At 39.3% G+C, this 1,047,178-nt stretch overlaps 5 protein-coding genes, 1 long non-coding RNA gene, 1 other non-coding gene and 2 pseudogenes across 28 annotated transcripts; 5 read left to right on the top strand and 4 right to left on the bottom strand.

Moving 5' to 3' along the window:
• The first annotated feature begins 48,494 nt into the window (after positions 1-48,494).
• LOC457845 (large ribosomal subunit protein uL29-like) lies at positions 48,495-48,951 on the top strand. Its single transcript, XM_054660684.1, has one exon. It carries the CDS (start codon positions 48,542-48,544, stop codon positions 48,911-48,913), a length of 372 nt encoding a protein of 123 aa, XP_054516659.1. The 5' UTR covers positions 48,495-48,541; the 3' UTR covers positions 48,914-48,951.
• Positions 48,952-50,684: 1,733 nt separating this feature from the next.
• LOC134807964 (uncharacterized) lies at positions 50,685-69,357 on the top strand. Its single transcript, XR_010149704.1, has 3 exons — positions 50,685-50,908; positions 51,632-51,683; positions 68,630-69,357. It is a non-coding gene; the product is annotated as an uncharacterized LOC134807964 (long non-coding RNA).
• Positions 69,358-71,377: 2,020 nt separating this feature from the next.
• On the bottom strand, positions 71,378-71,715 carry MT1HL1 (metallothionein 1H like 1). The gene has a single exon (XM_003308833.6). The coding sequence runs from the start codon at positions 71,702-71,704 to the stop codon at positions 71,462-71,464; it is 243 nt and encodes an 80-aa protein (XP_003308881.3). The 5' UTR covers positions 71,705-71,715; the 3' UTR covers positions 71,378-71,461.
• Positions 71,716-103,179: 31,464 nt separating this feature from the next.
• RYR2 (ryanodine receptor 2) lies at positions 103,180-892,091 on the top strand. 22 transcript variants are annotated; one of them, XM_063790270.1, is made up of 108 exons: positions 103,180-103,328; positions 324,034-324,153; positions 384,581-384,685; positions 409,598-409,618; positions 417,975-417,989; positions 423,161-423,235; positions 428,323-428,401; positions 430,932-431,044; positions 440,856-440,955; positions 441,662-441,758; positions 470,628-470,702; positions 476,698-476,854; positions 495,002-495,166; positions 501,108-501,229; positions 510,129-510,312; positions 512,314-512,449; positions 524,952-525,047; positions 547,553-547,671; positions 548,687-548,820; positions 552,244-552,485; positions 556,436-556,628; positions 559,030-559,246; positions 562,506-562,610; positions 567,176-567,279; positions 586,035-586,118; positions 605,128-605,287; positions 607,226-607,373; positions 623,278-623,483; positions 625,858-626,032; positions 646,422-646,630; positions 647,263-647,615; positions 648,346-648,460; positions 650,086-650,246; positions 650,710-650,739; positions 652,095-652,254; positions 658,647-658,733; positions 667,373-667,599; positions 670,637-671,441; positions 673,884-674,084; positions 680,345-680,450; positions 682,199-682,342; positions 684,324-684,597; positions 687,945-688,059; positions 690,055-690,187; positions 691,370-691,473; positions 694,843-694,978; positions 695,503-695,689; positions 697,385-697,490; positions 699,839-699,959; positions 704,975-705,144; positions 706,405-706,625; positions 707,940-708,030; positions 710,811-710,951; positions 712,358-712,521; positions 714,471-714,549; positions 716,522-716,611; positions 717,352-717,489; positions 723,058-723,135; positions 724,436-724,511; positions 730,929-731,052; positions 731,560-731,675; positions 734,877-734,941; positions 737,285-737,406; positions 744,389-744,438; positions 755,955-756,015; positions 757,219-757,457; positions 758,966-759,047; positions 762,203-762,333; positions 763,940-764,260; positions 765,854-766,094; positions 766,474-766,561; positions 768,787-768,879; positions 774,194-774,364; positions 775,459-775,518; positions 779,963-780,097; positions 783,109-783,145; positions 783,924-784,035; positions 787,106-787,202; positions 788,897-789,000; positions 790,556-790,607; positions 799,135-799,188; positions 800,446-800,469; positions 813,147-813,246; positions 814,556-814,635; positions 816,640-816,716; positions 817,816-817,889; positions 826,438-826,470; positions 827,659-827,739; positions 828,865-828,953; positions 830,371-830,499; positions 835,519-835,623; positions 838,410-838,491; positions 840,539-841,836; positions 842,823-842,890; positions 844,858-845,005; positions 848,211-848,297; positions 848,881-849,099; positions 850,624-850,754; positions 852,050-852,092; positions 855,039-855,172; positions 858,862-858,922; positions 864,222-864,368; positions 866,972-867,106; positions 877,131-877,287; positions 886,474-886,538; positions 888,623-888,723; positions 889,607-889,658; positions 890,657-892,091. In XM_063790270.1, the coding sequence occupies exons 1-108, from the start codon at positions 103,281-103,283 to the stop codon at positions 890,750-890,752; spliced, it is 14,988 nt and encodes a 4,995-aa protein (XP_063646340.1). In that variant the 5' UTR covers positions 103,180-103,280; the 3' UTR covers positions 890,753-892,091. The 22 variants fall into 22 exon arrangements, with proteins under 22 accessions (XP_063646340.1, XP_063646337.1, XP_063646362.1 ...); XM_063790267.1 differs by having other exon boundaries at positions 623,275-623,483; XM_063790292.1 differs by lacking the exon at positions 650,710-650,739.
• MIR4428 (microRNA mir-4428) lies at positions 526,976-527,088 on the top strand. The gene has a single exon (NR_106654.1). It is a non-coding gene; the product is annotated as a microRNA mir-4428 (primary transcript).
• A 48,682-nt stretch (positions 892,092-940,773) lies between the features above and the next one.
• ZP4 (zona pellucida glycoprotein 4) lies at positions 940,774-949,279 on the bottom strand. The gene is made up of 12 exons (XM_024352844.3): positions 949,071-949,279; positions 948,666-948,787; positions 948,478-948,580; positions 946,970-947,122; positions 945,985-946,172; positions 945,382-945,479; positions 944,366-944,496; positions 944,001-944,190; positions 943,775-943,925; positions 943,379-943,457; positions 941,094-941,198; positions 940,774-940,901 (listed from the first exon to the last, which is right to left on the bottom strand). Exons 1-12 carry the CDS (start codon positions 949,243-949,245, stop codon positions 940,774-940,776), a joined length of 1,623 nt encoding a protein of 540 aa, XP_024208612.2. The 5' UTR covers positions 949,246-949,279.
• Positions 949,280-985,565: 36,286 nt separating this feature from the next.
• On the top strand, positions 985,566-986,299 carry LOC469722 (actin-like). Its single transcript, XM_016941580.3, is given in 2 exon segments — positions 985,566-985,761; positions 985,764-986,299. Coding segments are annotated over 2 exon segments (717 nt in total). The 5' UTR covers positions 985,566-985,580.
• On the bottom strand, positions 1,002,483-1,003,996 carry MTRNR2L11 (MTRNR2-like 11; annotated as a pseudogene).
• Positions 1,008,516-1,010,296, bottom strand: LOC112208341 (NADH-ubiquinone oxidoreductase chain 5-like; annotated as a pseudogene).
• Positions 1,010,297-1,047,178: the final 36,882 nt, after the last annotated feature.

The raw sequence follows: 1,047,178 nt of genomic DNA, 5'->3' as shown, positions 1-1,047,178 counted from the left end.
CCATCTGGATGTATACATGCAAGTCATAGGGGATGCGATGGCTTGGCTTGGGCTCAGAGGCCTGACATTCCTGCCTTCTTATATTAATAAGAAAAATAAAACAAAATAGTGTTGAAGTGTTGGGGCGGCGAAAATTTTTGGGGGGTGGTATGGAGAGAGAATGGGCGATGTTTCTCAGGGCTGCTTCAAGCAGGATTAGGGGCAGCATGGGAACCTAGAGTGGGAGAGATTAAGCTGAAGGGAGATCTTGTGGTAAGGGGTGATATTGTGGGGATGTTAGAAGAAACATTTGTCATATAGAATTATTGGTGATGGCCTGGATACGGTTTTGCATGAATTGAGAAACTAAATGGAATAAGAGAAGGAGAAAAACAGGTACAAAAGGTCTAAGAATTGGGAGGACCTAGGACATCTGATTAGAGAGTGCCTAAGGAGGTTCAGCATAGTCCTGCCAGCAAAGATTATTCACTTCAAGAGTTTAGAGTGGCAGTTTGGGGATAGCACCAGGAGATATCAGCTGTGATGGCTTGGAGAAACAGTGTAAACTGGCAGTGTAAACAAGAGCAGGGCATGTATGAGTAGTTGAGAACAGTGAATAGGAGTATGACTAGGCAGAAGATAATAGGGATGACAAGTTTTTTGGGGCACAGTCTAAGTTGGTCTGGTGTCTGGAATGAGACTGGGGCCTAATAAAAAGGAACGTCTATACAGGAGCTTAAATGGGCCGTACCCTGTAGCATTCTGAGGACAGGTCTGACTTCTGAGAAGGGAAAGTGGTAAAAGTATTGTCCAGTCCTTTTTAAGTTGGTGGCTGAGCTCTGTGAGGTGTGTTTTTAATAGACCATTAGTCTGTCACTGAATACTAAGAGCCTGGAAAAATGCTTGGCTGATTTGACTAATAAAGGCTGGTCTGTTATCAGACTATATAGAGGTGGGAAGGCTAAACTGAGGAATTATGTCTGACAGAAGGGAAGAAATGACTGCGGTGACCTTCTCAGACCCTGTAGGAAAGGCCTCTACCTATCTAGTGAAAGTGTCTACTTAGACTAAGAGGTATTTTAGTTTTTGTGACTCGGGGCATGTTGAGTAAAGCTAATTTGCCAGTCCTGGGCGGGGGTAAATCCTTGAGCTCGATGTGTAGGGAAGGGAGGGGGCCTGAATAATCCTTGAGGAGTAGTAGAATAGCAGATGGAACACTGAGAAGTTATTTCCTTGAGGATAGATTTCTACGATGGAAAGGAAATGAAAGGTTCTAAGAGGCGGGCTAGTGGCTTGTACTATAGCATAGCCTGCCTTTGCTGGTGTGTGGTGATTAGGCCTGGTGGAACTGCCATCAATAAATCAAGCGTGATCAGGGTGAGAAACAGGGAAGAAGGAAATGCGGGGAAATATGATGAATGTCAGGTGGATCAGAGAGATGCAGTCATGAGGGTCAGGTGTGGTATCTGGAATAATGTGGGAGGCTGGATTGAAGTCTGGGCCAGGAACAATGGTAATTGTGGGACTTAGCAAAGAGTGAGTACAGCTGAAGGAGCCGGGGAGCAGAAAGTATATGCGTCAGGTATGACGAAGAAAATAGATTTTGGAAGTTATGAGAAATGTAGAGAGTGAGTTGAGCATAGTTTGTGATTTTTAGGGCCTCTAAAAGTATTAAAGCAGTGGCAGCCACTTCACGCAGACATGAGGGCTAGGCTAAAACAGTAAGTTCAAATTGTTTGGACAGAAAGGCTACAGGGTGCGGTCCTGGCTCTTGTGTAAGAATTCTGACCGCACTAACCATGCCTAGGAAGGAAAAGGGTTGTTGTTTTGTAAAGGATTGAGGTTTGGGAGATTAATCGGACATGATCAGCAGGGAGAGCACGTGTGTTTTTATGAGAATATGCCAAGATAGGTAACAGATGAGGATAAAATTTGGGCTTGACTGAAGTAATGGGGGCTGTCTGTGAAGCCTTGCGGCAGTACAGCCCAGGTAATTTGCTGAGCCTGATGGGTGTCAGGGTCCGTCTAAGTGAAAGCAAAGAGAGGCTGGGATGAAGGGTGCAAAGGAATATTAAAGAAAGCATGTTTGAGATCCAGAACAGAATAATGGGTAGTAGAGGGAAGTATTGAGGATAGGAGAGTATATGGGCTTGGCACCACGGGGTCGATAGGCAAAAGAATTTGGTTGATAAGGCGCAGATTCTGAACTAACTTGTAAGCCTTGTCTGGTTTTAGGACAGGTAAAATGGGGGAATGGTAAGGAGAGTTTATAGGCTTTAAAAGGCCATGCTATAGCAGGCGCGTGATAACAGGCTTTAATCCTTCCAAAGCATGCTGTGGGATGGGATATTGGCGTTGAGTGGGGTAAGGGTGATTAGGTTTTAATGGGATGGTAAGGGGTGCATGATCAGTTGCCAAGGAGGGAGTAGAGGTATCTTATACTTGTGGGTTAAGGTGGGGGGATACAAGAGGAGGACACAAAGGAGGCTTTGGATTGGAAAGAAGGGCTGCAATGAGATGTAGCTGTAATCCAGGAATAGTCAGGGAAGCAGATAATTTAGTTAAAGTGTCTCAGCCTAATAAGGGAACTGGGCAGGTGGGGATAACTAAAAGGAGTGCTTAAAAGAGTATTGTCTAAGTTGGCACCAGAGTTGGGGAGTTTCAAGAGGTTTAGAAGCCTGGCCGTCAATACCCACAACAGTTATGGAGGCAAGGGAAACAGGCCCTTGAAAAGAAGGTAATGTGGAGTGGGTAGCCTCTGTATTGACTAAGAAGGGGAAGGACTTACCCTCCACTGTGAGAGTTACCTAAAGCTCGGCGTCCATGGTGGTCTACGGGGCTTCCAAGGTGATTGGGCAGCATCAGTCTTCAGCCGCTAAGCCAAGAAGGAGTCAGTCAGAGAGCCTTGGGCCAGAGTTCCAGGAGCTCTGGGAGTGGCTGCCAGGTGAGATGAACAGTCCGATTTCCAGTGGGGTCCGGCACAGATGGGACATGGCTTAGAAGGAATCCTGGGCTGCAGGCATTCCTTGGCCTGGTGGTCAGATTTCCGGCACTTGTAGCAAGCTCCTGGGGGAGGAGGTTCTGGAGGAATGCCTGGCTGCTGCGGTTCAGGTGTTTGGAAGTTCTTGTGTGCTGGAGATGTGGCTGGGGTTTGTCTCACAGTGTAGGCAAGGAATTGCAACTTTTTTCTATTATTGTACACCTTGAAGGCGAGGTTAATTAAATCCTATTGTGGGGTTTGAGGGCCGGAATTTAATTTTTGGAGTTTTATTTAATGTCAGGAGCAGATCGGGTAATAAAATGTATTTTGAGAATAAGATGGCCTTTTGACCTTTTAGGGTCTAGGGCTGTAAAGTGTCTCAGGGTTGCTGCCAAACGAGTCATAAACTGGGCTGGATTTTTATATTTGATGAAAAAGAGCCTAAACGCTATCTGATTTGGGATAAAGAAAAAGGAGCATTAACCTTGACTATGCCTTTAGCTCCAGCCACCTTTTTAAGAGTAAATTGCTGGGCAGGTGGGGGAGGGCTAGTCACAGAATGAAACCGTAAGCTGGACCAGGTGTGAGGAGGGGAGGCGATAAAAAGATTATAGGGTGGAGGAGTAGAGGCTGAGGAAGAATTGGGACCTAGCTCAGCCTGGTGAGGAGGGGAGAGGTCAGATGGGTCTGTAGAAAAGGAAGATTAGAAAGACTCAGCGACGCTTGGGGTTGGGACTGAGGGGACAGGCGGGAGGGAAAGAAGGGAGATTTGGGACGAGTTGCATTGGGCTCAGAGACTAGGGAGGAACTGATGTGTAAAAGAATACCTGGAGGCACCTCAGATCATTTGCCCATTTTACAACAAGAATTATTTAGATCTTATAGGATGGAAAAATTGAAAGTGCCATTTTCCGGCTATTTGGAACTACTGTTGAGTTTGTATTGGGGTCAAGCGGCATTGCAGAAGAAAATAAGATGCTTCGATTTTAGGTCAGGTGAGAGTTGAAGAGGTTTTAAGTTCTTAAGAACACAAAGTAAGGGAGAAGAAAGAGGAATGGAAGGTGGAAGCTTGCCCATAGTGAAGGAGGCAAGCCCAGAGAAAAGAGTAGAGACACGGAGAAGGGGTGGGGGATTCTTGCCCTCCAGAAAAGCAGAGAAGGGGTTGGGGTATGGAAATAAGGGATTGGGGGTTCTTGCCCCCTAGAAAAGCAGGACTTGCCGCTAAGGGTGAAGGAGAAGGGGTTGAGGGGTTGTTGCCCCTGCCCCAGAAAATCAGAGAAGGGGTAGAGACATGGAGAGAAGGGGTTTGGGTACTTGCCTCTCCCCCAGAAAAGCAGAGAAGGGGTAGAGACACGGAGAGAAGGGGTTGGGGTACCTGCCCCTCCTCCAGAAAAGCGGGACTTGCCGCTAAGGGTGAAGGACCAAGGCAGGCATCCCTGCGTGGTCTGACACCTTTGAAACGTGGGTGAATAATCAGAGAGGCATCCCTGCAATGATTAAACACCAAGGGAAGGCTGCCTTCCCAGTCCGTGACCGGCGCCGGAGTTTTGGGTCCACGGATAAAATGTGTCTCCTTTGTCTCTACCAGAAAATGAAAGGAATTGAAATTAAGAGAAGGGAGATTGAAGTGTGGTGCCAAGATTGAAAGGAGAAAGAGGTTGAGGGATAGTGAGGGAAGTTGGAGAAGAGAGTAAAAAGAGGCCGCTTACCGGATTTGAAATTGGTGAGATGTTTCTTGGGCTGGTCGGTCTGAGGACCTGAGGTCGTAGATGGATCTTTCTCATGGAGCAAAGAGCAGGAGGACGGGGGATTGATCTCTCAAGGGAGGTCCCCTGATCTGAGTCACGGCACCAAATTTCATGCACGTCCGTGTGAAGAGACCACCAAACAGGCTTTGTGTGAGCAACATGACTGTTTATTTCACCTGGATGCAGGTGGGCTGAGTCCGAAAAGAGAGTCAGCAAAGGGTGGTGGATTATCATTAGTTCTTATAGGTTTTGGGATAGGCAGTGAAGTTAAGAGCAATGTTTTGCAGGCAGGGGTGGATCTCGCAAAGTACATTCTCAAGGGTGGGGAGAATTACAAAGAACCTTCTTAAGGGTGGGGGAGATTACAAAGTACATTGATCAGTTCGGGTGGAGCAGAAACAAATCACAATGGTGGAATGTCATCAGTTAAGGCTATTTTTACTTCTTTTGTGGATCTTCAGTTACTTCAGGCCATCTGGATGTATACATGCAAGTCATAGGGGATGTGATGGCTTGGCTTGGGCTCAGAGGCCTGACACAAGCTAATTCTTTTTTTCTTTTTTTTTTTTTTTGTAGAGAGAAGGTTGCCCAGCTGGTCTCAAACTCGGGATCAAGCAATCCTCCTGCCTCAGCCTCCCAAAGTGCTAGGATTATAGGGATGAGCTACTGTGTGCTCAGCCTTCTTAATTTCTTAAACCTTTTTTTGAGTGTGTGTGTGTGTGTGTGTGTGTGGCACAATTAGTATCTAGTTTTTAAGGTTAACAACAATTGAATATCTTTGCTCTTTTTTCCTGTTGAATTTGTGTCTTAGGGCACATTCCTTGAAGTGGCATTCCAGGGTCAATGATTATAAACACTTCCATGGTTTTTGACATGTATACATAACATTTCATGGAAAAGTATTTCAAATGAAAATTTCTGAGTTTTTCAAATAAACGGCTATATACATAAAATTGTATCACATTGCTGGTTTTAAAATTTGAGATTGCTGGGCACAGTGGCTCGTGTCTGTAATCCCAGCACTTTAGGAGGCAGAGGTGGGCGGATCAGGCAGCTCAAGACCAGCCCAACCAACATGGTGAAACCCCGTCTCTACTAAAAATGCAAAATTAGCCAGGCATGGTGGTGCATGCCTGTAATCCTAGCTACTTGGGAGGCTGAGGCAGGAGAATTGTTTGAACCTGGGAGACAGAGGTTGCAGTGAGCCGAGATCGTGCCACTGAACTCCAGCCTGGGCAACAAGAGTGAAACTGTCTCAAAAAAAAAAAAAAAAAAAAAAAAAGAAGAAAAAGAAAAAGAAAAAACTATTTGAGATGGACTATTCTGTATTATATTTGTACAATATAAATTTATACTTCTGAGTACAGACACACTAGATGGATCAGTCTTCTCCTGAGTAATGAATGTATTCTTGGCTTTGGAGAGCTACACTGAGGGCAGCGTATGCCTGAGGGCAGGATTTCTGTTCCCTTTCTGTCCCCAGGACACTCTCAGCCTGCTGAGAACACGAACAAATGTATCTAGCTGGATTCTGCCGCATGAGGTGCAGCAGTGGAGAGGTAGTGTCTCTAGTGTACTGATGTCTTTTTCCAGAATATTTCTGTAGGCGGAAGGAGTAGGAAGTGTTGTCAAGGCCCGAGAAACAGGACCCAGCTGCTTCTCAAAGCTCTCTAAGGAGACGGGAGTTTCCATGTGGGTTGCTGTCTATCCTCTTTCAGGTGAAGCCACAGTTTAACTATCTTGCTAATGGAGTTCTCAGGAGGAGCAGAGATTTGATTTTCTCACTGGAACCTGCTGCCAACTCTCAAATACTTTCAACATCTGGCAGGGCTGACAATGAATGTATCCAGAGACAAAGGGATTTGACAGAGGAGGAAGAGGAACATGGCTCGCCCCTTCCCTCCCTTTCTTCTTCCCCTTCTTTCCTCCCTCTTTTCCTTTTTCACCTTTCCTTTTCCTTTTCAAAGCATTTTAAACCCCCAGAACATTTTCCTTCAAGCGAAGAGCCAAATGTATGCAGCACATTTCAGAACAAAATGTGCTTCCCTACAAGGAGCCATGGAAAGTTTGAGATTCTAGATGGCTCTTCCCCACAGCTGTATGCTGTAAGCTCCCCTCTCTCTCCTAAGCCTTTTACCAGCTAAGATTAAATTAACATGGCAGCCAGTACAGAGGCCAATGAGTGATGAAATGCAGGAGCTCAGACTCAGTACAGCACCTGTTTTCTAATGAACCATGGAAGGAGAATAATAACGTTCTTCCTGAAGTGATAGGTGATGAAGCTGGGCTTGGATCTGTTAAAGAAATGACTCTTTTACCCGAGAAGTAGCTCTAGGGATGGAGATAACTATATCCCCAGTGTAGACCAGAAGCCATGTTGAAATAGGATTAGCATAGTGAACACCAAAAGCTCTCAATAATGGCTGTCATGATGTATGTCAGGCCTTGTATCATGTGCTCATTAATTCTCACCTTCACAGTTTGTTGAAGCATCTCACAATAATCCCTAGGCATAAGCTGCACTATCTTCCTGTCCACACTGAATCCATAGAAATGATAGAAAATATATTTTGAAAAATATGTATTTGCACCTCGAAACAAGAAGGAGAACTTAGGTGACTTGGAAACTTGAGACATCTCCAGGAGAAAAGAAAAGGAAGCCTCAGGTGCCAGGCCTGTACTTTAGAAAGCTTGCATCTCTTATGCACACATGTACACACACACACATTGATCAGAGGACATCTGGGAGCCTGGGGCCTGTGGTCCAGTGCTCAGCTCTGGCACAATGAGACCCGTAGTCTGAACATCTGCCCTTGAGATGAACACAGCTCAGGCCCCAGGGAATTACTCCACAGCTTTGCCCACTGTCTTCTCTTCCATTCTCTTCCCCAGGCCAAGCAGTGACAATCAGGGGCCTTGTCTCTAAATACGAACGGTGAGTGTGGGAGCCTGGGATGGAGAGAACAGAGCCCCAGGTGAATAGCAACACCACGGTGAACATGGAGGCACCTGTGTACCTTATCCAGCGGTCCAGACTGTCCTTCCGCTACTACTGCTGACATTGGAGCAGGTGGGGGCAGTGGTGAACAAGCTCTCCCTCTCCTGAAGAACTGAGGGGCCTTGACCACAGGGATTAGAATGCAACTTTGAATCACCAGATGCTTGAAAAAAATGAGCCCCACAAAAGGAGATAACAAACTGAACTTACACCTGAGGGCACAAAGTTAATGGAATGATCAGAACAGGATTGTTGCAAAGCAAACTTAAAATTCACAAAGAAATAAAGGAGGGTGTTATATCCATAAAGTAAGAATAGGTGGTTATGAAACAAGAACATGTGGCTTTGAAAATAGACCATTTGGTTATCTTGGAAACAGAAAATACAACTTTGCAATAGCAACAGATCCTTCATTGGCAAAGCTGGAAGTCAGAACAGGCAGGAGGAATGCTTTTCAAGTTCTGAGAAAAAAAATGTGAATGCAATTCTATATCTAGCTGAATGAACATTTAAGAGTGGGGATGAAGTAAAGACATTTTCAGTCATATAAGATCTTTAGAAGATATTCTCATATATAGACTCTACCTGAAAAATAACCAAAGAATGTGTTCCAGTTAGAGGATACAAGAATCCCAGAGCAAGAAGTGTTATACAAGGTATAATAGTAAGAAAAAGTAAGCAAAATATATTCTTTGTTTAAAAAAGGCTTTTATTACAAATGTGAACCCAAATTTGCAGAAAATGTAACGTAATATGTATAACAGATATACAGGTAAAGCTGGAGGAAGTGGGTATTGGAAAGTCTGTGTATCTGAGGGAGATAAAAAGTGTGTTAGAGTTCCCGGCTTGCATTAGGAGAAACTATATCAAGCTGAACCATATCAACTTACCATTTTTGTAAATTAAAAAATGGTCTGATATCAGCAATTTCACATGTGCATATAGATAAAAAATGATTCTACAAAGATATCCATGAAAAGAAGAGAAATCGAATACTGAACTTTCAAATCAATTGAAGGGAACAAAATGGGTGGTATTTCACAGATAAAGAAATGAAGATATTTAATCAGTTGCTTTGGATTGGAACCTTGGTCTAGTCCTGACTCCCAGGACTCCAAGGTTACTTCAGAACAAAAGGAAAGGACAAAAACACCAAGCAACCACAAAACAAAGAGCTAATGAACAGAACAGAGATCCTGCCATAGCCCCTCCCTTCTTTTTCCTCAGTCCCTCACTCTTGCTGGGGGTTACTTCTTTGGCACCAGGCACCTCACCCTAGGGACCCACGCTGGATGCTGGAAGTTCCTCCCTGGCAAACAGAAATGTATGAAGAGCGCAGATTGCATTAAGTTATATCCCCTGGGGTGAGCTGATCATTCACTCTAACCTCTAGGGACCTCTGCATTCTCTCCCCTCTGCTCTCCAGTGGGCACACACTACTCCATTTGGGCTGCTAAAACAAAAATACCTTAGGCTGGTTGAATTATAAACAAGAGAAATTTGTTGCTCACGGTTCTGGAGTCTGGGAAGTCCAAGATCAGAGCGCCAACAGATTCTCTGCTTCATAGGTGGTGACTTGTTCCTCACATGGTGGGCAGGGCCAGGGAGCTCCCTCCAGCCTTTTTTATAAGGGCAACTAGTTCCATTCACATGAGCTCCACCCTTGTGACCAAGTTACCTTCCAAAGGTCCCACCTCTTTGTATTAGGGATAAAGTGGAATCTTTGGGTAAGATCCCCAACCCCCAATCAAAAGGGGAGAGCTTCTGGTGGGGAGAGTCAAGGGGCTGTCAACCCTCAGTCCTTGTACTTTTGGATGGCTCCATATTACAGCCAGTGCTCTAAACAGGTAGGGACAGGCTCTGGCTTGTGGGGAAGAGGCCCTTGAGCCTCCATACCCCACCCCAACCAAGGAGGCCAAAAGAAGGTCAGCATGGGGTCTGTGGATACCACCGAGGGGGCTTCTACCTAAAGCTGCTCATGGAGCTTACCCCATGTGAGTTAGTTGGGGTTCAACAGAATCAATAGTGTGTGTGTGTGTGTGTGTGTGTATTTTCATAAGTTGGGGAATCAGTTCAAGAATTGTGGAGGCCTGAAAGTCTGAAATTTGCAGGACAGGCTGGCAGGCTACAGACCCAGGGGAGTTGATGTTGTGGCTCAAATCTGAAGGCCGCCTGGAGGCAGAATTCCTTCTTCCTCAGGGAACCTTACTCTTTTTTTCTTAAGATCTTCAACTGATTGGATGAGGCCCACACACATTATGGAGAATAATCTGATTTACTCAAAGTCTACTGATTTGAATATCAATCTCCTATAAAAAATACCTTCACAACAACATCTAGACTGGTGTTTGACTAAATACCTGGGTACTGTGGCCTAGCCAAGTTGACACATAAAATTCCACCACTCCATGATTCTTTTCAGGGGATTTTTTTTCAGTTTTTCAGGGGAGAGGGCAGCCATGGACTTTCCACATGCCTCATGACTGCAGAGTTGCAGCAAACAGGAGTATGAGAGTCAAGGGTTCTGAGTCTTGCTATCCATCTCTTATGAGAATACCAACTGTGCATGGCTTTGTCTCCCACCCACCCTTCCCTCCTTGTCCGAAATAATATAGTAAATGTTCTTCAACTCCAGGAGTTCAAGACCAGCCTGGGCAACAAAGTGAGATCCTGCCTCTACAAAAAATACAAAAATTAGCCAGGCACAGTGGTGCACATCTGTAGTCCCAGCTACGGGAGAAGCTGCGGTGGGAGGATCTCTTGAGCCCTGGAGTCTGAGGATGCAATGAGCTATGATTGCACCACTGCACTCCTGCCTGGGTGACAGAGCAAGACCCTGTCTCAAAAAACAAAACAAAACAAAACAAAAAAACCAGCCAGGCACGGTGGCTCATGCCTATAATCCCAGCACTTTGGGAGGCTGAGGCAGGTGGATCACAAGGTCAAGAGATCAAGACTATCTTGGCCAACATGGTGAAACCCCGTCTCTACTAACAATACAAAAATTAGCTGGGTGTGGTGGCACGCACCTGTAGTCCCAGCTACTCGGAAGGCTGAGGCGGGAGAATCGCTTGAACCTGGGAGGCCGAGGTTGCAGTGAGCCGAGATTGTGCCACTGCACTCCACCCTGGCAACAGACTGAGACACTGTCTCAAAAAAAAAAAAAAAAAAAACACACCTCAGTCCATGGTGTTTTTTTTACGGCCACTTGAGCTGTCCAAGAAATTTGGAGATGGGTGGACCTGGCTTTGCATGCCAGCCCTACCATTTGTTAACCACTTGACCTTGAATCTCTTGAAGAAAGAGTTCTTGAAAATAATTTGTGAGCTTCTAGGAGACAGTGTGGGCAGTCCCTGGCACATAAAATGCAACTCACAAGCATTGGTTTCCTCCACTTGTCTGTAAGGCAGCTAGGAGGGTTTTCAGGGCCCAATAATGGGTACATGAAAATTACCTGGCTGTATCAAAGGAAAGGATAAAAACAGATGGAACTATTAACTCGGGTGATGTAAATACTGATATTTTGGAATGAGTAAAATTGCTTTGGATACCTTAATTCTGATGGGCTATCCTAAATTTCAGAGAAAACATGTAATGCTAGGATGTCTACATCAGACAGTAGAAAGCTGCTGAAGGAAGACTCCAGGGATTATGGATGAGCTCTGCCTGTAACTTGCAGTGTGGCCTTGGGTAAGTCATTTTACCATTTGTGGACACCTATTAAGGGGATTGGGCTGCTATCTTTAATTTCCTCCTAGGTGTAATAGTTTATGATTCTAGATACCAGTGTTTGTGTACTAAGCGTGCTATTTTATAATTGAGATCAAGTGGTGTTAAGTGCTGTAACATGATGTTACTCAGCAACAGGCCTGTATAGTTTACAGCTAGAACAGTAATCATTCCCGAGAGCAGATGCCTGGTGTTTAATGAATTTTGCCTCTTACTACTCTTTGTGTGTGTGTGTGTGTGTGATTTGGTGCCTCCCTTCTCCCCCTACCTACTTACATAATCAGAGTCTAAATTCTGTTGACACAAGTTATGTAGTCTGGATTCTTCAGAAATTTCAGCTTATTTTGGAAACTCTGAATTCTATAATTTTTTTTTTTTGGATCTTGCAGAATAATCTTTTCCACTCCGCCAGAGAAACACTTTCAGTGCTTTTGTTTTGAATTAAAATAATAAATTCAACATTATAAAGAAGAGGATGTTTTTCCCCGTGGAGTCCACCCTGGATCTAATCCTATTTTGTAAAAGCTTAACATTCATCAGAACTTGTTTGTGACATCCCCTCTTCTGAAGCAGCCCAGGACTCAGTCCTGCCACCCCTGTGACTTGGGCAAGCACCATCTGTCAAGTCCAGGTCGGGCCAGGCTGTCTGAGAGAAGGAGAAGGTATGAGGGTCCACTGAGTTTGCAGGGGCAACTCCTCCACTAGGCTTCTGTCACTCATGTGCTGTGCTTCAAAGACACAATCCCCAGCCTACAGAAGGATGAGAATGGGCAGTTACATCTACAGGCAAATGAGGCATAGACTCACAGTTGGATCCCCTTTTTTCTCTCCCAAATTCCAATCTCTCTAAAAAATACTGAAATTGTATTCAGAACACCTAACTTCCCATTTGGACCCTGCTACCACTAACTGTGTGGCCTTCAGTATGTCACTCAACTTCTGTATACTTAGTTTCCTCATACTCAAAAGAGAGCAATGGACTAAATTGGGAATGGCCAATACAAGACTTGCACATTATCAGCTGCCCTGCCCATGCAAGAGCCAGACATCACTGATCACTTGTAGCACTCCCAGCACTTGAGAAAGCCATTATTAATCGATTGAGGTCAACACATAAAATGGCAACTGACATATCTGCATGAAATGACCTCTAAAGTCTCCTTCAGATTGAAATATCAGAAAGTGGAATAGGTTGCCAGGGACCAGAATCTCCTCTACCTAGAATTAGGAAAGTCCTATTCGAAGGCAGAGCAATCGGTAAAATGAACTTAAAATTTCTATGATCATTTAGCAACTGAACTCAACTAAGCCAACATTTATTAAACATCTTCTATGATCAAAACTCTCTGCTAGTGATGCTGGGATGCAAAGATAATGACCACCCTTTATCTCAAAGAACTAAAAATTGCATAGAGGAAGCAGGCAGAATGGCCTACATGTAAATAGCAATACATAAGCAACACATGGGAGCCAAGGTGCTAGAAATAATTTCTGGCTGGGAGCGGTGGCTCATGCCTATAATCCCAGCACTTTGGGAGGCTGAGGCGGGCGGATCACCTGAGGTCAGGAGTTCAAGACCAGCCTGACCAATATGGTGAAACCCTGTCTCTACTAAAAATACAAAAAATGAGCCAGGCATGGTGGCAGGAACCTGTAATCCCAGCTACTTGAGGCTGAGTCAGGAGAATCGCTTGAACCCGGGAGGCGGAGGTTACAGTGAGCCGAGATCGCGCCATTGCACTCCAGCCTGGGCAACAAGAGCAAAACTCCATCTAAATAAAAAAAAAAGAGAAACAATTTTTTACCCTGTCCTAAATGCTTTATATAAAATAATAATAATAATTTTGTCCTCTCAACAACTACATGAGGAGGTATTTGTATTATCCCCATTTTTCAGGCTGAGCAAACTGAGACCCCATGAGGTTAAAAAATTTCCCCAAACTCACACAACTAGTTTAATAGCAAAATCAGGACAAAAACTCAAGGACTTAGGCTCCACGAAAGGATTCTAAGGGGATTAAGGTCAATGTCACAGTAGGTAAACATCTGACTTGGAAAATGAGAATGAGTTTAATAGGGAAGAAAAGGAGCAGGACCTTCCAGGCCAAGGAGTCCTGAGAGGGTCTGGTGTGCTGCGGGCCTTGTTTATAAATATTCCCTAGCAGGTAGCAGCGTCCCCGGCTGTAGCAGAGGCTCAATCAATGTGGATTCTATACACGGTGTTTGGATGAACTCTAAGGTGCATGTAATGGGTGATGAGGTTGGCGAGTAAATTTGGAGAAAGATTTTGCAGGACTCGGAATGCAATGGTCATGAGCAGCAACTTGGGAGTTCCATTCTTGTGGAATTCTGAGAGGACCTGTGATGCAAGTGGTCTTATGCAAGGATGATGATTCTGGCATTAATGTGATTGATGGATCAGAAAGGCGACAGCCTGGATGAGGGCAGATGGGGCAGGAGGCTGGCAGAGTTGTCTGGGGCAGAGGAGACCAAGAGACCCTGAACAAGGACAGTGTCTGTGAAACTGAGGGAGAAATGCGGGCAGGTGAGTGAGTGAGTGTGGGTGAGCAGGCTCAAGATGTTGCCACGGTTTGTAGTCTGGGTGACAGGGAAGATGTGACATGCACACACATGCAATGATGAATTCATGATCACACACGCACACGGCGTGCATGCTTCTGTGTCCTGGTCTGACACTATTCTGAAGCTCATTTAGTGGCCAAGTGCAATATGCTTAAAGGCAATGAGATCCAATTCCACAGTCTAGTGGCTCATCAGATTTACAAAATAGAAAGCAGAGCTGGCCAAAGAGAATACTCCAGAGTTTGAGTCATTGCAGCAGATGCCATGCAAGGCCAGGTTGATACACACAGAAGCAAAAGTGCGGGTTAACCTGAACCAGGTGCCTCTTTCTAGAGTGAGGGCCAACCTGAACCAGGTGCTTCTTTCTAGAGTGAGGGCCATTGCCTCTGACTTCAGAGGTGTTGATCTTAAGCAGCACACTTCCAAAGGATCTAGGGAAATATTCTATCTGAGCACACAGTCAAGGCCAGGAAGCAACTACTCTATGCAGACATAAAAATAATGGGATGAACTGTCAGAACCGTCAACGTCAGGGGCAGAGAAAAACCCGTTAGCTCAGCTAGTTCAGGCCCAGTACCACAACTGAGTCTAAGAGCTTGTCACCGTGCAAAGCCACCTGGGAATGAGGTCTTTCCTGGGTCTGACTTCCTTCTGAAATACATCCTGTTGAGACTGTCAGATGGGTATGGAGTGGGGATCCAGTCCCGCTCTTTTGTTTACTGGCTGTGTCACTTGGCAAGTCGCTGACTGAAACTCTACAGATTTCTTCACCTGTAACACAGAAATATTTAGAAACATTCCTCCTGGGCTGTCATGAGGATTCAATGAGATTGTGCAATTAGCGCTGTGCCTGGCACATAGTTAGTGCTCAATAAACGTTAGCTGTGGTCCTCTTACTAGACTCATTCACAATTTGCATATGTCTATATGGATTACGTGCTGTCGATCTCAGACAGTTTTCAGGTAGAATTTTTAATCAGGTTTTGAGTTATTTATAACAGATTCTAGCAGGAATCTTAAGAGGTCATTTAGTCTAACCTCCAGAAAGAATCCTGGATGTAATGCCCCTATTTCCATTTGCATTTCTTCTTACCCAAAGCAAAGCCTCTACGTTGGGAGTGGATATACGACACGCATGGAAACCAAACAATTAAGAGCAATTCCCCATGAGGCGGCAGGCGGGCAGTTTTCAAATCAGCTGCTCTTGGCAAGGTGGGTGGCTGTGGTAAGCACAGGAGGCCCTGTGGGGGGCAGGCCTCTGAATCACGGGGAGACTTTCCAGTAGCACTCAGGCTGAGAGGTGCTCATCACCAACAAGAGCTAGGGGAGGGGAGGGAGAGGGAGAACAAGAGGAAGAGGGGGAGCCAGAGAGGGGGAGGCTCAGAGGGAGACAGGGAGAATGCAGGGAAGAGAAAGAGAAAGAAAGAAGGGAAGAGAAGAGAAAGGAAGAAAGGGGAGGAGAGAGGAGACAGCGTGCAGAGAGAGAGAGACTTTTCACTTCCCCAGTAGAGGAAGAAATTGCAGTACAAGCACTGAAGATGAGCCATACCTTCTGAAATTCTAGAATTGTGACTAAACTACACAGCGGCAAGTAAGAACAGATATAGCCAGAGCTACAGAGATGCTGCGGATGACAATTCCAGATTGAGCATAAAGCCTTTCGCCTCTTCTATTAGGCTCTATTTGCTGGGCTTCCCCTGTTCCCAGCTGTTACATAGCATCGGTTGTTAAAAATTCAGGTCTTCCCTGCGTGTCGTTAGAGTGAGCTCAACCTGGAGATGTTAGACCTTCACTCAGCAGATCCCCAGGAGCCTGGAGGAGCACAGAGCACCAGCTTCCCTGTCTTCTCCATCTGCTAGAATTGGCCAGGGGCCTGAGTTCTTGGCTGCAATCAGTTTCCCTTCCATTTCCCAGCAGGGATGGAGTTCCAGCCCCTAACCCCAGCCTCGCTTGCTGGGTCCCTGAAATCCTTGGCCAATTTCTGCCAGCACCTGCTCCACAGGGACTGAGCCCTGCTGCCTGTTGTCCTTGTAGCAGTTTTGGACAGAACTTTTTGGCTTTTGGCCTTAGCCTTCTGAGGACCCCTTGTTGCTGTTGCCACGCCTCTGGTCAGATCTTGGTGTCCATGTGACTCCAAGCATGACTTCAGATTATCTACAGCCCTGGGATTCAGCAACTGCCAGCCCTGCTTGACGACGAGGTCCCTCTCAGGTTGGCATCCTCCATCCAACTGTGTCCACTCCATCTTTTATTCACACCGAGAAATCTCTTCTAATCATACAATGGGAGCCCGAGGATTCCCTGCAATGTATACAGTAGCCCTGATGCAGAAAAGGAACGAGGCCACTCTCAGAACCAATGACCTAATTTGTGGAGTCCAGTGCAAAATGTAAACGTGGGGCCCCTGGTTCCAAAAGTACTGAGAATTTCAAGACAGACGGAGCAGAGCATTAAGCCCAGCATGGGGCCTGTTTAAGGCTGCATACCCACAAAGCCAGCCCTGGCTTCGTGGAACAAGAGAGGACACAGCATAGCCCAGAAAGCAATTCAGAACTGGGTGTGTGTACATAAATGAGGACCTGGGCCAGTCCTGGACAGTGAGAAGAGATTGCGTTTATTCCAAAACCATATTGTGGTCATCTGTCATTTATACTTGTATGTTGTATATTTGAATAAACTCAATAATTTTGGTAAGCTGAATACTGCTCTTTTTGTAGAATGGTACCTGTCCTTAGTAAATAGCTTCTGTGGTTGTCACTGTCAGGCCCCATATTGAAGAAGTCTCTTAGGTATTGTTACAGTGTGAAGAGCTTACATGGCATCACCGTCAAGTTTCTGTTGCAAGCTGGGTGCGATGGTGCACGCCTGTAATCCCAGCACTTTGAGAGGCTGAGGCAGGCGGATCACTTGAGGCCAGGAATTTGAGACAAGCCTGGGCAACATAGTAAAAACCCATCTCTACAAAAATATACAAAAATTAGCTGGGGTGGTGGCACATGCCTGTAGTCCCAGCTACTTGGGAGGCTGAGTTGGGAGGACTGCTTGGGTCCAAGAACTTGAGGCTGCTGGGAGCTGTGTTTGCACCACTGTACTCCAGGCTGGGTGACAGAGCAAGAACCTGTCTCAAAAACAAAACAAACAAACAAACAAAAAACCAGGGCTGGGCATGGTGGCTCATGCCTGTAATCCCAGTACTTTGGGAGACCAAGGTGAGCATATCACTTGAGGCCAGGAGTTTGAGACCAGCTTGGCCAACATGGCGAAACCACATCTCAAAAAAAAAAAAAAAAAAATTAGCCAGATGTGGTGGTACATGCCTTTAATTCCAGCTACTCGGGAGGCTGAGGCAGAAGAATCACTGGGACCCGAGAGGCAGAGGTTGCAGTGAGCCGAGATTGCGCCACTGCACTCCAGCCTGGGTGACAGAGTGAGACTCTGTCTCAAAAAAAAAAAAGAAAAAATATATCAAACCAACCAAACAAAAAAGCCTGCGTGTTTAGTGGTAACTTATGAAATGAAAAAAAAAAAAAAAAAAAAAAAGAGAGAGAGAGAGAGAAAGAGAAGTTTCTGTTACAGACGAGCTTGGGCGGCAGCCACTTTTTTTGTTTTATTGTTTTATATTGGTTTTTGTTTTATTGTTTATTTTTGTTTATATATATATTTTGTTTTGTTTTGTTTTATTCTTGTGTGGTTTTTTTGTTTGTTTTTTGGTTTTTGGTTTTTTTGAGACAAGGTCTTGCCATGTTGCCCAGGCTGGCCACCTTCATTCTTGAATAACAGAAGAGGATTTTAGCCAGGTAGGCAGCAGTGAACACCTCGGGAATTCGGCCAGGTCACCGGTAATCTTCAGGCCGCAGTTGGAAGGGTATTTGGAATAAATCATAGTGTGTTCTTTGCATCAATCCAACTTGCTTTTGCAGGAAAGAAAAGAGGGGGTTTTATTGGTTCAATCAACAAATATTCTACTCATCTGGGCAAGGCTCTATAGCAGCTGTTGCAAGGGCCCTGAGAGAGACTAAGACACAGTCCTGGCCCCAAAGCGGGTCCTCATTGAGGCAGTAGGTTGTGGTGTAAAACCAGTGGATTAGGGGTTGGTTTGGCCTTTTGTTCCTAACAATGTCCAGGTCCCACAGGCTAGGGAGGGCTACATTGGGTTTGTGGCTAGGTTCTGGGGGAACCCTGAGCAATTTACACCTTTTCTGAGACTCTGGTTCCTCATCTATAAATGGATTGGGTAGCTCCTTCAAACACTTTTGTCAGGATAAAATGTTATGCTGAATCTGACGGCACATTGGAATGCATGTAAGCCTATACCGTATCAGATCACAGTGATAATAAGGAGCTTCCTCCTTCCCTTTCTCTGTGTCTTCCTTCCAACCCAATCCATCACCCTTCCATCAGATCACAGTGATAATAAGGACCTTCTTCCTTTGCTTTCTCTGTGTCTTCCATCCAACCCAATTCATCGCCCTTCCATCAGATCACAGTGATGTAAGCACCTTCCTCCTTCCCTTTCTCTGTATCTTCCTTCCAATCCAATCCATCACCCTTTCCATGTCTCAGACTCCCTTATAATTCTTTGGGAAACTTCTCCTGACCTTTTCCTGTTTGGGACTCACCTATTTCCCATTTCTACTCCAAACCTCAATTAGCTGGCAAAGAACAGAGGATGTGTAAACTAATTTACATAATTTACATTTAGAAGTGTATCCAGGCTGGGTAAGGTGGCTCACGCCTGTAATCCCAGCACTTTGGGAGGCTGAGGCATGTGGATCACTTGAGGTCAGGAGTTTGATACCAGCCTGGCCAACATGGTGAAAACCCATCTCTACTGAAAATATGAAAATTAGCTGGGCATGGTGGCAGGTGCCTGTAATGCCAGCTAGTGGGGAGGCTGAGGCAGGAGAATCGCTTGAACCTGGGAGGCGGAGGTTGCAGTGAGCCAAGATCACACCATTGCCCTCCAGCCTGGGTGATAAGAGTGAAACTCCATCTCAAAAAAAAAAAAAAAAAAAGAAGTGTATCCATTTGCGCTGGCCACTGTAAGAACATAGCAGAGTTGGGGACTTAACAACAGAGATGTATGTTCTGACGGATCTGGAGGCTTGAAGTCCAAGATCAAGTTGTCGGCAGGGTTGGTCTTCCTGCGGCCCCTCTCCTGGGCTTGCGGAGGCCCTCTCCTCCCCGTGTCCTCACGTGGTCTTCCCTCTGTGTGAGGCAGTGTCCTAATCTCCCCTTCTCATAAAAGCGCCAGTCAGATCGAATTGCAACCTGCCCTAGAGCCTTGTTTTAACTTAATTACCTCTTCAAAGACCCTATCTGCAAATACAGTTGCATTTGGAGGTCCTGGGGATTAGGATTCCAACATATGAATTTGGGGGCACATAATTCAGGCCATAACAATGAGATAATGATAAATAATTCCCCTCTTCTAAAATTCTTTGCATTTGCAAAGAGGATGCTGAAAGAAAAAACTGTAAAGCAAAGGATGCCTGAGGAAGGATTTAGCATTTCAAGACCAGTTGGATGTGGGGGGTATTTTTGGCTGGAGACCCTCTTGGCACCCCTCACATACCAACATACAGACAGCCACCTGCTCTGCCCATGAACACGGCTGGCACTGGGTAGACAGACCACATTTTCATCTTCTTTCTGGATTCCAAAGAAATAAGCCAGTCTCACCTTCCTGCCTCTAAGGAACACCAGGGTTTTTTAACTAGTTCCTTATATGGCAGCTGTTTCAGCTCTGCCTGGAGAATTCAAGCCGTCAGCCTGGCCAACTGTTGAATACTACAGGGAGAGGCATTATTTGGCTCCCAGGAAATAAGAACTCCAAAATACCTACCATAGCAGGGCATAGCCCTGAAACGGCTGCCACTTCTCCGAGCCATGAAGTCAGTCTCTGCTCCAGCTGTGGCGAGTTGTAGAGAGATAAACGACCGGCTGTGTTTTTGTGGGGAAGAAAAAGAGAAATGAGCTTTTTAGCTTTCTGCAAAAAGAACAGGCCTCCTGCCTTGGGTAATTCAGACTCGTTGCTAGAATATGGAATATGTTGTTGGCAGAAAACAGACAGGTGAGCCCAGCAGGTATGAGCTGCTTGCAAGGGAGGGTGTCAGGAACTCCACCTGTCCCCTGTAGAGACTGGACTTCTTCAAATGATATCCATGACTCATTCTTTGCCTGGAAAAGACAGAAACCTTTCATTACCCCCTTACTTGTAGAAAATAGGTTTGTGTGTGTGTGTGTGTGTGCAGATATTTTGACAACATAGGCATTTGCATTCAGAGACTGCTGGAGCTTTTAGAACTAAAAAAGTTACAAATACGCAATAATCTTATCTTGCTAATTCGAGAGGAATGCCCTTTCATATCGATATACACATACATGCAGTTGATTTTGTGCATTATAAAATAGGTGAAATGTTTTGCTCCATCCTCTGTCCTTGTTCACAGAAAACGAGGCTCACCACACATCCAGGCCATTGTAATAAGGATTGCTTTCTTAGTCTTCATAAAGATCTCAAGCTATAAGCCAAAGACTGTTGTTTGTTTGTTTCCATTTACAGCTTGCCAGCAGCCTGCTAGGTGATGGCCCAGAATCCATAACTAGCTGCAGTCTTGCCAGACAAGACCTGGGGAAGCTTCTCCATCTGCCTGCAGTGGCAATTAGACCAGTACTGATGAAATCAGGGAAGGCTGGGATTCAGATAGAGAGATGAGGGAGGTAGATGTTTCCCTAGGACATGCTTTTTAGTCATTTGCTGAAAAGACTTTCATGGCTGTGTAAAGCTGCCAGCTGTCTGGAACAAAGGAAACAGATAAAAGGGACATTCTTGGGAATAAAGGGCATCACCACCTTCAGCAAAGAGGAATAGGACACAAGAACAGATATAGAAAAGATTCTAAAGGGAAAGGAAGATTCTGCTGCCCAAAAGAAAGCAAGATAGCAAAGGTCTCCTGGAGTTTGGATTGAAATAGGAGGTGAATGGTGACAAGGAGACTGAAAAAGCAAGTCAAAGGGACATGTGTCTGGATAGGTTGTGTCATAGTGTGACAACAAGTATGACACAAGCTAAAACAACCCAAGTTCGTTTCTTATGCATGTTAACGGGCCTCACAGATTAGCTGGAAGCTCCATCTCTTGGCGTCTTATGATCATCCAGTAACTAGGCTGATGGAGGCTCTGTTGTGACACTGAGGCAGAAGGACAAGAACATACCTTAATTTATATTGAACACTGAGTGTTAAAGCTTCCACCCAAAATGGGCACATATAGCTGTTGCATTTTATTGCCAAAGCAAGGCACTTGACCATCCTGACTTCCAGGGGATAAGGAAGTGAAATCCCCACCGTACTTGGAAAGAGGACCAAAATTTTTGGTGAATAGCACTAGTAGTCATTGGTGCTACAGCAAACATCACAGACCAAGAAAAGGATGGGAGGGAGGCCCTGGGTGGGCGTGGTAACCATGGTCACACACACTGAAGGAGCTGGGGCAGGCTTCGAATAGGAATATAAATCTGGTAGGGAAATTATGTCATCAAGCTCCTATTTCTAAAGTCTTTAGCTGTTGCATTCATGCACATACACATGCAAGCCATTGATTCTCATCAGGTAGTAATATATCTTTAAGTATTACTTTTGCCCCATTCTCTTTCTCCTGTCATTTGGGACACCAGTTACAACTATGTTAGAACATTTCACAATGTCCTATTTATCTCTTGGTTTTTGATATTTATCATCTTTTTGCTTGTTTGTTTCGTCTTAGATATATTTTTTCTGACCTAGCTTCTAAGTTTACTAATTCTCTTTTCAGCTGTGTCTAATCTGATGTTAAACCTATCCAATATGTTAATTTCATTCATAATATTTATCCATATTAGAATTTCCATTTGGTTTACTTTTTATACTTTATAAGCATAATTTCCAGTTATTCATCAAAAATTTTATATTCTTAAACATATTAATCATGGTTGTTTTAAAGTTTGTGTCTGTTTATTATCTGGAATCCTTATGGGTCTGCTTTTTCTATTGTCTCTTTGGTCATATCTTATCTTCCTTTATGACTGATTATGTCTTGATAGGTATCAGATATTATATATTAAAATAGATAATTTGAGGCTCCGAATGCTGTTATATTCTTCTAGAGAGGGTGCACTTTTGCATCTGGCCAGCATCTAGGCTAGAAACACTAGCAATTTCAGGTCACATTAATTCAGCCAAGGATAGATAGATTATTTGAAGCTGGGCTTCAGGCCCTGTGAGGGCTAATCTATTGGTTCACACTTACTTCCAGGTACTTGATAGATTAGGGTATTTACTAGGATCCTTCCTACTCAGCAGTCTCTGAAACCCGCAGTTCCTTGATTTGTGGAGAACTCTATTCAGCTTTTCAGTCTCTCAGCTTCCACTTTCAGAATTTGCATCTGCCTCTGGGGAAAAGTGGTCCCTAACTCCAGGATAATCTCTGGGCCTCCGTTCTCTCTCACACCTGTTTTCCTCACTGATTGGGTATCTCTCTGATGCCTCTAAATGGATATAGTTATATTTCACTAGGCTTTCTAGTTGTTCTGAGTGTGAGAACCATTTCCAGAAGCAAAACTCTAAGAAGTGACATTTGGATGAGATCTGAATGAGGAAGAAATAGAATTATCAAAATCTGGGGAAGAAGGTTCAAGGCAGGGGAAAATGACAAGAAAAATGTTTTGGAGTGAGTGAAAATTTGGTTTTGTTCAAGGAATAGAAAAACCATGGTGTGTGGAAATTAGGGAGCAAGGCGAATGATTGACATGCAGTCAGCAAGGGAGCAGGGGCCAGATCACATGGGCACTGGAGGCTATGAGAAGGGCTGAGGGTATTTTTTAAAGAATATTTTCTATTCACAAGAGCAAAAACATGGAATCAACCTAAATGTCCATCCATGGCAGGCTGGATAAAGAAAATGTGGTACATATACACCATGAAATACTATGCAGCCATAACAAAAAATGAGATCGTGTCTTTTGCGGGAATACAGAAGGAGCTGGAGGCCATTATCCTTAGCGAACTAACGCAGGAATAGTAAACCAAATACTGCATGTTCTCACTTGTAAGCAGGAGCTAAATGATGAGAACACATGGACACATGGGGCCTATCGGAGGGTGGAGAGTGGGAGGCGGGAGAGGATCAGGAAAAACAACTAATGAGTACTAGGCTTAATACCTGGGTGATGAAATACTCTGTACAACAAACCCCCATGACACAAGTTTAGCTATGTAACAAACATGTGCATGTACCCCTGAACTTAAAAGTTCAAAAAAAGAATATTTGAAGAGAAATGGACCCCGTTCTCAATATGTGTTGTTGAATTGGTCTCTGCCTTCAGGGAACTTTCATAGAAGGGTGGTTCATGTCTTGTGTTCAGTTCCTAGGAACTTGAAATACATAAATGATCCAAAGACTCTACCTGTAGACCTGAAAACCTCATCCAAGATTCCTAAGTTTTCGATTTATCTATAAACCGGGCAGCTTGCCTACATCAGAGTAGCTTCAGCAAATAGGAATAAACTCAGAAATTTATTCACTGGCAGAGTAGCTGCCGGGACTTTCGGAGAAGGGCCAATTACCTCTTCTTTTTACCTCTGCTCCTGTTTCTTCCTTTCTCTCCATTGCCTGTTTTTTGAGATGGAGTCTCGCTCTGTCGCCCAGGCTGGAGTGTGGTGGCACGCTCTCAGCTCACTGCAACCTCTGCCTCCCAGATTCAAGCGATTCTCATGCCTCAGCCTCCTAAGGAGCTGGGATTACAGGCATGCAACACAACGCTTGGCTAATTTTTGTATTTTTAGTAGAGACGGGGTTTCACCATGTTGGTCAGGCTGGTCTTGAACTCCTGACCTCAGGTGATCCACTCGCCTCAGCCTCCCAAAGTGTTGGGATTACAGGCGTGAGCCACGGCGCCCAGCCTTTCCATTGCCTGTTGCTTTCATGCCATCCAGTGTTTGGTCCAAAATCCCTACTGTGTCCAGGCCTTTTGGGAAGCCCAAACCAAGCCTCCCCATTCCCTGAGGACGTGGCACGATCTACTTATGGATCTCTACCCGATAGAGTAGTAAATACGTATTGAATGAAGGCATGGCTGAGTGAGCAGCGTAACTCACACAAAGACGTAACTCACTGTCCCTGGAGAGAGTTTGCTTAACTAAATGAATTGATAATCCCAAGATAACATAGCGGAGCTAATTTTGAGCAGGATTTCAAATTATGTTTATTTTCTCAAGAAATCTTCCAGGGAAGAGAGTCCCTGTTCTCAGCATCCAAATCTCACGTTAGCTCCATCTCTCCCCCACCATTTGGAAGTGGCTCACCAATTCACAAGTCTCAGGAAACAGGTTACTGCTTCGAGACAGAGGCTTTGGTATGGGAAGATGGGTAGGAAAATGTCCAAAACTGGAAATCATGTCTCCATGAGTGCAGGGAGCTCATGCATCGGGTTCAGTTCATAGAAACTTGAAATCCACGATCCAAGAGCCCTACTTTTTAGATTGAAAAGCTCATCTATCCTGGGTTTTAAGAATTCCTAGTTTATCCATAAACCAGGCAGTGAAACCTACATAAGAGCCAATTGATATTCAAAACAGCAGAGGGCACACTGGCAGGCCAAACGTCAGAGCAGAACCTGCGTCCTGGCCTGCGGTCCTGCTGCTGGCCCTCAGCTGGGCTGATCCTCTTCCACATGCTTGAAGGTCTTTGTTCCATACAGATCTCAACTCTGGTGATTGTTCTGAACCCAGGCATAAATACCTGCAGGATTATGCCACTAATAGGCATTGCTGAAAGAAAGAGGGAACAAAAGAGAAAAAGAAAAATACCTTTCTTTGTATTAAAATTTTGTCAAATGGCATTTTCTAATACTGTGTCCTTCAAGCATATCTCACCCATGGTGAAGATCTCCTGGGCTTGTAAATGCATTTTCTGTAGAAAAGGCAATCCGGCTGGGTGCAATGGCTCACACCTGTAATCCCAGCACTTTGGGAGGCCGAGGCGGACAGATCACGAGGTCAAGAGGTCAAGACCATCCTGGCCAACATAATGAAACCTCGTCTCTACTAACAATACAAAAATTAGCTGGGCATGGTGGTGCGCACCTGTAGTCCCAGCTACTGGGGAGGCTGAAGCAGGAGAATCGCTTGAACCTGGGAGATGGAGGTTGCAGTGAGATCACGCCACTGCACTTCAGCCTCGCAACAGAGCAAGACTACTTCTCAAAAAAAATAAAAAATAAAAAAAATAAGGCAATCCATTCCATCTAAAGGGGGTACGATGTGCTTTGTCACACTCAGATGTGGGTTTCTTGCCTTTCTTCTGTGCTCAGTGACGAGCCACTCATATGGCCTTGTATGCAACCCACTGTCCTTTCTCTAAGTACGTACCATTTTCACCCAAGAGCTCTCGGCAGAAGATGCATCAACTTGTTTGGTCGTTTCCTGTGACATGTGTAAGAAGTCAACAGCATCAGACCATTTCATTCCAAATGAACCAGGAAGGATCTCAATACTGAGCTCTTTGACAAGGGAATTCAGGGGTGGAAATATTGGAGAACAAACAGCTCTGGGCTCCGGTAATAGCGCTGGTTTCCTTCTCCATAGCTCCAGCTTGGGCAGTTAGGATCACAGATGGCAGGAGAATGGGACCCTTCTGGGAGCTTTCTTAAATTGGATTCTAGAAAGAATATAGTCATTGCACAGGAAGTGCCTGCAAACAAACATCTTGGGTTCAAGAGCATGAGATTCTATTTACAGCTTGGCCTGCTTCACAGGTAGGCAACACACCCATTTTTGGGTCTTTGAGTTAGGTAAAGAGCATCCTATGGGGAAAAAAATAGAAAATGAGAGAGGTAAAGTGACTTACTCAGGATCACTTTACAACGCAGTGCCAGGTTTTTCTGAAAGGACCTAATATTCCCCAAGCTCAAGATTTGGCAGCCCTCTGTCAGCTGGCAGTGAGGGGTCCGAGGGGCCAAGTATTGATCCATTCAATCATTTTCATGTGGAGAAAGGGGCTTCTTCTGCACCAGGGACTGAGAATAAGCTGTGGAGAAGGTGAATTTGCTTCTCTGCTCTTATAGAACTTTCATTGCAGATAAAGAATCAGACAATAAGAAAAAATCAGGATTGTGATCAATTCTAGGAAGGAGGTGCACAGGATGTGGAGAGACAGAGTTCCTGAGAGTGGTTGGGGAGGCGTCTCTGAGGAGGGGACATTCAGGACGCCATGAGGGAAGGAAGCACCGGAGCCAGCCATGCACAGTCTGGGCAAGAGGGCGTCAGGAACAACAGGTGGAGGAACAACCTGGAACATTCTAGAAACAATCCTAGTCTCAGAGAACCTGGAGCAAGGGCAGGGGTAGCAAAAGATGAGCCAGAGCTGATGGAGAGGCCAGACTGCACAGGACTCTGGAGAACAGGGTGGGAAATTTCATTTCACTCTGAGCACAAAGGGAAGCCAAGAAGGGTTTTAAAGCAGTGAGGCCATAATTTGATTTGAATTTTTATTATTTATTTATTGATTTATTGATTTATTGATTGAGATAGGGTTTCTAAGTGCAGTGGCACAGTCATAGCTCACTGCAGCCTCTACCTCCTGGGCTCAAGTAATCCTCCCACTTCAGCCTCTGGAGTAGCTGGGACTACAGACATTCACCATTGCATCCGGCTAATTTTTTTTTCCTTTTTTTTTTTTTTGAGATGGAATCTTGCTCTGTCGCCCAGGCTGGAGTGCAGTGGTGTGATCTCGGCTCACTGCAACCTCCATCTCCTGGGTTCAAGTGATTCTTCTACCTCAGCCTCCTGAGTATCTGGGACTTCAGGTGTGCACCACCACGCCCGGCTAATTTTTTGTATTTTTAGTAGAGGTGGGGTTTCACCATGTTGGCCAGGCTGGTCTTGAACTCCTGACCTCGGCCCACCTCTGCCCACCTTGGCCTCCCAAAGTGCTGGGATTACAGGCATGAGCCACTGTACCTGGCTGCATCCAGCTAATTTTTAATTTTTTTTAGAGATGGGATTTCACCACGTTGTCCAGGCTGGTCACAAACTCCTGGCCTCAAGTGATCTGCCTTTCTTGACCTCCCAAAATGCTAGGATTACAGGTGTGAGCCACCATGCCCAGCCTTGATTTGTACTTTTAAAAGATCACTTTGGATAGTGTGTGAAAAACTGAGAGTTTGAGGGCAAGAATAGCAACAGGATGCTGAGTACAGTGGCTCATGCCTATAGTCCCAGCTACTCAGGGCCTAAGGTGGAGGGATTGCTCGAGCCCAGGAGTTTCAGGCTGCAGGAAGCTTTGAGAGTGCCACTGCACACCAGGCTGGGAGACAGAGCAAGACCCTGTCTCAAAAATAAGAAAAAGGGTAGCAACAGGAGCTTATTGCATCAGTGAGGGATAATGGATAATGGAGGCATGGGCCTGGTGGTGGCCATGGGGTGGAAGGAGTGGGTGAGGTCCGAATACATTTTGGGCATGGAATTGGCAGGACATACAAATGGTGTGTGTTGGGGTGGGCAGGATGCTGGGAGGGAGGAATCAAAGATGTTACCTAGATTTTGACTTTAGTAACTCACTGGATGGAGAGAGGTACCATTTTTTGAGGGGGGAAGACAAGGGAGGAACAGGTTTGCAAGATGGGAATGCAAAGAGTTCTTTTTTGCATATTCTACCTAAATGGAGAGGTAAAGAAAGCTGTTGGGTATATCCGTCTGGCCCTTAGAGGAATGATCTGGACTGAGGAGAAGAATTTGGGAACCATCAAAATGTAAATGGTATTTAAGGAAATAGGAGTAAACGAGACCACCAGGGAGGAGAGTGTAGCTAGAATTGTGGCAAGAAAGGAGATGCTGGCTCAGGGCTGAGCCCTGAAGCATTTCAGAATTGAAAGGTCTTGGCTGGGCACAGTGGCTCATGCCTGTAATCCCAGCACTTTGGGAGGCTGAGGTGGGAGGATGGTTTGAGTTCAGGAGTTTGAGACCAGCCTGGGCAACAAAGGGAGACCCCATCTCTACTTTAAAAAAAAAAGAGCCATATTTAGTGACATGTGCCTGTTGTCCTAGCTACGAGAGGCTAAGGCAGGAGGATTGCTTCAGCCCAGGTGTTTGAGGCTGCAGTGAGCCAAGCCATGATAATGCCACTGCATTCCAGCCTGGGGGACAGAGTGAGATCCTGTCTCAAAACAAAAACAAAAACAAACAAACAAAATAAAAACAACAAAAAAATACAGGTCTTACAGGGGAAGAGAAGCCCAAGGGGTGATTAAGCAAGTATATTAATTTCCTATTGCACTATAACACATCACCACTAACATGGTGCTTAAAATAACACACAGTTATTCTCTTACAGTTCTGGAGGTCAGCAGTTCAAAATCAGCCTCACTGGTTGAAACCTAGGTGTGGGCAGAGCTCCAGGAGAGAGTTGCTGCCTTGCTTTTCTCACTTCTGGAGCTGCCTTCCCTGGCTCATGGTCCTATTCTCCATCTCCACAGCCAGCAGCACAGCATCTTGCTTCAGTTGTCACATCACCTTTTCCTTCGGAAGTCAAATCCCCCTCAGCCTCCCTCTTATAAGGACTCATGGGTACATTAAGGGCTCATCCACATAAACCAGGATAGTCTCCCCCCCTACCAAGATCCTCAACTTAATCACATCTGCGAAGTCTCTTTTGCCATATAAGGTAACATATTCACAGGGTCGTGGGATTAATATATGGCCATTGCTAAAGTTTAGGTATTTGCCCTCTCTAAATCTCATGTTGAAATTCGATCCCCAATGTTGGAGGTGGAGCCTGGTAGGAGGTGTTTGAATCATCGGGGTGGATCCCTCATGAACTGCATGGTGCTCTCCTCTTGGTAATGAATGACTTCTTGCTCTAGTGCATACTGCGAGACCATATTATGAAAAAGAGCCTGGTACCTCCGCCCTCTTCCTTCCTCTCTCACCATGTGATGCCTGCTCCCTTTCATCTTCCACCGTGATTGGAAGCTTCCTGAAGCCCTCACCAGAAGCACATGCTGGAGCCATGCTTCCTGTACAGCCTGCAGAACTAAGAGCAAAATAAACCTCTTTTCTCTATAAATTATCCAGCCTCAGGTATTCCTTTATAGCAACACAAAATGAACGAAGACAGATATCTTTGACAGGATCACCTACTGCAGCAAGGGCTGCCAACAAAGTAGGAGGAAGAAACCCAGACTAGAACTTCACAGAAGCTGAAAGAACAGTGTTTCAAGGATAAAAGGGGCAGGGTGCAGTGGCTCATGCCTGCAATCCCAGCACTTTTGGAGGCTGAGGTGGGAGGATCACTTGAGGCCAGAAGTTTAAGAACAGCCTGGGCAACATAGTGAGACCCGGTAGCTACAAAAAAAATTTTTTTAAATTAGTTGGGCATAGTGGTGCACTCCTGTAGTCCCAGCTACTCAGGAGACTGAGGTGGAGGATCTCTTAAGCCCAGGAGTTTGAGGTTACAGTGAGCTATGATTGCACCACTGCTCTCCAGCCTGGGTGACAGAGCAGACCCTCTCTCTCTCTCTGTCTCTCTCTCTCTCTTTTTTTTTTTTTTTTTAAAGGAGTAAAGGATCCTCTGCATTTAGAGCTACTGTGAAGCTAAGCAAGACGGGGCAGAAAAACGTCCCTTGGCTCTGGCATGATAGAGACTTTTGGTGATCTGGGTAACTAGTCATTTCAATGGAGCAGTAGTGGAAACCAGGTGGCAAAGGGTGAATGCAGATCTTTCTGGTCAAGATGCTGTGATTTTGTGTGTTAAACTCTCTCATCTGCTCCAGCTCACATCAGGATAGATAGAAGTGGCAGACAGGGCTCACCACGTCTTCCACAGCATAAACTTTTTGCTCTCAGTGGAGTTGTGTGGTTAATTATTTCCAATGGACTTGAGTAGAAGAAGTCAGCTACCAGGGAGGTTGGAAATGGCAGAGCAACAAGATGGAAAGAGCTAGGTCTTCCTTGAATGGCTGCTTGCAGGCAATTATCATTCTAGTGAGACTTGTACTTCCATTATGCTTCAGACAAATATTTTTTCATGTTTCTTTGTTAATAAAGTTAACTAGGACACAGAGCATTAAAGCAATTGTCTTCATCTGTTTTGTGTTGCTGTAACAGAATACCTGAGACTGGGTAATTTTGTAAAGAGAAGAGGTTTATTTGGCTCATGTTTCTGCAGACTGGGAAATTCAAGGGCGTGGCCTGGCTTCTGGTGAAACTTTCAGTCTACATCAGAACATGGTGGAGAAAGTCAAAGGGGAAGCATGCAAACAACACATGCAAAGAAACACAACCTGAGGGGCATCCTGGCTTTACAACAACCCACTCTTGCAGGAACTAATCAATTTCTGCTGGAACCAATCCAGTCTCGCCAGAGCAAAAACTTGCTAGCATGAGAATGGCACCAAGTCATTCATGAGGGATCTGCCCCCATGACCCAAATACCCCTCACTAGGCTCCACCCTCCAATACCACCACATCAGGGGAGCGAATTTCAACATGAGTTTTGGTGGGGACAAATAAATCATATCCAAACCACAGCAGCAATATTACAAATATATAAGTGATGACCCAAATATGATACATAAAAAATGCCTTTGTGATCTCAAACACGCAGAGGTAGGTGGGACTAAGCCTGTGGGCTCTAGGATCCAGGCTCTGAATCTGTCATTTAGCAGAAGTAGCCTGGAGTTCAATTCTTCAAATAACTGGAAGATGTGATGTCTCTGGAGTGACCTGTCCTGCATCAAGCTGTGTCTTGGAGGTAGCACAGGAACCTGAGACAACATAGAGTGAACTGCTGGCTCAAGCCCCCTGTTACACTGGGTCTGCAATACTGCCAAAAACAAGAGAGCCTACATATAAGCCTTGTTTTGAACCAGAGAGCCTGCTGCTTTGGGTGAATGCAGTTAAGAATAAGCAGACGTGAGCACAGGTGGAGAAACACTCTCTCTCTCTCTCTTGCCCTCTCTCTCTCTCTCCTACTGAAGATGAGTCTGTATATTAAAATTCTAAAGCACAACAAACAAATATAATGAAAAGTAGCCAACAAACTGAACAAGTAGGAAAATTAATTCCTGAAGCATTTCAAATAATAGAGCAAAGCCTGAATTGAACTTAAATGAAGTATATTTGATTCCTCAGAGATAAAGGTGGTAATAACACCTATAAAGCAAGCATAAGAAATCATGAGCCAAAAAACAAGAGTCAAAAAGGCATGGGAAGTTGGGTGTGGTGGCAGACACCTGCGGTCCCAGCTACTCAGGAGGCTGAGGTGGGAGGGTCACTTGAGCACAGGAGTTGGAGTCCACCCTGGGCAACATAGTAAGACCCCATCTATAAAGAAAAAAAGGGAAAAAAAGGCATGGGAGCTCTGATTCCTCTGCCTGAGAGCACAGTGACCCCTGGCCCACTTGACCCTGATTTCTTGCTTCCATTGGTCTCTGCCTCTCCATCAGCAGAAGTGAAGAGGGAAGCCCAGAGTCCTGTACGCCCCTGGTAAGACCCCCACTCCCCTCTCCTCCTGCCCTCTCCACAGTTCTCATCTTCCCATTGCCAGCTCTGAAGCTCGCTATGCCTTTTATCCCCGGTGATCTTGATCCCCATGAAAAAGCCAGAGTCACACAGACTTCCTTTCTCCTCATCAGCAAGACAAATCCTCACTCTCTGTTCTCCTCCTCTGGGGTATTCTTTTCCACAGCGCTTACCATTAACTGATGCACTCTATGTTTTAGTTAAATATTTTACTGAATTACTCATTTTATGTCAGGAGAACATATGCGTGTGTATTTTATTACTGCTGAGACCCCAGAACACAGAATAGTGTTTGGCATTTTGTAGATACCTAATAAATATTGTTGAATGAATGAATCACAGAGATTTAAAAAATAATAATAATGAAGAACTCCTGCCCTAACTCCCAAATCCCAAATCCTGAATCCCGTGTCCCAAATCCCAATGATACACTACAGATAGGACAAATAGGGTTATTGAAATAATAATAAAAACATAGACTGGGTAAATCCATGGTGAAACTGCCTACAATTGAAGACAGAATTTATGAATTAGATTATACTACCAAGAAAATGACCCAGAACACAGCTCATAGACAATAACATTGAGAAGACAGGTTGATAGGCTCCACTATATGCTTAATAGGGGTTACAGAAGTAGAGAATAGCAGAGAATCAATAGTTAGAAGAATTTCACTGAACTGTGAAAGATGTGAACCTTTAAACCCTCAACCTGAAAATGCACACCAGGCGTCTAGCAAGATAAATACAAATGAACCCATCTCTATACATGGAGAAACATTATAGCAGAACTGCAGAGTGTCAGGGATAGAGAGAAAAATCTAAGAAGCTACCAGGGAGAAAAGACAGGTTATTGTAAAAAGAATGTCAGGCTGCCCGTCGACTTCCATGAGCAACAAAGAGTACCAGAAATCAGTGCTGGGATAAAATAACTCATCAAAATATTAGGTCAAATAGCTGTGATTGGGAAATCTATATACAATTAAACCCTCTTTCAAGAATGGGGAATCTAACGAAGACATTTTCAGACATACACAGGCTTAGAGTTTATCACTCACAGCACTTTTCTGGAAGAATTGCTAATGAATCTGTTTTCACAAGAGCAAAGTAAGCCTGGAGTTAGGAGTGGAGCATATCAACGACTGGTAAACAACCATATCAGTGAAATGCGTTGGTAAAACTAATGAACTATTGATCATTCCTATTAAGAATAATTATTATTTTGTCTTAAGGCAAGAGTGGAGTGAGGAAGTGGTGGTCACTTGCCAACGTAACTTTTTGAACAATTATCACGGCTGTTCCTAATGCTTCAGTGTTTCATGATCTTCCATCCTTTCATTCACCAGCCAGCAGGTATTCAGGGAGCATTGGTTCTGCACATTCCATCCTAGACCCTGGGTACAGCCCAGAAGACCACTGACACATCCTCCCTCCCTCCCTCCCTCCCTCTCTTCCTCCTTTTTTCTCCTTCTTTTCCTCCCTCCCTCCCTTCCTTCCTTCCTTTCTTCCTTCCTTCCTCCCTCCCTCCCACTCCCCCTTCCTTTCTTCCTTCCCAGGATTCTCATGCTCAATGGGATTCTCTCTGCCCTCTGCCCCTCTGCCAGGTGGATGAGAGGGTGGGAGGGCCCCGCAGGTCAGGTGTCAGTTTAGCTGTCTCCTCTTCCTTACAAAACAGGGCTCATCTGGGAAACATTAGTGAGGAGAGTTCACAGTGAAAACACAAGAAAATCCATTTTCTACCATCACTTTACATCTCACAGCTTAGATCAACCGGGAGAAGGAGATTCTGTATTCTACAAATATAAAAGCATGAGAAAGGATGGTGCTGGGTGTGGTGGCCCCACACCTGTAATCCCAACACTTTGGGAGGCCACAGTGGGCAAATCACTTGAGCCCAGGAGTTCAAAACCAGCCCTGACATCATAGCGAGTCCCCGTCTCTACAGAAAATTTAAAAATTAGCCAGGCATGGTGGCACACCTTGTAGTCCTAGCTACGTGGGAGGCCGAGATGGGAGACTAGCTTGAGCTTGGGAGGTCGAGGCTGCAGTGAGCCATGGTTGCACCATTCAAGATCTGGGGGCAGAATTCCTTTTAGGGGAGGAAATATTATTCAGCAAACATGTAAGAAACCATTTGGCCTTTTGGAATGTTAGCCCTCAGAGTATGGCTGGATAGGTCAAGAGGGAGTTGCAGAGACATGTCTCTGAGAGCTCATGGGGGTATTTAGGAAGGAGAGAGAAGGAAGTCTAGCGAGAAAGAAGAGGCTCAGAAAAATGGCAGAATGCTGGAGGCCAAATCAAAAAGATCATCAATGGTGGGAGGAGCCAAGAGCTCTGCAGAGCAGGTGAGTCTAATATTCTAACCCAGATGATCTGCCAAACTGCGTTACAGGGTGAACTTCTGTCCTAACTCTTGAATTCCTAGCAAACTGTACTGTGCACAGTTATCTTATGTAAATGGTGTTTGTTACACATCAAGAAAAAGGGCTGTCTTTGTTCTCTGCCTTCTTTATAGAGCCCTCCGTATTTGACCTTCCTGGTTAGGAGAGAGGAAAGTCGAGGTACTTTGATCTGTATCAGGCACGCCCTTCTCTCATCCCATATTAATTTTTCCCACATCAGTTTTAAGAGCTTTGTGCTTATAGGAGGAAAGGCATATTCATTCAAATTGTCATTTTTTCAATATCACTTGCTCAGGAAGAGTTAAAGCTCCGTCAGTGAGTAGAAAATTATTAAGTTTTCTGATCTCCTAGTAGGATTGGCTAAAGAACTCCAGAGAGTGAGAAGGGCTTGGACTTTAGTCATGATTTTTTTCCATCAGGAAAAAGCCAGTTAGATATGAGGAGGGAGAGGGAAGCCGCTTGGTTCAAAGGAATTAAAATGAGAAATGAAGTTTTAGCTGAGTGTAATGAGGCTGCTGCTGAGGCTGGCCCCAGGGTGAGGCTGACTTGGCATTACATGGAGAATACCAGGCAAGAGGGTCCGCAGCAGACTAGGGATGGAGGGTGCTGAACTCAATGGGGTCCCCAACACTAGGGACATCAAAAGCAGACTACAAAAGATGAGGGGGCTTGGTGTTCATTGGACAATAAATAACAAGAGAGGAGGAAACTACAAAAACTAATCTAGTTGTTAATTCTGTGTGGAATGCATCAATGCTGAAAAGATCCCTGCGGAGGGAGCAGGCGGGATGGTGATCAATGAGTAAATTAGAAAGGTTTTACTCAGGGGTTGCATCATGCTTCAAGCACTGAAACTCCCAGTGCTCTCTCTAGACCGTATTGGATTGGAGTGGAAAGTGGGGAAAGTGCTAGTGAGATTACATGCTTTGAGAATGTGAGAATGTGGAACCAAGGTGGGATAGAGCTGCTTTTTTTTTTTTTTTTTTTTTTTTTTTGACAGAGTCTCCCTCTGTTGCCTAGGCTGGAGTGCAAATCTCAGCTCACTGCAACCTCCACCTCCCAGGTTCAAGCGATTCTCCTGCCTCAACCTCTCAAGTAGCTGGGATTACAGGCATGCACCAAGACACTTGGCTAATTATTGTATTTTTAGTAGAGATGGGGTTTCACCAGTTGGCCAGGCTGGTCTCGAACTCTTGACCTCAAGTGATCCACCTGCTTCGGCCTCCCAAAGTGCTGGGATTACAGGTGTGAGCCACTGTGCCTATGTTGAAAGCCTTACTGTGTGGGGGGTCCTCTGAGGATGGGGTACACTGCCTTAAGTTCCTGGGAAGGGCAAAGGAAGCATGCCCCAGTGCTTCTAAAGTCCTTCCCTCTGGGATTCCTGGCAGCCATGGAGTCAGGTACAATGACAAGAGGGGAGGAGAAGCCTGGCCGGGACTACCAATTTGTAGTACAGGGCAGGATAGATTCCACAATCATTAGGTGCAAGAAAATGTACCTAGTTTATTATTAAAAATTAGATTGAGATTTAGCTCTAAATCTCACTTAGCATAATTTTGAGTAATTTAATCTCAATCATGTTCTGGGGGATGGAGGTGTCGGAGTCGAGGTGAGGGGAGGAAGGGCTACCATCTCATAAAATCATTTAAGAGTTCTTGGGGGTTAAGACATACACATTTCAGAAAATTTGAAGGGGGACTGTATTAGTGTCCTGTGGCTGCTATAGCAAATTAATACCAGCTTGGTGGCTTAAGAGAGCAAATATGTATACTCTCACTGTCCTTGTGGCCAGAAGTCATACATCAAGGTGTCAGCAGGACTCCACTCTCTCCGAAGCCTCTAGGGCAGACTTCTTCCTTGCATCTTCTAGCTTCTGATGGTTGTTGGCATTCCTTGACATTCCTTGGCTTGTATTCTTCCGGTCTCTTTCTTCATATTCACCTTCTCTGTGTCTTATTTTTTTCTGTCTGTCTTCTCTTCTTTTCTCTTATGAGGATACTTGCGATGGAATTTAGGGCTCACCAAGAGAATCTACATTTATCCCTCATCTCAAGGTCCTCAACCACATCGGCAAAGACCCTTTTTTCCAGTAAGGTAACATGCAAAAGTTCCAGGGGGCTGACGTGGATGTCTCTCGGGAACCCATATTTTGGGTTCCCACAAGGACCTTCTGGTTTTAGTCTGCTTTTGCACTGCTGAGATGCAGCCTTTTCCCAAAGCATATGGTCCTTTTCAAAGCTAGGCCACAGAGGTCTTTTAAGGAGGATTCCAATCTTGGCATTTAGTATCCTATTGCTCTAGATCTCTGTTATTTAAGAAAACTCCATTCCCTCTCGCCTCTTGATTCCCAAAGAAGATCTTTCTGTGGGGCCTGGATGTCTTCATGCAAGCCGATGCTCCATTCTCCATCCACTTTAATCCTCCCAAAGGACTAGATTCCCAAACAGAGAGACTCTTGTCTGGCCATGGAGGCACAACCTAGAGGGCTTGTGTGGGTTACTGGGGTCAGCCAAGAAGGATGTAAGCTAAGAGGATAATAGAAAAAGGCTGGGCTGCAGAAAGACTAACAGATACAGCAGTAACATGTTGGCTTATTGATCCTTGAAGGTGCTGGAACACAAGCCAGCATTGCCAGTAATTACTCAGTGCTATGGTTTAAATGTTGTGGCCTTCAAAACTCATGTTTGAAATTTAATCCCCAATGTGGCAGTATTGAGAGTTGGCGCCATTAGCACGTGACTGGGTTCTGAGGGACCTGCCCTCATGAGTGGATTAATCCATTCATGGATTGATGGGTTAACGGATTAGTGGGTTATCACAGGAGGGAATCTGTGGTTTTATAAGAACAGGAAGAGAGGCCTGAGCTAGGTCTGAGCTAGTACACTCAGCCCCCTAACTATATGACACCCTGTGCCACTTTGGGACCCTGTAGAGAGTCCCCATCAGCAAGAAGGCCCCTACTATTTGTGGCCTCTTGACCTTGGACTTCCCATCCTCCAAGAAATTTATTCCTTACAGTTATGGAGGCTGAGAAGTCCAAAGTCGAGTGGCCACATCTGTGAGAGCCTTCTTGCTGGTGGGGACTCTCTGCAGCATCCCTAGGTGGTGCAGGGTGTCACATGGTGAGGGGACTGAGTGTGCTAGTGTGCTAACTCAGGTCTCTCTTCCTCTTCTTACTAAAGCCACTAGTCTCACTCCCATGATAACCATTAAACCATTAACCCATTAATTCATGCATAGATCAATCCATCTAATGAGGGCAGAGCCCTCATGACTCAATCACCTTTTACAGGCCCTCCCTCTCAATATTGCTGCATTGGGGATGAAACCATAGCAAACTTATGTGAGTTTTATATTTTATTTTGTTTGGTTTTGGTTTTGATCTTGCTCCGTTGCCCAGGCTGGAGTGCAGTAGTGTGATCATAGCCCACTGCAGCCTCAAACTCCTGGGCTCAGGTGATCCTCCTGCCTCTGCCACCACGCCCAGCTAATTTTTAAAAAATATTTTATAGAGGCCAGGCGCAGTGGCTCACGCCTGTAATCCCAGAACTTTGGGAGGCCGAGGTGAGTGGATCACCTGAGGTCAGGAGATCAAGAGCAGCCTGGCCAGCATGGTGAAACCCTGTCTCTACTAAAAATATAAAAATTAGCCAGATTTGGTGGCACATGCCTGTAATCCCAGCTACTTGGGAGGCTGAGGCAAGACAATTAATTGAACCCGGGAGGCAGGGTTGCAGTGAGCCAAGATTACACCACTGCACTCCAAACTGGGCAACAGAGTGAGACTCCATCTCAAAAAAAAAAAAAAAAAAAAAAGAACTTACATTGACTATCAGTAGTGGTTTACCCTTGCTCAGAGGTGGAAAGGTGGTTATTTTTATTTTTCTTCTTTCTCTATTTTCCACATTTTCTAAAATAGACATATATATTTCGAAACATTTCTAAAATAATTTTTTTTTTTTTGATACGGAGTCTCACTGTTGCCCAGGCCAAAGTGCAGTGGCGTGATCTTGTCTCACTGCAACCTCCGCCTCCCGGGCTCAAGTGACTCTCCTGCCTTAGCCTCCTGAGTAGCTGGTATTACAGGCACCTGTCACTACGCCCGGTTAACTTTTGTATTTTTAGTGGAGACAGGGTTTCACCATGTTGGCCAGGCTGCTCTCAAACTCATGACCTCAGGTGAATCACTTGCCTTGACCTCCTAAAGTGCTGGGATTACAGGCATGAGCCACCATGCCTAGCCTATAATAACAAAGAAGACAATTAAGCTGCTGTCTTCTCTGGGGTGGTTTCCATTCCCTCTCAGGTGCTATAAAGGTGGAGTGACTTGGGTAAACCCACTTCCTGGGTTTAGGTGTTGACTGCTCAAGTTGCACAGAGTCATGCGTGACTCTGTGAGTTCCGACTGAATCTTCTCTCACCCCTCACTTCCAATCCATTTGCAAATCCTGTTGTCTCTACATTCAAAAATATTATTAATCCAATCTCTTCTTACCTTTCTACTGCTAGTAATTTAGGCATGGCTTAAAATTTTTTCTTTTTACAGAGATGGGGCCTTGCTATGTTGCTCAGACTGGTCTTGAACTCCTGGCCTCAAGCAATCTTCGTATCTCAGATATCATTTTTTTAAAATGAGGCCCTTCATATGAATGTATATTTGCCAAAGTCAGAAAGAACTTACCCCGCACAACAGTCTCCTAACTGGTCTGTCTGCTTCTCCCCTCGCCTTCTGATTTCATTACCCTTGGAAATCAGATTATTTCACTCTCATGCTCAAAGCTCTCCAATGGTCTTCACCAAGATCGACCAGGCCCTGCATACTCTGGCCAGCTCCAGTGTCCACTTGAACTTGATCTCCTCCTCAGTGTCTCCTGCCCCCAGCACTCTGGCCTCCTTGTTCTTCCTCAGAAGCCCCAAGGATGCTCCTGTCTTTGCACTGCCTTTTTCTGCCTAGAAACATTTTCCTCCAGCTACCCACATGGCTCTGCCTCTTTTATCCTTTAGAGTTATATGTGCTCCTATGTCATCTTATAGAGGAAGTTGTCCCTTACCACCCCATACCAAACAGGACCTCCAATCTCTGTCTTTTTACTTCGCTCTTATTTTCTTCAGAACACTTCTCTCTTCTGTGCCTAGAACAGTGCTTGGCACATGGCACCCAATACAATCTTGTTGATTGACTAAATGAATAGTGTAATTAACATATACTCATTACTAACGCTAAAATTGATCCAAGTTATGTTTTGGTTTTCTTCAGAGAAATACCAGAATGTTACTATCTTCTACCAGAGAAAACAGGGAAATGAGGTAGTTACTGAGTCATTCCGTCCCAGGCATAACTTCTACCTGAATGACCTAGAAAATTGAGATCAAACTATATTTTGACCCAAATATAACAAGAACTGCTTCAATTTCCTCATTTTGTCAGTGGCAGCCACGCCCTAGTTTGCTGAGATAAATTAGATTTTAGCTGAATGCAGTCATGGATCGCTAGCCTACCTAATGATAAGTAAATGAAATTTCTATTTAATCTCTTTTTAAAATGAGACCTTAGATTTACACTCCTAGTTCTTTATGCACTTCACATACCTCTATGTGCACTCAATTTTTAATCTCTTTGTGCACTTTGATTTTAAGGCTTAAGTAATCTTGTTTATAGAATAAATGTTTCGTCTAAATATCAGAAGAGCTACTGGTTCTTGGTTTATTTCTTGAATTTGTGCTCTAAGGCCTAACTCTTTCCAATTGTGAGCATATTTTCCTCAACTGTATTTGAAAAGGGGGATTTTCCTTTCCTTCTGTCACTTTCTCAGTGAGTCACCTCCTGAGAAGTGGCTACTTCTTTCCACCTCATTCTTTGTTCCTTTAGTCCAAGACAAAAATATAAAGTAACACATAAAAAACTAACTGGGCTGGGCGCGGTGGCTCACACCTGTAATCCCAGCACTTTGGGAAGCCGAGGTGGGCGGATCATAAGGTCAGGAGTTCGAGACCAGCCTGGCCAACATGGTGAAACCCTGTCTCTACTAAAAATACAAAAATTAGCTGGGCATGGTGGTGTGTGCCTATAATCCCAGCTACTCAAGAGGCTGAGGCAGGAGAATCACTCGAACCCGGGAGGCAGAGGTTGTAGTGAGCCGAGATCATGCTGCTGCACTCCAGCCTGAGCCACAGAACGAGACTCCGTCTCAAACAAACAAACAAAAAAACTAACTGGAGAGATATTCTGTGTTCATAGATTGGAAGACTCAATATTGTGAAGATGTCAGTCCTTCCCAGCTTCATCTATAGATTCCTTGCAATCCTAATCAAAATTCTACAAGTTGTTTTGTGGATAACACCAAACTGATCATAAAATGTATACGGAAGGCAGAACACCAATAATAACAACACAATCCTAAAAAAGAAGACAAAGTTAGAGGGCTGACACTATCTGACTTCAAGGCTTATTACAAAACTACAGTAATTGGGGCAGTGTGCTATGGTGAAAGAATAGATAAGTAGATCAATGGAACAGAAAAGAGAGCTCAGAAATAGACCCACACAAATAGTCCACTCATCTTTAACAAACGAGCAGAGGCAGTTCAATGCAGAAGGGACAGCCTTTTCAACAAATGGTGCTGGAACAACTGCACATCCACAGGCAAAACAAAAGCAAAAACAAAACTAAACGCAGACCTTACAACTTTTGCACAAATCAGCTGAGAATATCATATGTAGACCTATATGCAAAATGTAAAACAAAAAAAGTTTGAGAAGAAGAAAACATAAGAGAAAATCTAGTGACTCTGGGTTTGGCAGTGACTTTTGAGATACACCAAAAATGTGATCCGTGAAAGAAAAAAATTGGTAAGTTGGACTTAGTTAAAATTAAAAACTTCCTCTCTGAAAAAGATGCTATTAAGAGGATGGAAAGGCAAGCTACAGACTGAGAGATTGTATTTGCTAAACACATATCTGATAAATGACTGGTATCCAAAATGTACCAAACAACGCTTAAAACTGAATTTTAAGAAAACAACTTAACTAAAAAAATCAGCAAAACATCTGAACAGACACGTCATAAAAGAAGAGATAAAGATGGGTGGGTGCAGTGGCTCATGCCTGTAATACCAGCACTTTGGGAGGCCAAGGTGGGGGGATCACCTGAGGTCAGGAGTTTGAGACCAGCCTGGCCAACATGATGAAACCCTGTCTCTACTGAAAATACAAATATTAGCCAGGTGTGATGGCATCCGCCAGTAATCCCAGAAACTCGGGAGGCTGAGGCAGGAGAATTGCTTGGACCTGGGAGGCGGAGGTTGCAGTGAGCTGAGATTGTGCCACTGCACTCCAGCCTGGGCAACAGAGCAAGACTCTGTCTCAGAAAAAAAAAAAAGAAGAAAGTCATGCACAGAGAGGGAAGAAGGCCGGCCACCTGAGGGTGGCGGCAGAGTGTGGAGTTATGGGACTAGACACCAAGGCACGCCTGGGGCTACCAGAAGCTGTAAAGGGCAAGGAAGGATCCTCCCCTAGAGGGGTCAGAGAGCATAGCCCTACTGACACCTTGATTTTGGACTTCTGGCCTCCAGAACTGTGAGAGAATAAATTTCTTGTTTCAAGCCATTCCAGTTTGTGGTACTTTTTTCCTGCAGGCCTAGGAAAAAGATACACCTGGATACCATGTGATGACAATGGCGCTTTGTCTCTGTGCTCTTCCCTTCAAAAACCCATCACTCCAGTCTAATCATGATAAAAACAGCAGGCAAATTACAATACAAGGCATCCTACAAAACACCTGACCAGTACTCCTCAAAGCTGTCAAGGTTGGCCGGGCACAGTGACTCTCGCCTGTAATCCCAGCACTTTGGGAGGCCAAGGTGGGAGGAACACTTGAGCCCAGAAGTTCAAGACCAGCTTGGGCAACATAGTGAGACACTGTCTCTACAAATAATTAGAAAATTAGCTGAGTGTGGTGGTGCACGCCTGTGGTCCCAGCTGCTTAGGAGGCTGAGGTGGGAGGTTCGATTGAGCCTGGGAGGTTGAGGCTGCAGTGAGCTATGATTGCACATTGCACTCCAGCCTGGGTGACAGAGCAGGACCCCATCTCAATTTAAAAAAAAAAAAAGGCCAAGCACCGTGGCTCACGCCTGTATTCCCAGCACTTTGGGAGGCCGAGTCAGGTGTATCACGAGGTCAGGAGTTCAAGACCAGCCTGGCCAATATGGTGAAACTTCATCTCTACTAAAAATACAGAAATTAGCTGGGCATGGTGGTGCACGCCTGTAGTCCCAGCTACTGGGAAGGCTGAGGCAGGAGAATCGTTTGAACCCAGGAGGCGGAGGTTGCAGTGAGCAGAGATCATGCCACTGCACTCCAGCCTGGGCGACAGAGCGAGGCTCTGTCTCAAAAAAAGAAAAAAATAATAAAACACACACACACACAGACACACACACAAATCTTGCAAGGCCATCAAAAACAAGGAAAGTCTGAGAAACTGTCACAACTAAGATGAGCCTAAGGAGACATGACAGCTAAATGTAATGTGGACTCCTGGATGGGATATTGGAACAGAAAAGGGTATACAGTAAGGATATCTGACTAAACTGTGGACTTTAGCTAATACTAATGCATCAATATTGGTTCATTAATTCTAACAAATGTACCCTACTAGTGTAAGATGTTAATAATAGGGGAAACTGGGGGTGGGGTATACAGGAATGCTCTGTACCATCTTCTCAATTTTGCTGTAAACCCGAAAGTGTTCAGATTAAAAGTCTTTAAAAATGAACATAAAAATAAAAAGAAAATGAACGAACACAAGGTAGCCTGCCGCTTTAACTCACAGTCAACTCTCTTTGCTTTCATGAGAGCAGTCTGGTTTTTACCCTCCCGTTGTCAACACCCTCTCCTGTCCTGTTTCCATGAAGATTGGTTTCTCTTTAGTATTCCCCACTTCTCTTCCCATCAGCAATCTTGGTACAAAATCACCTGCCATGGTCCGTTTCCCAAAGTCCCAGGTTTTGTCAGGAATGTTGAGGGTGGGCTTTGGAGCTCTTCATCCCTTCTCATCTTCATCTCAAGTTTTCTTCAATATGTATTCAGAATAAATTGTTTCTGAGAATAATTGTATGTCCTTGCGAGAGATGAGAGAGAGGATATTTGCAACACAAATAACCAACAAAGATCACTCAAGAATAGTAAAGAGTTTCTACAGATCACTAGAAAAGAGACAACTCAATATAGAAAAATGAGCAAAAACCAGATAAATGCATTTCACAGAAGAGGAACCACATATGGCCAATAAATATACAAAAAGACATTAAACCACAGGAGACTGTACAGCATCTGCACAAATGAAGACCATTTTATACCCATGCGATTATTAAATGAAGTCTGCCAATACCAAGTATTAGAGATCAAATGATCAGTGGGATCTCCTACATATTACCAATGAGAAACTAAAGTAGCACAATCGCTTTGGAAAATAATTTGGTAGTATTCTGTCTAATTGAATATTTGCCTATTTGATATTCTACTTCTAGGTAAATATCCAAGAGACTCTTTAGCACATGTGCACCAAGATAATATACAAGAATGTTCACAGAATTCTTGTTCTATACAGGGAAGAATGGAAAAAAAATGTCCTTTGACAAGAGAATAGACAAATAAATTATGGTATATCTACACAATGGGATATCATACGACAGTGAACATAAAGTAACTCCAGCCATGTTCAACAACTTGGATGAATTTTAGCCATGCAATGTTAAGTAACAAGCAAAATTAAGCAATATGTTGGTTAGACATACGTATGTACAGGATAAACCAAAACCAAAACCAAAAAAGGATCAGAATGATAAACACAAAATTCAAAGTATTAACTCCCTTTAAGAGGCAAGCAGGGATAGGCCAGGTGTGATGGCTCATGCCTGTAATCCCAACACTTCGGGAGGCTGAGGCCGGCAGATCATCAGGTCGGGAGTTCGAGACCAGCCCAGCCAACATGGTGAAACCCCATCTCTACTAAAAATACAAAAATTAGCTGGCGTGGTGGTGGGTGCCTGTAATCCCAGCTACTCGGGGGGCTGAGGCAGAAGAATCATTTGAACCCGGGAGGCGGAGGTTGCGGTGAGCCGAGGTCACACCATTGCACTCCAGCCTGGGCGACAGAGCAAGACTCCATCTCAAAAAAAAAAAAAAAAAAAAAAAAAAAAGGCAAGCAGGGACATGGGATAGTGGTGAGCATGTAGGGAGACGTATATCCATGGTAAATTTTTAATTCTTGAGTGAGGCTGGCTTAGCAGCGTTTGTTATGCAATAAAAATAAATAATGAAAGTAAAAGACGGGCTACGTAAGGACTGATCGTGATTATGTGTCATGAACCGAGGACTATGCCTGGTACAGTGCCTCACATTTAAGGCCCAAAATTAAACAAAACAAAAAGCTCAGTTGATAACTATCTTAGTATATTCCTGCTGCTATGACAAAAGACCACAGACTGGGTCATTTATACAAATGTCACAATATAAATTTATTTTTTCACAATTCTGGAGGCTGTGAAGTCCAAGATCAAGGTGCCAGCAGGTTTGGTGTCCGGTGAGGGCTTCTTCTCCACTTCCAAGATGGTGTCTCTTGCTGCATCTTCAGATGGCAAAAGGGGTGACGGGGACTGTGGTGCTTCCTTCAACCTCTTTGACAAGGGCACTAATCCCCCTAGTCACGGGGACGACTTAATCACCTCCTAAAGGCCCTACCTCTTAATACTACTATCACACTGGTGATTATGTTTCAACAGAGGAATTTTGGGGGACACATTCAGGCCATAGCAATAACTTTTATGGAAAGAAAGACAAAATGTTTGGCTGATCATGGGACTAAGGAGTTGCATTTGTCCAGACGGAGAGCTGGGTGACACATTCCAGGTGGAGGCTTTTCCTTGGAGTTTTTCCCTTGGAAGTCGTGGACTCCCCTTTACCCACCTCTGCAGTCCTGTGCCCGCTCCCTTCTCTGTCTCAGCTTCCTGATGCTGGTGGGGGTAACTCTCCTGGCCCATTGCCTGTCCTCGGTGCCCGCTGTTCACGTAATCACACACTCCTCATATTTTAATTCATTTCCTTGTAGCCACTTACTTTTAAATTCATTTACCATTTTTGTTTTGCCTCAGAAGTTTACTAACTGCTGCAATTAATTAATTAATTAGTTAATTTTTGAGACAGAGTTACCCAGGCTTGAGTGCAGTGACACAGTCACAGCTCACTGCAGCCTCAACCTCCTGGGATCAAGTGATCCTCCCACCTCAGCCTCCCTAGTAGCTGGGACTACAGGTATGTGCCACCATACTCAGCTAATTTTTAAATTTTTTGTCGAGATACAGTCTCACTATGTTGCCAGGTTGGTCTCAAACTCCTGGGCTCAAGTGATCCTCCCACCTCAGCTTCCCAAAGTGCTGGGATTATAGGCATGAGCCACCACGCCCAGCCGCTTGCTGCAATCTAAGAAGTGAACCACAGGCTGGGAGCTTTGGCTCACGCCTGTAATCCCAGCACTTTGGGAGGCTGAGGCAGGCGGATCACGAGGTCAGGAGATCGAGACCATCCTGGCTAACACGGTGAAACCCCGTCTCTACTAAAAATACAAAAAATTAGCCGGGCGAGGTGGCGGGCGCCTGTAGACCCAGCTGCTGGGGAGGCTGAGGCAGGAGAATGGCATGAAACCAGGAGGCGGAGCCTGCAGTGAGCAGAGATCGTGCCACTGCACTCCAGCCTGGGCGAGAGCGAGACTCCGTCTCAAAAAAAAAAAAAAAAAAAAAAAAAAAAAGGAATGAACCACAATAAAGCAAAGTCGACGGAGACAAGAGGGCAAAGAATTGAGCCTGCTGGAAAAACGTGTTCAATTTCATCCACTGGTAAGACTTGATCGTTTCCATCACCCATTGTTTCTCCCCTTTGTGCCTTTAGGTAGGAGAATGTCTGATGTAAGTCACAAAATTTTACTCACAAATCGCACATCAGAAGTCTGGAGATTGGCAGTCCCAGAGGTGGTTCATGTACTGTTTCCACAGCATCGGGGCCCGCGATCGGCTGCTCTTGGCTTTCCTTTTTCTGGTGCCAGCTCTGTGCAGCTGCAGCACATAGCACCAAGTCCTCACAAGACAACGTCCAAGCTAGGAGGCGGGGAGAGCTCTCTCCTTCTATCACGGAGGAGTATCTTTCCCCAAGTGTTCTGGATCTCTGTTGAATCACATGCCTGCCTCAAAGGAGCAAAGAAGGAATGAGATTTCCGTGATTCATTTAGCTCAACCGTGATTCATTCCTGGGTGCCGGACATAAAGCCAGATGCGACTTGAACACAACTGGCCTTGAAAGAGGTGTAGAATGGCTGTGGGGAAAACAAACCATGGCCTCTGTCACCCATTTGCTCTCTGGGTACTTCAGAATTGGCATTCAAATGACAATACCAGTGCTCTATATCTCACAGCACTTCACAGTTTGCAAAGCGTTCATGCACAGTGTTTCATTCGATTCTCCCCACCACCATGTGAGATGCAAGAACAGCTGTTCTTCTCCTTCTTTGGTAGAGAGGGAGACTGAGGACTGCAGGCAGTGAGTGATTCATCCAAGGTTTTACAGCTTCTCAGAGCCGGAAATAGAACAAGGGCTTCCGACAAGGACGTCCAATATCTTTTCTACAATTCCTTCCAATGAGCACATGTGGGATAACACTGGCAGCTCATAGATGTAGTTGCCCTGTAAGTTCTGTGTGAATTTCCTCCATGGGATGATGCCCTGTGTGCTCCCAATAGATGTAGAGCGATGGGCGCTGTGTGGCTCAGCAGAGGCAGCTGCGGAGGAGTGAGCGGTGAAGCATTTTTACACAGACACGTCTTGTGCAAACTAAGCAATGCCTGGACAGAGGATGATGTCCTGTGACGAAGCAGCAGATGGAGGCTGCAGACGTGTGAAGGTTGCGTTCGGCCCACATGGAATCCAAGAGCTCCACAAGGCATCGCGGCTGTCCAACTTCCTGTCAGAATTGGCACCGAGACGAGCTCCAGCTCCTCGCTTACTCTTAATTTAAACCAAATAAGAGAGAGGAGATGACTTGAAGGAAGCATCTGGGTGCACGGACACCAGAGGAAAGCAGGAGATGGAAGGCAGCGAGAGTTCCCAGGATTTACAAACGGATCCTCTTGTCATTGCTTGCCATCTGGTCCCGTGCCTGGTCCCCACCCCTCACAGTCAGCTGGAAAGCTGTCTGATAATGCGCTCGGGTGGGCTTCGCTAGCAGCAGTCTATGTTGGAAAGTAGTTTCCTTTCTGGAAAGTAGTTTGGAAACATATATTATGATGCATGAAAATGTAAGACCACTTCAACCATGGACCCCATCCTTGAGATTTCAATTACGGAAATAACTAAAATAAAGGAAATAGCTAAAATGAAGGAAGCCAGGCACGGTGGCTCACATCTGTAATCCCAGCATTTTGGGAGGCCAAGGCTGGTGGATCACTTGAGGTCAGGAGTTTGAGACCAGCCTGGCAAAACATGGAGAAACCAGCTCTACTAAAAATACAAAAACTAGCCTGATGTGGTGGTGGGCGCTTGTAATCCCAGCTACTCGGGAGGCTGAAGCACGAGAATCACTTGAACCCAGGAGGCAGAGGCTGCAGTGAGCCGAGATTGCACCACTGTGCTCCAGCCTGGGCAGCAGGGAGAGACTCCATCTCAAAAAATAAAATAAAATAATAAAATAAAGTAAAATGAAGGAAAAAATCTGTATGTACGGTGATGGCTATTATTTTGTTGTACATATGCAAGTGAAGAGTTGGAAGCAAATTAAACCTTCAACAGCAGTAACCCTGTGGTCTACTTAATGGAATCTAAGCCATTGTTAACAAGTAGAATTATGAAGATGATGCATTCAACAAATATTTATTGAATGCTTCTAATATGCCAAGCGCTGTATTGAAGAATGAAACAGTAAACAAAGCAGCCCAAATTCCTACTTTCTCCCAGTTTATGCTCTAGTGTGAATGGCAAAGGAGAGCTGCTGCGACAAGAAAAGAGGTGAAGATCAGAATTAAGTGAAAAACGCAGAGGAGAAAAACTACACCTATCACGTGACTCTTTCCATGCAAGGCGTTCAATTCCACAGACAAGGGTTGAAAGGAAAAAAGGACGAATAAAGACAGGCAGCTGATGGAGTGATGTGGCTCTGAACCAGTTTCTTTCCTTTACTGTTTTTCCAATGTCTTCAGTGCAATATTTAAAAAAAATCAAAATGAGAAAAATCATCTGATATTTTTAGCATGCACTTTCCTGTTCCAAAAAGAGATATATTTCTCTAACTTCGTGGAAGCCCAAGAAAAAATATAATAAAAACATGTTTGTGGAAAGAAGGGAAGCCTGGGTGCAGTGGCTCATGTCTGTAATCCCAGCACTTTTGGAGGCTGAGGTGAGAGGAGTTCGCTTGAGTCCAGGAGTTCGAGACCAGCCTGGGCAACACAGTGAGATCCCACCTGTACAAAACATTAAAAAATTAGCCAGGTGTGGGAACAGGCGTCGGCGTCGGCGGCCTGTGCAGCAATGGCCAAGATCAAGGCTCGAGATCTTCACGGGAAGAAGAAGGAGGAGCTGCGGAAACAGCTGGATGACCTGAAGGTGGAGCTGTCCCAGCTGCGCGTCACCAAAGTGACAGGCGGTGCGGCCTCCAAGCTCTCTAAGATCCGAGTCGTCCACAAATCCATTGCCCATTTTCTCACAGTTATTAACCAGACTCAGAAAGAAAACCTCAGGAAATTCTACAAGGGCAAGAAGTACAAGCCCCTGGACCTGCGGCCTAAGAAGACATGCGCCATGCGCCGCCGGCTCAACAAGCACGAGGAGCAACTGAAGACCAAGAAGCAGCAGTGGAAGGAGGGGCTGTGCCTGCTGCGGAAGTACGCGGTCAAGGCCTGAGGAGCACGTTGTCAATAAAGCACAGCTGGCTGAGAAAAAAAAAATTAGCCGGGTGTGGTGGTGCATGCCTGTGGTCCTAGCTTCTCGGGAGGCTGAGGTGGGAGGACAGCTTGAGCCCAGTAGGTGGAGGCTATAGTGAGCTGTGGTCATCTCACTGCACTCCAACCTGGATGACAGAACGATACCCTGTCCCCCATCCCCAGAAAAAAGGAAGAAGGGAGGAAGGAAGGGAAAGAGAAGGGAAGGGAGGGAAATGGATAGATGTAGCTTTTGTGTTTATTTTGGGCTGTAATCTGAGCCCTTTTGTCTGCATACTTATCTCTGTAGGTTCCAAGCCCATGAGAATGAAATGAAAGGTTTAAATGTCATCCTGGTTTGTTTTTGTAAATGATTCCCTGTTTATTGTCACCACCATAGTTCACTTGAGATCCAGTAAAGGTAAATTCTCTAAACAACTACAAAAACACCAAGTATCTGGGGACTACCTGCAGCCAAATTCTATTATAACCTCTAAATTCTAACTCTAACAATGTAAACTGTTTTTTTCATAAGTGCCTGCTGTCTAAGTCCCAACCACCCATCCACCTAGACGCAGCTGGCTCTATGTAGACTACTGTTGTTACAGGATGACTGTGATGTGTATTTCTTTTAAAATATTTTCTTTTCTTGTTTTCTAGATCCAGTGGGCAGAGTCCGGGGCACTTTTGGTAAAGAGGTGAGATTATGAAGCTCTTTTTTGCTGCTCCCTGTATTTTCCACCATCTGCTCCCATATTCCTGCTACTTAGAGTCCACCTGCTGCTTCAGCCATGTCATTTGTCTTCAGGTCCTGCCCTGGGCTCCTCTGTGGCATTGCCCTGCACTGAACAGCTGTTGTTTTAGGACAGGCTGCATTTCTGTGAGTACAAGATGGTCTTTGCAGGTGGCTGGTATATGAATTTTAAGCTTGTTGAGTGCTTTGAGATATGAAGCTAAAAATACATGTGGGAGGTGTGTGTGTGTGTGTGTGTGTGTGTGTGTGTGTTTGAGGGAGAGATTATTCTTTGTACAAAGAAAAAGTGACAAGGGGTTATATGCCGCTGATGTTCCTGCATCATCATCATCAAATACTGTTTATTAAGCTTCCTCCACATCGCTGATGTTAAGGGCTTGCAGATTCTCCTGGGTTTCTCTTTTCTTCCTCTCCCTGTACTCAGCCTCCAACATCATTCTACCCTCCCAGCTCTTACCTTAGCAGTTTTGTACTAGTTTCTGTACTAAGACTTGACTACTCAATGTTATGAAGAAGAACAGGAATGCTGTGGCCAAAGAGGGATGGCCCAATATGCAAAAGCACACACCCTCACACCTTCTCAAAGAACAGGACAGAGCATTCCTTAGCCTCTCTAAGGAAGCCCTGAAATGATGTATCATCCTTTCCCATGGGGAGGATATTAAATACAAGTAGAGGGTTTCTGCTTCCAAAAATGTGTTGAAGACTCCTTCCAATAAAGCCTTGTGTTGGAGGTAGAGATGCAGCACCAGATCCCCTGTTGCAGGAGGATTTGTGGCCTCACCTGCTGGAAGTGTGTATGCAGACAGGAAGGCCACATCCAGTGACTAATCATGGCAGGGATATAAAGGCTGGGCCAGTTTGGACCAACATGGGACAGACAACATGGACCGTGTTAGTTCCAGAACTCCTTATGGGTCATCTGAGTTTGTCACTAACCCTACATCAATCTCAACTTCTCCCTCTGCCCAATCCTGCTTCTGTTTCCTTCCTGACACAGCTGTCGACCCAAGGGCCCTCCATAATAAATACTTATCCTGCCTACTATCCACCTCACTGTCTGCTTACTGGAGAACCCAATCTGCAATGGTTGGTGCTGGAAGTGATTTGAGAAAGAGAAGATGACTCGGTATGGTGGCTCACACCTGTAATCACAGCACTTTGGGAGGCGAAGTTGGGAAGATCACTTGAAGCCAGGAGTTTAAGAACAGCCTGGCCAACACAGTGAGACCCTGTAACGATTACATTTTTTTTCAATGAGTTGGGCATGGTGGTGCACTCCTTAAGTCCCAACTACTCGGGAGGCTAAGGCAGAAGGATCTCTGGAACCCAGGTGTTTGAGGCTGCAGTGAGCTATGATTGCACCACTGCATTCTAGCCTGGCTGACAGAGTGAGACCTTGCTGAGAAAGAGAGAAGGAGGTGGGGGAAGAGGGAGGGAAGAAAGAAGGGAAGGAAAGAAAGAAAGAGAAAGAAAGAAAAAAAGAAAGAAAGGAAGGAAGGAGAGATAAGAGAGAGAGAAAGGAAGGAAGGGAGGGAGGGGAAGAAGGAATAAAGAAAGAAAAAGAGAAAGGAAGGAAAAAGGGAAAGGAAGGAAGAAGGGAGGGAGGAAGAAAAGGAAAGCAAGTGGCTAGATGAGGTTTGAGAGCTGAATCCCTCTCTGGCTGGCAATGAGGACCCCATAGCTGGTGGTCAGTGGAGCAAAGACAGACATGGCACAAAGTGGTAACCCGTAACCCAGTTTTTATGACTTGCTGCTCTACTGAATGGTAGGCCAGAGGGAAGGAATGTTCTAGCTGGTGGAGGTATCTGGTATTTTAGGAATATGTGGGGAATAGTTACTACAAGGACAACAGAACTGAGGAGCTATTGATGATCTAAGCATGATTGATGATTAGAAGAAAGTAATGAAAGGCTAAGTGCATTAAGAAGCTCTTATCTTTTCCAGGAGGAGGACAGAGAAAGCTCAGGACAAGGCACAGGACTTAATCATCAGCATGGTAGGACTCCAAAGAGCTCCACACAAAATCTTGTGCATGAATGTTCATTGCAGCATTCTTCACAATAGCCAAAAGGTGGAAACAACCCAAATGTCCATCAATGAACTGATGGATATCAAAACATATCCACACCACCTGTGAACTATTATTTGGCCATAAAAGGAGTGAAGTACTGACACATGCTACAACATGGATGAACCTTGAAAACATGATGCTAAGTGAAAGAAACCAGTCTCAAGAGTCCAGATATTATATAAATCAATTTATATGAAAGTCAAGAATAGGGGAATCTATAGAGAAAGTAGATTTGTGGTTGCTTAGGGCTAGGGGTGGGCTGAGTCATAGGGATAGGTAAATGATAGCTACAAGTTATGGGTTTTCTTTTAAAGGTGATGAAAATATTCTAATTTTGACCACAGTGATGGTTATACGACTCCGTGAATATACTAGAAACCACTGAATTGAACACATTAAATGAGTGACTTGTACGGTATATATAAAGCATAAGGCTATTTAAAAAGTAAAGGCGGGAAAACCTAGGTGCAGACACATTACTATACTAAATGGGGGGGAAGAGGCCTTCTGCTGGTAATTGAGGCAAAATTCTCACCTCCATTGAGCAGCAGGACTCACTCCCTCAGCCATGTGGAGCTCTCTTAAGATGATTTGACTGTGTTGTTGGATAAATGCTGTCATTCATTGACATCCCAGTTGACACATTGCAACAAAAATCATTGTGACAAGGGCAGAAAAAGAACGTTCTACTAGATTCACCAAATCAATGACAAATGAGCGAGTCTTCTGCTTTTATAGCTGGAAGACCTTCATAAAGTAAGCTGAGCACATTTCCATCAGGCCAGGCTAAGAGTCAGACTTTTCCAGGCATTGTATGTCCCCACCGCTTCTTTCTGTCACCTCTTAAAGGGCATCAGAGGTTATTTCACAGAGGCAAGTGATGTATTCCCAGGAGACACAATGATAATGAAGGAGCCAGAGATTTCTGGTTATAGAATTGCCTCTGCTGCCAAAAGGCTGAAGATCTTTTGGAAATTAATTTAGCCAAATGTAGATAATTTCAATTTTTCCCATCTAAAAATGCAGAGGGTAGGCTATGTGGTATCCTAGCACCTTTCAACGATGATATTCTAGATGCTATTTTTTGGGATACCTGAGAACCTTTTGGTCTGATTCTGGCTTTCAGGATGGAATACTACAGAGTGCAATGACTGTGTAGTTGAATGTCATATTCTAAGACTGAGTTGAGCATTATCTGCCAAAAAGGGTCCTTCTGGCTTTGTTCTTATGGGAAGTCAAGAGCAGTGAGTGGTCCTATTATGTGGTTCTGGCACTCAGCTTTCCTAAACTTTCATCTTGGAGAGGACTCTGGATCCCATCCCTGCCCTCCATTAAAAACTCTTCCATCAGAATTGTCAAAGACCTCATCATTTCCAAAAGCTTTTAGTAGTTATTACCTTCTGTATGGTAACATTTAATACCATTTTACCCGCTTTTGTGTATGAAGCTCGCCTATTCTACGGCTTTATGCTGCTTTTTTCTTTCTATTACCCTGCTTCTTCTGGAACACACTTTGTTTGTCTCCATGGGTCCTTCTATGTTGTCCTCTCTTTGGAGTGGACATCCTTCAGTGTCTTTCCTTGGCCTTCTTCTCTCCCTTCTCCACTGGCTTCTTCAGGGAGATGACTCACTCTCACAATTTCAGCTGTTATTTTTGTATCTTTCTCTCCTGGAACACATCTCCACCTCTGACCACTTCGTGGAATTCTAAGTTTCTAACGGCTTGCTGAACATCATCACTTGAATGTCCTGCCAATGCATCGAATTCAGCATACTCAAAATAGACCTTGTCTTTGTCCCCAAAGTGGTTCTGTTTCCTAACTGGTGTTTCCCAGGCACCTGGCGTCAAAACTCCCAAGGCATCCATTGATCACCATGGACGCCTCCCTTCCCCTCAGACCCCATATCAGATCTGGCCTCCACAGTGTCTTGGCAACCTCTTAACTTTTGTATCTTCTATGTACCCACTCAGCTGCAGGCTTGCAGCTTGCATCCTCCCTTTCTCATGCCATTGGGTATGAGAAAGTTTCCCCAGTGGTACTCTAGCTTCCATCCCCTCAGCCTCTTCAGCGACCTTCTCCGTTATTTCTGGCATTGGGTGCTTCTCTCCTCTCCCTTCAAACTTTGCCTTTCCATCAGTATTGTAACATCCTTCATGTCTGTGGAGAACAAGTTATCTAAACACTTATTTATTTATTTTTTAGAGAAAAGATCTTACTCTGTCATCCAGGCTGGAATGCAATGGCATGATCATGGCTTACTGTAACCTTGACCTCCTGGGCTCAAGCAATCCTCTAGACTCAGCCTCTTGAGGAGCTAGGACTATGGGTGTGTGCCACCATGCCTGGCTAAGTTTTAAATACTTTTGTAGAGATGGGGTCTTGCTATATTGCCCAGGGTGATCTTGAACTCCTGGCCTCCAGCAATCCTCCTACTTCAGCCTCCCAAAATGCTGAGATTACAGGCATGAACCACTATGCCTGGCCTATACTATTTATCAACATCTTCCTCCCATTAGCTTAATTTTAATTAATTATATTTAATTAAAATATTATTCATAAACTCTACCTTTCAAAAATGTACAATCGAGTGGTTTTCAGTATATTCACAGGTCATGCAGCCACCACAGCCATGTAGTCCCAGGATATTTTCATCACCCCAAAAAGAAATCCCATACCCATTAGGAGTCTTTTCCCATTCTCCCCTATTCCCAGCTCCTGGCAAACACTAATTGATTCTCTGTCTCCATATATTTGCCTGTTCTGGATGCTTCATAAGAATTCGATCATTCAACACGTGGTCCTTTGTTGTTGGCTTCTTTCACTTAGCATACTGTCGACAAGGTTCATCCATGTGGCAGTGTATATCAGAACTTCATTCTTTCATGGTTGAATACTCTGATTTCTATTCAGATCTCTTTTGCCTTTTATGGCTGAATAATGTCTCATGGTACAAATATACCACATTTTGTTTATCTGTTCAGCTACTGATAGATGTCTGGGTTGTTTACACCTTTTGGCAATGATGAATAATGCTGCTATAAACACTTATGTCCAAGTCTTTGTTTACACAGCTGTTTTCATTTCTCTTGGGTATATATCTAGGAGTACAATGGCTGGATTTATGGTTGACTTTTTGGGGAACTTCCAACTGTTTTTCAAAATGGCTGCACTATTTTACATTCTTAATCATCAATGTATGGGCCCTTCAATTTGTCCATGTCCTTGTCAACACTTGCTGTTTTCTGTCTATTCTACTCTAGCCATCCTAGTGAATGTGAAGTGATATCTTATTGGGGTTTGGATTTGCATTTTTCTACTGACTACTAATACTGAGCATGTTTTCATGTGCTTTTTGATTATTTGTGTATCTTCTTTGGAGAGATTCAAAATTATTTGTCTATTTTTTCATTAAATATTTATAGACAGAAAATTTATTTTTTGCTAGTTTTATTTTCAAAATTTATTATGCTATATTTCAAATATCAAAGGGAAATTAAAATAATAAAACCAACACCCATATTCTTAAGAAATAAAATGTTACTGATCGGGCATGGTGGCTCACACCTGTAATCTCAGCACTTTGGGAGGCTGAGGCGGGCAAATAACTTGAGGTCAGGAGCTTGAGACCAGCCTGGCCAATATGGTGAAACCCTGTCTCTACTAATAATACAAAAATTAGCCAGGCATGGTGGTGCCCACCTGTATTCCCAGCTACACAGGAGCTGGAGGCAGGAGAATCACTTGAACCCAAGAATCAGAGGTTGCAGTGAGCAAAGATTGCATTACTGCACTCCAGCCTGGGAGACAGAGCAAGACTCTGTCTCAAACAAACAAACAAACCGTAATAATAATAGAATAAAATAAAATATTACCAATGTCTTTAAAACCTTTGTGTACTTTCTGCTGATTGCATCCCTTGTCTATCCCTCCCCAGGGTGTTTTACTTTTCTGTTTAACATTCCTATGATTTTTATTTTTAAATGTCTCATTCCTTAACAACATTGCTTTTAAGTTTATATAAATTGTGTTCTAGTGTACATTTTCTTCTGCAAGTTGATTTTTTATTTAACTTTATGCTTATGAAATTCATCCATGGTAATATGTTTAGCTCTGGTTCATTTGTTTTCTCTGTTTTGTTTCCCTATAGGAATATATCACAACAGACTTATCCATTTTTATGATTTACCGCCTCCAAATCATTCTCCACACTGCTGCTAGAGAGATCTTTGTAAAATGCAGATTTGATCAGAACACTTCCCTGTTTAAAATGTGCTAGTGTCTTCTCTTTGCCATCAGGAAGGAAAAAAACCCGAAGTTGTTTGCATGGTATAAAAACTCCTTGTGATCTGCATATAAATTCCTTGTGATCTGGTCTTTTGTTACCTCTTCAGACTCATTTTTTCCATCTAGCTGCTCATAATATTTTCACTTTATCTTTCAGCAGTTTAACTGATGTGTTTAGTGTGTGTTTTTGTATATTTGTGTATGTGTGCATTTTATTTATCCTGCCTGGGTTCTCTCTGAGCTTCTTAAATCCATGGTTTGTTGTTTTTCATTAATTTTGGAACATTTTCATCCATTTTTTCTTCAAATATTTCTTCTCCTCCTTTCTCTCTGCTCCTCCTTCTTCTCTTCTTCTCTGATGCAAGTTCCACGAATGGGTTGGGTGCGGTGGCTCATGCCTGTTGTCCCAGTGAGTACTTTGGAAAGCAAAGGTGGGAGGATACCTTGAAGCCCAGAGTTCAAGACCAGCCTGGGCAACATAGGGAGACCCTATCTTTACAAAAAATTTAAAAATTAGCTGGCATGGTGTCATGCACCTGTAGTCCTAGCTACTTAGTCGGCTAAGGTGGGAGGATCACTTCAATCCAGGAATTCAAGGTTACAGTGAACAATGATTGCATCACTGCACTCCAGCTAGGACAATGAAGAGAGACTTTGTCTTGAAAAAAAAATCCACAAATGTCAGACCATTTGATATCGTCCAACTGTCAATAGATTCCCTGCTGGTTTTTCCTACTCTTTTTTCTCTTTGTTTCATTTTGAATAATCTACTTTATCTATATTCAAGTTTACTAACTTTTTCCCTTAGCTGTGTCCAGCTTTCTAATAAGCTTATCAAAGAAATTCTTGCTATCTGATATTGTATTTTCTATTGCTAGCATTTCCATTTGACTTCTTAAGAGACTTTCCATTTCCCTGCTTAAATTTCTTATCTGTTCATGCTTTGGCCCATCTTTTCTACTGGGTACTAACATATTCATCACAGTTAAAGTCTCTGTTCAATAGTTACATCATCTGAGTCATCTCTGGGTCTGATTCTATTGATTCCTTTGTCTCCTGACAGTAAGTTGTGTTTTCCTTGATTTTTTGTGTATCTTGTAACCTGTTATCGAATGATGGTTATCATTTACAGAACAGTAGTGAATTAGGTAAATAACATTTACACTTAGAAATAGAAACATCTCTTCTTTCATGGCATTAATATGTGTGTGGAGTGGTTAGTCAATCTAGTTAGTAGTTCAGAAGTATTTGAATGTTGTTGTTTGTTATCTTCAGTGCACCACAGGCTTCATATTCCCCCATGGTGGCCTGCCAGAGGGACTTCTCATGTTTGTGATCCACTTTCAGCTTCAGTCATCTCTGCACACCAATCTGATAGGGGTTCCCTACCCACATCTTCCCCTTCTGTAGTGGAAGACTACTATTATTACTCAGTGCTGGGCTCATTGTGAGTGGTAGGCAGGTTCTCACTTCTCTTGGTCCAGCTCAGTTTTAGGCAGGACCTGGGTGCCTCAGGTGTGAGGACTTCTTGGGATTCCTCCCTTTTCCCCCCATCACAGCTGAACTTTGCCTTGTGTCTTTGGTAGGTCTTGGGCAGGAGAGTATTTCCTACCACTTCCCTGCAAGAGCAGACCCCTGTTATGTATTGGCACAGGATCCTGGGTCAATGACATTTTCCTGCCCCTCCTTGTGGAGCAGACAACTGATGCTTCTACCCTTCCTCCAGACACAGTAGATCTTTGGATAATTCGGGGGTAGGGGCAGGGTAGAGGGTTTTTTACTCCTCCCTTAGAAGCAGACAGGATTTCTTCTTCCTCTTCTTCACCATCCCTGGGGGAGAAAGGGTTGTTGCTGCTCCCTCATGGCATGAGGTGATTGCTTCATAGCGGACAAAGGTCTGAGGAAGCAAGTGGTGTTTCATGCCTGTCCTGAGAGGCAGCATTTGCTTCCTGCACACCCGTGTCAATGACAGGAGCTCTCTCTGGTCCCTTCCCCTAGCTGCCTCCAATCTTTCTTGCAGCTGCCGTGTGGAGATTCATGGAGAAGATCTTGGGATGAGTGCAAACTTTCTATGTATCTGACTCTCAGTTCTAAATGGATAGGTTAGCCACCTATGGCTTTCAGGAATTTGTTCAATTTTTAGCTGATTCCTTTCTACAGGCTCCTACCACCACTTCTTTCTCCTGTGCTCTTCCAATGTTAAAAAAGTTAATACGTTTCATTTGTCTTTGTAGGCACTTGTCACTCCTTAAAATTTAGTTCCTTTGGTTGCCTTGAAACCTCGGCTCTCTATTGGGTTCAAGACAAGCTCTGATTTTGTAGATGATCCAGCTTTCTCTCAGCATTAGGATATGAGGAATATTCTTTTGGGGGCTTTGTACAACCTAAGAAGTCACAGAAGTCCCTGACTCACCTCTTTGTGCCTTTTCCTATGTGAACAAAGCATTCTGTGTTGCTGAGGCTGTGCTACGCTGTTCCCTCTGTTAGAAATGTCCTGACCTATTACTTTGTTTTTCTTTTATTTATTATGTTGTTGTTTACCAAATTTATTCACAGACATAGTTTAAAGCAAGTGTGTTAAAAGGCTTTAAAGTACTAAAGGCAGAGGCCCCTGCTTCTTCTCTCCCCTTTTTAAATCCCTTTTCCAATGGGCTCCATGCTCAACTCCTTTAGGTGATTATTTTGGCATCTACCTTCATGTATCTAAATAACATGCTTAGATGGCTACTTCTTGATTTTTCAGTTTTCTACAATATCAATTTACACTCCGTTATGAAATATGAGGATTTGTCTTTTATCTTTTTCCACCACCACAAACATCCACCTATTTGATTCTCCCATCCCAACTCCAAAAATACTTTTATCATAATATTGATAAGATCAATATTTAGGGTTTACCGTAATATGACTTTAATATGACTTTTTTTTTTTTTTTTTTTTGAGACAGGGTCTCACTCTGTTACCCAGGCTGGAGTGCAGTGGCATGATCTCAGCTCACTGAAACCTCTGCCTCCTGGGCTCACGTGGTTCTCCTGCCTCAGCCTCACAAGTAGCTGGGATTACGCGTGTCTGCCACCACGCCTGGCTAATTTTAAAAATATTTTGAGTACAGACAGGCTTTCGCTATGTTGGCCAGGCTGGTCTTGAACTCCTGGCCTCAGGTGGTCCACCTGCCTTGGCCTCCAAAAGTGCTGGCATTACAGGCGTGAGCCACCGCACCTGGCCTAATATGACTTTTAAATGATTTTTTAATTAAAATGTTAATCAAAGCTTAGCCATGGAATAAATTGTAATTACTTTAGCTTTCATAAAAAATATTTTGCTTTCTCTGCAGTAATCATTGTCTTGTTTGCTTGGTTTCTATCACCAACCCAATCCTAATAATTAGTTGAACCCTAAACCCTGTGTTCATGTCTCAATTTTTTCTCGATACATTCAAACACAACAGATAACCTATCAATTTCATCTTCTTTCTAACATGCCGTAGTCTGGACTGGCTGCCTTTTATGCCAGGAACTTAGCTGTTATCCCGGATCTTGCTTCCTATCAACCTGTTGTAATCTCTGTATTAGTCTGTTTTTACACTGCTTTAAAGAACTACCTGAGACTGGCTAGTTTACGAAGAAAAGAGGTTTAATTAACTCCCAGTTCCACAGGCTTAACAGGAAGCAAGGCTGGGAAGCCTCAGGAAACTTACGATCATAGCAAAAGGCAAAGGGGAGGCAAGCACCTTGTTCACATGGTGGCAGGAGAGAGAGAGAGAGCAAAACGGGAAGTGCCACACCCTCTTAAACAACCAGATCTCGTGAGAATTCACTCACTATCATGGGAACAACATGGAGGAAATCCACCGCCATGATCCAGTCACCAGACTGGGGTCCCCATCAAGTTTCTCCCTCAACACTGGGAATTACAATTCAACGTGAGATTTGGGTGGGGACGCAGAGACAAACCATATCACCCTGTTTGCTGTGGCCATCTCTTTTTCTTTTCTTTTGTTTCTTTAAGTATTTTATAGCTTCCTTGGATAATTGATGTTCCCATGGTTTATGACAGGTAAATTTATAAGACTTTACCATCATAACATTGAAACATTTATTTTATCCTATGTGATTGATGGTTAATTTTAAGTGTCAACTTGACTGGATTAAGGGCAACTAGATAACTGATAAAGCATTATTTTTTAATGTGTCTGTAAGGATTTTCCCAGAGGACGTTGGCATGTTAGTCAGTGGACTAAGGGGAGAAGATCCAACCTCAGTGTGGGTAGCACCATCCAATCAGCTGGGGGCCTAGGTAGAACAAAGAGGCAGAGGAAAGGCAAATTCAACCTCCATCTTCTGGAGCTGGAATGCCCTTCTTCTCATGACCCTGCAAGTCAGAGCATTAGGCCCTTGGATTCCAGGACTTGCACCAGGGGCCTCCCCAGTTCTCAGGGCTTTCAGACTTGGACTGAGCCATGCCGCTGGCTTCCCTGCTTCTCCAGCTTGTTGATGCCCTTTCATGGGACTTCTCAGCCTCCATAATTGCGTGAGCAAATTCCTCTAATAGATCCTCTTTTATTGCTCTCTCTCTACATATATATTCTATTGGTTCTGTCTCTCTGGAGAACTCTAATATGTCCTGAAATCTGATTCATCATTTGACTGGATCAAGTGTTCTATGTTGGAAATAATATACCTTTTACATTTTAGAGACATTCTCGCATTGCCTTCTTTTTCTGGTGCCATTTTGATTTCTGCTCCATTGTTTGTCTCTGGTATTCTGAAATTTTATGACAATATCCTGGGTACTTCCTGTACCCTTACAAAAATAAATCCTTTTGATTCTGGGAAATTATGTTTTTTTTTTTTTTTTTTATAATTTCTTCCCATTTCTTTTCTCTTTCCTGGAACTACTTTTGGGTGTTAGAGCTCCTAAATTGGACTCTAGTTTTCTTATCATTTCTTCTATGATCTATCTCTTTTTCTTTCTGCTTCACTTTCTGAGTGAATGCTTCAACTTTATCTGTCCTTGCTTCTGCTAAATTTCTCATATTTTTAATTTTTAAGAGTAGTTTTCTTTTCTCTGAATGTTCCTGTTTGAAGACATTCTGTTTTTGTTTTATGAAAACAATATGTTTTCTCTCTGATGATACTAAAGAGAAGTTTGTGCATTTTCTTCTTCTTGTGTAACCCCTGTTTCTTTCAAGTTTTCTTTTGCTGTTTGTTATTTTGGTTGCTAACACCTATTTTAGGGGCTTTTCTCAAATGCCTGGTTTTCTTGGTTGCTCATTTTTAAGAGTGGCTTACTAAGAAAACTGTTGAAAACTCTAAGTTTGTTGGTGGGGCTGGTGGAATTGTAGGAATCGCTGTAAGGAAAGTAGCTGGGCTGTTACATTGGAAAAATCTGTCAGTAGCATTAAGTCTTTCTTATAGGGATAGAGAGATGCCCCTGTGAAGGCTCTTCCAATATCTACCTAGAGAGGTAGCATGCGCCACCAGCATTCTGGGACCTGAGTTTGGGAAAAGGGATGGGGATTTCAGCATCGATAAATAAGTGTTTACTCAGCCCTTTTGCTTCAGTATGGTGCCCTCACTCCCAGCTGGGCCTCCATCTCTAGTCCAGGGACCTTCTTCAGAGTACAAGCCTCCCATCTCCTGCCGGGATAGACAGGGTGCATCCACCCATCTCTATGGAGGGAGCTGGGGAGAGGATCTCAGGATCTAACTCATAAGCAACTTAGCACTATTTATTTAGACCTACCTTTACACACACACACACATACATGCATACACACACATGCACACACACACACGTGCACACACATGCACACGTGCACACACACGCATGCACACACACGCATGCGTGCACACACACACGCGCACACACACACACACGCACACACACATGTGCACACACACACACCTGTATTCTAGGGGTAACCACTGCCACCAATTCTTGTGACTTTGGAATTCTCTGGCGTTAATTGGATTGATTCTTGGCCTCCTTCAATACTGGTTTAGCATTCAGCTTTCTCGGGTCTTTTAATTCATTATCACTCTCCAAAACTCACCCAAACCCTCCCATCAGGCCTTGAGAGATTAATATGTCATCAGTATGTCAAATAAAAAATTGGCTGGGTGTGGTGGCTCATGGCTGTATTCCCAGCTACTCAGGAGGCTGAGGTGAGAGGATCACTTGAGCCCAGAAGGTCGAGACTGCAATGAGCCGTGATGGCACCCCTGCGCACCAGCCTGGCAACAGAGGGAGACCCTGGCTCAAAAAAACAAAACAGAATATAACAAAAATAATCCCAACCAAACAGAACAACAACAACAAGGAATCAGAGAAGGCTCAGGGGAGGGACTACTGGAAGTGGCCCAAGTAAAGACAGGTGACTGGAGGCTTCTGCATAAGGGACGGCAATTTAAGCCTACACATTTACCATTGCTCCCACCTGAAATGATAGCGAAGGAATTGTTTTGAGGGCAAAAAACAAACAAACAAACAAACAAACAAAAACTCCCAGGAAAAAAAGATGGGAGGAGAGAGGTAGCTCATATTAGGCAGTTATGAAGAATATAGTAATAAAGGTCAGGCCAGGCATGGTGGCCCATGCCTGTAATCCCAGCACTTTGGGAGGCTGAGGCAGGAGGATCACATGAGCCCAGGAGCTCAAGACCAGCCTGGGCAACAAAGTGAAACCCAGTCTCTACTAAAAATAATTTTTTAAAAGTTAGCTGGGTGTGGTGGCAGCTGTGGTCCCAGCTACTCAGGAGGCTGAGGTGAGAGGATTGCTTGAGCCCAGGAGTTTGAGGCTGCAGTGAGACATGATTGTGCCACTGCACTCCAGCCTAACAGCAAGATCCTGTCTAAAAAAAAAAAAGAAGAAAAGACAAGAAATCAGGGTGCTGTTGCATGGGAAGTTTCAGCTTCTCATGGTGGCTAAAGTGAACAGGGCTGAGAGACTTGAAGGGATTAGTCTTCATGGCCTATTTCAATGGAAGGTGAGTCAAATGTCCAGCCTAAGTGTCTGGCTAGAGCCCAGCATAGCTGACATTACGGAGTCTCTGGGCCATGGTTCTCTCTTGTAGTAGGAGCAAGCTTACTCCAGCAGACACTTAGGTTTCTGGCATTACCAACCTCTGCTGAAGCCCTCAGTTGATGGGGCCTTTTGGGGAGGGGAGATGTCCCTGGAACAAGCACATGGAGCTTCCTCAAGGAGCTCAGACAAGGGCAATTGTTGGGGCCCAGGAGAAAGTCGTATTAAGCAGATGGGCTCTCTACCCAATGCACACAGAAACCAATACTATGGCATGGGCTTTTGAGATAAAAAAGGCTTTATTGCAAGACAGACCAGCAAGGAAGCAGGAGGGAGGCTGAAATCTGTCTCCTCCACTGGGGGTCTGGGGCAAATTTTAAGGGCTCATGGGCCATGGAAAAGGACTTAGGAATAGTTGGCTTGGCAGGGTCTGACTGGAGGGTTTCACATTTGACCATTTATAGTAAGGTATGTTGAGGCAGATTTTACCCCGATCTTTGGGGCCAATGGACTCCTTGCATCTGAAATAGTTCCAGCATTCAGGTTCTGGTCATGTCCTAGTCTTCTGGTTCTGTTGGAAGGACTTACTGGTTGTGGGTGTTATTAGGGGTCAACGCCTTTCCTATTGCTCAGGCTACATGACTTGCAGTTTCTGGCTGTGTTATACCTACATGGTAACTCGACAGAGTAGGCCCAGTTTGGCCTGGTCCTATGGTTAGAAGAGAGGAAGTACTTACGTGCACTTGAAGCAGCTGTTGGGTACATGGTCACTGCACAACTGCACAAAAGTACAGGTACCAGGCCGGGCGCAGTGGCTCATGCCTGTAATCCCAGCACTTTGGGAGGCCAAGGCGGGTGGATCACCTCACGTCTGGAGTTTGAGACCAGCCTGGCCAACGTGGTGAAACCCCGTCACTACTAAAATTACAAAAGTTAGCCAGGCGTGGTGACACTCGCCTGTAATCCCAGCTACTCAGGAGGCTAAGGCAGGAGAATCGCTTGAACCCGGGAGGCGGAGGTTACAGTGAGCTGAGATCATGCCATTGCACTCCAGCTGAGGTGACAGAGAGAGACTCCATCTCAAAAAAAAAAAAGATAAAAAAGAAAAAAAAAGTACAGATAACAGCTCACAGCATTACACAAACGTCATTCATGTTTAATGCAATTGTTGCTATCTTTACACCTAGTCCTATGTTTGGAAATTATATTAACATACAGCCTGGGCAATATAGCGAGACCTCGTTTCAACAAAAAATTAAAAAATCAGCTAGGCATGGTGACATGTGCCTGTAGTCCCAGCTACTTGGGCGGCTGAGGTGGGAGGATCGCTTGAGACCTGGAGGTCAAGGCTGCAGTGAGCCATGATTGTGCCACTGCACTCCAGCCTGGGCAACAGAGCAAGACTTTGTCTCAAAAAAAAATCATATTAACATAAAATTCAATTTAATGAACTCAAAGTTCATTATGATTGATGATAAGACTTTTGCCAGTAAGAGGTTTGGGGAAAGTAGAATGTTACGAAAATTCCAGATGGTGAGAAGCATCTGCGATCTCTTGCTGTTCTTCTTTTCCCCAGGACTGTGTTTCTGGCATGGCCAAATCAGTCACACACGCTCCATGACCCTATGCCCATGCCCTTGAATGGAGATGCGGGTTGCTGCTGGCGTCGGGCCCCTGCCCATCCCGTGGATGACACGCCTGACCCACGTCCCCTCGCGTCTGTCTGCTGACAGGACTGTGCTCACCAGCTTTGATAAAACCAAAGAGGGGAGAACAGCTTCTCGTCACCTGCTGTAGAGGCAGCATCTACGCAGGGTGGCCTCTGTCCTCTCCTTGGCTGTTGGCTTTTTACACATCAGTGTCCTCATTTCCCCCACAAGCCCAAGGGCACCTGACACACCGTGTCACTCAGTGACTTCACCTGCGAAGAGAAGGGGAGCAGGGCCAGGTGCTGTGTTTTCTCTAACATTGAGGTTGACCTTTCAACACCAGAACACGTGGTGGAAGGAAAGAGTTTTCCCCATCCTCACAGCTCTGGAAAAGAGGAAGAAAACACTACCAGTTAAATCAAAAGCTTCAAAAGGCATCGTAAATTCCCGTAGCAGGATATTTAAAGAATGGTTTTAACAATCAGACTAAATAAGGCGACCTGACTCCATGCCTGGAAAACTCACCAGGCTCAGGAGAGCTTTGTCATTATTACCTCATCTGAGAGCCACTTAACCCAGGCAGGCCGTGGACGTGCCTTGCTGGCTGATCTCACGCAGGAGAGATCGGTGCAGTGCAGGCAGGTGGCAGACTGGCCGTGCCTCCACGCAGGCCCTCCCTGGCCACCACTGTTCGGGATTCAGTTCTTGTTTCTGTTGTTACTCAGAGGGCATAGAGGAGACCGGTATACCCAGCGGCCAAAGGCAGGGCCCAGGCGGGGGTGAGCACAGGTGTGTTATTTCTTTCTTTCCACTTCTAGTTGGAGGCATTTCTCTAGGGAAAGGGAGTTAGGGTTTCTCTGCAGCAAGCAACCCCCTTGCCTTTCCTCTCCATGATTTTGTGAGTGCAGGAGGATTCCTGATTCTGGCTCATGTGGTCCAAGTCCATTCAGAGATACAGGTGTGAACCAAGCCCCTGCCACCAACTTACTGTGTTAGTGAATAAATCACAAAGACTCTTTGGACAATTTGGGGACATTTAGGGGCCTTCGAGTTTCAATATTCTGTAATTCTGACAGCTCTCTGGCTGTCCATGGGTAATGCACACTTTTGCCTTTTATTGGCAGGAGCTGAGGATTTTATTGATTCCGTTGGGTCTGAGAAGAAAGGAGGCCCAGGCACTCATCTTCTCCTAATTAATTTTTCATGTTCCACAGCAGCGATTCCTCCTACAGCCAGGAGAGGCTGAGCAGCGGCTTCGCTGATGCTTTCTGTTAGCATCAGATGTCAGCAGAACCGGCCCACCTCCTGGTCCTGCAGCCCCAGTGGGTGTCTAGGGAGGGAACACAGCTGTCCCTTCTCTCTTCTCAAAGACAGGTGGTGGGGCAGAATTGGGGGAGGGGGACAGAGAGAGAGAGAGGGAGAGAGAAAGGAAGACAGAAAGAGGCAGAGAAGGAGGGAGAGAGAAAGGAAGACAGAAAGAGGCAGAGAAGGAGAGAGAGAGAAAGGAAGACAGAGAAAGGGAGAGGGCGGGAGAGAGGAAGAGAGGAAGAGAGGAGAGAGAGAGAGAATGGCTTGCATAATTGAATGAGAATTGTCTTCCCCAATGCCGGGCATGGTGGCTCACGCCTGCAATCCCAGCAGTTTGGGAGGCTGAGGGAGGTGGATGACTTGAGGTCAGGAGTTCGAGAGCAGCCTGGCCAACATGGTGAAAGCCCGTCTCTACAAAAATTAGTCGGGCATAGTGGTGGTGCACACCCGTAATCCCAGCTACTCAGAAGGCTGAGGCAGGAGAATCGCTTGAACCTGGGAGGCAGAGGTTGCAGTGAGCTGAGATCCCACCACTGCACTCCAGCCTGGGCGACAGAGTGAGACTCTGTCTCAAAAAATAAATAAATAAATAAATAAATAAATAATAATAATAACTGTCTTCCCTGAGATGAAAAGGATCGTTTCCCAGCAGGGAAACCCTAGAGCCCAGGTGGCCCAATGGCTTCCTCGGGGTCATAAACAGCACAGTTGCAACGTGAACTTCTGTTGGTTTTCTTCACTGAAGTAGAGCTGCTGCTGCCGTGAGTTAAGGCATCATCCGGTTTTGATCCTTCCAAATAGTCACTGAAGATAGTGGTGTGCATCCCCAGGTGCTATCAGAGGACTGTTTTTCTCTTATCAGGGAAGTCCTGTGCATCTTGTCCCACAGGGCTATGGAGATGTGGTTGGCATGGGACACACCCCCTTCATGCTTAGTTAAAGCACAATTGCACTGCTGTGGACTGGCTTTGTCTCATCCCCCGTCATGCTGTGAACACTCTGGAGAGAGGAAGTCTGTTTTGTTTTTCTGGCTCCCAGGACCCCATCCAGAGAGACAGGAACATAGGAGGTGCCCATTGAACAGTTGTTCAATGGATGTGAAATAAAGGAACACAAATATGACCCTTGCTTTTATCTTCCTTGGGCATCCCAGGCTCTGGCATTTAGATCAAATGGTTACAGTCTATAGAAGTTGATTCTGTAGACTGTGGTCTGGGAGCACAGGGCAGAGGCTCAGCCCAATGATCGCCCTTCACTGTGTCGAATGCCCTGTGCTTCACTACCAGGCTTTTTGATGTGGCTGAGAAAGTTTACGTTCAATCTCAAAATGCTCTCCTTAGGGAACATCTGATACGGTTTCCTTGAGAAAATAAATTAATTTCTCAGGTTTGGCATTGGCAAGTGTCCCACTCACTGCCCGTTAGGAACCCTGCTTTCCAAACCTATACTCCTCTTACTATGTCATCCTGATGCCCTGTTTAGTTGCTTCTCATAAGAATGGAAATGGTAGCCAGCCCTGGTGGCTCACACCCATAATCCCATTGCTTTAGGAGGCCAAGGCAAGAGGATTTCTTGAGACCAGGAGTTCAAAACCATCCTGGGCAACTTATCAAGACTCCACCCCTTCACAACAACAATTTATTTATTTATTTATTTATTTAGAGATACAGTCTTGCTACATTGACCAGACTGGTCTTGAACTTCTGACCTCAAGCGATCCTCCCATCTTGGCCTCCCAAAGTGGTAGGATTATAGGTGTGAGCCACTGCACCCAGACTAACAAAATATTTTTAAATCAGCTGGGCATGGTGGCTCACACCTGTAGTCCCAGCTACTTGGAGGCTGAGATGGGATGACTACTTGAGCCCAGGATTCCAGGATGCAGTAAGCTATGATCATGCCACTGTAATCCAGCATGGGTGACAGAGCCAGACCCTGTCTTAAAAAAAAAGGAAAATAATAGTAAGGGTGGTGGGGGAAGAGGGATGAAGAGCGGTTGGTTATGGGTACAAACATATAGTTAGATAGAAGAAATAAGTTCAGATGTTTGATAGCACACTAGGATGATGATACTTAGCATCAATGTTATGCATATTTCAAAGTAACTAAAAGAGAGGACTTGAAGCCAACACAAAAATGATAAACACTCAAGGTGAGGCATTTCCCAATTACCCTGACTTGATCATTACACATCCTTTGCATGGAGCAAACACTCACATGTGCCTCATGAATATGTAAATCATTATACATCAATAAAACGGGGAAAACTAGATAATAAAAAATAGAAATGGAGGAGATTAAAGAATAGAAATGGAAAAGCATGTGTAGTAAGTGAGTGGGAGGATGATATGTTGAAGTGAGTTGCTTCAGAATGCGGGTGCTTACCTTTGTCATGTCCATTGGGTACCACGAATGACTTGAAGATGTCATTTTTTTTTCTGGATAGGACAAAGGGAATGTAGGTGTATATTCTGGTATCTCCCCATTTCTTTCTCTTATGCCTGAGGTTTCTTGGTGAGTTTTGTTAAGTTCATTTGTGACATCCTTTTGGAAACAGAGTGTAAACTTGTTCTATCTCTCTCTCTTCTCTCCGTTCTTGCCCAGGCTGGGACTCTATTCCCCGGGGTGATGGAAGACTGGCTCTTGAGCTGCATCCTTGGTAGCTTTTCCTTCTTCATCTCATTGCCAGTGAGGACACTGAGGAGGAGAAGGAGGTGAGGAGGAGGAAAAGGAGGAGGAAAAGGAGAAAACCAACCACGATCCACTGTCACCAAATGAGCATGCCAGGTTGCCATGCTGCACAGCTCCAAGAAGCACCACTGTCCATGTGGTCAACATGGATGGATCCCTGAGGAGGTGTCCAGCAGCAGCCTGCATGCCATGCGCAGCTCTGAAGTCAATAATCCTGGAAAAAGGGTCATTCCTTCCCAATAAACTATAGTGGGCTATCTCCCGCAGACACCCACGAAATTTCCCTCCTTTTCCTTCCATGGAGGACTGGTGAAAACGTCATCGTGGACCTGACCTGCATCTGGAGACCATCCCTCAGAGGCGCTGCAGAGCTCCTTTCTGCCCAGGCATTTACGGCGGGTGAGAACTTGGAGAGGCGAGCTCACGAGGGAGTTGGGGTTTTGACTTGGCCATGACTACTCAGCCCAGGATGAAAGCTGATACTTTCTGAGTGCATTCTTTGATTAACCCTTCAATCCTCACAATCACCCCATGTCACCAGGAGGAAACTGAGGCAAAGTCCACACAACTGGCAAATCTGGTATGACTCTCTTTCTGTCACAGCGGGTTTGCTGGGCACAGACCTGCAGCCAGATGCTCAGGTGAGTTAGTTCCAGTGGCTGCTTTTTTGTGGCACCCAGACCTCCGTTCTCTCCCTTCATCACTGACCTGTTGCCGGTGCCTTCTTGGGACTCTCCCAAGGCCTTGCTGCTTTTCTCTCCTTCTGGGCTTTGACCAAGGCTTACCCATGTGGCCACACAGTTTCAGCAACTTGGGGGAAAATGATAGGAGGTTGAATCCCTTTCCCTTAGGAAGGGACTGAGGCTTCTCATGCTCCATCTAGCAATTGTGTCTTTCTCAAAATGTACAACATTATGTTCCACGAGAGACTCAACACACAGGTGCACAGGTGACATATAGGTGGCTTTTTGCCTATGGAGAAAGTGGAGCGTCGGAGGAGCCACAGAGAGGGAAGTGAGGGCTAGCAGGTGAGGGCGGTGTGATGTTTCTTCTCCTCTCAGCCAAGCTCTGTCGCTCTTTGCTCCAAGGGACAGACTGTGCTCCTGTGGGAAGCCTCTGACCTCACTCCAGTGAGAACAGCAAGGTGAGTGGAGGTGACCCAGCCGGCCTTCTGCCCACCACAGCTGCTTAGCTGGAGGATGAAATACACTTATTAGCCAAACCCGATGACAGGCCTTCGTTTCTGCTTTTTAATCCCTCAGTAGTTTATAAATGTTCCTTTCTCTTTTGCAGCTTTGAACTACACCCCTTTCTTTAAGGAATGTCAAATTAAACTTGAATACAGAAGAATATTTCTCACCATCATACCATATAAGTTTTTATGTGTAATTTTATGGCCACGCTTTCCGACTAGATATTAGTATTATAATATTTCAAAGCGAAAAGCAAAAAAGAGTTATTGCCATTGAGATGTAAATACGAATAAACACCCTTTTTAGAATCCAGTGATTTTTGTCAGGCTTTTGGGAGTGCTTGCTTGTCATTTTATAATTGCAATGAAACTGAAAAATAGACCTGAAATTATATAAAAATACATCAAGGAGTGCCCTGCATCTATGTTCTCCTAGTCTTTGAAGGCAAATTCTCTATGAATAGAACTTATAGAGATTCTAATTGGTCTTACAATTGAGTTTCTGGTAATTGAACATACCTTTTAGTCTTCTTTACTTCATATCATCATTTCACATCTTCATTTCAATTACTGGTGCTAGAAAATAAAATGCAATACACTGTGATTCGTGTGTAGAATGCTGGTTAGTTCAGCTCCAAAGAGCAAGTAAGATGTTCTATGCTCAGCTCTCTCCTGGGTCTGCTCATAATAGGTATTCAGTAAATATTTGTTGAATGATTAAATAAATGAATGAGCAAATGGATACAAGGATGCTGCTATGTAGCATTATGTAACTTGCTTAGATTGTATGTATTTTTTACTGTCTGTCTCCCCTGAATGGGATGACGGCCTCTCGAGGGCAGACGTTTTCGTATGATTTGTTCACAGGTGTATCCCAGGCACGTAGTAGGATGACTGACACATAAGGTACTTGGCAAATATTTCTTGAACAATTAACGAGTCTGGGGCTGTAGCCACAGATGGCACTTTCTCATCTCAGCCAGATGGTTCTTAAATGTATATCTTCAGTCATAAAGGGAATTGGGAGATATATTTTAGATGTGTTAAAGAATGAAAGCAGATTGCTCGCTGTTCCTGGTCTCTTTACACAAATGAGTCTGCCCACAAGAGCCCTCACTGGGAATGTGTAAAAGGCGACTGTCGACCCCAGCATTTCTTTCTTAGGAATTCCTTCAGACCACCTTTAATTTGTCTGCTGTGCAGTTTCTCACCTTTCGTTTCTCACTTTTTGGCTCCTCACTATACTCACTTCTCATGAAAACAGGGACTCAAGTGGATGTGTACACCCATGTTCTTTGTGTGCTATTCACAGTAGCCAAAAGGTAGAAGCAACCCACAGTGGGTGAATAGATAAACAAAATGTGATACGTGCATGCAATGGAGTATTATTCAGACTTTATTTTATTTTACATTTCAAGTCTAAGTGTTTAATTATTATTCACCTATTTCACAGAAAAAAGAGGAATGTAGCAAATGGGTCGGGGTTGTAGAAAAAAAAATCCCGGACTTTACGTGTCATTCTGTTTTCATCCGAGAGCAGGGCAGTCCCGACATCAGGCACAGCAGCTGCACTTCTCCGAAGCCCCTTTGCAGATGCAGCCCTGGGCACACTTGGCACAGCCCAGGGGGCAACAGGAGCAGCAGCTCTTCTTGCAGGAGGTGCATTTGCACTTTTTGCACTTGCAGGAGCCGGCGCAGGCGTAGGAGCCTCCAGCGGCGCAGGAGCAGTTGGGGTCCATTGCAAGCCGAGGTGAGACCGGCGTTCCCAAGCGAGAAGAGAAGAGGCAGTGGAACATGTGGAGGGCGTGGTGGATTGATTCAAACTTTAAACAGGAAGGAGATTCTGACACCTGCTACAACATGGATGGACTTTGAAGACATTATGCTGAGTGAAATAGGCCAGTCACAAAAAGGCAAATACAGGCCAGGCATGGTGGCTCACACCTGTAATCCCAGCACTTTGGGAGGCCAAGGCAGGTGGGTCAGTTGAGGTCAGGAGTTCGAGACCAGCCTGGCCAACATGGCGAATACAAAAATTAGCTGGGCGTGGTGGCACATACCTGTAGTCCCAGCTACTCGGGAGGCTGAGGCAGGAGAATCACTTCAACCAGGGAGGCAGAGGATGCAGTTAGCTGAGATTGCAACACTGCACTCCAGCCTGGGCAACAGAGCAAGATTCCATCTCAAAAAAAAAAAAAAAAAAGGACAAATACAATTCCGCTTATGTGAGTTTCCTCGAGGAGTCAGATTCATGGAGACAAAAAATTGGATGGTGGGGGAAGAGGAGATTGGGGTGTTATTGTTGAATAGGTACAGCGTTTCAGTTTGTGAAGATGAAAAAGTCCTGAAGACATTGTTAATGATAAAACAACACTGTCAGTATACTTAATGCCATGAAACTGTACTCTGGTTAAAATGATAAAATTTATGTCATGTATAATTTTACTATGATAATTAATAATCTTTTAAAAAGACCCATCCATAACCACCCATTTGGGCTCTATGGTTCCACTCATGCCTTTGGCTTTGCCTTGAGGTCCTATTTCTGGAGAAATCTTCAGGTATGAATCTTGGCCTGCCTCGAGGACTTAGCTGTGTGTTCCTTGACTCAGGTTTGAGTGGCACCTTCTCGTGTTCCATTTGTTCATCATCTTGAACCTAAAGCAAAGAATCCACTCTTAATTGCTGTCTTGGTTTAAGTCAGGGGCCATCACGAGAGGGTTCTGTATTACGGTTTTCAGTTAACCATTCAGCCTTATGCAGGTCCGTTGGAGGAGAAGTTGAAGAGATTAATGGAAGCCGAAATGGCTGGGAACTATAGATTGTGATTATTGTACTACAAAGATGGTGTTGCAGCTAGGAAGGAAGTAAATAATTCAATACAATACATATGTATATACACACATCAAATTCTGAGTCCATATATAAATGAGTAGGTGACTTGGGCACTTGCTTATTTATGTATTATCCTAGAGCATATATGTTATGATAGCAGGGATTTCTTGTTTTTCTCATTATTCCATTCCCACTGTGCCTGTTATGAATTAGGTGGCCAATCAACATTAGTTAAGTGGATGAATGAGTACATTTTACACACACACACACACACACAGACACACACACAGAGATTGAGAGAGAGGGAGAGTCATTGCTGCTTCTGGCTTAGGGCCAAAAAGAGTTACATGTAGAGAAACTCAAATCTATTATAGCAGTTAGCTTGTGATAGGCTTTCTTTCCTGCCAAACCATAATTGTGTGCTGTTGTAAATGACATCTCCTCCCATGCTTTGGAAACTTGTCTTCATTTCGGAACTGGTTTATTGTCCAAGTTAATTCTCCTCCCGCCTTTTCTTTTTCTTTTTTTGAGATGGAGTTTCACTCTTATTGCCCAGGCTGGAGTGCAATAGCACGATCTTGGCTCACTGCAACCTCCGCCTCCCGGGTTCAAGTGATTCTCCTGCCTCAGCCTCCAGAGTAGCTGGGATTACAGGCACCCACCACCATGCCTGGCTAGTTTTTGTATTTTTAGTAGAGACAGGGTTTCACTATGTTGGTCAGGCTGGTCTTGAACTAGTGACCTTAGGCGATCCACCCGCCTCAGCCTCCCAAAGTGCTGGGATTACAGGTGTGAGCCAGTTTGCCTGGCCAACTCTCCCTTTCTATACTGTTTTGCATATTTTCATTTTATGAGCAGGTTGGAAGATGAATTTTAAGGGTGTTTGGAATACAGAAAGGATGAAACCTCTGAAATTTTCTTTGTACAATTTTTAATGCTCTAAAGTCTCATGGCAATTAAACAATTATTATTTAAGCAGGATATAAAAAGTTATGCAGAGCGTGGATCTATTTAAGACACATGTAATATAATAATTATTGGTGTTATTAATACCAGTTAGTACATAGCACCCAATATTTGTTAATCATTGTGTAATTAATTTTGTTAGTTTACTTTGGGTGATTCCTCTAAGGAATATATGTGACTACATATTATTATTCCTCTTAACATTCTTGGGAGCTAAATATTGTAGTTCAGAGGTAACAACATCTCAGATGTTAACTGATTTGCCATACAAGAAAGGGACTAAACATTCAGGAACAATGGAAGATTATATGGTACATATATTTTCTATTTCAAATTGCTCTGAAAAATTTATGCCTAGTCCTTTTTATCAAGCAAATGTGCAGCATTTTTTTTTCTATAAGTCTAGCTTTTCTTTCAACACAAGACTGAGCTGGAGTATTTTGCCTCGCAGACAGTGAGTCTCAGGGCACCTTTTTGGTGGGGACAGCCATACTGAGTTTTCCACTCCACGGAGACCTGAGACTTCTGAATACCAAGAGAAAAGAGAGAGATTGAAAGGAAGGGTTCAGTCCTTGAATTCCTGTTTAAACTCCATGATGCCAAAGGGGTTAGATACATTGCCAAAAGCTTAAACAACTGAGCAAAAAATAAAGCTGAATTGGAAATGATACAGGGAGAGAAAAAGAGTTGGGTCAGCAGGTAGGAGTTAGTGGGTTCACCCCATCTCTTTAGCTTCCCTAAGGCCTCTTGGAGGATATCTTTTCCTCTCCTTACTCCACGTCTGCATCACCTGCCTCTGTCCAGGCTCCGTGGCGGCATCAGCAAAGGCAAGGCAGCCAGGGAGGGCCGCTGAGAACTGAGGTTCCAAAATAGGGAAAGTAGAAGGGGAGGGCTTGGCTCTCAAACTACTTCAGTTCTTCCTCCTCCTCTCTCCCTCTCTCTCCTCCCTTTACTGGCTCATTTCATTTTCCCATGCTGCCATTCTTTATAAGTGCAACCACAAAGACTCTTTAATATAGCATTAAAAATCCAGTTACCGAAAATCAATTTGTCTATACAAAATAAGGATGCAAGATAAACAGGATGCTCGTTCTGTAACTGTCTGAGGACTCTCCACAGGAAAGGGAGAAATGCCGTGGGGAGACACTGATGTCCTGCATTCATCATGTGATTATCCTTGTCCCGCTCGTCAGCGGCGGAATGAGACAGAACAACTTGACCTCGCCCATCAGGACTGGAGAGGTCGTTGTTGGGATTAGAAACCCAGAAGGTAGAGAGATAATACTGCAAATAGAAAGTGCTTCACACACAGTAACTGCATCCATGGCCCAGAGAACAATTGTAGCACACAAGGAGCAGGGCTGTGGCTAAAGTGTTGGCATCTGGAGCTAATAGTTCTAAAAATGATATAAGGTAGAGGTAGAAAAACAACTATCTATGTCCGAAATGAAGGATGAAGAGCTGAAGTCACTATCGAAAGAGCAGAGGCCTACTAACCAGCATACAAAGTAAAACATTTTCTAATCCTATGTTGGATATACATTTAAAATGATTTAAAAACAAATTCTCACAGAATCTCACAACAATCCTCTAATGTAGGCAGGAAACTACTACCACCCTCAGGTGACAAGGAGATGGGCTAAGTGTCTTGCCTAGGTCACCTGGCGATCACGTCTATCTCTGGCGCCACAGTCTCTCACTCACCCTGCTTGGAAACCTGCCCGTTTCTGAATTATGTGAATTTTGTGTCCCCCATGCCTGGGCAGTACCTCCCACTTCTTTCAAGGCAACAGTTTTCTCCTCTCCATTCCCACCATGTCCTCAGCAGCCCAGGTCCCTGTGGCATCACTTTTGGTTACCTGTCCAGAGTCGCCCAGCTAAGGTTTATCTCTTCTCATTAGGCTCCTCCAATCCCAAAACTATAGAGCACAATTTTCATTCTTCCTGGTGACATTGTCATCCCCAGATGTCCTTGCAGTGCCCAGCACACGGTAGGTGTTGAATAAACGTTTGGTAATGGAAATCCTTCCACGTTAAGGCTCTGCTCCCCTGTCTGCCCCTCCAAGTTCTTCTTCTACCCCCGTTTTCTCTGGTCTCACTGAGCAAAGACAGACAGCCTTCCACCTTCACACCTAAACTTGCTCTTCATCTGGAAGGTAGTGTGCTCTTGAAACTACCTTTGCAAATTTATGACAATAAGAGAAATATGACATAGTTGACTCCGTCTTTCTTCTAACCTCCAAGCTGTCCTTGGTCATCCCTGGGTATAGGCCAAGTTAACTTTGGTAGAAATTCAGTTTATAGTTTAACCTTAAAGCAAGGATGATCATAGCCCTTCCCCCAGACTAAACTGACTTTGTAACACTAATGAAAGGCTGCAGGGTTAGGAAGATGAGAGGGCCTGAATTCTCAGATGTAGGCATAAATGATAAGCAGCCATTGTTTTGAAGGTCACAAGATTTAAAACTTTCCCAATTACTCCTGGAGATAACGTCACTATTGTAGAACCTAAAATGAGTCTTTTGAGGTGATTTTTGACTCCTGTATTCCTGATAACTGGCTGACTCCACCTAGACCTGCCCATTTTCCTGCATCCCTATGATTTCATCCCCAACCAATCAACATTCCCCACTCCACAGCCCCCTGCCCCCCATACTATCCTGGAAAAGTTATAACCTCCAAGCCTTTGGGGAGACTGATTTGAGTGATAACTCCAGCTGATCCAGTGTGAGCTGGCCTGGCGTCAATTAAACTCTTTCTCTTTTTGCAGTGCTGTGGTCTCAGAGGATCGATTTTGTCCATGAAGTGGCAGGAAGGATCTGTTGGGTGATTATGCTCTCCTCCTTCCTGTAAATGAAAAGTAAAATTCTAAGGCCCTCAACTGACTGAATGGACCCTTCTCTAGGCCAAGGGGACCCAAAGAAACCTGAAAAACTAGGTCAGGCCTTATGGGAAGTGGGGGTTGGACATGCCTCCTTATACTTTCCTCCCTTTAGTGTTCAGGCACAACTGACCAAACTTAACATTAAAACAGAGATCTTAACACTGACAACACAGACTCTTTGTAGCAATAAGATACCAAATTCCAACCTGACTCTAGTATAGCATCACATGACAAATAAAGAAGGAAATCAAAACATTTCACCCCAAAATATGTTTCTTTGTCATATTCTGAAATGACCCAGCAAAGCCATCTTTTGTGGGGGAAAATATCCAGCTGTAAAGAATGTCTATTAACATAACCAAGTCTTTCCCTTTCCAGGCCCTCCCAATCCTGAGGAAATTAACAGAGAGTCTAGCACCTTTTAAAAGTCTGAATAGGAAACATTTGCCATCTATTGTCTCTAAGGGTGGCCACCTACATGATTTCATCTACATAATACGAACCTTGGTCTCCACAAACCCTTTTCTTGACCCAGATGCTCCTTTCTATTCATCCCAGGTCTTCAGATAATAACTTAGCTGTTTCGACAAATTGTCGATTAGTAAATCTTGAAATCCACATATGACCTAGAAGCCTCCACTTCAAGATGTCCTGCCTTTCTGGGATGAACCAATGTATACCTCACATGTACTGATTTATATCTCTGTGTGTAACTTCTGTCCCCTTATAAGGTGTAAAACCAAGCTTAACCCAATCACCTGGGGCATATGTTCCCAGGACCTCCTGAAACTGTGTCATGGGTCATAGTCCTTACAGTTGGCTCAGAATAAACCTCTTCAAATATTTCACAGAGTTTGGCTGTTTTGGTCAACATTTCCTATCCATAGCTTACCTAACAGTGCAGGGCCAGCCTAATGTCTGCCTTCCCCAACAGCTCCAGGCCCATGGATTTTTTCCCCTTTTTCTTATACCTAGAAACTGTGTATCCACATAGAACTTCATTATAAACAGTCTTACCGGGCTCCTCTGTGCCACTGGTTTAATTTTGTAACACCAAATGATTGCTAAACCACTTGAGGATGAGGGAGTTTGGGGAACGTTACTCAAAAATATAGCTCCCTGGTATGAGTATTTTGAAGTAAAGGCCCTTAAAGACCCATAGACACTGGAAATGACTTTTCCCCTATGTACATAAAGAGGGACCTACCAAGAGGGAAAATGGTTTTTCCTTCTCCTCTGTGTTAGTTCATTACCTGTTCAGAAAAGAAGAGCAAGAATCTAAACACACCTGAACATACCCACTTACAAGATAGTATCTGTCTCTTAGGCTCAGTCAGTTTCCAAAGACAACCATTGACAAGTTAATCTCTGCTCCCCATCCACTCATATCCACTCATTCTCCTTAGTAATCATTGATTGCCCCTCAACGGAATGATCTACATTCCCTATCCCTCCCTCCCCTCTGGAATAAGAGCATATAACATCTGGGCCTCCCTAGGATAGGGGGTCATCTCTCATTGAGATGGGGGTTCTCCCTCCCGTGCATGTGAATCAATTTTCATGGCTTTTCTCCAATTAATCTGCCGTTTGTCAGTTAACTTTTCAGTGAAACTTCAGAGGGCAAAGGGGAAGTTTTCCCTTGGCCCCTGCAAGGGAAAGAAATGAGCCTTCTCTTCTCCCATACTACTTACTTACTCAGAACTGTGCTCTAGCAAATGCTCAGCACTACTTTTGTTAAAAGGTTTGTCCAGAGCTGGGGCCTAGGACCTAAGTCTCCAATTCTCATTCTCCATCATTCTAGAAGTTAGAATACTTATGTCCTAATTCTCTAATAGCTTCTATGTTTAGCCAGACAACACGACAGTTCTATTAGTCAAGGCAAGTCAGAATTACACCTTCTCACTGGGAACTAAATAAAACTAGTGTGGGATTAGTTGTTCTTGTAACCAATTTGACCACATTTGTGAAAAATGATTGTATTAAAAAATCGCATATTGGTGAAGATTTAGGTTTGTTTGCCTTTAAAAGATTGACAAACGGAAACGTTTTTCTCTGGTTCTGACTATGATTAAAACCATTTAAATGTTAGTATTGTCTGCTTTCTAGATATGATCTTCTGAAAGTTGAGGTAATCTGGGGTGGATTTATTTTATAGTCAGGTTTTCATTTTAGTGTATCTGGAATATTTCTGAATGCTGGTAGAGTCACACAGTACTATATTTAGCTCTTTGGCATATAAATAGAATATGATCTTAAAAATAATTGTTATTGAGTGACTAACCTAACAGAGGGGTGAGACAACCTCTCATTCAGCCAAGTTGATTTTGCTAAGTTATAGAGACAATGGCCAAGGAGAAGAGGACGAACTCTTACTTCCCACATTGTTGTGGGTCCCCCTACTTTTCTTTTGGCCAAATTCCCACAACCAGGCCCTGCATCATTCTCCTGAAGCCCCAACCGAGTTCCTGTTTCCCACTTAACCCACACCTTGAGGTAGAGGAGGAATGCTTGTTCCTCCTCTACGAAGATTCAGAGCGAAGACTGAGAGGAGGGCTCCAGAGTCACCCCCAGGTCCCAGGGGAAACCAGCAGGTTTCCACTCACCACTTTTTCTCCCAAAATCAGAAAATCTTAGTAGTAGGAACTGAGTAAGTGGTTGAGCCAGATACCTCATCGAATAGGTCTCAGAGGATGGCTGAGCGTTTAGGTAGTTCCTGTCCTTGATGGCCATTGTACTTCCTCTGGTTCGGAGACTCTGGTGTCCCTCGGATGCTGCACTTTGCCGGGGGGACTGGGCCTCAGAAGTGAGCTTCCGTAGCCTCTCGGTGCTCTCAATCACTATGGCCTCATGTCCCTGTCCCAAGTTATGCCCAGGGTGAGACTGAATGTATGAACGACAGCAACAGTGACATTTACCATTTACTGAGTTTCTGTGAGAGGCCGGATATGACATTAGTGCTCGTCACACATGTTCTCATTTAATTCTCACTGCAAACCCCCAAGGTAGGAATCTCCCTTTCCATTTTACAAATGAGAGGGATGAAAGGGTCAATAAATATAAGTAACCTGCAAGGATAAGGATATTTAGCTGGCGAGTGAAAGTTGGAGTTCGATCCAGGGCCATGTGCAGCTAAGCTCATACTCTTCACTAATATTAGGACATGTTGACTTTCAACAAGATTTTGCATACTTTTCCCTTCCCAAACTACCTCCCTCTTTTCTCTCTCTCTCTCTCTCTCTTTTTAAGACTCAGAAGGTGAAATACCTAGGTTGCATAAGCACAATTTTATTTTATTTGTCTCATTTGCATTATGTCATTGGCTGGAGCAAAGTCTGTTTAACACTTTTTTAAAAAAGTGTTTCCAAAGCCCCTGGATCAGTGCTGTGTACATAGTTGGTCCATAACAGACAGGGACTGACTAATTAGGGGTAGGACCATGTTTCATAAGCATAAGGAGAGGAGAGAGCATATGACCTAGCTCAGACTTTGTCCCGGAATCCGGTGCACTGGCAAAACCAAGTCCTTGACAGCACATTAGTCGCTATGGACTTGGCAGCGCATGTGCCTGTCGTCTACAAATAGTAGTTCAATCAACAACTGCCCTTTCTATGCTGACGGGATATCTAGCCCTTTGTAAACATTTCTTTTTTAGCACTAGTTCTTAATTCCTGCAGCCCTTGGTTTATCACCAGTTTCTTGAGAAAATAATCTGTCCGTGTTCTCCAGTCATGGGACGATGACTCAGGCTGGGGATTCAGGCCGTTTTCTGTGCAGTAGCTGGTCTTGCGGCCCCGTCCTGTTTGGACCCGAGCCAGCACACCGCAGCGAGGTGCTCCTTCCACCTCCCAGTGACCCGTGCCAGCCCTTCTGCTCCTTCCCCCCTGCTGCTCTTGCCTTTGTGGTTGCCAGAGTAACCATAAAAATATTACTCCACATGCTGTAGGAACAAAATGTCAGTGCACTTTACTATTGTTTTAATTTAAAAACTAACGTGTGAAAATAACTCCAGCCTGGGAGAAATGCTCTTTCTGCCAGATGATTCCTTTTGGAAGGAGAGGTACAAAATCAGTGTGAGGAACTCAGGGGTAGGAATGATACCTAGGTTTAGGATAAGAGCCTAAACTCCTATGTCCTATGGTAAATGTCCCCTAAATGTTTGGTGAATGAATGAATGAATGAATGTGACACAAACTTTGCTGAAAAATGTAGGAATATATAAATGGTATATATAAATTTTCAAGTAAAACTCTTAATTCCTATTATAAATTATAATAGAAATGCTATTATAAACTTCAGGATGGTGAGCGAAGCAGGTTGAGTAGTGTGCCCCCCCAATTTCATGTTCTTCCAGAACCTCAGAATGTGACCTTATTTGGATATCAGAGTCTTTGCAGACGTAATAAGTTAAGGATCTCACAGTGAAATCATTCTGGACTTCGGATGGGCCCTAATCCGATGAATGATGTCCTTATAAGAAGAGGAGACTGCCAGGCATGGAGGCTTATGGCTGTACCAGCGCTTTGAGAGGCCGAGGTGGGAGGATTGCTTGAGGCCATGAGTTCAAGAACATCCTGGGCAACACCCCCAGGACACCCCCACCTCCCTATCTACAAAAAACTTTTAAAAATTAGCTGGGCATGGTGGCACACAACTGTAATCCCAGCTATTTGGGAGGTTAAGGCAGGAGGATTGTTCGAACTCAGGAGTTCAAGGCTGCAGTGAGCTATGATTGCACCACTGCACTCCAGCCTGGGTGACAGAGTAAGACCCTGTCTCAACCATAACAAAAATAAGTTTCCAAAAATATAGTGAGTTTATTTGTTCAAATCTTTTGCCTTAAAAAAAAGTTGTCTTATTATTATTATCCTAGAAGAATTCCTTATATTCTGAATACAAATCTTTTATCAGGTATGGGTGTTGTAAATATCTTTTCCTAATCTTTGGCTTGCCTTTTTAATTTCTTAACAAGAAAAGTTTTAAATTTCGATCAAGTCCGATTTATCAACTTTTTTTCTTTTACAGTTTGTACTTTTTGTCCTCTCTGAGATATCTTAGACACAAACCAAGGTCACAAACATTTCTTCTGAAGTTTTCTTCTAGAAGTTTTATTGCTTTAGCTTTTACATTTAGGTTTATGATCATTTTGAGTGAATTTTTGCAGATGAATATGAAATGAGGTATGACAAAGTTCTTTTTCACATATGTGTCCATTTGTTACAGCACTGATTGTTGAAGAGATGATTCTCTCCCTCATTGAATTACCTGTCACCTTCATCAGAAGTCAATTGAGCTGGGTGCAGTAGTGCACATCTGTAGTCCCAGCTCCTTGGAAGTTGCAGTGGGAGGACTGCTTGAGTCCAAGAGTTCGAGGCCAGCCTAGGCAACATTGTGAGACTTTGTCTCTTAATTTTTTTTTTTTGAGATGGAGTTTTGTTCTTGTTGCCCAGGCTGGAGTGCAATGGTGTGGTCTCGGCTCACTGCAACCTCTGCCTCCCGGGTTCAAGTGATTCTTCTGCTTGGCCTCCCAAGTAGCTGGGATTACAGGTGCCTGCCACCACGCCCAGCTATTTTTTTTTTTTTTGTATTATTAGTAGAAATGGGGTTTTACTATGTTGGCCAGGCTGGTCTCGAACTCCTGACCTCAGGTGATCCAACCACCTTGGCCTCCCAAAGTGCTGGGATTACAGGCATGAGGCATCATGCTCAGCCAATTACAAATCAATTGATCACATATATGTGGGTCTATGTCTGTAGTTTCTATTCTGTTCTACTGGTTTATCTTTGCTACATTAATAGCACACCATCTTGATTACTGTAGTGGTAAAGTGAGTTTGGAAATAGGTAATGTAAGTCCTCTAAATATTTTCCTTTTCCTATTTTTTTCTTTCTTTTTTTGGACAGGATCTCACTCTGTTGCCCAAGCTGGAGTGCAGTGGCATGATCACGGCTCACTAGAGCGTCAACTTCCCGGGCTCCAGCAATCTTCCCACCTCCTGAGTAGGTGGGACTGCAGGCATGTGCCCAACTAATTTTTTGATTTTTTTATAAGGATGATGTCTCACTATGTTGCCCAGGCTTATTTTATTTTTTAAAAAAAGTTGTTTTGGGCTGGGTGTGGTTGCTTATGCCTGTAATCTCAGCACTTCGGGAGACCAAGGTGGGAGGATCACCCAAGGTGCGGAGTTCGAGACCAGTCTGGCCAACATGGCAAAACCCCGTCTCTAAAAATACAAAAATTAGCTGGGCATGGTGGCACGCACCTGTAATCCCAGCTACTTGGGAGGCTGAGACAAGAAAATTGCTTTAACCCAGGAGGCGGAGGTTGCAGTGAACCAAGATCATGCCACTGCACTCCAGCCTGGGCAACAGAGCAAGACTCAGTTAAAAAAAAAAAAAAAGTGTTTTGGCTGTTTTAGGTGCCTTGTGTTTCTATATAAATTTTAGAATTGGTTTGTAAAATTCTAAAATGTTTGCTAAAATCAGGATTGCCTTGAATCTATACATCATACTAGGGAGAACTGACAACAATATTGACTCTTCTGATCTAGGAATACAGTATATCTTTCCATTTTGGGGGATCTTCTTTAACTTTTCTCCAGAATGGTATGTAGCTTTCAATGTACAGGTCTTGCATTTTAAAATTAAATCTATTTTCAAATATTTTAATTTTTGGTAATATTAGGTATTTCATTTTTAAAATTTCATTTTCCAATTCTTTCCTGTGCCTGTATCCCTGATTTTTGTACATTAACCTGAAATATTGTGTCCTTGCCAAACCCACTTTTTACTTCCAGTAGCTTTTTTGTGGATGTCTGGATTTTTTACATAGACAATCAATGCTATCTGTGAAGAAAAACACTATCACTTCTTTCTTTCCAACACGATGCCTTTTATTTCTTTTTCTTGTCTTTTTGTACTAGCCAGGACTTAGAGTACAATGTTGTAGATGAAGGAAACCAAAATATTTCACCCCAAAATATACTGTTTAAACATATTTCAGGATGGCTATTCAGCATGGCTGAAAAGCTGTCTTTTGTGGGGGAGATTTGCATCTGCAGAGAAAGTCTGCATTGATGCTGCTAGGCTTTCTCTGAAGCCCTCCTTTGTCTGATCTAGCAAAGACTGAGAGACTGACTCCGTTGAAGGTCTAAAAGAAACATTTACCATCTATTCTCTCTGAGGGCTGCTACCTGTGTGATTTCATCTACATAACAAGATGACCTTTGCTAGCCAGACCTCCTCTTCTCTCCCTCCCAAATCTGTCTTGCCACCATAATCTGATTTACCACTACAAACTGTTTTTGGCCATGCTCTGAGCCAAAACATACTTTGGCCATTCTTTCTGTAAACTCAAGATGGTATATAAGCTTTTGCACCCCACTGGGGGGGTTGCAGTAATCACCCTGTGTTTCTCCCCCATGCACTTTAATAAATTTGTATGCCATTTCTCCTGGTAATCTTCCTTTTGTCGATTGATTTTTCAGCAAATCTTCCAAGGGGGGAAAGGTAAGTTTTCCCTTCACCTCTAAACATACAAGTGTTGAAAACAGATATCCTTGCCCTGTTTCCTAATCTTAGGGGGAAGGCAATCTTCCCCAAAAAGGATGATGTTAACTCAAGGTTTCTCACAGGTGGCCTTTATCAGGTTGAGGAAACTTCCTTCAATTTTTAGCTTGTGTGAGTTTTTACTAAGAATGGACTTTGGATTTTGTTGCATTTTTTTTCTGAGACTATTGAGATGATCACATGGTTTTTATTTTTCAGTGTGCTAATATGGCAAAATACATGGACGGATTTTAAAATATGAAGTCAACCTTACATTCCTGGAATAAATCCTACTTGGTCATGATGTATTTTTCTATTATTGGTTGCTGGTTGGATTTCTAATATTTTGTTAGAAATGTCATGACGAATGTGTGGCTATGAGGGTTGTTAGTCTCTAGTTTTCTGGTCTCATAATGTCTTTATCAGGTTTGGTATGAGAAAACAAGGAGGGAAGTGTTTCTTTTTTTTGCTATTTTCTGAAAGAGCTTTCCTACAATTGGAATTAAATTTTCCTTAAGTGTTTGATATAATTTGCTAGTGAAATCATTTAATCCTGGAGGTATTTTTTGGGGAAAAGACTGATGACAATGAACTGAATTACTTCAATAGATATAGAGCTATTTGCATTTTGCTATTTCATTTCTGTTTCTTTTGATAAATTGTGTTTTTTGAGAAGTTTAACAATTTAATCTAGTTTGCAAAATTTATTGACAAAAATATTCATAGTATTACCTTATCTTTTCTTCCTTCCTTCTTCCTTTTCTCTCTTTCTCTCTTTCTTTCTCTTTCTTTCTTTCTTTCTTTCTTTCTTTTTCTTTCTTTCTTTCCTTCCTTCCTTCCTTCTTTCTTTCTTCTTTCAACAGAATCTCTCTCTGTCACCCAGGCTAGAGTGCAATGGCACAATCTTGGCTTACTGCAACCTCTGCCTCCTGGGTTCAGGTGATTCTCCTGCCTCAGCTTCCTGAGCAGCTGGGATTACAGGCACCTGCCACCACGCCCAGCTAATTTTTGTATTTTTAATAGAGACAGGGTTTCACCATGTTGGCCAGGCTGGTCTGAAACTCCTGACCTCAGGTAATCTGCCCCCCTCAGCCTCCCAAAGTGCTGGGGTTACAGGCATGAGCCACTATGCCTGGCCTACCTTATCTTTTGAACGACTGTAGAATCAGTAGTGATTTCCCCTTTTTAAATCCTTATATTGGTAATTTGTGTTGTCTCTCTCTCTCTCTCATTTGTCAGTTTGGCTAGAGTTTTATCAGTTTTATTAATCGTTTTGTTTTGTTTCATAGATTTTCTTTCTTTCTCTTTCTATTTCTATTAATTTTTGTTCTTAACTTTATTACTTTCTTCCCTCTGCTTGTGGTGGGTTTAATTTCCACTTCTTTCTTTGGTTTCTTGAAGTGGAAGCTTAGATCATTGATTTGAAATCCTTCTTTTCTAGTATGTTTAGTGCTACACATTTCCTTCCCCACACTATTTGTCCTCTACCTGCACATTTTGATATGTGGCACTCTCATTTTAATTCAGTTTAAAATATATTCTAATTTTCCTGTTGTTTTCTTGTTTAATCTATGGGTTATCTAGAAATATGTTGTATAATTTTGAAGATTTTAGGGATTTTCTGGATATCTTTCTGTTATTTATTTCATTATAGTCACAGAACATACTTTGTTTGATTTTAGTACTCTTAAATTTATTGATACATGTTTTATAGCCCAAGATATGGCTCATATTGGTGAATGTTCTGTATAGATTTGGAAAAAAATTGTGTTCTGCTGTTGCTGAGTAGTGTTCTACAAATGCCAATTAGATCAAGTTGGTTGACAGCAGTGTTTTATCAGTTATAGCAGTCTAACTGATTTTCTGTCTACTTGTCCTGTCAACTCAATCAGAGAGAAGTACTGAAATCAACTAAAACTGTGAATTTGTCTATTTTTCTTGTCAGTTCCAGTTTTGCTCTGAAGCTTTGTTACATACAAATTTAGGATTATGTTCTCTTGATATTGATGCTTTTACCATTATGAAATAATCATCTTTATTGAAACATATTTTATCTAATATTAGAATGGCCACTCCAGCTTTCTTTTTATTAGAGTTTCCTGGCATATCTTTTTTCATCATTTTACTTTTAAACTATTTGTATCTTTTTAGTTAAAATGAATTTTTTATAGATAGCATATGTCTTGCTTTTTTTTATATCTAGTCAACAATCTTGTCCTTTAATTGAAATGTTTAGTCCATTTACATTTAATGTAATTAGTGATATGTTTGGGTTTAAATCTACTGTTTTGTTATTTGTTTTATGTTTGTCTGATCTGTTCTTTGTTTCCATCTGCTTTTCTGCCTTCTTTTTGATATATTGAGTATTTCTATGATTGTATTTTGGGGGGCTTATTGGCTATGCCTCTGTTTGATTATTACTTTTTGTGGTTGTTCTAGGATTTACAATTTTCATTTATAACTTATAGTTCAAACTTTGAAATAATATTATGCCACTTCACATACAGTGTAAGAACCTTACAACAGTATACTTTAATTTCCTCTTTCCATCAATTGTCAAACATTTTACATAACTTTATAACATGTTATAAACTCCACAACACATTATCGCTTTAGTCAACTATCATTTAAATTTAAACATGAATGAAATAAGAAAAAAAGTTCCTTATTACAGTAAAAATCAGATAATGTTACTTACTTCTTTGCTTAAAACCTTCCAACAGTTTCCTGCTGCAGTTTGAATTAAATCTAAACTCAAAATGTTTCACAGGTTTAAGCTAGTTGGGGGGAAGGAAGATGTCATGATGTTTTCAGCATTTAGTGCCATGCTTCTTTCATGAAAAGTTCTCAAGAAATTGTTCCATTATTAACTAATTTTCACTTTTGTGTAATTTACATATCAGAGGAACTAATTAACCTAAATGAGTGCATAGTGGTAAAAACTGTAAGATGGCAATTTTACCACTGCTCACTCCAGCTCCTAGGTAGAAGGTATATTACATAAGAGAGGGACATGTTCATTATTGTCTAGCATAGCATCAGGTGTATAATAAACAGTAAGTATAGCTGAATGAAGGGATGAACGGATATGTGGTCTTTCCTAGGGTACTTACTTACTGTTTTAGTTTCTGCTACTTCCCTATTTCCCAACAAATTAGTGTAGCAGCTAGTGATATACCCAGGATCAATATCATAGAATTGTGCAAATTGAATCTTACACACCAGCTTGTCTTCACCTTTGCTAAAGATTCTGTATCCTGTGGTGCTTGGCAGACAAGAAATGAGAGTGTTATAACATTTATTGATCTTAAAAGACCTCTTATTTCAAAGGAGTCCTTGAGAGGCATTCATAGTCTGTTTATACCTTTCAAGATTTTTTTCAGCTTCAATGCCAACCTAACTTATCTTCCCAGATTAAAATGTTTTTAAAAGTACTTTTAGTCTGTTATCACAGTTGATTATTTTAATTTCCTCATTCTGTGCTCTCTTCAGTTTCACTGTGTATTTTTTGACAGTGATTGAGCAAAGTTGCATACAGTATTCCAAGCATAGACACCCACAGTTTGTGTGTGGAGTTGGAGTCTATTTTTTTATTTATGTTTGTTCATTACTAAGGATGCCCAGCCTAATGTTATACCCTTTGGCGTTGGGGACACATAAGGTGTTCTACTTCTGGCAGTGAACTGTGTCTCAGAGCCTAACATCTTCCTTGTGGATTTGAATACCTTCACTCACTTTGAAATTCATGGACCTTCTTTTCTAGCACATTTTGGCTTGGGAAATCTTTACTGAGTTTTCAGGACCTGGAATTTCACTACTTAGAAAATCTTAATGTCATGGGTCAAATTTGTGATACTGTTTATTCTGGATTCCAAATCATGGATATGTTTAAATAAAGTAGGTCTGGTACCAAGTCCTTGGGGACCCATGGTTTTTATTTTTTTTCTCCCTCTATTTCCTATATCTAAATAGATTTGCTGTCCTAGAACTAGATAAAAGGCCCCTTGATAAAGACCCTTTAAATAAATCACATGCACAGATTCAATCCTGTCCATGTGTCTTTTTTCCCCTCAAAAAAACTTAAAAAGATGAGTTAGTCATGATTTCCTAGGACAGAAATGATGGTGCCTCGCGCTCCCCCTCTGGACCCCTGATCTGTGTATTTCCAGGCAGCTGTTGCTATGGTATGAATATTTGTGTCCCCTCAAGATTTATACATTGAAATCCTAACCCCCAGGCTGATGGGATTAGGAGGCGGGAACTTTGGGAAGTGATTAGGAAGCAAGATTAGAAATGGATTTGGCCTGTGAATCAGAAGGCAAGCTCTTACCGGACACAGAATCTGCCAGTGCCATGATCTTGGACTTTCTAGCTCCTAGAATTGCAAGAAATAAATATGTGTTGTTCATAAGCTACCTAGTCTATGACATTTTGTTGTAGCAGCCTAAACACACGAAGACATCTGTGATTCCACCTTTTATTGTTGTGGACTGCCAGTTTATCTGGGATGGAAGTAGTATTTACTGCCTGCTTGCTTGTGCGCACTTGCTCACTCTCTCGCTTTCACTCCCTCTTTTCTTCCTTCCTTCTTTTTTCTTTCATTTCTTTTTACAAACAAACAAACAAACAAACTACCCAGCCAGCTTGCAGTTCAGGAGCAGAATTCCTGGGCCTGGGATGGAGTCTGACAAGAAACAGAAGGCACTATCTCAGTCTAGAAAGAGATAAGGGGGTCAGAACAGTGCTCAGGTGACCTGGAACTTTAGCAACTGGGTGTTTCCTCCAGATTCTGTGACCAGAGCTGCAGAATGCTTCTTGCTGTGGGCTCAGATTGGTTCTGGGACCAGGAAGGGACCTAGCATGTGTATGGTTTCCTAAATAATAGGCTTTTTGTTATTATTACTATTAGTTGCCTTTCAATGAATGGAAATAAGGAATAATTTTTTTTTAATTGGAAGATATGCTGAACAGATTAAGGTTGATGAGCAAATAATTAAAATGTATTTTAAGGGTATGCAAATTGAATTCACAGAAATTGAAAAAGAAATGAAAAACGAAGCTAGAGCAGGAGGACTGAACATTTCCACACACACTTTCTTAAGAACAAAACAGTGATGTCCATATACGGAAAAATAGAAAAATGTTCAATGGAAACTAATTGACTAAGTAAAAACACTTTCTAGGACATGGAATATAAATGGGAATGTTACAGGAATGAAAGTGGGGGCCCAGCATGGTGGTTCACATGTGTAATCTCAGCATTTTGAGAGGCACAGGTGAGAGGACTGCTTGAGTCCAGAAGTTCGAGACCAGCCTGGGCAACATAGTGAAACTGCCGTCTCTGCAAAAAAAGTTAAAAAAAAAATTAGCTGAGAATGTTGGCGGGCACCTGTAGTTCGAGCTACTTGGGAGGCTGAGGTGGGAGGATCGTTTGTGTCTGGGAGTTTGAGATTATAGTGAGCTGTGATTGTGCCACTGCACTCTAGCCTAGGTGAAAGAGTGAGACCCAATCTCTCAAAAAAAAAAAATAAATAAAAATAAAGTTGAATGTGGGGTAGTTTACTAGGAGAAACATGAATAATGAAAATTAGTAGATAAAATGAGAGAATTAAAGCAAACTCTATAAAGAAAAATTGAAAAAGACTAAATGGTTCAGTAATGAGATATATTAATAAAAGTAAGTATTTTTTCTTATTAGATGGACATAGAAATCTGATTCGAAATGACACTACAGGATAGAGACTTGAAACAAACTCAACTGTCTATTTATCCATCAATCTGTCTATCTATATGGAGTATCACTGTGTGGTTTTATTTTGAAGGTACAAATTGAATTTAAAGAAACAATGGAGAGGAAAAATCCGAGTCATATGTATTGACAAATTTCAGTTATTTACCTTTTTAAGTACTGAGCAGGCATTGGTCTCATTTTGGAGATTTCGTGCAGGAGAATTTTGGATATTAATCAAAATAATAAGTTACATATTTAGAGAAAGAATAATCTAGAAGTCTCTGGACCGATAAGCCTAACCTGTCTATCAGGAAAGAGACTGGAAGAAAATAATTGTGTAACTATTTGATTAATATTTTCATAAGAACGGTAGCAAACAGGATGGCCTTGTAAAGAACAAATCCTGTCAGACTATAACTTCCTCTTCTGACAAAATGAGCAGTCAGCTGGATTGAAGGAGAGGTAATAGACTATCTTCACTTTGCCAAGGATTTTGATTTCTGCTCAGCAAGCAAATACATGAGACAGTTTTGGGTAGTGATGACCAATTTAGAAGGAAATAAGGCAAGGTAATGAGGGGGAAAGTGATGAGTGAAGGCTGATACCTTAGAAATGGTGGTCAGGAGTCTGGATGCGGTGGCTCATGCTTGTAATCCTAGCACTTTGGGAGGCTGAGGTGGGTGGATCACCTAAGGATAGGAGTTTGAGACCAGCACGACCAACATGGTGAAACCCCATCTCTACTAAATATACAAAAAATTAGCTGGGCACGGTGGAGTGCACCTGTAATCCCAGCTACTTAGAAGGCTGAGTCAGGAGAATCGCTTGAACCCCGGAGCTGGAGGTTGCAGTGAGCCAAGATTGCGCCATTGCACTCCAGCCTGGGTGACAAGAGTGAAACTCTGTCTCAGAAAAAAACAAACAAACAAACAAAAGAGATGGTGGTCAGGGAGGCCTCTTGGACAGGATGTTTCAGCCAGCATCCAAATAGTGACAAGGCACCAGTCATGTGACCTTCCCAGGGAGAGTGCTCCACAGAGGAGGGCTTAGTGGGTGGCCTTGGCCAGTGCGGTTAAAGTGCATTGAATAAAGGGGGCGGGTATGGGATAATGAGAGGGGTGGGAAAGAACAGAGAAGCAGGTCCCTGTAGGTGTGTGATTGAGGGCATGGATTCTACTCAAGGACAAAGAGAAGAGGTATAGGGGGACTAGACCGGGCAGAGGCAGGAGAGAGAGGCTTTGGAAGCAGAGCAGAGGGTAGGGGGCCTTGGACTAGGGCACTGGCAATGACATAATTAGAAGCATCCAGATTTGAGATATATTTAGAAGTAGGACTTGCTGATGGATTAGACGTGGGGAGTGAGGGAAGACAGTTAATCCAAAGATGATTCCTGTGTCTTTGGCTTGATAATGAGGCACCATCCACTGAGACGGGGAAGACTGAAGAACAAGAGGTTTGGGGAAGAGATTTGGGAGATGGGGGCTCTGTCTGGGAAACGTCCTATTTGAGCTGTCTGCTGTGCATTCCCATGGAGGGGCTGCGTAGATAGTTGGATATAATTGTAGAGCTTAGGGGGAGAGGTGGACGCTGGAGATAAACCAGAAGTCACAGCCTAGTGGTGATATTTGGATGATCTTATTTGGATTCTCACAATTTCTCTGGAGGCAGTTATAAAAAACAGTAGATGGGTGGGGGGCAGTGGCTCACCCCTGTAATCCCAGCACTTTGGGAGGCCGAGGTGGGTGGATCACTTGAGGTCAGGAATTCAAGACCAGCCTGGTCAACATGGCGAAACCCAGTCTCTAGGGAAAATACAAAAATTAGCCAGGCATAGTGGCGGGCACCTGTAATCCCAGCTACTCAGGAGGCTGAGGCATGAGAATTGCTTGAACCCGGGTTTAAGTTGCAGTGAGCTGAGATGGCGTCACTGTACTCCAGGGTGGGGACAACGGAACAAGGCTCAGTCTCAAAAAAGAAAAAATTAAATTAAAAATAAAACCCAGTAGATGATGGAGGGTACGCCAGTCACCCATGGGTGGCCAGGCGTATCGGTAGAACTCAAGGTCCAGGAAGAAAAAGAGCAACAAGGAGGAGAGGTCAGATCAACAAAGGGGTTTCCAGGGCCCTCTGTGCCTTGAGCAAAGCCTTACCAGAGGAACAAACAAAAGTATTGCAAGGGACATACTTACACTAAGAAATTATTGGAGGCTTATCTGAAATTTAAATGTATCTGGGTGTCCTGTCTTTTACCTGGCAACCCTACCTCAACATCAACAAAGGGTTGAAGCCTTCTTCTTTCCCCAGAGTTCCTGCAACTGCAGCCCTACTTTTTAGCATGCTGTGCTGTCATCGCTTTGAACCTTTTTTCAGCCAGACTTTGTGTGGTTCCTGAAGGCAAACCTTGTGTGTGTTACGCACCTTTGTGCAATCGTTACACTGAAAGACCAGAGTTCAACAGGGATGCTGAAAGCAACTGTATTCTGTTCTCTCGCTGTCCCTTTACAACCACTTAGAGGCTTGTTTTTTTGCCAGGAGGACATTCCTGTCACTTTTAGTCACGAGCAAAGTCTTGGCTCCATGCTGGAATGTTCAGTCCAGTTTCACAACCATGACTTTAAGCTTCAAATAGAAAGTGTGTCTCCTTCCAGAGACTGGGAGCATCTGGCTGAGGAGCCTAAGACTGAAGGATGGACTATGAGGTCAGCTTCCCTTTAATTTCCCTCGTTTGAGCCGCTCCTCCTCGCACCCCAACCAGGCTGCTTTCACCTTCCAGAGCTGGAGGCGGCCACTGAGAGTGAGGCTGACAGCATAGCAGGAATGGTCTTAAGTTACCAGCATTGGGAAGATCTTTGAAGGTGATTCTTTCTCTGAGTGGTGTTTTCAGGGGTTGCTCAGAGGACCCACCCTCTCCTCTTCAGCTCCCTACAAGTGCTGATGCCTCCCGCACCTCACCTCTCCCCAGCCCCGGCTTCTGCATCTTCAGCACGCCTCCATTCAGTCTCTTTGTGCTGAGGTTATCCAGCCCCTGGCAGGAAGCTTTCTTGGGTAGGCGCCTTTAAGACGGTCCTAGGTTGCATGCCATAACCGGTCTAAGGGAAATACTTCCATCTGCAGTCTGTGGCTGGCAGCTAGCTCCTGCTGTGGTTGTGTATGGTCCCCCAAAAGGGCCACTTACTATTTGCATTTCTCAGGCATGAGTCAGATAGAAATCTCCAGGGGACCCATATCAAGCTTTCTGTGTAGTCTCCTTGCAGCCTGTCTTCCTGGCTTGAGGCGAGTGGGGGATGCACCTCTTGTGCCCCCTGCGTCTCCTCCCTGAGATGGGGTGGGTGGGATTAGGGATAAAGACAGCGCTCCAACTTTCTCCAAAGAAATCATCTCTCTCAGCCACTTCTACCTCTACTGTAAGCCTCAAAATCAGTTTCCAGCACCCTCTCTGCAAACCCCACATAGGTGTCCTAATATTCTCTTTAGAACGTGGGAGCCTTTGCTACCTGTTTTATTGTTTTTGACCTTTTGGTGCCTTAGCTGAGGCTGAGAAGAGAAAGTGCCATCCTGTTACATTTGTATTTTTAGCACCTAGCTCAGTGCCTGGTACATAATAGGTGCTCAAAAATGTGTGCTTATTTATTTATTTAAGCAAATGAATCATTAATCAACTACAGTAAGAAAAGGTTGACAACTGCCAATCCAGATAACCCACTAGTGTAGCCCAGGAAAAATATTTCCATAGACCCTGAGATTTCACAACTGAGGCAAGATGAGACTTCAGGGAATTCAGAATGTCTGCTAAATTCCTGATTCCCCTAAGTACGATATAAAACTTAAAAATAAATCAGTGATGAGATTTTATGTAATGCCTTGGCCCATCTCAGATCAAGTGCAGATTCCTGGGATGGTGCCACCATTTCTTTGCTTCTTGGGTTCATCTCTGAGCTCTCTCCCTCGGCCTTGGTCCTTCTTACTCCCTTTAATCATGAGGGCCGCTGGTCTTCCTGGCCTATCCCGCCTCAGATCTGAATGGTGCCTTCTTACCATTCAGCTTACAAGTCACTTGCTCCAAGGAGCATTTCCCTTACGGCCTTCACCAGCCTGTCCCCTCACCACCCCATCTTATGTACCTGTCACAGCACTCACCTGTCTGCACTGTGCACACTATAAGCTCCAGGAAGCAGGCACTGCCTTGTTCACTCTGCACTCCAGGAAGCGAGCACAGAACCAGGCAGAAATAATGCTGAATGAATGAGTGGATTGGCTCAAGAGCATCAGTTGAAAACCCTCTGAGTGGGGCTTTAGGGTAGGTCCGCCCTGCACATCTGCCTTCAGCTCTCATTAGTGCACAGCATATATTAAGGAGAGGATGTTGGTTTGGGCAACCTCAACCTTCATGGCTGAACCAAGCACCCACTGGTGGCTCAGTACACCTGCCACCTGAAGTGTAAGCACAGAATTCTGCCAAATATCACAGCATAGAGGCTGAAAGATCATGTCAATCTTGAGGTTTAGAGCTCCTTTTCTCTAATTCACATTCCTTAGTCCTTCATCTTTAGAAATTTCACTGTGATCATGACATCCAATGACAAATTCAAAAAGATAATTCTGTTCGTATCATACACTGTTACTTGGTTTAAATCCAACTAAGAACTGTAGAAGTTGGTGTCAACATTCTCCTGGGTTTTATAACCTTCCAAAAGCATCACAGTCTTAGCTCTGTATGTAACCTCCTCTTTTCTCCTGTGCCACCTCTACCCCAGACGAATATAGTTAAATCAAGTCGAAGCTAGGATATGGTAGGATCTGTTAGTAAAAAACCCCAAAACACAAAAAACCCCCTAAATCCCACTCCAATATATTATATACAAAAGATATCAAACGTGTGTGTTAGGAAGTTTTTTTAGAGATAGGTTCTTGCTCTGTTGCCCAGGCCAGAGCACAGTGGCATGATCATAGCTCACTGCAGCCTCACACTCCGACAGGAACATTTGATTAAACTGGAACATGAAAACAGAAGAGGCTATTTTAGTAAATTATGTAATTAAATTTTTTAGATGTTTGAGGAATACCTAAAGTATTTCCATTTGGAGATTATGAACATGAAACCTCATTTGATGACACAAAACGTATCTCTTTCTTAAGGGATTCTCCACAGTTTGTGAGATTATCCTCTTAACCATAAAATCATAACATATTATGTACATGTGTCATATGAAAAGATAATTATAAGAAAGTTGAGGCCAAATCTGCTGGTTGCCTATTCAATGTTCACCTTCCTTTTTTTTTTTTCTTGCCAAGAGAGCCCTAATTTTGTTGAGGGTGGCAATGCAGCCAGCTAAAACCTATATTTCCATTGCCTCTCTTATAAAGATAGGTGACTAAATTCTGGCCAATGAGATAGAAGTGAAAATTACTGGTGGAATTTCCAGGAAAGCTGTTCAACTGGTGGATTCGCCATATGACACGCTCCCTTTGCCCCACCATACACGCCTTGCTCCCATCTGAAATTTGAATCCAATGGCTGCAGCAGCAGCAGCCATTTTGCAACAGTGAGACTTGACTCCATGAACTAAGGATGATGGACTGAAAGACAGGAGGTTGGCACACTGATGACATCATGGAGCCATGGTAACAGTTTTGGACTGCCTAGTTTTAGACTTAAAGTTACATGAGAGAAATGATCTCCTCTGTTTTAAGCCCCTGTTTATATTTTGGGGGGGGGTTCTATTACTTGTAACTAAAAAAATTCTAAAAGGTAGTGGAATATTTATGAGAAAGTGAGTGTGTTTGTGTACTAGATGAGAACTTATCAAAGAACTCTTTTAATATTGATAATAATAATAATGATGGAAAAATTAGAAAAATCTATATTTTTAAAGTTGTTGCACTGAACATACCATCTGATTGATTTTATTTCTGATAATATAAATAATTTCAGTTCTTAATTTAACAGAAGCCACAAACAACTACATAAATACATGCATGTACATTTTAGTGAGTGTGTCCATATTCTAGGCATTATATTCTGCAAGTTATATTCATTATCTCATTTAATATCAACAGCAATCTTATGAGGTACTCTTATTATCCTCATCATATACACAGAAAAACAGAGGTTTAGACAGTTAAGTAACTTGCTAGTGAGTGGCAAAGAAGGGATGAGGACTGAGTCTGGCTTGAAAGCCCATCCTTATGGCCACTACCTTGTCCTGATTCCTGGGAGCAGGTGAACATAAGTCCATTTGTTTAAGCCATCTCTCAAGTCAATAACAAGGCTGGTAAAATGTAGGGTGTCTTAATATTGCAATAAATAAATATAATCCACCAAGTTGGACCTCTTAGCAAACTTCAACAGGTAAGGAGAATTTCTACTCAGATGGTAGATTTCTAGTATCCAGGAATTAGAAATGTATAGAGAGCATGGAGATTCAGGTTAGGTGTTAAAATGGGTAGCCAGGTGGCCTAGTTTAAACCAGACTGAGCACACTAAACTCTTTTTCCTGAAAAAAAGCAATGAATGTTCCCATTCGGAATGGGCAGGGTATGTATTGTGTTTGCTGTCTCCCTGACCTCATCATCCAGCACCCTCCTGCTCCCTCCTTCGCTCTGCCCATAGTGCACCACTGCACTGCCCTGCCCTCCTCGTAATCGTTCACACATGCCATGTACACTCTCAACTCCAAGCCTTCGCACATACCAATCCCTCTGCGTGGAGTGCTCTTCCCTTAGATAGCCACAAGGCTCATTCCCTGGCTTGATTCAAGCTACTGTTGCCATGTGACTTCATCAGGGATGTCTTCCCTGACCATTTTCTCTACAGAACTGGCCCCTCTGTTACCTTTATCCTGCTTGCTCCTTCCTTCTTTCCTTCCTTCCTTCTTTCCTTCCTTCCTTCCCTCTTTCCTTCCTTCCTTCTCTCTCTCTTTCTCTCTCTTTTCTTTTCTTTTCTTTCTTGACAGGGTCTTACTATGTTGCCCAGGCTGGACTTGAACTCAAGCAATCCTACCACCTCCACCTCTGCCTCCCAAGTAGCTGGGGCTACACGCCCGAGCTACTCCTCCTGGCTTCTGCTTTGTATTTTTTGATAGCACTCAATGCACCTGACATATACATTTACTTGTTGGTATCTAGCTCCTCCCCTAGAATAAAAGCCCCATGAAGATAGGGCCAGTGCTTTATTTGCTAGGACAAAGCCTGGGACACACGCAATAAACGTTTGTCGAATGAATGAACGAATAAAGGGTTCAAAGAACCTGCTCATGTCCTGTTGTTCTGTGAATACTTGGAAGACATTAGAGATGGGTCTCATGCTGGGACAAACTCTACAGACACAAACGTTTGGAGGTTACTTTTGTGTTACTGAACACAGCAAAATGGTTAGCACCTTGCAGTTAAAGAATGAACTCCACATAGAGGAAGGGATGAAAAGAAGAAAGGTGTTTCAAAATGGAATTTTCTTAAAAGGAAAGTGAAAGTAGAAAGCTATCTACAAAATGGTAAACAAGCAGTTCATGACCATTGACAGAAAGGATTCTTAATTATTACCCATAAAGAAAAGAAGAAGTATAATAAAAAAGTAGACACATTTTCTCTGCCTCTATGCAGTAGTTATTGCATTTGAGGGACATTACCCTTAAACATACACCTACAGGCCTGGGCAATACAGGATCAAGGGCTGTGGTTCACAGGAGGGAGATACAATCTCTGGCCAGAGTAATCAAAGCCCAGAAGGGGGCTTTGAACTAGTCCTTGAAGCATGGAGTGGATTTCAGCAGGATTTTGTGGCCCTGGATGGCTAAAGAAATGGCAAAAGAAGAGGCACGGCTGAGTAGCTTTTTAATCTGCAGAACAGTAGTCTGGTTGGGAGGCAAAACGGGAATACTAGGAAAGGAATATTGAAAAGGTATGTTTAAGGCTATATCGTGGGGAGTCTCCAAAGCCAAGATGAGGGGTTTGAACATAACCTGGAGGCATCTGGGGGCCACCTTGCAATGGTTCTAGTTCTTATTGGGCAAGGAAGTGACCAGATGAAAACATTATTATAGGGGGTGGTGCTGGTGGGAGTCAGGAAGATGATTTGCACTGGAAAAGCATAAGAAACAGGAAGATTAGTGATGATGTTAGTGAAATACTCTGGGATATAAAGACAAGAATCAGGAAAATGCCTTTTACTTATAAAAAGACACTGACGTTCAGTGGGGAAGGTGAGAGAGGAATCAAAAACGGTGATCAGAGTTTGGATTCGAGCTGTAGTACAACAGAAATAGGCAAATCAGGAGGAAGATCTGCCTTCAGAGACACGTGACAGTCAGAATGACCTACTTGGGAAGCCACTAGGCAATTTGAGTTGGAAATGCGGCTGGGGAACCCACATTTCCTTAGGAACCCATACCTCCTGATGTGTAGGGGATACATTCCAAGACCCCAGGGGACGCTCAAAACCATGGATAGGACTGAACCCTATGTATGCTGTGTTTTTCCCCTATACATACAAACCTAGGTTTAAGTTTAGTTTATAAGAGGCACAGTAAGAGATGAACGATGATAACTAGTAATAAAATAGAACAATAATAACAATATGCCAGCATCACTACTCATGCACTTTGGAGTCATTATGAAGTAAAATAAGGGATACGTGAACACAGGCACCATGATACCAGGATAGTCGATTTGATTATTGAAACAGCTACTGGCTAACGGTGGGGAGTACAGAAGAGTGGATGCGCTGGACAAAGGGATGATTCATGTCCCGAATGGGACAGAGTGAGATGGTACAAGGTTTCATCACGCTACTCAAACTGGCACACAATTAAAAATGTAGGAATTGTTTATTTCTAGAATTTTCCATTTTATATTTTGGAACTTTGAGTAACTGGAACTGCAGAAAGCAAAGCTGTGGATAAGAGGGGACTACAGCAATAAGCAGACTTTTCGTCAGGTGGGGTCACCCTTCTCTGTGATGTCCAGGGCTCCTCTGATGCCAAGAGGTAGATCATGTGTACTTTTTCTATCTGCATGTAGTTCAGTCCTGACCCTGGAAATCAGAATACTAATTGTAGTTTGGGGCTTCATAATTTGGAAAGGAACTAATACGATAGTGGTGAATAACCTTCAAGTCTTGAAAAACTGATTTCCCCTAAGAATCCAAACTGCGGAGAAAGGCACAAATTGGATATTATTTCTGAACACATAGTAATCCCTGTCTCTTTCCAGAACTTACTTGGCATTCCAAGAGCTAGCAGGACCTGCTCTGGCCTGAAACCAGGGACAGATCTCCCGGGGCTGCCAGAGCCTTTTATAGTTCACGCTAGTCTAGACTCTTTTTTGTGCTTTCCGCTTTGGGATGGAGGTAGGGGAGGAGTATAAGTCCTCGGACCCCTGTGTCAAAACTCAGCAGCTGCATACTCTTGGCCAAGCTACTTAACTTCTTTAAGCCTTCTTTCCTGTTTTTCAAAAATGATATTGCTGCGAAGACGAAAAGAAAAAATAAAATGCAAGTGCTCGGAGCATAGTAAATGCTCAATAAATGAAGTTTCATCACCATCGTCATCATTCGTAATGTAATTTCTGGCCATCTTGCATTAATGCAGAGATTCAGGCCATGTGACCTGAGGACGGCTTGTGGTGAATTCCCCAGGGATTTATTTCTAGGACAGGTGCTCATAAGAATTATAGTATTTTAGAACACATGCAATAAGGATGTAAATAAAACGGAAATTTTATAAAATGTTGGTCTGTTGAGTTCTGAAGTGGGATAAGAAGATAGGTATGAAATGTTCCTTAGAGATTTTGAAACAGGAAATCTGAGTTAACAAGAAATGGGCTAAATCTCAGGACGTTAGAGGCTCTCTAATCCTAATTTTATAATGATTCGATGACAATTCCAGAGGCTTTCAAGTCAGTAATAAAGCCTTTAATGTATGTAATCTTAATTGAAAGGAGCTGAATTAAAATGATAACATTGAGTATTTTGCTGAGTTTCCGTAGAAACCTTGAGGAAGAAGTTAATTTTTTAAGCTCATGTACATCATTGGGGAGCTTAGTAAATTGTAAGTCAAAATGAAAAAGCTTACATTTGTCCTAATTTTTTTCTTCTTTAAGGCTGTCTAGCATCCTGCCAAGTGAATAAGTGGGCTACGATGGCCCATTCTTAATTAGATGACTGCAGAAAAACTCTTAATTAAAAAAGCAAAAATATAATTTTTCCCTCTCTTGCAGAATATAAAATTAGTCATAAAGAAGAATACTCCCCAAATTTGGACTAAGAAACATAGAAATGTTTCTTAGTCATCCTCTAAACTTTTTATTAATAATTTTATGATTAATAAAGATTTAAAATGTAGTGTTATTTATTGAATATAAAGATTATATTATAATAAAGCAATATTAAGATAATAAAAAGCAAAATAAACTATTATACATAACATGAATTTAGAAAAAGAGATTTTATTTTTTTTTTTGAGATCAGGTCTTGCTCTGTTACTAGGGTAGTGGCTTGATCATAGCTCACTGCAGCCTCAAACTCCTGGGCTCAAGCAATCCTCCTACCTCAGCCTCCCAGTAGCTAGAACTACAGGTTTGTGCCACCATGCCTAGCTAATTAAATTTTTTTTTTTTTTTTGTAGAGATGAGGTCTCCATTGCCCATGCTCATTTTGAACTCCTGGCATCAAGCAATCCTCCTGTTTTGGCCTCTCAAAGCACTAGGATAACAAGTGCGAGCCATTATGCCCAGCCAATAAATATTTTAATAAAAATTACAAAATATATAGATATCAAATACTATTTTCTAATGAAAATGGTAAATAATTTTTTTCTATTTAATGAACTGTAGTTTTGTGCCTAGAAAAAGGTCTACTTGTTAATTTCTTTTAGTCTGAGTCTACAATAAGAATTAAATACAGTAAACATAAACTTTAAGCTGTATCCAAATTTTATGTATTTTTTCTCAAGTACACTTAAAATCGAGGTTAGTTAGTATCCTATGATCTCTGCACTGGAATTCTTACTACAATTGTCCACCAGAAGAAGAAACTAGGGAATTATAACTAAATCATCCAAAAGGGTTAAATTTTTTTTTAAAAAGCTATAAGTAAAAAGTTTCCATAGCTTTCACTGAAGTTGCTTTCTTGTAAAAATTATTTCGTTATATAATTATGAAATATAACAGAATATCAGAGTACCAAAAATAATATTCCACCAATATGCCCATCACCAGTATTAAAACACTTGTTATATTTGCTTTGGTTTTCTTTTTAAAAATAAATGTTGTATATCATTCTCAAACATATTTTTATACTTTGAGAACAGACTAGAGATCTATAAACCTCATAGTTTTGTATTTTTGTGTTTTAAAGTCCACATACACGGTGTGTTTTATAAATAGTCTCTGCCCTATGTCTACTTGCTGTTGAAGACTGTATGGGGTGAATAAGAAACATCGAGTGTCTAGGCCATTTAGCATTATTCCACTTACATTGAGAGAACTAAAGAAATAATAACCATAACTCTTGCTAGAACAGTTTACAGCCTAGTTAAAATGCCAAAATGAAGACGTGGTAAGCGTTTTTATATTATTTTACCTACCATCTGGGTAGAATGGAGTAATTAAGAAACCTGTCTCTGCATAGTTCTGAATAAAATAGTTTAAAACGTCAATTTGATACGTTCTAAATTTGGAAGATCAAATCATTTAACATTAAATCAGGAGCCAATTTCAGAATATAGTCATTGCTCATGGAGGACTCTTACCCGACTTTTTGGGAGCTCACTGGTTGTTCCTTTAGAGACTCGTAAGAGTAAACATTCACATAAATAATAATGGTTTAAGAGTTGGTTAGTCGTCATGGCTACAGGGATAGGTCAAGTTTTTAGGTAAGGTGACTGGTATACTTCCATGAGATAGGGCAGAACATTACTAGTTCTACCACGGACAGCGAGTATTTATACACATATTGTCATTCTCCTGGAAATTTACAAAACCTACCCCAGTAAGTACAAAGTTAATGAATGCTAAAAATAAAATATAAACTGCATAGAACTCAGTGGTCGATTTTAATAATGAGTTAGATGCCGCAGAATGTAAGATGTAGGTAAACGGACGCAAAAATCCTTGTTTTACAATGTCTGCATCTCTGTAGTACTGACATTTGAAAACTTTACTTTGCACATACTTATTTTAAGTATGATAAATGAAAGCGCTGTGGACTAGGAACAAGAGACAAATTGCTTTCTTGTCCAAATTGTCTCAGACCCTGTATTTTCTTAGTCATAGCCGTTTGTTAAGCAGGCATTTGGTAGACTATTGCATGGAGGATTGCGAGAGCAAGATATTACTATCTGCGGTGGAATGCTTGAATTTCTTCTCTCAGCAAGGATAATGGGTAGCACAGTCTGACTTTAGACCCATCCAGTGGTTCAGACTTATAGATAGTATCCCATACTTTACCGCAATTCCTTGTTGAATTAAGGCTTGCACTTCGAATACAGACTACACACTTCTGGGTCTGTCTTGTACCACATTGTCTGGCATAGGCGCTCACTATATATTTGTTGAATGTTAAAGTTCTGTGCACCAAAACCGTGCACGTTGCATCGATTATCTGCGAAAAGCATGGTACACTAAAACTAGATCTTGAAGAATTCCCATTTGATCATGAATAGAGGTAATCCACGTTTAAAATACCAGGTGTTGGGTAATCTCTACTTGGAGATTAGCCACCCCGTGCGCCCAGGTGAAAGATATCATTCTTCCGTGCGATCCGAAGTGCCTTGGAAGTTAGCGCCCTAGCCCAGTCCAGGAGGAAGGGGCGTCGTGCCGGCGGTTTTAAGCTCGGAAGGGGCAGGGGAATGAGCCCAGGGACCCCAGCGGGGCGCAGGTAGGAGGCTGTGCGCTCGCCGGGTGCGCTCCGGCCCCGATTCCCAGCGCAGCCAGTAAGTGGCGCTGGGCCTCGGGTTTGGCGGCCCGGAGGAGCGGGCTGCGGATTACCTGCAGCAGCGGGGAGCCGCCGAGCTCCTCCCCGCCCGCCCCCACACCCCACCCCCACCGCTGCACTAACCCCGGCTCAGCTGGCTCCGCGCACTTGCTCGGAGGAGCCGGGGCCGAGCGGACCGCTGGCTGCAGGCAGCGAGCGCGGCTGGGCTGCGGGGCTGCTTCCCCGCGTCCTCCGGGCCCGGGCCGCCCTCCTCCCGCACAGTGCGGAGCAGGGAGGCCCCGCGCCTCGACCACCCGCGCCCGAGCGTCCGCGCCTCCTCCTCCGCTCTGCAGGCGGGGACCGCCCGGCGCTCGGCACCCGGCAGCGCGGCCCCCTCCAGCCCCCGGCTCCCGGCAGCAGAAGCAGAAGGCAGCGCCAGGGGCCGCCGCCGCCGCCGAGCTCCGCGGGGCTCGGGAGCCGGCCCCGGCGAGGAGGCGCGGAACCATGGCCGATGGGGGCGAGGGCGAAGACGAGATCCAGTTCCTGCGAACTGTAAGCGCCGTGCGTCGCGTGTGCTGTCAGGGGAAGGGGGCGTCAGGGCATCCACTAGCGGGGTCCGGGCAGAGTGACAGCGGGCAGCGGGGACTCGCGGGCGGGGCGAGGGGTGCCTCCTGAGGATGCGGGAGGAGCGGGCATCACCAAGTGTGTGCAGGTGTGCGTGTTGGGGCGAGGGAAGGCAAGGGCGCGTGTCTGTGCGCGAGTGTGGAAAGCTAGAGGATGGAGCGCGGCTAGCCGGCGGCAGGCGCCCGGGCTCGGACCCGGGGCACCGGGGACAGGAGCGTCGGAGCTGCGGGAACCGGGGGAGGAGGGGACGGCCGGTCCGGCCTGCCTGGTGGCACGGCTGGGACCTCCCGGGCGGCCGGGGGCAGGGTGCACAGCAGGGTGGCCCGTGGGGGCGCGGGGAGCGGCGGGAACTCGGGCTGTTTCTGGGAATACCGCCGCCGGGAGGTTTCTTGGGCTTTCGGGCTGGACCCGCGCGTTGTCACGGAGCGAAGACGTTGGTTCGCTTACTCCGTGTAGCGTGCGGCGCAGCTGACCGGGGGCGGGGGTGATGGTGCAGGACGCTGCGCGGAGGTTTCCCCCAAGTCAAGGTGCTGCGAAAGCGGAGGAGGAGTCGCCTCCGTGGTCCCCGCGGTTCCCGGGGCTGGTGCCATCCGTGGTGGTGCTGTGACCGCTTGCAAAGCGTGGAAGGCATGGGAAGCGAGCGTGTGTTTGCGTGTGTGCGCGCGCGCGGGTGGTGTTGGGGAGAACATCGTGAACGTGTCGTTCTCTAAATGCTGGCTTACTGCATGCCAAGTGAAGCAAAGTGTGTGTGTGTAAGTGTCAGTGTAAGGGCAGGGTGGCTGCCCCACACTGGGTGGCAGGCAGGGAAAGGTTGGCTCCACACTAATACAATTCTTTCTCCTTAAGTACCTCTTGGCACTGCTCCTTCCTTTCTCTCATTTGTTCGAACACTGCAGATACTTCCCAGGCTGAGGCATTGCACACCTCCAAGCTGGGACTGGAGAGCCTCTCCAGAAAAGAAAATGCCCTAACTTCCCGCTAAGAATAACCTAGTTAGCATCCTTTCAGTCGTTCCTTCTCCACTTCTGTCCTCCTTCCCGAAGGATGTTCCCTTGCAGGATTCCCCAGACTTCCCCAACCTAGAACTGCAGCTTCTGCTGGTACTTCTTTCCTCAGCAGTACAAAAACAAAACAAAACAAACAAACAAACAAACAAAACCACTTCCCGGTTACGGTTACCTATAATCACAGAAAATCGTAGAGACGGTGGAATTTTGGAATATTAACTTTTAGGTGTGAAAATAGTCTTGATGTATTTGGGTACTAAACATATGAAAACAGCGAATTTGCAAAGGAACGTTGTAAACGACTGTCTCTTTCTCTTTTGTGCATTCAACGGACTGGGAGAAAGCTTTGGGAAGGATAAAAATCCAGGGTCCACATCAGATGGCAACCTAATAGTAATCCAGTCTAATAGCTGCAGGTTATGCACCATTGCATATGCTTTTTGAAGTACTGTTGGCCCAAGACCGGGCTTGGAAGAGCCTCTTCACTAATACCTTGGTCACGGTGTATAAAGCTGCTAGTAATACAGTTGTCTTTTTCATAGAAAATAGACTATAAGGGTTTTTTTTTTTTAAGTAATTAACACCACATTAGATTTTTCTCAAAACTAAGGACTGTTTTATTCAGGTGGACAAATACGGTTGCTGTATAATTTTTCAATCAATTCGTATCAAACTCTGCGGGGTTAAAATTAGCTGGGACATTTTGGCAGGCTTCATGCACTCAAGGGCTTCCTGCGGGCTTAACTGTTAAGCCGAGCTCATGGAGGTGGTGTTATCAGAATGCTTAATGGGGACCGAGGGAACGTGCTGGCTGATGAGGTTCTGCACATATAAAGTAATGTTAACTCTGTGCCACTCAGCAGCTGCCTGTCAGCTAGAGCAGCACCTTTGATAAGTGGGTCCTGGGTAGAGATCTGGCAGTCCCAGGCTGGGATTTTTCTTTTAATAAAACATCCGTAGGTTGTTGTGCTGAAGATAAATGACCTTGAAGGAGGTGACACAGTGGAGCAGGGGGATTTTTTTTTTTTTTTTTTTTTTTTGGTATAGCATTAACATCTAAAAGGAAAACATGCCTTTCCTCACAATTTTCCAATTTTCATATGGAAATTCTCAAATCCTTTACCGGCTTCTCCACCCATTACCGTCCATCCTTCCCTCCCCCACCCCCTTTTTTTTCCCTCTTAACCTGAGAATGTTGGTGGTTCAGAAATGCTGATGGGGTGAATAATGGGGAGACTGTAGTATAGTTCCCACATTGAAGTCGCTTCTTTTTTTTCTGAGGGCATTTATTTCTCTGTCATGTGCAAGCTTGTCAATATGAGTTATTTCTTCTTCTTCTTCTTTTTTTTTTTTTAAGCAAATAGCCCAAGGAGTATTAGGAATCTGTACATCTTGATAAAACAGTTGTAGATGGAAGAATTCTTGATAGTGATGGATGAAGCTGTTTTGCATAGAAAAAGAAAAACAGTCATTAAGACACCATAATTGTGAATTTGATGGGACATTTCATATGTTCTGATTAGAACATCTGGATTATTATCTTGAGCAGGTCATTGTCTATTGGATTTGTATTCAGCACCCCAGCACATTGAGGCATCTTTTTGACCACTGTCCACAGAAAGCTTTTTTGCTTTTCTTTTTTTAGAAGAGGCGTGAGATCACTGTTAAGGGAAGTAGAGGTGAAATCTTTAATGGGCTGTATCTGTGAGTTATGTATGCTGCTGTAAATTAATTCCTCATTTGCAAAGGGGTTTGTCACTGTTTAGCTTGTACCCGTCTCTCTGGCATCTCTGTTCCATTTGCTGCTGCTTGTCGAGTTGGCTCACATTCCTTCCAAATAGTTATGTAGATGAATGATCATTGATTCAGTGGCTCCCCCATCTGCTGGAAACCTGCCCACTTGGGTCTGTTTATCTTTGAGAGAGATTGAAAATATGTTTGTGTAAACTCTGGATATGCTGGGACACTTATTTTATGAGAGAAAAATCCTATCATAAAATAAGCTGTCAGCTTGTAATGGATTCATTCACTGTCATATCCAAACATATCCATGATTTGGAATGTGTGTTTTATTTTAAAGGTTTTATTAACTTACCAATGTAGCAACAAACTGTCATTTGGCATTTAAAAACACGCATCTTTTTCGTTATGGTCCTCTTTTCTTTTTTTTCCAACAATCATACAGAATGTTACAGAAGATATTCCTCTGACTTTAGGAAAACCATGGTATAAAATGACCTTGGTCAAGTTTTTTTTTTTTTTTTTTTGAGTACTTTTTCTTTCTTTCATTTGTCTAAGCACAGTTGAGTTACCCTTGTGGTGTACTGTGTCATGTAGTTTTGTATTTACCCATAGATTGAGACTTAAAGCTTAGTCCTGGCTGTAAGAATGATCCTGATAGGAATGCTTACGGTCTTCCTCCTGTCTTCCTTTGCAGAATGAAGTATTTCATTATAGATTTCTTCTCAGTGTTCATACATCTTGTTCCACAGTGACAAGAAGCATCTTTAAATATACTCATCGACAAATAGTGACAATTATGCAGTATAGATGCCGGTGTACAACACTGCATAGTAGGTTGGATGGGAATACTTAGCCCTAGTTTGTAGAGGTCCAGGAAGTTTAATGGTATGAAGTCAGTACTCAGCAGTGCAGAACGAGGACTAAAATTCAAATCTTAGGCTAATAGTGTTCTTTCCAGGAGAGAAAGGCTTCTTTATCTGCTGTTCAAGTATGTTTTAGGTTTATAGCAAAAGAATACCAAGTCAGTTTTCTCAGCTGTAGGAATGTCACAGAGTACAAATGAAAAGATGGAATGAGCAGTGGAAATTCGCACTTTTTGCTCCCTTCATAATGAAGCTATGAGGAGTTTTAGATAGATATGCACTATGGTATTTTCCCAAGGAACTGATGGAAAGCCCACCCAGGCTTACATCATCAGACTTATTTTATTTTAACTTAGAAATTAGCATGTACACATTGGCAGGAAGGGCAAGATCTAAAACGCTTAGGGCACTAATTTATTTGACATTCAATTGTATTTGTACTTTGGCTTCAGATAAGTGTTTTTATCATGGCTGAATTACCCAAGAAAGGACTCCAGCAGCACTGGGTGACTGTGCTTCTTTAGATAGCTTTCGGGAGAGAGGGAGAGGTGATGAAGCACACATTTTTCCTGAAACTCTGACATTGTGGGAATTAGATTAATTCAGAAAACATTTGTTGAACACCGTCTGTATGCATAGCATGTTAAGGAAGTATTCCAAATAAGTAGGGAAGTGGTTTGCAGCTGTAATTGCAAAGAATAGATATAGAGGATGGCATGGAGCAATCAGAAGGAAAAATGCATAAACAAACTCCAAAACATTAGGGTAGGAAGAGGCCTTTAGAAAACATTACCCTGTCCAACCCATGCCTCTCTGATATTGCAGATAAGGAAACAAAAGCTCAGAGAGCCAAATGACTTGGCCCAGTGTCACACTCCAAGTTAGTGGCATTTAGTAATGCAGAGTATATGAAAATCTGTGAAGAATTTCCAGAAAGGAGGTTTACCAGCACATCATTCTTTATAGAGTAGATTTAAACCCACTTTTCCATTTTATCCTTAACTTGACCTTCATAGAGTTCTGTCTCCAAATCTGTCCTCTTGTCCTTCCAGCCAGTGAAAAGGAGGTTTCTTTTGTCTTTTCTAATATTACAGTCCCTCACATGGCCTGAATCTTGGTCCTGGAAGCCAAGATTGGAATCCATCCTTTCTATCCTTTTTTTTTTTTTTTTTTTTTTTGCCTCCCTATCCACTTACTCCTTCTGGTTTATCTTGAAGCCTGTTAATTTCTCCCATCTTAAAATGTCTGTCTTTGACCCGGATACCTTATTTGGTTGCTCCCCTCCTGCAGAAGTGGTCTTCTCCCACTGCTTGTACCCCTCTCCATGTAATTATCTAGCTTCTCTTCCTTCTTCAATCTACTTTCCAGGATGTTGCCAGTAACTCCCTCCTTGCCACGTCTAAATGTCCCTCTCTGTCCCTATTCCCTTAGATTCCTTCTCAAGCTCTACGACCCTGACTTTCCTTTTTGAAGCTACTCTTTTGACTTTGGGGACATGGTACCTTCTGGGTAATTTTTTACATTTCTGATCATGCTTTTTCCAGGTGCTTTTCATTCCTTTTACTCCAAGTGTGTGGTTATCCCAAAAGATTCTATCCTATTTCCTGTTCTGGCTCTTCTGCCTTCATGAGCTTATCTGTGTCACAAAATCTGGGATCTCTTGAATAACAGAGTTTGAAAACACCTAACAATGACTTCATCCAGCTCTGAGAGCCGGAGAGATGAGAGGAATGTTCCCAAAGCGACTCTTTCTTGTAGGAGAAACCCACCATAGGTTCGACAGCCCTGGGCCTTCACTTCAAGCCTCTGTTTAGACTTCCCTCTTGCCTCTCGGACCGCAGAAACACCAGCTTGACATCATTGCCTGTTCGGTTCCCTAAGCGACTTTCCTTCCTAGTGTCTCTGCTGATCAGTGGCGCTGCCGTTTGTGGCTGTGGCTCCGGTGTGATCCTAACCTTCAGAAGACCTGAGTCTGAGGCCGGAATCCACCAGCACCTAGCTTTACGGACTTAGAACAACAGTGCCTGGCTCATGGGAATGGCTCAATGCACTTGTCTCGTTCTCTTTCTTCTCTTCTGCATCTAATTTGTCATCGTAGCCCATCGCGTTTCTCTTTGCAATCCAACTCAGATTTCGATGTGTTTCATACTCCGTTAGCTTCTTGTTCTGATCCCAGTACTCATTTCAACCTTCGTCATCCTTCCTCCTGCAACAAATCGGCAACCCACCTAGAATCCTCCTGTCATTTTAGTCCTCCTGAAACCCTCGTGTCCATCTCCCAGCCTCAGCTCACATCCTTGCATATCCTGTCTAATTTCTCCACTTGGCCTTTTATGATCTGCCCCTTGATACCTTGCTTATGCTTTTCATCCTACGCAGAGTTTTCTTGGTTCACTCTAACCAATTCCAATTTTACCTTTCTCTGACCATTTATCACCAATAATTAATAAAATGTATGGAACTGATTGGGAAACTCAAGCAATGGTCAGAGAATGCTCTGACCCTGATGCTCTGTGGGTGAGTTGGGACCGTGTTGGGCATTGGTTTCCCATGATGCTTGGTGCACTGTTAACTACAAGGACAGACTTGAGAGAAATCTTGTGGCAAGGAGAAGATCGGGACAAGAGAAAGGATCCTCCTGCCCACCAGTTTAATGTGAACATCACTTGAATGCGTCCAAATGCAGAAAGAAGGAACCTGCTATGAAGGAAGTAGGCAAAGATAGTGGGGGTGGAAGAATAGAGGTAAGATCTCTTCTAGAAGCAGAAGAGTAGGAGGGTTGGTGGGTGAAATTCTGAGATGAGGACACAGGAGGTGTGTAGGGTGAGAGAGGCCAGGTGATGATTGCTGCTTTGGGAGGCCGCAGTGGCTCCCAGGTCCAGTGGGAGGGGACACCCGGAGAAGGCAATTAGACAGAGGGAAGTTACAGTCAGTAGAGCAAATGAACAAAGGAGAGTAAGAGAATAAATTAAGGATTAATTGAGTCTGAGTGATTAGGACTGCTCAAAAGAAATACTGGTTTAGAGTCAGAAGCTGTATTTCAAATGAGCAGCTGTCAGGGGGTGAGGTGACTTCCAGGGGCACTGTTAGAGTGTCCAGTGGATCAGTTTCATCCCCTTACTTTCCTCTTTATTAATCACGGGAAGAACATTGGGATGAGGACCCTGCCAACAAATGGTTGTGTGACCTTGGGGCTGGTGGGGTCAGATAGAGATTTGTTTGAGAGAGGTAAAATGGGGAGGTTGTTTTCTCAGAGGGACTTGCGGTAATTTCCATTGTCATGTTCGTAGTCTTAGGGTCAACCAGACTCAAACCATTCTGCAGGATGAGCATAACAAAATCTCACCCTGGGACTGGAAAGAAAAGCTTTGAATGATCCTGGGGTCCCTGGAAATCCTCATCCTGGTGGATTACAGGCCCTGAAAGCTGACAACAAGCTTTGAGCCAGGATTCTTGATGATGGGTGGTTTTCTTTCAGGGAAGAGGAGATGTTAACAATAAGAGAAGCTTGCAGACAGGCATTTAGAAGGAGCTAGGAGAAGAATTCTCTCATGTCAGTAGCCCTCTTAGGGACTACTTAGGTTCGGATCCATTTAGTAACTGAACTCCTAGTGAGCTTGTTTGCAAATCCTCTCTATTGTCCCAGCCGTGAAGTACTTCTCTGGCTTCCATAGTTACCTTCTCCCTGGCTGGTGAAGAAGTGGCCCATGTTTCTGGGGTTTCCCAGAATCTTACAGTCAGCCTCAAAGCCCATGTGGAAGGTATATTTCCTGGTTTCTATTGCAAAAGTTCTGTAGCGGTGTTGCTGCAATGAAATGGAAGTCCAAGGCATTCCCTGTTAGTGACGGAGTGTTCAGAGGACCTGCACGTAATTGCTTTCATGTTCGTTACCCAAGTAGGGGGCAGAGAGAGAGGAGCCACTGACATGTGAACCCAGGGAGACCTCCCCTGGATGGCTGGGTGCAGGTACTTACCACCCACCAACCGATGATGAGTATCTGCCAATTTACTGGAAGAAAACCTGAAATCTAGCTGTGGAGCCAAGATAGATGCAGAAGAAAGCGAGTGGAACAGGAGAAAGTGTATAGGAACTCAGAGGCTGGCAGGGCCTTCCTGAGTCTGGGAAGGGCTGAGGCGGGAACGAGGACACATTTGCTCCCTGGGACACGTGGTTCTTAGCGTGCAGGGGAAACCCGCATGTGGTCACTGAGGGAGAGGCACAGGCCCACACATCTCATCACCATGAAGGAAGGAACAATTCAATGTGGCCAATTTGTTTTTCTACTATGGCAAGCACTTTTTTTCCTTTAACATTTTTGGTATTTTAAGAGTTTTTGCACATTTATTCTGCTTCTAATGAAGTTTTAATTGTTTCTCTTTCCTCCTGAGTTTAGAATCTGATTCATAATGTACATGGGAACCCATGAATTTCACTCATATTTAATGCATAACCAAAGATATAAACTGAAATGATACATTTTGAGAAGATCAAGAAAAGAAAAAGAAAGCTTACAGGAAAAATGATATCCTTAGTCTTGAGTCAATTGGGATATTGTTAAAATGAAGCCGAACAGCACACTGAGGTGATAGCCACTAGAAGTTGTATTCTCTTCTTTTCCACAGCAGGTTTCTGGTTTTCAAAATAAAAGCAATTATGATTTAAATTCTTTTAGCTTTTGCTAGAGTTTATATTTATTTCATAATCAAAGAAACTTTACATGAGGAAAGTTCGGTCTCACACACACGTACACACGTGTGCACAAATGAATGAAAGATATTCCACCATTTTTTTTTCACCAATTTTGACTGTGGTGTAGAATTCAGTTAAATTAGTTCATGTGTAGCAGTGAATTGTCTGTTGGTCTCTGTTATTTCTTCCAGTGCTTTGGGGTTTTTATTTTTATGGTTCCTTTCCCTTTGTCTTTCCCTTTCCCTCCCCTCCCTTCCCCCTTCCCTTCTTTTCCCTTCCCTCCCTTTCCCTTTCTCTCCCCCCTCCCCCCCTTTCCTCCCCTTTCCCTCCCCTTTCCCTCCCCTTCCCCTCCCCTTCCCTACCCTCTCCTCCCCTTCTCTCTCTCTCTCTCTCTCTTTCTCTCTATCTCTCCCCCTCCCCTCCCCTCCCCTCTCCTCTTCTCTCCTCTTCTCTCCTCTTCTCTCCTCGGGGCTCATGAGTGAGTTACTTGTGAGAGATGCTATTTTGATAGTGGCAGGACCAGCAACAAACCTGTACCATCTCAGCATTCAGGAACAATGGTGTCCACATGTCTTTTTGAGGTTGTACAGGGCATTCTTAAGGCACATTTGAATAGTCCCACAGGCTGAGAGGAGTTCCTCTGATCTTAAATACAGCATCAGCCTGAGGAGTAACCATTTCTAGTCAGGAGATCAGAGCTTTTTTACGCCGTGGCCTACCTACTGCTGTTGGCAACTTTATTTCTTGTAGGTGCATTGATATGTAATTGTCTGGCAGGTCTGTTCTAAGCATTGCATGTGTATTTTCTCATGAAATCCCTAGAAAATCCCTCAGAGGTAGCTACCTGCAAAGAAGTGAAGTGAGCCCAGCGTTTGCAGACACAAGCAGTGGAGCGACAGTTTCAGACCTGGGCAGGCTGGCTCTAGAACTCTCACTTAATCTTGCCATACAGGGGCCCTTTCTGCTGGAGATGGACATATTTTAAAATGAGAGGGAAACTTGGTGCCCTGCTTCTACCTTCAGGAAGTTACTTTATAATATCAAATGTGAATTTCTTACACTACCAGAGCCTTGCAGGCTGTCTGCCACATCATAGGCCCTGTGTTTAATGTTTGTGGAATTGCATCGAACTGATTCCATGAGATAGTATTTTACATAATAAATACAGAGTAGGGTAATTGTATGCAGTTTACTAGGGTACCTTAATGCAGTATGTGTGAACGGGATACCTCTTTTATCTGTAGCATTATACCAGGTGCCTAAGAGATACCATGAAGGTGGAAGCCATAGTTCCCGTAGAGTTCAGATGCTCAAACAGTGAAACCTTATATGCATCAACCTGGGAACAGTAAGCTTATGGTTCTATGGGGATTGTGTCCTCTGTAAAATTCAGAGGGTCCAAAAGGTGAAGAGATGATGGATGTGGTCATGATATTGGGCTCCAAAACTCATGGAGTAAATGGCCAATGGTGAAGTAAATGGTGGTAAAAGCAGAGATTCTATTTCATTATAAAATATGAAAAAAACATGAAAGGCAGAATCCAGACTATAGAACAACATGTAAGGCAGGAATTAAAGTTTCAATGAAATGCCGCCTTGATCTCTAAAAGTGCTCCAAAATCTCTTTTGTAGCGTTTCAGGAAATTTTGATTCATTTTATTTTTGAAACAGTTGACATTTGGGGGAGTGGGCTAAGGGATGAAAATATGTTTCAAAGTGCTTGTTTTTTTAAGGACAATATTTTCAAGAACTGTACTTCAGGAGCATGTCACAGTTATGAGCCTGTAGGCAAGAACAGGGTTTTTTTTTTCTCTCCTTTTAGGGAAGAACAACATATTGAAGGATGATTAAGGCACTTGAAAAATGTGACAGAAACACACGCAGGCACGCATTGCATACACAGGATCCAATCCCTGATGCCCTTTGCCTCTCTTCTTGTTTTATTTCATTTATTTATTTATTTTTAGACAGAGTCTCACTCTGTTGCCAGGCTGGAGTGCAGTGGTGTGATCTTGGCTTACTGCAACCTCTGCCTCCCAGCTTCAAGTGATTCTCCTGCCTCAGCCTCCTGAGTAGCTGGGATTACAGGTGCCCACCACCATGCCAAGCTAATTTTTGTATTTTTAGTAGAGATGGGGTTTCACCATGTTGGCCAGGATGGTCTCGATCTCTTGACCTCATGATCCGCCCACCTCAGCCTCCCAAGGTGCTGGGATTACAGGTGTGAGCCACCGCGCCCAACCCATCTCTTCTTATTTTTTGGACTATCCCGTTAGTCCCCTTTGGTCTTGGACATGTCTGTCATGACATGTTTCCAAGGCCAATGCCCACAGCTGGGAGTCATGATCAGCTTACATGTCCTGGCTTGTAGGTTCGATGAAACGTCAGGAGAACATTTCTTCTTCAGACAAATGAAAAGCCGAGATGAAACGTTTTTGATTGATGGCTGTCAGAGAAGCGTAAAAACTTCAGCTTCACTGCCATTCCCTTTGTGACAGGGAAGGGGCCATCACCTCCTGAAGATGGGGGTGTCATTATTAAGTCTAAATGTCCTGCTCCCGTCATGAAGAATTGCATCACACAGAAGCCTGCAAAGTCAGCCCGACTTGAGTCAGTCCTACTCACACCAAAGAGGATACGGAAACTGGTGAAGGACAAGAGACAATTGTGATTTCACCTCTTCCTGCGCCAGCGCCTGGTCTCTTCTCCATCATTCTGAAATGTTCGTGGACTGCCTGCTACGTGCCATGCTTCTTGCTGGACTTATATCCAAGCTTGTCCTGCCTTTAAAGAGCTTATTCTGTCTCTATGGGTGGGATAGGGAATAAGGAAAATGCAAATATTCTACTACACAGTGGACATAACAATCAGAAAACCGTCAGAGGAAAGGATGTTGAGGAGGGAGGGATCCGTGTCCCAGGAGTACCATTATCTAAGGCTTGGTGGAGGAGGCAGCATTTCCAGTCACAGAATTCTCAGACTGAAATGGATCTTCAGGGATCAGGGTCTAACCCCTTTATAGTGAAGGAACATGAAAGGACAAGTATATTGGCCCCCATTATTCCGCTCAGACAGGATAGCTGCAATTCATTTGATTCCTGGAACAATCCATTTAGTCTATAAAGCGGTTAATTGCATTAATACAGATCAGGAAACTGAGTTGCAGAGAGGTGAAATGACTTGTTCAAGGGCAATTAATGAGTAAGTGATGTTGCTGGCCAGCCCAGGGTTTTCAGATGCCAAAGCCCTTCTTTCTCCTTCCTCCCTCCCTCCTTCCCTCCCTCCCTTCTTCCCTCCCTTCCTTCCTTTTTCTTCCCTCCTTCTCTCCCTCCCTTTATCCATCACTTCCTCCCTTCCTTCCCTTTTCCTCCCTCCCTCCCTTCTTCCTTCCTTCCTTCCTCCCTTCCTCCCTTCTTCCCCGCCTCCCCGCTCCTCCCCTCCCCGCCTCCCCCCCTCCCTCCATCTGTCAGGAAAAATGGTAAAAGACTGTAAATTGGATTATAAGGAATGACTTATGGCTGTCCTATCACATTTGTCCATTTAGGTTATCTGCGCTTTTCACTTGTCTGGGAGCTATCTTACTACTCTTAAATTGTGGAAAACTGATAGTAACGATTCCTGAACTGTTGATTCTTGATTATACAAAATGCAAATTGTGTCTACTAGAATGCAGTTGTAGATACCAAGTGGGTTTATTCTTCTCAAGCAAATTCATCTCAGCCTTCCTGATGGGCTGATATCTTTGTATGTCCTTTGGAGTCTCCTTTGAACCTGCTGTGATACCACACTGGTTCTTTAATGAAGAAATTAAATAAAATCTTTGATGTGTTCATTTTGTCTTTGTTTGAGTCGTATTTTTACTTTAAAAAAAAGTTACCTTCAACATCACTACTATGCCTCCTAAAGTAAAAATGAGTGGGATCTTGCTGAATTTGGGTGGGAAGGGCAGGAAGACAGGACAGATGAAAGAGGAAGGTGAGTGGGGGCCATGTGTTGTTTCTTCTGTCTCCCCATCCCCAGGGCCACTTTCCAGTCTTCTCTGCCCTGTTCTATGTTCAGGAGGCTTCTACTCTAGATGGTGCCGGGAGCACTGTTTCCTTTCCTTGTTGGCTCAGATCCGGGGCTGGGGACAGTTTCCCACTGTTGCTGGTCCCTAGAAGTCCCACCTCTGTCGGATCCTGTCACGCTCCCAGCCCGCACCTTGGTAAATGATCCCTCATTCACCTCTCTTCAGTTAAACCCTTGAGAGTGCCGTTCCCTTCCTTGATGAGACCCTGATGCGAAGGCGGGAAGCACGGTGACACGTTTGGGAGACAGATGACGTGCGAGTACTGCTGTGTCATCCTGGGGGGACTGGGGAGCCCTGAGACCAGGGTCAGGGATTTGTTCTTAATTCATAAGGTAAAAGGGGCCCTGGAAGTTATTCTTTTTTCTCCTTCTCAAGGGAGAAAAATGGGTCAGAGCTGTCCATTAGAAAGATTAATGGGGCAGCAATTTATAAGATAAATTGGGATATAGAGAGATCAGAGCGGGACCGGAGCTGAGAAGCCTATTAGGAGACAGTCACCACGGAGCTGGTGCAAGATAATTCGGGCCTAAATTTGGGTGGTAGTTGTGGGAATAGAAAGGAGCGGGAGCTTTAGGACACAGTGGAGAAAGGGTTTATGGGGTTGGTAACTGATTAGATACAAGAAGAGGAAAAAGACAAAGCTGAGCTTCAGATGCTGTTGGTCATATGGAAATCAGGAGGAAGGGGAGGTTTCAGGGGAAGGCAGTGGGATTTATTTTGGATGTATTTATTTTGAGATATGTTATGGACTGAATTATGGCTCCCTAAAAAGTATGTTGACATCCTAATCCCCAGGACCTTAGAATGTGACCTTAATGGGAAATAGGGTCTTTACAGAAGGAATCAAGTGAAAGTGAGGCCATTAAGGTGGCCCCTGGTCCTATATGACTAGTGCCCTCCTAACAAGAAGGGATTAGGACGCAGGTCCACACAGAGGGAAGATGGTGTGAAGATACACAGGGAGCACACCTGTGAGGACTGGAGCACTGCACCTGTGAGGACTAGAGACTGTACCTGTGAGGACTGGAGCATTGCATCTGTGAGGACTGCAGCACTGCACCTGTGAGGACTGGAGCACTGCACCTGTGAGGATTGGAGCACTGCACCTGTGAGGACTGGAGCACTGCATCTGTGAGGACTGAAGCACACCTGCAAGGACTGGAGCACCGCACCTGTGAGGACTAGAGACTGTACCTGTGAGGATTGGAACACTGCACCTGTGAGGACTGGAGCACTGCACCTGTGAGGACTGGAGCACTGCACCTGTGAGGACTGGAACACTGCACGTGTGAGGACTAGAGACTGTACCTGTGAGGACTGGAACACTGCACCTGTGAGGACTGGAGCAGTGCACCTGTGAGGACTGGAGCCCTGCACCTGTGAGGACTGGAGCACTGCACCTGTGAGGACTAGAGACTGCACCTGTGAGGACTGGAGCACTGCACCTGTGAGGACTGCAGCACTGCACCTGTGAGGACTGGAGCACTGTACCTGTGAGGACTGCAGCACTGCACCTGTGAGGACTGGAGCACTGCACCTGTGAGGACTGGAGCACTGCACCTGTGAGGACTACAGCACTGCACCTGTGAGGACTGGAGCACTGCACCTGTGAGGACTGGAGCACTGCACCTGTGAGGACTAGAGACTGCACCTGTGAGGACTGGAGCACTGCACCTGTGAGGACTGCAGCACTGCACCTGTGAGGACTGGAGCACTGCACCTGTGAGGACTGGAGCACTGTACCTGTGAGGACTGCAGCACTGCACCTGTGAGGACTGGAGCACTGCACCTGTGAGGACTGGAGCACTGCACCTGTGAGGACTGGAGCACTGCACCTGTGAGGACTAGAGACTGCACCTGTGAGGACTGGAGCACTGCACCTGTGAGGACTGGAGCACTGCACCTGTGAGGACTGCAGCACTGCACCTGTGAGGACTGGAACACTGCACCTGTGAGGACTAGAGACTGCATTGTGAGGACTGGAGCACTGCACCTGTGAGGACTGGAGCACTGCACCTGTGAGGACTAGAGACTGCATTGTGAGGATTGGAGCACTGCACCTATGAGGACTGGCGCACTGCACCTGTGAGGACTGCAGCACTGCACCTGTGAGGATTGGAGCATTGCATCTGTGAAGACTGGAGCACTGCACCTGTGAGGACTAGAGACTGCACCTGTGAGGATTGGAGCACTGCACCTGTAAGGACTGGAACACTGCACCTGTGAGGACTGGAGCACTGCACCTGTGAGGATTGGAACACTGCACCTGTGAGGACTGGAACACTGCACCTGTGAGGACTAGAGACTGCATTGTGAGGACTGGAGCACTGCACCTGTGAGGACTGGAGCACTGCACCTGTGAGGACTAGAGACTGCACCTGTGAGGACTGCAGCACTGCACCTGTGAGGACTGCAGCACTGCACCTGTGAGGACTGGAGCATTGCATCTGTGAAGACTGGAGCACTGCACCTGTGAGGACTAGAGACTGCATCTGTGAGGACTGGAGCACTGCGCCTGTGAGGACTGGAGCACTGCGCCTGTGAGGACTGGAGCACTGCGCCTGTGAGGACTGGAGCATTGCGCCTGTGAGGATTGGAACACTGCACCTGTGAAGACTGGAGCACTGCACCTGTGAAGACTGGAGCACTGCACCTGTGAGGACTGGAGCATTGCATCTGTGAGCCAAGGAGCACTAGGGCTGAGAGAGGCATGGAACAGATTCCCCCTCCCACCCTCGGAAGGAACCAGCCCTGCTGACCCCATCTCGGACTCTGGGCCTCCAGAGCTGAGAGATAATACATTTCTGTTGCTTAAGCCACCCAGTCTGTGATACGTTATTATGGCAGCAGTAGGAGTCAAATTCAAGGCACAAAGCTAGAAGTGTGGATGTAGTGTTTTGGAGAGAGGAGTGACCCAGTGAGGCAGATTGGAGGCCACTGGTGTGATTGAGAAACCACAAAAATGGACCAGATGATCTGGGAGGAGCATGTAGAGGAGTCAGCAACAGAGGCTCAGAGGAAGGTGACTGAGGAAACTTCTTTTTTTTTTTGGACGGAATCTTGCTATGTCGCCCAGGCTGGAGTGCAGTGGTGTGATCTCGGCTCACTGCAAGCTCCACCTCCCGGGTTCAAGCGATTCTCCTGCCTCAGCCTCCCGAGTAGCTGGGACTACAGGTGTGTGTCATCACGCCCGGCTAATTTTCTGTATTTTTAGTAGAGATGGGGTTTCACCACGTTAGCCAGGATGGTCTCGATCTCCTGACCTCGTGATCCACCCACCTCAGCCTCCCAAAGTGCTGGGATTATAGGCGTGAGCCACCGCGCCTGGCCCTGAGGAGACTTTTGATGTGATCATTATGGGAGTCTCTGCGAGGAGGTTGAAAGTAGACTCCTGATTGCCGGAGACCCAGAAGCGACAGAGCAGCAGTAAATAGAGGCAGATGATATAGACAATCTTCTCACCCCATGTGCTGAAGAGGAAGAGAGGAGGTGGGAGCTTGAAAGGGGAGGAAGGGTAAAAGTTAGGGATGCTTTTCTTTTCTCATGAAGGAGACCATAATCTAAGGTTGTAGAGGAGAAGGGGTGATTGATGTTGCAAGTTCCTAAGTACAAGATGGGATAGAGATGCCCCCCAGCCCCACCAACACACATCACCATTGTCGGGCACACGCCTAAGCTGATGCATCGCCTCTCTTTGCAGATACCTAATTACTGCTTTTCTTAATTCGAGAGCACATACGATTTTCATTTGCCTTTGGTTTAGCTTTGCATCATTTCATTTTCTGCTAGGGACCTTTTGATAATTAAAATTAGAGCTCTATGAAGCTTTGTTGGTTCAAAGCTGGGCGTGTTTTGTTTGCAATTTGCAGTGGTTTGGTGATGAAATAATCCAGCTAGGCTTGAAGCAAGCATGTCTCATTAAGACAAATGGGAGAAGCTGATATTGCTGCCGGGTTTTTTCTCATAGCTGTTAACTCAAAAAGAAGGTAGGGCTTATATAGGTAATTATGTATACTATTAAGCAAATAGTCAGCCTAGGGATATATTGGAGGGATTTTCTGAAAGCTCAGGTCAGGGGAAAATGTTGAAATATCTTAGGAAACAGAATGATTCTGCTGGTAGTGACTGCCCTCAGCTCTCCTACTATGATAGGATCTGGCTAAGAAAATTCCAGTAATTTTTCAGAAAATTAGCAATTTATATTTTGAGAGTTTTTTTCTCCACATTTTTGTGTAATTGGCACTATGCTGTACATATAATTTGTTGCTTGCAAAGCACTGTCTTTCAAAAAAATCTAACCAGAAAAATCTATACAGTATTTACATGTGTAAATTCCACATTTGTTCCATACTTCACACTGTTGATTTAAAAGTAAAAGCTTTCAACAAATGTCTGCACTTAACAACAGAGCATATATCTTCATCTCTTTTGTGTTCTGAATGAGCACCTATAACACTTTCTCAAAAGGAATCTTCCTTGGAGGCGGGGCGTGGTGGCTCACACCTGTAATCCCAGCACTTTTGGAGCCAGGGCGGGGCGGATTACTTGAGCCCAGAAGCTTGAGACCAGCCTTCCTTCCTCCCCGGAGACTTCACCATCTTCTCACCTGGTTAAGGTGCTTAGAGATGCTGGTCTGGAGAAGGGGCGGGGGGCCGGAGGGGGGTGTTCAGTAACAATCAGGTAGCAATTAGAAGGTGGGAGATAGCACCTCACATTTTTTATTGTAGAGTGATTAAAAAAACCTGCCATATCTACTGCTCATTGAACATTCTCTAGTTTTGGTCCTGACTAGGACATTTTCTGCAGAAATTTTTTTTTGAATTTCACATGTCTAGCAGAACAAGAAATCTGGCATACATTACAACCAACAAAAACATTGCTCTGGACAGGCCTAAAACAAGGACCTGAATGTCAGTAGAGAATGGAATCAGCGATTCCATAAATGACACCAGTTTCATGCAGTCACACAGTAGGGAGGGAACAGAGATCATTTCCGCATTTCCCTCTAAATGGGCAAACTAAAGCCCACAGTTTTGTTAAGAGGGGGCTGTGTATAACTCAGATGCCTTACTAGGATACAGAAATGGACTTTAAAATCTCAGGGTTAATAATTATGATGCCATTGCCATCTACCATGAATAATGGGGCAGACTAAAATCTGACCCAAACAGAAACTGATAAATAAATCAAGGAGAAGGACTTGCAAATCTTTGCATAAGAGAGGAAATGAGTAATGGCACTCTCTTTTGCTTGTTGTTCATACCACCAGGAGTTGAGAACTCTGCATAACTTAGCAGTACAGCTTCCAAGAAGGGCCCTGATATTGTGGATAAATGGAGTCTATTTTTAAGATTAGATAAATCCAGCCTATTTTTGTGGGCAGGGAAAAATTATTGCTGAAGTGTTTTTGATAAGATTCTTCTGTGCCATAAACTGAAATACTGAGAGTATAACAGTTTTTCATAAGAGGAAAGGAAGAAAAACTACTGTAAGTTATGGGAGACTAAGGCCATGTATTTATTTGGGGATTGCATTAATAAGTTTTCAAGCATTCACTTTTATTTAGCTACATGATTGGCTTTGTGGTTGTCCCAGTTCATGAAGAATGCCATAAATATTGGATTGACCATGGTTGATAATTTTTACTGCATGATAATACTATGAATGTATTGGATGGAACCATGATTCCAATATATGTGTATTCTTTCATTCAGCAAAGATATATATACTCACTGACTCCTGTGTGTCAGGTGTCTGTGGGGTGCTGTAGACTTATACTTAAATCCTTCTTCTTCATTTGTGTTTTAAAATGGTTTCCACATAGTTATTAATAAGACTCCTAAATCGGAAGGTGCTGAGGCTAGAATCTGATGGCCAACCAGGTAAGATTTCCTTCAAAGTCTGTGTCAAATCAGTTCTACATTTCTCTACATCCAGTCTACATTTTTCTATTTTATTCATAGGGATATTAACAAGGAAGATTAAATGCTGGCTGAAAGCTCTCATATTTGTATCCACAGAAATACAAATTATATATAAAATTGTATGATTACTACCATTATCATGATTATGTTCTTAGCCTTTCCAAATTCCTGTTATATGCAAAGCATTCTACTTAACTCCATGGGTATAATGGGATATATAATCCTTGCCCACAAGAAACTATTACCAACACTAATTTATTAGCCTTTCATAGACTCTTTTTTTCCCCTGCTAAATCTTTCTTAAGTAAAGGAAACTTAAAAATTGAAGTGTAATATATTAACATACAGATAGTAAAGTACATAAATCTTAAGCGTACAGCTTGATGAATATTTGCAGTGTGAACGCAGTTGTGTAACTACCACTCACATCAACGCATTGAATGTTACCATTACCTGCAAGCCTCTCTAGCACCCCCTCCCAGGAGTTACCTGCCTTTCCAAAGGTTACCACTCTATGGACTTCTGGAAAAATAAATTAATTCTGCTTGTTTTTCCACTTTGTGCAAATGGAATGACAATGCAATATGCACTCTTTTGTTTCTAGTTTCTTTTGCTTCATTTATATCAGAGATGCATCCATGTTGTAGCTCCTGGTGGCTTAGTGCCGTATGCTACAATTCATCTATCCATTCTGTTGATAGACAATGGGTTGTTTCTGGTTTCACTAATAAAAACAAAGCTGGTACTAATATTCTCAAATATGAAAGATTTAAATATTTAAGTGAACACCTGAAATAAGGGTATGTATACATTTCTGCTGGATATATACCTATGAGTAGAATTGCTGATTGGGTTATATATATGCTCAGCCTTCTAAACACTTTTCCAAAGTAGTTGACTCAGTTAACATTTCCACTAGCAGTACTTAGTAAATGTTAGTTTCAAAAAAGTAGGAATCATTATGGTGGATGTATAGAGGGTTTCATTGTGATTTTAATTTTGCATTTCACTGACAACTCATGATGGGGAACACCTGTTTTGTATCTTTAATGTCCATTTGGATATACTGTATTCTTTTGTGAAATACCTATTCAGGCTTTAGCCTGTTTTAAAAATACAGTTGTTCTATCTATCTATCTATCTATCTATCTATCTATCTATCATCTATCAATCTATCATCTATCTATCTATCTATCTATCTATCTATCTAATCATCTCTCTAGACAGAGTCTCATTCTGTTGCCCAGGCTGGAGTGCAGTGGCACAGTCATAGCTTGCTGCAGCCTTAAACTACTGGGCTCAAGGGCTCTTTCTGCCTCAGCCTCCCAAGTAGCTAAGACTACAAGTGTACAACCATGCCAGCTAATTTAATTTTTTGTAGAGATGAGGTCTTACCATGTTGCCCAGGCTAGTCTCAATCTCCTGGCTTCAAGTGCTCCTTCCAAAGTGGTAGGATTACAAATGTGAGCCATGGTGCCTGACCAGAATTGTCTTTTTTAAACATTAACTTTTGGGGAGTATTTTATATGATGTGAATAGGAATCTTTTGTTAGATACGTCTATTGCAAATATCTTTTCCAACACTCTTGCTTTTTTCCCCCCTCTGTTACTGATGTTGTTAGTGTTGAAGAGCAGTTTTTCACTTTAATGAAGTCCAGATTATCAGTTTTTTTAAATCGTGGTTTGTGTTTTTTTTTTTGTATCTTCTTTGCCTACCCAAAGGCTGTTCTCCCATGTTATCTTCTACAGCCTTTACTATTTTAAGGCTGATATTTAGGTCTGTGCTCTTAGAATTGATATTTTGTTTATAGTTTGAGGTAGAGATCAGTCCCTCCACCTATGGATGTCCAATTGATCCAGGACTAGTTATTTAAAAGGCCACCTTTTCATCACTGCATTGCAGTGGTACCTGGGTAGTAAGTCAGGTGGCTGTAAGCAGGGATATTACTTGACTCTCTATTTTATTTCATTGGTCTATTTGTCTTTTCTTGTTCCAAATTTATAACTTTTAAATTAACTCCAGATTTTTGCTGTTTTGTTATATGTTGGTGTTCATCTTCTAACTTTGCTCTAAGTCTTCAAAATTATCTTTGCTATTCTTGGCTCCTTTCATTACAGTTTAAATTTTAGAATTAGCTTATAAATTTCCACAAGATGAGCTGCTGGAATTTTTAATGAAATAGCATCAAATCTGTAGACCCATTTGAGAAGAATTAACATCTTTTCAATATTAAGACTCCCAATCTATGAACATGGTATATCTTTCTTTTATATATTTAGATATTTTAAAATTTCTCTCAGTATTTGCACTTAGTTTTCCATGAAAGACTTTGCACATTTTGGGGGTCAGATTTATTTCTAGGTATTTGATGTTTATTGATGTCAATGCAAATGTATCTTTAAAAAATTGTTTCTTAGACTGTAAAAATATAATTGACTTTACATTCGACCTTGTATCTAGTAACCTTGCCAAGTTCACTTATTAATTCTAATAGTTTATAGATTCTTTTGGATTTTCTATATGCCCAGTCATGTCATCTGTACATGCTGACCATTTTATTTTTTGCTTCTCAATTTTCATTTCTTGTTATTGCCTCATTGTACTTCCCAGGATCTTTGTAAATGCTGACTAGAAGACATGATAGCAGATCTTTGATCCTTTCCCTCAGCTTCAGGGAAAACTTAAGAGAATTTCATCAAGGATTTTATGATGCTTGCTGTGGTTTACTAAGCTGTTTTGTTTTGTTTTTGTTGTGTTTGGCAGCTGAATTCTGCCTTGTATTGGGAGTCTTACCCTGTGCATATGCAGCTTAAAAATATGAGTTTAGAATTATGATTTTACTGTTTTTTTTTCTGTTAGTGCAATGGACTGTTTGTGCCTACCCCCAAAATTCTTATGTTGAAATCTTAACCCCCAATGTGATAGTATTGGGAGATGGTAGATGATTAGGTCATGAGGGTAAAGCCTTCATGAGTGCAATTAATGCCCTTATAAGAGAGATGAGAGAGCTCTCTTGCTCTACCATGTGAGGACACAATGAGAAAACAGCAGGCAGTCTGCAACCCAGAAGAGGGCCTTCACCAGAACCTGGCCATGCTGGCTCTCTAATCTCACACTTCCCAGCCTCCAGAATGGTGAGAAGTAAATTCCTGTTGTTTATAAGCCACCAGGTCTGTGGGACTTTGTTATAGCAGTTTGAACTATGATATTTATTTTATTTATTTTTTCATTTTTTGCCTTTCTTTAGATTAATATTTATTAACAAGCTTCTATTAGCTTGTGAGTTATTCATTCTTTTTTTACTCCTTCAGTGTTTACACTAGAGATTATAATATCATTAATTTATTAGTATCTACCTTAAATGAATACTTTTATATTTTTCTGGAAATGCGAGTCTGTTTATATAATACTTTAAATTTATTTATCCTCTCTTTTTGTGCTCTTCTGGCTATGTATTTTAATTCTACACACACACACACACACTCTCTCTCTCTCTCTTCAACTCCTTAAGACATTATTATTATTCTTTAACAGTCAGAATTCATGTAGATTTACTTATATGTTACACTGTCTAGTGCCTTTCCGTTGTCCTGCTTGCCATGCTGTCATCTGGGATCATTTTGCTGCTGTCTGAAGAAGTACCTTAAGATTTATTTTATGATGGGTTTACTGACAAGATATTCTCTCAGTTTTTGTTTAAAAACATCTGTGTTTCTCCTTGTTTGCGTATGGAATTGGCAGTTGTTGGTGATCCACCCCTGACCCCACCCCCAGCAATTCTGGCTTCCATTATTTCTCTTTGGAAGGTCAGCTGTAAGTCTCACTGTTTTCCTTTAAAGGTGATATTTTCATTCTATTTATCCTGCTTGAGGTTTGTGGAGTATCTTGAATCTGAGGCTTGGTATTTTTCATTCATTTTGGAAAATTCTTGGCCAGTATTTCTTCAAACATTGCTTCTGCCTCCTTCTCTCTCTCCCTTCTTTTTGGGATTCCGATGATAGATATTTTGCTCCTTTTTCTCATGTCTCTTTTACATTCTTTTCTGTATTTTCATTCCTTTTATTTTTTCTTTGTACTTCAATCGGAGTATTTCCCACTGACCTTTCTACCAGTTCATAAATCTCTTTTTGCTTTGTCCAGTCAGCTGGTAAGTCCATCTACTGAATTCTTAAATTTTGAGCTGTTTTATTTTTTAGTAATTGGATTTACATTTGGTTCTTTTTCCAGATTCAAATTCTGTTGTAACATTCTTCCTCTTCATCTATTTTCAAATATATTTATTATTGTAATAAATAAGCATAATACATGTATCACATTTACGTTTGTTTCTCTTTCCTTTTCTTCCTCTTGGTTTTCAGATATTTGGTCTTATTTTCTGGCAAAAATGGTATTTTTAAATTTATTGGACATAATGTAAGAAAAGATATAGAGGTTCTAGATGATGTTATCTTCTTCCACAAAACATTAATTTTATTCTGGTAGGTAGGTAGCATACGGGCACATCATTGTCATCTCATTGAGGCTTATTTGTCTCCATATTGCCCTTCCTAGTAGGTATAACTCTTCTGAGGTCTCATGTGATACCTGCAGTTTTTTGTTTTTGTTTTTTGTTTTTACTAGATCCTGTCTTTTTTTTTTTTTACTAGATCCTGTCTTGATTGTGAAATCTCAATTCAGTGTATTGCATGCAAGCCCATCACATCCTATGATTTGGTTGCTCTTCAGCGACTTCAAATAATCTTCTACTTAAACTAGTTTTTATAGTTATACTCAGTGAAAGTTTAGTTCAGTACCAGCTTCTCTATCATAACCTGGAACTGAAGTCCCCCATGAGAAACTAACTCTTGGTGGCACGTAACATCGTAGTGAGTGTTCTGTTTTAACTTGTTCTTAAGAAACTTTTTAGGTTGAAATAATGATAGAGTCACAGAAAGCTGATACTCTCCAGTCAGTGTTCTCATTGGTTATATTTTACATAATATAGTACAATATTAAAAGCAGAAAGTTAGCATTGGTATAAAGCGTGTATATAGTTTTATGCTATTTTATCACCCATAGATTCATGTAGTGACCACTGCAATCAAGATACAGAACTGTTCCATCCTCACAGAGCTCTTGTGTGCTATCCTTTTTTTTTTTTTTTTTTTTTTTTTTTGAGAGGGAGTCTTGCATTGTCGCCCAGGCTGGAGTGCAATGGCGTGATCTTGGCTCACCTCAACCTCCACCTCCCGGGTTCAAGCCATTCTCCTGCCTCAGCCTCCTGAGTAGCTGGGATTAGAGGCACCCACCACCACGCCTGGCTAATTTTTTTTTGGCATTTTTTTTTAGTAGAGACGGGGTTTCACTATGTTGGCCAGGCTGGTCTCGAACTCCTGACATTGTGATCCACCCACGTCAGTCTCCCAAAGTGCTGGGATTACAGGCGTGAGCCGCCGTGCCTGGCCTGCTATCCTTTTATAGTCACACACTTCCTCCTTAGTGCCACCATCCCTAGCCCATGGGAGCCACTGTTTTGTTCTCCATCTCTGTAATTTTGTCATTTTGACAATGTAATTGTATTAGTCCGTTCTTGCACTGCTGTAAAGAAATACCTGAGACTGGGTGATTTGTAGAGAAAAGAGGTTTAATTGGCTCATGGTTCCACAGGCTATACAGGAAACATGACAGTTTCTGGGGAGGTCTCAGGAAACTTTCAATCATGGTGGAAGGTGAAGGGAAGCAGGCACGTCTTACATGGCTGGAGCAGGAGGAAGTGTGGGGAAGGTGCTGCACACTTTTAAACAACCAGATTTCAAGAGCACTCGCTCACTATCACCAGAGTAGCACCGAGGGGGAAATCCCCACCCATGCTCCAGTCACCCCCAGCCAGACCCCACCTCCAACATTGGGGATTACAATTTGACATGAGATTTGGGTGGGGGCACAGATCCAACCATATCAGTAATATAAATTGAATGATACAATAAGTGACCTTTGAGATTCGCATTTTTCATTTGGCGAAATGCTCTTTTCATGCTATGGACATACCACATTTTGTTTGGCCATTTACAAAATGTCTTGCAAAATGCCTTTTCTCATGTCTCTTTTACATTCTTTTGCAAGACATCTTGGTCGTTTTCGGTTTTTGGCTATTACAACGAAAATGGCTATGAATAATCTTATACAGGCATTTATGCAGAAATCAGTTTTGTTTCTTTGGGATAAATGCCCAGGAATATGTTTTGTTGGTTGTAAGTTATGTTTGGTTGGTTGTAAGCTATGTTTAGTTTTTAAAGAATTGCAGTGTTTTCCAGGGTGGCTGCAGTTTTAGATTCCCATCAGCAATGTTTGGGAGATCCAGTTTCTCCACACCCTCGTCAGCATTTGGTATTGTAACTGTTTTTAAATTTTAGCTGTTCTGCTAGGTGTGTAGTGATATCTAATCATGGTATTAATTTGCTTTTCCCTAATGGTTAGTAATGTTAAACATCTTTCATGTGCTTATTTGCCACCCGTGTCTTTCTTTCTTTTTTTTTCTTCGAGACGGAATCTCGCTCTGTCGCCCAGGCTGGGGTGCAGTGGTGCAATCTCGGCTCACTGCAAGCTCCACCTCCCGGGTTCATGCCATTCTCCTGCCTCAGCCTCCCGAGTAGCTGGGACTATAGGCACCCACCACCACGCCCGGCTAATTTTTTGTATTTTTAGTAGAGACGGGGTTTCACCGTGTTAGCCAGGATGGTCTCGATCTCCTGACCTCGCGATCCACCCGCCTCGGCCTCCCAAAGTGCTGGGATTACAGGCGTGAGCCACCACGCCCGGCATCTGTGTCTTTCTTTTAAAAGTCAGATGTCTTTTCATGTCGTTTGCCTATCTTCTAAATAGACTTTATAAAAAATGCTGAATTTCGAAAATTCTTTATCAGTTTTAGATATGGGTCTTTTGTCAGATACATGGTTTGCAAATGTTTTCTCCTGGTTTGTAGCTCATCATTTTCTCCTTCTCAACAGTCTTTCAAAAAAACAGAAGTTTTTAATTTTGATGAAGTAAAATTTATTGGTATTTTTCTTTTATGGATTGTGCTTTTTTTTGCCCCATGCCTAAGAACTCTGCCAAGCTCTTGGTCTTGAATATTTTCTCTTATGTTTTCTTCTAAATGTTTTATAGTTTTATGTTTCTCATCGATGATCTGATTTTGCGTTAATTTTTGAATAAGGTATGAGACTCAGGTAGAGATTCTATTTTTTTCCTGTCTCCAATTATTCCAGCAGCATTTGTTGAAATGATTACCATTCCTCCATTGAATTGCTTTTGTACAAAATTATTTGTTCATACTTGTGCAGGGCTATTTCTGTGTTCTGTATTCTGCTTCATTCGTCTATGTGTCTAGCTGTCCACCAATACCATGCAGTGTTGATTACTGTAGCTATATATGTCAGGTAGCGTGTTTTTTCTCATTTAATTCCTCTTTTTCAAAATTGTTTTACCATTTCCTTTGTCTTTCTATATAAATGTTAAAATATTCTTGTCTATATCTACAAAAAATTTCACTACAATAAGAATTGTAGCAAACTTGTGTATCAATTTGGGTTGAATTGGCATCTTTATTATTTTGTCTTCCAATGCATGAACACTGTAACAGGTGTTTTTGATTTGGCTTACTGTAACATTGTGGAGGAGTTCTTCCTGACTAAACTCTTTTCTGTTAACATCCTGCGCTTTAATTATTGCATCCTATTTCCTTTAGCTGAGTTTTTAAACCTGCAGACATGTCAATTTCACATCATTTCTCTTTGATGGTAGTGAACCTCCATTGCATTGTACTATACACAGTTTGTGGTATAATTAATCATGCCCTACAGTTAAATCACTAGCAGATTCAACATTGCACACCTTGATTTATCCAGAACTTTGGTTTTTTTTTTTTTTTTTTTTTTTTTTTGCTAAGAACTGTACTCTTTCACTTTCTCATCATGTCAATCTCAGACAATAGATAGCACTAGTACTTGGCTTTCTGGGGCCCATTTTCCTCAAAGAAACAAAACGTTTCATTGTTTTTTAAAAAAACACTTCTTGAAAACAAGTATATACAGTATGGTGATTACAATAAAGTCACACTGACATGCAGAGATGAGGACATTGGTGGGGTTATCAAAATACAGCCAGATTATCAGTAAACAACATATAAATGGGATACCTATAAATAGGCAAAATTTATGCCTCAGCAAAAATATTAGTTTAATAGCTAATGAAATGTTCTTATGTTCTTGGCGTGGCTCAAGAACAGTTGACATTGTTATGTTGCCCATGTGCTGTTGAAGCCTTTATTCTGATAACATTGGTAAATTGTCCCTTACCAACGTGGCCATTTGTGTAAATACATTCTTTACTTCAGTCTGTAGTTTCACATTTTCACTGGTGAATGAATATTCTCAATTCTTAGGGGCTTTTAAAAAACACTTCCTATGTGTTAATTTATCTCATCTACCCTGTATTATTCTTCTCATTACATTTGCCCTGACTTTTGCAAAAATGGGTTGGTTATGAGAATTTCCTCAAAAAAGTCTTTACTGTGTTATGATTGAAGCAAATATGTAAATTAATTCTTCTTCACCATCATTTATTTTTACTTTGAGCTTTAAGTGGTTTTGCTGACTCCATTTTCTGGCTTTTGGTGTATAAAATGAACTTCCCTTCACTGTTTTTAGATCTCCCTGTACTGTGGCCTTTAACTGACATTTTTCTTCCAACCTGCTCCTAGGTGAGCCAGTTGAGAAAAAAATACATATAATGGAAACATTGCACTGGAGCAAAAATCTTCCTGTATCTCTTAATATTTGGCATAATTGCAGCAACTCTAGTAGAATTCCCTTTTTCAGAAAAGAAGTTATCAATGTAAGAAAAGTTTAATGATGGGTGGAGGAAAATAGCTCATTAGGACATTATGATCTCTTGAACTGTGAATTGTTTAAAAATGATGTTAAATTCTGCTCTTCATTGGTTGTTCTGGAAGAGTGCTGGTGAATGAATTTTCTAGTTCAGGCCCTAGAAAAATCCATGCAGCTTATCCCATTTATATGTTGTTTACTGATAATCTGGCTGTATTTTGTGATAAGAGAAAGTGGGAAAGATTAATGGGAACCACTCAGAGGTTTAGCAATAAAACTTAAAGACAGCAATTTTCAAAAGGTTATTTTGAAATATGTACTTAATATAGGAACATAAATGGACTTCTTTAGGAATTTAATTTTAATATTATTTATATCTAGTATAAGTAAATACATTTCAAAACAGGGCACAGCAAGTTGGACATTTATAGCTTATACAGTGAGTACACAGAGGACTTTTGTACTGGACTTAATTATTAATGCCTGTCATCCAGATGACTGAAAGTAGTTCATGAAAATCAGGAATGTTTATATAACATTCAACTTAAGAGAGAAATATTTCCCAAGGAAAATGCTTGATGATTTTTTATCAGTTAATTCTATTGCCTTTCATAATTTTTTAAAACCTTAGTGAAGTACTGAATTATTAGGAGTGAGGAATTTCCTTCAATATTCTGGAAAAGTCCATTTTAAAAAAATGGTGTCAGGCAAGAGTTTAGGCTTCTTAAATTATGCTTTAGTTTCAAAGCTACTCCAGCTGATTTTTATTAGGCTATTTCTCAAGGAATAGATTTTACTTCATTGGTTTTCACGTTAATACTGTTTTCCCTAACAATTGCATTTTATTAGAAAAATTTTCCTGAAAACTTAATGTTTGAAATGAAATGCACGTAGAGTATGGCATGATGTGACTAAATATTTTCCTTTATTCTCTTAAATTTTTAATTGTTTTCCATTGCTCATTATAAACTGGTCCAGTGAAGCTACTGGAGGATGGTTTGACATACCTGTTGGTGTTTTAACTTTTTTTTTTTTTTTTTTTTTTTGAGATACAATCTTACTGTGTTGCCCAGGTTGGAGTGCAGTGGCATGATCATGGCTCACTGCAGCCTTGACCTCCCAGGCTCAAGTGATCCTCCCACCTTGGCCTCTCAAAGTGCTGGGACTACAGGTGTGAGCCACCATGCCTGGACTGTGTTTAACTTTTTACCTTTCTATTTTTTTATGATTTTTTCTTGCAGGCTGACTTGAAGCAAAATTGGCAGCAAGATCCTCCTGCCTCAGCCTCCTGAGCAGCTGGGCCTACAGGTGCATGTCCCTGGGCCCAGCTAATTTTTAAATAAGTATATCAAACCATCTTCCAACAGCTTAATTGGACCAGTTTTATGATAGGATGAACAACAGAAAACAATTAAACATTTAGGAGAATAAAGGTCTTATACTCCTGGTTTCAAGCATTTCTTCTGCCTCAACCTCCCAAAGCGCTGGTGTCACAGGATCCTTAGGGTGTTGCTTTACCAGCTGGAACCTCTGTGGCCAGTGGTGCCTCTGCTCGGGTTTTGCTTGCTCCCACTGGGCTTATTTCGCCCACATGGCCCGGCAGGCTGTGCTTGGTTTGCACTACCATCCCAGATCCCACACCTGCCAAGGGCGAGCCAGGTGCAGAGGCCAGGGTTGTGTGAGCAAGTGAGTGTGGGGTCCAGCCACTGTGTGTAGCCAGGCATGCTGGCTGGGGTGGGGTGGGCTGCTCCAGGTGCTGGCACAGGTGCCAGCTCCATGTGAGGCTGTGGCTGGATCAGACCTACTGCAAGTGGCTTCTGCTATGGGCACCAGTATCTGGACAAGGAGAATGCAATGGTGCCAAAACCTCAGAGATGCCAGGAACTGCAGAGCCCCAAGGAGGGTGTTACAGCATGTCACAGCCCTGGCTCAGGGAGCCCCAAGGGCCACTGCTCTTCTCTCCTTGTTGCCTGCAATGTGGTGAGTGGGGGGCATGTTTCCAGCCTGTTTGTGTTACAACTCTTTCAGTCCTGCCGGGTCCCAAGTTCTAGTCCAGCGTCTGGGAAGAATGAGGTATGCAGATAACTGGAGGGTTAGTCGGAGAGGAGCTTCATTGAGTAACAGAACAACTCTCATGAGACCTGAAGTGGGCAGCTCCCTTCCGCAGGCAGGTCTTCCTGATGAGTGTGCGAGTCCAGCTGAGTCCAGGGTTTTGATTTTTGTCTTTTTTTTTGAGACGAAGTCTTGCTCTTGTCCCCTAGGCTGGAGTGCAATGGTGCTATCTCGGCTCACTGCAACCTCTGCCTCCTGGATTCAAGCGATTCTCCTGCCTCAGCCTCCTGAGTAGCTGGGATTACAGGCACCTGTCACCATGTTTGGCTAATTTTTCTATTTTTAGTAGAGACGAGGTTTCACTATGTTGGCCAGGCTGGTCTCGAACTCCTGACCTCAGGTGATCCACCCGCCTCAGCCTCTCAAAGTGCTGGGATTACAGGCATGAGCCACCCTGCCCGGCCGAGTCCAGGGTTTTTATGGGCTCAGAGGGGAGGAAGTGCGTGCTGATGGGTCCATGGTCGGCCATGGCAGGCCTGGAAAAAACACTATAAACTCTTACTCTGTGTTGGGGATTCCACTGGGAACTGGCCCCCTGGCCCCCAGGCTTCAGGTCGTGCCTGGCTTGAAGGTGGGGCTTCACCGGGGACCTACCCCTTCCTGCCTAGGAACCTGTTTGCCCCCTGTGGCAATCAACATTCTGTCCAAGATGCCCAGGCTGTGCACACCGAGGGGTGCCTGCCGAGCTGCTCTCAGCCCCACCCCGCTGCAGCCTTTCTCCCTGAGCTTGAAACTCCTCCAAAGTTTCAGAGGGGGATGAGGCGGCGGGGGTGCTGGTGTGTTATCGCCACCTTGAGCGTGGGTACAGCTGGCCAGGTCGCGACAGTGCCCGGGCTCGGCTTCTACTTTACTCTGAAATTGGAGCAGGCACTGGAGGTGGGGAATGGCCAGGGAGCAGGCACTTCTGACCCTGCTGGGGGAAGAGGGCTTCCTGGGTCCCCAAGAGCACATGGATGCCCAGGTCTGGAGCCATATCCAGGTGGCTGCAGCTGTGCCTGCAGCATGGGGCTCCCGTTCTGACAACTCAGCAGGGTACGGGGGTCCTGCTTGTTCCTCGTGCCCTCCGGCTCCATGGGGCATGCCGCCCCTGTTGTGCCTCCCCCGCTGCAGCTGGCATCCCCACAGTGGCTGCTCCAGAGGGGCCACCGCCGCCATCACTGGGATTATAGGCATGAACCACTGAAACCGGCCTGTGCAGCTTTTGAGATCAGTTGCAGTTTAGCAAACTCCACTTTCCACTGATCAGGGTCGGCTTCCAGGCATTGAGCGGATGGGCAGAGAAGATGAGAGACAGATGAAGAGAATACTCCCAGCAAAGGGGCAGAGACAAGGAGAAATGAGCTGGTCTGGAGAGCAAGGGTTCATTAGAGATTTTTTCTTTAGTGCACCAACCAGCAAGGGGGAAGTGAATGCCAAAAGGAGCCGTGGGAGGTTTTCTACAATGTCAGTTATAAAGCTACTTGTTGCACACATAAAATGGATTTGGAAACTCGTATTTAATCTTAAAAAAAATCTTTTAGTGTTTGCCAGAGCATTTTTATCTGAAAATATTTAAAAATACTCGCCTGTAATCCCAGCACTTCAGGAGGCCGAGGCAGGTGGATCACATGAAGTCAGGAGTTCGAGACCAGCCTGGGCAATATTGCGAAACCCCGACTCTACTAAAAGTACAAAAAATTACCCAGGCGTGGTGGCAGTCACCTGTAATCCCAGCTACTTGGGAGGCTGAGGCAGGAGAATCGCTTGAACCTGGGAGGCAAAAGTTGCAGCGAGCAGAGATCATGCCACTGCACTCCCGCACGGGCGACAGAGCGAGACTCCATCTCAAAAAAACAAAAAACAAAAAAAACCTCACCTGTTAGTATAACTAATGCTCCAGGAAGCTGCCACATATTTACCTCAGGACCTATTTCTATCTTCGCCCCACCGCACGCGGAACTAGACACTTAAGGACCTAGTGTAGAGGACTATGAAGAGGATTGTTATAAGGAGTTAAAGGCTAAACCTGATTGTCATTTTAAGGAATTTGGATTTTATCCTGGAGTCTTTAGTTGATTGACTATTTGACAAACATCTACGGAATGCCTGGTTTGTGGTGGGTGTTGAGAATACAGATAGGGGCCCTGCTTTGGATGGGCCTCTCTCTCGAGCAGACAAGGAAGATCGTGCCAGGTAGTTGAATCCATATGCAACGTGGACCACACAGGTAGTGAGAGTCAGCAAGGCCAGAGGCGAACCTCATAAGACAAAGGGGACCACGTAGGAAGTCACTGTCCGGCTCTGCATTTGAAATAAGCACTGTTCAGAGCCCCGCTGTCCAGTATGGCAGCCACTGGCCATGTGTGGCTGTTGAATACTTGAAATTTGGCCCCTCTGAGTTGAGATGTGCTGCAGGGGTAAGATGCATACCAGATTTCAAAGACCTAACATGGCAAAAAGAATATAAAATATCTCATTAATAATGCTTCAGGGTGGGCACTGTGGCTTATGCCTGTAATCCCATACTTTGGGAGGCTGAAGTGGGCGGACACCTGAGGTCAGGAGTTCGAGACCAGCTTGGCCAACATGGCGAAACCCCGTCTTCACTAAAAATAAAAAAATTAGCTGTGTGTTGTGGCATGCACCTGCAGTCCCAGCTACTCAGGAGGCTGAGGCATGAGAATCGCTTAAACTTGGGAGGCAGAGGCTGCAGTGAGCCAAGCTCATACCACTGTACTCCAGCCTGGGCGACAGAGACTCCATCTAAAAAAAAAAAAAAAAAAAAAAAAGCTTCAGTAGTGATTGATTACATGTTGAGATAATATTTTGGACATATTAGATTATACAAAATATATGGTTAAAATTAATTTCACCTTTTCCTTTTCGTCGTATTTTTTTTAACCATGGCTATGAGAAGATTTAAAATTTTTTTGTGTGGGAGCCCTAAATGATGGCTCATGTCTGTAATCCCAGCTACTCAGGGGGCTGAGGCAGAAGTATTGCTTGAGCCTAGGAGTTTGAAACCAGCCTGAGCAACATAGTGAGACCCCATCTCTAAAAAAATGAAAATAAACTAGCTGGATGTGGTGTAACGTGCCTGTATCCCAGCTACTTGGGAGGCTGAGGCAGGAGGACCATTTGAGCCCAGGAGTTCAAGGCTGCAGTGAGCTACGATTATGCCACTGCACTCTAGCCTGGGTGACAGAGCAAGATCAAGGCTAGATTTCAAAAAATAGATTAAATAAAATTGTATATGTGGATAGGCTATTGGGCAGCACTGCCATAACCTACGTACTAACTGTGAGACGGGGAAGAAAAGGATGACTCCTTGGGAGGAAGATGCGGCAAAGGGAGGACACTGATGGATAGAGGCTGCTTTACACCTCTGAGGCCTCAAGCAGGATTCACCATGATGTCATCTGCATCCCTCCAAAGTCACCTGCTTTTGTCTTATTGCATAACTTGTTTCAAATGTTCTGCCACAACCTCCCCCAGCCCAGACATATTCATGATGTTCTTTTATGATTAGTCAGTCACCACGGGTAGAATGTGTGTTCCAGTGCCACATCAGTGATGACTTATGCAAACCCAAGATGGCCCTTTGGCTTAGTCCTTCTTCGCCCAGTGTAAGAGTCTGTCCTGTGCCTGGACACTGAAGACTGGGGGAGGGCAGTCCATCAGAGATGATTCAGGTGGTGTTACGTTGGTGTGACTGGAACTATTGTTATATTATTAAAAGGTAGAGGGGCCATCCTGGGCAAGAGTTGATTTGCAGGTTAGGTTGATGAGTCACCGATTTTGAAGCTGGTGTATGTCTAGGTAGAAATACTGAACATGCAGCTGGATTGTGCGGCCAGATCTCGGAGAGGGATCTGGGCTGATTCCACATGTTTGGGAGCTATATTGATAGAGAAAAGGATGTGGGAGTCACCCCATGTTTAGGAGGGCAGAGACCCAAGCGCTGAACCCACTCTCATTCTCATTTAGGTTTCATGCTTGGATATCACTGCGTGAATTTAAAATCTGAGCCTCTAAGCAACATTTTGGAAAGCCTGTTTCATAGTTCTGCTTATGCAGGATTTTCTGCCTTTTTTTTGGCCCATGCATTTTTCTCTATGCTTAGAGGGGGAAAAATGTGAGAAGAAAGTGTGTTGGAAAGAAAGTCAACAAAGGTCTGAGCTACGGACTCGATGTACCTACATTTGCTTTGGTTCAGGATCCACAGGTTTGTGCCCCTCAGTCCCCTTGTATGGGTACCCATGGCCCACACTTCAGGGAGGGCCAGGTTCTAAAGGGACAACCAAGATCCACAGGAGGACCCTGTCTTTCTTTATATATGTATATACATATATAAATACACCCCCCCATATATATATATATGTATATATACATGCATGTGTACATATATATCATAATTTAGAAATTTCTCATGCATTTATGTTCCAGATATGTGTTACATATATGGCACACACACATGTACTCACATACTCTCTCTCTCCCTCTCTCTGTCTCTCTCAGTATTCCATCCCAATGACCCATCCAGCTGGAAAGATGGTTTTATTGGCTTTTATCAGGAACCTCGCCCTTCCCAGGAGACTTCCCTCATTTATATGGATAGGAGGCAGCCATTCCAGCCTAAAGACACAAAACCTTTACTCATGAAAAGTCTTCAGTTTCTCCTGCGGCATGGCCTTCCTGTCCTAGCTGCATCCTCAAACTCTTCTTTCTTTTAAGGGTGAGCTCCACCAGGCACTACTTGGCGATGATCCCTGGGAGGCAGGAGACATCAGCACCTGTGCAAAGGGAAAGGCTAATTACTCCAAGATAACTGTGATTTCTTAATGGGGAGAAGAACTTGGTGGGCAAAGACCTCTTTAGAGATGAAGGTTTCTGTCCTAGTGACACCCTGTGTCAGCGAGGTCCCCAGGGAGAATCTCGGTTTGCTATGATCTGGTGCTGATAAGCATTAACTGATTAAACTAGTGGCTGACATTATTGATCATGTACTGTGGGACAGGTCCTATTGTAAGCAGCGTTCGTGTTATATTAACTTATTGACTCTTCACAGGATCATGTGAGGTATATGCTGTTATTAGCCCCATTTTAACTCAGGCACTGGGAGGTTAAGCCACACAGCTCATCGTTTTGTGCCAGAACTTAAAACCTGTGTCAGAGCCTAAGCACTAAGCACTAAGCACGACTCTATTCTGCTATTAAGACAAAGGCCTTTTGTAGGAAGCCAATGATGATGAGCAAAGATGGCGGACATTTTTAATGGTCTGGAAATGAAGTATTAAAATTGCTATTGTCGATGCACTTTTGTATTAATTTGTTGGTGCTGCTTTCATGCACCTGATAACTGCCTGTTATCTTGATGGAATTAAAACCCCTGTGTTATATTCTTTCAAATAGGAAAACATATATATATATAAAATCGGATATAAAATCAGAGAGTAAACTGCCTCTTATAGCCGCCCCTCCTGCAGTCTTCTGTTTCCAAGTTCTCAGTACCATAAGGTTAATCCACCAAGCCTTGGCTAAGCAGATGTGTGTGGGCTGAGTGCTTGTTAGTTTCTGTGAGTTTCTTCTATATGTAACAAGTGTTAAATTGGACCCTGCTATTGTTAAGATTCTTTATTTGAGCAATTTAATAGGGAAAGTTAGGTGTGAATACACATTTTCAGTCTCACCTGCAGTGTCAGGTGATGTTAATTCTTTGATCTCCTTGCTATTATATCTCCTTGCTATTCTTATAAAATACTAGAGAAATCACTAAAGCCTGATTAATGTTTAGTTTTTGTGGAGCAAAGACTTGGAAATTTTTAACAATTTCCCCGACGATTTACTTTCTGTAAGCCCTTGCACACTTTCTTCTTTATAAATGTTTATAGTGACTTGTTGCCCGTTCAGAATTATAGCCTGGCCCTGCTTCTGGGATGCAGTATGGGCCCACTGTTGCCACAAGTCCCCTTTCAGAAGTTACAGAGAGCCATCAGCAGTTCCCCTTTTCAACATTCATTTATTTGAAGACTAGGGAGTAGGAGGAGAAAACCCTGTAAGTGTTCTCTGGCAGTTTGGTGCATGCTTTGAAGTGAGAGAGAAAATTCCTCACGACCATGTAGAAGTTTCCCGATAAATTTATGTTCAAGTGGTGGCATTTGGGCAGCCAACAGCCAGATGAAAAGCCTGTGGAATCCCAGGATCTGGTATGTGCTTAGTGGTTCTCATGCCATGCCACTCTCAGGCAAGCCAGGTAACCCTCCCTCAGCACTTCTAGCCTTTCACTCCGGGATCTCATGCAGAATTTAAAACAAAAAACATGGGAGGGCTGAGCTCCTTTTTTGATAAATTGCAGAATGCCTCTTTATTCCACAGTCATCTCTCCTCTCTGCTTGTGTTGGTGTATGAGCTTGTTTCCAGATGGTTCAGTGGGACTGAGAATGTGAACTGATGAGGCAAGTATGTCTGTGTCTTTCTGGGGAGAGAAGGAGATAGTGGGCTATTTACAAACATCTGCAGGTCTTCCTTTCAGAGACAACAAAGCAAAGTGCCCTTTAACTGTGCTCCTCTATTTCCCTGCCCCAAAATGCTAGACACAGCAGTGGTTTATTTACCCACTGCTTCTTATATTACTGGCCTTACCACTCACTGAAATGGCGCTGAAAGATGACCAGGGAGCTCTCAAATGCTTTCCCTCAGTATTCATCCCCTTAAGCTTCCCTGGAGGATGTGGGACTTTTGTCCACTTAGGCATGAAAATCCAGTGTGTATGTTATGCCCACGGCACACCTCAGTGCAGACCAGCCACATTTCAGGTGTTCTGTGGACACACGTGGCATGTGGCTACCATATTGGACAGTGTGGCTCTGAAGAGTGATTATTTTATGACCCACCTCTGTTCTCCCTGGGCCTCTCTTGGTTCTCTCACTGTCCAAATGTGAATGCCTCCAGAGTTTGGTCCTCGGTCCTCCATCATCTGCCCCCACATTCCATTCTCCTCTTTGAAGATCTAATTCACAACCACAACAGGAGCTCACCGTGGAAAGGACATTACCCCAGTGCCTCATACCCATTTTCACCTGGATGCTCATGGTATTTCAAACTCGGCTTATCCCAAAGCAAATCCATCTGTGTCAAGCTGGCTTCTCTGCTTTCATCCATGCATCTTTCATTTTCCTGACTTCTAATGCTCCGGCTAATGTTATAAAGCAGTTAACAAGGCAATCAGGCTACGTAAGCAGAAATCTGTGAATACTAAGACCCGTGAGCTGAGGGTATTATGGAAATTGAATGGCACTTGTAAGAAAGCCCAACATGTATAATGATGTACATAATTCTTATAGGCAGCAAGGTGATTAGGCATGTCTAGTTATTCATGAACATTAAGGTTGTTATTGCTTTAATTCACAAGCAGAGCAAGCGTTTTGGGTAACAGATGGAAAGGCGGGGGAGGGGTAGTTTGTGGCCCTCAGTCCCCTCCCTGATGCCAGGAGGAATTGAAGCTTTGCTTTCATCATCCCTCCTCCCAGCTGCATTTCCTTGGTGCCTTCACTGTTCCCAGTGTCACTGGTTAGGGAATAGTCCTTTGCTTTTGGCCAGGCATTTCTTGAATGTGCTAGTCCCTTTTTAATTCTCTAAAAGGAGAATTAAATTAAAAGCTGACTTGGGTCCCAACATAACGTGGAGTTAACTGCTAATTTCACCCTCTGTGCCCATGCAGGAAGCATGAAAGTGCCTGATTGAAGAGCCGGGGCCGGCCCTCTTGTATACATACCCTGGTCTCAGAGAGCCTGGAATAACCTTGCCGACAGAGCTGTATTCCCCCAAATGCTGAATGATGATAGGAAAGCACCAAATTCACATCGGCTTTTTATTTTCATTATTTCTTATTTTAAAAGTAGGTTATTTCATTGAGTTATCTTTCCACAAAAACTACTCAAGGGTGTGATTGCCGTTTATGTTCATTTTGTAGCATGAGTCATGAAATTTGAAGTGCAACAGATATTTTAGTTTCTCTATAGGCTTACATAGTAGAGTGCATCCAATTAATATCAATTTAAAATTGATCTCCAGGGATATTAGGGTAGTGTTTACAGTGACTTATTTCTTTTCCTAATAGAACTATTTTATAAAACTTTAGTCATTTCAGCTACTGGAATGGAACTGTGACTTGGCAAAAGGAGTCAAGTCTTTGGAGTCAAAAATACCTGAGTTTCAGTTATTGGTTCTACTATTGGAAAAGTTACTCTTATCTTTTGGAGTCCCTTCCCTGTTGCATAAAATAAAATCTACCCCATCAGATAAAATTCTTAACTTGCTCCGCATGTGTTAATTTCCTCTCCACTGTTCCTGGAAGCTGGAGGAGGAGAAGGGAAGCAATGAGAAAGATCAGGAGGCTGAAGCCACAAGAGTATACAACAGCTGTGATTTTAGAAGAGTGTAATTGGGTGCACGTGTGTGTTTAATCTATTTGATTAGATTGCTTTCCTAATATCAAGAACCAAGAGCATTTGAGGTGAACTGCCCCATTACTTGATCTCAGTTGGAGGGGCCTGGAATCCTGGGAACTTGAGGGGGAGAAGAGAGCTATTCAGACAGGGATAGGAAGATCAGTGAGGCACCTGCTTCTGACTTTTTTTTTGAGAGGAGGTCTCCCTCCATCACCCAGGCTGGATAGAGTACAGTGTTATGATCACAGCTCACTGCAACCTCCGCCTCCCAGGCTCAAGTGATCCTCCCACTTCAGCCTCCCAAGAAGCTGGGACCACAGGCGTGTGCCGCTATGCCTGGCTAATTTTTTGTATTTTTGGTGGAGATGGGGTTTCACCATGTTGCCCAGGCTGATCTTGAACTCCTGAGCTCAAGCGACCTGCCTGCCTTGGCCTCTTAAAGTGCTGGGATTATAGGCGTGAGCCACTGCACCCAGCCTGCTTCTGACATTTTAGCCTAAGGCATGCTCTGTTAATGCCTGCATTAGTTTGCCTGAGCTGTCATAACAAAGTACCACAGACTCATTGGCTTAAACAACAGACATTTATTTCCTCATAATTCTGGAAGCTGGAAATTCAAGATCAAGGTGTTGGCAGGGCTGGTTTCTTCTAAAGCCTCTCCCCTTGACTCGTAGATGGCTGTCTTGTCCCTGTGTCCTCACGTGGTCTTTCCTCCATGTGTCTGTGTCCTAATCTCTTCTTCTTCTAAGCTCACTAGTCATATTGGATGAGGGCTCACCCTCATTTCCTCATTTTAACTCAGTCACCTCTTTAAAGGACCTATCTCCAAATACAGTCACATTAGAGCTTTAACATACGAATTTTGTAGGAGGAGGGACACAATTCAGTCCTTAACCCTTCTTGTCTCAGTGGACAAGATTTTTGAACTTTTCTGTGTTTCGGGTTCATCTTTCCCTTCTTCCCAGTCTGTTACCTTTATCTTACTATGGGGTTACGATGAGGAGGAAAGGAAGGGTGCTGACCTCAACAGGGAGCCAGCATGTTGCTTAACTAATCCAAGCCAGGGCTTGCATGGAGGATTTTTATTTCCCACAATATCATGGGTACCCTGTGCAGGGTGGTGAGGGGTGCTGGGTGGGACCATATCACTTTATTTCGCGATGCTGGAAGTGTTTGGGCTTTGGGAGGAAAGGTCACAGGCAGTGTTATGGTTTGAGTATGTAGAGATATTGGGCCTTCACTCTCCAGCTGCAGTAGAACAAGGTTGGCAAACAGCAGTCAAACGTATGCTTTTAAATGAGATAGAGCTGATACTAATGGACAAGTTGGTGCTATCCCCGGAGGAACATGAACTGCCTGTATTTGAGTATGTATATGTCTGCAGCTCTCAGATTATAGTGTTATGGCTTGTTGTGCCAGAGAGTTCTTCTCTTTTCAGGCTGCATAGAATATTTTCATGGCCACTGACCTTGAGAAAGCAATTCTCAGCACGCGCAAGTGAAAGGCAGGAGGAACCCTTTCACAGTAAAGCCAGGATTCCCTGAAGGAGGGACTGCATTCGGGAAAACTTCCAAATTGCTGAATTTCTCTTCTTCCCTCATTAGTTGCTGCTGCTTCCAGATGGCACCTGAACCGGCATCTGGGCCAGGAGAATAGCATCCTAGCCAGTCTTCACTCACTGGGCTTGGTTTTCGTGTGTGTTTGTAGCAACTCTGTTACATTTTTTTCTGTTTCCAGGTTCAATTCCAGGCTTAGGACATACTGCTCATTTCACTTTCCTCTCCTCCTCCTCCTGCTTCTTTGTTGCTCACCTGGTTACCTACCATGATGAATCATCTGATTTTATAGCCTACCAAAATCAGGATAAAAAATGTAAATGTTTTTGTTTAAAGGGAGATGCAAAATGTGAGAAGTATAATGAGTAATGATTCACTCTTCAAGTACTATTTGAGGAGGTAGATTTATTTCTAATGCCAGATGCACCAAGACATGTTTCTTTTCTTTGCAGCCCACAGAGATGTCAATAAGCAGAAAATGGCATTCGTATATCTTGTTAGAAACCAAGTGCATGGAAGTTGAATTTATCAGTAGATCTCACCACATTCTCGAATTTGAGATGTTGGCAGAATTGGTGCCCCTCTTGGTGTCTGGGTGGCCAGCCTGGGTTTCTCCTCCTACATTCCCCCCTCCACAGTGGGGCTTGGATGTGTTTGTCAAATGAGCCTTAATAAAAATTTGAGAAAGTCTCCATTTAATTTTGTGTGATTTTCATCTCAGAAGTTCTCGCATTATTTGGAATAGAGAAAACATTTTAGATCACTTTAGATAGATGGTATTCAACACAATTAGTTCTCTGTGTCATTGGTAATTGTGCCACCCATTTGGCATTTGCTGGCACCAGCTGAGAACTATGTCCTGTACCTTTGAATTTAGAAATGAAATGCTGACTGCACTTGCCATTTCTGCCTTTGGAAATTAATGTAATGTTGGATATATGTAATATTGGATACTATTGGAAATTAATGTACATGGAAGACATGATACTCCTTGACTGTACTTTTTTTTTTCCAATCCCAAGTGGCTTGGGGCTAGCCAGCTGTAAAGGTGTGTAAAGCATGCATGTCTGGCATGTTTGCATTTGTGGATTGGCAACCCTTGGTACATGTGCCAAACACAGATGGTTAGTGAGGTCCTGGCCATCTCCACACTCCTGTGACCACCACTCATGAATCTCAGGAGAGATAAAGAGAGATAGGATGCAAGGGCTTGGCTACCTGTGCTTTTCTTTCCTTTTTCTACTTTCCTTGCAAGACTAAACCATATTTACAAGTTCCTTCAACAAATGTGTAAATGTGTATTGGATGCCTCCTGGAAGTTGTGTACTGGAATCAATGCTTTTCGTAATTTATTATCTCAAACTCCTGTGCCCTATGAGACAAAACAAAATAAAAAACAAAAGCCAGGGGCATTGGTGTTGTACGTTTCTTTTTCTAAGTTTGCTAATCTATGATTTATCATTCTTCCATGTTTTTGAGTTCATTACTTGGCTTAGGATTAAACCAGGGATTCAGAAATTGTCCTGCATTGGTTTTATGTTGTAGAAAATATTCGAGGGGTAAGGTTAAGTTTTCTACCTACAAAATACACTTTCCAGCCTTGTTTTTGTGGTAGGTAATCCTTTCTCATAGTACTTAGACAGTTTAGGTTAAGTTGTCATGTGAAGGATACAAGATATGGCTCATAATATCTTACCTTCAAAAGAGGCAAGGACAGTATTCAGAGACAACATTTTATTTAATTTCAGTTGTTTCCAGTACTTACAAAGCCAAAATAACCCTTTCTTGCCTGAGTTTCCACTGTAACAGGAGAAGCCTTTTCTATTCCCGAATAACAAACCAAACCCACATGGGTCCCATAGATCTGGACCTCTCATTCTTAGATTAAAAACAGCTCCAAATTCATGGAAAGGCACCCTCTGGTTTTTTGCCCTTTGCGCCTGCTGAGTCTCACCTTTTAAAAACCTCAGACCTCTCAGGAAATTCCCTGCCAATTACATCCATTTCATCTGCCTCCAACTTAACCCATTCTCAGTGTTGGGGTAACTGTATTACATAACGGAGTTCAGATTAATTTTTCTTACATGTAAATGAAGAAAGCTAATATCTAGGTAGGCCTATTTGAGAATAAGCAGAGCCTTTTCTTCCCATTCCTTTAATTGTTAGATTTTAAAATGCATTTCCAGCTAAGATAGTAGTGTAGAAAAGAATAACCATTTCTTTCCATATACTGTTTTATTCCTTTTGACTACATTTATTATAGGAAATTATTTTTTGTTCAGTCTAGTACTAGTTCAGATATGTCCCTAAGAAATAGTGAGTCAGTAAGAGGTAACCATCTAGCCACATGATTTTAAAGAAATCAGACACTGAGAGTGAAATTAAACTAAAATGTATCTTGTCAAGTTTATATGTGACCTCACATTTATTGCCAGCCTCCCTCGAGGGATACAGTGAAATCCACACTACTTTTAGCCAATAGAATTGTATGTTATCTTGTTAAGAAATATGAAAAGGTAAATAGTCTAAAATGGTTTAGAAAAATAATTCATGTTCCTTTTAGCTAATCCCAGTGTATCCCACCTGATGCTGAAATGCAGAATGCAAGTGGAAAACTTCAGTTGGTGGGAGTATATAGTGAATTTTTAAGTAATCTCTGGTATTTCAGAAGATTATTCTTAGATAGTCTGCAGAGATGAGTTTATAAGGCTGGTGTGGTCGGCTGAATAAGGGCCTGTATTAGTCCGTTCTCATGCTGCTATGAAGAAATACCCGAGACTGAGTAATTTATAAGAAAAGAGATTTAATTGACTCACAGTTCCACATGGCTGGGGAAGCCTCAGGAAACTTACAATCATGGCAGAAGGCACCTCTTCACAGGGCGGCAGGAGAGAGAATGAGTGCTGAGTGAAGGCAGGAAGAGTCTCTTTCAAAACTATCAGATCTCTTGAGAATTCACTCACTGTCACCAGAACAGCATGGGGGAAACCGCTCCCATGATTCAATTACCTCCCACTGGATCCCTCCCATGATATGTGGGGATTATGGGAACTACAATTCAAGGTGAGATTTGGGTGGGGACACAGCCAAACCATATCAGGGCCCTCCATGGATGTCCATATTCTAATCCCCAGAACCTGTAAATATGTTACTTTACATGGCAAAAGGGACTTTGCAGATGTCATTAAGTTAAGGATCTTGAGATTATCTGGTGCGGGGGGCAGTGTAATCATGAGAGTCCAATCATGAGAGTCCTTATATGAGGGAGGCAGGGGGATCAGAGTCAGAGGAGATGTGATGATGGAAGCAGAGATCAGAGACAGTTGAAGGTGCCACACTGCGGGAAGGCCAGGAGCCAACAGATTTTCCCCTAGAGTCACTAGAAGGAGTGCAGCCCTGCAGAACCATTTTACTTTAGATGTCTGACCTCCAGAACTATAAAATAAATTTGCATTGTTTTAAGACATTATGTTTGCAGTAATTTGTTACAGCAGCAACAGGAAACTAATAAAGGAAACTAATATAGGAATATAGGAAACTGGCATATACTTTGGGTATCCTTGGTTATAAATGACTGAATGACTGACTGTCCTCCCTGACCTTCAGGTGAAGTGTAGTCTGGCATTTGATTTTTGAATGCAAAACAACTTCAGTTGCAGAAAACTCACGAGACTCTTTTACTGGGCCAAGGGTTTCAAGAGGAAGGCTCTGTTTTGAGAAAGAAGGTTGGCATGAAAGTTAAGGGTTCAGTAGCTATTATGTCACATGTACAGTTGACTTGAGAATATTATCCCATGTGCATTACAAAATATAGTAATTTTGTAATAAGTTAAACCAGTTAAATGAAAATTATGTACTTGTGTTTAATGTCATACATTTATTTTTGGAACGACTTTCACATGACATTTGTGTAGAGTAAGAGCTTGGTTTGGTGAAGGAGTGTTACTATTCTGGAGGAAGATAACAATATAGATTGAATTAGATGGTTAACTTTGAAAATGTGGCTTGGGACATGGACTGAATAGAAAAAAGCCTGGGATCAAACACCCCAGGCTAACTGTTGGGGGGTTCTGTGAACACCCAGAAACACAATTGGCAGCTCTTACAGCGTGAACTTCACCATCATGCAGGTTGTTTCAGGATTCTGACTGAGGGATGGAAACTTTCTCTTGTAACCTGTCCAGTGAGCTTAGCATCCCTTAGGAAATGACTTACCCTAAGGAGGGTGCCATTCCCAAATCTCTGTTGGTCTGGAATTCAAACTGTAGAAACACCAGGGACTTTTCTTTCTTTTTTTTTTTTTTTTGGGTGGGGGGATAGGGTCTTGCTCCATTGCCCAGGCTGGAGTGCAGTGGCACGATCTTGGCTCACTGCAACCTCCGCCTCCTGGGTTCAAGCAATTCTCCTGCCTCAGCCTCCCGAGTAGCTGGGATTACAGGTGTGTGGTGCCACACCGGGCTAATTTTTGAATTTTTAGTAGAGACGGGGTTTCGCCATGTTGCCCAGGCTGGTCTCGAACTCCTGGGCTCAAGTGATCCCCCCGCCTTGGCCTCCCTAAGTGCTGGGATTACAGGCGTGAGCCACTGCACCTGACCCAGGGACGGTTCTAAGACCTGTTCTTTAAATCCTAAACCTGAACTCTGATTTCTCCTTCCTCTGAGTCCTATCCTTGCCCTTTAAATTCCAGGCCTGTGCTGCCTAATGTGGCAGCCACCAGCCAGAGCATTCCTAGACTGAAGGTGCCCTGGAAGCAGAAAGCACAGCTTTTGATACCAGGGTTCTTGGCTGAGAAGATGGGAATATGCAGAGAAGAGCAGAGAGTCAACAGGGGATGGGTTAAAAATAGAGAGATGTTTTGATAGCCATATGTTCATTATTTCTTTTATTTTGTCCTGTTTCTTCCTAGCTCTCTCTGGTCTTGATTTGACATATGGATACAGCTGGAATGACAATCACCTAAATATACTAGAGCACCTTTATAATACTGATTTCAGAGGAAAAGCATGTTGAGAGAAAAGATCTACCATAAGGATGCATTCTATAATGGGCTGTAGTCTGCCCACCCTTGGGTTAACAATGGGTTGATGTTACCTGGTGTGCCGTGTAGAGTGGTGTTAAGGTCAAATAAAGGAATGTAAAAGCAGGCTGAAATATCCTTAGGTACGCTCCAGATGGCCATTTTGATGCCTTATGAGTCCCTCAAATTAAAGAGTGTTTGTTTCCTTGAAGGAGACCCTCTGCTATCTTCTCAGGCTTGGTGTTTGCTCTTATGTGACTGTCTGTGCTATTCTGCCATGTGAAATGTCCCATTTGAAACCATGTTATTTGAAAATATCTGTAAACATTGTTTATGTATGTGGTATACTATACAGATCACAGATAGTCTTTTTTTTTTTTTTTCTTTTTTTTTGAGACAGAGTCTCACTGTCTCTCTGTTGCCCAGGCTGGAGTGCCGTGGTGTGATTTCGGCTCACTGCAACCTCCATCTCCTGGGTTCGAGTGATTCTCCTGCCTCAGCCTCCCAAGTAACTGGGATTACAGGCATGTGCCACCATGCCCGGCTATTTTTTGTATTTTTAGTTGAGATGGGAGTTTCACTGTGTTGGCCAGGCTGGTCTTGAACTCTTGACCTCTAGTGATCCGCCTGCCTCATCCTCCCAAAGCACTGGGATTATAGGCGTGAGCCACCGTGTCTGGCCAAAGATAGTCTTATTATTATTTCAAAATCTAATTCAACTTGCTTCCTTCACAGCATTTCTTGGATAAATCCCACATAGCAGAATTGCCTTCTCCCTCCACATGCAGAACCTCACTTTGCTGAGGCTGGAGCAGCAGTGTGTGGGCGTATATGGGTGCTCTGTGACAGTGCTGTCCCGTAGAACTCCCTGTGAAGATGGGCATGCCTTATGGCTGTGCCATCCAGTACCACTAGCCACACATGGTTATTATATTCTTAAAATGTGACGCGTTTCACCAAGGAACTGGATTTTACATTTTATCTAATTTTAATTAACCCAAATTTAAATACCCACAGGAGGCTTGCAGCCACCTTATTGGACAGCAGTGATTCCATAAGATCATCCAAGTAGAGGGAATAACCAGCCGAGAACCTGATGGGAGGCTCCCTGAAGGACATGTTGTAGTGACTTTGGCTGGGACACGACCTCAGGAGCCCATAGTGATGGTGGGCTAGGGGAGGAGCTGAGAAGAAACTGAGACTTTCAGGAAAACTTGAGAATAGAAATAGAGGGCAGATGATTTATTCATGACATGGAGCTGCCCGGGCAGTCACCTGGGAAAGAGATGTCAAATATGGGAGATCAAGGACAGCACAGAGGAACAGTGACAGGAGCAGGAGCCCCAGGGGGCTTCTGCAAGAGAGTCCAGGCTGACCCTGGCCTGGGCTCAGGTGACTGGAAGAGAGCAGTTTCATCCCTGAGGACTTAGACCTTTGTTTCTCCAGGACCACGGGCTCTGGATGAAGTGATCAGCCCTGGATGGAGGTGGAAGGAGAAATAAGCATTGAGCAGAGGGAGTTAGGAAAAACTCAAGGACTCTTAGAAATTGGACCTTAATGAGCAGCTAGAGTATTGGCAGGCATGGGATCCCAGAGGCCAGAGAGATTAATCGATTCTTTTTCTTAGTGAAGTTAACAGTGATGCTTTTCCTGTAATTGAGATAATCTGTGTGCGGCCTGTGTTTCCTGGGGTTCTTCTCACGCTGCTGTGAATTAGGCCACCTTGAACAGCTGACTGAGCGTGGCAAACCAGAGTGGTGCAGCGCAGGCCGTGGGCAGGGAGTCGAGGGGAAGCAGGAGTCCTGGGTATTTGGAGGATGGATGCCTGAACCCTAGGCAGTGGCGACAGGAAGAGAGAAGGCAGGCAGCTGGGAGAGCAGGCCCGGAGCCTCTGTTTGGAAGGGCCAGTGGGGCAGGCGAGCTGGCCTGACTCCCTTCCTCGAGTCCTCCATTTCGACCTCTGTGCCTTTGCACAGTTACATCTGGCTTTACAGATAGCGGTGTTCCTGGAAAAGGAAGTCAAATGAAACAGGAAAATCTATGTTCAGCTTACATGCACTTAAGGGGAAGCTCGCTATATGTAGGAAGCCTGTGGTTATTGCTAATAATTGCCACCAATTTATTGTTTCTATGGGGGCTCAGTTGTGCCGTAGTTACACTTTAACTTCCTCTTTCTGTAGGATCTGTAAATGCTCTTAGGCGTTTTTAAAAGTGTGTATCACTCACCCGCTAGGTAATGAAATCCTTATAAGCAAAAACCATAGTATCGTTTCTGTTTTTTTGGGACGGGCAGGGAGGATACCGTTTCTCCATGCAATCTTTGAATGCGAACATGCTTAGTAAATATTGATGGACAGAAGTGACTTAGTTTTTATCAAACTCTTCACAGTTTTATGAATGCATCATTTGTTTTGTCTTTATAAATATTATTATTATTTTTTTTGAGACGGAGTCTCGCTCTGTCGCCCAGGCTGGAGTACAGTGGTGCGATCTCGGCCCACTGCAAACTCCGCCTCACTGCAAGCTCCACCTCCTGGGTTCATGCCATTCTCCTGCCTTAGCCTTCCAAGTAGCTGGGACTACAGGCGCCCGCCACCATGCCCAGCCAATTTTTTGTATTTTCGGTAGAGACGGGGTTTCACCGTGTTAGCCAGGATGGTCTCAATCTCCTGACCTCGTGATCCTCCTGCCTTGGCCTCCCAAAGTGCTGGGATTACAGGTGTGAGCCACCGCACCTGGCCTTGTCTTCCTAAATATTATTAACAAACAACCCAAGCCTTCATATATCAATTGCTTCCTGGATGCCTTGCCCTGTGCTAAACATAGTGTGTGATTTATGTCATGTAAACCTCCAGCAACTTTATAGATGGGACTGAACTTTATAGATGCGACTTCTGAGGCTCAGAGAGGTTAAGTAATGTCTTCAGGTTATAGTTGCAAATTAAAATGTTGAAAATAAGACCATACATACGGTGAGCCTTTTCTCCCTTCAGTATTTTTTCCTAAAAGTGTTAGAGACAACAAAGGGCAGAGGGCATGTCAAAGGTATCTAAGACAAACTTTCTTTATTGAATCAACTTTGTCTTGGCTTCAACTGTGAAACTTGGATGATGTAATCTAGGGTTGGGCACCATACATTTCTAGTCTCTGGGTCTTCCACTGAACACTGCTGTACCACACGCTTCAATGGTAGAGGGTTTCATGGCAGGGCCGTGCAGCACTGTTGTGACATAGACAATCTGGAAGTTACAGAACAACCACCCTCCCGCGTATTTACAAAAAGTGTAACATTTCACTGGGATCGTGTCTGAAAGCACTCTGTAGCTGAAAAGTGCTATACAAAGCCAAAGGGTTATTTATCATAATTTTAGCTGACAGCAGCACTGCTGACATCTCTTTCTCACTCAAGGGAAGTACCCACAAGGCAAGCTACAGAGCATCCCCCTAGCCTGGTGACTGGAGATCAAGGAGCTAACCTTCAGTGTTCTGTCTGTGAGGAACACTTGCCATCTGTGAGGTTTTGGGAGATGCTGACAACCATCCATTCCCACAGAGTGGTCCCAGCTGGGGAGATTATATGCAAAGGAGACCTCTCAGAAAGCAAGGTGGCATGTAGTGGGCATGTGATAAGCTACTCACTGCATGGCTCAACATGGCTCAGGCAACAACTCAGGCAAGAGGATTCTGCAAAAAGAGAGATGGATGTCATCAGAATAGGCGGGGAAGTGGACTTGTGGTTGACCTTGAAGTCTGGGCATTCCAGGCTGGAGGGACAGCCTGGGCCCTGAGAAAACCAGCTTCCACTGGAGCCATTCTACTAGAATAGTTTTCATTTCTCATGCAGAGGTCTGGTCTTCAAATAAATGATTCTGAAAAATTGGACTTAGAGACTATCACGGGAAAATGATGAAAGTCATAGCCTCTGGGATCCTGAAAATTGTTTGGGACTTTTATAGACTTTCACAGTCCTGGATTTCTGGGTGGGAGGAATAAAAACCGGATTGGACAGTGTCGTCCTTCAACAGAAGGGGCCTGACGTTAAGCAATGCCCTATTTCAAATACTTTCCACTGCAGAAAGAGTGCTGTCCAATTGCCAGTCTGGGAAATCTCTTCCTGGGCTTGTTTTGTTTTGGGATTAAATCACATGGAACTCTTTTCTTCAGCTCATGTTGTCATACTTGAGACACTGCTATTTCTTCCCTTTTATTTCTAAATTGTGAACCTTCTCCTTTTGTTTCAACCTAGAAATGTACACTTCTTGTTAATTGTTCTTATGAAAATGGTTTCTTTACAGCAATAGGTGGCAGATAACAAGACTGGAAACTTTGAGTACACAGGACCACACTGGTTTCAGTTCTAATTTTCCTAAGTGGCTTTGCTGAGGGAGGCAATATACATTGGTATATATTGGTATATATTTGGCAAGGGAATATACGTTGGTATCTTATTTTTCTAACCATAGTAATGGTATCTGGAATTATTGTTGGCTTCTAGGCTAAGCCATTCATTATTTTTAGCCTTCAGAAAAAAATTTGAAGATACTTAATTATAAAATAAAGGCTGCTCAGATTTTACCACTTGGACAAGAGATGAAAGTTCCAGAAGAGTACAAACTGAGCTGCTCTGGCATGTTCGGAACCTGTTTTCTATGACATAGTTGGTAGAGAGCAACATCTCATGCCCCCTATAAATCTGTGTGGGTGTGTCCAGGAGAGCTTGCCTCCTAAATTGTAGTGAATTAGAAATCCTGCGCCTTGAAGCAGTTGGAATTGGTCTGTCCTGCAGGTCTTCTGTTGGAGTAGAGTCCCAAGAGAAAGCTGTGCAGTCGCCCATGTGATTTTAGTCTATTTTAGTCTTGCCTGTTTTTTCAAAACCTTACTGAAATCGGGGTTGACTAATGGCCTCCTTAAAATTGGATTTATTTTAGCTTGAATATGTATTTTCTTTTCTTTTTCAACTTCTAGATGGCATATATTCCAATGAATATGATTCAAATATTCCAATGCAGTACAGGATCCAAACTATGTCCCTTTGGTAGAGAAATAAATAGAGAGTGGAATTCTTTAGAGCTGCCAGATTGACCTTTTCCATCAACCACTAAACTGTCTGAAAAATGGTACAAAGATTTAAGACCTTGAGTTAAAAGGGGGAAGAAACTGAGCTATATGAGTTAAAAGATCCAGGAGACTCTCTCCTGTTTGGTTGCTCATTCTTGTGTATTAATTTTTAATAAGGAAGTGAACCCCAGATGACAGAACTGATTTTCTTTTATTGGGTGACTGTTGAGATCTCCTATTGCTTAAATCAGGTTAAATAAGAGAGAATGCTGCTCTGTAAGTCTGGCCTCTGGGTCTCTGGTATATTTACAAAGATTTAAACGTAATACCTATTCCTGTTTCTCAGGCATCCTCATGACACCATCTTCCAGTATAGGAGACCAAAATGGATAAGATGAAAGCAAAACATCTTGTGTAATGCAATCAAAGCAACTTTAATTTTTTGGTTTCTGGCAAGGAGGATATGGGCTTAAGTAAAATACTCCATTGCACCGTTTCTGGGGATTTATGTTTTTAAACCAAGTATAATAATATTCCATGTACATCCACTACCAGTGATATTAGCTATTCCCAGTCAGTGTCACCCCCAGGGATGGAGTGGGCTGGAGACCTGGGGAGGGAGAAATCAAGCCTCATATGCTGTGATGTCTTGACAAGTGAGTGCCCCCAATCCTGTTGGCATTTGTGCTGCAGGAGTTTGGTTGATCAGATTTGTATTTTAGATAAATATATTAGGTCACAGTTTGAATTTCAAATTGCATGTCCTTTACCATTTTTCTTTATTAAAATGTATGCATTAAAATTGTTATGCATGAAGACAAATATCAAGATTGACTGATGTTTTCCTCCCTATTAATTTCCCATAGGAATGGTAAAAATTCAATTATTCATCTATGAAAATGGTGTTTAAGACCTTGAAAATGAAGAGAATTTGGAAAGCCACTTGTGCCATAAAATTTCTGAACACAGAAACAGGGGCCAGTGATTCAGTCGATATTGATTGATTGGTTGATTGATTTTAACTTCTTCTCCAGCTTTATTGAGGTATAATTGACAATTAAAAATTGCATATACTCAAAATGTACATATGATGTTTTGATTTCATTGTGAAATCTTTACTATAATCAAGCCAGCTAATATATGCATCACCTCACATAGTTGCCATTGTGTGTATGTGTGTGTGTGTGTGTGTGTGTGTGTGGTGAGACACTTAAGATGTACTGTCTTAGCAAATTTCAAGGGTACAATCCAGTATTATTAACATGCTGTCCATTATTCACAAAAGGCAAGACGAAGAAACAATCTAAGTGCCTAAGGCTGGATGAATGGATAAAGAAAATGTGGTATATATACACAGTGGAATAATATTCAGCCTTAAAAAGAAGGAAATCTGTCATTTGTGACAATGTGGGTAAACATGGTGGACATGATGCTAAATGGAATGAGTCACACACAGAAAGACAAGTACTGCATGATCTCACTTATATGTGGAATCTAAAAAAGTCAAACTCATAGAAGCAGAGAATGGTGTTTTCCAGGCACGTGGTGGAAAGGGAAATGAAGAGGTGTGGTCACAAGGATACAAAGTTTCAGTTGTGCAGGATGAATAAATTCTGGAGATGATTCAATCCTGACTGAAAGAGAAGTCCATGTGATTTAGAGCAGACTGTGCAAAATATTCAGCGAGGAGCTGAGACGGTCTCTTCCCCTGGCACATCTCAGCTATCCTTGCCTCTGAATCGCATATGATGTGCACAAGTACAATGAGGAGGGCTCAGACAACCACTGCGCTTCTCACCTGCGGGGACAACAAGCCACCTTCTCCCGATAAATGAATGGGCTTTTAAAGATCATCTTTCAGCAGTGAGAAGGTAGTGTGAACAGAAAAAAAACCCCAGGAAATTCAATATCAGCATACATATAACATTTAAGTTAATTCAGCCCAGCTGGTCAGCAGAGGTTGATGTTCTCGGTGTGTTCCAAGACCACAGATGGCAAGCCAATCTTGATGGCTTTTTAAAAAAAATATTTGAGACAGGGTCTTGTTCTGTGACTCAGGCTGGAGTGTGGTGGCACGATCATGGCTCACTGCAGTCTCAACCTCCCGGGCTCAAGCAATCCTCTTACCTCAGCCTCCCAAGTAGCTGGGACCATAAGTGCACACCACCATGCCTGGCTAATTTTTAAATTTTTTGTAGAGATGAGGTCTTGCTATGTTGTCTAGGTTGGTCCTGAACTCCTGGGCCCAAGCGATCCTCCCACCTTGGCCTCCCGAAGTGCTGGGTTTACAGATGTGAGCCACTGTACCCAGCCTCTCAATAGCCTCTTTGACAGCTCTTTGCCATTGGTTGCAAGATGAATCCAAGGGGAGGGCATAGTGTACAAGGAAAAATGATAAATTAAAAATCCTACACTGTACTAGGAGATTGTTCCATACCACATGCCGCATGGCGGATCAATAGAACCTTCTTTTGCTATGAAAAACTACATTTTGAAACAAAAGTTTTAGTGTTTATTTGGGGCAGTGGAAAAAGAAGGAAGAGGTGAGTATTGAGTGCTAGGCCCTAATCAAGTACTTACTCATTTAATCTTTCCCCAAATATTATGAGGTAGGCACTATTTTTTTTCACCAATTTACAAATGTGAAAACTGAGGCAGAGAGGAGTTTTGTAAATTTCCCCAGGTTAAGCTGCAGTTAGAAGCTGAACTGGGATATGAACCCAGCGGAGGGGCTCTGCAGCCGTGCCTTCCAGCTGCACAGTATCCTCGGTGCTGCCTCAGCTCCTGGGGTTAAGGTAAAGGCTCCCTCCTGCCTTCCAGGACCCTCCTGCCTGCCCTTGTTAACTTAGGTTAGAAATGGGTTAGCTTCTATTTTTCTTAGGTCTCTATTGGGACAAGCTTGGAGCTTTTAAAGGAAGGCTTACTAAAGAATAAGTGGGGGAAGTGGTAGGAAATGAGAAAAAAATAAAATGAAAAAGCAAAGAAATAGATGAGGTGAAAGAGCATGCATTTCCTTCCGTCACCTACACATTATTTACTAAGTCCCTCCTGCACATGGCTGGGCCTTCGAGGAGTTCCTGATCTGGGATGGGTGGACTCAATCTCGCTTCTCGATTCTCTCTTCTTCTTCCTCTTCCTCTTCTTTTTTTTTTCTTTCCTCTCTCTCTCTCTCTCAGAGTCTCACTCTTTCACCCAAGCTGGAGTGCAGTGGTGTCATCTCCGCTCAGTGCAACCTCCACTTCCCAGATTCAAGTGATTCTCCTGTCTCAGCTTCCTGAGCAGCTAGGATTACAGGCGCCCACCACCACACCCGGCTATTTCTGTATTTTTAGTAGAGATGGGGTTTCACCATGTTGTCCAGGCTGGTCTCTAACTCCTGACCCCAAGTCATCCACCTGCCTCAGCCTCCCAAACTTCTAGGATCACAGGCATGAGCCACCGTGCCTGGCCCTGATCTGGGATTTAAAGGGGCAGTTGCTGAGCAAATAGAAGCCAGGGCAAGAAAGGATTTATGTGTTTGGGATTCTTGAGGGGTTTTCCAGAGTCAGCCCCCAATTCTGATGTTTTTATACGCAACACTAGGGGTCCTTCTGAAGTTATCCCGGCCCCTGGGAAACTCACGTGGCATGGGGCCCCCTTCTGCCCTGGTCTCTTTCATCCCATCTGTCCCGGCCCCAGAGCCTGTCCAGTCTGGTCCTCTCTGTCCTGCTTGGTTTGTCACCATGTGATGTTGGGATGGCTTGTCTTTGCCGCCTCACTTCCTAAGCTGACAGACGTGTCTGCTAGGGACCACCAGCTCCCAAGCCGCATGACGGTGCTTTCCTTTAAGGTTCAGAGGCTTCCCTTTCAGTCTGGCCCATCTCCCACATCCTAATGGCTCTGCTGTCTCAGGGGCAGCTCTCCTTTTTAACTTATTGGCAGAGCTGGGATGACTTATAGGTCCCTGGCTCAGTGAGTAAGCAAGTTCAGAGACTTGGCTTTGGCCATTTTGTTCTCTTAGGCTCATCCTTGGATGCCAACAGGGAAATTACCTGCCAGATTTCAGTCACTACTTTTTAGAAGTTTAAAAAAAAAAAAAAAACCTCACAAACAAGATGTTTCTTTTTTGTGCAGGCACAATATGTAGTCTCTCCACTATTAAGGGGAGCAATCTCCTTAGCGCAGTGGTAGATTTTTTTTTTAACATTCTTCATCTGTATTTATTTCTATTTTTCATCCTATAAGTTAGTCAGTCAATTAAATAATATTTATTGAGCAGTTACTAGGTTCTATAGATGATCAAAAGCAAACACACACACACTCTCAATCTTACAAGAGCAAGAGCTCTTTTTCGTACATATAATTTCTCAATCTTATTTAAAGTACACATGCACTTAAGAAGCTAATTAATAGTACAAGGCAGAATCAGTTAAATGCCACATGGGTGGCAGACAGTTTTATAAACACCACCCAAACCTTTATTTGTACAAAAGCAAAAGCAAGCAACCTCATCGTTAGGAGAGGAGTTATTGCCCCATAACCCAGGAAAGTCTTAAAAAGAAATTATACCAAGTGTACTTTTCATCTCTATTTCTGTTTTTCACTTTTTCAGTCAATCAGCCACTTACTATTTATTAAGTATTTCTTCCATCTAAGCAAGGTGGGGGAGGGAGAGAAAGAGATTATTCCTACGTTTATGATTCCAATCTTGTTTAAAGTGTATTCGTAAAACGTGAGTTAATAATGTGGCATCAAATGAGTGCCTTGTGGGCCTCTTGATGGTGAATGTTATAGGAATGTAGAGGTCAAAGAAATTGCTGTGGACCGTGGTGTGTGTGAAAGCTTCATGGTAGACTTTTGACTTCAAGGTCAAAGACATTGCTGTGGACTTTGGTGGTGTGTGAAGGCTTCGTGGTAGACTGGGGCTGAGATGAGCCCCTAGGAAGGACCAGGATTTAGACGGGAGCTTGAGGAACAGGACAGACAGGTGGGGAGAGTGCTCCAAGGGAGCAAGGGATAGAGAGGGAGTAGATCAGTCTGCCTGGAGTCGAGGCTTTGTTTACAGGTGAGGTGCTGGTGAGGGTGGTGGAGAGGCATCCAGGAAGGTTGAAAATATATTTCCGTAGCCACCTGCCACCCTGCATGTGTGCACACACACATACACAGCAGCTGTCCTCTTGTTGAATGCCTCTTCTCACTAAATACAGATACATCCATGAGGCTTACACTTACTGCTCATTTAGTAAAGTAGTAAAGTCACAGTGGGAGCCCGGGAATCAGGAAATAAACACTCAGATGTTTTCCTTCTAGTTTTGATCAGCTGCCCTGAGAGAATAAGATTTTAAAATGATTTGACAGGCCGGCATGGTGGCTAACGCCTGTAATCCCAGCACTTCGGGAGGCTGAGGAGTGTGGATCACTTGAGGTCAGGAGTTCGAGACCAGCCTGGCCAACATTGTGAAACCCCTTCTCTACTAAAAATACAAAAATTAGCTGGGCATGGTGGTGTGCACTTGTAATCCCGCTACTCGGGAGGCTGAGGCAGGAGAATCGCTTGAACCTGGGAGGTGGAGGTTGCAGTGAGCCAAGATGGCACCCCTGCACTCCAGCCTGGGCAACAGAGCAAGACTCCATATAAAAAAATAATAATAATTTGATAGAGAAAATTTTTGTTTTATTATAAAATACACGTATAAAACTTATCAAAACCATTTAAAACGATACAGTTCAGTCGTGTTAAGTATATGCACACCATTGTGCAACAAATCTCCGAACAGTTTCATCTTATGAAACGGAAACTCCACGAAAAACAACCAAGAACAGTTTTATTTGAGCACAAGGGTACTTTCTGGGATGGAAAAGCTGGGAGCTCAATCTTGGATATTATAGGACTGTGGAGCTGGGATTATGGATGTCTGAGGCCAGTAGAAGCTCTGAGGCCATCCAAGATAGATGTGTCCATTGGAAATTGGGCTTAGAGTTAGAAACTGCTAAGTGGACATTATTTTAAAATTTATTTTGGATATTCAGCTTCTGAACACTGTCCTACGTTTGGGAACCTCACTGTTGCGTGAGTCATGGCATCGCCTACAACAGAAGCTGAAAAGGTCAGTACCTGCTTTCTCCACATCCTGCTGCCCAGGGCATGCAACTTGACCTTAGCACAACCAATCCTCCTGTAGCCTGGGACTTTGAACCTGAAGTAAGCAACGTGAAGAACAGGGGACAGGTTAGGGCTACCTCAAGTGTTGGTGCTGAATTATCGTAACTGCTTGTGTGTGTGTCTGGGCCGTGGGCCTTCTGACCACCACCTTCCTTTGGTTTCTGCCCATTTTCCAGGCTACATTGTCCAGTGTCCCTGTTTTTTTGAGACAGAATTTCACTCTTGTTGCCCAGGCTGGAGTGCAATGCCATGATCTCGGCTCACTGCAACATCCACCTGCCAGATTCAAGTGATTCTCCTGCCTCAGCCTCCCGAGTAGCTGGGATTACAGGCGTGTGCCACCACATCTGGCTAATTTTAGTATTTTTAGTAGAGACAGGGTTTTACCATGTTGGCCAGGCTGGTCTCGAACTCCTGACTTCAGGTGGTCCACCCGCCTCGGCCTCCCAAAGTGTTGGGATTACAGGCGTGAGCCACCGCGGCCAGCCCCTGTCAATTCTTTGAACACCTGTTAGCATTCCAACGTGGTTGGTTTCTGTCATTTGCAACCGAGAACTCTGTCTCTTTTGTCTGGTTGTCTCTCTGTGGTCACCATGCCTTTATCAGTCTGTGTCATCCCGGGCTGAAGTTCCTCACGTGATTTTTAGTTTCTTGTGGCCAAAACCCGCCTTCACTGCAAATGCATCGGTTCCTCATCATTTCTCCTCTGGACCAGCAAGGGGCTTTCCTCTCGCCCATCCATCTCCCACCTTTTCGTTTTGTAGGTAGAACCTGGAGGGAGCGGCAGTAATTCATCATCCATGGAACGTGCCTGTCTGTGGCCTGGACCTGTGGGATTTGGCCGGCGTTCCCTTTGCATTACATTTGGTACTTGGAAGCAAGCATCCCTCAGTAGGGACAAGGCTCCAGCTGTCCCTTTCATTAGGGCCCTGCCAAGGACGTTTCCTTTGTTCAGCACCTCCTCCTGCCTGCCCTTAGGACCATCTTCCAAAAAACTCTGCTCTGCCCTCACCCCCTGCTGTCCCCTCCCACCTGTAAGACCAGGCCAGCTCAGCACCTTTCCCTGTCTCCTTGTCTAGCACTGCTGCTTCTGTGTGATGCTCCGGCATGGTGAGTTGACCAACACCATCGCTTAAATGTGCTGTGCCTTTTACAATTATGTGGCTTTGCAGGTGCTGTTCCCTTGCCTTTTTTTCTTTGCCCGGCAAATTCTACTGGTTTGTCAGTCACTTCTCCTTTCTGATAGCCTTTGTGACTCTCCCAGCTGTTATTGGGTCCTGGTCACCCTCTAGGGCCTTGTGTAAACCTTTCTTTCAGGTTTTACCCAGGGCACTGTACTTACTTGTATATGTACTTCTCTCCCCGCCTAGACCCCCATCTCCCTACGGATAGGAAAGGAGTCTCCTCCTCATCTTTGTACCGAGTTTGCAAGCACAGTGCCTGTGTGTGGCAGGCCCTCTGTACCTGTTGACTATCGTGCAGTGGAGATTCAAGCTGGCTGATCTGTGCCTGGTGCTTAATGGCTGTGATGAGTTTGCCACATTCCCTTCTCCCTCGAGGTCTTCTCAACGGTCTGATGGTAATGCTGGGAATTTCAGGCTTTCTGGCAGACTGTCAGGGAGAAATTTCAGTGCAGAAAGGCCTTCTAGAACCTCACGAATAAGGGGTGCTGCTCACATCTTGTGAGTCCTCCCCCTTCCTGACATGAGTCTCAGTGCCGGCAAACACGGCTGGTTGAACCCTGAGCTAGCCCAGCTGCTTTCTTCACCTTATGTTTGGGGAAGGCTGAAATTTTATTGAGCACCGACTGTATTCCACACACTCTTCTAGGTGCCCGAAATATGCTGTGAAACAAATACTCAGCCCTCATAGGGCTGAGAGTCTGGTGGGGAAGACCTGTTAAGAAACAATCATATTAAATGAATTGCATTGCATGTTAGAAGATCGTAAGTACTCTGGGGGAAAATGAGAGTAGAACCGGATAAGGGGGTGATGGAGGGAATGAGTGGTGATTTTAAATATAGTTATCAGGCTGGGCACAATGGCTTACACCTGTAATCCCAGCACTTTGGAAGGCCGAGACGGGCAGGTCACTTGAAGTCAGGAGTTTGAGACCAGCCTGGCCAACATGGTGAAACCCTGTCTCTACTAAAAATACAAAAATTAGCTGGGCACAGTGGCTCATGCCTGTAATCCCAGCACTTTGGGAGGCTGAGACGGACAGATCACTTGAGGTCAGGAGATCGAGACCAGCCTGGTCAACATGGTGAAACACTGTCCCTACTAAAAATACAGAAATTAGCCAGCAATACAAAAATTGGCAGCTGTAGTCCCAACTACTTGGGAGGCTGAAGCACAAGAATCGCTTGAACCCAGGAGGTGGGAGGTTGCAGTGAGCTGAGATTGCGCCACTGCACTCCAGCCTGGGCGACAAAGCGAGACTCTGTCTCAAAAAAAAAAAAAAAAAAAAATCCAAACAAAAAACATAGTTATCAGAGTGGGTCTCTTTGAGATAGTAGCAGTTGAGCAGCTTGAAGATAGCAGGGGAGTTAGTTCATGGGCTTCCAGGCAGAGGGAGCAGCCAGTGCCAGCCCCGAGGTGGGAGTGTGCCTGGAGGAGACTCTAAGGAACAGAGTGTGCAGCAGGACTGGGGCACAGTGGTGGGGAGGCCAGAGGGGCTGCGGGTGTGGGCCGGGCAGGCGGAGGAGGCCTTGAGGGCTGTTGAGAGGACTGGGCTCTTGCTATTACTGTTAGCCATATGGGAGTCATTGCAATCCTTTGAGCTGAGGGGTAGCTCGTTCTGATTTTCATTCTGAAAAGACCCGTCTGGCCACTGTGTTGAGAATAGATGGTGCCTGGTAAACAGGGGTGGGCAGGGAGACCAGCTCCCCTGCACCAGCTCCCGCTGGGCTGCAGACAGGCTCTGATGTGGCTTGCAGCACGGTGGCAGCAGGGGGAGGTGGCACCGAGCAGCAGGACCCTGGATATTTTTTTGGACATAGAGCCAGGAGGATTTCCTCATGGTTCTGATGAGGGTTGAGAGAGAGAAGGGGAGTCCGGATCATCCCAAGGTTTCTGGCAGACAGATGATGTTTCACCAGCTAAGATGGAGCGGTCCTGGGAAGAGTGAAGATCAAGAGTTTCATTCTGGAAATGTGGGGGTTTTCGCTGTCTGTCAGAGAGTCATGGAGCTGCTGGGAGGTGGTTAGTGTGGACTTCTGGAGAGAGGGCTGAAACTGTCCTTGAAAAAATGGATTTCTCAGTGTGATGTGTATACAGTGTCCCTTTTTCAGACATGGCGCCTTCGTCCATTTGGGCTGCTATAACAAAATGCCATGGACTGGGAGGCTTAGAAACCACAGAAATTATTCCTCACAGTTCCGGATGCTGGGAAGCCCAAGATCAGAGTGCCAGCAATTTGGTGTCTGGTGAAGGCTCGCTTCCTGGTTCATAGGCGGCTGTCTTCTTGCTGTGTTGTCACGTGTAGAAGGGACAAAGGAGCTCTCTGAAGTCCCTTTGTAAAGGGCAGTAATCACCTCCCAGGGCCCCGCCTCCTAATGCCATTACATTTGGGGTTAAGATTTTAACATATGATTTTGGGGGGACTGAGGGACATAAACATTTAGTCGGTAACACAAAGGGAGGTTAATTTGGATTAAGAAATCTAAGGCCATATGGGGGAAATAAAAGGTTGGAGAGCTAAAGAAGGATGAACCAATAAAAGTCTTATAAGCATTATTATGTTTACTAAAATAAAATAGACCAACACATTAAACAATGACATCAAAATACCAATGGACAACATATACTTTGTATATCTTAACTTAGAAGTTATAGATGCTGTACTATGAGCCCCACTTAGGAGTTCTTGCTTAATAGAAAACATTGTAGGTTCTGGGAGGCTGAGGCGGGCGGATCATGAGGTCAGGAGATCGAGACCATCCTGGCTAACACGGTGAAACCCCGTCTCTACTAAAAATACAAAAAATTAGCTGGACGTGGTGGCGGGCGCCTGTAGTCCCAGCTACTCAGGAGGCTGAGGCAGGAGAATGGCGTGAACCCAGAGGTGGAGTTTGCAGTGAGCCGAGATCACGCCACTGCACTCCAGCCTGGGAGACAGAGTGAGACTCCATCTCAAAAAAAAAAAAAAAAAAAAAAAATAAGGAAACATTGTAGGTTCTCACTTCTCTGCAGCTTTAGTTTTACCAAGTTGCTTTTACATTTACCTTGCTCTATTATAGGTAATAGATGTGAAGCTTCCGATTCCTGGCTCAGAGTTGGTGACTTCCATCTCCCGTGGAAGATGCCTCTGAGTCCACTCAGGATCTTGTGTGGTCACAAAGGTGTAGGAAACGTCTGGACACTTGAGGTGGAAGATGCTTTGGGGCATTCCCTTCCAGATCCACGGTGTCCTGCAGCCTTAGTTCTTTCCAGAAGCACGTCACACGTGTGGCATCCACCTCCCCTGCACAGGCTGGGCTCTCCCTCCTTACCTGGGGTTCCCTGGGCTTCACGTGCCCTCCTCTTCCTTTATTTTTCTTGAGGCATTGTTGAAAAGCCTCTACTCCTTTGTGGGGCTGTTTTACCTCCTGGTAAAAAGGTTCCGGTCCTGAGCTCACGGTTTCTCTCATGTCCCCTGTGGGAGTAATTAGAGCTAACCTTCCTGGTGGTGCTGGAAACCTCTGTGGAAGCTGGTTCATGTATGCCTCAACTTTGCATAACAGGGAACATGATCCTAGAATATTCTTTAGGGTAGCATTTCCCAAATTTTCCAGGGAATAAGAATCTCCTGGGCTCCTTGCCTAAGCATCAAGCACTGATTTAGACTTCGCGACCCAGAACCTCCAGGAGAGGGGCCTGGGAATCTGGGTTGTGAGGCTACACCTGTTGGAGGGATCGGAGGGGCCCAGTATATGATACTCCCCTTTCCTGCCCAGCTTCTGAATGAATTGAGACAAAAACAATGACTAGGACAAATGAGAGGTCAAAATGTCCTCATAGAGGCTTGGCTGGAGGATGCTGCGTTAAGTCAGCTAGCCCAGTAGGCCTGCTAATTGAATTCCTGGAATGAGGCTGATGTACCGCAGAGGCCTCCCTGGGAGCGGGGCCGCTGGAGCAGCAACAGAACCTTGCAGCCTGCAGAAGCTCACAACCAAAACAGAGAACAGGGCTGAGCTGCGCTGAGCAGGGCTCCGGGATTCTCTTAAATCTATCAGTCGAAATTATTTCTCCTGAGGCACATAGGAAGTAGAGAGGGCTGAGAGAGGCCAGGAGTGTGTAGGGGCGTGGAGGCTGCAGGGTGGAGGAGAGTCCCTCCTCCTGGCAATCAGGAATGGGAAAAAGCATCTCCTTTACACACCCCAGGTGATTTGCATGATCAGGAAAGTCTGGGAAGTGGGTCTTAGGAAGCCTGCAATGTTGTCTCTTGTCTGTGCTTTCCACCAGCGTTCCAGTTTTGCACTTTCGGTATTTCTGAGCAAGCTCAGCTTCTGTGTTTTGGGGTACTGGCTCCTAAGAGCAGCTGGGTGTGTGATTAGACAAGGAACTGCTTCACTAGTTTATTTTCATTGTGAGCGCACTTCAATATCACTCTTTACATGAACATGAGCAAATGGGTTTAATTTTGAAGTCAGGGCTTGGGATTCTTGCCTTTGTGTCTATGTATATGTGTGTTCAACAGAATAACCAGTGTGAAACCTAACCTAGCCTAACATAACCGGAATAACCAGGGTAAAACCTAACCATCTGTGTATATATTCACAAATACATACATAAATGTGTATATATTTTATATATACACATGTGTATATATAAAATACATATACATATATAAAATACATATATGTATATATAAAATATATGTATTTTATTTTGAAATAATTACAGTCATAGGTTGCAAAGAAAAATGTACAGGGAAGTCCCATGAATGCTTCCAGTTTATATTTTTTGAAATTGAGAAATATAGTCTTAGAAGATGGTAAAGCTGGTTTTTTTTTAAGTTGGCAAAGAATATGCAGTTAAATTCAGGCATGGAGAGAAAATTGCTTTGAAAGGAAGATTTTTTGCATTGACTTTTGTGTGTGACATTAGCTGTCTGTTTTGGAAAATCTAAGAGCAATATCTGATTATCTGTGCTTTCCGTCCCTAAAACCACCAACACATAGAGGCTACTGAATCTCCCGAAGGGCCTCGGTGATGGGTCTGGGCAGGAGGAGGCCCCTGCAGCCTGTGGGTGGTGCATGGGCAGCATCTCCTCTCTGCGGTGTCCTGCAGCAGCAGTGCAATGTGATTGATTTCAGAAATTTAAAAAATATTTGCTGGCACTGCACTCCAGCCTGGGCGACAGAGCGAGACTCCGTCTCAAAAAAAAATAATAATAATAATTTCCTGGGATAGGTAGGGGAAACGGAAATTTACATGATTGCCAACCTGACTACTGATATTTTCCAAGGAAGATTACCTCTGTGAGGGCCTTTTTGCTTTAAATGTCACCTTCATGGTGTTCAGCAATGTTCACTGAGCGTATGACCTGGCTTTGTGCACCGAGAAAACTGCCCAAAATAACAGGTGCCACAGCTTGGTCACAAGACAGACACAGGGCCAGTAAGGTACTGTCAGTTGTACCCCCTATGCTAAGCTGTGAAATTCTAATCCCCCAGCCCCACTTTCTAACCGTGGAAATGTTGGGTTGTGCCATATCCTGGTATGAATTTTCTTTGTGGAATGATAGGCCCATAGAGTTAAGTTTTCTCTACTGCTGACTTTTACTCACTTAATTTTTACTCAAGTTCTTAAACTTGAGTGTGCATCTGAATCCCCTGGAAAGCTTGTTAAAATGCAGATTGCTGGGCTCTGGCCCCAGAGTTTCTGATTAGGTGGGTCTGAGGTGGGGCCTGAAATTGGGCATTTTTTTTTCTTTTTTAAAAAGTTTTAGGGTACATGTGCACAATGTGCAGGTTAGTTACATATGTATACATGTGTCATGCTGGTGTGCTGTACCCATTAACTCGTCATTTAGCATTAGGTATATCTCCTAATGCTATCCCTCCCCCCTCCCCCCACCCCACAACAGTCCCCGAAGTGTGATGTTCCCCTTCCTGTGTCCATGTGTTCTCATTGTTCAATTCCCACCTATGAGTGAGAACATGCGGTGTATGGTTTTTTGTCCTTGCGATAGTTTGCTGAGAATGATGGTTTCCAGTTTCATCCACGTCCCTAAGTTCCCAAGGGATGCTGATGCCTCTGGTTTGGAGTCTGCACTTTGAGAACTCTCGCTCTAGGCAAAGCTGGCAAATTTGTCTCAGGTAGGGGCACACCTGCTATCTTCCAGGTAGGCACTGTTCCTCTACTCTTCTGCGTCATCTCAGCTTCACTTCTCCCTCGGGGTACCAATGCTCTGAAACCTCCTGCTGTGGACTGAAACATTCTCTTTGGTTAATTCAAACTGAAATATTCTATTTGGCATCAACTAACATTTGCATATTTCTGGGGGACCAGCCACTTTGCTGCAAGGTGCTTGCATTTGTTATTTAATCTCTACCACAACCCTGCGAGGTCAATTGTGAAGTCCCCCTTTAATGAGACTCAAGAATTCAGTGACATTTTCAAGGTCAAGCACGATGCCAGGTCTCAGGCTTGGAGCCTCTGGTACTGGGCCACTGGTCTTCCTTCTCTCTAGCTTCAACATCCTTCTGAAGAGCAATTGGGTCCTTTGTGAGGATGCTTCCAGGTTGGACCAAGTAAATGAATATCTGTTTGGTAACATTGTTGACACTGCTGTATCGAGCTGCTCTAAGAAAGGGAAACATTTTTGGTTCGGAGGACATTCACAGCACTGTGCTTGTTGGAGCATTTGTACCATTGCCTCTTCCAACAGTTACATTTTGCTCTTCTTTCCCTCAAGAGTAGAAGAGGGTGGAGAAGAGGAAATGATTATAATTCATTCCTTTCCCCTCCCTGCCAATTTCTCACAATACCCTTATTGGGAGGCCAAGGCAGGTGGATCACTTGAGGTCAGGAGTTCAAGACCAGCCTGGCCAACATGGCGAAACCCTGTCTCTACCAAAAATACAAAAATTAGCCAGGCGCGGTGGCAGGTGCCTGTTGTCCCAGCTACTCAGGAGACTGTGGGAGGAGAATCGCTTGAACCTGGGAGGCGGAGGTTGCAGTGAGCTGAGGTCGTGCCGCTGCACTCTAGCCTGGGTGACAGAATGAGACTCCGTCTCTTAAAAAAAAAAAAAAAAAAAAAAAAAAAAGGCACATTTGAAGTTCTGAGTGTGAAGTGTGCTTCAGGATAGTAAATGGAAATGGCAAAAGAAAATATCCAGTGGAAATCTTTGCCATCCTTGGGATTCTCTTTAGTTTTTGCTCATTTTTGCCTATCCTGCAAGGGTAACAGAAAGCTCTGAGATTTGGAGGTCAGACAAACCTGTCTGGCTCCTGCCCTGATTCTGCTCCTCGAGGGTTCTAGTGCAGGGAGGACCTCTGGCAAGTTGGAGGATTGTACCTCTCTGAGCTAGAGAACTGGCAGAAGGACAAAATGTAATTTACTCCACTGTAAGCCCTTGGAAAGCAGGTACCTTGTCTGTTTGGCACCCCAGTGGCAGCCCATGCCCAGCAGCTGTCATTGGTTGGGGGTGGGTGGTGGGTGAGTGCACCCTAGTGGGTAGTTGGAGGATTAAATGAGATAGTATGCAAATAGAGGAGAGTAGATAAGTTCCCACTCCATCACTGGATGTTTTTGCTACTTCCCCTACTCTTTTGTTTGTTTGAGATGGAGTTTTGCTTTTGTGGTCCAGGCTAGGTGCAATGGTGCAATCTCAACACACTGTGACCTCCGCTTCCCGGGTTCAAGCGATTCTCCTGCCTCAGCCTCCTGAGTAGCTGGGATTACAAGCGTCCACCACCACGCCCGGCTAATTTTTTGTATTTTAGTAGAGATGGGGTTTCACCATATTGGTCAGGCTGGTCTCGAACTCCTGACCTCAGGTGATCCGCCCGCCTCGGCCTCCCAGAGTGCTGGGATTACAGGCATGAGCCACCGTGCCCGGCCCCCTCCTCTCTTTTTATCTCTCTGCTCTTTAGTTAGCTGGCCTCATGATTCCCATTTTTATTTTGTTTACCTTTTCTGTTAAAGAAATGTTTGCCCAGGCTATCCTTTAGGCAGGGAGGAGAACTTCCCCCTACCTCTTCTTTCTAAGCTACAACATCCAAAAAAAAAAAAAAAAAAAAAAATTAGCTAATGGCTCTCCCCTTCCAGGCAAATTTCTAGGATTAAACGACTTGATGCTTTTTTGCTCTGATCCAGGCCCACCTTTCCAGCCCACATATAGTAATAATTATGGTTTTATGTTTTTAGGGCTCCACTTTTGTTTGATTTATCTCCCCATGAGGATGTAAGCCTCTTAGGAATGGGGATCATGATTCTTCCTGACTTTTAAAATAACAACTGTTTCTGGCTCCTATTTGGTTTATGCTCCATCATGTAATTTGCTGTCATTCTTGTATTCAGCTGATTTATCCTTAATCCTGTATCTCGGTTGTTTGCTTTTTTATCCCTAAGTGCCCTACCTTGCAGAGCCCTGGCGTCATATAAATATTTATTAAATAAGCTTCACGGAACCTCAACGGGGACTCTGTTTACATGTACCAGCAGTGTGCTCCTTCTCCTTTCTGCATCCAAGACATGATCCTCAGTAGGAATTGAGAACAAAACCCAGCTCTTTAGCCAAAAATGGTTTCTGAGGTTCGGTTTTCATAAATTCAGAAAGGGGGCTTTTTCCCCCTCCATCTGGCCATAGGATATTGTTGGCCTCTCTTTTATTTATTTTATTTTATTTTTATTTTTATTTTTTGAGATGGAATCTCACTCTGTCGCCCAGACTGGGGTGCAGTGGCATGATCTCGGCTCACTGTAACCTCTGCCTCCTGGGTTCAAGCAATTCTCCTGCCTCAGCCCCCTGAGTAGCTGGGATTACAGGTGTTTGCCACCATGCTTGGCTAATTTTTTTGTATTTTTAGTAGAGATGAGTTTTCACCATGTTGACCAGGCTGGTCTCGAACTCCTGACCTCAGATGATCCACCTGCCTCAGCCTCCAAAGTACTGAGATTACAGGCATGAGCCATCGTGTCCAGCCGGCCTCTCTTTTAGAAGACTCTGTCCCATTGTCCTTTAAGGGCATGTCACTTCCCTGGAGGTCAAAATCATGTCATACTAGTTTTTGCAATCCACAGCTCCTTGCACAATTCCTGGCCCAGGGAGTGGGTACATCATCAGTGTGTGAGGAACAGACTGCCATGAAATAGTGTAAAAAATCCACATAGTACGCTTGTGAGAAAAGAGATAAGAACCAGAATTTTACAAGCAAAGGGATAGAGAGCTACAAGGTGGAATTCAGCAGGCTCACACCTATTGGGTGTTAGAGAGATGAACTTCAATCACATTTATTTAAACATCTCTGAGTGCAGTATTTTTAAAGATCACACAAGAATAAAACTGTAGCACTGAACTTTTCTTTAAGTGTTGAAGTGAAGGAAATGAAGAACTCAGCACGGACCCTACTTAAGACTCCGGCAGAACAGGTGGTCTTGGCATGACGTCGCTCCAACATGCACACAACTTGCCTTTTATTCTCTCAGCTCTTTGTGCCACTAGTACATGGTCACCTGGGCGTTTCTTTAGAAAGGGTGCAGAGACTTTCATTTCGTGAAAATATAGATGTCCCAGGGAAAAATAATAATCCAACTGGTATAAGTTTATATCAAACCATATGGAAGTGATTTTTTCTGGTTAGTCATTTTCATGCGGATTAGAGAGTAGAGAAAAGTCAAAGAACCAGGGATTCCCAAGGACACACTTGGCCTGGTCAATATTACTAGGATTGGCTCAGATGCCACCAAATCCTTTTTTCTTCCTACTTATTGAAAACCCTGTTAAATTTGATATGTGAAATATCTTTTCTCTAAAATTTTAGCCTTACAAATAAAATTTTGCATAACATTTTTATTGACAAGACATTCTATCACATTAAAGCTTTTGAAAGTGATGAAATGGACATGACATCTTCACCTTAGCAAGTGACACTGAATTAAAGAAGCTTGTATTTCAGAGTGGAAGAGTACAGTATAAAATATTTGAGTTCAGACACTTTAGAACTTGGACACTGCCAGAAGCTTGGAAATACTTAGATTTTAAAGCTGCTACTCTTCCATTTACCTCAATCCAGGAAATCCTTTTAGAAATCATACTCTTGAGGGAAGAAGACCTAGGGGATAGAGCATGACTCCACTGAGAAATTTAATTTAGGAAAATAATGAGGGAAGGGGCTGTAGCCTAGAGGCTAAAAACCCATGCTCTGGAGCTAGACTGCCTGGCTTCACATCCCAGCCCTACCACCTTTTAACTAGTGTACTGACCTTGGGCGAGTTACTCAACCTCTCTGATCCTGCTGCTTAATCTGTACAATGGGATGTGTGGTAGTATTGGCCTTGTAGGGTTATTTGGAGCATTACTTGAGTCAATACCAGTGAAGGCACATCTTTAGCAGAATGTGATGACTGAACATGCACTCAACTGGGGACTCGTTTGTTGTAAAGATTATCCAGGAAATTGGGAGGAGCAAGGTAGTCATCACCAAGTATAGGACTTGAGGGAGGTTTCCAGACCTTTGAGGTCCAAATTGCAAGGAGGAGGGGAAGGAAGGATGGCCAGGCAATAGTTGGGAGGGAAGTGAAGTGAAGACCCCAGGCTATCTGTAGGTACCATTGCTGGCTGCTGGGAGGGGCAGTGTCTGGACTCTGGAGACCACGCCTCCAGAGACCACACCCTCCAAGAGGCCACACCCTTCTAGAGGCCACGCCTTCCTGGAAACCACACCCCCCCTTGCTCTGGGCCAGTTGGCAGCCCCTGCTCTTGGGGCTGGACCACTCCTTCCCAGAGACCATCCATTGTACAAGAAGCACGGTCTTTGATAGGCTTGGAGGAAAATCCCTCTTCCCTCTCCGGATCCATAAGGACTGCAGAGAGCAGCCCTCACACAGCAAGGCTAATTCCTGGAAACCCTTAAGAACCCCAGATCAGCTTGATTCCAACACAAAGGAGTAATCAAGGTGGTTACAAAGGAAACAATGGCAAGTGTTTTGTGAAGCATTTTTTTAAGAAAGTGTGATGGAAAATTTTCTTTTTGAGGAAAAACATGTTCTCCTTCTTGGAAATGAAGTTGATTTTAGTTATAATTACTACCAAAGACAAAGGTTCATCTTCACACAGACAATGTGATGAAGCCCCAAACAGTGGAAGTCAGCTTTGATTTCAAAATAGACGCGTGAAGGTATCCGTGCCTCTGGGTGAGAACAAACTTGTAGGCCTTAGTTCTTTTGTAGGTGTGAAATGTTCTCTTCAAAAACTGCAACATTCACTTAATAAAGTTTGAAACTTTGCTGTAAAGTTTTAAAAATCTTTTAAATAATTTACTCTATCTAGGAAGATTGAAAATGATAGTGATGTTAACAAATTGCCCTATTTGGTCTTAGTGGATTGTTTAATTCCTTACTCTGAACAATACATTTCTTGTGTTTTCTTATCAAATGGCTGAAATATGAAAGAATGTGTGGACCCATAAGGAAAAAGGAGAAAACTATGAGAAGAATTTAATAGGGTTGAAAGATGATTTCAGGTGATTTTCAAGGCTGAAATTATGATATTAGAATCTGAATATCTTTTATTTAAGAATTGTAATTCTTTCTGAGTGGCTTTGCAAGACTTCTTTGTGGATCCTTGTGAATCCCTGCAGGGAGGGGAGAGCAGGTGTCATCTTGTCCTTGTTTTGCAGAAGGAGAAGGGGAACCAGGCTGAACGACTTGCCCAACCACTTACCTACCTTGCATGGACTGTTGCTATCCAAGGGGAGCCGAGACAGCTGGGAGATTTGTTCCTGTCCTTTCTTCATTTAAGGATTTACTCTGTGCCAGAAACTGTGGTCAGGCATTGGAAAGTCACAGCTGGCTAAGACACCTTGCCTGCCTTCCAGGATGTTCTCGTCTCATGCAGGAGGCAGACATAATAGGAGGTACTCTTATATTAGTCAGGGTTCTCCAGAGAATCAGAAGCAATTGAAACAGAAGCAATTATATCTATTTATTTGCTTACACACACAAAAATATATATATTTATACACATGTACACACATATATACATACACATACACATATATAATTTACTATTTACTATATTTATTTATTATGAGAAATGGGCTCACATGATTATGGAGGATCTGCCATCTGCAAGCTGGAGACCCAGGAAGGCTGGTGATATATATAATAATTCAGTTGGAGTCTGAAGAGAAGCTGAGAACCAGGGGAGCTGATGGTGTAAATCCCAGTCCAGGGGCTAGAGAAGATGAAGTGAGATGTTGTAGCTCAAGCAGTGAGGCAGAGAACACAAGGGGGCAGATTCCTTCCTCTGCATTTTGTTCTATTCAGGCCCTGAATGGATTGGCTGATGCCCACCCACATTAGGTAGGGCAGTCTCCTTTACTGAGTTCACCAATTCACATGCTAATCTAATCTGGAAACACCCATACAGACTCACCCAGAAATCGTGTTTAATCTGGGCATCCTGTGGTCCAGTCAAGTTGACATGTAAAATTAACCATCACACTGACAGTAGAGGTGTGAGCTAATGGTCTGAGCTCATGGACCAGGAAGCAATAACCTTGGTGTGTGTGGGTTGAGAAAGGCCTGTGTCATGGAAGGCTGTGTCTTTGAGGGCAAGTAGAAGCTTCTTAAATAAAAAAGATGATGGCGAAGGAAGACAGGATAGCAAATGCAAAAGTAGAGAAACTTACGAGAAAATTTTAGACAACAGTGAGAAGTACAGTAGAGGATGAGGTATTGTTTGGGCAGGATGGGGGACATGGTGGGAGTGGTAGATAAGGCCCAGGTCACAAAAGACCTTCTCCATTACGCTAAGAGATTCTGACCCATTTCTCTAGGTAGGGAGGTCAGTGGAGGTTTATAAACAGAGGAAAATGTCATGTTGTATACCATATAAATATGGTCGTAATTTGGAGGATGGACAAGTTAGGTAAAGGGACTAATTTTTTTTCTCTTTGATTGTCTGCCTCAATTGGGTATTTCTGGATTCCTGAAATGAGGCTTCATGCCCTAGACTGAGATACTGGCCATCATTAGGAGGAGTTAGAGTCCATGATTGATTGACTTTTCTTTTCTTTTCTCTTCTTTTTTCTCTTCTCTTCTTTCTCTTCTCTTTTCTCTCTTCTCTTCTTTCTCTTCTCTTTTCTCTCTTCTCTTCTCTTTTCTCTTCTCTTCCTTCTCTCCTCTTTTCTCTTCTCTTCTCTTCTCTTCTCTTCTCTGTTCTGAGACAGAGTCTCCCTCTGTTGCCCAGGCTGGAGCGCAATGGCACAATCTCGGCTCACTGCAAGCTCTCCCTCCTGGGTTCAAATGATTCTCCTGCCTCAGCCTCCCAAGTAGCTGGGTTACAGGCATGCACCACCACGCCTCACTAATTTTTTGTATTTTTAGTAGAGACAGGTTTTCGCCATGTTGGCCAGGCTGGCCTCGAATTCCTGAACTCAGGTGATCCATTCTCCTCAGCCTCCCAAAGTGTTGGGATTACAGGCGTGAGCCACTGAGCCCAGCTGATTGTTTCAATCAATTTTCAATTTTCAAACTTTGTGGTTTTGCAACATGTACACAAATACCTGCAAATATCCTTTCTCCCATTTCAAAAGAAATTGAAGGAATATATACATACATAGGTACATTTTAAATTGAAATTGATTGAAATTTATTACTTCTTTGAGAATTTTTTTTTGGAGAATCGGAGTTTTTCAGGTACATCTGAAACTTGAGGTACACCATAAAAAATGATAGTTCTTCCCACTCACCTTGCAGAAAGTCCTTTTCTGTATCCCATGTGACAACTGTAGTCATTATGGCACCCACAGACATTTGCTAGATAAAGTAAAGCAACTGCCGTTTTCATCATGCAGTAACCTGCCACAACTCCATACTAGATTCTGTGCTTGGTACTGGGGAAACACAAGTAAAATTTTTCATGGTTACTACCTTCAAGGGTAGGCTCATTAGCTATTCAGAAATAGTCTATAGTCAAGTGCACAGAGACAACGGTAGAATGGTGGTCACCAGGAGCTGGTGGGAGGGAAAATAGGGAGTTATTGTTTGTTTTTGTTTGTTTGTTTTTCAGATGGAGTTTTGCTCTTGTCACCCAGGCTGGAGTGCAGTGGCATGATTTGGCTCACTGCAACCTCCACCTCCCGGATTCAAGCGATTCTCCTGCCTCAGCCTCCCAAGTAGCTGGGACTACAGGCATGCACCACCACGCCTGTAGTGATACCATGTTTAATTACATCTTTTATAAAGATTTTCCTATTCTCCTTATTAACAATATTATTAACAATATTATTCTAATAGTTATGGTTAAATATTTAAAGAAACCTGAACTACTTAGTCTTTTTTTTTTTAAAGACCTAATTCACGTGAAAAAGGAAAAACCCCTTGTGCAAAAAAATGAATTTTAGAATGAAACCATTCTGACTGGGTGAAGAAGTCTATTTCTAATGTGGGGGGTATGGGCTGAATGGTGTTCTTCCAAAATTCATAAGTTGAAGCCCTAACCCCCTAGTACCTTAGAATGTGCCTGTGATTGCAGATGGGGTCTTTAAAGAGGTAACGAAGCTAAAGTGAGGTCATTAGGTTGGGTCTTAATCCAATAGACTGGTGTCCTTAGGAGATGAGGAAGAGACACCGGGAGGGTGTGTGCAGAGAGGCAAGGCTGTATGAGGACACGGGGAGTAGACAGCCATCTGCCTGCCAAGGAAGGGCTTCCAGAAGAAACCACTCCTGCCAACACTTCATCTCAGATGTCCAGCCTCCAGGACTGTGAGACAAGACGTTCCTATTAAGTCAGTCAGTCTGTGGTACTTGGTTAAGACGGTCAGAGCAAACTGCTACAGTAATTGGGAAAACTGCATGTGTGTGTGTGCGTGTGTGTGCGTATGCTCTCATCTTGGTGCACCTGCGCCAGCATCTGAATGCTTGAGTTGGTCATGGCACACTGGACCCCAGGTGTCCAGAGACAGATATCCAGGTGCAGTGTCAGATGGGCCGTTCAGGTTCCATGGGTCCATCTCTCCTACGATGGCCAGTTTGTTTGAAGGATCACATCGGATGAATGGAAGGAAGTGGTAGCTGGTCTCATGGCCATGGCACTCTTCAGCCTATCAAATATAAATGCAGAAGTCAGGCCCACAGAAACAGGCTCTACTAAAGTGGAGGACCTGCCTTTCATTGCCTTTCGGTTCCAGGGAGACCTGGGGGAAAGCCTTTCACCTGGATGGGAAGGTCTTGGTATTGATACCACATCTCTGCCTTGACCTTCAATCACTGCATCTCATCTCTGATCACTTTTCTTCAGCTTTGGTCTTTAGTTACAACATTCATGCAATTAAGTGATAAACGAATTATCCCTAACTTTTTTAGATTAAAGGACACAGCAATCACCTTTCTGTCCGAGAGCACAGGCAAATGTTTTTGGGTCATGTAGACAGGAGGTTGTTTTAAAAAGCCGAGGTAGTACCATGTGATGTTTATTTTATGATCTCTAGAGTCAGACCACTGGGTTTTAACTCCTGTCTCCTCAGTTTGCTTTATATCATTTAGCAAATTTGTCAGCTTCCTGACCCTCAGTTTCATTATCTATAAAATGGTTTAATAGTCATTTTTTTTATCAGGGGTATTGAGAAGATTAATGAGGTAATTTATTGTTTATGTCACGTGGCCTGACACATGGTAAGTGCCTGATAAATGTGAGCAACTCTTCCTACATTATTAAGCATCCCATCAAATTGTACTTTAGGAATTATAGTGGCTAGGAAATGCACTTTGAATTCCAACAATTCTGGACTATTTAGCTCCACTTGAATTTGTGTCAGAAATATGGTAAATTTAATGAAGCTGGCTCATCGTTAAAATGCAAAGCTGTTCTGAGTCTGAAAAGAGACAGTGCCTGGGAAGTATTTAATAGGGGCCCAGAATTTTCTAAGTGATCAATAAATGGTGACGATAAAATGTGCAGAGTCAAGATGCGTATGATCTTGGTTTCCGTCCAGCTCTTCCACTAAGTAGCTTTGTGGCCTAAGGAAAGTCTCTTAAGTTCCTCAAGCCTCTCTCTCCTCATTGGTAAAGTATCAACAATAGTCGAACCTACCCTCCTAGGTTTGTGGTGAGGCTGAAATGTGCTTTGTGGGGCTTTGTATCACTTTGTATTATGGTGGTGGTGGTTTTCCCCGACATAGCTCTCTAGGATATGTAATGGTAAAGGATGAATAAGGGCTTTTCAAAATGGAGCTCTGAGTGGCTGTGGGAGCAATCTGTGTGGTACATCTGTGGCCCCACTGGCTGCCAGGTGTCTGGAGACCTGTGCTCCATCTCTCCCCTCATGCCATGTGCCTCCCTCCTGAGGCTGTGGGCTGCATCCAAGAGAATGACCTTCCTCGACAGAGGAGGGCAGCTCTCCAGGAAAAGAAATGGGAGGAACTTCCTTCTTCTGCTGGAACCCCCAACTACAGGTTTAAAATGCTGTGTGTATGTGTGTGTGCACATGTGTGTGTGTGTACATCTTTAGTTAGTGAGACCACTGTAGGTGGTTTCAGGTGGTGTTTAGAAGGTATGGTGCTGACTGGAAAGGGTGGCAACAGAAATGATAACTATCCAAGGAGGTGAGGCTTATGCAGTTTGCAAAATGCAGACAAACCGGCATACACCATGTTTTTAAAGTTACGTTTAGGTCAAGGAGAAAAATGAAAAAGCCTTACTTAGGCTTCTGATGAAACGGGGAAAGGAAGAAAGCAAGTGTTTTTGACTACCAGCTTAGTGCCAAGCACGGTGGCTGGCACTTTCCAAAAAATTCTTCCATTCAGATAAAAAGAGAGAGCACTCAACTCCTTTTTCCTCCTGTTTTCTTGATCAAGGGGAAAGCTGTTTACAGTAAAAATGTATTTGCAAGAGAATTTTAAGATAATTTCCAAGAAAAGTTAGGAAACGGTAAACTCCAAATCAGTTGGTTTCCTGATCCAGATTAATCATTTCCTAGGATTTTCCCCAAATTATTAGAAGACATTGCTGGACCATTGTCATTAGCCATTGAGGAGCTGTAGAGAAAGAGGGAGATGTAATAGAGGCAGAGGTCCGAATTCTAGTAGCTGTAGATTGGTGTTTCTGATCTCAGTCCCAGGTGACATCCTAGACTGATAGTCAAGTATATGTTCTGTGAGAAAGGGAGGTAATAACCACCAGAGGCCACCATGGGTTCCTTGGGGCAGGCATGGCGGGTGACCTCGTGGGTTTGTAAATAGCATCACTATGCTAGAAGCATTAGTGGAATGTTGTAGATATGGGATATAAAAATTTAGACGTGGTGTATTTGATAAAGTCTCTCTTAGTATCCTTATGGAAATTAAGTGTGAAATGCAGGAAAACAGACAATGGATGATGGTTCATTGATGTGGAGACAAAATTAGCTCAGTGGCTGATTCCTGAAAATACTGGTTGGTGATTTGAGAGTAGAGGTCACCCTTGAGGAACACCTGCCTTACCTGTTTTGGGCTCAACATTTTTTATCAGTGTCCTGAATAAGGACCATAGATAATAGGCTTATAAAATTTGTGGAAAATGTAGAGTTACTTAAATGTTAGTTAGCAGAACATTGGGGTTGCGGTTGGAGGCCGGGGATGCCGAGGGGAATGATCCAGTTAAGAGGGAAGCAACCCACCGGGATGCGCCACATCAATGGTGAAGTCCCTCCACATCGACCGCTTGCTGATTTGAAGTGAAAAGAGGGTTCCTCAGTAAGGACAGACTTAACAGAATTACAATGTTTCCTTTGCAAAAGATGAGTGTTAAAAGGGAACATGCAGAAAAATGATGGCTTACATGGGATGAATAAAGACTTAGCAAACTCTGGCCAGCCATGGTGGCTCATGCCTGTAATCCCAGCACCTTGGGAGGTCAAGGCGGGGGGATCACTTGAGGCCAGGAGTTTGAGACCAGCCTGGCCAACATGGTGAAACCCCGTTTCTACTAAAAATACAACAATCAGCCAGGCGTGGTGGCCTACGCCTGTAATCCCAGCTACTTGGGAGGCTGAGGCACAAGAATCGCTTGAACCCAGGAGGTGGAGATTGCAGTGAGCTGAGATCGCGCCACTGCACTCCAGCCTGGGCAACAGAGCAAGACCGTCTCAAAAACAAACAAACAAACAAACAAACAAACAAACAAAACTTAAACTCTATGATCCTAAGTAAAAGATAGGAGAAGCAGTTAACTAACTTTCTTTTAGTTAGGTACTCCAGGGTACTACTTTTTGTGATGGCAGACACACTTACGCTATTTGTAAATGTGTCACCACCTTTTCAAATAATTTTCATTGAAGGTTAACATGTTTTCTCTGAGAAAAATTTATTTAATGAAAAACCTTATGTATATAAGGGCTACAATAAAATTTTCATGGACTCTGAGATGAAAAGACATGTATATCTTCTTGAAGTTATATAGTTAGCAAATGTAAAGGCTATGGGGTGGATTGTGTATTATGCAACTGCTAAACACTGTCTTGCAATTTGTGTGCGTGTGTTTTGTACTAAACCATGTGCTCCTGTCCTTGCTAGTACAGCGGCTTTTATAATTTTTGAGATGATGCCCATAGTGAGAACCACATTTTTCATAGTGTTCCAGGGTATGCACATATCATATACTCCACCCAGAACTGCAACAAAAAACTCAGGAAATAATACTTACCCTAAGATGCTTTCTCATTTATTCTGCTTTATTTGCTTCTATCCTATTTTTATTTAAAAATACTGATGAGAGCTGAGTGCTGTGGCTCATACCTGTAATCCCAGCACTTTGGGAGGCCAAGGCTGGAGGATTACTTGAGCCTAGGAGTTTGAGACCAGCTCAGGCAACATAGCAAGACCTAGTCTCTACAAAAAAATAGGAAAATTAGCTAGATGTGGTGGTGCGTGTCTGTAGTCCCAGCTACTAGGAGGCTGGGGTGCGAGGATCACTTGAGCCTAGGAGTTCAAGGTTACAGTGAGCTACGACTGTGCCACTGCGCTCAAATCTGGGTGACAGAGTGGGGCCCTCTCTCTTAACAACAAAAATAACAACAAAAAAGTGATGAAGACTTTCTCCTTTGATCCTATCAGTCACTATTTTTAAAGCAATGCTCTGGCAGAGACTGAATACACGTTTAATGCTATAGCTCTCTCTTTTCTTCCAAGGAGAAACTGCTTTATGTTATCATCTCATATTACATCATTTTAAATGATGTCAAGTGAAATACTTTTAGATAGAGTTTCTATTTTATAGCTGGAGAACAGAGTTACAGTGAGTGTCATAATCATGAAAAAAGCTGGCATCTTGCCATTGGTTTATGGACCATTTTGCAATGATTTGCCCAAAGCCTGTCAGCCATCACATGTCCAGGAATTAGGGAAAATAATTGTTGCTTATAGACTCTTAGTGTAGGAAGGACATTAGAGGTCATCTATTCTAACATCTCACCGAGTGTGGGAGTCCCTTGTGTAGTAGTTTCACAGTTGACAATTCAGTATCTGCTTGATTACCTTCAGAAACAGAGAGCCCACTGTGTTAGTTTTTTATTGTTGCTATAATACATTAACACATATTTCATGGCTGAAAGCAACACAAATACATTATCTTACAGTTTTGTAGTTGAGAGGTCTGTAAAGGGTCTCAGTGAGCTAATATCAAGGTGTTGGCAGAACTACATTTCTTTCTGAAGGTTCTAGGAGAGAATCCGTTTTCATGCCTTTTTCAGTTCCTAGAGGTTGTTAGCATTCCGGGGACAGCTATGGAGGTCATGCCATTCCATCTTCAAGACCAGCAATGGCTAGTAGAGTCTTTCTCACATCCTATCACGCTGACCCACAAGTCTTCTGCTTCATCTATCTGCAACCTTAACCCTCCCTTGACAGGGAAGGTAACATTCACAGGGTCTAGGGATTATGATGTGGGCCTTTTTTTTTGGTGGGGGGCGCGGGGGCATTGCTGTGCCTGACCACCCCCATCCCATCTCCCCACCTTTTCCCCCTGGCAAGCCAATTCTACTTTCTGATGGTTCTAATTTTGGGAATCACACATATGTTGACTTATGACAATGACTGCTATTCATGCAGCAGGTGAGTTTTTAAAAGAGAAATAAAGGAATCTGCAACCTGGAGATTTTCAATTTTGAGACCACCAGCCGTTTTGAAGGCTGAGACTGAGCGAAAACTGGTAGAAACTTAATTCATAGGCAGTAATGTCTCCCTCTACTGGCTGCAGAGTTAACACATGCATTTTGCAGATAGAAATGCTTGGTGGTTGCCAGAAAGAGGGTAACAATGAGTTTTGAATAAAGAGCCGAGAAGTATCTGTAAGATACGAAACTGGTGGATATCTTAGTTGCACTGTGCTTACTTGGTCACCGTGGAGAAGGTATTTTTAAGGTCGCCACGCCCAGGCCTCGGAGGTTCGGTGGGTTGGGAGGGTTTATAGGGAGTCCTTTGGCAGTTCTGATTTTGTTAGGGATTCAGATCTGCTGAGCCGTGTGAGTTTGGTGTGCTGCCTGTGACTCTCATCCACAGAGGGGAAAGAACTAAGCAAAGGGATGACTTAACAAAAGCTGTTTTGCTAAAAAAAAAAAAAAAAAAAAAGCAGACTTATAGATCCTTACTGCTTCATTCTTTTAACACTGAAATTGCAATAGTTGAGTAAACCCTTTAACGTACTTTACTATTATGAGGATGCCTTCATTTTGGAGAGATGAAAATTTAATTGAAGACCAAAACCAGAAAGTTTAAGGAATTACATAAAAATATTAACGTCATTGTTTTTGTGCTAAGTTCCTCAAATGCGTTTTAAATATTAAACTGAATGAAAAATCAGTGTAGACAGTTTTTCAAATTAAAGTTCTTTGTAAAAAACAAAATAAACATGTATCATAAAATAAGTATTACTTTTTCCTTTCGTGCCTATTTTGGTTTTATTTAAGCATGGGCAGGAAGAGACCTTGTTACTTATAAATGAAAATATCCATTTTCAAAATGTCACTTTCTGTAATGTACAAAACTGAGTAAGTGTTGGCAAAGACATGTGGCAAGAAGAGACCTTTGTTACTTAATAAATGAAAATATCCGTTTTTAAAGTGCCACTATCTCTAATGTACAAAACTGAGGCCGGGCACAGTGGCTCACGCCTATAATCCCAACACTTTGGGAGGCCGAGGCGGGCGGATCACCTGAGGTCAGGAGTTTGAGACCACCCTGGCCAACATGGCAAAACCCTGTCTCTACTAAAAATACAAAAATTAGCTGGGCATGGTGGCGGGTGCCTGTAATCCCACCTACTCGGGAGGCTGACGCAGGAGAATCACTTGAACCAGGGAGGCAGAGGTTACAGTGAGCCGAGATCATGCCACTGTACTCCAGCCTGGGCCACAGAGCGAGACTCTGTCTTAAAAAAAAAAAAAATTGAATAGTTGGCAGAAAACCCTGTGGTGGCCATGGAGGTGTGCCACTCAGCTGTCCTTCCAGGGAACTTGCTATGAGAGTAATTGGTGACAGTCTTCAGCTATGGAGGTCATGCCAAAACTACCATCTACTGGGGCTGCCCCCAGCTGATGACTGGGCATGGTGAGGGGAGCTGGAGCTGAGCCCTCCATGCCCCTCTTGGGACTCTTCTGATGGGCAACCTTTTATCTCCCTCCCTCCTACCCCATCAGCCTGGCCAAGGCTTGCTCAGAGCTCCACTGCAGTCTGAGGCTCCTTCTCCATAATCCTCCTTCCTTCCCTCTTTCTTCCACAGGTGTCAGACCTCCATCTAGGTCTGAAGGTTGTCTATGCCTACACCTCCTTCTTCCCTTCATCCTTCCTAGGTATTTCTCCCAGAAAACCACTGGCAGGTCTAATTCCGTCTTGGAGTCAGCTCCTTGAAGGATCTGAACAGGTACCTGTGTAAAGACTCATGGAAAGAATTTTTAAATCCCTTCAGAAAGTTGTTCAATTTCCCTCTGCCAGTGATAGCAAAGAAGGTGGTATAGCTAGAGTAGGGTGAATAAGGGAGTGAGTGGTAAGAGATCAGAGAGAGGTGGCAGTGCAGATTGTATAGGACCTCTTTGAGCAGTTTATGAATTTGGACCATGACTTTGAGTAAGTCAAGCCATCAGAAGTTTTGAGCAGAAGAGTGACATGATCTCAGTTACATTTTAGTAAGGCCACCGTGGCTGCCAGAATAGACTGAATGGCAGGGATTGGGAGGTCGGGATGGGAAGGACCAAAATACAATCACAGAGAACTGCTGCAGCTGCAGAGAGCTGTTGCAGTGATCCAGGGGAGGAATGGTAGTAGCTGGCATCAGGATGCTAGCAGGAGAGGTGGAGAAAAGAGGTTGGATTCTAGATATATTTTGAATATAGAGATAACAGGAACAGAGGTTGGATATGAGTAGAAAAGGTGTTAAAGAAGACTTCAAGGTTCTTAGCCTAAGCGATTTGAAGGATAGAGCTGCCGTTTTCTGGCGTGGAGAAGACTGAAGGAAGAGTAGCTTTGAGTGGGAAGAGGAAAAGTTTATATTTTGACTTGTTAAGTTTGAAATACATTTTAGACATTCAAGGGCAAATGGAGAACAGGTAGTTGGATATCTGACTACTTTCCCCCACCCCCACTGCAACCTTCCCAGCCCAAGGCACTGCCTTCTCTCATCTGGATTACTGCAGTGCAGTAGCATCCCAGCTGGTATTCCTGCTTCTGCCATTGTCCCTTTTCTATTTCCACGCAACAGCTAGAGTTAGGTCCTTAAAAATGTAAGTCAGAAAACTTCTGCTTCATGTATTGATGGACTAGGCATTTTGGACCCATATTCCTGTTGAAGGCAACCAAGAAGCCCAGATAAAGTCTCTGAAAAAATCTACTTGAAGACAGATGTTAGTGATGGCTAATAATATGATGAAGAATTACTGTCCAGGATTCGGGAGAACATGGAAATCAAGAGAGGAGAAACTGACATTCGGATGCATTTTTCTGGAGATGTACACTTAGTCTAGAGAATGTTGCTGAGAGTTCTAGAAGCAATTTTGACAGATTGAAGAGTCTGCAGGAATGCAGATCTCTCTTCAGCATGACACTTGCCAAGATATGGAATCCACCTAAGTGTCTATAATGGGTAAAGAAGTATGAGATATATATGTGTGTGTAGCATAATGATATATATAGTATAATATATATAGTATGATGTATGATATAGTATAACATATATAGTATAATGATACATATATATAGTATAATAGTATAATGAAATACTATTCAGCCATAAAAAAGAATGAAATTCTGTCATTCTTGGCAACATGAATGAACCATGAGGGCATTATGCTACGAGAAATAAGCCAAGCATCTGAAGAAAAATGCCACATCATCTCACTTATATGTGGAATCTAAAAAAGTGAAATTCATAGAAATGACTAGTACAATGGTGGTTTCCAGGAGCTTGGCTGGGGTTAGGGAGGACATGAAATGGGGAGATTGTGGTCAAAGAGTATGAAGTTTCAGTTAGACAGTATGAATAAGTTGTGAATAAGTTCTGGAGATCTATTGTACAGCATGGTGACTATAGTTAATGTATGCTTGAGAATTGCTAAGAGAGTAGATCTTAAATATTCTTACTACAAAAAATAAGTATGTGAGGTGATAGATATGTTAATTAGTTTGAGTTAATCATTTCACATTATATACATATGTCAAAACATCACGTTGTACACAGCAAATATACTTAATTTTTATTTGTGAATTATACCTTTATAAAACTGGGGGAAGAGTAAAAAAGAGAGTATGGAGGAAAATGTGAAATTCAAGGCTAGCTAAGGGGTTATCCTCTGTGTTTGGGATTGGTTCCCTAGAGAACTACATAACTAGGAAAAGAGTGAACTGAAAATAGACCAATAGACTGGCTATTACAGGGCCTTATGTCCCCTTAAAAATCATCTCACTAGGTTGGGCATGGTGATTCACACCTGTAATCCCAATACTTTGGGAGGCTGAGGTAGGTGGATCATGAGGTCAGGAGTTCGAGACCAGCCTGACCAACATGGCATAACCCCTTCTTTACTAAAAATACAAAAATTAGCCAGGCGTGGTGGTGTGCACCTGTAATCCCAGTTACTCAGGAGGCTGAGGCAGGAGAATTGCTTGAATCCAGTGAGCTGAGATGGTGCCATTACACTCCAGCCTGGGTGACAGAGCGAGACTCTGTCTCAAAATAAAAAAAAAAAAATCATCTTACTAACTGACAGTAGACTAAGGTGATCCTGGATTATGATCAGGCATCTAGCAGAAGTAAATGTTAATTTTCTCTAGAGAAAGATAACATCGCCATATGCCTGAAATTATTTATATGATCAATTTTTTTAGACACAGGGTCTTATAGAAATCTAAAATAGCCCAGCTGTTCACTGGCAGATGGGAAAGGAATTCTGAGAAAGTCTCATCTCTGAGACAGTCACACAGGGCTGTCTAAGACTGAGGCTAGGGTAAGAGAAATGAGAAACTCTGCTGTCTCCACTCTGAGCTTTACACCAAGTAAAAAGCAACACTATTGTACTGCTGAGGAGGGGCAAAAGCCAGAGAAAGATAGCCCCTGGCACAGATGAGCAGGGTCTGCTGAAAGGGAAGGTGAAGCAGGAATACTGAGAAAAGATACCCCAGGCTTCACACTAAGCCCAAGGTAATGACAGTTCCCCCCGGGAGGAATTTGAAGTCTGTGGAACACTGAAGGCAACTTCCTGTAGTTACAAAACTCAAACCCAGTTTAACTGTATACTAGATCAACTCAACTTCTCACACTAATGGCCTGATAGAAGAAAAGGCATGTACATTTCTGGTTGTAAATATTATTATCTTTGATTCTCTTAAATGGAATGTTTAGTATTCAATAAAACATCATGAGATAAACAAAAGAGTCAAGTGATGGGCTGGGGAGGGGGAACAAGGCCCACTGTCAAGAAATAAAATAGTCAACAGAAACAGACCAAGAGATGGACCAGATATTTGAACTATTGGACAGGGCCGTTAAAAATAGCTATGATTAATAAGTTGAAGGAGTTCATGGAAAAGTTTAATACTAGGCTTGAAGTGATGGGGAATTTCAGGAGAGGTATGAAAACTGTAAAAGTGAATCAACTAGAAATGCTAGAATTGGTAAACATAATATCAAAGATGAAGAATTGTTTTGACAGGATGGTAGCTAGCCTCTAAGATGGCCTGTAATGATCCCTGCTTTCAAATCTGCATTTTTTTTTTTTAGGTAGAGTCTTGCTCTGTCACCCAGGCTGGAGTGCAGTGGCACGATCATGGCTCATTGCAGCTTCGACCTCCAGGGTTCAAGTGATCCTCCCACCTCAGCCTCCAGAGTAGCTGGCACTACTGGCATGCACCACCATGTTTGGCTGATTTTTTAAAAAATGTATATATAGGTGGGGACTCCCTACGTTGCCCAGGCTGGTCTCAAACTCCTGGGCCCAAGCAATCCTCCCACCTCAGCCTCCCAAAATGCTAGGATTATAAGCATGAGCCACCGTGTCTGGCCCAAGTATTCATAATCTTGCATACTTTCTTCACACACTGAATAGGGTTGGTCTGTGTAACCAAAAGAACATTGCAAAAATGACTGTGTAATTTCTGAAGCAACATTGTAAAATATATTGTGGCCTTTGCCTTGCTCTCTGTTTGGTCACACGTTCTGAAGGAAACTATTCACTATGTAATGAGGACACTCAAGTAATCTATAGCGGGGCCTGTGTGGAGATGAATTGAGCCTTCTGCCAACAACTAGCACTACATGAGTGAGTCATCTTGGAGGAAGATCCTCCAGCTCTAGCAAGTCCTTTAGATGGTTGCAGTCCTGGATGACTCCATATTGGTAGTAATGTCATGACAGATCATAAGCTAGAGCCAGCAGCTTAGGTGCTCTTGAATTCCTGATCCACAGTAACTGTGAGATAGTAAATGTTGATGGCTTTAAGCCACAAACATTTCATTGTGGGCTAATTTGCTATAATAGATGACTAATGCTGATGGACATTTCAGCAGACTGGACACTTCAGAGGCAGAATTGGTGACGTTGAAGAGAGGTCAATAAAAGGCATCCAAACCAAACACAAAGAATGGGAAAAAATGACAAAACTGAACATCACATCTGAGATATGTGAGGAAAATATGAAACCCATGCAGTGGGACTCGCAGAAGGAAAAGAAAGGGGTAGAATAAGTATTTTTTATCAGGAAAAATTTTTCTAAAATTAATGAAAGGCAACAAATCACATATCCAAGAAGCTTAGAGAACCTCAGGCAGGGTAAGTACATTGAGAGTAAGGATTGGGAAAATGCCGAAGTGTTAAGGAGAGAAGAAACCTGAAATTGCATGGGATGATGTGAGAGTGAATAGGGAAATGTCACATGATTCCCACTGGTCCCACTTAATGCAGTGTTCAGGTAGAGTTGGGTTTTTACCAAGGATGGTTTTTTGTCAAGCAAGTAAAGGGAAGGAAGAGAGGGTAGGCACTGAGGAAGCATGCAAGGGAGATCTGTGATGATGGCTGATTGACATGCTCTGGGTAATGAAAGAAGTGAGGACTTCGGAGGAGACAGCATGGGTTGGGAGACAGTGGGCTGGTGGCAAGATTAGGAATTGTAGGGTTCAGGGGCCAGACAAGTCTGCACACAGGACTTCCGAGAATGTAAGTGAGATGCTTGGAATTGGGGCTGTGGGGGCTGTACTTAGTAAGGTCCAGGCAATGACCTTAGGTATGAGAGATGGAGATCAGGTGGAGAGCGAGGTCACTGGGAAAGAACAAATCAAGAAAGTGACAGACTACTTTCCTGAATGTGATAATCTGTGTGATTTAGACCATTGGTTTAGAATGCATTTCCTAGGCCCCGTTTCTTACTTGATATGAATAAGAGGGAGTAAATGATATGTTTAGTCTCTGGTGAAGACCTAGATATTTTGCTCAGCTCCAGGTTTAATAGGAGGGAGGGTTGAGTTATTTGTTGGAAGTTGAGAGGTCTAGTAGTTCCACTCATTTGGAATGTCTTTATTGTAATTTATGCACAAGAAGAAAACATATAGATACTGTATGGTCAAGATTGGATTGTCATTCCAATTAGACATTCCCCCAGTTGTTTGTCAGGAGTAGGAGAAGAGAGCAACTTGTATAAGAAGTGGGAGTCGGCCGGGCATGGTGGCTCACACCCGCTGATGCGGGCGGATCATGAGGTCAGAAGTTCGAGACCAGCCTGACCAACATGGTGAAACCCCGTCTCTACTAAAAATACAAAATTAGCTGGGCATGGTGGCACACGCCTGTAATCCCAGCTACTCAGGAGGCTGAGGCAGGAGAATCGCTTGAACCCGGGAGATGGAGGTTGCAGTGAGCCGAGATCATGCCATTGCACTCCAGCCTGGGTGACAGAGCAAGACTCCGTCTCAAAAAAAAACATAAAACAAAAAACAAAAAAACCAAGTGGGAGTCATCCCTTAGTTAGGAAAGGTATGAAAACTTGCACCTTTTTGGTTGTCCACGTTTCTGTTGGTGGTTATTGGAGGTGTTCCCTTGGGTCTGAAGTACCAAGCTCACTAGGATGACTTCTGAATGATTCACTGCTGATCTGACTGATCCAGCACTTGTGATACTTGGAGGACATTGGGCAGCTTCTGAGACACTGTGGTTCAGGAAACCTTGAAGTTCCTGGCACAGAATCCACACTGGTAAGCCTCACTGGTCCCCTGGCTTGGCACACATTACTGAGGGAGTCCCTCCCTTAGAAAGAACAACCACTGATTTCTGGGTGTTCAGTTATTTTTTTAATCAGTGTAAATGTCCATGTTCATGCTGTTAATCAAGACACACCTGAGACTGGGTAATTTACAAAGGAAAGAGGTTTAACTGACTCACAGTTCCACGTGGCTGGGGAGGCGCCACAGTCATGGCGGAAGAGCAAGGGATGTCTTATATGGCAGCAGGCAAGAGAGAGCTTGTGCAGGGAAACTCCCCCTTATAAAATCATCAGATCTCATGACACTTATTCACTATCACAAGAACAGCATGGGAAAGACCTGCCCCCATGATTCAGTTACCTCCCACTGGGTCCCTCCCACATGTGAGAATTGTGGGAGCTACAATTCAAGATGAGATTTGGGTGGGGACACAGCCAAACGATATCAATCAGTTTGTCTGATGTTCTCTTTAATGATAATCTATGTAAAGATGATCAGGGTGAAATAGAATTTAATACTTCCTTTCAAAGCAAGTGGTCAAAGGAACCATCAAAATATTTGATTCTATCATAATTAAGTGCCCGGGATTGTTGTAAGCAATCTATTAACTTCCTTAATTCCCAAAACACTCCGTGATGATTTTTATCATCCCTGTTTTATAGATGGGGAAATTGAGTCATAGATCAAGTAAGTGGCAGGGCTGTGATTTAAACCTAGATAATGTGGCCACAAACTGTTAGCCTCAATCACTGTATGATCCTGTGCCTCATGGTGGGAGGAAAAATGGACATGGAATAGAACCATGCTGATAACTCGAAAATGCAGCCAGAATCTAGAAAACATAAAACTTGGGTCAGTTTCATTTAACAAGTAAGCTGTTTGCAACATATTTAGTATGCAAGTCCCTGGTGGTAGATGACTCATGCTTTCAATGCCTTATGTAAGGTTACTCAGATACATTTCATTTATTTTCAGGTATCTTCAGGAAATCTTAGTAACAGCAACCAAGGAAGGTGCAGCATCACTTTCCAGTTATCTTGTAATAGAATATCATGAGGCAAGTAGAAAAAGTCCCTGTAATAGACTATCTTGGGGAACAGAAGTTTCTCATTGTTCTCCTGGGCTACAAATTCTAAAATCACACTGTCCAGCCTCCCCTTGTTGGTTTTTTTTTTTTCTTTTTTTCTTTTTTTTTGAGACAGAGTCTCTCTCTGTCGTCCAGGTTGGAGTGCAGTGGCATGATCTCGGCTCACTGCAAGCTCTGCCTCCCAGGTTCACGCCATTCTCCTGCCTCAGCCTTCTGAGTAGCTGGGACTACAGGCACCCGCCACCACACCTGGCTAATTTTTCTTTTTTTTTCATTTTTAGTAGAGATGGGGTTTCACCTTGTTAACCAGGATGGTCTCGATCTCCTGAACTTGTGATCCACTTGCCTCAGCCTCCCAAAGTGCTGGGATTAGAGGCGTGAGCCACCGCCCCCAGCCCCCGTCGTTGGTTTTAACTGTGTGTATTTTACAATGAGTTTTGACTTGTAGCTTATTGAAGGTCTGTCATTGTGGTAGATTTGTCTTTTGTACAGCTTTTGCTTTCACACATGGCATCTATGTGGATACCTCTAGAGAATCTTTCCTATGCTGAATGCAGCCTTTTGAGTGGACGATGTGAAGCCAAGAGAGAGGGCAGAGAAGAGGTGGTGTGTGCAGGGGCATTAGTCTGTGGCTACTCCTCTGCTTGGCCATGGGGCCCCTGGGGAGTGCTGGAGTGGCCCTGGCCTGAGCAGGGCCACAGAGGCCCCACTCATTTCCCACTGCTGTTGTGCAGGAAAGCCACTTTGCTTCCCTTCTTCTTCAGATCCTCCTCATTGGCTGTTGAGAAGGAGAGATGCATATAATTACCAACATAACTTGAGTGTCCATGACAAATGACCCTTCCAGCACTCTCCTAAACCACCAGCTTAGCCCGTTGAGTTTTACTAATGCTGTTTGATGCAGTGATAAAGCGGAAACATTGCTCTGCTACCTGCCCAGGATAGCATTGCCATGTAAAGGGCAAGTGATGTGGACTGAGACCACCATAATGCAGGTCTTCTTGGAAAAGTATCTAATGCAAGGCAGAGTTGCATAAGGGGCTGAATAACCCTGGGTTATTCTTACTGTGAAAAATTCCCCTACTTTTTTCCCATAGTTACCTGGGCTATGTAAGAGGTATGCATGCTGTGCAGGGGCTTCTGAGAGCTATAAATGACATAGGGTCAAATTGAGCCATTTTCCCACCGACTGGGGTGTCAGAATCCCAACCAGCATGTGAAGAACACACCCTGCCTCCTCCAGCAGGACTCAGACAGGCCTCCTGTCTCGCACAGTGGTGGTTTAGAATGCATGTTGAATGCTTGGATCTTTCTAGACCAGGCTGTGTATGGGAAGGGGAATATTGGCAAGAGGGAGAAGGTTTTCCTGTTCAAGCATACTACAATGGGAAAGCAAAGTTATGTTTCTTAGTACCTCAACAGTTATAGGTTGGTGGTTAAAAAAGATGCTGAGCAGGCTGGGTGTGGTGGCTCACGCCTGTAATCCCAGCACTTTGGGAGGCCGAAGCAGGCAGATCTCCTGAGGCTAGGAGTTCAAGACCAGCCTGGCCAACATGGTGAAACCCCATCTCTACTAAAAATACAAAAAATTAGCTGGGCATGGCGGCGAGTACCTGTAATCCCAGCTACTCAGGAGGCTGAGGCAGGAGAATTGCTTGAACCAAGGAGGCAGAGGTTGCAGTGAGCCGAGATCATGCCACTGCACTCCAGCCTGGGTGACGGAGCAAGACTCCATCTCAAAAAAAAAAAAAAAAAAGATGCTGAACAAAATATTCTAGATCCCCGTAGCCAGTGGCTCTACCATACTGTTCATGGGCTATACTATGGACTTTGCAAAAGTTTACTTTGCATCATGAATCATCCAGTAACATGATTTGTGTGTATGTGTGTGGTCCTCATTGTGACCGTGAATTTCAGTCCCCTTAAGGAACAATTATTTCTTTGCTGGTGGAAGGAGCCTGGGTCAGTGACAGTGGGGCATGGTACTTACCCCTCCCATGGTCTCTGTCACCTTGTCATCATGCCTTTGTGCTGGTGGGGCTGACCTCTAGTTCTCTAGCTGGAAAATAATTTACAAGAGAGCAAGCATGGGGGCATAACAGTGCAGATGTTAAGGCTTCTAATATCTACTGTGAGATATCCTTTCCTCAGCTCATAATTTCTTGGTGAGGAGGAAGAACAGGTGTGACCCTGAGGGTTGTGCTTCGTTTAGACTTGACAAGAATGTCAGAGAGTTTATGATCTTGCAATAAACGTAATTTTCCGTAAGTTGGTAGCAAATGATGTTTCTCGAAGGGGAGTCCCCTAGAAGAATGGGTTATCTTTGAAAGCAGTGCTTCTGTTTATCTGTACAGATAAGATATGCGACGTGGCATCCATTTGAATAAGTAGGAAGGATCAAAGGAAGATAATTCTACTCTTTATTTGTCATCTTTAGATTGATTTTAAGTAATTTTTTTTGTAAGGCAAAGATGTCTCACTTAATACTGATAAGTTGCGTGGGAAAATATTTGTTTTTAACCTTTCTTATTATGAAATGTAAAATCCACACAACATCTAGAAACAGTTAAATAACAAGTGAACACTTTTTAAATCATGACCTGAAATAGAACTTTATGAGTATCACAGACTCTCAACATACTCACCCCTTCCCTAATAGATAGCCACTATCCCAGCTTTTGTGATAATCATTTATTTGCGTTACTTTTTAATTTTACCACTTTTGCACTGGATATATTTTATTTTATTTTATTTTTTGGGACTGAGTCTTGCTCTGTCACCCAGGATGGAGTGCAGTGGCACAATCTCGGCTCACTGTAGCTTCTGCCTCCTGGGTTCAAGCGATTCTCCTGCCTCAGGCTCCTGAGTAGCTGGAATTGCAGGCGTGCGCCACTGTGCCTGGCTAATTTTTGTATTTGTTGGTAGAAACGGGGTTTTGCCATGTTGCCCAGGCTGGTCTTGAACTCCTGAGCTCAGGTGATCCACCTGCCTTGGCATCCCAAAGTGCTGGAATTACAGGCGTGAGCCACCGTGCCCATCCTGGATATATTTTAAAATGTACCCTGAAGGTGTTTTATTACTGATTTTGTTGTTGTTCTTGTTCACTTAGTTCTGCTAGAAAGAACCATGGCCTAGGAGACAAGAGACTGTGATTATTTTTTTTCTCCAGCTCAATCTAGTTTTGTCATTTAAAGTCTCGGGGCTTATTTTCTTATACGTGGAAAAATAAGTGGGACTTTTTTATTATATTGGTGGTTTCATAATTATTTTCTTTTAAAAGTCAGATGAAGTTTATGAAACCACAATATAAAAACAAATTATTTATTTTCTAAGTTCAGATGTATACAGTTTACTCATTATAAAGTCAACAAATGAGAACACATTGACACGCTGGCAGTATTCAGCATGTAAAAATTTGGAATCTGGAGTCCCCTAGCTTAAAAGTAATTCTACTTTAAAAGTATGTAGTAGTTGAATGTGCCAAAGCCAATAAGCACATGAGAAGATGTTCAACTTTGTTAGCTATTAGGGAAATGCAAACTGAATCTGCAATGAGATACCACTTCACATCCACTAGAATGACTGTAATAAAGGCAGACAAGTGTTGTCAAGGCTACAGAGAAATTGAAACTCTCATACACTGCTGGGGACCTGGTATAGCTGCCATGGAAAACAGACTAGATTTCCTTCAAAGGTGAAATATAGAGTTACCATATGAACCAGCAATTCCACTCCTATATATACCCTAGAGAAATGAAAATATATATCCACACAAAAACTTGCTCATGAATGTTCCTAGCAGCATTATTCAGCCAAAAAGTGAAAACAACTCAAATGTCCATCAGTTAATGAGTGGATGAGCACGATATGCTGTATCCATACAATGGAATATTATTTGGTCATAAAAGGGAATGGAATACTACCATATATACTACCACATGGATGAGTCTTGAAAACATTATCCTGAGTGACAGAAACCAGTCACAAAGGACAACATCTGTGGGATTCCACTGATATGAAATATCCAGAATAGGCAAATCTATAAAGGCAGAAAGCAGATGAGTGGCTGTCAGGGGCTAAAGGCAGTGGGAGGATTGGGTGGCTAAGGGATGCAGAGTTCCTTTTTTGGGGGGATAAAAATGTCCTTAAATTGATTGTGGCAATCAACTGTGTACTTTAAATGGGTGAATTGTGTGGTTTATGAATTATATCTCAAGCCATTATTTAAAGAGTTGAATGTGCAAAAGTGAGATCATAGTCTTGCATGATATTAAGTAGGGAGTGAGTGGTAGAGAGGAAAGATCCTGTTCCTGAGAAGAAGATACCATGACAATATCTCTGTGAGAGGTACTTGGTGTCTATCTCGTGGGTTCCTTTTCTTCTACACTGTTTATGACTAGAGTCAACTCTTCTGGCATGCCTACTGCCTAATGACTGTCTTCATTATCACTAACATTCATATCTCCAAAATATTTCTATTTAGATTCATTTTTACACAGCGCAAAACACTAACAGATTCAAATAATTTGACAGACTCTATGGTACTGAAACTATGGTGGCTTTGACGAAATGGAATCATTGTCTGGCAGGCAGTGCTGTGTGACGTGCTAGCTCACAACGTGTGTGCAGAGATGCAGGCGAGTTAACACTCAGTGATGTGTAGGCGATGTGTGCCTGAAAGTGAGGTTTGTTCAAGAGCTAAACATAGAAAAGTGGATGACTGTCTGACTCTAACACATTTGAATGTGTATGTTTCTGTAAGAAGAGTTTTGATAAGTTCGAAATCTAAAAAAAGAAATCAGAATGAAGTGTTCATGGAACCTTGAAGCACCGTTGCAGAACAGTTTGTAAACCACAAAGTTTAATTACACCTAACGTCTTTTTTGGCTTTTATATTTTATTGTTTTATTTCATTTATAGCTACATTTGAATATCTGTTTATCAGCTTTCATCCAAAAGACTTGATGGATTGATTTCTGATATGTGCCATCTTGGTAGGGTAATTATTGTGCTTGATTATTTAGACAGTAGAGCTTAAAATTAACTTTGGTGGTATTGCATAATGGAAACTTTTTATAAGGACATGCAAATTTATTATTAAGTGAATCATCACAAATTAAGTTGTGACTAGTTCACCGCTCTGTGAACTTGAATTCTCTCTTGCAGAACACACAACACTGATGCCCCAACTGGGGGTGTCTGAAATACCCCAGCACAAAATCCATTTACTCACAGAACTTATTTATGTTCTCCTTATAAAATTGGAGACAATAAAGGCTTAATTAGGGATAACATGTTCAACTTTCTCATTTCCAAATGTGTAAATAGAGTGAAATCAGGCTCTCCTAGTTGGTGGAGTTTGTTGATAAAATCTTTGAGATAATTTTAGGAATTTGGAATTAGACCATATTTGTTCCTGGGGAAGTGGATTAATTATTATAAGGTTACTCTGAACCTTTACAGGTGTCTTTGACTTACCTTGGACCATAGGATTTCTCTGGAGTATCTGCATAAAGTCCATCTATAATACAATGACCTGGCCTCACCTTACCCAGCCTCTTAGTATCCTTCAGATATGCAGAGCTAGGCCGAGCTCAGTGTCTTCTTTATTAGCAGCTGCAGATTAGGGAGTGCATCTGCTGTGTTATAGTCACTTTTGGAAGCATAATGCAATGGATTTATATATTGTCCTGTTTAAGGACATTTATATTGTTTCATTTTTAAATTTTTCTCATAGAAAATCATTCTGCAATGCACAATCTTGTACATGTCTTCTTGTGCAAAGTGTGAGAACAGCTTCTGGATGTATTTAGGAATGGAATTGCTCAGAAATAGAGCATGCACATATTTTGTTTCTTTTTCTTGTCTGGCTGTAGCTGCTAGAATTTCTAGTACCATGGTTTATAGAAACAATGTTGGTAGGTGTCCATGTCTCCTTCCTGACTTCAAGACGGATTTCTAATGTTTCATCATTAATTAATGTGTTTGCTGTAGGATTTTGGTAGAATCTCTTTGTTGGGTAAAGGAAATCTTTTTATTCCTTGTTTGGTGAGAATTTTTATCGTAAATGATGGTTGAATTTTTTCAAATTCCTTTTCAGACAACTTGTTTTGATCCAGTCCTCTGAGATCTTCCTAATGAGGCGTCCCCCAAATTGCCTATCATCTCATGTTTATGGGGTAGTCTGGGACCTTTAGTGACTTAAATTTAGACTTCATATCTTGGGGGCAGTTGTTAAGAGAAAAACTGGGGAGTATACTGCCTCCCCTGGTTCCCCAACTGGGAAGATGTCCAGAGACCAAGGAATGCCTCAAACAAGTCCAGCTTGGCAAGCGGATGAGTTTATTAAGACATACGGGGACCTTCTGGGCGGCAGCGGGACAGCTCTAGAGATCGGCCCTGCCTGCCATTTTTAAGCTGCTTTTAAGCTAATTTTCTGGCTCTTTGCCTACAGTGTGTGTGCAATGGAACTCTTTTTGCTATGTTCCCGGTTCCTCTCCAGGATGTTTGGGTTCTCAGAAACACCTTCTTCTTGGCTGGGCACTATGGCCTTGGTTCACCACTTGGACCTCAGGGTTCAAGCAGTGGACATATGCCCTTAAGTAACCTGAAGGGGGACCTGTCACACTGCAGAAGTCATGTAACTTTCAGTTAACAACTGTGCCAGGATTTTCACTTCCCCAGGACACTTGTGGGATTTGCAAACAACAGATCCCTTCTTACAGCCAGCCAATCAGATATATTCTTACCTAAGTGGCTCCTCACTGGAGATGCCTTATGACCAGGTGGGGCCCCCATTGCCCTGACTGCCTCCTTGGGTCTTTCTGAAGCCCTGGGTGGCTGTCCTCAGCTTCTTGGGCATGTAGGGTGGCTCCAGCAGCCTGAGGGAAGGCATACACACTTGAGCACACCTGGGAGGGGCCTGAGCCCCCCTCTGTCCTATTTCTCATGTTCTTATGCTGAAGAGTTTGCCAGGAGCTTGTATGAAACTGAAGTGCTAGAGTCTGTTATTCATGGACAAAAAGGGGAATGCTGTATTTTTGGTAATATCCCAATGCCCTATCTAAAGGAAAGTCAAACAAGGCTGGAAGCTGGGGCTTTGAATTAAGAAAATGGCCTCATGCTCCATTTATCTAAGGTAAATTTGAAGAACACTTCTGGGGCTTGGGTCCCTGGGAAGGAAGCAATATGGTAGGATAAAGGAGAATACCCAGTAATCTGGGGTGTACCACAGGGCATGGAGGAAAGGGGAACCCTACAACCTGACTGCTGCAGTGCTGCCAGGGTTCCTGCCACCCTGTGATGAGGAGCTCTTCATTGGTGGGGCAGTTGGGAAGAGCATGCTGCTCTCTTTGGGCAAAGAGATTTCCCATGTCATAGACTTTGATCTCGTCTGTGCTGTGAGCTCCAGGTCAGACACACAGAGGAGCCGCTAAGCCCTAGAGTGCAACACTTCACTGCCCATTAACAGTTTATTTTATTTTTGCCTGCCCTTGTTTCACTGGAAGCTAGGTATGGAGAGAGAATGCCAGAGGTATCATTACCTCTCACTTTTCTCTAATACAGATGGAAACCAGCATTGCAGGTAATTTCAGGGGCCTCTCGGTAGCACCGGCTCCCCACTGGGAAAGACATGCATTAGATGCCTGCCTGAAAAACTGGCCGGCTCTCAATAGGTTTAGACTATCATTCGAACACCTTCTTCCTTGAAAAAAGAAGGTTCAGTAGTTCCTCGGTGTTCTTAAACTTAACATTCACAGTTTGTCTTCAGTGAGTAACCCTTAAGGTCCCTAACCAGAAATTCATAAATTTGCCAGGGCACAAAAGTACCTGCATTTCCCTATTGTTTTGCTGTTCTGATTTGATGATGCAGAAATGTAAATCAATGTGAATCACTATGTAAAACATAAATTGAGTCATTCCTTGAAAATTCTCTGAGAATTCCCATTGCATTTAGGCTGAAACCCAAACTTTCTGACATGAGCTGATGGTAGCCACAGTGTCAGGGTCCCGCCTGTATCTCTGATCTCATTCCATCCTGCTTTGGCTTACAGGGACTTTCTGCAACTCTTACCCTCTCCTCAACTTTGGAGAGCTTTGTCTTTCCAATGTAGACCCTGTAACTCAACTTTGGAGGAGATTCCTCCAAATGCTGTAGCTGCTTTGCCTACAGCAGCCAGTGGCTGGAATTAATGTCCTTGGCTGTCCCCAGCCTTCCATAACTGTCCAGTATGGAAGCATGAAAGCCCAGTTCACGCTTTCATGGGGCAGAACTTACCGTGTAGAGTTCCACTGGAGTCTCCCGTGGACCCCTTGCTTGGTTTCCACCCCATGCCTGTCTTGCTTCGTCCACACCCTCACTAGCCTCCTAGGAGCACTTCCTTCCTAATCCTTTTGCACTGGACTCTTCCTTTTAGGGCCTGTGCCTTGGGAATCCAACCTAAAATACATCACCCAACTCAAATACCCCCTGTCCAACCAGTGTTGGGGAAAAAGAACAAAACCCAAAATCTCCCAACCCAGTAAACTACTCTGTAAAGGTAGTAGAGAAAGAAAACAGTTTACTTATTGAATAAATATCCTAGCACTTTGGGAGGCTGACATGGGTGGATCAAGAGGTCAGGAGTTTGAGACCAGCCTGGCCAACATAGTGAAACCCCATTTCTACTAAAAATACAAAAATTAGCTGGGCATGGTGGCATGCGCCTGTAGTCCCAGCTACTCAGGAGGCTGAGGCAGGAGAATTGCTTGAACCCGGAAAGTGGAAGTTGCAATGAGCTGAGACTGCGCCACTGCACTCCAGCCTGGGTGACAAAATGAGACTCTGTCTCAAAAAAGAAAAAAAAAAATTAGACCAGAATGTGACGCATGTTATAGGCCATCTACTAAAAGAGTGCCAAGACAGAAATCTGACCCTTTTATATAGCCAAGTAGACAGAACCCATTATATACATGTTCTCAAGACAGACTACTCCTTAAGAAAGAGGACTCGACAGCACTATTTGTTACACATAGTTTATGCTAAATTCACCTGGTAATTAGGGTGACCATTGGTGTTAACTCATTCCTATCTTTATGTCAGGAGGTAGTTTTGCAACTTGGAGCCTGGTACCTGCCGAAGTTAGACTGCCGTCTTCCAGTAGAGACTGCGAGATAGGGACACTATCTTCTTTGGATGTTTACATTCCAAAGAGATGTTTCTCAGGTCCTGGAGAAAGACATTTCTGGGTCACAGAGCTGACAGAAACATCATTTAGCTTTTAAAATAATTTACATATATTTCAAAGAGATAAGAAAGAACTTACAACTTTTCTATAGTAAATATTCTAAGAAAAAGGATGGGCAACATCTCTTATTTTTTATCTGTGAGAATTAAACCTCTTATTTTTAATTTTTATTTGTCTTCATACTATAGGTCTAGCTGCCCTGGAGACTCTATCATATTCCTTGTGCTATTTTCCTCAGAGCTTTCTGAATGTTTGATACATACACAATAATAGATGTAACATATACTTAAGTTATAAAGTCTAGTAATAAAGTAAATACGAGTGAAACATGCATCCAACTTGAGAACTGGATCTTGGGTATCCCCTATTCCACCCTCAGACATCCCCTAACCTGAATTTTGTGTTTATAATTTCCTTGCTTGTACCACTATACATGATTCCCTGGCCAATAGTTCTAAATGAACCCTGTAGTTTAGCTCTGGAGTTGAACAATGAGAACACATGGACACAGGGAGGGGAACATCATACACTGGGGCCTGTCGGGGGGTTGGGGGAGCTAGGGGAGGGATAGCATTAGAAGAAATACCTAATGTAGATGACGGGTTGATGGGTGCAGGAAACCACCATGGCACGTATATACCTATGTAACAAACCTGCACGTTTTGCACATGTACCCCAGAACTTAAAGTATAATAATAAAAAAAAAAAAAAGAAAAAAAGAAAAAGGTGCACTGTGGGTAGACTCTTGGGACTAGCCTTTTGCAATTAGCATTGTTTCTAAGACACCTATGTGGTTGCATTTAGCTGTGCACGCTCATTTTTGTTACTATCTAAATATTCCTTTATGTGAATATATAAGCATATATCCATTCTCCTGTCTGTGGACAACTGGGTTGTTCCTGGTTTGTGATATGAGGAACATGCTTCTTTGAACATTCCTATTGTATCTCCTGGCGCCATATGCAAGAGTTTTTCTGATGGGTACTCCTAGAGATGGAATTACTGGGCTGTTTTGTTTTCCTATGTATGCCTCTGAAAACATCTTGTTCATTGGCTTGTTTCCTGCTCACTGTCTGTCCACTTGCCTCTGTACCAGTGTCAGCAGGCCTTTGTCTCAGTCTTGGTACATGTTGTATATAGACCTACTATACCCATAAACATGAATGACCCAGTTCTAGATGACCAGTTTTTTGAAACAGACCCTCCAGAAATCAATAACTATCTATTCTTGTAATAGCAATGAAGAAAAAAAGCAAGGAATACTGGGAAACTGGGATGATTGTTAGCCTGAAAATAGAAGTTTTAAGGGAGGAATTAGATGCCTCAGCTATATTTTTAAACGAGGGGGTTTCTGACTGTCAAGGTCTATTATTACTTAAAGTTAAAAGGGTTTTCTCTTCCAGCTGCCGCTGTATTTGGGTAAACAAAAATCCTGTGTAAGACTTCAGAATCTCAGTAAGCAGGGTAATGTCGGTATTAATAAAAATGTTAGAGTAAAATTTGCCAAGAGTTAGTGTGTTGATAATAGATATTGACTGCAGAGGGACTATAGCATATATTTGGGTAACAAATTTGATATGTGGCGTTGTGTTTGGTATCATGAAAACATAAGTAATTGTTGAATTTCTCTTAAAAAGCCAGCTCTTTAGAAGGGGTGGGAAGGTTTTATCAGATGGTAGGGTTTGGAAATTTAGGGAAATGTTTAAATGTAACTTAAAACCTTACTTCGTTGATTCCAGTTGTTTTAACCCCTCATTTTTAATTTAGTGTTTGGCTTCTACTGGCTCTAAGTCAACTATCTAATGAACACGGCACTGCTGGGAAGGGGCACTGCCGAATTTAGCGTATGGTTTGTGTCTTGGAGAAAGTTGTTCAGTTGACTTGGAGAGGAATGCGTGGGAATGCAGTTCCAAGAATCACTGACACAGCTCTCCTGGGAACCCACTTCAAATATGTAGATAACATAACAGTCGGCATGCTTGGAGTAAACAATTCCCACTGCTTTGCAGGATGCGCTCCTTCTTATAGCACTTTGTTGTACTGCCAGCTGTTTTTCTTGACTAGTTCAATTGTGACAATGTAAACTTTTTAAAAATGCATTTTTTCACCAGTTTCTGTCCACTAGCAAAAATTTGCTCCTAGCTCCACTGAGAGTTGGGCTTTTTTGAATTGTCATGTTGCCAGTTTTCTTTCACTTGGAGGATGTGTTCATCTATTTCCAGAATACATTTTAAGTATTACCCTCATCTATTCTAGTAGTTTTGTTCCTGAATTTTAAACTACAGATTAATCATCCCATTTAATCTTTTTAAAAAAGAGATTATAGTTTGGAGACACAGCTTCTTTTGGAATTTCTTTCCGGTTAAAAGTTAGAATAATTGCCTGCTTATAATTAGTTTAGTGTTGAACATAATACTTGTTAAAATCTAAAATTGCCCTTAATTTTATACCAGCTTTAAAGTTTGGGAGCTGCAAATGCCCTTTATTCTGGGTATGGGGATGATTAATGCCTGGAAAAAACTATGAGCAAACTTCAGGGTCAATCAGACAATAAATATCTCAATATCTATTGAAAATATAGATGTGAAATCTCAGGAAACTCTTTTTACTTAAAAATATTAAGTGTCAGAAAAGATTAAGGCTACTATGCTGAATTGCATATTTACATGAGAGATTGAGAAATCTTTCTTTTTAATTGACAAATTAAATGATTTTTAGAGCATTTTTAGTTTGGGTTAATAATTAAGCAGATAAGTGAGAACTTTGTTAGCCTTGCTAATTTTGATAAAATTCCCTATTTCTATTACTGTAAGAGGAAAAGGGTGTGCACCTGCTCTGGTAATACCAACAGTATCCAACGAAAAAATATTATGAGGGTATGGGGGTAGGGGTGGAAATACACACAAATTATCTGTTGCTTTGTGTATTCTTTTTTCAATCTTTTCCTCTAAACTTGAGCCCCTCACAATTCACGTTCCTTCTGTTCAATGACCATTTTGTATCTTCAGTTTGAATTTATCTGAGAGCAATCATGCAATTAAGATTTCATTGGTGATCACATTTTAAGTTTCATTATGAGTAACTTTTCACTAAGAGATGTCTGCCAACCTCATGGTGAATACATCATGTAAAATCAGCTCCTGGATTAGAAGAGCCATTTCTTAACATTTGTACATTCTCCTCATGGTATACCTGGCACATTATCCTTGTGCCTTGCATGTTTGTTGAACTGAATCCTTTGCGATCCCGCAACACTGTGGCTATCAGAGAGTCACAAAGTTTAAACTGGATCTAGCAAAGTCCAAGCGAGTATAGTTTCTGCAAAAGCTTCTTATGTTGGGATAACAGTTAGTGATGGGATGTTGGCCAATTTCAATGGTGTTTTATTAAACAGACCTCCACTAGTTACCTTGATTTGGCCTTGGCCTTTTCATGGCACCCTATCTGGTTTTATTCAGGCCAGAGTTAATGATAGTTAGGAAGTCATGTGGTCGAATCATCTGGAAATTTTGCATAATATGACAGTTTTCTCCTGAAGCAAGTTGCACCGCATGTCGTGTCACACATATATTATGGTGGAGATGGCATGGGCCTGCAGATGGACTTCGGCTGAAGTGTTCAGGGTCTCATCAAGTCAGATGGTAAGATAAATAAGACAGTTAATAAAACAGCTTCTAACCTCTCTTTTTTTAAGGAGATTGGTTTTCACTGAAATACGTGCACGTGCAGGAACAGAAAACCAAACACCGCATGTTCTCACTCATAAGTGGGAGTTGAACAATGAGAACACATGGACACAGTGAGGGGAACATCACACACTGGGGCCTGTCGGGAGGGCTGGGGGATGTGGGGGAGAGCATTAGGACAAATACCTAATGCATGTGGGGCTTCAAACCTAGATGACGGGTTGATAGGTACAGCAAACCACCATGGCACATGTATACCTACGTAACAAACCTGTGCATTCTGCACATGTATCCCAGAACTTCAAGTAAAAAAAAAAAAAAAAAAAAAAATATATATATATATATATGTGCATGTGGTATGGTTATTGTAAACACAAGTTTATTGAAAAAGGCAGCATGGGAGAATAGAAAGATTTTGGGTTTTGAAGCCAGCTAGACTTGCATTTCAATCCTGTTTCTGGCTGTGTGGGTTTTGGACAAGCCAATCTGAGCTTCCATTTTTCTCTCATAAAAATAGTGATAATTATACCGACTTCGTAGGATCGTTACCAAGTGTCTAGTACACAGTAGGCATTAAATACTAAGACCTTTGTGATTGTATTGTCGTTGGAATTGCCCTGCCCTTTCAGATCTGGATAAGATTGCCTTTGACCTCTATTTTTCAGATTTTGGGAAATCCAGCCCCCTACCCCAAATTTTGTGAATTCTTCAGGTTCATACATTTTTGTGTTCCCTTCTGTTCCCAAGCTCTAGCTTCCTCTGAATGAATTTTCCTCTTCGAGTGAGCAAATCAAGTAGGATAAATTGTTCAAAGCATTTCTGGAGTGTTCAGAGAGTCAAATGTATTGGGAGATAATTATACTTTGAAAACTTAGGCAATAATTGATACCAACCATGACAGAGGAAATATTTTTAGAGCTGGATAATTTGTTTGAAAGGTGTCGCTTATTTTCTATGCCTATCTATATCCTTGAAATTTTGGGAAGTTAAAAGACAGTTTTAGTTTGAGGCTAGCCTGAGCAACATGCTGAGACCCCGTCTCTACAAAAAACAAACAAACAAAAACAAAAACAAAAAACCAAAAACAAACAAAAAACCCCCAAAAACAAAGCAAGAAAATTTTAAAGGAGGTAGAATACAAGCTTTGAGAAGTACATGGTATGGCTGGTCAGTTTACAAGGGTGTGTTGATGAGATTTAGCAGTTAGGCCTCAAAACATACTTGAAGCCAAGTGCCATAAACACAATAAAATAATGGCTCATTTAATAGGATTAACCATAGGTAGCATTCCAACTCTGAGGGGAAGAATACAAGACAGTAGCAGAAAAATTGTCAAATTCCCTTAAGAGTGGAATGAAGGCTTTTTTCTTCTGTGAAGTGTGATGAAGTTTCCCTCCCACACACCTGTTATACATTACCACAATGTATTTGATTAGTTTAACTTTTATTTTGACTTCTCCATTAATTTCATTGGAACATTAAGATATTTTATAGCTTATCATTGGCTATCCTATTTCCTTGTTTTCACGTGAAATGAAGTCCAAGCTACTTCAATGCTATCTTGAAATGCTGCCTTTCTGGGAATTTTTTAGGTGAAGAAGATAGATGTGAGTATTTTCAAATACATGAGCCGTTGCCATGATTAGTTACATATGCTGGACCATTTTCCACCCGAGATAGCTCATTAGGGGGGTTTTGTGTTATAAGATGAGTTTGAAGGCTCAACTTAATACAGTAACTGCTACTGCTGTTGTATTAGTATTATAAAAGCAAGCAACATTTACTGAGAACTTATATATGCCAGGCACAGTGCCAAGTATTCTCTGTGCATTGTCACTTGCAATAACCTTATGAAGTTCTCTCATTATTTTCCTCTGTTCCTTTCCTTTCCTAGGGTTTGAAAATCTTAAATAACTTTCGCAAGGACATGCAAGTATATGTAGCAGAGTTGGGCCTCAAGCAAGACCTGTCTGACTTCAGAGGTCACAGTCTTGATCACTGCTCTAGGGCTCTGCTTCTGTAGCAGCTGCTTCTTGAGATGTAGGAATTAAGAGGCATGTAAGGAAAGCTAGCATGTGGTTTCATGTTGGATTTGGCGTGGCCCTCAATCTATCAATATCATTGACGGGATGAATTCAGAGGATGGAAGACTCTTGGAAAACAAGTTTATAGATAGGGCTGGGATGGAATCTTTTCTGTTTTTGTATCCCTGGTGCTTAACCTAATACCTGGCACGTGGAAAGCCCCTGAAGACAGATATGGCAGGCACTTTTCTTGGAATGGCAGTTGAAAAGAACTAAAAACAATGACAACAACAACAACAAAAACACAAAGAACACATAGCATAGTCTGTACAAACATCTCCTTTATTCTATGAAAGAAAAAACTAGAGGTAGAAAATAGGCTAATGGGAATATTGAAACTATGGTGCATTTTCCAGGTTTTTAATCATAGATTTGGAGAATTTGACAATGCCGAGATGAAGCTCTTGAATGTTTTAGCTGGAGGATTCTGGAAATCCTTCTGGAGTTCATGTCTGGAGGAATTAATAGAGAATTCCACCAGATTTTGGTTTCAAAAGCTTTAATTTTGCTTTTGATTTTCAGGGGTCTACTTAATTCCAAGTGCTCTAGAAGAAGAGTACGCTGATTTGTTAACATGAGGGCCAAGCGTTTAACTTAGTGATTTTAGTTTTACTTGGAGAACCTTTCTTCTTTTAGATCTCAGGGTTTCGATTTTGAAAGTGAGTTTAAACAAATACATAGGAGTCACTGGAAAAAGTAGGTTGGGCTGATTAATTGTCATCTAGATTTTAAATTTATGATTCATTTTAGATCTAGGAATAATGGTGCTATTAGGAAAATAGTTTTAGAGGTTATTTAATTTTGCATTAGGAGTATACTGTGCCTGAGCTTTAATTTTAAGCTTGATATTAAGAAATTCATATTCAGATGCAGTTCTACATTTGCTAGAACTGTCCAGAGACAAAACTGTGCTTCTCCCGAAGGGCATTATTACTTACTTGAAACAAACTGAGTATGTGCCTGTTCCAGTAATGGATATGTCAGGGTGGAATAATTACCCTAACAGAGGCAGCCACCCAAAGTTTTTGTGTTTTGACTAGAGAAAATGACTCTTAGCGATGCATAAGACACCCCTCAACATGTTCTTTGAATGGTTGCTAATGTTATTTAGCAATAATTCAAATTAAGTGATGTTTCTTGCTGTAAAGAAAAACTGAGCTGTAAGCAGGATAGTGATATGATTATAGAACTCAGTCAGAAAGATCTAAGTTAGGAGTTTGCTACTTGGAATCTATCTGTATTTCCTTAAAACTTCAGTTTTCTCATCTGCTGGGTGAGGATATAAGTACTTGAAAAGGTATACGGTATTTAGCCAATGCTAACTTAGCCATTGTTTTTGTTGTTGTGTGTAATGATGCAGATGTCATGATGACTGCTGAAGGAGCAGAGGAGGACCCTTACAATCAACACCCTTTAGGAAATGGTGGTGGGCTAAGGACAGAGTCAAAGGTTTTTAAACAGTAGGGTGTGGCATGGACATTGATCTTGCAGCTATTTTCTTTTCTTTTTAAATTTTACTTTGCTTTAAGTTCCAGGATACATGTGCAGAATGTGCAGGTTTGTTACGTAGATAAACGTGTGCCATGGGTGGTTTGCTGCACCCATCAACTCGTCACCTAGGTATTAAGACCCACATGCATTAGCTATTTGCCCTGATGCTCTCTCTCCTCTAGCCCCCACCGACAGGCCCCAGTGTGTGTTGTTCCCCTCCCTATGTCCATGTGTTCTCATTGTTCAGCTCCCACTTATGAGTGAGAACATGCGGTGTTTGGTTTTCTGTTCCTGTGTTCATTTGCTGAGGATGATGGTTTCCAGCTTCATCCATGCCTCTGCAAAAGACATGATTTCATTCCTTTTTATGGCTGCATAGTATTCCATGGTGTATATGTACCACATTTTCTTTATCCAGTCTATCATTGATGGGCATTTGGGTTGGTTCCATGTCTTTGCTATTGTGAATAGTGGTGCAGTAAACATATGTGTGCATGTATCTTTATAGTAGAATGATTTATATTCCTTTGGTATATACCCAGTAATGGGATGGCTGGGTCAAATGGGATTTCTGGTTCTAGATCCTTGAGGAATTGGCACACTATCTTCCACAATGGTTGAACTAGTTTACATTCCCACCAACAGTGTAAAAGTGCTCCTATTTCTTCACAGCCTTGCCAGCATCTGTTGTTTCTTGACTTTTTAATAATCGCCATTCCGACTGGCATGAGATAGTATCTCATTGTGGTTTTGATTTGCATTTCTCTAATCATCAGTGATGTTGAGCTTTTTTTCACTTGTTTGTTGGCTGCATGAAACAAAAATTAACTCAAGATGGATTAAAGACTTAAATGTAAAACCCAAAACCATAAAAACCCCAGAAGAAAATCTAGGCAATGCCATTCAGGACATAGGCATGGGCAAAGATTTTATGATGAAATCACCAAAAGCAATTGCAACAAAAGCTGAAATTGACAAATGGGATCTCATTAAACTAAAGAGCCTGTGGACAGCAAAAGAAACTATCATCAGAGCAAACAGGCAACCTGCAGAATGGGAAAAAATTTTTGCAGTTACCCATCTGACAAAGGTGTAATATCCAGAATTTACAAGGGACTTGAATAAATTTACAAGAAAAGAAAACCCCATCAAAAAGTGGGCAAAGGACATGAACAGACACCAGCAGCCATTTTCTAAGGGCTTTGGTAACAGTCACTGTGCTGGTTGCTGAATCACATTTGTGTTTTAAAAAGATGAGTCAGGGTGTGTGTATTTAGACAGGGAAACCAATTAGGATGTTCTTGCATGGGTGAGAGATAGTGAAGGTCTGGACAAAGAGTAGATGTATGTGATGGACAATTTGGAGCAAGAACGAACAAGAGACAAAGCGGTGAAGATTTTGAGATTTGGGGGGAGGGGAAGGAATGAATTAGGAAGAATTAAAGGTTTCTAGTGTTGGCAGTTGAGTAACTTGTGGCTTTATTAATGGATGTAGGACAGATAAAAGGAACAAGTTGGTAGGGGATCAAACAGAAGACAGGGTCTTCCCTAGAAAGTCTTTAACTGAAACCTAAACTGTTCTGTGTGTGTGTGTTTTAAATAACGATGGACCTTTATTACCCATCATTATTCTGGCAGTTCAACTTGGCGATAATATTTCTATAAAATAACTGTGGTGCACTGATGCAATACATTTGGAATAATGAATTTAATGTTGAGTTGAGCTGGCATGGAACAGTTATAGATAGTCTGGGGGATGTGTATGTGTAGCATTTTTTTTTTGCAGGGATAGTTGTTGAAGGTTATAAACTATAATCAATCAATCTTTTTTTTTTAATTTTCCCAATAATTTTGCAGACAACCTGCAAAACCATTATTTTAGGCCACAGGTAGAAAATGAGCAACATAAATTTAGATGATGCTTCTCTGAATTGTTACATATTTTTCATTTAAGTTACCCCAAGGCTGTGTTTGTATTGGAAATAAAGAAGTGGTTTTCTGCTGTAAAAATACTGTTTTCTACTAGGCAAACAGGGTTTTTGTTTTGTTTTTTATTCTGAAAAGGTAGATTTTATCTACTTTTAAAATTTTCTGGGTTGGTACTCATGACTTTCAAAAATTTTCATTCTAAAGGACAATAGATTTAAAGGGTGGATGACCTTGGGAAGCAGCTTTGTCATAAATTGATAAGTGCAATATAAGAGGGAGATGAGTAGGAATAAAAACTGCAACTTGCAAGAGGGGCTCTGGGCTGCATTGCAGTCACAAGATAACATTGCTAACTTCCAGTGAAATCCCTGGTGGGAAGCAGCTCAGGAGTTATGGATGCAGATTATGAGTTATGTAGTTTTTATGCAAATAAGATTCTGGGCTTCTCTTCAGTTTAGATTTACGTTTCCAAACACTCCTAGTGGGGCTGGTTTGGTACTCCATTGTTATTTTATGATGACACAAATAAGAGGCTTTATCCAATGATAAGCGTGTGATTCATTGCTGTTCTGAACAGCTGTGAGCCGGTGCTTTGGTGCAGGCAGCCTGAGATATGTTGAAACCTGCAGTGATTCAATGATGAAGATATCCCTTGCAAGGCTTGAAGGACTATTGGCTGAGGAAAGTCGGTTGCAGCTTATTTTCAGTTTTTGGTTGGTCAGTGAAACACTCCAAACCTGCTTACCTAGCTTTCTAAAAACAATGTAGATTTTCAGGCAGGTGCAGTGGTGTGCCTATAATCCCAGCTACTCATGAGGCTGAGGAGGGAGGATTGCTTGAGCATAGGGGTTCGAGACCAGTCTGGGCAACATAGCAAGACCCTATCTCAAAAAAAAAATGTAGTTTTTAAACTAAAGAATTCAATAATGGCCTGTACAGATTTGGACCTCCTTCCTATCCTTAGAGGGACATTTTATAGACTTCATTATATATAATATATGTTGTTTAAAGTGTATTATATGTACGTATGTTTTTCCTATTTTCTTCTTGTTAGCTTTAAGGATGAAGTAGGATTTTTAAAACAGTTGTTAAAGTTCCTCAAAACAGTTGTTTAAGTTCCTCTGTAGCAGGCCACCATTCTTGTCAGCAATAAAGGTGAAGAATGCCCCATTACAGAAAAGAAAATAAACACTTTCTCATTGTTCATACTTTCTACTCTTGTACTAAGCTTCAGATGCCACTGGGCGCCAGTTGCTTTCCAAGCCTCAAGGATCCTTAGGGATGTTGGGGCTTTCTTTGGTGACTGTTGTCTCCTTGTTTGCTCAAATTAAACTCCCCAGCAAAAGAGGGAAGGGAAATAAATTAATACATGAAACCAAGAACTGTTACTGAATAATGGTATATATATATATTTTTTCTTTTCTTTTTTTTTTTTTTTTTTTGACAGAGTCTCGCTCTGTTGTCCAGGCTGGAGTGCAGTGGTGCGGTCTCAGCGCACTGCAATCTCCACCTCCCGAGTTCACGCCACTCTCCTACCTCAGCCTCCCAAGTAGCTGGGACTACAGGCGCCCATCACCACGCCCAGCTAATTTTTTGTATTTTTTAGTAGAGATGGGGTTTCACAATGTTAGCCAGGATGGTCTTGATCTCCTGACCTTGTGATCCACCCACCTCCACCTCCCAAAGTGCTGGGATTACAGGCATGAGCTGAATAGTGGCGTATTTAAGAAAGAAAGGGGAAATTAGATTCCATTTTGGAATTTTATTGAGCGGAAAGGATAGATGATTTGATTGGAAACTAAAGGGAGATGCTTCCAGTTTTGTATTGGAAGACAAGTTATTAAACTTTCACGAAATAATGTTGATGTTCATTTAAATGTTCTTACAGTTTGTTTCTAAATGATTTAGTAGTTTATGTAGGGCCAGCTATTTAATGATCCTTTGATCATTAAATATGCAGTTATATATCTCATTGGGATGAATGGGAATGGTTAGGATTGTTACTGATTCTTGCCCCTAAAAAGAGAAGTTGAATTCAGAATCTCTTAGAAGGCATAAAAATTTACCATCACCATGGCATTGAGGAAGGCAACACAGGCGTAAAGTGATCTCATTGTTCGACCTCGTCACCATTTAACCAGCCGTTTCCTTACATATGGTGGCACCCTTTCTGAGAGCCTGTAAGTAATTTTTATAGCCCTAATCATGTGCTGTCCCTCTTAATCCTGGGCATTTACCCTGCTGTTCCCTCTGCTGAACCTCACACATGTGTTCCCTCTCTAACTCTGGTTAGACATTTAGGCTTCTTTCTGTTGGAGAGACCTGCCCTGGTCCTTCAATCGTGGCTTGGGCTCTGTGTTCTCTGACAACATCCTATGCTTCCTCTGCTGTATTCCTGGCCATCATGTCAAGTGTTTCTCAAAATGTGTTCCGTGGGACCCCACCCAGGTGCTGTTCTTCACAAAATCTATTCTCAGAAAGTTCTAGAATGGATAGTAAGATAGCTGCACTACATTGTGAAGGTACTAAATGCCACCAAATTGTACATTTTAAAGGTTAATTTTTTTTGTTATGTACATTTTACCACAACACAAAAACATCTTTTGAAAGATGTTTCTCAAAAGAAAGTCTCAGACTCAAACATGTTACACTTACCTCCTGGAGGTTTTACAATGCATATTAGTAAAGAATCTGAGATGTCTTAAAGGAACTCGCTTAATTTTGCTTGATTCAATGTTCCCAAAGCTATTAATAGACTTTAAGAAAATGCACAACTACCTGTTAATGTCCAGCTAGTTAATATTCTTAGGGATACAAATTGTAATTGCCTGCTTAATCATGCTCTCCTATACTAAGTGGTAGGGATGGGACCATATTTGTAGTTCTAGACCAGAGATCAGGATAAGCCTTCAGTAAATATGTATTGAATGAAATGCTTAAGTGAATATAGTAATATGTAGAATGTGGTGGGGCATTGTGAAAGGAACACAGAGTCACAGAGATCAAGGGTTCAATCCTCCCATGATCACATTTAGCTGTGTAATCTTCAGTGAGCCACTTGAACTGTGACCTTTGATTTCATCCTGTATTAAATGGAAATACACCCCAGTTAAAATGGCACTTATCAAAAAGACAAAATAATAGATGCTGGCAAGGAGGCAGAGAAAGGGGAATGCTTGCGCACTGTTGGTGGCAGTGTAAAGTAGTACAGCCACTGTGGAGAACAGCATGGAGGTGCCTCAAAAAACCAAAAATAGAACCACCATATGGGCCGGGCACAGTGGCTCACGCCTGTAATCCCAGCACTTTGGGAGGCCGAGGTGGGTGGATCACCTGAGGTCAGGAGTTTGAGACCAGCCTGGCCAACATGGTGAAACCCCATCTCTACTGAAAATACAAAAATTAGTTGGGTGTGGTGGTGTGTACCTGTAGTCCCAGCTACTTGGGAGGCTGAGGCAGGAGAATCACTTGAACCCAGGAGGCGGAGGTTGCAGTGAGCCAAGATCACACCACTGCACTCCAGCCTGCGTGACAGAGTGAGACTCCATCTCAAAAAAAAAAAAAAAAAAAAGAAAGAAAGAAAAGAAAAAGAGAAAGAACTGCTATATGATCCAGCAATCCCGCTAAGTAAATATCCAAAACAACAGCAATCAGTATATCTAAGATATCTGCACTCTCATATTCATTGCAGCATTATCCACCATAGCCAAGATATGGAATCAGTCTAAGTGTCCATCAATGGATAAATGGATAAAGAAAATGTGATATATACACACAATGAAATATTCGTCAGCTGTAAAAAAGAATGAAATGCTTTCATTTGCAGAAACATGGGTGAAACTGGAGGTCATTATGTTAAGTGAAAGAAGCCAAGCAGAGAAAGACAAATAACACATATTCTCATGCATGTGTGGGAACTTAAAAATTGATCTCACGGAAATAGTGAATAGAATGATGGTTGCTAGAGAATGGAAGCGTAGTGGGAAGGGACGGTGGGAGGAGCTGGTTAATGGGTACAAAAATACAGTTTCATAGAAGGAATAAATTCTGGTATTCAATAGCACAATAGGGTGACTATAACTAACAATAATTTATTATATATTTCATAATAGCCAGAAGAGAAGATTTGGAATGTGCCCAATGCAAAGACATGATAAATGTTTGAGGTAATGTACATCCCACCTACCCTGATTTCATCATTATACATTGTATGCTGTTATCAAGATAGCACATGTGCCTCCACAAGTATGTACAACTATTATGTATCCATAAAATAATAAAATTGTAAAAACCCTCAAATTTAAAGTTTACAAATTGCTTAAAAAATGGAAATAAAAGTACCTTCCTGGAGTTTTTGCAAGGATTACAAGAGTTAATGTGTTTTAAGTACATGGCATAGAAAGTACCAAATAAGTGTTAGTTTCTTTCTCTTCCCATAGAAAGTTAATTACCATAAAACAGTTATAGATGGAGTGAGTTGGGTGTTTAGAGTGAGATAACTTTCAGCTGTGGGGATCAGGGAAAGTTTGTGGTCTTATGAGCTAAAGGATTGGAAGAATTAAGACTTACAGAAATAAAGGGAAAGGACATTGAAGAGAGAGAACAAGATAAGCGTCTGGAAGAAAGAGATTAGAGTTCAGATGCTCTTAAAAAATATCGTGTTCACTTTCATATTTTATCCTTTTCATATATGCCTTCTCCCGGGCTTTGAAGGAGGAAATTGGTGATGTTTTCCTCATTAGACATTTATCTATAAGGATCACAAATCAGACAATTTTCCCTTATTTTCCTTTTTCTCTCCTGTTTTCTTCTGCTATTCTTAAAAATGATTGGATCCCACCCTTCCCATCTTCAGTTGTAGCATTTTGAGACATTGTGCCTTTTTGTCTAAAATATTCTATTTGATGAACAGTTAAACTAATAGTCTGTGAGCTCCTTTAGGGCAAGAATCACATCCAGGTTTCGTCTCCTCAGTGCTGAGGGTTGTGCTCAAAACAGAGTAGGTAGGGAAGGAATGATTGCCGAATGAATGAATGAATGGAGAAAGAGTGGATCTAGTTCCATGGGCCTTAAGACTGAGGCCCATGGTCTCTAATGTGTTTATGCAAAATGCTGCATGGTAGCTGCTATTAGAAAGCAAGTTCTTTCCTCCAGTTCTGATGTGATGTGATCTGGCAGAGGACAGCATGCCCATAAATCAACACACGGTAGTGTAAGTCATCCACTGGTGTTAGAAAGTTATGAGTAAGGCCAGGCGCAGTGGCTCACGCCTATTACATAATCCCAGCACTTTGGGAGGCCGATGCGGGCGGATCACCTGAGGTCAGGAGTTGGAGACTAGCCTGACCAACATGAAGAAATCTGTCTCTACTAAAAATACAAAATTAGCTGTGCGTGGTGGTGCATGCCTGTAATCCCAGCTACTCGGGAGGCTGAGGCAGGAGAATCTCTTGAACCCAGGAGGCAGAGGTTCCAGTGAGCCGAGATCGAGCCGTTGCACTCCAGCCTGGGCAACAAGAGTGAAACTCCATCTCAAATAATAATAATAATAATAATGAGTAAAAGCAAATATAGAAATTGGAACTAATTCATAGTTATTTTGGTACAGGATGAAGTATAGTCTATGGGGCGTTTATCTAAGGAAGAAGAGGTGATCAAATAGACAGGAGAGTTGTGTTACATGTGTGTAGAAAAAGGCTCCGTATCATTACATAGATGAGAAAAACACATCTGTTTTATGGTATTTTTCATTCAATTCCTCACATACTTACTTAAATGTGAACTCAGGCCGGGCACAGATTATGGGCTCTTGCCTGTAATCCCAGCATTTTGGGAGGCCGAGGCAGGAGGATTGCTTGAGCTCAGGAATTCAAGACCAACCTGGACAACAAAGTGTGACCCTGCCTGTACCACAACTACTAGTAGTAGTACTACTACTAATAATAGAAAATAAATATGTACTTAGCAGTGGGTTGTGAATCAGAGGGCTACAAAGAGATTATGATGGAGCAATGCTTTGGGAAAGTTTCAATTTATAGGGAAATAAAACATACAAATCTGAACCATCTTTTAAGGCCTATATTAATCACCATCTCCACAAAATCAGCTTCATTTAGTGGAAACACTCCCTTGAAATTATTAATGTGCACTTGAAAACTTAATTTTGTGCCACCTTATAGTATGTATTAATTGCTTGCTCTTTGAGTATTAATCTTGTTTTTCCCTCCAATTTGAATATCTGAGATTAGGGACCATGCTTTACCAATGAAATGATCAATAGGAAATAGGAAATGCTGCTAGAATAATCCTATGTGATTCCTGAAGTCTCTAACAATTAATACTTGACAGACACAGACTGTTATCAACAGCAGAATCTTTGGATTAACTGTCTTAATATTGAAGAAGAGTATCTTATACTGGTATAAAGCAGTTCAATTTACAAAACAAGTTTATATGTATTATTTGTATTTCATTAGGATCTGCATGATACACATTAATGATCTCGTTTGGAAACAATGGATTGTCAGTGTTTAGAGGAAATGTTTTTCAATGGTGCCAATATGATTCAACAATTTTATTATGGTCTTCAATTACATTTTCTTCCTTATTTCTTTAGTATTGCTTCTAAATTCTTAAAGCCTACTGATCAATAATATCAAGTGATGCTCTTTTCTATTATCTAGATTTTGCCATCCTGAAAGACAATGACATTTCATTTTTATTTTTTTGTCAGGTTTTTAAGTCCTTGTTTTAGATTTAGAACTAATGTCTGGGTTTTTTTTGGTGGTGGTGGTTGTTTTGTTTTTTAATGGAAGGGACGATGGGCAGTGTAGCCCTGGGTGTCTGAGTGTATATTCATCCTGCTAATTGAGTTGTCCATTTTACTAATGTCTTCTGACAGCCTTTCATTGATCTTTATAGTTCTTTTCTGGGAAGGTGAGATTTTACAGACTCAAGGTGATTGGTTTAAACTTGGAATTTTTTTCCTTCTAATAGATAGTTTTTTAAAAACCCCAAAAGAACTAAGAAACTAAGAGCTGATTCTGAAAATTGATAAAAGAAAGAATTGTTCTTTGTAACTTCACTCTAAATCATTATAATTTATATTTTATTACTAATGATTTATACATGCAGAAAGATAAACAGTTTCCACAAAGGCTTATTCACATTCCTGGATTTTAAACCTATGATGAGACTGTGTTTAATTAGAGGTACGGCTCACTGCAGTTGTTTTCTTTACAGGAATTTAGGAAATCATATATTTTAAACTTGCTTAAGATAAATCTAAATAATTCTTTGGATGGCGTGTTAATTAGGAGATGCTGATATTTATAGATTAGGAATTATTTGTAGACTCTGCATGCAAATATTATGGGTAAAAAGAACCATTTAAGTATTTTGAAAATAACATTAGACCAGATGATGTTGTAATTATAATGTGTATTTGATTATGACCTTTTACTTCTTACAACAAACAGGATGGATTTGAAGCACTCTTTTCTAATGATAATTCCAAAGATTTAAATAACTTTCTAGATTTTTGTACCTTCCACACTGTATAAGACACCCCTGTCTTCCCTGTCAAGAAAATTTTGGAAGAAAAAAAAGAAAACATTGTGCACAGAGAGTTGATAATGAATTTAAATATTACTAATGGAAATACTTTATAGTTATATCAACTAGGAGGGTTTTTTTAGTTTGTTAACTTAGGAGTTTTAATTAAAAAATTGTCTCTAAGAATGCTGTTTCAACTGCATTTAAATAAGGAATATATAATTTATTAGACATCTTTTTCATGTAAATATTCACATGAGTATTTCAAATTGTGAAATTACAAGTGGGTCTCTTTCCATGCATACTAGAAGACAGCAGTTGTTTTGGCAGACAGTGCTTTTCATACATTCACCCCTTTACTCATTTATGGATACATGCAAATATTCTTATTAATTAAACTCTTTTCCTAATGTAAATAAAGATACTATGTGCTGATGATACAGTGATGAAAAAAGACCGGACAACTAACCTAAAGAAGCTCACATCTGGGTAGAAATGAACAAAACAATAAAGCAAAATATTGAAGCCAGTAAAACAGCTAACCAGGTTTCAAATAAAAGTCTATTGGTTCCAAAACCCACCTGTTTTCTATAGCAAATACGGCAAATCTTTGTTCATTTGTGTAGTGAACATTTGTTGAGCACCTGTTATGTGTTAGAAATTTTTTTTTTTTTTGGTTTGGTTTGCATTGCCTAGTGTGGCAGCCTCTAGCTCTGTGTGGATATTTACACTTAAATGAATTAAAACAAAATAATATTCTCCTGCTTCCTGTGGCAAGTGTGACAACCAGGGCATCATCAGAGTGAGTAGTGGAGTTTGGGATATTCTGTTAATCCTCTGCATCATAAAAGGTGCTGGGCTGGAATTAGTGTTCTGAAGCCATAGGTAGCTTCCTCTGGGGAGGAGAAGTTTGCAACAGATTGGCCACCTTACTGTTTATGTGGGTTATGTATGATCAGGCATTTGTACCTTTATACAGTATGTGAATGTGGAATGATCACGCCATCACATAATTACATAATTCATCAACAAATCTTTATTGGCCATCTGCTTGTCAGAAAGCCTCTTTCTCATGAATAACCTTAGTCTCTAATCTCAAGGAGCTGAAAAATGGTTAAATAGGGCTGGGTGTGGCCCTATTTAACATTTTCCACAACTTTTAATTTCATTTCCTATCGATATTACTCAACAACAACAAAAAATTGGTTTTGCAATCCAAATATTGTATTAGCAACATAAAGTTGGAAACTTTTAGCTAATGTTCATTCTATTTAAACATGCTTTGGGTTGTTGGTGCCCAGGATACAGCACCCCAAAATATGATTATAGGAGATCAGAATATACCTCAAAATACATGTTTTTGGCATATTGATGATTTTGAGCTGGTTATTTTGAGAAACTGCAGGCACAGGCAGGGAACGAGGGATATTGTAAAGTGGAAGAGTACCTAGCCTGTTAAGTAGAGAAACAATTTCCATAGGATAGGGTTTTGTGGGCTGGAAAGATAAACTGCAAGGCTTATCGTCTAAATGCCTGCTGTTCATAGAGTTAGAACATTCTGCAGGAGTCTAATGGGGCTGTTACAAAAGGGTGGCTACTAAGCAATCTGAGACTCTCCAAGGGAAAGAGGCTTCATCTCTACAACTGCTACTTCAGTAGAAAGAGGAGTCCATCAGAAACTCCATCTGCTTATCCAGTGCTATTTGATATTATAGTTATTATGTACTCTTTATGGACTAGAGACAGAGAGGTTGAACAATAGCACACACTGGCCTTAGATATGTTCCTATTTTATCTTTTAATTTTGACTTGAAATATACAACCACTCCGGTCAAACCTCTCTACTGGTTGCTGATTTTGGGAATCCACGGTGATCTCTAAGATACCTGCAACCCCATTCCTACATGCAGTGTTAACCAGCAGTTCTCGCTTTTACTGTCCACCTAAGGAACATGCCATACCACATTCCCATCAGTAGCATTTCCTCACCAGTTACAGAAAAGAGGTTGTAGCTAGCAAAAACTACCGCCCACCCCACAACCCCCCACCCTCCCACCCCCCACCCTCCCATCCCCCATCCCCCACACCTCCCACCCCCCACACCTCCCACCCCCCACCCCCCACCCTCCCATCCCCCATCCCCCACCCCCCAACCTCCCACCCCCCACCCCCCACCCCCTACCCTCCCACCCCCAACGCCCCACCCCCCACCCCTCCACAACTGCTGGTGTTTCCAGTATGCAGGAGGTATGCTTGAGTACCCTCCAGGCCTCTGGGTTTGCCCTTGGCATTACTGATGGAAACACTGATTGGTTTATCTGCAGATCTCCTGGTTTTATTTTTGTTTATTTGGATGCACACATCTGGGCGTACATCTCCTTAGGTTAAGGTGAGCAATTCCTTGAGGACCATTCCTTTGACCTCTTCTTATAAAGTGTTATTTACTTGAGCATACCCAGTTCTCTTAAGTTCATGTAGTTAATGGGTGGTGGGAAAATTGGTCTTCTGAAAAACAGAGATGGAAGAGGGAGCGGAAATACACCCCGTGTTTGTGTTAGCCCCTCAGCTTCCGGAGTGTGTTAGTTTTACCAGAAAGATTTGATCAACAATTGAGAGGTCTAGACTTCAGATGTCAAACCTTTTGAGCCTGCTCATGTGCACACAGATACACATGAAGGAGGTGAGCTAAGGGACCGCCAAGGCGGTCTCCGGGTGCCTGACTGCTCACCCAGGCTGCTGACGGAGGCTCTGCCAGACTTCAGGATCAGAAACCTAATGTCATTAGTGGCTGGGAGTTAATGAGACTACGGCTTCAAATTCAGAAAGCTCAGATGTAACTGAAGGCTGGGATGCAGTGGCTTACGCCTGTAATCCTAGCACTTTGGGAGGCCGAGGCAGGTGGATCACCTGAGGTCAGGAGTTCAAGACCAGCCTGGCCAACGTGGTGAAACCTCGTCTCTACTAAAAATACAAAAAATTAGATGGGCATGGTGGCCTGTGCCTGTAGTCCCAGTCCCTCAGGTGGCTGAGGCGAGAGAATCGCTTGAATCCAGGAGGCAGAGGTTGCAGTGAGCCAAGATTGTGCCTGGGCCACAGAGTGAGACTCTGTTTCAAAAAAGCAAAAACAAATTCAGAAAGCTCATATGAACCTGAGGGATAACATCAGAATGCTGATTTGTTAACTGATGCTCAGAAATGCTACTGTCGGCCGGGCTGGGCTTTCACAGGTGCCCAGCTGTAGACGTGGTGAGCCATGTCATTGTTGGGTGCACAGTAGGTTTGGGCTCTTGGGATACAGTGTAAACAAGACAAATATTCAAGGTTGGGCTGAGAGGGTGGTGGGGTTTAAGCAGAGACAGGTGACAAATAAATAAAAGAAGAGGTAAAGCTCCCAGTTAATGATGAGGGCCGGGCAGTAGGGGCTGGCAGTAGGCCACCGTGGCAGGGACTGGCTGATGGCTGGGTCAGGTGGGCTGGCCAGTGAGGCTTCTCACACACTTTAGCCAGAGGGCACTTGGTGAGCTTCAAATGAAATGTCACGGCAACCTCTTACCTTTTTGATAGACATAGGGTTTCTTCAGTTATGTTTATAAATACAATCCAGTTCAGGCCAGACCTCAAAGTTGATTTTGCATATCTTTATTTTCAGTTTTGTTTTTCTCCACGTTTATTGGGGCTTTGTCTAGCTCCTGTCCATACTCCGTATACCTATTCTGATATATTTAAAATCATGAAATAATCCTACCCTGTGTAGGAATATATTTCAGAGAATTATTTGCTATGTAAATGATTTCAAATTTTGTGCTGTTTATTCTTTTTAAGAGACACGGTCTCACTCTGTTACCCAGGCAGGCGTGCAGTGGTATGCTTATAACTCAGGGCAGCCTTGAACTCCTCCTGCTTCAGCCTCCTAAGTAGCTGGGACTATAGGCGCATGCACCACACCTGGCTAATTAATTTTTTTTTTTTGTAGAGATGGGGTCTCACTATGTTGCCCAGGCTTGCATTTATTCATTTTATTTATATTCCTGGAATAAGATTACAGATAGGGCAGGAACAAGAGTGAGGTAAAGTGGTGGATGTCCTGGAGATGACTGAAAATCAGTAACGCTGTAGAAATGAAACTTATTTTCAGGGGAAAAGTCTTAAGTGTTAATTAACAAGTTCATGGGCAGACTCCTGCTGAACTAATAGAGGCAAACGTTCTTAAAATGGATCAAAATCACTTATCTTTTGGCTTGCTTCATTGAAAGCACTGTAAAGACAGATTTGTGAATTACAAATTTTTGAGACTGTCAAAAATTGGGCCCTGGCTTTCCTTGGTGGGGGGGGGGGAAATTATGATCTGCTTATCCTCAAATTATATAATATTGTTTAATATAGTTTAAATAATGTCCTTTTATTTGTAATTAAGTGAGGCTGGGCATGGTGGCTCACACCTGTTATCCCAGCACTTTGGGAGGCCAAAGTAGAAGGATGGGTTGAGACCAAGAGTTCCAGACCAGCTTGGGTATCATAGTGATAACTTCATCTCTACAAAGAAACTAAAAACATTAGCCAGGCATGGTGAGAAGTGCCTGTAGTCCCAGCTACTTGGGAGACTGAGGCGGGAGGATCACTTGAGCCCAGGAGTTTGAGACCAGCTTGGCAATATAGTGAGACCTCATCTCTCAGAAAGTAAAAAAAATTAGCCAGGCCTGGTGGCTCATGCCTGTAGCCTGTTGGCAGGCAAGGGTGTGAGGACTGCTTGAGGCCAGGAGTTCAAAGCTGCAGTGAGCTCTGATGGTGCTGCTGCACTCCAGCCTGAGTGACAGAGCAAAATCCTGTCTCCAAAATTTTTTTTAAAATCCAACAGACAAAAAAACCCACAAAAACTTTAAAGTGAAAAACTGTTTGAAGATGATCTTAATGACCCACTATCAGCATGGTGAGATTCCTCTGTCAGGCCACCACTGGGTGTTTATCTACATGTGTGTTTCTGGGGGCTGGTTCCATTAGGCTGAAATGAGCTGGGAATTTAGCTTCTTAAGGGCCAATGCCAGTCATCTGACTTAGAACACCTGGGTACCTTGCCAACTTCCATCTGCTTCTCTGATATTATTTGTCAGCAATCTTTCAAAAATAATATTAGACAGCACCAGCAATAAAACAGATACTTTCTGCATGAGTGTGTTGGGAGCAGAAAATGAGCCAAATAAGCGTTCTGTTTTCTGATGCATGTGAAACATTTGTACACATGGATGGATCTTTGGAAATTTGTGATTTGCTATTCTTTACAATAAAATTTAAGCTGAAGTCTCTCAGGGCTGGAGCCTAGATTTTTAAATTATTTGCATTATTAAATTATTTGCATTATTTTTTTAGAGTGAAACTCTATAGTAAGTGAAATTGGCCATATATTTAAAAATGCACGAACATAACAAAGTTAGTTATTGAAAAGCAGGCAAAATCTAGCATGTTTGTTTTTCTTTGGATATGTTACGTCATTGAGTCATGTAATGAGTATTTAAGAAAACAAAACAATTCTCTGGAATGCCTGAATTCCATGTTGGCAATTCGGTACAATAAAGCATTTGCAATTCTAGTGACAAATTGTACTGCAGTGCAGAAGGTCTCATTGAGCTTAGATCATTCGTTGCCTTACATATTGGTTCAGAGATGAGAAAATAAAAACATCAGAGTGTATTCACTAGGTTCTAGGGTTTCAGGTTCAATCTCTGTACAGAAAGACTTAACAAGAAAATCAGTAGTCACCAGAGAGTATACTTGGCATTAGATTACACGAGATGAAGTTAAATGCTTTTGTTTGGGTTTGAATGAAAATATGCTGACAAATAATGAAGCAACAAATAAACAAAAGCAACCTCTTCACTGCAGATGGGCTATTAACACTTAGCATTCTAAGCTCACCCATAAAAGCTGTAACCAAAGCTTTTTTATTTGATTTTGAAAGCCGTGCTTTGTTGAATATTTGATGAAACCGACTGCAGAGATCTGCAGTGATGTTCTTGGTGAATCCCTGTTGGCAGCTTTAGGAGTCTGTCCTTTTGGAGATTTCCAGGGGTTGATTCTCATTCTGGGGAAGAGGGGAAAAAAAGCACAGTGATTACAATCAAAGGAGTAGGCACCAGAATGATATGAAACACTCAGAATTTTCTGCCTTTTGATAAAAATTTCACATACTGGCTAGATAGAGCGATAGTTATCACATCAAATAGAGTAACGGTCCCACTCTTCTTAGAGGGCCAAGAACTATTCAACAGCTCACCTCAGTAAGGGCTGTTTTGCTGAGTAGTATCTCTGGGAATGATGGTGAGGCTATCCTTTTGTTTGCTATAACTTTTTGACTCGGTGAATATAATAGCATGATCATTCTTGCCTATAGGACAGAGAGGTAAGCAAAGCAGCTGTCAAATAGTAGTTTTCTCTAAATTAGGGAATAAATATAGTTCTTTAAAAAATTTTTTTGGAAGTTGATATTATTTCAAAATATGTAGTATGTGAAATTGATTAATGTTATATGAAACTGAACTGATGTCTGATTGATCCACCTCCTTTATTTATTTATTTATTTTTTTAATTTAGAGATGAGGTCTTGCTATGTCACCCAGGCTGGACTGCAGTGGCTGTTTACAGATATGCTTATAGCAGCCTCGAACTCCCAGGCTCAAGTGATCCTCTTGTCCTGGCTTTCAGAGTAGCCGGGACAATAGGCACATGCCACTATGCCAGTCCATAAGTAGAGTTATGTGAAGTCAGTTTAGACAAGAAAGTTCTTTAAAAATTTGCATGTTAGGAGCCTAGTCAGGAAATAAGCTGAATTTCTGTTTCTTAAAGCAAACCCCAAACAACAACAATTCCTTCTTTTCCTGGATACTTACCAAGCCAAAGAGAAATGGATTCATTGAGATACTGATCTCAGGAGAACAGTAATCCTGGAGCTTGGGCTATCACAGTGTGTCTTGGAAAAGGCCTGCAGTGGCACACAATTCATCTGTAATTGGGATTAGTAGCCCTGGCCAGCTGTAGAGTAGAGGACAAATGTTGGCTTCATTCCATGTCAGTGTCCTTCTTAGATTCCTGGGCATTAATTGTTAAATGTTGTTAGGAATGAAGCTTAAAGAAAAGCAAGTTTGAACTTCTTCATGCAGGGGGTGCTGGGTTGGGGGAGAGATGGAGAGAGACACTGGTTTAGAAACTTCATATTAGAATTTTTGATGCCATACTTTTGCTTTGGGTCATTTGTTTGATGGCTATAAACTTTGATTGATGGTTTCTATCTTCTCATAACTCTGCTCATTGAAGGTGGAGTCTTCTATTTCTTAAGAGGACTGATTACCAGGTTGATAGATTTCCAAGCCTTCTGTTGTTCTATACTCTCTCTTTTCCTGCCTTTCGCTGAGAGGAATATCCGTGTTTCCTGAGGATGGGGGTGAAAAAATGTCTATCCAATAATGCTTGAATTATAATTTTGGTGACAAAAGTTTTTTTTTTTTGGGGGGGGAAGGAATTTAGAATGTTTAGATTTCACTTTTCTCTGTTCTTGCTAAATGTGTGTGCCAGCATAAAGAACAGAGCTGATGGCTGTCAGTTATACGCCGCTTTCAGATGTCGAATGCTCTACATTGTCTGTAGACTTAATTTGATGGTCAAATGTAGTTTTGCCTTTTGATATTTTAGGCATTGACTTAAATATACTAGGAATATTTAAGTCTATCCGAGCCTTTCCTCCCCATGGGATCCAGGCCATTTGAAACAATATGGTTATTGGTGCTCTGTTTTTGTTTTATTCTTCGTAGTCAACCAAAAAGAACAGAGTTGATTACATGTTTCATTTGGGATATTTATTAATGACAATTGCTTTCATCTTTAGATCTTCCATAATCAGAATAGGAAATTTAAATACCTGGGGTATGTCATGGTTATTTCACTTTTTAAAAATAGGGATACAATGAGATGTTTGTAATTATATAAAATACTAAATTGTTATTAAATTTTAGTTAGTGTCAACATGTATTCATCATTTTCTAAATGTCATCTAATCAGACTCTAATTTACTTTCCCCCAAATATCAAGAGATCATTCTGAATTTGTCTTGCTCATGATATGGATGGGTTACTCTGTGTGATTGCCTTTTTTTCTTCTTCTTCTTCTTTTTTTTTGAGATGGAGTCTTGCTTTGTCGCCAGGCTGGAGTGCAGTGGCACAATCTCGGCTCACTGCAACCTCCACCTCCCAGGTTTAAGCAATTCTCCTGCCTCAGCCTCCCGAGTAGCTGGGATTACAGGTACGCACCACCATGCCTGGCTAATTTTTTGTATTTTTAGTAGACACAGGGTTTCACCATATTGGCCAGGCTGGTCTCGAACTCCTGACCTCGTGATCCGTCCAGCTCGACCTCCCAAAGTGCTGGGATGTGAGCCACCGTGCCCTGCCATGATTGCCTTTTTACTGGGTAAAATACACTTTTAATTTCTTGCTGGGCTTTTAAAATAAGCAAACAAGGTATTTGCAGGCAGCATTTTGTTGTAAAGAAAAAAAAGAAAAACACATGGTAATAGGAAGAGAGCAACATGGAATTTGGGAGTAAAAAGGAGGAAAAGGTGGGTTAATCCAGTTCTCCTTTTCTATGGATGTGCCATTTGGTTTGAGTCATAGTGATGAAAAGGAGCCTGCCCTGGAAACTTCTAGGGGGAGAGCATTCAAAGCAGAGAAGCAGCAAGTGCCAAGCTCTTAGGCAGCAGGAAGCTCCACATGTTTGAAGGCATCGGGAGGGAGTCTGCAAATCCACTGTAGAAGGTGGAAGGGAGAGGAGGCGGGTTCGGAATGAGGACTTGAACGATGGTAACACTGAGAGCTGTGACCCTCCTCCGTCTCTGCCAGGTGGTCTGGGTAACGGCAGTGCTAACAGAAGACTGGCTAATTATAAAATACGACTGAGCAGAAACAGCTTTGTAGCTTAAAAAAAGTATGTATTTCATTTCACTCTCATCACAAGTCTTTGTTTTAAATCTTTGCAATAAATATTTGCTAAAGTGCCTCATGAGGATACAAGAAGGAAATTTGGAAACAAAAGAGGTTATTATCCTGCAGATATAGAAGATCTTTCATGAAGACATTGAGGAGGAAGATATGACCTATACTCAGCTATTGTGTTGTGGGGCTGGAGGAAGACATGGCTGGTGCAAAACACAGAATGTGTCTGAGCTTAGAGGTGGTTCTGGAAAACAGAATATGTGTAGGTGTAGGTTTCTGTTTAGGTGTCGGTGGAGAAGTAAGTGTAGGCATCTGCGTGACACCAGTGATTTTCAGCCTGGGTTCTGAGTAGTTCTAGTTCTTGGAGGTTCCAGGAGGGATATTGTTTATAGTAAAGGAGAGGATGAGGCCAGCTGGGTGACTTCAAATAAAAAATAAACTTCAAATAGATAAAAATAAAAATAAACTTCAAATAGATTCTCCCCATGAGGTCGGGAGATCGAGACCATCCTGGCTAACACAGTGAAACCCCGTCTCTACTAAAAATACAAAAAATTAGCTGGGTGTGGTGGTGGGCACCTGTAGTGCCAGCTACTCGGGAGGCTGAGGCAGGAGAATTGCTTGAACCCAGGAGGCGGAGCTTGCAGTGAGCCGAGATTGCACCACTACACTCCAGCCTGGGCGACACAGCAAGGCTCTAACTCAAAAAAAAAAAAATAATAGATTCTCCCATTAAAAAAAGATATTTAAAGTACTCTGCTTTAAAATGTCAGTAACAGTATACCTTTTGACATGTAGTAGTTGCTAAATGATTGATACAGATACTGATGGTTTTGGAGGTAGAGGACTTTCTCATTCTAGACCCTGTTTGCCATACATCTAGAACTCACTAAGCCTGTCCTGTTGATGGTCACCTCTAGAGGAAATACAGGCGCCAATATGAATAACGGAATCAGAATGCCTTTGATTTATTTAATCTCACTTCTGTATACTCATTTCCTTACTATGTGTTAGAAACCCTCTCAGCCCAGTGTCTTAGGTGACCGTTCTGTTGAAATTTTGGCTGATCGCCACTTGTACTATCAAAATATTAATCACATCTTATCTAGAAACAAACAAAAATCTCTGAGATTCCTCTGGAAGCCATTATTCAAAACCTAATTTCCTCAGGCTTCTCTAATTATGCAGTGCAGTGGGTTAGAAAAAGGCTTCCATAGCTTCATCTGCGTCTGCCTCATTGCTTCCTATTTTTGCCGCACACCCAGTGAGTAATGGTATGGCTTTGCTTCCCAAACAGGTTAAAGATTATGAAGCTCTGTGCTATCATAAGGAGGTTTTCAATGGGAATATCTGCTTTTACCCACCGGTCTTTCTGTTTTGCCCCCAGGAGGTTAAAAGCAGTTTTCATTCTCATCCATTTTGTGTTTCCTGGATGTTGGCCCAATTTGCCTTAACATCCGTGTCTGCTAAGCAGCAAGTCAGCTTAGCTTGGCTGTGCCCTTACAAATATGCATATGTTTGAGAAGAGAGGAGGAAATTAATCAGAGCCCCTGGCTTAAATGATCTCCATTCTTACTAGCACTATCGGGATGTAATTAAATCATGGTTTAATTCTTTCTATTAGGGAAATCTTATTCCTTTTTAACCAAGTTCTTAATGTATGGTCATACAAGGTGAATTTAATCAGTAGGCAGTTTCATTAGACTTTGAATGTTGTTTGCTGTTGGGTAGGTGAAGCTCATTATGCTTCCTAGGCTTGGATCCAGACAGACAAGTTTTTATCATTAACCTAGTTTTCATCAAGGGAACAGTGTGCAAACTGGGTATCACCTGTGAGAAGCATCATTTAAGAGGCCAGAGGTGAGATCCTAGAAAATTATGTCACCTTGCTTGTTTACAGGCCATTGTACAGAAAAAAACAAAAAAGCTGATAATTTTAAAACGGCTATTTTTCATCTTAAATACCTGTTTGATTTTTTTTTTAATGAGGAAAGGCAGTGCTCCAATGAGAACATTCTCACAGGCAGGTAACAGAATAGCACACTTTTATTAGGAGGGGTAAAAAGAGATGCAGAAAGCAAGGAAATCTTTTTAGAAATGTATTAAATACTAAATTTTCTTTTGCTGTAGGATGTTTCTGGCAAAACCGGAGTTTTATTGATGGACTTTCTTTATGTACTCACTCTGTGTTAGCATGTTGGAGACATAGGACTTGCTGGCATCATCTGGTTATGAATGTGACTGTGGGGCCCCAGGGAGGTTCCCAAGGTTCTGGTTGGTGGTTCGAGTCAGGACTCAGGTTTTCCTGTCTCTGGAACAGTCGTTTGTATTATACCAGGCCATAGGCACAGAATGGTGAGTGGATATCTATCCTAGGAGAGGTCCTTTGCTGTGTTCAAGTACTTGGGATATCGAATGACAGAACTTGTTCTTAGAGAGATGACAGCAATAAGCCTGCTAGTATGAGCTGTTGGCAATCATATAGCCCATTAATCCTTATGTTAACTGTTAAGGTTGTTATTATTATTACTAATACTACAAAAGCATGTTGACTTAAATTTGCAGATGAAGAAAAAGAGGTTCAGAAAGATGAATTTGAAACCCAGGTGCCTTGATATAGATGCTGTAGATACAACAAACTACTCTTTTTTTTTTTTTTTTATCAGCGTATTGCATCCAGACAGGGTTTGAAATGGCTCTGAAAAGAAAAAAGGAAGCAAGAACCCAGTAGTTGTGTGTTTTCCTGCTTCTACTGGGGTTTGAAATTGAAGACAATTGGTTTGAGTACTAGCACTGTTCCTTATTAGCTGTATGCCTTGGGCAAATTACTTAATCTCTCCAAACCTTTATTTCCTCCTTTGTAAACTGAGGACAATAATAGAATAGAATCCATCTCACTGGGTTGTGGAGAGAATTACAGGAGACACTTGAAAAGTGGTCCGAAGGGCACCTGCACAGGGTCAGCTGTTTGTGATTGTTAGTAATATTGAGATTCCTTTGAGAATACACACTCTGACAATAAACTGAGGATGCTTGTTGGAAAGAGTAGCTGGGTCAGGTGAGTCTTTCACCTTGGAGTGACTGATCTCTTTCTCTGCATGTTAAGTTTTCTACACACCGCGAATACCTGTCTATACACGCACACAGTTTATATGCGTGATTCTTAATTGCTTGGTAGGCATTATAAAAGGGGACAAGAGCATTAAAAAAGAGTTTGACTTTCATGATAAAAGATTAAGAGTGTTGGCCGGGCACGGTGGCTCACGCCTGTAATCCCAGCACTTTGGGAGGCCGAGGCGGGCAGATCACGAGGTCAGGAGATCGAGACCATCCTGGCTAACACGGTGAAGCCCCATCTCTACTAAAAATACGAAAAAATTAGCCGGGTGTGGTGGTGGGCGCCTGTAGTCCCAGCTACTCTGGAGGCTGAGGCAGGAGAATGGCATGAACCTGGGAGGCAGGGCTTGCAGTGAGCCGAGATCTTGCCACTGCACTCCAGCCTGGGCGACAGGGCAAGACTCCATCTCAAAAAACAAAAAAAAGAGTATTGGTGTCATTTAATTTAAAAGAGATTGTTTCAAGGATGCTTAGTTATGTTGGAGTATTCAACATTATGAGAATTTTTTAAAAGTTTCATTTTTCTTCATTCAATCTAGTTTAATATTTAAACAGAAGGTATATAGTGAGGTTAGAGGATGGTGCGTTTATAATAAATCGGTGTGGCAGAGTTTTCCTTGAGTATCTGGAGTTTGAATCTGTCTTTAGATAAGTGGCAACATTAAAGAAATAGTAAATAACCAGTCTGTTCTTACTAATGTCACCCTGGCTTATATCCTCTTACATGACCTGGTTTCCTGCTGTGCTAGAGCATCATCCTTAGTCCTTTCCTCCTAAAGTAGGCACTGTTTGAAATGAACTTTGATTTCAAATGCACCTGCTCTCTATTGATGTTGGCCATTTGCATTTATGAATCTTCCTCCCTCACTGTTCACCCGCTACCCCAACCCCTGACCTCTCTTTTCATCTGGCCCTTCCCTACCTATGATAACACTCAGTGGAGTGAGTGGCCATTGCCTATTTGGTTTTTGTTTCCCCTTAGACCTAATCTGAGATTTGCCAATCTCATGTTCTAATATCCCGACTGCTTTTTCAAATAGGAGTTAGCAGAGTATGGTGACTCCATTTTAATTTGTGCTGAATATTTAGGAGTAAACTCATAATAGGCCTATTCTGGACTCTGCTGTTAGAAATACTCCAACAATGACACAGGATCAGGAATCAATAGTATTTGTCAAGTATTTCCATTTCTAGCAAGGGAAAATTATCTATTAAATATACTCCACATTAACAAAAAAGTCCCTGATTTATGTATGTTGATCAATGAAGGTTAAAAAACACTGTTAACTAAGGTTTTCTATTTGCAGTGTTTTCTGACAAATATTTTTCCTCCAGATTTTAAGTGTGTTATTATGAGTCAACCTTTATGTTTGTAAAGCCTTAGTCTTGTTAATAATGTATAACTTCCAAATGAATCATATACTTATGCATAGCACTTGAATATGCAGATTTTATAATACAATCTGAAGGCTCATATTTTTCTGTTTATTTTTAAAGTGTTAAGTCTCATTTGCATTATATTTTATAGATATATTATGTACCATACAACCTCTATAAATCACAGTCAATCTGGATAGTGTCCCCTTAGGGCACCTTAATTATATGCTGTAGTTCTAGAATTCTTTTATGTGGTTTTTTAGAGATAATTTCTCCTCTTTATTTTCCTTATGAGGCATCTTAAAATAGCAAAAAATGGTTGCTTTGGAACCTACTGTTATAGATGCCAGTCTTCTGGAAGTGTTTCCAGATTTTTTTTTTCTTTTTTGGTCTTTAGAACATTAAGTATTACTGTAGAGTTATGCCCATTATCCATAAATGATTTTTTTCAGTGTATGTCTGTCTCTATGTACCTACCTATATACTCATACTTGAATGTGTATATGTGCACCAATAACATACCTGAAAAATGGATGAGTTGTAATTGTTTTAGTAGAGATAACTGAACCATTGATGTGAACTCTTTGGGATCTACAGCATCATCCTTAATGCCTGTGTCATACCTTGTATATAATTTTGAATGGCTTTTGGAGCTTAAAGTATCTCTGATTTCAAGCAGAGTGCCCTGCTAACCAAGACAGTCCCAGCCAGGACAATATCTACTGGGTTCCAGGTTCACTCTGGTCTTGTTCCTATATTCCTCATTTCCAGGCAGAAGGAACTATCACAGTCCTCTTTCCTGTCTCAACAGTTGCAATTTGTAAAGCCTATAGCAGGTTTACTTTTGTGCTCCATAGCGTCAGCTCTGAGAATGTTAAACACATTGTAGGCGTGATGTGTTGGAAATTTAAAGTTATGTTTTCTGGGCCAGGCGTGGTGGCTCATGCCTGTCATCCCAGCACATTGGGAGGCAGAGGTGGGAGGATTGCTTGAGCCCAGGAGTTCAAGGCCAGCCTGGGCAACATAGTGAGACCTTATCTCTACAAAAAAATCATTAGCCAGGCACGGTGGTGTGTACCTGTAGTCCCAGCTGTTTGGGAGGCCAAGGCAGGAGGATCACTTGAGTCCAGGAGTTAGAGGCTACGGGGAGCTATGATCACTTCACTGCACTTCAGCCTGGGCGATAGAGCAAGACTCTGTCTCTTAATGAAAAAAAAAATATATATATATATATAATGAAATATATAAAAATATAAATATATATAAATATATGTTTTTTTTATTGACTCTGGCACATAGCAAATGTTATTTCACTTACATTCATGTTGTAGAATTTTCTCAGATAATTTTGTCTAATTACAACTGACAGCACTTCCTAATTTACTTTAAAATATGCTATCATTTATAAACTTGTATGGTTCTTATGAAAATCACAAAAATGGCCAAAAGATGATTTTACTGGGTTCTGGCACTTTGTTGCACTGAATATCCTTTGAAATAAATAAACCCTTGGTTTTGACTTGAAAGTTTTATTTATTTATTTATTTATTTATTTTAAAAACACCTTTAATATCACAGATTTCCTTATAGCAATACATGAACTTTCTTATTTCTATTGACTTTTCTGAATTTGTTATCAAACTCTCAATACATTCTGTGCCTTGGCAACTACATGTTCTTTAAAGAAGTAAAATGTTTAACATTTCAGGTGTTAAATTTTTGCTTGGGATCACAGTGAAAATACTGATATTTTGATACAGTTGGTAACCTTCCATTTGTATTTTATTGCTGTGTGTCTGGTAAAGACGTTCTCTAAGTTTGTGTGAAAGTGTAGTAGAAGGTTCAGGAACATACAGTACTTCAAGAAAACTGTGTATCTACAACAAGTTAATATTGGGAAGAGATTAGTGTTTTGAGATGTTTATAGAGGAGGAAATTATATCTTGATATATACTGAGATTACCAGTGCTTTTGCAAATAGAATAACTAGATCTTTTTGTAAACAAAAACGTTGACTTTAGTCTATGTTGTGTTACTGTTGAAAATATTACCTCCTTATGAACCTCATAAGACATGGAGCCTGGCTGTGGTCACTGTTAGGAGTATTTTGCTGCTCTCTTGCTGGCAAAAATCTTTGCATGGGTCCTCCTTCTGGACTGGCTACTACACGATCAAGTCAACTGTCTGCCTTGGAATGGCAGTATGTCATGACATATCAAATTTTATCTTAAAACTTTTTTTAATTGTTAAACTTTACATATTTAAAATAACATTACAGATATGTAAATTATGAAAGCTAGTCATAAAATGAAAATGTAAGAGCACACTTCCCAATTTAAGAAGCATTACTAACTTACAGTGGTTCTCTGTAAGCATTTTCCTGATCACAATTCCTACTTCCCAACTGATAATTCCTATCCTGAATTCTAGGCTTATTCTCTTGCTTTCCTATTTTTTAAAAACTGCATACGAGCATGTTACTTGCTTGTTTCTGAACTTTAAAATGATTTCTCATACCATGTATGTATTCTATTGCAACCTGCTATTTTCACTTAGCATTACATTTCTAAAATTGATCCACATTGATGTTTATAGCTATAGATCATTTATATTCACAAGTATACAGCACTCTATTTTGTAAATATGCAGCAGTTTATGTGAACTACTGTTGATGGTCATTAGATTGTTTCTTTTAAAAACCATGCTGCTATGAACAATCTTGTATGTATCCTTCTAATGTACATGTACAAGAATTTCTTTAGGGTTTATACCTAGAAGAGAAATTACTGAGCTGTAGAGTATGGGCATGCTTATTTTCACAAGATAATACCAAATTATTTTCCAGAGTTTTCAAAGAAACATATATAAATTTCTTATATATGGAAAATATGTATTTTCCAGGCTAGCAAATACAGATTATAAGACAATGCCAAATGTTTTCCAGAGTTTTCCAATGCATGCTCTCAGTGATAACATGTAAGAATTCTGGTTGTTCCACATCTTTGCCATCCTTGATATTGTCAGGCATTAATATTTTTGCTTATGTAATGGATGTAAAATAAAATCTTGGGGTTTTAATGAGCATTTCTCTGATTCCTAATGAGCTCAAATATCTTTTCATGTGGTTATTGGATGTTTATCTTTCTTCTGGAAATGCTTCTCATTTGTCTATTTGGTTGTCATTTTTGTTATTTTATTTATTCTAGATGCTGTCAGTGACATGTGCCAAGGACATCTTACTTCCTCTAATTTTTGGCTTGTCTTTTCCATTCTCTTTCTGGAGTTCTTTGAAAAGGCATTCTTATAGTAGGAGAATTTGTCTGTCATTTTTCTTTGTAGTTAAGGCTTTTTTGTTTTTGTAGTTAAGGCTCTTTTTGTAGTTAAGGCTCTGTGTGTGTGTGTGTGTTTGTGTGTGTGTGTGTGTGTGTGTTTAAAAGAGATCCCTCTGTCTTCTAAGGTCATAGAGTTACAGCTTTAAAAATTTTCTCTTAGATGTCAAAGTTGGCTAGTTGCGGCGGCTCACACCTCTAATCCCAGTGCTTTGATCACTTAAGGCCAGGAGTTCAAGACCAGCCTGGGCAACATAGTGATACCCTATCTCTACAAAAAAATATAAAAAATTATCTAGGCATGGTGGCTTGCACCTCTTGTCCCAGCTCCTTGGACAGAGGTGGGAGGATTGCTTGAGCCCAGAGTTCAAAGCTGCAGTGAGCTATGATTACACCATTGTACTCTAGCCTGGGTGACACAGCGAGACCCTGTTTCAAAAAAAGAATAAAGTGTCAAAGTTTTGCTTTCAACCTTTAGGTTCTTAATTCACGAAGAATTTCTAAATTTCCATTTATGTACTATGTGGTGTGAGATAGATATATAATATTATTTTTTCAAAAAATATATAAACTACTATCCTAGCAGTGTTGATTAGGCTGTCTTTGACCATTGCCACCTTTGTTGTATGTGTGTTTCTGAGATCCCTATTTTGTTAAATTTGCTTATTTCTGTGCCAATGTCATCTTGCTGAATTATAATAGCTCTTATAATAAATGTGATAGCTTTTAGGGCAATCCTAGCTCTCTTCTTCTTTAGGAATGCCTTGAGTAGCAAATTTTATCTCTGCTGTATGGCTGGTGCCAGAGAAACAGAAATAGAATTGGAGCTTCTATGTTGTTTCAGTCATCTTCAGAAATATTTCAGATATGAAGAGACATACTCTTAGAGCTTGTTGGACAAAGATTCATTAAAACCATGATCTGCTGATAAGGCCAATTATATTGTGTTGAACTCAGTCGTTCTCATTATATTTCTTACAGGCAAACTTGAAGATTTACCAAGAAATTCAGAAGTTGGTATCAGATTTTACTTGGGATCACCCCAGGAAATGCTTTATGTTTAGGAGACTAGGAATACCTTCAGAAGTCCTTGAGATTGTCTTCTAGAAATGGGGAGGGAGAAGGAAGCAGAGGAGAAGAACTAGTATTTATTGCCGTCTATGAATACCAACTGTTCCACTGAACTCTTTATCTGCGTTATTTCATTTAATGCCCCAGCATCTCTGAGATGGAATTCTTCTTGTATTATAGCTGATGTGTGATCTGGGCTACATACCCTCTCTCTGTATCCAGAATGTACATTCTTACCACCCATATACCAGCTGCCCACCAACTGTGTTGCTGACGGTGCTCGGGGGCTCGCCAAGAGGAATGTCTGGAAGAGCTGAGGGTAGCCTTTCAGAGAGGAGATAACTTTCAGCAGATGATGCATCTGGAGAAGCGTGGGGGAATCTGCCGAGCCGCGTCTGAAGAACCTTGGCCATAGCCGGCAACATCTATTGTCTTTGCAGAGCTCTGTGCTGGGACTAAATTCTGCCTGATTGACCAAGAAAAAGCAAAAGAGGGTCAGCATGTCCTTTGTAAGCCGGAAGCGCAGAGCAGGGTTTCAGATTGGCACTGGCTTTCTGATCAAATTTCAGGTCTTGACACAGCAAGTGATAAAGCTTTGACCCCTGGGTATATTGTTGATGGGAGACCCGACTTACTGAGCCATGTCCGTGTCGTCCTGTTGGTAAGGGCTGTTCAGGATCCTCAGTGATGAGAATTGTTTGTGAGTTAGAGCCTGGGACAATGGCCTCATGGGAAATGCTGCATTTGGTCCCCAGGTCAGGAAGGCGAGGCTCCTGGGGCTGGCTAGAGGACAGACAGGGGTGAGCACAGCTCAGGTGAGGAATGACAACGGAAGATTCCACGCTGCCTATCCCTAGCCCTCAGAGCTTGCCTGTTCTCCCTCTCCTTTCAGCTGTGGACACTGGGCTGCTGGATGTGACTTGCATTTCACATTTTCCCAGTGATTTGGACCTGATTTATCTCTTGATTGCTCTCTGGTAACCGACTTTCCAGCCTCTTCATTTCCAGTACACAACTTGGCTTTATATCCCTTGGACACTTTCCCAACTTTTGATCTTTCAGTGCAACCCTTCTTTTTCTGCTTAGTCTTTCTGGTTGGCTCAGATTGAAAAATAACCCAAATATATATATATGTGTGTGTATATATATGCATATATAAGTATATATATGTATATGTGTATATATGTATATATGCATATATAAGTATATATATGTATATGTGTATATATGTATATATGTATATGTGTATATATGTGTATATATGTATATGTATATGTGTATATATGTATACATGTGTATATATGTATACATAAGTATATATACACATATATACATATACACAGATATATGCTATTATATAATAAATATTAATATGTTAATAGTAATATGCTAACATGAATTATACCAATTATATAAAAATAATTTCAATCATGTAAATATATATCAATATTAATAAAATATATATTTATACTAATTAAATATATTTGATTATATAATTATAACATTTAATAAATATATAACTAATAATATACTAATTAATAAAAATTGCTAACCCTCACTGAGCAGATTTATCCAATATGCTAAGCACTTTTATTATTTATTTGTTTATTTTTTTTAAGACAGAGCCTCACTCTGTCACCCAGGCTGGAGTGCAATGGCACAACCTTGGCTCATTGCAACCTCCACCTCCCGGGTTCAAGCAATTCTCCTGCCTCAGCCTGCCAAGTAGCTGGGATTACAGGCACCTGCCACCATGCCCTGCTAATTTTTGTATTTTTAGTACAGATGGAGTTTTACCATTTTGCCCAGGCTGGTCTTGAACTCCTGACCTCAAGTGATCCGCCCTCCTCAGCTTTCCAAAGTGCTGGGATTATAGGCATGAGCCACCACACCTGGCGGCTAAGCACTTTTATACATTACGGTATCTAATCCTCACAGTAGCCCACAAGACAGGTTCCGACGATTATTCCTATTTGAAGACACAGGAAAAGTAAGTTCTTTACTCAAGGTCAACCTATTGGTGAGTGGCAGAGTCAGGATTTGAACCCAGGCTGGGAGCTCAAGAGAGGCTCTTTAACATCCGTTCATGAGCTGTACTGTCACTCAAGAGACAGACCACAGATGTAGAAACTGCTAGGGTGTGTCAGATGAGAGATGTTTTTGATGCTGTGACAGAGATGTTTTTGATGCTGGGGACAGCTGAGACTCTCATACATACAATTGGCTCTGGTATGCCTCAACTAGAAATAAAGCAGTACATAGGACACAAAACCCATCAGCCTCCACGTCCTGTGAAAATCACTGCTGCACAATGGCTGCTGAATGTCTTAATAGGTCTAATGACTGTGCTGCGTGAATGTAAAGTAGGTTCTGTATGCAAAGGGTTAAGAAACTGGATGATATAGTTAGTTTTGATATAAAAAGAAGGATTAATGATGACCGAATTTTTTTCAAATCTGCAATTCCTGTAACAGCTGATTAGTTCCGTGATGGTTAATCCAGACAGACTAGCGTCACAATCTGGCCATCAAAAAGCAGTGACTCACCATTGCCAGAATGAGTACGTGTTAAATTGAATTGCAGTCTGGTTGGAGGCAGCTGTGGTGTGGCTCAGCAAATGTGGTCTTACATTTCTTTTTAAACTATAAGACATTTGCTACATACAAAAGAATGTATGTTATGCATATGTAGATTATGTGAGATGAAACTCCCTGGGGTTTATTTATTTATTTATTTATTTATTTTGAGATGGAGTCGCACTCTATTGCCCAGGCTGGAGTAAAGTGGCGTGATCTTGGCTCACTGCAGGCTCCGCCTCCCGGGTTCAATCAATTCTCCTTCCTTAGCCTCCTGAGTAGCTGGGATTACAGGTGTGCACCACCACGCCCAGCTTATTTTTGTATTTTTAGTAGAGAAGGGATTTTACCATGTTGTCCAGGATGGTCTCAATCTCCTGACCTTGTGATCCACCTGCCTCGGCCTCCCAAAGTGCTGGGATTACAGGCGTGAGCCACCGCACCCAGCTCCCTGGGGCTTCTTTTTAATCATATCCCCTGCCTCACCTTCCCTTCCTGGAAATTGTCACCATCTTACTCTTATTTCTTACTCTCCTGCTTTCCTTTATTTTTGCCACAGGAATCATGAATATATTGTTAAACAATCTGTTTTTAGATTTGCTTGCTTTTGAACTTTATAAAAATGGTATCATATACTATGTATTGTCTTTGGTGACTTTGATGCTTCTAAAATACACCCATGGAAATCCTTGGCTGTAGATTATTAGTTACAACGGTATACTAGTCCATTGTGTGGACATACACAATTTAAAAAATCTATTATAATAGTTTTTCTGGTTTTGGAGGTTGGATCCAGCTGGATATATTTGTGAAACCCCCAGAGAAGGCCAGCAAGATGTGAAAAGTAGCCAGAGGCCAGACATTTAGGCATTACAGGCCAGCATAAGGAGTGTGGATTTTGATTCTAAATCCACTGAGACTCTATCAAGGGGTTCTAAATAGGGACCTGATATGATTGAATTTATGATGATTTACTTCATTTTATCTTTCAGAGTATCCTATTTATCTGGTGAAACAGCCATGAAAACAGGTAACTCTGGTTTAGTATGATAAGTGCATTAGTTGGTTTGGTGATGAGTCTCTGCTCTTTGCCAACCCGATCCTGACTCAGGCCCTTCTATATTCACCACCACAAAACAAGTCGGCTGTTAGGGGCTTGCGGATTGGAATAAAGCTATAAGTCACCACCAATCCTTCTCTTTTTCAAAATATATCATCCTAACTTCTTAACCGTTTACATGCAGAACCTACTTTGCATTGATTTGCTAGATATATTAGTAGAATCCTAGGGCAAGCTATTCATGAAGCATTTGGTAGAGGAGGAAGAATCTGTAAAAAGTGACTAGGAAAGATTAGTTGGAGCAAAAGGACTAGAACCAAGAAAGAGGAATTTAGAAGGAGGCTGGCTTTCAGTGTATAAAGAAGGCAGTGGCTGGCAGGATTAAATAAAGGCTATGGGTTTGCAAATTACAGATAGTCCTTTGGATTTACCAGTTAGGAGGTCATCAGTGACCTTTTGATAGTAGCTTAGGAAAGACACGGGCATGGAACCACTGAGCACCTAATGAAGGAAAGAGTATTGAAATGTTAATATGACGTATTCAGGTTAGGAGAAAGAGAATTCTCATGTAGTAAAGATAAAGCATACACATAGAAATGAGTTTTGGGGGACTCTTTGGAGATAACCTCAGAACGAAAGTAAAATGTTGCAGTGGAGAGTTAGCCTAATGAAGAAACAGAGAGATGACTAAGTGACCTTCCCACACATGAACACAATATTTTGTCTCATCCTTTGTTCAATTTAGAGGCTGACCTTTGCTAAAATGCCGGTGACAAGGAGACAGAGGCCAGTGAGAAGGGAGGACATTTATCTGTCAATGAAGGCAGCTGATACTAGTCAGATTTTTCATAATCTGTTAGAGTTGAGCTGACAAGCAAAGAAATTGCTTCATATTGCATATTAATTTCCCGAGAAGTCAATAGTGAGAACTCTGAAACTCCAGCTGCATAAGAGAAAGAGATTCCAAACACCATAAGATCTTGCAGTTAAACTGATCAGAATTAATGACATAATCCTTTCCGCATATGTTGTTGCTATAGGAAGCCTTCTGGGAGTACCTGTCCTAGCATTGATGTGTAACCCCTGGGCGGGGTAAACCCAGAGTCAGGTTAGCTGCAATGACCTGGCCTGACACAGCAGCGGGGAGTTGGGGAAAAGCCTACATTCCAAGCAAGACTGAGTGTGGCTGCAAAGAAGGATGTTGGTTCCCAGGAGCAGAGGACTGGGGCAGAAATGAGGAGGCGGCTGAAGAGTTCTTCATCTCCCTGCTGTCTTAGGAGGAACGTGGCTCCTGCCCTTTCTCCCAATTATGAGATGAGAAGATGCTGACTCAGGTTTCTCTGCTCTACATGGTGCAAGCTTTTAAGTTTCCTCAAATTACGGAATACAATTGACAAGAGAAGAACTACTTTTCGGGAGCCATAAATAACCTTTATTAAAGCTTAATGTTATCAAGAGTGTATTTTTCAGAGACTTACGTAACTCATTTTCTGTTAAATAATAGGCACTGTTGCATGACTTGCAAGGTTTTGGCAGAATAAATAGTCTTTGACAAAAATAATACATAGTCTACTTTTATTTAAAATTAGATAATGATGGACTTTAGCTATACTGAAGTACCATTTGAGGTACAATGGTGGACTTATGAATGGTCTAGGAGGTCCACAGCTTTGTGTTCATACATTAATATTTATCAGATGATAATGCTTATATTTTTCTAGCATAAATTTATTAGTAGGTTTTAAATTTTTTTAATTAAAAGTATACAGAACTTACTATGGTCTTGCTGAAAGTGATGTCAGTTTTGTCTTTAGTTGAGTTGAAGGTTATCTTAGTCCTTTGTGAAGAGGGTTTTTTTTTTTTTTTGGACAGGGTCTTGCTCTGTTGCCAAGGCTGAGTGTAGTGGCATGATCACAGCTCACAGCAGCCTCAAACTCTCAGGCTCAAGCAATCCTCCTGCCTCAGCCTTCCGAACAGCTGGGACTGCAGGCATGTACCACCACACTGGCTAATCTTATTTTTTGTAGAGGTAGGATCTACTGTGTTTCCCAGACTGGTCTTGAACTCCTGGACTCAAGCAGTTCTCCCACCTCGGCCCCCCAAATAGTTGGTACTACAGGCGTACGTCACCATGCCTGGCTAATTTTTTATTTTTTGTAGAGATACAGTCTCACTATGTTGCCCAGGCTGGTCTTGAACTCCTGGACTCAAGCAATCCTCCTACCTTGGCCTCCCAAATTGCTGTTATGGGCATGAGCCACCACACCCGGCTACATAGAGGCCCTTTATACCAAAACTTCCTGAGCAGCACTATTTTACAGGCAGTGTTAACATAATTGTAACATATTTAGATCTTGGCATATTTTTCAATATTGGCTTTAGTTAAATTTTGTGCTCCATATATCTAAAACAGAGCTCATTATCTTTCCTGCACGTGCTACTTTGCCTCTCACATTCTCTATTTCTAGCACCTTCACTCCTGGTCATTAGATTGGCAGCCCTTGGATTCAAAAGAAGCATCTCTGACTCTCTCTCGGTGCTCCTGTGTCAGTCAAATAACAAACCTTTGGGTACTTATGTGCAGTGGGGATGCACACACACAGAGGATAAGATTCCGTTCCTCATAACCTCCTGGTCTGGTTGGGACAGGAAGTGATGGTGTGTGGTTGCGCATTCTCAGGGTAAAGCGAATGGCATTGACCAGTGCTGTGGAAATTCTCAAGGCTATTATCTCTCTGGGGCCGTTAGACTTTTAGAGGTATAGACAACAAGTGAGTCCAAAGTGAGTGAAGGCCAAGCAAGCATAAACCTTTTGGCTCTTTCTTTGCTGTTTTTGTACACCAAGGTTAAACTGCAACATAGCTCCTGGACACTTCTGCCACACAGTCTTCACTGAGTATAGCACCTGTTTCCTTAGGTGCCTGGCTGGAGGATTTTATTGTCAGGATTGCACTGACACAAATCTATCCCTGGGTCTTAGGCCCCTGCTTTCTTCAGTTTCAGGAGTCTGAGGGTTGTCCCTGCAGGCTCTCATGGGTCTACAACCTGGGAGCTGATTTTTCCCTTGAAACCTAAAGCCCTCTTGTAGGTAAATGCCACATCCTGATCCGTGAAGATGGGATATTGCCTTGCAGGGCTTTACAGCTGTGAATTAGAAAAATGTTTTTCTCTCTCTCTTTCTCTTTTTCTGTGTTCGTTTCCCAGACATAATTACTCCCTGTGGCAAAGCTCCCTGTTAGTACAGACAGTGCATTTAGCACTATTTTAACACAGCCATGATGGTTATGTTTGCCTCTTTTATAACATGCCATTCTGTATGTAAAAACAAGTATTGTACTAAGGTCCTGCAAGAGCCTTAGTACAATAATGAGAAATCCGCATTCCACTGTCAGTCTAATGCAGGGACATCTTAGCGTCTGTTTAACTTGACTCAGTTGAACACCTGGAGCTGTGTACTGAAATGGCTTGAATTTTTAACTTTTTTGGTATCAATGATCCCTAATTTTAGGCCAGATGCTTTGGTTTACATTTGTGTTTTTTCAACTTTGATTCCCAAGATTGAAAGATTTATTCTGGCTGAGGGTTCTGGGCGTTCCTTCTAATGGATCAGCAGAAGCAGAACAAGACCCACTTGCATAAGAGTCCCCATCACTGTGCCGGAAAGCACAGGCTGACCTTTCCCTCATGTCCCCAGAAATCCCATCATCTTGATTGACTGTTGAAAACAGAGAGAAAAGGCTTCAAAACATAATTATTTGCATCTCCTTGTGGCTGTGGCATAGCTGAAGCCTGCAGTAAGTTTTCAGCATCTGGATATATTTGTGTCAAATAGCTGCAGAGCTGATAGGCTGCGGAGGCTGCAGCCCACATTGAGCAGCCTCCAGAGAGTCTTGCTCTGCCGGCCTTGAGCTCCTTCCACTGCGGCTTTTTGAGGAGGAGACACATGCCTGAGAGCAGCTCTGGGACTTGCCCTGACAAGTGAAGGGAACTTGTGGAAGGGAGGTCAGCTTTTTGCCAGCTCTGAAAGTCAAAGATAGAGGTGGCTGTGTTGAGTTTAGAAAGTGAATCAATGGGACAGTTGGCACCCCTACCTTCCAAATTCAGATTAGCCTTGTAGTAAAAGTATAGTGGCAAGAATGTCACATAGACTTTTTTTTTTTTTTTGAGGTGGATTCTCACTCTGTCGCTCAGGCTGGAGTGCAGTGGCGTGATCTCAGCTCACTGCGACCTCTGCTTCCTGGGTTCAAGCGATTCTCCTGCCTCAGCCTCCTGAGTAGCTGAGACTACAGGTCTCTAGTAGAGATGGGGTTTTACCATGTTGGCCAGGATGGTTGTCTCGATCTCCTGACCTTGTGATCTGCCTGCCTCAGCCTCCCAAAGTGCTGGAATTACAGGCGTGAGCCACCACGCCCGGCCGACTTTTTTTTTTTTTTTTTTTGAGACAAGTCTCACTCTGTCACTCAGGCTGAAGTGCAGTGGCATGGTCACAGCTCACTACAGCCTCAGCCTCAGCCTCAGCCTCCCAGGCTCAAGCAATCCTCCCACCTCAGCCTCCTGAATAGCTGGGACTGCAGGCATGCACCATCACACCCAGCTAATTTTTTAATTCTTTGTAGATACGGTGTCTCACTATGTTACCCAGGCTGGTATTGACCTCCTGGGCTCAAGTAATCCTCCCACCTCAGCCTCCCCAAAGTGTTGGTATTACAGGCATGAGCCACTGAGCCTGGCCCACATAGAGTTGTAAATCATGAAACTGCTCTGGACAGAAAGCAGATGGCAGAATCACAATCTTCTGTGGCCAGAGAGACTTTGAGATTATTTTAAGAACCTAAGTACGTCTTTTAGAGCAGGAATTTCTTGGATTTGAATTTTTAGGTTACAATTTGCTTTTTAGTTGTATTGCCTGCAAAAAATCTTAAATCTCTTTGCTGTTTGTGACATTGTGCATACTTCTCAATGATCTTCCCTCTTCATACTTTAACTTACTCCTCTCCTTGCCCAGATCACTAAAGCGGCATGACTCAGCCAGCAGAATTGTCATCATCCCCAGGCCTTGAGCAGCTAGTTTGAAAAACTGAAATAGATCTGGCCTCATTGAATGCTGTTTTAGGTGAAGGAAGGTAATTTTGCTCTGGCAGGTTGGCGAATTAGTATGTTACAGCTGTAAATATATTTCTCCAAAGGTGTTTTTCTAGCATTGTGTGCCTCAATTCAGTTGTTTCTTTAAAGTTCAGCATTGCTTTTTTTCCCACCTATTCATTTTTGGTTAATTAGGAAAAGACAGCATCTGTTGTGGGTTTTGTTGTCTGGTGTAGATGACTGTTTAATCAGAGAAGGCATTATGTCTTGCAGTTAGCAGTTTGACCCTTTGCAGCACAGGCTTGGGACGTGACCTCAGGATGTGACTGCACCAAACCTCACTATTTTATAGAAAATGGGGATAATAATTCTGATCTAACAATTTGGATGATTAAATGAGATAATACATGTAAACCTCTGAGCTCAGTGCCTGGCAGTTATCATTAGGTTATTTAACATGGATTCTTTTTTTTTCTTTTTGAGATGGAGTTTCACTCTTTGTTGCCCAGGCTGGAGTGCAGTGGCACGATCTCGGCTCACTGCAACCTCTACCTCCCGGGTTCAAGCGATTCTCCTGTCTCAGCCTCCCGAGTAGCTGGGATTACAGGTGCCCACCACCACACTAGGCTAATTTTTGTATTTTTAGTAGAAATGGGGTTTCACCAACATGGGTTCTTAGATGACTTGATCTAGGGAGTCTAGGGTTGCAGCATTATTTTGTAGACTCGATGCGGACTGCCTTAATATTTTACAGCATTTTTATTTTGTCTTCTTGTTTTTTATTGTGATAAAAATATAAAACATTAAATTTCCCATCTTAGCCATCCTCAGGCATATAATTCAAAAGTGTTAACCGTATCCACATTGCTATGCGATCAATCTCCAGGACTTTTTCATCTTGCAAAACTGAAATTCTGTACCCATTTAATACTAATTTTCCCTTCCTCCCCCATCCTCCTCCCAGCCCTTGACAACCACCTTTCTACTTTGTTTCTGTGATTTTGATTACTTCAGATACTTGATGTGAGTGGAATAATACAGCATTTGCCCTCTTGTGACTGGCTTGTTTCCCTTAGCATGATATTCCTGAGCTTCATCTATGGTGTGGCATGCCATAGAATTTCCTTCTTTTAAGGCTTCATAATGTCACGTTGTGTATATATTTATCTGTATACATGACAGTTTCTTTATCTGTTCGTCTGTTAATGGACATGTGGGCTGCTTCCACCTTTTAGCTATTGTGAATCATGCTGCAGTGAACACAGGTGTGCAAATTATCTCTTTGAGATTCTGCATCTTGTATATGTCTTTTGGATATAGATACCCATGTTGTGGATGGAATATGTCCCCACAAAATTCACATGGCGAATTCCAAGCCCTGATGTAATGGTATTTGGAAGCAGGGCATTTGGGAGGAGACTAGGTCATGAGGGTGAGGCGCTCATGAATGGGATATAGTGTTCCTATAAGAAAAGGCCAGAGAGCTAGCATGCTGTCTTTCTGCCATGTGAAGACACAACGTAAAGGTGGCAGTCTGCCACCTGGAAGAGGGCCTCCAACAGAAATTGACCATTCTGGCACCCTGATCTTTGTCCATTCTGGCACAGTGAGGTCTCTAACTGTGAAAAATAAATGTGTGTTGTGTGTAAGCCGCCCAGTCTATAACACCTTTTTATAGCAGCACAAACTAAGACAACGTAAAAATGGGATTGCTAGATTGTATGGTAGTTCTATTTTAATTTTTGAGAAAATTCCATACTTTTTTTTTTAAATTAATTAATTAATTTTTTTGAGACAGAGTTTCACTTTGTCACCCAGGCTGGAGTGCAGTGGCGTGATCTTAGCTCACTGCAACCTCCGCCTCCTGGGTTCAAGTGATTTTCCTGCCTCAGCCTCCCAAGTAGCTGAGATTATAGGCACCTACCACCACGCCCAGCTAATTTATTTATTTTTTATTTTTATTTTTTTTAGTATAGACAGGGTTTCACCTTGTTGGCCAGGCTAGTTTTGAACTCCTGACCTCTGATGATCTGCCTGCTTTGGCCTCCCAAAGTGCTGGGATAACAGGCTTGAGCCACCGTGCCCAGCCATACTGTTTTCTCTAATGGCTGCACCATGTTACATTCCCACCAACAGTGCGTAGTGTTCTGATTTCTCTGCAGCCTTGCCAACACTTGCTATTTTCCTTTCTGTTGATAGTGGCCATCCTAATGGGTGTCAGGTGATATTGTGATTTTGATTTGCATTTCTCTTATTGAGGTATTGAGCGTCTTTTTGTATGCTTCTTGGCCATTTGTATATATTCTTTGGAGTATTGTCTATCAAGTCCTTTGCCCATTTCAAAATCAGGGTTTTTTGGTTGTTGTTGAGTTGCAGAAGTTTCTTATTCTGGGTATTAATTCCTTATCAGATACAGTTGTCTCTCTGTGTGTTCCTTATCTTTGGATTCAATTAACTGCAGATTGAAACTATTTGGGAAAAAAAACAATACAAATAACGACACAACAATAAAAAATACAAATAAAAAATACTGTCTAACAACTATTTATATAACAGTCACATGGTATTAGGTATTATAAGTAATCTAGAAATGATTTAAAGTATGCAGGAGAATGTGCATAGGCTGCATGTGAATATGACACCATTTGATATCAGGGACTTGGGCATCCACTGATTCTAGTATCCATTGGTTCTGGAACCAGTCCTCTGAAGATGCCGAGGGATGACTATATAAGATTTGCAAATATTTTCCCCCATTCTGTAAGCTGCGTTTTTACTCTGTTGACTGTTTCCTTTGATTTGCAGAGGGTTTTTAAGTTTGATGTAGTCCCAGTTTATTTTTGCTTTTGTGGCCTACGCTTTTGGTGTCGTATCCAAGAAATCATTGCCAAACCCATTGTCTGGAAGCTTTCCCCCTGTTTTCTTCTAGGAGTTTTATAGTTTCATGTGTTAGTTTAGGTCTTTAATCCATTTTGAATTAATTTTTGTATATGGCATAAGGTGTGGGTCCAATTTCATTGTTTTGTTTGTGGATATCCAGTTTTCCCAGCACCATTTTGTTGAAAAGACTGTCCTTTCCCCATTTTGTAGTCTTGGTACCCTTGTCAAAAGTCATTGGCCATATATGCAAGGGTTTATTTCCAGGCTCTCTATTCTGTTCCATAGGCCTATATAAGTTTCTGTGCCACTACCACACTGTCTGATTACTGTCACTTTGTAGTATGTTTTGAAATCAGGGAGTGTGAGGCCTCAGCTTTGCTCTTTTTCAATATTTTTTGGCTATTTGGGGTTCCTTGAGATTGCATTTGAATTTTGTGGGTTTTTTTTCCTTTTCCTACAAAGAATATCATTGAAATTTTGATAGGAATTGCATTGAGTCTCGACTGTCTTAGATTTTATCGGGAAGAAGCTGTTTACCAGGCTGAGCAAGAAATGTGAGCTGTTGGATAGAAAACACTTCTTTTGCTGCAGAGGGGCTTGCGTTGCCAAGTGCGTGTTCTGATTGAGGCTGGATAAAAGAACGGCACAATCAAACCGTGCAGTGCAGTCTGTGAACAAATTGTCTCCAGCTCGAAATGATGAAAAGAATATTTTAACAACTTTTGACTTCATTTAATGATCTAAACAGTGATTATTTCTTATTCTTGCTGAGAAATATCGGTTTTATGTGAAAAACCCTCAATTAACAATTTAAGATAGCAAATGACTAATGGAAATTTTTGCCAGAGGAAAAAGTCAGATAGGAGCTCTCTGTTGTTGTTGCTGTTGTTACTTGCCAAATAATATTTGCTACATTTTTGGGTCAGTAATGAGGCTTAAGTGAGAATAAGTGGGTTTTGTATATCTAAGTCCCTAATTAACAACAGTGATATCTTTTTGAATTCCTTCCATGGTCTTATCACCTGCTGTGAAGTAGGTGAAGTAGGCAGAACAGGAGTTTTTGGAAAATATTCAGTATGAAGATACTGAGCTTAGAGAAGTCAGGTGATTTGTTTGAGGCCTGATAGCCCACAGGGACAGAGCCAAGACTTCAACCCATGCATCACAATACTGCGGCCTCTGCTTTCTCCAGAAAAAAAAAAAAAACATTTTCTTATTTTTTCAAAATTTTATTTATTGTTTTGAGACAGAGTCTCGCTCTGTCACCCAGGCTGGAGTGCAATGGTGTGATCTTGGTTCACTGCAACCTCCACCTCCTGGGTTCAAGCGATTCTCCTGCCTCAGCCTCCTGAGTAGCTGGGATTACAGGCACTCGCCCACCACGCCCGGCTAATTTTTTTTTTGTATTTTTAGTATAGACGGGGTTTCACCATGTTGGCCAGGCTGGTCTCAAACTCCTGACTTCAGGTGATCCACACGCCTCGGCCTCCCAAAGTGCCGGGATTACAGGCATGAGCCACAGCGCCTGGCCAACAAAACCATTTTAGATAGCATTTAATAAATTTATTAGTAATTCCAAATTCTGTGATCTCACTTAATAGAAACCACACATTCTACTAGTAGGCCAATTAATTAGCCTTAGGGCATTGCCTTTACACAGGAGTCAAAAGATTATGGGAGACATTAATCATCTTAAAATTCAAGAAAGGAAGGCAGAAGGCATTTATTTTCCGCTAAGGGGTTTAGAACAGAGATACGTAACTTAAGTATAGCTTACTAAGAGCCAGTTGTTTTGATTTTTATTTTACTTCATTTAAATGTGCTTCTTCAATTAATAGCAATAAATACTCATCAATATGTATGATCTGTGATAGTATTCTAGATAATATATATAGTTAAATTATTTGATGTTATTTAGAATCCAAACCTAATGACACAGATAAAGCAGATGTGTTTTTCAGTATCCTTCCGAATCCCAAATCCGTGGGCAAGGTAACACCTGTTTGGAGTTTCTCTAAAAATTACCTTTCTCTGCCTTTAAAAAATATCTTGAACGTGGCCAGGCGTGGTGGCTCACGCCTGTAATCCCAGCATTTTGGGAGGCCGAGGTGGGCGGATCACGAGGTCAGGAGATGGAGACCATCCTGGCTAACACGGTGAAACCCCCATCTCTACTAAAAGTACAAAAAAAAAAAAAAAAAGGCCGGGTGCGGTGGCTCAAGCCTGTAATCACAGCACTTTGGGAGGCCAAGGTGGGCGGATCACGAGGTCAGGAGATCGAGACTATCGTGGCTAACATGGTGAAACCCCGTCTCTACTAAAAATACAAAAAATATTAGCCAGGCGTGGTGGTGGGAGCCTGTAGTCCCAGCTACTCGGGAGGCTGAGGCAGGAGAATGGCATGAACCCGGGAGGCGGAGCTTGCAGTGAGCAGAGATCGCGCCACTGCACTCCAGCCTGGGCAACAGAGTGGGACTCCATCTAAAAAACAAACAAAAATATCTTGAATGCTTTTGAGTGACTCCTTCTAACTTGTCACAATGGTGATGTTCAGTGATTAAAATGTGGAATCCCGAGGGAGTTCATTGCATGTCACAAATCAGTACTTCTACTCCCCTCAGCACTAAGCATTGAATACTGCTTTTTTTTGAAGGTGTGAGGGGGAAGAAGCTGTTTTAAATTGCAGATGTATTTGGATTTCTTTTTTATGTAACTCACATTTCTTATTTTCCAAAAACTCTGGAAACGAGTTGCATATTTCCACTGATGTCAAAACTGACGAGTCCTCACAAAGAAGCACAAATATGATATAAAACTATAAAACAAAAATGTTGATAGCAAGACTTTGACCAGATTCCAGAAGAATGTATTTGTTACATCTCTGTCACTTTTTCTTCCTCACTGCACTTCTAATAGTTTAATAAAAAATCTCTTATGAAGAAAAGATTGCCTTTCTCTTGCGTCAAACATTCTCATAACTTTCATTCTATCTTGAAGTTTTCCTTTTTTCTTCTAAACTTTGAAGAAACAGAATCCTTTTGATGTCTTTGAGTATTTGCCATTGATTAGAGCACTTAGAAAGGAATTTTGCTTGGAAATAAATGTCTTTTCCCTGCATTCTAAATATTTCCTTTGCATAAATGCATTTCATTTCTTCTTTTCTTGACCTTGGCATAGTTGCTGGCAGAGTACAGCAAGGAACTCTATGAATTTTGAGTTCCTTGGCTTCTACTGATTTCCTTTTCTTATCCTGGACATTCAGGGCTGGCTTGGAGAGACCCGGATTAGAAATCTAGAGAAGAAAAGAGATTTTTTGGCTGTCGCAGTTCTATCAGGCACAAAGTCAAGAATATTAATAAATTTATTATTTATAACCCCTTTGTTGGACCCACCGTACTATACATGAGTGAGAAACAGTGGCAAGGAGCTCATAGTCCAGCCTCTGAGATTCCCATGTGGGAGAGGTAGGCCTGGGAATATTGAGCAGTGGTGGCAAGTCCAGGAGAACAAGGGGCAGAATCCAGGGCAGGTGGCCGAGACAGGAAGGGATCAGGAGGGCCCAGAGCACTAGAAAGGCAGGTGCTGGGGTGACAGAGTTAAGGAAATCAATACTGACCACCAATATAGACACTGCCCACCAATGTAGACTCTGACCCTGACCCAGAGGCAGGCCCATACTCCTGTACTGAAGTAGGGGAGAGCGAGTGAGCAGGGCTGTCAGAAGTGTTCTTGTGGGAGAGAAAGATGACAAAGCATCTTTGCTTCTCCTTGAGGCTGCCAAGAAAAGCCAGGAGTTTGAAGAGGTTTTAGCTGTAAGTTTCCAAACATCATGCTGTCTTCAATTGAATCTTTCCTTGGCATCTAGAAAGGTGGCTGAAGAATAGTGGGAGGAACCCTGGGCTAGAATTTTGCTTTCTATAGGAATTATCTGAACCACAGTTTCTTCATAGGTAAAGTGGGGAATCTTAAGAATAAGATGATGTGTGTACAAGTGGCTCACACAGTACCTGGCACCTATTAGGGCATCACTAAATGTTTATTCACTGACCTGTGAATAGGTATGTTAAGATTTTTCCAAACTCTTTTAGGTCTTTTATTACTGAATTCATGATCATAAACATATTTCCTTATAATTTTCCTAATGTTTACTTTTACTAGAAAAGTTGAACGTGCTCATTGTATACATTTTATAAAATGTAAAATACAGAAAATACAGAAAATGCAGAAAAATAAACTTCAATTCTGAAAGTATTTAATTTAAAGTGAAAATTAAATGACCCAATATCTCGGCACTTAGCAATAACCAGTGCTAGAATTTGTTGCTTCTCCTTCAATCTCTCTTTTTTTTTTTTTTTTTGAGACGGAGTTTCGCTCATGTTGCCCAAACTGGAGTGCAATGATGTGATCTCGGTTCACCACAACATCCGCCTCCCACGTTCAAGTGATTCTCCTGCCTCAGCCTCCTGAGTAGCTGGGATTACAGGTGTGCGTCACCATGCCTGGCTAATTTTGTATGTTTAGTAGAGACGGGGTTTCTCCATGTTGGTCAGGCTGGTCTCAAACTCCTGACCTCAGGTGATCCACCCACCTCGGCCTCCCAAAGTGCTGGGATTACAGGTGTGAACCACCACGCCCAAGCCACCACACCAGGCCTCCTTCAATCTTTTCTATACATTCATTAGGAAGTGTTCTCTATTTGCCTTTTGCACATATGTATGCATATATTGAAGGAGTGTGGATTAGTGGTTAACAAGTGTCATATTTGGCATCAAATTGGCATAGGCTCTAGTCTGGTCATTGTATACCCTTGGGTTAGCTATTTGTCCCCTTTGGCCTGTTTCCTCATCAGTAAAAGGAGGTAATACTGCCCACTTCATTGTGCAGAAATGAGGAATAAATGAGAATATATGTATAGGGCTTAAGAAATTACCCGGGAAGTAATGAGCACTCAACCGACGTTAACATTGCTTATTATTGTTGAATTGTGAATATTAATGACAAAAACAATTATATGAGAAAGGTGCTTTATAATTTCAGTGTTAAAATAGCCAATGATCTTAGCATGTCTTGTCCGGCATGTTGTAAAACATTTGGGTATTGAAGAGTTCCTGAAAGAAATTCATGCGACCTTTTAAGGACATGATAGCAGTGCTTTGCTTTTTATAAGAAATCATTAATTACAAATGTCAAGTTAATGGCAGCTTAAGAAACAACTGAGTATATTGTGGTCTAGGAAGTGTCCTTTTGGTAGGCTTTTCATGTTCTAGTAACAAATTATCTTCAGAAGCATTTTTAACTACAATAAATATATTGAGACAAAATTTAAAAAAATTTTGGAGTCGGATAACTTGGGTAGAACATGGAAACATACTTATCTGGCTCTATAATAATAAAATTGCCTTCTATGTTTTATGGTATACCTTGTGCTTTTCAAAGTGTTTTCATTTGCATTATCTTATTCACTTCTCCACAAAATTCTAATAGCTAGCTAGATATTAAAATGACAATCTCTAATTTAAAATTTTTCTTCTATGTCTTTGAAAATTTTCTAGGTTTTACTTTTCATAATTGCTTATTGACTCCACTTAGAATTTATTTGGGGAGTTAACTTTATTTTTTCCATATTGATAGTGATTTATTGTTGTTCATTTTTAACCTGATTATTTTATATGTCAGCTCTGACATATATCAAATTGTCCTATACTTATGGATCTCATTTGATCTTTGCAAGTCTGGGCCAGTATCACATTATTTTAATAACTATGGCTTTACAATAAGTCTTGATGAGAAGTACTCTACCTTGCTTTCATTTTTAAGATGTTCCTAACTATTCCAGGCACTTTGCATTTTGATACAAACTTAAGAATCAGCTTGTCAAAGCCTGTAAGATACACAGTCAGTATTTTAATTGGAATGGCATTGAATTTATGTATCAATTTGGGAGCAGTTCATAACTTTATAATATTGAGCCTTTCTATCCATAAACATGGTAGAGCTCTACATTTATTTTGTTCCTGTTTAACTGATAAAGTTTTATAATTATATTAAAAAATTCTTATGCATCTTTTGCTATTTGTAGTCTTAAGTGTGTCATTTTTTTCTTGCTGTTGTGAATGGAATCTTTAAAAACATATATGTTCTGTTTGTTCCTGAAATATATTAAGTAAAGTGATTTTTAAAAATATACTGGTCTTATATTTAGCTACCTTGCTGAATTGTCATTCAAATAATTTACCGAAAGATTCCATAGCCAATCATATTGTCTGTGAATAATGTCTTTTGTAATCCTCATACCTTTTTTATTGTCTTTTCATTGCACTAGCTCATACCTTCAGCACAGGGTTCAACAGAAGTGGTAAAAAGCAGGCATTAACTATGATATTTGCTATAGGATTTCAATACACTGTATCAAGTTAAATTCCCATTCATCTCAATTTACTGAGTTTTCATAAATTGGTGTAAATTTTATTAAGTACTTTTCTACTTTCACTGAACTTAATTTTCTGTGTCTTAATATCTTAATTGTATATTTCTTAATTATGTAATCATGTAATATTCAGATATTGAGGCAAAGACTTTTCCAGATGAAAAAGACCTAACAGTTTTTATCACAATGAGGAAAAGGAACCAATATGATTAATTAAGCAAATTACTGAAAGATGCACTTACGTGGGTGTGATGATAGGAGCATATCATAGTTGATGAGATCGGAAGTGATGTCATCCTGTAGGAATGAGGGTGGAAGGGATTGCATAGGGTGCTTGAAGAAGTGGTGAATGTCTGAACTGCAGTGGAGGGAATAGGAAGCAAAATGAATAGAGGTAGTGAACAGCTACAGTGTACTTAAAATTACATTTTTAATAGCAGCTGTTGGTAGAGTCTTAGCAGTCCTGCTCCATAGCTGGAGTTTGTGGGCAGAACATAGGAATTCAGGTAGTTGGATTGATCTAAGGATGTGAGTTTGCAAGCTGGTTGTAGCACAGGGGAGGGAACTACTGAGGGAATTGGTTTGAAAAAGCAGCTGATTTGGTCAATCATAGGTTGGCAGGATGTGCTGCTTAAGGAAGGAAATGGAACAAGAACAGGTCTGATACACATGGACATATTTTTGTTAATGAGGCAGTGGGAAAGACGGAAGAAGATTAGGATCAGATGGGGGGAAATTCAAGTAGAACATTTCAGAGAGAATGGCCCAGTCCGGGTTATGGCCATGCACTTTGGAGTTTTTGATAGAATGGTTTCCAGAAAGCACTGTAGATGAGTCAGTTCTGGTCAGACTGCCTGAAAATGAAATGAACCACTTGTTCTCAGCTGTGATAAATACAGTTTTATTACTGCAGGACTATTTAGTTTATGTGTTGAGTCTATTAAAGTGTTGAGCAGTTATACAAATGTATTGCTGTCTGAACTATGCCTCATTTTCATGAATTGTGGTGTGCGGTGTTATAAAATCCTTGCATTTTATAGCGATTAGATTTTTAGTAATCTTTTTAAGTATGTTTGAATATAGTGTTTCCTTGATTTTTTTTTTTTTTTTTTTTGGTATGGAAGTATTTTCCTTTGAATTCCTTATCGTATGCTAGTTTGTACCTCTTTAGCATTTAGGAGAAATGCTAAAGGAGAAAATCTTTGTTTCCTCAAATAGTTTTTCACTCCGAGAAATGTTGAAAAATGTGAAGAAATAGATTTTCAGCCTGGGGAATTATTTATTCCTGGCAATTTGGCATGAACTTGACTGCTCTTAGAGAGACTATAGTAAGTGGTAAATAAATAATCTTCCCATTGGATTCAGCAAAGGTCAGAATCTAATGAGGATCTAGACTTTATTTTGAAATCCACAATTTTTAGGGCCTTGGAAAACTTGCAAAGGATTCAGAAAATCACTGTGGAAGAAAAAGGTTTTAGACATATATATTTTCTTATCTTTTTTTTTTATTTTCTGGAGAAGTAATAGTCCATGCGTGAATTAAGAAAGATTTTCAACAACTTGAAAAATTATAGGCTAACCACTTTGGTTAGGTTTTCTTCATTTGCACCAAGAATTTAACAAACTTAATTAAATTCAGGTCAATGCCATGAAAATTATTGTCTGGTTAATCCGGTTATGATCAATTTGATAAATGCAAACTTCAAAGGTGGTTCCTTGCCGGGGTCCTGCAGAGTGTGTGAAACAAAAGTGAGATATGGTTTTTGCCTTCAAGGAAATTTTGCTATCAGGATAGAGGTGCGACATTCTGTATTAGTCAGAGTTCTCTGTAGGGACAGAACTAACAGGATAGATGTATATATGAGGGGGAATTTAGTAACGAGTGCTGACTCATACGATCACAAGGTGAGGTCCCACAATAGGCTGTCTGCAAGCTGAGGAACAAGGAAGCCCGTCCAAGTCCCAAAGCCTCAAAAGTAGTGAAGCCAGCAGTGCAGCCTTCAGTCTGTGGCCGAAGACCCAAGAGCCCCTGGCAAAGCACTGGTGTAAATCCAAGAGTCCAAAAGCTGAAGAACTTGGAGTCTGATGTTTGAGGGCAGGAAGCATCCAGCACGGGAGAAAGATGGGGGCCAGGAGACTCAGCAAGTCTTGTCTTTCAGCCTTTTCCTGCCTGCTTTTATTCTGGCTGTGCTGGCAGCTTATTAGCTGGTGCCCACCCGGATTGAGGATGGGTCGGCCTCTCCCAGTCCACTGACTCAGTGTTAATCTTCTTTGCCAGCACCCTCACAGGCACACCCAGGAACAACAATACTTTGCATCCTTCAGTCCTATCAAGTTGACACTCAATACTAACCATCACACATTCATTGGTGAAAAATCAGCAATATAAAACAGCATATGGTTGCATAAATTCTCAGGATTCTTTCAACTGTGGATCTATGAAAACTAATTTTATATCTGAAAACATCATCTCGTATGCATGGAAAAGCCTGAATATTAATGTTTTCTACTAAAAATTAAATGATATGTCATCTACACTGATATTAAATAAATTCCAAATGTGCCAATTTGAATTTACATCAGAAATGTTCGTTAATTAGCCGAGTTTTGTTTATTATAATATTTCTGTAGTACTTGCTGTATACCTGTACTAAGTTCTTTACAAGTGATAGCTCATGTCACCTGTCTTAGGAACTGTATGAGATAGGTCTGTTACTATCATCACTCTTTTAAACATAAGGAAACCAGACAGGTTAAGTAATTTACCCAAAATCACATACCCAATATGTGGAGGAGCTAGGATTTGAATTCTGCCAGTCTACCTTCACCAGGCTATGCTGCCTCTTTATTTTTAATAGCCTCAGTTTTATTGTTTACCATCTGTTTGCAATTTTATCCTTTAACTGCCCCAACCATTCCATTTTTTTTTTTTTTTTTTTTTTTTTTTAGGTAGAGTCTCACTCTGTTGCCCGGGTTGGAGTGCAGTGAGCATGATCTTCATTCACTGCAGCCTCCGCCTCCCAGGTTCAAGTGATTCTCCTGCCTCAGCCTCCCGAGTAGCTGGGATTACAGGCGCCCACCACCATGCCTGGCTAACTTTTGTATTTTTAGTAGAGACGGTGTTGCACCATATTTGCCAGGCTGGTCTTGAACTCTTGGTCTCAAGTGATCTGCCCACCTTGGCCTTCCAACGTGCTGGGATTATAGGCGTGAGCCACTGCACCTGGCCCCATTCCATTCTTTAATGAATGAAGTAAAAGTAGATACGAATCAGAAAATAAGTAGGAAAACTGCAGATTCTGGGGGGATTACTTTTGCCATTCTCGGGCATATTTTTAATAATGGTGAGCAAATTGATACTTTGGGTTGATACCCCTCTTTCTTCTCTGGCCAAATAAGAGACAGAAACCACAGAAAACAGCATAGTACATTTTCTATAACTGTAGTATAATTTTGAGTGCATATTTCTTTGAATTTGGTTTAAAGGAACCTCAAATTTTCCATTGATTGCTAAAGTTATGTGTTCTGTGACTATCTACTTTAGTTTTGATTCTCTCAGTTGTTTGCTTAGGAGTCTCATCCAGTATAGTGATGGAGCTGGGATATCAATCATTCAGGAAACTGACTCCATCAGTTTGTCAGTCACATAAGAGTAATCAATGTAGGGTTCCCAAATCTCATTACTTCTATTCCTTCTGCTGTGCCTATGGCACAGGATGACAGTTTTGGAAAGACAGTAAGGGTAATGATAAGAAACATCAAAGTATCCTTTTCTTGAGTTCTGATTTTAAAATAAGCCTCATTTAGCCAAGAATTGACAATGACTAGACCAAGACATGTTTGACCTGTGTCTGTCATTAGCTTCCTCAGTAACTGAATGAAGAAATCAACGTCACCTGATACCTGTTAACTTCTAAAGTCTATTAGTGTCACATTGAGGTCCTGACACTGCCGTCACTATTATTCAAGGTCTTGTTTTACTGGGAGAACTTGATCTCGACGGCTGTCTGCTTTTGTTTTTCCCTAATAGTTCTGGACAGGTATGTTGATTTGTAACATCAGATGAGATGCACACGTGTGAGTCCAGACTGAAATAGCTTTGTGAGTCTTGCTGTGAAATCTCATTTGTGTTTTTCTGGCCATTCCAGGGAAATTGCAGGCAGACACGGGTAGGATGCTTTTCTTCTAAAAACTTGATGTATTAGATGTGAAATTAATTATTGGCCCCTAGTTTCAGTGCTTAGAGTAATTTAGGGAAGCCCATTACACAAACTGGCATTAGCATCCTCCCCACCTCCTTTTATCATCGCCATTATCATCATTATTGAGGTTGAAGAAAAGACACCACTTTCTGGGTGGAATTTTCACTGGATGAGGGGCTCCCAGGGCTGCTGAGGCCTCACTCCTCCTGTGGCTCTCTGATGACTCTGGCATTGGACTCTTGTCGGGAAGTCTGATGACAGTCCCATTGTGGGCTCCCATTATCTGTTGGAGATGGACTGGAAGATGATGTATATTCAGGATTTGTTTGATAGGCACCATTTGGTTCTATCTGAGTTATTTTATCATATCTACTGATACACTGAATTACTTGCCAGATGAATCAACAACGGCCTATCTCAATTTGGATGGATTTCCTCAGAGAAGAGAAAGGCAGCTCTAGATAAATATGAGTGCAAGATAAAATGTTCGTAGAGAAATGGGAGAAATAGGGCTGGGGTAGACAGAAACCTTAATGTAGGATTCAAAAGATGCTATTTCTTACTATGAATTTCATTGTACACCAAAAAGTAGTTTAATCCTAACACCATTAAAATATGATATTTACTTATACAATTTGCATTAACATTCCCCTCAAGGTAGGCATGTGTGCCTGATATGCCTATGAATATATTTTTGTGTCTGATGATAGTCTCCCATTTCTTTGTCATTCATTTCTTATTGCAGTCTCTTTTTCTACCTCTTTTTGAGTCTGAGCACTTGAACATTGGGAATAGATTTGATGGTCACTTAGCAAAATCTCAATTTCCCTCAGTGCATGTCTTTTACAAATTTTACCTGTACTTTCCTTTAAACAACATTTTTTTTTTCAGTCAGGGTCTCGCTCTGTTGCCTAGGCTGGAGTGCAGTGGCACTATCTCAGCTCACTGCAACCTCCGCCTCCTGGCTTCAATTGAGTCTCCTGCCTCAGCCTCTTGAGTAGCTGGGATTACAGGCATGCATCACTGCACCCAGCTAATTTTTATAATTTTAGTAGAGACGTGGTTTTGCTATGTTGGCTAGGCTGGTCTTGAACTCCTGGCCTCAAGTGATCAACCCACATCGGCCTTCCAAAGTGCTGGGATTACAGGTGTGAGTCACCGGGTCCGTCCTTTAACAACACCTTTTTAATGGAAATCTTGTTCTGAACAGCTTTCGTTCCAGCATTCTGAAGATGGCATCTGCATCTTCTGAGCATGCTTCTTCCTCAGCCGTTTCCTCTGGGCTCCGATCTCTTTGCTCTGTGGTGGAAGGGATGGAAAGGAGGGAAAGGACAATTGGAACCAGGAACGCAACATTGTGAATGCTCAGCCCTTCCAAACAACATAGTCACCATAGAAACAACTTTCTAAAGTAACATAATAGCATTTTCTTGAAAAGATAACCTGTTTGCCATTCTTGGAGGCAGGGGAGGCAGAGGCCCAGACATGCTGTGGCCCAGACAGCAGCTTCTAAGCGGATGGAGCCTGAACCCACCCAGTTTGGACAAAGAAGCCTCCATACTCCCTGTGAAAAAGATTTCCAGAAGCTGTTGTGAAAAAACCACCATCACCACCACCACACCCACCCCACCCACCCACCAACACTAAAGATTGTTCTTGATTCTGATTTGAAAACCAGAGTCACATGTTATCAGGTTGTTTTGTATATTAAATGGGTGTTAATACAGGTAGGTTACTTAGAATAGTTCCTAGGGTATAGTAATTATGTGAGTTTTAGAAATTATTGTTATTATTGCTGTTTAGTGTATATTATTCTTAAATGTTTATAAAATGACAATATCTGATGTTGGCTAAGTAGAGGAAATGAGTATTTTCATACATTGTAGGTAAGAGTATATATTGGATCATTATTTTGGGAAGAAAGTTTTACAATATGTCTCAAAAGTCAAACTAAATGAAATCTTTAATAAATAAAATTCTACTTTGGGAATTTAAACAATAATCTATACAATTATTTGCCCCAATGGATATTCATAGCAGTGTTACTTACAATGGTAAAAAGTTAGCAAAAACTTGACCTCCAGGTAAATAGGTGGTTTGAATTTATTCATTGAATTTCATTTACTTTCTAAGCTTCATTAAAACTGTAGTAAAAATATTTTTTTTTATTGAGGGAAAATTTACACAAAGGAAAATATACATATATTAAATGGACAATTTGATGATTTTTGAGAAATGTATACACACATGTTACCAAGCTCCTAATCAAGAATATCTCCATCCTCCTAGAACGTTTCCTCTTGCCCTATTCCATGCAGTCTCCACCTCCATGGACTCACCATAGATTAGTTTTCCTTGTTCTTCGACTTCACATAAATGAAATAATACAGTGTGGGCTCGTTTGTGTCTGGCTTCTTTCATTAAAGTTACTATTTCTGAGAACCCATTCATGTCATTGTTTTGTTTTGTTTTTGAGATGGAGTCTTGCTCTGTTGCCCAGGCTGGAGTACAGTGGCGCAATCATGACGCACTGCAACCTTCTCCTCCTGGGTTCAAGTGATTCTCCTGCCTCAGCCTCCCGAGTAGCTGGGACTACAGATGTGTGCCACCACGCCTGGCTAATTTTGTATTTTTTGTAGAGACAGGGTTTACCATGTTGGTCAGGCTGATCTCGAACACCTAATCTCAGGTGATCCACCCGCCTTGGCTTCCCAAAGTGCTGGGATTACAGGCGTGAGCCACCACGCCTGGCCCATGTCTTTGTTATATCAGTAGTTATCCCTCTACTTTTGATTCCCATATCCTCTGTCCCTTTATTGTTGAGTAGTGTTCTATTTTTGAATATACTAGAATTTATTTTCCTATTGCTGATACTGTTGTTGTTTTTTGACTGTCATGAATAAAGCTGTTATGAATGTTCTTGTTACCAAAACAAAAACAAAAACAGAAAAAAAAAAAAAAAAAGGAAAGAAAACTAGGGTTGAATCCTGCAAAGGCATTCAGGTGACGGGGTCCCACCCTAACAGCCATGTCAGTAGCTCTCATCCATCATGCCTGGGAAAATGCTCCATTCCGCATTCCTTAGCTCTGGTTCTGGTTTCAGACTTCACTCTATATTGGCGGGGTTTTAAAGCTAGAGGAGCCTTTACCTACTTACTCTTATGTACAGATCTGAATATGGAGTTCAGGAGGGGCAAATGACATGTCCTAAGTCAGAGGAGATTCAACAAGAAAACCAGACAGTCAACGACTGAGCCCCTGGCATATGCTGGGCATTGGTGAGCTGTAGGGATGTGGTGATGGAGAAAACAGAGTCCCTTCTTCAAGGAGCTCAATCCAGCAAGGGAGGCAGATTCTTTGCAGGCAGGACCAGGCTTCCCTGCAGCAGAAGGAAACTAAATCAGGGTAATGAGCCTCAGCAGGGATGGGCCTCCCCACTGCCCTGAGAGGACACAGGGCTGTGGCATGGCCCTGCTTTGACCGGCTAGCTGTGCAGTAGGGCCAGGTGGGGCCTGGAGTGGCCTGAGCTAGGGGCTGACATGAGCTCCCCCAAGGCACTGCATAAGTAACATTAGCCTCTATTTGCACAGCAAAATCAAGGACATGGTTTTCTAGAACACAGGCTGCACCCTCTCCCCCAAGCCTAGCAAATGGGCTACGCTGGTTGGTGGGCCCTTGTTTGTGACAGGGTTGGAATACACCACAGGGTTCCGAGTGCTGAGTTGTGGCCCACAGGTGACTGGCAAGGGGAGGCAGAGCTGTAGAGCCCTTGGGAGCCATGGAGGGCTTGCTGCCTGCCACGAAATGCTCTCTCAGCAACTGCTGGTCCAGCTGTGGGCAGCCGTACAAGCTGTTTACAGCATCCTGGGACAGGTGCTTGCAAACATATGGATGCCATGGGGGATCCGAGCATGCAGTGCCATGGTGGCATTTGTGGCCAAGAGACTATGTGCAATCAGAAGGAGGGAAGAGCTGGCCCAGCAGAATTTGGTCCAGGGTGAGGGCCACAGAAAGGTCAGAGGCAGGATGGGGCTGGCATCCAGGCTGGTGGTGGCCTCACATCACCTATGCCCGAGGCCAGTCCTGGATTGCCCCAGAAGAAACAATTTCTTTACTCCAAAGAAATCCAAAGGAGTTAAAAAGTGAGAGCCCAAATCCAATCTGTGCTCAGGGAGCAGGCCTCTCTGCAGGGGGCAAGGGCACGGCTGGAGACGGAGGTCCTGCAGCTGCAGCTGAGGCCCCCACTCTTCCTGCACTGGGCAGAGAGCCGTGATGGGGCCTCAGCAGGAGTGCATGGAGGAGGACGCCTACTGTCTGGACCTGGACCGGAGGCTTGGCAAGATGCAGGACAACTGGAAGCCGTGAGTCAGACCCGCGACTGGCTCAAGAAGATTGCACAAGACCTGGTCTAGAAATTGGAGAAGTTCCAGCGGGAGATCCTCTTCCACGAGGAAATGGCTCAGGAAGTGTGGATGGCCACCGGGTCCACCAAGCGAGTGCTCCAGGAGCTCCGGGAAGAATATGACTCCAAGAGGCAGAAGCCGGCTCACTGGGAGGCCAAGTTCCAGCCTTTCTGGACAGCGCTTTGGCTCCTAGGGCTCCAGCCACAGTCTGCAGGGCCTGGAAGTACCAGGGGGACCGTGAGCCGCTAGGACCCCCAGGAGGGAGGTGAGTCATCACGTGAGGGCTTGGGTCCAGAGCATCTGCCTGTTTGATTCCATTTTCCCTGCAGCCAGGTCCTGAACACCCTGAAACTCGGCCGAACATGAGCCTGAGCTGCTCCCTCGAAAACACTTTTATCTCTTGTTACTTTAGGTACCATTTATTAATTGAAACTGAAATTGTTCTTAGTGAAGTTGGATAGATAGCGTTAGGAGTGTAAGATGCTGTTTTACCAATAAAGATTGTTGGATGTAAAAAAGAAAGTTTTTCACACTTGTTTCTCCATAATAATTCAAGTACTTCTATTTGCATTTGTGTCAAATTACATCCCTATACATATAATACTAAAAGACTTGTTTATATGTTTACAGATACACTTGGCATTGTGTCATACTATTATATTTATCTCATAATTTAAATGTTAAATAATATTGTGTCATGTAGATATGCTTTAATTTATGAATTTAATTCCCTATCGTGATCTATTTAGTTTGTGTCCGTTCTGTGGCTATTGAATACTGCAAATTAGTTTGTTTATTCAGAAAATCCTCATTCGGGCATTCACCAATCTACTCTTGGACACTATCCCGGACATTGCCTTTTTATGGAAGAAGCCTAACATTGAAAAGACTACTGATAATGAGTTTCATGGGACCAGCTGTTACAGGAGAAGTAGTTTTTGTGGAATATTTTAGGTTAGTTTACCTAAATTCCTATGAGAACTGTCCTTTCAAAATATTCATAACGGGCTATAGAACAAAATCTATTTATTCACTTGCTGTGGTTTGAATGTGTTTCCTCTAAAATTCAGGTGATGCTTGGCTGGGTGCAGTGTTTCATGCCTGTAATCCCAGCACTTTGGGAGGCCAGATCTCTTGAGCCCAGGAGTTTGAGACCAGCCTGGACAACAGTGAAAACCTGTCTCTACCAAAAAAAAAAAAAAAATAAAAAATAATTCAGGGGTTGCCAATGCGATAGTATTAAGAGGTAGGGCCTTTAAGAGGTAATTAGGTGATGAGAGCTCCTGCCTTATGAATGGGATGAAGGCCTTTAAAAAAAAGTCTTCATGGCCAGGCACGGCGGCTCACGCCTATAATCCCAGCACTTTGAGAGGTGGAGGTGGATGGATCACTTGAGGGCAGGAGTTTGAGACCAGCCTGGCCAATGTGGTGAAACCCCGTCTCTGTTAAAAATACAAAAATTAGCTGGGCATGGTGGTGGGCACCTGTAATCCCAGCTACTTGGGAGGCTGAGGCAGGAGAATTGCTTGAACCCAGGAGGCGGAGGTTGCAGTGAGCTGAGATCATGCCATCACACTCCAGCCTGGGCGACAGAGCAGGAGGCTTCATGCAGCCTTCATCTTCTTTTGCCCTTCTGCCTTGAGACCATGCAGTAAGAAGCCCTCACCAGATGCCGGCTCCTTGATCTTGGACTTCCCAGCCTCCAGAGCTGTGAAAAAATAAATTTCTGTTCTATATAAATTACCCTGTCTCAGGTATTTTATTTTAGCAAAATGGACTGAGACACCACTAGTAGAATAGCTATCCTCTAAAACAATTTTCATCCTTTTCAGCCTGGCACATAACTGCAAAACAATAGTATTAGGTTGGTGCAAACGTAACTGTGGTTTTTGCAATTACTTTTAATTGTAAAAACTGCAATTACGTTTGTACCAACCTGAGAGCATATTAATCTTTTCTTGTTTTTCACCTTAGGGTGGGGTCTTTGAAACTAGCTGGAGAGTATTAGGTGCTGAAAAGAGTATAAGGATTCAGATTTGTTCCAGGTGAGGCCCACACAGCTTTCACCCACTGTACCTCCCAGGATGAACTGATGTTGGTTGACCAGCGGGAGTTGTGGTAATAGTTCATACACAAGGGCACGTTTGCTCTGTTGCAGCCAGCACCGGCACACCATATGCATGCATTTTGTAATTGTTTTCTTCTGAATGAATTAAGATATATGTTGCATAGCTGATCATTTTGAAGTTATCACGGGTAACCATTGAGCCAGAGACAAAAACAGGTGCTATCCTCATGGAGTTTGCTGATTCTAGGATTTCTTGACAATAGGGATGATTTTGAGTGTTCAAGACATCAGGCTAATGTGGGCTGCTGAGTGATTGCCTTCTGTGTGGGTGTATGTGTGTGTTTTCCTCTGCTGAAGCATTCTATAGTCTACATTACATAAAATAAGATGTGCCATGTGATTTCCTTTGAAGAATGCTTGAGTAATATAGCTGTTGAACTAGAAGTGCTGAGCAGTATATGCTTCTTGGGATGTCTTATGTAACATTTGGTTGGATGGACCTGATTTTCAAAATGTCATCATCTTAAAAGTTTTATTTCTGCTTTATGGCGGCATAATTGTCAAAAATTATATATATTCAAGGTATACAATGTGATGTTTTGATATACATATACATTGTGAAATGACGACCAAAACCAAGCTAATGAACGTATTTATGACCTCACAGAGTTACCTTTTTTCTGTGTGTGTGATGGAAACACATCAGTTCTACTCTCTTAGCAAATTTCAAGTGTCCAATACAGTGTTATTAACTACAGGGACCCACCCTACTGTACATTAGGTCTCCAGAACTTATTTGTTTTATAACTTCAAGTTTATACCCTTTGACCACCATCTTTGTATTCCCCTCACTATGACCCCTGGTAACTACCCTACTACTCTGTCTCTTCTGTACAACCAAATGTGTATATATATGTATGCTGTAATTGAACTATGATTCAGCCATGTGAAAAATTTTTAAAAAGTTTAATATTAATATAACATATGTATATAACACTTATATATAAAAATATAGGTATACATGTGTTACAGCACACATAATGATTATATATGTGTAACAGGATACATATTTATATATATAAATGTACTGTAATTGAACTATGATTCAGCCATATGAAAAATATTTTATAAAGAGTTTATGCATATAGAAGTGCTAATGATATATAAAGTTTAAAAAAGACATGCATTATATGAACAAGATGATTCCAAATTCAGTTTTGAAAATAAAAGCATAAAATATACATATATTTAGATAAATCTGTATCTAGCTACATCACATTTGCTCTATCCATTTATCCATTAACAGATAAATGATATAACAGGTCTTTACAAATTGCATATAATATATAGGTATATATGTCTTATTTACATATATTAAAGCCTTATTCTGATACTATAGTTATGGTACAGTGTAAAATCTGCATATATGTGTGTGTGTGTGTGTGTGTGTATTTTTTTTTTTTTTCTTTGGGAAGTGTGAGTCCAAGTGATTTGAAAATGCCAGAGAGGGCTGGGCACAGTGGCTTCTGCCTGTAATCCCAGCACATTGGGAGGCTGAGGCAGGCGGATCACTTGAGTTCAGGAGTTGGAGACCAGGCTGGGCAATATAGCCAGACCCTGTCTCTACAAAAAATTTTTTAAAAATTAGCCAGGTGTGGTGATGCATGCCTATAGTTTCAGCTACTTGGGAGGCTGAGTTGGGAGGATCACTTGAGCCTGGGTATTTGAGGCTGCAGTGGCCTATGATTGTGCCACTGCACTCCAGCCTGGGTGACAGAGCAAGATCTTGTCTCAGAAAAAGAAAAAGCCAGAGAGCCAAGTGTGACAGCCCTAACACATGTTCAGGATTTTAGAGAGGTTGTGCATCTCTTTCTGTGTTTTAAATCTTTGTGATATTTTTAATGAGAAATATAACATGTAGAAAATTTGGAAAACACAACAATACAGACAGAAGAAAATAAAAGCTACTTGCAATTATGCCACCCAGAGATAAATTGCTGTTGATATTTCACATATTTTATTCCATTCATTTTTCTATGTATCTGCATATATTGTTCTTTTATTTTTAAAAATAAATTTGGAATCATCCTGCTCATGTAATAAATGTATTTTTAAACTTTTTATATCATTAGCATTTTTATATCAATAAACTCTTTTTTAAAAATTTTTTTAACATGGCTGAATTCTAATTCAGTTATAGTACATTTCTCTTCTGATAATTTTGGGACTATTTCATATTAGAGAATCTTGTCTCCTTAGATGCTATTTTACCCCATGTATCCATTTTTGAATAAAAAGAGCCTGTCTTTAACAAAGGTCTGTTTTTTCTTGAGTACTCCTGAAATCTCTCCTTGGATCTGGAGGTCAAATTAATATAGCAATCCCTGGCCAATTTTGGATGTCTCATTTCTTGTATCTCTCATGCATGGCTCTGGGGTGGATGCTGGACTGAGTCAGGGTTTTCTCTTGCTTCTCTTGTGAGGGGATGCTCCTGTTTTTTCTGTCTCTGCCATTCCATTATATGCTGGTCCTATAACCCAAGGCTGATAGACTCCCTGGTCTTTGTTTTTTCTCATAGTTTGCATCACTGGGTGCCGTGTGTTGATCTTGTGACAGTCTCTGCAAAGAAGCTCTGATGCTGGCTGGGTGCTGTGTGTTGTGGGGGCGGGAACTTATCCCGCTATCTTGGAAAGCAGGCACCGGGGACCACAGGTAGGCTTAGATTCCTAGGGAAGGCAGCACTAGGACCATCCAGGCCAAAGTTCAGGGTGATTCCTCAGGGACTGATACCTACTTAATTGGTATTTTACATCTTCAGCTGGTTTACCTTTGAAGCTTTTATGTGTTGTCATGGATATTTCTGTTGGAAAATGTGGGATGGCAAATGGAGCTTAGTGAGTTAGCTGTCACTGCCGCAGAGACGTCTCACACAGATTTGTCAGGGACGATGTTTGGGCTGCTGGGATAGTGGCCTGATTCAGTACCATGTTCAATCTCAGCCTGTGCCCTGGATACCGCTTAGGTTATTGGATGGCATTACTGTATGGTGACACGCACGCGGATGCATTTTATCTGTGGTGAGACAGGGCACAGAAACTTTCAACCTTACATGTTTGACAGCATCACAGAGTACAAAGCTCACCGTGGTTCTTTTCAAGTACAGCCCCATTCCATGGCACTGACTCAGGAAGCTTGTCATAGACTGTGCCAGTATTTAGATTTGACTATATGTGTACAAGTTATCAATGTGCTCTGCAGTGATGGTACAGAGGATAAGATGTGTAGGCCTTTGTTATGCTCTTTACAAGATATCTTTGTTAGCATGATAATTTTGCATTTGTACTCTGAACAATCTTCTGATTTTTTTCAGAGTTAATATTCTTTCAGGTGAGGAAATGAAGGTTTAGATAGACAGGCTTGCTGGAGTTTTCCCAGCTAGTACATGGTACAGCTGGGATGAGAACAGAGATTTTCCTCTATTTAGTCTAGGGCTTTTCCTACCATTGCACCAATTTTTAAAACAAACCACTGAATCATCTACTTTCCAGAAGGAAATTTCATTGCAATGGATTTATTCTTTGCTTTATCATTTATCCATTTGACAGTTCTCTGAACCATGATTGCCCCACTTTAAAGAAATATCAGCAATGCCACACTTGATTTCCCTGAATGCCAAAGTGCTTTCAATGTGTATTGAATAATTGTAGTGTGTGTTTAAGGATCGTTCCTAGTGAGCCACTCCCCTTAATGTCACTCCAGACAGCATGATTTATTTACTCCTGAGGATGGTTGATAAGTAGGATACCTACTCGAGGGAGGTGTCACCTTTATGGTGGGACATACAATAAAAATAATTATTGAAACAAATGAAGTTAATTAGATGAGAGAAGTTAAAATATTTGAAGTCAGATGTGCACAGAACAGCAAAGATACTTGGAAATTTTATGATAGTGTTATAATCTCCTTGGCAGATGGCTAAGCATTAAATTGCAGACATCTCTCTTGTTTTTGACTTTTTTTTGCTGTGTATTTTGTTTGTTTTGTTGTTTACAAAGAAAGTTCTTTGGAAAAAGTTCAGAACATACTAGAAATAATACAGAAAATATTAGGTTCACCCTTAATCCTATCGTCTAGACATAATTACCCCATGCTTATTTTCTCAATACTATATTTATTAATCTTTTCTCATTTAAAACTACGTTGTGGACATGTGTTCTGGATATTAGCAAATCCAGTTGCCCACCAACATTTTTAACGGCTTCATGGTGTTGTGTAATATTCATCCCTCTATTAATGAACATTTAAGTTGTTCCCAGTATTTCACTATTGTAAATAATAATACATAGAATATCCTTATACATGTGTCTTTGAGAACTTGTTGAATTCTTTTTTTAACAAAAATTCCTACTGGGCGTGGTGGCTCCAGCTACTTTGGAGGCTGCTGCGGGAGGATCAATTGAGCCCAGGTGTTGGAGGCTGCAGGATGGTATGATTGCACCAGTGTACTCCAGCCTGACCACAGAGCAAGACCCCTTTTGTTACAAAATGAAAAGGAAACGTAGAAACAATATTGCTAAATTAAAAGGCATGCACATTTTAAAGTATTTGGAATCATTTTGCCAAAAAAGTAATAATACTAATGTACTAATATGCATTCCAACACATGGAAAATAATGCTCATTTTCCTGCGTGTTAGCCATGATTGGCTATTATTATTATTATTATTTGAGACGAAGTCTTGCTCTGTCACCCAGGCTGGAGTGCAGTAGCATGATCTCGGCTCACTGCAACCTCCGCCTCCCAGGTTCAAGCAATTCTGCCTCAGCCTCTCGAGTAGCTGGGATTACAGGCACCCACCACCACGCCTGGCTAATTTTTGTATTTTTAGTAGAGACAGGGTTTCACCATGTTGTCCAGGCTGGTCTCAAATTCCTGACCTCAGGTGATCCGTCCACCTTGGTCTCTCAAAGTGCTGGGATTACAGGCGTGAGCCACCACGACCGGCCGATTGGTTATTATTATTAACCATTTTTACTTGCCATTCCAGTAGTTTTTTTTAAAAAAGCAAAAAACCCCAAAACCTATTTTTGCAGTTTGGCTTATTTTTTAGCTTTTTAAATATTTTTTTTTGACACAGAGTCTCGCTCTGTCATCCAGGCTGGAGTGCAGTGGTGCAATCACAACTCACTGTAGCATCAACCTCCTGGGCTCAAGTGATCCTCCTGCCTCAGCCTCCCAAGTAGCTGGGATTACCAGCGTGCACCACCACACCCGGCTAATTTTTGAATTTTTTGTATAAATGCGATCTCCCTCTGTTGCTTAGATTTGTCTCAAACTCCTGAGCTCAAGTGATCCTCCTACTTTGGCCTCACAAAGTGCTGGGATTACAGGTGTGAGCCATTGCATCTGGCCTTTTTTTGTTTTGTATTTTAGTAGTGAGGCTGAACTTTCTCCATGGTTGAGTGTATTTCTTCTTTTGTGAGTTTCCTACTTAATACATTATTTGCCTGCTTTTCTAATGGGAGCACCTCTTCTCAATATCTAACAGCTGTTTATAAGATAAGATTATTTACCCTTAGTGAATTAAGTACAATTGCTTTTCTTAGTTTGTAATTTACTTTCCACGAGGTTTATAGTGTGGTGCTTTTACATTTTTATGTAGTCATATATGTTTATCTCATCTGATCTATATTTTATTAAATTATTTCATATTTTTCCTACTGTTAGGACTTAAATCTTTAACCTATCTGAAATTTATTCTGGCAAATGATAGGGAGAGCTTTAATTTTTTTTTCCCCAAGTTGTTAGCTAATTGTCCCAACCCATTTATTATCTTTTTTTTCTTTTTTCTTTTTTTTTTTTTTTAGACAGAGTCTTGAGCTGTCACCCAGGCTGGAGTGCAGTGGTGTGATCTCAGCTCACTACAACCTCTGCCTCCCAGGTTTAAGCGATCCTCGTGCCTCAGTCTCCCAGGTAGCTGGGACTACATGCATGCACCATCACTCCTAGATAATTTTTGTATTTTTAGTAGAGATGGGGTTTCACCATGTTGGCCAGGCTGGTCTTGAACTCCTGACCTCAAATGATCCACCCACCTAGGCCTTCCAAAGTGCTGGGATTACAGGCATGAGCCATTGTGTCTGGCCCTAATCAACTTATTATCTTATTGAATGTAGCTGCATTTTTCATTAGTATATTGTCTTAGTCCATTTGTGTTTCTATAAAGGACTAACTGAGGTTGGGTAATTTCTAATGAAAAGAGATATATTTGGCTCATGGTTCTGTAGGCTGTACAAGGGGCATGACACCAGCATTTGTCTCTGGTCGGGGACTCAGGAAGATTCTACTCATTGCAGAAGGGCATAGAGGACCAGAGCAGGCATCACATGGAGAGAGGAAGGAAATGAGGAGGAGGTCCCAGGCTCTTTAACAGTCAGCTCTCACAGGAATGAATCCAGTAAGAACTCACTCATTACTGCAAGGTATTCATGAGAGCTCTGCCCCTATGTTCCAAACACTTCCTACCGGGTTCCACCTCTGACATTGGGGATCACATTTCAACATGAGCTTTGGAGGTAACAAATATCCTAACTATATCATATATATTTCATATGCATTTAATTACCATAACTTTAGATTTCATTTTAATGTGTAGCAAGGGTAGTTTCACTCAATCCATTTCTCTTTATAATATTTCCTTTGCCTTTTCATGAATGTATTCTTCCTTATGAACTTTAAGAATAAAATACAACATTCATTGAATATATTTGCAAAATTGATGTGAGAAATGTACTTGGAATTAGATTGTATTCTCATAGCAAAGGCATCCTGGAGCACGTATATATCTAGGAGTTTGAAATGGACTAGTAATTTTGCAAGGGATTACGGTATTGAGCAGGAGAAAGGAAATGACCCATGGAATGTGTTCCTCATATCACATGAAGTCAACTCGGAGAAGGTGAGGATCTTTATGGTTTAAATTCATTCTGTTCTGTGGATAAGAACTGGCAACTTAATTCTGTCATGTAGTATATCTTCCTTTGGCCTAAGAATTGAGCCAGGAATCCCAGGGTAAAGCAACCTTGAAATTTGTTTTTTTTCCAGAATCATTTGAAAAACATTCCAGGAGGAAAATATGTAGCATTGGCAAGATCTGAGTGAGATACAGTAGTCCCGTCCTTTATTCTCAAGGAATACATAAAACATGAAAGGAGAGATTAACTCTGGGACTATGTGGCAACGCTCCAGGCATATAGGAAAAAAACACTATATACAGGGTTCAGTACTATCCACAGTTTCAGGAATCCAGTGGATTAAGATGCTGTAAATGAGGATTCTTACTTTTTATTTACCTGTGCTGGAACTCCTGGAATCATATGAAGTATTTTAAAAAGCATATTTGACTTCATATTTCCTTTTATTATTTCATATTTTTTCTCTATATTTTTGCTTCTAAGCAGGTATTTTGGTGCTATAGTAAGCATTTTAAACTTATCAAAATACTTGTGTTGTTTTCATATACAAATAAAGAGAGAAAGCAGACTGGGTTTTAAAGACCAGCAGAAAAAGGTTTCCTAGTCTTGTAAACTTAGGAATTATATAGGATGATATATGCAAAATTTTGCTCCGTTTTTGGGATATGGTAGGTACTTTCCATGATAATGAAAAAGCTTCTCTATAAATTCATGATAAATAGTTTGGGGGATCAATACTGCTTACAAAATTCCCTGCCAAAGTTTCACATTTTAATGGATTCATATTTTAGTAAGCCTAGGGACTGAAATTTACAGATTGTGGAAAGTCCTCCAGATATTTTTTACTACAATCTAGTAATTATGTTACTAAGGTTTTGTTAGGTTACACATTTTAACCAATTAATATGGAGCTCTCACAATGTCATTTCACGCCAGTAGTATTTACACTTCAGTTTTTTCTAGTTATTAAGTCATCATTTACAACTTTAGGTAAACATAAATTAACAATATTTAACTAAGGAAATAATGCATTATAGCATCCTCTATATAACTCCTGTAACAACATATGGAATGAAAAATATTAATCTAGTAAAATCATATATTAGGACCTTCAACTTAACTTTAATTCTAATTTTTGAAGAATTTTCAGGTTCATAGATGAAAGTTTAGGTTCAATATTACATCTGCATCTCTATGAATTCAGTCTTTTCAACCTATGTCTGTGTTTCAATAGTTATATTGAATTCAGTATTCACCCTTGAATATTGAGTTTGAAAACAAAATTATCTATGATTTTTAAAAAAATCACTAGGCTATCACGAATTTTATTAAATCTTAGAAAAGTGAGGATTCTAAGCCTTAAGTTGAATGTTCAATTGATTTTATCTTTGAAAAAGTATAATATGGGCTAGGAGCGGTGGCTCATGCCTGCAATCCCAGCACTTTGAGAGGCTGAGGCAGGCGGAGCACCTGATGTCAGGAGTTTGAGAGGAGCCTGGCCAACGTGGTGAAACCCTGTCTCTACTAAAAATACAAAAAAATTAGCCGGGCATGGTGGGCACCTGTAATCCCAGCTACTCAGAAGGCTGAGGCGGGAGAATGGCTTGAACCCAGGAGGCGGAGGTTGCAGTGAGCGAGATCGTGCTATTGCACTCCAGCTTGGGCGACACAGTAAGACTCCTTTTCTTAAAACACCCCCCACCGAAAAAAAACAAAAAACAAAACAAAACCAAAAAAAGCAAGAAAAAACCCTATAATGTGTTCAATATACTATATAGGTATTGCAATTTGAAGCATTTAAGTTAGGGTCTGGGTAGCACATGCTGAATGAATAGTGGCCCAGTGCTTTGTGCATACTGGCTGTTCAATAAATATTTACCAAAGTGAAGGACTCTTCCCCAGATCACTCCAGCTCCTCCAGGGTACCTGAAATTTCTGTGGCTGGACATTATAGTATTTAGTCCCGAATAAGAAGCAGGGTTCTTACAAATTGGAAGGGCTCCTACAAATTTGGTTAATTGGGATTACACTATTTGTATCCTTGCCCAAGGAAGGGTGGCTTTTCTGGGGAGGCTTTTCTGATGGGGACCTCGACTGGTAGGACACTGAGTATCATGGGTAGAGAAGTAGCCTCTGACATGGAGTATTTATTATATTGTAACATCATTGCATTATTATAATGTAACCTTTCCCTGCTCGATGACTCAGGCTATAGGTAGTCTACGTGCCTGACTTGTTGATCTATGCACCTTCTTGAGGTTAGGAATTAAAACACTTTTTTTTTTTTTGGTAATTTTTAAATACTGTGCATGTACCTAAAGTGACCATAGGAATATTTGGGAAATTTTACTTTTGGATATCAGCTAGTTGTTACCAAAGTGCTTTAGGTGGTGGCTAAAAATGTCAGTTTGCCTGACTTTGAATCTTGACTGCACATCGCATAACAGCTGTGTGACCCCAGACTTCTTTTCTGTGCCTTCATTTCCTTCTCTGTCAAATGGGAATAATAATAGCACCAAGTTCATAGGACGGCAGAGTATCCAAGCAGTGTCTGGTACATGGTAAGAACTCGGTACATGTCAGTGGTGGTGGTGATAATACGTGTGTGAGTTCCAAGGTACTGAGTAGGCACAGTGTGAAGTAGTTGTGTCCTGTGATTAGACAGTAGTGATGACTGCTGACTCGCTTTACTCTGTGCCCACCAGAAGAGACCTCAGGTTCTGTCGGATGCACCCTGAGTATGCCCCAAGAAAGAGCAGAGACTTGTACTTAGGATTTGTGATTTGCAGACGCAAGCTTTGCTGTATTTGTTTTGCTCGAAGGGCTTATTGCTGTGGTATTCAGAATGTGAAATAATAGTTAATGGAGACAAGGGGATTAATAGCAGCATTTAAAATCATTTAGTGACTAATAACTTTGTGGCTTATAAAATCTGTACCTTGATACGCAGGGATGGCTGTTCTATTAACATTTCTAAGCTGTTTAAAAGTCAGTTGGATGCTTTTCGGTTGCACATTCATTTTCCATCTTTGCCCTTCCATTCAGGAAACATCAATAAAGTTTAATAATTTTCTGTCATTTCTGGAAAAATAAACAAGATTATAGATTATTAAGGGTTATTTTTCATTTTGATGGTGGATAAACATTAGGAGGAATCCTTACTGAATGAAAATTGTGAATTATTGATTATGATCACAGGATTAATATGAAACCACTCATATATCTCGATGTGCATAGCTTCTTTTCTAGTGCCGTTGTAGATGGATTGAGGAATACTGTGAACTGGGATTATTGTGTATTAATCATTGAACACCTACTGTGCACCACACTGATTATAGGATGTGTATGCATTATATCTGGCCTGACTTTAGCTTCTCAAAATAGGTATTTTATGGTTGAGGAAATGCAGGCTAGGAGAGGTTGGACAACTGATCCAAGATGCTATAGGTTTTCAGCTTGCTTTCTTTCTAGCATACTTTGCCATCAAGGCTTTTAATATAATTTTTTGCTCCTCAAAAAAATTTCTTTCAACTTTAGTGAAATCTAGCCTTGTATAGGAGAAGGTTCACCATGGGGAATTTGGCATTTGAGTCTTGAAGTCAAATGCTGGGGTATGGGGGACTACATTATTTGTACTCAGGATCCAGAGGGGAGTTATCACAAAGCCAGTGCTTTCTTTTCACCTCTGGTTTAGGGTTGGGCTCCCCTCATACAGTCAAGGTCCAGTTGAATATGGTAATCAAAAGAACAAGCTGGGGAGTCTGAGAGACCTTAGCCTGGATATTGGGTGGTACATCAGTTGGGATGCTTTTGGCTGTAAGTAAGAGATGCTTATTTCCATTTCCAAATGCCTCATCCCAAAAGCAATTTATCAACATAAGTCCAGACGTGGAGCCAGTCAAGAGGTAGCGGCTGACCCACGTGATCCATCTTTCTGCTTTCCTTATACTTGATTTTTTTTTTTTTTTTTTTTTTTTTTTTTAGCTGGAGTCTCACTCTGTCACCCAGGCTGGACAGTGCAGTGGTGCAATCTCGGCTCACCGCACCTCTGCTTCCTGGGTTCAAGTGATTCTCCTGCCTCAGCCTCTCGAATAGCTGGGATTACAGGCCTGTGCCTCCCCGCCCAGCTAATTTTTTTCTTTGTATTTTTAGTAGAGATGGGGTTTCACCATGTTGGCCAGGCTGGTCTCGAACTCCTGACCTCAAGTGATCCACCTGCCTTGGCCTCCCAAAGTGCTGTGATTACAGGCATGAGCCACTGCACCCGGCCTATACTTTATGTTAATGCATCCATTCACTCATCATAGGACGGCTGCAGGACTTTCACGTATCCCATTCAGATGTGTCAATGTCTGGAGGACATTATGGCTCCATTTCTTCTTGTGGCTCTTTCTTAGAGGAGAGGAGCATTTTTCCAGAACCCTCTTGCCCCCGGAGACTTCTACTTAAGTCTTATTAACCAGAGTTTGGTCAAATGCCTGTTCCTGAAATAATTACTAACAAAGTAAAAATAACCTCTACAAATCAGGGTGTGATCGCTTCCCTTGGGGCACGTGGCTGTGTTGGGGAGGAATGAGTGCTGCACAAACCTGAGATCCTGCTAGAAAGGAAGAAGGAGGGAAAGGATATTAATCTCGAAGACTTAATTTCCTCCTGGATAAGTGGAGATGATAACACTTTCCTAACATAGTTGTCTAATGAGATAGCTACTGAAATCTAGCATCAGAACAAGAGATTACCATAAATTTGAAGAAGTGTGAAACCAGGTGCCACAGCCTGGCCCCTGCTTAGGCTTAGTTACTTAAAGCTGTGCAATTTAAAGCAATTTTGGAATCTCCCCTTTTCATTTACTTGACAACTGTCTTTTGAGAACCTATCATGTGGCAGGCGCTGTGCCAGGAATGACATTCAGCACATACCTGTGATGTGCATGCAAGTACTTTTAGCTGTGATTACTTGGTGCACAGTATGTTTGATTGGTTATGTATTGATTACTGAACAGCTACTCTGATGGCCAGTTTTAGGTGTCAACTTGACTGGATTGACGGATGCCTAGATGGCTGGTGAAGCATTGTTTCTGGGTGTGTCTGTGAGGGTGTTTCCAGAAGAGATTGATGTGAGAGTCAGAGGACTCTCAATGTGCATGGTGGGCACCATCTGCCTGGCTGGAAGCCCAGCTGGGACAAATAGGCAGATGAAAGGGAATTCACTCTCTCTGCTTTCTGTCTCCCTTCTGAGCAGGTCACTTTTTCTCCTCCGGCCTTTGGACATCCCAGTCCGGTTTCTTTGGCTTTTGGACTCAGGGACTTTTACCAGTGGCCTCCTGGGGGCTCTCAGGCCTGACCGGTGGTGTGCTGTTGGCTGCCTTGCTTCTGAGGCTGCCAGATTTACACTGAGCTATGCTACTGGCTTTGAGCCATGTTAGCAGCTTCTCTGATTCTCTAGCTTGCAGTCAGCCTGTCGTAGGACTTCTCTGCTTCTGTGGTCCTGTGAGCCAATTCCTCCCAGTCATCCCCCTCCATATATACCGTATAGTTGCTGTTTCTCAGGAGACACCTGACTGATACACCTACTATGTTTCACTCTGTATTATCCATCTTGCATGCATCATCTCTGATCCTCACAAAACCTTTTCAGAGTAGATTATTTTACAATTGAGGAAATGCATGTAACAATGTCAAATACATATAATTTTCAGGAAGTACTTGTTGGGAGAAAACCCCTCAGAATTAGAAAATATTCTTGCTGTTTCGTCCAGTATGTCAAAGTCTACCTGCCTCTTTCATTAATAAATACTGGGAGGCTGAGGTGGGCAGATCACTTGAGGTCAGGAATTTGAAACCAGCCTGGCCAACATGGTGAAACCCCATCTGTACTAAAAATAATAATAAAAAAAATTAGCTGGGCGTGGTGGTGGGTGCCTGTAACCCCAGCTACTCGGGAGGCTGAGGCAGGAGAATGGCTTGAACCCTGGAGGTGGAGTTTGCAGTGAGCCGAGATCGCGCCACTGCACTCCAGCCTGGGTGACAGAGTGAGATTCTGTCTCAAAAAACCCCCCAAAAACAAAACGATGACAACAACAACAACAACAAATTGGGGATAGGTCTGCTTGTCTCATAAGTTTGTAGCCAAAGTATCTCATATGTTTATATTTTTGAAAATCCATTTCGTTCCTGGAATATGTTAATTTATTGATATTCTAGTCAGTAAAAGACTTGCATGGAAAACGTTGATTAGATGAAACACTGAAACAGCTAAACCTCACTTCCACTTGTTTAAGACATCAAGCTGTTTAAAGGTCAGCTGGATGCTTTAACTTATGAAATGTGTAAGCAGAGGAGTGATTTTCTGAAGAAAGTCGTTTATATTAGAAATAATGATTTATTTAACTGTGTTTTGGTCACAAGCATGACATTTCAAACACAGTAAACTTTATAGATATTAAGATTATTGGGAAAGATTTATTTTAAAAAGAGAGGGATATGAAAACACAGGGAAATTTCAGGACATCTCAAACATTGTGCTAATAACACCTGTATTTGAGTTAGTCACATGTACTGCAAATTTTTCAAGAAGAAAAATTGTTTCACCATTTCCTTTATTAGCTAAATTCAGAAGTCGGGTTAGTAGCTAGGTTCATACCTAGTTCTTTGTTTAGAGTGCTTGTATTCTATTTAGTAAGAAGGGACATGGTTTTACCTCTTTATCAAGGGCTCACTGAGGTAGTATATTCTGGGTGGTGGTCAACACAGATTTCTTTTCCATGTCAGAGGGTCAAGCTGGACCTTTCAGCCTGGCCCTAGGGAAGGCTGTGTTGGCATTTTCCATTTTTGTAAATGACATCATAGTCTTTCAACTGAATGGCTAGTGACTATGTCCTATTTTTTTTTTAAGACAGAAATATGTGAAATTTAAGGAACAGCTTTCTCTACAGCTGATGATGTGGGAGGTTTGTGAATAACCGTTGGCAGGTCCTATGAAGAGGAGGAGCTAGTGTTCCATGGGGACGTGTGCACATGTTTTTATCCTGGGAATATTGCATTTGTGTGATATCTTCTCTTTCAGAATGTATCAAAATAGAAGCTTGGGCCAGGCGCGGTGGCTCACACCTGTAATCCCAGCACTTTGGGAGGCTGAGGTGGGCGGATCACGAGGTCAGGAGATCGAGACCATACTGGCTAACACGGTGAAACCCCATCTCTACTAAAATACAAAAAATTAGCTGGGCGTGGTGGCGGGCGCCTGTAGTCCCAGCTACTCAGGAGGCTGAGGCAGGAGAATGGCGTGAACCTGGGAGGCGGAGCTTGCAGTGAGCCAATATCGCACCACTGAACTCCAGCCTGGGCCACAGAGTGAGACTCCATCTCAAAGAAAAAAAAAGGAAGCTTGGGGCCAGTGGACTTGTTGGTGCATATTAAATGGGTTAGAGAGACACGTTCTTAATGTTATGGCTCTTCAAACATACTCCAAACCTCTCCTATTTGACCAGCCAGAATCTTATGTTATTAGTGTTGCTAACCCCTTTTTCCCTATATTTTTGATAGTACACTGGAAAGAAATGTCTGTCTGTCTTGAGGTTTTCAGTCTTTATTTAAGGTTTTGACGATACCTGCAACATAGACAAAAGCTAGGATTTTAGATTGGGGGAAATTTCCTACTAGTAGTCCAGTAGTACCGGCATTTTCTAACCCCAAATTTATGTTTCTTCTTCATATTACTGTTTTAAATATTCTGTATTGGCTGGGCGCGGTGGCTTATGCCTGTAATCTCAGCACTTTGGGAGGCTGATGTGGGAGGATTACCTGAGGTCAGAAGTTCAAGACCAGCCTGACCAACATAGAGAAACCCTGTCTCTACTAAAAATACAAAATTATCCCGGCATGGTGGCACATGCTTGTAATCCCAGCTACGCACGCAGGAGGCTAATGCAGGAGAATCGCTTGAACCCAGGAGGCGGAGGTTGCGGTGAGCCAAGATCATGCCATTGCACTCCAGCCTGGGCAACAAGAGTGAAACTCCGTCTCAAAACAAAACAACAACAAAACAACCGCTGTATTGTTCTGTGATAGGTGAGCAGGCACTTGTGTTACTTTGTAATACTGTCTTATTCCATTTTCTGATGTTATGACAGAATACCAAATGGAAAGAACATATATTTATTTATCATAGTTCTCAAGGCTGAGATGTCCAGGATCAAGGTACTGGCATCTGGTAAGGGTCTTCTTGCTGTGTCCTCGCATGGCTAAAGGTGGGCAAGAGACATGAAGCCTCTTTTACAAGAGCCTTAATTCCATTCATGAGGGAAGAACACTCATGGCTGATTTCCTCTTAAAGGCCTCACCTTTTAATACCATCACATTGTAAAATACATGAATTTTGGAGAGGATACATTTAAACCATAGCATTAAATTAAGGCATTAAATCAATTTTGGTTGCTTATGACAAAGATCTCTGACAACCTAACTTTATTCCTGTAGTTGGTATTTTTACTGTAGGCAGATTTGGTCAATTAAAATGTAATCTTGTGAGTCACATGACAAAATTTTCTTTCTTCTTTTTTTTTTTAAGGTTATGTAATAGAGGGAGAGAACTCACTAGTCCTGGGCCATAAAAACTCTGGGCAAAGGATGTGTGACTTCTCTTCTGTCAACTAGAAATTATATGGCCACACCACAGGTTTGTCCGACCAGTCTATCGGGCAGTTTACATATCAGAAATTTGAAGAGCAGGTCTGAGTAATTATTGACATGAAAAACAAAAATAGAAACACAAAGCACTTCTAAAATATGTGTGCCAAAGGAGTGCACTTCCAGAATTTTCTCCTTCTGGTCTGTAAGGCAAAACTTTTTCAGGTGACAGTGCCCACAATGGACAAATGTGAGTCATTTTCCTACAATTCTGAAATTATTGTTAGTTCATTATTCTTAGGGTTCTACTGTAGATGTGAATTTAGAGAATGGAATCTAACTCATCATGGATGATTTCCTTTTTGCAAAGCATCTTGTGGGACAAGATAATAGTATTAATAACAAGAGAAATGGTAATACAGTTGAACCCTTGAGTAACATATGTTTGAACTCCTTGGGTCCACTTATACATGGAATTTTTTCAATGAATATATTGGAAACCTTTTTGGGGATTTATGACAATTTGAAAAAAAAACTCACAGATGAACTGCATAGTCTAGAAGTATCAAGAAAAAATAAGGATGGTATATCATGAGTGCATAAAATATATGTAGATCCTAGTCTATTTCTGTGTTAATCAACTGTTTATGTGATACCAACTGTTTAGTTGGCAAGGTTTCCAGGCAACAGTAGGTTATTTTTAGTTAAGGTTTTGAAAAGTCAAAAGTTACATGCAGATTTTTGACTGTGCAGGGGGTCTATGCCCCAACCCCCATGTCGTTCAAAGGTCAACTCTATTAGTAATGGTAATAGCTATTAGTAATAGCTAACATTTATTTAGCTTATAATGTCCAGGTACTGTTCTAGAGTCTTTACATATGTTAATAATTATGACTTACAGGCTGGGCACAGTGGCTCATACCTATAATCTCAGTACTGTGGGAGGCCGAGGCAGGAGGATTGCTTGAGACCAATAGATCAAGACCAGCCTGTGCAACATAGTGAGATTCCATCTTTATAAAAACATTTTTAAAAAAAGTTAGGTGTGGTGATACACACCTATAGTCCTAGCTACTGGAGGGGCTAAGGTGGGAAGATCACTTGAGCCCAGGAGTTGGAGGCTGCAGTGAACCATGATTGTGCCATTGAACTCCAGTCTGGGTGACAGAGCAAGACTTTGTCACTTACAAAAAAAATTATAAGTTACTATTTTCATCCCCACTTTACAGGTGAGGAAACTGAGGCCCAGGAAGGTTATGAAATTTGCCCACAGTTTATAGTTGGCAGAGAGGGATTTGAACATTACTTTCTTATTTCAGATTTTTTTACTTTTAACCACTATGCTGTGTTTCCCAAGGTTCTGATCATTTCAGAAGGTTTGTTTTCTGTTGCATAACTATGAGAGCTCAATTTTGGTTGACTTCTTTCAAGTGGCATCAGTGTTTTGGAGTCTGAGTAGGCCAGGTGAACAACATCCATTTTCTTACCTAGGTTCTGAAGAACTTGGGAAATAAAAGAGGAAGGCAGATATAGATTAAAATATCAAATTTATTACCAACAGAGAGCCTGTTCTTGGGAACTGTCCCCAAGAGGAAGAAAGTTGAGGATGCCCACCTGTATTCGTCCGTTTTCACGCTGCTCATAAAGAGATGCCCAAGACTGGGTAATTTATAAAGAAAAGGAGGTTTAATGGACTCAAATTCCACATGGCAGAGGGCGAAAGGCACGTCTTACATGGCGGCAGACAAGAGAGAATGAGGGTGAAGTGAAAGGGGTTTCGCCTTATAAAACCTTCAGATCTTGTGAGACTTACTCACTACCATGAGAACAGTATGGGGGAAACCTCCCCCATGATTCAGTTATGTGGGTCCCTCCCACAACATGTGAGAATTATGGGAGCTACAATTCAAGATGAAAGTTGGGTGGAGACACAGCCAGACTCTATCACCACCTATTTCTAGATTTACCAATCAGCTAACTTAAGCCATCTCCTGGGGGTAAAGGGAGTGAATGGGACCGAAAGAGCCATGGAGTGGGTGGGACTAGACGGAATTCTTCTTACTGGACACCAGAAGAGTGTTAAAAGGGATCCCCTGTAGGCAGAGCACGGTGGCTCATGCCTGTAATTCCAGCACTTTGGGAGGCCAAGGCAGGCTGATCATGAGATCAGGAGTTTGAGACCAGCCTGGCCAATATGGTGAAACCCTGTCTCTACTAGAAATACAAAAACTAGCTGGGTGTGGTGGCACATGCCTATAATCCCAGCTACTCAGGAGGCTGAGGCAGAAGAATCGCTTGAACTGGGGAGGTGGAGGTTGCAGTGAGCAGAGATTGTGCCACTGCACTCCAGCCTGGGTGACAGAATGAGACTCCATCTCAAAAAAAAAAAAAAAAAAAATTAAAGGTGTCCCCTGTAACATTAGCATTATGTGTTAAGTCTGGAATCTAGTGAAAAGTTCACATTTCTGTTAGAACAAGGAACGGAAGGGTTAATGATGTTCAGGAACGGTTTTATGGCTCAGTGGGAAAATTGCATGTTATTAGAAATATAGTTGGATTCCTCTCCTGAGTTCATGCGAAATTGCTGCGTATTTCGCCTCTCACTGATTGCTGGAATTTAAAAATGCATTCCTCTGGACCAAGGTAGCTGTGTTTCCTTTCCATGTCTTTGAAGTGCTTTTCTCCCCCTTAAGTTGTCAGTGGCGTGGCGTACATGTTTTTGTTACTGACAGTGTGGCCAATTATTGTGTTCTAGAAGGCATTGTTGTCTCTGAGAATGTTACATGATATGAGTAGCAAGTCTGTTTATTCAGAAAAACACCTCAGATCTCAAGCCAATTTAGAGAGCTCAGAAAGCAGTACTTGGAGAGACATTTCCGAGAGATAGCTTAGTACATCATCAGAGTCCTTATTCCTGATTCTAAGGCCATTTAAGCATGGGTCACACTGGACTGCTAGTTGGCATAGAGAGGAAGTGATTGGTGGTGAAATCTGTGGTACTTGAAAGCGCTGACAGTGTAGGAGGCCAGATTTCAATTTCTAGAGGTGTCATTTTAGAATGGAGTAGGGAAGACATATGTGTCACATAGTGGTTTTTTTGGTTTATTTGTTTGTTTTGAGACAGTCTCACTCTGTCACCCAGGGTGGAGTGTAGTGGCGTGCTCTCAGCTCACTGCAACCTCGGCCTCCCGGGTTCAAGCGATTCTCCAGCCTTAGCCTCCCAAGCAGCTGGGGTTACAGGCGTGCACCACTACACCTGGCTAATTTTTGTATTTTTAGTAGAGATCTGGTTTCACCATGTTGGCCAGGCTGGTCTCAAACTCTTGGGCTAAAGCCATCTGCCTGCTTTGCAAAGCCTCCCAAAGTGCTGGGATTATAGACGTGAGCCCCTGTGCCCAGCCTGTCACATAGTGTATAATGACAGTTATGCATAGAGATCGAAAAATGTTGGTCAGAGGGCACAAAGTTTTAGTTAGACGGGAGGAATTAGTTCCTATTATACAGCATGGTGACTCTAGTTAATAATTATTATATACTTAAAACTTGCTAAGAGAGTAGGTTTTATATGTCCCCACCACAAAAAAAAGGTTGATTATGAGAGGTTATGACTATGCTAATTAGCTTGACTTAATTTCACAATGTGTACATAGATGGAAGTATCATGTTGCACAGTTTTTATTTGTGAATTATGTCTTTGTCGTGAAAGCAGCCGTAGTCTATGCTACAGGGATGGGTGTGGCTGTGTTTTGATAAAAATTTATTTACAAAAATAGGAGGAGGGGTAGATTCAGTTTGCTGATGTGTCAAATAAAGTAAGTTTTGTTCAAAACTGTTTCATCATAACATCTATGAGAAAAAAATGAAATGGATTCTTGGCCAGGGCTAGTGTCTGGGTGGAGTTTGCATGTTCACCCCATGTCTGCATGGGTTTTCTCTGGGTACTCCAGTTTCCTCTCAGCCCAAAGCTGTGCACATGGCATTCACTGGCATGTCCACCTGTTTGCAGTGTGAGTGTGGATGTGGGTGTGAGCGTGCCCTGTGATGGGACGGCGGCCTGCCCAGGGCAGGTTCTTGCCTGACACCCTGAGCTGCTGGGATGGAATCCAGCCACTTGCAAACCTGCACTGGAATAAGTGGATAATTATCTTACTTTTTTATTAATCTTTCTTAAATAAATGTGTAGCTCACATTTATTTTGATGTTGAGTAGCAGAAGTGTTTTGTTCTTTATTTAGAAGCTTGGTGGTGTTTTTGGATCAGAAATGTGCTGTAAGAACTTAACTCTTGTTTTTGCCTTTTTTTTTTTTATTTTTGATTTCCATAGGTTTTTGGGGAACAGGTGGTATTTGGTTACATGAATCAGATCTTTAGTGGTGACTTGTGAGACTTTGGTGCACCCATCACCCGAGCAACATACACTGAACCCAGTTTGTAGTCTTCTATCCCTCACCCTCTTCCCACCCTTTCCCCACAAGTCCCCAAAGTCCATTGTGTCATTCTTATCCCTTTGCATCCTCATAGCTTAGCTCCCACTTGTGGGTGAGAACATATGATGTTTGCTTTTTTATTCCTGAGTTACTTCACTTAGAATAATAGTCTCCAGTTCCATCCAGGTTGCTGCAAATGCCATTAATTCATTCCTTTTAATGGCTGAGAAGTATTCCATCATATATATATCTCACAGTTTCTTTATCCATTCTTTGATCGATGGGCTTTTGGGCTGGTTCCACATTTTTGCAATTTTGAATTGTGCTGCTATTAACATGCATGTGCAAGTATCTTTTTCGTATAATGCCTTCTTTTCCTCTGGGAACTTAACTCTTGTTTCTATCAATCAGCCTGTGGTAAAACTGGTTTCCTTATAGGTCCTTTCCCTTAAGGTCGCAGTTTCCAAGAACCTATGCACAACACTAAAGATTTGCTGTACATGTGATAAACAACATAGCATGCTGATTAAGAACATGAACTCTGAGGTTAGACCACCTGAGTTTGAATCTCTGCAGCTTCCTTCTGTATGACCTTGAGCAAGCGATTGAACCTTTCCGTGCCTTGCTTTCTCATCTGTAACATGGAATAATAAAAACCTTCCTCATAAGGGAAAAAAAAAAGAGTAAGAACCTGCACTGTTCAAAATTTAAATTAAGTGTTATCAGATGCCCATTGCCACATTCTCTTCCTTTTCATGGTTTTTGAATGCTTGTTTGTGTGTAGCTTGACCTAGAAGCTTTGGGTGACGTGAAAAAAAATAGGAAGAAAAACAGTGACAGCTAACATTGTGCACCTATGATGCACCAAGAACTGTGGGAAGTATCCCCTATCATTGCTTCATTTCACTCCAGGAGGTAGGGACCATTTCACAGATGTGGAAGCTGAGGCCTGTGGTGGAGCTCCTTTCCCGTGGTCTCACACTAAATGGGGATAGACTGCAGACCTAGCCCTGTGGACCAGCTGTAGCATCTTCTCCAGGAAAGGAGAGAGGGTGGGCAGTGCTTTGCTTACCTGATTTCATTCTGGTTCAGGGGATAAACCTGGAAAAATACTTAAATGCCTATATTAACTCATGAAAAAAGAAAGTATTCTACAGGAGAAATGTAGCACTTTGTGGCCTTTTATGCATGGTGGGGATGGGTGGTTTGCTGTTAGTATTATAGTTTTTCACCTTTTGGGTTTCATTATGTTTGCACCAGTGAGACTTGTCCTTTAATATTACTTGAATGAAGGACGTCGGTTAAAGGTCTGTGCCCAAAGGCTGGTTTCCTGCTGCCCCAGCACAGCTTCTGGTGACCCAGAAGTGATCCTATGATGGGGAAAGTTGGAAGGCTGTAAACATCCCAGAGTTCCTGTTGGTACATTGAATTCATTGCTTGGTGACCCGGAAGTGACCCTATAATGGGGAAAGCTGGAAGGCTGTAAACATCCCAGAGTTCCTGTTGGGACATTGAGTTCATTGCCATCCTGATGCTCCACACACCAGGCCTAAAGTGGCTGCTGGGGTGGGGAAGGTGGCATTGGTGCCAGTTAGCATACTTCTCAGGATTCACATGCTGACAGGTGTTTATTTTTTCTTGATCAAAACACAACAGAATAAAAACCAGAGGGCTTTAAACTGAAGTATATCGTGCCCTTACTGTAAGCTCAAGGACACTGCATCTCCATGGGTTCTAAACATAAGATCTCCCACCAACCCTGCATCCACTCAGACTCCAGCACCTGATGACCTTGTTGGGGTTGGAGAGATTTCCCTCTCAGCATCATCTGTGTGTGCTCATATATAACGTTAGGCTAAGTAGATAGCCCCCCCTTTTTTTATATAGAGCTTTGCCATTTGCTTCCACAATGCAATCTAGATTATTTCTTTGGTGTCCTCATATGTGTTTTCCATTTTAAAGGTGGATAAAATGTGGAAATAGTACGTTACCCTAAGAAAAATAACTAGAATTAATCATAAAAGCAACTGTCTTGTATTTATACTGGAAGAAGGACAGAATTAAAAACAACCAACTAACAAAAGAAAACCAAAATTGTTGCTCAGATAGGCAAAGAGAGGGGAAATGTAACTGTAATGACAGATTCAATTTCTTTAAAAATAAATGTTACCAATATTATCCCTAATGCTATTTTATTTGCTTAGAAGAGAATGCTGCATTAAGCTTCACCTTTATATGCCACTATTATAGGTCTAGATTTGTTATCAAATCACTTCCTGGAAAATAGACAAAGCAATACCTAACAGTCACTTGAAATGAATAATCAGATCTCTCAAAATTATACTACATTTTTTTTCAAATCAAGATAACTGTAAGGAATTGACATTGAAAGTAGAGACAGCTTTTGTAGTATTCTGTTTTTCAAGAAACTAGGTTATCTTTTTACCAAATGCAGACTTAGCCCTTCCCCTGATAGTTGTCTTAATAGAAGTCAGTTGTATACTGGGAATGTTTTTATTTTTAAAATGATACTCCTGGCTGGGTATTGCAGCTCACGCCACTTTGGGAGGCCTTGACGAATGTATCACCTGAGGTCAGGAGTTCAAGACCAGCCTGGCCAACGTGGCAAAAACCCGTCTAAAAACCCCTCTACTAAAAGTACAAAAACTAGACAGGCGTGGTGGCACATGCCTGTAATCCCAGCTACTCAGGAAGCTAAGACAGGAGAATTGTTTGAATCCAGGAGGTGGGGCTTGCAGTGAGCTGAGATCGTGCCACTGCATTCCAGCCTGGGTGATAGAGAGAGACTCGTCTCAAAAAAAAAAAAAAAAAAAAAAAGATACTCCTCAAATTATGCCTACTTGTAATTTGGAGTATGGTCGCTTTTTCCTGTGCACAAGTTAAATCTTTGATAATCTTAAGCAGAGCATGATTTTAGCATGGAGTGAGGATTATGAGATTTGTTTCTGTAGCCGATTGAATTGTTTTGTTTCTAAGTGGTTGTGTATCAAGGAATATCAAATAACTATATCTGTCATTTTCATGTGTCTGTTTTTCCCCACTTATTTTTTAAGCCAGTTAAATGCCTTGCTGAATGAGAGTGAGGGGAGGAACTGGGGGTGAAATGAATGCTTTTTAGAACTTCCTCAACACATTTAGTTCTTTTCATTCTTTTTTTAAATAGAGATAGTGTCTTTTTTTCTTTCTTTCTTTCTTTCTTTTTTCTAAATAGAGATAGAGTCTTGCCATGTTGCCCAGACTGGTCTTGAATTCCTGGGCTTAAGCGATCCTCCTGCCTCTGCCTCCCAAATAGCTGGAACTACAGGCGCACACGACTGCACCCATCTTTTAGCTCTTGTTTGCTAGATGTATATGGGGCTGTGATGGAGAGCCCAGCATTAGAAGTAGGGGGTAGACATGGCTTATTAAAATAAATGTCAAGCCTTGCTTGGATTTTGTTTTACCTACATCAGCACCCCTTGAGGCTAAAACTTTCTGTAAATCTCTCTGTAAAACAACAGGATTATGAACATAGAACATGGTTTATCGTGTTCTCTGATGAGGAGAATTGTATGTGGATTTAGAGGAATCCCTAGCCAGGCAGTCTGGGACTCAGTGGCTGGTAGGGGGCTTAAGTTTATAACACTGTGGTCATGGCCTAAGCAAGTAGCAAGCCTTTTCCACTTCCCTACTCCCACCCTATCTTGTTCCACATTGCTTCTTCAAAGGAGGCAGCATGGATATCTCTTCTTTGCCATGAATGAAGGTGGTGATAGACAAACCACCACTTAGCATCTCTGAGACTTCTGTGGACAATTGCTGTAATGTGTAGGTGGCAAATAAGATGAGGTCTTCCCACTACTGACCCAGTATTCTTTAGCGTTTTTCTAGTGAATTAATTTTAGGTAGCAACTTTCTTATTCTACTTGAGAAAATGTGAACAGAGGAGTGATACTGTAAAATACATACTTGGTGTTCAATCTCTTTTTCTGGTACATAACTCCTAAAATCCTTAGAATCTCCAAAGTGATGTCTTTTGTATGCTAATGAATTGATTGATGGCTTGCAGAACCTAGGTAGCTTCAGAATTACTTCTGTTCACCTAAAGGACCCAGGCAGGAAAAGAGGGTTGAGATTTTCAGCCCCACCCCCAACACCCCGGGGAGGGGGAGAGGGTCTGAAGGTTAAGTTGATCACTCATTTCCAGTGGTTTATTCAATCATGCCATCGTAAGGAAGCCTCCATAAAAACCCAAAAGGACAAGGTTCAGACAGTTTCTGTATGGCTGAACATGGGGGAGTGGAAGTTTCTAAAGGGTGACATACCTGAGTATCAGATGGAACCTCCTTGTACCTTCCCTCATACCTCACCCTATGCATCTCTTTATCTGTATCCTTTGCAATATCTTTTACAATAAACCAGTAAATATAAGTACGTGTTTCTCTGAGTTTCGTGAGCCACTCTAGCAAATTAATCAAACCCAAGGAGAGGGTCATGCTCCAGATCCTCACAACTTGAAGCTGGCCTGTTAGAAGTTCCCAAGGCCCTACGTCTGGACTGGTTACCGGTGAGAAGTAGGGGGCAGTCTTGGGAGACTGAGCCCTTAACCGGGGAATCTGAGGCCATCTGCAGGTAAATAGCATTAGAATTGAATAGGAGGACAACCAGCTGGTGTCTGCTGCAGAACTGATTGCTTGCCTGGTGTGTGGGGAGAAACCCTCACATATTTGGTCACAGAAGTCTTCTGTGTTAATGATTTGTGTGGTATCAGAGCAGAGGGAAAATCAAGTCTGAGTTTTTCCTCACTTAAGAGGACAGAAAGATTTTGAATGCTGGAATGATAGGAAATTATGCTTGAATGTGTTTCAACATGGAAGTCATTTTTGTTGACTGCATCACCCACGGGATGTTAGCAGTAAGCTATGCATAAATGATATTTTTATCAGCTTTGCACAGAACGATAGGATATAGAAGGAGAAAACCAGGAAGCTTACAGAAAAAGAGTGTGAAGATTGAAGAAACACCACCTTCACTTAGGCAGGGCACCTGTGTTAAGAGAAAATACCCTGAGATAATTCCTATGTTCCAACGAATGCTGTAAATTAGTGTTTGGTAAGTATCTGTGTTTCCATTCATTTTTATGCCTAAAAAGGTGTTTATACTGCAAGAAACACATTGCTAAATTGGAATTTAGGCTGTTTTTAGAAGATCATAGATTGCTTTTTCCTTCTTACAGTTTCTCCTTGCACAAGCTCAGCTACATCAGTTGAACAAAACTTTGTGTTATTTTGGGGAGAGGAGACATTTATGATGTGGATGATCATTTTAGGTGGATAGCTTTTTTTTTTCTTCTTGATCTTATCCAGCAATTTTATATTAGTTCTTGATGGACCCTTTTTAGGTGACTTTTTATACTCTGTTTTTCTTGAGTGAATTCTGATGAATGTTTACTCCATTTTTGTGCATGTTACATGGCTAGAACTTAGCATATGCATGTCAGTCAAGAGTAATGGCTATTAGTTTTGCTATTCCCAGCTTGGTAGTCTTATTGTTATTTTGAAATGGAGTCTTGCTCTGTCACCCAGGCTGGGGTGCAGTGGTGCGATCTCAGCTCACTGCAATCTCTTCCTCCTGGGTTCAAGGGATTCTCCTGCCTCGGCCTCCTGAGTAGCTGGGATTACAGGCATGCGCCACCACACCCAGCTGTGATGACATGGGCACACCACCGTGCCTGGCTAATTTTTGTATTTTTTTTTTTTTATAGAGATGGGGTTTTGCCATGTTGCCCAGGCTGGTCTTGAACTTGTTGTCTTGAGCGACCCATCCACCTTGGCCTCCCAAAGTGCTGGGATTACAGGTGTGAGCCACTGCACCCAGCTGACAATGTCTTGAAATTAGTCAAGGGTCAAATTTTTGAGGACCTTTAAGATATTGGGTCTACTGGTCAGAGCAAGAGACATATACATGAAATACTGTTTAACCAACCTCAGGGAACTCGCATGGAGTATGTGTTTTCCTTGATTATTAGATTATTATGTCCTGAAGTAACTTGACCAAAGAATAAATCCTTTATTCTTCAGCAAGAATCAAGTCTCTCCCATGCCATTGCACCTTTTCTCCTACAGACACAAATTCTTAGATAACAAGGTCATGGAATCATAAGAAGTGGCTGGAACCTTGGAAAGGAACCCTCGAATCTTCCTCTATCATCCCCCACTACTCCTTTATCAACCCTTTGGCTGTGTCTAGACTGAATTCATAATATTTCCCAGAATGTGCTTTTGGCTACTAGCAAATTATGGCATTTCATATCTTTATGAAATCTTTTACATACAAAGCCTATGAAATATGCAAGAGTTTATATCTAAAGTATCTGTTTGGTGGGAGTTGGCGTGTTATTGAATCTCAGGTGTTAAAATACGTTTTTATATACTCCATGTTGGAATGATACAAAGTTTGTTAGCTGAGGGAATGAGTTAAAATATGTAAATTGAAATGTTGCAAATATGCTCATAATTGTAAAATTTCTTTTTGTTATGATTATTAAGCAGGTAGCAGATTGAAGGATAATATTCCGGACATTAGAAAATATTTGTAGATAGTTGATAAATTTTGCATAGATATGTAGAAATTAAGGTATAATACTTTTTTAAATTGTTCTTTCATTTAGCAACATTTTGGGGTTACTATTTTCCAAGGATTTCAGTCAATGTAAGGGATTCAAAGTTGTTGTATGTGGCTTCTGTCATCAAGAAGCTTACAGTTTTGTGATTTTTTTTTAATGCCCAAGAATCTAGTTAATTTTTAAAGTAGCTAATGGATGGTGTGGAAAATGTGCCCTCTATTGTTAATGATAGAAGTCTTTAAAAGCACTGATGTAGTAACCCCCCCCTGGGGTTCAGGGTCCACTTGGTGTCCCTTTTAAGGGTCATGATTCAGAAGCCCAGGCCTCTTCTCCACACTTCTGACTGATTGTTGAAGGAGTAAGTTTTGCTGTTTGATGTCTTCTCTCCAGTTCTTCTTTATTGACTTTTCCTCTGTGTATAGTATTTGCAAAAGAGTAGAAAACATTCTAAAGCACTGTGATTTAACAAGAGGAACTTGGCTGATTTTAGCTGAAGGCTCTTGTCAGGCCCTTGAGGTCGGATCTAGCCTTTCCCAAGTTGCTCTCTCCTGTTCGCTACTGCACAGCTGTTACTGAGTTGGCATCTAGCCTCTTGAGAGCAGCCCTGAAAGTGAAATCTGGAGCTAGTGTTCAGCTGATGGAGTCACATGGGGATTTATATAACTTCTGATCTTGGCATTACCAATCAGCTTCTTTGTCTTGGTTAGTTTTATGGTTTCTGTAAACCATGGGAGTGTTTCTCAAAGTGGTTCCCAGATATTAGCCTCAGTTAATCTGAATTTGTGGCACAGTTCCTTCTGTCGTCACTGGCAAGCACAGTTGGAGTTGGTGGAGTGAACTGCTTTTTGTCTGGTTTTCCAAACAGTTGGAAAAGTTTGTGTTTGACAATTGCAATTGCAATACTGATTGATACCCCCAGCAGATGTGAGGAAAACAAAATTAAGCTGACTTATATAACCTAAGTAACAAGTGGTCAAAGGCAGTGATAGATGCCTTCTCTTCATCTTTTATGGAGATACTGTCCCCTCATCCTTTAAGGCTAGGAACTTGGTCATTAAAATAGTTTTTAGAGCAAGGTGTAGGGTGCAGATGTGGCATCATTTAAATGGACAGATATTAAGTTTTACTGTGTCATACACATGTATGTTGGAGGTTAGCATTGAAAACAAGCCTTCATGTTCAGTGCATACTCACATTGCATGACAACATTGTTCTAAATTGTGTGAGAAGGATTTTTCTCAACCCTCTAGTCATCCTGTCATATTCTGAAGGAATATGGTGCCTCTATGAGCACATACTTCTTTTCCACAGTACGCAATTGTCCATGTATTTTTCAAAACAACAATAACAATAGCAAAACACCAAAAAACCTCACTTACAAATTGGGAAGTGTTATTACTAATGACAAATCAATGGCTTTCATTACCCCAGATCTAAGTAGGAAAGGAAAGGGTGCACCTGCCCTGTTTCAGACACTTGCTGGTTCCTGCATTGGCTCACCTCTCCTTTGCTCGTAGCACTCATTGTAAGAAAGTAGATCAGTCAATAGTACTGAGCTTTTCTTGGTTTGAACTCTTTTTATTTGCAGTGTTATCATTAATTTTTTTCTTAGGAAGTACCAGGAAAAGATAAGAAATTTATGAAAAATGCAGATGGGATAAAATCTATGTTCAAAGAGTTAGAATAGAGGCCAAGAAATGATACCAATCTAGAGTTTCAGGATGAATATTGACATAGTAAAAGTCCTAGACATTTACAAATTTGTCCTGATATTTTATTTTGTAGATGAGGAAATTTAGGTTTAGGAAAATTAAATGATTGATACAAGGTTGTGCAGATAGTTATTGGTAGAGAAAGTCTAAAGCTCTTTTCAATATTAAAAATAAATAACAAAAAACACGGAAGTGAGCAGGCAGCAAACTGCTGCAGTTTGCTTTGGGCAGTCAGCAAGAGAAAAAGAACTTAGATTGAGTGTAAGCAATTTAAGATAGAATTTTCCATAGTGGAAACTCTTAATAATGGGATGGGGTGCTTTGAGATATCATGTTGAGGAATTATCTACAGTATAAGATGTTTTTGGTATGGTCCTTTCCTAAAAGGTGGGAGGGAAATTGTTGGAGGCTCTATCCAACCATTGACAGAGTATCCTTTGATTAGTAGTGATATGGTTTTGCTCTGTGTCCCCACCCAAATTTTATTTCGAACTGTAATCCCTGTAATACCCATATGTCAAGGGAGGGACTGGTAGGTGGATTCTCCCATGCTGTTATAATGATATGAGTGAGTTCCCACAAGATCTGATAGTTTTATAAGGGTCTCTTCCCTCTTTGTGCTCTCCTTCTCTCCTGCTGCCATGTAAGACACGCCTGCTTCCCCTTCCACCATGATTGTAAGTTTCCGGAGGCCTCCCCAGCCATGCTGAACTGTGAGTCAATTAAACCTCTTACCTTTATAAATTACCCAGTCTCAGATATTTCTTTATAGTGGTGTGAGAAAAGACTAATACAAGTAGTATCCTTTGTTAGTAGTATCCTTTGATTAATAGTATCTGTTATTTACTACAGTGTTCTTTGAGGATCTTATAGTTCAGAGAAGGAAATTATTGATGAATATAAATGAATAATAAAATTCTAAGCCTCCAACTGACTGAATGGACCTCCCTCTAGGCCAGAGGACCCAAAGAAACCTGAAAAACTAGTTCATGCTATGAAAAGAAGTGGAATTGGACATGTTCCATTACACTCTCCTCCCTTTGGAATTCAGGCACAATTGGCCAGCATACACATTAAAACAGAAATCTGAAGACTGACAAAACACACTGTAGCAATAAGATACCAAATTCAGACCTGACTCTAGTATAGCATCACATGACAGATAACAGGCCCTGAAAGAAATTGAAGCATCTTACCCCAAAATATATATCTTTGACATATTTTGAAATGGCTCTGCAAAGCTACCTCTTGTGGGGAAAATCTACATTTTGTGGAGAATCCCTTACCCATTCCTAGTCTTTTCCGAATTAACTAAGGTTTGGCATCTTTTTAGGACTAATAGGAGACATTTACCATCTGTTATCTCTGAAACTTGCTACCTGGAGGCTTCATCTGCATAATAAAAACCTTGGTCTTTTCCTTTCCCCTCCCCTGCTCGCCCCTCCCCTCCTCTCCCCTCCCCTCCTTTCCCCTCCCCTTTCCTTTTTCCTTTCCTTTCCCCTTTCCTTTCCTTTCCTTTCCTCCTTTCCTTTCCTTTCCTTTCCTCCTTTCCTTTCCTTTCCTTTCCTTTCCTTTCCTTTCCTTTCCTTTCCTTTCCTTTCCTTTCCTTTCCTTTCCTTTCCTTTCCTCCTCTCCTCTCCTCTCCTCTCCTTTCCTTTCACAGGGTTTTATTCTGTCACCCATGCTGGAGTGGCACATCATGGCTCATTGCAGCCTCGACCTCCAGGCTCAGATGATCCTCCCATCTCAGCCTCCTGAGTAGCAGGACCACAGGTGTGGTCCACACCAGTAGCTACCACACCTGGCTAATTTTTGTATTTTTAATAGTAGAGACGGGGATTTCACCATGTTGCCCAGGCTGGTCTTGGACTCTTGGGCTCAAGTGAGTCTTCCTTCCTCAGCCTCCCAAAGTGCTGGGATTACAGGCGTGAGCCACTGTGCCCAGCCCTTAACTCTTTCAATCAGAAAAATCTTTGAGTCCACCTATGACCTGGAAGTCCCCCTCCCCCAACAGCTTCGAGTTGTCCAGCCTTTCCAGATCAAACCAAAGTATACCTTACATGTATTGATTGAGGTCCTTCTGTAACTTCTGTTCCTCTAAAATGTATAAAATCAAGCTGTAACCTGACTACCTTGGACACATGTTCTAAGGACCTCCTGGGGCTGTGTCGTGGGCCTTGGTTACTCATATTTGGCTCAGAGTAAACCTCTTTAAATATTTTACAGAGCTTGACTCTGCTAACATAATAAAGCACTGATAATCTTAACATCTCACTTTGTCCTCTGGTCTTGGCCTCCTTCTCCACCATGAAGAGCCGTGATGAGGACTGTAGCACCGTCAGGCAGACTGGTCGTACTGGAGTTCTCTTCTTTTGATCTGTGGCTAACCAACACATTCAGGTCAATAATAGACCTGCGGGTCACCTTAGATCTGTAAGAGATTTGCCATGGACCTTTGCAGTTAGTGGCTTGACTTTGTTTTGAATTGCATAGTGAAATATTCTCTAACATATTTACTAGCATTTGTAAGTAGATCATTTGTGGAAAAATGACGATAAAAGGTACGAACCCAATTAGTATGAGTTAGGGGCATCCAGGTGAATGATTGTTCTATACCAGTCATCAGCATCATACACCAGTCAGACTCTGTTCTCACTCCTCTTTCATGAAGACATTGAGTGTGCTCAGGATTAGAAACAGGAGATTTTCCCATAAAATTACATATATTTTAAACAATTAAGGCAAAAAGTTATGATGCAAAAGCTAGGGTGAACTTTTCCCATCTCTATATATGCATATATATATATTTATATATGTGTATATATTTGCTATTATTATTCCTTTTGAAAATGCTTCTGAACTTATGCAGGTAGAGTGCCCAGGCTTTCGAAGCAGGGTTGTTTGTCTGGGGTAATATCCGAGGCTTGTTGCCTCACACCAAGGCAATCAAAGACAGGGACATGGAGTGAGGTTAAGAGCAGAGGTTTAACAGGCAAAAGAAAGTGAAAAGCGCTCTCTCCTGCAGAGAGAGGGGCTTCCAAGTGGGTGTTCTGGTTCCATGGTGAAATGCACGGGGTTTTATAGACTAGCTTGAGGAGGCGGTGTCTGATTTTCACAGAGCCTAAAAGATTGGTTGGACCAGGTGTGCCATTTGCATAGCACATGAAGAAGCTGGCCGCCTCACCCTAATCTTTTATTATGTAGATGGATTTTCTACCTGGCCTGCATCTCCTTGCCTCCTTCTTTACTGCACACGTGGCAACAAAGAAAAGGGAGGAGGGAGCCTCCATGTTGAATATACCTGGCTATCTATGTTTGCAGCTTGATTTTTCAGGCTGCTTTGTGTTAGAAAAGAAATAATTTGGGGGCTGCTTTTTATTAAAAGGGAAATCTTACCGAGGACTCTCTTACCTCACTGCCTAAATAATTTCTTTTTAGCTCCTGTATCACTTTGATTATCATACAGCAGTGTGCTTGAACAAGGCTCTTAATTTTTTCAGCAGTTTCTGGACTAGGTAGTGTATAAACCAAGAGCACATCTCACTTTTTCATCAACTGTTCACTCTATCACGTTGCAAGGACTCTGAGGGATAGTTAAGATTTAAATATTCCCAGCAGGGAGGGAAGAAGTTTGGATAAAAGAATATCTTTCCCTCTCTCTCTTTCTCTCAGGATTTTATCATTAGAAAAGATCATTTTGCTCGATCATTAAAACTGCCATTAGTGCTTAAGCACAAGAGACACATTCGTTTACCATATATAGTCTGTTGTTTTCCTGGTGTTTTAATTCCCTAGAGCAAAAAAGTATTTGAATTCCAGGTATTTTCAGAAGTTTTGGCATTCTGCAGATGTGAGGCTGCCGTCGTCTAAGGCAGCTAGCAGCCCTCTGTTGCCAGAAGAGTTATAATTATTAGGGATATTTGGAGTTCATGTCTTGTCCAGCTTTTCAACACTACATAATTCTCTAATGACACAATTCTGGAGCACTGAATATCCCATAATCCCTCAAAAAAGTGAATCCAAATATAATTCTCAGTGTGACCCTTGGTTTATATAGCCCCCAAACACCTTTTATTAATAAAGAAATTTACTGAAACTGTTTTATGCTTAAGTAGAAAAACAAAGGTGACACATTTGAAATTTATATACTGTTCATGGTCCTGTTACTCACTGGCTTAGTGGCCTTGAGTACCACACTATAAACCAAACTTATTTTCACAATGATAAAATAAGCGTGTTCTACTAGATGTCATATAAATTCCTCTTTGTCTTTGAAATTATGACTAAATATTTTTATTTTATATTTAAATATAATAAGTCAAGTGTTGTATTGCCCCCCTCTATAAAAGCCAAAAAAAAAAAAACAAAAAAAAACAGTGGGTCAGACATACCATGTAGAGGATGCTCACATTGTTTGCTAAATTGGGATAAGGATCTTTAAGTTTCCTTCCTACTCCAAGATTTCATGTGAAAGGTACTTTCTTCCCTTAAATTATCTTATCATTTTTTTCAGTTGGTTGGTTGCTTAGGATAGAAAAACATTTCATTTTATATATAAGTAAAACCACGAAAACAGTAATGCTACTTTTAACATTATCATTATCTTAAGATGATATGGCATTTTATATTTTTCAAAGAACATTCACAGGTAACATTTTAGATCAAATGGAAATAAGGTCAAATGAATAACATGGTACATGTATATGCCAAACTGTAATCGTTAGATTCAAGGATGGTAGCATTTTAGGCAGAAGACAAATCTCTTTAATTAGAAATGCATGCTGCTAAGCACAGCCAGTAATGAGGAGAGAAGAGAGAAGTCACACAGGACATAGTTTGAATGCAGTGCTCTTCTGTCCAGATCAGTTGGTCATACTGTACCAGGCTACGGGGCTATACTGATTGTACATCAGCATATCTATGGTGTCATCCATGTATGAAGCATCCTTAGGTTAAACATGTTGAAACATGATAAAACGTGTCTTAGAATTAACGAAATGTAATATATCTCTAGAGCTAATTTTGGAAGCCAATGGGCAACAGTTTGACATTTGAATTACTCTTGGTCAGGTTAAATGCTTCATATTAAATATTGTTGGTCACTATATTTAAATATCTCTAAATGGAGAATGTGATATAGTGATATGTGGAACTATATCTGTCACAGGGTAAATCTCAAAATTGGGGTTCAGCCCAGGAGGCCAAGTGGGTTCTTGGCTTCACGCAGGAAAGAATTCAAGAGAGGATAACAGAGTAAAGAGAAAGCAAGTTTATTAAGAAAGTAAAGGAATAAAATGGTGGCTACTCCATAGGCAGAGCAGCTCCAAGGGCTACTGGTTGGCTAGTTTTGTGGTTATTTCTTGATCATATGCTAAACAAGGGTTGGATTATTCATGAGTTTTCCAGGAAGGGAGTGAGGAATTTCCAGAACTGAGGGTTCCTTCCCTTTTTAGACTATATAGGATAACTTCTAGACATTGTCATGGCCTTTGTAAACTGTCATGGTGCTGGTGGGAGTGCCTTTAGCAGGCTGATGCATTGTAACTATGTATAATGAGCAGTGAGGATGAACAGAGGTCACTTTTGTCACCATCTTGATTCTGGCTGGTTTCATCTGGCTTTGGCTGGCTTCCCTACCACATCCTATTGTATTAGCAGGGTCTTGTGACCTGTGTCTTGGGAAACTAGTCCTACCTCAATAAATAGTTGAAAAGGTGGATAGTAGATAGAAAGGCATAATTGTCTTCTTGACTATTTTAAGGATTTGAAGTCTTCAGAGAAACAAAGAAAAAGAGGAAAAGTCCTATTACTGCTAGATACACTATAGTGAATGAAAAAGACTTTTTTCCAGTATGCCTAAACAGTATTTTGATCACTGTTTTTTTGTTTGTTTGTTTGTTTTTTTGTTTGTTTGTTTGCCAGGTTTTGGGCAATAAAATCACATGTGAAAAATCCTCAGAGATTTTTAAAAAGTAGGAGAGACTTTAGAAATCATCTAGTATACCTTCTTCACATTACTAAATAGTAAACAGATTCAGGGAAGTAAATGCTGTATTTAGGGGGATATACCTAAGTTATTCACAAAGCTAGCCCTAGAACCTCCTAGCTCCTAGACCAGGACAATTTTAGGATAACTAAATGCAAGGACAGTAGAAAGCAGAAAGATGATTTTTTAAAATTCTTCTGAATTTTAAGTCTTGTGAAGTAGATACTTTTGAGCCATAGGATATTATGTGACCTAGGAGAAATTAGAGAAGATTTTTACCAACTCAGAAAGGTTTAATACTCAGGACATGAATCCTTAGCATAGACATTTTCACGTTACTATGCACTAAGGGCTTGAGAAAATATATAACATGAATATTCATGAAAGTCACTTCAGCACAGGTCCCTCTGAAATTTCCTACAGAAAATGGCCTTCTTTCATTGAAAAGGTTTTAGGCTTACAGCTCTGTGAATTGGAATTTGAAAGTTGTCAATGCTGTGTTGATTTACTCGAGTTACTGATGATAGGAGCCTTTTGGTGTATTGGAGCTCTTTTGGATGTACGTGCAGAAACCCAACTGAAACTGACGTAAGCCAAAGTAAAGAAGTGATGTGTTATTGACTCACATAAGTGAAAAGTCTGGGGTAGGGCTCAATTCAAGTATGACTTTTTCCAGGGTTGCAAACTCTGCCATTATAACTGGCCCCGCTGTTTCTTGGCAGTGTTTCCTTCAGTGTTGGCTTCGTATGCAGGCAGGTTTTCCCCAGGTGTTTCCAAAATAACTCTCCAACTGCCATTTTCCCCTGCTGTCACACCACCACAACCATCAACACAGGAGACTTCTGTGACCGGGGTCGGGGGAGGGGTTCCCCATACACCAAGCATGAACCCTAGCTGAGTGTCCTCTTCCAATTCAGTTTCACACTGTCTACCTGGAGATAGTGTCAGATCCCACAGGTTGGGGGCTCAGTCCCCACAAGCCCCCAGTAACCCTGGACACCAGTCTCTAATCCAGGCTCCCAGAACTTCTAACCAACTGGCTTTGAGTTGGGGTTCCCATGACCCCCTGTTTGGATTTAATTTGCTGGATCAGCTCACGGAACTCAGGAAAACGCTTATTTACATTTACGGGCTTATTATAAAGACTCCTGCGAAGGGTACAGATGAAGAGCTGTGTAGGGAAGGGGTGCGGAGCTTCCATGCCCTCCCTGGGCACCACCACCCAGGAACTTCCACATGTTCAGCTATCCAGAAGCTCCTCAAACCAGGACTCTTGGGTTTTTATGGAAGCTTCTTGATGTTGGCATTCCTTTCCCCAGGCTATAGCGTGGGACCCTATCTGGGGAGGGTCTTAAAAACCACAATCAGAAAGGTTAGGCAAGATTAGAATCCTGCCTTGGGGCAGGTGAAAGGAGGGGAGGAGAAGATCAGAGAGATTCTGTTTCTTGAGGCCTGCTCCTGGGGCGGAACACACCCAACATTATAACAAAAGACTATAGGAGTTATGAGCCAGGAACCAATACATGTTATGGACAAAAAACTATACATATATATGTATCATAACATTATAACACAATGTGGCAAGAAGGTCACCAGCCGCTCCAGTCACACATTATGCCAGCTGTGAGATAGGCAGAGAGAGCTCCTCCTTCCTCAGTTTCATTACTGGTATTTATTCTCCTCGCACCATCCTGGGTCATGTCCCTAGGAAGATGGGAGGTATTGGTCACTGGTACAGACGTGTGAGAGGTGCGTGATCACCTTTATCCAAATCACTTGAACTGACAGTCTGGAGAGTGGATGGCTCCCTCTGAAGAGGAATATCAAGGTGTCTCACCAACAGGGCCAGTGTCCATAGGGCTGTCCAAACAACACATAGCTTCTTCCTTTTGCTTAGATGTCACCGTTTAAGGATGTTTGTGCACAAGGTAGTATTTAGAAATTTAGAAAATAAATCATCTTTCCACATTCAGTGCATCTTTGCTTCCAGTCTGATTTTGATAAGAGAGTTCAGAAGAAAGTACCTGGGCAGATAGTGAGGGTAGGGGCATCCTCGGTAAGATTTTCCTTTTAATGTAAAGCAGCCCCCAAATGGCATGTTCAGAATGGCGGCTCCATCTGCCCTTGTCTCTATCAGTCACGTGTAGAGTAAGGAGCAGAGAAGATGGTGTCCTTAGAGTGGAAAGTCTATTTGCATAATAAGATTAGGGTGGGGTGGCCAGCCTTCTCTGCAAGCTATGTAAAGGTCACTCCTGATGGAACCAATGTGTTGGCCCTACATAAATCAGACACCACCTCCTCAAGCTGAAATATAAAATCCAGCTCGTCCACCCCAGCCGGCCTTTTCCTCTCGGAATCCCTTCTCTATCACTAGAGAGGGAGCTGTTTTCCTTTCTCTTTCTTTCTCTTTCTTTTGCCTATTAAACCTCCGCTCCTAAACTCCTCCTGTATGTCTGTGTCCTGAATTTTCTTGGCGCGAGACAATGAGCCCCGGGTATTTACCCCAGACAACGTACCCGCTTGAATTTTACTAGTCCAGTGGAGGCTCCCATTGTCAAACCCCTTTATAGCAAAGCTCTTAAAGTGTGTTTATTTCATAAAGTCCAAGGATTCGTTGTCTTATTTTAAAACTAATGTTTAATCACTCACTGTTTTTATGCTTTATCAGCACTTGTTAAAGATAATTTGGCTTGAGGCCAAGAGTTCCAGACCAGCCTGAGCAATATAGTGAGACGCTGTCTCTAAAAAATAAAAAAAAATACTAAAATTAGCTGGGTGTGGTGGTGCATGCCTGTAGTCTCAGCTGCTTGGGAGACTGAGGCAGGAGGATCCCTTGAGCCCAGGAGTTTGAGACTGCAGTGAACTATGATAGTGTTACTGGACTCCAGCCTGTGTGACAGAGGGAAGCTCTGTCTTTGGAAAAAAAAAAAAGATAGCTAAGATAGCTTGTATTTGTACTCTGATCAGCCTCTTTGGAAGCCCTTGTAGTTCTGTTTGAATGCCTCTCTTTGGAGCTTGGGCATGGCATGGCTTACCACATTGAGCAATGGCATGAGACCATTTCTATGTAGGCTTCTAAAGGGAAACATGCTCCTGTTAATGTGGAAATAAATTCAGCTGTAAGTTCGTGTTTGTCAGGGCCCAGGAAGAGTAAGAATACAGGGTGAGAACGTGTAGGGAAATGCTCGTTTCCATTAAAGCATATAAATAGAGGGAGGTTAGAGCTGTCAAAAACAAGTCCTCCCCACATTTAGACTGTTAATATAAATTAAGAAGTTGTCAACCGTGTATCAAGGTGGAAGGAAAGACTCAACAAAGATAATGTTGGGAAAGGGCCATGTTGATTACAGAGGATTTATAGACTAATTTTGATTTAGGAAATGTATTATATCAACAATTGCTGAACATTTTCTTTAATTCTAGAAGCAAAAGCAACTTTAATCTGAAGTCACTTTATGCCTGCTTGTTTTGATCTGTTTTTTCTTTTTATTTTTTTGAGACAGAGTCTCGTTTTGTTGCCCAGGCTGGAGTGTGGTGGCACAATCTTGGCTCATTGTAACCTCTGCCTCCCAGGTTGCAGTGATTCTCCTGTCTCAGCCTCCCAAGTAGCTGGCATTACAGGTTCCCACCACTACACCCAACTAAGTTTTGTATTTTTAGTAGAAATGGGGTTTCCCCATGTTGACCTGGCTGGTCTCAAACTCCTGACCTTGTGATCTGCCCGCCTTGGCCTCCCAAAGTGCTGGGATTACAGGCGTGAGCCACCACACCCGGCTGATCTGTTTTCTTTCCTTTTCTTTTTATTTTTTTGAGACAGAGTCTTGCTCTTTTGCCCGAGCTGGAGTGCGGTGGCACAATCTCGGCTCACTGTAACTTCCACCTCCCGGGTTCCAGCGATTCTCCTGCCTCAGCCTCCCAAGTAGCTGGGATTACAGGTGCATGCCACCAAGCCCGGCTAATTTTTGTATTTTTAGTAGAGACAGAATTTCCCCATGTTTACCAGGCTGGTCTCGAACTCCTGACCTCAGGTGATCTGCCAGCCTTGGCTTCCCAAAGTGCTGAGATTACAGGCGTGAGCCACCGTGGCTGGACTGTTTTCTTTCTTTTCTCGGTTGTTTTGTCCTGCCTCTGCCAACAGCATTATTGAATTAGCTGGGGGTTGCCAGTGCTTCCTTTCCCTTTCCCATTTCTTTTCATGGGGTCTTGCTATGTTGCCTCAAACTCCTGGGCTCAAGCAATCCTCCTGCTTCAGCCTCCCGAGTAGCTAGGACTACAGGCATGCACAACTGCACCTGGCTTTGTGTTATTCTTTTTTAGAGAGGTATAATCTTCACTTTGTTGGATGCCAATTTTGTTTATGAAACATTTGAGTTCTCAAGTAACCTTGGTACCTTTACTTATTTTAAAAGTAATTGAATCTTCCTCTCCTTTCATACATTTTTGGCCTGATTTTTTGTAGCATTTGCTTTCTTATTATATTTGATTGGAATTTTGCTCAGAAATAAGATTTATTTCTGATGATTTATTTTTGGATGATTTGATTCCATCTATAGGATTACATGACTTAATAACTACTAGCATATAAATTCATTCATGAAATAGAGAACCTTAAACATTTCATTGTCAATTTTAGTGGAAGATGCATACAAAGTTTCATCTCAGTTACAACCTTATTTCTTGTGGTCCTACATATTATTTTGCGAGTGGCTATTGCTATTAACTGAAAGATAACTTTTTGAATTTTTATTTTGTCTAGTAGTAGCACTAGTATAAATATTACTGTCATCTGCTTCTCATTTTAATTTGAAAGAAAACATCTTTTAATGATTCCTGCCTTATAAACCCTATAATGATTTTCTTTCCTAATTTTTCTATGTGACTGCTTGAGAAGGAGGGAGAAGGAAAAGCTCTTGACACTCTGAAATAGCTTACTGGAAGAGTAAGCATTTAAGCTCGTGCAAAAATAATTGTTTCTTTAAAAACTGCCTTTTCGCTACAGCTACACTTTTCTTGTCATTTCCTTTTGCTCTCCAGTTTTAAATTACACAGACTTTCGTAGAGTGCCCACTCTCCCTTTCTCACCTATTCATTGTGGAAAGATTCCTGTCAGGGCTAATCTTTAATAAGAGAGGCAATTACGGTAACTATAGGGCGAAGAAGGGAACAGTAAAAGTTGAGCCCACTCAGATGTCGTGGAAGCTGGTGGGTTGGAAGCTTCATTATGCTCAGCTGCTACAAGAGATTTCCTCTTTTTAGATTGATTAAGAAAAGGGGCTCAGATGACAGGTTAATAGGCTGCCCCTCACCGGCCATTGTGGCTCATCCAGGAGAGGGCACACCATGGGAAGAACACACAAAAGAGAAACATTTTGCAGAACAAAGACCACTCCAGGAGTATTGGGGTACCAGGAGAAAGGTGGAATAGAACCTTGTGGCAATGAAGGAAAGAAAAAAATCATTGTTTTAAGAGGGAGATCTGCTGCTGGCTCTGCTGGAAGAAAGTAGAGTCCAGGATATCTTAGGTGAGTCTTAAAACTGAAAAGTAACACTGTAATTGACAATAGGGAGAGGGTGAGGAAAGATCCAGAGTTTCTGTCCGTGTTGGTACCTCAACTACAAAACAGGATGCTTAAGGGTTTTTGCAGAATCTGAGTAGGAGTGATACAAAAATGATACATTGGCCGGGCACGGTGGCTTACGCCTATAATCCCAGCACTTTGGGAGGCCAAGGTGGGCAGATCACGAGGTCAGAAGTTTGAGCCCAGCCTGGCTAACATGGTGAAACCCCGTCTCTACTAAAAATACAAAAATGAGCCGGGTGTGGTGGTGGGCTCCTGTAATCCCAGCTACTCAGGAGGCTGAGGCAGGAGAATTGCTTAAACCACGGAGGCAGAGGTTGCAGTGAGCCGAGATCACACCACTGCACTCCAGCCTGGACAACAGAGCAAGACTCCACCCCCCCGCAACCCCCCCCCCCAAAAAAAAATGATGATGTATCATTTGAAAAAAAAAATCCATTGGTTTCAAAGGAGAAATACTGCTTTGGGTTGTGCATTAGTTGCTATTTGACTAAGTCATGTTTTGCTAAAAGTATCTTCAACATGAACTCTGGGGTTATTTTCTTGTTTTTTATTTCCCCTCATCAGTCATCACCCAGAGATTCCCAGGCTGGAAATTCCTTCTTTCTTTATTCATATGAAATTTAGTTTTTGCTTATAATATAGACTTCACACTGTTTCCTTCTTAGAAGAGGATGTTTTAATGTAACTGGGTATAAGCTGTACTGAGGCATGTAAAACAATGAAGGAAGGAACCCATTTTTATGATGAAGAGACAAGAAAATAGAGTTGTGACACTACCTTAGTACTGAGAGGTTTTTTAAAGATCTAGTTTGGATTTTTGAAAGACATACACAGATGACTAGACATTGAATGAATGTACTTTTTTTTTTTTTTTTTGAGATGGAGTTTTGCTCTTGTTTCCCAGGCTAGAGTGCCATGGCATGATCTCAGCTCACCACAACCTCTGCCTCCCAGGTTCAAGCAATTCTCCAACCTCAGCCTCCTGAGTAGCTGGGATTACAGGCATGCGCCACCATGTCCGGCTAATGTTTTTTGTAGTTTTAGTAGAGATGGGGTTTCTCCATGTCAGTGAGGCTGGTCTTGAACTCCCAACCTCAGGTGATCCACCTGCCTCGGCCTCCCAAAGTGCTGGGATTATAGGCGTGAGCCATTGCGCCCGGCCGAACAAATGTACTCTTAGACTTTTTTTTAATCTTTAGATTGAGCATCTTTGGATATCAGATACCAGTTGAGTTTAAATAACTAGTTTCCATTACTAGATGAAATTTTGATGAGAACCTTTAGAAGGTTAGTAATTTCTTTGTGCAACCCAAATGTAGTTTTTATATTACTCATAGTAAATGCCATTTTACATTTTCCTTCAAGATTTGTCTTGCTTAACAGTGCTGTCTGTCTTCCATGAGTCATACTGACCCAGTACAAGCTCCTCGTGGGTGATCAGATCTCACCAAAATTGGTTTCTGATGCTGCTGAAACTGCATATGACCTTGTTCATGACCTCTGGTGCTACTCCAAGTAGCTTGGATATGGATATTAGTATTAGTAACTATATTATGGTACTTCATAGTTTACAAAGGGCTTTCATATATTTTACTTACTTTGATCTTTATGGTAATTATTTGATATAGTTAAGGAACAAGTGTAGATTTTTTATTTTTTAATAAATGAGATAATTGAATCTCATCGAAGTGGATTATTCCAAGGTTGACCATCTAGAAAGTGAGAGATTTGATATTTTTAACTCAAGTGTTTTGACTCCTAGTTCAGAGTTCTTTCCACTCTAGCATTGGCCTCAAAATATCAAGCCCTAAGAAATTCTGTTAGTTGCTTCCTTTATTTTTGTGCTTTGGCTAGAGTTTTATTGGTTTTATTTTTAAATTTGCATCTTTTTACTCACTCATTCAATCATCAAACACTCATTGAACATCTGTTATATTCCAGGGATGATGATACACACAGGTGCAGCAAGAATAAGACATGAGGCTCATTCTTGCAGAGTACAGTCTAAGGAAGAGAGAGTCAAAAGCAAGCAATGTGATGAGGGTTGTGAAGCGTGGTCCCAGCGAGGAAATTCATCAGTTTACTCTTCGATTTACAGAGTGGTTTACACTTTGATCCTGTAGAAATGCATTTTTTAGGCAACTTAGAACGGTCTTTCTTAACATGCCTCAGGTAGTAATGGGATGGACTAATCTGTGTGAAGGTAAACTGAATGGCAGATTGGGAATAGCTCTACAGGACTTTGTTACATTTAACAGCTGGAGAGACAGGCACAGCAGAAAGACCATCACGCTGCTCCCAGCGTGGCTCTTGCCTTCCACGCACTGCCCTGGCATCCTGATCTTTTTTGTCTTAGACCTGTGTTAACACAGACACTATCATGATCAGTTATCTGCTGGTTCCCTCTAAGTGGTCTCTAAGTGCTTTGAGTGCCCTTGTTGCCAACATTTTTAGAATACTTAACTCAGCATGTCCAACTTGTTCACATGCTAGTAGTGCATTTTATCTTCTCAGCCATTCTTCTTCTTCCATTTTCTATGGTAATACCATGCATTTCCTTGGTATTTTAGAGCTTAAAGATAGTCTCTCATTTAAAGGGATATCATCCAATGTTTAAGTCTTGTCCTCATGTCTAATCTCAAGTGTGTCCTGGCAGTCCTCCCTTTACTAAGGCAGTTCCCTGTCTCGTATTCCTCAAAGCCCCTCTTCCCTTCCCATTCTCAGCTGATTTCACTGAGAAAACAGAAGCAGTTGGAAGAGAACTTATACATCCTCTCACCTGCCAAACTCCCAGCCACTTTACCTTTGCTCCTATCTGAAGCCACCACCTCCACCTGTGCTTTGATCCCAGGTGGAGATACACCTATCCCATCTCTTGCCCAAATCACTAACTTCTTATTTGATCTTTTCAGGATTATTTCCATCAGCATGTAAACATGTGATCATATCTTCTTACCATCCCTCAAGTGTATCAAAAACACTGTTGTTGGAACTTTCTCCTAGCTAGCCTATGATTTTCTCTCTCACAAATTCAGATTATGTTAGCAGAGGGATCTTCCCTGTATAGCCCATTTAAAATATCAACTCCCATTATTGCTCTGTCCTACCCTACTTTATTTTCTTTATACCAATTCCCCAACAGATGTGTGTGTGTGTGTGTGCGTGTGTATGCATATAGATACATTGTCTCTCCCTATTTTATTTCTACAAAGACAGGAGTTTTGTCTGTTTCGATCTTTCCTTTCCATAGTGCCCAAAATAGTGCCTGAAATGTCACAGACAGCCCCAGATATTTACTTTTTTGACTCCATATCGTCTCCAGCTACTATACCATTTCTTTGCTCACCTTTGTAAAACAAGTCAAGAGTTGTCTGTACCTGCTGCTCTGCTGCTTCACTTCTCATTCATTCTTAAGTCCCCTCCATTCTGGATCTCTTCCCCCCAGCTCCACTGAAATGGCCCTTGACCAGACCACCAGTGAACACCACGTTGCCAAATGTAATGGCAATTCTAAACTGCTTTCTCACTCAACTTCCAGGTAGCATTCTACCTGGTTGACTATTTTTTCTCTTTGTAATCTGTTTAGATCGGTTGGCCCCTGATTTTCTTTCTACCTTAGAGGTCATTCTTTATAATTAGCCTTTGTTGAATTCCTCCCCTCTTTCCAACCTCATATGTTGGTGTGCACCAGGGTTCACTTTTATATCGTCCTGTCTTTAGTTATCTATTCATTCCCTTAGTGATCTCAGCTGGTATCATGTCTTTATATATGTTCTTCACAGGGATGAGTCCTAAATATTTATCTTCAGCCATGACATTTTTCTTGAATTCCAGATTTGCATATCCAACTGCCAACTTGATATCTCACTTGGAAGAACATCATCACAAACCTAACTCATCTGAAGTTGGCTTCACATTCTCCTCCCCTATCACTAACTGCCTTTCCCACAGTATTCCCCATTTCGGTACATAGTACCACCATTTATCCAGTTGTTCAGACCTAAACCCTTCTAATTATTCTTTCTCCTATCGTTATCCCACATCAGCAAATCCTGTCAATTCCATTTTTAAAAAAATTATATCTGGATTCTGACCTTTTCCCAGCACTTCCACAGGTCACACCCTAATAGAAGCCACCATCGTCTTTTGCTTGGCTACGGTAACAACCTCTCATGCCCCTAGCATGGCTTCCTGAGTGGTTCTTTTAGAGTGGGAATGAGTCATGTCCTTCCTCTGCTTGCAACTCTCTGTGACTCCCAAAGTACTTGGACCAAACTCCAAAGCCCTTCTCAGTCCTCCATGGCCCTCTGGGTCTACCCTGCCTGGTCTCTGCCCTCATTTCCTCCTACTCAACTCAGCCCACCAGCCCATTTGTTCTTCCTGGAGCCGACTGAGACATTTCCTACTGCAGAGCTTTTGTGTTGGCTGCTCTTTCCTGCCTGGAATATTCCACAGGCTCACTCCCAGCTTTATGCAGTTCTTGGATTAGTGTCCCCTCATCAGAGAGGTCATTTACGACCATCCTGTAATATATCCACCTTGATCCTTCAGCCCTGTCGTTAGAATTCCTGGCTTTTATCACGAGCTGACATTACATTTTGTAACTATTCATTTACTTGTTTATCAATCTCCTCCCAAGTGTAAGCTCCACGGGTGTAAGAAATTGTTCTGTCTCATTCACAGTCTTATGTGTTGAATGAATGAATTTAATTTTTACAAAAATAGAAATGAGGAAGTAACAAGTATTCGTAGTCTTTTATATTCTGGTAATTGTTTCCTGGGTACTTTGTTAAAATTATATTTTGATTAATCCCTTGTGACAATCCTCTAAGGTGGAGATTTCAGAGAGGAAAAACATTGCAATCCCAGTGACTAGTAAAAGGAAAGCTAGAGAGCTGGGATGCAAACCCTGGGTGTGTCTATTGCAAAAGCAAATCTCTTTCCACTTAATCCATATTCTTTATTTATTATAAATTATAAAATAATGGTTGGGCACAGTGGCTCACGCCTGTAATCCTAGCACTTTGGGAGGCCAAGGTGGGTGGATCCTTTGAGGTCAGGAGTTCGAGACCAGCCGGGCCAACATTGTGAAACTCCATCTCTACTAAAAATACAAAAATTAGCCAGGCGTGGTGGTACACGCCTGTAATCCCAGATACTCGGGAGGCTGAGGCAGCAGAATCGCTTGTACCCGGAGAGGGAGATTGCAGGGAGCTGAGATCGTGCCACTGCACTGCAGCCTGGGCAACAGAGCGAGACTCCGTCTCAAAAAAAAAAAAAAAAAAAACCAACAAAAAGTGAAATAGTAAGTATACAGTGGATATTACAAATTATTATTATATTATTATTTCTATCTAATAGATGAGATCACTGAGGATGAAGTGACAGGTGAGTTACCTGGGGTCATGCCACTAGACCCCACCACTCATGCTGGAAAAAGGACTTCAGAACCTGGTTCTGATTCGGCTTCAGTGGGCTCTTTTTGTACAACCACAAGATTTCTGCAATGCAGATACTTTGTGTATCTCACTTTATCTGAGCAACTTTTACGTTTTCCATCCATTATATTTTACCCCTTGTAAACTTGCAGAGGCTCACATTTGTAAGTTAAACACCAAGCTTTTCAAAACCTAGTCCTAAAACTTGTATCATGATTTTGCTTCATGTCCAAGCTAACCTTTGATTTCTCTTCATAGTACCTGTGTAAACTGAATGAAAACAGCAGTTGAACTGAAATTTGCTGTTTTGCTTGTACTTACTTTCTCCTCTGCCAATGTGCAACCTAACTTTTATCAGGAATAGTTTATTGCTCAGGTATAGTTTGCTGGTTCATCCGTTCATTTTTCAGGCTGGAGAAAAGCCTTCAGCTGAAATATCTACCAATTGCAAGAAAAGTGAGGTAATTTACGGAAAGTCTACAAAAATAGGGAGTCATGGTGCCTGGTACACCGGATGATGATCAACATGTTAATTAAAGAATTATGTTTATAATTAGCCTGAAAGAAGATAATTTAATAGGTTGGCCAATTACAGAGATAAATTGGAGGCTGAAATTGCAAACTTATATTTCACTGTGTTTTTCAAAAGCACATCTATGAACTGATAGATAAATGTTATGTCCATACACACAAAGCTATGAAACCCTTCTATAAACATGAAATTGGGGAGATACATGTCAAAACATATCCCAGAAACAAGATTAAAATTACTTCTGTGAATAATGCTATACCGTGCCCCATGTTTTTGCTGAAAACTCATTGGTGTTTATTCTCCTATGATGGTATACTAAATATCTGTCCAGATTACTGTTATTTTTTTTATTTAGTCTTGAGAATTTGCCCTGTGTTTGTGCAATACAAGAAAAAATACACTTGCTGAAGGTCATTGTGTTGTGCAATACAAGAAAGAACCATGTCTTCAAAATCACCTTATCTTGAAATAATAGATTTTGGATAGAGAGATTTAGGTCTTGAAAATTGCTTCTAAAATTACTTCTCCATCTTTTCTTGTGCAGTATTTGGAGCTTATGCAATAAACCAGTCTTTTCAGTATCTCTCTTTAAAATGTGATATTTTCAGTGTCCTTACTTAACATGGGATAATCGTACACAGTGGTTTTCTTTTCAGAATTTTAACATGGTTTGTACAATCTGAGTCTGGTATAGGTCTTTGAGAATGTCTACCACTTGTTTATTGTGGTCTCATTCTTTAGAGAGGAGGAGGATGGTTTTCAGCATTCTAAAATATGCAAGCAACGGACACCAATCTGTTATGTGTACTCTATACATATATTTATACTTACACATGGGTCTCATCTGCTCTAAATATTTAAGCGTGGTATGAATAAATACATTTAATGTTTCATAGACACATAATATCTCACAGTTTGTAGAACAGACAATGCTCTCTGGTGTAATTACCAGGCTGATCCTAAGGGGCCAGCCTGTCTGGCACTTGCTTTCATCTCTGAATACTTTATGCTTATGGATAAACCAGGTGACAAGGAGATGCCTTGGAGTGCTAAATTCTGCATGTCTCAATGTTTGATTTTAACTCTTTATGTGCTAATGGGAACACTCATTTTCTTTAACAGCCATTTCTTTGGGCCTGTTCTACTTTAGGTATGAGAGGCTCAGGAAAACTTTCTTATCCTCAGCACACACATTATGATGAAGTTTAACCAGAGTCTTGATAAGTGAGCAATCTTCAATGCCAACTGGGAAATTCAGATCATTCACAACTGGGAACATAGGCATAGATTTGATTCATGCTATTTTTTAAGTGGAAAAGAGAAACAGGTGCATTTTTGTTGATGTTACTGTTTGGTGAATGTATCTGTCGATGTTAATCTCATCTCACATGAAACAGACACTGAATTTGAATGTCTGAAATATGTCCAGTCTTTTTAGATCTGATATTTTTACTCATATGCCAACTTTCTTATGATAATTGTCAAATTAAATGCTAAATTCTGATAGCTGCTTCCATTGGTGGATTCCACATAGATGACATCTATATCCAAGCCATTTTAGGCTCTTCACTTCTTTTTATCTTTTTCTAAAAGTTAAAACATTTCAGGACCTTACTTAGTTTAGGGGATTTATAACATAGGAACAAAAAAATTTCCTTTGCCTCCTGGTTTCTGGGAATCTGTCTTTCTTTCTTTGCTTAGTATTTATCAAGAAGTGTAGTTTGCCATCACTACGTATTAGATGACATTCATGAGGGCAGTTTCAATTTTTTTCACACATTTTGAAATCAAATTTCACTAGACAATAGATGGGATCTATCACGATACTGAAATGGATTTTTCATGTGATCGTATGGGCACATTGATCCTGACTATATCAGTTCTTCTGTGATTGGCACTCGATTGATTGCAGGATTGTATCTGCATCCACAAATTATTTGTGTGATGTTCTAGTTGTGCTGCTTGCTATACCAGTGTGTGTGTGTGTGTGTGTGTAAGTTTAGCTTTTCTTTAGTAATTTCACAGCTCTACTATTCTATGGCCTGCCAAGGGGGACACAGGAGTGTGGCAGAGGGAGAAGTCAGCCAGGTGGTTTGGAGTTTATTCCCTGACAGTCTTTAGAATTGCCTTTTGATGTGGTTTGGCTGTGTTGCCACCCAAATCTCATCTTGAATTGTAGCTCCCATAATTCCCACATGTTGTGGGAGGGACTCAGTGGGAGATAATTGAATCATAGGGGCGGTTTCCCCCATACTGTTATGGTGGTAGTGAATAAGTCTCATGAAATCTGATGATTTTATAAGGGGAAACCCATGTCGCTTGTCTCACATTTTCTCTTGTCTGCCGTCATGTAAGATGTGCCTTTCGCCTTCTGCCATGATTGGGAGGCCTCCCTAGCCACATGGAACTGTGAGTCCATTACACCTCTTTTTCTTTATAAATTACTCAGTCTCTGGTATGTCTTTATCAGCAGCGTGAGAATAGACTAATACAGTAAGTTGGTACCAGAGTGTGAGAACAGACTAATACACCTGTGTATGGTGATTATAGAAAGGAAACCAAATTTTCATCAGTAGATTACCATTTCAAAGCTCCCTACAAAGTCACCACCTTCTTGCCTGCATCTGGGGCTGGCTGTGCCCTTGACTCCTTCACCTTCCTTGGTTCTCTGCTGCTCCTCTTAATTATTCCGTTTCCTGGATTTTAGGGTAACATGGAAACTTGTGAAAGCGGTAATTGAAGAGGAAGACACTCTGCTGGCTTCTGAGCCAACAACTTTGTTTTATCAAGTACTTTAATGAATTCCAAAGGATATGGCAGATGTTGATACATTCATTCTTCCTAAAATAGCCCAAAAAAGTAGGCTTAACTCCAGTATTTTTCCATCTCTAAAATGCAAAGTGAGAAAGGTCGCGTTCTCATCTTCTGTGCTGATCTCCCTCTTCCACTCTACTTTTTTCTCCTTTACCAAAAATTTGAGTAACTTTACTTGAGGCTGCCCTTCCTTAGTCTAAATTTTAATTACTACCTATTCATGATATAGCCAACCTTCTCTTTCTCACCTCACCATTGCATCCCACTCCTCCATTCAAACCAATTTGCTTGGCATTTTCTGTAAATTTGTTTTTCATGTGGTTTTGTTGTCATTGACACTATTCAGGGTGCATACGATAAGTCTAGAGTCTATTCACTTTAGCTGTAGCCTACTATCTAAAGATATTTGGGAAATCACAGGACTGTACTTTGTCTTTTAGTGCAGTGATTTGATATCATTGTAGGAGACAATATAGTCTTGAGGCTAGGAGCATAGATTTTGGAATTGTGTGGGCCCAGATTTAAGTCTCATTCGACCACCTGCGCATCCATGAGCAAATGGCTTACTCTTACAATGGCTCTTTCTGCTCATCTGTAGGGTAACCATAATAATAGTAATAGTACTTAACTCATAGAGCTCTTCATTTCTTAGCCATTGACCATCGCTTCTGTGCCAGATGCTGTGCTATATGATAGGTATAAGTTGATAAATAAAACTAACATGAACCTCCCTTTGCTATTTCATTGAGATAATGCATAGTACCTGGGAGTAGATGCTTAATGATACACCTAGGAAGGAGGTAGTTCTAGAATGTAATCAATGGTAGCTTCTTTCCCTTTTAAAGGTATAGAAAGTATCATTCATTCTTTATTCTCCAAATAGAGGACTGAATATCTACTATGTGCTGGGTACCAGGGATGCGGTATGAACAAGGTCGGCAGAGTCTTTCTTCACGCAGTGTGCGTGCTTCTGTTCCAGAAGACAGTGAGCAAGGAAACAGTTGAGTAAACTAAGCAGTTATAGAGTGTGATGCATGTTATGAAGGAACTGGAGAGATAATGTTGGGAAGGAAGGTAGGGTGAGAAGGAAAGGAGAGGGCTAATAAGGTAAGACCTTAAAAATGGGACAGAGCAGGTTTTGCAAAGATCTGGAGGAAGAACAAGCAAAGACCTTGAGGTAGAAAAGGGCTTTGTGGCCAGGCACAGTAGCTCACGCCTGTAATCCCAGCACTTCAGGAGGCCAAGGCGGGCAGATCACCTGAGGTCAAGAGTTCGAGACCAGCCTGGCCAACATGGTGAAACCCTGTCTCTACTAAAAATACAAAAAAAGATTAGCCAGGTGTGGTGGCAGGTGCCTGTAATCCCAGCTACTCGAGAGGCTGAGGCAGGAGAATCCCTTGAACCCAGGAGGTGGAGGTTGCAGTGAGCCGAGATCGCGCCATTGCACTCCAGCCTGGGTGACAAAAGTAAGACTCCATCTAAAAAAAAAAAAAAGAAAAAGAAAAAAAGAAAAGGGCTTTGCACATCTGAGGAGCAAAATAGCGGTATGTGTGGTTGGATGGTAGCAAGCAGAGTGGAGAATGACGTGAGAAGGTGTTATAGATGGAGGAGGAAGTAGATCATGCGATATGTCTGATGGACTGTGAGAAGCTGACTTCCTCTATGGCCAGGGTGATGTCCGGGCAGGTAACAGGACTACAGGCAGTCAGGAGGAGGGAGTCATCAGGATGCTGCCTGGGAATCTGGCATTCATTACTGTTTGCTTGACAGTGCCACTTATCAAGATAAGGAACTAAGGGGGATGGCAACATTTGGGGTAATAGACCTATTAAAATGTGATCATTATTGGTGGCTATTCATAAAATAAAGGCATATCTATATATTCTTTTATGTACCTCTTGGTTTCTGTGACATTTAAGAAAAGTGTTCAAGACTTTCTTTGAAGATGGCTCAAGTTTTTATTTTTGCTGCTTCTTAGTTGGCAGGAACTAAAAGTCTAGGTCACTAAAGATTGCTGATGGCCTGTGAGGACAGCCCTGAGTGAGACTGAATCAGTTGGTTGACAACAGACTGTGACAGAATGCTAAGGGGTTAATTTAGAGTTTATTGGTGCAGTATACCTGCTCAGCCACTGATGGATTTCCTGATTTAGTGTATTAAAGATGAAAAAGTAAAGTTCCTTTCTGATAGAAGTGTTTCTTTCTACTAAACTGGGACTAGAAAAGCATTGATGAAAGTTTATATATTCAGAGCAACATTCTGCCTTCTGCCTTCTGCTTGGCCAGCTGCCATCTCTGACTGTTGGAAATAAAGTGAGGGCTCTGACGTCATCTTGATGGTGTCTGGTATTTGGGTGTTTCTGTCCAGCTCCCTTTGGCTGACATTACCAAGGCACACTGTTAATACTGGCCTCACAGGCCATAATCTCTTATGTGTCATTTTGTATTTAAACTTTTGCGTAAGAGTCATCAGCACAGAACAACAGATGACTTCTGTAGCTATATTATTTTTGAGATAGAAAAGATACCACTGGACCAGGCATGGTGGCTCACACCTGTAATCCCAGCACTTCGGGAGGCCAAGGCGGGCGGATCACCTGAAGTCAGGAGTTCAACACCAGTCTGGCTAACATGGTGAAACTCTCTCTCTACTAAAAATACAAAAATTAGCCAGGCATGGTGCTGTGCGCCTGTAATCTCAGCTACTCAGGAGGCTGAGACAGGAGAATCACTTGAACCTAGGAGGCAGAGTTGCAGTGAGTGAGTCACACCACTGCACTCCAGCCTGGGCAACAGAGTGAGACTCCAGCCTGGGCAACAGAGCTCTAGACCATTTAAAAAAAAAAAAAGAGAGAGAGAGAGAGACTACCGTCACCTTGTATAAAACCACACACACAGCATAAATAGTTAAGCCTACTAATGAAATATCCTGTCATTTCCTCTACTTAATAGAAGGCTACAGATAGGCTTATACAGTAAACATGTGAAAGGTACAGTTGATTTCTCTGCTTGAATTTGCACATGGGGGGAATTCCGTTCTCTTCTTTTGCCCTTTTCACAGAACTGTAAAATGTGAGGACTGAAGGCACCTTGGAGGATGCCCAGTTCATCCACTGGTGGGGAACTGAAGACTAGACAGTTACACGGTAGTTCAAATGCAATCATATCACTGCAATTAAAACTATGAGAAAACTAGATTATTCTGTAATATCACCACATTAGGAATATGAATCACTGTCAAATAGCAGATGCACATCATATGGATATGATTGATGTGATCACATCACTTCTTTTAGAGTCTGTGGATGACTGGTCACTGTGTATTGGTTTTTAGTTCATGCATACAAGGCAAAGTGTGTAGTGTTGTTACCTTCTTGTTCCCCAGTGATCCAAGATTTACAAAAAATGAATAAGTGGAAATTGGCTAACAGATGAAAGTACATCAAAGAAACAAAAAGTGATAACATTGGGAACTGGAATTCCAATTGAACATAAAGGAGTTCTAAAAGGATGACCTGGCTATGGAAGGATGACAGTCCTGCCCTTTGACTGCCTGTAAATACACACCCAGAGGAACTTAGTGAAAGTGAGCTTATTGACCTGTGCAAGGAAAATGGTTCTGACCCATAGGATGTAGGTGTTCCAGAGTAAATGACACCAGGTGAAAAACTTCACATTAAAGAACCCTCAGAGATATTTCAGCACGTTGAAAGCACAAAGGAGAAAATTCCCGAAGGTGATTCAAATGTAGGAGCGTGACAATTTGTCCAGGGATAGCAAAGATGCTTATTCCACTGGGACAGTTATATTGTGGGATGAGTGAAGGCAGGTCACAGGTGTTTTACAAAGAAATAAAACACTTTGGTGGGGTGCCGTGGGTCACACCTGTAATCCCAGCACTTTGGGAGACCAAGGTGGGCAGATCGCTTAAGTCCAGGAGTTCTAGACCAGCCTGGGCAACATGGTGAGACCCTGTCTCTACAAAAATAAAATAAAATAAATAAAACACGTTAATTCTCAATGTTTCCAGTCTTCTAAATTATAGTGTACTAAATACATTTAGTTTTATTATTTAGAAAATGTTGTCTATACATTTATAAATCATAGGGAGTTTGTCATGTTTGGACAAAAATTCTTAAAGGTCATGGAACAATGATAAACAATGTGAATTTTCCCAAAGCTTGTCTGAAGACATTTTAATAGTCCTGTACTAGCATGCAAACTGAGGACTGCCTGTATTTTAAATGAATAAATATAGACTGAGTGAAAGTCCAAAAATATTGGCTTCTTTTATTTGGAATTATCTCAGCTTATTCTGTTAACTACTTATTTGCTTTAACAAAAAAAAGAAAATAGCATAGATAACATTTTATTTGTCCGTATGACATAAATGTCAAAAGTAATGATGGGATAAATGAGATCAACTTGTAAGCACTTATCACCATGCCTGCAACATAACTGGCACTTGATAAATGCAACGCATATCTAGAATTTGATCATTTCTCTCTACTTCCACTGCTACCATTCTGGTTTGAGCCACCATCTCCCTCCCTGAATGGTTGCAGTGACCCCCCTTGGGTAACTGCTTCTTCCTTGCCTTTCTACACTCTACATTTAGTACATGACCCAGTGGCTGCCCATTTCCCCCAGTAAAATCCAAAGGTCTTACACTGACATCAAGGCTTTCCATGGTCTGGGCCCATTATCTCTGACCTCATCTCCCACCCACTTCCCCTAGCTTAGTCTGCTCTAGCTGTGAATTTTCTGATGATGCTAAGTCCATGCTTTCCTGCCTAGGGGGCTTTCACCAGCTTTCCCTCTCCCTGGATTGCTCCCCCTCCACCGGTGCTCACTCCACCGGGACGGTTATATTGTGGGGCGAGTGAAGGCAGGTCACAAGTGTTTTACAAAGAAATAAAACACTTTGGTGGGGTGCCGTGGGTCACACCTGTAATCCCAGCACTTTGGGAGGCCGAGGTGGGCAGATCACTTAAGCCCAGGAGTTCTAGACCAGCCTGGGCAACATGGCGAGACCCTGTCTCCACATCGTCATTTGATCAATTTCTCATTCCTCCTTAAAGTCTTTGCTCAAAAGTCACCCCCTCAATGAGGCCCTGGCAATTCTGTTCAAAACCTCAACTTCCCCCAGGCTAGTAGCATCTCCGATCCCCTTATACTATTCTTTTTTTTCTTTCCATAGAACTTTTCACCTTCTAAGATTTTCAGATTTTTAGTTTATTTTTTTAAATTTGTCCTCTTCTCTTGCTAGAATGCAAGCCTAATGAGTTCAGGGATCTTTTGTTTATTAGGCAATTTAGCTCTTATAATATTTCCTAGCATGTATTGCATCTGAGTGAATATCTTTTAAATGATGAATGACTATTTAAAAGAAACTGTTGATGTTGTTTGAGAATTGTTCTCCATTCTGTACTGTTCCAGCAGACTTGGCAACAGTGATTGTAGAAATCATGTCTTATTTACTCATCACAAAATTGTCAGAATCCAGTACTCCAGTTCTGGCCTTTCTTCCATAAATATTAGATCTCTGTTCTAAAGAGTTTTTTTTTTTTTTTTTTATGATGGAGTTTCACTCTTGTCGCCCAGACCAGAGTGCAATGGCACTCTCTTGGCTCACTGCAACCTCCGCCTCCCAGGTTCAAGTGATTCTCCTGCCTTAGCCTCCTGAGTAGCTGGGATTACAGGCACACACCAGCATGCCCAGCTAATTTTTTCTATTTTTAGTAGAGATGGGGTTTCACCATGTTGGCCAGGCTGGTCCCAAAATCCTGACCTCAGTTGATCCACCTGCCTCGGCCTCCCAGAGTGCTGAGATTATAGGCACGAGCCACTGCACCCGGCCAAGAGTTTTATAGTCACAGGAAATACAGAAAGAAATTCAACTCAACATATATTGACTGAACATTTTCTATGTACAGTTGTCTAAAATGGATAATTAGTAACTTAGGTTTTCACTAAAGCATTTATTTTCATTAAGCCACTGGTTTCCGTGGAGTTTAAGCTGATGTGCTGGAGAGAGAACCACAGGACAAGATACATATAGTGAGCTTTTTGAGTTGATGCTAATTATGGAAAAATTCTCAGGACATAACTTAGAGGACCAGTTACACAAAGCCTAAACCTGGAAAAAAATCTCGGGAAGACAGGAGGAGTAAAAGTTTAGGGAAAATACTTGGCATGATGTGAGAGATTTTTTTTTTTAAATGACCAGAGTTATTAAGACTATTTATTGAGTTTTCAAGAGTATAATATATGATTGATTCGTTTAGATTATGTACACAAAGAGCATTGTTTTACTTAAAATAGGGGAAAAAGAAGGGACTGCATTGCTTTTTTCCAGTGATGCATTGGGTTTTATATTGAGGCTGTGGATGCTTATGATACATTAAAATTTGTCACAGCAATAATAGACAGGATCGGTAATTTTCCTCCAATATTGCCCTATTTCCTGGCTGCATGAAACCATGAAATCACTTAATGGGATCATGCAATACCAGCTTTGATTGGAAATTAAATAAGATCTTACCTTGGCAGTTCTAAAAAGAGACTCCATCTGTCAGCATGGCAGCATGTATTTATGAATAATCTTAAGGTGGATTGTGATAAGCAATCACTTATTGAGTTCATAACATTTGCAGGCACAGTGTTAGACAACAGAGATATACTGGTGAGCAAAACAGACCTTGTTCCTGCTCTCACACAGATCCTAATGCTATTGGAACCCATAGAAATGGACAGAATTGGATCTAAGTAACTGCAAAGAAGTGATTTCTGTCTGCAAGTAACATCACTGTCATGGTTTATGAATTCTGTTCCTTGTTATTAAATATCAATCAGGAAACTGATGTGAAAGTGGCATGGGGAGATACTAAATAAAATGCGTAGGCTCACCCTTGAGTGCTTCAAGATGTTTGTACGGAAGGAATGGAGTATCTTTTGTTTGATTCTTATTTGTTGTAATGGAAAGGCAGAAGCCCCTCTAAATACCACCCCCTTGCTGGGATCAAATTGGATTAGAGGTCATCTATGTATCTATTTAATAGATATTTTTTGATTGAGTGCTTCCTGTGAGCCAGCATTCTTACAGGCTTTGGTGATCACCATTAGTAAAAGTGACAAGGTCCTTTCCCTTACAGAACTTGCATTCTAGTGGGGGAGGCTCAGAAAAATTGAAAAAAAGCAAATAGCATATAATATAGTGTCAGGTAGTGATAATAAAGGGGAAAAAATAAGAGAAGGGACTCAGGGTGATAGGGGCTGCTATTTTAGATAGGGCGACCGTGGAAGTGGTTTTCTGTGTGTGTGACCTCACAGGTTTGTGAGCAGCAGTCAAGCTAACTTTGCTCAGAATTACTAAATGTACAAACACACATGCACATGCACACACACACACACACACACACAGGTGCATACACATAGGCTTTCCCATAATTCACCCCTCAAAATGCCCCCATTATATCCCCCTCTTCCACTGTCGCCACCCCTGCTATCCCTAAGCTTTGGGCTTTCTCTGTCTCCTGCTTTCTACATCTCCTGATTCTTTGAAGGTTTTCTATTTTCTTTCTCTTGTTCTGGGATTAGCCGGTGTACAGTCTGGCCAAGTGTGAGGTCCCTAGGCATCCCTGAATGCCTTATCTACTTTCTTTGCTAACTAAGGCTTGTATATATCTGCATTGTAGCTACAGTTCCTCATTTGGCCAATCCTCAGTATGATGATTTGGGGAAGGCACCATTTCTTCACTATTGAGAAAGATCTCATGTTGAACTTTGTTTTTGAACTGCAATGTCCAAAGTGGGCAATTCAATGAAAGGGTAGTGCTGATTTAGTGGTATTAACTTATTACAAATTTTGGGCATTGTTTGTTCTTATTCATTCATTCAACTACTATTGATTGAGGCCCTTTTATATACCTGACATTATGCTAGATACTGGGGCTATAATTCTAGGTAAAAACAGACTCAGTTTATTTTTTATTTTTATTTTTATTATTATTATTTTTTGAGATGGAGTCTTGCTCTTGTCACCCAGGCTGGAGTGCAGTGGCATGATCTCGGCTCACTGCAACCTCCATCTCCCGGGTTCAAGCAATTCTCCTGCCTCAGCGTCCCGAGTAGCTGGGACTACAGGTACCCACCACCATGCCTGGTTAATTTTTGTATTTTTTTTTTAGTAGAGAAGGGGTTTCACCATGTTGGCCAGGCTGGTCTCGAACTCCTGACCTCAGGTGATCCACCTGCCTTGGCCTCCCAAAGTGCTGGGATGTGAGCCATTGTGCCTGGCCCAGACTCAGTTTAATAATCAGACATTAATAATTACACAAATGAATGCATGATGACAATTGAAGAAACTAAAAGAGAAAATACAATGTTATGGGAGCACAAAACAAAAGAATTAATAGCCTGGTGGGTCCAATCTCAACACAGCCTTGAAAGGATGCCTGGGTTGAGATTTGAAAGATGGGTAAGTGTTAACTAGAGAAGAGAGAAAGGGGTTTAATAGTGCATGCAAAAGTCCTGTAGGAGAAAAGGCATGAAGGAAGGTTGGTTGGAGATATTGGGCTGGTGCCAGACCATGCAGTGCAGAGCCTTGTAGGCTGAAGGATTTTTTTGATTGTTTGTTTTTTGAGCGGGATCTTGCTCAGTTGCCCAAGCTGGAGCGCAGTAGCACAATCTCGGATCACTGCAACCTCTGCCTCCCGGGTTCAAGAGATTCTCCTGCCTCAGCCTCCCGAGTAGCTGGGACTACATGTGCACACCACCACACCCGGCTAATTTTTGTATTTTTAGTAGAGATGGGGTTTCACCATGTTGGCCAGGCTGGTCTCGATCTCCTGACCTCAAGTGATCCACCCGCCTGGGCCTCCCAAAGTGCTGGGATTACAGGTGTGAGCTACCGCGCCTGGCCTGCTCAAGGATTTTTTGGCTTTTATCTTTAGAGCAATTGGAAACCATTGAAGGGTTTTAAGCCAGCATGCCGTATAGTACAGATTGATGGTGTGGCCTCAAGCTAAAGCTCCTTGGAAGGGAGTGTGCAGTGTGGAGAACCATTCAGTGGATTTTGAAGATGTCAAAATGAGAGATAATTGTAGCTTGGACTAAGGTGGTGAGAAATTGATGGATTGGAAAAGTGTTGATGGAGTAGAATCCACAGGACTTGGTAACTCCAAGGTGGATGTCACCCTTTTGTTAAGTGCTTCCATTTATCTAATTGCTCTTGAGGTTTCTTTTAAGTGGTTGATTATTTATTATTTCATCCAGAATTTGTATAAAGAAAGATCAATAAATTTGTTTCTTCATGTTTGTTTAGTAAAGGGTGAGTATTTCAGGGTGCTTTCAGTGCTTCTGGGCCAAGGTGAAAAAAATGATGGTCATCATGTGCATTTCAGCACTCAGAAACACTATTGGCACAGGCAACCAAAATGCAAAAGCAAGACATATGAATAACAAGTCTGCACCTCAGGGGCTGAATAGCAAAGACTAATTTGGAAGAGGCCTTATGACCCAGGAAGACATACTTTAATTAATATCTTTATTGTCCTGTCAGGTAGGTTAACCCTCTGGATCCCATCAGTATTTGGCAGTGTTGATCTTTATTCTTGGAATAGAAACTAGATTGTGTGTGTGTGTGTGTGTGTGTGTATGTGTACATGTATGTGTGAGCATGTGTGCATGTACACAATATCCTCATGTGCATTTCATATATATGTTACCTACCAGATGTATTACATATGGATGATAATAAATAGAAAACATTAAGCTATTTATCAAAACCTCTCAAATGCCTACTCTGCATGCTGTCAGACCACAGTGATTCTGGAGAGGAAGTGTGCTCTGAGATGAATGATGGGGTTAATTAAAGGCAGCTGGAAGGTGGCTTGTGAATTGGTGTTTGGTTCATTAAATGTTCAGTATATTTTACTTTCTGTCCAAAAGGAACCTTTTGCTTACTGGAAAGTAAAATAGAAGCAGCTCCTGGGCAAACTGGCAAAAGCTTTGATGAGTATGTCGGATTAGGTTGTATCATTCAAAGTTGAACCATGATTGAAAGCTGTAGCTATAGCCTCTCTCCTTGGTGGTATAGCAGAGCTCTCCTGAACTGAACCACGATTGAAAGCTGTAGCTATAGCCTCTCTCCTTGGTGGTATAGCAGAGCTCTCCTGAACTGAACCATGATTGAAAGCTGTAGCTATAGCCTCTCTCCTTGGTGGTATAGCAGAGCTCTCCTGAACTGAACCATGATTGAAAGCTGTAGCTATAGCGTCTCTCCTTGGTGGTATAGCAGAGCTCTCCTGAAGCGAACCATGATTGAAAGCTGTAGCTATAGCCTCTCTCCTTGGTGGTATAGCGGAGCTCTCCTGAACTTAATGTTGCTTCATTACCATGCACTCCATCATACGATGTTAAGGGACTGGACTGAAGTGAAACTTTGCGTAAGTGAGTTGGTCTCACACATTGGATAGGATAGCTTAATATAGTATTTAAATCCATTCCTTTCCCTTAGATGATTGGTACATCTCACATACTGATGGGCATCTCCACACGAGCTCTAATTTCTGATTTGTCCAAAGTGCACAGGCTTATTTTAATATTTGACTGTTAAAGATTGTCTTCAAACTCCTATAGGTTTCCTATATCATATATCAAAAAGATACTCATATCTGGCTGGGCGCAGTGGCCCACGTCTGTAATCCTGGCACTTTGGGAGGCCAAGGTGGGTGGATTGCCTGAGCTCAGGAGTTTGAGACCAGCCTGGGCAACATAGTGAGACCCTGTCTCTACTAAGAATACAAAAAATGAGCAGCGCGTGGTAGCGCTTGCCTATAGTCCCAGCTACTTGAGAAGCTGAAGCAGGAGAATCACTTGAACCCAGGAGGTGGAGGTGGCAGTGAGCTGGGATCGTGCAACTGCACTCCAGCCTGGGTAACAGACTGAGACTCTGCCTCAAGAAAAGAAAAAAGAGAAGAGAAGAGAAGAAAAGAAACTCATATATTTCTCAGGATCCATATATTTTCTGGGTCCCTTTCTGGGCCCTAGATCCTCATCTAGCAAGCTCTCAAGCGTGGCTCATACTTGAGAGCTTGTTAGAAATGCACAATCAGCCCCACTCAAGACTTTCCCAATCAGAATCTGCATCTTAGCAGGATCCATGGGCGATAGGATGCACCTTACAGATTGAGAAGCGCTTTTATAGGTAACATACATGGTAAAATCAACTGAGTCTCTAGAAGCAGTGTGGGATGGGATTACAGACTGAATTATCTGAATCTAATTCAGATGAATTAGGTTTAGTGATCAATTTCTGGAAATACGTCTGATAAGCCCTCTGTGAGTAACAAGTTACTTTATGCCTCATTTTCCTCATCTAGATATGTGTGGGTCCTCTTTATACCACAGGGGTAGAGTGAGGATTAAATAAGTTAATGCCAGGATGGGCATTCACTGTACTTTTGGTAAAGACGGTGTGCCTTCTCTTCTTCCGGGGCTTACTGAGTAAGCTCTGTTACTCCCACTTGTCCCATATGTCTGTGGTTTTGTTTTTACCTCATCTTGCTGTCTTCTCTTATTCTCATTCCCAAACTGTCTTTAGTTAGTTATTAATAATGTATTAAATTGTATTTAGATAGCCTCTAGCATCCAAAAGAGTAAGAGTGTAGTTACTTACCCAAGAGTGTAGTTTGCATGTTAGAGTTAGTTCCATAGGGTAGGTGAGACAAAATAGTAAAAGCCTCTGGGGATTTGATAAGGCATTGAACACACCAGCACAATTTTTGGTTCTTTTTTTATTACACCACAATGTAGCTTTGATCTTGCAGATTATATAAGCTCCAAAGTACTTCATGATTGTTTTTATTATAGCCACACTGCACATGAATTTATATTCAGATGTACCCATCCTATGGGAATAATGCTATTTTTTTAGCAGATTATTTTTTAAAGAAAACAAATGAATGTTCACTGGAAATCAGTGAGCACCTGGAGGGTCAGTTAGGAGGTGGTTGTTAAAAATATTGGGCTTTGCCTGTGGCTGGTGCTATAAGCTACGCTATTAAATATTGGTGCTACCATATAGGAAATAAAGGCAAATACAGCTGGGTGCGGTGGCTCACACCTGTAATCCCAGCACTTTGGGAGGCCGAGGCGGGCGGATCACGAGGTCAGGAGATTGAGACCATCCTGACCAACATGGTGAAACCCCATCTCTATTAAAAATACAAAAATAAGCTGGGTGTGGTGGTGGGTGCCTGTAATCCCAGCTACTCGGGAGGCTGAGCCAGGAGAATGGCTTGAACCCAGGAGGCAGAGGTTACAGTGAGCCAAGATCATGCCACTGCACTCCAGCCTGGTGACAGAGGAAGACTCTTGTCTCAAAAAAAAGAAAAAAAAAAAAAAAAAAAGGAAATAAAGGCAAATAAAAGCATTACCAGGATTTTAAATACAAATTAGAGTGGCACCTTTCCAATTTATATAGCATATTCCTTTTTTTTTTTTTGTGAGACAGAGTTTCGCTCTTGTTGCCCAGGCTGGAGTGCAATGGCACGATCTCAGCTCACTGCAACCTCCGCCTCCCAGGTTAAAGCAATTCTCCTGCCTCAGCCTCCTGAGTAGCTGGGATTACAGGCATGTGCCACCACGCCCAGCTAATTTTTGTATTTTTGGTAGAGACAGGGTTTCTCCATGTTGGTCAGGCTGGTCTCGAACTCCCAACCTCTGGTGAGCTGCCTGCCTCGGCCTCCCAAAGTGCTGGGATTATAGGTGTGAGCCACCGCGCCCGGCCATATAGCATATTCTTTAGGTTAGCTAAAAAAAAAAAAACAAAAAAAACTTGCCGTCTGCTTTTGAGTCTTTATTCCCATCACCTCTGCCCTGCCATACCACCTTGGTGAAGGGCTTCTAGAATATACTTGTGTGTCCTTTTTCTCTCTAATTAGAATGGTTGATGATTATATTGCTCTTTTACTACTCTGTTATGTTTTCTTTTGTTTCTTTGAGGTCGAGATGTCAAAACACGTAAATGGTCAGACTTTTTAGGCCCTTGCCACGTAGAACCTGTGTTTTCCATTTTCTTACTGTGCATTTGGTGCCTTTTGTATGCTAGTCATTATGTAAGGTGCTTTATCGGATTTACTTCGTCATTTTAGAAATTCAGTACTTTGCCTCAGATCATATAACCTAGTACATGGTGAGCTGGGATGGGAATCCAGATCTTGCTTGTCCTAAAGTCCGTGATTCCTGCAGCACTCCCACTGCCTGTATTGAGTCATTCTAATTTTCATCTTTCCCCATGTACAGTTTCTTCAGTAACCTTGCTTAATTAATTGATTGGAAACCTGTTTTGGCTTTCAGAGGACTGAAATAAATTGTCTCTCCATACATTTTTAAGCAACCCAGGATCCTTTCCGATATGATCAAGCAACTAATGCTTGGTTGAACTAAGATGACTTTTACCATCACTTTGAAGTGAGAAAGTTCTGTTATTGACCTGTTTTCCTGTGTGAGTTTTGAAATGACATGTGTGCCTGCTATTAGAATCTGTTCTGTTCTTGATGATACTTGGTGTCCTAGAAATGTGTCAGACAATTTCTTGTTAATTTTGATGACTAAAATAGTGACGATAATATGAAAATCCTGTATTTTACTTTTATTTGTTCAGGTTGCCTCTGGGGATCAGTCAGTACAGTCAGAAAACTACTGATTGCCTTGAATGGCCGTAGCTCCCCTCTTTTCCCCTACCCAGTTGCCTTTTTGCAAATAAAAAGTACGTGAGGGATTGATTCCGTAGGGGTTTCTTTTGGTTGTTTTTTTGACAGTAGTTTTTACATTCGGCACAGATTTTTAAAATGCACTAAAATAATGTTCTTCAAGATATGATTTGGACTGTGCAGTCATGTCACGTCTCACTTATTTTTCCCTCTCTTTCTCCCCCTTTGCAGGATGATGAAGTGGTTCTGCAGTGCACCGCAACCATCCACAAAGAACAACAGAAGCTATGCTTGGCAGCAGAAGGATTTGGCAACAGACTTTGTTTCTTGGAGTCCACTTCCAATTCCAAGGTGGGATGAAGTCTTTCAAGGCTATTCAAATATGCAAGTTTTACTAGTGGCATTGAAGTTATTTATGAGCTCTCTACTATTTTCTGTGGAATACATACTATATAAATGAAAGGGATATAACAATGTTTTCCATCTCCATTTTGCTGATTTTTAATTGAGTCTCTCCTGGGTACAGAGAACTAGGGATAAGATTGTTAGCAAGAACACAGGAAGTCCTTGCCCCATGAGGTTTATATTCTGGTAGAAAAGCAAACAAGTAAATCAATGATATAATTTGAAAACTGATAAGGGCTAGGAAGATTTAATGGATTATTAAGTTTGTAAAGGAACCAATAGTCTTAGGCTCATTGTATTTTTTTATAAGATAGACTTTCAATTTTCCATATTAACGAAAAGTCAAACCTCTAAATCCCAGTTCATGTTTAAAATACGTAAACCTGGGTCTAGATGCAGTTCACATAGATATATCTGGATTTGACTTTCATTGGTAGAAAATGGGATATGGCTTTTTTTTTTTTTCCTCAAAGTGGTATCTCTTGCATTGATCATAAAGGGCAAAGGACAGAAAGATTGTTGGTAGTAAGTAGTCAGATACTGTAAATTATAGATATACTCTTTGAAATGAGCCCGGCAATATCTTAAGCTACAGAATTTTAAAATCAAAGGCAGAACTAACTTTTTGAGACAATCGCTCCGAGGATATTTATTCTTTTAGGCTGATCTTTGCCTAAAAGAGAATGGTTCATAATAGCAGCATAGATTTTCTTGCAGAAATATAAACACTTAATTCTGTTGATATGTTTTGATTAATTATTCCTGATTCCTAATTGTGGATATTTACTGTATGTTCTGTATGTGAATGAATTTTCATCTGTGTCTCTATATTTCAGAAATTAGAAGTTGAGGTTTTGCTTTTAGGAACTATTCACTTTGAGACAGACCTACCTTGTTATTATTAAAAATTCAGGGAGAAATGAAGCCTTATCAAGAAGGCATAGTTTTTCATCTCTTTGAATCTCCACATACAACCAGAAAGAGCTATGAAGAGGGTAAAACTCACAGCCACAGACAATACAGTATCTAAGACAAACTAAGTGGCAAGTTATTCCTACGTATGGGTGTCAGTAAATGTATAGGAGGAAGTGCAAGAGAGGCGACATGATTTCTATTGTCTCTGAAAGTCAGTGACAAATCCTTGCTGGAAAGCCTGGTGGGCCAATGTGAAAACAGCAACCACTCCAGGCACGGTGGCTCATGCCTGTAGTCCCAGCACTTTGGGATCCAAGGCAGGCGGATCACTTGAGGTCAGGAGTTCAAGAGCGGTCTGGCCAACATAGTGAAACCCTGTCTCTATTAAAAATACAAAAATTAGCTGGGTGTGGTAATGCACACCTGTAATCCCAGCTACTTGGGAGGCTGAGGCACAAGAATCCCTTGAACCCAGGAAGCGAAGATTGCAGTGAGCCAAGATCACACCACTGCACTCCAGCCTGGGTGACAGAGCAAGATTCTGTCGAAAAGAAAAGAAAAAGAAAGAGAACTAAGAGGAAGCAAAGGAACCATGGCATAGTGAGGTGAGACGTTTCTGGAGTAACCTTGGCCCTACGGACTTTTATAACTAACCACGTAAAACTCCCTTACAGGTCAAAGTCCTCCTCTGAGGAGAAATTGCAGGGGCAATAGAGCCAAAGGATAGAGAAGGATCGAACCAAAAAAAAAAAAAAAAGAGGGGGGAAGCAGAACCCATAGATTTCAGAAGAGGCCATGTTTCAAGTAGTGGGGAGAACCACAGAACAAGGAGCTCTAGAGCTGTAAAGCTGAAAAAAAGGCTACACTCTCTCTTCTCCCTAAGAGTATAAGAAAAAGCATTTCAATTTTTGTCTGGACATTTGATGGGCTTGTGTTGCCTGTAGACATTATAATTTTATAATATATATAATTATGTATAATTTATATATATTAGTGGAGTAATCTAATTTATATAATTATAATTTTACTTAATATATAATTTATATGTGTATATATTGTTTTATATATAAAAGAGAATAAGAAGCAGAATAATATCTAAAGGTAATAAAGGTCAACTAGTTAAATAAACATAACTATTTAAAAATGAACTAAAAGAAATTAAAAAAATAAGAGACACTATGAAAGAGCAACATACATTCTTAACTCAGAAACAAGATGAGTAGAGAACAGAGATTTGGAAAAGGGAGCTGAATAACAGGCCAGAATTCCAAATTAAAGAAAAACTAATTTTAGACCTGGAGACTGCATGAGAAGGGACACCAGAGCACGTAAACCCACAGCTTAACATCTGTAGAGATATAGAAGATGGAAAAGTGAAAACCTTCGAAAATCCAAAGGAAATGATTTTATGGAAGACGATTTTCCCATGAACCAGGGCTGGAGGGTGTTTTGGGGATGATTCAAGCACGTTACATTTATTGTGCACTTTATTTCTATTATTATTACATTGTAATATATAATAAATTCTAGAACTCACCATAATGTACAATCAGTGGGAGCCCTGAGCTTGTTTTCCTGCTACTAGATGGCTATATCTGGGGGTGACAGTGACAGATCGTCAGGCATTAGATTCTCATAAGAGGGTGTGCAACCTAGATCCCTTGCATGCGCAGTTCACAATAGGGTTTGCACTCCTGTGAGAATCTAATGCTGCTGATGATCTCACAGGAGGCAGAGCTCAGGTGGTAATGCCAGTGATGGGGAGCAGCTGTACATACAGATGAAGCTTGCCTGCTGCTCACTTCTGGCTCTGTGGCCTGGTTCCTAAGGGGCCACTGACTGGCACTGGTCCATGGCCCAGGGGTTGGGGACCCCTGCCCCAAGAAAACCAAATTGCAGTACAGACTCTGGCACGAGGAATGGTGGTGAGCATTCAAGACACATTTCCCCAAGGAACTGAGATGGAATGATGGTTTTAGGGGAGAGAGTGTCTTATGGAATGGCTCTGTCCTCTGACAAGGTTAAGTAAGTATGACTACCAAAAATGGGAGAGTGGGTATAGTTTATAAAAATTCAACTTCCTGATTGCTTTATAGATGTAGTCTAAAAGTAAATATAACTTTCACCAGAGATAAATAATATATTAGCTATTTGCAATATTGGTCATAGAACTAAGAAATAGTAATCAAAAAGAGAAGGTCTTAAGAATATTATTTAAAAATATGAGTGTTAGGGAAGCCCAAACTTCCTAAACAAAAGAGATATATAAAAATATATTTATATATTATATATTTTATGAACATATGTATATTATAAATGATATAATAAACATAACAAAACATACAAGTATTATAAAATATATATTATATATTTATATTATATAATGCATATATTAAATATATTTATATTATAAATTAATGTACATTCATGTTTATTAAGAAATACATATATATTTTATATTGTATATAATATTTATAATATATTATAAATATATATTTATATTATATTACAAATATACATTTATATTATATATATTTAATGTAGATATATGATAATGTAGATATATATGATATGTAGGTATTACATATGATAACTATATATTTCTATTTAAATATAAAAATGCATATTTAATGTACATATTATATATGATATGTATATCCTATGTATATGTGTATATATGTATCACGTATATACATATGACACAGCTGTGTGCCGCATACCACATATATGACAGTGGTCCCATAAGATCATAATGGAGCTGAAAAATTCCTATTGCCTAGTGATGTCTGGATGATTTCAATCTTGTATAGGCCTACAATAATGTGAATTTGAGTCTTAGTTTTTAACAAAAAAGTTTAAAAAGTAAAAAAAATTAAAAAATAGGAAAGAGGTGTCTAGAACAAAGATATAAAGAAAATATTTTCATACAGCTGTGTTTGTATTTTAAGCTAAGTGTTATTATAAAAATCAAAAAGTTAACAAAATTAAAGTTTGTAAAGTAAAAAGTTACAATAAGCTAAGGTTAATTTATCATTGAACAAAGAAAATTTTAAAAATAAATTTAGTGCAGCCTAAGTGTACAGCGTTTATAAAGTTTGCAGTAGGGTAGTGTCCTAGGCCTTCACATTCACCCACCACTCACTCACTGACTCACCAGAGTAACTTCCGGTCGTGCAAGCTCCATTTATTGTAAGGTGTCCTATATAGGTGTACTGTTTTTTACCTTTTATATCACATTTTTACTGTACTTTTTCTATTTCGAGATATGTTTATATAAACAGATACCACTGTGTTACAGTTGCCTCCAGTATTCAGTATAGTCATGTGTTGTACAGGTTTGTAGCCTAAGAGTAATAGGCTATACCATATATACCTAGGTGTATAGGAGGCTGTACCATTTAGGTTTGTATTACATACACTCCGTGATGTACACATAATGATAAGATCACCTGATGACACATTTCTAGCATGTGTCCCCATCATTAAGTGATGCATGTCTGTATATATATATATCATCCATGGGTGATGCACACACACACATACACGCACACACACACACATACACACCGTACACATAAAATGTTTTAAATAAAAGGAAAAATTTCATTTTAAATAAAAATGAAATTATATATTTATAGTATTTTTTAATTAAAATATGCATTTTAACAATCTAAGAGAATTGAGGCCAAAGTGTATTGATTATATAAACAATTATAAGTGAGTTTGACTTACCTATTAAAATAAGAACTTAAAATTATAAGCATGACTACAAAGCCAAATCTAACACTATGTATACAAAAACAAAGGCATTCAGAAAGGGAAAAATAAAAGGATAGACAAGGATATACCAAGAAATGCAAACAAAAAGAAAGCAGATGTCTTTATCTCATTATGTGACAAGGCATAATTTAGACTAAAAAACTTTGAGACAAAGAAGGATTTTTTTTTATCATGCTAAAGGGTACATTTCTCAATGAAGACAAAGTAGTTTCATGGCCCCAATAACAGATACAACTTTTACAAAGTAGAAACCTCAGAAGTTGCAAAGAGAAACGTAGAAACATACCAATAATAAGAGACGTAACACACTTCAACTTGAAAAAAATAAGTACAATGCTTAGCATAATCAATAAGGTTGACCTTATAGAGATATGTCAAAATCTGAACCTCAAAAATGGAATATACCTTTCTTTAAAGTTCACATACCATATTAAAGAATATTGACAATATTTTAGGCCACAAAGAAAACTTCAGTAAGTTCCAAAGAATAGGAATAATACAAATATAACTATAAAGGAACTAGAAGTTAATTTTTTAAAAAGCAAAAACAAAATCAGCCCCCTAAAAAATAAAAACCACACAAAAGACTTTTCTATCTGAAAATTAAAATGTACACTATTAATTAAATCTTGGGTCAAAGGCAAAATAAAATTGAAGAGTTTCTTGAACATCATGATAATGAACGTGTGATGTTTTAGAATGCATGGGATATAGCTAAAGAAGTTATCAGAATAAAATCTATAGCATTAAATGCATATATTCGTATTTTATTTTTTTTGAGTTGGAGTCTCACTCTGTTGCCCAGGTTGGAGCGTGGTGGCACGAACTCGGCTAACTGAAACGTCCACCTCCTGCATTCAAGCAATTCTCCTTTCTCAGACTCCCGAGTTGCTGAGATTACAGGCACCCACCACCATGCCTGGCTAATTTTTGTATTTTTAGTAGAGACGGGGTTTTGCCATGTTGGCCAGGCTGGTCCAGAACGCCTGACCTCAGGTGGTCTGCCTGCTTTGGCCTCCCAAAGTGCTGGGATTACAAGCGTGAGCCACCACGCCTGGCCTCAGTGCATATATTATTAAAAATGAAAATTTAAAATCAATGAATTAAACAACCAGATGAAAACTAGGAGAAGAACAACAAGGCAAAATAAAGCAACAAAATGGTATTAATAAAGATAAGAAAGAAATTGCTGAGTTAATTCTGAAAATTGGTCCTTTGAAAAAAATCATCAACATAGACAAACCATGAATTAGCCTAATCAAGGATAAAGGGAGTACAAATATTTGATTATTAGAAGTTACATATGAGTTGGAAGGGGATAATGATCACAAAAGGAAATTAAGACATAAGGGACCATTTGTCTAACTACATACAAGTGAACTTTAAAATCTTCATGAAATGAATAATTTCAAGAAAATAAAAATTTACCACATTAAGTTCAAACAGACCAATTATCATAAGATAAATAGTGTGGTAGAAGTATTCCCTGACAAGACACGCACCAAAGTTGGATACTCCCTACTTAACTATGTTCCTTAAATTATTCCAAAGCATAATAAAAGAAGGAAAAGTTTCAAATTTATTTTGTCAAGTAAATGTAATTTAAATTTCAAAATTAAGAAAAAACTTTTTGCAAAGGTAATTTATAGATCGATTTCAGTTTTATTGATACAGAAATTTTCTGAGATAAAATATTTTAAATAAACCAATGTTGCATTAAAATCTTTATCATGACCAGTGAAGGTTATTCCAGGAATCCGAGAATAGCTCAATACGATAAATCAATTAATATAATTCTTCATATTAGGAAAGATAAGGAGAAAAATCCTTTGAACTTACTCATAGGGAAAAGGCACTGAACAAAATTTAAATTCTATTTATGTTGAAAAAATAATAAAATACCTCCTTAACATTATTTTATAAGCGCATGTGCACACACACGCTTCAGTTCAAAATCAGCACTTTCTTTAAGGTAGTACACTAGCAGTTAAAGTCAGGTGTAAATTAAGGATGTCCAGCATGCCCTCTGCAATACATGCCTGTGTTGGAGGTATGAGCCAATGTGATTAGACACTGAAGATCAGACATGGAGAGGTAAAGCTATTTCTAGATGTAGATGATTTGATTATATACCTAAAATTCCCAAAAATTAATCAGTGGAAAAGCTACTACAGGAGTGGATTGATGAGAGAAATCCATAATGTAGCAGGTTATAAAATCAATGGCCACATAACCTGGCAACATAGCAAGACCCTGTGTCTCTACAAAACTAAAAAATTAGGCGAGGTTTGGTCTCTAAAGACCAGACCCTGTCTCTACAAAAATTTAAAAATTAGCTGGGTCTGGTGGCATGTGCCTGTGGTCCCAGCTACTCAGGAGGCTGAGGCAGGAGGATTGCTTGAGCCTAACAGTTTGAGGCTGCAGTGAGCCGAGATCGTACCACTGCATTGCAGCCTAGGTGACAGAGTGAGACCCTGTCTCAAAATAAGTAACTAAATAAACAAAAAATAATAGCCTTAGGCCAACTGTTCACAAATATAAAGTCATTAAGCCTTAACACTATGTTTATTTGCTATTTTTGATAATATTACTAATGTATTTATTATGTTTTTATCATGTATACATGTGCTAATAAATTAATTTCCTATGTGTGTTACATCAGTAAATTTTTGAGGATCATAGATTTGAAGTGCTGTTTCTGTTTTTCTTTGTGGATTTTGTTGTTGTTGTTGTTTTGTTTTTTTGAGTCAGGATCTGGCTGTTTTGCCCAGGCTAGAGTGAAGTTGCATGATCTCGGCTCACTGTAGTATCTGCCTCCTGGGCTCAAGCAGTCTTCCCACCTCAGCCTTCCAGGTATCTACGACTACAGGCACACACTACTATGCCCAGCTAATTTTTTTTTTTTTTTTTTTTGTAGAGATAGGATTTCACTGTGTTGCCCAGGCTGGTCTCAAAGTCCTGGGCTCAAGCGATCTTCCTGCCTCAGCCTCCCAAAGTGCTGAGATTACAGCTGTCAGCCACCGTACCTGCCTGGGAATTTTTTTAAAGCTCAAATTGGATAAGAGGGTTATAGGAATATATTCATCTATCATATAGAAAAGAATATGTGCTCAGTCCCAGGAAATAGAAAATATATTACCTTATTTATACTGTTTTAATTAATGCTTTTTAAAATCTGATTAACTCTGGGAGAGAGTAGGATAGAATAAAATGATTTCTGAGTAGGAGATAAGTGAATATAATTTGTATTCCTGAGAGCTGGTGTTAAATTTTTGCAACCCAGTTTTACTCATGGGCATACCTTTTTAAAAGGAAACACCCACAGTCTGTATGAATTTGATTCTCGTGTGGATAGTATAGACTTAAGCACTGAACATGGTCTGAGCAGGTTTGCTTTGCTGCTTACCAGCGATTATAGTGGAAAATCTTACTCCTGGACATAGCAGCTCTGTAATAATAGCCACTGTCAGGACTTATTAGGGAATTGCTCTTCGTTTCTCCTTTTCATTTATAATCACTTTATAATCAGTAAAATATTTGATTAAGTGGAATAACTGCCAGTTAAACTAATGTTCCTTTGATAATATTTGGGTTATTCCAGGGTTTTAAGTTGAATTAGATCAAGAAACAATTCATAATTGGTGTTCAGTGGTTACAGTCAGCATATTTAATATACGAGCAGATTTTAAATAAATGCTATATGCTTTTTCCATAGAGCAGAATAACTTTAATCCACTGAAATGGATCAGACTAGTTTGAGTTTCCTCTTCAAGGACTGAGGATGTTTAAACAATGATCATAAGAAGAGCGGGCTAAATAAAACTGCCTTTACACTTTTCTGAAGGATTGCTATAGGATTTGGCTTGACAGTTTCACTGGGGACTAATTTATTAGGCTTTTCATGTTCATGACAGGGTGCAGTTTATAATAATAAGCAATGGTTAACACAAATCATTTTATAAGACTCTCTATACTGCTGAGTCTCACCTTGTTCAGATGATCTAAAACTCATGACAATAAGTACTTAAAAAATAATTAATATCTAATTTTATACTAAATTAAATTCTGATGATTGCACCACTGTACTCCAGCCTAGGCAACAGAGTGAGACTCTGTCTCAATCAATAAATCATTAAATCTATTAATTAAATCTCAAATTCTACTGGATTATTAAGCAGTGATAGTTTTTAAGTGTTTGAGAATGATTATTATAGAAATTTTTAATTGAGCAAACAATTTTGCAAAACCGGGAAAGATTTTAGCATCGTTACAGAAGGTTGAACCTCATGCAACACCAGGATTTCATAGGAGCACAGTTTATACAGATGAGGACCATCGTTTTATGCATATGTGACAATTGAATCAATAGTCATGCAGTGCTGCCCCTACAAAAGGGACATTCATTAAAAAATAGTAAAAGCCATTCTTATTTAATTATCTCACTGCTCCAAGCATAGTTTTCTGGTATTCATCATCTTGGACTCTGGATAGAGGCAGTAAGAGGATCTTTAAGATCTGTTTCATCCAGTATTTCAATTATTCTGTATTTCTGAGACTGATACACATTCACAGTATGTATGAAACAGTATTGTTGATTTTTATCAGGTTTCCAAAAAGGAAGCTGGGCCTTGTAGATGTAACAATATCAAGAGCTCTTTCTGTTTCTTCCAATTTCTATGGCATCGCTTTAATTAAAAGTATTTCTTCTCATAATGGAACATGATAGAGCAATACTTTATATTCGGTGACTTCTCATTATTCACCAGCATAAATAATGCATTAAGATATTAATGATGCATAATAGTTGTGATATTCCAGATGAACTGATCTTCTTATTCAAGTGAGAATTTTTGAATAATAAAAATGTCAGTATAAGATAAATGCTAGATGATGTAAGAAAGATTCACTTCATATATAAAGTTTATGAAACATCTTAAACAGCAGATACTTGTTTCTTGACGATTTCTCTAAAAATTAATTGAAATAATAAAACAATTATAAGGAAATAAATATTAACATTATTGCTGTTTCTTCTCTCTACTTTATTCATTTTGACTTTCACAGAATTTTGTTTGTGCAAATGAGAGGCAAAAGAAAGACCACTGTTTGGTAAAGAATATAAATTATCAATAACTATATTTTTCAATATTCTTATGTTTCAGTTATATAATATTTATTTCCCAATATTTTTAGAGAAAAATAAAGTAGATGGTAAGTGTGGCAGAAAGGAAATATCCTAATATTTTGTGACTATCTTGTCAATGTAGAATAAGTGATTAGATACTTGAACAGAGTTCTGATAGAACAGAAGAGTTGAAAGAAAATATTTAACAGTTTTCTTGGCAGATTGTTGAATTGGACCTGAATGGAACTGCTTGTTAAATTGTGATTCATAAGTTATGTGGAAATAATTCTTCTTACTGTTTTTTGTTTTTTTTTTTTTCTGAGATGGAGTCTCACTCTGTCTCCCGGGCTGGAGTGCAGTGGTGCAATCTCGGCTCACTGCAACCTCCACCTTCTGGGTTCAAGTGATTCTCCTGCCTCAGCCTCCTGAGTAGCTGGGATTACAGGCACGCACCACCACACCTGGCTAATTTTTGTATTTTTAGTAGAAATGGGGTTTCACCATGTTGGCCAAGCTGGTCTCGAACTCCTGACCTTAGGTGATCCGCCTGCCTCAGCCTCCCAAAGTGCTGGGATTTCAGGCATGAGCCACCACGCCTGGCCTCTTTTTAGTATTTTTAACATGCATTTATGCTGGTATCCAGTTAAGGAAGAGTGGTGACACAAAGGGCAAAGATGATATAATTGAAATTCCCAAAATAGAAGGCATTTTATGGAATACTTGAATTACATACCTAATTTTAAACTAAATTAAACTCCATTGAGGAATACAACATCAGTGTCTTGCCTTATGATGCCTTATGCCTTATGATATGAACTAAAGACTCATTCTGGAAATTTTTAAAAGATTTTAAAGAATTCTCATTGTAGTCATAGGTGAGCTCCTAATTTCCCATTATGTTTCTCATAAGATGTAGAAAATGAAGCAACATGAAAACTTAGGAAAACACTGACGTCTAAGAGATCTCCATTAATTATAAGGCAGATGAAACTTGTTGGAAAAAACCTACCTGGAGTTCACCTCTTGCACACAGTTTCATCTCAAACACTGCAAAAAGATTGGCAGATATTTTAATCCACCTAACCTGTCAGCTTCAGCCAAAGGGGGCTGTGCTTACAAAGTGCGTAGCCAGTTTTTGTTCCTTCCTTCTGCTCTGCTCCATCCCGTCAGTGCAGACTCCCCCCAGATGGTGCAGGCATTGGTAGGCAGTAAGCTGGTGATGACCCATTCTGTTCTGGAAGCCTTAGTTCTCACAAATACAATGCTGAGGGCTTATTGCAAACAGGAACAGCACTGGTGGAAGTACAGAATAGGGATTGTGGTTTTGATGATGGTGTATCCATTGTAATAACAGAGAACAGAACTAAGGGTAGGGGAAGGAGAAGCTGTTAATTCAGATGGTCAGAGGTGAATTAAGTGAATGTTTGTGAAAAACTGAAAACTACACTTGGAGTATATACTGCAGAGGGCCCGCTGCCACCGTTAGAACCCTGGTTATAGAGTATATACTGCAGAGTGCCCGCTGCCACTGTTAGAAGCCTGGTTATAAAGTATATACTGCAGAAAGTATATACTTTCTGAATCTAAGAGTATGATTTAGCCATCACTGGAGTGAACACACTGCAGCAAATGAAGCTCTAACACAGAAGTTGGCGCATTTTTTTTTTTCTGTAAAGAGCCAGATGGGAAATATTTTAGTTTTGTGGGTCAGATGTTTTCTATTCAGCTTGGACATTGCAGTGTGAAAGTGGCCGTGGACCATATGTAAACAGATGAACATGGCTGTGTTCCAAAAAACCTGTACTTACGGGCACTGAAAATTCAATTTCATATTTTCATGTGCCATAAAATATTTTTTTCTTTTTCTTGCAATTTTTTTCAACTGTTGAAAAATGTGCAAGCCATTCTTAACTCTTGGGCTGTGATTTGGTCCATGGCCATGATGTGCCTAGCCCAGCTCTAACATATGGAGAGTATTATATTGCTAAAGGGAAAGCTAGACAAGTAAAATGAGAGCGACTGTCAGAGATATGATAGAGGCAAAGTTTGCTGCCAATAGGTTAGATGCACTTGCCCTCCTAAAGCTGGGAAGGAGAATACTTATGTCTGGAGCTACTGGTGAAGTTTTATGAAAGTATAGGGATGGCATCTGAGTGGGACTCCTTGACAGATGGTACTTAAGTTAATGAATGTTTTTGATGTTTGAAAGGATGAGAGAATACATGGGTAAAATACGAATATAGCTCAATAGAGTGTGATATAGAAGGAAGCATTTCATAAGGAGAATGAGAACAAAGGCATAGAGAAGAAGCATTTGTTGGTGGCTGGGAACTCCCAAGTGTTCTGCTGAGGGGTAAAGTCAGGTTTCAAATGCCATGTAACCAGCACAACTTTATTTGAAAGATGAAGGGAGCTTCTGAAAGCTTTCTAACAGTGGATTGCATTATTTCACCTGTTGCCACTTGCCAATTTGCACACGTAGACATGCATAAACAACCCTGGAGGTATAAACCTCCAGTTGGGTTTTAATAAAAGATGACATGCCTTTGGATATACTCTGTTCTCGCTCTTCCTGGAAGACCCTTGCGTGTTCTTCACCTGAAGGACGTCTTTTCATTGTTTAGGTATCTGTCAAATGTTTTTTCCTTTGTAAAGTCTTCCTGTGTTTACAATGCATCTCCCTCCTTTATGACAAATAATTCTGTTTTCTTTCTTGCTTGCCTGTCTACCTGGTTGCTTTCTATTTCCTTCTCTTCCTCTCTTTCTCATTCACTTGATCGCTTTTTCTCTTTTTCTTCCTCTCTCCCACGCTCCTCTCTTTCAAGCAAAATTAATTCCTCCTTTGACTGCGTAACTTGCTGCTAACTCATGTGTCCCTTTACATTTACTTTGGCGTTTCTCAAATTATGAAAGCACCTGCAGGCAGAGACAGCCTCTCAGTCATCTTGTATCTCAGGTACATAATACAGTTTTGAAGGAAGTAGAGCCTCAATAAATGTGCATTGATTTTTGACTGGTTTTCCTTATTTAGGCTAATAATATTGATGTATCCATTTTGGCAGTTTATCAGTTCATTTGACTTTTTATATCCTACTGTACTCTCCAAAGAATACACAGCCACTGTCTTCCTGTTTCAAGGAATTTAATGTTTTCAAGGTTGCTGGAGTAAATATTCATATTTGTTACTATAATAATGCTTAATCCTATATAGACTGATAATGGTCTTGGTATAGTACATTTGTAGTAATATTTAATTTACTACTTTGTATCAATCTCTTTTTTTCCATAAGTTACTGGGGTACAGGTGGTATCTGGTTACATGAGTAAGTTCTTTAGTGGTGATTTGTGAGATTTTGGGGCACCTATCACCTGAGCAGTATACACTGCACCATATTTGTTGTCTTTTATCCCTCACCCTCCTTCCACTCTTCCCTTGAAGTTCCCAAAGTCATATCATTCTTATGCCTTTGCATCCTCATAGCTTAGCTCCCACATATCAGTGAGGACATACGATGTTTGGTTTTCCATAACTAAGTTACTTCACTTAGAATAATAGTCTCCAATCTGGCCAGGCGTGGTGGCTCACGCCTGTAATCCCAGCACTTTGGGAGGCCGAGGCGGGTGGATCACCTAAGGTAGGGAGTTCAAGACCAGCCTGGCCAACATGGAGAAACCCCATCTCTACTAAAAATACAAATCAGCCAGGCGTGGTCGCGGGCGCCTGTAATCCCAGCTACTTGGGAGGCTGAGTAATGAGAATTGCTTGAACCTGGGAGGCGGACGTTGCAGTGAGTTGAGATTGCGCCACTGCACTCCTGCCTGGGCGACAACAGTGAGACTCCATCTCAAAAAAAAAAAAAAATAGTGTCCAATCTCATCCAGGTCACTGCAAATGCTGTTAAGTCATTCCTTTTAATGGCTGCATAGTAATCCAGTATATATAATATATATATAAAATATATATATAAAATATAAAATATATAAATATATATAAAATATATATATAAAATATATGTATAGTGTGTATATATATAGTGTGTGTGTATATATATATATATTCCACCATATATATACACACACACACACACCACAGTATGTAGTATATATGTATAGTGTGTATATATATAGTGTGTGTATATATATATATATTCCACCATATATATATATACACACACACACACACACACACCCATACACACCCCCCCACACACACACACAGCACAGTTTCTTTATCCACTTGTTGATGATGGGCATTTTTTTATTATTATTATTATTTTCTGCAGCTATTGTAAAAGGGGTTGAGTTCTTGATTTGATTCTCTGCTTGGTTGCTGTTAGTGTATAGAAGAGCTACTGATTTGTGTACATTGATTTTGTATCCAGAAACTTTGCTTAATTCTTTTTATCAGTTCTAGGAGTTTTCTGGAGGAGTCCTTAGGGTTTTCAAGGTAAACGATCATGTCATCCGCAAACAGTGAAAGTTTGACTTCCTCTTTACTGATTTGGATGCCCTTTATTTCTTCCTCTTGTCTGATTGGTCTGGCTAGGACTTCCAGTACTATGTCGAAGAGGAGTGGTGCAGGTGGGCATCCTTGTCTTGTTCCAGTTCTCAGATGGAATGCTTTCAACTTTTCCCCATTCAGTATTATGTTGGCTGAGGGTTTGTCTTAGATGGCTTTTATTACATTAAGGTATGTCCCTTGTATGCTGATTTTGCTGAGTTTTAATCATAAAGTGATGCTAGATTTTGTCGAATGCTTTTTCTGCATCTATTGAGATGATCATGTGATTTTTGTTTTTAATTCTGTTTATATGGTATATCACATTTATTGACTTGCATATATTAAACCATCCCTGCATCCGTGGTATGAAACCCACTTTATCATGGTAGATTATCTTTTTGATATGTTGTTGGATTCAGTTAGTATTTTGTTAAGGATTTTAGCATCTATGTTCATCAAGGATATCAGTCTGTAGTTTTCTTTTTTGGGTATGTCCTTTCCTGGTTTTGGTATTAGGGTGATACTGGCTTCATAGAATGAATTAGGGAGGGTTCCTTCTTTCTCTATCTTGTAGAATAGTATAAAAAATATGGGTACCAATTCTTCTTTGAATGTCTGGTAGAATTCGACAGTGAATCTGTCTGGTCCTGGACATTTTTGTTGTTGGTAATTTTAAAATTACCATTTCAATCTCACTGCTTGTTATTGGTCTGTTCAGGGTATCTAACTCCTCCTGATTTAAGCTAGGAGGGTTGTATTTTTCCAGGAATTCATCTGTCTCTTCTAGGTTTTCTAGTTTATGTGTGTAAAGATGTTCATAGTAGCCTTGAATGATCTTTTGTATTTCAGTGGTGTCAGCTGTAATATTTCCCGTTTTGTTTCTTAATGAGGTTATTTGGAGTTTCTCTCTTCTTTTCTTCATTGATCTTGCCAATGGTCTATCAATTTTAGTTATCTTTTCAAAGAACCAGCTTTTTGTTTTATCTTTTGTATTTCTTTTGTTTCAATTTCATTTAGTTCTGCTCTGATCTTGGTTATTTCTTTCTTCTGCTGGGTTTGGGTTTGGTTTGTTTTTGTTTCTCTAGTTCCTTGAGGTGTGTCCTTAGAGTGTCAGTTTGTACTCTTTCAATATTTTTGATGTAGACATTTAGGGCTATGAACTTCCCTCTTAGCACCACCTTTGCAGTATTTCAGAGGTTTTGATAGCTTGTGTCATTATTGTTGTCCGGTTCAAATAATTTTTTGATTTTCATCTTGGTTTCGTTTTTGGCCCAATGCTCATTCAGGAGCAGGTTATTTAATTTCCATGTATTTGCATGGTTTTGAAGGTTCCTTTTGGAGTTGATTTCCAGTTTTATGCCACTGTGGTCTGAGGGATTGCTTGATATAATTTCAGTTTTCTTAAATTTATTGAGCCTTGTTTTATGCCCTATCATATGGTCTATCTTGGAGAAAGTTCCATGCGCTTTTAATAGAATGCAGTTGTTGGATGAAATGTTCCGTATATATCTGTTAAGTCCATTTCTTCCAATGTGTAGTTTAAATCCATTCTTTATTGACTTTCTGTCTTGATGACCTGTCTGGTGCTGTCAGTGGAGCACTGAAGTCCCCCGCTACTATTATGTTGCTGTCTGTCTCATTTGTTAGGTCTATTAGTAATTATTTTATAAATTTGGGAGCTCCAGTGTTAGGTGCATATATGTTTAGGATTGTGATATTTTCCTGTTGCACAAGGCCTTTTACTATCATATACCATTTACTTTTTGTCTCCTTTAACTGTTGTTGCTTTAAAATTTGTTTTGTCTGATATAAGAATAGCTACCCGTACTTGTTTTTGGTGTACATTTGCATGAAATGCCTTTTTCCACCCCTTTACTTTAAGTTTATGTGAGTCCTTATGTATTGGGTGAATTTCCTGAAGGCAGCAGATGGCTGGTGAGTTCTTATCCATTCTGTGGTTCTATATCTTTTGAGTGGAGCATTTAGGCCATTTACATTCAATGTTAGTATTGAAATGTGAGGTACCCTTGCATTCATCCAGCCCTTTGTTGCCTGTGTACTTCATTTTTTAAATATGTTTTTGCTTTTTAACTTGTATTTTTGTTTTATAGGTCCTGTGTGATTTATGCTTTAAAGAGGTTCTGTTTTGATGTGTTTTCAGGATTTGTTTCAAGATTCTGAGCTCCTTTTAGCAGTTCTTGTAGTGGTGGCTTGGTGATGGTGAATTCTCTCAGCATTTGTTTGTCTGAAAAAGACTGTATCTTTCCTTCATATATGATGCTTAGTTTTGCTGGATACAAAATTCTTGGCTGTTTGAGGAGGCTGAAGATACGGCCCCAGTCGCTTCTGGCTTGTAGGGTTTCTTCTGAGAAATCTGCCGTTAATCTGATAGGTTTTCCTTTATAGGCTACCTGGTGCTTCTGTCTCACAGCTCTTAAGATTATTTCCTTCATCTTAACTTTGGATAACCTGAGGACAATGTGCTTAGGTGAAGATCTTTTTGAGATGAATTTCCCAGGTGATCTTTATGCTTCTATATTTGGATGTCTATGTCTCTAGCAAGGCCAGGGAAGTTTTCCTCAATTATTCCCCAAATATGTTTTCCAAGCTTTTAGATTTCTCTTCTTCCTCAGGAACACTGATTATTCTTAGGTTTGGTTGTTTAACATAATCCCAGACTTCTTGGAGGCTTTGTTCATATTTTCTTACTCTTTTTTCTTTGTCTTTGTTGGACTGGCTTAATTCGAAGACCTTGTCTTCAAGGTCTGAATTTCTTTCTTCTACTTGTTCAATTCTATTGCTGAGACTTTCCAGAGCATTTCACATTTCTAAAAGTGCATCCAAGGTTTTCTGAATTTTTGATTGTTTTTTCTTTAAGCTGTCTAATTCCTTGAATATTTCTCCCTTCACTTCTTGTATCATTTTTTGTATTTCCTTGCACTGGGCTTTGCCTTTCTCTGGTCCCTCCTTGATTAGCTTAATAACTAACCTCCTGAATTCGTTGTCAGGTAAATCAGGGATTTCTTCTTGGTTTGGAGCCATTGGTGGTGAACTAATGTGATTTTTGTGGAGTGGTGAAGAGCCTTGTTTTGTCATATTACCAGGTTTGGTTTTCTGGTTCCATCTCATTTGGGTAGGCTCTGTCAGAGGGAGGGTCTAGGGCTGAAGGCTGTTGTTCAGATTCTTTTGTCCCACGTGGTGTTCCCTTGATGTAGTACTTTCCCCCTTTTCTTATGGATGTGGCTTCCTGTCAGCTGAATCACAGTGATTGTTGTCTGTCTGCTGGTTCTAGCCACCTGGTGAGTCTACCCAGATCCAGGCTGGTACTGGGGGTTGTCTGCACAGAGTCCTATGATGTGAACCTTCTATGAGTCTCTCAGCTGTGGATACAAGTGTCTGTCCTGGTGCAGGTGGTGCGAGTGTGCAATGGACTCCATAAGGGTTCTTTGCTTTGGTGGCTGAATGCTCTACTTTTGTACTAGTTGGCTGCCTGCCAGGAAATGGCACTTTCCAGAGAGCATCAGCCCTGGTAGTATTGGGAGGAACTGGCGGTGGGCAGGGCCCTAGAGCTCCCAAGATTATATGTCCTTTGTCTTCTGCTACCAGGGTGGATAGGGGAGGACCATCAGGTAGGGGCAGGGCTAGGCACGTTTGAGCTCAGACTGTCCTTGGGTGGGTCCTGCTGCAGCTGCTCTCGGGAGTGGGGGTGAGATACCTAGGTTACTGGAGTTGTGTACCTAGGAGGATTATGGCTGCCTCTGCTGAGTCATGCAGGTTGTCAGGGAAGTGGGGGAAAGCCAGTAGTCACAGGCCTCACCCAGCTCCCATGCAAACAGAAGGGCCAGTCATACTCCCACTGTGCCCCCCAACAACAGCCCTGAGTCTGTTTCCAGGCGGAGGGTGTGATGGGTTTGAACACTTACCCCAGGGTACCTGCCTTCCAGCTGCAAAATAAAAGGGCTTGGTTCCTCCCCTGCCTATGGAGTCTGGACACTAGATTTGCACCCTCCCCTGAGTTCTGGCCAGGAGGCCTCTCACCCCATTCAAATTGTTACAAAGGCCAGCTAGAGATTTCCTTCTGCCTGTGGAGTTTTACCCCGTGCTCCTCTCCCATTGGATCCCTGTGGTGCCAGGCAGGTATGGCGTGCTTGGGGACCCAGCGAGCTCCCAGGGCCTTTCTGCTGCTTCCTTTACCCCCTGTATGTTGCTCAGCTCTCCAAATTGACTCAGCTCCAGGTAAAGTTGTAAACTTTTCACGCAAACAGACCTTCGGCTTCTCCAGTGGGGGTGTATATTTGGGAGAGGAGGGCCGCCCTTTCCCACTTCCATGGTTGGGGCACTCACAGTTTTAGGGGGGTCCCGGGTCCTGCAGGAGCAGTCCGCTTCCTTCAGAGGCTCTGTGGATCCTCTTGGGATTGCTGGTTTGTTCTGGCAGCCGATCTGGGTGTAAAATTAACAATGCGAGCCCCCACATACTGCTCTGTCTAGAGCTGCAATCTAGTCCTGCCTCCCATCCACCATGATGATCCTCTACTACTTTGTATTAGTCCTTTCTCATGCTGCTAATAAAGACCTGAGACTGGATAATTTATAAAGGAAAGATGTTTAATTGACTCACAGTTCCGCAGGGCTGGGGAGGCCTCAGGAAACTTAGAATCATAGCAGAAGGGGACGCAAACACGTCCTTCTTCACATGATGGCAGCAAGGAGAAGTGCTGCGCAAAGAGGGAAAAGGACCTTAAAAAATCATCAGATCTCATGAGAACTCACTCAGTATCACAAGAACAGCAGCATGGGGGTAACCATCACCATGATTCAATTACCTCCCACTGGGTCCCTCCCATGACATGTGGGAATTATGGGAACTACAATTTAAGATGAGATTTGGGTGGGGACACAGCCAAACCATATCATACTTTATATAAAGGATACATTTTTGTAAGCATGCTTATACATAATTTAAAAATTCAGATACTTTACAGAAAAATCATTAAAATATATAAATAATTATTGATAAATTTGGTACAGAAGGAAATGCTAAGATTTTTTGTCAGCATAACTTTCTGATACTTTGGCATAAAACTATTTTAGTTGCACATGTTTTTTACAGTAGGTAATACAGAACTTAAAATTCTATTTCAATGCAAATGGTGGTCACTTTGGAAAACAGTTTGGCAGTTCCTTATAAAATTCAACATGAATTTACAATACAACATAGTGGCCTACTCATGGTTATTTACCCAAGAGTTATTTGTCCCTGTTTCTACCCAGAGTCTTGTACTCGTATGTTTGGAGCAGTTTTACTCACAATAGCCTAAAACTGGAAATGAAATGACCAAAAGTTCCATCAACTGATAAAGGGATACTATGTGGTAACAAAAAGAATGAACTATTAATCTGTGCAACAACATGGATGCAACTCAAAATCTTTAAGGAAAGTGAGAGATGCAGGGCACTAAAGACTATATACCAGATAATTCCATTTATATGAAATGGTAGAAAGGCAAAGCTAGAGTAACTAAAAGCAGATGAGTGGTTGGCAAGGGCTGGAGGAAGTAGGTGGGAATTTACTGCAGAGACATGCAAATGTTTTTATTCCATAAAATAGATGGAAGTGTCCTATTTTGTGATTGTGGTGATGATTAGATGATTGTAGAAAAGTGTTAAAACTCATCAAGTTGTATACTTATAAGTGGTAAATTTCATTGCATGTAAATTATGCCTCAATAAAGCTGATTTTAAAGTCCCCAAAAGCACAAACTGCAAAGCAAAATAAAGACATATTTGGCTAAATTAAAATTAAAGACTTCTGAATATCAGCAAATACCATAGTATGTAAAGCAAACAAATAAAACAGAGCAACATAAAAACAGCACTACCACCAACAACAAAAATACAAACCTCAGATTGGGAGAAGATATTTTCAACATGTAAATATAAGTGGATAAAATTTTACTGTCAAAAATTATAAAGATTTCCTAGCAATCAATAAGAAAGAAAGAATATCCAAGTAGGAAAATGTTCAATATGTTTGAAGAAATATTTCACGGAAAAGAGAACTCGGATGGCTTCCAAATATTTTAAAAGATGTTGAAGATTATTAGTTATAAGGAATGCACAAATTAAAGCTGCATTCAAATTCTTGTGCATGAAATTGGCAAATGCTTTTGAGTTTGACAATGGAAAATGGTGACAAAGATGTGAACCAATAAAAATTCTCATACATTTCTGTTAGAAGCGTAAATTGATACTGCCTCTTTAAAAAGCAAGGTGATTATACCTACTAATGTTTAAGAAGGTCATAATTGGGACCCAGCAAATTCAATCCAAGAAATATACCTGGCCTAGGCCAACTCTTACACTTGGGCTCATGAAAACATGCACATACATATTCATGTCAATGTTATTTTTTGTAATGGCAAAAACAAGCAGAAGATCACTATACATCTATCAGAAGAGTGAAAATCCAAAACTCAGACAACAACCAATGCTGGTGGGGATGTGGAGCAACAGGAACTGTCATTCATTCTTGATGGGAATGCAAATGGAACAGCCACTTTGGAGGACAGTTTGGCAGTTATTTTCATAGCTAAACATACTTTTACTGTACAATCCAGCAATCACAGTCCTTGGTATTTACCCAAATGAGTAAAAGCTTATGTCCCCACGAACACCTGCACATAGATGTTTATAGAACCTTGTTTATAAAAATTGCCAAAATGTGAAAGCAACCAAGATGTCCATCAGTAGGTGAACAAATAAACTGGTGCATCCAGACAATGGAATATTATTCAGTGATAAAAAGAAATGAGCTATCAATCCGTGAAAAGACATGGAGGAACCTTAAATGCATGTTACTAAGTGAAAGAAGCCAATCTGAAAAAGGCTACATAATATGACATTCTGGAACAGTCAAATCTATGGAGACAGTAAAGAGATCAGAGGTTGCCAGGGATAAGGGGCAGGGAGGGATGAATAGGTGAGCACAGGGTATATTTAGTGCAGTGAAACTACTTTGTAAGATACTGCAGTGGTGGTTACGTCATTATAAACTTCTCAAAACCCATCAAATATCCAACACAAAGAGTTAACCCCGGTGTAAACTATAGACTTTGGGTGATAGTGATACCTGAATGTAGGTTTGACATCAATTGTAACAGAGGTGTCACTTTAATGAAGGATATTGATAGTGGGGGAAGCCGTGCATGTGTAGGGGGCAGAGGTATATGGGAACTCTCTGTGCCTTCCTACTCTTGCTGTGAACATAAAATTGCTGTAAAAAAATAAATTCTATTTGAAGCACAAAACAGCCTACCAACCAACAAGAGATCCCTAAATGTTCAGCAGTAGAGAAATTGATAAAGTATAGTGGATTCAAGCAATGTTATACTGTATATACAGTGAAACTGTAAACACACATATCAACAAGAATCAATTACAGGAATGTAAAATTGTGCAAAAATGAAATTGCAATTGGATATAGGCAAATTGGAGATGAAGAGTATAACACCATTTATATCATGTTACAAATTAAAATTTGCAAAATAGGTACAAAATATTAGAATATATAAATGTGTGTACAGGAAAATCCTAAGAAAGTACACATTAATGATAAACATTAAATTCATTAGTGGCTCCTACTTCAGAACAGGCAGAATGAAATCAGGCCTGGGTACCTACTTAGCTTTGACTGTGTGTGTGTTAGAATATCGGTATTTATTTTAGAATGTTTATATATTTTGTATTGATGAAGTACTCTGTCAGAAAATAGCCATGGAAAATTATGCTGGATTTGCAGCCAGAAAATTTTAAACATAAGCAGCAAACACTCAAGAAATTAATCTGGGAAGTTTTTGATGCTGTGAATAATAATTTTTTGTCTTGTGTGATTTACATTTTCAAGGTTATATGTTAAAATTCTGCAGAAGAAATTGCTTTCCTAGACGTTGTTGTAACCCAAAGTTTGTGTTGGGGGAAGGTAGTTAAGCTGGTGAATAGGAATGTTGGAGAAGAGAAGAGCTGAGAATATTTGCACGAGATAACTGTACTGCAACTGTGGATATGACCGGGCTGCAGTTTGCATTTATTGTCTGGCCACTACTTACTAAAGTCTCTTAGTTATAAGCCTCCATTTGCATAAAACTTATGCTCAAAGTCAGGGTTCCAGAGTTCTGATGAAAAAAAAAAAAAAAAAGACAGTCTTTTTTTTCTCTTCTCCTCTCAGACACCACTCAACACAGTAATTCTGATACCAGATATGTGGGGGCTTATCTCCACACACCAAGCAATTCTCCAGCAATACTAAGTGTTCTGCAATTTAACTCAATTTTGACATCATCATATACCTGGAGATAGCATCAGATTCTTCAAGTTGATGCCTTGGCTGCACAAGACTGCCCTCTACTTCAATTTAATTTTTCTTTTTTGGTTGAGGGATGGAGTCTCACTCTGTTGCCCAGGGTGGAGTGCAGTGACACAGACTCAGCTCACTTCAACCTCTGCCTCCCAAGTTCAAGCGATTCTCATGTCTCAGCCTCTCAAGTAGCTGGGACTACAGGCGCGTGCCACCACACCCGGCTAATTTTTGTATTTTTAGTAGAGATGGGGTTTTGCCATGTTGGCCAGGCTGGTCTCGAACTCCTGGCCTCAAGTGATCCGCCCACCTTGGCCTTCCAAAGTTCTGAGATTACAGGTGTGAGCCACCGCACCCGGCCTGCCCCTACTTCAGATTCCAGCTGCAAGTAGTAGATTGTCATCTTTACTTCTGTCTGACTGATTTAAATCAGGGGTTCCCATGATCCCCCTCCTCATGATAGAGCAGCTCACATAACTCAGGAAAACAGTTTACTAATGTTTACCTATTTATTATAAAGGATAGTACAAAGCATACAGATGAACACTCAGATGGAAGAGATGCCTAGGGCAGGAAATGTGGGAAGAGGCACAGAGGTCCCATGTCCTGTCCAGCTCATTACCCTCCAGATACCTAGTTTTAGTTCAGCAACCTAGTTTTAATTCTGACTCTTATCTTTTTGGGTTTTTAAGGAGGCTCCATTTTGTAGGCATGGTTGATTCCATCATTGGCCATTGGTAATCAAGTCAACCTTCAGCCCCTCTATCCTCCATGGAGGTCAAGGGTGGAGTGTGTTGGGGGAAGGCTTAAAGTTCTGACCCCCCAGTTGCATTGTTGCTTCCCCTGGCAACCAGCCAACATCCCGAGGCTATCCAAGAGCCTACCAAGAGTCACCTCTTTCGAACAAAAAAGGATATTTTTACCTAGGAAATTTTAAGGGATTTTAGGAACTCTGTGTCAGGAACTATGGTCAAAGACCAAATATCAGAACAGATATTTTCCATATTCTCCTTGAACTTCTGTCGAGAAGGATATTAGGAGCTGTCTCAGGAACTGGGGAAGTGAGCAAGTATACATTTCTTATTATATCACAATATCATAAGAGTTAATTCAGTCTCTCATGTTCATGGAGATATTGACTGTGCTTGGCATTCCTTTCTAATTTTCCTAGACACAGCCCCTCAGTATTTTAAAAATGCATTTTTCCAGGTAGCTACTACCAATCAGTAGTACCTGAAATAAAATTGATTTGCTATCCTGATCTATTCAGGATAGGCTAAGTTATGCTTTGATAAGAAAAAAAAAAACCCCAAATCTCAATGGCTTTCAATACAGTGGCTTTAATTCATGTACATCATTGTAGTTGTTTATTTGGTGTCTATTGAGAAAATGGAAAATGACTAAAAATGCTAGTATGAATTCAGAAACACTATTACATATTTAAGTAAAATATTTTATTTGATTAATCAGATACATTTTAAAATTATACTTGCAATTGCAAATATGTGTGTGTGTATGCACACACACATATACATTTTCAAAATATATAAATTATTCAGTATATAGATAATGCTTCTGGAGTGTATGGTGGTTTCATTGATTGTTTCTTATAACCCCCAACCCCCTGGCCCACAGGTATTGGGGATTGCAAGAAGGGTTGCTTAACTAGATCACAAAGTCTTTGTAAGGGGAGTTATTGAAATAATATTAATGGGTACAGTTTTTTTAGGGGAGGGGAATAAGGGAGTGATATAAATAAAATGATGTTTGAGAAATTGTACTTATAGGCCAGGCATGGTGGCTTACGCCTATAATCCCAGCAGTTTGGGAGACTGAGATGGAAGGATTGCTTGAGGCTAGGAGTTCAATACCAGCCTGGGTAACATGGCAAAACCCCATCTCTCCAAAACGTAGAGAAAAATTAGCCGGGCGTGGCAGTGTGTGCCTGTAGTCCTAGTGATTCAGGAGGCTTATATGAGAGGATCACTTAAGCCTAGGAATTTGAGAATTTGAACCTGTAATGAGTTATGATGGCTCCACTGCACTTCAGCCTGGGTGAACGAGAAAGACCCTGTCTCCAAAAAAAGTAAAATAAAAATAACAAAAGAAGAAACTGTACTTCAGTGTTTGGAAGAAAAAAATGAGTCAGGAAAGCCAGAAGGGGGAAGGATTACTTTTTGCAGTAATTTTGATCATAATGCAGTGAAAAATCTGATCTAGATTGGTACAAAAGGGAAGGGGCCCAGAAAATTTGGAGACAAAGCTATGGTAGTCATTGATGATATATTGCACATTGCTGGTAAAATACAGATTAAATTCCTTAAATCTGGAGTAACATAAAATATGTTACTCGAGACAACTTAAAAAGACATTGAAATGTTGGCTATCTGCATTTCTCTTAATCACCGAAAATACAACAATTCAGAATGTATAATTAACGCTATGTAGGATTGATAGGTAATATAAAGTTCTGGAGTATTTTAAACATTGTAATAGGATCTTTTAATATTTTTACCGCTAGAATCTCTATGAACATTGTCTAAAATGAATAGATGTAATTGGGATCTTTTAATATATGTGATAGCTTTCTATAAAGAGGAAAAAATATTGCCATAAAATTCATACAGGTTTAGTTTATATTTAAAATATATTTGTTATATTCACACAGTAAACACTCTATTTAGAGTGCTGATTATGTGCTAAGCAATGTCCAAAGTCATGGGGACAGAGCAGAGATCGAGACAGAATGCACCATCTCATGGATATTTCATTCTAGTAGATAAAGACAGGAAATAAACCATTTAGCTAATAATTAGTGATGCATGTCATGGAGATAATTAAAATAAGTAAGGTGATAGTAAATGACAGATGGGTCTGTTGGATTGGATTGGTTTATTGTAGAAGGCCTCTTTGCTGGATAGCCAGAAGGAACCGGTCATTGGATGCTTAGAGAGAGAAGCATTGAATCTATGTAGAAGAGATAGTGCAAAGACCCTAAGGTGAGAATGAGTGTGGAATGTTCAAAGACAGAAAGAGGCCAGTGTGATTGAAGTCCAGCAGGTGAAGGGGGTAAGTGGTATGAGATATGATGTGGAAGAGATAGTTGGGGGCTGATTTTCAGGGACTTTGAAAGCTAGGACAAGAAGTTTGGATTTTATTTTAAATTCAATGGAAAGCTGTTGGATGTGGTGTATTATAGGAATTGAATGATGTTTCTAAATAATTTTACTCCATGAAGAGGGGATTGGAGAAGACAAGAGAATGAAGTAACTCAATAGGGATGGTAGCAAAGAAATACTTTGATTCAGAAGTTTCGTCAGATTGGATTTGAGAGGTAAGAGAGAAAGAGGAATTAAAGAGTTTTGGATTTGAGGACATTGTTGAGATGAGGAAGGCAGAAGGCGTAGAGAAAGGCAGACTTATTAAGAGTCCTGTTTTGATTGTGTTAGGTTGGTGGTATCTGAGTGAAGATGTCAAGTAAGCAGCTTGATGTTAGCTTGGAGTCTAAGGAGAGGTCAGGGCTGGTGACTTAGATGTGAGAGTCATTGGGTTATATTATGGTATTTAAAACCACAGGTTGGTGTGAGAATCACCTGCAGGAATATGTAGTCACAGAAGACAAAGGGGCTCAGGCCAAGCACTTCTGGCATTTAGAGGCAGATCAGAGGAGAATGACCTGCAAAGCAGACACTTTTTTGAGTCTTCTAAAAAGATAAAAATCTTTCTTGGAATCCTTATTGTCTAAATAAACTGAAACAATGGACTATTCGTTTAATAGTGCATTAGTACATATTCGTTTAATATGGGCACTAAAGTGTAAGTTCTATATACAGTTGTATTTTAGTGGTAACTCTATTTTGTTGCTGCAAAAGTTGAAATGCAGATGATGAACACAAAAAATAAAATCACAATTTTGGAAATGACGTAACAAATGAATGTATCTGGAAAAAATCAGGGATGTAAAAGGAACAAAACAGTTGCCAAAAAGCAAATGATAAAAGTACATATATAATTATAGTCATATTTCTTATGGGGAAGCAGAAGGAAAAAATAAAACTAATAGAAAACTCCATCACAGAAATAGAAATAGATGCGAGGGCAAAGATTGATTTATGAAGAAAAGGAGGGAAAGAACAAGACCAAGCCTTGAGCTGATCCATGAATTTATATATTTATAAGGAAAGGTGATCTTTATGCTCCACTATAACAAACTGCAGGAACAGATAAGCGGTCCACTCTTCAGTGTGTTTAACATGAGTAATAACTTCTATGAAAGTTAAAATCATCGTCTGCCATTTTTGTAATACCCTACACAGGAAAGAAAAGTAAAGGTGGGTATTAGACTTAAAGATTTCAGTACACCTTTAGAACTCAGGAACAATAGCTATTTCAAACAGTTTAAAAACATTTTTTGTGAATCCATATCAATTGGGAGTAAAATGTGATGGTTTGATGCAGAATGAGCTTGAACAATATTTAGGCACTGAAGTCTTCTCAGTTTCTAAAAAGTACTCTGGAACTCACATTGAGAGTTTCACTGTAAAAGAGTATTCCTAATATATTGGGAGCGTTCACATATAAGTTCAGTGATTGACTTCTTTGAAAAGGCCATGGTTTGTGTTGACATAATTTTTTTTTGAGACACGGGGTCTTGCTCTTTTCCCCAGGCAAGAATGCAGTAGTGCAATTATAGCTCACTGCAGCCTCAACTTCCCAAGCACAGGTGATTCTCCCACCTGAGCCTCCCAAGTAGCTGGGACTACAAGCACGTGCTACCATATCTGGCTAATTTTTTGTATTTTTTTTTTTTTGTAGAGGTGTGGTTTTGCCATGTTGCCTAGGCTGGTCCTGAACACCTGAGTTCAAGCAATCAGGCCACCTCCCCTCCCAAAGTGCTGGGATTACAGGTGTGAGCTACAGTGCCCAGCCATAATGTTTAAAAATATTACAATGATGCTACTGAGGAATGGGAATCATTTGTTCCTTCAGAAACAAGTTACATCATTCTCTTAACCAACCACGTTGTTCTTTGTCATAGTCACTCATTCATCACTCAACCATGGGTGCACATTCTCATTCATCAGCTCTCCCATCACCTGGATGCAGGCATTGTGCTTGGTGCTGGCATAGGAAGATTAAGATGCAGTTCCTGAACTCAGGAGGGCGGAGTTTCATGCATGGACTCTAGTAATCCAAGGATGGCCTGCAAGACTCCATTCTTTGATGTTATATCCAAAATTATTTATCAGCATATAGATTTTTAAAATCAGATTATCAATGAGATGTGTGTCCAGGAAGATGAAAAGACAAAGAATCATTGGTGTAGGCTTTACAGATGGAATGTGTGGCTGAAATACACAGTTTTTATTGTTTTCAAATTATTCTAAATTCTTTAATCCTCTTTACTTAGGGTATCAAAATCCTTAACCTTGGCTTTATTAGCTTCATTTGGATTTCTGTGAGCTTCCATCAGCACCAAGAGACCAGTACCACTGTAGCAACATAACAGAGTTATGTTACTTTTTTATATAAAACAATTTTTAATTTTTTCTATATAACAGAAAAATATATATTTTTAAAGATTTATTAGCGGATGCAGTGGCTCATGCCTATAATCCCAGCACTTTGGGGGGCTGATGCTGGAGGGTCATTTGAAGCTGGGAGTTTGAGACCAACCTGGGCAAGATGGCAAGACCCCGTTTCTACAAAAAATTAGAAAATTAGCCTAGTATGGTGGTGCACACCTGTAGTTCCACATACTTGGGAGGCTGAGGTGGGAAGATCCCTTGAGCCCAGGAATTTGAAGTGAGCTATGATCATGCTACTGTGCTCCAGCCTGGGCGACAAAGTGAGACTCCCCTCTCTAAAAAATAAACATTTATTATTATTTTGCTTTTGTATCATATGCATGCCTCTGTTAAATTATTCAACACATATCTAAATGTGCTCAATGTTATTTTTCCTGATCAAATTATGAACAGTGCAATTCCTAGAGTCTTTTTTTTTTTCATTTCATTTCATAGTTCTACATAGGTTTTGGCCTAAATGAGAAACTGAGAGTTAATCTCTGCTTAAATCCTTAAAATGCTATTGCCTTTTCTTTTCCCTCTTCTTTATTCTCATGGTAGAATTAAGAGTTATCATTGACCAGAGTGTTTTCACTCTACTGTGGCTCCCAGACAGTGACTTTCTGCTAGAGAGAAAGAGCTGGAGATGAAACTGACCCTATTTGAATACAGAAGAATAAAATTATAAGGTTGAGTTATTCAGTGGGTTAATAAGAGAAGGAATTATACAAAATAAAATTATAAGGTGGGGTCTTTGAACAGGAAACAACTATCAAAGCTCTGCAATAGAGAAAATTCTCAATACTGTAAAGATAATTTTGATGTGCTGGACTTCTGGGCCAGAAGAGGTTTCCTGAGACACCCAAGATGCTTTTCCCACATCCATTAGTTCAAAGTTACAAAATAGTAGGGGCTGGATCTAAGTATATTATCCCTGAGTGGTGGGTTATACTGCCGGCTAATAAAAAGTTTTATACTTTGACATGTTCTGCTAAGTTTTATTGTGGGTTGTAAATGTTTAATATCCTCCTAGGGGCTTTTAGGAGAATATGTTTTCACAGCACATGTGGTGCTGTTATACTCCGAACCAAACTAATGGGCTTTAATTATGCCAAGGTCTGTGGATCCCGGAGATGCTGACAAATTCATAATGTGTTTTAAATTGCTAGGATGGAAAGTAACAAATCAAAAGTTTAATCTGGAGTAGTGTTTAGAAAATAATTTCCTTTGCTAAGATGCCACCTGTCATTCTCCTTTCTCAAGTTGAAGAATGTGGTTGAGTCATTCATTCATGAATCTCATGTGACATTACTATCCTTACCATGGAGCAGATGAAATGCTGAAGTTGACTTTAGGAAACCCAGATTTGAGGCCCGAGTTTTCACTCACTTTTTGTTTGAATTGGTACAAGTCACCTGATATGAAAGACTTCATTTTCCACGGGTCTAATATAGGGGAGTGCTGTAGCATGGGAAGACTGACTTAGTATTATTGAGAGAATCAAATAAGATGATACACGGACCACCAGGAAACATCTGAGAGGGCTCTTCCTTATTGTTTTGGTTGAGGGATGTTTAAATCGTAACTAGCAGGCCTGCTAGAAGTTCTCTGCTTAGTTGGGAATCTAGTTGATTCTGTTAATATTTTTCCCTTTTGATCAACATTGCAATCTTCTAAGCTACTGCATTCCCTTATTCTATTAACATGGCTATCTTGGGACTATACCATACTTCCTTTTGCAACCCAGTTGACATGCAGGTATATGTAAATTTGGTATTTGCCTGCTTTCTTAGTTCTGAAAATGGGAGAGGACCAAACACTACTCTTGTCATTCAAATACTGAGTAAAGCTCTGCTCCAGTGATAAACTTTTCAGTGATCCTGTATACTTGCTGACTTTCATGAGTTGCTGATGATCTGCAAGACAAAATTAGATCTTCAGTGCTGAGTTAGGCAAAGCGCTTTGCTCCTCATCTTCCTGATAACACCCCTACAGTTTGCCATCAGATGCAGATAGTGATGATGATAGTAGGGCATTAACTGGTGCTTCAAAGCATACCTGTGACCTTTCCACATTTTTTATAAAATAAATACGTCCGAGTTTGCTAGGGGATTCCAATCTTCACTCCCATAATGCTGAGGACAGCATAATATCAATGAAGTCTGTTCAGCTTTCTGCCAGTCAGACCAATGTGGAACCAAATATGTATTACTGTCTTACAATAATCGAAGTGAATTTCATGGAAAAGCAGAGTTCCTGGTATATTGTAAGGACTCACTAGATGTTTGTGAAATCGAATTGATAAGACCTTTCATTCTCCAAGCAGAAGGAAGTTGTTGTATTATAAGTAGTTATAGAAATTATGAACACATGGCTTTAAGTATATGCTGACTTTGCAGTGCCCAGTCAAGTGCCAGGTAATCTTTAAATACTGATAAATTGAATCCAATAATTAATTAACAGACTTTAAAAACCACAATCTCATAATGAAAATTCTACTTAGAGACTGAAAAAAAAACTCTATGCTAATCTCTTTATGCTCATCCAAGATCGTCCCTGGTTGAATACATACCATTCAAATCTGTAAAACTCAAGATTGCAAGTATTAGTATTAGAATATGTAGTTTATTGTGTTTTGTGAGAGTTATAAATATTGTTCGTCTTTTTTTAAGAAAGATAAAAAAGTTGTGATTAGCATACTGTAGGAACTTCATTTACTATGGATTCATAAAGAGTATTACCAGTCAGTGTAGGAAAGTGTTTGTCCTTACAATTGCAAACCTTCCAAGCACTGTAGTTGATAAGAGTTCAAATAGTCACGTAACCCCTTTTCTAAATACAGAGCTTCCTGCTACAAGTTTAAATTTTCTTCTTTAAGATATTTCTCCTAAATAAGCTATTATTAAGCAGAACCAGTTTCTTAGTAATGAAGTTAATAAAACAGGCCAGTCTGATGATGACTTTTGTGTCTTTCTAAGAACAAAAGACAAAAGCAATCTAATAATGACTTTAGATCTGTAGTCTATCCAGAGTTAAAGTGCTTGCCTTTTCTTTTCCCTCCTCTTTATTCGCATGGTAGAATTAAGAGTTATCATTGACCAGAGTGTTTTCACTCTACTGTGGCTCCCAGACAGTGACTTTCTGCTAGAGAGAAAAAGCTAGAGATGAAACTGACCCTATTTGTCTATCCAGAGTTAAAGTGCGTGTGATAAAACCAGTAGCCTCACCTATTAAGGCCCATTGATCTAAAGAAAAATCTCGGGTGCAGTATAATTGTGTAATTGTTGCTAATATTGTTATCAAATTATTTGACACTGTTCTCTTTGAACAACGAACTCTGGCCCATACTACTTGAATTCAGACATAATTTAAATGAAATGTGAATGTGTAAATATATTATTGCAATATGTATTTTCACTGCACTCATAAAACTTAGAGTGATGTGATCATTAATGACATATTTTTAAAAATACCAAGCCTCAAACTTCCACTCAAAAGCTTTTCTGTTATTTTACTGATTCATACATTTATTTTCTGTCAAACAAGCAAACACTGAATTAAAAATGGGAAACTTTCACATATTTTGCTTCCCTTTACCATCACCTTAATGGCTTAACATAAGTTTTTAATGTGATAGGAGATATACGAGTGTGACTCACAATTATGGTAAAAAAATTCAAATGGGGATATACCCTTTGAACTTAAGAACTCTAGGAATTTAGACGAAAGGTACAATCATTATAATAAGAGATTGTGAGAGAGTCATTACAAGCCTTGATGTATTTACAATGTCCATTCTTATAACCAGTTCCTAGAATAGGTTAGTTGTATTGGTAAACTGGTGTCCCTGAATTATACAGGATATTCCTCTCACTACAGAGTGAGCTAAGCATATCCTTCAGAAGTTACCTTCATTTTAGGTTGGCTCTTACAAGCTTAGGAAATAACAGGAACATTGTTAGGCTAAGAGAATAGAATCTAAATTTATCAAACAGACATGGAAGCCAGAATACCTTCAGCTAAAATCCCAGCTCTATCATTTATGTATTTGTTTGTTTTCCATTTTTTTCTACTTATAAACAATACTACAGTGAATATTCATATATGAAATAAATATCTCTGGACACTGTTCACCATTGCCTTAGAATAAATTCCTAAAAATGGAATTCTAGGGTAAAGTCATGTACTTTTTAGGGCTTTTGATATTTATTGCCATATTGCCCTTCAGAATAGTTTACAATCTTATGAGCTGTGTTTCTACGCATCCATTTGCCCATTCTTATATCTGCACTGGGCATCAAAATAAGAAAAATCTTGCTAATCTGAAAGGCATAAGATCTCTGTTTTGAAAGAATTGTACTTCTTTGATTAGTGGTGAGGCTGACCTTTCCCTGTTCATACCCTTTGCCCATTCTTCAATTAGAGTATTTGTCTTTTTTGGCATATAGCTGCCATTTATACACGTGGTCACAAACCACATGATATAGCATGTATATAACAATTTCCAGTTTTCCTGATAACATATTGCTTTGGTTATTAAAGTTCTAAAGGGTATATGTGTTAATAATTTATATCTATTCATATGAAGATAGCTCTGCGGTTATCTTTTTTTTTTTTTTTTTTTTGAGACAGAGTCTTGCTCTATTGCCCAGACTGGAGTGCAGTGGTGCAATGTCAGCTCACTGCAACCTCTGCCTCTCAGGTTCAAGTGATTCTCCTGCCTCAGCCTCCCAAGTAGCTGGGATTACAGGTGCACGCCACCACTCCTGGCTAATTTTTGTATTTTTAGTAGAGACGGGGTTTCACCATGTTGGCCAGGCTGGTCTTGAACTCCTTACCTTAGGTGATCTGCCTGCCTTGGCCTCCCAAAGTGCTGGGATTACAGGCATGAGCCACTGCGCCCAGCTGGTTATCCTTTAAAATTTAACATTTTAAAATAGTTATGTTTATACTACCTGAAAACCTTGTGAATTCATTATATTAAATATACATATGTACCTTTTTCTCACTTTGTCCTGGCAATCATATAAATTGTGACAGTCTTTGCAATCACATTGAGAGGTTTTCTCTAGTTGTTTAACATCTGCCTCAGTGATAACTCAAATACATTTGGAGGATGCTTTACTTTATATAATTATCTTATTGCTTGAGAATACAGATTCATGAGGCCAAATCCAAGAAATACATTTTATCCAACTGGATAGTCCTAGTTATCAGATAATTCAGTAATTCCAACCACCACAGCCTTGTTTTCCTTTTTTTGTGTAAATTTTCTGTCGGGGGTAAGAGATTTGTGTCTCAGGGAAATCTTGACTTAGTAGAGAACGAGTGGTATGGAGAGATACAGATAGATCACTCTACTGTAATTCCATCTCAGCAGTTAATGGACCCAGCTTTGCAATAGGATGATTTCTGAGTGTGATATGATTCTTTTATAAGCAGTAGGTACAAGTTGACTACATGGATGAGTCAGACTTTAAAAAAATGTCATCTCCCCTGCTTTGACAGTGTTCATTTCTTACCTTGGAAGGCAATCTAGTGCTGAGGAAAGCCTGCTGGCTAGAGATCAGGAGCCCTAGACTTGCCTGTAAGCTCATCCCATTTTTGGCAAGTCCCTTCAGCTTCTTTTGTTTTCTGAGTCCTGAAGTGACAATAATAATTCTATTTCCTCATCCATTATAACTGAACATCATATAAAATATGCAAATTACACTGAAAATACAGAAAGAGCTACACAAATGTAAATTGCTCTTGAAGAGGAAAATCTCTGTCTGATTATTCTGAATCTCTGTACGTAAACTCAGTGCCCAGAAGATGCATATATGAGCTGTCACTTGGGCCGTCTGTTTCAAAGGCTAGTTATTGATGTTGTTATGCATCCTCAAGCTATTATGCCATCTTCCATTTCTGGGTGTGGGGAGCATGGAATCAAGTTTTCAAAAGAAAGGTGGTGAAGGTTTTCTCTTGGCATTTATTAATATATGTATTAATCTTATAGATAGAAAGGAGAATCATTTCATCCATTCAAGAGCCATGAACTTTATATGAATGTCATTTCAACAATAAAACAAAAACTACAGACTGTCTAAGGAAAACTCAGTTTTATTATTTGGTTTGTTACTTACCAAAACATACAATTTAAGACCTGAAAATATCCAGAATACGTAGAGTATTATGGTCAATCAATACGAAAGTGACAACCAAATAGAAAAAATGACAGATGCATTTCACAGAAGAGGAAATGCAGATGATCATTTATAATACGAAAACATCAGCCTCATTATTAATTGTAGAAATAAAAATTAAAAGCACAACGAGGTATCATTTCACAGATTGGAATGTGGAGCAGGAGGAACTTTCACTCACTCCTGATGGTATAAGCACTTTGGCAAACTGTAATTATTTAGTAAATTTGAAGATACGCATATATTGTAATTTAGGATTGTCTCTTAGGTATATATTCTAGCAAGACTTTTGCTCACGTGCACAAGGAAACATACATAAGAGTATTTGTTGCAGTATTGATGAGAGAAAGAATTGGAAATAGCAGCAGACTGCAGTAGAAATTGAGCTATAGTCATGCAGCGGATGACTCTGAGCAATAAAAACGAATGGGCCACAGGAGTCCACATCCACATGGATTAACCTCAAAAATATAACATTGCATCACCAAAAGAATTACAGAAGAATATACACTTTATAATACATATTTTATGTTTCTAGTTATATAAAGGGCAGAACTCAGCAAATTTTTTATTTTTGAGACAGGGTCTCACTCTGTCACCCAGGCTGGAGTGCAGTGGCACAATCACTGCTTACTGCAGCCTGGACCTCCCAGGCTCAAGCGATCCTCCCATCTCAACCTCCCAAGTATCTGAAACTACAGGCATGCGCCACCACGCTGGGCTAATTTTTGTATTTTTTGTAGAGATGGGGTTTTACCATGTTGCTTGGGCTGGTCTTGAACTCCTGGGCTCAGGTGATCCACCAGCCTTGGCCTCCCAGAATGCTGGCATTACAGGCATGAGCCACTGTGCCCAGCCAACAAATTTAAATAACATACTGTGTAGGTCTACATAAATTTGTGGTAAAATTATAAAGAAAAACAGGGGCATGTTGTGGAGAGACACAGAAAGCTCCACAATTACTCATAATATTGTATTCTTCAACCTGGTTGATGGACTCATGGGTGTTAATTTTATTTAAAATATGCATTTCTTTACATACATATTTTGGAATATATGATACAAAGGTATTTCAATAAAACTATGAGGGCCTAGAAGATGTTGGTTTGGACACAGTCTGCAAACTCTGACCATAGCCTACAGAAATGTTAGCAATACATGAAAAATTATGTCTTAACTACAATTTTACTAATGCTGCATTAATAAGCAGAAGAGTTTGTATATAGATAAGGAAATGATTGACAAACTGAGAAGAGAAAGAAAATACTTACTAGGACTAGATTATTACATAATCATATAGGTAGCTGATAGGATTAATACCATTTAATAATTTTCTATCTGTTTACCATCCTAAAAATTAACCCAAGGAAGTCTTGTGTTCAGTCACAAAATGTAAATTTTACTGTGGCCTAAAGGTAATCTATGTGCCTGTTAAACATCAAATTACATGAGTTCATGTATTTTTATCCTTGGATTGGTCAATGACTTAGCAATCAATGACAGATAGTAATCTGGCACTATTTTAAAATACTCGTGTACGCAGTCTATGGACTATTCTATCATTTAATCTATTTATGATAGCAAGTTTCACTTATGCACATCCAAAAATTTTGAGGACATTTAAATTGATTTCTTTGGATATTAATGAGAATGGAAAATAACCAGTCAACATTGTTCTCTAGGCTGTACTTTATATTATTGACATTTAAATAATTATTTGACCTTTTGTGTGATAAACATCTTTCTCCTGATGCTTTGACTGTTTTCATGTGGGTTTTAGTTTTCATGATTTAAATTGTCTTTGTGGCATTAAAAAACCACAGAAGTAGATTTGTTAAGGATGTAACCAAAAAGAGCTAGAAGGAACTTTAGAAATAATTTTACGTCGTCTGCTGGTTTCATCTTGAAGAATTTGGGGCATGAAAGGTTAGGTAACCTAACAAGAATTAGTCCTTTTAATGGTAGAATCAAGCCTTATTTGGGCCTTCTGAGTTTCAGTTCATCATTTCTACTGTATCCCTTCTTCCTTAATATGATGATTCATTGTAATACAAATATACAATTTAATTAGTAGAAAGCTGATTTTAACTCTTACGGATACATACTTATACTACTTTCAGTAACTTGTTCCTAAGAAAATTGTAATACCTCGATGAGTCATATTTAGCTTATTTTCTCTATTATATGTCCTCTGTCACAAGATCCCATTTCGTGGGCTATATTTCAGCTAGTATTTTCTTTTCTACGTAAAAGCTCTAGGATAATAATGTCATTACCACTTTCTACATGCACCTGGTGTATCAGAGACTCTGCTAAGGCATTACACATACATTTTTTCACTTACTCTTTACATCATGAGGAAGAATCTAAACTTCAGAGAGTGTAGGTGATTTACTCCAGATCACATAGCTGCTGAGTAGCAGAACCAGGATTCTAATCCAGTTCTTTCTAACTACAGCATGACAAATTGTGCTTAGCATGAACTAAGCACTTTGCTCAGTTGTGAATTCACAGATGTTCTTAAACTGAAAAGGAACAAGGAATGCTAGTCTAGATTTTTATAGTATAATAATGAGATAGTCACATTATTGTACATTATTGTAAAAAGTAGAATTTTTACAATAATTCTGTAATTGCTTTCATAATATGTTCAGTATGATTTTACTTCTACATATATTCATTGGCTTATCTACTTTTTGAAATTTGTCATTTATTTATCAAGCTAACTTGAGTTTTGTTTTTGTTTTTCATATTTGTTAGCATTCTGTGAAACTTCAGGGCTCCTGAAATATTCAGTGCTTTGACCCTTAGAGTCTGTTTCATTCCTTATGATATTTATGTAGATCCTGAAAATTATTGCTCCCAGGCCTAAACCCAGTTTATTGTGACTTTACATATATGTAAGTTAATTTGGGCTATTAATAGATGCCTTTCAAGTATGAGCCTTCAGTTTGCTGTACTTAATATTTTTTTAAAGTACACAATAACAACATTGTGCAATAAAGTTTGCATAATATTATCAGAGGCATTTGAGCCAGAGCGACTCCATCTTGAGTGAGGGCTAGGAAAATGAGGCCAGGACTTGCTGAGACTCTCCACCTTGAGTGAGGGCTAGGAAAATGAGGCCGGGACTTGCTGAGACTCCACCTTGAGTGAGGGCTAGGAAGATGAGGCCGGGACTTGCTGAGACTCCATCTTGAGTGAGGGCTAGGAAGATGAGGCCGGGACTTGCTGAGACTCCATCTGAGTGAGGGCTAGGAAGATAAGGCCGCGACTTGCTGAGACTCCATCTTGAGTGAGGGCTAGGAAAATGAGGCCGGGACTTGCTGAGACTCCATCTTGAGTGAGGGCTAGGAAAATGAGGCCGGGACTTGCTGAGACTCCATCTTGAGTGAGGGCTAGGAAAATGAGGCCGGGACTTGCTGCGCTGCATTCTCAGAAAGTCAGGCATTCCTACCCTCTAGATGTTTATTATGGTTAAGGGAACAAATTAATAATGTTTAAACAGACCCAGACTTAGGAGTGTCCAGATATCCTGATATCTAGAGAACAATGGCATTCCTAATTTTGCTTTAAAGATAATAATATCGATTCTTGCAAACTATAGTAATTAAGAAAATTAATCCTTTATCACAAACCATTGGAGCAGAACACATCTCCCCATATATACAAGCATTGTACCTAGGGTGGACGTGTTCCTTCTCTTACTTTCAGGAACGTCCTACTCTGTCTATGAAGTAGCTGCCCTTTCACCACTGTACGTTCTTAATAAACTTGCTTTTGCTTTGCACTGCGGACTCACCTTGAATTATTTCTTGCATGAGATCTAAGAATCCTCCCTTGGATCTGTGTCCGGAATTGGTGGGTTCTTGGTCTCAATGACTTCCAGAATGAAGCCGCGGACCCTTGCGGTGAGTGGTACAGTTCTTAAAGGTGGTGTGTCCAGAGTTTGTTCTTTCTGATGTTCGGATGTGTTCAGCGTTTCTTCCTTCTGGTGGATTCGTGGTCTCGCTGGCCTCAGGAGTAAAGGTGAGGACCTTAGCGGTGAGTGTTACAGCTCATAAAGGCAGAGCAGACCCAAAGAGTGAGCAGCAGCAAGATTTATTGCAAAGAGCGAAAGAAAAAAGCTTCTACACTGTGGAAGGGGACCTGAGCAGGTTGCCTCTGCTGGCTTGGGCAGCCTGCTTTTATTCCTTTATCTGGCCCCACCCACATCCTGCTGATTGGTCCATTTTACAGAGAGCTGATTGGTCTGTTTTACAGAGAGCTGATTGGTCCGTTTTGACAGGGTGCTGATTGGTGCGTTTAGAATCCCTGAGTTAGACACAAAAGTTCTCCAAGTCCCCACTAGATTAGCTAGACACAGAGCACTGATTGGTGCATTTACAAACCTTGAGCTAGACACAGGGTGCTGATTGGTGTGTTTACAAACCTTGAGCTAGACACAGAGTGCTGATTGGTGTATTTACAATCCCTTAGCTAGACATAAAGGTTCTCCAAGTCCCCACTAGATTAGCTAGATACGGAGCACTGATAGGTGCATTTACAAACCTTGAGCTAGACACAGGGTGCTGATTGGTGTGTATACAATCCTCCAGCTAGACATAAAAGTTCTCCAATTCCCCACTAGACTCAGGAGCCCAGCTGGCTTCACCTACTGGATCCCACACAAGGGCCACAGGCGGAGCTGCCACCAGTCCCGCACTGTGTGCCCACACTCCTCAGCCCTTGGGTGGTCGATGGGACCAGGCGCCATGGAGCAGGGGGCGGCACTCGTCAGGGAGGCTCGGGCGCGCAGGAGCCCATGGCGGGGGGGAGGCTTGGGCATGGCAGGCTGCAGGTCCCGAGCCCTGCCCTGCGGGGAGGCAGCTGAGGCCCGGCGAGAATTTGAGCACAGCACCGGTGGGCTGGCACTGCTGGGGGACCTGGTGCACCCTCCGCAGCTGCTGCCCCAGGTGCTAAGCCCCTCACTGCCCGGGGCCAGCGGTGCCAGCCAGCCACTCCGAGTGCGGGACCCGCCGAGCCCACGCTCACCAGCACAAGTGCCACGCGCAGCTCCGGTTCCTGCCCACACCTCTCCCTCCACACCTCCCCACAAGCAGAGGGAGCTGGCTCCAGCCTCGGCCAGCCCAGAGAGGGGCTCCGACAGTGCAGCGGCAGGCTGAAACGCTCCTAAAGCATGGCCAGAGTGGGCGCCGAGGCCGAGGAGGTGCTGAGAGTGAGCAAGGGCTGCCAGCACGCTGTCACCTCTCAGATTGGGACTGCTTTTCTGTAACAATATCATTATTGTGCTATTTAGGAGAATGGATGACTACTGTAGATATTATACTAATGGTATCTACTACTTTTGTAGATTCAAAGCAATTCAGTGGGTTGTGGGAATATAATGTGAAAGGAAAATAAAAACTTGGGTCCCCAATTCACTCTGCCAAAAAGAAAAAATTAAACTACAAGCTGAGTCATGCAAGAAGCTGCCTTTCCTTTTGTACCTAAGCAGATAGCTACAGATAAAAGGTTAAATATCTCCACAGGTAGCTACTTTATGTTCACCTGTCTTAGGTAAAGAGCTGATTTACCTGTGAACATGTAATTGACTATTATCCTACTTGATCCTTTTCTTTTGCAACTTGTGGATTACCATACCCTACCTCTTTCCCCTCCAGCCCACTTTACCCCTTTAAATATTGAAGCCCTTGAATTCAACTTTGGAGAAAGGCACACACCACAGATTGTTTCTGTGATTCTGTGTCATTTTCTTCTGGGTGTGTCTTTAACCTTGGCAAAATAAACTTCTAAATTGATTGAGTCCTGTCTCAGATACTTTTTGGTTTACAATAGTGTAATATCTCTTTATATATTATTTTTATCCAAAATAGGTAAGAAAGAAACAAAATTTCATTAATATTTACTACACAGTTTGACTCTCTTTCCCTCGGTTGGTCTGAATGACATTTGGTTACACATCACCATAATTTGTTGTCTAAGTAACACAAGATATTTTGTTAGTAGAAGTTTCACAATTAGGGTTTCCTTGATTTGAGCATATCATGACAAAATATCAATTTAGTAGGTATCTATCGTATATAAACTTCCCGATGAATTGAAGTTACTAGATGGTGAGTGTTTAAAACAATAACAGGCAGAGTAGGCACTAATTGAGTGTCAGCATTATCATTATTGATTATATTATTATTAAGTATTCTGGTTCTATCTGAATTCACTCAAAAAATAGTTGGCTTTAAGAGTTTCTGCAGAGATACACAAGTTGAAAATTATACTGGTTATGTAAACACAAATGGGGAAAATCTAAACATAGAAGTTGATATTTCTCCATTTTCTAACACAAATACTTTGCCAGCTACACTATGAGATCAAAAACATTCAACTCTATCAGGAAGGTATATATGAATTTACATTATTGTTAATTACAAATCTTATCTTATGGGGTCTATTGTGCCTTCAGATATAAACTGATGACAGTGTGAAGTCATTACAGTGAGACATTTAAAACCTAAACATTTAGAACATGAAGTTTGAGTATGATATGACATGCAATGACCCTGAGAAAAAATCCTTTTTTTTTTCCAGACCGGATCTCACTCTGTGACCCAGGCTGGAGTGCAGTGGCAAGATCTTGGCTCAGGGCAACCTCTGCCTCCTGGGCTCCAGTGATCCTTCCACTTCAGCCTCCTGAGTAGCTGGGACTATAGGTGTGTGCCACCACAACCAGCTAATTTTTTTTTTTAAGTAGAGTTGGGGTTTCACCATGTTGCCCAGTCTAGTCTGGAACTCCTGGGGTGAAGTAACCCACCTGCCTCTGCTTCCCAAAGTGTTGGGATTACAGGCGCGAACCACCATTGTCGGGACTGAAAAAATCTTTAGAACTGTCTTTTGTGTCTTCCTTAATAGTGGAAGATAAAATGTCATAGTCATTTGGGAAAACACTTACTCTTATCATAGAAGTGGCTGAAATAATACTGAGAAACCATATTATCACATGCTATATTGCAGTTCTATGTCAGTAAATATTCTTAAAAAACATGTGGACAACATTGCTGAATATGTGAAAGAAGTATTAGGAAAATTACTCAGTACTGGGAGATGGACTATAGAATTGCATTGATTCTGTTTCAAGAATGAAAATCTTGAAGAGCTACTTTTTATGAGGCTCTGAAGGAAACATAGAGACAATAGATTGTCAGGAGTGAGCAAATTCTTTGGTAAAAGCAAGGATTTGGGGGAGGTGGTTATGAAGGGTGTTCATAAAGAGAAATAGGTAAATATAACTACTAATAGAGTTGGCTGCTTGACTGGAAATAAAATAACAATCCCCAGGTGAGTTCACAAAACTAGCTCCTTCCATGGAATTCATTATTTCATAGGCAGGCTGTTGCAGCAGAGATGTTAGAATCTGAATATAAAATCTGAATAGTATTTTCTAATGAGATGTGCAATGACTTTGCTGTGGACTGTCTTCTTGTAATCTTGTGGCCATGTACTTCAAATGATGAATTTTACAAAAAGTTAAGTGTTCCGCACTTGCAGTAATAATCTGGAGCTTTTTATAGCGTACTCCCTTGGAGATATTTCCAGGGTGAAGATGACATTTTTAACAATGAAAAACTACCTGCTTTCTGGTAACCTTACCTTGGAGAGAATATTTTGAAATGAATGTTTGGATATGTTTTCTCATTATACAAATATGTCACTGAAAATGATGTAAACACATCATGTATAAAATCTGTGACATAGGGAGACTATAAACTTGAAAGCAGAATTTCCTAATCAAATAAAGAGCTTAGATGAGATTTGAAATATTTATTAGAAATACGAAAGTGAAATGTTGTGTGGTTAGTTTGTAAGAACTTAGTGACCATAGGGAAAATTGGAATTTACTATTACTACCTGAATTGCAACAAAATCTTTTTGTAATTGGTGGATTAAAATGAAAAATAAGAGTCATTTTCCATTCGTGTGTATACGTTTTTGTAATCTTTCTTTTTTGGCCTTTGAAGACCATTAAAACAAAACACCAAGATAGACTGAACTTGAAGCCAGTCCTTTATATTATTGACTCACAAAGTTTTAATACAAGATATTTAATATAAGATATGAAGCATATTCAGTTGCATAGCATTCATAACTCAAGCAAAATATTATCTGTTCTATTAAAATATAAAATGTAGACATTTTTTCTTATTTTTAATTTTAATTTTTAAACAAGATATATAAGTATTGAAGCACAGATATAGTTAAAATAATTTTATTAATATGCTCCTTTTTGCAAACGTGTGTTCAAATATTTGCTTATGGAGTATGTCGTAGGCTGAATTATCCTCAAAGATATCCAGTTTCGAATTCAGGGAACCTATGAATGTTGCCTTATATGACAAAAGGGACTTGGTGATTAAGTTAAGGATTTTGGGGAGATTTTCCTTGATTATCTGGGTGAGCTCTAAATGTAATCACAAGTGTGCTTATAAGGGGGAAGCAGAGTGAGATTTGACTGCAGAAGAGGAGAAGGAGATGTAATGGCTGAAGTAAAGGTTGGAGTGATGCACTTTAAAGATGGAGGAAGGGACCACAAGCCAAGGACTGTAGAAGGCCTTTAGAAGCTGAAAACAGTGAGGAAACAGATTCTCCCTGGCGAGCTTCCAGAAAGAATCAATCTTGCTCATATTTTTACTTTAGCCTAATTACACTAATTTCAGACTTCTAATGTCTAGAACTGTTAGAGAAAAAAATTATGTTGTTTTAAGCCACTGTTCATGGTAACTTGTTACAGCAATGTTGGGAAAATAATACTAGGTATGTAGGAAAAGAAATTTGAAGACCATTATCTCTACTCTAGTTTCTAACTTAATGAAAATGCTTTTGCTAGGGGTTACTGAAAGTAACCTTAGATGTTTTATAGCATCCTGTTTTTTATTTATTGACTTATTTATTTACTCACTCACTCACTTGCTGGCTGGCTGTCATTTTGCTGATTTCCATGAGTTTCTAGACCAGATCCTAGTATTCGACTTCCAATAACATTTTCAGGTGTTTTTTTTTTTTTGAAAGATTACATGAATAACTTAATGGCAGAATCAAATTTAGAAACTCAGCAAAAAAAAAAAAAAAAAAGCTTTGTGTTTCAACATGAATTTCTTTTTTTTTTTTTTTTTTTGAGATGGAGTCTTGCTCTGCTGCCCAGGCTGGAGTGCAGTGGCACAATCTCAGCTCACTGCAAGCTCCACCTCCAGGGTTCACGCCATTCTCCTGCCTCAGCCTCCCGAGTAGCTGGGACTACAGGCACCCGCCATCATGCCCAGCTAATTTTTTGTATTTTTATTAGAGACGGTTTCACCATGTTAGCCAGGATGATCTCAATCTCCTGACCTCATGATCCACCTGCCTCGGCCTCCCAAAGTGCTGGGATTACAGGCGTGAACCACCACGCCCGGCCAACATGAATTTCAAAGGCAAAAATGCTTTCACATATCTCAATTAGGCAGCCTTGAAAATAAAACTTAAGAAGAAGCTCTCTTTTAAAATATGTTTATAGCTAAAGGTTTAAAATAACATGGGTTAAAAAGTGGTACTAGCCTTCCAGATGCTCAGGTTGCTAATCTGAATTTGCATATGCTATGACAAAGAAATGGTTCATTTTATTGAGCATATATCAATTGAACATGAGCTATTTAAGGTGGTTAGTACTACCGGTGCATCGTAAATTGAAGAAGGTTGAGCAGTTAAATGCTTGAAGATGAGAATGTTCTTTTGAGGAGAGATGAAGGCTTTCCTGAAGTCCGTGATATATTATACTGCTTGCTCCTCACTTGTCTTTGTGTCCTAGTGCTCTGTCATAAAGATATTTAATTTGGTTTCTTCAAGAAATGAGATTGGTTTAACAAAAATGCACTTCAGCAGGCACCAGACATTTACCAGATTCATTCTTGAACCACTATTGCCATAAATTGTGGCACAATGAAATTAACATAAACTGGGATTAGCTTGGAGAAAAGAGAAGGCTGATTATTTTGATGATGGATTATACTATTAATATTAAATCTCTTTATGAGAATCAAAACTAACAGAAACCATTAGGTTCTATTATGGTATTTGCCAAAAAAAAAAAAAAAATTTAGAAGTATGTAATTTTTTCACCAAAGAATTTGACTCCTGTAAAGATCCAGTGGATCTTTCAGGTTAGTAACCTACATGTGAATGAATAAGATGAGTACATGTGTGTTTTCTTTCTCCTCTTTGCCCTTTGTCAGATTTCTAAGCCATCCCTTAACTCCAAGCTTCTACCTATATGTGAACGAATTGGGTGTATATTTCCTACAAGGCTGCACTCTGAAATAATGCAGATAAATTCGGTGCAGATAGTTTTCACATTTTAATGTTTGAGTCTGAAGATACTATGTTTTTTTTCAAAACCAGCATAAACCAAAATTTTTAGACCATCATCAAGTTTTTACATTATTTTAACAATCTACTCTTGAAAAATCATATCTACATTATTTAAATATATGTTATTAGTTTTAAATAATTCAGTTTAAAAGCATTTCTTAGGGCTTATTTACAAATATTTTTTGGTGGTCCATTTGCAATGAGATGATAAGTGTTGTCCTTTCGCAAAAATTAGGTTTTTCTGTAATACACTTTGAACAGGAAACACATGCCACAATGAAGAATATTTAACAAAATGCATAGTGAGTAGGTCCTGTGGAGGATCACAAAGCCCCAGTAGCTTATAAAGTCAGGTGGAAAATATGTTGTCCGTAAATATGTGTAATACAAGGCAGTTTGAGTCATCAAGAAGTGTTTCATGGATGAGACCATATCTGAGCTTGGAGCTGAGGGATGGTAGAAATTGGACAAAGGACAAATGGGAGAAATGAAAATGTGTTTGTGAAAAGCAGAGTTATCTAGTGTAGTTTAATAGTAACCATTATGTCCAAACTTTATACCAAAAATTTAAGATACCAGATAGGGAGTTTGGACTTAAATTTTTAAACAGTGGGATTTTTTTTCTTCTGTTAAATCTCTGACAGGTCTAAAGTGATCTTGAGGGAAGTCTAATTTGGTGGTAAAAAGTAGAAGGGACTGGAGATGAAGAGATGGGGGCAGGGGGATCAGGTTAGAGAGATGACATCTAGGAAATTAGAGAAGACAATCAGGTGTGACGATTAGGAACATTACCAAGTAAAATAAAAACAACTAATTTTAGAAATTACATTGAGAAACTGAATTTAAAGTTCCCTTTTATGTCAGAGTTTAAAGAGTTTTTGCTTGATTTCCAGTATCAGATATGGGTATTACAGCTTCTTCTTTAGGGCATTGATGCTTTAATTAAAAATATATGTGAATATATTAATGACACCTTACAGCATTTCTTGCCTTTCAGATACTTTTATACTTCCATTTGCAGTAGTTTCTTAAATTGTCGTTCTACATCTGTTATTGTTACGATACGGAAAACTCAATCCTTTATAGCACTTTTGAAATAGATTCTTCCCCTTCTACTAAAATTGTTTCCTTAAATATCTCTGGTGATATCTTAGTTTCAGATCCAAAGGCTCTGACTTCCTCACCCTATTTGACCTACATACTGTGATGTGTTTGCTCTCGACAGATGTATTATCTTCCTGCTCAAATTTGTTTCTCCTCCTGTGTTCCCTATGTCAGCTGATGGCAGCACCATCTGTGCGGTGTTTCAGGTTTAAAACTATGGATCAATCTCCAGTTCCTCCTTTACCCTCAGTGTCCAGTTAGTTTTCAAATCCATTTTTCCCTTCCCTTGAATACTCTACATCACATTTCCTTTTTTCCCTGGTTTAGGTTCTTCTCAGCTGTATTTTATTTTTTAAAGCTGTTCATTTTACTTGCTTCTTTCCTGGGACTATTATTATAAGAGACAGAGGTCTGATCATCTTGTTCCTATTTTTTATGGACCTGGTATAGTCTGTGTGGACTTTCTGGATGACCAACAACCACAAACCAATTCACTGTGCCAGAGAGAAACTGCAGCCCCAGCTTAGAGTGAAGGGGGTTCGTGTGGGTCACAGAAGGACTGGTAGGCATTTTCTAAATTTAGATCATTTCCATGACTATTGGAAAGAACGCTACCTCCCCACCCCCACAAAAGGCTGATGATTGTGCTTCAAAGTAAATGGAAGTGGACCGAGGAGTATTTATTTATTTCCTGAGCTGAAATCAGTGTTGTCCATCTCATTTAAAATGCAAAACTTCCAATTCAAAGAAACAGTATATATAGGCAAAAAGCAAAGAATGTTTTGCATTGTTTGACTAGCTGGTCAAGGCAAAACCGAATAACTCTACCTCAGAAGTGTCTTCACTTAATGGTAAGATCTGTTCAAAGGCACGTCAACATGGTCAGAATTAGTTATATAGTTCTTCTGAGTTTTAGCCAAGGACTTTAACCATCCTGATGGGGAAATGATACAAAAGTTTAAACATAGTTGCAGATATTTAATGTCTTGATTATTTAAAGAAGACATAATTTATTTTCTTACTGATGCTATTATGAGTGTTCTTGTTTTTCTAATTCCATGTTTCAGATGTTTTTATTAGTATATAGAATAGCTGATTTTTATGTATTGATCTATATGTTGCATCCCTGCTACACTCATTTATTAGGGCCGGTAGTTTTTTGGTGGGTTACTTGGTGTTTCCAATGTATGCAATCATGACATTTGGAAATACAGTTTAACTTCTTTTCCAATCTGGATGCCTTTCATTTTTTTTTCTCTCTCCTTCCCTTCCTTCCTTTCTTTTATGGCCTAATTTCACTTTCAATAATAACAGTTCTTGTCTAAAAATCTGTTTTGTGTGACTGGATGTAGCTGTTTCACCTCTTATGGTTAATGTTTTCATGATGTGCATTTTTTTGTGTTCTTTTACATTCAACTTATTTGTAGTTTTTAATCTATGATGTGTCTATTATAGAGAGCATACAGTTAGATCATATTTTTTATCCTGACAACCTCTACATTTTGATAGAATGTTTAGAACATACATATTTTGTGTGATATAATTGGATTTGCATTTGCCATGCTGTTTTTCATATGCCTGCTGTATTTTTTGTACCTCTATTCCTCCATTCTTGCTTTCTTTTGTGCAAAATAGTGTGCCATTTTGAAACCTCTGTTGATTTCTTTACTATGTATTTTTTGAGTTATGCTCTTAATTCTTATGTACTCGGGGATTGCAATATGTGTTATTTTAATTCATCTTAACATCGTAACTTCACAGTCTACTTCAGAATAATACTCATTTAATTCCAGTAAAAGATATAAAACCTGCTCCAACATAGCTTCATTTCCTTTCCCTTCCTTCGTACTCTTTTTTTGTGACATATACACCCATACATCATACATATATGTTCCAAACCCAATAAGATACTATTATAACTATTTAACTGTTTCTTTATACATTCTTATCTCTTTTAAAGACGTTAAGAAATAAAATTTTTACAGTCTTTTATGTTAATCCACACATTTTCAATTTCTGACATTTTTTATTTATTTCTTTGGAATTGAAGGAAGCTCCTTCAGAACTTTCTTTTGTATTTAACTGTGCTAGGAACAAATTCTCAGTCTTTGTTTATCTGCAAATGTCTATTTTACCTTCATCTTTTGAAAGATGGGATATGAGATTCTCGATTGAAAGGTTTTTTTTCTTTTGGTTCTTTGTCATCTCACTGCCTTCTGTCTTCTCTTTTGTCAGATGAAAAGTCAGCCATTAATCATCCATTTGATGGGATGTGTATTATTTTTCTCTTACTGCTTTAAATACTTCTATTTTTGTCTGACTGTCATGCAAACAATTTGACTGCAGTGTGTCTGGGTGTGGATCTCTTTGTATTTATCCTACTTCAGGTTTGTTGTGCTACTTAGATGTGTAAACTAATATTTTTCATCAAATTGGAAGTTTGGGGCCATTCATTATTTGTTTAAATGCATTTTTCTGACCACTTCTTTCTCTCCTATTCTTCTGAGACTCCCATTACACGTATATTGATGTACTTGACGTTATCCCACTGGTTTCTGAGGCTCTGTGCATTTTTTTGTCAATGATTTTTTTTTCTGTGTACTTCAGATTGAATAATTTCTGATAATCTATCACTGATTCTTCTTCAATCTGCAATTGAACCTCTTTAGTATATTTATTATTTTAGTTATTGTATTCAAATACAGATTTTCCATTTGATTTATTTTTGTAATTTTTGCCTCCTTTTTGTTAATTTCTATTGGTTGATTCATTGTTTCCATACTTTAATTTTTAAAGCATGCTTTCCTTTAGTTCTTTAAACATATTTATAATAGCTGCCTTGAAGCCTTTACCTGCTAAATACCTTTGTCAAGGCACTCAGAGAGTTTCTCAAGACTATGTTTTCCCCACAGGATGGGTTACACTTTCCTGGGCTTTTACTGTCTGTGTCATAATTTTTTGTTAAAACTGGACATTTTAGATAATACAACAACCCTGAATTCTTTTATGTCTCTATTGAAGGTTATTGTTGCTGGGTTTTTTTATTTTTTCTTTGTTTAGTAAATTGTCTGAGCTGAGTCTGTGACATGTCTCTCCTCGATGGGTGGCCAATAATGTCATTGCTTAATGTTTTAAAAAATTATTCTTGTTTTTATTTTAAGACTAGCTTTCTAGAGACTTCGCTATTCCTTCATAGCTTAGAGTTTAGGTAATGATGGTACAGAGATTGTGCTCAGACACTTTGAGGAGTAAGTTTTTAGTCCTCTACCAGCCAACCTGTCCGTGGATAAGGAAATGTATAAGAAGTTCAGGTCATTTTCAAGTCTACCAAGATTTACTTCCTGCTGGTTCCTAGGTGTCTTTCTTGTGCATGTGCAACTTCAGTCAAAAATATACTGAGTTAGAGTTGGTAGAGGATCACCAGGTGTGTGCTAGCATATCTGTTGGACCTCCCTGGGATGTGTCACTTTCATAGATGATGCAGTGTGCATGGCATCTGCTCCAAATCAAGTGAGTTCCCTTTGACAAGGTGGCACAGCTACTGGTCTTCACAGCTAGCCCATGTCATGACATGGTAGAACCTCCACATTAGCCGAGCTGTGGGGAGATGGGAGTAGCCCAGGAAAGAACACCACAGATTTACTGTTCTTACCCAAGTTGTGGCAGTTTTTAAGCATAAAAGTTTCTTACATTTTTGTATGCCTTTGGTTAATTTCCACAGCTCTGAAAGTGTTATTTTTGTCAATTTTATCCAGCTGGCTTTTTAAGGAGAAGATTTGCCAACCTTCTCACTTGGTCATGGGGGGAGGTGCATATAATTTATTTAAAAAATGCAGCTTGTAAATATTTTTATCTATCCTGAATTGATCCTTCAACATAAAAAAGTATTATGTTATGGCTGTATCTTATCAGGTGCTCAGCTTCTAGAGTTATCTTTCAAAAATGTTCTTTGATTTCTTTGTATTACCTATAAACTCCTTCAGAGCCAAATTATGTGTTAAGTGAGATGGACTTTTTGGTTACTGTATTTTTTGTGTTCCATTAGCTTCAACTATAGGTTTATCATCTATAAGGATTAATAGGACTCTGAAGTACCTCCAGATCACCTGCTGTTATGTCAGAGTCACATCTCACAAATACAGCTCTAGTTTCGGTTCCATATAACATTCCTGGGCCTCATATCCAGAGGTATATACCCTGACCTAGTTGTTTAATTACACCATATCTAATTCTATCATCAAGATTCTTCAACCAGAAAATATTGTATCTCCTATGGAAGTGGTGACTCACCTGCAGTCAGCAAAGGAAAGCCCTCTATATTTAAATATATCCACAGCACATCCATCCAGACAGGATCACAGTATTATTGCCTTCCAGCACTTTTGCTCCTGCTAGTACATTCCCAGAGGAGCTCATATGAGGCTACCAGCTTCTAAAATGGCCCTTAAGCCAAAGTCATGGAGTATGGGGTAATCATGACTCCATTCTCTCTCTGTGTGTGTGTCATTTTTTTAGAGCAGGCTCACTGTCACATTTAGGTTTTTTTTTTTTAAATCAATCACAAATGTTACCACAAATGGACAGGGCAATAAAAAGAAAACAACTGGGAGGCAGGCTGATATGACCTTGTGGAAGGCAGTCTGGTATGAGTTTTAGGCTAAGCAGATAGGTCTTTTAATAGTTTCTGGCTTAGGGCATGTCACTCAGTTTTCTGATTCACTGGTTACTCATTTCTAAAGTGGGGATAATAATACTTATTTCATGATGAGAATTAGGACCTAGCACAAAGAAGACCCTTAAAAAGTGATATAGCTATTATTACTTGTATAATTGTCTCTACATTTTTTTATATTCTTGAAACTGCATAGAAATTTCATGCTAGTACAATTCCTGGCAAGAATTCCAAGGTGTTGAATGTCTCAGTCTGAGTCTGCTTGGAGTTTCTAGATTTTATTATACTTCATTATTTTTTAAATAACAGATTTCTTAACTTGGAGCCCAACTTCCCAGAACATGATTCCGATATACTTCTGTGACTAGATTTATGTGTTTTAAACACAACTTAGGAAAGTGGGCCAAGGATGTTGGTAGAGGATCACTAGGTTCAATGTCATTGAGTGATAACAGACCAGTACACAGAAATAGTGGGCTTTGGAGCAGAGAAAGAGTTTAAGAATTGAATGGCAACCAAATGAGGAGGTGGGAGGGAACCTCAAATCCTCTTCCCAGAGGGATACTGGACTAGGATTTTTAAGGGGATTTTGGTACATAGAGGGCTGAGGAGCTTAGGGCTGCTGATTAGTTAGGGCAGTGGGGATGAAGTCATAAACTGTATTCTTATGTTGAGTAAGTTCTTTAGAGGGGATCTTCAGACTGGCTGGTGTCAGTGGAATACAGGATCTGAAAATATCTCAACATGAGAAACATGAGGCTTCTTAATGTTAAGGATGTTATCTACAGAAATAAGGACCTTGTAACGGGCTATGTGATTTTTAAGCAGTAAGCACCTATAAGGAAGTGGACTATAGGGCAGGCTGGTTAATGCTTAGCTATGCTTCTACTCAAAGTGTATGCTTTTATTGAAAAACCTAGCAATTTAATTTTATTAATTTTATAAGAACAGTTTCAATGTTACTGAGTTGATTTCAGCTTGATTTGTTCAAACTGATACTAATTAATTTAGCTCTTGCCATTTCAAATTAATTTAGATGAAATTAATCCAGCTCATTTTCACAGAATGAGACACCTGCAAACAGTGAGATGGTTGGTATTTGTATGGTTATGCCTGAACGAATCTGCACTATATTACATAATTAATTGAATTTGAAGACATCATCTTATCACCTACACAACTTTAATTGTGGAAGCCATACTTACTGTCTTCGCTTTTCTTTTCTCCTTTTGACTTTTTGTGAAACTCTAGACAAGTCGGAATCTGTTGGTTGCCCTCATCTATGTGTTTGCGTGAATTATTTTTCCTTCTTCAAGGAGGGCATGAGACAAGGGACTATGGCTGTTGTGGCAAAGGTCATATTCCAGACAATTAAGTTGACCTGGTTACTGTAAAAGATATTTTTTGTCCCAGATACTATATCAGGCAAGAAACCTATGAATGGATTCTACAAAATATCCCTGTCACAGAACTCCCTAGAGACAACACTGTTGCTCATCAGAAATATTCACTGAAGGCTCTATCAAGTGTGTTCAGTCTGTGGTCTACTGAGATCCTGCAGACAGCAAAGCTGAGATATTACTGCAAATAACAAGTATTTGTGACTAACAAATACTTAGCTCATACACTATTTTTGTCTTAGTTATTGCTGATCCTTGTTATCATGAATAGGCTAACATATAGGATGAGATATTTCCTACATACGTAATAAACACACACACACGTGTGTGTGTGTGTGTGTGGTGTTAATTTTTTTTTTTTTTTTTAAAAAACCTCTTTTGAGGAAAGAGTGAAAATGTGCTCCAAAGTAATTTGTGGCTAGAGGAACTGCAACAGTGTTTCAAATATTTCCATTTATGTATTTGTTCTGTGGTGTGTTATTCGTCCATTTATGCATACATTTATTCAAACATCTCTAAACTCTGAATTTAGTGGTAAGACTCCATAACTGTTCAAATAGTAGATTTCTCAACCTAGAGCTCCACTTTTCAAAACATAATTCTGACATACTTGTTCGGGATACTTGTTTTCCAGAGAGTTGGTATGTGGAGCTTTTATTGAGATTGTGATATTTTTTATCATGAATAAAAAGATAGAAACCAGTCTGCCTGAAGTGAGTTTGAATTAGCAATGTTGAGAGGCAGGAACCTACATCAGAGGAACCATTAGTTTGCATATATGACTTACAAGATACATAGTATCTTGAGGCTCAATTCATAGCAGAAGTCTCTTTTCTGCTTTCTCTTTGAGTGTTTTGCCTGCAAAGTTCCATGTAATTGTATGCACATCAACAATGGCTGCCTCTCAAGATATATGTGAACTGATTTGACGTGAGCCAACATTAGAATTAGAGAGGTATGATGGAATGGTTCATCAAATGAGTGTACCTTCTAGTTTTGCACTGACACGTCTGAGTCATTTGAATTTTAAAATAATTGTAAAAATCAGACGAATTGGCCTATCTACTTAATATTAAAGGATGTTGTATTATGAAAGATGCATGTCAGGGAGCAAAATGAACACCGAGCAAACCATATGGGACGCTACGAATTCACTAGGGATTTTCAAAATTAGCTGCTAAGTTGGCACAGCTGTGGCTCTTTGTAGCCGCAATGTACTGCTAATTACCACTCATTTAAACGTGCTATTATATCCTCTCTCACCTGGACCTTTCTATTGTCAAGAATGCCAAGGGAATGACTTGAGTGTTTCTGAAGATTCAAAGGATTTAAGACCGGGGAAAACCCAGAGACATCAGCTTCATTTGTTAGGATCACATTTAGCCTTGTCTTTCAAAAAGCTGACCTGAACGAATGAGTTGACACAGGAAAAATCTTTCCTTCTTGGAGGCAATAATGTTAACCTCTGGTGCAAAGTGGGATGAAGGGAAAAAGAACATGATAAGAAAAACTACCCAGAACTATGAACAGAGGTGTGAAGCTCTGGAAATAATATTTCCAAACTGGGAATATGGTGTAATGTTATGATTGGGGTTTTGAAGCAATGTAAAGAGGAAAAAGTGAACTAAGATTTTTCTTAGATCTTGCCTGTTACTTCCTTTCTACAGTATTTCCTACGAGTCAATGGGATACAACACCATGGTTTTTTTTTTGTCACTGGAGAATATATAAACATTTTAAAGGATATTATTCCCCATCTGGTAAGTGACATTTTGCCTGGTTCATGTCTCTAGTTGGTAAATTAAAACAACAACCACCACTTTATCTTTCGGAGGACATAGAACTTGATATCTCCATCATCTGGGGAGAAGTCGACCCTCAACAGTTACAGTGCCTTCCTGAAGGCCACACAGCAGATGGGCACCTAAGCAAAAACAAACCTGCCTCAACTTCAGACCATCTGCTCTGTTTTAAAGTATACTGTTTTCACATCTCTTGGTGGAAGAACAGCTTTTCTCTTAATTTATATCTCTCTGATTCTGAGCTCTCAATCTGATTTAGGGTTTTCTTAAATTAGGCAGATAAAATTATAACTTATTGGCATTGTCCAGGTTATCATGCATTGATTTTCTTCTCTCGATCTCTTTGAAGTCGGATAAGTATTTTTCCACTTCATAGGTAGGGAAGCTCAGCCCGACTCCCCTGAGGTATCTTGGCTAGTTACCCATCAGATCTGAATTCCATGTTCCTGGTACGGTGATTTACTGCTGTCAAACTGTCAACATTAACTACATCATTCATTTGCAAAATACATTTTGAGATACCTGTGTTCTGTCAAAGGTCACTTGGAGCCCAATTGAAAGGCAGTGTGAAAAGCATAATTAACTTGTCTGCTTTTGTGCTGGAAACCTAGTGTTAACAAAACAGCCCAACCAAAAGCAGATTTGTCATTAGGGCTCTAACTGCCTATATCCCTATAGTGTATGTGCATCTGTTTAATTTTCCAGAAATAGATGAAATCATAGTTTGAGGTTAGTTCATCCAACATCGAACATTTTCTTTGTGTAAGTCATTGTATTAGGGCTGCTGCTGGTGGTGGCGGTGGTCATGAGGTGGAGTGGGATCCAAGCTGAGTGACAGTGTTGCGTGGCAGAACACGTTGATTAATCTTCAGCAGGAATATGGTGTATCTAGATTCTGTAGCAGTCATGCCGATGAAGTAGAAATATCTTTGCTGGCAGACAGTGATCTCCAGGATATATCAGTAAATTTAAAAATGGTAATTTATATAGCGTGAACCCATTAATGGAAAAAGCTAATCTATATATTTCTACATGCCATGAATGTTTCTACTGCTATGAATACATAGCATATGTATACATGTAAATGCATAGAAAAAGGACTGCAAATAGGCCAGGCGTGGTGGCCTGTAATCCCAGCACTTTGGGAGGCCGAGGCAGGCGGATCATGAGGTCAGGAGATCGAGACCATCCTGGCTAACACGATGAAACCCCGTCTCTACTAAAAATACAAAAACTTAGCTGGGCGTGGTGGCGGGTGCCTGTAGTCCCAGCTACTCAGGAGGCTGAGGCAGGAGAATGGCGTGAACGTGGGTGGAGGAGCTTGCAGTGAGCCGAGATTGTAGCACTGCATTCCAGCCTGGGTAACAGAGCCAGACTCTGTCTCATAAACAAAAACAAAACAAAACAAAAAATATATTAAAAAAAGAAAAAGGACTGGAAATATGCACACTATAAAGGGAAAGTGAGTATAATTAAATTTGGAAAGAGAATTTTCAGTTTTCCAGTGTTGTTTGACGTCCCTACAAGGAGATGTTTTTATGTGTGATTTTATGTGTGATTTAAAAATATGAAATAGTGTGCATAGGTGGGGACCTTCACGCTGAGGGAGAAAAAAGTATAAGCAAAGGCATCAGGATGTGAAATGGAGTAGTTTATTAGTATGCAGTTTTTACACATAATAATGAGAAGGATGGTGGCTTAATGTGGCTTATATAGTCCTAAATTATTGGTTGTTATTCAGTTAAGGTAATGACATGTTTCAATAGGTTTTTAAGTGAGTTAGGCAGATACAACTCTGGAAGCCAAGTAGTTGATGGATACTTTGGTTGGAAACCTAATTGATTTTTACATAGCCTCTCCAGAGCCAGCAAAGCCAGATGCTGCTTTGTGGTTATTCTTGAGATTTTTTTCCCCCTCTAAGACTATACAGTGTTTGCCAGGCAGGGGAGGATGGTGACCAGTTTGTATTTAAAAAAAAAAAAGAAACAAGAAAAGGCACACAGCCATGCTGCTGGCTTAAAGTCTGTTACCTTTCCCAAAGTATATATATTCTGATAAAATCAGTGTTGTCTCCATATGAAAAGTATTATTACCCTCCTGCAAGCTTGCTTTAGGCACTATTCTGGGTAGAATAGACAGACACAGACGTTTAGACAGACTGAATCTCTTTCTCTGATTTAATTTTGCATTACAGGTAAACGCCATATGTAATGTGTAAGAAGCGGGTAGGTAAACATGCTCAACTGCAGTTTTTGGTTTTGTGTTCTGATGTGATCTGAGTATTTCGAAGCACTTACAATGCAGAGCGTACTATATGAAAGTTCTCATGATTTGGGAGCACACTCATAGTAAGGGCAAGGAACGTTCTTTCACATTGAAGTTCTAAAAATTAACTTTCTCAGTAATAAGACTTAAGCAAAAACAAAGTAAGACTAAGGAAAAGATGATAATTTGCAAATGCTTGCAAATGGGAGCCTCTACTCCCCATGTTTGTAAAATGTTTTACCTTATCTTCCATTCCTGGCATTAGGAGTCATTTTGGTTTGGGGCCATTTATTGAAGCTGATCTTTGATGAATGAATGAGACCCTTTATTTTCCAGTGATGCTGCTTTATTTTTGGGAAGTGGGAACAAAGGCCTGACATGCTACCATGGGTATAACTGTACAAATTTCAATGTTATTTGAAGAAATAGACATCTAAATGAAGAAATACTTTTAGTTGTTGACTTTAAAAGGTACAAATTATGCTGATGATTCTGTTTAAAATAACTAGACCATTTTTCTTTAGAGCAAAACAGACAACACTACAAATCTCTGATGTGTATTAAGTTTTCCTGAAAGGTAAACACTATTTTTTTTTAACTGTCTCAGCTTTTCTATTACATTTGTGTGTGTAGGGGGAGCTGGGTACAAAGAGAAAGCATGGTGAAGATGACTCAGAACAAAATGGGTGGCGTTTGTAAGACACAGAGAATTGCCTTTGAAGATTGTTGGCGTGTTTATTGATGCTAACTCCCACGATCTGAAAAAATAGCTGTAGCAGGCTCATTACTCTGTGGAAAAATAAAATTCATTTGACAGGATTAATTCATTTGAAACCCATGTGGTTTTCAAGGATCTTTAAAATAACATGAGATATTACAGCAATCCTTACTTTAACATTTTGATCTAAGCAAAGGCATGAAACAATTTAAATACACCCAGAATATGAAGTTTTAAATGTTACCGGAAAGTGTCTTTTCTTGACAATACTGAAACATTTTGGATGTTATGAACAGGTGCATAATTATAGATTTGTGTTTTCAAACACTATTTGTGCGAAGTAGAATCCATGCAAGAACCGATTTTAAGAAACAAGTGGTGCTTCGTCATTTCCAGAAATGGAGAGGAATTACAATATGCAAAACTAATGATAATAGCTCACTTATTTTAAGTTCTTTTTATATTCTTGACACTGTGATAAGCTCTCTACATATATTATTTCATTTATTCATAACAACCCTATGAGAAGGGTATAATTATTATCCAATATTTTTTAGGGAAGGAAACCAAAGATTATAAAAGTTAACAGCTAATAAGTAATGAGGCCAGTATTTTTGCTTAGGTGGTCTGTGTATAGAATCCATGCTCTTAACTATTAGGATATGCTGATTCTAAAGCAATTAATAAATGTTGGTCTGAAATCCGTCTAATGGCATGCTGGAAACGGCTCTTAGACACTGCCAAGGGTTGATTGTTAGATATTTTGGATTTTTGTAAGCCAATTTGTAAACTTTGATACTTTGAAATCAGCAGTGATTGGAGTATTTACACCACAGAAATGGGCAAATGCTACAAATCAAGGCATTTTTTTTCAAGTCAGTTCACCAGCGCACCATTTGATAACATAGCGCCCTTTCAGCAGTGCCAAAGTATAAACCCTCACATTTTAAATGGATATAAATGAAATAAACACTTACATTAACAGTTTTTTTTACATTAGCATTTGTCTTGATCTCAAGAGGACAGACTATAATTAGTATGGTTAGAACTTTAAAAATGAAATTTAAGAGTATGTATTCCTAAATTGCAGAGTAGAAGAGAGTCCTTTTCCTAGCCTTTGAACTTTTATATGAGGATTTTAGAAAGAAAGCCCTTGTCTGGCCAACTGCAGACTTTAAATGCAGTTAGCTGTGCCAGATTTGAGAGGACTCTTTGCTGGCTGAAATTGTCTGAGCAGGAATGGAAAGTGATTGGGTTGGGTAAACAGGAGCCCATGATAGGAGGATGGCAGAAGCCAGAGAAGGAAATTTTATTTAAAAAAAAAAAAAAAAAAAAGAACAAAACATGGGAACCAGTGGGGTTTGTGTGGTCTGAGTAAGCTTTGCGGCCTTATTGTGGGCATCATTTATCCATAAAATAATTTTAGCTTTAATTTGAGAACTCTAGCACTTGATTTTTCCTTGTAACCATAAAGCATCATTTTATGCTGTGATGAAAAATCATTCCAATGGTAGAGGTTCAATTTAATAAAAACTTAAAACAATGTAAATTGTAATGTTGATGCATTGCATCAGCTTATCAAATTTATCCTCCCAGTGTTCTTTTTATGAAGAAAGCATAACTTGCTTACATGTTGTGTTTAATGTATTTGTAATGTTCTTCTGATATGAAGATCCTCCATTGAACATTTGCTTGTACCTGGTTGGACTGCATACTGGATCCTGCTTGTCTAAGCGAAAGCATACATGATTAATAACTTACGGTTCTCTCTAACTCACCAATCAGTTCTTTTTCATTATTTATTATGATTTATTGGAAAACATTTCCATAAACTGAAAGAAAAGAAAGAAATGCACTCACAATTTAACCATCCAAACGGAATTTTCTTCCTTTTTTTCAATTTTATTTTTATTTTTTGAGAACAGGGTCTTGCTCTGTCACTCAGGTTTTCATACAGTGGTGTGACCATGGCTTACTGCAGCCTCAAACTCTTGGGCCCAAGCATTCCTCCTGCCTCAGCCCTCTGAATAGTTGGGACTACAGCCATGTGCCTTTTTTTATATTTAAAAAAAATTAAGGCCCGCCGCGGTGGCTCATGTCTGTAATCCCAGCACTTTGGGAGGCCGAGGTGGGGTGGATCACGAGGTCAAGAGATCGAGATCATCCTGGCTAACATGGTGAAACCCCCATCTCTATTAAAAATACAAAAATTAGCTGGGCTTGGTGGTGCATGCCTGTAGTCCCAGCTACTTGGGAGGCTGAGACAGAAGAATTGCTTGACTCCAGGAGGTGTAGGTTGCAGTGAGCCGAGATCGCACCATCGCACTCCAGCCTGGGCAACACAGTGAGACTCCGTCTCAAAAAAAAAAAAATTAAAACATATATATGTTAATATATGGGAAGGACAAGTACTGCTCTCCTACGTGCATATGTTGTGTAGTGGTAAGTCTGGGCTTCTAGTGCACCCATCACCTGAATCGTGAACAGCCAGTCAATTCTTATCCTGGTTCCTTCACCTCCTGAGTTGTGATTTTGAGAATCTGTGGTGTATTGATTGAGATAGCAGTTTAAGAGAAAGAGAAAAAAAGAAAACGAATGGAGGATGAAAAAATAAAGCCATACAGATACAGACAGAACAGGACCAAGTTAGAGGCAAAATATAGCATCCAACTTGAATAAAACAAAGTAATCGCTATCTTTGTGGATAAGGAGAAACCTGTGTTTGGGAATATTTTATGCTAATTCAGTTTTATATTTGCTTATCTTTAATATTAATTTGAGACAACTGTTATTTTTCTGTTCTTTAATTTTCTTATCAGCAAACTGAATGGTAAGTTAGAAATGAATGTATGAGAGTCAGAGAAATCTGGATTTTAATCCTTAGTGTGAAAATTTTATAACTCTGTGACTTTGGAAAAGGAATCTAACTTCTCTGTTTATCCTGTTCACACAAGTGATAGTAATAATCCTTACTATAGAGGACCACAGGAATTACAGATACAGCTCCCAGGGCAATGCGTATCAGAGTAAGCTGTGTCTCCTTACATTTTCAGAGCTGTTATTGTTGCTCAATAAATGGCAGCTGTTGTTATCTGTGTTTTTGTTGCTGTTGTTTTTGAGACGGAGTCTCGCTCTGTCGCCAGGTCTGGAGGGCAGTGGTGTGATCTTGGCTAACTGCAACCTCCGCCTCCTGGGTTCAAACTATTCTCCAGCCTCAGCCTCCTGAGTAGCTGGGATTACAGGCTTGTGCCGCTGCGTCTGGCTAATTTTTGTATTTTTAGTAGAGATGGGGTTTCACTATGTTGGCCAGGCTGAACTCAAACTCCTGACCTCAGGTGATCCGCCCACCTCGGCCTCCCAGAGTGCTGGGATTACAGGCGTGAGCCACCGCACCCGGCCACTATCTCTGGTTTTTAAAATGTATTAAACATGAGGAGTAATGACAGTGTTTCTTGATGACTGGGGAACTTGCAGTAGAAAGTTGACAAATACTGTTTCTATGAAAGAAACTGGAGCCTCCTAAGGTGAGCTGGGTCTGGATGCTTGATGAAGATGACGCTGCTGACTGCTCTTCCTCTTTCTGTACAGAATGTGCCCCCAGACCTCTCCATCTGCACCTTTGTGCTGGAGCAGTCCCTCTCTGTCCGGGCGCTGCAGGAGATGCTGGCTAACACCGTGGAGAAATCAGAAGGGGCAAGTACCCAATTTATGTAGACTTGTAGTATTTTAATGAGCTCAGCTACTATAGGAACAATTTCTTTCACAGGTGTCAGAGATTTTCTTTTTGCTAAAAGAAGTCCATGCCTTTCAGTTGGAATGTCCTTAGGTTTGACTTTCTGCTTTATCTAGCATATTTGTGGTGTCTTGAAAACTAAAAAAATATATCCAAGCTTGATGTGATCTGTGTCACTAGGCCTCGTGCTTATGTCTGTTGTTTAAAACCGACCTTTCTTTGAGCGTTTCTGTGTTTCATTACATTTTCAGAGCTGTTATTGTTATTATTTTAACTCATAGCTTTATGCATGGCTATTTGTCATTAACCTTTATTTCATTTTCAAATGTCTGTCACTATGTGACTATGTTCTGAGCTTTTTCATGGAAAGTAAAATTTCATGGCACTGTTATATATTTTAAGTAACCAAATTTTGGTGATATGGCTTTAGTCTATTGTAATTTTGCAAACAGCTAATCCTTCTCCTCTGAAAATTGAAATTTTTCTTTTCTTTTCTTTTCTTTTCTTTTTTGAGACGGAGTCTGGCTCTGTCGCCCAGGCTGGAGTGAGGTGGCGCGATCTCAGCTCACTGCAAGCTCTGCCTCCCAGGTTCATGCCATTCTCCTGTCTCAGCCTCCCGAGTAGCTGGGACTACAGGCTCCTGCCACCACCACACCTGGCTATTTTTTTTTTTCTATTTTTAGTAGAGACGGGGTTTCACCATGTTTGCCAGGATGGTCTTGATCTCCTGACCTCGTGATCTGCCCACCTTGGCCTCCCAAAGTGCTGGGATTACAGGCGTGAGCCACCGCGCCCAGCCCTGAAATTGTTATGTGGTTTCCTAATGCAAGTATTTTTCTTTCAAAGCCTATTTGGTTATTTTATTTTCAATGAGACTTCCTGTGACTGATATCTGGGCTGTTACCCAGTCTTAACCAATTTATTAAAGTTTAGAATTAAGCAGGAGGATTAATGGTCAAATTTTTTGTTTCCAGGATTTTTAATTTTTATTTTTTGGTATGGTAATTACTGCAGTGTATGGTTTAATAAAGTGTAGTATTTCCAGAGAGAAAGCTGAAAATTTTATTTTGCCATTATTGATCTATATGTTGCTGTTGTTATTAATCATTACTCTGGTCTGGATAAGTAAAGAGATTAAAAAATGGTAATATATAAATGATTATCCATAGAAATGAGTGATCAGTTATAACGTTATTTTCATCAGCCTTGTAGTTTTTAAAATTTTAGTGTCATGCAGCTTATGACTTTAGTTGATTTGTGCATTAATTCTAAATTAAATTTCAGCAGTGTACTATTAAGTAGGGAAGAGAAACTTTAGTGACTTTTGATATTAGACTAGAAGCTTATTTTACAAAAGCTTAGTATTTTAGTTTTTCAGGTTCATTTTTTGTTTACAACAAAGTTTGAAATTATTAAAATATATAAAGTTTCTTTTAAAAATTTCTATTCTTTCATGTAAACCTTCTCAGTTATGCTTAAGTTATGAAAGAGTAAAACAATTCTCAATTTAGTTTCATTTCTACCTGAAATAACCCCTCCTGATTTTTAAACATCCCTGAGTCATATCAACTTTGATATGCAAATCAGCTTTTATAAAGAAAGATCATTTTTATTTGGCATTAGCATTTAAAAAATGCATCTTGCCATTTCATCTGTCTTTATAGATAACAACTTAGAACTAAATTGCCATAAATTTAATTTTTTTATTGTTAAGTTGCGTTTTTTAAATTTAACAACTTTGAGAAGATCTTTTATCTTCTTCAAATCATGAGGTAGGGCTGGGCAAATTCTAAAGTTTCTTGAAATATAGGAAGTAATTTGAAATACTGTTTTAGGATTTATGGTTTTTTTGAGATGGGGTCTTGCTATATGGCCCAGGCTGGTCTTGAGCTCCTGAGCTCAAGCAATCCTCCTGCCTCAGTCTCTGGAATGTCTAGGATTATAGGTGCATGCCACACTGTACCCAGCTTCTAGGATTTATGTTTTCAAGACATTTATTAGTTAGAATTTCTGGATCTCCTCAAGTATTTTTATTTAGCTGAATTTAGTTTTGAATTGTTCACTCTCTAGAATGTCTCCATCACAGATAAAGTAGTAATTTGTGTGATGTGTTGAACACTATTTTATAAAACGCAGTATAGTTACCATAAGACATGAATTAGGAAGTATAATTTGAGGAAAAACTGCTACAAGGAATAAACACATTGCATGAAGCTGAAACCTATTTCTGGTTATTAGTAACTTTTAGAAAGAAACCAATGTCAAATAGCTCAACAGGGTACTGTATATTAGGGGAAAATGAAAGTTTCTCTCATACTGCTGAGTATTTTTTATTATACCCAGAAATGATATTCATTCCTAGCTTGCCACAGGTGATGCCAGTTAATTAGCACAGCCCCAGCCACAGCATTGGAGGAAGGGTTCTGGAGGTCTCTATTGTATTTATGGATTTGGAGGTAGCCCGAGCAACGGGGGTTGTCCTGGAGGACCCCTGGGGTGGTCAGGGTTAGGGAGCACTGTGGGGACTTGGGGCAGCAACTGTTTACCAAGAAGGATAGATATTTTCCACTTAACCATTTTATTCATAAGAGTGTGCCCCAGCTAAATATCATGTCTGATGATATGTGACTCAGGGATGCTGCTGGCACTTGTAGGAACCAAGTCTTCTGAACTCCAAATATCATCTTTTCTAGTGCCTTATAATGTCCCCTTTACACTCATTATGGAACTCTAATGGGGAATCTTTTTATCAATCAAATTACTATCTCCAGGTTAATAAATCATGTGTAGTTTGCTAAACGAAGAGCCACTTTTCCTAGGATGAAGTGTGTCAGGAAGGGAATGTGAATTTTCAAGAAATCATTTCTTTCCTTTCAGATGAACAGTGAGTCAAAAAGAACCTTGTGTTCCCCTGATTCCCAACTCTTTCATAATCAACTTTCTTTACAGAGCCCTGTTCTTTTTTATTTAATAATTCTTCTTTAATTTCTTATGTAATTCAGTAAATTAAACAATACTTACACTATTTCATGTCCAAAATGTTATATGCACATAGCAATACAAACACACTTGATGATAAGGACAATTTTTCCATTTAGAACCATGCCTTTGTTTTTTGTGGTTAAGGACCATTTTGCTAGTATTCTTGGGTCATGAATAAATACATGGTTTTCATAAAATGGTTAAGGAAACTTAGCAGAAAACTCCCAATGTCATTTGTGACAAAGTAAATCATGAACATTACGATAACAGAAGAAGATGTGTAAGATGAAATGGGAGAAAATATTACCTAATGTATGAAGTTTTGGTTCCCTAAAAAGTTGCTTATTGTGACTATTAGTAAAATAACTCATATTTTTGTGGCACCAAAATCATTCTGAAGGATTTCATCTAAGTGGATTTTCTAAAATATCTGTTTAATTAAAAATATATATGTATGTGTGTTAAAAGAGAGACCTAGATCCAGTATCTATATAATTACATTGACTATCATTTAGCTTTTATTCTTATTAAAATCATGTCAATAGTAAATAGGCCAAGACCTGTTTATCTCAGTAGCTGCCCACAGAAGCTTTCAGATCTTGAGGATGGAGACAGTACACAGGCAACGAGAAGGAGAAGGTGCCTGTTGAGCAGCAATCATCTCTTTGGCCCCGTTTTCTCTGGGTGTCTGCCTATGCACATTCTTGCTTCTGCTGTTCTTTCTATTTCCCCCACTGGGTTTTCTGTGGTTCTGGATAACTTGTCGCTTGCAGATCTCCCTCTGTATTGCTCTTCTTGATCTTCAGATCTATTTTGCATATGGATGATATAGCATAGGGTTAAAAACTGCTTGAGAATACCAGTTCTGCCATAGTTAGCTCTGTGGCTTTGGGAAAGATAACTTTATCATCAAGGCTTAGTAATTATTAAATGATGGTACATGTTATTATTGTTTTATTTATTCTTTTTTGTATACTTTTAAACTCCCTGGGTTGGACTGCTATTAATTCCTGACTGCCTTTTCTCCGGCCTTGATGGCTTTCTTCCTTCTCTGGGACATAGCCAGTCCAGCTCCCACTTCCTCCCCTCGACCCCAGTATCCTCATCAATCCTGGCACATGTAGTTTGCCGATTTAATGATGCCGCAGCAGTGTTAGAATAGAGAGTTGATGATAGCATTTGCTTGTTTCCATGTGTTTTGTAGTTAATAAAGTTTCATAATTTAAGTAATATTGTGCTTTTGGCTATTCCTTTTATCTTAATTCACAAAATTATGATAGACACTTTTCTCTCACACAACTTTATTTGTAATGCCAAAGTTAATTTAAGGATTTCATCTCCTATGAGCACAGATATCAAGTGAGAGGTGACGTAGTATAGTAGAAAGGGCTTTGGTTTTGGAGTCCAGGAAATTTACTGAAAGTTCTTTTTCAAATAATATTTATAATAATTATCATCTGTTGAAAAGGCATTGCTTTGGTTTAATGCCATGAGTCCAATATATGGCTTGTATATTCTGTTGAGGACAGCATATTTTAAAATACACGTTGAGTGTCCTTTCCGTCTTTCGGTTGAATTATTTCTGGGGGAATTGTAGGACCCTGTCCTTTTCAACTTTAGCTTATGGCCACTTGACTGGGTCCCTTTATTATTAGAATATTATAGATTGAACTAGAGAAAAAATTAAAATTAATCATTCTTTGCTCCTTACATCTTGCTCTTTGATGGAGTAATAGATTAACATTTATAATTCAGGTGATTATGATTTGGATCATTCATTCATTTGCTATATATTCCTCATGATCGTGGGTATTGGTAGTTTACCGCTATGTAAGTTATGGATGATACTTTAAAAATCTATAAAATTCACAATGTAATGCTATAAATATTGTGATGAGCAAATAATATTGAAATGAATATTAAATAAATCCAATTCTAATCATTTGGTGCTTTTTCAACATTTATAAGGTAACTTATATCTTATAAAGGTTCTATGTATAGAAATTTAAGTGTTTTTTTGTCATCAATGAGTTTACAACTGCAGGGGTAGAAAAACAATTATAGTATAATTTCCTGTATGTTATAGAAGTATATATAATTATCATGTTGGCATGAAGAAGGAATTGTGTATGTGGAACTTGTTATTCCTTTACATTTTCTTGGCACTTTTTAGAATCATTTCCAAAACTATTAGAAGTAATATTAAAACTATTAATAGAAAAATCATTTCAAAATTTTTTCCAAGGAACAATTTGAGCTCATGAGGCAATTCCTTAAAATTTTAATAGAAAATAATACTTGTCAGGAAGACAATCCAAAACATGTCCAGAGATATTCTTAAAATGATTTTTATGTTTCAGTTTAGTAAAATGGCTTATTGTTTTATAAGAAACTGTAATGATGTTTCCTCTTTCTAAATTATGTACTGTCTTCAAAGTACAAAATATTACAATGACTTAATTATTAACAGAGGTATAGATCAGACTCAGACATGTCCAGCTTTTATGAAAAATGGAGCTGTAGAATGTGGAGTAGTAAAAAACTTGTGTCGGCTGGGCACGGTGGCTCACGCCTGTAATCCCAGCACTTTGGGAGGCCGAGGTGGGTGGATCACTTGAGGTCAGGAGTTTGAGACCAGCCTGGCCAATGTGGAGAAACCCTGTCTCTATGAAAAATACAAAAATTAGCTGGGTGTGGTGGCGCACACCTGTAATCCCAGCTACTCGGGAGGCTGAAGCAGGAGAATCGCTTGAACCCAGGAGATGGAGGTTGTAGAGAGCAGAGATTGCACCACTGTTCTCCAGCCTGGGCAACAAAGTGAGACTCCATCTCTAAATAAATAAATAAATAAATAAATAAATAAATAAATAAATAACACTTGTGTCATTCTTTTTATAAAACCCCTGTCTCTTTAAGACATGTACTCTAAGAACATTCAAAAATGCATGGGGCTGGGCACGGTGGCTCACACCTGTCATCCCAGCACTTTGGGACGCTGAGGCATGTGGATCCACTTGAGGTCGGGAATTGGAGACCGGCCTAGCCAACATGTTGAAACCCCATCTCTACTAAAACCACAAAAAATTAGCCAGACGTGGTGACACGTGCCTGTAATCCCAGCTACTTGGGAGGCTGAGGCACGAGAATCACTTGAACCCGGGAGGCGGATTTTGCAGTGAGCCCAGATCGTGCCACTGCACTCCAGCCTGGGCAACAGAGCGAGTATCCATTTCAAAAAAAAAAAAAAAATTCAGTGGGAAGCAACTGGCTAAATTTACTGGTAAATAAATTTAAAAAATACATTTGTGAAGCACTGAAGCCCCATAAATTACTTTTTGAAAGTACATTTATCAAACATTGAAGCTCCAATTTCACACAGGTAATTGCATCTAAGATCATTTTATATAAATGCAAGAGCAAAAGATGAAGAAGATCTGTGTATTATCTCACAGTGGTTAAAGCTCATAGATTATAGTACAAACTCCCTGAGTTCATTTCCTGGTAACATAAGTGACTTAACCTTTCTGTGCCTCAGTTTTCTCATTTATAATGTGGGGAAAATAATAGCATCTCCCTTTGTTGTGAGAATTAAATAATATAAGTAAAGTGTGTAGAACAATCGTGGCATGCAAGAAGCACTATGAGTATGCCATCATCATTGTGATGGTCTCTGCATTGAGTATGCCTGAGTAAGCTCCTACCAGATCTGATCCTTCTGAAGAAAATAACTATAATCTCTGGACAAAATACAAAAACAAAACTACACCCACAATAATAAAACCTTCAATTACCTGAAGGCCCTAGCTATAGTTGCTCTATGGCCGCCATTACAAGTTACCGCTAAGTTGGTGGCTTAAAACAACATACATTTATTATTTTCTAGCGTTAGAGGTCACAAGTCTAAAATCAATCTCCATGGGCTAAAATCAGGGTGTTGGCAGCACTGCGTTGCTTCCAGGGACTCTAGGGAAAAATCTGTTTCCTTGCCTTTTCTAGCCTACATTCTTGGCTTGTGACCCATCCTCCACCCTCAAAGCCAGCAGTGACCTACCATGTCACATCGTCACAGGTGCCAGGGATTAGGATGTGGATGGTTCCGGGGTGCCATTATGTGGTCTACCCTATCATGGATGTGCTGAGCTCGAGTAAGATGTTATTGACAAGATCAAATGGAAGTGAGAACAATCTAGTTGAAAAATGACTGAAAAGTATACTTTTTGATTTGACAGGAGCCTGATTTTCTTGCAAACCAATCAATAGGAATTTCAGTCTATCTTATGTACATACCAATTTATAGATTCACATACATTTTGTATTTAACGGGCTTCATTCTCTGAAGGTTTTCTGAGTTTCCAGTAGTTAATCACATGATTTAGAATTTAAATTTATGTATATTTTCATATTGCATGCATAGTAGACACTAATTACTTTTAACAATAACATTAATCAAAAATAACTAAAAAAATGAGGATATATATAAATGCAATTTGTTGAGTTCCTATCGTATTCCAGACAGGCATCTTCCTAAGCCATGAATACGAAATAGTGAGTGTGGTATTATTTTTCTTTGTTAATAGCAGCCTGTTCAGTCTTTGGCTATAGTCTCTTCTGTGTCAGGTAACAGTATTTGAAGTATGGTCACAGTTCCAACAGTAGATCTTCATATTTCTTTTACATCCTCATTCTTCTGGTATTATGGTATCTGCTCAGAGGCACTACATCGTGAAGCCTTTTTTGTTCAAGCTTTAGGGCAGATAGATCAAGGATCAAAATGAAAAGAGTTAACGTTGTGTCCACGCTAGTTGAGTTTTATATTAATGATTTCTTTCCATTAAAGCACATTGGGGTAATGTGGAGGAAAAGGAGTTGATGAATTTTGTAGTTCATATGATATAAATTGTGTTCTGTATATTATTAAAAGTAAATTTCTCAAATGGCTGGGCTAATGACTCACTGGAAAAAAATGAGGTTTAACACTTGATGTTGTTCATCCATTTTCAAATATGCTCTGATTACGTCTCCAGTAAAATACAGAATTAAACTCCATTAAAATACAGAATTAGTATGTAAAACTGTGACCATACTTTAAGTGTGTAAATGTAGAGATATCTGCCACTGAAGAGACTATAGCCAAAGAATGAACAGGCTCCTATTAACAAAGAAAAATAATACCACACTCATTATGTTTTATTTGTGTTTCAGGAAGATGCCTGCTTGGAATATGATAAGAACTCAACAAATTGAGCATTTATATATATCTTCATTTGTTTATTTAGTTATTTTTAATTAATGCTATTGTTAAAAGTAATTAGTGTCTATTATGCATGCAATATGCAAATATACTTAAATTTAAATTCTAAATCATTGAAATGTTTTATTTTTATAACAGTAATATATGAGTATAAAATAAAAATGCCCTCTTCATAGTCCTCATTCCCCCCTAAGATAACCACAGCTAAAAGATTGGTATATAGCCATCTATAACTTTATGCATAAAAATATTATTATATAAATAGAATCATATACTGTCTTGTCATCTTTTACCACCTAATTATATATGGTTTTTAAAAAATCAGGACACAAAATGTCCAGAGGAAGAGAAGATTCAGATTTAGTTGATCCAAGCTCTAGGTCAGATTTCTGTAGTTCCCTTTGCCCTGTTCTGCGTTTGCTTGGTTCACAGGCTAGCTTCCCTCATGATTACAGGATACCTTGTAGGAATTTCAGGGATGATATCCAAAGTCAACATCATCTATAGGCACAAAAAGGAGCTGACTTTCTTTGTTTCTAAAAGCAAGACACTTTCCCCAGGAACTCCCTGGCAGAATTTCCCTCATGCCCATTGTCACACACCCATAGCTAATTTATTTACTTGCAAGAGAAAATGGGGCCAGCACAACTGGCTCTGACCATGGGGATGGCAATAGGGAAGGATACTTTGAAGAACGAGGTTCTTTTATTGGGAGAAGGAAGAGAATTGCATGTGAAAATGAAGGTCAGATAATTTCTAACATTGTCTGCTCCATCATATAGCAGATACATAGTTAGCATCTGTATGCTTTCACTGGAAATGTTTATATTTGGGACCCTCCATGTTCTTGAGCCAAACTAGGACCCACAAGTGAAATCTTTGCCTATGAAAACAAATCCAACTCTGTGCTCAGGTGTCTCCATGACCGAGAAATAGAAAGCGCATGTCCATTCTCCACCTGTCTCATTCATACAGTGTTCATTCAACAAAAATAGATTGAGTTGCTTTTGTGCATTCTGGAGCTAGGGGGACAGGGATGAATAACAATGCCTCCTTGCTCTTGAGAATCTTAGCAATCTAATAATAAAGAGAGAAGATAAATATAATGTGGTATGAACCTGCTTTCATAGTAAATAGTTCAATCAGAGAGCAGAGGAGAGATCTAATTACCTACCCAACACTCTACCCTTGTACGTCCTCATAACTGTGAAATGCTGAATGGATTAGTGTGTGTTTATATTGTAGACAATATGATGCTACTAGCTATTTATATCTGAAACTTCTATTCTCAAATATCTAGTCTAACTTAACCTTATTTTAAGAGGCTGTGTTCTGTTTACCTTCCTATTGAGGAACATCCTTGGTAAAGCATAAATAGTACTTCAATAATTAGATTAAAATGCCAATAAATTCACAAATTTACTAATTAATGTAATATTTAGCCAGCATCTTGTCCAAAGCCTCTGTATATAAATATGTACCTACCCTTCATCTGCAAAATTGATGCAGTGATGTAAAGGTGAATGTGATTATAATCTCTTGAAGGGCTCATAGCTAAAAATATTCACTGAGCAACAATTATCCATCTGTCACTTAGGTGAATGTGGAAATTTGTCTGTGGTTGAAAGATGCATCTTTCAGTTTTACTGCCTTTCTGTTTCTAGAAAGACAACTTTCTACTCAGAAGCCAAGGATATTCCATATTTCTAAGTATTTGAATGACGTGGTTTCCAGACTCTGTCATCAAACTCAATAAAGACGTCAATTTAAGCAGGATGTAATTTAATCACAGTGGCGTAGTTAGGCACTGTTTTAGATTATGAATCTTAAATGTATAGATTATTTTATTTGATTAGTCTCATTCAATTTGGACATCTTCCTCAGCTATTTGTGTGTATTTATAATAGAAAAAAATTTTCATTTGTAAACATATGATAGCAAATAAATGACATGGCATATTTCTGATTCAATCTTAATAAACTATTCTGCAATTTATGAGTGACTTAAAGATATGTGGAACCTATTGAGTCAGCCATTCTCAAACTTTTTTCTTTTTTTGAGATAGAGTCTCATTCTGTCACCTAGGCTGGAGTGCAATGGTGCAATATCCTCCCCAAAAAACAAACACAAAAGCAAAAACAACAACTAACACTCCTTCCTGCATTTTTTTGGTGTGTTTTCTTCAAAGCACTGAACACCTTCTGAAGACTATGTATTCGCGGTCTGTTTATTGCCTTCCTATCCCCATTAGAGTGTAAATCTCAGGAATGCAGGTCTTTGGGTCTGTGGTATTCGCTTGCTATACCACTAACATCCAAGACAATGCATGTTATGTACTAGGTAGTAAGGAAATATTTGCTGACTGGAGGGACTGCAAGATAGAATTTATAGACCAAAATCAAGGGGCTGAAAAGTACCAAAAATTCTGTTTCTGCTACTGTAGTAACAGTTTTGAACATATGGTAGAGCTTTTTTGTCTGTTCAATACAGCTGTTTTTGAATTTGCCTCTCTATTGTGGGAGAAAAGGAATGTTTTTTGAAAGGAAAAGTCAGAAAATAACCTTTTGGGTTTGGTAATCCTCCATCCTTATTTGCCTGACACAGTCCAGGTTAATACCTGTGGTCACAGCATAATCACTATTAGTTCCCCCTTTCGTTGTCCAAAGTGTCCCAGTCTGGATGAGAAATTACATGGTTATCCCTAGTCATGGTGTCTTTGTGAATCAGATAAAACTTACAGAATCTATTTACAGAAGGCAATACAAATAATATGCATGCATACAAAATCTTGTATTTCATCTCTGATTTGAAGACCTAAAAGAAGTCTTCCTTTTTGTTGAGTTAAATAACTTCCTTTTTTTTTTTTGAGTTAATTCTTGCTCTGTTATCCATGCTGGAGTGCAGTGGTATGATCATAGCTCTCTGCAGCCTCCAATGCTGGGTCTCAAGGGATCCTCCTGCCTCCTGAGTAGCCAGGACCACAGGCACAAGCCACCATGCCTGGCTAATTAATTTTTTTTTTTTTTTTTTTTTGGTAAAGATAGGTTCTTGGTATATTGCCCAGGCTGGCCTTGAACTCCTGACCTTAAGTGATCCTCCCACCTTAACCTCCCAAAATGTTGGGATTACAGGGTGAGCCACCTCACCCCACTCATACAACCTCTTTAGTGATTGTTGCAGTCACACATTCTGAGAAGATACACTTTTTTGCAAGTAATCCCAGAAGTGTGAGAGAAGGGCAAAGACCAGCAGGATCTACATAACTTGAGGATTACAGAGACCAGATGGAACATTCTGAGAGTGAGCGTGAGGTCAGTACTGGTAGTACAAACTGATTACTTTCATGTGGCTTCTGAGATCAGGCCACATGTGACCCATGACTTCCTGGTGAAGCATTAACTCTTAAGACCACGTGGAACTGTAGAAGGGTCCTTTGCTGGAACCAGAAACCTTAGAACTGTCCTTAGACCACTGAAAAAAGTACAAAGAGCAGCACAGCAAGAACACACAGAATGGGCCTAATATTGCCACGCACTGATTTCCATAGCCCTGGAAAATGTGAGCCATATGTGAGACAAGAAGAACATATTGAAAGCCTTGCAGTATCTGACAAAAGAGAAAAGTAGGCCAGGCGTACTGTGGCCCACGCCTGTAATGCAAGCACTTTGGGAGTCTGAGGTGGGAGGATCACTTGAGCCCAGGAGTTTGAGACCAGCTTGGGCAACGTGGTGACACTGTCTCTACAAAAGATAAAAAAAATTAGCTGGACATGGTGGCTAATAGCCATAGCCAGCATACCTATAGACCCAGCTACTTCAGAGGCTGAGGTGGTGGGATTGCTTGAGCTTGGAGGATCGAGGCTGCGGTGAGCTGTGTTTGTGCCACTACACTCCAACCTGGGTGACGGACCGAGATGCCGTCTCAAAAAAAAAAGCATCCCAAATCTCACACAACAATGAATGAGACTGGACAATGCAAAGATAAAGCTAAATGAAAGTTAAATAACACCAGAGATCACAGAAGAAACAGCAGCTAAACCAGCAAAATTAAATACTTCATAAGCTGGTGTTAATTGCATTTGTTCACTCTATTGATACATGATGAGTAACCACGTTCTAGATTCTGTGTAGAGTAAATAGTGAGAGCGAGCTGAGTTGCTACAGAGGCCTCTTCCAGAATAGGACATAAATGGAGCGTGTGCATTGTAGGTATAAACACTCAATAAGTGATTTTTTTTTTCAGATGAGGAAATAGAAACAATGTACCAAGGTCAACGATTAAAAGCAGTGATTATCTTTACACAGTCATGGACTGGAAGTTTTGTTTCTAATAGTTTCCAGAATAGAAGTATTTGTGTGAATGACAATTATATGACATGTAAGGAAATTAATTATATCATTTATTGATTCTTGAGATACAGGCTCTAAAGCTCCAGCATGGATTTGATGTGGATGGTACTAATGATACAGATATTTAAGTTTTGTTGATTTGTATGTAGTTTCCCCATAAGAGTTTTGTTTTGTTTTGTTTTGTTTTTTGAGACAGAGTTTACTTCTCGTTGCTCAGGCTGGAGTGCAATGGCATGGTCTTGGCTCCCTGCAACCTCTGCCTCCTGGTTTAAAGCGATTCTCCTGCCTCAGCCTCCCAAGTAGCTGGGATTGCAGGCACCCGCCACCACGCCTGGCTAATTTTTGTGTATTTTTAGTACAGATGGGGTTTCTCCATCTTGGCCAGGCTGGTTTCGAACTCCTTACCTCAGGTAATCCGCCGGCCTTGGCCTCCCAAAGTGCTGGGATTACAGGCATGAGCCACCACACCTGGCCCCCATAAGGGGTTTTTAGTTCCTCAGGAAACTATTCAAGCATTGGTTAGGAAGAAATATGTGCAGCTGGGTGAATCCAGCTAATGATCGGATTATTCTCATGGCATTTTGCCGGGGGCTGCCTTGATGATGTCTTCTTGGATCTAGGTCTTTAACTTGCCTGTAACTATTGCACACTGTCCCTCCAGCAGACCGTTCCTAATTTAACTGCTATCCTGTGACCTCGGTTCTTACAAAGGAATCTAAAACTGTAACCTTTCTTTATTTCTAGCTCCAATTAGTTCTTTATACTATTCGTTCTCTATCCAAACTGAACTCACTCCCTGAATATGCTACACTTAATTCAGGTATATATTCTCCGCATTCTTACTACACTAATTCCTCAACCTAGAATTCTGAGCCTTTCAAAAGTTTACCACCCCTCGCTTCTCTGCAAATGTCCAAGGAGTTGTCTTCCTTAAACACTTTCATGAAGCTCCCAGCCAGAAGTAATATTTCTACTCGTAGAGTTCCTTATCACTGGGTGTTCACATTTTCTTATTTTTGTCTCTCATTTCATATAGTGATTATTTGGTATGTATTTTATACATTTTATTTACATTAGAATATGGTTTTGTTCAATGTCCATTCTTTAACCAACACCACATTGTCTTGATTACTAGTAGCTTTATAGTAAGTCTTTTTTATTTATTTATTTATTTTTTGAGACAGAGTCTCGCTCTGTCACTGGGCTGGAGTGCAGTGGCGCCATCTTGGTTCACTGCAACCAACCTCTGCCTCCCGGATTCAAGCAGTTCTCCTGCCTCAGCCTCCTGAGTAGCTGGGACTACAGGCGCGCACCACCACACCCAGCTAATTTTTGTATTTTTAGTAGAGACGGGGTTTCACCTTGTTGGCCAGGATGGTATCCATCTCCTGACCTCGTGATCTGCCCACCTCAGACTCCCAAAGTGCTGGGATTACAGGTGTGAGCCACTGCGCCCAGCCTGTAGTAAGTTTTGAAGTTACATAATGTCTGTCTCTGACTTTGTTCTTCTCCAGTGTTGTGATTATTGTGGGTCTTTTGCCTTCCCATATAAATTTTAAAATCAGTTTGTAAAAATCTACAAAATAACTTGCTGAGATTTTGATTGGGATGCACTGACTTGTTAGAATGTTTAAAAAATTTTCTGTACTCCTCTGTGTACCCGCCAGTTTTTCATAGTATATAGATCTAAAATGTAAGACTTTATTATATGAAATTTATTATTCATAATAGATCTAAGCCCAGGAGGTCAAGGCTGAAGTAAGTGCTACTATATTCCAGCCTGGGCGAAAGAGAGAGACTCTGCCAAAAAAAAAAAAAAAAAAAAATATATATATATATATATATACACACATACTATGTACATATCCTGAGGATTTGAACAAATTCAGAAAACACTGAAACAGTATTACATGAGCTGGAATTTATTTAAGAGTAGTAATCAACTTGATTTTTTTCTATTAATTTTAGCCAAGCAAAAGTTCCATCATTATTCATGACTGATGATTTCTTTCCTTATATTTATTGTGATGACTTTTTAATCGTACATTTAAATTAATACACATTCCTAGAGGTGGTACTCTAAGCTGAATATTTTCTAACAAAGTCTATCTATTATTATGTCTAATAACACATTTATCACTGTATTTTAGAAATGTTTAATATTAAGATTAGTCCCCCTCATTCTTTTCCCCTGACCCCCAAATTGTTCTTATTCTTCTTGACTATTTATCTCCCAAATGAAATTACTTGTGGTATTTAATTTAACTTAGTAATTCTGATAAGTAGCCTCCATGGAAGAGACTTACTGTATTATTTACTTAGCACCCATCCATCCACTTGAATTTGTTAACATTAAGGTTTATGCAACAGCCACTTTAACGTATTCTGTACTTAGAGAAAGGAGATATTGATAATTTTGAGTTAGTGCATATCCAGGCTGGGTGCGGTGGCTCATACCTATAATCCCAGTACTTTGGGAGGCTGAGGTGGGCGGATCACTTGAGCCCAGGAGTTCGAGACCAGCCTGGGCAACATGGCGAGACTCTGTCTCTACAAAAAAATAAAAAAATTAGCCAGGTGTGGTGCAACGTGCCTGTAGTCCCAGCTACCTGGAAGGCTGAGAGGTGGGAAGATTGCTTGAGCCCGGGAGGTCAAGGCTAAAGTGAGTGCTACTACTGCCACTATACTCCGGCCTGGGCAAAGAGAGAGGCTCTGTCTCAAAAAAAAAAAAAAAAAAAAAAAAAAAAAAAAAAAAAAAAGTGCGTATCCTGAGGATTTGAACAAATTCAGAAAACATTGAAATAGTATTACATGAACTGTTGCTATTCTAAAGTAAGCATAATTTAGGAAGTAGTAGCACTTAGTTCTTTATTACCTAGTTTAAATTTTAAAAGAAAGCATTTATACTTAAGAATAAAATTTCTAAACCCTTTCCTTGTATTGAGTTGTATGTGTGTTAGTGTATGAGATTGCTGAGTTTATTGTACTAAGTCGGCTTCATTGTTTGACAGATCTAAAAAAAACTGGGAGAGTTCTGCCTAATACTGCAAAACCAGAGTAAAGTTAGGAAATTGGGCTAATGTTTAATTAAGTCAATCACTGGCCTTACTTTTGTGCTTCATGTGCTCAATTAAACTTATGGTAAATTTCTTTCTCGAACTGATGGAGAAAAGACTTTGTGATCTCATGCCGTTAAAGTACATAATCACATATGATATTACAGTATGGAGAGGTGCTTTTCTTTTTATTTATAATTCTCCCACATTAATGTCATGTCTGTCTGTTCTAATTTAGTGCTTTGTATTTTTCATTTTAAAAGTACCTGGTCTGCTCCTGTGAACATTTAGGTAGATACCTCAGTTTGAGGTCCTGTGAGTCTGTGATTCTATTATTTGTAAACATGTATGAAAATGGAAAAGAGGTTGGGCATGGTGGCTCACACCTATAATCCTAGCACTTTGGGAGGCAGGAGGATTGCTTGAAGCTGAGAGTTTGAGAGCAGCCTGGGCAACAAAGAGAGACCCCTGTCTCTACAAAAAAATTTAAAAAACTAGCTGGACGTGGTGGTGCGCACCTGTAGTCCCAGCTACTCAGGAGGCTGAGGTGGGAGGATCACAAGAACCTGGGAGTTCCAGGCTGCACTGAGCTATGATTGTACCACCCTGGGCACCAAAGTGAGACCCCATCTCAAAAACAAACAAACAAACAAAAAAAACAGAAAGGGAAAAATAAAGAAAAATACATACCTATAATAATAGGTTGTCAATATATATTCTTTCCCTTTCTACTTTCGGGATGAATTCACTGCTTGTTGAAATATAATTGACTGATCTAAATGCTGATGTTTTAATGAAAAGTATATAATGTGGATTTCATTTAATTCTGTCCTAAATGACAGTTTGGCGACATACTTAACAAATCCCTAGGCACCAAGGATTTGGGGTTTTGTTGGGAAGAAAACATCTAGGCCAGAAACGATGTACTTTTACTCTGTTTTGAATCTTTTATTGTTTGGATCAGACCTTGTTTAAGAATGTAGAGGAAAAATTTAATAGTTCCATTTCTACCTGGAAATACTACCTAGAAATAGTATTAGTCTATTAGTAGACTAATACTCCAGCTGTGGGAAAAACAAAAAACAAGCAAAACACCCAAACCTCCCCCAAACCAGAAGTTTTAAAAGGATTAAATTTAAAGGATTTAATCAGAATATATTAAATTTAAAAGGAAATGTGATTGAGGCATTAGAAACTTCTGAGGTAGCGAGGACTTGAAGAGACCTAAATCCCAGCAGTAAGAGAAGTGCACTGAGGTAGGTATAACATTTTTTATACCACTTTTCCCTTTGGGGCATTTGCTGAGTATTCATTTGGGCAGAGATTAAGGCAGAGGAGCCTGCAAAGTTTATGTAATCTCTGGCCTGACAACGTAGGCAGAATTTGAGGGTACAAGATCTTGAAGGAAAAAGAGAAATAAGGCTTACACTCTGAAGAGGCTTTCCCCTTGAGGTATTTCTCTGCTGGTGGTGGAGTTTTTATTATTATTATTACGAGACAGGGTCTCATTGTCCTGGCTGGATTCGAACTCCTGGGCTCAAGCAATCCTCTCTCAAGCAGCTTGGATAACTGGCATGCACCACTATTCCAGATCATTTTTCTGTTATTAGCCTTTGGGAAACAAGCTCAGAAGCTTAGCAGAAAGCAGATCAAAAGCTCAGCAGTATAGTAAGATGTGACTATCGATTCTATGAAACAATACTAATAATGTCTCGTGAGGCCTAATCTTGTGCTGGGGGTGCCAAAAATTGTATTTCAGTGGTTGCTAAGGAGGAGGGGTTTTGATAATCATTCCAGGCTCTCAGTTGGAATCCTTGGAAGTTATAATTACTAGGAGAGAGGTTGAACTAAACTCTTGCTAAGTCTGAAAACCTGCCTTCAATCTACTCAGCTCACATTGAATTGGTGTAATCTGCCCGTCATCTAGCTGCCAGCCGTGGGTACATCTTTTCTGGAGGAAGAAACAGAATTAGCTTGTATACAAATTTTAACACAGTATCTGATGTGCAGTCAAACATGTTATTAGGCATGTAAGGAGTCAGGATCAAGAGAAAAAAGATCTGACAGTAGAAATAGACCCATAAGTGATCCAGATATTGGAATTATCAGTCACAGACCTTAAAACAATTGGGGAATCTACAATGAAAAAAATCAAATGGAAATTCGAACACTGAAAGCCACAGTAAGTAAAGTAAGAACTCAGAAGATTAGTTTAACAGCAGCTGGGACATAGTTGAAGAAAGGATTCATGAACTGAAAAATAGATTAGTTGAAAATATCCAGACTGGCCTATGTGGAGAAAAGAACATTAAGAATAAAGGAAAAAAATCATAAAAGATGCATTAACTCTAGTAGTAAAATCTAACATGCGAGTAACTGGATTCCCAAACTGTGATGGATTTGGAGCTACAATAGTGAGATTCAAGATTACTGTCAATCCTAAGAAAGATTAATACTTATAAAACCACACTGGGTTACCATAGTAAAAATGCTGAAAACTAGAAAAATAAAAAATCTTAAAAGTAACTGGAGGAGGGAACAAAATTTAAAAGCCGTAATAAGACTGATACCTGATGACACATTAGAAAAAGTTGAATCAGAAGACAAAGGCATGATATCTTTAATGTTGTGAGGAAAAATAATCACTAACTCTGTATTATAGCCAGATAAAAGTATACTTCAAAAGTGAGAGTGAAGTAAAGACATTTCCAGACGCATACAAATTGAGATAATTTAGATACAGGAGATGGGGTTCTTCAGGCAGAAAGGAAATGATACCAGACTGAAAAGAGTAAATGCAGGAGGGAAAGAAGACTAAGTAAATATATGGCCAAATGTAAATTAATGCTAACTATACAAAATAATCGTATTAATGCCTTGTGGCGTTTAAAATATATGTGCAATTAAAATGCATAACGATAATAACTCAAAAGGTGGAAGAGTATAAAATTGTCAACCATGTTCAAAGATCCTTTTTCTGGAACAAGGTGAAGTTACTAATTTATACTTATAATGAAAGAGTTAATCACAATGGAAGATTATTAAATGTCATGGATGCCCATGCAACCTCTAGGGTACTAACCAAAAGAATAAGAAAGAATAACCAACAACTTTCCAGAGGGAAAAATGCAATATCAAGATATTTGATTAATGTAAAGGAAGGAAGAAAGGAGGGAAAAGAAGTAACATATGGGCTGAATCTGTTCTTGAATTAGATTATGGTGATGGTTCATAGCTGTGTAACTATACCAAAAAGCACTGAAATTGTGTACCTTAAATAAATGAACTTTATGATATGTAAATTATATTTCCATAAAGCTATATAAAGAGAACATGAGACCAATATAATACAAATAATATGAAAATATGATAAATATAACTAATAAATATAAACTCATATTTTAAGAATAAAACTAAATGTTAATTGACTAAATACTTCAATCAAAATTCATGGATTGTCAGATTTGATTAACTGCAATTGTATGCTGCTCACCAGAGATATACTTTAAGACTGTCTTACAGAAAGAGTAAAAGCTATAGGATGGTAAAGTTGTATGTATGGTAAAGTTGAATCTAAAGAAAGCTGGTATAACTATGTTAATATCTGAGAAAAGGGCTGGGCGCTGTGGCTCATGCCTGTAATCCCAGTACTTTGGGAGGTGAATGGATCCCTTGAGGTCAGGAGTTCAAGACTAGCCTGAGCAACGTGGGGAAACTCTGTCTCTGCTAAAAATACAAAAAATTAGCCAAGCATGGTGGTGTGTGCCTGCAATCCCAGCTACTTGGGAGGCTGAAGCAGGAGAATAGCTTCAATCCGGGAGGCAGAGGTTGCAGTGAGCTGAGATCGCACCACTGTACTCCAGCCTGGGTGACAAAAGTAAGACTCTGTCTCCAAAAAAAAAAAAAAAAAAAAAAAAAAATCTGACCTCTGAGAAAGAATTTAGGGCAGAAAGTATTGCGAGAAATCAAGATGGACATTTCCCTATGTTAAAAAAAAGTCAGTTTATAAGAAAAATAAAATAATTCTGAATTTACATGAATCTAATGATATAGCTTTCAAGCTTATAAAAACAAAAATTGACAAAATTATCAGGAGATCTCAATCAACAATCAATGTATAAGACCATGCTTCTCACAATTTTACAATAATCAGGCAAATAAATGAATGAGGATATAGAAATCTGAACAGTATGATTAATTAACATATGTATTGACATTTATAGAACACAGCACCATATGCTAAGAAAGTACACATTTGTTTCAAGTGCAGATGGAGCATTTACCAAAATTGATTATGGAGGAAGTATAAGCAAATTTGAAAGGTTTGAAATAAGAGTGTATTCCTTTCTCATCATATAATTCAGTAAGAAATAAGTAACAAAAGGAATTGCAAATCTATAAGCCTATGAATCAACGAGTTAATCAAAATGGCAAATTATAAGATATTTTAAATTGGATAATAGTGGAAAACATGGATACAGTTAAAACTGTGGATACAGTTAAAACTGATTAGAGGAAGTTTTTTGGCCCTAAATACATAAGAAGAACTGAATAATCAGTTATCTAAATATCTCAAGAAGACAAAAAGAAAATATTAAACCTGGAAAATGTAGAAAGAAGAAATTATGAAGTAGGATTTATGTAGAAAGCAGAATTTATGAAGTAGAAAGAAATATAAATCATTCAAGCCAATAGCTGGATTTTTGAAATGACTAATTGATGAGCCCTTGGAAAGACTGAATACGAAAAAGAGAGAATATAAAATTAACAATATTAGAAATGAAAATAGGAAATCACTGCAGAACCTCCAAACAATGAAAAGATAATAAGAGAATACTGTGACTAGCTTCGTTCCAAAGAAATTAAAACATTCTAGAAACAATACAGTTTACCAACCCTAACACTAGAAGTGGGAAATATCAACTGTCTTATATTTATTAAATGAAATGAATTTATAATTAAAGCCTTCTCACAAAGAAGTCCAGGCCCAGATGGCCTCACTGGTTAATTCCACCAAACATATAAGGAAACAATAATACCAATCTTAAACTCTTTCATAATACTTCCCAACTGATTTTATGAGGCCAGCATAACCCTGATCCTAAACTATGACAAAGACCGTGCAAAAAAAAAAAAAAAAAAAAGATATAGGCTAATATTTATCAGGGACCGTAGGTGTAGAAATCCTCCACAAAATATTAAAATATTGGGAAATCCATCCCATTGACATATCAACTCAATAGCCTATTACAACCAAGATGGGATTCAAAACCAATTACTGTCACTTACCTTATTAAGAGAAAAAAATATTTATTTTAACAGATACTATAAAAACATTTTTAAATATTAAACACCTATTCGTTGTAATATTAGTAAGTTGGCATGTAAGAAAAGTTACTTAAACTGATAGAAATTATCTATCAAATGCAAAACTGGTGAAATATTGAATTCTTTCAAGGCAGTGTTGAATAAAGTTGGGAAAAGTGGGTACTTTTGGAATTAAAAATGAGCTTAGCAAAGTCACAGCTCACTATAAAAATTCAGTTATATCAGTTATATTTTTATATTCTAGTAAAAAGCAATTACAAAATAAAAATAAGTGATTTCACTTATATTAGTATAATGAAACAACACATACCTAGGAATAACTCTAATAAAAGATGTGTAAACCTTTACACAGAAAATTGAGAAACATTTTGAGAAAAATAAAGATGACCTTAAAAAAAGGATAAATATACCATGTTCATATATTGGGAGGCTCAATATTACAAAGATGACAGTTCTCTTCCAATTGGTCAGGTAGATCAATGCAATCTCAATCAAAATCCCAGCAGGTTTTCTTTTCGTGTGCATGGAAGTTAGAAAAGCCAGTTCTAAATGAAGAAGAGCAAGACTATCAAATACAACTTTGAAGAAAAGAACAAGGTTAGAGTCTTTGACTCCTGGATATCAAGACTTATTTTAATGTTACAATAAGACCGTTGGGTATTAGGACAGAGACAGAAAAATAGAGCAGGATAGAGTTCATAAGTAGATCTGCACATTTGTGTCTTGACACATTAGTAAGTGACAATGCAGTGCTAATGGAGAAAAGATTTATTTTTTAATAAATGGTCATTTGGATAGGTATACAAGGGTGGGTGAGGAGACAACTCTTAACTCCCTCCCTACCATCTTACATAAAAAATCAATACCAGGTATGTCGCAACTTTCATGGGAAAGGCAAAATAATGAACTTTCTAGAAAATTTAGTAGCTTTAGTAGCTTCGTGTCATTTTATTTTGTTGTTGAAGATTTGCGTGTAATACATTTATATGTCATTTGTTTTCTAGTATGTAAAATGCAGATAATAAGATTACATGTAAAATGTATTGCTCAAAGCCTGCCACATGGTAACTGCTTTAACTTAACAGAATTATCCATCTTAAACAGTAAAATAAAGTTAATCAATTTGAAAGAAGCAAGCAAACTTTTAAAAAAAAGTTTATGGAATAGCTCATGTTTATGTGCCCTAAATTTGTAATTAAAATATGAATGCACGAGATGGGTGGATCACTTGAGGTCAGGAGTTCGAGATCAGCCTGGCCAACATGGTGAAACCCCATCTCTACTAAAAATACAAAAATTAGCCGGGTGTGGTGGCGGGCACCTGTAATCCCAGCTACCCAGGAAACCGAGACAGGAGAATCGCTTGAACCCAGGAGGCGGAGGTTGCAGTGAGCCGAGATTGCGCCACTGCATTCCAGCCTGAGTGACAGAGTGAGACTCCTTCTCAAGAAAAAAAAAAAAAAAAAAAAAAAGAATGCAAAAATAGAGACGTCATTTGAATTATCTGCCTTTCATATAGTGATATAATTTAAAAATAATTACTTTTGTATTAGATTCTTATGTCCTCTCTGCTAAATCAAGTTGGTGTTTAAATAACTGTTGTTTCTTTTAAGGGAAATTTTGTTTTTATTTTGAAATTTTGAAATGAAATTGCTCTTTTTATCAATGTTAATATGATAAGATATTTAATGTAATTTCCTGCAGATATTAAAATAGTCATTTTCTTTAATAAAATCCACAGATATTTTTAAAATTCCACATACTTGATTCAAGTTTTTGGAAAAAATGTTCCTTTGTCTTATATGTTTTATGGGTTTGTAATTGCGTAAATTCTAAAATTGGTTAAGTTTACTGTGAATTTTATATTTCCTTGTCTTGATTAGCTCCATTTGAATCATTCTCCTTTTCACCGTTTGCAGGAATTTAAATGATTCTTGTCAACAAGAACAAGAGACGTGTCATGAAATCGTTCTGCATTGCTTATGCATAATTACAACTTTATTGTATGTTAGTCAGTCTTTTAACCCTGTGGACCATTTGTCTTGTCTTGTGTGTCTAGCTGATAATTCACTCCCAGCAATGCTGTTGCTAAGCTTTTCTTTGGGTATTTGGATATTCTGTTTGTTACATTATTGCTCCTAATTCTTGCGCCTTGAAGAACTGTGTCTTTTGTAATATAGAACATTAAAGAGCTCCTGTTACTATCATTAGTAACTATGACTCTTGATTATAAATTCTTTCTTCTGAAAAAATCCCATAACTTTATCTTTGCACTGATGGGAGTGTGTGTGTGTGTGTGTGCGTGCATGTGTGAATGTCTGACATGCAGAAGTGAACCTGATGATGGCAAAATACAATGTCTTTGATAATCATTGATAGCACTAAAAATATGCACTAAATATGCACTAAAATAGCACCAAAAATATGGCATATTCTATTTTCCTGATAAATATTAAAAGGAAGTCATTTAATTTTTTTAGATTTTTTTGGGGAAGAGAATAAATATAAAAATTCGCCCTTTTAGAGGTAGAAAAGTGCACAATTGCACTGTGCTGGACATGCCTTTTTTGCTTCTGTTTGCCCCAGGATCTAAAGGAATGGATTCATCACTCCGATAAGTTAATGTTTAAAAGGAGATCTTCAGCTTTATGTAACAACAAAATATCTTGAAAAATGTATAGTGAAAATCAGGCCTTTCTGTTCAGTCAAGTGTTTTTCTTAAATAACAACAGTGTGTTTGTAAAATGCAAAGGAAGAAGTAAGTTCAGAACAGATTTTTCTGAAAACTAAGTAAATTACAAAAGAAGGCAAAATGCTCTGTTACAAGTAACCTATTGGATTTCATTAGGGCTTCATAAAATTCTACCTGTTTATTTAGGTTCATATTTTAAATATCACTTTATAACATTTTTGAAATAATCACTCTGTATGTTGCTTTTTATGCACATGGCTTCCCAAAAGCTTGCTTGCCAGAGCATTGGAGATTCCTAGCTAACAGCCCAAGATTTCTGCCTAAGTAGCATTAGCTTCTTACCTAATTAATGAGTTTTCTAAGGAAAAAAAATTACAAATAAACTTTCCTACATGAAGGGTGTGAAGCAAGCCACAATTCCCACAGGACACCAATTATACATTCTATTGATGGGAGGTGAGTTAAGGAAACTTACCTTTGAGATTGAGTATATCTCTCAATGTTGAAATTTTTTATTCTGATTTATTTGCAAGGAATCCTAGGGCGTTGTAGAGACAGTCTTTGTTGACATATGGCTTTTTTGTTTGTTCTGTTTACAGTGTGGGTATGATTATAGTCACTTAAGTTTTAAAGAGCCACATAATGATTAAGAGACTAACATTCACTTATAAATACAACTTTAAAAAATAATTTGATTCCCACATAACTTCAGAACTATTTGTTAAGGCATGCCTTTATATTGTGAAATTGTATGAAATGCTAGAAAGATTAGAGTAAGAGAAATTTTACTTTAAGTGTCACGAGAGAAATTGTAGTTAGACACTATGTCTCTAAATTGATCTTTTTAATTAAATCAGTTTTTATAATTAGAGGAGAGTAGTAGTTCTTAAATCAGAAGGCCTATTACGTTTGAGAATTAGAGAAATGTTCATGTTTGCTTTTAAATAAATTGGATTTTCATTATTTTATGTACCTGGTGCATTTCCAGCCTAATGTCTTTTAGAGTTCTGATTGCTAAATTAACTGAATTCTTTTTGTTTGGTGAGATTAAATGTTGTTAATGAAAAACTTGCATACAATTTTTTATGCTTTAGAATTGGAAGTAGATTGTGGTGCAAGGACCAAATTGATATCAATTCATTTAAATGACAGTAATTGAAACATTGCTAGGTATTTGTTTGTTTGTTATTTATTTTGGCTTTTTCTTTCCACAGCAAGTTGATGTGGAAAAATGGGTATGTGTTTCCATGTATTTGCAAAGAAATTGTGATCTAAAAGTGCATGCTTGCTCTCGCCTCTAATCTTTTATTTTGCTTCCTAGTGTGGCTTGTACTATTAGTGTTCAAACTAACTGCTTTGTTGTAATGAACACATGTTTTACAGGTCTCTAATGAGAACCTTATGTTTCTGGTTTTGCTTCATCTGAAATGGGGCATATTAAAGTACTTTCCATCCCTAGAACCATATAGTTTTTATATAATTTATTTTGTAATTATTATGTGCTTCTGGCCAACAGAAAGGTGTTTATTATTCATACTGTCTGTATATCTTTTGCAAAAAAAAAAAAAAAAAACCTTGACTGTTTAATCTCAAAATTCCACTGCTTAGTCCTTATATTTTTGCATGTACTGTAGAAGAAGACAATTATATATATAGTCATAGAAAGTCATAGAACCTTTTTTTTTTTTGGTATAGATGGAGTCTCAAACTATGTTGCCCAGGCTGGTCTTGAACTCCTGGACTCAAGTGATCCTTCTGCCTCAGCCTCCCAAAGTGCTGGGATTACACACAGGAGCCACTGTGCCCAGCCTTGTATAATCTTAAGCAGTGAACGTGAATGACCATGTAGAAAAACGCAGTTACAGGATTCTGGAGGCTAATTCTTAGAGCCCCCATTGTCACAAGTTGTGCAAAAAGTTATGTTGCTTCTTTTGATCTTGGTTTCCTTATCTGTTAGGAAAAAATAAAGGAGAGAGGAAATACACCAAGGTACCTTCCAATACTTAACACACCAGGATTCTGAATGGAAATTAAAGTCTCCTCAAGACTGATATTCCTACTCCACTTTTTCCCAAGAGTGCAGAACAGTGAGGCTTTTCATTGTTGAAATGTTTTTGTATTTGCTCTGTGACTTATATGAAGAATCCTTTAAGATTGACTTAACTGATGGCTTTATTTTATCTTCATTATTTTTCTGGTTTGAGGATCCAACTTTCTTGATGCAATATTTTGAGAATTTTGCCGTCTTTTCAGTGCCCTTTCAGTAGTGTTTTCCAACAATTTCATGTTCACTTGTCTTTTTTTAAAATTTTTTTTAGCCCTTTAAAGACAAGGAAACTTGTTTTTTAATTTACCATTTCTGATGACCTTTGAAAACTGTGACTTGTATGTTATGTTGCTGAGAATAATTTGAAGTCTTCATTTCTCTTTATAACCGAACTACTACTACTTTTGACCAACTATTTGTTTTTGAAATTTCCTACCTTCCTCTTTGGCTATAGTTAAAATGCTGATCCAAGATTCACATTTTTCTTGTCTTGGTAAGGGAAGCCTGCTTCCTTCTCAGAACACGTATGACACCTCTTTGTCCTGCACTTCCCTAATATCAGCATCCTACAACATAGCCCTCTGTCTTTTCCCATCCTTGCATCCCTTCACTTCCATTACACTATTTCTGTGCCATATCTGGATTGGTATTGACCAACCACTCAAGCTGCTTTTACTTACTTTGTAAATAGCATTTGCCAGTAAATAAAATCACCTTTTCACCATTGTCTAAAAGTCTTCCCCTCTGTTCCTCTGTGGATTTGGTTACTTTTGATCTGCCTGTGTAATTTTTTTCTTTCTTATTCCTATAATAATTTATTTTTATTTGTATTAAGTTTATTTGTAAATCATTGCAGTAGAGATTGCCTTCTAGTTCTAAGGAAATATCTCTGATATTTTCTGAGCTAAAAACCCTGAGGCTTAGTTTGCCAAGTGACTGGCTTTATAATCTTATGTAGCCTCTTTATTGGCCATAATCTCTTTGTCTATAGGACTAGAATCTGCTTTACTCCTTTTTTCTTAAATATTACTATCATGTCAATGCTAAAACATATTGGTGCCAAAATACATGATCATTTAGAAGTCATATAATAAAAAGATTCTGCTGGGTTTTAGAACACTGATGATCACTATGTATAAATGTTGCAGCAAATTTTAGATTGGAGCTCTTTTTTGCTTTGAAGACCTATCCAGTTCATATCTTATGCTTTGGCCATTAGAAGTTTGAAATTCTACTGTTACAGGTATACTTTGAAGGCCAACAGAAAGTAATTTAACCCTCTACCCACCTAACCCACAGACTCCTCTGTGGGGCTGGTACTTCTCTGCCCCTTGAGTTAAATTAGAACTGGTCCCATGACCTTTCTCGTATTCCAAGAGTGAAATACCCCACAGACATTTCAAGTCATACAGATCTCATTTCAGTAATTAAAATGCCCAAATCTGTATAATAGGTGAACTTGAAGCTAATTCAAGTTAACTTGTCAGGAATCGAGCTGGAGGGATGGATATCTGGGAAGCTGTTTCTTGCTTGCCCGCCGGGTTCCTCACGCCCTACTTGGTACCCGGAGAGTCTGCCACTCTCAGGTGCTGTGGGAAGGAGACAGAAGAGAAAGCTTGGCAGGAAAGGTCTGCTTTGATCATAGTGTCATGCACTGGGCTTGCCAGGTTTCTAATGCTGACTTTCTCTGTGGGCGCTTGGCATTGGTCTTTCGGGGAGCTTCCATCCCCAGAAAACTCTGACCTGAGCTTCTCTTGCTGCAGACAAATGCGTCTCCACTAGCTGGTCAGTGGCAATTCCTCACTCTTCCTGGGAGTTCTTGGTGGGCTCTGAGACAATCCCAAGCTGGATCTGTCTAGTATGGCCCCCATTTGCTTGTTGGCAGTGTGGTCACTTCCCAATTGCAGCCCTGTAGGACTATACCCAGCCTTTTGCCTCTCAATCTCCAGGCATAGGAAGACACCAGTCTACGGTGTCCCAGCTCCCAGGGTTATCAGGTATCCCTGAAGCCACCCTTGCTAGGCTTGAAGTGAGGGCAAGCTTGGGAGGCAGGCAGGATTCCAGGCCCACCTGCACTTCTCTCCAAGAAACCATTTCTTTGCTGCCTGGCCTCTAATAATACACTGGAGGTGGGCAGTCAGCTAAGGGCAGCCAGTGGATTTGCAGCCACCCTCTTTGATATCCCTGCTTAGGTGGCATAACAATATGTTTTGGGACGTGATAGTACAGGTGCTCCTCCAGTTAGGGTGGGGTTATATCCTGAAAAGCCCTTCAGAAGTTGAAAATATCGTAAGCCAAAAATGCATGTAATACACCTAACCTACAGAACATTATAGCTTAGCTTAGCCTCCCTTAAATGGGCTCAGAACACTTACATTAGCTTACAGTGGGGCAACATCATCTAACACAAAGCCTATTTTATACTAAAGTGTTGAATATCTCATGTAATTTATTGAATACTATACTGAAAGTAAAAAATACAATGATTGTATGGGTAATCAAAATACAGTTCCTGCTGAATGCAAATCACTTTCACATTGTCGTACAGTTGAAAAATCATAAATAGAACCATTGTAAGTCAGGGACCTTCTTGTAAATCCCCTTCGGAGACTGGTCATTGTTTTGTTTTGGGACAGTGACCTGTTTTAACTTCTGTTATACTTGCTTGTCTAGGGTGCGTTTACCACCACCAGATTAAGACCTTTGGGAGCCTTACAAACTTAAATATATATGAAAATTAAAATGGCTTCTGTATAAAGCTTCTGATAATATTATTCTGGATAGTTTCATCAAAGGTCCATCAATCACTTTCTCTTTCTTTCTCATTTCTCCCTCCCCTCTCCATCCCCTTTTCCCTAATTCCCTTCCTGCCTTCATCTCCTTCCTTCTCTCCCTCATCACTGTCTTTTTGAGCAGCTGTGCATCTGTTTAATCACAAGCCCACTGAGTTATCAAATGCTGCTCTTTACACTTTAAAAGAGAATAAAACTCCTGAGTACTGGATAAGAAAGTAACTAATGGTCATTTCCATCTACTCCACTCCTAGCCCTTTTCTAACCTATACCGTTGGTTTCCAATGTGGAGGCCTAGGAATCAGGTCATGAGTGGGGTGAAGACAGCAAAAGGATGAAATAGACTGTGAGATTGTTGTCTATGAAGCATTGTCTATAGACTGAGTGATGTCTTACACATGTATTTTCTCTTAAAAAATATGATGATGCTGTTGTAATTGTTAAAATCCATAATCATTTCAACTGTTTCTAACTGGAGAGTTGTTTAAAAATGCATTTTAACACACGACTGCTATTATGTGAGAACCTGCGAAATGCTTTCAAGCTATCAAGGTTCATTCATGTTTGAAATGGTTTTTAAAAATATATGGAGTCTTCTGTATTCTGACATGGGCAATTTTTTATGTGTAGGTGATGATCTGAATAGAGGGCAGGCTTTATATGTCTTCAGGACATCAGTATCCATTTGCCCTCTGTAGAAATCAATGTGTTGCTTTTGATTTAGAGAAATTCTCTATCGAGACAAGCTGGGAAATGAAGAAAGCCCTAGATACCTCTTCTATTTCATGTTTTAGGCATTTATGCAGCTCTTTGCTTTATAAACCTGTCACAGAGATAAAGTGTGAGAACTTATAGTAGCTTATCGGAATCATTTATTTTTCTTTACCCTTCTAAAGAAGAACTACATAATTGTATGTACATATATATGTCAAATTTATTATACTCAAAAGAGAAGACATTCCATTTAACTACTGTCTGTACAGAGCTGTTTATAGGTTGAAAAAGAACTTGCTATAAATCTGCCAAAAAATAGAATGAATTCTTTTTAAACATATCTGCATCTCACATAACTAGATTCCAGTGATGGTCATTAATATGAGTGACACAAGGGCATTTCAATAGAATGTATTATTATGTGTATAATTGCTCATTCATGGGCTGGTAGACAAGCCTCTTTCAGATGATTTCTGTACCTGTAATCAATATGTCTGTCTTTTCAGAGCATCTTGGACATTTTTAGCAGGGGAATCCTAGAAAGTGAAGCATTTCCATAGGATTTATATAGATATTTTTAAAGACAGGGTCTTGCTCTGTCACCCAGGCTGGAGTGTGGCTCAAGTGATAGTCCCACCTCAGCCTCCTGAGTAGCTGGGACTACAGGCATGTGCCACCATGCCTGGCTAACTTTTTAATTTTTTGTAGACACAGTGTCTCACTATGGTGCCCAAGGTGGTCTTGCACTCCTGGGCTCAAGCAGATACTCCTGCCCTGGCCTCCCAAAGTGCTGGAATTGCAGGCATGAGCCACTGCACCCAGACACATATTTTCATCATAAGAGCGATAGTTGAAGCTTTTCAACCTCATATGCCATTAGGTAGTATATATTGATATTTGGAACTCGGAATTGTTGTTAATTTTTTTATTCTAAAAATTATTGGGACTATCGTTAATTAACTATAGCTACCTAGAAATCCTAGTCTTTGGTGGCGAAATCACTTTGTTTTCTCAACATAATGAAGTTTACCTGATATTTCCTCACAAAGGAGAGGTTACCAGTTGGAGACTTATGGAGAATCCTAGCATCTTGATACGTGGAGAGGAAAAGATGGCGAAAAGGCTTAAATTTGATGTATATTTTGTGTACAGAGTAGGGTATTTTGCCTCCTTAATGGAAACTCACGCTAGGATGACTTCTGAGGCTATTCTCAAATTGTTGCATTTGATAATCCTTTTTAATGGCGAGCCCCCAAATGTATGGTGCTTTGTCACTAAATCCTTATCTATATAATTTTTGAGGAGACATTTCAATAACAGTTTCTTTTAAAAGTTCTAAGGTAGGTTTTTAGAAGCGTTCCTTTTTAAAAATCAGTTTTTAGCTCATGAAACTGAAATACCAGTTTTAAAAAGTCAAGGTTGAACTGAAAGGCATCATTATAATAGAGGAGCTTTTCTACATTACCTGAATTATTGTTTCCTTCTTTGCACCAAGAACAGATGAAATATGCATTCTCTTGATATCCAGTATTTGTTAGCAATTTTCAGAGTAAAGTATTGCTATTTGATTTGTTTTTCTATTCATAATCATTTGCATTTGCTAAGAAAGTGCCTTAGGTCTTTTAGATCTACTACACTGAGTGGCTCATGCTTACAGACGAAAGATGATTCTGCTTCTTTTTGTCATCCATTTGACACCCAGGGCCGTCTATGTGTTAAAATGTAGCAATAGCAATTTCTCTTCCTGGCTTCCATGTTAATGTAGCATGTGCCCCCAGGTTTTGCTTGTATTTGGAGCTCCATCTGATGTGTCAATTCCAGATTCATCTAAACCTGGGACACTGAGTTACTGACATCTGCAGTTTTAGCCTAAAGAACTAAAATTTCCACCTTTGTGTTTCTATGCAAATTAATCATCATCCAAAAAATTCTAAGACAGAAAGCACGTTGGAATCCATGCTGCGTGCCTGTCCTATAATTGCCCATATAGTCATCCCTTACTCTATTTTGTGTAATGAAATTTTAGCTCTTGTCTATTGAACTTCTCATTAGTGAAATAAATCAAATTGTTAATTCATTTGCTAAACTTATTGTAAGCACAAAAACGACATTCTCCACACCCAAAGAGGCTGCTTTCTTCAATATTTATCTTTATGTGTTTCTTTTTTCTACTTTCCATCATATCAATTTTTAAAGGGTTTTTGTTGTTATTCTTTTTCTGTTTGTTGCTTTTATCATACAGAAGCAGTGCTTACATTGAATTAAACTAATATACTCATCTTTTTTGTTTTAATGCGCTTTGCTTTCTTCTTTTCCCTTAAACGATCCCTTTGAATGTCTCCTGATGCTATAATTTTGGTAATATCTAGCACTTAAACCAATTTGAACAAGAAATGATTTGTACAGAAAGTTATTGTCAATAATGCCACTAATACCACAAATCTTTCATGTTCTTGATTATCTTTCGAAAATGATGTTTGTGTCTTACATCTGCTCTTCTTTCTCATTCTGCAGAAGGATATTTCAGCATTTGCTGTTTTTCAGTATTCATTCTATTTTATCGTGTATGCAGATTGCTCTCCTCTGTGTATTATTCTTCCTGCAGTCAGACATGACTTAGCAATGCCGAATAGCAGACCTCAGTCACTTGGCTGACCACTCTTTTTTTTGTTAATACCTACTACATTTTTAAAGCGGTTCAACTTAGATACCTGACAAAATCAGGCTGAGAAAATTTTCTGAAGGAAAATCTCCCAAACCTAGCTTAATTAAAAAAAAAATCTCATGAAGAAAGTATCTCTTAACAAACCATGTGCTGTACCAAAATGTTAGTTTTTTGTGTTTCTTTGAATTAAGGCTTAATAATGATTTTGCCTAATTCTTTAGTGATATCTCTACCATTAGTGAGTCACATGTGATTGGTCAGTTTAACATGGAAAGTAAGTTTCCTGATATTATGTATGATTAATATCAGTTATAAAAAGGTAACTAAACAGCCTGTATTTTCTAAGCCAAGGATGAAAGCTTCTTTACAATTTTTCCTTGAAATTGTAACATTGAAAATGAAAAAATTAGTCTCAACAGAATTTCCCTTTAATGATATACATATTACTATGTAAATATGTTTCAGGGAAAAATTGTAATATTTACAAATATATATATTGGAAAACTTTTCCTTGCTGTTTTTCTTACAACTAGTGTCTCTATGATATCTTTTCTCCATAGGACTTAGACATCAACCTGACAACAAATTCAGCCCTAAGTTTGGAAATATATCATTGTTTTCTTTTTCATACTCTTTCATCTGTGTAACTCTCCTAGGAATAAGTAGTCAAAGAAACTTTAGAGCTGTAAAGAAAAATGAAGTTATTTGTAAATTTGCATATGCACACACATACGTACACATTATGTTTTGTAGAAGAAAAGAGCTATTATATAATTTATGAAAGGAGACTGTGTCATTTTAAGAGAAAAAGAAATGTTTTTGTGATTTTTCTGTGAAATTCACCTTTCACAATATTCAGTGTCTAAGAAATTGCTTACTGTTATTTTGCATGAAATGAGAGTCGCTCATTGCAGCATATTAGTTTACGATCTACCTTACCTGTTTTAATCTACTGTTTTTATTAAAATGAGTTGGGTTGCTGTTTGTTTTTATCACTGCATTTTTATGCAAAAGACGCAAGTTGGTTTTTTAAAAAGCATTTGCAGAGGATCAATTTTTAAGATGATATCTTTTTTGGTGCTTAAATAGGTTGTCAATGGAATCACTGAAAGCAGAGCAGCATGTTTTCACAGAAAAAGGAAGAAACTAACGTCAAAACATTTTTAAAGAGTTTTGCTTGCTACGGCTTTTCTCTAGCATGTAGTTGATACTAAGTTTTGTTGCGATAACATGGTGAATGTTTTTTTTTATGTTTATTGTTTACATAGCTCCATTTAGGATAACGGAGTCTTTATAAATAAGAGATATTTTTAAGGAAGTCTTTGAGATCGTGTCTATTTAATGTTTCCTCTCTTTTCCTTATGCCCCTGCAGAAATTCATGATGAAGGTAAGACATCTTAATATATATGCTATGTATATATATAGCAGATATATTACTATATATGGATTATATATGTATGTATCTGCATATTAGTATAGCTGTATTATATATATGACAGATATATATATTACTATATATCAGCTATATATATGTGATACTTTGTATGTTTTATGTATGGTTATACACATTTGTTTTACTTTTGAATCCATGTAACTTTTCTTCACATGCTTTTAGAAGGTTTTTAAAAATCAAGCTTTGGAGCTTTTAAATTTAGATAAATCACGTTTAGATTTAACAACTCAACAAACAACATTTGACATTTTTGGGTCATATTGTAACATATTATATTTAATTAGCTAACATTAAGAATTTCTCTTATTAAAACAATTTTAGTAGCTCTCCATTTAGAGTATTCACTCTGGGGATTATGTTGACTTTGCATTTATGCCCTTTTGCATGAATACAATGGGAAATTCTTCCACTGGGAAATTAGGGGAGGCACCAAGAAACTACTTTTACTTACTCCAGGAGAAGTGAAAATAATTCAGCCAGCCCCTTATTCATTTCTCAACTAAATTGGAAAAGTGAAAATATTGTAAAAGTAGACAAATGAAAAGAGTAAAGCATGTGGACATGTCATCGAGGGAATATGTAAGGGACAGACAGGAAGAGCAGACTATGGTTATTTTAGGATATATAATAGAAAATTTTTGTTTCATTTTTGTATGCCCACTACCTTTCTCCTATAACATTTATGGGGTTTAATTTTTTTATCTTAAAAGCCAAGAAACAATGGGTAGGTAGAAAGATTGATATTCCATTAATAAAGGCTTAAAAGAATTTATGATTTTGAAAGAAAGAGACTGTGAGAAATATTAGATCAAAATTCCAGATATAGATGGAAAAGATTGCTTTGAAGAAAAGGAAGCACGTTCTTGTCAGTCTGTTGAATTTTGTGGTTAAATCCATCATGTTTAATAAAACTGAACCAGGTGCATTGTGGGACACCCTAACCTGGACCTGTTCACTACCAGTGAGAATTCGGCGTTTTGGATGGGATGACAGAACAGAGTATTTCTCTGAAGCCATCTATCAACCAGGACGTGGAACATGTTCCAGAATTTCAAATAACTCTAGCTCTTATTTTTCAGTAGAAAATATTATGATCACATTTTGAAGAGAGGACGTTAATTCCTAAATTAGACATATCATGAAACAAGAGTTTGGGTTGGAAAAATATTTAAAACAACAGCAAAATAGGAATATTTCCTCTCTTTGCAAATACTGATAACTTAGGATTTTGGGTTTGAGAAAATTTAGTTTTTCATGCTAAATCTGCATTTGCTGTATTCATTTTATCATCTCATTCTTAATTCAACTGTACAATACTGTATGGACTTCCCCTTGGGAAGGGTGAATGAAATGGTCACCTGAAACAGACATCTGAAGGTCCCTTGTGAGAACAAATGCATATAAAAACCAGTGCAAATAGAAAGGTGATGTAGAATGAGTTAAAAGCAGGTGGTATGCCTAAAATAATTTAATTAGGCCCCCAGTTCTTTTAACTTCGAGGCCAGAAGGCCAATAGTTATTTTCACACTTGCAATGGATGATCTGGAAAGGTTAGAATTGGATTAAGGGGAGGGCATATGCATGCAATTACAGTAATTTAAGTCACGTAAACAGAAAAACATGCTGAATTTTATCTCGCTTTCACCTTTCAATCATGCTTTGCTTTGGGTTTCATACGGAAAAGGCATTAACTTCTTAGAACCAGATGGATGCTTTCTTGTTGTGGGAGCCTATTTCTGCTGGTTGGTGCTAAACAGTGATGCATTAGGACTGTCCTAAGCCTGATCTGTTCCCTGAGGAGACTTTCCATGAAGACACCACCCCAAGTAAGCCAGTCCGTGTCAAATGGATGTCTTGACAATGTTAAACTGGCCTTTGCAGGCACCTTTATCTTCAACTGAGGCCAGGATTCTCATTGATTGCTACAATCCTTCAGTGACCCTGTTGTGTGATTCACTACGTATTTTATTTTTTAAGAGACAGGGTCTTGCTCTGTTGCCCAGGGTGGAGTACAGTGGCATGAACATAGCTCACTGCAACCTGGAACTCCTGGGCTCCAGTGATCTTCTGGGCTCAGCCTCCTAGGTAGTTGGGATTACAAGCATGAGGCACTTTGCCTTGCTCTGGGCCAACCGTATTTAAAAAACACAGAGCCAAAAAACAAAAAAAGCAAACCAGAAAGAACAAAATATAGAGCCGGTAATTTTAATGTGTGTGTAAACCTCTTTAGTCACACACACACACACACACACACACACACACTGTGTGTATGTATATATATATATATATATATATGAAATGTGTAGGCCAGTAGGCCAAGCTTTACGGTAAAAGGAGCACTTTCTGGTTAACTTCAAGACCTTGTCCTTCACTTTTAAAACATTTTGTTTTGACTAGTGTGGCTGTCAAGTGTTATTAAAGTTCACGTGGATTTTATAGCTTTGGAACATAAATCTGGTATGAAAAGGTGAGCTTCTATCAAAGTAATTCAAACCAGACAAAGTAAATAAAATTGTTCTTGGCCACAATAATTCAAATGCATTATAGAAAAAAAAGTGCTCTCTAAAGACAGCCTCATTCTCTGAAGGAGTATAGTTTTTCAAAGTAGATTTTTCCCTTTTCTTCTCAGTTATGTGAAAAAAGTGACTGTTTTGTTTTGTTTTTGTTTTTTTGTTTGTTTTTGTTTTTGAGACAGAATCTCGCTCTGTCGCCCAGGCTGGAGTGCAGCGGTGTGACCTCGGCTCACTGCAACCTCTGCCTCCCGGGTTCAAGCCATTCTTCTGTCTCAGCCTCCTGAAAGTAGCTGGGATTACAGGCTCCCGCCACCACGCCCAGCTAATTTTTGTATTTTTGTATTTTAGTTTCACAGTGTTGGCCAGGCTGGTCTTGAACTCCTGACCTCACACGATCCACCCGTCTTGGTCTCCCAAAGTTCTGGGATTACAGGCGTGAGCCACTGCGTCCGGCCCCCCAAAAAAGTGTTTTTTTCCAGCAGTTTTTCTTATTTTAATACCTTTTAATATCTGTTTTTAGAATAGTTCTGAGTTTTTTCAAGCAAAACATAAAGTTATTTTAAGAAACTATATGGAACAACAAGAATGTGATATTTGTTTAGTAAAAAGGTTGTCATAATATTGGATATTAAAGCATCTTTCTGTACTTCTTAAGGCACAGGTCAGTATCATCACTCTTATTCTGAAAATTTTTAAAGACCTCCTTTTCCTGCAAAAAGAAGTACAAACTTCTCGTCATAATATTTTGTACCTTCCATGGTCTTTCCCTGATCTAATTTTATAATTCCTGTGAAGTTTTTCTGTGCAACCCAACACTAAAATTCCATGATTGCTTCCTCCTTCTTACACACCTTGTGATTATATACCATGACCCCTTTATACATACTCCTTACTCAGCCTGAAGTGAGCTTCCCCATATCCAGTTTTTCATTTGACAGTTGTTTACTGAGTACTTACCATGGCCTGACCTCACGCTCATAGCTGGAGGTGAAATGATAATCAGGACAGCGTCATTGTCCTTCAGGAGTTTTCAGTCTGATCAAGGGGAGGAGGGTTCTTGTGTGGAGTGTAAGGCCAATGTACGTGTGTATACCTAGGGCTGCAGGAGGATGGGGAGAGTGACTAGCTTTGAGGAAACTGGATGAGGCTTCATAGAGGAGGTAGTCTTTAATCAGAGTTTTAAAAAGTAGAGGGGGAAAAAATCTGAGTATAAATGGGGCTGTGCCATTCAAACCTGTGTCGTTCAAGAGTCACATGTACATAAAATATGTAAAAGTTTCATTCCATTCTTATAAAAACTTTATTAAATTATAACATCAATACATATTTATTCTATACAGTTTGGAAGTTACAGAAGAAAAATCCTTCAGTTGCACTAATAGAAAAAAACTACTGAGGCTTTCGTATTAAAAAGGCTTTATAAGGCAGGGAGGACTAGAGAGAGGGAACGTTGTATTCCGAGATGGGGCAGCATGAAAGCAGTATGGCATATTCAGGGAAGGGAAAGGGGGTATGTTTGGAGCACAGGATGATTGAAGATGAGGCTAGAGATGAGTGAGACAAATGTCTCTCTGTGCTTCTCAAAGTGGTCTCTGGACCAACGGCATCAGCATCACTTGGAAAATTATCGAAATGAAACTTCTCTGTGTCTACCCCAGACCTACTGAATCAAAATCCCAGTGGTAAGGGCCAGGAATCTGTGTTTTTACAAGCTCTCCAATGTAAGAAGCACTCTTCTATTTCATGGAAAGGGATTGATTGGATGCTTCCCTATAAGCAATTGGGAGGAATGAGAAGTTTTTAAGCCTGGAGGCATTATGATCAATTTTGTGTTCTAGGAATACTCATTCGTTGAATCAACGTTTGTTTATTTATTTATTTATTTATTTATTTATTTATTAAGATGGAGTCCTGCTCTGTTGCCCAGGCTGGAGTGCAATGGTGCAATCTCAGCTCACTGCAACCTCCACCTCCCGGGTTCAAGCAGTTATCCTGCCTCAGCCTCCTGAGTAACTGGGATTACAGGCAGGCATCACCACGCCCAGCTAATCTTTGTAGTTTTACTAGAGATGGGGTTTTGCCATGTTGGCCAGGTTGGTCTCGAACTCCTGACCTCAGGTAATTGCCCGCCTCGGCCTCCCAAAGTGCTGGGATTACAGGCATGAGCCACCACGCCTGGCCTGAATCAACATTTATTTAGTGCCTCTTGTATGTTCCGCATGCAGGTAGGCACCTGGAATACAATGGTGACTAAGGTACCATGGTTCCCACCCAGTGGAAACCATAATATAATGGGAAAGAGATTATTATTAAGTACCTTATGAATAAATAACTATAATTATGATAATTATTTACTGATACCAAGTTTATTTTTCAAGAACTAGATAAAATGCTAATCCCATAATAGAGGTTACATTAACTTTACTCCAATGTATACATTATTTCAACAGCACTTTGCTTGTCTGCAAGAGCTCTTAATACATTCTTTCCTACTAACGTTCCTTTGAGAGCAAGAGAGTATTTTATCAACTTGGTTAAGTTACTCTTTTGTGTTTTTCTCTCTTGTTCTCCTTTTTTCTCTTCTCTCTAAAGACTGCTCAAGGTGGTGGTCATCGAACACTCCTCTACGGACATGCCATATTGCTGCGCCATTCCTATAGTGGCATGGTGAGTAGGCATTTGATTTCATCTCCCTGTGGTCATGCTGATCCATTTGGGGGTACCTGGTCTGCAAATGCTGGTAGCATCATTTCTGCAATGGTATTAATGAGCTTGAATGTTTGTGTTCTTTCATATCTTTGTACCCTTGTTAGTTTCTCATGTAAAAGATGAAAGTCAGCTCAGATGACTTTTAAGGTCCTTTAATTCTATCATTATATGATTACCATCTTCAGTATCTTACTTTTGATAGAGTAGTTTTAGGAGGAGAGAGGTGTAAGAGTCAAATAACATATTTTCTTTTCTGATTTTGTTTTAGAGAGTTGATTTATTAGAGAAATAAGGTATCTTTATTGAAAGATCAGATTTAAGAAAATCTACCTGTGAGCTCCAGTATTAATTGTACTCACCAACTTCTTTTTCTTCTTCACCAGGTTTCTCTTTTACCACATCTGCTCCTCCTTTCACCCAGTTATTCACTAGGCTTCTCTTGGGCACAGTTTTCTTATTCTTTGCCTCATGTATATATGCACATATATATGTGTATATATGTAAATGTTTTAAATATATATTTTATAAATACTTTAATGTATTCTTAGCTATTACATATACAGCTGACCCTTGAACAACAGAGGAGTTAGGGGTGCCAATCTCCTGCACAGTAGGAAGTCACATATAACTTTTGATTCCCTCAAAAGATAACTATTAATATCCCCCTGTTGACCAGAAGCCTTACCAATACCAGTCAACACATATTTTTTGTATGTATTATATACTGTATTATAATAAAGTAAGCTAGAGAAAAGAAAATATTAAGAATATCAAAAGAAAAAAATATTTTCTACACATAAAGTGGAAATGGATCATCATAAAGATTTTCATTCTCATTGTCTTTGTGTCAAATAGGCTAAGGAGGAGGAAGAGGAGGAACTGGTTTTGCTGTCTCAGGAATGGTAGAGGGGGAGGAACATCTTAGTAAGTGGGCCCGTGCAGTTCAAACCTGTGTTGTTCAAGGGTCAACTGTACATAAAATATGTAAAAAATATGCAAAAGTTTCATTCCTTTTTTTTTTTTTTTTGAGATGGAGTCTTGTTCTGTTGCCCAGGATGGGGTGCAGTGGCGCGATCTCGGCTCACTGCAAGCTCTGCCTCCCAGGTTCACGCCATTCTCCTGCCTCAGCCTCCTGAGTAGCTGGGACTACAGGTGCCTGCCACCACACCCAGCTAATTTTTTGTATTTTTAGTAGAGACCGGGTTTCACCATGTTAGCCAGGATGGTCTCGATCTCCTGACCTGGTGATCCGCCTGCCTCGGCCTTCCGGAGTGCTGGGATTACAGGCATGAGCCACCGCGCCCGGCCTCATTCCATTCTTATAAGAGCTTTATTAAATTATAAAAGCAATACATATTCTATACGATTTGGAAGTTGCAGAAGAAAAATTCTGATCACACTAATAGGAAAAAACTGTTGGAGGCTTTTAAAAAAAGTTTTAATCTCTTCTGTCCTTAAGGCTTTTTTTTTTTTAAACATAATTGAGATGTTACTACGTTACCAAATGTATATCATTTTGTTTTTTGAGATAGGGTCTTGCTGTCACCCAGGCTGAGGTGCAGTGGTATGATCATGGCTAACTATAGCCTTGAACTCCGGGACTCAAGTGATTCTCTTGCTTCAACCTCCTGTGTAGCTAGGACTACAGGTGTGTGCTACCACGCCTGGCTAATTTTTAAATTTATTGTAGAGATGGGAGTCTCACCATCTTGCCTAAGCTGGTCTTGAGCTCCCAGGCTGAAACGATCCTCTCGCCTTGGCCTCCCAAAGTCCTGGGATTACAGGCATGAGCCACCATGCCAGGCATGATTTTCTTTTCCTTTTCTTGTAACATAAGCATTTTCCATGTTGTTTACATTGTCAACATAATTTTAGTGGCTACATGATAGTTCAATATCTAGAATATTATACAATATCTGTAATAATATACTTGATCATTCCTTTTAAAAAGTAGATGATTCCTGTATTATGTAAATTGTTCTAAAGCAGAAGACTACGTATCAATAACACTATCCAACTGGATTAAGAAAATGTGGCACATATACACCATGGAATACTATGCAGCCATGAAAAAGGATGAGTTCATGTCCTTTGTAGGGACATGGATGAAGCTGGAAACCATCATTCTCAGCAAACTATCGCAAGGACAAAAAACCAAACACTGCATGTTCTCACTCATAGGTGAGAGTTGAACAATGAGAACACTTGGACACAGGAAGGGGAACATCACACACCGGGGCCTGTCGTGGGGTGGGGAGAGATGGGAGGGATAGCATTAGGAGATATACCTAATGTAAATGACAAGTTAATGGGTGCAGCACACCAACATGGCACATGGCACATGTATATGTATGTAACAAACCTGCACATTGGGCACATGTACCCTAGAACTTAAAGTATAATAAAAAATAAAAATAAAAAATACCACTATCCAACAAGGGCACACAAATTTTCAATCTCAATCATGGATATTTATGTGATAACTTGATTTTAATTGTCTATTTAATGAAATTCAAAAGTATAGGATGAGAAGTATAGGAAATACATGGATGTGATTTTAATGATGATTTAATAATATCATTTCTTTTAATGTGTTACATCACATGAATAGGTCAGATAAGAAAACTTGTGATCATGTTAGCCAGTGCTGGAAAGAGTTTTTAATAAAACTCAATGCTCATTCTTAATGAAAACTAAACATTGATTAATTCCTCAGTGATAAAGATTATCAGTGTCAGATCAATAGTGAATATTGTAATTGTGAAATGCTGAAGCCATTTTTTAAATCAAATTAACTAAAATAAGAATATGTTTTATCTACCATTGCTAACTAACATTGTTCTGGAAATTTTGGCTGACATGTCAAGATATAAAACAACATAAAACAGTTTCATAAAGTGGTTGGATGTAAGAAAAATATGTAAAAACAATTTGTATAGAGCAATCACATATTAAAATTTTATGAAAACAATTCCACATTCTACAGCAATCAAAACACATGAACTGCATGAACTAATAAATGTGAGGGTTTCTTTTAAGACAACTACTCTCTATACATAATAGTTGGGCTAAGAGCCTCAACTTGGTTGTTAGATTTGGATTCAGTCTGTTTGCCACATGCTGGACAGCCTGGGATATTTTGCATAATCAAGCCTGTAATTACACCTGAAATGTTTATACATTCATTAAATAAATATTATTTGGCATCTACTATGTGCTAGGTACTGTTTTAGGTCCTGGATATAGTAGTGAATAAGACCAAGTTCTTGCTCTCTTTAATTAACACTTAGTAGAATAATCATAGTATCTACCTCAGAGTTACTAGAAACATTAAGGAGAAAGCATATGGTAATAGTTATAGTTACAGTGCCTAATACTGTACTTGTTATTGAAAAAATTACAGAAGACTTTAATAGGAATCACTTCGTGTTTGTCTGGGAAGTCTGATTATTGCAAAGTTGTTACCTTTTTAAAAAATAAAGGCAGATGTTAAGCACAATTTGTATTTAAAGTCTATAAACGTAGGGGATTATCGTGGGCTACCTGTCTTGAGGTCAGACTGACACTTCTGCTGCGGCTAAAAACAAGTTTAGGGACCCTGGGAGCCTCTTGGCTATAACCTTGGTAGCCATTGCTTTGTAGTTAAGAGTCAGAATCAGAATCTGCAGGTCAATTTGATTTCACATCCCCATGGCACTGAATTCCACCTAACATACCAGCATATCTGCCACCGATTGGTTCATCTGCCTTCTCACACTCACAGACACACACCTAGCTGGACGGGCCCTGTACCATAATAAGACATTTCTAGCCTTTGCATTATTTTTCCAGTGATTCTAAAGGGGGCTTGCTGGCAGTGCACTTGCTTGGTGATGGTAGTGTACTTTGAGTTCCTACCACATTCGTCTTTGTGTCTCTGTTCTTACAACACTTTGTGGCATGGGGGTTGGGGAGCAGTAGGCTTGAAAAATGATCCTAAACTTTGTGTCCAAGAATATACAGTTAGGAACACGTAAGGGTGGGAAGAATAAGGAGATGATGGTGTTGCAAGAGTGATTACTCCTGTGGAAATGCACGTGTATGTAGACACACAATAAACCTCATTTTAGTGCAGTGACATGCTGTGCACCAAAATAAATTCTAGGTGGATTTCAAAGAGTTAAACATTTTTAAATGGAAACAAAACTAGAAGATAAAAGAGAATAGTCTTCAAATTTGTTTGGGAGAAAGACTTCTAACTGTCAGACTACATTGTACTTTTGCAGATGATCATGAATATCACATGAAGTGAGAGATGTACAAATACATCCCCAGTTACTTGTCTTCCTGTACTGACAGAGAACATTTCCTTTGTCTTTTATAAAGGAAGAAAAGACTACAATTCCTTTAGGATATTGCCCCTAATGCATGCTGTTCTGCCTCACAGACATTTAAAAATCTGGGCTTTGTGCAGAAGCATCCAGATTTTCAGGAAAACACTGAGAACAGTAGGGATAGATGGATGCCAAATTACAGGTCAGAATAAGACTCTGCTGGTACAACTGTAAACCTTAACGATGGCTGGTCACTGTGGCTCATGCCTATAATCCCGGCACCTTGGGAAGTGGAGGTGGGAGATTGCTTGAGTTTAGGAGTTTGAGATCACCTTGGGCAACATAGGGAGATCTCATCTCTATGAAAAAAAAAAGAAAGAAAAGAAAAATTAACCAGGTGTAGTGGTGCACACCTGTGGTCCCAGCTACTTGGGAACCTGAGGTAGGAGGATCACTTGAGTCTAGGAGTTCAAGACCAGCCTGGGCAACATGGTGAAACCATATCTCTACAAAAAAGAAAATAATTAACCAGGCATGGTGGCATGTGCCTGTAGTCCCAGCTGCTCAGGAGGCTGAGGTGGGATGACTGCTTGAGCCCAGGAGGTTGAGGCTGCAGTGAGCTGTGATCACGCCACTGCACTTCCAGCCTGAGCTACAGAGCAACCTTGTCTCAAACACAAACAACAGACGAACAAAACCTCTACTTACAACTACTGATTTTGTATTTTGTAGTATCTGTGCTGCCTGTCCACCTCCCGGTCTTCAACTGATAAGCTGGCTTTTGATGTTGGCTTGCAAGAGGACACCACAGGTAAGCATCTTGTGCTGTGGGAAGCCAGGTTCAGAGAGAACCCTGCAGGGGTTGGATTGGAAGAAGCCGGGAAATACGATACATGGGATGAATGTTCTTATGGATGGAGTCAGGAAAGAATGTTCTAATGAAAGTTTTTCCTAGAAGGGGGAAGTGTATATCATTCCTCTTGGTTATTCCCACGTCATTAGTTGGATGTTCAAACTAGGCTTCAAACCTTATTCTTCTTGTAGGTTTGGATAGAAAATTAATATTTACTACATGATTTACTGGGTGTTAGCCATATTAATGTACACTAATTAGTTTGTGAAGTAATTCTACATGTCTCTCAAAAATGTTTTTAAGTCTGAAAATATAACATACTTGATGCCAACATTCAAATAAAAAGATAAAAAATGAAAGTCTCCTTCATTTCTCTGCCCACAGGGCATTATTCTACATACCTGTCCAAGCAGACATGCATTTTCAGATTTGTGAAACAAAAATGTATATGTTAACACGTTTTTTTTTGGAGAATCAAAATAGGAGAACACAAACTTGATGTTCTTCTCAATACTCTGAGGACTTTGCATTGACTTTATATATCCCTATAAAATTGGACTGTTTTGTCTTTTACAATAAGCATGCATCACTTTGTAATTAAAAATAAAGACCAAGTAGAAAAAAGAATGGAAGGAAATAGTTCAACTTTTATTAAGTTGTTCCCTTCAAGAGTGAGATCAAGCTATCCTCTCACTCCACTCCCCCTCTTAAAAGTATTTACCTGTATTTACTAAATCTTTTACAAACAACAAAAAGGTAAAAACAAAGCTATGTTTACCAGCCTCATAAACTTTTTAATAGACCAATGCATCGTCTTATAAAAGAAATTCCAAGAACCCCTGGCACCAGAAAGATAAATAAATATATTATTCTGATTTTGTTTTGTACAGGCTCTATCATTCCTCTGTATTTTTGCTAGTTTTTTAGTTTTCTTATTCTAGTTAATGTATTTCAGCACACAGTTAAATTAGAAACTTGTCAGTTCTCTCTTCAAAAGAAGTAAAAGACACAGACAGTCTAGAATTTGTTTTCATACATTGAGAAGATTATGTAATAGTCAAAACAAAACAAGTCAGTGTTTTCTCCGTGTCCTGATTTCCTTATGCTACTCTGTTTTTTCCCATAGTTCCCTACTTCTTCTGAATTCCTCAATTATTTATTGTATTTATTTGTTGTCTGCCTGCCTTCATCAGAATTTAACTCACAAGGCAGATAATTTTTTCTTCCTTCTTTATTGATGTATCCCAGCCACTAAAGCAATGATTAGCCAATAGTGGGTACACTATAAATGTTTGAATGGATGAAAAGCTACCTGCAACTGTAAAAATGTGAATTGGATGAATGAAGATAAAGAATTCTGCCAGGTGACATTCAGATTACATTATGGTTTGTATAAGAAAAGCAAGTTAGACTATGGTTTATGTAAGAAAAAACACAGATTACATATTGACTGTAAGAATACTTACAAAATATTGTTTGGTAATTCATTTATTCACTCATGCAAAATGAATTTGTGGTGAGGGCTTATAATAGGCTAGCAGGGGCTGGAGAAACCTCAGTAAACAAAACATACCAAGTCCCACTGTTAGGAACTTACATTCTGGCATTGAGGAATTAGTCAGGAAATAAAAGAGTTATGGAAACACCATAAAGTTGAGTGAAGGTAAAGAATGGTAAATGATGACAGATATCATGAAAACACTCCTCTGATTTTGGGATAGAAGTTGCATTTAGGTTTTCAAAGGTATTATGAACAGAATGAAGAATGGCATGCCGAAGCTTCTATGTTAGGTATTGGGAAGAAAGAGTGAAGAAGAGACATGTGGCTCATGAGGCTTATGCTTGACTTGTGCTAGAAGAAATTGTTTGGTTGATGTAAACCAAGATCCTTTATAATTCATTTTTCTTTAGAAGGATTCTCTTATATGTTACCTTTAGATTAATAGAAAACACCACATTTTAAAATAATAAAGTAGAAAGGGGACAGGATAGTACAATCTTTAGATGATAATACTTTGCATCCTTTTTTGAGTCAGCATCCAAAAATAACTACTGAGAACATTTTCAAAAAATTGTTACAATTGTCACGTCACAAAACCCCAAGTCCTTATGAAAATTGACACAAAACAAGATGATTTTATAGAAAGGAATTGGACAGTATAATGACATGTGAGTGTGTAAAGAATGAAATCAGATCAGTGTGAGTGGTGAATTTAGCCTTAGATGAGTATAAATAAACATCCCTTTAAAGCAATTCTTAGTGGAAGAAAAAGACATCAACCTTCCCTAAGTGTCACACCCAGTTTCTAGGAGAAGAATCTTATTTTATCCTAAGCTAAGGCTTAATTCTTTCTCTTTTCATGGTGTAAGAGATTAATTTGCATTAATTCCAGATTTCTGAAAGTTGTGTGTTGGGAATCATTGGCAAAGAAAATAGATTTTAATTAAGAGGAACTTTTTCATGTTTCACATATCCGTATCTCTGCAGGGGAGGCTTGTTGGTGGACCATACACCCTGCCTCTAAGCAGCGATCAGAAGGAGAAAAAGTACGAGTTGGAGATGACCTCATCTTAGTTAGCGTGTCCTCTGAAAGGTACTTGGTAAGTGTGGAAAGTAGGATCATGTATCTGGTGATATGCTAAATGACAAGTCAATAAAATGATCTCTTTAAGGTTTATATTGTAAATTGTCTACGAAAATTGCTTATAACCATTCCTCTATCTCTATTAGATTAATTATAAATAACTTCCTAAATGGAAGAATAATGTGATGTGGGTGCAAATATAGCTTATCAGGTTGTTCAGGCAGGCTTCCCTCATAACCTCGATACGCATGTTCATGATATTGATAGTACCTTTTAATAAATTCCTTTATTAATAGAATGTAAATGCAGTCTAATCAGGAATTAAAAATTCTATGGTCTTTATTTTGCACCTGATGAAAAGACTATATTAATGAGGTTGTGATTACCTATTCTGATATTTATGAAAGCAAATTATTATGTGAGGAACACATGCCATGTTAAGAAGGGAGAAATAGACAAAAGAAGAAATAGTTTGAAGTCTATCACTGACACTGCATTGTTTCAAAGAGTAGGGGCTGGAAATGGGAGAATGAAGAAAGAAGTTTGTGTTTAATCATGAAATGCTGTATTAGTCTGTTTTCACGCTGACGATAAAGACATACCCAAGACTGGGCAATTTACAAAAGAAAGAGGTTTGTTGGACTTACAGTCATGGTGGAAGGTGAAAGACACGTCTCATGTGGCAGCAGACAAGAGACGAGATCTTGTGCAGGGGAACTCCTCTTTTTAAAACCATTAGATCTCATGAGACTTATTCACTATCATGAGAACATGGGAAAGACTTGACCCCCATTATTTAGTTACCTCCCACCGGGTCCCTCCCACAACATGTGGGAATTCAAGATGAGATTCGGGTGGGGACACAGCCGAACCATATCAAATGCATTTTGAACTTTTGTGGTAAGGTCAATATGTATTTAATTTAACTTATTTAGTAAGTTGTAGTTTTGCCAGAGAATAGTCCAATACAGAAGTTTACAGTAAATTGAAATGAAGTAAGTTGAAATGAAGAGGTGAAGGATGCTAGAGCAAAATATTCATTTTAAGGTTGAAAAGTGACTAAATAAATATAAAATGGGGCATTGTAAATTTTATATGAATATTCACATGAAAAATCCCAGGCATCACAGTGTGTGATGATTGAAACAAAAATCTGAAATAGGGCATGTGGCGATTTAGCAGATACCGGGTTATAGAAAGTATTTTACCACTACCATAAATCAAAATGTAGTTCATATGTTACTGGTTTAGGATTAAGTAAGTAGTTGATACCCCCTTTGTTCTATAAACATGAAATAGGGTAAGTTTGGGGGTGTTGTAAGTCAGTTTTGGTTTACCAATACATTTAATTCCAGATTTGAAACATTTCTAGGAAGATTGGTTTGGTTTTGTTTCACTTGCCTTGTAGAAGAGGTAATAATGAAGACAAGGAAATGGTATAACAGTGTCTCATGTAACTGACAGAAACTATTAAATTAAATGGAGTGTCTGATGTTGCATAGCTATAGGGAGACCTGGAGCATTTCTCTACTTTTGTCCCTTAACCAATGTAGGTAGAAATAGTCACCATGCGAATTTCTAGGACAATACAGGTGTGCAGATTGTAAAATAAGCATTTATTAAGCCCTTGCTATATGCATGTGCTATGTATGTTAAGATGATGTATTTTGATCAGATATGCATTTTGAATTGTAGTTTTACCTGGAAACCAATAGCAGTAGAAATAATTCATGCACACTTTTAATATATAAATTATACACAGACTTTATTTTGATTTCGACATAACTATGAATTTTTTCTTGTTGTTGTTGTTGTTTTACAATTTGTACTTCCGCTGTGTATCAGAGTTTATTTGACAGGATGGCATCATTATGCACTGAAAAATGGAAAATTCAGACCTCACAGGGCCAGGACTTCTAACATCTATTCTACAACTAACTACGTGAGAAAGTCATCTAATTCTCTGAACTCTGGCTTTCTCATCTGTAAAAAATGAGGTTGATGCTAATAATCATACATAGTGCCAAGGTTATTGTGAAGAAGCAATGAGATAATGGATTTAAATATGGGCAGAATTAAAAAGCACTATACAAGTGAAAGCAATAATGATGATGATAAGTGAGGTTTACCTCCTATAGAAGGAAATAAACCTCATGATTAATTAAAACTTACAAGTGATTTCCAAACTACATTTTATTATTTTATTTTATTTTATTTTATTTATTTTTTGAGACAGGGTCTTGCCCTGTGGCCCAGGCTGGAGTACTGTGGCCATCATAGCTCACAGAAGCCTCAACCTCCTATTCTCCCCAGTCAGCCTCCCGAGTGGCTGGGACTACAGGCATGAGCCACACCTTGCCCAGCCTGTGCTACATAGCCAATTATTTATGTTCTCTTTCCTGGTAATCTTTTATATGGAGCTATAAGAGAGCAGCCAACCAGGTTGTTAAAATTTCACTTTCATTTGGTAATGAAGTCGTTGCTTTTATTGTTGATCTCTATGGACCTAGCATATAGCAGAAACAACAGGAAAGGCCAAGGACGCATCACTCATGCTTTCTAACCTCAAATAATTAGTGGAGAAAACAAATCAAACACATACAGAGCTGTATGAGGATATTGTAAGACAGTAAATACGCATTACAGTATAGCTTAGAGATGCTGAAGGACATTCCTATGGGTATAGAGATGGTGAATTATTATCTTACATTCCCACCATGGTGGATAGTAGCGGGTATATGAAGTACTATGGTGTGGATTCAAAGACTTATTTGGAGGACTCAGTGAAAAGGATCTAGAGAAACTGAAAGATCAAGAAGTGAGTTCGTGAAAGGACTTTGGGATAGGCAGAGGGAGTTGAAATAATCTATAGAATAAACCCTGAATAACTAAAGATGGGCTGTGTGTATATATATATACACACTTGCCTTGTAGAATACACAAATATATATATATTATAAATACGAAGTCTGGTGAGTATGAACCTGGGCTAATCATGTAACCTTTAGAAACCCTCAGTTCCTTCATCTGGAGTCTGGGGAATAATAAAGAACTTAACTCATAGGGGTGTCACGGGATTAAATCCTGGAATCCAACAAGGCTCGTAGTTCTGTGAATGGCACATAAAAATTATTTAGTAAGTTACTGTCACTATTTACTTGGGAGATTTGTGCCTGTTAAGAACGGTTAAAGAAGTTGGGCCTGGTAGCTTATGCCTGTAATCCCTGCACTTTGCGAGGCCAAGGCGGGTGGATCACTTTAGGCCAGGAGTTTAAGACCAGCATAGCCAAAAAGCAAGACCCTGTCTCTACTAAAAAAATATAAAAATTAGGCCAGGCGCGGTGGCTCATGCCTGTAATCCGAACACTCTGGAAGGCCAAGGCGGGTGGATCACCTGAGGTCAGGAGTTCAGGACCAGCCTGGCCAACATGGTGAAGCCCCGTCTCTACTAAAAATACAAAAATTGGCCAGGCGTGGTGGCAGGTGCCAGTAATCCCAGCTACTTGGGAGGCTGAGACAGGAGAATTGCTTCAACCCAGGAGGCAGATGTTGCAGTGAGCTGAGATCGCACCATTGCATTCCAGCCTGGGCGACAAGAGTGAAACTCCGTCTCAAAAGAAAAAAAAAAAAATGAGCTGGGCTTGGTGGTGCACACCTGTAATCCCAGCTATTCAGGAGGCTGAGGCAGGAAAATCGCTTGAACTGGGGAGGCGGAGGTTGCAATGAGCCGATATTGTGCCTCCTGCCACTGCACTCCAGCCTAGGTGACAGAACGAGACTCCGTCTCAAAAAAAAAAAAAAAAAAAAAAAAAGAATGCTTAAAGAAACAGCAGATATTTAACGAGAAGAAGAGATAGTTGGGAAAGAAACAGTGAAAGGAACGTTATAGGTGATATTAACTAAAGATCTATCACGTGAAAGCAAGGTTCATCTTCTGAGGAGATGCTGGTGTTGTTAAGTAAGTTTAACAATGTGTCTGATAACAAATTCGTTAAAACTAACTTCTAAAAATAAACATTTCCAGTCATTGATTTTACAACTCCTTAGTGATCAGTGTCTATTGACCGATGAGCGATTTTTCTTTCACTAACAGCGATGGTTAAGCTAAGATTAAACTAATAGTGCATGGGGTACACTAATACAACTATTACAACGCTAAATTGATGAAAGCTGGTTGAGAGGGTTGGTTTTCACCCTGTCCTCTGAGAACATGCCTTGTGGACAGAAGAGGATACTGTGGACGGCACCTGGGATCGCCGCACCGTTGTCTGCTTTATATGTTGAACACTGGGGCTCAATTCTGAGGTATAAAGTGTCTTAAGCTCTAAAAATGGTTGTAAACGCCTCACCCAGATAATGTCTTTTCTCATTTTTGCTGTTTTATATTCTGAGGTAAAAGGATATGTTAATCTTCTTTTCAAAAATATCCAAAAGGAAAGAATGTTTTTTGCTCATGGAAAATCTTATTTTCTTTTAAAGAAGGCCTTAGCAAAGCACCTTAAGAGAAATATACAATTTAAAATAGAAAAAACATGGCCAAGTAGATATTACTGACTGAATTTATTTCAAACTAAACAAAATGAAGCTTACAAAACAATTTTTTTCTGTGTGTTAGGTGTAAAAATCACTCCAGTAAGCCCAAATGTTTTCAATCTGTGGATTGGATTGTTTGCATTGGAAATGTAGATTTCCAACTGATTTTCTACTGATCAGGTTACTTAATGAAACAGGCCAAGTTTTTCGGATCTGTGAAAACATTGCCAAATAAACAACTGATTGAAAATATATTAGGAAAAGCAGAATGCTTATCTAAAGGGTGATGGAAAATGCTTAAGAGAAAGCTATTCTACAGTTCAAAAAATTTCTTTCTTTCTTACCCACCTCTAAATTTCTTTTTTTATTTTTTATTGTTTTTTTTAATTATACTTTAAGTTCTAGGGTACATGTGCACAACGTGCAGGATTGTTACTTATGTATACATGTGCCATGTTGGTGTGCTGCACCCATTATCTCGTCATTTACATTACGTATATCTCCTAATGTCATCCCTCCCCCCTCCCCCCACCCCACAACAGGCCCCGGTGTGTGATGTTCCCCTTCCTGTGTCTAAGTGTTCTCATTATTCAATTCCCACCTATGAGTGAGAACATTCGGTGTTTCGTTTTCTGTCGTTGCGATAGTTTGCTGAGAATGATGTTTTTAAATTTCTGATAAAAAATATAGATAATTATTGATTGCATAATAAATTGCTGAACTGCCTCAAGTTGTGTGAAAATAATGATAAAAGAGTGATCATAAATATTTTCAAGTGATTTATTATATGAACCAATTCATTTTTGATTAATTTGCCGTGAGCCTTTCTTTCCTCTGTGGCTCAGGTAATGGAACCATAAAATATTACATTTGGAAAGAACATCTATTTCTCAGCCCCTCATTTGTTTTTTTTTTTGTTTTTTTTTTTCAGAAGAAAAAACTGATGCCTGAGGAGTAATATGACTTGTTTACTTGTGTTTCCTGTCCTTATATGACAATTTGTTCAGAATGTTGCATCACCAGGGCCGAAGTACCTGAAAGTTTAATAAAAGATGAATAAATGAATGAATAATTGCATCAGATAAGGGTTCAGTTGAGAGATTCTTGGTACGAAGTTTTTGTACCATGGACTTCCATTGCAAATTGATAAAACTTATTGACCTCATCATAAAAATGGTGAAGTGCATAAAATAAATACGTAGGATAACAAAGGAAACTAAAGGTATTGAAGTATAGTCTGTGTACTCCAGCTAAAGAACTCCTGGAAGGTGATTTATCGTGTCCCTTCCATTTCTGAGATGTTGCACTTCTACGTGTAATGTCTTGTTACTCTTGGATCAGCAGTCTTGATTGACAACCCCTGCAACTACTCTGCATTCCAATCTAGATTTTTTTACATTTTCTTTTCTTTTTTCTTGGTTTATTATTTTTTTTTTTTTTTGAGACGGAGTCTTGCTCTGTCGCCCAGGCTGGAGTGCAGTGGCACGATCTCGGCTTGCTGCAAGCTCCACCTCCCGGGTTCACGCCATTTTCCTGCCTCAGCCTCCTGAGTAGCTGGGACTGTAGGTGCCTGCCACCACACCCGGATAATTTTTTATATTTTTAGTAGAGATGGGGCTTCACCGTGTTGGCCAGGATGGTCTCGATCTCCTGACCTCGTGATCCGCCCGCCTCGGCCTCCCAAAGTGCTGGGATTACAGGCGTGAGCCACCGCGCCCGGCCCTTCAATCTACATGTTTAAATACAATATTCTCTGAAGATTCATGTGCCTATTAGAGCTTTGAAAATCACTAATCCTGGTATCAAAGTGAGACCCGGGTGCCCAGAGATTGGTGCCCAAAGCCCTTGTACTGCTGTTGGTGGATTGGTGCTACTATATTTTTGTGTGAATCCTGCAGTGGTTACATATTTCAGCCTAAGGCCGACTTGGCTTTCATCCTCTGCCAGTGTCTGTTTTTGCTTTAAGGATAATTCATCTCAGTTTCAGTAATTGAAACTGTTGTTGCTTTCTGAATATTGCATACCACAAGCCTGATGTGATGTAGTTTTTACCCAGACTTCCCTTTGCTGTTTAAGCAGCAAAATTGGAAGCATTCAAATTAGAATATTTTCTTCAGAAGAGTAGACCTTATTTAGAGAACTTTATATGACTGTAATATGATCTTAAGGACATATTTGGGACCTTTTCCCACAGACTGAAATTTTCATACGCTTATGGTTCTCTCATATTTATTATTTATCTTCAGGCATAGATATGATTTGGAAATTGCCTTTTTAACTCCGTCACCTATTTTGTTACTGCTGTAAACTCCTTATTACCTAAAATCAAGGTCGTTGGTCTGGCGCCAGCCTTTGTCTGTGGACCTATCAGTCATTCCACCTCTTAGCATGTGCTGTCAGCCCCAAAGACAAAGCTCTCGGCTGTAATGTATGTCCCCGTATCTCCACCTTTGTGCTCACGCTCTTGTCTTCAACACATTCCCCTTATCACACATTCCCCTTCTCAGAACTTCTTAGAGGGCCAGGGGGCGCAGCCCACTTCTGATAGCAAAGTTTCTGGTATGTTAAAAATAAAAATCCCCAAATGGTTTACAAAAATTTTTGGTATGTTTTAAATATTTGCACATAGCACATTCACATTACTAATCTACATACTCAAATCCAATGTATGTAGACACTTGTTTGGGGACAGCAAATATATAAATGTGAGACACAGGCCAAGTGATCCTACTGGCTCCCTCAAAGCCCCCAACCCATGAGAAACTCTGCTCTCATTTTGTTGTCTGCAGTGTTCTCTTCTTACAATTCCTGTAGCACGTTGATTATGATTTACACAGCATTTTTAAAGGCTTTTTCCTACCTTCCATATCCATTTATTTATTTATTATTTTATTTTTTTTTGAGAAGTAGTCTCGCTCTTTTCGCCCAGGCCGCAGTGCAGTGGCGTGATCTCGGCTCACTGCAAGCTCTGCCTCCCGGGTTCACACCATTTTCCTGCCTCAGCCTCCCGAGTAACTGGGATTACAGGTGCCTGCCACCATGCCTGGCTAATTTTTTGTATTTTTAGTAGAGACAGGGTTTCACCATGTTAGCCAGGATGGTCTCAATCTCCTGACCTCGTGATCCACCTGCCTCGGTCTCCCATAGTGCTGTGATTACAGGCGTGAGCCACCACGCCCGGCCGTATGTATTTTTTAATTTAATTGGTACATAATTTATTTTATTGGTACAAAATATCACATGTAGCCCATAAATATGTATATATTTTACATATGCATATACATACACAAAATACACAAAATGCTGTACTTCAGTATATAAAAAGTGTTGTGTGTAATGTTTGAGGTGTTAGATATCTCAATTACCCTGATATGATCACTGCACACTGTATGCATGTATCAAAATATCACGTGATATGTTTATATACTGAGGTACAGCATTTTGTGTATGTATTTTACTCTATGAGATTACAAGCCCCCTTGGGGTGGAGAATGTGTACTATTAATATACATAGTACATTCAGTGAACCCATGATGAATTAACAAATGATGGTAATCTACTTATCATAATATTACATGAGCTTTCACTTGGTCACAGATATGAGCACGGGTATTTTGAATTATTTTCAGAGTTTGGTTAAAATCGGTGTCATTCACATGGATTTGTGTGTGTGTGTGCCTGTGCACGTGCTTTTTTTTACACTAAGTTATTGAAATACGAGTATTTATGGAATAGCTTAAAATGTGTGTTTTTATGTTTATGGTACTTTGATTTTGTGATTTTTGTTAGCTTCTCCACATGCATGTTTACTGGATAACATTGCCAGATGCTAGGAACACAGCTGTGAACCTGTGTCAGGTAGCTTCTAAAAGGGAAAAAGAAAATAAGCCCAAGAATTTCACTGTGTGATAATTGCTTTGAAGGGAAATATATTCTGCTTGTTTGTTAAAGCAGATGGGATATGATTTATTTGTAAACAATTAAACAGTTTTAACATACTGGAGAAGAAATTGAGTCAATAAAGGAATCTTAGCTGGGATTACAGCTAAGACTGTAAGAATGACAGATTGAAGTGAAGAAGAAATTGTACAAAAGCAGGCAGCTAGTTGAGGTTGAGGAGAGGAATAAGAGCAAATTATTGCCAAGTCTTATGTATCAACTGGTAAACTTTCAATCTTATTCATTGGAAAAATGACTGATAAACACTATGTGCATATCACAGTGTTAAAAGTTTCTTTGGTTTTATTTTTAAGAGAAAGAAAGTGAACGATCTCTTCTTGATGGTGACTTGAGAATAGTTATCTTTATGTTAAAGAGACCCTTAGGATGTTTAAAAGGCCTGTGGAGTACACCTAAGGTGACTACTTTAGGCGTGACTGATCTTCATGTAACAAAGATGGTCAAGATTTCTGGGAAATTTCTGGTCTGATTAAAGTCTGTGAAAACTTAGGCTGTCATCAGCATTGGCAAAGCATTGCAGAAACATTGCAGGGATATTGGCGATGTTTACTGAGAAGACTCCACGAAAACAGGTGGTTGCTGTATGTATGTTTGAAATTCTAGAGGCAGCCAAGTAATGATGAGTAAAATAAGCAAGGCATATGGCTGTACTCATAATTTTGTTTTTCTTAGTTAACATTTGATAATTCAGTCTTATGGCTCTAAAAGATATTAAGTATGTTTTATTTTAATGTGTCTCTATTTTTAAGAAGGAAAATCTGAAATGTGCTAGTATCTGAATTTCGGAAGAAATGTAGCCTGGTTTTAGATAGCTGTTAGGAAATATTGCCATCTAATGGCTTTTGCATCAAATTGCAGATAACAGTTCCTGAAGGACTCCATAAAAGACCCCATAAGATGCCTAAGGACTTCATAAAATGAAGACTCCGTAAACTTGGTCCAATAGATTTCACTTACTTCATCATCAAAAAGCTGTCAGAGTGTGATATGTAGAAAACCTAATTATAATTTTAAGTGCTCATTTTGTTCATCAATCATCGTTAAAACAAAAATAGTATCTTGTTACAAATAAACTTATTTAGTGTATTCATTTATGCATATTTTGATTATTGACTTAAGTCAGTAACTGTTAGAATGAAGTTTAAAAATCCCTAAATTCAGAGAGGAACTTCTTTTCTTCTGACTAGTTTTTTGATTCTTGAATGACAGGTTGAAACAGATGTTCTCTATGAACATAACCAAATCAGCAAAGTTAAGTTTGCATTGCTAGAAGCACTTACATGTTACAGCTTACCAGAGCCTGAAGTGATGCCTCCTTTTGCCTCTTGATACAGCACTTGTCTTATGGCAACGGCAGCTTACACGTGGATGCCGCTTTCCAGCAGACTCTCTGGAGCGTGGCCCCAATCAGCTCAGGAAGTGAGGCAGCCCAAGGTAAAAACTCCACTTCAATTAGAGGGCCTGTCCTTGCTGCAAAGTTGACAGTCATCTTTGGAATTGTAATAATGAGCTGATTGTTAATTAGAGCTTTTTGTCTGTGTCTAAATATTCTGTAATGCAGATACCTGACATTTGAGGATCTTGTTTAAATTGCTATTTTAACAGTGAAGCTTGGGTGAAGATTAATCTTCCCTTATTTTTATGCTACTGTCAGCTTTAGTTTATTTGTGTATGCTTTATGTGATAGCTTCCTATGGGTTGTTTTCTTCAATTTTTTGACCTCAGAGTATTGCCTGGTTGGACTAATGTCAAGATTTCTTATTTTCTGAGGTCATGCCTTATAGCTGGAATACGAATTTTACAAAGGAGCGGGGTTTCCTAGGGAAATATCTGTATGTGTTCTGGTTATTCCAACTTACATAGGTTCACATCTGATTCTAAATGTGTTTGTATGTTTAACAGAGGATTTTATGTGTCTGAGGTCATGCTTTTAGTGGGAATATCCCTAACTGTGGGACTCGGGCACCGAGGACTCAGAGGGAACAGCAGGCACTGTCTATCTCTGTGACCTTGGCCAGGTCGTTAAGACTCACTAGACTTCAGTTTCTTTACGAAAGTAGAAGATTGGACCAGATGATCTGTCTGGCTATCAGCATCTGACACTGACAGTCCAGACCTGAATGATTTTTAATCCTTACAGGGTATCTCATTGGTGGTGATGTCCTCAGGTTGCTGCATGGACACATGGACGAGTGTCTCACTGTCCCTTCAGGAGAACATGGTGAAGAGCAGCGGAGGTTAGTACCTGAGCTCATTGCTTTGAGACTTGCACTCTTTTGCCTTGATGTAATGTTTTAAAAACTAGGGATCTATTCGTTCAGGCCAGTAGCATCATAAAAGATGGGCTACTGACATTCATTGATTCACTGAAGTGATCCATTTGTTGCCCCCTCTTAGCTTTTTCTCATGTTATATTTCTATTACCTACCAACAGAAGAACTGAAAATTTTTGTATAATTAAAACATATTAAGAAACACTGAACAAAATTAACGAAGTGAGAAGAGTGACCACATTGCATTAAACTACTTAGAACTTCATTAAATGCTCATTAGTTTTGATTAATTTTCTTTTTAGAGTGTTTAATCTCAAACTCAGTTTTGAAGTCAGAGTTCTCAAATTGCGTACAATTTTAGGACCCTTTGCTATGACCTCTTATTTATTGATACAGATGATAGAATTGATCACTTTCTCTCATATTTAATCTGATATAATACCTCTCTCATGTTAATTTATTTGGCACTGGGACAAGATTACAATAGTATGAATCTACTGAGAAAAGTGCACAAATATTACAAAACCATAAAAATATTTAGAATAGTTTGCTACTGCTCTACCTTACAAATTAATCAATGAATGTAGTGAGATGAATATGTAAATAAGAGATTGCAGTGAGAGAAGGCACTACGTGGATGGTTTGTTACGTATCTTTAAATCTTTTAGTGGACATTTTTCATATTAACATGGACACTTAGGTAACTATTAGTTAATAATTATTTATTTTTATAATTGAATAAAAATACATAGGGACCATTTAGAAAATTAAGAGTCATTTAACCAGCTGCATAATCTCAGGAAAAGTCCCTCTGAGACCTGGGTACTGGGTCTTAACCTCTGTTCGCAGGCAGACCTAGATAATGGTCAAGAGTGACATACGCCCCCTGGAAACATTCCGTAAGCTAAAACTGCCTCTTTCAGTAGGTTTAGGAAGAAGATGTCGATGGTGTCAGTAGGGTTTGTATAAAAGATAATGGAGATTTTAAGACACTTGGATAAGGAATTAGTTTCAAACAGAAATATAAACTTAAGAACTAGAGAGATGTCAAGTATATTCTGGGAATAGCAATTATTCCAGAGTGATTGGGGGAAAATGGAGGAAAAGGTGGAAAGTAGACAAGAGAAAGATCCTCAGTGCCATTCCCGTGGGCCGGCTTCTATTCTGAGGTTGTTAGGAAGGGATGTGGGGATCAGAGTGGAATAGTTAGTTCTCTTTTAAAATAATAACTCTGTTAGGCAAGGAGAACTTAGATTAGAGGTAGGGAGAATCTGAGTCACGGAAATGAAATGCAGTAATTCATGTGACAAAATCCAAGAACTTAGCCCAGAGAATGCCATCAGAATGGAGAGGTTTACTTGCATCATCGACATTTAGATAAAAGTGATGGGTTTAGGGGAGAACTAGATACAGGCTGTGAGAGAAGGTATCAAATCCAGCGCCATCTTTTTTTCTGCCTCAGGGGAAGACAGCTGGAGCTAAGGATTGCGGGAGATGGTACATGTTTGCTATGAAAGATGGAGTTAAACTTTGGTTACAGATGAGTACAGTCTATGAAACGTCAAGTAGGAAATTGGGATGTCTGAGTCTTTAACTTAACAAAACTTGGGATGGGTGCAAATTCTAAGTGTAAGGGGGATATTTAAAGGAATGGGGTCTATCATATGTTCATCAGATGGAGAGGGAGGAGCTGGGATTAGATGTGTTTGTCGACTGGGCATGGCCTTATGAAAGCTGTAAAGCCCTGGAATAGCCTAATCAGGCAGGAGGCTGAGGATGGATTCCTACAGAATGCTGATGTTTAGGATGTGGGCAGAGAAATAAGAGTCAGCAAGAGAGTCACAGTGATAGTTTATTAGGGAACCAGGGAAGTTAGTCATTGAAGTCAAAGGATTGGGTTGTGGATATGTTAAATGCTATGGTGTGTTTATTTGGAGTTAGAGCTTGTAAGAGACCATGCCAGAGTCTTTGGATCCTCAGTCCCTGATTTGTTAAATGGAAGACAGACTAAGTGTTTCTTAGAGCTCTTTCGGCTGTATCTACAGACACTGTAGAGCTTTGTGGTTAAGGTAATGGACTCTAGAACCAGACATATCTGGGATTGGGGTTCTGCTCTGCCACTTACCAGTTGTGTGACTCATGTAGGTGACATAGTTTCTTTAAACATTAGTTTCCCCTCCTTGTAAAATGCAGCTTAAATATTATCTCCTATTTTATGGGGCTATTGAAAAGACTAAATAAGAAAATACACGTAAAATACTTGGTGCATATTGAGAAATCAACACATTTATTGTTGTTGTTATTATTTAGTCTGTTGCTATTATTTAGTCTGAAGAGGCAGCATTTAGCCAGATATGATTGAAAAGTTTGAGGGACTCTGGGCATATGGATGACAGAATGGCAGAGCATAGACTTTGTAGGAAGAGAGGCCAGACTGGATCCAAGAGGATCCTTTCGATGGCTAGTTATGATTGCAGAGAAATCTAGGGGACATTTCAAAGATATTTTAATCATGTTCTGGACCCACTCTCCCTTTGCATATATGTTGAAGCCTGCCCCTCCTTTCCAAATACTCTTCTTGATTTCATGTTGATAATTTCGGTTCAACTTATTCTTAGTATGTAATTAGACCAGCCTATCAGGACTCTTGGTAGGTAGTGATGGTGGTAAGAACATGTTTGTTTGTGTCCCTTTTTATAGCATATTTACATGGGTGAAATTAGATTAAAATAGATGTCAGATTATGACTCGAGGGAGAAAATGAGTCAGCAGTAGGCAGCATGGAGCTGAAGGGATGTTGCTTAAGAAAAAACTATTTGTGTTGGTTATACTGGGATTGAGCAATTATTTGAATAGAATGATAAAAATAATTCCTTGAATTTCACAATTATATAGCACTTCATTATTTCTAAATCTTGTTGATACCATTGTTTAGAAAATTTTCAACCTCCCTCTGTTATTTCCCTAGGTCATTGTAAGGAACTTGGGGGAGGCAAAGGATAGCTCACTCCGGAAGCAGCCTTTATTTATTTGTTATCAGTCTGTACTGGGGGAGACATGCATAATGATGATCTAAAAATATACTTTTTTCATTCATTAAACAAAGAAGTAAAAGTAATTTGATTTTTGCACAGTGACATGAAAGCTAGAGAAGGTCCTGGGAAATATGTAAAAAAAAATTTTTACCTTATTATTCTTTCCTGTAATTATGATCTGGCTATACTCATTAATTGTATGCTGTTGTTAACGTTAAATAACTAAAGTCCAATTTACTTTGTTAGGAGACATAGTGGAAACTATTAAGGAGATGGCCAGAAAAGATGTTTACTTCTGAGTGATTTAGGAATAGTCTGGTCATAAATGCTGTGTTTCTACATGGATTTATCCACCTCTTCCTGCTTTGTTCTATTGACAGTTATTTAATATACATAACTGTAATTGTAGCTATTGAAAATCCACCTCAATAATGGGTTTTATGATTCTGGATATCAGTAGAGTTACCTTTACCTTCCTCTTCACATTTAGATATGTATGTGTATGTGGTTACCTATTCATTCTCCTAAAGAATGTTAATAAAGCTCTTAGAATGAAGAGCATATAGAGCTATTCAATTAAGAACAACTGAATTGGAGATGATGCCTATCAGAGTTAAACTAAATATTTATCTTTTTCTCACGCTTCCTGCCCATTTTGCTTTTATGGATTGAATCCTGACGTGTTCATGAAATACAGCATCATTATTGTTTTAAGTTACTTGCGATTTTTTCCCAAAAGACAAATCGCTCTAAAATGACTAGTAGACAACTTGTCTAAACAACAACGAAAATAGTAAAAATATAACCTATAGTAGTTGTGAGCAGTCAGGTACAAGGGAGAGAGCTCATTAGTATTAACTATAGTGTCGTAACTTTTTAGTTCTTATTAAACTCTTCAATTAGTGAGATAGAATGAGTTAAAGAGAAGCAAGTCTGGTAGTTGGGAAGGGATGTGTCAGTATCCCTTGTCAATCATGTTTTAATTATTGCTTTAAAAATAGGCTTTTGCACAACAGGGTAACTACAGCCAACAATAAATTTATTGTACATTAAAAAATAACTAAAAGAGTGTAACTGGATTGTTTATAACACAAAGGATCAATGCCTGAAGTGATGGATCCCTCATTTACCCTGAAGTGATTATTATGCATAGTATGCCTGAATCAAGGCATCTCATGTACCCCATAAATATATATACCTACTACATACCCACAAACATTAAAAATAAAAACTTAAATAGGCTTTCACTCTGGAGGCTTGACATTTGACTACTAAATTTTATTTCAAGCCTGACATATTTTATGTGGAGAGTATTTTCTGTTCTAGATTTTGTTTCTAGATTGCATCTCATTATTTCCATCCAAAATTTTATGTGAATATAATAAAATATCAACAAAGGCATTTCCTTTATGTGCACATAGATTTATTTATGGATTTGATATGCACTATGTGAATAAACTGTGCATACTTTTATATTGATACATTTTAAAATGGATGCATTGGGGAAGATTATTTGGGGCCTTTAGTTTGGAAATCTATTAAGGAAACATTGTTTGAAAAGCATTATTTATGTTAAAAACAGGTTTGCAATGTCGAAACTTTTTATTGATTCAATAAGAATGTGTAGAATGACTATGATTTTCTGGGTGCTGGGGCTATAGTAGTATACAAAAAGTTACAAAGTTTATTTTCTCAAGAAGTTTACATTCTAGTGGGCATATGCGGCAATAAATACGTTTATTTCTAAATGCATACACTTACCCACATATACAGAGATGAAATGCATTAGGTGATGATAAGAGCTAAGGAGAAAAATAATGCATGGAAGGGGATGGAGAGTGTTCATGTGTGTGGTATGTTTTGTGGGGTGGTATGACGGAGAGGTGGGGAGAGAAGGAGAGAAAGCTTGTTCTTCTTCCACCTTATCTGGCATTGCTCTTGGCATATGCTTGCTGTGTCTTGTTACTTTCAAATGCAGGCCAATTAAGTCATAGTTTCTGACAGTATCTGGAAATAAATGCTACATTTGCTTCCCAAAATGTGACTCAGCAGGAAAAAGCTATGCCATGTGTATGCATGACAAGATTTTTACCTCCATGCCCCCTTTTAATATTATGATGATTTAATGAGCTTTAGTTGTAAATAATTGATAAGGCATGAGATGGATTGGATATAATGAATTAAATGTCTCTCCATCTGGCTTAGAAAGAGATGCATAGTTTATATCTGTGTGCACAACTGGATGACTGATATCCTTGTGAGGATATTTGTATGCCTTTGGCCACCACCTAGGAGGAAGCTCTTAAAGCTATTCTGTTGTTCTCCAATCAAGGATAAAGTTTAACCTATGAGGGCTTTTCTTCTTTTTCTCTATCTTCAGGTCCTGCATATATCTTTTCAGCCTGGAACTGAGAATTAGATGAGTTAGCTAAACAGTCTTGATGGAATAGTCAGTACATAAAGGAGAGCTACTTTCTGCTCTTTGCCTCTTCTCCTCTGGGAGAGATTCACTTTTTACCCCAAACTTAAACTCCTTGCTGATTGCAGAGAGTGCAGTAGCTGCTGTAGCTTGTCACGTGTTCTGGAAGCCTGACTTGGTCTAGAGCTGCACTCTCAAGGCAAGGACTGGGTAAAATGATTGCTTCAAAAACGTGGGCTTCTTACACAAGATTAAAAACATTCATAGGAATTTGAGCTGTTGGATCTTGGCAAAAATGAAAATCAATGAGACATTTGATGCATTTAGAGTATATGAATAGAAAAACCGACAATAGATTAAAATCAACATTATACAAAAAAACTCTCGATGATTTTCTCAATTAAAATTTAAGAACATGACTTGTCTACACTGGGTTTATTAACTTAATCTATGTGTAAGCAATATCTTTCAGAAGAAAAAAAGAAAGAGAAGCATCTTCTTTTGTAAATTTCCAGATGCCTTTATGGTTGTATTGTGTTCTGCAAAGCAATGGTAACAACATGTATTTTGTTGTTTTTCTGCTCTAGTCCTACCTACATGATTCTTTCAATGGTGATTCAAAGTGTAAGCTATTGTTGTTTCAAATCTGTGCTGATTCATTTACATTTTATGCAGAGGTGTCATCTCAAAACATACCTGTTTTCCCTTGTGCAGCAACTTGAATAGAGCTATTGTGGCAAACTGAGCCCCTGAATAAACAAGTAATGCTTCTTGGGATGCTGGTTAGGCAAGTACTTCTTGATTTGTTACTAGGAAGAGACTCCTGACAGCTGCTTTAGCACCTGCCTGCAGCTCAGCTGCTTAGCCACATGCTCCCAAAGGTACCAGCAGCAGAAATTCTCCTATGAAAATGTGTCAACTGAAACGCTTATAATTTCACTCTGAAATAACCTTTTAAGACTGGATCTGCTTTTCAATCACCTCAACTCAATTCTTTTAATATTTATTGAGGGACTTGTATAGCCCAGACATTTTTGGCATGTGCTGGGTATGAAAACATGTCTGAGGCCCTGCCACTATCTTTCTGGAACTCACCGTCTGTATTAGTCTGTTCTCACACTGCTATAAAGAAATACCTGAAACTGGGTAATGTATAAAGACAAGAGTCTTCACTGGCTCACACTTCTGCAGGCTCTATAGGCTGGGGAGGCCTCAGAAAACTTACAATCATGGCAGAAGGCGAATGGGAAGGAGGCATGTTTTACATGGCTGGAGGAGGAGCAAGAGAGCAAAGGGGAATTGCTACACAGTTTTAACAACCAGATCTCGTGAGAACTCACTATCACAAGGATAGCAAGGGGAAAATCTGCCCCCATGATCCAGTCACCTCCTATGAGTCCCCTCCTCCAACACTGGGGATTATAATTCAATGTGAGGTTTGGGCGGGGACACAAATCCAAACCATATCACCATCTTTTAAGATCTCAACAACACTATATTCAGGATGAAGTGAATGTTAATCTGGGAGAAGCCATTTATAATTTTGGTAAAACTTAGATGGTAGAAAACATATTTTACCATTCAACCATGTGAGAAAGATCAGCCAAGTCTTTGTTGACCTTTGATTTTGAAGGATATTTTTGTCAGCCTATAAAGTTAACAAAAAAGCTTTGCTTTTCACTAATTAGTTTGAACCTGCTATTCAATATCAACTCTAAATGGGAATTGCAGGTGAGTAATTGTGGGTGACTGTAACTATTTTTCAGACGATTCCTACATGCATTTTAAATACGAGGGTCTAGTCATACACGAACACAACCAAACTTGATTGAGGACACGTCCGCTAGTAGGACTGTCTTTTTTTTTTTTTTTTTTTTTTTTTTTGAGACAGAGTCTCGCTTTCTTCCCCAGGCTGGAGTGCAGTGGCGCGATCTCTGCTCACTGCAAGCTCTGCCTCCTGGGTTCACGCCATTCTCCTGCCTCAGCCTCCCAAGTAGCTGGGACTACAGGCACCCACCACCACGCCTGGCTAATTTTTTGTATTTTTAGTAGAGATGGGGTTTCACCGTGTTAGCCAGGATGGTCTTGATCTCCTGAACTCGTGATGCGCCCGCCTCGGTGTCCCAAAGTGCTGGGATTACAGGCATGAGCCACCACGCCCGGCCAGGACTATCTTTAACTTCCCCACACTTTCACTTCCCGCATCCCATAGTGCCACTGATCACACGTGTTGGTCTGCATATTCATCTCTTCCATTCAGTTTTCAGCCAGGGCTGTGCCATTCATTTCTTGCATACCTTTTGCATGGTGAGGTATATATGGGAATCTGCATACGGATGCTATTGTTTCGTATTTGTGAAAGAAAGAAACGGAGAAAAAATAACTCTTGCACTTTAATGTAAGTTTGGTTAAGGATGGCTGTATAGAGAATCACCCTTGGTTGTGAGGTCCCCCATTTATATAATTTTGACAATTCCTGAAGGATTGTTATCTGCCAGCAATTAGGGGCGGGGAAAGAAAGCCATCTTAATAAATCAGCATAACAACCTGAGTGAGTAGAAAACATTTTGAGGACTATGAATGACTCCAGTATGCTTGGCTAAGTCATCTATATTGAAAATGCCTTGATTTCAAGTGAGTAACTCTACATACGTGAAGAGTCTCTGGACCAATAGAATAGGAATCTGAACATTGATAACAGTGATTTAAAACAAAAGCATTTTTGGGGTTGTGGATATCTTTGAGAATCTAATATATGCTACAGATTCTTCCATAGAGAATTTGCATACTTGCCAACATGCACAATTTTTGTGATGTTAAATTATGTTTTCTCCCACTATTTTCTCTTATTTCTTCCCATTTAAGCAGCCAGCAGTCCCTGTGTTTCTTTGCCTGAGGGGAGGTTTGAGACTTGGCAGAAAGCTCAAGTTTTCTGCAAGGCATCTCTCTTCCTGACTTTCAGTCCCCAAAGACTAAATCTAAGGCATTTGTTATGCTTAATGTCTTGAACAGAAAGGAAAGAGGGATTGCTTCAGACAGAAAAAGGAGACGTTTTCCCCAGACTTAAAAGACATTCACATGGATCAACTGGACTTCCAAACATACACAAAAGAGAACCTGGGCCTAAACTTCACATTTTATATCAAATCTAATTCCAAATAGATCACAGACTTAAATATGAAGCACATACTTTTAGGAAAACAAACATAAAAGTTTTAAGGGAAAAAAATCAGAAAAAAATCTTTGGGATCATAGAGTTCTTAAACTTGACACCAAAAGTATGTCTATAAAAGAAAAAATTAGGCTGGACGCAGTGGCTCACACCTGTAATCCCATCACTTTGAGAGACTGAGACAGGTGGATCACTTGAGGTCAGGAGTTCAAGACCAGCCTGGCCAACATGGCAAAACCCTGTCTCTATTAAAAAATACACAAATTAGCCAGCTGCTTGGGTGGCTGAGACAGGAGACTCGCTTGAACGCAGGAGGTGGAGATTGCAGTGAGCTGAGGTCATGCCACTGCACTCTGGCCTGCCTGACAGAGCGAGACTGTTTCAAAAAAAAAAAAAAAAGAAAGAAAAGAAAAAATGATAAATTGTGTTAACAGAGAAGACAAAAATCTATGAAATATTTTACAGAGGTTGATTCTAAGCCGATATGAGTGACTGAAGCCCAGGGAAAAACACAAACTCAAGAAGCCTTGAGTAAATGGTCCCGAGGCCGTTATGTCACGACTATGTTTTATACAGTCTAGGGAAGTAGAAGTTACAGGCCAAGTCATAAGTGAATACATGGAGGTGATATACATCGGCCTTGCCTAAAAAGGTGGGATATCTTAAAATGGCAGCTTACAGGTCATAAGTGGGTTCAAAGATTATTTAATCTGCAACTTGTTAAAGGAGCAATGCTTTGCCTAAAAACTTTGAGTCAGCAGAAAGTAATGTTTAAGGAAGTCTGTTAACCAGTACCCTGGGTCTGAGTGACCTGCAGGGGTAGGGGACTTAACACTTGTATGGCCTGGCCTTACACCCTGTTTATAATTTGGTATCTTTTTTTTTTTTTTTTTTGAGACGGAGTCTTGCTCTGTCACCCAGGCTGGAGTGCAGTGGCGCCATCTCGGCTCACTGCAAGCTCCACCTCCCAGGTTCACGCCATTCCCCTGCCTCAGCCTCCCGAGTAGCTGGGACTACAGGCACCCACCACCACATCTGGCTAATTTTTTGTATTTTTAGTAGAGACAGGGTTTCACCATGTTAGCCAGGATGGTCTCGATCTCCTGACCTCGTGATCCACCCGCCTCAGCCTCCCAAAGTGCTGGGATTACAGGCATGAGCCACTGCACCTGGTCTATAATTTGGTATCTTGTTGTCATGAAGAGTCTGTTCTGTCAGTCTTCTGAGATCTATTTTAACATGAATGCCGGCCAGTCATTGTGTCTAGACTCCAAAAGGAAGGGAGATAATGAAATGTGTCTAACCTCTTGTCTCATCATGGCCAGAACTCAGTTTTTCAGGTTTCTCTGGGGTCCTCTCAGCCAAGAGAGGAACTGCTCAGTCAGCTGGGGGGCTTGGTATCTTATTTTTATTTCACAATTGAATCTCATCAACAGGAGAAAGTGTGTTTTGCTCTGTAAAAATCCACGTGGAGAGGGTAAAAAGACAAGCTACAGACTGAGAGAAAAGATTTGCAAACCATATCTGATAAAGGACTAGTATCTAAAATACATAAAGAATCAACAGTAAAATACAAACAATTCAATTAGAAAACAGGCAAAAACCATGACAGCTATTTGTCAAAGATGACAAACAGATTGTAAATAAGCACATAGAAATATGTTCAGCATTATGACCCATTATAGAAATGCAAATTAAGACCACAATGAGATAACACTGTATGCTTATCAGAATGACTCAAACAAAAATATTGACAGCCACGTGCTGGTGAGAATGCAGAGAAACTGTCATATATTGCTTGTAAAATGGTGCAGCCACTCTGGAAAACATTTTGGCAGTTTCTTAAAAAACTGAACCTGCATGACCATGTGGCTTAGCAATAGTACTCCTGGGCATTTATCCTAAAGAATGAAAACTGTTTTCACACAAAAACTTGTACACAAATACTTGGTGTAGAGCAACTTTATTTGTAATAATCGAAACATGGAATCAGCTGTGGTATGTCCATAGCGTGGGATACTACTCAGCAGTGAGATGGAATGGTCTATTGAAACGCACAACCACCTGGCTGTACATGGTGGTTCACACCTGTAATCCCAGCATTTTGGGAGGCCAAAGTTGGTGAATCACTTGAGGTCAGGAGTTCAAGACCAGCCCAACCAACATGGTAAAACCCTGTCTCTATTAAAAATGCAAAAAATTAGCTGGGCGTGGTGGCACATGCCTGTAATACCAGTTACCCAGGAGCCTTAGGCAGTAGAATCACTTGAACTCAGGAGGTGGAGGTTGCAGTGAGCTGAGATCATGCCACTTCACTCCGGCCTGGGCAACAGAGTGAGTCTCTGTCTCAAAAAAACATAAAAAATAAAAACTGAACACACAGCAACCTCAATGAATCTCCAGGCAATTATGCTGAAGGGAAAATATCAATCCCCAAAGGTTGCATACTGTGCGATTCCATTTTCATAACATTTTTAAATGATAAAATTTTAGGAATGGAGGACAGATTATAGGCCATCAGATGTTAGGGAAACAGGGGAGGGAAATGAGAGGGAGGTGGATGTAGATATAAAAGGGCAACTTGAAGGAACTTTGTGGCGTAGGATCTTGCCTGTGATGGTGAACCCAGTGTTGGATATAAAATACTCCAGGAATAAATGCTCAGTGCCATGAAGTAAAACCAGCTCTCAGGAAAAAGTTTAATGCTCTCAGCAAGGCAATCTGCTTCTGCAGAAGGGTGTCACTCACATCAATCAAGTTCGCAAGTGCACACAGAACAAAGGAGACCAGGGGGTTTTTATCCTTAACGCAGCCCCTATCTCTGTGTCACTCCCCCATGGGCTAGGGTTGGACCGCACAATCTGAGCTGACTCCATTGGCTACTTGTACATATTTTCCTAAATATAGTGGGGGAGGGGAGGGGAGGTACAGAAGTGGAGTGTGTGAGACGTGCAGTTTCGGGGGAACAATGGGTATAGGTAACCAAGCGAACAGATGTGAGTTATTGATTAGAGCTGATGGGAAGGGGGTAGGGTGTTTACGGTAACTAGGGGCAAGGAAGAACAAAAAAGTTGAGTTTGAGAACAAAGGATAAAGAAGTTAACAGGCTAAACCCTTTGAAGAGAAACTCAGAAAGATTTATTGTGTCTTACACCAGGATCTTACACAAATGATAAAATGGTTTAGAACTTACACACACACACACACACACACAAATGAATACAAGTAAAATTGGAAAAATCTAGTAAGTTTGGGAGATTGTATCAAAATCAAAATCTTTGTTGAAAAACTGTAGTTGTCAAACTATTACTATAGAGGAAACTAGACAAAATGTTCAAGGGATTTTTATTATTTGTTACAACTGCATATGACCAGAGTGATCTCAATTTTTTAAGGCATTCATAGAGACTGGACAAAGAGCAAAGATTTCTGGGGTCCCCTTTCGGGATACCAAGCACTCAGCTCCCGACAGCCTTCTCCTCCGCATTCCATCCTGGCCTCTAAGGAGGTGGCAAGAGGTCAGAAGGGAATGACTGTGGAGATTTTTACTTTAGCACAATGTCCTGTGTCTCCCAGGTGGATAAAAAGCAGTGGCCCTCAGACTGGAAGGGGGCATGTAAAGAGAGACCCTGAATATAGGAGATCTAGCAAGCAAATTGGTCCTGCCCAATATCTGATATTAAGGTACTGCTTTACCAAGAATGATTAGGGCTTGATTTCCTCACTATCCTGACCGGAGGGAGACTCAAAGTTGGAAATAGTTATATTTTAAAGATAATTTTTAAATGTTATATTCATAATAATAGTAGACATTATTTATAATAATTGTTGACATTATTTCACACCAACCTCCCCGCTCCCACTGAGAAAAACTAATAAAGGTAGACACTCTCCTTTCCCCCGAAAGTGGAGAGTGAACAAAGCAGTGAAGATGTAGTATTGGGTCATAGTCCCAAAAAGGAAGGAGATCAGGGAAATGAATTTAGTGTTTGGAGCAGCCTCTTCTCTCTAGGCAGTTGCAATGTCTGAAGGGCTTAGAAGTGAAGCACAACTGTTAGAAGAATCATAGGATGGAAATGGATCAAAAATTGTACAAATCTCCCTAAAGAAGAGGCGTGTTTGGTGGGACCTCAAAGAACTGTATCCCTAAAATAATTGTGATCCAGAAATAGACCAGACCTTACAAGTATTGAAACTCAGCATCAAATAATATTAATTGCCATTTGGGATTTGCCATAAGACAATATGAGATTACTATGGCCCTCGTCTGTCAATTCTGCAAGAAGCAAAAGTAAACCTTTAGGGAGAAAATTACATATAAAACTCAAATTGCCTGTATAATTTTATATATACAATGTCTGATAATCAAAATTAAACAGGCTATTTTGTTTCAGCACCAACTAGCATACTGCGGTATATTTCCGACACTAACCACCTGGAGTTAGCACAGACTGCACAAGTTATGGGCTCAGTTTTCTCCAAAACTGCCCCTATCTCAGATACCAATCACAAATGCTATCCCCAGACCACTTGCGGTTCTGACCAACTGGCTATACATTTAGAGGTTCCCATAATCCCGTTAGATTCAATAACTCACTAGAATGACTCACAGAACACAGATGTTATACTTAGGCTTGCAGTTTTATTATAAAGGCTACACATCAGACCAACTAAATGAAGAGATCCATAGGATGAGGTCTGGGAGGGTCCTGAATGCAGAGCTTCTCGTTCCCTGTGGAATTAGGATATTTTACCCTCTTAGCACATAAATGTGTTCACTATCCAGGATGCTTCCTTGAGCTTCAGTGCCCAGAATGTTTGAGTGCAGTTTTATTATGTAAGAATGATGCATTCGATCATAGGCTGCATGATGGAATTCAATCTCTAGCATCCTTCCTATCCCTAGATGTTGTGCTGGATCAAACCTCTACCCCTTTAATCGTGTGGTTTATCTTTCCATCATGGCCAGCTCCCATCTTGAAGCTATTTAGGGGCCCACCATGAACCACGTCATTAGCATAAACTGAGGTGTGATGTAACGGGCTCATGAATAACAGAGCCACTTCTATTCACTTGGAAAATTCCAAGGGTGTACTGTCTTCCAGGAATGAAGGACAAAGATCAGCCTACTTCCTTATTATCAAACATGGGCACAGAAGATGATAGGACTTGACTAAAGATCAAGAGCATATACATAGTACTGAAAAAGGCACATAGATATTAGACACACAGATGATGGAGTTTAATTAAAAATATTTATGATTATCTGGTGGGGTACAGTGTTTCTATAATCCCAACACTTTGGGAAGCCAAGGCAAGAAGATCACTTGGGCCCAGGAGTTCGAGACCTGCCTGGGCAACATAAAGAGGCCTTGTCTCTGCAAAAAAAAAAAAAGTTTTTTAATTAGCTGGGTATGGCAAGTGGAGAGCTGAGTATAGCAAGCATGGAGGAGAGCTTGAGCCCAGGAATTCAAAGCTGCAGTGAGATATGATTGTATCACTGCACTCCAGTCTGGGTGGCAGAGCAAGACCCTATCTCTTAAAAAAAAAAGAAAAAAAAATATATGTATGATTATTATGTTCTAAGAATTAAAAGATGCAACAATTTAGTAGAGAACTGGAAACTATAAAAAATGATCATATAGACATTCTAAAACTAAAAAATAAATAACTTAGAAACAATGGATAGATTTAATATCAGCTTAGAACTAGCTGAAAAGAGAATTGGTGAACTGGAAATCAGATCAGAAGACTATTCAGACTAAAACACTGACAGTCAAAAGATTGGGAAACAGGCTGGGCTTGGTGTCACACACCTGTCATCCCAGCACTTTGGGAGGATACCTTGAACTCAGGAGTTTGATACCAGCCTGGACAACATAGTGAGATTTCATCCCTACAAAAATATTGAAAAGCCAAATGTGGTGGTGCATGCCTATAGTCCCTGAGACTCAGGAGGCTGAAGCAGGGGGATGGTTTGAGGCCAGGACATCAAGGCTGCAGTGAGCCATGCTTTCACCGCTGTACTCCAGCCTGCCCAATAGAGTAAGACTCTGTCTCCACCCTCCTTCCCCCCAAAAAAGATTGGGAAATATAGAAAAGAACAAAAAAGATGGTAAATGATATTATAGATGGTCTATCCTACATGCATGTAATTGGAGTCCCAAAATGAAAGGACAAGGGTGGGAGAGAGGAAGCAGCCAAGGAGAGAGGAAAGATGGATGGAGGGAGACAAAGAGAACTCACAGGTGCATGGAGTAAAGGAAGTATTTAATACAATTGCTTGAAAGTTCTCCAAAATTGACTAACTATATTAAGCTACTGATTCAAGAAAAACTATGACCCCTAAATAAGACAAATCAGATCACAGGTATGCACATCAGAGGAAAACTGCTGAAAAGTAAACACAAAATGAAACTCTTAAAAACAGAAAGCAAAAAGATATAGTACCTTTAAAGGGGCAAGAGTAAGATTTGCAGTTGATTTCAACTCAGAAACAATTGGAGACATGGGATGTAAGCTTAAAAGTGCTTAAAGAAAATATCTGGCAATCTAAAATTTTATATCCGGTAACACAGTGATACTTTATTTAATTTACTTTGGGACAGGGCCTTGCTCCAGCTAGAGTGCAGTGGTGTGATCATGGTTCACTGCAGCCTCAACCCCCTGGCCTCAAGCAATCCTTGATTCTCCCACCTTGGTCTCCTGAGTAGCTGGGACTATATGCGTGTGCCACCATGCCTGGCTAATGTTTAAATTTTTTGTAAAGACAGTATCCCACTATGTTGCCCAGGGTGGTCTTGAACTTCTGATCTTAACCAATCCCCCCTCCTTGGCCTCCCAAAGTGCTGGGATTGCAGGCATGAGCTCCTGCACCCAGACCTAGTGATACTTTTAGACAAAGTTGAGGGAATTCATCAACACCAGACTCACATTAAGGAAATACCAAAAAGAGTTTCTTTGAGTAGAAGAAAACTATCTCATATGTAACTTTGGAGGTATAGAAACGGAAAAAAAGCCACAGCAAGATAAATACGAGAGTTAAATCAGAGGATACTGAGTAAATAAAATAATGATAATGATGATTATAAAAACAGCAAAAACATCTTGGATTTTAAAACCATACAGAACAGGCTGTTTGTGGTGGCCCACATCTGTAAACCCAGCAGTTTGGGAGACTCAAGTGGGTGGATTGCTCCAGTCTAGGAGTTCAAGACCAGCCTGGGAAACATGGCGAAACCCCATCTCTACAAAAAATACAAAAATTAGCCAGGCCTGGTGGCATGCACCTGTAGTTCTACATAATCGGGAGGCTGAGGTGGGAGGATTGCTGGAGCCTGGGAGGTTGAGGCTGTAATGAGCTGTGATTGCAGCACTGCTACTGCACTCCAGCTGTGGTGACAGAGGGAGACCCTGTCTCAAAACAAAAAAATATAGAGAACAACTCATTACAACACTGGCACATGAGTCAAGGGGAAAGTAACTTGAACTAAATGGTGGTTCTTGCATGGTCTGGAAAGTGGTAAAGTTACTAGTTAGATCCTGTTATAATAAGCCAAGAATACATATTGTAATCTGTAATCACTGCAAACATAGTAAAAGAATGCAAAATTAAAGGAGAAACCATAAAAATATAATAGTAATACTTAATCCACAAGAAAGCAGGAAATGAGAATAAGAAACCTGGAGTAGGACAAATATTAAGAAGACCAAATTCTGATGTGGCCTCGAGATTCTCACCCCAGCTATACACATCCTGTATATAATTCCTCCCTTTTTGTGTGATGGGACTGGGTATATGATGGACTTCATTCCCATGACTAGATTACATTGACAAAGCTGAAAGAATGTTGCAAATGTAATTATGGCCCCTAATCAGTTGACTTTACGTTAATTGAAAGGGAGATTCTCCCAGGGTAGTCCTGAAGTCTTAGCTTCAAGGTGTGTGAGATTCTTCTGCCATGATTGATGAAGTGAGCTGCTGTGTTTTGAGAGGGACTGTTTAGGAGACTGTATTGCAAAGTTGCTGAGAGCCCTCTCCAGCTGTCAGAGCGCAATGAAATAAGGCCTTCAGTCATAAAACTTCAAGGCACTGAATTCTGGGAACCACCGGTGAGCTCCTATAAGGGCCTGAGCTCCAGGTGGGAACCCAGCCCCAACCAACACTTTGATTTCAGCCTATGAGACCCTGAGCAGGGAACCCAGCTACATCATGCCTAGACTTCCAACCTACGGAATGGTAGAATAAGAAATGGTGGTGTTTCTCCGCCATGAAGTCAGGGGTAATTGATTACACAGGAATAGACTACCAAAACATTCTGTGTGACAGACATCACCTTGGGAATGAGGACATATAGTAAAGGACTGACCCTAAATTGTAGAGATGAGGAGCATCTAGCAAAGGATGCAACTGCCAGTGATGTAGGAGGAAAACCTGGAAAGAGTGGTGTCCTGGAGTCAAAGCATAAGATTGCCAAGGGCAGTGGGGTGATCAACTATGTCAAATGCAGTTCTCCCCTCAAATATATCCACAAATGGAATGCCCTTGAAACAAAATGTTTTCATTCTTTTCTTTCTTATAGCCTCAACGATGACCTTTGTGAATTACTGTCAAGTCTAATCCACAGACTCATTCTCCTGAACTTCTATCCTAAATGTTCAAGTTCTTATTGCGTATGTCTGCATGAATTTCACTTGAGACAGCAATTCAAATATATCAACCTTAATTTAATTCCGTCAGAGATGTTTTCCTTCTTACAGTCCATAACTTGGTTATGTATACCAGTCTACTATGCTCAAAACTTTGCCTTGACTTTTCTTTTACCTTTTATGAAACAAGAGAAAGAAGGATTTTAAGTCCTATTGATTTTATTGCTAAATTTTTTCTCTATTAGACTTGCTTTTGTCTTGCTGATGTCAATTTTAAGCGTGCACCTTCCTGTTTACTGTGATTTGAGGGTTCTGTTGTGCTGTTGCTTTCAGATTAATATCCAAAGTCTTTATCTTTAACTCCTTTTTATCCTTTAACTCCTTTTTATCCTTGTGGATTTGTGACCACCATTCAGAAAAGTAGGTGAAAAAACTTTCTTAACTTTATCTCTTCATCCCACCATCAACCACTGAGGTATTCTTGCACTTTGAATATGGCAGCATTCTACTTCACGATTCTGCAGCCTTTCTACTCTCACTGCCACGCTGTCATTCCTCATATCCTCATTCTTTTCTTTGCATGCTGAATTCTTACTCAGCTCCAGGAATGAACCCAAATTTCTCCCTCATGAAAACTCTGCAGAGCTCTTCTTGACAATTTATGTCCTTTCATCCCCTTCCCTTCCCTTCCCTTCCCTTCCCTTCCCTTCCCTTCCCTTCCCTCCCTTCCCCTCCGCTCCCCTTCCCTTCCCTCCCCTCCCCTCCCCCATCTCTTTATGTGTAGTTTCCCCATACTACTACCTAGGCTAGTTTTTGGTGTTCGTGTCTTTCTTACCATGTCAAACTGTACATTCGTGGATACAGGAACTTTGGTGTTTTATATTTCTTTTTCCTAAAATATATACCTATGTGTCTAGAATATGAATGGTAAACAATTAGTGTTTGTTTTTGGCTAAATACAATTATATTTCTATATACTGTTGTTTTTACGAAAGAATAGAAAGATAATAGTTCTTCATATTATTTACTTTTGCAACATTTACACATACACATTTGTAGCTCTCCATCCTTCTCTTTTAAAGAGAATAATCCAAGTTTAATTGAGATAGCCTGGTGTTATTTTGTATATTCTGGAGAAAAAATGCCCTAAAAACTACCTCCTTTTTTCCCTGTAATATATTCCTAATATATTTTTATTACTATATTAATATTTGTTGAGCTAGAATACCTAATGATTTTTAAAAAATTAATAGACTTTATTATACACTTTTAGGTTTACAGGAAAATTGAGCAGAAAGCACAGAGAATTCTCCCTCACCAGTTTTCTTGTTATTAACATCTTGTATTAGTATGGTACTCTTGTTATAAATGATAAAGTAATACTGACACATTATTCTTAATTCTCTAAATTAGGCTTACTCAGTGTTGTACATTCTATAGACTTTGACTAATAACATGTATCCACAATTGCAGTATCACACACAATAATTTCACAGCTCTCAAAATTCCCTGTTCCCCATTTATTCCTTCTTCCCTCCCCTGAACTCCTGAAAAAATATTTATTTTACTGTCTCCATAGTTCTGCTTTACTCAGAATGTTAAATAGTTGGAATCATATAGTTAATGATTCCAAACTGGCTTCTTTCACTTAGCAATCTGCATATATGGCCCCTCTATATCTTTTCATGACTTGATAGCTGATTTCTTTACATCACTGAAAAACATTCCAATGGTTGTGTTACAGCTTATTCACATTTTGGCTGCTTCCAAGTTGTGGTAATTAAAAGCTACTATTAATATTTACATGCAAGTTTTGTATAGACCTAATTTATTTGGGTAAATATCAAGAAGCACAATTGGTGAATCCTATGGTAAGAGTATGTTTAGCTTTTTAAGAAACTGCAAAACTGTCTTCCAAAGTGGCTGTATCATTTTGTATTCTCACCAGCAACGAATGGGAATCCTCTCCAGCATTTAATGTTGCAGTATTCCAGGTTTTGGCCATTGTAACATATGAATAGTGATACCTCAAGTTGCAAATGTTGACATATGACATTGAGCATCTTTTTATATGCTTATTTGTCATCTGTATATCTTTGATGAGATGTCTTAGATCTTTTGGTGATTTTTAAATTGTGATTGATTTTTTTTTTTTTTAATTGAGACGGAGTCTGGCTCTGTTGCTCAGGCTGGAGTGCAGTGGCATGATCTCGGCTTACTGCAAGCTCCACATCCTGGGTTCACGCCATTCTCCTGCCTCAGCCTCCAGAGTAGCTATGACTACAGGTGCCCACCACCATGCCCGGCTAATTTTTTGTGTTTTTAGTAGAGATGGGGTTTCACCGTGTTAGCCAGGATGGTCTTGATCTCCTGACCTCGTGATCCACCTGCCTCGGCCTCCCAAAGTGCTGGGATTACAGGCATGAGCCACTGCACCTGGCCAAATTGTTGTTGAATTTTAAGAGTTCTTTACATATTTCGGATGCCAGTCCTTTCCCAGATATGCGTTTGCAAATATTGTCTTTCAGTCTCTGGCTTGTCTTTTTATTCTCTTAATAGTGTTTTCTTGCAGATCAGAGGTTTTTAATTTTAATGAAGCCCAACTTACCAATTTTTTATTTCATGAATTGTGCTCTTGATATCTAAAACATCATTGTCAAATGCAAGAACATCTAGATTTTCTCTTATGGTATTTTCCAGCAGTTTTATAGTTCTCTGTGTTATATTTAGGCCTATGGTTCATTTTGACCTAAATTTAGTGGAAGGTGTCAGGTGTGTTCTAGATTAGTTTTTCTACACATGTGTATAAAGTTGTTCCAGCACTGTTTGTTGAAAAGACTATATTTTCTCCATTGTATTAGGTCTGTGATCCATTTTGAGTTAATTTTTGTGAAGGGCGTGGTCTGTGTCTAGATTCTTTATATATATATATATATATGGATATCCAGTCTTTTCAGTACTATTTGGGGAGAATGTCCATTGACTTACTGATTCTTTGTTAGAGATCAATGTGCTATATTTGTGTGGGTCTATTTCTAGGTTCTCTATTCTGTTCCACTGACCTGTTTGTCTATTCTTTCACCAATACCACACTGTGTTGAATACTGTAGCTTTATAGTAAGTCCTGAAATCAGGTAGTGTCAGTCTCCCAACTTCGTTTTTCTCCTTCAATATTGTGTTGGCTCTTCTATGTCTTTCACTTCTCATATAAACTTTAGAATCAGTTTGTTAATATCTACAAAATAACTTGCTGGGATTTTGACTGTGATTGCTTTGAAACTATAGATCAAATTGGGAAGAACTGACGTCTTGAAATATTGAGTCTTCCTATCCATGAACATGGAATAGCTCTCAATTTATTTAGATTTTGTTTGACTTTTTAAATCAGAATTTTGTAGTTGTCCTTATTTAGATTTTGTACATATTTTGTTAGATTTGTATTTCAGCATTTAATTTTTTGGTATTAATATAAATAATATTTTTACTTTAAATACGTGTTGTTCATTGCTGGTATAGAAGAAATTGATTTTTGTGTATTAATGTCCTGAAACTTTCCTATAATTGTCTATTAGTTTCAGGAGATTTTTGTTGTTATTCTTGATTCTTTGAGATTGGGGTAAATAATCATGTCATCTATGAAGAAAAAGTTTTATTTCTTCCTTCTCAGTCTGTATACATTTAATTTCCTTTTCTTATGTTATTGCATTATCTAGAACTTCTGCTACAGTCTTGAGTAGTAGTGGTGAAGAGAACATTCTTGATTTGGTCCTGATATAGAAGCAACAAGTTTCTTATGATTGAGTATGGTGTTGGCTGTAGGTATTTTTTGTAGATGTTCTTTATCAACTTGAGGAAGTTCCCTTCTATTCCTCATTGGCTGAGAATTTGTATTATTAATAGACACTGGATTTTGTCAAATACTTTTTCTTCATCTATTGATATGATCAATGATTTTTTTCTTTAGCATGTTGATATGATGGATTATACTATGGTTCAGTGATATCTTAATTACCTTATGTATACAAAAGGAGAAAATATTCATTTTTGCTATCATACTTGTATTCAAACAGCACATTCCTTTTGAAATAAAAAACAGTGATTTCTAGAAATACCTGTTATGACATTTATAATATATTTTGTTTATATTATGAAATAACTACTGATTTTTGAAGGGAGAATTGAATTCTGTGGTATATCACAGAAATTCTATGGTATATTCATTGAAAGTTGAGTTTGGATAAATGAAGTAGTATTTTATTACTTCCCTGCATTGCAGTAACTAAAATACATTGATATGGCTTCTTCTTTGTCCCTATTATATTCTACAGAAACATGTAATTATAATATGAATTGGCAAGGAAATCTTCAGAGCCTGGTAAACTGTTTTCTCTACTTTTAACATATGTAATGGATTCATGATCAAAATTTGATGTGACTGATTGAACTGTCTTTTATTATTATTTACCTCTTCTGGTGTTCAGTATTTGTTATATACTTTACCCTTTTTCTTGACAAAAAATGAAACCAGAATGTTATGTATTCAGAAAATAGGACTCTGAATAGTTCTGTATCATTTCCCCATTGCTCTAAAGTCATGGTAAATGTAAAAAAGAGAGAAATAAAGTTGACTTAGAGCCCCTCTCAAAGTGTCCATGATACTGTAGTAATAATAGACTATGTAAGCTATTCAGCATTACTGCACTAACCTTGTCAGGGCTTTGTTATGTTGAAGAAACAAAAGTAGATTGAAAAATGCCCCAGCTCTTCTTTCATGTGGCTTTTTTGGATAAGCCAAGTGCTCTGAAGCTCTGTGAATTTGTCTATATTTCTCTTAAGGGCAAAAAAGATCTGTCACAATGTAGATATGAATTCTAGATTTAGAAATGTTATTCAAGATAGATAAGGTAAGACATTTCTTTCAATTTATGAAAGACCCTAGACCCTGGATTTTATCCAGCTAGCTTTCTCTGAGATTAAAATGACCAATAATATGGGTAGAGTATTCTAGATCTAAGGTCAACCAATCAAGGCAGTAGGTCAAATCCAGCCCACTGCCTTTTTTTGTAAATAAAATTTTATTGTTACACAGCCATCCTATTTTTAAAAACATATTGTCTATGTTTGCTTTTGTATGATAATAACAGAATTAAATAATGAGACAGAGACCATATGGCTCGCAAAACCAAAAATATTTACTAACTGGCCCTTTACAGAAAAAGTAGGTCTGCTCCTGTTTTAAACCACCCTTTCATGGTGGCAATGAAAGTCATAGTGGTGGGTGTCGAGTCCAACAGTTATCGAGACAGTGGATCCCTGTGCTGGAGCTACAGGGAGGGTGACAAAGCAGGTGACTTCAGAAGAGGATTTAAATAAGAGAGAAGGTAGGAAAAGAAGTGTTCTTTTAATCTATATAATGTATGCATTCTTTTCAGAGCTTGAATTTTTTATAGTGTCATTTTACAAGTGTATTGCAATGCATACACAATAGAATATTATACAACCTTTAAAAAGAAGGCAATCCTGTCATTTGCAACAACATGGATGAACCTGGAAGACATTATGCTAAGTGAAATAAGCCAGGCACAGAAAGACAAATACTGCATGATTTTACTCATGTGTGGAATTCAAATTCATGGAAGGAGAGAGTAGAATGGTGGTAGCTAGAGGTCACCTCCAGTGACTGCAGCCCTAGCTAACAACTTGACTGCAACCTCACAAGAGACTCCAAGGCAGACAGCAAGCAAGAAGCACCTAGTTAAGATACACTGTATTCCTGACCCATAGAAACAGTATAAAATAATGTGTTTATTATTTTTTTAAAAAAGAATGCTGAGATCCTGCCACTGAATTGCAGGAGGAGGCTAGCACTGAAGTGACTGATTTATGATGAAGCTATTAATAGGTAGGCTTCATTTCCTAGTTACGTTGTCCCAAGCGATTTTATAATTTAGGGACTTTGAATATCAACAAGTGTATAATATGATTGATTTAGCAACAATCCATTCAATTCAGGCAAAATATTATTGAATCTTAACTCCCTATATGGAAGGATTGAATATAAATTATGACCATAATCATGGTCATGATCATCACCATCACCATCTGCATCCTCAGAGCTGACATTTGTTGTGCAAGGACTTTTCCAAGTGGTCTACGTGGGTTATATTACTCATTCATTCTTCACAGTAACCCAGTAAAAATTATTCCCATTTTACATATGAAGAAAATGAGGCAGAGAGGTCAACAGCTTGCACAAGTTCACACAAAGAAGTGACATCTTAAGAAAGTTAATAACAATCAAATGTGAAAGTAAGTCATCAACTTTTAGTTGCCCTGCAGAACAAGCAAGAGAGTAACTGTGATGTCATTGGTTGACAGAGCCCTGTGGCAGCACTCACAATGAAAGGAAGTGGTTTCCTTGCAGGTTGGAGGTGTCGCTTACAATGTGCAATCTTTCATTAATAATGTATTTTATGATTCTGTACTAAAGTCCACTAATTAGAATTGTGTGCCCTATAAAATTTTATTGTAAATATATGCCCAACTGTCAAGCTATGAAGAACTCGTAAGGATTTGTGCTTTTATTAATATGCTAATGCTAGTCTTTTCTGGGCCTTAGATTCTAAAGATGAGCTATCCTAGCTGTCAAAGTGCCTGCTTTTTACCGAGAAACAAGTGGCTTGACAACTGAGATAAGACTCAAATTGTGTTTTATAGCCAAAAATACAAAAACAACTAATTTTATATCAGTGGACAATATTATAATACTTATGAGCAGCGGAATTGATGGTTTAATGGGAAGAATTTGTACTTAGAATAACCTTAAAGGGCCTCTTCAGGCAGTTTTATGCGATCAGCCTGAAATATGAGTTCCTAAATGAAATGTATTATATTGTGGGATAATGTGTTATGTAGGCATAACTTACAGCCTTAAGTCTGGAATTTTTCAAAGTACTGTTGAACAAGCTCATACTGCTGGTTATTATATGTGCATATTTTTAACATTCCTATTCAGTGAAATTACAGTGACTTTGACTTTGTCTGGTTTATGAGATTAAAGTTTTTAAACAAAATTCTGTTCAAAATAATAACAATGTCCAGTTCTTTTAGCACATACTCTTTTTCTCGGTAGCTGTAACACTGTTTTAGTACATTGCAAAAACAGTCTCCAGTTAACAAAGAGCTGCATGAGCTCTTTTGTATTTTCATATCCATCGACCTTCCTGAATTCTGGCATCCTTCCTGCCATTTGCATTAAAATCCCTTGTGATGATTACCTCAAAAGGTGCTGCTGCTATCAGTCTGTGTAATTTCTTAGAGAATCTTTCTCCCTTTTCAGTCATCCAGCTGGAAAGGGCATTTGCTCTGAGTATAATCGTTTATTTGTATGAGTTCAAAGTTGGTAATACATTTGGTAAACTTGTTGGTCTTTAGAACAATTGTCCTCCTAGACTCTGATTTGATACTTGAAATGCATTGCAGGGAAAAGGGACAATCCCTTAATGGAGCAGGTGTATTCCTCTAGGTGGGCTGATTTCTAAATAAGTTTGAGTGTCCTTAAAGTCCTTTATGAAGGACTGAAATTCCTATTTATTTAAGATCTTGATATTGTGGTGCCAATTTTCAGTCTGAAACAGCCCACGAAGACTTGATTAGACAACCACTGACGCTCTGCACATGCCGTGTAATTTACGTAGGGAACTATGTAATAGCAAAGATTCCCCGCCTGGCAATAAATAATCAAAAGAAGTCATCAGATTCTCTATACCTGCCAGTGAAACTTTTAAAAAAATATGAAGAGGAACAATTCAGGGCACAAGAACCTTCAAGATAGAGCTAAAAATATTTCAGGTAGGAAGGAGGATTCAACTTTCCTTTTGACTTTATATTTGTCATGTAAAATTTTAATAAAAATACCATTAGATTTTTATAAAAGATCATTGTTAAATTCAAAAGGTAAAGTTGTCAAAGTAAACCATTTGCGTGATAATTCTTCACTTTATTGTATAAATCCATATAATTTTACAAAGATATATTATTCATGCTATTTGTATCTTAGAGACCTTTTAAAAATGTTTTGAACTTAATTTCTGTATACCTTATTACCTTATGTAATTGTTCCTCTAACGTAATTAATGCTAATAGTTCGATGTTCATTATTTGACAACTTTCTCCATGCTCATACAGATATATGTTCACATATATACATATATGATAGATTTTTAGTGATAACTTGCACAGAAAATGTACATACTTTACACTCTTGCATCTTATTGAACAGTATATCATGGAGTTTCTTCCTCTATTTTCTGTTGGTTTATTTTGTTCTCTATATGTCTTCAGGCAATTCTTTATTTACATGTTTTATTTAATAATTAAAGGATTGCAGATTAAAAGTGTTCAAAGTTTACCTGTGAATCATAGACTTGTTAAGAAGTGCTTTTCTCTTCATTATATTCTAGATAGAGTATAATTTTATTTCCCTCTTTGACCCATGAATTATTTAGAAGTTTCTTCATTTTCCAAGTTGTCAATTTCTTTTCTTTTCAGTATTTGTTTCTAATTTTTTTGTTTATGATCAGAAAATACGATGAGTGAAAGTCTTTAAAAATCTGATAACATTTTCTTTGTGGTCAAGTAAAAGACCCTTATTAAAGGTCAAATGTGTTTAAAAAGCTGTGTCTTTGTGTGAGTGTGTCTATTTATATATGTGTGTATACACACACAGACGTGCACAATGTCTATATTTTGTCATTCAGTCTTACTTAATCAGTCTGAGTGTTATCTGTGCATTGGACTTTTTAAAGCTTTCCAGGTGATTCTAATATACAACCAAGGTTAAGTATGTTGCCAAAATGAAATAATGGGTCTAGTCAAGTGGTTCTCAAAATATGGACCATCAACATCACCTGGGAATTTGTTGGAACTGCAGATTCTTGGGCCTCACCCTAAGATGTGGTCACTCAGAAACTCTGGGGATGGGTCCAGCAATCTCTTTTTAAAAAATTATTTTAATTAGCACATAATTGTACATATTATGGGGTAGAATATGATATATGGCACAAAATTATTTTTAATTGGCACATAATTGTACATATTTATGGGGTACAATATGATATTTCAATACATACACACAGTATAGAATGATCAAATCAGCCGTTGGCATGTATATCAATGCAAACATTTATAATTTCTTTATGTTGGGAACATTCAAAATCCTCTCTTCTAGCTATTTGAAAATATATGATAAGTTGTTAACTATGGTCATGCTATAGTGCTATCAAATACTAGAACCTGTCTCTCCGATCTACTTGTAATTTTTAAATGACATTCTGTCATTCTTAGCAACATGGTTGAGCCTAGAGGATGTATGTTAAGTGAGATAAGCAATCTGGGTCTTAACAAGCCCTCAAAGGGAGAGGATTCTACCTCACTGAAGACTTGAGAGCCGCTTACCTATGTCAGTGGCTCTACACTGAGGGTGATTTTGTCCCCAAAGGGACATCTGACAATGTCAGAGAACTCTTTTGGTTGTCACAGCCGGTGGGAGGCTACTGGTGGCATTTAGTTGGTAGAGGGCAGGGTTGTAAACATCCTGCCCTGCACAGGACAGCCCAAAAGAGAACCACGCAGCCCCAAACATCAACGGTGCTGCTGTGGAGTAACTTACCTAGACTGTACTTTCCAAGGCTTGGCTTCCCATTGCAACCAGCGAGAAAGTTTTTTAAAGTCCTGACTCCAGATCTGTTTAATGTCATTGGTGAGGGTGCACATAAGGATTTCTAAAAACTATCCATGTGAGTACTTTATGCAGTGAAAGTTGAAAATCACTGCTGTGGACACTGGTTATTGATGGCAAAAACTGCAATAACTTTTGCACCAACTTACTACCTAAAACTCTTAGGTCCTAATGGATGGATTAGGGTGATCCCAAACTAACTGATTAAATTTTATCTAAAGAAATAGACAATTATGTACCCCTGTTGTGTTATAATGGGAAGTAGAAACACCAATTTGTGAAATGTTCTTGCCAAAAATTCAAACTTGGACAAGCTTCTAGATTTCTAGATCTCACTACCAATTTAGAGGTATGTGTTAAAAAACACCATAGGAAGGCTGTTGGCCAAATCTAGAAAGTAGAAAGTCCTCCAGGACATATGGTACAGACTGATTATCACCAAATAAATGGCAAGAAGGGAAGACAAGAGAGGAATGGGGACTATTCTAGAATAAAAGAAACTTAAGACCCCTAACTGATAAGTGTATCTCTTTTGGAACTGGATTTGAAAAAGCAACAGGGGAAAATTAAAAACATCTGTGAGGCAATTTGGGAAGTTCAAACACAGACTAGATATTTCATAATATCAAATAATTATTTTCAGAGTTGCATGTGGAGGGGTAAGTAGAGGTTACAGGTAAAACGCGGTTGTCCCTATGTTGATCATTGTGATGTCTTCTGCTAGGTGTATGCGGATTTATTTTAATATTCTCTTTACGTATATTTGAAACATTCCACAATAAAGATAGAATGAGAAGGATTATCTAAACAGGTAGGGAAAGGCAGGTGAGAATGGTGTTAGAAAAACTTTCAAGACAATAGGAGTTTCCACAGTGTTAAAAAGAAAGTAAGTCTATTGGATTTGGTAACATGAAGGTCACTTGACGACTTTAGCAAAGTCTGTTTCAGTGGAGAAATGGGTCTGGAAGCAAGATTGGAGCCCACTGGAAACTGACAGGAGTAGACATGGTATTACTGCTGTCTGTCTCATGTGTTTACATAAGACAGACCCTATAGAGAGGAAGACAGTTAACACTCAGGAAAGAAAGAGGGCATGTGCATCAGCTTTGGTTTCCAAAATAATCTCAAGGCGTTGGTGCAGTCATGAATTTGGATACTTACAGCAATTACTTAGCATTATGTATGGCATATTAACACATTATTTTGAGGGTTTTGGAATTTGGGTGTATGTGATATGCATCCAAAGAAATTCCTTTTTTGTGACTTTTTGGATATTCATATTTTGATATAAATTGCAGATTGCTGTGTTAAAATATTAAGAATTGTGTTCTTACATTTCTTTAAAATGCTTTAAATAATCTAAAACAGAATTTGGAAGTGCAAATATTTATATACATATGTTGAAATAATGATATATTAAACTATACCTAAACTTATCACAGAGTACTTTCATGGACCTAAGTTAGATGAGTAAGGTGAAATCTATTCACTGGGAGGGAGGGATGGGAAGAAACACACACACACAGAGAGAGAGAGAGAGAGAGAGAGAAAGAAAATGAATGAGATTAGAGGGAGAAAATGGCAAGAGAGAATATGTTTAAATCATTGTTTATTCAGGGAAAACTTAGGTTGATCACTGTTACTGTTATTTTGGTTATTTTTATTTCCAGCTATACTGTCTCCTGCCAAAAAAGTATAACTTTAACTGTTTACTCACAGGCCATTTGCTTTTCTCTCCTAATTAGCTTCAAAACATTAGAGTCCAAAGAATGAAACATGTTTAACTCACATTTGGGCTTTTGTTTGTTTGTTGAAACAGAACTGTTCATTATGAAGGTGGCGCTGTGTCTGTTCATGCACGTTCCCTTTGGAGACTAGAGACGCTAAGAGTTGCGTAAGTAGAACTTCTAAACACAGCCTAATGCACCAAGTGTACCAAATAGCTCAGCGTTGTGCTTCTGTGTCAGCTTGTGTTGCTGAAAACTACAGCAAGCAAGCGAACAAAGGAAACACCGAGAAAGTGGTGGACAGTTTCTCTTTTGTCTATTTCCTTCCACCTACCTTTATCATTCCTTAGCCTCAGTTCACCAGCTAGCAAACCTGAGAAATAAGCAATAATTTTGTACAGTCTGCTTTTGTCTTTAGCCTCATTTGTTTTTCTAACATCATCTCATCCCAGACCATGCATCTCTTGGCAGAAATGGCTACTAGGACAGAGTGATGTAAGATTTGGAGACAAGACAAGTTCTTTGCAAGCCTGTCGCACATCTCAGATCTGACAGACTGTGGATTTAACCTTCTAAAAGTACATTTAAAACAGGAAACTTGAACATGAGCGTAGGACAGAGTCATTACTGGAAGTCACTATATTTACTTAGAAATCACTTGATAGCTAAGTACAAATCTGCATTGCAATAAAAGTCACTGTGTATTCATTATAGTAATGAGAGTTTTTATATATTAATATTTATGAAACATAAATGTATAAAGTATTTTTTTCTGATGACTTAACTGTCTGAATATTTCCTTTTAGTTCCTGTAAATGAATACAATATGATGATAAAGGTGTCATTTTGAACTATTTTAAGTAGAATTAAAATTTCAGATTTTTAAAAAATAATTCGAAGCTTTAGTCCTTTGCCTAAAAGCAGTAAATTTTCAATGTGTTTATTTCCTAGTATATTGGGTTTTAAATACTTTATTGATTTAGGATGATAATTGATTTGTATTGGGCTTTAAAGACATTATTGATTTAGGATAACAGACTCTATGGGTGGGAATGAGGGCTATCTTACTCTAGTATAACTATATTTAATTAATTAATTTATTTATTTATTTTGAGATGGAGTCTTGCTCTGTCACTCAGGCTGGAGTGCAGTGGCGCGATCTCAGTTCACTGCAAGCTCCACCTCCCGGGTTCACACCATTCTCCTGCCTCAGCCTCCCGAGTAGCTGGGACTACAGGCACCCGCCACCATGCCCAGCTAATTTTTTGTATTTTTAGTAGAGACAGGGTTTAACCGTGTTAGCCAGGATGGTCTCGATCTCCTGACCTCCTGATCCACCAGCCTCGGCCTCCCAAAGTGCTGGGATTACAGGTGTGAGCCACCACGCCCGGCCTAGTATAACTACCTTTATAGACATTTTATTTTGAGATTATTGCCTGTCTAATGGTGATGAGAATAGTTTAGAGGCCTTCAGTCGTTTCTGCTCCTGTGTCCCATGCAATGATTTCGAAAAACTTTGTCCATTCTTGAACATTGTGAGGTTGACATAGAAAACCTTTCATTATCAGTTTAGATGCATAGAATATAACTTCCAGTGTATTTTAAATAGTGATACTTTAAAATAAAATGGTTACATCACCCTTTTCAAAGTATCCAATTGACTGTAAGTAATGCTGTGGTTTAATACCTTTGTTTATTGAAAATGGTCTTCTTTAACAATAAAAATATATATTACTCAGTTTTTCCTTTTCACTACATCCTACTCCTCTGCAACAAAAATATTTATATAAATTAATTTCTTATATTTCTTATGTTAGTCTGTAACTTTAAAAAGCTCTTCTATATTGTCATTAATAACTAATTGAAAACATTAAATGTCTTTGATATAAATGCACAATTGATCAAATCTACCTAAATATTAAAACTTTTGGTAACTACCAAACTTAAAAGAAAATTTTTATTGGAAATGCATATCATAATGAGATGGAAAAAGAAGAGACAGACTTCTAAGGCAAACAAAGGGAAAACTCATAGCTTTTATATATTTTGTAATTATTCAGATAATTTAAGGAAAGGGATTTTAAGTATTACTCATATTTTTTACATTGTGTATTATAAAAATGAAAGATTAAAGAAGTGTTTATACAAATTAATTGTATAAATAATTACTAATTATATATGTAATTAAATTGTCACTGTAAGTGCAGTTTCGAGAGGTGGTATTGACCTTATAAAACAGATTGAATATGTGTTTTCAAAATTTAGAGACATACCTATACTTCATGATTGAGTGCTTAAAGAAATATTTATCTTTTTTGTGGAGAGAGACCCTAAATCTGTCTTATTTTTGGTTAAAAAAAACACGAAAGCTTCTGAAAACCTGATAGGACTTTGTTTTTATTGTTATCGATATTATTGATGAGCTGTGACTACATAAATCTAGATTATTCTTCAAACTTCTGCATTAAGTAGTCTTGATCCTGTCTCTCTACTGTTGCTTATGTTTGTATTTTGAAATAGAAGTTTGGAGTTTATTTTCACTTTGATTACAGATAATCAATATATAGAAAGGAGATGATCTTATGGTCAGCCACTGGGGAAAGGGAATGCTACTTGCTCTCATAGTCCAGATGTCACTGAGGGGAATACCACAGAGAAGGCAGAGCAGGTAGTTTTTCAACCATTTAGCAGCTTAAAGAGAGATGTTTTGCTCTTCTCTCTGACCCTTGATTAAATTTCACCTTCCTGTCTAGCAGTAGGAAAGTAGGAGATTCATATGTACGGAATATCATTATTTTAAGAAGTTTTTCAGATTATACTGACTCTTTAAACTACTTTGGCTTTATTGTAGATATGTAAATTAAGCTACATTCAGTTTAGGAGGTTTTATTTTTTTTAATTAAATCCCTTTCATTCTAGGAAGTTTACATGTCTTATATGCAATGGCCACATAATTACTAATTTTGCATTATATTTAGCAATTTATAGTGAAGATCCTGCTTTTGTTTGTGATAGAACTATATTGCCTAATGCCAATGTTTATATTCAATATTTGGGATACTCGTTCTTCTCTTTTCTCCAATGAGATCCTATACTATATATTTGTTGTAGTTGATGTGGCCCATTCATTATATATTTTATACTGCATACTCTTACACATGAAACTATTGTCAAAAGTTTTTCAGTATCATGGCCTTTTTAATAAATGGTTTTAATGTAGGGAGTTAAATTGAATAGAAAATGCTCTCCTATATTTTACTCCAGGCAAAATTATAGGGATATTGTCAGTGAGATATGTGTTAGTTCCTGTAATAGGAATACTCATGGAAATAAAAACTATGAATTACATAGAGTTCAAGTTCTATTTTTTATGTTGCAAATAAACAAAATTAAAGGGTGACATATCATAAAGAAGTACTCACTATTCCCCAATTCCCTTTGAGGTAATTTTGAGTAAATATCGATAATACGTAGGGCACAGTTTTTTGATGTTACCATAGGAAATTGCTTTATAAAACTCCATTACTATTGCCAATTTTAGTTTTTACTACATATGATTTTCTTGCCTCTTGATACTGTTGGCCTTGCCCTCTCATTTGGGAGGAGGTGGGGGTCTGGGCATGTGAGACCAGGCTAGTTTGAGTGGCTGGAAATGAAAGCAAATGTGCTTAGACTTAGACTATGCAGTGGTTTTGCCAAAAACTGGCCACATTCATTCCATTTCTACCAGAATCCTCTTAGAGACTTCAAAGGAGCACTGGTACATATGAGTTCTATTGAATAGAACTGAGCCCAGAACATCTTCCAGATATGCTAGCAAATAGTATATATATATCTGGTTAAAATTTTGTGCTGTTTTGAAAATGAAGGTGTGTTCCATGATGATTAAGATGAATTGTTATTCAGAAGTGATTCATTATTTACAAATATTTCATTGTTTTTCCAAATAATAGAAACAAATATTAAACATATTTCCAAATATTTCATTGTTTTTCAAATAATGGAAACAAATATTAAACATAATTGTGACCGGGCACAGGGTGGCTCACGCCTGTAATCCCATCACTTTGGGAGGCTGAGGCGGGCAGATCACAAGGTCAGGAGATCGAGACCATCCTGGCTAACATGATGAAACCCCGTCTCTACTGAAAATACAAAAGTTAGCCGGGTGCGGTGGCTGGCGCCTATAGTCCTGGCTACTCGGGAGGCGGGGGCTAGAGAATCGCTTGAACCCGGGAGGCGGAGTTTACAGTGAGCCAAGATCGCACCACTGTACTCCAGCCTGGGTGACAGAGCGAGACTCCGTCTCAAAATAAAAATAATAGTAATAATAATAATAATGATAATTGTGGTTTTCATAGTATTTGCAAACAATACACTTAATTTTATAAGAGGAGGATTTTTAAAAGCTTGTTTATTTCCAAAATAGAAATACTTTAATGTGCTATTATTGGTAACAAACTTTAATTTCATCTTAAGACAATACCGTGTTATCTGGTTTTATTAGTATATGGTTATTAACTTAATTGGGGGGCTTCCCAAATTAATTGTCTTTATAAACAAATTCATGTGAAAATGAACTTGTTATAACATTCTACTGCTAATTTTCTATGCTAACATCTCAAGTCAAAAATCCAGGTTAGGAAAACAACATTAAATTGATTTATAATTTACTAAAAGATTGCTAGCTTTGAAACAAGTATTCTCAATTTGTAGAACACAAACATTTTTAATAAGTCTATATGAACCCAAGTTTATTAAATAATAAGATTATGTTGAAAATCTCCATATATTTACTTTTTCTTTGACTCATTGTATTTTGACAAAATCATCCAGTGTAAACTGTCTTTTAAAAAATTATCCTTATGTTTCATTTTCTGCTTGTTGTTGACATATGAAGCTTTACAACATTCATTATTTTTAGAGTATACACTTTTTCTTCATAACATATCTGGCTGTATACCTTTTGTGCTTTTTGGCCTTGAAATGGAATTATCTAATATCAAATTTGTCATTTCCTTTTGAGGTTTATTTGCTTGTTGAATCTTTTCTACTCATTCGTTTTTAGTTTTCTTGCATGCTTTGATCTTAAGCTTGTGTCTTATCAATGATATATATGGCCTGTCCTCACTTTGCATGGTACGGTGTTAAGGGAAAGTCATGCACGATAGAACTGTGCCATCATTCTGCACCTTAGCATGGTTAAAGCTCCTAAATACACAACCTTCAGTTAACAAGGTAATGTGCAAAGCAAGAACAGCTTGTATTTTGATCTTTCTATTTTATCCTACCTGAAAGTCATTTATTTATTTTTAATATACAAGTGATAATCGTACATACTTATAGGGTACATAGTGATGTTTTGATACAGGTAATGTATAGTGATCAGATCAATTAGCGTATCCATCATCTCAAACATTTATCATTTCTGTGCATTAGCAACATTTAGTATCCTTCAAAGCAAATTTTTAATGATCATAACTTACCATTTTACTGAAACATTCTATATTTTCTGTTTATTACATTTTTTCCTGACTTTTTTAGAATTTTCATTTTCTTGGCTTATCTTTTTTGTTCATCGGGTTCTAATAATATAATTGTTCCACAATATTAAAAAGTAAAGTATAAGAATACATTTCTTTTGTCAGGTAAATATAGTCTAACTATAGACTTCAGTTTATATATATGAGTTCCAATTAATCATACTTAGACGTTGACCACAATCCTACTGTTTTTCAAGTCTGTGCAAATACAGCAACAGTTTTTAACTAGTAAGTGCTAAACTATTGCTTGAAGTTATACTTCCTGCATTATTTGCATTAGAGCTTGACTAATCTGTATTAGAGGTTGACTTGGAGCACAAGTTCTTCGTTATCTTTGCATAGAATAGGGCACTGTGTGGATGGTACGGCATTTAAGTCAGAACACCTTGAGTTACATTTAACTTCTTCTTACTATAAGCTTTGTGACTTTGTATGTTACTTATCATTCTGAAGAGCCATTTTGTGATTTGTGAAATGAAATTAATATCACTAATATCCTAAGCTGTTTGAGAACATTAAGACAATATATATGACTGTTCATTGTCCGACATATGTTTTAATAGCTACTCCTTCTCTGATTGTGGGTGCTATTGGATCAAGTCCTAACTGTTTTCATTAGGTGGAGTGGAAGCCACATAAGGTGGGGACAGCCATTCCGACTACGCCATGTCACAACAGGAAAATACTTGAGTCTCATGGAAGACAAAAACCTTCTACTCATGGACAAAGAGAAAGCTGATGTAAAATCAACAGCATTTACCTTCCGGTCTTCCAAGGTGAGACAGAAAATATTTTGGGTTTCCTATAAATGTTACCCTGTCATATTTCCTTTGATGTTAGAAATGAGAAAAGAAATGAGAAAATAAATGATGTAAGTATGTCTTATGTGTATTTCTAAGTTCCCAGTTTCTCTTCCATCCATTCCTCTCTGGTAAAACTGATTTTTCTAAACCATTAAAACCTGCCTATAGAAACAATCTAAATGTACAATAAAGGGTAATGATTACATAAAGGGTAATGATTACATAAATCATACTGTATACATACATATTTGGGATAGTATGAAGTTGTCAAAAATATAAAACATGAAAATACCTATTATACATCATCAAATGAAAGGTGTTTCATGTCGTTTACAGTTCTTAAAACACATCCATCCAGCTCCTTCCTGTTTTCTTAAGCATTGACAGTATACAGTGACCACAGATATTGGGATGTTTTTGGTTTATGGTATGAGGATAAAGCACACTGGAATCTATGTCTCAAAGATACATTTATACATCCATTCTTATATGCAGACCTTTATCCTTAACCCTATTGAATCATTTTTATGATAATTGCTATATTCGTCCATTTTCACAGTGCTATAAAGAAATACCTGAGACTGGGTGATTTATAATGAAAAGGAGTTTAATTGACTTATACTTCCGCATGGCTGGGAAGGCCTCAGGAAACTTACAATCATGACAAAAGGGGAAGCAGGCAGGTCTTACATGGAGGCAGGCGAGAGAGAGAGCAGGAGAGTGAGTGTGAAGGAGAAAGCGTCGCTTAAAAAAACCATCAGATCTCATAAGAACTCACTCACTGTCAGGGGAACAGCATGGGGGAAACTCCCCCCATGATCCAGTCACCTCTTTCCCTGGACACGTGGAGATTACAAATTGAGATGAGATTTGGGTGGGGACACAGAGCCAAACCATATCAATTGCATATTTCTGTTCATAATTTAATGAAGATTGTGAAACTTGGGAAAGATGATTGGAACAATATTAAACTACTAACTAGCTTTCATCTTAGAAAGGCAAAACTTTGTTCTTTTAAATAGATAAAGATTTGACTTTGTATTTCTGCAATTACTACATACTCATCTGGGTATAGGCATCTTCACAGTGTTATTCAGGGCTCATTAAAAAGAAAAAAAACATATTATTTTGTTTTTTCACTACTAGGAAATTCTTAGTATTCAATCGCCTTTCCCATATTTTGTATGCTGGCTCAATTCAAGTTAGATTTTTGATAACAATGTTATTAGATGAGGAAAAGATGTTAAGTACCATGTATAATATATTCAAAACAAGGTCATGATTTGGCTTAGTAGAACAATAATACATGCACTACAGTGCTTTTTCAATACTGGATTAGGTTTAAATTTTTACTTTGCCCCTCTCTAGAGATCTATATGTTAGGTAATATCTTCTAAATATTTTACAAGCATTAACAAATGATTATTTCCTATTTAGGTAAAGCGTTTACCCTAAAAGACCAATTTTCTGTATGCTTAATAAATTCCATTTTATTAATCTTATAATGGTGTCCTGTCACAGCGTAGGATTGGCAGCATAAACATAAATATTTATTGAACTTTGAAGGTGTCCCACAGAACTTCTATTTGCAGTTGTCACTGGAGGCTACTGACCACTTTATTTCTACAGTAGGTCTATGGCCTGGATTGCTCCAGTGAGTGCAGGAAATAGAGAACATTAATTTTGCTAATTATGAAAATAAACTATTTCACTATACTCTTAATAATGTATTTCACATAAATAATGTCTAACAAGAAAACATATTCATTATTTAGAGTGATAATTGTAACAAAATTAAAAGTAGTTATTTACAACTACTTAAAAGTTTTTTAGTGCTTTAATCATATTTCATTTCTTCTGATTTTGAAAGCAGTACATGTTGGTCTTAGAAAGTTTAGAAAATACAAAAAAAAGTAGGAGTAAGAACTACCTAATTATGCAGAATATCAACGTTTTGATGAATTTCCTTCCTAATCGTTTTTCTTTTGCTGTGTAAACGCACACAACCTTGCAACAGGGGGATTAGGGATCACCAATACCCCTCCCCCATGCAATTGAAATCGACATTTTGACTCTCCAAAAACTTAACTACTATAAAGAAGGCTGGGTGTGGTGGCTCACGCCTGTAATCCCAGCACTTTGGGAGGCCGAGGCAGGTGAATCTGACCAACATGGTGAAACCTCGTCTCTACTAAAAATACAAAAATTAGTCGGGCGTGGTGACATGTGCCTGCAGTCCCAGCTACTCGAGAAGCTGAGGCAGGAGAATCGCTTGAACTCGGGAGGCAGAGGATGCAGTTAGCTGAGATCGTGCCACTGCAGTCCAGCCTGGGCGATAGAGCAAGACTCCGTCTCAAAAAAAAAAAAAAAAAAAAGCTATAAGGAAGATAAAATATATTTTCTATGCCTTAGGTGGAAGTGGACCATCAACAAAATTGGTCCTTGTTTTCATGTTGAGTAGGCTGAGGAGGAGGAGGAGGAGGAAGAGGGGCTGGTCTTGTTGTCTCAGGGGTGGCAGAGATGAAGGAAAATGCATGTATAAGTGGACCTGCACAGTCCAAATACATGTCATTCAAGAATCAACTGTACATTACAAAATATGACTATAGTTTGGTGTTCTGCTTTCATTTGAGGATGCATAGTAGGTATTTTTATATTTTATATTTTTGACAGATTCATACTATGCCAATATGTATGTATATACTCTGATTTATGCAATCATTATTCTTTATGTAATCATTACCCTTTATTGTACATTTAGGTTGTTTCTATAGTTATATACATATATTCATATATATATATTATTATAAATAAAACTCAAACCAAAGTAAGGTGTGGGGAGACCAGAAGTAATTCTGAAAAGACAGTATCCTGAATGAACATTCCCAATGCCTTTCTCTTTCAACTCCTGTTCTGGGTTATACCGAATGGTAGCAGATGCCTCTGATTCTATGAGTTAACTGGAGAGCTCCAGGAAAGTCAGTCAGGGAAGGTCTTTATTCTCCATTGTGAAAATAGAGAGGAACAGCTGGTAAAACCTCATTATCCTTGCAAAGCATCTGTATCTATATATTTGCTCTGTGGACTCTTAGAGGGCCTCTACAGTGGGCCAGAATTGCTCCTTGTCTCTGTAACTGCAAAGCACAATTAATCCCATTATGGGGACATGGGCTCCTTTCTTAAATCTAGCTAGCAGAGGGGTGGGAATTTGCTAGTTTATCTACTGATAGCACCTCCGTCCAGAAAGAAAAAAATTCAACCCACTAAAGAAGAACCAATTATTTGATGGTAGAAACCCTTTTCAAGTAAAGAAGGTGGTACCTATTAAAATGGCATTCAGCTTATTGACAATAAATTAGAAAAACTAGAAGAAATTGATATCCTTCCAGCAAAATATAACATACCCAAATAAAATCTCGAAGAGGTAGAAAAACATGAACTGGTACATCACGGTGGAAGACATTGGAATGATTTGCCAAATTGGAGTATTTTAAAAAGCTGGGAGTATGTGGTGGGAGGATCTCTTGAGCTCAGGAGTTTGTGGCTGCAATGAGCTATGATCATGCCCACTGCATTCCAGCCTGGGCAACACAGTGAGACCAAGACTTTATAGAAAAACTAAAAATAAAAAAATAAACAGGCAGAATACATCTAACAAAAATTGGAGGAAAAAGAGGAAGAGTGAAAGGTACAGTAGGTGCTCCAGTTGCCTTCTATGAAACAAACATCAAAGATCTTCTTAAGATTGAAAACTCAAGTAATGGAAGCATAAATACTTAACAGCCAAAAAGGAAGCACTCAATAACATTTACTAAAACAAGACGATGGAAGAGAGAAAAGTTGGTGAGAGAAAGAGGAACACGCTACCTTCTTCATCATGCGTAATCCAGCCTAATAAAAAGAAGTAAAGTGTTACTAAAGAGTCAGAGACATAAACACAGACGCAGGCATGCAGACAATGAGGAAAATGAGACCACAGAGCGAATGGCTCTAAAAAAAGTATGAAAACAGAAAACCTAAAATATGACACAGTGAAAACCTAAAATATGGCCCACTCTATTTGCTTATCAATATATATAAATGGACTGTATCACAATTTAAAATTAAAATAATTTCATATTTGGGCATGCAGCATAAATTATGCTGACATTAAGAGGCACATCTAAAACAACTTTATTTGGAAAGATTGGAAATAAAAAGATGGCTAGTGGAATACCAAGAAAATACAAACAGGCCAGGTGCGGTGGCTCACTCCCAGCACTTTGGGAGACAAAGGCAGGTGGATCACTTGGGGTCAAGAGTTCAAGACCAACCTGGCCAACACAGTGAAACCCTGTCTCTACTAAAAATACAAAAATTAGCTAGGCGTGGTGGCATGCACCTGTAATCCCAGCTGCTTGGGAGGCTGAGGGAGGAGAATTGCCTGAACCTGGGAGGCAGAGGTTGCAGTGAGCCTAAATTGTGCCACTGCACTCCAGCCTGGGCAACAGAGCAAGACTCTGCCTCAAAAAAAAAAAAAAAAAAAAGATATCTGTTCTTAATATCAGATGAGGTGGAATTCAGGCAAAATAAAGCATTGCAGGAGACAAAAAAGGATATTTCATGGTATTGAAGAGTGCAAGTCACTGAAGTTGTAACACTTGTTAAATTTACATAACAAGGTACTATTAGTATTCATAAAACGAGATAGTATTCGTAAAACAATAAAAAGTGGGCAAAGGATATGAACAGAGACTTCTCAAAAGAAGATATTTATGTGGCCAAGAAACATGAAAAAAAGCTCAACATCACTGATCATTAGAGAAATGCAAATCAAAACCACAATGAGATACCAACTCATACCAGTCAAAATGGTGATTATTAAAAAGTCAAGAAACAACAGATGCTGGTGAGGCTGTGGAGAAACAGGAACGCTTTTACATTGTTGTTGGGAATATAAATTAGCTCAACCATTGTGGACGACAGTGTGGTGATTCCTCAAGGATCTAGAACCAGAAATACAATTTGACCCAGTGATCCCATTACTGGGTATATACCGAAAGGAATATAAATCAGTCTATTATAAAGATATACATATACCTGTTTATTGCAGCACTATTCACAATAGCAAAGACATGGAATAAACCCAAATGCCCATCAATGATAGACCAGATAAAGAAAATGTGGTACATACACCATGGAACACTATGCAGCCACAAAAAGGAATGAGATAATGTCCTTTGCAGGGACATGGGTGAAGCTGGAAACCATCATCCTCAGCAAACTAACACAGGAACAGAAAACCAAGTGCTGCGTGTTCTCACTCATAAGTGGGAGTTGAACAGTGAGAACACATGGACACAGGAAGGCGAACATCACACACCAGGGCCTCTCGGTGGGGCGGAGTTGCAAGGGGAGGGAGAGCATCAGGACTAATAGCTAATGCATGTGGGGCATAAAACCTAGATGATGGGTTGATAGGTGCCGCAAACCACCATGGCACACTTATACCTATGTAACAAACTTGTACATTCTGCACATGTATCCTGGAACATTAAAAAAAAAATGCAAGTCACTGAAGTTGTAAGTTGTTAAATTTACATAACAAATAAATATAGGGTAGTACTAGTATTTATAAAACAAAATCTCCAGGAGCTACGAGGAGAAACAAACAGAAAATCTTAATATTAGGAGATATCAAGTCACCTTTTCTCAGTTCATGATACACACACACACCACACACCTCACACCACTGAGGGCTTTATGGTGTGTGGAGAGCTGCCGCAGAAGCCCTACCCTTAATTGGACATTCATTTTGTTCACTCAGGAATATTGCAGGGCTGACTTGAGCGGGACTGGGAACTGGGAACATGCCAACAGTTAGTGCCCTCTGAGAGCTTGGGAGGGTGTTCAGGAAGCAGGGACCCTGTCCTCCCACACTCCTTGGCTTTTTAAATAAAAGAATTGCTGCCATTCTGTGATTCCTTGTAAGTCAGCCAACAGAGCTGAGCATTCTCTCTAGTTGATCTCACTGAGTATCAGGACTCCCATTTTACAAATGGGGAAAACCAACGCAGGGAGGATGAGTCACTTGACCAAGCGGCAGGGCTAGGAACACAGAAGAATCGGTGGACACAGGGTTGTCTCTGCACCAAAACAACTGGCCAGGGTGGGGTTGTTACATGTAACTGGGCTGTAGCTTTCCAGGCTGGCTGGTTCACTCGTTCAGTTCACCCCAGGCTGTAAGGACTGCCATGGGAGCCTGAGGCAGATGCTTGTCCTGTCAGGGCCTCACCCAGCTAAAGTGTCACCCCACCCCTCCACAGACTGCTGCCTGACCCTGTGTCTAACTGTGATCTCTCAAAATCCTCCTTTTCCTGCAGAAAGCTGAATAGAGTCCATCTTTCTCATTTGATTCTTTCTCTAGTAATCCTAATCCTCCTGGAGGTTGATGAATGCCTGTGACAAAGCAGGTGATTCACATGGAAATGGAAATGCAAAAAGGGAAAAGTATATTAACGTACTTCAAAAATATTCTTACTTATATAGCCTTTCATCTGTTGATCTATGTATTTTTAAGTTGTGGTTGGGGGTGGGAGGGTACTGTCTTAGAAAAATCAAGTGAAAACTTGTAGGTAAAAATATATGTGCAAGTTAATTTCATCATTCTTTGTCATGCCAAAAAAATGGAAAAGTCCCACATTTGCAATAAAATTATTCTATATCTATAATATTAAACGGTATTAGCTGTCAAAATATATTAATCTGGAAAGATATCCTTGTAAATATTGTTGAATAAAACAACATTTTATTGGATGTATTTTTCATGGCTATCTTTCCAGATCAATATATATCAATATATTGTTATATATATTTCCAGATCAATATATATTGTTAGGTATATAACATATATAACATTCATATATATAACATATATGACATCTATATAACATATAACATATATAGTCATATGTTTTATATGTTATATCCATAACATATGTTATATGCATAACAATATATGTTGAATATGTTATATACATAATATATATTGATCTGGAGATATGTATAACAATATATTGATCTGGAAAAATATCCATGAAAATATTGTTCAGTAAAATATTGTTTTACTCAACATTTTGAGTTGTAAATTGTAATATACGTATTGCAAATCCTATAATAGATTTTAATGTAATCTATTGTAATATTAAAGGTATTACAAATATTTTAGTAATTAAAAAGAAATCTTCATACTTGTGTTTGTATATGATTTTATGGTAGTTGTGGAAGGATATACACTAATCATTTAACTCAGAGTATTTTAGAAAGATCAAAATGGAAGCTGTATGAGAATATGAAGACAGAGAGAAATTTTTTCTGTAACTTAAAAAAAAATGTATCTTTGGATTATTTTGGCTATTACAATAGTCATATTTATTTTACAATGAAATCAGTTAAAGATAAAAACCATTGCACTGACATTCTGGGACATAAGTTCTGTGCACATTTTTTATTTGTTTATTTAGGATGGATTCCTACAAATGGAAATAGTGACTTAAAAGCTGTGAATATTTTTGAATGTTCTTGATAGAGATTGCCCAAAGCAATAGCTTTTGCAACCTTTTTCTCTGAATATCCCTCCTAATATTCTCTCCATGTTAGAATAGGGCTCATATTTGAGGACTTTTGACTCTCCAGATCCTTCTGTGATTTCTGCTCAGGGATTCTGTTTCTGGAATTTGGCAATTGTGTAATGTCACAGGTTGCATGGAGGTAGAGAGGCCAAAGATCCCAACTCAACTCTTCTTTAACTGAGCAATTTAGTTTCTCTGAAGCTACTTTCCTGCCTGGTGTTCATGGAACCACTCGAGTGTACAGGTTAATAACGCTTCCATGCTTCCAGCCACTTCATTCATACAGGTAATTTCATATGATGACGTGAAGGCAGTGAAAGTGAAGGTGAGATTTCAAGAGAAATTTTTTTTAATCACAGTATATTTTTAATTTTAGTATCACTGGAAGATTAGATAATAAAATTTTTCCCATGAACTAGAGACAATAACTCTTCCAATTATTTCTTTTAAAATGACTTTTTCTATTATATATTTAATGCATAGTCATTACAGAAAAATGTAAAGGTAGTACAAAGATGGAGAAAGGAGAAAAGTAAATCCATGCACAGTCCATCACTCAGAAACAACCTCTTGTGTGTATTTGAGTTGTAAGCAAATATTACATATTTTGATGATGAACAGTGTTAATTATATATGATTTGGGGCCTAAGTTTTATTTAATAACATATACTACTATATTCTTTAATAGAATTTGGCAATAATTCAACATCTTATTACATAGATTTATCATAATTCATGCAGCTACTTTATTTGAATATTTAGCTTATTTTCAATTTTTCACTTTTAAGCTGAATATTTTTATCTCTGAATATTTCTATATATTGCTGACTACTTCTTTTTTGGAAGTTGTACTATTTGGTCTAAAAATATGAAGATTTCAAGTGTTTGGTACTGGAGGCTCTCAGAGGGCAGAACAGTATCTGTTTGGTTCACCATGGATAGTGCAGTGCCTGACACTTAGTGGGGATTGCTAAATGTCCCTAGTGAGTGAATGCACCTGGCCAAAGTATTCTTCAGAACTTTGCACCAGTATTTATTCTAAGCAGTAGGGTATGAAACTTTACATTTCTGTGCCAGTCATCAACAGATGATTTTAAAATCTGATAATTTTGATAGATGAAAAATCAGTTATATCCTATTTTATATTCTGTGAGTAAGTTAACCTCTTTAACTGTAAAGCTCCTATTATTTTAAAAGCAAATTATAATGATTTAGTACTCCCATGAATGAAACAAATGCCACAGTAAGCAATTTTTAGCAATTGGCTTTTTTTTTTTTTTCATTTCTTGGAACGCATGTGGCTTTTACAAGCAGATGAATTTGAATTTTCCTGCCCTTCATTCCATGTCTCCCAGAGCAATGACTTTAGACTTTTTTTAAAAAAATATGCCTTTTACAGTTTAATCTCGAGTGTACTTCAGATTATTCAAGGCATTTAATATATCTTAAATATATATGCATCTCATAATATTTCAAATGAGCTCTGAATCATAACTTGTAGGGACAGAAACAGAATCAATAACAACAATATGTTTTCAATTGGGAACTTCTGAATGTACCAGCAAAGCTACTCTAAGACTGGGCATAAATATATTCAGTTGGGAATGGAAAGAAAATTCTTATTATCTGGTGAGTCGAAGTGGTATAGGGGGATTTGATTCTCCTGACTCAGTCTTCTCTGGGAAGGGAAGGGATGGAGATTTTTTATGCCCACTTCCAAATTCTTCAAAATTTTGCTCATGTCCTAACTTGAGCTTTCTGTAATCATAGTTAGTGTCTTTCCAATTAGGGCTGTCTCTGGATATTATGAATTAGGAATTTAAAAAATGACTTTTGTTTACAACAATGCCTGACATCCAAGACTATAGTCTGGAGCTGGTGATTCAAATTCCTATTTCATTGGTTAAAAGTAGAGCAGTGGTGTCTTTTTCTTACATCTGTTTTTCTGTCATCACTATCATTATCATCAGCATCATTTTCTTAAAGCAAATTAATGCTTCTGGATAACTTACTTCCTTTAGAATGCACAATACTCTTTTTGTTGTTTTTTTTTTACCACTGTATTTTAAAATTTCTAATTCTTAGATCCCTGATTTTCAGAAGTTTGTAGATACCAATAACTTTATAAGAGGAGAGCTATAATTTAAATAAATTTAATTAAAACTATCTGGTAATTAAAATGTTTAGGTGACTGTGTGTGGGGGGGGGTATCTTAAAGAAAAGAACAAATTAGTGTGTGATTCTTGTGTAATATTTTACCCAATTTTGATTGGTAGAAAATTGTTTTTAAAATAGAAGGCATTTCTGATACTAGAAAAGTAGTTAAAATCCAGCTACAAGGTACAGAAAAAAGGGCTGTGGAACTAACATAATTTGATAGTTTAGTTTCATTTAAAATAAGTTACAAAGCACAAATAGGTATCTCAGGAAAAAATAAATGGCACAGAAACACATATCTAAAACTACACTCACATATACAAACGTGAAAAAATTAGAGTAATTGATAGTGCTGATTATAATATTTATAATAGAATCTTGTTTTGATTGGAAGCCCAATGAAATAAAAATCCTTTCATGCTGAAAAGTATTTTCTGCAATTATATAATAAAGCAGCATTGAACTTATAACTACTGAAACACAATAAAAAGAGACCTTGATTAAAGATGAAAATATATATATTTTTAAGATATTGTTTCACATTGTCAACATTTCAGAGAAAATAGAATAGCTCAACAGATTCACTTAATCCCTTTGTTAGTCATCACATTTGATCATGGTCTCTGTTCTTTAAAATACATATTGGATTCACTTAAAGGTATATTTGATACTTTTTCCCCACCTCAGTGTTACTGGTAGGTTGAAAATTCTTGCCCTCTCTTTACATACTTCTGCCACATTTCCCATGAAGAAGAGTTATACTGTGGAAGGCAAACACTTTTTAAAAAATGACGTAACATATATCTTAGACCTTAGATCTTAGACATGTATCTTCTACCATATTTCCCATGAAGAGGAGTACTTACATTATGAAAGGCAAACACTTAAAAAAAATGATGTAACATATATGTTAGACCTGAGGTATACTTTGAGTATGCAATAGTGAACTGACTGCTGGTTGACATAATTACTGTGTTGCAAATCAAGATTTATTACTGATGGAAAATCAAACTTTTCTAGGTCAGTTGCAAATCTCAGCTTTCATCTGGGTTTAGGAGTTTTGGTTTTGAAATTCTGAAAAGAAAATCAATTCTTGTGAACCCTTGCATTTACCTGAGCAGTCCCTTACCCCTAACTGTGTGAGACGGTATTGAAAGTATAAGTACATTTGGAAGATTTTATAAATCATTAAGATCATTTTAACTTTAGATTTTAAAGGTGAGACTGGCTTTAAAATTCCACGTTGCTAGTTGACGTAAGGAGCATTTCCTCAATTGTCATTGGGGTGTCTTTGACAGTAATGTGAACATTCACCAGCCACTCTCAAATACAGGATTTGACGGAAGAATCAACAATTGCTGGCAACCCTATATATTCAGAAAAAAACTGAATAAAATAGGAAATAGTTTATAATGTAACCTACTTTGGTTTTCTTTTAAGGAAAATATCTTACATAACGAAGAATGCTATTTGATAAATGTAGATTTTCTTAGAAATATTCTTCACTTTCTCTATTCCTAGAAGTTTTAACCATTGTTTTCAAGTGTGTTGAAATGTTTGTTTTAATCATAAGGCAGGTCTTGCCAATCATATGTGTATCCAATCCCCAACCCTCAAGATAAAATTTTTTAGCTTAAAATGCCACCGAAACATTTCTCTGTAGGCGATTTCCTCTGGTTTTTCCTCCCTATGTACAATGAATAGAAGTCTTTTGCTATGGAAATGATGGAATAACAGTTTCAAATAAGACTGTCAATGAGATTCCAAGAATTGTGGAACAAATGTAAAATATAAAACTTTTTTTTTGAGACAGAGTCTCTCGCTCTGTCACTCAGACTGGAGTGCAGTGGCAAGATCTTGGCTCACTGCAACCTCCACCTCCCAGGTTCAAGCAATTCTTCCACCTCAGCCTCCCAAGTAGCTGGGACTATAGGCATGCACCATCACACCCAGCAAATTTTTGTAGTTTTAGTAGAGATGGGGTTTCGCCATGTTGCCCAGGCTGGTCTTGAACTCATGAGCTCAAGTGATCTGCCTGCCTTGGCCTCCCAAAATGCTGGGGTTACCCAGGCATGTGCTACGATGCCAGACTAAAACATTTTAAAGACATTTTTACTATATTATTTTTATTTGGATTTTTTATCTTTCATTCAGAATATGTTTCAGACGTTTTAAAATGTACACTTTCACACAGTGAAAATAAAGGTAGAGATGAATAACTTACTGTGTGTCAAACAATGTGCTATGCACCTTTCATGCATTATCTTATTTAATCCTAAGACAACTGTATGGAGTTAAGATGCTGTTTTTTTATCTTTATTATGCAGTTGAGGAAACTGAGGCTTAGACAAGTTATGTGGCAGAACCAAACTTAACTACATAGTAAGACTAAAACCCTCTTTAGTAAGAAAATTAAAGATTTTATAAAGAACTTGTAATTTTTTTTCTTATCAAAACAGTTATACAAAGTTACCCATGGAGATGAATTTTGCATTTACTTGGGATTAAATTCAAAAGAAATTTTTGCTGTAGTCTTTTCTCAAGGGGCATTGATACACTGATAAAATAGTGTCAACTATGGTTTTACAGAAGATAGAGAAATTCAGTTATAGTTGTATGCTGGTCTTTTTTAACGACTGTAAGAACGAGAATGAACCCATTGAAGCCTTCTGTGATTAACATATCATAATTTGATAGTTTAGTTTTATTTAAACTAAGTTACAAAACACAAGTGGTTATCTCAGGAAAAAATAGATGACACAGAAATACATATCTAAAGCTACATTCTCATATATGGAAACATTGTGATGAATTAGAGTAATCAATCAGGGTTCAGCCAGAGATGCAGAACCAGTGGAGATATGTATATATTAAGGCATTTATTATATAGGTTTGCTTAATGAGATTGTGAGGGCTGGGTAAGTAAGCCTGACACCTGCAGTGCAAGTGGTCTGGCCAGGATGATTATGATCAGGCTGGAATCCTTAGGCATGGGCTGATGCTGTTGGCCACAGGTGGTCAGGAAGAGAGGACCAAGAGCAGGGTAGAGTCCCATGGAAACTAGCTGTAGTTTATGTGCTCAGGGAAAGCCTGAACCCTTTGAAAGAGCTCACCTGGTTAAGTATCATCCACCTTGGATAATCTCTCATTTGATTTACTCAAAGTCAATTGATAAGGAACCTTAATTACATCTACAAGATCCCTTGACCTTTGCCATCTAAGGTAACCTCGTTGCAGGAGTGATATCCTGTTCTATTCATTGGTCCCACGCACACTCTAGGGGAGGGTATTGTACGGGGTGTTAGAGGGCTGTTATTTAGGCGCTGTGACCTTAAGCTTTGTGGCTGCTGCTGTGGAAGCCCCTCATAGACCCCTTCAGCATGAGAAACTTTAAAAATCCTTTCTTTCCACAAACTCACTTACCAGAGACCAGAGTAACTTCTCCTGAGAAGCCGAGGGATAATGTGTGATTTTCCTTTTTTTTTTTTTTTTTTTTTTTTTTGCATTTCTGTCCTGGAAGGGCTAAGCCTGGCCTGGCCTGTCAGTACCAGTCGTTTCTCTTACCACGTAACATTTTTAGACTTTCTTTTCACAGTGACCAACTATTCTGGGCTGCAGTGCGGCACCATAAAGGAGCAAATAAAAAAATTCTTTTGACTTTTTAATTTTTTTCTGACTTTAACCATTATTTGTCTTAAAGAGACCTGGCTATTAAGAAATCAATAAAAACTCCATCATCTGAGGATCTATTAGTTACCTGATAGAGTAATTTGGATAGACATACGGATGATTTTAACTATGCTAGAAGAATTCCTCTGAACCGCATGCTCTGTATTATAAGAAATAATTCTATAGGACTAGTTTTAGTCTTTTACTGAGTCTAGTTTTATATATCTAGTATGTATATATCACTTAGTGTATCTATGTGTATAAGGCCACAGTTCTTCAGAAATAGGTATGGCTTCATTATGAGTCAGGTTGGTATACCCAATGCCAAATATCACTTAATACTTTTCAGACCAATCGTTTTTACATCTGGGTCTATTTTATTTATTTATTTTTTATTTTTATTTTATTTTTTTTGAGATGGACTCTGGCTCTGTTGCCCAGGCTGGAGTGCACTGGCGCAATCTCGGCTCACTGCAAGCTCTGCCTCCCGGGTTCATGCCATTCTCCTGCCTCAGCCTCCCAAGTAGCTGGGACTACAGGCGCCCGCCACCACGCCCAGCTAATCTTTTTTTTTTTTTTTTTTTTTTGTATTTTTAGTAGAGATGGGGTTTCACCGTGTTAGCCAGGATGGTCTTGATCTCCTGACCTCGTGATCCGCCCACCTCGGCCTCCCAAAGTGCTGGGATTACAGGCATGAGCCACCTCGCCCAGCCACATCTGGGTCTATTTTAGTATTCATTTGAAAATTAGATGTTCCAAGCACTTACGAATGGGATTATTTGAATGCTCATAATGGGAGTAGTTTGTCAGCACAGTTTTTATGGGAAATCTGAAGGGATTTCCAGAAATTCATCAAGGATCTGACATTTGCAGGCTGTTTGGTCCTGAGGTTATGTGGGGTCAGGCTGGAGGAATCAGACATATGATTCCTGCTGTCAAAAAGGTGAATGATAGTCAAGTGGAAAGAAGACAATTGAGGAACAGTTTTAACAAAGTGCCAACATTTCCCTGATAGTGGAAGTACAACATGCTATGACAGTACGTGAATGAAAAGAGAAAATATCCATACGCACCTCTTAGATTGAAAAAGCAGTGCTTGCAATAATTCTAGACTGTGCTGAAAAGAGTCATTTTATCTTTGAGTATTTTTATAGCTCTTAAGGTCTCAAGATTATTCTTGCAGGATAGAAGACTATAAAAGTTAAAAATTTACAGGTTTTAATGAATAAGATAATGCTTATAAGATAATGCTAAGATTAGGAGGATCTTGACATTTTCTTGATTAAATGTAGGAGGTATAGGAATTAAATTTTATATAGTCTTTTGAGGGAGGTTTCCATTTAATAGCAAAATACTTAAGCTAGAGTGTTTTAATGGCACTCTGATCTACAGATTGAAAAATTTCTACTGATTAACTTTTAATTTCATTAACTCTTTTTTATACAATTCCAATCTGATGCTAAGCTGACCCAGTTAATTTTGTGTTTAAATTATTTTCATTTTTCTATTTCATTTATTTTTGTGATGTATAATTTAGCTCTATTTATTCATTATATATGTGTTTTCTTTTATATTTTTGAACATATTTTATATTTATAATAGTTGCTGTAAAGTCCTCGTCTGCTAGTTGTAGGATCTGGGCCATCTTTGCATTGATTTGTATTGCCTATACTCTTGTTGTTTTTGTTTTTCCAAAAAATATAGCTCACATTTCTAGTTTCTTTGTATCTGCTTATTTTTGACAGTATATTGGATATTGGGAATGACATGTAGTAGAGGCTCTGAATTTCAAGTTTTTTTCTGAATAGTGATTTTGGTTTTGCAGGCAGTTAACCTTGTTGGATTGAAACTTCAGTTTTCTCTCTTTTACATGAGGAGTTGCTTATATTTTTACTTAAATCTTTCAGCTTCCATCTGTTGCCATTATACTGGACTTTCCTCCAGCATACATAGTCAGCAGAATTTGGATAATTTTTTTTACAAAGATTTTGTAGATAACTTTGTGTCCAGGATTTAGCCCATCTAATTATTTTGTTGCTTGTGGTCCCTGAAGCATATCCTCTGATACCTCAAGCCCATAAAGCAGCAGATTGCTGCTGCCAGAGTAGCAGACAGATTGGGCACTGCATGCCCCAAGGCAAAAGGCAGCCACCTACCAATCATGCAACGTGCTGTTTGCCTTTTGAGAGATCTACTTTTCAATTTCTTCCTGCTTTTGGTCCAAGTGCCTTTAAGTCAATTCTTAAAAGGATTTTTTCCAAATTTTATAATAATTTCTATAGGAGAATTCACTCCAGTGAATTACTTCATCATTTTCCAAAGTAGAACAACTCAAAAGAAAAATAAAATTTAAAAGCTGATGCCAAAATTAAGGCCATTAATATAGATATGGTACAGCTAATACAGAGTTTTAGTAAGATTATTACTTGCCTAATCTGAGCACTTTATTTCCAGTAATACAAGCTAATATTCTGTTGGATGCTTTTACTAGATGTCACATTTGTGGTTCATACTGTACTTCAGCTTACAGTCATTCAAAGGATCTAGGTTATTTTCATCTGAATTTCTCCTAAGCCTGAGCTACAGAAAATGACAGGAGATAAAGAAGGAAAGAACATGGGTGGCCTTTGGTCTTTCATTCAGCAAGTGGTCTCACTTATTTTTTCTAATGTAACTTCAGCATTTTTTACCTCACTCAAGGGTCACAGTAATTATTAAAACAGCCATTGGCCGGGAGCGGTGGCTCACACCTGTAATCCCTGCGCTATGGGAGGCCGAGGTGGGTGGATCACCTGAGTTCAGGCGTTTAAGACTAGCCTCACCAACATGGTGCAATCTGTCTCTACTAAAAATACAAAAATTAGCAGGGCGTGGTGTTGGGTGCCTGTCGTCCCAGCTACTCGGGAGGCTGAGACAGCAGAATTGCTTGGAACCAGGAGGCTGAGGTTACAGTGAGCTGAGACTGTGCCACTGCATTCCAGCCTGGGTGACAGAGAAAGACTCCATCTCAAAAAAAAAAATCATCATCACGATATTTCACAATTTAATCTTCTAATCCAGAGACGGATGTGAAATACATCAATAAAATACAAAGAAAGCATAATTTCACAATTAATGTTTATGTGACTTCTTAATATATAATCCACGCACCTATAAATAATCTAGACACAAACCAATTTGCTTGAAGAAAAGACCAAAAAAAAAAAAAAAATGTTAGAGGCTCACTGTTCTATACTGAAGAGATAATTACAGTGTTCTATTTTTTTCCCAGAATTTAATTTTTCTATTGACAGGGTTGGTATAAGTAGATTAGTAGTTTATCTAGGTTGATAGAATGAAATTGGAATGGTTTTATTGTCTGTTTTATTACAGATACTTAGAATAGTGTTTCAGGTTATTTGCATAATGATTGAATCAACTTAATTGATAGTTATATATTTTCTTAGTTGACCTTGACATTTTGTGTTAAAAATTTCAACTCATTTTAATTTGAATTTTCAATTGTTTATGGAGTGTTCATAATCATTTTCAGGTCATTAATTATTAATACATTATGCAAATGACATGAAAAATCTGTTAAACCTTGGGGTTATTTTAAAATTGTTTGTTTTTGTTTAGCAGACAAATTTTTACTCTGACTGAATCTTCAAAACGTTTGTTTAACTATAATTCTCAATAAAAGTCATAAGACCAAAGACATAGAAGACACGTAAAGTAAATTAACAAGGAAGGTTAGACCAAGGAAGAAAAAAGAATAAGAGACTAAAGAAAGGAGGTACCTTTGGCTTTTTCATTGCTGCTTTAGGGACTGTACAGGACTTTAAGACATAGTGAGTTCCTGAAGATCACAGCTATGCATGGGAGGAAAAATGGAAAGAGTATGTTGGAGGAGGAAGTGCTGACATAAACAGAGATTTGAAACATTTGGTTGGTGTCAGAGGATGGATTGCTACTTCCTAGGAGAGGAAGCTTGGCATAGTAGCCCTTTAAGACTGAATACCTCTGTAGTACCAGTTGGAAATTGCAGTAGTAGAAACTGAATTTTAGCTTTGATTAGTTCAAAATAAATAATCATTTTAATTAACAGGTTCATTAACAATCATTGTCACCGTTATTATTGTCAAAGTTGTCAAAAATTTTTGAAATGTTTATCCCGGGGACACTATTCTGAAATCTACATGCATTATCTTATTTTTTTTTTGATCCTATGGAGAGGTATCTTATTAGCTTTATTTATGGATGAGAAAACTGAGGCTTAAAAGGTTTAATTAACTTGCTAACATCTTAGAGGTAATGAGTGGCAGAGGCTGGACTCAAAACTAAATCTGTCTGTCCCCCAAACCTATGCTCTTAATCACCAATAATAAAAAAAAAACCCCACAAAAACCCAGGAAGTATATTTAGCTTAACTGCTAATTTTAAGATCTCTGGTTTGGAGTTGGCCATTATGCAATATAAAATTTAAAAATTTTACATTATGGCAAAAATAGTGTTCTACCAATGTGAATAATTCAGGCATATGTTAGAGGTTGAACTGTTAGAGTAAAATATTTGGCCATTATTTCAGGGGACTTCAGAGGGCTGAATTTTTCAAGGAACATATTTATCATAAGGCAAAATTCTACTGCCATACACTAGTATTTTTGAAATGTTTACTGACCTTTTTTTCCTCCTCTCCCCTTAGGAAAAATTGGATGTAGGGGTGAGAAAAGAAGTCGACGGCATGGGAACATCTGAAATAAAATACGGTGACTCAGTATGCTATATACAACATGTAGACACAGGCCTATGGCTTACTTACCAGTCTGTGGACGTGAAATCCGTGAGAATGGGATCTATACAACGTAAGGTAAGGTGATAGAAAAAGCCATAATTTATAGAAGTAATTTTTTATGAATACACAAGCACAAGTCAAAAATAATTGGCTGATCTTTTTAGTCACCTGCAAAAGTTCATAATTTTGCAAGTGAAAGGGCAGATTCCACTGTAATAGACTCTTTAGCTTTGTAAAGTGAACAGAGTTGGATGTTACATCACTCATATATAGGCTTATGGGATGCGTGCATTTAAATATGAAGTGAAGAAATATACAGTGCCGTCTTCTGGATTCTAGTTTAGTACCGTTCACTTTGTCACTCCATGCTGTGACAAAGTCCGTTACTGACATCCCCTTGCTTACAGGAAGAGGCCCACTGTTTGGTAGTGATAATGATGCTCTTCCTGGTCTGTGCTGTTCTCTACTCTCTTCCTGATTTCCAGACATTGTCTTCAATTTCCCCAGCATGTCACTTACAACACATTCCTTGCAGTCTATCAGAATACCATGGCTTTTCCACACCTGTGCCCCTGCAGACTGTTTCTTCTGTTTAGAATAAACCTTTTTTGTCTCCCTGACTGTTTTCCATCATCCAGGGATTCAATTTATTTACCATTTTAGAAGTTCTTCCTGATGATATCAGCTTATCAGCTACTCCCTCCTTTGAGTTCTCATAATGTTCATCTATAACTCATTACATTTTATACACACCCTCTTTGTGCTATTTGATTTAGTAGGCTACGTATCTCTCTTTCTCTCACCACCCCTGTCCCCCACCCCCGCAAATTTGCAACTCCCCCTGAGGGAGTACATCATACTAGATTGTTCATGTTTTTACATATGACATGCAGCACAGTGCACAGAACCAAATAATACACATTATTTCTGGAAACATGAGACCTGGGAAAGGAAGGCTTTAGTGATACAGACCTTTTTATTTTCAACAGATTTATTAATCAAAATATGTACCCACATTCCAGTAACTAAATAGATGACTGTTCTTGTGATCTATTTAGAGTGACCAGTGCTGATTTTAGTGAAGGTGGAGGCCGACGCTGCAGGGACAGAGTTTGACTTGAGTGCATCCCGGTACAACCTTCCTCGGAGCTTAGCATAGAGATCCTCAGACAATTCTCCTGCAAGACTTAGATCATCATTATCATAAGATGATCCCTTGTTTTTTAGGTCTTTGATCTAGGCTCATACATTTAAGCGTACTTGCATGAATTTAATATTTGTGAAGCATTCCCTATTTCTTGCAACCACACTGTTTTAAAACTTTTTATTATAGATAATTTAAATTTATACAAAATAACGAATAGTGTAATGAACCCGAGTCTTCACCATTCAACATTTTCAATGCTGTCTTACTGTCGTTTCAATTACACCTCTAATCCTATGCTGTGTCTCACTAGATTATTACTGTTACTTATTTTCAACTTTTAGAGGTAATATATATATACATTGAAATGTAAACATTTAGCTGTAGAGGGTTTTTTTTTTTTCTTGAGACAAGAGTTTCACTCTGTTGCCTGGTGCAGTGGTGTGATCTCTGCTCACTGCAACCTCTGCCTCCTGGGTTCAAGCAATTCTCCTGTCTCAGCCTCCTGAGTAGCTGGAATTACAGGCGCCCACCACCGCGGCCAGCTAATTTTTTTATTTTTAGTAGAGATGGGGTTTCACCATATTGGCCAGGCCGGTTTCGAACTCCTGACCTCAGGTGATCCACCTGCCTCGGCCTCCCAAAGTGCTGGGATTACAGGCGTGAGCCACTGAACCCAGCAGCTGTAGAGTTTTAACAAATGGATACACTGGTGTGACCCACAAGCTTATCTCCATGTGGAACATGTCAAATTTCCAAGAAGTTTCCCAACATTCCTTTCTAGGTTATTCCTGCTCCCTTTCCCCCAGGGGCAACTATTCTTGTGATTTTTTTTTTTTTTTTTTTTGTCTCGCTCTGTCGCCCAGGCTGGAGTACAGTGGTGCAATCTCTGCTCACTGCAGTCTCCGCCTCCCGGGTTCAAGTGATTCTCCTGCCTCAGACTCCCGAGTAGCTGGGATTATAGGCACGCGCCACCACGCCCGGCTAATTTTTGTATTTTTAGTAGAGAAGGGGTTTCACCATGTTGGCCAGGATGGTCTCCATCTCCTGACCTCGTGATCTGTCCGCCTCAGCCTCCCAGAGCACTGGGATTACAGGCGTGAACCACCACGTCTGGCCGCTCTTGTGATCTTTTTCTGTCATGGAAATGATCTTGTGATAATTTTTCTGTTTTAGCTGATGTTGAATTTTATATAAATGAAATTCTATAGCATGTACTCTTTTGTCTATGCCTCCTTTTGCTCGGCCAAAGGTCTGTAACATTTATCCATAGTGTTCCATGTTTGAGTCCAAATTGCTTAAGCTACTTTTTGAGGTCCCCAGAAGCCAACAAGCCAGAAATTAAACTAAACACAATCTAAGGAGGGGGCGGGGGTCAGAAAGGAAAGGAAGAGTGTAATTGTGACTTATTCTGTCTTCATTACTAGACTCTGAGATTGGAACCAAGTCTTTGATTTATGTATTTTCAGTATCTAGCAGAGTGCTGGAACCATAGTAGGTGCTCAATAAATGTTTCTTGAATGAAAACATGTATTTTCAAGGATGTGGAGTTATAATTGAGTGGGTGAGATTACCCATGCACCTGCTAACTTAGTCTTCAACTGCATTAGCTTTGCAGAATTATGAGCCAGGGTGAGCTGGGTTAGCATTCTCACGGTGAACAGCTAATGTTGTCGAAATTGTGGCAGAAGAGGTTGATTTGGTTTTAAAGCAAATTTTTCTTTTGATAGTGATGTTTGGTCATGGTTCTTCTACTAGATTTAGCAGATGTTATTTTTTTCTTTTTTTCTTAATATTTTACTTATAAAAATTTCAAATATAAAAAAGTTAAAAGACTAAACCAATGACCATCCACATACCCTTGAATTAGAGTCAACAATTATTATAGTTAGCCAGATTTGCTTTCCTTTCCTCCTGTCTTTCTTTTCTCTGTGTGTGTGTATGCAGTCAGACATCCACAGTACAGTTACATAGCATTAAGGTAATTCTATTACATCATTGACTATCCTGTTTGTATTCATATTTATTCTGTTATCTCAATAATATCTTTTCTAGTTGATTAAAATCAGGATTCAATACAAATTCATGCACTTATTTATTTTTATGCCTTTCAGTCTCTTTTAATATAGAACAAATTCTCAGCTTATTTTTTTCCTGTAGCATCGAGTTTTTTAAAAATCCATGCCAGTTATAGAATGCCTCATGTTCTGGACGTGTCTGACTTTTTTTCCCCATTGCCTATGCTCTTGGTAATTCCCATGAACTTGCAGCTAGGTATAAGGCTATGCTGTCCAAATCACTAACTGCTAGACACATGTGGCAATTTGGTATTTGTATATAACTCGAACTAGATGAACACAATTTTTAGTTTTGTTTAACTTTAATTAAATTTTAAAAACGCACACTTAAATTGTTGGAAAACTTTTATGTATGTTTGGAACAAGTTGGGTATGTGAATCTACTTTTCCAACCATGTCTTTGGTTCCTGTTTTCGTGCCATTTTAGTCTGCTGGTTTCTTTCTCAGGAACACGGCTGTCTTTCCTCTCAGTGTTCTCCCTGAGCTTTTCTCTACACTTCGCTTCTCAAGTGTGTCTTCCAAAGTACTCATTTTTTTCTTTGGTGCTGTTCTGTTCGTAAGCCCTTTCTGTACCTTTAAAATTTTAGTTTTCATGCTTTTTTTTTCTTGTCCTTATCTCACCCAGCTCACCTTTTTATCTCAGCTTGCTGTTCTTTCATCTGGTCTGCTGGTTTATTATCTCAGCATATTTTCCCATTGTGAATTTCCACTCCTATTTTATCGAAGTCATAACTTGCATCCTGAGGACAGTTGAAATTGTTTTTATGTTTAAGTAGCCTCCTGCTATTTCAATTTTACTTAGCTTTTTAAAAATAGCAATGATTACTGAATTTTATTAATAAAGAAGATAAAAATCATGTGTTGTGTCTTTTAACTTGTTGATAAAATAACTAAGTTACCAGACCTCCAATTATTAAAGAGTTCTTAAATTCACAGAGTAAACCCTACTTGACCGTAGTGTATGATTCTTTTGAAATTCTACTAGATTTAATTAATTAATATTTTATTCAGAATTATTACATGTATATTTATGGGGGAAGTTAATTTCTCTTTATGGACATTGAATTTTGAATTTCATACAATTTTTGTGTTTATTAATTTTTATGTGTCACAAAACACCATTCTACTCTGGTCTTTTTTCCAACCATTTAAAAATGTAAACACTATTCTTAGCTCATGGGCTATATGGAAACAGGTGATGTGCTGTAGTTTGCCAATCCTTGGTCTAGACTAGTCTGCCATGAAAGGTAGCTGTTCTTCGAAACTTTATCACAGCTCACCTGTGAAACCAGCTGGTCCTAGGTCTTTTAAATATTGTATATTAAATTATCTTTTCAATCCTTTTCTAAAGAAACTGGTCAAATAGAGTTGGATTCCTTTTGATTAGTCTTATTTGGCTAAAAATCTATTCTATTCCCCTGGAATACCCAGTTTTGTTTGGTTGGTTGATTTTTGGTTTTGCCATGGAGTTGCACACAGTATTGTATTATTGTAATTTCCCATTCTTTGTGTTTTTACTTTCTGTTTTATCTTTAGCCTGGTTTGTGAGAGCTTTGTTTTATTTATCGTCACAAAGAATCAAATTTTGAGTTTATAAATCTTTTCTAGTACTTTATTTGACTTCTAGTTTAGTAATTTCACTTAATCTTCATTAGTTCCACTTTTCAACTCTCTTTGCTGTTCTATTTTTAGGACATGAAAACAGCAAGTTCTTTCATTTTAGTCATTTTTTTCTTTACTAATCAGGGCACTTAAGGCTATAATATTTTGCCTTTTAATATAGATATATCTGTGTCTCACTGATTTTTTATATAAGGAGTTTCCTCTTTACATTGCTTTCTAGATAATTTATAGTTCCAGTTCCTAGATTTAGTTCAGTACACCTGGGTAGGTGTATTCAATTATCTTGCTATAAATGTTGAATGAAGATAAGCACAGATGGGAACAAATGGTTCTACTTATATATAGTACACAACCGATCTGTGCTGTCAAAAGTCTGCAAGGTGGTGAACCTTCTGAAGGATAGGGATAGGAAGAGAGCACTAAGGAGGATTTTGAGATACCGTAATGTTTTCTTTCTTGAGCTGGGTGTTGGTCATGCAGGAATGTTCACTTGTGAAAATCATGGAACTGTTTTCTTAAGATTTTTGCATTTCTCTTTCCTAACATTATAGTTTCATAGAAAGTTCAAAAACAAAAAACTATCAAAAGAAAAAAATATATGTATACGTTTTTATCATTTAGATGATTTATAAGCATTGTGCAGTACTTATTATTGACCAGTCTATGTTCAGAACTACTGTATGACTGGTGTGCCAGTGCAACGTTAGCTTTGCTGCTTTGTACCAAGTTTGCTTAGGCTGAGGATCAGTCATTCAATGTAGATATGTGAAAAGGCTCTGCTGTTTGTTTTACTCGACTCATTGCATTTTTTGAGTAGTTCTTTAAAATGATAACTGAGATGGGCAAGGCGATGGGGGCTTGTAATTCTAGCTATTCAGGAGGCAGAGGGAGAAGGATCACTGAAGCCCAGGAGTTCAAGACCAGCCTGGGCAACATAGCAAGACCCCATCTCAAAAAAATGAAGTAATAACTAAATGAATAAATGGAATGGCTAATTTGTTTAGGGAGCTGTGCATATGATTTTATCTGAACGTAACAGCTTCACAGTCCCCTGTACCTGCCTTTTGATTCTATCTGTTGCTATGGCTCAGCTGTTTGAGTACACATCTCCCTAACTCTAGTTTGGAAAAGAGATGTTGGGAGTAATGGCCTTATTTTTGCTTTCTTACAGGCTATTATGCATCATGAAGGCCACATGGATGATGGCATAAGTTTATCGAGATCCCAGCATGAAGAATCACGCACAGCACGAGTTATCCGGAGCACAGTCTTCCTTTTCAATAGATTTATAAGGTACTTTTTCTTTTGTAGGCGTAGTTGTTTGATACTTCATTTTCATTTCTTTATTGGATATGCAAATAGACAATTTAAAAGTATGCTATGATGGTAATAAATCTCATACTGTTTGGTAAGTCAGCAGAAACGTTAGGAAGTGTTAATGAGATGATTTAATGTCTTTCTTTTAAATAAACTTTTAAAAAGAATATGGTTTTGGAAATTGGATGTGTAATTTGTAATTGATAGGTATAGATTAGGATGATTTAATGACTACTTTTCCTTGTACTGAACCTATTTAGTTCCTTTTTCTTTTCCTTTTTTTTTTTTTTTTCTTTTTGAGACAGAGTCTCACACTGTCACCCAGGCTGGAGTGCAGTGGTGCAGTCTCGGCTCACTGCATCCTCTGCCTCCTGGGTTCAAGCGATTCTCCTCCCTCAGCCTCCCGAGTAGCTAGGATTACAGGTGCTCACCACCATGCCTAGCTAATTTTTGTATTTTTAGTAGAGATGGGGTTTCACCATGTTGGCCAGGATGAACTCGATCTCTTGACCTCGTGATCCGCTCTCCTTGGCCTCCCAAAGTGCTGGGATTACAGGCGTGAGCCACCGTGCCTGGCCTAGTTCCTTTTTCAATGAGGGCAGTGAAGCCTATATAGCTGCTGAGTTTTGATATGTATTTTTTTAAAGTAATTCTCATAAGAACTGTTCTTCCACCTAATAATTGCAATAATTGCATATCTACAGACTAAATTAAACCTGTGACCAACGTGTTTTCTGGTAACATTATACCAACATGTGCTCTGACTTGCGAGAGATTGCATTTGTCTCTTTAAACTTTGCTAATTTGATGGGGGAAATTTTTGTTGACCATCTTTCTTCATTTATTTTTTCTTTTGTGTTTAATCCTATTATTTGTTAATATTTCTGTTAAGTTGTTCTGAGCTTTTGTTATGTTTAGAGATATTCATTTCCTGTCATCATAAGTTGCAAACCTTTTTACCAGTTTATTGGTTTGGGAAAGAATTTGAAAGGATTTTTGTAGTAGTTGAATTGGTAAATTTTTTTTTTTTTTGGCTTTACAGCATAAAACAAATCTCCCCTACTCAAGATTATATTATTTTCTACTTTTATAAACCATCTCTTTTATAAACCATACACACTGTGTGTATACGTGTGTGTGCCCGTATGTAACCAAAAAATGTGCACAGCATTTGGCCACACATCCTAAGTGTTTAGTCCATTTTTCTGCCTCGTCTCAACTCCAAGCCTCATCAGATGCAGTAAAGCTTAAATCGAATGGGGTATGCACCACATTTTTGTATTTTTTATTACTTGTATTACTTTTCAGTATTATTTGTATTCTTGTAGTTTAATATAGTATTTACTTCTTATAGTAAAAATTTATTACATTTTAATGCATTATAAAACTAGTCAAGAAGTTCTGCTTGGAAATTATAACTTATTTTGGAAACAAACTTAGCCTTTTCATATCTTGTTCTTCCCACTAGTTTTTCTTTACTAGAGCTGATCAATCCTATGATAGGGATTGAGCAAATTAATCATAAATCTTTGAAATTGTCAATTTTATATTTAGTCAGCACTGACTTCTTCAAATATGAGGGACTTTTTAAAATTCAATTTGACTGCTGTAGAGTATTCAGTGGCACTGCAGAGATACCATTTGGTAGGTTAATTTAATACTAGACCAAAAACTGGTTATTTGTTTTGAAAACTATTTTGTGGGAAAGCTACTATCTCAGTGTTATAGACATAATGTAGTGCTAGTATACCATAAGTGACATTTTTTTATGCTGGCTGAAATACCAAAATTCATCTTGAATGTGATTTGCTTTAGCACATCTGCTCTTTGGAAGAATAATTTTAAAATTTAACTATTACTTTTCTGATTAGATAGAGTACCAAGTATGAGAAATTTGGATTCTGTGATAAAAAATGTTGAATTATACACTTTCTGCTCTATTAAATCTTGAAAATTATTTTTTGTCTGGGCTATTTGAGTGAAATTCATTTGTTGTACCTGTCATGATAAAATAGGATGGTTACATTAACCCCTATTAACTATGAAAAGATTTTCTGATTCCCAGTCTCATGTTTTCTATTTTCTTTCTTCTTGCCTTGCTCTCTTTTTTCTAACTTTATAGGATGAATGCTGATATTTTTGAGACCTTTGTTGACATAAACATTTAGTGTTATACATTTCTGTTTTTAGTGGCACCTCACACGTTTTGATTTTCCTTTCTTCCTTTCTTTCTGTTCTTTCCGTCTGTCTCTCTCTCCTCTCTCTCCTCCCCCCTTTCCTTCCCTCCTTCCTTCCTTCCATCCTTTCCTCCCTCCCTCCCTCTTTCCCCTCCCTCCCTCCCTCTTTTCTTTTTTCTTTCCTTTTCTTTTCTTTCTTTCTGTCTTTTCTTCTTTCCCCTCCCCTTTCCTCCCTCCCCTCTCCCCATTCTGCTCTTCACTCTCATTCTGTCGCCCAGACTAGAGTGCAATGGCCCTATCTCTGCTCACTGCAACCCGCCTCCCAGGTTTAAGCAATTCTACTGTGTCAGCTTCCCAAGTGGCTAGGATTACAGGTGTGCATCACCACTCGTGGCTAATTTTTTTATTTTTAGTAGAGACGTGGTTTCACCATGTTGCCCAGGCTGGTCTCTAACACCTGATCTCAAGTGATCCACCCACCTCGGCCTCACAAAGTGCTGGGATTACAGGCGTGAGGCACCACACCCGGCATTGACATGTTTTCTTTCAGTTTCCCCTTTGATGACTTCTTTGACCAATAGATTTTTTCAGTTTCCAAATATTCGGCGATTTCCTGAGTATTTTTCTGTTACTATTTTCTAATTTAATGCCATTATGGTCAGAGAATATACTTTGTGAGACTGATCGCTTTGAAATTTATTAAGACTGTTTTATTATTGTTTTATGGCTTAGAATAAACTTTATTTTGGCAAATGTTTCATGTGAATTGGAAAAGAATGTGCATTCTCCTCTTGTTGGGTCGTGTTCAAAAGTGTCAATTTAGTATTATTTAGATCTTTAATTTCCTTACGTTTTTCGGTCTCTTTGTTCTACTAATTACTGAGAGAAAGGTACTGAAAAGTGTCTGACTGTAACTGTGGATATCTCTGTTTCTCCTTGCTGTTTGTCACCTTGTCTAGGTGCATTTTGAAGCTCCGTTATTAAGTGCATACCTGTTTAGGATTTTGTTCTTTTGATGAACTGACCCCTTTATCATTATGAAATTACCTTCCTTAACTCTGGTAATATTCTTTGCTATGACCTGTACTTTGTATAATATGAACATAGCCACTCTAGTTTTCCCTCCCCTCCACCTTTGGTATTAGCATCCTATGACCTTTAACCTGTTTGTATCTTTATATTTAAAGTGCATTTCTTTTAAGCAATAAGCAGTTGGGTCTTGCTTTTTTGTCCCATTTGATAATCCCTGTTTTAAATTGTATTGTTTAATCCATTTACATTAATTTGATTATTGATATAGTAGGCTTAAGTCTGTCTTCTTCCTATTTGTTTTATATTCGTCCCACCTAGTAATAGGATAAAGAGGAGATACACACACACACGCCACCACCATCACCACCCTTACACGGGAGCATGAGAGCATATGGGTTACAAAAAAATAAACCACATAAGAACGCTTTGTCATTGTCCCATTTCCTCCTTTTTCTTCCTTCTTTTGGATTAGCTGAGTATTTTCTATTATTTCATCTTACCTCCTTTTTATTGGTTTATTAGCTGTAATATTTTATTTGTATTTTAGTGGTTACTTACGGTTTAAAGCTGTAATACTTTATTTGTATTTTAGTGGTTACTTACGGTTTATAGCATATATCTTTAATTTGCCACAGTCTACCTTTAATTGATATTTTGTCACTCTATGAGCAGTATAAGAACATTATAATAGTATACTTCCTTCCCAGTTTTCGCACTTTGTCATACATTTTACATTTATAGATGTTATTAATTCCACACTATATTTTTATTTAAAGTCAATTAGTTTTTAAAGAGATTTAAATAACAAAAACATCTATATTTGCCCATGTAGTTATCATTTCTAGTGTTCTTTTTGTGTGTGTGTGTGGATCTGTATTTTCTTCAGGTATTGTTTTCTTCTGCATGAAGGACTTTTTTTAACATTTCTTATCATGCAAGTCTGCTGGAGATAGACTCTTTCGGCTTTTGTACAACTGAAAATGTGTTCTTTGCCTTCATTTTAAGTGATATTTTTGCTGTGTACAGCATTCTAGATTGACAGGTTTTTTTTTTTTCCTTTGGGTTGACTAATTTTACTCCCTATTGATGATTGTATTTTATAGTTCTTTATATGCCTGGTTATTTTTGTTTAGTTACCAGACATTGTGAATTTGTTAGATGCTGGCTATTTTTATATTCCTGTAAATATTCTTGAGCTTTTTCCTGGGATGCTGTTAAGTTACCTAGAAAGAGTTTGATTTGTTTGGATCTTGCCTTTAGAGTTTTCTGGGTGGGAAGAGCAGTGTTTACTCTGGGGCAAGTGATTCCCCACTATTGAGACAAGACCCTCTGAATACTCTATCCAGTGTCCCATGAATTGTAAAGTTTTCCAGTCTGGCTGCTGGGGACAGGCGCTGTTTTAGGTTCTGTGTGAAGGCCAGTTGTTGTTCCCTCTAATCCTTTCAGGTGATTCTGTTCCCTGCCTTGAGTAGTTTTCTCATGACATTCTCATCAGTGTTCTGCTGAATATTTGAGGGGGACCTTCTGTAGGTCTCCAGGGTTCCCTCTTGTGAGCCCTCTCCTCTCTGTGTCCTGTGAATTCTAGCAACCTTGGTCTCCCGGACGCTCAGCAATATCTCTTCAACTCATGGAGACTGTCAGGCCACACCTGGGTTCCCTTCCTGCTCCATGGCCTGGAAATTCTCCTAGGCAGTAAACTGAGGCAGCTGTAGGACTCACCTGATTTGTTTCCATTCCTCAGGAATTCCTGTCCTTTATTCATTGCTCTCCAGTGTCTTGAAAGTTTTCATGTTTGTTTGGTCCCTGCCCCGCCACTCCCCATTATACTTTGTTTTTTGGGTTGTTTCAGAGGGAAGGGAAATCCTGCCCTGTCGCTTTGTCTTGGCCAAATGTAACTCACATCTAGTTGACATGTGCAATGCTTATTTCCAGATGAGATTCCTTGTTCCCCTTGGGAAATGTAGCCTAGAACCTCTTTGCTAATTCTGCATTGATATTTTTAGCTATCCTCCTCATTACAAACCCATCACAAATTTGCCATATTTTTCTGAGTTATCTAACATCTGCTTTTAACAATGTCTCTCCCTTGTGATCACCTGAGAAGAGCCATGGATAAACACAATTAACCTTTCTTTCTCTTGTGCTTAACTGACCTTAATCATGTATTAGCTTTTTCAAAAACTAAATTTTAATTAAGCTTTGGTTTATTCTCCTTGTTTCTTTTCTATATTTATCCTTTAGTTGTATTATTTAACTCCAGTAATCATGTTTATATTGCATATATATTTATATTGCATATATATATCCAGTAATCATGTTTCTATTGCATATATATATATAAACTTGCAAGTTTCACTTAAATGCACAGGAGTATTACCTATTATAAGTCCCAAATTTAGGCTGGGCACGGTGATGACTCGCACCTATAATCCCAGCACTTTGGGAGGCCAAGGTGGGTGGATCACTTGAGGCCAGGAGTTTATCAACAGAGAGTAAACTATATTGTATTCTATGTTCTATACAACAGAATGCTACGCAACCAGTAAAATGATAAGACTTACAAAGTAGCAAATTGGGCTGAGTGTGGTGGCTCACACCTGTAATCGTAGCACTTTTGGGAGGCTGAGGCCGGCACATCACTTGAGGTCAGGAATTTGAAAGCAGCCTGGCCAACAGGGATGAAACCCCATCTCTACTAAAAATATAAAAATTAGCTGGATGTGGTGGGCATGAGCCTGTAATCTCAGCTGTTCTGGAGGCTAAGGCTCGAGAATCACTTAAACCCTGAACTCAGGAGGCAGAGGTTGCAGTGAGCCAAGATCATACCACTGCACTCCAGCCTGGGTGACAGAGTGAAACTCTGTCTCAAAAAAAAAAAAAAAAAATTGAAGTCCTGAATTTATATAATTTTTAAATATATTTAGAAGCTTTGAAAAGTTTTACATGATTACTGAGCATTTTAAAGAGCATATGCTTTTCAGTAAAATATTTTATTCATTTTATCACGTTCATGAAAGCACCGTCTTTAAAATCTCAGTATTTTTACAATATTTTCACCCATGTATTTTTCAGTTATTTTTTTACTATTAATTTTATTAATGCCAATTTACTTATTACGTATTAAGAGACTAATTTTAAAATTTTTACCTTTTGGAAAGAAAGTCAAGATAGTTAATCATTTGTGTTTTTCTTATGTGGTTTATGTTCTGTGATCCTTCTGTTCTCTCTCTCCCAGGTCACGGTGGTTGTGGTAGTACTGTGTGTGTGTGTGTGTGTGTGTGTGTTTGTGTGTGTGTTTGTGTTGTCTTCAGGGAAGGGAGCTCTATTCTTTTGGCCTGGGGTGGGGAATATATATAAAATGTTTGTGTGTGTGTGTGTGTGTATGTGTGTATATACTTCTAATAGTAATACTCATGAGCATTTAAGTAATATATAATGTGTGTGTATACGTGGAAGTGTTTAAACATACATATTATATATAATTATATGTTATAATGGATATATTATATAGTATATTATAATGTATAGTATAGTATATGTTATATATACTATACAATAGCATATATAATTAATGGCATATATTAGTATATGTATTATATGCTATACTACATAATAGTATAATTAACAATTGTATATATTACATTATATATGTAAAGTATATATTATACATTATATAATATAGTATAAACTATATACTATAGAGTATATTATACATTAATAATATACTATATCAGCATATACTATTAGTATATACTAATATATACTATATATGATGTATAACAAATATATAATATATAATAAATATATATAATATATCACATAACATATATCATATATTTTATATATACTATATATGTTTTCATTTTTCTTCTGGATATATTAATAAATATATTCTTGAAGTAGATGAGAGAGGGGAGGAACCTGTATTTGTTAGGTAATAATATAGTTTAATCTTTAAATTACAAAATGTAGCCATAAGGTTAATAGCTTTCATTTTTACTCTAGCATAGTGTGATTCTACTATCTTTGGATTTCTGGATGATTTTTTTCTCCTTGATTCTTGATTATATTTTTTGTTCTTCATAAATTAAGATGATATACATCTTTGTATTAGAGGAAAGCCCTGAAACATAACATAATTAATAATTTTAGAAGTTTGGACAACATTTCTTCTGACAAGAGACTTCTCTTACAAAGTAATTGAATAGTTACATTCCTCATGGTAGATGTGTTTATTTCAATGTAATAACCTAAAAACTGACATTTACTATTGTTTTCACTTATATTTGAAAATGTGGATACTGAATCATTTTTGAATTTTATTCACTTATTAAGAGTTGAGTTTGAATTTGTTATACATTTATTTATGTTTAATTGGAGTTAATGGGATAAAATGTTTAGAAAAATACTTCACTGCATGTGAATTAAATGGGAAAAATAATTTTCTACTGAAAAGTCACTCTTGCATTTTGGGCACAGAAAAGCTTATAGAGGCGATAAAACTTGGGGGTAGGTAGGTGAATTCTGTTGATATATAATTGGTATAGAATTTCAGGCAAAACTTTAAAATAGTTGTACAGTTTTACTGTTTCTACTGTTTGATAAAGCTGAAATCAAATATTCCAAAATCATTAGCAATCTTTGTGGAAGTGATGACATATTTTAAATAATGTTTTAAAACTATAAAGTTCAAAGCTAATTCTCATTAATGAGTATTTTATTGTTTTGTAATGTAAGTTCCAGCATAGTCAGAAAATTAGTCAGAAACATTTGCTTGAAATAAAATGTTACCATACAGTTTTGCTAATACAGAGAGCAGGAATGGAAGTGTAATATTTCTATGCATTAACAACTTGTCATGGCTATAGAATATTACAATATCAACTACAGTAGAGATATTGTCCCATTCTTTTATTGTATGCGTTGTTTTAAAAAATATTTTTATTTTGAAATACTTTTGATCTGTAGACATGTTATAAAGTTCTTTTCAGATACATTCAAAGGTATGAGTTTAAAAACTGAGAATCTCAGTAAGCTCAACAAATTAACACATTTACATGCCAGTAATATATCTTTCTTCCAAGGCTAGAAAATACTTCATGATATTTTTGTTAGTATAACTTTTAAATGCATTTCTTTCAGATAATAGAAAAGCATTTTAATATATAGTTACCGTTTCATAAGCAGATTTTCTAAATTAACATCATTAGAATATATTTTTGAACTCACAGGAGTTAAACAGAATGGCAAGCTAGGGTCCATGAAAACTTAGGAATTCCTTTTTGAAAACAAACCACAAGGAAATGTCAGAATTATGAATCTGGGAAGATGAAGCCAGAAGCCTTAAAGTGCGTAGTGCTTTCCAATGAAAATCAACTGGTTTCTGAACATTCCAACGATTGGTTTTGTAGACACTGTTCCTGTAGCCTATGAGGTTATTCTCTGGGTGAGTGGCCGTGGATACTGCTTTTTATAACATAACATTGCACAGTTTCTGACTTGAATCAGAATCCATGATCACTGCTTTTGGAGCAGGAGGACCTTTCTGACATGTCCCTTTTACAGTGATGTAGGGAGAGAGATTAATGCCTGAAATCATCTATAAATGGAAAAATGATAAAATTGTGAATCACCGACAATAGAGAAATGTTTATGGTTTATTTTAGGGGCCTTGATGCTCTCAGCAAGAAAGCGAAGGCTTCCACAGTCGATTTGCCTATAGAGTCCGTAAGTCTAAGTCTGCAGGATCTCATTGGCTACTTCCACCCCCCAGATGAGCATTTAGAGCATGAAGACAAACAGAACAGACTACGAGCCCTGAAGAATCGGCAAAATCTCTTCCAGGAAGAGGTCTGTTTCTATCAACACTCATTTCTCTTCTGTTATTCTCTTGTAAAAACAGCTTCTTGGTTGGGAAAATTTTCCATCTATTTTGACCATCTTTGCGTTTTGCAATATAGAGGAGAAAGTATACTACTGAACAGGAGAAACAGGCCTTAGAGAAATCTCGACATGATTTTTCTTTATTTATAATATCCATGAGTATTAATTTAAAAACATGAATCTTTTCATTCTCCTGGAAAGAGACATTTACTGTCTGCTCAGCCCTCACCCTGGTCTTTTGCAAGCACTATAGTTCTCTTCGTGTGGGTTATATCAATTAAGAATCTCAAAGTGTCTGTACGAATACAGGCTTTAGAAAGCATCAGGGTTTTCAAACTATTCAGCAGGTGCTCCTTGGAAATGGCCCAGGATCTATAGGAAGCTTCGTGTTGGGGATGGAAGCTGTCAGGAGAGGGCTACCGGAGTAGGCTGAGCTCCGGGAACCCTACTTGGACAGAGCAACCCTACCCTTCTTCTTTGCATCTATTACATTTCCATGTATGATTGTATTGCACCAAAAGTTTCACTGCTAAAAAGAACTCAAGTGTCATATTTTACAAACAATAAAAGAAGGACCAAATGATATATCTAATGTTCTAATATAGTCAGGAGCTTCGTTGGAGACTACCAGGGTTGATGGGATAAATCAGGCTCGTTCAGCTGGATTCCCATTCTTTTCAATGCATCTTGTATGCAGAATAATGATTTTTTTCTGAATAAATACTTAGCTTTGTAAAAGTAACAAAAAAGGTTATTCATTGAGTACACATGGACACAAAGAGGGGAACAATAAATACCAGGGCCTACTTGAGGGTGGAGGGTGGGAGGAGGGCAAGGGTCGAGAAACTACCTATCAGGTATTCTGCTCACTATCTGGGTGATGAAATTATTTATACTTCAAACCCCAGTGACACACAATGTACCCACATAACAAACCTGCACATGTAACCCCCAAAGCCTAAAATAAAAGTTGTGACACAGAGAAATAAAACTAAACAAACAAAACCAGAAAGGGTTATTACTAGGTTCTCATAATCCCTGTCTACTCTTAAAGCTGTGTTCTAATATCTCATCAGAAACTCTTGAAACTGACATAACTTTTTGAGGACGTTCCCACTGGGTATTCAAAAGAGATGACCTATCTAGAGACCTCAACGGCACGAAAGCAAAAAAGTATCAACATAAACCAATAATAACGTGGACTAGTTTACTGGGAGCTTTCACATATGCCAGATTGTTAGGCTCTTTTACAATGCTGCATTTATTTAATATCTGGAAGAAGTAACATTAAATATTGGGGTGTAAAAATTAAAATAGTAATTTAGTTTTTTTCCCAACTTCTCATATAAGACAATCTGGATGGGGACTTGGAAATGTTCTTAGGTCTATGGTATCTCTTAAATTCTGTGTGAAATAAGTTAATTGGATTAGATAGTGGTTTATAGCTCTTTATGTGGTTTGCCACGCTTTTTACAACCTTGATCTACCAATAATAATAAAAATAAAGCATAATTTCAAACTCAGGCTGTATCTTACAAAGTTCACGATAATGCAAAAATGCATTACAGCATTTTTGATTTGCATTAAAAATATCTTTTCATGAGCTTTACCTGATTTACTATATCTTTAAGAATAATAATAATGCCTATCTAAGAATAAGGATCTGCTCTTATGGTCACTTAACAATAGAAGGCCATAAGTATGAAGTACATATTTTTAGGTTTTTCTTCCACTGCTATTTGATGATGGCATTCAGAATTTAAAATCTGCTTGAACTATCTGAAGAACATTTCATTTCACATGCAAATGTGTGTCTTCCTGTCCTTTGAATGATCACAGTTTTCCTTATGATTAGTAGATGAACCTTCAGTCAGACTTCTATTTTTAAATCAACTTAGCATTTTTAGTCTGTAAGCAGAATGACAGTTTTGGATGTCTGATGGTGATTTTTTTTTTTTAACCTTCCAGGGAATGATCAACCTCGTGCTAGAGTGCATAGACCGTTTGCACGTCTACAGCAGTGCAGCACACTTTGCTGATGTTGCTGGGCGAGAAGCAGGAGAGTCTTGGAAATCCATTCTGAATTCTCTGTATGAGTTGCTGGGTAAGAAGCATGATTGGGTTCATAGCAACAGAGTTATCTATTTAAAATGTCCATAAATGGACTAGGTGTGATGGCTCATGCCTGTAATTCCAGCAATTTGGGAGGCTGAGGTGGGAGGATCATTTGAGGCCAGGAATTTGAGACCAGCCTGGACAACATAGCAAGACCCCATCTCTACAAAAAATAAAAATCAAACACAAAAGCAAAAAAAATCACATAATAGCTACAGCAATTTTATAACATGCCTCCTAATTGAGACTTAATTTTTAATTTACTGTGCTAAATCAAATGGTGCTTAGTATTAAAATCCACCTCTGAGTGAGAAAGGTAGCTACAGAAGTAGATTTGCCTTTGGTTAAAGGAGGAGAAAGTCATTCAGGGTGCAGTCTTTGCAGATGAGGGGCCTTTATATGGATGTGTATTAAATATTTCCTTTTTGCTTTTGGAGTTAGTTCCGCAAGGGTCCCTCTTAATTCCTTACATTCCCATCTTATCAATGATCTGCTCCAGTCTTCTCTCTATTCTTTATATGACCTCTGTTCGGCAACTTCTAAGTACACCTGACGTTGATTAAGCGACAGTTGCTGTGGTTTACCCTGCATTCCTGTGGGCTCTCTGCAAACACAGCTCCTCATTATTTTTGACCTCCTGTAGCTTCTACTTGTCTCTTGTCAAAAACTAAAGGGTCTGAGATTTTTACCCTATTTGCAAGCTAGTAAGTTAGCCTGCAGTTAGGGTAAAGAGGGACAGTTTAGTAGTCAAAGAAATAGCTGTAGAGATTGGCTGTAATGCCAATTCTGTGAGCCCCAGTTCTCAAAGGACAATGTGAAGGGGACAGATGACACCTGCACATGCAGCTGGTTGAGTTACAGAAAAGGAATCCTGAGCTCAGGGAGCGTGAGTTAGTTACACTAGACAGAAAGCCTGCCTGGTCTTTGCTGTGGATGGAGACATCTCCCTCTTACATGGCTTCTTGCTGCAAACATCCTGGAAAAGATTTCCTGAAACAAAGGCTTCCAATGACAAATTTGCAAGATGTGCAAAAACAGAGACCACGGGGAATGGTCTCTTTCTCTACCCTAACCCTCGCCTCCAAAATCTCAGATTCATCCTGTATGTCACAACTGTTACATCACTTCCCTGTTTAGACATTGTTCACATTTCTATATCATTCTAGAAGATAAAGTTCACATTGTTGCCCTGGTATATGAGGCCCCAGTTAACCCTTCCAGCCTTCTATTTTCCCAGTTCCCTTATCCCTACCCCCTTACTTGAGCCACATCACAGTTTCCTGAACTTTCCATACACATCACACCTCTGGGACGTTGTCTCACCTTTTCCAGAATTGTTGTATATCCTTCAAGACCCAGTTCACATGTCACTGTCTTTTAAAGTTACTCTTGATAACCGGGCACAGTGGCTGACACCTGTAATTCCAGCACTTTGGGAGGCTGAGGTGGCCAGATTACCTGAGGTCAGGAGTTCGAGACCAGCCTGACCAACATAGTAGTGAAACCCTGTCTCTACTAAAAATACAAAAATTAGCCGAGCGTGGTGGCGGGAGCCTGTAACCCCAGCTACTCAGGAGGCTGAGGCAGGAGAACCATTTGAACCCGGGAAGCAGAGGTTGCAGTGAGCCGAGATTGTGCCACTGCACTCCAGCCTAGGTGACAGAATGAGACTCCATCTCAAAACAAAAACAAAAATAAAGTTATTCTTGATGTTTCTCCCAACTCTTAAGTATAATTGAACCTTCCTTCTCTGGTTTCTTGCCACTAAGTTTCACCTGTATTTTATAGCACTTGTCACATTTCTTATTTAGTTATAAGTGTGATTGATTTCTAAGGCAAGAATAGCACCTTCCTGGTTTTTGTATCTGCTATTTAACTGAATGTCTGGCACATAGGAGATACTCAATAAATGTGTATTCATTACATGACTAAGTTCTGAAAAAATAGGAAAGCATACCTAAGTATAGAAAGGAGATAATGCAAAAAAAGTTAAAAAAAAGAAAAAATAATGCATTTTTAATGGGAAGAATGGATAGTCAAAATATTTGAAAATTCTTTACAATCTAATTAAATGTCATTAAAATTTATAGAGTCATAATACAACCTAGCAAATAAAACTCTTGTGCCTATTAGAATTGTTAATATGTTTTCATTAGGTGGGCTATTTGATATTTATTAAAATTAAACACTTGCAGTTTGGAACTTTCAGACTAAAAGGTGACATGCGGCTGCCATTTCTGAGAACAGGACCAGGGATATTGAGGCTTTATAGGAATTTGGATTCATTATTTTACCCACAGTAACGATTGAGATAAAGATTTTGTGTTGCCAAAATTCTAATGACTGCATTTCTTTGCAAATGCAGAAGTTATAGCACTAAATTTCATAATATAGCAGAGACTAAAGTGTGGTGATGTTTTTAACACTACATCCTACCTTCTTCACTTGGTATAAGATGAATTTCTTGGATAAACTCGATGCTTAAGTAAAGAGTTGCATCACCTAGCCTGGACAGCATAGGAAAACCCTGTCTCTAAATAATATTAAAAACTAGCTGGATGCAGTGGCTCATGTGTGTAGTCCCAGCTGTGTGGGGGGCTGAACTGGTAGGATTGCTTGAGGCCAGAAGTTTGAGGCCAGCCTGGGCAACCATCTCTAAATTTTAAAAAAGAAGAATTTCATGTATGAATGTTTGAGGGTGCAGAAAGAACATTGTTTTTGAGGTAAATCTAGAAAATATGCATCTTTTATTTTCATATCAACTCTTTTTATAGTCTCTGTTCATTGGTCCCTTCAACAGGTATTGTATCCATGAGTAGCAAAAATGAATAGAAGGAATTATAATTTTTTATATAATCATAGAAAAGGTCCATTGCAGCAAAGTTAGCACTTCAGCTTTATCCTTCTGAGCTACTTATTTCTCAAGCCAATCCTCCCTTTACCTCCACAGAGTTATTTGGGGATTAAATTTGATTATTTTAGAACCTACAAAAGTAACGTTAATAGACTTTACAAAATGTTGGGGACTTGGTGGGTATGAACACGGTTCCTGCTCCTAATTAGTTTTGAGGTTGGCTTTTACTGGAACATGGCTAGAGGTGTGATTTTAAAATGGCTTACCTATTTAAATAGAACGAGAAAGGAGCTCTTGAAGGTGGAGCAATGTTTCTATTGGGATGTGTTCAGTTGGAAATAACAGAATACCCAAACCCAAACTGGCTTCAACAACAGAGGGGATTTTGGGGCTTGCACAGCTCGCCGTCTACCAGTGGGTTTGACGCAATGGCTCCATCTTATCTCCAGAACCAGCTGCTTTATGTCTCCACTCTGCCTTCCATGGAGTCATCTTCCTCTAGTGCGGCCTTTTCTTGATGGTCTCAGCTGTCTGCTATCAGCTCCTAGTACTGCATACTTTCTTTCTGACATGGGAAAAGTGAAAGAGGGCTTGTTCCAGAAGTTATCCCTTGTGAAAGAGTGTGCTATTTCCTAAAATCCCCAAATACAATGCTCCTCGCATCTCATTAGCCCAAATTGTGTCTGGCCATTCCTGAACCAGTCATTCTGGCAAGAGTAGGGAAATTTTACCAACATTGGTCTTGACTGATCAGGGATCCACTCTTGAAACTGGGTCAACTCCTTGGACTGCCTATCTGTCATATAGGGAATGAATGTTATAGAGGATGGTGGCCAAGAAGCTGAAGTGTCCATCCCAAATGTTGACTCATCTACTTCCTCAAAGGGTTTTATGAACTGAATTCTAATCAGAATGCTTTTATTCACTACCTAGCACTATGCTTGAATAGAGTAGGCAGTCAATAAATATTTGCTTGAATTATTTAATAAATACATTACAGAGATTTCCATTGACTTTTCTGTAGCAGGGTGCATTTGGCTATCAAATTAGTACCAGTGGAACTCTTACTCCTCTTTCATTAGGTTCCTTTCTTGAAAAATAAGCACCTGAACTTTCCTTCAGGCATATAGCAAATGGCATCTATTGTTACTATAAATATTACCTGTAAAATGGCAATAGTCATTCCCCTCATAAGGTTGTTGGGTGGCTTAAATGTTATAATATGTAGAAAATGCTCAGCATCGCATATTATTGTTCTTCTTATCATTATTCCCATTTCTTTTGGATATTTGTTATCATCCTTTCCCCTTGTTAACATAGTAAAACTTTTGTCTCCAACCTCTTGCTTCATTCTTATTATTGTTGTTTTGCTTTTCAAAGATGTCCTAGAAAAGAAACTTTACTTAGATTTGTTGGATATAGCAAAGAATGTTATGGATTAGCCAATAGAGCACATAGAATCATAATTATTGTAGGTGTATACTGGTTCTCGTTTTCCTCATCGGAAAATGGCAGGAACAAAGTTTGCTTTATCACTATCCCCAGACTGCAAATTTTATATTCTATTATTCTACCCATTTTTGAACACAGTATCGCACATCTGCATCTTTACCATCTGGTATACAGCTAAATACTTCAGATCGCAATGATATTCATATATGGTAAAATTTGTGGTTAATCTCTTTACCTCCACTCCTTCTCCAGTCTTTACTCAGACCTCAGGGAGCTCTCACACACTTCTTATGAACTTTCATAGACTCTGTGACCTTGTTTACACCCCTCTTTTAAGAAGAAGGGCCTGGTCTGTCTCTTCCTTTCACCAGCAACCAGATGTTGCTGGTCTGTCTCTAACCTCTCTGTATTGCGTTCTTTTAATTCTTGGTCCGGTCTGTCCCTTCTTTTCACCTCTGATGTCGCTGATTCTGTCTAGTTAGCGGGCTACAACTTGGGAGAGAGATCTTGATCTTTTATTTTTCATTATTCTGAATCTATTAACATGCATTACTTTTATAATTGAAAAAAGTAGTTAACATATATCTCTAATGCCAGATAACTGATAGTAAAAGTAAAAACTGAATGTACTAATTACAGTTGAGTAAAAAAAAAAAAACATTTATATATTAGTGCAAATGAAGAGAATCTCTTCCCATAATCTACATGGTAATTTTAGTGGGAGGTGGGGTGTTTCCAATGGATAGAATTATGAGAGTTTTTTTAATGTTTTTGAGTTCTTATGATTTTCTTTTTGTGTTATAGTGAGCATCGATTTCATGACCAGAAAAGGGTAACAAATACAACTTTATGTTGAATTTTGACATGCAAAATACTTCAGAACCATCTGCTGCGAATATTTTTTATTGAATTCATTGTAATCATAAGATAGCCACATATACCTAAATATATACTTCAGTTTGTCTGGAAAAGTCTCAGATCTGCAGCAATAATTGGAGTCCTGTAAGACATGTGTATCTACCTTTCCTTCTTTATTTGGCTGTCAAAACCTTTGGTTCAGATATTAACTCCAAATTTGTTAAGCCTCCTTCCCATTATTCCAAATAGGTAGACCATAGATTCTCTCCTGGGGTTATATGTGAAATAAGCCACTGTCTTTGTATTTTTTCTTCAGTGTGTCTATTTTGCACAGAGAGAAAACCAAGAAGGTAGGAATAAGAATCTATAACAATTTTGCATTCGACATGGATATATTTCATGTGTTTTAGGTGGAGAATGACAAAGGTATATTTATGAGCCTACTGTTTGGAATACCTCAGGATCTTAGAAACAGCGATACTCATAGTTGGAAAAGCATCACTGTGGCATGCTTTCATACATCTTTTCTGACATCCACACAATTAATCTGTGGGATGCTTACAAGACAGAATGATTTTCTAAAGATGTCTGAGAAATGGCCGTTGGGCAGACTTTCCTATGAATACTCATTTTCTGAAGATTCAAAGTATGAAACCAACAAGGATAGATTGCTGCTCTTTGAGTATGGCCAAAATGAATGTTTGAAGACTTGGAAATAATACAGCCATTAGCCATTATTTTTGCACATTCAAACCATTTTCCCAGTGTCTCAAGGAGGCAGATCTCCCTACGTGCCATAAAACATTGAGAAAAGGCAGTCAAGAGGTGAAGAAGAAGGAAATGGGCTTTAGACATGCACATATCGGTGTTATTCTAGTGTTTTGTGCATCTAGATAGTTCCGATCTTGTTCTTCAGGAAGTCTCAGAAACGTATCGTATAAACAAGACACATCCTTTAAAATTTCAGCTTGGTAATAGTCTCATTGTCCCTCACCCTTGCAAGTTCCCGGGTAGGAGTCCTCAGACTCCAGTTTACAAGATCCCCAAATGCAGGGACAGCTCTCCAAGCTCTCCAAGAAGTTTCAAGCATTATCTTCTTAGATTCTTCAGTACATTCTGAAGTGTTTTGTTTTGTTTGCTTGTTTGTTTGTTTAATGGGTTTTGTTTTTTTCAGGCTTAGGAGCATCCACTTGTTAATCTCAATATTTTGAAAAATGTTTCTAGATTGTAGTCCAATCAGCCTCTCATTTTTCTGTGCTGCATAGGGCCTGTTCACTTAGTGTTTCCAGGCTTTGAATGTAAACTCCAAGAGGGATGTTGTTTCATTTCCTCTGTACCTCCAGCACCTAGAACAGTGCTTGACACAAAGCAGGGAATCAGTATTTGTTGCATAAATTTTTAAAGTGAAGGTAATTTCTTGGAATTTCTTTTAATCTAAATTTTTCTGTAAGTCTCAGATTTTTTTAGTCTTTTGTGAAATTTTGAGTTCAAGAATTCAAAGACATTGAAGCATGAAGCCTCCGGGGATAGGATGATACTAATAAAACAGATGAATATTGCATGATTCCACTTATAAGAAGTATCTAGAATGATTAAATTCATAGAATTAAAGAATGGGGCCAGGCAAAGTGACTCATTTCTGTAATCTCATAACTTTGGGAGGCCAAGGCAGTGGGTTCACTTGAGGAAAGGAGTTGGAGACCATCCTAGGCAACATAGCGAGACCCTGTCTCTACAAAAAGATAAAAGATCTTAACTTAGTCTTTAATTAGGCAGCGATTAAAGAGTATTGTAAAGTTTTAGGGAGGAACATTTGTCTTTTGTTTTTGTACCTTGACGCACCATACAAAGTTGCCATTGCACTTCGAATATGACAGTGGTGCTCTGAGACATCTCATAATGAAAGCCACTACAGATACTGATGGCATGGTTTTCCATTTTATTTTTGGAAAGACATTAACTTTATTGTACTATTTGGTATTAAAATTAATACATTTTAGATAAGGAAAGAAATAAGAAAAATTAAGAAGGCAGAAACTACTCTTAAACTTAACCACACATTTTGATCTATAACCTTTACAAATGTTCCTTTAAATATTTATCACGTAATACATGCAGAAAACATTTTGCACACCTGCATGCGTGCTTGCAGAGTAACACGTGTGTGTACATATCTGCACATCTTTGCAGCAAGACATCACCTATTCCCTCCTCTCCTTGAAGATTTGCTCATCTTGCTCCAGATTCCAGGTTCATGGACTAAGATGGTCAAAAGGCTTTCCTTTGATGTTGGTACATTTTAGGGGTTTATTTGGTTACATTTTTTCGGACTTCCGTGCTTTTTTATTGTCATCTATTTTTTCTCTAAGAGTGAAAGTGTAGCCACAGAACATCTCTTCACATCCTAACTTCACATCCTAACTTCCATTCTTATTGAGCATTTGTGATTTTTTTTTTTGACAGAATTTATTGCTGGTTCAAAGGGTCACTGTGAAAGATCATATTACAGGACATGGCCCTTTTTTTTCCTCTCCTGGGTCCATTCTTCTTCCACCTTATTTTGGAATAAGAAAATGTACCTTTTTGACCTGGGGAAGCAGTCCCACTAATATCAATCTTCCTCAAGCTCTCTGTTTCTATCTCAGTCCCTTATCAAGATATTTCCCCCCCAAATATCAGCTCTCATTCTCTAAGAAATTTCTAAAAAACACAGTTTTCTCCATGCTATACATGTACTTATATTCAGTGTATACATTTACTTTACAAAAATGGAATCATGCTATCAATGTTCTTTTATAGCAGATGTTTTCAATTGATTCTACATTGTGGGCCTCTATCCTTGGTAGTAACTATAAACCTTCATCAGACTTTAGCAGATGTACACTTCTGTGCTGAGGTAATGTCACCATTTATTTATTTAGGCACATTTAGGCTATTCCAGTATTTTGCTGTTATAAAGAGTGCTGTGATGAGCTTCCTTGTATTTCTCTGCATACTTTTTCATTACTTTAGAAACTCACATAACTGATATCTTCTTAACCGACTGGATGAATTATAATAATTCACAGACTCCATTTATCTGTAAAATGTATTGGTACCCATGACATGCGCCTACTTACACACACATGCACACACACACACACACACACATGCATGCACGATGTTCAGGAGGTACTCTATTTTACTGAGTTAATTTTTTTCATTAGAAATGTATATATTTTCATCGTATATTGAGATTGTTTGATCTTTTACTCATTAACAGATTTCCTGATATATTTTTGTCTCTTTGGAGGAATGAATCTCCACTTGGATGAAATGTTGCTAATATATTGCTAAATTTGATTTATTAATTTCATTAATATATAAAGTTATATAATATTTTTGGATTTATAAGAGTTCTTCTTGTTTTGTGATGTGTGCTTTGATATCAATGTCACTGATACTGCTTTTGTAAAATCAGGGAAGTTTCCTTAGTTTTTTGGCTTTGGAATATGGTCATGTGTCACTTACTCATGGGAACAGTTCTAAGGAATACATCTTGCAAACATCATGGAACTTACACAAACCTCCGTGTTATAGCCTATTGCACAGCTACGCTATAGGGGATAGCCTACTGCCCGGCTGCGCTATACGGGATGGCCTACTGCCCGGCTACGCTATACGGGATGGCCTACTGCCCGGCTGCGCTATACGGGATGGCCTACTGCCCGGCTGCGCTATACGGGATGGCCTACTGCCCGGCTGCGCTATACGGGATGGCCTACTGCCCGGCTGCGCTATACGGGATGGCCTACTGCCCGGCTGCGCTATACGGGATGGCCTACTGCCCGGCTGCGCTATACGGGATGGCCTACTGCCCGGCTACGCTATACGGGATGGCCTACTGCACGGCTACGCTATACGGGATGGCCTACTGCCCGGCTGCGCTATACGGGATGGCCTACTGCCCGGCTGCGCTATACGGGATGGCCTACTGCTCCTGGGCTACGTAACCTATGGCTGTACATTTGTACAGCAATATGTACAGCATATTACCATACCGAATACTGTAAGCAGTTGTAGCACAGTGGTATTTATGTACATAAGCTTAGAAAAGGTACAGTAAAAATACAGTCTTATGGTCTTAAGGGACGATCATTTTATCTGATTCATTGTTGACCAAATCATTGTTATGCAGCATATGAAGTAGTGTAGAAATTACTTATTTATTGAATATGTGCGGAAAAAGCTTTTGGTCTTTGACATTTCAATGTTACTCATGATTTATTATTCTGTTTAGATGTTTTCCCTTCTATTGGGTCAGTTTTAGTGAAAAAAATACATATCTATATATCTGTGTATCTATATCTTGAGACCATTTTACCAGATGTTCAAAATTACAGTATAAAGATGTATAAAATGGTTGTGTTTATAATTCCTTTTTTTTTTTTTTTTGAGATAGGGTCTCACTCCATCACCCAGGGTGGAGTGCAGTGGTGATATCATGGCTCATGGTAGCCTTGACCTTCCAGGCTCAAGCAATCTTCCCTCCTCAGCCTCTGAAGTAGCTGGGACCACAGGCATGTACCACCATGCCTGGAAAAAATTTTTAAAAATTTTGCACAGACTGGGTCATGCTGTGTTGCCCAGGCTGGTCATAAACTCCTGGGCTCAAGTGATCCTCCCACCTTGGCTCCCAAAGTACTGGGATTATAGGTATGAGCCACTACACCTGGTGTAATGCCCTTTTCTTAATTTTGTCCTTTTTTCCTTTTCTTGTTGATTAAAGTAGTAGTTGGTAGTTAGCTTATATTTAAAAAATAGTCCTTGAATGTATTCTTGATCAATCTTACTATTATATAAATTATTTTTATTTCTAATGTATTAATTTCTACTTTTATTGCGATTTATTTTTTTCTATTTTACTGATGTTTATTTGATGTTCTTTTCCTCTATTTCAAAAGACGTATTTACCATTTTTTCACCCAACTGCTTAGCAATTAAAGTGTTTATTTAATTTTGTCTTGAGTACACTTTTGGCCATTTACCATTGGTTGTGTTAGGTAGTATTCTAATTTTTGATATTTATTAGATATTTTATATTATGATATTGATTCCATCATTGACCCAAGAGTTATTAAGGAGAGAGTTTAAATTTTTATATGCTTTGGTTTTATTTTCATTCCTGCTTTTCTTACTAAATTCTGACACGGTTCTGTCAGAGAACATGGTTTATACCATGTCTGTTTGCAGTAAATTTAATGAAATTTTCTTTGTGGCTTACTTTATAATTTTCTTAAATGCCCCATGGCTTATTAAAAGAGTTCATTCTTACACTATTAGTTTCTTTCAAGAATCACTTATGTTATATATATCATATATATAATTTTAGATAGATAATATGATAATGATATATGTTTTCATTTTAGATGGATAATATGATTATGACATGTTATATATATACCTATATAATTTTAGATAATACAATAGTTTATATATAATTTTAGATAGCTATATATATATTATATATAAAATTAGTTTTACAAAATCAGAAATAAACTGAAAAGCATGAGTTAAGTTTTAAACAAAAGGGACTCTTAAAATTCAAAAACTTTATCATGTCCTTTTTCCCAGTTGCTATTGTTCTAAATTGGGAACAGATATTCTTACAGAATAAAATTAGTTCTCCTTAGAACGTAGTACTTCTCATTCCTCTGCTATATTCCACCCCTATCTTTTGTCCCCTGTACTCTGCAGTCTGTGAGTATATCTCAATGGCTGGCTCTTAAGGGAGGCTGCCGGACCCAGAGCCAGAGGAGAGCCTGAGTAATGAGTGTATTAGCTCTTAATCTCTGTACAAATGTCACAGAGGCGCTATACACAAAAAAGCTCTTCTCATGAAGTTGGCGTCTTTTCTGTGTGTTTCTTTTCTTACTCTCAGGTCAGATAATAACTTTATTTCTTTATTTTTGGAAAGAGGAAACATAAAGGACATCTTTAATTGTACACTGTAACTGTAGGGTCTCTTCCCTCCTGCTCTTAACAGGGAGGTTAACAGGCAGTAGCCTCAAACTTCACTACTTCAAACGCTTTCATCAGCTACCAGATTTTCTCTGCTTTTTTTTTTTTTGAAACGGAGTCTCACACTGTCACTCAGACTGGAGTGCAGTGGCACGATCTTGGCTCACTGCAACATCTGCCTCCCGGGTTCAAGCGATTCTCTTAACTCAGCCTCCTGAGTAGCTGGGATTACAGGTGCCCACCACCATGCCTGGCTAATTTTTTGCATTTTTATTGGAGATGGGGTTTCACTGTGTTGGTCAGGCTGGTCTTAAATTCCTGACCTCATGACCCGCCCACCTCAGCCTCCCAAAGCGCTGGGATTACAGGTGTGAGCCACCACCCCTGGCCTACCAGATTTTCAATAGTGATTATTCTTATAGAGACATCTTTCTCTCTTTAAATATCATATTGTCTAAACATCTTGCCATCCTCTTGTAAGCAATTATACTGTTTCTGAATAAACTTAGGGGTATAAAAGTAGAAAATATTTACCATGCTTGCTTTGAAAGAATTTAATGATTTTGAAAAATTAAAAGTTTAAAATTGAGCGTATAAACTAGGCTGAAAGAAACCAGACAAGTCACATAGGAGTTTTATTTAAAATGGGTTATTCAATCAAAGAAGTGTAGAAAACAGTAGTCTAAGCCAAGCTAGAATCAGTTTCTTTACTGCAGAATTTCAGGTCTTTAATATACATTGTGAATCTCTAAATCCACGGAAATGATATAAGAAAATAAAAGGATTTCAAAGTTAGTGGCTATTGGTCTTCTCATCCATTATTTAATGTAACATTTAGTTATATCTCTCTGTATACCTGTTAGAGTTATAATTACTAGTTATATCTCCTAGTATTTTGTGGTTCATTTTCAGAAAAACTGATTTGCTCTTTTTATTCTATAGGTAAGAAAATTGGGCTTGAGAGAGACAGAATAATTTAATCTCATGGCTAATTAAAAGCAAAGGGGATTAGAACCCAAGTGAGGGAACTCCCAGGAGACTGGTTTTTCCATTACCCTTTACTATTACCTCCCAGTGTGAAATTTACTTTCCGAAATTACATTCCTTCTAATGAGCAGTGGTTTGCTTCAGTCTCAATTAATAATTATTAATTTGTCTTTAATGTCTCAGTGTTGTATATGTACGTGTATGTATGTTTGCATAAGTTTTTAGATGTAACATGAGGATATTTTGTTCTTGATCCAATATTTTAGGGCTGCATATTAGCTTATCTCCATTTTCGAGCTAGAAAATCACGTAAAGGTGAAATCTATTTCTTCTTTTGCAGCGGCTCTAATTAGAGGAAATCGTAAAAACTGTGCTCAATTTTCCGGCTCCCTCGACTGGTTGATCAGCAGATTGGAAAGACTGGAAGCTTCTTCGGGTATGTTTTCTAGTTTTCTCCTTGTTGTGATAGATCACTCCTATTTTTCTTTGCTTCGTATCCTTTAAGACAAAAAAAAACAAAAAACAAAAAACAAAAAAAAAAACAACTTTGAGTGAGGTGTGGTGGTGTGTACTGAGTCCCAGATACTCAGGAGGCTGAGGTAGGAGGATCACTTGAGGCTAGGAGTTTGAGGCTGTAGTGCACTATGGTCACTGCACTCCAACATGGACAATATACTGAGACCCCATCTTTAAAAAACAAAAAGAAAAAACTCGATGTTTGGTGTAATATAAGTGTTTTCCTTTTAAATTATGTTAAGTATTTTTATTTCTTGAAAAATCATTAGTATTTTCATTAGTCATTTCTGAATAGTCATCTAACAATATCATGTCCATTTATATCTTAAAAAACCTATTTATAAAGCCCTGAAAACCACTAAAGAGCCAGAATTCTCATTCTTTTTCAAATTGATTACTGCTAGTCTATTCTATAAATAAGATCAGTTCGGAGTTCTCATTGTTCTCCTTGTATTCAAAAGATTATTTGGATAGACTGGGGAGACAGTTCATTTTCCAAATCCTAGAGTATAATATTTTATTTAAAGGAAATTTAGTAAATACTAACAAATGGTCTGTATAATAGTAAAATATTTATAGGCAGTCAACCCGATACACACATCTCTAATAAGATGTTAGTTTTATTTCGGTATTGTGGAGACTTATCAATGACTGTGAAGACTTATCAGTGATTTTGGACTTACCAGTATTAAATCAGTTATTTGAACTTGTTAGAGCTCTCTAGCTCACACATAATTGAACTCTCTAGTGCCATAGATTGCCTCAGTGACACCCAAATGGATCTACTGCTCTTCCATCTGTTTGCACAGTATTTCATTATTTGCCTTTCTTTATCACTAATGCCCTCTTATGTTACTTATTTTTCCTCTCAGTTTCCTTCATTAGTAATGAACTTCTTGAAGATAGGGCATGGTTTCATTCATCTTTGTTCTCTCCGGATCTACCATACCATCTGGCACCTATAGGTGTCTAGTATTGTTTGTTGAATGAATGGATGGATGAACATTAAAATTCACTCAAAAAATACCACTGTCCATACAAAATAGTTCTGAGACTTTTGCATGATAAAGACCCACTCAGGGACAGGTTTGTTGGAATTGAATAGAGACAGAGAAACAGCCATGATCAGAGAGAGTAATTTTAAGTCACAGAGAAAAATTTGTAGAGTTTAGATAGTGGAGGACAAAAATGTGTAGAGTTTAGATAGTGGAGGACAAAAATTTGAGTCATAGTGAGTTCTTGGGCACTGCTAGATCGTTGGGTAGCAGAAGTAAGATAGAAATGGAGATTGTTATAATAAAAACAAAAATAATTGTGAGATGAGGGTTTAAGAGTATCATAACATGAATGTAGTGGCTGTGCATTAATTGCAGAATATATTAAGGAAAAACCTGTAACTTCTAGCATAAAGAAGTGACCAAATAAGTGGTACTGAAGCAAAGTCATTGTCTGGGGTAAATACCTGAGATTCATTGTCTTACACCAAGAAAATTAAGGACATGGACACACACACAAGGAGTGAGTTTAGGAACAGAGGTTTAATAAGCAAAAGAAAGAGAAAGGAGAACAGCTGTCTCAGAGAGAGAGAGGGAGAGATAGGGAAAGAGAGAGGAAGAGATAGGGGGAGAGAGGAGAGACAGAGAGAGAGAGAGAGAGAGAGAGGAAAGAGAGAGAGAGAGAGACAGAGAGATATCACGATTGAGAAATCTGGCCTGCACCAGAGTGCACCAGATTTTATAGGCAGGCTTGAGGAGGCAGTGTCTGATTTGCATAGGGCCCAAAGATTGGTTGGAATCGGTATGACATTTGCATAGGAAGACTGGCCAGGAAGGCTGGCTGCTCCACCCTAATCTTATGCAAACGGGCTTTCCACTTGGCAGGTGCCATGTTGCCTGCTCCTTACTGTACACGTGGCTGGCAAGGAGACGGGAACATGGAGCCGCCATTTTGAACATGCCTAGTCCCAGGTGGTCTTTTCCTATTGGCACAACTGCTGGCATTCACCTGTGGAAGCTTCCAACTTGCTTCTCTATGTCTGCAGCTCGATTTTGCAGGCTGCTGTTTGTTAGAAAAGAACACGATTTTGGGACTGCTCTTCATTAAAATGTAAACCTTACCAAGGACTCCTGTACCCTCACTATCTGCCTAAATAATTTCTCCTTAACTCCTGTATCAGTAACAAGATGGTGGCACAGATTACAAAAATGGATAAATGTTTAGGGCCAAGTGTCCAGAATCACTGGAAAGCTACAGAAGACATTTAAAAAATGCTCATGTCTTCTGCTGGACCCAGTGGTATCTGTAAAGAGATAGGTGCAGGGCAGCCTCAGAGCAGAGTGTTAACACTGGCTGAATCAACTGCACAGCGAAATGCTTAACTGGAAAACAGAGAGAGAAAAGGCATGAACAGAGCCAAGCATCCTGTAAGCTCAACCAAGTACAGTCCAGTGTTTTCAGAGTCTTCAGTTTTGTCAGTTACAGGCACAGTTTCATCAGATACAAATTATTATTTGCTGTTGTCTTTTTCCAGTCAATCTGTTGATTGCAGGCATTCCTACTGAAAAGGGAAGCCCTGTGCTCAGAGATAACATAATGAAAGTCAAGGGAAAGAAGGACCCTTAGAGAATATTTAATCTAACATTCTTACTTTAGAGGAAAAGAAACTGAGGCAAAGAACATTTAAATGACTGACTCAAAATCTTAGAAAAATTATTGTTACTGCCAAGGTTAAAACTCAGCTCCCTAGCATCAGACTTGAAATATGTCCATGATACTTTGTAGCTCTTGTTTTTTAAGTATCTAAAATATATTTTGCTGAACAATTTTTTCTACTGTAGTTAACATTTATGCTTTTAATGAACTGTTTTTTCCCCAGAGGAAGTGGTGTTGCTTAGTTTTTAGAGGCAGTAACAATGATGAGATGCACATGTGTATGTATATAACTTATTTCAATTGTGCTTTGCTCTTTACTAAGTGCATACATATGCATCATTTTTTTCCTCTCTGTGATAAGTCTGACGTTGCTAAACACACACTCTCCTCATCTTGTTAGTGCCCTAGCTGCAGATTCAAACTGAAGAATTCTTTATTAGAAAAGGGATCAAAAGTAGGGTTAATTGTCTTCCTGGGATCTAGACCATTCTAGTCTTTACTGCCTTGGCAGGTCTCCAGTGCCTTGGTTGTTTTGGTTGATGGCTGGCCTGAAACACCTAGTTTACCATTGCCAGATGCAGAACAATGCCTAGGATTGCCTTAAAAAACAATATTGGAAATGAAGTGATGAATCATAGGTGAAAAGTTAAATTATATTACAACAACATTTTCAGCTATATTATAGGTATTGCAAAGAATTGTTTAGATGTACATCCTGAAATATATTTAGAATATATTTTTAAGTGAAAATTCATTTTTAGAATGTGTGATAGGATATATTTTTGTAAAAAAAAAGTGAAGATGAAAGTAGAAAGAAATAAATGAAAAAAGGAAAGAAAGGGCAAAAACCCTGTGTAATATGTATATATGTCTTTGCATGCATAGGCTGTAGAAATATGTACACCGCTGTTTACTTTGGTGACCAAGGAGTTCAAATTAGAGGAAAGAAAAAGAGTAAAACACTGGGTTCTCTAGGACAGGGAATTGCTTGTCACAACTTGTGATAAATAGCAAATGGGAAGTCATTAGACCCAAAGGATAGAGAAGAAAGGGTCTAATGAGCAGTAACACCAATTATTTTTTCCACCTTCCTTTTACTTTTTTTTTTTTAATTGCTTTTTCCATTATTCTTTACATTCTACCACTAATTTAGTGGCAGGGACAATAGTGTTATCTACCCGATAGGGCTGTTAGGGGGATTAAATGATTAATATTTGTAAAGTACATAAAAAAGTATTTGGTGGGCGGGTGTGGTGGCTCACACCTGTAATCCCAGCACTTTGGGAGGCTGAGGTGGGCAAATCACCTGAGGTCAGGAGTTTGAAACCAGCCTGGCCAACATGATGAAACCCCGTCTCTACTAAAAATACAAAAATTAGCAAGGCATGGTGGCAGGTACCTGTAATCCCAGCTGCTGGGGAGGCTGAGGCATGAGAATCGCTTGAACTTGGGAGGCGGAGGTTGCGGTGAGCCGAGATTGCACGACTGCACTCCAGCCTGGGCGACAGAACGAGACTCCATCTCTTTCTTTCTTTCTTTCTTTCTTTCTTTCTTTCTTTCTTTCTTTCTTTCTTTCTATCTATCTATCTATCTATCTATCTGGCATATATGTACTTATTAAATTAGATCTGTCCATCCAATAATTCCAGTTAGATTCGTACAAAGTTGCCTGGCTGTAGATATTACATATTGTAAGAGGCCTTTTATCAACATGGTGTTCAGCTGCAAATAAGGGAAAGTTCTACTACCCTGACCCAAACTAGGAAGGAGCGGGGCAGTCAACAGCACATGAGTTCCATGCCATCGACCACCCAGGCTCCTGCCATTTCTCCTTTCCTCAGTGCCCCCTGCCTGTGCGTTGTTTTCTCTAATGCTGGCAGATGGCTGCAGCCTACAGGTTACTGCATCTTTACTCCAGGCAAGAGGATTGAGGTAGGACTCAACCAACGGAGATACTGATAACGACAAGCATTACCTCTACATTTACATGGCCAATAGACAGACCTCTCTCTAATATTATTACAAACAGTAATATCTTTTCAACATTTCATGAATTTACTTCCAAATATGATTTTACACTGTCATGAATCATAGCTCCTGTCATTTCTGTTGCCAATAGTGAGAAAAAAAAGCTGATGAATATGGAAAGGGGAAAGACGTGTGAGTAGAAACACAAACAGCAAAGCTGGAGTAGAGGCTCCGGGAGTTGACAGGTGCAGGAAGCTGAGCTGCACACACACACACACACACATATATATATACACACACACATACATACATATGTACATGCATACCCCTACCTGTTGGGCAAGGGGTTTGAAACAGTTTCAGTTTTCCTGACAACGTAATTGGTTTTACCTCAAGCCTTTCCCACTCAGTGTTCTATATATGCCTGGGACCACAGTGATTAAGAAGTCAGAGTGAATACCTTTACAGACAACCAGAAACATATTTAAGGCTTGTGAAGAAGATTGTGTAGATTGCCTAACTTAGCGCACTTGAACCACATTCTCTCCTCCCTTCTTTAGTTTTAGAAGCCGAAAAGCAAAATTCTCAAAATCTAAACCTCACTTAAAACTGCGGGTGCCCATGTTGCCCCATTCTGGCCTGTAATATCAGCTAAACTCCCTAGGAGAGCTTTGCTTCCCAAAGAAAGCCTTTCTAGGAGAAAGACTCAGGCCCTACCTCAATCTCTTGCCTGGAACAAAGATGCAGTAACTGGCAGGCTGCAGCCATCTGTCAGCATAAGAGAAGACACCTCACAGGAAGGAGGGACTGAGGAAAGGAGAAATGGCAGGAGCCTGAGTGGTCGATGGCATGGAACTCATGTGCTGTTGACTGTCCGGCTCCTTCCTAGTTTAAGCCAGAGTAGTAGGACTTTCCCTTACTTGCAGCTGAACACCAGGTTGATAAAAGGCCTCTTACAATGTGTAATATTTACAGCCAGGCAACTTTGTAAGAATCTAACTGAAATTACTGGATGGACGGATCACATTTAATAAACGTGTGTATGCCAGATACTATTTTATATGCTTTACAAATACTAATAATTTAATTCTAACAACTGTGTAGGATAGGTAACATTATTGTCCTGTCTAATAGATGAAGGGACTAAGGCTCAGAGAAATTCAATAAGTGAGCTAACACAGAACCAGCTCCCGGAGCCAGGCAGTTTGGCATCAGTATCCTCGATCTTAATCACCCCACTGTGTTCTCTAAAGATTCTTACTGAGTATGAGATTATGAATGGAAATTAAAATATATATAGTTATATTGATGGGGTGTTCTCTTATTTTGGGGTTCTGTTTTTGTGGGTTTTTTTGTATCTTTTAATGAGCTAAAATTTCTAAGCAGGCTTTCATGGGCTTTCTCTTGATCTTAATTTCTTTGAGCCTCCTGGTGTATTCTTAAATTCCCCAATTATATTTACATTTTTAAATACCATGGTGAGAAATGATCTGAGGCCCCAAAGTGAGGAAATAAGAAAAAGTGTGGGTGGTGGTAGTAATAAATAGTTTATAGTGGAAGTGGAAGCAAAAATTATACAGAGGCACATTACCAACACCAAGGGAGTTTTTTAAAATTTATTTTAAATTGACAAACTATAACTGTATAGATTTGTGGGATGCGGTGTGATGTTATGATGTATGTATATAATATAGGATGATTAAATCAAGCTAATTAAATATCCATAACCTCAGATACTTGTCAGTTTTTGTGGTGAAAGCACCAGTGACACCAGTCACTATGTATACTAACAGTATCTGATCAGTTCATACGCATGACCACTCTGAATTCCTTTGGGGAATGAAAGATAAATTACATATTTTCCCTGACTTCAAGTGTGTCTAGTGATTATGTCGCTGGGCCAAAGTTAATTGAAAAGACAAAAGATTGGTGTGAGTAAGTACAGTTGATTGAGTTGATGTATTTCAGAATGGTGGCGTTTTCTTCTGGATGTTCTCAGTCCTTGAAATACGATTTGGGGGCAAGAGATAGCTGACTAAAAACAGTTAGTCAGGAGGCTACAGAGTATTTCTGAGTTTGACTTTTTGTGCAGTCTGTTCCCTGCACAGTTTTGCAGTGATGAAAGTGGTCTCTCTTTGGCATTCCTGCCATTTCTTCCCCTCTCTTAGTAAGTGCCAGTGAGTGAAGTCCTGTCTGGGTTTAAACCAAAGAAGGAGTCTTTGAGGCTGCTCGTGGTGGCTCATGCCTGTAATCCCAGCACTTTGGGAGGCTGAGGTGGGCGGATCACCTGAGGTCAGGAGTTTGAAACCAGCCTGGCCAACATAGTGAAACCCCGACTCTACTAAAATACAAAAAATTAGCCAGGCATGGTGGCAGGTGCCTGTAATCCCAGCTACTCAGGAGGCCGAGGCAGGAGAATCACTTGAACCTGGGAGGTGGAGGTTGCAGTGAGCCAAGATTGCGCCACTGCACTCCAGCCTGGGTGATAGCGTGAGACTCTGTCTAAAAAAAAAAAAAAAAAAAAAAAAAAAAAAAAAAAAAAAGAACGAGTCTTTGAGTGGGCTCCAGATACCAAAGCTTCATGCTCATGTACAGTACAACTTGTGGTACCTGTAAATAGGATGGTTTAAAGCTTCCAAAGTCCTTACAATTCTTTCTTGCAGAGTATAAGTTCATCATTTTTCAAAGATGAAAAAGTTGTAAGCTGTGGAATAAATTGTGCCATAATCTTGTGTAGCAGGAAGTTTTCCTCCTTGATATTTACTTAAGTGTGGGCAATTGAATTAGAAAGAACAAGAGCTCACATGATATTTATTGTCTGAGATCCATTATTAGTGATGCAGAAATCATAGCTAACTGATTTGAGTAGTACCAACAATTCAGGCAACACTATTGACTTTCTCCAGGGTTAGTTTGGAGGTGGGATACCAGCAACCTGTGCTCATTCACTACTTTTTTCTGATTTTATTTTCCCTTTGCATAGCCCTTTAGGGTGGCATTCCACAAAAATCTTAGTTAGCCAGAGGAATAAAAGAGGAAGTCTTGTCTCGTAAAACCCACCAAATCCATTAAGGGCTTACTTGAGAAAAACTGCTTATTAGAAAACAAAATCAGCCGGGTGTGGTGGCTCACACCTGTAATCCCAGCACTTTGGGAGGCCGAGGCAGGTGGATCACGAGGTCAAGAGATCGATACCATCCTGGCCAACAAGGCGAAACCTCATCTTTACTATGAATATAAAAATAAGCTGGGCGTAGTGGTGCGCACCTGTAGTCCCTGCTACTCAGGAGGCTGAGGCAGGAGAATCGCTTGAACCTGGGAGGCAGAGGTTGCAGTGAGCCGAGATCACACCACTGCATTCCAGCCTCACGACAGAGTAAGACTCCGTCTCAAAAAAAGGAAAAGAAAACAACATCACAACCAGTGATGTGATTTGCACATCCACCTGGCCTGTTTCTAGTCTCCTTTGGGAACCAAGCTTAAGTTTCATTGTCAGGGACAGAACTGAAGTTTTGGCTTTTAGGCACTGTTACTGACAGATGGCTATTTATTACCACTGTCTGGTCTGACTGCATCTTGCTCATACCATTCTAGTTATTAAATATTTTTAGCATCACCCTTGGTCAAGTAATTGCATTGGGTCACTTGCTTTCCGTCAAGTTTAAGTGTCTGTGACCTACCTAAGGTACATTGTCATGGCTTAAAGCCTCTGTGTGGGTCTGAGTTCATAGATGCTTCTCTGCATTGTGAGTAACTTAGTCCAGTCTTCTCAAGCCAACTTGCCTCTTGATGGCCCTTTTAGTACCTAAGCTTTTAAAGTGAGAGCATATGAACACAGTAGTCAAAAGAGGGAAGTCATTTGCCACCCACCCAAATGTTCCATCTGCAGTATCAAGGCAGGGTGCACCATTGTCCAGGCAGTGCCCTCAGGGTCAGTGTGATATAGTGAAAGTAGTCTTGATGGATATTAGCTGAGGTGCTTTGGCACCCATGAAAGGTACCTGCTCTGGAGAGAGGTGACCAGGATGAGGTCTCAGAGTGTAGTCAGCCCATTAGGATACAATGTCCTAATTGTGGGCAATAGGGCCTGTTCCAAAGTTTCCTACTATTTCATTATCAAAAACAGGGTTCATCCCTACCAAGACTGACTCATCAGAAATGGCAGCTCATTTTAAAATCATTCTATTTCTATCTTCTTTGCTGCTATGTTTAGGAGAAGCAGAGCTCATAGGTTACAGGTATGGACTTTGGAGTTGGACTGGCCTAAGTCCAATCCCAGCTCCACCGTTTATATAATAGCTGTATGACCTTGACCAAGTCGCTTAGCTCCTCTGTGCTTCCCGTTTTTTAACCTGTCAATGGGAATGGTAAAAATATCTGCCTCAAAGTGCTCTTAGTGACACTACAAATGTGCTTATTAAATTAAATGTATAAAAATACCACAGTACACACCTAGCACCTTTTATTTTTGGATTTAGCAGTTGTTGGTAGCTACAAGATTAATTAGATTTTATTAAAAGCAAGGTTTTCCCACGTTCATACTGCTAGGATATGATATGGAGAATTTCAGATGGAAACGCATAATAATAGCAAAGGCTGATACAAGTTTTACTACGTTTTGGATACTGTTCTAGTCTCTTTAAATATATTAACTTAATCTACACAATAACTTTACGAAGTGAATAATATTAGTATTCCCATTTCACAACTAGGAAACTGAGACATGGTGAAATTGTCTTTCCAAGGCCAGACAGCATGTAAGCCACCGAGGCAGGCCTTTAGGGACCCCCCTACCCTCGCTTACCATCTGGCTGCAAATTTCATGCTCTTTCCCTTCATAATAGATAATGTCTCAGTTGGGGGCCAGCGGGATGGATAGTGATGGAATGAGTGTGCACTGTATGTTACTCGAATGTGATGAAGAAATAGAATAACTCTCTCATGTAAATAGGCAAGTTCAACTGTTGCAGATCTGTAGAATTTCAGTGAAAGTGAAAGTGTTTTCTGGAGGCTTCCTAACCCACCTAGCCTCCTTTGTGGCCTTACTACCCCTCTCTTGAGTTACATTGGATGATGCAGGCTTAGTGGCGAATGATTCAAAATACTACTCTTCATTAAATCACAAAGTGTTTTGGTCTTCTGGTAGTACTTTCTCATATTCTCAGGCCTGAAGTGATTTGCTCAGTTTTCCAAAAATACATCCACTTTGAAATGCATTAAGTTGTTGTATTTCACCCTACACATACTGATATATCTCACAACTATATACCATTCTGCACACAGTGCCCTATCTAAAATTGTGCTTTTTGTCAATGTATTGCACAACCTTTCTCCTTCCTTCCCCTTACTTTACACTTGCTAACTACAACAACTAGACTATTCTATGCACCTTTATTTGTTTTCTTTGCGATCACTGGGAATGATGCGCTTGGTTTGTCTTTATACTGCAGGAGAACTTTTAAAATTGATGTAACGATGAAGCTGATACTATGCTCAGTTTACATTTCTGCCCAAAATGTTAGCTGTCAATATATATTTGCTGCTTTGAGGTACACATCTTTTGGAAGAACTGATTAATCTGTATTTGTCTTGCTCCAGGGGATCCATCTTAAAAAATGCTCAGGTGTATATGTCTTGTAAACCTTTGAGTAAGGCTTTAGGGCAAACAATTACATCTGCCAGCATTTCTGTGGGTACTGACGTTTCACAGGGAGACCCAGAGTCTTAGACTTTTGAACATTATAATGACTGCATAGTTTTTAATTGTGCAACCAAGGAAATCTCAAGTGAATTTAGGGCACTGTGCTGAGAGTGTCATATGCATTACTCCACTGGATTTCCACAGTTACTCTATAAGGTAGGTTTTATTACAATTTCCATTTACAAATGAAGAATCTGAGGCTACACAGCTCAGATGTTACCTTTTCAAGGTAAAAGGAAACTAATGGACCTAGGATTGAACTTCTGTAGTCTGTCTGTAAGCTCTGTGAGAGCAGGGATGAGGCCAATTTTGCTCCTCATTTTGCTCAAACCCTGGACCTAACACAGTGAATGGTCCATTTGATGTACTCAGCGATGCATGAATGAATAAATGAAAGAGACCCCCAGAAAACCAGAACCATGATTGTTAACAGCAAGATAGTCGTATCTGGCGGGGCATGGTGGCTCATGCCTGTAATCCCAGCACTTTGGGAGGCTGAGGTGGGTGGATTAGTTGGGGTCAGGAGTTTGAGACCGTCCTGGCCCACATGGTGAAACCTCGTCTCTACTAAAAATACAAAAATCAGCTGGGTGTGGTGGCATGCGCCTGTTGTCCCAGTTACTTGGGAGGCTGAGGCAGGAGGATCGCTTAAGCCTGGGAGGCAGAGGCTGTAGTGAACCAAGATCATCTCAAAAAAAAAAAAAAAAGAATATCTTGAAGTATTAATGATTTCCTATCTGGCATTCAACATTTTCTTAGGTTTTGAGATGTGGCAATTTATACAAATAAATGTTTGTATAGCATAAAAATTCTAATACCGTTACTCGTTGTATAATGAACTGCTTTTAGTTGACATTCTCTTTTCTTTTAACTGCACTTTAACTTCTATAGTTTGTCTATTTTTTTATAAATCATGGTTCCTTAAACTGAAGGCAGCAAACCATCAGGGGCCTAATTAAGGCTGCATAGTACATTATAATTACAGTGCTCATTTTATGTGTTTTATTTCAGCTAATTTACTCCAGGAAACTCTTGACTCATATTCATCTTTTCTTCTAATAAAAGACTCTTGGTCCATCATTTTTGTTTGTCTGTTTTGCAAATGCATCCATGATATTCCCTCATTCTGTATATGAATAATGATGTGATCCACCTTTTATCTTCACTAACTTCCATTTTTATTAATTTTTCTCTCCTTTTCTTAATTTTGCCAAGCCGTGTTATATTTTAATTTTAACCTCTGTTGCTTTTTTCTCCTTTTTGGAGCTTTATGAGTGCTCAAGATTTAATGGGCTTATTTTCTTCTTTAGCCACAAAACCAGCATAAAAATATGAAGCATATGTAATTATGTATTTTGGTAATTTGGCTTGAGCCCAAATCTCTTGGAATTGTTATTTTTAAGTGTATATATATATATACATATATGTATGTATATATATATATATACATATATATATTCATATCAATTTATTTTTCTCACTCTATTTCTGTGACTTACGGAAACTCTATTTAGAGTAACGTATTTATTTCATGAGTTAACCCCCTGTTAACAGGAAGCAAAATGTGCACTGCTTCTTTTTTCTTTTCTTTCTGATTATTTGTAAAGAATAAAAAGTTAAAAAAATAATTTATCAGTTTATCTTATATTGAAACTCAAATGATTTCTTGACTTCAAATTTATACCCATTTTAAACAAACAAAAACATTTTTCTCCGGCTCAGTGGTGATTCAGTTTGTGATACACAAAATTCACTGCAAACATTTAAAAAGATGTGTTGTAATTATGCTATATATTGACTCATTATTCAACTCTTGCTATTTGTTTTGGGTAGACCCAATTCTCCTTGGTAGGAAGAGCAAACTAAGCTTCCAGTTAGCTCAAGCTAGAAGTTTCTATAGTTCCTACTTTCTCATTTTCCCTCATGGTTGTGCTTACTCTTGAAAATAAGACAACTTAGATGCAATGCGTAAGTTGTCACTCATTGGCAGTTTAATTTAAACTCGTGGAAAAAAACAACAGATTTGTGCCTTTACAGAACCCTCTCAGATGCACAGGCCCAGATACAAATTACTGCTTTTACACATAACTCAGATTCTTTCCCTTACAGCCTCACCATTGCTGTGTAGCAAAAAAAAAACACCTCCCAAACTCCTTGGATCTTGTGCCAACATGGAACTAGCTAGACCATGTCTTCTCTACAGCAAACTGCTGCTTACTTCATTTGCATGTTTTTCTTTTTTCATGATGTTGGTGCCGTAAGAAGACACTCCTGTTAAACCAGGGGTGCTTTATGCCTTGTTTTAGCATTTGTTAAACCCGAAGTCTTAGTTGAACTTTCACTACTTTTTAAATTTTATGAGTACATAGTATATACTCATGGGACACATGAGATGTTTTGATACAGGCATGCAATGTGAAATAAGCACATCATGGAGAATGGGTTATCCATCCCCTTTCAAGCATTTCTTCTTTGAGTTACAAGCAATCCAATTACGCTCTTTAAGTTAAAGAGTTAATTGTACATTTAAAATGTGCAATTAAGTTATTATTGGATATGGTCGCACTGTTATGCTATCTAGTAGTAGGTCTTACTCATTCTTTCTATTTTTTTTGTACCCATCAACCATCCCTACATTCCTCTAGAGCCCCCCCACTACCCTTCCCAGCCTCTGGTAACTATCCTTCTACTTCCTGTGTCCATGAACTCAAATGTTTTGATTTTTAGATCCCGCAAATAAGTGAGAACATGTGATGATTGTCTTTCTGTACCTGGCTTATTTCAGTTAACATAATCATCTCCAGTTCATCCATGTTGTTGCGAATGACTGGATCACATTCTTTTTTATGGCTGAATAGTACTCCATTGTGTGTATGTACTGATTTTCTTTATCCATTCATCTGCAGATGGACATTTAGGTTGCTTCCACATCATTGCAATTATGAACAGTACTGCAACCACCATGGAGTGCAGATATCTCTTCGATATACTGATTTCTTTCTTTTGGGTATATACTCAGCAGTGGGATTGCTGGATCACATAGTAGCTCAATTTTTAGTTTTTTGAGGAACCTCCAAAATGTTCTCCATAGTGGTTGTGCTAATTTACATTCCTACCAACAGTGCAGGAGGGTTCCCTTTTCTCCATACCCTTGCCAGCATTTGTTATTGCCTGTCTTTTGGATATAAGCCATTGTAACTGGAGTGCAATGATATCTCATTATAGTTTTTATTTGCATTTCTCTGATGATCCTTCACTGCATTTTTGACTCAGCTCTCCTGTAATCTCAAGAATGCAAAACTTTCTGTGGTTCTGCCCTCCTTGTTTCTCTGTGTCTCGCTGTGTCTCTCACCAAGATCTAACAGGCTGGTTTAATTTCTCCTGATTTACTAATTTACCTGATTTTATTTGAATCAAACTAACTTTGATTCCATGTCTTCATGCTGATTCATAGATATCTCCCCTGAATTCTCCTCTGATCAGTGTTGTCCATTCAGCATTTCTCTACCTCTTACGACTATCATCACTGCTCCACAAAGGAGCATATTGGTAATTCTTCCCTGTTGATCTTTGTTTCATTTGCCTTATTTTATTTCAACCATAAAATAATAGCAAATACTTACATCACGTTGCTTTGATCCAAGCTCTGTTCTAAATGTCTTACATGTATTGCTATTCATAACAATTTCTCCTCTCCCAGGCACCATTATTACGTCCATTTCATAGATATGGACACTGGAGCACAGAGATGTTAAATAGTTTGCTAAAAACCTGCAAGGACACAAAACTAGGCACATCGGCTTACATCCATGCTTATCACCAGTATATAATACAATAGAATAATAATGATACCTCTTACTATGATATTTCCCCATTAAACTTTGTAAATACCAAGACTGCCAATCAATTACTCTTCTGAAAGGATGATGGTCTGTCACATCCCTTAGTTATTTGCATTCAGGAATGCAAATGTCGTTCATGTTCTGTATGTTTCCCTGTTCTTTCTAGTCATTTCCCAGTTTACTTCCCCATCTTTTTACTTGTTATGTCACTTTATTTAATTACTCAGAGCTAAAAGACAAATTTTCCTACTTTCAGTGAAATGTCAGTGAAATCTGGAGATATTAATAAAAAGGTTCTGACCAAAAAAGCTCTAACAGGTTTCGACTCCCAGGTAGGAGGGAAAAAATCCCCAAACAAATACCTGTGGTTTGAATAATTTGTAATTCACTGGGTCTCTGATTGTGACTTCTTTCGCTGGTCTGCTGTGGACACCGCCAAACTGTTTGACTGGCACTGTAGCTCCAGTGTTTCCTTTACATGGGGCAGTTCAATTCCTACTAATTAGCACTCAGCCGGAGTCTTCCTGTTTGCCTACCTCTAGCTTAGACGAAAGGGTTTCCATGTCATGATTTTCAGGTGGGGCCAGGTGCTCCTTCTGGAGTAATCTTTTGTCCAGTATTATTACTCCTACTTGAAATAGAGGTGGAAGAGAGACTTTCCTTCTCCCAGAGCAGAATCACACTCCTGTATCCTTCATGAATAGAGAACTAGGTTCCATCTAAATCCACATACATCTTGGTGTTCTGGGATGATTTTGACTGTGTTTTATTTTTGCAAAACAATTGTAACCATAGATGAGAAACAGTACCATGGGGGGTGGGGCATGGTGGTTTCTAAGTCGGTGGTTTTCCTGGGCTTTCTGCAGTGATCATGGGAGCACCAGCGTCATGGCTTGCTTTGTCCCCACATTGGCCTCCTGTGCCTGTGTGGCTACCAGTCTAATTCCATTCCCTTCTTCTCCCAAATGTAAGCTTATGCCTACTTGCGATGGGGCAAAATCCCCAGGCTAGATTCTTCTTGGTAGGTAAAGTCAACCTACGTAGAGCACTCTTGCCTTGTGGCTTGTTTCTAGTTTTTCTATACAGATTCTCAACAAATTTTGTTCAACCTCAGACAGCCTGAGTTGTGAACTGTGAATATACAATAGCAAAGTCAACTTTGATCTCTAATGAAGTTCCTACAGATTTGTAAGTCAAGTAACAAAAGTCTAAGTCTATCAGTAAAAAGCAAACAGGACCACTTTTTTTTGGTTACAAAAAACATGATAAGGAATATTCTCTACCCATCATAGCACTTGGCCACAGCTCCCAATACCATTAAGTTATTTCTAGACATTTAGTTACATCCTTGGAGATTTTCCTTTCTCAGGAGAACATAAATAATTCACAGTTACAACCATAAAAGTTTTAAGGCAAATGGCTAAATATTTGCACGTATTAAACATGCAGTGCCTGCAGCCTCAATTTTGTGTTCTACAAACAAACAGCACAGAAATTTGCCGAATTCACCAAGTAAAATTTTTCCTCAAATTGAAACACAGATAAGGAAATCCTAGCACTAAGACATAAATTCCCTGTGTTGTGTCCTCTGTCTTTTCTACATTTAAAATAATAAGGTTTTAAATGAAATTCTCCAGATATAAAGTATTTCAGTTATTCTATTTACACTTAACAATTATGAATCTTGTTATGAGTAAATAAATAAATGGCAGATTTATTTTGTTTAAACAGAATGTGAGAACCAACAGTCCATTTATATTCATTCACTTATTGTTCATTTGGCAAACATGAGATGACCTTCCCTGGGTCAGAGTGAGCTGGGTGACAAGGAGGCAAAATTAAATCAATATCTGCTCTCAAGGGCTCGTTCTGTAATGGGGGATTGAAATGAGAATTTTAAAAATGTGAATGTGCTTGTTACTACAAAAGGAGGAATAATTAATTCATCTCAGGGCATTGGTAAAGACTCACCAAATGCGGTAACTTTCAACCTTTGCAAGCTGATTGAGATTTTGCAGTCTTAGACGGTGGGAGTGTATTTAGATCTGAGAATAACATCAGCAAAGGATTGAAGGTGGGCAAGTTCCTATAAGTTTCAAGAGGGCCTTGCCTGTCTGGTTCACTGCTGATCCCATTCCTTGGAACAGTGCCTGGTAGGTGCTTAATAAATATATATGATTCATATGTAGGTATACATATTAATTGTTGTTTGTGGGAGGAAGTGGCAGGAATTGAGGCTGCAAAGGAAGGTTGCACTATCTGGTTTAGGGACTGATATTCTATGCTAAGGGGAGTGGACTTTGACCTTGGAAGGTCTGGGAAGCCATTAAAGATTTTAAGCAAGGGACTGACATTGATTAAATGTGTGTTTCAGCATAACCACCTACAGTTTGGAGGATGGGTTGGGGAGGGAGGAGAAACTGGAGGAGAGGATATAGTAAGAGGCTATTCAGTGAAAGGAGAGGATGAGTTTAGGAGATAAATTTGGACACAGGATTAATGAATTTTAACAATTAGATTTAGGAAAATGAGAAAGTGAAAGAGGATTCAAAAATGACTTCAGGTTTTTAGCTTGAATATATGGATGCACGATGGATGAGAGAAGCAATTTTACCTACATACGTACAAAGAAAGGTGTTATGTTCAGCTTTTGAAAAAGTTAGTTGGGGGTACTTAGAGACATTCTCATTGAAATGTCCAGAAGATAATTAGGAGATGATATTTGAAATCAACCTGGAATAGTCAACCTAAGTTCTTGTAACTCCTCACTACTAAGGTAAATCATGCATGTTAAATGGCCAGTACCCTGAGACCAACCCTAGTTTATTGCTGTACAATACTTAATTCTAATATAAACTCTCAGTACTGTAATTTGTGTGTTCTCTGTGTAGCAACTGGTAGCTTTTGTTTATGTTTATTCCAAATTTATGGAATGAAAATAAGTTTATATAACTTGGATGAAGTATAAGACTTAAAAGACTCTTTCCATAGATTAAAAGTTAATTATAGTTATATACTGTAGAGAGGAAAGGCAGCTAATGTTACTGGCCATTTGTTGTCAGGCCTCATTAAGTTGCATGAATTGACTAAGTATTGAGATTTAGTGGCAGAAATAAAATGTAAGTAGACATTACTTCCTATTGTTTTATGATTCTTTTAAAATACGTTTCTTACTATAAAAGTTATGCATGCTCATTTCACAGAATTTATGAAATATTGGGAGAGAAGTATACAAATCCAGCAATAACCAAGACTAACCTTTTTAGGTAATAACTTCTGGTCTTTTTTAAAATATGTATTTTATACAAATGAATATATTTTACATAGTTGCAATTATAATGTATATGTTATTTTGGATCTACTCTTAAAAAGTTACATTGATTATTATATATTTCTATGATGTTAAAAGGTTCTCTCAAATCATTTCTATAAACTTATTAAAACATAAAATTCAATTGTTTTGCGTTATTAGTTGTAGTTAGTTGAAATTTTTTAAAGTAATTTGTAGTATATTTATAATTCTTTCATTCCATAGTACTGTTATGATCTGCCAAGCTTTTAAATTTGAGAATCTAACCATAAGCTTCACGACTATAGCTATTTCTTGGTCTTATTGAATGTATTTAGTATTTAGTGGTCAAATGATTATAACTATTGATATTATAATCTTCATTAAGTGCTGTTTCTCTGCATCATTTTTCATCCAAGTGTTCAAAGCGTATATCAGCATAATTTAAATATACGCATAATATTGTATACCTATTCCTTTTTTTATTTAAAAATGGACTCTTTGGTGTTTCTCATTTGTTGTCCTTTAAGAATTTTTTATTATACAAAAGCACATTTGCTGTTTATTTCAATAAAATTAAAAATCAAATTTATTTCAGGCTGGGTGCTGTGTCTCGCAACTATAATTTCAGCACTTTGGGAGGCTGGTGGGAGGATTGCTTGAGCCCAGGAGTTCAAGACCAGTCTGGGCAACATAATGAGACCACCCCCGTCTCTACAAAAAAAAAAAAAAAAAAAAAGTTCAGCATGGTGGCATGCACCTATAGTCCCAGCCGCTCAGGAGGCTACAGGAGGCTAAGGTGGGAGGATTGCTTAAGCCCAAGAGCTTGAGGCTGCAGTGAGCTATAATCGTGCCAATGCACTCCAGCCTGGGCAACTAAGCAAGATCCTATCTCGAAAAAAAATTATTCCAATAAACCAGGGTTATTCTTAAGGTATTGGCCATCTAATATGCCTGCATATTTCAGTTTATTCCAATAAAATTGAAAATAAAACGTGTTTTCTCTGACTTTATTGTCATAATTAATAGAATTAGAAGCGGTCAATGTTTTTCAACTATTTATTTATTGGATCTGACCTGATAGAATTGAAAAACAAAGAAACTGTTTTAATGTTAAACCCCAAATTCTGAAAGCTTTCTATTAGACTAGGCTAAATAGGGGAAAAATCGGGGATTTGTTTTCATATAGCCATTTTTGCACTTTGTGACATACGCTATTTACTTCCAAAATCTAGTCATATCTTTTCTAATATATTCAGTTTATTCACTCTATGGGCCTTCATGAGTGTTTATTTTAGCACGAAAATTTATTGGTCTTCGTCTTAACTTCTTGGTCTTTTTTCTTAATGGTTATATTGTATTCCACGATGGCAATCTTTTTCTGAAAAAGGCTAGTGTCTTAAGTAGGACTGTTGTAGCAAAATATCATAAACTGGGTGATTTATAAACAACAGAAATGTATTTCTCACAGTTCTAGATTCTAGGAAGTCCAAGATCAAGACTCCTGCAGATATGGCATCCTGAGGGCCTCCTTTCTCATAGAAAGTTCGTCCTCACATGGTGGAAGGGACAGCAAGCTCCCTTGGGACCTCCTTTATAAAGGCACTAATCCCATTCTTAAGGGCTCTACCTTCATGACCTAATCACCTCCCCAAGTGGAACATCTCCTAATACCATTGTCAGGCCTTTGAGCCCAAAGGCTGGATGTACACTGTGACCTGCACGTGTACATCCAGATGGCCTGAAGCAACTGAAGATCCACAAAGGAAGTGAAAATAGCCTTAACTGATGACATTCCACCATTGTGATTTGTTCCTGTCCCACCCTAACTGATATATATATTCTCCCCCACCCTTAAGAAGGTACTTTGTAATATTCTCCCCCGCCCTTAAGAATGTACTTTGTACACCTACCCCAAACCTATAAGAACTAATGATAATCCCACCATCCTTCGCTGACTCCTTTTTCAGACTCAGCCCGCCTGCGCTCAGGTGAAATAAACAGCCTTGTTGCTCACACAAAGCCTGTTGGTGGACTCTTCTCACGGACGCGCGTGACAACCATTGCCTTGGGGGTTAGGATTTCAACATATCAATTTTGGGGAGACGAAAACATTCAGACCATAGCAGCCAGATAGTTACTATTACAGGCTGCGTGGACCATGAGGTCTGTTAGAATCACCCAACCCTGCCTTTGTAGTGTGAAAGCAGCCATAGACAGTATGTAAATGCAGGTGCATAGAACACACAATAAAATTTTATTTATAAAAATAGGCAGTATGCGTCTGACAAGGGTCTCATATCCAGAATCTATAAGGAACTTAAATAACCCAACGAGCAAAAGCCAAATAACCCCATTAAAAAATTGTCAAAAGACTTGAACAGACACTTCTCAAAAGAAGACAGACAAGCAGCCAACAAACATATGAAAAATATTCTACCCACATCTCCAATCACCAGAGAGAAATGCAAATCAAAACTACAATGAGATACCATCTCATACCACTCATACTTGGCTATTGTTAAAAAGTCAGGCTGGGCACGGTGGCTCACACCTGTAATCCCAGCACTTTAGGAGACCAAGGTGGGTGGATCACCTGAGATCAGGAGTTCGAGACCAGCCTGGCCAACATGGTGAAACCCCATCTCTACTAAAAATACAAAAATTACCTGGGCATGGTGGTGGGTGCCCATAATCCCAGCTACTCCAGAGGCTGAGGCAGGAGAGTTGCTTGAACCTGGGTGGTAGAGGTTGCAGTGAACTGAGATTGTGCTATTGCATTCCAGCCTGGGTAACAAAAGCGAAACTCCATCTCAAAAAGAAAAAAGGCTTATATTATTGGTGGGAATGTAAATTAGTTCAGCCACTGTGGAAAGCAGTTTGGAGATTTATCGAAAAACTTAACAGAGAACTACCATTTGACCCAGCAAGCCTATTACTGGGTATATATCTGAAAGAAAATTAATTGTTTTACGGAAAAGACACATGCACTTAAATGTTCGTGGCATCACTATTCACAAGAGCAAAGACATGTAATCAATCTAGGTACCCATCCACAGTGAACTGCATAAAGAAAATGTGGTACCTATGCATCATGAAATACTACGGATTGGATAAAGAAAATGTGGTACATATACACCATAGAATACCACGCAGCCATAATAAGAGCGACATCATGTCATTTACAGAAACATGGATGCAACTGGAGGTTGTTATCCTAAGCAAATTAATGCAGGAACAGAAAACCAAATACAGCGTGTTATCACTTATAGTGGGAGCTAAACAAGGGGTACTCATGGACATAAAGATAGCAACAATAGACTAGCCACTACTAAGTGGGGGGAAGGAGGATGGGAACAAGGGTTGAAAAATTACCTATTGGTTGGGCTTTGCTCACTACCTGGTTGATGGGATCAATTGTACTGCAAACCTCAGCATTATGCAATATATCCATGTAACAAACCTGCCCATGTATCCCTTGAATCGAAAATAAAAGTTGAAATTATTTTTTATAAAAAGGCAGCCGTGTGCTCTATAGCAATCAATAATGGGGAGAAAACAAACAAAAACATCAGGATAGCATGACCAGTCTATTAAAAATGCTTTTCCATTTCCATGATTTTATTTTAGCACAGAATGAATGAGTTTATTTTGTTTCTACGTTTTTAGTAACAGCAAAAAAAAAAAAAAAGGTATTCAGTTTTAGTATACTTATATAAAGATCTGCTTTAAGTCGTCAGCCTCTTGTAGCATTATTTTCTGTTGTCTTTGATTTTTAACTGTTATGCATTGTTGGAACACAGCAGCTGATTTTGAACAGCTCCAAAATGTAACTCAAAATCCTTTTGGCTGAATATATATTTGTGTTTTAACAAACTAAGTCATTAGTGAAGAAATTAGCATTAACAGTCCTCGTTTTGTAATGGATTGGGGCTTGGATCAAATATAGATTGTGACAGCCATAGAGAATTGCCTCTGTATTCTATGATACCTTTGTAAATGTAAAACTTTGTATTTCTTTTCTAAGAATATTAACTCCATTTGAGATGTATGACCCTTTCCACAGGGTTCCTCTGGGGCCCTTCCCAATACTATGTAACTCTTAGAGGTGATGTTTTCTGTATGTTGGGTCTAATTGGTGTGAATGGGACCCATTCTCATTGTTGACAAGGCAAGCTTGTTCAGAAAACATGAACACAGAGGTACACATTTAGCTTTACAAGGTCATGCTAAAATTTCTGATAATGAAATTTATTTTCTCTTCTTTCCTTTTTAAACTTCAAGAAAAGGCAAATACTATTTTATATTTTGTGGTGGCTAGTACCTAAAAATAGCACGATTTTTAATCCCGTTTTATACGTTGTGTTATTTCTGTTTATTTATGTCTTATTTTACATATTTCTCTTATTTAACAAACTAAGAAATCTTGTCTACTATAAACCTCAAGGAGAATGTCATGATCTCCATGGATTAGGATGCACTGTTGCAGGATTACACTTTCGGTGCCAAGAAGCTTCATAAACTGGCCCTAACCCACCTGTCCCCTCCCCCACTCACTCTGTACATTAGGCACACCAGATATGCCCCACGTTCAAGACTTTACTCATGCACATACTGCCCTTCCTTTCCTGGAAAGCCTGAAAATGGTCATGAACGTATTCTTTAAGGCCCCACCTCTGTGTTGCTTCGTGTACTCCCTCCTTCGGGTAGCGTTACCTGCTTCCTCCGCTAAACACCATGTCTCAGTTGTTTGCCTTTTCTTCCCTCAACTGTGATGTCATCATCTTTGGATATTAGTCCCCTCTCCCAAACACCACCTGTCACCTATCACAGTGCCTTGTAACAGTCACACTGAGCACAGATAATTACATGTTGTACTGAATGCACATATGTAGAAAAAGGAAGACACTGGTCATTGTACACCAATTAATCATGTTTTTTTTTTTTTTCCTCTTTCTTTGTTTTATCTTTAGGCATTCTGGAAGTTTTACACTGTGTTTTAGTAGAAAGTCCAGAAGCTCTAAATATTATTAAAGAAGGACATATTAAATCTATTATCTCACTTTTAGACAAACATGGAAGAAATCACAAGGTAAATGAACTATTTTATTTCCCTGAATGAATTCTCAAATCCTTTTAGATATATTTTTAAATACAATAACTTTTAAAAAGTGTGTCAAATTTTTCATGAGTGTTTTTAATCTCTTAATTATTTTTTGAGATGCAGTCGAGCTCTGTCGCCCAGGCTGGAGTGCAGTGGCGCTATCTCAGCCCACTGCAACCTCCGCCTCTAGGGTTCAAGCATTCTCTTGTCTCAGCCTCTCAAGTAGCTGGGACTACAGGTGCATGCCACCATGCCCGGCTAATTTTTGTATTTTTAGTAGAGACAGGGTTTTACCATATTGGTCAGGCTGGTCTTGAGCTCCTGACCTCAGGTGATCCACCTGCCTTGGCCTCCCAAAATTCTGGGATTACAGGCATGAGCCACCGCGCCCGGCCTTCATCTCTTAATCATGATCAAGTAATATTTTTTAGTGTTTATTCATAGCATCAGTGGGAACATGAACAGTTCTCAATTTATATATGAAGAAAAGTTGGAAAATTAGTGGGAAACTACTGTAATGTTTAAATAACTGAGTCAAATGTAACTGGAGGAATGCATTTGCTTTGTAAAAAAGTGCTGCTGATGCTTGATTCTGAAGGGGGAATTCGAATCAGCTGACAGTGACTGCACACAGTGGCTCATGCCTGTCATTGCAGTAATTGGGGAAGCCAAGATGGGAGGGTCGCTTGAGGCCTGGAGTTTGAGACCAGCCTGGGTAATATAGCAATACCCCGTCTTTACAAAAAAAAAAAAATTAGCCAGGTGTGGTGGCATGCACCTATAGAGGCTGAGGTAGGAGGATTCTTTGTGCCCAGGAGTTCAAGTCTGCAGTGAGCTATGATCGCATCACTGCACTTCAGCCTGGGTGACAGAGTGAGATGCTGTCTGAAAGGAAGGAAGGAAGGAAGGAAGGAAGGAAGGGAGGGAGGGAGGGAGGGAGGGAGGGAAAGCAGGGAAAGCAGGGAGGGAGGGAGGATCAGCTGAAAGTAATTTCTCTTTTCAGGTTCTGGATGTTTTGTGCTCACTCTGTGTTTGCCACGGGGTTGCTGTCCGTTCTAACCAGCATCTCATCTGTGACAATCTCTTACCAGGAAGAGACTTGTTATTGCAGACACGTCTTGTGAACCATGTCAGCAGGTAAATTCAGACAGACAATGTCACCTGACAGGTACCATAATAAAAGAATTAATGTTCTTGCCCTGTAGCTGATACTATATGGTCTGTTTTTTAAATTAGACCATATAGTATTATTTTCTGTATTTTTGCAGTGAATAATATGTCTTTTTCTCTGACAATCAGATGGGCTAATAATAAATGAACCTAGCAAAATATGGATTTGCCGCAAACACATGTATAAGAGCTTTTATTCACATTCCTATGTAGATACATAACCATTGGCATCTTCAGGACCACCCTGACAACTGTATAGGTATATGGTTGTATATAATTGTACTTTACATCTTCTTAGAATGTAACTAAAAACACTATCCTTCAATATCATTGTTTTTTTCTTTTTTTTAAGACAGAGTCTCGCTCTGTCGCCCAGGCTGGAGTGCAGTGGCACGATCTCGGCTCACTGCAAGCTCCACCTCCCGGGTTCAGGCCATTGTCCTGCCTCAGCCTCCCGAGTAGCTGGGACTACAGGTGCCCACCACCACGCCTGGCTAATTTTTTGTATTTTTAGTAGAGACAGGGTTTCACCGTGTTAGCCAGGATGGTCTCGAACTCCTGACCTCGTGATCTGCCCGCCTTGGCCTCCCAAAATGCTGGGATTACAGGCGTGAGCCACTGCACCCAGCCCCTTCAATATCATTTTGAGGTACCTGCTGTGTACAATCAAAAATAGAATGTCCAAAATGTAATACATTATGCAAATAACCAATAAAACTACATCTTCAGTTAGATCTGCCTTCCAAGGCACCTAACGTTCATTGAATACCATGTGCCAGCTGTGGCGCTAAGGGCTTTACATGTATTCTCTACTGTTTGTGTCTGTGCTTTCCTAGGAACCACGATGATTCACATTTTATAGACGAAAAAACTGAAACTGGAAGTGGAACTTAGATCTAAATCCAGAGACTGAGCTTATAACCACCGCGCCACACTGCCTTTCTTATCCCCTGTATTAGTCAGGCTTCTCTAGAGGCACAGGGTGAATAGGATAGCCGTATGTATGAAAGGGAGTTTATTAAGGAGCATTGACTCACATGATCACCAGGTGAAGTCCCACAATAAGCCGTCTGCAAGCTGAGGAACAAGGACGCCCGTCTGAGTCCCAAAACCTCAAAAGTAGGGAGGCCAGAAGTGCAGCCTTCAGCCCGTGGCTGAAGGCCCGAGAGCCCCTGGCAAACCACTGCTAAGTCCAAGAGTCCAAAAGCTGAAGAACTTGGGAGTCCAATGTTCAAGGGCAGGAAGCACCCAGCACGGGAAAAAGATGAAGGACGGAAAACTCAACCAGTCTAGTCTTTCCGCGTTCCTCTGTCTGCTTTTATTCTAGCTGTGCTGGCAGCTGATTAGATGGTGCCCACCCAGATTGAGGATGGGTCAGCCTCTCCCAGTCCACTGAGTCAAATGTTAATCTCGTTTGGCAACCCCCTCACAGACACACTCAGGAACAATACTTTACATCCTTCAATCCAATCAAGTTGACACTCAATATTAACCATCACATCCCCCAAATGAACACAAATAAATGATAAGAAATAATGGCTTACAATCAACAAAACGCTGTGTGTGATAGTAGTAACATTGACATACTGTATCTAGCAGCTAGCCTGGCGAAACTGATAACTTCCTCCTGTTTTAAACAGAAATGTGGGGTTTGTTGTGTATTTCTATGATGTGTTTTGGTTTTTGAGACAGAGTCTTGCTCTGTCACCCAGGCTGGAGTGAAGTGGCATGATCTCAGCTCACTGCAATCTCTGCCTCCTGGGTTCAAGTCATTCTCCTGCCTCAGCCTCCTGAGTAGCTGGGATTACAGGTGCACACCACCACACCCAGCTAATTTTTGTATTTTTAGTAGAGACGGGGTTTCACCATGTTGGCCAGCCTGGTCTCAAACTCCTGACCTTGTGATCTGCCCGCCTTAGCCTCCCAAAGTGCTGGGATTACAAGTGTGAGCCACTGCACCCAGCTAATGTGTTTTTTAAAAATATATTATATATATATATATACTTATTGCATATTCACTCTATGGCAAAGACTTTACATTTATTCTATTATTCAATCCTCACAAGATGCTTAAATTTATAGATGTTTACCAGTCCATTTTCCAGGAGGATAGATGGAGGATGAGCAAGGTTTCATAACTAGTGCCAGGTCACAGAGCTAGCAAATGGACGCTCAAATTTTCTCTCTTGACTCGGAAACCCATGGTCTTCCAACTGCACTTCCAACCACACTGTGCTGGAAAAATGGAAATTGTTAGGAAATGGATACAGCTGGTTTTTTTCTTTCGCTCCTTTTGAGGAGCTCCTTTTTAAAATAAATCAATTACATATTAAATTATGTTACCTCTGCTGAGCTGGGAAGCAAAGTCCAAACACCTTCTATGTTTTTGTTTGTTTGTTTGTTTTACAGTATTGATTTAAGATTTCCTTCATGATTCTTTATATAACAGACCTGCCGTTCATGAGTGATATGTTCTGAGACCTTCATTCATTTCTACCTAGTATTACCATAGAGTATATGTCCACTCCTAAAATGGAATTAAATACAACTTACTGTTGTATTTTTTCTGTTCACAGTGAGGCATAATGAACAACAAAGCTTATTAATCACCTTGGTTCCTTCATAAACAACATGACCTACCTCAGCCCCATGCCCCATGTGACACAAAGCTTAGCTTAGGAAAATTTCTCCATGTCCGGAATTCCTAATAACTCCATTAATTCTAAAAGTCTGCTCTGAGTGTCTCAGTTTATGACATAAATATGATTAATGATACACAACATGCTGAAGAGGAATTAAGACAAAATAACATTAGTTCCTTGGGTGACACTGCCAAGAAATCTCAGAAGCAAAACTGCTGATGGAATGTTCACAGTGAAGCTGGCTTTCTCTGTGTACTACCTCAGTGGTAGTTTTAATAATTTTTTAGTAATTAAGGAAATATATATTTAATATGTAGCATCTTAGAGAAGCATGACTAATGTTTAAAATAGTGAGATATGGCTGGGCACGGTGGCTCATGCCTGTTATTCCAGCGCTTGGGAGGTCGAGGCAGGAGGATCACTTGAGCTCAAAAGTTTGATACCATCCTGGGCAACATAGCAAGACCTCATCTCTACTAAAAATAAGAAGGAAAATTAGTTGGGCGTGGTGGCACTCGCCTTTAGTGCCAGTTATTCAGGAGGCTGAGGTGGGAGGATTCCTTGAGCCTGGGAGATGGTGGCTGCAATAAACTATGATTGCACTACTGCGCTTCAGCCTAGGCAACAGAGCAAGACCCTGTCTCAATAAAATTAAATGAAATACAAAAGTGGAAATTGTGAGATGTAAATGAAAACAATGAAAGGTTTGTTTGGACTTTCCTTACATGTGATTCCCGTCTCTTTAAAGCATGAGACCCAATATTTTTCTGGGCGTCAGTGAAGGTTCTGCTCAGTATAAGAAATGGTACTATGAATTGATGGTGGACCACACAGAGCCCTTTGTGACAGCTGAAGCGACTCACCTGCGAGTGGGCTGGGCTTCCACTGAAGGGTATTCTCCCTACCCTGGAGGGGGCGAAGAGTGGGGTGGAAATGGTGTTGGAGATGATCTCTTCTCCTATGGATTTGATGGCCTTCATCTCTGGTCAGGTATGTACTATCCATTTCCTTTCACCGTGTTCCAGAAGATCTTTTGCTGGGCATTTCTGAAAGCTATTGGTGCTGCTTCCATTGGGCACTTCTATAGGGTATTAATTATTCCGAAATTTAGCATTGAGATGATGAGTAAGAGTGTTGAGGAAAAAGCAGTATTTCACTAGGGGAAAAAGAAAATACTTAAAATTATAGTACATTTCCAAGGGACTGCCGAGCTTATGAACAATGCTGTGTATTTCAAGAGTACATTTAAATAAGAGTGTATTGCTTAGGAACAATACTGTATATTTAAAGAGTGCATTCCAAAGCGTGAATGAACTGCAAGAAACTTGTGAGTTTTCTGCTTTAATTGGTATGTTTAAAGCTTTAGTTGCCAATGTAAAAGAACAAAAAACAAATCTTGGAAAATAATGGGAAGAAATAGACTAAGTTCAGCCTTCTGTTAGATAATGTAATGGTGGGAAATCAATAATTTGTGAAGTGTGGTATGAGGACTCAGATCATAACAAATGACACTTTGTTTCAGAAGTATAAAATGGTTTAAAAATAAAGGAATAGGTCATTTCACCAGCTACCAACTCTTAGCTTTGATGGTTGAGTATATATTAAAAATGAATACTTTATATTAAAAAATAATATTCTTTTCTCTGATTCATGAAGAAGTAGAGTTTGGTTAGCTCCATTTAAAAGCTTAGCTCTTGATTATGTAGATTTTTTAGATGTTAAAATTCATCTGGATTCTGCAGACATAAGCTTATATTAATAAAGCTGCATTTGGAATATAGTCCTGGTATGATCTTGGCATAGTTTATAAATTATTTAGCATATGGAAGATACAGAAAGTTACCTTAAGTTATAAAGCTGAACTTTGCCTCATGTGGAGTACAAATGATAGACATTTATGAATGCTTTATGGGCCTAAAACTTATGAAAAATAAGAAATAAGTTGAACTACACCTAAGACTTTATGCTAACGAGTTTATATCTAAAAGCATTCCATGTAGTTGTATCTAACAATGATACTTACTGAATTCTTTCTTCATTGAGTGCCAATAGCTCAGTTGTCTAGACGAGAGGAAGCTGTATTTTGATTTTTTGTGAATTTTTAATTTTTTTTTTTCGAGACAGAGTCTTGCTCTGTTGCCCAGGCTGGAGTGCAGTGGTGCAATCTTGGCTCATTGCAGCCTCTGCCTCCCGGGTTCAAGCGATTCTCATGCCTCAGCCTCCTGAGTAGCTGAGACTACAGGCTTGCACCACCATGCCCGGCTAATTTTTATATATATTTTAGTAGAGTCGGGGTTTCACCATGCTGGCCAGGCTCATCTTGAATTCCTGGTCTCAAGTGATCTGCCTGCCTCCGCTTCCCAAAGTGCTGGGATTACAAGTGTGAGCCACCGTACCCAGCCTCAATTTTTAATTTTTGTGAGTACATAAAAGGTATATATATATTTATGGGGTTGAAGCTGTGTTTTGCATATTTCATCTAACCTCTGAGGAATGTGGTTGGAGTCCTCACAGTACTGTAGACTGCTTTGTACAAAGGCGACCTGTGCCAGCCAGACCATAGTCACAGTGCCTTGTTCCCACAGGAAAATTGTCCTGCTGACCAACCAGAGAGAAAGAGCCCTAACTTCAGAAGACCTATTAAACACAAAATAGGGCTAAAGTCCATGTTATAAAACATTTGAACTATAATCCTTTAGATACTATTACCCCCTCTCTCTCTAGCTCCTAGTATTGCTCTGCAGGAAATAAGTACTCAAATGAATAAATGAAACACGTTGACTTGTTTTCCCGTTACACAGAGATTAGATTTAAAAAAAAACATTGATCGACAATGCCAAGTTGCTTTCATTTAGTCTCTCCATACAACAACATATTTTACTATTTTTGTTTTGTATTCAATTTGAAGCTTTTTCTTTCAATACATTAAAAGTACCTGGTTCTTATGGAATTGAATTGTATGCGTTATACCTTTTATTACAAAGTATCTGTTCAGTAGAACAATAAGAACAACAAAAAAAAATTTAGTGAATCTGTGGACATGTACCAGAAAGGATGATAGGCAGTGGAATTTCAGGAGAAAAGCATCTTGAAATTTTATTCATTTTTTTTTAAATGGCAAGAAAATACGTATCATGTCAGGCCTACAGTTGAAAAGTATTTTCTCTTAAGCCACTGGGAGTCTATTAAATGCTTTGCTGATTTTAGATTCGTAATTAATGAAGACAAATCTAAATTAGTTGGAATGTGAGTTATGAAGCTCGAATTCATAGTAACAGATAACCTTCTTGGGGGTCGTTCTCCTGTTTTCTTCTTAATGGTTGATGTACAATTTGAAGTATCAAATATCAGTGATTTCCAGGATAGAGCACCTTCTCTGCCACTTAACATTTTGTAATTGGAGAGTGGCAGTATTTCTTGGAACAAGGATTGGGCTCATAAGCAAAAGTTTTTAGCTATGTCTTCATTTCTTCTCTTCAATTTAAACTTTGTGGTGTTGCTACACTTCCTCTCTGTCAATGCAGAACTGGATTTTGGGAATCCAGGTCCCAGGTGTTTGAGAGGACCAAAAGTATAAAAAAATCTTGGTGCTTTGAGAGAATTTAAATATAGAATTAGTGTGGAGGAATGTACAGGAAAGATGGGTACAGGTTTCTAATACAGGGTCTATAAAGCTATCGTATCCCTCCAAGTGAAAAATATATTTGATTATAATAGATATTGTGTAAATAACATTGCTATTAGCTACAGATCTTGGTACAAACAAGAAACTAGACCTTTTTCTGCATTGCTTTTATATGATTTTTTTTAAAAGCTGCCTTTATTATATTCAGCGAATTCTAGAAGAGACACTTGATGGTGAGTTTATTGCCTGTGGATTTGAATATTGGTAAAATAGAAAGTGTCCACATTAAAAAAATAGGTATTCTCTACTACTGGCATTTCAAATATGTCCTTGGTAGAGATATTGGCATGCTAGAAAGAAAAAGAATTATTAAAAATACAAAGCATGTATCCCAAAGTCTATTTTTGTCTTTGCTCAAATTGAAGGTTTTGTTTATGAGCATGTGTGTTTGGGAGGACCTTACCTTCTTTTCTTTCATTGTGCAGCGAGAAGCAGATGCTCTTGGGACGAATTAGCAAAGGAGTTCTTCGAATCAGGAATGGCCTTAGACCATAGATTGGTCTTGCCGGGGCAATAAATAACATTTATCCAATATCATTTTCACACCTCCAGTTATATCCTGCTTTGCTTAAGAAGCCAACCAAGATCTTGTGTGAAATAAATGCAAAACTATAGGCCGATTGGCCTATAGTTATCTCACAATAAGCAACGTGCTGCAGGAATGAATGATCATATTTTCTGCTTTCGTTATCTTTATGTATTTTTATTTTAAATTGATAGAATGAAGGGAGTTTAGCATTTGAAAAAGGGACTGACATGAAGTACCTGCTGTGCCTGAGACTCTGTTACTTGTAAAACATTAATCGTCAAAATAACTAAACAAGGTGATGGTACTTGGTGTTCTGTTTATAAGACATCCAAATTAAGAGAGGTTAAGTAATTTGGTTATGGTCTTACAAGTAGTAGATGGTAAGGTAGCTATTTGAAGTCCCTGGAGATGTTCCTTTGACATCATTGTATAATCTGCTCATAGATAATTTCTGGATCAGTTGCCATCCATCTACATGCAGAAATTTCTGTGTATCAGAAGGTCCATTTTACAACATAAGTAGCAGCCTGACTTCTGAAATAATCTTTTTTTTTTTTTTTTGGACAAAGAGTTTAACATGTAACATGCGTTTACATTCAAGATTTATTCCTTCTGATGTTGTGCATTGGTTTGTCACTACCTATTCAAACCTTTTGACTTTGGCTCTGAAGCTGATTCTCTGAGATAAAAAAGACATGACCTTCCTTAATGTTTTCCCCCCAATAGGTTGTATTGCTCGTACTGTAAGCTCACCAAACCAACATCTGTTAAGAACTGATGATGTCATCAGTTGCTGTTTAGATCTGAGTGCCCCAAGCATCTCGTTCCGAATTAATGGACAACCTGTTCAAGGAATGTTTGAGAATTTCAACATCGATGGCCTCTTCTTTCCAGTCGTTAGTTTCTCTGCAGGAATAAAGTTAGTATGTCTATGTTTTTTGGTCTCTTTCCTTTCTCATTTCTCATACCTCCACAGAAGACTCTGCACTGCCATTCCCCTTCTTCTCTAACCATTGTTTGTCTCTCCTGGGCACCTGTCCTCTGCGCATTTTGCCTGTGCCTTGAAGGAGGAGGTAAGGCTCACCTAAGATGGGCATCGTGCAAGCCTGAATGCTTTGTTTACGGATCCCACAGTGTTTAGATGTGGGCAGTCTCCCTCAAACCAGGGTCCTGAACTATTTCAAGGTGTTTTTTTTTTTTTTTTTTTTTTAGTTCATTTATTTAGATGAAATGAGCAAGGCTGTTTTAAAAAATACTGCTTATTTTCTTGTATTTTCATTCATTTTCCTTTTTTAAGACATAGTTCCTCACCCCATTGTACACCCTCTTATTTCAATAGAAATTAAATATCCTTTTTGTTGATGAGGCCCAGATGGCTTTCTTCAGTGTTCCCCTCCACCTTTGTTCTCTTTATTCCTTTATTCTCTGCCCATGGTCAATGATGCCAAGATGGTTTCCTCACACTCTTTCCTTTTTTGCTATTACCAGAGGGAAACAAATTAAAGTGATAATCCATTGTAGTTCTGCAAATGAAACTTTAATAAATGATGGTCTGTTATAATAAGTAACTACTCTGTCACTTATTTTTATACACACACACACCTGTACACTTAGAAGGACTCCCTTTGTTTCAGTTATTCTTTTAGTTATAATTCTCCCAGGAATAATTCCTAGTTACAAAAGCATCATATTGAAGAAGAAACAGAGTAATCATGAATATTAGCTATCCACGTACCAGTTACTTTTTCTGATGTATTTATACAAATTATGTTTCTATAAGCTTCTGGAATGTTTTAACATTTTTATTTTTCCTCACTTTTCTTTGCTTTTCTTTATTTTTTTGGACTGGACCTGATACACAAATTAGAAAAAGAATTATGGCCAGGTGCAATAGTTTGCACCTGTAATCCCAGCACTTTGGGAGGCTGAGGTGGAAGGATTGCTTAAGGTCAGGAGTTTGTGACCAGCCTGGTCAACACAGTGAGACCCTATCTCTGCAAAAGTTTTGTTTTGTTTTGTTTTGTTTTGTTTTGTTTCTTTAATTAGCACCTAGTTTTGTATGCCTGTAGTCTTAGCTACCTGGGAGGCTGAGTTGGGAGGATCACTTGAACCCAGGAGCTGGAGGCTGTAGTAACCTGTGACTGTGTCACTGCACCCCTGCCTGAACAACAGAGTGAGACTTTGACACACAAAAAAAAGAATTACAAGGAAAATGAAAAATTTAAATTTATTTTTGTAAACCCGAGGGCCCCAGGAAATATATATCATTTAACTGTTTCAAAAAGTGTTGTTTAATGGAACTCAGATTAAAATAGTTTTGCTTAAATGAGCAGAATGTGTAAAAGATTTTAGTAAGTTCTTTTTCGTTGTTGAGATTGATAAACAATTAGCGATAAGGTTACCTGCTTTCTTCAAGTTGAAGTGACATCAGAATCTCCTTTAAAGCAGCAGTCCCCAACCTTTTTGGCCTTAGGCACCGCTTTTGTGGAAGACAATTTTTCTACGGGCCGGGGCTGGGGTTGAAGGTGGGGATGGTTTCAGGATGAAACTGTTCCAGCTCAGATCATCAGGCCTTAGTTCGATTCTCACAGGGAATGAGCAACCCAGATCCCTCACAGGCACAGTTCACAATAGGGTTCGCACTCCTATGAAAATCTAAGGCCACCGCTGATCTCACAGGGGGCAGAGCTCAGGCGGTAATGCTCTCTTGCCCACACAGCTCACCTCCTCCCTTGTGCAGCCTGGTTCCTAACAGGCCGCAGACTGGTACCCGTCGTGGCCTGGGGGTTGGGGCCCCTGCTTCAGAGAATTTCATTAGGAAATTGGACATTGAAAAGTGACCAAGAAAGTGAAAAAAGAATCTAAAAAAAAAAAAAAAGAAAAGAAAAGTGACTGGTTTTTCCCCTCATTCCTTGTTAAATCCTGTAATTTTAAGCATATAGATATTTAGATCAGGTCTTTTCTTTATCTGTCGGTACTTTGGGACATTAAGTGACCAGTTATTACGGACATGCACTTCATTCCCGTAAGAATGTGGTGCGTGTGCTTTTGGTTGCTTCTCCAGCAGGTGATGTCTTCACTGACCCATTAATTAACTTGAGCAGGTTTTCTCTTTTGATGAATATGGTGTCCTCATGTTTTACCTTTTACAATTAGAGGCCCTTGAATTCTAAGGTGATCACATTATGATGGTACGTAGGGGAAAATGTGGCTTCTCATAAAATACTTTTGTACTAACAATTTTTCCCTAAGATTTTGTGAATTAGAAAACTTTAATGTACACCAGAGATAAAATCGACTCTAACGTGCATCCTTTTTAGAGTACGCTTTCTCCTTGGAGGGCGACATGGAGAATTCAAATTTCTTCCTCCACCTGGGTATGCTCCTTGTTATGAAGCTGTTCTGCCAAAAGAAAAGTTGAAAGTGGAACACAGCCGAGAGTACAAGCAAGAAAGAACTTACACACGCGACCTGCTGGGCCCCACAGTTTCCCTGACGCAAGCTGCCTTCACACCCATCCCTGTGGATACCAGCCAGGTACCAAGATCCACTCGAATGGCAATCGCTGGTATTGCAGCCATTCCGATACACAGTGGCTTTACACTTGGACCACAACCCATAGGAACGAATTTCACAGTAATACAGTTGTACAGTTGACATGTAGGACTGAAATGAGTCTCATAAAATAACACTTACCTTTACCATGTCCACTCACTCATTTTCTATTCTATTCTATGTTTTTGTTGTTGTTGTTGTTGTTGTTGTTGTTGTTGTGATGGAGTCTTGCTCTGTTGTCCAGGCTGGAGTGCAGTGGTGCAATCTCGGCTCGCTGCAACCTCTGCCTCCTGGGTTCAAGCGATTCTCCTGTCTCAGCCTCCCAAGTAGCTGAGATTACAGGTGCCCACCACCACACCTGGCTAATTTTTGTATTTTTAGTAGAGATGGGGTTTCATCACATTGGCCAGGCTGGTCTTGAACTCCTGACCTCAGGTAATCCACCCGCTTTGGCCTCCCAAAGTGTTGGGATTATAGGCATTAGCCACTGCGCCCGGCCTCTATTCTATGTTTTAAGTAGTTTTCCCAACCCAATAAACTGATTCCCTAATGTACGAACAGATTACAACCTGAGGTGTTAAAAACACTGTTCAAGGTTGTCTTTAAAGTTTTATTAAAATAATTAATATTACTTAGTTTATAAAGTGCATATTATACTTTTCATGCACGTCTGTGTGAAGAGACTACTAAACAGGCTTTGTGTGAGCAATAAAGCTTTTAATCACCTGGGTACAGGCGGGCTGAGTCCGAAAAGAGAGTCAGCAAAGGGTGGTGGATTATCATTAGTTCTTATAGGTTTTGGGATAGGCGGTGAAGTTAAGAGCAATGTTTTGCGGGCAGGGGTGGATCTCACAAAGTACATTCTCAAGGGTGGGGAGAATTACAAAAAACCTTCTTAAGGGTGGGGGAGATTACAAAGTACACTGATCAGTTCGGGTGGGGCAGAAACAAATCACAATGGTGGAATGTCATCAGTTAAGGCTATTTTTACTTCTTTTGTGGATCTTCAGTTACTTCAGGCCATCTGGATGTATACGTGCAAGTCACAGGGGATGCGACGGCTTGGCTTGGGCTCAGAGGCCTGACAATACTTTTAAAAATAGGCAATAATAGCAACAGGTGGAACTTAGTGACAAAAATCGTGCAAGAAATTTTAAGGTATAATAGTGTTAAGATGATTTAATATCTGGGGTAATGTACTGCACTTGAAGTAATATCATACAGATGTGACACACACTGATCTTAGAGTGTAGTTCTTAAGCCCCCAACCTTTTTGGCACTAGGTACCGGTTTCCTGGACGACAATTTTTCCACGAGCCGGTGGGCTGGGGTTGAAGGTGGGGACGGCTTTGGGATGAAACTGTTCTCTCTCACATCATCAGGCATTAGTTAGAGTCTCATAAGGAGTGTGCAGTTCACAATAGGGTTCACACTCCTATGAGAATCTAAGGAGAATATAGAGAAAGATGAGGATGCCGTATAGGAAACATGGAGTTTTCAATTTCTTCTCATTTCCTTCTTTGATACACTTATTTGTAAGATATTTAGCTGACTTTTATCTTGGGTATAGATTAAGATAATGAACTCTAGAGTCTTAATTTAGAGATTAAGATCATGAACTCTAGAGCCAAAGTGCCTGGCATCAAGTACTCTTCCCTTAGGGGAGCTGCTCACCTTCTTTACTGGGATGCTTAGAGTATGTTTGTCATAGTTAATAGATACCATATTACTTGGCAAATAGTCACCCAACAAATGTTAGCTGTTGTTCCTCTTTTTCTGTTTCATAGATGTAATGGTGTTCTGAGGTTGGCTATGAATTAAATATCGATTTATATTGATGGTGAAGTAGCTTCAGTGAGGTTGTTTAGATATTCAAAGTTTGTTTCTTAGTTTTTAAAGATCAAAGACATTGCTTCCAAAGTCTGAACTTGAATTAATACCATGCCTCCGAAGCTTCAGTTGCTTAGCAATCAGATTTTTAGCTCCTCAAATCGTATTTCTTGTTCCCCCTTTTTATATCATGTTGTTAAAATACACATGCAAACATTGTTCATGGTCAAAATTCAGTTTGCATTGCCCATTGCTAAAAGGTGGGAGGGTATGTATAGTGCAACCTAAGTTTATGGGAAAAAAGATTTGGGAGACTAGAAATGAACAACTAGATGATATCACGGTAGAAACTGAAGGATTACCTGAGACCCAGATAACCTCTCTCAGGGAAAGGAAACAGTTATCACCTGCTTCTCGTGGGAATGCCACCTCGTCATTGGGCATTGTGGTCATTTGCCCACTCTATGTGTTGCGAGACTAGCTGTGGGGTCACACAGAAGTGCTTAATCAAGACGTAAACAACCAGTCCCTTACCTTGGGTTTTTTATGAACATTCAATTTCTTCCTTTTAATGGGAACATGTAAAGATTTTGTTTCTTTTCTGTGAAGCTTATATTTAGAAACCACTAACAGTAACAGAGTAGAGTGTAGGGGAAGATATCAATCACTAGTCAGACATTTATACGCTCAAAGATCCGATGGACTATAATGTGGGCACTGAATTGCCTTTACCCTGGCTAATGAATGCTGGCCCAGTTGGTGTAAGAGCTTTGGGATGATTTCTCATTTTAAGTCATACATTCCTTGGTAGTAGCCCCATATCCATTAAACATCTTTTGGTTGTCCCCACCAACACTCCTTTTTTTTTTTTTTCTGGTGGCTCATAAATTGATTTGGAAACCTAAGTTGTCAAAAAAAAAAAGGTACCAAAATTTATTTAAAGAATGTCATGAAGGCTGGGCGCAGTGGCTCACTCCTGTAATCCCAGCACTTTGGGAGGCCGAGGCGGGCGGATCACGAGGTCAGGAGATCAAAACCATCCTGGCTAACACGGTGAAACCCCGTCTCTACTAAAAATACAAAAAAAATTAGCCGGGTGTGGTGGTGGGCACCTGTATTCCCAGCTACTCGGGACGCTGAGGCAGGAGAATGGTGTGAACCCGAGAGGCGGAGCTTGCAGTGAGCAGAGATCGCGCCACTGCACTCCAGCCTGGGCGACAGAGCGAGACTCCGTCTCAAGGGAAAAAAAAAAAAAAAAAAGAATGTCGTGAAATAGATGGCTTAGAACTTTGTTCTATGATTACTGGTTTATGAGGCAGTTTTATTTAGTTCAATTTGCAGTGAAGACTGTTGGCACTGCATCTTATTGCATTTGTTTCTGATGTGTCTTTTTTCTTTTTGTAAATTTTAGATCGTGTTGCCTCCTCATCTAGAAAGAATAAGAGAAAAACTGGCAGAGAATATCCATGAACTCTGGGTTATGAATAAAATTGAGCTTGGCTGGCAGTATGGTCCGGTACGTAATTTTGAAATTTATTTTCGGATTCTGTGAATACATCTTTCTGAAAACATAACTTTTTCTGCCTTTTCCCGCTATGGGGTGACATCAATCAGTTAGTTGGATTGATTTTTTTCCCCCTACACGTTAGTTTTTGTGCAGTTTTGCCTTACTACATTATTGTAGTTAATGGGGCTGACAGGCATTATTGGCAGGTTCACTGAAGGATGGTCTAGCTGCCTAGACAATGGAAAGTTATCAGTCTCTGGGCTGAAAGTTGTATTTTCAAATCAAGGTTAACATATACAGATAATAGGCAATGATTTTTAAGCCACTTAAAAGATCTCAGTGAAATTGAAAGTGAAAACTGAAAATGAAAAGAAGGCAATTTACTTTTCTCTCGCTCATGTTTCTTTTCTTTCAGTTCCAATTGTGTGTAAAAGCGGAAACCTGTGGGCAAACGTTCCTAGTTGGTTTCACAGGTAGAATGAAGACTGAGAAATCATGATTGCACATGCTTCTAAATGATACTTTGCTAAAGAGCTTAGTTTACAACTTAATACAATTTAGATTTAAAACAAACAACTTCCTGTGTAATCCTAGTGTATATCATATACTTGTTTGTGTCAAAACCATGGTAATACTTTCATTTGTATGATATATTCTAAGTGTCCCAAAGGCTGTAACACTTTCTTATACCTGACTGAATATGGAAATTAATGTATTTACCCATCATAGTTTATTGCATTGAGCTCTGAATAAAGAATACTTAATATAACGTTAGTAGTAGTATCGTGATACTCCACACTACTCAGTAATATTTATATATTTATTCAGTGTTTTGCATTCTCGCATACAGATTATTAGGTCAAATTGTCATTACAGTGAACTGGGTTGTGTTGTTATTTCAGTTGTACTGGTGATGACCTAGCGGAGAGTTCTTGCAGTTGCTAAATGCCTTGGCAGGCATCACATAGCTAGTGAGTAGCAGCTCCAAGACTGGAATCAAGGTTTTCTAAGACAGAATTTAGAAAGTGACTGCAAGTCACTGTAAGGCTTGCTGAAGCATGACCAGAAAATGGGATGCTTTTATTAACTAAATGATAGTTAGACATTTGTTACACCAACAAACACTTGGGTACCTAGTTTTGTGCTACGTTCATCAATTTTTTAAATTTTTTTGCTATAGAGTTTTGCTCTTGTTACCCAGCCTGGAGTGCAATGGTGTGATCTTGGCTCACTGCAACCTCCACCTCCCCAGTTTAAGTGATTCTCCTGCCTCAGCCTCCCAAGTAGCTGGTTTTACAGACATGCACCACCACACCCAGCTAATTTTGTATTTTTAGTAGAGACCAGTTTCACCATGTGGCCAGGCTGGTCTCGAACTCCTGACCTCAGGTGATCTGCCCACCTCAGCCTCCCAAAGTGCTGGGATTACAGGCTGGATTACAGGCATGCCCGGCCTCATCAATTCTTAAAATTGAAGGACATGTATAAATGCTAAATAAAAGACTGGACCATCTATTAGTCAGTAGGAAGAGAGATGCTACAAATGTGTAAGTAATCAATTGCCAGAGGAATTACAGGCAACATTCTCCAGAAGTTTCAAAAATAGGAAGAGATGATTAGAGGCCAGGAAGATTTTTTAAAAAGTTCCCATTAAAAAAAAAAAACAAACAAACAAAATGTAAAACAAACAGCAAAACCCCATATTATAATAGCAAATATTTCAACGGGCTTCTAAGATGATCTCCACTGCAAACTCCCAGTAAGTTCACCTAAGTGGTTATGTTTTGCAGTGGAACCTGAGGTGTGTTTCTTCTTTAAGAACTGACTAAAATATAAAGTCTCACTATTATTGATTCTTCCAGTTACATTTAGTTCTGGTTGATACCATACATCACATTCCTGCCATGTTCAAGACACTCTTCGGGTTTTCAAATATTAAAGGATAATACAGTACCGTGGGGCCTTCTTGCCCGCAATTGACTCAAGTTATCCTTTGCTGGGTCCGAGGCCAGTTGAGGCAACACTGGGCTTGATGTACCTCTGGGGGAAACACTGAGCCCTTGGTCTGCTGCTGTTGTGTTAGCAGCCGCACCTTTCCTGGTGCAGGAGGTGTTCTCTCATCTAATGTATGATTTGCAGTCTGCTTCTTTTCCAAGACCTTCCCTGAAACTCCTTTTTGTGTAGTAGTTAGAATCCTTGACCTTGTGATGTCAATTATTCTGGATTAAGATATGTGCCTGTTACTATGCTAATTTCATAAATTCATTAACATTTTAAATGAGGTTTTGAAGTATTCAAGTATATTTTTCTTTGGAGCAATTTATACTTAGCTACCCAGCATGCTGGATTTTTTGAAGAAGAGGAAGTTATCGTTACTTTGGGATATATTTCCCAGGAGTATGGTGCAAGGGCCCTATTTTGTGGAATAACAAGGCAGATCTGTCTATCATTTATTCGTCCCTTTAACATTTATTGTATGTCTACTATTTGCCTGGTGTGTTTAGTACTGGGGACCCAATTTTGAAAAGACCTTGACTTCTAAGGTATTATGTTTGCCTTCTTGGCGCTTCCTCTTTAGTTGAATGATTGGTAGGCAAACAATTACAGAGTAAAGAAGTAATATTTAGCTCTTCCCAGGGAAATCAGGGAAGGCTTCCAGGAGGAGGTAAATATTTGATCCAAGACTGAGGGATGTGTACAAGATAGCTGGCAATCAGAAAGCATGACCGTGTAGCAGGCAGAGGACCTGGCATGTGTTAAAGCGAGGAGGCAGAAGAGACAGGACATTAGCCATGACCTTTCAGTAGCGCAGTGTTGCAAGAGGACACCTCTGCTGTGGTGCGGAGAAGAGGTGGGAAGCCAGGCCATGTATGCAGGAAGTGTGTCACAAAAGGCTTGGGAAGAAGATGATTTTATTCTGTAGGGGGCTAAAGAGCATTGAAAAATGCTTAGCAGGAAGGTGACAGACTTATGTCTGCTTTCAAAAGAAGCTCTGCTGTGAATGTGGAAAAGCAGAGAGCCTGGAGGCAGGAAGAGAGACAGGGAGAGGGCACAGGTACCTCAGGTGAGAGGCGACTCAGAGCCCCGCAGTGGGGATAGAGAGACATGATTACAGGAGATGTTTTGGTGTTCACGTATGGGATGTAGCAGGAGAAGGAAGGGAATCTGCGCAGATTTCTGGTTTCATTGAGACACTTGAGAAGATGATGGTGTTGGTTATTCTGGTATAGAGAGTAGAGACAAAGTGGAGATGACCTAAATAGGGAGATTATTTGTGGGTTCAACACATTCATTTTTACAAATGTTCATTTTATGTTTCGTTTGTAGGGTTAGAGATTTAGAGTTTAGAATAAAATTACATAACTCAATTTCATTTTCAAAGTTCTGCAATCAAATAAGTATATCTAATATATGATTCTGTATAAGTCTTGTTCATTCATAATGATGACCAGAAAGAAAGGAATAAATACATCATTTCTAACTTGGTGACTGCTGAAGACTTAAAAAAAAAAGCTCACTCATGTTTCTGTCCTTCTCATGTGGCATTTATAGGACCTGGTAATGATGCTCATGAACTAATTTGTTCCCTGACAGCATATGGCTGCCGTCTAGGTGCTGCCACGGCATTAATGCCGATGCGATTTAGGTCTCTGAGAAGATAATGAACCTAATTACTAATGCAAGGAGAAAGAACATCTTTCTCATTAATTCATTCCTAAAACCTTGCATTTAGTTTAATGTGATTGCTAATATGCAGTTTCAAGAATTAATATAAAAACCACCTGCATATGATGCTAATGGATTTTGTGAAGGTAGTAGGGTGATTTGTGAGATCAGGAGGTAACATGCAGGGGGTAAAAGGAACAGCTAGAACCACCTCAAAGTGTTTATGTCAGTCAGTCCTGTCGTTAATTGATGTCTGTAATCAGTTTGGTTCTATACAGGAAAATCACTATGAATTAAAACTAAGTCATTGCCACACCCTTCTTACACAGGATTTATTTCAATTTATAAAACGTGTCAAGTGCCTAGGACATACCAGGCATGTTTAAGGTGTTTGGGACACATCAAAGAACAAAAGAGACCAAAATCTTTGCATTTTTGATCTTCTAATTCACGGAGACAGACAATAGCCCAATAACTCAATAAATCCAATCTGTTAGAAGGTGTATGGACCAAAAAAAAAAAAAAAAAAAAAAAAAGAGTAAGCTGGGCAGGCAGACTGTCCTAATTAGACAAGTGGGCAGGGTAAACCTCACTGAGAAAATAAGATATAAGCAAATGCTGCAAGGAGCTGACTGAGTGAGCCTGTGGGAATCTGGGGTAGAAGTCTGCATGGCGGGGGTTCATGGAAGCTCTGTCAAACAGAAGGGAAGGAATGAAGATAATGCCAGCTTTTACCAGTGACCTCAGATACTCACTGCGCCTGAGAGGTTGTGGGGGCAGCTTTGCGGGGGTAATGATCTGGGTGTTTCTTCTTGCCTTCTGCCTCCACTTTCTACCACACAGTTGAATTCCATTGCTAGTGCCTGGCATTGGAGACTATTTTATGTCAATTTCCTGTCCTGTTTCAGGTTAGAGATGACAACAAGAGACAACACCCATGCCTGGTGGAGTTCTGCAAGCTGCCTGAACAGGAGCGCAATTACAACTTACAAATGTCGCTTGAGACCCTGAAGTGAGTTTCTTAACTTTTTCTATTTTCCAACCTGCCTTCCCTGAAAAAACAACAACAACAACAAAAAAACAGGTATTGATGCTATATGTTAATTGAGCTGTGAAGTGATTTTTAATTCCAGCTAGAACTTTTTATAATGCATAAGTGGATTGGATCAGTATTTGTTGAGAATAAGACTTTGACCCTGTTAATTTGTGTCCTCTTGTTCTACATCAGTATTTTGCAAAGGGTGTCCTACAGATGTATATGGGTATTATGGATGATGAGGATTTTGTGACCTGATAGGATACAGGTCCACAGAATGTGGGCTGTGGACCGGGACTGTGTCAGTCACAAATTGTTACTGGTTTGTGACTAAATAAGATATTAAGAGTAAGTGTTTATAAACTTCTATACCAATTTAGGGAAGCAATTTTACATATATTGAATCTAATGATTTAAGAAATGTGAGATCATAGCCTGTATGTCTTCATTTTGAAAATTCAGTTTTCTTGTATTATATCAGGAAAAACCACAATAGACCAAATATTAAAAGAAAATTAGTTCTTCACAATAGGTAATTTGAGAAGCACTGATTTAATATGTTTAAAAGATGCTAAATTCAAAGAGTTAAATAATTTAAAATTTTTTGCTGATGCACTTTTCAGAACTTTGGGGTGAAGTCTGTTTATGGTATTTCCTAAACTGATTTCACCATAGCAGCCTGTTTTCAGAGCATACCTATGAGGACTATTTATCTGAGCAACATATCTTTGGTTTTGTTTTAGTTTTTTAAGGAGCCAAAGTCAGCTGGGCATAGTGACTCGTGCTTATAATCCCAGCCCTTCGGAAGGCCAAGGCCAGTAGATGGCTTGAGCCCAGGAGTTTGAGACCATCCTGGGCTACATAGTGAGACCCCATGTCAACAAAAAATATGAAACTTATCTGGGCATAATGGCGCACACCTGAGTCCCAGCTACTTGGAGGCTGAGGTGGGAGGATGGATTGAGCCTGGGAGATTGAGGCTCCAGTGAGCTGTGATCATGCCACTGCACTCCAGCCTGGGTGACAGAGCAGGACCCTGCCTCAAAAATGATAGTAATAAAAATAAATTAAAAAGGAGCCAGAGTCTTGCTATGTTGCCCAGGCTGGCGAGCAACGGCAATTCACAGGCTGGATCATGGCGCACTGCAGCCTCCAACTCCTGGGTTCAGGTGATTCTCTGGCCCAGTCTGGGTATCTAGGACTACAGGAGCTTGCCACTGCATCCAGCCTGAGCACATATTTTGAGAAAAGCTACTGTAGAGTATTTTATATCACCCAGTAAAGGCAAATTTGCTTTTTAGTGATTGCTGCCAGTTGACCTCTTGATTTTGCCCCTTACCTTTGCAGACCGAATAATGGGACTGAAATGGAATAAAGGAAGGAATATAATTTCGAATTTTGATATAGAAAAGTAAAGAGAATATTTTTGCAAAGCCAGTAACTTTACTCTTGTCCTCCTTCCATCCTTGATGTCCCATGGAACTGGATTTGTTCCAATAGGTCACTTATCCTAATATGTTTTTATATTATGTACAAAACTGTAGTCCTTTTTGTTTGTTTCAGTTTTGTTAAGAGTAGTAAGGAGTTATTTCCACTGAAATTATTTCACCAGGGACCCGGAACATAAAATTTAAACCGCATTTCAAATTCTAGAATTTGGACTCGGGTATATATAGTCATGAGCTGCCTAACAGTGTTTGACTCAATGATGGACTGCATATATGATGGTGGCCATGAGATTATAATGGAGCTGAAAAATTCCTATGACTTACGACATCACAGTTGTCATAACATCCTAGTGCAACGCACTACCTTTTCTATATTTAGATACCCAAATACTTACCATTGTGTTACAGTTGTCTACAGTATTTGGTGAAGTAACAGGTACAAGTTTGTAGCCTAGCAGCAATAGGCTAGATCGTATAGCTTAGGTGTGTAGTAGGCTCTACGATCTAGGTTTGTACAAATATACTCTATAATGTTCACATAATGATGAAATCGCCTAAAGACCCATTTCTCAGAGTATATCCCCATTGTTAAGTGATGTATAACTCTATATCCTCAAGGATGCAGATTATCATGTAAATAAACACATTAGGCATAAGATTGAGCTTAGGGTCTACTAGGAACTTAAGAGAAAAAGCAATATATACACATCAAGTAAATTGAGAACCTAAAGGTTAAAAATGACAAGATTTGCTTGTAATAAAGAATGCATAATGAGCCCTGTGTCCTGAGTATGTGGATTCAGCATCTCTGATCTTCCTTTGCGCTCTTGACATGAGGCTTGTATATTTAGCTTAGTAATTCATAGCAGCTCATTATTTCTTCATCTTTTACAACAGAATGTTTTATTGAAAGGTCAAGGTCTAACATAATTTAAATTTGCAGTGCATTCCCTATTATTTTAGCAATTGACAGCTAAGCCAGCTATAGCAGAGAGTAAATTCTGGACTGTAGAAATCTCTGTATTTGCATTTAGCATGTTGTGCCTTTGACTATTACCTGTAATCCAGTGTCATACCTACCAGCTGCTGGTGGCTGGTTTGGTTAATCTTCAGACTGCACGTACTGTGGTTTTATTCTCTCTGATGAATGTAAATCACCCTCTTCACAAGCAAATGCTTAACATTTCTTTGTTGATTTTCTTATAGCTAGTTTATATGGTTTTATGATGGACTGATTTTTATTTATTTATTTACAAATTGAATTAGGGGAAAACATCTATACTTCTCTAAGATTCATACCATGCCCAATTCCAAGGGTTTAGAGAAAGTACAGTACTTTCTTCCTATATTTCCTTTATTCACTTATTTAATTGGCAGGCCCCAGAGCAGCGTAGCTAAGAACACAGACTCTGGAGTTGGGTTGTCTGGATTTAAGGGCTTGGTCCACCGAGGAAATGTTGCTGGAGTCACTCAACTCCTCTGAACCCTAGGTTTTCTTCTCCTTAGTAGAATGAGGATCATAATGTATTTGCTTCATGGAATTATTATAGGGACTAACTAATAGGATATTGATAAAGGCTTTAACACCATATGTCTGAGAGGGAGCATAGTCTAGGTTTTTTGTTTGTTTAATAAATATATCATGGGAGGGATGAACAGCTTCATTTGTTTACATCTTTAGAAGTTCCAAATAACAAATAAGCAAGAAATTATTCCAGAATATCCCTTATTTTGGGTTGAGGAGCAATTTAATGAAATATGAATTTTGGGTGCTGTTTCTGTGATTTTTTTCTTATGTAAATTGTTGACAGTGACAACTTACTTTAGACTTCCATTGTCATCTGTGTATCGTACAGTACTGCGAAATTGTGACACTCTCAGAACAGCACAGTTTGGCAGATCATGCCTGCCAGATGACCCTCAAATGTGACCAGTGTTACCAAAGGTTCAGTTTCTGGTTTAGTTTTTACTATTTTCCAAATTCCAGATCTTAATTTCTGAATAAACAGCTCACGTTTTAGAAATAATTGATATAAGGATTTTTAATCAACATATAATACACATTCATAGAATTTATTTCTTTGGAAGTTAACAAAAATATAGTGACACTACAATGATATTTTTCCTCCTAGCCAAGTATTTTTCCTGAAAATTATTTTTAGATGATGTAGTGTGCTTGTGCACGTATGTGGTGAAGGGTGGGAGGAATAGTAGGGACCCAGGACACAGGGATGGAGAGGAAAGCAGTATGGAAGGGAGACAAATAACTGATAAGGGGAGAGGTGGAATTTTTGTCCAAGAGAGCAAGTTAGTTTCTCATACCTCTTTTCCCCCTCCTCCTCCCCCTCCCTCCCCTCCCTCCATCACCCACCCCTTCCCTTCCCCTCCCTTTTTTTCCTTCCTTCCTTCCCTTCCCTCCTTCTCCTTCTTCTCTTCCTCCTTCTTTCTCCTCCTCGTCCTTCTCCGTCTCCTCCTTCTCCCTCTTCTCCTCCTCCCTCTTCTCCTTCTTCTCCTCCTCCCTCTTCTCCTCATCCCTTTTCTCCTCCTCCCTCTTCTCTTTCTCCCTCTTCTTCTCCCTATTCTCCTTCTCCCTGTTTTCCTTCCCCTTCTTCCTCTTCTTCTCCTCCTCCTTCCTCTTCTCCTTCCCCTACTTCCTCTTCTCCTCCTTCTTCTCCTCCTCCCTCTTCTCCTCCTCCCTCTTCTCTTCCTCCCTCTTCTTCTCTTCTCTCTTCTTTTCCTTCCTCTTCTCCTTCTCCCTCTTCTCCTTCTCCCTCTTCTGCTTCTCCCTCTTCTCCTTCTTCCTCTTCTCCTTGCTCTTCTCCTTCTCGCTCTTCTTCTTCTCCTCCCTCTTCTTTTTTCTCTTCTTCTTCTCTTTATCTTTCTCCTTCTCCTTTTTCTATCTCTTCCTCCTCCTCCTCCTCTTCTTTTTTCTTTTTGGTTTCTTGCTGGCAACAATCTTCCCAACTTACTTACTTATTTATTTGTTTGTTTGAAGGAGTCTCGCTCTGTTGCCTAGGCTGGAGTGCAGTTACGCGATCTCAGCTCACTGCAACCTCTGCCTCCCAGGTTCAAGTGATTCTCCTGCCTCAGCCTCCCAAGTAGCTGGGATTACAGGCGCCTGCCACCACCTCTGGTTAATTTTTCTTTCGTATTTTTTTCTGTAGAGATGGGGTTTCGCCATCTTGGCCAGGCTGGTCTCAAACCCCTGGCCTCAGGTGATCCACCCGCCTCAGCCTCTCAGAATGCTGGTATTACAGGCGTGAGCCACTGTGCCTGGCCAATCTTCCCAAGTTCTAAATGTTGTGAATCTTTATGTTCAGTCCTGGGCCATTTCTTCTCAGTGTGCAAACTCTCTGAAGGTATCTCACCACTCCATGACTTAATTACCACACAGGTGCTGATACCTCCCCAAATGTCCATCTCTACCCCAGACATCTGCTCTGAGTGACGGAATTGTTTGTCCTATCATTCCATTGACATTTTCCCCTGGATGCATCAGAAGTGACCTAGACCTATATAGCTTTATGTCCCCTGTATTTGCATTTAGGATGTTGAGTCTTTCAACATGCCAGGCTATTCATCCTGCTACACATGCCAGGAACCTGGGAATCACCTTTGACTCTTCCCTTTGTTTCATTCCTACTTCTATCCCATTATCAGGTCCCCCCACGTATACGTCACTCTTCTTCCATCCTCCCTTTCCACAGCAGTCAATCTGGTCCAAGCCACCATCATCTGTCACCCAGACTACCATAGCCATCTCCTAACTGGTCCTCCCACTTGCCGTCTTTATTCTGCACACAGCAGCCTGAGTTCATACACACACGTGCATTCATTCATATTTTGCTTAAAACTGTTCAATGGCTTCCCATGGAACTTGGAGTCTGATATCTTCACAAGTGTGTGCAGGGCCCAGACAATCTGACACCCCTCCTGTTTGTCATCATGCCTTGCACCACTCTTTGCCTTGTTCCTTATGTTCCAGCCCTCATGGTCTCTTCCTGATAATGAGTTAAACTTTTTCCTCCCTCACTATTCTGTTCCCTTTGCCTGGAAAATTCTTCATTTCACCCTTAAAGGATCTCCTCCCTACTCATCCCTCAGGCCTTCATTTAAATATCACTTCCCTGATAAGAATTTCCTCACCACTTCCTTCACTTCCTTTATAACACCTGATAGTGTGTTTATAACTCTCACCACAATTTGTAATATCACTTTCTGAGGTTATTTAATATTTGCCTTTCCTTCTAGACCAGGGGTGTCCAATCTTTTTGCTTCCCTGGGCCACATTGGAAGAATTATCTTGGGCCACACACAAAATACACTAACACTAATGATAGCTGATGAACTAAAACACAAATCACAAAAAGATCTCATAATGTTTGAGGAAAGTTTATGAATTTGTGTTGGGCCACATTCAAAGCCATCCTGGGCTGTGGGCTGGAAAAGCTTGTTCTAGACTGTAAGCTCCATGAAGCCAGGAACTATAATTTAAAAAAAAAAGGTTTTATTTTTTAGAGCAGATTTAGGTTCTCAGCAAAGTTAAAAGAAAGATACAGAGACTTTTCTTATGCCCCGTGTTTCCACAGGCAGCTGCCCTCAACAGAGTGGTACATTTATAACAATTGATGAACCTACATTGACACATCATTATCACCCAAAGTCCACAGCATGATTTTTTTTTTAAATTCACAATCATGTACCTAGTCCTCAAAAGGTATCCAGCGCATAACATTCTCAGATACCAACTTGCTTAGATATTGCAAATGTACCTCAAACTTTGTGACTTTTTTATACCTTCAAATCTCAGGCTCCTTTCAGTGTCCTTCTCTTGTTGTGTTAAGTGCCCCTCAGAACACAACTCAGATATCTGGGAGTCATCCTGGACACATCCCTTCCCTTCACCCATGGCTTTCTATTGATATTTTAATCCATCGACTTCTTTATTTTCTTCCATTACTAATGTTACTATCACCACATCATCAACTCCAACATGATTGCCACCCTATGCTAACCTAGTCTAAGCTACCATTGTTTCCCACCTGAAATTATAATATCCTCCCAACAGATCCAATTGAAATACACTCTAGATACTCTCTTTTCTATTGTTTTTTTTGCCTTTTTAAAAATTGTACAAATTTACAGGGTACATGTGCAATTTTGTTACATGCATAAAGTAACAAAAGTCAGGACTTTGAGGGTATCCATCACCCAGTTAATGTGTATTGCACCCATTAAGTAATTTCTCATCATCTACTCCCTTCCAATCCCCTCACTCTTCCAAGTCTCCATTAATTGTCATTCTACTCTCTATGTCCATGTGTGCACATTTTTTTAACACCCACTTATGAATGAGAACATGGGTATTTGCCTTTCTGGGTCTAGCTTATTTCAGTTAAAATAATGACCCCAGTTCTAATCATGTTGCTACAAAACACATGATTTCATTCTTCTTTACTGCTGAACAATAGTCCATTATGTATATATGCCACATTTTCTTTATCCATTCATCCATTGATGGACACTTAGGTTCCTTCCATTTCTTTGCTGATGTGAATAGTGCCAAAATAAACATGCAAGTGCAGATGTCTTTTTGATATATGGATTTCTTTTCCTTTGGGTAGATATCCAATAGTAGGATTACTGGATTGAATGGTAGTTTTATTTTTAGTTCCTTGACAAGTTTCTATACTATTTTTTCATAGAGGCTGTACTAATTTACATTCCCACCAACAGTGCATAAGAGTTCCCTTTTCTCTGCATCCTCGCCAACATCTGTTTTTTTGTTTGTTTGTTTGCATTTTTAAGAATAGCCATTCTGACTGGTGTAGGATGACATCCCACCTGGGTTTTAGTTTGCATTTCTCTGATGATTAGTGATGTTCAGCATTTTCTCATATACCTGTTAGCCATTTGTATGTCTTATTTTGAAAAATGTCTATTCATTTCCTTTGCCCAGTTTTTAAGGAGACTATTTGATGCTTTTCTTGTTGTTGAATTGTTTGTTTCTTGCATATTCTGGATGAATGAGTAGTTTGATGTCAGATGAATTCTTTGCAAATATTTTCTTGCATTCTGCAGGTGGTCTCTTCACTCTGTTGATTCTTTCTCTCACTGTGCGGAAGCTTATTAGTTTAAATAGGTCTTGTTTGTCTATTTTTGTTTTTGTTGCCTGGGTTTTTGAGGTCTTAGTCATAAATTCTTTGCCTAGACAGATGTTCAGAAGAGTTTTCCCTAGATTTTCTTCTAGTATTTTTATAATTTTGATTCTTTTGTTTAAGTCTTAACCCATCTTGAGTTGATTTTTGTACATGGTGAGAGATAGGGGACCAGTTTTACTCTTCTGCATATGGCCATCCGGTTTTCCCAGCAACATGTATTGAATAGTGTATCCTTTCTCCAATGTATGCTCTTGTTGGCTTTGTGAAAGCCAACAAATATGGCTGTAAATATGTAGCTTTATTTCTGGGTTCTCTATTCTGTTCCATTGATCTATTTGTCTGTTTTTATGCCAGTACCATGCTGTGTTGGTTACTATAGCCTTATAATAGAATTTGAAGTCAGGTAATATGATGCCTCCTTTTATTTACCCCTCAGGATTGCTTTGGCTATTTGGACTCTTTCTTGTTCCATTTGAATTTTAGGATTTTTTTCCCTAATTCTGTGAAAAATGACATTGGTATTTTGATATGAGTTGCATTGAATTTATGGATTGCTTTGGGCAATATTGTCATTTTAACAATACTGATTCTTCAGATTTTTGATCATGGGCTGTTTTTATGTTTGCATCATCTATAATTTCTTTCATCATTGTTTTATAGTTTCTGTTGTACAGATCTTGTACACCTCCTTGGTTAAATATATTTTAATTAGGTATTTTAGGTATTTCAATGAGGTATTTTAATTTTTATGTGGATATTGTAAATAGGATTGCCTCCTTGATTTGTTTCTTAGTTAGATTGTTACTGGTCTATAGATATGCTACCAATTTTTGTACGTTGATTTTACATGCTGCAACTTTACTGAATTCCATTTATCAAATAAGAGTTTTTTGTGGCATCTTTAGGTTTTCCTTGACATAAGATCAAATTGTCAGCAAACAAGGATAATTAGACTTCATTTTTTCCAGTTTAGATGCCATTTATTTCTTTCCATTGCCTAATTTCTCTCACTAGGCCTTTCAGTACTGTAATGAATAGGAGTGGTAAAAGTAAATATCCTTGTTTTGTTCCAGTTCTTACAGGGAAAGTTTTCAACTTTCCCCATTCAGCCTGATGTTGGCTGTGGGATTGTTGTATATGGCCTTTATTATTTTGAGGTATGCTCCTTCTATCCCTTGTTTATTGAGAGTTCTTATTATGAAGCGATGCTGAATTTTATCAAATGCTTTTTCTGCACCTATTGAGATGCTCATATGGTATTTGTTGTTGGTTCAGTTTTTGCGACGTATCACATTTATTGATTTGCAGATGTTGAACCATCCTTGTGTCCCTGATATAAAACCCACTTAATTCCTGAAAACATGCAGCCTCCCTCCCAAGACTGAACCAGGAAGAAATTGAAAACCTGAACAGAGCAATAACAAGTAGCAAGACTGAATCAGTGGCCAGGTGCGGTGGCTCATGCCTGTAATCCCAGCACTTTGGGAGGCCGAGGTGGGTGGATCACTTGAGGTCAGGAGTTCCAGACCAGCCTGGCCAACATGGTGAAACCCCAACTTTATTAAAAATACAAAAATTAGCTGGGTGTGATGGTGCACACCAGTAATCCCAGCTACTCAAGGAGGCTGAGGCAGGAGAATTGCTTTAACCTGGGAGACAGAGTTTGCGATAAGCCAGGATTGTGCCACTGCACTCTAGCCTAGGTGACAGAGTGAGACTCTGTCTCCAAAAAAAAGGATTGAATCAGTAATAAAAAGTGTCCCAACAATGAAAAGCCCAGGATCAGATGGATTTACAGATGAATTATACCTAACATACATAGAACTAATATCAATCCTCCTGAAACTGTTTCAAAAAAATCAAGGAGCAGGAAATTCTCCCTAACCGCTCTATGAAGCTAGTATCACCCTGGTACCAAAACCAGACAAAGACACAACAAAAAAGAAAACTACAGACCAATATCCCTGATTAACATAGACACAACAGTCCTCAACAAAAATACTAGCAAACAAAATGCAATAGCACCTCTATCTATTCTGTACTTTGTAGCCAGTGTGTTCATTTCAAACATTAAGGTGACCATGTCAATCTTTCCATTTAAAATCCCTTAATGGGGCCAGGCACGGTGGGTCACCTGAGGTCAGGTGAGCCTGTAATCTCAGCACTTTGGGAGGCCAAGGCAGGTGGATCATCTGAGGTCAGGAGTTCAAGACCAGCCTGGCCAACATGGTGAAACCCTGTCTCTACTAAAATTATAAAAATTAGCCAAGCGTCATGGCAGGTGCCTGTAATCCCAGCTGCTCGGGAGGCTGAGGCAGGAGAATTGCTTGAACCCAGGAGGCAGAGGTTGCAGCGAGCCGAGATCATGCTGCTGCACTCCAGCCTGGGTGACAGAGCGAGACTCCATCTCAAAAAGAAAAAAAAAATTAAATACATAAAAAAATAAAATAAAATCCATTAATGGCTTTTCATTGCTTTTAAGTTAAATATGGTGCTTTAATTTGCCAAAGTATCCCAAAATCTGGGGCCTCCCCTCTCACCAGCCTCATTCTAAGTGAGGCTGCCCTTGTACTCTTGCTTGCAGTCACACTGACCTTTGTGTTGCTTGCCTGTCTGCACATTCCATTCCACCACAAGATCTTCCACACATCCTCTTCTTGGAATGCTCTTTTCTCTCTTTTTTTTTTTATTATACTTTAAGTTTTAGGGTACATGTGTACAACGTGCAGGTTAGTTAAATATGTATACATGTGCCATGTTGGTGTGCTGCACCCATTAACTCGTCATTTAACATTAGCTATATCTCCTAATGCTATCCCTCCCCGCTCCCCCCACCCCACAACAGGCCCCGGGGTGTGATGTGGAATGCTGTTTTCTATGCCTGGCTCTCATCCTTTGGATCAGGGCTGTCCAATCTTCTGGCTTCCCTGGGCCATAGCAGAAAAAGAATTGTCTTGGGCCACACATAAAATACACTATAATACTAACAATAGCTGATGAGCTAAATTTAAAAAATCACACAAAGAAATCTCATAATATTTTAAGAAAGTTTATGAATTTGTGTTGGGCCACATTCAAAGAGCTGTCCTAGGCCGCATGTAGCCCGCAGGTTGCGTGTTGGACAAGCTTGCCAGATCTAAGGTCAGGTTCACTTCTTTCGAACATGTTGTCTGAGTTCCTTGACTCAACAATTTTACTTCTATAGGTACTCATCCTTTCTGTACTCCCAGTATAGAAGCTTTCCCTGTGTGTGGGAATTACATGGTTGCCTCTGTACTCCACCGACCATATGTTTCATGACAGCAGGCATCTCACTTGATTTTTCTTACCATTTTTCAAATTTTACATAGAGCTCAGTAAATATTCATCAAATGAATTAATTAATAAATAAATGATAAATCTCAGTCAGTAACTGGGTTTTTACATACCAAATGCCTACCTACAGGGTGCCTCACGTTTGCTTCCTAACAGTCTGTTTACTTTTCTGCAGCTATATAGTTTAAGTACTAAAATGCTACATTACCAATCCCTGCTGCTTAATCTAGTAGTAAATATTTACTGAATGCACGTAAGGCCAAGAACCTGCTCCCAACTAATCCTTTCTTGCTTCCCTTATTTTGTGCTTTTCTAGCCTTTCTATCAGCTTTGCAGTTCCAACTTATAGTGTGCTGTTTCTCTCACCACCCTTCAGCAGACTTAAAAAAAAATGAGTTAAACAATGTTAAATCATCAAATAAAGTGGTTCAATAAAGATGATACAGAAACCAAACACTTCATTCAAACAAAGAACTTGATATGGTTGTAGTGTTAATAAATATATTTTAAATATAATCCATTGCTCCCATTTTAAAACCTCCTCGGATTAGGCAAAGAGTACTTAGATATAATATCCAAAACATGACCTATTAAAGAAAACAGTCCATCCATTGGAGTTAATTAAAAGTAAAACTTTCTGTACTTCAAAAGAAGCCATTAAGAAAATGAAGAGACAGGCCACCAGCTGGGAGAGAATATTTGTGAATCAAGCACAATTGTATTAATAGGATTTGTAGTAAATCATACCAATCCTAACAAAGGACTTGTATCCAGAATATATATAGAAATCTTATAACTCAGTAATAAGAATACACAAAACCTGATTTAAAAATTGGCAAAACAGCTGGGCATGGTGGCTCACGCCTATAATTCCAGCACTTTGGGAGGCTGAGTTGGGTGGCTCACTTGAGGTCTGAAGTTAGAAACCAGCCTGGCCAACATGGTGAAACTCCATCTCTACTAAAAATACAAAAAAATTAGCTGCACGTGGTGGCAGGCGCCTGTAATCCCAGCTACTAGGGAGACTGAGGCAGGAGAATTGCTTGAACCTGGGAGGAAGTGGTTGCCGTGAGCCGAGATTGTGCCACTGCCCTCCTGCCTGGGTGGCAGAGCAAGATTCCGTCTCAAAAAAAAAAAAAAAAAAGGCAAAAATTGGCAAAATACTTTACCAAAGAAGATACACAGATGGCTAATAAAGTGCAATCAAGGATGTTACACATCATCAGTCAGAAAAATACAAATTAAAACCATAAGAAGATACTACCTTACACACAATAAAATGGCTATAATTTTTAGACAGACATACCAAGTGTTGGTGAAGCTATAGGAAAACTGAAACCCACATGTATTACTGCAGGCAACGTAAAATGGTGCCACCACTTTGGAAAATAGTTTGGAAGTTTCTTAAAAAGTTAAACGTAAACTTACCATAGCCTAGCAATTCTGCTCCTGTGTATCTACCCAAGAGAAATAAAAGCTTATGTCCCTGCAAAGATTTACACATAAATGTTCACAGAAGCATTATTCATAAGAGCCAAAAACTGGAAACTGTGCAAATGTTCATCAACTAAGGAATAGATAAAATGTGATCCAGTATTACAATGGCATATTATTCAGCAATAAAAGGAAACAAACTACTGCCACATACTCCCACATGGATCAACCTGAAAAACTTTATGCCAGGTGGAAGGAGCCAAACACAGAAGACTCCATATTGTGTAATTCTATTCCTATGAAATGCCCAAAACAGGCATATTGATAGAGACATAAAGTAGCTTAGGGGCTGTCTGGAGGTGAGAGTGAGAAACGCCTGCAGCAGGCATGGGGGACCTCATGGGCTCGTGGAAATGGTGCAAAGCTAGATTGTGCTGATAGTCATGCAACTCTATAAATTTAATAAAAATGAAAATAATCAGCCTCTAAAAAGTACATTTTCTACCTGATGACTTCTAACTTTGCTATTCTGCAGAATAACCTTTAGCAGCTCCTAGTCCATTCACATAAGTGTAATTCCCTCAGCATAGCATATGAGGCCCTCACTTAATGTCTTAATCAGGGTTCTTGAGATAAACAGAACCAACAGGGTGTATGTATGTGTGTGTGTGTATATATACATATATATATAGACATATATGTATATACAGATATATAGAGAGAGAGATTCCTTAAAGAATTGGCAGGGTGCTGGCAAAATTCCCTTTTGCTCAGGTCAGTCTCTTTTTTCTGTTGAGACCTTTCACTGATTAGTTGAGGCCCAGTCACATTATGGAAGGTAGTCTGATTTACTTAAAGTGCACTATACTTTTTAAAAAAGTTTAGTATTTAATTTTAGAATCGGAGGGTACATGTGCGTGTTTGTAACGTAGGTATATTGCTATGTACAGAGATACATAGGAATTTACCTATGTACGTTGTTACATAGGTATAATGGTGGGAATTTAGACTCTAATGAACCCATTACCTAAATAGTGAACATTGTACTTGACAGGTAATTTTTCAACACTAGCTCCCCTCCTGCTCTCCTTGCTTTGAAGTCCCTACTATCTATTATTTCCGTCTTTATATCTGTGTGTATCCACTTTGCTTGGCCCCCACTTACAAGTGAGAGTATGAAGTATTTAATTTTCTTTTAAATGATGAGGATAATGGCCTCCAACTTTATCCATGTTGCTGCAAGAAGGACATGATTTCATTCTTTTTCGTGGCTGTATAGTTTTCCATGGTGTATATGTACCATATTTTCTTTTTGCAGTTGACAGACACTTAAGTTGATTCCATGACTTTGCTATTGTAAATAGTTCTGTGATGAACATGTGAGTGCAGGTGTTTTTTTTGTTTCTTTGTTTTTTGTTTTTTTGACAGAGTCTTGCTCTGTTGCCTAGGTTGGAGTGCAGTGGCATGATCTCCGCTGACTGAAACTTCTGCTCCCCAGGTTCAAGCAATTCTCCTGCCACAGCCTCCCAAGTAGCTGGGATTACAGGTGTCCACCACCACGCCCGGCTAATTTTTGTAGTTTTAGTAGAGACGGGGTTTCACCATGTTGTTCAGGCTGGTCTCAAACGCCTGACCTGATAATGATTTCTTGGACAGATGCGGTGGCTCACACCTGTAATCCCAGCACTGTGGGAGGCCAAGGCAGGTGAATCACCTGAGGTCAGGAGTTTGAGACCAGCCTGGCCAGCATGGTTAAAACCCATCTCTACTAAAAATACAAAAATTAGCTGGGTATGGTGGTGAGCACCTGTAACCTCAGCTACTTTGGAGACTGGGGCAGTAGAATTGCTTGAACCCGGGAGGCGGAGGTTGCAGTGAGCCGAGATTGCACCATTGCACTCCAGCCTGGGTGACAAGAGCAAAACTCCTCAAAAAAAAAAAAATAATAAATAATAAATATAATGATTTCTTTTCCTTTGGGTAGGTATCCAGTTGTGGGATTGCAGAGCTGAATGGTAGTTCTATTTTTAGTTTTTGGAGAAATATTCATGCTATTTCCCAAAGGGGTTGAACTAATTTATGTTCCTACTAACAGTGTATAAGCTACATCCTCACCCACATCTTTTATTTTTTGACTTTTTAATAATAACCATTCTGACTGGTGTGAGATGGTATCTCATTGTGGTTTCAGTTTACATTTTTCTGATGATTGGTAATTCAGAGCATTTTTTAATGTGTTTATTTGGCTGCTTGTATTTCCTCTTTTGAGAAATGTCTGTTTATGTCCTTTTTTCTTTCTTTTCTTTTCTTTTTTTTTTCAGGACCAGAGTCTCACTCTGTAGCCCAGGCTGGAGTGCAGTGGTGGATCATAGCTCACTGCAGCCTTGATTTCCCAGACTCAGGCAAAATTTCTGCCTCAGCCTTTAGAGTAGCTGGGGCCACAGATGTGTGCCACCATGCCTGATTAAACTTTGAATTATGTGTAGAGACAGAGTCTCCCTATGTTACCCAGACTGGTCTTGAACTCCTGGGCTCAAGCAGTCCTCCTGCCTCGGCCTCCCAAAGTACTGGAATTATAGGCATGAACCACCATGCCTGACCCTTTGGCCGGTTTTTAATACAGTTGTTTGTTTTTTTCCTGTTGAGTTGTTTAAGTTCTGTGTGGATTCTGGATATTAGTCCTTCATTGGGGGCATAATTTGAAGATACTTTCTCCCATTCTGTAGGTTGTCTATTTACTCTGTAGATTATTTTGCTGTGCAGATGCTTTTTAGTTTAATTAAGTCCCATTTCTCTATTTTTGTTTTTGATGCATTTGCTTTTGGGATCTTTATCATAAACTCTACCTAGGCCAATGTCCAGAAGAGTTTTTTCTAGGTTTTCTTCTAGGTCTTACATTTATATCTTTAATCCATCTTGAGTTAATTTTTGTACATGGTGAGAGATAGAGGTGCAATTTCATTCTTCCGCATATGGCTAGCCATTTTTTCCAGCACCATTTATTGAAGAGGTTGTCATTTCTCCAGTGTTTATTTTCGTTAACTTTGTCAAAGATCAGTTGGTTGTAGGTATGTGGCTTTATTTTTGGGTTCTGTCTTCCATTCCATTGATCTATGTGTCTAATTTTGTACCATTACCATGCTGTTATAGTTACTATATCCTTATATATAAGTCAGGCAATGTGATGCCTCTGGATTTGTTCATTTTGCTTAGGATTGCCTTGGCTATTCGGGCTCTTTTTTGATTCCATGTGAACTCAAAGTGTAGCAATTTAAATGTTAATCTCACCCAAAAACAGCTTCACAGAAACATCTGGAATAATGTTTGACTAAATATGTTGGCACTATGCCCCAGCCAAGTTGATACATAAAATTAGCCATCACACATAATGAGAAATATTTATGAAGCATATCGTGCACCCCAAACTTACCCCAGTATTTCTTTTTACCCTTAACCTATAGTACACGGTCAGATCTTAATACTCCAGTCAACTCTTCTCTGCCCCTCCCACACAGACCCACGATCTCCTGCTTCTGTAGGTTGTCTGTCTTGTTCACCTACCTGAAATATTTGCCTCCTCATCTCTTTATCCTTTATTCCCACATGTCTTCATCTTTGAAATTTTTAATTATCCTTCTTGGAATATCTTAAAGATGCTTCTAAAACATGTAACTTTTTAAAATGTGGAACCCTACTTGGTTTTATTATAATTCTTCAGTCATCATCTTTTCTCCTATCAGACTGTAAACACCGTCAAGAGAAACATGTGCAGTAGTACTCCTGAAAATATCAAATGGAAAACTTTAGAAATAAACAATGTATAAGTTTTAGATTGCACGCCATTTTGAGCAGTGTGATGAAATCTCACGCCCTGCTACTTTGTCCTGCCCAGGATGCCAATCATCGCTTTGTCCCCCTGGCCCATGCTGTATAGGCTGCCTACCTGTTAGTCACTTAGCAACCATCTTGGTTATCAGATTGATTGTCATGACACTGCAGTGCTTTTGTTCAAGTAACACTTATTTTGCTTAATAATGGCCCCAACGCACAAAATTAAAGATGCTGGCAATTTGAATATGTCAAAGAGAAGCCATAAAGTGCTTCTTTTAAGTGAAAAGGTGAATATTCTCAACTTAATAAGGGAAGAAAAATACTGTATACTGAAGTTGCTAAGATCTATAAAAACAACAGTTCTTCTGTCTGTGAAGTTGTGAGCAGTATGTTGTTATAATAGTTCTATTTTCTATTAGTTACTAGTTTTAATCCCTTACTGTGTCTAATTCATATGTTAAATTTTAGTATGTATCATAGTATGTATGGATAGGAAGAAGTATAGGGTTTGGTACTATCTGTGGGGTTCAGGCATCCACTGGGAGTCCTGGAACATATCAGCCATGGATAAGGGAGGACTACTGTACTACAGAGTACCTTAGATATGGTGGTAACTCAATAAATATTTATGGACTTATATATTTATGCACATGTGGTCTATTATGTTCACTGTCCATGTGAGTTGAATTCATTACTTTTCTAGGTAGTTTGCATTGGGAAGAAGATTATGAGGCTGAATTAATTAGTTATGAGAAGATTATAGTATTGATGGCATAAAACACTGGCTCTCTCTCAGAAGCCCTTAAGGATGAATTAACTAATTACATTTTCTATGGCTCAGGCTTACTTTTGATGTCAGTACACCATGTGACTTTGTCTCTCGGTCTGGACTCACATTAACTACATTCCTGGCATGTCACACTGAGGTACTAATTTGCAGTGATAATAACTGTCTTATAATCCAAAATATTCATTTTTACAGATCAGCTTGGGAAGACACATTATCATCAGAAGGTTTCTTGGTGGGCATGTGCTCAAAGGTTTAATTGCCTGAGTTTATGGTAAATCCTAATATTATGATCAATCTTGAGTTCTCTCGGAGCTGGGTTGGACATCCCTCTTTGATACTTTTACAGCCTTATGATTATCTCATTGCCCTGAAGATACTATCATAATTGCCTGTTGTCTGTAGCACAGGGCCTGGCACATGATAGCACTCAGTAGATATTTATTGAATGAATAAATAAAGGAATGGAGGGTGCTGGTAAAATCTTCCTGTCCTCTGGATAGTGTTTGAATAAGTGTAATCTATATTTGTTCCTGTGAGTTCGTTTTTTATTCTATTGCTGATCAATCCCTTTCAACGTGCACATTCTTTATTCAGCTTATTTTGTACCTTCAATCAGCTCTTGGTCTTCCCATAGTTTTGCAATTTAACGCTAGAAAGATAATTTCATGGGGTTATTTTAATTTTTTCATATATAACAAAATTTAACTGATAATTGTGTGTGTATAGATGGATAGATACCCATATGTATAAGCTTATATGTATCTGTCTAAATGGTTAAGCTTATGCATATAGATACTTGTCTATATGGAAATACATGCATATAATATACGTATATGTATATACATATAACCATCAACCTATCCACACATTATTAAAATATTATAGAGATAAGTATTATGGGTTTTAGATAATTCCCACATTCTTACTAGAACTGATCAGACCTTAGAAATTCTGTAATCCCAAAATATTATGCCATTATTTCTTACTCTACCAAGGCAGGAGAAACCACTCAGTGCCATGGGTACTAAAGACAAATTGTCTCAAAATGTCTCCTGTATATACCCATTTCTATAAAAGGTAAAACAATAATATCATACACACACACACGCACACACACACACACCACGTATATCTGCTTTAGTAGGTACATAGACTCCCCAGCAGGATATCGAAGAATTGGTAACAATTGATGCCTTTAGAGGAAGGAAACAGAACTAGAAGAAGTTGGAGGGAGACTTACTTTTCAGTGTATTCCTTTTTGTGCCATTTCAGTTTGCAGTGTCTTATCCCTTACTCAGAAATGAATAATTAGCAAATCAGTAAATGTTCCTTTCACCTTAAAAACAAGACTTCTGACTGGGCGCGGTGGCTCACACCTGTAATCCCAGCACTTCGGGAGGCCGAGATGGGTGGATCACAAGGTCAGGAGATCGAGACCATCCTGGCTAACACGGTGAAACCCCGTCTCTACTAAAAATACAAAAAATTAGCTGGGCGTGGTGGCGGGCGCCTGTAGTCCTGGCTACTTGGGAGGCTAAGCAAGGAGAATGGCATGAATCCGGGAGGCGGAGCTTGCAGTGAGCCGAGATCGCGCCACTGCACTCCAGCCTGGGCGACAGAGCGAGACTCTGTCTCAAAAAAAAAAAAAAAATTGTGCTTTCAAGGTTGTATCTCATTGCTACTGCTGTTGTGTTGGGTTATTCTGGACATAGAGAAGAAATGATCACACTTATCTCTGGTTTTGTTTTCCAGGACTTTGTTGGCATTAGGATGTCATGTGGGTATATCAGATGAACATGCTGAAGACAAGGTGAAAAAAATGAAGCTACCCAAGAAGTAAGTTGAATGACTAAGCAATATTAAATAATCCGTGTTGAGATTTAGTGCAACCAAATAACTCTTGATGGACACACAGATGCCTTGCTTTTACTGAAGCTTTAAAATTCAGATTCGCCCACTTTTTGATGGGGTTGTTTGTTTTTTTCTTGTAAATTTGTTTGAGTTCAATGTAGATTCTGGATATTAGCCCTTTGTCAGATGAGTAGGTTGCAAAAATTTTCTCCCATTCTGTAGGTTGCCTATTCACTCTGATGGTAGTTTCTTTTGCTGTGCAGAAGCTCTTTAGTTTAATTAGATCCCATTTGTCAATTTTGGCTTTTGTTGCCATTGCTTTTGGTGTTTTGGACATGAAGTCCTTGCCCACGCCTATGTCCTGAATGGTAATGCCTAGGTTGAACAGGCACTTCTCAAAAGAAGACATTTATGCAGCCAAAAAACACATGAAAAAATGCTCATCATCACTGGCCATCAGAGAAATGCAAATCAAAACCACTATGAGATATCATCTCACACCAGTTAGAATGGCAATCATTAAAAAGTCAGGAAACAACAGGTGCTGGAGAGGATGTGGAGAAATAGGAACACTTTTACACTGTTGTTGGGACTGTAAACTAGTTCAACCATTGTGGAAGTCAGTGTGGCGATTCCTCAGGGATCTAGAACTAGAAATACCATTTGACCCAGCCATCCCATTACTGGGTATATACCCAAATGACTATAAATCATGCTGCTATAAAGACACATGCACACGTATGTTTATTGCGGCATTATTCACAATAGCAAAGACTTGGAACCAACCCAAATGTCCAACAATGATAGACTGGATTAAGAAAATGTGGCACATATACACCATGGAATACTATGCAGCCATAAAAAATGATGAGTTCATATCCTTTGTAGGGACATGGATGAAATTGGAAACCATCATTCTCAGTAAACTATCGCAAGAACAAAAAACCAAACACCGCATATTCTCACTCATAGGTGGGAATTGAACAATGAGATCACATGGACACAGGAAGGGGAATATCACACTCTGGGGACTGTTGTGGGGTGGGGGGAGGGGGGAGGGATAGCATTGGGAGATATACCTAATGCTAGATGACGAGTTAGTGGGTGCAGCGCACCAGCATGGCACATGTATACATATGTAACTAACCTGCACAATGTGCACATGTACCCTAAAACTTAAAGTATAATTTAAAAAAAAAAAAAATTCAGATTCAAGGCTGGGTGCGGTGGCTCACACCTTAATCCCAGCACTTTGGGAGGCCAAGGCAGGTGGATCACCTGAGGTCAGGAGTTCGAGACCAGCCTGGCCAACATGGTGAAACCCTGTCTCCATTAAAAATACAAAACTTAGCTGGGCGTGGTGGCATGTGCCTGTAATCCCAGCTACTCGGGAGGCTGAGACAGGAGAATCGCTTGAACTTGGGAGGCAGAGGCTGCAGAGTCAAGATCGTGCCACTGCACTCCAGCCTGGGCAACAGAGTGAGTGAGACTCCATCTCAAAAAAAAAAAAAAAAAATTCAGATTCAAAAATTTAAACTAACTGAATGACCCTAGGGGTTACATTAAGTATCTGGTGAAACAATAGATTCTATCACATTGCTGAGTGATGAAACAAAGCTCAGAATATATTTGGGAGTGTGTTATACAAATTGTGTTATTTTCCCAGTGTGTGTTTATATGTTAACAGAGGTATCCATATTTCTAAATGATTACATATAGCTTTCTACTTTCTGCCCAAAAATCTTTATAATTTTATTTACTTTTACAATAAAAATATATTAGAGGATTAATTATGAAGTCAGCATTATTATCCACATTTTAAGATGAGAAAATTGAGGTAGATAGATGCTGTAGTACTGGTTTGGCCTGCTGTTCTATGACCTATGTCTATGATCCTGGTTCACTTAAGACCTCACCTTTCTCATCTGCCTATGGGCATTAGTAATACCTACTTAACAGGGAAGTTTTAGGTATTAAAGAAATATTCAATAAATGATAGCTGTTTCATATTACTTTCTTATTTATTTAAACTTAAGTATTCAAGCTGCTTTTCTGATGCACAGGACTTGTAAGTAGCAGGCCTGTAGATGTATTAAATAATAGCATCGAGATATAATCAAAGTAGCCACCCCATAATCTCTATCAGTCACCTCAGGCCTCATGTTACCCCAGAAAAACATAAAATCCAAGTAGAAATTGTGCTTTTGCTGTGCAAATGCAGATTTAAGCAAGTCTCTAGTTCAACAGTCTATGAACATTTTTACTCAGGTGCTCCATAAGTGAGTTTATAAAAACTGTATTGTTACCTCGCGCAGTTTTAGGTTCTAAAATTTTTCTTGAAAATTTAAATAGTTCCAAAAGATGTGATTTTATGGTGCATTTTGCATATTTACATTTCAAAATGACACTTTTTCATCAACTTTGAGTGTATCTTATGAGCACAGACCACAGTGTTCAGATATCTGCCATCATCTGTGTAAAAATGATATAAAAATGTTGATAATGGAGAATTTTACATTATTTCATTTTCCTTTTTCAACTGTATTTTCAAATTATTTCTCCTACTGTATATTATGCTAATAATCAATATTTTATGCTTGACAGTCTTTGAGTACTCTATCCTGCATTATAACCAAGATATGTATCTAAATTGAATTTTTAATTGTTTTTGTCTTCTGTGATCATAGTCATTAAGTTAAAATTTTCCTCCTGAGTTATCATTATATTATTTTAGTACACAGGTTCTCAAAACAACGTAAATTATTTTTAATAAAAATTCATAGAAAATAGGATGTTATTGGAAATAGCTCATAGTAAGATGGATTTAGCTATTCTTTATCCAATTACATTATGTATTCACGTACAAATAATATTTATTGATAGAGTCAAGTTGGCAGAATGGTTGCATTCTTCATTCATATAAATAATTTTTGTTATTAAAAAGATCATTGAGTTAAGTGAACCAAAAACCATAATTGTTTATTATGAAAAATCATATTTAATGATTTTTTTCAGGGTGACAGCTCAATTATGCCTTTGTTCAGTTTCTTGAAAGCCAAAAATTGGAATCTACCTAACTTGCAAAAGAATTCATTATCCTCTCATTTTCATTATCCTCATCCTTTCCAAACCACTCTCAGGTTTTTTGGAAAGTATCCAAAAAAGGCATTATTAAGGCTAAAACAGAACAAAACCAAAAACCAAAAAACAACAACCTAGTAATTATACCTGTTACTCTTTTACTCAGAAGGATAAGAAAGTAGAAATGTTAATTTCACATTATCTTTGACAGCATAATACATTTAATCAATTGTTTGTATCAAATGCTATGCGTGAGTGTGTGTGCATGTGTATGTATGTATTTGGGATACAATTCAACTTATTTCATGTATAGATTCTATCTGTTATAAAATCTAATTGATAAAGGCAGTTTTCACTGTCAAAACAATCAGCTAAAACAGAATTATCTTTTGTCAAAAATATCTGGTTGTATTTTTCTGTTGAAACAAATGGGTTAATACATGTCCCCATGACAATCATCTCAATTCCAATTTCTAACTTTAAGATAGGTAGATGATAGATTGATAGCTAGATGATAGAAAGATAGATGGATGGGGCACAGCGTTTAAAAATAAGTTTGTCTCATTGAGGAACTAATGTCCTCTGCCTTGAGTATTTATTAATGCATATTCCTTGTGTTGCTCTCACAACGCAACACAGCAATTATTTGAGAGTGGGTGAAGATATGGAAAAGCTGAGACCCTTAAATGAAAACTATACTTGGATCTGCTGACAGTCTATATACTGTCTCTAAATTTTCCATGAGATATCATTTTATTCTTTCTCTATTGACAAAAATCTTCATAATAACTGGTATTGATATGTATGCAGATCAGCGCAAGCCTAAAATATTGGGGTTTTTTAATAACCATTTTGCAAGCAATTTGGCATCATTGTGTAAAATTGAACATTTGCACGTCTTGGTACCCAACAGTTCCACTCATAGAGATATACCCTAGAGACAGTTCACACCAACAAGCAGGCAAACTATCATTCATAGCAACGTTATTTGGAATAGCTAAAGAATAAGGGGGGAGTTATAGGAGGTGGAAGAAATATTCTTCAATAAGAAAATGAATCAAGTTGGCTATAGTCTAATGATAAAATCACGGAATTATAAATGACACCATAGATGAACCTAAAACATAATAAGGGTGTAAAAAACATTCTACAAGGGTGATGCAATGTAAAACCATCTTTGAGGCTCAAAAGCAAGTAAAACTAAAAAATAAAAACTAAATACATATTTTGGAGATACTTCGATAAGGACTGACTTTTAAAAATCAATGAAATTATAATTCTAGATAGTAATTATCTTTGGTATAAATATAGGCAGGGATGTAAGATGGGGAGCAACACACAGATAGATGTAATGTTAGTAATGTTCTAATTGTTAACTTCGTGGTGGATTAATGAAGTTAATTTTATTATAATGCTTTGAAGCATATACTTTTGTAGTTATTTTATAATGATTTTTTAAAATAAAAATCTGATGACAGATGTAAATCCAGATACACCATTAGTCATAACAAATGTACATGGGTTAAATTCTCCATGTGCATAACAGAAATTGTCAGATTGGATTCAAAAAGATAATTTATGATATACAGCTATAAGAGGTACATCAATAACTTTAGAACATAGAAAAGTTGAAAATAGTAAGAATGACACACTAGGCAATACTGCTCAAAATGAAACTGATGTACTCTCCTTTTATCAGTTTCTAAATAAAACAAAATTGACCTTAAACAAAATTAATATTAAGAAAAGAAGGCCACTATATGGAGGATTGAGAAAACAAGCATCATGCTATAACTACTCATGTATACACCAAGTAAAACAGCTTCAAAAATCAATGAAGAAAAATACTAGTAGATTTTCAAAAAGAAATAGACAAATATGCAATCATAGTGATAGACCTAACACAAATCTCAGAAACTGATATGTGTAACAGATAAATGTTAACAGAGATTAATAAAAATATAAACACACACCAATTAAAAGCTTGACATATATAGAGTGCTGCATGCATGAAACATTTATAAAATTTAGTATCCTTTAGGACATTAGACACTGGTATCGTAAAGATCATATCCACTGGATCACAAAGAATAACAGCAAAAATAACAAATCATGACACATTTAGACATTTAAAAATATACTTCTAAATAGGTTATGGATCAAGCATATCATCTGGAAAATTATTTACTTATTTACCACTCTGCCTTTGTTTATTTCTAGTTAAAAAGATAACCCATATTTCTTGATCTTGCTAAATGAACCTATCCTTTTTTCATGCCTTTATACTCTTATAAATGGATGATTAAAAACCAGATTTTTAAAAAGCTTTTTAATATTTTGGTTTCATTTATTTTATTTTTTAGGTTGATGAATATGAATTGCATATATTTATGGTATACCACATGATACTTTGAAATATGTATATGCTGTGGAATGGCTAAACCAAGCCAATTAATGTATTTATTACCTCACATAATCCCTTTTTTTTTTGTGAGAACACTTAAAATCAAATCTCTTAGCAAGTTCAATATATAATACCTCATTATTAACTATATTAACCATGCTGTACAATAGATCTCTTGGATTTATACATCATGGAAATTGTAAAACACAATAATGGAAAAGGAAAAAATTTCATATTAAAACATGAATTGCATATATTAAGTATTACTTGGGGAAAGTAAAAGAAAATAAATTATAATAAGAGCAATATTAATGAATTTGGTGGGGGCAGGATGAAATATAAACACCAGTGATGCCAAGAGCCTGTTTTAAAAACCTACTAAGCCGGGAAAAAGACTCTGAAAAGATTGACAAAGGAAAAAGAAAAAACAATTTTGTTAGCAAACTTAGGAATATTTTGCAAAATGTAATAAATGTACATTAAAACTTTCTAAAGGTAAAAGTATGGACAATTGTATAGAATAATATCAAAACTGATCCAATAAGAAAGAAAATATGAATAGAGCTATAACTATTAAAGGAATTGAATCACACACACACACACACACACACACACACACACACACACGTCCGAAACAACTTTTCTATTGATTTCTACCAAATACAATCTCACATGAAGAGGAAGAAACACTTCACAGTTTATTTTCTGATGATATGATTTTCATATCAAAGCCCAGATCAAGACAGTGTGAAAAAGGGAAGTTATAATCCATTGCTATTATGAGCATAGATGCAAAAATGCTAAGGAACACACTGGCAAACAACTCAGTAGTGTATTAACAAAGTGTAATATGACCAAGCTGAGTTTATTCTAGTAGTGAAAAGATAGGTTAACATTAGAAAATGTATCCATTAAATTTATGCCTAATAAAGAAGAAAATTCATATGATCATCCCAATATATTTAGAAATAAATAATTCATAAGATTTTTTTATTTATAAGCATATAAACTCTTAGAAGGCAATACTCTGAGAGATTTCTTTAACCTAACAAGGGGCAACAGAAACCAATAATCTATAAGGTAAAATCTCAAATTTTTCCTTTAAGGTTTAGGAATGAGACAGTATAAGTCACTACTACTTGATGTATTCAATAAGGCCAGTGCAGTGAGACAAGAATAAAATCATGAGGCTTGGAAAGGAAAAACACCAAATTGTCATCAATAGCAGGTAATATTGCATAGAAAACTCAGGAGAATTTACAGAATTATTTCTAACAATAATAGGATGCTTGACCATTCCCTTAACCTTGCTTTATTTCTTTTTAAGTGTGCTTCTGCACTTGATGTTATTTATGTTTCATGTCCTCTAATCTGAAATATGCACTTGCTAAAGGAAAAAAATCTGTGCATCAAAAGCATCTGTTAATCCCAGCACTTTGGGAGGCCGAGGCAGGCGGATCACAAGGTCAGGAGATTGAGACCATGCTGGCTAACACGGTGTAACCCCGTCTCTACTAAAAAATACAAAAAATTAGCCAGGTGGCCGGGCGTGGTGGCTCACGCCTGTAACCCCAGCACTTTGGGAGGCCGAGGCGGGCGAATCACGAGGTCAGGAGATCGAGACCATCCTGGCTAACATGGTGAAACCCCGTCTCTAATAAAAATACAAAAAAATTAGCCGGGCGTGGTGGCGGGCGCCTGTAGTCCCTGCTACTGGGGAGACTGAGGCAGGAGAATGGCGTGAATCCGGGAGGCGGAGGTTGCAGTGAGCCGCGATAGTGCCACTGCACTCCAGCCCGGACGACAGAGCGAGACTCCGTCTCAAAAAAAAAAAAAAAAAAAATTAGCCAGGCGTGGTGGTGGACGCCTGTAGTCCCAGCTACTAGGGAGGCTGAGGCAGGAGAATGGCGTGAACCCGGGAGGCGGAGCTTGCAGTGAGCCAAGATCGCGCCACTGCACTCCAGCCTGGGCCACAGAGCAAGACTCCATCTCAAAAAAAAAAAAAAAAAAAAAAAAGACTTGCAGAACAATATCAAGAACTCCTAAAAATTAATAAAAAGATGCCCAAATAGAAAAATGAGCAAAGGATATGAACATAATTCATAAAAAACCCCTGCAGATCCAATAAGCATATGAAAGACACTCAACTTCAGTACTAATCAAGGAAATGTAAATTAAAATCACAATGAAAAGCTATTTCACCCCCACCAAGTGAGAAAAAATGGAAGACTATGTAAATTAGTACAACTACTATGGAGATCAATTTAGCCTAATCTTATAAGACCCATTTCTTTTCCAGAAATAAACTTTAGAGATACTTTTGTACTCACGCAAAACAAACCTGAAAAGAATATTCATTGCAGCATAGATTGCAATAGCACTGAATTGGAAACAATTTAAATTTCCACCAAATTCCCATCAATCCCTATACAGTTGTTTTTTTGTTTGTTTTGTTTTGTTTTTAGATGGAGTCTTGCTCTGTCACCCAGGCTGGAGTGCAGTGGCACAATCTTGGCTCGCTGCAACCTCCGCCTCCCGGGTTCAAGCAATTCTCCTGCCTCAGCCTCCCTAGTACAGGCGCCCGCCACCACGCCCAGCTAATTTTTGTATTTTTTAGTAGAGACGGGATTTCACCATGTTGGTCAGGCTGGTCTTGAACTCCTGACCTCAGGTGATCCGACTGCCTTGGCCTCCCAAATTGCTGGGATTACAGGTGTGAGCCACCGTGCCCGGCCTAAATATAGTTTTTATAGATTCATCTAATGGCATACTATAGAGCAGTTAAAATGAATTAACTATAGCTAGATAGATTCAAAGGACAAATCTCAAAAATACTCCTTAGAGCCAAAAAACAAAAAAAGCATGTTACCAAAAAGATGATACAGTGTAATACTGTTTAAAGTTTAAGAACATAAAATATAATTCTACAGATAATTCATAGAGCCAGATATATGGAAGAACACTATAAAAATCATGTCTAGGAATAGTCAACTTCAAATTCAGAGTAATAATTCTCTCTGGGGATAAGGAGGGGATTGGAATTGAGGTGTAACAGAAGGAGAGCTTCAAGTGTATTCACTATTTTTGATACTTTTGCATAGGCCTGGAATTTTTCATAGTAATAACAAAGAGGTGATTGATAACTGAAACCAGGTTTTAATCTACTTAAAAAAAATGTTGGTGGAAAAGAGGAGATAGAAGGAATATAACTAGTCTTTAGGAAGTTCAGGCCAGGAGCAGTGGCTTACGCCTGTAATCCCAGCACTTTGGGAAGCCGAGATGGGCAGATCATCAGAGGTCAGGAGTTCGAGACCAGCCTGGGCAACATGGTGAAACCCCGTCTCTACTAAAAATAAAAAAAAAAATTAGCCAGGCATGGTGGTGAACACCTGTAATCCCAGCCACTCGGGAGGCTGAGGCAGGAGAATTGCTTGAACCCAGGAGGCGGAACTTTCAGTGAGCCGAGATCGTGCCACTGCACTCCAGCCTGGGTGACAGAGCAAGACTCTGTCTCAAAAAAAAAAAAAAAAAAAAAAAAAAGTGAAGATGGTATTGATGGTATTCGTTTCAGAAGGAAATGGTGTTTAAAGAAGTTTTTTTTTTGGCCAGGCCTGGTGGCTCACAGCTGTAATCCCAGCACTTTGGGAGGCCAACGCAGGGGGATCATTTGAGGTCAGGAGTTCCAGACCAGCTGGCCAACATGGTGAAACCCTGTCTCTACTAAAAATACAAAAATTAGCTGGGCGTGGTGGCACAACCTGTAATCCCAGCTACTTGGGAGGCTGAGCCAGGAAAATTGCTTGAACCTGAGAGGCAGAGGTTGCTGTGAGCCAAGATCATACCACTGCACTCCAGCCTGGGTGACAGAGTGAGACTCCGTCACAATAAAAAAATTAAAAAAAATAAACATTTGATAAAGCATAGGAGACACATGAGCATGTTTATGTAAATAGTGGGAAGAAACCAGGGGGACGAATTTTAAAGGAGAGAGGTGATGATTGAGAGCAAGGTTTCTTATTTCCACCCTTGTCCTGGTGTCTTGAATTCTACATTTCAAGGGACTTAATACTGACTGGATTAGGGAGAGCAAGACATAGGCATAACCTAGTGGATGACTTTAAAGGTCCATTCTTCTGAACATTCTGTATGGATGCACAGGCCATATAACCTAGATACAACCTAGATACACTGATAAAAGTCATAGATGAGAAATTGTCTTAGCTTTCCTTAAAATGTATTATTTAAGCAAAATATAATGTTCACAAGAAGATTAATTTTTGGTTAAAATCTTGATAAGAACCAGTATTGTTTTCTACCAGGTTTACCTCTGTCATTTCTGAGTTTGACTCTCACTTCCCCTTGCTGAAAGCATGTATTTCCTGAGTGCCAGGGTTTCACATGATACACATACGCATTTTAAGTTGCTTTTGTGCAACTATTAGAAATATGGTCGATTCCTACACTCAACCCTTGGGCTATGGTCTATGAAAGAGCAGTATCATAGCAGAATAACCTTTTCATAGCCTACAATATTTCTACTGCTGTCTCTTTTGCATATATTTTAGAGACATTTTGATAATCGGTCAAGTTCAATATATCAATTGGAATTAAATGCTATATTCCCTATTAAAAATAGCTAATTTTTGTACTGTGCAGCCAGTGGAGCCGGAAGTCATTATCCTCAATAAACTAATGCAGGAACAGAAAACCAAACACTGCATGTTCTCACTTATAAGTGGGAGCTGAACAATGAGAACACATGGACACAGGGAGAGGAACAACACACACTGGAGCCTGTAGGGAGTGGGGCATGGGGAGGGAGAGCATTAGGAAAAAGAGTTAATGCATGCTGGGCTTCACACGTAGTTGATGGGTTGATGGGTGCAGCAAACCACCATGGCACACATTTACCTATATAACCTGCACATCCTGCACATTTACCCCAGAACTTAATAAAAATAAAATCTTTTTTTAAAATAGCCAATTTTTGTGTACATCCTGCACATATACCCCAGAACTTAGAAATAATTTTTTTTAAATAGCCAATTTCTGATATATAATAGACATAATTTAATGGAAAATTCTTAAGAAATTTTGAAGAATGGATGATTCATTGTAGTTTTTTTCTTTCCTCCTGTGCCTCTTTTTCTCCTTCCTCTCAATACAAACAAGCAAACAGTGAAGAGCACAACACATTATCATCTATTCTTAATTTCACGCATCTTCCCTCATTTATTGCAGCTAAACTCTTGACACACTGCATAGTTTGATGAGCCTAGAGTTAAATTATTATAGCAATAAAGAAATACGCAACTGAAAAACAATCCACTCACTCCAAGAGCTTGTGGTCCTCACTATCTCATATGCCTAATTGAGTGTTTGAGATTGTTTGAAAAGCTGTAGATTTAAATGAAAATAAAATCCTGTCTGAATATTAATGGCATTTATTTAAACTTTCATTTAGCACTTATCTATTATGAAATCAACACAAAACACAGTAACTCAAAGGCTGCTTGAGTGTTTAAAAGCCTATTAGGGCTGAGCACCGTGGCTCATGCCTGTAATCCCAACACTTTGGGAGGCCGAGGCGGTCAGATCACCTGAGGTCAGGGGTTCGAGACCAGCCTGGCCAACATGGTGAAACTCTGTCTCTACTAAAAATACAAAAATTAGCCACGCATGATGGCAGGTGCCTGTAATCCCAGCTACTTGGGAGGCTGAGGCGGGAGGATCACTTGAGCCTGGGAGGCAGAAGTTGCAGTGAGCTGAGATCGCATCATTGTACTCCAGCCTGGACAACAAAAGTGAAACTCCGTCTCAAAATATTAAAAAAAAAAAAAAAAGCATACTAGGATCATCTGAGAGGTTTCTAAAACGACTGCTAGGTTTTCTGCTCTTCCCAACACAGCCTTAGCCCTAATGCTGTGAAGCTACTACATGTGACAGGAAACAAGGTGATATCTCTCAGGCATAGTAGGGCAGATAAAAGGCTGAGAATGATATGCTTGATGCATGTGTGTGTGTATATATATATATATATATATGCACACACACACACACATTTAAAATGACTTTCTGAAATGAATGTATTAGATACTGAATGTGCACCCATATGTATACTGTTTACATAGACACAAGCACATGTACAAAATTCAGTTTTGTAAATATTTACCTCAGTGAAAAATGGTTTAGAAATACAGTTGGATTTTTCTGTAAAGATGAGGCACTGTAATTATGAAGAAAAGAAAAACCCTTAGATACTCTTTTTGTGTGTAGTGGGTAAATTTCACAGACCAGAAATTTAAAAATGCACCAATGTGCCGTGTTCTTCATTTTCTCTGATTGGGCTTAATTTAGGATTTAAATCCAATGAGCCTTGTAGCCAGAATGCAGCCTGACAGTGATAAATTAATTCTAGTTTGTTTAGGGCATTAATTCTAGTTTGCTTAGGGCAAACGTAATTATATCAATATTTTCTGTGTCTAGTCTCAGCTTTAGTTCTTGATTCCAATGTCATCTTCTCGAGTGGTCTCCCTCAACGTCTTTAAAATTGTGCTCTATTTGAAAACGTGCTTCCTCCTATCCCCCTTTCCTACTTTATTTTTCTTCATAGCATTTAAATCTTCTAACATACTATTATATTATACTTTATTTGGTTTCGTACTTGATTCCTCACTGGAACATTTTCATGCGTGTCCATGTGAAGAGACCACCAAACAGGCTTTGTGTGAGCAATAAAGCTTTTAATCACCTGGGTGCAGGTGGGCTGAGTCCGAAAAGAGAGTCAGCAAAGGGAGATAAGGGTGGTGCCGTTTTATAGGATTTGGGTAGATAAAGGAAAATTACAGTCAAAGGGGATTTGTTCTCTGGTGGGCAGGAGTGGGGGTCACAAGGTGTTCAGTGGGGGTGTTTTTGAGCCAGGATGAGCCAGGAAAAGGACTTTCACAAGATAGTGTCATCACTTAAGACAAGGACCGGCCATTTTCACTTCTTTTGTAGTGGAATGTCATCATTTAAGGCGGGGCAGGGCATTTTCACTTCTTTTGTGATTCTTCAGTTACTTCAGGCCACCTGGGCATATAGGTGCAAGTCACAGGGGATGCGATGGCTTGGCTTAGGCTCAGAGGCCTGACAAACATAATTTCTATAAAGGTATACATTTTTGTCTATATTTATTTATTTATTTATTTTGAGACAGAGTTTCACTCTTGTTGCCCAGGCTGGAGTGCGATGGCGCCATCTCGGCTCACCGCAACCTCCGCCTCCCAGGTTCAAGCGATTCTCCTGCCTCAGCCTCCCAAGCAGCTGGGATTGGAGGAGGCATGCACCACCACACCCAGCTAATTTTGTATTTTTAGTAGAGATGGGGTTTCTCCATATTGGTCAGGCTGGTCTCAAACTCCCGACCTCAGGTGATCCGCCCGCCTCAGCCTCCCATGTATTATTAGTTCCTAGAATAGCACCTGAAAGCATTCTACTGCTGAATGAATATTTGATGGTGAAATTGAATACAAGATTTATGCCCCTCTTATTACCAGGGCTGCTTATGTTCTGGGTACTCACCTGATAGGGAGGTCTCGTTCAATCGTTGGCCATTCTCATCTGACTTTGCTGTCTTCGACTGAATTGTCTTCATTCATCCCTGCTGGCATTTTACAGGATGTATGTGTTCTGCACTGATTTGATATTGAGTTCACATTGGGTGCCCTCCTCCCCTCTGTGAGTCACTGTTCCTTCTCGTGCCTCATCCGGGCCTCTTTAGGAGTGCTGGAAAGCTAAGAATGCTCTCTCTGGCTACTTGGAGATTGCAGCCTATTGGTGGAGGGAGAAGGAAGGGTTGCCACAGCCCCATCAGCCTGGAATTAGTTTGTCACCATATCTGTACTGTTCATGGGTTTGGATCTGTGAAATTATGAGACCCTGCCATTTGGCTGAGTACAATATAGGAAGCAAGATAGAAGCTCACTTTGGCTCTGCAATCTATTTGGTCCTCACTTGGGCAGAAGGCTGGGGAGAACTTGCCTCCTCTGACTCTCCCCTCCTGTAGGCTCTGGAATTTTCAGCCTATCTTAGACTGGAGGCCCTGGGTTCTTTATCTGTTCTTTTCTGTCCTAAGGCATAAGGGCTTTGTTCCTTTAGTATTCAAAAGCAGAGATTTTAATATCACAAGGCCCTGCTATAAAGATCTTTGTCTCTGCATTGAATGTTCAAAGACATTTTAAAATCCAAAAGCCAAGTATAGCTTTTTTTCCCCTCTCTCTCTCGAAATGCCTCCTTCTTGAGAGCAGTGGATACTTCATGGTCTTGTTTCAAAGGGGCTGAGTGGTGTAGGAAGCCCTTCAAGTAAAAAGGAGTTTGGGGTCGGGGGAGTAGGGCACATCTTCATATTACATATTTTTATTTAAAAACAAACAAAAGTAAAAAAGTAGAAGAAATATAACCCTTGTTTTCTCCCTTCTGGAAATTAATCCTTCTGTATTTGTTTTCTGGAGAATGATTCTGAATATTCTCTATATGTTTTCTGTGAAAATGTTAGCCTAGTATTCGTTTCTAGTAGATGTGCTTTCAGCAAAACTTGCTCTTAATGTCTCTGGTGTGCAGTCATCTGAGATTTCTCATTTGTTCCAAGGTACTTGAAGGGCTGATTTGGCTTTGAAATTTACAGCTAACACTCCCTGAACTTGGCTGTAGCCTTTACATATTTACCGTACATCTTTCACAATATAATGATTTCCAAGCTTCATTTAACTTGATCCATATTAAACAAGTAAGCTTGGGAGGTGGGGGTGGCTTAAAAAACACAAAAGGTTGGTGCTTACTGTTTTTGGTATTCTGCCTTGTTTTTGTTAAATCACTTTAATTGGCCCTTTAATTACATTACACTGAGCCCTTGTTTCAAAGACTCATCTGGAATATCTGCTTAGGAAAAATGTGGGTCAGATGGGAATGAAGCACAAAACTGAGCTGCAACTTAACATGAAAATTCCTCAGTGGAGCCAAACACTGTCAATTTTTTGTTTATATCTTTGGTGACTTGATGCAAATAGAATCGACAGTTGGCCAGGATCTTTGTTGTTTTGTTTTGTTTTGTTTTCAGAGGTATTTAAAAAAAAATTTTGCTATCAGGAAAGCAAAGCCTAAACTGTTAGGTATTTGATTACTCTCAATGTTGTTGTTTTATTCTTTTTTATTTTATTTTATTAAATTATGTAGTTGCCAAAATAAAACTAAGAGCTAATAACTATAAACGTATTTTGATACTTTGTAAAGTGAGCATATTAAATCATTTGTTTAATTTCATATATATTCCTCATAAGCTAATTTTATAGGATGATTGATGGCACAGAGAATGTGCATGTTAAAGAAAGGGGGTAAAAGCTACATATACCTGTTCAGTAAATAAATTGGAGGAGAGAAAAGTCTGTCGGCTGATTCTGGCAGAAGTTTCTCATGATGTTTGAGAAAGTAGAATGTAATACAGAGACATCTTAATATGAGCTATATGTTTTTTGTATTAATATAATAATAATAGGAGTTTTTCCCATTTTGGTGGCTATAAAATTTTACTTTCCAAGAGTTATTTTAGTATTTTTTCTTTTATTTACTTTAACTTTTTGGAAATCAATCTGAAATTTTACTTGAAACTGTTCAGTTTCTGGTTCATGTCAGCTACATTTGATTCAAAGGCTTTGTTCATTTTTAACCACAAGAAGATAATAATTCATATTAGCAGTTGGTTGTCCTCTGTGTACCTAATTAAATTGTGTTAATAAGGTGAAATGAACATTGTCAAAGTGTACTTATTTACTTTTAAATATATCTCATTTTGATATAACGATTTGATTCTTAGCTCCTTTGTCAGAATGTACTACAAACAGAAAAATCGTTTCATAAATTATTGCTGTTACCATTAATTCATATTGGTGAAACATTCATGATGTCAATAGTGTTATCCATTATAATTGGTTAAAGTCCATGAATTTCATAGATGTTCATGTTTATTTTTACTGTACAAATGATTTGTTGTTCAAAATAGGTGGAAATAAAAAGGTTCAGGTGAAGTGAGAGTTTGTAACTATAATTTGGATGGGATTATTAGCCATTTAAAAAAACAATTCTAAGCTTCAAATCCTTTCTCGTACAAGGTTATAGAGAAAAGAAAGTTAAAAAAGTATAGTTTACATCTGAAGATGAATGTGAACAAATTATTGGGCTACTTAAACAGATGCAAATGCATCTCCGTAAGTTTTCATTGAGATCACAGATTCAAGCAATTCTAGAAGAAATCTGTATGGGAAGAAAACAATGTAGAAAATAAAGAGGAATGATTATGCAATATTATCCAGCTTCACACATTAGTATAACTTGTCTATAAGTTTTTATTGGGAAAGACCTCCTTCCCACCTTCCACCTTTCAAAAGTACTTCCTTATTCCATGAGATATTGCTAGAAAGTCTACCATTAAAAATTGGTTTCCAGAAAGTATCACTCCTCTTTGGGAATGCATGTATCCCTCATTAGGGTAGCAATGGCTCTGATCAGTGATTCACAGGTGGATATCGAAACTTCATCATCTGTGTGGCCTCTGTGGCTGCTAGATGGGATCAAGGCTGCTGAAAAGTGAAAGAAGATTGTGTGCTGGCTTGTGCTGGGTGACCATGGGCCAGTTGTGGGGAGTGAGAAGTAGTTGTGAGGAGGCAAGGAAGTACAGAAGACTGGGCTCTTCATCATGTACCCTGAGGCTGCCTCCAGCAAACTGTTAAACTTGGAAATTAGACTACGCTAGCTTGATTACCTGTTGGTGCATTTGAAATGCAGTGGGAGCTTTTTCTTGAAAAATAAAAAAAAAAAAAATACTTTCCAGGCCGGGAGTGGTGGCTCATGCCTGTAATCCCAGCAATTTGGGAGGCTGAGGCAGGAGGACTGCTTGAGGCCAGGGGTTGAAGAGCGGCCTGGGCAACAAAGTGAGACCTTGCCTCAAAAAAGAACAAAAATAAAAACCAAAAACATAAATATATAATATGTAAAATATATATATTAATGTTTTGGGTTTTTTTTTAATTTAAATACATAAATATATCTATATCTATATATTCTAAAATAAAAGAAAATACTTTCCAAATAAGAACTTATATCTTCAGCTGTGATTACAGTTTATAGATTTGCCTATTTAAATGTCAGAAGTCTGTCGAATACAATGATTTATAGAAGTTGTTAAAAAAAATTCCCACATGGCTTCTTTATTAAAAAACAAAAGCTACAGTTAATTGCCCATACAAACAGAGTTTTTATTTAAAATGGAACAAAATTTAATGTCCATAAATTTAACTTATGAATGTAAATTGAATGACATAGATCAGTAATTTGTCCTAATTGTTATAATCTACTCAAAATAAAACATTGGTAAAGCTTTTGTCTACAGAAAAATTACTTTTTTGTGTCTATAGATAAATTACTTTTTGTTGTTGTTGTTGTTGTTGTTTTGAGACAGTCTCGCCGTGTCACCCAGGCCAGAGTGCAGTGGCACAATCTCGGCTCACTGCAACCTCTGCCTCCCAGGTTCAAGCGATTCTCATGCCTCAGCCTCCCAAGTAGCTGTGATTACAGTTGCGCGCCACCATGCCCAGCTAATTGTTCTGTATTTTTTAGTAGAGATGGGGTTTTGCCATATCAGCCAGGCTTGTCTTGAACTCCTGACCTCAAGCGATCCACCTGCCTCGGCCTCCCAAAGTGCTGGGATTACAGAAGTGAGCTACCAAGCCCAGCCTATACATAAATTACTTACAATATATGGGATGTATTATAGTAAAATAGAAGTAACTAAGCTAAAGCCATCTGTATTCAACCTTAAAAAAGTTATTTATAGGTGTAATATATTGATTCATTCAACAAATTTTTACTGAATGCCTACCATGTATTGGTCACTATTCTAGGTGCTGGGGGGGTCACTGTGAATAAAATGGACAAACTCCCTGCTTTCAAGGAGCTTGCCTTGTAATGATGCCAGTCATAGCCCAGAGTAGTAGTTTATTTTTAAGAGAATTTGTAGTTTATTTTCAAAAGCATGTATTTATTTATTTATTTATTTATTTATTTATTTAGAGATGGAGTCTTGCTCTGTCACCCAGGCTGGAGAGCAGTGGCGTGATCTCTCCTCACTGCAATCTCTGCCTCTTGGGTTTAAGCGATTCTCCTGCCTCAGTCTCTCGAATAGCTGGGATTACAGGCACCCGCCACCACACCTGGCTAATCATTGTATCTTTAGTAAAGACTGGGTTTCACCATGTTGGCCAGGCTGGTCTCGAACTCCTGGCCTCATGTGATCCACCCACGTTGGCCTCCCAAAGTGCTGGGATTACAGGTGTGAGCCACTGTGCCCGGCCTTTTCTCACATTTATTTTTAAAAGCATTTTCTCATGTTTTAATAATTAATTTTGTAACTTAGCATAATTACCTAGTGAACGTTCTTGAGTTGAAGATGCATTTATGTTTATATTAATTTGGTAAATAAAATTAATTATTTCAACAACTATATATGAAAAGGCTGTTATCTGCTGGGAACTGTGTTAAGGATAATGGCAGTTAGAAAAATGAATCAGAAACAGATCCTGACCTCAAGGTATAGTCAATAATGGAGAATACAACAGTGACAGAAGAATGGAAGAAAAGCAGTTATAAAATAGGCTTTGTGCCAATCTCAGTAGTTAAATAGAATGAAGCGCTGTGTGTCTGTGTGGAGCAGGGCGGTACTATTGCCCTTATATGTGTGCGTTGAAAAGTTAATATTTTCAACTTTGTATTTCTTCCAACGATTACAACTTATACCTGTTTTATTACGATAATACCTTCTCTCTCCAGCCTAGAATGTAGAAGCAGTCTCTGCTAAGAGATCCTTGAACTCTAGGGAAATAAAATGCAATCAGATTTTAGATGGTTATATAGCTGTGATTTTCTTTACTTTCTAGTCTCTATCTTATTTAGTCTTCCTAAATAATGTAACTAGGAATGACAGTAAGGAAATAAGTTACAAATGCATTTAAATTTCCCTGTGGAATAAGAAATAGGTAGTATCTGAAGGATACACTGATTTATGAAATAAATATTACATTAATCTAACATTTAACAATTGAAGAAAAATGACTTCACAGGAAGAGAAATCTCTAAAATATTTCAATAAATAACCAATATTTTGATTTAGACTATACAAAAGCCTCAGCTATTAGGAACACAAACAATGACAGGTCCTTTTCATCTCTGAGAGACAGGTAAAGTTGTCTCATTTCTGTCTTATTGGTGTAAAAACAAAAACACAAAGATTATGTGGCTTTTCATTCTGATCAGTTATTAGCTAAAGTGAAAGGAACCTAGGCTTGCTGTCTGGTATTTCGCCACTGGTTACCACTGTGGTTTATGGAAGAGCAGCAATGAGGTAGGGCCAGAAAATGATATTTACAGAGATTTTTATGAAAAGGCCAATTATATACAAATTTCTTTGTCTCTGATTTGTAGTTACCAGCTGACAAGTGGATACAAGCCTGCCCCTATGGACCTGAGCTTTATCAAACTCACCCCATCGCAAGAAGCAATGGTGGACAAGTTGGCAGAAAATGCGCATAATGTGTGGGCGCGGGATCGAATCCGGCAGGGCTGGACTTATGGCATCCAACAGGTACATGGGAATTAGCATTTGGTCTGAGACTTACTTAAGTGGGAATTAGCATAATTTGTAACAGGAAGGATTACATAATGACTATTTTAAAACTTGTATCATATAGATCACATATAGTGCACATTTGGACTAAAACAGCTGTTTAATGCTAGACTCAAGAGTTTACATGACCTTAGTTCTGGCTGTGATCGTGAACACATGTGAGGCACACAATGAATAATACTACACTGGTGACTTATAATATGGTTTTGTGGTATTTCTCTCTCTGAGACTGTATTTTAAGAGAAACTTTTGAAATGTAAGAAGACTGGGATAAAGTGATAATAAAAGGGGTTCACCATCCCTTATTCACAACCCCTGGGGCCACATAAATTTCAGAATTCAGTCTTTTTATTTGGTTTTCAGAATGGTGATTTGAGGATATATTACATGTATATACATAACAACCTTGGTAGGGCAAGTGACTTCAAATTGCAATTCATTCGGCACAAGGGAGGCATGGATATACCAAAGAGGGGTAAAGGCCGTAAACAGCCTCGCATCAGTTCCGGTTTCACCACTGAGTTACTGTTGCAGATCATTTTGCTCCAGACATCAGTAGATATTCAGGTATTTGGGTATTAAGGTATTCAGGATTAGGTATTCAGTACAAATTTGCCTGAAAGAGGGAAGGAAGAAAAGACAAGACAAAACAGTATTTCTGGCTGGGCGTGGTGGCTCACACTTGTAATCCCAGCACTTTGGGAGGCTAAGGTGGGAGGACTGCTTGAGCCTGGGAGTTTGAGACCAGCCTGGGCAACATAGTGAGACACCGTCTCTACAAAAAATTAAAAAATTAGCTGGGCATGGGGCACATGCCTGTAGTCCCAGCTACTCAGGGGGCTGAGGTGGGAAGATCACTTGAGCCCAGGAGGTTGAGGCTGCAGTGAGACTCTGTTTCAAAACAACAGCAAAAACAACAAAACAGCAACACAGTATTTACAGTATTTATTCTCTGGTTTACCAGAACAACCCTGTGTGATTCCATAACTTTCTTTCTTTCTTTTTTTTTTTTTTAACTCGTGGGAGATGTGGTGGGAACATCCACAGCCTCCCAATTCCTGCTTATGTTAAAGTATTGAGAATTGATTATGCTTTTTGAAATGTGGAGACTTGAGCAAATACTGCAGCAGGTCTCAGGGAGTGAGTGGAAAGAAGTAATTTCCAAAGTGGCATTGCCCTTCACACTTGTAGGAGTAGATGCATCTCCCCGATCCCATGGAATTCAGTTCTGTAATATTAAGCATCCTTTTGCCAAGATAGTAAGATAGCCTGTTCTCTCTCTCTGTGTCAACACGTTTTAACCACAGTTTAACATTGGAGCCTCTCGTACAATAGACAAGTTATGGGTTTTATAGTCATTTTAGTGCCCCTGGCATTGCCGGGTTTCACTGGTTGGTGGATTCAACCCAATGCATATTTTTCAGTTAGGGACATAGAAGGGTGGTCCATAACACGCTGGAATTTTTTGAAGAAGGGAAAGCAGCCTTAAGTTCTTCATTGACTGAAAACCACTGAGGGAGAACCAGCACTAATTTGGCTGTTCTTGGAATCAAACCCTGTCCATGAACTATACTCAGAAGTTATATGTTCTCTAAGTTTGTCCTTTGCCATGTGAACGTGGCAGATGGAAGTGGTTAGAGATCACTGAAGTTGTTTTTTGTTATTGTTGTTCTTCCTTCTCATGGAGAGGGCCTGCTTTCCATAGATGCGCTTATTCATTTGATTGAATCTTGTATATTGATAGTGTTTTGGTAACTTGGCAGCCTGGGAAGACGCATGGATTGTGGAAGAGTCACGTTTTTCTCATGGAATTTAAAGTTTGATGTATTTGGCAGCTACTTATTTCTAAAAGCCCTTGGTATTGCTTTGACGGCTGCGCCCTGTGTTTTCCTGCAGGACGTAAAGAACAGAAGAAATCCTCGCCTTGTTCCCTACACTCTTCTGGATGACCGAACCAAGAAATCCAACAAGGACAGCCTCCGCGAGGCTGTGCGCACGCTGCTGGGGTACGGCTACAACTTGGAAGCACCAGATCAAGATCATGGTATTTTGGTTTTACTCTCCTCTTCTTTGGTTGCAAGATGATGTAGTAGTTCTTTAAAGCCAAATAAATGAATAAAAGGGGGAGTACTGGATAGAGTCCTCTAGTCTAGGTGTGGAATTTCAGCCAAGTGGATTTTCTTCCCTGAAAAACACCTGAGGGATTAGACCCATCTCTCAGTGGGATGGCTCAAGATGCTGATGAATCTGTGGGCGGAGAAAATGGGCCTGTCTTCCTCAAGCCTCTGAGATCAGTAGGTACCTCCCTGATTATGATATTGGGCTCCTCCCCTAGCCCACCAGCTCTCCTCCAGAACAGCTGATTTTTGCTGATTTGGGGAATAAGCTTGTAGTGGAGGCTAGTGTTTTACAAAATCCCACCTTCATCATTTACACGCACGTACAGGCAACATTGAATTAATTAATGTGATATTCTGCTTTAAGGGAAACACATTACAATAGATACTCAATAACTAACTATGTGTTGAACACAATGGATTTTTAAAGGTTCTGCAAAGAATACATTTTCCTTAAATAATACCTTTGAAGAATGTAGTTTAGGCCGGGCATGGGGGCTCACGCCTGTAATCCCAGCAGTTTGGGAGGCTGAGGCAGGCGGATCACAAGGTCAGGAGATTGAGACCATCCTGGCTAACACAGTGAAACCCCATTTCTACTAAAAAATACAAAAAAATTAGCTGGGCATGGTGGCGGACACCTGTAGTCCCAGCTACTCGGGAGGCTGAGGCAGGAGAATGGTGTGAACCCGGGAGGCGGAGCTTGCAGTGAGCCGAGATGGCGCCACTGCACTCCAGCCTGGGTGACAGAGCAAGACTCTGTCTCAGAAAAAAAAAAAAAAGAATATAGTTTAGAATGATCCACTCTTTAATCCTTTGCTCCTGCAGTTTGAGTTAGTTTAATACCCATTTTCAAAAAATTGGCAAAAAAGAAATTAGGGTTGTGTGCTTCATCACAGGGCCTATAATTGTTGATGGAAAGTTTTAAAAATGTATTCCAAATGTATTCTAGTGGCTCATATTTTCAGTGCATTACCTGTACATAAAAGTGGATCTTAAATAATAATGATAGTTTATATATTCACTGTGTAAGTGTTTCTAAGACTTTTACAATTATTATTTAATCCTCACAGTAACTCTTATGAGGATGATGCTTGTATTACGCTCATTTTACAGATAAGGAAACTGAGATTCAGGGACTTCTGTGTCTTCCCATTTAAAGTGGCAGGTGTAGGATCCTAATCATAGGCATCCTGACATATTTTAGTCCTTTGAATTGAGTAAAGACATACTTAGCATCTTGACAGATCTTATCAGTTACTGGATTCTTATATTTGCTGCAAATTAAATGACGTATCTACTTGTTAACAGTAATATCCATAATGCTAACATAATATCTATCTTGAGGTTAGCTTTATAACAACAGAGATGTGGTACATGCATTATGAATCAGTTGCTGTTAGGTGTGCAGATACCAAGAAGATTCCTGTCTCAAAGAGTGTATAGTCCCTGTAACCACTGGGAAGAAAGTAAACAATAAAAGGCTTGTAAGCCAAAAGATGGCAATCAAAAAGACTTCTGTAATTCTCTGATATAGAATAAACCCTCAAAGCTGATTAATTCTATATAATTATGTTTTTAAATTGAAATAGAAATTTTTTAAAAACAATTTAAAAAATAGTTTTTAAATTGAATAGAAATTTGTATACAATAAAATGTACACATCTAAAGTGTTCAGTTTGGTAAATTTTGACAGTTGTAGAAACAAAAGGAACCACTACCAAAATCACCTCCAATATTTTCTTCATTCCAGAAAGTTTGCATTCCCAACAAAGTAACCACTTTGTAAGTTCTATCATTACAGATTAATTTATAGCAAATAGACATATAAATGTAACCTATAAATGTAGATTTTATAATCATTATCACGTGTATTTTTTATATGTGCTTTCTTTTGTTCATCATGATGCTTTTATGATCTTGCATGTTTTATGTATATCACAAAATCTATTGCTCGGTGGCATTCCTTAAATAATAATAGTAATAATTTACTGTTTGTTTATCCATTCTCCTATAGATGGATGATTTGGGTTGTTTCCAATTTTAGGTGATTATGAATAAGGCTGCTATGAATATTCATATACAAATCTTGGTATATAATTAATATAATTAATCTTTCATTTCTCTTAGACTAAATATTTAGGAGTATAATTACTGAGGCATATTTTCTAATTTTTGTTGGCCTTTTTACTGAATTGTGTTTTTAAAAGTATATTTTGGATAGAAGAACCATGTCAGGTATGGAAGGATTTTCTTCCATTTGTAAGTTGCTTTTTCATTTTCTTAATGAGGTCTTTCAAAGAGCAGACATTCTTAATTTGAAGTCCATTTATGATTTTTTTCCTTTATAGTTGTGGGTTCCTAGGACATCTTTGCCTATGCAAAAACAAAAATATTGTCTCTTATGTTTCCTTCCAGAGTTTTATTATTCTAGCTTTTACTTGTAGGTGTGTGATCTAAAGTGAGTTAGCTTTTGTGTATGATGTAAGCTTAAGATCAAGGTTCATTTGTTGCACAGATGAATATCCAACTGTCCCAGCACCATTTGTTGGAACAATTATCCTTACCAAATTAAATTACCTTGGCATCTTAGTCAAAACCTATTGAACACGTAAATCAGTCTATTTCTGGACTGTATATTCTGTTCCATTGATCTGTATGTGTGTCCTTAAGTTAATATTCCATTGTCTTCATTTTTATCACATAATAAATTTAAAATCAGGTAGGGCAAGTCTTCCAACTTCTTTCATATTTTATAAAGGTTTTTTTGTTCTTCTTTTGCATTTCCATATACATTTAGATTCAACTTGTTAATTTGATTTGGATGGGATTACAGTTGAATTCATAGGTCAGTTTGGGAAGAATTGATATTTTAGCCATGTTTAGTCAACCAGTTCATGAACATGGTACATTTGTCCATTTATTTTCATCCTCTTTAGTTTCTCTTAGCATTGCTTTGCAGTTTTCAGGGTAGAGGTCTTATACATTATTTGTTAGATTTATCTATATTTTTGATACTATAAATGAAATTAGTTTAAAGTTCATTTCATTTTCCAACTGTACATGAATATGAGATATATAATTGATATTTACATATTGATCTTATATCCTGTGATTTGGCTAAATTTATATGTCAGTTCTATTTTTTTGTAAATTCAGTGGGATTGTCTATATACATAATCATGAGGTCTGCAAAAACTAAACCTCACTTTTTCTTTTACAATTGGTACAGCTTTTTTGCTTCTTGATTTATTAAACTGGTAAAGAATTCAGAACACTATTGAATAGAAATGGTAAGAGAGTTTATTGTGCCTTATAGGGGGAAAGTTGTGATGTTTCACCATTAAGTATGATGTTAAGTATAGCTTTTTATAGCTGTCCTTTATCACATTGAAGAGATTCCCTTCTGTTCTTAGTTTGTGGGTGATTTTATCATAAATAGGGTCTTGAATTTTGTCCAGTGCTTTTTTCCCCATTTATTGAACAGATTATGTATTTTTCTCCTGTATTCTGTGGATATCACGACTATCAAGTGGTTTTCAAATGTTAAACCAACTTTCTAGTTCTAGGATAACTCTCTTCAGTCATGATGCATTGTCCTTTTTTACACAGAGCTGTATTCTATTTGTTAATATTTTGCTTAGGACTTTTGTAGCTAAGTTTATGGGCAATACACTGGTATATATTTTTTTCTTATAATGTCTTTGTTAAATTTTGATATCAATGTAAATCTAGCTTCCTAAGTAGGAAATTTTCTCTTCCGTTTTCTGAAAGAATTTGTGTTAATTCTACATTGTTTCTTTTTCAAATATTTGATAGAATTTATCATTGAAACCACGAGCCTAGAGTTTTATCCTATAGGAAAGGTATTTTGTTATGAATTCAACGTATTTGATAGCTTGAGAGCTATTTAGATTTTCTATTTATTTGTGTGTCAGCTTTGATAAATTATGTTTTTCTGTAAATTAGTTCATTTAATTTAGGTTGCCATATATAGGCATAAAATTGCACTATTGTGCTCTTATTATTCCTTTAATGTCTGTAGGATCTTTAATGATATCTCTCTTTTCATTCCTGGTAATGATAGTTGATGTTTTCTCTCTTTTTATCTTGATCACTTCTCTAAGGGATTAATTGATTTTATAAATCTTTTCAAAGGTTAATTGAACTTAAATGTACTTTTGTTTTGGTTAAACTTTCAGACATTTATTTGTTTCTCCATATCACCAATCATGGATTATTATGAGTGATCTGCTGTGGTTATGTGTGACTATGTCTTACATTACCTTAGGAAAGCATGGCATTATTGAGTAGGACTATGGCATCCTATGGAGAATGTTAATGTTCAATCACAGTATCAAGAGATCCTGGTTTCACAGCTTTGAAATGACCTATTAAATGTACTTTCTAACCAACAAATGTATATATCAGGCATACAAATATTCACTAACATTGCCTTATGATAATATAGTACTTCCAATAGTGTTTTTGCATACTTTCAAATATTTGATTCAACTACTCTCTTTAGGCAAAAGAAGGGTGTAATAATCAAAGAGTTCTTGAGCTTCCCTCTAACTTTATAATTCTTTAACATTTGTGCATCCCTAGAGGATGTAGGTAGCAGTGATGACAGTCAATATATTTTTAGGTTGGAAAGATACTTATATAATGATAAAGATAAAATTTTGGGGAAAAAACTCACACCTGGTTTTATAGTCTGACACATCAACCATTTGATTTCCCCAGGTTTTCATTACTTTACACACGAATATTTATATTTTGGTATCTATAGTCTTAATAGAGATATAATTACCTGTTTTCCTTCCGCTCTCCCACTCTGCTTAATATCAAACATTTTGAAAGTTACTTACTCTACATTTAGAAGGAACTCTGACAACATTGCTTTCCTGATACTCACTGAAAATTACAAAGAGAGAATGCCTAAGTCTGGTTGACTCAATTCTAAACTTATAGATAATAACTTAATAATAAATGTCTAAAGTTATAGATAATAACTAAAAATAAGGGAAAACACTACAGCTCAGAGAATTTATAACCTTGAGTCTTCAAGGAAAGAGTTAATTATGGTCAGTATCCAGGAAAAGGAGTACATTTTCCCCTGCACATAGAAATATGCATTGCAATGCCAGACAGAAAAAAATCAATGATGGTTATATTTTAAAGATATTGTCACTTAAGGGCATAAACTATATTCAGTGACACATGATACATTTGCTTTTAGAGATAACTTTACTCCAGAATGGTGCCAGATAAGTAAAATGTTAAGAAGTTATTCTGATGACATACAGTGTTTTATACTATTTGTAGCTAATACGTATTAATAATTTCATCTTCGTAACACCGTTGTGGACAACATATTGCTACCTTATGGGTACCTACTTTCTTCTGAATTATGTGAATTTTAAGAAGAAAGAAAAGGAGCTTATATTTATAAAACATATGCTCCACTTCATTTTACTTCCATATTTGCAATTCTCATTTCCATTTTTAAAAATATTATTATTATTATTATTATTATTATTATTAGTTGAGACAAAATCTCGCTCTGTCCCCCAGGCTGGAGTGCAGTGGTGCAATCTCAGCTCACTGCAACCTCTGCCTCCCCGGTTCAGGTGATTTTCCCTGCCTCAGCCATCCGAGTAGCTGGGACTACATGCGCCTGCCATGGGGCCTGGCTAATTTTTTTTTTTTTTTTTTTTTTTTTTTTGTATTTTTAGTAGAGGCGGGGTTTCACCATATCGGCCAGGCTGGTCTTGAACTCCTGATGTTGTGATCCACCCACCTTGGCCTCCCAAAGTGCTGGGATTACAGGCGTGAGCCACTGCACCTGGCCACTCTATTTTATTTTAACACATAGATATGGAACATCTACTGCGCCTAGTTCTGGGAATTCAAAGATGAATAAGAGTTTTTGTCTTATGTAGCTCTCAGTGTAGACAGGGAAAATAGACTAAATTGCCACCACTACCATATAATGAAAGTGTTAAGCTGAAGAGTCATAACACAGGAGATTTAAATCAGCTTGGTGATATGAGGGAAATCTTTAAAGAGGAGGTATATTAGTTATCTATTCCTGTACAGCAAACTACCCCTTTCCCTCCCGCCAAAAAAAAAAAAAAAAAAACCCTCTCAGTGGCTACAAATAACAAACATTTGTTATCTCAAAGTTTCTGTGGGTTATGAATGTGAGTGATAGGTGGTTCTGGATCATAGTCTCTCTGAGATTGCTATTAGGTTGGCCAGGGCTTAAGTCATCTGAAGACTTCACTGGAGCTGGAGCATTGGATACTAAGACAGCTCACTTGCGTAACTGTTGGCTAAAGAACTCGGTTCCTCTCTGGCTGTTGGCAGAAGACACAGCCAGATGGGTACAGCCTTGCCACACAGAGCTCTTCATAGAGATGCTCGAGTGCCTTCACATGGAAGCTGACTTCCCCCAGAATGAAAAATCGAAGAGTGAGTACAAGGAGGATGCTGTAATGCTTGTTACAATTACTTCTATTATATTCTGTTTGTTAGAAGTGAACCACTAAATGAAGCCCACACTTTTTGAATGGAGGTGTACTCAAGTATTTGTGGACATATTTTAAAACCACCAAAGTAGGTACAGCTAAGTCAATTGGGTTCATGCATTTCAGGCAGAGAGAATAGTATATGTAAAGGCTTAGAGACACAAGGAGGATTGCAAATGGGAATTTCAGAGAGCTTTGTATGACCAGATGTAGAGTGGAGTTTGAAAAGTGGCAGTAGATCAAATAGAGGAGGCAGGAGTTGAAACAGATTTTTTTTTTAATTAAAGAATGATTCTAGTGGCTCTTTAGGAAAAAGGCTGAATGTAAACAAAACTGGAGATGAGGACAGCAGTTTGGTGACAAAAAAGAAGTATAGATGAGGAGTGTTGGAGACCTTGTCTTTGGCAATACTGTGAACAGAAAAAATTATTTGGCATTTAGAAGTAGAATCAGCAGAAGGACAAAGGAGGCATCTGAGATAGTTTCTGGATTGATAGATGTCAAGTACATACACACTGGTTGGGAACACAGGAATTGGAGCAGATGGACATGGGGTAGTGGGAAGATTCTGAGTTTTATTGTAAACATCTTCAGTTTGAGATGCATGTGAGACAACTCAGCACATATACCAGGATTCAATTACATATATAAGTACAAACTTGAGACTATTGCTAGAGAGAAACAGAGGGTTAAAAATTTAATTTTTTAGATGAAAGAAATGTGGACATTTTTACACTAAGGGAGAGAGAGAGGTTGAAAGTACAGTAAGAGGAGCTTGATGAGCTGTGGTCTCTGAGAAGGTTGAAGGGAATGAAATTCAGAGCATGGGTAAAGGGATTGGCCTCATATAAAAGGAACAACAACACTTATTCCCCTAAGGTTAGTAGGAAAGAAGTAAAGATTGAAGACGCTGCAAACACCTGTGTACAGGGAAAATCAGGAGGAAGCTGAGGGCAGTCTACTGTACAATTATTGTCTTCAGGTTGAAATAGAAAATGAGTTTATTTTCCTAAGGAGTAGAAGTTAGGGCAGACTGGACTGGATTAGAAGCCTTGAAGAGAGCAGTAAAGATGTGTTGGGTATAGAATTCTCAGCTGACAATTATTTTTTCTTTTAGTACCCAGATATATCATCCCGCTGCCTTCTGGCCTTTATGTTTTCTGATAAGGCATTGACATTAATCTTCTGGAGAGTCCCTTGTATGTGATGAGTTGCTTCTCTCTTGCTGTTTTCAGGATTCTCTCTCTGTTTTTGGATTTGAACAGTTTGATTATGATGTGTCTAGTTTTAATTTCTTTGAGTTTATCCCCAAAGTTTACTGTACTTCTTAGATGTGTAAATGAATGTTTTTCGTCAAATTTGGGAAGCTTCTGGCCATTATTTATTCATTCTTTCTTCTCTTTTCTGTCTCTCCTTACAGTCTGTGATTTCCATTATGTGTATGTTGGTATGGTTGAGTGTATCCCCCAGGCCTCTGAAGCTCTGCTTGTCTTTCTTCATTTCTTTTTCAGTTTTTCATACTTGACTAACGGACTTGTCTTCAAGTTCATTGATTCTTGTCAGTGCAAATCTGTTGTTGAGCCCTCTGATGTATTTTTAATTTCAGGTACTGTGCTTATCAACTCCAGAAATTTTTATTCTTTTTTATAATTTACCTCTTTATTGATATTCACTATTTGGTGAAGCATCATTTTTGTACTTTTTTTTTTTTTGAGATGGAGTTTTGCTCTTGTTGCCCAGGCTGGAGTGCAATGGCGTGATCTCGGCTCACTGCAACCTTCACCTCCCAGGTTCAAGTGACTGTCCTGCCTCAGCCTCCCAAGTAGCTGGGATAATAAGAATACTGGCAAAAAATTATGCAAATCAAATTTTTCATAGTTCTGGAAATTAACTAAAGGCTGGCCAAAATCCAGGGAGTGTTTATTTGATTAAAATGTCCAAATGTTGCTAAGAACAGCAACTAGTGATGTTTTAATTTGCTCCTGCCCCATCACCCTCTCTCTAATTCTATGGCATATTGAAAACCAACGGCCGCTCAATCATAGTGAAAATCAGCCACCCACAAGCCGCTGGAGTGGGCAGAACAGAGTTGGACCATCACCATGCCCGGCTAATTTTGTATTTTTAGTAGATATGGGGTTTCACCGTGTTGATCAGGCTGGTCTCGAACTCCTGACCTCAGGTGATCCACCTGCCTCGGCCTCCCAAAGTGCTAGGACTACAGGCATGAGACACTGTGCCCAGCCTCATACTTTTATTTAGTTCATTACACATGGTTTTATTTAGTTCTTTGAACAGATTTAAAATATCTAACTTAAAGTCTTTGTCTAATAAGCCCAACATCTCGGCCTCCTGAGGAATAATTTCTATTGACTGCTTTTTACCCCTTTATGTATGGGACATACTGTCTTATCTTTTTGCATGTCTCACAATTTTTGTGAAAAATTGAACATTTAAAGTAATGTAATTTGGTAACTCTGTATTTGCCCCTATTTCAGATTTTGTTGTTGTGCTTATTGTCATTGTTGTTTGCTTTCTTGGTAATTTTTCTAAACTAGTTTAGTAGAGACTGTGTTGCCTGTCATGTGTGGCCACTGAAGTCTCAGTTTCATTAGCTTCATGGTCAGCTGATGGTAGGACAGAGACTTCTTTAAATGCCTAGGACTGATAAGTCTCCCAGTCTTTACCAAAGGAGAGGCAATGTAATGTGAGCATATTGGCACATGCCTTCAACACTCAACCAGGCAATTTACAATTTCACATTAGCCTTCTCTTACTGCATGTGCAGAGCCTCAAGGTCTTTCAGAGGTGTAAGCTTTCTCAGGTTTTTCCTGAATACATGCACAGCCCTGGGCATGAGCATGGCCTTCTAGAGTCCCAGGAATATGTTGTAGCTTCTCACATCCCACTATGGATATTTCACTCCCCAGCTTTTCCTTTCAAACTTTTTGGTCAGTTGCTGTTTGCCTCAGCTGTTATTGCTGCCTCACAAAGCTGCAAGGCTAACAAATTGCCTCAGATGATTTTCAACAAATGTCCTTGGAGAAACAACTATTTGTACTGGGCAAGCTCTAAGTCAAGTGGAATAAAGACAAGTCTTACCGATGGAATTTTCCAGAAAAGGGAACATAATGACAGTTATCTGGGAACTGGGCTTTGGAGGAACTCCAGCTCTGTTCTGCCCACTACAAGGGCTTGTGGGTGGCTGATTTTCACTATGATTGAGGGGCCTTTGGTTTTCAATATGCTGTGGAATGAGACAGAGGGTGATGCAGCAGGAGCAAATTAAAACATCACTAGTTTGCTGTTCTTACCAACATTTGGACATTTTTATGAAATAAACACTCCCTGGCTTTTGCCAGCCTTTAGTTAATTTCCAGAGCTATGAAAAATTTCATTTGCATAGTTTTTTGCCAGTGTTCTCATTAATTCTGTGGAGAAGAGGATTTTTGGAGATTCTTTCTCTACCATTTCTACTGATGTCACTCAGCAATAAAGATTAAAAATTGCTGTTTTGTGGGATGGAACAGAGAGCAGACTGCAAACAGATAAAAACATTGTGGAGAAACATTGATGGTCCCGTTGAGGGTTGAAACTCTGAGTTAGTGGTGCCAGTCTGTTCGGTGCATGTGTTTTCTGGCGAACTCAGCAGAGCAGGTATAGATGTTGAGAGTGAAGGTAGTGAAATTGGACAGTAATTGGGGTTAAGAGAGCAAGTAGGGGAAAAGCTAATAAGGGCAAGAAAGTATGGAAAGTTATATAGGGAAGGGAAGAATGAAGGAATCTAATGAGTTTGAAGAGTGAGTGTATAAGAAAATGAGAAAACAGGGAGGAAAAAATGGTGATCACACAATCTCTGTATTTTAAGAATTTAGAGATAGAGCCACTGACAGTTGTTTGACAAGGTTTGATTTTACCGAAGTTATGTGAACAGTGAGCAATGAGAATAGAGTGGCATATTCTACAGTAGAAGCTGAGATTATGTTTAGTGTTTACTATGTGCCAGGATATAACAGCATGCTTCATAGTAGGGATGCAAGTGATCTGTATGGAAAAGACATAAGAAGAAAGATTAATTTTCCAATGGGAGGAATCAGTAAAGGGAGAAATATCTTCAGAGTTAGATGTTGAAAGGATCAGGAATCAGTAAAGGGAGAAAATGTCTTCAGAATTAGATGTTGAAAGGATCAAAATTCCAACAAGTAGAGATTAGTGTCAGAAAGGCCATCGCTACTAGAAAGAAAGTACATCTGATGTGATTAAGTGTAGAAAGAGTTGAGGAAGGGTAGATGGTCCACTTAGGATAAAATATAGGGTACAGATGGGGAGAGAGAACAGACATAGATGAAGGTAGAAAGATTAGGACAAAATATGGAATATCTTGCAAACTCAGCTAAGAAATGTGGATAAATTTGTATAAGGAGTACCAGCCCCAGGAAGTTTTAAAGCAAGAGCTTGATGTGTGATCACAGTTTACAATAGCAATATAACTATGGCAACAGTGGGAAGGGACAGATTGGAGGGGGCAGTGCTTGGAGGTAGACCAGTTGCGAGGCTTTAGAAAAATTGTTTTTTTGAACAAGGATGGTGGGAATAAAAATTAAAAGATAGATGTTGAGAGATTTTATAGCATAAAGCAAAATCAGTCTGATTATCACTAAGAGGAGATTCAAAACATTAATTTATAATAGTCTATACTGCCGTTGCTGACATTTAAAAAAAAGTCAAGGGCATAAAAAGTTTAATAAAATTGAATCAAGCCTTATGTAATTAATCAGAATTATAATTTATTTTCTCTTAGGAGAATGCTTACATATTCCAGATAAAACATGAACTCTGTATTTGAGTTGTAGTATCTTTGGAGTACTGTTGTCAATAATATTTTAAAGCATTTGAAAATGGAATTTATTCTTATTTACTACAAGGTTTAATCAAGATTTGAATTGCTTTATCCAAAATAATACCAGAAGGTTGAAAGGATGGCTGATTAATACCAATACTTTTAAAAAGTATTATCATTAGACCTAAAAGATTCTAGATATGTATAAAATTTTAGCTTTTCCTTATAGCTTCTTGTAACTTATGATTTTAATGTATAGTTAGATCTTGACTGCCCTCTAGTGGCATATATTTTCTTAGCTATATTGTTTGGAGAGCAGAGTGTATGGTTACTTTAGGCCTTTTTAGGCCCTAGTTAGGTGGTTGGTGGTGTGTCATGCCTGGGAGGTACGGGGAGCACAGTCTTTTCTCAGTCCTTGGCCTTAATCTTGAGGTAGTTCATTAATAATATAATTCCTGAATTGTTTCTGCTTTGAATACCAACAGACTTGATAATGTATGACAGGAATATGTCTCCCAACTATTCATTTTTAAATGTCCGTTATTATTATATTCATTATAACAGTATAAAAATCACTTATATAACATACTTACATGAGTTATAATTGCCTATCAAACACATAAATATATCGTGTTTAAAATCGAGCAAAGCATAAGGATGTTCGGGGGAGAGTTCTGTGCCTTTGACAGGATGCTACCCACTAGCTATTTGTCTGGGCTGCTATATCCAGAGCCCGGAAGAGTCTTTGTTTCTAGATACAGTTTGGCAGGTATATATGGAGCACTTACTTTGTGGCTCAGGTGCTTGATACTACAAGGTATGCAAAATAAGTTTGTTACAGATTGCTTGGATCTTTTTAAAAAACTCCTACAAACCCAGATTTCACTTTGTATTAGTATTTTAGCAAGAGGTATAATGTTGAACTGTTGCTTCTTTAAAACGTAGTTGCAAACTACCCTAAACTAACTTAATAAATATATACTATGGGGCAGGGCACAGTGGCTCACACCTGTAATCCCAGCACTTTGGGAGGCTGAGGCTGGTGGATCACCTGAGGCTCGGAGTTCGAGACCAGCCTGACAATGGTGAAACCCCATCTCTACTGAAAATACAAAAAAATTAGCTGGGCTTGGATGGTGGCACATGCCTGTAACCCCAGCTACTCAGGAAGCTGAGGCAGGGGAATTGCTTGAACCCGGGAGGCGAAAGTTGCAATGAGCTGAGATCGTGCCATCGCACTCCAGCCTGGGCAACAAGAGCAAAACTCCATCTCAAAAAAAAAAAAAAAAAAAACACAAACAAATAGGAAAATCCACAGAGATTAAAAAAGAAAAAGAAGAGTCCTTTTTCTTTTTGTGAAGTCCCTTGCATGATAGTATCTGTGAACCACATGTTTGTTTCAAATTCAGGTTAAGTATCATCAATGAGCATAAGAATAGCATAGCATTAGGGCCAGGAAGAAGAATATTAGGACTCAGAAACTCTGCATTGTTTCTACTGCAATATATTCTCCCTATAGTACCCCCTATTTTCATTCCCTATAGTAATAAAGGGGATTAGTGGTATGTTTTAATTCCAAGAGAATTGTGTAGGGGGCTTTTGGGGAAATTATTACATTTTTATACCAAATTTGCCTTCTAAAATATTTGATTTGCGCTAATATTAAAATTAGTTTTGCATTACTTGAGTGCACTATACATATTTGTGAAGTCTTGATATATTAGAAACCAAACACAGAAAAGAGAACCTGGTATTTTTCAGTAGTTTAGTTTTCCAAAAAAACTGTAGTATAGTTTTTATAGTATATAATGACTACAGTATATACTAATTCTATATTTAGAAAATTAGGAGTTACATCTATGAATGCATACTAGAATGTAATGTAATATTTTATTTGCAAATATGAACATAATTAAAAATAAGGATAACTACCTGATCATTTTTTCTTCCCTGAAAATAATCTCCAAATTTTTGTGTAATTTATGGCTCATATTTATCTCCTAGATTCATTTAGGGAAGGTTACAGGCATGTTTTAAGGAAACAATTTATCGGTAATCTGTTTTTTGAGGAAATACTAACTCTGAGTAAAAATTTGACTTTCCTGTTTGTTTAGTATTGCAGCATTGAGAACTAGTTTCTTTCTTTCTTTCTTTCTTTCTTTCTTTCTTTCTTTCTTTCTTTCTTTTCTTTTCTTTTCTTTTCTTTTCTTTTCTTTCTTTCTTTCCTTTCTTTCTTTCTTTCAACACAGAGTCTTGCTCTGTTGTCCAGGCTAGAGTGTAGTGGCATGGTATCGGCTCACTGCATCCTCTGCCTCCCGGGCTCAAGCAGTTCTCCTGCTCAGCCTCCCAAGTAGCTGGGATTACAGGCATATGCCACCAGGCCCTGCTGATTTTTGTATTTTTTGTAGAGACGGGATTTCACCATGTTGGCCAGACTGGTCTCGAATTCCTACCTCAAGTGATTTGCCTGCCTCAGCCTCCCACAGTGTTGGGATAACAGGTGTGAGCCACTGCGACCCGCCAAGAACTAGTTTCTTAATAGCACAAACTACCTTTAAATATCATAAAATCTGATAGAATTTTTTCTCTCAAAACAACGTTTACGATCCTATTTTTCAAAATATATTTACTTACCAAGTAATAGGCATGAGAATTTACCCTTAACCATAGAAATGTTTCTCTGATTCAGAGACTTAAGCTAGTTTCTGAAGGGTTAGCCAGCAGATTCAGTTAGTTCTACATTCAGTAAGCACTACCACCATTATCAAAAAGCAGTTATTGATCGTTTCATTAATTAAGCCCATGTGATAGGGAGCCATCTCATGCTACAGCCCTGGTGTCTCCACTGCTTTACTTCATCTCATTTTAAATTGTTACATATGACCTAGCTGTATGTTTATTGGCAACCTTTAGTGCTTATATAGATTATTTTTATAGTTCTAATTTGATCATACCAAGTCATTGATTGAACTGTTATTAAATTTTTATTATGCATAAAGTCTTTCCCAAATCTTAAGGAGAAACAAATAGGAACTTCTTTCTTCTCTTCTCTTTCTCTCTTTCTTTCTTTCTTTTTCTTTCTTTCTTTCTTTTGTCTTTCTTTCTCTCTCTCTCTCTTTCTCTTTGTTTGTTTGTTTTGTTTTGAGACAGGATCTCACTCTATCACCCAGGCTGGAATGCAGTAGAATGACCATAGCTCACTGCAACCTCGACCTTCTAGGCTCAAGTGATCCTTCTGTATCAGCCTCTTGAGAAGCTTGGACTTACAGGCATGCACTACCATGTCTGGCTGCATTTTTAAACTCTTTGTAGAGACAGGGTACCACTATGTTGCCCGGGCGCGATCCTCCCGCCTTGGCCTTCCAAAGTGTTGAGACTACAGCTGTGAGCCACCACACCTGGCTGAAAACCAGCATTTAACCAGTATCTAGTAACTCTGTGCGAGCTATTGGAGGCAAAGTAGGAAGAAGAGGGGCTATAACATGAAGCAGCTCCCAAATTCCACCATTTTTAGTTGTGCGATGTTGGTCAAGTCTGAAATTTCCTCCTCTGCATCTAACTCAGATGTTAGCTGGGTGACCACCTTCTTTGAGATATCAACTCAATGAACACTCATTCCTCTCCTCTGTGGTTTCAGAGGGACTTACCTTCTCATCGTCATTCTGGCTCTGGGTTCCTCATTCTGAGACTTCCCCCTCTCGTCTCTCTCAATCTCACCTGCATCTCATTTCCTAGGGATACTTTTCCCCCTTTTGCATCACACTGGTCCTAATGTTGGATGCTGACCTTTTTATTTTTTTCCCCAGATCTTTTAAATACAACATTTGTATGTATAGCAGATCACAGTGAAGATGTATGCGAGAATGGAAACATTTTGCATCACATTTGAGTTCATTAGCCATCACCATCCTGTAGGGAAATTTTTACTATTGATGCTATTGTTACTTTTCTCCACTGTTTACAACTTTCCCTTATTTCTGTTTCTCTTCTCTTCCTTGCTTTGTCTTGCCTCTTCTCTCTCACCCGTACATGTCTACTCATTTCTTATGCGGAGCAGTTCAGATCTTTTTTCTTATTGTCTTCTTTCCATCTCATCCTCCACAACCAAAGCACCAAGGCACTTGGGTTTTGTTCTACAGAAAGGTCATTCCCTCCTGAAAATGAGGCTGATGGAGGGAACGCCACCAACCCTGGCAGCAAGAGACTCATTCCCCAGTCTCTCCAGCGCAAGCCCTGGTGCTTTCCACTTCACCCAGCTGGTCTGACAGTGGCTGATCCTAGATCAGAAAGCACTTGGTAAAATGGGAAAGAAGATAAGAAGGTATCATTATCATCATCGCTGCAGGCTGAATTACTAAAGTCATGATTTATCTTTCCTTCTTTTATTTATGATATCTTTCCTTCTCTTTCACTTCCCCATCCAATGACCACCAGAAATCTCTGTCCATTTCCCAGCAGCCAGAGCCGAAGTGTGCAGCGGCACTGGGGAAAGGTTCCGAATCTTCCGTGCCGAGAAGACCTATGCAGTGAAGGCCGGACGGTGGTATTTTGAATTTGAGACGGTCACTGCTGGAGACATGAGGGTTGGTTGGAGTCGGCCTGGTTGTCAGCCGGATCAGGAGCTTGGCTCAGATGAACGTGCCTTTGCCTTTGATGGCTTCAAGGTGAGTGGACTTTGTCCTGTACCAGTCATCTGTACGTGCTGGAGGCTCGTCTCCTCTGCTGTTCCTCTTGGTAGCATCACAATACCAGTGTTTTCCACAGCACAAACGTGGAAAAATATTTCACAGGAAAGCTTTTGTCCTCGTAGTCTCAAAACCCTTCCCTACAACCCCTGAATGCAGTGAAATTCACCAAGTAAGACATTGCTTTTCCATGGTTATCAAAAAGATAAATCATCTTTGTCTATCAAAATGTTAAAGATACATATGTAGAGGAAAAATGCATATACATTGACACAGCAATTCCGTATCAGGAGTTTATCTTTAAGCTATAATTAGTGGTATGTTTGTATAAACATTTAATAGCTACAGTGCTTAATGTAGTGTTGTTTATAATCACAAACGGTTTTCATTTTCAACATTATTGGTAATTTCTATTAAGTTGGATGGAAGCTGGTCAGGTGTTTAGTTTGTTATTTATATATTAATAAATGTTTAAAGATTGTTTTACATGTGTAAAATATTTTGATCAGTAATATGGGCGAGGTGCCTGTAATCCCAGCACTTTGAGAGGCTGAGACGGAGGGATCACTTGAGGCTAGGAGTGCAAGACCAGCTTGGGCAACAAAGTAAGGTCCTGTCTCTACAAAAAAAAAAAAAAAATTAAAATTAGCCAAGCATGGTGGTGTGCACTTGTGGTCCCAGCTGCATACGAGGCTGAGGTGAGAGGATTGCTTGAGCTCGGGAGGTCGAGGCTGCAATGAGCCATGATCACACCACTGCACTCCAGCCTGGGCAACAGAGTGAGACCTTGTCTCAAAACAAACAAAAAAATAATAATAACAACAAGGTATATATGCTTATAGCCACAATAGGATAATAATAGTCACTTTTGATTGGTAAAATCATAGATTTTTTTTAAAGTCTTCTTTTTTTTTAATTTTTTAACTGAATTTATTTTCCTTTTCACATGAGGGGGGAAAAGCTACTTTTTAACCAAGAAAAATAAAATTAGAATAAATAAGCAATCATGAAGAGATTTGACGTTTGGATATTTCTTGGAGTGAAATGTCCTGTGTAGGAAAGCATTTCTAGGCTTGAAATTGGGGCAGTTGACCCACTTAGTTTTGAAACATCACATTTCCTGAATCCAGTTTTTTAAAAATTTCAAATAGAAAAATTTAACACTTTTTTTGGGGGTGGGGAGGGGGCGGTCAAAATTAGCAAACTTTAAACTTCAAAAAATAAAATAACAGATAAAAGGCAGCTTTAGGTTTATACTTCTTGAAGATCAGATGTAATGAACCAGAGTAGGAAGTATCCTGAGGAAGTTAAAATAACCTTTACTCCCAATCAAATGATAGGCAAGAAAGGATACTCCCGATTTGGGAACAGGCATGGGGTGGGTGGGGTAGGAAGGAGAACACCACAGCCAGGTAAGTCGGTTGGGCATTTTATGGCTTTTGATAACTGATGTAAACTTTTTTAAAAAGACAGTGTGTTATATTGAGAAGAATTATGTCATTGCTTTGCATTGGCGACTCTGTCTGGTAACGTACCGATTCACAATGAAGGTGAGGCTTAAGAAAAAGTCAAAAGATTTATCTGACAAAAAAATTCACATAACTCAGGTGTACCTATAAATCAACGGAATATACTTGTAGATCCAAAAGTCACGTTTATCAAAACTATGTTTCAAATGTACTTACAATATGAGATTTCACTTTATGTATATATATAAAAAGGTTGGCATCTATATTCAATTTTTGGCTTGTTACTTCAGCAGATATCCTAAGGATATTTTTAGGTTTGATTTGAAGCTTTTTTACTTTTAGTATGTAACTGAAATGCTTCTAGATTTCCATTTTGTTAAAGTATCTGTGCCATCGGTTCTAAGGAATGAAATTTCATTTTGAAATAGATGAAAATTACACTATCATTTTCAATGACAGATGCCCAGCTTGATTCCCTAGCTCATAATTATTTGTATTTGTGGGAGTAGAGAAAAACAAACCGTATTCTGGGAAACATTCATTGTCGCAGAAAAATAATATATCCTAAAGGCATATAAGTTTTCTTTCAATAGAAAGTATGTGAGGTTCGATTTTTAAAATAATAAGCTCTCAAAATCATGACATAGATTTTGGATTTTTTTCCCAAGATTCGATAATATACCCTGTTAATATTAGGTAGGGATTTAGAATTCCCAGACGGCTCCGTTTTGCTTAGGACATTGCAGGAGACTGAGATGCCAGCTGGAGTTTCTCCTACTGTTGTGTTGATAGAAGGGGCTGCTGTGAAGTCGTGACAGAGTGGTGGGTGGGTGCGATTTTCCTGGCTTAGTCTGTGACAAGGGACTTTTCTGTCCTCTGTATAGGCCCAGCGGTGGCATCAGGGCAATGAACACTATGGGCGCTCTTGGCAAGCAGGCGATGTCGTGGGGTGTATGGTTGACATGAACGAACACACCATGATGTTCACACTGAATGGTGAAATCCTTCTTGATGATTCAGGCTCAGAACTGGCTTTCAAGGACTTTGATGTTGGCGATGGTAAGTCTACTATGTTTTGTGTTTTTTTTAAGTTTGCAGCACAACGAAGCTTTCATCCTGAGGCTTCCTATCCGGGCGTTTCTGTTTCAGGGTGAGTGAGCAGATGAGTTGCAGCTGTAAATCGTGAGGGTGCCTTGTGACTGACTTGATCAGATGCCCTTGAAATAACGTTATTAGAAATGCTATCTATACGACTTAGCTAGGATTTCTAGAAGGCTGAAATGGCTTTTATGAGTATGAATAAGAAAATAAATAGCAGATAAAAGAATAGGTTTCCATCATTGTTAAATTTTCATTTAGAACTTCCCTGTTTCATCAGCTGCCTAGAGCCTCTTTCTGTTTATTCATCTCATAAAAGTGAAATGAGGACCCACAATGGATCAGGCACTTTGCTGGATGCTGAGGTGACAAAGATGAATGAAACACTGTCCTATCTTTGTATAGATTACAGATTACCTGCCAGGGGAGGTTGACACTTGTACAGTTTCTGTTTAGTGGCTAAGTTCTAAGACAGAAAAATGCAGAAAGCTCTGTGGAAGCACCATGCAGGGAGCACGTGCTGCTGCCTGTGGGGCCCCGAGATGGCCTTTGAGCAGAGTTGTAAAGATGGAGGGTGGGCCGAGTGCGGTGGCTCAAGCCTGTAATCCCAGCACTTTGGGAGGCCGAGGTGGACGGATCACAAGGTCAGGAGTTCGAGACCAGCCTGACCAACATAGTGAAACCCCGTGTCTACTAAAAAACACAAAAAATTAGCTGGGCATGGTGGCATGCACCTGTAATCCCAGCTATTTGAGAGGCTGAGGGAGGAGAATTGCTCGAACCCAGGAGGCAGAGGTTGCAGTGAGCAGAGATCACGCCATGGCACTCCAGCCTGGGCAACAGTGCAAGGCTGCGTCTCAAAAAAAAGAAGGTGTTGGTGAAGCAAGGAAGACATTTACTCTTCAGACATGCACTCCCAATTTGGTGGCCTTGGCCACACAGGGCTGTTTATATTTAAGTTAGTTTGAATTTTTTTTTTTTTTTTTTTTTGAGAGAGTTTTGCTCTTGTCGCCTGGGCTGGAGTTCAGTGGCGCAATCTCAGCTCACTACAACCTCTGCCTCCTGGATTCAAGTGATTCTCCTGCCTCAGCTTCCCAAGTAGCTGGGATTACAGGTGCTTACCACCATGCCCAGCTAATTTTTGTATTTTTAGTAGAGACGGGGTTTCACCTTGTTGGCCAGGCTGGTCTCGAATTGCTGACCTCAGGTGATCCACCCACCTCAGTCCTCCAAAGTGCTGAGATTACAGGCCTGAGCCACCATGCCCGGCCTAAATTTTAAAAAGTTAAGAATTGAGTTTCTTAGTCACATTGGCCACCATTTAAAGGGCTCAATTCCCACAGGTGGTTAGGGATGCCCCTGCTGGACAGTGCAGATAGCGAATATTTCTCTCATCACAGAAAGTTCCATTGGATAGTGTTACTCTAGAGCATATAAACAAGACAGTATCTGATAAAAATTATATAATTATCTTATTTCAGCCAGGCATGGTGATTCATGCCTGTAATCCCAGCACTTTGGGAAGCTAAGGCGGAGGATAGCTGAGCCCAGGAGTTTGCGACCAGCCTGGGCAACATAGCAAGACTCTGTTTCTACAAAAATTAAAAAAATTAGCCAGTTGTGGTGGCATGTTCCTGTAGCTCCAGCTGCTCAGGTGGCTGAGGTGGGAGGATCACTCAAGTCCAGGGAGGTCGAGACTGCAGTGAGCTGTGATTGTGCCACTGTACTCCAGCCTGGGTGACAGAGTGAGACCCTGTCTCAAAATAATAATAATAACCTTATTTCAAAGATAAGCCAACACTTCTTTTCAAAATGGCTTTTGAATATATCCTGTTATATGTTTGCATATGGATTTGCATATAAAAATGTATATATATTTGCATATATATAGTCTTGGATTTTAAGATACATACCTACCTCAACCAGTATTTCTTTTTCTTTTCTTTTCTTTTTCTTTTCTTTTTTTTTTTTTAAAGACAGAGTTTCACTCTTGTTGCCCAGGCTGGAGTGCAATGGCGCGATCTTGACTCACTGCAACCTCCGCCTCCCAGGTTCAAGCAATTCTCCTGCCTCAGCCTCCCAAGTAGCTGGGATTACAGGGGTGTGCCACCACGCCTCGCTAATTTTTGTATTTTTAGTAGAGATGGGGTTTTATCATGTTGGTGAGGCTGTCTCGAACTCCTGACCTCAGGTGATCCACCCGCCTCGGCCTCCCAAAGTGCTGGGAATACAGGCGTGAGCCACTGCACCTGGCCTATTTCTAATAGTCTATATAAATTTGTCACTGATCTTCAAAATGTTAGCCAGTTCATTGCTCGTATGAAGTTTTATATTCATTCATTTAGCTAGCTTTTGAGCAGGTATGAACATCATTTCCCTAACACAGATTTGCAAAGATAATAGGAATTTTACATTTGTGTAACTCAATATCTATGTTTAAAATTTTTAATTTTTACTTTTTGGAGATACATGGTAAGTCTAATATGTATGAGGTACATGAGAAGTTTTCATACAGGCATGCAATGGGTAGTAATTGCATCATGGAAAATGGGGTATCCATCCCCTCAAGCATTAATCCTTTGTGTTACAAACAATCCAATTATACTTCTAGTTATTTTAAAATGTATGATTGAATTATTACTGACCATAGTCACCCTGTTGTGCTATCAAATATTAGGTCTTATTCATTTTTTCTAAGTATTTTTATACCCTTAATATCTATTTTGAACACTTATCTCCGGGTGGTGAAATTAGTGCTCTAACCCTCCCCTACCTGTCTCCCTTTCTCTGATATTAGTTTTAGGGATGTCAAAGTATTAGTGGGAAGGTAGGAGGAAGGCTTTTTATTGGTGTTATCTATCTGTCTACACTGGCTGCTACTATGGATGTGACTTAGGTTTCATTTTTTTAATTGGCTTTTTAAAAAATACTTGACTGCTATGCTTCCTTTCTTTGGATGTTAAAAAAAATTTAAATGCATGTGTGAGTTCTGTTTGTATGGTACGTGGTTCATATAATACACATAGATTTGCAGAATGCTCATCCATACTATTTAAGCACGTAACGAATGTTCATGGTACCACACAGTCGCATAGACCAATCACCATTGCAATAATGAGATAGACTCTGAAGTGTATCACTGTGGCACATGGTTTTGAACAATTTTGGCTTTTGACTTTGTATTTCATAGAATTTTTAAAATTTAAAAACTGACTTGAACTTTGTATTGGTATCTCTATCATAGAGTTAACACGGGATTTTGATGAATTGTCTGAAATTTTGTGGTTGAGGTTGCTGGGCTTTTATGAGAGGTTTTGGGAGGACCTGCCTTTTGGTCTTCAAGGCAGGTTATAAGCTTTATGTAGCAATGATCATTAAGTAGTAACTTTGTAGGGGTCAGTCATGAGTCTAAATTTTCTACTATAGAAAGGCTTTCAGAGTTTATCCATGCCTATGATTTTTGAATGCTTTTTGGTACTGGAATATCTCTTCCCCATCCCTCCTCTCCCAAATTGACTTTATATAGCTTCCCCAAAAAAAGCTCCTTAATTTACCTGTCACTACTGGGAGCTAGCCTTGAGGTAGCTAGAGCTCAAAGGATCCAGTTTGAAAAACTATTTATTTAGGGTTTTCTAGCACAGAAACATACTGCAGTTGCTAAAGTACGAAAATGGATTTATAAGTGGTCTATTTTAAATTTTTCTTACACCTAGCCTGTCTTTATGTCTGTATCATGTTCGATTTGCCATTTTTAACTATCTTCATAATCTCTTCTTATTGCTACAGAGAAAGCTCAGTCATTTATACATTGACTATTAAAGTATGTGGTAAGATGGATAAATGTAGAAATTATTATCCATGGAGATATATACACACACACACACACACGCATACATATGTATATGTGTGTATGCACACACATACACACAGACACATGCTGTAGATCCCTGTCTGGTCACCTTAGTAGACAACATGGCCAAGTATATTTTGACCTTTCTATCTATTGCATAGTTTATACAACTGAAATGATTTGCTGACCAGTATAAGTTGTTTCTATATACCATCAAAAAGAAAATCACAAACATCTTTGAAAGACTGATATGGCCATCCAGTTAAATTCAGGGGGAGCTATGGCCATCCCAGTTCTGGAAGAGGATAGGGTTGTTCTATAAAGGTACTGCTAGGAACAACCCTATCCTCTTCCAGAACTAGATGGCGGATCACAAGATCAGGAGATCAAGACCATCCTGGCTAACACGGTGAAACCCTGTCTCTACTAAAAATACAAAAAATTAGCCCAGCGTGGTGGCGGGCACTTGTAGTTCCAGCTACTCGGGAGGCTGAGGCAGGAGAATTGCTTGAACCTGGGAGGTGGAGGTTGCAGTGAGCTGAGATCACGCCACCGCACTCCAGCCTGGTGACAGAGGAGTGAGACTCTGTCTGAAAAAAAATAAAAATAAAAAGATGCTGTTAGGTCTCTTCTAAGGGGCTGCAGACCTCTTCCTCAAATAGGGACTGCAGCAGCCCTCAGGAAACTCATCTGTTAACTGGATAAAAAACAAATGACAGAAACACTGGTCTCTGGTAGAAGGAGCAAGACTCTCATTCCCTCAACTCCTCCTCAAAACCACGCTTACATGGTCAAGATCAAGAGCATTGTTGAACTAGAGTGAAATTCCACTAGAATTTCAGGGTTTAAAGGCCGCATTGTCTATGTGGCAGATCCTCTGTTAGGATTCTCCCTTCTCTTTGGCTTTTTAAAAATCTCTTCAGAGTATCTTTGGGGAAGGCAAAAGGATTCCTTCAATCATCACTTTTAAAAGACCCCTTGGACTGTAATGTCACAAAGGAATAGTGAGGGGCATGTGTGGAAGCAGTTTTTAGATGAGCTTAAGTTTTTCCATGAATTCTTGTCTCTTCTCACCATTGGACTGATAACCATTCAAAATCAGGATTGGGGAAGCCCAGGGAAAGAGGTTGCAGTGTTCACTCTTATGGACAGAATCCTAAGATTGCTTCTAGGAATCTTTCTCTGTGGTGTTCACACCATGTTATATAACCCTCTCCTCTTGAGTGTCAGCAGAACTTGTGAATATGATGGGATATCACTCATGATTAGGTCACTCAATCAGTTTACTTTGAGTTAGTCAAATAGAGATTATACAGGTGGGCCTGACCCAACCAGATGAGCCCTTAGGGATTGGGTCCTTCCTGAAGTCAGAGAGATACAAAATATGAGATAAATTTTCCTGCTGGACTTGAAGAAGCAGACTGCTGTGGTATGGAGAGAGCAACATGGTGGTAACCTGCAGGCTGCTTCTGAGAACTGAGAACAGCCCCAAGTTCATAGCTGGCAAAAAAACAAACAAAAACCGAGAAATCTCAGTTCTACAGCCCAAGGAACCAAATTCCATCAATAACCAGGGAGCTTGGAAGATGACTCCGACCCTCAGATGAGAATGTAGCCCACGTTACCATCTTGATTATATCCTTGTGAAACCCTGAGCAGGGAACCCAGCCCTACCATGCTGGACCTCTGACCTACAGAACTATGAGATAAGAAATGAGTATTGCTTTAAATGGCTAAGTTTGTGGTAGTGTGTTCCATAGCAATAGAAAACCGGTATGTTGATCAAGGGGCTTTCTTAGGTTCAACCGAACCTTCAGACTCACAAGACTATCAAAGACCACCCATGACACCAGTCTGTTTAGAGAGAGAACAGGAATCATGGCTTGCCAGCAGGGCAGTCCCAAGGATTCCTCTTCCAACAGGAGTGTTTTTAGATGTACGTATAATTCTCTGAGTTCATACGCGGTTACCTAATCAGAAGCCATTTTTATTATAAGCCATGCTGCCTAATAACTTAGTTGACATTTCAGCTTTTACCCACAGAGGTATAGTAGCTAATCAAGCTGTGATACTCCTCCATACCAAGAACCTAGGAGGAGCTCTCCTGACACATCTATGGTCTACTGCATTTTACCAAAACCAGAGATTATTCCACATCATGTTTTGGGACCAAGGCTTTTTATATTAAAGCCATGATTTTTATATGGAGCATCCCTTTATGTACACATTCCTCAAGAGCCTAGTGGAGGTGATCCTCATCACATTAGTTGGGGGACAAGAACAGGGGTAATAGAGGCCTGAGATCTCTCTTCTTTTCCCCCACCCCCAGTGTACCTATATAAATTTCCATACATCTTACCACATAATTATTTTCATTACTAGCCAATGTAACAATAAGAAGGAATTATGAAGATGGCAAAACATGCCATATCAAGCATGACACAGACACAGAGACAGGGTAGTTATATGAGAAATGTAATTACAGAGCACTTATAAAACCTTTTAGTACTTTAGCAACCACAACTTATTGCTGTGCTAAAAGATTTTTTCTAAATTGTTTTTCAAACTTGTAATATGACAAGAAAAAGAAATTGGAGATGATAAGAATTGGAGTAAAAGGGACAAATTTATCATCATTCAAAGACAATATAAGTATTTACAGAGAAAACCCTAAAGAATCTACACACATTACTAGGAACAATTGGAGTGTTTCACAAGGTAGAATTTCTGTTCTAGCAGCAGTTAAGAAAAGTAAATTAAAGATACCATTTACAGTAGCATCAGAGACTAGCAGTAGGTAGGTATCTCTCTAACAGAAGGTATATAATAATACCTTTACTGAGAAAACTATTAAAACTTATTGAGAGATGGTTGACTTTATTAAAAGACTTGTTACCAAATAAATGAGAGGTGTGTTATGTTCATGGAGAAGACAAAAGCCTGAAGATATTAATTCTTCCAAAAGTGATCTATAGCTTCAATCCGTCGATCAGACTTTTCAAATAAAAATCCCAACAAGTGTTTTTATGGAAGTTGATATGATGACTCTAAAATGTATATGGAAGTGTAAAGGGCTAAAATATCTTCTGTCTAAAAGCAGTGAGGGGATGCATGTCCTACCAGATAGCAGGATTTATTGTGAAGCTATAGTCATTAAAATAGAGTGGTATTGTTGTAGGGATAGACAAATTGACAAATGGCATAAAGTAGAGATGCCAGAAACATAGAACTGATATAGAAACAGATGCCATAGAACGTGATGAGGTAGTGTGTCAGTATGTTGGAGAAAAGAGGCCTGTGACAAATGGGGATCTGTATGGAAAATATGAGATGGTCACTTCTTCACACCCTATATGATGACGAACTCCAAGTGGTCTTAAATGTCAACAGCAAAACTTTGAAACCACTGGTGGAGTATATAGACAAATTTAAGAACATTCATTTAAAAAAATGAATGTTCTGCTTCCTTAAAGGAAGCAGAAAAACAGTCAGGTATTAATGGGGAGAAGCTATTCACAATGTGTACAACTGAAAAACATGTTAGTGCTAAGAAAATATAATTTCTGAAATCAAGCAAAATGATGAAAAGGTATGAACAGGTATTTCATAGAAGCAGCAACTCAGAGGGACAATAAACGTGTGAAGAGATGTTCATTATTATTGATCAGGGAAATGCAAATTCACAATTAAATGCTATTTTACATCCATTCTGTTGGCAAACATTTGTAAAGACCTGACAATACTCAGCATTGGAGAGCCGTACACCCACAGAACCTCTTTTACGTTGCTCTTAGGAGCGCAAATTGGTCTCTCCACTTTGGAAAACTGTGTGACAGGATCTCTGAAAATGGAATATTCACATACCCATGACCCAGAAATTCTACTCCAGTTTTTTAGCTACACTAATGTGTCTCAACAGCAGGAGATATGTACAAGAATGGTTGTAGGAGCACTATTCACAATTGCCAAAGCCAGGATACAACCGAAAGCACACAGGATGGATGAATTAACTGGAAACTACGGTAATAAATGACAACATGGATATTTAAGGGAAAGAAGTCCCAAAAGATAACTATGGTAGGCCGAATAATGTCCTCCAAAGATGTTGATTGATGGCCTACTCTTGGAAATCTGTGAATATGTTACTTTACATAGCAAAAGAGATTTTGTTGATGTGATTAAGATAGTGATCTTGAAATGAGGAGATTAATTAACCTGGATTATCTGGGAAGCCAATGTCATCACAAGGATCCTTATAAGAAGGAAGTAGGAGTGTGTGTGTCTGTGTGTGTGTGTGTGTGTGAGTGTGTGTGTGTGTGTGTGTGTTTGAGAGCGAGAGAGAAAGAGAGAGATCGATCTGGGAGTCAGGGAAAGCCAGAGACCTCTAGAAATGACAGGAAAGTCAGGAAGTGGGTTCACTGCAGAGCCTCCAGAAGGAACTCAGCCCTGTTGAGCAATAGGTTGGTAGATACTTACAGTATTTTTAAAAGAACCAACTAAATAAATAAAAACAGGTGATGATGAGAGTGTGTCACAAACAAAAGGTTATCAGTAATCCACGGTCCACTTCTGTGTATTTTGAAATTCTTCTTTTGAGACAGAGTCTTACTCTGTCACCCAGGCTGGAGTGCAGTGGCACGATCTCAGCTCACTGCAACCTCTACCTCCCGGGTTCAAGCAATTCTCCTCCCTCAACCTCCCAAGTAACTTGGATTCCAGGCACATGCCACCATGCCTGGCTAATTTTTAAATTTTTAATAGAGATGGGGTTTCACCATGTTAGCCAGGCTGGTGGCTAGTCTTGAGCTCCTGACCTAAGGTGATCTGCCTGCTGTGGCCTCCCAAAGTGCTCGGATTACAGGCATGAGCCACCACACCTGTTCTGAAATTCCTAAAGAAGAAACAGGATTGTGTCTGTAGAGCTTTTGGGACTGATCTAGTAAGAAGAGGAGAAATTGATGATAAAGGTATGAGTATGAGAGGAGATAATTACTCATGTTCCTGATAAGGTGAAGAGGGGTGTGATCTCAAGCACAAGTGGATGAAATGAGACAATTTTTTCATTTTAGCACAGAAAAAAAAATGGCTCAGGTACCCGTCATAGTAGTATCCTCTCTTTTATGAGCAGGGTGCCTTGTATGTGTAGGGGAACTCCCCAAGCAAAATGAACGGCTTTGAATGAATGGCTTCTCTGTATTTCTTTATCTTCTCCAACTCCCTAGTGTTTGATTGCCTCATATCCTACATAGTCCTTTGGTGCTTCCCATTGCCGCCTTCTCTGGAAGCCTATTTCCAAAGGGAAGTCTCCCTTCCATCTTCTAACATAAGCCTACACAAGAGAATTTCTTTCAAAAGATTTCTGAACTAGAATTGATGCAATGCCCCTTTTGGAGGTATTATTTTTTTGGAGACTTATTTTGCAATGCCTCTTTTGGGGGTAATTTTGGAGACTTGTTAAAGTCTCTCACCCATTCTGCAGTTTTGATAAGGTGGTGGGTATGGGGGCATGTACTCTCCCTCAGTGTCTCTTCCTGCCTGCATCTTTGGGATAAGTCTATGACCTCTGGGAACAGAAGAGTCCTGCAGTGAATGGCTTAAGATGCTCCTGGCCACGTGGAGAAATGGTCTCTTCCTTGGTGACCTCTTGGGTTGGGTTTATCTCTCCCTGTTCTTTTGTACCATTAGAATAGTAACATCTTAAGGACTGAGAATCAGATATCAGCTTAGAGGGAAAAAAAAGAAACAAAACACAACTAAGAAGGCCAACCAGTGCCTTTTATTCTAAGTCTCTGGAGAAACAGAAGCAAATCTTCTAGTTCATTTATGATCTAAGCCCAGCTCACCAATTTAAAAAATCAGAACTTGAGTCCCAAATACCAGCTAATAATAAATTGTACTTTTTCTTTGCCTTGTGCTCTCTTCCTTGCCATGTGAGGATAATTTACTTCTTCTTCTTCTTCTTCTTTTTTTTTTTGAGACAGAGTTTCACTCTTGTTGCCCAGACTGGACTGCAGTGGCGTGATCTTGGCTCACTGCAACCCCCGCCTCCTGAGTTCAAGCGATTCTCCTGTCTCAGCCTCCAGAGTAGCTGGGATTACAGGCATGCGCCACCATGCCCGGCTAATTTTGTATTTTTAGTACAGACAGGGTTTCACCATTTGGTCAGGCTGGTCTCGAACTCCTGACCTCAGGTGATCCACCTGCCTTGGCCTCCCAAAATGCTGGGATTACAGGCGTGAGCCGCTGCACTGGGGGAAAATTTACTTCTTAAAGCACACTCATAGGGCAAATTTCCATGGGTCAAAAAACTATTATTAATTTAATAGGAAAAAAGTGCATTCTTGAGCTCCTATATTAAACCTAATTTGTATTAAAATTATACTAAATCTCCCTAAAATGAAGTCAGTAATTAATTAACATGTCATATGCTCACCTAAATGTATTCCCTTCTTCACTTGTTCTTCAGTTTGGTTGTTAACCTGTTCTACCAAAGCTTGTTCTTAACTATCACATAGTATAAACTCCAGATTCCCTTACAGAATATATCATACCGAATATGTACATAATTCAAACTTCAGTGTAAGAAAAGCAAAACAACACCAGCAACAATAAAGTTGGAAAAAAACAATAAAGACAAAGGAATGCCAGTGAAGAAACGCAGATGATATCTGATTTACCCAGCATATTGACGGCATAGGGAAAACCATGCACAGAGTCTTCTCTGATGTGAAGCGTGTGCTTGTCTGCTGAAAGAACTTAGGCGCTATGGGCTAATTCTTACGACTGTGAGGAAGACTGCACGTCTCACTCTGCTTCTGCTTGGCTCCTCCAGAGCCACGTGAAATCACAACAATTCTTTTTTTTTTTTTTTTGAGACGGAGTTTTGCTCTCGTTGCCCAGGCTTGAGGGCAATGGTGTGATCGCCGCTCACTGGAACCTCCACCTCCCAGGTTCAAGGGATTCTCCTGCTTCAACCTCCTGAGTAGCTGGGATTACAGGCACACACCACGACGCCTGGCTAATTTTTTGTATTTTTTGTAGAGATGGGGTTTTACCATGTTGGCCAGGCTGGTCTTGAACTCCTGACCTCAGATGATCCACCTGCCTCGGCCTCCAAAGGTGTTGGGATTACAGGCGTGAGCCACTGCGCCAGGCCCCAACAATGCTTTAAAAAAAAAAAAATGAGGAAATGCCTTAAGGGGTAATGAAATGAATTTCCCATAAAGTAGAATTCAAATTCTTCTAATGAGGGATGATTTCCGGGTTCCTTGGGGCTCCACACACATGGCTTTGGAGGACATGTGTCTGCTGGCAGATACAGCGTTCTGAATACAAACCATGTCTCCATTCTACCTGTTATGGACTGAGTTGCATAGCTCTAACCCTCAATGTGGCTGTATTTAGAGATGGGGCCTTTAAAGAGGTAATTCAGGTTAAATGCGGTAATAGTGTGGGGCCTTAATCCAGTATGGCTGGTGTCCTCATAAGAAGAGGAAAAGACACCAGGGTTGACTGTGCTCAGAGAAAAGGCCATGTGAGGATACAGCCAGAAGGCTGCCATCTACACACCATGGAGAGGGACCTCAGGAGAAACAAAGCCTGCTGACACCTTAATCTTGGCCTTCCAGCCTCCAGACTGTGAGATCACACATTTCTGTGGTTTAAGTCACTCAGTCTGTGATCATTTCTTACGGCAGTCTGAGCTGACCAATACACCACCCCTTCTACTCTTGCATCCCCTACTAAGCTAGTACTATTCTCAATCGATTCTTATGGGAAGAGCCTTATATTATCAGTAGTTTGAAGAGCTAACCGTATCCTTAATTAAAAATAAGTGAGAGAGTCACTTAAAATCTTGATGTATAGTTTATGGTAAAAGAACGGTTATTTATGTTTGGAGATTACCGCATTCTACAGTGTCTGCTGTGGTTATGTATCTTGTGTTGTCCATTTCAAGCTTCTCAGCTATTCTGCAAGTAAAGATCATCTCAGAGGCCCATGATGGTTATAATCAAATCCAGAAACAATACTTTTGAGTCTGTATTTGCCACCTGAAAGGAGTGTGAGTAAAATTGAATTCCTGGTCCTCTCAGAACTCGTGGAATTCCTTTCCTTGGAAGAAAACCAGATTATTTTTGTAATTAAAATAGCTGTATAGCTGTAGACAGAAAAGAAAATGAAAAAGAGAGGCAGGGAAAACTTTCCATTATTGATTTTATCATGCTGCTGTTTTAGAAAAAAAAAAAAGAAGCCAGGATATAGAACTGCTAGTTTGTTCCTACAGTATGCTTTGTACCCTCAGTTGAAATATTGCAGCAGTTAGATTATTTGATGGAAATGGGTGGCTTATCCAGAAGTCTGGCTTTCAACATGGTGTGAATTAAGGTTAGTAGGTCTGTACCATCCCCAAACCCACCTGCCTGGCTTTACCATAACAGCTGAAGTTCCTGTCACCAGCATCCTCTGTGCAACCTGCTATCATGATACAGACCTGGGAGAGTAACTTATTATTGGGAATCTCCTTAATTAAAAATCAACACTTATCAGAGGAAGGAAGAAATCAGGACTGTGAGGCCAACTTCTATAGCAGAGGAATCCAAGTACAACCCAATTCTGAAATGATTCTTGTGTGGCCTTGGGCAAATAGCCTGTTTTCATTTCCTTAAAATAAAAACACAAATTAGAGATGATCTCTTCTTGTCTAGTTCAGTTCTAAGATTCCAGAAATCAAAGGCAAGTGTTTTTCTGTTTGTTTGTGTTTTACCTTCCCTCTCAGAGTTTTTTATTTTTTATTTTTATTTTATTTTAATTTTATTTTTTGAGACAGAGTGTTGCTCTTGTTGCCCAGGCTGGAGTGCAGTGGCATGAGCTCAGCTCACTGCAACCTTCACCTCCTGGGTTCAAGCGATTCTCCTGCTTCAGCTTCCTGAGTAGCTGGGATTACAGGCACCCGCCACCACACCCAGATAATTTTTTTTTTTGTATTTTTAGTAGAGATGGAGTTTCACCACAATGGCCAGGCTGGTCTCAAACTCCTAACCTCAGATGATCTGCCCACCTCGGCCTCCCAAAATGTTGGGATTGCAGGAGTGAGCCATTGTGCCTGGCTAGCATTCTTTAAAAAAAAAAAAAAAAATCAACTTTTATTTTAGATTCAGAAGATATATGTTCAGGTTTGTTGCCTGGGTATATAGCGTTATGCTGAGGTTTGTAGTACAATTGATACTTTCACCCAAATACTGAATATAGCACCCAATAATTTTGCAGCCCTTGTCCCCCCACCACAGTTGTCCCCAGTTTCTATTTTTGCCATCCATCTTTATGTCCATGAGTACCCAGTGTTCAGCTCTCACTTGTAAGTGAGAATACACAGTGTTTGGCTCTCTGTTCCTGGGTGCTAAGATATGGCCTCTGGCTGCATCTATGTAGCTGCAGAGGACATGATTTCATTTTCTATAGCTGCATAGTATTTCATGATGTATGTGTACCACATTTTCTTTATCCAGTTCACTGTTGATGGGCACTGAGGTTGATTCCATGTTTTTACTATTCTGAATCGTGCTGGGATGAAACCTATGAGTGCATGTTTCTGTTTTTGGTAGGATGATCTATTTTCTTCTGGATATATATATATACCCAGTAATGGGATTGCTAGGTTGAATGGTAGTTCTGTTTTAAGTTCTTTGAGAAATCTCCAAACTGCTTTCCACAGTGGCTCAACTTATTTACATTCCCACCAACAGCGTATAAGCATTCTCTTTTCTCCACAGCCTCGTCAGCATCTGTTCTTTTTTGACTTTTTAATAATAGCCATTCTGACTGTGTGAGATGGTAGCTCTTTGTGGTTTTGATTTGCATTTCTCTGATGATTAGCAATGGGAACATTTTTTCATGTTTGTTGGCTGCTTGTATGTCTTCTTTTGAAAAGTATCTGTTCATGTTTTTTTGCCCATTTTTTAAATGGGGGTGATTTGTTTTTTACTTGTTGGGTTATTTAAGTCCCTTATAGATTCTGGATATTAGGACCTTTGTCAGAAACATAGTTTGCAAATACTTTCTCCCATTTTGTAGATTGTCCTTCTCAGCATTCTTGATTCAAATTCTAGCATCCATTTAACTACCTATAGAAACTTAGACAAATGATTTAACATCTTAGTTGTTTCCTCATCTGAAAAAATGGGATTAATATTAAATAATATAGGCAAAAGTGCTTATGTATTATATGGCACATAATAGGCCACAAGCAGCTAGCCGTTACCTTTTCTTCTGATCAAAAAATGTGAATTTAAATCTTCATATAATATTGGTCATTTTTATCTGCTTTTTGGCCATTTGGTTTGGGTTATATATTTAATACATGGATTCTTAACTGTATTTCAGAAATGTTAAAATTTGAAATAATTTATTCTTAGGAAAAGCTGGTACGCTTGTGATCTGCTTTATCTTCCTTTTATTGTAGCCCCAAACAGAGATTTCAAGCCTGTATTTTGCCCCTACATCTTTGGGACTGCTAGCTCCTTGGCTGGATTTGCATGCTCATCACCCTCCCCTCTGCTCTGGAGCAGGGAGGCTCATCAGCACAGAAAGTTAAAATTTGCTGAAGCCATCTGTCTTTTGTTGGAGGAAGCAGCTTAGCCATAAGTTGTAGCTACTGTTTTAACAGATTTGCAAATAGTTAGGGTGGGTCTGGCTCAGGCCCAAGTAACTGATTGGGCTCATATGCACTAATTTAAGATCCACTGCCAGAATGAAAACTTCCCTTATATATCATCAGGCTCTGTTATTTGCAGGGTGTCAATTAAGGTAACTGGATAGAAGATCAAGAACACAAAGGACAGGAAGGTGGGACCCATATTTTACATGTGCTGGGAGAGAGGCATGATTTTGTGGAAATCTGTTTTATTGTGTTGAAATACTTGTGTGTGTTCTGCCTACTTCATGCTAATAAAGAATTGAACCCCAGTTATGTTTAGCTATGAAGTGATGATTAAGAATGATGTCATTTATCAATCTGTTTTGTTCAATTTATGCCAAACATTCCATCTTAATATCATTTATCATTTTCTGACACTGTATGATGTAGACAGTGGTATACAATGGTAACTAGTTTTTTATTTACCTGTTACCTGTCTTTTGTATTCAAAGTTTTGCTCCAGAAAGTCAGGGGTTATTTTTGATTTTGTTCACAGCTATATTCCCAGTATGTAGAACAGTTCCTGGCACATGGTAGGTGTTCATTAAATATTTGCTGAATGGAGACACCTGATACTCTATGAAGACAATGTAGAACAGTAACTTAGAAAAGGGATTGGCAAACTAAGGCCCAAATCCAGCTCACCACCTGTTTTTTTTTTTTTTTTTTTTTTTTTTTTTTTTTGAGACAGGGTCTCGCCTCACTCTGTCACCTAGTCTAGAGTAGTGTGGAGTGATCATAGTTCATTGCAGTCTTCAACTCCTGGGCTCAGGTGATCCTCCCATCTCAGCTTTCCAAGTATTTGGGACCACAGGCACATGCCACCATGCCCAGCTAATTTTTAATTTTTTAAAATAGCTCTTTGAAAAACAAAGCTAACTCCTAAGCAGTGTGCCCAGAGTCAACCTAATTTGTTAATTTTTTTTTTTTCTTGTAGAATCAGGGTCTCGCCATGTTGCCCAGGCTGGTCTCAAATTCCTGGGCTCAAGCGAGCCTCCTGCCTCAGCCTCTCAGATACAGATACAGGCATGAACCACTGCCTTGGCCCTGCTGTTTTAAGTAAACTTTTATTGGAACACCACCACGCTTGTTTGTTTACATACTGTCTATGGCTGCTTTTGCACTATAGCTCAGAGTTGAGTCGTTGCAACAGAGGCCATATGATCCATGAAACCTAAAATGTCTTCTCTGTAGTCATTTATAGAGTTTGCTGAGCCCCAGGATAAAGCATGGGCATTGGGATCCACCAGACTTGGATTTATTTTCTGGTAACTTAGTAGCTGTGAGGGCAAGTGATTTAAACTAAGATTTTGGTTTCCTCGTGTGGAAAATGGTAATAACGATTCCTATCTCATTGGATGGTTGTAAGGGTTCACCAAGATGAAACATCAGGAAACATTAACTACTAATATGGAGCCATGTGTGCTGGGAATTTCATTTATTGGCGACCTCTTCATTACGCAGGATACTTTGTCATGTACTGAACAAAGGGAGGTGACGGAGGCCTGGCCCTTTCTCTGTGTGGCAGCTGAACAGTACCTGTAGTTTTTCTCCATTCCGTCTTCTTTGATCCCATTGCCACATAGTTGTTCCGGCTGTGTATAGGCTAATTTTTAAAGGTAAATGTAGTTTCTAGAAATATTGGTTGTTTTGTTATAATAGATTATTAAAACCATAATTTCAGAAGTAAGAATATGATTTGATTTTTCCTGTTAAGTTCTGCTTCACTGAAAATGAGAAAAAAATATGCTAGTTTCTACCTGTGGAGGTACTTGCATAAATACATTCCTTTAAAGGGGACCAAAACAGTAAAGCAATAAATAGAAATACCATCTACTGGTATAATTGCTATAAACTAATGCAAAAATGGCGTGTATTTAATTATTTACTTTAAAAGTTGTATATTGCTTTTGAATATTTGGAAAATACACAGGAATATAATGAAAGTGATTAAAAATTACAAACATTCCCACTACACAGAGAAAAAATTGACTTTTAATACATCTCTCCTACTTAAAGAACTGAGATGATATTGTAAAAATAATTTTCCATCACCTCCTTTTTAACTTAATATTACATATTTGTCCAAAGGCATAGAAACATTTTAAACATACTTTTTTGGTTTTTTTAAAATCCACTTTTTATTTTGAGGAATATCTGCCCTGCAGAAAAGTGCAAAAAAATGCTTTGGTAACACCTGTATATTCTTCAATCGTCAATTATTTTTATTTTGCCGTATTAATTTTATCTCTGTCTACAGTTTATTTTGTTGAGCCCTAAAGATGACTTTTAATGGCTGCACATATTTACTCCTGTGTATGTATCATAGTTAATCATTCTCAGGAATAGATTATTTCTCTTTTTACCTTTTTTTTTCCATTTAAAATTCAGTTCACTGAGCATTCGTGCTAAGCATTATACATACAAGATCTAACTTTAAAACTATAACCCTAAGGGGCAGGTGTTACAGAAGATAGGATTAAAGCTTAGAGAATTTAAGTAACTTGCCAAAGGTCAAATAGCTAACAAGTGGAGGGGCTAAGACATGAATCCTGGTTTACTGGACTTAGAACTCTGTGTTTTTAATCACTTCATAGTAATATCTGTCTGCCATCTTCTTAGATGTTAACTCTTCTACAAAACCTTCCTGACTCCCATCTCTCCATACTTCCTTTGCTCCTAGAACCCTGACTGCTTAGATGGATGGTACGCTATTTCAATATAACAACTTCTTTTTTTCTCTTTTTTTTGAGACAGAGTCTTGCTCTGTCGCCCAGGCTGGTGTGTGGTGGCGGAATCTAGGCTCACTGCAACGTCCACCTCCCAGGTTCAAGCAATTCTCCTGCCTCAGCCTCCCAAGTAACTGGGACTACAGGTGCCCACCACCACACCCGGCTAATTTTTATATTTTTAGTAAAGAAGGGTTTCACCATATTGGCCAGGCTGGTCTTGAACTTCTGGCCTCAAGTGATCCACCTACCTCAGCCTCCCAAAGTGCTGGGATTACAGGTGTCACTGGGCCCAGCCAGTATAACTTCTTTACTTTTCTTTGTATGTTATTAGACCACGAGCACGTTTTGCCCTGGATCTGTGTTAGTCATCTTTTACTCCTACTTTCTGACACATGGTAGTTGCTTAGTGAGTAATTATCGAATAAGTAAATGAATGGTTGAAAGCTTCTTAACACATATTACCAAATTGCTCTACATAAATCTTGTACTAGTTTAAGTTGATATGGAGGATTTCTGTTACTGAATTCACCACCTGCCAACATGGAGTGTTAGGACTCAAACAGTATGTTGTTTGGGCCATTTTATGTCCACACCACTCTTACAAATTTCTTTATGGGAAAGAAATTTTTGTCCCAATTTATTAAATAAAATTTTAAAAATGAAAGCATGTTTTTAAATAAAATATATATACATTGAAGAAAATTTGTTAAATTGGGAGCCATAGAGAACAAAATTACCAGGAATTCCACTATTCTGAGGCTTTTAAATAAAAACCCTGCTGGTGTTTTCCTATTTAAAAATAAACCATATCTTATCTTTCTTTCTTTAAATAATAATTACTTGGAGGATTTTCCTATGCATTAGTGGGCCTTTGAAAACCAAAATTTCAAAGGCTGAATAATGTTCATCTCACGAAGAAAAAGTATATTTATTATGAAAACAGTATTCTAGAATTGTAAACATAGCTATGGGGAACAGTTTAGGACATAAATATTTGTGCATATTACTAGACACTGAATATTTTAAATGGAAGTATTTCAAATACGCAGAAAAGTTTAGGTATTAGTGAAACAAATACCCAAAGGTCAACTATACAGATATTTACAGCTATCCAATAACTTTCCATGTAGGCTAGGAACTCCTTCTACAAATACAGTGATCAGAAAGAAATAGATGTTTACCATTTGAGGAAATGTTTCTATCTTGGTATCTCCTAGTTTATGTTAAGTGGGTGCTAGATTTACTAATTTCTGCTAATGCAGTTCAAGCTGTCTGAGATCTATTGTATTTACACAATACAATAGATTTTTTATTTGATTTGCTTTCTTTTTATTTGATTTCTTTGGGGACACTCATTTAAAACAACTTTTCTTGACTATAGCTTTAAGAGCTGTCACAGCTGCAGATACAGCTGCAATTTTTTTTAGTTTTAACTAGAAACTCATCATTTACCCTTCCTTGAACACAGCTGGATATGTTCTTTTTTCCTGGTTGGTGGCACTGTTATACAGCTATTCATTTGACTATATGTTGCTGCATACAAACTGGGTAAAATCATTATGAATTATTGGATGTAATTTTTATCATCTTATGCTATTTTGGGGGTTATATATTGCTTTCACTGCCACTAATTTCAGTAAGAGAAAAGTGTGTAAATCATAATGACAGAGCTAACTACAATTCTTGTCAAAATTGTTGGCTTATTCTTAGGATCCATTGCTTTTATGCTCTACAAATTAGAGGATCTAATTTGTAGTCTGCATTCCAATACTGACGTTTTTAGTGTGCTGCCTACTTGAACATTCATGTAAAACATTACAGGAAGAAATGAAGGCTGGGCACAGTGGCCCACACCTGTAATCCCAGCACTGTGGGAGGCCAAGGCAGGCAGATCACCTGAGGTCAGGAGTTTGAGACCAGCCTGGCCAACATGGTGAAACCCTATCTCTACTAAAAATACAAAAATTAGCCGGACGCAGTGGCGTGCACCTGTAGTCTCAGCTACTCGGGAGGCTGTGGCTGGAGAATCACTTGAACTTGGGAGGCAGAGGTTGCAGTGAGCCAAGATCACAGCATTGTACTCCAGCCTGGGTGACAGAACGAGACTCCGTCTCAAAAAAAAAAGAGTACATAAACACCCATCCCTGAAGAATATCATCTCATCCCCTTGTGAAAAAAAAAAATCTCATCTCCTTTCCAAAAAATACCATCTCATTGTCTTGCCAATCAATTCCAAAGAGCTCAAAAAAACAATTAACAAAGTTAGTATAGTTCCCCTTTTTGTTCAAAAGAGGAAAGATTTGCTAACTCTGACACACATGGGAAGAGCTTATGAAATATTTTATTGGTTTTTGCTCTATTGTTCATTGCTATTGCATATAAATATAAGATTATATATATAATTTGTGCATTATAAATATACCTCATTCATGCATAAATACATGCTTCATACATTAAACATGTATTTTTCCCCCATGCTTAGATCCAGTTTATTCCAGAAAAAAAGCAAAATTTTCTTCAAAGATCAAAAGCAACTATCAGTAGATGGAAAACTTTTAAATTTTTGCCTCCAATTCTTTTTTTTCTTGAGCTATGTATGAGGAAATCTATAGCTCAGACTGTGTCTGGTGTTAGTATGTATCAAGCTCTTTAGCCAGAAGGAGGAGCAAGGCAAATGAACCACATCCCTTGGCACTTAGTTCCTTCTTACTTTCCCTATGTGAGAGAGTACATGCACTCCTGAGCAAGGAGACTGCAGAGCAGGGATCTCTAGAATCCCCGGAGGACCAGGCGCTGCATAGCATTTACTTCATCTTACAGAGTTAAGTCTGAGATGACAGAAGGGATTTATCTAGGGCCCACAGCTAGTAAATTATAATGTCAAGATCAAATCCTGGTTTTCTCACCCTTATGGGTAATATTTAATGTCATTGTTCCCTTTATTACACTACTTTTTTCACCCTAGGGTGACAGCTCTCACAAAGTTCGGTCCTGGAACAATATGTTTGATAATTCTATACTAACAGGATCATATACTAATGGTACTAAAACTTTTGATTTTTTTTTTCTTCCCAGGATTCATACCTGTGTGTAGCCTTGGAGTGGCTCAAGTGGGTAGGATGAACTTTGGAAAGGATGTCAGCACCTTGAAATATTTCACCATCTGTGGCTTACAAGAGGGCTATGAACCATTTGCTGTTAATACAAACAGGGATATTACCATGTGGCTGAGCAAGAGGCTTCCTCAGTTTCTTCAAGTTCCATCAAACCATGAACATATAGAGGTTTGCTTTTTCTTTAAAAATCAGGCCATTTCTAAAAAGCAGGAAAAGAATATACACAGGAACTTCCGCTTAGACAATTATTGTGACTTACTTAAAATGATGACCTTGATGTGTTATATAGTAGTGGAATCTAAGCAAAGATGGTACTTTCTACCAGCTATCAGTGGATGGGAAACTTTTAAATTTTTGCTTTCAATTCTTTTTTTTTTTTTCTTGAGCTATGTGTGAAGAAGTCTATAGCTCAGACTGTGTCTGGGGTTTGTGCACATCAAGCTCTTTAGCTAGAAGAAAGATCAAGGCAAAGGGAACCACATCCATTCTCATATTAGATACGTTACAAGTAGCTTGTTAGAATGATGAAAAATACTTTCTTTTTTATGTATGGGCAATGTCAGGCTGAATCTGAATATATAGAATTATAAGATAAATTTCCGAAACCGTCTTTAGAAACAGAAGCAGAACTCTATGACTATATCCATAGCACAGTAATCTGTTTAATCATCTCTTACAAAATGATGCCATGTGTGGACCGCATTTGGGATTCTGAAAACGTGATGTGCCTTAGTCATCTTTAGAATCAGGAAATTGACAATGGTGATTGGAATGTGAACTATCGCTTCTTCGTTTGCTAGGTGACCAGAATAGACGGCACCATAGACAGTTCCCCATGTTTAAAGGTCACTCAGAAGTCTTTTGGTTCTCAGAACAGCAACACTGATATCATGTTTTATCGCCTGAGCATGCCGATCGAGTGCGCGGAGGTCTTCTCCAAGACGGTGGCTGGAGGGCTCCCTGGGGCTGGCCTTTTCGGGCCCAAGAATGACTTGGAAGATTATGATGCTGATTCTGACTTTGAGGTTCTGATGAAGACAGCTCATGGCCATCTAGTGCCCGATCGTGTTGACAAAGACAAAGAAGCTACTAAACCAGAGTTTAACAACCACAAAGATTATGCCCAGGAAAAGCCCTCTCGTCTGAAACAAAGGTTACTAATTTATGCGCTGTGATTTTAAATTTGTAGTTATGTGAGGAGGGTTACAGTCCAGAGTAAAGGGTCTCCTAGTGTAAATTTTTTCCTCCTCCTCCTCCTCCTCCCCCTCCTCCTCTTCCCCCTCCTCCTCCTCCCCCTCCTCCTCCTCCCCCTTCTCCTCCTCCCCCTTCTCCTCCTCCCCCTTCTCCTCCTCCCCCTTCTCCTCTCCCCCTTCTCCTCCTCCTCTTTGTGCAAAGGATGCTGTAGGGAAAAATTAAGCAACCTGTTAGTCATCTAATTTGTTAGCATAGATGCAATCTATCTCAAGAGTTACTTTTTAAGATGTCTGTGTTTACATTCTTGCCTGAAACTTGCAGAGCATTTTCTCCAAATAGTATTTTTTATGATAAAGGCGGCAAGTTATTTTAACATCCTTTCTTATACTAAATCAGAGTTTCTCAGTCTCAGCACTATTGACACTTTAGGCCAGACAATTCTTTGTTGAGGACACACCTTGGACATTGAAGGATGCTGAGCAGCATCCTGACCTCCACCCACTAGATGCCAGTAGCACTCCATCCCCCAAACTGTGAGAACCAAAAACATGTATTTTCAGATATTCCCAGATGTCCCCCAGGGAGCAAAATCGCCCAGGTTTAAGGCAACTCAATTGATTATATGCTCATATTTGAAGTAGACAGAACATTTTAATGTTGCTTATTGTTAGTCCTCTGAAATATTTCAGATTTTTGCTTAGAAGAACAAAGCCAGATTACAGCACAAGCCATTCTGCAAGACTCACCGAAGATGTCCTTGCTGATGATCGGGATGACTATGATTTCTTGATGCAAACGTCCACGGTATGAGGTTGCAGCTTTTGTCGTTTATTTCTATTTGTCACTCATTATGCTTTACATCTCCAGTAACACATACCGATTCATCATACTTAGTAACATTATTTTTAAAATGTCTGTTTCTGTTTTTGGATATATTTTGGGGACTGAAAGTTTGAAAAAAGTTTATGTATTATGATGGATATTATGCAATACAAGAGCTATTTTAGAAAAAATATTTGTAATGGCATGCATAATCTTAATTTTGCTCTGTTTCTTGACAAAATTTTAAATTGCCCTTGAATTTTTCAACTACATTTGATTTTCTTCATCTTACTGAATTGACTGAAGATCAATCATCATAATTTGTGAGAGGTCAAGCTTTGCTCCCTTCCATTTTAAATTCTCAAAGCTACTTCTCCTAAAATGCTACATTGAAAAAGTATTTAGTTGTGTTCATTGTAGAGTGATCCCATATTTGAGTTTGATGTTCACATGTTCTGAACTATTTCAAAATGAGTTTAGGCCGGGTGCAGTGGCTTAAACCTGTAATCCCAGTACTTTGGGAGTTCAAGGTGGATGGATCACCTGAGGTCAAGAGTTCGAGACCAGCCTGGCCAACATGGTGAAACCCTGTCTCTATTTAAAATATAAACATTAGTGGAGTGTGGTGGTGGGCACCTGTAATCCCAGCTACTAGGGAGGCTGAGGCAGGAGAATTGCTTGAACCCAGGAGACAGAGGTTGCAGTGAGCCGACACGGTGTCACTGCACTCCAGCCTGGGTGACAGAGTGAGACTCCATCTCAAAAAAAAAAAAAGTGAGCTTAAAGTTCAAAATGCTATGTGTCAGAGAAAGGAAAGGCCAAGAATATGCAAAAAGGTGGGTGACAAGTATAAAAACCCAAACATTGGCCAGGTGCAGTGACTCGCGCCTGTAATCCCAGAACTTTGGGAGGCCAAGGCAGGTGGATCACCTGAGGTCAGGAGTTCGAGAACAGCCTGGCTAACATGGTGAAACCCCGTCTTTACTAAAAATATAAAAATTAACTGGGTGTCGTTGTGCACACCTGTAGTCCCAGCTACTCGGGAGGCTGAGGCAGGAGAATCTCTTGAACCTGGGAGGCAGAGGCTTCAGTGAGCTGAGATCACACCACTACACCCCAGCCTGGGTGACAGAGTGAGAGTCTATCTCAAAAAAAAAAAAAAAAAAAAAGTGAACATAGATTTGCATACATGTATAAGCTTGAAGAATTTGAAGCTTCCCTATGCTTAATGGATTCGTGATTTTATTACATACATATACTGTATATGTGCACATATATATGTATGTGTGTATATTACACACATCTAGCACACGCACATATGCTGACCAGCATAAAAAGACTTAAATCATTTAGCATGTTTGCTCAGATCACATCTTTTCTCTCTTTCCTGTTATTTCTTATTTAATTCAGGATCTCTGGTAAAAGACGTTTCTTAGTTTGTAGTGTTAGTCCTTTGTCCCTACAATATTTTCATTCACCCAAACGGTTTTAAACCAAGAAGTGAATTCTTAAGTCATTCACAGACTTAGACACAGTTAGGATTGCAAATCCGAGTTTTGTTTTGTTTAGTTTTACTTTGCCAATGTTTGGTTCTGCTATCTTCACAGTACTATTACTCAGTGAGAATCTTTCCTGGACAAGAACCTGCTAATGTCTGGGTGGGCTGGATTACATCAGATTTCCATCAGTATGACACAGGCTTTGACTTGGACAGAGTTCGCACAGTAACAGTTACTCTAGGAGATGAAAAAGGAAAAGTGCATGAAAGGTTAGTTTTCCTCAATTTTTTGCAAGAATGACATGTGAAAAAAATATTGGTGAACCTAGCTATTCCTTTTCCTTGTATTTTGTGACCAAGATATTTCTATTTATAGGAAGAATATAATCAAGCCATTAATGTCAATGTCGTTTTTGTTATTCATACAAACCAGTTAAGGAATCTAAATGTGTTAAATGTGCAAACATTGTACAGTAAGAGCAGTGCAGCCTTTTGGGGTAATGATCATATATTCCTTCAGGTAACATGACTAACAGCTTGGGTTACCAATACTTAGCCTTTGTTTTAGGGATGAGAGATGGGTGAATGTGCGGCTTTTAACCAATGACTTGATATAGATTTCGGGAACTGACTATGTGGTGGGGAGAAAACTGTGAAGACAATGTGGGCTGGTAGTTTAGACCAGGTGGACGCATTTGAACTCGGACTGAGGAGAAGTGGGTTCTTTCCTCAGCTTTGCCATTGACTCGCTGTGTGGCTTTGGGTAAGTCAGTTACACTTTCTGTGCCATTTTTTTTTCATTTGTAAAACAAACCAAACTCAAACCAAACCTTCAAAAAAGTGAAGAAGGCTATCTTCCTTGCAGAATAAGACAAGAGAAGATCTGACCATTGGCTTCTACCTTTTGTGCCCATGCATCCTCTCTGATCTGCTGTGACAGGTCTCCGAAAGAGTCCTTTATAACGTTGCTTTTCTTCTATACCTGCACCATCATTTTTTGGGAAACTCACTTTCCTGCCCTTGGGTTGTAACATATGAAGCATAATGGACTTAGCATTTGCAATGGGAGCCCAGCAAAAATCTCTAATGAAGAGCTCTTTACATAAGTTTGGGACAAAAAAACCACATGTCTCCAGGAATATTTTTTGGGGGCCACGCTTAATTTTCAGGGATGGCAACAATATAAGTAAAGAACTCAATATGGGGATGGGATAACTGAAAGATGATTTTGTTGGAGGAAATGGAAGATAGGGAAGGGTCATTGGATTTTACGTAGATAGTGTGAAGAAATGCAGCCTACATTTGATTACTCAAAAACTGATTTATCCCAGCCTTTTTGTTCTTTCCCTTCTGCTTGCCTGGCTTTAGCCTTTTTTGCTGGTTTTGTTAATATGTTTACTGTACAGTGGCAAAGAAAGAGAATGCTGATAAGGCTCAAATTACTTAACTTTGTTACCATCTCTAGTAAAAGCTTTAGGGAAGGTGAAAATCAGGTGGCATTTGTGGTTAACATCACTGGGTTTTTTTTTTGTTTTTTTTTTTTTTTTGGCATATTCTAGTTAAGTCTGTCTCTCAGATCACTGGGAATTGTCCAGAAAGGGGCAAAATTTTAGCCAAATTTTAAGTATATCAAATCACTGAAGGCTTATGTAGAATTTGCCTAAGGACTTTGATAGTGTCTGGAAATAAATGCTTCTCATTTCAGAACAAGTGGTAAAACAAAACAAAACAACAAAAAGCTAAAAAAAAAAAATCCATGAGATGAAAATTACAAATTTGGATGATTTTTAAATAGTTAAACTTTTTTGAACCCAGAAAAAGGTCTAGTTTGGTTTGAGTTTTTGGAGAGAAGGTGCAGGTCAGTTCTTACTTGGTTCCAACTTGTTGACCTGTCTTCATTAGGTGTGAAATGTAGAGACACATAAGACCTGATTCAGAACGTCCACTGCAGTCAATGGAGTTTTGCTCAGAATCACAGAATCGGGCCCATTGTGCACCTCTCCCATTACAGCATGAGCTTGTTGCTTGCGCAGCATAATTTAGTTAGTTTGCAAGATATACCTGCTTTCTCTTTTATCTGTGGTTGTACAAAGATAAAAATGTTCTTTTGAAATTCAGCATCAAACGCAGCAACTGCTATATGGTATGTGCGGGTGAGAGCATGAGCCCCGGGCAAGGACGCAACAATAATGGACTGGAGATTGGCTGTGTGGTGGATGCTGCCAGCGGGCTGCTCACATTCATTGCCAATGGCAAGGAACTGAGCACATACTATCAGGTACGTGGTCAGTGATGATTTCAGTCTTCTAGGGAGGAAGACTTCTTTCCCCCATTAAAGGAAAACACAGTTTGTAAGATCAAAAAGTAAAATAGACACATGTACACGTGCCCCTGGTCTGAAAACCAGCCGAGCAGACCTGCCCATAGCAAGTCCTCCCAATAGCTGTCCCAGCCACTGCACTCCTGTGACCTGAGAAACACCTTGGTGGTCTCACCCCAACAAAGCTGCACAATCACCACCACAAATGCCTGTAGCCAGACCACTGAGGCACTTGCAGATGCTGCTGACATAAATTACAGCTGAAGAATCTGCACAGATACTACACTACCGCATCCACCCAGAACCAAAACCAGTGTATCCTACCCAACCGGTACCCTAGAACCCATCTACAGGAAAAGCTATTTCCTACAAAAGCTACTTCATAAAGTTGGAAGAAGCTACTGTTTTACCAGATGAACAGATATCAAAGGAACACAAGAAACACGTGAATGGAAGGAAACATGACTCCTCCAAAGGAACACAATAATTCTCTAGTAACAGATCCCCCTCCCCAAAATAAATTTATAAAATGCCTGAAAAGAAATTCAAAGTAATGATCTTAAGGGATCTCAGTGAGATACAATAAAATGCAGATACTTCAACAAGATCAGGAAACCAATTCATGATCTGAATGAGACATTCAACGAAGAAATGCATATAGTAGAAAAGAACTAAACAGAAATCTTGTAACTCAAGAATTCAATAAATGAAATAAAATATACAACTGAGGGTTTCGACGACAGACTAGATCAAGCATAAGAAAGACTTTATGAACTTGAAGACAGGTCTTTTGAAATAACCCATCCAGAGGGAGAAAAAGAAATAAAAATAAGAAAGAAGGAAAAAAGCCTATAGAACTTATGGGATGCCACTGAGCAATGGAGAAAGGCACAGAAAACGTTTAACAAAATAATGACTAATAACTTTCCACATCTTTGGAAAGATATGGACATCCAGATCCAGGAAGCTCAAAGGATCTCAAAAGAATCAACCGAGAAAAGCCCTTTCCAAGGCGCATTATAATCAAACTGTCAAATATCAAAGAAAAAGAATCCTAAGAGTAATGAGAGAATAGCACCAAGTCATATATACTTGGATTTCCATTTGACTATCAGCAAGTTTCTCAGCAGAAACCTTGAAGGCTAGGGAAATGAGATATATTCAATGTGCTGAAAGAACAACTGTCAGCCAAGAATACTATGTCTAGCAAAGCTATCCTTCAGAAATGAAGGAAAAATAGAGTACTCCACAGATAAGCAAAAGCAGAATGAATTCACCACCTCTGGACCTGCCTTAGAAGAAATGTCTAAGGCAGTGCTAAAGCTGGAAGCAAAAGGATGGTAATTACTATCATGAAAGCATGTAAAAGTATAAAACCCATTCGTAGAAGTAAATTTTAAATCAAACTCAGAATACTGCGGTACTGAAATGGTGCTATGCCAAATCTTTCAAACCTCTAGTACTCTAGTATGAAGGTTAAAAGTCAAAATTGTCAAAAGTAACTACAGCTACAAGTAGTTGTTAAGGAACATACAATATAGAGAGATGTAAATTAAGGCATCAGAAATATACATTGTGAGGGGAGGGTAAAAGTCCAGAGTATTTTTTTTTTTTTTTTTGAGACAGAGTCTTGCTCTGTTGCCAGGCAATGGTGGGATCTTGGCTCACTGCAACCTCTGCCTTCTGGGTTCAAGCAATTCTCATGCCTCAGCCCCCTGAGTAGCTGGGATTATAGGCATGCACCACCACACCCAGGTAATTTTTGTATTTTTAATAGAGATGGGGTTTCATGATGCTGGCCAGGATGGTTTCGATCTCGATCTCCTGACCTTGTGATCCGCCCACCTCGGCCTCCCAAAGTGCTGGGATTACAGACATGAGCCACCATGCCTGGGAAGTCCAGAGTATTTTTATGCAACCAAATGTATCAGCTTAAGATGGTCTATTATAACTACAATATTGTTTATCTTAGTTTCATAGTAACCACAAAGAAAAAATTGCAGCAGTCACACTAATGAGAAAGGGAAAGGTATCAAAGCTTAGCACCACAAAAAGGTATCAAACCACAAAGGTAAGCAAGAGAGCAAGAAAGAAATGAAGGATCTAGAAAACAACAAACAAAATATTAGGAATAATTCCTTACCTATCAATAATAACCTTGAATGTAAATGAATTAAAATTGCTCAATTAAAATATATAGAGTGGCTGCATGGATAAAAAGCAAGACTCAACTATATGCTGCCCACTAGAGATTCACTTCACCTGTAAGGACAGACATAGCCTGAAAGTGAAGGGATGGAAAAAGATTTTCAATGCAAATGGAAACTGAGAGTGAGCAGAAGTAGCCACGCTTAGATAAAATAGACTTAATTCAAAAAATGTAAAAAAGAGTCAAAGAAGGTCATTAATAGAAAAGGATCAGTTAAGAAGATATAACAATTGTGAATTTATATGCATTCAACACTGGAGCATCCAAATATATGAAGTATGTTTTATCTAAAGGGAGAGATAGGCTTCAATGCAACAATAGTAGGGAAGTTCAACACCCCACTTTCAGCAACAGCAGATAATCCAGACAGAAATTCAGCAAGGAAACAGCAGATTTAAACTGCACTCTAGACCAAAGGGACATACTAGACATTTACAGAACATTCTGTGCAACAGATGTATAGCTGAAGAATACACATTATTCTCAACTGCTCATGGGGCATTCTCCAGGACAGATCATATGTTAGGCCACAAAATAAATCTTTAAAAATTTAAGATGATATCGTATATATTTTCTGATCACACTAGTATAAAACTAGAAATCAATCCTGAGAGGAACTGAGGAAACTTTATGAATACATAGACATTAAACAACATGCCCGTGAATAACCAGTGGGTAAATGAAGACATTAAAAAAGAAATTAAAAATTTTCTTGAGACAAACAAAAATGGAAACACAACATACCAAAAGCTATGGGATACAGCAGAGGCAGTTCTAAGAGGGAAGTTTACAGTATTAAATGCCTACATTTAAAAAGTAAAAAATAAACCACCTAATATTACACCTCCAAAAACCACAAATACAAGAACAAACTAAACCCCAAATTAATAGAAGTAAATAAATAATAAAAATTGGAACAATAACAAAACAGAGACTAAACAATACAAAAGATCAATGATACGAAGAGTTGTTTTTTTGAAAAGACAAAATCAATAAACCTTTAGCTAGACAAAGAAAGAAAGAGATGACTCAAATAAATAAAATCCACATTGAAAAGAAGACATTACAACCTATACCACAGAAATACAAAGGATAATGAGAAAATATTATGAAAAATCGTATGCCAACAAATTGGATAACCTAGAAGAAATGGATAAATTCCTAGATGTATACAACCTACCAAGACTGACTTATGAAGAAATAGAAAATCTGAGCAGATTAATAGTGAGTGAGGAAATTGTATCAATAATGAAAAGTCTCCATCAAAGAAAAGCCCAGGACTAAATGGGGGAAAAGTTGAAAGCTTTTTTTTCTAAGGTATGGAACAAGACAAAGATGCCCACTTTCACCACTTCTGTTCAACATAATACTAGAAGTGCTAGCCAGAGAATTTGGCAAGAAAAAGAAATAAAAGGCATCCAAACTGGAAAAGAAGTCATCAAATTGTCTCAGTTTGTAGATGACATGATCTTATATATAAAAATACCTTTAAAAGTTTACTAAAAAACTGTTAAAACTAATACATTCAGTAAATTTGCAGGATACAAAATCAGCATACAAAAATCAGTATTTCTTTGCACTAGTAGTGAATGCTCTGAGAAAAAAAATCAAGATACAATCTCAGTTACAATAGCTTTAAAAATCAGTTATCGGCTGGGCGCAGTGACTCATGCCTGTAATCCCAGCACTTTGGGAGGCCAAGGCGGGTGGATCATCTGAGGTCAGGAGTTCTAGACAAGCCTGGCCAAAATGGTGAAACCTCGTCTCTACTAAAAATACAAAAAAATTAGCCGGGCGTGGTGCCGTGCACCTGTAATCCCACCTACTGGGGAGGCTGAGGCAGGAGAATCACTTGAACCCAGGAGGCAGAGGTTGCAGTGAGCTGAGCTCCAGCCTGGGTGACAGAGTGAGACTCCATCTCAAAAAAAAAAAAAAAAAAATCAGTTATCTAGGAATACATTTAACAAAGGAGGTGTAAGATCTCTACACTGAAATCTATAAAACATTGGTGAAATAAATTTAAGAGGACAGAAATAAATGGAAAGATATCTCATGCTGTTGGATTGGATGGATTGGAAGAATTAATATTATTAAAATGTCCATAGTACAAAAAGTAATCTACAGATTCAGTGAAGTCCCTATCAAAATACCAATGACATTATTATTCTATTATAGAAATAGAAAAAATAATTCTAAATTTCTTATGAAATCACAAAAGACCCCAAGCAGCCAAAGCAATCTTGAGCAAAAAGAATAAAGCTGGAAACATCACACTAACTGAGTTTAAAATACACAAAGCCCATAGTAACCAAAACACTACCTGACTTGAAACTATACTACAAAGCTATGGTAACCAAAACAGACATATAGACCAATAAAACAGAACAGAGAACCCAGAAAAAAAACCACCTATCCATAGCCAACTAATTTTCAACAAAGGTGCCAAGAACACACATTGGGGAAAGGACAGTTTCTTCAATAAATGGTACTGGGAAAATTGAATATTCACATGCAGAAAAATGAAATTGGACCCCTATTTTTCACCATATACAAAAATCAACTCAAAGTGGATTAAAGACTTAATGTAGGACCTTAAACTATGAAACTACTGGAAGAAAACATGGGGGAAACACTTCATGACATTGGACTGGGTAAGGATTGTTCGGACAAGACCTCAAAAGCACAGGCAACAAAAGCAAAAATAGACAAGTGGGATTATATCAAACTAAAAATCCTCTGCACAGCCAAGGAAACAATTAACAGAGTGAAAAGACAATCTACAGAATGGGACAAAATATTTGCAAACTATACATCTGATAAGGGATCAATATCCAGAATATATAAGGAACACAAACAACAATAGTAAAAACAATTGATTTAAAAGGGGGCAAAAGACCTTAATAAACATTTCTCAAAAGAAGGCATACAAATGGCCAACAGGCATATGAAAATATGCTCAACATCACTAATCATCAGCAAAGTGCAAATCAAAACCACAATATTACCTTATTCCAGTTAAAATGGCTATTATCAAAAAGACAAAAGATAATAAGCATTGGCAAGGATGTTGAGGAAGAGGGAAACTCATACACTGTTGGTGGGAATGTAAATGAATATAGCCATTATGAAAAACAGTATGGAGGTTCCTCAACAAATTAAGAATAGTACTACCATATGATCCAGAATTCCTCGTACTGGGTATATATCCCAAGGAAAGGAAATCAGTGTGTGGAAGGAATATCTGCACTCCTATAATTATCACAGCACTACTCACAATAGCCAAGATAGGGAATCAGCCTAAGTGCCCATCAATGGATTAGTAAGTGAAGAAAATGTGGTATATATACACAGTGGAATACTATTTGGTCATAAAAAAAAATGAGAACCTGTCATTCGCACCAATATGGGTGAGCCTGGAGGATATTGTGTTTAGTGAAATAAGCCAGACATAGAAAGAAAAATACTGCACTGCCCACTCATATGTAGAATCGAAAAAAGTTAATGTCATGGAAGTAGTGAATAGAATAGTGGTTATCAGAGACTGGGAAGGGTAGGTGAAAGTGGGGGAGAGGGAGCAGATACCCAATGGATATAGAGTTAACATTAGAAAGGAAGAATAAGCGCTGGTGTCCTATTGGACAGTAGGGTGACTATAGTCAACCATCAGGTATTGCATATCTCAAAATAGCTAGAAGAGAGGATTTTGTATGTTCTTACCACAAAGAAATGAAAAATGTTCAAAGTGATAGACATGCTAATTACCCTGATTTGATCATTACACAATGTATGCATGTATCAAAACATCATGTTACACCCCATTAAATATCTACAATGTGTCAATTAAAAAACAGTAAATTAGAAATTAAAAGAAAATGGAAAAAGTTAGATTAATTATGTATGTTTACTTCTGTTAAATAATGACAATGCCATAAGCCCTTCAGAGTAAACAGAGTATGTTCCCCAAGCAGTGTTCACATAGTAATGAAATACTCTAATTCTTGAAGGAGCACATCAATCAATATGCAAGAAAGGAAAATCTCTGGGCTCCTTCTATAAAGTATTCCTTTGTTGTTATAAAGAAAAACTTTTTCCCTTGTCTTGTTTCATTACTAACATTATTAAATTCATTTGTGTATTTCAGGTGGAACCGAGTACAAAATTATTTCCTGCGGTTTTTGCACAAGCTACAAGTCCCAATGTTTTCCAGTTTGAGTTGGGAAGAATAAAGGTAATAAAACTCATTCCTGGTATTGTATTTGTATTTTTTCTATTAGGATATAGCATTGATTTATTCTGAAATGAATTCAGTATATCAGTACTGATATGAATCAAATAAATCATTCTTTCAAGAAAAGATAGCCATGCTTGAAAATCTCTTTCAGGTCACAAGGGTAACAAAATAATTAAAAAGTGTTTCTCTTTAGTTATCATATGTATATTATTGAATAAAAGGCTTATAGAAAAAAAAAATGCCGAGATTACACACATTGCAGTAGTCATTGAACTCATAGTGAGCTAATGAATGGACTTAAAGATCTGAAACCATGCCACCTACAATAGTGGTATGTATGGAATACTCCAGTAACATAAATGAAAGAACAACTCAGTTGGATGGGTTGGATCAGCTAAAGCTCAAAGAAGAGGTAACATTTAGTTTGATTACTAACTGTAAAATAGGAGCTCTTGGGGTACGTTTATTAGGAGAGGTCATTCTGGGCAGAGGATGAGAAGAAGCAAAAATATGTAAGAGTGAACATGCTGAAGGTTAAGGAATTCAGTGTAACCATAACAAAGGATGCCTTCCAGAATGTGGCTGGAGATTAAGATGGATAAAAGGTAGAACAAGTCCAAGTTGAAAAGGTCTTGTGTGCCATGTGAAAAGGTTAGCACTTATTACATAGACAAGGGAAATCCATTGGAAATTTGAAGAAGGGGATTGAGCATAATGAAACTTGTTTTGGAAAAATATGTTGTTATTAATGTGGAGGTGGGCAAGAATGAGAATAATCAGTAGCAATGAGGTGTCAATAATTTGATACTGTCTACATGGAAGACAGTGATTAGAGCCATGGAAGTCAGAATGAAAAATGATAAATGTGAAAATATTCTAGAGAAGAAATGAATACACGAAGGCCTGTGGTGGGTGATGACATGATGTGATTTCTGCCCAGTGCTCTGAATGTCAAAGTGAAGAAATTCAATGAAGGACGGGTAAACGGCGGGAGTAACTATGACTCTCTTAAGGTAGCCAAATGCCTAGTCATCTAATTAGTGACGTTCATGAATGGATGAACGAGATTCCCACTGTCCCTACCTACTATCCAGCGAAACCACAGCCAAGGGAACGGGCTTAGTGGAATCCGCGGGGAAAGAAGACCCTGTTGAGCTTGACTCTAGTCTGGCACGGTGAAGAGCCATGAGAAGTGTAGAATAAGTGGGAGGCCCCTGGTGCCCCCCTGTCCCTGCAAGGGGACAGGGTGGGGCAAGGCCAGAGGTGAAATACCACTACTCTGATTGTTTATTCACTGACCCCGTGAGGTGGCCCCAAGGGGCTCTTGCTTCTGGCGCCGAGTGCCCGGCCACATGCATATGCCAAATTGTAAAGACCATCGATGCTAGGAAGAAACTGCATCAACTAATGAGCAAAATAACCAGCTAACATCATAATGACAGGATCAAATTCACACATAACAATATTAACCTTAAATGTAAATGGGCTAAATGCTCCAATTAAAAAACACAGACTGGCAAATTGGATAAAGAGTCAAGACCCATCAGTGCTGTATTCAGGAGACTCATCTCATGTGCAGAGACACACATATGCTCAAAATAAAGGGATGGAGGAAGATCTACCAAGCAAATGGAAAACAAAGGCAGGGATTGCAATCCTAGTCTCTGATAAAACGGACTTTAAACCAACAAAGATCAAAAGAGACAAACAAGGCCATTACATAATGGTAAAGGGATCAATTCAACAAGAAAAGCTAACTATCCCAAATATATATGCACCCAATACAGGAGCACCCAGATTCATAAAGCAAGTCCTTAGAGACGTACAAAGAGACTTAGACTCCCACACAATAATAATGGGAGACTTTAACACCCCACTGTCACCATTAGACATATCAACGAGACAGAAAGTTAACAAGGATATCCAGGAATTGAACTCAGCTCTGCACCAAGCGGACCTAATAGACATCTACAGAACTCTCCACCCCAAATCAACAGAATATACATTCTTCTCATCACCACATCGCACTTACTCCAAAATTGACCACATAGTTGGAAGTAAAGCACTCCTCAGCAAATGTAAAAGAACAGAAATTATAACAAACTGTCTCTCAGACCACAGTGCAATCAAACTAGAACTCAGGATTAAGAAACTCACTCAAAACCACTCAACTACATGGACACTGAACAACCTGCTCCTGAATGACTATGGGGTACATAACAAAATGAAGGCAGAAATAAAGATGTTCTTTGAAACCAACGAGAACAAAGACACAACATACCAGAATCTCTGGGACACATTTAAAGTAGTGTGTAGAGGGAAACTTATAGCACTAAATGCCCACAAGAGAGAGCAGGAAAGATCTAAAATTGACACCCTAACATCGCAATTCAAAGAACTAGAGAAGCAAGAGCAAACACATTCAAAGGCTAGCGGAAGGCAAGAAATAACTAAGATCCGAGCAGAACTGAAGGAGATAGAGACACAAAAAACCCTTCAAAAAATCAATGAATCCAGGAGCTGGTTTTTTGAAAAGATCAACAAAATTGGTAAACCACTACCAAGACTAATAAAGAAGAAAAGAGAGAAGAATCAAATAGATGCAATAAAAAATGACAAAGGGGATATCACCATCAATCCCACAGAAATACAAACTACCATCAGAGAATACTATAAACACCTCTATGCAAATAAACTAGAAAATCTAGAAGAAATGGATAAATTCCTCGACACATACACCCTCCCAAGACTAAACCAGGAAGAAGTTGAATCCCTGAATAGACCAATAGTAGGCTCTGAAATTGAGGCAATAATTAATAGCCTACCAACCAAAAAAAGTCCAGGACCAGACAGATTCACAGCCGAATTCTACCAGAGGTACAAGGAGGAGCTGGTACCATTCCTTCTGAAACTATTCCAATCAATAGAAAAAGAGGGAATCCTCCCTAACTCATTTTATGAGGCCAGCATCATCCTGATACCAAAGCCTGGCAGAGACACAACAACAAAAAAGAACTTTAGACCAATATCCCTGATGAACATCGATGCAAAAATCCTCAATAAAATACTGGCAAACGGAATCCAGCAACACATCAAAAAGCTTATCCACCATGATCAAGTGGGCTTCATCCCTGGGATGCAAGGCTGGTTCAACATACACAAATTAATAAACGTAATCCAGCATATAAAAAGAACCAAGGACAAAAACCACATGATTATCTCAACGGATGCAGAAAAGGCCTTTGACAAAATTCAACAGCCCTTCATGCTAAAAACTCTCAATAAATTAGGTATTGATGGGACGTATCTCAAATTAATAAGAGCTATTTATGACAAACCCACAGCCAATATCATACTGAATGGGCAAAAAGTGGAAGCATTCCCTTTGAAAACTGGCACAAGTGGCCTTCTCTCCCCACTCCTATTCAACATAGTGTTGAAAGTTCTGGCCAGGGCAATCAGGCAAGGAAAAGAAATAAAGGGTATTCAATTAGGAAAAGAGGAAGTCAAATTGTCCCTGTTTGCAGATGACATGATTGTATATTTAGAAAACCCCATCATCTCAGCCCAAAATCTCCTTAAGCTGATAAGCAACTTCAGCAAAGTCTCAGGATACAAAATCAATGTGCAGAAATCACAAGCATTCTTATACACCAACAACAGACAAACAGAGAGCCAAATCATGAGTGAACTCCCATTCACAATTGCTTCAAAGAGAATAAAATACCTAGGAATCCAACTTACAAGGGATGTGAAGGACCTCTTCAAGGAGAACTACAAACCACTGCTCAATGAAATAAAAGAGGACACAAACAAATGGAAGAACATTCCATGCTCATGGGTAGGAAGAATCAATATCATGAAAATGGCCATACTGCCCAAGGTAATTTATAGATTCAATGCCATCCCCATCAAGCTACCAATGACTTTCTTCACAGAATTGGAAAAAACTACTTTAAAGTTCATATGGAACCAAAAAAGAGCCTGCATTGCCAAGTCAATCCTAAGCCAAAAGAACAAAGCTGGAGGCATCATGCTACCTGACTTCAAACTATACTACAAGGCTACAGTAACCAAAACAGCATGGTACTGGTACCAAAACAGAGATACAGACCAATGGAACAGAACAGAGGCCTCAGAAACAACACCACACATCTACAACCATCTGATCTTTGACAAACCTGACAAAAACAAGAAATGGGGAAACGATTCCCTATTTAATAAATGGTGCTGGGAAAACTGGCTAGCCATATGTAGAAAGCTGAAACTGGATCCCTTCCTTACACCTTATACAAAAATTCATCCAAGGTGGATTAAAGACTTAAATGTTCGACCTAAAACCATAAAAACCCTAGAAGAAAACCTAGGCAATACCATTCAGGACATAGGCGTGGGCAAGGACTTCATGTCTAAAACACCAAAAGCAATGGCAACAAAAGCTAAAATTGACAAATGGGATCTAATTAAACTAAAGAGCTTCTGCACAGCAAAAGAAACTACCATCAGAGTCAACAGGAAACCTACAGAATGGGAGAAAATTTTTGCATTTTTGCAATCTTCTCATCTGACAAAGGGCTAGTATCCAGAATCTACAAATAACTCAAACAAATTTACAAGAAAAAAACAAACAACCCCATCAAAAAGTGGACAAAGGATATGAACAGACACTTCTCAAAAGAAGACATTTGTGCAGCCAACAGACACGAAAAAATGCTCATCATCAATGGCCATCAGAGAAATGCAATCAAAACCACAATGAGATACCATCTCACACCAGTTAGAATGGTGATCATTAAAAAGACAGGAAACAACAGGTGCTGGAGAAGATGTGGAGAAATAGGAACACTTTTACACTGTTGGTGGGACTGTAAACGAGTTCAACCATTGTGGAAGTCAGTGTGGCGATTCCTCAAGGATCTAGAACTAGAAATACCATTTGACCCAGCCATCCCATTACTGGGTATATACCCAAAGGATTATAAATCATGCTGTTATAAAGACACATGCACACATATGTTTATTGCGGCATTATTTACAATATCAAAGACTTGGAACCAACCCAAATGTCCATCAGTGTTAGACTGGATTAAGAAAATGTGGCACATATACACCACGGAATACTATCCAGCCATGAAAAAGGATGAGTTCATGTCCTTTGTAGGGACATGGATGAAGCTGGAAACCACAATTCTCAGCAAACTATCACAAGGACAAAAAACCACACACCGCATGTTCTTACTCACAGGTGGGAATTGAACAATGAAAACACTTGGACACAGGAAGAGGAACATCACACACCGGGGCCTGTTGTGGGGTTGGGGGAGGGGGGAGGGATAGCATTAGGAGATATACCTAATGTAAATGACGCGTTAATGGGTGCAGCACACCAACATGGCACATGTATACCTATGCAACAAACCTGCACATTGTGCACATGTACCCTAGAAGTTAAAGTATAATAAAAAAAAAGAATAGGATTTAACAATGAATTGGACTAATAGAATTTGTAGATGAATGGAATTCAGGATCTCAAGGAAACTGAGAATGAATGATTGATTTAAAATTTTAGTTTGGACAATTTGACCATGCTAATCAAAAAGTAGAAGAGCTTTTTGAAATTCAGGAAAAAAGGTTGAACTTAATTTTGCAATTGTAAAGTTGAGGTTCCAGGCACACATTGGAGTGAATAGAGTAGATAGTTTTATTAGGCTGGCTTGGTGACCTTGGATATCTTTCTTAAATTATTTGAGCTCAGTTTCTGCATCTATAAAATGGGGTTCACAGTATCTGTTTTATGGAGTTAATATAACTAAACATCTTGAGCAGTGCTTTATACATGGTATACAGCAAATTTATACACTCAATAAATTTATATACAATATACATACGTATGCATACCTATATACACATATGTATACACCATTGTGCTAAAAAGAGCTATGCTGGAGATTAAAATTTTCATCATCAAGAAATAAGCTATAATTCATCTTTGAGTGTGAATGGAATATTTGAGGGCAGATGTAGAGAGTGGGAAGAGATGGCTGAGGAGAGAGCCTGGTTGTATCAACTAAAAAAGAGGAACCTATGAGGTAGGCTGAGGGCAGAACTCTCAAGAATGTTGGAGAAGAACTGAAAGAGACATTTTAGTAGACGCCAAGCAAGGGTGGAGTTTTCTAAACAGGAGTGGCTAACAGCAGATGCCGTAGATGGACTCATACAACTCGGAGTAAAGGAATTCCTGGCTTTTGTTAATGAGGAGGGCTATGGTGGCCTTCCCAGAAGAATTTCAGCAAAACAATGGGAGAGGGGCTGGTCTCAGTGGCTCATGCTTGTAATCCCAGCACTTTGGGAGGCAGGAGGAATTACTTGAGCCCAGAAGTTTGAAACCAGCTTGGGCAACATAGTGAGACCCCATCTCTACAAAAAATAAAAAATTATTTTAGGCAGATATGGTGGTGCACGCCTTTAGTCCCAGATCCTCCAGAGGCTGAGGTGGGAGGATCACTTGAGAGTGCAGACATGGAGGCTGCTGTGAGCCGTGATTGCGCTGCTGCACTCCAGCCTGGGTGACAGAGGGAGACCTCGTCTCAATTATTATATTAAAAAATGATGAGAGGAGCCATGTGACAGTGAATTCAAGATTGGAAATGAGAGAAAGGAGGCAGCAAGTTCAGACTGCCCTTTTTTTTTTTTTTTTTTTTTACAAAATTGGACAAGGAGTGGTAGTTTCTCAGAAGCCTGACTGATATATTCAGTCATCTATTGACTATTGACTTCTACTGACATTTTCATTGGCCGACTAATAGCTATCACAAATTGAATGCATCCAGACTGGACTGCTTGCTCTCTTCTCTTCTTTTCCTTTCTTCTTTCTCTCTTCTTCTCTTCTCTCTCTCCCTCCCTCCTTCCCTCCCTCCCTTCCTTCCTTCCTTGTCCCTGTCCCTTTTCTTTCTTGCTGACAGTCTCACTCTGTCACCCAGGCTAAAGTGCAGTGATGTGATCTCAGCTCACTACAACCTCTCTCTCTCTCTTTTTCTCTTTCTCTCTCCTTCCCTCCCTCCCTTCCTTCCTGCCCTCCTGTCTTCCTTGTCCCCATCCCTTTTCTTTCTTGCTGACAGAGTCTCACTCTGTCACCCAGGCTAGAGTGCAATGATGTGATCTCAGCTCACTACAACCTCTCTCTTTTTCTCTTTCTCTCTCCTTGCTTCCCTCCCTCCATCCCTCCCTCCCCCCTTCTCCCCTTCCCCCCTTCCCTTTTCTTTCTTTCTGACAGAGTCTCACTTGTCACCCAGGCTGGAGTGCAGTGGCACGATCTCAGCTCACTGCAACCTCCGCCTCCCAGGTTCAAGCAATTCTCCCACCTCAGCCTCCTGAGTATTTGGAACTACAGGAACATGCCACCATTTTTGTTTTTTTACAGGCGAATTTTTGTATTTTTAGCAGTGGGTCAGGCTGGTCTTGTACTCCTGACCTCAAGTGATCCACCTGCCTCGGCCTCCCAAAGTGCTGGGATTACAGGCATGAGCCGTGGTGCCTGGCCCAGTCTTTCTTTAAATGTTGCTTTCTCAATGATGCCCATTCTGACAACCCCATTTAAAATTGCTGCCCTCGATTCTGGTTCCCCCATTCTAGCTTTCTCTCCCCCAAACCCCCAGGCCCATGACATCTCTTTTAAAATACCATTTAATTCATTTAATTTACTTATTGATTTTATTTCATACTTTCAGTGAGAAAAATGGAAGCTATATGAGGGCAGGGATTTTGTTAGTTTTATTCATTAGCATATCATCAGTATTTAAACCAGTACTTGATTTTTCCCCCCTATTGTTAGAGGGCAATAGGAAAGCAGTTTGAGGACGAAGTAGTCTACAGCATGCAGTTGAGGGGGCTCTAGAGGAGAAGAAGAGATAGAAGGTAATGCAGAAATACGAGATAATGGTTTTCTTATGGTCCCATAAGAGGCAGGCATCGGTGTTGTCAAGATCATAGATAAATGAAGACGCTTTTGGCAAAGCAGAGACCTCTCTTTCTTTGACACCAGACAGAAAGAATTAAGGATGGCTGAAGATGATACTGGAGGTGGAGGAGAAATAAGTATGTTTGTTAATGCCTAACATACTCTGTTTTCTTATTCGGTAGTCAGGTTTATCTGTTGAGCTTTATCTGGAATACTTCTGGCTAGAGGAAGTGTTTTAAGGACGAGTTGGGTGACAGAGAACAGACATTGAGAGAGAGAGCCAGGGGATTGTGACCTATCTGTCATTCAGGAAGTTTGGCACTGAAAGTCCCTAAAGACTTGCCAGCTTTCCCGGAGGTCCCAGCCTGGTAAAGAAATATAAAGGATATATGGGTATGCTTGGCCTTCTCTCTGTGCCATTCAGTATATGGGAAAGACACATCCCGAAACCTGTTTGACTGCCCGGAAGGTGCAGGTATTCTCTCTCACAATGTATTTCCTGGTTTGTCCTTTCAGAAACTTTTCAACCCAATTTCTATGATTTCTTGTGTTGACTTTGCTTGACTCACAGGGTTATCTTACTTTCCCTGTCTCTGTCCTGTGCAGAATTCTAGTCATTACTTTGTGAACCCCAAGGGATGTTCTACATTTATTCTTTTTCTGCCTCCCCATCCCCTAGAATGTGATGCCTCTCTCGGCGGGATTATTCAAGAGTGAACACAAGAACCCCGTGCCGCAGTGCCCCCCGCGCCTCCACGTGCAGTTCCTGTCACACGTCCTGTGGAGCAGAATGCCCAACCAGTTTTTGAAGGTAGATGTGTCTCGAATAAGTGAACGCCAAGGCTGGTTGGTGCAGTGTTTGGATCCTCTGCAGTTCATGTCTCTTCATATCCCTGAGGAAAACAGGTCAGCCCCAGTGAATCCCTGACATTCTGATTGGGACGCTTGGGATTAGCCTGCTGCCCGGGGCTTCCTGTAGTGGTGCGGGGCAGGGGTGGTTCTAAAGAAACAAAATGAAATTTACAAAGATCTAAATTCTTTAGGCAATGGAGTCATTATTCTGTGTATTCTAAGTTTAAGTTTATTTCTCAACCATTTTGTTACTGAAAAAAATTATTCTGTAGTTGAAGATGCCACATGATGGTTTCTTCATTCACTCTTGCGTTACTTACAGTGACAACGGCGAATAAAAATTCAGACAGGTGCAACTGCAATCCGACTTATGACTTAGCAGAGTACTGTAATAGAGAATAGTGAGATATTAGAGATGGAATCATAAGAATCACTTATGATTCCTATGTTCAACCCTTCATTTTATAGATGTAAAAAACTGATCCCAAGAGATATTAATGAAAGAAAATTGGGAAAATACTGGGAGTGTCTTCGAAACAAGTTTATATGCATTCTAGGCAGTAATAATAGTAACATAAAGTATAATAAATTCTCAAAGGTATTTGAGTAGCTTTGTTTATGATTTTCTGTTTTTCCATATGATAGCCAATTAAATTGCAGAGATTTCATTTAAGCAGCCTTCTTATCAATAAGGAGCTAAGTTTCGAAGTTTTGGGCCAAGATTTCCCTCCCAAAATGCCACTGAAATGTTGAACCACAAACTGAGTAAAAACAAGTCATGAAAGTAATGCACAAACATATTTGTATGTTTTAAGTCTTTAATCTGAAAATAATTATTGAAGCGAGGTCCATTTTTATATCTTTAGATGTTCTTGGCATTTTTTATTTTAATATCTTTAAAATTTAACCTATGCTTTGGAAAACAGTTTGTCAGTTCCTCAAAAAATGAAATTATAGCATTAACATGTGATCTAGCAATTCTACTCCTCATATATACCCAAGAGAAATTAAAATATGTCCACACAAAAACTTGTACATGAATATTCATAGAAGCATTATGAACAATAGTAAAAGAAAGGGAACCCCAAATGTTCACCAACTTATGAGTCAATAAACAAAATGTGATATATCCATATAATATTATTTGGCAATAAAAATGATTGAAGTACTGATATATGGTACAAAATGCAAGAACTTTGAAGACATTATATTAAGTGAAAGAAACCAGTCACGAAAGTATATTAAGTGAAAGAATCCTACTAGTGTGGGATCTTATTTAATTGAAAAGTCCATAATAGACAAATCTTTAGAAACGGAAAGTAGATTAGTAGTTACCTAGGGCTAGGAGCGGAACAGGACTGCTAATGGGTACTAAATTCCGTTTGGGATGATAAAAATGTCCTAAACTCAACTTACAGTTATAGTTACACAACTCCATTAATATACAAAAACTATTAAATTACGTATTTTAAGTAGGTAAATTGTATAGCATGTAAATTACAGTTCAACAAAGATATTTTAAAACAAAAGAAAATCAAAGAAAAATTAATCTGGCTAGTTAATTCTTTTTATGTATTACATATGTATTTACATATTTTTACATGAAGTAATTAGATATCTTTCATAACGTACTCTTGAGATGGTTCAGTTTGATTTTAATTTTGTATTCTTTTTTTTGTGAGAAGAGTTTTATCACAATTTTTCATCTGATGATGTTTTTTAAGAAAATACCGAACAATCAAAGCAAACATAACATTTGGGAAGGAATTCTTGTTTATGAAGGAAAACGTTGTGTCTCTACTGAGCATGGAATTTTAACATTATAATTTAACATTTTGGCATGCTATCATCGAAAACCAACATAACACCTTGTCTCAGTAGTTTATATTAATTGCCTGTGATAGATGTATATGTATGTGAATGGATAATGTAAACTCTCACTAAAGATCATAAAGGATTTGAGGCAGTTTTCCAAATGATATGGAACATGAGTGTATAAAAATGTGTCACTGGCATCAGGCCGTAGAAAAGATATGGACAGGAAAATAAAACTGAGGCTAAGAGTGACACACAGTCATTTATACCACACCGACTGGTAGAGTTGGGGCCCACATTAATTTCATTCTTCCTAGCAGCCAAAGAAAAATATGATGAGTTTCAAAATCCAAATTCCAAAAAAGGAAGTCTTAACTAGCATAGTTGAGAAGAATCTGATGCCCCAATAACATGACAAATCATTAATATTTTAAAGTGTGCAATGGTGGTAGATTTATGTCAGTGTGTACTTTGTTTCTCCTTAACACATGTCACAGTTTATAGTTTAATTTACTCCATTTTGGTCAGCGGGGGTGGTTTACTCCCTCAGTTGAATATAAGCTCCCTGGGGGCAGGAATCATGTCTATATTATTCACCACTATATCATCAGTGCACAGTGCTAATACATAATAGGCACTCAGTGATATTTGATGAACAATTGAATGACAATGACATATGAAAGAAATTTCTCCACTAGAGGCTTTTTTGTTGTTGTTTGTTTATTTATTGTTTTGAGGTGGAGTCTCACCATTGCCCAGTCTGGAGTGCGATCTCGGCTCTTTGCCACAGATCCAGATGCAATGGAGGAGGAAGGAGGTGCTAGATGAATGTCAAATTCTATGTAGAAGAAAATTTGTAAACATCTAGAAATGATTAAAAGTACTATGCAGCCATTAAACATGTCATAGAAAATTAAAAGAAGACACAGGTTGGGTGTCCCAAATCCAAAAATCTGAAATTCAAAATGCTCCAAAATCGGAAACATTTTGAGCACCAACATAATGCTCAAAGGAAATGGGGTATTTCACATTTCAGACTTTCAGATTCAGGATGCTTAACCGGTAAGTATAATGCAAACATTTCAAAGTCTGAATAAAGTCCCAAATCCAAACAATTCTGGTCCCAAGCATTTCAGATTAGGGATGTTCAACCTGCAGTGTCTATTCCCATAACTTTTTTCCTTCAAATTTACAGTGCATACTGATTTCTCCTCTGATCCAGATTTTAAAAAATCATTCATTTCTAATCTTACTACCACTCTCCTCCCTTCTACAGATCTGTTGACATCTTAGAGTTGACAGAGCAGGAGGAATTGCTGAAATTTCACTATCACACCCTCCGGCTCTACTCAGCCGTCTGTGCTCTTGGGAACCACCGGGTGGCCCATGCCCTGTGCAGCCATGTGGATGAACCTCAGCTCCTCTATGCCATTGAGAACAAGTACATGCCTGGTTTGCTGCGTGCTGGCTACTATGACCTGCTGATTGACATCCACCTGAGCTCCTATGCCACTGCCAGACTCATGATGAACAACGAGTACATTGTCCCCATGACGGAGGAGACGAAGAGCATCACCCTGTTCCCTGATGAGAACAAAAAGCACGGCCTTCCAGGGATCGGCCTCAGCACCTCCCTCAGGCCACGGATGCAGTTTTCCTCCCCCAGTTTTGTAAGCATTAGTAATGAATGTTACCAGTACAGTCCAGAGTTCCCACTGGACATCCTCAAGTCCAAAACCATACAGATGCTGACAGAAGCTGTTAAAGAGGGCAGTCTTCATGCCCGGGACCCAGTTGGAGGGACTACTGAATTCCTCTTTGTACCTCTCATCAAGCTTTTCTATACGCTGCTGATCATGGGCATCTTTCACAACGAGGACTTGAAGCACATCTTGCAGTTGATTGAGCCCAGTGTGTTTAAAGAAGCTGCCACTCCGGAGGAGGAGAGTGACACGCTGGAGAAAGAGCTCAGTGTGGACGATGCAAAGCTGCAAGGAGCTGGTGAGGAAGAAGCCAAGGGGGGCAAGCGGCCCAAGGAAGGCCTGCTCCAAATGAAACTGCCAGAGCCAGTTAAATTGCAGGTAATCAGAACAAGAGACTTGAGTGAATTTCAGAATTGCTAAGCATTAAGGTATTGGAACATGCCTTTGTTTCTTTCTGTGTGTGTGTGTTTATTTCTTTGCATTCCTGTGTAATGGTAGTTCTTCATAAAATTAACTAACTTCCTATTCTTTTCCCTCTTATTCATTAGCCATCTCCTCTTGTTTCCCAGATGCTTTTTACCTTCATTACATTGGAATACCTGAAATACAAGCCATCAAATACCCCTTTCCACCCATATTTCCACTCTTACCAACCTTAGAATACTTGTTTACCAGTAGATGCACCCATTGTCACATAGCAAGGTTTTACTTTCCCCTAGTATGCTTTTGTTTTGTTCTTTTGAGACAGGGTCTCACTCAGTCACCCAGGCTGGAGTGCAGTGGTGGTGCAATCATAGCTCACTGCAGCCTAGAACTCCTGGGCTCAAGCCATCCTCCCACCTCAGCTTCTACAGCAGCTGGGACTGTAGGCATGCCACCATGCCCAGTTAACTTTTTTTTATTTTTAGTCGAAATGAGGTCTCGCTGTATTGCCCAGGCTGGTGTCAAACTCCTGGACTCAAGTGTTCCTCACTCCTCATGCTCCCAAAATGCTAGGATTACAAGTGTAAGCCACTGCACCCAGCCACTTTAGTATGTTTTTAAGGAATCAGACACACTGGCTGTCTTTATGCTCCTCAAGGTGTCTAAAGGGTCCTTTATTAATGTCTCCTCTGTTTATTAAAGTCAATTGGATGTTTGCATCGCTGACCTGCTTTTTTGCTCCTCGTTCCTTTAGTCAGCATTGACTGAAGCCTTACTCTGGGTATGCACTTAGGGGAAACACAAGTGAACCCTGCCTTTCAGAATCTCACAGCCTCTAAGGAAATATACACTCATTTATGCATTAAAAAATCTTATTGCTAATTGCATTAAGTACTCTGAAGGCAAAGAATGGATTACTAAAAGAAAGAATATTTAGACTGGATTACTGTTAGAAAGATGAGGGAGAAGACCCCTCAGAGATTTTGACTTTTAAGCTGAGTTCAGATTTAAGAGTTGTGCTCAGCAGTTACAAGAAAAAGGAACAGGGAAGGGTGTTCTAGGAGCTTTCCATGCAAAACAAATAGCCCAGCAAAGGTCCTGAGGCAGGAAAAGGCCAGTGTGGCTGCTGGTAGGAAAATCGATAAGGGAGGAAAGAGAGTGTGATCTAGTATCTGGTTAGTCAGGAGGCTTTCTTGCTGGTCCAAACTCTAGGAGACCATGCTCAGAGGAGGGTGGGGCAAAGGAGATGGAGAAAAGGGGTTGGACACTGTGACTACTTCAGAGACAGCACTGATAGAAATGGTTATATTGTAGATGGTGACACAGAGGGTTTTAAGGTCCTCTTTGACACTGTCGTGTATTTATATCACAATTGGTATTGAGTGTATAGATTTTTTTAAAAATTTGCCAGAGCATTCTCTCTTAGAAATGTTTCTACCAACATACTCACTCAGTTATAAATCCTTTTGGTTTTCAGTAGGAGAAAGACCCAGCTAATCACTGAATGAATGAGCATTCACCACTTAATTGTCTTAAGTTTAGATTTCTAGAATTGGTACAGCAGTTCAATGATCTCATCCATAACCCAGATCTTAATATTTTTCTGCTCTGTGATCCTCAGCCTGTGGTTTTCTTCCTAAAATGCTCACCTTATTCTTTCTGCAGTAATCATGTCATCACCCAGTTACACTCATTTTGAAAGAAGGGAACTCTAGTCTCTTATCACTGATGGAATAACTTTCCCAGAAGACCCTTAGCAAACTTTCCCTTATATATTTCATTGGCCATTGCACCTGTGGCTGAAAGGGAGGCTGGGAGGGTAAGTGTATTAGTTCATTCTCACACTGCTAATAAAGACATACCTGAGACTGAGTAATTTATAAAGGGAAAAGGTTTAATGGACTCACAGTTCCACATGGCTGGGGAGGCCTCACAATCCTGGCGAAAGGCAAATGAGGAGCAAAGTCACATCTTACATGGTGGCAGGCAAGAGGGCATGTGCAGGGGAACTCCCATTTATAAAACCATCAGATCTTGTGAGACTTATTCACTACCACGAGAACAGCATGGGGGAAGACACCCTCATGATTCAGTTATCTCCACCCAGCCCCGCCCTTGACATGTGGGGGTTATTACAATTCAAGGTGAGATTTCATGGGGAAAGAACCAGACCATATCAGTTAACATCCACTAAAGGGACATTTATTTGCCATTTTTGCTTATACAAATTATGTTTCATCTCCTGGGACCGAGCACATTGCTGCCTATACAAAATCAGGATTCTGTTTCTAAGAGAGAAGAGTAGGCAACTAAGGATGTTTACCACAGATTATGATTTCATACACATTATTAAAGGATTTAGAAATTAAATTTGGTGTCTTTTTAATGGTCTCTTAGATGTGCCTACTGCTTCAGTACCTCTGTGACTGCCAGGTCCGGCACCGGATAGAAGCCATTGTAGCCTTTTCAGATGATTTTGTGGCTAAGCTCCAAGACAATCAACGTTTCCGATACAACGAAGTCATGCAAGCCTTAAACATGTCAGCTGCACTCACAGCCAGGAAAACAAAGGAATTTAGATCACCACCTCAAGAACAGGTACAGAAATGAAATGAAAATTCTTCGTATTTATGTTGGCTTTTAGTCATTCAGGATCTCTGCCTTGCAAAATTATATAACTCACACGTCTTGTTTTCCTTGTTCTGTTTAAAGTCATCAAGTTGATTTAGTTAGTATTCTTAGTTTCACCAAAAGAATTTCTTTGGTTAGTTTAAACAAAAGAGGGACTTATTAGAAGATATCAGGTATATCACCAACTCTTTGAGAAGGCCAAGATATGCCAGAGTCTGAAGTTCTTCAAATAGGAGCAAATTTCAACCACAAATGGGTCTTCATCATCTTCCACTCATAGGAATTTTTGATTCCTAGGACTCGATGCTAGAGGCTTTCCATTTGTGCCTACCATAGAAGAAACACATGTCTCTTACACCTTGCTTGCCGGAAGACTGATTACCTGCTTGTGGTTTCTTCGTTTCATTGCTTACCCCCAAAGTCAGGTCTTCTGAGGGTACAACAGAACAAAGGGCACCTGCCTATATCAGAGAATGGGCTAGTTGGGGGATGTAAATTTTCTGGAATCTACCTCAGAATGGGCCTCAGAGTGTGGGAAGTTACTGGCGTAGGGATGGTGTTAAACAATGTAATTCACAGACGTCTTTTTTGATTTCTTACCCTTACCATTTTCCTCTCTATCCAGGGTAGCTCAGAATGAAAGTGTTTATAGGGACTAATTACAGAATTTTTTTTTCTCACCAGAATGTAATTTCTTTGAGGAAAGGGATGTGGAATTTTCTTAATTGTTATAAAGAGCATTTATTGAGCAGAGAACAGGTCCAGCCTCTTCCAGATTAACTCTGTTAAACTACTGTTGGGAAAATTCTGCTTCTGGAAAGATGGAGTACATGTGCTTTTCCCGATTCTTCCTTTTAAGTACAACTAAAACCCTGGACATTACAAAGAAGACAACATAAGAAGACTCTGAAAGATAGAGAGAAGAAGGGAGGTTGGCTACAGAACTCAGGACCCAAGGAACAACATGGTGGTGAGTTCCCTGGATTTTCTTTTTGCCTCAACTATCCCAGATTTGAAGCTAAAGAAGCCGACAACCAGGAAACACCAACGGGCATAGACAAGAAAAGCTGCAACAAAAGCCTCCTCTTTCTAGACAAAGGATCACGGAAGGGGCAGCTTAGCAAGACAGAAATGTGTTAGATAATAACTGCACTACTGCAGCCAAAAACCACAGAAAAAACTGTTCCCCACCCACACTGGGCACAGGCTGAGTGGGGAACCTTGACTTCCACTCTCACCAGGCTGTAACAAGGTGTCCCAGTAGAGGACTGAGCTGGGACTTTATACCCGCTGAGTAGTAACAAGGCCCATTTCTTCCAAAGTATCAGTAGAGGTTATGGAAGGAGAAGTAACAAGACACTCTTACCTTTCTAGCAAGGTTCACATCAGTACAGGTCTAATGAGGAACCAGAACTTTTTACCACTGCCCAACAGTAACAGGGTCCCTTCCCTCCTCCAGATGTCCAAGGAGGCTGAGTGGGAAAATGGGCTTTGCCTGCTACCTGGCAGCAATAAGATAGCCTAAGCCCTTCTCCTGCTGGATGGGGTCAGAGGAAACCAGGTGAAACAGAGTTGTAAATAAGACCCAGAGCTCCTAGCATAATCCTCAAAATGTTGAGATTTCAATTAAAAATCATGTGTGTGAAGAACCAAGGAAAACTTGAATGAAAAAACCAATCAATAAGCACCAACACTGAGATAACAAAGATGTTAAAATTATCTGATGAAGTTTTGAAAGCAATCGCCCTGTAATTCCTTCAAAATGGAAAAGAAATAGAAAGCCTCAACAGCAGAGAAACAAAATATATGACAAAGAACCAAATGGAAATTTTAAATCTGAAAAATATAATCACTGAAATTTTAAAACTCAATGAATGGGCTTAAAAGCAGAATGAAGGGAGAAGAAGGAACAATCAGTGAACTGAAGAGAGGGTGATATCAACTACCCCATCTGAAGAAAAGATGAAGATGAATATAACAAAAGATCTAACATTTGTGATGTTGGAGTCTCAGAGGATAGGAGAAAGAGGGTGAACTGAAGAAAATAATGCTGAAAACTTTTCAAGTTCAGTAAAAAATATGAAGTGAGAGATTCAAGAAGATGAGTACATTCCGTATAGGATAAACATAAATCTTTACCGAGACACATCATAGTCAAATTTCTGAAAAAATTAAAGACAGAGTCTTTAAAGAAATGACACTACCTACAGGGGGAGAAACAATTTGAGTGACAGCAGATTTCTCATTAGAAAGTATGGAGGGCAGAAGGAAGTGGCACAACAATTTTCAAATGCTGAAAGAAGAGACTATCACCTCAGAGTTCTATGTACTTTGAAAATACTCTTCAGGAGCGAAGGGGAAATCAAGACATTCTCAAATGACAGGAAGTTGTAAGAATTTGACTACAGCAGACCTACCCTAAAAGAATGCTAAAGGAAGTTCTTTAAATATAAGGAAAATGAAAAATGAAGGAAATTTGGAAAATTCAGAAAGGAAGAAATTAAAACTGGGAAATGTTGTCATATGGTGAATACAGTGCACTTTTATTCTCTGGAGTTTTCTAATTTATGATTGATGGTTGAAGCAAAAATCATTAAACTGATGTGTTTCTAAATATGTGTATAGGGAATATTTAAAAATTATAAACAGAGGAGAATAAAGGAACATAAAGGGAGATAAGGTTTCTATCCTTCACTCAAACTGAAGTCTACTGGTGTTGACATTGTACCATCTGGTACACCATCAATACCAGTAGACTGTATGTTAGGTATGTATATAAAATAATACTCAGAGCAAGCACTAGAAAAGCTGTACAAAGAGATACACTGAGAAGTACCACAGATAAATCAAAATAGGATTCTAAATATTGTTCAAGTAATGCATAGCAAGTCAGTAAAAATAAATCAGAACAAACCAAACCACAGGTGAAATGACAGACTGAAGTCATAGCATATCAATAATTACACAAATATAAATAATCTAAATATACCAATTACAAGAAATTGGCAGAGTGAATTTATAAAACTCAATCTAACTATATGCTTGCTAGGAGAAACTCACTTCAAATATAATAATGTATACAGATTAAAATGGAAAAGTTAAAGGAATATGTATTATTAAAATATTAATCAAAATAAAGCAGGAGTAGCTATGTTACATAAAGTTGACTTCAGAGCACAGAAAATTACCAAAGAGATAAGGATAATACATAATGGTCAGTCCACCAAGAAGATAAATATATGTGAATTAAACAACAAAGCAAAATATGTGAAGCCAAAACTGATAGAACTGAAAGGAGAAATAGACAAATCCAAAATTATCTTGCAGAATTCAAGACTCCTCTCTCAGTTGATAGAACAGCTGAACAGAAAAATCAGCTATGACACGGAAAAACTCCACACTATCATCAAATAATAGATCTATCAAGGTTTGTAGACTACTCCACCCAACAACAAGGTACACACTCTTTTCAAGTGTCCATGGAACATTTGCTAAGATGGAACATATCCTGGGCCATAAAATAACCTCAAGAAATTTTTAAAAGTTGAAATCATACACATTTTTTTTATCACATTGTTATCAAATTAGAAATCAGTAACAGTAACTGGAAAATCTCCAAACTCTTAGAGATACTAAACAACACACTTCCAAATAATCTATGGTTTGAGGAGGAAGTATGGGGAGAAATTTAAAGATTCATTAAACTAAAAGAAATTGGACACATCACATTTGAAAATTTTTGCCACAGCTAAAGCAAGGCCAAGAGGGAAATTTATAACACTCGATGCTTACATTTAAAAAGCGGAAACCACTCAGATCAATAACCTGACCTGCCACTTCAAGAATTTTGAAAACAAAGAGTAAAATAAACCTAAAGCAAGCAGAAAGAAGTCACTAATGTAGATAATAACAGAAAGTAATGAAACTGAAAACAGGACAATAGAAAAAATGGATCCAAAAGCTGGTTTTTAAAAAATAGCAATAAAGTTGACAAACCTCTAAAACAACCGACAAAGAAAAAGAGAAGATACAGATTACCCATACCAGGAATGAAACTACTTATCATGGCACACCCTGCTGACTACAGGTGATAATATGGGATTTTTTTCTTCTCACCTTTGAAATAACGATAAGTAGATGAGCTGATGAATATGTTAATTATCTTGATTTAATCTTTCTACAATGTATACATATATCGAAACCTCATAAATACATACAATTAATATTTACCAATTAAATATTTTTTAAAGGATCGTATGGGAATACACGCATACATACTATATGATTCCATTTATGTAACATTCTTGCAATGACAAAACCATAGAGATGGAAAACAAATTTGTGGTTGCCACGACTTAAGGATGAGGGGCAGACAGAGGGATGTGGGTGTGCTCATGAAAGGGTAACAGAAGGGATCTTTGAGATAAAGGAATTATCCTCTATTTTGACTGCACTAATGTTGCTATCCTGGTTATGAGATTGTACTACAGTTTTGCAAAGTGTTACCAATCGGGAAACTGCATAAAGCGTCCTTGAAGTCTCTCTGTATTATTTCTTACAATAGCATATAAGTCTATAATTATATCAAAATAAACGTTTAGGGAAAAAAAATCACATAAATGCCAAAAAGAAAATCTAAAATAGTTTATTAAAGGAAAATTATGGGAAAGCATCTTTCTCTTCCGAATTTATAAATTTAATAGTATTGTTCAAACATAAATGGTAAAGTTTCCCGCAGTTTAACTGAACCATTAATGTTAGCAGCAGCGTAGTTATCCCTTATAAAGATTAACCATGCCGAATATGAAAATTCAAAACCCAGAATACTCCAAAATCCAAAACATTTTGAGCACTGAAATGATACCACAAGTGGAAAATTCCACACATAAATACTTAGTACAAAGTTTATTTCATGCACAAAATTATTTAAAATATTTTATAAAATTTCCTTCAGGCTATGTGTGTAAGGTGTGTATGAAACATAGATGAATTTCATTTTTAGACTTGGGTTCTATCCTCAAAATAGCTCATGTGTATGCAAATGGAGCTGGTCCTCTCTATCTGTGGGTTCTGCATCTATGGATTCAACCAACTGTATATTGAAAATATTCAGAAAAAAAAATTCCACAAAGTTCCAAAACCCAAAACTTGAATTTGCTGTGCACCAAGTACTATGTCTAATCCACTTAAATGAAGTGATGTGTCAGCACTGTCTTGGGTATTATAAGTAATTTAGAGATAATTTAAAATATATGAGAGGATATACATAGGTTATATGCAATTTCTGTGCCATTTCATATAGAAGACTTGATTGTCTGTGGCTTTTCATCTCTATGGAGGGTCCTGGAACCAATCCTCCATGGATACTAAAGGATGATTGTATTCCAAACTCTGAAAAAGAAATCCTAGATCTGAAACACTTCTGGCCCCAAGCATTTCAGATAAGGGATACTCAAACCTGTGTTACTTTTCAATTATATTTTTCCTTCTTCTTTGTGTCTGTGTTCTTCTCAAAAAGAGTTCTTGTAAATATTCAATAAATGTTCAATAGAGATGTTAGCTAGAAAATAATGGAAATTTAGGATAAGCATATACAATACTTTTTAAAAATAGCATTTAGATCTCTTAGTTAAGAATTCTTAAAGTATACAAGAGTCTAACATATTGTGGAATTGAGAAAGAGGAAGAAACATTATATGACTATTTTGTACCTTGTTAAGCTATGGATGATTTGATTTATTCTGCGGTACTGGTTGGATTGTGTGATGGACACCTGTGGAGGAATAATTTATGAACAATCAGAGATTTTGAGCATTTTTGCTTTTGTGGTAGTTGTGCCTTTCTTTGTTTCTTTGTTTCTTTTTTTTTTTTTTTGAGACAAAGTTTCACTCTGTCACCCAGGCTGGAGTGTAGTGGCACAATCTCGGCTCACTGCAACCTCCACCTCCCAGGTTCAAGCAATTCTGCTGCCTCAGCCTCCTGAGTAGCTGGGACTACAGGCATGCACCACCACACCCAAGTAATTTTTGTATTTTTAGTAGAGATGGGTTTTCACCATGTTGGCCAGGCTGGTCTCAAAATCCTGACCTCGTGATCTGCCCACCTCAGCCTCCCAGAGTGCTGGGATTACAGGCATGAGCCACTCTGCCCGGCCCTGCTGTGCCATTCTTGAATTCACCTTTCTTTTCTTCCTCCTTCTTCCTCTTTCTTGTTTTTCAAACTTTCAGATCAATATGCTTCTCAATTTTAAGGATGACAAAAGTGAATGTCCATGTCCAGAAGAAATTCGTGACCAACTATTGGATTTCCATGAAGATTTGATGACACATTGTGGTAAGGTCTTTTTGATTAAAAGCTCTTATTAATTGTATGTTTTTAATCCATATATCCTGAGACAAAATTAAGTGTATATGCGAATACTTTCACGAATACACACGATACCTGTTAGAAAGTCATATAAAAACATTTATTATTATGGCAAAATGGCAAAATAACTGTCCCTATGTGGGGAGTCCTGAGGGATAGAGAAATCAGAGAGGCAGTTAAACTGAGCAGAAGATGACCAAAATTCTTTCTCTCTTTTTCCTCTTTCCATTAGTGGCAGGAAATGGGAAGGGGGACATGTGGCCGGGTGCCTCTGGCAGGGAGGTTAAGGTTGGTTTAGTCAATGGGTACAAAGTTTCGGTTATACAAGATGAATGAATTCTGGAGATCCATGGCACAACAGGGTGCTTCTAGTTCACAATACTGTATTGTGCACTTAAAATTCTGTTAAGAGGGTAGATGTCATGTTAAGTATTCTTAAAACAACAACAAACAAACAAAACCCCCCAAAACAAAGAGGTGCTAAGAAACTTAGAGGTGATGGATTTACATCTGTTCCTGGTGGTGGTGATGGTTTCACAGATGGATGCATGTGTCCAAGCTCATATTGCATAGATAAAATATGTACAGTTTCGTTTATAGTAACCTCAATGAAGCTGTTTTTTTCTCATGTAAGAAAGAAATTTGATCACAAACAGTTGTATTTAAAGCAGTTGAGGGAGTACTTTCTAGAAAATGTAGACTATAACTTTTGAAATTAGTGAATGCCTATGGAAACCCTACATTAAGTTGTTATGTCAGTAATCCAAATCTGTTAAGGGAAGTCTCCCCTCCTTTTATTCTAAGAACTTTAAGAATGGAATTGATTAGGTATTCTGGACGTGTGTGTGTTTTTATTCCTTTATGCAATGGTGTGGATAAGGTCTGAAGATTCAATGAAAGAAAATGAACCAGCTGTTTTTAAAGTTATAGATAAAAATAATGCCACTGCTTTAACCGGTGGTTATCTTATTTTAATGAAGATAATAAAAACACCACTTTGCATATTAATTTGGTTTATGAATGAAGTACCACTAAATGACTCCCAGAAAATTATACTACGTGTGTGTACATGTATGTGTGTGTATATATATATATATATTTCTACAAATATCCCTTGTAGAAATGTGTATGTATGTGTGTGTATATATATATATATATATTTTTTTTTTCTACAAGTATCCCTAGAAATACAGGGATACTTTAAACCTTTAGAATTACTGCTTCAGATATAAAGCATTCCCTGGTTTAGGGTACCTAATTATGCCTGTTCTCTCTGTTTCTCAACTAACCGAAATACTGCTAAAATTTTTGGAGGCAAGAGAGGAGAATTAAAGTCTGGGGGGCATGGTGTAGGCAGGGCTGGACTGTAAGTCTAGGCAGACAGTATCTGAAGTCCGAGATGCCCAAGGGTCAGCCCAAATAGCAGAATTGATCTTTGCCCTTAAGAGAGTCTTTTTGGTCTCTACTCAGTGTTATATTTTGTTCTGGGTGACAGCCCTGAGCCCACAGGAATAGAACAAAAACAGAGAGGAAGGAAAGAGGCTGACCAGTGAATGTTATTTATGAGGGCTGGTAAGCAAGATTGCTTAACTTAATGTCAGATGTTTTTAACATTGCTCTAAGTTGTGCATGAAAGAAATTACAAGGCCTCAGAATTATTTGCCCAAGTGTATTCTTTAAATATTTTTTTCTGCCTCTCTGTTTTTTCATACTAGGAATTGAGCTGGATGAAGATGGGTCTCTGGATGGAAACAGTGATTTAACAATCAGAGGGCGTCTGCTATCCCTGGTAGAAAAGGTGACATATCTGAAGAAGAAGCAAGCAGAAAAACCAGTTGAGAGTGACTCCAAAAAGTCCTGTAAGCAGTATGAGAGGGCATTGGCAGAATGACCCAACTGCTGACACTTAACTCATCCTTTGAACGAATGTTTTACTGGATGAGCCAGTGAGATAATTGAGTTTGCAACTTCCAAGAATCAGACTCTTAAGTAGATGCCTGTAGCTCCCAGAAATAAACAGCAGCATCAGTCTATGTGTATAGCAACAGACTGAGAGGTAGAAGCATGATAAGGATGGATGGTCTCCATAGAGAACTAGAAATTTAGGTATTTTATCAGAGACCATAAAGAGAAAGTTAAAAGGAAGTATAGTAATTTAGCCTTCGTATCTAAATATGAGGTCAATTTTCAAATATTATTGCATCAAATTAAACTTTTTTCTTAAAATTTAAACAGATATTGTCTTTATATTTTGGTTCTGAAATATTTCCTAAACTGTTATATACTTCTGGTTGATCCATTTCCTATTTCAGAATAATAAGCACCCTTGGGCTGTGAGTGCCTCGGGCACAGCACTCTGAGTAGGTCTGAGGGATCCAGCCTACTTTTTACTTCACTTCTAAGACTGCGTTGATTTTAAGATGCAGCAATGGTTTGTTAATAGCTTTCCCTGAAATAAAAAAAATAAACTTACGAAAACTTTTACAGCAATTTTTTTTTGACTTACAACAGAAAACCTTTATTCATACAGTTACTTCTAAATTTATTCTTCAGTGTCACAATCACAAATTTGAGTCAAGTTTTCTTTAAAATCAGAGTTCAATGTTTCTTTCTTTTCTTTTTTTTTTTTTTTTTTGTGTTTTGAGGCAGTCTCGCTCCATCACCCAGGCTGGAGTGCAGTGGTGCATTTTCAGCTTACTGCAACCTCTGCTTCCCTGCCTCAGCCTCCTGAGTAGCTGGAATTACAGGCATGCACCAAGACGCCTGATTAATTTTTATATTTTTAGTAGAGACTGAGTTTTACCATGTTGGCCAGGCTGGTGTTGAACTCCTGGTCTCAAGCAATCCACCCACCTCAGATTCCCAAAGTGCTGGGATTACAGGAGTAAGCCACTGTGCATGGCCAGAGTTCAACGTTTCTTATGAATCACTTTCTATTATTATCAAGTTTATGATCTTGAGTGGTTAAAATGACAGTGTGGTTTTCAGATATAGGGGAATATATTGGCATTTTATTTGCATTTTGTATTTGGTTAAAAATGGTAGTTTTTGTTTTTGCTTAAATAATTTCCAGATGAAAGTAAAACAGCCTAATTTGAAAGTCAGCCAGCATATTAACACTAGGATTAAGTGCCTCATTGTGCATGAATTGGTCACCCCACTTAATTTTGGTAATTTCACTGTTTATTTGAAAAGATTTGGATGTTTCTATTGCTTTTACATTTACTATGTTTCATGTTACATTGCAAAGTAATTTTCTGTGTATGTAGTAACTTTTTGCTTTAATATAAATTCACAATCAAATCCTTTTGAAGACATTTTAAATGACAAATATGGATACAACTTTAAGTGAAAACATAATTAGATGTAGTCACTAGTGCAAATGACTCAACTGAGGAGACAGTTGGATAAACATACCTTTTTGAATGTCCGTGACTGAACTTTATAAGGATAAATGATATCAGGCCTTCTGGGAAGAAAATAATAGAACAAAACAAATAAAAGTAGTAGGACACCTTATATTAATTGCCATACCTTCAATTACATATGAATTGCCAATGGTAATTTTGAAAAAGTGATATAACTATAGCTTATTTAATTATAAGAATGATTTTTAAAGAAAGATTTGTATTTTTTTTATCTTTGCATGATTGTAACTGATCTGTATTGAAATATGTATCATCCAGTGAAGGTTATTTTCTTCAAAGAATATCTAGAGCCTTTTCAAGTCTGGTACAAATAGAAATACCAATTTGGGGGTACAGGATATGGACTTGAAATGTCCAACTGATTTGTCTTCTCTTATTTTTCTTTTAAAAAATATCCACAATGACTTTGCAGCCACTCTGCAGCAGCTGATCTCTGAGACCATGGTCCGATGGGCTCAGGAGTCTGTCATTGAAGACCCCGAGCTGGTGAGGGCCATGTTTGTGTTGCTCCATCGGCAGTATGACGGCATTGGGGGTCTTGTTCGGGCCCTGCCAAAGACCTACACGATAAATGGTGTGTCCGTGGAGGACACCATCAACCTGCTGGCATCCCTTGGTCAGATTCGGTCCCTGCTGAGTGTGAGAATGGGCAAAGAAGAAGAGAAGCTTATGATTCGTGGATTAGGGTAAATTATTTAACTACTACAACCCTTTGTCTTGTAAATGTTTTCTAATTGTTATACCTATAGAGTAGTACATTAACTACATTGATAAAAATATATTGTCTGGATTATACGATTATTATACTAAATAGCTTTTCTTTTTTTATTTTTTATTATCATACTTTAAGTTTTAGGGTACATGTGCACAATGTGCAGGTTAGTTACATATGTATACATGTGCCATGCTGGTGCGCTGCACCCGCTAACTCGTCATCTAGCATTAGGTATATCTCCTAATGCTATCCCTCCCCCCTCCCCCCACCCCACAACAGTCCCCAGAGTGTGATGTTCCCCTTCCTGTGTCCATGTGTTCACATTGTTCAATTCCCACCTATGAGTGAGAATATGCGGTGTTTGGTTTTTTGTTCTTGCGATAGTTTACTGAGAATGATGATTTCCAATTTCATCCATGTCCCTACAAAGGACGTGAACTCATCCTTTTTTATGGCTGCATAGTATTCCATGGTGTATATGTGCCACATTTTAGAGATAGAAACAAAAGCTAAATTAGAAAGTTGCTCAGTAATGAAATAAGACTAATTTTACAGTGTGGCACACAGCCAATATCATTCAGTGTTTTTTTTTAAGTCTCATAGTAATGTACAATAATATATAAAAACATAGGACAGTAAAAACACATTGATCCATAGGTCTGTGTGGTGTTTAATACATTAAAAAAATAAAAAAACACATTGAAATCCAAGGTGGGTAGTGGGAAATATGAACAGGAAATGATAAGGAAGCTTGTCTTTATCTATTGGGCCTTGGAAAAAGAAGGGGTAGGGGGAACAACTTTTCTGAGAATTCAGCATCATGAGCTTGCATTTCATGTGGATTTGGGGGTTAAAGTTAACACCCCATATTCAAGAGTGAGGATAAAACAAAGATATTTCAGAATATTTACTTGCAGTCCCTCATCGGAAGACCTTCTAAAATTTTTATGCTAAATGTTAATATATACATTAGGGAGAAGAAAACGGAATTCAGAGAAAAAGAATGGGATGCAACACGTTTTATTGAGTATACTACTGATTTATACATGTATAAATCTAAGCAATCATTAATAATAAGCTTGTATAGTTCGGGGATTTGAAAATAAGATGGAAAATTTGCCTATTGAGTAGTGTTCACTACTCAGGTGATGGTACAACCAAAGCCCAGGCTGTTTTTTTGTGGTACAGTAAAAGCCCAGGCTCCACCACGACACAATATATGCATGCAGGAAATCTGTATTTGCACCCCCTAAATATCTAAAATATTTTTAAAAATAAAGAAAAAATAAGATGGAATCAAAATCATAACAAAGATAAAAATTATATATATATTAAGCTCTATGATGTTCATTAAGAACAATATCTAAACATAAAAATGTAGAATTCTGGAAGATAGGATGTTAAACAGTGATTAGAAGACAAATATTTAGCAGAAAAAAAAGCTGATGTAGTTACATAGATATGAGGCAAAAGAGGAGATAATAAAGGTAACTGCTACATGAATAAAATAGACCAAAACAAACAATAAAATTGATCAAAGAAACTTAGAGTTAATTCTTTGAAAAAAATGAATAAAATGGAATACCAGGTTTTTCTTTGACAGAACTCAAATACAATCCTGAGGGAAGAAAACAAGTGTATAATGATACAGATTGTTTCATATCATTTCTATACATTTTAACTCAGAAAACAATATTGCGTATTGCTCATGGACCTATTAAGTATTTAAAATTATAAAAATGGATGAAAGGTTCTATTAAAAACTCATAATTGTTGCACACTAAAAATAAATATACTAATGGGACAGAGAGGGAAAGCAAAAAAGCCAATTGAGAAAAGCAAACATTAGAGTCTTTATAATTGTATGAGCATAGGTCTTATTTGAGTACTAATATTTAAATCTAACCCGAGGAAGCCTCTCATAAGAGGTTATCTTAATTAACCAAATGAAAAAGAAAGCCTTCCAGAAAATGGAGATCATATTCTTTCTTAACACACACCAGTAATATGTGCCATTAAAAAGTAAATCATTCATTAGTGATAAAACTCAAAATGATGTTAAAAAACAAAATGCTTCTTTTTGTGGTATTCAAAATATTTAACACAGAGAGATTCTTAGTAAATGACAGCCTGACTGCTATTTAATTTACCCAAAACTAAAAGCAAATGAGATTTTAAAATCACTTTACTTCATTCAAAGATTTGAATTAATGAGACAATAAAAAGAAAAAGCTGCCTTTGTTTACCTTAGTTTGTTCTGGCATGAAATAAGTCAGACCCATATTAGCCTTGGGCATCAAGTTGTTTTTCTGACCTATGCTATCTAAAAGCCCTGTTCATTAAAAATAATAAATGCAAAAATCATACTACCCCACTTTCTTGATATAGCCAGAGTAACTAAAGTTTTGCATATGACTAAATGAATAGGCGAGTAATTCAGTTAAAGGAAACTAATTTGAAGAGAAGTTTCAATTTTCTCATAGGCTGTATGTTATATTCTTGCTCTAGATCTAACAAGAAAATGTTTTATAGAATAGACTCTTGGCATCGATTTGATTCATGTTAAAATAGAAATCAACAGAGCTCTTTATTTGCAGTGAATGATACTTTCTCCTGAACATTATGACCCTTAGGAATACCTTGACACACATATTACAAGAATATGTAATGCAGTAATGATAATACGAGACATTTTAGGTATCACCTAACACCGTTTCTTGAAACTGGATGTCCGTTTTAATGAGTTAGATTACTTGTACCTGGACTTCATGTATACTCAGTTTCTCTTGGAGAATATGAATCCTTTTAAGTATTTGTCAGAATGATAATATGAATGCAATAAGAAATAACACTGTTGTAATTATATACACAAATACTGAATGTAATACTAACAACAGCATATATAAATACTAGCAACAGCATATATATGAAAAGCAGAGATACTTATATATGAAGAATTTTTATATAAACATGGTATAACACTAATTCATATTTTTATCCAAAAGAAGGTTGGACTCATGGTTGGATATCCATAAAATTAGGAATGATGTGTCCAAAGTATGTTTCATTTTAACTGTTTACATATTTACTATGTTTATTACAATGGAAAAGAATAGACATTCGTCAACCAATTTTGGTAAATTATCAATATTTTTGAGGAAAACAATTACATTCATTAATTTTTGTGGCTTATTAACTACTGTGATTGCTTTTACTTTTCAACTCACATAAATTATTTCTAAAAGATTTATGAGGAACTTGGTTAACTATTTAGATGTTGCTCTGAGCTTTACCCCATACGTCCATTGTCCTTTCTAGGGATATTATGAATAACAAAGTGTTTTACCAGCACCCTAATCTTATGAGGGCACTGGGGATGCACGAGACTGTGATGGAGGTCATGGTGAACGTCCTTGGAGGTGGAGAGTCCAAGGTAACATCTTTGATTCCTGAGATGCTATTTAGTATCATCTCCTGGAGTATATAGATTGCAGATTCTTTTTTTTTGAGACAGAGGCTCACTCTGTCGCCCAGGCTGGAGTGCAGTGGCACGATCTCGGCTCACTGCAAGCTCCGCCTCCCGGGTTCACGCCATTCTCCTGCCTCATCCTCCCGAGGAGCTGGGATTAGAGGCGCCCGCCACCATGCCTGGCTAATTTTTTGTATTTTTAGTAGAGACAGGGTTTCACCGTGTTAGTCAGGATGGTCTCGATCTCCTGACCTCGTAATCCGCCCGCCTTGGCCTCCCGAAGTGCTGGGATTACAGGCGTGAGCCACCGCACCCAGCCCAGATTGCAGATTCTTAATGAGAATTTCTTAAATCCTCTTAGGATGACTGTTTTTAAAGAAGACTTTTTGAAAAAAACACACAAACCTTAGGGAGTTGAATGTACTACTAGTTTTTTTTTCCTTGATTTTGATAAAAATTTCCTGTCTTATACTGTGTAATTTTTGGCCTCCTAAATTATTCTCTTTTAGGGGATATTTAGAAACTGAAGTATCTCATTTAGGGGATATTTAGAAACTTAGAAACATAAAAATTACTCTATGTATTAATTTATTTTAAAATTTTGAATTGTAATTCAGTTCTCATCACGTTACCAGTCCATGGCACAAGCATGTTCTTCAGACTCCACCGTCCTCCATGACACAGACATTGGTTGGTTTCACTTAATTTCCAATCCAGATTGAGATTTGATGATAATACTCTTGGATGTATTTGTTGCAGAATTCTAAAGTGAATTCTTTTTTTTTTTTTTTTTTGAGACGGAGTCTCGGTCTGTTGCCCAGGCTGGAGTGCAGTGGCGTGATCTCAGCTCACTGCAACCTCCACCTCCCAGGTTCACGACATTCTCCTGCCTCAGCCTGCCGAGCGGCTGGGACTACAGGCGCCCACCACCATTCCCTGCTAATTTTTTTTGGTATTTTTAGTAGAAATGGGGTTTCATCATGTTAGTCAGGATGGTCTCGATCTCCTGACCTCATGATCTGCCTGCCTTGGCCTCCCAAAGTGCTGGGATTACAGGCGTGGGCCACCACACCGGGCCTAAAGTGAACTTTTAAGTAACCACAACTTAATGGTATCAAAAACCAAATTAGTATGGTAGTATAATTTTAAAAACTTTATATAATCAGTATAATTTTATAACCTCTGGTATGAAAATATGTTTTGATGTTTTAAATCTCAGGATGTATTTTTCACAATATTGAAATAAGCCTATACTTCATATGATCAGTCTGTTTACCAGTTAGACAGGCTTAGAAGGATATCATAATATACTGTACTTTATTACAGAAGAACTCCAGAGAGTATCTGGGGTAAACTATGATAATATTTGGTCTCAAGGAAGATGTGTTTGGTGGGGTCAAACATGCAGGCCTTCCAGTCCAGGAAATCATCTCATGAGGTGCAAATCAGGGAGGTTGTAAATCCCTGGAATCAGTAATTCTACTAATATTAATACTGATAAGAACATCCTATTATATGTGCCACATACTGAACTATATATTTTTCAGAAATCAGCTCAATGAATTCACTCCCCTGCCCCTTACCTAAAGCAAGTATTATTATCCATATTATTCTAACAGAATCAAAGAGATTGCATCATTTACCATGGAAGCACAGCTGATAGCGGTAGTGAGGCATCACAAATGAATCTGCCTTTCACCTTTGAGAATGGAGTAATAAGTCAATTTCTGTTCTAACCCATCCATGGTAATGAAGTTTCTGAATTAGTGCCAGGCTTGATTTTCATTGACTCACGGACGAGGCAAATCGTAGTCTGCACATTTGGAGATCTTTGGTATCTGAAGTTTGGCACACACATGGACACACGGGGATTGACGATGTGATTGAGACCTCAACGTATGAACTCAATTTTATAAAGATTGTTTGCTTTCAGCAGCTAATGACATGCTTTATCTGTAGGAAATCACCTTTCCCAAGATGGTGGCCAACTGTTGCCGTTTTCTCTGTTACTTCTGTCGTATAAGTAGGCAGAATCAAAAAGCTATGTTTGATCATCTCAGTTATTTACTGGAAAACAGCAGTGTTGGTCTTGGTAAGTAAATGACTTTTATTTCATCTTTAAGGTTGAAATAATATAATATTACATTTAAAAAGCAAACGTTTGGTTAAAAAATGGGCAATGGACCTGAATAGACATTTCACAAAAGAAGACAGGCAGTTGGCCAATAGGTATATGAAAAAATACTCGACATCACTCATCATCAGCAAAGTGCAAATTGAAACCACAGTGAGCTGCTATCACCTCACACCTGTTAGAATGCCTATTATTGAAAAGACAAAACGTAATAAGTGTTGGCGAGGGTGTGGGGAAAAGGGAACCCTTATACATGTTGGTGGGAATGTAAATACAGCCATTTTAGAAAACATTAAGGAGATTCCTCAAAAAATTAAAAATAGAACTACCATATGATCTAACAGTTTTCCTTCTGGGTATATATATCCAAGGGAAATGAATAATCAGTATGTCGAAGAGATACGTGTACTTCCCTGGTCATTGCAGCATTATTCACAATAGCTGAGATATGGAATCAACCTAAGTGTTCATCAGCAGATGAATGGATAGGAAAAATGTGGTACATATTCACAATGGAATGCTGTTTGGCCTTAAAAAAAGAGGGAATCCTGTCATTTTCAACAACATGGATGAACCTGGAGGATATTACATTACATGAAATAAGCTACGTGTAGAAAGACAAATACCACATGATCTCACTTTCATGTGGACTCTAAAATCAAAGTCGAACTCATAGAAACAGAGAGTAGAATGAGGTTACCAGGTGTGGGGGGGAGTGGTTGGGGAGATGTTCAAGGATACAAAATTTCAGTTAGATAGAAGGAATAAGTTCAAAAGCTCTATTATACAGCATGGTGACTATAGTTAATAACAATGTATAATATTCTTGAAAATCGCTGCCAGAGTAGATTTTGAGTGTTTTCACCACACAAAAGTGTATGTGAGGTAATACGTGTGTTAACTAGCTCAATTGAGTCATTCCATAAAGTATACATATATTTCAAAACATGTACACAATATATACAATTTTTATTTGTCAATTCAAAATACGTAAAAATTAAACTTTAATGTAAATCAATGTAGATTAATACACTATGGATGGTGTTTAGAAATTAAATTTTAAGAGGTAGTATATTTTTGTATGGAGTTTATAGTTACAGCACGATCCAGGTTATATTTCATCTTCATTTGAATTAATAGCCTCCCCAGCTATGAGAGGTTCAACACCACTGGATGTGGCTGCAGCTTCGGTGATGGATAATAATGAACTAGCATTAGCTCTGCGTGAGCCGGATCTAGAAAAGGTGAGCAATGTTCCTGCCCTGTGTGTTTGTCTGAATTATGCTTTTTCATGGTTTTCTCAATATTTTAAATATAAGTAAGGTTGGTGCAGAAGTCATTGTGGTTTTGCAATGTGACGTTATGGCCAAAACCGCAATTAATTTTGCACCAACACAATATGTTCTAGTGATATTAGAATTAAAGTATATTATAATTTACATTGCACACTATATAATGTTATATATTACATTGTATATAATTCTACTATACATTATATTGTAGTTAGAAGTTATGAAGAACAATACATTTGAAAAAATGAATTTTCTCTGATCACAAACATTTTTCTATGGAACGAGAACCAACGTTCTGTATCTGTATTCTTATGTGTTTTTTTCTTTTCATGATATCTGCTGCCACTTTTGACTTAATCATACACTTCAGTTTTTAAAAAGGTTATTTTGACATCTCATGTGTACATTTTATATCACATATACTTTATTCGAGCACAAAGCATCAGCGATATAGTAAAGCCATGCACTCTAAGGATACTAAGCCACACATGTGTATACCAGCATTTAGAGAAACTTTCCCTGTATTGTAGTTGCAATAGCATTCCAAGTAGTCACCTGACTTTTTTCCTTGCTCACCTGGCATCTGTTCTTCCCTTATCAGCCAAAGTGACCCTCTTAAAAAGATCATGCCAATCCTCCATCCAGTACTCCCCAAAGGCTTTCTATCTCACTCCCAGTAAAAATCAAAGATGTTGCAATAGCTCCTACATCATCTGTTCCTACATACCAGCCTGATTTCATCTCCTACGGCTTTCCTGCACTCTCTCTTCTTTGCTTCAGCCACCCTCGTCCCCTTGCTGTAGCTGGAACACGCCAACCGTGCTCAGCCTCAGGGCCTTTGCACCTGCTAGTCCAACCATCTGCAATATCCTTACCCAAGATACCATCATGGCTCTTTGTCGGCATTCTTTCAGTCAATGCTCCAAAGTCACCCTCTTGATCAGCTCTTCCACATCCATGCTATGTAAAATTGAAACCTTTTCTCCACTTCCTTAAACTCTTCCTGTTTCCTTTACTGCTTTATTTTCAACCATTGGAAATGTAAATATTTGTATATTATGTACACAAATATATACTTTCATTTTATTTATATTTATAGAAACATATTTTAAATATATATTAAGATAATTGTATGTAAAATAAATATATTTAATCAAACTCTATGTAGTTATGTATTTTTAAAAATTCATCCCCTACTATAATGTCAAGCCAGGGAGGTCAGAGTGGTTTTTCCTCTGTTGTTAACTGCTTTGTCCCGCCTTTAGAGAACAGTGTCAGCACTGGGTAGACACTTAGTGCATGGCTGTTGAAGACATGAAAGAGTGAAACTCTTCCCCAAATCCTCCTGACATACCAGTCCAGGATCATGAAGTCTTGCATCTCTGAGGCACCTCAGGACATGTTTCCCCTGTATAGTACTTAAAATCTTTTAATCTACACACTCATTAAAATGGCCAATACTAATGCAGTTGATAATACCAAATGCTGAGAAGGACAAGGAGCAGCTAGAACTCTCTTCTACTTCTGTTGTGATGAGTAATGGTACAGCCAGTGTGGAAAGCAGTTTGGCAGTTCCTTAACAAATTAAACATACACCTACCATAAACTATATGCCTAGCCTTTCCACTGCTAACAACTTACCCAGTAGAAAGGAAAATATATGTCCACACAAAGACTTGGGCATGAATGTTTCTAACAGCTTTATTCGTCATAGCCAAAAAGTGCAAACAACTTGAATACTGATCATCAATGTATTAGTTGATAAATAACACTGTGATATACCCATATACGGTGAAATGTCATCCCACAATAAAAAAGAATGAATTACTGACATATGCTACAATGTGAATGAATCCCAAAATCATATGCTGAGCGAAAGAAGCCAGGCACAGAAAGATACATGCTGCGTGGTTATGTGTACAAGTGTCCCAGAAAATGCAAGCTAAATTGTAGTGAGAGAAAACCGATTGTCTGGGACTAGGTGTGTGGGGAGAAAGGGACTGCAAAGAGCCCAGGGAGCTCTGAGGAGTGACGGCAATGTTCTGCGTCTTGATTATGGTGTGTTCTCACAGATGTCTACATCTCTCAAAGCTCATTGAATTTATACTTCAAATAGATGAGTTTATTGCACATTGGTTCTCTTGCTTCACTATAGTTGATATAAAACATTTTTCGCTATATTATTATTTATTTTTGAAACTGATTTAACTTAAGCTGGATATAACTCAATTTGCTTGATAAGTTGCTCCTCTATCAGTCTTACTTCCACTGATAATGACTTTTCTAAGGATTTCTTTTAAAATTGAATTTCTTGTGAAATATTGTAGAGGACTAACATTCATAGAAAACAAAAATATTTTAAGAGGAAAGGCCAGGCAAAAATATGTTATGTGCTAATTTCATCAATACTGAAAAGTGGGTCATCTTATCAAAAATTTCCTGAACACTGAAACCTTGGCTAAAAAAGTAAAAGTAACGGCTCAAAATAAGGTGTTTGCTAAATGCTGCGTGTCTGATTTGAACCAAGGATGTTTGACTGTGATCTTAGGTTTTTCTCTATGTATTTTCTCACACCTGCTTCCCCATTAAATTGATATATCATTTTGGAAACAATTTCTCTTTAAAATATCTTTGCATCTCATACAGATCTTTTAATATCTTGGGTGGATTCAGTTTTTACATTGCACCAGAGGTCATTAGACATGTTTGCAATTTATGACTTTGATAGATAAGGGTCTCAAGTTAAATGCTATTAAATTCAGAAACATTCTTCTTTCGTAGTTTTACACATAATCCTGCAGCTCTTGGCCCACCCAGACAGACTTGGTTGCCCTGTCTGACAAGGAATTGCGGGTGGATTTATACAGCAGGCACTGTGGGTAGTTGTGGGTAGATGAAAACAGAAGGCACCGTGGGCTGAGGCTGCTGCTTTATTGTCTCCAATGTGTTTAAGGAGATGGTGCAAATAAAACAGCAACTGGTTCCAGTCCGTGAGTCTTGAGCCCCGGGCAGATATGTTTGTGGCATTCATTAAAAAGAATGTCTGCTTAGAGAGAGCTAAAAAAAAAAAAAAAAAAAAAGCTTATAGTAGGATCATAAATATTTTTATTATGATGCCATTTTATGACGATATTTAAATATTCCTAAAGTCTAAGGTTTTACTAAAGGGAGTTCAAGTAGATTATCATGAGAGCAAAAAGAACTTGCAAAAATGCATTTGTTTAAAAGCATCCTTTAAGGATGTCATTTATTGTATCCAATGTAAGCATCTAATGACTTTTCATCCAAGGGATAACTCTTTGTTAATCATGTTGTTTGCAGGTAGTTCGTTATTTGGCTGGTTGTGGACTGCAAAGTTGCCAGATGCTGGTGTCTAAGGGCTATCCAGACATTGGGTGGAACCCAGTTGAAGGAGAGAGATATCTTGACTTTCTCAGATTTGCTGTCTTCTGTAATGGTAGGACTTGATTTCTTGAGGTCTTTTGAGTTATCATTAAAACTGCATAGAGATATAATAAGGATTCATCTCAGCACTTTCATGAAGGAAGTATTAGTAAAGAAATCATATATTTTATAATCGATAGGGTTTTTCACAGTAACCACTTATAATACAATATTTGTTTATATACTTCTTTCCTTATTTAAATTGAAATTTTTAGGCATCTAAGTTCTCATAAATTTTTTATTTTGAATTCTAATAATAGTTTGGATTATGACATCATTCTATAATAATAACAAGTTAGTGAGAATCAATAGTTTGTGCCTCCATAATGCTTTACTCTGAAAATTTTTAATGCCAGAAAAGAAATTTACTGTGTCTCATATACCTAAAGCTAGTAATTCGGATTACATTTTGGCTTTATTAGTATATTGTTGGGTTTTAGTTATTCTTATACATAGGAAATGATTAGTATAACATTTATTTGTTCAGAACTTCCATATAATCATATTTGTTTACTTATCTTCGCCATTCTACTTTAGGGGAGAGTGTGGAGGAAAATGCAAATGTTGTGGTGAGATTGCTCATTCGGAGGCCTGAGTGTTTTGGTCCTGCTTTGAGAGGAGAAGGTGGGAATGGGCTTCTTGCAGCAATGGAAGAAGCCATCAAAATCGCCGAGGATCCTTCCCGAGATGGTCCCTCACCAAATAGCGGATCCAGTAAAACACTGTAGGTCTAATATACACACCCTCACGAGTGATCCATACTACTTGATGTGAAATTTTACAAAATATATTCTGCATCCTATGAATTGTGATATAACTTGTGGTACAGAAGATTTCTCCCTTTGAAAATATAATGTCTTAGATTTGGAAGAATGAATGGAATTTGGTGCTGGAATAGGTCGAATGAACCAAGAGAGCTGAAGAAGATGGTGTAGATTTAGCAGAGGGAAATTTAGGTTGTAGAAGATGCATCTTATGAATTTTCCTAGGGGAGCTAGGGCAAGGCGAGTTGTTGTAAATGATACGAGGTGAACCTTTGGGGTTAGACTGGAGTTTAGTGGGAAGGTAGTTAGAATGAGATTTTATGATTAGAAAGAGACCTTTCGCAAATGAAAGGGGGACTTGACTAAACTGTTATGGTGGTAAAACCTAGAAAAGGTTTCATTCTGAGGAGTGCGATGCTTTGTTGAGGTACAGGAGACAGATACGAGAAGCAGTCACTATCTTACATTTATCTGTAGGTATACATTGTTAATACTAGAGTCCAGTCATCGACATAAGTAAATCCAGGTGTGATGCTTATCTGTGTAGGTGAATGTTCTCCAGCGGGGGCCATGCATCCACACTGCTAGTGCCTCTGGTAAAGATGTAACATAGGGCTTTATTGAGGCACATTTCTAAAGTAAAAAAGAGATAGAGGGCACGCAATCCTGCAAACCCTTTGTCTTTTACGTATAAACTGGGCATAGATGTTCCATGTACACCATAGCCGGATTTGCAGACTGGGAGCACTCCTAGAGCAAGAATGAGCACTCCCCACCACACACACACACACCATGCTACATGCTTATCAGTTTCCCGTGAAGGAACCAGGGAGCTCTTAGGTTCTCTCAGTAGTAGAAAATGTATCCATAGACCTCTGGCCCAGGACCACACTAGCAAGTGTACACCTGAGGGCCTCACGGACAGCCTTGCATGCCCAGGAATGAGGCTGTCATTCAAAGCCTCACTGTCACTCTGCAGACTGCTGTATTCAGTGGAGACAGCTGTCTGCTGAGTTACCAAGGAGTGAGGATGTGAGCCTCTAGGGCCATCCAGATTTGGCTCTCATCAGCAAGAGAACATGTAATTATATTTTCCCTGCAGAGATGGGGAGGGAGATATGTTGAGATATGTTGGATTCTTTGGCAGGGGTTGCAGGAGGTTGAGTAGTTGGTACAGAGGTAGGTGAGCAAGTGCAATAACATTTATAAAGTACTTGCTCTGGGCAAGCACTGTACTGGATGCCTTACATGTGACCTTGTATAACATCTTTGTCACCCTTTCTCTACGTGTGTGCCACTTATAGAAATAGTCTAAGCTCACACGTCCTTCGATCAGTTATTTTCTTTGTTAATGCACTCACTACCACTAGAAAGGAAAAGAAGCCATCAAACGAGCAGTTCCTCCTTTTCCCCTCAAAGGAATCTTAATACTAAAATTTCCACTGATGTGTTCTTGGTGTTAGAATCTCAAGTCTGATCTTTAACCAGTTGTTATTCTCCCTTAAAAACGTCAAGCTCTACATTATAACATATATGAAACATATCAGAAGAATAATGTGTTACCTAGTAGTCCCTTTCCTCGGAGAGATATGTAATAAACATGAAATGTCAGTTATCCCATTTGCTTTCTCTTTCTTTTGAAACATTCATGAAAGTGATACAGAGGAGGAGGAAGATGACACTATCCACATGGGGAACGCGATCATGACCTTCTATTCAGCTTTGATTGACCTCTTGGGACGCTGTGCTCCTGAGATGCATGTGAGTTCCTGGGAGTTCAGGAGCAGCAATCCTGATTTCTCTGTGTTAAGACATCTATAGCTGACAAAGAGCATAACAGCATCCAAAACCAATAATCTTCATGCTCCATTAAAAATAATAGCTGCAGTCTAATTGCTGAACAAGTGTTTGTTTAGTCGGAAATGTCTCGTTGGTTGTAAAAATTAGTAATGGTATTTCAGTGCAAGTCATTAATAGAGTACTTAAGTTACTCATATCTCTGAAACTCATACAGCCTCCCACATTTTAAGAAGAAAAGAACATATTTTCTGTATGCAATTTCCTCTTATGTTACAGTGCATGCAGAAAACAACTGCTCCTACCAAAAGTCATTTTCTTTTGTGTATTTAGCTCTATGTGTTTGCCATTGTTTTAGGGGAAAGTGAGAGGGAAGGTGTAGGGGGTGGATATTAAGAGCTATTTAGACCATATAAATTAGTGTCTTTCTTTGTTTCTTTCTTTGTTTCTTTGTTTCTTTGTTTCTTTCTTTTCTTTCTCTCTTTCTCTCTTTCTCTTTCTTTCTTTCTTTTCTTTCTTTTCTTTCTTTTCTCTCTTTTTTTTTTTAATTGAGACAAGGTCTTGCTCTGTCTCCCAGGCTGGAGTGCAGTGGCATGATCTCAGCTCACTGCAATCTATGCCTCCCAGGTTCAAGTGATTCTCCTGCCTCAGCCTCCTGAGTAGCTGGGACTACAGGCACATGCCACCACGCCCAACTAATTTTTGTATTTTTAGTAGAGGCGGGGTTTTGCCATGTTGGCCAGGCTGGCCTGGAACTCCTAACCTCAAGTGATCCAACTGCCTCGGCCTCCCAAAGTGCTGGGCTTACAGGCGTGAGCCAGCGTACCCAGCCTAGATTAGTGTTTTCTGAAACTTTTTGACCCAAATGAAATTAAAGTTTCATGGAATAATACTTTTACTCTGTAATACATTCTGATATTTTGTTCTTTATTTTATTGTAGTTGATTCTGTGTTATTCTATTATATTCATTTAAAAAAAAATCCTGGCCCAGGGCCCAAAACATTCATTTCCAGATCTTTTAATGGGAAACAAACCCAGAGTTTGAGAGTTTGAAACACATTGGTGCTGAGGTAGTTAAGAACTGTAAGTATATTTCTAAAGTGGGATGAGCATGAAGCCAGGGCTTTCTTACAAAGCACCTTTTTCTCTACCCTTATTATCTATATTTCTTTTGGTTTTGGTTGGGTTTTTTGTGTGGTTTAGGTTTTTCATACCCAGAGGTTAAAACTTCCTTGATGTACTCTTTTGTTGTGAACAGAGAGGAATCACAGGATAGAGAAATGTTAGAATGTTAGAAAACTGGAGTCTGATTTATATAAAAACTTAAACTTTGCTGCTAGTAAGATTCTTTCATCTTAGTAAATGGAAACAGAGACTATTAAAAATTTCTGTGCTGGAGGTGATTACTGGCAACAACAAAAATACTTGCTCACAATATTTGTTACTTTTCCCATCTCAGAAAAAAACATCAGCGAAACAGAGAGAAAGTATACTAATAAATAGAAGTTTTCATTCTATTATATTAATGGGGGAAAACTAAGTGAAGCAATAAGGGACCAACCTTGGCATTTCTGAAATTTATGCATCTTCACAACCATTATTTGAGGCCTCCTGTGTGCCAGAAATTGTGCTTGAGTTTCACACCCTGTAATGAGGTAAACAGATGCCCATCCCGGCTCTTCAGACCTAGTCTGTCTTGAAGACTTGCTGAGATTCTTGACTGTATTTTCATCCACAGTCATCCTGGGTACTTCATGTCAGTCTAAAAGAACTGTTAGGATTTATGTTCGTCATTTCCTCCACATTGTAAATCCAGCCTTGGGAGAAATCAGGGTCGAAGACAGATGGATATGCAATTCATTTCTTAGCACAAAGCAAGAAAGAAGCTAATTTGGTCATAAATATTAGTATATGTTCAGAATCTAATGATAATTTTATTTGTATTATTGCTCATGTTATTGATAGGTATTTACATGTAATTTTGGAAAGTAAACTTTCATAAACACGTCAGATTCTCAATATATCTTAACAGTCCCCAAAAGGATAAAAACTATTATTCTAATGGATGAACCAACTGGCCTAGACCATAGTATAAATAACTTGGTGTATGCTGAAATCACTGAAAACTGTTTGAGCAAGTAAATATTCGCAGGTAAGCCAGAAACCTATTTCTGAGAGAGGCATAACTTTATGTATACACTGATCAGAAAATTATTTTGGACTTGGATTCCAATACTTCAGATTTCCTAGACAGAATTGTAACATTGATGTTACAAAGTTGTTCTAATGTGTTTTTTTTTCCCCTGTATAGTTGATTCATGCTGGGAAGGGAGAAGCCATCAGAATTAGGTCCATTTTGAGATCCCTAATTCCCCTGGGAGATTTGGTGGGCGTTATCAGCATCGCTTTTCAGATGCCAACAATAGCCAAAGGTAAGGCCAACTTCAATTTGTCCTAATTCAGTAGGATGTTGGATGGCATCATGTTCTAAAGAATGTTTTCCGTACTCAACATCCCAGCCTCTCCACTTCCTAAATTAGGTGTATACTACTTAAATTAGTTTTTTTAAAAAAGCTGTAAAGTATATATTTTATAATTTTTTCCTTTTTTTTTTTTTTTTTTTTTTGAGTTAGAGCCTTGCTCTGTAGCCCAGGCTGGAGTGCAGTGGCGTGATCTTGGCTCACTGCAAGCTCCGCCTCCTGGGTTCAAGCAATTCTCCTGCCTCAGCCTCCCAAGTAGCTGGGACTACAGGCGCCCGTCACCACGCCCGGGTAATTTTTTTTGTATTTTAAGTAGAGACGGGGTTTCACCGTGTTAGCCAGGATGGTCTCGATCTCCTGACCTCGTGATCCACCTGCCTTGGCCTCCCAAAGTGCTGGGATTACAGGTGTGAGCCACCCCATCCAGACTTTTTTCCATTGTTTTTAAAGCTCATTGTTTTTAAAGCTGTGTTTGCTTTGAGATTTTAATTTTCTTTTATATGACATTTCAGACAGCTTCCAGAGAAGCAGAAACATGCACTGCTACCCTCCATTGTCTTATGTCCTGCCTTGTGTCATTGGTCGCAAGCTCTTCTGTCTTTCTTGACCTTAGTTCCTTAGTTCATGCATTTTGATAGTTTTCATTGTCACTTTCTTGTAATGCTTTTCTATTAAAAGCACTGATGATACTGATGATAGCTTTTGACTTAGAGATTTTAAAATCCCCTCTCTGTTAAAAAGAGTGTTTGTTGTTTTTTTGGTTTTTTGTTTTTTTTGAGATGGAGTCTCACTCCGTCGCCCAGGCTGGAGTGCAGTGGCACGATCTTGGCTCACTGCAATCTCCACCTCCCAGGTTCAAGCAATCCTCCTGCCTCAGCCTCCCAAGTAGCGGGGACTACAGGCACGTGTCACCATGCTGGGCTAATTTTTTGTATTTTTTGTAGAGTCAGGGTTTCACCATGTTAGCCAGGATGGTCTCAACCTCCTGACCTCGTGATCCGCCTGCCTCGGCCTCCCAAAGTGCTGGGTTTACAGGCATGAGGCACTGCTCCTAGCCAAAAAGAAGTGTTCTTTTCATGAGTAAGGAGAAAATGTTTTTCAAGATTAAAGAAGTTATTGAAGACAACTAAAATAAGTGTTAAATCCCAAATTATACTTTGTTTTTACTTTATCAAATGTAAGGTGTTTTTTTTTCAGTTTTCAATACTTTATTGGATATTTATACATAAATCATTTACATGAAAGACTTCTAATTGTAGAACAAAACATAATTAGGGGCCAGGCGTAGTGGCGCATGCCTGTAATCCTAGCACTTTGGGAGGCCAAGGCAGGTGGATCACCTGAGGTCAGGAGTTCGAGACCAGCCTGGACAACATGGCAAAACCCCATCTCTACTAAAAATACAAAAGTTAATCAGGCATGCTGGTGGGCATTTGTAACCAGCTACTCAGGAGGCCGAGGCAGGAGAATTGCTTGAACCCGGGGCAGTGGGGAGGTTGCAGTGAGCCAAGATTGCACTACTTCATTCCAGCCTGGGTGAAAGAGCGAAACTCTGTCTCAAACAAACAAACAAAAAACATAATTAGGCAGGAAGTGCATGCTATATATATTCCTTTTCTTTCATTAATTATGCCCCTAGAGAAGGCAGGCTATAATAGCTCAAGTCTAGAATGAAAGGGGTCACCATATACCTGAAGGTAGCTCATCCTGTTTGCCAGTCATGATTATGAGAAAGTAAAGTCTCATGTATGCTAACCTTACAAACCCAAATCTACAAGGTGGCAAAACTACCGTAATAATTGAACGCTCATTATAGCTTTAGGCAAAGCTAGAAATTAAAAATTTTCCCCGCCTTTGGCTTCCCCACGTGAGACAGTTTCTTTTCCTTGTGCATCTGTAGCTCATCTTCATTTGCTGTCTCTGTACCTGTCTTCTAACTCATTTTCATTTGCTTAAGGAAAATATCTTTTCTTTACTCTATGCTTTGAGCCACAAAATAGACACTATCAGGACAAAGATAATAATAGTACCAGTGACATACAGATTAGGAAATAGGGAAGCATTAAATTTTGTAGTAACATAATAACAAAGAACCAAGAACATAGATTGTAAGAGAGCCCAGAGGTCCTTTACAGAATGGGCCCCAAAGTTTCCAGGTACCTCCTCATTTCCTCCAGTCATCTGCCTTTAGCAGCCTTCAAGAGTTTTCAAGTTGCTTTCTTTCCTTTTGTAGTTAGTTGTGCTCTAATATGTTATTTTTCTTGAAATATATGCAGTATATTGTCTACATCGGGAGTCACAGTGGTTTGTGTGTGTGTTTGTGAATTTTGTATCACAGTCACAATGAAAGTTAACTTTTAACAACACAATCCATTGGTATTTGTTAAATCTCTGCTTTTTTTTTTTTGCTTTTTTTTTTGAGACAGAGTCTCACGCTGTCGCCCAGGCTGGAGTGCAGTGGCGCAATCTCGGCTCACTGCAAGCTCCGCCTCCCGGGTTCACGCCATTCTCCTGCTTCAGCCTCCCGAGTAGCTGGGACTACAGGCGCCCGCCACTATGCCCGGCTAATTCTTTTGTATTTTTCGTAGACACGGGGTTTCACCATGTTAGCCAGGATGGTCTCGATCTCCTGACCTCGTGATCCGCCCATCTCGGCCTCCCAAAGTGCTGGGATTACAGGCGTGAGCCACCACGCCCGGCCAAATCTCTGCTTTTTTCAGCCAGGTGTGGTGGTGCACGCCTGTAGTCCCAGCTACTCAGGAGGCTGAGGCAGGAGAATCACTTGAACCTGGGAGACGGAGGTTGCAGTGAGCCACGGTCGTGCCACTGCACTCCGGCCTGGGCAGCAGAGCGAGACTCTGTCTCAAAAAAAAATTTTTTTTTTACTGCTTTCCTTTTGTGGAGAATGTAGACAGAAACCTGTAGGTTTTTATGTCACCATAGCTGTGCATGTAACTTTATGTGGCTGTGCATTCACTGCAGAGCTTCAACCCCCAATATTTCTTTCTCCTTTCAATGACAACTCAGTTGGTCTATAAGCATCACCAAGTAGCAGTAATAATGGTTATTATACATTCCATATTTAGTATGTGAAGTTTGTCTCTAAAGAATGATATTTTCCCTTCTCAGGATTAGCTAAGGTCTTCCTCAGACATTTTTATCATATTTATTTCCAAGCTAGAGTATGCCTCAGAATAATAATGAAAGAAGGAGGGGTTCAGAAAACTTGAGGAACAAGCACATAATCTTGCAGCTCTTGGCCCAGACTGATTTGGCCGCCCTGTCTGAGGCAATAATTGTGGGTGGATGAATACAGCAGGCACTGCTGGTAATTGCGGGTGGATGTATACAGCAGGCACTGCGGGGTGACACTGCTGCTCTGTTGTCTCCAGTGTGTTTGAGGAGATGGTGCAAATAAAACAGCAACTTGAGCCAATCTGTGAGTCTTGAGCCACAGGCAGATGCATTTGTGGCATTCACTAAAAACAATGTCTGCTTGGATAAGAGCTTAAAAAGCAAAGCATATAGAGCAGGATCGGTGAGCTGCTCCCTTTTTCCCTAGGCACAGCTACGGTTTAAGATAATAGAATACTGTACATTTAAATTCCTTTTTAATGTGATTTTTAGGAGAATTGAAATTGAATTTTATATAGATTTTTAATTGAAAATCATAACATACTGATTTGACACTAAGGTTAAGTCAGCTTTGGCTGGATTTTAAATCCAGTTTTAGTTGGTTTAAATACAACTCTGTCAGTTACTGGGTATGTGACCTTGGACTAGTTACTTCTCTAAAGGCTAGTTTTCGTCATTCATTGAATAAGAGTCATGATAGCAGCCTCACAGCTGGGTTGTGGGAATTGTGTAAGATCGTGTCAGTAACATTCCTAGTGCAGTGCCTGACAACAGCACAACACATCAGAACTATTATTCTTATAATGTAAGGAAAGGAATGTATTAGTTATATTGGGTGTTATAATTATAAGGAATGGATACTACCAGGCATTATCCTTTCATCTAGTTTCCTTTAGAACATTATTTGTTTGTTTTCATGATTCACATATAAAATTTGTTCATTGACTATACGTGGAAACAGAAAAGTTGTCATTTTATTCATTCAGTTTATTCAGGATGATTGTGGTCATGTGTCTTCTTTCTCTGAGTTCTTGTTTCTTTGATGTTGTATCCATATGAAAAATTCTGTGATAGTATTTGTAGAAGAGTACAGTGTGTGATCAGCACCAGTTTGGCGTAATTATCATATGGTCAAACAGGAAGTAAATAAATTCTTCAGTATTTGAAATTGGCACATAATCCCATGATTTCTCATATCAGTGGTCCCCAATTAGGGAACCTAGGGAGTGACTATAAAGAATTCACTCATCTCTATAGGCATAAAGCTTTAAGTGTTGATAGAGAAAACAATATGACCCTTAAATGCACGTTAAATGCTATTATGATTAATGAAACATATTTCATACGAAAGCCATACTGGTTTTATAGTGTCATTTCATCATTTTGTTATTGTTCTAAGACATGAAAATGTAAATATACCAAGATTATCACATAAAGGTAGATGAGCTTTATTCATGTTTAAAACAGGCTCACTTAGAAAAGAGTGAAAATCCCCATTTCACATTTTCACTTTTCATGGATTTCACTTGGAGTTTTAGAAAGTAGATTTTGGATGCCTGTTTGTTTCTCCTAAGTATCTAACAATGCCATGTCTTGTATCCTGTATGCAGTTAACAAGTGGATGCCTATATAACAGTTAAATGACCTTGGCTTTACATTCACTGCCTTATTTCCTTAGCAAACTCCCATAATAGCTTGAGGGTAGTCGAAGAACAGAAAACCATTTCACTGAAAACTGTATTTAAAATGGAAGAAGTCTAGAAAGCAGCCATTTGTAATCTGTCCTGTATGTGACACAGCCATTAACACCAAAATTCACTTCTCTCTTTTAGATGGGAATGTGGTGGAACCTGACATGTCTGCGGGGTTTTGCCCAGATCACAAGGCAGCCATGGTTTTATTCCTTGACAGGGTCTATGGAATTGAGGTTCAAGACTTCCTCCTCCATCTTCTTGAGGTTGGCTTTCTGCCAGATCTCCGGGCAGCTGCTTCTTTAGATACGGTGAGATTGGAGCGATGGACTTCCTCCTCTCTCGACTCTTCACTCTGTGCCTTATGATGTTCTTTTTTATATATCCATTCATTAATTTATTGACAATGAGTGTTTATTGAGTACCTGTTATATTTTCAGGTAAGCCATGGGTAAACAGAAAATAAACTAGGCTGTGTTCTCAAGGAATTCACTGAATAAACTGACAACCTCAAGAAACTTCCCACTGACCAAAAAGAATATGATAAGAATTCTGATAAGGTGCTATATGGGATTCAATAAGAGGTTCACATAACTCTAATTTGGGAGGTCACAGTGACTCCTGTTAACCTCTGTTCAGTATCAACTTCCAAATTGGCCTAAACAATTATGCTTCTCAATAAAAGCAATGAAAGAATTAAGATGATTTAATGGATATTGTTGAGTCAGTATCATCTTGGTATCTTCGTTTGTTAAGGTACAAATGGATTGAAGTCTGTTCTGTATATTGGGTGGCCCACGTGGAGAATCTGCCATTATCAGCTTAAATGTTCTTTTCTTTGAAACACTGTGGAATAAGCTGAAGTTCTAAATGTTATCATAGTAGTTATGCTACTATACATATTTAATACCTACTTTCATGTACTCATTAATTTTATCAATTAAATGTGCTTTTTTGATTTCAAAGCACATTAGGACTTGAGCCGACAGTAGCCCCTTCATGAAATATATGAGAGCAGAATCACAAAAATGAAATGAAAATTTCTTTTTTCTTTGTTTTGTGTATTCACCTGAAATTGTGGACCTGAATAGTGTGGACGATAACATAGTAATACAGTTATCCTTTGATTATTGGTGCTGATAGACATGAGAAGAATAAATATGAATAATAAAGAGAATTCAGAAAGAATTTACGCATATGAGATCTATTGTGAGAATAAGCTCCTCTCTTTGCCTAGCAAAGGAAAATACTCACATCTGTGATATTATTGTCTTCTTACATTGATCCTACCATTGATATTTAATGATAGAGTCTGAACCTGTTAAGCTTTTTAAGGAGATAGGTGTCATTTCATTCATTTTTATCTATTTATGAACAATGGATAGTTGATTGTTTTTAGTGGTAAAAATCATATGAACCCGACATTTAAAGATATAACTAAAGAATACATTTCCATGTGTCATAGTGCTATCATCTTCCGGATAGTGAAATTGTATGTCCCCATGTTAATCCCTTTGAAAGTTCTCTACTGCCAAACACAAATGGCCTTCTACTCTCTGATTCTTTTTCAGGCAGCTTTGAGTGCTACAGACATGGCCTTGGCCCTCAATCGGTACCTTTGCACAGCCGTCTTGCCATTGTTAACAAGATGTGCTCCTCTCTTTGCTGGCACAGAGCACCACGCTTCTCTCATTGACTCATTACTTCATACTGTGTATAGACTTTCTAAGGGCTGTTCACTTACCAAAGCTCAGCGGGATTCCATAGAAGTTTGTTTACTCTCTATTTGTGGGTGAGTGAATAACAAATTCTATTCCGGCTTCTTCTTTAAAAAACAGAATTTACAATGTGGCCTTTGACAAATTATTTAGAATTTTGGAAACATTTTCCATACCACAAATTTAATTCATTTTAGGTAGTCCCATATACTGAGGTATGAGTCTTCTCCGATTGCCCTTGCTCCCAGTCAAGTTCCGGAGTGTTCCTCCAAACCTTCCTAGGGTATCCAGCTGTTGGATATAGCTTTTGACCAGTTACAGAATACTATTCTGGATGTTGGGAGTGGGGAGTAATTGTGTCGGGAGTCCTTGGCCACTTTAGGTGAGATGAATAGATCTCCCCTTTTGACTGTGTTTGATGATTTAACTCATCTTCTAGAAGAGAAAAGAAAAAAGAGACTTCTTAAATATAAAATGTGATACAGCATAATATTAAACCATATTTATGTGTGGCAACGATGAAGGCTGAATATTTCCTCCAACCTGGAAAACCATTTCCTATAAGTAGAAGTGCTAGAATGTCTTACAATGAAAACCAGAAACGTATCTCCCCCTGATGAAGTTTTGCCTGTGAAAGTGATAATTTCTCAAGCCCCTAGAAAGATCGTGGCTCGTTTGTAACTGCTCAGGGACTCTTGCAGGTGCAGCCAGCAGTCTGGCAGTCCCTGGGGGAAGGGCAAGTTTTCACCCATCGGGGAGAGTCTGGGTTGAGAACCAGATGGCACTGAGGGAAGTGGAAAATCAGAAGAGTAATTCTTTAACTTCCCTAATCTAAGATTCTGTAAAATTGAACCAAAATGCCTATCTCACAGATATTTTCTAAGTATTACATGAGGTAAAACACTTGCTGTTGCCTGACACAGTAGATGTTCACTATGTACATTTTCTCTCCCTTCCTTCTCTGGCAAATTTGCTGTCTCAGCCTTTTTTTCCTCCTTCGTGTTCCAATATTCCCTCTTCTTTTTGCTTCTTACCATCCATTGGAATGAGGGAAGAGACATTTACTAAAGTTAATGGAGGAAAGTCTTAGGAAACAGTGGGGTCTGCATTTGTGAGTGGTTAGGAAAGAAAGGAGGAGAACAGAAACATCTTCTGTATCAAAGAAGGGGTGGTCTTCAGATCTAGGGGATATAGATAAGTTGGGAAATCTCACCTTATATAAAATAAAGTAACTAAGTGGCTAATCTTTGGACAAAGAACATCTAATGAATACCATCTGAAGTGAGGTGTAGATTCGGGTCCTTGGCTGATATAATTTATTCTAATGAATGATCTACTTAGTTTAGACACATTTCTTGGCATTATGAACATTAGCTTTGTTCCAACAGACAACTGAGACCTTCTATGATGCAGCACTTACTCAGAAGATTAGTATTTGATGTTCCATTATTAAATGAACACGCAAAGATGCCTCTTAAAGTAAGTATAGGAAATGTTTGTAGATATTTGATTACTGGATTCTCTGACTTTATTTTCTATGACAACATATACATTTCTTAGATACATCATGCTTGATGCTGGGAAATTTCTCCCAATTATTGAAATGGGCATAGAAGTTATAGGAATGTATACATCAACTTGAAATAAACAACTTCTATAAGATTATAGAAATCTTAACATTGATTTCCATGGAAACAATGGAAATAGAAATCAATTGGAAAAAAAAAGGACCACAGGCTGGGCGCGGGGGCTCACGCCTGTAATCCCAGCACTTTGGGAGGCCAAGGCGGGCGGATCATGAGGTTAGGAGATCGAGACCATCCTAGCTAACACGGTGAAACCCCGTCTCTATAAAAAATACAAAAAATTAGCCGGACGTGGTGGCAGGTGCCTGTAGTCCCAGTTACGTGGGAGACTGAGGCAGGAGAATGGCGTGAACCTGGGAGGCGGAGCTTGCAGTGAGCCGAGATCGCGCCACTGACTCCAGCCTGGGTGACAGAGTGAGACTCCATCAAAAAAAAAAAAAAAAAAAAAAAGGACCACAGGGAAAAGATAAGCCAAGATACTCTTAAGTTGGAAAACATGGTAATAGGCCTGGCCTAAAATATTATTGGAAACCTCGAGGGATAAAGACGAGGCTTTAAAGACAACATTTTCTAAGTTAATAATCACATGACAGGTTCCAAATGTCGCTTCATAGGGTTCAAAGATAACCTCTCTGTATATGCAATTATAGTTTGTCACACAGCATAGAAAAATCACTGGTATTTTCTCTAACTGTATTACTCTGTTCGGGATCAAGTCTCACTCTCTCTTACTGAGTTGGGAATGTTTTCTTGTCCTTTAATATCATAATCTAGACTCAGAATATAGAATATAGTGTTTGCATCAAAGTTATATAGTAATGTGATGGATTTTTTATAGATGACCACTCTGCAATGCCATCTAGTAGCATTATTTTTTCCCCAATGGCTACCCAGTACTAGTGCTGAAGAAGTATGAGATATAAAGAGTCTATATGGAGCTGTTACAGTAAGCATCCCTGGATATTTAGCAAAAGTAATCTTTCTCTATGAAAATTGACTTTGGTTTAATAAATCTAGATACATTAGTGAATTAGGTAAAATAAATTATATCCTTGATAAAAATTCTATTTTTATTTTTTTGTCATCTTCAATAGTCCTTGTCTTGCAAAATTTCTTGATACAAATGAGCTGGAAAATTCGTGAAAAAAGATACAGTCTCATGCTGTTACCCTTATGCAATAAAACTCTTTTACATTAGAGATATGTCAGTGTTAAGCCAAGCAAATTAGAACTCAATATTTCATCATTTGTGACTCCTAAATTGTGTGGATGTGTGTATGTGTTCATTTTTTTTAACTGAAAGGGAAAGTAAATGAGTTGTAATATTTTAACAGTAAGACATGCAGTCCACTTTAATAACAGTAATTCTTATAATTTATTTTCTTCGTTAGATATAGGAAAGGGTCAAAATATGTATAGTCATAAGATCATTTTATTAATTTGACAAATATAGATCAAGAATAAATTATCCAAAGAACTACCAAATAATTGAAAGATTCTGTGCTTGTCCTTGACCTTCCAGGTTAGTTCTAAACAAGCAATATGCATAGGTGAAAATGTAAGGAGCAACGTAGACAATCAGTAAAGTAATAAATTGCATCCATAACCACCAAAGAAATGTAGACAAATAAGTGATCAGAGTAGAGCAATTTTGGAACTTTACTTGGAGAAGTAAGTTTTGCGGCAAGCCATAGAGAGGCAGAGAGGGAGCAAAAAGAATCACAGATGTATAGTTCCTTTATTGTGCTTCTGGGTCATCCTGACATCAGTCCCTTCATTTTACACACGGATTCCAAGATATTAATAACAATTCATTAAATTATTAGTAAATGATTAACGTAGAACTCAGGGATACATAGACATCCAAACAACCTCAAAAAGAATCCTGTTCAAGATATAGTTATTTGTAAAATTGGGCGTCTGGTCTTCATATTGCAATCAGTGTTAAATTTGAAAGAGACATAGTGTCTTAGCCGGGGTTCTCTAGAGGGACAGAACTAATAGGATAGATGTATATATGAAGGGGAGTTTATTAAGGAGTATTGACTCACACGATCACCAGGTGAAGTCCCACAATAGGCCGTCTGCAAGCTGAGGGGCAAGGAAGCCAGTTCGAGTCCCAAAACCTCAAAAGTAGGGAAGCCAACAGTGCAGCCTTCAGTCTGTGGCCGAAGGCCCGTGAGCCCCTGGCAAAGCACTAGTGTAAATCCAAGAGTCCAAAAGCTGAAGAACTTGGAGTCTGATGTTTGAGGGCAGGAAGCACCCAGCATGGGACAAAGATAAAGGCCAGAAGATTCAGCAAGTCAGGTTCTTCTGCCTGCTTTTATCCTAGCCGTGCTGGCAGCTGATTAGATGGTGCCCACCCAGATTGAGAATGGGTCGGCCTCTCCCAGTCCATTGACTCAAATGTTAATCTCCTTTGGCAACACCCTCACAGACACACCCAGGAACAATACTTTGCATCCTTAAATTCAATCAAGTTGACCCTCAATATTAACCATCACGTGTAGTATACACGGTGATAGTATTCTCCAAGATAATTTATATGGGATTGAGCAATTTCACTTCAGATGACCTTATAATGTAGCATTAGAGTGTGATATGAGGAGAAATGAAAAAAATATATAAAAGGTTTTGATAGCTCATTGCTTTTATAATTGTTTTCCCACATAGCTGCTGACAAATCATTATGAAAGATGCTGGAAATATTACTGCCTGCCTGGAGGGTGGGGAAACTTTGGTGCTGCCTCAGAAGAAGAACTTCATTTATCAAGAAAGTTGTTCTGGGGCATTTTTGATGCCCTGTCTCAAAAGGTAATTTAATGTTTTGTGGGTTTGTTTGTATCAATAAAATGGTATAAAGCCACAGATTCTTAGTAAGATAGTATTCCTAGTTGAGTACTATCTTTGCTAACCAAGACACATATGGCTTGATTTTTTTTCTTTTCTCAACTTCATAACAAATGTTGAAAATGCAACTTATATTTACTTAATCATTGTGGTAGCATTTTCCTTGTGATCATAACACTGTTTCTGAATATAAAATGGCTAAGCAGTTCAGGAAATTTTGCACAAGGTTGATAAGTTTCTGGTGCATTTGGACTCAAACTCTCCCTAGTCCCATCTCCAATCTTATAAAGGCCAAAGAAATTATATCCAATATAAAAATACAAAACATGAAATCTTATGTAATTGTAATATCCCAGTGCCCTGCTAAAGTCTCCAGCTTTGCTGCTATGGAGATTTAGATACCGTCACTCAGTGTTGCATTGCATATGTGGCATTGCCTTATAGTTGCAAAATTTATAATGAATAGTTCATATGTTTTCAGATGACTGACAGGTGTTGATCTTAGAGAAAAGGCAGAACAACAAGTTTTGTGTGTTCATCCTTAAATTAATCAAAATTAGTTTCAATTCCCAGATTGATATTATTAGATGATTGGAGTAGTATAACCACTAATTTGCTACATAATAGAAGAAAATTTGTCTGCAATTACATTTGGTAGCAACACTTTAATGCTTTTTCTTACTGAATTTCCTTTGGTAAACTGAGTCCTTTTAAAATAATGTGTAAGTATTTTTTAGAATCATTTACAACATTTATTTAACATTGAACATTTAAAGTGAAATAAATTATTACTATTATTTTTTAGAAAATCTATAAATATAAATTTAACTGTCATTAATATATAAATAGCTCTTCCTATAAATTTTTAGCATGCATACTTTCTATAGAATTTCTTTTCCAGCTCAGAATTTTATTTTTCAAAGCTTTATAATGCAACATGGATCAGTTAACATTTCTCACTCTCTAGAATGTTATACTTTATGTTTTTTTATATGTAGTCATTATAATGTACAGGAATTATCTATAACTAACTATAAGGAATGCAGTCCCTATTGACTGAAATTATGTTTATCTCTTAACAATATTTTACACATTGACAATATTAAAGTTTACTTCATTTCCAATGTGTTGGAGAGTCAAAGATTTTATTCTCCTTAAGCTGAAACTTCAGTAAATCTAGCTGCAGCTTCTTTTCTGTTTGATGGGGTTTTAGGCCCTGTGTTTCATTTTCTAGAAGAAGAATGATCAGAGAGTTCAGTTAGTCCAGGGTAATTCAGATTTTCTTCTGCAACCTTCTGTCAGCCCTGATGATCATGCTGACAAGTTTTGCCATATAGTAATTTTTTTTTTTGGTCCTCCACTTTTCCCAGAAATATGAACAAGAACTTTTCAAACTGGCACTGCCTTGCCTGAGTGCAGTTGCGGGAGCTTTGCCTCCAGACTACATGGAGTCAAATTATGTCAGTATGATGGAAAAACAGTCATCAATGGATTCTGAAGGGAACTTTAACCCACAACCTGTTGATACCTCAAAGTATGGACTCTTTCTATTGCAGCAGATTTTTATTGTAAATGATGTGTGAAGTCTGAAATTGAATAAGGTACTAAAGTGAACTTTCTCTAATACATGCCCCCTTTGAATTGGTATCCTTTTAATAGGGGTCCCTTTAATTTATAAAATGATAGTAATAATAATAATGATTATACTAATATCAGAAATAGATAAGATGTACCTTCTAGGATACTCTTAACACAATCAAGACTCTGTATATGGAATATCTATAATAGAATTAAGAAAGTATGTCAGTTATATTTTTAGTTGAAAAATTACCCTAAATGTTTATTAATAACTACAATCAACTTCTATATAACATCTTTTACTTAGGATGTTCCCAGCATGCACTGCAAAGCTGTTTCTGTGAGTAGCAAGGGAATCCCTTCACCCATCACTACATCTCAGCAAGGCCCAGGGTTAACAGCTGATGTTCAGCATGATAAAACGCAGCACGAGATGGAAGGGAATATCAAATGAGAATTTTTATGGAAAATTCCAATCGTTCTACAAATAGGATGTTTGGGAACATCAGGTGTTCGACGTCTGAGCATTTTGTTGTTGTCGTTACTGTTTTTAAGTAGGACCGTGGTTCTCCATGTGCAAGGAAAGCTGCCTCTTCATGCCACCTTATCTTACTGATTCTATGGTGACTCAGCAAGATCAGTTTTAGCAAGGTAGACACTTGGTAGTTATTATCCACGGCTTCTGAATTTGCTTGGGAGTTCAACTTTGAGGCTTCTGAGTGGCCCCCAGCTGATTTAGCTTCCATAACCAGATCAGAATTTCAACCTGAGTGGTATGCCATTAGTTTGATAATGCCTTAAATTTGCATGTTTGGTCTCTGATGACAGTCCTGTGAGAAAAGACCCTTTCCCCCATCCCCCAGTATTTGGCTTATATGATTGATCTTTTGTATCTCTTCCGAAGTAAGTAAACCAAAATATCACATATTCACATTCCTACATGGGTAAGTTTGTGGTTTGCTAACATATGATCTAATCTGAGATTTTTAAATATCAGAACAATGTCATGGTTTTGGTGTTGGTTGATTAAATCCAATTAATTAATAAGTGTGGGCATGGATATTAATTGACCTAGGCTTGCCCCTTTGGGGACTTCTTAAAAGATACAGGTTTACGTGGTGATATCAATGATTTCTAGACGATTATGATTTTTTATATATTGCTTCTTAAGTATGTGTATGTCTTATAGTTCAATTACTGTTAACTGCTGGAAAACAACAGCAAACCATCTTATACTAGATTTTATGTAGAATTGTATTCTCAAAGTTAATACTTTAATAAGATGTATTCATTAATGAATAGAATTATGTATATATATTTAATTTTCCATTCATAGATGCATTTTAAGCCTTAGATTTATCATCAGACTTGGTCATCATTTGCATGTCCTCAACATCAAGGAATTACATATTCATTTAAACACAAAAGGAGTCAAGACTAAATATTATCAAAAAGCAGGAGTTAATTATTTTCCCTATAGTTAATACCAGTAACATTTCCAGTGTTATTTGTGGACCATGTATATTTAAAAATTTTAACACATCACTACTAAATTTAGTGCTTGTTTTTTCTTTTTTGTGTAATCTTTTGTCCTAATCTTTGAATGTATTTTAATTATTTCAATTTATATATTTAATAATAATTGTTATTATAGTTTTATAATATGTAATTTGTTATGTTAGCACATAAAATATGAATCAATATAAGATGAGCAGATAGAACATTATCTGCTTGACTTTTCTTACATTGTTCTGAAAATAGAAAAATGTAATTCTAAAAAAAAGTAGTGTTTAACAGTTAAAATTGAATGAGATATAAGCATTCATAAGCTGTGAGTAAATTATTAATATGATTTCCTGTAAATTCTGTGAAAATCAAGCTCTTTTGTCTTTACTTTTCTCATAGTATTACAATTCCTGAGAAGTTGGAATACTTCATTAACAAATATGCAGAACACTCCCATGACAAATGGTCAATGGACAAGGTAAAAAGATATTACATTCTAATTCAGTAGTCATTATTAATGACTGGTCACTGTTCAAATATTTCTGACCATGACAGTTTTCTGTTTTAAAATGAGAACTTGATCTAAATTAGGAAAAAATACTTAATTACAATTAGCTTATATAATAATATAATATTTAGCTAGCTCTATCATTAACACAAATATGATACCCTTATGAATAAGCACTATTTTAAGCTTTCAAAAGATCTATTCATTAAATTATAAATATAGTTTCTATAACATATATTGTTTATCAGAGTAAAAAGCAACAATCACCAAGAGCTTCAGGAGGAAATGATGACTCCGGGTTCAGAATTCACCTTTTAAGGAAACTTTGGTTTTATATGTAGGTTTTTTTGGTTTATTTTTTGAGTCCTGCTCTGCTGCCCAGGCTGGAGTGCAGTGGTGTGATCATACTTCACTGCAGCCTGGAACTACCGGGCTCGAGCAATCCTCCTGCCTCAACCGCCTGAGTAGTTGGGACTACAGGTGCATACCACCACACCTTGCTAATTGTTAATATTTTTTATAGAGATGAGATCTTGCTATGTTGCCCAGGCTGGTCTCCAACAACTGTTATTGGCCTCAAGCAGTTGTTCAGCCAGCCTCAGCCTCCCAAACTGCTGAGATTACAGGCATGAGCCACCATGCCTGGCCAGGTTTTATATGTAGTTCTATATCAGATAAAATCTTGAAAATTCTTAATCAGGATTTAACAATTATTTACCTTTTCTATTCTTCTGTTGTATTTCTTACTACCAACTAGATCTGCAGTTTACTAAAAATAGATTACATTGGCCAGGTGACTTTTTTGTGTGTTTTCAATAAAAACAACAGAAATGAGAAAACTAAAGTAGCTGCATCTATGAGATAATTTCTACATATTATAAGTTTTCTAAAGGAAATCTTATGCCTACAGGTTCATGTTTAAGTTGAGCTTAGTCTAAACTTGACAGAGGATAAAGTAGGTTCATCAGAGGAGTTGAGTTGAGATAGTTCAAGAACTAAAATACTTCTATATTGGTTTGGCGAAATGAAAATCAGACACCAAAGGTTGCTTCCAGAGGATGTGTACGCTACGTAACAAATAAAGATCATCATGCTGGAGATGTCATGTTGAGTTTCAAACTCTGCCCTGGCCAGCCGGTCTTTCAGTCCCTCTAAGAAACCCTTTTTTGTTGGTTTTGATAAGTATCTGGTTCTTCATTCAGTAATTGATTTACTAGGTAAGTCAGTAAGGATCTATCTTATATAAAAACTCTGCTAAATACTGAGTGGGTGGAGTTGGTGATGGAGAGGAATATTACAGGAAGGTTTTCCAGTCTAGTTACTCAGATTCTGTAGGCAGACAAGAAATTATATAGGGAAATGGTGATATGTACAGATGGGCAAAATAATATGGAATGAATGTGTTGAGAAAAAATTTGATGAAAGAATGGGTAAAACAGGTGGCATTATTCAGAGAAGACGCTGAGATGCATACTCTAGTTTTCCTATTTAAAATGCATGTTTTGTATTTACACTTCATAGGTGGGGTCCCAAGATGGGTCAGAATAAATATCCTTGGGACCATGCATCCCTCTAGCCTCCTCTTGTGGGAATGCTTATCGGCACAATTATAAGACCTTGGTCTGTTTAAGGAAGATCAAGTGCTTCTAATCTCTAGATAAAAGACTTGTTCCAGATGATTACTGAAAATACATCATGCAATATATCCATGTAACAAAACTGCACATTTACTCCCTGAATCTGAAATTTAAAATAAAAGAAAATAGCATTGATTAGGATGAATATCTTTATAGTGACTTATGCTGGATAAAATTTCAATCTTAACCCTTACCTTAGTTCATTTTACGTTTATTTTATCAAACATGCACTTAAACACCTGCATATCTACAATCTCTAAAATTAACACGTGTAAAACAATTTTTAATGTTTGCCTTTTTTTAAGTTGGCAAATGGATGGATTTATGGAGAAATATATTCAGACTCTTCTAAGGTTCAGCCATTAATGAAGCCATATAAGCTATTGTCTGAAAAGGTGAGGATTTTTTGTTTGTTTTAGTTTGTAAAGTTTTTATTCTTCTGGAAAATGTATTTTTTTGGTTATATTTTTTATATTAAAATGTCTTCTTTATTTTAAATTTCACATTTTTTCTTCCAAAGGTCTCGTTTAAAAAAAAAAAAAACCTTCTTATATTTTGTCTTTTCCTCTCAATTCTTAATTTCTGTCAGCCTTTCTGTGTTTATTCTCTTCTCTCCTTAACATTTTTCTTTTCCTTTTTGGTTTTTATTCCTCTTCCATATTTTTAAGTACTTTAAAAAATCTTCTTATCATGCTTAAGAGTTTCTCGATGAGTGATGACAAAGTAATAATGTGCTTATTATGTATAGATTTTCATATATTTTACTTCTTTGGGAAAAAAATGAGTATCTTGACAAATGAAGTGAAAAGGATTTCACTTCATTGTGAGTCACATGTATATTACATAAGCTGTCCCTTTTTTCTGTGTAAGGTCCTAGGAACCGGGTCGCTAAAGGAAATTGACCTTGGTGCTATATAATGAACAAAGCGAGGATCCCTCTTACTAACATTAGTAAAACTAGATCTCTGCTCACACTCTGCTTTTTAGAATTTTACTTTCCTTTTTATATTTTTAAATAAGCTATGCTCATCAAATTTTTAAAAAGTGAAGGCAGTCTATTTTAGAGCAAAGCGTTGCTTAACATTTTTATTTACATTCATAATATATCTGTTGTTTCTTGTTTTTTCTTCTCTAGGAAAAAGAAATTTACCGCTGGCCAATCAAAGAATCTTTAAAAACTATGCTGGCTTGGGGCTGGAGAATTGAAAGAACTCGGGAGGGAGACAGCATGGCCCTTTACAACCGGACTCGTCGTATTTCTCAGACAAGCCAGGTAAGAATTCATCACGGTGATGAATCAACTGTTTATGTTATGGATTAAATAATTTTTTAAATTTAATTATTGGGTTTTTCTAAAAAATAATCTGAAAATTCTGAGGAGTCACAAAATTTAGAAGGGAGAGAAAAACGCTATATATATATATATTTTTAGTTTCAAGGGAGGTTAAATGATGATTAAGTTACTGGACTTTATGTACAAGCCTTCCTTTTCCTGGCTAGTATAGAAGTAACCAGTTGTAGGACGTGGATGAAGCTGGAAACCATCATTCTCAGCAAACTAACATAGGAACAGAAAACCAAACACCGCATGTTCTCACTCATAAGTGGAGGCTGAACAATGAGAACACATGGACAGAGGGAGGGGAACATCACACACCGGGGCCTGTCAGGGGGTGGGGGGCTAGGGGAGGGATAGCATTAAGAGAAATACCTAATGTAGATGATGGGTTGATGGGTGCAGCAAACCACTATGGCATGTTTATGCCCATGTAACAAACCTGCATGTTCTGCACATGTACCCCAGAACTTAAAGTATAATAAAAAATTTAAAAGAAGAAGAAGAAGAAGTAACCAGTTGTAAGGTCCTGAAGTTTTCCTAATGAAAACAGTACATTATGTTCATTTGCTACAGCTAGTTTGTCTGTAGAGCTTTCTTCTCATTTCCAGTGGGATCTGAGGGTTGATTCTTAGGAAAGAGTAGGGTGTTCAGACAGTCATGATCCAGATTTAGAAGGCACAAGGGCGCTCCTGTCTGCAGAGGGAAGGTATACAGCCACACAGGCAGAGCAAGAATTCACAGAAGATGTTGCTGCTGGACCATGTCAAGGGAGTTCGACAAACAAGCAAGGCTCTACCCATAGGTCTTCGGTGCTCAAGGTGGCAAGAGTAAGGCACAGCCTTGATGTGGAAAAGCTAGAGTTCAGGGAGGACACCAAATACCACCCGTTAACATTTAGTCACGAGGTCATGTGAGCTGCTTACCTTTGACCCCCTCATTTCTCCTGGGAGCTAAATCTGTCATTATTCTTTTCCTGACCCCTCAGCTCACTATGTATGTGGTTTACACCAAATATTGTTTATTATTGCTATTTACACAAATATCATTTTTGAAAAAAAAAATGAGGGTCTAACAGCATGTGCTTCACATGCTCCATATTTGAAATATACTTTTAAATAAATTTGACCTTGGTCAAATTTTAATTTTAAATAAATTGAGTTCTGATTTGGGCATACTTTACATTCAGTTGTCTTTGGGATGTATCATATATGGATGGAAGCTATAAAAGTGTATTTTATCTATTTTTTTGTCTGTGTACTTTTCTAAGTAGATTAGCTTTTATTTTAATCTGTTTCAACAAATGCTGAGCACAAACTGCGTACTAGATAATAAGAATACAAAGATAGCAAGACAATTCTAGTCCTAAAAGTCATAAAATAGTGTTAGATAAGGTCAAGTTAAATCTACTACAACATGGTATGGTAAGGGTGGGACTAGTGGTATGAATAAGGCACTACACAGTATAGAGAAAGGGATGTTTTTTTTTTTAATTATTCTGTCAGGTAGATAAGAAATAAGAAATTACTACAAATGGAGGTGACTTTAGGCTTCATGAAAAATAAGGTAGATTCTCCCACTGCCCTTAATAACAAAAATTATGTACTCTAATTTAAAATCGTGTATATTTTATATCCCTCCTCTTTCTCTTTCTCCTTTTTGTTCTAATAGTAAGCCCTTAATAGACCCTATTAACCCGTGAAACCATCTCTCATGTCTTAGTGATTTTTATGGTGACATGTGATTTTTGAAATTCATTCTTAAATTTCATATGTGATTTCAAAATATTAGGCGATGCTTGTGCCAGAGGCACAGTTTATGAGATAAGAGGAAGGGCTATGGAATTTCACCACTTGGGCTTAAATCCTGGTAGTGCCACTTTCTAAAGATGTACCTTTGTGTACTTGATCTCTGTTTGCCTCATTAAATGTGAATTCTTATTGTTACTATTGTTATGTCAATATTTCTGTGGAGAGCATTTATTGAGAGCATCACATTAGTGGTAAATGAAAGAGTATATTTGTGTTTGTAGCACTTTGGCCTGTAGGTGGGAAAGAAAGAATATTTCTATAAGCCTCAGAAATGGGGAGCAATATACACCAAAGGCCACAAGTCTATTTATAACTTGCCATTATTTTCACCCAAAGGTTCTTTAAGCATAAACCAATATTATTTGAAATATTAACATAGATTGTCATTTCTCCATTACTTGCCTTATAGCATTTTCTTTTTTGACTATCATCTTGTTAAACCTCTTTGTCTTTTTTTATGTTACTGATTTCCTATGTGATTATAAAGCAATTTTCTATATTGTATAAACTCTTCTGACTAAAGGAACACTTTTTATAGCATCATTTTATAAAAGGAATACAAATGGATGAGTGAAGATCATGTGTAGATGTGATTCTGAGCCTGAATTCCTCAGCTTTTTTTCACTGGGGCTTAGCACTCCCTCAGGGACACACAAGTGGCCCATGGTTAATGGCAGTATCTGGCACAGCCAAGCCTGGGTTGACATTCTGGTCTCACCCATGAGTACCTAGCTGGTATCGTGAGCTTGGGTAAACTGGTTAACCTCTGTATGCTGCAGTTTTCTCATTTTTTAAATGAAGCTGGTATGAGCATCGGCTTTGAAAGAATGTTGTGAGTGTTCTGGTTATGATGCTTGTCAATCACTTAAAAGAATAACTGGCATATATTTCAATATAGGTGAGCCATAATTTTTGTCCTTATTATCGTTATGTGGATCAATAACCTGACGAATGTCCTTTGTTTACCATGAATACCACAGGAAGACATGAATCCTGATTTCAGGAAATTTACTGTCCACTTAGGGTTTTATAATTTGCATATGTAAGACAAACTTAAGGGCATGAATAATACCAGTATCAACTTGACAGAATATACAATAGAGTATATAAGGGCTGATCAAAGTTACAAGAAGCTGATTGGAGAGGGGTTAACTGGGTGGGTTTTGACCCCCTCCTTGGTAGGGATACTAAAGAAAACAGCAAAAAACATTTCTGACAATTTCAGGCATATCCCACAGGTTTTCAACAATTATTTACTCCCAAATTCCAATTTCTTACCTTGTATCTGTTTTTCAGTACTACACATGTAGGACAAAAACTATTTAAAACAAATGAAAAATAAGCTTATAACCCGGAAGGGGAATGGAGATTAGAATGAAACTTTTGGAATGTGTTTCTTATCTAGAACTAAAATACAAGATAGGATAGAGGAATTGTGCATTCATTCCTTCAACAGATACTTATTGAGCACCTATTATGTAAGCTGCATTGTTCTAAGCTTTTCAGATAGATCAGTGACGAAATGGACAAAAATCTCTGCTGTCAAGGAGCTTACATTCTAATGGGGGAAATAAACAACATACTTGAAACTGGGCAAATTTCAAAAGAAAGAGGTTCAATGGACTCACAGTTCCACGTGGCTGCGGAGGCCTCACACTCATGGTGGAAGGTAAAAGGCACATCTCACATGGTGGCAGACGAGAAGAATGAGGAACCAAGTGAGAGGGGTTTCCCCTTATGAAACCACCAGATCTTGTGAGACTTATTCACTACCACAAGAACAGTATGGAGGAAAATGCCCCTATGATTCAGTTATCTCCCACTGGGTACCCCCGACAACATGAGGGAATTATGGGAGCTACAATTCAAGAGGAGATTTGGGTGGGGACATAGACATGATAATGGATGAAGGGGAGTAACCCGAGATGGTTGCCATGGATTCTAGCTTGTGTCCCCAAATCAATAGCTGTGTTAGGTGAGGTAAAGACCATAGGAGTGCTGGGGACAGCAAGGAGAGAATAATGACTTTGATTTTATATGTTGTGGTGGGCAAAATTATGACTCCCAAATATGTTCACCCACTCCTCACTACAACTGTATGGGAACTATGGTGTTGATAGCAGTTATGGTGGTAGTAGTGATAATGATAGTATACTAACAATGAGAATAGCCATTTACTAAAATTCCTGATCCATTTCTTTGTGTCAGGCACTTTGCTAAGGATTTTACATCCATTACCTAGTTTCATACCAGCCTTTGAGGCTGGTGGCCTATTTAGCATATTAAAAGAAAAACTTAAGGCCGGGCATGGTGGCTCATGCCTGTAATCCCAGCACTTTGGGAGGCCAAGGTGGGTGGATCACAAGGTCAGGAGTTTGAGACCATCCTGCCCAATATGGTGAAACCCCGTCTCTACTAAAAATACGAAAATTAGCTGGTCACAGAGATGCGTGCCTGTAATCCCAGCTACTCGGGAGGCTGAGGCAGGAGAATCGCTTGAACCTGGGAGGCAGAGGTTGCAGCGAGTCAAGATCGTGCCACTGCACTCCAGCCTGGTGACAGAGCGAGAGTCTGTCTCAAAAAAAAAAAAAAAAGAAAAGGAAAACTTCAGACAAATTAAATTTAACAGAGTTTAATTGAACAAAGAACCAGTGGCAGTCCCTGAAACCAGGACAGGTTCAGTGAGAGTTTGGGGCTGCCATGCAGCTGGATAACGTTTATAGTTAAAAAGGGAGTGATGCTCAAAAAACAGCAGTGAGGTACAGAGAAAGCTGGATTCATTCCACCATGGTGTTTGCCTTCTTTGAACAAGGTTTGAACAGTGTCCTCATGGTGAAGGCACAGAAGCCAGGGTGCTGTCAAAACTGACCCGTAAGTTAAGTATCGCTCATGAGCCTGTTATTAGTTATAGCATATGTAACACTCACTTTTATTTCACAAGCATGATAATGAGCTCTATTTTCATTTTGTTTTTAGTTTGCTTTTTGTGCATTTTTAATGAGATAATATACACATTTATGGAAAATATGAAGATATAGTTTTAGATTTATAAGCAGGAACCAGAGCTCATTTCTGTGGTACACTTTCACATAATATGCCATTGAGTGGAAGGAGGTAAGTGCCCAGGATGGTTAGTGAAGCTTCCTTAAAATTGATAAAGAGGTATATTTCATTTTTTAAAAGCTTTAAATCAGAAATTAAAGAAGTCTCTTCCTCGAGGATTTCCAAGTGCATTACTGAATACTATATGATATACTATGATAATTTAAAAGTTGGTTATACTTTATCCTAACATTTGACCCATCAAGACATTTGTAAATATTGACGTCTTTGATTAACTCTTGCTTGCGTGAGGAAGAGTAAATTTCATTGCAGCCAATTTGGATTTGTAAGAAACTCAAAAATGTAATGGTCCTCTGCATAAGATAATATTTCAGAATTTTGGATTCATTGCACAATACATCAAATTCTGATAGGCAATTTTCAGAATTATCAATCATAAATCATTTTCAGATACCCAAATATAATTTTAATGTGCGAGATGTGTTTACAACATCATCTTGTATAGAAACTTGCCAGTTTTATCTAAGGAAACACTATGTTTGGAAATTTGTGCCATATTTTTAAAGTATAAGTTAAGTCTCTCTTCACAAGGTTTTTAATGAGGCACTGTTTTTTCACACAAATGATCTAGGTTTCTGTAGACGCTGCCCATGGTTACAGTCCCCGGGCCATTGACATGAGCAATGTTACGCTCTCTAGAGACCTGCATGTAAGTACTATTAACTTTTAAAAATAGTCTCCAAATTTAATTTTTAAGAAGCATAATGTAATGCTTTCCTGCATATATTTCACAGCATGGTTTATTTGAATGTGGCGATCTATAATGGATCCATGGAATTTATAGATTATATACTCTAATTTTTTAATACGATCAAAATTGATAGCTGGGTGTGGTGGCACGTGCCTATAGTCCCAGCTACTTGGGAAGCTGAGGCAGGAGAATCGCTTGGACCTGGGAGGCAGAGGTTGCAGTGAGCTGAGATCACACCACTGCACTCCAGCCTGAGTGACAGAGTGAGACTCCCTCTCAAAGAAAAAAAAAAAAAAAAAAAGTTGATACAACTTTTTCTAGGGTGTTGCAGCCGTATAACATATTTTCCTTTAATAGCCATTTAAAAATCTCTATGTTAAATAGTTGTGTGTGAGAAGAAGGTAAAAAGTTAATAATGCTCTGTGCAAGGGCCACCTTCTTTTAAGTTTTTCCAGAGACATTGATTGCATTTGCTTGCTCCGTTCATAGTCTCATCTGTTCCTTTTTGTCACCAAGGAACCTACTTCGAAATAGCAGATTTGAAAGTAAGATAAAATTTATTGCCTTGAGACATAAAGTTAATAGGTCAATATGGTGTTCAAATAACATATTAGCATTGTTGGTAACTGTATTGTTCCAAGAGAAATAAGGACCGTAAATATAAAAGTTACATATTGTTAAATTGTTTGGTTTGCCATTTGTTATTGCTCCCATATGAACGTATTAAAATGACACAGTAAACTTGAAAATCAAATGTAGAAAGAATCCAGGAGGTAATCTTATCAAAACCCAAAAGGTCACAGAAAGATTAACTTGGCTAGTCTAAGGTCTCTCACCTAGTTTGGACAGAGATTGATTTAGACATCGAATCTTTGACTGTCCATCTAACATTCTCCATATTCAAGTTGAATAAGGTTTAGGTCATTTTTAAGGCTTTGGAAATTAAAACAAGAACTTGTAAATACAAATATTTTTTCTGAAGTCCATAGCTATTTTGGTTTCATTATTGAATTAATGTCTTCAAACATTATGAATAACAATGACCATTTTCATCTGCTGTTTAGTTACTGTAGAATATTGCAAATCCTTACAATTCTCTGGGATTTACATTCTAAAGAAGAGTGTTTGGTATCTTTTAAATGTATCATAGCACTAATACTGTATGAGTTATTCCTTTAAGGTATCTAATATTATATATTAGAAAGCAATATTATCCTTTTTTACTTATTGAAACAATAAATATTTTTGTTCATTTAAGGCTATGGCAGAAATGATGGCTGAAAACTACCATAATATATGGGCAAAGAAAAAGAAAATGGAGTTGGAGTCCAAAGGTAATATTTTCTAAAAACGTTTATTAAAAAATAATCTGAGCTCAATTCCATGAGTGTATGGATGAAGTCGTCTTCAGCACAACAGCTTATTATAACTTTTTAAAATCAGAATGGTTTAATTGTGCCTGTAACAGATTGAAGTTGGAAATGCTGTAATTTCCTAGTGGCTAGTATATATTTTCTTGTGTCTCAGAATTTTGACAGCTTTTTTTTACCCATTTTAGCTTATAGACTTCTATACTTCTCATCCTGATATCTGAGTTGTTCTATGAATGACTTAGACTTCCCTCCCTGACTCTCTTCCCCAACTTAAATATCTCCTATCTCACCCCTTTTTATTTCCTATCTCAGCCTCTTTTGTCTAGTCCAGCTATGTTACTGTCTCTTACATGCTTTTGCTTGCACTTTTCCCGTTTTTTTATTCAAATACTAAATGAACTAATGTTCTTAGTTATTTCTCAAGTCTTTTAAAATTTATTTGCATAAATATTTTCTTCAGTTTAACATATGCTATACTGATGATATCTTTCAACATTATTTATTTGCCGTTAGTCTATACACATATTGTTTATAATGTGGTGTGTGTGTGTGCGCGCATATGCGCTGTCGTTAATGACTTCCTATATGGTTTTCTTTCCCCTGATAGGAATATATTATTTTCGAGGTCAGGGCCACAACATTTATTTCTTTTGTAATCCTTATTGTATAGTTACAAGTGCCAATAAAGCTTCTACTTTTTATTTATTTGACTAGGTGAAAATGTAGAAGGGGAGAAGATTTTGAAAGTGGGGATATTTCATGGTGAAAGGTAAAGCTGTGATATGGAAGGATGGTACCTGGCACCAAGCACTAGGAAACAGAGTAACACAAATTAGGATTGGTCACAGAGAGGAAAAGAGAAGATTCCACATTTTTTATTTTTATTTTATTTTTATTTTTTATTGATCATTCTTGGGTGTTTCTTGCAGAGGGGGATTTGGCAGGGTCATAGGACAATAGTGGAGGGAAGGTCAGCAGATAAACAAGTGAACAAAGGTCTCTGGTTTTCCTAGGCAGAGGACCCTGCGGCCTTCCGCAGTGTTTGTGTCCCTGGGTTTTTTTTCCCTAGGGAGTGGTGATGACTCTTAACGAGCACGCTGCCTTCAAGCATCAGTTTAACAAAGCACATCTTGAACCGCCCTTAATCCATTTAACCCTGAGTGGACACAGCACATGTTTCAGAGAGCACAGGGTTGGGGGTAAGGTCACAGATCAACAGGATCCCAAGGCAGAAGAATTTTTCTTAGTACAGAACAAAATGAAAAGTCTCCCATGTATACTTCTTTCTACACAGACACGGCAACCATCCGATTTCTCAATCTTTTCCCCACCTTTCCCCCCTTTCTATTCCGCAAAACCGCCATTGTCATCATGGCCCGTTCTCAATGAGCTGTTGGGTACACCTCCCAGACGGGGTGGTGGCCTGGCAGAGGGGCTCCTCACTTCCCAGTAGGGGCGGCCGGGCAGAGGCACCCCTCACCTCCCGGACGGGGCGGCTGGCCGGGCCGGGGGCTGACCCCCCCACCTCCCTCCCGGACGGGGCGGCTGGCCGGGCGGGGGGCTGACACCCCCACCTCCCTCCCGGACGGGGTGGCTGCCGGGCGGAGAGGCTCCTCACTTCCCAGACGGGGTGGCTGCCGGGCGGAGGGGCTCCTCACTTCTCAGACGGGGCGGCTGCCGGGCGGAGGGGCTCCTCACTTCTCAGACGGACGGGGCAGTTGCCAGGCAGAGGGTCTCCTCACTTCTCAGATGGGGCGGCTGCTGGGAGGAGGGGCTTCTCACTTCTCAGACGGGGCAGTTGCCAGGCAGAGGGTCTCCTCACTTCTCAGACGGGGCGGCTGGGCAGGGACGCTCCTCACATCCCAGACGGGGCGGCGGGGCAGAGGCAGTCCCCACATCTCAGACAATGGGCGGCCGGGCAGAGACGCTCCTCACTTCCTAGATGTGATGGCGGCCGGAAAGAGATGCTCCCCACTTTCCAGACTGGGCAGCCAGGCAGAGGGGCTCCTCACATCCCAGAGGATGGGCGGCCAGGCAGAGATGCTCCTCACTTCCCAGATGGGGTGGCGGCCGGGCAGAGGCTGCAATCTTGGCACTTTGGGAGGTCAAGGCAGGCGGCTGGGAGGTGGAGGTTGTAGCAAGCCGAGATCACGCCACTGCACTCCAGCCTGGGCACCATTGAGCACTGAGTGAACGAGACTCCGTCTGCAATCCCGGCACCTCGGGAGGCCGAGGCTGGCGGATCACTCGCGGTTAGGAGCTGGAGACCAGCCCGGCCAACACAGCAAAACCCCGTCTCCACCAAAAAAATACGAAAACCAGTCAGGCGTGGCGGCGCGCGCCTGCAATCGCAGGCACTCGGCAGGCTGAGGCAGGAGAATCAGGCAAGGAGGTTGCAGTGAGCCAAAATGGCAGCAGTACAGTCCAGCTTCGGCTCGGCATCAGAGGGAGACCGTGGGGAGAGGGAGACTGTGGGGAGAGGGAGATGGAAGAGGGAGAGGGAGAGGGAGAGGGAGAAGATTCCACATTTTTAATTGCCTATTTCAAAATGCTGCTCAAGGATAATATGCCTGTATTCTAAAACCACCCCATAAATGTTTGTTAAATGAATGGTTAATTCATTGTTTGGCTCATGGATGCATGGATGAATGGATGGATGGCAAATGAGTCATAGAGTTTTGTTTTGTGAAATTCTTGACAGGGTATTGCCCACATAACTGGTAAACAAAATCACTGCTTATTACATGAGCAGATTACATGAAAAAATGTCTGTTCCTTTTTTTAAACTATGTTTCAGTCACTGTGGTACAGTTAAATTAAAAATAATAAGCAGCTATCTTATTACAAGTTGATTATCCCTTATCCAAAATGTTTGGAACCAAAACTGTTTGAAAGTTGAGGTTTTTTTCTGATTTTTAAAATATTTGCATATACTTACTGGTTCAGCATCCCAAATCCCAAATCCAAAAGCTTAAATGCTCCAATAAGTGTTTCCTTTGAGCATCATGTAGATACTCAAAAAGTTTCTGATTTTGGAACATTTGGATTTCAGATTTTTAGATTAGACCTATTCAACCTATATGCTTTTCTAAATAAGCATGATAGAAAATCATCATTATTTAAATTTCTGAGCCAGATCGATATTTTCTTTAAGTCATACCACTCGTAAATGGCACATCCATACTTCTGCATACAACTTGTACTGGCTCAAATTTGTATTCTGTAGTTGGGAAACTAACCTAGTGGCAGCAGACTAAGTGGTGAGGTAGGGGAAATTAGTCCTCGCAGTCTTTAATTCTCTTACTGCATGTACAACTTGTACTGGCTCAAATTTATATTCTGTAGTTGGGAAACTAACCTAGTGGCAGCAGACTAAGTGGTGAGGTAGGGGAAATTAGTCCTCGCAGTCTTTAATTCTCTTACTGCATGTATGGATCTCATTTTTAAAGAGGAACTAGTTTAGAACCAAAATGGCAGACCAGTGGGAAACGTGTTGAACTATACAGTCAGGATCCTGGCTTTTAGGTTATTGAGATTAGCAAACCAGAGAAATGAGTCTTGGGCATAGAAGATAAGTTACAGACTGTGGCCAGTTTCAGAGCAGAAACGACATGTGTCTTTTTTTCAAAGTTGTTTTCTCACTCAGAGACATTAATAGTGGGGAGGATCCTTATAGCCAACAGTTGTAGGCAGTTGCATCCTGCCAGCTCTACTCCCACTGCCGATAAGAGGTAGGTGGGAGGAATCTGTCACCACCCGATGTCTTGGTGCCTGGGTGTGTGTGTGTGTGCGTGTGTGTGTGCGTGTGTGTGTGTGTGCGTGCGTGAGAGAGAGAGAGAAATAGAAATAAGAAGTCAGAAACACTAAAAGAATCAGGGCCAAAGCTGCACCATTTTGTTTTCACCCATTCTCTTCTCTTTTATCATCCCTGCATCTGTGCAGAGAAGATGAATCTGCTTTAGGAAAATCAGGAGAAAAATGCCTCCTTTGCTTGCCTTAGTCATCTGATCCTCAGTGCTCTTTTGGAATCTAGAAAAGTCTGAGGGAAAATCAGATGCCATAAGGAGTTAATAGAAATAAAGGAGTGTAAGTCCAAAAAGTGTGATTAGTGCCCCCAAATTAGTAAAAAATGTTATTTTCCCACTGCCACTTCAAGTATTTTGTACCATGGTCATCTGTTGTTAAGCCACAGACAGCCCACTGGTGTCAAGCATTTTTTTACCGTTTAGTATGAATGGGTTCATGAGTCCGTGCTGGTATGTTTGGTAATATCCTCAGAACTACTGCTCACTCATTTACCTCTCCATGTAGCTGATTTCCTTCAGCACAAGATGTCTACACCCATATCATAAATGGGAAAGTTGAGGGTGGAGGAGCAACGTAAATGTCCACGGTCACACTGCTAGTTAGAGGCACAGTGCTAGTTCAGTCACCTGGCAGGCTTTCAGATCCCTTCGCCATCTAGTTCAATGAAGGTCGAAGAGGGTGAGAAGAGTTTCAGAGTTAGTGGGTACTTTGCATTCTTAGGATTTTTAAATTATAGACCTCTTTAAGGCATCTTTCTCTTTCTCTCCCCACTTCCCCCACAATAACTTATTGGTATGCGGCCCCAAAATCACTGATTACAAATTAAGTTGCCAAATTAATAGCATTCTCTGGGACTAAATGCAGTGATGGAGTTCAAACTAGGTGATGGTTGATTAAATTAGGGTGATGGAATTCGATGCTTGATTTTAAAAAGATTTTTGCTTTTATTTTTAACTGATACATAATTGTCTATATGAGGTACAGTGTGATATTTGCATACATGTATACAATGTGTAATGATCAAATCAGGGTAATTAGCCAATCCATCACCTCAAACATTTATATTTCTTTGTGTTGGGAGCATTCAAAAACTGCTCTTGGAGCTATTTGAAAATATATAATAAATTGTTGTTAATTATAGTATCCTTATAAAGTGTCCTGTTTAATTATATCTTTGATTAGGACAAAAGTCAAATTTGGTTTCTACTAAACTTAGTAACATAGTCTATACCCTCTGCTGTTCACAAGTGTTTGTTATTATTGTCTTCTGACAACTGTTTGTGCTTGATATTATTAATATACTGTGAAGTACCTCAATTCCTTATTATGGTTAGTATTTGTTAGCTTGGTAGTTCTTGACCAGCACCTTGCATGTATGATAGCACAGTGTCACCTAATGGTATTAAAGTTCAGTGGGCGATTGCATGTCTGTAGATGGCGCTTTCAGTCAAAGCCAGCACTAGGGAAGCAGACATTTCCTCCTTTGCTTGCTTATTTATTGTGTAGGGCCAATTCAACATTTGTGATTGTTGCAGTAGCTCCTGGCTAAACTATATTGGAAACTGATTTCATAGGGTTATGTTGTTACAATTCAAACAATATTTATTCTCAATTTTTCTTCCTGGAATTCCCTTAGCAGTTGTATTTCAGGGTAGTTGAGTCTCTCACACAATATATATTACCATACATGTTTTACGAATGTTAGATGTGAGGCATACAATGCTATTCGGTTTGCTGCTGTTTTAATAGCATTCTTTGTATCAGATCTTTACATCTGAAATTAACAGTTTAATTTTTTAATAATTTTTGCAAAATTTTAACCAAAAGTTTTACATAATTTATAATTTTAGAAAGGTTTTTCTCCCTATTAGTTTTTTTAAATTTACATATTTTCTAGAATTTTTAAATCTGAAAGAAAGACTACTTTTAGTAAGTATTATGAGGATAAGTATACTAGGAATCTAGACTCTTGCTAAAATGTACTTGCCCACGTGGTTTAAAGTCAAGTATTAGACACTTAAGAGTGATCCACTTTTAACGTAGCACATCTACATGTGGTTTTGTGTATTTATAAATAATGTGACTGTGAAGTACTCTCTGATCTGAGAGATATAATACAAATTCCATATTTAAGACTTTTTCTCTTCTCTCTGTGTGGCAGCAGATGAAGCATAACCCCTGAAACATGCCTTATAACTTTTCTAAATCCATCTAAGTATGATTTAGCATTTATTTCCACTCTCCACATTCAGAATTGCTTTGAACGCAGAAGAGAATACAGCTGCTTCCCTCTCATTGGCGAGAGCAGATATTATTGTCACTTAGTATTACAAATGCATGCATGTTCATGTTTTAACTGCCTCTTAGAAGGCATATGCACAGTCTTTCTGTGAGTAGTTTTTCTGAATTAATTGAAACATTAAAGGCAGTAGAGGCAGAAGAGTCTTATATGCTCTATGTATTATTAAAGGATATGGAAAGTTTTATAGTGTGGTCCAATTATATATCTGTGTCTCATCTCAGATTCTTTTCAAATTACTATGCTGTGTTCTTGTCCTGACATACTCTTAGGAGGAGGAAACCATCCTCTGCTGGTGCCCTATGATACACTGACAGCCAAAGAGAAAGCCAAGGATAGAGAAAAAGCACAGGACATCCTCAAGTTCTTGCAGATCAATGGATATGCTGTATCCAGGTAAAAGTACACATACCCTAAGTACACACTCTTTTCACAAGAGTGAATATTTAAATATCTCCATCATATTTAAAGCTGAAAATGAATTCAATGATCTGTTTACACTTTTGAGGTACTGTTTAATATGTTTAAAATACACACATCAGAAACATTAACACCCCTAGGTGTGTACCACATAACTGAGTTCCTTTTGCTACATATATTAAATCAGCATCCATCATTTAGGCAAAATCCCCAGGCAAAAAATCACGCTCTGTTTTTGTAAATGCAACACTTCGTTGCATAGTAAGAGAGTCACTCACTGAAGCTCTATATCATATGCAAAATATTCTTTATAGGTTAAATCTTACTTTTTCTTTGAGCTACAATAACATTAGAAAAACTTCAAAATTTATATATATAAATATATATGTGTATATACACATATATATATATACACACACACAATTTTACCTTCTAAGAGGCTTTGTACAAATTGCTTTCCCATTTTCATTTTTGCTCTTCCAGAGGATTTAAGGACCTGGAACTGGACACGCCTTCTATTGAGAAACGATTTGCCTATAGTTTCCTCCAACAACTCATTCGCTATGTGGATGAAGCCCATCAGTATATCCTGGAGTTTGGTAGGTACCATAGTCCCATTGCTAATAGCCCAGTGTTTGTTGTTTTTAATGTTTACAACATCAGGATATAGAACAACACAGGCTGCTGAGCTATTTGTGATGGTATAAACCCATCTATTCATCCTACTACTAAGTAGAGTTCAACGGTCAATGGATGAACAAGTTCTTGGGGAGTGGGTAAAATCTGTGAACTTTTAAAAATCTAACATATAAGTTATTCCCCTTATAATGTTTATTGGCATTTATTTGTTTTCATTTTGAAAGATACATTGGAAGGACATCAGAATTTGAAGGTAGAGTTAAATCTTGCCTATGAAATCAGTTGCTCTACTCATAAGAAAAACTTCCAAAACTATGGATTTTCAAAATTTCTAAACACTATAGAGGTCTTGAGTTTAGCCTTTGCAGGGAAACACGTTAATACTAGAGTAACTGCTGTGCAGAATACTTTATTATTGCTCTTAGGGTACAATGAAAGACCTCTTCCCCGTCTGGCCCAGTGCTGTCTCAAAATTTTTAAAACCTCATTCTTTAAGTCTTAGATTCAGCACAGATGATGAAAGCAGCCTCCGGTCACTTCTGTTATTTTGTGGTCCTCCCACATTGTTGAATTAAAATTCGACTTGTTAATTTCTTACCTTAATGTCAGAGCACCTTCCAGCCACTGCGTAGTAATACGATGTAAGGAATTCCAGTTTGTTCCCTTTTGAAAATAGTGTGCTTTTCTGGTGGTTATTCATTTATTTTCATTTTCGTTCTCGAGGTTTTCTCTTTGTTTTTAACACTCACTCTTTTTGTCATTCAACACCTTTCCTCTGGGACCATTCACCTTGGATCCCTTAGCTGCTGTTTGTCTTAGGATGTAAATCTAGTTTCTGCCATAGCATCAGATTAAAGTTTGTAGAAATTAGAGCTCTGGTATTTTCTTCTTTCTGGCCTCTTGTATCCTAAATGTGATTAAAGATTTTCCAATTGAGCATCGTTCTCATAAACAATTGACTTCTGTTTCAGCCTGCCTCTACAGTTCAAATACTATATTATTGCTCTCTTTGAGCTCTTCTTTTTCTTAAAAGCTTACACTACAAGCTAATTTATAATCTGTAATCTCTCTATGACTCATATAACTAACAATTTTTAAAAATATGATTCCTGACTTATCCCGATACGTAGCCAAATTAATCTGAATTAATGAAATTTAATCGAAGAACAAAAATGAGGTAGGGGTGAATTATTGAAGCTTTTACACACAAAGCTAAATATTGCAATTTCTGATCCACATTTGAAAGGATCCGATATGCGTCGCAACTCCAATATCCAGTCTTGTTTTTGGAGAAACAAGGGACAGGAGAGAAAGAAAGAGTCATCATTTGGAGAAAGGAACAAGAAAGTCATTTGTTTTTTACTTTCACATTGGAGAACACAAATACCAATTTGAAGGGAAGAAATGTATTTAGGTATTATTCACACTTTATTCAAATTTCTGAATAAACTACCTACTACAGTTTTCATGTATGGGGGTAGTGAGAATCTTGCTCCAGGGTACATCCACCCACTTGACACATTTCATTCTATCCACAGGGTAGAGGGCCTTATAAACAGCACAGGAGAGAAAGTAGGCTACAATGACAGAGCCCAGCCAAATAACCTTTTTCACAACTCCTGATGTTGTGTGTGCCATTTTCAGATGGCTTGGCCAGGGCAAATTAGGTACAAGAACTCTGTTAGAGGAACAGATAGAGCTGTGATTGTCAATATCGTGTTTATTTTAATTTCCATCTTTCATTGTTATCGCAAGTGAAACTGCTATATTGCCTTCTCCCTTTATCCTTCACTTTGGAGATTTTGCAGCATATCTCTAATGTAGCCATTCCTAGACCTAAGTTAATTGTGGTAGTAAAAATATGCATATGCCTTTTTCTAATTTTTGTATTATTATACCATAGATTGTATTCTCTCCACATCTTTTTCACATTTTGCACATAAGCATTTTTTTTAAATGTAGTAAAAGACATTTCCTATTTAATTCATTGAAATATGAGCAGATTTGGCTGTGTACAAAATTTTCTCTTGACATAACTTTATATGAGAAAGTCTCTTATATGAATCCAGCCATTTTGCATAATGTGCTTAAGAGAGATTCAAATGCCAAAGTGCCATGCAAATGAAATTTGCAAGTGTTAAAAAACCATAATTTTCTTTTACTTGTTCATGGGGAGAGCATTCTGATATTGCAAAATAATTGCATAAGTTTCCTATAAATTATATTGTATTTTTGTCTAAAATTTGATAAACTATTATCTCAAGTTATTATTATTATATTATTTTGCAAAATAGCTTCTTCAAGCAAAAGTCAGCTTGGCTCTTGAATATCTGGAAGCTCTGCTTACAAATTTTACTAAAACCTGATAGCTCTCCAGTATGTTCTGCATGCCATCGTTGTTATTATAGTTGATTATTACCTCGTCTATTAATATATGCATGAACCTTTTCCATATGCATGAAGGAGGTGAGAAAGGCCACCTTCTAAGCTAAATGAATTAGGTTAATCAATTCTTGACCTTGGTAAACCATGGGGAAAACTTGGGTTTTTTGCTTCACTTATGAAAATTATCTTTTGACATAGGTCAAAATTTCTTTATGCTTTAGTGGAATGCTAATTTGCCAACCTAATATTAAAATTGCTGTCCTCCTCCTCATCCCAGATCCTGACTTCCTGCAGTTTTTTAGTTTGTGTTTTAAATTGAGAAGCTTTAACTTTCGGTCACACGAAGAGGCAATCTTTATTATTAGAGGCCAGGGTTAATATCTAACCAGTTATGTTTATTCAATTTACACTCACTGTCCTCTTCCCCAGTGAGCTTCTTTTCTTAAAGGCTACTGAAAATGTGGGATTTTTACTTTATTCTCTTCCATTTTCCCCTCTCTATGTCAATAAGATCTCAAAGCTACACAAATGTGTTTGTGTTTCTAACCACAACTATGGGCTGTCCTCAATAGCTTTTTAAATTTAGATTTGGGTATTAAACATCCTTTTATTTTTAATGACACTGCTAAAGTTTGCCTTTATATTTTTGGTTGGCTTTTTATATTCAGTTTAGCGGGATAATACATTTAGCAATGCTTTCTAACCTTTGCATTATGGATGAATATCTTGCAATGTTTCCAGTGCAGCATTTACCTAAAAACTCTTCAAATCTACAGATGGTGGCAGCAGAGGCAAAGGAGAACATTTCCCTTATGAACAAGAAATCAAGTTCTTTGCAAAAGTACAGTATACAATCTATCTTGTTTTTGCTTCAATATGTTTGTTTACATACCCTCCTCATTAGATCGTTGCCCTTTTCAGAACATACTTGTCTACAAATGTGTATTTTACTGCACGTAAATATTCTGTGGCATGAAAATAACTGCATGAATCATCTTCCCAGCATTCTTGGTCAGACTTTAACTCTGCATTCCCTACCGCATTCCTTCTTCAAATGACTTCATTCTATCTGAGGTTTAATTAGGTCTGCATTTTTTTTGTTTTATCGTATGATATGGAATAAAAAATATCTATTTCTTAACATTTGGATATTGTTATGATTTAAAATTTCTAGTTGAGAATTTCTTTTATAAATAGGAAAGTCTGAGTTAATTCATAAATAGGCACATTATAAGAACATTTAGTACAGAATATTGTGGGACCTTAGTCCTGCTCATTTTATGGAAGATCAGAGAGGATAAATTGTTTATATACAAAATATATCCCATTGCTATTATTTATTTTATTTCATAAGCATTTATCAGGAATTTGCTATATTACTGGAAAATTCATCACTTTTTTCAGCCAAAAAGGGATGGACATGAAGTGTTGTGAAGTCTCCGAATGATTTAATGCATTTACTTAGTATTTACTGTGTGTCTAGTGTGGGTCAGGCATTAGGGTATGGCCCAGGGATGGCCATGAATATACAAATGCCCCTGGGTAAGCTTTCTTGTTTAGGACACCTTGCAGTGAGCCTGAAGACCTAATTACTGCTGTCTGCTTCCTTTTAAAGTACTTGCATTCAGCGATTACAGATAATTTGCTATAAATAGAACTTTTGTGGACTTTAAAATAGCATGCTTTTTGATTGATGAATATTTCACTTGTAGTATGTTTTTAAAATTGTGTTCTTTACTGTAAAACACATTTCTGTTGTCTTTTCTTCCCATTCAATATAGCACTCAGAGTCTGTTCCAATCATTTGAAGATCCAAAGTTTGTCCTGTGGTGCACATAGTTAGCGATTCATCAATTGATAGATCCATATATCTATCTCCGGTCTCTGTGAGATTGTAATCTTTCTTGATAGCCAATTATCAGAATGCTGTATTCACAGCCTCTAATTTTCCCTTTAAAATACATTCTTGTGTTGCCCGTATACTCAGCACCCCTGGTGCATCTGTTTACAGATGCTTAATGTGGCTTAATTTCTACTAAGTCTATAATTCATTCATTTACCATATTGAGTACCTACTATGTTCCAGTCACTAAATTCAAGCAATGTCCCAATTGTCAAGGAAGAGCAATAAAAACTGGTGTAGTCCCCATTATATATAGCTGTGCTCTACCACATGGTAGGAAAAAGAAGTATGTTTAGATAGACATGAGTTTGAATACTGGTAGTGCCGATCTTGTTCTTGCTATGGGCCTGTCACAGTCCTTAGCACTAGGGATTCAGTGACAAACAGAAGAGACCAGTTAATAGTTCTGGAGGCCAGGAAAGGGCTATAATGGGAAACAAACCCAGAAATGTTTCTTGTTTTTGTGTAGCTCATAGGCTCCTGGAAAGAGAGACTTTAATCCAAAGTCCCACGCATACAATGTAAAATTGCAAATGATGTTATCAGAGCGCAGAATGTGGGACTTTATCTAGTTGAGATCAGCAAAGACTTAGCCGGCAAATTGCCACTGAGTTGAGATCTACAGGAGGACCAGAGTGAATAGGATATGGAGTACGGGAAGAGCACGCCAGACAGAGGGAATGGCGTGTACGAGGCCAGGTGATGTGAGTGGACAGAGTGAGGAGGAGGAATTGGCCCAAGGCCAGCAGGATGAAACATGCGTGGAAATGGAAAGTGCACTTTAAGAAAGGCCAGGTTAAAAGAATATTGTGTAGGCAACTAAGTAGCAATGTGACCTTCGGTAAGTCACACATTTCTATGTCTCCATTTAATACCCATAATGCAGGGATGATGGCATCTACCCTACAGAGCAGTTGCTATTATCAGTTGCAATGTTCACACATAGTAGAGACTCAACATATGGTAGTTATGGATTATTTTGGGGTCTGTTGGGCACTGAACTATATTATATGAAAACATTGAGAATATTTCATTTTGAGAAAATAGTGAGAATAATTCCAAACTGTTGCAAGTTTGCTCTGTTCCCCATAATCACATCCTGCCACTGTGGCTGGAGACGGTAGAGTGAGATCTAAGAGAGGCATACTATGACGTGCCTGGCATGGACATAAGGAGACCTGTTGCATGTGAACAGAACTCTGACTGCTCCAAAGCCTCAGCTCCCATTCATCCCCTGAAAGATTCCACTACGTAGATCTGTCTTCTTTTCCTTTCTTTCAGGTCGTTCTTCCTTTAATTGATCAGTATTTCAAAAACCATCGTTTATACTTCTTATCTGCAGCAAGCAGACCTCTCTGCTCTGGAGGACATGCTTCCAACAAAGAGAAAGAAATGGTGACTAGGTAAACAGCTATAAAAATAAGCACTGTTGTATGACTTAGGTGTATATGCAGTTGCAAAGAAAACCTGAGGACCTTGAAGTGGGGCTGTACGGAGAGTATCCGCCCATTTCCCTGGTCCGTGTCTTCATGGAAACAAACACTAGACAAAAACAGTTTCTACAAGTTTGGATATGTGTTCTAGATGTTGAGTTTCTTTATATTTTGCTGCTAAGTGTAATGGTGGATAGAAGGATAAAATATCACTCATTTCACAATCTACACATAGAGGCCCGACATGCATCACCCTATTAGTATTTGTGATAAATGGTACTTTTGACATTAGTTTCTTTAATGTTTCCACAAATCTGATATTTTTGCCAGCATTTATTGTTCAGAAGAAAACCCCACATATACAAATTTGATTTAAAAATAATGACCAATGTTAGAAGAAAATGAAGTAAAGATACCTATAAAATTTCTGAAGCTTTCCCCTCTTAACAATGCTTTCTCATTTCTGTTTAAACCAAAGGGTTCTTTATGGACTCAGTTGTGATTCTGCTGGCGATATCAAGTCCTTTTACTCAAACTTCTGCTAGAATTTAATATACATGAGAATCAATTACGGAGCAAGTTTACTTCTCTAATATTACATTGCCCAAAAGTCCATACCAAGCTTTTAGATTGTATCGGAACAAAATTTCTATAAAAGTGAATACACAGTATAAAGCAGAACACTGGAGAAAATACAGACTTTCCTTGGACTTGACGTCGATGCTGTGCTGAAAGGCAGTACGGTCTCCACCTATTAGACAGAGTGAGATGAGATTGCATACAGCCTCCGTGAGAGGGTGGAGAAGTGGAAAGATTCCTGCACTACATAACACTGGGGAATGCAGCTGGAGTGGAATTGTCAGTTCATCTCTTTCACTTATTGTCTATTTTACCAAGTAGCAAGTGGCCAGTCATGTGATATGGGATTGCAACAGTATAAAACATGTCCTCAAACTTCTTCAAATGATAATTTTCCTATAAAATTGATTATAGTTAAAATAACAGCAGGAATCCATCCCAGCGGCGTGCTTTGTTTCCACAAATTGCTGCCACATGGAGAGAGGCAATGCAGTTACTTTCCAAGATGTGAATTTCCACCCCTTCCCACTTGAACATGGCCTTCCTTCCCACCTTCACTGGGAGGGAGAGCAGCTCCTGCCTCATCACTTCATAAGCACCACATCCAGTACTCTGGGCCAGTATCCCCCTGTGGATTGTGAGTGCACGCAAGTAGCTAGAATATCTCAAGGCACCAAGTTACCCTTAAACGTCATGAAATTGAGGACACGTTGAAGTCTCCTACTCCTCCCTGGGTCTGTTAGCCTTTTTAAATGGGAACTTTGTTCTCAGAGGGTGTTGTTAATCTAGATATCACTTAGTTACATAAAGATAAAATAAAATAAGAGAAAATAGAGAAAAATTCAAATAAATCAATGCAAATTCTGCTATTTTCCTCCTCTCCTGTCTTGTGTTTTATTATCTCCATTCAGTTTCAGCCTTACCCTTAGAACTATTCGCTGAGCCCATACTATGCATATATCGAAGCATCCAATTGTGTGTTTTGGATATATATGATCTGTATTTGTTAATTATACCTCTATAAAGCTGGAAAAATTTCATGGAACTATACACCAAAAAAGAAAATTGGCCCATTTACCTTGGCCGATTCTGTATCCCTCATAGAATAAATCAGAGGTACATCGCTATTTTGTGCTAGCCTCCGTTGATGTCCCTTTGGGGCTCTAGACTAACCCTAGACCACCCCTCTCTCTAACGACACTGCACCAGAATATCTTTAATTATAGTCATGCACCACATAACAACATTTCAATTAATTTTGGACCACATGTATGATAGTGGCCCCATACTATATTTTTACTAATTTTGTTAGATATGTTTAGATATACAAATACCGTTTTGTTACAGTTGCCTACAGTATTCGGTACAGTAACATGCTGCACAGGTATGTAGCCTGGAGCAATAGGCTATACCATTTAGGTTTGTGTAAGTACATTCTATGATGTACTTATATCATGGTCTTATGGGAATAACAGTGAAATTGCCTAATGAGGTATTTCTCAGACTGAATCCCCATCATTAAATGATGCACGACTGTATTTCATCTTCAGTTTTTCTTCTACTACTAGAAAAAGGGTTGGTAAATTTTACTTCTCCCATTGGTATTTCCCAAAAAAAGGAGCATATGCCATTTAAAATTCCAAAACATAGAAAATGTGGTGCATAATAAAAGTAATTTATGTTATTACAGTACTTTAGTGCCAAACGTAGCTAGAATTTAACCTCAGAGAGAAAGAAAATCATAGAGGAAAATATGAATAAGGAAATGATAAATGATGGCGCATGTCTGTACAAAATGTTGTGCAGTCATTAACATTATGATGGAGATGAGTATAATACTTTTGGAAAATGATCATGATAAAATATAAAATATATGCTCAAATAGTATTAACTTTTAAAGGGAACTTAATTTGTATGTATAGAAAAATGTTGGTAGGGTATAAACTCAATAGGTAGAAAACTGGCCCTGCCACTATGAATAAATAAGCATGTCTTCATTCGCATGATAAACACTACGATAATGGTTTTAAGTGTTTAACAGACGTGAGTAGCAATAGTTGTGTGGGTTTGAGTTAACTTTTCCACAATTAAAACCAATGTTTCCATGAGATGTTTAGATACTTCCTGGCACAAGAAATTATTATATACTGAGCATTTGCTGTATCGAAGGTCAGTACTGTCGTGTCTGGAGTATACTTTGCAGTAGCTAAATACGTGAATATGAGTATAGCCCTAGTGAAAGCCAGGCAGTGAGATGGGATTCAAAGTAAAGTAAGACCACCTTGGGTGGATATAGAGGGGCGAGAGATTTATGGAAATCAAGCCAGTCAAAGTTGATCTTGAACAACTTGTAGGTCAGAGATTAACAAAGGAACATATTTTCTAAATGCAGATAACTACATAAATAAAATGTAGAAGCTGGTAATTTAGGGGAAAGGTAGGTTATATAGATGGTAATGGATATTAACTGTCAGAATCAGGAATTTTCTTCTTAAAATTCTATCACAATTTTTTTAACCTAATTCATTAATACTAAGAAGCTATTAAAGCTTTTTATGTGAAAGAATGATCAGAGCTTCCCTCTGAGAAATACAGTCTGGCAGCAAAGGTATGATTGATGAGAGTGGGAGAGTTGGGAGGCCATGGCAGGCACCTGGAGGCCAAGACAGCAACCTAGGCTATAGTGTTGGAAGTGCTGCCTCAAATAGGTGGTGCTGCCCACTGATCCATCTAGCAGGTGGGTCTTTTTTTTTTTCTTCTTCTTCTTCTTTTGAGGTAGAGTCTCACTCTGTCGCCCAGGCTGGAGTCCAGTGGCATGATCTCGGCTCACTGCAACCTCCGCCTCCCAGGTTCAAGCAATTCTCCTGCCTCAGCCTCCTGAGTAGCTGGGATTACAGGCACCCACCACCATGCCCAGCTAATTTTTTTTTTTGTATTTTTAGTAGAGATAGGGTTTCACCATGTTGGCCAGGCTGGTCTTGAACTCCTGACCTCAGGTGATCCGCCCACCTCTGCCTCCCAAAGTGCTGGGATTACAAGCATGAACCACCGTGCCCGGCCTCGTTCAGATATTTCTGAATGCCACCTATGTACGGCAAGCTGTCTGAGGCCTGAAGATAAACACACACACACAATAACACAGTTCCTAACTTTAGTAAATTTAGAACTACAGCCAAGTAGACACGTACATACAGAGCTAACTCTACAAGAAGTTGTGATGAGTGTCAGTGGAGACATCTACAGAGTGCTGGGAATATAGAAGAGATGTAAACAGGAGCTGGGGTGAGAAACAGGGAAGAGAGAAAGTCAACATGACTTGGCGATGAGTAATATGGCAAGTAGAAAAAGGTCCAACTTGGTGCTGAAATTTCAACTCTGGGTAGTTGGAACATTGTTGGTATCATGAATAGAGACAACATATTTCAGAAAAAGAATCGTTTCAAAGAAGAGGTTACATTTGGTCAGGTATTTATCGGAGTATAAGGTACCCGCAGGTCATTCAGTTGGAGAAATCCAGCAGATTGGAAATATTAGCATGTGGGGTTAATTGAGAGATTAGAGCAAGAAATGACATATTTGTGGATTATCTGAACATATATATATATAATGCTTGAAGCTCCGAAAGTAGATAAAACTGAAGGAGAGTAGAGAAAGAGGCAAAAGGTTTTGAATACCCTGGAGAATTATTACATTTACAGGGTTTTCGGAAATAGGTCTTTGAAGAACATCAAGAATAGTTAATTAGAGAGCAAAAAAAAAAAAAAAAAATACTGTAAACAAAATCCAAGGAAGGTAAGAGTTTCACGATTTAAGTAATAAACAATGCCAAGTACTGTTGACAGAACTCCAAAAAAGAAAAGGTTATTATCTTTGCTCATTAGGGGCATTGGTGAGCTGCAAAGGAGTGTTTTAGTACAAGACAATGAGTAAATGCTGAAGAAGTAGATGCCTTATAAATTCTGGAGAGTGTTGGTAACGAGGGGAAGCAGAGAAAGGGGACAACAGTATTATAGAAAATATTTTTTAGAGAAAATATAGGCTAAAGCTTATAATAATTAATCCTTATAGTTTCTATGAATACCATGCCCTAAAAGTGGATTGCACGGGAGGGGAAAGAGTTACAATTTGCCCTCTTTGAGGACCTTGCCTTCTGTATCTGTATTTCTCTCTGGTGGCACATGTGGTGAGGAATCAGAGGAGATTGTCAAGTCATTTTTCTCTGACAGATTTTCAGGCATTACATATAATTTGATAAATGAGACAGAGAGCAGTCTGCCATTATAGCAAAACATCCTAGGTTTGGATTAATTGAGTAAGACCTAATCCTAGCATTGTAAATTCTGGATCATCAAGAATATCTCAGAATGTTTCACTCTGGATACTAGAGAGGAATAGGTAAAATACATGACTTAAAATAGATTGGAGTACAGGGATCCAAAGTATGTACAATTCTAAACTGAATTATTCTCTTTAGAAAAAGGCAGACCCTGTCTGAGTTAGCACACACAGCTGTCAGCCATAAAGCTCAGTAGATAAGGGCACCTATGTACCATTCTAAACTGAATTATTCTCTTCAGAAAAAGGCAGACCCTTGCTGAGTTAGCACACACAGCTGTCAGCCATAAAGCTCAGTAGATAAGGGCACGTGGACAAAGTTTCTCCTGTTTTATTGTCTTAAAATTATAGCACAAAGATAAATAAGGCAGGTCAAGGGCCTCATGACTAATCTTATGTCTAGTAGCCACTTGAATAGATCATTGTTTTAAAAATGTTTTGTTCTGATAAGAAATTCCCCAAAACCTCAGATTAACTCAGACATTTGTAGATGAACATTTTCTTGGAAAACTACAAAATACCCTACATAATTTTCATCAATACATGAATCCACATTGTTACAGAAGTGAGGTGTAATGGCCAAAACTTACTGTAAAAGAGGTCAACCTCACAAACGTTACCTTCTCTGCTTCCCTCTCTTCCCATCCTGCCACTGATCAGCCAAGCCACTTTCATGGTATTCCATGGCTGGTCTGTATCCCTAGTCCTGGGGAGCTGCACGTTTGATCACAGCTGTTAATGCAGAGTTTTGCAAGAGAACGTAGTCAGTGAGGACTTAGCTGTTCTCATTATTGGGAAAAATCAAGCTGAGTGTGGGTGGTACTATACAAATGGATCTTCAAGGTTAGATTTTTTGGGGTAAGTGCTGGCTGGGTAGAGCCTGTGCTCTCTGAGAGCTGAGAAGAGCATGAGTAGATATGAAAATAATGTCACTTGTATTGGTAGAGATTTGCAAATGGCCCCTGAGAGCATCTGGGTATGGACCTCTTGCAGCCTGGGTTGGGAGCCGTACAGGAGGGCTGGATGTCAGAACGCTGACCTACTTATTTTATTGAGTTTATTTAGTTTAATGAGTTTATTCTTGGAATAAACTCATTCTGAGCTGAGTTTTGAGGGATGAGTAGACGGGAGGATAGCATGGAAATGAGTGAAGGGTATTTCTCAAAATAGGGACCTGTGAGGATCCCACCCAGCTGAGGCTTGGTGAAAAGAAAGGACAAATAGCAGGGATCTCCCAGGTTCAAGTGTCTGATCTGAGAGTTAGTGGATACCAGCGTTGTCAGGCTGAATGCTGAATGTGGGCAGCCATTATTTGGAATGGCTCATTGCTAATTGCCATGAAGGACTCAAAGACACAGGAACCTGCTCTGGAGCAGATAAGAAATATACTGAACTTATTGGTATCCAGAGACTTTAAGTTGTCACATCTGTAATGCTTTCCTCTGAGTGATTATCAGTTGCTCAAATTCTGTTCCTACTTTACTGTATTCAAATTCACTGGATGCTTACGTTACGTAAGGAGTGTGATCAAGGTTGGGGAAGGAGGAGATTTCAAATAATAAAACATATTAAAACTTAAAGTAACATTGTATGCCCGAAGCACCATACGTCTGTTGTAAAATAATGTCCATATATATATTTTTTAAATCCAGAGTTTCAGTGGTACATTTGGGCAGATAAAACCAAATTTTTTCCTGGTGGTTTTTCAGTAGTTATATCCTTATGGGGTTCATATAGATTGCTTTTATATTAATTAGCTTTGCTTTCAATTTTTTTTGGTTTCTTATAATATGTGCTTTTTTAACCATGTTTGTTAAAGAGATGCACTCAAAGACTCTTTCTTTAATACCTTTACTCCACATTCTGCTCAGAGAATTGATTCTTTCTGCGTGACATCATGTTGCTTTTTTCCGGCTCATATATCAGCTGTTTTTTTTTCTTTTTTCTTCTTCTTTTTTTTTTTTTTTTAATTTCCCCCTGTCTTTTCTACCTTCCCTTCCCCCTTCCCTTTTCTCTTTTGTTTTTCTTTTGTCTTCAGCCTATTCTGCAAACTTGGAGTTCTTGTCAGGCATAGGATTTCACTATTTGGTAAGGAGACCCTTGAAAAAATACAAGCATGGCCATCACTTGGTTTTCTTTGCCATTTTTGCACTGTGTTGTGTGCTGCTATGTTGCATGGATGCATGTTTGCATGGCTGCATGCATGGTCGTTGCAGGCCAAGATAAGGTCCTCGAGGTTGTTCATAAATAGCATTATGTATGGTGAAATCGAGGACTCTATCTTTTTTACACTAGTCCAAAGCATAACTGAAAGTAAAAAGACTACTATTAAAGAGCAAATGAATGAAAATGGCAGGCTGTGCCGTATTTTATCTCAGGGGTAAAAACAAAACAAAGCCAGGCCCTTGGATTTGTGTTTGGTTACCTCTGATAGATTAAATAATGAGCTGTTATAAATCAAAATTTTAAACTGCACTTATTTTTTTTAATGCTCTTGACTACAGATTTGCATGTCTTCTGCATTCCAAACATTGGAACATCATAGTCAAGACACTGAAGCCAAGGAGCTTCGGAGCTTCACTTGGCAAGAGTGGCTTTTCTAGCACCACTCACTCCAGAGTCAGTTTCTGTTTGTTTCTGAGAATTCACCTAGCTGGAGTCCATGTTCCAGAGCACCTGCTTCCGGACAGCCATGCAGGGTGGGCACTCACTTTCCACAGATTTTCCCTGCCGTGGGGCTTTAGAATCTTTAGTGGCTGGTGGAATTGGTGTTTCACACTTTCCTGCATCTGATTTTATAAACTGCCAAAGAAAATGTGAACCCTTTGCTCTCTAGGTTTTGAGACAGTGTTGGAGTAATTTTAGTAATAAAACATTGAATGTATTGCTAGAGGTATTATAAGTTCAATTCTATTTACAGGAAAAGCTAAGGATTAAAAAAATTAAGTCATTTCTACAAAGTCACAGTTAAACTGAGGAATGGGTATATATATATATGCATATATATATATACATATATATACACACACACACACACACACACATATGCACAAATAAGTTCTTCACATTACATTTTTTGAGAAATAATAGTTTCTGGATATAGTAGGTTATTGCTATATTTGGTTTCTAGTATTATATCCAAGATTTGGTGCTCTTAAATTTAGTAATGAAAATTTATATTTCATTAAAATTACCTGAGTTTTTACATTAATATTTCAGTTATTTAAAATCAATGGGGCAGTTATCTTTAGAATAATTTCTAGTTCACTGACTTTTGTTTAACTTCTCTTCAACAGAGAAATATTTTCATGGGCTTATTCAGGCAGGATTTTCATACACTCTTTAACCTTCTCAGAATAACAGTGGATTCAAATATTCTCCATTTGTCTTCAGCAAGTGCTATCTAATTATACATATCAGCTGCCCTTTTGCGGTCTTATTAATGAACATAATAATACTTTCTATGATGCTATTTCTAACTTCCTGCTTATTGTATATCCTTCTTTTCCTGTTATACCTCATATAATTTCCTTTAAAATTTTTTTGAGGTATTCCATACCTGAACTACAAAATCCTAAGAACAACTTGGCTAGGTGTGGTGGCTCATGCCTGTATCCCAGCACTTTGGGATGTCATGGTGAGAGAATCACTTGAGGACAGGAGTTCAAGACCAGCTGGGGCAACATAGCAAGACCTTGGCTCTACAAAAAAAAAAAAATTAGCCAGGTGCAGTGGTGCACACCTATAGTCTTAGCTACACAGGACGCTGAGATGGATGGATCACTTGAGCCTGGGAATTTGAGGTAGCAGTGAGCTATGATCACACCGCTGCACTCTCATCTAGGAAACAGAGCAAAACCCTGTCTCTAATACAAGCAAATAAAAAGAACAACTTGATGGAAATGTATATGCATATACAACCATTTAATCATAGCTCAGGCCAAGACATAGAACATTTCCAACATGCCAGGAGCCTCCCTTGTGTCATTTTTCAAATTATAACCATCTCCAGAGGAACTATATGTAGACTCCATTCTATGGATTCTTTTCAGCTGTTCTTGAAATTCCATTTTTGTTGAATATATCATTTAAGTTTGGTTATTGAAGATAAATGTATAATACAGTTTGTCATGCTTGTTAGGGGTGAAAAACTAGACCTTAACATTAGTTCCTTCCCTGTGTGGTCCTAGTATTTCAATTAGACATTGTGGTTTCATCCCTTAGCCTTTTAATACTATTATTTTTATTTTTAAGGGGAATTTATTGGAGACCTGGTATGTTTTCTTTATATCTCAAAGCGCATTTTTGCACATTTTTATATTATTAAAGTGTATGTTATTGTTTCAAATTTGCTTTGATATTTGCCTATAAAATATAAACTTCAACATGGCTTTATTAGTCAAACATCTAGTACAGATTTGCCAAATTATTATAATCTTTAAGTCTTTTTTTTTTTTTTTTTGACAGAGTTTCACTCTTGTTGCCCACCAAGCTGGAGTGCAATGGTGAGATCTCATCTCACTGCAACCTCCGCCTCCCAGGTTCAAGCAATTCTCCTGCCTCAGCCTCCCAAGTAGCTGGGATTACAGGCACACGCCACCACACACGGCTAATTTTTAGTAGAAACGGGGTTTCACCATGTTGGCCAGGCTGGTCTCGAACTCCTGACTTCAGGTGATCTGCCCACCTCGGTCTGCCAAAGTGCTGGGATCACAAGTGTGAGCCACCGTGCCTGGCCAAATCTTTAAGTCTTAAGCATTTAAGCTTCACATATTATGGGTATTGGTATAGTATTTAAATGTCACATATTATGGGCTGTAGATGCTAATATGACATCCTAGAGAGAATAGTGGGTTTGGAATCAGAAAACCTAGTTGTAAGTCCTATTTTTCTAACTTAACAGCTGAATGATTTGGACAAGGGACTTAAATTCTCTGAACCTGCATTTTTTCATTGTTAAAGTGGGCTAAAATACCTAATAAACCTAGAGATCGATTTTTTGTGAAATAATTCATGTTAAAGTGCTATGTAAAGTGTAACCTTATAGTTTTCACATATAAGATGTTTCTAGTCTTATTAAAATTATTAGATTTTATTAACTTATCTAAAGCTTATTATACTTTATTTACATAAATTACATACTAAACTAGTAGACTTAGCCCTTTAAAATACACACACAGGGCCAGGCACAGTGGCTCACGCCTGGAATCCCAGCACTTTGGGAGGCCAAGGCGGACAGATCACTTGAGCTCGGGAGTTCAAGACCAGCCTGGGAAACATGGCGAGACCCCATCTCGACTAAGAATACAAAAAATTAGCCATGTGTGGTGGCATACACCTTTGGTCCCAGCTACTCAGGAGGCTGGGGTGGGAGGATTGCTTGAGTCTGGAGGGCAGAGGTTGCAGTGAGCCAACATTGCACACCACACACACAAAAATACACACAGTAAAGCCTTTATAATACACCCATTTCCAGAATGAATCAGAAGTGTTATAACCCAACTATTTACTTTTTGATTTATCAGCTATGCCAGTGTGGATTTTTCCAAACAGAGAGACCCAGTAGCATATATGCAGTGCTTGTTTGTATATGGTCATATTAATCTATTCTTTTTCAGTCTACTTTTATCATTTTCTTGCATTTTGGCAGGAAATACATTGATTATCAATGGGATTACAAGCGTGAGCCACCACGCCCGGCCAAATCTCTAAGTCTTAAGCATTTAAGCTTCACATATTCCCTGTACTGTCTTGTATTTCCTGTACTATCTTGGTTTAAAGATTTTTTCATGACCTAAACCTAAGAGTAAATTAAGACAGAATTGAAAGTTGAGGTTAACAAGAAAATACTTGAGTTTTGTGATGATCAGAGAAGGTAAGGATGTAGAAAGATACATGTTAACCTTAAATATGTCAGAAAGTGGAGACAAGACAGGAGCATTAAAAAAAATGAAGAGACAAAATACATGTTCTGGTGGTAGTAATTGTGGTGAGCAGAGTTTGATGGGTAATGGAATATTTATTCTAGGTTGGCTGCCACATTGTAATTATATCTCCAAACCTCACCTGTGGTTGAAATATTTTTCTGACATATGAAATGAGGATTCTCAAAACTTTGGCTTTTATATTTTTTGTTATCTACTTTAAAATATTTCTTCTGCATTGATGGACACTATACAGGAATTAAGATAATAGTGTTTTTATGCCTCATCTATTATTTTTGAGACATTTAAACCATTTTATTTTATGTTTAAAAAGCTAAGGTTTTTAAAAAGGAAGACAAGCGGTATTACCCATAGAATTCTGATGAATCAATTAGAATAATTTATGGAATGAAAAAGAAAGAAAATAGCTTCTTGTCTAAATATAGGCTTCCCTGTTTGAATTCTGAAATGCTTGCTAGTGATTATAAGTTGGTGCACATAACGAATTTTGGAAATCCAGGTAGGACATAAATAGGACGTAGGCAGGTTGACAAGTGATATCCTTATCATTTGCCATTTTCAAGGACCAGTGTTGACTAAAGAAACAATGCTTTGATTCCCAGAGTTACCCCTGACTTTTGCTACCTAGAAATTCTGATTACTATTTTCAAGGCAGTTAGAGGATACATCAGCCCTTCTATTACAGTCTGTTAGAATCTTTCAATCATTTTTAGAGGAAGCAGCATCTGATAACTAAGAGTCCAACAGTAATAATGATGGTGGCACAGGTGGTGCTTATCAGAGCGCCTTAAAGGCTTTCTTTTTACATGTGAAAATAAATCAAATGCCTTGATGATACTCATTTTATGCATTCATTCAATAAACAGGTATTGTATGTCTGCCACGTGAAAGGCATTCACTCAAGATGTGAGGATAGGAAAATGAAGATTGATTTCTCTTTCCACTCCGGAACCCAAACCAATATGCAAACATCTTTCGCTTGTACTATTGCAGGAGCATACTGACCATTCTCTCTGAATCCCCTCCTGCTTCTCTCAACTGTGTTCCACGATGATCTTATCAAATCTTCTCAAAACACACTTCTCCGATTACACTCCTGCATATTCAGTGGCTTCCCATGCCTTTAGGGTAGAAAGCACGTTTCTTAACCTAGCCACGTTAGTGTTTCACCCTCCATTCCCCATGGGCCACTCCATCCTCGTGTCCCAGCCTAGTCTCTCCTCCTCCCTATGCTTCTTCAGCTTCCTTGGCCTTCTCTCTGCCTCTTGAATGTGTTAGATTCCTTTCTGCCCAGGGTTTTTGCACATGCTGTAATTATCGCCTGAGTAAAGGACCCTCACACATAATTACTCATCTCCTCAATCCTTCACACTCATAACAAACTATCCATCCTTCAGACTTCAATCCAAATATTACTGTCTCAGGAAAGGCTTCCCTGACCTCCTTGATAATACTCCGTCCTCCTACTATTATAATAGTCTCTGGTGCCGTGTACTTTTCCTCCATGTCACTGATGGTATGCTTACCAGATTAATATCTCTCTTCTCTCGCAAAAACTCTCAGCTCTGTGAGGTCTTCCTGTTGCATTCTCAGTGCCTGGCAGGAAGTCTGGCACACAGTAAATATTTTATGAATATATGATGAATGAATGAATGAATGAGCCATCCAGGTCCGGCCTTCAAGAAGCCTATAGTCTAATAGAGAAGGTAGATAAGTACGCAGACACTTACTATGAGACAAGTGCTAAGAACGTGGAAATTTTCTTACGTTCACGAATGATACAGCTTTCCTTTGTTTATTTTGCTTAAGAGATTATTACGAAAAATGTAGTACCTAATTATCCTACAATTGGTGAGAATCATGTTTTTTTTTTTTTTTCTCTTATTCCTTAAGAGGTCCATGAAAACACTTAGGCCACTTACAGTGAAAAGAAAATAACACATAATTAATGACCCTTAAAGTAATAAGATCATGAAACTCAACCAACAATGATCCTTTCAGTTCCAGGAACTATTTGAAAAGGCGGGCATGAAATATTTGTCACTTATAGGCCTTTTCTACTCTCCAGTTTTCTGGTGCCTTTTTAACATCCTAGTGAGACATTGAATGACCTGGACACTCCTCAGAGTTAGTGGAGAATTTGTGAATTAATCACATAGGTACATCTAGGAATACCTGATGTTATTACAAAAAGCCAGCATTTTGTAATACAATGAGCATAATACTGACCTAGAACCCAATGTATAACATCATTAATACTACTCCAATATTAGCTACAAGAGTATTAAACAAGATAAATATTATTATGTGTTTAACGTGAAACAGTAGCTGTTGTTAAAATATTCAGTTTTTTTCTAGGTGAGTATGCCTGACTTATACCAGTAGATAAATCTTAATGTTACGTTTGGAAGAGTTTTAAAAGTAGATACTAAGTAAAGTAATACAATGGAGCCTATCAACTCTTATTTCTACATAATCAATAAATTAGTGGATTAAGTTTATGTTGATACTTCTAATATCTCTCCCAAAAAACACTGACGTATTTAAATGATGATTTCTGTCTTATCTCAGAAGTTATTATATTAGAAAATTAATATGTTTGTGTTATCTCTAACAAGGCTCAGATTGTGCTTGTGTTTGGTAGGACACATATAATAAAAGAAAAATTGGCCGGGTGCGGTGGCTCACGCCTGTAATCCCAGCACTCTGGGAGGCTGAGGCGGGCGGATCACAAGGTCAGGGGATCGAGACCATCCTGGCTAACAAGGTGAAACCCCGTCTCCGCTAAAAATACAAAAAATTAGCCGGGCGTGGTGGCAGGCGCCTGTAGTCCCAGCTACTCGGGAGGCTGAGGCAGGAGAATGGCGTGAACCCAGGAGGTGGAGTTTGCAGTGAGCCGAGATCATGCCAGTGCACTCCAGCCTGGGCGACACGGCGAGACTCCCTCTCAAAAAAAAAAAAAAAAAAGAAAAATTACTTAAAGTACTCAGAATCACTGCGGATAGAAGCATATTTGAGGATTCAGTGTGCCATTAAGTTGAGAATGTAATGGTTCAATCATGCGCAATCTGTAACTATTTTCTTATCCTTGTTATTCGTAGCTGGAGGATCATTGAGATCTTTCTCTAATTTAAAAATTCTGTAGTACTATGACAATATGCATGGCAAAAACAACTATTTCCTGGATTTAACTTATTATATATACTGTAAAAAATCCTATTTTTTAGAGAAGTTCAGAAATATTGGAATTAGATGCCTATAATGAAAGTAATAAAGTATACATAGCATTAGATCAACATAGTATTAGAGCGATACAGATAATTCTTTCAGTTGAACATAGCATTATAGGAGAATTTCCTGGCTTTGAAAAATGAATAGAATATGTAGTTATTCAAAATGTGTCCTCGGTTTGACTGAAACTCCTCACCAAATTAGGGAACCAATAATTTTACTCTGTTCAATATCACAGACTTTAGAAACAATAAAGTCATTGACACTCTGCAATTTCTCTCTATTCCCTCATAATTGTGAGAGAAATTTATAAGTTCTGGCACAGTGGTATTTCACATTATTAATAGAATTCTGCCAAGATTAATCATTTCTTCAGAGAAAAGAATACAATATTAGAAAAGTAGAGAAAAATAAAAAGTACAATGACGGCTATCACTGTTTCCAGAAGAGAGAGAAGTCAACATTCTGTGAATTCTCAGCATATCAGATTATAAAACAGAACTGACATACGATATGTCAAATTTAACATTGAGAATTCCTGAGTTATAGAAACTTTATTTAAAAAAACAATTCGGGATTAATATGCAAAAATTATTTATAGTTCTATTATGTAATTTGTTGTTTTTATTATTTGGAGAGTCATATATGAGAGTTGTTATAATTTTTTTAAAACCCAATGTTGTCCCTATTGTTATTAGACCCAGGTATAAGTTATTATTTTAATCATGTACTTTTTATGTTTACATACACCTTGATGCACTGATATAAATACACAATCTTAAGGACAAATAGGCAATCTATCATTGTTCTCCTGAGTGCTCAGAGGTGACGAGAGGTGTGTGTCTGAGGACAAGGGAAATAGCTGGGTCCTTGAAATACTGTGAGTTGAAAAGTATCAATCTTTTGGTTTTTTCACCATCCAGAGCAATGAAGCAATTATGTAAACTTAAGTACATAAAAATCCAGTTGCCACCTGAAAGTTTTATCATCTTACAAAACTCTGCTGGCCCTTCCTGTTCTTCCTAATACCGTGATTGACATTTCTGATTATGGTAATCTGGATAGCTTTAAGAAGGACAATATTTAAGTCATTATTTTATTGAAAAGCCTTGCCACATGCTTTACCTCTTCAAGACTCACATTATTTTAGGCTTCTTACCCATGCTAATGGGATTGACACTTTTGCCTGGTCTACAAATTAAAATATTGAAGACTCTACTTTTTCTGCCTTCTTAGAGTCCCTTTCCCATTTTTTACATAGAGGTGTTTCTATTTAAAGTTGTGCTGTGTCTAAAAGGGGTCTACCAAGATGTAAAAATGTGTGGAGTTTAGTTTATTCCTTTAGCAATCACAGAAATTTCATATTCCCAATACACAGTTTCAGTCAACCCACAGAATTTGTCTGGCTCCTGGTGCCGTTTCCTACTCTTCTTACATCCCAGAGACAGTCCACAAATATTTTAAGGGCCTGCTGTATGTCAGACACTATTCTAGGTGCAGCGAACAAAGCAAACAAAAATCCCAGCCTGCCAAGCTTATATTAATAGAAGTTTAAAGTATCCCTGGCCACCCCTCATGGAAAAGGGCACAGGAAAACTCAGTACCAAGTACAAACACTGATAATCTATAATAAGAGCAGATTGGAAGGGAAAGGGACAGACAACTGAGTGTTTAGGAAAAATGAAGGACCTGCCTCTCTGATTTGGGGCTGATTAATAGTGGCATAGGACTCATATACGTTGCACTGGATCTCTTCTTCCTCAAGGGCCTTCTCTTTCCCATTGTCTATACTGCATCTTTCTTATCTTCTCTGCCTCCAAACACTGGAGGCCCTAGGCCTTTTTTCTTCTTACTTATATTCATGCTGGCTAGTTTCATTTAGACCCACGATGTTTAGAATTAAATGTATGTTTACGATGCCCAAGTGTATAGCTCTGGCTTAGATCTCTTCCCTGCACTGCAGACTTTTTTTTTTTTTCCAATCAATTGCCTATTCTACGTCTTTACCCGAATTACTGATAGGCCCATCACACTTAATATGTGCAAAGCAAGGGTCAGGACCCCATCCCCCACCCCCCGCCGCACCCCCTTCCTCCCACAGTCTGCTTCTTCTCGTTCTCTTTCTACACCATTCAGTGGTGCCGCCTTTCACCTAATTGCTCAGGCAGAAAACCCTAGAGTTATCCTTGACTGCTTTCCCGCTCACCTCACATTCAATCCATAAGTAAATCCTTCAAATATATATTCTCAAGTTCTTCACCACTGATATCCTAATCTGAATTCACCATCATCAGTGAACTGATTCCGCTCCTGCAGTAGGTCCCTAATTATCTTCCACTCTTGCTCTTCCAGAATTTCCCACATAGGGAATTAATTCTTTGAAAATATAAATCGTATCATATCCCATCCTGCTCAAAACCTAAGGATGTCTTCCTACCGCACTGAAAATCCAAGGGCTTGCTCTAACCAAGCTCTAGAACCTGACCTCTCCCAACCTCTCCAACTCATACTCTGCTTCTTTCCTCTTGCTCTGACCCCCTTAGCCACTTGACCCTCTTTGCTTGGAACACCAGGTTCATTTTTTGCCTCAGAGCCTTTGCATGGGCTCTTCCCTGTACCTGGATCTCTTTCTCAGATACATGGATGGTTTATTTCTTCATGTCATTCCAACCTCTGCTCAAATGCCGCCTCCAGGAAGGACTCATGAGCACTATCCCTGTTATTCTACCCAGTTTCTGTAGGTGTGTGTGTGTGTGTGTGTGTGTGTGTGTATATATATAGTATATACATATAATATATATTTATATAATATATAATTGCATATTATATATTATCTTATATATTATATAATTATATTATATATAATTATATAATATATATTTACGTAAATATATATTATATGATATATAATATATATTTACGTAAATATATATTATATGATATATAATATATTTATAGAAATATATATTATATAATATAATTATATATAATCTTTTTGTATATAACAAATTTTTTATATATATTTAACTGTGGCCTGCTATTATGTTATATGCTGATATTTTGCTAAATGATTTTTTTTTTTTTGCTTACTGATTCGTTTTCTATATCCCCCTTTAAAATGCAAGTACCGTAAGGACTATTTTGTTCATTACTGGAAATTTGAGAGTGCCTGGTTTTAATCTTTATTTGTTAAGTGAATTAATCATCAAATGAATACTTCTAAGAGTTCCAGGAGAAGCCCCAGAGCTGGCATCTGCCAATGGACAGGAAAATAAAAAATCCTACCATTCTGCTCATTTTGTCTTCATTATTACCAGGAATTCTGAGACTTAAAGCACAAGATGAGGGAATATTTTCATAAATAACTCAGAATCTCAGTAATAAATACCTTATTTTTTCTTATTTGTATCATATCACTAAACTGGCTTGCCCATGTTCTGATACAATTATTAATTTCAGTGCGTACTTAGGTCATTCATTTTAGGTTACTTTTTGTATAAAGAATATAACATATACCAGTATTACAAAAACTTACATTCAGATAATAGTTGTCAATCTCAGGACCCAGGAGATGATTGTGTGTGTGTGTGTGTGTGTGTGTGTGTGTGTGTGTGTAATGAGGAACTGATCATGTCAAACTATATTGTAAGTGGTCAAATTATTTTGTTACCTTGAATTCATCATTTTATTTGCTTTCTGTATCCCCATTACAAAGAAAAATATATGTAATGCTTTTATCACTCATATTTCTGTACTTCCTTGTAAAATATGCCAATCAAAATGAGTGAATTTTATATTACTTTCAAGAGGAGTTACTACCATCTGAAAATCTCAGAGGAGTATTATTTAACTTCTTTAGCGTCTGATTTTTTTTTACATGATGGTTTGGTGCTTTTTGGTTTTTGCCAAAGACCAATAACATTCAAGGAAATTAATTTACCTTCATGCAATGGAATTCAGGCAAATTAATTCATCTTAATGCAGCGGGATGAAATAAGAAAGCAGAATTTTTTGGTGCAATTAAAATGGAATGAAAATTTTTAAACTTTAAGCCCACCTTATTTCATAAAGGATATGAGCTGACTTTAAAAGTTTGTAAACAATAAGATTTAAAAATACAATGAGATGGGAGGGAGAGGGGATTATTGAAAACCTCGGTTAAAACTCTTCTAGTCTGGTGCAGTGCTTTTGAATGCTTCTTGGGCATGTCAGCTATTTGATGAGACATGCTTTATTGCTTTTCTACTTACATTTGCATAACCACTTTTAAGCAGAAAAACTGCATGATTTCAAACTTGATTATTAAAAAACCTTTTAAAATATTACTGTTGTGTCATTGACTAATTTTTCTAGCACAAATATTGGTAGAAAAGAAGAACATTGAGAAATTCTCAGGGCAATTTATACAGCATTTTGTTTCCTCTTTAGGCAATGATGCAACATCAATTGTCAACTGTCTTCATATTTTGGGTCAGACTTTGGATGCAAGGTAAATGGATACATTTTTACCTGAATAAATTACTATAATAATGATACATGTATATATATAAGAATGTTAAGAAGGACCCAGTGTCTGGATTTTATTCTTTGGATTTGTAACAAAGTCTTTAGTGTAGGTGAAAAGAAAAACTTTTTAAAATTAATACAGTGGCAGCTTATGTCTATGATCATATATAGATTATTATTTAATGTCAGGTAATTTCTGTAGCAGCTAGGACCATAAAGGAGGGTTGAATTGGTAATGTATCACGCAGGAAAAATGGTAATCTGACAACTCTAGAGATCTTGTTAGCTTCCAGGCATGATATTTGTGCTTAACATTCATAATAACATTTGGCTTTTTAGGAAACAGAGTTTTATTCTCATTTTACAGATGAATAAAGTGATGTTTAAGATTGCATACTAAGTGTGTAGGTAGACGAATTCCCATCTGTGTGCTTTCTACTCTGCCCTGTCAACTTGACCAGAAATCTAGCATGTTGACCAAATACAAAATCAGTTCATTTAGCATGATTGATTCAGCCATACATTTAGTTTATATCTAGGATAAATCTAAATAAAAGTTTATAAACGTCTCCTAAAGAGAATATTCCACAATACTCTTTGATTATCCATTCTTGTGTTTAAGATTTCATGTAAGGTCTTTTGTATAATAAATGCAGAAAGGAGACACCATTACAGACCTTCACTTCCTACTACAAATAGTGGCATTAGGGTATGAAGTTCAGCCTTCAGCGGCTTCATTAGAAAAGACTTGATTGCTACACCTTAAAACACAAACATTCCGTATCATTTGTTGAGTTGGTTTAGCTGGCATGAAATTTTTTTTGCTACCCATCGCCTCAGGAAACATTCTAGTTTTGTTGGATTTCGGATTAACTATACTCACTCAGAAGCTGTGTTTTGTTAGTTACATTGGAGACCGTTAGTGATAAGCATACAGCATTAGCACAGACTTTTGCAGCAAGGTTTTAATAAGTTGACTATGAAGGCATTTGGAAAAGATAATTTACAGAGCAGTATTGCTGTAACTTCAAGTATATTGAAAAAACTTGTTTTAGAGTTGATTTTAAAAGTTGGTTACCAGGTGGGTAGAGTAATGGAGAAATAAACATCGTAAGAGAACCACATTTCATTTATATTTCATTTGCTCCTGTTGGAAGATACGAGTCCTCCCTTATTTACTTTCTAGGACAGTGATGAAGACTGGCCTGGAGAGTGTTAAAAGTGCACTCAGAGCTTTTCTGGACAACGCTGCAGAGGATCTGGAGAAGACCATGGAAAACCTCAAGCAGGGCCAGTTCACTCACACCCGAAACCAGCCCAAAGGGGTTACTCAGATTATCAATTACACCACAGTGGCCCTGCTGCCAATGCTGTCTTCATTATTTGAACATATTGGCCAGCATCAGTTCGGAGAAGACCTAATATGTATGTAAATTTATATCTTGGAGTTTTTTTTTTTTTAATCGAAATACCCTGTAGTACAATCAAAAACAGTAATAGCCACATCTGGGTTACTAAAACACTGTTTACATGTTAAAATGCCTTTTTTATTGCAAAACGTTATAGGTTGACATTTGAGTGATAGACACCATTCTTACAGAAATAGATCTCTGAATTACATGGACCCACAGAGAGGACCAGTAAGGTACTGGTTATAGAAAATGACTTCCACATTGTTGAAGTTTCCAAATGATCACTATTTCTACATTGCCTCTTTTCACATAAACGTTTTAATGCAGTTGAACCATATAACATGCAACAGTAAATGTTTTCAAATTATTTCTGAGTCAATGTAGATTGTTTCTCCAAGCTTGACAATGTAATAATGTGAAGACGACTGAGACAAAGTCTGTGTCTAAATCATTGGTCTTTTAGAGTGGCTCAAATATCCTCTGTTTAGAGGTTTCTGACAGTTTTTAGGGAAACTTTAATCTTCTGTTTTGGGCTGGCATTCAGTAGTTAATAAAACTATACCCAGAATGCCCAAGATTACGTGGAAAAAATACGCATGAGCTGTTTGAACTCCCCACTGCCCTGCTCAGGACATGAGCCTTTGTTGAGCAGAATCACCAACTCAGACTCGTGCATTGTCCATTCCTCAGGTGATGGGCACCTCTGTGCAAAAACTGCTGAGTTACTCAGTGGGTGCCACAACTACCAGTGGCAGAACGTTTATTTTAAATGTTGTTTTAAGAAAGCATGCTTAGTCGGGGTGCAGTGGCGCATGCCTGTAATCCCAGCACTTTGGGAGGCTGAGGTGGCTGGATCAGCTGAGGTCAGGAGTTCGAGACCAGCCTGGCCAGTATGGTGAAACCCCGTCTCTACTAAAAATACAAAAATTAGCTGGGCATGATGGTGCACACCTGTAATCCCAGCTACTCGGGAGGCTGAGACAAGATAATCACTTGAACCTAGGTGGTGGAGGTTGCAGTGAGCCAGTATTGCCACTGCACTCCAGCCTGGGTGACAGAGCAAGACTCTATCTCAAAAGAAAAGCAGATGTGCCTTTTGTTTAGTTATTTTTATTTGTATAAATTTACAGGTTACAAGTACAGTTGTCTGGGCGTTTAGGGCATCCATCACCCAAATAATGAACATTGTGCCCATTAAGTAATTTCTCGTCATCCACCCCCTCCTGCCCCCTCACCCTTCTGAGTCTTGTCTATTATTCTCCTTTCTATGTCCATGTGTACACATGGTTTAGTACCCACTTATAAGTGAGGACATGTGATATTTGACTTTATGTGCCTGGCTTGTTTCACTGAAGATAACAACCCCCAGTTCCATCCATGTTGCTGCAAAAGACATGATTTCATTCTTTTTATGGATGAATAGTATATAGCCTAAACTCAATAGTATATAGCTTAAGCTTTCTCAGGACAATGTATAAAGAAGTGGGTTTTTCTTTCAAGTGAGATTCTCTTTTTCCTTAGTGGAAGATGTCCAGGTGTCTTGTTATAGAATTCTGACTAGCTTATATGCTTTGGGAACCAGCAAGAGTATTTACGTGGAGAGGTAAGAATGTTTAAAGTTTAACTTTGTATTAATTGCTGCTTCAAGTTTTATAACTATTTATTTCAAGAATCTTCATTTCATAACCTGTTTCCTAGTTATAAACTAAACCGGATTGACCTTTGAAATTCCTTGGAAGTAATTAGACAATCTTTAAACAAAATAAGAATTGATATAATAAAGGACAATGGAGTTATGCAAAGAAAGTAAAGCACTAATGGTAAAGACTATACTTAATATGAAGTTTCAGCTGAGTGTTTGAGTCTTATGAAAGCACCTGCTAGTATCGTTTCTCATTATGTATCAGAAATTCACAGTAAACATGAATATGAGCAGTTACTAAACCTAGTTTTATTTTCTCATGTTCTCAAGTTTCAGGATGGAGTGGTTTGCAGTGTTAAATGATGTGAATAGGTAACATAAGAAAAGGTATCCCCAGTAAATTTAAAATAAAGAGATCACTGGCAACTTTAGTAAGAAATTTCTGTGAACCAGAGAAGAAAAACAGGGAAGTTTTTTTAAAAGGCCAGAATAAATAAAAACATATTCTGATAGAAGATTTAACTATGAATAGATATAAGTTCTCCCAAAATTAATCTGTAATTACAGTGCAATTTCAGTACAGCAAATTACAGAAATTTGCTTTTTCCAACTTCACAAAATCATTCAAAAGTTTATTTCAAAGAATAAACCCATGAGACTAGCCAACAGAATTTGCAGGGGAATAAAAGAGTAATGAACAGGTACTCATTTGGCCTACCAAATATTAAAACCTATAAAGCTACAGTAGTTAAAATAGGATGACAGTTGTACATAAAAATAGCAAATTAGATCAATGGAAAAACATAATTGGGTTTATTCTGAACATTTTACATTTTTTACCTTCATTTTAAGTAAACTCAATTTTCATATTATTTTTATGGTTATGACCTATATTAAGGAAGTATAATAATTTATTGAAATGTGACTTTATTTTTGACATGTTGGCTGTTTTCTGTTTTTCACTAATATATATAATGCCAGATCTATGTTCATAGATTCCATTGTATTTTTATGCTTATTTCCCTTAGCTGTATTCTTAGAACTTGGAATTATAGGTCAAAGGGTATGCCTGTATTACAGGATTACGGTACTCATTTCACTGTTTTCAGAAAATCGATTCCATTTACATTCTCAAGTTTTAGAAGTGAATGCTAATTTCCTCATTTGTTCCTTACTCAGATTATCTTTTTTTTCTTTTTAGTGCTTGTGTATGTGATAGTGAAAATATAGGATCCCTATTTATATTTTCAAATGCACTTTCCTGATTACCATCTACTTGCTATTTTTTTCATGTTTACCTTGTCATTTGTGTTTCTTTACTTTATGAATTGCCTTTTCTCATCTTGCATCTGTTTTTCTATTCATGTATTGTCATGCTGATTTGTAATAATGCTTTTGTTCATTAAAATGATTAACCTCTTGCCTATTTCTCCTGTTTTTGTGAGTTTTGCCATTTTTTACCTTTATATATATATAGTGCTTATATATAAAATATATACACAAAACATATAAATATATAAAATATATAAAAATTATATACAGATAGCATTTTATGACATGGTAATGTTGAATTTTTATATAATCAAATTTTATATAATTTTGACATAATCAAGCTATCAATTATTTCATGTATGTTTCTTCCCCTTAGTTTTATTATTCTGATAAGTTTAGACTACACATTTAGCAGTTAGAATTTCAAACATTTACCCTCCTAGACTTTTCATGCTTCCAGTTCTTTATATTTAACTTTATAATCCTATTGTTTGTGTCCTAAATATTTGTTAAATGCCAGATACTAGGATACAGAAATAAACAAGATACTTCTCTACTCTCATAGGTTTTATATCTGGTAGAGGAAACCAAACCAAAACAAACAAGCAAACTGATAAATATTATAGTGGCAAGGTATAGTTTTCCTATGAATAATCACACAATTTAGAGAACAAGGTAGTCGAGAATGTGTCTTTTAGAGGCGACTTTTGAAGCTTATAACTTTTCTCTATGCAACAGAAAACAGGTAGAAGCTATATCAGGTAGGTCTGTGTCTAGTAGCTTCTGTTTTCTCAATGAAGAATGCCTTGAGTCCTAAGCCAGATTATGGCTGAGAAAAGAAGTGTGGAAAGCTCGAGGAAAGTAGAGAATGTCTAGAATGATCATCTCTGAGATAAGAAGGGAATTTACTAGAAATATATCTGAATTTTATTTCTCTTGGGTATTATGTAGGATTAAAATTAAATTTTTTAAATCATCAACCATTTGTAAAGTAATCATTTATTAACTATTTATTTTATTCCCTGATTTAAAATAAAACCATCATGTAAAGTAATGTATTTACTAGATTACATTTAGGATTTCTATTCTGTTCTATTATTTCATTTTTTATGACTAAATCAATATCATATAGCCTGAATTGTTAGTATTTTTAAAAATATTTTAATATCTCGTTTTTCAAACCCTCTAATTCCTTCTTATTGCTGTAGCTTTTGTTTTTGTCATTGTTGTTTTTGCCTATATATTTATCTGGACAAAATTCGAGGTCACTTTTTTAGGTTCTAAATAATGTTTTGGTTTTTGGTGGCTTGTTTTTTAAGTCTTTTTTGTGCAATTAATTTTGCAGTTATAAAGTGATTGGGGAAACAAAAAAAAAATTCAAAGGTAAGGAAAAGACATTTTGAAAAAAAATAGGTATTTACAAAAAGTTACAGTGGAACTTTTTCTAAAATATCTACAAATATAGATATTTTAACATAAGTCATCCAAAAGAAAAATTGATATTTCCAGAATGCCAACACAAATTATCAGAATCAGTCTGAGAATCACTAATTGAAACAGAATTTTAAAGTGAATTAATGAAATAAAAGGACTAGTCCAATCAGATATGAAGAAATAAGTTGACAGATAATTTTTTGCTAACAGGTAATTTAGCTTTTTTTCAAATGGTGAGGATATTGCTATTGAAAGCATATGATGTTTAGCAATACAGAAATTGGATTTGGGAGTTAATTTTATTAGGACCAATATTATCATTCCTTTTAGGTTAAATTTGCTAATTGTAATATGACTTTTTTAGTTACTCACTTGGAAGACCTTAAAACATAAGCATTTTCCACTTATAGGCAACGTTCTGCATTAGGAGAATGTCTAGCTGCCTTTGCTGGTGCTTTCCCTGTAGCATTTTTGGAAACTCATCTGGACAAACATAATATTTACTCCATCTACAATACCAAGTCTTCACGAGAAAGAGCAGGTAACACAGAAACATGTGCAGTGCTTTGAGATATGAAGCTAAAACTTGATATTTATCATATTGTCCAATAGTGATTTTTAATGAGCTGTTTCAGTTTACTATATCCAATCTTGTCTGTTCTTAAATGTTATTGTTTGGTATTCTGTGTGATGTACCCTGTGATAGATGAGGGAGATATGATACATATAGGGCAGCAATCAGAATATGTGGTAATTCAAGAGCAAGGTGACTGAGCAGGCCCCTTGGACAGCGTGTATGTGTGTTGATTGTGAGAGCTCCTAGAGGTAGAGTCATCTTGTGTGGCAGATGAGGGAGTATCGCAGCCTAGACGTAATCCCAAGTTTCTCTTCTGGGTGACTGACTGGATAATGTCCCCACCAAGTTAGGGCATGCTCAAGATAGGCTGGAGAGAAAAAGAGAAGTTTAAATTTAGATCCATTGTGTTTTAGTTGTGCTTGAGACATCCAGGATGAGTCAGAACAGTTTTTAAGAAACATGGCTTTACAGATATTAGCTTATAGCAGAAAGAATGGCCAAAATTGTCTAGATGAACATGCAAACCAAAAAAGAGAAGAGAATCAAAGATAGATTCCTAAAGATAATCAGCATTTGAAAGTTCAGCAAGGGCTGGGCGCAGTGGCTCATGCCTGTAATCCCAGCACTTTGGGAGGCCGAAGTGGGTAGATCACGAGGTCAGGAGTTCAAGACCAGCCTGACCAACATAGTGAAACCCCATCTGTACTAAAAATACAAAAATTAGCCGGGCGTGGTGGTGTGTGCCTGTAATCCTGGCTACTCAGGAGGCTGAGGCATGAGAATCGCTTGAACTGGGGAGGCAGAGTTTGCAGTGAGCCAAGACTGCGCCACTGCACTCCAGCCTGGCAACAGAGCAAGACTCTGTCTCAGCAACAACAACAAAAAAAGTTCAGCAAGGAGAAGAGAGTCAGTAAGGACACTGACAACATTCAGAGGGAGCCAAAAAGGCTGGGCACGTTAATGTTAAGAAAGAAGGGAATTTTAGGAAAAGGGAATTTGGTCAGGGATATGAAATGCCACTGAACGCTTGGAAAGATGAGTTGTAAAAGTGCAATTTTGCTGCACGGTGAAAAGCAGCTTTGTTCCTGAGGACGGAGAGTGCCTGGGGTAGCTAAGTAATCCAGGAAAGATTTGAGTATCTTGCTGGGTAGGAGGTATTACAGGGCTGAAAATACAGGTCTGAGCAAGGCATCAGGTATTCGGTGGAGCCGTGAGTGGGGGACTTCAAAACTTCCTCGAAAACGGGGAATGGAGGCCGAGGTGGAGCCAGTCATAAATGGCTTGTAGGTCATGAGAGCAGCAAAGTTAGAGGAGGAAATATTTGATACTCTTGTTTGCTGTGAAGTAGGAGGAATGGCTGTTTTCTGGGAGTGATGGTACAGTGGGAACTTAGGGGAAAGAGAGAAGCTTTGAAATAGCTACCTTGAAACACAGGAGAAGGAGCCAGTTGCAGGCATGCCACGTCTTGCTAAGTTTTGAAGTCCAAAATGAAATAGTTGCCTGTGGAAATCCGCCATATCATCTCAGTACTTTCTTTGAATATCATCCATTTTTATATGTACTTCTCCAGCTCTCAGTTTGCCAACTAATGTGGAAGATGTTTGTCCAAACATACCGTCTTTGGAGAAACTCATGGAAGAAATCGTGGAATTAGCCGAGTCCGGCATTCGCTACACTCAAATGCCACATGTCATGGAAGTCATACTGCCCATGCTTTGCAGCTACATGTCTCGTTGGTGGGAGCATGGACCTGAGAACAATCCAGAACGGGCCGAGATGTGCTGCACGGCCCTGAACTCAGAGCACATGAACACACTTCTAGGGAACATATTGAAAATCATATATAATAACTTGGGGATTGATGAAGGAGCCTGGATGAAGAGGCTAGCAGGTAAGAACTGGAAGAAGACATTGTACCCCTGAAATCTGTTTTATTTCCAAAAGAATTTTAAATACATAAACTAGAATTTTCCCATCACAATTTTTATTAATACTTTCTTTACTCAAAAATATTATTGTTTGTCATGCTATTTTTTAATGTAGATAAAAACAGGCATTGGGTATATGTTAAATAGTTACTACTTTTAAGTAAACATTTTTCTGACTTGTCAATCTCTGTAAGATTAATCAATAAACACAGCAGTAAAAACTAATGATTTTATAGCCAGAGACAAAAATAAAACATTCAACTTTTAGCAATCCGCTTGTAGCCATCTGTTATATAGAGAATGTGAAGAGAAGGGAGGGTAAACCAAAAAAATGTAGTCTAATGTCTACAATTATTGCATTATTTGTATTGAAAAGTTAGAAGCAATCTAAGTACCCAATAACCAGAATATGGCTTAATAAGTTGTATACATCTACATGCCAGAATATTATGTCATATTTTGTTTTTTGTTTGTTTGTTTATGAGATGGAGTTTCACTCTTGTTGCCCAGGCCAGAGTGCAATGGTGAGATCTTGGCTCACTGCAACCTCCGCCTCCCGGGTTCAAGTGATTCTCCTGCCTCAGCCTCCCGGGTAGCTAGGATTACAGGCATCTGCCACCATGCCCAGCTAATTTTTTTTTTTTTTTTTTTTTTTTTTTTAGTAGAGATGGGGTTTCACCATGTTCGCCAGGCTGGTCTCGAACTCCTGACCTCAGGTGATCCACCCATCTCGGCCTCCCAAAGTGCTGGGATTACAGGTGTGAGCCACCATGTCTATGTCATCTTTAAACGTTGAAGTTTCAACAATGTTTTATGCCCTGGAAATACTCATTATGAAGGGAGAAATGGAGAGTTTTTAAAACAATGAATTCAGAATGTTATATGTATAATATATATGTATATGAATTTATCTACTGATGAAAACCCCAGAGAAATGCAGCAATGACTTATTAATTTGGGTAGATGATTATGGTTGACTTTAACTTTTCTCTTGTATACTTTTCCCCAGTGCATATATGTTACTTTCAGGGGGAAAAAAGTCTTTTTAAAAATGGCCCAATCAAGTTTAGAACTATTATTAACAACTATGGTTATTATTAAATAAGAGAGCAGTGTTCCATATAATCTAACTCTTCCATTGGGCCAAGGATGGGGATAGTTAAAATGAGATAACTGTATATAGTCTCATATAGTAGTTATGTAGCAGAGTTTTTCCCTATTCTAAGGGTTAGGGGAACCTTTTCCATGTGGGAATTTTATTTCTTGTGTGAAAATGATTTCCAAAATGAGTGAAAGTCTTTTTTTTCCATTCTAAATTAGCTATCTATTCTAAAAACAAGGAAGATCATTGAATTCAACTCAGTAAACTTTTTTTTTAATAGCAGCTATGCAATTAGAACTTGGACTAGAAAAATGGCTGAGGCATGAGCTGTACCCTTAAGGAAGCCGTGTGCTGGAGAAGGAGGCTTTAATTATGTTACAATTATAATTACAATCTATCATCGTTTTAATGAATGGTTTTACAGAGCAGAATACTAATGTCTGTCTTTAAACAGTGTTTTCCCAGCCTATAATAAATAAAGTGAAACCTCAGCTCTTGAAAACTCATTTCTTGCCATTAATGGAGAAACTCAAGAAAAAGGCAGCTACGGTGGTGTCTGAGGAAGACCACCTGAAAGCCGAGGCCAGGGGGGACATGTCGGAGGCTGAACTCCTCATCCTAGATGAGTTCACCACACTGGCCAGAGATCTCTATGCCTTCTACCCTCTCTTGATTAGATTTGTGGACTATAACAGGTACGATCAGAAGTAATTTAGTAATTTCCCTAATTCAGTCATAACGTTTCTTGGCTCACATGTCCTTGTTGAATCGCTTCATTCACTATTTGGCCATGAGCTTGTTGGTAATTATAATTAACTGTTTATAGGCAAGTTAATTTTTGGCTTAAAATTAAAACACCTTAAAGTCAAAGTTGACCGTTTCATTCTGATTTTGCATGTAAAAGTTAACAGTTTGACAGTTATGATGTTTAAATTTTTTTTTAAATGTTACAACGCTGTGCTGAAACCATCATGAGCTCTGTGGTCGGTACATTTAACTTTGGGGGGATGGTTTTTTTTTTAAATTAACTTTAAGGAGTAGCTGAGAAACCACTGTATTTATTATGTGATCCAGGGCAAAGTGGCTAAAGGAGCCTAACCCAGAAGCAGAGGAGCTCTTCCGCATGGTGGCTGAAGTGTTTATCTACTGGTCGAAGTCCCATGTGAGTGTGAAAATATTGACAGATCACACCTACTGTTTGTAGGCACCTGCTTACTTGCCTCCTAGGTTTCATGTAACAGTTGAGGAGAGAGAATAGGTTCCCCTGAGGAGTTTGAGGGAATATAAACCTTCTTTTGAGTTTTGCAATTTATCCTTTAAAAAAATCACAGGGATTTTTAATTGCACTCCATAAACATATTTTAAATTTGCCCCTAAGTTTTGGACTAATATTGACATTACATAAAGATGTACTATTTTTACTATCTAGCTTTCCCTATCCCTTGGCATTTTGTTCTCTTAATTTGCAGTTCTCAGTTTGAGACGTGCTTAAATAGACTAGCCATTTCCAACAATAACACACACTCATTTTACTTGTAAAGGTACTGCTTCCATCAATTTGTTTTATCTTCACACACTTTACACCTAAGGAATTTAGTTTGGCTCACATTTTAGAATCTGTTGGGTTTTAAAATAAAGCTTCTTTCTACTGACAATCCTGTTGATAGAATTTCTAAGGTACGTATTTGGTGAATTTTCACTATTTTGTATATTGCAAGTGGAACTATGTATTTTTAAACCTGGAAAAGATTTTAATCATAACAATCGTATAGTATTCTATCATTATTTCAGTAACTAGCAGAATATAGGTAAAAGAGCATTGATGATTATCCTGAATTATTTTAAAAATTTAGAATTTTTATATCAATTATAATTCTATGCCACTCTGTAAATGAGAGACAAAGAAAATAAAAATTTCAACCTCAGTTTTATCATCTGAGATATCTTACCAGTTTACTTAATCAGACTGTTGTACAAATCAAATTACTTTGAATACATAATATTTTTTAAATATTCATATTTAATATTTGGGATGACAAATATTATTTATTGCCTACATCTGAGGAGTCTGTCAAACTTAATAGCAAACTTTATATAGAAACATACATTAAAAACATAATCATTCAGAAAGGATATATGAAATAATGGCTGCTTAACATGCAGATTTGTATCTTCACAAAGATACAAATTTATTTATCCTGTGTAACTCATGTTTGGGGGATGCAATAGATCATCCAAGGTATTCTGAAGGAAAATTCAAAATCCACTCTAAAAAGATAAATAGATTAGATATGTAGGTAGGTAGGTAGGTAGATAGATAGATAGATAGATAGATAGATAGATAGATAGATAGATAGATAATGCATACCCGGTGACAGGTGGGAGCATTGCTTGAGCTCAGGAGTTAGAGGCTGCAGTGCCCTATCATTGCACAGCTGCATCCCAGCCTGGGTGACAGAGCCAGAGCCTGTCCCTAAATACATACATGAATGAATGTATAAATAAATGAATTCCAGAAGAAATCAGTCCATTTTGAGCTGCCAAAAAACAAAGATGAATTTTTGCTTTTTGCCTGTTGTTTTCCCTGTTGGGTTACTTCACTTAGAATGCCTCATGGGAAAATAGGGGGAGCCCAGGAAAAAATTACTAAAAACTGCATATTTTTATTTGAAGAACTGAAACTCTTCAGTTTCCTCAATCATTAAAATGCCGAAGAAGCGTCTTTAGATTTAGGTACAAGATTAAAGTTTGGAACAAGAGTATTTATCATAATCAGTAGGTTTTCAGATGAATGTCTAATCATACTTTCAAGAATAAGCAAAAATATCTGAATATGTACTTTTGAATCTCATGGGCATATATTAATATAAACATAAATTGGCTAGTGTGTTATGTTTTTCCCCAAATATTTAAAGATAAATTGATTTTGCCAGTCTTTTTATGTTCCCAAATTAAAAGGGAATAAATAATGATATGGTATTTTAAAAACAGGTAAAAAATCTGACAGAATAGAAAGTTACATCATAGTTCTATGTGTCCTCGGAAAGTCTATGTTAATCTCAGGCATCAGTATATGCCTTTCACCAGCTAACCAGGCGTTTGAATATTCATTCTACTCCTTGGTAAACGTGTGATCTTGCAATTAAATTTTCTGAATCTTAGTTTTCCCATCTTTGCAATGTGCATATTCATATCTAGTTCACAGAATTGTTGCTTCTAGCCAAGTACCCTCATTAGATACTCAAGAAATACTTGTACCCTTTTTTGATAATTCTTATATATCAAATTAATACTTATCTCTGTAAAAACTTGCAGGTTCTGTGTAACCTCTAATTACAAAGACTTCTTTAAGTGGTTTTAACTGAAATTTCCTTTGCAACTTCTCAGAATTTCAAAAGAGAAGAGCAGAACTTCGTTGTACAGAATGAAATCAACAATATGTCTTTCCTTATTACTGATACCAAGTCAAAGATGTCAAAGGTATTACTATAACCTGTTTCACTGTTCTAGAAAATATCTGAATGTGACTTTCATGAATTGACTTCTTTTTTTTTAGATTTTTGAAGATTTGTAACTGGAATCTGACAGATTTGGTAATGTTATAAATTGGTTCAAACATGCAAGCTGTTTTAAGGTTACCAGAATTTGTTTGAATCAGGCATGGTAAGACATGCAGACAGGAAATGACTGTCATGAAGGAAGACATTTCTACTGACAGATCCCTGGAAACAGGAGGCATGCCATGCCAGGCAGGGCCCCCCGGGGAGAGGTCAGGGTCGGTCAGGAGGCAGAGAGAGCAAGGAGAAGACGTGGGCGAGAGCTTGCCTCGTGGTCTCCACTGGAAGGAATGGACAAGGCAGGGCAAACAGGTTTCTGATTGGCTAATTTGAATAATTTTCAGGGGCTCCACATCACAGGGCCTGTCCTTGGCTGCCTGGTACCTAGTCCCAGAGTGATTAGAGCAGGTGGATAGTAGCCCAGAGTATAAGAGCCCGATAGGGGAGGCAGGGGTCAGTGTGGGCTCTGGGTTGGTTGATTTGTATATGAAAAGCAAGCTCCCCAAACCAAGGAAGCCATTTCCTTCTCTAGGACTTGCCTAACCATGGGAGGGACTGCTGTCTCCCCAGGATCAGCAAATCTCCAAGATGTCAGAGCAACAGAATAAAGACACGCTTCACACACACACACACACACACACACACACACACACACACACACACACACCCCACTCACAAAAAGTCAGTATAATGTATGTTTAACATGTCAACACTATGTGTCCATCAAGTGTGAATATTTGTGTGCTCATGTGTACCAAGGAAACAGACCTCAAAATAAATTCGCTGCATTATTTAAAAGCCACATGGACGAATTCCAGGTTCTCATACATGAAGTGGGAAGTATCTTTCCAGATTTTTGTTTTCTCTGTCACTCCTATTGGGGAGGGGAGTAGCTTCCATTTAAAGCATTTTAAAGGGGCTTTATATGTTTAATTCCTGCTAAATGAGAAATAAATATATTACATGTGGTAACATTTGGCTGCCAAATGGCCAAAGATCCAAAAATGAGTGCTACTCAGGCAGAGCAAATTAGCCTCTACTGACTCAATAAATTCTGGCAACAGAGTAGCCCACTCCACTGACCTCCAAAAGTCACCGGATCCTCAGGCCTGCTCTGTGATCTGTCACAAGGGAAGTAGAATGGTATTGCTTGGTAGGCCTAGTCTTGTTTAAGAGTTTTGAATGCCCTGTGTTTGACCCGACAGCACATGAACTAGAAGCTAATGCCAGAAGTCTGTGTATTCCTGTACAGATACCCTTTTCCCTCTTTTCCATTAGTCGAGTCCAGTGATTCTCAAAGATACTCTCAAAGCACTACATGTCATAGAACCTAGAGTGAGACATGCATAAAGATGACTGATTATAACACAGTTTGCTCTTATTTGCAAGAAGAAAAAAGGGGAGTAATAGATAAGAACCTCTCAATTTTAACATTTCTGAACCACAAATTTTCTCAAACTAAAAAATTATTTTTTTGTTTTTGTTTTTGTTTGTTTTTGTTTTTTTGAGACAGAGCCTTGCTTTGTTGCCCAGGCTGGAGTGCAGTGGTGCGATCTCGGCTCACTGCAACCTCTGCCTCCTGGCTTCAAGCGATTCTCCTGCCTCAGCCTCCCAAGTAGCTGGGACTACAGGCGCATGCCACCACGCCCAGTTAATTTTCGTATTTTTAGTAGAGACAGGGTTTCACCATATTGGCCAGGCTGGTCTCGAACTCCTGACCTCGTGATCTGCCGGCCTCGGCCTCCCAAAGTACCTGGATTGCACTCCAGCCTAGGCAACAAGAACGAAAATCCATCTCAAAAAAATATAGATAGATAGATAGATAGATAGGTAGATAGCATTTATTACAAGTTCTCTGTGTTTATTTGTGGGTGTGAGAAAGGTGGGTTTTGCCTGTTGCATTATACAATTGTACTCTGTTTTTTTCTTAAGATTTCATTTCCTGTTGAAATGTAATCACAGGCCTTGGACATTTAAAGCTAGGCTAATTTTTATAATTACTATATCTAAAATACAAAAAAGTATCTTTTTATAGGTTTTTTTTTTTTGGTAGGCGATTTCATTGTAGGAATATTAGAAAATTTTTTGTAAGTTCCCACAGAAAGGTTTGTGATAAATACAACCAATTAAAACTGTGCTTTCTGTTCATAATGTGGTAAAGGAAAGAGCTTGGCTTTCAGAGGCAGATCAGCCTGGAGTGCTGACTCTGCCACTTCATAATCCCTTCACTCATCTTAAACCTCACTGTTCGTAGCAGCAAAATGTTTGTCATGCTGCTTACCTTGATGGAGGCTTGTAAAATCAGAATAATGTGTGTATTGTGCCTCACAGATTATAGGCATGCAACAAATTTTAATAGATATGAATTGTAGTAACAAAATGATAAAGTTAAAATACAGCTGAATATCTAACAATCATATAGTTAATAAGTACTTAGAAAATGTACGAGAGAAAGAAACTGATAGGATAGTCAAAGATGTCAGAGGTAAGTGAGGATTTGAATAGGTCTTGGAAAATGAGTCTTTTCTAGATGGGTCATAAGGAGAGAGGGTGGAGGAGCCTGCTGATATCCCATTTTATGCAGCCATAGCACTGTTTTTGCTCAAATCTAACAGTATCTTTGAAGAAGAGTGTGTTTGATGTCTTTCTTGCCATTTTCCTGGTCCACTATTAAATTTAAGGCTATTTTCTGTGAAATTGTTACAACCATATTTGTATGTTTGTGGGTGTGTGAGAGACAGAGATAGAGAGGAGGCAGAAGCAGAGGTTGATTGATTGATTGATGATTAAAGAAAGGGCTCAGGTGGATGGGTGCGGTGGCTCACGCCTGTAATCCCAACACTTTGGCAGGCCAAGGCAGGTGGATCGTGAGGTCAGGAGTTCAAGACCAGCCTGGCCAAGATGGTGAAACCCCATCTCTACTAAAAATACAAAAAAAAAAATTAGCCAGGCATGGTGGTGGGCGCCTGTAATCCCAGCTACTTGGGAGGCTGAGGCAGAGCATTACTTGAACCCAGGAGATGGAGACTGCAGTGAGCCAAGATCACACCACTGCACTCCAGCCTGGTGACAGAGCGAGACTCCATCTCAAAAAAAAAAAGGGCTCAGGTGATTGATTTAAGAAAGGGCTCAGGTTAGTCCACTTCCCTTCTTAAATATGGCCACATATGGGCCATGTTATTACATCTTCATATCTGAACCAAATGCACAGATTGAAAATGAAAAAGTGTGCAAATTCATTAGCTTTAGCGGCTCTGTTTAAATTATTGAGCTGCTCCTATGAGCAAGGCACAGTGCGTGGCTTTGAATACAGAGAAACGACAAAACAGGTTTGGCAGCTGCCCCAAAGGAGCTGCATAGTTTGGGGAGGAAATAGGCACTAAACAAATGAACAAAAAATACCCAATATATGTGTACAGGAGGGTATTTTATTGCTTATAGATTTAATTTCCTCATATGAACAGTGACATCACCCATCAATGTTCAAATATTTACTACTCTTTCCGGTTATAGATTTCTTCTGGGGTGGAAAGCAAAATTATTGTTTGTGTATAAGTAGGAATTCATTTGCCTAGTGTTACTCAAAATTGAGCAATTTGTAGATGCGTTTAGTGTTGGTTATTTTTATTATAAGCTCACAAATATTTATAAATATTAAACCAGATATAAGCTCCTTCTGCCTATACAACCATAAAACCAAAAGAACTTTACAGGTTAAAATCAATGAAAACTCTAACACCAATAAATTTAGACTAAGAAAACTCCAAACCAATACAATTTAGACTATATTGGGGATGTCGCTTTGCTGAAACTAAATTACCGGTATTGGATAGAAGTATGTTTGTATAATTTATATCAATTTGCTTAATTTTTAGGATAGTGGTTCTTCATTTGGGTAATTATTTTTATCATTTTAGTTATGTTGTCCTTTGAACAAAGAGCCCATTTTAAATGATCCATTTTTTAATGAATGAGTCAATTTAACAGTACAAATTATTCGTCATGTTTTTTCTAATAAACTTACTGAGAATAATCTCTTACAAGTTGGTATGTATAAAAATGGGATTCATGCAATAAGCATATCTTTTTGGAACAGAAGTATAATTCTTACTGCTATGGTTCAGAAGATTATAGGTTTAATATAACACTTCAATATGTAGTTTAATTATTACATAATTGTATATTTTATAATGTAATATATAAGCTATCATTGCTATATGGTGACTCACTTGTTTCACTCCTTTTACTATCGTAAAAATGTCTTTCAACCTCATGCTATGATACATTTTACCTTCTGTTAAGTAAAACAGATCATTTGTATATTAAATTCTATTATGTTTTTTCTCAATAGCCCGACTGTTACAATGTATTTATATTTATAAATATTAAAATATTTTTCATTATCATTTCATTATCACGAAACTATGTTGTAACTTTGAATTACTGCTACAAAATATTCAACATGCACAAATAAGTGGATGTGGGACAATTATTTTAATTTTGACATTAGAACATGCCCTCTTGATAGACTACTCATTACCCAGTGAAAATTAGATTCTGTCGTTTAAGGTGACCCTGTGTTACTAGCATAAGCCTCAAAACCATCACAAGAGAGCCCTTGAGTAACATGGCAGTATTCAATTGTAAACTGGTTATCCAGATCGTCCTGAATATTTATGAAACTCCAATGAGTATATTACTTCTATTTCTACTAGATGGGGACTGAGGCTCTAGGAAGACAAGTTTGCAGACTGTATAAAAGAAAAATGCATTTTATAATTGTTCTGATATATTAGACCACACACACACACACACACACACACCATATACATGTATATATATTTCAAAGCAAGCATTTGTCAAAACAAAAATAAGCCCTTTATTCTTATATTTCTTAAGCATTGAAAATTAGAAAGCACACAATATCTGAAATTACTATAGAATTTTTAATATATTTATCGGCTTCCCTAAAATTACAATTTTCATTTTTCTTCTAAAAATTATGTGGGAATGCATACCAGTGAATTATAATGACCTAGGAATCTGAGGGTAGGACTTGAAATTAGCAACAGATGCTAAGAAGGGAAGAGAAAAATTATTCTCAAAACAGGAGGATTTTCAAAACTAGGGAGCAGCAGAAAATGAGGAAGATGAAGTGACAAGTTAGGGAAGAGTCACAGTGGTTCTACATGTGAGAAAAGCAGGTTCAGATCCCAGCACTTCTCTTTGTTCCATAGGCAGCTGTTTCTGATCAGGAAAGGAAGAAAATGAAGCGCAAAGGAGATCGGTATTCCACGCAGACCTCTCTGATTGTAGCAGCTCTGAAGCGGTTACTGCCCATTGGGTTGAACATCTGTGCCCCTGGGGACCAGGAGCTCATTGCTCTGGCCAAAAATCGATTTAGCCTGGTAAGTCTCCTTTTCATCCCAGCGGTAATGATCATCTGACCTCCAGACTCTCAGTGTTTGATTCCTTTGTCTCACTGCCCTATGTCAATATTTCATTTGCATTACATGTTTTATTAAGCAGGTTTTCTAGACAGGCCCAAGACTCAAACATAAAGACTGCTTTTTTTTTGAGGCTGTTTTTATTTGTAAGTTATGTTAATCACCTCCGGGACACATTCAAGAACCAAACAGGAAAGACACAAACTAATCTCTGGTAGTGAAAAAAAATGGATTTCATATAAACTTCTATATAAAGTTTGTGATGAGAAGTATATTCAAATTTATGAAGGGTGATTTTTCAATGTTAGAAGCATAATATATCGTGCCAACTGTGGGTAGATAAGGTGTTGACTTTTAAATCAGCTGCTGTTCTCCTCTGCAAGATTTAAGTTCCTCTGCAAGATTTAAGTTCTCAAGATTTTACAGTGTCCTCTGAGTTTCTGTTCGTCATAGCTATGCAAATGAGGATGCAATATTTTGTACATTGGAATTTCTATTTTATATTTATGTAAATTGGAGGACATATTCTCCATTCCACATTGAATCACTGAAGCTCGTCACTGAACATGCATCGTTTGACATTCTAAAATGAGTGAATTGAGGGGAAGCTGTGGGAGTGGGCTGCATCACGCAGCTCTACTGGCAGTTCTCTAGAGTTTGATTCTCAGTTGCATTTTCCTTGCTATTAGTGGGTCATGGAGGATGTTATTAAGGGCTAAAATGACTTTGTGGAGATTTGGAAGAATACTGGAGATATACTTCTATTTCAGCCCAAGAAAACATGCTATGCCCCCTTCTTCTTATGATTTGGAAACTTGATTCCATTGAATTTTAATGTCCTTACTGTGGAGGTAAAGCAGGTCATTACCTTGCTTCAGGCTACAGCAGTACCAAGAAGTTATTTGAACGAGAATGCCCCAAATTTGTAGCATGTAATTTTATAAAGATGTTTCTCAGACGTATACTATTTCAAAAAAGGTTTGGATTGTTTCTATTGACTTGTGACAGTTGATGCAATATAAGACTCCTTTTAGGTAACATATATTTCTTGACAGAAAGATACTGAGGATGAAGTACGAGATATAATCCGCAGCAATATTCATTTACAAGGCAAGGTAAGCCAAATTTTATTCTTAAGCCACATTTACTACCTATACATTAGTTAATCTCTCTTTAAAATATTACTATAAATAATGTTACTTTAAACATCAAGGTAATAGACATATTTTAATTAGTCATTATCCTACTTGCAAAACCTTTTGTATTAAAAATTCTAAAGATAATAAATGATATATTTTTAAAGAAAATTACCAGAGATTGTCAAATTTTGGAAAAAATATATGTCATCAGTTGAAATACAGATTGGATGTATTCTTTTTTAATTATTATACTTTAAGTTTTAGGGTACATATGCACAACATGCAGGTTTGTTACATATGTATACATGTGCCATGTTGGTGTGCTGCACCCATTAGCTCGTCATTTAGCATTAGGTATATCTCCTAATGCTATCCTTCTTGATAGAGGAGTTTTAGGGTCTTCTGGACATAGAGAAGGTGTCTATAAGAAAATGTTGGCTAGGCACAGTGGCTCACACCTTTAATCCCAACAGTTTGGGAGGCTGAGGCAGGCAAATCACTTGAGCCCAAGAGTTTGAGCCTGGGCAACATGGCAAAACCCCGCCTCTACAAAAAGTACAAAAATTAGCTGGACGGTGGTGCACACCTGTAGTCGCAGCTACTTGGGTGGCTGAGGTGGGAGGATGGCTTGAGCCTGGGAGGTGGAGGTTGCAGTGAACCAAGACCATGCCACTGCACTCCAGCCTAGACAACAAAGGGAAACCCTGTCTCAAAAAACAAAAAATTTACATGGAGTGATCAGTAGTTAAATATATATTTTTAAGAGTCATTAGTCTATAGGTGAATTAGGCCATTTTTGCATTGCTATATAGAAATATCTGAGACTGGGTAATTTAGGAAGAAAAGAGGTTTAATTGATTCACGGTTCTGCAGGCTGTACAGAAAGTATAACACGGGCATCTGCTTTGGGGGAGGTTCCAGGAAGCTTAAAATCATGGCAGATGGTGAAGGAGAGGCAGGCATCTCGCCTGGCAGGAGCAGGAACAAGAGCAGTGAGGAGGGAGGTGCCACACACTTAAACAGCCACATCTCACGAGAATCTCGAGGACAGCACCAAGGGGATGCTGCTAAACCACTTATGAAAATTTTGCCCCATGATCAACTCAGCTCCCACCAGGCCCCATCTCCAACACTGAGGATTACATTTCCACATAAGATTTGGGCAGGGACACAGATCCACACTATATCAATAGGCTATATCGAGATTTGCAGCAATAGGAATAAATGAGTTTACCTAAGGAGAAGAGAAGAGTGTACAGTTAGAATAAAAACATGGATGGAAATCGATAGAACACCTACTTTTTAATGGTGGGTGAAAGAATTGTTAGAAGTAGTTTTGGCAATCCAGTGACCATTTACTATTATTTGGAATTTTTTTATACCATTGAATAAATTATTCATTTGTTTATAAAACCTGTCATGCAGTTTTAAAAATCAAGCTAGTATTTTGACTCAGCCTGTTGTCTTCTATTCTGGTGTCCCTTCTGAGGAATTTTTTTTAATTATGAAAATATGCAAATGTCAAAAAGTAGCAACAACAATATAATATATGCCTCTCTGGGTATTAAAATGTCTCTTTCCAAAGATCCAAATCATATGATTTTTAAATTAGCATTTTAAAGAATAAGATAAAGGTGAGACATGCCTTCACCATATTCACAATGCACAAGTATTCATTCAGAGCAAATTTCATGTGAAATTTGATGTGTACTCAGTTGTTTACTAACAATTCTTTTAGAGTGAGATTAATTACTATTAGAGTATGATCTCTTTTCAGATAGCCAGAAGAATTTGAACTTTTTTTTAAAAGTTTATAAAGCCTCTATTGGAACTTCAGAAGAAAAGTTTACACTACAAACATTTTTCCCCTATAGGGAGAGACACTAAATGTTTTTACGTACATGGGTATTTGAGAAGATCAGGTACCCCATGAAAGGGTGCAGGGGATCCCCAGGGGACCCTAGACCACACCTGGAGCACCATTATGTAGTTCAACAATTACTGAGTTAGAGACAGAGAGTGCTCAGTACCTCTTAAGAGGAGTCTGGGCCAATCTCAAGAAATGGTCAAATAAAGGTGGTTATGATTATAAGCAGAAAGAAGTTTGTCCATTATATTCTAAAGGTCACTTGTAAGAATATTTTGGACAGTTTAGATGACGTATTCAGGAGACAGGAAGAAGGAAGAGAGCAAAAAAGGAAACATTGATAGTCCATATTTCACCTCCAAATGAATAAGACCTGAAAATAAAGAGGTAATGGATAAATATTCATCTTGTCATTTTATTCTACACTTTCTTAAACTAGGAGTTAGGCAGACATATTTATGAGACACACAGATTTTCAAAAAATGAATTTTTTTATTCCTAACTTCTTGAATACATTGTCTTGAAATTGTAGGGCTGTTCATCCTGAGGCCAGAGGAGTAATTTTATGTTAGAATAAAGATTCTACTTTATTAATTATGTTTATGTATTAAATAGAACTAAGAGTACAGATTAAAACCTGTAAGTATCAAACATAGTCCTCAGACTTAAAAAGTATACGGATGAAAACATTTTATTTTATCAAAGGATAAGTAGTCTTTACAAATCATTTATATACAAAGCTCTATCTGTCTGTGTTTGCCTGTAGATGAAAATTATTTCTGACATTTTTAACTAGGCACTCTCAGTCTGGGAGTTGTGAAGTTTTAGATGTCATCTATTTATTTCTGCTTCATAACATTCAGTCTCCCATTTCTAATGGAGATTCTAAAGTGGAAGACAAGGGGATTGCTTTGTCCGTTTTTTGTTTGTTTGTTTTTTGTTTTTTGAGATGGAGTCTCACTCTGTCACTCAGACTGGAGGGCATTGGTGTAATCTCGGTTCACTGCAACCTCCACCTCCTTGGGTTCAAGCGATTCTCCTGCCTCAGCCTCCCGAGTAGCTGTGATTACAGGCGTGCACCACCACACCCAGCTAATTTTTTGTATTTTTAATCGAGAAGAGGTTTCACCATGTTGGCCAGGCTGGTCTCAAACTCCTGACCTCAAGTAATCCACCCACCTTGGCCTCCCAAAGTGCTGGGATTACAGGAGTGAGCCACCGTGCCCGGCTGCTTTGTCCATTTTTAATAACATACTTATTCTATATTATTTCTTTGAACGGATATGTTCTACCCCCATTAAATTGCTTGCTTTTGTCAATTTCTATGACTTATAATAATGTTTCTAAAAACATGAAGATTTCATATACATTTTTCACCAAGGAAATTTGATGGTATCGAAAAGTAAAATGTGTAGACTCCTTTATGATGAGTGTGATTTTAAAAACCTCTATTGATTTATATAATTTAATATCTTTGTCTCAGTGAAATTAAGCTCTGTTGTAGAGTCCAAATATTTATAGGTAAATGCTATCCTATATCCTTGCCCATAAAAGTAAACATAGAAATCTTTCTACAATTAGACTGTGAATGGGGAGGAGAAGAGCATGGGTAGCCTTACCCATTTTGTTTTCCAGTTTCCCACTCATCCTTAAGCCCTAGTTACAACGTCTTGTGTTAAGGGAAATCTACCCAACCACCAAAGAGTATGATAAATCTCACGGTATTTTATATTTTGTTTTAGTAGCCCTTATCACAATTTTAAATATTTGTTTAACGTCTATCTTCTCTACTAGATGATAAATTTCATGATGACCGGGACTTTATCTGTCTTTCTTAGTATTTTTAATTTTTTTTTTTTTTTTTTTTTTTTTTTTTGAGACGGAGTCTCGCTCTGTCACCCAGGCTGGAGTGCAGTGGCGCGATCTCGGCTCACTGCAAGCTGCGCCTCCCAGGTTCACGCTATTCTCCTGCCTCAGCCTCCCGAGTAGCTGGGACTACAGGCGCCCGCCACCACGCCCGGCTAATTTTTTGTATTTTTAGTAGAAACGGGGTTTCACCGTGTTAACCAGGATGGTCTCGATCTGCTGACCTCATGATCCGCCCGCCTCGGCCTCCCAAAGTGCTGGGATTACAGGCGTGAGCCACTGCACCTGGCCAGTATTTTTAACTTTTAATAATTGTATATAGTTAAGGTGTCCAACAGGATGTTTCAATATACATAAACATAGTGACATGATTAGTGTAGTCAAACAAATTAGCATATCTATCTCCTGGCATAGTTACCTTTTGCGTGTATGTGCTAAGAGCTTCTGGAATCTACTCTCAGCAAATTTCCAGTATGAATTGCAGCATTATTAACTGTAATCACCATGCTGTACATTAGATCTCCAGACTTGTTCATCCTACATAACTGCAGCCGCGCGTCATGTCTTAACTGGTAAACACTGTAAAGCCCAATAAATAATGATGGGTGGACTCTTCCTATCTTTAGATTGTAACCTTGTCTTTTAGATTCCCATCTTCCCGTTGTAACCTTTCCCTTTTTTCTGCAGTTGGAGGATCCTGCTATTAGATGGCAAATGGCTCTTTACAAAGACTTACCAAACAGGACTGATGATACCTCAGATCCAGAGAAGACGGTAGAAAGAGTATTGGATATAGCAAATGTGCTTTTTCATCTTGAACAGGTCAGGCTTTGTGTCAATTCAATCATATTTGCCTTAGCCACATACAAATATTTTAAAAAGAGAATGTGTGTTAATTTGTTAACTATGACCCAAGAAACATATGTTCAGCATATTCATTCTAAAGAATAAGAGTCCGGTGTGCTTAGTATTTCATAAAGACAATTTCTAAGCTTATAAATCTTGTAGCAATATATAGATTATATATTTTGGGAGATCCTGGCCTTTGTTTTGTTGTCTTTTTTCAAATATTTCTGAAAGTATTAGGATTATATTTTTAAATTATTCTAACCAAAAAATTCAGGAGTTACATCTGATTTCAAATACTTTATGCATACTTCATTTTTTAATATTGCTCATAAAAACATGTTTGAGATATTATCTTTTACCAGTTTAATATTTGAAACATTTTCTTTTTTGCCACTTGTTTAACCTTACCTTTTATTAGGTATATTTTTGAGCTAATTTTCCCTGAAATCAGGAACAAATTACACTTAGAGAAGAACAATGCATTGATAGATATTAAAATCATGTAAGAAAAGTGTTTTTATATATTTTTTCAGTTGTGTCCTACTTTACACTACAAAGCTCAGTTTGATATTCATTACCTTTGCACAAGAATGTGTAAAACAAGAACACTTGAAACATTATCAATGAGAGGGTCATATTTTTACAGAAGAGATCATCTAGCTTAGGTAAAATATCTGCAACACAGAGATATATTATCTATTTCTCATCAAGTCCATTCAGCAAAATAATCACATAGTGAGGAAGCTCATTGTAACTTGACCATCTGATCTGTCACAGGGCTCTTATGACAGATCATACTGTTGATGACTTGGTTATTTTATACTAAATATAAAATAATAATAAGATGCCCTATGCCATCTCAGGAACTTTGCCACCTAAATGTATGTGTGTGTGCATATATATATATATATATATATATATATATGATAAATTTCATAGATGATAAATTAAATTATATATATATAATTTTGTATTGCCTTTAGCCATATTTGAACATATTATCATAGCAATAATAAACATTTTGCTTGTATTCCTGTTTTATATTATCTGAACCCTCACCCCTGCCCTGGACAGTTTAATAATGCAAAGATATCATCTAATGTAGTATCCTTTTAACTTCCTTCTTGCTTACTCAAATACCCTCCCCCAAACGTTAATAATTTCTCTATTGTCATGCAATTTATCACTACACTTGATGAGATTAAAGTCACTAGGATACCCTTAGGCTGTATGGCTATTAACATATATTTACGTTATCTAATACCTTGGAACTTAATACTTTCCCCTGAATAACTTACATAATATTTTCATGAAATATTAAATAAATACAAATTATCATCAATCAGCAGATGACAAGACTTGTAATGAAATTTTAAGTGATTTATATAAAGTCATAGAGTTTTATCTCCAGAATTATATATATATATATTTAAGATTATTAAAGGTTAATTAAATGGCTACGAGAGGACCATTTCTGACAGCATTGCTCTACCATCAGTTTTTAATTCTTCCTAGTGTTTATACATATATATAGATTTGCTTGAATAAATTCTAGATACATTAAATGAAGCTTATAGAAACTGATTCTATTTTATTATATTCCCATATATTCACAAATATATCCAATCATGATGAATGATGGCATTTCTCAAATGAGGTTCACTTTTCTAAGTATCCATTTATGCCTTGGATGTTTATGGAGTTCCCTGTCCTAGGGCAGCCTTATCCCCAGCAGACCTGGAGGACTGAGTGCTGTAAGAGAGGAAACAGACACTTAAACAGATAAATATGGGATGATACGGAGCTGTTAGGATATAAAATGTGCTGAGGAAAGTATAGAAGCAACCCATACTTAATGTAGATATGAAGTAGGTAATCCCTGTATAAATCTTAAGGTAGGAATTATCTAGAAAAAGTGGGAGGATCAGAGTTTTTCAAACTGTTAAGAATATGGCGAGATTGGTTTATCATGAGAGGAGGGTTTTGAGTTAAAAGAAATTGTCGATTATCAAAAATAAGAAGTGGGAGATATCCTCGTGTTTAATTTATGCCTTTAATATCCCTCTGCTAATGATAACATGTGACTGAGTCACAGAGGAGCGTGCAAAGAATATTTTAACTTGCAAACGTCAGTGTAAAAAACAGTAGGTGGACAGGAAACACTTGTTGATTTAATTTATCTCAAGTATCAGCAGCCTGTTTTAGATGTATATCTTGTGTTGTATATCTGGTAAGTTTTCTTATGAGAGTAGGTTATCTCCATTGAATTTTCTAATAATTCAATTCTAGCCAAGCTAACACATCAGCACATCAAGACATTCAGACAGGGTTACAAGGTACATCTTTGTGTTCGCCTTTGGATCACATATCTCACAGATAACTATTTACTTATCATTGATTTAGAGGAAAGCACACTGTTTCAGGTATTTCCTGAAATACTTTAATAGGCAGGTAATAAAATGCCTGCCAAATGATAAGCTTCCTGGTGGCAGGAACCCTTTTTGTTGGATTTTTACTGTATCTTAAATGCCTTAGGAACTTAAAATATGTTTGTCGACTGTCACCCATGCTGATCATAATGCTGTAATTCCTGTAAAAAGCTGTCATCTACAGACTGGGGTCTCAAAATGGAAATTTAAATTGAAGTATGTTGTGTCTCATTGAAAACTATTGCCCTTGATTGCTTTTACTTCTATGTTAAAGGCCTAACAATGGTTTATTTCACTTGACACAAGCATCAAGAAGATAATTGAAGTGGATAATTGTCACCACGTGTTTATTGATCATAGAGGGGGAAGAGCATCACAGAAATAAGTGCTTTTCCGTTAAACAAGTTGCCTCGTGAAAATTTCTAAACCACCGCAGCCCAAACATTTTAAATGTTTACTTCAGACATTATTACAATCATTTTCGACTCTTTACTGCAAAGGATAATAAATGTAGTTTTACTTTTTTAGCTAACATAACATTTTTATTTCTTTCAGAAGTCTAAACGTGTGGGTCGGAGACATTACTGTCTGGGAAGTACAGTGCTCAATGGCCTAGAGATTACTAATTAATTTAGGTTTATATGTTGGGATTTTTTCTTTCTAATACAATTAATCTCTTTCTTCTCTTGGAGTTGCAAACACTATTAGTTATATAAATAACTTGCTTGCATCATTTATTGCAACTTTTGAATTTATATTTGTCCCTATCTAACAAAATATTTACATATTTTAACATTTTTACCAAATTTACTCACTCCTAATACTGTGTTCACAAAGCGTTGTCTTCTTCTCTTTATCCTGCTATATTAAAGAATAGTAGAATTTTTATTAACTGTCTCTTTTTGTGTTTATTACTTTAGCTCTTACAATAAAATTAGTTACAATGGATATATGAATAAGAATGAGGTAATATTTTATGTAGGCAGAAAATATGTATTAGAATCATAAAGAACCAAAGAAAATTTTGAGAAGGAGATAAAATGATTTTATATGGAATGATTTTCTATTTCTTTGATTTTAGAGATGACATAGCTTTGAAGTACACAGTATTGGGAAAATGTGATATTCTTACTAAGGGAATTATATAGCATTTGCAACTACCTAAATTTTATCTTTGGGTAACTTTTAGGATATGGACTTCTTCATGATAATCTTAAGGTACTTTTGGAATTGGAATTCCAAATATAGATTACTTAAGAGGGGCAACAGTTTAATACTATATTTTTGAAGATAGTTTGGGGTGTAAATATTTATTTGTTTTTGAAGGTAGTTTGGGGTGTAAATATTTATTTGTGTCATTCTACCTCAGGTGGAGCATCCTCAGAGATCTAAAAAGGCTGTATGGCATAAACTACTCTCTAAGCAGAGGAAAAGGGCTGTTGTAGCCTGCTTCCGGATGGCCCCCTTATATAATCTGCCAAGGTCAGAATTATTTTATTTTTTGTAATAGATCAATGTTATTTTTTCCTAATAAGTGACAGGTGTTTAGAATCTACGTTAATAGGGGTAAAATAGTCCAAGAGAAGGATGGAAAAGCTTTATTGATTCTTCTACATAAAACTTGACTAATTTTGTTGGATATTTTCAGAGAACTGTGGTCTTTAATGTAAATATTAAATGACTCTTACTGAGGAATATCTGCTCAACTATGTGAGGCAAGAGAGAGTCATTGGGAGTTCTTTCTTTGTCCTGGATTTGAATCAGACCATGATCTGAATCATTCTTTGGCGTCAGACTTGTCTTGATTTGAATTCTGACCTCCCAACTTCTCTGCCCCATGACATTGGTCAAGTTATTTACTGGCGAATTTTCTCATCTGTATCATAATGGGATCAGCCTTATAGAGTTGTTCAGATTATTTAATGGGTTGATGTATACAGAGTGCTTAGAAGTGAGCTAGTAGGTTTATGTCATGATAAATGTTAGTCATTATTATTATTTTTGTAATTATTAGCATTAGGGGAAAAGAACTGACTTATGGGAATAATGTAAAAAGATTTGACAGGCCCGTCAACCTTCTCTTAGACATAGAGCAGACATACTTAATAGAGAAGTAGCCTGGTACATTCATGTCTGGCTTAGGTGGTCCAGGGTACCATTTCAGTCACCTTGGAGTTCTCTGAGAAACTATGCTCTTTCCCACTCTGAAGTTTATACAAATTGCATCACCTCTATGTCTCAGAAACAGGACTCAGCTCAGCTACATCTCTTTTGTGGAACATCTCTGACCAAGCCATGCCCTTCTACTCCTTGCACATCATGCCACTTTCCTACAGTATTAAGGCTATTTGTCTCTTTGATTCAGACTTTGAGATCCTGTACTAGTTTTGTTCCATTTTCTTTCTTCAGCACCTAGAACAGTGACTTGTACATTGACATTCAGTAAGAGTTTGAGTGAATGTATAAGGCAAAGAAAAAAAAGAAACATAAGCAAAACAAATAGAGGAAACATCATACTTTTCCCTTTTGCTAAGACAGCTGTATTTCTTGCCATCATGTCACACTCACTGGGTCTAAAATGTATTAGCATCCTCCTCAAATGTGCTACTTCTCAATTCTCTGACTCAATTATGCTGTCACCTTTTGGTCAGATAGAATATTAACCTTAATATCTAGAACCAGAAATACCATTTAACCCAGCAATCCCATTACTGGGTATATACCCAAAGGATTATAAATCATTCTACTATAAAGACACATGCACATGTATGTTTATTGCAGCACTGTTCACAATAGTAAAGACTTGGAACCAACCCAAATGCCCATCAATGATAGACTGGATAAAGAAAAAGTGGCACATATACACCATGGAATACTATGCAGCCATAAAAAAGAATGAGTTCATGTCCCTTGCAGGGACATGGATGAAGCTGGAAACCATCATTCTCAGCAAACTAACACAGGAACAGAAAATAAAATACCACATGTTCTCACTCATAAGTGGGAGTCGAACAATGAGAACACATGGACACAGGGAGGGGAACATTACACACTGGGGCCTGTTAGGGGGTGGGGAGCAATGGGAGGGAGAGTATTAAAAGACAAATACCTAATGCATGTGGGGCTTAAAACCTAGAGGATGGGTTGATAGGTGCAGCAAACCACCATGGCACATGTATACCTAATGTAACAAACCTGCACGTTCTGCATATGTATCCCAGAACTTAAAGTAATGAAAGCAAAAAAAAAAAAAAAAGAATATTAACTTTGAATTCACATTATCATTTCTTTTTGGTTACTCCTATACTGTCATTGCCCAGATTTCATCAGTTTCCCTTTGAACTACTTCACATTCCCATCCTTCCCTCCATCACCACCTCTTCAAGTCGCTTGTTCCTTGCCTCATATCAAGTTGATGGCAGTGGTTTCTGAGTTAGTTTCTGTGATGTCATAGAGTTCTTCCATCCTCTCCAAAATGTCATTTTCAAAATGGTATCCTTTATTCCAATGGTTCGCCAACCTGGTGCTTTTAAGAAACACACTTAAACTCGTTTAAAAAGTATTCAAGCCTCAACTTATTAAATTAGAATTTCAGTGAGAGCCCAGCATGTGTGCTACTTAAAAGCTACGCAGGTGACTCTGATGAACCCAGAAGGCTGAGTCTGTGCTTTGGCATGCCTCTCTCACATACAAGAATGTATGATGATTTCTAGCAGTTCCGGCTGCATTGGCAGTTGCCCCCTCTGATTTCCAAGGCCCTTCATAAACCTGTCTAACTGTTACGTCTCATGAGTCCTTAACCCAATTTGTTATCATAAAGCTCAGCTTTCCATCCTGCAATGGCACCGTCTCTCATTCTATCACATCTGTTGTTGTTTTATGATGTTCCCTTCATGACATTCTTTTATTCTTTCTTACATTGACATCTTATCCACATCTCTTACTAACTTCATCATGAATTCCACTGATTCTTCTCATCTGCACTGGTCTTTTTTCACAGGCGGCCATTTATGATAAGTAGTGCAGGGTTTAATCTTTGAGTATGTACTCCCATAAAGTTCACTTAATACCTTTTGTTTTGGAATCCTCAGGGCCATCCATTTGTTTTTTAATGTTTGCTTGAACAGAGACTAAGTCCTCTATTGACACTGATTACATTGCTTATTGAGAGACATGTTATATGATAATAGTCATTTAATGAACATCTAACCAATGCGATTTACATCCTTTATCTCATTTTAAGGCTTACAAAACTGAAATGTGGTTGGAGTTATCCTAGTTTTATAAAGGAATAAACTGAAATTTGGGAAAGTCGAGTCACTTGACCAATGTTACAAAGCTTGGAAATGACTGAGCCAGGATTGAAATGCAAGTCACTGTGTGCTATGTTTGCTGCAAGAGGCATTGTCTTTCAGGAGGACAGTCAAGAATAGAGAATTTATTTCTATTTTACACTTTCAGTGCACAGATAATCTAGTAATAAAGCACTACTCAATACAATTTCAACTTATTTTCTAAACACCCTTTTTCTGAAATTGTGCTTACCTTTCAGGCATCGGGCTGTCAATCTCTTTCTTCAGGGATATGAAAAGTCTTGGATTGAAACAGAAGAACATTACTTTGAAGATAAACTGATAGAAGATTTAGCAGTATGTTTTTAATGGGGTTCTAAGATGAAAGAGGGTCTGGGCTTGGTGCAGCGATGTTGGTGTGAGCAGTCATTATAGAACATTGAAGGAAAAAATATCATTACAGTATATGGGTATTAGGAAACTTTTAAATCTTAATTGTTACTGCATTCAATGCTTACGGGAAAATGTGCTCTTGTCATTTCCAAGAGATCTCATCAACATCAAGGGGTTGAGAATTTAAAATGAATAATATAAAAGTATTATTAATTAAACATGATTTAGTCTTTCTTTTAAATTCCTTCTCAAAGCCCCTATAAACACCTGAGAACCAGGATAGACTATAAAAGACTGAACTGTCAAGAAGTTATCCACCTAAATTAAGTAGAAGGTAAACAAAAAATTGCTGGTTTTTAGAAATCAACAGGGCAGAGAATGATAGACTGAACACAGGAGACTGAACACATGGTAAATGTGGAGCATGAGAAGTAGAATTTTCACCGGACTGTGCTGATAAAGAGCTTGTGAGTTCAGCACAGAACAGCGGTCAGTATCATCTTTTCTAAGTCATGGACCCATTTAAATATCTGGCAAAAGCCATCTTCTCAACAAAATTTACAAGCCATCTCAAAACTTGGCAGACTAGTCAGAGGCTTCATGATTCCCAAGATAAAGACATCTTGTGTAAAGTTATTTTTTAACTCACAGATTATTAGGGAATATAATGGATAAATTAATCTAATTCTTAAAAGCCTAATCTTGATTGTCCCCATATTTTAAAATGAATTTTATCTGTCTTTAGAATAAAAATGTGTAGACTATTGGATATCTTGTGGAAATCTGCCCATTATCCACATTAAGGCTTGATTACAGGGAAGAACACCATTCATGTACAGAGAAAATTAGTTTCCGTGGCTAAGTCAGTGGAGATATAGAACTCAACAAAAAGTTGGATGTAATTGAATTCTGCCAATAAAAATGCTTAATAATTTTCCTCGCTATTAAAGTTCTATCCGATAGTAAAAAAAAAATATTTTTTAAGTTTTAAAAGTAACTGAAAATAAGAAAAAATGTATAAGTGGTTCAAGCATTAACTCATTTAGTATTATTTACGTATCATGCTGTGTGTAAGCGAAGAAAATATTCCACTTTATAAGCAATTTGCACTGCTATGGGAACTAAATTTTCACACTTGGGGTGACTCAGGATTTTATTGCAAATATTTGTAAATCGAGTCCTCCCTAAAGCTAAAATCCATGCAGCAAATATACTTTGAGTTATGAAAATGCTTATAAGAATGGCATTTGGTATTTTTTAAATGATATAAGTTATCCCTGCTCATATTAATTTTTGGTCAAATTATTAAATATCTCTGTTTTGAGCTGCATAATTTTACAATGGTAATGTAACAGATATCTAGCATATTATATTACATTTATATATGTTATAGCATGTATATTACATATTTACACTTACATCCAACACATATACATACAAGCTTTTATATACACATACACACATATATACATATATAGCATGTATAATGCATATAAAATACACACACACACACACACACACACACACACACACCCCACAACAGGGAAGGAGGAACGTTCGCATTCCTTTTATTCTTCATTGCTGTCCTTCACATTGCTTTTGGATTTGAGTGAACATTTTTTTTAATGTGACATTGTATAAATTTGACTTTTTTGCAGAAACCTGGGGCTGAACCTCCAGAAGAAGATGAAGGCACTAAGAGAGTTGATCCTCTACATCAGCTGATCCTTCTGTTTAGTCGGACAGCTTTAACAGAGAAATGGTATGGTTGGGAGGGTTCCTATGAGACATAGGAGGAGCAAATAAAGACACCCGTGTCTGAGTAGTCTGTGCCATGTGTTCATGTTTTAAGTTCATCTTGTTGTTGTTAGGAGAGAGAATTGTTCAAAGATAACAACCAGCCTGGCATGTACCTAGGGACTGACACTCATTCAATTTTAGGCTTCAGCAACTACCTACTAGTTCTAGTTTTTCTTAACAACTTTGTAATTAATGATGTAGTTGATTCTGATTCTTCTTATGAAGTGGTTTTTCTGTTTATCACAAACAAACTTTATAAATAAAACAAAAGAACCAAAGCAAATTCCAGTGCCGCAAGTGTATGGAGACCGATGGTGACCCCAAATTTTCTGGGTAGATAGTGTCTCCATTGTGCAGTGGGTCTTAGGAAACCTCTAGAGGCTAAGTGAGCCATCACCTCAACTTGGAGGTATCTCTGAGATCTATTTCAAGGGCATTGCCCATTTTTCTTGTCTTCTGCAGCCTTAGTCATATGAATTCACCAAAGCCACAAAGGGCAAACCTCTCTGAAGTTACATAAGAAATGCACTGGTAGGCCTGATCGTCAAAATGTGCTCAGCATCTGTCATTACTTAGGGCAATGCATAAATTGGCTGTGCAGATGGGACATAGCAGAGGCTAGAGGACCTTTATCTGCTGCCCTGCAATGGGAAAGAAAGCCTGTTTTGCCCCCAGGCCTTTCCCATTCTCTGCAGAATTTGGGATGTAATTTAATTATAAACTCATATCCACATGAATCTCCTCAGAAGAGTTCATTTGACCTCTTTGCCTGCCATAATAATGTACATTTCTCCCTCTTAGCTAATGTGATCTATCCTTTCTCTCACTATTTCTCTCTCTCTTATTATTTCCTAACTAACAAAATCATCTCATTCCTAAGCATAGAGCAACTCTCTGTCTGGCATTGTCAGGTAATGAGGTATTTCTCATAAGTGAATTTTTCTCATGGCTGAAGTTTAAAACTGCTGGAATAACTTTGCAAATTTTAGGTATATTTTTGGTGGAAACTTTTCTTCACATAGTCATGGTTTCCATGCTTCTCAAAAAGAAGATAATAAACATATTTTAACCTTTCTTAATTTTTAGGGATCATTATTATGGCCATCTTGTTTTTTAATTGTCATATCATAATTTGGGGAATCTTTCCATCAAATGTCAAATTTCACTTCTGTCAAAAGCCCCCACCTCATTTAAGTTTGCTTGTTTCAAGTTTTGTAGTCTGAAGAAAATTAAAATTATTACGTTTGTATGTAAACCAAAAGACAGTTTATTTTGTGAGAATTGAAGGCCCTTCTGTAAGGTAAGATGGGACAGCTATTTAGGATCCCCGGGATCTTTGCTTTCTGATTTCAGGATATTTCTGAATATCCTAATATTGTCTTAGTTTTGTGTTCATTTAATTTTAAAAAGGTATACTTGTTAGAAAAAGAACAAAGGTTATTTTAAGCAGCGATGATACGTGTGCATGTGCCTAGCCTTCTGCTTAAACACTGATGTTTTCTTCTTGCTTTCCCCAGCAAACTGGAGGAAGATTTTTTATATATGGCCTATGCAGATATTATGGCAAAGGTAAATAAGTATCCTTCCTGATTTTCATGTTTAATTTTAATAAAGGGAAGTAACTTTCATCTGAAAAGGATAAGAATCTGTGTATTTCATTAATTTCAACTTTTTGTTTGTAGCATGGATCTCCGTTCTAAATTCCATGGCAGGTCATCATTGTTTCCTACTTAAACATTTTGTTTATGAGGAGCCATAACTTTTTCTAAACATTCATTCATTCAACAAATATTTGCTGGACATCAATATATTGGAGATAACATGTGAAGAAGAAAGAAGGGCACACACTACACCTTTGTGGAGTTTTTTGTCTGATGGGGAAGATAACGTTTAAGCAAACGGTTGTAGAAAAACTCTGATGAATTTAATGGTAGAGAAATGTATCCATCCATTTTTACACTGCTATAAAGAATTACCTGAGACTAGGTAATCTATAAAGGAAACAAGTTTAATTAACTCACAGTTCCACATGGTTGGGGAGGTCTCAGGAACTTATAATCATGGCGGAAGGCAAAGGGGAAGTAAGGTACATCTTACATAGAGGCAAGAGAGAGAGAGAATGGAGTGGGGGGCTGTCAAACACTGTTAAACCATCATATCTTGTGAGAACTCACTCACTATCATGAGAACAGCATGAGGGAAACCGTCCCCATGATCCGATCACCTCCCACCTTGTCCCTCCCTTGACACTTGGGGATTACAATTCGAGGTAAGATTTGGGTGGGGATACAGAGCCAAACCATGTCAAGAAACTCTTAGGAGTATTGGGAACAGGTCCCATGGCATAGTAGTGAGGTCTGCTTAAGGAAGTCTTTGGCTGTTGAACCATGAGTTGGCCATGCAAAAATAGTACAGCTTAGTATTTACTGAGTGTTTATATCATTTACTCCTCTTGACAAGTGGATAAATTGAGGATAAAAGTGGAGTCAGGGTTTTGCTAAGGCTTCTCACTTGGGTACCATGTACTGAGATGGCAGCACCAGAATAATTACAGGCCTGGAGTGAAGAGAGAAGAAGGCAAAGTAAATTGTGGATGTGTTAAAGATGCCTGTGAGACATCTAAGTGGAGACGTCAAACATGCAATTAGACATTCATGTCTGACATTCAGTATCTCAGGTAAGGCTTATAAATATAGACTTGGAATTTATCAGCATTAGAAGCCGTAGGAGTAGATGATCTTATCCAGGAAGAGATGACAGCATGAGGAGAGGAGGAGGCCTAGGACCTAGCCTGTAAGGACACAGAACATTAAAAGATGGTTAGAAGGAAAGGAGCTCGTAAAAAAGTTGGAGAGAACCTTAAGTGTGAGCTAACATAGGAGCTAGAAGCTATAGGACTGAGTGTGTGGTCACCAAAATCATGTTCTGCTGTGAGGTTGAGCAAGGTAAGGGATTGAAAATCTCCAGATTTATTTCATGTATATCACATAAGCAGAGTAAGAACAGCTTCTGCGGATTGTGGAGAGGGGCCATGGAGTGGGGACATGCTGTAGTGTGAGAAAGTAAGTAGTGATTCAGATGTGAACAGAAATAGTATAGTTGTTTCTTCATTGCAAAGATTGAGAGGGAACAGAAAGATATAAGGTAATAAATATCTAGCTGGAATTGTGAGGTTGAAGGAGATTATTTTTGTTTGTTTGCCATTTGTTTGCTTGTTTTTAAAGAGAGAGCCATCTAAGCACACATATATTCTGGTGAGAAGGAGCCAACAGAATAGGAAAGGGAATCATTTGTGAAGTGAGGTCTGGAGTCCATGAGGCCTGCTGGAGAAGACAGGTTACAGGACATAAGGGAAAAGCCATGGCTTTCTAATTTATTTTAAACTCTAACCTACAGCAAGAAATACACTTACCCGGTACAGTCATCTCTCAGTATTCATGGGGGATTTGTCCCAGGACCCCCAGTGGGGTATCAAAATCCAAGAATGCTCAAATCCCTGACTAATGGCATAGTATTTGCATGTAACCTACACACATCCTCCTGTATTCTTAGATCATCTCTAGATTACTTATAATACCTAATACAATGTAAATGCCAAGTAAATAGTTGTTCAACTCTATCATATTGTTATGGAATAATGATAAGAAAAATATCTGTACATGTTCAGTACAGACACAATCACCCATTTTACTTTCTCCAAATATTTTCTATCCACAGTTGGTTGACTCCATGGATTCAGAATCAATGGAGGGCCAACTGTATATTTATAGAAACATAAAACTGTATGTTTAAAGTAACATAAAAATATATGCCATGAAAGAAAAGTTTCACGAAATTTTACTCTTCCTATGAGCAATGTGGTCTGAACTTTTCCATTCTATTTAAACAAAGAGTTGTTTTTATTTTATCATGAATCACTAAATTGTTTTTATGTCTGATTGATGAGCTGAAACACATAGTTTAATAAACACTGGGTTAAAAGATAAGAGGATAGGGCTGGGCACGGTGGCTCACGCCTATAATCTCAGCACTTTGGGAGGCCGAGGCGGATGGATCATTTGAGATCAGGAGTTTGAGAGCAGCCTGGCCAACATGGTGAAACCCCGTCTCTGCTAAAAATACAAAAATTAGCCAGGCACGGTGGTGCACACCTGTAATCCCAGCTCCTCAGGAGGCTGAGGCAGGAGAATTGCTTGAACCTGGGAGGTGGAAAGTTGCAGGGAGCCGTGATTGCACCACTGCACTCCAGGCTGGGCGATGGAGTGAGAGTCCGTTTCAAAAAAAAAAAAAAAAAAAAGATAAAAGGATAAAAGATACAAAGGGAAGAAGGGAAGGCTGCCAGGATAATGGGAGGTTGGAAATGTTTCCTTTTAAGGTTATTTGCTCGCTCTCTCTCTGAAGACAAAAGGACAGTCATCTGCTGACACCTAAGTGTTTGATGAAGTCTATAAAGGAAGGCTGGAGGAGAGAGAGAAGCAAAGGAAGGCTGGAGGAGAGAGAGAAGCACTGAAAGAGACATCGTGGCAATTGGCATGGCACATGGGCTAGAAATTAAAATAGGACTCACGGACTGTGAAGGAAGCCTGGTTTATTTTAGGCTGTTGTCTATGAATTTGTAGCAGTAATGCTCCCCCTGGCTGTGTGAGGACAACTAGCAATTCTCAGAACCAAATGCAAATTCTGAGAAGCCAGGAAGTTAGATTCATCAAGGGTGAAGATTTCTGCCAGACTCTTGTTGAGAACAGTAGATCAAAGCAGGTTTGTATGTTGCTAGGAGGTGGCTTGTAAGGAAATGAAGAAAGAGGGAGGTGAGGAAGAGATTGTAGAGCAGCCCCCAGCCTGGGTGTTCTCTGCAGCTGAAGAATCGAAGTGGGCTGAACAGGTAGAAGCTCCTGGTTTGAGAATAGGTAGAAGCTCTTGATTTAAGAATAGGTTGTTTCTGATTGTTAGAGTTCTTCCTTGTGAGTGAAACTGAATTTGCCTCCATATTGATTTTGTTGGATCCTAAAGCTAAATCTAGTTTCTTTTGATAGATGGTCAAATATTTGAGGAGGGCTACCTTGTTGACTCTTTATCTCAAATTTTCCCCTTCATAATTAAATAATCATATTCATTTTATTGTTTAATGTAACTCAGGGATGTCCAGCTTGCACCACGCAGTTTGTTACACTTGGCACATTCTCCAGTATATTCATATGTGCCACCCAGAAGTTAATCAAACACGGTATTCCAGTTATGACCTCACTTGTGTAGTATGTATGGGAACTGTACCCTCACTTGCACTGCCTTAGGATCTTATACATTTGCCATCAATGGCAAGAATGCATTAAATTTTCAGCCAGGTCATGTCAGCTATCCTGTATTATACTGTTGACTTTTAATTTTTTAATTAAGTATATGTCATCATTTCTATAATTCAAGTCAGACCATTGCCCCAGGCTGAAATCTTTCTAACATTTGATTCTGTCATACACTGTTCTCTCTTTCCATTTGTGTTAACCACAAACTTAAGTGTGATTGATTTCTCTGTTTATCTAAGTTGGTGGTGTGCAGCTGAAATTTTTATACCCTTTCCCAGACTGGTTAACCTACCTTGTTTTCAATCCATCTAAACATACTTTTATAAAACTCGTATTTCTCATCTCCTTTCATGAGATTCTGAAAGAAATCAAGATGTTAGTTACTGTGATTGCTTAAACTCGAATTCTAACTTTGGTAAAACTGCCAAAGATGGATGAGTATTCCTCAGTGATTTGCTTGATAACCCATTTTAGACTACTGTTGATTATTAATATCGAACTTCCTAGCAGGTAGTTTTTGGAAGCTGTCTTTCCTCATTTTAAAAATTGGCATCCCAGTTGTCTGGAACTTTCACTTGGCCTTCATGGTTTCTCGGTTTACCAACAGTCATTCTGCATCCACGGATGTTACTTTTGCTTTGAGTCTTGATACTTGAGACTTGAACTCACTTTAAGAGACTGTTGTATGTGTCTTCCTCCACCACTGCAGGTCCCTCGGAAGGCATCATTTATATCTTACTTAGGTTTTTGTTTTTCAGTTTTAATTGTTTTTTAAACTTAGGAACACAGAGTTGGGTTAATGATAACTCTGAATTCATGATACACGCTCATTGTTAGTCCACTAGTGTCTACTTTTAAAAGTTACTTAGTCATTTCTAATAATGTAGTAACTACCCATAAACCCACTTCTGACAAGAAACAACCTAGAGAATTTACGTGTTATCCTATGGGCTTCTCATTAACCTATACCCTGTCTCCCCACACAAAGAAACCATCATTCTAAACCTTGTGCTCAAGATGCCCTTGCTTTTCTTTTCATGTAGTTTTCATTTATTTATATATAGATAGATAAATTTTCATATATATATATATAATTTGTTACTTTTAAAAGGGCAGTATGCTATGTGTAATCTTTTGGGCTCTACTTATTGGATTAATAGTGTTTTCTAAGATTCCTCCATACTTTTGTGTGCTGTTGGAGTTCATTTGTTTTGATCGTTGTGTTATATCCCTTTGGGCAGATATACCAGAGCTTATCCATTTACCTTTTTTGTTGATAGACTTTTGTATTACCTCTGTGTTTTTGCTAATGTGAACAGGGATTGAATGCCTATTCTTATCCATTTCACCTATTTTACAAGAGCTACAGGGTGTACACATTTTCAAATAAAGGAACAAATGTCATACTGTTTCCCAAAGTTAATGCATCAATGGACATTCTTAACAACAATGGTTAAGAGAGATTCTGGTGATCCACACCCCCTCCAATATTTGATATATGACTTACTGACTTTCGTCAACCAAATGGGTATGAAATGGTATTTTGCTGGAGTCATGATTTTCATTTCTCTTGGCTAGGTACTTTTCTGTATTACAAAAATCACTTCTTTCTGAAACGAAAGAGCTGATGAGTGGTTCTGCACATCCTCTCTATTATGATGAGTACAGCATCTGCTCTAAATCATGTGCTTACTGCTCCTTGTTGACCTTAACTTTGGTGATAATTTGAAAAATCATTTTACATCAGCCACACTTCATTCTAAACTCTATTCTCCTACTCCTATCATATATACTTCCTCTTTAAAAAATCCTATGGAGAACTTCAGTGCATCCCATCGGTTTGCTGTTGCCACCCCTCTTTGTCTGCAGCATGCCTACCCTGCTTGACTCCTTAGAATGTCTCTTTACCAGCTGTCATCCCTCTTGGACTATTTGAAGCTGCTCCACCCTAACGGTGGTTTTACCAATTTGAATAAGGTAACAGTATGGAGGAAGATATCTGCCATGATATCACAAAATAAACACTCAACAATGTTGCTGCTGTTCTGAGTTTCCAGCTAAGGGAACCCTTTCCTCCTAGTTCTCCTCCTTCTCTTATTAACTTTTTAAAATATTTAAGATACATATCGTTATGCCTAGTGTTCCATTCTCTCTTGGTTAAAAGTATAAAATGCTGCGGTCACATTCTTATGAGTTTCTCTCTTCTGTCTCACCCATGAGCTCTCTGTTAGTCAGATTTAAATCCACAATGAAAGTTTCTGGGTTTTGATTCCTTAGTCTTCTGTGGAGTTATCAAATCAGAAAGGCAACTAAGGAATGCATGAAATATACTTCTGTGGCAGAATGAAATTTTCAGCAGATACCGGCAAGCTGAAGAGCCCTCATTACTGTGTTATGTATTCGTGCTGCCAGTTTTGAATTCTGTTGTGGATACCTGAATGATCTGACATATCCTCCATTTTATTTATTTTCTTCGAAATTATTTATTCCACACCTGCCCCTTTATGTATTTAGCTTATTCACCTTTTCCTTCCTGGCAAAAGAAGGACTCTTCCTTGTCTAGAATTTAGCATTCTGATCCAGAAAGCCAAATCCTGCTACAGGACTGTCTAATATAACTTCCCATTTGCTTAGCATTATCATCTATGTCACGTGGATGCCATTTGCTATTGAAGAACATATCTTTTGTTCCAGTAAATCCTTCTGTTTCTCTACAGTATATTCAAAAGCTGCTAGAAATCTGATACCTTTTTTGTTTGTGTGATCTTAGCATATTCTCAAGCTAATTAGTAGAAGTTTAAAGTAGTTTTTATAGGTTTGGTGAATTTGTCAGATACAGTCTGTACACCAAGTAAATTCAGGTTTAATAGTTTTAAAAAATCACAAATTTTAACCTCATTAGGAGCAAATCTCATTAAATTTTCCTAGGAAGATTTTTTTAAAACAGTTAAAATATTTTATTTCAAAATACTTTTTTGTTAAAATTTTTTTTCAGCTAGTGCTTTAAATGGATTATCCCTTTGTACAAAAGCAAACATGGCTTATGAATTTTATGGCTTAAAAACATATCATTATAATCCCAAATAACAATTTTTCTGAATGTATTCCTTATCTCAAACCTTGTGTCTCTCCTGTTTCTGAAGGTAGTGAAATTTTTATAGAAGATTATGTCTTTGAGAAAACGTAAAATTTCGTATCCTTGAGACATTGTATATTAGTATTCTAATTTGCACAGAGAGTAAACATGCTTGTTATCTGATAAAATTCCTATTCTTTTTACTCCTATTTACTAATGCACACTGCTAATTATTGGGAATAATGGGAGATATTAGAATAGGTAGTCTTAAGGAGCAGCTAAGCAAAATTCCTCTGTTTTCGACATTAGATGTACAGTATGTATTGATGGAGGACTGCAGATTTGCCTTCCAAATCTGTTTTGCTAAAGTTCTCATGAGTTCTTATTTTTTAAATCCTGGCTAACTAATAACATGGGAGACAGAGCAGCAGAAACTCAAAGGAGAACATTTCCTGCTTTCTGAGGGAATCATTAACATCTTTGCTTTTGTGATGAAATGTGCAGTTTAACATATTACCCAGACAATGAAACTGTCCTAGGCCTGCGTCCCCACCTTTATTTCCTCCTTTGCAAACTATGCTCATGTGCCTATCATTATAAACAGAAAGCGTGGTGCTATCATGATAAACAGAAAGGGTAGTATATATTTATTGAATGAATGAAAGAATATGACAAACCTTTTAGAATTTATCACGGAGTGAGTGGAAGGGTCACATTGTTTACCTTCCCTCCCATCCCCAGTTCATCTCCATGCCCAGAGTACTGTGTCTCACCGAATTAAAAATATTTTTATGATTTGTAGCTTATATTTCTTTATCTGCCTTCATACACCCCATGGAAACACTGAATGCTTACCAAGCAGCAGAAATACGTGTAAGGGTTGGAACAATCTAACTTTGATGAGCTGTAGGGTTCTTCCTACTATAGCTATTGGTTAATGACCAGTTTCTTTTGGTCACTATTATACTACAGACCATAATAATAATAGCAGCTGAGATGTATTAAAAGCATATATTTTTCAGACTCTTTTTTCTTTATTTTATTTTTTTGAGATGGAGTCTCATTCTGTCACCCAGGTTGGAATGCAATGGCACAATCTTGGCTCACTGCAGCCTCCGCCTCCTGGGTTCAAGCAATTCTCCTGCCTCAGCCTCCTGAGTAGCTGGCATTACAGGTGCCCGCCACCATGCCCAGCTAATATTTGTATTTTTAGTAGAGACAGGGTTTCACCATGTTGTTCAGGCTGGTCTGGAACTCCTGACCTCAGGTGATCTGCCCGCTACTGCCTCCCAAAGTGCTGGGATTACAGGGGTGAGCCAGCTCGCCCGGTCTAATTTTAACTAATGGTCATTATATTTGCCTGTATTCGTGCATTGCAATGGCAGCATAAAAAAAAGAGAAAATCCTTTTAAGGTTTGCAGTTGGTTTGAATGAGGCAAATGTATGAATAAGTAGCGGGTATAGTATGATATGGACCTCATAGTTATCTCTGTTACCTATAAAATATGTAATTTAATATTTTATTTTTGTAAAAGCACTATATATAATTTTCATGTCATGAATTCATTGATTATGTCATCTAAGCATTCTATCTTACACGTGTTTAAACAGGTTGATGATAAATTAATACAAATGATTTGCTCTTCTATGTCTAATGTTCTTTTGCGCTTTCTAAAATCTCAACATATTCCTGTCTCCTTTTTTTTTTTTTAATGTACAGAGTTGTCATGATGAGGAAGATGACGATGGTGAAGAGGAAGTGAAGAGTTTTGAAGTAAGATGGATCTTTCTGGATTTGCCTTTCTTTCTATCTTGAAACATTGTTTCATAGCTTATAACTGACATTTATGTTTCTTGCTTCATGGCTTATTGCAGCTTATTGTGTCAAGGAACTGCATGTCAGAGCTGGATGGACAAACCTGAGTCCTAACATTTGCTGAAGTTAAGACCAAGGATCATAGGATAGTTAAATAATATAATGAAGCACATATGTTCAGAATGAGTGTTCCTGAGAACCCTCAGAGATGAGACGGCTTCAAATTGGTCTCATCTCAGTGATGTGGTCTGGAATTTCCAACAGACGTGAGGAAAATATTTATTGAAGAACAACATGATGTCAAGTTTTTCATTAAACCCTTGGTTTGATATTTTTTCCTGAATAGAAGTCTTAAAGATTTGGCCTTAAAGACTTCTGCCCAATTAGATCACTCATTCCATGTACATATGCAGATAGTGGCACACAACGCAGTTTGCTTGCATGAGGTAGGAGTCCATATATCCCTAGGACTGTATTGTAGTTTACAACTATTTTCTCAAATGCTCTCAGCTTTTAAATGTCCTACGTAATTTGAAATGCTGCTTAATGTTACTTAGCCCAAAGGAAAGTTAATAGTATTTTCCCCCTTTGCTTATACTGTACTTTCGTTTTTTATGAGGAAAAGCTACTTGTTGCTAACTACCACTTTTTTTGTTTATTGGCTCTTTTTTTTTGTTTTGTTTTGTTTTGTTTTTTTAGAATTTTCATAAAGAAATTAAGTGCAGGGAAATAGAAATTAGATTCTTTTTCTTTTCCTTTTAATTTACATGTCTGGACTTTGAGCTAGAAGTCTGGAAATATATCAGTAGCCAGCAATGAGTCTTTAATTAAAGTGGACCCACAAAAACGTATTAGCGAATGAATAAGCTCAGAGCAGTGACCTTCCAGGATGCATTTGTTATGAACCTCTCTGCAGCATTGAAGTCAATGTGTCAAAAATATAAAAACAATCTAATTTGAGGAACCCATGACTATTGCTGGCTGAGAAAAATGCCATAAGATTAATTTCTGTATGATTTCTATAATCTTTTCTAGTGTATATGTTTTCTATTCTCAAAGTCATCTTTATTGATAAGAAAGTGAGGTCAGTTTAGAATGAGCTGTGAGCAGCAAATAATATTGTTTTTCTGAAGTACACACCATTTATAGTCTATCCGTTGTCTTCAGAGCAATTGTTTATTGCTATTTTGCTTCTTGTCCTCATCCTTCCTTAAGGTCACAGGATCCCAACGCAGCAAGGTAAAACTATATATATGTGTGTATTTGTCTGGGTCTGAGTTTCGGTTTCTTGTGAGATTTACCTTTGTTAGACCCAACATCTTGGATTCTTTTGTGAACAGGAGGTCTTGAAAATCTTTCTACAAGTTTGTAGCTCCAGTGCATTTGGTCTCTTCAGGATCCCTTCCTTTGACACAAGTTTATTCTTCTTGCAATTTAAATGACTCATAATTTGAAATTTTATCCTCCAGCTAACTTTGAGCTGTATACTGTGCTGGGATAAAGGAGTCCAGCCCTTTGGATGACACACTTTTTAAGCCAGGGACTTCTCATTTTTGGTGCAATGTTCTGACCTTATCCCTCTTGATGTTTTTCAACACCAGTTTTATTACTTGAAAACAGACATGATAAATGGTATTGCTGGTGAGAGTGGAAAGAAGCCTGCTTTTCCATTGTGCTAGTAATCACTTCAATTAGTAACTGGAGATTATATTCCATGATTTCAATATTGATTTCATTGTTGCATTAAAGGGAAGAACTAGATGACTATTTCTCTCTTAATATTTTGAATACTGGGAACATTTGCTAAAAGAAAACATTTTGATATAGAATTACAAAATTACTTACATTAATATGAACCTTGTTAAGCTTATGTTTTATTTTCATAAGGCTATATAGTAGGAAAATCAATCATAAACATTCTGTGAAGATGATACCTATAAAGACTTTAGTTTTGTTTGTTTGTTTAAAAAAAAAAAAAAAAGCTTTTTAGGTGGCCAGGTGCAGAGGCTTACGCTTGTAATCCCAGCACTTTGGGAGGCTGAGGCGGGTGGATCACTTGAGATCAGGAGTTTGAGACCAGCCTGGCCAATGTGGTGAAACCTCATCTCTACTAAAAATACAAAAATTAGCCGGGCGTGGTAGTGCACGCCTGTAATCCCAGCTACTGGGGAGGCCGAGGCAGGAGAATCACTTGAACCTGGGAGAAGGAGGTTGCAGTGAGCCGAGATTGCGCCATTGCACTCCAGCCTGGGCGACAAGAGTGAAACTCCGTCTCAACAACAACAAAAAAGCTTTTTAGTTTGTAAGTGTAAACTATTCTACTTTGCCTTCTTTTTTTAAAAAAAAAAAAAAGTGAAATATTTGCTGCCAAAATGAATTTTAGACTGTCTTGAAGAAACTATTTTAAAATTTCTTTGTAATTTTTTTTTTTTTTTTTTGAGACAGAGTCTCACTGTGTCAGGCTGGAGTGCAGTGGCAGGATCTCAGCTCACTGCAATCTCCACCTCCTGGGTTCAAACAGTTCCCCTGCCTCAGCCTCCCGAGTAGCTAGGACTACAGGGGCACGCCACCACGCCCGGCTAAGCTAATTTTTTGTATTTTTAGTAGAGACGGGGTTTCACCATGTTGGTCACAATGGTCTTTATCTCCTGACCTCGTGATCCACCCATCTGGGCCTCCCAAAGTGCTGGGATTACAGGCCTGAGCCACCACGCCCAGCCACTTTTTAATTTTTTTAACTCACTGTTATAGTTGGAGGAATATATAGTTCTTGTATCATCATCCTTGCAAATTTCAAAATGTAAATCATGTATATACTATCACATGCAGCTCTGATCCGATGGATATAATGGTTAATGGCATACAATGGGCCTAACACTTAATAATATATTATGGGCTTAAATAATAGATAATAATGGGTATAATAAGAATTTGGTAGATTTTGATTTTTTATCACGAATTATTTCATATAAAATTTATGTGAATTGTTGAGGGATGAAAATATGAAGGGCTCTCCTAACATTAAGTAAAGAACTGATTTCCTAAGTAGCATAAAAGTTAATGCCTCAAGAATGTGTTGATAGTTGTATAATGGGGCTGGATGGCAGAGAAGGTGTTGCTAACCAAGAAAACCATTTTACCTTGAAAGAGGAATGCAGTTTCAGGGAGATCGGTTTGATCAATAGGGTCAAATTTAGTGACATTAGAAAGGTTCCTCATTCAGAAAAGAAGTCCGAAAGACGACAAGTGATGGCATCTTAATATTTAGACACTAGGATTCAGGCCAGACTAAGGACAAGAAATCAAATGACATATGGAGCGTGACCTGAGAGAAAGGGCTACCTTTGAACTTAGAATAGTGGACAAGTTCACATGGTGGTGAAACCTGGCAATTAATCCCAAAACAGAGGATACAGACCAGCAGGTATGACTGTCTCAGCAAGAGACAGGCTTTTAAAGTGCTGGGAATTGCCACACATTTATAGGTGTAATGCAGGACACCAGATTTGGGGATTTGCGCTTCCTAATGAGATTTTTTTTTTTTTTTAGTGATCTCCATCTGATTTGGGACTATAATTTATAATTCACACCTAATTTATGTAACATGCTACTCTTAACAAAATACTGTGTATGTGGTATGAAATATTACAAAGCTGAGAAACAGAGATATATATAATTCATCCCCTATAAAGATACTCTTCTCTGAGGTTGACTATGTGATACCAACAAAACCACTGAAAAATTTATTGTTTATAAATGTAGTAATCTACCATACTTTTACATTGAGATGTCTATCTGACATAATTTAGACATAGTCTAATAGTGGAGTTATTCACATAAGTTACAAATATGAAAGGCTATTTGTCAGTTTCAATAATTCTTATAACACATTATATCAAATAAATTTGGAAATAACATAAAGTGTGTGGTAATTGAATTCTATCCCTATACCTGGTTAATTATTAATATTTGCTATAGTTTCTATTTAAATTCTTTCCCTGTAAAATATTCCATAAAGTCATTGAGAAGAGAAACGAAGTAGGTAAAAAGAAAAGTGCTATTACAGGGAAATTTTCCATGAAGAATGCAGTAAAGCTCAAAAAACATGGAAAACAAGGAAAGAGGAATGATTTGCCAGCTCTTTTCTTCTTCCATCATATATATATATGTATTGTTCATATGATCCTGTTAAATTAAAACGTGCCTGATTTAACCTGATTACAAAATTCCCTGTTTCATCTGTAATATAGGTAAATATGCTTCCCTGTAACTACTTATTAAATAACTTTATTGCATATTTAGTTAATTATTTTTTAGGTTTGGAGCTACTTCTCTATCAAAAGCATTAAAAGGAACCGTTAAATCTTATAAAGAGGCCGATGTTAATTGAAAGGGAAGAAATGTTTTACCAGTTACCTGAAAAAAATAATTATTGGAGTTGAATGCTAGATTTAGCTTTTTAATTTTTGCTAAGGGAAATAATAATAAATAATAATGTTTCAAGTCAAATAACATCATTTTTCTGAGCATTATGGGTTTTTCTCACCTAGATCAACAAAGAACTTTGATACTGCAGTAGAACACATTTATTAACTATGATTTTATTTAAAAAACTCAGAAACATTCTTTAGATGGTTACTTCTTTTATTGCTCTTCTCTAAAATCTGAGCATATAGCATTAAATAATAATTTATTGAAAGCATTTCTTTAGAATATTAAGGTACTGTAGTATAGATTTGTTGTTGACTGTGAAATCTAAATTAATGACAGTGAAGCTTAGATAAGCAAGAGGAATGGAGTGTTAACTTGTCTTCCAGCCATCTTTCTCAAATACTGGGCAAGCTGCATCTTCCTTTTGGCGAATGCCCAGTTTCTAATTGACAGATGAATTATCTGATGAGTCTGAGGTCCTATTTTTCTGTACTATTGATTAAAGAGAATTTCTTGTGTGTTAAATTCTAAATATGCCTGTGGCAGAGTTGGTAATTCTGTAATAAATACTTAGGAAACCAGCGTATTCTCTCAGATGGATCTGAGACACAAATAAAATATTGTCATACCTGCTAACATACTCAAGCCAATACCCAGCTCGTATCCCACAGTATGCACCATTAAGTATGGAAGAACCAATTTAGGTCCAAAATGTTTTAAGGATTAATATTATATAGCACTACCCCGATGATAAAAATTTTTTGTCTGACCCGCCCATGAATCTAACTTTCAATAGAATACAATGTTTTGGTAATGCTACAAGAACGAATGGGCTGTAAGATATACTGCCCTCCATGGCTACATAATTTGAACTTTGAATGGGTTTATTTGGTGCTTTTCATGGTAACAGCATTTTAAATTAAAAAGTCTTCCTGAATCTTAGCAAAGAGAATTTTTAAATGCATAAAAATTAAAGATATAGCTACGGATATAAAATATTGAAATAATTATTCCTTATATCAAGAAAATTTATAATTCTTTAGTTCCTACTGCAGGAGGTATATGGTATCCAAAATATGGACTAAAGCATTAAGAGTTGCTTTTCATACTATTGAATCACAGAGGGGAAAGAGGGAAGGAATTCTGAGGGCCAGTGTTCTCCAGTACTCACGCTGATTGCCGCAATCTGCCAACTACATTGTTATACAATAAAATTACGCATCTCAAGTAATTATCTCGTGTCTTAGCTCAGATTTCCTAGAAAACACAGGCAAAAGCTTACGTGCTAACACTTTATTGGGGGAAGGGGTGTTACAATCCCAGGGAATGAAGAGTTAGGGAAATAGAGAAACGATACGGGGAATGAGGGAGGGCAAGTAGAAGATAGAGTGTTCCTGAGCTGATCACAGCTGTTCGGCAGTTCAGTGCATTGCTCAGCTGTGTGGGACGCCTCCTGAGAGACCATATGCATTACAGAACAGAACAGTGCCTCCCCGGGGAAGGAGGATGGGCACTTTATATGCAGGTTCCTTACGTCTCCTGTCACTTACTGGTCACAGAGTGTTAATTTCATCATACTTCCTGCTGATATTAATCAGTTCTTCCAGGCAACCCCTGGGGAAGCCAGAGCTGCCTGGAGTACAGCCTGTTGAGTGTCCAGGCACCACAGTCTCTCCTTATCCATTAACATGGGGTCTCCTTGGTGAGTGGTAATGATGGTAGCAGCTGGCTTTCATAAGCACACTGTGTGGGGGCAGTCATTTCTAGGGCCATTCTGGCTCAGAAGCAAGGCAAGTAGCCAAGGCTTAGAAAGAAGGGCATAGGTTGGGCTGGGGGGTCCTGGCCTTGACACAAGGAAGATTCCCAGAAAGCACAACCCTCTATATTGTATACGGTAATTCATGCATATGAGTATGTGGACCAAAATAGCAGTCTGTATAGAAGACATGCAGCTGGCCCTCTGTATTTGTGGCTTCCACATCCTTGGACTCAGCCAACTACAGATTTAAATATTCGAAAAAATATTTGCTTCTGTACCCAACAAGTACAGACTTTTTTCCCTTGTCACTGTTCCCTAAACAATATAGCAGAACAACTACTTACATAACATTTACATTGTGTATTAAGTATTTATTATAAGGGATCTAGAGATTATTTAAAGTAGACAGGAGGATGTACGTAGGTTATGTGCAAACACTATAGCATTTTATATAAGGGACAGATGTTAATATCTGTAGGATGTCCTGGAACCAGTCCCCCACAGATACTAGGAGACAAACATATATTGAAGCAGCATATACTTGTGCACTTTTCATGTGCACAGTAATGTAACTTCATGTGTTGTCATTTAAAAAATAATCTCAGTTGAAGCTTATACAGGAGCAGATTATGTACAGTAAATGCAAGGCAGCAGACTCATTAAGAGCAGACACTCAGATGGACTTCCTGTGTTTGAATCCCAGCTTGAACTTCTAGCTGTGTGAGCGGAAGCCTCAATTTTTCTATCTATAAAGTGTGGCTAATTATAGTATCTACTTCACAGGGTTGTTATGAGGACTAAATTAGTCAATATATATAAGGCACTCAGAACACTGACTATCACATAACCATCTCTAAATATTTGCTATTATTATTATTATTATTATTATTATTAATCAATTTCACTTTCTCTGCTGAAAACAAGTCAGGGAAGCCCATAGATAAACTTTTACAGTGTGATGAACATAAACCACACAACACAGGAGACCTGGATTATCAGCCAGGTGCTGTGTGACCTCAACCTCTCTGTTTCTCAGCTTTCTGTTCTTTGAACAAAGAGTTTTCAACTAGATGTTCTCAGATGTCAAATCCACCCTTAACAGTTGTGTGGTTTGCTATCCAGGCATAAATTCTCTTCATTTTTAAGGGCAATTTCGCAGTTTCTCTAATTGCATAAGTATTGATGAAAGCATGCAAGTTTTTATCACTTTTTATCATTTGTGGAGGATTGAAAAAGAAAATAAACTCCCTGTGTTTTAGAACAGGAATGTGACACAAAAATGTTTTATAGAAAATAATGTCAGCCAGGTGCAGTGTATCGTGGCTGTAATCCCAGCACTTTGGGAGGCCGAGGTGGGTGGATCACCTGAGGTCAGGAGTTCAAGACCAGCCCAGGCAACATGGTGAAATCCCATCTCTACTAAAAATACAAAAATTAGCTGGGCATGGTGGCGGGCGCCTGTAATCCCAGCTACTCGGGAGGCCAAGGCACAGGAATCGCTTGAACCCAGGAGGCGGAGGTTGCAGTGAGCCAAGATTACACCATTGCACTCCAGGCTGGGCAGCAGAGTGAGACTCCATCTCAAAAAACAAAAAAAGAAAAAAGAAAAGAAAATGTCTTCTGTACATACATACGTATCCCACCTTTTCCTAGTTTAGTATTTAAAGAATCATGGAACTATACATAACACAGTAAGCTGAAGGGAAAAAAAAAACTATTGAAAGACAAAGAGTAGGGCCTTCCAAGAATAGAAAGAAACCCATGCCATGGAGTCTTGTCAGTTTGATGTGAATTGTCAGAATATTTGACTCCAAGCTTTCTAGGAGCCAACGTGAAATTACATACATTTCACATAAATTACATGAAATGACATAAATGTAAATTACATAAATATAGGAGCCAATATGAAATTACATAAATTTAATAATATAATGAACTTTATATAATTTATATAATATTCATAAATTTCATAAAGTTCATTATAAATATCAGTATCATTAAATATAATGTGTAATATATAAAACATTGATATTAGGTATATTAAATATAATAATATTTAAAATATGGTCTTCCTGACTGGAAAAAACAAATTTCTAAAGTTAAAATTCAATAGCATTTTTTTCCCCTGAGGATGACAAAAAATGTCCTCAACAATTCAGTTAACACCATTTTTTGACAATTTATACAATACAGTCCAGTTGTGCAGATGCTACCTGAAGATGGATTAGCATAAAATGGCTACCAAGTATCTGGAAGAATTGAAGAAATACGTATGTACCACCTTTCCAGATGGTCTCCAGAAAAATCCTCTTCCCAGCTAGACAGATAATTCCTGGCAGGGGATTTGGGGCTGTATCAAATACTTGGAGTACAGCTGTTTCTCAAGAGTTGATCTGGGGTAGGGTTAATAACCATTCATGAAGATCTAGAATTACAGAGACTAGAGCTTCTATAGTTGTGAGTTTTCAAAATTCAAGTAATGAGCTGCTGTGATCCAATCTATGTTCAAAGTTATTCTGACTTCTCATTTTCCCACTAATTAGTCCAACACTCTGGCGCCCTCATGACCTAACCATAGCTTTGTATTCTTAGTGGTCCCAAGTTTTCTTCTTGTTCTTATTCTCTCTTTTGTCAGGCTATGCCAGGAGAGAAAGAACTGCATAGTACTTGCTTTCTGTATTCCAGGCAGTATCCAGTGCTTTTTAAGGCTTAAACAAATAAGTGGGTAAATGACCGCTGTTTTAAATCAATATTGCATTTAGAGACAAACTACATTCCCTCTAATGATGAGTCAACTTAACTTTGCTAATTTGATAGCTTCTGATTTTAGAGTTTCTCATTCTTTTCTTTCCTTGTTATACCTTGTTAATTAAGCTTTCAGTGGTATAGTGTAAATTGTGTCAACTGGACCCTGAAATAGAAAATTATTTCAACTTAGTTGAGTTTTATTGCTTTTGCATAGTTTTAAATTAGTTCTAAATATGCTGAATCCCTGAGAAATAATATTCCACCCAAAATGCAAGTGTATATAATATTGGAAGAATTAAGCTGTAAAGTCACATTACACAGTATATGTAACGTCAAAGCCTCTAGTGCATTAACTGAATTACTTGACCCTGGTTTAGTGTTTCTTTTGTCTCTGTAGATTAGTCAAACTTTGATACCATTTTTACAGAGTGTTAAAGAGACAGCATTAGAAACTTTGCTTATCCTATCAAGAAGCAGAATTCTGGAAGATCATCACACTGTTCGAAAGATCAGTAATAAAGAGAGTGGATAATGATGAAAGATCTGAACAAAAAATTAAATGAGCTAAAGCCCACAATTTGATTATTATTTGTATGTGTATAATTCTGAAGACCTCTTTAAACATGAACTGAAAGACAAACTTTTAGAGCTACTAATTTTGTAGCACTTCAAACAAAAAAGATAACATTTGTAATATTTTAGATTAATTGTGATCACAAACTATAGGATATCACATCATTTAGTTCTGTCATTTATTCATGCAAATTTTCTTGAATACCTATTATTTTCAGAGAACTGTACTGGATGTACAGTATGTGTGTACTGGTGTGGTTAAAACAAAGAAAGCCCGCTGTCTTCATGGATCTTTTCTTCTAGGAAACTTCATGTTTGTTTGTTTATTTATTTATTTAGAGGCAATGTCTTGCTCTGTTGCTCAGGCTGGAGTGCACTGGCGCAATCCTGGCCTCAAGTGATTCTCCCACCTGGGCCTACAGGTGCACACCACGAAGCCTGGCTATTTTTAGTTTTTTGTAGAGACAGGGTCTTGCTATTTGCCCAGGCTGGTCTAGAGCTCCTGGGCTCAAGCAGTCCTCCCACTTCAGCCTCCCAAAGTGCTGAGGTTACAGGCATGAGCCACCGTGCCTGGCTCATTTATTTAATTAAAAAAAAGAAAGAAAATTTAGGAACCACTCGTTTTAAACGAAGTTGTAGTCTTAGTATTTTCCCATCACTGTGAGTCAACTCTACAGAAATGTAGCTAATCTACATTTTTCAAGAACTTAAATACAACAGAAAAAAATAATTGAAGTGGATAAGTTGTCTCTTATCCATACTTTTGACTTCCCTTAGTCTGAGTTGACCTGTTTGTGCTGCAAACCAAATTATTAGTACAATTTCACTCCCTTTCTTCATTGTCCCCATTGTTATCCAATTAAATCTTCTATTTTTCTGTCTTTTTATTTCGTATAATATTGATATTCAACATCACCTTGTAGGTCATAACTATCAGATGCCAATTAAAAATATTTCATGTTGACTTATGACGTTACTAAATTATGGGAAATTTAAGGAGTTTTGTTCCTGGATATTTCTATTCTCTTATAACTTGCTACCACCTAGAGTTTCTGAGGAAAATATTATGAAAACCTTTTCTACACTTGTTGAAGTCATGGAAATACAAACAAACAAACAAAAGAACACGAAGTAGATGGGCTCATTTTGTATGATGCACAGATGATAGATTTGGTAGATTCAGCCTGTCAGTCGCTCAAGTTCTGCCCCAGAGGTCAACGTAGCTGAGGCAGGTCCTTCAGAAACAATGTAAATTCCTTTCCTGTAACCAGGCTGCCCTGGTTTAAAATATCTTTTCATCTCCATTACAAAGATAAACTATTAGGTCAGTGACAAAAACCACAGTTACCTTTGCACCAACTTAATATTTTCTCCATCGACGACGAGCAAGGGACAATTGTAATTCCCCTTATTTCAATATTTTTTTCTCACATAAGACAAGTTGTCGAAGAACTAAATATAGTTGTTTCTCTTCAAGCCTTTCTACTTGTTTCCCCAAGTGTTAAAAGCTTGACACACTCTTAGACAAAATGAAATAATATTAGCAATGTTATTACAAACTTCAGTTATAACCAAAAGCCAATCATGATGTAAAATACTTCTGTTCATTACCAGTGATTTGAACATGGGTCTGAAATATGACCATATTCGACCTTGGAAAAACCTCCTAACAAGCTTATTAGGATATGCACTGATAATTCTTGGTTGCTCTTGGCAATCAGAATGTTTTGCCTAAGGGAAAATTTAAATTCTGGAGCTGCTCTTTTTTCCCTCACCTTACTGTGTAACCTTGAAATAACCTTGAAATAACACAAAGACTAAACTGCAGGTGGTGTTTATTTAAGAGCCTTAGGCAGTTTAAGCAGAAGCTGGTGTGTCGGAGAACTCTATTCTTGAAAAGGTGCTTTCAAGATGTTATTTTCCTGAGTAAGATGCTTATAAAAGATCTATCTACAATTTGTTTAGAAAAGCTAATCTGCAGTTTAAAAAATTGTTTTTACATAATTCATCTTAGTATCTGAAAATTTTCTGGTTTAGCTTTCAGAGTTTTATTTTTTTTTAATTTATAATAAACTTTCCCTATGACAGATTAAATTACATGCCCAGAAGCTGTTCTCAAAGGGCAAAGTACTGGAAAGAAATAATATTAAAGAATCCTGAAGGGAGAGCTTCCAATTTCAGTTCAACAAAGAATAAATTCAACAGAGAGGTTGACTTGATCTCTATGAAATACAGTATTTTTCTGCGTCTAGATCAGTATGTCTTTTTGGCTCAATGTTTTTTTTTTTCAAATGACTTTCATCATCTTCCTCAAAACATTGATTATTAAAATTTAGATGTGATGTAAAAAAAAATGAGTGACCTGTCCAGGGAGTTTATTTTTAAGCAAGGTAGCCTGAGATCCTGTCTATTTCTTGGTCCTTGTAAGGTTCATACATCATGTGTTGATTTCCGTTAGGTTACTGGGACCTTACAGGCTACACTGCGAGTTGTTCTGGCAGGTCTTTAACTGATCTTCCCCCTTTTGGAGCACAAATGGCAAATTGTTGTTTTGTTCTGTTTTTTTTCAAGAGTGTGTGGCATGTTGCCATCTTCCATCTTCTGTGAGTTTCCTGATGACTGTCTTTATGTGTTCTATTAGGTCAATAGAAGAACTTCTTCCTGACTCCCTTGCCTCTTTAGTTGATGAAAATGATAGGACAGTTTCATGAGCGAATAATTCCTTATCATTTTCTTACTGAAAAACTCTCTCACAAAAGGAGCTGGTTAAGCTTTAAGCGGAAGTTCCACATAGAGCTCTGGCAATGGGAGGAACATAAAAGATTGTTGGGTCTAAAAGGAAGAATCAGATGTTGCTCATCAGTTTTAAACAACACCTGAAGAGCAGACGGAAGGGTCCTCTTTCGGTTTTTCTGAAACTGTGTTGTAATGACAAAATGGTTTTGTGTGTCTGTGTGGTTCTGTTTCTGTTTTGTTTTTGACTTCACAGGAAGAGGTTTAAACATGAAGGCAAACCTTATAGATGTTAGCATGGCTACATATAAAGCAAAGCTGCCTCTTTTTTTTTCTTTTCTCTGCTTCCATTTAGGCCTATCACATAATTTAAGAAAACATAAAATTAACCACAGGAGCGCTAACTATAGTGTGACAAAAAAACCCTGATCAATTTTGTTTTCGCAGCACGATATTATCAAAGATTTAAGAAACAAATTTGCCAGCCTCGGCGAGAACTCTCTGGTAACAGCATAAATGTCTGTGTTGGTTGCTTTTGATTTAAAGGTTTCTTTTTTCATTTGTTTGAGCCCATTTCTTTTCCCCCTCCTTTTAGTTCACTTTATTTTTCATATTCTGTAACTAGCAAGCCTTCATTTTTTAAACCTCTTCCATCTTCCAGTGTCTATTTTCTGTATTTTGGATGGAAAGTTTATGGCAGCAAAGCTGTCATTCTGGCTACCTCTGCTGCAGCTCTTCCTGCTCTTAGGTCATATATGTTTTGGCCGTTGTGTTTATGGACATGATACTAATTGACTGTTTCATGTCCCATTGACTAAGCTTCTCTACCACGCCATTTGATGGACTCACTGTCATAGGGCTCTATGCAACTTTCATTCTGCAACTTATACTGCTTAGTTCCTTCTCAATTCTCCAGTGAACTGGATTGCTCAAGTGAATGGTCATACCAGTCTTGAACTTGCTGTGCCTTTATATTTTATTTTTATTTTCTTCTTTATGTTTTCAGTGGTAGCTTAAGTGGAAAAGAATAAACTCCAGCCATTGCTCCAGCAGTACCATGCAGTATCGTTTGTTACCACCAGAGAATACAAAATATAAAGGCACATTGCATCTCTTATTCTTTGGGGGTGACTGGGGAGATCTGTATCATAAATCCACTACTTCGTTGAAGCCTACCTTTTGATTCATATCAGCTTTCAATTTTACTTAAACTTCAAGACATCTCAGTTAATGTTTTTCTGTGATTCAGTGATACTTTGCAACTCGAGCCATTTGCTGAGCAGTATCAAGTTATGGCCATGGCATGGGAGATTATTCAAAACGTGACAAACTTATGCACAAATGTATAAATCAGAAAGTGCAAGTTTCATTGATGAAGTACAGTACTTCAAAACTGTGATACAGGCTTTGAATGAATCAAATCATTAAAATTGAGAAAAAAAAATCCATGCTGATAAACCAGTACCAAAAGCATATCAAGAAAACTATAAAGGGGGAAAAAAACAATAGTTGAATATGTTAATAATATCTGTTTAAGAACATCGTTGGTGTTGAAATGGTCCATAATGTTGTCATAGAGCCCATACATGAAGAGATGACTAAAAATATGGTCTGTAGAAATCTGATGTGCTTACTGATACCCTCAACATAAATGGTTGGGATTTGTGTTCAGGAAAAAGAAATGGAAAAACAAAAGCTTCTATACCAGCAAGCCCGACTCCACGATCGTGGCGCGGCTGAGATGGTGCTACAGACAATCAGTGCCAGCAAAGGTAAGGTTCCTTGAGTTCCCCTCACGAGTGTCTGCTCTTCAGATTTCCTCGTTGCTCTCAAGGTCCTCCCTCATTTCAGTTCCACTGACTCATTTAGTCCTGGGGTTTCTGGTTCATGACTATATCAGGTGCCTATTCACAAATATGAGCTCTCATTGTTTACGGAGACCAATGTTAATTTTTTTTTTTCAGAGTCTTACTATACAGATTCATTTTCATTCTGTTCTTTAAGTTTTGGAAACTATGTTATAACTAAACCTTAGCAGACTGATCCTATAAAATGGGGGTGCGCGAGCTTTTTCTTTAAGGCTGGAGAGTCAATATGTTCAGCTTTGGGGTTATGCAACCTGTCACAGCTCTTCAGCTGTGCCATGTTAGCAGGAAAGCTGCCAGACACAATAAGTAAACAAACAGCGTGGCTGTGTTCCAAAAAAACTTTATTTACACACACTTTGTTTACACACATAGGTGGCAAGCTGTAATTTTTTTATGTAATTTATGGTATTTTGCCATAGTTTGCTGACTCTTGATACAAATACGGAGACTTTTAAAGTGAGACTTTTTTAACAATTAAGATGCTGTCATATATCTCAGTAGCCAGCTGTTTCAAGATGATTTTTTGTACATTCATTATAGCTCCTTTGTGAAAACATTTTAAATATAATTTGTAATGGAATGGAAAAGTAATGGTGGTACATTCTGTTATTAGGTAGCCTTGTCCTTAAATAGAAGATTATTTATATTTCTAGGATAAATAGAGGTGAACAATGAAAAATGAAATATGATACACTAAATAAAATTTTGTTATTATCCGAATAACTTAAAATTGGGAATAGTCTGCCTAATAAACCAGACTTCAAACGTATTAAAATAAAAGTGATACAATGAAAATGATGAAAGTTCTTCATATATAATACTGTTGAGGGAAGAGGGAGAGAAATTTTCTTTAAAGAAACTTTTAAGTAGCTCATACTTATTTTAATGTTTATTAAACACATAATTCATCTTGAATCTTAATAATTTCAGGTCTCGATATTTCAAAATCAGTTGTCTTCCTATTCTGTTACTTCTATATCTTCTTATGGTTTCAGTTCTTAGATATTATAGAGAATTTATTAAAAATGTTGATGCCAAATATGCATTATTATTATTTTAGCATTTTTTGGAACATAAGTCAGTCTCCCTATGCCATTAAACAGATTGCCTGGGGGGGCATAATAATAATTTTAAAAGTGCAGCATTGGAGGTAGAATAGGTTAATACAGAGGGTGAAATGATATAAGGAACACTACTTTTTTATATTTCTTAGGTGAAACTGGACCAATGGTAGCAGCTACTCTGAAACTTGGAATTGCTATTTTAAATGGTGGGAACTCCACAGTACAGCAGGTAACAGCTTCCAGTCATTCATATAATGTACTTTTCAGACAAATGGACCATATAGTAAAGAACTATTTGTTGTAAAATGTTTTATTTTCTATGTACAATATGGCTCAATTTTAGTTTACCACAGTACTGAAGAGAGAGCAAAAGAGGGAAAAAGTAATTATGTGATAGTGTTACAGATCCAAACATAAAATGATGTCAAAATATCTGAAAACATCAAGTGTGACCTTTTATCATGTCAAATGAATTCTGGTGCTGAGGTATGAACCACTCTCTCACCATGCGTTTACCAAACTGTGGCTCTCTGGTTATGGAACCTGGCAGGGGTAACCAGCTCGTTCTGTTCCCAGAATAAGTGATTATATAGCTTTGAAAAAAGAAAAAAGAAAACACTTAATCTCTCCAAAACATTTCTCAAAAAATAATGTCTCCTGCTTATGTTTTACTTAAGAAGACCCTCATTACTTAGTATATATACTCAGAAGTCCTTAGATCCAGAGACAGGAGTGAGAGATCCTGTAATGTATACTTCTTGTCTGTGTGGAACTTGTCTGTTTTCTTTATAACTTCAAATATATATCCCACCATCTCCTTTGATCCTGTAAGCCACATCCCTTTGTTTGTTAAAAAAAACAATGATTGTTTCATTTTTTATTTGACCAAAAGTTATCACACCCCCCGTAAATGGCTATATGGTTTTTTGTCTATGTGCGTATATATGTGTGTCTGTGTATCTGTGTATCATACCTACACTATGTGTATATTTGCTATTTGTGCATTTGTGCGTATATATATATGCATATGTGCATATACTTTGTGCATATGTATCCTTTACATATTTCGTTTGTATTGCCTTCGCTATCTGAAAAAGATTACTACTAAAATTTTGTCTGCTTAGCTGAGCCCTTTTTAGAAGAGCATTGATAACAGGAATTGTTCTGCTCTTCCAGATTTGGAGAAAAGCAGTATTCTTATTTCCTTAAACCTTTGAGCATGCTTTCTATCATCTTGTATGTGCTTTTACATTTGAAATCTCTAATAAATTTTAACCATGTCAGAAATAGCTGTTTCGTTATGCTATGTAACAGTAAGCTAACAAGACAAAGCATTGCTTTAGCGTTTTTTTACATGTATGTTTAACCAAAATTTTGACCATAGATTCTGGACGTCATTCTGAGAACAAAGGAGAATATTTTAGTAGCCAAATGATTCCTATTGTTTTTTCAATTTACAGACTATGGTAATGGAAACTGAATTTCCGTCTATAGCATTAGCATATGGCAGTCACAACTCTCAGATTGTAATGCTGTTCGAGGTTTTTTGTTTTGTTTTGTTTTGTTTTGTTTTTTGAGATGTCACCCAGGCTGGAGTGCAGTGGCACCATCTCTGCTCACTGCAACCTCCGCCTCCTGGGTTCAAGCAATTCTCCTGCCTCAGCCTCCCGAGTAGCTGGGACTACAGGCACATGCTACCATGCCCAGCTGATTTTTGTATTTTTTAGTAGAGACGGGGTTTCACTATGTTGGTCAGGCTGGTCTCAAACTCCTGACCTCATGATTTGCCCACCTCAGCCTCCCAAAGTGCTGGGATTACAGGCGTGAACCACCACGCCCAGCCTGTAATGCTGTTTAATGAAATCACCTTGGTATGGAAACCTGTGAATAACATCTATAGGAATTTTCTTCCCAGTTAACTTGCGCTAGAGTATCTGAATCACCAAATTACTTTAAGAGTGACCAGGAGAGAATTAAGAGTAATATATTACCCCTGACATTTTTGGTGCTTGTGGTGATGTGTAAGGCAACTAACCCTCTTATTCCAAGTTTGCGTAACTATCTTGCTTCGAGGTGTGTTCCTACTTCATGATAAAGATGGCATTAGTCATGTTTGTACACAGTGAATATTTTCTGTCTATTCTAGAATGGAAAGCCTGTTTTGGTTGTTTATTTATTTAACAAACAATAAGATTTTTGTTCAGTGGCCATGTGGTTTCTATAATTCCCATAGAAAATGCTTGACTACCTCAAGGAGAAAAAGGATGTGGGCTTCTTTCAGAGCCTGGCCGGCCTGATGCAGTCATGTAGGTAAGGACTCACTTCCTTCTTGGGGGTTTTACTCAGTGGCTGTATTTTTTCGAAGGATTTGTTTCCTACTCTGACGATAATTGCACATAGAAGAATAGTTAATGATTAACAACACTTTAAAGTGGGATAATCGGCAGTGTCTTGTTTTCTATCTTGTTTTAAGGGGTTGGTAATATCATAATTAATAACTTACAGAATGGTAATAATGTCTTAAAATAGCTTTCCCATAGTACTATAATCCCAGAGCTTTGGGAGGAAGAGGTAGGAGGATCCCTTGAGGCCAGCAATTCAAGACCAGCCTGGGTAACAGGGCAAGACTCCATCTCTACAAAAAGATTAAAAAAAAAAAAAAAAAAGCTAGGCATGGTGGCAACACACCTGTACCATAGTCCTAGCTACTCAGGAGGCTGAGGTGGGAAGATTTCTTGAGCCCAGAAGTTCGAGGCTGTAGTGAGCTATGATAGCGCCACTACTGCAGCCTGAGAGACAGAGTGATACCCTGTCTCTAATTTAAAAAAAAAAAAAAAAGCCTTCCCCGTGTTTAAATAGGGATCTTGGAGAATTAGTGTATATTCTGCATACTTGAAAATGAGTTGTGTATGCTTTTTTAAAAAAGAAAATTCTATTTAGTTTTATTTAGGAGCTTGTAGGCCATTTCTCATTTTGTGACTAAATGATCACTAACTCATTTGCGGTAATCGTTTTCCATTTTTTTTCAAGATTTAAAATCATTCAGACAGCATTTGACTAAGGAATCTGACACACATTTAATGTAACAAGCTATTCCAACTGCAAAAACATAATTATTAGAATTTTATTTCTGCACATCTGCTAGCTTTGTAATGTACTCCCCATGTTGAAACCTATGAATGCTTTCATGTTTGACTTTCACATGGATCATTTCAGTGTAGGCCCAGGGGAGACACTAGTCTGCCGCTAAGAAAATACGGTTGGTAAGCAATGAACGGAGACATGTTTTCAGTGTACGTTAACATTTGGTTCATATTCCAAGATATATGGTGTTTAGATGTTTGCTCTCCTGAGCAAAGAAAATGTTCTATTAGTCCTCTAAATGTTTTTTTTCCCCTTGTTATTATAGTGTCCTTGACCTAAATGCATTTGAGCGACAAAACAAAGCTGAAGGTCTTGGGATGGTGACAGAGGAAGGATCAGGTATTAATGACTTACATTAAAAGGATCACCTGTCTCCCTTCCCTCCCTGAAACGAGTCAATTATCAATTACCTTTCAAGTAGAGAGATAAGAAGTTATTTTAAAATTGATGAAATGCTTACATGATTCATTTCAAAGTTCATAGTTGGACACCGGTCACACCCTAAAACCAACCTTCCACGCCGGTCATTAACTCCTTGTGTGCCAGCCCCATTGCCAGCTGCCTTTCCCCTTATTGGGTTTTCAATAAGGAATAATGGTTGAATGAAGGATCAAGATCCTTTATTAGAGAATTTTCTGGGAAATCATAAACCACATAGATGAACCTTTCTAGAACATTTGACTTTCTTTGGCCACTTTAGCAAAGTCGGGCTCTCAGATTCTTCTATTTCCTTAGGATAGTAATCCTTTGAGCTCCTTCAGTCTACTCTCATTCCTATTCCCTCCTCTTCCCTTCCAGCACAGTGATCCTCAAATCCATACATGTTTGCAAGTCTAGATTGATGAAAGAAATTAGAGACCAGTTATTTCGCTTAAATAATTCTGTGCACAAAAGCAGTGATACACGTGATCTTAGAATTTTTCTCTCTCTAAACAGATGCTGGTATAAACTAGAAAGTTTAGCATACAATGCATTTAAAGCAGAAAAAAACCTTTGCTGCCCTTTCATTTTAGCAGTATTTATTAAGAAAAAAATCTTCAGTAGTTTTTGGTTTGATTTGTTTTTATTCTTTTGTGTTTGATTTTTAAACTAGTTTTACTCAGGGCCCCGTATGTTTATCTGTTTTTGTTTGTTTTGTGTGGTTTGGATATGTCTTCTTGTCAATTATTAGTTTTGGAACATTGGGTCTTTTAATGGACTAATCTTATTTCAAAAAATAATTTTTTCTCCCATCTGCCATTTGTAGTCTATGTTTATTTCTCTGAAATATTTTAGGATTAACTAATTTATCTATGTATTTTTTTGTTCTCACAAATAGGAAAAACAACATTTCTTATTGTATTTTAAAGTTTATTATTAATACCCATTCTGACATTGCTACCACTATCTGGCTCCCGTGTTTATTTTATTTCCTGCTTGACATTTGGATGGACAAGTCCAGTCAACAAAAATAAGTCATATGGTTACTAAACTGAGTTAGCTACCTTCAAGAACAATCACTGACACCATTCTACAACTTCTTAGGTTTTCTGGCCGAAGGTTCTGGCCTGAGGTTCAGAAGGACAGACCTTTGAGAAAAGTCACCAGTGCCACTCTAAACCGACTTAGGTTTTCTGGACCCATCTGCAGAACTTGGAGCCACTGCAGATCTCAGGGCCTATCACCTGCCTACCTCCAGCATCTCTCCAAAGTCCTAAGCAATTTTCAGCTATAAAATCTCTAAAAATGAATGAAGTCTCTGTCCAAAGCCTGACTTCCCTGTCTTGGAATTAGAAATCAATTTCATTTTCCCCTGTAGTTATTACCTAATGTTCCAGGGGCTCCTACCACAAATCCATTAGTCATTCTTAGTCGCTGTTCATATCAGCTCCCAAAAGGAATAGCAGCCACTTAGGTTATTTTCCTCAGCCTCCTTTCCTTCATCAGGCAGATATGGGTTGGAATAACATTTTCGAGTCCCAAATCAGAAAGAACTTTGTGAGAGTGACCATTCTGATGTGAGAATTCTTTATATCTCTCAAAAGGAGATTGATCTAACTTGTGCATTCTTTTTCAACACATAAGAAAATAATTACTCAAACCGATTAACACGTTTTGTATTATTTCCTTACAAACAGAAAAACAAAAGCAAAATCTCAACTTTTTTTCTTTTTCCCCATTTCCTTTTCTTTCGACTACTGTAAATGTACTACCCTCCCTTCCTCAGTCATCACTCATGAGCGTGGTAATTATTAAAAATGAACTGTCTTTTGTTTATTTGCTCTTTTATTTGTTGTTAGCTTTGTGTACAGACTTGATAGTGACAATTTCTGTGCCTTCTTTTTTGTTGTAGACTGTTTTAACAAGTAGATTATTTAATTTCCATCATTATGCATCCTGTTATTTTTTACATTTACACATCTAGCTTTCCTCCTTTTCTTTCTTGTTTCTATGAGGATGTACAGTTATTAGTATGTCAGATATGAAGGGGCAACAAGCATTTCAATTACGTTTTTGGATTGGTTTTGTTGCTTTTCAGTTAAAAACCTTTCTGGTGGGCCCAGCGTCTGCAACTGTTGTGTCAATGAATGATCCTAGAATGTGTGCCCTAGTCTCCCTGTGGCGTTTCTGTCTTGAACATGCTGTGGCTTTATGGCTGTACTGATTGGTGCACGGGAAATCGGTGACAGATTCAAGGAGGACGTGACAAGCTGAGTCTCCTCCTTGCCAGTGTGCTCTGCCAGTTGCCTTCCAAGTATTGGGAGGCCTACTGAGTTTTTCCTCTATTCCTTTGAAAATCTGACAGATTACAAATCATTTAACATCAAAACTAATTTTTATTTTTGTGACTGAATTCAAAGAGCAGTAGAAACAATAGCAACTATTTGCTCCTCAAACTAATATACTAGCAAAGATGCCATTAGTAATTCAAAGTAGTTTCTGAAAGACATTCTATGCAATGGAAATAAGGGATGAGATTTTAGATAGTACCTAGGACGCCAACAAGGCTTCCAAGATTAAATTGTGCTTTCTGAATACATGCTATTGCCTTAATCAAGAGACCTATTAGGAGCATATGTAAGGGCCACTCATTAGCTCTATTAATATTACAGTATCTTCCAGATTGTTTTAAGAATTCCTATACAGACTCTTTTGGCATGTTTAAATATATCTGTTTTGAGACCACTCTTTTGTTTAAGATTCTATAAAAGTTAAAAAAGCCTACATACACTCATAGGAGAAGAAGAATCAATCATCCCTCTTGGAAGGGATAGAAAAGGCTGAAAAAGCAACATCTGTTAGTGATGTCACTTGCTTCAACACTTGAGGCTCGGAGAGCATGGGCTTAGCACTGAGAAAATAATCTATTGTATCTGAATCTTCTACATCCTCGCCCACTGTTTTTATTAAGCTAAGTCTCTTCCTAATGACGACAATATGACCATAAATTATATAGCCATGGAAAATGTATAAGCTTAAATGCATGAACTTTTGATACCCGCAACCCTCCAATGAGGTAGCTATTACCTTGATTTTATAGATAAGGCAACAGAGGAACAGAAAGGTTTCTTGACTTGTCCAAGGTCACACAGCTAAGCGGCAAGGCTGAGACTGAAATGCAGGCATTCTGCCTCCCACTGTTTAATTTACAGAGCGAAGTCACTTCCCTCCCATCTTTTCATATTCTTCGGGGGCTTACTTCATGTCTACCATTGCCTTAGGTAGCTTTTTTTTTTTTTTTTTTTTTTTGCCCCTTGACTTATTGTTTGTTTATTTAATTCTTTTTGAGATGGAGTGTCGCTCTGTCGCCCAGGCTGGAGTGCAGTGGTGCAGTCTCATCTCACTGCAACCTCCACTTCCCGGGTTCAAGCGATTCTCCTGCCTCAGCCTCCCAAGTAGCTGGGATTACAGGCCTGCCACCACAATTGGCTAATTTTTGTATTTTTAGTAGAGATGGGGTTTCACCATCTTGGCCAGGCTGGTCTTGAACGCCTGACCTCAGGTGACCCACCCACCTCGGCCTCCCAAACTGCTGGGATTACAGGCATGAGCCACCACGCCTGGCTGCCCCTTGACTTATTGTTCTTTGTCCCTTTCCGGGACACAAATCTCTTGCCATATTTTGCATTTATTGTTAAGTTTCAAAATTGCTTTTGAACTTTTTATGGTTACAAATGTTCCTAACCTGGTATTGAGATGCCATGAGGAACTGTGTGTTTCTTTGAGGTTTGTATCTACAGATTTCAGATGAATTATTTATACTGTTTTTTTCTGCTGCCATTATTGTCATGCAAGTTTGACCTGTCTCCTTTTTATACTAAGTTTCTCTCATTTCTATGAAAGCCTGAGCCTCCCAGTTTTTTTTTAAAGGTTTTCAGGAAATGTGTTAGTTTGTAATATGCTCAATGTTGTCTGTGCTGTATATTTTATATTTATATGTGTTTTCTTTTAATGACTTAAATTCAAAAACAAAACCTGTATGAATATTTAAAATGTCATTCCATTCTTGGATTTTTAATTTGCTTTTTTATCAGAACCATTAACCCCATTACCAAATCATTATGACATTGAAAGTGCAATTTTTCTGCTTTCAAAATTCTTCTTGGAATATAGCAGAAGATACTGATTTTTTTTTTTTTTTTGATCATGAGGTAGTCCTGGACTTCATAAAAGCAAGACGAAGTTTTGAAGTTGATCCAATTTCTTAAAAATAGTTTGATTTTTTAAAATCCTCACTACAACATTAACTACCAATTAACCTTCCCCATCTTTCTATCTGTATCTGATAATTTGTTTCACTGAGGTTCTTACTGATATATTTATAATCATCTAATCAAATTTATGTGAAGTTGAAGCAACACAAATTGATTAATTAAGCAAATAGATTGAATTGATCTTTAAGTATTGGTTACCCTAACTTTTTGTTACTCTTTTTATTACTTAATTATTTATGGGCTACCTTTTCCTCAAGATTTTCCAAATACTTTCACAAGTGTAGTTTAGTATTCTGTGTACCTTATTCTGCCATTCTTGTGGGTAAATTTTCTCTTCAAGGAAAACTTGTGATGTTGGTTCGTGGCACCAAATACGTTTTCTTAACATCCTTGCAGTTTTTAAACTTTGAAGCGCTCATTTAAATTAGAGTGACTATTATGTGCTAGATGGTGTCCTAGGCATTGGAAACAATTTAGGAGCTCAGTACTGTGTAGACAGACTTGTAAACAAATAACTTCAGAACAATGCTTTATGCATATAAAGGAATTTAGGTGGAAGTACTTAGCTGCTGGGATGTTGCGGGGCTGGGGGAGACGTGTAGTCTGAATTAGGAATCAAGCTGGTGGATAAGGAAGGCAAAGACATTCCAATGCGAGGGAACAGCATATGCAAAGTTCAAGGTACCAAACACGGCAGAGAATGGTGACTACGCTGTTGTGAAGGAAAATGATCAGACTAGAGGATGGAAACATAGTACCTGGGAGGCCACGAAGGACCTTCTCTGCCCTGCCAAGGAATCTACACTCTATCTGAGGCCACAGAGAGCCATTAAATACCACTTAAGTGATACTATGTGTAGTGTTAAATGATCCACCTAGAATTGAGTTCCTAATGTTTATTGTTCAAATAATGCTTCTGCTAGACTCCACTAACAGTACAATGTAGATTTCCCATTTCTCAGTCATGCTACTAAATAGAAATTGACTCCTCCAAAGATAGTGACCAGCATTATTATTTCCTTCATGGCAGTGGGAGAGCTCTGAGTTATGCCTAATGATAGATTAGAGGGAATTCTTCAGAGTAGACTTTTCATACAGTTAAAGAAATCCATCTGTTTACCAAGGAAGTAGGATAATTGGAATGGTGCTTTTGAAAAATTACTCATAGGCAACATTGTGTAAGATAGGTATCAGAGTCTCAAGGCAGGGAGATCAGTAAGGATGCTGATGAATGGAATGGATGAAAAACAATAAGAATTTCAGTGAGAGTCTTGACAGCTGAGAAGCTTAGGCTTTGGCTATAAGAGAAATAAGATGCAATCACATTTGAAAGCAAAGGGATTTTTTTCCGCTCCAGCTAGTTTAATTTGTTTAAGTTAACAGAATGTACTTTAATTCTGTTATCCGTGGGACAAACCTGATTTATTTCACATAGTGGTCATTTTCGTTGTCTTGGCATCGGAAATAGGAATGCATTGTATACACCACTGTCAGACTGTTAACTAAATTTTAATAAATGCTCTCTGGAATTTATAGAACAAACAACTGTCATACAACCTACAGAAATTCTGTAACTTAGAAATTTAGGTCATTTGACCTAAGGCTTCACATTTATTTCTTTTGTGCTTTGTAGACTTCAAAGCACTTTTAATTGTTTGAGCCAATTCGATTCTCCCAACAGTCCTATGAAATGAGGAGTTGAGGAGTTTGTTCATCTCTATATCAACATGATGAAACGAAGGCTCAAAACAGTGAACTGACTAAAGTCACATATCTAGCAATGGTTTTCCTTTGATTCTTAAATTGATGAAAACAAGCACGAGTTCACAATTATTTAAATAACATATAGTATATGTAATGATAATCAGTCAAAGATTTTATTAGTTACTGATGGTAACTTTACAACATTTAGAAACTATAGCACACTGAATTCAGAAAGGCCATATAATACTGAAATTATCTGTTTATTTCCTGTATCTTCCATTAGACTGTGAACTTCTTCAGGTTCGAGATTATGTTCACCTCACAAGGTGCCTGCCATAGAAGAGTGAATGTTTATTGAAGTTTACTGGAATCATACTCTTTACCAGTCAATAGCTATATGACATTGGTTATTTAATTTCTCAGTTGTTCACTGAACCACAAAATGGCATTACATTTAGCTAAGTTACAGGATTATATTAAACCTGAATTGAAATGATGAGATAACATATCTAGCACAATGCCTAGCACACTGTAGTCACTAACTAAATATTAACTGTAAACTTATTTTTTAAATTTACTTTTTAATTGAATTGTAATATAATTGAAGCAGTCATACTTAAGCCACTTAAACAGCAATATTAAAACTTCCCACATGGAATAAAATACCTGACTTTTCACTATTTTAAAATATTTGTAGCATTTTTCAGTTTTGGCAAGATGCAGAATCGATCTTAAGGTCCCCTCAAGATCCACAATCAGCATAATTTCCTCTATGGCAGCGGGGTGCTTTTGAGTCAACTGTATAGATTATAGGGGATCCTTTAATGTGGCCAGTCCTATGCTTCATGAATCACCTTTTACCTGTGCATTATTGTAGATATTGACATGACAGGACCTGATAAAGAGAATGTTAGTCTTTTGGAGTCTATTTATCCTAATTCACCAATTGTAGGTAGAATAGTAGCCTTTAAAAATGTGTTAACTTTATTAGATCTTTAAAATAGGACTTACTGTTTCACTCGTGGCTTGATTAAATAAAATCTACCTAGATTATTTCCAAGAAAAAAATGCAATTTTGAGAACATTTTAATCCATGAAGATGGTGTTCAGGAGCTATAAACACAATTAATAAATTCAAATCGCTTTATTCAGCAGCTTGGCATGATATTTCCATATTTTTAGTATTATTGCCACTGCACCTAATATATTAACCTTTCCACAATTTACAAAAAATTACCACAGATTATGAAGAGCCAGTGACGTAGACAGGGTACATGTTATCTTTATTTTATACAAGAGAAAATGAAGGTGCAAAGAATGAACTCAGAAGCAGCAACAATAATATTGAAATACCTCTCCCTTTATTACAGTATATTAAGCCTCTTATAACAATGAAACCAAAGGGATGTCCTTCACAATATGTACCTTGAGCCCTCAGGCAGCAATTACAAATCATAATTTACCAGTGTAAGAGCACTTTCAACTACATGTTACTCCATTCCGTTATTTGTTATTGATCTTAGTTTCCATCTTACAATGGAATTTCTTTTGCACACATCACAAAATAGACTGCTGATCCTGTACCTTCTGCAGACATAAAGCCATCATCCATCTCTGTTACTCTACCACTTATTTGCAGCATGGGCAATGGCAGCATTTTAATCAGATAGGAATGTCTTCATTAAGCAACAGTACCCCAGCTTATACCTGGTATCACCTGATGGTAAACGAAGGCCTGACTCGTCCCCTCCCTAACCCCTCCCCTCTTCCCATTGTTCTGCGATGTACGGTGTGTCCTTATATAAGTGAAGTTACTTGTACGTGTTTCGGTATACAGTCAAGAAAATACTGTGTGTGTCGACAACAAATAAAACCTTATGTTATAAATCATTATGCATTGTGCAGAGCATTTTTAGGTACACAGGTAGATTATATTTATTTCAGTGTTTTTCTGAATACTTTCTAGTAAGGGTTACTTCTTTCACGAATATATGAACACTTAAAGTGTGTACATGGTTTATTGAATTGATTTGTTGTTTTTTGAAAAAAAAAACATTGCAGATGGGCTCACAGGGAAAGAATCAATAAGCCTATGTAATGAACTCATAATATTTTGATTTAAATATCACTTTAAAGACTCTTCTGATTAAGGTGACTCATGAAAATGGAACTAAGTATCACCAATGAAGAGTTTAGTTCCTTTATTTGCCTAAAACATTCTCCCTTTCGTTTCCTATCCTATCGTGAATTTAAACGCTGAGGAATGGACTTATCAGCCAACTATGGGAGATTCAACACAACAATGTGCCTATAACAAACACTTCAACTTGCCACGTCTGATTTGCATACGTGGTGATTTTCGCATAGTCACCAAATTTCATATCTTGTGGGCTAACAGGGAAATGAGTACAGTGATTTTATGTACTTTTTTTAATGTTTATATTAGTTTTCAAAATGGTTTTGCTTCCTAACCCTACCATTATATGAAGCCTCTCACTTTGAAAGTCACAGACTGCGGACTGGTAAGTCCATCAGCTCTCTGTCACTGTGATCATTCATAATTTCACTTAAAGTAAACATACGATCATTGCATCATTTTCTTTCTCAGCCCAAAGTATTTATTTCCATTCTGTAAAAAGTTCTTCTTTTTTTTTTTTTAATATGTAAGTCCATTCATTCACTGGCTTTTTTGTCATTTTGCTTTCTAAACAAATTTAGATTTTGGAGCAGCTGCTCGTAATGTGGAACTGTTTTTTCCCCCCCACGGACACTTTCTGTCTTGAAAATCAGCTTCATTTGTGTGGTGCTGTTCTGTGTTTGTTTCTTTCCTTGTGTTTTTGCTTTCAAAGTAACTTGTGATCAAGATACCTTTAAATTGAAATACAAATAAACTGAGCCCTTTTCTGAGGTTTTCTCCTTGCCCCAAAAATATCTGTTGTTAGTGTTGGATGATGCAGAGAAACTTCTGTAACTAGGGGATGCCTTTCTTTTCACCTTTCTTTGTTAGTTTTAGCTCTCACAACACGAGCCACCAAAGTCTGTCTTTTGGTTTCATATTTAGAATTAAGGTTGTTTGCCATTTCCTTCTCCTACGGAAGTAATGCTCAAACCAGTCACATCTCTATTTTAGATTTCAGAAATCTTTCTTTTTATTCAGTAGTCAACCTGATAACAAAGTTAATTAAAACAAGTTAATCAACAATTTTCTAGTGATTTACAGCTTTCACAAAAATCCATGAATTATTCTTTAATAAAAGAAACTCTTGGCCCCGCTTTTTTGGATACACAGAATGCTTTCCATTGAATCATTTGGTCATAATCCGGGTACAAAGCAAATTTAACACGTGTGAGAGATGCAGAAAAAGGTCCCTTCTGTGTACACCTTGCCAAATACAAGAACATAAAGAAAGAAAAAAGCAAAGTTTAAGCCTTTAGGTCATTTGTAAAATGTTGCCAAACCCATGCTGCTACTTTTAACAGAGAAGTCTGAGTTTTAAAATTCAAACGTTCTTTTCTTACAAAGAAAAAGTGCCTCTATCTGCCAAGCGCATGATCTTATGAGCTTCAGATAGAAAAGTGGCTATGACTTGTGACTGTTTTTGGTTCAGAACAATGCTAGATCAACATGCAAGTTGTATGGAGGTGGGGACAGAAAGGGAGGGGCAGGCTGGGGTGGCTGGTAATGTTTGATCCCTCTGGACTTCCCGCAGGAGAAAAGGTTCTGCAGGACGATGAGTTCACCTGTGACCTCTTCCGATTCCTGCAACTACTCTGTGAGGGACACAACTCAGGTTTGTGAGTCCCCAGAACTTCTGATGATACTAAGGCATAAATAATGTTTTCAAGCCAGTAATAACAAGAGCCTGTTAGTTCCAATTATGCATCGTTCTAGAGACAACAAATCATTCTAGAGCATGACTCTGCATTGGGAACTGGGACGTTTTATATATCGCTTCCCTGCTTTCACAGTCCTGGGATAGCCATTTCACTTGAGTCTTATCAATAGTTTTGATATTAGGGAAGACACATGAGGCTGGGTGCGGTGGCTTACCTGTAATCCCAACACTTTGGGAGGCCAAGGTGGGAGGATTGCTTGAACCTAGGAGTCCCAATATCAGCCTAGGAAACATAGCGAGACCCCCATCTCTACAAAAAATTTTAAAAATTATCCAGACATGGTGGTGCGTGCTCATAGTCCCATCTACTTGGGAGGCTGGGGCAGGAGGATTGCTTGAGGCCAGGAGTTCGAGGCTGCAGTGAGCTGTGATTGCCCCACTGCACTGGAGCTTAGGCAACACAGCAAGATCCTGTCTCTCAATTAAAAAAAAAAAGACAGAGGATTTATGAAAAACATATAAATAGTTATAGAGTAATACAGAGTATCATTTCTTTTGCACCACTTCTCTTTACCTTGAGTGTATACATACTTCATTGTACTAGTTAACATAATGTATCTCCATTACTTGTTTACACATCTAACTCTCTACTAGGCTTGTGCACCCCTGAAGGCAGGAACTCTTATCTTAATTTTATCTTGGCTGACCCCAGCACTTTGCACAGTACTGAGGAACAAGTGATTAATGAATAAATAATTTCCTTCTTATATCCTCAAGGATAGCAACCATTTTTAGTCATTCATTTGCCCAGAGCTGTAGAACTAGGAATGAGGAAACTGATATTAGCAACATCTGAGACAAAAATTGAATATTGATCATCAATGGAGCACCCAGATACACTTTTGGGGTGATCACTTTTTATGGAAAATATAAATTATTTTCATAGTAAAACTATTAGATAAAAACACTGCACTAACCCACAATGATTTTGCCATAGAAAGCATTTGCCTTTGGAGTTCTTAGAATGACTCAACTTGAACTTCTGAGCAAGCATTAATAACATTTTTTTATCTTGCATAGATTTTCAGAATTATCTGAGAACTCAGACTGGCAATAATACAACTGTCAACATAATTATCTCCACTGTAGACTACCTACTGAGAGTTCAGGTATGTTGCTTTCCATATTAGTAACAAATTAAAAGGGTTGGTACGTTGAAACAATACGGCAGAGTTTTAATGTGTTTTGGTTTATAACTAGAAAGGAATTTTTGAAATAGTTTATCTCTGATCACAATCTCTCAGCAATTCTTAGAGCAAAACAGCCACTGTTATCTCTGCTCCTGATCCTGCCTCCTACTTTTGCTCATTATTTTATTTCTGTAAGTAGAGATTTTTCGCCTGTTTTTTTAGCTTGATGGTATTTTAAAGTCATTTTCATTTTATAAAGCACTTTTATACTCTGCTCCTTCTTCTACAGTTGTTAGACAAATTGGGGAAGAATATTTGGAACATTTGTAGGAATAGGAAAGAAAGGCTTTGCAACTGCTACCATACACTTAAATTTGATAGTCTAAGGTCAGTTCTTTTCAGCTGTCCTAATATTTGCATTAATTTTCACACCACATTGCTTACAAATCTCTGATATTGTCATCATATTTGAGAACGTTAATCAAACTGAATTGAAGATGTAGGCCTCTTAAATAATGAGAGCCCTGTACAACTTTTTTCCCCTCATTTTATTTATAAGCTAAACCAGGCACAGTATTTTTAAAACTATAAATGCAGACTTTCAGCTTTTTCCTTAATCTTTGAGTGTGTAAAATCACAACCTTTTTTTTTTTCTAACTGAAAGCTTAATGTGGTGGGGGAAGGTGCATTTTGAAGTCAGTACACCAAGAAGCGTTGCTGAAAACACATTTGTCATTTTAAAAATTGTCTGAAAACCCAAATGTAGTTCACAGCTCGACTAAATTGGATTATTTACTTATCCAACCAAAATATCTTTAAAATGTATGTTATTGTTAAATACATCTGGTTTATAGAGATTGACCTTATTTAGATATTTGTTTACAATTGTTAGTATTTACAAATTTACAAGCAGTCCAACCAGTTTTCTCAGGGACAGACACAAAAGCCATGGATATCAGCGAGTTCTCACTGACGCGATGTTATTAGCTTTGTTGGAGAAAATGGAGGCCAGATGTCGGTACCCCAAAAAAGATTGTTCCATGATTCATCTATTTTCTGTGCTCACGTAGTAAACATCTAATTTTGCTCACGCATAAATATGCTCCAGTCTTAATGAATTCTTATGTTTGTGAAGTTCAAGGTTATCAGACAGTAATTTTTAAAGCTAAGTTTTCTTCTTGTCTTCTCTTCAGTTGTTAGCTATATCTAAGAAGGAGGTTCACATATTGTATGTTTAGGAAAGTCATTGAAGAATGATATTTACTTCACAGATATTTTCGTTTGCTACCATATCTATTATTTAAAATACTTCTCAGGCATAAAGTCCAAGACTGGTTAGTCAATGGTAACTTTAGAATGTGACTTGATAATAAATAATATCATCTCTATTTCCCAGGAATCAATTAGTGACTTTTATTGGTATTACTCTGGGAAAGATGTTATTGATGAACAAGGACAACGGAATTTCTCCAAAGCTATCCAAGTGGCAAAACAAGTCTTTAACACTCTTACAGAGTATATTCAGGTAAACATTTAAACATGGCTGCTATCTGTAGCACTGAACTCCATAGAAAAATGCAGTATATCTAGAGTAGTTTCCATATCTCCTATTGACCCCTTTCTGAGTTTCTTTGCAAATTGCTACAATTAAAATATTAGGTTGAGATGTGAATTTATATGGAATGAAATTGCTTCACCATTTGGCAGGTTGAGATATGATTAACTCCTTAGAGGCATGGGCTGTGATGTTAGCTCTATTGTACCTCCAGGGCCTGGTGTATGTATTAAGCACTTAGTAAATATTAAGGAAGGAAGGGCGAGCAGGCACAACATTAAACCATTCTTTCTGGTATTCCACCAAAAGTGGGAAGAAGTTTCATAGAAACTTAAGAAAGAGAAGAGTGTTTGAAAACATCGCATATGTATATTATAGATAAAATTCCAAATAGCGTATAGAATATTCTTTTCTTTTTTACATCGATTTGTTTTATATTCTCCTTGGACTAAGCTTCTAGCCTTAACTTCAGATTTTTTAAAGATTTTATAAAATTCTGGGTTTTTCTTCAATCACCGAAACTTTGCTGATGACCAGTCATCTTTCCTTTCTGTCTTGTCTCAGTGGACATGTTACCCTGAATCATTCACTATGTTTGATGTGCCCCGTGCTAAGGATAAAACAGGAGGGAGAAACTTGTAATTGGCTTTGTGAGACTAAACATAAGCTTGTGGGGAGAAGAAAGGTTAAGTTAAAAATAAATTGTATCCCAGGAGCATAACAGTTACAGCTGTTTGAGTAAATAAATGACTCATGGCCAAGTACAGCCAACCAAGAGTAAGTGCTGTAGAGGTAGGAAGACCACCTCCAGGCTCACTCGCCTCTGCATGCAGTCCCTTGGAAGCATGGCACTTTTTCTATTTTTTGCCTTGGTGGGGAAGAAGAACCTTATTTCAGCATTTCCAGATGGAAAAGTCACACTTGATAATTCTAATAACATTTCCTTTAAAATCAAATAAAAGTGAAAGCTTAAGTCAGTTTTGGTCTACTCACAGTCCCATTTCCTTACCTCTCCTGGCTTCCATTATTGCCTTAGTATTCTCATGCATGCCTAGAATGATACCAGTACAACAACATTCATGTGTCATGTCCTGAATAAATAACAGGATTGACTGATGACATTAGCAAGGCACTGGATTTTCCAGAAATGGGAATCAGGATGATTTCTATAATATATTCCAAATGAAACATAACCGCCATTTCAGCTAAGAGTAGGCATTTCTTGGTTCCTAAAATAATTGAGATTCCTGAATGTATCGAAATCTAGAAGCATCCACTGAGCTCTTACTATATGCAAAACTCTTTATTAGGTGTTGTCATAGAACACAGATTTCTACGTGAATGTTCAAAGGATATTGGATAAAGTCACATGGCTTATTGTGCTTGGTTCAATAAGAACCAAAAAAAAAAAAAACAGAAGTAACAAGTAACTTCTCATGTTACTTATTTTTTATATGACATATTTTAAAATAACAATCGTATCTGAAATATGTATTTTGGACTAATTTTAGTATTCAGAAAAGTTGCAAAGATAGCACAGAGGGTGTCTGTATATGATTCACTCAGCTTTCCCTAATGCTGACATTTTATATACTCATGGCACATTTGTCAAAACTAAGAAATTAACATCGGCACATCCTGTTAACTAAATTACAGGCTTTATTTTGGTTTTACTAGTTTTTCCATTCATGTTCTTTGTTTTTTAAAATTCTGGGATACAATCCAAGTTACCACATTACATCTAGTGAAATATATTTTAGAGAAGCTTGCCTTAGTGGTATATCTGCTGATAAATATTGATACTATGAAGATAAGCTTATCATTAGCTTCGTGCTGCTTCTGGACTGCCTTTTAGATTACAGCATTGCGTATTGCTTTATTATTCAAACTTCTACTAACTATAGAAAGTTATATAAGGGGGAGATCCAACACCATTGAAATAAATGGAATTACCTGTAAGATTGTAATCCCAATTTAATAAAAGGGGAAGAATTGTTTGAGTAAGAGGACGTTGTATTGTCAAGGTTCCTAGAGTAAGACCGTGAGGTAGTTGTTGAGAAAAGAGAAAGTTTGATCTGTCCTTGGCACAGGGTCCTTCTGGTAGTTAGCAAGGGTTTTCCATGTTGCAGGTACATACATCATGAGAAAAAGAAAGCAAGGCACCAGACTAGGGAGTTTACAGCTCCCAGAAGCTGCGGACCTAAGGTTGAGCAAGCCCTGGAAAGGACATTCTGTGTGTTTCAGGTTTTAAAAGAAAAAATGGGTACTTTGGCTTTGGGCTTGCAACTCTGTCACATGAGGGTTGGCCAAACAATTTTTGGTCACCTAGGGGTTGCAGGAGAGCACAACCCCTTGTAATGCTTCAACTTTTGATTTAAACCTTAACTATCACGGGAAGAAAATTATTTCTGACTTGAAGAAAAAACAAGTTTATTTTCCTAAAAATGGCTTTCTAGTGTTCACCTCTTGCACTTTTCCTCCTCCCTAATTTATATGCCATTGGAATACCAAGCTGACACTGAACATCGACCATAGGAAAATCCTAAAGATCTATTGCTTTCAAACCAGAGCTGTAATAGCCAGTTGGGACTAATTACAACCAGGGATGAAGGAAACTATAAAGCTACTATATCTGGTATTAATTAAATGAGCTGGATTTAATGAGCTACAGATTAAAATAACCTGATTCCTTCTCACCACTGTCCCTTCAGACTTGCTTTGTCGACCATTTCTTTACCACTAGAAGGAATCTTGTGCACTGGCCACTTTCAGATAAATAAAATCATGTCAGTCACTTTGTCACAAGAATAATCTCATTTCAGTAAAACTTCCGCCTACCCTTGGGCCTGATTTTCAGCTGGAAAACCTGGAGTGAGGGTGCAGGCAAGAACTCCCATCTGGATGTTGTTCATTCTGGAAGGAGTCCAATCTAGGCTTTTTTTACTCTCCCCCCTGAAGGTTCTTCTCTCTCTCTCTCTCTCTCTCTTTCCCTTTCCCCCCCCCTGGTTCACCCCAGGCTTCCTCTGGGTTGGAGCTGTGGGAGAGAGGAGGTGTGAGGAAGGAAAGGTCTCTTCCAGGGCACATGTAATCCCAGAGTGCACCACGGAGCTGGCCCTCTGGTGTGGTGTGTTGTATTTTTTTATCTAACGTGCGAGCCTGGCCCTCTTAGTCCTCCAGTGCCTGCAAATGACTCTTTTCCCATCCAGTTTAAAGTTATTCAATCAGACCTCAAGCATCTGGTGGCCCCCATCCACCTTGGAATTATGTTACCATTTCAGACTGATTTCAGATGGGGCAGAATGGCCCCTTCCTGAGTAGTCCATATAAGAAACACATCTTTTTTGTCATATGCTGTCTGTCACACTTTCTAATACCAGACCTTATGCTACCCAACTTCAGAAGACAGAAACTGAGCTCACGTGATGGTTCTCCTGAAGCCTCTTCTCTCACTTGGTGTAAGGGGATGCAGAAGTAACGAAATGGAGAGGCTCAGCACATGGAGAACCCCCTCCAAAGTTTCCCCCTTTTCAACTTCAACCCCTTTATATCCTTAGAGTGGAAATATCTATTTTTAGTCACCCCTTTTGCAGGTAGTGAGTCTACTGCTTTTGTAGACAGTCATTCTCATAGTCATATGAGAATACATAGTCAGTATCTCAGCTGTAGGGCCTCAAGAGATGCTGAGACAGGAAAAAGTTCTATTTCAACATCTTGGATCTGGCCATCTCTTCCAATCACTTGTTTCTAGCATAAGATTTGAAATGTTTTTATGCGGCCTGCAATTTAAAGGTATTATAAGTTATTTGCCTAAAGGAATGAAGGAATTTGAAGTTAAGAACAGTATTTTATGTACTTTTTTCCTAAGTAAAATCCCTGTTATTTATTTTCATGGTTGATGTAGATGGGTTTACAAAACTGAATGATGGTAGAATTTTTTCATTGGAAAGTGAAAACAGAAGTTGGCTCCATGAAAACAGTCTGCGTGCTACAGCAGATCCACCCTAGTATTGATACTTCAGAAGTGTCAGCTAAGAGAACAAAGTTAGGTTTGTTGAAAGATAAACTTAGGCACAATAACATCTTAACAAGTTTATCTGAGCATTCAACTATTTATGAATTGAGCAATACCAGAACACTAATGGTTCAGCACTTCACCAAAGGTGGGGGCACTTTTATAAGGCATTCCTGGAAGCAAGACAAGAAATTTGATTGGTAAAAGTGGAAAGTCCCTAGTTAGAGGTTAGTTGGCAGTTTCTGACTGGTGAACTCTCTAGTTAGAAGTTAGCTGGCAGTTTCTGATTGGTTAAGCTTAAATTTACATTGAGTTGGGATTTGGTTTTCTTAGGGAGGAACGCAAGACACTGGAGCCATCTCAGCCTAGTGACTCCCAATTAGTTATTTTAACCACTTCCAATTGCCTTGGATTCTGGATTCGTGAAATTAATAAGCAAGTATTACTCTTTTAAAACACGTCAATGGTTGTACCATTTGTAAAATAGTTGTTCAATTAAGAAAACGTTGAAGAGGATTTTTTTTCTCTATATGAATGCTTTATCCAGGTTACTATTTAGGAGTAAGAGGTAATCACCTCTCATCTAAAGCATATTCTCAGATTCTTTTGAATACAAAATAGTGGCTATTGATTGATTTGACTAAATAGCCAAAGCACCCAGACCTTATTTTTTTTCCTCTAAATAGAGGAGATCAAAGCCAGACCAAAAAAAAAAAAAAAATGATTCACAGAATATAAAAAACCTTGAGAAACTTTTTTTGGAATATATTAAGTGTTTTAAAGAGGAACGTATTTCTCTCTTAAGGATCATTATCATCACTGTATCTCCTCCTTTCACTTTGAGTTCCTATCTTTTCAGATAACGTGCTAGCAGTGAAATATATCAGCACTAAGTCAACTTTTCCCCTGTTATTGAAAAGTTTGTTTTGGCAAATAAATTATGAGGAATAATTGCCGTTTGTCTGTTTATGCTCCAGGGTCCTTGCACTGGGAATCAACAGAGTTTGGCACACAGCAGGCTGTGGGATGCTGTGGTCGGCTTTCTTCATGTGTTTGCCCATATGCAGATGAAGCTGTCGCAGGTAAACTAACTAACTACCTTCCTCTCTCTTAAATGACAAACTGGAGACTGTAATCATCAGCAAATTAAACATGCTTTTTGATGTTAGAATATTATCTTTTTAAAATCACTTTATCACTTGTCTTTTTAAGATCATTTTATCATGCCTCTTTTGCTCATTAAAATTTTTTAAAAATAAAAACCGTTACGTAACCTGAGAATAGACAGGAGTCATTATTCAAATTTGAGACAATGGATATTAAGAAATTGAATGTAATGGACAAATGAAACAGTCGAGTCCCCAAACATTGTACATTTCACAAGCTTCATCTTCCTGGCCATTGCTCACTGGAATTTTCCTTCCCCTTACAGATAATTGAAATAGGTTTTATAATCTGTTACAAGGGAGACAATTTTGTTATAGAGTCTTAAACAAGCAGATGTTCTCAGTAGGGCGATGCTTACCCATAACCAGTGTATTTAATTTTGTGACAGAGAAAAAGTAGCTATTATATGGATAAGCAAATGAGGAATAAACAGATTTTCTACCATGTTTAATGTTAACTTGAGGGCTATTGAAAAATATCAGCTTGTTTGCTCACTGCTGTATTTGTTTCATTTGAAACAAAAAGATACACAAACAGAAAAGTTCTTGTGAATGTGTCTCTTCAATGCAGTGAATTCTGATGGTATAATCTGAGACCTTCAGAGTGTGAGTATTTGCCAGGCGGTCAGGTAGAATAATGTCAGATTAAAAGACAGAACGCTGTCATTCTAATTCCTGAGCTGCCATGACTGGTTCCACCGGTGTGGGCCAGGTCTCTCTTCCCTGAGGCCTTGTTTCTCTGCAGTAAAGTGAAGAACCTATCCCTCAGGCCTGCAAATGACAATATGCAGGATGTATTGTCAAAGATCGGCAGGGCTGGATGCTAGTAAAAGTGGTAAGGATACATCTTAATGTCAAAGATAAACAAAGCTGGATACTAGTTAAGCGAATAAGGACAGATTTTAATCAGTAGTGCTATTGCAACAAGGAAAAAGAGTTCAGCATGAACTGAACCTGATTTGATTTGTACAGAGGTGACTGGGAATATTAATGGGAGAATGAAGATTAGAGAAGGGGCGAGCAGGAGCTCAGTAGAGTCAGAGGAGTGAAAAGTTACAAAAGGTTCATTGGTGTAAATGTGATTAGACCAGCTATGTCTGCTAACTGGCAATTGTCAAAGTTAGTTAGGATTCTGTCCTCCAGAGTCCTTATCCTTAGATGTTGTCTGGAACAGTCGATTTTTTTATCAGCCTGGAGTTTTCCCAGGCAGGTACTTTAGTGGAGGGCTGGGATCATCCTTGACATGCAGTCTTGAACAGTTAGAAACTATATTAGTGTTTGCTCAAGTCTTTATAGACCAAAGTTGAGGCCAAGTTGAGAAGAGGGCTCAGAGGTACCTGACTAGAGTTTGGTCAAGGAGAGAATGTCAGTATGGAGTTATTGGTGACTTCAGCCCAATAGGGAAATTCCAGTCTTTCATTTAATCACTAGGGATATTTTGGTAAGTAAAGGAAACCAACATATGAACCAAATGTAGACCCTCACAAGAGAGTTCTCATCCTGATGTTTTTCCATCAGGGTATTAACATCTGGTGCTACCTAGCACTTGTTCATGGTTTATAAAGTTTCCATAACAGCTATTTAGAAAGAAAACGTCTCATCTTCCCAACACTGTGTAGCTTCATATGTACCAAAAATGCCTTGTACAAATTTTTTAAAGAATAGTTTAAAAAATGGATGAGATGTAAAGTTGTGCAGATGTAAGTATGATCCGTATTTCCAGGGACTATAGCTAAGCGTAGTGATGTTTAGACACAATATGTCTTTGAAAAAGAATGTTTCTTTATGGTAAAAAATCAAAAGCAAAAACAAAATTTTAACCAGAGTAATACTGGAAAGCTTAATCAAATTGGTAAATAAGATACATTGTGTAATATTAGTACAATGTTGTACTAATAGGTAATACCTGTGTAGGTTTTTGGTTAATTTATCTAACAAATACATTTATAAGTTTATCTTCTATGGTGCTTATATGCCTATATTTCTTCTATATGAAGTTGATTTTTACATAATAGCACCTAGAAGAAGTTAGAAAGTTAGAAGAAAAAAATGCAGGCTTTTCAAATAAAAGATAAGATAGATGTCAAATGTGCAGAAGGTCTTGAGTCTTGCTTGGCATTGGAGAATATTCCACTGTTATGGTTCTTTCATATTATTGCTATATATGTTCATTGTCGGTACAAATACTTTCTTTTTTTCTGAGACCCAGTCTTGCTCTGTCACCTGGGCTGGAGTGCAGTGGCGTGATCTCTGCTCACTGCAACCTCCGCCTCCCAGGCTCAAGCAATTCTTGTGCCTCAGCCTCCTGAGTAGCTGAGACTACAAGTGTGTACTACCCTGCCCAGCTAAATTTTTGTATTTTTAGTAGAGACGGGGTTTTGCCATGTTGCCCAGCCTGGTCTCAAACTCCTGAGCTCAGGTGATCTGTGCGCCTCGGCCTCCCAAAGAAGTGCTAGGATTACAGGCATGAGCCACTGCGCCCGGCCTGCAAATACTTTAAAGAACACGAGTTGAAATCAGTAATACTTTTTAATTGTAAAGTATAACAACTATTTTTAATATTTGGCCCCTCCTTTAGTTCCATAATGCTTCAAGTGGTTACTATTTATTGCCAGAGCAGCATCCTTTTTGTGAGAATAAGTATGATGTTCTTGCTGCATAGTTTTCTTGTATTATCTCAAATGCAATGTTCATATTTTCAGGATTCCAGTCAAATTGAGCTATTAAAAGAATTAATGGATCTGCAGAAGGATATGGTGGTCATGTTGCTGTCCATGTTAGAAGGTAGTTTTGATTTATACTTTTAAATTCTCTTTATTATCTTATTTAAAGGATCAGCATGGGCTTATGGAATCAGAGTGTAGCATAGAATAAAATAGCACTCAGATATGATAGATGCCTTGGATTTCTTGCTGGCTTATTATTCTTTTTCTCACATTAGTTTTTTTTTAAAGGGAGATCCTGCATATCTCAGTTTACATATCTACAAAATGAAAATAGTAGTACTTTATAACAGCACTTTTCATTTCATAGTGATATCCTAAAAAGTAAGCTCTCCAGTCTATAAAGAATATTTTATTTGTTAGTGTGTTTGTCCATAATCAGTAGGGGTTTCGGACATTTGGGTAACTGTCAGCTGTGTAAGCTGCTGCTTTGAAAAGACCACAGAGTCACTCCTTTGGGTTCTTAAAGCCGTGGCACTGCTGGGAAAGCCTCTGTCCTCCAGCGCAGCTGGCAGTGGTAGTCTTGTTCTCCCCACCACAGCCTCAGTTTTAATTTTCTCTTTTTTTTTCTTCCCAGCTTATTTTGTTTGTTATTGCTTTTTTTTTTTTTTTTTTTTTCTGTAGCAGGCAGGAAATGTAGCAGTTAAGAGCTTGGGCTCCAAATCCACCGCCAGAGTTTAAATCCTGGCTTCCTTACCTCTGGGAGGTATGACCCTTGGACAAGCTACATCTCCATTTTTTCAGTTTCCTCCTCTGCAAAATAGAAATGATAGATATTGATATGAGAATTCAGTGGAATCCTATAAATACAACCAAAACAACTAAGAAATGTTTGGTATTACGGTGCCTATCACTTTTTCTTAAACTTCTTCCTATTTTCTCTCCGCGTCTGCCATACATGGCATAACTCCACTTTAGTTAACTGAGGCAGCTGTCACGCCTCGTGCTAGGACTTTGAAGTGGCAGCATCTGCTTAAAGCCCTTAGTCGGCGGCAGCAGTAGCCACTTTATACCCTTTAAACACAGGATCCATTTTTCCATGCATGGCCCCGATTCGAATTTTGGGTTAAATACTAACAAACAAACAGCAACAATAATAACTGCAGTAGCAGCAACCACAGCAGTGACTTAAAACCAGCCTCATAACGTGCCAGACACTGAATTAAGTACTTATTTAATCCTAGTAACAAGTTTATCAGTTCAATGGTAATATTATCTCAAGTTTGCAGATGAGGAAACTGAGGTACAGAGAGGCTAAGAAATCTGCCCAGGTTGCTGAGCACATTAAGCCTGGATTCAAACCCAACAATGTGGCTCCAGATCCCACACTCTTAACACCACGGTGCTTACTGCTTCTCCGATTGACTCTGTGGACCTCTGACCAGCGACCTTTCTTCTCCTGCCTGTCTTTATGTTATATAGCACGTTCTGTTCAATGACTAAAAGCATTCTGTGATCCTGTAGTTCAGGAATCTGCCATTTTCTAACAACTATACACACTGACTCGTGAAGAAATGTAGAAAGGTGCTTTTCATTATGAATCAGAAAAAGCGTACAGTTTGCTCTCAGGATCTGGTCTGAAGACCTGGCACTAACCTTTAATAATTAAGTCACAATGGGCCCATTAATTTAGTCTTGTTGAACTTCAATTATTTCCTCATCGGTAAAATTAGGGTTAACAAAAAGTACCTGCCTTACATATGAACATTAAATCAGATGTTGTCTATGATAGTGATTTTTCAACTCTAAAGGGCTGAGCAAATGTTTATTTTTATTATTAATATGAAACGATTTTAGTTTCTGGCTCTTTGGCTCATTTTCTTTATCTAAAACACGTTGCTTCTTTGATTGAGGGGGAAAATGTCAACTTTTGTTGAAATATTTTATGTGTGTCAGTCTAATTACTCTGTAAATGGGGTTATGCATGTTTGTGTAATCATTTTTTAAACTATAGTTTAGAAATAATTATCTTTTCATAGAGTGAGAGAGAGATAAACAGGGACATATCCTTGATTCAGATGTTATTAAAGATCTATATTGTTATCTTCTGTATGATCATTGATTTTGTTACAGTTTATTTTAAACAAATGCAACTGCTTTACCACCAGGTAATGTTGTTAATGGAACGATTGGCAAACAGATGGTGGATATGCTTGTGGAATCTTCCAACAATGTGGAGATGATTCTCAAATTTTTTGACATGTTCTTAAAACTAAAGGATTTGACGTCGTCTGATACTTTTAAAGAATATGACCCCGATGGCAAGGGAGTCATCTCCAAGAGGGACTTCCACAAAGCGATGGAGAGCCATAAGCACTACACGCAGTCAGAAACGGAATTTCTTCTGTCTTGTGCGGAGACGGATGAGAATGAAACCCTCGACTACGAAGAGTTCGTCAAACGCTTCCACGAACCTGCGAAGGACATCGGCTTCAATGTCGCCGTCCTTCTGACAAACCTCTCCGAGCACATGCCCAACGATACCCGACTTCAGACTTTTCTGGAATTAGCAGAGAGCGTCCTGAATTATTTCCAGCCCTTTCTGGGCCGCATCGAAATCATGGGAAGCGCCAAACGCATCGAGAGAGTCTATTTTGAAATCAGTGAGTCCAGCCGAACCCAGTGGGAGAAGCCCCAGGTCAAGGAGTCCAAAAGACAGTTCATATTTGACGTGGTCAACGAAGGAGGAGAGAAAGAGAAGATGGAACTCTTCGTGAACTTCTGCGAGGACACCATCTTTGAAATGCAGCTGGCGGCTCAGATCTCGGAGTCGGACTTGAACGGGAGGTCAGCGAACAAGGAAGAAAGCGAGAAGGAGAGGCCGGAAGAGCAGGGCCCGAGGATGGCGTTCTTCTCCATCCTGACGGTCAAGTCGGCCCTGTTTGCGCTCAGGTACAATATCTTGACCCTTATGCGAATGCTCAGTCTGAAGAGCCTGAAGAAGCAGATGAAAAAAGTAAAAAAGATGACCGTGAAGGACATGGTCACGGCCTTCTTTTCGTCCTACTGGAGTATTTTCATGACCCTCTTGCACTTCGTGGCCAGCGTTTTCAGAGGCTTTTCCCGCATCATTTGCAGCCTGCTGCTTGGGGGAAGCCTCGTCGAAGGTGCTAAAAAGATCAAAGTTGCAGAACTGTTAGCCAACATGCCAGACCCCACTCAGGATGAGGTTAGAGGAGATGGGGAGGAGGGAGAGAGGAAACCCCTGGAAGCCGCCCTGCCCTCCGAGGATCTGACCGACTTAAAGGAGCTGACAGAGGAAAGTGACCTTCTTTCGGACATCTTTGGCCTGGATCTGAAGAGAGAAGGAGGACAGTACAAACTGATTCCTCATAATCCAAATGCTGGGCTCAGTGACCTCATGAGCAACCCAGTCCCCATGCCTGAGGTGCAGGAAAAATTTCAGGTAATTTATCTCTAAGTCACAGCAGCATTCTCTCTGGACTTCAGGTGGGTATAATAAATGATCATTAGACCAGGTTTCTTGCTAGCGCCAGAACGGTGTTACCTATGTGACTTGAATTTCCAAAGAGAAATGCTTTTTGGTAGACAAAGTTAGTGTTTTTAAGGGTCCCTATGAATTATTAAATTATCTTAAACTATTAAGGTGTAAGCTTCAGTACCCACCCTAACTGTAGCCTACATCTTTCTCCACTTATTTTATATGCACATTTGAAAAGTTGGGAAAAGAAAGAAAACTTTTAGATACCTGTAAGTGGCATTATTCTCACAGAGCATTGAAATTTTCTCCTCTGTTCTGTGATTTTCTTTAGCCTGTTTCCATTGTATGTTCTTTGTAGTCATTAGTCCTTAGAGCCATCATTCCACCCATGAATATGGCATATTTTCCAAGTGTCTGACACCACTGGGTATCATAGGGAATTCAAAGGTAAGATGGGGTCACTGCCTTCAAATTACCTTAAAAAGTTTATTCCAGAGATAAAACTAACACACATGAAGAAACCAGAAAACGGTTAACTGTGAAATAGTATAGGCAGGGCAGTAGGGGTTGCTTGTGTTGAGAAAATGGCAATGCCGGTATGGTTTAAAGTAGTTAGATAAGAATGAAGAGGTAGGACTTAAATTGGCATTGAAGGATGAGTAAGATTTTAGTAGGTGCTTAAGATAAAGAGGGATATTTCTGAAATGAGAAAAGAGAGTGAAAAGGAGTCCAGAAAGTTTGTCCCTACTGCTGGTGCAGTAGGTCAGTGTGCGGAAGAAGCGGGAGATGTTCGGCCCTATAAAATGAAAAACACGTGGCGCTTTTATCGTGGTATAAGCAAGAGGGTATCTTATATAGGTTATGGTTTGACACATGGTCACATGGCTCCCTCAATTCATTCAAAGGTGATGGGTAATCCTGGTTTTCTTTTCCCCATTGACTCATTCAAGGAACAGAAGGCAAAAGAAGAAGAAAAGGAAGAAAAAGAAGAAACCAAATCTGAACCTGAAAAAGCCGAGTATGTATAGTTTGCATATACCTTTCCTTCGTTTCAGTTTGTCATTACATCTCTTTTTCTTGTACTCTGTCTTTGGGAGCTGCAAGGGAGAATCTCATATTGTCAAGGAGCCACAGAACTAATTGTGCCATCTCTGTGGAGAGGCTCTGACAGCGAGGACCTCAGGCCATGGGCAGGGATCACTGTAGACGCCCCCAGGGCTGCCAGTCTAGTCTTTTCCTCTCATTCCATGGGGACCTCCATTTGTGTGATTCCCTCTCAGCGGGAAAGACTCCAGTGATTGCATGGAATGCTGTTTGTAAGAGGACTCAGGGCCACAATTCTGTCTTTAAAAATCACTCATGTATTCCTGTCCTTTCCAAGAAGGGAGGAAACAAACATTCCAAATGCACTTTCATAGAATCCTGTGGAGTGGTGCTCCTTAAACCATAGACCCAGGGCCACATGCATAAAAATAAAAATCCCCAGGAGAGTTGGTTAAAACAAACATTCCTGGGCCCCAAGCCATAGATCCTGCCTCAGCAGGTCTGGTGTGGGGCCTGGGAACCTTCATTTTCACCAACACTCCTGGTATCAACGCAGCAATAAAAAAGAGCTGGATGTGAGGCGATGAAAATGCATAACTCCCTCGTAACATCAGGTTTCTCCGAATAATCGAAGCCTACATCTTTCTCCACGTTTATAGAATTTTATACGCACATTTGAAAAGTTGGGGGAGGAAAGAAAGGAAGCTTTTAGGTGCCTGTAGTGCCACTATTCTCCCATAGCATTGAAATTTTCTCCTCTATTCTGTTATTTTCTTTGGTCTGTTTTCATCGTTATGTTTTTGTAGTCAGCACTATTCATTGTCATAGATCTCACACTATTGGGTCAGTTGTAAAAATGGCCACATAAAAAGTAGACACAAATAACAGCAAGGCAGGCATTTCAATGGCAATTCTTTAACTAATATATACCTCATATGAGTTAAGATTAAGTATAGCTTATATATATTAATATTTCTGGTTTATGTATTAATACATATGACTTCACTTTAATTTAATGAAGGACTGATATTTTGCACCTAAAGGATATCAAATGTCAATTCTTCTAATTCCATTATTGTTGGAATTAATATATCATTACTATAATTCACTTAATATATTTTATTTAATAAAATTAATTACAATTAATATATGTCAGAGTATAATGATACACTTTATACATGTGAACAATTAAGTGTGTAGGCCTCTGATTTTAAATCTTAATGGAAAATGTTAAAAATTGTGCATTAAAATTATAGGCTGGGCGTGGTGGCTCACACACCTGTAATCCCAGTCACACCTGTAATCCCAGCACTTTGGGAGGCTGAGGTGGGCGGATCATAAGGTCAGGAGTTCAAGACCAGCCTGGCCAACATGGTGAAACCCCATCTCTACTAAAAATATAAAAAAAAAGTTAGCTGGGCATGGTGTCACATGCCTATAATCCCAGCTACTTGGAAGACTGAGGCAGGAGAATCACTTGAACCCGGGAGCTGGAGGTTGCAGTGAGCTGAGATGGCGCCCCTGCATTCCAGCCTGGGTGACAGAGCGAGACTCCGTCTCAAAAAAAAAAAAAAAAATAGCATTGAAATTATAATTTAAAAATAGGGTATGTGGGACAGTCATCGCAAAATCATTCTTCATTTTTTTAATGCTTTATTGCAGAATTGGAAGGAATCTGCTATGCATAAAGATTCTTCAAGCCTATAAAATGTCCTCTATATTTCAACTTTACAGAATTACCCATCTACAGGGGACTCTGATCAACAGAAAATCCTACCCCTGATTCTAAAATTCAGGATATTATCATTCACCGGAAAAGAAATTAGTTTTCAAAAGTAATATGATGGTCTAAAATATTTGTTCACTTGGGTAATTTTCCACAACACCCGTTTAGTTCTTTAGTTTCTGGAGAGCTTATGTTTTGTTTGTTTGTTTTCATAGGGGAGAAGATGGAGAAAAAGAAGAGAAAGCCAAGGAAGACAAGGGCAAACAAAAGTTGAGGCAGCTTCACACACACAGATACGGAGAACCAGAAGTGCCAGAGTCAGCATTCTGGAAGAAAATCATAGCATATCAACAGAAACTTCTAGTAAGATGTTTTAGAATGAATATTGTTACTGATATAGTGCAATACCATAATAATTTAGGCTCAGTAAATGTTTGCTGACCTCTCCCTGAGTGGCAATTAGGGAACCAGGTTAGTCCAGCACATGTTTGATTTGCTCATTGTAGTGTGTTTATCTTTTATAGTGAATGTCTCTGGCCCACTGCTCCCTACTGTCAAACCCATAACCTCTACTCATGTTCACACTCCCTGAAACCCTTTCATTTGATTCCTGCCAGGACAGTGCTCCCAGTGTCTGCCCACAAAGACATCAGGACAAGTGAATAAACATATTCTAAGGACCTGCAACAGATTTTAAAGCAAGATGTGCCTTCTAGGACACAAGTAATTCAAAAATGTTCCAGAACTAGATTAGTCAGTATTTCTATAACATCACCCTTTTACTTAAAAATCCAGGTATAAAAATATTAGCTAATTGAGCCATAGTCAGTCTTTCTATAACATCACCCTTTTACTTAAAAATCCAGGTATAAAAATATTAGCTAATTGAGCCACTTTCCATTGATAATAAGAAGGTCTATTCAAAATTGTTCTTTAAGAGAGGGATTACAGTTCTTTATATAGTGTCCTGTACATTTTACAGAGGTGTTCCCCTAATTAGTAAAGCACACATTCATATTTGGAAAACAAAAGGTACAGCTCTCTCTGTCTATTCATATTTATCTTGAAATTCTTAAAAATATTGTTTGAAAGGCCTTTATTAACATGCGTGTGTAATGTCACATATATACATATATGTGTGTCTCCTATCCTTTTCCTCCATGCTTATCTCCTATTCTTTTCCTCCTTTATAAAAATTAAACATATGTGTATATATGTATAATTTTTATAATTATATGTATAATTATATGTGTGTATATATGCATAATTTTTATAAATTTTTATAATTTTTATAAGGGAGGAAAAGGATAGGGGATAAGCATGTAGAATCCACCTACAAGAGGTACTGACCAGTGATGTTAGACCTAGAATTTAAGAACAACCCTCATAAGAAAGCCATTTGAACAGCAGAGTCATATTTAGTGTTTTTAGCCCTTGAGAAATCAAAAATTGACAACTCAGAACCTCAATGAACTACAGCATTTCACCTATAAGGAAAGTGGACTGTCCTCAGTAATTATATATTCTAAATGCTTATCTTTAAACATGTTTATGTATTATATATTTTATGCAAATATATTTTAATTTAGTTGTAACTACATTTCCTAAACCATCTTGTATTTTCCCTATATTGTTTAATACAGAGTTCACTGAACAGAAATGTTTCCTAGATAACTCTGAATAATTCTTAATTTGGTATGCCATAATGGCTTCCATGGCTGCAGGTATAGTTCTATTACAGGTGGTTTAAAGGTTGAATGGGCGCTGCAATACCCCAGTGGGTTCCTGAAGAACGTGTTTAACTACAGTTGTGTAAACCAAGTAGTTGAGATTTGGCTTCCAGCTTTCACTGTGTCAGGGTTCACATGTTCTGTTGTCTCTGCACAGCTCCTCCCTTTTCCTGCATCTCTTTGCTATCTTTCTCGGCTCACCGATTTGCATGCACATGACCAATCATGGCCACATCCGTCTAACAAAGGCCCCTTTTCCCCTAAGTGAGAGCTCAGCCTAGCTAACTCAGCCTCTGTGACCCAGATCCACCTTCCAAGGAGAACCAGTGAAACTGACCCAGTCTGGGTGTGGTGGACAGCCTTGTTCTAATAAGCTCTGGCAGTAAAGATGGGGTCCTGTGTGGGGAAATGACACGAACAGAGATGGGGTGTGTACACAGAGGGGAATATCATTCTGAGGTGTTACATTTTGATGTAGCTTTATTATGGTAAATCCCCTGACATATCCACTTAAATTATATTGACATCTCCCACTTAATATTAAAACAAATGCTTAATGTCCACCATAACCTGTTACTTTAAACCCACTTCTCTAGGCTTTATTTTTTCCCAGCCCAATAATTGTACCAGCTGTTCCCTTAGTTGCTCAGGCTCCCAAATTCAGAATGTATCATCTTTGAACCCTCTCTTTCCCACCTTAAATACAACCCAACGATAATTCTTCTCAGTTGTTCCAAATACATCGAGTCTGCCCAGTTCTTGCCATCTCCACAGGTACCATTAAGTTCAATCCACCACCATGAACCTCACCTCTGCCTGACGTCTTGTACTAACTTTCTAACGGGTCCTCCTGCTTTCACTGTTGTTCCACTGCTATCAGTTTTCACATAGTAGCTGGAGTGGACCTTCCAAATCATAATCCAACTGCACCAAGCCCTCCTGAAATCCTCTGATAGCTTCCCATCCCACCTACAATAAAATAATAATTATACTAGAATATTACATTTATTATAGATAATCAACATAATTATATTAATAACGAACTTTCCCTATATTAACTCATTTCATCTTCAAAGCCCACTTAAGAGTTAAGGTCTTTTGTTATTCCCACTTCGTATGCAGATGAGCAGAGCGATGCTACAGAAAAGATTAAGTCATTTGTCCATATCCCACACTAGGAAATGGAAGGAGGCAGGCTTCATATCCAGGCAGTGAGGCCTCAGAGGTTGTAAACTGAACCACCACACTGTCAAAGACAAGACAACCTTTTATCAGAAGCCTACGAAACCCTGCCCCCTGCTCACCTGTCTGATCACATCCCCCTGCCACCCCCACACATCAGTCTCCCTTCTTCTCACTGTGTTTCCTCCTATTTCTCAAACACACCAACATCACTCCTAACTCAGGGCCTCTGCCCTTGTCGCTCCTCTCTTTGACACACTCTTTCCCCAAATATTTGTATGACTTGCTCCCCGCTTGTGCATTCAGGCCTCTCTGTTCAAAGCTTACCTCCTGAGATAAACCTTCCCAGACCAACACCATCTAAAATAGCACCCCTATTCCCTAAGCTCCTAACCCGATGTAGTTTTCTTCTTAGCATTTAACATTCTCTGAAATTATGTTTTTCACTTGTGGGTATGCTTTTTTATTCTTTATCTCCTCCACGGTGGCAGAAATGTTCTCCCTCACTGTTAGGTCTGCAGCACCAAGAATGGTGCTTGAAACAGTAGGCTTGCGATCAATTGTTTGGGGTAAATGAATGAATGCTTTATTTAAATTGACTGCAGGTTTCAAGCCTGTTGATTCAGTGACCTTTTCATAATGTTTTTCACCCTCAGAACTATTTTGCTCGCAACTTTTACAACATGAGAATGTTAGCCTTATTTGTCGCATTTGCTATCAATTTCATCTTGCTCTTCTATAAGGTACGTACATCTCACTGTTTTAATTACTGGTATAAAACTCCAAATAGAAATGAATGTAAAGATTTCACGATGAACATATCTACTACTACTGCTAGTGAACATGTCTAAACCTATTATGAAATACTGGTGCCTAGGCACTGATATCACTGTTATCTAGGAAGGCAAGATAGATTTGTTCCTGAGAAGTGAGAAATGCCTCAGCTGAAGGGCATTTGATTTAGCAGAGGGCTTCCCCACAGCCTAATTTAGCTGAATATCTTACTTGTGACTATGCCTGGGTGTGGCATACCATATTATATTACATTCTTTTGTGATTGAGAAGAGAGCTTAGCCATCTAATTTTTTAGCATGCATTGGAATCCTCAGAATTTTTGGTTGAATAAGAATGAATTTTAAAAGTATGTTCATTACTTGCCTTTGGTTTTTGAAAAGCTATCGTTCTTAGCCTTTGCTATTAGTCCTTTCATTATGCAGTGACTTCACATCCAACTATTTGCTGAAAGGGCTGTATTTCTTTTGTCTTTTGCTTCCAATGGTATCTTAGATGCAGCAAACTGACTCTACTTTAAATGCTTTGAATCAGGTCTCCACTTCTTCTGTGGTTGAAGGAAAGGAGCTCCCCACGAGAAGTTCAAGTGAAAATGCCAAAGTGACCAGCCTGGACAGCAGCTCCCATAGAATCATCGCAGTTCACTATGTACTAGAGGAGAGCAGCGGCTACATGGAGCCCACGTTGCGTATCTTAGCTATTCTGCACACGGTCATTTCTTTCTTCTGCATCATTGGATACTACTGCTTGAAAGTAAGATAGTAAGGCACCAAGGTACCTGTGTGTGTGTGTGTGTGTCTGTGTGTGTGTGTGTGTGTGTGTGTGTGTGTGTGTGTGTTTTGCAGGCTGGACTTCTGGGGAAGCAGATTCTGAGCTGGAAATTTTGTGCACAAAGTTTCTGAGGGAATGCTCCATGAATCAACATGCATGGGGCAAATGGAGGAAGGATGGGACAGAGGGGAAAGCTGGGCTACTGTAGACACAGCAGGTGCCGTCTCCAAAGCTGGGATGCCCCTTCAGGGCTGTCCTGGCCTGGGGCATTGGAGCCTGGCCTTTTTATGTCTACATTGACTAGTCCGCCCTGGGAAGGGGCTATGGCCATGAGCTGTCTTAAAGTAGCTTTCTTTCATGTACTGATAATTATTCACATAGAGAATTTCGCCTATAACTTGGCCCTACAGAAGTGAGCTCACCCACCCACTATGTCTCATGGTAATGCAGTGATACTTGGTGTATTAAGACTTATAGAAATATATTGTGTCAATCCTAGGAGTCATTTTATAGTTTTATTATGAGGGAAGTATCTACTGCTATTCTTGGCAGAAATGCCTCATGATTTGTCACACTTCACCCAGAAAATAATGCAGATTTATCCCTAGAGGCCTGCCAAGGGAACAATATAATTTGGTGAATAGAACCCAAGATAATCTCTCTGAGTGCTCAGGGCTGCCCATTACCTGTCCAAACCTCTTTATCTTTTCCTAGCAAGCTGCTTTTTTACTGTAATGCCTTTATTTCACTTTCACTGTCCTCTGCCTCTGGTTGTAAATCTTGCAGAAGACGTGTGAAAAACCAGGGCTCAGAGTAAAAGACTAGAATGTAAAGAGTTATTCAGGAACTCCTTTCCTCCCGTTTATTTTGTTTTATGGGAGTGCATATTCTTGGCTATTTCCAGAATATCTGTGTCTATCTGCTATCTGTGCCTTGTGTAAAGTCTGTCCATGTAAAAAGAGAATCATTATGTTCTAGAGAATCATTATGTTCTGGAAATATTTTGACAAACTGACAGATTTTTGCTGATGTTGAAATTAAAATTTATCTCAAAATAGTATGTGGTGATGCTGAGCATGAAATTATTAAAGAGGTTTCTCAAATAAAACTGCACTTGAGTAGCATGCCTTTGGGAACATTGCTGCAATTGCTAAATTTTATTTCATTCATTCATGTTGAGAGATATATGTAAACAAAATGATTTTGCATAATCATCTTTTCATCTTTGAAGTTTAAAAATGATTTCATTAGTGTAATTATCTATAAGACCCTATGTGTTTAAAAACATATGCATATATGTAATATCTATTCTATCTTCTGTTTTTCCAAAACCTTCTAGATGCTTCTTCCTGCTTGAATATAGCTGATTCATTTTCATTCCATTTTTACCTTCCTTAGAAGTACACAGGAAATATTTCTTTCCAAAAGCTGTTTTGTAAAGATAGTGACCACAAGATATGCCAGTAAATCTAAACTAATTTTAACATATTTATTTTTCCTGTGTAGGTCCCATTGGTTATTTTTAAGCGAGAAAAGGAAGTGGCACGGAAATTGGAATTTGATGGGCTTTATATTACAGAACAGCCTTCAGAAGATGATATTAAAGGCCAGTGGGATAGACTCGTAATCAACACACAGTGAGTAAATAATTATATGAGACTTTCTGCACTCAAAAATTTCAGACATGAAAATATTTGGTTGGAGTTCCTGCAGATTTGTCAAAAGTTTAGCAGAGGTGAATAATAGTTATATATTCAGCCAAGAAGAATCTAAAGACTCAGTGCTGTCCAACTCTTAATGGTGGATGTCCTCAATTTTTGCCCTCTGAGTTCTGAATTCCTTAATTAAAAATGGCTTAGAGTTCATTTCCAAAGCACTGATGGAACTTCACATCCATTACTCAGCGTTCAGGGATGTGTGTGGCAGGAAGTGCATGACCTGCAGGCAGGGTTATCTCATCCAAAAGCGGAGGAGGCAAAAATTATTCATTAACGAAAAAGTTGTAGCATTAAAGGAAAATACATTGAATTTTACACCTTGAATATATCTGAGTTATCAACTTTCAGTACCATCAAGCACCCTAGCATGAAACTAACTAAATATTAGGACACGGTGTAAGATGTAAGACAGAAAAACAAATGCTTTTTCTAGCCAATAAACATTTAGCCCTGTGAGATCAAGACCCAAACTACTAGCTGCTGTTCTGAGTATAAATCCATCACAAAAGTATAATTTTTTCACTGTAAAAAGAATTAGTGCAATAGTTGTAATAATTTATATTTACTATTCGAGTGAAATCTTTTTAAAATTGTGATTAGTTTTGCTAATTAAAAAGTCATTTGCTAATGGGTTCCGAGTTGTCAAATGGAGATTATGTATACATGATACATGTTTATCCTAAATGCTAAATGTATTGTTTAGCAATTCTACCATTAATACTAATTTCTAAGCAAGTCAGTCCCTTTAGGTAAACTCTCTATGTATTAGTGAAGACGCTAGAGTTGTGCTTTGCTGCTATGCTCGAAGTTTCTGTGAGGATAAGTGGTGGGAAGGAGATTTTTTTCTTCATGGGAAAAACAATGACAGGTTTCTAGATACTTTAATTTTTAAAGGCAATTGATAAAAAGGTCTATGTACTGATATGTTATAAACAAATAAATATAACAATGCTACCTAATAAATATGCTCATATTCTTCTCCATTAAAGTATCAGCTTATAATCTTTTGTATATATTTACATGTTAATATTTAAAATAATATTCAAATACCTATGATGCAGGAAATTATGTGATGTTAGCCAAATTCATTGTAAGTTTACGTGGCAGGATATATGTTTTCACATTATTTTAAGTATGCCATATATCCCAAATGATATGTTATTATTTGTCATTAAAAATAATACTATTTACTTCTATGCTTTTCTATATTTTAGGTCATTTCCCAACAACTACTGGGACAAATTTGTTAAAAGAAAGGTAATGTTACTTGGAACCCTCTACATTTTTCTTAAAGCACAGTTTAGATTTTAATTTGATGTGATTCAGATGTAGAATAAGATATTGAGGTATAATTTATCTGCCTATTAATGTCTCCATTTTTTTTTTTTAATTTTTGAGATGGAGTCTCACTCTGTCACCCAGGCTGGAGTGCAGTAGCGCGATCTCAGCTCACTGCAACCTCAGCTGCCCAGTTCAAGCAATTCTCCTGCCTCAGTCTCCCGAGTGGCTGGGATTCCAGGTGCCTGCCACCACACCCGGCAAATTTTTGTATTTTTAGTCGAGATGGGGTTTCGCCATGTTGGTCTGGCTGGTCTCTGACTCCTGACCTCAGGTGATCTGCCCGCCTTGACCTACCAAAGTGCTGGGATTAAAGGCATGAGCCACCACATCCGGCCAAATATGAATTTCAAGAATAGCACATAATGGCCGGGCGCGGTGGCTCACACCTGTATGTATCTACAGGTGTATGTGTGTGTCTATATATATATATATAGACACACACACACACACATATATGGATACACATATGTGTGTGTGTATATAGACACATACACATATGTGTGTGTGTATATAGACACATACACATATGGATACACAGGTGTACACATATATGGATACACACGTGTGCACACGTATGTGTGTACATATGTACGTGTGCATATGTGTACATATGTATGCATATGTATATACATATAGAAATGTGTACATGTACATATATGTACATATATACACATATGTATATTTGTATATGTGCATATATACACGCGTATATTTGTATATGTGCATATATACACGCGTATATTTGTATATTGCATATATACACGCGTATATTTGTATATGTGCATATATACACGCGTATATTTGTATATGTGCATATATACACGCGTATATTTGTATATGTGCATATATTCACACACGTATATGTGCATATATACACATGTATATTTGTATATGTGCATATTTTTTTTTACTTTGTTAGAAGCAATGTGTTCGATTTTTATGTGGAGGAGGTACAAGTGTTTTGTTCCCTCATGACCTGGCATGTTGATTAGCACTGCGCTAGTGTATCTGAGCACACCCAAATTAGGCAAAAGCTTTGAAAGAATAATTTTAAAATGATTTTAAATAATTTGAACATTTTATTCCTATTATTTAATGGAATAAGGAAGAAGCTTCTAAATTATTAAAGCAAGAGTTTCATGCTTTAATGAAGAAAACTCTATCTGTAGTCAAATAAATAGATAAACCATAATGGCAGCTAATCCTGTTCCTGGCTTTCCCGCTATGGTACCTAATTTGTCCTGCAGGGAATGTGAGGACACAGTCCACAGAGAATCCCCCCGGCTCAAATCAGCCCAGCCCATTTTTAGCACTGTGAGAATAATGCAAAACAAATGGTTTTAATTAACCTAAGTAGTTCATGTTCATAGGCTCTTTTGGTTTCTTTTAATTTACTTGATTGTATACATTCAGAAAAAGCCACTTTTTATACCTGTTAATCCCTTCTTTTCATCAATATATTTCCTTCTTCATTCACTTCAATCTTGTATTTTCACATTCTGTCTCCTTTTGTAATCTTTTCTCCTGTATAGTGGACTCCTTTTTTGCTACCAGTGATCTCTCCTCCTGCTGGTCTTTAATTGCTTTTCCTGTTCCCTCCATTTTCTTTTTTTGTTTTTGAGACAGAGTCTCACTCTGTTGCCCAGGCTGGAGTGCAATGGCATGATTTCAGCTCACTGCAATCTCCACCTCCTGGGTTCAAGTGATTCTCCTACCTCAGTCTCCCAAGTAACTGGGATTACAGGTGTCTACCACCATGCCTGGCTAATTTTTGTATATTTAGTAAAGACAAGGTCTCACCATGTTGGCCAAGCTGTCTCGAACTCCTGACCTCAAATGATCCACCCACCTCGGCCTCCCAAAGTGCTGGGAGTACAGGAGTGAGCCGGGAGTACAGGAGTGAGCCACCACTCCTGGCCTCCATTTTCATTACTGTGTGAGACTCAGGAGGTGTATGAACCAGAGGCCAAGAAGAGCTGTATCCCAGAGTTGGACATAACTGAGCTCACAGAGGAGCTGTGAGCACATCCAAGCCCTGCTCTAAAAACATGACAAACGGGCAAAGCCAGGCAAATGGGACAGAAGAGAAATAAGCAAGGAAGCTGAAGGGGATTGTTAAGAATTATTCTAATGATAGACATGGAATCTATATTAGATGATAATTAAAATGAGGATGGTGACAAGGTTGCAGGTCCTGGTGTTACTGAAGAATTGCTGGGGTCAGGATACTCAGGGGAGTGGGGTGGAAAGATGGGCATTGTGGCCAGAGAGTTGAAGGGTTGAAATCGAGACCATGGAAGGATGCCACCCCTGTGATGTGCCCCCTATTGGCATGCAGAGGTCTATGCAGAAGATCATTGGCTGGGGAGTCAGGCATGGCCTGGTTGCTTCCTGGACCCATCTCTTGCTGAGTTTAGCAAACTTAGGCACATTACATGAAGTTTTCTAAGGTACAGTTTCTTTATCTGCAGAATATCAATAACATGAAACCTACATATTGTGACAGTCACATGGAATGAAGCATAATTTTTGGCACAAAGTATTAATTTAGTAAAGGTCATTCTCATTCCATTTCCCTCCATTTCTTATGCTTTTATTTCAGCTCATCTTCTTCCTTGGTATGTCTCCCTCTCTTGAATGAGAGAGAAATCTTGTTCCTCAGATAGGTATTATGTAAAATGCTGTGAATTTGTTTAGACCTTAAGCAGTGTGATCACAGAAGGTGAGCCATACACTAGATTTTAAGTGATTGTTAGGGCAAATATACAGTAAGTATAAAAATAATTAGATGTTTTATACACACATATAGATGATGTTACTTAATGGTTGAAGCCAACAAAATGCTTTCTCTCATACCCCAAGGTTATGGATAAGTATGGAGAGTTCTACGGCCGAGACAGAATCAGTGAATTACTTGGCATGGACAAGGCAGCTCTGGACTTCAGTGATGCCAGAGAAAAGAAGAAGCCAAAGAAAGACAGCTCCTTATCAGCTGTGTAAGTGTTACTTCGGCTCTATCCTACAGACTTAGATTGAAAGGGGAAAACATTAATACATTTTTAAACTTGTGCATTGATTTCCTTTCCTTCAATGTCAGAAGAATAGATAGATGAGGAAAACAGAAAGTATATAAAGTCTACTTTTACACTTCTTGGTATTTGGAACTCTGGAATTATTGGATTTTTTTCTATTAATTTTTGGAGGTGCCTTTTAATATTTATAAGAGAACAGAAAGACTATTTATGTTTTGACTTAATTTGCCTTTTCCGTCTTTAAATGATCCTTAAATCTAAGTAAAACACATGCAAAAACTCAATATATGGCTGTTTACTGGTAATTCCTGTTTGAAAAAATGTTAATTTTTCTTATGTTTTGGAAAAGGGAACTATGTAGCCCTTGTATTTAAAATGTTCAGAGGAACTCATATTACTTTACTATAATTATTGTATTGTTTTGAACAGCAAAGGCTTAGTGCATCAGAAATAATATACCGTCATACCATTACTTGTAAAGTTTACTTCAAAATGAAACACTCTTTATATACTGCTTTCATGGAATAATATGTTTCTAACCAGTTGAGTTGAATGCACCTGAATTTAAATGTCACACACACACACACATATACAGTGTGAGTGTACAGATATATACACACACCCATTTAGCAAATTTGATCAACTGAATCTCTGGAATAAAAGTAAAACATGCTTTTAAAAACGTAATTGCTTATTGTAGTCACTTAATGATTTTGGAAGAAACATAATACTTTCTCTTAACATGAGTAGGGATGTGATGGTTACTTTGAAAATATATTTCTGGTTCTGTGCAGCAGTGTTATTTTCTTAATCTGTTAGCTAGCATTAAAGATAGTTTAGCTGGCCTATCTCATTGGTCATATTGTTTTTATCTATCTGAAAACTTATTAGAGCTTCTTGGGTCTTTAAAATTAAGGTGAACTTGTTTTTGAACTTACTGAAAACAACTTGGATCAGCAAATATGAATTAAGTTCCAAAATATTACTTGAGTACTCTAGGAAAACAAATGTATATTTAAAGGTTGTGCCGCTGCCTGTAAAATGAAACACAGATGGGCAATCCTTAGGACCTGTGTTCCTTATGTTAGAATATCATGAAACAAGAACTAGGGTGTGAGGCTGAGCATCCCACAAACATTTTCAGATCCTTAATAAGCAATATAGAATTAAATAGTTTTACTGAGTTATGCATTTTCTGTGGTCATATTTGTGACTCTAAAAAAAGTCTGAAAAAATAGAAGGGAAGTTTAGACTGTTTTTCTACTATGAAGAAATAGTTTTAAATTGGCATAGTTTTCTACCATTATACATAGTAACTGTTTGTAAGTTTGACCCCTAGCAAAGTACCAAGAAGTTCATATGGCATTTAACACCTTGACATATGGAGAATAAAATTAGAAGAATAAAGTTCTGGTAAATAATGTACAACTAGGAAAAAGATTTACATATAATGTCTCTTTACTAAAGCATTTAGGAAGGTCAGGTTTTAAAAGATTATCCGATTTCTATATGAACGCTATCTTAATGGGAACATTCAAATACAAAATGATTTATGTATTTATTTATCAAACACATAAGGCTTGGTATGTGCACCTTTAAATAAGTGGCCAGCTCCATTCCTGGGGGTGGAATAGCTGCAAGCAGTCTGGAAGGCTGCAGGTGTCTTCATTTGTGTCCTCACTGGGGAGGAAAGGAGCTCATGTCTCAAAACATCTCCAAAACTCACCTTCCCGGTTATAGTTTACCCTTGACTGGAGCTTTGGAGTCCCCCCGCCCCACAACCAGGAAGGCCGTGTTCTGATTGGCTTAGCTCAGCCATGGCCCTCCCCCAGAGGTGGGGTCAGCCTCACCGAAACAGCATGGCTGCCACCTACGGGTGAGAAATGAGTGCGGAGAAATGAGTGCTGTGTGATAGTGATGGTATACTCTCACACTAATGTATGCTAGAGATGGAAAATAACTCATAAGAATAACTTTTAAAATAAAATAAGAAACCACCATAGGAAATTCATACATCCTGATATAAACCATTATTCTGTTTTAGATTGCTTTAATGTAAAATAATTATGCTCCCATGCAAACTACTACATTTTTTCCCCCAACTCTTCCTTTTTTCATTTAAGAAAAAAAATTCTTATATTGAAACCTGTTGTAAATATTTGTGGCACTTTTTTTAAAGGCTCCTGTGATAATAAAATTAATTATAGTTCAAAGATAACTTTATTTAAGGAAAAAAAATTGTTTTTAATCCTGGAGTAAGTTAAATGAGCCTTAACCCTTAGTGAAAAAAATCTCCTAAAAAGTCACCTTCGATTTGCAACTACTTAGCATTTATAATTTAAGATTCGCTTAATTAAAAGAAATGATTAAAGAAGTCAATAAAGACTAAAACATTAAGTCTAGAGAAACCCTTTAGAAAATAATATTGCCATTATATTGCATTATTTCATATCAATTACTTAGAGCTGGAATATTGGAAAGGCTGGCAAAGTTATAATTTCTAGCCTATAAATCAGTGGCAAGTTCTGAAAAAATGAAAATTAACACATATATTTTAATATACGTGTTTGTAATCTGCAAAGATCACAAATATTTACTTTAGTATTTATCCATTCAACATATATGTATTTAGACATTCAGTGTGTGAGCTGGGGAGTTCACAGACAAGTGAGAGAGGCATATAACCACCTACATGCATATACCAGCACCCACAACTGTAAGACAATGTGGAAAATAATAATAAAAGGAATTGTCTACAAAATGCTATGAGAACTGAGGGGAAGGGCTAAATTCCTGCCTGGATGTAAAAGGAAACAGAGAAGGTGAATTTTCTGGAAATGAAGTAAAAACAATTTAAAAGCTCTTTCATTTATAAAATAAGGTAGTTGTAAAATAAATGTGTATATTTATGCTAGCTTTTATTATTTGAATCAAAAGTTATTCTGTTGGAATGCAATTGCAAATGCATATGAAAGTTAGTGAGGAAATGTTTGAGGTGTACATATGTTGGCCAATTTAGTAGTTTCAAGGAATAAATATTATATGTAGCTGGGCACAATGGTGCATGCATGTAATCCCAGCACTTCGGGAGGCCAAAGCGGACAGATCCCCTGAGATCAGGAGTTCAAGACCAGCCTGGCCAACATGATGAAACCCCATCTCTACAAAAAAAAAAAAAAAAAAAATTCGCCGGGAGCGGTAACACATGCCTGTAATCCCAGCTACTCGGGAGGCTGAGGCATGAGAATCGCTTGAACCTGGGAGGCAGAGATTGCAGTGAGCCAAGATTGCACCATTGCATTCTAGTCTGGGTGAATGAGTGCAACTCTGTCTCAAAAAAAAAAAAAAATGTTAATACTGAATGTAGGAAAGGGAAAGGTGAAAAAGAAAGGACTATTTTTAAATAACATAAGACGAAGGTGATGGTGTTTTGTTTTCCAAGATCCTCTAAGAACACATCATGAAACTCTAGGATACAGTGTCAGAGTTGGCTCTCAGCTCCTCCCTCGGCATCTGGGATAGAACTAGTTTCCCGAGAAGGTGTCCAAGTCTTGTCCCATTGAACGTGAAGGCTGTCAGGCTCTCGCAAGCCTATGAAACTTTGGTTAATGTGCATAACTACACATTGTTTTTTTTTTTTTTTGTCATTGCAGACTGAACTCCATTGATGTGAAGTATCAGATGTGGAAACTAGGAGTCGTTTTCACTGACAATGTAAGCCTACTTCATTATCACAAAAGAAAATGCACTCTGATTAGATAAGTCTGTGGGAGTTCTGCAGATGGAAGGCTGGTTATTTAGAAAATGTTTCAAATACCAATTCATTTCATACAGACCAGATCTGGAGAGAGACCCACAGAATGATATGATTAATGAGCCCATCTCTCATTCCATTTCTTTCAATAGCTGAAATATTAAAATGAAAATATATGAAAAACTGAGATGCAGATTTGTGAGTACGTTCATTAAGGTTTTAATTGGACAATGGCATACTTCAGTTTTATAGATGTTAAAAAGAAACTCCTAAATAATTTTAAAAGAACATTAATTGTGCTAAATTTAGGTTTTCCCCAAATTAAGTACATTAACTTATGGAGTTTTATTTTATTTTATTTTTATTCTCCTTTTACCAAAGAGCCTTTGGAGACTAAATATAGGGCCCTAATATATATCCAAATAAAATAGAAAAAAATTACCTATTACTAAAAACCACCAGGTGTCTCAAGATTTCACTCTTTAATTTCAGCACTGACTTTTATAGTTCAATTAGTTCCATTCTCCTATTTAGAAGCCTTTGATAGCCCCCAAATTCTCCTGCCTCTATCCTTACCCCTTCCCTCATCCAACCAGGGGCCCAGAACTCTCGGTGTCTTAGGAACATTCTCTAAGAGTTCAAAATCAGGTCTTCCAAGTATCTTTCAGAACCATAAACTATTAATACACTATCTTACAACTAATTTCTCATCCAAATGGGAGCAACTCCGCTGAATAACAAGAGGGCAACCTCAACTTTGGCCCTAGTTGGCATTTTCCACTGAAGTGGCCAGTCCATCTTAAGTTCTGCCTGCTAAGCTCAATCTTCCATGCCACAGTATTTGCATAGCCCACTTTTGCCCAGATGCAGCTTCTGCCCAGATGCAGCTTATCCATAATATTCATCTTGCTTTGTAGTTTTTTTGTCCTCTTGATAACTTGGGCATAGATAGATCCAGGACGGAGTCTTTCCTCAGACAGCGTTCTGCTACCTTAGTAGGCTTTTATCCACCTGCAGTTTCATGGCTTCTGTTTGGCCAATCACCTCTCAACGTGCATTCATTCTTCACTATTACTGTGTCTCTCTGAAACATAGCCATGGTTACCAGACGAAATTCAGAATTCCTAGTTAAATGTAAATTTTAGATAAGCAGAAAATAATATTTAGCATAAGTATGTCCCAAATTACTTCATGGGATATACCTAAACTAAAAATCATTTATTCTTTCTCTCTCATTCAAATTTTACTGTGCAGCAAGCACATGTGTAGACCACACATGCACCTTTGGCCCAGCTTGTCACTTAGGTCGTTACTCATCTTATGCCCATAAATTTTCCTTTTCCTCAGTCTTTGCATTTTTCTTTTTTTTTTTTTTTTGAAACAGAGTCTTGCACTGTCGCCCAGGCTGGAGTGCAGTGGCACGCTCTCCGCTCACTGCAAGCTCCGCCTCCTGGGTTCACACCATTCTGCCTCAGCCTCCTGAGTAGTTGGGACTACAGGTGCCCGCCACCATGCCCGGCTAATTTTTTGTACTTTTAGTAGAGACGGGGTTTCACCATGTTAGCCAGGATGGTCTCGATCTCCCGACCTCGTGAACCGACCGCCTTGGCCTCCCAAAGTACTGGGATTACAAGCGTGAGCCACCGCGCCCAGTCTTGCATTTCTTAATGCCTCATTAGATCAGCTCCATCTGAATGTCCCATGGCAAATTTTCATCTTCCTTCTCCTCTGCTCCTCCCCACCAAATCCAGTCTTCGGTCTACAATTTTCTCTTTTAGTATTTTTGTTCTTCTTACTACCTAAGCTTAAATTATTCATATGGACTCCTCCTCTTCTTTCTCCCTCCAATGCATGTATTTGATTATTTGCTGAATCTTGGTCCTGTTTGTGTCCTCTGTAATTCTCCCTTCTATCTTTACCACTTTTGCTGCTTTTTTGGATCTGGTAACCTCACCCTGGGGTTTGTCCAGTAGTCTTCTAATTTAATGGCTGTGCCACTTACAATGTTTTTAGACAATAGCTTAACTAGAGCAAGCTCACTTCCTCATATATAAATTGGGGCTAAACGTGCCTATTCATCAGAGATCTTGCTAAAATAAAAAAGAGACCATGTGTGCAAATATATTGAACATTGACCAGCACTTAGTAGGTGCTAAAGAAATTTTCCTAAAATGCCATTTTTCACAAACCGTTATCCTTCTCATGGTACTGCAGTGGCACTCAAGTTCCTGTGGGGTACACAAATGTCCTTTAACTTGCCCTCAAGCCTCTCCAACACTGCCACACTTTTCCAACTTGGTCTTGCAAAAAGGAACCCACCACTCAAACCAAATTTTCCTTCCCAAGCAAACTCTGTTTAGTCTTACCTCAGTGTGCTTTTTAAAAATGCTGTTTTCCACATGAAAAAATGCTCATCATCACTGGCCATCAGAGAAATGCAAATCAAAACCACTATGAGATATCATCTCACACCAGTTAGAATGGCAATCATTAAAAAGTCAGGAAACAACAGGTGCTGGAGAGGATGTGGAGAAATAGGAACACTTTTACACTGTTGGTGGGACTGTAAACTAGTTCAACCATTGTGGAAGTCAGTGTGGCGATTCCTCAGGGATCTAGAACTAGAAATACCATTTGACCCAGCCATCCCATTACTGGGTATATACCCAAATGACTATAAATCATGCTGCTATAAAGACACATGCACACGTATGTTTATTGCGGCATTATTCACAATAGCAAAGACTTGGAACCAACCCAAATGTCCAACAATGATAGACTGGATTAAGAAAATGTGGCACATATACACCATGGAATACTATGCAGCCATAAAAAATGATGAGTTCATATCCTTTGTAGGGACATGGATGAAATTGGAAACCATCATTCTCAGTAAACTATCACAAGAACAAAAAACCAAACACCGCATATTCTCACTCATAGGTGGGAATTGAACAATGAGATCACATGGACACAGGAAGGGGAATATCACACTCTGGGGACTGTGGTGGGGAGGGGGGAGGGGGGAGGGATAGCATTGGGAGATATACCTAATGCTAGATGACGAGTTAGTGGGTGCAGCACACCAGCATGGCACATGTATACATATGTAACTAACCTGCACAATGTGCACATGTACCCTAAAACTTACTTAAAGTATAATTAAAAAAAAAGAAAAAAAGAAACACTTTCTGGAAAAATAAATAAATAAATAAAAATGCTGTTTTCTGCCACTTGACCTCTAGCTTCAGTTCCACATGGTCCTTGAAATCCCTTTACTAGCTCAGCCCCCTCTTTTTATTCTCTGTGAAAGATTAAGATATCTTACAGTCAAAATGAAGGTGTCCGCCGTTTCCCCAAATGGGTAGTTTCTGACTCCACTAGCAAAACATTCCTTATGGAGCAGAGACTGTAGTCCCATAAGTAAGAGCAGCCACCGTATTTTTATTCTGCATTAGTCCTGGCCCTCCCCCGAAAGTGTATTCATTTTCCAGCCTATGTGAATAATCAACATTGATTATAACCCAGGAGACTTCTACAACAGTACCAATAGTATTATTAGGTGTATTACAGCTTTCAGTGACATCACATGGTATTTGGGTTTCTCCTAGACTTACTGTGGCTCACGTAAAGTGAGATGCTTGGTTAATAAAACACTTCATATAATTTCATAACTAGTAGGTCTCAGCAAACACTGATTTAGTGAGTGAATAAATGAAAAGCAAAGAAGGGAAGAAAAGGAGGCAGAGAAAGCGACTGGTTCTTTTGTTGGCTGTAGAGCAAGGGTTCTTCTCTACTGGGGAACAGTTTTCTCTGCTAATGATGTTTGGCAATATCTGGAGACATTTTTGGTTGTCATGACTTGGGGGAGAGGTGGGGTCGGTGCTATTGGCATCTAGTTGATGCTGCATCTAGTTGATGCTGCATCTAGTTGATGCTGCATCTAGTTGATGCTGCATCTAGTTGATGCTGCATCTAGTTGATGCTGCATCTAGTTGATGCTGCATCTAGTTGATGCTGCATCTAGTTGATGCTGCATCTAGTTGATGCTGCATCTAGTTGATGCTGCATCTAGTTGATGCTGCATCTAGTTGATGCTGCATCTAGTTGATGCTGCATCTAGTTGATGCTGCTTGCCATCCTACCATGCACAGAACAGCACCCATAATAAAGGATTATCTGAACCAAAATATCAATAGCGCTGGGTTGAGAAAGCCTGCTGCAGAGTAGGAAGTCAATAAATGTTTCTCTGTCGGAGGATAAATAACAACGACAGTTCCTAAAACACTTTAAAACTGTTTTAAAGGAGAACAAATTAAGTAAAAATAAAATACTTAATTTTCAGAACAAATTAAGTAAAAATAAAACACACAAAGAACAAACTGATACAGCTAACTAGAATTGTGAAAATGTATAGTGAGCCAGGCGCAGTGGCTCACGCCTGTAATCCCAGCACTTTGGGAGGCCGAGGCGGGTGGATCACGAGGTTAGGAGATCAAGACCATCCTGGTTAACACGGTGAAACCCCGTCTCTACTAAAAATACAAAAAAATTAGCCGGGCGTGGTGGCGGACGCTTGTAGTCCCAGCTACTCGGGAGGCTGAGGCAGGAGAATGGCATGAACCTGGGAGGCAGAGCTTGCAGTGAGCTGAGATTGTGCCACTGCACTTCAGCCCGGGCGGCAGAGCTAGACTCTGTCTCAAAAAAAAAAAAAAAAAAAAAAAAAAAGTATAGTGTACGAAGATGAAGTAAATGGAGTAATTATAACAGAGTGAAATCAGAATTGCTTTTTAATTTTATTTTTTTAATTGACATATTCATGGGGTACCTAGTGATATTTTGATAAATATAATGTAATCAGATCAGGGTAATTAGTATATGCATTATCTTTAACATTTATCACTTCTTTGTGTTGGGAACATTTAATATCCTCCTTCTAGCTATTTGAAACTATATATTATTGTGACCTGCCGTCATCCTACAGCGGTATAGAACCCCAGAACTTATTTTTTCTATCTAGCTATAACTTTGTATCTTTTAACAAATCTCTCCCTATTCCTACCTCTCCTTTTTCTCCCCAATCTCTAGTGTCCTCTCTCCTACTTTTTACTTCCATGAGATTAACTTTTTAAGATTCCACATGTGAGTGAGAACATGTAGAGTTTAACTTTCTGTTCATGGCTTATTTTGCTTAACCCATAACAATAGTCATGCATTCTGTTTTCTGACATGTTCTTTCCCCCCGTTTTGTCTTAATAGTCCTTCCTCTACCTAGCCTGGTATATGACTATGTCTGTTCTTGGACACTATAACAACTTTTTTTTTGCCGCTCACCTTCTCGACATTGCTATGGGATTCAAGACATTAAGAACCATCTTGTCCTCAGTAACTCACAATGGCAAACAGGTAAACAGTTTATCTTTTTCCCCCTTGCAGAAAATAAAAAAGCAACAAATAAAGCAAAGAAAAATAAAACTACCCCTCAAATGACAATGTACAGTTTCAAAGATTTTTTTGAAGGGAGGGTCTGCACCTGTTCTAAACTGCAGGGATTAGTAGTTTGAGGGTCTCCTAGGCCTATACTCAAGCCTTGGCTTGACTTTGGATAAATTAATTGAAAATAATAAAAGTACATACCTTACCAGATTTTTGTGAAAATGAAATAAAAACAAATGTATATGCCTTAACACAGCCCCTGGCACATATCAAGCACTCAGGAACTTAGTTATTATTTTGTTCCTAGTATAGTATTTGCTCCACTTGCTATTATGGAGAACCAAAATAGGTTACAGAATCCTGACCCACTCATTGTATTAGTTGTAAAATATGAGATGCTGCATTTTAATGTAGTATTTTTAAACTGGATATTCATGTACTCTTTACTTTTAAATTGAGCAAAAAGGATAATGTTTCATATTTGACAAGGTCATGCTGACTCGGAAGAAAACTGGTCTAGGTCCAGAAAATGCACTTACGTTCTAATGGAACCTGTTTTTAATGTTAAAACTTTCCATTATCATGAAGCATATTGCAGAAGTATGCATTGATTCATTCATTTGCTATTTTTCAAGTGTCCACTGGGTGGTAACATATTCTGTTAGTTATTTGGATTAACAGAATCCTTCATTTCCAGAGTCTTGTAGCCCAGCACATTTTAAAATAATTGCCTCTCTAAAAGCTTTGAACTGGGTCCACAGTTAAGTCCACATTATCATTAGTTTTCTAAATTTCAGCATGATTCTTACATATGTCACTTTAGGTTCTGAGTATGACTATGATGTGCACGGCAAGTCATGGGTCTAGTGACAAAAAGTCTATAATCTGTCAGTTAATAAGATGTGTTTGAGCTCCCAGTGTATGTAGTAAAGAACTGGAGATACCAAATGTATGTGTGTTTCTACATAAAAGGTCCGGCACTACTTTCAATTTCTGAGCTTTGTGGGATTTCTTTTTGAGGTATCAAATTTTCTTTGTTTGTTTGTTTTTAAGACAGAGTCTTGCTCTGTCACCCAGGCTGGAGTGCAGTGGCGCGATCTCGGCTCACTGCAACCTCCGCCTCCTAGGTTCAAGTGATTCTCCTGCCTCAGCCTCCTGCATAGCTGGGATTATAGGCGCGTGCCACCATGCCTGGCTAATTTTTGTATTTTTAGTAGAGATGGGGTTTCACCATGTTGGCCAGGCTGGTCTTGAACTTCTGACCTCAGGTGATCTGCCTGCCTCGGCCTCCCAAAGTGCTGGGATTACAGGCATGAGCCACCCCACCTGGCCTCAAATTTTCATTTGTAGAAATATGTAGAGTTTTATAGTCCTAACAGGTGAAACATGCAGAAATTCACAGTAGCCTTGTACTTCATTTATAGAAATGAATGAAACCCTCTGTTAAGGTAACATGTTTTCTCCAGATAATTATAAAGTGATTTTGTAAAGACTTAATCAGCATAAGCAGTTGCAGTCAAGACCATAAAGATGTGCTGTAATCAGAGAAAGTACACATAAAGATAAAGCATGTTAGTGTGGTCGAATTTCTGTGATGAAACCAGAAATACATTTTCACCAACTTGGTGAAAAGCCACATTTTTAGCATATACATATTCTATCAAAAATACTCTACAATTCTATCATACACTTATAGCTATCCAAAAATTAAAGTATAATTTGGAATTAAAAACAGATTACATAGAGCTGAAAGACCTTTCAAACAGAGACATTTAATTATATAGATTGAGAAAAATAGCCTTCAAAATAGTGTTGGTTACTAGCTGTGGTATTTTTCACTTTGGTCATTGTTTACAAAGCAAGATTTCTCAGTTTTAAAAAATATTTATATTATACATTATTACTAGTTGTGTGTCCCCAGATTTCAGGGGCAATACAAATTTCTATTTAGTTTAGGATATGATTGAAAATTTAAAAATAATTTACAGTCATAACAAAAACGAAATGCATTTTATTAGGAATGTAATTTATAGAAAATAGCCCTCATAAAATGAAGAAAGGGCCAGGCACGGTGGCTCACGCCTGTAATCCCAGCACTTTGAGAGGCCGAGGCGGGCAGATCGCCTGAGGTCGGGAGTTCGAGACCAGCCTGACGAACATGGAGAAACCCAATCTCTACTAAAAATACAATATTAGCTGGGTGTGGTGGCTCATGCCTATAATCCCCACTACTCGGGAGGCTGAGGCAGGAGAATCGCTTGAACCCGGGAGGCAGAGGTTGCAGTGAGCTCAGATTGTGCCACTGCACTCCAGCCTGGCGACAGAAACTCTGTCTCAAAAAAAAAAAACAAAATAATAAAATAAAATAAAGTCTGACAACTTGATAAAGAGAATATGAAAATAAATGTCTGCATGAGGGGGCTAAGAAAGGTGAGAAATAAGTTATGGATCCCATTAGCTTCTAGTAAACACGGCTGTGTTCTCACTAGAGCACTCGCCACCCATGTAGATGTCACGTGTCAATTGTATGTCCTACATTTCTAATACCTGGTACTTGTCACATTGTTTTCCAGCTCGTATTAACCGTTGGCTTATTAGCTGTTGTTGTATACCTATACACTGTGGTGGCATTCAATTTTTTCCGAAAATTCTACAATAAAAGTGAAGATGGTGATACGCCAGATATGAAATGTGACGATATGCTAACAGTAAGTTCATAACCTTTGATCTCACATAAACAAAAATGTCTCCTGCTTCTGCAGTCTAAGTAATTGTGTATTTATTCTCTAACAGTACAAAATAGAAAATAGTCTAAACAAATAAAAAGTTGCATGGCTGTTTAAAGAGTCAGCAGTTTTCAATTTTAGCAGAACATAAAGGAGCATTTCTGTCAATTTTCCATATGTGCTGCGTAGCCTAATAATTAGAATTGCTGAGTAATGTACTTAGAACTCGAAGAAGTAATGTCATCGCTTAAGCCTGTTGTTCACATATCCCAGGACAACAGGTAAAACTATTTCCCAGAGAACATTTGGAAGCCTTAGTTTTTTGTTCACCTTAATGACTTTAACTGAAATTACTAAATTTCAAAAACATATCTCTTCCTAGAACTACTGGTTTTTGCTTTTATATTGAGTATCTTGGCTTAAATGTCTTTTTTGGTCTTGGTTTTAAAAAATCAACAGCTGTTAAAGCTTTCATATTGCTTTATATCACTGTTCTACAACCTGTCTCTCTAATATTGGCAGCTGAGAGGTAATCATACATGAGATCTTAGATCAGGAAGGGGAACATGAGACAAAATATATATCACTAGCTGGAAAGAGATGTATCCTTCAGTAAGCTCCTCACGAAAATATCTACATCATTTGTGTTGGGGATGTAGGTATAGAGGCTGATATAATGATACATAAATTACCCTAGAAAAAATAGCCCAAAAGATTGATGAGAATGACCAGTATTACAAAGACTAACAATTAAGATAATTTTATACTAAAGAATGACAACTCAGTGGGACAGAGTAGTTCAGAAACAGATGCAAATACTCATGGAAATTAAAAGATGATAAAGATGTTTTGAAGTAATGAAATGAAAAATAATTTAATAAATGACATTAGTAATGGACAAGCTGTTTGGGGGGAAATGATAAAAATGGATGCCAACCTTGCTTTTTAAATACAAATAAATTCTGAATTGAGCATATTTTAATGCAATAAGAAGGAATAATCACAAGACAGAATTTGATGCCTTAAATAATAGTAATACTCATTTTTACATGGAGAAGGGTCTGAGTATGACGTAAAACTCAGGATCTATGAAAGCATAAACACTATTTGAAAAAAGAGCAACTATAAATAAAGTCATAAAGGCAAATGGTAAACTGGGAAAGATATATTTAACACCATAACAAAGGGCCATTTTCCTTAATCTACCAAGTCCTTATCACATCAATAAGAAATAAGCCAATAGAAAAACAAGTAAGTCACATGACCAGACAATTCACGGTAAAATTAATTCAGTGGGCTTGCAGATTTGAAAAGATGCTCAGCCTCTGTCAAAGTGAAAGAAATGCAAATTAAAACAATGAAAAAAACACTTTTTACCTATCAGGTTTGCAAAGTATTCACGTTTGTTAAAACCCACAGTTGGTGAATTGATGGGAAAAATCAGCATTTTCATGACTCTGGTTGGGAATTTGAATTGACAACAATTTTAAAGAAGTTTTGTGATACCTATCAAATTTTTAAGTATATATATCCTTTGACCTATTAATTCCACTGCTAGTAATTTACCTAAAGGTTTACTCACAAACAAGCCTCTGTATGTTCAAGAACATTAGCTGCCCTCACAAGCTAGGAATAATCTAAATGATCATTAGTAGTGTCCTGATTAAGTCAGTTATGATAAATCCATAACAAGTATGCATCTGTTTGAAAATGAGAGAAATTCATGTATACAGTTATGGAGAGATATATAAATTACATTTTAATTAAATTACATTTAATTTAAAAAATCAAGATCTTGGATCAGTATGATAGGATCCTAATTGTGTGAAATTATGTATGCACAATAATTCATATTTTTTATATGCTGGAATATGCATAACATTTTTCTGGAGGGATTTATTCATAGGACACTGTGAACAAGCATTCCTACAGGGGTAGGACCATAGATCACAGGGGAAAGAAACTTGTTTGCTTTTCATTTTATAGACTTTACTCCTGTCTGAATTATTGATACTATTTCTTTTTACCGTAGGTATTTTTTTATTTTTAAAAGCCTAAGACAGTTTTTTCCCCACCATGTTATAAAAGATAATCTGCCTTCAGTTATTCCCAAAATTAGTATAACTACATGCAGTGACTGTTTCCTGGCAGGGAGGAGAGAACAGAACATACAGGTGGCTGACCTGAGGGAATTAAAGGACAGAGGTTGAGGGAAGCTCTGCTGAAACTCGATGTTACATTTTGATCCACTGCCTGTTCTTGAGCCATTTATTTATAGCCCAAATCTCTTATTTGTGTAAAGAAGTTTTTCTGTATTTAAAACTTTATCATAAATGATCGTTAATATAGAATTGCCCATCCTTCCTCTCCTTTAAACAAATATTCTTTTATTTACTAATTTAGAGAGCTTCAGACAAGATTGTCATTCTTTAGCTTTTCAATATTAGGCATTTTGTTCTCTTCCCAACTTTCTTTTTAATAAAAAAATCTTGAGAATAAATAACTCTCAAATGAATTGCAGGTTAGTTAAAAATTGGGGATACATAATGGCTTGCTGACATAAAAATATTCACTTTTCTTAGGTCAAGATTAAATTTTTGAAGGCTTGGAACTTCAAAAAGGGATGCTTTTGATGGAGAATGCAGGGGGAAAAAGCTTTCAACTCATCCGTCCACACATAGTTGACAGCAGAGCAAATCATATTGTTCATGTGGAAACCATCCGTAATTTTCAACATTTCCTGTCACGATTGCCGTTCTGAGGTGTTTCACATGTGACTTTGTGATTTCCACGTGCTAGTGACCTACTTGGAGGACACGGAGTGTCAGAGCTGAAAGGACTCTGATGTTCATGGTTGTTCATCCATAAACTTAATTCCTCAACTGGAAGAAAATGCCATCCCAGTTACAAATCCACAGTCTTGTAATGTAGATTTTTTTATTTGTCAAGTGCTTATATAGCACTTGGCTATAAATGATATTGTGCCAGGCATTGTCTCAGGAGCTTTACGAATATTAACTCAGTAGTCTCCTACCAACTTTCTGCTGCAGGTTGGCACTGCTATCATTCCCATTTTACAGATGAGGAAACTGAGCTACCAAGAGTTTGAGTAACTTGTCATAAGTCACAGTTAGGAAGAGGTGACACTCTTCAACCAGTACTCTAAGTTACACTACCTCACAGATAGTAACTTCATTCATGCTTCTGTTATTAATTTTAGTGATATTTTTATACCAGGCACTTGTTAAGGATAAGGCTTGAGTAAGTACATTCCCTGCCTTCATAGAATTTGCATGGTAAGCACCTTTCTAGAAATTCTGCTAAGCTCGTTCTTTTTTCTGGGGTCCTCCAAGAAAAGAGTGCCCCAGAAATTCCAGAAGTTTTGGAAAACCTTGTGGATCAGTATTCCTATCGCATGCAGAACATTTAATATACTATACAAAAATAAGGGATTCAACATCACTGCTCAAATATTGCAGTTGAGAAGTTGCTTTAGGTGGCTACTAGACAGGGAAATAAAAATAACTTATTAATGTCACATGATACCACAGGGTGGAAGATATTGATACGGACATAGATCAAGTGCCTTAATACTTGAGATCCATTTTAGTCATCATAAGTTGGCATGACTGAGATGTAATACTTACTTACATTTGCTAGTCTTCTTCTCCGATTAATTGCTGGACAAATAATTCATGCACCTTGCCTGGAGCCTCCTCCCTGACTGCCTTTCTATCACCCCCTGATTTGGCCCACCTGCCCACTTCTTAAAACCATCTCCTATCCTTCCTTTTGCTGCTTTTCTCACACCACAAAGCAGAGAAAAATTTATAAGTTGTTTTTTTTTTTTTAACTTACAGCAACTGTAAGAAAACTGGATTCAATGCAATAAGACTGACCCGTTACTAGTGACGACTCTCCATCAGAGTCACTAACATGCAACACTTTACCCCCTCCTCCCACACCTATTCATTCATTCCAGGCCTAGGGCTGAAGATGTGTTAAGGATCCTTCATCTCCTCTTCCATGCGCTGCCTTTAATATCAGCTGTCTTCAGAGCCTTTCTACCCTGTGACCCTGAAGGCAGGAGGGGAGTGGGAGGCCAGGAAAGGCTACAAGGCACAAGGGAGGTGCAGAAGGTAGCAGTAGCAGGTACATTGCCTGCAGTGACTTCCAGGAAATTCAATTCTATTCTAGGACAAACACCCGACAAAATTTATAAATCTCAATATCTACCAGCCTCAGGGCAGAAAGTTTACTTAGGTTATGTATTCCTAAAGGGTATGATGCTCAGAGAATTGCTAAAAATTAATAGAAAAATAGGAATGATTTCAGATAATGACATTCAGTGACCTGTATCAGGTAGTGAGAACAATATGTGACTTTAGATCTTCCTTTTGTACCACAGGGAGACCCCAGCAACATCCTGGTCTCTCCTTTTATTATGCAGTCGTCATAGTTGACCCCATTCAAGTTGTAATCATAGGATCCTTAAATGACTACATTTTGAACCTCACTCTCAGTATGCATTTCCATTGCTTTTGTTAATTTTGCTTAGGAAGACAACTGCCTTCACCTGGTTAATTTTGCCCAATTTCATGGGGGCATGAATATAGAAGACAGAGAAACCTGGTTCTGGTGAGGAAATATGGCCTGTTGATGTTCTGAACTATGGACTTAACTAGAGCCTAGATTTTCTTCAGTTTGAGGGATTTCTGTCCTCATGAGTAAGACTATTTATGACCAGCTCTGTTGTAGGTTTTTATATCTCTACACATAACAATAAACTTACTATCTTGTCTTTGACTGGGGTGAGTATATGTCTTAGATGTTTCTTCCCTGCAAGAGAAAACTCAGTTCCAAGACACAAGCCACTTTTTCATCCCTAGCTCATTCACAGTGACGTGCTGCTGCCAATCAGTCAAACCAGACAGGAGTCTGTGTGGCATTACACACGCTCATATCCCAGTGATTGTCCTTAAAAACTCCCACACGGGAATGGAGGCCACATTACCTAGATTGACATTCCAATTGTAGCATCCAAACACTTACTTTTAATTTGCTTCTTACCAGTACTTGTGCAGGGGCTTCCTTAAAAAGCCAACAAAATTTAAAATATAACTGATCACTTTTACAGTAGTGCGCTTTCAAAATACAGGCTTATTAAAACCAGCCTGCCAGCAAGAAAGCAGCACAGAATAGGAAACAAAGATTTAATTTCTTTAATTTAGTTCTCAAAAGATGATCCTTTCTTTATGACAGTCTCTTGAACATGTCCTTTCACAGGGCGATGTCTATATTCTCTCTTGAGATAAATTTTCCTCACTCATGTCACATTTTGTTCACTTCATCCTGAGTTTCTTTGTTGTTTCTGGTTGTTTCTGTGATTCTGAGAGAACATCTTAGGTTTTGCAAATAGGCAACTCGCCCTCCTGTTTTTCATAATTTACAGTAGGGGGCGCCATAGCTGCAGTGTTATAGACAAGTCACGGGGATTTTTTTTTTTTTTTTTTTTTTCCCCAGATTAGGATGTTTTGAGCCTGAGAATCTAATTAAACCAGCAGTATCCTGATAGAATTTGAACCTCCTCTACAAGAATGTAGGAGGGGAAAGTGAAAAATGATGTAAAGTCCAAGGTAGAAAGATGATTGTCACTAGATAGCCAGGGAGTCTGACTTGACATATAGGACGATGTTCATCTCAGATGGAGAGGGACCCCCTGAACCAGAGGCTGCAGGGGAAGGTGTCAAGACTTATGCACTTTGGGAAAAATAGCTTTCCAGGTGATTTAAGATGAAAAGTACACTCCTAGGGAAATAAACTTGCTTAGGTAATTGTTCTAAATTACCTCACTTAATTGTTGTCACTTACTTCACCCTACTTTCCCAACAAATAATCTGCTCCTTTTTTCTTTTTTCTTTTTTTTTTTTTTTTGCCAAGATGAAGGCCTGATAAGGATCTTCACCAGCAGCTGACCCTCAGTGTTCCCTAAAGCCAATAGAAACTATGATCAACCTCAGAATGAATCTGTTTAGGAGATGGATGAGGGAGGGAAGCCACAGACTATAACATCTTGGAAATCAACAACTTCCTCTTCTAAATTTTTGTAGGACCAGGCACCTTCCTTCCTCATTACTCAGATTGTCTGAAAGAAGCACATCTTTTTGTCTCACAGCATTACTTCTTTCCACCTCCAGCTCTCATTATCAGGTTTAGGCTGATTCTATGAAAAGAAAGGTGGATAAAAGGATTTTCAGTTGCAGCAGGATAATTTGGTAGCTGAAAGCCTGACAGCCATGTATTGGAAGTTATTCACCACATACCTCCTATTCCAGCACCACAGCCAACTACATACAGTTGTCTAAGGCTGACCAGGTAGTAAAGGATGAAGCTGGGAAAACCAGTATCAACATCCCACAGGTGAACTGTACATTTTATTCTTTTTAAATTTGGTAATTTATTAAGCCTAAATAATCAAATGCACAAGACTGTCTTTTCAGCATGACTGTTAAGTCCACTACCGATCTCTGCTGGAATCCCTTCATCACAATGCATAAAGCTGATGTAAAATGAAGGAGAGCAGTGAGGAAGGGTATTTCCAGGAAAGGTTGTTAGATGGCTGACAAGAGATCTGCAAAGAAGGAGACATTTTCTTTGGTAATTTAGCCTCATTCCTTGGTCCTGTCTTCAACATTACATGTCTAGAAACTACAAGTGAATCATTCTTTTGGGGACAGACTCACATTAACCAGTATTACATAAGCCTGATGTACGAGTCAGAATACCAACATGCTACTCATTAAAAGTTAATGCAACAAGTTGGCACATTCTCTTCCCTAGACAAACACCTCTATGGGAAGCCAAATTTTAACCCAAGACCCAAAGACTCCCAAGTGCAAGACCAAGAGTCTTGGTCAGCAGGAATCACCAAGAGGAACTGATGGATGATCAGTTCATCCATCAGTTGCTGGGCGATCTTAGCCACTAGTGCTGTCACACGCAGTTCCTCAAAGAAGCAGGGATGGAGAGCTAGGACATTCCAAGACCTGGACTGGGAACTGCACAATCCACTGTTGGCTCACTGTGGGGATTGGAATGGGGACCCAAGAGACCAGAACTTGACATGGAGGAGTACCAGTCCAGAACCAGGTATACTATCCAAACTGAGTCCCCAGAGAAATCCCCAGAGGAGAGTTGCAAACACAAAGCTACTTGTGAAGTCAGAGAAACGTGGGCAATGGGAAAGATGGTCTAACTAAAGAGGGAAGAAGCTGTGTTAACCACTCTTTGTTGATTTCCTGTAGTCACAATTAAATACATATGAAGACACAGATTTGGAGAAAAGCAATCCAGGCTAGGCACGGTGGCTCACGCCAGTAATCCCAGCAGTTTGGGAGGCCGAGGCAGGCAGATCACCTGAGGTCAGGAGTTCGAGACCAGCCTGGCCAACATGGTGAAACCCCCATCTCTACTAAAAATACAAAAATTAGCTGGGCATGGTGGCGGACACCTGTAATCTCAGCTACTCGGGAGGCTGAGGCAGGAGAATCGTTTGAACCCAGGAGGCGGAGGTTGCAGTGAGTAGAGAATGCACCATTGTACTCTAGCCTGGGAGACAGAGTGAGACTCTATCTTAAAAAAAAAAAACAAAACAAAACAAAAAACAAAAAAACACAGGAAAAAAGCAATCCAGTTCTTAATAAAAATAAGAAATGTGTGGTAAAACAAATTCAAACAGTATGCCTGAGTATATGGTGAAAAGAGTTTCCCCTTCTCACAGATTCACTGTTAGCAGTTTCAAGCACCAAGTTTTGAAAAACTACAGCAGTAGCTTCAGGATATTTTTTAAGTGATGGATGGTCTGTAAGATTTTACTTCCAGAGATTGATTCAGTAGGTAGTACCAGGAACCCAGAATGTTGCCACGTCCAGGAGACTCTGATATGAGGTTAAGCTTAGACCCCATCAGCCTAATCTGGCTCTAAGGATCTCCTGACCTTTCTGCAAAAGAGACCCCTAACCTGGGCTCCAGACCAGATCTTGGGTGGGCACTGGCTGAGCTGGCCTTACAATGCTCTTTATTATATGCCAGGCTGAGTCTATGACCATACCACCCTGAATGTGCCCAATCTCATCCTTGTATGCCAGGCTGATAAAATGTTCCCAAATGACACATTTAATTCTGTTCCCTAAATTCCAGCCATCTAACCCAGGAGACTTTTTCTCCTCTGCATCTAACAGATCCATCAGCTGTTGAACTCATAGTTGAACTATGAGCATTTTGATATCACCTTGTTGACTGCTCTTTGCCTACACGTTGTGCTTTTTAAAGTGTCCTGAGAATGTGAGATCTGTGGGTTGAGGCAGTGAAGGCTCCTCATTCATCCCACAAATGATTTGAGGACTTACCATGTGCTGGACGTTATTTTAGGCACTGGCAACAGAGTAATAACCAAAGCATTTCTTGTTGGAATGCAGTCAGTCCTACTGGAATGAGATAGACACCAAAAAATAAGCAAGCTGGATACCCAAGTGTGGAATTCAAGAAAAAGATCCAGGCTGGAAATAGAAATGAGTATAATTGGCACAGAGATGATACTTAAAGCCATGAAACTGGGAAAGTTCCCCCAAGGGAGTGTCCTAAAAGTAAAAAGCTCAAAGAACCCAGTCCTGGGGCATTTGTTCATGAAGCTACAGGGAGATGAGGAAGATTTGGCAAAGGAGACTGGAAAGCAATGGCCAGAAATGAAGCGAAGCAGAGGAGTGTGGTGTTTCTGTGTTAAGGCTTTTGTCCCCTTCATTCTGGTCAGCAGCAACTAACTAGGTTTTGAATTGATGGGTGACACATCCATTAAGTCAGGGTATCTGGAACAGTCTAAGAAAATCTCAGAGGAAGGATTATTAATTTAGGCCCTATAGGATGAGTAGAAATGGAGTAAGAATGGAAAAGCCTATTGCAAGAGAAGGAGAATGTACGAGCAAAGATCTGGAATCAGGAATAGTTCACTTGGAGGAGGTATGGGGAGAGCAGAGAGAGCAGAGAGGGAAGTTTTTGGGAAAGGTGAGTGTGGCTAAATTCAAGGGCCTGAAAAAGGAGTTTGGACTTAGCTTAAATGAGGATAAAATATTGGATGCTCCAAGCCAGTGACTCAATCCAGCATGACTTCATTTGTCACCCCCTGCACCAGGACATTTGGTATCTGGAGATATCTGTTATTGTCACTATGAGGTAGGGTGCTATTGGTATCTAAGGGGTAGAGATCAAGGGATCTTTTTAAAATAGCATACAGTGCACAGGATAGCCCCTGCCCAAGGAATTATCCAGCCAAAAATGTCACTGGTGCTGAGGCCAAGAACACTGCCCTAAAATGCACTTTAGTGAACCCCTCATTTTTTAGCAGTAGGCACAGGCAGCTGTACTTGTTGGTGGCTTTGATGTTTTAGGGTTTAAACAATAAGATGCTATTTCCTCCTCAGGTCTCCTCTCTTTTGTATTCTAGATATTAAAGTAGAAAAGAATTTCAGCATCATATTTCATATATACTATGTGAGGGAAGGGTGTTAGTATGTTTTCTTCTAGCTTAATTTCTAAGATTCCATCTTATTACCTGACCTTTCCAATGTCTGTTATGTCCAAAATAACCAAACAATACAATATAGTTGTATGTCCCTGAATGTGTTCGTAATATGATTACCTCATTAGCACAGATGGTTCAGGGCCAAGATACCAGATACAAGATGCTAGAAAATTTTCCATTTTCTCCAAAGTGAGAGAGAAAGTGCTAGGCGGAGTATGCAGTATACACTTTTGTTTAAAAGACAGCAACATGCAAAAGCCAAATGTTTGCTTCACAACTAGAAATACTGAAACAAAAAGAGGCAATATAGAATGCAAAAATTCTCATTTCCAGAGTGAGGATTAGGAACTACAGAGATAACTCGGGTTTGTCGAGAAAAAAAAAATGGGTAATGTCCCTCCAAGAAGTGATACCATGTCTTTTCTCCAGTGCTATATGTTCCACATGTATGTTGGAGTTCGTGCTGGAGGAGGGATCGGGGATGAAATCGAAGACCCAGCAGGCGATGAATATGAGATCTATCGAATCATCTTTGACATCACTTTCTTCTTCTTTGTTATTGTCATTCTCTTGGCCATAATACAAGGTAAGTATCCTCCTCACTGAAGCTGATGAACATCTAGAATTTGAGCCACATGTTGCTGAAGTTAATATTCAAGGTAGGGTAATGACGTCAAGTGTTTCCTGGCAAAGCCAAATCAAACTTTTCCTTCCAGTATTTCTTCATCATGCAATCTACCGGGGGAAATATAAAGCAGTATGGAACCCTGGTATGAAGGGAAGATACAGTGTTATTTTGTCTTCTTTCAAATAACATAATGGAAAAGGCACTTTCCTTGGTTTGATTCTCACCTCTGGGTTTCAGACTCATGAACCCCAGCTTTACAATCTTGGGTGGGTGAGCCATTTAACCCTTTAAACTTCTAAGCCAGCTGGGTGCGGTGGCTCATGCCTGTAATCCAAGCACTTTGGGAGGCTGAAGGGGGATGGATCACTTGAGGTCAGGAGCTCGAGACCAGCCTGACCAACATGGTAAACCCCATCTCTACTAAAAATACAAAACTAGCCAGGCGTGGTGGCACACAGCTGTAATCCCAGCTACCTGGGAGGCTGAGGCAGGAGAATTGCTTGAACCCGGGAGGTGGAGGTTGCAGTGAGCCAAGATCACGCCACTGCACTCCAGCCTGGGCAACAAGAGCGAAACTCCATTTCAAAACACACACTCAAACCCAACAACAACAACAACAAAAACTTCCAAGCCCTGTGGTTGTGGAGATTTTTAAAAATGACATACAGGCCAGGCGCAGGGGCTCACGCCTGTAATCCCAGCACTTTGAGAGACTGAGGTGGGTGGATCACTTGAGGTCTGGAGTTCAAGACCAGCCTGGCCAATGTGGTGAAACCTTGTCTCTACTAAAAATACAAAAATTAGCCTGGTGTGGTGGTGTGAACCTATAATCCCAGCTACTCAGGAGACTGAGGCAGAAGAATCACTTGAACCCAGGAGGAGGTTGCAGTGAGCAGAGATTGCACCATTGCACTCTAGCCTGGGTGACAAGAGCAAAACTCCATCTCAAAAAAAAAAAAAAAAAAGGTGGGGGAGGGAGGGTAGCTGGCAAGATGGCCAAATAGGAACAGCTCCAGTCTGCAGCTCCCAGTGAGATTGACGCAGAAGGTGGGTGATTTCTGCATTTCCAAATGAGGTACCCAGTTCGTCTCACTGGGACTGGTTGGACAGTGGGTGCAGCCCACAGAGGGTGAGCAGAAGCAGGGTGGGGTGTCATCTCACCCAGGAAGCACAAGGGGTTGGGGGATTTCCCTCCCCTAGCCAAGGGAAACTGTGAGAGACTGTACCAGGAGCAATTGTGCACTCCAGCCCAGATACCATGCTTTTCCCATGGTCTTCGCAACCAGCAGACCAGGACATTCCCTCCACTGCCTATGCCACCAGGGCCCTGGGTTTCAAGCACAAAACTGGGTGGCTGTTTGGGAAGGCAGCAAGCTAGCTGCACAAGTTTTTTTCATATACCAGTGGCACCTGGGATGCCAGCGAGACAGAACCATTCACTCGCCTGGAAAGGGGGCTGAAACCAGGGAGCCAAGTGGTCTGGCTTGGCGGGTCCCACCCCCACGGAGCCCAGCACGCGAAGATCCACTGGCTTGAAATTCTCGCTGCCAGCACAGCGGTCTGAGGTTGACCTGGGATGCTCCAGCTTGGTGGAGGGAGGGGCATCTGCCATTGCTGAGGCATGAGTAGGCAGTTTTACCCTCACAATGTAAACAAAGCCACTGGGAGGTTCAAACTGGGTGGAGCCCACTGCAGCTCAGCAAGGCCGCTGCAGCCAGACTGCCTCTCTAGATTCCTCCTCTCTGGGCAGGGCATCTCTGGAAAAAAAAAAAGGCAGCAATCCTAGTCACTTACTTATAGATAAAACCCTCATCTCCTTGGGAGAGAGCACCTGGGGAAAGGGGTGGCTGTGGGTTCAGCTTCAGTAGACTTAAACGTCCCTGCCTGACAGCTATGAGGAGAGCAGCAGATCTCCCAGCACAGTGTTCGAGCTCTAATAAGGGAAAGACTGCCTCCTGAAGTGGGTCCCTGACCCCCATGTATCCTGACTGGGAGATACCTCCCAGTAGGGGCCGACAGACACCTTATACAGGAGAGCCCTGGCTGATATTTGGTGGGTGCCCCTCTGGGAGGAAGCTTCCAGAGGAAGGAACAGGCAGCAATCTTTGCTGTTCTGCAACCTTCACTGGTGATACCCAGGCAAACAGGGTCTGGAGTGGACCTCCAGCAAACTCCAGCAGACCTGCAGCAGAGGGGTCTATTAGAAGGAAAACTAACAAACAGAAAGGAATAGTATCAACATCAACAAAAAGGACGTCCACTCAGAGACTCCATCCGAAGGTCACCAATATCAAAGACTAAAGGTAGATAAATCCATGAAGATGGGGAGAAACCAGAGCAAAAAGACTGAAAATTCCAAAAACTGGAACACCTCTTCTCCTCCAAAGTATCACAACTCCTCGCCAGCAAGGGAACAAAACTGGATGGAAAATGAGTTTGACAAATTGACAGAAGTAAGCTTCAGAAGGTGGGTAATAACAAACTCCTCTGAGCTAAAGGAGCATGTTCTAACCCATTGCAAGGAAGCTAAGAACTTTGAAAAAAAAGTTAGATGAATTGCTAACTAGAATAACCAGATTAGAGGAGAACATAAATGACCTGATGGAGCTGAAAAACACAGCACAAGAACTTCGTGAAGCATATATAAGTAGCAATAGCCGAATCAATCAAGCAGAAGAAAGGATATCAGAGATTGAAGGTGACCTCAATGAAATAAGGTGAGAAGACAAGATTAGAGAAAAAAGAGTGAAAAGAAATGAACAAAGCCTCCAGGAAATATGGGACTATGTGAAAAGACCAAATATACATTTGATTGGTGTACCTGAAAGTGACGGGAGAATGGAACCAAGTTGGAAAACACTCTTCAGGATATCATCCAGGAGAACTTCCCCAACCTAGCAAGGCAGACCAACATTCAAATTCAGGGAATCCAGAGAACACCACAAAGATACTCCTAGAGAAGAGCAACCCCAAGACACATAATCGTCAGATTCACCAAGGTTGAAATGAAGGAAAAAATGTTAATTAAGGGCAGCCAGAGAGAAAGGTCGGGTTACCGACACAAAGGGAAGCACATCAGACTAACAGCAGATCTCGCTGTAGAAACTCTACAAGCCAGAAGACACTGGGGGCAAATATTCAACATTCTTAAGGGAAAGAATATTCAACTCAGAATTTCACATCCAGCCAAACTAAGCTTCATAAGCGAAGGAGTAATAAAATCCTTTACAGACAAGCAAATGCTGAGAGATTTTGTCACCACCAGGCCTGTCTTACAAGAGCTCCTGAAGGAAGCATTAAACATGGAAAGGAACAACCGGTACCAGCCACTGCGAAAACATACCAGATGGTAAAGACCATTGACACTATGAAGAAACAGCATCAACTAATGGGCAAAATAACCAGCTGGCATCATAATGACAGGATCAAATTCACACATAACAATATTAACCTTAAATGTAAACAGGCTAAATGCCCAAATTAAAAGACACAGACTGGCAAATTGGATAAAGAGTCAAGACCCATTAATGTGCTGTATTCAGGAGACCCATCTCATGTGCAAAGACACACATGGGCTTAAAATAAAGGGACTGAGGAATATTTACCAAGCAAATGGAAAGCAAAAAATAAAAATAAAAAATAAAAAAGCAGGGATTGCAATTCTAGTCTCTGATAAAACAGACTTTAAACCAACGAAGATCAAAAGAGACAAGGGCATTACATAATGGTAAAGGGATCAATGCAACAAGAAGAGCTAACTATCCTAAATATGTATGCACCCAATACAGGAACACCCAGATTCATAAAGCAAGTTCTTAGAGACCTACAAAGAGACTTAGACTCCCCAAAATAACAGTGGAAGACTTTAACACCACACTGTCAATATTAGACAGATCAATGAGAGAAAATTAACAAGGATATCCAGGACTTGAACTCAGCTCTGGACCAAGCAGACCTAACAGACATCTACAGAACTCTCCACCCCAAATCAACAGAATATACATTCTTCTCAGCACCAATTCACACTTATTCTAAAATTGACCACATAATTGGAAGTAAAATGCTCCTCAGCAACTGCAAAAGAATGGAAATCATAACAGAGTCTCTCAGACCACAGTGCAATCAAATTAGAACTCAGGATTAAGAAACTCACTTAAAACTGCACAACTACATGGAAACTGAACAACCGGCTCCTGAACGACTACTGGGTAAGTAACAAAATTAAGGCAGAAATAAAGATGTTCTTTGAAACCGATGAGAACAAAGACACAATGTACCAGAATCTCTGGGACACATTTAAAGTAGTGTGTAGAGGGAAACTTATAGCACTAAATGCCCACAAGAGAAAGCAGGAAAGATCTAAAATTGACACCCTAACATCACAATGAAAAAAAACTAAAGAAGCAAGAGCAAACAAATTCAAAAGCTAGCAGAAGACAAGAAATAACTAAGATCAGTGCAGAACTGAATGAGATAGAGAAACGAAAAACCCTTCAAAAAATGAGTGAATCCAGGAGCTGGTGTTTTGAAAAGATCAACAAAATAGATAGACTGCTAGCCAGACTAATAAAGAAGAAAAGAGAAGAATCAAATAGATGCAATAAAAAATTATAAAGGGGATATCACCACCAATCCCACAGATATACAAACTACCACCAGAGAATACTGTAGACACCTGTACACAAATAAACTAGAAAATCTAGAAGAAATGGATAAACTCCTGGACACATACACCCTCCCAAGACTAAACCAGGAAGACGTTGAATCCCTGAATAGATCAATAACAAGTTCTGAAATTGAGGCAGTAATTAATAGCCTACCAACCAAAAAAGTCCAGGACCAGACAGATTCACAGCTGAATTCTACCAGAGGTACAAAGAGGAGCTGGTACCATTCCTTCTGAAACTATTCCCAACAATAGAAAAAGAGAGAATTCTCCCTAACTCATATTATGAGGCCAGAATCATCCTGATACCAAAACCTGGCAGAGACACAACAACAAAAGAAAATTTCAGGCCAATATCCCTGATGAACATCGATGCGAAAATCCTCAATAAATTACTGGCAAACCAAATCCAGCAGCACCTCAAAAAGCTTATCCACCATGATCAAGTAGGCTTCATCCCTGGGACGCAAGGCTGGTTCAACATACACAAATCAATAAACGTAATCCATCACATAAAACCAATGACAAAAACCACATGATTATCTCAATACATGCAGAAAAGGCCTTCGACAAAATTCAACAGCCCTTCATGCTAAAAACTCTCAATAAACCTAGGTATTGATGGAAGGTATCTGAAAATAATAAGAGCTATCTATGACAAACCCACAGCCAATATCATACTGAATGGCCAAAAACTGGAAGCATTCCCTTTGAAAACTGGCACAAGACAAGAATGCCCTCTCTCACCACTCCTATTCAACATAGCGTTGGAAGTCCTGGCCAGGGCAATCAGGCAAAACAAAGAAATAAAGGGTATTCAATTAGGAAGAAAGGAAGTCAAATTGTCTGCAGATGACATGATTGTATATTTAGAAAACCCCATCATCTCAGCCCCAAATTTCCTTATACTGATAAGCAACTTCAGCAAAGTCTCAGGATACAAAATCAATGTGCAAAAATCACAAGCATTCCTAGACACCAATAATAGACAAACAGCCAAATTGTGAGTGAACACCCATTCACAATTGCTACAAATAGAATACCTAGGAATACAACTTTCAAGGGATGTGAAAGACCTCTTCAAGAACTACAAACTACCACTTGAGGAAATAAGAGAGGACACAAACAAATGGAAAAACATTCCATGCTCATGGATAGGAAGAAACAATATCGTGAAAATGGCCATACTGCCCAAAGTAATTTATAGATTCAATGCTATCCCCATCAAGCTACCATTGACTTTCTTCACAGAATTGGAAAAAACTACTTTAAATTTCATGTGGAACCAAAAAAGAGCCCACATAGCCAAGACAATCTTAAGCAGAAAGAACAAAGCTGGAGGCATCACACTACCTGACTTCAAACTATACTACAAGGCTACAGTAACAAAAAGAGTATGGTATTGGTATGAAAACAGATATATAGATCAATGGAACAAAACAGAGGCCTCAGAAATAACACCACACATCTACAACTATCTGATCTTTGACAAACCTGACAAAAAGAAGCACTGGGGAAAAGATTCCCTATTTAATAAATTGTGTTGAGAAAACTGGCTAGCCATATGCAGAAAGCTGAAACTGGATCCCTTCATTACACCTTATACAAAAATTAACTCAAGATGGATTAAAGACTTAAACGTAAGACCTAAAACCACGAAAACCCCAGAAAAAACCTAGGCAAATACCATTCAGGACATAGGCATGGGCAAAGACTTCATGACTAAAACACCAAAAGCAATGGCAACAAAAGCCAAAACTGACAAATGGGATCTAATTAAACTAAAGAGCTTCTGCGCAGCAAAAGAAACTATCATCAGAGTGAACAGGCAACCTACAGAATGGGAGAAAGTTTTTTGCTGTCTGTCCATCTGATATACAGCTAATATCCAGAATCTACAAAGAACTTAAACAACTTCATAAGAATAAAACAAACAACCCCATCAAAAAGTGGGTGAAGGATATGAACAGACACTTCTCAAAAGACGACATTTATGCATCCAACAAACATATGAAAAATAGGTCATCACTGGTCATTGAAGAAATGCAAATCAAAACCACAGTGAGATACCATCTCATGCCAGTTAGAATGGCGATCATTAAAAAGTCAGGAAAGAACAGATGCTGGAGAGGATATGGAGAAATAGGAACACTTTTACAGTGTTTGTGGGAGTGTAAATTAGTTCAACCATTATAGAAGACACTGTGGTGATTCCTCAAGGATCTAGAACTAGAAATACCATTTGACCCAGCAATCTCATTACTGGGGATATACCCAAAGAATTATAAATCATTCTACTATAAAGACACATGCACACGTATGTTTATTGGGGCACTGTTCACCATAGCAAAGACTTGGAACCAACCCAAATGCCCATCAATGATAGACTAGATTTTTAAAAGTGCCACATATGTACCATGGAATACTATGCAGCCATAAAAAAGGATGATTTCATGTCCTTTGCAGGGACGTGGATGAAGCTGGAAACCATCATTCTCAGCAAACTAACACAAGAACAGAAAACCAAACACCACATGTCCTCACTCATAAGTGGGAGTTAAACAATGGTAACACATGGACACGGAGGGGGGCATCACACACCAGGGCCTGTTGAGGGGTTGGGATAGCGTTGGGAAAAATACCTAATGTAGATGACAAGTTGATGAGTACAGCAAAAACCACCATAGCACGTGTATACCTATGTAACAAACCTGCACGTTCTGCACGTGTACCCCAGAACTTAAAGTATAATAAAAAAAAAGACATACATTCAAGTACCCAGTATAATACCTGATGCATAGTCAGTGCTTTATAAATAATTATAAAGCTATTAATAGTATCATTGTTGAATACCTACTATCTGCCCAGCACATGTATTAACTAATTTTACCATTTCACCAACCTTATGAGAATGGTGCTTTTATTTTATGTGTGAAGTAACTGAGCCACAATAAGTATAAGGAACTTGGCCAAAGTGCACAGCTAAACAGGGCTGGAATCCATCTATACCCAGGCAATCTGCATCCAGACCCCTTGCAACCACGGTGCTGTATTGACCCACTAGCTCTTCCTTTTACTTCTGGGCAACTTGGAGTGTGGTGTTTTTCTCTCTCAGAAAAGTCATGTTATCTTTTCTGCTTAACACATTTATCCTGGCTTGAATTAAATGTCTGTAAATGTGACAATCTCTTTTAAGTTCCACAGACATCAAATGACACTATTTTTTAGTCAAATACCATGGACAAGCTTAAGGGACTCATAATTCATTCATTGTGCTCTTATTGAGTGTAAAAATAACGTGTTTTCTAAGAGGGCAAAGTTATAACTTCGAAGAAAGTGTGAAGCCAGCAGGTCTCAGGAGGGAAAAGGAGCTTAAAACAGCTCAACACAGTGTTTCTGATTGTCACAGTCAATGAAATTATGGAAGCTTACTTATAAGGGACTTGTGAAAAAAGTGATTTGGGGCCTGGCACCATGGCTCATGCCTGTAATCCTACCACTTTGGGAAGCTGAGGCGAGAGGATCGCTTGAGCCCAGGAGTTTGAGACCAGCCTGGTCAACAAGACGAAACCCTGTCTGTGCAAACAGAAATTATCAGGGTGTGGTGGTGTTCGCCTGTAATCCCAGCTACTTGGGAAGCTGAGGCAGGAGGATAGCTTGAGCCCAGGAGGTTGAGGCTGCAGTGAGCTGTGATTGCACCACCGCACTCCAGCCTGGGTGACAGAGCAAGACTGTCTCAAAAAAAAAAAAAAAAAAAAAATGACTTGACTGGGCACAGTGGCTCATGCCTGTAATCCCAGCACTTTGGGAGGCCGAGGCAGGCGGATCACAAGGTCAGGAGATCGAGACCATCCTGGCTAACACGGTGAAACCCTGTCTCTCCTAAAAATACAAAAATTAGCCAGGTATGGCAGTGTGTGCCTGTAGTCCCAGCTGCTGGGGAGGCTGAGGCAGGAGAATGGCGTGAACCCGGGAGGCGGAGCTTGCAGTGAGCCGAGATTGTGCCACTGCACTCCAGCCTGGGTGACAGAGTGAGACTCCGTCTCAAAAAAAAAAAAAAAAAAGACTTGAGGCAAATTTCTTCGTTTAAGTGGTGATGTTTTATTTCTACATTAGTACTTGAAAAATCTTATTAGTGGAGTTTTCTGTACTTATAAATCTCAGCTGCTCTTTTTCAGCATGAAGTATGTAATAACATCTGTATATGCCAAGTTAACAAAAGATTTTTCCTGCTGTCACTTCATTTTAAAACACTCTTTTCAGTGAGTGTATGTCCCAGTAACTGCACTGACTTCTGTCCCCAAAGAGAGAACACCGCCTCCCTGCTCCTAGGAGTATCGGATATGTAGTCACGTTTACCATGTTCTGAGCATTTTGCAAGGTAGTTGTACATCTCCCCTTTCCCTGGGGGGATTAGCCAAGGAACTGAATTATTCATTGCTTGATAAAGATTAAATTGTATTTTTATTTAACACCAGGTCTAATTATCGATGCTTTTGGAGAACTAAGAGACCAACAGGAACAAGTCAAAGAAGACATGGAGGTAAGCTTCTCCATTCATGACTCAGCTTCTTTGTTGTCCTGGGCCCTCGTTTTCCCCACTACCTTTATCAATAGAATCATGAATGTGGGAAGGAGGAGGGGAAAGGGCACAACTTGTGGTTTCACTGGCCTGTTTTCCATTCAAGCAATACATATAGTTGAGCAGCGTGGTCGGCTGAAACCGTGGTGGACGCCACATGCATGCAAACAGCAATAGGACACCATCCTTTCCCTCCAGAAGTGGAGAGACTATTCATTCGAAACCAAAGATTCAATGACAAGTAAATAGATGATTACAGAGCAGTGTGGTGAGTTCTTTATGGGAGTAAAGCCCTGGAGTGGTAGGGTCTCTAGGGCTGGTATCTGATTCACTCCTGGATGGTCAGGGAATTTCCTAGAAGAAGGGATGTCTGAGCTGAGGCCTGAAGACTGTGGAAGTCTGTGGGTTTGATAAGGAGAGAGGAGGACAGTTTGGGCAACCTCCCAACCCCTTCTCCCACACCATGGACATCTCCAGGGGTACCATTCACAGTGGGACCTTTGAGCCCATCACCACCTGAAATTATATACCAAGACTGATTTTAAGGAAGTTGATGTGCAGGTTTTTTTCTTAGCAGCCTCAGTGCTACCAGATGCAGATTAAATTCTGATGATGAGGCTGGAGAGGAATACCAGTGAATGAAGAATATAATCACTCATTTGAGAAATTTACAGTTTAATATATGGGCTGTGGGAAGCAAGAAAAGGGCTTTAAGCAGAGCAGCCAGATGATCAGATTTGCATTTTAAAAAGATAACTATGGTTTAAAATGTGAGGCATGAAGTAGAAACTGGCAAGAACAGGGACAGGGAAGTGGGCTGTCAGCATTTTCCAGGTGGGAGATTCTGAAGCTTTTGCTAGAGGTGGCACATGGGAGTTGGGCAAGTACTGCCTGAATCCATCTAGTTTCTGCATCCTCAGCGAGGGACTTGGTGATTGACCAAATGGAGAAGATGGAGCAAGCAAGGGGATATCCAGGCTTCAGGCATTAGCCACCAGATGGATGGTGGCATAGTTAGCTGACCTAGGGAACCCAGAGGAAGAACAGGTTCATCGGTAAAGCTGATGAGTGTGATTTGAGCCACTTCAATTTAAGAGACATCATTGGAGTGGTATGAAGACCTGATCGATTGTTCTCCCCAGTTGCTCAATGTGACCTATCAGCTGTCAGCAGTTGTTGATCAGTAAGGCAGGAAGAATTTTATACACTATTATAATCATCTTGATTGTAGTTCCTAAAATACAGGGCCTCATAAACATGCTTCAGATGGCATAAAACAGCTTACAACTGACAGGGAAAGATGAGCACCAGAGTCACATGGGACAATTATTGAATACATTGCTTCTCCTTGGGTTTTGTGGACCAGGCCTGTCTGCAAGGGGCAGACCTAAGCAGGTGCCCCTCTACAGGGTGCTTAGGAGAGGCGTGGTCCAGAGAAGGTGGAACCAAGAGGACCAGGAACCTGGTCCCTAGTGCCGAAAGTTGTTCTCCATTCACATCCACTGGCTAATTCTGTACCTAGCACAGCACCTGGAAGACCCTTGCTAAACTGTAGATGGGATGTCTCATAGCTTGGTATTTGATTTGGCCTTTTCTAAAGGAAAGTAACCTGTACCTATTCCCCCTTGGTCATCCGACTTTGTTTGGGTGGGTACTAAGTTTGTAGTTTCAGTTGAAGACACAGTTAATCCTGCTTAGATAACTTTAGTCAATGTCATGAACAAGAGTTGATCACTAAGCCTGGACATTTTCACCTAGGCTAGAGAAAGGAAGAGACGTTGTTTTTCAGCCATCATCATCATCATCTTGTTCCCTGTCTGCGTCTGCTACTTCTTGCTGCTGGTACCTGTGTCATTTAAGCCAACACCAAGACACAGTTACAGCGACAGTTCCATTTATATTCGTGGGCTTGGCACAGCCTCCATGTGATGATCTTTGATGTGTATTGAGTGAACCAAATAATAGCTGCCCCTACATGGCGAGTTGTGTTTTCCTTTTGTTTTGCTTTCTGAACTCTGACGTTAATATTTCCCTTTGTTTTCTAGACCAAATGCTTCATCTGTGGGATAGGCAATGATTACTTCGACACAGTGCCACATGGCTTTGAAACCCACACTTTACAGGAGCACAACTTGGCTAATTACTTGTGAGTGTGCCCGTTTCAGAATCTTCCACCTCTCCAGTAGACGCCACTGGTCCCTGCCCATCTCAGAATAGAGAGGAAGTTTTTGTTTATTGTTTAAAAAACAATTGCTGCAGATACTTTAAAAGAAAGACCAACAGCTAATGGCTCTCTTTTCCTCTGGAGTAGGTTGACTTAAGAGGTTAAGTTGCAGCTCTTCATGTAAGTGATGCTTTCTAGAACTTGAAATGAAGAGGTGGACAGGGAGGAGCAGGGCCTCTGTGGGAGTCTTGGTCATGTTTCTCATTTTAGACAGGAATTCTTAGGCTGCTTCCTAGGGAGATGCAAGTCTCCGTTTTTCTTCTTACAGATCTTAAGAGGACTTTCAGATCTCGTCAGGCACTGTTGGATACCAACTTAAAAGCTGCATTTAAAAAAATATTAATACATAGAAATCTTTCCATTACTCGAGATTAGCCAAAAGTATAGTTTGGTAAAATGCTATTCTTACTCATTTTCAGACCCAATTTTAGTATCAAACAGAAGAGATGCCGAGTAGCATTATAGGGAAAAAAAATTGGCTTAACTATACTCAGTGGAACTTGATCAGTAAATTACAACTTCTCATTAAGCTAGTCTTCAGTTCTAATTCATCAGTGTTGACTTGATTCTGACCAGTGTGTATATTCCTAACTTGAAGCCTCTAGGGTCAAATAGCAACAGATCAGAAAAGTCAGGTCCACAGCCTTTCCTCTTTCTGGTACACTAATTTTTCCAAAAATCTGCATGTGGCATTTTCTCTATGCTGGCCATAATTGATTGCAACCATACAATTTATCTAAATATGCCCTGTTTATCCTAATATTTCCATACCGTTCATTTCTGATCAGTTTCTCTGTATCTGTAGGTTTTTTCTGATGTATCTTATAAACAAAGATGAAACAGAACACACAGGACAGGTAGGTAAATTATTACATGTCATCTTCTGAAAGAAATGATAGAGAAGCTCTAAATATCAGAACAAAATGCGTGCATTAAACAGTGAGGCACGGAATTACTTTCAGATATTAGTTGTGGTATCTTGATGTAAAGTTCCTGTTATGTTGAATGAGTATGGAAAAGAGCCTTTGTTAAAGTAGAATTCTATACTAAGTTTATGTAACACAATAAGCTTTTACTAACTGAAAATGCTGGATTTGAGTTTTGAATTCCATTATTTTGAAAAATTGAGTTCTTAATTATTGCATAATGTCCTTGATTGTTTAATCAGGTAGATGATTTCCAATGAACTTCAAAGTATTATGTACAATGCATATTAAATGCCTAAGGTGTTTAAGCTATTTGAAATTCCTCTTCCAGTGTGCAGATTGTTAGTAGTTTGAATTTGAAGGATACAATATTTTAAGAGAACCCTCAAAAGCATAAATGTATATATATACACACACATATATACATATATATTTTTTGAGACAAGGTCTTGCTGTTTTGCCAACTACAAGTGGCATGATCAGGACTTACTACAGCCTTGACTTCCTGGGCTCAATAAATCCTCCTGTTTCAGCCCCACAAGTACCTGAAACTACAGGCATGCACCACCACACCTGGCTTTTTTGTGTGTTGTTTTTTTTTTTAATTTTAGTACCGACAAGAGCTCATTATGTTGCTCAGGCTGGTCTTGAATGCCTGACCTCAAGCGATCCTCCCACCTCAGCCTCCCAAAATGCTGGGATTATAGGCTTGAGCCAGCGTGCCCAGCCAACATATTTTTATCATTATAATGGTCAGGATGAAGATTATTACGAGACGTTAAGGTCTGGTATAGTTAGTTAGGAACCATCTAAATTAATGTGGACTTCTCTATTCCGTGCGATATAGGTAACAGAATTGAGTTTCTACCTTATGTTTTGTTAGCACACACTTTGGGGAAAATGTTAATACATTTCCTTGACTTTTGCAGGAATCTTATGTCTGGAAGATGTATCAAGAAAGGTGTTGGGAATTTTTCCCAGCAGGGGATTGCTTCCGGAAACAGTATGAAGACCAGCTAAATTAAACTCAGACCCCAATCACCTCTAAAAACCAAAACCCTACCCCTCTCTCTCCCTCTCTCAATTTCTCTGCTCTCTTGGAAACATTTTGCTGATTTTGTGAATTGCCAGCGTTGTGTGTTTTCTGGGAGCATCAAAGCTCTGTTTCGGAAGAGCTGTTTCCTCCCCCCACCTTTTGTATTTACTTTGAGACTAAAGACTGAAGAATAATCTAAATTCATACTCAGACAAAGGAATTCTGGAAAGAAAACCATTCTGGACACTGTCATAACACACATAGATAGATTTTCTTCTGAGACTCCCGGAGTCTTCTGGAGCTACGAGACCTTCACAGAGACACGTGGCAGCCACACTCACCCAGCCTCTTTATTTCACCATCCTGGAAGGAAACTGTCTAATGGTCACAGAGCACTGTAGCACTTAACAGATTGCCATGGACACCAGTTGCGAAGGGAAATAGTGCCTTACTATATGTGGGTTGAGCTATGCAGAAGATACGTGCATGAAAAAACAAACATCTTTATTTTCTTTATGTCGACCTTTCTTTTCTTAGATTGATTTTGTGAGGTTTTTTTTTTTTTTCCTTTAGTCTTTTCTTTGGTGGGGGAGGGTAAGAAAAGCAGTTTGCACTTAAAAAGAAAAAAAAAAACCGGGTGGTGTGTCTCAGGACAAAAGGAGGCTCTTCTCATTCAGCTAAATTCACATTTGCCCCCCCGCCCCCCCCGCCCCCATATGCTCCTGCTATTATTTTGGTAATGCTCTGATGCAACATTGCAACTTTATGAAATCTTTGTATGAAAACAAAAAGACTGCAAAAAATACACTTTCAAAAGAAACCATTCATTGCATGTTTATTATGCAAGTTTAAATGAACAAAGAAAACCTTCAGAAACAAGTTGATCAACGTGAGAGAAATTTCATGATAATTATTCATAGTAATAAAGTGTCGTGGGCTTAATTGTATATCTGGAGCCAGTGTCATCCACCAACAATGTGATACATTATGAACTTGACAGTAGTTTTGGGTTTTGCTCATTCTTTCAGCCACCTGTGATCAGTTTTGTTGATTAAGGACTTCTTGTCAGGCCATTTTTTTAATATCAAAGCTGAAGCAATATCCATTCAGGGATTTCATCAGTTGCATCACAAAACACGGATGATAATATACATCACTCCATTTTTTCCATTTTGAGTCCTTTTAAATGTAATGCTAACCTTTACAATTAAAAAGTCAGATTCAGAATGGAAACAAGGTCATTTTGCAAACATTGGAGCTCTTTTATTACAAGTCTGCTTGTTAATTTTAGAATTGTAAAACCGCTCTGATTAAACTATTTAACTAACTTTCTCATCCTCTTCTTTCTCCATTTAAAACTTATAACTGGGACTCACAAAATCTTGAGCTTCTAACCTGAGGTGGATATAGGACAATCCTAAACACTGCACTGAGACCTTTAACGCTGTCAGATTTCCTGGTACCTCTAAGACTGTTGTGTATACAATTGTGGGGCCTCAGAGTCACCAGGCACCTGGCCCACCCGTCATTTCCCTGTTGTATGGGTCAGCCAGACCTCTTGAAAACCTCCAATGACAGAACAAAAAGATCGCTATCTCCCAGATTATTTAATTTTTATATAGCTCTCATTTTTGAAAGCTCTTCCTTGCTCAGGGCAAATTCATTTCCTATAATAATAGGCATTCATTTTATGTCTTAATATGAAAGAGAATCAGTACCCTAGCATGTGGTGTATTAAACATTCAAAACCCAATTGAACATTTGCTGTGTGCAAAGTACTGCTGTGGGTACCGGTGACTTCTCCATCATCTTACACCTCACCAGCACAACATCACAGTGCTAGTATCTAGATTTTACCTTTTGTCTTCTGGTATCACTTTTTTGTGGGGGAAGGAATAAATTTGGCTGTACCATAGGAATTTTCAAGCCCGTTCAGGGAGGTGATCTGATGCTCTGAAGACTCTGAATAAAATAAATGAGGTCAGCTCCACAAAACATCAAAGAGTGCACTGCCATTTGCCAGGAAACACTGCAGAGCAAGCATGTAGTGGAAAGGAATGAATATTTTTCCAGGACATAAAGTCCACTGAGAGATTCAGATGTTCTAGTTATAATGCTCAAATCAGAGGTGACACAAAGTAACAGTATAGGTGGGAGGTGAGTAAATAAACGCATAGCTGCCCCTAGATTTTGCAGGCTTTTAAATAGGCTCTCCTGACTGCCCAGCTCTAAAGTTCTGGGAGAAAGAGAGAGGCTGGGATTTGGGACACATACGTGTTGAAGAAAGAGTAAAGGAACAGCTGATTACTGGAGAAAGTCACACTTCCCAGCCTCCTCACTGGCCCACCATTAGAGAAAGACTCCTCTTCCTTTCCTTCTCAAGGCCTCAAAAGAGAAGAGGAAGCTTTTCTTTATCAGCATGAACTCCCCCAGGAAATGTCTCAGTGAATCTCAAACACAGTGTAGCTCTCCACTTCTGTAATTTAACTCAGGACTGCGTGACCCAAAGTCAAGAAATGGAATCCTTTTAGAAATACTAAATCAATACTCAAAGATTCACCCCAAAAAAACCATAATGAACACCCACATATCCCTATTCTCAACTACAACACTTACAAACATCATTCTGCCCCTATTTCATCTGTTCCTCTCTTTTCCTTAGAAACATCTTTTGCATCTACGCCATAAAATAAGTTTATATTCACAATTTAAGTTGAAGATTTCCAAATGCCCCCGGTCATCACTGTCCGCTGGTACTCCTCGGATGGTCATTTCTCGTGTGCAGGAGACAGTTTGTTCTCAGCCCCACAAGAACCCATTTAAAAGTCATACTGTAATGAAAATACTTTGACTGTAAAAATTATATCTTGGGAAATTATACATGTATTCACTATCTTGCTTCACCAGGGAAGTGTTCATATTTTTCTGAAGCTCCTGTTTTCTTGGGTGAATATACCAATTCGATACCTGTTGCTGTTAAGGTGTTTGGGTGGCTGTCAGTGGTGAGTGCCTCATTTACTCTGGGCATAGTGAAAGAGAACTTTTTGAAAATTACACTTACATGGAATTCAGGTAAACTTGACATGGAACAGGCTGGAACAGTTAGACATTCCCCAGATTATTTCATACATCTCCATTGTGTTGAAGAGAATGACCTGTCACCCTCCTGATAAGGTTTCTGCCCAGCACTCAAAAATGTCTGGATAGCAACTGGTTAAATAGCATCCAAATCTTGATACAAGCGCATGGATGGAGCTAGGGCCTTTTAATAGCCATAAATATTAACAGCACACATCTCTCACAGAACAAAGTTCAGTATCCTTTCATCTAAAATGGCATAATTTAGTTGTATGGCTAATATGAATCTAAAGCAGGTAATTAAATAAATCCTTAAAGTTTCATGTTCCCAAAACCACAGAGTTTCACCTACCAACCCTGCATGCCCATAATATGTTCCAATTCCTTTCATAAGTTTTATATTTATTTTCTTCCAGGAAACCTATGAACTTCATGTATGCGCATTCTATCTTCATTAAGCACTGCTAAATAGGCCTTTTAATTTTTATTCGTAGGAAAAAGGAATCTTTTTATAGGCCTGGTTAACACCATAAAGTATAACAACAGGTAATGATCCTAACATGAGCAATACTATATTAGTGTGTAAGCAGAAACTATTATTTTTAAGAAAAGACCAAACCTAAAAGTTGTTCCACATAATTTGAATTACCTGCAGTTGAGCCTCATACTAAAAAATGTATTAAAATTAGATATACATAACATTTTACATGTAAATTCAGAAATGTAGATATAGGCCGATGTAATGTCAAGAATAAGAGTAACAGATGACCTTGAAATGATAAGACTCTTAATTGCCAGAAGGAGAAATTGGAAATATCTACTTAAGCTTGTAATATTATGACCAAGCTACTCCCACCTACACAAAATGAAGATGAATGAAACAGAACCCTTGTCAACATGAGTTAGTAAAAATTCATGGCCCGATTATTGTCAGTTGATTCTTCTTTTATTTTACATGCAAGTAGAAGAAAATCAATTACTTAAGCAAGTTTTTTTTTTTTTTTTTAAAGCCAGTGAGAAACTGGTAGAGACTCTTACGGTTTTGTTTAAAGAGTATAAATTATGAAATGAATTCCTACATATTAAAATGTCATGAAGAGTAAGTGCCAGAATGAGTTGAGCCTAAATGCTACACACACAAAACTAAATAGTTTAGCCTATAATTCCAGCACTTTGGGAGGCTGAGGCGGGTGGATCACTTAAGCTCAGGAGTTTGATCACCAGCCTGACCATCATGGCTAAACTCCCGTCTCTACTAAAAATACAACAATTAACAGGGCATGGTGGCACATGCCTGTAATCCCAGCTACTCAGCTACTCAGGAGGTTAAGGCAGAAGAATTGCTTGAACCCGGGAGGCAGAGGTTGCAGTGAGCTGAGATTGCACCACTGCACTCCAGCCTGGGTGACAGAGCAAGACTCCATCTCAAAAAGAAAAAAAAAGAAAAGAAAAAGAAAAGTTTGTATTCCATACTTGGCGTAACAAACAAGAAAGGAATTGTTCCCTGTTTATCATGGGTAGTGTCTACAAGATATCCTCTTAGCTTGGGTTCTCATGACGCTAACCTGAGGCAAGGATTGAAGTAATTATGCTTTCTTGGGGCCACTACAACTGCAAGTATGAGGAAAGCAGGGTATAAGTGAAAGACGTGCAGCAATGAAAATGAATGCATGAGTACCCTAGCTGCTGTTCTACCACGAGCCAGGAAGAGCAACAGAGCTGTTCAGCAGGGACCTCCAGTCGGCACGCTGGAGCTTCACAAGGCATTCTGTAAAGAGAAATAGTGTCTTGGAGTCGTCCATTGGAGGGATAAAGAATGAGAATGAATCTGCTACTTGTCTTCCATCTCTTGTTTCTTATTGGTCAAAGGTCACCCTAAGGCACAGCAAGTCCCCCTCCAACGGCTGGATGGAATCATCCGACCTCTAGGAGTTCATTCTGGATACTGGATCCATACCCTGTGGTAGGCAGTTATAGCCAAGGCTGGTAGTAGCAGAAGAGCCAGAAACCCTGGGTGCAGCTGGTCAACCTAGCTATATAAGGGGATCCAAAGGGCCCAACATGCCAAGGACAAGAGACTGGGCAGCCCCAGGCGGAAGAACCATGAAAAATGTCTGGTGCAGAAAGCAGAGGTGGAACCAGTGGCTGGAGGCCCAGGAAGCAGGTGGCACCAATGAAATCTGAAGAGGCACAAGAGGTTTGAGTCTGAGGCAAACGTCCCTCACATGATTTTTCTTTGGCTTTTTATACGTTTTAAATATTTAACAATAAAAAATGAGTGACAGGGAAAAAATAGCTTCTAAGTTTGGATAATATGGAATAATGCTAACATATCACAGAACAAAAAAAAACTGTCATCTACTTCTATTTCCTCCTAAGAGAATGGTACAATTAGTTGTATAAAAAAACATAGATGGTCCACTCAAATTTAAAAAATACAAATTCCCAAAGACATTTCAGAAAAATAAAAGTTTCAATTTTGTTCCAAGAATTGATACAACCACTTGTTAGAAGCAATAAAAGGATAAATTTTGCCCAACTTTACAATGGTCTTCTAATACTTCTGCCCAAGAGTAGGCTAGGCCACTTTGGATGGTTTAGTGCTCCCATGAGAAGTGTTTAAGTACAAGCTACACAGTAATGTTTCAGTATTACAGAAAGCATGCTCAGTTTAGATGCATAAAAATCATCTGGAGGCAGCCAGAGGGAACAGCTTCCACCCAGGGACCTCGATGACAGGTGTGCTCCTAACAGATCTGCAGAGGGAGGGCACCCAGAGTGGATGGAGGGAAGACACAAGTTGGGCTGAAGGGGAGGAAGTTGGGAACACTGTATGAGGCTACTGTACATTGGAACTCATTCCTGGCCCCCAAAGACTCTGGGGGAATGGGTCAGTTGAACTGGCAAGGAGCAACCCAGTCTTGCCACAGGCCTCCAGAACCCCAGCAGAAGGAGACCCCTTGACCACCATGAACACTCAAGTTGGCAGGGAGAGCTGCTTAGAGAAGTGGTAAGGGCAAGTCAGCTGATGTGGAGCCCAGAGGGTTTGGTGCAGGAGCATTTGTAGCAGAGCACAACCAGGGACGGCCATCCCCCTAGGCATGGCTCACTCCCATAGGAGACTTTAGCCCTAGGGGAGCTGTCTGATCTGAATTCCGCAGGGCAGTCTTGCCCATCATAGAGGGCCAGATCAACCTGAGCACCCTTTGGTCTGCTGGCCTCTCCTGGGGCCCCAGCCTGGCCATGCCTGCTTGCAGGGCAGTCTCAGGTGCCCTGGGGGCCTGCATCATAACTTCTGCACTGGCAGACTTGCCTGACCAGTGGAGAGCTCCAGCATGGCGGAGCCTAGAGGAGGGTCCCCATAGGGACCTTCTCCCCATACTGCGGCTTCCCCTAGGCCCATGGCAACTTCTCACATCTCCTTGCTGACACATGTCTTTGTGGGCAGGTTTTGCCATCCTTGCCCCGCTAGCACACAGGAGTGCAGTCTGCCCTCCCAGCTTCATCATCTGCCATTGCAGATGAAGCTTTGGTGGGCATAAAGCCAGCCAGCCCCACCATCACCTTACCCTTGTGCTAACACTGTGCAGAGAACAGCAGATCCTCCCAGCTCCCTGAGTGACCACTCCTGTTTACAGGGCACAGAGGGGCCACCCAGACTTGGGTCCACCAGCGCCCTCCCCCTGAGCCAAGACCACCTCTACTGCCACTGCACAGAGAGTTGCCAGCAAACCCCATAACTGGGTTGCCTCCACCACTCTGGTGAGTGCCTGCAGAGAGGCAGGCACCCCAGAACCCGCTAGCACCCTGGCACCCACTAGTACTGCAGCTGCTGCTACAAGGAAGGATTCTGCTGTCACCACACTATGAAACACTTTAGCTGACAACACCCTTCAGAGTATAGTGATCAGCGGTCTAGGAGCACCTTGGCCCCCCAAGCACAGCAGATTTCTAACTCCAAGGAGCCAGAGAACAATCTCGGGGCCCAACACAAGTCCCCCAGAGATAACGTACAGCAGTTTAGTAGTTGGGAACTGAGTGCTGGCACCCTAAAAATCTTCCAGAAATGAAGCCAGTTGGCTGAATCCACCTTATTATACCACAATCAAATCCTCAAGCTCATGAGATAGGATAAAAGAAAAAAACCCATCCATAGGTCAGCAACATCAAAGACTGAAGGTAGATAAGCCCACAAAATGAGAATGAATCAGTACAAGAACCCTTACAATTCAAAAAGCCAGAGTGCCTTCTTTCTTCCAGACAACCACATCACTTTTCCAGCAAAAGCTCTGAAGCAGGCTGAGATGACTGAAATGACAGAGCTAGAATTCAGAGTATGGATAGAAAGGAAGATTATTGAGCTACAAGAGTGTGCTGAAACCCAATCCAAGGAAGCTAAAGATCATAAAACAGTGCAGAAGTTGACAGACAAAATAGCCAGTATAGAAAAGAATGTTACTGACCGCATAGAGCTGAGAAAACACAATACAAGAATTTCATAACACAGTTGCAAGTACTAATAGCAGCATAGCCCAAATGGAGGAAAGAATCTCAGAGCTTGAAGACTGGCTTTCTGAAATAAGACAGTCACCCAAGAACAGAGAAAAAAATAAAAAGGAGTGAACAAAATCTCCAAGAAATATGGGATTATGTAAAGAGACTAAATCTATGACTCATTGGTGTCCCTGAAAGAGATGAGGAGAATGGAACCAACTTGGAAAATGTAATTCAGTATACGATGCAAGAGAACTTCCCCAACCTAGGTAGAGAGGCCAACATTCAAATTCAGGAAATGCAGAAAACCCCAGTAAGATATTTCACAAGGAGATCATCCCCAAGACACATCATCATCAGATTCTCCAAGGTAGAAGTGAAAAAAATGTTAAAGGCAGCTAGAGAGAAATGTTAGGTCACCAACAAAAAGAAGCCCATCACACTAATAGGGGAATGCTCAGCAGAAACCCTATAAGCCAGAAGAGACTGGGGGACAATATTCAGCATTCTTAAAGGAAAGAAACTCCAACCTAGAAATTCATATCTAACTAAACTAAGGTTCATAAGCAAAGGAGAAACAAGATCTTTTTCAGACAAGCAAATGCTGAAGAAATTAGTTATTACCAGACCTGCCTTATAAGAGCACCTAAAGGAAGCACTAAATATGGAAAAGAAAGACCATTACCAGCCACCACAAAAACACACTGAAGTATACAGACCAGTGGCATTATGAAGCAACCACTTAAACAAGTCTGCAAAATAACCAGCTAACATCATGAAGACATGATCAAATCCACACTTAACAATACCTTGAATGTAAATGGGCTAAACGCCCTAAATAAAAGACACATAGTGGCAAGCTGAATAAAGAACCAAGACCCATTGGCATGTTGTCTTCAAGAGACCCATCTCATATGCAATGACACATAGGATTAAAATAAAGGGATGGAGAAAAATCTACCAAGCAAATGGGAAACAGAAAAAAGCAGGGATTTCAATTCTAGTTTCAGACAAAATGGACTTTAAAGCAACAAAGATTAAAAAAAAAAAAAAAGACCAGGGCATTACGTAATGGTAAAGGGTTCAATTCAACAAGATCTAACTATCCTAAATATGTATGTAGCCAACACAGGAGCACCCAGATTCATAAAGCAAATTCTTTGAGACCTACAAAGAGACTTAGACTCACACACAATAGTTGTGGGAGGGTTTAACACCCCACTGACAATATTAGATCATCAAAACAGAAAATTAACAAAGACATTCAGGAACACAGCAGTGGATCAAATGGACCAGATAGACATCTACCGAACTCTCCACCCCAAAACAACAGAATATACATTCTTCTCATCACCACATGGCACATACTCTAAAAATCAATCACACAACCAGAAGCAAAACACTCCTCAGCAAATGCAAAATAATTAAAATAACAATCTCTCAGACCACAGCACAATCAAATTAGAAGTCATGACTAAGAAACTCACTCAAAACCATACAGTCACACGGAAATTGAATAACCTGCTCTTGAATGACTTTTGGGTAAATAATGAAATTAAGGCAGAAATCAAGAAGTTTTTTGTAACCAATGCAAACAAAGATAAAACATCCCAGAATCTCTGGGACACAGCTAAGGCAGTGTTAAGAGGAAAATTTAAAGAACTAAATGTCCACATCAAAAAGTTAGAAAGATCAAGTTAACAACCTAACATCACAACTAAAAGAACTAGAGAGCCAAGAGAAAACAAATCCCAAAGATAGCAGACAAGAAATAACCAAAATCAGAGCTGAATTGAAGGACATAGGTGCATGTGCATACACACACACACACACACACACACACACACACACACACACACAGAGATCAACAAATCCAGGAGCTTGGTTGTCTGAAAAAAATCGACCACTAGCTAGACTAATGAAGAACAGAGAAGATTCAAATAAACACAATCAGAAACAACAAGGGGGATATTACCACTGACCCCACAGAAATACAAACAACCATCAGAATATTATGAACACCTCTATGCAAATAAACTAGAAAATATAGATGAAATGGATGAATTTCTGGACACAACCACCCTTCCAAGACTCAACCAGAAAGAAATGGAATCCCTGAACAGACCAACAGCAAGCTCTGAAATTGAGCCAGTAATGAATAGCCTACCCACCAAAGCCCAGGATCAGACAGATTCATAGCTGAGTACTTCCAGATGTACAAAGAAGACCTGGTACAATTACTGCTGAAACTATTCCAAAGAATTGAAGAGAAGGGACTTATCTCTAACTCATTCTATGAGACCAGCATCATTATGATACCAAAACCTGGCCAAGACACAACAAAGAAAACTTCAGCCAATATCTTTGATGAACATGGATGTAAAAATTCCCAACAAAATACTGGCAAACTGAATCCAGCAGCACATCAAAAAGCTTATCTACCACAATCAAGTAGGCTTTATCCCTGGGATGCAAGGTTGGTTCAACATACACAAATAAATGCAATTGATCACATAAACTGAACTGAAGACAAAAATCACTTATTATCTCAATAGGTACATAAAAGACTTTCAATAAAATCAACACCCCTTCATGTTAAAAATTCTCAATAAACTAGGTGTTGAAGGAGCATATCTCAAAATAGTAAGAGCCATCTATAACAAACTCACAGCCAAAATCATAATGAATAGGCAAACGCTGGAAGCATTCCCCTTGAAAACAAGCACAAGACAAGGATGCCCTCTCTCACCACTCCTATTAAACGGTAGTGGAAGTCCTGACCAGGGCAATCACGCAAGAGAAAGAAACAAAGGGCATCCAAATAGAAGAGAGGAAGTCAAATTATCCCTGTTTGCAAATGACTTGATTCTATATCTAGAAAACCCCATAGTCTCAGCCCATAGGCTCCTTAATCTGATAAACAACTTTAGCAAAGTCTCAGGATATAAAATCAATGTGTAAAAATTACTAACATATCTATATACCAACAACAGTCAAGTGGAGAGCCAAATCAGGAATTCAATCCTGTTCACAATTACCATATATACACCCAAATATAAAAGACTTCGGAATACAGCTAACCAGGGGCAGGGCAAAAAATCTCTACAAGGAGACCTACGGGGGCAAAAGATCTCTACCAGGAGATCTACAGAACACTGCTTAGGCCAGGCACAGTGGCTCATGCCTGTAATCCCAGCACTTTGGGATGCCAAGGCGGGTGGATCACCTCAAGGCAGGAGTTCAACACCAGCCTGGCCAACATGGTGAAACCCCATCTCTACTAAAAATACAAAAATTAGCCGGGCATGGTGGCGTGCATCTGTAGTCCCAGCTACTCGGGAGGCTGAGCCAGGAGAATGGCTTCAACCTGGTAGGCGGGGGCTGCAGTGAACCGAGATCATGCCACTGCACTCCAGCCTAGGTGACTGAGCAAGACTCCATCTCAAACAAACAAACAACAACAACAAAAACACTGCTTAAAGAAATCAGAGATGACACAAACAAATAGTAAAACATCCCATGTTCATGGATAGGAAGAATCAATATTGCTAAAATGACCATACTGCCCAAAGCAATTTATAGAGTCAATGCTAGTCCTATTAAACTACCAATGATATTCTTCACAGAACTAGAAAAAAATATTTTAAAATTCATATGGAATAAAATAAAAGAGCTCAGATAGCCAAGGTAATCCTAAGCAAAAAGAGAAAAAGAGGCCGGGTGAGGTGGCTCACACCTGTAATCCCAGCACTTCGGGAGGCCCATCTCTACTAAAAATACAAAAAAAAAAAATAGCTGGGCGTGTTGGCAGGCACCTATAATTCCAGCTACTAGGGAGGCTGAGGCAGGAGAATTGCTTGAACCCAGGAGGCGGAGGTTGCAGGGGGCTGTGATCGCACCATTGCATTCCAGCCTGAGTGACAGAGTGAGACTCCATCTCAAAAAGGAAAAAAAAAAAAGCTGGTGGCATCATGCTACCCAACTTCTAACTATACAAATAGGGCTACAGTAACCAACAGCATGGTACACTGGTACAAAAATAGACATGTACACCAATGGAACAGAGTAAAGAACACAGAAATAAGGCCGTACACTTATAGCTATCTGATCTTCGACAAACCTGACAAAAACAAGCAACAGGGGAAGGATTCCCTATTCAATAAATGGTTCTAGGATAACTGGCTAGCCATATGCAGAAGATTGAAACTAGACCCCTTTACACCACATACAAAAATTAACTCAAGGTAGATTAAAGATTTAAATGTAAAACCTAAAACTAGAGAAACCCTGGAAGGCAACTTAGGCAATGCCTTTCTGGACATAGGAATGAACGAAGATTTCATGACAAAGACACTAAAAGCAATGGCAGCAAAAGCAAAAATTGACAAATGGGATCTAATTAAAGAGCTTCTGCACAGCAAAGGAAATTATCAGTAGAGTGAAGAGACAACCTACAGAATGGGAGAAAAATTTTGCAAACTATGCATCTGCAAAAGGTCTAATATCCAGCATCTATAAAGAGCTTGCATTTACAAGAGAAAAACAAACAACCCCATTAAAAAGTGGGCAAGGGACACGAAAACACTTTTCAAAAGAAGACATACATGTAGCCAACAAGAATATGAGAAAAGCTCAACATCACTGATTTAATGCAAATCAGAACCATAATGAGATACCATCACATGCCAGTCAGAATGACCATTATTGAAAAGTCAAAAAAAAAAAAAAAGATGCTGGCAAGGGTGCAGAGATAAAGGAATGTTTATGCACCATTGGTGAGAGTATAAATTAGTTCAACCATTGTGGAAAGCAGTAGGGTGACTCCTTAAAGAGATAAAAGCAGAACTACCATTTGACCCAGCAATGCTATTACTGGGTAGATACCCAGAGGAATATAAATTATATACCCAGAGGAATAGAAACCATTCTACCATAAAGACACGCACATGCAAATGTTCATTGCAGCACTATTCACAATAGAAAAGACGTGGAATCAACCTAAATGCCTATCAATGGTAGACTGGATAAAGAAAATGTGGTACATATACACCATGGAATACTATGCAGGCATAAGAATGAGATCATGTCTTTTGCAGGAACATGGATAGAGCTGGAGGCTATTATCCTTAGCAAATTAATGCAGGAACAGAAAACCAAACACTGATGTTCTCACTTATAAGTGGGAGCTAAATGATGAGAACTCATGAACACAAAGAAGGAAACAGCAGACCCTGGGGTTTACTTGAGGGTGGAAGGTGGGAGGAGGGAGAGCAGCAGAAAAGATAACTATTGGGTACTGGGTTTAATACCTGGGTGACAAAATAATCTGTACAACAAACCCCTATGACATGAGTTTAGCTATATAACAAACCTTCACATGTACCTCCAAACCTAAAATAACAGTTTTTTAAAAAGTCATTTTCATGATAGCTTAAGCTAGTTTGAACTGAGTTATTACTTGCAATAAAGATGTTTGAACAGATACATTAGGACCATGCCTTTAAGTAACTAAAATTTCACAATGTGTTTTAATATATAATACATCAAATTCTCCATCCATCATCCTCTCACCAAAAACACTCTTGACTTTTCTAATGCTCCTCTTTTCAGATAACACTTTAAATCGTTTTGTCAAGTTCCAAAAGATTTCCATTGTGGCATTGGTAATATTTTTGTTTAAATTATCAATAAATTTTGGAAAACTGATATAGTTTGTTGATTTAGAAACATGTTGAATGCCCAGTTTATTCATGTTATTTCCTGTAACTACCATTAATCTGTGGTTTCACAGTTCCTTTATTGTTTCACAGTTCTAGAGGCTAGGAGTCTGAAATCAAGGTGTTGGTAGTATTGATTCTTCCTGAGGCTATGAGGGGGCATCTGTTCCATGCCTCTTTCCTCTCTTGTGGTGGCTTACTGGCACCTCTCTTTTGGTGGCATTCCTTGGCTTGTAGATCCCTGCCCTCATCTCCATGTGGTATTCTCATTCTCCCTCTGTATCTGCCTGTGTCCATGTTTCCCCTTTATTATAAGGCCACCAGTCATATTGGATTAGAGCCCACCATAATAACCTCATTTTAACTTGATTACCTCTGTGAAGACCCCATCTCAAAAAAAAAGCCACATTCTGACGTACGTACTCAGGGCTAGGGCACCAACATATCTTCTGTTAGAAGGATACAGTTCAACCCACATGAGACCTGAAGATTTTGGATTTCTTCATATAGGTCACTGCTTCCTCAAACCGAGTTCGAAGATATATTCTTTGATGTCACTAAATTCTCTATAAGAATGTAAATTTTTACTATCTTGATTTGAAATTAATATAAATAGATTTTTCATGCCCATTAGTTTCTCTTACACGAAACAACTACAACAGCAATAATACCCTACGTTAAAGAGGCGTTGCTGGGAGTCTGGGGATGCCAAGGTGGTTAGAGTTCTATGGGGGAAAGAACCAGGGAGGAGAAATGGAGAGAGACCCCTGTGATGGGCCGAGGGTCCCCCTCCAGTCTTCAGCTGAATACTGGCCCCAGAAGCACGTAGGGAAACTACCTGAGGCCAGGAAAGGAAGCACCTACAAAAGTTTTCTCAGGCTAAATGCAGGAAAAAAAAAAAGAGAGAGAGAGGGAGAGAGATTGATGTTAGAGAGTCAAAGTGTAGAAAGAACTGGAGCCACTGTTGGCTTTGGAGATGGAGGGAGTCGGAAGGCAGAGAATCGGGTGGCCTCTAGAAGCTGAGAATGACCCTGGCCAATAGCCAGCAAGGAAGCAGAAACCTCTGAAGTTGCATGGAACTAAAATCCTGCTGATGTCCTGAATGAGTTAGTTGGAAGTGCGTTTATCCCCAGAGCCTCAAAAAGGAGCACAGTCCTGCCATTCCTTGAGTCCAATCTTGTAAAACAAAGTCACAGAACCAGCTGTCACTCTGGGTCCAGAATTCTGACCTACCAATCTACGAGAGAATAAATGTTTTTTGCTTAATAAATGATTGTTGATTGTTGTTTTTTGTTTGTTTTGTTTTGTTTGAGACAGAGTCTCGCTCTGCTGCCCAGGCTGGAGTGCAGTGGTGCAATCTTGGCTCACCGCAACCTCTGCCTCCCGGGTTCAAGTAACCCTCCTGCCTCAGCCTCCCAAGTAGCTGGGATTACAGGTGTCCACCACCACGCCCAGCTAATTTTTATATTTTTAGTAGAGACGGGGTTTCACCATCTTGGCCAGGCTGGTCTCAAACTCCTGACCTCGTGATTCACCCACCTCAGCCTCCCAGAGTGCTGGGATTAGATTGTTAAGATGCCACATTTGTGGGGATTTGTTATGATAGCAACAGAGAAACTAACATTAGTAGAGGCACAATAATATTGCAATATAGCGTCTGAGGTGAAAAATACACGAGAGAGAATTAACAGAAGTTTAGACTGCGTAAGACAAGACTAGTGAACTTGAAGAAACAGCAATAAAACTACCCCAAATGAAATACAGAAAAAAAAAGACTGAAAATGGGGACTTTCTTTAAAAAATGAATGGAGCATCCATACACCCAAGCATGATCTCAACAGATTGTTGTGAAGAAAAACACACTCACAGTGCTTTTTCCTATTCTATGCAAAACAACAGATCAACACAGAAGACTTCTGTGACCGAATGTGTGGGGTTGCTCTCAACCAACAAGCAAGCAATCAATTCTGCAGCAGACAGCCGCTGAGTGTCCTCCAATTTGATTCTGACATTATCTATGTGGAAAAAGTGTGAGATCCCACAGGTTGAGGGCTCAGTCCACAAAACTGTACCCTTCTACAGATACCAGTTCCAAGTCTGGGCCTACAGAACTTCTGATCAGCCGGCTTCAAGTTGGGGTTCCCATAACTCCCTCTTCATTTTTTTTTTTTTTTTGAGATAAAGTCTCACTCTGTCGCCAGGCTGGAGTGCAGTGGTGCGATCTCCGCTCACTGCAACCTCCACCTCTGGGTTCAAGCAATTTTCCGGCCTCAGCTTCTCAAGTAACTGGGACTACAGGTACACAGCACCATGCCCAGCTAATTTTTTATATTTTTAGTAGAGATGGGGTTTTTAGTAGAGAGGGGGTATTTTTAGTAGAGAGGGGGTTTCACCATGTTGGCCAGGAAGGTCTTGATCTCCTGACCTTGTGATCTGCCCGCCTTGGTCTCCCAAAGTGTTGGGATTACAGGCGTGAGCCACTGCGCCTGGCCCCTCTTCAGTTTTGACTAATTTGCTGAGTCGCTCATGGAATTCAAGGAAACACCTAAATGTATTGGTTTATTATAAAGGACATTACAAAGGATAGAGATGAAGAGATGCATAGGGCGAGGCATGGGGGTAGGGTTGTGAAGCTTCCATGGCCTCCTTGGGCAAATATTCAGCTTTCTTGAAGCTCCTCCAAACTCTGTCCTTTCGGGCTTTTATGAAGGCTTCATTATATAGGCATGATTGACTAAATCATTGGCCATTGGCGATCAACTTAACTTTTAGCCTTCTTCCCCACTCCCTGGAGGTTGGCCAGTGAGGCTAAAAGTCCCACCTTCTACTCATGCCTTGGTCTTTCCAGTGACCAGTCCCACTTGGAGCTACCTAGGGGCTGCAGCCAACAGTCAATCATTAGCATATGAAAAGTCATTACTTTGATGATTCTAAGGGTTTTATGAGTTGTGTATCAGGAAACAGGAAATGGGGTTGAAGACCATATGTACATTTTACAATATCACACATGTCACAAAAGGTTAACAAAATCCAATACTCTTTGATAATAAAAACTCAACAAATAAGAAACAGAGAACTACTTCAATCTGATAACAGCATCTACAAATATCCCCCAACTAACTTCACACTTAATGGTGAAAGACTGAATGCTTTCCCCCTAACTCTAAGAACAAAACAAAAATGTCTGCTCTAGCTACTTCTATTCAACTTTATACTAGATCTCCTAGCCAGGAAAATTAGGCAAGAAAAAAAATAAAAGGCATTCGGACGGAGAAGGAGGAAGCAAAACAATGTTCATTCATAGCGGACAAAGCTCGAGATATAAAATGCACAGTTCTATCTATATTTATCTCTATATATTAAAAACCATGGATTGACACTGAACCCTCCGACTCCAATCTGACACCACAGAGTTCATTCCAGTTTCTCCATTTTCAAATCTGTAACTCCCTTCTCCAATAGTTAGACACCTAGATCCCTTTTATCCTCAGTAGATTTACTTTTTGAGCCAACAGTCCTTCTGTGTAACTAATCTCCGATAGCCACACCATCTTCTACTTGAATACATTCCTCTCTTCAGTCTCTGACCCCTCACCTGCGCTGGGTTGCTCTCCCCTAAGCAGTCACCTCACAGCCAGTTACCACTGCCAATACCCCCTGCTGGGGCAGACGCCCTTCTGCTCACTCAGCAGCCCTCGCTGGGTTGCCCACACCTTCACTCTCACTGACCCCGTGGGTGATGCCCTCCTCACTCCTCTGGGGTTCCTATATTCCACACTGGGCCACTACCACTGCCTCCTCCTCCTCATCTAGACACTCCACCTAATGGTTTTTAGGTTGAATTACTGAAGAGGAGAGGGAGGGAGGATGAGAGAGAGGGAGGGGAAGGGAACTTTTTTTAACCTCAACTACTTCTTACGTTCTTGCCAATGCATCACGGGTTTTTAATAAGTTGATAGTTCTCTGTGGTAGTGTCTACTAAAGGTTATCCTTTAGATGCCATGTGATCCAGAAATTCCACCATTAGGTAGATATACCCAAGTGTATATAGGTACAACAAAAGATGCATGTAATAATTTTCATAGGTGTGTTATTCGTAATAGCTAAACACTGCAGGAAAACATCCTACAATTGAGCAGACAAGTAAACTCTTTTCATGTGCTATATTCATACGATAGAATGCTATACACCAATAAAAACCAAATGACTGCACATAAAACAATATGGATGAGTCTCACAGTGGAGCGAAAGAAGTCAGATGTAACAAAAGAAATATTGTGTGATTCTCAACAGGCAAAAATTACCTTTAAAGTCAACTTGGTGGAAGGAGGGGTTTGTGACTAGAAGAAGCACAGAGAAGCATAGGCTGGCTTTTGAAATGCCAGTAGGGTTACATTTGTTGATTTGAGTGGTTGCTACACAGGTGTGTTCATTTGTGATAACCTGACTATGCAATTATTTGCACATGTTTCTGTATGTATGTTAGACTTTAATAAAAACGGTTATTTAAACCAAAGTTGCTTTTTGTATTTTTAGTATTTTTGTTTTCCCTGGGAAGATGATCAGGGCTGTTAGCTACCATTCCACCAAGAACAAATTCCCTCTCTACGGTACTGTGTATAGATTTGTAAATATTACTTTAATGAAAGTTTTTGTTTTGCTTTTTTTTTTTTTTTTTTTGAGATGGAGTCTCACTCCATTGCCCAGGCTGGAGAACAATGGCGTGATCTTGGCCCACTGCAACCTCCACCTCCCGGGTTCAAATAATTCTCCTGCCTCAGCCTCCCGAGTAGCTGGGATTACAGGTGTGCACCACCACACCTGGCTAATTTTTGTATTTTCAGTATAGATGGGGTTTCACCATGTTTGCCAGGCTGGTCACAAACTCCTGACCTCAGGTGATCCACTCACCTTGGCCTCTCAAAGTGCTGGGATTACAGGTGTGAGCCACTGTGCCAAGCCAGAAAGTTTTTTTGAGCAAACCTTTTTTATGAGAAGGTGAACTCCTGAAAGTCAGTGTTACCACTTTATTCTGCTTGTATCCAGCAATGCTTAGAATAATTTTCAATAAGTTATAGATGCTCAATATATGTTCAAGGAACAAACGACTTGCCATTTGAGTTTGTGATGCGAGTAGAATTTCCAGCTCTATCTTACAAAAATGTTTTCTGGTCGACTGGTGTTTTGGCTCTCTTGCCAGGCACCACCCATTGGAATGGCCTTGGTTTAATCTGCATGAGGCTGTGGATTAACTCCTAAGTATCTTGGGGCTTTTCCTTATAAAGACACGACCATAAAAACTGGGTCACAGTTCTCTTGGAATTCTGCATTCTACTGAAGTTGTTTCAGTGTTGGTAGTGGAGCTTTGCAACCTAATTAACACCATGGGAAAAGGCATTATCGGCCAGGGAAAAGCAATTCAACAGAGCTAAAGATACATAGCATGACTACAGAGGAGACAGCAGGGGGCGCCAGTGGAGCACTCGTGAGGCTGCTTTGACATCACTTCCAGTTTCTATCAGCATTCTGTTCCTAATATAATTATTATACAACCACGTTGCACCACATTGAGACAAGTTGACTGCTTACTTGAAGGAGATGGTAAATGAATATGGACAGGATATCTCCTTGCCACAACTCTGATTTTATTGTTTCTCAGCTCATATTTTAAAACTTTTCTGAAGTGGCTTCATTCACTCATCTCCTATAAGCACAATTTTCTCCTCCACCCTTTTGCCCTAAAAAAAAAAAGTAAAAATCAACACTGTGATGACTACCTGAATGTTGAATACCTTGGAGTTTAATTTATTCATAAATTTGGGGGTTTGCTGCTACTTCATTAAAGTATATTTCCTCTAATTTTTTAAGTCTATCTTGAAGTTAGATACTAATTTTTGGTTGGGAAAAGAGGGAAGGGCTAAATTGCAAGTTTTATGTACTCTCTCCATAGCTGTTTGGATTATTCTGGTAGATATTCCATTTGATTATCCATCAAAGTACTGAAGAAAGGAGGTGGCTTGTCTTGGCAGCTGAAGATTGTTCATGTTATGATATTCACATTTCAAACTGCATCTCAGTCGTATTCATAATAAGCAATAGAGCAGAGACCTCAAAGACTTAGCATTGCATTAGGTATTTCAGGTGTGATTCTAGGTATCACTACTTAATTTATTCATTTAGCAGAGAGTTACTAAATACCTTTCTATTGGACACCAGGCTGGGTACTTTGGAAACAGGGGTCAACAGAATATGGCACATTTCCTAACCCATTTAAATCTCAGTTTCCATCTCTGTAGAATGATGATATTATCTTACCTCATTGCATGTCATGAGAACTAAATGATAAAGCTACCAATATTAGTATATACGCGAACAATTCTCGGTATTAGTCTTTGCCATACTTTTTAGTAGTCTGTATCCATGTTTCAAACATGGTAAATCAAATACATTGATTCTCCTTGGTGCTTTTAGTTGTTTTAGTAGTTAAACATTTTGCAAAATCTAATTGTGGTTAGGGTTTGAGATTACATTCTAGCTGTCTTCACAATGGGCTTGAAATAAATGGTGTGTGTTCGAGATGACGCTTTCCTTTGGCACAGGAAGTTTATGGTCTTTTCTATTCATTTATCATTTTACTTGCTTCCTGGAAACCGATAACCTCTAAAAGCTTCTCTTTTGTTCCTTAACTGGAATTTCTCTTCCATATTATTTGCATGTCTTCCACCTAATGTACCCAAATCAATTATGAAGCAATTATTTTTAAAATGTCCCTTATGAGAATGTAAAGAAGGAAATGGGTCACAGTTTAAATATGTTAGCTGTGGCTCATGCCTGTAATCCCAGCACTTTGGGAGGCCAAGGCAGGTGGATCACCTGAGGTTGGGGTTCGAGACCAACCTGGCCAATATGGTGAAACCCCATCTCTACTAAAAATACAAAAAATTAGCTGGACGTGGTGGCAGGCAACTGTAATCCCAGTTACTCAAGAGGCTGAGGCAAGAGAATTGCTTGAACCTCGGAGACAGAGGTTGCAAAATGAGCCAAGATCATGCCACTGCACTCCAGCCTGGGCAACACAGCAAGACTCTATCTCAAAAAATAATAATAATAAATAAAAGTGTTGGTAGGCTGCTTTTCTTTTTAGATACATCCCAAAGGACCTTCCCTCCCTGCATCTTTTTCTTGTTTCTGTCAGGCTCATCCTGAACTTTTTGCCACATCTTCAACTCCAGAGCTGCCAATATTAAACTTGAGTCATTATTGGATCAGGGAATAAAATGTCTTTCTTTTCTTATCCATAATCATTTTTATTGAGTTGCAGCCAAATATATCCACAGCTTGCAGTTAAATCCCTCATTCATACAAATGTCCTTTTAGCATAACCTTCTTGTCAATATATTGCTTCCAGCCTCTAAAGTAAACTTTCCGAATTGCCATTGTTTCTTAACACTTTGACCTTGGCTATCCTCCATCAACACTTTACCTTCTGTCTTCGCTTCTTGTACTATTTAAACAGCATTAGTCTCACAAATGTTCCTTTCTAATTTCTGTCCTACCACCAACCTTGTGTCTTCAATGCATGCCACCTGCCTCACTGAAACATCCATTCAGTGAAGAACCTCCTGCCTTTCTCACACCCCCAGCAACACCACACAGCGTTATCTAGAATATCAACTTCAACCAAGCTGTCATTGTCTTATATTAGAAACAGCATAGAGAGATACTATAAAGCTTATTCTCCTCCAGAAATTGCAATACATTTGAACTTTTTTTATGGCTTTAGACTGAATCATTTGAAGCTCATACCCCCACGACATTGTCCTAATATGTTGCACTCTTCCTAAAAACATCCTCAGGGGTAGAGAAATCACAGCTGATGGAACTACAACCATGTGCCTATAGTTTATTAGGTTACTAGCTCCCATTTCTTCCAGGCTAGAGGATTGTTTTGCCTCAGGTCAATACACAGTGCTCTTTCGTTAGCTCAGATGGTGAAGGTCATGTTTTCTTTACATCTGAATATGAACCTTCTCCTGTCTGTTAGCATCGGTGTGATTTTTAACCAGAGTCAAGTAATTGATTTCTGAAGACACCCTGGCCTTTACATACTTGCATGTCTTACTTAGTGTAATTTTCTCTTGCTTTTCAAGTACATGATTAGCCACAATGTGATAAGTATATAAATCAACTGCCTGCCCTCTAGGACTTTTCACATTTAAATGTAGACCTAAATTACTTTTGTTACACTGAAAAGATTTGAAAATGCTCGGTTGAATCACAGTCAAGCCACTTCAGAAGCCTGCAATAATTTCCTACATTGCCGAAGGAAATTATTCTCCCAAATACATTCCGGTTTGTTTGTTTGCGATAGAGTCTTGCCTTGTCGTCCGGGCTGGAGTGCAGTGGCACGGTCTCAGCCCACTGCAACCTCCGCCTCCCAGATTCAAGTGATTATCTTGCCTCAGCCTCCCGAGTAGCTGGGAGCCATCACGCCCAGCTAATTTTTAGTAGAGACGGGGTTTCACCATGTTGGCCAGGCTGGTCTCAAACTCCTGACCTCAACTGATTTGCCTGCCTTGGCCTCCCAAAGTGCTAAGATTACAGGCGTGAGCCACACACCCCGGCCAACATTCTGTTTTGTAGAAAGCATTCCTTCACTGCCTCCATCACCCAGGATTTGAAATCATCCAGCTTCCCACTGTGAAGGGGATTCAGAGTCAATGGCTGAAGTTTCAGACAGTCACTTGCTTCCATGGAACCGTGGCAAAATGCGTATCGTGGTTTAAGCAAACTTTCCTAATGCTTTATGAGAGGGACATCTCACCACTGTTAGCCTTAATAAGACATACATTCCTCCCCAACTGATGACTCCTCTTAATGGCTCAAATGTGTGCCACATGCTTGAGAAAGCAGGTTCAAATGATTTTGGAAAATTTTTCAATGTTCTTTGAAATCATTGATAACACCCAGAGTAGCATTAAACACCGTGGGGAATCACTTGTTATCTTTCTAAACTTCAGCTGGAAACGAGTAGATCAGATAGAAGACCTAAGGAAGGGTTGCGCCACTTGTGAAATAATAGAAAATAAAAAGGGCTCTTAGTATACGTGTCGATTGCATTTCCAGTGCCCTGTTCTAATCGCTATGCAGTCATCCACAACTTAATACGTTCTGAGAAATGAGTCCTTAGGCGATTTCACCACCGTGCAAACAAACGCAGATGCTGTAGCTTACAGCACGCCTCGGTACGTATAGCCATTTAGCTCCTAGGCTACAAACCTGTGCCGCATGTTACTATACCAAACGCCGTAAGCAACTGTAACACAATGGTATTTGTATATCTAAACATAGAAAAGGTATAATAAAAAAAATACATACATTACAAAAGATAGAAAACGGTACATCTGTCTAGGACACTTACCATGAATGGAGTTTACAGAACTGGAAGTTGCTCTGGGTGAGTCAGTGAGTGGTGAGTGAATTTGAAGGCCTGGGATATTACTATACACTACTGAAGACTTTGTAAACACTGTGAACTCAAGTTCCCTGAAAAAAACATGGAGAAAAGAAACTATTCCAGCGAAGAATTTGCAGCCTTACGCGTAAAACGAAGGGGTGTTCCAGAGGGAAAAAAAAAAAAAACAAGGCCCTGGTTTTATAACAAAAGTTCCCACCTGGGCTTCCAATCAGGTCCACGTATGCAGTGAAGACTTGAAACTTGCTTCGTTTTGATTGGTCAATACAGCTGAATCCTAATTGGGTGATACAGCTGAGTCCTGATTGGCCAAGGTAGGTGAGCTGTGATTGGTTGGTTTAAGTGAACGCTGACAGTCTTAATAACAAAAAGGTGCAGGTTTTCAGGGAACTCAGTACCTGTGTGATCCCTAGTTAACAAATGACCACTTAGCTCTATTTTTAATTTAGGATCAGTTAGCCACTTGGGATGCATTTGAAGGATTGGCTCTTTCGGATTCACAATTGTTGACAACTGTATACTTAGGCTACACTAAATTCGTGAACAATATTTTTCTTAAATAAATTAACCTTAGCTCACTGAAACTGTTTTACCTTATAAACTTGAATTTTTAAGGTTTTGACTCTTTAGTAGTAACTCTTGGCTTAAAACACACATTGTATAGCCATATAAAAATACTTTATTTATGTCCTTATTCTATAAGCTTTTTTCTATTGCTGCTGACATCAAAATAAAAATGTAGAGATAAATCTCTAAATTTAAAATTTTATTTTGGAGGAAAGAATTGCAATTCAGGAGCTGGGCAGAGTGGCCAATGCCTGTAATCTCAGTGCTTTGGGAGGCTCAAGTGGGAGGATCACTTGAGGCCAGGAGCTGAAGGCCAGCCTGGGCAACACAGCAAGAACTATCTCTACAAACATAAAAATAAAAAATAAGCCAGGCATGGTGGCATGGCCTGTAATCCTACTACTCAGGAGGCTGAGGCAGGAGGATAGCTTGAGCCCAGGAGTTTGAGGCTGCAGTGAGTGAGCCATGATCCATCTCACTGCTGCACTCCAGCCTGAGCAATGGAGTGAGACTCTGTCCCTTTAAAAAAAAAAATGCAGTTCAAGACATATCCTCATCCGGGTAAACTTCAGTATGTCTGAAGAACAAAGAGAAGGTTGGGGGTTTTACAAAGAAAAAAAGAGGGATGTTTTGTGTGGTCCTGAGAGAAAGTTCACTAGTCTTAATAAGGTTTTGGCAAGCTCCGATGGATGGGCAATGGCAGTGGGCAAAATTAGTCCTACAGCTGCAGCAAGTTATCTCAGCACCTGTAGATGAAACTGGTTTTGGGTTACAACAGGCAGTTTCCTTGCAGAGAATAACATTTCTCGAGCAATGTTATGTATCCTGAGTGGTTTTTCCTCCTAGTTCCTCAACTCTGATATAGTTGGGTATGACAAGAATGACCCTATTCATAGGGTCAACTTTCACACTATTTTTAAAAGTTTTTATATGTTTACTTTTAAACTTTTTTGTTAAAAATTAAGACACACACACATATTAGCCTAGGCCTAAACAGCGTCAGGATCATCAAGATGTCACTAAGCAATAGGAAGTTTCCGCTCTATGAAAATCTTATGGGACCACCATCATACATATTTTGTTGACTGAAGCAGTTGTTATGTAGCACATGACTGTATTTCTATGCAAGCATCTACCAGCTTGCCTGGCCTGCGCCATGTATCTCTTGTTTTATGCCCTGGGCTTCTCTGATGCTGCAGTGTGAGATGCTGGAGGTGACCCCCTTGGAGCACAGACACCTGCAATCTGAAGAGTCTTATCCTACGCAGCCATGCTTGATGGATGGGGGACCAGAGCCAATGAGTAAATTCTGCCCTTGTTTTCCCCTGGAAGGATGGTTCAGAGCATACAGAAAGGCTTCTCAGAAAATGGCATGGGAGATGTTGGTCAAAGGGCACACACTTTCAGTTAATAAGATGAATGACTTCTGGTTATCTAAAATACAGCATAACTTCAAAAAAAAAAAAAAAAACTTCAAACACATTAAATTTAACAGAGTTTAACTGAACAAAGGACAATTCAAGAATTGGGCAGCCCTCAGAACCAGAACACAGGTTCAGAGGATTCAGCTCCTCAATGCGGGCACGCAGCATTTCTGGACAGAAAACGGAAGTGAGGTCCAGAGACAGTTCGATTGGTTCCAGCCCAGCGTTTACCTTATTTCCACATAGTCCGATGGGTTAGCTGCCTATGATTGATCGACTAAGCTCAGCTGCTGTGATAGGCTGAGACTCAGCTACTTGTTACAAAAGTATACTCTTAAGTCAGGCTTTCAGTGAGTTTAGGTTCTCATATGGTTTGGCTCTGTGTTTCCACCCAAATCTCATGTTAAATTTTAACCCTTCATGTTGGGGGAGGGAACTGGTGGGAGATGATTGGATCATGGGGGCACTTTTCCCCTTGCTGTTCTCATAATAGTGAGTTCTCATGAGATCTGGTTGTTTGAAAGTATGTAGCCCTTTCCCTTTGGCTCTCTTCCTCCCACTCCAACATGTGAGGAGGTGCTCACTTCCCCTTCGCCTTCTGCCATGATTGTAAATTTCCCAAGGCCTCCCAGCCATGTTCCCTGTACAGCCTGCAGCACTGTGAATCCATTAAACTTCTTTTCTTCATGAATTACCCAGTCACGGGTAGTTCTTTATGGCAATGTGAGAACAGACTCATGCAGGTACTAAGTTAGGTTGCAGTCCCTTATGCAGAGACTCAAAATAAGAAGGCCAAATTTAGTTTAACATGCCTATAATTCAAAACATTGTACTGTATGCTTCAAATTTACTAAGAGAGTAGATCTTAAGGTAGCTAGCTATGTGAGGTAACAGATATGCTTATCAGCTTGTGGTAATCATTTCACGATGTGTATCCATATCAAACCATCACTTTGTACACCTTACATATATATGCTTTTTTGAGTCAGCTATACCTCAGTAAAGTTGGGTTGGGGGGGAAGTAAAAGAAAGTTCCATGGGATGGAGCCCCTGTCCATTGGAGCTCTAGCTGCCCTGGCAACATGCCCTTGCAGTACCTCTCTCTCCTGTTTCCCTCCCACTGGTCCCTCACTCCACTCCCTGGGTGACATGCAAACATTTGCATTACATATTGATGTGCAAACTACCTGCTCACAAGTCTTTGTGCCAGTCTCTGTTCTCAGGGGAATCTAGGCTAAGACACTAATTGTTTAACCAGTTCAGCAACTGCTCAATTAAACCAACTGGGTAGCTTGGACCTCTCTTACTACCAACTAACTTTCTCCTTTGGAAGGAAAATGGAAGGCGGCCACAACAGGTATCCAGGCACAAGAATTCCCAGAGCCACCCAGCTACACAGACATGTTAGCAAAACAAAAGATTCACAAACTAATCATCATCTAATGAAAGAAACTAAATCAGTAATTATGATAAAATCTCCTGGGGTAGGGAGAAAGGAGGAGGAAAGTGGCTTTAACAAATGCATATTTAATGACTTAGCAAGATAAGATAATTAGGCATAGTCTGCAGAATGGTGGGTGGGGGTGGTTGTGGTGGAAAGACTCCCACAAAACTGTGAGATCAAAGCTCATTTATAAAGTAATTAAATCCCGAGTACAGTTGTTGCCCAAAGGAATATTCATTTTCAAAAAATTTTTATCTTTGACTCAACTTTTGAAAAGCTGGTTATGCCTAAGCCTTAGGGCACGTTAGGAAATCCAGCTGGATTTGGGAGTCGATACTCAACAGGAAGAGCTGAATTTGCATCCTAGGGCCTTCTTGCTCCAGCAAATGATGTGGGCAGTGAAGTTATGACAGGCTCTCTCTGTCTTCCTGTGCTTCAAATACCTTCCTCATTTAATACACAGTGACCTTTAGAAGTAGGTATCTCCACACGTCCACAGAGAGGGAACAACACACACCAGGGCCTGTTGCAGGGTTGGGGGTGAGGGGAGGGAACTGAGAGGACGGGTCAACAGGTGCAGCAAACCACCATGGCACACATATACCTGTGTAACACACCTGCACACTCTGCACATGTATCCTGTTTTTGTTTTTTAGAATAAATTAAAAAAAAATTTTAAAGAAAAGTAGGCATCTCCATTTTACCATATCAAAAATGTGAGGTGGTTAGATTAGTTGAACTCAGACATGTTTCCATGTTTCACTTTGAGTCTTGGGTGCAGACCCTGACAAGGGCTCACCTGTCATGATTCACTGCTGAAAGGGAAGAAGGTAAAGGAAGCTCTCATGTTTTCCAGATGCCTTACACAAATGGCACATGTTGTATACAAATTTGGTAAGAGCTCTTTAACGCATTTCCCATTTGCCTCGGAAATACTGCTCGGGCAGCGAGCTTCACTCCTTTTTCCTCTAACCAGGAAATGGGTTAAGCCCACAGATAGAAGTATGATTATTATATCGAGTTTTCCTACAAATAGAAAATAAATGTACTGGTCAGGGTTATTTAAGCATCCTCCTCCCATTGCCAATTACAGACTTCATGGGAAATTAGAGTTGCCATATTCTAGTTTACTCACCAGAGCTTTTGGAGTTTGTTTTGAGTTTGTGTCAATTCTATAGAAATGAATTAAGACAGAGGAATGGGAAGTGAAGTTTCTGGATCTGTAAAGCTTCTGGATCTGAAAGTGGCAAATGCCCCAGTTCTTTCTTTCTTCCAGGCCTCATTAGCTCTGGTCATGCCCTCCTCACAGAAGGCAGCTTAACCCTGAGTCTACAGGTTTCATTAAAATTGCTGAGTAATCACATGAGAAAAACCCCTACAATAATAGGTATTGATCTTCTGGCATAGTTATTATGATTTTAAATTATAAATCACATCTAGTCAGGTATCAACCAACATCCACAAGGAAACTATTGGTTCAAAATGTATTTATGTATGTATGTATTTATTTATATTTATTTATTTTTATTTTTTGTTTTTGAGACAGAGTCATGCTCTGTTGCCCAGGCTGGAGTGCAGTGGCACGATCTCGGCTTGCTGCAACCTCCACCTCCCAGGTTCAAGCAATTCTCCTGCCTCAACCTCTGTAGTAGCTGGGATTACAGGTGCGCGCCGCCACACCTGGCTAATTTTTTGTATTTTAGTAGAGATGGGGTTTCACTGTGTTGCCCAGGCTGTTCACGAACTCCTGAGCTCAGGCAATCCACCTGCCTGGGCCTCCCAAAGTGCTGAGATTACAGGCATGAGGCACCGCACCAGGCCCAAAATGTATTTATTAAGTGGCATCTACATGCTGGTTGCTAGGGGTACAAAGATTAATATTAATAGCAATAAAAAGAATAATATGTATATCATGTATACTGTGTGCCAGGTACTATCCTAAATATACATATATATTTAGAATATATACATTTATGCTAGATGGGGTATGTGTGTATATAAATATACTTCTTTAATTCTCACAATAAAAATTATCTTCATTTTACAGACAAGGAAACTGAGGCAAAAGGAGGTTAAGTAACTCACTAGAGGTAAGACATTCTGAAAGAATTCACTCTGGTGGGGAACAGACACAAAGAAACCACACAACCATGTGATAATGCGATTACAGAACATGTAAGAAGTGCTCTTACAGGGAAGGAAGAGAGCAAGGTGTGAAGAACACCTTCTGGAGGAGCTGAGAAGCCTTCCTTAGGCAGATGACATCTGAGTGACTCTCAGAAAATGAAAAGCAGCTTTCAAAATAGGACAGGCAGGGCATACAGGGCATAACAGAAAGAGGTCATCCAATCTATAGCTTTATTCATAATTGCATCATATTGAAACAACCAAGATGTCCTTCAGTAGGTGAATGGATAAACAAACCGTGGTACATCCAGGGAATGGAACCTTATTCAGCAATTCAAAGAAATGAGTAATCAAACCACAAAAAGACATGAAGGAAACTTAAATGCATATTCCGAAGTGAAAGGAGCCAATCTGAAAAGGCTATATACTGTATGATTCTAACATATGCCATTCTAGGAAAGGCAAAACTATAGATAGAGACAGTAAAAAAGATCGGTGGTTGTCAGGGATTAGGGGTGTGTGGGAGGAGGAGATGAATAAGCAGAGGACAAGCAATTTTTAGGGCAGAACGACTTTTCTGTATGATACTGTAATGGATATATGACAATATTCATTTGTCAAAACCCATAGAAATTACAACACAAAGAGTGAACCCCAATGTAAACCATAAACTTTAGTTAATAAAAATATATCAATAATGTTCCAATTGTAGCACATGTACCACAGCAATGCAAGATGTTAATGCTATGGGAAACTGGAGAGCAGGGAGAGGAGGAGGAGTATATGGAAACTCTGTACTTTCTGCTCATCCTTTTTGTAAACCTAAAACTTCTCTAAAAATTAAACTCTATTGAAAGAGAAATAAAGGGAGAAATAGCCTTCAAAATATTACAGAGAGAGCATTATAGAAAGAGGGGCATTGAGTCTTCAGAGTGCTTTCCAAAACCTGAATTAATCGTGGAGTAGGAAATATTAAGTCATGAGTAATTTATAACTTAGTATAAATTATTAGTTCATTTTCCTTGCTGCTGTCATTAGCTGGTTTCAGGATGTGAAGAAATGAAGATTCCCTTGGCTGCAAGTGAAACCTAGCTCAGACTCCCTTCGAGTAAAAGGAAATGTACTGGCTGACATAACCTGGAAGTCCTAGGTGCCACTTCCGGCATCGCTGAATCCAAGAGTACAAATGAAGTCACTGTAATGCATCTCTCTACTCACTACTTCCTCCTTCTCTCCCTCCGTCTCCCTCCTCCCCTCTTTCTCTGTCGTGCCTCAATTCGATGCACTTCTATCAGGTTGTCTTTAAATAGTGTAGTGATAGCCCCTAGCAGGTCCAGGCTCATGTGATTTTTTTAGTTCTTCTGAGGGGAAACTGTCTTCTCTATGTACAGGGGTTCCTGGGAAAGACATGAGGCTGGAGATCCAGGCTGGTAAACATACAGCAGCCAAAGCAGGCCTGAGGATGAAGAAGCAGGTCACAGAGCAAAGTCACTCCATAGGAACCAGCTAGTGAGGTATATCACCATCACCCCTACCACTTCAGGACTCAGTGAATGGCGCCCCGGTTACGCTTTGGCCAAAAAATCAGAGCAAGGACATTAGAGGCAATAGGGCCCTGACCTATGTACTGCTTTTCTTATTCTGCTGTGACTGAATACTGTGCCTCCAGCGCCTATACCATTCCTATTTCAAGACTCCTTTTTGACAGTCACCTTAGTGGAGGAGACAATGAAACCCCCGTTTGAACAGGTACCAAATCCCACAGCTTTAACTCTATTTGTGCCTTATGTGAAAGGGTCACATGAATTTAAAAACTGCATATTCTAATTTTTCCCAGTGTGTTTCTGCAGATCTTGCCGATCCAGAGTCAGTGAGCCAGGCCGCAGCCCAGGAAATAGCCTCTTCCTGTTTGAGAAAGTGATAGCTGATAGAATGTCCCTATGGCTGCCTTAGGATCCTCAATAAGCATCTAGTACATGAGAAAAATTACATCTGCTTTGCCTCTTATGCTTCTCCAAGGACTCAAAGAATCTAAGTTGTGACACCAAGATAGAAAACAAGATAGTAAAATAATTCTCTGTTATCATCATCTTCTACCTTAAATAACTCCCCTAGATAGCTCTATTGTCTAGAGGTTAGTGATGTCCACCAGAACTTTCTCCAGTGATGGGAACGTTCTTAATGTAGTAGCTACTAGACACACATATAGCTACCGAGCAGGAAATGTGGCTAGTGTAAACTAGAACTGATTTTTAAATTTTATTCCAATTAATATGAATTCAAATTCTACACATGGCTAGTGACTGTCTTATTTGACAGCACAGGTCTTTACAGTCTAATGTTAACCCTTACTAACAGAATGTGCCCCACCCACAATTAAGTGGCCATGTTTTGTGTTACATGACCTTACCCTCCCACCTGATTGGACCACAGGCAGTTATGGGCCCCCAGGACAGCCAATCACAGGCTGCTAATGATCTATACTGTGAAACCTGACTCCATAGGTGAGCTACACCAATCATATTTCTCTCTTTGGATTTTGGAACTGGGAAATTGAGAGAGGATTGGCTATGGGAGCTGAGCTTACTTCATTACACAGACCCAGGGCCCCGGTGGTAACTATGGGCCACCTGCAAACTGGGGCTATGAGAAAACAGGAGTCCTGGTATGTGTTAAAAGGGACAGCTGGCTGCTGCAGATCGGGGAGAATGGGTCAGACGTGCTCACAAGAGCAGAAGCTGTGAGGGACCCTCATGGCCCATGAGATAGAGGCAGGAAGCAGCCTTGGGTTTTCTCTTTGGGGCTTGGCTGTATTTCAGCATGTGTTTATGGCCGCTCACAAGATTCTCTTATTTATTTCCTGGAAATGCGCTCCCTTAGCATAAGCCAGAATGAGTGGAACTCTCTTTCCTGTCATCTAGACCACTTTTAATGAAATTATGATATTGTAATATAAATTATAAAGAAAAGCATGTTATGCACCCTAGAAGTCAATATATTTTTGAGCTGGAAGGAAATTAGGAATCATGGAGTTTAATCTCATCATTTTAAAGATGAGATGGAAGCTATTTTGAAATGTTGCTGTCTAAAGTCACAGAGCTGGTTTCTGAGAAATTTTCAAGTATTAATTTTCTTTCTGAAAGTTTGTTAGAAAAACCAAAATGAAACAAAAAAATCTGTCACTGTAGTTTTTGAGAGAAAAATAAAATACAGTAGTGGATGGATACCTCAGTTTTAAGTTGAATCTAACTTTTTAACAGGGCTTACTAACCTAATGGGGTTTCGTTAATAGTTAAAATCCACATTTTATAGGTGTTTGCCCCTAAGTGAATAATTCAGGGTCTCTGTTTTCTGCAAAATATCCTCCCACCCAAATATTTCTGGGGGGCCATGGCGTGTCTCCTGCAGGATATCGAGGAGAGCTTCCCCAGATGCTCTGCCTCCAAGCGCCACGTGGGGGCGCTGCCTCACCACTGCCTGACCTGCGCACGTGTCCGGGAGAGCGCTGACCTCCGGGCCAAGGCCACTGTGTACTGGCCATTTGCCAAAGCGGAGCTGGCCTCCGCGCGGTTCCCAATTAACCAAAGCCACGTGGATTTGTCATCAGAGCGTTCAAGTGACACGGCCGGGCCCTGCGCGTGTGGAGTGCCTGGTGAAAGCTGCTCCTTGGTTTCTGCTTCCAGCCATAAGGTTCAGACAGGAACCATGAACCCAAGGGCTGGATCAAAAATAAATGTGTCACACAGATAGCTCTCTGTGAGTTCCTCTGAGTCTCTGACAACCTGGGGCTACTTCCCACATCCCGACCTCTTCCTGTTCTCCAATACTGCTTTAAGCACGGTACAGCTTGTGTGCCAGCCAGTGCTACTTCAGGTGGAAAGCTTCCCCTCCCTCCCCTGCCTCCCACAGGAGGTTGGGCACCAGTCCCCGGCCCCATGTTTCCACCTCTGATGCACTTCTTTTGGGGCCACACTCCTGGTCCTCTCCCCATCTCCTGCTGTCTGGGGAAAAGGAGAGGCTTACCAGATGAGTGAGTTAGAGAGAGGGGACAGAGCCCGGGGGCCAGTTCCCTCCCCTCTGCAGAGCTCATCTCTGCCAGAGGCCTCTGTTCCTGCCTCCAACACTCTTCCGCTGAGTTGCGCAGGCCTTTGTAAAGGGGGCCTGCAGTTTTCCATCTCTGTCCAGGATTGTGTGAGCACATTTAATTCTGGGACGAAATACTAACAATATTATTTTTGAGCCTCCTCAAGTTAAAACTCACCGCCTATGTACTTGACACTATATTAAGTGTTAAGGATTCAGAGAATACCAAGAAAAGCTGTAAGAATCTCCAGAGACCTGGTGTCTGGGGAATAGGCACAGGAGGTGTTAGTGCCACTAACCGAGACTGGAGACATCTGCAGAAGAGGGTCAGGCCAAGTCAACCTTGGTCTAACACAGTTCGTGGCATTTTTGGTTTTTTAATTGATACTCTTTTTGAGATGGAGTCTTGCTCTGTCACCCAGGGTGGAGTGCAATGGCACGATCTCGGTTCACTGCAACCTCCATCTCCTGGGTTCAAGTGATTCTCCTGCCTCAGCCTCCTGAGTAGCTGGGATTACAGGCACCCGCCACCATGCCCGGCTAATTTTTGTATTTTTAGTAGAGATGAGGTTTCACCATGTTGGCCAGGCTGGTCTCAAACTCCTGACCTCAAGTGATCCACCCACCTCAGCCTCCCAAAATGCTCGAATTACAGGCATGAGCTACCATGCCTGGCTATGGACACATTTTTGAGTGAGGTTGCAATTTTATAATAGTGGGTTTTTTCTTACTTGAGATTATAATAGAATAATTTTAATGATATAATTGTTTTAATGGTAGAATTTAATGCACTGTTTTTTCCATATAGCATTGTGATTTCCAAATGTAAAAATGTACACTAATAAAAGAATTTTTGAATTAAAGTAGCAAAAAAACTTTACCCTGTTAGTTGTATATTTCCTTCCAGTCTTTTTTCCCCTCTGTGCAGATTTTATGTGCCTTTGATGATATGTTTGATTTTAATTCAACTGTAATTATTTTGTCATTTTCTATCCAGAGTTTGTCACTTGACTATCTTATGAGAATATTTTCATAGTACAGTCTTCATAAAGATAAGCAAAAAATGGTCATAATATATTTGACTAACCAAATATACTCTAGTTTAATGATTTCTCTATGTTTGGACAATTATTTCAGTTCCCTCCACCTTTTGCTACTATAAAGTGCCTAAAGGATAGAGCATTTGAAATCAGAAATAAATGGCTGTAACTCTAGCCTTGATGCTAGTAACCTAGGAGCTTTGTGTAAGCTCCTTAGTCTCCTTGAGTCTGTTTTCTGTGAAATGGGAATATGTAATTCTTACTTCATAGGTTATTTTAAGCAATAAATAAATGTTGTACACGAAGCACCAAGTACAATGCTTAACATCTAGTACATGTTTAATAAAAGTATTTCCTACCTCTCTTTCCTATGACATGAATACATAAATAAATTGTGTGATTTCTGACAGGCCCTACCTAGCAGACAATTGCAGATCACTAGGGGAATATATTAAATAAGTACTTTGATGTATTAAAGTACCAGCATTTTACAAAACGAATGATGAAATTTATGTCTTTGGCCCAAAAGAGTTTACAATTTAGAGTTAACAATTTTCCACCTGTCCCCAAAACCAGTAGAAAGTTGAATAATAAACAAACCTGCATTCAAATGGATAACCTTCATGAGTCAGGCCCAATATGAGCTCTTAAATGAGTTTTCCTGTAGCATAGAATCTTTTCCCTTCATCATTGCTATTAAGATGTATTTGTTCATTTGTTCACTCATCTGGGCCTGGACCTGTCTAATAAGTCAGGAGGTGACTTGAGTCCACTCCTGAGTTTTGAAGATGGCATCAGCCTTAAGGAGGCTGCTTACCTTCCTCTTTGCTGGGGGGCTGGTAGTGGCAGGGGGAGGGCTTCTTACAGTATGTGTGAATGCTGAAACAATTTATATGTAATTTTGATTAAAGGCTGCCTGCTCTCCACTGGGAACTGGACCTCTGATCATGAACTTTCTCCTTGTGCCATCTACTCTTTCATCAAGCAAAGCTTCCTGAAGCATCTGCTGTATCAGGAGCTCTGCTAAGAGACACAGAAGAGACTGTGACTACCATTTCTATCAGGTAGCTGGTAGTCTAGTGGGGAAGAAGACCTGGGGTAAATTGCTGCTAAAGATAAGTTCTATGATGGAGGCTTATCAAGCGTTCATTCATTCAATGATAAATGTCTACTGATTATGAGACACCGGTCAGACCTGCACTGGAAACTAAGGATGCAGAGATGAGAAAACATTCTGGTCCTGTCCTTGTCCATCTGTCCATCCTGTCTAGGAGCTGCTTGGCACTACCAGCATTCTTCTCTCTCCTTTTCTCAGTGGAAATGAATTCAACCAGTGTTGTAGTTGGCCAGCAGTTTAAAATAGGACAGTGAATAAAACAAGCATTTTTCCCCCTAGGAACTCAATCAGTTGGGGCTAAAGGATTTCACTCTTATCCCTTTGTACCAGATCCTGCCTTGAGGTAACCTGAGACGGCTGGCTTTTCAAATCCTGTGTGTTCTTTCCTAGCTGGAAGTTTGTTCTTCCTTTGTTTTAAAGTGGGGGGAAATTTATGTAAATGGATCTCAGTCATGCAAAGAAGATTTAATTGGTGATTTAGGGGTATAATCTTTTTCCTCCACTGAAAACTTGGAACTGGATTGTTCTTGTCTGAACCTAAACTGTTTTCTTCCCAGGAGTCCTGACTGATTGGGGCTCATCCCTCTTTGGCTAGGAGTCTAGTCCTGGGAGTGCAGGGCTTGTGTCTTCTCCTGTTGTGCTAATTTCCCCTCAAGGAACTGTGTTGGCCCCTTTACCTAAGGATGGAGAAAAGCCTGATATTAATTCCCACTCCTCCTTGAGGACAAAAGGGGAGGAAACAATAGAAGTGTGGGTCTTTCAAAGGGAAAGCCCTAATTCTAAATGATTCCACTAATTAGCCATAGGACCCTATACCTGGTCCCTCCAGGAACTGAGATGGACTGGGTGGGTGATAGGGGTGGGGTGTCAGGGAATTCTAGTGAAACCAGGGAAGGAAACCAACTTACATGTAGAAATTGGGATTTATAATCCTTTGGGTATATACCCAGTAATGGGATTGCTGGGTCAAATAGTATTTCTAGTTCTAGATCCTTGAGGAGTCACCACACTGTCTTCCACACATGCACACACATGTTTACTGCAGCACTGTTCACAATAGCAAAGTCTTGGAACCAACCCAAATGCCCATCAACGATAGACTGGATAAAGAAAATGTGCCACATATACACCATGGAATACTATGCATCCGTAGAAAAAGATGAGTTTATGTTCTTTGCAAGGACATGGATGAAGCTGGAAACCATCATTCTCAGCAAACTAACACAGGAACAGAAACCCAAACACCGCATGTTCTCACTCTTAAGTGGGAGTTGAACAATGAGAACACATGGACACAGGGAGGGGAACATCACACACCGGGGCCTGTCAGGGGTGGAAGGCTTGGGGAGGGATAGCATTAGGAGAAATAACTAATGTAAATGCTGAGTTGATGGGTGCAGCAAACCAACATGGCCCATGTATACCTATTAACAAACCTGCACGTTGTGCACATGTACCCCAGAACTTAAAGTATAATAATAAAAAAATAAATAAATAAATTGGGAGTCTGAAACCCCTTTGAATTCTGTGATCTGAGACACCAAAATAGATGACCCTTTGTTAACGAAGACAGATCCTGAGGTTAAGGAAATGAAAGTTGCCTACAGGTTGAGGTCTCAGGGCTAGACTGGCATGGCAACTTCCTAAATTCCTACGGCTACAAGAAAAAACACACTTTTGCTAAACTCCCTAACAGTAGGAGCTATCAGGAAAATTGTCAGACACTTCCTAACTCTGCTTTACAATCCAGACTCGTACAACTCTGATTGGATAGAGGACCATCTTGCAAACATTCTTTCCTGATAAGCAACTGCAGACCTGAAGTCAGTTCCAGCCAGATCTAGAGACAGCGCACAAAGTGTCTTTGTGTTCTATAGTTCACCTTTTGATGTAGAGCCAAATTCTACCTCATTTTAATCTAAAACCCTGCCCCAAAGTAAACTGAGCTCTGTGTTACATGTGTGTTTACCCATTGTGCATACACAAGACTCTTCTCATAAATATGTATAGCTTTCCCCCAAATCTGCTATGTATGATTCTACTGTGTAATATGGACCCCGTGAGGCATAAAAGCCAACCTGCTCTTCCCTCTTCAAAGAGAAATCACCTTCAGTACATGCCAGAGACAGTCTCTTCTGGTATTGCAAACTGATACCACAAACACAGTTCACCATTCTGCTGTTCAGCCACCCTAGTGGTCTTTTGGATGATGATGTTTTCACTTTTCCTCTTTGGGGCTTCCTTTTGGTTTCCTTTGCCTTTAGTTTTGAAGTACAGTTTCGTTTGAAAACTTCACCTAACTCTCTCATATATTGCTGTATTACATTTTGAGAAACTGGGCAATATACATGTCATTTGACCCAGCAATTTCACTTGGAGGAATTTATCTTGAGGAATAACAAGTACAGTACATAAAAGTGTCTGTATAAGGGTGTTCATCCCTACATTGTTTATAATACTGTAAAGACTGACCATGATATAAATGTTTACCAAGTGAAGACAGCACAATAAAGACTGGTATAGCCATAAAATGGAATGCCATGTAGCTGTTTGTAAGGATATCTATATTTGTTTTAAAATATTTCATCATATATGGTGTGTTAAGTTATACCTAAGTATAGCCATTGGCTCCCTTTGAAATTAAAACCCGTAAGAGTGGTCAGCTAACATTGTCATCAGGAAGCTCTCACCCAGTGTGACCACTGTCAAGATCCTCCTCTTTCCCACCTCTTCATCAAACGTGGAGGCTTTGCTAATGGCTGGAGTGATTGTTAAGAATGGTCTTTATTGGCAAAATCAGTTATATTGAAGATTGGGTCTAATGAACTATTTGAAACCCTATATTTGCCTGAAAAAGAACATAAGAATGGAGCAAGGCCTGTGGCCTATGATGACACTTGAGATTCCATCCCAAAATCCAGGGGCCAGTTTAGACTCAGGTTCACCTTTAGACAGCACTCCAGTTGGGTCTGGATTCGCTTTCCTGGTGCCCAGACTGACCGAATTCTATGGTATTCCGCATTGGCTAGGCGAAGCTTTTCTGCACGATGGCAAAAGACCTAGAGTTGGGCTTTCCCCCAGCTCATGAAATAGATGACATGACTATTTTTGTGATCCTTTCTCTTTGTGTGTGTGTGCGTGCGTGTGTGTGTGTGAATTTGACCTTGTTTTCATTCGTGAGGGGAATAGCTGACTCTCATGATCTCAAACTTTTCTGTAGCTACCAATCTCTACCAAAGTGAACTTAAGGCATATACATGGCCAGATTGGCTAATGTCAGTTGGCCACACCATTTAATGATAATGCAGATTTACATCGTTAATGTGGAGATGTCTGTGATATATTGGTGCATTTGTTATCTGCTGCTGTGCAACAAAGTACCCCCAAGCTTAGTTGCTTAAAACAATAAATGTTTATCATCTATCACAAGTTCTGCAGATTGGGAATTCAGACAAGATGCTGTAGAAACAGCTTATCTCTATCCCGAAGTATCTGGGACCTGGATTCATTAGAGGTACATTCTCTCATATGTCTAGGTACGTTCTCTTACATAGCTAGGTGGTAATGCTGGCTGGCTGCTACAAGACTAGCTGGGACCACTTTACAGCATGTGGCTGGGACCCAGGGGCAGGTGTAAAAAGAGAGAATGAGTGAGTGCCAGACGGAAGCCATATGCTTTTTCTGATCTAACCTCAGCATTAACCCCCGACTATTTGCAGCATGCTTGTTAGTTAGAAGCCAGTCACTAAGTCTGTCCCATATTCAGGCCAGAAGAGAGAGTACTTTTTTTTTGAGGTGAAATTTTACTCTTGTTGCTGAGGCTGAAGTGCAATGGCGCGATCTCAGCTCACTGCAACCTCCACCTCCTAGGTTCAAGTGATTCTCCTGCCTCAGCCTCTCGAGTAGCTGGGATCACAGGTGCCCGCAACCATGCCCAGCTAAGTTTTTTTGTATTTTTAGTAGAGACGGGGTTTCACCATGTTAGCCAGGCTGGTTTAGAACTCCTGACCTCAAGTGATCTGCCCACCTTGGTCCCCCAAAGTGCTAGGATTACAGGCGTGAACCACCATCCCCAGCTGAGAGAAGATTCTTAATAGCTCTTAGGAGTGAGGAGATTTTTCCAAATTCCCTCTGCAGGAATTCTCCAGCCTCAGAGCTGGGGTACTCACGCACTCACTCCAGAACCAGCTAGTAATAAGAGGGATGGGATTCCTCTCAGACAAAAGAGGCCTCCTCCCAGAACTGGGGTGGGGTCAGCGTCACCTATGAACACAGATATATGGGGTGGAGTGGCTACCTGATTAAACGATGCTTCTTCAAGAAAGGAGGGGTGGGGTCAGTCCTGGATAGCTCATCAATTTTGCTCATTTTGTGGGTTACAAGTTTAAGTTCCGCACGGCAAATAAGTATGTATTTAATAAGCATCCGTTGGTGATAAGAATGATGGTAACACCAGTGATGATGACAATATGCAGAACTCTGGTTGGTTGCATTTTGTGTGCCAAGTACTGTGCTAAGCTCATTAAATGTATCATACTTAAACGTCACAATTCTTTTCTATGTATTGATGTAATTTGATTGTTCCAGTATCCCAAAGTATACTATGAAGCTTTATGGGAAGAGTACATTTTGAAAAGGGGTTGCAGGAAGAGAGAAGTCATGTGCTCCAGGTGGGGAAGGGAGTGGCTATGAAGTTCCCACCTAGTGACCTAAATGCAGTGTTCCATTTAACAACTGTCTTGGCATGTGTCTAGGTGGTGATGCTGGCTGGCTGCTAGGGAACTTGCTGGGGCCATTGGCCGGATAACCCACATGGCTGGGATCTAGGGGCAGGTGTTCTAACCTAAAGGGGGCAGCTGAAGACTCAGGGGCCAGGAAAGACAAGGAGCAGTTAGATGAAGGTAGTTATAGGGCAGCTGGTGGAGGGTCTTGAAGGTCTGGCTTGGGACTGATATGTGACAGAAGAGCTATTTTTGAGACAAATTGCTCAAATCCAAATTCCCAAAGTCTTAGTAGAAGCTGAACTGTAATAAGGTAAAAGTCAAAATAATATGTCACATTAGTGACTTACCCCACAGGTTGTTGGACTATCCCAGTTTACACAGATGAGGCGGCAGAGACAGTTACCCAAGCACACTGGGCCACAGAGTGGCTGAAAGGCAAAACCTCTGCTGAGCTTCCAGGGGTGCTGAGATGCCAAGGCCACCAGCTTCCTCCTGCGGACCTATCCTGTGCGAGGACCTATAAAAAGAGATACAAAGCCGAGGGAGTTAAATGGAACACTGTGTTTGACATTTCCAACTCAAAGTGGAGAAAATCAAGAGCGCTACTAGAATGGAAAAGAATGGAGGCAGGTGCTACCATGGAAAGGGCACAGAATCAGAAAAACTCAAATCCAAACTGGGATTCCTGAGTGGATCCACTAGTGCCCTCAGGTTCCTGGGCTCTGTAGAAGGTAGGAAGCCATAGAGCAAAAAGATAAATGAAATCTGGAGAGGAGATATATGTGATGTCCTGGAAAACCGGGGATTTAAATTGCTTCTCTGTCATTTCTCAGACTTGTAGAACTGGAGGTGTTGCCAAGGTCAGCCTGCACAGGACTGGGATAGTCCATCAATAACAGTCATTTACTCACTATGTATGGAATATTTATTGAATGTTTCTTATAAAAACCACGTTCCTCTATCTAGCATCAATGTTAAAAAAAAAAAAACCTCAAATCTCATTTTTTAAAAGTAGGATAGTAATGTTACCTACTTTGTGGATTATTTATGAGCATCACATAAAATAATCCATGGAAATTGCCTGAAGAGCGTCTGGCATGGTGTACATACTAAAAAACGGTAATTATTTTATGCTTTCTCAACAGTTTAGGGGTTAAAATGCAGAAATTAATCTTTTCCTTTTAACACCATCTGTTTTACAGAATAACCTTTCGCTTAGATAAGCTCACCACGCTAGACTCATGATTAATTCTGCACCTCATTGTTTTTCATTTTACCCAGTACATTAACGTGAAATAAATATTTATCACAATCATAATATTTAAATAACGCTGGCTTTGTGCTCCGCGCACTTTTCCATTAATATTTTCGGGTATATTTTCTCATCAGACCACCACTGGGGAAGTTCTCTCATTGTGCTACCACATTTCAATTATTAAAGTTTTCAAGATTTTTTCTTTTGTGGCCAAAGATGACAACTCCTGAGGTACCAGAGACTGAATTTTGTACAAAAGGCCTAAAATGTCAATCTGGGAAACCTTACAATGTAAAGGCAATGGGGTGAAATAAGGAAAGGACTTAATCACAGGAAACACAGAACATCAAGTTGACTGGCCCCGAGTCAAGGGCACTGAGTCATCCCTGAGGTGTCTCAGGGCTTTGGTGTCATCTTACAAAAGTCACTCAAAGAGATTGTGTTAAGACTGTCTGCATGGTAATTGCAAAAAGGGTTGACTCATGGAATTTGTGACTTTGACAGAGAGCTGCTTCCCTGGCCCTCATTATGAATGGACTTATTCATAGGCACCTTCCCATCACCTCTCTGTAGCTTCCTGGGCAACAGCAAATGCCAGGAACAGCATGCTTGCAGGTAGCAACCTTTTGAAGGAGACAGGGAAGACAGCACACAGAGCACGATCAAGACCCTGGAGCCTGATCTAATGGCCAAATGCAGCATGATGCAAGGGCCTCAAAGCACCCTTTACCACGAGTTCAGCCCTCCCCATCCCCTAGTGTTTACTATAGGACTTCGCAAAAAGGCCGACATACACTATTTCTTCCCACTGTATTCAAAACAAAGTCATTTTATAAAAGTGGTTTTCCCATATATACTTTACTAGGCCCTGTGAGAGGACACAAAGGAACATATACTGCTCAGGACTCCTGCAGGGCATCCTCTTCATCCTTAGCTAACATGTCCTTATTCTTTGTAGGCTACAGGTTTCCTGAACAAGAGACAGATACTGTGTGTGTGTGTGTGTATGTGTGTGTGTGTGTAAAACCAACAGTGACATCTCTGTGCAGGGGAATATGAATGGAGTTACTTTTGTGTAAACTAAAGGGTAAACACACATGAAGCTTGTTTCTGGACATACAAGAAATTGAGCAGCAGTTACCTTGGGGGAGAGGAACTGGGAGTGGGGAATGGGATTTCTTTTCATGTTTTTCTATGGCTTGATTTTTTCCTAATTTGGTCATTGGCAGTTTTTTTGTAGGTAAAATTATGGGCCCTTTTATTGGCTTTATTCCTTTTTAATATTTAAAGATAGTATATAAATACTAATTTGCAATGAGACAAAAGACAGATACAAGTATTGGCAAGGATGTAGAAAAATTGGAACCCTCATATATTACTGGTGAGAATAGAAAATGGCAGAGCCACTTTGGAAAACAGTTATGAAGTTCCTCAAAAAGTTAAACATAGACTTGCCTTATGGCCCAGATCTATTTTTAGGTACATACCCAGGAGAAATAAAAACATATGTTCACACAAAAACTTATACATGAATGTTCATAGCAGCAGGATTCCCAACAACCTGTAGGTGGGAACAACCCAACTGTCCTTCATCTTGCAAATGGATAAACAAAATGGAAAAGTAGATATTCAGCCATAAAAAGGAATTGCTGAGTTTTGCTGCAACATGGATATAGCTTGAAAACATGCTAAGTAAAAGAAGCTAATCACAAAAAGCTACATGTCAATTTCATTTATGTGAAACGTCCAGAACAGGTAAATTTATAGAGATGAATTAGTGGTTGCCATGGGCTGGAGAAAGGAGGGACTAGTAAGTGACTTATAAGGGGTACAGGGTGTCTTTTGGTGTGGTGATGGTTGCAGAACTCTATGAATATACTAAAGACCACTGAACTGTATACTTTCAATGAGTGAATTGTATGGAATGTGAATTATATCTCAAAGCCATTTCAAAAATTATGAGAAACAAAGGCTAAGTATAGCTGCAACTGGATTTGTGATTTTTTTTGAGACGGGGTCTCACTGTCACCCAGGCTAGAGTGCAGTGGCACGATCCTGACTCACTACAATCGCTGACCCCCTACCCCCACACTCAAGCTGTCCTTCAACCTGAGCCTTCTGAGTAGCTGGGAATGGATTTGTGATGTTTCTTCATGGCATTTTTATTTTTATTGTGATCAAGTGCATTTCCTCCAGGGGATGAGTGAGTTGTGGGTGTATTAAAGGAAACCCCAAATCTGAGTGTTTCCTGATTGTCAAAAGATGAAGATAATTAAGTTCCAGCAAAAGTACAATCCTTTGTTATCACAAAGCTTTTCATTTCTATAAGCCAAGGGTCCCATCCTGGAGACACAGGAGCTAGGGTGCAAAGAGGTTACTGACAGAGATGGGTAACCTGCTGGCCCGAAGCGGCCTCACTGGTCACATATTGCTACATTAGGGAACAAATACGAACTGCTTAAAATCCAGCCATTCTCTGGCAACTTTCTAGACTCCTTTAAATCGGGTTAAATTATGTCATGGTTTGGTATGATTCACTCAGCAAATGTTCTGAGCTCCTGCTCTGTGCCAGGCCCTTTGCCCTAAACAAGGACAGCAGCATTTTTAGGAGGAAAGTCTGACTTGATAAGGTCTGGGTAGCAGAGCCTTCCATGAAGGTGACTGGCAACAAAACCAGCTTTCTCAACAATCCCACCTTGCCTGTCTCAGGACCGCATCAGGGGCGTTCGCCTCCCCTCTGTGAGGGAAGCATGGCCAGTGGAAACATCTTTTCTGCTTTAACATTTTTAACAGCATATTTTAATTGACAAGTATTTGTACTGATCATGTCCATTTTTTGTTTTTGACAGTCTCACTCTGTCACCCAGGCTGGAGTGCAGTGGCATGATCTTGGCTCACTGCAACCTCTGCCCCTCGAGTTCAAGTGATTCTCCTGCCTCAGCCTCTCAAGTAGCTGGGATTACAGGCAAGCACCACCACGACCAGCTAAAAGTTTATTTTAGTAGAGATGGAGTTTCATCATGTTGGCCAGGCTGGTCTCAAACTCCTGACCTCAAATGATCCACCCGCCTCAGCCTCCCAAAGTGCTGGGGTTACAGGTGTGAGCCACCGCACCCTGCCAATGTTTTGAGATGTGTATGTTGTGGAATAGCAAAGTTGAGCTAGCTAACACATACATTACCTCATTTTCTTGTAGTGATAATCTACTCTTAGCAATTTTCAAGAATACATTGTTATTAACTATAGTCACCATGTTGTAAAATTCTTTAACTTATTCTTTGTAGCTGAAATTTTGTATCCTTTCACAAACATTTCCAAACTTTTCCCCCTTATTTTCTTTGAAAATAATCTTCTAGGTGTTTTTGACACACATAAGATAAATTTAATGTTCTGAGAGGACTGCTTATAGACTGATGAGGGGATATAACAGTTTGAATGCTTGTGCCTTCCAAAACTCCTGATGAAATTTAATTGCCAGGCTGGGCCGGGCACCGTGGCTCACACCTGTGATCCTAGCACTTTGGGAGGCCAAGGCAGGTAGATCACCTGAGGTCAGGAGTTCCAGACCAGCCTGGCCAACATGATGAAATCCCACCTGTACTAAAAATACAAAAATTAGCTGAGTGTGGAGGTACACACTTGCAATCTCAGCTACTTGAGAGGCTGAGGGGGGAAGAGTGCTTGAACCTGAGAGGCGAAGTTTGCAGTAAGCTGAGATCATGCCACCACACTGCAGCCTGTGTGATACAGCAAGGCTGTCTCAAAAAAAAAAAAAAAAGAAAAAAAAGAAAAGAAAAAACGAAAGAGCCATTGTAACAGTATTAAGAGGTAGGACCATTAAGAGGTCATTAGCCCCTGAGAGTATCACCCTCATGGGTGGGGTTGGTACCATTATAAAAGGGCAAGTTTGGCCACTTCTTACTGTCTCCACAGCAAGGCGGCCCTCACCAGATGCTGACATCTTGATTTAGGACTTCCCAGCCTCCACAACTGGGACTGTATAAATTCTGTCCATTATAAACAACCTAGTCTGAGGTATTCTAGCGGCACAAAACAAAGACCAGATAAATGAACCGATGAGTCACATAACAATTGGTAAACATGTAATAAATATAATTCAGCCCCTTATTCTAATATTTAGATTAAAAGACAATTTGGTGGGTATAACTTTTTTCCTTGAGACAGAGTCTTGCTCTGTCACCAGGCTGGAGTGCAGTGGCACGATCTCGGCTCACTGCAACCTCCGCCTCCTGGGTTCAAGCAATTGCCCTGCCTCAGCCTCCCAAGTAGCAGGGACTACAGGTGCCTGCCACCATGCCTGGCTAATTTTTTTGTATTTTAGTAGAGATAGGGTTTCACCATGTTGGCCAGGATGCTCTTGAGCTCCTGACCTCGTGATCCATCTGCTTCAGCCTCCCAAAGTGCTGGGATTACAGGCGTGAGCCACCGCACCTGGCCAGGTACAACTTATTTTATCCAGTATCATCGGAGCCTATTATTCCACCACCTTTACAATAAAAACAGCCTAGCTTCATGGAAGTATCCTTCCCAACCACTGTGCTTGAAATGAGAAATTTCACTTGATTTGGCCATTTCTTGTCATGGCCAAGGTACTTGGAGGTATCGGGGAAGGTGGCTTCCCTGTGGCAATGTCTACGACAGTGTCTTTCACATTAGCAAGGGTTAAAAAGCAGTACTTCTTGGAAAACGTAGAAAGAGGCAATTAAGTGGCACAACTATCCAATCTCTGCTCCCTCTGGCTTGCAAATGTTGCAGTAAGGCTTAATCAAACCTTTATTAAACAGTAGCTGACATTTAGCCCTTAGAGGGCAGAAACGTGCTGTGGTGTAAGACACAAAAGCATATTATCCGTTCACAGCATGAAAACTGAGCAAGAAATCATGGGAGTAGAGTTTCCAAAGGACAGCTGCAAATCAAGACCCGTGGAAAAAAACTGAAGGGGATTAAGAAGGTTCTAAGAACCAAAAATTTAGAGCCAGACAGCTAGAAACAATTGATAGTTTTCTATTTCAGAGGTGAGAAAGTTGAGTTCACAGAGATTACGTCTCTGCCTCTGTATCTGGCTCTTCTGATCTGAATATTCTGGGTGAAAATGGGAGTGGCAAGGAATGTGACATTGTTAGAATAGGCTTCTTTCCAAACGGCTGCTATAACATCAGCTTCAACTTCTGATTTCCTACCATTATTCTTGTTACCAGACCATGTAAACAAGTTCCATGTTGGCTGTTGGACCAGAGTACTGACTTCATTTCCTAATATAAAAGGGAACTTTGTCCAAAATAAGGATCCAATAAAATGTTTCAATACATGGAGGGTAAAGTCAAGATGCTGTTTCCAGTCACCTGCCAGCTTCCTTAGGTTCTCAGGTTAGACTTCCAAGAAGCCAAGATAAATATTTCCCTGGAAAGTGACAAAAAGAATCTTAATGCTTCAAGAATTCAATTCCTAAGTTGTTGGTGACCAGCAGACCTCCGACTTCTCTCGATCTTGTTTATATACTATAGAATTTAATTGGCTTTAACACTATTGTATATAGCACATTTTGAGATGTGTATATATTGCAGGATGGCTGAATCATACTAACATGAATTACCTCACTTATTTCATAAGAACCCAATTTGTAGTCACCATAGTATACAAAAGATCCCCTGAACTTATTCCTGAGTTTGTAGCCTTTGAGCAACATCTTTCCATCTTACCCTCTGCAAACCACAAGTAACCAACCATTCTACTCTCTGCTTCTATAAATTCAAGATTACATGTTTAAGTGAGATCATGTACTTTTCTATACCTGGTTTACTTTAACATTTTCCTCTAAGTTCATGTCACAAATGACAAGATTTCCTTTAAGACTGAATAGTAGTTCATTGTATACATATACCACTTTCATCCATCCATTGATGGAAACTTTGATTTAGTATCTCAGTTATTGTCAATAGTGCTATAATGACTATGGGAGTGCAGATATCTCGTCAACCTACCAATTTCACTTCCTTTGGATACATACACACTAGTGGAATTGCTGGCTCATGAGGGTAGTTCCATTTTTTGGAAGAACCTCCATAACATTTTCTGTGATGGCTATACTAATTTACATTCCCATCTACAGGGTTCAAGGGTTCCTTTTTCTCTATATCCTCACCAATACTTCTTTCCTTTTTGATAATAGCCATTCTGATGGGCAGGAGGTGATCTCATTGGTTTTAATTTGCATTTCCCTAATAAATGAGAATGTTTAGCATCACTAGTCTGTTGGCCATTTGTATATCCTTTGAGATGTCTACTCATGTCCTTTGCCCATTTTTATTTGGGTTCCTTACTGAGTTACATTTTTGACATTAATCCCTTATCAGATATATGGCTTGCAGATGTTTCTCATTCCACAGCCTGTCTCTTCATTGACTTGGAAAGTCCCACCTTCTTGTGAGTCATACATGAACAGGAACACCCTGGCTAACACAGGGGAGGAGGGAATCTGACCTAATAGGATCTGTGGTTATAGACTCACAAGTGTCAAACTAGAGAGGTAAGAGGAGACAGACATATGGCCCCCTTTCTGAGTTTCACAGACAAGCATGATGAGGAGCTGACATTAGGCTAATGGAAGAATTTGCTTCCAAAAATAGGTGCCTACCCTCAAGAAATTTAGGGTAGCTAGAACTGTTACACAGCTAGTATGTAGGAAAGACATGGCAGGGGAAGCTGAGGCTGAAAGCTGTGCGGTGGAAAGCTACCCTGCCATATTAAAATAGGAGGCTATGTTGCCATATCACTTACATGTAGAACACTTTTCTGGAAGATCAGTTAGCAAGAGGCACGTAAGGAATAAAGTGATTTTTCTCTAGGAAAAAAGATACAGGGATGAATTACATTATCCTGGATTGATCAGAACAATTTAGTCAGGAGGGAAAGAACTATCGGTTTAACTAGAAATGAGTTAAACTAAAGTTAAACCCATTTGGAGGATAGTGAATAAGTTTGGGGTAACAGTCTTTCATGAGTTACTTGATAGAGGCTATTTAAAATTAGACAGATGCCTCCAAAAAGAGGTTTAATGGGGCCTCTGAGGGGAATAATCAAGTTTCTGGTTTAGCTATGAGACTATATTAAACTGTAAGTTAATGGTTCTAACTGACTTTTCTCGAGTAGAAACTCAACTTCAAGCTAGATTTTGGCCAGAGACTATTCAGAGATGTTTTTGTCTTTCCTTGCAATATTTTCTCTGATCAGACTAACTTCTAATAGATTGTTTAAAAACCAGGTAAACTAAATCTGCAGAAATATGTTCTGTAGAATTACTCTTATTCTGAAAAGAGGTTTCATGGTAAAATATGGGAAATAGGTTTTGCTCCCTTTGAAGGCATACCATGTTAATATAAACAGTCCCAGAAACCCTGCTAGAGAGAATCTGGCAAGTCCTAGGTAGAGGCTTAAGTATCAGGGTTTTCTTTGGTTAACTGCAGTAGCCGTTGGTTAGTACAGGTATTACTACCCTCCTCTTAGAGGGGCAAGTGACCTTTATGCCAGGTTCTGTTAAAGCTTTCCTCTTTTGGAAACTCCGATTCCTGACTTGTCAGGTCAGTTGCTTGAGAGGACCCTATATACTCGCTTTGTTTTAGAGGGATAGGCTAAAAACTTATGCCCGTATCTATTTCCTCATAGAAAAAGATGAGACTTAGCAATTCCCTTCTCCCATTTACCCAACTTTGTTTCCTTGAATCATCTGACATTTGTCAGAGTTGCTGAGGAAGCCTTCCTGTTCATTGCTTTATTCCCAATGCCTACTATGCTGCTTATATAGCCAATATACATTTTAATGGAGTAGATTTGAGTCATACAGCAACTAGCTAGAATAGCTCCCTGCCAGCAGCAGCTGTTGAGCACTTGAAGTTTAGTTAGTAGAATTTTAGTTTAAAACAGGTACTATTCAGCTATTGGAAAACAGTTGGGTATAAGTTTTCCCAACAATCTAATATCTAGAAGTATACAGTATTTCCAATTAATGTTTAACATTCAAAATTTGTTGTAAGTATATTCAAGAGATTCAATAGGAAAGCAAAACCTTGAACATAATATTCAATAGTAGGTTAAGTTTCATCTGATTGCCAAGTAAGTTACATGTATACTTGAGTTGTTTAACCCAGACACCAAACACTACCCCACTGCAGTCAGACTATTCTTCTCTAAATGTCTGACTTCATTACAAGTCAACAGACAGACCTTTGCATGTAGCATAGCCGTTATCTCCCCAAGCCATTATCTTTTCATAAGCCTGAGACAACCCTTTGTCAAGCTGCACCTGTGCCTACCACTGGCAACTAGTCTTTCTGAGGAACTGAGTTTTCAGTACCACAGGGAGTTAAGGGTACAAGTTAGTGTTAAAACTTGAACTGGAATCTATCTTTTGTTGCTCAAGTGGCCCTGGGCAAGTTATTTGATTTGTATCTTTCCCAGATTCTAGACACTGGGGATGAATGAATACTATGTGATATTTTCATGAGGCTCAAGTGTGTTAACATCAAGCTTCTAGGATAGTTTGTTGCGTGAAACACACGTATCCCCGTAAGGTCAGGGTTTACATCCTGCTTAGCAATTTGAAGTAGGGTTGGCTTGACTACAAAGCAGCTGTTCAGGAGTATAACATCTTTACCTTGCTGAAAGGTCAATTTAGCAGTTATTCCCTGAAAAATAAGTAGGTGAAGTTGATAGAACCAGGATTAGTTTCAGAGTTTCAGTGAGAATAGGAAGTACCCCAGAGTATGGCTGAGCAGCAGCATCAGTTATAAGAAAGTTCCTTAAACAGGATGTTTGCCTTGAGAAGTCAGTGATGGTATCCCCACCCATCCCCTTTAAAAAAAAAAAAAAAAAAGTCTTAGTTCTTAAGACTAGGAAACTACTTGTCAGTTCTGGCTCAAAACTAAGTCTCTGATGATCAAGCCACCTCCAGTTGGAGGATCTATGATCAGATGCCTTTAGTCACTGTTCTAGACATTGGTTTAAGTCTGGTGCTCAGACCAGGGAAGATCAGCATCATCTAGGAAGTGGCTGGAAATGTGAGTTTAAACCTTTGTCCAGACCTACTGAATCAAACTCTGAGAATGGGACCAGGCCTACTGAATTCAAACCGAGAATGGGAAAAGTCATCTGTTTCTACCAGCCCTCCCATGATCCTGAGGCACACTCAAGTTTGAGAACCAGTGATCTAGATTCATAATTAGTTCTACCCTAGTTTCCTTGATCTTATGGAAGAATTTTATTCCACATTCTCTGACCTAAGACCTCTACTAAGTCTGAAATTTTTGTATCAGTTTTTATTCTATTCTCAGTTGAGTTATACTACCCAAGCTTAAGAGATAAAGTGATGTGAACAGATGAACTAGTCTGAAATTAACCTTTTACCTTTCAAATGAGAAGCTCAGCACAGGCTGGGAGTACACTCTGGTTTTATTGACACATTTGGTCTGGGCAACTCTTCTGTTTCTTGACAGCCAAGTAGGATACTAACAAGGCTCCAAGGATTAAGGTCCCAGAAAGGCCTGCCACCCACAGAACTTTCGAGTCTACAGGAACACCTGGAGGATGGATGGAAAGGTAGGTTAATGTATGCTAAAACCAAGTGATTCTGTGTCCTGACAAAGACTAGCAGTCTTCTGCTATAGGAAGGTCAATTTCTTTTGACTAGAACAAGAGGGATAGAAAGGAGGAAGTTGCTTTGATTAGTAATTTAGTTCACTAGTTTGATCTCTTCCCTCTTGGATACTTACGGAGCTTTTCTGGAGGGTCCTTAGTGGCTTGGAGTAGAATCATGGGGCCTTTGCTAGAAACACTAGCAGTAGTGTTCTGAGAACTGTTGTCAAAATTTCTTCTTCCTGTTAGAGAAATGAGACCTAGTAATTCATTAGTTTTTGCACACATAGGGCAGGGATAGAAAATGTTATGGTGCAAGGCCAAGTGTCTCTATAAAGCTTGGTTCTATGCCTTACAAAAACCTCATTAAGTATATTAACATGTACTTGAACAAGTGAGATTTTATATCTGGTGCCATTACCTTAGTTTCACCAGGACTTTCTTATAAAGATGTTAGAAACTATCCCTGAACTGCCATCCTTTTCTAAATAGTACTTTGACAGTATCATGTTTATAATTCAGAGATCTTTCCCTGAAATTCAAAGGTAACTATTAGAACAGAACTTGGAGGCTGAGATGCAGAGAAAACAATTTAATGAGTTTAGATCTGGTTTTCAAGTGAAGTAAAACAAATTTCATTCACTTGAAATATACATTTTTACATTTTCTGTATCCTATGTTTTATTAAGAAAGATGGCAAGATGGCAAATGGAAGAGTGGGAAACAAAGGACACACCTGCAGGTAGACAGTGAGGAAAAAAAGCTTTCTGGAGTTTGAGACCAGCCCAGGCAACATAAAGATCCATCTCTATAAAAAAATAAGACAAAGGCCGGGCGTGGTGGCTCATGCCTGTAATCCCAACACTTCGGGAGGCCAAGGCAGGTGGATCACCTGAGGTCAGGAGTTCAAGACCAGCCTGGCCAACGTGGTGAATCCCTGTCTCTAACAAAAATACAAAATTAGCTGGACTTTGTGGCACATGCCTGTAATCCCAGCTACTCAGGAGGCTGAGGCAGGAGGGAGGGGGAGGGGGAGAGGGAGGGGGAGGGAGAGAGAGAGAGAGGGAGGGAGAGGGAGGGAGAGGGAGGGAGAGGGAGGGAGAGGGAGGGGGAGGGAGGGGGAGGGAGGGGGAGGGAGGGGGAGGGAGGGGGAGGGAGGGGGAGGGAGGGGGAGGGAGGGGGAGGGAGGGGGAGGGAGGGGGAGGGAGGGGGAGGGAGGGGGAGGGAGGGGGAGGGAGGGGGAGGGAGGGGGAGGGAGGGGGAGGGAGGGGGAGGGAGAGGGAGGGAGAGGGAGGGAGAGGGAGGGAGAGGGAGGGAGAGAGAGGGAGAGAGAGGGAGAGAGAGGGAGAGAGGGAGAGGGAGAGGGAGAGGGAGAGGGAGAGGGAGAGGGAGAGGGAGAGGGAGAGGGAGAGAGAGAGAGAGAGAGAGAGAGGGAGAGAGAGAGGGAGAGAGAGAGGGAGAGAGAGAGGGAGAGAGAGAGGGAGAGAGAGAGGGAGAGAGAGAGGGAGAGAGAGAGGGAGAGAGAGAGGGAGAAAGGCTGGGCATAGTAGAATACGCCTGTAGTCTTAGTTGGGAGGCCGAACTGGGTGTATCACCTGAGCTCAGGAGGTCAAGGCTACCATGAACTGTAATCATGCCATTGTACTCCAACCTGCATGACAGAGCAAGAACTGGTCTCACGAACACACACACACACACACACACAAACACACAAACACACAAACACACAAACACACAAACACACAAACACAGTGTAGAACTGTTTTAATTCTACTTCTATTTGCCAGTTGTAGGACCTCAATCTAAGATGGTTCATTCTTTAGAAGTAGTGATAATATGCATTTTTGGAGATGTTACTTAATGTTGTACTTTGCATAATAAAGCACCATTTAGTTACTATGAGTTTTGCTAGAAGGCACTTAAAGCTTTAGAGGTCATGAATCCGAACTCAGAGGCTAGGCAAGTACAGGTAGAACCATGTAGACATACAGACACATTGACTACTTAGAAGCATTGGACCCAACGAACTAGAGACCACATTCTAGGTCCAGTCATTCTACTTATAGATCTTTTGGCTGCATTGCCAGACCTGTCAAGCAGGTATAGACATGTTTGTCAACTATTCAGGTGTATCTTGTTAAAATGAGACATAAGATAGGCCATAAACTGCCTTGGTTGGTGGATGAATTAAAGTTTATATGGAAAAAGCTAAGGTTGAGGGTTACCCGAACATTTATAGCTTGTTTTAGGAGACATGGGATTCTGGGAAGCTAGTCATCTTTGTTCTATGGCACTGCAAGTACTTAGAGAAGCCTTAGTAAGATGAATCTTCAGTTTGAGTTGTTTTGCCAGAGACTAGGAAAGGTTAGACATGGGACTCAAGATTCATTCAAATCTGTCCTCTAACAGCTTGGATACTCACGACTGAGATCAGGACAGGTTACCACACAGGATGGTGTCTCAGCAGGCTGGCAGACTGACACGCTGCAGTGTAGATGCACCTGGGAGCCAACAGAATTCAGGTCATTTGTAGTATCACCATGCCATGTATCTCTAAACCTGCTTTGCCTCCCCAGGAAGAGGTTCAGGAAGTTATCAGAAAATTGATATGGTCCAAGTTGATATCAGAATGGCACTAGGGAACTGGAGTCCAATTGACAGATGTCACTCATGTAATTGGTAACAAGGGTTGCTCTGAGTCACTACCAATAGCCAGCATTAAAGGGCTTCCTTGGCTGCAGAGTAGTAGGACATGGAAACAGTTGTAAGTTGGGGAGGTTCAGAGCCCTGGTGAGTGTCATGGAAGGGAACATCCTACCAGTCCCCTGAGGGCCTGTTTCTCCACTGTAGGGTTCACAAAGCTGAAGGTGAAGATGCTGAAGCGCTGGTGGTGAGAGGGAAATGGAAGATCCAAGGCTTTCTCGACAGGGATCAGCTGGGTCTGATAGTTGTCTCCAATGTAGGGGCAGCTAGACCAAGAGACCCAGCAGTCAGGATGGGCTTCTTTGAGAGTCTCAGCACAGGTGTATGAAAGAACCACTTACCCCTTTACCAGGATGGGCCACTGTGGCTGACTCAGGGGGTCAGTGCTGGGTGTTGCCCAACACTGTTGTAGGAGCAGCCCCAGGTAGGGGTCTGTTCTGTGAAGGATGGAGACCTCCACGTAAATGGGATCCCGAAGCAACTTCACCACTGGGTAGTCACCAACACCATAGTAGGAGCCATAGTTTTTATCTGCAAGAGGCAGAAATAAGGATTTGAAGTAGTAATCTCTCAGTGACTTGAGGGACTGTCACCCCTTTAAATAACCCCAAGCCCCTTAAGTGTCTTGTTACTAACTTAGGGTCTTCATGCCCCAGAAGACTCGATTTAGACTATAGGCCAGATACTCCAGCCAAGGGGGTCATACCTTTGGCAATCTGAAGTTCCAGAGTGAGGGGTCCAGGCTGGGTCTCAGGAAAGGGTGGTGGGAGAGTGAAAACCTGGACATTGATTGGGAGAGAGTTGCTACTTACTGAGTAGCTGCAGCTGACATGGAGCCTGCAGAGAAACAAGATTTTAGCTAGTTGGTTGTGGGAAGTGGGTGTCAGTTACACATCCTTTCTTTTTAACTCAAGGAAAGCATTAAGTGCTAGACAAGTTTATAAGTATGATGGATGTGGTTCCTGCCCTTCTGGGAGCTGTATTTTAGTTGGGGAGACCAATATACAAGTAGCACCAATGTTTGAGTTGGAGATAAGCACACAGAAATAAAGATGCATCATGAGAAACAGATGCTTGCCATAGAGAAGATCAGGGAAGACCTTAGAGGTACCCTTGATATGAAGGTGAAAGAAAAACTTGAGGTAGAGGGAAAGCATCACCCAATATAGAGCAAAGCGTGGAGGCAAGGAAATGCTTGAGGCCCTTTGAGAATTCCATAGAAGAACCAGGCTGCAATCGGGGAATAGTGAGTAAGGGACTGAGAATGTTAGAAGTGAACAGGCTGGAGATGAAGTAGGAGCTGTTTTATGCAGGGTCCTGATGTTCATCTTAAAGCTTTTTTTTTTTTGTCCATGGCTTTAAGGTGTGTGATTTGACCGACTTAAGGTTTTAGAGGAATTCTTTTGGCTACAGCATGGACAGTGGAGAAGGCCAAGATGTAGAATGGAGAAATGTAGGCTGAAATGTAGAATGGAGAAGGCCAAAATGAGAAAAAAATCTAGTTAAGTGAAATAGCAGAACTCCAGGTGAGCTTGAGGCTTAGGTCGGGTTGGAGACAGCAACACAGACGGACCTAATCAAGTAATGGGCAGTGCAATTGGTGAATCAAGGTAGCAGACGGGTTTTCTCCTATTGCTGAGGAATGCTCATTTGTGGATTCAGGGCTTACCTGAGAATGCCCACCTTATGGAAGAGGGGAAGTCATTCTGGCCAAGCCCTTACCTGAAGATGCTGTCACGAGTGACAGAGCCACGGCTCCCATTTTTCACATCCCTAGTTGCCACCAGTTCATTTTCGTATACTGCTCGGTCTCCAGTGATCTACAGAAATAGATGGAGAAGTCTTGATCATTTCTGTTAGTGTTATGCTGCTTGACTTGCATCTGGTCTAAGCCCTCAGCAATGCTACCCTGTTGTATGGTATATTTCCTATTACTTCAGCAGAGGTAAGAACACATAGCAGTGACATCCTGGCAAGTTATCACTTCGCCTTATCTCAGGACAAAGGAATAAGAAGGAATTTGAGCACCTAGGAGAGGAAGCTGAAGCACTACCAATTCCAGTCAGCATCCCTGCTGGTTTCTTCTCTATAGCATGGTAAATGACAGCCCCTTAGCTAGATCACAGCTGTGATGGTCTTAGCTGAACACTCAGAAGAGATTAACTTTTTCAGTGATGAGGCATTCTCCTGCCCTAGGGACTCTCCCAAACTCCAAGTAGTAGTCACAAGTATCGTTCACGGCCAACGTATTTCAGCTCTCCCCCACTAGTCACTGCAACCTTCCCACCCAACTTCCAGAGCCAGGAACAAAGCCCAACTGCTCACCTGTCTTGTGGTGCCACAGGAAGTAAATGGAAACTGGAACAGAACAAAAGCTTGTGTTGCCATTACAGGGTTACACGCACTGTCATTCCTAAGGGCCAAGCGCACAGAATCCAAGAGCAGTGGTGGCGAGGTCACGTTCCGAGACACAGCAATAGAGAAATGGCCCTCTCGGGTACAATGCATGGTCACTGAAACAGAGCAGCTGTGCTGAAGGCAGGTCATCTCTCCCATTGTGGGGAGAACCAGATGAAAGTCTAACCACTTAGTTACTTTTAATCCCACTGAGAAGTTGGTGACAACTTCCCAGTGATAACCTCAGTGCAAGATCAACCAACCACAGTTTAACCCAGGCTCTAAATGATCTGGGGTTGAGTCTTGCCTCCCCGACTTATTGTGTGACCTCAGGCAAGTATTGCACCTCCTTGCTTCAGTTTCATGTGTTAAGAGGGGGATAGTAGTTCCTACCTCATTTTGCTTGTCAGTTAAGATTAAGATCTTGGAATAGCGTGTGCGATATATTAGGTTGGTAGAGAAGTAATTGCAGCCTTTGCCACAATGGCAAAAGCCGGGATTCCTCCTGCACCAACCTATACATACTCTGAGGTCGAGTTTATGTTAGAAAACCTCAGAGCAGGATTAGAGACATGCAGAAAGCAACAGCCTTGAAGTGACTCTCCCTAAACAATCCCAGACCATCAGCCAAAGTCGCTATAAGTTTCTGTCAGTTAGAAGTTATCTGGCACTAGCAATTATCTGGCACATAGCCTTCAAGTCTGAGCGTTATTGGCTTTATGTCTGGATTCTGGGAGAATGGACAGTGGGAGTTGTAGAAGTCTGTTACGTTGGGATCAAGTGTTCTTGGATGCATGGCTACATGGCAGCCTGCTATCACTTGATGTTTGCCTTCTGAGCAAACCCCTCTCTGGGTTTCATTGTAATTGCCACACTTCCTCAGCTGGTTTCAGAGGCGTGCTCACTTACTCACCGGTGTTTCCATAGTAGCAGGAATTCACCTCTTCAGAGCTATAACAACAGCCTAGCCCTTCACAGTCTCCTCGAGAGATGGGTGAAGGTGCACATGGCAGTCTGTCCCGTGCTGGGATGGAGTCACACCAGTCAGTATCTGGAGCATCTCGGGCTAGGTTTTGAAAAAGAATAAGTCAGGTTAGGTAATGGAAAAGTTAGTCTTAAATACCATTTTGATACAAGTCATATGACTTTGGATTCCTGTAGATATGTAGATGATTGAAATAGGTGTCTATTCCATATTGTAGATAGTCTCGAGAGGTTACATGTTGTAGATTAAGTCTTGGGAGGTTGTCAACATTAAGTCACCTTGTAAGAGTGCCCTGACATTAGTTTAAAAAAGAATGTCAACAAAATTGGTAGAAGCAGCGGGGGCTTCTTACTCCTTCTAGTAACAATCCTTCCTTCTGTTCTTTAGAGGCGTTTCTCAAGCCTTAGTTTGGATATGAGTTACCTGAAGATTGTTTTTGAGTTCAGATCTGGTTCAGAACTGGGGTGGGGCCTGTGATTCCTCATTTTATTAGTGCTGCCCATCCTGGCTATGTATTGGGAAGGAAGGCAGGTGAGAAGAGTGAATTTAGAGTTTGAGTCTGTTCTGACTTTGAGGACGGGCTCTCAGTCAGGCGAGACTTTCTAAAGTTGAGTAGGCATCATACTTCCTGCTGTTTCCTTAGGGAAATGCTCAGATACCCCTCCAGCTTGTGGGATGGAAGACCTGGGTCCTAGTCTCAGTGCACATCTAGCTCTGTGGAGGTACTTTTCCAAGTTCCCTTGCTAGCTTCAGTTTTATTTCCTATCATTCTCCCCATGGGTGAAAAGCTCCTGGTTCTGGGAGAGTTCTTTGAATCCCAGCTCAGTCATTCACCAGTGATAGGCCCTTGGGCAAACTTCCTGGCAAGAGATAGGTTGTATTTTTTTTTTTTTTTTTTTTGAGACAGGGTTTCGTTCTTGTTGCCCAGGCTGTAGTGCAATGGCACGATCTCAGCTCACCACAACTTCCGCCTCCCAGGTTCAAGCAATTCTCCTGCCTCAGCCTCCCGAGTAGCTGGGATTATAGGCATGCACCACCACACCCGGCTGATTGTGTACTTTTAGTAGAGATGGGGTTTCTCCATGTTGGTCAGGCTGGACTCCAACTCCCGACCTCAGGTGATCCACCTGCCTCAGCCTCCCAAAGTGCTGTGATTATAGGTGTGAGTCACTGTGCCTGGCCAGCAGTAGTGTTTGCAGCACTATGTTAGGGTTAGGGAAGGTAACACCTGAAGTGCTTACCCACAGTGCCTTGGCATTGAGGAGTCTCAATTGGTAGTTATCCTAAGGATTGCCCATGGAGGTGAGAGTTGGGACATGATCCTTCCTTCATTAGTGTCAGGTGTCACTGCACAGAGCAGGTCAGAGAGGACCAAGAGTACTTTCACGCCCCACCCCCGCCACCCCCACAAGACCCTGAGAGCTTCCAGCCTTTACCTAGAAGATCCATAGGACACTTGAGCAGCTTCCTCTCTGTAACCACCTTATGTTCAGCCGCACCCGCTCCTTCAACTCCGACTGGCATGATGTAGTGGGAGTCCTGGAGAGACACGCCCTTGGGGGTCAGCCTGGATGGTAGCATGAGGGGCTTCACACAGTCTCCCTGGCCATTGGGTCATACTCACCCACTCAGTGACATAGCAGCTGCTATAGGTTGCCTCCAACACCACGGAGCTGCCCGGACCTTTTCTTATCCAGGTGCCACAGTCGGAGTCATTCTGCAGCTTGTGCAGCAGCCCTTGGTTGTCTGGAGGGGTGGGGAAGAGGTGAAAAAACACAGCGGTCAGTCTCCAGTGCCAGGAAGGATAGTCAGCCTTGCCGTTAGACCCCAAGGAGCAATGTCAACAAGAGGAACAAGAGGGAAATCAGATTCAGATCAGATGTAGTTATAACTTAGACTATCTCTTTTGCAGAAAGATGCAACAGGGCTCAGAAGGTGAAAGTATCAATACGGGAAGCTAAGGAGACATCTTAGGTAGTAGAGGAGACATATCATTGCTTGGCTAAGCAAGGCAAGTCATCAAACTTACCCCAAGCTATCAGTACAGGAGGAGACGTTGCCTCCTGGCTGAGGTTTACAGCAAACTGGAAGCTCCACGGCCCACAGTGGAGCACACTGGAATAATCTGGTGCCTCAGGCTTCTGCTGGCCACTCACAGCAAGAGATAATGAAACACACAGCAAAACGCACCGCAGCAGCCACATAATGCTACCAGGAGTTCCTGCCGGCTGCAGACTCTCCGCCTCCTCTCCCAAGAGCCGAGGGTCTGCCTGCCCAGATTCCTTTATATACAGAAGTCAGGCTTGTTTTCAGCTGCACATCTTTGTGACACTCAGGTGGGATGCCTTCAGAAAGGGGAATTCCTCTAGCCTCATTTGCTTTGGGGCACAGTCTGCAGCTGCCTCACATTAAATACCACAATCCAGGCAGACTTCAGAGCCCAAGAAAAATGTAGTAACTTTTAGCTAACAGAAAGGAAGGAAAGAAAGCTTCCTCAGGGTTGCTCAATATAGCATTTGTCCCACCAGTTTATTGAACTTATTGACTTTAGAAGACCTCCCTCTAGAATTTTGCACATTTGGGTGTGAAACTACCATCTATGAGCTATGGGGTCTGGGTACGTTACAAACTCTCTGAATCTTGGTTTTCTCATCTGTAAAATGGGAATGCTATCTCCTGGCAGTGGTGTGCTTGAGGATTAAGCAAGAGATTCTATGTCAGGTGCCTGGCACAGTGCTTGGCCAAGCAGTGAGTGCTCAGTCAACATTGTCGGGTGAGGGTTGGGGCCCTTGAGAAGCCTTGTCACCTTCTCCATCCATTCTAGAAAAGTTTCTGTACGATTAGAGCCTGTCTTGAAATTCTAGAAAAAAATCTAAACTTATTTCCTGAGAAAGGTTGATTTTGAACCCTCTCCTGGTCCTTAGAGGGAATCCTACCACAGCAATCTTTCAACAAATTCCAAAGCATTTCATTGCCATAGCTGTCCTACAGTGCTTCCCCACAGGATCTGGGGGAAATGTGGATTAGGCCATGAATTCCTCAAACTGGTTCTGCCTCTTACAGCTATTTGACAATTTTATCATTCGGCTGTGTTTCAGGCATATTTCATAAAGATGTCAGGGTTTCTTGCTTGCTTTCTACATTTTTGTTTTCCACATAAACTACAATTTATATACTTTGGTCACTCTTTAACTAGAGTGTCAGACCAGATTGTAGAGAAATTCTAAGAGATTTGGGGATGAATGGATACATTCCCCACTGGAGAGGCAAGAGCGTGGAAACTTGTCTTCTGCAGTCTCCCACCAATATTCCCAAATTGTTCCCCTGATTGTATTTAGACTGATATTTTTCAGTTGACTAAAAATTGTAGTCAAAGCACTGAGAATGTATAACTAGGTATCTCTAGTTCTCTTCAACTCATCACAGAGGACAAATAAGTATGTGTCTTCCTGGGATAATTGGTGGCCCTTTTAACCACATGATGAAAAATGACATTGAAGGAAAGCTGGACTCTGCCCTCAAAGACAGATGTGGCTTCCCTGACACTGTCTACCTGGATTAGGTACTCACCACTGGGTTATGACATGCCATTTACTCACAGGATTTGCCAGGTTGGATTGTAATGACCTCTTTCTTATTCAGTTTGCCTACTAGAAGCACGTGAGGCCAGGGACTGTTTTATTTGTCACTGCATCCTGCGTGCCTTGGATGTATGTACTCAGTGTTCTCTGAGTAAAGACTGAATCAATGAATATGCTTTCATTAGTGGCCATGTCCTAGGGCTAACCCCCTTGAAAATGTAGTTTCCAAACCTCACTGGTACAAATTCATTTCCTTTATGATGAGCTCAAACTCATAACCCTTAGGTATTTTTCCTTCAAGTAAATATCATGTGATTGCACATATAAGAAAGAATCTGAGGATTTGACTCATGCGAGATGTCTCAGGAGTTAAAAGGCCAGTCTCCCGACTAAACTTACTAATATTGCTTTATGCTGAGACCAGCTCAGTCAGGGAGACCCTAACCCAGGGATGCTAGAGGAATTAAAGACACACACACACAGAAATATAGAGGCGTAGAGTGGGAAATCAGGGGTCTCTCAGCCTTCAGAGCTGAGAGCCTCGAACAGAGATTTACCCACATATTTACTGAGAGCAAGCCAGTGATAAGCATTGTTTCTATAGATTATAGATTAACTAAAAGTATTCCTTATGGGAAACAAAGGGATGGGCTGAAATAAAGGGATGAGCTCTGGCTAGTTATCTGCAGCAGGAGCATGTCCTTAAGGCACAGATCACTCATGCTATTTGTGGTTTAAGAACACTTTTAAGCGGTTTTCCATCCTGGGTGGGTCTGGGGTTCCTTGCCCTTATTCCGGTAAACCCATAACCTTGCAGCGTGGGCATCATGGCCATTACGGCCATCATGAACATGTCACAGTGCTGCAGAGATTTTGTTTATGGCCAGTTTTGGGGCCAGCTTATGGCCAGATTTTGGGGGGCCTGTTCCCAACAGCTTTATAAAGTAGTGAAAAGTCAAGGAGCATAACTTCCTTTGCTCATACTTGGAGGCAATATAGTATAGTATATCATGTGAGTTTTGACAATGAGTGGACTTGGGTACAAATTCTGACTGTTACTCTGCAACCTCTGTCAATGTATTAACCCCTTTCTCTCAGTTACAGTTTTTATATCTGTAAAATAGGGATAATAACATGGACAGTATTATTACAACAGATGGTTAGATGAAATAATGTATGTACAATGCTTGTTGCATAATTGCTACATTGTCACTAACATCAACAGGACCAGCCTGGGAGATAAAGGTGAGATGGGTGGCAAATGGAAAGCAAATGCCAAGCAGTGCCCTCATTGGATCTGCAGGGAGTCTGAGGAACAGCCTATACTCATGAGGCTGCATTCCCAAATGAGGTCCTGTGTTTACATAATGAAGTTGAAAAATCGCACAAGCCTGGAACTATGTGGAGCTATCTCGAAGTCCACCTAGGATCACACCCATCTCTCTGATGCTGCAGAGGGTCAAAGATGGATGCCAAGATAATGCAGGCAGGTCTGGGGTTAGGTAATGTTATGCTCATTCCTCTGCTGAATCTTCCAAGAACATCATCATTTAATTTCAGGATGAGAAAATGCACTGATAATGTGTGATCCACCTGGAGGAGCCCCAGGCTTAACAGAAAAAACATCCTATCCACTATTATCACAACATGAATGCTCTGTCCTTTGAATTTGAAAGGGCAAATGCTGTTCTTTGTCTTATGTCAGAATCACCCAGTCATTTAAAAATTGTTTTAGAGCCATTACGAACAGATTATGAGGCATCCTAATGTGTACAGACTTATCAAAAGCCCCATAGTCATGGTAGTATTCATGCGACCCACATTTTATAGGCGGGCTTAAGGATTCCGCTTGTGTTCCTTACCAAAGTACTTGGGAGTCCTGCACCGAAGCTAAGCTGCCCATTCCTCATTCACTGAAGCTGCCCATTCCTCATTCAGTGATCTGGCCACTCAGGTCACGAGGGCAACCTGTGTAATTGGGGAAAGGCAAACGGTGATTTCCAAAAACCTTCTTTAATCTGGTCATATTTACATTTGAGTGTTTCATTTTAAACTGCAGAATAGGGACATCACCCCACAAGGTTTGGATAGCATGGAGCTGTAGTACAATGCTTTCTGGCCATTGAGTACAGACTCTTCATCTGACATTAACAGTGATTGCCCCGCTGTGACTGGAGCAGGGTCCTCCTAACTGGAGAGTGAAGTACCAGTCAAACAAGGCCCCAGGAAGCCCACTTCAAGTGTGGAGAAGCAATAATCAAAATTGTCCCTCAAATATGGAGGGATGATTAGACCATTGTTGTGTTAATCAGTAATTAGGGAGCAAGGATGGCGCATCCAGCCGCTCTCTGCATGTGGTGGAAATGAGGACGCTTCTCTTCTGAAGGAAGATGTCAAACTTAATTTACTGTAAGTACTTACATGGTTTTCCTTTTCAACAAGCAAGAATGAAGTGTAATTCAGAGTCAGTTGCGATGGCTTCCATTACTGGGTCTCTTGTTTCAACGCCTCTTTTGTGTCCAAGGTACAAGACCTGTCTCTGAAGAGTCTCCTGTGCTGACTGCACAGCACGTGCTCTGTTCTGATGTCTCTCCCCTCCTGCTCCACACCTTCCTTTGCCATCATGGGTGGAAAATTATCATTCCCTTTCATAGGCAGGAGGATACCCTACTGAACGGGTAGTCAGACTTTGAGAGGGATGTCAGTATGGTTGACCCTTGAACAATGTGGGGGCTAGGGGTGCCAACCCCGCATGCAGCCAAAAATCCATGTAGAGTTTTTTGGTCCCCCTCAAATGTAACTAATGTAATTGCCTGATGGGTTTGTCCTACTTGCTGCACAGGCAAGATCAATTCACTGAGACCCTGACATTCTGATGAGGAAAGAATATAATTGATGGGAGGCCAGCCACATGGGAGACAGTTATGACTCAAATCAGTCTCTGAAGGCTTGGAGGTTAAGGGGTCTTCAAGCATAGTTTGGTGGGCAGGGGACTAAGGAACAGCTGCTGTTGATTCATTGGAATGCACCCTTAAGGGTATGGAAAGTGGTCCTTGTGCACTGTGTTCACTTCTGGATCACGGGGCCATGGGACCAGTTGGGTCATGAGTCACAGGTCTGCCTTTGGGTGGGGGTCAGTCAGTTGCCAGAATGCAAAAGCCTGAAAAATACCCCAACATATCAATCTTAGGTTCTACAATAGTGATGTTATCTATGGGAGTAATTGGGAAAAGTTACACATCTCCTGACCCACAAAACAATGCCTGGTTATCTGTAAGTACACCTAGATCTTAGCAGAATTCCAGCACCTCTCATCCTAACCTTGCAGACTTTCATTAGTCTTACAAAGGTGGTTTAGTTTTGGGAAAGGCTATTATGAACCCTGCTTTAAGGTTACATTATAAACTAAATCTTTCCCAAAGTTAGCTTGGCTTACTCTCAGGAATGACCAACAACAGCTTGGAGGTTAGATGCAAGATAGAGTTAATTATGTCAGACTTCTCTTACTTCATAATTTTGCAAAAGTAGTTTCACTAATAGCCTATTGTTGATCAGAAGCCTTACCAATAACATAAACAGTTGATGAACACATATTCTGTATATGTATTATATTATATACTGTACTCTCATAATAGAGTAAGCTAGATAAAAGAAAATGTTATTAAGAAATCATAAGGAAGAGAAAATGTTTCCTATTCATTAAGTGGAAGTGGATCACCATAAAGGTTTTCATCTTTGTCATCTTCATGTTGAGTAGGAAGAGGAGGGGTTGGTCTTGCTGTCTCAGGGGTGGCAGAGGTGGAAGACAACCTGTGTATAAGTGGACCCATGTGGTTGAAACCCATATTGTTCAAGGGTCAACCATATGTTGATATTCCTATCTCTGAAAGTGAAAGAAGAGATTAAGAAAGAGGTAGAAGACTAAGTTGCTAAAGAAAGAAAAAGAGTTAAAATTTAAAACTTTTGCACTGGAAGTCCTGACTTCAACACAATGATATATATCAATGTAGCAAAATTGCACTTATACCCCATGAATACATGCAAATAAAAAATAAAAATTAGAAAATATAAAATTAAGGACTTTTGGGTGGGGAATTACAGATAAGGTTAGTGAAAATTTTCTGGCCCAGACAGACTGCCTCTGTTGAAGTTCATGCCCTTCCCCCACCTTTAATTATGCCATCTGCTTAAGTTTGGATCATGTTCTCCCCTCTCTAGACCATGCAGTTGACATGTTGTCTTTACAGGTGACAGTAAGTTTTGAGCACCACAGACCAGTAGGGTCTCCTCCAACATCCCATATCTATCAAAGTATGTAATTGTCATGGGTTCTAATTCTAACTTTTAAAATACTAACAGAAGGGGAAAAACCCTGACTCTAGTGATTTCAGGCAGTGTGTCTTACTTAGAATTTCTGTAGACAAGGTATTTATAGTGGCTTCTGCCCACTTATTAATTATTTGTGCAAGCCTGTGGGAAATTACTCCTCCACTCCAGAGCAAGACAAAGTGGGCAGAAGGAACAAAGTTTATGGCCAGATTGACTGACAGCTAGGCAGGCCCGAGATTGACAGTTGCCACTGCACCACTGATTGGCTTTTCATTTGAGTGTGGGTGGTAACAGCTAATTTTATACTGTCATCCAAAGAACAAGAGAACCCCTAGGAAACATATCCTCTTTAGCATTACCCAAAAAATTACAAAACAAATCTTTCCATGCAATTGTGGTTGAGAATGAGGGCTATTACTCTGATTTCAAAGGCTAATTAAGAGGACAGCAGGCAACGTGTGGATATACCATTTAAAATGACAAATGCCAAGATGTGTGTGGTATGTGTGGGTGTGTGCCTGTGTGTATGTAAAGAATTTGAAATTGCCTTCTGCAATAGTTTACTGGGGCTGCCCTAACAAAGTACTGCTGACTGGGTGACTCAGAACAACAGAAGTTTGTTCTCTCAAAGTGCTAGAGGCCAGAAGTTCGAGACCAAGCTGTCAGTGGGGCCATGAAACCTATAGGGAAGAACTTCTTTGTATCTTTATCTTCTGGTGGTTGCCAGAAACCCTTGATATTTTTTGGCTTGTAGGTGCATCCCACTGATCCTGGGCTGTACACACCAGTGTACTCCCTGTGCTGTACACATCAGTGTACTCCCTGTGCCTTCACAGTCTTCCCTTTGTGTATATATCTCTCTCTCTGTGTCCAAATTTCCTCTTTTATGTGGACACCAGCAGTACTGGATTAAGGCCTACCTGAATGACCTCATTTTAACTGGATTACCTCCATAAAGACTCTATTTCCAAATAAGCCTACATTCTGAGGGACTAGAGGGTTAGGACTTCATAATATTTTTGTTGGGGAAGATATAATTCCACCTATAATGCCTTGTAAGCTGTTTTGAAATTGCACCAGCCAAGTTAATCTTTGTTTGGGGTAGACTTTTTTTTTAATGATGAAATGAAAACAGTGTGCCTTTCCCTGTTAAAATTCCTTTTGAAAATTCCCAATCTTGCCTTGACTAAACTAAAGGGATTTTGTAATTCTTTTTCATTTAGAGGGAAGGGATCAGTTATGCACCCAATGGCTGAATTGGTTGGTACTAATGGCTGTTTCAGTTTAGAGAGTGGGCAGACCTGGTGAGGTGGGGTAGTTCAAAAGCAGAAAATTGAGGAGGAAAGGTGCAGGTCACACGACAGCTATTCTTACTTTGGCCATTGCTTTATGCCTGATAACTATTCTAGCACAATTGCTCTCAGCTAACTGGAGTTGACTGGGTAATTAATTCACGAAGGTTTTGAGTCTGATGATATCTTATATCGTCATACCTTGTATCTGTGAGGCATTGGTTCCAGAACCCCTGAGGATCTCAAAATCTGTGCACACCCAAATCTGGCAGACAGTCCTGCAGAACCTGCATATAGGTAAAGTTAACCCTCATCCGTGGGTTTCATATCCCATGAATACTGTATTTTCCATCCACATTTGCTTGCAGATGTGGAACCCATGGATACAGATGACCAACTGTATCTGTTGAAAAACGTCTGTGTAGAAATGGACCCACAAGGTTCAGCCCATGTCGTTCAAGGATCAGCTGTACAGTGTGCTCCTTCTATGTGACCCTAACTTGATCGTAACCAGGATATTGCTTTGCTTTTCTACCCACGTGCCTTTAGTACATGGTTTTCTCTTCCTGGAATGCCCACAGCCTCATCTGTATTTGCCCAATTCCTAACTTTCCCTTGAAGCAGAGGTTCTGGAAATTTTGTTCTTAGATCAGCAGGAGCAGAATGGCCTGGGGACTTGTTAGAAATGCAAATTTGTGGGTCTCACTCCACATTTCCTGAATCAGAAACTCCTGCCTTGGGAGCAGCATTAAGTAGCCTTCCAGGTGATTCTGATCCACTCAATCCACTCAAGCAAGAAGACCACTGCCTGGGGCTAGAGCTTTCCAGGTTCTCTTCATGAAGCACACTGCCTAATCCCCCAGCTGGAGGTCATTCCGTCTTCATTTGGTTTTCTTGTGCTCTCTATCAGTACTCCTTTTAGGGAGTGACTACTTAGTATTCTTCTTTCCCTTCCTGGATTATACGAAGTTTGAAGGTCAGTCATACTCACCTTTGTCTTCTCCATATTGCTTACCTCTTATGCTCAGACAGTACTTGTTAGATGAGTAAACTCTTGATTATTTAAGTGGCCTGCATCTATGCTTTATAGGGGAGCTGGTTTTGCAAGGCCTAATTCATTTTCTGCCACCCATCTGTGTTTTTGAGCTTCCCTCAGCATATGAGTGAGACTTCCTGTAAGATCCAGTCTGCTTAGCATGGCCACCCAGTCCTCTCCGGTTATCCAGCATGGCCTCTTTTCTCCCAGTGGCTGGTCAAGCAGAAGCCTCTGCAGTTTCTTAAACCCACCCTGATCCCTTCCTTCCCCCTGCTGTGGTCTGTGGATTTTCTTTTCTGAAATACTCTCTTACCCTTTGTTTATGTGTGTGTGCCTGCTTACTCTATATTATTTTTATATTTTTTACTCTATTTTTTATTTTTACGTTATTTCTTTTTTTAAAAAAATTATTTGAGATGGAATCTTGCTCTATTGCTCAGGCTGGAGTGCAGTGGTGCAATCTCAGCTAACTGCAACCTCTGGCTCCTGCGTTCAAGCAATTCTTGTGGCGTAGCCTCCCGAGTAGCTGGGATTACAGGCACGCACAACCACTCCCGGCTAGTTTCTTTTTAGTACATATATGTTTCACCATGTTGGCCAGGCTGGTCTTGAACTCCTGGCCTCAAGTGATCTGCCCACCTTGGCCTCCCAAAGTGCTGAGATTACAGGTAAAAGCCACTATTTTATTTTATTTTTGTTTATTTATTTTTTAGACGGAGTCTCCGTGGCCAGGCTAGAATGCAGTGGCACAGTTTCAGCTCACTGCAACCTCTGCCTCCCGGGTTCAAGCGATTCTTCTGCCTCAGCCTTCCGAGTAGCTGGGACTACAGGCACATGCCACTGCACTCCACTAATTTTCTGTATTTTTAGTAGAGACAGGGTTTCACTATGTTGGCCAGGATGGTCTCAATCTCCTGACCTCGTGATCTGCCCACCTCGGCCTCCCAAAGTGCTGGGATTACAGGCGTGAGCCACCACACCTGGCCCTTTATTTTTTTAAAGAACCTAACTGGGCCGGGTGCGGTGGCTCACCCTGTAATCTCAGCACTTTGGGAGGCCAAGGCGGGCAGATCATGAGGTCAGGAGTTCGAGACCAGTCTGGCCAATATAGTGAAACCCTGTCTCCACTAAAAATACAAAAATTAGCCGGGCACGGTGGCGCGTGCCTGTAGTCCCAGCTATTCAGAAGGCTGAGGCAGAAGAATTGCTTGAACCTGGGAGGCGGTGGCTGCAATGAGCTGAGATCGTGCCACTGCTTCTCAGCCTGGGTGACACAGCAACACTCCATCTCAAAAAAACAAACAAAAACCTAACTAAAGCATCATCTCCTCTGGAAATTCTCTCCCCCACCTCCTTTTTTTTTTTTTTTTTTTTTTGAGACAGGGTCTCACTCTGTTGTCCAGGCTGGAGAACAATGGCACAATCATGGCTCACTGCAGACTTGAACTGGGTTCAAGAGATCTTTATGCCTCGGCCTCCCAAAGTTCTGGGATTATAGGTGTGAACAACTGTGCCCAGCCTCTTCTCTCGCCTTGATCATTTTGGTGCCTTCCCCTCTCCTGGTCCTTTTCAGAGTATCTTAATTGTTCCTTCCTTGGTCTAGGTCCCTTGTGACCACAGGTTCTTTGGGTGTAGTCTGTCCTTTCTAAATCAATGCCTCCAACATAGCAAGGCCTCCATCAATATTTATGGAATGGGTGGATAATATTCTGAGAATTCAGCTTAAAACATCACAAAAACACCCCAGGAAGAAACAGGCCCCTCCTCAGCCCCTCTGCTCCCTGCACTGTTTTTCACCCCAAGGGCTAGCAGTCCTCTCCGCATTCGGTTAAACAGACTTTCTTAAACCTTCATAACACCCTTTGCTATAAGTGAGACTAGTTAAATGATTTTGCCAAAGCATATTTGTGCACATACAAAGACATATAATGAAGACAAGTAGCTGCCGTGTTCACCTCCCTGTAAGCAAATATCAATAGAATAATGAAATTTTTGTGTTAGGGTATTTTTATTCAGTCTGAACACAAATAAGTCATAGAGGGTAGTCAATGCTTTGGAAATAAATCACGTTAATTCCACTATAAACAATTAATGTTCACCTAGCCCCAACTCTGGGTCAAATATTTTCCAAGATGCTAGGGATAAAAAGTAGCCCTCTCTTACCCTAATTTTCTTGTTCTCCCTCCCTCTCTCTTTTGCTTTTTCTCTCTGTCTCAATTATCTCTTTCATCAGATGCTCTCTGTCACATACTATGCTAGGCTTGCTGGTAAAACAGTAAATAGGAGAGAATTAGTCTCATGGCATTTAAAGAGTCTCTGAGCAATAATTAATCACACATGTATTCCCTATGTCTAGCCTAATATCTGCCAGTGATGCTTGTTAATGAATCAATGAATGGATCAAACAATGAAATCATGGATAAACTAATTAAAAATGTTCCTATGTATTTTGCTTAAGAACAGCCAGCAGCTCATGTTTTATCTGCATGTGATTTGAGGGCTGTCATTTCTGGCTGGATGCTGGGTATTCCAGATAATTCCTCCCATATTCTCCTTTTCCATTCATTTATCACTCTCCTCTTTTTTATTTCTCTCTTAGTCTCACAGATAAACGATAGGTTAGAATCAGAGCAAGAGAATCTATTCAAGGTTGCTTTTTTCTTTTTTTTAAACTTCAAAGCTCTAGTTTTGCAGAGCCATCTGAATTCCTTGTGATGGTGACAAAATATAAAGTAGGGTGCCTCCAAGTTCAGCAGAAGCCTGCCAACCACTATCTTGTAGGCTGATATCTACCACTAGGGGAGCTGCAAATTCAAAAGGCCTCTCACTAGGAGTCTGCCCTGGAAGCTGACTGTGGCCCTCATCTGATAGCCTCATGGGAGAGCACCTAACTCCCTTTCCTGCAGTGAGGCTATTACTCACAAGTCTCCAGAATTGATGAAAATGGCTGCAAGGACAAATTTAGATAACAGTGGGGGAAAAAATGGCTTGTGGATCAGAGATGCAAATTGGCAATGACATTGGGTAATAAATGAGTCCAATCTGTGTAAGAGGCTGGGGTCATGCCTATTATCATCCCACATGGCGACATTGGCGAGAGCAGGACTTTGGCAGGCATTTATCACAGAGTATATTACAAATGTCATTAGTGAAACATTAATATTACAAAACATTTTAGAAAGGCTGAGGCAATCATCTCGTTTTAATAACATAAGACAGTTCTCAAAGATTTCCTTTATTTTTTCCTCAAGCAGAAAATGAGGAACATTCCAGGATTATCAGATCTCACTCTTTGTTTGCAAATTGCAAACTGAAACTGTTGATCACTGCATTTCTTTCTTCTTAAATCGGGTCTGCTTGACAAGTGACTGCCATGCATTTCTCTTTATTCAAGGAGACAGAAGACCCTGCTGTTTTGAGGTAAGGGAATTTGCTCCTTGTTGGTTGAAAATTGTAAGCTCTGAAGATGGATTTTTTTAGGCACCTGATAAATACTGAGCTGTGTTTGTATCATCTTCTGCCATGCTTTGAGGAGAAAAAACAGAGACCTCTGATGCTCTTAGCATAATAGCAAAGGCTTTAGTAGTTGAGGGTTACTTCCAAAGAAACCTGATTTTAACCCTTGGAATTCTGGCCACTTCCACAAAGAGTAGCCAGAGAAATAATCTCACTGGCCTCTGTCACATTTCCTCCTGGATTAAGCATCTATTATATGCTCTAATTTTGCTGGGAATTGAAAGGAGTATTAATAAGAAAACCAAAAAATACATATCTGAATTTATAAACAATACATAAAATCATTGACTTACAGAATATTAGAGTTGCAAACAATTTTAGGGAAGTCCTTTTTTTATATAAGAAAATGGAGAATAACTGGCTTTGCTCAGACTAGTTGGGAGTATTTGAGACAGAATTGGGACAAGAAACTAGGACTTTAGACTATTTAAAGAAGGAGTTCAAGACTTAGATGGGTGTCAAGGCAAATACAGTGAGGCAGTTCAGAAATAATGCAACCACAAAAAAATCTCAAACACCAATATGAGACATTATATAATCAAGTGACAAAATATGTGATACAGATAGAAAGGACTAGGACCAGAGAGCAGTGGGAGGCCAGTGACATTAGAGTTGAAAGTGTCCAAAGGTGGAATTTGAATTTCAGCTGATGATGCTTGAGTGTGATAAAATAGATGGTACGGGAAGAGGCTAGTCACAATTTGATGAATTAATGACTATTAAATATTAAAGGGCAAAGGGCAAAAATGTTCAATAAACATGCAGAATAAGGAATTGACAGGATGTAGGTGGGAGACAGTAAAGGGTCACACCCAGTGGAGAAGGGGATTTGTGTTGAGAGATGAGTCTGATGGACTATGTAGCCTTAGCACCTCTCCTGTGCAGGCACAAGGAGTGAGAATAAAGGCATGAATAATTTAGATCTCCTGTCAGACCTGGACCAAGATCCCAGCTCTCCTAAATCCTAGCCTAAGGACTTCTCCATAGAAGCAGATAGTTTTTGCAGCTGCTTCCTCTGGCGGTATGTGCATATGGATTTTCTTTTGTACAGTTAAAAAATGTAGATTCATGCTTGCCAAGGTAGATAAGTCTGGGTTTTGTCTCAGCATGAGAAGCCATCAATAAGTTGTTAAAATAAGTAAGTAAACAAATTAAAACAACAGGTGACGGTGGTGTTCTGCATAGCTTGAGGGGGTCAATGATGGGGAGAGAATTACAAGTAAATATAATTGAAATAAAAACTGAGACAATCTAGGAAGGGGAGCCAGTTCTTCTGACCTCACACTTTACATACATGTTAATACCTTTCTTTGAAACTGTATAAATTCACTTTGGCCAGAAATTCCCGTTTTTTCCCCCCAAGTGATCAGGCCCATTGCTCATGCTTCCTCCCATCCCATCTGGAGCTTTCTTCTCTGATACTAAATGATGTGGCAAATTGACATTTCTGCAATAGCATAGAAAAAAAGAACAAGACTTGTTTATGATTTATGCACTGCATTTTCATGCTCCGGGGCATAGATAATTTAGCAGAGGCTTGAAATGAAGGAGAAAGCATTTAAAGTCATGTGGGAATTTGATAATACCATTGGGTTGAATGTTATTTGTATGACTTTGGAAATAATTAATTTCTCAAATCTACTTTGTTTTCCAAGTTGATTAGTCTACTTGTTGCAGATGACTCCTTGATGGTTAGTGAAACTCTCAGGATGTGGGGTGGGTAAGTATTTACTAATGAAACCAGGCATTAAATGGCATTTTATTCCAATGTGCCAAATACAGGAGGGACCATTCCAATAGCCTGCCTTCCTGGGAAGGGGAGACTTTTGCCCAGGATTGAGGAGACGTAAGTCCTGTTTCCAACTTTGATGAAGACAGTGGACTCCTCCATGAACAATTTACTCATCCTTGGACTTCCCACTCCAGGACTGGTACATAAGAATTGTCAACTAATGTGTTGCTGAATGGATGCCAAGCTGGTTGTGTAATTCTGTGGATTTGCCTCTGGGTCTCAGTTTTGTCAGTTGTATAATAAAAGCATCCTTGTTGCTCATGTTTAAAGTCCCCTTACCGCACTAAAATCCTATGACACAAGCCTTACGTGATTTGGGCTTAACTTGTTTAATTATCGTTTTGCCTCAATCTGATCAAAATGTTAGCTAGTAGCCTGAGATAAATTGAAAAATCTTCCTCTGTTTTTTTCGCATGATAAAACGTCTGTTTAAGGCAATTTCTATTTTTAAAAAATCATATATGGGTAGTTATGAATTATTGAGGCATGAGACCATATCAATAGCAATGAAATAAAATATTATTAAACTATTATTTAAAAAAAAACAAATAGCTGGGGGCGGTGGCTCAAGCCTATAATCCCAGCACTTTGGGAGGCTGGGGTGGGCGGATCACAAGGTCAGGAGTTCGAGACCAGCCTGGCCAAGATGGTGAAACCCCCGTCTCTACTAAAAATACAAAAATTAGAGGCCGGGTGCAGTGGCTCACGCCTGTAATACCAGCACTTTGGGAGGCCGAGGCGGGCGGATCACGAGGTCAGGAGATCGAGACCATCCTGGTTAACACGGTGAAACCCCGTCTCTACTAAAAATACAAAAAAATTAGCTGGGCGTGGTGGCGGGCACCTGTAGTCCAAGCTACTCGGGAGGCTGAGGCAGGAGAATGGCGTGAACCCGGAAGGCGGAGGTTGCAGTGAGTCGAGATCGCGCCACTGCACTCCAGCCTGGGCGACAGAGCGATACTCCGTCTCAAAAAAATAATATCCGTCTCAAAATAATAATAATAATAATAATAATACAAAAATAAAAATACTAAAATTAGCCGGGCGTGGTGGCGTGTGCCCTGTGGTCCCAGCTACTCAGGAGGCTGAGGCAGAAGAATCGCTTGAACCCGGGAGGCGGAGGTTGCAGTGAGCCGAGATTGCGCCACTGCACTCCAGCCTGGGTAACACAGCGAGACTCCATCTAAAAAAAAAAAAGGTTAAATTTATGGGTCAGGATGCATTACCCTGGTCCATTCAGCTTTATTTTTTAATTTTAAAAATTAGCCCAAATGGGTGGCTCTACCATTATGAATTACCTAGTAAGATAAAGGTAAGGAGAAGAAAGCTTTGCCTGACATAAGAGCTTAAGAAATCCATATCAAGTCCATTGCTGAATGGTGAGATGTGGGTGCAATGTGATTTATTTTATATTTTAATGTAAATGCAATGTAATATCCTTCTAGAGATTACATTTGTCCTGTTGCTTCCACTGAAAGAAGAGCCAGAAATATGCCTTAGAATTTTGGAAGAGAACTGCCCATCTTCAAGGATGGATATTGGTCTCCCCGGAGTCGCTGACAGGGTTCCTGGGGAAGAATAAGAGCTCCTAGCATCGTTGATGTAGCTTCTTTTAGATGGGTGAGGCTGAAAAATAACTCTACTTATTGTATAGAGAAAAGGAGTATAATCAGATCTTTTGTGTATTTAAAAGGGAAGGCTGCTGGACCTCTAAAGTATGGATTTCTGGTTGGGGAGGAGATTGGCTTGTTCTGGACCAAGGAGGTGGGTGGATACAGCAGAAGCAGCCATAAGTAGGCATGTGAAAGCCAACTGGTCCCTGGGTGGTAGCTGTGTGTAGCAGTGGAAAGATCTGAGCCCTGATGTATGCATACTTAGAGGCACATTAGATTATTTTAACATTAAACGACTGGGTGGACCATTCTATAGACAGGCCTGAGCAGGTTTCTGTTCAGGTGGAAACTCAGATCCTGCTGATGGAGTACGTACAGGCATGCCTTCAACAGCAATAGAGACTTCAGGAGGCAGTGAGCAGATTCTAGCTCTGGCATTGCTGGGGTGAGGATATGTCTGCCCTCCCAACCCTCTTCTACTTTTGGACTTCTAAAAAGTACCTGGACAATTCAGAGGTAAGAGGCATCTAAGAAGTACATAATAGACTTCCTGCTAACGATGCAGATTAGGCCTTGACCCATTCATTGATAAATAATAAAAAGTATTTAAAATAATAAAGAATAAAAAAGTTGTACTGGCAACTCGAGTTAAGGGAAAAATTTATACTATTTTTACAAGTAATATGTACTCATTTAGAAAATGTAGAGAATGCAGAGAAGTAGGAAGAGTAAGAGCATTCAAATTCACAAACTCAACGATGATCACTGTTAATATTTTGGTGTGACTATCCCCTTAAGAAAATAGTGCTTTAATAAGTGGACTGCAAATATTCATGGGCCAACTGCATATCTTTTGATGGGGGAAGACTTTGTGCAGGGTGGCGGGTTGGGCCCACCCCTCAGGCAGTGCAGCCTTTCAGATTCCACAGGCACCTAGGTTTGGTTTTTATTATGAACTAAAAGCTCCACAAAGAATTTCTGTCTTGTTCACTGCTGACTCCCAGCAGCTAGAACAGTAACTGACCCATAGTTGCCCTCAAAATATATTTACTAAGTGAATGAATGGATGAACGTGTGGGTGTCAGTTGGGGTTACCAAATTTAGCAAATAAATACCTAGCGTTCTCATTTAACTATACATTTTTAATACACTTTTTTAGTGTAAATATAATATTTCATGGATATATTTGTACTAAAAATTATTTGTTATTTATCTGAGATTCAAATTTAAGTAGATATCCTATCATTTATCTTGTACCCCTTTTATGAGGTTCTGTTTCTTCTAGATTTCCTCATTCTGTTGTATTTTCTTGTTGCTTCTTATTGGGATACTTACGCTGTGCTTCCCTGAAGGGAGGTAGATGACTGAAGTGTGATTTTCCGAAGGCAGAAGGAGGCTCGTCACAGCCTACTTTATCCAAATGGGCCCTTAACCTGCAGTCCTACCAGCCTCTCAAACAGCGAAACTTTGCAGCTGGCAGAGACGTGTATGACACACCTGTGCTGCCAATCACTGAAGAAACCATGTCTTGAGGAACCTAAGGAGAAAAACTCAGTGGCAATTGCTTGTCAGTGAAAACAGGTAAAGTGGTTGCGTATTTAACATTAGGTTGTGAAGTGAGTCTATCCTCAGGAAGGAAAGGATAAAAGCTTATGTATGAGACATTTCATATTCAGATGAAATGAATACCTAGCCTGCACCTTCTTTCTTGGGTAGTTGTAATGTCAGCTCTCTCTGGGGTTCTTTCTTTGACCCACTTCTCTTCTCATTCTAGGTTAGCCCCTCCACTCCCATGGTTTTAACTGACAAGTTACAAATCTTAATATCCGTAATGCAGATTTTCATCCAGTAGGTGATTGTAGAACACCTACTATGTGTGAACAAGATGCTTTGGGATAAAATATTCTTGTTTCTAGTCCTGATTTTTGAAACAGTCTTTTCAGTGGAGACAAAATCAAATATTCAGGAAATAGATATGAAAGTATTGTGATAACTGCAATGAAGGAAAAACAGAGTAAAATGAACCTGGCAGAGAATAACTTAAAAACAAGGATGGTGTTGCCAGGGTGGAGAGAAAGGAGAGGGGAGTACTACAAGACAGGCAGGCATAGGCCAGTCACAGAGACTTGTAGACCATGTGAAATAATTTGCTCGTCGTCATGAGAGCAATGGAACTCCATTACAATATGTTAAGGTAGAGAATAAAATAAGATATACATTTTGAAATAAACAATAAACAAGATTTACGTTTTCAAGATTGACATTTTGAAAAGCTTGCTGTGACTGTGGTGTGAAGAATGGATTGAAGGTCAATACTGGATATAGGTGAGGTCAGTTAGAAAGCTTTAGGAGTAGTCCGTTAAGAGATGAAGGTAATTTATTCCAGGATGTTGGTGGTAGAGACAGAGAAAGAATGATGTGGGAGTTAGGTAAGAAGTAAATGGCAGGACTTGATGATGGGTTAAATGGGCTGGTGAAGATGAGGGGGTATCAGGACTGGCTTGTAGTTTTCTGGTATGTACAACCTACTGGTGTTATGCCAATTACTGAGCTATGGATGACTGGAGGAAGGCCAGGTTTGGAGAGTCAGATCCTAAGTTTGGGGACATCCTGAATTTAATGTTCCCTCAGAGCTTCATGTTGTATAGGCAATTGGATGTATTGGTACAGGAACTTAAAAGGTCTGGGCTACATATTTATATTGGAACTCATTGACAGCTGGCTGGTGTTTGAAGCCAGGAGCTTGCCTAAACCAAGAGTATAGAGTGAAAATAAAGGGAGGGGATATGTATAATTTCTGAGGAGCTACCTATTTAAAAGACTATACAGAGAAGGATGCCAGGGAAGTTGGGAAGTGGACAGATAAAACCAATGTTGTGTGATGCCGTCAGTACCAAGAGTTGAAGGAAGGTAGAGAGAGTCACTTCAAAGGTTAAGTCGAGTAGAATGGAGATTAGCAGGGGCAGGGCCTGGTGGTGAGGCAAATGGGTAGATGTTGGTCAAAGGGTACAAAGTTTCAGTTATGTAGAATGAAAAATTTCTAGAGATCGAATGTATACCACGGAGACTATAGCTAATAATACTGTATTGTGTACTTGAGGTTTGCTAAGAGAATAGATCTTAAGTGTTTTCACCTCACATAGTTATAAAACTATGTGAGGTGATGGATATGTTCATTAGTTTGATTAGAGTAATCAGCTCACTATGTATATGTATATGAAGACATTCTGTTTGTGTATCTTAAAACTAGGTTAAGTAAGATAAAGACCCAAAAATTTCCATTAGATTTACTGTCACTGGGGTCACTGACAACCTCTATAGGGTTGTTTTGGTAGTGAAAAAGATGTAAGTCAGCTTGAAGAGGACTGAGTTTTGGGAGGTGAGAAAATGAAGATGGCAAGCCAAGAAAACACTGTGATTTTGAAAGTTTTGACTAAAGGAGGGTAGCTAGAACAGTAACTGGTTATAGAGTGAAGTCAATAAGTAGGGAGAGAAGAAAAATACAGGAAAAGAAGAGTTATTTGATAGTGTAAGAATTCTGCATAAGTGTGCGAAAATGGGTCTCAACATAAGTTGAGGAACTGACCCAGGATAAGAAAAGGGACATTCTTTCCACAGTAACAGCAAGAAACAGACATGTTTCAGCTCCAGAGGTATGTAGGTTTGGTGTTGGGAAGTTGAGGCCTCCTAATGATTTATCTGTTCTTGTGATGTATGAGGTGAGGTCATTCATCTACTGAGAGTGAAGGAAATTGGGCAGTACTGGTTTCTAAGTGAATTCTGCTAGTGTTTACATGAGCACCCAGCTAAAGGGTGAGTTGAACACACAGTGCAGTGTTGGATGGTTGGATGATTAGAATAGTGGCAATGTAACATTCTTCATTTCAAAAACTTCCTGACATGGTCACCATTAGTGTTTTATTGCTCCCAACATTTTTTTGGCCTGTAATTATATATTTTCATGAGCAATATACATGTCTAATACAAAAAAGCTAGAATTCCCTTCAAGTGTAATTAATTTTATGATGACGAAGCTCAAAAATTAGATTTGAAAAGTTATTTCCATTATGTAATGTTATAATAGTCTAAAAATGCCTGCAAATATTTTATTTTTATGTTTAAACATGATTAGCAGTTACTGTCAACACCAAAAACTCTTTTCTGAAACCATTAAATTGGAATTAACTTTACAGTGGCATATGTGAAGTTAAGAATACGAGCAATTGATGTTAATGAACAAAATATAACTCGTTTTGAGTTTTTTATTAAAACCATGCCTGTCTTTTAAAAGGGTAAGTAAAAGTAATTAAATGTAAATACCAGTGTTTGAAGGAAAAGTTAAAGTTGAGATGTTCATTGAATAAGAATAATGTATCTCAGAAAGTTTAATTTTTCTTGAACTCTGAATTAAATGAAGCACGAATTATATCAGAATGGTTTTTTCCTTCTCATTTAACAATTTGTCATTCATGTAGAATATTTATATATTTTTAAATTTATAGCTATTATTTCCCATATGTCTTAATGCAAATGCCCTGAAGTTAAATTGGGGGTTGAACAATCTTTTGTTAATCTTGTCCAAACTCATGCCAACACAGAATTACTTTTTGACCAATAAAATAAAATTTTATAAAGATTTTTAGTTTGCTGAGTCCGAGAGTCAACATTTTCTCCAACTTTTTGACATGTTTTTAAAAAGGGGCTTTTATTAGAAGCTGTCAGCAATATGTATAGATTAACTTGTATTAATCAAGCCACTGAAACTCTTTTTACTGGGGAGGAATAAGTGTGCGTCTTTGCAATTTGGTCTATATCAAATAAGACAATGGCTTTAGAAGGATGCTAAAAATAAATTACACTGTGATATATTTTCAAACATGCAGAACCAAGTCAAAATATGGGTTTAGCTGCAAATGGTCATTAAGGTTTATTGAGTATATTGAGCAGTTACTGAGGATATACTAAATCTCCTAAATTTCAGTCACTACACTAGGGGGGTTAAGAAGACAAAAGATGAACACATATTTTGCCTTTAAGAAACTAGAATAATCAATAGATGTTTTATAAGAACAGACAAGAGTTACATGCATACAAGTCACTGAGAGGAATCCAAACTATTTGTTCCACTTGTTCTACCTCTAGCTGAATTCTGTGCAGAGTAGCCAAAAGAGGTTCTTGGTATACTTGTCAATGCCATGTGAACCAGCAGGGTTTGGGATAATGAGTTGATAGAGGGTCGGTTCTGGGCACAGGGGCAGTCAGTATCTTATAGGTGGGGCTTCAGGGAGACCATCAGCCTGTGAGAAGTCCTGCTGTGAGGACTGTTCCCAATAGAGATGCCCTCCATGTGTGGTGACCAGTACATCATGCCTTGTCATGTCTGGAATGTGAATGCAAACCCTTCACAAAGGCACACTCAGACAGAAATGGGAAATGGCAGAAGCCATCCATGAGTCAAGAGAAGCAACAAAGAAGCAACAGCCATGAGATAGAGAGGAGAAGGAAGACACAGGATAAGCCATGGGTGAGGCAGAGCCAGAGAGCCGGAAGAAGCCAAAGCCCACACAGAGGCTAAGCCTCTTAGATGGATCATTTCTAAGGATACTTTTAGAACAAAAAGTAATTTGTAGACCCCTCATTGATACTGCATGCTTTCCAGAGGACTGACTGACCTTAGAGCTGAATTTCTGAATTCAATTAATTTATTGAATATCTTTTACAGTCAGTCTTTCCACCTGGGCTAATATAGCTTGATTTTGTATCTCCGTGGCCATCCATAACATGTAACAGGCTCCCTCACGCGTCCTCTGTATCTTTCTAGAGCATTCTGTCTAAAACATAAATGGATCAGGCCAACACTCAGGTTTTTCCTTCTTTGACTCTGACTGAAAGTATGTTATCGTAATGACTTCTGGCACAAACTACCCTAAATTAGGCCAGACTTCATAGGTTAAAGGCACAGTCCTCCACAGAACTCCCCTCACTTTAGACACCAGCTACATGTTCAGCAGTCTTGAAGCCTCCTGCACTTCTGACCAACTCGATACAAATTTGGAGGTTCTACTTCCCTTTCAGGTTTAATAATTCAGTAGAATAAATTATGGAACTCAGGAAAGTGCTTTATTTTGCCATGGTACACTATACTATGAATTATACTTTTATTATAGCAAAAAAGGATACCAGTCAGAGCCAGCCAAAAGAAGAGGCATAAAATAAGAATCCTAAATGTGAAACTTCTGTGTCCTTTTCCCATGGAGTCAGAATGCATCATTTTTCTAGCACATAATTGTAAAGAATGAGCATAGAGTACTATTAGCCAGTGAAGTTCAACTGAACTTTAGTATCCAGAGTTTTTATTGGAATTTCATAATATAGGAATGATTGATTGAATCCTTGGCCATGGGATTGAAATCCATCTTCATCCCTCCTCTTCTTCCTGGATGTTGGGTAGATATCACATGGCTAAAAGCCATAGTTGGTCTTTCTGGTATGGCCACCTCTACCCTGAGTCATCCCATTAGCATAAACTATCTAGAGACCCAGTATGAATCATCTTGTTGGTATAAACTACCAGGGCTTATCATAAATAACAAAGATACCCCTATCACTCAGGAAATTGCAAATATTTAGGGACATTCTCCCAGGAACTGGGGACAAAGACCAGTCAGGTTCTTTATTATATATGAGTTATCACATTTTGTTTTTTTAAGATATATTTTAATCTCTTTCATATTTTGTATCTCCTGCCTCTCTGATCTTCAGTTTAAGTAATTATTTCAGATCAGTCTTCGCACTCACTAATTCCCAATTCCTTCTTTGGCTGTGGATAACATACTTTCAACTGAGTTTTTAACTTCAAAGATTATGTTTTTTATTTATATTAGTTTCATTCAGTTTTGAAAATATCTGCCTAGTCATTTTGGATAGCCTATTGTTGCTTGCTGATTTTTTTCTCATTTTAGTTTATTTTAATTATTTTATTTTTTCCTGTCTGTAAGCAAAAGGTTGTCATTTTCTATTCTGTAATCAATAATTTTGTGAACTGTAGTTCTAAGGGTTCTAAATTTATTATCACTTGGTTTTCATTATCATATTTGTTTCCTTGTGGATTTGGTGATCCTTGATTTTGAGTTCTTATTTAGTTGATCCTCATCTGTGGGAATAATGAGAGCTTAAATTGGGGATGTTCTTCTCCAGAGAGGTTTTGCTATTGTATCTCCTGGGATGCTATTAACTTGGGATGATTTCTGTTCCTTTCATTGAATCCATCTTAATTTGGGAGTTCTAGTTTTAGCATCCATACATTGATGTGGGCCTACAACTTTGACTTGTCAGTTACAGGAGACTTTGAGGAAATTTGGGAAGGGGAAAAGCAGGAATAAAGGGGTTCCTAGATATAGCTTTCACAATGATGTCTCCAAACCTCCCTATATATCAAATATTATGTCCTCTTTGTCTTTCAGCTATTTCATGTGGACTTGCTGAAAGAAGTTACAAATAATTTCCCTGATGGGGCTGTGCAGGACCATTGGTAGAGATGGTCCAGAAGCAGAGAAACCACAGGTCTTTGACCCTTGGTCTGCCATTTTCACCACTGGTTTGGAGAAACAGTAAATAATTATCTTATTTGACATAATACATTTTATACTGTGATGTAAAAAATGTTATAAATTACATACAAGAAGTTTAGAACAAATTATTTTAAAACCTTGCAATCCATCTTTTGTGAAATTAACTGAAAAATATACAGAGTAGGGGATTTAAGGAATGTCAGTTAAGTAACAGAGACATTGCTCTTCCTGCTGGGTTATACCTTGGGGAGGGTCTGAACACAGTATATGGAAGGAGGAAGCTGATGAGGAGGGAGATCCAGCAATTTCAGATCAGGGGACCTAGTCTCATTATGAGCTGGCTCTACAAGACTGCCAAGCCTTTGAAAGCTATGGGCATTTTATACAGTATAGGCTGCCACAGATACAGTGACATCTAACGGCCACCGCATACACAGCATGACCTTGTTGGTGGTGGTGGTAGGGTGGAATCAATTTGATGTCATTGAGTTGGGCCTGAATTGAAAATGTATTAATCTCATGGCACCTTGAGAAAATGCCTTTCCTGAAAAAGCCTTAGTATCTTCCTCTGCAAAAATGGGACTGCAACTAGTATTATTACTACTGAACACCTCAATTATTTTATTTTGTAGATGTAATAGGTTTTTTGCCCAAATATATGGCAAGTAATTATAGTGAGGCACCAGGTTGCAGCAGAGAAAGAAGTTTAATTGCAGGGCCACCAAGTGAGGAAATGGGAGGAAACTTCAAATCTATCTTTCTGAGTAGTTTAGGGCTAGGGTTTTTAAGGGTTTTGGAGTGGGCTGAGGTGTGGAGATCACTGATTGGTCCAAGAGTGCAGGATGAAGACACTGTATTCTTATCCTAATTTGATTCCTCTTTGGGGCTCTTTAAACTGGTTGGCATCAGCTGTTCTGCTGGAATTCAGAATCTGCTTAAGCAATTCTTAAATAAAATCCTTATGGTTATACCATCAGAAATCTTATGTTTAGGAACAATGGGGACACAAATTGTCGGTATCTAGTGTTATGTGACTTCTGGTTACAAGGAAGTGGGTCATAGTGCAGCCTGATGAATGCTTAATTATAACTATATTTCTGTCCAGAATTCTTGCTAACTCTGTGAGGACAGTTTCAAAAGGCTTTGAAGAAATAGGGACATTTTAGTTTTTATTATTAATTTGCTGGGGAAAAAATTCCATCTTTGGTGTCTTACATTATTGATTTCTTTGGGTTCCAGTGCTAAAGGCTAACTTCCAAATGTGAATGTAAAACCTGTTAAAATCTTGGCCCAAATACCTTTGCTTAGTTAGCCTTTACAGGGCTTTATCAGTTGCCATCCAGGCCCAATGGGTGTTAGTAGAGGTAGGCATGGAGGAAAGTGGTTCCATACCTTCACGGTAGGAGCCAGGGGGCTTTAAGTGAGGTGGACCCAATCACCTACTTCAACCATCTTGTTTTGATACAACCCTGGAGGCAGCTAACCCTTACCCAAAATCACAGGTCTAAAAATAAATGGAGTAGCAGCTCTTTCTCATTACCAGGCTTCTGTTTGTTTCCACATTTGCCTGTTTATTTGTTTCATTGGCTTTTAGGCAGAGAGCATTCTGTAAAATATTTGGAATAGAAAGAAAGAGCACTGAAAATGCAAAGGCACAAGATATAAATCAGAACTACAATTTCCTTGGTGTTGCTCTTGTTTCCTTATCAATGATGTAGATTCTCAGGCATACTCTCAGAGGCTTGAGAAAGCCCTTCTTAAGGACCTTGAACCTTATTTAACAAACACACAATCCTCTATCACCTGGATTCTGGTTACCAAAGAAATGGAAACTGGGCCAAAAATGTACACAATGCCCATGTGCAAAATCCTAAAAGAAACAGAAGCTGGCAACAAAGGATAAGCTACCCTCATGGGCTCATTTTTTCCTAAACACTCCGTAGTTTAAGAATCATTTTTGTTATTAATTGCTTAAACACGATTTTCAAATTTATATAAACATTAGTTAATATTGACTGGAAAAGACTTAGAATTTTTTTCCATTTAATTAAGAAGCAAAAATACCAGGGTAATTATTAAACAAATCAGTGGAAAGGTCAGAGGCTTTAAGTTACAAATTTTGCGGGCGGCAAGCCACCCAGGCGCCGAGGCAAGAGACCAAGGACACGAGCTGTTCCAGTATAATAAAATATAAAACAAGAATAGTTATACCAGATATAGATCTTAGATATGATCATATATGAATATCATTAATCATTAGTTGGTAGTAATTACTCTTTATCCCAATATTATAATAATCCGCACTCTATAATCATAACCTAGGAAAAGCCAGGCCATACAGAGATAGGAGCTGAGGGGACATAGTGAGGTGTGACCAGAAGACAAGAGTGTGAGCCTTCTGTTACGCCCAGACAGGGCCACCAGAAGGGCTCCTTGGTCTAGCGGTGACGCCAGCGTCTGGGAAGACACCCGTTGCCAGGCAGACTGTGGTCTAGCGGTAGCGAAAAGTGTCAAGGAACAACACCCACTACTTAGCAGACCGGGAAAGGGAGTCTCCTTTTCCCCGGGGGAGTTTAGAGAAGACTCTGCTCCTCTATCTCTTGTGGAGGGCCTGACATCAGTCAGGCTTGCCCGCAGTTATCTGGAGGCCTAACCGTCTCCCTGTGATGCTGTGCTTCAGTGGTCACACTCCTAGTCCGCCTTCATGTTCCATCCTGTACACCTGGCTCTGCCTTCTAGATAGCAGTAGTAAATTAGTGAAAGTACTAATAGTCTCTGATATGCAGAAATAATGGTGTAAGCTGTCTTTCTCTCTGTCTCCTCTCCCTCTCTGCCTCGGCTGGCAGGCAGGGAAGGGCCCCCTGTCCAGTGGACACGTGACTCACGTGACCTTACCTATCATTGGAGATGACTCACACTCTTTACCCTGCCCCTTTTGCTTTGTATCTGATAAATAACAGCGTAGCCAGACATTCGGGGCCACTACCGGTCTCCGCGCATTGGTGGTAGTGGTCCCCCAGGCCCAGCTGCCTTTTCTTTTATCTCTTTGTCTTGTGTCTTTATTTCTACACTCTCTAGTCGCGGCACACAGGGAGAGACCCACTGACCCTGTGGGGCTGGTCCCTACATCTGGCGATCTGACGTGGGGCTCTCCCTCGCTGTGTGAAGTTGCACCCTGAGTGTGGGATCAGCAGAGGAGTTCAACGAGATATTCCTGAGGATTGCGGTCAATAAACTTGGTGGTAAGCTACAGCGCTCAGTGTATTCTGGGGACACCATGGGACAGGCCAGTACAAAGTACTCAGCTTATTTAAATTTTATAAAAACTCTTCTTAAAGAAGGAGGTGTTAAAGTTTCTACTGAAAAGTTAATTGAAGTATTTGAGGTTGTAGAACTTCTTTGCCCTTGGTTTCCGACTGAGGGAACTTTAGAACTTAAAGGTTGGGTTGAGATTGGCCAACAATTCAAAATTGCTCATAAGGGGGGACATTTTATCCCACCCACCATTTGGTCAATCTGGGCTTCAGTTCGCTTTGTCTTAGACTCCTTACAGACTCAGGAGGACAACATGGAGACTGATCCCTCTTTCCTCTCCTCTGAGGAGGTCGAGGAAGTTCTCAGTTCTCTTTAACCTGAGGATACTGCACAAATTGAGAACATAATTTCACAGGAGGACTTCCACTCTGACATGCCTGCGCCACCGCCACCTACGCCAGAGGCTACCGCACCCCCGTTGTCGCTTTATGATGATCTTTTAACTGACCTAAATACACTTATTTCCCCAACCAGCAAAACTCAGTTGAAACATATCAACAGCCATTGCGGCCAGACCCTCCTGTCTCTCCTCACTCTTTCAACGCTGCCGCCGTGCAAATAGCAGATGCGATCAGGCAGCCTGAAAACGAGTCTATAAATTATGTTTCTATGCAGCCCGATACAGAGGCTCCGCTATCTGAACAGCCCAGAAAAGAGGCTTCCAATTCTCGGCCAGGTAATGAGGCCCTCAATCCTATTTCTCCTAATCGGACTCAGTTAGAGTCACAGGCTACCTGGAAGCCTGGCTCCTTTCCTGCAAATCGGACTCAGAGTCACAGGCTCCCTGGAAGCCTGGTCCACTTCCTACAAATCAGACTCGGATAGAGTCACAGGCTCCTTTGAAGCCTGGATCCTTTCCTCCTACTCAGACTCGGCTAGAGTTACAGGCTCCCTTGAAGCCTGGTCTGCACTTGCCGTGGCAGCCTGGTTTTCAGGCCCATGAAAGACCTGCTCAGCAGGTAATCTGGTCTCAACCTGGCTTTCAGTTTTTCAACTCTCCTTCTATTCAAAATTCTACCCCTTTTTCTGCTCCTGGTCCAGTCGCGACTGCTGTTGCCAATACTACCATTGCTGCTCATAAGCAACAAATTACATACATCCCTGAAGACGACACTCCGCTTATGAGGGCTATAGTTCAGGCAAGGGAATATGGGGATCCCGAAGCCTGGCAATTTCCTGTAATTTTACAACCTCCAGTACCTGCCACCCCAACAGTACAAAATCACCCACGGCCTGTTGATCCTGCCCAGCAGGCGGCTGACCCCGCAGCTCAACAGGATCAAGAGGCTGATAATCAAGCCCCTCAGCCCGAAACTCAGGCTGCTCAGGGAAATAATCAGCCTCCGCAATTGCCTGCTCCTGGGGCACAGCCAATACCTGGCATTCCCGCTGTTCAGGCGGTAGTTCAGCCTGACCCCATACATCCAGGTCAGGTTCAGCTACGCCCTGCTACTTGGGAAAGTTTTTCTTTTAAATCCCTCAAAGATTTTAAGGAATCAGTGAAACAATATGGCACCAACTCTCCTTTTGTCCGTTCCACATTAAAAGGCTTAGCAGAAGATAAACGTTTGGTGCCCTATGATTGGGAAATTTTAGCAAAATCAGTCTTATCTAAATCCCAATATTTACAGTTCAGGACTTGGTGGGTTGATGCTGTCCAGGAACGCATTCATCTTAATCAGGGCTCCAATCCTCCTGTTAACGTTACAGCTGACCAGTTACTGGGAATGGGTCAATGGGCTGCAATCCGACACCAAACTATACTAAATGATGAGGTTGTTGAACAACTGCAAAAATGTTGCTTAGATGCTTGGGACAAAATTCAAGATGATGGTAAAGTATGCCCATCTTTCACAGCTGTCAGACAGGGACAACACGAGCCCTACCCAGACTTCATTGCTCGTCTTCCAGACGCAGCAGAAAAGGCTATTCCTGATAGCCACGGCCAAAGACTTGTTGTAGAACTTACGGTTTATGAACAAGCAAATCCAGATTGTCAGGCGGCTATTCGCCCTGTCAAAGGCAAAATTCCACTTGGTGGTGATATACTCACCTCCTACATTAAAGCCTGTGAAGGGGTGGGAGGAACTCTGCATACAGCAATGATTATGGCACAAGCTATGGCCTCTATTCTAATGCCTGGACAATTCTCTGGCCAATGCTTCCTATGCGGCCAGAAGGGACTTGCAAAAAGAAATTGCTCTCGGCGTGCAGGTCGCAGTCCTTTACATCACCAACAACAACAACAAAAAACTTTTCAGCAACAAGATGCCCCACCTTCTACTGTATGCCCACGATGCCAAAAGGGCTTTCACTGGGCATCTCAATGCCATTCCAGATTTGATATTGATGGCAATCCTTTACAGCCTTTTAAAAATCAGGGAAATGGGATGAGGGGCCGGCCCCAGGCCCCTTTAAACAATGGGGCATTCCTCAACTCTCAGCCCCTGGCGTCCAGCCAGATGGGAGCCTTCCCAGTTCAATCCATTCAACCTCCACCCCAATTCCCACTTCAGCGATGTAGGGACCAGCCCCACAAGGTCGATGGGTCTCTCCCCGTGTGCCGCGACGAGAGAGTATAGAAATAAAGACACAAGACAAAGAGATAAAAGAAAAGGCAGCTGGGCCCGGGGGACCACTACCACCAATGCGCGGAGACCGGTAGTGGACCCGAATGTCTGGCTGCGCCGTTATTTATCAGATACAAAGCAAAAGGGGCAGGGTAAAGAGTGTGAGTCATCTCCAATGATAGGTAAGGTCACGTGGGTCACGTGTCCACTGGACAGGGGGCCCTTCCCTGCCTGCCAGCCAAGGCAGAGAGGGAGAGGAGACAGAGAGAAAGACAGCTTATGCCATTATTTCTGCATATCAGAGACTATTAGTACTTTCACTAATTTACTACTGCTATCTAGAAGGCAGAGCCAAGTGTACAGGATGGAACATGAAGGCAGACTAGGAGTGTGACCACTGAAGCACAGCATCACAGGGAGACGGTTAGGCCTCTGGATAACTGCGGGCAAGCCTGACTGATGTCAGGCCCTCCACAAGAGATAGAGGAGCAGAGTCTTCTCTAAACTTCCCCGGGGAAAAGGAGACTCCCTTTCCCGGTCTGCTAAGTAGTGGGTGTTGTTCCTTGACACCTTTCGCTACCGCTAGACCACAGTCTGCCTGGCAACGGGTGTCTTCCCAGACGCTGGCGCCACCGCTAGACCAAGGAGCCCTTCTGGTGGCCCTGTCTGGGCATAACAGAAGGCTCGAACTCTTGTCTTCTGGTCACACCTCACTATGTCCCCTCAGCTCCTATCTCTGTATGGCCTGGCTTTTCCTAGGTTATGATTATAGAGTGAGGATTATTATAATATTGGGATAAAGAGTAATTACTACCAACTAATGATTAATGATATTCATATATGATCATATCTAAGATCTATATCTGGTATAACTATTCTTGTTTTATATTTTATTATACTGTAACAGCTCGTGTCCTTGGTCTCTTGCCTTGGCACCTGGGTGGCTTGCCGCCCACAAAATTTAATTCATTTGAATATCTCCCCTCTAAGAGCTCATTCTTGAAATTATTTTTTACAAACATCTTGGAGATATTTTCCTTTGTAAAAATCCTTTCTTTTTATATTAATGAAAACCTGTTGTTTCGAGTCTGATGGGAAGATCCCAGAAAGTGAGAATCACTGAGAGGTTGCCTGGCTCCTTATTAATCAGGTTTTTTTGGGAAGTATTGGCACATTCCAATTTTCTTATTAATTTAGGACAAGTCCAACCTATTTGAGTGTGTCAACAAAGAAGAAATGTGATATTAAAAAAAGAAAGAAAAAAGATGTGAGGTATTTTGTATGCCTAGAAACAGCACTAAGACATTTACTGACATCAACAGCTTCCAATTCTGACAGTGTTAGAAAGGGAATTTTCAATGGCTGCTTTGAAATAACCCAGAAGACATTTTACACCACAATGAAATCTGCATTCTACTATGTCAGTAACATCAGACAAGATGAGATAAGACAGCAGAGCACAGCACAGCACATCCCGGCACAGCACAACACACCTCAATACGGCACAACACAACACGCTGCTTCTTCAATTTAAACCATACACTTCAGCCTAAAATGCAGACTTCCAAGTCCATTAATCCACTTGAGATGAGCAGGGAGACTGCATGCTGGGTGAGCAATACCAACAGAAAGCAACCGTGAGTCAGTTCTTTGAAATGGAATTGATCTTTTCAGTATGCTACCACCAATGTTTTGGAAATGTCCAGGCTAGCAATAGAAAAGAAAAATAAACTAAAAGAAATCAAAATGTTAGTTTGTGTTTACAAATAAATCATGGTTGTTTAGAGAAAAAGTTGATAGCTGGGACTGAGGGGCTCTCTGGAACCTCTTCGCAGACCTTGAGGATGTTGCAGGAAGAAGAGAGAGGGCCTCGTTTGGGAGCTGTTCACCTCTGTCCTAATACAGGGCACCAGGTCCTGTTCCAATGGCAGACAGTGTGGGAAGCCATTAATGTGCCTGAGTTCTGCAGTCAGACAGCTGGTGTTGGATCCTCTAACCAACTCTGTGACTGGACAGGTTAGTTAACCTCTTTAAGTCTCAGTTTCTTCCTCTTTAACATGGATATAACAGTACATACTTCACAGGTTTGTTATATGTATGCAATTATGTATGTATAAAACACAGTACTATCTGTTCTTTATGATAATCATGATTCTAACTATTACAGTGATTAGTTTATCCTTTCTTCTAATGATTTGACAGGAGTTATAGCCTCTTTCCAAGTGAATTATGAAGAGCAAGAGCAAGTGTGGATAATATGGAAGCTCATTCCAGGTAATAAGGAGTGGTGAATATCACATTCATTTTAGTCTAGCCTTTGGCCACAAGATATTCCTGGACAAATATCATGAAGCATTATCCTAAAGTTGGTTGTAGTTTCCCATAGGAACACTATTATAATTTAATTCCACAAATATGAATTAAGTACCATGATGCCCCAGGCATTGTGCCAGGGCCTGGCTAGTTATAAGGAAGTATAAGATGCTGCTTCCTGCTCAAGGATTCACAATCAAATGAGAAGAGGAAGCCCAGAAACTAGGAAACTTAATACAAGTAAGATTCTGGTGAGTGGGATCAAGTCCAAGGCTGCTTCTGAGGTCAGTCTGCCTGGGTTTAAATCTCAGCTCTACCTCTTATGACATGTGTTTTTCTAACATTTCTGCATCTTGTTTTCCTTTGTGAAATTGGGATTAATAAAAATATTCATTTTGTGAGGTATTGGAAGGATTAAATAAAGTGATTTCTGTAGGGTTTAAGATGCTGGTTTGTCACATAGTAAACCTTGTAATGTTAGATCCACCATTTTTATTCAGTTGGAGCACAGAGAAAATACTAATGCATTTTAATGGGGGGAATAAGGAAACTTCTTTGGTTAGATTTTTTTTTCTTTTTTAAGTCAGGTATGGTAAGATCTTGAATAGTGGAAGAAGATAGACCAAAAAAGGAGACAGAGAGACAGAGAGAGAGAGAGTGATAGAGAGAGAGAGAGAGTAGAAAAAAACATCATCTGCAGAGGGAACTGCTCAGAATGGAGAGTATTCTGCCTATTGAGGGAACGGCAAATAATGTTTAACTAGTAACAGAGCTCCAACTGGACTGGAGGGGAGGGACAGCAGGGCAATTTGGGTCAGAGTACAGAGACCTCCTTCAATGTGTGCCCTAAAGCTGCTTTCCTATCCATGGATTCAACCTCAATGAAGGAGACCTGTATGCTGGTTAAAGGAAAGATAGCACAACCATAAGCCTATGATTATTTAAAATGTTAAAATAAACTGAGCACAGTGGCTCACACCTGTAATCCCAGCACTTTGGAAAGCCAAGGCAGGAGGATTGCTTGAGCCACGAGTTCAAGACCAGCCTGGACAATGTAGTGAGACCCATCTCTACAAAAAAATTGTAAAAATTAGCCAGGCGTGGTGGCCTGTGCCTATAGTTCCACCTACTTGGGAGGTTGAGGTGGGAGGATTGCTTGAGACCAGGAGGTTGAGGCTGCAATGAGCTGTGATTGCACCACTACACTCCAGCCTTGGGCAACAGAGTGAGATCCTGTCTGAAAAAAAAAATGCTAAAATGCAGTGCCAAATCTTACAACATGGGTATAATTCTACCTTAATTATATAAGATGACCTCAAATATTATGATGTACCAAATAGGCAAAACAACAACAAATAGAACTAAAGCTTGTGCTAATATTAAAGCTGTAATGAGAATTTGTCCGGTAGAATTTAGAAGGACTTTGCCAGGTATGATTTATATATGTATATAAAAATGACCTGTGACATTAAATGGCCAAAATAATAATCATTCCTTTGATTTCAGATATATCCTGAAATATTTGAAGCAAATATATATATTTGATATATTGATATATTTGAGGCAAATATGTCATTTACCTCAAAAGTAGGCACTACAGAAGGGAATTGCTGGGTCATATGATAACTCCGTTAATAGTTTGAGTAATTGTCTAACTCTTTTCTAAAGTGTCTGCACCATTTGACACCCCCACCATCAAAGTATGAGGGTTCCAATTTCTCTACATCCTTATCAACATTAGTTATTGTCTATCTTTTTTATTGTAGCTACCCTGATGGGTGTGAAGTGGTATCTCATGGCTTTAATTTTTCTTTCCCTAATGACCAATGATATCAAGCATCTTTTCGTATGCTATTTGTCATTTGTATGTTTTCTTTGGAGAAATGACTATTCAAGTCTTTTGTCCATTTTAAAATTGTGCCACTTTTTTAAGGTCGAATTGTAAGTGTGTGGGTTTGTTTTTTTAATCTTTGGATGTATTGTACATATAATTCACTTTTCTGGTATATGTTTTGCAAATATTTTCTCCCATTCTGTAGGTTGTCTTTTCACTTTCTTGATGGTGATGGGATTTGAAGCTAAAAAGTTTTTAAAAACTTTTGATGATATTTAGTTTACCTTCTTTTTCTGTTGCTTGATTATGGCTTGTACTTGTGCTTTCAGTGTCAGAGCTAAGATACCATTGGCTGATCCACAGTTATGAAGATGTATCCATGTTTTCTTCTAAGGGTTTTTATAGTTTTAGCTCTTACATTTGGGTCTACACATTTTTTAGTTAATTTTTGTATATGGTGTGACATAGGAGTCCAACTTTTTTCTTTTTCATGGGGATATCTAATTATTCCAGTATCATTTGTTTAAACAACTGTTCTTGTTCCCCCTGAATTGTCTTGGCAGCCTTGTCAAAAATCAATTGACCATAAATGTGAGGATCTATTTCTGGCATTTCTATTTTAATCCATAGATCTGTATGTCTATCTTCATGCCAGTACCATTAAGGTCTTGATTACTGTATCTTTGTAGTAAGATTCGAGATCAAAAGATGTGATTCCTCACACTTTTTTTTTCTTATTCAATATTTTCTGGCTATTAAGGTTCTGTATTAGTTGGGGTTCTCTAGAGGAATAGGATAGATGTATATATGAAGGGGAGTTTATTAAGGAGTATTGACTCACACAGTCACAAAGTGAAGTCCCACAATAGGCCGTCTGCAAGCTGAGGAGCAAGGAAGCCCAACCAAGTCCCAAAACCTCAAAAGTACGGAAGCCAACAGCGCAGCCTTCAGTCTGTGGCCAAAGGCCCATGAGCCCCTGGAAAACCACTGGTGTAAATCCAAGAGTCCAAAAGCTGAAGAGCTTGGAGTCTGATGTTCGAGGGCAGGAAGCACCCAGCACGGGAGAAAGATGAAGTCCAGAAGACTCAGCAAGTCCAGTCCTTCCACTTTCTTCTGTCTGCTTTTATCCTGTCTGTGCTGGCAGCTGATTAGATGGTGCCCACCCCCAGTTTGAGGGTGGGTCTGTCTCTCCCTGTCCACTGACTCAATTGTTAATCTCCTTTGGCAACACCCTCACAGACACACCCAGGAACAATACTTTGCATCCTTCAGTCCAATCAAGTTGACACTCAGTATCAACCATCACAGCTTCCTTGCATTTTAACAGAAATTTTAGGACCAGCTTGTCAATTTATGCAAAAAAGCAACCTGAAATTTCGAAAAGTATTGCATTAAATCTGTGGATCAATTTGGAGCATATTGCCATCTTAACACCATTAAGACTTTTAATCCATGAATATAGAAGGTCTTTACATTATTTAGGTCTACTTTAAATATTTCAATGACATTTTGTAGTTTTCAGTGTATAAGTCTTGCATTTCTTTTGTTAATGTATTTTATTCTTTCTATATTATTGTAAACAAAATTATTTTCTTAATTTTATTTTTGGATCCTTTAATGCTATTATTCATAAATACAACACATTTTTCTCTTTTGTTGTTATATCCTACTGTCTTGCTAAACTTGTTTATTAGTTCTAGTAATTCTTTTTAGTGAAGTCCTTAGAATTATCTGTATTCAAGATGTCACATACAAATAGAGATAGTTTTACTTCTTCCTTTCCAATATGGATATCTTTTATTTCTTTTTCTTGTCTAATTCCCCTGGCAAGAAACAATTAGATGTAATTTTGATAATATCTATGTACTTTGTCTATGATAATATCAGGCTACTTTCAAATTAAATATTTTGTTTTACTAGACTTTACCTTGGCTGCTGGCTTTTCAAGCATCAGAGATATATAATAGTCAAGCTGCAGAAAGGCAGCCCTGCCAGAGATTTCCATGCAGCATCAGATTGAGACAAATAGAATGAGAATTTAGTCCTCTCTACCCAAGTCTACTTTGAAGATTAGGTAGAAATACAAAGAGAACAGCTAGTGGTTACTGAATGCTTGCTATGTGCAAGGTACTAAGCCAAGAGCTTTTTGTCAATAATCTTATTTCTCAAGATAAATCAATGATAGATAAGATTAATATCACAATTTAATACAGAAAGCCAAGTTCAGAGGGACCAAACAAGTTGTAACAAATTATATGGCTTAGAGATTGTGGCTGTATGAATAAACAAATGTATGGATGTGAGATTATTTCTTAAGATAAATCAATGATAGATAAGATTAATATCACAATTTAATACAGAAAACCAAGTTCAGAGGGACCAAACAAGTTGTAACAAATTATATGGCTTAGAGATTGTGGTTGTATGAATAAACAAATGTATGGATGTGAGTGTTTTCCAGAGAGAACAGCGTTATTACCTAAGAGGAACCTTCTACACTAAGAAAGTCTAGGATTTTCTATAAGAAAAAAGAGGCTGTCTTATCAGTGTTCATAGACCCATTGTTAAAGATACATTCATAATGTCATTGTTAGGGGATAGATGCTCTTAAAAATATTGACTTCTGCCCTATGAATAGGACTCTAAAGAGTGTATTGTGAGGAAAATAAGCAAATATATGACCCCCTCTAAGTTTAGTAAAGTTCTTCAAAGGTCGCTTTCCCCATTGACATTATCTGATTTGATCTCATTAATACAATGCTTATATTTTAGTTTTTCCTCATATAGACCTTATACATATTTTTCTAGATTTGTACCTAAGTTTTTTGTGTGTGTTAATGCAAATGGTATTTGTGTTTTTCATTTTAAATTTCAATTGATCATTGCAGTTGTATAAAAAAAGTTGACTTCTGTATGTTAACGTTGTGGCCTGCAACTTTGCTATAATTGCTTATTTCCAGGAATTTTGTCAATTCTTGCAGATTTTCTTCATAGGAAATGGTATCATCTGAGGACAAAGAATTTTATTTCTTCCTTCTCAACCTGTACACCCTTTATATCCTTTTCTTGTCTTATTCTGTTAGATAGAACTTCCAGAGCAATGCAGAATATAGTGAGAGAGGATACCCTAACCTCGTTCCCAATTTTAGGGGAAAATCATCTAGTTTCTCACCATTAAGTATAATGTTAGCTGGATATTTTTTGGTGATGTTCTTTATCAAATTGAAGAAGTTCTCTACTCCTACTTTTCTGAGAGGTTTTATCATAAATTGGTTTTGAATTTTGCCAAATGCTTTTTCTGCATCTATCAGTATTATAATTTTTCTTCTTAGCCGGCTGATATGATGAATTAATTGATTTTTGGTATCAAACCAGCCTTACATACTCAGAATAAATACCATGTGGCCATGATTTATAGTTGCTTTTATACATCGTTGGATTTATTTTGCTAATATTTCTTGAGGAGTTTTGTGTCTCTGTTCGTGAGAGATATTGGTTCATAATTTTATTTTCTTGTAATGTCTCTGGTTTTTTTGGTATTAGGGTAATGCTGGCTTCATAGAATGAGTTCAGAAGTATTCCCTCTGCTTCTATTTTCTGGAAGAGATTACAGGGTATTGGTATAATTTCTTTCTAAGATATTTGGTAGAATTTTCCAGGAAAACATCTAAGACTATCGTTTTCTCTTTTGAAAGGATGTTCAAGCTCAGTCGCCCCCGCCAGCTTGTTCACCGTGTTATCCTGCTGCTCTGCTGCCCCACTCCTCCACCAGTCACGATGGAAGAAGAGATCGCCACGCTTGCCATTGACAATGGCTCCAGCATGTGCAAAGCTGGCTTTGCTGGGGACGATGCCCCCCAAGCTGTGTTTCCCTCTATCATCGGGCACCCCCGGCATAAGAGCGTGATGGTGGGCATGGGCCAGAAGGACTCCTACGTGGGCGACAAGGCCCAGAGCAAGCCGGCATCCTGACCCTGAAGTACCCCATTGAGCATGGCATCGTCACCAACTGGGACGACATGGAGAAGATCTGGGACCACACCTTCTACAATGAGCTGTGCGTGGCCCTGGAGGAGCACCCAGTGCTGCTGATCGAGGCCTGCCCGAACCCCAAGGCCAACAGAGAGAAGATGACTCAGATCATGTTTGAGACCTTCAACACCCCGGCCATGTATGTGGCCATCCAGCCCGTGCTATCCCTCTACGCCTCTGGGCGCACCAGTGGCATTGTCAGGGACTCTGGAGATGGGGTCACCCACACGGTGCCCATCTACGTGGGCTACGCCCTCCCACATGCCATCCTGCATCTGGACCTGGCTGGCAGGGACCTGACAGGCTACCTCATGAAGATCCTCACCGAGCGTGGCTACAGCTTCACCACCTCGGCCCAGCGGGAGATCATGCCCCACATCAGGGAGAAGCTGTGCTACATCACCCTGGACTTCGAGAAGGAGATGGCCACGGCCGCATCTTCCTCCTCCCTGGAGAAGAGCTAGAGCTGCCCAATGGCCAGGTCATCACCATCGGCAATAAGCCATCCAGGTGCCACTAATGTGGCAAAGCCAAAATTTTAACCAAATCTGATTTCAGTGCTCTGACCCAGAAAGTTCTTATGCTCACATCAGCTATTCAGATGTTAATATTTGGTATTTTAAATTACAGAATGATACATATCTGAGATAGACCTCTTCAAGTCTTCCTTATAAATTAGAAACTAAAGATTTTTCAAACAGAAATACTTTCAATTTTTCAAGAAGCTTTAATTTTGTCTCATAAGATGTGAATCGACTGGATCTGTTATTTAGAATGATTAGCACACTGGGCGTACTGGCAGCAAAGCCTTTGAAATTGATAAAAATATGTGCTCTAATCTGACAGAGATCATCCATTAGTTACACCATTCCAAAGTTCCCTGTTATTGCCTGTGACATTTCCCAAATCATCTAGAGATTCAAGCTGTTAGAACAGTTTCTTTTATCAGTCATCTCCAGAGGCTCATCAAACTGAGAATTGTATAATTTTGTATTTTTAAATCCATGTGGCACTTGCCACAGACAGAACCTTTGGAAGATGATATTGTTGGTGTCGAGCCTTTGGTTAAGATCAACACTTGATTGGTGATTTTTAATATTAATAAAAACAGCTAGCTTAATGTTAAGCCTTTGTTCTTTTAAAAGACTGAAGAGAAATAGAGTAACTACACTTGTGATATCACCTAGTATATATTAATACATTAAATATGAAAATTCAGTGAAAACTCTACTTTCAAATTTTATTCTTAATATCCATTACCCACATTTATACTTTGTCATTATGTGTTTATAATTATATCTAATTTCATGTTGGTGTAGGTATCTTCACAAACATCTAATAGACATAGAGTTTTTTTAAAAATAGTATGTGTTGGCCGGGTGCAGTGGCTCACACCTGTAATCCCAGCACTCTGGGAGGCCAAAGCTGGCGGATTGCCTGAGCTCAGGAGTTTGAGACCAGCCTGGGTAACACGGTGAAACCCTGTCTCTACTAAAATACAGAAAATTAGCCAGGCATGGTGGCATGTGCCTGGAGTCCCAGCTACTCGGGAGGTGAGGCAGGAGAATTGCTTGAAAACAGGAGGTGAGGTTGCAGTGAGCTGAGATTGTGCCACTGCACTCCAGCCTGGGCGACAGAGCAAGACTCCATCTCCCAAAAAAAAAAAAAAATAGTATGTGTATTATTTCAATTTTTTTCCCCTTTAGGTTTACAAAGGAATAATATTGCCTCAGATGACCACTTCTTTGTTGTCGTTCTTTACAGGATGAATAAAGAAACATCAACATTGTTAAAGAAAACCCAGTGAAAAATATAGCTAACAAGTTTCTAAAAACTCTCACTAATCCCAAGAACTAGACTACAACCTGATTAGCTTGTATGTGTGCTGGTTCCAGTTTCTAGACTTAATATTCTACTGGTGAGAGCAGCAGTATTGGTTTCTAGAGATTACCAATTTATAAAGTGTTATACAACATTGCTGTTACACTGTTCACATGGGTTTGGGGAAACTGGGAAAGCATCATTACCCATCTTCCAAATTCCCATTACATTTTTTCCTATAGCTTTTCTTTATTTTATTTTCTTATAGGTAAAATGGAATGGCAGAGCAGTGTGTTTCTGAGAGTTCCATTGCTTCTGAAGATGATACTTGATACCTGATAATGGATTCTGTTCTTTGTTGACATTTGGAAAATCACTTCCTTAATTCATTACAGAACAGGAGCATGGTTAAGAACACAGTCTGATGCCAGACAGCCAGGTGCAATCCCAGCTGTGCCACATATGAGTTGCATAATTTCAAGCCAGTCACTTAACATATTTTAGTTTCCTAACCTGTAAATGGGCATATAGTATTACTTATATCTGGCTCATTGGAAATATTAAATAAATATTAGTTTATTATGAATGATAGTATTTATTCCCAACCCATGAGTAGTAGTGTATTTTTTATGTTCCTGATCTAGCTGATAGAAAAGTCGATTGGGTTTGTAACTTTGACTTCCTCTATTAACATTTCTAAAGCCAGTTCACCAGAATGCTTCAGCATGGTTTGTTTGTTTGTTTGTTTTTGAGATGGAGTCTCACTCTCTCACCCAAGTTGGAGTGCAGTGATGCAGTCTTGGCTCGCTGCAACCTCTTCTTCTGGGGTTCAAATGATTCTCCTGCCTCAGCCTCCCAAGTAGCTGGGACTACAGGCGCGTGCCACCGCGTCCGGCTAATTTTTTGTAGAGTTGGGGTTTCACCATGTTAGCCAGGATGGTCTCGATCTCCTGACCTCATGATCCACCCACCTAGGCATCCCAAAGTGCTGGGATTACAGGCGTGAGCCAACGCACCCAGTCTTCACTGTGTATTTTTTTAAAGGAGGTCATGAAGGAGCCAATATTTAGATTAGTTTTATAGTGTGTTTGATTTCAGAAAATGTTTTGAGTCCTGCAATGTAAGTTAATTAAAAAAAAAAAAGAGACACCCAGCAGATCTTGGGCTTTTTGAAAACCAGGATCATATCTCCAGAACACTTGAGAAATGTTTTTCCACTCAGGAAGAAACATGCCAAGTTCAATTGTTCTTAGGTAATTTAAGCTAAAAGAATCTGATTTCTCCAAAGGAAATGTGGTCAAGACAAATAATCTGTATTCATACAGAAAGTGCCAGGGAATCCATTGTAGATATTGCTTTGCAGGAGCTGAGTGAAGTGAGTTTAGAAAGTATGAATTTGGATTGCCTGGTCAGTCTTATACCCTCTAAGTGGCTGCATAAGCACAAATTAGGAAAGCATTATTCATGAAAGATAGACTCCATTCCAAATGAATGTGTAACTATTAGATGCATCCGAAAGAAACTTCCCTCTAATTCCCTTTGTCTCGATTTATGCTTTCGGCATTTCTAGACACATCAGTGTTAAAATCTCTCTTCCATACAATTAGCTTGTATAGCTGCTGGGGTAGAATATGATATCTGCTCTTCCAGTCCCAAGAGTAATTTCTGGACCAAGCATTGCAGTGGAGATATACGTGCAATGCAAGGTACAGGAATGCACTTTGATGATTTTCCACCTGTGCAAATTACGTGCTCCATGTGAAACTTTACTTTCTGCTTTGGCATGAGAGATACTGAAATATGGTGGGGTTAGAAGTTAAACAATAAAAGTTTGGCCACTCCCTAGTATCAGTAAAGGGTGACACCAGCTTTTCATGGCTCACAGCATTGGTTGGAGAATAGAATAACCTCTTCAATAAAGTTTAAGGTTATACAAAGTAAGACTCAAGCCAGATTTCTTCACTGGATATTTACTGTATGTGGCAGGCATTGCCCTGGGAGCTGTGGTGTGTGTGAACAAGATGGGGTCCCTGCCCTGGATGGGAGCAGGAGAAACATTCTGAAGGGATGTAGGAATGGGAAATGCATCCTGGTAGATTGCAGTACATCAATAAAACTTCCTAATAACCCCGAGGAAAAGAAAGGCTAAACAACAGGCCCAACGTGACAAGTGACAGTGTTAGAAAAGAGATAAGACTGAGTACATTAATAATGAGTATTAAATAAACATCAGAGATAAAAAAGACTACAATTCAGCTAAATCATGTCGATCTGTGGAAATGAATTCTAGGCTGTGCATTACTGAGAAGATGGGACTTTATTTGGTTTCTGTAGGATACAAACAATGAAAAAGGAGAGTATGTGCATGAGAGAGGAGAGGTTAAGGGGGGTGGACAGAAAGAGAGAGAGAGAAAGGGAGAAAGGGAGAATTGCAGGTGGACAGTAAAGAACAAAAGATTTCAGAGGTAGGAAAGGCCTCATTGCATCCAGAGGATGTTCAGTGAAGGACAAAGCTGGAGCCCTGGGTTGATGGGAGGTGAAAAACCTGGAGGTGCATCTTGTGGCTAGAAGGTTAAAGTCCTTGGAGAAATGAGCCTTTGGAAGTTTTGCAGAGGGTAGTTTTTGGAGATTACTTCTCGGGAAAGAAGTGAATTTAGGAGATGAGGAAGTGTGGGTCTGAATTGCCTGATCTTATCTTGTCCTCTAGAAGTGGAAGAGTGGTTTAGGGTGATTAACTTGTGTGCATGATAGATTAGAATGGCAGCCGAGCAGGCACAGTTATCAGTCTATGGTGTAAGTCCAGATGAGAAGAGAAAATGTCTGGGAAAGGTTGGTATGGTGGTGATAGCTAATTGTGAACCCCTCCATCCATCATCCCCTTCCTTCATAGGAACGGAAACCTAATTTTCTGCTGGGCACAGTTCCAGCCAGCTCTAAAACATCATGTTTTTCACACTCCTTGCAATTGCATGTGGCACGTGGCTGAGTTCTGTCCAGTGAGACGTAAGAAATATGTATGGACTGCCAGAAAAGGATGCTGTCTGTTTTCATTGCCTTCCTCCTGGCTTGCAAGGGGCTATATGATAGCTGGAGATCTGCCTGCTCTCCTGGACCACAAAGTGCCCCAAAGATAGCAAAATGTGTGAGGATGGCAGCTTAGAAAGGAAGGGAGGACACAGCTCCTGATCACTTCACAGGGCTGCCACAGCGGTTCTGGATGCCTAATCAGGATTATTTTTTATGGGGGAAAAAATAAATGTTTACCTTGTTTGGGCCTCTTTTACTTGGAGTTTTTCTATGTTAAGAAACCAGACTTGACCCCAACTAAGAAAATGGTAAGTGACAGAAGGTGAAGAAATGGTAGATAAAAAAACTATTCATTAGCATTAGTTGGAGAAGTGACAGGTTGTTCCAGCCACAGCTTCTATTTTGTCAACATGGCCTCCTTGACATTTCAAAGCATGGGAGAGAAGGCAGATTCCTAGTTGTGCTCATGCAACTTAGAAAGCATGATTAAGCTTAGGCTGCTCAGATGCATCCTGGGAGGAAGTACTTGTGAGTGCTTATGCTCAGGTTAAGAGATGATTTTCCTGAAGTTTGTATGTATTAGGTCTCTTTTTCACATTACAGTATTCTTCTCCTTCCCCTCCCCATTCAGATACTTCCTCAGCTACTGTGACTCTTATATATTTTTGGCATCTTATGACACTATAGACTAATACTACAGATTCTTTCAGGAAGAAAATAGAGATGGGGGGTCTTGCTATGTTACCAAAGCTGGTCTCAAACTCCTGGCCTCAAGTGATCCTCAAGCATTTTTACTTTTGATACCCCCAAATCACAAGGAATCCTTTAACAAGACCAAAGTCAATGAGGGCTGCAAAACACCTCCTGATGGTTGTCTACTTAAACTAGAAGTAGGTGGCAAAAAGCGATTTATCCTAAGGGTTTTAATCCAGATCTTATATAGTGAGATGTGCCTAGAGCAGTATGGCATCAGTAGCAGCATGAAGAATTTGAACCGCTGAACAAGAAACTTAACAAGAACTTAAGCAGGTGTGACTCAGAGATGTTGGTCTCATTAGTGGGAAAGGCAGCAGATTGTATAAAGATGCCATTTGGTCTAGACATGTTGGATTTGGTCTAGACATGTTGGATTTCAGATGATGCAACATATTCATATGGAAATGTCTAGTATAATTATAGAACCAGATAATGTAAGCATTGCAGGAGACCAGGCCACCAGTGGTCATCTTCTCCATGCTTGTACACCTACACATTGCAAGAAACTCATTAATCAGCTCATCCTTTTATTTGGCTGGTTGACCCACAGGCCAGGCTTTTCGTGGCTGTTTCTGTTTCTCCTGACCTGATTTCCCTGAACACAGTTAGTGGGCCCAGGGTGGACACCTGACCAAGACTGGTCCACTGAGATTCTTTCTCAGAAATTTGGAATTCAGACTGACATCCATCATATCAGTTTCTTTAAAGATAAAGAGTGGCTGTATCCTACCCTGGGGGCTGGAAGCAAAAGACAGACAAACATTGGTTAAAAAAAACAAACCTCTGGAAAGTTTTGCTATTTCTGATTCTTGACCCTTCCTGAGGCTCAGCAGAATCCATCCTTTGTGGTTCCATGGAATTTCCCACTGTTCTCATAATAAAACCTTTATTGCTCAAGGTGCCTCAAATTGGTTTCGCTTAACTTGCCACCAAATGATCTTTACAAAGAACACATAGAATATGAACATTCTTTAGTATTACCATGGTCTGAGCACCTGGCAAGGGTCACAAAGAACCCTAGCGGAAACACATCGGACAGAACATGATGGCATTTTTTCCAAGTCACAAGGACAGGTCACAGGTGCACCCAGGACTCACTTGTCCTCTTTGCATACTGTGTCTAGCTGACTACCAAAGCCTTGGAAAGGTGCCAACATGCCAGTACTTCCTATCTACTTTGACATGATACACTACTAAATGTGGGTATGTTTTGATGTAATAACCTGATATTTTGGTTGTGGGGAATTACCAAATTGGAAAAGGGAGAGCCCATACCAAAAGCAGGGTAATCAGGCAACAACTGAACCACGGAGGATTTCTCAAGGAAAATGCAGTGCTCTTCATTGATTTGGCAGCAAACAAATTCCAAGTGTTTCATGTTTCTCCTCTGGGTTGCCATGTGTATTAGTCTGTTCTCATGCTGCTTATAAAGAACTACACACGACTGGGTAATTTATAAAGAAAAGAGGTTTAATTGACTCAGTTCTGCCAAGGCTGGGGAGGCCTCAGGAAACTTATGACTATGGTAGAAGGGGAAGCAAACATGTCCTTCTTCACATGGTGGCAGAAAGGAGAAGAATGAGTGCCGAGACCAGCTCGGTCATAGAGACCCTAACCCAGCGGCACTAGAGGAATTAAGACAAAGACACAGAAATAGAGTGCAGAGTCGGAATCGGGGGCCCACAGCCTTCAGAGCTGAAAGCCACGAACAGAGTTTGACCCACATATTTATTGACAGCAAGCCAGTGATAGGCATTATTTCTATGGATTATAGATTAGCTAAAAGCATTCCTTACGGGAAACAAAGGGACAGACTCTGGCTTGTTATCCATAGCAGGAAGATGTCCTTAAGGCACAGATCGCTCATGCTATTGTTTGTGGTTTAGGAACGCCTTGAGCGGTTTTCTGCCCTGGGTGGGCCAGGTGTTCCTTGGCCTCATTCTGGTAAACCAACAACCTCCAGTGTGGGCGTCATAGCCATCATGAGCAGGTCACAGTGCTGCAGAGATTTTGTTTATGGCTAATTTCTCATGGCCTGTTTATGGCCAGATTTGGGGGGACTGTTCCTAGCAAATAATTGCTGAGCCAAGGGGGAAACCCCTTATAAAACCATAAGATTTTGTGAGAACTTACTCACCATCAAGAGAACAGCAGCATGGGGGCAATTGCTTCCATGATTCAACCACCTTATGCTGGGTGCCTCCCATGACCTATGGGGATTATGGGAATTATAATTCAAGATGAGATTTGGGTGAGGACACAGCCAACCCATATCACCATGTATGTACATCTGTGTTCTCTTAGGCATTAAAGATGCTGCCTCTGGGCATGGAAGGCTTTACTTTTACAAATTTAGGAGTGAAACATCAACATAGGAACAGGGAAGCAAAGCAGCTTAGTTTTTAGAATGACTTCAACTTTGTTCTCTGCTTTCTGTAAATCAATCAATGAAAGAATGTCTAAAAACTTTGAGACAGACGGGATTCAAAATGTTTTATGATTCATAATGTGCTTCAAATGTTAGCTGACTACCAAAAGCTGCAGTACATATCAGGCTTTGAAGCACCCCTCTCTCCTTGCCCCATCCTTACTTCCTCATTTTCCTAGGGGTAAAAGATAGGGAAGGAGTAATATTCATACATTATGTTGGATATGTAATGTTCTGTAGCCAGAAGCCAGGCAGTGAAATGTATAGGGTTGGTACAACAGTAATCAAGGTTTTTGCCCAAGTAATGGCAAAAACCTCAATTGCTTTTGCACCAACCAATATTAAGATGAGAGCTAGAATTAAGATGTTTCCTTGGTCATTCATTGTAAAAAATTGATGATTATTCTACTAGAAGTGCACATTTAAAATTCTTTCATGTATAATAAATTGCTAGTCATGAAGTGTAAAGAACTACAAGAAGTGTAAACATGCCACTATTTCACAGGGATGAATATTAATGAAGGACATAACCCTTGTTTACATATTTAGACAAAATTGTGAGATTTCTTGACTTGCTATTACCTTAGCAAATCTCAAAAGTGATTAACGGTTATTTCTCTTTGCTTTTTAAAAAATGGTGTTTGGCCTGATTTTGCTGTCGGATGGGGCCATCCAAGGGTCACAATAATAGGAGAGTTTTATTTTGGGATGATTTAGACTCCTTTGCCTACTACTTTTTGCATGATAACACATTATTCTGCTTTAGAAAGATTTTGCAAATTCCCCATGTTTCAGAAAGAGTCAAAGCAAATGCCCAGTTTTTTCCCTCAGGGTGTTTAGTTGGGACCCAAAGAATGACAGGGGAGGGGATGGCCACCTTACAGACCGTGGACATATAGGACAGAGCAGCCTTTAGTTATCAAAATGCTCATCAAACAACTCGTGCAAGTCTACATTATAAAGTGGGCTGGCAGATTTATTTCCAAATGTGTTTTTCTTCTCGTTTTGTTTTTGGTTCATTTGAGGCAAAGAATGTTCCATTGGTTACCTGATTAAACATAAAATTGCTGTTTTCTTAGATTGCCTATTATCAGAGGTAGGTATTAAGTTAGCTGTTAATGGTTTGAAATTATTCAAGTTGTGAAAGTGCTATAGATTCGTGAATATTCAGTTCTTGGAAGATTAGAATACATAAAGGAGCTCATTCCTTTGCAGAGGATAAGAACTGGATAAGGGGAAGTGTTGGTTATTCAGGGACAGTTTTTTTTTAATTGTTAACTATATACATATACATACATACATAGGTATATGTATATAGTATATGTATATATGTATATAGTTAACTACATATATTTTTAGGTATTTAAAAATAACATTTTAAGTTAAAAATGTTGCATATTATAGTTAAATTCTATACCTCAAATCACATGGGATATATTAATTTTGCTTTCAGCTTAGTTCCTCTTTACTCATTTGGGCAGTTTAGGTCATAGTACATGTAATATATGATTCTCTGCCAAATAGTATAAAACAAATTTATGTAAATTTTTCCAAAGTACAGAAGTACTTCACAGAGTGATACGATCAGTGAAGGAAGGATGTCTAAAAAAGTTTGGGAAATGCTATGTTTTGTGTTCTCTCTTTGGGATTCACAAAGTTAATTCTCAGAAGTCTTTTAATAAAAAAGGTGTTTAGCTAGAGATTTGCCAAGCAAAAACCTTCTCTGAAGTACTGTCTATGAATATCTCCCAGAACCTTTGGGAAATGCTGCCAGAAAGCATGGTAATTTGATCAACTCTTGCGCTGAGGCCTCTTATAGAAGTCAAATAGCACACAGTGAAACTGTCTTGATGATGAGCCCGCTCAGACATTGGTATTCTCTTTTCCCATTAGCTAGATTTCTGCCTTAAGTTGTTCTCTGTTTGTTGCTCTTGTTTTTGAGTCACTTTTTAAAGTCCTAAACTAGGTCACTACTGGCTGCTCCATAACAAAATCCCCAATTGACACCCTAGACCTCTTATGAATAGGACTCTTTCCTCTGAGCCCATGTGCTCTTGGGACCAGCTCCCCAGGGCATGACTCTGGTCATAGTGATAGGCTGCCTGCCTACTTGCATGTCTGCGTATTACTTGCCAGTTAAACCACCATGAATAGCCTGGGTTTCTTGTGTTTGTACAAAACCATAGATATTGGATGTCATTCATTTAACACATATTTATTGAGTGTCTACTCTGTGTCAGACATTCTTCTAGACTCTGAGTACACCAGGGAACATATCAGATAACTTCTCTGCTGTAATGATACTGATGGTTGGGGAGCCAGGTAACAAACACATCAGTAAACAGTGATGTATGCTGTGAATTGGATACGAGGATTGAAAATTCTAGAGTCACAGAACATATGGTGATTTTAGATGTTGTGGGTTAATAAAACTCGCCCTGCATGAGAACCTGAGCTTCAGTCCAACTGTCTAGATCTGTTTCTCTGGTAGTCCGATAAGGGTAAGCATGCCAACTATATTATTAAGCAAGCTTGCTTATGATAAAAATGATGCCACATTAGCAAATTGCATCTGAACCAGGAGGCACCGCAAATAAACTCTAAGTTTATTTATTTATATGGAGGTGCTATGCTTTGGGCTTCTTTGAGTCCACGAGTCTTGTAATCAGCATGCTGGTTGTGGAGAGTCTATACAAAATGCCTGTAGATTTATTGCAAGAGTTATTAGTTCTTGTGGGGCAGAAGGCATTTAAGCCAGGACAATTCCTGCAGTGTGTGACATGGATCTCTTCCTGCCCCACTGTGGACGATAGCACATGAGTTGCTGCAAGGATGCCCAATGCTGTAGAGGGACACTTGAGACTATGGTTTTAGCAGGCTCAATTTTGTTCCTGTCCGTTTTAGTGAATTGGAGTCCTGCGTGGTGCACAGTTGTCTTATGAGATGACACGTTAAGTGTAACCTAATAAGGTCTCCTGATGGGTGCAGCAAAAGAGGTGATCATAATGAGCAGAACACAAGTGAGGGAGGGAGACAGGTGAAGATGGTCTCAGGCAGGGGGAAGAGCAGGCACAGAAGCCCTGGGGTAGGAGCAAGTTTGTCATGATGAAAGAGGAGCAAGAATGCAAGTGACGCAAAAGATTCGTGAGAACTTCTGCATCTGTGAATTCATGCATGTGCCTAAACTTTTGGAGAGTAGGTGTGGTCATGGGAGTAACACAACCGAATGCAGTGTTCTCAAAGTGCTATTGGGATCACTTCATTCCTTTTGTAAAATATTCATTAATGCTGAAAAAAATTGTATTCTGATGCTGTTTTGAAGGAACGAAACTGTGACTTATGTTCACAATATACAGAGCTGCTTTTATGTGCCTTTGTGGCCAATATCACATTCCCTGTAGATACACATTTTTCCCAATTTGGGAAACTCGGGGAGAGACAGCTACCCCTATTATCACCTCCCTCTTCCTGTGACCCCAACCCTTCATATGCTTTATGTAACTGACACTCTCAGGGTTAGATGAGCATTACTGTCTTTAGTCTTCAGATGCAAAAGTTAAATGACAGGATCGAGGGTATGCCCTAAGGTGGTGGAACTGAGATATGAACTCAGATCTTTCGACATTTGTTTTTCTACTGCCCCCTGGCGGTGGCGATCTTTGATCAATGAGACACGTATCTGGTTCGCTCCTTTTCCTTTTTAGGTAACTGAACCTTCCTGTGGAGTCTCTCTGCATTTCCCTCATTCCTAAAGAGTCAGTTCCTGTTCAGAATCTCATATTTGGACCTTTAATAGCCTTCTGACTTGCTCTGGCTGTTTCCAGACATGGTCTCAGTCATTCCACTTCTGCGATCATTTCCCAGGCTGTGATCATTGGTAAGGTATTATCAGAATGGACCATCTATTTCGGATGCTCTATCAATTAGCTGCAGATGTGATTGCTTGACCTAGTTGAATGCCCTGCAAAAGAAGGTGTACTGCAAGTCCAAGGAGGGATAGCCTTGATTGTTTTCTCACTTCCCTAGTCTAAATTCAATCTCTTGCTATGTATTTCTGAAAGGATCCCTAACAAATTAAGATTGCTGGAGTTCGATGGGGTTTGGCTGGAAGAGCTAAAATCGGGCTGAGAGTTCAGAGGTTGCTTGGCAGCAACAGGGGCAGCAGAGAGTTGTTGCAAAAGGAAGCTATGGTGGACTGAGAGAAGAAGGAATGGCTGCTCTATTGCCATCTCAAAGCTGCAGCCAAGAGCCAGCAACTAAGGAAGATGCAGGGTCAGCCAGCCTTGAGAATGGAATAGGTAGCCAGACAGAATTGGGATGACAGAAGAATCAAAGATAGCAAATGGAAGCCTTTAAGATGGCACTGTCCAATAAAAATAGAATGCAAGTCACAAATAGATGCCATGTATGTGCTTAAATTTTCTAGTAGCCACATTACAAAAAAAGTAAAAAGAAACAGGTGAAATTAATTTTATCAATATATTTTATTCAACTCAACATCCAAAATACAATTTCAACATGTGTCAACATAGAAAATTATTAATGAGATAGTCTACATCTTTTTCATACAACAGCTTCAAAACCCACAGTGTAGACCAGGTGTGTTGGCTCATGCTTGTAATCCCAGCACTTTGGGAGGCCGAGGCAGGTGGATCACCTGAGGCCAGGAGTTTGAGACCAGCCTCACCAACGTGGAGAAACCCCGTCTCTATTAAAAATACAAAATTAGCTGGGCATGGTGGTGCATGCCTGTAATCCCAGCTACTCGGGAGGCTGAGGCAGGAGAATCGCTTGAACCCGGGAGGCGGAGGTTGCCGTGAGCCGAGATCGTGCCATTGCATTCCAGCCTGGGCAACAAGAGTGAAACTCAATCTAAAAAAAAAAAAAAAAAAAAAATCCACAGCGTATTTTATACTTACAGCATCTCTGACGTGGAGTTGGCCGCATTTCAGGTGCTCAATAGCCACATGTGGTTAGCACTACCATATTGGACAGAGCAGCCCTAGGATAATGCTGGATAACAGACAGTGATGCAAAGGGGCCCAGAAATGGGGGAAAGTAATGAGAGAGAGAGGCTGGAGGCTGGAGGCACAGACGGCCCTGACTGGGAGTTGTACTTTTTGACAAAGGGACAGCTTGAAGCTTCATTTTCTAACTTGGACTTTGCCTTTTATAATTTATTATAATGTAACTCTTTAAAGAGTGTGGGTAGGAAATATAGAATATCTGAGCTGGAAGTTCTCTTGGATACTTTAGACTGAATAATAGGAATTGCAATTTGTTTTCTACTCCTGAAGCTACTATGATTAATTGGTTGAAGCTGCCCAAACCACTGGGTTGAGAAGGATGCTGAGGTTGTATCTTGCCTCAGTAGGAAAGAGCACAGTGATTGTCTTTCAGGGATGACACATATTTGCCATCATCCCTGATATAGTACAGAGGTCTCGAGGTTCTGGAGACCTACTGGACTCTTTGTGAATTATTACCGAGCTCAGTTTCTTCATTTGTAAAATAGGAATAATTGTCAGGAATAATTTAATTCCTGGAATAATTGTCAGGAATAATTTCAGGATTGCTGTGGACATCAAATGATATATGTTAAGGGTCTAACACATGGTTATAAATGCTAATTTCCTTCTCATTTTCCATTTACTATTTGATCATATTATTTATCAGGGGAAACGCCATATCGGGGGCACTAATCATTAGAGGGACTAGTCAGTTGCCGAAACCCCCAGTTGTAATTGGTATCACCATAAAGAAGATTATGACGAATGCATGGGTGGTAACAACAACATTATAGATCTGATTGTCTCCTAATAGAGTTCCTGGTTGGCCTAATTCAGCTTGAATTAGGAGGCTTAAGGCAGTGCCTACTAGCCCCGCTCATGCACCAAATAGCAGATACAGTGTTCCGATATCTTTGTGATTAGTTGAAAACAATCAATGGTTGATGAACATTAGTGGAAAAAGGGTAAAATGACTGAGTAAGCATTAGACTATAAATCTAAAGACAGAGGTCAAGACCTCTTTTTACCAGCCCTGAGGTGATTTTTCCTGTTGAATTGCAAATTCAAAGGAGCAGCTTCAATCATGCAGGGCTTCTCCTGCCTTTTCCCCCAGTGGCGGGAGAAGTAGATTGAAGCCAGTTGATTAGGGTATTTAGCTGTTAACTAAGTTTTCATGGGTTTGAATCCCACCGATCTAGCAAGGGCTTAGCTTAATTAAAGTGGTTGATTTGCATTCAATTGATGCAGAATACAGTCTCGCAGTCCTTAGGTTTATTACAGAAATTAAGTAAAATGTACTTACTAAGGGCTTTGAAAGTCCTTGGTCTTTTTTAACCTAAATTTCTAAGTAAATAACACTACTGGAGAGACTGGTAAGAAGAAAATAGAAATGAAAAGCAGAAGGAGGAGTAGTATGGTTTTTGTATTTTCAAATTGTCATTTTATTTTCATATTATTAGATGTGGGGAATATTGTCATTGAGACGGAATAAATTAGGCGTATATAAAAGTACAGGTTGAGTAGCATTATAATAGCTATAACGTTCGGGGTAATAAGACGATTGTTTTTTGTAAATTCTTGAATGATAATTCATTTAGGCAGGAATCGTGTTAATGGAGGTAAGCCACCTAGGGATAATAGAATTAGTGGAATTATAGGTGTTAATCATGTTAATTTATTTCAAGTGCCAGATAGTGATAGGGTTGTAGTGCATTTACTCAGGTTAAGTACTAGAAATATGGTAATTGTTAAAATAAGATAATCAGATTTAGAATGGTAATGTCTGGGTTATAAGTTAGTACTGCTATCATTCAGCCTATGTGAGTAATCGAGGAGTAGGCTAGGATTTTACAGAGTTGTGTTTGATTAAGTCCTCCTCAACTGCCCACTATAATGGATAGAATTGTGGAAGGTAGGAGAATATCCATATTTATTAATGGGAAAATGTGAAACATAAGAGAGATGGGGGCTAGTTTTTGTCATGTGAGAAGAAGTATGCCAGATATTAGAGAGGTTCCTTGGGTTACCTCTGGGACTCAGAAGTGAAAGGTGCTATTCCTAGTTTTATGACTAGAACCATTATTATTATTAAGGATGAAAATTGATTAATAGTATTTATTATTGTTCATTGTCTGGAGGACAGGTTATTAGTAAGGATACCTATTATGAGAATTATAGATGTGGTTGCTTGTGTAAGAAAATATTTGGTGGCTGCTTCTGTAGAGCAGGGATTAATTTTTAAAATCAAGATTGGGGTAAGAGCTAGTATCTTTATTTCTAGTCCTGTTCAGATAAGAAATCAGTGTGAGCCTAGCATTGTGTTAAGAGTTCCTATGAAAATAGTGAGGAAAATAATAAGTTGGGCTAATGGGTTAATTAGTACGGGAAGGATATAACCAACATTTTCGGGGTATGGGCCTGATAGCTTATTTAGCTAACCATACTTTAGGACTTGGTGTAATAGGTAGCACGAAGAGATTTGGATTCTCAGGGGTAGGTTCAATTCCTATAGTTCTGGAAATAAGAGGATTTTAACCTCTGTTGTTTACTCTACCAAGTAATTATTTTGTCAGACATATTTCGTATGTTTGAGGTGGAATTCTGGAAATTAGAATACGTATTGAAGTATATCATATGCAGAATGCTAGTGTAAGTGGTATGGAATTTTTTCATAGAAGTTATATGAGTTGGTCGTAGTGGAATCAGGGGTATGCTATTCAAATTCATAAAAAGAGGGCAGTTAAAATGAGGGTTTTGGTAATGAAATTTATGGTATAGAGTTCTGGTGAATATATAGTGTGCAGTGATCCTAGGAAAATAGTAGTAGTTAGGGCATTTATCACGATAATATTCATGTATTCTGCTATAAAGAAAAGGGCAAATGAACCTACAGCATATTCGATGTTGAAACCTGAGACTAATTCTGACTCTCCTTCTGTTAGGTCAAAAGGGGCTTGGTTAGTTTCTGCTAGCACGGAAATAAATCATATCATGGCTAGGGGCCATGATGGTAGGAGCAGTCATAGGAATTCTTGCATTGTGATGAGTGCATATAAGTTGAATGAGCCACTTATTAGTAGGACTGATAGCAGGATGATGGCTAGGGTGACTTCATGTGAGATTGTCTGGGCCACGGCTCGTAATATGCCGATCAGGGCATAGTTTGAATTGGATGCTCATCCTGATGATAGAATGGAGTAGACGGCTAGGCTTGATGTGGCTAATATAAATAGGAGGCTTACATTAAAATTAATTAGGGGATCCGGTATAGGGAGGGGGTCCACAAGAGGAGAGCGATAGAAAGAGCCAGGGTTGGGGCAATAATATAAAGGGGAATAGTAGATGTTGAGAATTGTAGGGGTTCTTTGGTGAAAAGTTTTATTGCGTCAGCGAATGGTTGGAGCTTTCCATAGGGGCCTACCGTGTTAGGTCCTTTGCGTATTGTATATAGCCTAAGATTTTTCGTTCAATGAGTGTAAGGAATGCTATAACGATTAGGGTGGGAATAATAAGTAGGAGAAGGTTAATTATAGGCATATTGTTAAGAAGAGGAGTTGAACCTCTGATTGTAAAGTTTTAAGTTTTATGCAATTGCTGGGCTCTGCCATCTTAACAAACCCTTTTCTTGGGTAGGGTGTGTGATGATTTGTTAGATTGAGATAATATCATCTATGGGGCGAGGGCACTTTATGAAGTGGGCCCTATTTCTCTTGTCCTTCTGTACTAGGAGAAATGTTAAATAGATAGAAACTGACCTGGATTACTCTGGTCTGAACTCAGATCACGTAGGACTTTAATCATTGAACAAATGAACCCTTAATAGTAGCTACGCCATTAGGATGGCCTGATCCAACATTGAGGTTGTAAACCCTATTGTCTATATGGACTCTAGAAAAGGATTGTGCTGTTATCCCTAGGGTAACTTCTTCTGTTGATCAAATTATTGAATCAATGTGTGTCAGCTCGCTTACACTAGTGCGGTCTTAGTCTAGGCTGTTTGGAGGTTGAATTATACTCCGAGGTCACCCCAACCAAAATTTTAATGCACAGACAGTATGCTAAGGCCTGTAGGCTTTTTGAAGTTTTATTTGCATTAATGAGTTAAAGCTCAATAGGGTCTTCTTTTCTTATTTGTTTATACCCACCTCTTCACAGATAGGTCAATTTCACTGATTACAAGTAAAAGACAGCTGAACCCTCGTGTGGCCATTCGTAAAAGTCCCTATTTAGGGAACAAGTGATTATGCTACCTTTGCACGGTCAGGATACCGTGGCCGTTGAACATATGTCAGTGGGCAGGCAGTACCTCTAATACTGGAAATGCTAGAGGTGATATTTTTGGTAAACAGACCGAGTAAGATTTGCAGAGTTCCTTTTACTTTTTGTAATCTTTCCTTAGAGCATGCCTGTGTTGGATTAACAGAATAAATAATAAGGTGCTTGTTATATTGCTTATTAATATTAGGCTGTTAGTTGTCAGTGTGTTATTCCAGTCTGATATAAGCTTATGCAATGGAGAATATTTTCACGTTACTTATGTAAACATTATTGCTTCTATTAATTAACAGATTAGTCCAAGGTGTTGTTAGGAGTTCAGTAAAGTGATGAGAATTTAAGATAATTAGATGTTGAGGTTGAATGCTTTCTTAATTGGTGGCTGTTTTTGGGTCAACTATGGGGGTAATATTTTTTACTTTCTACAGAAAAGTTATTCCCTAGGGTCTAAAGAGCTGTCCTTCTTTAGACTAACAGACTTACAGGGAGGTTAAATAATTCTGTGGGTAAGTTTAAAGTTGAACTAAGATTCTATCTTGGACAACCAGCTATCACCAGGCTCCGTAGGCTTGTCACCGCTACTCATGAATTTTCCCACTATTTTGCCACACAGGTGGGTGTGCTCTTTCAGCTGTTCCTGAGTAGCTCGTCTGGTTTCGGGAGACTTGGCTATGGTTCTGTGTGTCAAGTTATTTCTAGCTAGTACATTATGCAGAAGGTAAAAGACTTTATCTTTGCTTTTTAGTGCTTAATTTAGTTCTTTCATCTTTCCCTTATGGTACTGTATCTATTGCACCAAGGCATAAATTTCTATCGCCTACACTTTCGTCTAAGGTAAATGGTTTGATTGAGATGATTTAATAATATTTTTAGCGAGGTTTGGAGGTAGAATCGGCTCCATGTGATCAGGTCGTGATGAAATCTTCCAGGTTTAAGCCGGTTGCTTTAGGTTAAGCTACACTTTGTCCAAGTATGTTTGTCCAAGCGCACTTTCCAGTACGCTTACCATGTTACTATGACTTATTTCCTCTGAATGTATGTAGAGAGTTTTAGCTATAATAATTTTTAGAACATTTGAGGAGGGTGACGGGCAGTGGGTGCATGCTTCATGGCCTTATTCAACCAAGCACTCTACTCTTGGTTTCCTGCTAAATTCTCCTTGAGCCCTTAGATTTCATAAGGGTGGTGGTAATATTTTCTGGGTATAGAAAATGTAGCCCATTTCTTGCCACCTCATGGGCTACGCCTTGACCTAACGTTTTTATGTGTGTACTTGTGCTTACTTTATTGCCTTTTTAGGGTTTACTGAAGATGGCGGTATATAGGCTGGGGGCAAGAGGTGGTGAGGTATATCGGGGTTTATCGATTATAGAACAGGCTCCTCTAGAGGGATATAAAGTACCGCCAAGTCCTTTGAATTTTAAGCTGTTGCTTGCAGTATTCTGGCGAATGGTTTTGTTAGTTTAACTATTAGAGCTTAGGGCTAAGCACAGTGGGGTATCTAATCCCAGTTTGGGTCTTAGCTATTGCGTCTTGAGGATATTAAAGCCACTTTCGTAGTATATTTTATTTCAGCTGGAATTTTTCACAACGTAGATGGAGTTTAGCTTTATTGAGGGCAAACCTTAAACACTCTTTACACCGAGTTCTATTAGCTTGGGCTAATCATATGGCCACGGTGGCTAGCATGAAATTGACCAACCCTAAATATCAGTATAGCTTAAACTTTCGTTTATTGCTAACAATTTATCACTGCTGTTTCCCGTGGGGGTGTGGTTGAGTAAAGCGTTTTGAGCTGCATTTGTGCGTGCTTGATACTTGCTCCTTTTGATCTGGATGATCTAGAGGGCATTTTCACTGGGGCGGGGATGCTTGCATGTGTAATCTCACTGAGAGTTAAAGATAGGCCAGGACCAAACCTATTTGTTTATGGGGTTATGCAGACCCATCCAGACATTTTCAGTGTCTTGCTTTAAAATAATTAAGCTACTTTAACTGTGTGTGTGTGTGTGTGTATATATATATATATTTCAATGTAGGTTTAAAATATGAGAAAGGAAGAAGTAAATGTAAATGGTTGTTTATAGTTCTGAGAATTCAGGGCTTTAAAATTGAATTGGCAAAGGTTTGATTAAGATAGTTATTCCTAATAAGAATATAATTGATTTAGGATATAATATATTGGGTAGTGCTTTCAGAGGGGTATGTTCAAGGCGTTATATTAGTATTAGGGTGGAAATTTAGTTACTATATTTACTATATAAATTGGGGTTTAGTTTAGTAGAAGGGGTTTAAGATTTTTAGGAAAATTTACATAAATCGAGGGATAGCTGTTGGGGTATTTATAGTTAAAATAAAATTTTTGGGCTCTGACGGGTTGCGTTTTAGTCTCTTGTTTTTGGGGTTTGGCAAGAGTATATTTGTCTAGGTTAATAGCAAAGTTAGAGATGGGGCGAGGGGGGCTTGCAGATTTAATTGGAAGAAGTTCCCCAAAGTAAGCGTAGGTGCGAGAGCGCAGGTGCGAGAGCGCGGGTGCGTAAGCGTAGCTGCGTGAGCGTAGGTGCGTGAGCGTAGGTGCGTGAGCGTAGGTGAGCGTAGGTGCGTGAGCGTAAGTGCGTGAGAGAACCTGCTTGAAGGAACCTGCTTGAGGGAACGTGTGTGAACCTACCTGCGTATTGATTAATTGTTATGTCCTTCAAGCATGAATTAATTAACACCGTATGGTTGTTATGTGGGTTCGGAATATTCAATATAAGCTCAGCTTCTACAATTGATTTAGTAGGAATCAAATCGGAGTGCGTCTACAGAGGATTCAGAGGGGACCAGGCCTTCCGCGATGGTGAGTGATAGCATCCCCCAAAGTTAAAAATACCAAATGCGTGGCTATGCTCCCGTGACTGGTTAATAGGGTGATAATCACTAGTCCATCAAGATGTCTTATTTAAGGGGCATATGTGGGCGATCTTAGGTTTATGGCCCTGAGTTAAGAACCAGATGCCAGGTATAGTTTCAGTATAGTCACCCCCAAGTTTTATGGGCCTGGAGCGAGGCGGGTAGCACTCCCGAGCACGATACTGATTTCACGGAGGTTGGTAGATTAAGAGACCAAAATTTGGTAGGGGATATCCATGTTGACGAGGGATTTCTTGAATGAAATGCACTATGTCCAATGAACGAACGTACGCAGTATGTAATGTTAGGGATTTTTAGTATGGGTCAATATTTGTGAGGGGTAAGTTTGTATTGTACGGTCAATGGTTGTAATGTGCGATAGTTAATTAGGTAATTTCTATTACATGCTTATACGCATGTGGACTAGGTTTGCAATGTACGTTAATTTATGAATGTACTATTTACAAGTAAGTAATTATAGTACTATATATTATTCATGGGGACTAGCAGTAATGCACGAAGTACATAAGAACACTAATGTATTAGTGCTAACTGATTAATACTGACACAGTAGTTAAAGTATGTGCTAAGTAAAGTTCAGGGAGTGGCTTAATTAGAATTTCAGCTTTGGATGTTGACAGTGAAGCGGGAATGGTTTTTCCCTGTGTTGTCCTGGGGAGGGGGGTTCTCCATTTCTGGTATACAAGTCCAGAGTATTGTATTATACTACAAGGGAATTTTAATTTAAGTAGTGAGTGGTGTAAGTGTGAGAATGGGAGAGAAGTATATAATAGATGCTGCCTGCCCAATCGTAATAAAACGGTATTCGACTGGCTGTCCTCCGATTCATGTGAGTGTGAGTAAGTCAGCCACTAGGATTCAGAATAGGCAGTGACTGAATGGCTGGAATATTACGCTTTGTTGTTTAGATGTGTGAAGTATGGGAATAACTGCTAGAATGAGAATGGAAGATATGAGTTCTAATACGCCTCCTAATTTGTTAGGGATGGATCGTAAGATTGCGTATGCAAACAAAAAATATCATTCTGGCTTAATGTGGGGTGGGGTATTAAGGGGGTTGGCTAAAGTGTAATTATCTAGGTCACTCAGGAGATCAGGTGAAAATAGTACTAGAGTTGTTAGGAGGAGGAGGAGAAAAATTAAACCTAGAATGTCTTTGGTTGTGTAGTAGGGGATGAAAAGTGATTTTGTTGGGGTCTGATGAAATCCCTAAAGGGTTGTTAGATTCTGTTTCATGTAAAAATAAAAGGTGAACAGTTGCTAGAGCTGTAATGATGAAGGGTAAGATGAAATGAAAGGGGAAAAATCGTGTGAGGGTGGCTTTGTCAACTGAGAATCCACCTGAGATTCATTGTACAAGGTCGGTTCCAATATTTGGGATGGCTGATAATAGATTTGTAATTACTGTAGCACCTCAGAATGATATTTAGCCTCATGGGAATACGTAGCCTATGAATGCTGTTGCTATAGTGGTAAGAAGGAGTATAATGCCAATATTTCAGGTTTCTAAAAATAGGAATGACCCGTAGTATAGGCCACAGCCAATGTGTAAGAAAAAGCAGATGAAAAATATTGAGGCGCCGTTAGCATGAAAATAGCAGACCATTCAGCCATAATTTACATCTCAGCTGATATGAGCAACTGACGAGAAAGTGGCTAGGGTAACTGATGTAGAGTGTATGGCCAGGAATAACTCTGTGATGATCTGGAGAATAAGGCAGGCACCAATAAGTGAGCCAAAATTTCATTTTGTAGAGATGTTAGATGGTGTAGGAAGATCAATAAATGCGTAGTTAATAATTTTTATTAGTGGGTGTGTTTTGCGGGTATTGGTCATTGGTGTTTTTATAATTGAAAATGATGGTTTTTCATATCATTAGTCATGGTTATAATCCTTGTAGGAATAATAGCATATGCTTTATTTTTATTGAGTATTCTCTTGGTTATAGGGTTTGTAGGTTTTTCTTCAAAACCTTCTCCTATTTATGGAGGCTTGAGTTTAATTATTAGTGGTGCTGTGGGTTGTGGTATTGTGTTGAATTTTTGTGGGGCTTTCATGGGATTAATAGTCTTTTTGATTTATTTGGGTGGTATAATGGTTGTTTTTGGTTATACTGCGGTAATAGCTATTGAGGAATACCCGGAAACATGGGGATCAAGTATTGACATTTCAGGGGATTTATGATTAGGATTATTAATGGAGTTGATGTTGGTTTGGTGAATAGTTGAATACGATGGGGTTGTGATCACAATTAATTGTTATAGCTCAGGGAGTTGATTAATTTTTGAGGGGTAGGGGGACGGGTTGTTGCATGAGGATCCTGTGGGTGTGGCTGCCATGTATAGTTATGGATGTTGATTAGTGGTAGTTGCTGGTTGATGATTATTTGTTAGCATTTATGTCGCAATTGAAATTTCTCGGGATAATAGATTAGACTATTAACAATAGGGTTAGAGGGATGGAATAAAAAAGGAGAGAAAGTAGAGTTTAATTGGGCCTTTTTGAGTAGATATGGTAATGGAAGTTGAAACTTGGGTTTGTGAAATGGACTTTGGCTTTTGGTATGGACTTTTCTAGTCAAATTAGGTCTAGTAGAAGTAAAGCCAGATTTTGGTTTGTGAATAGGCTTGAGTGGGGGATTGAACGGTGAATTGTGAGTGAATAAAATCCTAGTATATTAGAGAAGTTGAATGTCTGTAATGGGAACCTTAGTTTAAGATTATTAGTTATGAGATTAAGCTCTATTGCTAGGAAGAGGCCTAGGGTGGTCACAGCTAGGGCTGTGAACTTTAGGTGAAGTGGTATGGTTGTTTGGGGAGATGAAACAGGAATAATACTGTTGGTGATGAGGAATCCAGCGAAGATGCTACCGATTTTTAGGCACTTAGTTGGGTTAATTAGGAATGGATTATTTTCGTTAATAATAGAGTTATGAAGCGAGTCTGTCCTATTAGAGTGAAGAATACAGATACTATAGACAGCTGTTAAGGAGGTGGCAATAAGAGTAATAGAAAGGGCTCAGGCGTTGGTATATGAGGTGTTTACGGTTTCGATAATAAGGTCTTTAGAGTAAAAGCCTGTGAGGAAAGGCATACCAGTAAGTGCAAGGCTACCAATAATAAAGGAGGAAGAAGTAAAAGGTAGAGTCTTGAATAGCCCTCCTGTTTTTCAGATGTCTTGTTCTTCATTGAGGTTATGGATGATGGGCCCTGAACATACAAATAATATAGCTTTAAAAAAGGCGTGGGTGCAGATGTGAAAGAATGCTAGGTGCAGCTGATTAATGCCAATTGTGGCTATCATAAGGCCCAACTGGCTTGAGGTGGAAAATGCTATGATTTTTTAAATATCATTTTGCATTAGAGCGCAGATTGCTGTAAATAAGGTAGTAGTAGCCCCTAGACAATAACGTGAAGGTTTGGATTAATAGGTTATTTTCTATTAAAGGGTAGAGACAGATGAGTAGGAAAACACCTGCTACAACTACAGTGCTGGAGTGGAGCAGGGCTGAGACTGGGGCTGGGCCTTCTATGGCGGATGGGAGTCAGAGATGGAGGCTGAACTGAGCTGACTTTCCTGTGGCTGCTAAGAGAAGGCTAATTAATTGAAGGGGCCAGGGGTGGGATTTAGAATAAATGCTTGTTGAAGCTTTTCATGTGTTGGAGGTTAAGAGAAATCATGCTATAGCTAAAATAAAGCCAATATCTCTGATGCAGTTATACAGAACTGTCTGGAGGGCTGCTGTATTACCATCTGCTCGGCTATACCATCAGCCAGTTAGTAAGAAAGACATGATTCCTATGCCTTCTTATCCCACAAAGCGTTGAAAGAGGTTGTTGGCGGTAACCAGAATTAATATTGTGATGAGGAAAATAAGTAAATATTTAAAAAATTGATTAATGTTAGGGTCTGAGTTTATGTATCATATTGAGGATTCTACAATAGATCAGGTAACGAATAGTGCTACTGGGATAAATATGGTGGAAAAGTGGTCTCGTTTGAAGCTTAGTGAGAGTTTAATAATTTGAATAGTTATTCAATGTCAGTTTGAGGTAATGACTTGGTCTATACATATAAACATTGCTGTGGGGATGAGGCTAATGATGAAGGCGGATGCGATAGATATTTTTACGTAATTTGGGTATGAACCTTTTTTGCAGGGATTAATTAAGGTGATAATGATTGGTAGGCTTAAGGGGATTGGGGTTATTATAGTAGTGGAAATATACATATTTGTTACTTTTATTTGGAGTTGCACTAATGTTTTTGGTTCCTAAGGCCAACGGATGACTAATCCTTTAAAAGTTGAGAAAGCCACGTTGTTAGGCATGGGGGCACGAGTTAGCAGTTCTTGCATACTTTCTTGATTGAGAAGAAGTTGTACGCTTCTATTATTAGATCCACAGTCTAATGTTTGTGCTCGGTATCATACCATATTGTCTGGGAGAATATGATACGTGAAATGCTGTCCTTACCTGTAAGGATCCAGGTTTAAAAAATTATCATACATTAGTGAGTAGCCTGATGTAGTATACATTTTAGTGTCTTATTGCAGTTGAAAAGATATGTTATTTATAAATACATCATTCACAATGTAAATCTTTTCGGTTAAAAGAAAGGAAAGTCAGGGAAGGCTTTGTGAAGGATGTAGATCTTGAGTCAAACAGATACATAATGATATACATAATAATAGACTATTTTAAAGGACATGGACTTAGAACTCTCAAAATAATTCCCAAAGTAAACCCTTAAGCCTATCATTTCAAGCCCTTCCAATTGATAACCACATTTTTTATTTGTGGCTTATGTTAATGAGTTAGTGGAATATATATATATATATATATATATATTTTTTTTTTTATTTTTTTTATTTTTTTTTATTTTTTTTTTTTTGAGCCGGAGTCTCATTCTGTCGCCCAGACTGGAGTGCAGTGGTGCGATCTCGGCTCACTGCAAGCTCTGCCTCCCAGGTTCATGCCATTCTCCTGCCTCAGCCTCTTGAGTAGCTGGGACTACAGGCGCCCGCCACCACGTCCGGCTAATTTTTTGTATTTTTAGTAGAGACAGGGTTTCACCATGTTAGCCAAGATGGTCTCGATCTCCTGACCTCGTGATCCGCCTGCCTCGGCCTGCCAAACTGCTGGGATTACAGGCGTGAGCCACTGCGCCCGGCCAGTACTATATTTTTATATAGTTGGTTCTGGACATCATTATGTCTCATTTATTAAAGTTGTCAACTTTTGAAAGTCAAAGCAGAAACTTTTTATTGTGTCCTAAAATTATGGATGCTTTGCCAGGCCTGAATAATGGTTCCAGTGCAAATTGTCTCTTCTGATAATCTCTTCTCATTGAGATTTCTTAGAAGGCAAAAGATTGTACTAGAGCTGCAGTTTAAGCCATTCACATTTCACCTGCTTCAATTCCTTCGCCTTTAATTCCAAATCATTTTATTTCCTGCAGCCAAAACGAGTCTTTGAACTTTGCAGTCTTTAATCAGGAGATTCATTATTCCAGAAACATGCCTAGGTTTATGATTAAAATAAGTCAGGCTGCACACTTTTCATTTTTCCTGTAAGAACCCAGCAGCAGGCAGTAAAGAATCTGTCAAAGGTTTGCTTCTTTTAACAAGTATGGAAGCCAGCCACTTCAAGCCCTGAAGCTGTTAGAGGAATTCTAGGCGTAATGAGTTTATGCATTAAACTTTTTTTTTAAAGTACAGAAGGATTCTAGGCAAACTTTGGAATCCTACTGTTCTAATGGCTTCTCTCCCTAGTTCAGTAGCTTTCAATTTTTAAAATTTGTGTCCATGTTACCTTGTGACTGAAGGGGACACATGCACAAATAACTGAAAATAGAGTTTCATGATCTAACACCTTCATTCACTTCATGGGATATACTTGGTATTTTTTATATTCCTTTCTCTTGTAATAGGTTCATTTAAAAAATGAAACTGATTTCACAATATACTAAAGGGTTGTGGCTTGCAACCTGAAAATGCTGCTCTGTAAGAACCCACAAGGTCCCTTCCAGGCTTCATGGTGTTAGAAGAACATTGAATCATTGTGCTAGGCGGGAGAAACGTCGGTCAGAAGTTGAAATTTACCACTAGTTGGCAGCAAAAGAGTATCATAGCTTCCAGCCACAAAGGTAGGGATTTGGACAGGGCATTAGGAAGAAGAGGCAATGTAGGCACGTTTTTTCGTCCAAAGTCTCAAACCTTTGGCAGCGCTACAGATTTTAGCTCTCCAAAGGTCAAGAAGAACTCCCCTGGAAGATACGTGCTTCGGATCATGCCATGCAACATATCATTAGGCTTTTAAAAAAGTTATATTTCCTAAATCAGCTGGCTTTTATAACTTATTGCTAAGGGGGAGAATGCACGTAACAAAACAGTGAATATAATGTGATAATGTTTTGTGGAAAATAAATATATAGGCAAAGAAACGTATGTGTGTGTGCCTGTATGATGCATATGTATTTTTTCTATTTTTTTCTATTTTAATGAGAAAAATATTATTATTAAAACTACAGATATTTACATATTACTCTAACTCAATAAGGTAGGTCTAAGTTTTTAGCACTGTGTGACATTCTGTGGGGAATACAAAAAGAAGCCTCAATTGTCCAGATGGCGCTACTTCTCTGTCTTCAATAGAGATGCAACAAGGCGTAATGAAAAGAAGAACTAAGTTCTAGTACTGGTTTGGAATCTAGTCAGTTGTGAAGTGTTTAATATGTGGGCTCACTCAACCACTGACCTTGGTTGTGGATGGTGTGAGGTTGATCCTTTCCTATCCAATCCCCTCGTGGTCATCAGCAGAAAGGCTGTACAGTCTTTCCAGGGGAAACCCAGAGTTTTCCACGGTTGGGCATTTTATCTTTAGTCATAAACTTAGGTAAAACTTAGTGGCACATGTGGAGTCAAATCCTGAACTTTGCCTCATTCTCCCCTTGTAATACCAATGAATTTAATGGCTCACACAGGATTTATGAGTTCGGAGTATCAGGTCTGTGTACAACTGACTCAAATCACTGATCTTTCACTTTTGCTTACTTTAGTGTTAGAATCTGGGAAGGTTGTGCAGTGGAACCACTCACTTCAAAATATCAAAGCGTTTGACAAGGTTATTACAATCCAAAAACTGGGCTTAGCTGAATCTTAACAGAGCAAATCTACTTTGCCCTCTGGTTTTTACATGCACCCTCTTATAACATTAGCTTCAGATGATTGGCATGGTGAGCAGCTACTAATATATTCTTGCCAAGTTACTATCTATTTAGGGAATCTTTAACACAGCTGTATGACACAAAACAAGTTAATGCCTCTGTTAAGGCCATTAGATGGGACTCGACAGTGTCTATCCAGAGAATCTTTCAGGCTATGCTGTTGATGTAATGCGCCATATTGGTTCCTTGGGTGTAGTCAGGGTTTATAATGCCAGTTTGTATATAGGAATCACATAACATACTAATCCACGTGAGAAGAGTGACGGCAGGTACTGATGAATCCCAGGAGCTTTGCTGAGTGCAAGTAGTCGATGTTTGACCAAGATGCACTTTAGGAAGGTGGCGATGTGTGAAACTGAAATGCTCTACCCCTTTTCCCAGGCTGCCTTTTGACAACAGAAGTGTTTGGATCTCTTAGCCCTGTGTTCCTGTGGTGCTACACGTCTCCATATGCATGTTATTCCCCTTCTTGTGTTTGTGCTGACAACTGCTTCTTCATAGTCTTAGGGCTCAGAAAAGGATACCGCAAAATGAATGCCTCAGCAGCAGCCTCAGAAACAAAAGTTTCTCTTTGAATTTCTCCTACCCTCCTGTCTCTGGTCCCTTGTGCTGCCCTGGGGCCAGCCATAGAAACTAGAATCTTTCCCCCAGGTAGGTCAGAGAAACCAGAACCCCTTTTACCCAAAATCAGCCATAAAACCGAAAAAATACTACTCCAACTTTCCTCCTGCCTTTCTGTGTTAAAAAAAAAAAATGGCCATAAGGAAACTGTGTGACCCACCTTGTTTGACTGTAGGTCATCAGACCTCCCTCTCCACTCCAGAGACGATCCTGCCCCATACCCAGAAGGAAGGATTGCACAGAGGCTAAGAAGAACAGAGACAGAGAGGACTGGCTGGGTTCTCCACTCATTCTATTGCTAATAATAATAATGCTGAAGCATTTATATCCGCTCTACATTTTACAATTTATATATTATACCCCCTTTTAAATTTACATATTATACCTTTTGAAATTTATATATTATATCCTTTTTGTCCAAGCATATTTCAACACAGCTGTCCATACTTTGTTGAACCTAAGCATAAAAACGAACAGTTTCCGTTGTATCACTGGGTCTTCATTCTGAAGGCTCCCATTTCACATAAAACTATGATTAAATACATTTGTGTGTCTTTTCTCCCATTATTCTGCCTTTTGTGGATTGATTTTTCCACAAAACTTCTGAGGGTAAAGAGGAAGTTTTTCATTGGCCCCTACGATGGCAATGGCCTTCACACATTTACAGCAGTTCCTGGGAGCATGCCTTGCATAGCCTTGAACATCCTTTAGGAAACTGCTATTTCTCCTTGTCCTCTGCACGAGGCCCTTCTCTGGAGAGGACTTCTGAGCTGAGTTGTGTCCTCTTGGCAGTGCCCACTGGCAGGCTTCTTGTCTGCTGTGTATGATACCGTTGCTGTTTCTATTTATACTTAAACACATATTATTTACCTTCTCACCTTTGGGTGTTTATAGCAAAAATACACTTAATAAAATCATAAAGCATGAATTAGAATGCAAATGTTATCACCAGAGAAATATGTTATGGTAGGAATTTAAAGCTACAAGGGTTACTTACTTTCTTTTGCAAGAATCTCTCATCTTTTTTATTTTGAATCTCTTTAGGATCTATCGCTATAGAGGTTCTATATAAAAGAATCTCTGATAGGTATAGAGGTTCTTGCCCAGCAAATGCACAAATGGACATACATAGCAATTGTTGCCTACAATTTCAGGGGCTTCTTGGACTTTCTGAAGTCTCAGCGTTTATCAGTAGATATCTGTGAGACCCATGCTAAGATTGTTGTTTAAGACTTTCTTTAACTTATAGGATCTTAGCTGAGATAAGAAGGAGTTTTGTCACTTGGAGTATATGCCCCATCAGGAACATTCCTTAGGACAAAGAGTTACTGGTCCTAAAGAGGATGGAACTTTCATGCTATAGAATGTATTCAGTGACCCAGACCCAGATGAAGAGCAAATATCTTTCTTTGAACAAATATTTAAGTATGGCCTCTGATGAGTAATTTGCTGAATTGAGGCAGTGGTGCTTTACTTTTGAACCACAGTAGGGGTGATGGAGGACTATAAAGAGCTGAGTACTTACAGAATATTGTGGCCTTTCTTCTTCCTATCCTTAATACACAGCAAATCCAGCCTTTGTCTCCTCCATGATTACTGATTTCCCTAAAGATGTTTTAATTTCATATCCTTCAAAATGCAACATTTAAAGATGAGGTTAAGAGAAAAGCCTTTCTTAGGTGGAAGAAAGAGAAACTCTGATTTCCTGTTCTCTCCTTGATCCCTTTTACACATTGTAAAGCAGAGGATAGAGTAAGAAGTGTTGAGATAGTGGAAAGATCAGGGGCTTGAATGAAAGAATTTGATTTCTCTCTCTCTCTTATTTTATTTTATTTTATTTTATTTTATTTTATTTTGTGTGTGTGTATGTATGTGTGTGTGTAGAGATGGGGTCTTGCTCTGTCAACCAGGCTGGAGAGTAGTGGTGTGATCGTAGCTCACTGCAGCCTCAAACTCCTGGGCTCAGGGGTCTTCCCACCCAAGCCTTCCAAGTAGCTGGGACTACAGGTATGCGCCATTATGCCTGGCTAATTTAAAAAATAATTTTGGCCAGGCAGAGTGGCTCACACCTGTAATCCCAGAACTTTGGGAGGCCGAGGCAGGAGGATTGCTTGGGCCCAGGAGGTCAAGACCAGGCTAGGCAGCACAGGAAGGCCCTGTCTCAAAAAATTAAAATAAAATGAAAAAAAATTTATTTAAAGAGATAGGGTCTCTCTGTGTTGCCCAGGCTGGTCTTGAACTCCCAGGCTTAAGCGAAGCTCCCACCTCAGACTCCCAGTAGCTCCTTTGTGGTCAGAATTAGCTTTAAAACCCAACTGCACCATGTACTAGCTACACCCTCTCTAAATCTCCATTTCTTAATACAATATTTGGGAGGTAATAATACATGTGGACAAGTACATAATTAGTTTTAAATACATGATGACTTCCCAGCCTTTCTAGTCTTTCGTATTTTTTCCCCTTTGAACGCTTAAGGCAATTCACTGATGTCAGGGGAAAGGAATTAATTAATTTATTTGTGTATTTGTTCATCCATTCATTCGTTTGTTCATTCAGTTCCATCAACAGGCTTTGAATACTTGCACTGCATTAGGTGATAAACAGAAATGAGTAAGTTATGCTCCCTGCTCTCAAAGGAATTACAGCTTGAGAACACATTCATAAGAAACTAACCGTAGTTAGGATGTGATACTTCCTTGAAGTCCCTAAGTTGGACCTGCTAACTTAGCACTTTCTCTTTTGGGAGGTCCTTGCTACATTTTGTAGCTAGGGTATAAGAAAAAAGGAAGAAGGAACTTCAACATTGTATCTCAGTGCTCTCACACACAATGTGAGAAGGCATTTACAAATCTGTAGTGTCCAGATTGGAAGGCTTGAGGTAAGAGGATGGCTGCATCATGCCAAATATTCCCATTAATCTGACTAAAACAATCAGCTGATCAATAAAAAGCCCCAGTTGTTGGTTTAGCTTAATCACTTGTGGATCTAAATAATTGCTCAGTTGAGTTTGCATTATTTAGTCTTAAAGGCTACTTACCATCTTAAAAATGCAAACTTATGGTAAGAGCCATTAATGAAAATAGTAACCATTAATGACTCCTGTTCTCAAAATTTCAGTTTAAAAAGACATTTCTTTTGTTCAGGTGGCTCCCTGGTAAGCATTTAGATACAAGTGGAAGAACATTAATTTAAACCTTAGGGGTTCTTTTCAGTCTATGTTAGTTTCTTTAAGAATCTAACTTCAAAGAAATTATATATGTTCCAGGGAGAACAGAGTACAGTACATTATTTTCAAAGACTTTAGTTGCCATTATATATATTTTCTTCTTTTTTAAAAAAGACTCATGAGTAACATTTTTCAATTTTTAATAGTTAATAAGCTCAATTCAGATTGCTTGCATTGGAAATGAGAAAATTATAAAGAATTCTAAAGATTTGTCCCAGGGAACATGATTTTTAAAATGTCAGTGGAAATCAATAAAGATGGTTTGATTTTTAATTATGTTAATGCAAAAATATCTGCAAAAATAAAACACCCCAAAGACAACTAAAAAGAAAGAAAAGCCCTCTAGATTTTTGAATTCTGAGGCTCTCAGAGACATTGGAAATGTTGAAAACAGCTTCATTACTTGTACTGGAAGTTTCTGAAATAGAGTGCAAGAATCAACATTTTTTTCCCCTAAAATATTCCATCTTTAATGCGGAAGCTTCTAATGTCAGGGAAATCTATGTGTTTTGAGTCATGATATGGCTATAATAGATCATCAATTTCTTTTGTCATTGAATTTAGTAAAGAGGTAATAAAAGAGAAAATTAGATACTTAAGAATTTGACCATTTTTTAAGCTCTAGGAAAAAATGTCTTACCTTTTCCCATTTTAACCCTTGCCCCACCACTACTCAACTATGCTGTTTCTTTTTCTTCCATGGCTGTCCTTTACTAGGAAGTCTTAGAATTCAGTTATCAGAATTCTTTTCTCACTAATGCTTGACAGAGTTTTTGTTATGTTCCTTCCCAGGACTTCTTTTCCCTCTCAGATAATAGAATGCTTTGCAATCTAAGAAAACAAATAATTTGTGTTGAGAAAAGGACAGAACTTCTATACTTGGCAAAAGGAGGCAGTTTAAAATTCCAAAAAGATTTTTCCTGATGAGGCCAATTTGAAACAAGGACATTTATACTCCGTGCAAACAGTTGATGTTGCCAGTAAACATGATAGATCGCTTTAGCTGTTATTGCTGCTGCTGTTTGAACAAAAGCTATTCTGGTCACTATCTATCTTCCCTGTTTAGCAAAAAAAAAAAAAAAAAAAAAAAAAGATTATATATATATATATATGTAGTAAGATCTGAAGTGCCAAGCTAGAAAAAGTAATTTTGCTCCCATGAGGAGGCTGGCTGATTCATAGTAATTATAACCAAAATTATTCCTATGAAGTTAAAAGATTTTTATAAGTATATATAATATTCAAACAAAAATACCAAAGTCAGCAAAGTGTGTAGCTCCTTTTGCCAATTGAATTATAATTGCCCTCTGTTTATCACCCCCAAAACCATCACGACATGGGTTCAAACTACCTTTCCAGCTTTAGTGTGTTTCACTATTCATTTTCTACTCCTACTTCTGTGCTTCCTCCAAACAGAAGAACTGCACAGAAAAATGGTGCAAGATTTTTTGGTTCTGTACCTTTCCTTGTATTTTTCCTCAGCCCATATCATTCTCCTGCCAAAACTCTGCCAATTCTTTAAGATCTAACTCATGTGGCATGCTAAAATAGAAACAATAGGATTACACAGATTTAACACTTTCTTTTTCTCTAGAGGGTCAGGGAGGTCACTGGCTGGCTCAGTAATATTGGGAGTCTTCTGTGTGGCTATGGCTGAGTGCTCTAAGGTGGACACTGGTTCCCAGCAGGGCCAATCTGATTCTGTCAATGAGATATTGGAACTTGACTAGAGAGATCCAGGTCCCCCTGGGAGCACAGTCATCTTAGTGACTAATAATTTGCTAATGAGATTTCTCTTTCTATTGTACTATTATTTAAAAACTTGTCTTATTTTTTCCTACATGACTCTGAATGTTCTGTGGGAGGGACATCGTTTTGCTTATTATTTAAAATTCATTTTAAATTTCTTTATGATACCTGGCATAGTGCCCTGCATGGACAGAAGGCTGGTTTCATCCCCTTCCTGGAATCCAAAGCATTTCTTGTTGAACTGGTGGATTGAGCATAAGCACTGAATGTGTGGGGCACAGAAGGGACGGGGCAGAGGATTTCATGGAAACAGTGGGTGTCTGTGGGCAGTCACTAGCCATGGAATTGAAATTGAGGTGGAAGTAAGTAAAAATATTTTACCCCAAAATATATTGACATATTTTTGAGATGGCTGTTCAGAGAGCCAGCAAACAGCAGTAGCCCTGCAAATGTGTCTTTTGGTTGGGAGATTTGCACCCGTAGAGAATCTGCATTGATGCAGTCAGGCCTTTCCATGTCCAGATTTAGGAAAGATTGACTGAGAGTCTGATACCTTGAAAGGTCTGAAAGACACATTTACCATCTGTTTTCTCTGAGGGCTGCTACCTGTGGAATTTCATTTACATAAGGAGACCACTTTTTGCTAGCCAGGCCTCCTCTTCTCCTTATCTTATAACCTATTTTGCCATTGTAACCTGTCTTGCTATGAGCTGAGCCCCCATTCTTTCTGTAACTTCAAGATGGTATACAAGCTTCTGCACCCCTTTGGGCATGGGGTAATCACTATATTATTCTCCCATGTGTGCATGTTAATACATTTGTGTGCCTTTCCTCCAATTCATCTGCCTTTTGTGAGTTAATTTTTTAATGAACCTTTAGGGAGTGAAGGGGAAGTTTTCCCTTGGCCCCTACAAGGTCAATTCTTATCAGCTTTCTCAAGGGCAGCTAACATCCAGTTCTCTCTACAAACCAAACTTGCCATCTTCCCACTGTGAACCCTGAAAATCTGAAACGGGTCTGTTAATTAGTAAGTTTATTTTGCCAAGCTTGAGGACATGTGCCCATGACACAGCCTCAGGAGGTCCTGATGACGTGTGCCCAAAGTGGTCAGAGCACAGTTTGGGTTTATGCATTCTAGGAAGACATGAGACATCAGTCAACATATGCAAGATGAACATTGGTTCGGTCTGGAAAGGTGGGACAACTGGAAGCAGAGGTGGGAAGACTGGAAGCAGAGAGGGGCCTTTCAGGTCACAGGTAGATAAGAGATGGTTGCACTCTTTTGAGTTTCTGATTAGCCTGTCTAGAGGAGGTAATCAGATATGCATTTTTCTTAGTGAGCAGAGGGGTGACTTTGAATAGAATGTGAGGCAGGTTGGCCCTACGTAGTTCCCAGCTTGACTTTTCCCTCTAGCTTAGTGATTTGGGGGCCCAAAGATTTATTTTCCTTTCACACCACCAACACTTGTTCCCACTTCTTCCAGTCTCCCTACACTATTTCATTGTAGTGACATACCTTGCCAATGTCCAAACACTGGCAAATTTTTATTCAGCAGAAGTTATGCATAATATGCCCAAATCAGTTATTTCTAACCCTGACTTTTTGTTTTTTTAACCAATTTAAGTTGGCTTCTGGGGAGCCTGGACTCCATTTAACATTTAGAATTATTAAATACAGCCCAATAATGATCTTACTGCACCCCAGCTGTTTCAAAAAATCATTGTCATTTCATGCAGAATTATGGATACCCAGTGCACTGTTTGTTTAGGCCAAGCAGTCTCATTTTAATGGGGAGCCATTATGTTTGCCTTCAGGGAAGGTTTTCGTTTTATTTACACATGCTACTATGAGAAAAATGAGGTTGTGTGGGTTAAGGGTGATTAATGATAGCATTTCCAGGACTCAGGGATCCCCAGGGAAATAATCTGAGTTCTGCATAGGAGTCCAATGTCCCCTCAAGGTTGTCTGTTGACTAAACAACAACCCTGGCTTTCACCAGTCATTGGATTTTTTTATTGTTGTTTGCTTGCTTGCTTGCTCTGGTAGTAGATATTCTTGTCATTAGTGCTTCATTTTCCACCTGTGTTTTAATCAGGCTTTCCAGAGAATGGAAAGGACTGGACAGGAGATTCTGAGGCAGTGAGTTAACAACTACATGTTCCACTGTCACCACTAAGGCTAAAGGTGGCAGTGACATGGCACCAGTTTCCAGCTCTTCCCTGCCTTCTATTGTCCTTTCAATTATCCTCAAATAAATGTGTCATTGGGAGGTTGACGATCCTCTCACATCTTCTTGTTATTTAGAAAACTGAAAGGAGTTCTAATATCAATTGAAATTATCATTTGTTCTCTTACAAATACATTTTAAGAAATGATTTTGATCAATATAGACTGACTTGGTTATTCTGCCCCAATTCATATTGGGATTATATTTTCTAATTTGGATATTTACAGTAATCACAGTAGTGATGAGGTAGGTCAAGGCATTAAAAGAGAGGAAAGCAGTGCAATAGAGTGCATAAAATAGTGAGAGAAGGAGTACATAAGGGAGAGCCTAAGTGGGGAGCAGTGGAAAGTCTGAGGCTGTGCCCACAAATAGCACGAGAACAAGACCTATGGCACAGGGATTCTGAGTTAGACTGGGAGGGAACCAGAGTTGTTGGTAAAGGAGGTAGTCAGATATCCAGGCAGACACATGGGGCTGGGTTGGGATCGGCTGGGGTCACACTGATGCAGGAGCTCAAAAGAAATTATTTAGGCAGAGAGTGAGAGTAAGAGAGTCCTCGGCAGAGCTTCCCTCTAATAAAAAGCAGCCCCCAAATTATTTCTTTTCTAATGAAAAGCAGACTGATACATCGAGCTGCAGACAATAGATAAGCGAGCTGGAAGCTTGCACAGGTGAATGCTGGCAGCTGTGCCAATGTGAAAGGGCTACCTGGAAGCCAGGCATGTTCAACATGGAGGCTTCGTCTTCCCTTTTCTTTGTCAGCATGTGTGTAGTAAGGAACAGACAACATGGTGCCCACCAGGTAGAAAGCCCGTCTACATAATAAAAGATTAGGGTGGGGGTGGCCAGATTCTTGTGTGCTATGCAAATGGCACACCTGGTCCAACCCATCTTTCCTCCCCTATGTAAATCAGAAACCAGTTCCTCAAGCTCTCTGTAAAACCCCATGCATTTCACCACAGGACTAGCAACCCATTTTTCTCTGGGACCCCTCTCTTTGCAGCAGAGAGGGCTGCTTTTCTTTTGTCTATTAAGCTTCTGCTCTTAACTCACTCTGGTGTGTCTGTGTCCTAGTTTTCATGGCCATGGGACAATGAACCTTGGATATTACCCCAGACGATGACACTGCTTCAACACCACGAAGAGGAAACTAGGATGTAAATCCAGAGGGAGGGCTGGGCGCGGTGGCTCATGCCTATAATCCCAGCACTTTGAGAGGCCAAGGCAGGAGGATCACAACGTCAGGAGTTTGAGACCAGGCTGGCCAATATGGTAAATTGGCTGGTCAATTTAGTCTCTACTAAAAATACAAAAAAAATTAGCCGGGCATGGTGGCATGTGCCTGTAGTCCCAGCTACTCAGGAGGCTGAGGCAGGAGAATTGCTTGAACCCGGGAGGTGGAGGTTGCAGTGAGCTGAGATCGTGCCAGTGCACTCCAGCCTGGGTGACAGAGTGAGGCTCCTCTCAAAAAAAAAAAAAAAAAAAAAAAAAAAAATCCAGTGGGAGGCCTCAGATAACATAGATCATACCTTGAGGAGGAAAGCAGGAGGGCATGAGTACCTTAGTTAATGGGGTCAAACTAAGCTCAGACCCAGGACCTTTATCCCAGCAGGGACAGAGGGAAGCTTGTGATTTTAAAGCTTCAAAGAGCAAGCAGCTAGTGGAGGCAGGCAGATCAGCAGTGTGAGAAGGTTGTGTCCATAGGCACAACAGCCTGGTTTACCCAGATGATAGGCAGAGTCTCTGACAAACAGGCAAAAGTCTGTTAGTGATGAATTGAGGTATTAGTTAAATATTGCCTTCTGCTAGGCAATACTGTCTCAATTTTGCCTCTTGGTATACTTGTCTGTCCAGACACTGTTACCAAACGGAACTGGGGTCTGCTCACTCACCAGGCACAGGAAAGCCAAACAAGCAGCACCAAGATTTTGCAGTGGGAGAAAGGAGGGCATTTATTTGCAGGGTGCCAAGCAAGGAGAATCAGGCAGCTAATGCTTAAGTCCCGACATCCCCGATGGCTGGCAAGCAATGGTTTTTATAGTCAGGAGTAAATTTCAGGAAAGCAGAAGTTACAGGCAAAATCATAAACCAATACATGGAGATTATACATTGGTTTGGCCTAAAAGGTAGGATATCTTGAAGTCAAGAGGGGGTATTCCAGGTCATAGGTGGATTCAAAGACTCTCTGATTTGTGATTGGTTAAGGAAATGAAGCTTTGTCTAAAATCTTGAGGTCAGCAGAAAAGAATATTAAGGTCTGTTCTATGGGTGTGACTTCCACCAGGCCCCTCAGGAAGAAATTTAGAACAAAGAAAGGCAGTCAGAGTTCAGTCTTCAGTTCCCTCTCATGTGAGGTCTGTGTGCCAATGAATCAATTTGGTGGGGGTCCAGGTTTCTGAAAAACAACTCAGGGATGTTAGATTTTTATCTTTAGTTTCTTTTTCTTTTTTTTTTTTCTCTCTTTTTTTTTTTGAGACAAGGTCTCACTCTGTTGCTCAGGCTGGAGTGCAGTGGTGCAATGCAATCACGACTCACTGTAGCCTCGATCTCCTGGACTCAAGCAATTCTCCCACCCCAGCCACCTGAGTAGCTGGGACTAGAGGTGCATGTCACCATGCCCACCTATCTTTAGTTTCTATAGGGAACCAAACATTTTGTGATTCTAGCTTCCTTGGCTATTGTTTTAAGCTATTATTACTTTCTTGCTTATCAGGTTGCTCATTTACTTCTCGGAGCTGGCTAGGTGCCTGGAATTTCCTTGAAGGAACTCAAGTTTTTCCTTTATTTCCTTGCTTGCGGTACCCTGGCAAGCCTCTAAGAGGGGTCCCTGCTCCATCTCAACACCATCTCAATACCTTCTCAAGAGCAGAGTTGTGTCTTATTCTTTGTGTCTTTACCCTCAAGCATAGTTCTTGGCATAGGGATGTATTTAGGACATTTAATGAAATTACTTCAATCAAGGACTGACTCTGAGGCAATGAACCAGGGGCTTCGAGAAGCAGAGGCCCCCAAATCTGGAGAAGACCTGTGACAAGACTAACTCAATGCTGGGGATGTGCATAATTGCTCTAGGACTTATGTCAACATTTGGGGTCAGGATTGGGCCTAAACTCTGGAATATGGCTATACTCACAGATGTATAGTAAAGAAACCATAATAGTGGGAATCTGATTGATAGAATTTTTTTTTGGAATGACTATCTCAAAGGAGATAAAAAGCAGAAAATATGATTGTATCAGTTACCTTTTGTTGTCTAACAGTCCATTCCAAAACTTAGTGGCTTAAAATAATAAGCATTTGTTATAGATTTGTAGTCAAGACTGGTTCAACTGGGGCTTGATAGTGTCCAGTGGCCTCACCCACACATATGGCATTCACAGACTGGTTGATCCCAAGAGGAGGCCTCAGTTGAGGCAGCCTATCACTGCTGCATAAGGCCTCTCCTCTTTCAGCAGGCTAATTTAGACCTTTCACATGATGATTTCAAGGTTCCAAGTCTCTGCTTATATTTGCTATTGTCTCACTGGCCAAGTCAGGATAAGGGCCAAGCCTACATTCAGGTGGAAGAGAAATAGAGTCCAACCCTTGGTGGGAGAAACTACAGAAATCACACTGTAAAGAACTGTGCTTACAGGGATGGGAAGCATTTGGGGCCACCTTTTGCAACCTACCTCAATAATTTTGTAGGTACTGTTTATGTTTCAGTTGTACAGTTTTATAAGGAACAGAAGAAAAAGAAGATCAAAGACTAGGAGATATTATAGCAAAGAAAATATTCTGTAGGAGGCAAATTAATAATGTGAAAAATACATTTATTTCTTGTAGTAACGTAGGCGTGATCTGGGGGGTCTTGGCTTTGCTAAGTAACATATTTGAGTTAATGTGCTGGCTATTTCTGTAATTTTTGACAAATTAGTTTGGTGTCTGCCATGCTTCTTCACTGTAGAATTACTCTTTTTCCCTTTCTATATTTTGTTCTTTGGAATTGAGTCATTAAGTCCTGCCTACCTTCTAAAAAAGGAGAACATGGATGGAGCTGGAGGCTATTATCCTTAGCAAACTAACGCAGGGACAGAAAACCAAATATGATTGTATTCTTGCTTATAAATGGGAGCTAAATGATAAGAATTTATGAACACAAAGAAGGAAGCAACAGACACTGGGGTCTACTTGACCCCAGGAGGGTCAGGGGAGAGAGAGGAGCAGAAAAGATAACGGTTGGGTACTGGGCTTAATACCTGGGTGGTGAAATAATCTCTACAACAAACCCTCGAGACATAAGTTTACCTGTGTAACAAACCTTCATTTGTACCCTTGAACCTAAAAGTTAAAAAGAGAAAAAGAAGAGAATTAAGCTTCACTGTCCATAGGGGCAGTATGTACATATATTATATGGAATTCTTCTGCAAAGAAGAGTTGTTCTCTTTTCTGAGTTCTTTTTAATGTCTCTGGGATCTTAGGAATGGCCTCCTTTTCATTCTTGAGATTATTTATACTCTCTTTCTTTTTTTTGTTTAGTCCTGTTTGGGTTTATACATTTTATATACCTTTGAAAAGAAACAACATTAGTTTTAATGAAACTCCGTTTCTATTTTTCTCTGTTGTATGTTTGTTTTCTATTTATTTTCTTTATTGTGTTATTGATCCTACATTCTTTGTTTTACATTTGCTGTTTATTTTCTAGCTTTTGGAGTTGAATTGTTAGTGCATTGATTTTTCAGTCTTTCTTCTTTAATAATATATTTATTTAAAACTACAAGTTTTCCAGAAAGCATGGGTTAAGCTGCAGTCCACAAGTTTTGGTATGTCTTACTTACACTAGTATTTAGTTCAAAATACCTTGTAATTTTCATTGTGATTTTTTTCTATGACCCATATCTAAGATCGTTGGTTTCCAAATATTTGAAGATGTTCTGGCTACCTTTTTGTTATTGAATTCTAGCTTATTCCACTATGCTTGGAAAAAATAATCTATGAGATTTCAATACTGAATATTTTGAGGCTTGGTTTAGGCCCCATTTATGGCTAACTTCAGCAAATGTTCTGTGTATATTTTAAAAGAAGGTGTACTTGACAGCTGTTTGGTGTTCTTTTCTTTTATGAGCCTAAAAGTATCTGAGACAGGTCTCGATCAGTTTGGAAAGTTTATTTTGCCAAGATTAAGGACGTGCCCCTGACAGCCTCAAGAGGTCCTGACAACATATGCCGAAGGTGGTTGGGGTACAGCTTGCTTGTACATTTGGGTTACATTTTAGGGAGACATGAGACATCAATCAATATGTGTAAGATATACATTGGTTCAGTCCACAAAGGCAGAACAACTTGAAGTGGGGGTCTTCTAGGCCGTAGGTAGATAAGAGACAGAAGGCTGCATTTTTTGGGGTCTTTGGCTAGCCTTTCACTAAATACACAATTTACATGTGGGAGGGGTAGAGAAATAATCACTTATGCCCTAGTGTTGCTCAGTGAATCAGAGTGAATCTCAGTGAATGATGTAAATTTTTATATAAACAATAGGGTAGAGGAAACAATGTGACAGGCATTTGTCTCAGGTGAGCAGGGGGATGACTTTGAGTTCTGTCCCTTGTCCTGCACCTGTGAAGATAAGCTACCAATTTTTACATTGCAGGGGAAAATTCAACAGAACTTTTTTACGGTAAAGATCTTGTGGGCAAATTGTGAAGGAGTTATGTAGCTTTTTCTTTTCTTTTTCTTTTTCTTTTTTTTTTTTATCTTTTAACTATTTTATTTAGGAATAAAATGGGAGACAGTTTTGCCCGACACAGGTCCCAGCTTGACTTTCCCTTGGCCTAGTGATTTTGGGGTCCCAAGATTCATTTTTGTTTCACAATATGTTAATCATAGCATGTATGTTAATTGTTTTAATTTTGTGTCTCTTCTGACTTATCTATTTTCTGTCAGTTTTTAAGAGAAGTGTGTTAATATCTCTAACTAGAAATGTACATTTGTCTACTTCTTTTAAGTTGTGTTATTTTAACTTAATGTATTATAGGCTATGTTATTTGGTGATTACAATTTTCAGATTGTTATATCCTTATTTAGAATTGACCATTATAAACCATCTTTTTGATACCTAACAATACTTCTTCCCTTAAAATGTACTTATCTAATATTGGTAGAGTCGTGATCTTTCTTTTGGTAAGTGTTTACATAATAAATCTTCTGTTTGGTTTTTTTTTTTCCTTCAAACTTTCTGTGTCTCTCTTATAAGCAGCACATAGTAGAAGTGAAAATAAAAAACCCTAAATCTGGCCAGGCGCAGTGACTCACACCCGTAATCCCAGCACTTTGGGAGGCCAAGGCAGGCAGATCACTTGAGGCCAGGAGTTCAAGACCAGATTGGCCAATAAGGTAAAATCCCGTCTCTACTAAAAATACAAAATTAGCCAGGTGTGGTGGTGGGCACCTGTAATCCCAGCTACTTAGGAGGCTGAGGCAGGAGAATCACTTGAACCTGGGAGGTGGAGGTTTCAGTGAGCTGAGATCTTGCTACTGCACTCCACACTGGGCAACACAGCGAGACTCTGTCTCAAAACAAAACAAAACAAAAACCCAAATCTCCAGTCTTACAAGCTTTTTTATTAGAGTACTTAAATTACACATATTTGGTAGAATACTGATGTAATGTTATTTATACCTGTCATCTGTTTCTTTTTTATTTGTCCCACCTGTTCTTTGCTTATTTTTCTCATTTCTTGTTTGTTTTTAGATTAGTCAAGTTGCTTTTAATTATTTTATTCTCCTTCTTTCACTTTATAATCATGCATGCTTTCATTACACTTCTAATGTTATTACAGAGATTAAAATATACATCACCTCAAAGAGTTTTAGTCTGGCTTGGAACTATATAAAATATAAGTTAGATAAGGTGATCAAACAAGTTTTCTGCTCATACTTGCAGCAAATTGGACACTGTGAGTTTGTGAAAGCAAGAAGAGACAGTATTTATAATCATGCTGGGACAACAGACGCCAACTAGGCCTGTCCTGGGCCAACTTCTTCCTGTGGTTTTCTCTAGATAAGGCACCAGGTAGTTAATAAAGTCACCATGTAAAAATCACGGACTGCTTATTTTAATCAAGGGGCAGTTCTAGATGCTGGGAGTCAAATAAGATAGTTTCTCCTTGCAGTATTTCATATTATGTTTTTAAACCTTAAAGTCCATATATCTGAGTCTTTTCCTTGTATTCTCAGAAAAAAAGTGTGCGTACTTTGGGGTGGGTAGAAGTAAGAGAAGAGTACTGGGTAGACAGAGAACCAAAGTGGAAAGAGGGTAAATCCAAGGAGGGGGAAACCCATGAACTGGTGCACGGTGTAGGCATCTTAAAAATGAAGGATGAGGAGAAACGGATCACAGATAGCTGAAAGTTTTTCTAAACTATGAAGCTCTTATCTGGGAGGAAAAAGGTAAGAAACTCCTGGAGAGGGAGCAAGTTTAGGAAGCTACCAGGGTGAGGAGAGAGGAGGGCTAAGAACACAATCAAGATTCTTGAGGGAGAATATAAGGCCAGGTGTGGTGGCTCACGCCTGTAATCCCAGCACTTTGGGAGGTGGAGGCGGGTGGATCACTTGAGTTCAGGAGTTTGAGACCAGCCTGGGCAACATGGGGAAACCCTGTCTCTACCAAAAATACAAAAATTAGCTGGGCATGGTGGCATGTGCCCATGGTCCCAGCTACTCGGGAGGCTGAGGTAGAAGAATCGCTTGAGCCTGGGAGGCTGACATTGCAGTGAGCCGAGATGGCACCACTACATTACAGCCTGGGTGAGAGAGACCCTGCCTCAAAAAAAAAAAAAAATTATTTAGGGAGAACATAGACATAGAACACAATCTGTTGAGACTCTGATTATGCCCTCTAGCCAGGATGATACACAGAAAAAAGACTCTATTTTTTGCAACACTGTTTCTTTCCCCCAAAATCATTATTAGAGCACAGTTGATTATGAGAGCTGCTTTATTCATTACTCTGGGGATATCAATAAACCATATAAATTTGTAAAACTCTTGTCTGCCTCAGGAAATATAAAGAACTTGTGATCAATGTTGAGTGTAAACAGATTGGGAAAGAGGCCCTGAGCAATGGTAATATTTTTGCAGAGCTGTAAACAGTCAGTAAATGTGTGTGTGAGTGTGTGTGATCATGCATTAGAATTTTTTTCTTTCCATTTCTTATATCTCCATACTGCTAAGGGATTCATAACAGCATCAGTTTTTATTTGCATTTAGTAAAGTTCTGAAAAACTCCATCAGCTAAATTAGATAAAACTCAAGTTACTAACCTTGCACTTCCATGCCAAGTCCTACTTGCCACCAGTCAAAATAACAAGGATTACAGTTACTCCACGTGTCTGATTCTTTGAGAAGTTGCTTTTGAGAAAATCCATTTTACCATCAGTGCCCAATTTAACTTGGGTTTTCCTCTTTCTGCCCAAAAACCTCTGTTAGATTAGAAAAATGCAATAGCCAGGCACAGTGAATCACGCCTGTAATCCCAACACTTTGGGAGACCGAGGCGGGTGGATCACCTGAGGTCAGGAGATTGAACCATCCTAGCTAACACTGTGGAACCCCGTATCTACTAAAAATGCAAAAAATTAGCTGGCTGTGGTGGCGCACGCCTGTAATCCCAGCTACTCGGGTGGCTGAGGCAGGAGATTTGCTTGAACCCAAGAGGCGGAGGTTGCAGTGAGCTGGGATCATGCCACTGCACTCCAGCCCTGGGTGACAGAGCAAGACTCCATCTCAAAAAAAAAAAAAAACAGAAAGAAAAATGCAATAGCTTGTGTCAAATAAAATGCGTGATTCTGAGTCAGTTCCTAGGGGGTATGTCTGCTGCTTCAATTCAGACCATTTGGAAATCTTACCTGATGCCAGAAGCAGGATGGGAGAGGCTAGCTAGATTATTCTACTCTGCTACCAGGCATGGCATTCCCTTTGATGTTCCTAGGAGAGTTTTCCATGAGAGAGGCTGATACTAAGATTCTCTCTTCATTCCAGTAAAAGCAATCCATTTTTCTTTTCATCTGCATTAACATCACAGAAATCTTATTCACCTCAGGAACTTTGCCATGCAAAAAGACAGAAATCTTAGTTATCCACGTTTCCCTCTTCTGTTTGTCTTTAGAGGCAGCTGGTCTCATGGAGAGAGAGAGAGAGAGAGAGAGAGAGAGAGTGTGTGTGTGTGTGTGTGTGTGGTGGGGGGAGTTAGGTAGAGACCAGGATAGGGCAGATGGTCTGTCAAAGGATGTGGATGCCAAGCTATAAAAATCGTAAAGCATATTTTTTCATGACAGCATTAATTTCTTGACAGAATCCATAAGTCTCAGTGTTGGCAGCTATAAAAGTCCCTCTGGGGCTCTCACATGAGTGGCTGTTACCAGGAAGGCCCGACTGTGTAGCCTTTTCTTTCCTGATGGAAACACACTGGTTTATATTAAGTAACCTCCGATTCATAGACTGACATGGTATAAAGATTAGGATTAAAAGCCTTCCATTCTCTATTTCCCTCCCTTTTATAGAAAAAAATTGGGGTAATTAACTGAACTCTTGGAGGATTAGTTGAAAGCACTTTGATGATGGCTAGTACAATGAGATTTTATTTAGATTATAGCAGGTGCTCACTGAGGCAAAGAGTGCATTTTAGGTTTACAAAATAATTTTATGTCAATTGGCTTATCACTGATTAGAGATATTCCATAAAACCACACATATCATCTGATTACATTGTTTATCCTGTACACATTTTACACATGAAGAAAAGTTCAGTTATTTAAACTCATCATGGGAAAATTTGCTGGCAACATCCCAAAATAACTGACAATCAAAATCTGTATTGACACTGCCTGACTGTGGTTGTTTGGTTACGTAGCAATGGGTTTCTTTCAGATGCTTGTTTTGGTAGATGAGGGAGTGCTTAGAGGTCCAACCACCGCCGTAGGTTGAATCCCTGAGAAGCACATTATTTTGCCCTTAAGGTCACCGGCAATAACCCCTCCCCAGGGCTTCCTGCCCTGTGCTCTGATTTTCCAGTGAGGGTGTTAAGGAGTCACAGGTGGGTTGCTGTTGTGGCAGAGAAATTACTCACAGCTCACTCCTGGGGTGGAGACTGTGGAGTGTAATGTAAATACATGAACTTCAGAATCATATAAGACTGGCTCAGCCAATTAACTTTCTTTTCTCCCATTCCTATTATAAAAGAAATTAGGAATTTTGTTTAAAAATCCAAATATTATAACAAATTATACAATATAAAGCAAAAGTCTCTTGCCCCCATCTACTCTTATTGTGCTGAGATGACCACTTCACTATTTCTTGGTGTGGCTTCAGTGATTATTCCAGACCTTTACATAGTATTGTTATACATTTAGGTATCCATTTGAAAATTTTTACATTCTCTATTGATTATTCTGCAAAACTGACTCTCCTCCTCTAATTGTTCCTAGTTATTATTTCAGGTCAACTCTAAGTAGGCTTCTTGCCTGTACAGTGGATTAACAATAGTGAATACCTACCTCTTTTATAGACTTGTAGCAATTAAATTAGGTAACCTGTGTTAAACATGTAAACACAGTGTCTGGTGCAGAGTGAGTGTGCAAACAAATGTTAGTGTGTGTGCCAGTCCTGGGCCTGTTTGTCCTTAGCTGCATCCTCACCCTCCTCTTTGCTGCTCTGCCACCCACTGAAGTCTGTGCTTACAGAGTTGCATGCCTGCAGGTCTCTGACTGGGCTTGGCCAATGGAAGGCACTGATGGAGGATCCAAGGACAGAGACAAGTGAGATAAATCAGGGTCTTTTTCCTCTTCCTTTTCTTTATCAGGCAGTATTTCTGACAGTTTTCCTTCTCTTTTCATGGTTTTGGCTCCAATGATTATGCCCACCATGATTTTATATTCTTCCAGGTCACCCAGATGCCCTAGGTTCCTATACCTTTTTGTAAGGGGTAGCGGCTTCTTGAAATTGCTGATCTGTTAGTTGCCTCATTATTCCTTGGTTGGTGGTAGAGTCTCTCGCATCTCCTATAAAACCAATTCCCTGTATTAAATGCCCTCTGTAATTTAAAAAACAAGAAAACAAAACAAAACAAACAAAAAAACCAACTCAGAATTGTTTTGTTTTTCTGGTTGGATGCTGACTGATAAAATCTTAGGAGTAGAACACGTTTTTTTTCCTCTGGTTTTCTGTTTTTGCTTGGAGGGGCTTTGACTAGAGTAGCATTACTGGCCCCTTACCCCATCATTTACTCCTGCTGAGAGTGAGCGATGACTAATGTGATTGGTGAGTTTGGCAGAAGGAACAGTCATTCATCGTTTATCCCCTTCCTTTCTCCTTGTTCTTTGGGGCTGGCCTTCCCGTAGACAGCATGCATTTTGCTCTGTTCTTTGCTTTCTTTTCTTCTCTTTCTTTCTCCGTTCTTTGTTCCTTGGTCAAAGGAGCCAGCCCTGGGGAAAGGCCTGAGATGATCTTGCTGCAACTAAATTGGTAGACTTTTCTAATTCTGGAATGCTATAGTGTGAAGTCCATTATTAGAATACTACAGACCTGATTCAGGTTTTCCAGTTAAAAACTTTGTATTTATTTATTTATTTATTAATAAAGCTGATGTTTTACTCTCTGTCAGATTGACTCATTGTCCACCTTCCCACTGGGTCCATAATGAGGCAGCAATAGGAGTATCTTTTATTCAGCCTATTCATGTGCCTGATTTTAGCTATGATTTTATTAAAATGATGGTGTTGGCGATCATGAGTGACAACCCCAGCCCTTCTGCCTGCCATGCCCTTCCAGCACGCTGGTGGGTTTGTGGAGAATGCTGTGCATGTGTGTGTGGCACAGTGACATGCAGGCTTCACTTCAGCATGCACGGGCGAGCAGCAGGCAGGCTGGGATCACCCGCCACCAGACTGGCCAAAAGCCATAGAGAAAAGGGACCCTGACCCCACAACAGGAACTTGCACCTTCCCCTAGAAAATCATTCAGTTACTTCAGAGAGCAGATTCCCAGGAGGTGCCTGTGACAAGTGTCTCCTTTATCAGGTGGTGTGCGCATATGGAAGTGTGTGAGGTTTTTGGGCAGGCTGGCTGGAAAAGTCTTCCACAGACTTAACTTCAATGAATCTGCCTGCTTTTGATCACTTCTGCCATTCCCACCTTCATACCTGAGTATTCAGCGTTGGCAGTGAACTCTGCGGGAACCCTCACTTCTACTCAGTTTTGTCCTTCCACATGTTTCTGAGAAATTCAACAAATCTCTCACCCGTAGCCTCTCTCTTCTTTTCTTTGCCCTGTTACAAATTTATTCTCTTTTGTTTGTTGCCTTCATTCTGCAGACTTCAGGAGAGAGGATGAAAGTTACATAATCTTAAACCCAAAGCTTTTACTTCATCTTTCAGAGCCCCAGATCCTCTTCTGAACAATAGGGACAATCATACCAAATGTTACAACAGGCACAAGTAGGTGCCTTCTGCATATTAGGAGCTTAATAGTGATAACTTTCCTTACTATTTATGTGATACAGTGAGTGCTTTCCGTTACTTTAGCAACAATGAAAACAACACTCGAATGAGTTTTCATCATTTCATGGTGACCGTGAGGGGTGCTCACAGATTTCACCATTCCATGGTGACCGTAAGGGATGCAGATTTCACCATTTCATGGTGACCGTGAGGTGTGCTCACTGATGTTCTAGGTATTCAGGTTCTCACTCCTGCACTTCTCCACCCAGGCTGGAGGTTACAGGGGCCTGCGGGATGTGCTTTAGCTAATGCAATATTATTGTGAGATATGTGTGCTAATCCTGAAAAGGAGCTTCAAGAGCCAATGTGTGTGTTCCCAAGCCTTTTTAACACTTGTGCTGGTGACCAGAATATTTCAAAATAGTGGCTGCTGGATTATTCTGGTTCCTGAAAACACAACTGGACCCTGACCCATGGTGATGTGTAGTGTGGGAAAGAAAGAAGTCTTTGTGGTTTGAAGCCCTTGAATTTTGGGGTTTATTTGCTACTCAGCATAACTTAGTATATTCTAAATGATGTGCTTAGATCAAACTCTTCCTCCCAATTTTCACCCTGTCTCCAACATGCAAAAGTCTTTCCTCATCTTCACTGTTAAATTTCACTTCCTTTTTAATGTCTTAAATTCATGCCACTTTATAGGTTTTATGCAAGGTTTTGAATGTGGGCATGACTAAAATTTTTATGATATCCAGCACTTTAAACAGTGGTGGCTTCATATCAGCAACTTTTAGACAAACTGTTTTGCAACAGAAAAAAACATGATTTTGAAATCAGAGTTGGACTCCCACATCTACCCAGTAGCTACATGACAGTAGTATGTTTCTTAATGTATCTAAAACTTAATTTCATCATCTGGAAACATAAGGTTAAGAATATCTAAATCTTAAGAACTGGGCACTTTATTTTGGAAAGCACAGTCTCTTCTCATTCTCATTGTCAACTAGCATCTTCATCTATAATCGGTGTTATCTCTGATTGTCAATGTGAGCAGACACTAAACTCAATGCGTCAAAGAGGCTCAATTGGAATTCTCATCCCTCTAAGCAAGCTAGAGGCAGGTCATATTTACAGAATTTTTGAGAGCAAGGTCAATATTCCAAGATGCTCCATGCATACTCAGTGGACTGGATAATCTGGCCATTTGTTCCCAGGAATAAGGGCACAGCTATTATTTCTTCATAGTGGATGGCTAATGAGGCAAGAGAAGTTGTCTGTGTCACCTACCCAGGCAGGTCAAACCGGGAAATGTCCTGTTACATCCTGTCCCAGAATCACAGGTGTCTGCTTGCCTTGCCATTCAGGCAACCACTCGTGGAATAAAGATCTGTTTGAGAGTGATTTGCTGTCACTTCCATTTGGCTCCAAATGGGTCTCTTCTAAGGCTCTGTCCATCTGTTGATTGATTCTGGTCCTCCAGGAATTGCCTGGAGAATTTTCTAACCCACCCCCTACTTCCTCTCATGGGCTACAAAATCTAATCTTTGTCTCATGAAACCACTGAAAACTCCTCTCTGCTTTTGAGAGAGTTTTTGCTTAGGATTTTAGTGTGTCACCCCACTTAGCCTCAAATATGGCAAATGACCTGGGAAAGCACAGACTGTGTGATTGAGGCTGCCTGAGACTCAGCTAGTGGCTCTGCTAGTTTCTTGTTCCCTGACAGCAGCCCTTTGGAGGGGAAAGCCCTGATTCTCACCCTCTTGTCTGTGCTCAGAATTGGTAATTGCTTTGTGTTAAAAGCAGCTGCAGAATCAACTCTGCCCAACTTTCATGTTTCCTCTTAACTCTAGTTCTTATTGACCCAGCAGCTCTCTGCTGCCTTTAAATACATCAGCTCTGCATTTTATGTGTTTTTTACTCTGTATTTTAACTCTGGCTTTTCTAGTTATTCTCAGTTGGAGGCCGGTCAGTTTTAAGCTACTTCTTCTCACCAGGAAATTAATAGTTTTGCTTTCCCCCTTCTCTTTTGTTTTGACATAAATATGAACATTCTGCATGTCGACTGCAAATTGCTTCTATTGTTAGTAATAGTAATGTCTTGGGACTGTTTGAAAGATTGGAATCTTGGGTCCAATCTTTGGATCTTTGAACTTTTCCAATTAAAATAATGGAATCTTTGGATTCCATTTCCAACCTTTCCAGTGTTTCTTGGTTGTCTTTATACACACACACACAAACACACACACACACAGAGTATATGTGGATCATAATCTATCCATCTGTATGTATAATTTTAAAAATCTGTAACACAGTATTCCACAGTACAATTGTATTTCAGTTCTTTTGACACTTTCTTTTTAGGTTGACATTAGAATGGTTTCATTAAAAATATTTTTTAGTATTATAAACTGATAAACAATCTCAAAACATTGACAATATACTAAAATTTTAGTAAATATTTTAAATTGCATTCCAACATGCCAAAAAGTAAAAATAAAATTTCACCTGTTCTGAACTCCATCACATGGCAGAAATAGCAGCAACAATGGAAGAAAATGAGGTCTATCGGAGGTCTCGTTCCATTCTTCAGTTTTCTCTTCATGAGACACTGATAGTACTAACTCCTAAATCAAAATCAAATAGGGATCCTTGCACTTATAAAATAGGGTTAGTTTGGGGAGAGAACCAAACTCTCAGTAGGAAGGAATATGATGATGATTCTGTGAAATGAGGCATATAATTGGCATAGGTTAAAGAACTATGATGACCTTGAGTCAGGACTTGTGACATAGAATATCAGTTATAGAGAGATTTGGCTCTATTTATATAGTACTTGGGGTAAGGCTATAGATTACAGATGAAAATGGAAAACCTTCTTAACATTGTAGTAATGAAGATGTAGTTCTCTGTGGCCCGCATTAGCATGTATGTGAGACTTATAGGTTGACTGTGAAAACGTAGCTTTTTAAAATTAACATAAGATAAAATTAACATAAGAATGAAGAGAAAGTCCTAGGGGTTACTGCAGGACACTCCAATCCCCCACAATTGTGTATGTTCGTAATTCCTTTGAATGCTGCATATGCAGTTCCTTTCCTTAGGAGGTATGAATTGATGATCATGTCTTTGAAATCAATGAACTTCCTCTGATAATCAGCCAATAGCAGGACAATATAGAATAGAAGGTACAAGGTTGACATCACCTTCTTATGGAAAAACTGCATGTGACACTAAATGTTGTCTTTTTGCAAAAGTAAATACAATTTGAAGAAATTTTTGGAACAAAACAATGAAATCATAGCCTTCTTTCCTTCATCCATGACCTCTGCCAGTTGTCACTTATTTTCACAAGAGGTCTTCTGCTTGCATACCTCTCGTAGTTTCATTAACATGAATGTACCAAAACTAGCCTGTACCAAAACTCAATTAATCTTATTATATTTCCTCATTGATTCTTTTTTCTTTCAAGATACTTAAGTAAAAGGACAGTCAAATGTTTTACATGAAGCACAAATAAAATACTTTGGTTTTAAACTCTGGTAACTATAGGAACAGATGAAACTTAGAAGAAAAGTTTGAAGCTAGAAGAAGGAAGGAAAAGAATAGAATAGAATGGTAGATAAAGGACGACAAAAGTCTTTTGGTTTAAAGGGGTGGCTGAGAACAACTGTTTCTCTCCCTCATTCTTAAGCAACCAATGAAATGATTTTAACAAATAAATCAACTCCATGTAGTGAAAAGAATGAATGACAGATTATAAATTTCTGGAAGGTAGAGGAAGATGGAAGCTTACTGTTGGATAAAACAAAACACAAAAACAGCAGCCAAGGGCATGTAGGATGATGAACTGTAGAAAGGAAAGCAAGCTTCTCAGTGAAACTGTGAAAGGCTTAGGCTCAGCTTGGAGGTAAAAAGGCAGGGGAGGTGTGAGACGGATAGGGGTGGGGTTTCATTCTCTTGGCCAGCATGTTGCTCTGCAAATGCCTGGAAAACTAAAATATAAGACCAGATAATGGCCAGGATTACAGTGATTCACACCTGTAATCCCAGCGCTTTGGGAGTCCAAGGCGGGTGAATCACCTGAGGTCAGGAGTTCGAAACCACCATGGCCAACATGGCAAAACCCTGTCTCTACTAAAAATACAAAAATTAGCTGGGTGTGATGGGCGCCTATAATCCCAGCTACTTGGGAGGTTGAGGCATGAGAATCACTTGAACCCACGAGGCAGAGGTTGCAGTGAGCCGAGATTGCCCCATTGCACTCCAGCATGGGTGACAGAGCAAGACTCCATCTCAAAAACAACAACAACAACAACAACAACAAAATTGTATTAAATTTATCTTCAGCAACAATGGCTGTTAGGCCATGTCAAAAAATACTATCACACGAATTTAGTTAAAGATTGAACTGGCTTTTATTTTCAGTTCTACAATTGGGTAGCACCACACTCTTTAAGATAGAATGAGTGTTCCAGTGAGCTAAACAGAAAAGATCAGCTTTAAAGGCTGAAAAGGGCTGAATGAAGAAGGCAGAAACAGAGAACAAAAAGAGAATTGGTTGTTTCAGTTACTTTCCTTATAAGATTAAAACAGAGAGAACTTCCTTATTAAGCTGATTGAGGTTGACTGGATTCTGTTTTTTGGAAAACCAGCTGGTTTCAAAGTTCAGTTTGATTACATAGCACTTAGCATGAGTGACTGCACTCTGGTTTGGTTTGATCTGCTGGGACCTAGTGCAAGATGCTAGTTCAAACCAATGGTATTCCATAAACTTTGTTTAACAAAGACAATACAGAAATGCCATTAAAATTCCCTGGGTGCATTCTTTGGGACCTAGAATTTCATAGCAGACAAATTATCAATAAAATTTGTGAGAACAAAATAATAATTACGAATAATTAGATAACTTACCTTTACTGTATCCTTCATAAAGGAGTCACTTAAGTATAGACTCTGGCAAAACAAAGATGAAAAAAAGAGAGGGAAATGTGAATTACTAAAAAGAATTGATTGAATCCAGGAGTTCATTTCAAAGAAATTCAGAATGACAAATGCTTCAGGCCTAGAAAAAAATGGCCTAAATTCCAACAGGAAGTCACTGGACTCCAAAAAGCATAAGTTAAGATTTATTCTAAGCAATAGACAGAGTGACCAAGGGCCTAAATGACATTAGTGGCTTGGAGAGGAAACACGTGTTTTCTGTTAACAATAAAAAAGAGAGACAATTAGAAACTCTAGGGAAAAAATGGATGTAAGAAAAATCATTGTCCTAATATGGAACAAAATGTGGCATTAATTTAAGTCATAGATGGACAGTGAGAAAATAGAATCCTTTTCTCTTGGACACCAGACATGTTTTTTTTCAGGTAATACAGAAATTATCCTTTTGTACTTGTGGTGAAAATACATAATCCAACTATACTACTTGGTTCAGCAGTGATTGCTATTTTCATAGTCATTACAGTGGAAATTTATTGATAGAAATACAACAAAAATCATTACAATGGAAATGCTGTTTATTGTTTTAAATACAATCAACCCTGTATTAGTAAGTGTTCTCTAGAGAAACAGAACCAATGAATCTCTCTCAATGTATTACATAGAGATATTTATTTTAAGGAATTGGCTCATACAATCGTGAAGGTAGGTGAATCTGAAGTTTGCAGGATAGGTGGGCAAGCTGGAGACCCAGGGAAGAGAGCTGATGTTGCTGCTTGAATCTGAAGGTAGTCTGGAGGCAGAATTCCTCTTCCTTAGGGGACCTCTGTGTTCTCTCTTAGAACCTTCAGCTGATGAGATGAGGTCTATCCACACTATGAAGGGTGATCTGCTTTACTCAAAGACAACTAATTTAAATGTTAATCTCATCTAAAAAATAACTTTGCAGCAACATTGAGGCTGGAATTTGACCAAATATCTGGGTGTTGTGGCCTAGCAAATTGGACATGTAAAATTAACCATCACAAACTCAGCCCAAAGATGAAAGATTTAGATATGGTCAAAGATGAAGAATAAATATTAACCTTAGCCACATAAAAGTCAAAATCTAAGTGACATAAAGTGGAAGATGGAAAGGTGGAGGAAAGGTAGTGGGAATTGGAACCTAATGAAGAATAACAGGGTACTGTATAAAGTTGATGAACCAAAAATAGAAGCTTAATTAGTATAACTGCCTAAATTTTAAAAGAAGAATTGGAGAGGAGTATGTTAATGTGAGTCAGAAAAGTCTGATTTTTTTTTTCATAGTGGAGAGTTGATGTCTTACAACATAGGTTTTAAAATAGTGATATAAGTACATTATTTAGGTCGAGGGTTACAAACTGGCTGTCCGTAGGCTACAGCTGGTGGGTAAGTGAGTTTTTTTGTGTGTGTATGGAGTATTTTTTTAATTTGACATTAGAAAAGGTATGTATTCTATATTTACAGTAATCTACACTAATCCTTTAAGGAGATAGTACCTTATGCATAGCCCACCCCAAAAATTATATTGCCTGCCTGATCTCTGGAGGTATTTATGCTGATAATCCTGATTTAGAATTAGGGAAGTGACCACCATGTCTAAATACAAAAGTGGTTAGAAGTTATTGCCTCTGGGGACTTGGGGTAGAAGGGCAGGTCAGGAAGTATTGTTATACAATCTAAACTTTTCTGTTCTATTTTTGAAAATTACATGATGATATACTTTTGATAAAAATAAGTGGAGTAAGGACCTAGAGCAAACTGAGGGAACAGTATTATGCTCGTTAGAGAGAACTGAGGAGAGGTAAACAGAGGAACAAAAGAGAAATGTAAGAAAACTGAGAGAGAAGATTGCAATTTGGAAGATTCTTATAACTGGACCAGGACTTTGGTATACTGTGATTTCTCTTCCAGGCATGTCCCTGTCTCTGGGATTGGGAGGCAGGCCTTCTGCAAGCTTGTGGTCTGTCATTTGCTCTTTAAGCCTGGCCTGAGCTCTTGGGTGCTCTTTAAATCATAAGCAAAGAGTGCCTGGTGTTTTTTTCCAGGGAAGCACAATTGGTTCTTGGATCTGGCACATTATTGGCCTATTTGCAACCCAGAGAAAATGACACTCAAACATAAAGTTTCCCCAGGGTTATACAGCATATCCATGTGAATTCTTCTACTAAACCATGAGATTTTATTTTGTTCAATAAAAAAGTTGTTAATCGGCATTTGTGAAGAATGGACAATTAGCTGAAATAACATGACATGCATGACATGAAATAACCCTGCCTTTATCCTGAGGATAAATCTAATCAGCAAATTCAAATTAGCTTAACTAAGGAATAATGATAAGAAAATCTTGATGCTAAGCTATTCGCTGATATTACCATTGAGGAAATTTTCTGATAACTCTAACATGATGTGATAATGTCACTAATAATACTGTGACAGCATGGAATTAAGTGTGGTTAGGCAATATGAAGTGAAATGTAGATGTTAGATTGATAATATATTAATTAAGACATCAGAGATGTAATTCTGTACATAGTGATTTTAAAATTAGTTTAAAGGATTTCCTAACATTCAATGCTTCTAATTTGTTGGAAATTGTGTTATCTAACAATTTTGTAATTGGGCTAATATTTTGAAAATTATTAATTTGCTTTTTTTCTCTTCTGTATTGTTACTGCAAGACCCTTGTCATAATCTGCTTCATGCGTCAATCCACATAGTGGAAGAGGTGATGGATAAGAGGTTAGAGGAGTAATATTCACCATCTGGCTTTATAAATAGGATCTGCAACAAGAAAATCAGACTGAGGGACAAGCATTCCTGAGGAATACCTGATTTTCCTAAATTCCTTTATCTCCATATTGGCACATCACCATCCAAGTCTAGAAGAGCCTACTCCTAGGGTCCTTTGTAAGTGTGTTGCATGTGGAGTTCATTGGTTTTCTTTAATCCCACTACATTTTGTACCAAAAAATGGATGTAATTTATTCTGGGGAAGTTACTGGTGTGCAGTCACTGCTCAACAACAACAACAACAACAATAACAACAAACAAACAAACAAAAATAGCTGCTGCAAGTTAGTTATGGGGCTTTGCTACCCATGAGTAACAATAAACATCATCAACTTCTGTTTTCTGAAAAAATTGTAGACTTCCTTGGGGTCCTCCAGCACCAAGTTTCTACTAGTTGCCCACGTGAAGAAGATTAAAGATAAAGTTTTACTTTTGGGCTTTCACAGGGAGAGTATAAATTATGCCTCCAAAAGAAAACTGTGTGGGGGAAAATGTTTACTTGGATCTGAATCATATATGAGAACCTCACTTTAGTTTAATTTATAAGAAGAGATAACAGCACGAATTATTAAAATCTAAGTATTGAAATATAAGCACCCTTGATCTGGCAGTGTTAATAGAATTCTCTTTACTGGTTTATGATTAGGCTTAACTTTACAAATTAGTAGTTGAATCTATTCAGTTTCTCTTTTCATCTTTTTCTTATAATCAAGCTCTGTGCTTATTTCCCATCAGTCTTTCACCTGATGGTTTTAACATCAATTCTTATCTTCATCCCTAATTTCATTAGGATTTCAAAAAAATGGTGTCATTTCTTATACATTTATTAATTAAAATTCTTCTAAAAGAGTTTTTTCCATTGACAGATGCATTTGATTATTCTAAAATGCAGTTCTTAGTAACAACTTACTTCTCTCCCTTAATCATCAATTTTCAGATTGAGAAGTAGGTTTAATAGCCTCTTAAATAGTGAAAAAAATGAGATTTTTCTTACTTTTGTCAGTGTCATTATGGACCCATGGATTTTCATCGACTCAACACGTTACTCTCTTCTGCAATTGTTTTTCAAGTTCAAGTTGTTCTTTCAGCCACAGGGAGCCATGTCACTGTGTCCTTTTGTCATAGCTTTAAAAGCTTCTTTGTCTTCTGATCCATTAAGATGTTTGAAGCCTACCTTTTGTAATCCCTGCTGCAGGAGTAAAATCAGGCATTTGTCCAAGAAATCTTATCAGACTTAGTGTGGGTGGCATTAGAGACAAAATCTGTGTGGAAGAGACACGGCCACTGCTGCTGGGTGACATGGCATAGATACTATTTCATGGAACAGAGCCGGAAAAGACACTTTTAAAAACCTTAAGCTTATACTGATAATTTTCTTTCTTTTTCAGCATCTACATAAAGGACACAGCAGTGTCATTTTTTTTTTTTTTTTTTGAGATGGAGTCTCGCTGTATCATCCAGACTGGAGTGCAGTGGTGTGATCTTGGCCCACTGCAACCTCCACTTACCTGGTTCAAGCAATTCTCTGGCCTCAAACTCCCGAGTAGCTGGGATTACAGGCCCATGCCACCATGCCCGGTTAATTTTTGTATTTTTAGTAGAGAGGAGGTTTCACCATGTTGGCCAGGCGGGTCTTGAACTCCTGTCCTCAAGTGATCCACCCACCTCGGCCTCCCAAAGTGCTGGAATTACAGGTGTCAGCCACCGAACCCAACCTCATATTGATAATTTTCTATTTCATTTTAACATTACAGTATTTTAATATAGTTTATTTGATTTCACAATTGTATCTGTTTTCTAACAGTGTAGATCTTGTTTTTAACATTAATAAAATTAATGCTTTATCCCACAATATAAAAGAAATAGAATCAATGGGAGATATTATTACTAACAATAACTCTCCAGATTAGTGTAACTCTAGTGAAATGTGAACTTCAGAATTCTTTAAATCCTAGAGCACATCCAACTAAATATGGATAAAGTTCAAAAAATAGTTATGTTAACAATTTGGTATGTGGTTAGATTCATTTGTTTTGGTTCGTTTTCAGTTGTGGGTTTTTTTCAGGTAACTTTTATGTTAACTTTTACAGTTGTGTGTTGCATAATGATGTTCCAGTAAGCAACCAACGGATTGCATATATGAAAGTGATCGCATAAGGTTATAATACTGTATTTTTACTATGCCTTTTCTATGTTTGGGTGTGTTTAGCTACACAAATACTTACCATTGTGTTACAGTTGCCTACAGCATATAGTACAGTAACATGCTGCACAGGTTGTTAGCCTAGGAGCAATGGCTATACCAGACAGCCTAGGTGTGTAGTAGGCTGTATCATCTGGGTTTGGGTAAGCATCTTCTGTGATGTTCATACAATGGTGAAATCACCTAACAAATCATTTCTCAGAATGTACCCCCATTGTAATGCAACGCATGAGTGTATCTTGAAATAATTTCAGATTTACAGACAAATTTAAAATAATACAATGAATTGCCATAAATCCTTCATCTAACTTTCTCAAAGAGTAAAATTTTATCAGATTTCTTTATTACTTTGCTCTCTTTCTTTCTCTCTGTACATATATTTAAACACTTTTCTCCCTGATCCATTTCAGAGTAAGTTGCTGATGGATTGTCTTTTTACCACTAAATACTTCCTTGTGAGTTTCCCGAAAATAAAGATGTCCTCTTTCTGGTGCAGTGTCCAATGGTGCACTACATATTGCCTTTAGTCACCACGTCTTTGTCATCTCCTTTAATCTTTGACAATTCTGAAATCTTTTCTTACTTTCATGATCTTGACATTTTTGAAGAGGCTGCTTATTTCGTAGAATATCCCTCAATTTGGCTTTGTTTCCTCATGATTTGATCCATGCTATATATTAAAAAAAAGGGGAGTACTATAAAAGTGGTATTGTGTTCTTCTAGTGCATTATGGCAGAAAGCCCATAATTTATTTATTTATTTGTCTCTTTATAGGTGATGCTAACTTTGGTCCCTCGTTGAAGTTGTCTTCTGGGTTTCTCTACTGTAAATTTATCATTTTTCCCTTTATATTAATAATTAATAAGTATATTGTGAAGAGATACTTTGAGACTGTCTAAATATCCTGTTTAGCATCAACTGTGCATATACTAATGTTAGTAGTTATTGATGATTCTTGCCTGAAATCATTATTTGTTGGTTGCCTGATTGTAATTTTGTCATTCCATTATTTTTCTGCATATATTAGTTGGCATTCTATTGTAAGGAAGAGACTTTTCTTCTTTTCTGTTTATTTATCCATGGATTTCTGTTTTCTTCAATATATCATAATAAGTTATCACCATTATTAATTTTGATGCTCAAATTATCCCAGGTTTGGTTATTAGGAGCTCCTTCAAGCTGATGCCCATGCCCTTTTGACAAGTCTCCATTATTTTCTGAGCAGTTTCCCTTTAGTTTTGACCTTCTGAGTATCTTTGTTTTAGATGTGTTTCTTGTACATCACTTACAGATTGGTCTTATTTTCACAGCCGACGTGCAAATATTTTTCCAATAGGGAAGTTATGTTCATTGTTGTTTATTCATATGATTGATGTGCTTTGTCTCAATTCTGTCATATTTTACATTATAGTTATTATGGTATATATGCTATGTTTCATTTTATGGTATACTTTCTTTGCCCTTTTGTTAAAATTTCTTTGGATATTTAAGAGGGTTTATAGTTTTTAAGGATTTTCTTTGTACTTATATCCTTTTTATTGCCTGTCGTCTGTTGTTTTTGAATTTAATCTTCTGATTTGTAAGTTTTAATAGTATGTTTTAACTCCTATTTCTTGCTTATACAATAAGCAATGTGCTATTCAACTATCTTTATTCCCTCTCCCGTCTCTTCTTTTTTAGTTGCTGTGTTTCTACTTATCAGAAAATATAACGTGTCATGCAACTTCTAACATTATTCTTCCTACCTTATCCCCACTGTTTTTCATTTTAAATAAACCTTATTCAGTTAATTCTGATGCACAGTAGGTGTGAAAGCCACCATTCTAGAGATTCTTGTTCAAGTCAAAAGTAAATGACTGCTCAGGTCTTTGGGTACATAGTCTTCAAATAGGATAAAGTACCTTCTACCTACCTAAAATAATCACATATATTAACATCTTATCCAGAAATAAATTATGAGACATATTGCCAGACAAAAAGAAAATAAAGAGAACCTCCGTGGCACATTGCACTGTACAAATGAAATAAGTTTTAAAACATAGTTAACTTGGCTGGGTGTGGTGGCTCATGCCTGTAATCCCAGCACTTTGGGAGGACGAGATGGGTGGATCACCTGAGGTCAGGAGTTCGAGACCTACCTGGCCAACATAGTGAAACCCCATGTCCACTAAAAATACAAAAATTAGCCATGAATGGTGACGCACTTGTCATCCCAGCTACCAGGAGGCTGAGGCAGAATAGCTTGAACCCAGGAGATGGAGGTTGCAGTAAGCCAAGATCATGCCACTGCACTCCAGCCTGGATGACAGAGGGGGACTTTGTCTCAAAAAAAAAAAAAAAAAAAAAGTCAACTGTCAGTGAAGAAGCTGAGAGTCACATAGTATTATAACCCAAGTAAATTCAGGCATCTTGGAATCTCAGCCACATACATGTATAGTGGTAAGAGAGAGAAAGAACAAATACTTACTATTTATGATCTGTTCTAGGTGCTGGGATTATAGCAATGAAAAGGTATACAATATCCATGGCTTAATGAAATTTGTATTCAATGAGGAGCCGCATAATAAAAACCATATAAACAAATACATATGCAATAATTACAAGAGCAGATGTGGAGCGAGAGTAAGTAATAAAACACATTGGATAAGTTGGGATCAAAATAATTGGTGGGGATTACAACCTATTTCAACTATTTTTTCTTTTTAGGGATGGGATCGTTCTATATTGCCCTTAAGCATTTTTTATTTTTGTGACTTAGATTTGAACTTGTTTGAATACGTTAGCTGGAATATCTGTGTAGTTTACTTGCAGAAAGATTATTCTTGAAAATGTATTCATTCTTTCATTTTTTTTGTCAAATATTTATTGATTGCCCAAGAGTATAGCAGGCATTATTATTTGATTGATCCCTTTTATTTTACATTTTTATTAGTCAACAAAATCGTTATCATTTTATATGTTAATATTTTGCAAAAGGGAGGTAGTAATTTTATTGCAAAACTGGCCATGATGTACTTTGCCTCTTACTACAACTTGAGTTTGTTTTAAGATGTAATATTGACAATCTTAACTGTTCTTTCTCTATGAAAGATTAAAATGGTTTAATAGGGTTATACTTACCAAGCCTAATACCAGTGGGTAAGGCATTGAGAGGCAAGGATAAGGAAGAATGAATTTAATTTTATGAATTTACAGCTGGCTATTTGTTTTCAATAACTTGCTGGTGATACAAGGCTAAACCACTCAATATTATTCAGTCATCTTGAGCTTTGGTTTTATTGAAATTATTGATTCAGCATGTAGCACACCCAGACAGAAAAAAAAAAAAAGCCTAGTGAAGGCAGAAAGCTTTTAGGATTGCTGCTTACCTTGACTGTTGTATTATATTGGATGCACCAAATTCAGGCATCAATATATAACATTATTTGTAAATGTTGTTTAACGTGGGATGTTGTGAACATTATGTGATTTAATGTGAATGGTCAAATCAAATTCTGTAGTAATAACAATGTATAATTTGCATGCAATGAATTATGAAAGATGTAGAGTAGATTCAGCAGTAACTAGAATTCGTAATGTTCTTTGAGACACATGTAAGGCCAGCAAAGTTTTAGTACACATGCAGAAGTCAAAAATAA

The sequence above is a fragment of the Pan troglodytes genome, chromosome 1 (assembly GCF_028858775.2).
Source record: "Pan troglodytes isolate AG18354 chromosome 1, NHGRI_mPanTro3-v2.0_pri, whole genome shotgun sequence".
Taxonomy (NCBI): Eukaryota; Metazoa; Chordata; class Mammalia; order Primates; family Hominidae; genus Pan; species Pan troglodytes.
This window is presented reverse-complemented; position numbering and strand designations above follow the sequence as displayed.

What these genes read in the sequence shown, in the direction of transcription:
- LOC457845 (XM_054660684.1), top strand. Translation starts at nt 48,542, where the DNA reads ATGGCCAAGATCAAGGCTCGAGATCTTCACGGGAAGAAGAAGGAGGAG.
- MT1HL1 (XM_003308833.6), bottom strand. Translation starts at nt 71,704, where the DNA reads ATGTTCCACTGCCTCTTCTCTTCTCGCTTGGGAACGCCGGTCTCACCT.
- RYR2 (XM_063790267.1), top strand. Translation starts at nt 103,281, where the DNA reads ATGGCCGATGGGGGCGAGGGCGAAGACGAGATCCAGTTCCTGCGAACT. An exon ending in AAGTCACAGACTGCGGACTG is followed by an intron (nt 826,471 to 827,658) that starts GTAAGTCCATCA and finishes GACTTCCCGCAG; the next exon opens with GAGAAAAGGTTCTGCAGGAC. An exon ending in TAACTCACAATGGCAAACAG is followed by an intron (nt 864,369 to 866,971) that starts GTAAACAGTTTA and finishes ATTGTTTTCCAG; the next exon opens with CTCGTATTAACCGTTGGCTT.
- ZP4 (XM_024352844.3), bottom strand. Translation starts at nt 949,245, where the DNA reads ATGTGGCTGCTGCGGTGCGTTTTGCTGTGTGTTTCATTATCTCTTGCT. An exon ending in CCTGTGGCACCACAAGACAG is followed by an intron (nt 945,480 to 945,984) that starts GTGAGCAGTTGG and finishes CTATTTCTGTAG; the next exon opens with ATCACTGGAGACCGAGCAGT. An exon ending in GGAACTTCAGATTGCCAAAG is followed by an intron (nt 944,191 to 944,365) that starts GTATGACCCCCT and finishes TGCCTCTTGCAG; the next exon opens with ATAAAAACTATGGCTCCTAC.